General features: G+C 46.4%; 34 protein-coding genes, 10 long non-coding RNA genes and 5 other non-coding genes across 176 annotated transcripts; 23 read left to right on the top strand and 26 right to left on the bottom strand.

The window, feature by feature from the left end:
* The first annotated feature begins 1900 nt into the window (after window positions 1–1900).
* LOC146759647 (uncharacterized) lies at window positions 1901–12760 on the top strand. Its single transcript, XR_014949104.1, has 5 exons — window positions 1901–2660; window positions 3409–5638; window positions 7990–8302; window positions 12155–12258; window positions 12633–12760. It is a non-coding gene; the product is annotated as an uncharacterized LOC146759647 (long non-coding RNA).
* A 3177-nt stretch (window positions 12761–15937) lies between these two features.
* On the bottom strand, window positions 15938–24473 carry LOC107321140 (uncharacterized). The gene is made up of 7 exons (XR_014949103.1): window positions 24219–24473; window positions 22968–23039; window positions 22380–22581; window positions 21421–21544; window positions 20867–21028; window positions 17050–17144; window positions 15938–16524 (listed from the first exon to the last, which is right to left on the bottom strand). It is a non-coding gene; the product is annotated as an uncharacterized LOC107321140 (long non-coding RNA).
* Window positions 24464–64305, top strand: ATP2A2 (ATPase sarcoplasmic/endoplasmic reticulum Ca2+ transporting 2). 4 transcript variants are annotated; one of them, XM_085555738.1, is made up of 21 exons: window positions 24464–24480; window positions 24892–25164; window positions 26177–26194; window positions 26289–26371; window positions 33665–33769; window positions 36401–36539; window positions 45429–45509; window positions 46355–46440; window positions 47236–47700; window positions 50148–50236; window positions 51878–51980; window positions 52501–52632; window positions 52720–52842; window positions 53023–53241; window positions 54541–54876; window positions 55108–55328; window positions 56094–56296; window positions 56523–56608; window positions 57012–57145; window positions 58029–58146; window positions 58267–59947. In XM_085555738.1, the coding sequence occupies exons 2-21, from the start codon at window positions 25047–25049 to the stop codon at window positions 58534–58536; spliced, it is 3129 nt and encodes a 1042-aa protein (XP_085411864.1). In that variant the 5' UTR covers window positions 24464–24480; window positions 24892–25046; the 3' UTR covers window positions 58537–59947. The 4 variants fall into 4 exon arrangements, 3 of the variants coding, with proteins under 3 accessions (XP_085411864.1, XP_015733210.2, XP_015733209.2); XR_001558467.3 differs by lacking the exon at window positions 24464–24480 and adding an exon at window positions 63162–64305 and having other exon boundaries at window positions 24519–25164; window positions 58267–59850; XM_015877724.3 differs by lacking the exon at window positions 24464–24480 and adding an exon at window positions 63162–64305 and having other exon boundaries at window positions 24519–25164; window positions 58267–58387.
* LOC146759646 (uncharacterized) lies at window positions 64215–71246 on the bottom strand. 2 transcript variants are annotated; one of them, XR_014949105.1, is made up of 4 exons: window positions 71101–71246; window positions 67535–67579; window positions 67136–67252; window positions 64215–66427 (listed from the first exon to the last, which is right to left on the bottom strand). It is a non-coding gene; the product is annotated as an uncharacterized LOC146759646 (long non-coding RNA). The 2 variants fall into 2 exon arrangements; XR_014949106.1 differs by lacking the exon at window positions 71101–71246 and adding an exon at window positions 67724–68394.
* A 1032-nt stretch (window positions 71247–72278) lies between these two features.
* On the bottom strand, window positions 72279–78595 carry ANAPC7 (anaphase promoting complex subunit 7). 2 transcript variants are annotated; one of them, XR_014949084.1, is made up of 11 exons: window positions 78411–78595; window positions 77746–77932; window positions 76995–77114; window positions 76381–76492; window positions 76000–76153; window positions 75751–75893; window positions 75536–75653; window positions 74936–75085; window positions 74130–74354; window positions 73582–73732; window positions 72279–73082 (listed from the first exon to the last, which is right to left on the bottom strand). XR_014949084.1 is itself a non-coding variant. In XM_015877728.3 (11 exons), the coding sequence occupies exons 1-11, from the start codon at window positions 78509–78511 to the stop codon at window positions 72893–72895; spliced, it is 1698 nt and encodes a 565-aa protein (XP_015733214.1). In that variant the 5' UTR covers window positions 78512–78595; the 3' UTR covers window positions 72279–72892. The 2 variants fall into 2 exon arrangements, 1 of the variants encoding a protein (XP_015733214.1); XM_015877728.3 differs by having other exon boundaries at window positions 74936–75132.
* Window positions 78596–79136: 541 nt separating this feature from the next.
* ARPC3 (actin related protein 2/3 complex subunit 3) lies at window positions 79137–82811 on the bottom strand. Its single transcript, XM_015877741.2, has 7 exons — window positions 82728–82811; window positions 81887–81986; window positions 80964–81040; window positions 80747–80815; window positions 80400–80526; window positions 79890–79984; window positions 79137–79596 (listed from the first exon to the last, which is right to left on the bottom strand). The coding sequence occupies exons 1-7, from the start codon at window positions 82731–82733 to the stop codon at window positions 79534–79536; spliced, it is 537 nt and encodes a 178-aa protein (XP_015733227.1). The 5' UTR covers window positions 82734–82811; the 3' UTR covers window positions 79137–79533.
* Window positions 82812–83504: 693 nt separating this feature from the next.
* On the bottom strand, window positions 83505–86749 carry GPN3 (GPN-loop GTPase 3). Of its 3 annotated transcripts, XM_015877732.2 has the most exons (8): window positions 86677–86749; window positions 86490–86598; window positions 86241–86408; window positions 85826–85950; window positions 85202–85317; window positions 84953–85049; window positions 84323–84451; window positions 83505–83971 (listed from the first exon to the last, which is right to left on the bottom strand). In XM_015877732.2, exons 1-8 carry the CDS (start codon window positions 86722–86724, stop codon window positions 83909–83911), a joined length of 855 nt encoding a protein of 284 aa, XP_015733218.1. In that variant the 5' UTR covers window positions 86725–86749; the 3' UTR covers window positions 83505–83908. The 3 variants fall into 3 exon arrangements, 2 of the variants coding, with proteins under 2 accessions (XP_015733218.1, XP_085411914.1); XR_014949096.1 differs by lacking the exon at window positions 85202–85317; XM_085555788.1 differs by lacking the exon at window positions 86677–86749 and having other exon boundaries at window positions 86241–86424.
* A 99-nt stretch (window positions 86750–86848) lies between these two features.
* On the top strand, window positions 86849–92197 carry DENR (density regulated re-initiation and release factor). Of its 2 annotated transcripts, none has more exons than XR_014949102.1 (8): window positions 86849–86931; window positions 87740–87854; window positions 88592–88611; window positions 88892–88976; window positions 89139–89227; window positions 91059–91175; window positions 91450–91589; window positions 91919–92197. XR_014949102.1 is itself a non-coding variant. In XM_015877739.3 (8 exons), exons 2-8 carry the CDS (start codon window positions 87749–87751, stop codon window positions 91961–91963), a joined length of 597 nt encoding a protein of 198 aa, XP_015733225.1. In that variant the 5' UTR covers window positions 86849–86931; window positions 87740–87748; the 3' UTR covers window positions 91964–92197. The 2 variants fall into 2 exon arrangements, 1 of the variants encoding a protein (XP_015733225.1); XM_015877739.3 differs by having other exon boundaries at window positions 89139–89222.
* Window positions 92198–96303: 4106 nt separating this feature from the next.
* Window positions 96304–109026, top strand: HIP1R (huntingtin interacting protein 1 related). Its single transcript, XM_015877722.3, has 32 exons — window positions 96304–96472; window positions 99211–99274; window positions 99400–99542; window positions 99616–99672; window positions 99923–100003; window positions 100090–100166; window positions 100274–100335; window positions 101315–101455; window positions 101613–101670; window positions 101758–101833; window positions 101953–102090; window positions 102185–102243; window positions 102309–102381; window positions 102630–102813; window positions 102921–103009; window positions 103251–103367; window positions 103478–103579; window positions 103752–103946; window positions 104023–104170; window positions 104350–104436; window positions 104682–104789; window positions 105186–105322; window positions 105709–105819; window positions 105950–106008; window positions 106190–106220; window positions 106353–106415; window positions 106876–106976; window positions 107218–107323; window positions 107448–107571; window positions 107665–107726; window positions 107872–108075; window positions 108164–109026. The coding sequence occupies exons 1-32, from the start codon at window positions 96380–96382 to the stop codon at window positions 108209–108211; spliced, it is 3198 nt and encodes a 1065-aa protein (XP_015733208.2). The 5' UTR covers window positions 96304–96379; the 3' UTR covers window positions 108212–109026.
* Window positions 106390–110696, bottom strand: LOC146759645 (uncharacterized). The gene is made up of 3 exons (XR_014949113.1): window positions 110613–110696; window positions 110068–110230; window positions 106390–106469 (listed from the first exon to the last, which is right to left on the bottom strand). It is a non-coding gene; the product is annotated as an uncharacterized LOC146759645 (long non-coding RNA).
* Window positions 110697–111343: 647 nt separating this feature from the next.
* On the bottom strand, window positions 111344–125829 carry VPS37B (VPS37B subunit of ESCRT-I). 2 transcript variants are annotated; one of them, XM_015877733.3, is made up of 4 exons: window positions 125698–125829; window positions 117402–117573; window positions 116702–116784; window positions 111344–115573 (listed from the first exon to the last, which is right to left on the bottom strand). In XM_015877733.3, the coding sequence occupies exons 1-4, from the start codon at window positions 125800–125802 to the stop codon at window positions 115082–115084; spliced, it is 852 nt and encodes a 283-aa protein (XP_015733219.1). In that variant the 5' UTR covers window positions 125803–125829; the 3' UTR covers window positions 111344–115081. The 2 variants fall into 2 exon arrangements, with proteins under 2 accessions (XP_015733219.1, XP_085411915.1); XM_085555789.1 differs by lacking the exon at window positions 125698–125829 and adding an exon at window positions 118783–119059.
* Window positions 125830–125888: 59 nt separating this feature from the next.
* Window positions 125889–129895, top strand: LOC107321141 (uncharacterized). The gene is made up of 3 exons (XR_001558475.3): window positions 125889–126074; window positions 127190–127256; window positions 129730–129895. It is a non-coding gene; the product is annotated as an uncharacterized LOC107321141 (long non-coding RNA).
* A 1312-nt stretch (window positions 129896–131207) lies between these two features.
* Window positions 131208–143275, bottom strand: ABCB9 (ATP binding cassette subfamily B member 9). Of its 6 annotated transcripts, none has more exons than XR_014949076.1 (12): window positions 143144–143275; window positions 141566–142223; window positions 141146–141260; window positions 140674–140804; window positions 139236–139441; window positions 138826–139023; window positions 137196–137324; window positions 136049–136237; window positions 135299–135444; window positions 133838–133997; window positions 133261–133397; window positions 131208–132966 (listed from the first exon to the last, which is right to left on the bottom strand). XR_014949076.1 is itself a non-coding variant. In XM_015877726.3 (12 exons), the coding sequence occupies exons 2-12, from the start codon at window positions 142170–142172 to the stop codon at window positions 132628–132630; spliced, it is 2385 nt and encodes a 794-aa protein (XP_015733212.1). In that variant the 5' UTR covers window positions 142173–142223; window positions 143144–143275; the 3' UTR covers window positions 131208–132627. The 6 variants fall into 6 exon arrangements, 4 of the variants coding, with proteins under 4 accessions (XP_015733212.1, XP_085411869.1, XP_085411868.1 ...); XR_014949075.1 differs by lacking the exon at window positions 143144–143275 and adding an exon at window positions 142344–142492; XM_015877726.3 differs by having other exon boundaries at window positions 135271–135444.
* Window positions 143276–148518: 5243 nt separating this feature from the next.
* OGFOD2 (2-oxoglutarate and iron dependent oxygenase domain containing 2) lies at window positions 148519–153753 on the top strand. 6 transcript variants are annotated; one of them, XM_085555767.1, is made up of 10 exons: window positions 148519–148658; window positions 148739–148795; window positions 148975–149042; window positions 149346–149456; window positions 150323–150422; window positions 151518–151642; window positions 152127–152384; window positions 152494–152942; window positions 153302–153426; window positions 153600–153753. In XM_085555767.1, exons 3-8 carry the CDS (start codon window positions 149034–149036, stop codon window positions 152764–152766), a joined length of 876 nt encoding a protein of 291 aa, XP_085411893.1. In that variant the 5' UTR covers window positions 148519–148658; window positions 148739–148795; window positions 148975–149033; the 3' UTR covers window positions 152767–152942; window positions 153302–153426; window positions 153600–153753. The 6 variants fall into 6 exon arrangements, with proteins under 6 accessions (XP_085411893.1, XP_085411891.1, XP_085411890.1 ...); XM_085555765.1 differs by lacking the exon at window positions 148975–149042 and having other exon boundaries at window positions 148519–148654; window positions 153268–153426; XM_085555764.1 differs by lacking the exon at window positions 148975–149042.
* LOC146759644 (uncharacterized) lies at window positions 149281–152874 on the bottom strand. The gene is made up of 2 exons (XR_014949108.1): window positions 152735–152874; window positions 149281–150720 (listed from the first exon to the last, which is right to left on the bottom strand). It is a non-coding gene; the product is annotated as an uncharacterized LOC146759644 (long non-coding RNA).
* On the top strand, window positions 153433–159591 carry ARL6IP4 (ARF like GTPase 6 interacting protein 4). Of its 7 annotated transcripts, none has more exons than XR_014949098.1 (7): window positions 153433–153748; window positions 153841–154149; window positions 154635–154752; window positions 156341–156410; window positions 156565–156744; window positions 158587–158725; window positions 158977–159591. XR_014949098.1 is itself a non-coding variant. In XM_015877735.3 (6 exons), exons 1-5 carry the CDS (start codon window positions 153613–153615, stop codon window positions 158716–158718), a joined length of 765 nt encoding a protein of 254 aa, XP_015733221.2. In that variant the 5' UTR covers window positions 153433–153612; the 3' UTR covers window positions 158719–158725; window positions 158977–159591. The 7 variants fall into 7 exon arrangements, 4 of the variants coding, with proteins under 4 accessions (XP_015733221.2, XP_015733222.2, XP_015733220.2 ...); XR_014949097.1 differs by having other exon boundaries at window positions 157357–158725; window positions 158974–159591; XR_001558471.3 differs by lacking the exons at window positions 158587–158725; window positions 158977–159591 and adding an exon at window positions 156925–157328.
* Window positions 157384–263709, bottom strand: PITPNM2 (phosphatidylinositol transfer protein membrane associated 2). Of its 10 annotated transcripts, none has more exons than XM_085555674.1 (27): window positions 263571–263709; window positions 253700–253799; window positions 215693–215865; window positions 202596–202810; window positions 200941–201062; window positions 199115–199348; window positions 193334–193657; window positions 190471–190566; window positions 187280–187384; window positions 186270–186340; window positions 183634–183878; window positions 182940–183129; window positions 181977–182096; window positions 181519–181730; window positions 177313–177488; window positions 176784–176954; window positions 174123–174272; window positions 169706–169870; window positions 168418–168621; window positions 166528–166676; window positions 165288–165404; window positions 164982–165098; window positions 164613–164761; window positions 163775–163924; window positions 163501–163684; window positions 162350–162478; window positions 157384–161572 (listed from the first exon to the last, which is right to left on the bottom strand). In XM_085555674.1, the coding sequence occupies exons 3-27, from the start codon at window positions 215768–215770 to the stop codon at window positions 161228–161230; spliced, it is 4218 nt and encodes a 1405-aa protein (XP_085411800.1). In that variant the 5' UTR covers window positions 215771–215865; window positions 253700–253799; window positions 263571–263709; the 3' UTR covers window positions 157384–161227. The 10 variants fall into 10 exon arrangements, with proteins under 10 accessions (XP_085411800.1, XP_085411802.1, XP_085411801.1 ...); XM_085555676.1 differs by lacking the exon at window positions 263571–263709 and adding an exon at window positions 262997–263109; XM_085555675.1 differs by lacking the exon at window positions 263571–263709 and adding an exon at window positions 262596–262724.
* LOC116654110 (uncharacterized) lies at window positions 236605–237428 on the top strand. Its single transcript, XR_004309031.2, has 2 exons — window positions 236605–236719; window positions 237129–237428. It is a non-coding gene; the product is annotated as an uncharacterized LOC116654110 (long non-coding RNA).
* A 1422-nt stretch (window positions 263710–265131) lies between the features above and the next one.
* On the bottom strand, window positions 265132–287402 carry MPHOSPH9 (M-phase phosphoprotein 9). 15 transcript variants are annotated; one of them, XM_085555737.1, is made up of 25 exons: window positions 287368–287402; window positions 285655–285787; window positions 284831–284981; window positions 283675–283764; window positions 283192–283227; window positions 281615–282132; window positions 280547–280664; window positions 278866–278956; window positions 277886–277992; window positions 277334–277459; window positions 276120–276456; window positions 275258–275416; window positions 274372–274459; window positions 273489–273704; window positions 272612–272659; window positions 272183–272247; window positions 271598–271699; window positions 270724–270861; window positions 270101–270276; window positions 269222–269386; window positions 268878–268998; window positions 267983–268086; window positions 266939–267150; window positions 266338–266406; window positions 265132–266049 (listed from the first exon to the last, which is right to left on the bottom strand). In XM_085555737.1, the coding sequence occupies exons 11-25, from the start codon at window positions 276449–276451 to the stop codon at window positions 265948–265950; spliced, it is 2097 nt and encodes a 698-aa protein (XP_085411863.1). In that variant the 5' UTR covers window positions 276452–276456; window positions 277334–277459; window positions 277886–277992; window positions 278866–278956; window positions 280547–280664; window positions 281615–282132; window positions 283192–283227; window positions 283675–283764; window positions 284831–284981; window positions 285655–285787; window positions 287368–287402; the 3' UTR covers window positions 265132–265947. The 15 variants fall into 15 exon arrangements, 11 of the variants coding, with proteins under 11 accessions (XP_085411863.1, XP_085411858.1, XP_085411862.1 ...); XM_085555732.1 differs by having other exon boundaries at window positions 276120–276556; window positions 283192–283224; XM_085555736.1 differs by having other exon boundaries at window positions 283192–283224.
* Window positions 287403–287775: 373 nt separating this feature from the next.
* On the top strand, window positions 287776–288713 carry MTRFR (mitochondrial translation release factor in rescue). The gene is made up of 2 exons (XM_015877748.3): window positions 287776–288117; window positions 288356–288713. Exons 1-2 carry the CDS (start codon window positions 287854–287856, stop codon window positions 288566–288568), a joined length of 477 nt encoding a protein of 158 aa, XP_015733234.2. The 5' UTR covers window positions 287776–287853; the 3' UTR covers window positions 288569–288713.
* A 703-nt stretch (window positions 288714–289416) lies between these two features.
* Window positions 289417–304575, bottom strand: CDK2AP1 (cyclin dependent kinase 2 associated protein 1). 6 transcript variants are annotated; one of them, XM_015877745.3, is made up of 4 exons: window positions 304451–304575; window positions 293857–293963; window positions 292942–293068; window positions 289417–290250 (listed from the first exon to the last, which is right to left on the bottom strand). In XM_015877745.3, the coding sequence occupies exons 2-4, from the start codon at window positions 293932–293934 to the stop codon at window positions 290183–290185; spliced, it is 273 nt and encodes a 90-aa protein (XP_015733231.1). In that variant the 5' UTR covers window positions 293935–293963; window positions 304451–304575; the 3' UTR covers window positions 289417–290182. The 6 variants fall into 6 exon arrangements, with proteins under 6 accessions (XP_015733231.1, XP_015733229.1, XP_015733233.1 ...); XM_015877743.3 differs by lacking the exon at window positions 304451–304575 and adding an exon at window positions 303322–303721; XM_015877747.3 differs by lacking the exon at window positions 304451–304575 and adding an exon at window positions 302065–302928.
* Window positions 296317–297526, top strand: LOC146759643 (uncharacterized). The gene is made up of 2 exons (XR_014949068.1): window positions 296317–296452; window positions 297432–297526. It is a non-coding gene; the product is annotated as an uncharacterized LOC146759643 (long non-coding RNA).
* A 7874-nt stretch (window positions 304576–312449) lies between the features above and the next one.
* Window positions 312450–340091, bottom strand: SBNO1 (strawberry notch homolog 1). 8 transcript variants are annotated; one of them, XM_015877810.3, is made up of 33 exons: window positions 339189–340091; window positions 334591–334718; window positions 333847–333951; window positions 332820–333129; window positions 331262–331306; window positions 330786–330886; window positions 330004–330100; window positions 328863–329023; window positions 328120–328253; window positions 327918–328008; window positions 326861–327022; window positions 325904–326039; window positions 325720–325825; window positions 324367–324520; window positions 323113–323295; window positions 322791–322888; window positions 322101–322252; window positions 321379–321576; window positions 320917–321087; window positions 320662–320831; window positions 319763–319894; window positions 318487–318622; window positions 317980–318092; window positions 317808–317879; window positions 317229–317328; window positions 316647–316721; window positions 316228–316374; window positions 316058–316152; window positions 315743–315835; window positions 315214–315351; window positions 314827–314903; window positions 314493–314686; window positions 312450–313873 (listed from the first exon to the last, which is right to left on the bottom strand). In XM_015877810.3, the coding sequence occupies exons 2-33, from the start codon at window positions 334714–334716 to the stop codon at window positions 313731–313733; spliced, it is 4215 nt and encodes a 1404-aa protein (XP_015733296.1). In that variant the 5' UTR covers window positions 334717–334718; window positions 339189–340091; the 3' UTR covers window positions 312450–313730. The 8 variants fall into 8 exon arrangements, with proteins under 8 accessions (XP_015733296.1, XP_085411733.1, XP_085411732.1 ...); XM_085555607.1 differs by having other exon boundaries at window positions 339926–340091; XM_085555606.1 differs by having other exon boundaries at window positions 339977–340091.
* Window positions 340092–340704: 613 nt separating this feature from the next.
* On the top strand, window positions 340705–350406 carry KMT5A (lysine methyltransferase 5A). 4 transcript variants are annotated; one of them, XM_085555614.1, is made up of 8 exons: window positions 340705–341297; window positions 342130–342224; window positions 344002–344158; window positions 345250–345469; window positions 346136–346220; window positions 346528–346587; window positions 347088–347278; window positions 347907–349595. In XM_085555614.1, the coding sequence occupies exons 2-8, from the start codon at window positions 342138–342140 to the stop codon at window positions 348115–348117; spliced, it is 1011 nt and encodes a 336-aa protein (XP_085411740.1). In that variant the 5' UTR covers window positions 340705–341297; window positions 342130–342137; the 3' UTR covers window positions 348118–349595. The 4 variants fall into 4 exon arrangements, with proteins under 4 accessions (XP_085411740.1, XP_015733305.2, XP_085411739.1 ...); XM_015877819.3 differs by lacking the exon at window positions 340705–341297 and adding an exon at window positions 341656–341848; XM_085555613.1 differs by lacking the exons at window positions 340705–341297; window positions 347907–349595 and adding an exon at window positions 350233–350406 and having other exon boundaries at window positions 341760–342224.
* A 1007-nt stretch (window positions 350407–351413) lies between these two features.
* RILPL2 (Rab interacting lysosomal protein like 2) lies at window positions 351414–354526 on the bottom strand. Of its 2 annotated transcripts, none has more exons than XM_085555615.1 (4): window positions 354160–354526; window positions 353568–353719; window positions 352135–352245; window positions 351414–351970 (listed from the first exon to the last, which is right to left on the bottom strand). In XM_085555615.1, exons 1-4 carry the CDS (start codon window positions 354490–354492, stop codon window positions 351775–351777), a joined length of 792 nt encoding a protein of 263 aa, XP_085411741.1. In that variant the 5' UTR covers window positions 354493–354526; the 3' UTR covers window positions 351414–351774. The 2 variants fall into 2 exon arrangements, with proteins under 2 accessions (XP_085411741.1, XP_015733319.2); XM_015877833.3 differs by having other exon boundaries at window positions 351414–351695.
* On the top strand, window positions 353069–356266 carry SNRNP35 (small nuclear ribonucleoprotein U11/U12 subunit 35). Of its 4 annotated transcripts, none has more exons than XM_085555616.1 (2): window positions 353069–353199; window positions 355031–356266. In XM_085555616.1, the coding sequence occupies exon 2, from the start codon at window positions 355033–355035 to the stop codon at window positions 355822–355824; it is 792 nt and encodes a 263-aa protein (XP_085411742.1). In that variant the 5' UTR covers window positions 353069–353199; window positions 355031–355032; the 3' UTR covers window positions 355825–356266. The 4 variants fall into 4 exon arrangements, with proteins under 4 accessions (XP_085411742.1, XP_085411743.1, XP_015733315.1 ...); XM_085555617.1 differs by lacking the exon at window positions 353069–353199 and adding an exon at window positions 353644–353776; XM_015877829.3 differs by lacking the exon at window positions 353069–353199 and adding an exon at window positions 354638–354737.
* Window positions 356267–356449: 183 nt separating this feature from the next.
* On the bottom strand, window positions 356450–376785 carry RILPL1 (Rab interacting lysosomal protein like 1). Of its 3 annotated transcripts, none has more exons than XM_015877816.3 (8): window positions 376268–376785; window positions 373060–373210; window positions 369115–369233; window positions 368449–368667; window positions 365810–365982; window positions 365208–365300; window positions 361652–361739; window positions 356450–359252 (listed from the first exon to the last, which is right to left on the bottom strand). In XM_015877816.3, exons 1-8 carry the CDS (start codon window positions 376571–376573, stop codon window positions 359247–359249), a joined length of 1155 nt encoding a protein of 384 aa, XP_015733302.1. In that variant the 5' UTR covers window positions 376574–376785; the 3' UTR covers window positions 356450–359246. The 3 variants fall into 3 exon arrangements, with proteins under 3 accessions (XP_015733302.1, XP_015733301.1, XP_015733303.1); XM_015877817.3 differs by lacking the exon at window positions 361652–361739 and adding an exon at window positions 362572–362647 and having other exon boundaries at window positions 359156–359252; XM_015877815.3 differs by lacking the exon at window positions 361652–361739.
* On the top strand, window positions 359252–361662 carry LOC146759642 (uncharacterized). Of its 2 annotated transcripts, XR_014949067.1 has the most exons (3): window positions 359252–359586; window positions 360728–360817; window positions 361560–361662. It is a non-coding gene; the product is annotated as an uncharacterized LOC146759642 (long non-coding RNA). The 2 variants fall into 2 exon arrangements; XR_014949066.1 differs by lacking the exon at window positions 359252–359586 and having other exon boundaries at window positions 360690–360817.
* A 358-nt stretch (window positions 376786–377143) lies between the features above and the next one.
* TMED2 (transmembrane p24 trafficking protein 2) lies at window positions 377144–383515 on the top strand. Of its 2 annotated transcripts, XM_015877830.3 has the most exons (5): window positions 377144–377349; window positions 379011–379203; window positions 379623–379643; window positions 381517–381624; window positions 382022–383515. In XM_015877830.3, exons 1-5 carry the CDS (start codon window positions 377170–377172, stop codon window positions 382144–382146), a joined length of 627 nt encoding a protein of 208 aa, XP_015733316.2. In that variant the 5' UTR covers window positions 377144–377169; the 3' UTR covers window positions 382147–383515. The 2 variants fall into 2 exon arrangements, with proteins under 2 accessions (XP_015733316.2, XP_015733317.2); XM_015877831.2 differs by lacking the exon at window positions 379623–379643.
* Window positions 383516–384045: 530 nt separating this feature from the next.
* Window positions 384046–389789, top strand: DDX55 (DEAD-box helicase 55). Of its 3 annotated transcripts, none has more exons than XR_014949061.1 (14): window positions 384046–384167; window positions 384337–384387; window positions 384470–384556; window positions 385076–385167; window positions 385278–385340; window positions 386066–386215; window positions 386360–386549; window positions 386915–386997; window positions 387349–387480; window positions 387606–387698; window positions 388208–388322; window positions 388494–388662; window positions 389054–389218; window positions 389559–389789. XR_014949061.1 is itself a non-coding variant. In XM_015877814.3 (14 exons), the coding sequence occupies exons 1-14, from the start codon at window positions 384060–384062 to the stop codon at window positions 389706–389708; spliced, it is 1776 nt and encodes a 591-aa protein (XP_015733300.2). In that variant the 5' UTR covers window positions 384046–384059; the 3' UTR covers window positions 389709–389789. The 3 variants fall into 3 exon arrangements, 1 of the variants encoding a protein (XP_015733300.2); XR_014949062.1 differs by having other exon boundaries at window positions 387606–387829; window positions 388926–389218; XM_015877814.3 differs by having other exon boundaries at window positions 388926–389218.
* A 196-nt stretch (window positions 389790–389985) lies between these two features.
* EIF2B1 (eukaryotic translation initiation factor 2B subunit alpha) lies at window positions 389986–393294 on the bottom strand. 2 transcript variants are annotated; one of them, XM_085555602.1, is made up of 9 exons: window positions 393263–393294; window positions 393089–393190; window positions 392869–393005; window positions 392682–392798; window positions 392071–392183; window positions 391813–391881; window positions 391141–391216; window positions 390872–390997; window positions 389986–390424 (listed from the first exon to the last, which is right to left on the bottom strand). In XM_085555602.1, exons 1-9 carry the CDS (start codon window positions 393273–393275, stop codon window positions 390269–390271), a joined length of 909 nt encoding a protein of 302 aa, XP_085411728.1. In that variant the 5' UTR covers window positions 393276–393294; the 3' UTR covers window positions 389986–390268. The 2 variants fall into 2 exon arrangements, with proteins under 2 accessions (XP_085411728.1, XP_085411729.1); XM_085555603.1 differs by lacking the exon at window positions 389986–390424 and adding an exon at window positions 390588–390765.
* A 39-nt stretch (window positions 393295–393333) lies between these two features.
* On the top strand, window positions 393334–397974 carry GTF2H3 (general transcription factor IIH subunit 3). 2 transcript variants are annotated; one of them, XM_015877820.3, is made up of 13 exons: window positions 393334–393374; window positions 393556–393635; window positions 393999–394105; window positions 394424–394587; window positions 394829–394891; window positions 395127–395156; window positions 395469–395497; window positions 395582–395656; window positions 396079–396132; window positions 396436–396504; window positions 396610–396745; window positions 396826–396862; window positions 396943–397974. In XM_015877820.3, exons 1-13 carry the CDS (start codon window positions 393365–393367, stop codon window positions 397010–397012), a joined length of 924 nt encoding a protein of 307 aa, XP_015733306.2. In that variant the 5' UTR covers window positions 393334–393364; the 3' UTR covers window positions 397013–397974. The 2 variants fall into 2 exon arrangements, with proteins under 2 accessions (XP_015733306.2, XP_085411730.1); XM_085555604.1 differs by lacking the exon at window positions 396826–396862.
* Window positions 397975–398058: 84 nt separating this feature from the next.
* TCTN2 (tectonic family member 2) lies at window positions 398059–407105 on the top strand. 2 transcript variants are annotated; one of them, XM_015877813.3, is made up of 19 exons: window positions 398059–398151; window positions 398326–398439; window positions 398727–398800; window positions 399098–399293; window positions 399520–399620; window positions 399858–400054; window positions 400284–400422; window positions 400640–400775; window positions 401418–401483; window positions 402132–402260; window positions 402527–402604; window positions 402904–402984; window positions 403412–403523; window positions 403870–403973; window positions 404341–404497; window positions 404680–404805; window positions 404942–405030; window positions 405288–405431; window positions 407052–407105. In XM_015877813.3, the coding sequence occupies exons 1-18, from the start codon at window positions 398073–398075 to the stop codon at window positions 405401–405403; spliced, it is 2094 nt and encodes a 697-aa protein (XP_015733299.2). In that variant the 5' UTR covers window positions 398059–398072; the 3' UTR covers window positions 405404–405431; window positions 407052–407105. The 2 variants fall into 2 exon arrangements, 1 of the variants encoding a protein (XP_015733299.2); XR_014949060.1 differs by lacking the exons at window positions 403870–403973; window positions 407052–407105 and having other exon boundaries at window positions 405288–405501.
* On the top strand, window positions 405660–419004 carry ATP6V0A2 (ATPase H+ transporting V0 subunit a2). 2 transcript variants are annotated; one of them, XM_015877812.3, is made up of 20 exons: window positions 405660–405882; window positions 407052–407130; window positions 408419–408516; window positions 409340–409477; window positions 409765–409865; window positions 410564–410690; window positions 411458–411540; window positions 411870–411963; window positions 412267–412479; window positions 412592–412742; window positions 413397–413536; window positions 414138–414295; window positions 414774–414864; window positions 415178–415296; window positions 415694–415904; window positions 416412–416531; window positions 416769–416888; window positions 417569–417686; window positions 418209–418380; window positions 418888–419004. In XM_015877812.3, the coding sequence occupies exons 1-20, from the start codon at window positions 405766–405768 to the stop codon at window positions 418988–418990; spliced, it is 2553 nt and encodes an 850-aa protein (XP_015733298.2). In that variant the 5' UTR covers window positions 405660–405765; the 3' UTR covers window positions 418991–419004. The 2 variants fall into 2 exon arrangements, with proteins under 2 accessions (XP_015733298.2, XP_085411724.1); XM_085555598.1 differs by lacking the exons at window positions 405660–405882; window positions 407052–407130; window positions 408419–408516; ... (2 more) ...; window positions 410564–410690; window positions 411458–411540 and having other exon boundaries at window positions 411870–411974.
* A 567-nt stretch (window positions 419005–419571) lies between these two features.
* On the top strand, window positions 419572–469416 carry DNAH10 (dynein axonemal heavy chain 10). Of its 3 annotated transcripts, XM_015877792.3 has the most exons (79): window positions 419572–419854; window positions 420107–420214; window positions 421374–421438; window positions 421581–421686; window positions 421939–422054; window positions 422413–422533; window positions 423230–423387; window positions 424054–424284; window positions 424487–424677; window positions 425140–425338; window positions 426096–426290; window positions 426831–427001; window positions 427735–427911; window positions 428254–428427; window positions 429034–429203; window positions 429893–430044; window positions 430431–430595; window positions 431097–431301; window positions 432070–432226; window positions 433127–433603; window positions 434057–434215; window positions 434786–434902; window positions 434973–435075; window positions 435304–435482; window positions 436111–436322; window positions 436580–436736; window positions 437135–437368; window positions 437468–437590; window positions 437932–438165; window positions 438566–438789; window positions 439240–439509; window positions 439597–439780; window positions 440271–440405; window positions 440815–440967; window positions 441358–441546; window positions 441638–441784; window positions 442484–442675; window positions 442854–442972; window positions 443137–443295; window positions 443624–443759; window positions 443876–443998; window positions 444378–444512; window positions 444819–445032; window positions 445503–445622; window positions 446484–446629; window positions 447019–447171; window positions 447794–448054; window positions 448685–448857; window positions 449226–449319; window positions 449817–449984; window positions 450292–450480; window positions 451123–451294; window positions 452196–452399; window positions 453189–453269; window positions 453712–453909; window positions 454393–454554; window positions 455078–455252; window positions 455892–456073; window positions 456554–456690; window positions 457512–457729; window positions 457968–458189; window positions 458738–458885; window positions 459091–459370; window positions 459700–459929; window positions 460826–461099; window positions 461519–461623; window positions 462089–462243; window positions 462777–462931; window positions 463105–463288; window positions 464041–464241; window positions 465295–465504; window positions 465915–466010; window positions 466249–466420; window positions 466548–466679; window positions 467099–467310; window positions 467413–467580; window positions 467814–467994; window positions 468697–468842; window positions 469083–469416. In XM_015877792.3, the coding sequence occupies exons 1-79, from the start codon at window positions 419650–419652 to the stop codon at window positions 469227–469229; spliced, it is 13692 nt and encodes a 4563-aa protein (XP_015733278.2). In that variant the 5' UTR covers window positions 419572–419649; the 3' UTR covers window positions 469230–469416. The 3 variants fall into 3 exon arrangements, with proteins under 3 accessions (XP_015733278.2, XP_085411685.1, XP_085411686.1); XM_085555559.1 differs by lacking the exon at window positions 420107–420214; XM_085555560.1 differs by lacking the exons at window positions 461519–461623; window positions 462089–462243; window positions 462777–462931; ... (9 more) ...; window positions 468697–468842; window positions 469083–469416 and adding an exon at window positions 461343–461493.
* Window positions 456104–456175, top strand: TRNAA-UGC (transfer RNA alanine (anticodon UGC)). The gene has a single exon. It is a non-coding gene; the product is annotated as a tRNA-Ala (tRNA).
* A 134-nt stretch (window positions 469417–469550) lies between the features above and the next one.
* Window positions 469551–520040, bottom strand: CCDC92 (coiled-coil domain containing 92). 6 transcript variants are annotated; one of them, XM_085555601.1, is made up of 8 exons: window positions 519683–519849; window positions 515642–515764; window positions 508750–508813; window positions 484073–484229; window positions 473708–473858; window positions 473387–473428; window positions 471602–472338; window positions 469551–470396 (listed from the first exon to the last, which is right to left on the bottom strand). In XM_085555601.1, exons 5-8 carry the CDS (start codon window positions 473835–473837, stop codon window positions 470379–470381), a joined length of 927 nt encoding a protein of 308 aa, XP_085411727.1. In that variant the 5' UTR covers window positions 473838–473858; window positions 484073–484229; window positions 508750–508813; window positions 515642–515764; window positions 519683–519849; the 3' UTR covers window positions 469551–470378. The 6 variants fall into 6 exon arrangements, with proteins under 6 accessions (XP_085411727.1, XP_015733312.1, XP_085411725.1 ...); XM_085555599.1 differs by lacking the exons at window positions 469551–470396; window positions 515642–515764 and adding an exon at window positions 480720–480893 and having other exon boundaries at window positions 471469–472338; window positions 519683–520040; XM_015877826.3 differs by lacking the exons at window positions 484073–484229; window positions 508750–508813; window positions 515642–515764; window positions 519683–519849 and adding an exon at window positions 478150–478220.
* Window positions 519962–572344, bottom strand: LOC146759641 (uncharacterized). Of its 3 annotated transcripts, none has more exons than XR_014949064.1 (8): window positions 572307–572344; window positions 564748–564840; window positions 558384–558545; window positions 556978–557103; window positions 547996–548181; window positions 530618–530826; window positions 529787–529891; window positions 519962–520098 (listed from the first exon to the last, which is right to left on the bottom strand). It is a non-coding gene; the product is annotated as an uncharacterized LOC146759641 (long non-coding RNA). The 3 variants fall into 3 exon arrangements; XR_014949063.1 differs by lacking the exon at window positions 572307–572344 and adding an exon at window positions 569516–569655; XR_014949065.1 differs by lacking the exons at window positions 519962–520098; window positions 529787–529891; window positions 530618–530826; window positions 572307–572344 and adding exons at window positions 535494–535650; window positions 569516–569655.
* RFLNA (refilin A) lies at window positions 563796–579118 on the top strand. The gene is made up of 3 exons (XM_015877832.3): window positions 563796–564307; window positions 572805–572914; window positions 574331–579118. Exons 1-3 carry the CDS (start codon window positions 564113–564115, stop codon window positions 574662–574664), a joined length of 639 nt encoding a protein of 212 aa, XP_015733318.1. The 5' UTR covers window positions 563796–564112; the 3' UTR covers window positions 574665–579118.
* Window positions 579119–587268: 8150 nt separating this feature from the next.
* NCOR2 (nuclear receptor corepressor 2) lies at window positions 587269–740268 on the bottom strand. 39 transcript variants are annotated; one of them, XM_085555566.1, is made up of 47 exons: window positions 740028–740268; window positions 697469–697680; window positions 688849–688976; window positions 682492–682672; window positions 671874–672053; window positions 668619–668732; window positions 660461–660517; window positions 657453–657505; window positions 650667–650733; window positions 648266–648453; window positions 646904–647000; window positions 645834–646012; window positions 644367–644421; window positions 642815–642913; window positions 635703–635827; window positions 634599–634771; window positions 632435–632497; window positions 626781–626923; window positions 623165–623312; window positions 620681–621239; window positions 617598–617718; window positions 616639–616855; window positions 612852–613007; window positions 612342–612481; window positions 612165–612270; window positions 611456–611560; window positions 610794–610897; window positions 608921–609071; window positions 606110–606259; window positions 605610–605696; window positions 604917–605194; window positions 603622–603985; window positions 601473–601700; window positions 601065–601310; window positions 600808–600957; window positions 600234–600368; window positions 599966–600128; window positions 599047–599480; window positions 597576–597719; window positions 597324–597496; window positions 597010–597203; window positions 595337–595486; window positions 594391–594536; window positions 593208–593261; window positions 591030–591257; window positions 589544–589720; window positions 587269–589462 (listed from the first exon to the last, which is right to left on the bottom strand). In XM_085555566.1, the coding sequence occupies exons 2-47, from the start codon at window positions 697571–697573 to the stop codon at window positions 589287–589289; spliced, it is 7491 nt and encodes a 2496-aa protein (XP_085411692.1). In that variant the 5' UTR covers window positions 697574–697680; window positions 740028–740268; the 3' UTR covers window positions 587269–589286. The 39 variants fall into 39 exon arrangements, with proteins under 39 accessions (XP_085411692.1, XP_085411706.1, XP_085411687.1 ...); XM_085555580.1 differs by having other exon boundaries at window positions 597324–597472; XM_085555561.1 differs by having other exon boundaries at window positions 587515–589462; window positions 589544–589723.
* A 26484-nt stretch (window positions 740269–766752) lies between these two features.
* Window positions 766753–782693, bottom strand: SCARB1 (scavenger receptor class B member 1). Of its 2 annotated transcripts, XM_015878466.3 has the most exons (13): window positions 782520–782693; window positions 779616–779773; window positions 778035–778176; window positions 777419–777622; window positions 777015–777110; window positions 776588–776700; window positions 774921–775087; window positions 774339–774457; window positions 772699–772772; window positions 771985–772036; window positions 771413–771556; window positions 769201–769320; window positions 766753–767159 (listed from the first exon to the last, which is right to left on the bottom strand). In XM_015878466.3, exons 1-12 carry the CDS (start codon window positions 782637–782639, stop codon window positions 769201–769203), a joined length of 1509 nt encoding a protein of 502 aa, XP_015733952.1. In that variant the 5' UTR covers window positions 782640–782693; the 3' UTR covers window positions 766753–767159. The 2 variants fall into 2 exon arrangements, with proteins under 2 accessions (XP_015733952.1, XP_015733955.2); XM_015878469.3 differs by lacking the exon at window positions 769201–769320.
* Window positions 782694–783879: 1186 nt separating this feature from the next.
* Window positions 783880–785050, bottom strand: LOC107321500 (polyubiquitin-B). Its single transcript, XM_015878463.3, has 2 exons — window positions 784993–785050; window positions 783880–784647 (listed from the first exon to the last, which is right to left on the bottom strand). The coding sequence occupies exon 2, from the start codon at window positions 784639–784641 to the stop codon at window positions 783952–783954; it is 690 nt and encodes a 229-aa protein (XP_015733949.1). The 5' UTR covers window positions 784642–784647; window positions 784993–785050; the 3' UTR covers window positions 783880–783951.
* A 9326-nt stretch (window positions 785051–794376) lies between these two features.
* TRNAD-GUC (transfer RNA aspartic acid (anticodon GUC)) lies at window positions 794377–794448 on the bottom strand. Its single transcript has one exon. It is a non-coding gene; the product is annotated as a tRNA-Asp (tRNA).
* A 140-nt stretch (window positions 794449–794588) lies between these two features.
* Window positions 794589–794661, bottom strand: TRNAF-GAA (transfer RNA phenylalanine (anticodon GAA)). Its single transcript has one exon. It is a non-coding gene; the product is annotated as a tRNA-Phe (tRNA).
* Window positions 794662–794928: 267 nt separating this feature from the next.
* On the bottom strand, window positions 794929–795000 carry TRNAD-GUC (transfer RNA aspartic acid (anticodon GUC)). Its single transcript has one exon. It is a non-coding gene; the product is annotated as a tRNA-Asp (tRNA).
* Window positions 795001–795112: 112 nt separating this feature from the next.
* On the top strand, window positions 795113–795184 carry TRNAA-UGC (transfer RNA alanine (anticodon UGC)). The gene has a single exon. It is a non-coding gene; the product is annotated as a tRNA-Ala (tRNA).
* Window positions 795185–795584: 400 nt separating this feature from the next.
* Window positions 795585–806485, bottom strand: DHX37 (DEAH-box helicase 37). 3 transcript variants are annotated; one of them, XM_015878457.3, is made up of 27 exons: window positions 806319–806485; window positions 805988–806157; window positions 805766–805878; window positions 805098–805407; window positions 804528–804676; window positions 804191–804283; window positions 803739–803835; window positions 803340–803453; window positions 803019–803120; window positions 802551–802665; window positions 802334–802429; window positions 801835–801914; window positions 801104–801242; window positions 800792–800868; window positions 800260–800492; window positions 800004–800115; window positions 799364–799470; window positions 799059–799247; window positions 798710–798834; window positions 798309–798425; window positions 798049–798221; window positions 797547–797661; window positions 797267–797404; window positions 796869–796963; window positions 796725–796798; window positions 796188–796285; window positions 795585–795975 (listed from the first exon to the last, which is right to left on the bottom strand). In XM_015878457.3, the coding sequence occupies exons 1-27, from the start codon at window positions 806425–806427 to the stop codon at window positions 795893–795895; spliced, it is 3423 nt and encodes a 1140-aa protein (XP_015733943.3). In that variant the 5' UTR covers window positions 806428–806485; the 3' UTR covers window positions 795585–795892. The 3 variants fall into 3 exon arrangements, with proteins under 3 accessions (XP_015733943.3, XP_085411682.1, XP_085411683.1); XM_085555556.1 differs by lacking the exons at window positions 795585–795975; window positions 796188–796285 and adding an exon at window positions 796351–796481; XM_085555557.1 differs by lacking the exons at window positions 795585–795975; window positions 796188–796285; window positions 796725–796798; ... (5 more) ...; window positions 798710–798834; window positions 799059–799247 and having other exon boundaries at window positions 799421–799539.
* Window positions 806486–807093: 608 nt separating this feature from the next.
* BRI3BP (BRI3 binding protein) lies at window positions 807094–812264 on the bottom strand. The gene is made up of 3 exons (XM_015878393.3): window positions 812055–812264; window positions 811372–811474; window positions 807094–810834 (listed from the first exon to the last, which is right to left on the bottom strand). Exons 1-3 carry the CDS (start codon window positions 812244–812246, stop codon window positions 810416–810418), a joined length of 714 nt encoding a protein of 237 aa, XP_015733879.1. The 5' UTR covers window positions 812247–812264; the 3' UTR covers window positions 807094–810415.
* A 2701-nt stretch (window positions 812265–814965) lies between these two features.
* Window positions 814966–847267, top strand: AACS (acetoacetyl-CoA synthetase). The gene is made up of 18 exons (XM_015878361.3): window positions 814966–815171; window positions 817696–817799; window positions 820258–820378; window positions 821998–822111; window positions 827569–827666; window positions 830180–830294; window positions 830831–830912; window positions 831740–831887; window positions 833975–834055; window positions 835113–835237; window positions 838170–838234; window positions 838420–838542; window positions 839832–839945; window positions 840439–840564; window positions 842084–842153; window positions 842787–842845; window positions 844041–844243; window positions 845875–847267. The coding sequence occupies exons 1-18, from the start codon at window positions 815054–815056 to the stop codon at window positions 846010–846012; spliced, it is 2004 nt and encodes a 667-aa protein (XP_015733847.2). The 5' UTR covers window positions 814966–815053; the 3' UTR covers window positions 846013–847267.
* The last annotated feature ends 3506 nt before the right edge of the window (window positions 847268–850773 follow it).

Raw genomic sequence — 850773 nt, 5'->3', positions numbered from 1 at the left:
CCAATGCAAATCGATGTTCCATTAGAAGCATTTAATTTACAATAGGAATTTAAGTGTTTCTCAGTGCTACCACAATCCACGACAGTTTGATTTTTATTAGACATCTGTGAGAGGCTGTCTTGCTTGATCTCGAGCTGGAGTATTTATAACATGTAATTTATAACACTATATCACTCATTACCTTGTATTTAACCACATTATTTATATTTGTTATGAGGATAAGAAGTGTAGTTTAACCTTTCTATCGCATCTCCATTCCTCATCATTCAAAGACAAGTACATTTCTGCAGGTCAGGATACACACAGCCGGCATTTGCTAAATGCCAGGAACTGGAGTTCTTTTCCTACAGGTAGTTCTACAAAAGCCAGCGTCCATCGCATTGCTTCAGTCCTCTGTCGTTACAGATTGACATTTCATTTTTAAGCTTATAAGTTTTATTGCAGTAAGTGCTTAATGAGGTCAACTTTTGTAATGGGATAAAGCCACATCCTGCATGTTTTGCTAATACCAGAAGAAATGAAGTTGATAGGAGCATAAAAAATGGGATCTTACCGATCTTCAAAGGTAAATTCTTCACTCTGCCTCTTCCTTGTTCTCCTTATTCCTGCTTCCTTTCCATGGAATGGAAAATATGCTTGGCACTCAGGAAGTGACAAGAAAAGTATGAAAGCATCTACCTTATACAAAGAATAACCTCCTAAGGGAAGTAATAGAGGACTCAATCTCATAATATCCTCATGATAAACTTTATAACTGTTTTATACTGAAAAAAAGTCCTGATTAAGGTGTTCTGACATTAAAAATCTGAATGCAATTTTATGAGCAGATTCCTGGTTTTTGAAATATCAGTCAAAACTTTAAGGTTTGTACAATGTGAAGGATATGGTTTATTTGGTCAACGCTGTTACGGTACCTTCTGGCACATAAGGTGATGCTTGGGTATTTCTCTGCAGTCAGCACATCAGTCTTGGAGCCATTAATGACAAATTACCAAAAGCACAAAGTGATTTAATTTGGAACCCTAAAAGTTGAAGATCTAAAAATTAAACATCATGTGAAAATGTTGCATTTGCATCTCAACCACCATCTCAAGGACGTGTTCCTCCAAGGCAGCATCCCGTGCTCTGCAACATTCAGAAGCTTGGAATTTTTAGAGTATTTATAAAGTGCTGTACCCACCTCCCTTATTCCATGTTTTGAAGCTTGCCGTGTTTTTAGAGCACATTTAAAAGAAAACAGAACTGTATCAGAACACTGAAAGTCACCCACAGACAACCTGTTCCGCTGATACTTTACATTTATGATGCAGCTTTTGTCCCAAAGGATTTCTCTGCTTCATTTTCTTTCTATGTAGGCTGATGAGACCGCTCAGGTATCTGCAGGAGTGAGTCAGGGAACGCTGGGAGATCTGCTTCGTGTTCAGAGGTTAGTAAGGAAAATTGGGCATTTGTTATTTCATGGGTAGTAACATCACCATATCAAATCTCCTTAAGGAAAGTAACTTCCACAGCTGAAAACTGGACCACAATCTGAACTCTCCTGGCAATGAGCTGCAGCATGCTGTTCTTCACAGCGGGTCGTTACTGCTTGCTGTTCCTTTTGTGTTTTGCATTTACCACGCTGCACTTTAAATGTTTGTATATGAAATGCATCCCTTTAAAATCTGTGGATACTGAAGGTTCTTTTCTGCTTGTTGAGGTAACTGAGTGGAGGTTGATCGTAAAATGTACTGAGAGGGGAAGGGAGAACTCTTATGCTGGAAAAAGCACTATAAATATTTTTCTGAGATCATTAACACAACCTTGTAATGCTTCGCCTCGTGCAGCGGAAAGAATTATACAGTCCTTTGATGATGAAGTTTCTAGAAAGTGTTTACAATTCCATCCCAAATATACCTGGTTTTTTTTTTTTTTTTAAAGCATTTAAAAAACAAACAACTACCCAACAATCTGTAATTCTTAATTCTGTTATCAAAGTTATTTCCAACCTTTGAAGGGATTCACTTCCCGGGGGCTCAGCAGCGTCAAACAAATGTTCGACTTTTATTCTGACACTTCTTGAAGAATTTGATTGAAACTATATATGTCAAGATAACACCCAACAAAGTGCCCCTCTTGCGTTTGTTTCAAGATATTTTTGGAAGCAACAGAGACGACCTTGGATGGAGCTGCTTTTCCAATTTAGGACTTCATTTGGTCCAAGAGAGTAAAATTATACTCTTCGGTCCTTTTGTGTACCCACAAACAAAACGGTGTTGTTACTTACTGCTATTGTAAAACTGTTTTTCTGTACCTTGTTAGCAGTGTCAATCTGTTGAGGATAAGAACTGTTTTAGGTAATCCACAGTTACATTCAAACGCACATATAAATAGTCCTCCAGTGTATCACATGTCCCTGTAAAACATTGTGCAATCCAAACGAACAGTGGTCCTTTATGTAATCCCTTTCTTTCTTTATAACCAGTGTTAATAAATAAGCTTTAGCCTTTGTCTTTGCTTATAGACATCAAGAATCTGATTTCAAGCCAGGGCTCACACAGACTTGATGTAAAGTCTAAATGAGGAGAGTGGTAATGCTGGTGAATGCGCTGTGCTGGGGATGCCACCTGTCTGGATTGCAGGAGAAAGATTGTTTGTCAAGCTTCAAGTTTAAATCCAAGGTTAGGAGCCAGGTCCTTCTAGGGCGGGGGGAGGTGGTTTTCTTTGGATTTAGGTTTGCCTGCTCTGCACTTGTGTCTGCAGTTTCATTATATCTAATTAATTGTGTTTTAAATAGTTTACATTTAATTTTCTTTATAATCAATATATTTTAATTCACTTGCACTGCTGTCTATTATAGGCATGCTGCAGTCTATAACAAAATGAAATTAGTTTGCTGTGATTATAATGCAGCAGAATGGACAGAGTACAGTATTCTTGTCATTTATTCTATATAATCATATTTACTGTCTTAAATAATATCTTTGTTCTGTGATATCTAATAGACAAATGCAAAGGATGATACAGGAACTAAATCTAGACATGCCATTGTGGTCTGTTTGATATAAGTGTTATACACAGATGTAAGTATACTACTTTAGAGTATATAGTTTAAATACGTTTGTGCTCCAAAATCAATCCTTCTAGCTGTGTTTTACACTCAGTATGCCTCAAGGCTCACATGTTAACTCTAGAATATACAGTTCCTGATTTTATGTGCAGTATCTGCAGACAGCTGAAGGGAAGCAACTGTGAATCGATCCTGGGAATCAACATGTGTGTGACTGTATGTATTAGCATATGCACAAATCGAGTTAAAAGAAGCTATTTGGTGCAGTAATTTTCATGAGAATCTCAAAAGAATTTATAAACAACCCTCAGTAAAATGGGACAGATAAACAAGTTGTTGCTATTTTTGTTACTTTCTAGATGAACAAACCATGGTGCAGAAAGAAATGGAATGCTTGGACCTAAGGAAACATCCAGGATCCCCCACCTGATACTGTCTGAGAGAGATCCTGAGTTCTGCCCTGACTATTGCTGTTCAGACAGCCCAAACTTCATCCTGGACTGATGTTTACCAGCGCAGGAGTCAGCGTCCCAGCTTTGAGTATCCTCATCTGATCTCTGCCAGTCCCTAAAAAGTGATTCAGAAGTAAAAGGTCCATTTGCATCGTGTAAAGGAAAGGCCAGAAGAGTCACAGATAAACAATCATGATACAGATGTGAGGTCATTTTTCTGAAGGAGCTTTTAATTAAATTTTCACATGGAGTTTGAAAACATTAGAAGCGTCACATCTCCCTTTGCTGTGCTCATGGAGCTGGTCAGACTGAATATGAGACTTCTTGATACCCAAAGATCTTCTTACAATCACAGAGAGAAATATCAGGAGAAGCAGTCCAAGAGAGAAACAACAGAGATTACATCTCTTCATTATATAGCAGCAGACATAATTTTAGGGTAACTTATCTGTACGTGTCCAGCTCCCATTTTCAGCCTCTTACAAGTCTCTACTTTGGAGTGTAGCTGAAAAAGCAGAAAAAAAACCCAACAGGTAACTCCTTAAACATTTAAAGGAAATGAAGAGATTTTTAATATTCAGTGTTCCAGTGAAAACGTAAAGAGACGTGACTGTGAAAGCACATGAAGAAAAGCTGTCTGGCTTTAAACATGGTAAGGAACAAAAGAGTTTGTGCACCTGGTTCATGGTCCTGGCCAGCTGTGGTCAAAGCTGCTGCTCCTGATTGCTTGCTTGGGAAACTCCTCAGCACAGCGCTGCGTTGGAATCAGTTGGAATTAGATCTTCTCTATACACAGGCAGAGGATTTAGCACTGGAGCACTAAATTGTGCTTTTATATGTGAGACCAAATCAAGGGTCACCTCCGTTAATGAATAATCCACTCAATGGTGATAGATCCTATTTATTCTGATAAGTTTGGCTTTAAAAATTGAACTTTTGTTGATACAAGTGTAAACTATGGTGGAACATGAACATGTTTTCCCTATGAAAAATATTCAACATCAACAGCACAAAGGAATTAAACGTTCATATCTTTTCTTGAAGAGATCTGAAAAATCAGAGTTTTCACAAAAGAAAAAATCAAAAGCAAAATTAACTCTTTCCAAACTAAACTTATACTTTCTGGAAGGAAAAAAGAAATGCTTCAAACAAACAACACAAAAGAACCCAAATAGCTTTGATGGAAATGTTCCCCTTACTTACTGGATATTCAGCTTATTACTGTGTAATTCCATTGGAATGGGATGTACTCTTCACAGCAGGCTCAGTGCTGTATTATATTCTCCAAGGAAAGGTGTGGATACTGGAGTTTAATAATAAGGGCATATTTCTTTGATACAGCAGCTGCATCAGAGCCAAACTTTACCTGCAAATACACAGTGCTGGCACAATTTATCTTTGAAACAATCCATATGAGTACACAGGGTTTTTATGAAAGGCATTCAACAAATAGCGTGGGTTGCAATGTTATTGTTTCAGTGATGCATAAATACTGAATAACCAAACACAACACCAGCTAATTAAGTTGAGGGTGACTATCAGACAGAGATAAAGTACACAGTAAGTAACCATGGGCTAAGCCCGCCCTCTCACTGCACATACTGTGGTTGCTCCCTGAATACGCTGAGAATGAGGTTTCCAGGAAATTGGATCCTGCAATATTTGGCACCTGGAAACTAAAAGAAGGTCAACAAATATCAGAGCAGGCTTCTTCAGCTGCAGTGCATTGTAAAGATGGTGCAGAGCTTCGGACAGAACTTCAAAAACAGGATTCCTCCAATACAACAGTAGTGAGAAGTTGGTTGTTTAAGGAAAGTATTACTTGGAAAGTATTATTCCATGCATTACAATTAGCCTCTACAAGGCATACAGTAAATCAAACTTCACAAATCACTGTTGCAAAAGAAGAACTGGACGCACATGCACGCCATGCACAACAAACCCCACCATTAGACAGCGCCAGCAGCAGTATCTCCCAGCTTGTAAGTCAGAAGCAGAGGCATCAAAAGGCACGTTCCATTGACAAGATGTTATTTTCCAGCATGAAAAATAAGAGTTATGGAGAACTAACCCATCTGAAACCCTTTTTTCAAAGGTTGTTTGCAGCCTCTCATCATGGAAACACAAGTCCACAAAGGTACCTGTATGATACGGTATGCAGGCTGATGCTGTTTGTGTATTTCTTTAAAGATTAATTATTACTGCAGGTGTTGTCAATGAATGAGAAAGGTCTTCATTAAGATGAGTGGGATCAGTTAAAGAATAGATAGTTAGATTTGATAGATTAGATGAGACAGGAATACAGCAATACACGTTGCTGAATAGTTGGGAAAGAAACAACAGGTAGCCTGAAAGAGGTGGGTCTGCCCTTCTGTGTAGCACTTTTGTCTAATTCAGTTTGTAATTATTGTGAAAACATTTCTCCCATTCTGCTAGCATTATTTGTGGGTCTGCACAGTCAGGCTGTACCAGTCTCATGGTAAAGGATGATTATTAACTCTGTTATTCAGTTTATAGCCACGAATAGCTGTAAGAGCACAGCTGCTTCATTACATATCAGTTATACGGCCAGCTTAAGGTATGACATAGTGAATGATACGCACTACAATGGCCTGTTTTTCATACACACCTTTGCAAGATCGATGGATGCACAGTGTAAAGGAAGCTTTGTTAACAGCATTTTTCTTTAAGATATGTATAATTGTTTATTTAAAAAATGCTATAAAATCAGAACATCTGCTTATAGGGAATATTAGACTTCTATAATGAGTAACGGGATAACAATTATAATTCATTTATGCTATAACCCCTACAGAATGAATGAATTAACCTTTTCTAAGTCAACCAAGTCACACCTAGGAGAACAGAGTCTGACCCAAATAATCCATAATTAGATCATCAGCTGTAACACTATTGATCTCCTGAGATCTGGAGTGGCCTCAGCTGCCCTCATTCTCCAGCTGCAACTCAGAGAACAGGCTTCATTCTTGAAAGAAAAGAGACATTTTAAGAAGACGTGCTATAGTAAAATGGTGATGTTGAATATGTGTCTTCTTGGAATAGCCTCAATCTGTGAATATAGAACCAGAAATCACATTATGACCTTGTCAAGCAGAACAATTATATTATTGCTTACTTAATGGGGGTCTGTTGGCTGCCCCCACAGCTTGCGGGTGCTGTTCAAATAGATTGAAGTCCGTAATATCAGTCTTGAATTGTACTTGATCAGTACTTAAAAAGTTAAGCTGCAAAAATATTATTTAGATGATTCAGTTTTTAGGAAGACTAACAACTGGATCAATACTGGAGTTATAATACGTGTCTGTATTATTCTCACATATTAAGTATTTCATGTCTGATACCTTTTAAGAAATGTATTCTAATGACACTATGTCTAATAATACATCTAATACCTTTTGTGTGATGATCCTTGGGGTCCCTTCAACCCAAGCCATTCTGAAGACATGATATTCTTGGAACGGTTCAAATCAGTACACTGTGTTTCTAGCATTTCTTCTCCAATGGTCAGTAGGTAAATGTAGCAAGTTACATATGGCTTTAATTTTTCTTAACAACATATATGAAAGCAAAAATAGATATTTCAAATCCAGTTGCTTATGATGTAATTAAATTTAAAATAAGTGCAACAATTTGATTTGGATTATCTGATTAACAGCACAGCTCTAATGACCATTTAATCCCCTTGAAAGATAAAGCCTTATTGATACCAGGTACAAATACAACTCACCCCTTTCAAAACCTACCTGTGTTAAACCTGAGATGCATAGGATCCTTCGGAATGATCTGAAGGCCCTCACGCTAACACCAGGTTGATTTTTTTCCCTCATTTCTGTGGCATATGTTGTATCCAAAATCACAGAGAAAAGAAATTTCATGCTCAGAATTGAAACCCTTTTTCACATTTAACTCAGCCAAAATTCCTGTGATGGCAGAATTAAATTTGAGTTTGTTCTCTAACGATGAGGAAGCCACAATATGGAACAATTAACATTTTTTTTTTCCTCCAAACTACAAAAACTGTTACTTTCTCTGAACATTTACAATCATTTTTAAGACATCTGTAGTCATCGAAGTCCATTGCCTCTGCCCAGTTTCTTGGGCATTCTGTAAGAGTAACCTGCATATGTACTGATCTAAAAGAAATGAGTAATGCTTCTTCTTGTAAAACACGACGAGAACTGCAGATGGAAGTGACATTCCCTTATGAACACTGACATGTATGTAACATCTGCACTTACACTGAGACGCTCTTCTTCCCACGAAAGTCAGAAAAAAAGGGGACAGGAACCTTTGGACCCAAGCAGGCTGCGTTCTGACAATTGCATTCTAGATGGCTCACAGTGGCACTGGGGAGAGGACAGTCTCAGTGAGTTGTGTGTCTTTGCCTTCACCAATAGTTTTGTTTCCTTGCAGTATAAATATCCCACAAGGATACTCACTGCATGCAACTCTTTTTTTTTCTTTCAGTTGAGTCATTTGGCTGGTTTATGTCTCCCGTGTAGAGGTGAAGCTTCACAAAATGCCGACTGCCTGCGGGAAGAACTCCCTCCCAACAGATTCTCTACCTGAGCATCAGGGAAGGAAATAAATCTGGAACTGGTGACATTGCAAGGACAAGGAGAACAACCGCTCGGAGAATTATCTGATTCAGTTGGTGTTTATTTTTACTCATCTCTCGCAATCTGCTCTCCAACAGAAGATGCTTATTTGCAGAAAAGAAGGCTGTCTTCTGTCTGAACTGATGCCTGGTCTGCAGAAAAGATGGCCCTTCGGATGAGAGGTATGCTTTAAGCATGTATTAGCTAACGTAGTAGGCTGCTGGGTGGGAATTGGATGTGCCATGTATGATAGCTAATTCAGGATAAACTCTACATTCCTTCCCATCATGCTTCTCATCCACCACCATAAGCTAAATCTGCCTGGCACTCAGAAGTGCACATTCCAAACTAAAGCATTCCACATGAGGAATTTTAGAATTGATTATTCATAAATAATGCGTGTGGAGAAGCCGTAAGGTGTAGCTCAGCTGATTTATTTCACACACGCTTACTGTCAAATTAGAGTCTTTTGGAGAAACTTTTGCAGTCCAAGTATATTGTCATGGAGGTCTGAATAACTGCAGATTGCAAACTAAAGTAAAACAGATTGCATCAGAATGGGGAATAGGTTAAGAAGCAGGAAAGAGCTGTTACTTTTTACTGCAGCTGAATTGCTAAGAAACAAGTGAAAGTGTAAAATCCACACTTCCATCTGCCCAAGGCTCAACCCTTATTTTCAGGTTATTTCTACTACAGTGATTTTGTCTGGCAAAACTCTTTCATGTAAGACATTAAATAACGTTGAGTCACTGATGTGCCAGCTATGGTATCCAGTAGTTACTGAATATAAACCTGAGTGTTTGCTTTCTCCAAGTCTTTGCCTCGGTGATATCTTAAAACATAATAGCCTCTGCCTGTTGGCTTGTTTTCTCATGGGGAGAGTGACAGAACATTTTGTGTTCTCTTATCTTCAATAGCAATGAAACAGGAGGAGCTCCACAATGCGAAACCAAATCTACTGCTATTAATACAACATCCCAGCCGCAGAGAAGAGATTTGTTTATTTATCAAAGCTAGAGATGCCTCTCTCTGACCTTTCCAGAGCTTGTGTGCTTTAGCTGGGAATAGATTCCTAAGAACGGGATGCTCTTTTTAAAAATATACACTAAAAACTTAGCCCCCACTCCTGAAACAGAGCCAAGGCTGTAAACCCGATTATGTGAAATACCCTATAATGTTGAGTATTTAGAATAAGTCTAACTAGGGCAATGGTCCATTGCACAGAGCTCAGACAGCCCACTCGCCCTTCCTACTGCCAATCAGTGACACATTAAGTGACTGTAACCATACATGGGCCCACTTTCTGAAGCCTAACATCTGCCTGCAGCCCAACAAACCTGTCAGTAGTGATATTTCTTTTTTTTCTTTTACAGAATTAAGTGGTGTTTTAGGCTGTACTGAACTGTGTTTGTTTGTAGCTTTCTGGAATTCGTATTGAAGTTTTGAAGTGAAAAAGAATCATTGCATGCACAAATCAAAATGTAGCTATTTTTTAACGGTTTATTGTATTTACTGACCTGTGTGGACAACAAGAATCTCTGCAATAGTTGAATCTTGCATTAAGAATTGATTTATTTACCTGATAGATGTATAGTCTATTTCATCCTGCTCCATGGCTGTATTTTAGTCACCACAGGCTGTTAAGGAGTCATTAAAGCAGACCTGGGCTGAGGGACTAGGAACCAGGGAAAGAACTGGCCCTATGTGTGCTGATTCCAAATCATATTATATAAAAGGAAAACAATATTTATGCCACCTCCTCCTCCTCCAACAGTTACAGCAGAAGGCAGCATACAGTCCTAGGAAGACCTAGTCTTATCTGACAGCTGTGCTCTGAGTGTGCCTGCTTGACTGGGCCTTTTCAAGACATGGCTGTAGCTTTTGTAGCTGGCTATCTGAAATCTCACAGGTCGGGCTCACAGCACTGCACTTGGTTCCCCTCTCCTGCCCTCTGTACCCATAAGATGGTGGAAAATAGAGGGACTGAAAGCAGCATGAAGCATTTAATTATAACGATACCTGCTGTTTTCTAGGCATTACACACAGGGTCCTGTAATTTGACAAAGCCAATCACCTGTAGAATTAGAAATAAACTCCAATAGTCCAAAATTACTGTCTACTCTCTGTAAGCAACCACTGGGCAATATGATCTATAAATAAAATCTCCCAAATATTGCTCTGAACCACGTAGCAGCTTGGAAGGCCAAAAAACTGTCTTTCATTACTTCTTCACACTTTTGAAGGAATTGGTTTAGCAGTGATGCATCCCCTCATGCTCTGACCAACTTCACACTTCATTTTTTAATCCAAATCTAAGTAACAGGCTTTGGGGACCTTGTCTGTATTCCTTCCTACTCAAGTCTGTTCCCATCTGCCTGATCCCCTCAGTGACTTTACAATACTTCTTTTGTGTCACCAGAACTACTGTTGCCTCCCAGTCAAACTTCCCACACTGGTCTATAAAACTGCTCTCCCTGCTTTTGCATGTTCAGTTTCTGTATCTGCAAGCTCATGAATAAGGGCTTGTTTGAGGACACAAAATTTACTATGGCGGTTTTACAAACTGGGTTCAGACCAAGCTCCGCGTCCACGGAAAATTGCCAAAAAACATCTGATCCTGGTAATTGAGGGAAGGGCATGTGAGGAACCTGTGGAAAGAGGTCCCTCACCCTGCCTGACTCACAGCTGGAGTTTCTCCCTGGCAGTTGAGACGGGTGATGTGAGAGGTTAGTCAAGAGTGGGAGCAGATTCCTGTGGGGCTTCACCAGCCAAATTCCTATCTAGCAAAAGGTTGCTACAGCAACTCTGAGCCACCCGAGATACAGAAATTATTGTAATGGCTGCTGAAATGCCTCGCTACTGCTCTGAGACAGGATAAGGAAAACCCTTCCCTTTGATATGGAATGGTTTCCCACTGCCACGCTTTTATGTCAGCTCTGTACAAGCACCAAGTTTCCTGAACTTGCTTGGCAGCCAGGGTTACCTTTCGGTCGAAAGCAAGACGCCGTTACTCATGTGTATGTAATGCAAACATAGAAATAATAAACCTAAACACTGAACAATAACATAGTAAACAAGTCGTATCGTTAGTTAACATCCTATGGAGTGAGCTGACCAGAATATACAAACCTTCACATAGCCAAGTTGTGTATTGCCCTGACTAGAGTTTCTGGTTTTCAAAATTCACATAGATACAAAAAGAAACAAACAAAGCAAAAATGGGACAAAAGCCCTCATAGCTTCCCAGCGACTGTCCGGCCGTTTCTTGGCTGCCTTCAGCCTGAGCATGTTTTCCTCTGGCACTTGGCCCGCTCACAGGTCATTCAGTCCACTGGACTATGTCATAAATACCAGACAGAGACGATGCTTTGGACAGAATGGGAAAGCTTGTGACCTAAACAGGACCTGAATTTAGAATGGGGTGGACTGAGGATAACAGAGACGTAGAACCAGCACTATCAGCATACTAAGTGAAAAAAACTTTATCAAAGTCGTTCCCATTTACCTCCCTTTTGCTTCAGAGCAACTCAGTTTACTCTAGAAGCCAACAATGAACACAGCAGAAACTCTGTTATCTGAAATAGTAGCTGTTTTTAGCTGAAATAACTGGCTTTTAAAATTACAGTGATTATTTCACTGAGACATCAGTTTATATCTCAGCGTTGCATTTTGGTCACCAAAAAAAAAAAAAAAAGAACCAAATTGCAGTCAATCTCCTAAGGCTGCCAAATGTCGTAATATTTGGTATCAGTTTGTGGCATTTTAGAGTTTTTGATACAAGCTTGATCTGTTAGCTGAGAATTTCTTAGGTTTCTTACCTCTCACCAGGTCTGTGAGCTTTTGGGCTGACCCTGAATAGCCTGAGAGTGAACCGTGCTTCCAGTGTGTCCAAACACCCGGAGCGAGTCATTGTCTACTGAGGAGCTGGTTCTCAGAGCTCAAGAAAAGCATATCATTTTTAAAACAAAACATTTGTTAACTAAGGATTTCCTGGATTTTTCTGCTTTCTTTTTCTTATTTATACTATGATCTAGACACTGTGAAACCACTGTTTAACTTCTGGTATTATTTATGGAAGCCAGCCCGTTGATGTTTCCAGGTCTTAGAGAGAACTTCCAATTTGCAGTTTCGATACCAGGTATGTAATCCTGACTTTAATTAGTAACAACTACTCTGATTTATAACTGTGGTGAAAAAAATCACTTCCAAGTATATCTCTCTCTGGATGAGCCCTGGGTTTGCATGGCGTTTGCGTGCATTCAGTGCTACACATCACAGCTGCATAAACAAAGTGGTTTGTAAATATTAGCAAATTAGAAATTGGTATTTTAAATTTAGTTTGCTAGAGTAGAAGTGACCACGCATGTCGTACGAGGCAGCACAGAATCAGGTCAGTGAAGTTCATGTGACTCCTATCTAGGCAAGATATATAGGTTGCACAATAAGGGCCATTAACAAATAGAAGAGGAAGAGAGCAATAATAATAAATAACTTATTTAAAACTCTGCACAGGTGCTGCTTTACCTTACAGTCCTCCTGTCTGCTACTCATCACTGCACAAACTTCACCATCACACCATCAGTTACAGCTGCCCCAAAGACTTCTGTGATGACAGATAAAGGTTACAACGTGCCGATGACCCATGAGGATGTTATAGGATGGAATATTGTGACTTTCAAATGCCTTTTTGAAAACCTGGGGAAATATATCCCCCAAGTCTTTATTTAAGAGAGAAAATATTAGGACTACAAAACACTTCAAACACGTGCTGAAATTAGAAAATCTTGGGTCAGAAAATGAAGCCCAGAATCACATAATTAAAGATTATGTTGGGGCATATACATGGAAAGACAGCCTTTATTCTGTCATTTTCTAACTTCAGTGTGCTTGCAAATTATTCATATTTTGGCAAAGATGTTGGATACATAAAACGTACATATTATATGTAGAACTGCGTTTATCTCTGTTGTATGTTCTGCCTTACAAATTCACTTTCCTGGTTCCATGTCAGAACCTACAACATTAACATATTCAGATGCCAGTTGCTGGATTTAATTGTTTCTTGATAATCCAAAAGGCTGAGCCTGGACTTGCTCAGCCTCTCCATACTTCAGTCTTATCTAGCACTTTTTCTAAGCCACCCAGATAAATTATCTCAGTGTCCTGAGGTAAAGTGATTCTCTTGTCCATGGGGTCTGCATTGCTCCAATTTCTTTCTTTATTTATTCTGCTTCATCTGCCAGACAGTTCTGAGCTCAAGCATTAAAAGTGATGAACAGGAAAAGCTTTCACTGATTTAATTTAAAAAAGTAAAGATGTATAATGCTGTACCAAGAATTTCCAGATAAAATAAGTAATTTTATAACATCTCTTTGGTAGGAGTGTGGCCAATAAGCCACATAAAGAAAGACCAACACATGAATCTGAAAATAATCCTCATGTAGTTAGAAAAATGGAAGAAAGAGTGGAGAAGGAGAACTGCTAATTCACCTTCATGCAGAACACATACATAAGGATGTGGCGTATTCATTTGCACTTGAACAGACTATTTAGTTCTCCAGAAAGAATCAAAAAGTTTCCCATATTTTTTTTCCTGGACTATTTTTGAAGAATCCTTTGAGTTATTAAGTTATTATAGAAGCAAAAGCACCATATTTAACTTTTATTGCATTCTAATTCTGCATTATGCTACTGATTAAAAGATTCATTGTCACTTGTGTCCTCTTTCAGTAGCTCAGATATTCTCCAGCAGCAGCAGAACGTGGCTCTTTGTTGCTCTGCTGCTGTTCATGATCTCAAAGCACTGTAAGTGGAAGTAAGTTTCACAATGTATTACGCAGACAATTCAGTTTCATTTAATTCAGTGAAAACTGAGGCACAGAGATTCAGGAACTGTGAAAGCTGAGAGCAGAGCACAGAGCCTTCAGTTTTCCATACACACACCCATTCCTTCTCCTTCTTTCCAGCATACGTACTCTTTCAAAAAATACAGGCAGGCAATGTGTGCTAAGCATCCCCTGACATGGTTAGAGAACTAACATGCACTCAGACCACAGCAAACTTATATTGAAGGTGCCAAGAACACTGAACAGGTTAGTATCAGGAAATCCTGATTGCCTCCATTGAGAGGTCAATGAAAGATAGTTGTGTACATTTGCTGTTTGTTACTCAAATATCACTTCCTTATGACACTATGCATTACCTAATCTGCAAAGGTCAACGAATTACTCTTTAGTTCCTTGCAAATGACAGTGCAATGAACTTTGCCATTTTTAATACATACTTCTGAGGAAAAAAGCTAGTGGTCCAGCTTTGAGGCTCAGAAAGTTTCTCAACCTGAAGCACATTTCATGACAATGTATTTCTAGCACTACCCATAGAGCTCTGTAACTACCAGACCTCAGCAGAGTCCTTCTTAGAACTGATTCACAATTTGCACACACTCGGCATTAAGGGGTCTAGTTGTTGATTCTTGAATCCTTATGCATTATAAATACAATTAGTCAGTATATTGATCATCAAATACAAAGAGATTTAGGAGAACTGAGATTTCTTACCATCTGACGTGTGCTAATAGTTAATAGTGGCTTTGGTTAATAACTCTGCATTGCCAGTTTCCTCACTTAGAAAAAGAAGACCTAATGTGGAACTATTGCAGATCAACAGCTTGTCAAAGCTGCATAAATGCACACTGACTGGTAGGGCTGAACACAGTGCTGATCATGTACATAGCTGCCGACTTCTCTTTTCACCCATATGGGGCTGAAATCAGTCAGTTTGTATGGATACTCAGCACAGTTTACAGGTCTGAACCACTGTGGATAGTTTCCATAGAACTAGAAATCTCCATGCTGGATCGGGACAGCAGGGTTTAACTTAGCAGGTAGCGGAATGCACAAGCGCAGCACAGAGACAAGACTGGGGAATTAAGCTGCTGGCAAGTAGCAGCTGAAAGCTGATTGAACACAACAGATTGAGCTTTCATACTGGACAGATAGGCAGCAGCTATTTAAATGGAGCATTAACAGTTTTGCTCTTAATTATTTCCAAACCTTCCAGCTAATGCAGACTCAGTATGACATGTATCTTGGCCTCATTTATTTGCTGTTTCTGTGTGAGTCGAGTTACAGCTGAATGGTTTGTTGAAAATTTCTGTCTGTTGAAAGCCATTTTCTTTTAAATGCTTGTCTTCTTTATTCAAGCACTTCTCATGTAAGTAACTGTATATATACCTCACAGAAATGTTTGCTTTCTCCATTACAAGTGGAATTTCTTCTGAAATGATACTGCCTTGCAAGCCAACAAATGCTCATCATTCTGACAATGGTGGCAAGTGAAAGGCCAGTAAAGTCCAGAGCTAACGTGAAAACATTATACCTTCAGAAAAGGGAGATTCTTATATATCATTTACTTTTAGGTCTGGGGTGACCAAAGACCATGGCATTTCAATGTACTGTACAGTTTTTCCTGAAGTTTTGAGAAGTATATCAGTGACAAGTTTTATCTCAGATATGTGCATAGTTAAACTTGTGAAACCCACAATGGCTGGTTTATACCTCAAAGAATAAACTGAAATAACCTAATAAACCTGTACTAATAAAAATGTCAAAACTATCTTAAATATCTCTGAAGTAAGAGAATGACCTTCAAAAATTATGTAGCTGCTTCCAAAAGTGAGCATTTGAGCCCTGTTTTCACACTTGTAGTTTCTATTCATCCTCCATTATATTGTATTTCAATAAAGACTGGAAACCCTCATCAATACTAATTTGATACGGATCCAGGGTGGACATACAATAGCACTTGTGACAAGTGGGACAGAATGTACCATTTGACATTTATTCAGCCTGAGAGAGGACAGACACATGAAGGTTATAGCAGTCTAATGTTTAAAAGGTTCATGTAGACAACATGATATAGTAGAATACAGTGGAACAGAATGGAAAGGAACAGTTTGGTCGGGAAGGAACTTCAAAGATCATCGAGTCCAACTTCCTGACCTCTTCAGAGCTAACCATGACTCCATGTTTTCTTAGGGATGATGAGTAGCCACAGGTTTTGAGAGGGCAGAATTTCCATGAGTTCTTGTACAGCAAATATGAGTTAGCAGATCTGCTGATCCCTTCCTACAGATGTCCTAAACAGATCCTCCATAAATACAAGCCAGAAACTATTCACATCTTTTACCATTCTCAGAGCAATTCTTATTTGTCCTCCTTCTTGGTCTTTTCTGGCATGTTTCAAATGTAAAAACTCTTAGATGTGAAAGGTAATCAAATTCATGCTAGGAAGTGGTACGTGAACTCAACATATTGCCCCAAGGCTTAGGCATGAAGGAATTTCAGCTGTGCAGAGATCCAGTGCAATAGGAGAATACAGAAATATGAAGAACATGTTGACATAACTGTGAAAACAGACAGACATTATTGGATTGATAAAAGTAGTAGTGGTAGGGGGTAGAGGTGTGTGTAAAACAATGTGATTTGTAACAAGTGATTTGCACTCCTTTTGCACAGATATAAAGAGCTACTGAAGCATTGTTCTAATTTTGTTTATGCTACCATAAACTCCCCAGCTGAAAGCTGCACTAACCTGTACAGGTGAGTCAATGTGGACAGCAGCAAAGCTTGCTCTGTTCTTTCAGTGACTGCTACAGAAGTTCTGCCACACCTGCATTATTCCTGGAGTGCCTTATCCTCCCCCTCCACTTTCTGCGTGGATGACTGAAGTTACGGCCTGGCCCTAATTTTGCAGCTAGTCTCAACAAGTACAGTTAACAGTCCAAAGCATTCCAGGCACAGGGGAGCAGACACGAGCAAGTCTTTTAGCAATTGATATCCAAGAATATATCAGACAATATATTTTCCAATTATGGATTCTTTATAAAAGTTACCAATTATGAACTCTAAATAGCCAGTTTCTACTGTACCTCCCACTTCAGCTGCGGATCTGGTGATTCTTGAATTTGCAGTCAGAAGAAGGTAGGACAATGTCTCTAATGGTTTTTCTTTCTGTTTGCAGAGTCTGGAAAAGAAAATTTGTTTTTTCCACAGCGAAGCAAGTTTTAATCTTAGCTTCATTTTACTACTCCATTGAACAACATACCGTATGTTTCTCACATTTCCTATGCTGTAAACAAGGAAATTAGATGATTTATTTTTTAATTTCATTTAATCATCCTCCCATACCTCACGTCTATCTGTTTGCATATCACCATATTATCTATGGATGCAGCAGTTAAATGTCATTATTTTTACTGTAGAAATAGGGCACTCAGAAACAAAATGCTCATCCAAGTAGGCCAGTGACAGAGGTAGAAATATAACTGTGGGTTATATGCGTGTTAACAAAAAAATTGGACTTTTCATCTACGGTGCTCTTGGATTTAAAATATCATTTTGCCTGCTTCAAAGGTACTGTATTATGTCTCCACATGGCTTTTTCTTAGAGCTGTGCAGCTGGAGTTCTAGTGTTCTGAAATGTCCCAACTGAATTTCAAATGAATATCAGAAATAGGCAAGGATATACATGATACATGCAGAATATGTATCTAGGGAAATCACAGAAGATCTAGTTTCCACTAGTTGGTTATACATAAATTATTGAGGCGATCTTCGTAAGCCTGTTGATTAGCTGGAGGCAGATATCTATTTTAGGTGTACTTAGGGTCAGGATTAACTCACAAAACTTGGATGGCATTGTCCATAAAACAGCTAGAATCATTTCAGCAGTCTCAGCCGAAAATGAGGTATTCTCCTTTATCTCTTCTAAACATATATAATTTTAGCTTTCCCTAACGAAGAGGATGACATTTTTGGAAATGAAGTGTTAAATGTCTTACAAAGCTATACTAGAGACTATTTAGGTGACTGGAGAAAGAACAGGACTGAGAGCCAGGAGACTTATTTCTATTTCTAGTTCTGCCATAGATTTTGTGACTTTGAACCTCAGCTCCTGCTTCTGTGAAACGGGGATGATAATATTTACTGTTCTCTCAGGGATATTGTGTAATGCAATTTTCATGATGGTCTTTGAAACGCCTGAGATCCTTGATTACAATGTTCAAATGAAAGCAATGAATAAGATAGTAGTAATCAGAGTATCAGCATGATTATTGATGATTAAAAAATAATGTTTGATAATGTTATTGATATTAAATTATAAGCTTGATAGCATGGTTCTAAAAAATAATAATAAGCCCAACCTGTTCATATCTGGAAGATCGTTGTAACACTTCTAGGAACAAGGATGCTGCCAGCATAGTTGCAACATGAGTGGAAAAGAATCTGTGAAGCTCTCTGTCTGAGCAATTGTAGGAGGCAGAAATGAATATCTTTTCAATGATGCTTTGTGACATAGGAGCAGAAGCAGCTTTAAAGCTTAACAGTATTTTTAAAATATGACTCAGGAGAGGTTTTCTTTTTTAACTGAGCTGGGTGAAAAAAAAAAAACCAACACAAAAACCACACAAGATTCAAACAATCTTTTAGAAATCTGGAGCCTTTAAGTAAAACAAGTATTGTAGGTCAGGATGATCTGAATTTGCATGTAACACCATTGACAAACACCAAAGAGATCTATGCATAATAAACAGAAAAACAGATCTGATATGTTGGAAACCTTCAGTTCTGAGAGATTAATGAATTGCCCTTTCCACAACATGCCATTTTTGTGAAATACCTATATAGATTGTATTGAATAGCAGAAATAAGAGACACGAAAGATCAACACAGCAGTAATTCCACTAAAGCAAAATGCATTCAGATTTGGTTAGTCACAGTAACAGAAAATGAAGGCAGTTCTACAGCTTCTTTTTTCTTCCCACCTCAGGTCGCTGATGTAAAGACAAAGGTAGGGGGAGGTGACATATGCAATGCAATTGCATCCATTACTCCTACCAAAGAAACAGTGCATTTTTAAAAACAAAGCCCAACACTGTTTTGGGTGATGCAGATTTAACTGGTAATCCAAACAGATGATTTGGTTTCAATCTCTGATTTTGCCTTGTGTTACAGGAGACAAAAAAGGTCAACATAAAGATATTGTGTAACTAATAAAAAAGCTTCCTTAAGAGTATCGAATGAAAACTAAAGTGTGTTACTTTGTTATTTTAATGAGTTTGGATTAAATCTTCAGCACCAAACACAGAAAGGTGCTTCAGCTTGTGTCATATCAGAAAATGTCACAAGTCTAAATAAGTCATGTGCCATTTGTCTGAAACAATGGCTAAAAATCAGGTCATCTCCATGACTATGTAAAGCTTTCCAGCCTCACATTGCTACTCACCTACATGGAGAGCATAAGGATGTCACCCTTTCTGTTTTGAAAAGCCAAAGGAATAACTGATTCAGTAAATATATGAAATGATAGCTATGCATTTCATGGGGGAACTCCTCATGGTACAGTACTACAAAGAACAACAACAACAATATATATTGTTTATACCACCACCTTGACTATAGTTTATCATATGGTCAAGAAATGCAAAAAAAGGAAGTTTTAAAAACAAGTAATTCAGATCACTTTAATATTAGGCTTTTACTAGACAAAGCTGGAGTAAATAGAAAGTGAAAAGACAAAACACTGGCATCAGTGAGCAACATTCTGGTTGTTGTTGCTGCTCACAGGATAACATAAGCATCGTTATGAACATACTGATAGGAACATATGAGAAGTGTTAACTGCGTACTTTTCAGACATCCTTCTTTCCTTCATGCTTCCTATCACAGGCAGGACCAGACAAAAAAAAACTGTGGATGAGTGATTTCCATTCTCTTTTCCTTTCAGTGTACAAGACTGGTTCTGTCTCCATAAATACATGTTCAACAGAGTGAAAGGTAAGCTCTGAATGCCATGGTAGCGTTTCTAATGTATTCAAGAATTACAAATCCAAAGTAACTGTCTTAATACTTTGAGGAATGGGGCTGTCTGGTGCATTTGTGTGTCCAGCATGAGGCAGTGTTCTCCTGAATGCCAGAGACTGCTGACTGCAGGCTTCAAAACCAAAGCAACCTCTGCAAGTGTGGCCTGAACTCTATGGCAAAATAATGCAACTTTTATTGCCTACAGGTAAAATGCAGCATGACCACAACAGTCAACTTGTTACAGACATAAAGTATAGGTCAGTTTTGTAACACCTTCCTAACAACAAGCTCTGCCATTCCATCAGTACTGTGGCTGACCCTGCATATCCTTACAAGCTTGGTAGTATCCCTAGCCACTTCTACAGATAGTAAAACCGAGATCTAGAAGCTCACAAGGGATATTTACAAAGGAAAAAAAAAAAAATGGCAGCTAGCTGCCAAATTAATTAGAATTAGACCTTAATTAGATGGAAAATTCAGGTCAGGATGAGAACATAATTCAAATCTCGTGGGCACCAACCAGTGCTTTGTATCTAAAGTTGTTGTGCATTTTTAAGATAGCAGTGAAGCTGGTTTCCCTTTAAGAGAAATGACTTGGCCATCAGATAAGGATAATATTATTTTTTCAGATATGTCGGATGGATTTTGGTTCTGATAAAAATGTTGCTCTCTCCCATACTTTTAGATCCCCTTCTGACGTCAGTATTGGGATAGAGAGAAAGATTTTTCCAAACAGGGAAATGGAGATGATTGTGGCAAATACTCTAACGGAGTCTTCAGTGATAAACTGAGTAACTATCAATAGGACAAAGAAATAAGAGAAGAAATCTGCCAAGCCAAACTACCATCTCTTATTGTCACTGAGGCCAGAATCTGGCTCACCGTCTCTTCTGCTCTACCAAGGCAGCGAGCAGCTGTTCTGTGCAGGAACAGTGATCCAGTTCTAGAAATCTCCCAGCAGCAACACTATCCTTTGTATGCACGGTCTCTCAGCCTCTGTGGTAGACAAATTCTACCTGCTGCTGGTTCTGGAACATATATTTCCTAAGAAGAAAAATCGATAAAGAACGAATTCAGATTATCTTAATTACCAACATTCAAACTCATATTTAATCACTGATTTTTCTACTGGGTTTCTGTTACTGTTTCATCCCTGTATTTTTTGCATGTTGCTGTTTAAGCTGTAAGCTTCTTAAAGAGAGAGAGGGGAAAAAATCCCTAGACATAATGCCATGAAATCAAAGAGCAAGCTGACTGGGAAAAAAAACCAAACCCAAACAGTTACTATATTTAAACTGCATTATCCTATCACAGAGCTGCAGTTTTCAAACCTCTCCACTTTGATGCAGCATTTTTGCAGCATTTTAATATGTTTTAGTAACATAAAATGGCTGAAACATTTTAATAGCCCCAATTTAAGAGGAATTAAATAGTACCGTAGGAGGAAGGATGAATGCCCTCGTTTTTCACTCGTAACGATGTGTGTTTGAAACCAGCTGAGGTAATGAGCGCAGTGAGTTTGGTGGTCCCAACTGGAGTCTCATCAGGCACTTTGCCAGTCTGCAAAAATCATCACATAATTTGGCACAGTTAAGCAGTATAACCTTGTCTGTGCTCACTGAAGGAGATCCAGGCCTGAAATAGGAGGGGTGCTGCTGCTCATGGTCAGCACTCAGTGTATTGCCACAATCGAGCGCCATTCTGTGGGGTGCCCTTCCATGCTACATTTAACTCCAGTAAAAAATATTTGTCTTTGAAACCTGAGCTACAAACTGACACGTTTTGTGTACAGTGAGAAACAATCCATGTGACAACCAGTAGCTCTACAGCAAGTCTGCTTTGCAGCAGTGTGGATGAGTTAATGTTACTGCAGTTTGAAGGAAGGCATCCTGCAGTCTTCTCTCAGGCCAAATTCCCATTTACTTCAATTAGTAAGCATTACAGAAACAGTTTTAATGCTGCTGCCTGATGTGTTGGCTTCTCCTTCTAATATATTACAGTGAAATAAAGATAGCAGGCCAAATGCATGAATGGTATACTGCCATTATGTGAATGGAATTTCATCAAGGCTAAAGCTAGTCCATTTTGTTGTGCTTCTTTCCAAGGTAACGCTCTACAAACAAACCGCAACTTTACTTCATAGCAGCAAAATAAATCAGTTTCCTTTCTCCTTAGAGATGGAGAATGTGAAGCTGTGTGCACCTGCTGGAATACCAATATGGAAGCTTTCACGGGCTTGCACAGCTTAGGCAGAGCTGAGTTGCCTTCATTTTGATTTGGGTCAGGATAACCATCTTTTTTAAGAGACAAGACAAATTGCTTGGGAAACTTTATGAATCCCTGGATAATGATGGGAAATCACACTTTTCAATTCACAAACCCAAGTTCCTCTTACATGAAATGATGCCAGCATGATCAGGTATTGATTCCAATGCATCAGTTTTGTGCAGGACAGTGATTGTAAAGGAAATTCTTCTCTGGAGGAGAAACAGCTGTGGAGCAATTCTCAGTTCAGCCATTCTTGTCCCAGAGTTCACTGAGCATTCAGTGACAGGACTGTCCTTTTAATTCTTTGTTCCAAATTATTTGAGTCTATGCTGAAAAGATGCAAAAGAATGGGAAGAATTAAATCCTCCGTTCTCAATGGATGAGAGAGAAACAAGAAAAGCGGAGTTGTCAGTCTGTAGCAGGAATAGTGAATCCTAGAGAACACCAAAAGTTCACCGACATTAGGTAGAATGCAAACTCTACTTTCCTAGCCACATTTCTGCCTGTTAACCAGTTGGACTACTTTTTTTTATACACTGCCAACTTCTAATTGCACAGGCCATGGTTCTGCTATGCCTAAATACTTTTCTATGAGCCTTTTTGGAAACAAGCTCAAAAAGGAAACCAATAATGACATACAGAGTACATAACAGAAGGAACCAACTATGAACCATGACCATTTTGTTGTTGGTACAGTTAGAGCATATCTACATACGTGCAGTGTGATGCAGTGGTCCAAGAAGTGATGTAACTGTATTCAAGCAACATTTGGCAACACAGATTAATCCTGCTGATAAAAAAGGATAAATGTAATATGAGCATGGAGTAACCAATTCTTGTACCTAAACTGGGGCATCAGATCCAACTCATCAATCTTTGGTCAGAACTGTCCTGTGAGGTGCAGGCACGCTGGCAAGAAATCCTTATCTGGACACTGGCTAATTACACATCCTTGCTAGGAAGGATGCAGGGCAACACAGCGCCTTGGAAGCCATCACTTTATATCACTGTCCCCTCTCCTCACTCCTTGTGCCAATACAGAGGTAAGATAAAGATATTTTCCTTCCAGATCAGTTTCTCACAGTGTGATACTGTGGGTGGTTTTAAGCAGCGATGGATATGCAGCTTGTATGTAGGATCTGCATTTATGTAAGCCAGCACACATGAACAGATCACCTCTTGTATTTGCACATGCATAAGAACTGGTTGAAACCAAGCGCTTTTAAGGGCATTTATATCGTGCTCTGTATGGTTTGCTGTGTGTATTGCCGGTGTCACTGATGTCAGACGGTGCTGATCTAACAGCTCGTTCTGCATTCATTGAAGTTGCTGTGAATGAAGGGGCAGGATGGCTAAATCAGTCTGTTTGCAGCATTCTGTGTCTGTTTTCGTGTCTCTGCCACTTACAGAGATACAGCACTGAGGGAAGCTGCTATCTCACACCACGCACACTGCCGAAATCACACTGTGCAGTTCTTACCTCCTCGCGTTATCTCCGTGCGAGCCGGGGCTGAGTGTGCGTGTGGCTGTGATGCTGGCAGGGGATTGGGGAAGTCGTGTCAAAGACACAGCCCTGCCAGCACAGGCCCCACACAGCCCTATAGGACCTATGGGGAACCGACCCCTTTGGGGCCGGCAGGGAGGCAGCAGCCACGCTTCCTTCCCTCACCCCGGGCATATCCATGGCTGAGCGAGGCTCCCGACCCCACAGAAGCTGGTACAGCCCCTCGCTCATCGATTTGTCTCGGCTGTGGGGGCGGCAGCCCGGCCCTCACTGGCCGTTTATCCTGTCACGACAGAGCCGGGCAGCCCCACACTCCAGTCTCACATTCCTGTCACCGAACTCGCTCCCTCAGCCATTCCAGCCCCGCTTCTCTCGGCCATTCCTCGCGGGTTGAGGCCGGGACAGAGGGCGGCCACAGCGGTTCACACCGGGCCATGGGGGGCGGGAAAGCGGCCACCCCACCTGCAGGCCTCACCCCCGGCGGAGCGGAAGCGCCCGGCCCGCCACGCTCGGCCGCATCATCACCATCATCACCATCATCACCACCTCCATCACCATCGCCGCCTCCTCCCGCTCCCTCAGCCGATGGCCGCACACCGCGCAGCGCCGCGCCTCGGCGCCAAGGGGCGTGGCCCCGCTTTGCCCCGCCCCCTCCTCTCGTCCGGCCAATCAGCGGCGTCCACATGCCGCGGCGGCGAGTGGGGCCCCCGTCGGCCCAGCTGCCGTAAGTTACATTAGAGCAGCCGCCGCCGGTGCGCGACCGGAGCGAGCGGGAGCGGGCGGCTGTGCTGGGCGGGTTGTGTGGAGCCGTGACGAGCGGTGCGGGTCGAGGGCGGGAGGGGCGGCTCGCGAGCCATCCCCGGCAGCGCCTTTTCCTTTTTCAATCGAGAGGCGGACGGGCCGAGCCGTGCCGTTATCACCCTCCGCGGGGCGACCCCTGAGGAAGCAGCGGCCCGGGCTGCTCGGCTCCCCGCTCTGCTCAGCCCGAGCCCGGGGTGCGTGAGTTCCCGGTTCGGAGGCGGCCCGGCTTCCTCACAGGCCGTGTGGGGTGGGAGGGGGGCGGGGGCTTTTTTTTTCCTTCCGTCGGTTTTTCCTTTTTTTTTTTTTTTTTTAATTATTTTTCCCCCTCCTGAAGGAGTGAAGCGGGCTCTGTGCTTTGGGGGGGGTCTATGGTGATAGCACGGTGGCGTTGGGGGACAGAGCGAGGGGCTGAGGAGGGGGCACCCCGCCGCTGAGGAGGAGGAGGAAGAAGAAGCAGCGAGGCTCCATTTGCCGCTCCCTGCCCCGACCATGGAGAACGCGCACACAAAGACTGTGGAGGAAGTTTTGGCGTATTTCGGGGTCAACGAAAGCACCGGGCTCAGCCTGGAGCAAGTGAAGAAGCTGAAGGAGAAATGGGGCTCCAACGGTAGGTCAGGCGGCCGCGATGCCGCTCTCGGTTCTTTCCCCTTTTCCTCCCCCTCGTTCACGCCGTTCTCCTGCCCTCCCTCCCATCCCTCCCGGGGCCGCGCTGCGAGGCCTGACGTGTCTGTGCGAGCAGAGCCGGCATCTCTTGCAGGACCCGGAATCGGAGCGAGCAGAGAAGATGGCTGACTGCAACTCCACCTCGTGGGTTTCTTACAGAGCCCGGAGCGGGGAACCTGCCGTGCTCACATGGAGCACCCGCTGCTCTTTGCTCTTCTTGCCCTTATCCTCCAATTTTCCCTGCTTTCCGATGCCTTTTTGGCCCCTTTTTTTTCTTTTTTTAAACATTCTTTCAAGTCGTGGCACAGCATTACGCTGATGAGGTATTTCGGTTGGGTTTTTTTTTGTTCTTCGTTTAAAACCCTCGTTGCTCGGCCTCCTTTAGCCCCTTGTGAGCCCTTAGGGCGTTGTGTAAAAATGAAAAGCCGTGAGGTTACACTTCTTTTTGTTCAGCTTGAACGTCCCTTCCACGCCAATAGTTATGGGGAAATAAAGGGCGAGCAGAAATAAGGAAACCCTTATTATTAGTGGAGAAAAGAACTTGAAATATTTGGAACCAGGCTTCCTTTTCTTTTTTTTCTTTTAATTATTTTTGTGAGCGGTGGTGGGGAAAAAGAATCTTTGTCAGCGTTTGGAAAGCGTTCTGAGCCTTTGACCCTTTGTATGCAGCAACAGCAGAAGTCACACAGCTGGCTGGAGTGATGACTTGGCTGAATCATAACCCTCAGCAGATCCCAGCTAACCTGTGTGTGCCGTAAAGCACGCGACTAGCAGGCCCGTTCAATGCACTGATGAACACAGCCCCTTTAATAGCTATTTCAGTATGGCTTTCCAGCCCAGCCGAGCCTACAGTGTGAGAGCAGTATCTGCTGGATGTCTTAGAATGCTCTAATGATTTCTTCAATGATTTCTTTTTTTTCCTCACATGCTGCCTGGAAAAAATCCATGACTGACAGAGTTACCAGCTGAGGAAGGTAAGTATTTCAATAAAATCTTCTACAAACTCTTGTCAGTAATTCGTCTTTTCTTTTTTCATACATTACTAAATGTCTTCTGTACATTTTGCAGGAAAAACCTTACTCGAGCTTGTGATTGAACAGTTTGAAGACTTACTAGTTAGAATTCTGTTGCTGGCAGCTTGCATATCTTTTGTAAGTATGAATAGCTCTTATTTCATTGATTTGTGTATCGCAGGCTCTGGAGCAACCTACATTCAATATAGGAACTACACACACTGCTCTTCTCTTTCTTCCAAGAGGTAGAACTATAAGATGCTATGTAAATTGTTCCGTCTTCAATTAATTACCTTGTGAAGAGGCTTTTGTAGGCTTGAAAACAGAGTTTCAGGATATCTGTTAGTATATGAGTCAGAAGTACATAACTGCACCAGGCAGGTATTTTAAAGGCACTTCTCATTCAACCCAGCTTGCATGTTTGAAGTGGGATTTCCCAATGCTTTTGTTGGCTTTGAAAGCTAACCTTGAGTAAGCGTTTAACTGGTCGCTCTTCTTGCCTTTGAGTTAATCGTTATCAAGCTCAATGTATAATCATTGGAAGACATTTTTGGATGCGGTGCAGACTGGAAATAGAATTACATGGCGACTATTCCAGTTGCCTTCCCTTCCTGATAATAGCAAGGTGACAGTTGTTGCTTTTGACAGTGACAAGAATGATGACGGCTGTGATGGCACCATTGTTGACCAAATTTGGTAACTGACCTTTGGATGGTCATAAAATGGACCTCTTGCTTGGCGTACGGTTTTGAAAGAACAAGTAGAGTGTAAGTGAGGGGTTTTTTTATGAACACGTTTGGCTGGTCCTCTTACGCAACACATGGAGGGTGTGATTTGCTGGAAAACTGGAAAACTGAACCAACTCTTTAAGTACAGTGGGAAGATGAAAGCTTCGTGTCTTAAGGAGCTGGATGACAGAAGCACAAGTGCGCAGAATATTAAGTTGTTTAGAAGTAAAAGTTTATAGTAGACTTTGCCCTGGAGTTGTAATTAACTGCTTTATAAAAAAAAAAAAAGAAAGCAGCAGCTCTCAGGGGTTGTGGAAATTGTGGTGACTCTTTAGCTAAGGGCAAAGTAATTACGATGGGCAGAGGAGAAACTGTTCTGTGGGGATGTGGGGGAAAGGTTGTCCTGGTGTGACTGCTGCTCGTTGACCAAGGCAGGTTTAGCTATCACCATGCAGACACCTCTTCCAAAGTGCTGTGGGTTTTGGTGTGTGTGTGCTGTTACCAGCCGAGAGATGCTTGATGGTGTTGAGCTTGACCATGGGGACTGATGTGCTTTATTCACTCTTCTGTTTCCTGGGGAGGAAATCAAGCTGCCTATAGAGATGTGAATGAACAGGTCATTTTAAAACTCTCCTTCCACCTCTTTTCTCATTTTCTCCTCCTGGAGGACTAGAAAGGAGGATGAGATAAATGACAGCACAGAGTATGGTTAACCTTTCATTCTATTGTGGATTACCTGTTTTTATTGTAACCAAGTAAGCAACGAAATCACCAAACTTAGAAGATTTCATTCCTGAATGTGAGTGTTGAGTGCACACACTGTAGACTTATAATAACTGGGTTCAGTTTGATTTTTTCAGCATGCTTAGTTTGCTTAATGAAGGGGAGACTGTGCTCCAAAAGGACTGTGGAATAGATCTAGGTTGTCTGCTTCTGTGCAGCTGGGATGGTGTATGACCTTGGACTGCTGCTTTGCCTTTTCTGTGTCTCCCATTTAAGAGTTCTGGCTCTGCATTTGAACACTATTTTAGAAATGGCAAGGATTTTCTTTTCAGTGAGTTATAAAGGAAAAATCCTGATATATTTTGCTTTTGACACTTGTAAAGCACTTCCCCTTTGTTTCTCCTTTTTCCTGTTGCGAGGGGGATCGTCAGTTGTATTCTTCTGACACTTGGTGAAAGCATATTAGAGGCTTTCGTGGTAGCAGTAAGAAGCTGTTGCTGTAAAATTGGGTGCAATTAACATTGGGTAATTTGTGTTCCTGAAGATGTTGGAGCAGCGTGTAGCTGTGTTAGGCTTGTGGACAGAGAACTTCAAAATACTGCATTGAATATTGGAGCTGTATGTAAAGCTGGAACTGGAAATTATGCTAAGCCATTCCTATGATGGAACACCTTAATGCTAAAAGTGAACTTCCATGTGTGCATTGTGTTGTCTTTTACAAGCCTTAAGAATTCAATTTTGCTGTTTGTTCTGTTGCAGAGCATGCAGAACTCCCTGTACCTTAGAGATCGTGAAGTGGATAATTAGACTTAAAATGGAGTCAGCTAAACTTGTGTTGTTTTGGGATGTTGAGTAATACTACTGAGAGCTGCTCTTTATTTAATAAGTCAAGACTGTGACTTCCTTGGGGGCAGTGTTGGACCCCTCAGAATCATATTCTGGAACCTGGTGAAGTGCTGATTCACACTTCAGTTCCATGACTGCTTTTTACTGTAAATTACTGTTTGATAGATCTTAGACTATAGTATTTGATTAGAAAGTAGGCCTTTGTGTATCGTGACAACAGAAACAAGTGTGGATAATGGCACCTATTTGAAATAACTTCCAGATGAAGACTTTTAGACCTGGTGTGTATCGAGAGGAAGATTTCAGTCAAGATGGTTGAATGAGTAGTTTACTTTAAATGGCAATGAATAGGGAAAAATGGCTTACCAAGTATTGGCTTAAGAGTAAATGACCCCCAAGGCTCCAAACTCTCACTAAGCCTTTGAATTACTGGTGAGAGAGCAGAGTGTTAGAATCAGGAACAAGACCATATTTTTAAGCTTTCCTAAGTGTGTCACTGGAAACTTGCTCTAATTTGAATTTGAACAGTTATGCTTACTGCAGATGAAATGGGGAATGTACTTTGCTGTGCTAGTGGCATCACATTTGTAATGCATGCTTTCAAGAAGGCACAGGTGCTGCTAGGACAGTGCGAGGAGCAGTTCTGCACCAGCTGTACACTGTCAATGTAAAACTTTATGGTTCGGGTGTGACAGATGGGACGTCAAGATACATCAGTTACTGTTTTGTGTTGTGGATGCTTTTCTTATTGTGGCTTTAAAGCTTAATGTTACAATTGATGGCACAGAAACAGCAGTTTTGCATATCAGGATCATTTTGGTGTAGACTTTGCCTATTGCATAGCGCAGCGTTCTGTGCTCAGAGTGCCTTTTGTGTCCTCTGCTCCCACAAGGCCTGTCAGGTATGTGTCAGTAAAAATAAATCAGGCTAACAGCTGAATCTGTGTCACCCTAGCTGATTGTAGGGGTCATATGCTGCCTGTTGCCTTGGCTGTAGATATTGTGTGCTGCATTCCAGGTTGGAGCTGCTGTTACGGATGTGCCAAGTTAGTAACTGCTTAAGTTCTCACTGTTATTTCTCCAATATTTTTACTGGCCTGAAGGTATGGCTTTTGAATGGAAACAGTGTGATTTCTGACGCTGAGTAAATGGAGCTGAATGCAGACTTGGACATTGTTTCAATATTTTGTCAGACAGCAGAGAAACCTGTGCAGAGGTCACCTGCAGAGCAGATCTCAGCAGTTCAGAGGCCTTTGTAGCCTGAATTGTAGGTACAAGTAAGAGGACGTTTAATTTTTCTGTGAGTTCTGGCTTTTTTAGTCCTTCTGTTTCAGTAACATTCTCTGAAATTTGCTGTATTTACATTAAAAACGTCAGCTTGCCTTGCTCTGTGAATGACTTACAAGTTGCTAAATGTTATTTCTTAATTAAGAATAATGCTTTGAAGAGCAATGTGTGCTTAACTGTACAGTCCTATCTTTGCATCACGTCTTGATTGAACTCTCTTCTACCAAATGAAGTATAGGCTGGAAACTCTACCAGAAACCTGTATTTAGAAGAAAGTTAAAACTTCCAGCCTATAAATTGCAATGAGTACAGCCTCATCTGTGTTAAAAGGTGAGCAAACTGCTGGTGGAGGCAGTAAGGTGTGCTGGTAAAACATGGCAGGCTTTGCCCTGGGGTCACCCCAGAGTTAAAATCAGGAGCTGCATATGGCACAAGATAGCATAGGTTCCATTGGCGTGCTTGTAGCTAAACTCTGATTACTCAGTAGGACTTGAAATCCCAGCTGGTGGGGTGACATAGCAATGGTGGTTCCATTTTAGTTGGTATAGATTGAACAGGAGGTGCTGTGTATGTTTTCTTTCTTTGGTTTTGTTTCGCTGACCACAGGAATGTGTTTTTATTTAAGAAACACAGAGTAACATTTCTATCTGTTGGGTACTTAGGATCTGCTAACTCAATACAATGCTTGTTTAATATTTATGGTCAAGATTATGTATATATTCTCCTTGGGTAGCGAATAGAAAACTCTGTTAGTGAACTGGAGGAGTTCTCTTTGGTATTTCCTGGTGTTCAAGGTTCCTGAAAAGTAACTGGGGCAGGTATCAAGACTACTAAAATAGTTTGCATCTGCTTAATTGTAGGCTAATTTGTATTGAAAAGAAAAAATCATTAAAGGAGGGCTTTGTGAGCAGCAGTTAGTACTCTGTCCAAAATGTACTGCATGTTAATTCAAAGTGTCCTGTGAGAAGAAAGCTCACTTAAAAGTTGACCATAGTTCTGCATGACCAGCTTTAATTAGTGTGAGGCTTTTCTTTTGGTCAGGATGAGTTCTTACTCCCTTTGCTTTCTTCTAAGTTCCCCAAAAACCTTTTGGTTTTGATGGCAATGAACCTGTTCCCTCCTGTTGGCGGCTACAGCCTGCTGGGCAACAGAAACTTCCATTCTTCTGATTCAGTTGTCTACTTAGTGATAAATAGACACCTGGGGCAACTTGCCATTGTGACTTCATTTGTAGAAATGCCAGAGGCTGTAGGGATGTCTTTCCTAGTTGTGTTCATCAGCGTTCTCCCTCATTGCTGGCTGACTGCTGCCCTGTACCTCTGATACCCCCTCATTCTTTCTCCCTGCACGCCATAACTCTAGCAGCCCAAAGTCAGTGTGCTGAAGGCAAGTTGTCCTCTAAGTTGCCTGAATTGCCCATTGGCACCAGGCTGTTAGGTATTGCTATTAATTTCCCTTACGCTTTCAGACTTCCATTTCTCTTGAGTACTTTTTGTTGTTCTTTTCTTACTCTCCTAAACTTCTTAATTGGTAACTTTTGTTACTGACCCTACAGCTTGAACAACATGTTGGAGTGGTAATCTAAGCTTTTCTGTCTATGAGATTTAAGTGGATGTGGCTAAAATATGATGGAGGCCATTCTTAATAACGCCAAGAACATTCAGGGAAAGCCTGTTCAGGGTCTCAGTGTGCTATTGGAAGGTTTGTAACATGAGCTCAATACCTTGGACATGAGTTGTAGGCTTTAGCTTAAGATCTGCTGTTACTGAAATTGCCTCATTAAAAACCATTTGCTCAACCTTTTGGACTTGCTGGTTTGTCTTGTTAACTTCAGGCTACTATCAAATAATAAATCTCATCTGTTACAGCAGTATGTGTTGCCTGTCACAAACGTCCTAAGTGGGGTGTTAATGAAGCAGTAATTTGCAGTAGTAGAACCGAGAATTCACATTAATGTGTTCTGTTACGTATGTGGCTATATTTAGCTTCTAGAACTAGAGCCCTTGTTAATAACTGCATGGAAACTTATGCAGGGAAATGAGTGTCTCGCTGCCAGGATTAACGGGTTATTTTGTTTTAATCTAGTAATAAATTGATAATTTCACCCAACAAGTAACGGAAGATCTAAAACAGTTTAATAGATTTGTCCTATTAGGGTTTCTAATCTATCTGCTCTTTCTGAAGTAATGGTTTAATTGAAGGAGAGATCCTTTGAGTAGTGAATTCTGGTTCTCCTTGACACATTTGTATTACCTTCTCCTTGTAGCAGCTTTCCTTACCTCTTGAAGTTGCGGGCTTTCTCAGTGTTGTTTTACAACCCATGTGGTTTTCCACCTGCAACAGGTTCTGATTCAGTGCTATGCATTAACAGGGTAACTCAATATTGAGATTCCCAGTAAAGAAAGGAAGGAAAGAAATGCATGAAGCAGCTTTTTTCTGATGGTAGTGTGAGTTTGAATGTGTTGGGAAAAGTGAGGTGTACTGTTAGCCCTTTGTGTGGTGCAGTGGTGGCAGAGTAAAATCTGTCCGTGGTTGGTGTAAGGGGTGATGTGATGATTGAAAACTGTCATGTTGTCTGTGTTGTCCAGCAAGTCAAGTGGCAGAAGCCATTTGGGGTTGATGATGAGTATGGAGAGCATAAGAGCTCTTAACTTGTTCTCTAGATGGATTACTCAACATATTGCACAGCCAGTTGGGGTGTTTCATTCTTATTAATCATAACCTGGGTCTTACAAGTTTATCTTTTTGTAATAAAATTTGTTGTTGCATTGGATTTGTTTGACAGTCTGTTTTCTGCTTGAGGCTTTCATGCTGCTGTTCCTTCTTCCTTTTAACATCCTGGAGTGCTTCACAATTGAGCAATAGCTCTGAGCAGTGTGTTAGTGGATATGTGGTGCTTGCTTTAGTAATGGTTTGCTCACTGCAGTCTTCTAGTGATTCAGAGCACTGTTGCCTGACTACCAGCCCTAATTATCTCAACACGTTGTTCCTATTTACTGTCACTTTCCAGGCTTCCTGTTGCTCAACATGCTGACGAAAAAGCTCTTCCTCTCTGGTCACGTTAGCTCAACTGTTCTTCAGTAGCTGCAGAGTTCTGTAGGGCCCTGATGCTCATCCGTTCTCCAGAAGTGAAGTGAATGGCAGAAGCCTAAAACAAAGCATGAACAGAAAGCAAATGAACTAAAAATCTTGGAGCCTTTTATGCAAGTCATCCAGTTGATTTACTTAAAGGAAAAATGTGTTATAATTTATATTAGATACTTGGCTTAGAATTCAAGTTCAGATGGAATTATACAGTTCACTTAAGTGCTTCAGTAAGACATTGCTTAGATTTTAATTTATAGATGGTTTTTTTCATATCTCACTGCAAATTTATAAGTCTACTTTCATTTATTTGTCTAATTGGATAACAGATGGTTTAGTTAAAATTCAGGTTCCAGCTACCCATAAGCCTTCATCATGCGCAGCTCTAGTGCTGTAACTTAGAAGTCAAGTTTATCAATCTACATTTTGTTTTAGACAGTTGTGGGGGAAAAAAAAAAAACAACTTTTCACTGCTGTAGCTGTTGTCACAACTTCTGCTTTCGTTTTTGAAGCGAGAGTAGCAATATGGTTCCCCAACAGTTTTCCCTTTGAAAGGAGAGCAGGCTTGGGGATGAACTTTGTGCTAGTTGATTGAAGATTGTTTCTCCTTTTCCACTGTGTATTGCTGGCTTGTTCAGGAGCGTGGAAGATCTGAGGATGCTTCAAAACTGCTCAAGTCTGGGGGGTTGAACCTCAGGCTGTCTTGGTGTTAGGTTTGCAATGTGTTGGTGTAAATCACTTAAATTGGTGTTTCTCTCTCATAGGTGCTGGCCTGGTTTGAAGAAGGTGAAGAAACAATCACAGCATTTGTAGAGCCTTTTGTAATCTTACTTATATTAGTAGCCAATGCAATTGTGGGAGTGTGGCAGGTATGCAGATGTTTTTACAAAACCAATCACAAGTGTCTTGGCTTTTTTTGGTTTAAGATGAAGAACTGCACATTGTACTGTCAGATGCTTCATACAATGCAAGCAATGTATGTTGCTAGCTTTGGTTTTTTAAGAGTCAATGTACCGTATAAATTCAGGACAGAAAGAGTTGATTAAAGGTGAAATGAAAGCTTTACAAGTTTTGCCAAATAGACCAAATGCCCATCAGTGTATTTGGCCACATGCTGATGAACACAGGAATTAAACAGTCCAGCATGAAATCCTGAATTCAGGAAGTAAATCAAACATTGCAGAGCTGAGAAGCAATCAGTTGGGTTGGTTAACAAAAAAAAAATCAGAACTCTTGTTTGTCTGTTTCCTGTTGAGAACAAATGCTATGCTTTAGTGCACTTGCTGGTACAATTGACAAGGTATTAATTCAACCTGTTTAATTGCTGCAATTTTAGTTAAACTTACAAAGGCTGCATTTTAATGAAGAGATGGAAGTTATTTCCGAAAGATGTTTTCCCTGCTTTATCAGTTGTGAGATTAATTGGATTACTTTACTGAAACAGTGTTGACAGTAATGTGTTCTGAAACTTAAGATGTCAGAACTATGTGAACAATTTCCTTTTGCCAAATTGATCACTTCAAACAAAGCACATTTTCCTAGGATTGCTTCTCTGCAGGTAAAAAGCATCCCAGGGTCTTAGGTTAATCCATGTAAATTGTTTAAAGAGCTGGCCTGAGTGGGACGTAATTACTTGCTGTCTTAGTTAGGCTTCAGTTTTTTTTGTTTTGTACAAACACAAGCTGGCTGAAGACGCTCAGAAGACTCACTTTTTAGCAACACCCAACTTGCTGCACAACAACTAGAGCTGCACAACAACTAGAGCTAGGTGGGAAGAGGTAATGTAGAATGAGGAGTAACAGCAGTTCACCTTTAAATGTCCCTTTGTATTCAAATCTTCATGAAGCTGTTGCACAAGAATTTATCTTAGTTAGAATTCTGCACGTAGTGATTTGTAGCATGAGATGTAAGGTAAAGCTGTCCATATAGTTTGTGAATGTTCCTGCATAGATGTCAAAACTCTTGTAGGAAATGATCAGTTTTTCAGCTGTGGTAGAAGTGTGCAGAGAATCTTTATGTACCTCCATGGAGTGAATTTAATTGTGAAACAGCTGCAGCATGGATTAAATGACTCATTCCCTTTTTTTAAATGGGCATGGAAAAAGTCACAGTACATAGTCTCCACCCATACGTATATCTGTTTCTGCAGGTACTAGACGTGAGCAACTGAGTCATTGCCTTAGCTCTGCCCTTCTCAACCTTCTTCTTCACATGCACTTTTCCAAGTGCCATTTATTTATACTTAAAGGATTAAGAGGACAGGGTGGCTACTTTAAAACTCAAGCGAACTGAGCAAGGGGAAAAATTGTTTCAGACACTGAGCTGTATGTTGTAGGTGGATCATATCAATGCTACAGTTCTAAAGAAGAGAGTTTATTTACCTGCTTAAATATGAGGCTAGGAGTAGTCCCAGCTTTTGGAACTTGTGCTGGTACCTTAGTGCTGCCTGGCACAGTGCTGTATATCATGTAAACAGAAGTCCTTCAGAGGAGCTTTGGTAGTGCTGTGTGAGTTGCTTTTTTGTGTGGAAGTACCTCAGCCTTTGACTTTCTGGAGATTGTGTGCTGGCTGAAGTTTGTATTTGAAAAGGCTGATATATATTTGAAGTGCAGACATTCTAATAACTGTGTGTACCCGTGTCTTTATCTGTTATCATCAGGACTGTATGACGTCTGTACTTGTCAAAAAGCTGGAAAGTGAGAAATAAGTCACTCTTCCTCGAGCTAGAGCAGCAGTAACAATAAGCTGTTGATTTCTTACATTGTTCTCTATCTGTGCAGAATCACAACGTTGATAACAATTTCTAGCAGTGGTTAGCTGAGAGAGCTGCACTTGAGATAGGAAATGAGGAGGTCTTGTGTGAGGATTCATCCAAGTTTGTCAGCTGTTAGAGGCAATGTGATGTTTCTAGTCACTATGCTTAGATTTCACTTTGGTGTGATTTGATTTGCTGAATTGAGGCTGGTAATAATGTTGGGGTAGCTGAGTTCTAGCTCTGTGGCTAACTCACAGTAGGGTATAACTAAGTAATTGGATTCTAGTCTTATTTCTGTTAGTAAGTTGAACTCAGTATTGCTAGCCTGCCCCAGTCTGACTGTAAGCTGCTCCAAGTGGTAAGGTACAAGTTAAAACTAGACTACATCTCTGATTTGTAATTCTATTTAGTTGTTTTATTTTTTGTGCCAGAATGCACCCTTATGTTACATAGTACTGTTTGTGGCCTCCCTGTGACAAGACACAATGGATATTCCTTATGGAAATGCTGTTGGATTAAATAAACATCAAGTGGCTTCTAAATACCCACTGATACTTGAATTGCATTGTAATAATTTCCAGTCAGCAATGTAGTAAGGGGATGTGTCACATTATTTTTCGTATGAATTAATGTAGCTGAGCTAAGTAGTATTCATAAAGTACTGCATTTGGAAGATCAGGTCTGACATGCTTATCTTTCCATACCTTGGAGGCTTCTTAAATTGCATGTTTTTGCTGTCTTTTAGGAAAGAAATGCTGAAAATGCTATTGAAGCTCTTAAAGAATATGAACCTGAAATGGGTAAAGTGTATCGACAAGATCGGAAGAGCGTTCAGAGAATCAAAGCAAGAGACATTGTCCCAGGTGATATCGTGGAAGTGGCAGGTAAGGCTCATAGATGTGGTACATATTGTGCATGTTGTAAAACTGTTGTGAGGGCCTTGTCTTAATGATTTGAGGCCCTGGGGGAGCTTTGCAGAGAGGCCTAAGTATATGCTTCACTTAAGAACAATCTTGCTTCTGTTCATCTGTAATTACCTGAAATGTGCATTTGCACTGAGGGGATTGTTTTTCAAATTGCTGCTTAGTTTAATTAGTAGGTCTAAGAGCAAAGCATCTTAATTGGAGTACAAGTTTTAACACTTGTCATTAGTCTAAAACTATTTTCTGCAGTCTGGATTCAGACTATCTTGTCTGAAGATGGTTTTCCTTCCAATTGTGTTAAATTCTGAAAGCGGAGATTTTTTTATTGCAACTGTTGCACTGCATACTTAAGGTGAAGAGCTGATTCTTCTAATGTTTTTTTTCCAGCTCTCACACTTGCAGCAGCAATGCCATTCAGCTTACTAGAAATGTCTTCCTTTGTCCTCACAGCTAACACGTGCCTTGTTTGGGACCTGGTTCTTTAATCTTTCATAATGCCTTGGTGCTGCTTTCTTTTGCCTACTGCTGTACAGGAGACCACAAACAGTGCTCCTTTAGGAGCAGTGCAGGGTGTACATCAAACTTTGTTTCTGCTAGCACCCCTCTGCTTTTAGAGGTGGTGGATCTCTAAAGGGGAAGCAGATACATACCCTTGGCTGTCCTGCTGTTTTAATTAGTAGGCAGAAAGAGTATGCACTCAACATGAAGTTGGTGTTGGCTCTCTGCCCAGCTTTTGTTCCTTGAGAAACTTCACCAATTTGCTGAACCCTGTCCTAAGGTTCAGTTTTGAGCAATGGATAATACACCTACCGGTAGCCCTGACTAGGGTTACTGAGTGAGTGTGAATCTGCTGAAGGCTGAAGCTTTCTCCTCGTATCTCTTGGTGACGAGCAAGTGCAACTACAAAGTGCTGATAACTGAAATAAAGAGTGAATTATGATACCTTGTCACTTAGTGTGGAGTTTCATCTCAATTGCTGACGGTACAGTAGTGCTAAACGTTATCAAGATGCTTGTAAAGCAGTGTCTGGTAGTGTGATGCACATGGAACTGATTTCAAAACAAAAATAAATAGCAGACAAACTGGTATGCTCATTAAAAAAGAACAAATTACCAACTTGTATGGTTGTCCTTTAATATAAGTGGTCTAGCCTGGTGACTGCTTGTAGAAGCTCATGCTAGTTAAAATATTTGCTTATATTGGTGGGTCAGGTAGTTCCTGGATATTTCTACTCAGTACTCAGTATAGTACTCAGAATACTTTGCTTGCATTGTCAAATATAATCGGTTGCATCTTGGAGGGAAGGTGACAACACATGTAATATGAAGTGTGCCACATAGGTGTTTGAGACAGAATATAAATGCCTTGGTATAATATGGATGCAGACATTGAAACAACAAATTCTAACTTGTAGATAGGGAATGATGAAATCATAATTGTATCAACCTCAGAAAAGCTTCTAGGCAAGTAGAGAAGAGGAATAGGCTGCGTAGCAGTGCTGGTGTCAAGACCTGGAGGTGAGAGAGAGTGTGTGCATGCCTGTGTCTCAAGCACAGGACTGTTGTGATGGCCTTTGACATGGTGTTTGCAAAAAGATGACCATGTAGGGAAGTGACAGAGCACTTCATATGAGGATACATATCTGGGTATGGAATTCTAGGCAACGTGCCAGTGACATTTGTGTGTCCAGGCAAATCTCTCTCAACTGAGTGGCGTAAATAACCAGGTGATAGGTTTCTCTCCTGCGCTGATATCTAATTTTGAAAGACCTTTCTACAGGTCTTCCATTAGAGAATAGCTGTTAGTTAATGCTATAACAACTGTGATAATTGGAAGCTGTTACGTTGGGTTCTGATGGAGAGATGACTTTCGTGTAGGGATGAGTAAATTGGTTTTGTAATTGATGCAAAAAATACACATTTATTTTTGCCTCTTCACCAAAGTTCTGAATAGCATTGAACTGTTTAAAGAATCGTTTGATCTTTCTGATAGTTTTGAAACCTTTAAAGATGACGCGTGCAGCTTAACATAACAAAAAGACAACACGGTAATGGTTTGTATCATTACTTTTCATTTGGGCTCCTTAGGCTATTTGTGGAGCTAGACTGCGTTCATTACCTAGACTGCACAGTCTGCCTTGTGGCCTTCAGAAATAAAGCAATAAGAAGATGCTTTAATTGCTCTGCCAGCTGAGGAAATGCTGGCTTAACTGCAGGTCTGCACCATCACCTTGCAGTGAACGGTGGAGTACCTTGAAATGGCTGAGGCCATCTATCACTCGAGTGATGCTGTATTATACTTCTCTTGGGAATCGGTGTGCACACAGATACCGTGGAGCACTTGATGAGCAATTACTGGTTATTATGCTTAGTGGCCAATGTTCAGTGTAAATAGCACACTAAAATTTTGTGGGTGTACCAGCAGTCAGTTGTCTGTGCTCGAGTGCTGGCAGACTGCAGACATGAGTATCTTAGCCATGTATGTTAGGAGAGCTTCCTTCTGTGTCCCCCTAAGCAGGGTTAGTGAAAAGATGCTGCACAAACAGCAGGAAGTCTTTGGGATGGATTTGGAGCTCAGGGCCTTGCCTTAAATTGGCTTGTTGTGCTCTGGGGGGGCATAGTTTGAGAGCTGTAGTGTGTAAGGGTTACTAAGCTACATTGTTTGTTTCTTAGAATTGATGAACTGAAAAATATCCAGATGCTGTCCTCAAACGGCTTTTCAGTTTGCCTGTCTTAAATGGATTAACCACCCTGCTCTGAGGCCTTAAGTTTATTGAAGGATGCACTCTAAATTGGTGACTGGTGACTGTCTTAATAGATTAAAGAGGTCCTTTGATGTTCTAATTGAATTTGTTTGCCATGGTTAAAGTAATATTTTAAAGAGAAACAAAACAGCGTGGCTTTAGTTCTTAGAACTTCTATCTGAAGCCCAGTCTGACAGGCTGGGATAAACAGTTTGCAAACTACTTAATTTTAGAAGGAGTACTTTTGGGAATGGAAATGAACTTTGTAAGCTTCTGTTACGCTCCCTTGTCTAAAATGTTCTGTTTTAGATAGTGGATCTAAATTTCTATATTTTAATACAGAAACATTTGCTAGATGTGATCTGTAAGGGACCAAGCTGGGGTCACAGCAGTCTCTTTCCCTGAGATTCCTGTGATCTCCTGTTCAGTCTGTAAGTACTCAACGACTTAAGAACTGACCCAGAGTTCCCAGAATTTCATGCTTATTTAATTGATGGATGTGCTTTAATACTTCATTTTAAGTTTGTGCCTGGCATAGTGTGTGCAAGTACACTTTGCAAAGCTTTTAAGTGTAGCTGTAGAACATTTCAAGGCTCTTTCTAAAGCATGGATACCTTGTAATTAAGGGAGGAGAAATTTTGGTGTCAAGAAAGTTGGGAGGGAACCTTCTTGTGCCAAGTTATGTCAAAGTCCAAAGTGATTATGAAGCACCTGCAGGTCTCATTATCAACAGCAAACATTGGTGTTGCAGATTTTTCTTCCTACATCTTTCTTTGTGGTGCTTTTTCTCATATAAAAGTGTTTAGCATAGGGAGTAAAAAACACAATGATATTTCAGTCTAAAATGTTGGCCTGTCCTAAAAGCTCACTGCTTAAAGCAGCTGCATGTTTGTTTTCTTTCTTAGAGTCAGTTGTCAGGTCTGCTTGTAAAAATGAAGCACGTGTTTTGCTTCTTCCATGGAGCTTTAGAACCTGGGAGAACAGGGGAGTGCTATCAGTGGTTAGTAAATATATATACTTGTATAGATCTGTGGGCTTCAGTGGATGCTTTGGCTGTCAGCCTCTCCTAGCACATGGGAGGCAGTTTTGAGATAACAGAATGCAGTCCGGGCTCCATTCCGTTCTCTGCTGACATCATACCCACATTGGTGGCTGTGCATGAGGTTCAAGTCAGGACACAGCCTAAACCCAGGTCACCTGCAGCACACATTTGAGAACTTCAGCACATCTCCATTTGTTTTTTGCTGATTCTCACAGCTTTTTCCACTGGAATTGGTGAACTGTTACATAAAAATGGTGAATTAAATTCTATTTTAATTGTTGAGATTCAGTAGTGTATCTGGTGTTCTATGCTCTGAATAGAACTGATACTGTGTGGAGGTTTATCATAACCATAAGTAGTGAAAAATGCTTGAACATCAAGATAATGTTCTGTTAATACCATAATCACTTTGGCAAAGAAAGTGTTTTAAGGCAAAGGAAACTTGTGCTTTGGTGCTATGCTGCATTTCCAGAACACTGATTCATGTATTACACGAATGGAGTCTGATTAGGAAATAGGACTTCTTCAATGGCTGGATGTCACTTACTCCTTTATCTGACCTAGCAAAAGTTAAAGCTTAGTTTCTTCTTCTTCCTATTAGATACTTTTATAGGCTGATCACAAGAGTTTCAAATCCAGAAGGTGATATTAGTGTTATAAATAAACGCACTGATTAAAAGCTGAAGCGAGGAGAAGTCAGATTAGAAATGAATGCAGCCTTAGAGGTGAGGTATCTGGCCACTGGCACCACTTCTTAATGTTCTGGTGCCCTCTTCAGAGAGAATGGCATGTAGAAGAACATTAATACAGACCAGTGAGAATTAAGATAGGAATAATTCATCTTACGTGGTGCTCAATGCAGTATGCTTAAATCTCAATACATATTGTATCCAGAAAGACGATTCTGTTGTCTCTTTTTTTCCCCTCTAGTCTTTTTGGTTATCGTTGACAATGATGCAATATGGTTAACATTTCAATGCATTAATTACTATTGTTTTAGTTTCTTCCTTTGCCAGTTCTTAGACTTGGATAATTACACTTTTGCGTGCACTGTGTAGTAATCTCTGAGGACTGTTTGCCTGTCCAGGGCACAGAATGATACGTGGGAGAGAAGACTATTTAGTGAGCCTGAGCTAACCTGCAGCTTGCATCATCAATGCCAGGAACTGATAGGTGGATGGTTGGACTGGAGGATCTTGCTCGTATGGTTAAGACTGAAGAGACCACTGCAGTTTTAGTCTTCATCTTAATGTGAAGAAATCTGTTTTATGTTCTTGAGCAAATTGCACTTAGTGAGTTTCATAGGCATTCCTCATTTTGGTAACTTAACATTTGACCTTGTACAATAGGCTGGATGGACTTAATCTTCCTGTTTTGAAGAGCTTTTGAATTTTCATGGTGTTTTTATTATACCCTGTATGGGAATTGTTAAGTACTTTGTACTTTCATAAGGCTGGGACAGGAATGCTATCAAAGTAAGAGAAAAATGGGTATAGAGGGGACATGCCAAAGAACACATTTAAGTAAAGGGGAGGGTGACAGTTCTGCTCTTGTTTGTTCTCTGCATCTGCTGTGCTGTGGAAGTTGATCAGGATGTTTTTACTTTCAAGAAAGTATTGTAGAATTTGCATTAACTTAGAGGCAGCATGACTATATATAAATATATGTATAAATCAGTAACCTCTTCCTGGCAAGTGTTCAGTCATAGTAGCGTTCAAAGTACACATTTCAAGTGGCAGTTCTGTTTTGAAGACTTCAGCATCTGCCTTTGGGGTTATGTATTTATTCTGGAGTACAGCTGATGCTGCTTTCAGAGCCTGCAGTACCCACAACTCAACATGTAGCACAGCCTTTGAGACCTGGGAGATGGATGATCTTCTGGCTGGACTTCTGATAATGTAACAAGGTCTGAAATACAAATAGCTTCAGTTCTTTCCCTCCAGCTTCACACATTGGGCAGCCTGGGTGCTGAAATGTCTTTTTGAGGCCTTTGTTCACAAGGAAGCCATTTTTAGAGAGCTGTAGTCATTCCTACAATTGGGCACCTGCTTTACTTGAGGCATGCCCAACTGCCAGGTAGAGTTACAAAGGGCTTGATGTTGAGTGTCTTTGTAAATGATTGCACGTGTGGAGTGGAAATTGACCCGTAATGCAGCCCTGGCACTGGGTGGAGTGAGATAAGAGGTGGGGAGCTTTGAACTCCAGAGGAAAGGCTGAAGCATTAGGTGTAATCAGTTGGGATCGTGGTGAGATAATGTTTCATCTCCTTGTAAGCAGTTGGCAGAACTTGGTGTTTTCAGGTGTTAAATTGTCCATGCTTTGAGTGAAGTCACATCAGTTGTTTCAAATAATTGATATAACTTTGTTTATAGCATAAACTAAACATGACTTTAGTTTCTACCAGGGGGTAGAAACTGTCAATTGTATCCTTCAACATAGATTTGCACACAGTTAAGTGGATTTTTTTTTTAACCAGGCTTTTCCTCTTACATTTCTTTGTGTGCGGAAGCTCAGTACTTATGCTGAAGCAGTATTCTGTGCAGGAACACAAAGGATTCTGTGAATAAAACCAGTGATTTGAAACAAACCCTGCTCCAGCTCTTCCAAGCAGCAGTCCTTTTTATAGCTGTAGGGGCTGTGCTCTCAGTTGCTAAGTATTTGGCTTAACCATGCTTCAACAATACGCATCCGGATGATTTTGGAAGCAGCTTGCTTGATTCTCTGGAGCTGCTGGTAGAAGTCAAGGGACTGTTTTGGATTCATTTTTTAAACAGTTGATGAAAATCCTTCTGTGACTGGCTGGAGCTTTTAGACTCGATGCTGCGAGATGGTAGTTATGTTATATTCAGGCTGCGGTGGCTCTTCATTAAACACCACAAATAGATTTTCCCAATTTCTCGTTGTCTTTTCAAGTCCCAGCCTTGGGTTATAATTCTACTGATTCTGTGCTTTAAAATAAAGCTGAGCAACAAAATAAACAGCGTGAAAACAACAGGAGATGGATCTCTGTGTTAAAGCATGTGGAAAGCAGCCGCCTCCTTGTAGATGCAATCTGCACCAGACTGCTCACCAAAAATTCCCTGTGGGTTCCTATCCACTGCAGGGTGATTTTCTGTCTATAGCTTCTTTTATGCTCATAAAAGAATGTCCAGGATGATACATGGCTCAGTGTTGTAGGTAGTGTTTTGCAGAGAGCTTCTCAAAGTAGTTCCATCATTGATCCTGATGTGAGCTTTCCTACCTATTGGAAATAGCTCAGATGTTTTATTACCACCTTCTAAGTAGGGATGGTGGTGGTGAATACAATGTGTTCTCTCAAACAGTGCTGATGGTTGAGGCAGCTGATGATGCTTGGGAATAACCTGCACTGAAATTACAGTGTTTCAATATTGAGAGAAGTGCAAAGATGTGTAGCCGGGCTGATGGGCATTGCATCCCATTGCACTGAGGTCTTAGCCTGTTGTTCAGTGATGGCTGAAAGGCAGCTGCCATTACATGTCTGCATATAAACCTCCTCATGACATCAGGAGAGTCTATTGAATGCTTTGGCCATTTTTGGCCGAGGTCACTGTTTGTCTAATGCTATTTTCTCTTGCTGCTCAAGGGCATGGTGGCTTAAATTAGTTTTCACATGCTATAATGATACAAAAAGGCAATTTGTGTCTATTTATGGGATCCCTTCATGCACACATGCTTACACAAGGACACATCTTATTCCTCAAGCAAAGCTATTCCATCTTTGCTGCTTTTACTGATTTGGGGGCATTTTTGACCATAGGAAAAGTCACATGGTGCAAGTTTAATGTTCAAAGCTGTACTTAATCCTCTTCAGCATTTTGCTCCTTAGCTTTCCTGTCTGTGTGTGTATATGCTGTAAGGCTGTAACACTGCTGCTGCCTTCTCAGGGTGTTATTTGTTAATGTGCATTATTGCTGTCAGTTGCATAAGCAGTTCCTGCAGGAATTGCAGCTTGGTTTAATTTCACTGCAGGGACACAGAGTCTATTTACTGAGAAAATGGTCTCTTATTAGCTAGTTATTGAAGTGTTCTCCCCTGTCATTGTGCATTGTTTTTTAATAATAAAAAAAAAAGACTTTAACACCTGAATAATTGCACTGGTAAATTATGTTAGGGGTAAGTTTCACTGTGTGTGTCCATTAGAAGAAAATAGTGCAGCTTTAGTTCTTCAGCTTCTCTTAAAAACCAGGGAGAACAAGATGAGAGAAGGTGGAAAGGTGGAAGGATTAGTTCCGGGATGCTGAAGATGTGGGAGCAGAACTCTGCCTCTACAGGAGTGTGCTGTTACCTCCTGCACCATGTGCTGCCTTGGCGTCTCAAACACGTGCTGCAGGAGGTTTTTTGTGCCCTTTTATTAATTGCAGGCTGTTGTGCTCTACAAAATAGAAATGTATACTGAGATAAACGCAACGTAATCTACCAAATTTTGCAGGGGTTTGAGCTGGGGTGCGTTTAATACAGTTGTACTACTTAAAGTTGGTGTGTGATCTGAATTTAGCTTCTAACTCAAACGTATTTGGCATTATTAGAAGTGTATAACACAGAGAAAGCAGATCTGATCTGCAGAAGCAATTTCCAAATAAACGAACATGGGTCGTGTTCTGATCTGTGGGGAACAGAAAACTGATTTAGTGTAAAGAAAACAGCTGGCTAGGACAGCCTTTCTGAAGAGGGGACTTGATTCTTACCTGAGCTATTAATTCTGGTTATTGAAATGTATTCTGAAATTGATATCTTCCAAGAATGTTCTCCCCTTGCTGTCATGTTACGGTCACATGATGGGAGAACCAGTGGTGATTTATGGAATGTTTTGTGGAGATTAAGTAGAGGTAGAGATTTTGAAACCAAATTTAATTTGCCAAAGCGTATTGGAAACTCCTAAAAGTAGAGTATTGCAAACCACAGAAGCAATAAGCAGCTGGTAGCAATCGTAATCATTGGAGTAGTTACTGGAAAATCGCTTTTGTGGCTGATAGAGCTAATATACATTAGGTTAGAAATCTCTCAAATAGACAAAACTCAATTCAGTTTACTCATTTCTTTGCAGTTGGAGACAAGGTTCCTGCTGATATAAGAATCACTTCTATCAAGTCTACAACTCTAAGAGTAGACCAGTCCATTCTCACAGGTACAAGTCGTGACTTTGGGACTGTTCTGCATACATTGGAAATGCCTTTTAATTGTTTTAGAATACGTTACAGACAAGTCTCTAGCTATACCAGCACTGCCTTTAAGTGCAGCAAATTTTCTATGTAGTTAGTTCAATCTTAGTGGGTGAATATGTTGGCTTTGTCATTTGTGTTCACCTTACTGAGATGAATATTCTTCCTGAGACTTGTAGTGCTTAATTTAGTCATTGCTTTTAGTTAAGAGACAATAGAAACTTGGGGGGAGGGGTGGGGAATAATTTCTATTCTGGTTTGTGTTCTACATTGAATGCCTTGTCAGTCTTACTAAATGGCTTCTGTAACACCTATTTTCTTGCACAAGAGAGTGTAACGTTTAAAGTACAGGCAGTTTTTAAACTACTGCTCCTAAAGCCTTATTTGATGAAATTCTGTCCACACATGTTGGTGTGTTTTGTGATGCAGGCTGAAATGCAGGAGCTATATTTAGAGGACTCTGCAGATTAGCTGAAAACAAAAACAAAGTAACAGTACTACTGAATATAGGAAAGAAGCTAGGAATCAGCCAGGCATGCTAGTGTGGCTTTCTCTCAGCTGGAACATGAAGATCTGTCTGCCAGTTTTGGTAACATAAATAGTAAATGTCAACTAGCCGTGAATTTTAAAGCATTAAATCGTTCATCAAAAAAATATTCTTGATCTGTCTTGAAACAGGCTGCACATATTCTTACTACAAATCTTGAATAGCATAAGAATGAGGGAACTTATTTATATTTAGCATAAGTATGGAGTGCCTACATTTTTCTTATAAGAAAAAGATCTTTTAAGACTGTTGCCTTCATTTTAGGTGAATCTGTGTCTGTAATTAAGCACACTGATCCTGTACCTGATCCTCGTGCTGTAAACCAAGACAAGAAGAACATGCTTTTCTCTGTAAGTTTTCCTTGAAAGTTTAAAACATAAAAAGTAATACAGAAGCTGATAAACAAAAGCAAAGAGAACTCAAGGTGTGCATGTAAAGGCTGTGGGACTTCTTGCTCTATTCTCTGTGCACGTCTGTATGCATGTCTCCATGTGCATCAAACTGAATGAATTAAAGGCTAGAAGTGGCTTCTAATTAAAGCCATCCTTAGTGAGGGTGCTTGTTGAGGCCAGTTTATATGAAGAAACTAATTTTTGTCCTTCACTAGAAAGAATATTGAAGGACATACACTTTAAGGGACTCTTAAACTCCTTTTATAAAGTGACTTATGTGTAGCTGAAGTTGAGAACCAGCTTGTTATTAGGGAAAGAAACTGTTGATTGAAATTTGTTTCAAGGAAGTGGTTGAATGCCTTTCAGATATTGAAATAACAATTCTTATTGTTGGTGGACTCCTTGCAGAAAGCCTAACTGTTGTTACTCATCTTAAACATTCACACAGAGTCCCACAGAACACATGTATTACAGTAAATAACATTATTAGGGTTGTGTTTTGCCAGATTAAAACAAACAAAAGCTCTTAAGGTGCCAGTACTTAGCAGCAGATGGATTTGTTTACACTACTTACAATAGATCAGTGTTTGTTCATATTCACCCTAATTTTTTAAGTAGAAATCCTACACTAGAGTATTCTTTTGTGTGTACTGGGAGAATGTCATTCTTCCTGTTCCACCTCTTGCACAATTGAGCTGAAACACTGCTTCTCTAGTCTGCCCTTTTAAACACAGCTGTCTGTCTTTACATCAGGGTACTAATATTGCTGCTGGTAAAGCTATGGGAGTGGTCATCGCAACAGGAGTCAACACCGAAATTGGCAAAATTCGTGATGAGATGGTGGCTACTGAACAAGAGAGAACCCCACTCCAACAGAAGCTGGACGAGTTTGGAGAGCAGCTGTCTAAAGTCATCTCACTTATCTGCATCGCGGTTTGGATAATAAACATCGGTCACTTCAATGATCCGGTTCATGGTGGCTCCTGGATTCGAGGTGCTATCTATTACTTTAAGATTGCTGTTGCTCTTGCTGTTGCTGCTATTCCTGAGGGCCTGCCTGCTGTTATTACCACCTGCTTGGCTCTTGGAACCCGTAGAATGGCCAAGAAGAATGCAATTGTTAGAAGTCTTCCCTCCGTGGAAACCTTGGGTTGCACCTCAGTTATTTGTTCTGACAAGACTGGTACTTTGACCACCAATCAGATGTCAGTCTGCAGGGTATGTTGAAATACCTCACTTTGTTTTTTTCCTCAGCAATTCTGAATAGTCAGTGCTACTTGAATTCTTTTGATCATGAGGTTTTTGGTTCTCAAATCATCAAAATCTGCCTTTATTTTCCCAAGATAAGCTGTGTTGAGGTCAGTTTTCCATTGTAGAGTGTTGAAGTCTTATATCTCTTCCCTTACTTGGTCATGGCCAAAGATAGCTGCACCCCCCTCTTGGTGTAAGGGACAGTGGTTTGCAAGCAGCTTTCCATTGGCTGTCTGTAAGCAATTCAATTTCCTGGTGATGATTTCCTCTGATTTGTCCTGTTTCAGAAGGATGGGGTGGGTATGTTACAAGCATAATAACGTTCATCTGTGTATGAAGATGACAGAGGTGGGAGAAGCTTAGCAATGAGAAAATCTAAAGGCTTTGCTGGCAGTAACTTGGATAGTCTGAGGTATTTTCACCACTGAATGTTCCCACCTTCCTTTGGTTATCTTCACTATCCACTATTGCTCAGATGTACTTTGCTGCAGCATCATCAACATGCAATGGTGTCTGACTAATCTGGCAACTTGGCAGTGCAAGTAACACCATCATCGGCATTGCCATGGTCATATTTGCATGTTGTGTTGCCCATTTTCTGTGCATCCCATATACTTGAATAACTCTTTGTAGGAATTTTATGGAGAAAGCACTCTGTTCTTTTAATAATTGTGGATGTTCAGCAGCTTAGCAACTGATATCACATGTTTGGTCAGAGTTATTACATGGGGTTAGAATTTCAAATACATAAACATTGAGCGTTACAGACTGGTATCTTTGGCAAGTCTTAATTTATTCTCATGTGATTGTTGGCGGCTTCTTTAACTGGCAGTTGACTTGTTCTACTTGCTTAAGTATTGTAGTATTTATACCTAGGAAACACAAAGCAGCTGCTCATCAGTATTCCAGAGGAGGTTACTTGCAGTAGAGTTGCATAACTGCCCTAGTCTTTGCGGAGGTTTTTTTTATCACCAAATGAATGCTGCCAAAAACAAAGATGCCAAAAGCAGAAGGCTTCATGGTAAACTCATCAGTTAAGAACCTTCAGATGTGTTTACTTAGGAGCTCCAAAGGCACCGCTCCTTACATTCAGAGGGCTGAGTACTCCAGGTCTTGTGCTGTGCTTCTTACTGGGTCCTCATTATTCTGTAGCTGTCTCAAGTTGACCTTAATTTCAAAGTCTGGTAAAAACACAGCCAAATCCTAATAACCTGTAGCCAGTGCATGCATTCATGGTTTCTCTTGAAGCAGGTGGCTGTGAAGAGTTAAGCTGTGTTGTGAAGAGTTTTTACAGTAGCAACTCACTTCACAGTTTGGTTTTTCATAGTGTTAAATAATATCCTAAACAGTTCAGTCAGAAGGGAAAGGAGAAGCTTTGAGGCCTTGTTTTCATGTCCCGACCTGTCCTGTCAGGCAGGAATGCAGTTATTCTGCCTTGTGGTCTCTTAAATCATTGGCTTGTTGAGCTTTTTGGTTTTTAAAATGACTTAAAAAGAGTGTGGGGACTCCAGACACTGATGAAGACCACGTGTGCATCAGCTAAATGTTGTGTTTTGCAAAAGTGCTTCCCTAAAACACGAGGCAATGCAAGCAGGATGCTGCTGAAGTGTGGTTTGGCAAAATGGCTCACACCAGAAAACCAGTAAGAAACTGTGTCAAGGTGCACTTTGTGAGCAGTGCACTTTTTCCTTTGCTACCACTCCGTTTAGTTCTGGTAGAGTACAAACACATTCTTATCTATGCTTTCCCAGATTTGAGTCTTCCTGCAGCTCAAGAGCACAAATGCATCCTTTAAATCAGTGTATGCATTTGAAAACAACTCCATCCTGTGCTGCCTGGGCACTCGAGCTGTCTGAACGTTTCTCATCTACCAGTGCACTGGGCATTAAAGGACTTAGCAAGAGCCAGGATGGAAAATGCCTTCAGTGGTATTAAGGGAAGCTCAATGTATTTCAGCACTTGAATTCTACTTCTGAAAGCTTCTGCTATTTGAGATGCTTTGTATTTTTGCTTTGGCAAGAATTGTCCCTTCCCAAGCTGTCCTGTGCTTCTTTTGATTGGAACTCTTTAAAACATAAACAAGAATTAATTCACAAGTTTAAAGCCTAGGAGGCATGGTCAGGATGATGATCTCAATTATCAGTTGATACTGAGTACACAGTATCTGTTTTCAACTTGTTGTCTCCTTGTGCCTCCGTTCACTTCTCAAATGTGATCTGTTAGGCAGATGTGCTGATTTCTGTGCATTAGCAGATCAGGGAGCTGTTCACATACATACAGGATCAAGATCTGGTTTTGTTTAGTTTGCATATTGAACACGGACTTGTTTCTTGTACCTTTTTGCTTCAGGCCTTTTTAAATCTTGTGTATTAATGACTATTCAAAAGCAGTAATGCTTCTAACTCTAATTTCAGATGTTCATCCTGGACAGAGTAGAAGGAGATAGCTGTTCTCTGAATGAATTTACTGTAACTGGTTCGACATACGCTCCCATGGGAGAAGTGTAAGTGCTGCTGAAGTTAAATATTTGTCTGTTTATTCATTGCCTGTTGCTTTAGACTTGGGAAGTTGGGACATAGAATATTTGTTAATACATGGAAGCTCAACCAGTGAGAATGCCTGCTCTGAAGGGTTGGGGAAACATAATTAGCAATAAAGATAGCTAAGTTGCAGGGAAGCAAACATTCATGAAACTTATATACTCCAATATTGCAGTTTCCCATTTCTAAGAATAGGATAAGGGTAGACTGAGGCAACTAAGAGAACCCTTAGGGTTCTTCAGAAGGTGAGCCTCTCTATTGGGTTCTTACTGCTCCTTTTGTATGGCAAGTCTGTAATGTTTTTAATTTTATCAATTCAGTGTAGTAGATTCTACAGATAAATACATAGATCTCTGTGTATGCATTAGAGTTGGATTCAGTTATTTTTAAACAGCTCAACCTTGTGGAATTTCACATACAGGCCTATGACTTGGTGCAGTCTTCACCAATCTCAGTAGCAATTCTCTCTTTAATTTTCTTAGCAGTTAAGACCATAATGTTCTCGGCAGCTGGAAATCTTAATTCCCCAAGTCTTTTTTTTTTTGTTTCAAAGTTAATTGCTGTCAAAAGCTTATGCTGTCATTTCAGTAGACTGAATTAGACAAGGTGACATTCTAGATGTAGTAAGGCATCCAGCTACTGTGCTTTAACTGGTCTCTCAAACTCTAGGTAAATGAAATAATATCGTTCATTGGGATGGCAGATGTTGATTACAAGAGGACAGTCATTGGTGTATGATAATGTTTCCACTTGCTGGAGCTGGGGGTCTGAACAAGGACATTAAGAGCATTGCATTCATGTACTTGAACACTGTGAAAGGGAAATTGACCACCACAAGTCATTTTTTGGCATGGGATGGTAAATACCTGAATTCTCAAACCAAGTGAAAGAGTTAAGAGCTTGGAGCTACCGAATCCTCCTTGTGGCTGTAGGATTATATGCAAAATGGGACTTCAAAGGCCAACGTGGTTTTAAAGATGCATTTTGTTTGTAGGCTGTATTATGCAACACTGAAATTCGTTTGCAGAACTACAAGAGGCTGAACAAAAGCTTACATAATCAGATGTCATAGGCAATGTTAAGCATTCTGAGGGGGTAGTCATCCACTTTTTTCGTACTATCAGGCACTTTTTTCTCCTTGAGGGATTTAATGAGAGGTGTTGCTGCTAAGGAAGCTAAGCTCCTACTGTATCCATCTATATCCTTCTCCTTGGAACTCCCCTCAAAGTCATGTGTGCTTTCATACTGATCTCGTATTCTGCTATCACTGACCTTTTTGTGTCTCTCGTGTTCCTGTATGATGGCCACCAGAGGAAATGAGGTTTTGTGATTCAGGTAGTAATTCCATCAGTAATCATGTTCTGTTACATCTGATCTAAAACTCAGATTTTGCTTTTATTCAATCTGCTTTTCTCAATTATTTCTGTTCATACCATGGGCTCTTGAAGGGTATTTGGATTCCCTGGTGAACTCTGTAGCTCCAAGTCCTTAATTACTAAGCATAGTACTAAATGGCAGTACAGTAAGGGTTTAAAGAGGGGGGGAAAGGGTGAAATTCTGGCAAATAACAAACATAATTTCCTTTTTTTTTTTCCTTTGGAAAGGCATAAAGATGACAAACTTATTAAGTGTAGTCAGTACGATGGCCTTGTGGAACTGGCAACGATCTGTGCGCTCTGCAATGATTCCTCTTTGGATTACAATGAAGTAAGTACATATCCTGCAACAGAGGGGAGAGTGAGAATGAAGATCGGTGTTTGTTCTCATCTGTCTGTGTAATGCCTTTCAGTGGTAAATCCCCTTCTATTCAAGGAAGGGTATTTAGGCCCTCTTAAGTATTAATTCAGGGAATGACTTGTTTGTTGAACACCAGCAAAGCTTAAGCCAGGCAGTAAAGTATAATCTGGAACTTGGAAGTCCCTTGTTATGTAGGGTGCCAGTGGTGCCACTGCGTTGCTTTGCCCCACTTCCTTAAGGTTGCTACAAAATAACTTAAATGCTTAAAAAAATTCTGACATCCTTCTCAGCTTGTAATAAGAGGAACATCTGGAAATGTCCTACAAATTACACTCTTCAAAACTGCTTTTTAAACAGAGTTTTGCTTGTTTCATAAGCTATAGTAAGACTTGTTTGTTTTCCACTGTGAAACTTGAACTTTTGTCTTTGTTAGATTCTGACTGAGGCTTAAAATAAACTCCTGTGTTTTTGTTTGCTCTGTTATCTAAAGGCAAAGGGAGTATATGAAAAAGTTGGTGAAGCTACAGAAACAGCACTTACCTGTCTGGTTGAAAAGATGAATGTGTTTGACACAGACTTGAAAGGACTTTCACGAATTGAACGTGCAAATGCTTGCAACTCGGTCAGTACCCATAGCTGGGATTCACTGGGGAGTGAGCTTTGTAATCTGTATTATCTAAATGTATTGCTGTGCTGCTCTTTTTACAAGGTGATAAAACAACTCATGAAGAAGGAATTCACTCTGGAGTTCTCAAGGGACAGAAAATCAATGTCTGTCTATTGCACACCGAACAAACCAAGCCGCACGTCCATGAGCAAGATGTTTGTTAAGGTGGGTTCTGTGCCTGGGAAGTACAGCTGTACAGTGGCTGCAAAGGTGACATAACACTGAACGTGGTGGCAGAAATCACTTCAGCTTGAAAATGAAGAACTTCAGTAGTTTGAGCAAATGTGGTGTTGGAAAGGATTTGTTGAATTAAGGTTCTCTTTCTCTTTTTTTTGCCTCCACAAGGGTGCTCCTGAAGGTGTGATTGATAGGTGTACACATGTCCGTGTTGGAAATGCTAAAATACCATTAACCTCAGGAATTAAGCAGAAAATCATGTCTGTTATTCGAGAGTGGGGAACTGGTAGAGACACACTACGTTGCTTGGCACTGGCAACCCATGACAATCCTCCTAGGAAAGAAGAAATGAATCTCGAGGACTCCTCAAACTTCATTAACTATGAGGTAGGTTTAAGTAAAGGGCTGTTTACAAGACTCCTCCCTCTCCTAAAGTGGAGAATGGTGACTTTGGCTTATCTTTTTTTGAGGAAGTTATGGCTGTGAGTTTTGTCCTAGAAGGTGTTTTTTGATGCCAGACAATGGTTAGCCACATCTATGGAGGAAATCGTCAGTTTCAGAAAATACTCTGAAGAACTTCAAAGGCTTAAATTCAGAAATATTCTGTGGTTTACGATAATCCCTCCCCCTACACACACACCCTCCATTTGTTCCCCCAATTTATTCTAGGTTTAAAAGAAAAAAACACTTAGTTCATGGTGGCTGGTTATATGTGCTGCTGCCAAGCTACAAATGTACGAAACCAGCTAAGCTGCCACCTGCAAGTTGTGCTATTTTGCATGTAAACATACAGTCCGTAGGTCATAGCACCATAAACTGGTTGCAGAGGCAGAGTCTTGAAAAGTCCTTCTAAAAACCACATTGTGGTTTCAGCTTTAATGCTTCTTAGTTTGACTTTGCTCAACTGCAAAGACCCCTTTGGGGATTTTTGTGAGGGAACCGAATTGCCATTTTGTGCTCTGAGGATCAGGTTTAGTTCCCCTCCTCCATACTGTCAGCTGCAAAAACTCTGTCCATTATTATCCTACCTGCTGCAGTTTTCCAATGGAACCTGCATCTGGGACTTGGGTGTGTGGGTGGTAGGGGAGTGACAACAGTTGCAGGAGTTTTGTCTTGGGCACTTTGCTCCTGACACTGGTAACAAAAAAGAAAGGCTTGACTGTTTGCAGGTGGAATTTGCATGACTGACAGTTAGATCATGCTTTAGATAATGAGCATATTCGAAGCAGGATTTGGAAATACAGGTTCCCATTGCAGCGTGTGGTTGTACTTTCAGAATTAACTGTGTCTTTCATACCCCTCATGTAACACTGTGATTCCAAAAGCTTCAGTTCTTATTAATATCTGCCTGTAGATGTGACCTTTCAGTTCTTCTCCCACTGTTTGGATTTGCTGTCAGTGCTTAAGTGCTGTGAAAACTTAGGGTGAAACAGAACCTCTTGGAAGGACAATGACTAGCAATCACATCATGTGTAATACGCTGGCTTTTACTAAATGTCAGGATGACATAGGCTTCAGTGTCTGATTGCTCAATGTAAAATCACAGGATATGGTGAACTGGGAGTAAACACTAAGGTCGCTGTGCCGAGATGTTACTCACATGCCAAACAGACACGATTATTTTAGTGATGTCAGATGAAAAGTCTACAGGATTCTGTGCTGAATCTCAGTGGTGTGTTCTTTCAGACCAATCTGACCTTTGTGGGCTGCGTGGGAATGCTGGATCCCCCAAGAATTGAAGTAGCTTCCTCTATAAAGCTGTGTAAACAAGCTGGCATTAGAGTGATTATGATTACTGGTGATAATAAAGGCACAGCAGTGGCCATTTGCCGACGCATTGGTATCTTTGTGGAAGACGAAGATGTTTCTACCAAAGCTTTTACTGGCCGTGAATTCGATGAGCTCTCACTCGCTGCCCAGAGAGATGCCTGCCACCATGCCCGCTGCTTTGCCCGCGTGGAGCCTTCTCACAAGTCTAAAATTGTTGAATTCCTTCAGTCTTTTGATGAGATTACGGCTATGGTGAGTAAAGGAACTTGTTCCATTATTTGAAAGGCAGATGCTGTTTTTAAACACAGATTTCACCATTGCAGACTCATGCCTTGTTGTGGGATTCTGCTTTTTCCCTAATTCCATCTCAGAGTCGTTCTGCCCTCAAGTGATGTTTAAAGATCCAAAATATGAGACCCAATTTTAAAAGTCCATCCTGTATGCAAGTAAATTTTTTCATTGAACTTTTAATTCTTGTTTTAGACTGGTGATGGTGTCAATGATGCCCCTGCATTGAAGAAAGCAGAAATTGGAATTGCTATGGGCTCTGGTACTGCAGTGGCTAAAACTGCTTCTGAAATGGTTTTAGCAGATGATAATTTTTCAACCATTGTAGCTGCTGTGGAAGAAGGACGTGCGATTTACAACAACATGAAGCAGTTCATCCGTTACTTGATTTCTTCCAATGTTGGAGAAGTTGTTTGGTAAGTTCAGCATGTTTTCTTTGGATTGGAATAGTGAGGATGGAGTTGTCTTTCCTTGTTCTGGTATTTCTCACTACAACCAGAGAAGCTGGCTCTCCAAGCAGTGGCTCAGTGTGACTGTGGAATGGAGTCTGTGTACTTCTAAGCTCCCTAATATTTACTGGAGAATTTAAGCACACCAAAAAAGATGAGCACTGAATTGAGTACAGTGTTCTAGCTCGGTAGGTGACCAAATGCTGTGCTGTCATTTCTGTGTTTGAAATGCATCTTTGTGAAACTGAATTTTGAGAACTGGAAAGTAAGCACTTGTTTCTTATAAGATTTGTTATTTTGTGTTACTTTGCCATGTGTGTAACCTACATGTTTCTGTAATTTTAACCTCAAGTTTCAGAGAAATGTGTCTCATGTTGGGGAGGAACGTTGCTCCAATGCCACAGAATGCATTTCTGGTAACAGAATGCAGGTATTGGTCTCGTAACAGTTGCTTGTATCAAAGCATACCTTCTCCTAGAGCCAAATACAATACGGTGTTTGACTTGCCCAGTTTTTCTCATAAACTTTAAAGCTGCCCTTTGCGTGGCTTTTGCTGCAGGCCCTGATTCTGTTCTTGGAGCTGTGAAAGTGAAATGCCCAGAACTTCTTTGGAGATGCCATTGGAAATCCAGCTAAATTGAGCTTACCCATTTGAGCTATAATAACACAATCTCTGCAGCAGTTTGTGTTTTGTAGAAAGTGGTGCGTAACCGGTGGATTTTCTTATTGTAGCATCTTCTTGACTGCTGCCCTGGGTTTTCCTGAAGCTCTGATTCCTGTCCAGCTGTTATGGGTGAACCTTGTGACAGATGGTCTCCCTGCTACTGCTCTGGGCTTTAATCCTCCTGACCTTGATATCATGAACAAACCACCCCGCAACCCCAAGGAGCCACTGATCAGTGGGTGGCTCTTCTTCCGTTACCTGGCAATTGGATGTAAGTAGTCAGAGCTGCTTGGTTTCTCTGAAGGAAACTAAGACATGTTATTATTTTTTTTCCAAGATCCACTTAGAAAGCAGCATCTGGTCTTTTCTGCTCAAGTCTTGAAAGCCAGCAGTAGAGATTCCACGGAATTGGTTTTGTTTGGTTTTGTTCTTTTTTTGGGTATGTGCATACAGTGCTATGATGAAGTGGTAAAAGTGCCCCTTCTTGTTTCCTTAAGGTTACGTTGGTGCTGCCACTGTGGGTGCTGCTGCTTGGTGGTTTATTGCTGCTGATGGTGGTCCGAGAGTAACCTTTTACCAGCTGGTATGTACTCTTTCAGTACTTAAAAGGGGGTGAGGAGGGAGGGAAGGGGACATGCTTACAATTTCTACTTGAAAGAACTGGAAAATTTGTATCATCTAAAAGTTTTGTTTGGAAAAATGTCATTATATTTGATTCATATTCAAGTTTTATTGTTGCATTAGTCTTAATATTGAGCTGAAAGTTGAGTGGTGTCCTGTAAGTAAAGACTAACAGGAAATTTTATAATGCTCTGAAACAGCTTTGGGGATTTTTTTGCTGTTAGTGTCCTATTAGACATTGCAGTGACTCTGTAGTTCAGTGCTTGTAGGACTCCTGAAGTTTTCTTAGCAGTGCTCACTTCCTAGGCCTATTTAACATTCTGAAAGTTAAGCTGTAGAAATGAGTTCACACTGTTCTGTTTCAGAGCCATTTTCTGCAGTGCAAAGAGGACAACCCAGACTTCTCTGGTGTCGACTGTGTGGTTTTTGAGTCTCCGTATCCAATGACAATGGCTCTTTCTGTACTTGTCACCATAGAGATGTGCAATGCCCTCAACAGGTTTGTATCTCCAAATCGAGGAGGAAAGCTTTCGCAGAGCTTATCTAAAATCATACCTTCTGCTCTTAATCTCTGGACAGCTCAACTAATAAATAATGAGTCATACTTTCTTTCCGAATCCTGGTAGTGCAAATAAAATGACTCCCCTAGATAACATTTGACACCTCTTATCTTAAGGTATATTGCTAATCCTGCCAGTTCATTCTGGTATTTTAGTAAGCACGAGCAGCTGAAATATTTTCCATTATTTTTAATCTTAAGATTAATCAATCAGATTATCCCTCCTATGTTGGTATAAAGTGATACCAAGGAGAACTAAAATAAGAATATTGAAGATATGGAAAATAACTTTTCCTGCCCTAAGGGAGTGTGGGTTTAGCCAATTAATGTTAGATTATAAATGGAAACCACTAAATAGCACAATGTCAAGGGTATATTTCTTCAAATAGCTTAGAGGTCAGTTAATTTTAAAAACAAATAAGCTAAACACAAGTGTACCGTGCTAGTCCTACATAATAAGATGCTGCTCTACATCTGATGTTCTAGATCTGAGGCTCTTCTGCAGCATAACCTCAATGCAGACTGAATCTGGAAAGCAGATTTTAGGAATAAGCATTACAAAGGTGCAAGGACCTGACCCTCAGTTTGCGCAGTCATTAACTGAGCTGCGAGGGAACGACTGGATAGGCAGGAAGGCTGTTGTGTGCTGTTGTCCCCAGCGTTCCCAACATCAAAGTCGTAACCTACTTAAACCAAACTTGGTGTCCTCCTTTCTGGTGGCTCGGATAATCGGGACTTGCTGCTTCCTTGAGATCAGTTACTGATGTGCTAAATTTCCCTTGGTGCCTTGTATGTACTCATATGTACCGTGTTTCCATTGCAGTCTGTCAGAAAACCAGTCCTTAATGAGGATGCCCCCATGGGAGAATATCTGGCTGGTGGGAGCAATTTGCTTGTCCATGTCACTCCACTTCCTTATCCTCTATGTGGAACCACTGCCGGTAAGTGCCTCTGTCTTCAGTCCATCCCTGAGCTCGGAGGTGGAGCAGAAAACCTTGGCGTGGAGCTTAAGGCAAGGGACGGAGGTGAAGCAAAGCTGTAACGCTTGGCTGTTCTTTCAGATTATCTTCCAGATCACACCTTTAAACGTGACGCAATGGCTGATGGTATTGAAAATCTCACTACCTGTCATTCTGCTGGATGAAACACTTAAATACGTGGCCCGTAACTACCTGGAACCTGGTAAAGATAGTGTGCGGCCTGCCACCAAACCGTGTTCTTTGTCAGCATGCACCGAAGGAGTTTCCTGGCCCTTTGTGTTCATTACCCTGCCCTTGGTTATCTGGCTTTACAGCACAGACACTAACTTTAGCGATATGTTCTTGTCTTGACTGACATGGTGACAGTTTTACATTCAGAGGAAAAGTTTAACTTAATCAATTTTTTTTTTTTATTGTTTAGAGCAACTTGTCTATTTCTGCTGAATTTTCACATGAACATATTTGCTGGTGATGGAGGTTTCATATTCTAGGTTTTGGTTTGGTTTTTTTTTTGCTTTTTCTTCAGTGGGGGCAATATATTCCTCTTTTATACACAGTTAAAGTGTCCATTGACATGTACAGAGAACTAACACTATTTTATGCAAATATTTTTTTGTAGATGAAAAGCATGTACAGTGTTCTGTTCAATAGTTTATTCATCATGTAAAAAAAAAAAGCCAACAAAACAGTTTTTGAGCCAGCGGACACTATCGAATGAAATTGGCAGCAGATTTTAGGGAATGAATGTGTGTTGTCTAAAACTAAAAAGAAAACAAAAGCATGTAACTGTTTGTCTTCTGCATGGTCATCCAAACTTAATTTGTCATACGGTCAGGTTTTATTTTATCCATAAGCCAAACTTCTTGCACTGGGTACAGAGCGCTGCTGCCTTGGGCAGCTTTTCTTCTCGGTCTCCCCTCTTCCTGCTCCCTTGCTCTGGGTTCTCGACTGTCCTTGTTTACACCACTTTCTGTATGAGTTCTGCCTAATCCTGCTCGTGCAGAAAATGCCATTCCAGGTGCAGCCTGCTGGGGTTCTTCCATCCTCAACACACACAGGTTTTTTGTTTTGTTTTTTTTTTTAAAGAGATTATTTATTTGTCTATTGTATTTTTATTGTAACAGACCTTGTTTTGCCAGCGTTGCCCGTGATGCAGGGTTAGGGAGGTCGACTCAAACCTAAACCGAGCCTTTTTAACCAATCCAATCTGTTTTATTTCCAAAAGAGGGTTGCCATTGATTTTTTTTGTTTGTTTTTTTAATACCTTACGTGTCAGATTGTTTCTCCCCCGCCATTTTTAAGTTCAAAACTTGTAATAAGACCTGGAATAATAAGTTGCACTGCGTAGCTAGAAATGGGATTGACCGCACTTAGGGCACTAATGATACGGTGTATACACGGAGTTGCTCTGCTGGCCTGTTGTTAGCCTGAGTTGAAGTGACAAGCTCGTGTGTGTTGTTTGTAAAATGTGTAAATAGCACATGACCAAATTTGAACATATTGTATAGAACTATTTTTATTTTGATGTGGCACTAACCACCTTCATTATTACGGTAAATGTTAAAGCATGTTTTCAAATTCAGTCCTGTATCAACAACGTGTAAGTCATTAACAGTCCTAACTGTGGTGTTTTTCTCCAATGCCTTCCAACTTTCATCGACTAAAGTGAGTATTTCTCTTCCATTTCACCATGCCAGTGGTGACTTGCTGTAAAATAGCGTATGCTGTATTCATGTTGAAGAATAAATAGTAATTTCCCTCATTCCCATGCTGTGTTTTGTCAAATTCTGCTGTGCTACATTATTATCACCACTTTAGACTCTTGCCTTATGGTACCAAGCTCCAGTTATTGATTCTGAAGGTAAAGAGTTTGCTTTTGTTTGGCTGTGTTTTAGATCTTATTCTGTAGCACTCAGTTCCTCTGTGATCTTGGCTTCTGCTCTTGAGGTGGAGATAAAATTGGATAAAGCTCTTACTGAAGGCAGTGACAGCTGTTTATATGATGATTTTAGTGTCCAGAACCCCTGGTGGTCAAGCACTGGCTTATCCTTAAGCTCTTTCCTGCTCTGAAATGTGGGAATCCCCTCAGAGCAGCCTGGCCCATCTCCTCTAATTGCTAATCCCAGTGCTGTATGTGCAGGTGCTCCTCTTTGCAAAAACTGTCTGTTTCCAGAGCTTGGAAATGCTTTGAATTGTGGTCATTGGAAAGACAGAAGAACAGGCTTGGCTTAACAGGGAAGGCTTTGAAAATTGTACAGGGGTCAATGTGCTTTGGTGGAGTAGCAGGTGCTGTGTTATCTTGTGTTGGCTTGACTTTAATAATCCAATTCAAACAGCTTTCTTATTCCTCACAGAGGAAAATGGTTGTTAAAAGCAACGTTCTGCTGGTGCCAGCTGGAATCCAGCGAGCACAGCTAATCCTGTAGGTTTCGGTCTTCAAATACACACTCTAACCCCAAAATACACAGAACCCTTTGAAATCCCTCTGCATTGTGAGTGCTCACTGTCTGTAGGAATGCTGACTTCCTTTCACTGGTGCTGAAGTGATTTGGGGATACGGACCTGATAGAACAGGTGTTGTGCAGGGCTGCAAGCACCGACCTCCCTTGAATGCTCTGTTCAGCGTGGCAGAAACCTGTCTGCCAGGCTGGGTGTTGTGTTATACCATAAGGCCGATGGCCAGCAGCAGCCAGGTGCTGTATCAATATTGAATGAGCAATGTTAAGGCTCGCCTGTTTCCTGAAACAGGAAACTACCAGGTCACATGGATCTGGTTTGGTCTGAAGGCATCTTGAATCACAGGTGTTGTCGTTATTGGAATGAACACCCGCAGGTGTGTTCCCAGCACTTTGGCCACACTCCTGAGCTCAGGTTCTGTGTAAGCCTCCAGAGCCACCTCCATTGGTTGGCTTTTCTAAGCCGTGTACGTGGCAGTACTTCTCAGTTCTTCTTGTCTTCGGTCTTTCTCCTGTCTGTGATGCCAAGTCATTCTGCTACCTAACCCCTTTCTTCCTGTCTCTAAGAAGCTGAAGGGGAAAATGAGGGGCTAAATTGAATTTAGTCTTTCAGCACCTTCTGCTGGATCTGTCTGACACACTCAGCTGTGTGTGCTGAAGACAAACCTTGCTGTGAGCTCTGATAGCAATTAACTCGGGGTATCTCACTTGTGTTTAGAACCTTCTGTTGCTTGGATTTTACCTTAGAGAGCTGGACAGCTGGTGGGTGAACGTGGCATTAATCCTCTGATGGCACCTGCAGCCTCAGGAGCCTGGTTTTGTTGGACTGTTCCTGGATGCTTTGGGCTGTCTTCATCTACCTGTTTTTTCTTGTGCTTTTTGTGGTTCTCTTAGGATTTCCTTGTTGGAATGAGGCAGTAGGGCTCCCTGTGATCAGCACTTCATGCCGTTCAGTGGCATTATCACTTTGCTCTCAGTACTTCTGCTTTCCCAGGGTCGCTCCCATAAGATGGGTGCCAGGTTGACGTGGATTTAGTAGGCAGCATCTTGAAGTTGAAGCTTTTGCTTAATCTCCTTGTCCTGTATTTCTGGCCTCCTCCCTGCACTGGGGTCACGTGGGGGCAGGAATGGAGCTCCTGTTGCAGGGTTCGCCCTGTGAGCCTGCTAACAGCAGCTCTTATGTAGGCAGAAGAAACAAAGATCTCTCTTTTATCTTGCTCTATTTTTAGAAGGTAACTTCCTACCTTTTGTTTTCCCTTTGCTCTCATCTCACCGAGCTGCTTCATCTCTGCAGTCTTCTGTGTTCTGTAGCATCCTTAGTGCTCCTGCTTGGTTTTTATTGAGGAGGGGGCTGAGGTGAGCATCCATTGTGACTGATGGTGCACTGTACACCGAGGCTGCAGGTCTGTGCTGGGGCAGCAGCGAGGTTTTGCTGTCGGCAGCTCCTCCTGAGCTCAGTGCTCTGTGGGCTGGTCCAGCTCAGAGCAGAGATGATGGTCAGGCAGCTGCCATCATGTGTTGGCAGCATGGAGACAAAAGCTTTTATCTTCCCGGTGCCCCGGGCTCTCTCAGCTTTCACATGTGAGTGATTCCAAGTCCCAGTCCTGAGCTCCACAACCAGCTGTGCCTTTTTGTTGCCCAGGCACTGAAATTAGTTCATGGTTTTTCCCCCAAAGCATTATTGCAGCAACAAAAAAGAATCAGTATTGAAAGAAGCTGCAGAAAAATATACAGCAGTCTGTCGGTGTTGTGAAGCTCGTGGTTATAGAGGGGTCCTTGTGGGTAAAGATAAGGGTAAGGAAAGGAGTTTTGAATCTGATGATAAAATGCAGTACAGCAGCCCCTGTCACTGCTCTGAGAGCACAGAATGTATCTGGTCACTGCTTAAAGATGGTTGAATTCGCTGAGATGAAGGGAGGTCAAACTGATCCGAAGCTGTCTGTCTTTTGCACCTGTCTTGTTTACCTTTTTTGCACTTCTAACCATTAACCATTTCCCTAATCTCTGCTAATTACATCCTTAATTACATTAATATCGTGCATTCTCAAACCTGAGCGGGAGAACCTAAATTTGAAGGGCCGCCATTGAGGTGCAGACACAAGGCCGGCCTGGTGCTGTGTGCTGGGTAATGCTGGGAGCATCAGTCTGCATAGTTTAGGCTTCTTAAAGCTTTCTAATGCTTCACAGAAAGAGCTGCAGAACCTGAAAGAGGGGCATTGTTAGGTCAGTCCTGGGCCAAATTTGCAATGTAAGGTCTCAATTAGGGGGGGGAAATGCTCCTCTGCAGCCTTTGGCAGGGAGCGCTGATGGTGAAGGCAGCTCAGGAGAGCTGAGAGGTGCTTGGAGTGCCCCAGCATTCAGAACAAAGTAACCCGAGAGCGTCCCTTCAATGGCAGAGCAGTTGGTTATCAGGCCTAACATCCTTTCTTCTGTCACTGTTGATCTTAAGTCTTGCTTTTAGAACGGTGCTTTGCATTCATCCTTTCATTAACTGATACCTTTTCTTTCTTTCCTTTTCAGCAATACTGGAGTAATCACTTCCTAAACAATTTTGCAGAAATGTGAGGTTGTTGGTTTTTTGTTTTTTTTTCCTCCCTTTGTTGCGTGCATGTGTTTTTAGCAACACATCTCCCCAAAGTGCTGCATGTATCATGTGTAAAGATTCTTTGCTTCCCCTCCAAACAAAGCTCATGGTGTTCTCTGTGGAAGAAACGTGTGCTGCCGGTAGGACTTGAGATGTACAGAGGTGCAATAGAGCTGACCCAGTTGGGGACTCTCAGAGAAGTTTTGGGTTCTGTGCTGCATGGAGAAGAGCTCGTTGATCCCCGGATAAGAAGCGCTGAGCTGTCAGCCTGTTTTCCATATTTCCTGTATGTAAAATGTCAGTTTATAAAGTGTACAATATTGAATTAATGCATGCCTTGGGTTGTAGACAAATCTGTATCGTATCATCCGGACGTGCCGCTCTAACAGCTCATGTACAACGCCATCCTAGCTATGAATCCACAGACAAGACTACGGCTGAATGTCCAACTGCAAAGCCTCCAGTCCATCACTTTGGGTTGTGTTTTTTTATTATCATGTGTGCAAATCGACCTGTTTTGCACTGTAATAATGTAACTTATTGAAGTCTAAGGCAGTGAGACAGATGTTGGTGCGATACAAAACAGCATCATGCGTCCATCGAGACGGCAGCAAACGGCTCGGCCAGTTACAACTGCATGTAATGACCTCTAGAAGCTGTAAATAAGATCGGTTCTCTACTTCCATGCTGACAGTAAGAAGCATCACACCTAGTTTCATTTGTATCAGGTAAATAAATCTATTCTACAATACATCCCTGGCGTGTCATTTGATGCACTTTGTTTCCTGCAGGTACCTGAGTGCGTCCTTCAGCCTGTCCTGCCCTTAATGCCAGGCAGCACACGCTCACACCCAGCACTGCATTACTGCACTCTTTCCTTCCTTCTAGAACTATGCAGACGCCGGCTGCTCTTCCAGCACTACGACCTCCTCGCTGCTGTGATTCCTCCGCGCAGGGGTTTGTGTGTGTGTTTAAGGGACACTGTCAAGTAGTTTGGTCACTCGAGGTTTTGTTTTTTTAATGCTCCATTGTTTGTAAATCCCTCCGGTGAACTTAAAATAAACATTTCTTGCCCAATTACACCTTCATTATTTTTTTTTCTGTCCTTTTCTGTTTCTTAAACCCTTTCAGGCCTTTGTAGCTGCTTGGTTTTGTCAGTGATGAACCAGCTGTGTGCTCCCTGCCTGCACTGGGGCTCTGTCTGTCCCTGAGACCTGCATGCAGCCGCAGGCTCCAGCCCTCCTTAAGCATCAAGTGAGACTAAAGGAGACTAAAGCACTCAAGGGATAAAAGCTACGTCTGCCAAGTGTCCTCTGATGCTCCGCTCTAAATCTCATAAATGAAGTTTTGTTTGGAGTGAGAGGAGGGGAGTGAGGGTACAAGCAGAGCCTCTCTAAATAAGCAACTTCAAAAGCGAGTAATGTGTTTTAAATTAAATGTAATGCCTCTTAAACTCTGGGCTGCGATACCAGCACGGTGCCTGCAGACAGTGTTACCCAAATTAGGTGACGGCTGAGACCCTTCAAAAACAACAGCACGAGGTTTAAAAATACTTAAAGCTGAATTCCACCGCTCAGCTCCGCTATATGATGCTGGGTGCTGTGCTGATACATGGGGCTGAACTGCTCTGCTGGGCTGCTTCCTACTATGGTAGCGTTGCTCTGAGCTCTGCTCTCAACCTCTGGGCCAAAGCTGTCAGAGCTGAGCGCAGCGCCCAGTGCTTATCTGCAGCCACGGCTCTTCCTTATTTATAGGCTGGTTTCAGCCTGCAGCGCTGTCACCAAATAACCCAGCATTGCTGCACCAGCACCAGAAGGCAGCAACTTGGACACCCAGGTTAAACAATTAGTGTAATTCGCTCCTACCATGATGGAGGAAAGCACCTCATTAACATCTCTAGCTTGACCATGAGAAAAATGAGGCTCATTTCTTCAGCTACAGGCAGCTGAAGTTTAGTTTTGCAAAGACCAAACTTATTATTTTTAATCATTTTGAAGTTCCCATCTGCAAGCTTAACCAGTCCCCCAAGCAAACTGCAAGCAGTATTGCCTGCAACAGAGAGAACCTGGAGCAGCTCAGTGCGTTGCTAAGTACTCACATATGAGGCTATGGGGTAAGAGATGCTGAGATAAACAGCTTCATCTTCCCCCTCCTCACCTCCCTGTGACACCCCGGCCCTACAGCAGTGTGGGGTGGGCCCACAGCTCCCACAGCTCTCAGCCATTACAGACACATTGCATCAAACATGGCACAGAGGGCAGAAATAGCCCCGTTTTTACACCAAGGTGATTTTAATTGGGTAAGATTAAACCCACACCCACCTCCGCAGTGGGGGGGGGGAGAGAGCTGAGAAAAGCGTTTGGTAGAGGAGAAAGCAAATTGGCTTCACAGCTTCAGTGAGGAAAAAGCCTCAGGAAAAGCCCCAGGCCAGGCCTGCAGAACAAAGCAGGCAGCCTCTCCTGCTCCCCTTTACTCAGCAGGGCTTTAAGATGTTTTACTACAACAATTCACCTGCAACAGTTTAAGTGCTCTACAGCAAAAGTGTTTGGAGCACCATGTATCATCCCTGACCTCACACATCTGCCCTTTAGACATTCCCCACCACAGGCCAATCCCTTTCCTCAGCACCTTCGCCTGTGCCTGCTGCAGCTTATTTAGCCCCTGAAACAAAGCTGCACAATAAACAGGGAGCAAATCTAATGGCTGTCTATGACGGACAGCTTGCTGGCAATAAGCTGCAGCTGAGACAGGAGGTTCTGCACTGTAGGACCCTGCTCAAAACACACAGGTAAGTGGGCAGCATTAAGAGCAGCAGCCAGAGGCTGATGTGAAAAAGGCAGGTCAGCTCTGCTCCTGCTGAAGGAGCACTGCAAATTCACCTCAGGAAAGGGGCCGTGCTCCTCAGCAGCCTGTGGCAGAGCTTGGTAATAAGGCCAAGTCCTTGTTCTTGTTTAAACAGAGGCTGTGGGACCTGCATTCATGTGGGTGAGTTACCCCATCCGCCTCCTGCAGCAGCTGGAGAGAAACGTGCGGTGTCACAAGAGCATCTCGAAGCTTCCATTTATATCCGTATCATCGGGTCTTGTGGAGGCAGTGCAATTTGCACATCATCCCACCAGCGGATTTTGCTGACTCACCAGCTTCAAGAGAAGGAAAATTCCCCAGCCCTGTTCCCAAAGCACGGTCAGCCTCCAGGATCCACCTGGAACACAAGAGAGGCAACAACCATCACCCTGCAATAAGAAACAACAACAAAGGCCACAAACTGATAAGCCTGGACTGCTGTAAGCCCATGCTATTTTTGCAGGTGGCAGTGTCAGTTTTTCCTACGGAGGCAGGCAAAGAACACTGCTTTGCTATTGGGGTCAGATAACATCGGAGGCTAACAATCAAGTTGCAACCAGCTCACGCATTCGTAACCAAGTCACACAGCTCCTGCTCGCTGCCATTGCACAACAACAAGCGTTTCGGTCTCGCACTTCTTCCTGCCCTCCCCTGCACGCAGTGAGGCATGACACCCCAGACAGATTCACTAATAGAAACGTTTCTCTTATCACCACTCTCCTCCAGATACAGCCGTTCAGGTATGAGAATAACGTCCAGCAGGTGAAACATGGGCACACAGGGAGCTCATCCAGGTGCGTGTCCTTCCTGCTGCTGGAGGATCAAAGCCCCAGCCCCGGTCAGACTGCATCCATCAGGCAGTGCACACCAACTGCAATTGGCCTCTCACAACACATGGCTGAGTTTCCAAAGCGCCCTGAGCCTGCTTTAACAAGTTTTACGCCTTCCACCATTACAGAACCACCCAGAGAAACATTGCAGAGGTTTTTACCAACACTGCAATGTTGTGTCAATTGGATTCTGTAATAAAAGAGCAAAAAGTTGTAGGTAATGAGCCAGAACTGACCTGGGGGATGAATGTGTGGGCTGTGCAGCGTGAGATCTGTATTAGCACATGCAACAGAGAAAGGCCAGCGCTGCAGCTGGCTGGGTACAGCAACAGGGAACAAGATGTTCCCTTTGTCTGGGGGGAAGGAAAGAGCAAAGAATTGGGCTGAAATGAAATTCGAGCACCTAAAATCCTGCAAAATTCCTTTTTGGAGCTGACGTTACCCCTGGAACACATACCCCCTTCCCTTCCCTTCCCTTCCCTTCCCTTCCCTTCCCTTCCCTTCCCTTCCCTTCCCTTCCCTTCCCTTCCCTTCCCTTCCCTTCCCTTCCCTTCCCTTCCCTTCCCTTCCCTTCCCTTCCCTTCCCTTCCCTTCCCTTCCCTTCCCTTTTTTCCTTCCTGGAATTGCTCTCACACCTGATGTTGCCTTTCTGTGCACACTCAGCCCCGCACTGGTAAGACCTGAAAACAAAGTGAAGCAGAGGAAGGGTTAAACTCCCTTTGCAAAAACGGAAATATTTCCAGGGCTGAAGTGCTATTGGGAGGAAGGTCCTTGAAACTCCTTAGAGCCCAGCACTGCAGTGAGGGCAGTGAACACTTGCTCACCTTGATGACGGACTTAAGCAGGAAGCACAAACACTGTGGTTACCTTCTGATTCTGTCGGGCTGCTACGACCCCCAGGGCTGAAAAAGCTCTTTGGTCACAGACTGCAGCTATTTGCTGGTTTCCCAACAGACAGGCTTTACAAACACTGTTTTCAGGCCCCATATGGCTGCAGCTTACACAGAGCAGTATGAAGAATGTTCCTATCTGCAGACTGCTGCTCTCTACTGATGTCATCATAATTCAGTTTCCTGGAAAACTGCTTAGTATTCCAGCAAGATGAAGCCAAGTTACCAGCTTCGACACATCAAACCCTACTGCATGACAAGGAAGAACACAGAATATTATACAATAAACATGAGGCTAAAAGCAGAACAACAACGACAATCTGTCAAACAGTTCAGGGAAAGGGCTGCCATCCTAATGACCTTTGCAGCAATGCATGGGGCAATGTGCCACCCCTCCAGCCAACAGAGGAGCGGGGCCTTTTGTGCCTCCAGCTCAACCCAAGCTCTCGGATCAACTGCCAGTATAAGCATCACCCTCTGCCAACGGCTGAACTCTCCCAGCCCTGGGAGCCCAAGTAGGAGTTGTTCCAAGTCACCAAACCCCCCATGAGGAAAGCAAAGCGTGCTGCTGCTGCCCGCCTGTCAGGAGACTTGGATGTAATTGGACTTTCTGTTCTCTGTAAATATGTTAGAAATCCAAACCAGCTCTCAGGATGTGGGCTTTCCCCCCTCCCTTTTCCTCTGGACAAGCTCGCTGTGCTCTGACACACACAGCTGACAGCTGAAATAAAGGCCAGCTGAAGTGTCCAAAGGCAGATTTCAGAATGCAAGGACAGTTTCCTGCTGTGCCACACGCTGGTCCAGCATCGTGCAGGCAGGACACAGAGCAGGACTGCCACATCAGCAGATGTCATCTGATCTCCCTTAAGAAATGGTGCTGTCTGTGAAGGGGTAGAGGTTAAATATGTAAAACCTGTATGTCAGGAACCACACTGCTACTGTTAGAAACCCTCTGCATGCATCAGTATTTTGACAGGATGACAAAGAGAGAGAAGGAAAAGGAAACTGATGTCCGAACTTCTGAAGTCCTTTGCCCCTCCTGTGAGATGTGACCCTGGGATCCGAGCTGTAAGGAAACCTGTAGGGTTACGTCTGCTATTGCAGTTCCAAGTTATGTGACAACGTTGCAGCTACGTATGTCTCACACAGGAACTGATTCCTCAGCTTCCTCCAGCAACATTCATTCTCCTTTCCCATCCGACTTTAACTTTCTAACTCTGCAAAACTTTTTCCCTTCGTGTCTTGTTTGTTTCTAATGCTACTCTCTATTTTTAAAGCCTTGATATGTTTGCTGGCCCTGCAAAAGGCCATGTCAAGGAGGAGGGGGCTGAGGACTGTGATATGGAACTGATGAGTTGGAGCTGAGGCTTAAGGCTGTGGTGAAACACCTCAATGAACAGTAAACTGTTGATGCAGGAAATTTCAATGTAATGATTTCCTGTGTCTGTGTATCAAGTGAAGCTGTTTGGCCAGTCCGCGTTCACCACCGTTGATGCAAAATAGAAAGAATAGTCTGTTTTCACTTACTGTCTAGAGCCGCACGCATGCTTTGCTAACCTTAATGCTAATGGTTGTTTAATGCTCTGCGTGGAATGTGCAGGGGAAGCTTTCACTGCGGCAGGTCAGTGACAGATGTTTACATTGCAAAAGCCTCCGTTTAAAACTGCTTCTCTGCTTTGAACCATCACCCGGCAGAGGCAAAGGACTGCACCAGTTTGGAGATCAGTTTCCTTTTCCTTCTTTCTCTTTGTCATCCTGTCAAAATATTGCTGCGTGCAGAAGGTCTGAGGATCTAACAGTAGCAGTGCGGTTCCTGACATACAGATTTTAAGGCAGGGTTTGCTGAGTAAAAAATACTCCTCGCCTTTGTCTTGGAGGGATCAATTTCTGCATCACTGAGCTCCTGAAAAGGGTAGATGTTTGGTAGCCACATCAATGCTTTTAGATTCCAGTAAATTAAGACTTTTAGCCCATCCAAGTCTATATAAGGGCCTTATGTTTGTACAAACTGTCCACTGACCTCACTTCTGTATCTTTCTTTTCATGAAGCAGGACAGAATTCAAGGCCTGCTAATGACATCTGTGATTTCAAAGTCAAACACGGCTGTCAGGATTTCAAGCACACAGTTCCTTTCTCCTTACACAACCCAGAACAGCATGAGCTGCAGAATACAACTGGATGTCAATTGCTTTTTGATGTCACCTAAGAAGTGCTTCACTTCTGGGAGTTTACATCACAGATGGAACAGATGTGAACATCTGCTTTTAGCTTTAGTGCACTACAACTGATGGGCAGAATGAGGTCAACTGCTTATTAGGGACTAATTGTTCTGGTCTCTAAACTAGAAAACCAGTAAATGAATTGAAGAGCACAAAATCTATGTAAATCCAGAGATGATATTCTAAAATTAAAGCATTAATGAAGGCTCATTGGCATACAAGAATCCCTTTGGATTTCTGAAGCTGGTGCAAAGTACATCTATGTATATAATATCAAATGCATTCAGCACATATCACATTGAAGTTCCTCAGTCCCTTGCACTGTCTTTAATTGTAAATACTGTAACAAGCTACATAACCATAATGCAAATATTTCTGTAGGTACTTGTAGCAGAAATGCTAAGTCACAGCTTGAAGCAGTGATGGAACACCTGGGAGAACCAGGGCCAACCCAGGGGAGCTCAGCTGCATGCAATGTACCTGAGTGAGTGGAAGAGGTGGAGCCAGGATCCAGCCCTTCCCAGCCCTCATTTAAGGGTTGGCAGTGGAGGTGAGGGTACCTTTCTGGACATCTCTGCCTACTGGAGGTCCCTTTGAGGTAAGAAGTTTTTGTCTGTGTCCACAGTTGCTGCCTTTGGGCTTGTTCTCACTTGCTGCAGCCTGGGGTTGGGCCACCCTTCTATTATCCCTTTGCTTTCCATCACATGACAGTACTGGTCTATGTGTTGACTGAAACATTTAGCAAAGTTCTGAGAAAAACTAAGCAGCAAGAACACAACACTAAGGGGTACAACTGCATTTTGACAGCTCTCTTAAGGTGTTCTTAGGTGTACCTGAACTTGGTTGCACATAAGCACAGCGACATTTTGTGGTTTTGTTTTTGAACAGCACTCTCAGCTTCACTTTATCAGACAATCAACAGACTCTATGTGGTGATTCAGTAAAGCTGTGGTTCTCAGGTTTCCTGTTCTACGCAAACATTGTTTCAGAGAAATGCTCGAGACCAGTGGTTTTCACCTGCAGCTTGTGATGGATTTAAAGGAATAGTAAAACAAAATGGCTGAACAGCTCATAAACTATGTACCACGTACCTCATTCATTTCTCTCGTCACATATTAGTTCTTAATATTAAGAAGTCCATTCTTCAATCCAGTAGGAATGGTTGAAGCATCACCTAGGAAGCTGCTGACCCTACCTATCTGTTGGACATAGGCTCAAGATTTCATCAGATTGTATCCTGAGGGGGGAAAAAAGAGCTGGTTTCAATTTGTCTGTAAATCTGTATTTCTTTCTATTACAAAGAAATAGGCAATGAGCTGAAAGCTGTTCACTGCATCACACAGCAAGGCTGTAAATAGTTAAGTTCCTCATTTTAAAATAGGTTCTGCTCCCTCATAAACCAGAATGCAATTAGCAGAATGTGCACTGTAACTGAAATGAAGCTGTTCAGTGTGTTTATTTAATTACAGAGCCAGTTCAACCACCAGGACAGCAGCATGTGCTTTTCTGTTCCTCCCACAGAATCTTCAACCAAGCAGAACTCCATTTAATACTTTGGAAAGTTTAAAGCCCTCAGGATTCCAGAGAGAAGAGATACTCAGCTCTTCTGCTTGTTTTTAAGTGCTAAAATACTAGTTTCCTTTCTAAGAATGTGACATAGCAAGGTACTTCAATAACGGTCTGTAAGAGGATTGATCTGCTGTGTGTTCTTGTAATTCATATAGCACATCACAGAAGAGCTTTTACCCTTATTGGTGCCGTACTTCTACAGCTAGGGGACGCCTGTTCTCTGTGTCAGGTATTTGTACAAGTAGGTATTCCTCTGTTAGCTGCTATGCTGAACTGCTTTTTAGCCCTGCATTAAGGTCCATCTGCTCCAGCATAACTGCGGGTACAGGATAAATGTGAAAGAGATTAAACTGGCAATGTAAAGAGATGTTTAAGGAAATAGTAAGGAAAACAGAATGGTAAGAAATGTAACAGCACAAAGTAATTCCTCCTCCTACACACTGAGCCCACAGAACTGAAACAAAGATCACCCTCAAAGAGATGGTGTTGAAATGATAACGTGAATTCAAATACTATCTGACAAAAAGTATATATATATGACAAAAACAAGCTGATATATATTTGTACGTTTTTGCAGAGAAGCAAGTGGAATAGGATGAATTCTTATACCTCCTGTATGCAGAACATGAAGTGCTTTGAGTCACTGCTGTAAAAGCCTTTAGTAACACACTGAAGTAAAACTCAACTGCATTTAAAAATGTTTATGTACAGACAGATTATAAGGTTTAATAAGGGCTGGTTTGACTCTGTACACATAGAAATCAATCAGCTACAAAAGTATCCTCTAGCTGAAAGCTGCCTGGGGTGCCAAACTTCTTTACACCACATGCAATGCCTTGTAAAAAGACAGTAATTAAACCAACACAGCGAGTAAGAAGTGCTGCTTTCAGCCACAGCCAAGTGACTCCTCCAGACTTCATCAGGAGTGTGAGCCCAAATCGCAGCTTACAAACAAGGGAAGAAGACCTTTTTTACAAAGGCATATACCAAAATACTATTTACAAATTGATAAAGCACACTTAGCCCTCAACACGACAGCTTTCATCATAAACAGCAGGCTTACAGAAACCTTAGATTCTAATGCTTTTGGTTTGATTAACTGCAGTTAATCCCTTATGCTTAATAAATAAGAAGCATCGAGAATCTTCATGGCACTGAGATGCATAGACTGAAACCATTTAATAGTTCTATTAAATTAAAAAAAAAAAAAAAGATAAAAAAAGAGTCTTCAGTTCCTGCAAAAATCAGAGTTCAGAAAGGAATGGCCCTACTGATGTTCTCATGTGCCAAATCAAGCACTGGGGAGAGCAGCCATCACTGCATGCCAAACCACTGCTCTTGATCTGCCCACTGGGCTGCCTCACTGTCACTGCCTTCCAAGTCCCCCTCTTCTCCACTTCCCTCCATATCATCCACATCTTCTTCCTGGGTTGCATCTGTTGGACTTTCCTCTTTTTCCATTTTCTGCATTCCTTCTAGTGACTTCTGATCATTTGGATCCAAGCTGAGGGGAAAGAGAAGAAAAGTAAGTATTGCCTTAAGACTTATTTTTCTTATCTTTATGGTAATGTCACAAATATAGTAACATTTAACTTCAGAAGGTAACATCATGGTTCTTTATTACCTATTTAAATTTACACAGTAGCTCCTGTTTATATATCATCTCCTGCTCTAATGGAACAGCTCCCAAGAATCCTGCCTGTATAATTATTAGTTATAAATACATCCATGCCTCAATCACTTCAGTAGCCAAGGAACTCCATGTCCAGCAATGTGTCTGCAGTTAATACAATCCCTATATTTTGCACTCCTTGGCACAAAGCCCTGTGACCAACTAATTCATTATCAGAATGCGATGTATACGTTTGTCTGCTTTGAGGAAGAATGATGTGAAGCTACCCTTGATGCATGCCCTAATCAACCAGTGCCCTGACACTCAATTTTTTACCTTGGTTGGTTATTCAATTCTATGTGTACAATACAGTCTCAGCCCTCATGCTTACCTTAGGGCAATGCTGTACTGGTCCATTGCTTCCTGGTACTCATTGACAGCTACAAGGAAGTCTCCCAGTATTCGATGCAGAACGCAGTCACTCTGATTAGCCAGTGCGTTCCTCAGCAAAGCAATTCCATCTTCATACTTCTGCTCTCTACCTGTTTATTTGCAAAACTACAGTTTTAATTAATAGTTTAGATAACTGTGTAAGCAGACTGTACTCCAAGGGCTACCACAACACAAAAGCATTTCTTCTCTTGGAGCTGTTGGCATGAAGGATGGCAGCAATACACTTTTTGTAAGCAATAACTGCTACACACATTAACACATCATATACTTTGAAGGCAAAACATTTTGTACGCAATGGCTTTAAGTGCTGCCATAACATCAGTTGCTAGGTATAATTAATTCCCATGCCTTTTCCTTTCAAATAGAACTGACAGATCCCTGTGGTGCAACATCCCTGTCATGTTATTTGCACTGATGAGGCTGCAGAACGCTGCTGTATATGAAAGAGTAAGTTTTAAGAAAGTTGACATGAAAAAAGAAACTTACTAAGAAGTTCTGCTTTCTTTACCACAGCTTTAATGTAATCAGGTCTTTGTGTCAGTGCTTTGTCCAGTAATGTTTTTGCTTTCTCCTGTGTGACTGGGTCTTCAAGGCAGACTGTTGCTAACAGAGTGAGCGTCTGTGCATTTGCTCCCAGAGTTTTATACACGTTATTTGCCATAACCATAGCTTCCCGGATACTGTTAGATGCCAGGTAACATTCAATGAGACCTGATAATAAGAAAGAAAAGCATTTCAGTTTCATTTGGTATATCCAGTTGATACCTGTTGCCAGCAGTTGAAATATTCTACAAGCAATTCCTAAAACTGCCAATAAACAGTATGTTGGAAGCACTATTGTCCATTTTTATTTAATATTGAGGGTTTTATTCTGCTAAGAGAACTTTTAACTCCACAAAAAATGCATATTCCCCCCAAATATTTCTCCTTAACTATTTACCATCAAACTCTGCTCTTGCTTAGGAGAGAGTATGTCAAAATGAGGCTCCTGGTATGACTAACCATACACTGAATGTCATCATCCAAAACTGATCTGCTCAAAACACCCAGGTCTGTTTACACTCAGAGTAAACCACTTAAAAACAAACAACTTTTTTGAAAATGCTTCTTATAAACACATGCATTCTCTGGTATCTCTTGTCTGACTACTTCTACCAGCACTATAGTTGTTTGGGTAAAAATAACTTACATGTTAGAAAGTCAACAGGGGAAAAGAGCTTGTCTATTCTTTCTCAATAATAAGAGCCATTAACGCTGCACCAATGCAGTCTGAGGAGCTTTGTTTCACTCACCCTCATAGCAATCCAACCTGCAAGGTGCAAGACGTATCGCTTCACGGAAGTGTATGATTGCTTCCTGTACTCGGCCCATATTCCTGAGGGCAGCTCCCTTCAGCAACAGAGCTTGAACACTGTTGCTATTAAGCTGGATAGCTTTGGCTCCTAAATATAAGGCACGGGAGTATCGTTTACTATAAAAACTATGACACCTATGGAAAGACAAGATGGATTGTAAACATGTACTGCCTGTGCACACTCACAGAGACTTAAAAGAGGGAAGGAACAGGTTACAAGTAACTGCTGAACCTTCTACATTTTAAGTTAAAAATAAAAGTTTGTGTAAAAACAAACAAACAAACACCTCCCCAAACACCTCTGAAAACAAACAAACAAGAGAACACCATTAACCATCACAGCTATTTAACACATCATTGCTATTGCAAAGGTTTAGTCATTCAAACCAGTTTAGTCTTAAAGAAACCAACCAAAATAGGTACTCCTGACTAGTTCAAGTTACTTCCAAAACAGGACAAAAAAGCTGATTTTACTCTATCAGTGTAATGGACTACACTCAACAAAATCAAGGGTAAGAAAGGAAAGAGAGCATCTTACCCAGACACCACCCAGGGTTCTGCGTGTTGATCTGAAATATTGAAGAGACGGCAGCCTAAGTTTTCTACATCCTCCAGTCGACCTTCCCGTGCCAACAAATAGCCATACACATCCATTCCTACAGTGAAAAGTTTGAGAGACAATGTTTGCTTGCTACTCTAACTTAATTTAGCAGAACATTATTCTAGGTAAATTTTCCACTATGATTTACTCACCTTTTATTAGGTAAGGATCCAGCATTTGAGCTTGTTCAAATTTTAGAATAGAGTTTTTATTATCTCCAGCTCTGAAATACAGGTCTGCTAAGCTCCCCAGTAGATCTACATTATCCCTCAGCAGTGACTTTTTCTCTAAAGAGCTTTAAGAGAAACAAATTGCTGTTGTTAATGTGTAATGATATTATAAAATGTCATTGAAGAAATATTTTATGGCATTTGATTACATCACACCCTTCCAAATCTTACCAAATTGTATTGATGGCTCTAGTGTTATCTCCAGTATGCACAAACGCATACGCTTTGATCCACACTGAAAGCCAGTCCAAGTTTGGAATGCTCTGAATGATATTTATTGTCATGGAGGCCACTTCTGCACCCTTCACTGACAGCGACAGCAAACCTGTTCACAGAGGTATTCAAAATCATACAGAACAATTTCAATCACCGTTGCTACAAATTATCTGAAGACAAGGAAGCACAAACAATTTGTCACGAATTTATAGTTTGCATTAAATACATCTGCATCAGATATTACCTAGAGATGGCAGTCAATTACCTAGTCCCAACCATGCTTCAAATTATAATGCTTCTTAGGACTGATGTACTTAACAGCGTATAGAAACCTACCTAGTATGGCATCAAGTGCTAACGGGCATTGCCTCAGTACTTCCTTGTAGCTTGTAACAGAGGAGCGTTCTTGACCTGCTTTCTTGTATAGATTTGCCAGCATCATATTGATCTGCAAGTATTAGAAAGGAGTCCTCACTAAGAAAAGGTCACAACTTTGCCCTCCCTCCAGCATGCCGTCCCTCCCTTCCATTCTGAGTAGAGATCACTATAACCTACTATGTATTATAAAATTAACATTAATTCTTGAGTCCAAATGTAAAATGTACATCTTTTTATTTACATAGTACAACTGGTAACCCCAGCATTGTGACATCCAAAAATGGACAAGTGTCTTAAGTATGATGAGAAGAACCTGTACATCCACTGCACTAACTTTCTTTCAGTTCATTTCTTCTATCAATGGAAGCTCTCATGAGAAGGAAGGCATGAAATGTTTCTTTTTAGCTTTTAAATTGTATCAGTGATAAAAGAACAGAAACAATTTAAGCTCTGTGCAGTCCAACTAGCTGAGTCCTGCTACATTCTAGTGTAAATAGATTAAGTTTGCTTTCCTCAACCTTTTTTTCTACCTTCTGAGCAAGCACCGATGACAAACATCTGCCAGAACAAACCTTTGGGGTCCTCTGTCTGGAAGGAATCCCATCCAGAATGGCAATAGCATCTTTATCTTGCTTCAGCATGGTGTAACATTCAGCCATTTTATATTTTACTTCAATTTCAGACGGCAAACACTGAAATGAAATACAACTATTGAAGGCCAACTGTAGTGGAAATGTTATGTCACAGACTGAAACAGTGATGGAGCAGCTGGTGGGAAGGACCAACCCAGGGAAGCTCAGGTGCAGACAATGTACCTGAGTAACTGGAAGGGGTGGAGCAAGGACCCAGCCCTTCCTAGTCCTTATTTAAGGGTTGGCAGTGAAGGTGGGAGTATTGCACTAGCAGCCTGCGTACTAGAGACCTTCTAAAGGTAAGCAGATTTTCTTCCTTTGTTTCTGTATTCACAGCTATTGTATCAGGGCTTGTTTTCATTTGCTGCGGCCTAGAATTATGCCACCCTGCTATTATTGCTGTACTTTCCATTATGTTATAGCATTATAGCATTGCAAGAACATCATAGTTGTTACATTAATATGGTCTCGTTTAATGCTTAGCATAGCTTAAAAATACCCAGTGCAAGAAAGGTAAAAATGCAGCTTACTGATAGCTTACATTGCTCATCTCTTCCAAAACCATGAATTACACTTCAAACATACAAGCAGTCCATGGCCTAACACTTACAACATTGAAACTCCAACATGCTCTGAAGCAGAGGGGGATACACAATAGTTACATGCAGCACATCAGTCAGTGTTTAAATACCTGGCTCTGAGGAGTTGATGCAGCGTTCCCAGTAGAAGGCCTCACTTTGGAGGTTTTACTCAATGCTTTCTTCTGCTGCAAAGCCATCGTATACTTGCTCACGGCATTTCTATATTCTTTATCGTGGAAAAGAGAGTCTGCGTGGTACACGAGGAGTTGGTACTTCTGAGATGGTGAAAACAGCTCCCTAGGAAAGATGGAGACAGGCTGAGATTGCCTAATAGCCTGAGAAACAAGGACAGACTACAAGATGTTCATCCAGCTTCAACTTTGAGCTGTTACTGCTGCTTTACTACATGGATAGCAGCACTGTGAGGAGCTGTGCTGAAATGTAAGGATTTCAGAATGGGATTGTGGCTCTACTACCTCATAAAACCACCCAAAACGATTCAGGAAAGCTCTGAAAAACAACCGGAACCGCGAGAGTGAGGGAAGCGTTGTGATGTACACAGGGCACCGTTGGTAAGGGAAGAAATTGTTGTATCTCCACTGGGGAGCCCATGCAGGGCCACGGCCCGCTGCTGCTGGGCTGAGGTGGGTTGAGAGAACACAGCTTCATCCCTTCAGGGCCTGAGCAACGGCAGCGCACCAAGCCCGTCGGGAAGGAAGGGGCCTGAAGGAAGGGGCCTGTATTCCTTCCCGGTCCCGTCAGAAGGGCCACTCACGGGTTGTTGCCGCTCATGGTTAGGAGAAGCCCGCTGAGGAGCCGCACGTTGGAGTGGAGCCCGGCGGAGGCCATTTCCCGTACGTGTTCCACCACACTCATGGCGGAGGAAGGACAGGACAGAAGGAAGAACACAGAACAGAACGGATCGCGGCCCGGCTCAGCTCGCCGCCACTCCAAAATGGCGCCAAGGCGGGGCCTCGTAACGCTGCCCACAGGCGCCCGCGCCGCCGCAGTGCTGTTGAGGCGGGGCGAGGTGATGTCTGTGGTAACAGGGAGATGATGCTGCAGGGCGTGTCCCGGCCCAGCATCTTTATTTCTTTATTTTAATTTAAGATTTAGACCTTGTGTCTGCGCAGCTCTCGAGCCTGGATGCTTTTCTCCTCAGATTTCAATGTTTGCAGCAGTGATGTGAAGTGGCAAAGCTTGTGCCTATAAGGAAACTGAGGAGAGGGAGGGCTCAAAACATGGGCTGCCCACAGGTGGAACACCTCAGTGGTGCTGCTGTGAACTGAAGCACACAGTAACTCTCATAGGAGAGTAGTGAGATGGAACAGACACCTCAGTGTTCCTTCTTTCATTAAGTACCACAAAAGGCATTTTAGTGCTGTGTGGTGATGGTGAAGGTATTGCCACAAAGGAGACTAAAGGAGCTCAGACCAGCAGCTCCTCAAAACAAACAGCATTTGCCGATATCACGATGGCTAACCATAAGACAAAGCCATTATCATGTTAATTACAAGCTAAGTTTATTGGGGGGAAAAAAAAGGTAAAAAAATCACTGCATTCACCGCAACATTGAGACTCCATCCAGCAGAGCAATTAACACCACTCCAGGCACAAACGCTTCTCTTTAAATTCCCCGCTGTAAATGCTAACTGTAGCCACTGATAATAAAGCAGCCTGCATCTGGAACAGCATTATAGGAATCATTTATTAAGCACCAGCTTAATATTACTTGCTTACAGTACTCAAATGATCTTTTAACTTTACGCCCCTCTTCCCCTCGTTGACTTTTTTCTTCATATACACTTCTTTTTCTTGGTACAAAATATATCCAAAACAAAGGCAGAATATTTCATACACCTGGCTGTGGAAATGCTTCATGGTGCTGCTTTGTCTGTTCACTGCCCAGGTCCAGACAGGCTCTTGTTCATGAACTGTCTCTTCACAAAGCAGATCCACCACTGCAGAAGAACGCACACAGTTAGAAAACAGGCAAGAGAAGTTTCTATCTTATAAATGAAATAGTGACTTAAAAGTAGGTTTAGTACCTATTCCAATATATTTATTGCAGTGTAATAATGAACATCAGAAAGCTATGCCTTTGGAACTAAATTAGCTTGAATAATTTCATGATGAAATGCAAACATATTTGCACATGAAATACAAGACCAGGGTGTAATTCATGCATCTCCATCTTTTGGAGAAAGCAACCAAGCCTCTCATTGAATCTGTGATCATCAGGCCAAATCCTTACCTTACTGGGCTTGTCACTCTGAGGATCAAATACTTTTTCACAAAGTCGAAGGCCAGTTTCTTGCCTGAGCTGCTGCAAGTATGCTCTCATCACCTCTGAAATACAGCACAAGGACAAAGTAGCATTAAGGCAAACTAAACTGAGCGTGAAGGCAGCGGACATCACTGCCTACAGCTAGAAATGTGAGCTCTCACATCTGTAGGCCCTTGCTGGCTGTTCATTTTACAGCCATACTTGGATTTGTTATGATATTTGTATTAGTAAAACGTATCATCCCAATTGTTTTCTTCTTTCAGCTAAACCTTTGCCCATCATTATGGGTTTCCTCTCTGCCAGTGTAGGAGTTAGCTTGAGCTCTGTTACAGAATCTATCTAGCAGTTATAAGATCAGAAGACCTCAGAAAACAGAGCTAGAAGTTTTCAGGGTCAATTTTCTAGTTGTAACTGCAAAAACACAGCTGGTAAAGCTTGGACCAAAGAAAGTCTTTAGGGGTCTTTGTTAAGTCTTACCTTCCTCTTGCTTGTTGGTAGGTTTGGCATAAATGGCATTAAGTGGAAAGCCAGGTTCCCCAGGGATTGGGAAATTAGTGATTCCTAGTGTGTACATCTCTTTCTCTCCTTGGCCTTTAGAGTTGCACTGAAAGAACCAACCAAACAATTGATTACAATCCCTAAACCATTAAGACTTATCAAGAACAGCAGTGCAATGTCTCTGCAAAACCACAGCCTCAAGTATTTGTTTTGTGGTTCTGTAAATTGGGGCTGCAGTGAACAGAGTCTGCTGTGCCTTTAGGAGATGAATACCAGCAAATACTCTCCTGAGTATAATCCCCAGAACAGACTGTTTCCCTCCTTACCTTTTGCAGCTTTTTCAAGCACTCAGAAATGTAGAGAGTTACGTAGATCAGTGTTCTGTCAGCCTCGTTCTGCAAAATAAGAGTAAGCACAGAGCCCGGTCTGTTAGACTACAAGGGACTTCATGGAACTGCTAACAGTTTGAAATAGGAATGAGTTCATGGCATTTGTGCCAGCAATTTCCTCATAAGAAAGGGATTATTGCAGGAAAAAAATTACCTTAATTTCATAATTTTTGAAGAAAACATTGGCTTTGAAGTAGTAGATGGCTTCATCTATAATATCTGTATCTTTAGCTAAAGCAAAAGAAAGAAAATGAAAGAAAACCAAAATTAAGCAGTGCATTGCTACACATTTGGTCATAACTTTTACATGTTGAAGTACACAAACAGTGTTTCTTGCAAAAGCAAAATCATTTACAAGAAGCAGAGAATTATGGTAAATCTTTCCTGTGTTTCACTGGGTGGTGATCTCTGTCCAAAACAATTAAGTTTCTTACTCTTAGTAGGACTTTTAACTCCCTTCTTTTCCCATGATTTCACAAAGGGCAGCAGGTTGGCAGTTCTTTGGTATATCTTACCAGTTGAGTGACTCACCAGAGTTTTAACAGTATAGAACATAATAATATATGTATATTAATATGTATAACAGTATAGAATATAATATATATGCAACAGTATATAGAATATACTGTTAAAACTCTTTCTGAGGGCCCTAAAATATATTTGGGAGAAATTAACACCACAATCAAACAACCTTCCTTATTATTCTCCTGAAAAAAAGAAGAGGAAGGGTAGATTACATAGTGACAGGTTGATCTGCAGCTTTCGCTTTCTTTTACAAACATGCCTGAATTCTGAAATATTTCCTTTTTCAAACTGAGTTGCCACAGTTAAGCATCCTCAGCCATTGCACCAAAGCTGAGTTATGCAGCTAAACCTCCACTTCCTCTGACAGCAAAGGGTTCATAGCACCACATCCTCACAGCCTGCTGAAAAGAGGCAGAGGAGGAAGTGTGAAAATACTATCTGTAGGCAGTGTTAATTGCTAAAGCAGCTGAATTACCCAGAGCCGTGCCAGATAACAGCCATGGGATCATCATTTTTTTCTGGTTGGCAGCACTTATATTCTTATAAACTTACTTTCTCGAGGTGCTGGGCCTTTGAACTGGCTTCTGATGGGTAACAGTGCCATGTTCCCCACTAGCTTGGTATCAGAGTCCATTAAAGTTGAATGGTAAGCCTAGAGACAAGGGAAGGCTGCTTATTATTCCTGCAGAATATTGCCCTTTCTTTATCCTGTTAAAACAGAGTTTGGTTTGTTAGGGATATGATTTAACTGGAAAGTATTGGTGATGGTTGGACTGGATGATCTTCTACGTCTTTTCCAACCTTGATAATTCTGTGATTCTGTGGTGCTTCCAGCAACCTTTCCTTGCACAAACAATGGTCATTTCTTACTTAGGCCTTCTGCAACTCAGCACCATTCCAGCAATGAGCACAAAAGCATTTATTGGAACCATTTATGTCAGTGGTGGTGGAAGAGCACAGGCTGAGAGATGGGGCTGTGCAGCCTGGAGAGGGCTCTGGGGAGAGCTGAGAGCGGCCTATCAGTATCTAAATAATAACCAAAACCAGGCTTATCACATATGCACACAAAAGGCCTTTCTGTGCATTAGAACTGATGTAAGTGAATAAGAAGCACAGGGATGTGCTACTTTCTGGTGTGGCCTTGTGGTGCGGTTCCCCCAGATGCACTCCTGCCGCCCGGCTGAATGCCACGGGGGGGGGCTGACTCTGTGAGGTCAGAACGGGATAAAAAAAAAAGGGGAAGAAAAGAGGAAGGCGGCAGGTCCCACCACACCGATCCGCTCATCAGTGCGAGGCTCCCGGCTACAGCCCCCCTCTCATCCGCCCTCACAGCGCGGCCCCGGCGCTCAGCGCCCGCCCTGCCCCTTCCCTCCCCCTGCCCCGCTCCGCTCACCGGCATGGCGAAGGGCAGGGCGCAGCTCGGTGCGATGGCAGCGGCGCTGAGCTCGTAGCAAACCTTCCTCTTCCTTCAGGAAATGAGGCAGCGGGGCGGTGCGACAGGGGGAAGCCACAGCCCGTACCGCCCCGAGGAGCCGCTCCCTGATGGGGAAGCACAGAACTGACCCCCCCCCCATTACGCGCTGGGTCTGAGGGAACTGTCGTCCTTGTGAGGCAGAGTGCCCCATTTGCCCCCCTTTCCCCCCCTCCACCTCCTCGTCACTTGAGTCAGGCCGAAAAAATGGGGATATTTGAAGCTGAAGGGCTGGGTTTCTCCTTTCCGTGAGCAAAGGGCACCTCTGCTGTGAGGATGGGCTGAGGGAGATGGGCTGTTCAGCCTGGAGGAAAAGGCGGCTGCAAGGAGTCCTTAAAAAGCTGCGTCCCCAAAAGCTGTGTTCTCTAATTCTAACCTCTTTCTGGTTATGGCAATGACTACCCTGAACTCTCACCTAACTGTCCAGGGCTGGGAGTAGCTGTGTCATATCCTCAGGTTTAGATAACTGCCACTGCCTCAAAGTATTCAATCATTGGTTTGGTTTACCAAGCTGCTCCAACAAAATGACATTAGATGCTCTTATTCTACTGGGTTTGAATCCCCTCTGTGGCGCAAGTGGTAGAAGTGCTGCTCTGCTACACATAGGCTCAAATCCTGGGAACTATATAATACATAGAAAAAGATGACACGCCTATATATGAGCATTTACTGATATTAAGCTTTACGTCACCACAAGGCCCTTTTTAGAAAACACTTTTATTCAATAATCATTAATAAAACTCATTCCTTAGGATCAAGGAAAGGTTTATAAATACTTGGATATGACTAGAAGAAAAGCATCCTCCAATTCAGCTGAAATTAGCTAATAAATTGGATTTACATATTTTAGGAGAAATAATAAAAGATATTTTGAGAACGTTCGAGAGTCCAGGAACATTCTGTATTTACAAAAGAACTATTAACAGTAATATAGCTCACTATATTCTGTCGTATACACCGTCATATAGCTCACTTCTCACTAGCGATGTTAGTTATCTTAAAGGCAAAACATCACATAAATATGTTTGTATGGAGGTGGATGGTTTTTGCTTTCTTTAAAACACACAAGCGATGCATTTTCTTCCTTTCCCAGCATCTGCTTTTTACTCATTCACGTGATCTTGAAAATACTCATCCACGAGTGCAGATTTATCTTCTTCATATTCCTGCCAACAAGAAAACAGAAAACGTAATACCTGACTTTTCTCTAGTGACTGTTGGATGCTGCCAGTTCTGCAATGCTTTATTTTAATAAGCATAACAATGTCCAGTGCAGTTCTATAAAACAAGCAGCAAAACTTCCTGAACAGCAGTTTGTTTCTAAAGCTCTCCCATATGTATACACCAAAATCCAGATGTGGTTATTTTGCATATTCAGAGAGTAGGAAACTGAATTTTAAAGAAGATCTTAGTGACATACAATCATCTTTTCCAACCTTTAACATTCAAATAACATGATTATATTATGATTTGTATTGTGGACCCTTTCTAATTTTTCATCTTCAGAAATACCTTACCTTCGGTTCTTTGAATTCAAGATCTTCTCCATACTGGATGGTAGTGTCTATATGCTGCAGAACTATGTTTATACTTTCCTCATCGGAGCGATCAAAAGGTAGAAATCGAACCATACCATAGTCATCAATCTACAGCAAGGATTCAAAAGACATCAGTAGGGAAATACACTACATTTTCTCATGGCATCATTGCTGCTCAGCAGTCTGGACAAGGAAAATCTAAGGCTGCTTAAAGCTATGCTGCAGGTTAATGGCAATTCTCCACTCTGAATTCCTGGCTATCAGTCCAAAGTTCTACCCAGTCAATAAAGCTGTCTCCGAGAATGGCTAACAGAATATGATTCACATGAATTTTACTGGCTACAGTCAAGTATTATCAAGAATCTTATGCTAACCTGAAACATCAAAAGCCGAGTTAGTACAGGCAAAAGGAAAAATGTTTGAGTGCCTGGTAATCTTTTAAATTCAGGCTTTGCTAATAAATCTGCAGGTAGACACATGGCTTCATGGGGCAGGGGGAGAATGTTATAGTGCATACAGTATCTAGCTCAGCAGTGAGGTCAGTAACCACACAGCATGGTTTGCAGGTATGTGGCTGAATTAAAACCAGTTAAAGAGCACTATACATACCAATCCACATATGGACTTTGTCAGTTTTTTAAACATTTTGCTTTTCAGTATATTAGTAGAATCTTCAATCATAGAATACATATCTGGATCTAAGTACCTGGGAGAAACAAAGCCATCGTTAACAAAGTAAAGAACAAATGACTCACTATCCTTTAACACAGCTACCACAGCCACCCATCATTCCGTGATTCTGAGTGAAGTTTACATCAAGATATTACCCAACAGATTAAGTAATGCTTTGGGACTTACTTTTCTATTTCCTTCTTAGCTTTCTTGCTCAGCAAATCCATTTTGGTCATGATGTTAATTTGTGGAATCTCTAAAGAGATCATTGCACTGAGCGCTGCCAGAATCCCAGATATAAACTTAGGGAATAGGAAAAATGTAGTTAAAAGTGCAGAAAAGCACAAAATCATCATCATGCAGGACGCTGCCACACACAAAGACTAACATGAATATATTGCACATGGAGATGAGGAATCATTATCCCTGTTTGAAAAGGGAGGTGCTAAGATTGCTGGCTGCCATCTATTTCCAGAGCTATGAAGAATGATATGCCGCTGAAAAGGACATTAAAAAGACTGAAAGCCCTTCTCAGGATTCTTATTGCTCAACAGGGAAAGGGTCATTCTCTCTCTAAACTGAGAAAGCTCTTATAGAACAAAAGAATAATTTAGGTTGAAACAGACTTTTAGAGATTGTCTGGTCTCTATAACTGAGGCAGCTGAAGACAGCAATCAGATCCCCCCCCCCACACACACACTTAGCATTCCTTCCTTTGGACTAATCAAACCAAGTTCCCTTTCTTGTTCTATACCAGCATGAACTTTTGTAAAACTTCGCAAGAATTTGTACCAGATTTCAAATAAATACCTTAAAAGATTCCACCATGAACTGAGAATCGACAAGAAACACTCCACAGACACGGAATTCCCACTGCTGGAGCTGCTCCACCAGCTGTTTCATCACTGGCAAATGCGTATAGAGTTCGATCTGACCTAGGACACACTTTGGATGTCAGTATGCAGAAATGTAGAGCTAAAAGAAACAGCTCATGATTATTAGCTACAGAAACATTGGCATTACGCTGTGCTGTGTGGATTGAACCTGATGATCCCTATGGGATATTCTATGCTTTGGTATTTTGGGTCATATTTCTATATGATATTGGGTCATATCATATGGTGGTCCCGGCAGCATTATGTGGTGGTCGGACTTGACTGTTTCATGGCTCTTTTCCAACCGATGTTGTACAATGTATGACATCAAAACACACACATTTATTTACCTGGGCAATCAAACAGAATATAATCATCCTCCACGTGCCCCAGGCTCTCCTCCAACCAGTTGAAGTTATTAGCAAAGTACTCCATGCAGAACACCAGGCCACCGTTGGGACCGAAGCGTAAGGAATCATCCTCCATAACATCATCCACCTCTATGAGCTCCCGTATATCTGTAACAACACCGCACTGACGGACGTGGGTCAGCTCCTCTCCCCCATCTCTTAATGCCAGCTATGGGCAGGGGCACCCACCTGCCATCACGGGGTAGTTGAACAACTCAGCGGCCGGGTCCAGGTTCACCACCTGCACGGCGCGGCCCAGCGCCTCGCAGTGCTGCAGCATGGTGGAGCAGTACGTGCTCTGCAGGGCATACACACATTATATTAAGGCATACACCCACTGGTCGCCATCCCCCCCCACCTCCCCGTTCCTTCCCACCTTGCCGCTGCCCGCCGGGCCCATCACCAGCTGTGCGTAGCGCGGCATCCCGGCCTTCGCGCAACGCACGAGCGGCGAAGTTTGACCCCTCCGCCAACCCGTAGCGCCAAGATCTCGCGAGCGCCTCCCGGCTACGGAGCGGCGGAAGGCTCAGACCGAGTGCAGCTCTCGCGAGATTTCGGTGGCGGCGCTGTGAGGGCGCGTGCAGCTGCAGCCGCCGCCTGAGGAGGAGCCGCGGCCTGAGGGGCCGCCCGGGTAATGGCGGGTGCTGCGGCCCTGGGCTCCGCGCGATTCCCGCCTCATTTCACCCCCCTCACGCTCCTCACTTCACCTTCCCCCACCCTCCTGCTGCCCCTTGGACCCTCTGCGCCCTCCCGGTCCCTATCGGAGCCCAGCAGCCTGCCTATCCCCCCGCTGTTCGGGGCCCATCGGGGGTTCCCATCCCCTCCCCACCCCTCGGGCCTGTTCCCTGGGCTGCGTTGCGGCTCCGAGTCCTCACAGACACAGCCCTGCTGCTCCCATGCACTGAGCCCCACTGTTGGTTCCTATTCACGAAGCCCCTTAGCTGGAAATGTGCCTATAAACCACCGCTGAGGGGATCAGTTGAGTTGGGTTCCCTTGTGGGTTTTGGTTGTTTTTTTATTTTTTTTTTGCCGTTGTCCCGAGATCAGCTCTGGATTGTTCAGCCTCTGATTTAAATAATCTCTCGTTTCCTTTCCACCCCGTGCTGCCACTGCTCGTCTGTCACTGATAAAATGCCCCTTGTTTGGCTCCATTTAACGTGCTCTGTGTGTTGCTCCTGCACATCATCTTCCATTTGTTCCAATTTGCTTTCTCCCTTATATACTACAATTCCAGACTTCTTGGTATCTTTTGCATCCTCTTTCCCATTTCTTGGCAGCCGTCCTTTTACTCCTTGACTACTTCTGCTCTTACAGTTGTACCTTTTTTCCTCTGGTCTTTGTAGTTTGGTCATTCTCTGCGGGTTTGCTATGTAGGGAATGATGTAAATAGCTTTAATACTAAACGTAAGCCCTGACTCTTTGATTTTTACCATCTTCAGGCTTGTGACATGGCTGCAGATGTAGCTGAGCCTGTGGCCCCTGACTACAGAGGAGACATAAGGAGCGGTGCCAGGTCGGATGCTGACTACCCTCTTCGGGTCCTCTACTGCGGAGGCAAGTGCTGAAGGGGCAGCTGCCCACGGTTCTTATGATGGGGTGTTAGTAAGGGCAGCCAAGCAGAAAAGTAAGGCAGATGGAGGTTTTCCTCTGTCAGCTTTGAGTAAGATGAACCATGGTCAGGGTGACCTTTCTATTGGAGGGGTTGATGGCTTTCTGTATATGAAAGCTCTGTTAGAGGAGTGGTGCTCAGACATCTTGAGCAAAGATTTGTTCCCGCAGAAAGCTGGTAAAACCTTTAGCACAGAAAAGCCATCTGTCCATCGGTATTAGAACAAGAAATAAAATGAAGGGAAGGAATTGATGGACTGTTTGGAATTATGCCTTACTCGTATTTGTTGTCATGTGGTAGGTTTTAAAAAGGGTATAATCTTGAGGTCTGTGCTTTAGATAAATGTGTTATTTTGCATTGGGTTTGAATGCTGTTGCTGGATTCCTATTGTGAACGAGGCTGCATTGTTGGTTTGGGTGTGTTGTGTAGGATCAAGACCGCCCAAGAAGGTGAGCATCCGTCATAGCTGCTGTTCTGATAGATTTATCTTAATGCACAGCAGGAAACCACATGACTAAGAGAAAAAACACAGAGCTGTATCACTTGTCATCTTTTGAATCAGCGTGTGTTTATTACAAGATGTTATGATGAAAGAAACCTTCAGAATGCCAGTTTAAATAGAGCGCTAAGGCTGTAAGTTGAGAACTCAATTGTAATTTCTTCTTTTTCCCTCCTGCTCCAGTCTGTTCGTTGCCGACAGAGGTGAGTTAATTTTCTTTTGTTTCTTCTTTCCAATGCATGACTTCCACGGTGATTCTTTCTGATCTTTTCTTGCTTTCAGTTGTGTTGATTCTATGCTTTTATCCACTGTCATCTATAGGATGTCACATGTCTTTGTGTGTGCTGGTGAAACATTGATATTTGGTCGCCTTAAGGAGAAGTGACTGAGCTAAATAAATAGCAAATAAATTTTGTTGGTTTTGTTTGTGATGTATCTTGTAATTACTTTGCTCACAGCATTTATGTGGCCTTTCTTCTCTAGTACTGTGAATATATGCCTGATGTGACTAAATGCAGACAATGGTTAGAGAAGAATTTTCCAGATGAGTTTGCGAAACTTACAGTAGGTGAGAATCTTCCTTTATTCTCTGGCTAAAATAACTCGGACATATTCATAGATTCTTGAGCTTGAGCTTGTCCATTTCTCATCTCTTCCATCTGCATTGAATCTGAAAATCAAATTATTTTCTGACTGCTAATTTTGTTTTTTGTTGTCTCATGTATTTAAGAAAATTCACCGAAACAGGAAGCTGGGGTTGGAGAAGGCCAAGGAACTGCAGGAGAAGAAGAAGAGAAGAAGAAGCAAAAGAGAGGCAAGGTCTAAATAGTTGCTTATGGTATTGGTTTATAAGCTGTTGGGGTCGTCTTTTCCTGTGACACAGCCTCCTGGTATTTTGGTTGTGTTAGATATGCTTTGACTGCAGAAAAGGTACCAGTTAAGTTCCTTTCAGTTAGCAGCAGAGTTTTGATGCAGATATATGCTAACAAAGGAACAGTATAATAGCAGCAGTAAGTGAAAGGTGAGCTGCATCTTGTCATCATTGTACTTACTCTGAACTTGAAATCAGCTGGTGTACCTCCCAAAAAGCTTCTGCCTTGTTTCCCTACTATCTCTCCCCAGAATTCTCATAACAGAATTTGGTTTTATGTTTCAGCCCTACTACCTGTGTCTCCATTAACACCCATGTCTCTTTTAGAGCTAAGAATTAGAACACTGTGGTTATTAGTACATATTTGCCTGCTCGATGTCAGTCGTGCCTGTAGTGCTTCATAAATGATGGTTAGTAGTCCACCATAGTTGATATTTTAAGGCACACATCCCTGCAGATGTTTTTATTTGTGTGTCTTGGTAACCAGTTATGTTTATCCTTGTCCATGGGATGTGTGTAGTGACAAAAGTAACTTTAAATTCTCTAACTTGGGTGCTTTTTACCAGACACTTCAGAACGTTTTCTTTAAATATGATCTCGTTGTGTGGCAACGGAGAGTTCTCAGCTTGGCTCTGGTAGAAAATTAGTGTTTAAAATACTTGTGGATGAAAAATGGAAATCCAGAAATGGAATCTCAGGTCTTGTGGTAATTTAAAGTGTTGTGTGAAATATGATGGCACAAGATTCTGAAGAGAGGGGATGAAAAGAAAACAAACAAGCAAAAACTTACTGCAGGTATTGACTGAAGAAACTTTGAGATAGAAATTTACCATCTTAAGTTATTATATGCCAATTTATGGTAATGTAGAATTGAAAATGCTGCGTGTTATGGGGAAAAAAAGCATTCACAAGAAGTGAGTCTGCTTGACATAGATTCTTTTAAGTTTTCTCGGTGAGAAAGCTCTGGAACAGAACTTACTGTGGGGTAACTTGATGAGTGTATACGAAGTTATCTGAGATCGTAATCTGGTTTGAAGAATCCTAATGAGTGGGATTAATCTTCTGCATGCCTTACTCTGACTTATATCTGTCTCATATGTGAAACATTCCCCCAGGTTGACCTAGAAACAGACAGTAAATAAGAAATTAAGCCATGTGCAAGTTTGGCAGTCAACTACTGTTGCTGCCTTCTGTTTGAGGTCTGGTGTTCTGATGTGTTTGGGTTTTTTTCCTGCTAACCTTTGTATAAATCTGTTTTTCACTGCGGTCCTGTGTTGATACTTAGAGCTTTATGTGCTGTTTAACACAGCAGCCTAAGCAGGCAAGGCTTCTTAACCTTAGTAAATGAGTATAAGTCATTTTCTTTGCCTTAGACAAAAACTCTAAAGATATTAAAGCAACAATTTGTTCCTAACTGAAGATGAATACAAAAAAAATACCCTTTAAAGAGGGTTAAATGTAGACCAAATGCAGTGGTCAGTGAAATGTGGGAAACACCCATCAGTGTTCCAGTGTGTGTTCTGTACTTTAATACACATTTGACGTGCATATGTTGTTATTTCTTGTAACGTTAAATTTTGACCCAGGACCTTTTAAGAAATCGAATTAAAAGGTTCTGAATGAGAGATGACTGACATCCAAAATATATTTCTGTTTACATACACAGACCTAGAGATAGGTTTGTTTGTTCACAGGACTGAAATGCAGCCTTAACAGTCTTTTTTTTTCTTCCAACTGTTACGTCATGTAACTAATCACGTAATATATTCTGCTTTAAAGGTGGAAGAGGTCAGATAAAACAGAAAAAGAAGACGGTACCACAAAAAGTCACAATAGCTAAAATTCCGAGAGCAAAGAAGAAATACGTCACAAGAGTCTGTGGCCTTGCAACGTTCGGTGAGTTGACATTTGTTAGGTGCCTTGTGTAGATTCTAGGTGTGATTGCCCTTAACCTCATCTTACCTAGAGCCTCAGTTTCTTCAGTGTGAGGAGTAAAGGTAACCTTTCAGATGTTTCTTCTGATTGTATTACCTTGAGTGGTTTGCAGAATTTCAGTGGAAACACTGAAGTTTGGACTCAAATACCACTGGTTAAAACAGTTAGTTTTAGTTATGGGAAGATCTGCTATGACAACGACTGTACTTAAACTGTCAAGTTTTCTCATACACAGAAATCGATCTTAAGGAAGCACAAAGGTTTTTTGCTCAGAAATTTTCCTGCGGTGCCTCAGTAACAGGAGAAGATGAAATCATCATCCAGGGCGATTTCACAGATGACATTATTGATGTGATCCAGGAGAAGTGGCCTGAGGTAAGCAGCAGTTTCTTCTATTTTCACTCCAGTTTTCACTGATAGCCTGTGATGTTTCCAGTGATTTTCAGAATCCAATGTAATCTTTGGCAGCACAGGCTGTTGTGTAGAAGTAAACAAACCCATTGTTGCCCCCCTACCTATCAACAATTAGGTTAAGGAGTGATTCAAGTTGAATGCTGTTTCAGCTGTCCAAAATAGACCAGCCCCCCAGAATGTGGGATGCTGAAAGCTTTCCTGCTTCATTACGTGTACAGCGATGAGACATGCAAGAAGGAAATATATTTAATATGGTGTTTTGGCTTTTTTTTTTCCCCCCACTCCACCAGGTGGACGATGATAGCATTGAAGATCTTGGAGAAGTCAAGAAATGATGGTTGAAGACTACCTTTATTTAATTCTATGGTTATAAATGACGTGGCCAAAGTGAGGTTTCTGAACCCATGGGTTCTGCAGTGGCACTGTGGAGAGCCCACATCCTTGGCAATTTCACTGTTCTGTATAGGCTGCTTGGATTTTTTTTTTTGTTGTGATATTTGCTGAAGTCAAATCAGGGTCTATCATGCCAACGCATGAAGATTTAAATAAAATCCCTGTTCTTCACTGAAGACGGCTTCTGTTTTCTGTAGAAGTAATTAAAAGTTTTCTGCTGAATTAAGTAATTAAAGCATGCATCAGGTATACAGAAGCATGCACCTCTGACTGACCAGTATCATACCTGAGAAATCAGAGTGGGAGAAACTTAGCTTGTATCTGCTTAGTTCTGCAATGAGTAAACATCACCCTCCTAGCGATAAAGCAGGGCACCTTGATGAGGTGACAGCTCTTGTGTGTGAGCAGAAAGGCTGAGAAGTCCCATGAAAGGCAGGTGAAGGTTTGTAGGGCTGCACGTGTGTCCAAGGTGACTCGGGGCAACGTGTACAGAAACATTAAGTCAGATGGCTTTCAAGAGGCTTAAAACAAGTCTTCTGACCTGCGCTCATGTGGGCTTTGCAGGGCATGTTCTGTTTTTCTATAGCAAATGATTGGTGTGCTGGCTTTCCAAAATAATTCTGTCGTTGTTCCTTGTTTTGGAGCTCTGCAAAGCTTGGAAGGACATAATAACAGTTTATGCTGAGCAGCAAATAGCAATAATGATTTGGTAGTTCTGGTTCAGCATGGTTTGCTTTTAGAGGACCGCAGCAATAGAAATAGTGTTCATTGCAATGCAGAGTTTTCCTAAATGCATGCAGAGATGGCCCTGTCGATTTGGAAGGCTCTGAGTGTAAACTGACTGCACATATATAGAAAAAATATATAGAACAAACAAAACAGCACAGGTAGATAAAAGCTTTGGCTCCCTTTCTGTCTCCTCCAGGATGCCAGTTCCCACAGAAGTGAGGTGGAACGTGCGTTGGCTGAATCTCAACAGGTTTGCGATCTGCTCCACACGAGCTCTTGCTGCAATGCAAACAACAGCAGCATTAACAGCGTAATCACTGCTCCACTCACTGCTCATCTACAGCTGGACTGAGGTGGCTGGGAAGAGTGGCTGTGAGCATGGTGTGCAATGACACGATAAGCAATGTTTAACTTGGTGCTTTGCTGTAGAACACGTTTCTACGTGGCTCAGCATGAAATACTTGAATATTTCTGTAGGATTCTTTGTGGCTCGTCAAGGTCATGACAGGATTTGACTTCTTCATGTATCCAAACAGATGGGAGGAAGAAATGGCTTTAGAGCACCTGTAGGAGGTCGGGAAAAAAGTGAACACAAGTGTGACTCACTCAGAACTACTTTAGAATCTGTCTGTATTTGTTGAAAGGAGGACAGTGTAAGGAAAGGTGGTAGATAGAATAGTTTTCTCTGAGTGTAATCCTTAACTTTGTAAATAACCATAGAATTGATGTGGGTTAATAGTTGCAGTTTCTTTCATCACAGGATAAGAAAGCATACCCAAGGGTGAAAGGACCTGTGTACAGCTGTCATGGCACTGCATTTAATCACCGTGAACTCTTAACTGTGAGTTTCTGTCCCAGATATGTGAGCAACAGAAGTAAGTTGAGAAAGTGGCACTTGTTTTCATAAATATCCATCTTGACTTCTGCCTTCTTTGTCATGTACTGCTAGAAATGAGTAAACTAGTGTGTATCACAGCTAGGAGCTGGGCTTCTGGTTTCAAATCAGGTAATGAAAAGGCTGCATGCTGAATCCTCAGCTCTGCTTTCCTCTGAAAGGTGGTGTTCCTTCACCCCAAAACCAGCCTTAGATGAACTTGACCAGAACAACATAAGTGCCAGACAAACAAAAGGAACTCAGATAACATTCAGAACCAAAAAACCTTCGCTGTGCTGGGACTGACAGAGAGAGCGTAAAGATTGTGTGCCAGCATTTGCATAAACTGAAAGGGTATTTTGTTCAGGAGTTCATCAGCAGGATTTCATACAGTGTGAAGGACAGCAGCAGCGCAGTGTTCTGCAAACACTGTCTTGTGGGTTGGATTCCTGAAAAGCCCTTTGCCAAACAGAGGTTGCTTGTGGCTGTGGCCCATCCCCATCAGATGACTGGCTCCTGCTGGCTGCTCAGCTCAGCTCTGTGGTACTGCTTTACATCCTGATGCTGCAGTTGTGAGCTTGGAAATCAGCTTCTCCTTTGGAACGGTTGCTGTATTAGATGAAGCACCCCCATATTTACAGCCAGAGGTGACTTTTGAACCACATCTGTAGGACTTTGATCTACTTTCAGAGCAGCTCTGGGCAGGAACTTGCCAAGCGTGTTTTGGTTAATCTATGCAGGCTAACTAATCTCTGCTTACAGCCAGCTCTACCTGGGGCTGTTTGAAACTCCACTTTAAAACACAGCATGTATCAAAATTAACCCTTGAAGTGTAATCAGTTAGAAATCAGGGATCAAAATACCTGATGTATTCCATGCCCTGTTTGGAGGAAGGAGGAGAAAAGCATCTTGAAAAGTGTGTTATTGCTGCTTGACACTTAGAATCTGGCAGCTCAGTTATTTTTCATTGTCCGAGTTCTTTGACTGGCCAGTCACATCTTGCTGCTCCATTCCTGAGCTGCAGCCCTTGTACCTGCCTGCAGCTCATTGTAATTAGAGTCCTCCTGCACCTTACAGATAACACAGTCAAGGATACGAACATGGTTGAATAAGAGATTGGGAAGTGTTTTGCAGTGCCACGGCCAAGGGTTGTGTCAGCAGACATTGTTCTGGGGCTCAGAGCTCCACAAGTAGAACGTATTGAATAGAGCTGTTTCCAAAAGCAGCCCTGCCCTTTGCAGATTGTTTTTTTTTGCTTTTGTATAAATCCCGGAAATTTCTCACTGTCTGGTTATTTGTTGTACTGCTGTGAATGGGATGCTTGCAACAGGCACCACCTTGTCTGGTTATGTGGACAAAAGGGTAACGAGATATGGTTAAAGCCCAGAAAACCACATGAAATTGAATTGGAACTGGTGACAATGAGGGGAAAACTAACAAAAAAGGCAATCTACCAGGGAAGTGGGTACACAGGGAGGCTTTTGAGCCACCTCAGTGCAGTGAGGAGCTGCTGCTGCACTCAGACTGCATGCCCTGTGCTGGCTGCTTCCCCTTTGTGCCCCTGGGAGCAGTGTTAGCTTACAGCCCTGCTCTGCTGCTGGTGCTGCAGCTCAGCATCGCATCCAGTCCAGAGACTCTCTGTCTTCTTTCAAAAGAAGCTGGGTTTGCTTAGGGCACATTAATGGGGCTCTCAGAGGAAGTGGATGCTGAGTAGCCAGAATGCCATCCCTTCCTTTGCTTTAATACTCCTGTGTGGAGATCTTTCCCTCCAGAGATGGGCTCCAGGCCAAAAGAAGCAGGTTTTGTAGATGGAAAGCAGCGCTGTGGCTTGCATCCTGAAACCACTGATGGCTGAATGTTTCAGGAGCAAATCCCTCAAAGTGCTGAGCAGCGCTGACGGAGCACCATGCTGACACAGCACCACGCTGAGCACACGCTCAGACTACAGAAATCATCTCATTGGCCTCGAGTGAGAAAGAACTGACGGCACAACCGTACCCGTGTTTTATCTTTATAGGGAGATTGAGTCGGGGAGAGCCCAGGAGCCACATAAAGGGGGAAAGCAACAGGAGAAAGGGGCAGCAAAGCGTGTGTGCTGCTGGTGAGCTGTGGCTCAGGAGGTGGCCAAAGGGCACAGACGTCAAGTGAGACAAACAGGGAAGGTTTTCACTCTATAACACGTGTTATATCCCTGAGGTCACTGACTGCTCAGTGCTTTGCTCACTTTCTCTCTCTGCTTTTTGGTCAGTCTGTAGAACTCCTGGCTCTGCTCAGGGCACGGGGGGGGGGTTTGAAAGTGGAAGGAGTGGATCATAGAATCACAGAATGACAGAATGACCCGGGTTGGAAGGGACCTCAAGGATCATGTAGTTCCAACCCAATCTCTGGGGTTAATTTACTCTGTCATTATGTGACTTACAACCCACGTGTGCGTGGAACCGCCATCTGCGAGGAGCCGGGCCGGCTGATTTCTGGAAGCATTACAACCCCCCCCAGGGAATCACTCCGCTATTGTGCCCTTCCTCCGGAGTTATTATTGAACAAAACAAAGCTGCCGTTCATCTCACCGCGGTGAGGGGGTGGCTGAGCCGAGTGAAGGCGGATCGGAGCGGGCAGCGTCCCCCGGTACCGCGGGGATGGAGCCTGCAGGGGGCGGGCGCTGCCGGCAGGGGGCGCTGCGGAGCGCGGCCGGGAGGAGCCGCGGGCGGCGCCGTGTCGGTGTGTGCCCGGTGTGCGCGGTGCGAGCTGCGCAGCCATGAACAGCATCAAGAGCGTCCCCGCACGGGTCCTGAGCCGGCGGGCCGGGCACAGCCTGGAGGCGGAGAGGGAGCAGTTCGATAAGAACCAGGTGAGGGGGTTGGCGGGGGCAGCCCACGGGGCCCGGTGCTGGTGGCGGCGTATTCGGCCCCGCTGCCCCACGGCGCTGCCCATCCGTCCCCGTCCCGTCGGTTGCCGCATCCGAGCGGCCGGTGACCGGTCGGGGCAGCGAGAGGCCGCGGTGCCGGGTGGGAAGCGGCGATGTTGGGTTCGGGAGCAGCAGCAGCACGAATAAACCGGCCATTCCGGTTCCTACGGGACGCGGCTCCTCCAGCCGCCCCGTCCCGTCCCTCCGGGCAGCGCCAGGAAGTAACCGCGGTGCGGGGAGGCCCCTCTGTCCGTCCGTCCGTCCGTCCTGGCTTTACTTCTCCCGAAGCAGCAGAGCCGCGTTATGGGGCCACGGTGTCCTAAAAGAGCTCCGTGCTAAGCGGGACCTTCCCAGCGCTGCCGTGTGGTATCGCTGCCCCGCACTGAGCCGGTGTTTGCAGTATAGAGTGAGCTTTGATCTGAACCATTCGATGGCTGTGATATGATTTGCCTCCAAATGCTTTTTGGGGTCACATTGCGGTGTCAGCATCTGCCCTGCAGGTGAGGAGGCCCCGCTGTGCTCTGCAGTGTCATTAGAGGCAAAACTTGTGCTTTTGGTGCCCAACTTTTGCTTTTCTTGGCTACGTCTACCAGAAGGGTTGGGGTTGTGTCTGCTGGAGCGTTCAGACCCAACGTGCTCAGCATCCTCCAGGCATACAGCACACATGGATGCTGTGCGGTGCACTTGTGGTCCAGCTGTGGAGTCCTCAGAACAAGAGAGACCCAGATTTGCTGTTGTGCATTTGGAGCAGGGCCCCAAAACTGATCCCAGGGCTGGAGCACCTCCTGGGGCCAGGGGGAGCCGTGGGCGGAGAGGATGGTGCTGTAATTAAAGCAGCCTGGAAAGGAGGAGTGGATGTAACCCGCACTCCTTCCTCTGGACGCTTTGATCCAGGTTTAGTCACCGGCTCGGTACGCTGGGGCTGTGAGTAAGGTGCTCAGGGCTGCACCCGTGGTGGTTTTGTAACCCGCAGGTTTCGGGGTCTGACCTGCAGCCATCAGCACTGGGGTGGTGCTGGGGAAACCATCTGCAGCTGCGTGAAGGTTTCGGCCTGGTTGGTGGTGCTCAACACCTGGATGTCCCCATCTCTGACCTGTTTTTGGGGGATCCTCTTGGGGTTTGGATGCTGGCATTGGTTTGGTGCCACCCAGATCAGTGGGACTCATGTTGGATATGACACCTCCCACTGTGGATGTGAAGTGGCTCAGATCAAACCTCAGCACTGAATCACCCCCTAGGAAGGCACCCTCTGGTGCTTCTGGGCCGTGTTTTGGCTGGGCAGGTTCACGGGCAATAAACACAATGAAATCCCAATGGGGATCATAGGTTTTGGGGCAGGTCCCAGTCTGTGGTGCTGAGCAGTGAGGATGTGGGATGGGGTTTGCTTTGCCCCAGCCCCATGGGGCTCCCACTGGTGATTTGGGATGAGTTCTCTGTTGCTGCCGTGCCCAGCAGATGGCTCAGCCCTGCTGCCCCTCGTGCCAGTGCCTTTTTCCAGGCACTTCAGTCTCATTAACCTTCAAGTTAAGAGGATTACGCCAAGTCAATGGGGCTTAACTCCACTGCTGCTATACTGACCCACATGGCAGGGTAACGCCAGGGCTTCCCCCAGTGCACGAGAAGCAAAATCACCACCTGCTGCCACAGGGGATGCAGTGCCATGTGGGGCACCACCACCTCCATTTAACTCCTTGTGCTGGGAAGCAGTGACATGAACTGAGCCTGTACCCGAGTCCTGGGGCTGCTCACCCCAAAACGCTGCTGGGGACGAGGATCCACGTTGGACCAGCTCTATATGGCAGGTTCCTGCTCCTGGCTGGCACTCAGTGACACTGTGCTGCTTTGGGTTCCTCCTGCCCTATTGACACAAAGCCGGTGCCCTGTGTGCTGCTCGTAGCCCAGGCTCCATGAGGTTTTACAGCCTGTGTGCAGGGAGGGACTGTGTTTTTCTTCCGGCACGAGCACCGGCAGCCTGGCTGCTTCCTGCCCTTCTGGCCCAATGCTTTTTGCTGCACAAAGGGCTCACAGCTTTGGGCACAGCCCCAGCACTTGTGCAAAGGTGAAGAAGTGAAGGGAAGTCCTCGTGGTCTCAGCAGCTCAGATTTAGAGCTGGGAGATGCGGCCAGGCCCTATTTTTGGTATAAAAACCTTCATTTTAGGGTGCGATTCAGTACATCAGTATACAGGTAATCCTCTTGATAAAGGCACTCCTCTGTAAACCGCTCTGCTCTGGGTTGTGGCATCGCAGCTGCTGCTCCCTCTGGGGGGCTGTTTTCCCTTTCCATTTCTCTGTTCTCACGCAGGGACGCCTTCAAAGCTGTGTAAAAACACCCCAGTTCAAAGGCTCCTTGTGATTGCACAAACAGCCCAGGAATGTGGCATCGCACTGTGCGTTGCCGCCGGCAGGGCACATTGCTGAGCTCAGGCTGCAAAGTGCCACTTGTTCCATGGGACAGAGGGGACATCCAGGGCTCTGAGGGCAGCCCGGCCCCGGCTGCTTTGTTCTGCATCAAAAAGCCTAATTCTGCAGTCCCAAACATTTGCCAAATGGAAAATGCAGAACGTTTTCCAAAAGCCCCCCAGCACTCGGGTTGCTCCCAGCTGGCAGCGCTGGGATGGAGGGGAGGAGGGTCCCAGGGGTCACAGCGCTGCTGATTACCGCTCTCTTCCTCCTCCCACAGGCCATCAGCATCAGCAAAGCCATCAACACGCAGGAGGCTCCAGTGAAGGAGAAACACGCACGCCGTATCCTTTCCCTCAGTCATTCGGGTGGTGCAGGAGATCCATCCTCACCTACAGGGGAGATCTGAGGACTGCGGGGCTGGGGATGGATGGGTTTCTCCATGGGGTTGGCCTTGACTGATTTAAAGGGATCATTCTGGGGACGCACCATGAGAAGGGTGCCTTCACCTTCTGGTCCTACGCCATCGGGCTGCCCCTGCCCAGCAGCTCCATCCTCAGCTGGAAGTTCTGCCATGTCCTGCACAAAGTCCTGCGTGACGGACACCCCAACGTGAGTGTTCCCTCCCAGGTGCCGTGTTCCTTCTATAAGGGTCTGGGTCCTCATTGCTCTGTTGTGCCCCCAGGTCCTGCAGGACTGCCAGCGCTACCGCAGCAACATCCGTGAGGTGGGAGACCTGTGGGTAAGCAGATGGGAGGAGCAGAGGTTGGTGCTGTGCTAAAGGTGGGGCTTCCCTGGGTGAAGGACTGAGCCCTGAGCATCATATGCATGGGGGAAGCGTGCCACCACCTGGAATAACCCACAAGAAGGGGCAGTGGGAGAGGAGAGAGCTGCGGGGCTGGTGCAGGTTGACCAGCAGCCATGGGATGGATGCAGCTGCTGCTTGCCATTGCTCCGGGTTCAACTTATTTCCTCCATGTCTCCTCCTGCAGGGCCACTTGCACGACCGCTACGGGCAGCTGGTGAGCATCTACACACGGCTGCTGCTCACCAAGATCTCCTTCCATGCCAAGGTGAGACCCCACGCTGCATCTGCACCACTGGGAGCTGTTGCAGGAGCAATTAGCAGCAGCCGCTGTTCTGTTTCCCTTTGGCACAGCACCCTGAGTTCCCCGCAGGCCTCGAGGTCTCAGATGAGGTCCTAGAGAAGACAGCAGGCACGGATGTGAATAACATGTGAGTGTCCTCGTGGGGTGGGGTCTCTGCGTGGGGAAAAGTACCCAAGAACAGCAGAGTCCCTCAGGATGTGTGCTCAGCACAGTGATGATGTTGCTTTTTGGCAGCTTCCAGCTGACGGTGGAGCTCTTTGACTACCTGGACTGTGAGCTGAAGCTGTCAGAGTCAGGTGAGGAGTGGCAGCAGCTCCTTCCCAGCTGCCCCAGGGCTCTTGAGCAATAGTTTCACTCTTTGGTCAGGAGCAGAGTTTATCTGCATCCTTCCTCCTCCTTCTCAGTTGAGGCATGGAGATTTTTGCTCTGTAGAAGTGGTTTTAGGGAAATATTTAAGTGTGGCTATTTTTAGAGCACCTGAGCCGTGCAGGGCGTGTGATGCTGCTCTGAAATGCCTTTTCATTCCTTTTCAGTGCATTACCCAAATCTTTTCCGCCCACCGGAGGAGAGGATGGGGGCTGTGCTGCTGTATAAATATTCATTGCCCCATGTTGAAATAGCTCTGGCAGCAGCCCCTGCCCGTGTTTGCTTCTCTTGCCTCATTCTCCAGGAATTTTTCAATGGCTTCAAAATGTGCCATTCCTTCCCCTCTGCCCCAGAGCTGCCCAGGGGAGCGAGGTGTGTGGGAGGGGCCATGTCCCAGCTTTGTTAGCCACCCACCCGTGTCTCCTCCTGACCCAGTTGTACAGGGAACCAATATTCAGAAGTACTTGAAAGCTGAGCAGGGAAGGAGTCAGCCGATGCGCTGGCTGGATGTCTGCCCAGGGAAGGGATCTGTTTCTGCGCTGGGGCAGGTGAGGTTGGGGTGATCCTGTCCCAGCTCTTTGCAGGATTAAATAGACCAGAGCAAAACCTGTTGCTTTTCCCACTTGCATCGTGTGCTGGCAGCTACTGCTAGCAGCCGTGCTGCCCACACATCATTCCAGGTTACTCTCCTCCTGTTTGGGCCCCTCATGCGTGGCGTCCTTCCTTGCAATGCCACCAAATGTCCCTTTGGGTGTTTTTCTTGCACAGAGTGGGGTTGTTCCCAGCTCAGTAGGACGGGGCGGTGTTTGGCAAAGCCACGTCTGTCCTGGTTAATGATCAAGCCAGTCTGACTGTGGCCGGACGGCTCTGCAAACACGTCCCTGGCACTCACTGCTCTTTCCTCTCCAGTTTTCCGGCAGCTCAACACCTCCATGGCAGTGTCACAGATGTCAGCGGTGCAGTGCCGCCTGGCACCGCTCATCCAGGTCATCCAGGACTGCAGCCACCTCTACCACTACGCCGTCAAGCTCATGTTCAAGCTTCACTCCTGTGAGTCCCCAGTCACTGCATTTCCACCACGGTCACATGGGGATGCTGTGCTCCCAGCCCACTCTGGGCTTGAAGCTGGAGGGTTGTGGGTGTGTGGGGATAAATCTGGGGCTGAGTTTGCAGCCTGGATCCATCCTTGCTGTCCCCATTGCCCCAGGTCTGCCGGCTGACACGCTGCAGGGCCACCGAGACCGCTTCCACGAGCAGTTCCGCAGGTACTCAGGGCTGATGCAGGGCAGGGGGATCCTCTCCATCTCCTCTGCCTCCTCTTTGAGCCATTTTTCTTTTCTCCTCCTCTCCAGCCTCAAAAACTTCTTTAAGAAGGCGTCTGACATGCTGTATTTCAAGCGGCTCATTCAGATCCCCCGACTGCCCGAGGTGTGCGATGCTTTGACAGCCCATGTCTTTGGGGTGCTCACAGTCAGGAGGGTCTGGAGGTGCTGCAGAGGGGCTCCAAAGCCCATAGGGATGTCACCATGATGCTCCTGTCCTCACAGAGCCCCCCGAACTTCTTGCGGGCTTCGGCGCTGGCAGAGCACGTGAAGCCGGTGGTTGTCATTCCTGAGGAGGCCCCAGAGGATGAAGAGCCAGAAAACCTTATTGAGATCAGCACAACCTCCACCACAGAGCCACAGGTGGGGGAGGATACAGGGACGGGATGGGGACAGGGTGGGGAGGAAACCTGCAGTGGGAGTAAGGACTCATCCTGGCACCTTTCATACTCCCTAGGTCACTTCAGATATCTTTGAGCAAACCTTTGGGCCGCCCAACGGCATTCGGGATGACAGGTAAAGGGGGGGGTGGTGGAGGGGGAAGGGATGGGCACGGCACGGTGCCAGCCTGCTGTCTGCAGGGATGCTCAGATCGAGAGCCTGAAGAGAGAGGTGGACACGCTCCGCGCTGAGATGGAGAAGATCAAGCTGGAGGTAAGGCCAGGCACTGTGCTGTAGAGCTGTGTGGTGGAAATCCTAATGGGACACAATGGGATCGGGGCCTGCAGGCCTGGTACACCATTTTGGGCCCTCTTCCATTGCCAGCACACAGCTTTTGAGGAAGGATGGGGACACGTGAGACCCATCACTTGGGGATCCAGCTGCCAAGGGGTGGCCTTTGGGGCTTCTCGCAGCTGCTGTGCCCAGATCACAGCCTGGGGGGTGCTGGGGGTTGTCCACAGGCACAGCGCTACATCACACAGCTCAAGGCACAGGTGAACAGCCTGGAGGGAGAAGTGGAGGAGCAGCGCAAGCAGAAGCAGAAGGCACTGGTGGACAACGAGCAGCTCCGGGATGAGCTGGAGAGGCTGCAACAAGCAAGGCAGGACAGCGAGCGGTCCCTGCGGCTCTGCGCTGAGGCAGAAAGTACGTGCTTGGTGCATCGGCCGCAGTAAAGCCTGATGGCCATGTGGAAGCCCAATGGCCTTGGGAAGGCCCTGCGTTGGGCACTGATGTGTTCTCATCCTGTCCAGAGAAAGCTAATGCCACTGAGATCCGTTACACGAAGCTGAAGGAGAAGCACAGCGAGCTCATCAACACTCATGCTGAGCTCCTGAGGAAGGTAACACTTCACAGGGCACAGGTGATCTCTTCATCCCCCCTGTCACCATGCCTAGCCTTGCACTGATCCAACCTCCTGCACCCAGAGCCCCTCAGCATCCCTCACACTGATGTCTGTCAGTATTTTGGGTGCATCTCCAACTCCACCCCAGCCAGAATCTGGGCAAGAGGAGGGTGGGTGTGATGCCATTGTGTTGGGGTCACCTCTCTGCCATCCTGCTGAGCCCCATGTCCTTGTGCAGAACGCAGACACGGCCAAGCAGCTGACGGTGACACAGCAGAGCCAGGAGGAGGTGGCACGTGTCAAGGAGCAGCTGGCGTTTCAGGTCGAGCAGGTCAAGCGGGAAGCGGAGCTGAAGGTGAGCCCGGGGTGGTGGGTGGTGGTGGTCCCAACTGTGAGACCCCCAGCTCTCTGCAAACTGCATCTGGGTTCACTCCTGCTGAGCCTGGGGTGGTTGATGGGTTGCAGCTGGAGGACCAGAGCATGCAGATGGAGCAGCTGCGTCAGGAGCTGGAGGCACGGCGGGATGAGCTGGACCAGGCCCAGCGCTCACTCGGCCACGCCAAGCAGGTACCTGCTGCAGCTGGGGGCACAAACCCACTGAGCCCAGTGCTGAGCTGCTGGGGTCCCTGCAGGAGGGTGCAGCCCATGGGTGTCAGTAGCTGAGTGTGTTCTCAGCTCGCTCTGTGTAACCATGGGGTGCTGGTTGGTGGGTGATGGGGGTTCCTGGCCCTGTTGGCAGGCAGGCACGGAGCTCAGTGCCCAACTGGAGACCCTGCAGGCTGAGAAGGAGCAGCTGAGGCGGTCGGTGAGCGAGAAGGAATGTGAGCTGCTTTCAGTGCACAGCCTTGTCCAGGAGAAGGAGCTGCAGCTGAGCCAGGAGGCTGACAAGGCCTCCAGGGAGATCTGCGAGCTGCAGGGCAGGCTGCTGGAGAAGGTACAGGGCTGTGTCCCTTGCTTGTGTTTAGAGGGGATGCTGAGCACTCCTGCACGCCTCCTTTTCCTTCCCGCAGTGCAATCAGGAGCAGAGTCTGCAGCAGAAGCTGCTGGATGAGCAGTTCAGCATCTTGCAGGAGACGGTACGTGAGGCTGAGGGCATCCTCCGTGACGCCATGGCCAAGCTGGATGACCCACTGCACGTCCGCTGCACCAGCTCCCCTGGTATGTCCTGCAGCCCCTCTGCTCCCACCAACAGTAAACTCTGGACTCAACATCGTTTTGCTGTAACGGTACCAATTTTGATGTTGATCTGTGGCTGGGCCTCGAGGACTAGATGGCCTTTAAAGGGTCCCTTCCAACCCAAACCGTTCTATGAGCCTAACAAAATAAATGTGTTGCAGATTACCTGCTCAGCCGGGCAGAGGCAGCGCTGGAGTCCACAGCCGCCCTGGAGAGTGGGCACGCGCAGTACGTGGCCTCCATGGCAGGTACCTGGGGCTTGGGACTGGCAGCATTGCTGGAATCTTGCTGTCATTATCATGTATCAGCAGCCCCCAGAGGTTGTGTAGTGCCCATGGGGGTGGGTGGACATGGACTGGTGTTGGTGTGTCCCCACGAGCTCATTCATGGAGCCACCCACAAGCTGAGGAGGGGTCACTTAACAAGCTGTTGGGTGTCTTTGTGGGGTGGCAATGCCCTGGGCTGTCTGTGCCTGAATGCATCCCCCTGGCAGATGCTGCAGCACTGGTGGGTGCCCTGGCCCTCTTTGCTCACCTGACGGCTGACACCATCGTCAATGGCAGTGCCACATCCCACCTGGCTCCCACCGACCACGCTGACCGTGAGTGAGCACAGCGGGCGCTGGAGGGAGTTGTGTTCAGCTTTGGGGCTGGATACTGGCCAGACCTTCCCTTGGGTCCTCAATCTCCGTTCTGTGTGGTAGTACTTCCTGGGCTAAAAGTGTTTATTTGCTTCTTGGGCACCACTTGGTTTTCCTCTGCGAGACATGTCCCATCTCTGGAGGCATTCAAGGCCAGGTTGGATGGAGCCCTGGGCAGCTTGATCTGGTGGGGTACAACCAGCCCACAGCAAGGGTTAGAGCTTGATGATCTTTAAGATCACCTCCAACTTACACCATTTAATGGTATGATAGCTCCACAGCTGGGAGGAGGGTGACAGGGCTGGGACATGGGACATCAGAGACATGGGGCCCGTTGCTGACCTGTCCTCTCCCCAGGGCTGATGGAGACATGCCGGGACTGCGGGCAGCGCAGCCTGGACTACCTGGGCAAGCTGAAGGACAAGCAGACACTGGGACACGCTGAGCTGGGGGACGTGAGGAGGGCACTGAGGGGTGTCCTGGAGCTGGCCCAGGTGAGCAGATGGGGGCACAGTGGGGCTGGTGGGATGGGTGGCTTCTTAGGGAAGAATCAAAGCAGGTGATTATGGCAGTAAGGTCCTTTCCAGTAACATGTTGTGAGTTCAGATGCTGCCAGCTATCCCAAGCCCTGCCATGTTAGCTGTGACAGAACTACATCTGTTGCTGTGTTTTGGTTTGGGATGTTTTCTCCCTCTGAGGTCCCTGTGCTGTGTTTGCTGCCAGGTGGTGACACGTGCACCTCTGCCCTTGCTGTCTTGTAGCTGTATTTGTGTAGGGGGAAAAAACAAGCCAAATACCTTTTGGGGGTGTTTATTCATTATGAATACTTTCTTCTCTCCTCTGCTGAAAACCTCCTGGCTGCTGCTGCCTCCTCTGGCAGGAGCTGAGGCCAAAAAGCTTGGACATCAAGCAGGAGGAGCTGGGGGACATGGTTGAGAAGGAGATGGCTTCCACCTCTGCAGCAATTGAAGACGCTGTCAGACGAATAGAGGTGAGAACAGAGCCATGGAATGGGTCCTTAGGGCAGCAAACCTTTAACTTTCCCCCAGTTCCTTCAACCCTCCTGCAGCCCCACTCACTGCAGTGTGGTGACCCACCTCCCTTTTCCCCTCTCCCAACAGGACATGATGAGCCGGGCCAGGAATGAAAGCTCCGGCATCAAACTTGAAGTGAATGAGCGGTGAGTGCTGCGGGTTCCCATTTTGGGTGGCCCATCAGTCCTGCAGCTGGGTGCTGCTCCAAAGCCCCACATGCACTCTGGAGCTGCAGGCTGGGTGCTGGAGGACCCGACTAAGTCCAAACAGGGCCCTCTTGGGTGCTGTGGCAGGGAATACTCAATGCTTTTTCTTATTTCCCTACAGGATTCTGAACTCCTGCACGGACTTAATGAAGGTCAGTGCTGCAAGAGCTGAGCTTCTTCTCAGTGCATCAGAAACCACACAAAAACAGCACTTAAAAACACTAGCAAAATCAGTCCTGTATAAAATCCCATCTGCCCCCTAAAATTGTTCTTCCTCATTCCAGGCTATTAGGCTTCTTGTAATGACCTCAACGAACTTACAGAAGGAGATTGTGGAGAGCGGCCGGGTAAGTCCTCCCTTCCACTCATCTCTGTGCTCTTGATGTGAAATACAGAATTTTCTACAATTTGTAGGAGAAAAAAAAAAAAAAACACAGCTGAATTGTGCACTTTTTATACCCAGGCCAAATTTGGAGCCCCAAGCTTGTAATGTTTGGGTTTAAGCAAGTCAGTGAGAGCATCCTGAAGGGCACAGAAGTGCTGCCAGTCCCTGGACTTATGGGTTTATATATAGTGTTCCATATTGCTAGATGTGGTATTTTTAATTGATTTTTTTAATACGATGTATGGATTTTTATATAGTTCCATAGAAGAATAGAACTGTTTGATTTGGAAAGGACCCACAAAGGTCACCTAGTCCAACTCCCCTGTAAAAAACAGGGACACCTACAGCTCGATTGTGGATTTATTATAAGCATATATAGTGGAAAGAAGTTAAAGTAGGCTGTAATATTCTCATAACAACAGGGGGCAGCAACAACTCAGGAGTTTTATGCCAAGAACTCCCGCTGGACCGAAGGGCTGATCTCTGCCTCCAAGGCCGTGGGCTGGGGAGCCACACAGCTCGTGTAGGTACCGCAGCACTGCATACACACAGAGCTGGGCTGGGGGTGGTTGGGGTCAAGGCACAACATCCCTGAGCTGTGAGAGTGGAAAGTGTGGGGTTCGTTTGGATGTTGATGTCTGAATGCCATCAGTTGATGATGACTCGATGCCGATTCAGTCAGTGCTGATTTCTAAGGGCACGGTGGGATGCACGTACCCCACACTTGTAGTGCATCTCTAACGTGATCTCCCTTCCAACTGCAGGGAGTCCGCAGACAGAGTTGTCCTGCAGACAGGCAAATATGAAGAGCTGATCGTCTGCTCCCATGAGATCGCTGCCAGCACGGCCCAGCTGGTGGCTGCCTCCAAGGTGAGCTCCCTGCTTTTTACATCCACCTGGTGCGATGTATCCCTGCTCTCAGCAGGGTTTGGCCACTTTGGTGGCATCGGCCGTTCTCATTTGGGACCTGCAGCCATCAGAGTGCTCGTTACAGGTGAAAGCAGAGAAGAGCAGCAGGAACTTGGGCAAGCTGCAGGAGTGCTCCCGCAACGTCAATGAGATGGCAGCCAATGTGGTGGCCTCCACCAGGTCGGGGCAGGAGCAGATTGAGGATAAAGGTGAGGTTTGGTAGAGCAGGAAGAAGGGGTGAGGAGGAAAAACCAAAACCCTCTATTTCCTTTATGGCAAACACTCCCTGCTTTTCTCCACAGACACTATGGACTTCTCGGGCATGTCCCTCATCAAGCTGAAGAAGGAGGAAATGGAGACACAGGTAAAGCCTCATAGAATCAATAAGGTTGGAAGAGCTGTAAAATCACCGAGCCCAAATGCAGCCCACCCACCACCTCTCTCTGAGTGCCTCGTGTCCCTGAGGCAGACCAGGGATGTGAGGACCCAGGTGGGCTCTTGTGGTGCAGGTGAAGGTGCTGGAGCTGGAGAAGCGCCTTGAGGGTGAACGGGTGCGTCTGGGTGAGCTGAGGAAGCAGCACTACGCCTTGGCTGGGCCCTACGATGCAGAGGAGGATGGGGAGACCCGGCCAGCACCAGCCCCCAGGAGAGGCATCCTCAAGAAGCCGGCCCTCGCCCAGAAACCCAGCCACCTTCCAGGGCCAGGAGAGGAGGTAGCAGGGGCAGCAGGGTGGGAACACAGGAGCACAGGGGACATGGCTGTGCCACAGGAGCTGTGAGCTGTGTCCCCTCTCGTTGCAGCCCGAGCGTGACACCAGCCTGCACCGGGCACACGCCGTCAACTTCTAGTGGGACGGACGGGGCCAGGCCTGCGCCATCAGAGCTCTTACATCTGTGTTTTAAACAGATCGCCTTGCTTCTGGCGTGCCTTCATGCGCGGGGTTCTCCTCCTCGCCCGGCCTGAGAAACTGGAATTATTATTATTTTTCTTTTTCCTTCAACCAAAAACTTGATTTTTGTTCTATTTTTTTCCCCCTCAGTCCCTGGCCGTTGAGCAGTTGGGCTCCCAGCCCCGCAGCTCGCTTGGTTTAATTTAATTTGGGACCTATTTGGGTTGATTTATTTTGGGTTTTTTAACTCTCTCAGCACTAGAGGCCTCCAGTAAATGTAGCTGTACTGCACTGCTCGGACCCTTCTGAAGAACGCGAGTTGTTTTTGAAGTAGGAAACTGTTGGGCTTCTCTTGCACCTGTATTTTTTATTTAACTTCCCCTTCTTGGAGTGTTTTGACCTCGTTTTGGTGTGGGATCAGCTCTCAGCAAAGAGGGGAACGTCTCTTTTAACTGGGCTTTCAGAAGGGAGAAAGCAGTTCCTGGCACACACTGGCAATAAGGATACAAGCATCTTTTTATTTCCTTTTCTATGTTTTATTACTACAGCAACAGCAGAGGAGCAGTTGCATTATGTTTTATATTTAAGATAATTAGCAGAATTAAATGTAAATGTGGCCTGCAGGAGCCCAGGGCCGTTAGATGTGGCGAATTCTGCAGCAATAAGGAAACTGATGTGAGGAGACAAGGGGGGGCAGAGGAAACACAGCTGGCTCATCTTCTCTTTGAACTGCTACTGGATGTAGATTATTAAAGCAGCAATATTTAAACTGTGTGCAGTGCTCTGTCAGCAGCATTGTTGGCACTAAGGGCGTGGGGCTTCAAGATGAAGGGCTACAGGAGAGCGGGGGGCTAGGGATTCTGCTGGGAGCCAAGGGTGAGTGGAGTTGTAGCATCACAGGGCTTTGAAAAGGCCTCTGAGAGCACCAAGTCCAAACCCCAGCCCATCCCCACTCACTTACCCCATCCCTCAGCACCCCTAGGGGTGGTGACCCCACCACCTGGCAATACTAACAAATACATATCTGTATACAGAAGGTGAGCCAAACCTTCCCAGTTCTGCACCACAAACCTCAATGCAGCGTTATGAGCAGCCATTGGGTGCCACACACACAGCAGCCCAACACTGCGCTTGGTTTCGTTTCTGCAACCTGTTCTCTGCCTACAAGGAAATGCTTCCTGCAGCAGTTTCTACTCTATTTATAGGTGGTGATAAAGGTGTGTTTGCTGAGAGGCTGATGTCATCCTGACTCTCTTGGCAGTACCTTTCATCAGGGAAATACTGATTAGCCAAGAATGCTAAGTTTAAACCTCAGGACCATCAGTCTAGCCCTAGCTCCAGTTAGAGCTTAAGGAACTCCAGAGTTCTTTAACCAACACTGCTGGTTCACTCTGATTTACTGAAAGCAATAGAGGCTGCAGGTAAAGTAACCCACGCAGGCACATACAGCCTCACAATAATCATGAAGCCCAGCCCCACAGGTCACTTAAAGCATCGCCTATGTTCTAAAGTAATTTCCTGTCAAATTAAGCTCGCTGTACAGTGCAAGAATTCCTCAATTCCTACATTTTTCGGAAAGCATTTGCTATTTGTAGCAGCCATTAAGAAAAACAACTGTGTGAACTGTATGCAAAGCTGCGTACTGACACTCCACCAGACATCCTGCTGTACAGGATCCAAGTCGTTAACGGCTTTTAAGAGCCATTATTGTAACTGTGGAATGAGGGAGATACTTAGAACTGTGCCACCTGGTGACCTGCAGTGAAGACAGTGGAAAATCCCCAAAAGAAAGATGTGAAATATTACATTTCCTACCTTCTGCCGAGGTTGGTTCTGTACATGTTTTGCCTGAAGCAGTTCTCCAGCAGCCTCATCCCAGAGCCTTCCTCCCTCCCCAAGCAACGCTGGGGCTGCAGCCAACCCTTCATAACCACAAATTGCTTTGGACACGAACACGTAGAGCAGCTCGAGTTCAGAGCTGCAGAGAGCGAAGTTTACAAAACACCCACCCTAATCACAGGCAAAGAAAAGGGGCAATGAAATTAAGCACACCAATAGGAAGCACTGCTCTAGGAAGCCAGGCGAAAGGTGAAAACATGTTAACAGAGAGAAAGGGGCAAACCTGTGAAAGTCAGGGTTGATTAATAGACAGCAAGGGATTGCAAGTGCTATGGAAGGGTGTGGGTGGGCTTGCACAGCATCCAAATCCATCTTCCAAAGAGAAGGGAGGACACAAGATGTGAAGTGCTGCCCTGGCTTGCAGATCTGAGCTGTTCCATCAGCCATAACACAGCTGATAGGTTGGCAGCTCCAGCATTGCAGTGCACTGTGTGACTTCTGTGGGGAAGGAACGATCCTACCTGAAGCTGAGCCACAGCAGAGGCACTTCCTGAAGCTCGGGGTGCAGCTCCCAGCCACACAACACAGGGACTGCTGTGAATTCTACGAAAAGCTGTGAAGGAGCCGCAGCTTTTATATAACAGCACCTCCCTGCATCGCCCACCTGCACTGAGTCAGCACGGTTTGCTCTATCTGTCGTTTCCTATTTCAGCATTAGCAGAAGGTGAGCGACTCTCCGCAGCCACCACAAATGGAACACATCAAGAAAAACATTTTTAAAGGGATTTTCTTCCATCTATTAACATCAGTTGTTCTGCAGGAGGACTTCTATTTCACACCGCTATTCAAGTGACAGATATCACACCATGTTCTTTCTACCATCTGACTCATATTCCTAAATAACTTTGGTTGACTCATTTCTCTCCTAACTTGACTTGGCTCAATTCTAACTTTTTCCTCCATTAACAAATTAAAAGCAGGCTTCCCCCTTTTCATCCCGCTTTTCCAGAGCAAGAATTTAGTTAGATGCATCCATTCCAGGTAACGGTGGGAAACAAAAACACAGATCCCAGCTTTGCTGTGACTGAGACGTACAGAATCTGAATACACCTGTCCCTTGCCAGGGAAGTTATTTTCCTGCTAATTTAAGTTCCGCATTCACCTACTGCTGTTATCTTGCTAAATACGCTCACCATTAGCATTAAAAGACATGAGTCTACATGATTAAATGAAGCCACCCACAATGGGAACGTGACACCAAGAGAGATACGATGTTTTATTTAAAATCAGACCACAGTAGATTACAGAAAGACTTATTATGCAAACAAATCCACTGTACATTTCACAACTCGCTAGGCATATAAAACTGCCCCTTTATTTGACTGTCCAGGATCACACAGAGGAACTGTTCAGGTACAGGACAACTCTGCCTCCTCTGAACTCAACATCTGCCAACTAGCTCCAGATTGCCTATGTGAGCTCTACTTCATTCCAGTTTGAGAGGGCAAAGAAGTCCAAAAGAGGCAGAGACTGAGGTTGTGGACATGGGGGCACCCAGGGCTCTGCCTCCTGGAACCACACAGCTCTTACCCTAAACAGTCCCTCCAGGGTCAGCAGCACAAACGTGACTCATGTGGATCAGCTCAGTCAGACCCACCGGCTCCGCTGCCTCCAAGGGACAGCGCAGAAGTGCAGAGAACTCATCCTGGAGTTTGAGCCCTTCAATGCTGATCATTGTTCAAAAAAAAATTTAAAAAATAATCAAAAAACAGCTCCCTCCCCCCCCCCAAAAAAATAATAACCAAAAAAACAACAAACAAACCAACAACCCTATCTGCATATAATTGAATTAGTCATAACTTAGAAAATCTGCATACAAAAAGACTGGCAAAAGTAATGCCATCCAAATAGAGCATTTTCAATGCTACCAACACTCTAAAGCCGTGTTACACATCATATTTAAGAGATTTTTCTCCACTCCAATTGCTTTGGGGAAGTATACGCTATTTGCAGCAGACATTAAGAATCCTCGAGACAACATGATATATATTTTGGCAAGCATACTGAGCTACCCCCCCTCAAGTCTCTGCTTGCCTATGGCATTATAATCTATCTTATCAACAGTGCAAATTAGTACAATCCTAAACATCCTAGCCATGGCAGAATTGATTAGCTCTAACAGAACAGGAGAAGCTGCCAAAGGGCAACAGTTCAAACCACTGACACACCTCTTGCCCGACTCATTCAGATTAGTGTTTGTGAAAGGGTTTAAACAGCTTTCCACAATCATTTTTCTCCTATACCCTTAAACTTCACCAGCAGTCAAGTATGTATTTACAGTTTGTGCGCATCCACACGCAATTAATGGCAAAACATTTTCTGTGAGCAGCTGGATTTCAGTTATGGGATTGCTATAACTGAAACATCACATTAGTTTTATCACCTGTGTTCAAACTAACCCATCAGTGAAGGCAACTATAAGCTTACAAATAGCAGATACAGTTTTTTTTTCCTAAAGTATGAGGGTGAGAGTTCTGTAGAAGAAAGTGCTCTTGAAGAGCCCTTAAATCAGTCAAGCAATGGCTATTCAAACGATAAAATATCCTAGTATTACAATCACAGGTAGTGATCCTAAGGCACATCAGCCACATGCATATGCAACAATGCATTGCTTTGCTCTCTGACAGAAAAACTGCATTAGCTTTGTCTGTACTTAGTTAGCACAAGAGTTTGTTTTTAGATAAAGTATCCCTGAAAGGTCTCGTTATCACAAAAGTTACCAAAAGACAGAAAATTTAACAAGTCGTAAAAATACTTTTGGACTACTAACACCAATAAAGTTAGGTACATAAAACGCAGTGCAAATTCACAGTACACTTACCGATCACCTCTGTGACTTCTGAGGATCTGCAACTCTCAGAAACAAAAAGTTGGCACTGGATAAGTGTAAAATATACCTGGCTGTTTGCATTAAATGCCAGCAGAACTGATTGGAGAGTATTGTAGAGTTTGTGTAGCAGGCTCCATGTATGGATTTCTGTAGTCAGCTGCCACCCTGGTAGCTCCCAGCCACCTTCCTTCTTCCTAGGACACAAATCCTTCCTACACCAGATTTATGTTTAGCATTCAGACACAACAGTTGCCATCCAAATACCAGCACTAATAGCACAGCAAAATTATTTTGAAACATGTCATAATTAACCATGCTTACACAAAGCTTCAATGATAAAATAATACCAAGAAAAGATATTACACTATTAAAAAAACACATCCTGCACCATCACTAGATTACAGAGAAAACACACTTTGCAAACAAATCCAACGCACGTTGCTTCACAAACTCCCCCATCTACAGAAAACCTTCCAGATTTACTCTGGGGAATGGGTTTAGATGCCAGTAACAGTGACCAGCCTTCTGCCCTTTGTCATCAGAAGGCAAAGCAAGCCAAATAACTGTATATTCAGAACAGACAGCTTCCTGTTATGAGATTAGTTTCAGATTAGTACTTGCTTGCAACCACCACACTCCAGAGGAAATGATTAAGGGACAATCTAGGGCCTTACATAAAGAAAAACAAGATCAGATGTTCTATTTTGACTGAAGCTGTTTGTAGTACAGACTTCCAAGCTATGCAGCGTATTCCAGGACAACACTAAGAACGTGTTTTAAATAACAGAGAAGATATGTAACATATTCTGGATGATGCCTTTCTTAAACTGCCAGCAAGTAGCTAAAAGGCTTTTTTTTTTTTTTTTTTTTTTTTTTTTTGCAGGAGTGACAGTTAATTTGTGGTCATATTCTGCATGAGCAACAAGTGGTGAGATTTGCCTCCCCTACTGCAGGATTCAATCACCAGCATGCACCTTACGCTTCAAGAGTCATAATGAGAACGAAATGGGCCCTGCCGTAGGAAGCCTCCCACTCAGGTGGCATAAAAAACCAAGAACAGGTTATGTAAGAGGCAAATAACAACCACAGAACTGAAAAACCTTCTCTGTTTTGACTTCTTGCAGAGAAATATTAACTGCAAATTCCAAATGGATACGCATGCCAAGAACTGCAGAATGAAACCGGGGGCAATTACATGATATGAAAATCCAATACTTAATTAAGAGAATACCCTGCCTAGATTCCTGGAATCGTATGATATCAAAAGCTAAGCACTGGTTTAAATAAAAAAAAAACCAAATACCAATCACTTCTGTATGCAGGGTATGGAAGAGAAAAAAAAACCTGCAAGGAAGTCTTAGTAGGTAAAGAAATAAAAATGCCTGTTAAAGTCTCTATAAAACTCTAAACTGGCTGTACAAACCATTCAGTTAAATTTCAAGAGACCAGGACTCTTGGAATACCAGCTATTTAGGAACGGGAAGAGCGTGTACTTTTATTATGAAAAGTCTAAGGTAACGACTGAAATGTAGAAATGAAACTCTTGTAACTTTCAATACTTAAAAAAGAACTTTATCCGACAACAGTTTCATCTCAGTGAGCTCACTGTGCACCTGGCCAGAACTGCCACAGTCTGGGTGCACTACAAAAGCTGCTATTGAGGTCCATTAAAACTCCTCACCCAGAATTCAGATATGGCTGTTACCATACAAACACTGGCACTGACAGAGAATTCTTTAGGGAGACAAATAGCTCCTGGTTTGCCATACACACATCCAGCTGCAACGGGAACCCACCAGAACAGAGAAGAACACTGATCTGCCATCACTAAAGAATTCAGAGAGATTTATAACGTCAGGAAATCCACTGTGCACTCTTGCACATCTAGCCCTTACCACCTTCCTAGAAAATCCTTGTTTGTCACTGATATTTGAAAACAATAATATCTACCAGACACAATTTCAAACCTGTGCCAGAGATCAAATTTTATACTCCATTGTGCAAAAAACAGAGGCTTTCCACTGCCTACATTAAGTCTCTGACAGGGGGGAGAAAAAGGAACGATAAGCACCAATACGTAGGTCAGGCGCACCAAAATATTCACTGGAGGATAAAACCAGGATGTGGTGGGAAGCGAGGCGGTCTTTGGGGAAGAGCTGGAGGATACTGTGGTACAAACTGAGATGGGCATCCTGGCTGTGGCAACTGACTCGCAGCTTGAGCTCCAGCTCGAGGTGGGAGAGGAGGATATGGAGCACCTGGATAAGAAACAGCTGGACCTGAACTCGCGGCCGCAGTAAACGGAGTAGGAAAGCGTCCTGCTGGGACCGAAGGTGGAGGGGGAGGTATTCGTCGTGGTGCAGCTGAAGGAGGAGGGTTTGCATCTGAAGAGTAGGAATCTTGAGGTGCTGGCGTTGAGTCGGTTGCCCTGGGCTGAGGCTGCACCGATGGAAGTCTCTGTCCCTTCAGCACCATCTCTTGGAGCTTCTCAATTTTCACCCGCCGCAGGTGAGCCAGCTTACGCTTGCTCTGGTACTCATCGATGAAGGTATCCAGTGGGATTTCACCATCAAGAAATTTTTCCGCCATATTCTATCAAATATAGAATAATCTCTTAGAAAACACCACACTCCAGGACAATCTAAGGAGCTCAAAGCCTAAAAATAACGTTTTGCCTGTGATTTTCGAGTTTGCATACGCACAACGATGAGCCTGCTAACAATCCTGAGCAGAATTTTGAAGCAGTTATTACTCAGAAACACTGGGAGCTAAACACCATTTTAACTGAAATTTATACAGAAGTAACAGCAGTAAGAACATCTGAATTTAACTCTGAACATTCCCTTGATCATCAGAGACAGGACTGAATCGAGTGCAACAGCTTTCCAGATTGCCAGCAAAGCTGAATCACAGTTTAGAACTGCTTGCAATGCCAACAGAAACACGAAGAACTCAGCACAGGGAGGCAGATTATTGCTAAGCCAGGTTTAAGACCCATGCCTACATGAGACCAAGAAAACCTTTGGGTAAATGATGCTTTAATAATTAAAAGAGGTGACCACACATATAATCATGAAATTCAACTTGTCCTGAGAACATCTTTTTGTAATCACAACCCAGGGCCAAGATCTTTTCCCTTGATACTATGCAGTTATAGAATGTCCTGCAGGCAGATCTGCAAACAAAACTAACCACTTCCATTGCTCTAAAAACAAACCACCCATCAGGCACTCACAGCCCAACAAGCAGAGACTACTGGCATCTAGACAGATACGTTGAAATCACAGTGGAATATTCCACCAGAACTGCTGCAAAGTCAGCCCTCTCATCCTACAAACCGTCACAGGCACAGTCTTTCATTAGGTTACTAATTGACATTTGTAATGGATCAATACATACACCAGGCAGATACTATTAAAAAGATTTCCACGTTCACTCGTTATTAGTTTGAAGGCAATGCCAAGGAACTAAGAGGGTTTGGCTTTCATTTCTGAAAAACAGCATCTTCTTAAACTTCAAAGATTCAGGAGTAAAAAATTACTCAGAGAAATCCCACTGAAATCAAATGACTGTTAATGATGTTCAAAGCAATGACCAGATCATACTCTCAAAAACCACCCCTTTAGATTATTACATGTTCAATGGTATACTTCAGCCATGTACACCCAAAGTCTTCACTAATGGTTAGAGAGGGACAGAACCAAAGTGTACTTTCCTTACCTCTGTGTCTTCCTCAATCTTAGCCCCCTCGGTCTGAAGGAGTGCTAGCAGTGTCTCCAGTGAGGCATTACTGGATTGTCTGTCTGCAATGGCATGAAAAGAAGAATAAACAGCTGTCTGTATGTGACTTTTAAATGAAGCTATAAAGTGTCAGCCAGCATAAAAATGGTGCCCATGTAAAAACAGTATACTTTAAATGTTTTGGACAGGGTGATCTACAGTAAGAAAATACAACATTTAAGTAGTTAAAGAACATAGGCACAGTGCTACAAGCTGTGATTTAATTCTATTTTTATGTTTATAATAATGAAAGGAAGCACTTCCAGAAGTGCAGCATCAGATACACAATACTTCATAATTCAGTATGGAATGGGAATGTTAAATACAAGAATGTTTTATTTATGATTAATCACAGAGAATTCAAATTGTGTTTTGCTTTTTAACAAGGTGGACAAATTCAGTTGTTTAGAGAACAACAGCCAGGGAACCACATCAGAAACATTAAGAATCCACAGCGTGTGTTTCTGGGTGTAATAGATGCTTAGCAATGATCTAACTCCGAGCTATGTGAGAGTGACATTTCATCTGTTACCCTAACTTACACAGGTAAAATGAGAGCATGCAAAAACAACAAAGCAGACAACAGCTTTTACATTCACTTATAAAATGGCCAATCACTGTGATCAACAGAAAATGTTACCTAATTTTGTTTTCTTTATCTGGTATGCTTCAAAAAGAACTTGCAGCTCTTGATATTTTTGAGTCAAAGTTGCTTTCAAAGACTCCAACTTGGGCTGGTACAGAAGATTGCCTTCTGCCAGGCTGCGGTTGCTGGCAAGTGTCATGTCCTTGCTGTGCTGAACATTTTGGGCCTGCAAGAAGAAAGGTGCATGAAATGACAGTGCAAACATTAAGCAGCATTAATGGTTATGTAGACAACTGCAGAATTTCAAAACACGAATAGCAGAAATAAGCTCTGTGAAGTCAGCTCTACTGTATTGAACTTGAAACGATGCTTTTGGACTTTTTGTAGTTTGCCCATACCTACACATGCTCACGATTTCAGCAAGGCAGCTTTCATGAGCTTTGGGAAAGCCGGGTGTTTGGAGAAGTCTGCCTTGGATGTCACATTAGATACATTAAAAGATTCAGACAGAAAAAAAACCACCCAAACGAAAACAGGGAGAAAAAGCAAGGGATCCAATTTCAGTAGGACTCAACAAATGGGACAACTTTCCCATGGCACAACAGACAGATTCTGTTAATCCACCCTCAAAATCAATGACATGTTTGGTGCACTTTTTGTGACCTCCTACATCAATACGCCCCTTGTACAGGGCAGAACTGGAAAATACAGTGCCTTCCAACTTTCATGCTCAGGGCTGATACAGGAGTGCCACACCTCTGAAACTGAGCTAACCTGAATGAGCCATTGACAGCCCCTGAAAGTGAAAGGATCAGAATTCAGGTATTCTTGGCTCTTTGGGCACGCAGGTGCAGCAGGTGAAAATATCTCCCAAGTGTACAACAGTATCTTCAAAAGCACTTCCTTTAGGAATATTTATATGCCACTTTAACTTGCTAACTTCAAATCTGGATTAGATACACCTTTGGCCCCAGATACCGCTCCTGAAATACCGTAGTTGCAATTCCTTTGCCCCTGTTCTTGCTAAACAACTTTAAAAAAGGATCATAAAGGATAATGCTGAGTCCTAAAGGCTGCATCAATCAAAACAGAACTCTGTTCCCAAGCTGTACAAATGCAAGAAACTGGCTTTGTAACACTGCTCTGTCTTCTCAGGATTCTCACATCAAGCCTCAACAGCTTCCAATCCTCTGCTTGTCTTCAACTTGAACACTTTCCAAGAATAAAAAGAGAACCCTCTCTTCTCACTTTTGAATCCAATGCAAAATAATATGAATTAAACGAGTTGCTTTCATTTGTTTGTTCCCACACGATCCAACTCTGCTAGACTCGCTTTTCAAAAGCTGAAGTCCCTGTTTTACAATATTTTCCCATTATGAATGGAATCAAAAAGCACGCTATTTCACAGCTTAATGACTGACACCCAGCCTCTTACCAAACTACCTGCCTCCACCATGGGTTTTGTTAACAAGCTGCCTTCTGAACTGCCAAAGACTGCAACCAGATTAACGCTTTCTGCTCCTCTTTCAGCACTTCAGTGAGCAAACAACTTCCTTCAAGCAACTCAGATTTGATCTGGTGATTGCATTTTCTCTGCTCGTAAGGCTGATGTTCTCATTTCAAAGCAGCTGTGCAGTCAGCCTGGGAAGACCAGTTTTATGGGCGGACTTTGATCTTTCTTTGGGACGAAGACGACGTTATGTACATTTTTGCTAGAGGAAAAAATGATGGAATGAAAGATACACAAATCTATAAACGTTTCAAGTACAACTCCCAGGGAAAGGAAATTGCTCAAATCGTATGTTGTAAAGAAGAGAAGAAAGGCAGAATAATAGAAGCAGCTTCCTGAAGTGAGATGAAGCTCAAGTAACTCTCAGGCACCCTGACTGATGTCCTCGGTCAGGCTGCGAAGAAGGAAACACCCAACCTTCTACAAGGACTTTCTGAAGGACTTCTACAGCATGATGAATCTGTACAGATGAATAAATATCCTCATAACAGGATGTATCTTGTAAATATAAGGAACAATCAGTATGACGACAGCACTTGTAAAGACATATTTACCTGGTTTGATGGCAAACAAGCAAAGGTGAGCCACCTAGGTGTAACAATGAGCGATTCCCTCTGCTGTCCCGGTCTTATTCCATCTGGTCCCGGATGATTGGAGGAAGGGTCACGTCACTCCCATTTACAAGAAGGGGAGTAGGGACGACCCGGGTAACTACAGGCCGGTGAGTCTCACCTCTGTGCCTGGGAAGATTATGGAACAGATCCTCCTGGACAACATGCTTGATCACATAAAGAACAAGCATGTGATCCGAGACAGCCAGCATGGCTTCACCAGGGGAAGGTCATGCTTAACTAATCTTGTGGCCTTCTATGATGGAGTGACGGCGTTGGTGGATGAAGGGAAGGCGACCGATGTCATTTACCTGGACCTGAGCAAGGCCTTTGACATGGTCCCCCATCACATCCTCATCTCCAAATTGGAGGGAGGTGGATTTGATGGGTGGACAACTAGATGGATAAGCAATTGGTTGAAAGGCCGCAGACAGAGGGTGGTGGTCAATGGCTCTATGTCCAGGTGGAGGCCGGTAACGAGCGGCGTCCCTCAAGGGTCTGTCTTGGGACCGGTGCTCTTTAACATCTTTATTAATGACATCGATGAGGGAATGGAGTGCACCCTCAGCAAGTTTGCTGACGACACCAAGCTGAGTGGTGCAGTCGATACGGTGGAGGGAACAGATGCCATTCAGAGGGACCTTGACAGGCTGGAAAGCTGGGCTCGGGTGAACCTAATGAGGTTCAACACGGCAAAGTGCAAGGTTTTGCACTTGGGCCGGAAGAACCCCAGGCACCTGTACAGGCTGGGAGGAGTTGTCCTTGAGAGCAGCTCGGCTGAAAAAGACCTAGGGGTCCTGATAGATGAGAAACTTAACATGAGCCAGCAGTGCGCTCTGGCAGCCCGGAAAGCAAATGGGATCCTGGGCTCCATCAGGAGAGGGGTGGTCAGCAGGGATAGGGAGGTGATCGTCCCTCTCTACTCTGCTCTTGTGAGGCCCCATCTGGAGTACTGTGTCCAGGTGTGGAGCCCTCAGTACAAAAAAGATATGGAGATTTTGGAAAGGGTCCAGAGGAGGGCCACAAAGATGATCAGGGGGCTGGAGCACCTCCCCTATGAGGACAGGCTGAGGGAGTTGGGTTTGTTCAGCCTGGAGAAGAGAAGGTTGCGAGGTGACCTCATTGCAGCCTTTCAATACCTGAAGGGAACTTACTCCCAGGAGGGGAGTAAACTCTTCGAAAGGGCTGATAATAGCAGGACTAGGGGAAATGGTTTTAAGTTGAAGGAGGGAAGATTTAGGTTGGATGTTAGGGGAAAGTTCTTTACTAGAAGGGTGGTTAGGTCCTGGAACAGGCTGCCCAGTGAGGTTGTGGATGCCCCGTCCTTGGAGGTGTTCAAGACCAGGTTGGACGGGGCCCTGGGCAACCTGATCTAGTAAATGTGTATGTTTGGTGGCCCTGCTAGGCAGGGGGGTTGGAACTACATGATCCTTGAGGTCCCTTCCAACCCGGGTAATTCTGTGATTCTGTGATTCTGTGATTCTGTCCTTACCTACTGATGTCTAACCTTCGTGGCCTAATGCACGTTTAGGTGAAAGCCTAGCATAGGTTTGTTTAAAACAGAAGAAAAGTTGACATATTCTTCGTTTTCTTGAAATGACACAAGACTTGGTGACTCAATGCTTTCCACAAGCTGCTAAGAAGGGCCCTTTTCTGCAGAAGCTGATCAAAGACAGGACTCACACGTCACCATCAGGTGTCCTCACTTCCAGCATTAGACTCTGTGTCACATTTCTTTTCTAAAAAAGACAATGGACCGTTGAACAGATGAGACACTTATGTAGAAACTTGCTCAAAACTGCAAAAAGAAGCAAGCCTTCAACCATGAGGCAAACCAAAGAACAACTCATTTCCAAAGCGAAGGTGAAGACTCATTCATTTCTATGGGACGTTTGAATGCTTCAACTCATGGGAAGAAGTCTGTGGAGGGACAAAGTTCTGTTCATAATGAATAGAACAAACAGAATCCCAAACCAGTGCACCTTGAGTACAATCACAATTTAAAAAGAAACAGAATCATATCTGGAATGGATGCAAATTTGGTTTAATAATCTTTCCTGCGAAAGTTCTGCTACACTTAGGGGTAAATTGAAGGAACCTGAGAAGCAAACACTTCACCTAAAAAGCCCTAGAGAAAATCTTTCAAAGAGTGGATGGATTAAAAAACAACAACCAAACCAGTTACAAAATAATATGAGTGTCAAAGGAGCAGCGCAGCATGATCCCCCCCATTAAGATCAACAGTGCAGCACAGTGTTTGTCCTCCGCATCGCTTCATGGCTTTCCCAAGCCGAGGACAACAGCTGCAGCCAAGGAAGCAAGGAATAAACCCAACCTGAGTTATTTTGCTGTCAGACCTATCGTGTGACAAAAAGTTGTTACAGAAGGGTATTGCTGCAGTGCATCAGATGTTCACCTGCCCAACGGAAGCAGCCAGCAAACAGCACACAACCAGCAGAATTGCTAGCAAGACTTTGAGGTCGTGAGCACTTCAGCAAGCAGGAAACCTTGATCTTCAAAGAGATGAAAAATACCAGTCAGAATCATGAGACATAATGAGATGGGATGATGGTACACCTTCTTTTTTCTTCTTTTCACTGTTGAGGACTCCCCATACATCATGGGACAAACAAGGCAGAGGGATTGAGACAAACTGCATGCACAGCAAGGTGAATAAAGCCAGACTCAGGGCTTGAGCAGCCCTTCTAATCTTCAGATACTTAAGAAGTGCTCAAATCACCTACTGATACCTTCAACAAGAAGTCTCTTAAGGAGCTACAAATAAAACAAAAAAAACCCCACCCAAACTACCAGGCTGTTCCATTTTGATTGCTTTATAGCAAGCAAACATCCACGCTTTCATTTTAGGTTTCTCTGGTCTTTTTCCAGCCTTTAGCATTCCCACATTCTTTCTTTCATTTTTAGGGACAAAGTTTTCCGTCACACTTCAAAGTGCAACTGTGCACATTTGGAGTGACAAGTTAACCCTGAAATAGGAACTAACAGGTGCAGAGGAGGAGAATAAAGCCTTCTGGTACAGATGTATGAGAGCTTTTCATCAAGTGCTGGTGAATGATACTACAGCCTCTAACAGCATCAGCTTGGTAATAAACATTAATACGTAATCCAAAGTAATTAGATTTGCTAAATTTAGGTCTCCCAATTATGTACGTACTAGTTTTAAAAAGAAGGAAATAAAGGTTAAGAGGTGAGTTTCAATTCTTTAGTGTTTGTTCCAGAAGAAAGCGCTGCATGGAGCTGCAATTGGTGCCATTACACACAGGTTATCATCAGATGCTTTGCTGGAATACAGCCCTCAGTCATTGTCACCACGTCTAAAACCTCACTGTGCAGCTAAATTTCACGTTTGGCAAACAAGAACATAACCACTTACACAGTGTGGTTTTAGGACAGGATGAGGAATCTGAGTAATCCGGGCATGCATTCACATAGTTTGAACTTGGACTTTCTGCACTGCCCCTGCTTTTTTAAACAGCTTTTGAGATCAGGGTAACATTGAAAACCCCTCCCTGTGCTTTCCAGTGTACTCTGAAATGCTGGAGCAAAGAGGGAGGCAATACATTTTTGATGACTCTATTTCATATAATTAAGGTCTTGAAAAGCAAACAACTTCTGGCAGCAGAACTCGAGCATACAGTAACACAATGCTGCACTGTTCCTAAAGCAACGTCCCAGCACAGGTCAAGAGAAAACCAATGTTCACCGCTGAAATTCATTGAAGCACCACCAGTATCACATCACAAACTTGCTGAGACTGACTTTTATGAACAATGTGCTTTTATTTCGTGAAGATGAATCCTTCCTATGTACAAAAGAGATTAACCTCAAAGGATTATCACAAAAACTCCTCCGTTATAAAAGCCTGGGAGTACCAGACAATTGGCTTCCTTCCTCTTTCCAATAGACAAGATGTTCCTTGTTCAGGAGCTAAAAGCCCAGAGGCTTCAAAAACAACGTTATAGAAAGAAAAAGCAGCTTAGCTCCTTGATGCCCTGTTTTCACATACCTGGGGCTATGGAGCACAGGACACTATACAGGCATATTTTATCCCCCCAGTGTAATATATACGTGTGCAAACCCACACAGAGACTTTATATATAGAGATATGTGCATACGCCCCCATGATGACACATACAAATACTGCTCAAGTGCTACACACTCCCTTTAGGGCTGGGAAGGAGCCTATTTTTAGCCATTAGCAAGAAAGCCAAGTGATTTTCCAAATCCTTTTTTGCGAACAAAACACTGGGGTTTTTTTTTTTGAGCTGGGTTTCCCTTGCAACAAGGAGTACAAAGGTTTCTTCCATTACGAAATAATCAGCTTTTAGCCAATTTTGTCACTGAAAACACAAGTGACCTCAAAGGAGTGACTCAGGAATCACAATTTAGTTAGTGTGCCTTGATTAAATTATTAATTTACGGACTTTGGAACCATCCTATGACAAAGGTACACATACAAACCCCAAACCAGGTCTCTACACAAGCAGCAATGAAGTCAGCACAGTTCCTCCTTAATGCTCAGGATTTCCCTCTCTCCCTCTTCCTGCTGCATACATCACAGTGCACAATCGGAACCCAGCAGCACAAAGCCAAGGAGCAAAAACATCAGCAAAGGCAAAAACAGAGTGAGAACGAAGCACTCAACAGCCACTTCCAAGATGGACAAACACTTCTGAGCTGGACAGGCTCTACTAAAAGCCTCTGTGCACAATAAAAGAGGATTACAGCAGACAGTAGTGTCGCTGTATTTCCACACAGCTCAAATACCTTCAAACCTAGCCACACTTTCCAAACACCACAAAATATTCCCTCGGGCCCAGAGAACTTTACTCTACAATTTAAAAGCCTTCTGCTGCCAACGAAAGAGGAAAGCTGGAGGGTCACATTGTGAATACGCTCTAATTCTGCAGTAAGAGAGAATCTTTGCACTGAGGTCATGAGGTCTGTTGTTGCTTCTCATCTAGTCTGAAGCACATATTGACAAAAAAACAAGTAGATTGCAGAGCAATCTACCAATATACCTGGACAGAGGTTACATGAAGTCAGCAATTCTGCACCCATTCACATCCACGCTGAGCTAAGCCCATTACATCCCGTTGACTTACCTTAAACATTTTGCCTTTACAAAGGTTCTAATGCCTCCCAGTAATCCACCAGTGTCCCTAAGGTCTTTCCATGCCTTACTCTTTTATAGCAGTATCAGTTCCTTCAACAGTTTCTTATGTTTTCATATAAGCTTGTACTTCGAGAAGCCATTATACTCAGCCCCAACAAACAGATTTATTTATACAAGGGACAGAAGACACACAGCACAGCACCAACATCCCTGGGTCACTCTCCTGCTCCTGCAGGGCAGCCCCACCTGTGACTCCTCAGCAGTTTGGTTGGAGGTCACCCAGAACGACTTCCTTGGAAGCACCAGAAGGGTTACACTTGCAAGAATTTTACCCTGGGACTTCTTTACATTAAAACAACAGGAATTAATACAAGAGCCAGAGAAGCAGCGAGCATTTCTTTCAATACCTTCACGTAAGCTGCTTCATATTTGCTGTTGGCTGATCTTTTAGGAGCGCTTGCTGGGAGAGACTATAAGCACCGTAATACAGTGTTCACTAGCACACAGAAAACCCCACAAAAGAGGAGGGCAGCAGCACGAAACACTCAGGCTTCTATTTAACGTGAACAAACGCAGCTCCAGACGCATGGCTCGGAGCCTGACACATTGACAAAGACATTCCGAGAGCAGAGGAGCAGCAGCAGCCCCGCAATGAGCAGCAATTCTCACGGTCCGAAGGCTGGGATTGAACCCACAGCCACGACACACTGACACAACAGCTCCTGGCGTCCCAGGAGTGAAAAAAGGCTGCGTTAAAGAGAGGAAATGGGGATAAACAGGAAAAAAAAATAGGGATAAACAGGAAAAAAAATAAGGGAGGAAATAAAAGGATAAAAGGAAGAAGGGGGGGGGGGAAGCCAACAGGGAAATAAAGAAAAAAAAAAACAACAACAGGGAAAAAACAGGCAAAAACCCGGTACCACCTTCACTCCGGCCCTGGCTCCTCAGCAGCAGCCGGACGCTGTCAGCCCCCCCCCGCCACACAAAGGCCGGGAGGACGGAGGGGAGAAGGGGGGAACCGGCAGCCGAGCTCCGGGGCACCCTTAAAGAAGCTCGTATCCCGGCGGTGTGACGGCGCATTGCTCCGCTCACCTCGTCCATCTCCCGGGCCATGCTCTGCAGCCGCTCCTCATCGTCCAGCAGCTCGCTGAGCTCCTGCAGGCTCAGCCCGTCCAGCCGCCCCGCGTCCAGCGCCATGGCGGCGCGGCCCCGCTCCCGCCGACCGGAAGTGCCTCGGCCCCACCGCCCCAGCACCGCCGGGCACCGCCCTGAGCGCCCCCTGCTGGGAGGGGAGGGGGCGGTACCACAGGGCGGGGAGCCGGGCTGTGTGTGACCCTATGGATGGGATCCGGTTAGACCGTACAGCCGGGCTCTGTGATGGCCGTGTGTGTTGTCCGGTTCGCTGTTTTAAGTGATACTTGGGCCTGGATCCGTGCGCTGCCTCCACACGGTGCCACAGAGTGGCAGCTGTAAGTGAGGGAGGGAGATCGGTGTAACAGTTGAACTCGCGCTTCCTCCCTCAGTGTGGGACATGAAACACAAAAGGGCTGCGTTATTGTTTGAGGCTGAATGCCCTTTTAGGTTAAAAATAGCTAAAAAATGGTATCTTGGCCAGCTGTGGTGCTGATCCCTCTGTCCACCTTAAGCGCTTCAAGCGTGAAGGTCAAGAAGTGATCTATTTCGTAGATTTTAAACAAAAATGTGTTTTAAAAGAAGTATTTTTACAGGCTGAGAGAGCTGGGACCGTGCAGCATAGAGATTAAGGCTGTGGGGAGAGCTGTCAGTGTCTGATGGGGCTGTGAGAAGGAAAGGATGGACTGTTTAGAAGGGTCTGTTGTGAAAGGACAAGAAATGGCTTCAAACTTAAAGACAGGAGATTTAGAATGGATACAGGAGAGAAGTTGTTCACATTGAGGGCACTGAGGCACTGCTCTCCACAGAGAGGTGGAGGTGCCCCATCCCTACAGACACCTACAGTCAGGGGACGGGGCTGTGAGCACTGATGGAGCTGTGGGTGTCCCTGAGCACTGCAGGCAATAGGACTGCATAACCTTTAAAGGTCCCTTCCGACTCAAACGATTCTATGAATCTACACCTGCAAAAATTCATATCATCACCACTTTGCTGTGTGCTCTGTGGTAACACTTGGGAGCAGCAGCTCTCCAATTACCGCTGATGATAGCATGGCTGATGCATACAATTATGCCTGGAAATAATTAATTGTGTTAGCATAGCTGAGATTGTATGCATCTCTGGGCACGCACCACCTCCTGCGCTGGTTCTGTGGCTGGTTGTGGGTGTGGATGTGCTGGTTTCCGTGTGTGTGACTGCAGAGAGAATCAAAATAAGCCAAAGGAGCCGGATAGGAAATGGCCGTGTGGCATTATCCTCGGTGTTTAGCATTTTTGATCTAACTGGAAAGTCATACTGAGAACTGAATCAATCTCTGATGTAATCCCATCTAGTTATAATGAAATGAGTCTCTTTCAGACCCAGTTCTTCCTGGCAGACCTGAACGAAGACATAACAGCTGTATATTTGGGGTTTGTCCTGCAACTAAACTCAGCTGTCTGTTATCCCACAGGTCCAAGGACCAGCAATTTGTCACAGCTCATACAAGTGTGTTACAAGCAGAGAGCACCCAGAAGCAGGTAGGAAAGGCCCGTACATCTGGCACCTGTGCTTGCTCAGGGTGGGGAGAACACAATTAGTGATATGGGCATGTGTCCGCTCCTCCACGTCAGCATATCCACGTGGTGCTGTGGTATGTGCTGTGCTGTTCCTCATGTGGGTTCTTTGCTCAGGGCAAAGATGAGTAAGAAGCTGTACCCCTTGGTGGTGACATGGGTTTTCACAGCCTGACCTTGTTACTTAAACCAGGAGATGGCTGTGATGCCAGCATGGTGTCACATAGTATGTTTGCACACGCCTGTCAAAAAAGCAGTTACACCATGCTGCTACCCCACTCTGTAAATCAGCATGCAAATACACATACATACACACACATATATAAACAGGAATTAGTTGAGGGGTTAAAAGAAAGCCCTTCTTCTCAAGGGTGATTTTAGCACAGCATAGCTAGATAATTGGTGCTGGGGGAGTGTGGTTTAGGAGAGTCTGACTCAGCTTCATGTTGTAAATCTAGTCTTACCACTGCCTTTCTGTGTGATCCGGAATGCTCTCAGCTTCTCTTAACCATAGGCTTTTTGCTTAAAATGAAAATTAATAATACTGCTCAGTCCCACACTGAGGGGGAGCTCACACTGAGTAATGCTTCTAGAAGTACCAAGGGTGAGTGTCTCTGGGGTACTACAGTGTTATTATCATTGTATTGTTAATATGCTGTCAAGAAAGATGGTTCACTATTGCAGTGATCTTCTAAGGGGATCTTCTCTGTTGCTGCTTTTATGTTCTACTGATCTAGTTATCATGGAATGGGCTATTTGAATCTTTCAATGGTAGTCAGTGCATTGATCAGCACCTGGCCAGAAAAGCAACTAAAGCTGAGAGACAAAGTAAGGGTCAGCTGCTTTGGAATATATATTCCAAAGCATATATAATATGTGCAGGTTGGAAGGTGCCTTTCAACTCAGCAGCCTTCATGAAAGGTTTTGTGGTAGCACACATTGGGCAGAATGTGAAGGACAGAAGATAAAGTAGGATTTTTGTCTACAGGCATCATTGAATATCAGAACAGTACAATCTGAGATTCATCAGATTTATCCAAACCCTGAGTCCTCTTTTAGTTTTGCAGAAATCCTTTCAAAAGGTAACAGTATTCACGATCATTAAAAATGAAAGCAGGCAAAGTACTCTGATTTCTTATTAGAGGAGAAGTAGAACAAAAAACATTCAGAACACTACAGTGGAAGACATGTCATGATTAATAAGAAGTCAGGCTTCAGTCATGGGGAGGCCTGGCACCCAGCCCAGTTTAATTTAAATGTTAGATTTGTTTTATTTATTCATTTTTAAAACCTGATCCCGGATTCCACTCTGTCATCTGATATTCTTTTACAGTCAGCAGCACTGTGTGTATGCATATTTATTATTATTTAGACGTATTTTGCAAGTCACCTTCGCAACAACTTCTTTCCTTTTCCTGGAAAAACTGGTTGGTTATGTAGAGACTGAATCTGCAAGTCTAATCTTTGGAGTTTATTAACCCTTATTAGTCTGGTTGCTCAATAGTTAGATAAGTTCTCAGGCTTATTTGCAATTTGATTTCCTTTTATTTTGAAGTCCACGCTTCTGTCTAGATTTTATGATTTAGATTCCTTCACATATGAGAAAGACCTGCATATTCAGCGTTCTGGAAGAGAAAGAGTAGTTCTGTTGGAAAGAGCAAGAATTAACTGTCAGTGCTATTTCCATTCAGGAAGCCACAGGCATGAAAGGAGAAACGGGTTTTATACCTGCATCTGCATTCCTTAGGCTCACAGTGAAGCTAGAGCGGGCAGGGCAGACTAAGATGCAGCTTTGAACCTGAACTGGAAGGACTCTGTGTATTTGCTTGTGGTATTTCCAGACCTACTGAAGTCCTAGAAAGCCCAGCCACTGAAATGCACACAACTGCTTACAGAGGCAGAGTGTACTAGGAGACAAGTTGCTGGAATAAACATGTCTGTGTTTTTTTCCATCACCACTCCGTTTCACTTTACTGGGTCACTCAGCCACACGCCTTGTCTCTACAAAGGTACGAAGGTTAATGTGTGTCTTTGGGGCTAGGACTATAGGATCTACTATTGAACTTTGTATTGGATAAGGCCCTCCAGTGTTTAAATCAAATAAAGCTCTGGTTTTATGTGTTACAGGATCTGTTCTTGAACTTTATCTTGGATAGGGCTCTTCAGTACTTAAATAAATGTGTGGTCAAACTTATTACAGACAGTGGTTTGAGCTTATTAACAGTGAGGAAAACAACCTACTGTGGAGTACGCAGTCAACCTTTATAATCATGTATGCTTTCAGGTGACTCATTGTTTCCAGCTCTGCCACGACGGTCTTCAAGGAGCACTACACAAGTTAAGGCTTCAGATAAACCCATCTGAGTTCCCTTTGAGAAGAAACTTACCTGCATCACTGCCACCATAAGTGCCTGAACAGTCTTTTTCATGTTCCCAGGTAAACATCAACTCTGGGCAAACCCACAGCCACAAAATACTACACTGCAGGAGGGAATAGTGGCCTCGTTTCCAGACTATACAGACTGCCAACAGACACTGTGGACCAAGGACATGCGGCAGTCAGGTTCCAGCACTAAAGGAACTGCCATTGCTGCACCAGCAAGGTAAGCATGTCCTTACTGCTATGCTTAGACTGGCCAACAGGCACCTCTGACCCCAGTTATCACATCACAAACATACTCTGAGGTTGTGGCAGTTCTGTGAGGCAGGGGAGACCCATCATAAAAAGAAATGTGGAATGATTTTGAAAAGCAGGATTTTCAGTATAGTCACAGGATTTATACTGGTTTGGATACTGGGCCAGCAGAAATGCCTGCATTAGATTAGTGCTGCTGGATGGAAAGCCCTCATAACTTTGGCATGCACACAGATCCACTTGTCACATGCCAGCAGCACAATAAAATATCTTGTAAAGCTCAAGGGAAAAGCAGCCTTGACTTATCTGGATGCAAAAGACAGAATTCAGCACCCGCAGCAATGCACAAAATCAGTTCCTGTTATCAGCTTGGCGTGGAGCCACTAGCAGAGACAAGCTGCTCTCTCCATGTGTCATTTCAGTTTAAGTTTTTTGGATTTTGGAGTGCAATGCTGGGATTACTGGCACACCAGGCTTGAGAAGTAGGGATCCCTTCTCAAAATTTCCTTTGCAATAAAACTAACCCCTGTGTATCCTTCAACTCCCCTTCTTGCAGCACAGCCTGGTGGGGTGCATGTGACAGGATCTCCCCTTTTTTGCCTTCTTATATAGTAATGAGCATTGCCCTAAGAGCACTTCTCAGGGTGCTGGCTTCCCTCATTTCCAGATTACCTTTTTTTTTTTTTTTTCCCCCAGCTTTTCAATTAAGCAGCAATCAACTCCACTTCTACAAACCACTGGTCACATTCTGCTCACAGTTACTGATAAGAATGCAGATTTAATTGCCTGCCCTCTGGTGCTGGGTGGAATCTCCCAACTCTTCATACCCACAGTGAGGATTTTCATCAGGCAGAAATATACTGGCCATTTAGGGAAGTGATGAATGATGAATTACTTAAATGAAGCTTCAGATTGTGCTTCCCTCCTAAATTGAGGGAGATAAGCCAAAGAGAGCTCTCCTCCTGAGGCACAGCTTTTTATCATATCACAAAAGCAAGCAGCTCAAAAGATTTCAGCTACAGAGCACCGTGCTTTGACAGCAGGTTATACTGCCTGTCCTTTTGTGTGAGACTGACTATCGGATGTGATCTGGGATGAAAACAAGTTCTTGAACAGGTTATTCTTAGTGCTGTGGTTCACAGCTGTTTCACACCCAATTCTCTGTCGGTAGTTCTTTTTATTCCCCACAAGGGTGTCTGTCCATCACCCCCAGATTAACAATACCTTGAAGTCCCAGTTATTCCAAATGCAAAAACACAGCCCCCACTGGGTTGACTCAGTTTTTAGTGGCAGAGGTAGTATTTTATTTTTCTTTTGAGCATCCCTCCTCAAGGACACTAAAGAGTTTGTAAAACATTACTGAGCAAAAACAAAACATTACCAACAACAAAACTGCCAAAAAGGAAAACACAGCAGCATTCAAATATTGGAAAACATGAGAGCTAAAGTGCTTGAGATCATTTCTTAGCTATGCACATTCTGAGTCAATCATTCCCATATAAAATCCAATGCTATTTTTCAATAGCAACTGCCTGCCTGGATAAGCTTAACCTTTAGTCTATGGCAGGATAAAACTACAAAGCCAGAGAGCCATTATGCAGAAGGGCTAGGAGCAACAGCTTTCTTTCTTTCACTCTTACTAAAAGTTAATAAATAGTATTCAAAGAAACACATTTTCAACTTCAGGCAGAGGAAGTCTGACTTCAAGGGAAGTGACTGTATGGGTTTCCCATGCAATGTAGTCACTAGCAGTGCCTGAAGCTGAACAAAGCTTCAGTGGGATTCATAAAGTGCTGTCTTTGAGTATTTTATGCCTGTCTTTAGGAGTGTTTTTCAAACCAGCACCAGGGTTGTGAGATATAAAAAAAATACTGAAATAACAGACTAAATTTGAGAAGATGCTGGAGCCAGACAGACATTGCGTAGTGCACATGGAAATATAAGAAGAAAACAAACAAACAAACAAAAAACCCCACCACCCTAACCCAATTAGGGTAAAACTCTTCATCCTTAAAAACAAAACCAAATACCCACCAAGCACCACAAGCAAATCTAAATGCAACACCCACCTCCTGGTCCCCTAGCTTATTCCAGAAAGGATGGTTACTATATGAAACAAGCTCAGCAGCCGTGGTTATGAACCTGAGCCTGCAGGCACTCAGTGCAAAATTCTCCTGGCATTAAGCCCCACGAGAGTGATCCAGTTTTCACTGAAGCCAAAGGGAGTTCCCTACAGACTTCAGACTGGCTCCATGGATCACAGCAGAAGCAGGACCTTCTTCACCAGTCACTGCTTTTCTATCTGGCTATAAGAGCCAACCCCTGAAATTCCTGAAGGGGAATTTCCCCTCCATGCATGCATTTTACAACCATTACAGTTAATATCAGTTACACATGCATATCAATGGAAGAAAAGTCCCAGTTGTGAGGAATTACTGGTAGTAAGAAAAGAAACCCAGTAGAAATGCTGGGAATTGCTAAAGACCCAACTCCCAAATCTGTTTCCCTGTTTAACCAGCAGGCATCTGCCCACTGGGCAGTAATGCAGGAAGCTCTATAGTGTGTGGTTGTGTGTGTGCAAAGGTGTGTGGGGCACGCAGGATGAGCAAACGGGCACACTGTGCGGCGTGCCGGCCGGTTGGCAAGCCACCTCCTGCTGCTGCATCCAGCATGCGTCTCAAGCGCCAGCCCTCACTGCTCTCACTTATGAGCTGTGTTGTTACAGTCGTCCTGTGCCGCAGCTGGAAGGGGATGGTCTATCCTGAACTCTCCCTCCAGCCCGCCAGGCGCCTTCGCTGAATCCCCCCGGGCTGTGGGTTGACGGCTGTCTGCGCTACCCGCCTCGAGCCCCAGGATCTGTCTCTGCACCAGCTTAGAATAAAGACCTCCTTCTTCCATGAGCTCCTTGTGTGAGCCCTGCTGCACCACGCGGCCCTTGTCCAGCACAATGATGTTATGTGCCTTCTCGACAGTGCTCAGCCTGTGAGCTATGACAAGCACTGTGTGGTTCTGCAAGTCACCGTAAATCGCCTGCTGAATCTGTTGTGGAAATAAAAGATGTTAGTGCATGAGCATCACTGGCACCATGCTTTTGCTTGTGCAGATGAACCAGCCAGACCAAAGACTACTGGTAGAACTGTCTGGTCATCACATCCCAGCCAGAGAAACCATGGTTCAGTTTACAAGCATGGTTTGTTTGGTGCCTCAGTTCAGATTTTAGCTCAGGTACTCCTCCCTACTGCAAGTTTGTCTATGGGCTGGAAATTCAAGCCGTAACCTTTCCTCCAACCCCAGACTGCTTCTTCAGCCCAGACACCCAAGTTACCCGCTCACCGCATGTTCACTCTCTGCATCCAGTGCACTTGTGGCTTCATCCAGGATTAGGATGGGAGGGGTTCGGATCAAGGCCCTGGCAATAGCCACTCTCTGCTTCTGGCCACCTGATAGCTGAGCTCCTTTTTCACCTGCCTCTGTTGGATCAAGAGAGAAGGAGCAGTCAAGATAAAAAGCAACAGTTGTCATCAAGTTCAGCACCCAGCCAACAACACCAGGACAGCATCATGCTCTGAAACAAAGACGAGGCAAATGCTGTTCTGTTTATTCACTTAACAAAGCAGCTTAAATGTACTAAAAACCAAACACCTTCCTTCCAGCAGAAAGTTTTGCACTGTTGTCCCAGTGTGTGAGGGACTGATGGTCATGGAAAGACCCAGAGCAAGAAGTCACTGAGCCTGAGAGATCATCCAAACCCCAACTTCTGTCTTGTGCTGACCAACATGGCTGTATTGCTGTAAGATGGGCCCTGGAGGCAGCACAGCTGAAGCAACAGCAAGGAAAAGCTACAGCCCCTACCTCCTCATGGCTCCCTCATTAAAGACTGCTTTTGGTGCAAACAGAGGGATGTTGGTACCTGTGTGGTAGCCATCCTGTAGCTCCGTGATGAAGGCGTGAGCGTTAGCCTTCTGGGCAGCCTGAACAACCGACTCAAAGGAGGCTGAAGCTAATCCGTAAGAAATATTATCAGCAATAGAGCGAGCAAATAGCACTGGCTCTTGGCTCACCAGAGAGATCTGCAGAAAGGAAGGGAAGAGCAGCAGGTTGGGAGCAGAAGACACAATGGCCGACCAGCATCTCAGATTATCAGCATTTGTTGCCACTAGGTAAAGACCAAGGAATAGAAATGCCTCAATGTGAGCTTCCAGCAACACTGCTAGGTGCCCAGTGGCAGTCCCAGTCCACTTTATGTTGTCTGCTGGAAGTTACTGTGCAGAAAAGGAAATGCATGTGATGTTGGTATGCTGGCACACGGGATGGGCTCCCCACTCCAGGTCCCTGCCATGGTTTTGCTCCAGACCCAGAATTTGCACTTCTCAGTATAAAAAACCAGTTGCAGGGACAATGCAGGCTGGAGGGAGCTTTGCCCAGTCTTGCTAATTTTCTGCTTGAGGCAAATTAGGAAGTTAAGAGCTGCTGCAATTCCTTAATTGCTTAGCAACAGCCTCCCTGTTCTACTGTACAGCCATTGCTGCTCACGCTTAAATTCAGCCTGCTTTGTTAAACAGTCTATATTGAAATAAATTGAACCCTCCAAATAATTGCTTAGAACTGGACAAGAAGAGAACCAGTAGGATACGGTCATATTTTAATTGACTTCTCCCCATGCTCCTAGCATGACACCAGGCTTGCAAAGCTGAAAGACTTGCTTGTCTTTTAATTTTCACTCAGCACTGGCAGAGAATGTCAATTAGTCGCACTGACTTTGGCTTTGCAGCCTGCTTCTGATCAATTGTTTTCAGGTTTTCCTGCTGACTCCCGAGGCCATTCACTCTGGGGGCAAACAAAGTGGGCAGTTACTTGCAGAGGAGATGGAGGCTGATCTATGCTGACACACAGACAGAGCTAGGGGCCTGGACAAAGCACTCCTCTGCTGCTTCCAGGATTCCAAACAGTTTAACTCCTCCTGATCTTAGAGTAATTTTAAGATCTTAAGGTAGAATGTTTTGCAGGAACACAAAACACTTTTTCCAAAACTAGCTGAGACTGTCAGTAGTCAAACAACCAAAACTGCACTCCTTTCAGGTTGGCCAAAAAGAAACAACCCCACAAAATAAAACACTTTTCTTGTTCTGTTTTCAGCAGATTTTCCCCATCCCCTGAAACCAATCACCATCTTGTTCCTTTCTTCCCCACCCCCCCCCCCAAATTATCTGAATTTGTTTCCTGGGCCACATCCAGCTTTCTGGGCACTTCAGAGGTTTCCAGATCAAACCCATAGCAATACACAACACTGCCATCATCCCCTAAGTAAGTGATAGCTAGAATACACTTATCAGTTGCTCGTACCACTGAGTGCAGGTACTTGTGATCGTACATGTTAATGGGATGCCCATCCAGCAGCACCTGCCCATCTTGCAGAGGGTAGAAATTCTCCAGGATGTTGACGCAGGAACTCTTCCCACTCCCTGAGGGGCCCACCAGTGCCGTCACTTTGCCAGGGTGCAGGGTGAAGGACACGTTCTGCAACATGGATGGGAGAATGCGCTCAGGTGCTGGACTTCAGTCCTGGAGCAGTAGCTTGAGCACTGCACAGGAGAGGTGACCAAAAGATGGCTAAGGAGATCCCCCCCAACCAACCATTCTGGTGTGCTGCTTTGGCCATCTCACCTGCAAAAGACTGTTTTCTTCTCCTCTCAGCTCCCTCCTGAGGAAGCATGAAGCCTCCACATTTGCTCTGAGTTTTCCTACTCATGTAGCAGGACCTCCAAAAACTGCAAAGCAACCAATCTCTTTGCTGCCTCACCCTGCCCCATGACCTCAGCCTCTCTCACGTGGAAGCAGCCTGAGACAGACTGGCACAAAGCCCTGCACCATGCTGACGTGTTTAATGTCTGAGCTGGGAACAAGGGTTTTATTAATAAATCTAATTCTCTGTAAGGAAAGCCAGCCCTAAACACCTGCTGTTCACTATAATCTACTTGCCAGCATGCTGCTGAGGCTGCCATTATGCATCTACAAAAGGGCAAATGACCTTCCCCACAGGTTGAGGATTGGTTATGGTCATTATGGAGAAACATCACAAGATGCCTCGTGGTGAGGAATGCTCCGCACCAGTGGGGCTCACCTGGAGGACCTGCGTTGCGGAACGAGTGCGGTAAGAGAACGTCACATTTCTGAACTCCACCTTTCCATCCACATGGTCTGGGGCCAGTGACCCATCGTTGACCATTGTTGGTTTGCGGTCAATGAACTCAAACACCTTCTCAGCAGCACCCACTCCCTGCATCAGGCCGCTGTAGACAGAGCCCACAGACTAGAAGGGAAAAGGCAATGGTAAGACCCTCCCATTATGGAAATAGCAATCAGAACCACTCATAAGGAGAACAGTTGAAGCACTATCTGATATAGGTAGCTGATATGGCTGTTTCCCATAGGAATATAGTCCCAGAGGATCTACTGTTGTTTCTTCTTCCCACTACAACTGCTATACACCGATACTAGCTTTACTGGAATAACCTCCATCTTGCTGGCTAATTTCAGTGTTAAACTCAGAACTGGTGAACAGCCTGTACTTTAAGTGTCTCAAATGCACCAAAACTACAGCCTGGAAACACTACCAGAGCCTGCAGCTATCAGCACAGATGGTGAGAGCTGGGTGAGCTGCCTCCAGCTCTGCTGTGTTGCTGCATGAAGGATGAAGCACCACTGGAACCAAGCGTGGCTGCAAGGAAATCTTGCTAATTTTTGCTTCAGTTCGCCAGGCTTATGCCTTTGCAACGGGAAAGCAGCCCTGAGTGAGCTCCCATCCCACCCACAATCCCAAGTTGCTAATGCGCTGCCAATGCAGCAGCTTGCAGCCTATTCCAGGGAGAGTTAAAAAATGTAATGTAATTAAACTCTTAACGAACTCTGAAATTGAACAGGCAGCCACGCAATCTCTGCATCCTTCACACCAGAAAACATGCTTGGAAGGCAGCCAGAACTCTCCCCTTCAGCAGGGGCAGCCCAACCCCTTTATTACTGATTGTCTATCAGCAGTGAGCTGCTTCAGACACTTTCAAGTGTCAAGGTGTTAGCAGTGGTTGTATTCATGGGGTCACAGTGGAAATGGAGAGAGAAGCAGAAGGCAGAATCAGACTGCAGATGGGCAAAGCCACAGCAGGTGGTAAGGAAGGCAACCCTGGCTCCAGTCCTGTGACTGCAGGAGTTGAGATCATTTTGAAAACAAACATCATGATATGGGGTCACCTGGAAGGATCAAACAAACTCACCTCCATGCAGTCTCCTAAGACGAACTCATAAATGATGAAGGATATCAGGTTTCCACTCGTCATTTGTCCTGAGATCACAAGGTGTCCCCCATAGTACAGGATGCTGACCTGGACCACCAGGAGGGTGAGCTGAAAGGAAGCAAACAGCCCAAAATCAGCAAGGGCAGACAAGACTCTGGTGCAACTGTAGTTACTCACACGGCAGACTACAATTCAGGAGCTGGTATTTGTTCTTTGAGCCTCAAACCCAGCATCCCTGACAGCACACAGCTTGGGTATAAGAAGGGAAAAACAACTTGGTTACCTGGGCTGACTGAGGGAATTTGACAAAATACAAGTCTGGAGTGGCAACAGAGAAGGACAGATTTATCTGAAATAACAGAGTGTCTCATGGACATCTCTTGGACTAGCATAACCCACACTTAAATTATCCAACCACACAGTCACCTCACCGCTAAAATAACCTCTGTGTTATATGACACATTTTAATTTAGAGAACAGAGCCAAGCCAAGAGCTAATGCACAAAATCCTTGTAGTGTATACAAGTCCCTGAAGTATAACCTCAACTCTTGCTTGAAACCGGTGTACGGGGGCACCACCTACTCAGCAAAGGTAACAGATCAGCCCTGATGTGACCCTGATGTTTCACTCTCTGCAATGCCCAGTGCTCCATGCAACATTTGGCATGCAGGCTGCCTGTCACAGGGTGACATGAGTGCCTGGAGTTTGCTGGGATCACAATCAGTGGGAAGAGCCATTGGCACACAGAGGGAAAACACAGGGATAAAGTTCCTCTTCTCTCCCTCTGCCAAGATCTGACCTTAAGATCCTGTTTCCTCTGAGGGAGACTCCAGCAGGGCTGTGCTATATCTGTCAGCTTCTTTTTACACAAGCCCCACAGGAGCAGTTTTGCCTTTTCTGACTCAGTGGGATCTGTTCCGTCCCAGTTCCCACTGCTGGCTTCACCTGGATACCCAGGAACAATGATGCTAAGAATGCTCTGAATTTGCTTTCAGCCTTGGGAATACATAAGCCTCCTGCAGCTGTATGAGGGCATAACCCACACAACTCTCAGCAGCAGCTATTTGGATCCCTAAATGTGCAAGGTTAAGGGCAGCCCCATGTGAGGGTTTTGCACAGCCTTAGTTAGCAGAAGATATAAGAGAAGCCCCAAACCATCTGTTCTCAGCAAAGAAAAAAAAAACCACTTTGCAATTAAAAAAACCTAAATCAAACAACAAACCAGCAGCCTCCCTTCACCACCGCCCACATGTAGAAAATCTCTGTTTCTGAGCAGAATCTCAACCAACACTGTGGCTGTTTTCCCAGCCGGAACCGCCTGAGATGAGCTGGCAAAGGCACGCAATGCAGCAGCCTGAAAACATGGGGTTTTCCACGACCTTGAGCAGTTATCAATTCCATTCTTATTTACAAGAGAAAACAGACTGTTCAGCATCATGATGCGAAGCTCCCCTAAGTGGGGATAGAGTATAATCTTGACAGAGGGCAGCAGATATCAAGGATGGGCTCACCCCACAAAGCTCCCTGAGACCAGCACACACATCACTCCACATGTGTTTTGTCACCTGAAGCCATGTCCCCTGCCTGTCCCTGGTGCAGGCCACCTACCCCACTGGACCACACGTAGTAGGTGTAAGCCAGGGCCTCCCGCTTGTTGAGTCTGTACACTTGCTGCAGCTTCTGCCAGTACACATTTGCCTCTGCCTCCTCGTTGGCAAAGCTGCGGACAGTCTTCATGGCAGAGATGGTCTCCTCAGCAGTGTTGTTGGCCTTGGCCAGGGCGTTCTGCACATCCTTGGAGAGCTTCTGCGGGAAGCAGAAACAAAAGCTGCTCAACACACGCCCAGCTGCCCACAGCAGCTCTCCCACAGGCTCTGGAGGGAGCACAGTGACATTTTCCAAGGCCACGGGCACCACTGTTGAGCAATGGGATATAGCCCTGACCTTGGGACAGTGGAAAGCAGGGCTGTGTTTACTGAAAGCACAGTGGCACAACTATGCCAGTTGCTCCTGCTTACCTTGTAGTACTTCCCGTAGATGTCAGACACCAGCATGATGATGGGGAAGCCCATGAAGGTGACAAGCGAGAGCTTCCATGAGAGGCTGAACATGAAGAAGATCACCCCTGTGGCCTTCACCACATTGCGCAGGAAGATGTTGATGTTCTGGGAGACCAGGTCACTCACGATGGTTGTGTCCGATGTCAGGCGGGAGATGACATCCCCTGAAAGAACAGAGGGTTGGGGAAAGGGAGAGCAGGGACACGTCACTGTGGCAGGTCATCACCTGTCCACATCCCACATCCCGTCGCTGACTGTATAGCAGTCTCCTGGCAGATGGAGCTCTTCTTCCAACCCAGACCCTTGATGGAGTCTGCAGGGCAACATGGAAGAGGATTGCAGCTGCTGGTGATGTGAAGCAAAGCAAAGGAGCTCAAATTGGTGCATTTGCAAAAGACATTAAACCTGTCTGAAAGCAGGAGCAACATCTCTGGGTAGCTCAGGTTGGCAGAGGGGACTGGCCCTGAACTGTATCTGGAGGGTATCCCATGTGGGTGCACCAGTGGGTGTTTGCTGAGCTGAACACAGACTCCAGTTCATTTTTAAATGAAGCCAGGAGCCCTCCACCAGCTGACTGCTGGCAGCTCTCCCTGCTGTCCTCACAGGACCAGGAGCATGCCTAGCACAGCTCGTCCTACAGAGTGCCAGGCAGCTTCAGAGAGGGCGGAGGAGGTTTAGCTGTGTCTGCAGCCTGGAGAGGACCCAAGTGACCTGGAGGATGTGAGTGCAGCCACTGAGGGCAAAGCTCCTGCATTGGAGTCAAACACCACCTTGAATTTCTAAGTACTTGGCCTGTGTTCCAGTGTAGCCAGGGCTGAAGTCCCATGCTATTGCATAACTATTAGTCGAGGGTTACCCATATCCCACTTACAATAACATATCCAGTGTCCTTAGCTAACAGGGCAACAGGCAGTGACTGCTAAATATGGCAACAGCCTCAAAACTAAAAATATTGCCAAGAAGAAACTAAGTATGGGAAAAGTTGCAGCTGACTGGGACCACACCGGAGTGACACAGACAGGGACAGGACTGGATGGCAAAGAGGAAAAGCCACAAGCACGCACAGCAAGCTTTGCATGTCTGAGGTTTCCAGTGCCTGGAGCAGCAATGGAGGGCAGCTGATCAATGGGAATTGAAGGGAGGTGCATGAAGAAGGATGGAAGTACTCTGGGAATTAGATGGCTGGAGATAAAAATGCCAGCCCTGAGGCTGCTGGATATCAGGCTGTTTAGTGGCAATGTGGCAAGAAAGCACCCAAAAGGAAGGGATTCCTGTTGCTGTATCTAAACACAAGTGTTTGTATAGCACCTCTAAAAGCCCCTGGAGAGAGGGTAGACCAAGGGGAAAAAATAGCATGTGCAGGAATAGAGTAAAACGTGGGGAAAGAGGAACTCACCTGTGCGATTCTCATCAAAGAAACTCATCTCTTGAGACACCAGTGACCTGAAGAGGCAGTTGCGAAGGCGGATGTTCAGTCTTGCAAATATGAGCGTAAAAACGCCGCCCCGGACACCTGCGGCAAATGAGCTAATTGCAGATAAGAAACGTTATAGACCAGTGGACACGAAACCCACTCCTCAGCAACACAAACACACCAGCGCCTGTATCAAGGGCTTGGGCAATGCTGTGTTGGTATCACTTTCCACCCTGGGTCTTAATGATTAGACCAGCCCACGCCTCCCCTGGGTGCTACCAGAACAGGGACACTGGTCCTAATCCCTGTAATGACAAGCTTCGGGCAGGGACAGTGATCACCAGGGAGCCCATTCCCTGTGCCTGCTCCCCCAGTACATGGGAGGAGGACATGACCCACTGTAAGAGCATAGAGCAGTCTTAGTTCCTTGCTGGGCTCCGACCCCTGCGATTACCTTCCTATGGCGAGCAGCGACATGACCAGCACTGCCGTGGAGAAGCGGTCCATGCTCTTCTGCACCACGATGCCATCAATGGCCAACCCTGTGTAGTAGGGCAGGAAGGTCTCTCCTGATGCAGAAGCACAGGACAAAGAGTTACAGACCCACCAGGTCGGTCCAAGATCCAACTATGGGTTGGTATTCCCAACCACGAAGGCCCATAGTCAACCTCCATCCCAACCACTGAGTTATTTGCCTGTCACACAATATGTACTAAGAGGCACCAACTTTAGGAGTTCTATTTTCCATGGCACTTTATCCTCCATGGCATATTTTACATTTTTTGCTCCATTTAATTTTTCCCTCAGCCCATGAGCAAGCCCCCAGTGTGACTCCTCCCCTCCTGGAGGAGCCCCCTCCAAACCCTTCACTTACCCAGCGCGGCCACGAGGAGGAAGAAAGAAGCAATACCCAGGAAGACGGCATCTGGCTTGGTGTAGGACAGCAGCTTATGGATGGTGGGTCCCGCTGCCTCCTCTCGCTTGTCCCGTGGGGCATCGCAACTCTCCTCTGCCTCGGTGCGGGACTCAGAGCCATGCCCCAGCGCCTCGCGGGAAGATGTGACACAGGCCAGCAGCTGCCACAGCCCAAAGGTGGCAGCTAATGCCACGTAGGTCCAAGCAAAGAGCCCCCAGAACCAGGGGTCCCTGATGGTCCTCCGCACCTCAGAGTAGAGCAGCAGCTTCACCATCATGTAGATGCCCATGAGGAGGCAGACGACAGCAATGAAGGTCCGTGAAGCCCTGAGGCGCCGGGGGCCATAGGCCGTGTTGGTGGCCACCCCAATGGCAGCCCCCAGCAGCACACAGCTGCGGTAGAGACAGCCCCCCCAGATGTCCAGCAGTGAGTTGAAGATGTTGAAGTGCCGCAGGTCCTGAAGGATGTCCCGACCCCGCCGGCCGTGGGCGTAGAGCAGCGTGGTGACCACCACATCCACCCCGCTCAGCACCAGCGTGCTGGCCACTGCCTTCCAGGCACGCATCCTGCAGGTGGTGGGGACAGGACTAGAGCAGTAAGGACATGACCACAGCTTCTGCACAGGGTGAGAAGAAAGGACGGGATTGTTATTAGCCATGTGGAGTTAGTGGGGTTGCAAGGGCCACTGGGGAAGGCCACAACAGCCACCCGCTGTCTTGATCTCAAACACAGCTACCTGTTCCTTCATCCTCTCCTCTTCCTCTCTATATACACTCGCTTCGACTTCTTACAAAGTCAAAAGCACAAATGAAGACAAACTCCACCCCTTCCAGGATGACTCCATCTATCACAAATCTAAAAGCTGCTTGTGCAGGCAGGTTGGGCTGGATGATCTCCAGAGGTCCCTCGCAACATCAAGCATTCTGGGATTCTCATTGGGAAACCTCATTCTGGCTGAGTGACAGTGGGACATGGGCACAGGACGTCCATGCAGCCCTCATGCTCTGTGTTGTGGGGCTGCTGAGTTCCTGGGCTCAGACATTTGTGGTCTGAGGGTCCCTCCCTGACTTCTTGGGGTGAAGCTGAAATTAAGCACTCAATAAAAACCAGTGTCAAGATGTAGCAGAACATAAGGGAGAGCAGTTCTGCTTCGTAACAGATTCTCCTCCTTAAAAAACAATCCATAATATCCAAATACAATCCCATAAATAAAAGCATGACATCCACAGCAGCCGTTATCACCCTTCAGAATATTAATGTGGAGCAGCACCATCAGCAGGCAACGGGGTGGCACCCAATAAATATCCCAAGAGCAGATTACAAAGCAGCTCCAGCGCGGACTCCGCCCTTGCCATCACGCGGGGGCAGCTCTATCCCCACGCGACGCTTCCCCCCACCCCGCCCCCCAACCCCTACCACTTTTATCTCCCCTCTGTGCACAGAAAGGAGAATTACGCAGCAGATCCTAAAGCCAGAAGGAAGAACCCACCCCGAACCCGCTTCATCCCACGCAACGAGCCGTGACCCCGTTCCTACCTGCGGCGGCTCCGGCCCGGTGCAACCGATGCGGCCGAAGGTCGGTTGTGGAACACGCCCCCTGACGTTGGTCACGCCCCCACGCTGCGGAGCGGCCCCGGCAGCGCCTCCGTGCGCTGGGAACGGGGACGAGCGAAGGGATGGAGGGAGAACCCGTCCAGCACAGATCTACACTTCACCCCATTTCTGGAGAGCACAGAGTCACTAAAATCTCACGTTCTATCGTTGATTTTATTTTTGCTAATGAGTGGTTGCAACTAAGAAGCTCACATCGAGCCATCCCCACGTCCATCGGGATGCAGCCAGACCTGGCACGGCCCTTTCCATGTCACACCAGTGGGAAGGGCTGTTGTAATGCACAGGAAATGGGCTGCAACTTGGCTGAGTCTTGTTCCTGGTTCTTTCCACACCTGCACCCAGAGCCCTCCACCCCAGGCCTCAGTGCAATTAACCCCAGTGGGGCAGTTTTCAAGGTGGAGCTCTTGGCAAGACAGAGTTCCTTGCTACCCAAGCATAAATGAGGATGATGCCACTTCACTGTGTTGTAGGGATGGTCCCAGCCTGGACTGGGTTGAGATGGAACAGACCCCATTGTCTGAACCTTCCCCTTCCTTGTCCCCCTGGACTGAGCAGGCGTCTGTGCCTGGACTCCCAAACATCTGGGACAAGAACCTCGGGGAACAGTTCACACCACTGTCCCCAGCCCCACGGGACACCAGCAAAACCCAAAAGCTAGCTGGATTTCTTCACTTCAGTCATACTCTGCTCATTCGGCAGGACTGTTTCGATTTGGAAGGACACAAACTGGCCCTTCTTCAGCTTCTTCAGGGAAGAGGCACCGTTGCTCCCAAACACACTTTCTTCCATTTTGATAGCAAGAGAGGGCAGGACCCGACTTTTCCTTTTCATGGTCTTCCGCTCCCTCTTGTAGGCTGTGGTCATGTTGGCGATCACCTGCAAAGCGGATAGCTTCGGTTGGGCTTAAAAGAGAGGTAGCTTAAAAATCAGCTCAACCACACTGCAACTTTGTTGGCAAAAACTGTGCCAAGGTCAGCACCACCGGCTGCACCTCAGGACCAAACAAGGACCTTCCAACCTCATCTCACCAACCCCAAACTTCCAGGAGACCTTGTGTTAAGAAAGCATTATTTAATGGCTGTGCACAGAGTTCTCCATCAGTAGAGGGCAGAACGGGATCTAGGCTGAAGCTATTGGAAGCTCACAACACCTCCTGTTAAACCACAGCTCCAGCCCTGCTTCTCCTGCAAGCAGCATCAGTGACTCAGTCAGGGCAGGACAGCTGGGCATTGCCTAAGCAGGGCTCTTGCTGCCACTGCCACAACACACCACCCGCTGTGCCTGGCAATGGGAGAAAGCCTGCAGGCAAGAGGTTCCTGTGGGACAGCATTTGTGGACAGATGAGAGACTTAGCTGCAAAACCCCTTCAAGGCACTGCAAGACTTACAATTTCCTTCACCGCATTCTGCTGCTCTTGAACTGCAGCTGTGAATGGTGGGAGGCCATCTGCCTTAGCAGAACTAACGTTCTGCTCTTTTGAGTCCTTGACAAAGTCCACCTGCAAGGCATAGACAAGTGGTTATCACTCTGTAACAGTGTCAGTGGCAAAGCTCATACACAACTGTGCTCTCTTGCCGGGTTACCTCAGACGACAGGCACACGTATCTGTTGAACATGAGGAAGAAAGGAGTGTACTTCGTGGCAGAGTTCACCGAGGTGCGGAAATCGAAGAGCACGGGGTCGAGGTGGGCATCCCATTCACTGGGCTTCTCATTCACCACGCTGCAGATGGAGGATTTGAGCACCTCAGCACTGCGGTGATCCAGGCCCACACAGTCTACAGGCTTCACAGGGGTGAGGATCTGGGAGATGTTCCAGCGCTCACACAGGAGCCGGCTGACCTGCAAAGGTAGAAGGTCATGCCCACAGGAGAACAAGGCAGGCCTGCATCGCAGTAGCAAGCAGCTTCCACAGCATGAGACAGCACTGCCCTACCAGGATGTAGCTATAGAGTGCAGGAAACAAAATACTGCTTATAACAAAACTGACTGAAGCAGAAATCCCCCTGGCAGCATGAGGATGCTACAGAAGAGGAAGAAAAGTATTCCTGGGCATGAAGAACTCATTAGAGAAGTCAGAGCTGGAGAAAACGTGTTGCAACAAATATTATCGTGCTTGTGGTTTTCCACAGCACTGGCAAGCTGGGTTAATCCCAGGGTAGGGCAGAGAGTTCACAGCCATCATCTCACAGGATTTTTTCCTTCTGGGCAGAGAAGCTGCAGTGTGGCTCAAGGCTTTGTACCACATAACCACAGCTTCATATCCTGACAGTGCAAAAGCTCTGGCAAGGCACCTGCTGCTGGCAGCAGGGCTGGGGAAGGGAGATGGCAGCTTCAGCAGCTTGTGCTCTGTACATGGCACGTTGTAGCTCTGCTCGAAAGCAAACACTCAAGATTATGTTGCTTCTCCCTGAAGCAGCAAGCACCTGACCTACCTCCTCACAGAAGTCCCAGCTCTCACCAGCATAAATGTTCTTGGACGCTCCAAACCTGAACAAGAAGAGGACACACAGCTTACTTTACTCTGATGGCCACAGGGCAGAGCCAGAGGCATTCAATCCACACAGGAAACAGGATACAAAAGGGAGAAAGGTTCTCTAATGGAGCTAGTGCTGAAGAAGCAGGCACGACCTCCCAAGAGCAGAGAGAGGTCTCTTGGCTGTATCTGCTCCAAAATTGCCAAGCCTGTTTGCTTTTGAATAAGAAACCAGAAGAAACAGGCAAAGTTTCCTGTTGTGAATGCAAATCTCTGCTGGCTACATGCATTTCCCACAAAGTACAGTGGCAGCAGGTACCACACAGGTGTAAAAAAAACACTCTCTACAAAGGATCAGAGTACATCATGTAACTGGAGACAACTGGAGCACCAGCTCTCTTGACCTTGGAGCCACAAAGTGAACCACTTATGCTTCCTTTTCCTTTCCACTGCTAACAAGAGAAAAGCACGCTGTTCCCAAGGACTCTGTAAACAGCAAGAGAGGGGTGTTGCACAGCCTCTCCTGCAGAAGAGTTCCTGCTCTTCTGGGGAACCATCTTGTGGACACGTATTTTAACACAATCCCTAGAACAACCCCGTATTTCACTGCAGAGGTGCAATTTAATCAAGAAGAGAAGAGCTCACCTGTAAAAAATGGTAGCTAGCGCTTTAGCCACTGACAAGGCATCTTTCTTCTGCAGAGGAACAGCCTCAATCCATTTAGTGAAGTAGTCAGTCACAATGAGGACATGTGTATTGCTCTGGCTTGTCTCAGGAAAAGGTCCTGCATTAACAAGCATTTAAAAATAAATACATAAAAAAACGTGATGCTGTAATATCACCTAAACAAGGAAGGTAAAAACCAACCACAGAAAAAAACTGTTGCCAAAAGGTAAAATACTTTAACTTCTTTCTGCTGTTAGATAGTACAGTTCCATGACCTTTGTTAGCAATAACACAGCCACCACAGCCTCAATTCTGAGTGGTAACATACACCCACAACTCCCATTGTGTATGCAGTGGGAACTGTGCCAGTCATTTGGATCAGGTTGCACCCTGGTAAGCTGCTACGGCTTCCTTGGCAGTTCTTCACCGCAGAGGTAGGCGGCTGTCACTCACGTGTGACCGTAAATCTGCCACGCTTCCCTACAGTGGGTGCAGAAACCTTGAAGAGCTTGTGAGACAACCACAAGCACTCACCGTGAACAGCTAATTCCAGCACCTCCCAGGGGGATTCCACTTTAACAGGTCTGGCTTTCCGTGAGATGTTCTTGTTGTGCTCTGCGTTCTGGCATGTTTCACACATTTTGATCTGGAAAGGGAAAAAAACCGTATCAAAGGATTTTAAAATACGCTGACAAGTTATGTCAGATTCTGAACATAAGTGGGTAAGAGGGGCAGTACCTCTGTGCAGCTTCCTTCTACCCAATAAAAACAGAGGGACGGGAGAAAAAGAGAACAGAATGCAACAGACTGACACAACTCATCTGTGACAAAACTCACCAGACAGCCTTCTCTGACACAATAACCAACTTTCTCAATGCAGCCTATAGCAAAGACATTTCTCACCCTGATTTTGGGTAAATATTTATTGCATTTTTTTTTCTAATGGCTAGAGAAATTATCATCCCTAGGATACCAGCGGGGTACTGTCTGGACCACGTAATATAGCCACACTTCTCCAAAGCAGACCATGCTGCAGAGCCCTGCTGCAGGGGAATTACAGTAGGTGAAGCCAAGCAGCCCAGGAGAGCTGGTGGAAACACTGTGCTCCTCTCCTTACAGCAGCTCAGGGAGCTGAGGAGCTATGGCAGGAATCCGGCCTGCTCAAAACTAAACCCAGTGATGCTTTGTCTGAACCAATCCCATATTCCCACACTGGCCAGAACTGTCCTGCATGATGCTGCCTACCTGTGCAGGTTTAACTGATGCTCAGGGGAAAAGACATCCAATCTATCCAGCTGCCTCAAGACGCTCCAGCAGTTTCACCCTGCAGAGTGGCCCAGTGCGTGGCTTCAAAGCAACAGCACTAGGAGCGACACGGTCCCTGCAGCAGGGCTCTGGTAGCTGCTCACTGGGGACTCCTGCCTGAACCTCCTGGGAAAGTCAAAGACATTGCTCCAAACTTACCCAGTCCACCACATCCTTCACGATGCCCAGCCAGTAGTACCGGCTCTGAATACGATGCACCGTCTTCTTCTGGCCCAGGTGGTTCCCGATCTCGGTGAAGTGGCTCTCCAGGAAGACCTGCCTCCTGCGCTCGGGGTCCACGATCACCTCGCGTTTCTCCTCCTTCTTGGGCCCCACGTAGTACAGGCAGCCACCTGCGGGGGGGCAGCTTTGTTTCCCCATGACGCTCCCGGGGACATCTCCCAAAAGCAGCAGAGCTTCGTGCTGAGCCCCCATACAAACCGAGTGACCCCACTCACACAGCCAGCCCTCCTCAACAGGGGCTCCCAGCACCCAAATCCCCACGTTTCCCCCCCAAAACAACACCGATATAACAGCACATCACCCCCGTGCTGCCCTGGGCAGAGCTCCCCCATAACAACCCCAGGGCCCCGGTTCCCACCATCAACGACGAATTTCCGTGCATAGCGCTTGAGGTTCTTCCTCTTGATGGCGCAGAAGCTGGGCGGGAAGCAGCCGTCGGCCAACAGCCGGTAAATGTCCTCGAATTTACTGCTGGGGACGCAGGGTTCGGCCGCCACCACCACCTCCTCCTCGGCCACTTGTAACGACGACTCCATCATCATCACCGGGATGGAGGGGGGGGGGCGGGCCGGGCGCGTGCACGACGACCGCCCTGCGCGTGCCCGAGCGCGTTCCGGTCGGAAACATGGCGGCGGGCCGGCAGTTCCGCTCGTGCGCCTGCTTCTTCTCCGCCAACATCTTCGTCGGGCGCTGCGGGATCCACGTCTGTTACCGCGACGAGCGGCAGCTCCGCAGGGACTACGGGCGGGTAGCGGCGGGGAGGGACGGGGTGTGGGTCGGGGTGTGGGTCGGCCTCGGGTTCGGCTGTTGACGGCCGTGTCGTTGCAGGCGCTGAGGGAGCGGGGCTGCGGCAGCGAGGAGCAGATGGCGGCGGTGCTGCGGGAGGTGAGCGACGAGCTGCGGGTGGGACCGAGGGATGGCGGCTCCTCAGCACCTTGTCTGCTGCCCTGAAATGCCCGCTGTGCTGGGAGCTGCCTCCCCAGGGTTTGCTGTGATGATGGACGAGCCTGTCCCGGCTGCACTTAGAGCTAATCCCACCTTGACAAGTCCCGTCTCCCTCCCAGGAAACGTCTTTATTGAGGACAAAGCCGCACTTGTCAGGACATAAACCAGACCCGGAGCGATGCATGAGGTGTCAGAAATGCCCCGAAAGGGCTGAAAACTCACAGCTCCCCTGACACAGCCGTGGAAAGGCTTCAGTTATTACTTAAGCCATCCATTGTGCAGATGTGTCTCAAATCCCTCTGGGGTTTTAAATATTTACTCACCTTGTCTTGACTACGGAAAAACAAAAGCACGTGCTTAAAGCTCCCAGAGGTGCCCTGAACAGAAATAACTGCTACAGAACAATGAGCAGACACCCGGAGTTGTTTAAGTTATCTTCTTAGTTATCCATTCTGATCCTCCAACACAACGTTCTGTTGTTTATTCCCAGATTGAAGCAGAGGTACAGAGAAGAAAACACCTGGTTCATCAGTCAGTGGAGCGCAAAGCCATCATCTCTCAGTGTTACAAACGAAAACACACAGAAGTGTACACTCTGCAGGTAGATCCTGTGTTTGAAATCTGGTTTGCACTCAAGGAATTGGCTGAGAGCTTATATTTTCTCATCAAGAAGCCATTTTCTCATCAAGAGTGTTGTGCAGTTCCACGGCTGGGCTGAATTAAAAACAAAACAGCCCAGTATGTTCTCCAGGCAGGATTCTGCTGGATGAGGGCCATTCTTTATGGACTCTGAACCAGCACCTGGTCCTGAATGCAGAATATCATTAGTAATCGTGAACTAATGCATCACTGCAGCAAACAGGGTCTGTGAAGTGTGAGGGACAGCCAGAGAAACCAGCTCAGATAATCAGCTAGTTACTCTCAGCTGAAGGGTGGGAGCAGGCTACTTGTCTGTATGCACCCCACTGTAAATGCAGCCCTTTGTCATGGGCTGCTCTGCTTTGAATTTCCTGATGTTTGACAGACTTGTTCCCAGATTATCCATCACACAAAAAATCTCACAGATTTACTGCTCCAAAATCCTTTAGCAACAAGTTTTGCCATTGGCTGTCACTATCTGTGCAGGAAAATGCTTCCAGCAGAGCTCTGTTGTGTTAAGGCCAGAAGATGGTAAATCTTGTAGAAATGACTTTGCACTTACCCCTTAGGTGTCCATAATGCAAGCCAGGCTCTTTCCCACTGCACTAAGAATAAATCTGGTCAGTTATAATTAGAAATACCCATGAAATACCACAAGACATAACTTAACGGTAATGTTTCCTGCCACAAAAGTAACCCAAGTGGGACTGTCAGGCTTTACATATTTTCCTGTGTGTATGTGGAAGTTCATTTCCCTCTCAGGCTGTGAAAGACTGTGCAAGCTAATTGCGTTTCTGTTTACATTTGTCATCCTTCCCTCGGCACCAGGATTCATTTCTGGCCCCAGGTTTTCTAGAGATCGTTAGATACTGCACAGCACCGGATGCTAATCTCCATGGCCTCCTGCGCTACACCGAGTCCTTCTCAGGTACAGAAAACAGCCCATCATCAACAAAGAACACCCATGTGATGCTGCAGCTTCAGTGATGGCTGCTGTTTCCAAGCCCTGTCTTTGACAGCTCGGTTTTGATACACAGCCAGGACAAGCAGGATGTTATTTTCTGCTTGACGAGAGTCTCTGGAGAGGCAGTATTGTGCAGCAGTTATGTGGTGGATGAGATCCTGTTTTCTGCTTTTCCAATCCCAGTCTGCTGATGTCTCATCAGAAGCTCTCGCTGTAGCAGGGCTGGGGTTTTGCTTGTACCATAACCTCACAGGGGAGCCTGCTGTGAAGGAACACTGTTAGCTTGAGGGGCTTGGTTTTCCCTCCCCAGTGCTTTCCCATTGCAGACAATTCCCTTCGGTTAGTCTGAGCTGAAATATTTTCAGTCTAGTTTTCAGCCTTTTAAAGAGATCTGGGTTTTCAGCTTCCCTGGTGGAAGTTTTGAAGTTCTCTCCCTGCCAGAAACATGGACAGAATTTGGAAGGGAAGCTGCAAAGTTGCCTCTTTTTCTCAAGACAAAAAGACAAATGTGTGCACACAAGGCTCCTGTTGGAGTAGCTTCCAAGAACATTACTTTTGCACACTGTATTGCAGCTCCTATATTCTTAATACTGAGATCCCCTTAGACCTTTAGGGCTCTACCCTGAAAGGCAACACAGATGGCCCGGCCTTCCCCAAAAGCTGGGCTGGACAAGTAAACTCCCCATCCTCTGAATGCCCTTGAGTCCCTTTTATCCATGGAGACTGACAGTGATGAGATTTACTGCCCCCTCCCTCTGCAGCTTCTGAGCCCTCTCAGAGCATTTCCTTGGTACCTACAGCAGGCATTTAAATAGGTGCCAAGCCTCACAACTGGATGGGGAAGCCTGGAAGCAAAGGGTCAACATGAAAAATAACAAATCCATCCCAGAGCTGATTCTGAGGAATGGTGCCAACCCCTCGAGCAGCCAGAGCACAAAGTGAAAAGTGTGGGTGCAGCATTGTCACCAAGACCACCATAGCCTACCTAGAAAACACAACAGCCAAGAAGACTTCTCTGTTATTTTCCCCAGCAAATACAGTCTCCCCTTTTCTTGATAGATAAGCGGATCTTTCGACTCCCAGTATTCACAGAGGAGTTCTGCCAAGCCTTTATTGAGGAGCTGGAGAACTTTGAGCAGTCGGACATGCCTAAAGGCCGGCCCAACAGCATGAATAACTATGGGGTAGGACTGACCAGCTCTTGTGCTTCTTTAGGGGGAGTGCTCCTGAACACACTGTTTACCTCCTCGCTTCACAGTCCTTTCCATTCCAAACTGTCTGTAATTTGAGTGCAGCATGCTTTCAGTACAGACTCTTTGAAATGAAAGGGTTGAAGGAATGCGTGTTATTTGTCCAGAGGCAAAAGGATGGGCAAAAGCAGGAAGAAGGGGTGGGATCTGGTATCTCAAAGCAATGAGCACCTTGCATCTAAGCAACACACGTTTAAATCAAGGAGTATGTTTTTAAAGGACACTCAATTTTTGATCTCACTCTGTTCATCATCACTTTCTACCTCGATCTTTCCTTTCCCTGTACCTGCTGCTTTTTGGTCCTTTCTTTGAGCAAGCAGCAGAGTTGGAAGAGTGCAAGACAGCTCAGCAGCTGCTCTGATGAAGCAGCAGATGTACCCAGCTGTTGGTCAGCTGTTCCCATCTCTCTTTGGGACAGGTTTTACTCAATGAGCTTGGGATGGATGAAAGTTTCATCACCCCTCTGCGTGAAAAATACCTGCGTCCCATCACAGCCCTGCTTTATCCTGACCTGGGGGGTGACTGTCTGGACAGCCATAAGGCATTTGTTGTCAAATACTCACTGCACGAAGATCTGGATCTGAGCTCTCATTATGACAATGCAGAAGTCACCCTAAATGTTTCACTGGGAAAAGAATTCACGGAAGGCAATTTGTACTTCGGGGATTTCAAACAGGTACTGAGCACATGCCTCATCTACTCTCTGTTTCTGTTCCCCTTTGTCCTCCAGTTTCAGAGCATTAATTGTGTTCTTAAAATGCCATTCCAATATCCCTTTGTTCCAGGATCCTTCCCCTGTACCAAACTACATAGAGGTGGAACACGTGAGAACCCAGGGGCTGCTGCACCGAGGAGGGCAGATCCACGGGGCGCTTCCCATCGCCTCAGGTGAACGCTGGAACCTCATCATTTGGATGAGATCATCAACCATCCGCAACCAGCTGTGCCCCATGTGCAACCAGAAACCACAGCTGGTGGAGGCAGAGGGCTTTGGAGATGGGTTCACAGAGACCTGTGAAGACGTACCTGAGACCGTGGATGTGTGCTCGGTGTGGTAGCAGGTGGGACACGCCTTCTGCACAACACATTGCCTGCAGCTGCTTGCTGGCTTCTGGACTGTGCTGACAGCCCTGGGTGGACACTGAGTCACTTAAGAGGGAGCAAGGTGACATCAAACAGGAGCAAGGTGACACCAAACCAGCTGGGTTTAAAAAGCAGCTGGGTTATAAAGCAGGTATGTTTAATCCAGCATTGCGCAGCACCGGGTGCAAGGGGGATAGCTCCACCAAACTGTAAGGAGAAAAGCGTGTTACAGATATAGGTCAAGCTAATACATAATCAATAGCCTCCTCCTCAGTTTTGTTACATATTCATTACATTCCCTATGGCCCCATTCCTCACAACCCCATTCCCTCATTCCCCCTGACCCCATTCCCCGCGACCCTTGCTGTTGTTTTGGGGTGAAATTCTTCTTCTGTTTTCTTCTTGGTGTTATCTGCTGGTATCGTTCTCCCATGTCGGCACAATCTTACCCGGGGGTATCTAATCCTTCTTGTCAGAACCCCCACGTGCGATACTTGGCTTTGCCCGCAGGGACACGGGAGGAGCAGCGGGGGATAACGGCAGCCACGTTCGGTCGCTGTTGGTTCCGCCGAACCCCGGAACCATGGAGCGCGGCGCACGACCCGGGCGGCGCCTTATAGTGGTAGTGACCGGAAGTAGGTGGGAGACCGGAAGTGTGTACCGGGGCCGTGTAACGGTGGTGAGCGGGGATATCGGCGGGCGCGTGCACGTGGCGGCGGCGCAGATCGGCAGCTCTTAAAGGGGCCGCGCACCTTTTAGATCCCTTTGGCATTCCCAGCCGGGACGTGGTGCTGATCTCTGTCCCTAGGCCTCAGCGCATCATGGCCCGCGGGCGGTCCCGGAAGCGGTCCCGGAGCAGCAGCCGCAGCCCGTCCGGGAGCAGACGGGGGGAGCGGGGAGAGACGAGAACGGCGGCATCACCGGGACACAGGGCGAGCTCTATGGCCGGCAGGGAAGGTAGGGAGGTGATACAGCCCCCTTGTGGTGCATCCCCCCTTGTGGTGCATCCCCCCTTGGTGCTGTGCTGAACCCCCCGCTGTGTGTTTCAGGAAGGAAGAAAGAGAGAAAGAAGAAAAAGAAGAGGAAGGCAAGAGCTTCGTCCTCTGACAGTTCATCCTCCTCATCGTCTTCCTCCTCCACCTCCTCCTCCTCCTCCTCCAGTGATAGTGATGCCAGAGTGAAGCGACATGGCAAAAGGAAGGGGGGGAAACACAAAGAGAAGAGGAAGAAGAAGAAGATAAGGAAGAAATTGAAGAAGAAGTCGAAAGATGTCAAGGAGGAGAGAGGTGTGGGTGAGGCACTGCCTGGCCCTTCGCTGGAGTTGTGGCAGAAGGAGCAGCAGGTGGAGCCTGGGCCAGGTAACTCCGGGCTGAGGAATGGCTGCTGCCCCCCACATGAGTTGAGGTTGGGCACAAAGGGGAACCTGGCTCTTCTCCCTGTGTGGCTCACAACAGTAAATGTAAGGAGTCACGCTTGGGAGTTCATTGATGAATTTCATTCTGATTTGTGGATCAGAGCTGGGAATAAAGATGCTGGATGAGTAACAGCAGTGACATCCAGGCTGGATGGCACTGTGAGCAACCTGGTCTAGTGGGAGGTGTCCCAGCCTGTAGCAGGGAGTTGGAATTACAAGATCTTAAAGGTCCCTTCCAACCCAAAGCATTCTATGATAAAGCTGCTGCCTACATTCATTTGGGACATGAAGCACACCCAGACTGTACCTTGCGTGGTTTTTTTGTTAGACCACCAGGATCTAGTGCTGTGTTCCCATCTGCTCACTGCAGGAATGGTCCTGTGGCTGCTGGTCCTGCCAGCTCAGCTCTGACTAATGGACACGTTCCAGTTTTGACAGATGAGCAGAAGTCCCGGATCCAGGCTATGAAACCAATGACAAAGGAGGAATGGGACGCGAGGCAGAGTGTTATCAGAAGAGTCGTGGATCCTGAAACGGGGAGAACCAGGTATGGTTTGCTTTGGGCAGAAGAGAGGTGATGCATCTGTCCATCCCTATCGAGGTTGAATGGGGCGGGATCCTGGAAGATGTGCAGTACTGCCTGGAGTCAGGTCCCACTCAGCAGTAAGATCTGCCATGCAGGTCCTCTTCATCAAACCTGCTATAACTGACCCTGAAAGTGGCAGTTTTATACCATGTGGTATAAAAAAACTTCACTATACAGAGCTGCAAAATACCCTTCCCAGCCACAGGTGCCCCAGGTCCAGTCAGGGAGTGGGTCTGTTCCCCTTGGAGTTACAGAAAACGGGGTAAAGTCTGTATAGCTGCTAAGTGGAAATGACCCAGTTTGTAATAAGCTGCATCTTCCAGCAAGCAGAAAACATAATGGTGAGGGGAATTGGGTATGACAAGTCCAGTCTTAAAATAGAAGGCAGGCTGCAGGGCTCAGAGAGGTGTGGAACTAAGGTCAGTTCCCTGTAAAGCATGTAATGAAGAGAATTAAATTCCTGTTCGTGTTAGAGGGTGTGAGCTGCCTTTGATGATGCTGGAAATACGCTTGGGTGAGATGTCCTGATCTGGCTGCATTCCAGGCCAAAACTGGCTCCTATTCAGGAGCAGACCTGAATTCAGTGGAGGGGGGAAAGAAGTAGAAGTTTTGCAGAGGCTGAGTCCACTGCTGTTGACAGTGAAGCTTCTGCAGATGATGGGGTGGCAGGAGATGCTTCTGTAGAGGGTATTTTCTCCTGCAGTGTGCAAGCATGACTGGTTCAGCACACAACAAATGCAGGGCCCTCAGCCTGCTGATTCTCATCTCGTAAGAGTAAGGGAAAAACTTGCTATGCTATTTAGGTTTGATAGGGCCCAGATGATGTGTTGTGTTTTAACCTGTCAAGGTGCTAAGCACCACAAATTTGTTCACTCACTCCCCTCCTTCCTAGTGGGAAGGGGGAAGAGAATCAGGGAAAAGAACAAGGTGGAACTCGTGGGTTGAGATAAAACTATTTATTAAGATAGAGGAAAGGATAATAATTACGACAAATATATATAAAAGTACGTATAACAAGTGATGCACAAGCAATTGCTCACCACCCCCCCAACCAATGCCCAGCTAGGGCCGTAAGCAGTGAGAGGTGAACTCCCACCCCCTTCAGAAGTCCTTCCCCTGGATGCTGTATGGTATCAAATATCCCTTTGTCCAGTTCAGTCAGCTGTCCTAATTCTGTTCCCTCCCAGCTCCTTTTGCCCTTTGCTCTGTACAGCACTGCTTAGCAGACACTATAAACATCAGTGTGTTATCAGCACTGTTTTTCTCCTACAACCAAAACATAGCATTATACCAGACGCACTGAAGGAAAATCCATCCCAGATGAAACTAAGACAAGATGGTACCTGATAGAGCGTCAGGGGTTGGGGCAGTCCTTTGGCTAGCACAGAGGTGCATCAGCCCATCTCATGGCCCTCAAGTGCCCATCTCAAACACTGCTGGAGCATTTTGTTCAAATTTTGTTTTCCTTGCACATACTGCATGGGGCAGGGGGAACTAGCGTGGCTGCCAGATAGTCCTCATGCCTTGTGGTTCTGTGCTTGTCTTCCAGGCTTATTAAGGGAGATGGAGAAGTGCTGGAGGAGATCGTCAGCAAGGAGAGACACAAGGAGATTAACAAGGTACCGGGGCTGATGGCTGGGTTGTTTTGCCTCTCGGTGGGCCCCACGAGCACAAATGGAGTCCTGGCAGCCCCACAGAGGCCCAGCCAGTGAGTGCTGTGGTCTTTTGTCCTGGGGAAGGCCGTGCTCTGAGTGCCCATCTCTCCCCTTCCAGCAAGCCACCCGTGGGGATGGGCTGACCTTCCAGGTGAGAACAGGGATGCTGCAGTGAGCCTGTGCTGTAGCGGTGCCGTGGACCCGTCCTGCTGCGGGTACAGCCCTGGTGCACTGATGAGCTGGACCTGCAGGCAGCACCACATCAGTATGCTTCCCCGGGGGCAGTGTCCTTCACTCTGTAAGTTACTGACTGGGAAGGAGACCTTAATGGTTCATCTCTTGTTAAACCACTTCACTCCTCCCTCTTGTGACCGGGGCCAGCATGGCTGTAACGCTGCTTGCCCTGGTGACCCTTTTAAGGCCTGAGGAGCTCAGCAGCACTGAGATGCTGATGCCTTATCTGGGCTTTTGTTGGCAGGAGCTGGCACAGGGTCTGCAGCAGGGCTGCAATACCTGCAGCTGTGTCTTCCCTTCAGGGGCTGCTCCAGCTGCCCCATGCACTGAGAACCTGGGGGGCAGGAGTTTTGCTCACCCATTGTGTGGAGAGGAGCCTTTGCCTTGCTCTCTTCCTGCCCTTTCCTGCAGCGCAGGCCCCACGCGGCAGCAAGGCTCTGAGCAGCTTGGTGCCCATTCCCACAGCAGCCATAATACAAATGGATGTTGTTTTCCCCCACTGCAAAGGCTGCACATCTACAAACTTTAAAAAAAGAAAGAAAAAAGAAGCAGTGGTTGTAGGACAAATGAGTGCTGCAGGACTGTTCTGCACACATTTCCATGCTCTGTTTGTTGCTCTAACCCCCATTAAAGTGATGCCTGCTCACATCCTGGGCTTTGTGACTTCTGTTTCTAGAACCTCCCAAATAAGCAGACAGAGACAAGCCTTCCCATTTCTTTAATCTGTGTAACTCACAATGATACTGTACACAAAGCACACCCAGGTGTTGGGACAATGCACTAACAGCAAGGAGGAGAAGGAAGTTGTACAGAAGGTTGGTCACACGCAAGCAAGTTGTCCGCACGGTGCTGTACACCGCGCTGTGCCCTCTGACGGTTCCCCACGCACCCACCTGTCACCCCCACCCCCACCCCAGAGCAATTTTTTATAAATAAAATATAATTAACATCGTTGAATATAAAACCGACAGTCGAGGTTATCAACAGGCAGAGGACGGGGAAGGGACCGTAAGGCTTCTAGAACTAATAGGAAATGCAGCAAAGTGGCAATACCTGAAGAAGGGGCTGCTACAGCAAGCACGGCGGCTGCTGGCGGAGCGGCGGCGGCGATGAGCCTTTGGCTGGTTCCTGCTCTCGGCTCGCGGATCGGACACTGTAAACGTTTTTGGTATGAGAATTTCACCTCGTCTGACGGTGTGAGCAACCCAGGAAAATGGCTCGGAGTGAATGCGTGGTTTTAAAGATTTTAAAGGGACAGCGTCAGGTACAAAGTCTGGCCCGATTGTTTTGGGAATACAAATAGCTGCTTGTTAGAAAAATCTGAGCTCCAAGGCAGAGTTTGACTCTGATGGAAGCAACTGAAAAAAAAGGGGGAAAGATAGAAGAGAAGCCTAAGGCAGCCTGTGCAGGGTGTGCTGTGTTGGGTGAGTGTGGGAATAACATGGGCTGAGGGCTGCCCCAACAGCCAGAGGGAGGAGGCCAAGCAACTCTTCAAAGCAAACGAGTTGTTTGTAACAAGGATAAATTAGATCTTGAACCTGACAGTGCCCCTTTAGCAAGGATGGAATATACGTGTGTGTTCCCCTCCCTGCATCCAAATGGATCCTCTTCCAGACACGCGGAAAGGCATTGAGTCACATGCATCGCTCTCCAAAACAGCTCAGAACAAACAGGTTATAAACACAGAGATAAACTATTGCTATTGTTCTTTGAGTGAGTAGCACGTTGATCTTTGCTTCGGAGAGATAAGTGCCAGATGGGGGTGGCTGAAGATAGACTGATGTAAACTGTGATGGACTGAATTGGTGGAGAAAACTCATTGGCATATTTCCTGGTAACTACACCCACGTCACCTGGTATTATTGCAGCAATAAAGGTCCTGCTCTACAATTGCTTCTCCATGTAGGATTTGCACAATGGCAGCAGATGGGGGGCAAGGAAAGGACCTGGGGAATTTCAAGAAGCTGAACAGAGGGCGAGGATGGAGCGCTATGATTGTCAGTCTAACTGGTCAGCAGCTGCTGGGAACGTGAAGTGATGGAGAGGTGAGTATAATATTGCACTTCTGCATTCATTGACAGTTACATTAAAGTTGGTCCATGAAGTAATTGCTTTGTACATAATGCCTGAAACAAAAAGCTACATTTTTAAATATGAATAAACCCTGAAGGCTCCATTCCCTCCAGCCAAATGTCTTCCTCTATATAAATAAATAACTTTCAATTTTACATATCCACTTTTGATGCTGAAAAATTTACATTCGCCTCTTTGTTTTACACTATCTACACGTAAGAAGATGTGAACATCTCATCAGCACTGGAGAACGCGCAGATTGCGCCTCACCTCGGTGGAGGACTTTGAGGAAGGAAGAATTTTGCAAAAGGCCATATCCAAATTTGCAGACATTTATTTCGTGACGTGGTTTGGTGACTTCACAGGATGGATTGTGGCTTGGCTTCCTACTCGGATGGCAACTGTTTGATCGAACATTCGACTAGCAAAAAGAAAAAGCTGGGACAATTCACATTGGTTTTAAAACCCAGTAAGCTCCGGATGTACATTCAGAGGGAGCTCAGCTGAGTCCACAGAAAGGGAAGTCAGTTTTCGGTAATAAAAGTCATCGGATACATTCTGTAATTGAAGAACTATCAAAGAGAAGTGGTTACGCGGTGTGCGGTCAGGCTGCAGGACGGGGAGCTGAACTGTGTGGGCAGCAGCCTCGGCTCAGCACTGTCCCTCGGTCGACCCAAAGCGCCGTGAGCACCAAGTCTGAGGTGCCCGATGTGAGATCTGCCTACCGTGGCCCAGGGCCGATGAGCAGAGCAGTGTTCACAGTGCTGCGTGTCTCAGTGCGGCCGTCCTGCGCTTCGTATTGAAACAGTTAATAAAATGAAGCAGCCAGTCTAAAAAATTTTGTTATAAATAAGATCATCGGAAGTAGAAAGTGATATAAATACAGGAAGGTGCGGTGGGGGAAAGCCGGGTTACACGTAGTCAGGGTGCTCAGTAGGACTATAAAATCTCCATGTGAAGAGGCCATCTGGAGCCTGTAAATGGGCCCCTCAGGTGTGTGCAGGGAGGGAGCCGGGCCCCTGGCTGAGGGCACGGGGCTGCGGGGCTCTTTGCTGAGCCCCCACACCAGGCACTGTTCTCACCTGCAGCACAGTGGGCAGCTCCCTCTGCCACGCACAGCCCCGGCTCCAGCAGCGCACCGACCACCAGCTCAGGCACATCCACTGAGAGACACACCAGGAAAATTAAGATATGGCCTTTTCTTACGCTTGCCCGACTCTGTTGGCACACTTCCTTACAGTCTCCTTACTGCTGGAAAAAACTTCTGCACAGGATTATTTTCTTTAAATATATACACATACATATATATATGTGTGTGTGTGTGCATACGTATATGCACATCTATATATACAGATATACACACACACACACACCCTGGTAGCAATATTTAATTGTCATGCACTACAAACAGTTGGGTGTAGCTACATGAGATGGTAACAGGTTTCCATTCTAAAAATCATCAGTGCAAAAAACAATGAGGTTTTACAGTTCAGTAACTACAGGTCAAAGAAGCAAGTCTGGTTCCCACTGAAGCTGCTAAACTTGGAGAGAACCCAGGAAGAAGAAAATGTCTCCGAGGTGGGTGTTGAGAGAGTCAGACCCTGCATTTGGATGAGAAGAACGGCTTGCAAATATATGGTGGTTAGTTTTGGAAATAATATATAGCAATAATATTTGGAGATTTAACAGCAAATTAAGTGTCTGAGGCTTGCGACAGCTTAAACAGAATAGTCTGTATTCTTCTTTTCAGAGGTCAATGCACTCAATTCCATTGGCTTCTACAATGTCTCTTTAAAAAATAATAGTAGTATTGACCCCAGTTGCTTGGGTGTGAATCTGCCAACATTCTTCTCCTACCAACAGCATCGACACCGTTCTGCTTTGCCACTGCACATACTCCTTAAGAACGTGGCTGAACGTGAAGCCCTCTGTACAGGTAAAGCTCTTGGTTGCTCTGCCTGGCACAGCCCATGCCAAATCCAACACCTGGGGCTGTCTGTGCCGCAGGAGCAGTGCTCACTGACCCCAACTCCATCCCTGCACCAGCAGAGCCCCTCCAGCGGCTCCTGGAACAGCCACGAGCAAATTCCCCAACCTCACCCCCTGTTCTGTGGCTCTGAGGACAGCACTCGGTCACACACATCGGAGCGATGGCTAAGAAGGTGAGGAGGCACGTATTTACAGTCACTATACCTGGATAAGAGAAGGAGGCAGGAAAGAGCGCAATCTTGACCTGGAGACTTCCCCCCCCCAATTTCCAGTTGTTCCTTGAGCTCATTCCACACAAACCTGACGCTCCCGCTTGCAAGGCCTGAACATTCCGTGTGGGAAACATCCCATCTCTTCCCAGAATACCACGATGTTATGAGAGTAGCACCATATTTACCCCTTCCACATTAACGCCGGCCTCATCCCTCTTTCCTTTTGTTCTCTCCTCCGGTGGCTGCAGCCGACAGTCGCTGGCTCTGGCTCTGCTATTTCTGCCCCAGGAAGCCAGACTCCAGGCGGGACGGTGTGCTGCGGCCCCAGCACCCCGTGGCGATGCTCATACTTCTTTGGCTGCGTTCCCTGTCCCTCTCCTTGTCGCCATCAGACTGGCTCTGGGTGCGCTCAGGGCGATGGCTGGCGCTGCCTCCAGCTGCTGAGGGCTGGGAGGAGATGGTCCGCAGCAGGTGGTTCCTTTTGCGCAGGAACTCAGTCTGGCTGGGCAGCCCGAAGCTGCCCTTCCGCAGCGCCATGCGCGTGGTGTTCTTGGCAGGGCGTGAGCGATGGTTGTACTCCAGCTGGGCCAGGTGGGCTGCATAACCCTCTGTGATGAACTGCAAGACAAGAGGGATGAGGGCGGGGGAACACATCGTGTTTCCCCAGTATGCACTGTGCAGCTGAAGGCTTTTGCTGTGCCAGCTTTGCTGGGGGCGATGCATAAAACACTGAACCTTTCAGACATGATAGGTCCTGGTACAGGGGGTGATTCCTGTCCTAAGAGATTCCTGTCCTCTTAGGATCACAGAATTGCTTGAGTTGGAAGGGACCTTTAAAGGTCATGTAGTCCCACTGCCTGCAGTGCTCAGGGACACCCACATCTCCATCAGTGCTCACAGCCCCCTCCCCTGACCATACAGGGATGGGTCACCTCCACCTCTCTGGGCACCCTGTGCAGTGCCTCATCACCCTTATTATAAAAATTTCCTTATACCCAGTCTAAATCTGTCTCTAAGTTTGAAACCAATTCTCCCTGTCCTATCACACTGACCCTGGTAAAGTCTGTTCTTTCTTAAAGCCCCATCAGACACCGACAGGCTGCTCACAGCTCTCCCCAAAGCCCCTCTTCTCCAGGCTGCACAGCCCCAGCTCTCATCCTGTGCTCACAGGGAGGTGTTCCATCCCTCAGATCACTTTTATGGCCCTCCTCTGGACTCCAACAGGTCCACATCTCTCCTGTACTGAAAACTCTACATTTGGACACAGTAACCAGACAGCAAACACCAGCTCATCATCCAGTGCAAGGGTGACTAAATTCCCATTGCATCCCCTCCCATGGTAAGCCTGTGGCTTTCGGGGCAGCACCTGTGGGGCTCAGACCAGCTGGCTCCTACCTGACACTGGCTCTGCAGCTTCTTAGTGGGTCGGCCAACAATGTAGATGTGTGTGGGCGGGAGGCTGATGGAGCTGTACACAGAGATGTCCTTGGTGGATCCATATGCTGCATGGATCCTCATGTGGAGCTGCAGAGAGAAAAAGCAGCACGCGGTCGGAACATATGGGAGCTCCATGCTGCTCAACAGGCAGGGTTTGTTGTTTTTTAATAGCATTTGTGGGAATCTTAGGTCAATAACTTATGTAAGTTCCCAGCTGGATAACGCATCGCTGAGCAAAGCATTAATTAACAGAGCTGAGGATGTTTACAGGCCAGAACAAGAGGAGTAACAGCAACAGCAAAGCAGATCTGCCCTTGCTGCCTTTCCTTGAGGTCCACAGGGGGCAGGGATGGTGCACACTTGGCTGCCTGCTCATCTCTGGGGGAGAGGAGAGCTTTGCAACCCCCTTCAGAGCCAGCATTAGCACGCAGCATTCCCCCCCCCCCAGTGGCCATGGTGCCATACACAATAATGCTACTCTGCTGCAGGACAGAGGGAGAAGGGACAGGCAGCAAAATACACTGCCTCTGGGGGCAGAGAACAAAGGCAGCTCTTGGACGAAGCCCTCATCAGTTCTGTTCAAGGCAGGGCACACATGCTCTGGATGCTAGCAGTTAATCCACTTGTCTGACAGAGAAAAGCTTGCTCTATCCAAAGGTTTTCTAACCTCTGTGCGGGGTGACATTAAGACCTCCCTTGGGCTGAATGTTTGGGAGATGCTCCATGCACCTCTCCAGGCTGGGTGGTGCAAGGCCCCATTCCCCTCTGCCCTCTCCAAAGGGCCCCCCAGAGCAGCAGGTTACACAATGGCACTGAACAGGTGACTACAGCACCTGAGGAGGGAAGGGAAGGCACTGCTCCCTATGTTTCACTTGGCATTTAAGTACTGGAAGAACCTGTGATGAAATGGGACAGCGCAGAGCAGAAATGACACAATTTAACAGCATGGGCACTTTTGCGGAGCAATAAAAGAATGAAAATAAAATGAACAGAGATTAATCTTCCACCGCGGGCCCGCTGCTGCCAAGAGACCAGTGCTGACAGGGGCAATTGGATGAGCAGCAATCTCCACCTGTGCTACGGTCATATTTCAGCAGATGCAGGCTTACATCGGTGATGAGGGATTTCAGGAAGTTGGCCTTGTGCCGCAGTGGATCGTGAACGAGCCCATCGCAGAATGAGACGATCCCATGGGGGAAGTTGTGCTGTGCTAACCACGCTACCACCCTCTGCTTCTGCATGTCGGGGCGGCCCGTGACGTAGATAATGAGGTAGCCAAGGTCTTGCCAGTGCCTAGAAGAAAATCCACAGACCCACGGATTACAGACCTAGTGCAATGCTATGGTCAAAACAAACCAACCATTCCAAGCTCCTGCTGCTCACCTTACAACGTCAACTGCTCCGGCGCGGACTTTGGGGTCGCTGCCCATGATGGATACACTGGCAGCAAAGGAGCCGTCGATGCTGAACACCACAAACTCTGTCCCCTTTGGCAGAACTGTGATGTAGCTGTCTGCGTATGTGTGGTCACCCCTGGAAGGGAAACAGGTACTTCCAGTCCTTGATGTACAGAGGTTATATCAGAAGGTATCACTGAGTACTGAAGTGCACCACAAGCACTGAGCAGCACCCAAACCTGTCCCAGAGCCTGTAAGAGCCACCCCCAGTTACAGCAGTGATGGACACTGCAGGAAGGATTGTGTGATAAAGCAGGGCTCAAAACTGTGCTCTGGAGCCCTACAGCCAGCGTACTTCAGTGGCTCAAAGTGTCAGCAACCAGAGCTCAGCTGGAACCACTTAGGCTGTAAATTATCCTGAGTACAAAGTTCTGCCCTTCAAGGACAAGTGTATATCATTTAAAATACACTCGGTTGTGCAGTTTTGCAGGAGACAGCAAGGCCATACACCTACGGCTGCAGAAGGCCTGCTCCTGCAACCAGAGCTCAATTACCATCCTACTGATGATGTAAGAGGCAGAATAAAACACAGACCTTCCTCTTACAGCAGCAGAGCACAGTTTTGTTCCCATTGCTAGCAAACCAGGCTCTGATCACATTCAATAATCAGAGCTGCCACACAAGGAGGGATCATGTTCTAGGTATCAAATGTCTCTTTAGTTATGGGTAACAGGTCTATGGCTGTGTCATGCAGCCCACGTGGCATGTTTAAAGCCTATTGTATCCTATCAGAAACTAAGCCATGTTCACCCAAGGTACCTCACCTGACCACCATCTTGACAGGGTACACACCAATGCCCAGGCGCCGGTTCTCAGGGATGACATAAGAAATTCTGCCACTGCTGTTGCTGATCTCAGTGTCGAAATAAACCCACTCTCCTGATGGAGGCTGGGTCATGATGTGAATGTCCACCTGGGAAGACAGTGAGTCTGGGTCAAACATAGCACTGAAGACACCAATGAGCAGTAAAACAGGCCAAGGGTGAGGATCTCCCATCCTGGCACAAGCTTCCACACAAACTGAAGCAGGGGAGCCCAGGCAGGCAGTAAGGGAGCACTGACCAGTGCTTCCTGTCCCTGTCCCCCATTATTCTCACCACCACCTGGTGCACAATCCCTATAATAGACGGTACCTTTTCTCCTGTGAGTGTGACCATATCTAATGGACCGTACATAAACCTTCCAGTCAGGGTCTGGGGTCCATCTTCATTAGCAATGGTGTCATTTATCCTGTGGTTGGCTGTGACATTCTGCATAAGACAAGAAGAAAAAAAGCAAAACCAAAATGTCAGTTCCATGAGTTCACTAATGAAACATCCCACAGGGGAATGCCAAACACAACCAGACAAATTAGAGCATGAATTTCTCCCCCCAGTTCATCCACAACTCAGCCCCTCTATATGACAGTGCTCCCTGTTCCTGCAGGAGCAGCCCCTTACCCGCAGCTTCACATGTGTCCTCTTACGCAGCCATTTCTCGCGGGGCTTGGAGGGGGTGAAGACAGACACCTCCTTCCCATCCAGCTCCAACACGCTCGAATTCTCGTGTCTCATCACCTGTGGGAGGACAGAGGCCACCAGCACATCAGTCACTTGCACAGTGCCCCTTTCCTGCCTGAACCCCCTTCATCTCCCCAGCCAGCCCTGCCTAAAGACAATGCCTTGACAGAGATAGCCCAAGTTTACTGCTGTGCATTTGGTTCATCAACTAGTAGGTTTTAGAAGTTCCTCCCATAAGAGAAGGGAAAATAGTTTTCTTTTGAACTAGCAAAGCCTGTGGACACCACTGCCTTAATCCTAGTTGGGATGCAGGTAAAAAAGGAGGGTTGGACTGCCAGGAGGCAAAAGCTGCCTCAAACACAGCAGGAAGAGCCCTGCCCTTCCTCCAGGCACTCACTACTCCCACCTATGTTGCTCTTACAATCCCCTTTCCACTCAAGAATTGAACACCACAGACCTCAAAGGCTAAGAGGTATCTCAGAGACTGCTGTAAGAATGAGAGGTGACCTCTGGAGAATAAAACTATTCAACAGTTTTCTGCCTTCTCCAGAGATTAGAAACAAGTCCTTATTAGGGAAAGAAGTGGCTTGGTGTTCTGTAAGGACAGCAAGAGGCCAGGGAATGTGCAAAACTAGAGTTTCAGGGCAGAGATAGGCACCAGAGGAGGAGGGATGCCACACCATAGAGGCAGACACCAGCAGGCTGAGAAGAGATGGAGAGCGGCAGGATACGAAGTGCCACACTATGCTACAGACCCAGGTTTGGGCTAAACCCAGTGGGGCATTTTGTGTATAACTATGCACAATTATGGGTCTCTTGCTCTCTTCTTCCTCATTAAGTTCAATGTGGTTTCACAGCAGCTATCCAGGAAACAGATATACCTTGCTGGGTTAGATACAGCCCAAGAAGAAAGGGTCTCCCTACTCTCTGCTGCCTCCAGCACTGACATCTCTGTTGTTTATGGTTCCCACACAATTTAGAAAAGCACTGAAAGAAAGTTTGCCAACAGAGTCATAAATAATTGAGAGCTGCAGCAAAGGAGGCTGAGAGAGAGTGGGGACAGCTTAACAGCTGAGCTAATACAAAGCAAGCCCAAGCACCGTAGTGGGCAACAAACTTGGTTTTAGTTTTTCTATTTCTATGCTCTTAAGGACCCAGGGTATAGCAGGGGCTGGAAGACCTGTCTCAGTAGGAAGGAGACGACGTCTGTGGACTCCCAGTAGCTGGCGTGGAAGAGATGTGGTAAGGCGACCGTAGGGAAAGCTGTCAGAGCGTCAGGACAGTAGAGAGCGTAGTCGATCCTTTTGGTTCCCCACCACTTGGCAGCAACTGGAAGCAAAAAGACCTGTTTAGACAGAGCAGGTTTGGACACACGCGCAGTCTCTGCCCCAGGGCTCTGGCTCCTGGATCCACATAGGGGGAGGTTGCTTCCTTGTTGGTCACACTGTTAAGAGGCAACAACCAACCCAGGGCTCAGTGCCTTCCCAGACCAAGGGAGGAACACATAGGGACAGCAGCACTTGAGCTCTCCTTATTTGAAGGAGATAGGAAGACACCAGAGGGTGGGTATTAACTGGCCACTAGTCCAGACCCCAGGGGAGGGACCCAAGGCTCACATGCAGCCTAGGAACCCCTGTGCCAAAGCAGAAGACAAAACATGTCTCCGTTGGAGATAGGAAAGATGTGTGTGTATTCTGCCCGCTGCAGCATGTGCCCAGATCATCTCCAGTCCTGCTTCAAACTCCTTCACCGAGAAGTGAAAGACTTCAGCATCCAGACCTTGGCCACACTGCATAGGACTGGAAAACTGGGAGCCCATGTGAGACATAGAGTCCATCACAAGGCAGGGTGCTATGGCATGTGCTGCCAGGACTGGCAGTCCCAAGCAAGTCCTTGTTGCCCTCCCAGGCCACCAAACTGCAGGTGGCAGGTGTCCAGCCTCCCCAGGAATACGGGCCATGAGGAAAGTGTCCAAAGGCTCTGGTACTCTGGTCCCCTGTGCAGGGACTTAAAAATACACTGTTTGGGTGGGCAAGATTAAAGAAAACATAGAAAAAAAGTTTCTTTCCCCAGAGACAACAGCTCAGGCACAAGTGAGTGGCAACTGCCATACACAGGTGGCACCATCACACTTCAGCACTGCTTTGAACTCTGCCCGCTTACACATCCATTCCAGATCCATAACAAGCACATTTCAGCCCAAACCCTCCAACCCTGATAGCAGTGGAGTCCTTGACTCCTGCACACTCCAGCATGGAAGAGCACCCATGGAAAGAGAAGATGGACCCGGTCAGGACAGCAAGAGGAGGAGCTGTGTTTGCATGCAGATTGCAAGCTGGGGCTTTGACAGCCTTTTTCCTCAAACCTGGTTTTCTCAGTGACCAGTTTTTATGGACTTCTGGGAAGGCTGCCGGATATAAGGTACAGTCCAACAAAACCCTCTTATTAAAGGAAAGTGAGATGGTGAGGAACCCAGGTGATGAACTTAAATAACGGACCCAGCAGCCCCTTCCAGAGATCTGCTACATCACAGCAAAGCATAGAAACCAACAGCATCAGCACATCCCTACACCCAGCTCTGTTGTGCCAAATGCCCAAACCATCCTAATAGTCCCTGAGTTTCTGAAGAGGCTCCTCCTGAAAGAGGAGATGGGCACTGCTGGATCAACACGACTTTTCCAGATCACACAGGCACCTCCTTGTAGCCACTTCTGTCTGTGCCTTCCCAGCTGGCAGCTCCTGGTCATGTCCCAGCCTTTCACTTCTCATGCAATCCCTCAGCTTGGGTAACTTCAGAGTCTTTGCACAAGGCGGAGAGGATTTACTCTTCCACGCTCAAAAGACAGTATGAGGGCAGTGGAGGCAGAAGCATCACCCCAAAGCTCTGCCTATAAAAGCTCTTGCCAGGTGTTAGCAGTGTTATGACTGTCCTTTGGAGCAGAGTGACAGAAGTACTTGTTAAAATGCAACCAGAAATTGCAAGTGCCTCAGTGAAAGCAGACAGGTTTCTTGTGAAGTGTGGCCATTGAGTGAGAGAGGAGGCTGGTTGGAGTGGGTCTCTCCAGAATACCTTTCTTGATGTCCATGTCGGGTATCCGAAGAGCACAGTCTGCATCCTGGCTCGATGGCCCTTTGGGTTTCCTTCCCTTTGAAAGGACTTCATGTTTATGCTGCCTGTGTCTCTTGGACGAGGTTTGGGTGGGGGATTTGTGAGGGAGTGCGAGTAGGGACAGAAGGCTAAACCCTCTACAATGGTTAAGGTGGTGTTTGGTTTCTAAAAAGTAAAATAAATACAAAAACAAAAATCAAAGCAGAAATCACACTTAATACAGCACACATGCTGCAGGCAACACCAGCTCCATCCTTCAGAAGCTCTCGCTGAGGAACAAACCTCCTTTGTGCAAGGGCAGGTACTTTCTTCCTGCAGACATCACCTCAAAAAGGGCAGAAGCCTCTGCCCAGTGCCCACAGCCTTTTGGCAGCTCACACTTCCCTAGGGGAGCATTATTAAGCTTGGTAATTAATTATGAAGTGATTTGTTCATAGCCCTGTAATACAATGCGTTGGGAATGGAGCGTCTCTTAAGTTTTCACCACTTTCTGGGACAAAAGTTCAGGCTGAAGTCTTTTCAGTTTTTAAGTTTGTTTGGTTTTCAGAGGTCCCTTAGGACTTTGTGCCATTAAACTCACACTCCAGCTGAAATAAGAATAGACTGACCTGCTAGCAGTTGTTCCTTATGCTGGGCTGCTGTTCCTTATGGTATTTGCTAAAAAGTTATACAGGTTTTTATTAAAAATCAAAACCCTTATTTTCTCCTCACTCTGCTCTGGGACACAGCTCAAAACTCACTGACTCGTGGAGCTGCCCTCTAGGCTACAAAAGAGCTCTATTATCAATGCAAAGTAATAAACAACCTGATCTCTTCCTCCCTTTCAGCCTTATAGAAAGGCTGACTTGTCCCCTACTTTTGTGGATCACATTTACTGATCAACATCAAGCCGCACACCACCCTGCATTATACATCCCTTTGGATCAACCCTCACCACACACAGCAGCCAAACAATGCTCAGAGTTATGAGTTCTTATTATTTTGAACCATTTACACCACGATCAGCAGCACAGTCCAATATGCATAAGGCAGCACTGACCCCTGTATATTACCATCTGGTTCCTCCAAGGCAGACGGTAACACGCAGTGCTATGACAAAACCAGGTGAACAATTTCTTGTTGTTAATGGAAAGCATACCCCAGACAGACAGACGGACAGACAGAAGCTGCTTGGCTCTGACCTGGAGCAGGCCAGCTCAAGGTGTGGTGCTGAGACAGCAGTGGTGTTGGAGGGGGGTGAAACACTTACTGTTGGCTATGTTGGAAGCAGTGTAACTGTCTGCCATTCCTGAGACCTGGCTGGCAATGCTGATCTCACTGGCTCTCCGGAAGCCCCTGAACTGAGGGGCTGAAATGGGGGTGGACAGGGACGCGCTTTCCATGAAGACGGCACCATGAGACTGAACAACATCTGCTACAAAGTTGAAACAGGGAAATCAAAATATTAGACCAACAGACAGAGACTGGGCAAGATGAACTCGAGAGGAGGAAGAGGAGGAAAACAAGGCCCGTAGATGCAAAAAAAAAACACCTTTCAAAACTGATCTGAATGAAAAACATTTCATCGGAGCTCTAGTTTGGAAAGAAAGCAAACACCGCAGCAAGCAAAGAGGCATGCGGCAGGGAGAGCGGCCTTTGATTGAGGAAAGCAAAATAAGGAGCTCAGAAAACCAAGTCCAAAATGCCAAACAAAAATATCCAGGCAGACTTACTTAAGCAGCAATAACAGAAGCATGTGTCATACGTACAGATGTGAATATATATGGCTTATATATATCCACAGGGACAAAATAATCAAGGGAGGGGGAAAAAAAACAACGTTTAAAAAGGGATATTTGTTTTCTTGCAACATTTAGACTTCAACAAACATCTCCAAGACAGAAGTGTTAATGCAAAAAGTACCAAGAAAACATTTCATGCCTGGCAGGGATTAAATTTGAACTTGTGTTTTATTGCCGATTGATACGGCCAACACTCATTAAACTGAAGTAAGGGCTGTTGAGAGAAAGGAGTGCTGAGCACTTACATCTTCGGTCGGTGTTGGTGAATCGGGGAGCACTCCGACTCTGTGAAAACAGAGCTGCTTTTGTACAGCCTGCAAGTCTGGTTTTAGACCCCAACCTGAGGTTTACCAAGTGTGCCTTAACCCTCTAAGTACATCAATACAGAGCAGGAGGATTTCAAGTCATGCTCACATGGGCTGTATACATGTATCAGAGGGAAACAGACCTCAAAAGTTCAGGACTGGCAAACCAAGAGATGCTGGAAGTCAAGATAAAATCTCTGCATTTCAGCTTTCCCCCTCTACCAGAGGTACTGGCACCCACCCTTCTGCGGATGCAATGAGGCCAAATTCAATGTCTCTGGGTTACCCCTCAATCCTGCAGTGCAGGGGATTTATTGTGCCAGTACCAAGTGTTCTCCATAGCAGGCAGCACAGGTGTGATAGTAACATGCACAAGCGAAGCTACTCACTACTGTCTTAACGTTGCCCATCTCTGCTGTACCTGAGTAGCAGCATCTGAACATTTTTCAAGACAGGGCAAAGGTTGGTGTCCTCCTGGGCAGCAACGCCACAGGGAATGTAAGCACATTTCTCCCCCAGACCAACATCCTCCACCTATTTCAGCCTCTTTAAATATCCCTGGGTTTGATCCCAGCATGTGGTTGACACAGGGTGTTTTTGGTTTATTTTAACACAGATCTTTTTTGCTTGGGGCTACTGATCTGCTTCCTCCAATCTCTCAGTTCACAGCAGCAGCATCTGTGCCCACACAAATCCTGCTGCAGCGGAGGGAAAGGGAACGTTCGAAGCAGAAACCGGGTACCCACGTGTTGGTAAGAGATTTCTGTTCTCTGCAGGGAAAATCAGGCCACAAGCTGCTCTGTGTAAAAGCTTTGTGGACTGGATGATCTGAGCCACAGTGGGAGCCTTCCCTGATGATGAGCTTCGCACACTGCCCACGTTGTGCCTGAAAGGCCATTACCAGCATCACTTTCTCAGCACTTTCCTCCTCTTTTCACCTTGCCTTGAGCTGCCGGCTGCCATCGCTGCTACCAGCAGCCATAAGCCTGTGGGCCAGTGTGGCTTTCTTACTGCAGAAAGCACCAGCACAAGCAGGCAGTTCAAGGACAGGCTGTACTTGGAGAACACAAGCCAAGCCAGGGGCTGGCTGCATTCACCCAGATGGGGTAAAGGATCCAGTTCCCATTGCTGGTATCTACTGGCTGCATGAGCTGGGACAACCCTCTCAGCTCTCCAGGTTACCCCCTGACCTTCACTGTTAGAGTCTTCTGCAATTACCCTCTTCCATCACATCACATGGGTGCCCCTGCACAGCTGTAACACAGATGATGACCATCAACTTCCCTGAGCTCCGTCAGACGTGATGAGAAGCTTGGCCTTGTCTGCACTAGGAAAAGTGCCAGGCTTTGCTCTTAGCCAGCACTGACCAGTGAAACTTGAACTTCTTTCCTCTCCCTTAGAAATAAACATCTGTGGCCTGAATTAGGAAGCAGCTGGAAGACACACTAAAGAGCACTACAACAATGCTACCCAGGAGGAAAGGCCTGGCCAAATGTGGGGCTGCCTGGGCTGATTGTGGCTCTGGCTTTGTTAACAGACCTTCACAAAAAGAGAAACCCACTTCCACAGCCCCTCTGAACCACCACAGATTTTCACTTGGACAAAAATCTATTTTAGTGTCACTGAACTGCTCAATTCAGCACAGCCTGCACTGGTGGCAGAAACCTGCTTGGCTCTCTGCAGGGGATGGTGTGCAGTTCAATGCAGCACTCCCATGCCCAGCCCACCTGGGTTGCTTTCACATTTCTCCCCTTCCTCCTGCTACGTCTCCCTGAGATGTCAGTTTATAAGGAAAAGAAGGGCAGAAAATGGCAGGGCAGGAAGCAGGGGCAGAGAGCTGCCCCCCTACAGCCAACCTTCCTCAGCTCAAAGCTGCAGTGACAGTGACTTCCAGATGGGACACAACTCACAGGAGAACTAACAAACAACAGAAACCTAACAACTTATTTCCTCAACTCTGCATATTTTCTGTACCAGCTCCCTGTAGCAGCTCTGTTCTTGCCTTTTTGGGAATGATGTGAGAAGGGTGAATGGAGATTTTACTGCACTTCCAGAAGAGGTGCCATAAGAAACAAAATGACTTCCCCCCCCCCCCCCCCAGCTATAGATCTTTAACACCCATTTCTATGCTGTACTTTTTCATTTATGGACTCGTTTGTCAATGTCCTTAGTGATTGTTTTGCACTCAGCAAACGGCATCGGGCCATCCTCCTAATGTACTGCTGGCACTGAGTTAAGTCCTGGAGGTAGCGGAGTGGCAGATTTCAGTACGTGCTATTTGCTGTGCCACAGAAGTGGGGGATGCTGAAAGCACTCAAAAATACGTAAGGATCAATAAAACACAAAAGCCAGCCAGCTGCTCAGCAGGGCCAGGCAGGGCCTGCATCAGTCATCAGCCAGCACCGCGTGCCCTGCAATTGTTACCCTGTGATCAAGAGCCACACAGAGTGCTGCTGTCCTTATGTTTTTATGGTTGTGGAGCTCCTGCAGACCAGTGGCTGTACCTGCTGCAGTCAAAGCAAGAACTGCTCGGCCACATCGTGCTCTTGAAACACAGGGTAAGGAGCAGAGGATCTTCTGAAAGCACTGTCCTGACAGCAGGATGTATCAGATGACAGCTAAATAGCACTTCACCAGTGACTTCTAAAGGGATTAATACTACCAGATCCATTCCCTCTGCTTTGTTATGGAACATCACAGCCAACATGGCAACTGAAAACCTACCAATCACCTGCACCTTTAGAAGACACACGGAGAGCCTATCTGGAAGAACCTGCAACGTTGCCATCCTGTATGACCACATAACATACATGGATGGTGATGGTCAGCTTGTTAGAAAAGAAGCAAATAAATATAATGACAGCAGAACTGGGTTCTCAACTGGATATAGGGGAAAAAAAAAGGTGAGAATGGGCAAGTGACACATGGGAAAGAAAAAGCTGAAAGACTCATTAAGATTGCAGTTGTAGCACCAGCCGCCACCAGAATAAATGAGGCCATGCAGCGTTTACCATGATAGAACAAAGCAAAACAAACTCACTGAACTTTGCTTTTAAGGCAGAAGTCGAGAAATTAATTGTAAAAAGCCAACACACAGCCACCTTGGGGTCTGAAAGCCTCATTCAGTGTACTCAGCAGAGCCACGAGGACTGTCCAAACACAGAACACTCAAAGGGACAAAATCTGGTCTGACACAGCATTAATGAGACTGCTGGCCATGGTGCAGTGTGGCTGATGGGGAGCTGCATCTTGCAGACAACCAGGCCAGTCCTGTGGGATCCTGTGCATGAGCAAGGCACCCCAGGACTCCGTGCTGCTGTGCCAAAGCCTCTTCTGGCAGCATTGCCACCATAGGAGGAAGAAATGAAGCATGTGGCAGCAGCTTCCCCTTCCAAACTCAACACTGTGGTCCCAACTCATCCTTTTCTTGGTGGGTCTCCCAGACCCCATGAGATAATTTCACGTGGCACAGCCTGAGACACAGCATGAAGGCTTCAGCTCCAGGAGGTAACAAAAGGATCTCCAAAAAAGCACCCCGAGGACCCAACACCACAGACAGTACAAAGTGTAGATTACACACACTCAGCAAAACCGGCACTTTTATTGGAAACATCTTGCCAATTCAGTACGGGAACGGGGATACTTGTTTCCATGAAGCTGTCCTGGTTCTGGGCAGCACCCAGAGGGCTACTTTCCATGAGGAGGATGGGATTGTTCTGGATTGTCTCAACTAGAAGCAGATGGGGGGGAAAAAACAAACACAGAAGGACAAAGAACAACAGACATGTGGCCACAACGTGTTAATGTACAAACAATTACAACCGAGCACTTCAACTATGAGGAAACGGGTCTTCAATGAGAGGACAACCTTCAAATAGAGCAAAAGAAACGAAACACGGGTGGCTTTCCAAACAGACCCACATCAGAGAGATTGGCTGGTAGCAAAATGATGGTGTTTGAATGCCAAAAGAAAAGGGAGCCTCTTCAGCAGCTTCTCCAAATGAGCTAAATCCACAAATAGCCAGCAGATCCAGGGAAATCTTTTTACTATGAGGAAAAATAATACATGCTGTACGGGAAGATTTACTTGATTCAGACTTACAGCCTACACAGTGCAAAGCACAGGAGTAAGCAGGGATGTGAATTTGATTTCACTCTGCAAGTTGGTTGCAATGAAATGGGGACCCAACATCTAATACAGATGGCAAAAGTTGAAAAAAAATAATGGAAAATAGTCCTGGATGGGGGGGGAGATGGAAAAAAGCCAGCTATCTGTGCAAGGAAATGCACACAGTAACATTACGGAGCATTTTGTGCATAATTGATTGTAATAATTGGGATTTTGAATTCCACGCAATCATCGAATCATATACCTTAATTATAGCAACAATTAACTTTTCTGGAGCATCCTACAATGAGCACTTCTGTGTTATTAGTGGCTTTGCAAACCATGGTCAGAACAGCCCTTCTAGATAATGCCCAAATCACAGCCATTTTTGGCTCTAATGGAAAGGAAGAGCCTGTTACTTTACAATAAGCAAATGAAGAGGCGTTGTTTTATACGGTCAGAGACTTTAAAGTTGCTTTCTTGGTCAGTTTTATTCATCATGTCAGAGCAGCATCTCTTACAGTAACACAGCTCTGGGGCCCTGGAGAGGGTTTTGAAGTCACCCTACCCTTCCTATAGCTGAGCTAATTGCCATTTCACTCCTCTCCATTAGATCACGTACAAGTTTCTCTCTAAACTCAGACACAGCCAACCTCACAGAGGTGTAGGGAGGCACAGTAAATTAGTGAGATCACCGCTGTAGCACAGGATGATAACCAGAATGCAGGTTTAAGGTGCATTTCTTTGTTTTAAGGCTACTTGCAGCTGAAACCAAGAATATACGCCCCCACAAATTTGGTTTTCAAGTTGCCACAGATTCCCCAAGCTGCCGTAACTGGACTGAGTACAAATGCAGTTGTAGGTGGATCCATTTTTAAGAAGTGTTGCAGCAAGATCTCTGCTAAATTTGACGAGTGGGGTCTGCAGAAAGTATTTGTTCGCTTTGCTAAATGCGGATTTTAGTTTATGCCCACTTACACAAATCAGATCTCCAGATTCAGCAATTAAAACCATCTTTAAAGATACAGATATATAGAAGATCATGTAAGTGGAAATCTACCAGAGTTTTAGAGGGGAAAACAAACAAACAAACAAACAACACAATCCCAGTCTTCCTAGACGGCTGCTTTTGCATTTGACTCCAGTTTGCCAGCACAATTTCTTGCACACTATTAGTTTTACAGTAGCAACTCCTCGCTACTCTATTGACTTTAAGTAGTCTTTGACTAAAAGTCTCCTAACAAGGTAAAAAAATACAGTGAAACTGTCCTCCTTGCCCCAAAGCCCTTAACTCTGGAAGGAACTAAAGCTTTAGGAGAAATGGAAAGGCCAAATTTAGTTTTGTGAAGCAGTTAAACTCCCTGAGAACTCCTTGCAATGAGAGACTGCATTGAAATGGCAACAGACCATGAGAGTCTAGGCACAGAAGTGAAGTGAAGATGGTAGGAAATAGAATTCGTTTTATTAGATCAACTGCAGGAGCACCAATGTAATGGGAGCTGAGCCAGGGCATGGTCAGGACACAATTGTTTCAGATGAAATCCAGCCAGCCAAAAGGACATGCACACAGCCATTTTAGACATTGCTACTGCTGCAATTGGGGTAGAGCAAGTGAAAAGGCCACTGATGGCAGAGGAGTCCTAGGTAGACTAAGTGTCTCATGGGCAAGGTGTAAAAGGCAATGCATTGCCAGCAGCCTGCCCATCTGCAGGAGCCAGTCCTTTGGCTGGTTCCATGAAAAAACAAAGGGTTCAACCAAGTGAATTATCTCATTATCTTACTGTTGACTTTGCTCCTTCCACTCTTCACTGCCCCCCTAAACACCAAGGTCCTAAAACAGCCAAGTTCATTACACTACTTTCAGTCCCAACAAGCACCAGCTTGGGTGTAAAACATGGACCTTCAAAGGTAGCTCATCATATTTTGGCTCTCAGCAGCTGATGGCCTCTGAGCAACAAATGACAGGCATTTGAGCTATGGGGCACTGATTTTGTTGGAAAAAAACCCTACTTTTCTGATAAATCAGGAATAAAGTTAACGTTATAGGGCCAATTCTCTTTCTTGTCATTCCCAATTGCTTTGATAACTTCATGTGAAGTTTGGACAGCTAAACAGGGATCCAAAGTGACTTACCCAGAACAGCAGAATTGCCATCACCCAGTGGGAACCTCTGGTAACGGGGAATATTAAAGGGGGGTAAAAGGTAGAATTTCCTCTCCAGAAGGGGCTCGAGGCGTGAAGCGGATGGGTCTGCAGGGTGGAACAGGTTATAGACCTGCTGACAAGCTGGTCTGAGCTGAAAGACTAAAGAGATGGAGAAAAAAGGTGTTCAAGTATCACGCAGTTATTTGTCTATAAAACAGATACCTGCTGAGGTGGGTTTTTTTGTATTTTTTCCCTTTAAAGTAATGAAGATTTATTACCTCCTCATATTCCATTTTAATCAACCGAAATAATTTATCAGTATATTTACAGATTCAATAATTTTCCCAGCATTCCTAACGTTTGGGAGTAAAGGACAAATGAATAGCATTATTAGCGTTGTCCAGATCATAGGGTGGCCTGATTCCTTACAGCAGAACGAACATTTTCTTTATAAATAACTGGTGTTTTTATTTGACTAGATGACTCAGGGAGCTCAGCAGTTTACATCAGGACTTACTGTCAAGAGCTGGAATGACAGTTTTTCGCAGTGCAAGAACCAGACCCAGGGGAGAACCGAAGAGGAAGAAGTCAGTGATCTCAAATTCAAACTTTCCAATGTTTCCTCCATCCAGCATCGTGGAGCTACTAGATCGCCTGGATCCCGGGTCATTCCTCAGAACACTAGAATGTAAACTAGAAGAAGACCAGAAAACAGCGTCAAGATTTCATCCATGCTATTTTGTCATAATTGGAGGCCAGATAAGCCATTGACAGTGATTATAATTTCTGTCTCTCTAGTGAAGGAACTGTGCCAGTCAACCCACTGTGCCTCTGTACTACTCTTTACTATCCAGCAAAATGTGCCCCCCTAGCAATAACCCCATTTCATTGGTATACTTCAGACTGTACAAATCCAAGTTTCAAGTGGGTTCATTAACACATCCCAATCACCTCAAAACGTTGGTTTTTTGAGGAGTCAAAATCTTGGCTATACGCAAAGTTGTTACCATTCCAATTACCCCTCAGCCTTATCCCAACAGCCCCAAGTAACTGTACTTAAAGAACAAATAAAGATACAGAATGTGTTCAGCTTCTTCCTTTCAGCTGCCAACTCTCCTTGAAAAATTAAACTCGTGTACAGCGCAGGCTGGCTAATACAGAGGTTTACAACACAAACTAGACGTCACAGATCCCTTGGACACTTAAGGAAAGGGAAACAGGAATTCTTAGACAACAAGCCCAGGAATCCACCCCCACGCTAGGAAGCAGTTGAGGTCTGGGATAGAACATTGAAATGACAGATGTGTAGCACTAACAACCTGGTTCAGAAAAGGTTCTGACATTCCTCTCTCACCAGCCTAAAGCAATATAATTGAATTTCTTTTCCTCTCCGGATTCTACAGATTCAGACTGCAGCCCTGCTGGGCTATCACTATTACAGTTGCAACTGGAGAGCTGAGGACAGACTCCCAGCAGTCACTTAACAGGGTGTTTTCAAACACTTCAAAAAGCATTAGAATGGGGTCTATAAAATATGTAGGATAAATGAATACCACAACAGCCAGGCTAGATAATAGGCTTACTGGCCTGGAGTCAGGGATGATGTAAATGTAAGTCTCTACCCAGCCCCAAGACAGAGTCCCAGGTGGCCACCACGGCATGCCACAGCAATTGCTCATTGAGGCCATGTCTGAAGGCAGCATGTGGCTGCCCAAGTGGGCAGTGATATCCCAGCACTGCGGGGCTCATGGAAATAGGGCTGTTCATCTGTAGCTTTAGAACTTTGGCAAGCAGCACATTACCCCCAGGGACAGCATCCTGATGGCTGTCATTCCCAAAGGGTGCCAATACCTTCTCCTCATACCTCACTGCTGTGTATTCTCTGAAGGTGCACGCATGCACAATCATAGTGCTGTCCTCCTGGTTACCATCCACAGGGAAATAAGCTTACTCATGGCGGACATAGAGATCACAAAGTCAAAACAGCGATGTCAAAAGCAAGACAAACAGGAGGTTACAGCAATGACAGCTAAAATGAGTGTGTTCCCATTCCTGTGATGTGAACAAGCCTCCCTGAGATCACACTGCTGGGATGTGTGATGCTCAAACAGATTTAAAAACAAGCCACCTTCGGTGAAGCTACAATTATTTTAGCCGTCAAGACTGCAACACATTAAGTTTGCGGCATGTAAAGAATACAAAGTTCCTCAGAATAAGTTCAGCTTTGCTGCAGACAGCGCAACAGCAGCGTGATCCAGTCACACAACAGAAAGGATCCTGATGGCAGATGTGTTGCAGCAGGGCAGGTACGAGGCTTTTTTGCATATTCACTCATCTTCCCATGGCATCTCTTTGTGGGGAATGGAAGAGACTGAGAATAGTCGCACTGCTAAGCAATTTGGACAGCTTCTCTCATTTTACTGGAATCTTGGTAGTCTTTTCTGCAATCAAAAGAAATGAGAGCCAAGGGGAACTCTGAATCCGTCAAGCTCCAAGCAATGTACAGTGCCCTGTTCTCCCTTTAAAAAGCAGCAGATGTACTGTGTGCATTAATTAAACAAGAGCTTATGAATTTCAGAAGCAAATCAACTCATTTACAATAATACAAGTACAGCACAGCCAGAAATAATGTAGTTGTGCAGAAGGACTGAATTTAAAAATAAATGTGTGATTGTAATCTCCAGATGCTGCTCTGGTTTGCTGGGCATTATCCCAGAGAAGAGAGCTGGTCTGATACATGAATAAAAAATTAGTGTCTTTGGCACAAGTTGAAATCTGCAATAGGCACAGAGAGAAAGGCCCCCATATGCCAGGCTGCCAGAATGCTGCGCCCATTAGGAAAACTTGGCTCTATTCTGCCAGTCTCCTGCATAAAGCTGAGTCTCATCAGAGCTTGGTTTTCATATGGGAAAATCATTATTTGATGACAGAGAGACTGATGGGGCATTCAGCCAACGACAGGGCTGGTATGATGCCCTGCCAGGGGGAAGGGGTGAACCCCTGCACCCTGGACCAGAAGGGGAGAGATGCAAACAAATCTCATGCATTTTTCCTGAATGAATCTCATTACTAAACTCTCTGAGAGGCTCATTTTGGACCCAGGTTTTAAAGGTTGATTTTGAAAGATACAAAAGCCTCAAAGAAGTAAAGGTGCCCTAATCCATCAGCACACTGAACACTGACAGCCCTTTCCAGGCTCCCCTCAAATGTATCCCAAGGGGAGCAGGCACACTCCTTAAGAGATAGAGCAAGAAACACTGGAACAAAGCTATTTGAAAAGACAGATGGCACTGTGCAGTCCCTTCGCCATTCCATGCTCACTGCCTCTGCTAGACTAGATGCAAAATGCATCAAGATGCCAGCCCAGTTTTCTGTGCTCAGCTTGTGCTCCAGAGGTCAAGAACATGGAAGAGAAAGCATCTTTCTGCATGACTCCTGTAATACATGAGGCTGTTTCAATAAGGTGTGAACAAGAGACTGATTGTCTTTTATTAACCTGCTAGGAAGAGCTGAAAAGCTTACTGTTTTGTCTTTAGTAAATGCGGTTACCTTTTTGAATACAGAAGCCCTGTTCTCCTATGAATCCTTTGCAAATGGGCCCCTGACGTGGCAGGACATGAGCCCCGGTGCTGGAGCAACAACTGCAAGTAACTGAGGAGAAGCGGAAGAGTGGGATGAGATTTCAGCTCAGCACTGGGCATAAGGAACAGCACTGGACATGTGCAATGCTGATAATGGTGTTTGATTGGGGAGACGTTGCTCCCCAATGCTGGGGATGTGGATGGAAGGGGGATTAACAGAATGATGCAGTTCCTCTTGTCCCATAGGAGACAGAGGTATGGGCTGTCCAGTTCCACACGCTGAGGGAAATGATTCAGACCAGAAAAGCCTCTGGGCTTTCAGAAGTAATCCTCAAATGATCAGCAGCAATGGAAAGACCACTATGAAAATTTTATCAGTCACGTTAACAGATATGTTTGCAAAAGCCCATTTGAAGAAGCTTTGCAATGTGATACTGAGAGCTTTGATAGCGAATAACAAATTTGAAATACAACCTAGGTACAATGGAGAAGTTCTGGCAGAGGACAAAACCCAATCCTCTGCTTCTGCTTCATGTAATGGCATGGGTGACTTTGCCAAATACTCACATAGGACAGCAGAGATGAACCAGGCAACCAGTGAGGGCTCACGATGACTTATCCAGAGCATGTGACTGACCTAGCAGAAACCTACTACTGTGATAGGAAGGGGCACTGTGGTTCAATCTCACACTTGAACTAAGCTAAAATTAGAGAGCACTCTGCTGGTGACAGCAGGTCAGCTTTTGGAGATGCTCTGAAATTTAAACACCACCAGACTCACAATTCTCCTTCACTCTCTTCACTCACACTGTTAACATATTTGCCATACGACCACCATGCTGCAATCGCAGCACAGAAGAAAGTAGTTACCTGACTGCCTGGGCTGTCAGAAACAGGATAAAGAGCTGTTCCGTTGTCATACTGATGCAGTAGAGCAGCTGAATTCTCTCACTGCTGCTGAGTAAGGGTGCTGATAGTTTTTTTGTATGTACAACATACTCAATGTAATCTATATTCCGCTACTCTAAAATAACACTTTCCTCCACCTTCCTTGACAGAGGATGACAAAGCAACATTTGAGTTTCACAGGTGCTCCATCTCAGATCCAAAACACTGCTGGCTCTGTTCCTTAGAACTCTTACCTTGAAAGGAAGGCTTGATGCTGCTTTATTGTGTCCAGTTCGTAGGTTGACGAATCACTCCTCTTTCGTGGCAGCTGCTTCTTTGGATCCTCTCCGTTGCTACGGGGAATATCAATGTTGCTCCTGCTGAGGTGTCTGCTGGCTTCCAGATTAGAGCCACTGGAGCAATAGCTGTTGTTCACTGTTATTCCAGGAGACAGCAGGTCGGTATCCTGGGATTTGAAATACATGGACTTACCACCCTGACAACTGCATCACCCACATTATAACCTCCTCATTCCATCCTTCTCAACCCATTTACATGAAGATCTCATTCAGAGCCTTAAGACACACTAAGACACACCTGCTGGCCATCTATTACAAAGACAGACTTTGCTGCTTCATGCAAAGATGCTCACTAAAACCAAGGGCTGTGGTCAGCAGACCCATTCCCAGAAGACACAGGGAACCAGCATTACCTGGACACTCACAACACTCCCTCTTCGACTGCTGTTTTGGCTCTCAGACACAGTTTGATTGCTGTAGCATAAGGCATCAAATCCTAGAATTCCTCCGACACAGTCCCCAACCAAGCAGACCTGAAAAAGGCAGAGACGGGGCGGGGAAGAGCCCTCTGACTTCAGTTCAGAGATGACAGTTAAAAGGAGTGCTGGATTATACTTGGAAAAGCTGCTGTAACAGGATAACCAGTGCTTTTATCAGTAAGACTATTTTGTCAGAGAACATCCACTCATACCCTGCAGACTCTTGCTAGCCAGCACAGCTAACGTGTTCTGCCTGTTCCCATTCGCCAACCAGAGCAAGGTGAAAGCAACACAGAGACCATCCATGGCCCTAAGTCCAGGGTCAATAAAAAACAAGCCTGAATCCCTCCTCACCAGCTGCCCACACCACCTCAGGCAAGCTCTGCTGTGCTTCTGTTCCATGTTTGTGCTGTCAGGAGATAATGCTGTCCTGCCTTCAAGAGCATTCTAGGCACAACACAGAGCATAGGCACTAAACAGCACTGAGACCCCTGAGCAGAAGCTGGTTTTCTGCGGCCCTGGGGCTGGGAACAAGCTCAGGGTGGATAATACGCGCAACATGCACAGCTCGTTCAATAGCTGTTCAGTTCCTTGGTTTGCAATGGGAATAACACAGTAACAAAAGCAGCAATCCTGATTTGGAAAGGTGTGTCATGCTGAAAACTGATTAACTTCACAGCTTCCGATCTCCTTTTCTCAACACAAGCTCTGACTTTGCTTTGTATCCCAAAGGTTCAAGACATAGCATAAGCTGTAATCTCTCTTTCAGAAAGAAATGGAAGCACACTTTCTTATTGCAGCTCAACACTTATGCATTTCCATCCCTCCTGACAGATTAACAAAAAGAGCATCAGAAGGAAACTGCTTCACTTGCTCTTCCTCTTTGTTGTGGCTCACCTGGCCATTGAATGACATTCCCTCCTGGGATTTGATGAACTCGCTGTAGGCCTGGTTGGCTCTGACGATCACTGTGGCCACTGCTTCTTGGTACTGAGGTGATGATGTTGCTAGCAGAGGGAGGGCAGCAAGGGGAATGTGATCCTGGCTGTTGGACAGGCAGCCTTCATCATAACTATACGGGCTGAGGCTGGATAGAGCAAGAGAGATTGGAAATACTAAGATACAGAGCGGGGAAAAACCATTTAGGGGCAGTACAGCCAGTAATGAGAACTGTTTAAAAAGAGACAGAATGGCCATTTATTCCAATGTGAACGCATAAGAAATTTAATAAATCTTTCCTTCCCATCAAATGTAAATCTTCAGGGACAACATCCTTATATGGGTAGAACAACCCGCAGACAAGGAAGCAGAGCCACAGTATTTATTGGACTAATTAGAGTAAATCAATCACAAAAGTCTTGCCACATGATTACTGTATTCACTGCAGCTAAGTATGAAATCGAGATCGAATGCTTCTCTAGTATATTAATAAGTGCACTCTTGAAGCGTGGTCAGAAACTTTCAATGTGCAGAGCATGTAATGAATGCCAGATCAAGAGAAAAGAAAAAAGAGAGGAAAAGAAGAAAGGAAAAGAAAAAAAACAAGCATGAAATTTAACACGTCTGAACAAAAAAAGTAGCAGCAACTTACCTGGACACCAGCGAAAAGGCTTCGGAGCAGATGGCTGGGCAAGGGACTAGCCTGATGGCAATGTGTCCAAGAGCAGCTGGGTAATGTACCCTCATCACTGTGTCAAAGACAGTCGTGATGGTGTTGACATCCCCTTGCTTAGAGCTCTGATCACCACTTCCCGAGTCTAGGATGTTCCCTCCATGGAGTACTAAGAGGAGGACATGGATTTTACTTGGCTGCATTAATGGCTGCACTGATTCATCCTAGGTGGGAACGAACAGAGCAAAGTAGAAAGGTTGATTTTGCAAAGAAATTATATTTGTTTTACAGGGATTTTAAGGAAATTTTATCACTTCCCCCCTTCCCCCCCCAAGCTCATACGTGGTACCTACCACACATGCACTAGTTAAGTAGGTTTAAAACTTCAGATTTTCTTATAATGTTGGCAAAAAGGAACTAGAGAGAAAAAACTTCCCCATAAAATAGTTCCCCATAACCAAAGGGCTGGCCAACAACTGGCTCGATGGCTGCTATACAGACACACCACAAGTTTTCATAGTGGCTGTCCAGATCGTTTGTTTAGGATGCTGAATAAATTCCTTGCCTTAAAAGACAGGTTGCAGTTTGCATCTCAACTCCAGATAGGGTTATTATTAAGTTTCCCACTAGAATAGCTCTAAATCTGATCCTGATGCCCTAAGAGCAGATCCAAGAACATCCATGTTGGTTATGTTTTGCAACATAATGGAGCATAAACTACTTTTGGTATCTCTCCACTATCAGGGCTCTCGGTGTTAACAGCCCCTTGCAGACTCAAATCCCCCTGCCCCAAAACCTGAGACGTGCAGAAGCACTGATCCTTTCTCCTGTGCCTCACCCCACGTGCTAACAGAGGCAACCTCAGAGAACATCCTGGCTCCTTCCCCAGGGGAAGGCAACTCCCTGCTGAGGCACCACAGAAGACACTGGGATTGAGTGGGAAAGGGGAGGAAGGGGCAGCAGGGTTTTCCATTTGGCATTTTTTTCCCCCTCATTTTAATATCTTTAGTCACCTGCTGTCTTTTGAGCATTGATTGAGCCTCTGACAAACACACTGGTGGGAGGGAAGCATGCCCAGGCACACATTAGCAACCTAACAGCTAGCTTGCATTTTTACCAGATAATACTAAAGCATGTGTTAATACACAGCCCACCAGAAGCATTAAAATGCACATCCAAGTCTGTAATAAAGATTTTCCAGACCTCCTGCACGGCAAAAGCCTTCAATTATTTAGCACCATTACATTATATTAACATCTGCTCTTTAAACTTTCCCCGATTCCAGTTTACAGTGCTTGCAAGGTGAACTTTTCCCTGGCTGGAGGCATCAGAGGACCTCTCCCTGCATCTGAGCACTGCTTTCAGACAAATGTTTTAAGTGCTCATTTGGAGAACAACATGAGTCACCAAGCTCAGGTCATCCGGAGGTTTATCAGTCATTTGGAGGCGCCGTTCCCTTCCAGTTCATTAACCTCTGCTCTTAAAGGAAGTGGGGAACATGCAAGCAACTGCTGATTATTTTAGGGGTGGTGGTGGCTATTTAGAACTTTCCTGTAAGATCTGGATTCATGTAAGATGACTGAATCTCGGCCTACCTTTTGATAAGGGGGGCTTTTACACTGGAAATCCCTGCAGTGGTGGCTAGAAATTTCTAACTGTTTTAGTGCACTACCTGTGAACAACTACAAGTAAAAGGCATTTTCAGCTCGCTTTCAAGTTTGTTTCTTTCCTAAAATTAAGCCAGAAATGGGAATGCCTTGAGACTACCCGGATAAGACAGCAACTCCTCTGCACCAATTCAGTCTCTGCATGAAATCTTAGGGCTGTGAGCTGCAGACAGCTCACCTTGAGGTAGCTAGAACCACTCCATCTCCAGCAACCCACTTTCCCTATAGACCTTGAGCTCTCAGTCTTTACAACAAAAGCCTAGCATGTAGAATAATATCAAATCCATGCTCACAGTCTTTTACTGACCATAACATGAGTAGAGCAGTTCACGAAGGACTCTATAAACAGCCCCATCAGCTGTGCAGCACAGACAGGCATTGCCTAAGGGGGCATGATGACTACCACGACTCTAAGGGACATCCCACTAGGACACTGGCTTGCAAAAACCTGCATACCCCAAGACTGGAAAGCCAGGGGGAAATCACTTGTTATTTTATTCAGATCCCTGATACAGGCTGTGCTATAACTGATTTCCAAACAAAGCCCTGAGCAGCTCAAATGAGTGGGCTGCAGCACAGCTGTGTCAGTGGGACTACCACAGCCTGCAGTTACACAGCACTCCTGTTCCCACTAACTCACTTGGCATTATCAGGGCAGCTCTACCAGCAGTGCCTCAGGCAGCTGTTATCCCCACAGGATCAGTGTTTTTTCCAGCTGGATACCTGACACTGCCTGCAAACGATAGAAGATTTTCTATCTGATGCTCAAAAGGCAGGTGAAATAATCCCTTAAGCCTAACCAGGGAGTATACAGCATACCAGTGTGGCTTCAAACGATACACAAAGACAAGACACCACTCACAGCGAAGAGAGCAGTTTACCCCATTTACCCCACATGGAGACTTTCCAGCCACGGGGGATCTCGTTATAAGAAACCAAAGTGCTTACTTCAATGATGCTGAGCCTCTCGACGCTGGAGCCAACGTGGTACTCTGCTGATGTCTCATGATACAAGTCACCTGCAAGCACAGAGGTTTAAAATGTCAGCACTGCAAGACGCTTTGGCAAAGACACTCTTCCACAGAGCCAGACTATGCCAATGCCCCTCAGCCTCTTTGCCTCAGATTGCCTTAATTATTTCATCAACTTGCCCTCTCCTTCCCTCCCTCATCCTTCCAGCTGAGAAACCTGGGCAATGCCAGGCCACTTATTTTCCAGCAATTTCTCATAACCTCAATAAGCACTTTAGGATGCTGGCAAGCTCTACTCTCTTTACAGCAACCCAAGCATCCTTACTGCATCAGGCACCGCAACAACAGGAAATCCCTGCACAATTCTCAGAAATGATTAAAGTGTGGGAAAATAAAAGGAACCACTGCAACTGTGCTGGGGGAGCAGAGATCTGAGGCGCTCACATGTCTGTGTCTACACAGATCAGCACTGTATAGAAAGCCTAAGTGTCATCCTTCACCGTGTTGCTACATGAATCGTGCCAGCTGAGGAGTCCAATTCCTTCCCAAGTTTTGTAAAGATGAGCAGAAAAAATAATTGAAAAAAAAAAAGAAAAAAAAAGTATTGAGGTGGGTACAGATATGAACAAAGGATGGAGCAAGAGAAAAGAAAAGTCAGGAGAAATTGAAGCGATTCAAGACAGAGCTGAAGTATTTCATCATTATAGAAACGACTCCTGGCTGTTGCACAAAGGAACCTAACCAGCATGGGAAATAAAGGGAACCAAGAGCTTCCTTATCCCATCTCCCACCAGGCAGCACCGTGCCAGCAGCGCTGGGCAGTCATTTCTGTGCTCTGCCTCAGCCTCTCTGTTCATGAGATGAAGATAACAAGTTTTATATTCTTCAAAAAGGAACTGTAAAAGTGACCTGGACAGACTGTGAGGTATCTGTGAGGTATCACATGCAGTTTTGACTTAAGAAAAAAACAAAACAAAACAAAATTACCCGGGACATCATCACATTCGGGGGTTTCAATTTTATCCATCAGATCATTGGAACTCCATTTGGTTATTTCTTTCGGGAACATTTCCTCATTGTCAGACAAGTCCTCTTTAAAAAACAGATTTTTTTTTGAGTCACACATACAATTACGTATACAGACAAGAGCACAGAACAGAATTTTAATCCAAAGACCCCATAGTTACATGTAATCTTATAAACATCCTGATGGTTTAAGTCATAATAAAACACAATACTTTCTCAACTTTCATTATGTAGGAAAAAAAGCCTATCTTGAAAAAGTTAAGAACATGTAACTAAAAGGTTCTGTTTTCAAATGAAAGCCTCAAGGTGTGGAAAATATGATGCAGATTCTTAGAACAACCATTTGAAGTACAAAGTTAGACATTTTTTCCTGCCATACTTTCTGCTTGGCATGGCCCTGTATGGCTGCTTGGTGATGCTGAGCAGCCAGTAGGTTCCATACGGGATCACTGCTGGGATCCTCCCTGAGTTATGTGAAAGCTGAGTGAGGTCTTTGGGGGAAGCAGTGATAAGGATCGCTATTGTTAACAGGACCAAACACCTAAAAAGGCAGAAGTAACAAAGGAAATGTGAACTCCCTGAGCTATCTTTAGCCTGATTTCCTTAGAAGACCAACCACATTGCCTCCATGTCCATCATTTCCCTCCCACCTAAAGAGCTTCTTTCCTGGCTAATTTCAGCTACAGCTGGTAAAGAACAAGGGTCCCCAAAACACAACATTCAGAGAAACGTAATGAAAAGGGAGAGGCATAAAAAGGACAGAGCCTATAAAACACTCCCCGGCAGCATCCAGGAAGGTTAACAGGGCTCCAAACGAGCCCCTTGAAGAGCACTCCACAGCTCCATCACTCAGTGCTTCACTGGGACAGGTTCTGGGAAGAGGAGCAGAGCCCTGGGGCTGCACCTGAACCCACAGCCAACAGCAGCTGAAGGCTTACAGCAATGCTTTTGCTATGAGTTGCTGGTTTCTTCTATTTGGTTTTTCTTCCCTACATTAGGGATGTGTCTTTTACTGTTACAGAGGTTAATTGGTTTCTAACTTATTTATTGCTCTGTGCTTATTATTCCTTTCCTGAAAATTTGGGGCTCGTAAATTTAATAAAGAGATATAAACATGATAATAACAGAAGCAATTACAGATGTCTTGATCTAAAATCTTTAGAGTCCCAGACAAGGGTTCTGCCTTTCTTGGTGCTGTGCAGTCACTAAGAAAATACTGGGTTGGAAGAATCCCAGGATCAGGAAACAAAAAAGATTATGACATTTATTATTCTTTTCAGCGTATCTGAGCTAGTATCTCAGGCCTAAGCACACAGCCAAGCAAAGATCAATTATTTTTAGGAGTTTCTATTTACACGTTGACCACAGAAAGGCAGCAACCTGGAAACTTCATACTGGCATGCCATTTCCTTTTTCAGCTATGGAAAAAACTGAGTAAATCCTCAGTGCCCCACGCAAGGGAGCATGGAGTACCTGTTCCCAGCAAGGGGAAGCACGTGCGTGCAGAATGTGTGCTGGCGGAGAATTAAGAAGATTGCACTCAAAGCTCCTTCAGCAACTTAAGCTTAATATCGAACTTATTTCCTTGAGAGGTTTAATTGCAGCCCTTATTGCTGCCTAAGTGATCACCAAAAGGGATATTACTCCCGTTATTAGTATTTATTACAGGATAGAAATCAGGTATTACTGTACTTGTCACCACTTTAACCAGGCTCGGTGAATGACAATGAGTGGGAAGTTCAAGACAAGAAACCTCCCCAAGCTCAGTGTGCACCCACTGCATGCTGAGGGAACGTGCATCCATGGGAAGCACCACTGAGGATCTCTGCTGGGTGCTGACCCTGATCAGTTCCACTTCCCATAGCACTGACCCTGCATCTCCCAGCAGGATGAGCCTCCCGGCTGCTGCTGGGGTTACTTCTCCTCCCAGGCACCTTAGGAGCACTCCTGGGATTCCCCATGGGCCTGAATCCCAAACATCCATCTCAATCTATCTCCATTTTATTACTGAGTAATTAAAGAGGAAAAAAAAAAAAGTGTGGATAGCAGTGATGCCATTTCAATGACTCATTCCTCCTTTCTTGTTATGTATATTGCTACAATAAATCCTCTACAGTTTTTGCAGGTGCTATAAAAGTCAATAAATTGAGACACTTGAAGTTGGCCTTTCTCTTTCCAAACAAGATGAATTAATCACTTTGACTTGCAGGCATTCTGGCCACTTTCTACCCCAGCATTTGGGATGCATGACAAAATACTTGATATGAGGACTCTTCTGGAGCACGACACTATCAGTTTTGTGGGTCTGAACTTTAGCTGAACATCATTGAAATTCTGCTTTACAAAATTGGGGTGTGATCTTCTCACAACTCCATTTCAGAGAAAGGTCACCAACTTCATCAGCAAGCATTGCACATGTAACTTAGATTAGCATTACAAGCTGAGAGGAGTCCATCTGTTGTCGACAGAGACAGAGCCTCTCAGGCTTACATACATATTAAGTACAACATATAAAATGAATGCAGTGGAACAAAGCTTCTTCGTATAATTACATGAAAAAGAAAGGAGAAATAACACCAAAGCGTTCACCAAATGTGAGCAGTCAAAATTACTTCGGAAATTCTGAAATCAACACTGATTAATTTTGGCACATGAATTACCCTGTTGCATTCATTACTGTACTTCCAGGAACAGGAGGATGAGGAGTTAATAAAGGCAAACTTCAGTCTCTTTAGGCCCAGACAGAACAATCAATCATAACTTTCACTGATTAAAAAATTATTAAAACATCAGTCTTACTGAACCAGAATCATTAAGACATGCCCACAGAGCAGTAAGCATTGCTGAATTTCACCCACATTTACACCAAATAAAATACATGCCCAAAAGGTTAAGACTGCTCCAGATCACGTCAGATAGCTCACACTGTATCTGAAATGCTGCTGTGTTAAATACAAGAGTCTGCTGGGTAGTGCTGAGGAAGCTTGAAGAAGCTGCACTGATGCTTCAGACAGCTTGGTTAGAAAGGAACAGACTTGAAACAAAGCAAAGAAGTCTTGCTTTCTTCCCCACACATTCCCCACAGCTCATGCTTTCCACCCTCTTATCCCAGCACTTCAGGTAACGGACAAGGTGATTTAGGTTCCACATACCGTGTGCATCAAAGAATTCATCATCTGAGCTGTCATCTGAATCCCTGGCAATGCTCTGCATCCTCCACTCCGAGATACTATGGCGTGAGGGACTTGCTGGAAAAAGCAGAAAAGCCTTATGTGAAACGCTACTTCGACAAGACAGAGAGTTCCCAACATGGTCTTTGCTGGAGGAAGAGTTGTGTGTTCTCTGCAAAAATGCACTGCTGCAATATTAAAAACACAAAACCCTGATGATGCTGCTGTGATGTCAGCGTACCACTTTACGGATCCTGTTTGTTTACTGTTGTTATAACCTGCCAGCAAGATGCTACATTAAAGCAAGCTGCTTCTATCACTCTTATGCTATTTTGAATGGCAGCTATTTATAATTGTTAGTAGGACGTGCAAAATCAGCTGGGTTTTAAAGTTTGCAATTAGGAAGGAAGCAGGCTGATTGGAAGCTTTCTTCGTTCCTCTAATCAGCACACAAGCCATGCCTCTGCTTCACTAACTTTTGGGTGGGTAGCTGAGCAGAGCAGCCTGGATAGAAATAATCTGTTTTCTGGAAGGAAATTGCTTCCACACAAATTGGATTAGAGATCTATTTAAACTTTAAACTTCAATGATTTAAACAACATGCTATCCAACTACTTCGGAGGGGAGCTGTCGGAGCAGCTGTCCTACTGCAGCGAGGAGAAAACCCAACAACCCTTCTGCTCCCTGTCCCTGCTCACCCCCCTTTCCTCACACCTACCTGCTCCCTTTCTCTTTCCCCTCCAGAGTTCCCTACACTGTATGGAAATATATCACAGCACTATTTTTTCAGATATATTTCAGCAGTGATGCAGCCTGAACTCATCACAGAAACGCAGTCCAATGAGGGGAACGGCTCAAAGAATTAGTTACATGGTTTTTCCCCTTTCAGATTCCTCTTGCATGTCACAGAGGGGAGTGCACACCTCACCTGGCACAGCAAAAACCAGAGAAGATTGACAAATTCTCATTTAACACGTACAAAGCCTCCGAAAGGCTCTGATTCCTGCGAGAGCTGCGCAAGCTGTTTCATACTATTGCTGCAACAGCGTTAAATATGTAAGTCAAAGGCTTCCAATTCTAATTCTGCTACCTGACTGTCACATGCAGAGACAAAGGAGACCCTGTGCAGTCATCTAATTGCAGCCCAGCAGGGGTTTGGCAGCCCCCCCAGCTCCCCACCGCCCACCCCTCTGGAGCTGGGAGCGAGGAGGTTGGCAGAGCGCAGCCCATTCACGCTGCTGTGACGTCAAAGCACTCGCATAATGGTTGCTAAAAATAGAACATATAATAACATATGGGATGGCGACGAGGGTCCTGCTATCACCAGAGGTCTCACTCGCATGGTATAGGAAGGACTGAGATCTTTGGTAGAAAGGCGTTGCTTTTTTCCTGTTGGAGGTAGCGGTGCGTCGACACAGCCCTCCTTGCTTCCATATGTTAATATGCTGCCAGAGAGATTAAAATATCTGCATGACGTATTTCTCAGCACATCACAATTCATTTCTTCCATTACTTTTATTCCTGTAAAATCTGCAGTTTCAAACAAATGCACGCTTTGCTGTTAGTGAAAACCTTCAAGTAAAATCCTAAAGGGTCTGAAACCCTACAGCTGCCAATGAATACATCAGCAATGAAGAGGGGGTTCATAACAAAGGGCATAGTGAGAGATGGGCAATTTGCTAAACCATCCCGGTGCAAACAAAGTAGCATTTTTATCTCTATACAACGATTTATGAGGCGTCTGGTAGGTTCTTCCCTGGGGCTCACTGGTGAGTCATTGCAAGGTAAAACTGCTGCTCGTATCTCATTCACCGTGTGATGAAATCAGTGATGGAGCGGTAAATAAAAATTGGGAATCAACTCCAATATTTAGTACATGTGAGAGATGGATAAGTTCCACTCACCCACATGCCTCTTCCACTGTCCCTGGAAGGAATGCTGCCTCTTGGGGCTTCCAAAAAAACCCAAGATCTTTGCCCTCTTGCTGAGAGAGCTTTTACCCCAGTTATCAGCTGTGCCTGACTGAAAGGAGAGAGCTGCTGAGGATTCCAGACCTGCCTCCCTTTAACCTGCACTGTAACAGAGCCCTAAACAGGGATTTAACAAAAGCCTGAATGCTTGCTGAATGGTATTTAAAGGGGAACGTAATCATCATCCATGGTCTCAACGGATTTCAAGCTAGCCATGAGTTCCAGTCCCCAAACAGCCACCATGCACTACCACTAGTGAAAGGCAGTGAATCCCAACCCCTCATCCTTTCACAGCACCTGCCTTAGTTTCTCCAGCAGCCGATGGAGTCCCGCACTGTGTCAGCTGCACTGCAGCATCGTGCTGTAAGGTGTAACTGCAGCCAAGGGCACAAGGTGCCTGTTGGTAACGGCCTCCTGGGAGAGCAGTTAACTGCCACCTGCTGCTGGCTTCTGTGTCCTGGGGCCAGGAGCACCACAGTACGCAGGCAGGGAGCTCTGCTCAAGGATGAGGGCATGTAAAATCACTGGTGGATAACAGGGCCAAAGCTTCTCCATGCTGCTTTGTTTGTCGTTTTCTGACACCCAGCACTGCTGCCCACCTGCTTCCTGCTCTTCTACTTCTCCTCCTAATTCCCGTGCTTTCAAGAGTGGCATGAATTCTGCCACGTGCCCCTCTGAGAGTCACAGATAATGATAATGACAAACATTTCCAAACCCCCAGGAGGCCATCTGAGAAGACTGAGCCTGAAGCACCAGCAGAGATCTCTTACAAGAGCTGAAAGGGCTCACAGGAGGGATAAGTACTGCCCCAAAGGTTTCAGCCAGCCATAGTCTCCTAAAGCCCAGCCTATGCACAGCTCAGAGAAGCATCTCACCTCCTCTCTTTGAAGACCGGGAGGACTTGGAAGAGGTGGACCACTGCTTGGTGAGCGATCTCCCAGAGGCTGTTTCGCTGTTACCAGAGGCATCTTCTGGGTCAACAGGTGAAACTGCGTCAGCTTCAGCATCTTTCTCACCAGGAGCATCTTTGACTCCATGCTGCTCAGAATCATTTTCACCACAGAACTGGGCCATCTTCTGAGCCAGCATCAGCTGTGCCTCTTTCTCCAGCTGCCGGATATCCTCAATGGTGAGCCCGTACCATTCGTCCTGCCAGCACCAAGCCTGCCGATGAGCACGGACCATGACCTTCCGCAAGCCTGCAAAGCCAGAACACCCCAGTCAGCAATGCTGGAGAACTGCAAGAGGAAGTGTGTTGTTCCCTTCCCCCAAAACCTCAAGACTCTGTGGCATTGATATTACAGCAGCATTGACAACATCATGCCTCAAGCTGTAGAAATGGATGTTCGTATACCAATCAAGGTTGGAATATCAGTCATTTCTGTACTGCACCTCCTCAGTTCTTGCTAAACAATCATCCACTGACAAATTAGCTGGTGTTCTGCAACTGCTTTTAGCTTGGGAAGGCATTGCCTAATTCTACAACCAAGGCTTCCCCCTGTAATTGCCTGCTCTAGCAAGGAAGAGCCACAAATTCTCATATGTCTCATAAACTCTGGGAAGTTGCAACACCTAAATCCAGCCTTCAAAGAGAGTGAGACATGTCCCCAGAAGAATGTTAAAAAGCCAACAACAAAATCACATCTTTAAATTATTATTTTTTTATCCAGGTTAGTTACAAGTGGTTCCTTCACAATTACCACATAACCCACCCCAGTATGGGACAAAATAGAAGGACTTTCCACATCAGTTGTACTAAGATGACCAAAAGGTCTCCTTTTCTTGGAAACCCTGTACTTGGCTCCTACACATCAGTAAAAAACCACCACAGATAGGAGCTTCAGAGAGAATGGGATGGGAAGAAAAGGAAGGGAGGGAATAAAGCATACTTTATTTTGCAGATAGGATCTTTCTTTCGTAGCATGAGAAAAATGAAGTGCGTAAAGCCAATTTAAAACATGATTTCTATGTGTCACACAACTGAAATGAATAACGATCTCAATATCAGCACACAGTGCTCGCAACAAGGCAAGAGAAACTCTCCCCAAACTTACAGTTAATGGCTATCACTGACACATCACTGACACTTTTTAGAGCAGATTGCTGCAGATTTCTAACCAATTTTTCTGCTTAAAGCCCACATCAGGTCAAAGCTCCAAACTGCTATACATTACTGATGGGAACACCCAGCAGTAACAGTGCTTTTTAAAAGCCTCCATAAGTACTGACAAACTAATCCTCAGGTGTCAATCAATGAATATTGTCCGCCCTTTAATTACTGGGAAACTGAGGCAGCATGAACTGACAGACAGCAGGGTTACGGGCCTGCAGCTCTCCTCTGCTGGTGTGCAGATGCTTGAGCACTCACTCTAATAAGAACCTATTTGAAGACCACAGGCCGCAGCACCACTGCTGCCTTTTACACCACAGAAAGCAATCGATAGGCAACATTAAAACTACGGATAATGGTTCCAATGCGCAGGGGTTCTAAGCTGTTTCCAGCAACGTTTGCTTTGCTGTTGTAAAGAGACTCTGAGTTCTCACTACTGTCATGCCTCCTGTGATCTTATGCCTAAATGCTACCTTTGTTTTCAGCAATTATTATTATTATTTTATTTGAAGCACACAAAAGCTTATTTTTCTGTGTTTATTTCCTTCCAGGCCCAGGCACTTTATTCTCTGCTCTGCACTTCAGTTAGTCCTCCATGCCACCCTATCAGGAAGAAACAAGCACAGAAATCAGCAGCTAACAGGATGGATCAGCTCAACCTGAACTTCATTTGCACAGTAAAATTAAGTCTATCAATATTTTATGTAGTTCTCTGCTTGACTTTCAGATGGGAGCTCCACTTAACAGGAGCACACTAGAACCAGCAGACTGTGACCTTCTTGGGGCTGAACAAGGGGCATCGGCCACTTAATTATATTCAATCTTAGCCAAGATCCAGTGTTATTTCCCCCACCAGATTACTTTTTGCAGAACTGCAGGAGAATGTTTTAGCCTTTTTCACCTCCTGTTACATCTGACAATCAACAGAGCTTAAAGAACAGAGATTAAACTCACATCACATCCAACTGAAAGCCAAGGAAACATTTCCCTTGCTATACCCCATATCACAGCCATCCTTTGGGCTCACTTGCTCCCAAGCCCAGTGGAACCCATGGACATCCCCACAGCACTGCTCATGTCAGGCTGACTAAACACCCCACATCACCCTTTCTGAAAGCCTTCTCTTCTGAAAACAAGATGGTTATGATTCATCTCTCCAGATCAGTTATGAATCAAAAAGATTGAGATCATTTTCCTAGCCTCTGGCCTTCATCTGGGACACACCAGCGATGCTGCTCTTTTCTTTTTCAAGCACAGGGAGAAACCTGGAAGAACAAGGCTGTCCAGGTACAGATGAAATTGAAACATTTAGTCAACAAGACTTCATTATTTCTCTAGAGTGCACAAAGCTTTGGTTAAAGAAAGAAAACAAAATGAACAAGGAAGCCACACATGCACAACTGTACACCTCCACGTTGAGTTTAGAAGCACTTGTCATTTTTTGTGTTGATTTAATTGTAACATTTCCCACTGCGTTGTGCAGAAAGATGATCTGCGAAGAGTCTAGAAGGGTGCAAACATTTAAATCATTCGCCTTTCAAATCACCACCTCGTCAGCTCTGCTGAATCCTTCAAGTGCTGGCTTTTCTAAGTGACTTGCCTGTAGATTGTGGTGTTTAACTTAATTTCACAAAAGAAAATGTAAGTGAATACAACAAAAGCCAGGATAGCCAAATTTAAAAAGCATTTGTCCACAGTCTGGGTCTATTTTTCAATTTGAATTTAAAGTAGCAACTACAGCAATGAAAGTAAAACAAAAACCACCACCAAATCTTGCCCAGGTCTCCATCAACCATCTACATAAAGCAACTGGTCAGACGCCCATCGATTATGCACACAGTGGCAACATCCCAGAGCTTTTATAATGCACTCTCGCAGTTTCCTGGCAGCTGATAAAGGATGTCTGATTTTCTCCACACAACATTATTTCCTTGATGGTCACAGCAGATTTGATATCCTTGTCAGTGCAGTTCTGGCTGCGTGACTGTATCTGATCAAAGGTGACTGCAGCTATACCTGCTGACTCCCTGCCTTCCCTTGTTCAGACCTCTCACAAAGGGAAGCGTGTTGTCATGTCTGTATGGTGCTAATCATGACCCACCTTTGCTTCAAAAGACCAGTGAGCAGAGCTCATACGGATAAACTTTTGTGCTGAAGTGCTTAAATGAAGACAAAGTTCTACAAAACAGCTTTCTAAAACCTGAAACCTCTTCCACTTCATTGCAGCGCTACAATTAGGGCACATTTAGTCAAAGATACACTAGCTTACACAAAGCTCTGGTTTCTGGGATGGGAACACACTTTGCCAGGGTGTATAATCAATAACCCATACACAGTCAACACACTTGTTTAGCAACAAAAGAACTGTAGCCCACACGCACGATTAGGAAGCAAGTGGGAGCAGAACATTATGCAGTGCCAGTCCAATTAAACTTAAATACTACGGGTAAGGACTAAAAAAGCATACAAATATTACAGCCAAGCAGACTAACAGCCCACAATTTTAGTCTGTGTCTTGGACTGTCAAAGCACTGAGTAACTGTCCAATTAGTCATCCAAAAGAAAAAAGGTTGCTGCACTCAGTAAGACTGAGAACGTTTCAACACCATCCCCCAGAGTCACTCCCTCCGCACTCAGTAGCCCTTCCACATATTACAACCCATCCATCTCTTAAGTTTCCTTCTTGCAGGTCATTCTCTAGTTATAGCTTGTACCACTGAAAGAGTGCTCCCACCTCAGGGAGTTTCCATCCTGCTCTGGATTTCTGCCTCATTTTACTCCTTGTTCTGATGAGCCTGCATAGGGAGAGCTAATTCCCCAAGGATCAGATTTGCAGGAGCCAGGAGCAGAGGAATCAGCAAAGAAATGCCAAGGAAGAGTTGGCAGAAAACATCTCCAGTACCTGAGTAGCTTGGTCCATGGCCCAGAATACAAGCCTGGCCATCCTGCCATACCTCATTCTCCCAGTTTAAACACCCTCACACCCATCTATCCCTTGCTCACAAGCTCAGATACTTTCCCCACTCACAGAGAGTCCATGGCTATCCCATACACAAGAAGGCTACCCATCTATAGAAACCCAAAGCTTTTGCTTTCACTTCTACTCACTCAGCTTTGTCTTGCCTTAAAGTCTTCTCTCATTTTATGCATCTTAAACACTTTGAAAAACAGTATTTGCCATCACTGTAACAGAGTGGAAAGGCTTTTGAAAGGCAGACAATGAGCTGGCTTGGCTCTCTGCAAAGCCTCAATCAAGAGGAAAATGGCAGGCAATCTTTTATAAAACACAAAAGAGACATTTCTAAGGGACCACGGTTTAATCTATGCCAAACACCTCTGAACAACTAGAGGAGTCACATGCTTCTTTTTCATTTAGCAGATACAAAGGAGTTGTTATTCTGCCCCCATGTTTTGCAGCACACACTAAATTAACCCATGTCACTGAAGCACCAAGGGAGTTCGTTGCAGAGAGCCACTTGTAATGAAGTCTATAGCAAGAAAAACTTCCATCTGTGGATAAGTAAAACCAAAGGGGCTCTAAGAAAGGAATCTGTGACTATTCAAAAGTGGGGTGCAGCATTCTGCACTGCTCTATCAGTGTTTTCCACATTAGTTCTCAGGAGCATAGAATAACTAAGAAGAGTTATAAAATTATTTCCTTCTAACATCAGGTCCTTCAAAGAAGCTTGGCATATGGAAAGGGAGAATTCACTGTAGACAGAAAGTAGGAAGCATCCTTTACATGGTCTTCCTTAGCACAGCCACAGCTCTGCGCTTCTTTTGAGATGGGAATGCTTCTTTAAAGCATTCTTTAAGTTATCTACCTGGCCATAAAGCCTCTCTCCTGTGGCAAGGCTCACAGACTCTATCACAGTTGCGTTATAGATTTTCTGCAAGAACAAATTACTGCCAGTATTGCCACCACCTGCACAGTCCCCACTTAGTTTCTTCTGGAACACAAACAATGAGCTGCCTCCTAAAAGCACTGACCTAAGAATGATGCATCAATCAAAGCAGAACATTTACTCACAACTGAGAGCTGTCAATGCCCCATGTTGTGTTATAGCACAGTGAGGCTGGGAGTCAGGAACACAGAGATGTACGGCTACACAGAGACCCACCTGCCCCACCACAAGGCAGGCAGGAGTCAGGGATGATCCAGGGGGTGGTTTCCTAGGACTAATTAGGACTCACAGTTGAAGCTCATTTCCTTGAGCTGCCCTTAGAGGAAGTTGTCCAAAATAAAGAAAAAAAAAATGGCACATTTGGGAAGAGATCCGAGTTTAACAGACATATCCTTATTGCTTTAAACATGAACTTGAAACCCTTTAGATGCATGTGGTTTGGATTTGTACATGCCATAACTATAAATAATAGCATCACATTTTTCTGAACTCATCAACAGCAAAACAGCAATCAGGTCTGACAAGCTCTTCACAGACACGTCCTGGGATAGCACACATTGCACACACCTCACCACTGTATTTCAATTCAGAAACAACATGAATGAGTCGACAGTGAACCTTGCAAGTCTTTAAATGCTCACCAACATCATGGATAAACCGCTCGATTTTTGACTGCATCCCCCAGTATCTGAACTCGACTTTACAAAGTTTATATGCACACATGATGGGGTATTTCCCAGGGTTGCTCTTGTACTCTTGAATCCAGTCTTCCGATAGTGGGCCTCTTTTAGTCTTCACTGACTTATACAGCTTTGGATCCTCCTCGGCTTTGTATTCATGTGGAGGGATAGGATCTTTAACAATATCAATAGGATCTGTAGAAAAACAGAAATAGACATTTCCTGAGCAAAAGAGTTTTTCAGGAGTTATTTGCTTTAGCAAGTACCAGAAGCATCAAAGCGATTCAGTTTCTTTTTTACTTACACCTGTATGACTGATATTTAAATTGTTTACATGCTGCTGCTGGGTAGCGATCAGCTCTGCCAGAGCAACTTGTATTCACAGATCCAGCACACCGAGGCTTTGGTCCTAATCTTTCTGCCCAGGTCCACAGCAGATCTGCTCACTCCTTTCTTTCCATCTCCAATGAGATTTGTTATTTGCCATTCCATCTCTCAGCTTTTCAAACATGACTCACTGTGGTACAGCTCTGCCTAATCTGAATCTGAGACTGACAAACACAACATCTTTCCCCCTACCCCCTTCTATTTTTCTGAGTTATGGAAAAGGGGCTGCCTCTGAATCTTGTATCTTTGGAACCTGTTACGTGAGATTACTGTTAACTCCTCAAACCTTATTGTTACACCACACCTACTAAGGAAGGTAGGAAGTTCAGTGCAAACCCAAATCATCCTAATTCACACTTCAACAACGGAGAAGTGGAAATCAACATATGCTTGCTACATTCCCATTGCAAAGATCTGCATCCCCCACCCCAAACCTCAGCAGCAGGATCTCCCTTTGCTCTTCCGACATTCCCAGCAAGGCAGTATGACTCAATCGACTAAAAAACCCAGTGAGATAAGCTTAGGAACTGCAGGCAAGCAAATTGAGGTTTAACACAAAGCAGTCTAAATCAAGTAACACTCAAGTCTAATTGCACATGGTTACCTGCCACGGTCAGTTTGTCAACAGAGCCTAAGGAGCCAGAGCAGCCACTAGGTGTCCTTCCCCAGGGCTCTTGCTGGGCCCTGAGCTCGGCCAGCCTGAGCTCGGATCCCTTCCACAGACCCAGGGATGCCTCAGTTCTGCAGGGCTGAACGTGCCATCACTCCAGCAGATGCTGTCGGCACAGGCACCAGGGACAGCAAGACAGAGGGATGCTCTAACACAAGCCATTTTCTGTCATTCAACAGGTTATCCTGATTTGCCTTTTCTCTTCTTCAATCCTTACAAATATAAAGCCCATTAACCCAATCTCCCAGACAGCTCTGAAGCTGGAGTGTTAACTTGCACAAGGTAATGCTAAGAGAAGAGGAAGCAAAATGAAATGCACCTTCAATTTTCAGAAATGCAGATAGGAACGTTCTTCATATACTCGAAGGAGATACTCAATCACACAGCACTATTTTCCTCTTCAATGGTTATTTCTATTAACCCTCAAATCATTAGATGTGCAGCTGAGCTGCACAAATAAGGCAGAAAAGCATTAGCTTCCTTTTATAGACAGGGGGATTCAAACAATTTCTATGAGCTTTACATCAAGCTTAGAAGAGATCTCAGGTGCTCCCATTACTTGATGTAACTCTGCCCAGCAGTCACATCGCTGATGGGTGCTCATTTCTGTGTATAAGGGTGGATGGGACAGGACAGGGAGGTGGGACATATGAATTAAAATCCTTTACACAGCAAAAAAAGCAGAAGTAAGGGAAAAAAAAAAAAAAAAAAAAAAAAAAAGGCTCTTCACCTAGAATGGTTTGTCTCTTTTCTGCAGGAGAAAGGTTGAAAACATTGACGTGCTCTCCTGGATCGGTTTTGTAGTACGTCTCAATATCAATAGAGAACTTCTCCACAAAAGGGCACGTATACCTGGAAGTGAGGACAACACAGTTAAACTCTGCTCAGTCTGGCAAGCAGAGAAAACACTTGCCTAAAACATGCAAAATCAACTTCAATTTAAGCCAGTCTTCACTCATATTGTACTTCAGATGTACTTAAAATAAGGACTGTACGGATGAAAAAGATTTCAGTAACCTAAGACAAGTGTTTGCCTTGGAATTATGGCTTCAGTGAAACCCCAAGCCCACAGCACAAAAGAGTTTGCTCCCCATGAGGTGCTACATGGATTATAGGTGAGAGGCTTCCAGTGCTCCACACACAGTTACTGATGACTGGAAACCCAAACTAAATAAGAAACAGAAGCAAACGTTGGCAGGAGAAAGCCTGAGAGGACAAAAACCTGTGAAGGAGGGCAACAGCGTGTCCTCCAGAAGATGATTATCAAAGCAAAATATATATGAAGAAGCAGTTTTCAGACAGGAGACAACTACTGAGTCTGATGTCTCAAGGTTTTATTATCTTTACTAATACGATACCCTGGAAAAGCAAGGAAAAAAAAAAACAAACAACAGAGTTCCTGCCTGAAATCTGCAGCAGAATAAAATATGTACTGGTTTGGCACAAGGCCATGTTTCCTGGCCAGGTGATTCACTCACAAGCATTTCAAGAGGATGGATAAAAACAGACTGAAAGTGGACTTTAATCACTTCAAAGTCACACAGCTCCATTACGTTTAGTCATGAATGACTGCCCAGACACAGATGCTGACACTTCATTTTTCCCCAAATTCATGTTACTTGTGTCAAGGCCAGCTAAAACTGATCTATAAAACTTACTTACATTTCCGATCAAAAGATTCTAAAGCCTTTATATTATGGAAGATGACAGGAACATCAGACTGAATGGAAGGAATGCTCTAAACCAGAGTAACTGGTACAACAGTTATTTATTGCAGGGTATCTGAAGTCTTCCCTGACAAAAACAGAGGACCCAGATGGCTCCACAGAGCCTCTGACTTTCCTTTCTCCTCAGAAAGAAAACCATAGGATTTAAGTTTGTTATTTTCTGGTTAGATAACATTAAGATAGCTCCCAGAAAAGGAACACTAAATTTATTATCATTTTTAACCATTTTTTCTCTCCTCCCACTTTCCCTCCTTGAACAAGCACATCCTGCTGTATTTGATAGTGTTCAGCATGACAACTTTCCCATCGTTGAGCACATTTATAACTCTACTGAGCGAGCAGATAACTGCAACAGTAAGTAGAACACAGTGCAGGAGACCAGACTAAATAAAAACTATTCAAGATTTCCCACGCTTTGATGGACAAACAGCTCACAATTTAGAGCAACCAGCCACAAACTGTCAAGTACTTATGCACTCAGCCCTGGCAACACTTAAGCTTCAGAGATTAAGCACTGTGTAAGAATTTCAGGACTTGGCACCTCATTTTCTCTCAAGGACATTACTGGAGACGTAAGACATGCCGCTGTCACAGAAAGCGACAATGAATCCGCTCTGTCAAGTAGGGATGGAACTCTGAACATTTTAGTACATTTTACCTTGTCCTGGTGTAAGGATATGCATTCCACGATTCCTCTTCAACTCTCAAAGCTGCCTTGGGCAATATTGACCGAAACCAGCTGGGTATGTGCATACCAATGTGGTACACTTTGTGAGTATACTGCCCATTCCCTCCTGGCCCATCCATGTACGGCCTGTTCTCCAGGATCTCTACTCCGCTGCCTTCCCCACATGTCTCCTCTCTGCTCTTTTTCTGAAAGGGGAAATAAACCACAGAGTTAATCATTCCAACACACTGCACATACCGAGGTCTCAAAGCACACAAAGACTGGGGATGGTTTCTAGGAATTCTGTTGAGCACAGTTTCGTAAAGCCACCAGAACTGCAGCAGCACCCTGGCAGTAAGAGTACTAAAACTAGAGATTATAAATGAAAGATGTAGATATTCATCTGGACAACACGGGAAGCAAGGTATTATCTATTAAAGATCCAATACAAACCTGGATGACATCTCTAAAGCTAAGAGAGAATTTGATGATTAACAACACAAATTCCCACTCTTACAATAGGGTACACAAAGGTCTTTCTGAGAGCACATTTTCCCTTGGCTCCAACTCTGAATCACTCAACAGAAAGCAATCACACCAGTGGGTAACATGGCAAACAGGGTTTGGTTTAACTTGCCAAATTCTTGCAGTGTTGTATCAGCACAAAGAACCACGCACACATTCAGCACAGCACCACAATACTAAAACCTGTTTTATGACCCAAACCCATTGGATTTGGGGGTTTGTCGCCTGCGGTCTGGCAGAGCAGCAGCTCTCCAAAAATAGCTTGGAGACAGCACTCTGTTAATAAAGATATTTAGAAGAAATAACCCAAATTTGCCAGAATGCACACAGCAAACCCTGGCAGCCTCCACATTTTAGCTTATTTGTAGCAGTGCCCCTCATTGAGGGACCTGGCAGAGTTTCCTTCAATCAGAAAACCACTAATTTCACAGCTTCTAAGATGAGCTAGAGGGAAACCAAGTAGTTGTTCACCTATAACACACTTCAGATCAGATGATGCATAACCTTCATCCTCCCCAAACAACAGATTCGTATGTTAGTGTTGTTGAGTTTCCTGGTTGTATTTGAGAGGATGGTACTTTGGAAATGAAGAAAATTGGAACTTTATACAAGAATCAATTATGAAATATAACACCATAACAACCTCTCGCTTCTGGCATACAAACAATTCAAAGGAAAACGAGGCTTAACAAAATATGATGAATGAGATGCAAGAGATCAGCTTCTCGTCTTTTCAGGACAGGATGATAAGCCAACACAGCTATTTAAAAAGAGAACTTTTTCTTCCTAAATAACTCTCAAGTGATTTAAACGTTAAACAGCTGCAACCAACAAATCCAAATAACTGACAATCTAAACAGCCGTTTTTTCCTGCCCCACAGACTGCAAAGTACTGCGAAAGAGAAGGGCTTGTTTCAAGTTTATATCTACCATTCAGCTGGCAGTTCATTAAAACACACATCCTCTTAAAACAAATTACTGCATTTCAGTTCTTATATAAGCACTGACCAAGTCCCGTACAAATATTTATGACAATAACATTAAATAATCTTGATGACCCAAAAATCTGATTAATTCAGAGGTCTAGGGAAAGGCAGCGACCCAGCAGGCATAGCGAATGTGTCAGACAGAATAGTAGCACAGCATCTGCTCCGAGCAGTTGATACAAATTACGGAGATCTAGAGCTTTTTTATACAGCAGACACACGAGGAAATCACAAGCAGAGGGAATACAGATTCTCTTAGTGCCAAGTTATCACACGTGGAATCACAGACCTGCTGGGTTTAAAGCTCCTGTTCCAGATTACCCTGTTATCAATGGTGCCAATCTGCAGGTTCTTAGTTTGGGCCAAAACACATTCACAAGTTTTTCAGTTTCAAAAGAAATCCACAGCACTGAGCAGCCTTGGCACTGCTATGAGCATGCAAAGCCAAACCTGTATGCAAGAGTGGAGTCTCCAGACATACAACTGCTTGTACTGAAATGGAAAACCAAACCACTGGAGATGTATTTTAATAGCCATGCACCACAATCTATCTTTTGAGCCTGGCCAATTTCTACTCAAAGCACAACACAGCTTTTCAATGGAACAGTGGGACAACCAAAGGGAGACTTCCCATGAGCCTCATAAGGCTGCTTCCCAGCACTGTATGCTCTCCTCTTTCCCAATTTGTGTGTGGAGAAGGCTACAAGCCATGGGGAGGTTTGGGAAGGACCAACGAGGCCAGGTTAGATGGCAAACAGAACAATCACCAACCAGTCATAGAGACAAAACATACATAACTGAGAGAGTAAAATAAAGACATCAGCAACATGCACTCGACAGACCAGTATGATACTCTGTGCCCAAGTGGCTCTGCGGAAGTGCACCACTTCTGGGAGTGAAGAGCAATCTGCTTTTCAACCACAGCCTCTTCATGGCTATTGTGACTCAGCTACAGCATGGAGAGAGCTTATCACAAGGAAGCGGTCTGTAAACAACCATTTAAAAAAATAACCACTGATGAGGAAAACATTTGGTTTGAGAAGTGCCGGGCATGCCCTCTCCAAAGAATACCCATCTGCTGGGAGAGGAGCTGTGCAGGCATCTGGGGTCAGTGTTGGCTTCAGAGACCAGGCTCCTACAAAAAGCAGAGATTTTACTTAGCAGACCACCTGTGTTATTGCTTTATTGTGATAAATACCTGAGGAACAGTTTCCAACATCAAAGAGTACCTAACAGCCCCTATGCAAGATATCTAAGCTGTAATCACAGTAAACCGCCTTATACTGTATTACAACAGGAAATCTAGTCATCCCTTCAGAAGTCCCTCTCTTCTGCTGATGACACTCGATGTTCTGCACAGCCCCATCAATAGCTTTCCAGGACAGATGGTGACACAGATCCCTTCTAGCTAAAGTAATAGCATTAAATTACTCATAACAGGGAACCCAGAGAAGCAGATGCACCATGATTAGCAAGAATGTCAGTTACTTAAAGGGTTCTATTAAAATAAATCTCTTGGCACAGCAGCATAGCATGGGACACAGCACATGACCTCACTGTAATAATCATAGCATGAATAACTCCAGTGAATGTCGGTTAAACATCAGGTGAGCCTAACCCCACTATCATCTGTCCTTCACAATGGGAGACACAAGGCTGTAAACAAAACCAGCTCCCTGATCCCAGCAAATGCCACAGAGAGCATCCTGCAATGCTGTGCTGCAGCCAGCCTGGCCCAGCAGAGTGGGATGAGGTGATGAACTCAACCTGTGTGATTTTTAGCAGGGTTAGCTCAGTCAAGGAATGATGGCTGCTGACAGCAGAACCCTCCAGGTTGAGGATTCAGATTGAGAAACATCAGGCTGGGGAAACTAAACTCACTTTCTAGGCTTGTGCACATTAATAGAAAAACTATTTCCACTCCTCTTAAACCCTCTGAATGTCTCAGCTATGCTGGAGTGACTCAGATCCAACCTGTCCCTGCAGGCCATGCTGCAGCACACCCAGGCTGCTGTGGTGCTCACAGTCTCCGCATGCAACAGAACCACCATCAGGAGGTGCTACGGGTGCTGTGCTGCATTTTTGCTACTACAGAAGAACCTGGTTTCTACCCTGTGTGCCACAGATGCCCGGCGGATTCATCAGTCAGGTTTTAGGCAGTGTGTGAAAGGTGGATAAGGTGAAAGCCTAATGCCGAGGAGGCTTAAATTTGAAGAAGGCTGCATCCATTCATGAACCAGCATCCACTTCAAGAGGCCTGAGGGGGATTACAACACTGAAAAAAAGCTTAACAAACATTTACAAAAGATTTCTTATCTGGGCTTTTGTGGACTCTGCCACACAGCCTGGAAGTAGTCTCAAATCTCTGCCATCCCCTGCACAGCATTATTTCACGGGGAGAAAAACTGCCTCATTAACTCTATATTGTATTTACTTCGATATTAATGCACTCAGCATGGTCTGAGTGCTAATTGCACTGAGTACCACTGGATAGTCACAGATCCCTTCTGCAGACTGTAGCTGCACAGTGTGCTATCAGAGCACTCAGTGCTGCACAGCCTGGGGGTCCCAGCACCTAGAGAGACAGAGGATTATCTGTACCATCCTCTCTTTCTTTACAGTGCTAGATCTGATAAGTAGCATCTTAGATACTACTTTGATGCTTCACAGACTTTGAGTGTCCTTCTCACCAGGATGATAACAGAACAGTAACTCGTGGTGCTAAGTAAGAAGGGTATTATCCTATACCAATAGGTTCTTGTTCATTGCATTTCACCTCCAGAGTACAGCACAGATGCATACAAGCTCTACTCCATACACAGGATCTCTGCAAAGTCTTCAGCAGTGTTGCAAACAGTTACATGGCTTCATTTCTTCTGCAGAGAAAAGATAGGGTGCATTGCACAATGCTGATGGGCAACCTGAGCACTGTTCTAGCTTTAAAAAAACAAACTACAGCTATAATCTTACTTTGCTTACCACCAATTATTTACAGTTCAGCTCCTCAATCCAAGTAAGTCAGACAGTGATTACAAAGAGCTGACATGCTTCAGCATCATGGTAAAGTCTGTCGGTGCTTTACAGCAATATATTTACCCAGTGCCAGTGGCTGACTTTGACGACCCGTGACAGTTTTGATTTGAGATTATTCAGATTGCAAAGACTGACACTGCTACACCCGGTAGGCCTACGGTCCATGAATAATGAAGACATAAACCATTGTCTGGAAACAATAACCAAAAGATTTTTTTCTCCCTCCCAGCTCCCATTAAGCAATAGGACACTTTGATTAACCAGACAAATTCTCCTGGGAGAATCCATTAAAATAACACTGAAGTCTCAGCATTTCTCATCCCATTTAGACACAGATACTAGAATCTTACTGCTGGTAGATGGTTTCAGCTGACAAGGACAGCAAACAAAGGCATCTATGCATCCACTGAACAAGAACATGACAGCAGATTTCCCCAGAGGATCCTTCTAACAGACTTGTATGTGCTGCTGAGGCAAAGGAGGCTGAGATTAACAATGACCAATTACTGGGTTTTCTTGTTTCAGATCCCAAGGCTACCACAAGTGCCAGTGATGACCCTAAAAACAGTCTGGCCCTTTGGGAAACAGAAAGCCTCAATTGCCTCACACAACTCACCAGAAAACAAAACACCTGAAGCTGCTGAGGATGGATGATCTGTCTCTGACAGCCTCTAAGCCCTGTTTTCTCTAATCATGACCGTTTTGGTGGATTTTTCTGCTCAGTTTTAGAAAGGAAATACAAACACTAGTATGATGTAAAAGTCTGAGGAAAACAAACACAAGAACAAAACAAACAAGAGCCCTCAAGAGAACCCACAAGAAGATCCCATCCCTCGTGGGTTGGTTGTTTTATTATTCATTATCTTATTGTTAGGACACAACATTTAAGTATTATGTTTTGGCAGGAAATGAAATTCTCTCGACGTCTGTGCTTAAAAGTTGCCCTTTTTCCCCCCTCAACCTTAAAGTCAACAACCTTTTCCATAAATGCTGGGAGAGGTTAGAAGCAACGCAGCCCATCAGCCACATATCTGGGCTCAGGGTGGCTATCCCAGCAATCGGGCACCAGAAATGAATAACGGCACGACAACAGATGCACAATTTCAGTCCTAACTGCTGCAAGCTAGAATTAAACTGCACCTAAAACTAGCAGGCCAATGGTAGAGATGCTGGAAAATATCTAAAGGTCCTGAAACTAGCACATGGTTTATTCTTAACACATTTTTCCAGAAGAGGATTTTCCTACATGGATAACATGCACATGGGTGTATCCTTTCTACCCTCAGCTGTCTCTTGCTGCGGTATGACTTAGCTCTGTGTTCTGTTAACTACTCCTTTTCGATCATCTGAACTGACACCTAATTCATTACAAGTAATCAGCTTTCACCACCAACAACCTGCTGCCTGCTGATAGATATCTGACACACCAGGCACCGTTTGGGGTCAGCATTACTGTAGGTAATCAGAACTTTGACTGTGGAAATACGTTGTTTTACCCTGAAAGAATACACTTCTCCAAACATTTTCCCCCCAAATGTACATCATCAAAGTGTTGAAACACTCAATTCAGATGTTATCATCTGATACCTGAGGAAAACAAAAAAGAAGGGGCAAGGGGAAACAGCACCTATTCTGCTCTATCATCAGAGAGTAGGGACTAAGCAAGGAGCTCTCTTTTAAAGAGGGAGAAAGTAACCTGAAGAGAGAGCTGCTGGCAGGGCTACGTGCAGAACACACATCTTCCCAGCCTCATTTCAGCAAATTAACTATGATGTGGCAACCTTCATTGGGCTTGAGAAGGGACCCTAAACAAGATACAGCAAAACAAGCTGCAGGAACTCTGCAGCCCCGAAGCAAGGAAGGCAGGTGAGCTCCTCTACTCCTGTTTTGCAGGAGCTGAGCGTAGGCTTAATGGCTATATTGGAAAGACAATATTAAAGGAGGCAGGAGAGAGGAACCTCGTTCCCCCAGGGATGGGTTTTAACAGTACTTTTGAACCTGCGCTTTATGAAGTACAAATCAGAAACAGCCCACATGAAGCGGGACTGACAGTCCTCCAAGAACATTGCTGGAGGACAGCATGGAACCCGTAAGTTGTGTTCTTGTTACTCACATCAAGGCTCACAGCACCTCCTCACACACAGGTAATTTGGCATGAGCTGAATAAGCCCAGCAGAATTGCACTGGGACTTCCCATTCTCTCCAGGTACACTCTTCACATCCTTTCAGAAGTCATGGATGCTGCAGGACCGTGTTTTTGTTTATACCACGGGCATCGCATTACAAATGCAGGCAACTTTAAGCTGCAACATCTGTTTCCATGGCAATGGGACTGCATCAGCAATCCACTGGGTTTAGTTTAGGCCATCTTCACTTTGGCTTCAGCGCTGTGCACAAATCATTACTGTTAATAGCAAACCAAGTGATGTCACTAGTAACCATGGTGCCCACAGCTGAGGTTTCCATGTGCCCTTTGCGCTCCAACATGCATCCTTCACGCATGACAATTATTTTAATCCAATTAGTGCTCGTTAAAAAAATAGACAAAGGGCCAGCGTCAATACTTATTTAGCAAAGGAAGGTTAGTTTGAGTCAACAAGACAGTGATCAGAATCACACAGCGCTCTGACTTCTTACTGCTCTGCACACATAGGAATGACCTGAAACTCTTGAGGGAGGGGAAGGAAATCTGAACCTCATCGATAGTTTTATTAATAAAGGCAAAAGAGAAACTGTTTTGACCCATCCTTCTTCTGAGCCTGGTCAACAGCTGAGCAAGGCACAGTGCTTTGTTTCACCTGGGCAATGACTCTTATCCCAGTATGAAATTTGCTCTAAAGTGTTCATACAGTCCATTCAAAAACAAAGGCAGCATTAAAAGGAGAAAAAGCACGCTTAGAGAAATCTGGAGGCTGCCCAGACAGGCAGAAACCAGGCCATAATACCACAAAATAGCACTATAATCTCTCAGGCTGCTGCAGGAGGTGACCACATAGGACAGCTCTGTTGATATGGAGACCTCACACTGACCATCAGCCCACATTCCTACAGATTCACTGGCTTTACAGATCAACAGAGCATCTCTGCAGATCCATCCAACACTGCATTTGGAAGTGATGCTACTTCTTGATGGATCAGGAATCAACAGCACTGATTCGATATCATCAGAATGAAGGTGGATTTGCAGAAGGCCCCATCCTGAAGACACAACCATTCTCACCCCTGCCAGCACAGGTCACCTGTGCCTTCCCAGCAGTTCCATCACTTGGATCCCCTTCTTAAAATGCAAAATATATTCCTAAAAAAAATCAAACTAAACCAACCACCACCAAAACCCTCAAATTAAAGTCAGGACAGGTTGTCATCAGCAGACTCCTGCAAGACTGAACAGATATATATACAGCATCATTTTGTACAAATACCATATTGCGCTGTGTTATTTAGAATCAGGTCTAGAAATTAATGAAGCTGTTTGCACAAAACCAGGATATTTGGGGGACAATCAATTGTGCAGGACTATAAATAATTCAAGCATTAGGAGAATCGTTCTCATGGCCACTCATTAATCACTCCACCTTACAAAAGTGCCCAGCCACACTCCTACAGAATCAAGGCTGTATGTGCCAGAAGCACATGAATTAGGAATCACTTTATTATGGAGATACCTCAAGCTTGTTTACCCCACAAGCTTCATCTTTCAAAATGTCTGCTACACTTCCAGCACAATATTTCATCTTACCTTGAGTATTTACTCCCCTGTCTTTAAATGGATTTTTCACTGTATTAACTATTCCACAGACACTGACCATGAGTATTACTGCTCCTTAAAGAGGGAAAAAACAAGTTGCCTGTTATTATGCTACAAGATGAAATTTCAACTCAGTATTTCTGGATCAATTCTGATCCTCTGACTGCATCACTGAGATTTTAGGGACCTATTGAAACTAATTCACTAATGGGCTATATGCTAAAAGACTGGAGTACAAATCTGAAGTTTAAAATCCTATTTATGTTATATCCTTATCTCAGCATCACTGAGTTTTGTTAGAGAGCACGAACATGCAAAACTGTCAAGGCAACAAAGCTCATTACTTCACAATCAATCCTTTCTCCACCAGGTGTGGAATAACAGCCAATTTAAGGGCTTTTTCAAGATAATGGCTACCAAAAAAGAAGAAAAAAAGGCAAAATAGATGTTTGTTATTATAGTAGGTTTCTCTGCAATGCTCACCCATACGGGTGTTACTGTTGACTTCTGCAAATTAGACCAAGCCTGGTAACACTGAACAGACCTCTCTCTTGTTCCTGAAGCTACACAACTGTGAGCTTAACCTTAATCTCAACCTCCTCTTTCATAGGGATGAAAGCCCTGGTGATCACAAAGAAAAGGTTATGAAAACCAGAGGAGGAGGAGCAAAGAACCTGGGAGGCAGAGGTTTTGAACACTGAAGCATGGAGATTGGCAGACAAACCTCAAACCAGGTTTCTGCTTTTAGGATACTATGCATCTCCCAAGGTCTCTGGAGCTGTCAGTAGTGTCACCTGCTTCTGAAATTAAAGCATACGTGTCTGTCTATCCAGATGGCCAAAGCATCTGCAAACGAAACAAGAAATAACCAGCCATCCTGTTCTTCAGTGTCCAGAGATGAAGGGTTAGTTTGTTTTCACCCATTCAATCAATCCTTCGCCATCTGCTGAGCCTGCTGGCAACTGCTAGGCATCCCTAACAGTTTAAGGGACGCGACTTTTGTGCCTCAAGAATTACAAACATGTTCAGTGATGGGGTCTGTTCTCAATGGCAGTGCTTGAGAGCTACATCCAAAGGAGAGCCCAGGTCCATGCGGTGGTCTGAAGCAAGAGTTGGTGTCAAAGTATTACTGTTATTAGCTTATGAGGATGACATAGCAGCTGAAAGTTAACTCTCATCCCCAAAAGGCAATCCCTGGGTCCAAATGAGTATCTTTAAAGCTCAGTGTCTCTGGAGAAAGGTCACAGACACAGAGAGAACTAGTTGGAGCAAGAGAGGTCTGAAGTTGTTTATAATAGGGAAAGCCAGCTATACACACCAGTATAAAAATAAGATTTAATAACATGAGGAATTCTCTTGTCTTATGCAAGAGTCAGAAGGGCAATGGCCTCCCGGAATCCCATGCCATATGGAACTGCAGTAATGAATGGTATTAAGATGATAAATGGACTGACCTTTGGCTAATAACGTACTGATCTTTCCACAAACACATACAGATCTTGGAATACAAGCTTTTAGGAGATAGAGATTTACCATTAAGTTATGTGCTGTTTCTGGGGTAAGGGGGAGGTACACAGAAAGTACATTCCCTAAACAAACAAGGAAAAGAAGCATGTGTTGGAGGAAAGGATAGCTGCTGAGTCACAAATATGCAGGACACCCAGAAGAGGAAAAAATGTAGATAAATCTTATTAAAGGGCCTCTTAAGTATCACACAATAAAAACAGAACAGTCCTATCCTTCACATCCAATAAGGCTTCACCATCCTGACACAGGCAGAAATACTGCACATGCCTTTGACGTGATGTACAGAGAAGACATCCACAGCAGAGTCCTTGGTTCAGCATTTCTGCAGGAAGAAAGAAATCCCTGCAGATGCTTCAAGCTGTCCATTCCACCAATGGCTTGTGCTTCATTTCAGGCCTCCACCAGCAGCATTTACCACCAGCATTTGCCCAGGTCAGACTGCAGCTCTCCCCAGTGCTGTGGGCACGTCTGCAGGCCCAGGTTGTCTACATACCTATCATCTTTGGAAGCAGGAATGAGATTTTTCATGCATGCACAAACTTTATGAATGAAGTAAGAGTATAAAACTATTGTCTAGAAAAGAAATACAAATAATGATTTCACTGTTTTGAAGTGTTTTGCCTTTTATGCACCAAAACAGCATCTCTCAGCAGATAGAAAGATTACTGATTCTGACTTCAGGTATAAAAATTAGGATGTTTTAATTGGATAGCAAAAGAGAGAACAGGGCAGCTACAATGAAAACAAAATCAAAATGAACGTATGCTCATGGAAGAGCTAAAACAGCTCGGCAGCTAACACAGACTACACTGCATGGGAGGCTACCCGTGAAAACAGTGACATTGATAGATTAAAATTTAATAGAGAAAAGCCATTCAGTTCGAACCTGCGAGGCTTCAAGCAACTCAAAGGTACATTCAGCCCGCCGCTGTAATGTAAAATTAACTCATTTAGGGAAGGATCTAAGTGCCCCTTAAAGTACTGAAACCAGTGTTTCTGTAGATAACGTTTCAGAAGCAATTCTTGAGAGACTTCTTGCTTCCCTCACTCACCTCCCGTAAAAGAAAAAAAGGAAGGACAAAAATAGAAGAAAAAGGGAAGCAGCAGGCCACCCTTCTCAGCTTTTACAGGTTTACAAACCAGTCTGGGGAACCTTAAGCATAATGCAATGTGGGCACAGACACAATGATTCATTGCATGTCTTGCCTACCAAGTGGCACAGAGCACCGACTACAGGTTATACATGGCACAATTTTAAATCCATTAAATATAGTAAACGTGAGTATGGTCTGTTCTGCTTAATGGAAAGATCCTCTGCTACATGGGTGTGATTTTACTCAAACCAAGTCTGGTGGAAATTTTGTTATGACATCAAACAAGATGGAGGGACTGCTCTCCCATGCAAGGGTACGTAAGGACTATCCACTGCAAAGGCAGAAACCTCAATGGAAACATTTAAATGGGAGCATAATACTACAGCTCGAGTCTGAACGTCTCTGCCAATGTGGCCTGGAGGGACCAATTCCACAGAAAGGGCATCCATATCCAGGGCAGCTGCACAAGGCCAGCTGTATCAACCCCAAGATCCTTTTGGAAAACTTAGTTTGGAGGATGCTGAAGTCCAGTACAATGATCTGACTGCTCTTGAAAGAGCAACTTTCTACCAACTGGTTTGGAGTTAACAAGGACCTTCCCTTGTGAGCTTGAAATTAAACGAATGATCAACTTCAAGTACGTGCTTAAGATTGTATGAAACCCTTGAGGAATACTTGTGACATCTTTATACACTGTTGGAAAACTGCTTCTTATACAGGACTGGGCTGGCTGGTGACTCCAACGCTAATCATACTGCACTGTACTCAACATACATCCACAAATTGAACTTTTAGCTCTTCAGAATCACTCATGTCCCCAGGAAATAGCTTAAACATCTCTGTTTTGCATTTTTCAGCCAACAGTTTCTAAGGAATGCCCCTACACTGCTGTTTTACACAGATATCTCTGCTTGTTCCCCTGAGGAAGTTCAACATACACAACTTGCTTTTCCTGTGGCCTCCCTACACATTTCAGAGGAAAAACAAAAGACAGACATGAAGCATTATCCTCATCCTCTGAAACAAACATGAGTCGTGCTCCCCACTGCTCTTTCCCTGGCATCTGTCTCAAAGACAAAACCTCCACTTTTAAAACACGCTAAAGAAAAAAAGACATTTGATATCATGGTCTAAGAAAAGCTCCCACTGAAGCCTGCAGGAACCTTTCCACCAGTTTCAAGAAGAGATGAAAACAGACTCTTACCAGATGCTAAAAAAACAGAGCAAAAACTCCATATGCTACTATAAGTGGGCTTTCTGTATTTGTTACTTTTTAAAGCTAAGACAAATATAAAGCACAGCTAACTTTTCCCCTTGTTCCACTTGTACACATAGCAGTAAAGTCGTTTGCTCATTACATGAGCATCCAGCTCAGACACAGCATGCCCAGCCCACAGCCTCTGTAGGTGGAAGATCAGAGACCTGACATCACCTCCCAGCACACCCTCTACTGCATCTGACCTAAGAGGAAACCTTATTTTGCTGCATATCAATGCACTAGAAAATGAGAGCAGCTGTACAGCAGGGCTGGATGGATGCATAGTTTCTCAAACACTTTCCTGGACCAATGAAGCCTTAATGGCTCATCCAGTCCTTTGATATTAAAATACAGCCAAAATCACTCACATGTGAACAAAGCGGAGTTCAGTGCTGTGCATTAATTAAACAGGCAGTTTAACTGCTAGAAGCAAGCAGCAAACCCATCCCATCAACCGAGCCCTCTGCAGCCAGTCTACTTGGCAGCACACCTTCAGCATTCAGCCTGGTTAAAGCAGGTGTGCTCTTCCTCCTTAATACGATCCCTCTCCTGCACACTCTACTGCTCGCTGATGTTTTACACAACTACTACACTGCTTCCATTAGCAGTGGCTGTGCAAACCCTACAGCCCTTCCAGTCAGGTATCCAAGCCCTTGGGCTCAGTGCTTTCCTCCTTTGGAATAGCCCATTCATTAGACATTATTTTGCCAGGTAGGTCGATCTGAGGTTTTATGTTTTAAGGACAAAAGAGGCAGATTTGTCAGGGTTTTATAACTAGAAGTTCATATTCCTTTTCTCCCCCACCTCTTTATAAGCACCCAGAAAACCTCACATTTAAAATGCAGCAATTTCCCACTCTTCCAGACAAAGCCCAGTGTTATCCCATGCCCAAAGATCCCAAATGAAACATGACTGACCTGTATCATGTAGAGCTGTGCAATTCGATATTCTTCCACACTCATCGGAAGAGGAATACGATACTCCTTTATAAGCATTTTGAATACAAAATCTTTTGTCCGCTTAGAAACTCAATCCAGAAGCTTTTAGTAAAGGCTCCTTAAATAATGGCAAAGAAATGCATTGAGGATCCCTGAAAAAGAGTGTGAGAGAGAAGCAGCAGTTATGTTGGAGAATATCCCACCAGGAAAAAAAATAAAGATAAAATCCCAAACATTAATTTTGGTAATAGCAATAAGCCTAATAGCAGAGACAAGAATCCCTGGAGTGTTACCAGACCCTTAATATCAAATTGAATGGAATCTTTCAGGGAAATTTTGATCCGCTTCATAGGATGCCATCAAAACTATTACCCTCCTGACCTTTGCCACTGTATCAATCAGACTTCCCTATGCAACAGCATCTCCACGGGAGAGATGTGACAAAAAGCTCAAAATGAATAGGCAGATCTTTTGTTGCTAGACAATAACGTATCTCTCCAATGTGGGCAACACACCAGAGATGCATCTAATCAAAGGTATCAGGTATCTTCAGCCCTCAGAAACACCGTGACTGAAAACATCATCTGGATTCTAACAGCGAGGATGGCCAAAACGCATTTTGCTTCCCATTTTAATTGGGAAATACTGTCTTGGTAGGATCCATTCTCTTTCACTTCCGAGTAATCTACAGGCAAAATTCTCATGTCATTGATGTCAATGCTAGACTCATTTTCACACTGCTGCTTAAGAATACAGCCAAGGATCAAACAGCAACAGCAACAAAATCCCATCATACCCAGCCTTGAGGCAATTTAATAAAATTATTGCTTAAGAATATAGGGAGCAGAGCATTTACCACACCATGGGTCAAAGCAGCAACTTTTCAAATACCCTTAAGATATCCCCATAGGATGTGGATAAAGGCAGGAAAATAATACAAGGGAGGGGAGGGAAACTAAGACTGAGGAAGAAGAGGGGACAAAAAAGGCAACGCAGCCTCAGCAGGTCTGGGCAGCCACTCTGCCAGAATGCAAAGCACTCGCCTGGCTCCTTCTCATCACCAAACCTCACCTTTCTGCCTACTGAAAGGATACAGATGCTGCAGTAGATGCAGCCCCAAACCCTGCAGTTGAGACAACTTTGTCAATAGCTTGCTGCTGTTTGATCATTGAGTTCTAATTCAGCTACAAAGCCCATCCATCCTGGACCGACTCTTCTGGAAGTCCACTGCTGCATCACCTCAACAATTTATTTTCAAATTCAATTCTCTGTTTCATTTTATTGCTGTCAGGGTAATCTGTGTGTATGTATTGTGTGCAGGGAGGAAATAATAAAAAATAATAATATATCTTTGCCATGCAAACCCTGTACAAAGTAATTTTAGAGCAGCTGCCCTTCCTCCTGACACTGCCAAGCAGGAGTCTGCACGTCCACACACACGTGCAGGATTTCCTCCATCAAGTTAATCCTAGAGAACAGGTGGGGATAATCTCATTAGGTGTTTTTAATTAGTGTCATGGCAAAGAACAACAATAATTACCATATGATGGATCTTAAACACCATCTCAGATCTGCACTGGTGCAATGCTGGGATACCAACTCTTGGAGCTAATGGCAGTGGAACATGGAGCAATGTCTGGAGTGTCTTGTTAAACTTCAGAGACTTTGAAAACTGGGTTTAGAAGCTTCAACCCCCAAAGAAAGCTCTGAAAGTGATTCGGCTTTCCCATAAGGACATCGCTCATGTCTGCCTGTGCCGCTTGCTAAGAACAGGATATTTCCTATCGATTGAAAGAGATGAATAAAACAAAAATAGAACCTTAAAAGCAATAAAATGGCAGGAAACCAGTACCAAAGAGGAAAAAATGTGTTTATAATGAAGTGCCAGAGAGGTAATAATTCAGATGGCCAAGACACAACAGAGACTATTCTATTACAGACTAAAATCCCAACTGTGTTGGCCTGAAGCAGACACAGCGTCCACCAACAGCTGAGGTTTCTTTGTAGACTTTCCCTCCAGGTTCCTATTTTCCTGTCAGTGCTCAAAGCCCAGGTTCTGGTTCAGCCTGCAGGTCCCCATAAAGCAGCAGGTTGTGGTGTCATGCCTGAGGAAAAGCACTGCACCCAAAAACTACCCCAAACTCAAAACTGACCACCACAGCTCCTGCAACCAGCCCCAAACAACAGGTAGAGAGAGAACAGCCCTTGAAACGCACTGGCCAACAGCAATAGAATCATAGTTTCATAGAATCATAAAGGTTGGAAAAGACCACTAAGATCAAGTCTAACCATTAACTCATCACCATCAAATGATGAGCTGCAAAATATCTGCCCTGACTTTTACCCAAGCAGAGGAACCCGGGTAGAAAACCATGAATGATACATACCCAGCACCAGACTGGGTCTCCCAGGGGTCTGACAAAGACCCCAGGACTGGAGGCAGCCCATGGGTTTTGCAGACCCCAGCCTGCTGGTGATGCAGGACACTGCTGTGCTTGCTGCTATTTCTGCAAAAGGGGCACGATGGTGCAGGCTGTTATTCAATTTATACACAGAGCTGTATAACTGTGAGAGCCAGGCACATAACTTTATACCTCAATTGTTTTAGAATCAGGCTCTCTAAGTATAATTATGCTGCAGAGTCAATATCCTGCCGAGATGAGTCAGGTCCACCTCTGAGCTATTGTTTCGGGCTATGGCTGAAGGCTAAGGTGTGATGCATTGTATTTACCTCTGGTTTTAACAGATTCCCTCATAACCATGTCCAGCTTCTTAAGGACGTGCCTTTTCTTTAAGGGGGGAACCAACAGGATCTGCAGCAGCTTATCAGGTAAATCTCTCAGCTCTGCTCAGAAAACAGCACGCTGTGTCCGGCATTCACTGCAGGAGGTGAGGACCAGTTTCACTGTTAGTAAATGAGTGAGCAAAGGGCTGATGACAACTGACAGCTTGTAATTAAGGAATGAGAGTTCATGTACAATGGGTATTTAAATAGGAGGCCAAGCCCCAGCCAGACTGACAGGCTGGCCCTGAGGGGTACGGGAATTGAGCACTAAGGCAAACTCCTGGCTCCTCTGCATGGCCACAACACACACAGTGCCAGGGCTGCTGGTTCCTGCATTCTACAGGGTAGAAATAAAGCCCTAGAAGCCCTAGAGCCTCACACAGGAGGCTCATTTTACATTATGATAAAGTTTAAGGACTCTCCTGAGGAAAAAAGTCACCATAGAGGGTCATGCGGAGCTGTGCCAGCCCCAGGACTGCAGCATCAGGCTCTGCCTTGCACTCAGCAGCTGAATATTTTCACATCACTGAGAAATGAAAAACAATTAACACCGAGAAAATGAAGCCAAACACAGTGGCAAAACAAAGAGCAAAGGCACTACCTTCCTAAAGGCTTCCTTTAGGTTCCCTACATCCCTTTAACATCCCAAGCAGACGGCTCCTTGGACAAAGTGGTTTTGGAGAGATGTCAGTCATCACTGATGCCACCTGGGCAGCTTCTCCTCCTGCAAACACCCTGATGGAGAGCCCAGGGCAGGGAGCACTGCGTCCACACTGCGCTCTGATTTATTGATGCCATTAGAAGAAGCAGCAAAAACGTCAAACAGATTCCTAGGACTTAAGTCAGCACTTTTGCAAGGCAGCCTCAATGCTCACACCTTGATTAATGCAGCACCCTCCTCCTGGCTCAGAAGCAGCCTCATCGACGCAGAGCATCACAGCTACACTGACCCTTAGTTAACTTTGATCACATCACCCCTCCTCTTTCAGGCACCTCTTCAGCTAAAGGTTAAATAAAACCCCAACATTTCTGTTTTGGGGCCAGCATTACTTGCCATAACATTCACCACTGCAGTCACACAGACATATACAAACTGAAGAGGCAGAATGAGACGGCTTGTTATAATCTGCAGTGCTCAGGTTTAGTGCTCGGGTCATACCCACTGACTGACAGCTAAGCAGATATAAAAATTCATCAGGCCTTGAAAGAAATAAGTTAAAAGTTAAAGTTCCTTCAAAGTTCACGCTATAACTGATTGAAGGATACGGTGGCATTAAGTAACGTTCTTTGTAATCATCCATCTTCATCACACGTCTCAGCTGTCACATCTTTGTTTAAGAAGAAGTCCTTATGCAGTGCTTAACACACTGGAGCTTCTGGGCTGAGCTTAGGAGCACACCTGGCAGTGAATGAGCAAACATCTGTGCACATCCCCAAACCACAGCACAGCCCCTGGGCTCAGCTGCAGCACAGAGCTGGGGAGCACCCACAGCCCTGGCTGTAGGCAGGATGAAAGGGAAGGGAGGGGGATAGATGAAATCAAATGAGAAGGAGGAAAAATGCAGCATCCCTGGAAAACAGCTTTCCTCCTGTGCAAACCTCAAGGCAGGCTCACTGAGAGGTCTCAAATGCAGATAGCAGGGCAAAGGGCTGGGGACAAAGGAGGGAGCAAGTCCCATTTGTAGCACTTAATCTTTTTTTCCATTATTAGATACAATTTGACGTCACTTATAGAATTTAAGAGCTCGCTGTAAAGCAGACATTTATTACAACAGAAGGATGGAATCGGTCCACATGCAATATAGCTACATTGGAGCTATTAAATCTTGTTATAGCTCACTGGGCAGCAAAATACAAGCCTTAAGCAATGGGAGGGAAAGAAAAATAATAATAATAATCACACCACATCTACACATCCCTTTTTCTCTTTAGATATTCCACAGTTTTGCCCTGTTTCTTCACACTTTCCACTCCTGTTACTTCTTTAACAGTTGGGGAGAAGCAATCTCAGCTCCCTTCTGCTCTCCAAGCGGTGCTGCAGTGCGATGCAGCCGGTCTGTGCTCACCTCTCACTCCAAGTGAACCAGGTGAAGTTCCACAGCTGAACTTGGGCTGGAAAATGGACACCTCAAGTCGTGCCATGCCTGGAGGTGATGTGGTAATGAACAAATAAAGGAGTCATTAAAAGAGCTAATATGCATAGCGAACTCACGGCTGAGTGCAGCCAGAAAGACAAACCACTCTCTAATCTTTTTGCTGGCGCTGGGGATGAGCCCACCTGTCCAACCCAAAACACCTCTCCATCCACTCCTCTCTCCATCAGCCAAATCTCTCAGTCTATACTATTTGCAGAAGCTAAAGACCTTTGCTCTCTAACCTAAGTCACCCTCACCACAAGTCAAGCCTCTCCTCTTGTGCCAGTCTCAGGAGAGGTGAACCATTCTTCTGCAATTCCCATTTCTCATATCCAAAATCATTTCCCTTTCTCCCTTGTCTTCTGCTGCCCCACACCAGATGAGACGCAGCCCCATCTCATCACCCATACAACAGCACCCACACCACTCATTCCTTATTTTATAGTTTATTCATTATACTCAACACTCAACTTTACCAAACTATAGCTCATTTCACACTACTGCCCAAGGCTGGTCTGATTTTTTAACTTGAACTCAAATACTCACAACTCCACTGAAGCCATTTTTGAGACACAAGATGGGTATTTCCTATTCTGGACAGACTCTGGACTATTTCCTTAGTAGCTCCCTATAAAAGTTGATATCAGCTGCTATTCCACTTCTGTAGCAGTTTCAGCCTAGATGGAAATAATACTTTATCACCTCACTTACATAAATGTACGTGGAAAAGGAAACGAACATTCATAGCTGGTTTTAAAAGGCTTTCATAGAGGGAAGGAACACCGTACAACTCAAAGTCAGTGTTATAGCACTGTAATATTTCACGCTGGCTTCATTAGGCTGAGATTTGCCTTGCCCAAAGGCAAGGCAGGGATAGAGAAAAGTCCTGTTCCATCAGAAGAAACTTGTAATGACAGCAGAAATTCTTGCATGGGAAGCAAGACAAACACAGCAGTGAAGGTTGATGAATAATGCCGCAATCAAGACAGAAAGTAAGAGGCCATTTTGCACAGGAGAGGTAAATGTTCAATACACCCGTTGCTTCTTTCATCCATAACACCAACAGATTAACAACATTTCTCTGGCTGCATTAATTTCTTTGGAGTTTTGACTTAAGAAATAATTACACTAAATATTTCATAAGTGCCTTTGAAAGTTTTTTTTTTGGTTAATAAAGGAGAAGGAATTGCTAGCTGTTCTCACACTGCAGCGCCATAATGAAAGTGCACAGATAATCAATAACCATTTTCAGTTCATTATTCAGCACATTTTGGGCTGTTGATATTTCTCTCCCTCCACCGTTCCGCATCCCACACATGGAGTGATGAAGCATTTTTAAACCTTCAGACCTTACCACTCCTGCTAATGGTCCTCAATGCTAACCACTGCATGGCACCACAGCCCCTAATTATGTCTACAGAACTCAAAGATTCCCAGGGCGCTTTCAGATTGGTGGAGTTCCTCCTTTGGTGTGGATAACAAATTGCTGCACTTCTTCTGCACCCCCCACGTGCATGCCAGCTCAGCCTGGATCTTGCTTTAAGTTTCCTCTCAACCTGGGTAATTTCTATTGCTTGAATCTCAAGTTGAAAGGCAAAGTTTCTGTTCTGCAAAGTCATTCCACTGGTGCCTATATATAGCAAATATACTCAATACTATGTTGAATTCATGTTGGCTGATTGGGGCCATCATGGGGCCAGGTCCTTTGCCCTGCCCCAAATCCATCCACTGCTCTAGGACCACACCTGCAGCTCCAGCAAACTCCAGGCCCCTGAAGGTGCTTCCTGGATACAGGGCAATGTTTTCCAAGGAGAAGTTCGAGGGAAGTTATGGACCTTCTGGAAGGTGAAGAAAGTCCTACAGAGAGGAGGCTGATACAGAGAGGAGGCTGATCTCTGCCTTCCCATCAGAGAGCGCACATTTGCAGAACTGAGGATAAAATGGTATTAAAGACCTAAAGGAGGACAGCTTACTACAAGGTCCAAGCCTTAATTGCTAACCACAGAGCTAAGAGTTATTTTCCATTACGCACCTTAGGAGCGATACACATCCAGGCAAGTTTCCCTGCAGAGCATGCATAACGGCAAGGAACTCCTGGTGCTAGCTCTCCTTGTCACAGCGTGGTGACTCACTGCTGGAGCTGCTGGCTGCCAGCACACTGCCTGCAGTGCTGGTAGTAGCTGTTCCAGGCCTGGGACCATCACCTTGGAGACCCCCAGGGAGATGAGAGGCCACAAGGCAAAGTGAAGTCCTCTATCTTCCTTTTTACCTCTCTGCATTTACCTCCTCATTCCCTTCCCTGACCCCACCAGCCATCTGTTCACCCACCACAATGCTTCACCACCACTGCAGCCATCCACCTTCTGATCCCAGCAGCACACACACACACACTCAGAAGCCTCAGGCAGAGGACACCGGCAGCAATGCCACTCATTACAGAGCACACAGATGCTGAGACAGAATTGGACCAGAGGAGGCTGACTGCACTGCAGAGTGACATTGTCACTCCCAGGAGGGAAGCCGGCTGCACCTTTGTATATTTAACTTCTGTACAAGCTTTTCCGAGCACAAAGTACAGTACAAACTACAGAATACTTATAAACTCTTCCCCAGATTAAGCTCAGGGACAGCTACAACGTGTATCTCCTGTGCATCTCCTTGTGTGCTTCTACAAAGGACTAGGAAAAGATCTGGGAACAAAAGGCGGTCAGACCTTCACTTAAAGCAGCATCCTCACCAAGACTTGTGGAAATGTTATCAGATGTAATTAAGCTGTGAATCCAACAGGGATATTACCACCCTGGGAATCACAGAACAAACTCTGACATCCCATCTCCTGCTTCAGACTCTTATTCTGGCCTGTTCAGCTGATGAATTCCTCCCTGCAGCCTCTCTTGCTCCCTCGAGTTTCAAAAACCCAAAGCCTGACTTTACTCAGACTTCCCTGAGGGAAACAATGCTATTTCCTAGTGAGAATTTCTAGATGTAACACAGCTTTCAACTGCCCTAGACCACAAGTAGTGGTTTCAGTACAACACTACAAGCAGTCCTCCCAAGGGCAGATTTCTCATGCTTCTTGAGGATGTGCATGGGACTCTTTGGTTTTATTCCTCAAATTAAATTAGATTTCAATTGTCTTCTCCATCCAAAAATCAAACCTCACAAGTCAACCATGGTGCCCTACAAGTGGTCATTCTGCACCGTGGGACAAAGGAAAGCTACTTAACGAGGACCAAAGCTAAACCTCTGCTTCCTGACCTGGAAAACCAGCTCAAAGGAGGTGTTTTTTTTTCCCCCTGTTTCCCCATGAAACATCCAAATTGTGTCTGGAAGGCCTTTTTTTGAAGTGCTTTTGTAATTATAAAGAACAAGCCTAGAAAAAACAAAGCCCACAAAGAGCAATTACCTTAAATTTGCCGTTTCATTAGAAGTAGCATGGGTTGGAAACATTGCTCGTAGCCAGCAATAGTTGAGGAGGCAAAGCACAGAGCAGAACGCATCAGATCCCTTCAGTTCAAATTTCAGGGTCAGCCCTGAAGGCTTTGACCATGGCTGCACAATACTGTGATCCTTAAGGCAGTGAGAACCACGCCTGGCTCCATCGGGGCAAACATACTCAGATTATCTCAGCTCCTGCTTCAGCCATAGAACAACAGCCAGAGTGGGCTGAGAGCTGTATGCCCTGAGAGCTGCTCCAACCTCGCTATCGTGGCTCCATGTGTCAGCTGTCAGATAGCAGGAGTGCCACGCAGCCTTTGTGAGAGCCACACATGCCCTTCATTAAAGGGCATTATAGTTGTATTTATATCTGACATAAATCTGCTTTGTAAACAGTGACCTGATTTGGAATCTGGACTTCCTTAGACTGTGACATCAGGAGCGCACGCGTGCTGGTCCCTAACAGGCAGCATCAGCCTTGTCCGGCTGCAGGAAGAGATGCTGCTCACCCTCCCTCTCACTAACAAATAAACTCCTGCATGACAGTGAAGCCCCAGAATCAATAACACAAACCCTGCATTCATTTTTTACAAGTTCTGGATGGCACTTTGATGTCACGACCCCAGCAGTGCCAGCTGCAGCAACACAATCAGCTGGAGCAGGAACCATATAGGAAACCTCTGGGTCTACCTACACAATGCACAGGGCAAAGGCTTGTCTATGAGCTCTAACTCACCTGGAAGAGTACACAAACGCTGCCTTATCCATCCAAGGACTATCCATTGACACCTCACAGCCTGAAACAGAAGGTTCACTTCCCATTAACTTGAGTGTTCAGATTAAGGATGGTCTTCACATACCTTAACACACAGGCAGCAACGTTCTGGGGTGCCATTTGAAGCAGCATTCTGCCTGCACTGAGGCTCCAGACCTCACACTGTGGGATAACTCCCACTGCTCAGAGCTCAGCACCACACACTCAGTGCCTTTACAGAAATCTGTACCTGGATGTCCCACAAACAGGAAACACATCAGCAGAGAACTGATCCTGCCAGAGCAATCCTAAACTTAGTACAATCATGCACTCTGGTCTCGCTGCTGTGACCTAAGACCTCACAGAGCAGAAAGAATCCATCTGTGTGGATTTCACTGCAGGATCAGAGCTCCAGTTAGTCCCTACGAACGATAACAAACCCAAAGAGGTTACAACTAAGGCTAATACTACTCAAAAGCTAAAGAAAACAAAAACATTCCTGTCTATCAGTTTTATCTGCAAACGCTACTCAGCTGTGTTTAAGCTCATAACAGCCATATGCACAGGCTTCAATAAAAGGGACACCTTTCCCCCAGCTCCTGCTGTTGCAGTTCTACAGAACAGATCCGGACATCAGCAGAAGGGGAAGTTCAGGATATATAAAGCACCGGTTTCCAAGAGAATATTTCTTGTGTCACGTGAAAGCAACATTCTTAGCCAGCTTGGCAGAAAATAGACAAGCTGCAAAGCTAACCTAAAAATACCAGTCTTGCTAATTACAAGAAAGAAAAGCAGAGCATAAGCAGTGGCAGCACTGGCAATCCATACTTTAAGTGACACCCTGCTAACAATTCTTTTTCCCCTAAATACACAGCAGTTTCTGAAAGATTGTCTCTGTTGCTCAGGTGTGCAAGTCATGCAACTGAGACAAGCTAAGCTCATTTCAGACTGATGACTTATGGCTTCATCTGGGTGATTTACTCATGTTTGTCCTCTTCCATCACTCCTTAGCACAGCACTAAGAAGTTTTCATGTTCTGGAAGTCAACTGCTCCCAAGAGGCAGCTTGGTAACGCTCCCAGGAGTGAGCAGGGCACCAAGCTGTCGTGGGATGAAGAAATCCTGGAGGAAGATCAAAGAAAAAAAGAAATAAAAATAACAAAAACAAATTGCCACTGCATGATTGCCATCACCAATGGATCAACAGCTCCATGATCCATCTTACCAGGTGTTGGGCCTGACAACAGCAAAATGCAGACTTCAAAGGATGCTAAACAGCTCACACGAGCAGTCACTTTATGGTCCATCTTTGCTTCCTTGGGCATAGGTTAATTTTTCTTTCTCCGGCAAGGCTAAGGAGGAATAAAGGACACTGACAGGCTATGAAAATGGGCAAGATGCCCCCAAAGCCACATGCTTCTACCTAGGGTCGAGCACTGCCTGGGCCCCCAGCAGCACCCTGCTCACAGTCAAAGGTTTGCACGAAGATCAAGGCATACAGACAGACTCATTGAGGCAATGGTCACATTTAAGACAACCAGCGCTGCTTCTCAAAGTGCTGAAGTCAGCCAGAATCTTTATTTAGGACTGAAGTGCAGTAGCTTTCCTCTGAGTAGGAGATAACATGGAAACTATTCTTGTGGAGTTTATTTTGAGTTGAAAATATTTTCCAGTTTCATGTTGACAAGATTGTAACTACGCCACGTTACAGAGCAACGTCTGAATTTGCAAGGCCTGACATGGGGAGAAGTAGAGAGAACCACATTTTCCCCCTTGAACAGCTTGTTACTGCAAGAATTCTTCTATTTTCTAAATAATGTCATGTCATCCTTCAGCACAAAAGGGCCCCAAAACCCAGACCGCAGCTACGCTGTCCATCACGCCAGGCAAGCTGCGGCAATAAGATTAGCCAAGCAGTCATAAACTGACCGTATCTGGAGGAGAAGGAAGTAATTTCCTCCTATTCCTCTTCCTGGCAATCACCTCCATGACTTTCCAAACATCTGAGCAGCATCAGCTCCCCGAGCACTTCCCAGTGCTTGGAATTCTCCCTCTGGGATTTGAGGCAAATTCCTTCAGCCCCGCTGACAGCACTGGGTTAGACTGTCACATTTACTGCTCATTAAAACAACGTGGTAAAAGTGTGTTTTAATGCCTCCTGTCCTATCCACACCTCCTGTGATGCCTTCAGAGAGCACATGTATACAGGAACCCCTGGGGGAGGCAGTTCCACACCTCACCCAAAGCAATGTGCTTTGGTGCAGCTCTGACTCAAGCTAAGGAGGGCTGAAAGAAATGCCATCAGTTTTTATTTTTAAATGCAGTCAGCTCTGGGTAGAGAGATAAGAATGCCACCCCAGCTCCCTCCAATGCTTCAGCATCAACTGGTTCTGCAAAAGGTGGCACAGACAAACAGCAGAAATGCCCTTCCTGGAGGCAGCATCCCAGTTTTGTCTCCCAGCCCCAAACCAACAGCCTCAAGCCCATATCATGTGTGGTGACCATAGTGACTGTCTCCAAACCTGCCCAGCAATGTTGGCTTCGGCTCCTTTTTGGCTTCAGCTTCTCAGCTCCAGCAGATGCAGCATCTGGTTTGGGTTGCAGTTCCTGAAGCTGGCACCTCGGTACCCACGGCTTTAAGCATCCCGAATGTCAAACACTCTCTGCCTCTTTCCCAAAACATGATTCAAGCACAAATTTAGCACAAGCTAAGCAATACAGAGTGACTGTGCTGCAGTCATGAGGGTTACAACACACCACCCAAACCCATGACATTTCCATAGAAACCACAGCAGGAAAGAGAAAAGCCTAAAAAAGCTGACAAGAGAAGAAACACTTGGTGAAGTAAGGAACTCTGGAGGGAAATAGCACACACATGAAGGATCCTCCCTAACTCCTCAGCAAGTCAGCGTATCTCGGAGGAGAACTCGTTAACTTCTTGTTACAAGCACCATTCCCTGCTACCTATTGGGATGGCCTTAGATTGTGTACAGCCTTCCAGAATTAATTAAACAAATAAATACTGGAATATGCAAGAGAAGCAATTCATTCTTTTGGCCAAGCAACCTCCCTGCTCAGAGCAGGAAAACAAACACCAAAAAGCACCTCATGGTAGGGGCATACATTTGCAGCTGTAAACTAATAAGACACTCCCAGCAAAAAAGAGCTTAAGTATGTTCCATTACACACTTGCCTGCTCCAGAGAAATGTTAAGTGACATCTAGGGGAAAAAAAATATATGAAAAAAGAAAAGAAAATCAGTCAAGAGTGCAACGGCTGTTAAATAATTCAGGATGCTCCGCTCTTGCTCTGGAAAACCAGTCACATTCCAGTGCGTGACAGAAGCAAGCCGGCTCTATGGAGAGCAATGCCAACAGGCACAAAGGAGGCTGCATCTCCAAACCCCCTCCAGACAGAGGGATGGCAGCCTCTCTCAGCTTGCTTGGTGCTGAACTCAATCGACTGCATGCCATACAACCTTCCCAGAAAAGCAAGAAATCAAAGCTAAGCCAAATTCCATGAGGTCTGAAAGCAAATCTGGATGTGAATATCTCTCAGAAGGTCAGAGACGTTGGTTTGGGCTCATTAGCTCAAAGAAGCATCTGGGATCACGCAGCAATCCTCATGACAAACCCCTTCTCCATGCAATAAAAGCAAGCTGGCTTACTGCAATGCAACACGAGGCTGCCTGCAGCATGCAGGGAGTGGCTGCTTCACCAGCACACCTCTGCAGAGCATCACCTGCTCCAGGCACACGTGCACTTGCATCGTGCTGCTCCCACTCTGCACTCCCTAGGCCTACAAGTGGAAGCGGACATCAAATGGGAGCAAGAATGCAATGCATGCATCTCTCTCTCTTATTATGGTTGCAATGCTCCAAGCTGATTGCCTCTGAGTTTCCCTTTGGTAAGCCAAAGCTTCACCACAGGCATCTTTTATAGACAACAGCATGGGACCTTCTGCTTAGGAAAAAAACACAACTGCTTTTTGGGAGTTGAAAAATACTTTAGCCCAATGGTTATGTATTACCTGGAATTAGATCCTAAAGGTATAATCCAGCTACCACTCCATCAGAAGCAGAGCTGGATACTAACAAGTCAATACATTAAATGGTTTATCTTGTTAGTGGTTTTACAGCTATTTAATAATGAGTTCTGGTAACTGCTGCCTGTGTATGTTTATTATTGCAAGACAGCCTTTAAAAAAAGATCTGTGTAATGGCACCACCTTTCCTTTCAGCTGCATAAAAACTCCATGCTCCAATCAATATCAGCAGCAGCAAGAAACTAAAAAAAGCTCAGCAGAAGCTATAAAATACAGCAAATTACCTTCTGAGAGCAGCTCTGCTGCCACCATATTTTAAAGAAATTCTATTTTAAATTCACATATGAAGAAAAAAATTAAGTATACGTGAAAATGCAGCTCTGGAGACAGCAAATATGTTGTGTTCTCTGACATGCAGGATAATAAAAACAGAATGGTAAACTACAAGGCGACCTTTAAGGGTCAGTCACATTTTCCATGTGCTGTTAAATATCATTTGCAGAGGAGGGGAGGGGGGGAAGGGGGGGGAAAATAAACTCATAAAGAAAACAATAAAAAACGCCGTGTTTACTGGAGGCGGTCACTGAGAAATTGTTACATCACAAATCAGAACAAACCTCCTATGATTTAGCTGGGCAAGAAGAAAGGTCAGCTGCCATCTGCAGATATTTAGCACTTGGAAGTTGTACATATCCCAGAGTTTGCACCCCAGAAATCAGCAAGGCACTTCCCCCTGCACAAATAGCAGGCATTCCTCCCTCCCCGAGCACGCAGGCACCGGAGGGCACAGCAGCTGAGTTCACAGAGCACAAGAAAAGCGTAAGCATTGCTTTAGCCAATAAAAACAAAACTCAAAACAAACGCTATAAATACAAACCCAACCTGGACCACGAGCCCGCTGCTCAGGGAACAAGCTGTATGTCCTTCAGCTTTACTCATCTTCCTGAGTGAAAAGGCTTTGGGGGGTGCAGCCATGAGGTCCCCAATCCTTCCACATCTCACACTGGGAGGAAATCCAATATTTATCAAGAACTTCTGGCGATTACAATTCCACCTTAAGAACAAACAGGCCTGAAATTTAGATAAACTTACTACAGCTCTATTCGGCACCACGTGACGTGCCAAAAAACAAGAGCAAACAAACAGAGGAGGCTCTGCTTTTTCTGGCTGCTCACTTCGTGCAAGCCTGGAACATCTGCAGGAGTTGCCCAGCAGGGCACACTTACTGCTCATTCCCAGGCAGATTTTGGAGCACTGGCTCTGCTCAGCCAGAGGGCTCCAGTCAGGCTGGGCAGGTGAGAGGGAAGGAGCCAGGCCATGGGAAGGGGTAATTGGGATGCAGGAATCCTTAAACCCCACGTCCCGAGGTTTGGTCCGGAGTCCACTCCTATTACTCCCTATCTGGATGAATAGCAAAGATGTTTCTAATCTAAAGATGCTCTCTGATGAAAGAGTTCAGTATCTGATACTGGGAAAAAACTTAACTTTAAACAAGCCAAAGTTTCACTTGTTCCCATTTCCTTAGCTATGCCAGGTGAGATTACCTCCCCTGCGTATTTCCCTACACGAGTCCAAAATCAGAAGTAACCCTTATTTACAGCCAAAATAGGGTTTTGAGACAGAACTAAATACAGCAGCACTGCACTTCTCTTTGAACAGCCGGCTTTTTCAGGATGGCTTTTTCCAGGAATTTCTGCTAAACAACATGCTTTTTTCTTTTTACCTTTCTGCCAGCTTCTCTAGAAGGAAGCAAGTCTCTGTGACTAATCCTTCACTTTGCCAGCTGACAGAAACCATTTCATTACCACATCATAGCTGAAAAAAAAAAATAAAATAAAATCAAAATGACAATTTATTCCGGGGAGGTGAAAACGTGGGCATGGGCAGCTCCTGCTTCTCTGCCCCCATTCCTGGGGCCCATGAGCCCAGGCTGCCCTGCACTGAGTTGCACAGTGATGCACACAGGGCAGAAAGAGAAGGAGCTGCCTCTGTGCCATGCAGGTAAGCTGCCATGGAGAAAGAGGAATTGCTGAAGTGCCCCGAGGTACCCGGTGCCCAGATATCATAGATAAGCCAGAGGGAATATGGAAGCAAACAGATGCAAGTGCTCCCACAAACCTGAAGCTTCCAGACAAGAAATTACCAGTAATTACTAATAATGCAATTTTCATGCAGTGCTCATTGTGAACCAGCTCTGTCCTCACAACAAAGAGGAACAACAAAAGCCACAAACAGTTACCAAATTAGCTTATTACCATCCCTGGGATTTTTTTGAACCTTTGTAACCATCCAAATTGGTCTGAATGCACAAACACAATTACAGTCAAGAGGCACAGCTATTTTCTGGGCAGGGCACGTACACCACAGCACTGCAGGCAGGCAGGCATGGTGGCTGCTGCTCACCCCACTGTAGCCACTCCATGAGCTCACAGAGCTGCTGCAACATCAGGTGCTTCCCCAGCAAAGCAAAGCGAGCCCCAAACAGCAGAGGGGTGGGCTCTAATGGAAGAGCACTTCTCATTGAGTCAGAGGGCATCTCACAAGCACATCCTCAGCAGCAAGAAGAGCATGATGTGGGCTGACTGCATGATCCTCTGCAATTTAGCAGTGCCCCTTCAAGCAGAGGACAAGTGTCTTAAAAGCAGTTTGCCCTCAAGTTCATGCTTTGTGGGTTGCAGTGTGCATTTTGTTTTCTTCCCCCTCCATTTATTTTAGGTAGTGACATGAATTGCAGGTTGCCCTCCTTTAACAATTGCCAGTTGTGCTGCTGAGAAAGTCCTTGCACCAGAGCAACACTGATCTCAAACTAAAGAGAAACCATAGGCACAGGTACTGCTTGAGCAGGGAGCACAAAGCTTCCAGCAGCTTCATCCTATGCTAACCAGGTCTGGCACTGTGCAGTCACACTTGCTTAAGGCATTTATGTGCAGTGGAACAAGAGATTTTCCACGGTGACAGATACTTTGTACAGCTGTCCAACCTAAAATTCCCATTTGACAGTAGATGCAGCCCATTCTCAGACTGCCTCGTGTTCTGGAGGGTTAGTTGTTCTTTTTTCATTAAGCAAAGCTGTGTTCAAATGTTTGTTTCCAATAGAAGAAGGAGACACATTGGGAGGATGCAAGCTGTGTCTGAAGAGCAGAATTTCTGGCAGATGGGTCAAGAGCAGCAGCAGTGTTCACAGAAACAAATGCATCTTTACATACTTACAGTTACCATTTGGAAAACATCATAAAAACAACAGTTTACAGCAAGGGAAAAAAGGGCCATTTTCACAACAGGTGTTAGAATACACTTCTCTCAAAGCTCTCCTGTAGGTTCTAGAGATGGATGGCTCCTTGGGCAGGGAAAAGGTCAGCATTACTAATGAAGCTCTACTGTACCTACTGACAGTACCAGAAATAGCACTCAGAGACACATACCTTAATTACAGCATGACCACTGCATCTATGGGCTGTAAGCGATATTCTCAAGTGGAGCAGCTACACTGGCCCTATGCCGTGCTCCCTGGGCACATCAGGAGTGTGTTTCTCCTCTGCCAGGGCGAGGCAGAATTTACCTACAGTGTCCACGGGGTGTGAAAGCAGAGAACAAACAGCTTCCATTAAAACAAAGAAGTGAGAGGGTTTGCCTGTGTCCTTGATGGGAAGCAGGTGGGATGACCAAGGAACACTGAAGCTGGGGAGCCAGAGTCCAACAAAACCACAGTGCAATGTTCAATACACAAATCACCACCATCTTACTGTGCACATTACACACCACTTTCTGCAGCAAAGGTAGAAAAACAGCAGCTCTGCAGAACTCCACAAGGCAGGCAGGAATGGTACAAACAAAGGGCTGCTGCTGGATTTACTAAACTGTGTCACGGAAAGAGCTACAGATGCCTTATCATCACTGAAATGTTACAGAGATAACACACATGTGCGTTAACTGACTCCTGGAAACACAGTTAAGGGCACTTTTGTGCTTAATCTGCACTGAAACCCGTGCATCAAGTCTTTTACGCTAACAGAAGTTGCAGGGATCCAGAAGAAAATGAGAGCTTCAGCATTAGCAGCACCTATTTGGAAAGGTTCTGCCCTCAGCAAGCTCTCCCTGGCCCTTCCTTCAAGATGGTATAAATAGGTGATTTTCCTCAAGCAGGGCCAGAGCAACCCAGGAATTGTTACAAGCAGGACATAAGTAATGAATTCTCCAAATCCCTTATGCCACTGCCACTTAAAATACTGCCCTAAACAGGCTGTCTGGTAAAAGTAATTAAATAAGCAACAACATTGTACTCTGGTGACCTTTCAGTTGAAGGATTGGAAGAGCTTAGAGGTGTCTTCACTGTGCAGGTGCAGCTCAGTTCACACATCCATTTCCAGAGGAGCATCACCTGGGTTAACAAGCACTCCTACCTTCTCCCTTACAGCTCGGGGATACAGAGGAATGCAAAGAGCAGTGCTGACAGCTGGCAGAGCAAACAGGTACAGGAGGGCTGCAACAAGAGGAGGGAGGGCATTAGACAGAGCGGTGTCAAAGACACAGCCAGTCCTACAAAACTTCAGGTGCAGTCCTTGATGCACCCACCTACAGAAGGACCAGCAAAGCAGCAGGAGGGTAACTCAGTCAGCAACACTGATTACAAAGGAAAATAAATCACCATTCTATTAAAGGTGCCCTAAGCCGTGTTTCTAAAAGATCACCCTACCGAAAGGGCCTCTCCAACAGCAGAATTTGGGTGATCACCCCAAGCAACTGGCTGAGCTCAGCTTTGCACGGCACCCTGCAGAATCACCCCAGCCTGGACCAGCTACCGAAGAGCTGACAAGCAGAGATGACATTCTCTTAATCAAGCATTCAACAGGGTCAGCTCTTCTTGATTGTTATTCCGAGGGCCTGGCCCTTCAACTATTGCTATTTATGCACATTGTTCATCTGAACGCACCTCATACTTGTAAGCATTCACAGGGCTTCAGATAAGACTTGCTGTATTCATAAATGGCAGAGCTCAAACAGAGAGAGATCTCAGCATTAGTCAGAGCTATTGAGAGAAGGGAAATTAGATAGCAGGTACAGAGAGAAAGCCTGAGCATGTGTTCCATGTATTAAAATGGAATTGACATTTCTTCAAAGCCTTGCTGGTTGGGTTTTTCATGGTTTGGAGGATTTCTTTGGCTTTGGTGTCTGAGTTCATTCTTCAGAAGGCTGCAGTTTTAAAGGCAAAATTCGTACCAAAAACGATCAAACTGTTGTCATGGTGGGGAAGGCCCAGGGTAGGGGGGGAAAGGCTTCTGTTAAGATTATTCCCCTGTAACAAGGTGGGGAGGGCAGGTGGGTTTTATGCCCAAACCAGAAACACCCTCCCCCCTCTCCCCTTTAGAGAAACCCCATTTGCAGCCAGCCTGGACTGAAAGCAGCCTCAGCACAGCTTCTGCAATCCCCCACAATGCAAACCGATCCACCTGGCACCTTGTTCTGCATCGCAGGCACTTTTCTTCCAAAAGTGCATACTCCCAATTTTCAACCGTTGTTTTATATGGACACAATAACCTCTCTTCAGGCTAAAAACCACATCAAGTAGTTGCAAGGCTGAAGAACATGCAGGAGCAGCAAAATGAGGCTAGCGTTTCTGACACGGCTGTGCTGGTGAGTCATCAATTAACTCCTGCTCGTCAGCTCCTGCAAAGGCCAAGGGCAGCTGGGGCTGGCAGACCCCAGGCTGAGGTAGCAGCCATCTTGGGCCAGCAGGCTGAGATACAAACACCCTTCTTCCTTCCAGCAAAAGCAGGAAGGAATTGGAGGAGAACTTCAAGTGACAACATCCTTCCCTGCAGCTGCCATCCCAACTACAATTTTCACTGTGAATGCTGCATGCAAAGCCCAGCAGTGTATCAGTCAATCAGTTGCAGCCCTCTGGGCAAGCAGCACTTCCACCATGAGAAGCCTGGACTGGCTCCAGTCCTGGCAGAGGGTCCCCCTGTAGTGCTACTCCATGTTCAGAGAAGCCCAGGGCTCAGCCAGAAAAGCAGAAGGCCCCACCATGCCGACACAGCTCAGACAACACAAAAGGCAGCATGCATCGAGCTGGGGCACAAGCACTGTAAGGGACTTCTTCACTCCATTCATCCTTCATTAAAATCCTCTTGATCAGGATGCAGGGGAAAACGAGAGATGTATTTGCATTTAATGGCAGGGACCGCATAGTAATTTGCAGTCTCTATACACAGTCTCACAAGTACAGCTTGTACTGAACGCGTGTTTCAGTTCTTTCATTGTTGCTTTGGAGTTCTTCTTTCCTAAGGCGACTCACCAAGTCCTTCCCATGCTTTTGTCTCCCCCCCACCCCGAACTCTGTTAGAGCAAAGTCCTGCAGAATAGAAAAATCCATCCCCCACTGCACACAGCCCGAACAGACTATTTTCTCAAAAGGAAACAGCATTTAAATATAATAGTAATCTTTCACAAATAGGAGCTAAGAAAGCTGGCAATCAACAATACAAAAACAAGAAGTCAGCAGGGTCACTTCTTTCAGCTAAAATCATGTTTCTTATAGCTAAAAGCAGTTTCCACACGCCTAACCTCACCCAAAAGAGACCCAACACAAGGAACAGAGTTTGTTCCCTGGTCAGCACAGCTTTCCAGGTGGGATCAATGCGAAGTGTTCAAGCGTCCCACTAAAAGCGTGGCAACCTTGTGATATTTGAGTGGCTTAATGCCTCTGGGAAACAGCCCTGAGTTCACTGGTGATCCAGTGTGCCATGGGAGAACTGTGTTTCCAGTGCTTAGAAGCTTGTGGCTCTAGGAAAATTTAACATACAGGAGAGATCTTGAGCAATAAAACCTCTCATTGAGCAACCTAAGTTTTCCCATTGCTAATTATCAGAAGCCTGTGTTGGCAAGGAGCACTACGTGCTTATCCAATGGATTCAATCAGAGATTGCTCATCTGTACACATTCTGAAAGGGCAACCCCTTCTGCCTTGCCTTTCTTCTGTTATATTTAAATACATTAATATTTTAATCTTCTAAAAGCACAAGCAATTTATCTCTTCTTTAAAAATAAATAAGGTGGAGAATGCGGCCATTTTCTAGCAGTAGCTAGAAAAGCACTGTAATGCAGATAGACACACTCCAACATCCCTAAAGCACAGAGAGTCAGACCCCAAGTCAGAGGACGTGCAATTCCAGGTGCCCAAATGGACACCCCTCAAAAGGAGCCCAGCTTCATAGAGTTAAACCCACAGCCAGCTCCTAAATTCTCCACAAGGCGGGGGAGAAAACTTCTATCACTTCCATGAAATATTTCCTTCTATGTTTTACAATAGAAGAGATAAATAATAATAATGATGATGAAAGAGACAGAAAGAAACCGACAGACATCTGGGTTATGTTCTAGAAGTAATTAGAAGCCTGACAACGGGACAGAATAATGTCAAACAAATTACGAGCAATGTGTTTTCATTCACAGGGTGACAAGTCAACAGGCAGTCGGTTAATTTTAAGACTGATTATGTACCAACTCTTTAAATAAAATAAACACACTCACATACACGGAAAGCAACAGGGAGTCCAAACACACCATCGATTTCCCTTGGGGCAAGGCTGAACATCTCAGCTGTATCTGGGAAATAACGAGCGAGCATTGTAGGGGGTTTGTTTGTTCTGAAAGCAGTTGGCTTTGCTTTCAGGGTACCCAAGCCAACCGGCTTCGTGCACCAGGCCGAGAGCTGCTGAGAACCCTCAGTATTCAAACACAAGCTGCTCACACAAAGACACCGTGGCATCAACTCGTGCTCAGTCCTATCTGCAGGAACAACTCTGAGGATGCAAACTGCGCAACCCCTGCCCACCTGGAGGATCTGCACGGGTATTTGTGCCCTTCCACTTTTATTTCCCCATTTGGTTTTCCCCTCTACCCCCAGCCCCTTCATTCCCCTCTCTCAGCAGGGTGGGAGATGCAGCCCCTCCAGCTGGCTGAGAACTGCACACTCCCGATCAGAGTAATGGTCAGTCTGGGCAGCGATGATGTCCTAAACCAGATGACTCTGACAAACAGCACGGCAGAGTAAACCAAGCTTCAGGACTCAAGAACTCAGACAGAGCAATGACTGCAGCCCCCACTGCAGGACAGAGCTGAGCCCAGATCCCCTGTCGAAGGTACCCACACTGCTTTGAGCATCAGCACCTGCAGGGAGCAATTCACCAAGCAGCAGAGGGGGAAGCTGTGTAGCCTGGGAATGAGCACTTGCAGAGGGCATCTTTTTGTTGTCTTGCAGCAATAAGAGCTCCCTATCTGTTTGAATGATGGTGGCTTCACGGGAACACCAGGGCAGAGCCAACAGACGACAGCTTTGACGTAAGCAAAGGGAAAAGCAAACAGAGACAGCTCTAAGCGCGAAGGCAGCGATGGGACACAGTGGTGGAGACGCCAGGCTGCGCAGAGAAACAATGCAGCAAGACAGGATGACAGATGAAGAAAAGAAAGGTTACAAAAGCAGAACAGACTAGAAAGGCACTTATAGGATAATAATCCTCGCCTCTGTTTCTAATTATATCTGTAATACTTAAAGCTGAAAGGATTTTAGAAGGCCAATTTACTTTTCGTCCTTTGTGCCATTGTCTGTTGGCGTTTGCCCCAAATGCCAGAAGGCAAATGGTTGGACCAGCACCTGCTACCATGTGTGTGCAGCTGGGCTGAAGCTTTGCAGGAAGCCCTACAAAGTAGGGGGCTGCAGCAGGGCCAGGCATTGCCCAGGTAGAGCAGCAGGAAGCAGGGCTGGGCACAACACAGGTTGGGCATCCCCAGCATGTGAAACACTACACTATAATACTATGGATGTTGTTTTGGATAGAACATGCTGAAGTCATGTGAGCCCAACAGCAACAACAGCCCAACAAAACCATGTCCAGACAAGAGCAGACCATTTGCTGATTTCTCCATGTGGTTCCTTCCACGTCACATTGACTGACTGATGCATCTCCAAGCTTACAGCTGTAAACAACTTCATTTAATTTAGATCCCTGAAGAGAGAGCTAGCTCTAACTACTGAAACATAAACCAAACAGGAACCAGTAGGTATCCGATTATCCACGTAGCTCTACAATTACAGTCAGTATCTCTATCTCCAGGGTGCTCTACTGGAAAGGAAGCCATACTCCACCATCTCCTTAGGAGTAGGAGCACTTGGGTTCAACCTGGAGTATTGTTGCCTTAAAGAGATGCAGCACTGGGAATTTTAATGCCATCTGCTTCAAGTCACTGACCCAAATTTCAGAGCATCGAAGCCTTTACCAACAGTCAATCAGAACAAACTTCATAAACTGGAAGAAGCATTTAACAATTTGGAAATGCACAAACATAATGAAAAATGCAGCAGCACTGCCAGTGCAATCTGAGAATCACCATCACCACCCAAAGGGAAGGGCAGCATCTCTCTGCTCACTGCTGCTGCATGATTCACCTGGAGCTCTGCTCATTAGCATTCCCTGCCAGGAAATAGCGGGAAGGGAAAGACTTTTGGAAGAGAAAAATAACAGCAGAGATGTTGTTATAACAGTTCGGAATATTTCCAGTAATGCTTCAGATGCTGCAGTGAGAGATCTAACACAACAGCTTTTGGAAACAAGGCAGTAATATTTACCATCATACCTTTCCCAGCTCAGTACACCGAGAGCTGAGCAAAGGGAAAGTAAACAGCCCTTGGAATGGTTAAATGTTTGGGGTTTTTGTTTTATTCCTGATAACTCCATCATAACAGGAAAACAGGCTGAGAAGCAGTCTCCGTCCAACGTACCAGACCTTGTCCCACGGTAAAGATAAACACACTTTTGCAAAAGGACAAAACTATTTCAACATATTGAGCAGACATTCTTAAGATTTCTAAAATTATCTTTTCAACTGCAGACTGAAGAGGCCGAATCCCATGCCCAGAACAAACAACAGAGCTCAGGACTCACCTCCCTCCAACACAAAGCAGGATGGAGCCAATCTTGGAAAGGGCTCTTCCAAGTGCTCATTTCTTACCCAGGAGCTGATGAACAAAGGCCTGACCTCTCTGCAAACAGTTGGACCTCCAAGAAGGGGTGGCCATGAGGCAGAGCCCTTATGTGAAAGCAGAACAGAGAGGGGAGCTCAGAGCTGCTGCTCAGAGCCACGGTGAAAAGCTTTGGCACTACTGTGCTGCACTTGCAATTATTTCAAGCAATCAGCTTTAGAAAAACACTAATAAATAAGGTTCATTACTCCTTTCGCATAACAGTACAACTTGTACTTAACCTTCCTGTCACTAAAGAAATATTACATTTAAGAAAGCATCACAGTATCAATTTAACAACTGAGCAAACAATACCTTCAGGCTGTTTGCCTGTTGACCTTTGATTTACAGCTACATTTTTGTCAGGGTGCTTTTTTTATTTTAAATTAAGATGCTTATATCCTGAAGGGTAACAAAGTTCACTCTATTAAATTAACATCTGCTATAAATAATGCACTATCAGGGAGTCATTTGCAAAGCATCAAAGAAGAGCATTACGAATGCTCATCAACACCTGAAAACTGAACTCAAAGAGACCTGAGCAGGGCACAGGCTGTGCTGTGCTGACCTCAGTGCTAACACAGAGTGCTAACATACTGACCAAGCTGCCAAGGCCTTTTTCATATTAAAATAAAGTCTCGCAGAGTGATCCTACCCCTTCCCTCAACCCTGAGGGAGCTGGAGACTAACCCTGCCCTCCCTTCTTTTCCCCAAGGTGAGAGAATCAAGTTCAGCAGTTCCTTATGCTACACTGATGTGGGCACTGGGTCCCTCAGTGCTGGATTAGCAGGTGCAGCATGTGCTCTGAGAAGAGCTCTATTTATTGCTGTGATCTCTGTAGCTTACTGCTGCCATATGTAAGTACCCACCATCACTTCTGCACCATCTGAGAAGAGGCAAAGGAAACAAAAGGAGATATTACCCTCTAAAACAAGTCCTCTTAAGTACATATATATATATACACACACACACATACATACATACACACACTAAGGCCTTCAGTGAAGAAATATAAAACACAATTGCAGCAAAAGCTTGGATTGCTGCTTCAGACTCTTAATGGCTTCATAACTGTAATTAAGGCTTCTTTCTGACTTCATAACTCTGCCATAACGCATTTACCAAAAGCGCATTACCACAACGGACACATTCTCTCTTCCTGCATTATTCCGACAGCTCCCTTTGGATGTTATCAGTAAATAAAATCTAATATGGTCCAATTAAAGAGAGCACAAAATCACTTCTCTGTGGCTATTTCATTTGAATGCACCGCTATCGCATTTTTTTTTAATGGAAAAGTGAGTTTTGAATACCAGTAACACAAGCCCTGCCCAGAACAGCTCCAGGATCTGCAGCATTTCTCTGGAGCTTTGTTTTAGCACAGGAGAAGTTTTGACAGCAGAGAGACTTCTGTCAAGTTCATCTGGCCTCACGTCAAGCCTCTGCCTTGGCAGGTCGAACTGGGAGCCCCTGAACAGTAATAGTGTATGACAGACCACAACATGCACTATTTCTCCACTCCAATGGAAAGCAGAAGGGAACCGCAGCTCTCCTCCATCCCATTGCCTCCAATAGCTGCCAGGAGTGTGGCTCACGTGCATGCAGCCTCCCAGCAGCCCCAGCCCATGCCAACCCCATTGCCTTGTGGCAGGGAGCACACGGTGCTGCTGCCAACGGAGCTGCAGGGGAAGCGCACATGTGCAGTGCTCACACTGTGTAATGACTGCTGCCAGCAGTGCAAATGCAAGTGGGGGAGTATTGGCACGAGCTGCACTGCATGCAGCGAAAAGCAGGGCTGGCAATATGGAGAACCCGTAATATCCTCTGCACCTGGGTAGCTCGGGGCACTCAAGCCTGAACGCTCTTTAAGTGGAGGGAGAGGAAGATTGGGAAGATGCAAAATACACATGATTCTCCTTGCCACTGTATTTCCTCCCAGAGATTTTGCATTAGCCAGCCTGCAGACATGACAGCTTGAGAGATTAGGGAACACATTACCTTTTCCTTAAGCAAATGTAAAGATAATTTAAAACAAACTCGGATCTAACAGCAATTCTTCATCTTTGCCATATTCTTTTTGCCACGCATTTCTCCCCCATCTCTTTACTACTACCCTAGAGAAAAACCTGGTAGGTTATGTACAGAATTGTTACTACTAAGCAAGCACTCAGGGCAAAACAACCCCCCATCCCTCACACCCCTTACCAGTTACTGTGCTGCTCACTGCTGGGTGGGGGAACATGCACACCGAGAGCTCTGGCTGCTCCTCTCACTGCTGGCACAGCTGTGGGCAGGGTTACTCTCACCAGAACTCTTCACAGCACAGCTCCGTCCCTCCAATTTTAGTACCTTATGCAAAAATCACCACCAGATTTCCCTAACAGCTTCTGAGAGATGCTGCAATGCAGCCGGGCAGCATGCAGACCTGCTCTTGGGGTTCTGTCCCCTGGCTGTAGGAGGGGATTGGACCCATCCAAGCAGTCCTCTAACAACCCCGGACCAATGCACTAGGACAGGCTGCTGCTAATTGAAAGCATCATTCAAACACGGACATGCACTTCACCAAGCTGCTCTATCAACTACACGGGAAGAAGCTGCACTGAACTCTACATAAATAAATAAAAATCCTACATACAGCATTATCCAGGGGCTGCTCATGAGGACACCACCCAGAAGCAGACTGCCAGGCTTCCATTCAATAACACTCTGCTACAACAAAACCACCTCCTGGTGCTGATGGGCGCTCTTAGCTACAAACAGCCTTTTTGAATAAGGTGGAAAAGTGCTTATGAAGGAATTTACCACAGATTTCCTCTCTCCAATCAGCACTTCCCAACAGGAGCTGGTCTACAAATATCATCAGCAATTCTTCCCCACCAGGGAGACAGAAGAATAAAAGAATTTGGACCATACAAACATATCCTTCATCTTGGGAGGAAGTTGTGACAGGCCATCGTGCTGCCCGATGTCTGTACGTGCTCCATTAACTGCCTGCAGAAGCAGAAAGGAACAAATGCTGAACGCATGAGGTGCATTCAAGGCTTTTAGCCCTCATTTAGCTTTATTGATAGTAACGATTGTTTTATTTAGTTAGCTGTACTTATACTAAGTATAACAGACCCAAAGGCTACTGGCAAAGCATGGTTGGGGCAGCTGGCTCGGCTGCCATCACGCTGTGCCAGGTATTCCCTTCCTGAATCACCTATTCTTGGCAAATCCCAGGAAAAAAAAAAACAAACACATAACAACAGGAATAAAGATTCCTCTCATTTCCCCAAGCTCCTGACAGTTCTTACCTACTCAGGCTGCTCTCTGCCAGCACCATGTTGCTGCCAGCACAGATTTCTTGGCCAGTGCCCTGCTCAGAGCATCTCTCCAGGCAGTCAGCCCATTTTCTAGTTCAGGCAGAGCAGAAACCCAGCAGAGCCATCAGCAGCACCATGTAGGTTTCTATCCAGAGCTTGGAGCCCCTGGAGAACCCCCTGATTTGTGGCTTTCAATGCCCAGAGCACAACCTAGGGATGAAAGGACACACCAGCTCTCCCAGTACAGCTCACATGTTCCACGTGCTCCCCACTGATTAACACTGGGGCAGGAAAAGCAGCTCAGACAAAGCTGGAGGGTCTCCCTGCATCCCTGGGGAACAGGGCAGAGGCAGCAGCAGCACTGAGGTTGGGCAAAGGGCAAATAAGGCAGTAAATACTGGTTTTTCTCAAGCAAAGCCCAGCCCCAGAAAGCCTAATAACCCCCCCCCCCCCCACTGTCCTTCAAATGCATAAGCTGATTTTTCATAAAAAGTACCCCAAGAAGAAAGGAACCAACTCTCTAATAAAGTTTTATCGCTTCCTACACTCAGCCTTCAAAGGAGGACCAGCACAGCTTCACTGAAGGGCTGACATTATGCTGCACCTATCCGAAGGGCAAAACAAAATCCCTGCTGATACGCTGGCAACTGGAAGCATTAAACAGAATCAGGATATGTTTAGCCCCAAACCAGAAAAGGAAAGAAAATACTTCATCTTGCTGGTAAGCCGGTCACACCCTTGAGCTCCTGAGAGCATGTAAAATCCTCAGGACTAGCTTGGAAGGAAAGCACAGGCTGCTCTGTACAGGGTATATACAGGGGTACACAGACAGCAGAGCTCCATTTCAGGGCCTAGCTGCGAACATGAAGGAGCAGAAATCAGAAGGGTTTCTGCCCCACACCCACAAGACACTTTATGCAAAGTAAGACACAGCACTTTACTTACACAGAAATTTTCTTTTCAGCATGAACCACTTAGCTATCCATTACCAACCCCAAAACAACAGGGCACAGGAGACTCCTCTAATGAACAGCACGAGCAGGAAATACAGAGACACAGAGCAAGATTTAAAGCAGAAATGATTCAGGCACTTCTGTGTTTTACAGGAGGTCATTCCCTGGGCGTTTATACTTCATTTATCAAATTACAATTGAATTGGCGCAGTCATCTCGACTCGAGAAACCATCACGCTTCTTTTCCCTTCAAAAGGGGGAAATAAACCCTTGATTTTTAAAGCAGTTTGTGCCAGAGGCTCCCAGTGCCTCCCCAGGCCATGCATGCAGCCAGCTGCTTGCCCACAGGCGGCCTTTTCTGCCCAGCGTGGCATGCAGCCAGTGCCCAGCTCTGCGCCTCGCCAAGCCAATTACACCTTAACGAGGGGGATTTTAGAGCCTGTATTTTTCTACTGCTTTGCCCGTCATCATAAACATCCCAGTGTTTGCTCACAAGTTGTTCCATTAAAAACAAATGTGCTGCCCTCCACGGCAGTGGAATTTCTGCAGGAAAGCATCAGAAGCGCGGTGCTGCCTTGCCAGCCACCTGCACACCTCCCCCTTTAATTCAAACCCAGAGGCACGTTACAATCACATTATTCCAACTAAATCAAATTATTTTCCCCTGTTCCAAGACATAAAACAACCGCGTTATTATAGCCATAGACACCCTGATTTAATATGTGAACAAAAAACACATGCAATGATAGGAGCGTATTAAGCAGCAAAGCACTTCATTACAGCTGGAACCAGCATTTACGATCCCCCAAACCAAAGATGGTCTTGAGGATGATACGCCCAAGTGCGTCACTTCAAAATGACAACTTAATCACATAACGTTCAGCACGGCGCTTCAGAACACACCGCTCACCTTCTGTTTTTTTCCAGGGCAAAGAAAAGAGATGATAAATCATTTAACGCACCGGTGTGAGCAGCTTACTTAGGAAATGAGATTTGCAATGCAAAAAGTAAAGCTTGAAACATTACCTTCGTGCTCAGCCATTCCTCACGCCGTGCCATGCCAGGCCCCCACATGCCCAGCTTGCCCATGGCAATGGGAGAGGCAGCAGAGCTGCAGGCCACACTGACGAGTTCATCAAATAAAGTGCTCTGGGCGTTCAGCTACAGCCCAAACCAGTTCTTCGCCAAGACTGAGGACAATATGTTATTAACTGGAGTTTAATTATATCCACAAACATATTTCTAGCTGAGGCACACAACCGTGGCTCTGTAGATTTGTTTGTTCTTCTAGCGGTCCCATTAAGAAATTAGTTCTGTGTTCACTTTCACAGCCCAGCACACACGTTTATCTGGTACTAACCTCACTCCTGCTTTGTTTCCACAGAAATTTTTACTGGTTCCATATTAATTCAATTAAGTCAGAAACAGACAATGCTTCACAAAGGACCCTCTAATCAGTGGCTAATGAGGGCGGGCTGCAATATGGTGTTTATGCAAAATGGGGAAGATTGTTTTCAAAAGACAAAGCACAGCTTTAAAGCGTGAGCCACTGCCTCCCCACCTATCAAGTGTAGAAATTAAGGTGATCTTTATTATTGTGTTTGTGGTGCTTCGGATTAGGTGAGACTGACTTCCAACAAGTCTCAGTCCTTGTAGGAAGAAGAACTGAGCTACTTGTAACATACAGAAAACATATTCTTCTTTTAGGAGAAAAGCTGTAGGAAGAATGAGTCAGCAGCAGATGCTCAGCCAGGTCCCCAATGCCAGCCCTGCCCAGGAGCTGCACCCATGGGGAAGCCTTACGGCTCTCAAAGACCCAAGCACAAGAAAAATCTTCCCTGTGAAGCTGCCTGCCTTCCCCAGCACAACACAGGATCCCAACCTGCCCACCAACACGGCCACCATGGAGGCAATGCAAGTGGCTGCGAGTGCTTGGCAGCTCTGCCAGGAGCACAGGGCTGTTCTATGTGCCCCATTCCAATGGAAGGGGCAGATCCCAATTAACGACACCCATCCTTAACAATCAGCAGATGCTGCACAAACAGCTCGTTTGGGAAATTTTTCTTTCTGTGAGCTTCCATGTGCGCTAACAGTAACTACTGCAGGCATTCATTTATTAATACAACAAGATTTATATCTCAGAGATCTGCAATCAGCTTAACCTCTGGAAGCGCAGCTTGATGTAGCTTAGCCCCTGGCCAGAGTTTCTCAGCTGCTGTTCCATGGGGAAGCTGTGTCCAGCAGCTCTTGGTCTGGCTCAGAGCAGTGTGGGTGACACACTGGCAGGGCTGGGTGCTGGACTGCAACATGGGGGCCAGAAGCACCTCAGTGTAAGGCTGTTACCCACATCCTGCCCTTCTGCGAGGGGAAGGCCACTATCCACAGTGCAGAGCTTGCAGCTCCAACACATCCTCAGTGCTCTGCTGGGCAGCAATAAACCACTTTAATCAAAGCAACAGTAACATTAACACTTGTTCAGGACGTAAGCTAGCTCACTTCTAAAAGAAAGGGAAAGACAGTACTTTGTCCACTGCTGTTCATAAACATAAGACCAGCTAATGCTTTGCTCCACTTCTCACAGAAGTATTTATAACATCACCCCTCTATTTTTTTCTCCAGCAATAATCTAATTCATGCGCTTCTTAGCTATGAAACAGCATGTTAAATTCAAGATCACAGCTCATTTAGATAAGTGGAACTGGGCCCATCCAGCGACTCACCCCCGCTGTGACACTGCTTGCTCCTAGCAGAGCTATTTCCAGGCTCGGCGTGGGCAGGGAGCTGGGAGGACTCACACACTCCAGTGCAGCCCCAACCTCTCCATAAGGTCACATGGGAACAGCCAAACCTTCCAAAGGAGACTGCATGTACCTGGAGCAGCCATGGGTTCATAAGCATATTGGCAGCCTTTCCCAGAAACAACCTCCAACAGTTACCTAGAAACATAATCCTTTAAAATAAACCTCATCAAAATAAATTAGGAAAAGAAAAAAACTTTAAAAAAAAAAGAGAACTTTTTATTGGTAGATTGCATTCTTGCTATAAACAAGAATTAGTATACAAACAAGAAGCACTGATCAAAGGAAATAGCTCACATTCATTTCAAGGTTATTTCGTTCTCATATGAGCACGAAGAGTGCCATCAGAAAGTTCCCTTCCGTCACCCATTGCAGCCCTCAAGAACACATCTGAACCCCATAGGCCTAAAGCACCCAGTGAGCAATGAGCTGAAGTCAGCCTGGGCCTGAATATTTTCAGATATTCAGAGTGCTCCTGATCTGCATACTGATTTTCATTCATTCTTCATAAGCAAAAAAGGATGCATGAGAGTTTGTCAGTCCATCTGCTGCTGCACCTCTCCGTCTGCCCAGAGCCAGCAGGGCCAGGCACCAAGATGACAGCACACCCATACTGCAGAACCCACTGCCTTCTGTTAGAAGTGACACTTAGGGCAGTTTCCACTTGTGATGGAGTGTCAGCTTGAAAACTTCAAGCGGTCCCTGGTCAGCAACCCCCTGACAACACTTCCAGCCCTTGGGCTCAGCTGAGGTTATCTCACTGATAACCAGCACACAGCCCAGGGACAGCTGTGCAATGTGCACATCCATGTGCTGCTGGGTTAAAGGACACAGCCCACAGCTTGGCTGGGACTCACAGCTTCCCAGCACTGCTCCCGAGCTGCAAGCAGTGCTCAGATGGAAGGCTGTGCACATTGCATGTGTGTATGTGCAAGCACAGCACAGCCGCTGGCAGCTACACACTGACAGTTACACACCTTCCTGAAAATCATGTTTTTTGCCAAAAGAAACACCTGAGTGCTAAGACAACACTCATTCTACACAAGTCTGCAGGCAGTAACACAAGGGAGTTCAGAATGGATGAAGGAAAGCAGCACAAGCAAAGAGATGTTCAAAGTAGGATTGTCTCCTCAAATAAGGGTGTACCCCATGCAATAAAAAGTTAACATCACTTATCTGCATACCATCAAACTTCTGCTTCCAAAGCTCCTTGAGGCAGCCAGATTTTCAGTCACCTCTCCCCTCGTCTCCCTTAGAAGCCCATTGGCACTGTGGTCTCTGGGTCCCACGAGCTGAGTGCTCCTTGTTTCCGACTCTTTCACAGCAAGAAGGACATTTATCAGGTTAAGCCCAGATTTCCCTCCCTGTCTTACCAGCAGAGTTTTGGACTAATCAGAAGAACGAATATATTTTAAAGCTCTAATTCTCCCCTCACTATTTATACTAGCCAGTGTCACTTTGACACTATTCTGGCTTTCGTCTGCAAAAAACTTTCCAACTTAAAAATCCCTTAAAACAAACACGCTCTTAAAGCAGACAAATGTGTTATTCTCTCCTTCCTCCCCCCTTCCCAAGTTATCTTCAGCTGTCACCAACCTCACAGTAAGCATTTTCTTTCTTGGGAACTATATGTTCCTGCAGTTATATTCACTGGACCAGAAGAGTCTGGCATTAGAAAAATAACTATCTGATTTCTTGGACTGTCTACAAGAGACCTGCCTTGGCCAGACACAATTATTACCACCAAGAACTGAAAATTCAGCTGAGTAAGTTAAAGGTGCTCTCAGCAACAAATACTGGCATTGCTAACAGCCATCAAGCATTCATCCATTAAAGATATGGCTTCGGTGCTACAACCGCTCTTTGAAGGTTGTTTCTTCCTGCAGTTATAAATAATTGTGAGCAAAACATTGACTTTAAGTTAGTGCAAAGTTCTGCACAATTGCCAGCCGTGAATCTACACACTTATTCTCATAAAAAGAAAGGTAGGCACCTGCTTTCAAGAACTTCTCATATTTGTGTCTGTTCTCAGCTTGTTCAGATCTAAAACTGCATTTCAGCTTACACAGAATCAAGTATTTCTCTTTGAATTTATTATTTTGCCATAATTTGTGCCACCTTCTTTCATGTACTTTCACTGTAATATCCTATGCTACAATCCTATGCTGCAGACGCAGCTACACTTGAGAGCTGCTTTGGGATGCTGGGCCCAGGAGCATCTCATGCACCAGGGAAGGGAAACAGCGAATCTGTGAGTGCCAGTCCTGGGATGGGGCAGGGAATGCTCCTGCAGCCAGGAAAAAGAACAAACTGGCTTGTGGAGACAAAGCAGATACAAACCACCTTCCTGAAAAGCTGCTCAAGGCAATGGTTATCCCCAGCTTGTTTCAACCATATTTGCATTGCCCAAGAAACTGCCCTTGCGTGTTGGAGAGCCCAAAGATGGAACCCATCTCTGAAAATTTCCAGTGACATTTCCACCCTGACCTGCCTTTAAGTGCCTTCAGTAGCTCCATTATTGGTCCCTTTCCATCCCACAGGTAAGGCATCACAAAAGCAAGTCTACGAGCATGTCCTGTAACCCCTCCAGGAAAGGTCCTACCTCATTTCATAGGGAGGTTGCCAATGGGAATTTTATCAGATGTCTCAGTGAATTACATAGCGTCTGCTCTGCACAATGCTCAGGACAACCTCTGCATTGCTTTTCCATGAGGGGCTGTTCACCAGGTCTTATTTTTAAAGAATCTGGGCCAAGTCATCCCTTCTGTAGCTTTAATGACGTCAATGAGCTACAGCAAGGGTGAAACTGGGCCAGTATTTTTTATGGCCATATGTCACGTGCCCGCTAAGAAAAAACACAAAGGAGGACCAAGGAAGAAAAGTTATTGAGTCAAACGACCATCTGCACAGAGATTAACATCTAGATAGGGAATGGTTCTCTTTTGATCCTGCTGTACGCTTATAAATGTAATGATTTATGGAAGAAGAAATATTTCCGTAGCATCAAGGTAAACGAGGACTCTCTAGCAGCAAATTATACTCAAGTTTTATATCCTGTTTTGATAAAAGTAACAAGAAAAAAGAAATCTTTGCCAGGAAAAGGTCTCAAAACTCAACAGAAATAGGTGACACAGTTGCCAGTAACTGCTTCACCCCAGCAAGCCAATATTTATCACACTGCATAGCACCAGTCAGTAATAAAGCCCACCAGGCCTCATTGCTCATCCAAAACAGGATGCTGCGAGTATCAAAATTCAATGCATGAAGTAGAAGTTTAAACCTAAGCAGTGTTTTCTGTGAACAACCAAAACCTCGAACATCAATATGGAAAGAAGCACAGCCAAAGAGACCAAGCCTGCCCAATGCAGGCCACCAGCCATGAGTAACAGCACTAACAGCCACCCCAGCACATCTACCTCTGCAAACCAGTGCAGAACTGTACCTGTGCATCTATCTGCAGCAGACAAAGCAAACACTGCGTGCATCCCACCAACTGTGATCAGCTCCTGCCATGGAAGTGACAACTCAGGGGCACTGAACTGCATCACAGCCTGTGAGACCCATGGGCAGAACTCAGCTCCATATTTCAAAGCTCCCTTAACTGACATTTAGGCACATGAGTAACCGTATTAACAAGGCTCGCTCATTACGAACACAGGTGAAATTACTCACCAATATGCTTACACAGTCACATCAACGTGCCTTTAAAGATAATTTTTCAGAAGCCCTCAGGAACAGCACCAGATCACAGCAGTGTGGTGTTCACAGACTTCGCTTTGTAGATAGCTTCTCTTTCAAATCTTAATAGTAGATTCCTGTGAAATCTCTGACTCGAATTCTCCAGCTCTCAGCTTTAGTCAAAGACTGAAGTCCTCTTTTCCCCCAGTTGTTTTCACTTAGTATTGCTGAGTTGTTTCTCTTGCAATAAACCAGATCAGTTCGGGTTTTTCTTTCTTTTCTCCCCCCTCTTCTTCCCTTCTCCACCCCCCTCTACCAATTCCATTCCAGTGCTGGAATCAAAATAACTTGAGATGGAAAACGTGTGACCTCCCAAGCCTTTATTTACAGTATCACAAACCACAAGGGAAGGATCTGTCCAAGCTTTCCAGCTGCAATAGGAAGGGCAGGGAGAAACATGCTCTCGTTTTTTGCAGCTGTGATATTTAACACAGCAGGATGGGGAGAGGAAGGAGAATTAGAAGCATGCAGCGGTGGGTGAAGAGGTCTCAGTCACACAGGTAAACTCATGCAATTACATCCCATAATAACAGATAAACAAAGCTCCACACATGCAAATGTAATTACAAAAATCAATCTGCCACGTGTTCAATGGTTTTGCTTCTTGACTTCCACATTATACAAGATCATAAGATACAGAAGCCTTCTGGACTTCACCAGTCCTGAATGTTTATTACATCTGTAATGATCTCTCTTCATGCCACGGTCCCCAAACTGCTACGACAAAGACTGTCAAAAATAAACAGCCTAGAAGCAGTAGAATCTACCTCAGCTATTTAAACAGCAGCACAGACACAACGAATGAGGTTTAGATCTATAGAAAGTTACTTGCAGCAGGAAACCGTCAGTTTGTGGTTAGCGTCACAGCTCTTTCCTCCCGGTTAAATACGTATGTCCAAACAGTTCCACCACTACTCATCTAGTGTTTCTATTATATAAAGGAAAAAAAAGACCAAGAAAAAAAAAACCATCCATCCATGCACCAGCAGTTTCCTAACATCAAACTGCCTGGCCCCATAACAAGTGCCACCCTAACCCACGCCGTTACACACAGGTGTGGGAACACCACAGCTGTGCTGTCAGGCTGCCCTCCTTGTCAGTACAACAGCAGCCATCACCCACCCCTCTGAAGTGTTATCACCTCGATCTAACTCACTGCACCGTGGTCCGCAAAGGATCCAACATGACAGTAGATGGTGCTGAATTCAGTCAGTTTCATTAAACTCACCCCTTACAGTGGGTACTATTACAACATCACGGGTTGTGGAGCAAGTCCCCTGGTAAGCACAGAGCACAACAGAAAGTAAAATTCAGCCCCAGCCTCTTTCCACTTAGAACACCACAAGGCTCTGGAAGGGGAAAGTTTATCATGTTACACAACCCAGGCAGAAATGTACCCAAGAGTTAGAGCACAGTGCTATACAAGCTTGTGGGCAGGTGCTGCCAGCAAGGCACAAAGGATCCAGATGCAAAGCTAACCTGTGCTTCCATTTGACAGCACATTCACAGTTCAGAGGGGCCACCACTGCCCCAGCACACTACGGACACATTAGCCTCCTGCCCAAGGGAGGCAACCACTCACTCCACCCCAGCTCCTGCAGCTGTGGGGCAGGATAAGTCAGAGGCAGTGAATTGTTCCTGGACAGAAAGCAGGGATACTGAGGGACAGGGCAGCAGGCATCCCCTTATCTGCATCACCATCATCCACCTCCCCTCCCACACTGCACTCACATGCTGACTTCTTGCTGTGGTCCCACAGCTGTGCTTGAGCATCACAGGCATTTATATATGCACCCCTCGGTGTCTGCTCTGCTTTTCTGCTCACGCCAGGGATTCAGTACACTTTCCTAGATTTCAAAATAATCCCATGCAGAATGCTCCAGGTACAACTTCCAGGGGACCCTCCTCTCCTCATTATTCCTCTGTTCCGAGGTCCTGCTGCACAGGGATGCTGACAGGACATAGGAGGAAATTACTCAGTGCCTACAGCACTTCCCTGTCTCTCCGGACATTGTTATTCAGCTCTTTGTTTTCATGAATGCTGCATTCCCTGACAAGGTTTAAAAGCCATTTTTCTCCCTATGTTCCTTACCTGCCAATCCAGGAACATTACTTGCTCTCCAGTGACGCAAGCCCCACGGATTCATTTTGCTGCAAACACAATACCAAGGCAGTTTCCCCTCACCTGCCCAGGCTCTTAATGACCACTCAGGCACCTCTTACAGAGAGGAATGTCAGCCCTGAGGAGTGCCAAGACCTTCAGGCAAGTAAAAAGAGCAGTCTCACTGCCCCAAAACAAAGCAAGCCCTAAACACGGCTAAGGACAGCACTTCTTTGCTGCTACCAGTAATTCAAACAAACACTCCCTCCTTTACAACAGCCTACAGGGGAGCCAGGGGCCCTCGAGTGATCTATGGCAAGGGAGACGAAGCTTTTGAGACATGATGTCCTCCCTCAGCCCAGGAGCACAGATTCTTACAACACCATCAACTCCTCCAGCAAAGTTGCTGACAGCAGCAACTGCTCCCACAGAAAGCTGTGCACAGCTCAGAGCTGCAGCGTGCAGGAGAGAAGCTGCTGGGCTCCCAAGAGAAATCTGGGTATCCCACCGAGGAACGGGCTGCAGTGTGGAGAGCAGCCTGCCTGAGCTGGCCCTGGGCTCTGCTGATGCTGAAGAGAGGCTTCAGGAAGGGAATCAGCACAGGGAATGGCAATTAATTCATCAGGAGTCAATTTGCTGACAAGAGATAATTAAGGTAGTCAAATAACCCTTAGTTTTCAAGGGCTTCTGGCTTTGCACGTCGATACAAAGCTGGTGTCACTGTGGTTTCAGTATAACTGCTGTGACTTGGGTATGAGTCCAGAGGAACTGAAAACACAGTTTAGTCTGACACGCAAACAGCTCAGACCCAAACTCAGTTACCCTTTCTCTGGTCTTTGAGGCAGTCCATAGCTCTTAATCTAAAAGCCAGCAATTCTGAGTCCCAGCACCCAGCAGCAAAAAAAAATAAGCCAAAATTGCTGTATCACCGTGTCAACGCAAAGTAAAACTGTTGGTGGATCTAAGAGTTAAAAACACCCCTTCTGACATAGGGGAAAGAAATTAAGTGGTAGGGAACGCACTGGAGGAAAACAAGAAGATGCAAAACTACCCATTCAGGTAAAGGCTGACATTCCATGTACTGAAAAATTCCCATATTATATGAAATATTCCCGGTAATTCTGTGTACAGACTATGAGACATTTCATTTCACACAAAAGAAGCTCAGTAGATCTGGAAAGGCACCCAGCAAACCCACAAGCCACATTCTACAAGTTAGAACACAAGTGCGCACAAAAAAAGTAATCACAAAAAGCACCAAATCTCTTAAGATTTGCTTGTTAAAAAAGCCACAGGGTACCCTGTTCCATTCTACCCTTTTTGCTGTGGAAGTTTTGCATCTCAATTCTCTTGAAAACGTCAAGTAAGTTAGGACTTCAGAGAGGAAAAGAAGAGGTAGAAGCTAAAAGGAACATGGTCATGGCAGCACCAACAGGTGCACATTTGTTTATTTCAGACCAAACACCTTTTTTTTTTAGGGGGGTGGGGGAAAAGGGTGAGGCCACAGAAGATTTAAACACAAAATATATGTTAATCATGCATCCTGCAGGACATTTCCCCTTTTGATTTAATTGAATCCTTTCAAGTAAATGAGAACACTGACCGAGCACAAAAAGGCATGGAGCATGAGCTATCTTTAAAAAGAGCTCTATTACCAATCCACATCTATGCAATACAAGCCAACCATGCTCTGTGGCCACCAAACCCTTCTCTAAGTCAACCTACAGGCCATTCTTCCAGACTCCACTCCATTCACCTCAGTCTATTCCAGGGCAACCCAAGCTAAGGTTGATCCCTTCTCAGCAGCAGCACACTAGTCTCCATCAGACTCATTACCATTCTCCCTAGTAACATCTAAATGCTTTTTCCCAGCACAGAAGGAAAAGAACAGCCATGCAGCTGAACTGCCAGAACCTACCTTTGGCAAGAAATCTCTCTAGATGCTTCTGAATGCAGGAGGGAGTCAAGACAGCATTGCTGAAGAAGGATGTCACTGTTGGTCCACATGTGTCAACAACCTAAGAAACGATAAAGCACAGCTGCTTAACTGCCTTGCCCGTGGGAAATCAACTGCAAGAATAAAGCTGCATTATTTCCACCGTTATACCATGCTAATGGCTCCTATGCAAACAACGCACAGCTACAACGTTTTATAATTGCACATCAGAGTTTCTCCGCAGACATCCCTCCGGTATGTCAGAAATTCAATACGTGATGGTAGGCGGCAATGAGCACCTCGGGGATTTAAAGCGCATTCCAAGCTGTGAGTCATCGTCAGCACTAACTCATGGAAATATAAAAAAAAATTAGAAAAAAAGAAAAAGGAAAAAAAACAGAGGGAAGAAAAACACACACATGCAGAGCACTGACCACTCTTGGTGTGCTCTCGCTGTGCAATAGAACAGCTTCCCCCTAAAGCGTTTTCCTTTTAAAGATTGCGTGGAAGGATTTCCACGAAGGAGGAACCACCGCAGGCCTCATTCCACACCAAAACTAAGTGAAAAAGTTAAAATAAAATAGCAAAACAAAACCCAATTGCACAGCAGCCTCCTGCCAAAGAGCCCCCAGGGATGTGCAGGACTTCACTGCCTGCAGAAGGGCGCAGTCCCCCCACCAAGCACCAGAATCTATTCTGAAGGATCCTTCTGCAGCGCCTGGTGAGCATTTCAGGTCACACGAGTGCTCCCCTCCCAGAGCTCCTCCTGAGGATCCCCAGGTTCCTTGAGTCTGTTTCATTCCTCTGCCTTTATTTTAGGGGCAGACAGTGTGTGGGAGCACCCCAAGCAGCACCTGCAGCCAAAGGGCCACAGGGAAACAACAACAAAACTGCCACGTCTGCTGTTCCCTGCTCCAAAGCAAAACGACTTGAAAACCCATGGATACCTTTAGCTGGGATGCCCTGCTTCAGAGAACAGATTTAGACCTCACCACAAACATTAAGGACGAGAAGAAGCGTGGTTGCTCTTTACTCTTGTCCCATCTCACACAGGTTGATGTGTCCTGAAGGAGCAGCAAGCTTTGCTAACATTCTGGGACCATTAATCTCCAAGATCTTGCCAAGAGCAAGCAGTCAGGCAGCTTAAAAATATATTTAGTCCACAAACGCTTATTAACGTCATTTGCTGATTCACAGCTGAGCCAGTTTGTGCACGGGGCACAAATGCCACTTGTGCTTTGCCAGCCTGGGTTAAAGACCATCACAGCAGCTGGACCCCAGGTGGCCGAGCCCATCTCAGAACCAACCACGATGCAGCCAGAAGCTGTGAGTGTACCTGGGCTAATATGGGCGCAGACCAACAGGCCAACATACATCTGAGGAAGCTTTGCTGTTCTTATCACAATGCAATAACTTGCACCAGAACTGATGGATGAATCCTGGCTTTAATGTCCATTTCACATTCAGTTTCACGGGGCAGATGTAGATGCTGGCTATGCTGAGCAAAGGAATGTGCACCACACTAATGGAGCTCTGTCACCGAGCAGGGAAGGGACTCGAGGGCTCAAACAAAGTGTCAACCTTCAGCTGACCCATCATGGAGAGACCTCAAAGGTTCTATGTCAGGCACCGACATCAACACAAAGCCTATGTGAGGAAAACAACCTCTCCACCTGATTCAGCCTCTTTTGTTTCAGGCTTGGTTGGTTTCCCCTGTAGACTGGGGAAAGACGACAAAGTTTCTTATTTTCAGTGACAGCGTGTCTGAAATGATTACTCCGAAAGGAAGGACAGGGCTCTATCTGCTTGCTAGTCATACTGAAATCAAAAGCGATTAAAAGCAAAAGCTTTTATGAGCAACAGAAACTGAAAGTACTCCCTTTGGAAAAACGTAAAGAGCAGCATTTTCTCTGCAGTAAGCAGCAGATAACGAATGCAGCCAGGGACATTGACACGTTTATACAACCTGTTTGCTGGAACAATCCCACAGCTCACCTTTGCTGTATGCCCAGCTCAGCACATCACTGCAGTTTGCTGAGGTCTCACTGATGCCAGTGCTGCTTTTAGTTATAGGTGTCAGAACAGCTTATCTACCCTAAATTCAAACTTCACTATTACATTCCAATCCTAAATATCAAAATAAAACTTAATCCGTTTCCAATTAATAATAATTAACCCTGCCTGCGTTTCAGATATCTTGTGATAATTGGTTATCAAACAGTTAGTACTGTTTGTTCTGTTATTGCATTGCAGAGACCTGAGGGCACATCTGTCCAAAGCAAACCATCAGGACAAATCAACCCAGCAGAAACATGTATAAGTTCTGAGTCCATGCAAGAGTTCCCAGAGGAACATTTTTATAATGGATCATTAGCAAGTACTGATCATTACAAACTCCCTCCCACCCTCCAAGGAAGGTGTGGGGAGCTGGGGCAGCCCAGGACCAGAGCCATGCAGTGATCACATCAGCACTGCAGCAGCACGATGCACACTGTGAGTCAAACCAAAGCAGAGTGCAGCTGTGAGCAGTCAGCTTCACAGCAAACACAATTTGGGGGGGGACGAGGTGCCACCCAGCAAGCAGCAAACTGCTCCTGTTTAGGACAAGAGTTGAAAATGCTGCTCTACACTAATAGAATTAGCATTTACCTTTCCGAGGAGGACGACTGTAATTACAAGATGCTTTCTGCTGCCTTCTGAAGGCTTGTCTGCTTAACCAGCACGCTGCACTCCAGTTATCAGCCCTCCCTCCCAGGAGGGCCAGTTACAGCCACCACTAAGGCACTGCCCACCGGCAGGATGGGCAGAGCTCCCACCTGGCTGCAGCCATAGAATACACCATGGTGACAGCCACAGAGCAGCACACACTGGCCCTGCGCCCAGGAGCAGAGCCCTACATAACCCAGATGCATCCACACGCACAGCAGATCGTGTCCTAGGAAACACCCAAACTCCAAATTGTTCCTAGCAAGCACCACAGACGTTCCAGCTCAGCTTACTGCTTCCTACTGCCTGCACTCAGCCCTGACTGGCATCAGCTGTGGTCTCACACCCATGGCCCTGGTTTATAGGCATCAGCTTCAGATCACAGGTAGTCACACCTGTCCTCCATCCTCGGGGAAGGTGTTTTCCATTCCCACAGCAGTTACTCACCCTAAAACAATCAGCGGATATAAATAAGCAACTAAAAAGCAACGAAGCAGAGAGAAATAATATCAGAACCCTGAATAACTCTGCAATCAAATGAAAAGGCTCCAGGATGTGCCAGGCAGCAGAGGGAATTAATGAACACAAGATAAACAGAGCAGTTAACGAGAAAATCTGAGCTGCTCAGGAAAGCACCTGGATAAATCTGACCCTGCCTGATACTGCGGTATCTGGACCTCACTACAAGGAGCAGAAACAGAAGAGGAGGGACAGAAAAGGCCTCCTGGTGGGCTCAGCACCTGCTTATGTTAAAGGCAATGCTTGTTTCATGCATGAGAATGCTGTCACCCATGGCAAGATTTCTAAGTGAATCAGGCAGATTCAGATCTCTACAGATCTCCTGCTTTCAGGAGGACTTTACTCCCCCCCGAAAAAAATCTATTTTAATTCAATCTCACTTCTATTACTTCCCATATCAACTGGGTAATTAACAAAGCAAAGTTAGTCGGCTGTGCAGCATTTCACCTTAAATAAAACAGCTCAAGAAATAATATACCACTTAATCTGCACTTGACAGCCAGAAAAGAACCACTGTGTGTTAGAAACATGCTCAAAGAGGGTTCAAAATCCATTCTGCAAACCTCGATGGAAGGCCGTCCTCGTCAACGAAGCCCACGATCCATAATAATTCTCAGCATCATGCTTTTATCCTCCGTTTTATGAGAGCTCATCTGCTGATCAATGAGGAGCCCCATGGAATAGCACTTTGAATTTCAATGTCAACACAGCAGTACTGTGGTAATGATTGAAAATATTTACATATTGCCTCATTGATCGCAGGGAGCTCTTTTCCAACCATCTGGCTACTGGGCACTCAGCTTTTTTTCCTTCCAGGGTTTTAAACTGTTATCTGAACATCTTTGGAGCTCACATCCAGCATCGTACCTGAACCAGTTCCTCCTGTCGTTTTAATATTAGCGATAGCATTAATCAATTCAGTCTCATCTCAAGGGGTAGGAGGGGGAATTCTCTTCCCAAGGACGAAATCAAAACACGACCAGCAAACACCTGCTCCACGGTCACCAGAGCCATGCGCCAATCCAGCTACAAGGTCTCACATTCAGTGTGACTCGAGGGTGTCACCGCTTTGACAACGGATGAGTCAAATGGAAATATGTCACTCACTCTGTGCTCTTTGCCAGCCTCGAGATAAAGAAACCCGTAAGGGCTGTTTTTTTCCACCTCCAGATGGAATACCTTCTGATAGCTGCAATGCTGAGCCCCTGGGCTCTGTGCTGCGTGGCTGTGTTTATTCTGCCTTCAGTAATAGCTTGAGGGAAGCAAGGCAAGCAGGCAGCATGGGCCAGCTGCTGCCTATAGGACTGTGAGGATGCAGGCTGCCTCATCTGCATCTCCTCAAAAGTTTAACAGCAAGTTCAATAAACCACGCAGGAACAACCAGCACCTACGACTTCACCACGGGAGGCCCCTGCAGCAGGAATCCCAACGAGCTGCTTCACAAATGGCAGCTGAGCTGATTTCAAGGCTTTTATTTTTGATGGCCCTGAGCATCATTACCAGAAGGTGACTCTCCGAGCTGCTGGTACCATACACTTCGTTTAGGAAGGATGGGGGATGTAAAGGCAAACGACACTCCTGCCTTTAAAGCTGGAATAGAAATAGTCCCTCCAAACAGCTTAGCTGATCATTTTGGACACGTTGTTAAAGATAAAACATTTTTATCTCTTTTCCATTCTATGTCGCTAAAAAGGAGTAAAACACAAATTCTGTCAGCAAAAGAAAATGTGGACAACGGGGGAGAGAGCAGAGCAAGGCGCACTGACTCACCTGCCCCTGGGGTGCAGCTCTGCGTCCTGCTCCTCTCCTTCTCCTGGGGGCAGTGGCACGAAGCAGCAGGACAGAAGGCTCTGCTCATACGTCCCCTCTGCCCACGCAGCCCAGATGCCGTGCAGATGTGATGCAGCAGATCTGGCACTTGACCTAACAAGCTCCACTGAAGGCACAGAAGGAATTACTCCTATAAAACACAGGGAGCATTTCTCCTTACAGCCCTGCATAAAGCCTTACTGCTGCAAGAAGCCAGTTTGTAGGACGCTGTAACCGAGAGGTTTTACCATCCAGAGTCTTCCCCCACTATTTCCAATACTGATACTTCTGAGCAGAGCACCGTGCGTGGATCCCAGGGCACACAACCCTGGCAAGGCAACCACTGCTCCTCTCAGAGTGACAGACTGGAATGGGAAGTTGGAGCAACACAGGAGCTGCACTATGAAGGTTAGTGCTTCAAGTCGGCTCGCCCAAATATGCACTTCCCTCTGACAGCAACACTGCGTGAGATGAATGTGCCTTATTGAAAAGCCTATTTATAGGAATTCAACGTAAGCAAAACACAGCATTCAAAATGGTTCTGTAATCCTCCAATGGACAGAGGACACACGGTGTCCGTGCTAAACACATTTCTGAGGACCGACACTGAAAGATGTTTGCCATCTTAAAGTTAAAATGTGGAATGATATTTTCCAACTCAGATACAGGTTGGACAAACAGCGAGTCCCAAGAGCCTGGATGCTTAAAAAACAAGAAGGGTGGGAAAACAAAGGAACTGTTTGCTCCTCTCCTTCTCCACCAGTTTGCTGCACTGGACACACAACTGGCGCTGCCCAGAAACCAGGAACACACAAGGCCACAGTGCACTGCCTTTCCCACTGAGCCCTGACCTGCAGCACCTCACACGGCTGCTGCCGGGCTGTTCTTGCTTAGCACAGAAGCCATCTCCCACCTTTGTTTGTGAAAAGCCTGGAAAGTCAGCCATGGGAGCCCTGCGGAGGGGATGAGGATGACAGATAGAAAGCAAGCGTGCGGCCTTTCTCCCCCTCTTGCTATTTTTCACACAATATCTCCCACTTATTTACACAGCCGTGTCCTGCACTCCTCCTCCAGTTTCCCAGCTTGCTGCTAACTGCGTCCTGTTGGGGATGACACGCGTTTGGCTCTTGGTGTATCGAAGTGGGAAGGTCCCACCAGGGCAGCGCTGTGGCTGTGGAGCACAAGGCACAAAGGAGAAGCAGGAGCTCCATCCCTCCACCATGCAACCGAACCGACCCACACAGGGGAGTGGGTGACTGAACAGCTTGGGAACGCCTACCATCGCTTCCCCACCTCGGATCCAGAAAGAAAGATGTAAATATTTAGATTTCGATTTCAACTGATACGATAAATATAAAACGCCTATTTCCTTCTTTAAAAATAAAATTATATATAGCATTAAAGTGGGTAAACCACCCACACGGAGAAAAAAGATCCTGCGGCGCTTCTACCTTTAGAAGGAGGTTAGCCAAGTTACTCTATGATCTTAAAAGGGACCGCAGTCACAAGTCATACCCACTGTGCAGGCTTTGGCACACAGAACACGTGGCTGCACACCAGCACATAAGGACCGTCCTGCTGCCCTCCAAGCCCCGGCCCAGGAGGCTCCACAGAAGCTCCAAACCCTGCAGCAGATCCCCATGGCCAACCCCACACAGAGCTCACCCAGCCGTGCTCTGAGTGCCCTGGGTCCTTCTGCAGCCTCTTAAAGCACATAATGGAATTACGGCCCCGTCACACTGCCAGGTTAACAGTCGTGCAAATATCAAACTTTGCTGCGGTGGCAGATAACAAGGCCTCACCCCGAAACACTGATATGGCAGAGCACTCAACATGCTGACGTGATTACATGTTTCCACCTTCCAAATTAGTTATTGCAGACGAGAAACGCCTTTTCAGGTCACTGCTCGATGGGTTAAGCCAGCTCATATGCTTGAATTAGCATCCCGTGCTCTGCTGTCCTTATGCAAGTGCCAGCGATCCAAACCCATCCCAGCTCACTGCCCTGCCCCTACCAGGAGCAGCTCCACACTGACACAGCTCAACCCCACACGCATCCCTTTCAGGCCGGGGCTGTGTTCACTCTCTTGAGGCCCAGCACAACGCTGTGGCACTTGGATTTCCTCCAACATCCAGGAAACAAAGCTAAAAATAAAGCGTTTTATTTATCCCCTTCCTCCCACCCATTAATTACTCCATTTGCATTCACGCTGCTGAGCGCTTTGGGATAGCTCTGTCCATACGGTGCTTTCAGGCTCAAATCGAAGTTCAGACATATCTCATTAATGTGGGGATGAACAGAAACATGAGCTGTGTATCTACATCAGCCATCCTCAGAGCTGAGTTAGGAAATAGCTTCACCATTTAAAGATGGCTATTAAGACAGCCACGTTTTTCTTACATCGCTATTTCCTTCTAAGAAAGCAACTTCTGTTCAGGTGTGGGGGGAAATTAGCGCTGCTTTGGCCTCATTGGAGTCACCTTCTTTGCATTATCTTGTCTGCAGGATGTGATGCTCTGTCTGGCCAGTATCAGTAACTAATCCTGAACCGAGGCTGCACACCCAAATTCAAAGCCCCCCAGCACTGCTGTCAGCTTTCAGTCTTTCTTTACATCATCATCAGGACGAGATCTCTGCAAACTGCTCGCTGTCAACTCAGATGAGAAGTTGGATGCAACTCCCACGAGCCAGCTGGTAAATCACAATAAAGGCTCGGGCTGGTAGATGCACAACAAGCAGCGTGCACTGAAATGCAGCACTAACAGAAGGGGTATTTCAGCACAAAGCCATCGCTCTGGGAGCAGCTCTTTGGGACCAGCAGTCCCGCACTGAGTGCTCTATGCTCTGCTCATGGACCAGCCCGTGATCATCATAGTATCACAGTATCATAGTCTAGTGCGGGTTGGAAGGGACCTTAGAGATCTGAGTGGTTCTGTCTGGTTGCTGTCAGCATGGCCTTGGAGTTCACCACTCATACATCAATTCAGCCCCTCCTGCCAAGTTACTTACAAAGTATCACCAAAGGATCCCAGGGAATTGTTTGCTCCGAGCGTTACTGTTTCCCGAACACAGATACAAGAAAAAGTTATATTAAGAAGACAAACAGCTGCTACTGTATGCTGTTTAAATGGTAACAAAAGCATCTAAGGGCCATAAAGGGAATAGTAAGGGAATTAAAACGCGTTTTTATGCATGAAGATGGCTAACATCCGTGCATTCATTACAGCGGTATCAACCATGCTTTTAATTAAAAGTTGGTGACAGAAACTTAAATATGATGAATGCAGCGGAGCAGCCCAACAGAAGTCCGCTCCATCAGCAGCACAGCGAGCTCCGCTCCAGGCCCTGCTCGTTTCCTTTGCTTCCCTCTCGCAGCAGCCACAAACAGAGCATTGCTGCAGGGACTACACAGCAGCATTCCTGCGATAAACAGCAAGACGGGACACGCCTGCAAACACGCTTTCCTGCTGGGTCATTGCTCACTTTGCGTGTCCCGAAGGCGGCGTTGGGGTGATGGTGCCGGTTACCGGACTCAGCCGGGGCACGGGGAGGGCTGTCCCACCGGCAGCCCATGCTCGGCAATGCAATAACGCTCCGGTGCCGGCGCTGAACTCTACGGCCCCATCAGTGCTCCGGTGTTACAATGAAAAGGCAGCACGAGCACGGGGAGGATGAAGGGTCCTGCGAACCGTGTTTATTTCAGCCTCAAGTCAAACCCTGCCTGAGCTCTCACACCTGCTCGGTTCATGTCAGCGCTGCTCAGCCCTTCTCCTGCGCAGACGCCTCCAAGCACTGAAGGCATTTTTCAGCCCTGTGTCACGGGATCCCAGAAGCATCACCCACCTTGATGCTGCTGCTGCGGCCGGACGGGGAAGTTCTCTGGTCAGAGCGTTTATTAAACGAAACGAGAAGCTTTTGTTCCTCCTAAACGCTCGATCCGCATCAACTTCACCTCGGCCGCGGCGATGCGAGACAAAGCAAAGCACGGCAGGGCCGGGCCGACAGGAGGAGGGAACGGAGCCAGGAGAGGGCCGGGCTGCTGCAGGGGGAGCGGGGATGTGGGAGCGACGGAGCGGCACCGAGAGCCCCGGGCCGGGCGGTGCACGAGGAGCACAACGCAGCCGCTCTCCTTCCCTCCCTCCCCCCCGGTGCACGCAGCGCTCAGGGCTCGGCCGCCTCCCCCTCCCCTCCCTCCCGCAGCGCCGAGGCCCCAAACGACCCCGCGGGGTTTCCCTCGGCCGTACCCGAACGAGCCGCTCCGCTCCCGGCTCCTCCGGGCCGTTCCTCGGGCAGCGGCTGCACGGGCGGCGCCTCCGCCGTCTCCCCGGGGCAGGGCCGGGCTCAGCCGCACCCCGACCGCTCCCCCACGGCGCCGTGAAAACGAAATTGAGGTCAATCCCGGCCCGAGCGATGGGGACGCAGCGGCACCGGGGCTCAGAACGGCCGAGCTCCCGTCACGTTGAGCCGCACCGACCCGGTGCTGGGCGCAGGGCGCTCGGTCGGTGCCGGCACGAGGGAACGCGGCCGCACCGCGCCCACCCCGAGCGGCTCAGCGGGAACCCGGCTCCGCGGAGCCGAATCGCGGCGGCGCGGCGCTGCCATGGCTGCAGCAACCGGGAACGGCGGCGCGGAGGATGCATCGCTCCCGTTACGGACCAACCCGATCGGGAAACTTTCACCCCACCGCCCCGCGGCCCCCAGCCCCGCCAGGCCCCGGGAGGAGCCCGCAGAGCCCCGCACAGCTCCGCGATCCCGCAGCGCCCCGATCCCGCGCCGCCCAAGGGTCCGCCCGCCGCCCCCCGCCTCCCCGTCACGCACCGGCTGCTCCCGGCTCCCGCTGCCGCCTCCCACGAGCCGCCGCTCTCCGCCGTGCCCGCGCTCCGCTGGCATAATCCCCGCCGCAGGTGGGGCCGGGCAGCTCCTCGCCCTGCGGCTGGGCACGGCTCCGCGCTGCGGGGCACAGCGGGGAAGGCGCGGAGCCCCGGCGCTGCCCCCGGCTGCGGGCGGCTTTATCCCCCGGGCCGAGCCGTGCCCCCCGCTGCGGGCAGAACCAACACTTCCTTCCCCGCGCCGGGTCCCGGGGTTATGGAGCCGCCTGGCGGCCACGTGGAGCAGCGCCACGAGGGGAAGGGGCGGCCCCGGAGCCGGGTTCACTCGTGTTGTGTACAGATGGGCAGGAAAAGAGATGGACGTGAGAGGAGGGACAGCTCGAGAGCTGCGGGGTTTGGTACCGTGAAGAACGAGACCTTGAAAGGGCTGATGAGCAAAAGCTGCAGCGGCTGCACGGCTCGAGGGGGGGGAGGCACGAGGCCGGCGGGCACAGCCCGGCTCTGAAACAGGGGCTGGTACGTTGAGAAGCTCCGAGCTCACCCCGCAGATATTATTGCTATAAAGCCGGCCTCAAAAGTTCCCTAAGAGCAACACTTCAGATCCATCCCCACCCCGAAACCCTTCAGTGTTAGAATAGAACAGAAATAGCCCCAAGAGCTCCAACAGATGGAGGAGGGCTTCTGATTAAAGAATACGTTCTGACTCACGCTTCAGTTTTCTGGAGGTAATAAAAAAAGAGTACGTGAATATGAATAGTGCTGGAGAGAACGGGGTGGGAATAAAGGGAGGTTGGAAGGAAAGGCTGAGCTGAATTGATTGACCTGCTCCTTGCAAATGGCTGTCAGGAAAATGGGGCCTGTTTTGAGGCAGCACCGATGAAAGAAAACAAGAGCATTAAATGGACCCATGTGAAGTTTGGTGCTGATGGATGCCCTGCAAGAAACCCTGCTGGCTCAGTGATGCTTTAGAATGGGACTTTTACACTCTACCTGTTCATAATTTAATGCGGTGGAAAGAAACTTCTTCAGCTGAATGGTAGGGGAAGGAGAGAAGCTTTGATCTCCCTCCTCAAGTAAGGGGAAATGAAATACCATCACAATTCAGCATCTGCCTGGCAGTGCAGTCAAGCCCGTCGCTGCCAAGCATGCAGCCCAGCTTCAGTGTTTCCCTTCTGCCCTGAAAATGAGTAACTTGGAGCCCTGACTTCTCTGATCTCACATCCAAACAACCCACGGGGCAGGAGATGCACAAAGCACTTGATAAATAAATAAAGCCTTTTCCCCTAAGAAAAATAAGCACTGTGCGTTAATACAGGGCAGCTCTTCGTTAAGTATCTTTAAAAACCCAACACTAGAATTAGAACCACAGCCTCACAAACTTCCTTCACCACGGCTATTGTGGCCTTTCCACTGCAAAAATCCTCACATCATTAGTGGCTGAACATTTGGAACAAGGACAGAACTTGAAACACACAATATGATTAAAACCCCACATTATTGCTGATGTAATATCCCAGATCCTATTATTGTTCTTGGGCTGGGAGAAAGAATCTAATTAAACATTTATTTAATAGCAAAATACAAACTAAAAAACATCAACGTTGAACAGTAACTCAACAATATGCCAGCGAGCAAATAAGTATATTTCACCAAGAAAAATGCATGTCTTGTTCACAAAGACAGCTCAGATCTCACCTGGAAGTGTGTGCCCTGAGCACCAGGATGGCACAAACTCACCCTGATGTTAAAGCAGCAATTGAAGCGAGCTGCTGAATGCTGTGCCAGCTGCAGCTGAGCTCGCTGGGAGGAAAGCTGGCTGCTGTCAGCTGCTGAATGCTGGCCCTAATGGCATCAGAGCATTGCCATTGCTTGTAGTTGGGTCACCATGGCAAATACCCACCAGGTGCAAATGAAAAGGATTTACCTACCTAAGAGTGGTTGTTTAACACCACCAACTCATGTTGCATTTAAAAGTCAAGATTTCCTATTAGCCAGTATGGACAACATGCTACAGACATCTATAAAATGGTGACGAAAACAAGTGCAAGACACAATGGCTCTCAGAAAACAAGCTGCCTTTGAGTTTCTTATTATAAATCGAGCATTGCCGTTTAAAAATAATTAATATTTCTAAAAATATTACAATACAGGATAAACATTACATTGCTTTCTCAAGTGTAACAAAAATATGTTTAAAATATAGGTGGCTGTTTGAGGTACAAAATATTGCTGCGTGTAAAGGGTAACGTGGTTGTAAAACTACCATGGGGGGGGGTTATAAAAATACAAAACATTTGCATTTCCCGAGTGCATCATTATATATTAGTGCAAGGAAAAAAAGCATATTGGAATTGAAGAGAGAACTGTCAAAGGTTTGCAGAGGTACGCAGAACATGGAATCTTTTCAGGGTCATGCGGATCGATCCCAAATCTCTGTTAATCCTTTCCAAGCGATCTTCCAGGGCTTCCTAAAAGGAAACAGTTAACAAAAAGGGGGGAAAAAAAAGATTAATAACCTACAACAGAACCCAATGATATTTATTTTAGAAAGGAAATACTATTATTCCTATAGTCAGCTGGTATCCTTCCCAATGCATTCCCTTAGCACCCAGAACTGAGAGCCAGACCTGCAGACTGATTATTTCTTGCAGTTGTTGTATTTATACCCATTTCAAAGCTTGAACTTTCATCTCAACTATGTAACCTTGGATTCTAGAGGAGCAACTGAAGAGAGCAGTTGGTAGAAGCTTTTTCACCTGATTTAATCTTGCTTGCAAGGTCATTCTTCCACCAGAACAAGGTATTCGACTCAAAGCAGCCTCAATCTAGTAACAGAAAATACTTCAGCTGTAAATGACAGTTTCAAGTGCCAATAAGCCTTTCTACCTCATCTTACAGAGCAAGAGGTGAGGTGTACAGATAACAGACACATGCCCAAGGTCGTTCTTAAACACTAAGTTTTGTTACCATGACATTATGCCACACAGATACAAAATGAACATATATGAGCAGCCCTTCTCATGGATCATTTTGAACAGAACAAAAAAACACCTTTGTTTGAAAGGCTGATTTAAAGACATTGTCCATTTAGGAAGAAAGTAAATTTACTAAATTTACTCCCAATCTTTCCACCCACAGTGTGCCTAAGTTAATGTGATCCTCCTTTAATAACATTAAGGCCAGGAAAGGGCTCTAGTTTCAGAGGTGGAGCAGGAAAGGCAATGACACATTCCTATGTTAACACTGGAAATCAGATGTCAACTTTAGCCACACGCTGCACGGGCACAAAGCTACACCATTCACCTCTCATACAATAAATGTGCTCAGTCACAACTTGAAAACAAACATTATATTTGCCTGTTGCTTTTCTTGAGTCAGCTCATCGAAAAGCCTCTCCGTTTCAGCCAGAGTCTGAATCCTTGCTGTGTATGGGAAGTCCCCCTCACAAGCTGATAGCATTGGTTCACAGTTCCGTGCTATGCTCCTCTCGTCCCAAGCTGTTGCTTTCTTCACTCCAGTGCTGACAGATTCAGCACAAGAGCTGTGTCTGACACCTGAACGCTGCCTCCCTATCAAATAAAACAACATTCCTTTTATTTGTTTTGTAATTGCCTGTTAAATTACTTTTTAAGACAGAAAAAGAAACAACAAGAAAAGCAACACAATAAGACCTGAGGACAGTTAATAGCAAAGCCTCGTTAGCTTCCCTTAAGCACATTCCCCAGAAGAATGCATAACACTCCAATGGATCATCTTCCAAACCATCTTTTTAACACAGCACATTTTTTCTGGTTAACAGCCTCACATAGTGTGCTCATTAAGAATGACTTCCACTGGTACAGCATTTCTAAATACCACCTTGTAGGCTAGTTGTCATGAAAACACTAGTCTAAATAAATGCATTAATAAAGGCAAAAGCAGAACATTGTGACAGGAATGACAGAAGTGAGAAAGATTTGCCTCAATCACAGTGAGAAAAAAAATCTCAAACAACTGATTTTATTATATTTACTCTTTCTATTGCTAAACATTGCATTACTGATAGGAATTTTATTAGTTTGACTGAGTGTGCACATCTTAATGTAGGCCCCAGTGAGATGTGTTGTGTAACTGAGTTAAACACAGGAGAATATATTGCCCTTCTTCCTCAATTCAATTCTTTTTGTTTTTCTATTGTGTTTGTGCACACACAGATACATTAAAACAAAATGTACGAATGGCATTTCTCAGCTTACAGTAATGAGACAAGATACAGATGATTTTCAGAAATTGGACTCCATAGAACCATGTGCCAGCTTTCTGTATTACCATAAAACCTGTTTCATCTGGGAGATTAAAGTACATTTCATAAACTTAACAATTACAAGGGACAGTTTTCCCCTCCTTTGGGGGACTGATTACCTTCTGTATCATCAAGCGAAAGAAACTGGAGCCTTTTTCTTGGATTACTATGCTGTAAAGTAGATGCAGGCCCAGCTTCCAGGTCATCTAGAAGTATATCAAATCTACAGAACAAGCAGTACACGACAATTAATTGCTAGAAATAATTGATCAGTTGACTCAGTATTTCCTATCTTTTCCTGTTTTGGCTAAATAAATTCTTTACAAAACAGTTTCTACCCCATAGGAATCCCAGGCCTTCCAAATAGTGCTAATGGCACCATGCCCTGCTGTACTCCTGTTTGTACATTGCTGTGACTTTCTCCATGGCTCCTAAGCACACTGAGAAGCCCACACAGTCACCCTCAAGAACCAAAGCGGTGCTTCAAATTTCTTCTTCATGCAGGTCAAACGCTTTCATCTTGCAACTAAGTACATTCCCTGAAACCCTGCAAGCCTTGCCAAGCAGAGATCTCTTAACTATAGAAACTATAGTTAACTCGTTTCAGTTACCAGAAAATTAAGCTGGTGCATCTTTTAACATGCTCTCAAATGCCACTACAGGTAGATACAATTATCATCATTGATTTACATTCCTTGATAAGCTGTGTGAGAATCTGGATTTACTCCACAAAATCGTTCTACTGTTTTTGTTGCTGATCAGTGTCACATCAGGATGTGTCACAGCAAATACAACATCTCACCTTAATAAGCTCTAAATAAGAGAAATGACTCCAGATTTTTCTTTGCTGTGTTTTAAAAGTAAAACTTTGCTTTCTACATAGAAATCTTCAAGTGATTCACATTTCCCATTACTTTTTAGGGGGACCAAGAAACAGCAGGAACAGACTTAAACCTGCATAAACGTGATGCTGTTACAGTTGTCAGAACACAACGGTGTTTGCAAAATCCATACCTCGTCACTGTGTTTTCATTTCTGCTAAGTAAATGGCTAAATCCAGGAGAGAGGTTTTCTTTTGGAGATCGTTTAGGGCTGTATGTCACAGACACTGGCGCCAACATGATCTCTCGCCTTGCTGTGGAGACAAAGTGTGTTTAAGTACCTACAATTTCCCCCTGTGCAGTGAGATTTTCATGCTTTCTATGATTCTAAAGTTTTTTTTCCCCTCCCATTTTATCTATTAGATTAATACAGACACTCTAACTAGTTTCCTTCTAGAACAGTCTCCCATTATTTACATGCCCTTACTTGCATTTTCTTTTTGTGCAATGCAAACTAAACTTCAGAAAAACACTTACTTGGAGTATTTGATTTCCTGTTTGAAGGAGGAAGAGATGAAGACCTCTGGCCACAAGGGGAGCTGTATCGTTTGGGTCTCTGTGGGTCTTTACCTTTCTCTGGGGATCGGTGTGCAACAACAGAAGTTTCAACAAATCCAACGGTTTGACGTCGACTTGGTGTTTCTGATTAAAAATGAAAGAGTTATCCTTTGATACAAGAACCCATAAATGTTCTCTTGCACTCAGCTACACCTAACACTGCTTTGTGCAAACACGTTTGTGCTGCTTTACTGAAGACTGATTTCAGCTCGTCATTCCTATGAAGATAATTTAACTAACATCAACAGGGATGTTTTGCAGCACGTAAGTTAACGTAAATTATGTTAAATAATTGCTTAAATGAACAGACAGTGGAAAGGTGCACGGCAGCACCTGTTGGTTAAGAAAGCTGGCGTACCTGCCTCCACCTAAACTATAAGCATTTACAAAAGACAATGTCTTCTAGTTACAAGGCTTCCCAAACCAGCATTATTAGAATGGTTCAGTGGAGTCCTCCAATACACATGCCAGCACTCCTAATAACATTCAGATACAGCACCACGAGAACAAAAAAAAAAGGATTTACAGCCAGCCAGAACTTTGTTAAGACTCCATTAACTGTTTATAAATACTGAGATATTCTTAGAAAGAGAACATCAACCTAACAGCAACTGTTGCATTCCCTCTATTTTAAACGATTCACTTAGCTACATCATTTTGAATTCTCCTAGGAAGACTCCAGAAATCTGTATGCTAAAAAAACAAGTGCATGTTTTATTCCATCACTGAAATTTGAGGGCCTTAATGCGGAGAATAATGAAATGAAGATACATGCAAGCAAAGAAAAAAGCCAGTTACTAGGTGTTGCGTCATCTTTTTCTGTTTGTGTACCCCAATCTTTAAAAGCTCTTATTTCTTCAAGTTCTTTAAAGGCTTTTATAATTGGTGCTTCTGATGTCTCACTGTCCTTCTTTTCAACAGTGTTTGGTGAAGAGTCTTCTTGTGAAGAGTCTTTTTCAGGAGGTGAATGGTACCTTAAAGAACAAGCAGGGGGGGATATCAAGTTTGTTTTATTTCAGCTGTCCAAATGCAGCTTAAACAGACCCCAAAAAATAAAAAAAATAATTTTGAGTTTATAGCTGCCAAAGATTTTTAGACCTGATCTTAATTTCAGCCAGGAACCTCAGAGTACTGTGTTACAGTGCAAGAGCCACAAGTATAAGCTTGGTGATCTGACATTCTAACTAAACACATACCGAAAGCTACTGCTGTTTCATTTCCTTAGTACTTCGTTCCTTCATACTAGAAAGGATGTTGCTTTGTTTTTAAGGAATAGAATCTAAAACGCTGTAAAATATGTATTTATTTTTACAACTTAACACCTTCAGAATCTGGAAATGAGTCTGTTCAATTTGAGTAAGATTATCTTTTAGAAACATTCAGCCTCACATCATAGCGAAGACTGAAGGAAACCAGCTCACCTGGAAGGAATATAGGCTTCTTCTAGTCTGTTATCTCTGGGGCTTTCTTGGCCCTCCAGAGGCTGGCCAGTGAAGATTGAATACTCTGCTCCTGGTATCAACCACTTTCGCCTGCTGACATCAGGTGCAGCCAACTTGCTGTGGAAGCAAAAAGATTCCAAATTTTGAGTGGTTTTGAATTCTAGTTCATAAGTATTACAATAGCTCTGAAGATACTTGTCAGTAACTAATAGTGAAGTTACATTGGTCAAAATACAACTTCAATAAATACACATTAACATCTATGAAACACATTGCTTCATCATTTTATATTTCAAAGTATCAGGGACAGACACCCAAGAGGTCACAGCTTAGTACCAAAAACAAAGGGGGACAAAGCTATTCAGGTATTTAAGACATAACAGCACCAAAACAGAAGAGAACATAAAGATAACATAAATTCACAATCCAAACTACACCATGCATTTTAACTGAACTTCCATACTACTCTCAGTATACCTGTACAAATTACATTTAGAAAAAATAGAAAGCAATAATTGGTGTTTCAAAATCAAAGACAAAGATACCTTCTGTCTAACTGGATGATTTGATTATTATATTCTTTTAGATGATATTTGCTGAGCCGTAATCAGCTGAGCAACTGAGAGCCAGCAAATGCATGTAGAAAGACAAGAGACAGTCTGCCAAATCACACGTTATCCGTTTGTTATTTTTCAAATCATTTATTGGCATATGAAGTCTCTGGATTATATCATGTGTGTTTAATTCAGTTTAGCCCATGGATTGACATCCTGAACCATGTTTAGCCAAAGGACATTAAAAAAAACCTGTAGAGCACATGACCTGCTGTCATTTTATTGGTATATTCACTTACTTGGCACAAGAGGTTCTTAGATGACTCTCAGTAACATGACGAAGTTTCAACATGTTTTCATGCTCAACCTGCTTGAGCTGAGCTTCGAGTTTTGAAATTGTCCTAATGTAGAAATAGCAAAGGTGTAAAGTAAGCTTATTAAAAACCAAATTCCCTGGAGCTTACTCACTTTTTTTATCCAGATATCCTGAGTGGAGCAGAGGAACAAGAGTAACTAACTAATTTCTATGTATCCATCCCTACATATATAAATATGCATTTGAATTCTAAGCGGAATAAGTTAGGTAACCTAACTGGAAATAAGACAACTGCAGTAGCAAAAGCTTGAGCAGAAGACTGGCTGGGTGACAACAGAGGGGAAAGCAGCTCCCACTGGAAGAAGCTGAGATTAAGAATTCAGAAAAAACACATTTCTTAAAGATAACAGGATTCTTACAGTATGTGCAAAGTAGCATAAAACAACATGAAATGCTTCACACCATGCCACTAAAATTGCAAATCTACAGCCTTCAGTCCAAGAGTAAACATTTGGGCCACAGCCTGTATTTCATGTTTTTGAAGTAGCAGTAACACATTCACATTTACCTTTTCAAATCAGAGATCTGAGTGTTTGCATCAAGCAGTTTGTTTTCAGTTGCATTTAACGTATCCTAGGAAGTAGAGAAGTAGAAAAGGAACAAGTCTGGAAACTACACAAATGTATACAGGAGAAAAAAGTAACTTCAATCTTAAAAATAATACATTAAACATGCCTTCCTATTTGAAATAAAGTCCTACTGAATGTCTTCGACTTCACAGTGTTTTGGCTGTCTATGACTGGAACATAACACATTTGAAACTCCCTTTTCTCCCCTTTGCAGGGGCTCTGAAGAAGCAGTCAGAAGCTTCCAGCAAAACCAAGTGTAGCTCATTCCATTTGATCTTTTCCTAAATACTTAATTCAGTTCATTCTATGGCATATTATGACAGATCCTTACCCATGTGCTTTTTTGTAAGTAACCAGGGCAGACTTACCTTCACCCTTTCATGTTCTTTCCCAAGGGAATCATATTCTCCTAAAAGCTGCAACAACAGAAAACCATAAGGAGAGTAAACAGAACCAGCATTTTTGTTGGGTGCTGTAAATCCACCTGAATTCCTTGTCTAATACATGTAAGAGCATTACAGGGTAAACAGTGTATATTTTAATATTATTTGTTACATTCTGGTATCTTCAATTCAGAATAAAGGACAGGAGCTACTAAATTATTTATAATTGTCAAATGAATTATCTTTAAAGGAACTGGTAACACATGAAGCTGAACAAACCAGCAGAATTAATCACTGGCTTTGAAGCTGACTTTGCATTTTGAAATTTGAATTGATAAAAAGAAAGAAGTTTGTACAACAAATACCTTTTCCTCTTAATAACCATTTTTCCCCCCCAAACAAACCAGTTTAAACATTCCATAAAGTCATTACTAAAGAATCAGAGGAACAATTATTCTAATTCAGACTGAGATTACACATAAAATTAACAACTTGAGCAAGTTGTGCTGACTTATGAAAGGAATTCAGTTCATTAGAAAGATAAAAAAAAAACTTTTTCTAAAGTGAATTTCCTATAGTACCTCTAAAATTATAAACTAACAGTACACAAAGTAATAAAACACCTGCGAAAGACTACAGTAAATGTTATCACATCACATATGTAACTGCTGCTTTAACTGCTTAAAAACAACCATCAAACCTGCAGCATCACCTAAACCAAGTATTTCTGCTCTCTCAGATGTGCATTAAGACTTACCAGGGTTAATTACATTCTGAGCAGCTTTACAAAACACCCCCAGATGTGCTGCATTCATAAGACACAATCTAACTGCAAATACAGGGTTGTTTTTTTTAAACTTACATTTTGAAACATTTTATTTTCTTCTTTTAACCTTGTATTTTTATTATCAGATAGTTTATAAGCTTTTTCAAATGCTTCCTCTAGTTCTTTAAGCCTTGACTTTAGCCTGCTGATGGTGTTATCCTTCTCCTTATTGCTTGTGCGCACCTCTTCAATACGCTCCTGCAAAACTTTGGAGGTATTACTAACTCCATAAAAGCGTTCTCTCCAATCTGCCTGAAGAAGAAAAGCAAGATTAATTAAAATGTTTACCTAGCAGAATTTGATTTCTGAATCTGAAATCATCTAAATAGAACAAAAGGGTACATCTGCTGGTGAACAATGCAAGACATTGCTCATTTTGTTATGTAGAAAGAACTGAAATGAAGACTATGCTTCCCAACATAGAAAAATGCCCAAAAGGTGGAATAGATTACTCTCCTCACATCTAACTTCCACCAGAACAGGACAATGTCCTGCTATTTGACCAACCAATTTAACTACTAGGTCATATAACAAAGTGGTCCTGACTTAGCTAGGAGGACTTGAGAGGTATACCTACACAGATATTACTTTTGCTCCAGTGCAGAAGGGGTTTGCTTTTAGGCTTTAATGAGTAATCAAAATGGAAATAATCAGACTTTTTTTTTTTTTTAATTATTATTAATTCTGTTTTAGAGAGATTATCAGACAATATTTTACTATTAAACTTCCTTTGGCTTCTAGAAAAGATTGCATATGGGCAAACATGATAATGATTCAAGTAAGGAGTATTAAGAAATACAGCTAGGAAAGCCATCTACGTAACATATATATCAGCCTAGCAATGAAGAGGCAAATTTCCGTATCCTTTTAGTTAAAGAGCAACTTGAATTAATATACATCACCAGCAACGCATACTTACCACTTGCTTTTCTAGCATACTATTCTTACTTTCAAGGGTTTTTATGCGAGCACTTGCTTCATTCAGAGCTGCATCTAGTTGGTCACACCTATTTGGAAGATAAAAAACGCTGTAATCTCTTGAGGTTTTCAAACAATAAAACCACATTTTAGAGCTGCCTTACTTTCCTCAAGCATCCCCACTGCTTCTGGTGCCCAGCCTGTAAGCTCCTACCACAGAACCCAGCCACTGCCATGAGCACCCAGCACCTCTGCAGAGGAGGAAAGCAGCACACTGGGCACACGTGCAGAGACTCCAGATGGCTCTGAGCTCCACAGCCAAAAGCAGCTGAGAGGCACCAGTTCCACTTGAGCTAATTGACGATGCTGTGTGATAATTAATGACTGAAATCATATCACAAGCTTCTTGTAACTCAGTAAATGACTGCTCAGAAGTCACTTTTAATAGATGGAACCCACTAGTGCTATGAGTACAAAAGAGTCCTGGCTACCCACACGCTTTTCCAATCATCCTGAAGGCCATACATTTTGTGAAGTATTCTGTCTAAATGTCTAATATGCATTTTGCCTGGCAATAGTGATAGTTAGGACTACCTCAGCCTGCCAGCTTCAGTTAAGCAAAACTTGTACTGCCTTCAGCAGAAGTCAAGTCCAACAAAGTCTCTGGTCAAATCAACACATTGCTGCCCTAACAATGATTTTAAGCTAATCTTAAACAGATGCACTAAGTAACACAAAACGTATGCTGAAAAGTAAAGTATTAGTATCAAAGATGCATGAAATATTCAGAACTGAGGGACAACAAATGCTGCAAGATATTCTAAACAAGTATACACAGCTTTTAAGGTAAAAATAATATCCTGAAACAGAGGCAGAAGAAACAGTACCTGTCAGCAAGATTTTGATTGATTTCCTTCAGGTCTTCAGAAGCAGCAGTTTTATGGCTTGCCTCTAGCTGCTGTTTTAGGCTATGTATCTCAGCATCATAGTAAGCTCGTAGGTCAGCTATGTGTCGAGCATGTTTTTCCCTCAAGTTCTGCCTAATCCTATATTCAAGAAATAAGAACAAAAACAAATTTCCAGCTATGAACATGGCCATGTGCTGCCAGCTGTATTCATTCAAACCCAGCACATGATTATGTCTTACAGAGCTTTGCCACCGTCAAATTAAAGCAAAGAAAGCTTAGTCATCTAAAGCAGCAGCACAGGCTTGCACAGAAGTATTCACATTCATAATAGAAAGCTTAAGTGTCTCTTCTCTCCTCTTCTACTCTCTAGAAAATGTGCATAAAATCAAATATGCAAATTCACAAATTAACTGCATTAAAACCATGACCTACTGCATAAGCCCTTGAACAGATATGCTGTATCTGCTTGTCTGTATGCAAATCAATTGCTTCAGTAGTGATTGGTATTTGTTTTTCCTAAGCACGGAAATTTTGTGCTTCTTCTGCCATTAGACTCTAAATACAGTCAAAACCAGATTCAACACAGAAATTTGAGATTCTCTACCTAAATTAACTCCCTGATGCAGCCTGAGGAGCAAGCATGTATTTTTAATTTATATATAAACAGAACTAATAAAAACATCAAAACAAAAAATGCTCTGACGTCCATGGAGCAAACTCCCTCCACTTCAGGGAGAGAGGAAAGGGGATGAGATTTGGGGGGGGAGCAATGAATAGTTATGTTCTAAGCTTTGAACTCTACAACTGTTTAAAAAGGAGCACAAACAAATCAAGAACTTACTTTGACATTACCACAGGATCTTCAGCAGACGTCACTGAAACACCATGGTCTGGTAAACTCTTGTCACTACACTGAGCAACAGAGGATGGAGTCAGAGTCAGTGTTTCTTCTCCCTCGGTGTTTACTAAAATGTCACTGGTAGCATCAGCATAAGACACTGGAAAGGGAGAGCTGGCCTTGTCTTCATTTCGGATTGGATGGCTTTTCCAGAAGTCCAAATGCACAGCTCTGCTGCTGGCAGGATGTTGTGGAGAACCATCAAACTGAGACAAACTGCTTGTCTGTGAAAACGAGTCTGTGTCACAATGACTCGAAAATCCAGGATCTGCCATGGAGTCTGGAGAAAAAGGAGTACTCTCTTCAGGAATATTGAAAAAACAATGTCCTGGATTCTGTTGACCTGGTTTCATATGCAGGGTTGGGTCCAATGTCAAGATCTAGGAAATAAGTTATAATGCTAAAAAAACCAAAACCCACGTGTTTTAACTTTTGTTCTTGCAAGTGGATTTACTCTGAAGGCGTTACTCATCCATGTCATGTATTCAATATTACTACAATTGTTTGATATTGACAAGCAACTGCAGAGATGCGTAACAGCTTAGAATATGGCATATATACTCAAAAGTTTGTAACTTGTTTCTGAGTTTCCAATAGCAATAAAAGACACATAACAACTGTAGCTGTCCTGAAAACTTCCAAAACTATAGTTCTATACAGAGAATTAGGATATCTGTTTGCAGGCTGAAACAGTAAATTCATAGTTACTAAAATTGCTTCATGGGTTACATAAACAAGATAGGTACACACGCAAGCAAAGACTGAAGACTGTAACCTGGAAGTGGATACAGAGTTAGATTTCTTAAAGAACAGTTCTACAGGCTATGCCTATTCAGTTGGATGGGTAGAATGAACTTGTCCTGTAGGTAGCAGTAAGAAAACCCTGCTTCTGCAGCTGCAGTTCCACGTGCGTTTCATCAGCTTCAGATCTGCCCTTGCACCATCTTCAAGGTTGTGCTGCAAAGGTGCTTGTTCATCCAGAGTATTCTTAGAGGTTCTTTTCAGCTGGATCACTTCCCAATCTCGTTCATCACACAGCTGCAAAACTTGCTGTTCCAGCATAACACTGGAGGTGGCAGCAGGTGCCAGTTAATGGGAAAGCAGCCATAACCTGCTTATCTTCAAACTGAGATGTAAAACATAGATAATAACATTACCTCTGGTGGGTGACTTGTCTGAGAAGGTGGCACAAAATTCATGTCTGGCAGCTGGTTGTTTTCCCTTTGTCTTTTATGATAAATATCCTTCAGTGATGATGGCTTCATTTCATCAGCAGAAGACAACTTAAACAGGCAAAATTTGTACATCAGTCTTTCTGAACACAATCCTCTATCCCCAATTAGGTAAGTAACCTTCGGGGGGGGGAGGGGGGGAGGGGGCTAATGAAACAGCTCTGAATGGAGAAAGACTCTATCCACAGCATCTATTTTAATGTAAATAAGTGTTTTTAATGAGGCAAATATGCCTTTAATATACTAGTCAGTCTCTTTTTGTCTCTTACACCATTTCATTTAGATGAAAGAAGGTCAGTAAATTCTAACTGAAGGTAACTGGGGAAAATGAATAATGAAGGAACAGAATATGAGACAATGGGAAAACAAAGGGGGTTTCATAGAAAACTTCGCTTTAGGAGGGATGATTCCATTGTAGAAAAGAGAGAAGATGACAAACAAACATAAGACAACCACTAAAACACATGTAAAGGTTACCTGATCTGGTGATACTTTAGTGGAGAAAACATCAGCAAACTCACTTCTGAAGTTCTCTGGTAAAGAATGATACATCTCCTTCACATCTAGTTTCCAGTATGAAAGTCCTGATGAAAAGAATCATCGGGGAAAAAAATTACAAATTTCAAGCTCACAGATCAGGAACCTCACAAAAAACATGAGTAGGAAGTTAATGTGCCAGCTAACAAGAATGATGCACTCATTATCTACATCCAGTACTTAATGATTTTATGAAGTATTTGTTAGCTGAAGTTACCAAACCCTCAAACCAAAAGAGAAGCAATATACATAATCAGTATTAGATCACACAGCATCCCTAACCTAAGGTATACATTTGTGAAAATACATAAATATAAACCTGGGTGTTCAAGTTTCATCCTGATTTACCACAAACTGCCATATTTCTAACAGTTCCTGCATAGCACTTAAAAATTGCCCAAGGAATAATTCTAGATAGACATTTGATGTTACAAACGCTTCTGTTTGGTGCTCAGCTGCAATCCATAGCACGCAAAGAGACAGACTACCAGGACTGAGAGTGGTGTTTATTCACACAGCTATTGAATCACACCCTTGGCTTACAGGAATTCTGCTGCTATTACCGTACATTCCTGTAATCACTAAACAATGATATTGATATCTTAAAAGGTCATTTTGTCTCCCATCATGACTTTAATAGGAGTTACATTACAAATCCGTGTTAAATACAAAACTCAGCCTTGGAACACTGAGGAATTTGAAGAACAAAAATTGTTCCATGTCCCAAATCTGCCAGCAGCAACACACAGATTGAAACAAGACTAAGAGCAGCAGAATTATACCACACTAAAAATTATCTGCTCCTCAGTGCTCACAGATTCCTTAGCTCCCCATTTTTATTGGAGGTGTGCTCCAGTGAGAGTAATAAAAACAAAGCATTCAACAGAAAAGGAATTTCAAGTACGAGATACCGACTATACCTGAACCTTCAGACACTGCAGAATTCGGACTCTCAGTTGGCTGGTTGAGGTAAAAAGCACAAGGTGGCAAAGCAGCATTAGTGGAGGCTGTCTAAAATTAAAAAGGAAAAACAAGTTTATAACAAAAACTGCACAGCAGGGAAAAAAGAGAAAAAAGGTTTAACTGTAAAAATAAAAAACAATAGAGAACGTCAACGTTGATATATCATTTTAAAAATGGGATTACATTTAATAATGAACCGTGATCCTAACCTGTACAATTTGTATTCAGGGTAATCACCACCAAAAGGAGAATCAAGCTAAACCATGTATTTAAGTAATACTGATATTTTCCAGTTCACATGCCAGGCCACTTTGGAGCATTCCTGAGTTAAGTGTTACACAAGAACACACCTAAACCCCCCTGCTCCTTAAGAGGGGCATAGAGAGCTGATTTATCAATGAAGTGTTAGTCTTTCCTCATCCTAAAACTGGAATCTCTTACTGTCAGCTGTTATGACTCCACCTACCACAAATCAGGAGGTAAATATTGCCTATCATCACAGACAGACAAGATACTACATCCCCCCCTAAGACTGTGCATATTCTCCTTCTCTTTGTTCCAGACTTCCTAAGCAATCTCCCCAGACAATTATAGAAGCAATTTTGACAAAGCTGGGAAAAGTATATGGAAAAAAAAAAAAGCCCTTAAAATTTTCTACAATTCTCCCCTTCAGTAGTCCAAGGAAGAAACATTGTTGCCATTATGTGCTGACACAAGAGCAAATGACTAATGGTAGCAGGCTTTGAAATGCTCATCTCACATTGCTCTATTCTACCCTACCCAGGGCTTTTTGTTCCATCACAGCAGCTTAGAAGACATACAACTTGGCAAATTCATACAGCTCAGAGAACTAAAGTAGGACTGTAACCATCGAGTTAATGAAATTAAGTATATTTTTAAAAAAGCCTAAAGCTTTTCATCATTTGCCATGAAGTAGATTTTCACCTCAAGGCTATTTTGTCCCTTTTAATGTTTTTATTTAGGTATTCTCCTTCGCCTAAGGAGGGAGAACAGAAAATGTAAGAATTCAATTGCTTCCCCTTCAAAGGCACAAAAAGATAGAGGTATATTCAAGATCTTAGTTTTTGGCACTAATTTCCTTAGGCACCCTCCTGAAGCCAAGAGAGAAAAAGAGACAATCCACAGCAGTAATTAGACTCCTGGTTTGAAATATCCCCCTAGAGGAACATCACATTTCCATTGCAATTGAAATAGACTAGAAAGAGCAAATCTAACAGCTACTCTTACCCTTTCTGGATCACCCTCAAAGTGACCACAGGAATGAAAACAGACCCCTGGTTTGTATTTTCTAGTTCTCCTGGCCTCTTGTAGGTGGAGCCATTCACAGTTTCAGGAATTATTTCCTCAAGAATAGCATCAGGAGAAAAGTTTGTGATAATTAACATGCTCTAAGTAATGCCAGAACTTCACAGTTACATGTACGATGGATGTTTGGACAATCATCCTTTAAGGTCAGAAACATTTTATGTGGTCAAACTTCTACACCAAAAATAATCACATTTGTGAACATATAGAAAGTCAGAGAAGAGGTGAAGGGATGCAACAAACTGGAAGTCCTCTCACTTGGGGGTGAGAAGAGTAAAATTAAAAACTCAAACTAAACCTAAAAAGACTTACATTCTCAAGCGGTGATTTCTTTGCCTGCTCATTTCCATACACAGAGTTCACTTCTTCTGCACTCACTCTTTTTGGTTGGTTTTGTTTCAACTTTTGTGCCCACGATGTTAAAGATTTACTGGATGGCAAGCAACACACAAACATACCATAAATATACATTCCCATCTGTAATAGAGGAATAATCCCTCCAGAAATCAATGTCAATAGAAAGGAATAACATACGGCATTATCATCTATGTTGTACGTTGAGATAACACACCCCCAAACCCAACCCTCTAAAAGCAGGATCTGTTTCATGACACACTACTAAAACACAAGTTCATCTTTATCACTCTCCACTCTTCCAACAGAGGGGAAGGTTTATCTCCATATAATGCTATCAAGGATTCACAGACAACGTGCTGTCCATGTGAACTCCAATATTACCCACATTTATATGAAGTCACTGCCTTTATACTTCAGCACAGAGACAGTAAAGTACACTGTTAAATTCTGCACAACCAGAGACTATTTGGACAGTACTGACCAGCTACTTTGGTCACTGTAACTGACCAGCTACTTTGGTTCCTTTACACCTAATCTCAGCAACAATCTACTCACCCACCGGACAGAGCAGAACAAACAAACTAAAAATAAATCAACCAAACAGGAAAAGACGCACAGTAAGAAAACACACCACGCATATAAACTAGCAAAGAAGGCTGGGTACAATAGCAAAATGCCATGTAAGGTTAGTAATCAGCACCTAAAGTTCTAGTGTATAGATAGAACACTGTGCAAACTGTATCTCAGCTTGTGCTTGCAGTAAGAAGCAGACTTCTGTATTTTTCCCCAAACACGCCAACTACACATAAATAAGCACCAGACATCAGATATGCCTCACCTAGAAATGTCAAGCTGAATAAATGTATTTGTCTACTAAGCACAGTATTTGGGGGGATTTTTGTACAGATTTTTCTTCTAATTCTTCTTACCATCAAGATGCTCCATTCAATTCCCAAGTGTTTCTAGTTACCAGCAATGGGGACTGTATAACAAATCAACAAGTTTGGAGAGTTTACCACTTACCTGTTTTTTTTCCTGCACTGAGCTTCATTCACCTTATGGTCAAACTCAGCAGGAAAACCTACAGCGTCATTCCTTCCTGATGAACAGTTCTCTGCTTGTTTTGATAGAAGTTCTCTGGTATGTTGAATGCTGCCTACAGCTGCATTACTCCGCAGTACTGCTGCATCGCCCTGTGCTTGTGAAGTGCTCTCCATGCAGTCTGTGCACTTGGTAACATCATCAGATCTGCTGGCATTCAGTTCAGAGGCAGACAAGGTGCTGTACCCACTATTCATGGAAGCATCATTTGCAAGACGTTCCTGATACAGATCAGATGCATTCGGATGAAGTTTCATTTCATTAGATCTAAGCTGACTGACAATGCATTCATTTCCTTCAGAGACTTCAGAATGCATCCCCATTTGACTTCCTAGTGATGAGAAGGCGTCTGTAGACTTCCCAGGCAAACTCCTGCTCTTGCCAATGCCCCAATTGCTGGTCTGCAATTTCACTAACTGCCTTATTTCATCCTGAATCAGCTGAAGAAAAACAAAAGGCAGAATTCCCATGAGATCACACTCTAAGTCATGTATATATTATGATGTCATTTCAATTCATGTTGCTAGTGAGAGAATTGGAGTACTTATTTCAAATAATTCCTGCTTTCCAATGCATAGACATCTCATGCATGTAGTAGATAGTATGCATACTACACATAACAGTAAAAGGTGAATGGTAACAACTTCCAACTCCAAGCAGTGAATTCCAGTTCTCAGCAGTCATTTATCAGAGCAAAAAACAGGGCATGCACGTATTGGCTGCATGCCTTTAGATCACCAGTTATCCACCAGCCACCTAAAGAAATACACATTATCTGGGTATATTATGAGAAGTAGATGAAGTCTTTGGCTACATTTAAATCTAAAAGAATTTATAATTTGGATTTACAATTTTAAAGATTGCAAGGATGCGTTAATGGAAATATAAACCATTACTCTGTTACACTAATAGGAATAATGTACCTCTGTAAGATTATTTACGTAAGATAATAAAATAATAATTTTAATTAATACAGTTATATAAAATAAATAATGACAACAATAATGACAATAATAAAATTAATAAAATAATGACATTCTCTGCTGCCATTTAATGTTTGTCATTAAGGGTTATTAATTTTGTCTATTATTCTTATTAGAATGTGTTGAATTTCCTGTTTTCCACTAGGTCACCTGCATACTGGTTTGTTACAAATAGCTCCCTCTAGTTTACCATACAGCTGAAATTAAGTTATGGTCATTGATCTTTGTACTTAGTGTGGTAAGTCACACAGTTACTAAGTCCCTGCTGATACCAAAATCTCAACTCTTCCAGAGGTATCCTTTCCTATTTATAAAGACAAAAAAAAAAACCAAACAGCAAAGCCAACACAACAGATTAGTCAAGACTACCATAAGCAACAGGTGACACCAAACCACTACATTCAGAGGAAAGAAATACAAGGTAAGGAAACAGTGGTGAGACAAAACCAACAGAGTGGGAGAGGAAAGAAAAAAGGCAGAAGAGGAGAAACAGGAGATAGGATAAAAGGACAGTACCTCTTGTTAACTCACTTCAGGAACTGTTGGTTACTACTAGCGCAGAGGGCAGAAGGGGAGGGAAAAACAGCAACCAAAATGATGAAGACATTCAGTATTATGCATTTACAGAATGCTGTTTCTTACACACAAGTATACATTTCTTCTGGCTTAATAGAAGATTTAAATAAAATCAGCTTGTGCCCAAAAAGTCTGCTTATCACGAGGGCATTCGAAATCATACACTTCTGAAGACAGATAAATAAGCCAAGAAATTTCACTGCTGAAATGGCTCCCACCTGTTACATTTTTAATTAGCCACGACTACCTCAAATATTCATCCTTCAAACCAGTAATCCAGACATCCACTTCCACTATCGGCCTGAATTACAGGCCCAGCACACTCATGAGGAAGGCTGGGAAGTGCCAGAGGCCATACTGTAGGGAAAGAAAGAAAGAGAAACACTCAGCCTAACCTATCCACATGAATAAATCATTACTTACTTGGATCTGATGGTGGAACTGTTCTTGCTGGGCAGCTATTTGTTCCTGGCATTGCTTCTCTACCAGGCTCAACAGCTGTAGCCACCTTGCCTATTACATCACAAAGTGAAACAATCAGAGAATGATCATGTTGCACCTCTCACCTTTCACTTCAGCTATATTGCAATATTATACTTCTGGGCTGGACATCATATGAACTTTTCATAACAGCATCATGGTTGCCTACCCCACAATACATACAGTCCCCTATTGCCTCAGTCAAAGAGGATGGTAATAATGCATCCAAAGAAAGAAAAAGATCCTTCTACACAGAAATATAGCACGTGTCTACCATTAAGTTTGATTTTAAAAATTCCAATAAGAGAAAAGAATTATTCTGCTTAAGTTGAATGACTTAAAAGCAGAAACAGACAGCAGGAAAGTACAGCAGAATTTTCCTAACACTGAAGCCCAGGACACAGAACACACACACACCAGCTACATTCTTTCCTTAGATCTGCTAAAGAGCACCAAATTAAGCATCTGTCAGAAGACATTTTATTGGACCACAGCCAGAAAGCTCAAAAATTTTGCAAGAACAAGCCCATGGTGTGGAAACTTGATGTTCCCTATAGAGGCTAAAAATAATGAGCAAATACAAAATAAAAGAGGAAAAAACATTTTAAAAGGGCTTGAGCAAATGAGCTTATTGTGTGTAAATTACTGCTTTAGTCTTGCTCTCGATCTGAAAAACAAACTATCTACACCTCACTACAACCTGAATGAATAAATGATACAAGGGAAACGGAGTCATTTTTAGAAGGGAAAACAAACAACTTATCTCCAGGATCACTTCAGGCTTCAGCATGAAGTGCCGCAATTCTAAAGGTCTGAAGTTTTAATTAAAAAATAGAATAACTTGGAATTCTCATCTTATCACTGAAAAACCCATTTGCACCAGTACTGTCACTGTAAAGCGCTCACACACAAGAAAAATCACAACAAAATCCATCTGTATGATTAGTTCACAGCATAATAAATGGATCTGCCCTATTAAAGAATAAACATTCATATAATCCCTTACTGCCATACGATACCACCATTAGATCTGTCTTCCAAAACGCAGAGCAGATCCATTAATACAGTTATTGCTCTTTCAATAAACCTTAACATGTACCTCACAGTTCTTCACAGTTTCAGAGTCAGCATTCCCACTGTGCTGGATATATCGCATGTAGGAGGAGAGCAGCTCAACAGAAGCAGCAACTAAGGAGGACCTGGTATTCCCTGAGTAACCAGAATCTCCTCTGGGACTGGCTGAGGGGCTCCTAGTGAAACATGAGGAAAAACTTCAATTATTTACTGTGCCAGCTGTCCAGCACGGTGGCCACAATGACGCTACAGAACCAAAGAATTACATGCTTAATTTACATTGTGATCCTAATCACGTTGAAAAATAAAAGTGATGCGTTCCTAAGAATGAGGATGTTCTTCAAGAAAATACAAAACTGCTGTGAAACAATGAGTGACAAAGTTCAATGCTACAGCCTCGTTTTGAGAAGCTGCAGCAGTAACTTGCAGTAGTTACAGTAGTGACAGGTGAGCCACCACTCTGTATTCACCCTCCTTATTCAGCGGAAATACCTTGGGCACTGAATGGAAAAACAACTCCCTTTTTCTAAGCCACTGTGTGAAACAAATGGCTTAATGTACTACAAGGTCTTTGCAAAGGATAATCCCTTCTAACTTGGCCAAAAGCATTTCCCCACTCCTCCACTCAAGGAGGCAAAAAGAAGTTAAGTTCTTAAGGATGATTTAGCATTTCTTTCAATGAGGTTTTTCTCATCCAACATTTTATCTGCAATTGTTAACAAAAAAAAAAACCAAAACCTGAAACATATTGCAGTGCCACCATGGAAATAATGTTAGCAAGTATATCATCTTCACAAAGCAAAAACATTAAAAATACAATAGGAATTCCTCCATCGTATCATTCCTTACCTGTTACAATTCAAGCTGCAAACAGAGCCGTGGGTATTTTTGCCATCAGAGTCTGCACAAGATGAAGAGATCTCTTGCACAGTATTCATCAAGTCATGACTTTCCATATCTTAGATCCAAGTATGATTAAACCCTGCAAACATAAATAATTAAATATCACACCCCTATTAAATAAATTAAAATGACTTTGTAGTTTGGTGAAACAGAATTTGATGGAAGAGGCAGTTCTTGCAGTCAAACTACCCCAGGGCATGCAGCATCCCAAGAACTTCTCTCCCTTGCCCGGAGCTATGCTTGCTAAAGGTTTCTATTTAGTCAGTGCTGTATCTGCTGTGATTCTCACAAGTCTAGAAGAAAAGAACCCAAAATCCACACATTAATCAGTTTTTCTACAGTGCTTACTTCAGCATCTCCTGTGCCCTATTGAATCTCTATCCATGCTCTAACACTGCAGAAAAACCTTATGATCACTCTGTAAAGAACAGGAGGCATTAAGAAACGTCATCCTGTGCTAATACAGAGAATAAATCCCCGCTGCCGCGCAGCAGCCCAATACCTTCAAAGCACTGCCATTCTGTACAGGGTTTACAAGGACACGCTGCTGACTTTCACAGGTTTAAGCTTCCATTATTTGTAAGCACACCAGCACATCTCACACTGATAGCTTTGGAAGTATAAAAACCAGAAGGAAACTGCTGGACAACTGACTGATTTAATCTCCGTTCTCCTGCTAAAGCGAAGCAGGCTGTAGTAAAATGCTTTGTTGGCAGCTTGCTGCTTGAGCTCCTCAGAGCACAGCTTCAAATGCAAGAATGGAAGGAAGTTATTATGGAAACACGCATCCTTTGGACAGAGCTTCCTGGGATAAATGGAAGAGAGGGGGAAAACATCACATCTTGATGTCCCAGCCAGCAGGGCAAAGGACACAAAGGTTATTACAGAATCACAGAATGACCCGGGTTGGAAGGGACCTCAAGGATCATGTAGTTCCAACCCCCCTGCCTGGCAGGGCCACCAAACATACACCTCTACTAGATCAGGTTGCCCAGAGCCCCGTCCAACCTGGTCTTGAACACCTCCAAGGACGGGGCATCCACAACCTCCCTGGGCAGCCTGTTCCAGGGCCTCACCACTCTCCTAGTGAAGAACTTCCCCCTAACATCCAACCTAAATCTTCCTTCTTTTAACTTAAAACCATTTCCCCATGTCCTGCTATTATCAGCCCTTTAATTGTGCAGCTGGGGTGGTGGGGGGCTCTCAGACACCCCACGCTAAGATCATGGGCGCCTTATCTACCCCAGCACATGGCTGGGCCTTAGCTGTGACACCCACTCGTTTCATAACCTCATTAGAAGTCTGCTCGCAGGAAACACACACAAACATAAAGCAGCTCTAACACGGCTGACAAGCAGCTCAGCTGTCACCTACAGTTTCCATAGCACAACATAAGCCTTCATCCCGCCAATCCCCGCACGGAGGAGCAGCATTAAGTTAGTGGGGATGTATTCAACTCCAGGTTGAATTCAACTCCAGGTTAAATACAGCCCGCCCTGCCCCGCTCCCCCTCACAGCGGCCCCTCAGGGTCCCGCACCCCTCTCACACCCAATAAATGTCCCTCTGCCTCCACCCCCGCCCCATTTCGCCCCATTTCTGCCCCATTCCCCCCCATTTCTGCCCCATTCCCTCCCATTTCCTCCCCTTTCCCCCCTCACCCTCCTGCTCCGTCCCCTCTCAGCCGATCTCCCTCACCCCCCCCCCAACTCCGCCTCTCCACACGCCTAATCCCCGCCCCCGCGCTGCCATTGGCTACTGCCCCTCGCATTCAGGTATGTTTGATGCGCCTCCGCCTCTGATTGGCTGGAAGCGCTGCCACTCAGCGAGGAAAGGGCGGCACGGTGCAGGAATAGAGGAGAGGGAATGGATGCGCGTCGCCGCCAGGTGATTGGCTACTGAGACTACGCGCCGAGCGGTTCCCAGAGCCTCATTGGTTGAGAGTGTGGGGGGCGGGCATAAGGTCTCCCTGCGCAGCGATTGGCTGCGAAGAATGCCAATCAGCCGAGTGCTGCGCATGTGCAGATGTGACGCAAGGTGCGCGTAGGGCCGTGTGCGCAGAGCTGCGCATGCGCAGTGTGGCGCAAGGCCGAGGCCTTGAGGTGAGCGGAGGGGCCGCATAACTTGAATTACAGAGCAGCTCCTGTATGAGCGGCACGTTCACCTTCACGTCGGTACTGAGGCGGCGCGGTGCGGCCATATGGGGGCTGTGGGGGCACAGGGGGCTGTCCCTGAGCTGGGGGCCGGTGTTGTGGGCAGCCGGGAAGAGGAGCTGCTTGGAGCTGGTGGAGCTGAGTGAGACCGAGCTGAAGGAGCAGTTTGTGAGGGGAGATGGGCCCGGGGGACAGGCCACCAACAAGACCAGCAACTGCGTTGTATTGAAGCACGTCCCAACAGGGATCGTGGTGAAGGTAATTGTGCTTTATGTCGTCAAAATACAGGTTTCCTTGTGTAGTTGGTCGTAATCTCAGTGTAGTTATCACAGGACACTTTACATATACATGTAGTATATGTACTACATATACTTAATATGTATATGAAGTACATAGGCAAGAAGCAGGTTTGGTTAACAGATAAATAAGCTGGATGTAAAGTTTTAACAGGAAAACAAGGTGATGGTTGTGCTAAAGGCGTCCTGCTGTATTTCAGTGCCATCAAACGAGATCAGTGGAGAAGAACCGAAAGATCGCCAGAGAAATCCTGCAGGAAAAGGTCGACCTCTTCTACAAGGGTGAAGAGAGTGATGTGTATAAAGAGAAGAAAGCAGCAGAGAGGAAGAAGCAAGAGAAGAAAAGAAGAGCAAAGGAAAACCTGGAAAGGAAAAAGCACTTTAAAGAGATGCTGCAATTGGACAGGAAATAAACGTGAAATACTGACTGGGAGGGTAAGGGAGAAGTGTGTCATAGCTGCAGCTCTCTGACTGATGGATAACACTGTGCTTCATAAGCACAACTGAAATATTGAGTAGTGACCTGAGCTGCTCTTACAGTAAAACTGAAGAGTTAAAGCACTGTGTGTTCTTACTTCTGTCTGCTATCAGCTCATTACTTGTGGTTAGGATTCTTTTCTCTGCCTGCAATGATATTTCATTTCAACACAATTTCATAGGGGTTCCAGTACATAAGAACACTCCTTACTCAGATAATGCCTACACTGATATAAATCCTTCATAAAGCAACCAGGGTTAGATGAGACGTGACAGAGCTGCTCTGTGATTGAATACACAGGCTTGAGGCAAAGCACCACCAGTCACTGGCTGTCTCCTTCAGATCTATTAGCTGAACTTCCTGCACAAATGCTCCGGCCTTCTCAGTTTTGAAGGACTTTTTAACAGTAGCTTTACAGCTCTTACCTGGAGCAATGATGAGCGTTGTTGGGGTGTGAGGGAAGGCAGGCATTCCCACAAGGCAGGGCTTATTGGGCCCTTTCAGAGGTAGTATTACATCTTGCAGATAGAGAACAGAATTTATTAGAAGCAGCCTGCCAGTATAACACAGTCTTCAACTGTGTACAACAGTTCTATCTGTGTATAACACAGACAGAAAGCAACTGCAGCAGGACTGTTCCTTCAATGGAAATAGACCCCAAATTTGCAGACCCATTCCCTTACCTTCCTGAATTTGAGCCTCCTGCATGAAGGTTAAATCTTTGCTTTTCATACCCAGAGTGTGAATCTGATCAAAGTGACTGTAGATATTCTTAATACAAACTGTTAATGAAAATAAGCTTTATTACATCAAGTAATAAATACATACAAAGATGCAAATAAGTTTTAGTAATTTATCCAGAATTTTCTTTTTTTTGGCAAACTTAAAACTGAAATCTCCAGCCTTAATGTAGAAATTAGTTTTCCAGAACCTTGTTATTATTTAGTAGGCTTCCCTATTTGCCATATAATTCATGCACTTTAAATGGACTTCAAAGCACTAATAGTCATGCAAATGTTTATGCAAAATGAACAAAAAAGGAAAAGTAAGAGGAGGAGAAGGTTATTATTTCTAAGCAGGGTCTATGCTGTCTGGCAAATTGTGGCATAGCAGACTACTAAGTACAGCATGCTATTCTGCAGTTATTAAAACAAAAAGTCCTTACAGCTTATGTTGAACTTTGAAAGACGAACAGTTTGGGGTTCAGTTGATATAGTGAAAAGGATAAAGAAAAACCAACAACATGATTGTGGCTGGATAGGAAGAGAACTGAAATATAGCCTAAGAGTGAGCATTCCTCCGCATGCAGTTCGGTTTTCATGGTTTAGAAACGTCTTAGGGAGTTTTGGTGTCTTTACAAAATGCCATCCCTCAGCAAGGTGAAAAATCCTTGTTTTGTCATTCTTCGCTATTCATTTTTAAAGGGCAAAAAAAGAAAGGTAAAACCTTCAAAATAAAGGAATTTGTCTGAGTGTTTCAAGAGTCAGAACGAGTAGGCATTACTTTTTCTTCATTAAGAGATGGAAAATCTTGTAACTGCATTTGTGGGCTAGGATCTTGCATTGCGTTCGGTCTCGGCCAAGCATTCCCGAACTAATCCTCTAGCATGAATAATGCCTGCAAAAGAATTGAACGTATTTTCAGTTATCTCACTCAGGTGACATTTGCAATGACAGTTCACTGAAAGGTTTATGTGTTTCCACCGAGTCTCCAAGGCTACCACAGTGTGACACAGAAAATAGAGAGAGCCCTCAGTGCCCTAACATCAGCCACTGCTGAAGAAGTTTGCTATCCCAGAGCAGTGTTAGGAATTGAAGATGGACCGAACAAGGAATTGGAGCATGAGGAGCTTTGTAGGGCTGCAGTGACAGGTACATTGTAATGTGAAGTGTATGCCTAATCAAAACGAGAAACCTAATAATAAATACATAATCTTATTAACCTGGCAGTTATGTTGGCATTGTGGGGTGAAAAACATCTGAACTTACTTAGGGAGTCATTTTAGCAAGGCCTAAGAGCCTTAATTAATGCCTTGAAATAATTCTTCCATAAGAGGAAGCATAAAAATCTAAGCCTTCATAACACTGCCTAAACATAAGTTGTATAAGAGAAAGTTTGTAACATTGTGTGCATAAAGGTACTAACTGGCTCAGCTCCCAATATAAATCATCACTGCTTTATATGCTGCCATATCTGCTCTGATAGGCATTATGTGGAATTTTCCACTACGAGTCCTGCTGCCTTGAGTTCTAGCAATATGGACCTCCAGTCTTAATCCTGGAATTGAATCTAGATTCACATTCACAGAGCTGCTGAAAGAACACAGCTCAATTTTGATTTTTACGATGGGAGACAGACAGATTTTTCTACAACTAACGAAGTTATATTTTATATCAGGAAAAGATAGGAGGTGATTTCTCTGCTCAGTCATGCTCCTTAACAAGGTGTAGAAATGACAATAAGGCAATAGAAGAGATTTAATCTCTTTTTAGATGTAATGGATTCTGTCTCTAGAAGGCTGCTAACCCAGATCACAGCAACAGCCTCTACATCCAAGGAGTAGAGACTGGGGATGTGATGGGTGCCAGGCTTTGCTCAGGGTTAAATCAATGCAGACAAGTAAAGCTGCATCCTCCTACAGCTGTGGGAGGCAGAAACGCATACTCAAAGAAGTGTATTAGATCTGGATCTGGTGGCAGGGTGCCCAGTTTATGCAGCAAAACTACCCTGAATTATGTAGAACACTGGGAATTTGGCCAATTTTAGAGGTCAGTATCCTCTGTCCCAAGGAGCAGATGGAGCAGGGGACAGGGACTTTATTCAGCAGTAACCTCCACGCGGCCATGGAGGCTGCAGTCACGTGGTCACCCTCACTCACTTTTGCTCTCCCACTTGCACATGCTCCTTCAGCCACATAGCTCCTAAAACGCAGAGATGTATCTTTGTGACCAAAAGATGGCAGCAAAAAGTATTTATTGTGGATTTTTTGCATCATGTTTGAGTCTGTTACAGTGGCAGCACTGCATCTTAAGCCTACATTAGCAAACAAATCAATACTCAGTGCAAGAAGTAACAAAACAACATTTCCTCACCCAACTGATGTTCTCTGAACAGTTCCGCATCTCTCCTGCTCTCTCTCAAGTTGTCCCCATTAGCCTATTGCCATTCATAATCTATTAATACTGACTCCGACAATGCAATAAAGAGAGACTCCAGCAACATTGATTTTAGCTGGGCTAGATTCCACTTACCACTCATCAGCAGACTTTATTGCATCCTTTCCCAGAACAGCTACTAGTCATTTTATTGCATGTCGTGGCAGATATATTACTCTCCCATAATGGTTGAGCTTTAAATAAAGCTTTGTAGTCTTGGGTGAGTGTAAGGGGGATGTGCAAGGTGGTGAGATGTTCGTCTGTTACAGTAACGCTCCTGTTCAGGTTTGAGTGAGTGAGCCAAACTCAGCACAAGGACTAGGGAAAGGGAGGAAAAGGTAACTACATCTATTGGCAAAGGACAGAAATGCCAGCACATCCATTGTAGGTGGCATTCAGGGTCATTTTAGGAGCAATGGAATGTCCCACTGCTCCTTCAGAAGTATCCTTTGCACACGACAATGTCAAGCTGATGTAAGCAGCATGGCATGCAGGGGTTTCTTTTACCCTGCAAAGGGAAGGGCGTTTACGTGACCTCTTTTAGCTGACTAAGCAAAGCTGAGAAGACCTCATCAGCCAGACCTAAAAGCTTCTATGTCCCTTAGCAGCAGACTCCTAATGACATCCACTTGAAACAGGTAATGGAGTCTAAGTGGCCCAGTACCACGCAGAGGTAGGAGTGTGTTTGACATCTCACTCTCAACAGCCTTCACTGACAACACCCTTCATACTTTTCCCCAGCTGTTCTCTCCACCAGCCTCAGCGCAACTTAACACAAAGTAATATTTCCTTAAGCCTTGGGAAATAAGGGCTCTTGGGTCAAGGTGGTGACTCATGTTTATCAGACGATGAAAACAATGTTTGATTGTGTATTTTGGATGTCAGAGAGAAGAAATAGATAAAGGGACAAGCAAGTCGCCCAGAATCTAGCAGAATATGTCCAGCTGACCACTACTGGCCACCATTAAATACAGGAGGAGTATAGAATAAAGTATAACAGAGCTGTAGTTGCTCATTAATACACTCAGTTTAACAACAAGCTCAATGCAGCTGTCTCTATTCAAGGGAAACCATTGTTACGAAGCTGCCTACAAGTAGTCAGTTCACAAAGAATACGGGATACTTTAACATATACAAGTATTTGAAACATTACCTCGTTTTAGCCTCTCCATCGCACTTTTACTCCCAGCATATGTGGGTCTGATCTCTTTTCCTAATTCTTCAATGATGGCTAGAAGTTCTGCATATTTGCTTTGCGGTACTTGACTGCTGCTGGTACCCTGTAGTTAAAAACAAAAGAATTAGAACAAACAGCACCTGGAAATTCACCAAATACCCCAGGAAGCCACTTTTATTGTAAATAAGTTTTCAGGTTTGCTGTATTAACATGGTTTTCTTTTTGCCTTTCCTGCTACAGCTGGACACAGTGCTACGTGGAGCCAGGTAGGAGGATGCAGCTACATGACTGGAGCCTTAGATGAAACAGGCATTATAACAGTCCTACAAAAACAGCAAACTGAGAAGTACTTACTGAACTCTCTTTCTGTCTTTATCAGTGTTCAGATGTACATTTTGTGGAGGAGTTTGAGACAATGAGGAGCAGACAAAACAAAACTGCCCATAACAGTAGGGAAAATCCTATTAAGTGGTAAACAGATTTCACAGAAAGTTTGCCAGCCCACAGGTATGTCTGGAACACGCTTCATGAGGCTGCCAATCTTAAATCAGCAGTTCGTCCAAGGAAAAACAGTTAAAGGTGTAGGACTATTACTTTTCTAACGATTTAAAAGCACGTAACAGCTCTTGCTACCAGAACATAACTCAAGACATGGTTCACTGACTTAGAAGGGAAAGGACTAACAGTTAATTAGTAACTAATCTCACTCAGCACTCAGCTTAGTCTAATTTGATCCCAAGACATGTGCGATGAATCAGTTTGCCATTTGGGTTTGATTTCAGATCTCCGTGAGAAGGAGGAAGACCTCAGATTACAGGCCACCATCCACGATACTGTGCGAGCATAGGGTCAGTGATCTGGTGAAAGAAAAAACAAGAGGCAGAGCCATACCTGTATCCCTTGTGTGTACCCTAGCGATGGGGGGCCGTAGTCATTTATAAGCTGCCTGTATTGCGCAGACGTTGCCATACTTGTGGAGGGAGAGTGAACGCTCCCAGCTGTAGAGAAAAAACAGAAAGAATATTTGTTATTATCTACAGATGGATGAGTCGGTTACACAGGGATACATTTTAGATGGCTTCCCTCTTTTCTAAAGCTGTGAACTCTCACCTTATTCTAAGCCAGCTACTGCCAGAGCCACACTGTTTTCCTACTAATAGATAAATTAACGCTTCCCTAATGTTTGCTGTACACTTGGAAATAGCACAGCCTGCAACCTTATCAGTGCAAATTGTTCGTCTAAAAGTGAAGCAGTGTAACATGACAAGTTGTTCTGCCTAGACAAACTAAATCTTAAGGAGCCCTATTTTTGCATATATACATTCCACATAGATGAGTCTAACGCCCTGCGCTATTTTTACCTTTTCAGTGCAAGTTATCTGAATGCAATTTTGCAACTCAAAGTGCCATCACATGGTCAATGCAAGTTATCCTCAGTACTATTTTCAGCTGATGCCAAAACTATTCATAGAGAACAGTCAGTTGAGGTCTATCAGATCTGCTGCTCATTGTATGACATCAGAGGTGAAGACTGCTAAGTATTATTACTCTTTGTGAGATACCAAATATCTTCTGCCTGTCAAACTGTGCTACGTAAGTAAGTAAAAGGCAAAAAAAACATCTATTTGGATTATGGTTCAGATAAAAGAAACAGATTCTACCAATGCAATCATTGATTAACTGTTTCAGAAACAAGGAACCGAGACACTTCACTACCCCACTATGGCAAGAATTTGTCACTGAGAAATAATATCACGCTTTCTTTTGGAGGGCTTAATTCTGCTGCCTGTTTCACAACAGCTCTAAAGGATTGGTGATGAACTGCACACTCAGGGCTAAGGCAGCGTTCAACTCGGCTGCTCTTTTTCACTCTTGCAGTTCAAAGCCCCCATACCCTCTGGTGCTGCTCTCCTTGCCTGCAGGCACACACTCAGACCTCCTGCTGCTTGAAAATCTTCCCTTTGCAGAAGTCCTCGCTGATACTTCCCAAGTGCCCTTCATCAGAGGAAGGGATCTTAATCACCAGCTTTCATGTGAACCTAAATCAAACTGTTGATAAAAGTCACTGTGTCTCAGAGCCGTGTAAACCATGAGCTTTGTTTAGAAGTTGCAAGACATTTCATTCCTTGTTTCTCTTCACTAAGAAACAGAAAGCCAGTAGTTACATTGTGAAAAGCTCGACTGAACACAGTGGAACAGACTCTTCCTAGGTTGGGAACTCTCTTTCCACTTCAGAATGTATCAGAAGTCATCACTGTGGTGGTGTCTTTGTTCTACAAAGAGAACGTGCCCTTCATCCTGCCCACTTAACTGGATGTGAAATCCTAACAAAGGTGAACTGAGGCGCTCACGAGGTCCATCTGTAAGAAGGAAGGTTTATCTTCATCTTAAACTAAGCTGCTAAATTTTACAGCACTATGCTGCACATGTCTACTGCTAAGCTTTCATGTGGAGTTAATTGTCCCATCCTTCTGAAGTACAGTAAAAACAAACAGCCCCAAAATTAAAACACACCCACGGAGTATGGCTCCTGCACTGCGGAGGAACACCACCACCGACAGCTGTGCTCTCAGTCAGCCCTTCCCTCTGTGCACACACAATGGCAAGGTTTCTGTACCTACAACTCAGCCAATATTTCAAACCCAGATGCCTTGAAATTTCAACACTTATCAAACATGACACGACAGCAAAAACAGCATCTTTCCTCCAGTGATTTCAAAACGCTTCAAAAACATTAATGAACCCTTTGTGCTGCAAGGTAGAAAGATTTAATTACCTCAATTAAGCAAAGACAGACTCAAGCGATTTCTGATCCCGTAGAATAAAACAAAAGATGCATCCTGTAAAGACTTGTTCCCAGGCTGCTACTGCAAGCACCACACAAACAGGACCCAGAAGCTCCAAAGTGGCTCTGAGTGAGGGCTTGGATGGCCAGGCTCAGGAATCCTGCTTTGGCTGCCCAACAGACCTACCAACAGCTCACCCCACAGCTGCAGCCCATGCAGATCAGAAAACAGGACTGTATTCACCAGCATAGCATTAGCTAATGATAAAATAGCACAGATAATTAGTGATTGTTTGAGGTTATGCGAATTTAAACAACGTGTGCTTCGTTTGGATGAAATAACGCAGCAGGGTATGTTTAAAGAAAACTCCACTAGAAACATGATGGAGCAAGTTAAAGCAGCGAGGCTGGGCTGAACCATGCTTTGCACACGTAAAGTGCTGCAGTGGATAGCAGCAGGACTCAGTATAGGAGTTAAACAAGCAAAGGAGAACTTTCAACAGGCAGTGATGAGGGAGAATCCAATCGGAGCTGGGATGTTGCTCCTGCCTGCAGCCAGCAGTCAGGGCCCTACCTGGTGCTGCTCCACAGCTGGGTGCTTATTGTCTGCTGTACCCACGCTATGCAGAGCTGTGCAGCAGACACTAGAGGCCATTGCTGAGTACGGCGTGCCCTGCCAAGTGACAGATCGTGGTAACCATGGTGAGTTTACCCGTTTCTTTGCAGTCTGCATCAAAAATGTAATAAGACATAATGCCATGCGCCGACCACTTTATCAGCAGCAGCAGGCCCTGAGAACAAAGGAAGGATTTGGCTTGGCCGTGGCACCAGCTCCACACACCCAGGCCAGAAGTTGTGCCAGCCAAACTCTGCTGGAGGAAAGAAAGATGAAAAATCCTGGATTTCACCTCAATTTAAGACGACGCAATCACGAAAATGAAATTAATTGCGGGGGTATTATTATCTCACGGGGTAATGGACCTTAGGCTTTCTGACCTATCACTTTGTATGTTAATCTCAAAGAGAAGCCCTGGGTCTCAGATGACTATTAGTCAATTAACCCGAAATACATCTGCATGCCTGAACATCCTGAACACCGCAGATTAAAAATAATAATAATAATAACAATTAAAAAAAATCACCAGCTACTGCTGTTACAGTTAGGAAGAAAAATTAGGCCAACGAGTCTCAGAGCCAAGACCCAGTCAAAAATCTGTTTGATGATTAGGTATTCACTAGAGAGGGAAAAAAAAGGAGGGGGGAGCTAAATTGAGGCTTGCTCTCTCATGTTAAAGTAACAATGGAGACAAGACAGTTAGGAATTGACAGAAGCAAAAAGGGAGTGTGCTCGTACTGAATTCGAGTGACACTGCATCACCTCCCAGATTGTCTTAGCGCTGGCTGCTGCATTAAGCCTAAATTAACGTACACACTTTCCTGCCTCCACTTTCCTAATTAAATGTATACAGAACCTTTTATATACGCACTTATTCTTGTGCCAACAATGTCTTTTATTTCTGTATTCACACTGAAGACTGACAGAGGCAGGTTGTTGTTTTTTCCCCCACAAAAATACATTGAGTTTCTTGCTAATCAACGTAATTCCTTATTAATCAGGATGGGGCGTAACAATACAGCAAATAGGAATTAGATTTTTTATTAATTTTTTTTTTTTGGTCAGAATCTCTCCCTTCCAGTGACATCCTGCAAGACAAAGGATCGAGAACCAACCTTTGTTTCCCTCAGACCAGGAATCTCCCCATCAATTTCCGACAGGTTTGCAGACATCCATCCAGTTTCTTTCCTGTTTCCAAGCCTAAGCAGCAATGCCAATTTACCAGCCTTAATTCTTAACTCTACTGCTGTTGCTTACTGGAAAGCTAACTGGAAAAGCAGCTTACAGTGCACCCTGCAAGGAAGCAGCAGGGGCAGGAATGTGTGTGCCCCCACCTGATCCACTCCCAGCAATGTCCACAGGGACACCTCTGTGGTGGCACAGCACTCAGCTGCCATCCTGCTTCCCTCTCACAGACACAGCAAAGCAAAATCAGAAACAGTTACTCACCTTGTCCAGTTACTCACATAGAACTGACTTAAGTAAAGAGCTAAGCCCACTGGATATGTGCTTCTCTAGAACTCTGCACTTTGCAAGGTCCTATAAAATGGCATATATAAGCTGCTGCCATTTCACAAACTCTTTGAACTCAAGAATATGACAGTGTATAAGAAGAGATCCCTGCAGGTATGCAGTCTGAAATGACCAGGTTGGAATATTTTAACTGAGAGGTTGCAGCTTCTCTGCCCTAAAGTGGCCAAGTTTGCATCAAAAGACATGAGAAATGTTCTGAGATGCACAGACAATGTACACTGCAAGACATTGCAAGACCAGCATAGGGTGGGAGGCAACATCCTCACCTACCGCAGCCATCTCTGCAGTATTTGCACACAGCCCGAACCACAGTTGCAGAGTTTTGGCTGCCTATGGGATGATCTGATTCCTTATCCTTAGCCCTCTGCACAATTTGGCTTCAGCTCAACAAGAACTGCCTGCCATCCATGGGACACCACACGCATGTCTATACAAGCAGACCTACTGCACAGCCAAGCAACACACAGAGCAGTACCAAGATGCCAACCCACAGCAAAAACGCCGTCAGCCCCATTTCCCCCAACCTCCAAAGGATCTTTCATTTTTTTTAGTGTGTTAAAATAATGGACCTTGTTCTCATCCGCACAAAACATCCCTTATAGGACCGGCTGTGAAAGTTTTATTTTCACCCGCTATTTCCCACCTCAAACAGCCCGTGTGGCAGAAACAGACCTTTCTTTGAATAAAAACTATTTCACTTGAAAGGAAAGAAAAAATTCAGCACACACACATATAAATACGTTCTCAAGAACTAGGACATTCTTTTCCGTAACAGCCAGAGGCCTTGCTCTTTTGATCCATCACACTCAGGGCCTTTCCTCTACTACTCCCGTTCCACTTAATCTTCCCATGTGGATAACGGTCATGTTTTATATCTTCTCTTTCCACCTCCTCCCTTTCTTTCTTTTTCTTTTTTTAAATCAGAAAAAACAGAAGACAGCCCCTCTGCCTCCCCACTGCTCTTCTATTCTAACTGAAGACAGGACATTTCTACATTAGCAAATTATTTGGCACAATGAGAATGGAGCAGAAGATCAAAGCCTTTGGTACGTGTACACCACATGTAGCTGGGGCAAAGGGGCAGGATTTAAGTCTGGAATTTAGTCTGATCCCCCAGACTGGGCGTCTGCATCACAAATATGGCTCAAAGCTGGCCAGCCTTTGGTCTGGACCTCTGTGTTCCCCAAAAGGATGGAGCACCAGTTGCATAACTAGAGCACGGCTTCTGGTTTACTTTTATGCAAGACGAATGAAGCTAGCACAAACCAAACCAAAACCACCCTGCAACTCAACCAGCTGGTGGGTGGGGGATGACGCAGAGATGTGCTGGTTGTGAAAACCATGCCAGTCACTGCTTTGAACCTGAGAGCTCTGGTAGACAAAGCCAAAAACACCATTTTTCCTAAATGTCCAAACAAGTCCACTAAAAACTGTTCATTCTGAAACATGTTTAGCAAGTTTCTTTTCTGTTCATGACTCCATGTGGATTTCAAGTGACCAGAGAGCCTGACGTTTTCAGTTTGTTAAACTGTGGGTTTGGGAGCGGAGCATCATCCACATTACCTAAACACTTTGCTCTCAGCATTGTTTGCAATCGTATTCTTTCCAGTACTCTCACTGCAAAAAAAGCAGCCCCTCACTACAAACAATGTGAAACCTAAGCTGTCTGTAAAGGGCAACAAGCCATTTGCTCAAGCAAGTTTGCACTGCAGTCTCAATTAGAAATAAGCTTAACAGGTTGGGCATCACATCCCAGCACTGACCAATATCGGTCTCCCTAGTTGCAAGCTGCAGCCCCAGGGAGGGAAATTCTTTCTCATTCACCTCCCAGCAAGAATGTGCAGAGTTTTCTTTTTATCACAAAGCTTCTGCAAGGTGAGGCTGACAGCCCCGCTGCTCCTCAGCATGGCAGCACTGTGCAGCTCACTGCTTGCTAACCAGGAGCTGTGGCACTGTCCCTTCTCTTGGCAAAGTCTGCTGCAATTTGCTTCTCCTGATCCTAAACACAAGTTTCCGAGCTTTATTACAGGAACTGGGTTTGTCTTGAAATGTGGTATTATTTCTTGTTGAAATTACAAAGGAATATCCAAGCTCCTTCTGCTGGCTTCTGGACCTTTAGAACGCTGCTCTTGAACCTGTGCCTGAACAAAACTGGTGGATACGCACAACAGAGCCAGGAAACGCCCTGGAACAGAGAAAACCATATAACCACAGAATTGCAGAATGGTTTGGGTTGAAAGAGCCTGCAAAGCTCACCTAGTTGCAGACCATCAGACCTTTACCTCCCACCAGGCTGCCCCCAGCCCCATCCAGCCCAGCCTGGAGCCCCTCCAGCATGCTGACCACACCACGCAGCTTTGGGTCACTGGCAAATGTGAGGAGCACCCAATCCCAATGTGCACATCACCAGGGATGTTAAAGCAGCACCGGTCCCACTGCAGAGCCCTGAGGAGCACCCCTTGTTCCTGATCTCCACCTGGACATCCAGACAGTAACTGCAACTGAACATCAACTCATTGAACACAACTGGACATTCAGCCATTGACAGCAACTCTCTGAATGCATCCAGCTGACTGATGAATGTGAGCACTCAGTCAAAAGGCAAAGCACAGACCTGGTCACAGCTGGTGCAAGCCCCTCTGCTTCAACTGACGTTGGTAGAGATGCTCCACTTTCTGTCAGCGCACTGGTTGGTCCCCTTACAGAGGAACAGACTTAAATATGAGGTATAAGGCAGGTGAGGAGGAAGCAGTATTACTTTGCAAGATTCAGTACAATATGCACGAAAATAAATAAAAATATTATGTTAAAACAGGTAACGGAGGTGTCCAGGGACACAGTAGGGTCAGGTGAGGATGTGAAAGTACAGCCACAGCATCCCAGATCCCTAACAGAGCTCCTATTTATCTCCTGCACACAGAAAGCATTTGTGTGGATTAAATGGGGCTCCATCAGCACAGTGTGGGATGCACAAAGGGATGGATAATTCAGGCAAAATGCCGCAAGACCTGGGGCAGGAGGAACAGGTATCAGATTCTGCTCTGACAACACAACCCCCTTCCCAGAGTCTGGTATAAGGTAAAGAGCGAGCAGCCCCATTTTCCATGCCTGCAGCCATCCCCAGACCTGTCCCAGCCTCACAGAGGCTTCCACCCCACACTGCCCCATCCCAATCCAGCCCCTCTCTCAGGGCTTCAGCCCAGGTTTGTGCGTCCTAAACACGCTTCCGTGCAACACAGCACAGCCACCCATCCAGCCGGGCCACTCACTGAGCAAAGAACAAATCTGATTTTGCAGTGGCCCAAAGTTGAGAGGAGTTCTCTCTGCAGCAAGGACGCAGCTCCAGGAGCTGAGCCGATGCGGTTCCAACAGCCCTGCACCAAAACCCTGCACTGCAGGGCAGCAGCGTTACCTCCCAGAGGAAAATCCCTGCGAGATCCACTGCTGGCCAGAGCCTTCGGTCGGCTGAGACCACAACGCTCAGCATTCACACGGAGAGGATTCTGCAGGGCTGATCTCGGGCCAAAAGGGACAGATTTCCTGTTTTCCTCTCCTCCGCAGGACGGGGGAGGGGGGTTCCTTCGCCCCAGGTTCGGAAGCAAACCTCGGGTTTCTCCTCCTGGCTGGGGGCATTCGATGTCAGCACAATAGAGAAGCAATCTCCTTCTGCTCGGAATTAAGCTCCAGAAAGGAGGGGGGCCATCTGCAGTCCTATCACTCGGAACGCGATATGTGTGACTGCAAGGACTGCTTTGTCTAACTCCCTTGGCCTTAGGCCACGGTGCTGGCAATACCACGAGCGAGAGGAAGAGCTGGTGCGTGAGGATAATGGCAGAAGGCAGGGAGGGAGGAGAGAGCCCATTTTGGATTCAGAGGAGGACATTCTTTCATTGCAAAGATTCCGGGGGTGTCGGGGGCGATCCCAACTCGGGAGAGAGGACAACTTAGAGAAGAATAGTTCCAGCATGACAGCAAACTTGCAGCTACGGGGTGGGGGGGGGGGAGGAAGGAGGAGGGGGTAGGAATGATAAAACGCATGAAAAATCCCAATCTGAATCGCAGCACGAGCAGCAGAAAGCACACGGGCACAGCACCGGCGGCACAAAGTTCCCCACTCAGCCCAGCCGCCGGGCTCCGGGCCGGGTCCCCCCGCAGTGCCACTCACCCAGCCCTCCCCACCGGCGCAGAACAACACCTTTGTTCCCCTGCAATTTTATGGCTGGTGCGGAGAGAGAGAGCAAGGCACAGGTTCTCGTGGGAGCCGGCAGCGGAATGGTTTCCCTCGCCGGGCTTTGCTTTGTTTCTTTCTTTTTTTTTCCTCCCCCCTCCGGTGACACTTCTGCTTTTTGTCAGTGATCCTCAGCACATCCCGTGCTCGTGGGCGCTCCGCACCGCGCTGTGCTCAGCATTGACCCGCATTAAGTTGTCACCCGCTGTTGGGGCCGGACTGCGGCTCTCGGGGCAGCCGGGACGGAGCGCATCCTTCAATCCCACACACCGATATCCCAAGAGAACAACGCTGGATATAAAACCACCGGGGAGGGTCTCCCTCTCTTTAAACCCAAGCGACCAAAACTTCTCAAAAATCAAATAGATTGAAACAGCAGCCCGCGGTCGGTGCCGTGCCAGCCCTGCAGCAGGGGACGGACAGGGGGAAGACTCGGTCAGAACCGACTTCTCCATTTTGGTTCCGCTCACTGAGGGCACAGATCCGACACCCCGCTTTGTTGGGGCTGCGGACGGAGCCCCCTGGGCACCATCAGGGCAGCACAGAGAGGGGGTGAATAAAAAGCCAGAAAGTTCTTTCATCGGGGAAACTTTGCAGAGAGGAAAGTTGGAAAATGCTCCCGCAGAAGAGACCCACTGCGGAGGAACGGGGGAGACACAATAATAATAATAATAATTTTTAAAATAGATTGAAAAAAAAATAAGGTTGTTTCGAAGGGATAAAGAGCGATTTGTACGCCTCCTCCGGAGCGGGGCTGGGTGACGAGGGGCCGGGGGCCGCCGCAGGGCGCTGGGACGGAGCCCCGGAGCTGCGGGGCCGCGGTGGGTCCCGGCGGATTGAGGAGAGCGCCCGGCGGCCGCGAGGAGCCGAGAGCGGCACTTGCGGCGTCCCGCCAGCAGCGGTCCTCGCTGAGGCGCCGGCGGAATATTCCTGATCCAGATCAATCAGCCGCCCCGGGGAGCCGGGCATGGAGGAAAACCGGCGGACCGAGCCCCCGGCGGCGGTGCCGGCTCCGGGGTCGGAGCGCGGGGCGCCCAGTCCCCGCCGAGGGGCGGCGCGGGGCGGGCGGGCGGCGGTAATGGCGGCTCGGAGGCGCTGCCCCGCCATCGCGGAGCGGGCAGGAGCGCAGCCCGGCAATGCCCCCAGGTGCCTCCCGCCTCCCAAACTTGTGCCCACTTCCCCCCTTGCACTTACCCGGGCCGAGGGGAGTCCCGGGGATGTGGGCGTTCAAGTTGGGTTTGTACGACATTCCCAGCGACATGGGCAGCGGGCAGGAGGAGACGCGTCCTGATGGAATTCGAGCGAAGCGTCTCCGCGTCTCCCAGACACTTTGGGTTGTTTACAGCAGGAGCGGCACCGGCAAATATGGCCGTCAGTTATATTGACACCCACAATGCAATATATCATCCATACATCATGAGGAGACGCCGATCCCGAAACTTTGGCTGTGAGGAGGCGGCCGCCCGCCCGGCGCCCCGCGCACCTCGGAGCTGAGGGGGGGAGCGGAGGGGGCGCGGCGGAGGGGGCACGGCCGCCATCCCATCCCCTCGGCAGACAATGGAGCGCCCCTCAGGGCCGACGACGGCGGAGGAGCGGGCGGGGAGGGGCGGGGGGAGCCGGGAGGGGAGAGTGGCGTTCAACTTGCGAAAGTTTGGGAGCAACTTCGGCTCCGAATCGGTCCCTGCCACAACCCGGGCGGCGGGAGCCGCTCCTGAGGGAGAGACTGAGGAGAAACGGCTGAGGAGAAGCTGAGCGCGGCCCCGCCGCTGTCTGTGAAAATACCTGTTGATAATTTTACTATAAACCCCCCCCTCCCCACACACACAGACACACACCAACACCACCTGATATATATATATGTATCAGCCTCCCCGTTATGTGCTTTTTCTTTTCTTTTTTCTTTCTTTGCCTTTTTGAACCGCTCTCCCTGCCCACCCTGAGGGGGAAGGTTAACGTGCATTGCAGCTGCTGAGGGATTAACAAATAAATACGGGTCCTGCTGATCACTGGCTCGTTTTCTGTTTACAAGCAGCTGTACAGCCTCCCCAACAAATATATGTTACCCCCTCCCATAATGTTTTGGGTAATAAAGCATTTTAGCCTGCATCTGCCACTCAGAACACATCTCCTCCATCCCCTATCGTCCTTCAGTTGATTAATTTATACCAACACAGATGTGAACAGCCCCTCCCAGGGTGTGAAGCTCCACCTGAGACCCTCACAGAGAGATCCCCATGGAGAGACCCCACAGAGGGATCCTGAGGAGAGAGCCCCATGGAAAGACCCCATGGAGACCCTCACCGACAGCCCACGTCTGCCTTACCAGGAGCACTCCAGGACGGGTGAGGGAGGCAGCAGTTTTATTGCACGAGGCAATGTCTGCCCAATGCTATCTGCTGCTTTTAGTGCCAGTGACGGCGAGGGCAGGGAGCCCAATCCTGCTCCTTGGAAGTCAGGGTTGAATTCCTTTGAGGTGACGTGGGTTGGGGCCTGTAGCATCTCTGGTAGGGGAGGCAGAGAGCATCTGCTGCAGGGGGTGGGTGGTGGGCACAGGGGGAGTTCTGAGCACAGGGAATGGAGGCAGAGCAGAGGTGATCCAGCTGCTGAGCTCTCCCTAACAACTGCAAGCAGCATCTGAAAATTAGAGTTGGTACCAGATAAAGTACACGGATTCGTCATGGTGTTGTATTTTATCTCCAGTCCAAATGCATGACTGCAGCTATTATGGTGGAGCCCAGAGTGGCACAGGCGGCTCTTACAACAACGGATCCCTGCTTTTCTCATAGTGAAGGGACCTGAGAGCCTCAGGCACGCAATTATGTGCTCAGTGACAGCATCTTCACACCGGTGCATGAGGCTTTAACTGTGGAATTCTCATTAGAGTCCTGAAAGATTGTGTAGGTAAACCCACATCCCTTGAATTTCACTGCCAGGTTTAGAACTCATTGCCTTTCTGCTGGAAGGGCAGTGAAGTCCTGCAGGAGAGCTGGGAATGCCGCACTGGGATTTTCCATTGCTGTGCAGTTGTTTACAGTCACACTGAGTGAGTGCGAATGGGAGTGTTCTGAGCTTGCAGTGTTTTTCACGGCTTTGCATCACCATGAAGAACAAGATCCCCTGTGTTTCACTTGTTTTTGTAATGACAGTTTAAAATCATATGATATTCTGAGATAGGGTTGAGGTAGAATAAGGAAACGATCCTGTAAAGGTTATCCTTCCTTCAGTATCGGATACTGGCAGTTTTGGAGCAAACTGTAACATGACTTCAGATGGTCATGGCTTTTAGGGCCAGATTATTTGTCCTCTGAGTGCGAATCCAGCAGCACTGCAGTACTACACAGTCTATTCTGTGCCATTCTTTGGGCACGGGTGGCAGTGGCAGCATTAAGGAATCATTAAGGTTGGAAAAGGCCACTAAGGTCAACCAAGTGACCCAGCCCACCACCCCTCAGTGCCACATCCCTGTAGGTCCTGAACAGATCCAGGGGTGGTGACCTCCCTGAGCAGCCTGTGTCAATGCATTCCCACTCTTTCTGAGAATAAATTTTCCCTAATCCATCCTCAAACACTAGACACAAACCCCTGGTAAATGACAACCTTACTGCTTGGCCTCTGGAGCCACGCAAGCTCTGGTTGACTTTGCTGTCTGCCTCTTGATTCCTGCACATACTGCCAACATTGGCTTGGGCAGGAAGTACGAATGAGATTTTCCTATCTGCCATGTGGTCTGTGGATTTACTGAAGTTATTTTGAACAAGCTGTGGCCACAAGAATAAAATTACTGGCTGTTCTTGTGCCCCAGGCTGGCAGTTCAGCAAGGTGACCACAGATTGGAGCTGCCTTAGGGGGGCTGCAAGCAGTTTGAAACTTCCTTTGCATCACAACATGGCTTGCACTGCTGAGAGCTGCGTTCTGCACATGCATGGAGTGTAACAGCTCCAGTCCCAGCAGCGTGCATGCACCAGGCTGCTTATAGCAGGCTACGGGTCTGTGTGCAGCAGACTGATGGCACAGCCCCATTTACTGACAGTAAAAGCAGCTCTTAATCACCAAGCGGCCAAGTCACAAAGAGAGAAACACAGCAGAGCCATTTTATCACACATGTGACGTTTTCAAGCCTTCTTCACGCTGAGAGGTAATTTAAAAATAAATGTTCTTATGTTTTTCAGCAGAGGAAGATGGACAGAAAGAGGTGCCTGTCTCTGCACTCATCTGCGAGTTGTGCTCACAAAAGCTCCTATTTATTCCAGGTACAGCTACCTCATTCTGAGTGTTAAGATCTGCAACTTTCACCCAGTCCCCTCCTCCTTTTTCTCTTTATATTCTCTCTGTTCCCTCTCCTGCTTTGACTTTCTTACCTCTGCTCCTCCCAAGCCACTGGGACTACTCAGCAGACAGGGTTTCCGCAGTGAGTCTTCCAGCTCCTGGCTGACACCACGGAGCTTTTCCCTTCCCAAATCTCTGCTGAGTTGGATGCCGTACCCCTCCAGCAAGGAGGGGGTAGGGAATGTGCAATGCAAAGTGTGATGTTGGAGGGCAGGGTGGATTGTCAGGGTGCCTCTGTGGCAGAGCCTTGGCCTCTGCTTTAAGACAAACCCGTTTGTCTCCTTGCAGCTGGAAATAAAGCTAAATAGTCATCAGCACCTGCAGCACTGCGCTGCACACACTCAGAGACCTGCAGATGGGTTGTAAACTAGACTTGTTTCTTCTTGGATTAAGATAACAATGAGAAGAATAAAAGATGGCACAAAGGGACCCTGGGTTTTTGGTTTTTTTTCTGGTATGTCTTTGGCAAATATCACATTTGTGCATTAATTTCACAAGTTTCTGAGCTCTAATTTAATCTGCAAGTCTCCAAATGGCTCTTTTTGTGCTAAAACTCTGCTGAAAATTCAAAACAAAGTGTAAAGTCTCTGACCCGTCCAGGTTGAAAACACAGCTTTAGAATTCTTCAATGTGGATGGATTTAACGTCCTTGAGAAGAGCACGAGTGGTTGATGCCCACGGCCAGGCTCCATCCAAATCAGCCGGGCTGCAGGCTGGGAATATGCAGTAACTGCAGCAGGATTTACCCAGTCTTTGGGTGCAGACATGCAAAGCAGCTTCCTGCAGTGCTGCTTATTTTGGAGGATGCATCCCAGCATCTCCAGGGGCTCAGCACCACAGTTGACCTGAGGACGCTCAGACATGTTCTGTGCTGCACTGTGTTGTATGTACAGCTTGGGCTTCAGGCCGGTGTTGTGCTGTGCATTTCGGTGTCTGCAGGAAGAGCCTGGCCAGCTCATAGCAGAGGAACATGCAGGCAAGTCCCACTTCATACCAGTGATTACGCCACCCACATGGCTTCACCTTTATCTAAATGCTCTCATGTGAACATCCTTTCTGTTTGACAGCTGAAATGATGACCAGGGCTGTTTTCTTTCAATACAAATCTTTCAGTAAAGTCTAATAAATGGGCTTTTCTCATACACAGGGTCTGCCTGGCACGCTGCACACCAGAGGATCACGACCACTGGATCCAGGTTTCCCGCATCTGAAGGGCCGTAAGATAATCTCGACTATTTTCTCTTTCTTTGCAGCGTTAGCTCTAGCAAATACTATTTGAAGGTGTACTTTACAGAGCCAAGCACCTTTCTTATAGGATCACAATGAACCGCCCCCTCCTGGCACAGACCAGCTCCTGCCCCAGGCCCCGCTCCTGGGGCCGCCTGGGACACTGGCAGTTTGTGGGCAAATTGTGAATCTTATTCTTTTGGGCTCCATTGTTACTCCCTTATCAGCTTGCTACAGCTCCTCACACTGCTGTCTCTGTTCCCTACAAACGCATCCTCCTCATGGTACAAGGTTTCCTTCCTGCTCGATTTGCTCCTGAGAGAAAGCTGACAGCCAGTGTTGTGTCTCTGTGCTGCAATCTGCTTTCTGGCTGCTCCATCCTCATGAAAACACACAAGAAACACTCAGTCCTGAGCAGAAATCCAGGTTCTCCAGTCCTACCCTGATTCCTTTCCTCCTCACACCTCCCAATACCCCTGCAGAGTCTGTATTGCTCCCGCAGTGGGAAGCAGCCCCCTGAGACCCTCTGCAAAGCAGGCTGCAATGCAATGGAGCCAAGAATGCCACCACAGCAGCAAGCCAGGCCCCAGGAAATCCTCTTCCAACACCTGGCCCACATCAGCAGACAGGCTTGCTATGATTTTGGATGCAAGTTTGGACGCTCATTCCCCATTCCAGACAGACTCCATAAATCCTCCCAGACAAACTTTTTTCCCAGCCTTGCCCTGCTCCCCACTTTCAGATGGTTCCTCCCAGGCCAGATGCTGTATTATCTGGAGCCACTTTCCCTCCCAGCCTTGTTTTCCTCCTACTCCTGCGTCCTTTGTCTGGCTGCCAAGAGGAGCAGCCCTGCCAGGCTGACAGCTGCTCAGCATCGCCGCGCGGGTGCTGCCCTGCGGGCCGGGGAGCCGCTTCCAGGCTCATTCCATCTTCGAGGGGGATGCTCTGCTTTGGAAATGGCGTGCACAGGAAGGAGGAAAAAAAACCAGCACCTGTAAAGGTGTCAGAAGGGACTGGAAACGTTTAAGAGAAGGCGGCCTTTGTGCTTCTCTGGCTTTACCTTAGAGACAGTGTGAGGAGCGAGCCTGCTCTATCCTGCTCTGGCCGGAGCTCTCCCTGGAGGAGCACAGATTGGCAACAAGAAGTTTCCAAGCCCTCAGCCACAAAAGCACAGGCCTGGAATCTCTGTAATGAGTGTTTCCCTCTTTGCCTTTTGCCAAGGAGAACAAGGACCAGGCACCAATATCAAAACCCACCAGATTCCAATGAAAACCAGCAAAGAAAAATAAGAACAGCAAGCAAATCCTTTTGCTGGTTACAAACAGCAGTAAAGCTGCAGAGGCGCAGTCCTACAAGCCCTGCCATGCAGCGTCCTGCTGCCACCCACAGGGACCGGTCCCGCAGTGCCCGCATCTCCCTTCCAGATGGACGAGCGCTTCGCCCTGCCCGATGCCTTCGGTTTCCCTGCCAGGACCCTGCGGGCCGGGCTCCTGCTCCCCTCCCATCGCTGTTCCTTGCGGGCCGTGCCAAGGCGGGCAGCCCGGGGCGCACTCAGCCGGCTGTGCTGCTCTGCCTCGGTGCGGCTGCGGGCCCAGGAGGGATCACCCCGCCCTTTGGCTGGGGCAGACAGGCTGGGAGCTCTGCTTTTATCCAGGGCTGTCTGCAAGATCTCCTGAACCTGGAGTGGAAGAATCCTCGGCACAGCTGTGTGCTGCCTCACCTAACGTGCTTCCTACACGCTGCTGTGTCCGACACCCACATGCCCTGATGAGCAGCAAGTGGCTCCTGCAACGTGTGCAGAACCGTGTTGTTCACTGGAAGGATGCATTGGGGTTAAGCTTTTGGCTTTTGTGACCTCACAGAATGGCGTCCAAGTAGAAAATGAGTGTCACCAGACTCATGAAACAATTGGGAGGCAAAAACTCTTCTGTTCTCATGGCCTCGTTACAGTATTGACCTTAAAGCCTGAAGAGAGTATCCCTGATTATTTTGTTATTGGTCACTGGAGCAAAGGAAGTAGAGGAGAGAGTGGAAGCAAAGCCCAGGGATGGAAAATGGAAATGACTGTGAGGAAAGGAATGTGGAGCTTCACAACGACAAGGGGGGAGAGGGGAGCAGAGGGGGGAGAAAGGAGAAGGAAGAAAACCAAGGTAAATGGCTGCAGAGCTGTTGCAGGTTCTCAGAGCATGGACTGAGCAGCACAGAGATGGGCTGCAGCCTCCCAGCAAACCTCAGACAGCTTCTGTTAGGATCTGTAACACCACTGTGCTCTCAGTGCAGAACCCTGTAACGCTGCCTGACACTGCCTGCAGACCCTTCTTCTCCCCATACAAAAGGAGGTTGCAGAGGAGTAGAGATGCTGCGTGCTTTCCCTACCAGCTGCCTGCCAGCCCAGCAACAGCCACACACACCAACCCAGCCAGGCTCTAAGTGCACACAGAGCAGGAAGGGCAATCCTGAATGTGAGGGATTTACAACCCTGGCAGACACTCATCACAGGAGATAGAGCTGTCTGTAACTTAAGTAGCGCAGGCAGAGACTGGGACAGCAGACAGGGATCCAGCACAGCGTGGCTGAGGCAGGAGTCCAGCACAGAGGCCCTGGAGTCTTGTCCACCGTCCTGCTGCTGCTGCCTAGAGGGGAAGCCACGGTTTCCTTCCTGGGGGGTAATTAAATTGCTTGCACCCTGCTTTATGACTTAGCCACTCAGCTGATCTAGATCTATGCTTTGTGCCCTGCAATTCATTGCAAATTTAGCAGGAGATGTTAGTTCTCTCAGCTTATAAATGTGTTACAGGACCTCTAGGAAGCAACAGATACACCACACCTGGGATTTTGGGGGTAGATGCCCTCAGCTCACCAGCTCTCTGGCCTTTTAAGGTGTAATTTCTTTGGACATAGGAAAGATAAACTCTCCTCCTGTTTGTTAAGGTTACTGCAGTTAACATTCAAAGACTCCACTGAATCTACTTCTACTAGCAGGACAGGCAGTGTAATTAACCCATCTCCGCCCTTGCTGCCAACATCATACTGACCACAGAAAGCATTGGAAGCATTTAGTTGCTCGTTGCAGCCGGATGGTTCTCCTCCAGTCAATGCACTTTGTGAACCACTTCACTCTGGAAACCACCGCACAGACACAACCCAGTGTGAGGAAAAGGGGGAAGGCACAGCCCCTGTGACATCACAACACCGGCAATGGAGGCAGCCCGTGGAAGCTGCTGATACGCTGCATGCATTGCAGAGCACACAGACTGCATGGTTGGCAAGGTGAGTAAAATAAGAATCCAGCTTAGGAAGGTCACAAAGAAAGAAACACACAAGGAAACTATTATTCATGAATTCGGTAGCCGCTAACACCTCTATATACATACATACTCCTTATATACGCGTACAGGCTGTGATAGGATCTGAATGCAACAGAACACAAAAACCCGTCGATAATTCACAGGTTGCAGAGTTTCTTCATTTACAGAGCAAATGCTACACAGCAGGTAAGTCCTGCAGTCCTGAGGGCTGTTTTGCCTACAGACCATACACCAACTGGAAGAAACTGAAAACCCATCGTGCAAAGGGCTTCCAGTGGGTTGTAACTGCATTGTGCTGCATTGGACATTCTAAATACAAACCTAAGCCAGCGTTGGGTATTAAGCAGTCAAGGGGAGTTCAAAATGTGATGCAGGTGAACAGATGGAGTGTTGTCAGTACAGATAATATCTGTGTAGTATCAGCCCAACTCAACCACCAAAGCTAACGCAGTGGGCTGAGAAGAGCAGCGTATTTAAATAACCCCTAGTTGTAAGAATTGCCCTTTCATAGAGTTGTGCTGTTTGGGTTGCAGAGGACCTTTAGAAGATCCTAAAAAACCCCAACCTGGAGCAGGGACACATCAGGCATCTACCACTCCATCTTACTGAGCACTAATCAGACAGAAGCGCTGTTTCACCACCTGAAAGGATCCAAGTTCCCTCACCTAGTGCAGTCCATGCACTCAGCCTGCTGCTCCCAGCACTTTGCTTTGCTGTCTGTTGCAATAGTAACCTGCCAACATACTTAAAAATCCCACAACTTCTGGAGCAGATGCCAGACACGGAGCGGTGGGTCCATAGCACACAAACGTCCTCCCCCACTCCCTGGCTGTGGTTTAGTTTTCCAATGCATAATCAGCTCCTACTGATATCAAAGCATTCAGGCAAGCTTCCCTTCACCAGCAGAGGATCAGAAAATCCCAGCCCAGGACACACCCACCACCTGCATTACACACAGCTCACCAAAGCAGCAGGTGCTACAGCCATAGGCTGCGTCCTGATCTGCATGTTCAGCTTGCTACAAGCACACGCAGGAGAAACACCCCTCGACCATTTCAGATCTGAGCAAAGCCAGCTGACAGCCTCCCTGTCTTCACACACATGCACCATTATTGCACCAAGGTGTCAGCACCAACAGCATTAACAGAGCTCAGAGCAAACCCATCCATTTAAGGAGCTGAAGTTACGGTGCCTCCAGTCCCACCTCGCACACTGCGACACTCAGTCCTGGCTCCCCACATGCCTCCAGAAGTGACACCTGAGGATGAACTGCTGCTCAGTCGGGAGGCCATCAATTCAAATCTGCTTCAACATTTAAATAACGAGGCAAGAAGGAAACCAGAGCAGGAAGCAGAGCCTGGTTAAAGCAGGTCGGAACAGGCCAGGTCCCGTCATATCCCGGCTGCACAGCCCTGCTGGTGTTTGTGGAACACTGCGACTGTCTAAACAAGGCTCCACTTCTTGTTAGTACAATAACTTTTATTTGACATCTACAAGATCATTATCTTGTAGTTTTTTTGGACAGGTTTATACAATCTCAATTTTTCAATAGTGCAACCTGTGCAAGCAAGAAATGACAAACATTGTCCTTCACTTTCTTATAAACATCTACTATTATAGGCAAAACAAAACTTACCCATATTATAGATAAGTGACTATTCACATTTGTACATTACAATTTCTTTTTAAACAGCTCCAGATAAACTCTACAATGTCTTACAACATATTAAACAGTATTCAAGTTACTGGGTAACAGAAACAGCACATACAGCGGAACCCTTAAGTGTTTCCCATTCTCTAATTTACAGCTCAAGTAAGGTTTCATCTTACAAGTGACAAATTAAATTACATTAATGAAGTAAAAAATATAAGATTGTATGCGAGATGGAAGTGAATTTGCACTTAAGTTTCCATAACCACCTCGGATTAAGGAAATGCTTCAATTGAAGGAAAAACAGGCGTCCAGCCTTCTTCGCAGTACACATTAGGAATACCATTAATACATTAAAAATGAACTAATTTTAATTTAAGATGTTTTTTCTGTATCACAAAAAGAACATGTTGTAGACTCAAATATATAACCCCCAGGAGAGAACCAGAAAAAAAATGCAACACCTGGGTATAAACACTATAAAAATGCAATAAGAACCAATGCTGTACAACTAAGATTGTGTTTCTCTCTGAACTCCTGTCTTGCGTGTTTATCCTGTCCATGCCCGTTTCCAAAGACATGCACTGTCAAACAGAAACTGGGAAGGAACCTGAATGCATGATGTGCAACCTCTGGGTTTCATGCTTTTATAAACTTAGAAATCGAAGAGAAAAACCTCAATATATATTTTCTATATATATACTCAATACATGCATTCAAGGATATCTCCCACAGCAATGGCATCGATGCACTGCGTTAAACCCTGAGCACTGTATGACAAGATAAAAATAAAGCCTGCTTGGGGACTTTCAAGCACTTCCAAACAAATTGTGGTTTGTAGCTTAAAAGGCCAAAAGAAAGAGCAAACAGGAAGCACTACAGAGAGCATAAGGAAAGACAGATGCACCACCATAAACAACTGCTGGCTTTCAGTTCTACCAACCTTTCTAGATCTCTTTATTCCCAAAGTATTTGAGAGCACACAACTGAACTGAAAAAGTTATATTTCTTTGGAATCTGTCCCTGATTTTGTGATATGCTTTTACAGCCTTTTCTTCAAACACCAAAGTCAACACCTGTACTTTGTCCTCTTATGCGTTGTTGAAGTTGGTGATGCTTTGCGGGTGATGCTGCTGCCATATCTGCTGCTGTTGGACTGCAAGCTGTTGAGACTGGTCTGATGTTGACAGGAGGTTGACGAGGGGCGACACGCAATTTGCAGGAATGATCAAGCCTGAAAGCAACAAGAGAGGAGTTTCTCCACAAGCTTCCATACAAGGAGCAGCTCACTGACACTTCAGGCTGATTTGACGCCATCTTTTAATTCATGCAACACTCGGTGTCTGTTTCTAATGTCAAACCCAATCAAGCACAGCCACAAGATTTGGGTCTAAGAAGAGGTTTATCTTCAGAAGCCACCAGATCCTAGAGGCCTCAAATCAGCAGAACTAAGCTGTCACTTTATTCTTAGGTTACTGGCTACACACAAAACAGAAATCACCTACTTCTGCTTTTCTTGTCTCACAGAACTTACAAACAGCATGAAAGTTTGGACATGAAACAGGCAGCTTCAATGTCTTACCAAACTGGCACCGCAGTAGGAGCTCTCATGACTTTTACACCTCAAGAGAAATCTCTCTTAAAAAACAAGGCTACTTAAATCCTCTAGGGAACCTGTACCATGAGACCTCTCAAGAGGCTTTGTGATAAGAAATCAACATACTGTCTCAGCCTCATTCTGAGCAGCTGGTTTCACAAACTCAAAAGCTCACGAACACTTTAAGGGCTAACAGAGTCTGTTACAACTCCCTTCCACCTCAGAGTGGAAATAAAGGAGCAGACAAACCACTTACCTACGATCCTCTGCCCGTCTTCAGTTCTTAGACGAACTATCTGCATTTTCACATTGGTACCACTCACAGAGGCTAGAACGCCTTCTACTTTTGTCCAGACGCTCAATACTGAACCACACAAGACATAGTAAGTTCGACAGCGGAGTCCCACTTCACAAACTAATCCCAAGCCTGCCTTCTTACAATTGCCTCTCCTAGAGGAGAGAGAGGGGAAAAAAAGAAGCACACCTTTAAGTTCCACAAAGAGAAGCTCAGTTATAACCATAGTGATAAGTCAGTTCAGGTAAATAATTCAAGCTGAAGAAAGCATCTCTATGTGCATGCAAATACTAACCAGTAAGCATGTGTGCAGGTGTCTGCAGATGAGTTGTACTGCTCTAACCAGTGTGGCAGAGCATCTTCAGAAGGTACCTGGTAAAGTAATGCAGAATGGAATATTAAAGATTAGCAAATAGAAGACATCAAGAGTTGGAAATAACAAAACCAACAAAGCCTTCTCCTTCCTAGCCCTGAGAAAAAGCTCGCTTGATATCACCACAACACAGCTCATATTCAGAAAGCTTAGGACAGAGCAATACAGGAGCATACAGATACACTTGCTAAGTCCCAGAACACGCCATGCTACAGAAAAAGTGATCCACGTCTGATTTAACAGTTACATGCAAAGAAAAAATACTTGCATTCCTTCCCCCCATTGAGACTAGCATCACTGAATGATTACCTTCTTATATTTCTTTTTCAGGTCTGCACAGGTTTCTAGTTTGAGTTGTTTCCCAGTATTTGGTCTGTATACCAAAAAAAGCTTCTTTTTTGGATTCACTTCTTTCACTAGAATAGCTGTTTTCTTGTTATTTCTTATCTGGAAAAACACAGACAAAGACCGAGAGCTCTGTAAGTGTCAACACGCTGACAGCACCCACCTTAAGTGATTTCCTATTGTGTTTCTGCAGAATCCATCTGCATGCACACATGCAATAACAAAACCATTAATAAGGACACCGTTCACCTTATAGAGAGAGCACCTGCTTTCACTTAGGCTCACAGCCTACAAGCAGATACCCAGGAGCAATTAAAAGTGAGTGCTTCATACTTAGAGTTGGAAATAAAACCAACATTAATCTCAACTGAACATTTCTCAAAACTGAACAGCAGTTGATTCAAACATCACTATCCACAGATGACAGCTTACCTGGTTAGCCCCAAAACAAACCTTGCAGAACACACTCATAGGCAAGAGCAAAGAATCTTACCTGCAGCGATAAATAGAACCCATCATCCGGACCTGTCTGCTCTGCCCAGATCTTAGTTGCTTCATCCCAAGACATTCCTCTCTCCACACTGATCTAGAAGAAAACCACACAGGTATTTGAAATGAAAGAGGCTTCAGAACAATTAATGACATGTGAACTGAAGAACCACAAATCCTAATAACACCCAGTGAAAGGTGAGGGACTTCCTTCCCCCTCCTCCGCTCAGTGGAAACTTAGCAGATTTTAAGTGTTTCATGAGCTTACAGGCAAGCAAATCTTATTCAATCATACAAACAAGGAAAACAAATCACTTACTGTGTATAGTTCTACATGTCCAGAGGTAGAATATCCAGGAGTTAAAAACTTCTTCACATCTGCTTTCCTTACTTTCTCGTCCCCAGAGCCCAAATCTTCAAAGGAAAGAACTCAGTTACTCCTCTTTTCTTTTCTTACATATAATAACAGTGAGATATCGAGCAACTCACCTAAGATGCCCATATCGTATCTTCCATTCTTCTTCGCATTCTGAATAACTGCATTTAACGTGTCAGAGAAGTACTGGAATAAAGCATTCTGCTGATGTACTTCCATACCCAGAATTCTATTCAGAAATTTTCCTATGTTGTTATAATCTTTAAAAGAAACAAAGAAATACATCAGGTCAAAGATGAAGCTTTATGACAACAAGCTTTCAAGCAGCATTCACAGTATCTGGAAAGGATGGCTTATATCCATTCTTTCAGAAATGAAACATTCCCAAGGTCTTTGAAGAAGTGTTTCTTTCTTGGTGGCTTTTTAAGACAGCTACAACTTTGGTTTTGCTGTTAGGAATCCACTGTCACAACATACAAGTGGACAAATAACTTCTGGGCATGTTTTACAGCAACTCTGAGAGCATGAATACCTTTATCGAGCGTTAGAATTCCAGATCTGTCTTCCACATTTATCAGCCCCACACCAATCAATCCTTGACGAACATCTAGGAAAAAAGATCAAAGTCGCTTTGCCAACTGAAAATACATCAATGGCAAAACAGCTTATCAACCTTGTTTCAAGATCCAGTTTTAACTGACAACCTCAAACACAACCCTTGAAATTGCTAAATACATTGATAAGCAAGACAGGAAACAAAGGCAGGGTAAACTACTAATGGGCACTATATGTGAACCCATGGGAGAACAAGATACAGTAACTTACTTTTACCATTATCTCTTGTAAACGAGCTATACATTACATAATACTCTGGCCAAACTGGTACAGAACAACAAGCTTTGTACTTGTTGTATTTGCACAAGTGCTCTCATGCATCTCCCTTCTTGAACTTCAACATTCAGCTGAGTACACAGGTTCTCATAGGATGTTATTTCTATCTGGCCCAGCTTTTCAGTTTAAACAGCACTATTTTCTAGCTCTAAAATTACTAGCACTTTCTGCACACCAAAGAATGAGGAAAGACAAGCAATTTCATCCAGTGGATTACAATTACCTTTGAAGAAGTCTCCAGGAAAATCAGGAGGTGGTGAGACCATCGGGCTGTCTAAATTCACAATGGATTTCATAACAATCTCTAAAGCATTCCTGCCATACTACAGAAGAGAAAGAAAGTTGCTCCGTGATCGAGTGTTTGTGTCTCCGCTCCAAGCACACAAGGGGCAAACAAGTATGTTTGATTTACAACAAAACATTCCTCTGCTGTTTAACCATACTGAGGAGAACTGCTTAATAGCATCTCAGTTATAAATTATACTACGTGACCAGCCCAATGTTCATTTTTAATTACAACTGCCAAATCAATTTTTTTTTAATGGTAATTGCAAGGACATACGTCATTTACTTAATACTTGAGTTATTAGCGAATGCAGAGGGGTAATTTGCACACATTTGTGCTTCATGCCATTCTACAAATAGAATAAAGACTCTCTGGCTGTCTTGTAAAGAAGGCCCCCTCCCATCAGAAAGTACAGCAGTTAAAGTAAAATAGAACAGGAGACAAAAGATCCTCCCTCAACATGTCACCTGCAGAACAGGCACCACAGTATGAGGTCAAACAAAACAGAACCATTACCTTATTGTCAAAATTGAATCTGCTGAGGTCTCGAGTTTCTGTAGCCCGTCTGTCACCATGGGTAAGGGCTCCCTGTTAAGACACATCTTTGTGATTAGAACAAATTAAAGAAACAATAATCTAAGCTGTATTTTCCTCAAATGAAGGATCACATTCCTTGAAGCAATCTTACCAGGCTTTCCAGTCTTTTTGCAACTATAGATGCAAATCTCTGCTCTCCAGCCAACTCTGAAATTAGGAACACGTACTCCGGAGCAGTCACTTGGTTGGATCTATGAGTTCTTCCTGGATAGTTAAATACAAGAACGTATGAGAAAACAAATTCCACTTCAATTAACATTTCTAATAAACTATGAATTGCATAAAGAAAACAGCCAGAACTTAATCCTGCTGAAAATTACTTTTTGCTGTAATCCAGCCAACAGTTCACAAACTAGAGCTGTGGTAACTTCATGAAGAGACGCGATACACACAAAGCGGGGATGCTGCATAAACTTGCTCACTAGAGTTCTATCAAAGCTTTTGAAACTATTAGCTATGACTGTACATAAAAGTGATTCTGCCCCAGGTAAAGGAGACTGGATCCTTAAAAGGCTACTTCAAACTTCACAGGAACGAGCAGCAAGTTTACTCAGCATTACAGAACTGGCCAAAAGGAAAAGATACAAAAGTTATTTACCAAACTGCTGTATTGCTCTGTCTGCACTCCATGGCAACTCCAGAGTCATGTGAACTCTCCGCCTCTGGTTCTTAGCTCTACGGTCTGCTTGCAATGAGATACCAGAGCTGGCAGCCTCTGAGATTATGGCAATGTTCTTTCAATTAAGAAAAAAAAAACATTCAGCATAAAGAAATCCCAAATTGAGGTTCAGTTTCTAAGAAAAATTCAGTTTTGGATTCTATTCCAGACCCATTAGAAGCAATTGTCATTTGTTCTTTATATCTTGAGAAGGTGAGAAAAAGCACTGTTCTCTGTCATAGATAGAAATAGTAGCAAGGTTTTCTATAGCTTATTTATTTAAATAAGTGTTTTTCCACTTCGACAACACCCTTCCATGCAAACGGGCAGCACATTGCAGCCCTGCCATTCCACAGGGGATGTTTCCCTGTATGTCACAAGGAAAAAGGAGTGGACAGAGGGAGCCTTGTTCTGACAGCAACACACAAAAAATACAAAAAGTTGGGGCTAATACCATAAAAGGAACTGCATACAGCTGTTCTGCTATTTCCATTTACCTTGAAAGGATGTAAATGTTTGGACCGCGTGGAAGTCACTTACAGGAACATAAATAGTTCTCCCTCAGTGTAGTAACAGACCACACAACAGCTATGTTTATTTCATTTGCCCTCTGGTGGTAGCACACACAAATGAACTGGACAGCACGGATTTTTTTCTCCTCTCCTTACTTCATTAGCTTAAATCCTGTATTATTCCAGTCTTTATTTTAGAGTGTGAGATAAAGGCTGAAAGCTATCACTCTTCTCAACATTACTTTTCAATGCAGGTTAAGGTAAACAGCCTCCATCATTTCATCCTAACCTCTTACTGAACATTTTTCTCTTTTGCCACATAAAGCCAGTCTGTGCTTTTTTCCCCTCTCTTTCTCAACTGTTTTCTCTTGTTAGCAGAAGAACACAGTAATCTAGATAAAGGAGTCTGGAAGACACAAAGCTTGCTTGCTTTTAAACATACACAGTTTCACAAGACTGGTTTAAGGGTGCTAACATCTTGATTGGCACGTGGTCTGATCTGTGGAGAATGCTGTACCACACACTTGATGGGACTACTCAATATACTGGTTTGAAAAACAGAACATACAGCACAGAATAGTAAATGCTTTCTAACTAATGCTCGTAGAACTTAAAATCACTGTGAGATAACCGACACAGACAAGCTGTGGCTCTATGTGGCTGATTCATCTGGCAAGTTCTTCTAAATCGTATTTAAGAGCTACCTTATCTCCATCCATGAACCTCTGCTTTTCTGTGATGTTCAGAATTTCAACAGGCACATCAAGTTCAGATCTTGACTCGTAGGATATGCTGCCATCATCGTTGCTCACTACTCTCCCTTTGCGGCCTGTCATCTTTGAAAACAAGAAGTGAACAGAAGCTCATTAGGGCAATACCAAAACTACACCATGACCAAAACCTTCAAGCAATGCTGTTACTTGGATTCACATACGTATCTTAAAACACATCAATTCAGAAATCTACCACAAGAACTTGGATTATTTTTTAGTCTATGGCATTAACTGACACATGGAACACTTACTCAGAGTTGGCTCAAGGAAATATCAAATACAACATTTCTGTAGAAATGCAGTATTATACTACTACCCACAAGGGATTTCTATTAGTCATCAAATAATTCCATAGGCTACTCAAGTTACATATTGAGCTGGAGAGGCTACTGCCTGTTACAAGAAGGAAAAGCTGTCAAGTCGTAAGAGTTTACTATTTCATTCTTGAAACAAGGAGCTGGAGACATACATGCTTAGAACTCCAGACTTCGAGAGTACTAAGAAAATGAACTAAAATGGTAGCTGAGACTTTCCATGATTTTAACAGCATCTTGTAAATCACTGATGTATTCCTACTTGATAGAGACAGGTAGCTGAGAGTTTTTCCTCCAATTCTGGAGAAAAAACACATGATCAGACTTTCCACAAATGAACCTTTTGCGTTCTTAATGTTTACCACCTTAGAAGATGAGCTAAAGCTGTTCCATATCTCATGCCCAAGCTTCAAACCGGCAACTTTAACATACTTCAGTTGTAATCCTGAAGAATGACAATAATTTACAGCTGTAGCAGAAAGAACATCAAATCTCTGACTGTGAACATGAACCTACCTCTGCAACATTTTCAGGACCACCCAGCTCATCTATAAGCTCATCCAGTGTATTTGGTGGAAGGTCTTCAGCCAGCTTTTCCAGTTTATCAAGCAGTTCTTTCTTCATTTGTTGGGCCCTTTCAACAGCATCTTGACTTGTTACAAAGCTGCTGTTTGTGTTACTGTTTGCTGAAACACAGAAGTACTCACAACTTAAAATTTCACTGCTTATTTGCAAAATAAAATCCATCTACTCCAATAAATTTATTCTTACCTGATGTGTTGGTACTAGAAGTGGTGGTGCCAACAGTGGAAGTAAAACAGCTAGGTCGTTTTGAGCCAAGACCAGAAGCTAATAAGGCACTTTGAATAGAATCAGGATCTATACTTTTCTTCTTTTTCTTCTCTTTAACTTTTTTATGCTCTTTTCTAATTAACCACGGATCTAGGATTAAATGAAATGGTTTCAAACTGTTAACAAGCATTTACCAAAAATCCTTCATTTCCCTGGTAAAAAACAATGTTCTCTTTACAAAAAGGGATGTATAAGGTCTGCAATTTAGTGTGTAAAATCTGCATGATGAGATGAGACAACACTTGAACTCCCATCTCAGAATTAAACTACACACTTATCATTAGTCATATTTTAGCTCAATGAAGCACTGAAGACAGACTTTATACACTCGCTTTTCCAAACTACAGTTACTTGCTTGATGAACTACACAAACCACCTTACCATCCTCATCATCCTCACTGGATTCATCTCTGAACGGGTTGAAGTCATCGTCATCTCCAGAACTGAGAAACCTGGAGCTCTCATTGTCACTTTCTTCATTGTCTGAAACATCAGACTCACTTTCACTCTCATCAGAGCTGCTACCTGCAAGGCCGCCAGTCTTACGAGCCTTTTTAGCTTCTCTGCTTACTTCTTCACCTAATTCCATCACCACCACCAAAGGACAGAAAGAAAAAGTTAGTTCAGGCTACTTAATCTATTTCTGAGGTTTATTTTTTTCACAACCACATGCAAATTAGAAAAAAAACACTGAAATGGTTCTATTTCTAGAAGCTGAAAGTCTTCCAGTAGGATCTCTCCCCCAACACCTTTATTATCAATGGTTTTTTAGTACAAGTACCACCAGAAAGTGTACCAGGCTTGATTTTAGCCACAAGACAAAGGAAGCAATTATTTTCTTGACTGCATCAAGTGATCTGATGAGCAATTTACCTTGGGATACAACTCCATAGATCAGCCCAGATTCTGAGCAAAGTGATAACTAGAATTTATTGAATTCTAACATTGTTTCTTCAGTAGTTTTAAAACTACTGGTAATAAACTCTTTCATGACAACTGCTACAGATATTTACATCCCCATATTTTTCCCCTAAAGTACACTTCCCGGTAGCTCTAAAACCACTATTTTCATTATGGTGTTAGTGTAGAAAGAGAAGTATTACCTTTCCGTTTCTTTATTTTGTTCTCTTTACAAGGGCTGTCTCTGGGTGAATTGTTGTTGCTTTGAGCAGTCAAGTCAATTCCCAACAAGCTAAACAGCTTCTTCCTGTCAGGAGCTGGAAAGTGCTTTTCAATAAGAGACTGGAATACTCCTCTGTTTAAGGAAAAAAAAACTTCAGTCAAATCTGTGTTTATTTGAAACAAAAACCCTTTAAGTAACACTTCAGTAGCTTGCCTGACTTCCACAAACAATTATTCCTCGTGAATGCTACTACAGAAGCACTCTGTATAATTATCACCCATATCACAGTATTTGTCACCCTCTAAAAAGTAGTGATATGATACTCTAACCTGTTAAGTTTCATTTTGGTATATAGTATTACTGTCACTGACATTTTCTTATTGCCTAATTTAATCCGACATTCAAACTCCCGATCTTCAGCAATGTTGCCTCAGGGCTGGATTCTGCTCATCTGAGCAAAGACTGTGTGTAACCATGGCATGTATTTCACAGGTCTATTCTCCCTTCTACTTGGAGTAGAACAGCACCAGCAGTTCCACATGAAGCACCATTCTGCATGATGATGGCAGAACTAGGAACTAATGAACTGCAGCATACACACAGCTTTTACTACACACATTACATTGCATTCAGGTTTGTTTTTTAAACCACGATTCTGACCAAATCTTACTTTGCTGTAGAAACAAAGTCATTCAGTTCACCACCACCTTCCTCCAAAGCTTCTAATGTCCTCGCTTCTCCTGTTGACTGCAGGCCAATAACAACACACTAAAGGACAAATGAATACAAGGTACAGTTACCAAGATGACTACGCTGATTTTGCCCCATTTTATGCTCATTCAATAGCTTCAATGCCAGAACACATTTAGAACTACCACACACTTGGAAATATTTCTTATAAACAAGAAAATCAGTAGCTTCATATTTTACAAAAATATTATTTAAATATATATTATTTAATTATATTTAGATGTAAGTTTTGATCAACTTACTTTCCCATTCTTGATTTCTTCCCGAGCAAGCTGAACCACCCTCTTCACTTTAGATGCTATGCAAAGGTACTTGAAAAACCTCTGATGAGCAGACCAGAACTGACCCCACATGGATTTCTTCATTCGTTGTTCTGCATCGATAAGATCTGCTGCTTGTTGGAACCTCTCTCTAGCACTGACCCACTGAAGAAGAGAATGTTAATTGCTTTATGTGTCACATTTCAAGGCTACATTGCTATGCTCTTCACTAGCCAAATAAAGGCAAGCAAAGTTTAAAGTTACAATACTATGGGACTGCAAGTCAAGGAAATACCTCATACATCAAACAAAACTCAGAAAAAAGAAAGCAGTCATGGCTTCATAAATTCAAAACATAATTACTCATAATGAAAAGTAGGTATATTTACACTACTGCCAATGCAAATACATAGCATTTTCTAATTATCCAGTTTCTACATTAACACATTCAGGCTAAGAAAGCAAAGAGAACTGTCTATAATTAAGTATAAATGAGATTCAAAAGAGAAAACCACCGCACTTTCACTTCTGCAATGTTTTACTATAACCTAAAACTTGCCTAAGACAAGAATGTTAAAGTAAGACTTCTACATGCAAATAAGCAAAGCTCTGGATATGAATCTAATGACTTTTGAACAACCCTCGTAAAGTAAAATGCTGTTTTGAAGTTCGTGTCATACCTGTCAAAGATTAAAATTAATTACTGTAGCTATGCAACATGAATACTGAGTCACGCATAAGCACTTGTTCAGCAGGTAAAGGCCCTGTTCATTTTAATCTATGTCCAAGGGATAATTAAGTTGTGTCAGGAAGTTTGGGCTTCATCTCAGGAAAAAGGTGTTCAGTGAGATGATGGCAAAGCAGGAACAAGCACCCCAGGGAGGCCACCATAGACCTAAGCTCTTGATCTCTTGATGTCCCTTCCAATCCCTGTGATTCTGTGATGCTTATGTATCCTTTACAACTAAGGATATTCTATTCTTCTCAATTTTTCCCTAGTACCATAGTAATACTGGAAGATGCACCCAAAACTACAGCTTTTATGACTCCAAACAAGAATCAGCAACTTCTGCTCAAGTCTTAAATGGAGAAATCTTGACAGCAAGATAAGACAAGCAGATGCCATTCCTGTATTTCAACAGCACTACGTTTTATTTCAGAAGCATTAAGATTTATCTCAAGTAGTTCAGAACTCAGAAGTCAAGACACAAAGCAAGTTTAAGAAGTCATTCTTACCAGTTTCACAGATTTATTGTACATTTTAACATATTCCTGGGAGAGCAGAACTTCATCAATTTTGAAGGTTACACCTGAAAAGCTCAACTGTCTTGCTATGTACATCCCTCTCAGTTTCATATCCATAGCAACTATCTCCATGGCACCAACACCTCTAAAATAAAACAAATCAAGTCCATATTAGAAGTCCACTTTCAAGAGCAATGATTTGTTAAAAAGAAAACAAAAACACCCTCATGCTTCACAAATAAACAGCACGCTTACAGATGTGGAGGTTTACAAGAAGTCAATAGGTGTTTAACTAAACAGTACTAATTAGAGGGTCATGAAATCTGTCCTCTGCATAAAATGAGATCCCTACCTCTTGAGCATACGTACTCCAGTAATTATAAACATTCAGTTGTTTTCCCCCCCATGCATTAGGAGATGTCAAATACTAAATCCTAAGTGGATAATGAGGTTGGCCCAAACATGGAACAGAATATTGTATTGCGGTTTTATACACACCAGAGAGGATTTAAAATACATATAAAACCATATTAAGTTCCTGAGATTTACACTGGTAGAAAAACACTAAAGTTCTGTTTAACAGAAACACACCTTCAGCAATACCTCCTTCGGAACACAGAACTCAATTGCAAAGCTCACCTATTCACAGGCTTGGACCTATAACTTCTTTAATGCTTATCTGATATTTATTCCATAAAAACAAAGACTACATTTGCACAGTCTAGAAAAACCATGCATCATGTAGATGGTAAGAAAGAAGATGCACACAAAACCCTATTGTAACATTCCGAAGTGTTTTTAGAATATTCACCTAACTGAAGAATACAGCAGTAGCATTATTTCCCAACCTCTCTCACATTTACTTATTTTTAACATGTTGTGAAATATGTAGTACCTTTCAACAACACACATAACTTGTCTGGTTTCTTGTGCTAGAAATCAAAGGAACAAGACTAGTCCTTGCCTAAGCTGAGCATTTAAACACTGGAGGGCTTTTGCATACAGTGAGACTGGCTATAATGCACACACCCTGTACACAGTGTTTTAATAATCAATAGCAAAACATTCTCTCCTCCATGCCAGCCACAATTCTAGAGGTATACTTCCTTAACCAGTTTCTGAAGTATCAATGTTCAGTGAGGGGATGTGTCCATCATTCACCACATCAGTTGGATTTTCGCTGGATTTAGAAGCCAGAGGCCAAAAGCCCTTAGTGTGGAAGGATGAGTTTGTAGAGAATTACATAACTGACATCATGACATCACTGTCATGAGTGACAACAAAGGAACTGGAAAGCACATTCAGTGACAAACGTGTTCTCACTATAGCTCTTCAAAATATTACCTTCTTTCAACAGCCTGAATGAAATCACTGAATTCCCTAAATGGAGTCCCTTCACCCCATATTCCAAGACGGTTCATATACGCCATATTTCTTGGCTCAGACGCACCTAGGAGAACAACATCATTTGTTAACAGCACCAGTGAAACCATACAGAGATATTTAATGCACACTAGATGGTACGTACCTGTGGCACTGGCATAAACAACCCGAGCTTTTGGAAGTTTATTTTGAAGTTCCAATACAGCCAGACCTGTTTTTGTTGGTTTTGATGAACCAACAGGACAGAGATTCTTGGCTTTATGACACTCATCAAATACTATCTGTGAACTATGATTAAGGAAAAGCTTCTTGTCGTTTTGAATTGAACATTAAAAGAAGAAAACAAGAAAAAAAACTACAAATTAGAGATAGGTTACAACAGTAAACTTTAGGACACCAGTCACATTTTTTCAATTAAAACTCAGGAAAATAAAACAACCATTTCACTGGTATTAAATAAGTCAATTACACATGCTTTTCAGAACTGAATTCATTAAAATGTCAAAAACACTCCTAAAAATGACTTAATATCCTGGAGAGAGGCACAGTGCAAACTCAAGTACTGTTTTACCTATTCTGTAGAAAAAGCAGAAGTTAATCTCTGGTACAACAGCTGTATCACAATAATGTATGGTAATAGATTGGCCATGCAAGTCTACTGTTTAAGCACATAAATTTGTTACAGACACAATGAAAGAACAATACCTAGAAGCACCAGCAAATAAAAATACGGGACTGTCTGTTGTATGGGAAACTGTTGATCACAGCCTGAACCTCTGATTAACCATCTGAGGCAAACGATGAGTCAGCTGTGAAAACACAGGTGAATGTAATTCAGCTGTGCCACTGGAAGAGGTGGAGTTTGGCTCCATCTCTCCTACATCTCATTTACAGGCTGACCACCACCAAAGGCAGAATCTCTTTTGAGATTGCTCCTGTGTGGAGTTTTACAATGAGCCTTAACATTGGTGAGCATTTATCACTTACCCCCTTCCTATTCCATAACCTGTTTGTACAGTTATAAAGTTGATGGATAACTGTAACTGTACAGATGCACACTTAAGTAACAGTTTGGTTACAATCAACTCCAGATAAAGGATACAACTCCATCAAAATCTTCACCACACCAGTGAAGCAGCTGCTTTAATCTGGTCTTGTATTTACCACCAGACTGACTTTCACCAATAAGAGAAGAGTATGTGGCAAAAATGACCCCCTTCTTCACGCTTCCGTTATGCTTAGAAGAAATCTTCCCGTACTTGAACTGCAATAGAGATAGATAAATTATTTGAGAGGTTCCTTCTCAGAGCCATCTGCCTTATCACTGAGATGTGCTGGTGACCTTATCTGTATACTTGGAACTCCCGGGCCCCTGCCTCATGCTTAAGGCACACATCCCTAAGGGGAATTCTGCTAAGAGGTTATACAGCAATCTCCAACAACGTGCACTTGAAGACTAGATTTGAGACCTCAAAGATTAACATCTATGTTCTTCAAGTACACGGCTTCCTTAAATAAAACTAACTTTTGTTGTTTGAATGCCTTACAGCCATTTAATGTATTCACAGCCACTACTGTAAGTGGCAATTTCCAGAAGCTTTACCGCATTTCTAGAAACTACGACTTCACAGACCAAGAATATTAACTTGAAAGGAAATTTAAGTTCAGTGAGCTCAAACAGTAACCACATTTCACCTTTTATCTAAGCAGCTAATCCTAAGCAGACAGCATAGAAATAACTTTACATTCTACTGCCGCTTTAATACATTACTAAGAAGTTCTATTCTATTATTCAGTCATACACAAAAGTGTGCTACACATAAAATGCACATTGAGGAGTAAAAAAAAAGTGCTGAAGTCTAGAAGATTTAAGGATGATCTCAACTACTAGGAAACATTCTCCTACCAGTGTCAGCAGTGGTTTGAAGAACAATGCTTAAAAATAACACATGCTAAGACTTAATCCTACAAGGGCCCTATTTACATGATTAACTTGAAGTACTGCATGGATCTTCGTAAGAAAGTGGCCTGTCAAACAAGACCTAGGCGGTAGTTCTATTAAAATGAGTACATTCTTGCAACAGTTAACACACACAGCTTGTCACACGGGCGTACCTAAAGTTTTGCCTTAGCTGTACATAGAAAAAAAGTTTCCACACCTTGTTTAGTGAATGAACCAGAATGTTTTTTGCTCCAATATCTCTCAAATCTCTTTCAGCGTCGTATTTCAGATCATTTGACACACTAAACCTGAAAATAGAGAAAAAGCGTTTACTGTAAGTTCCAGTAGAAGCTCAAATGTCACACTTTAAGTACTACAGACACTGTAGTGTCTGCTCTAAGAAATTCATATACACTTACCAGACGGCTCTTTTTCTGCCTAACAAGTAATTTTCATAGATTATCCCAGCTATGGTCCTTCCTTTTCCTACACCAGCACCATCACCTATCAAGAATCCAGCTCTGTCTCCATTGGGAAGGAATGTTTCATGTTGCTGTAGGACAAAGAACAGGAACTTGTATTCATTCTCCAGAATGTATCACTATAAATTGTCATAAACAAACCTAAACTGTATCCCCCATAATTTTTCTCTTTGCCGGCCTAAGGAATCTCAGGCAAAAAAGACTCTTTTTAGATGCAACTTATCCCTATGATCTTCCTATGTCCACTAACCTTCACTTCCTTCCTGACATGCAGAGAGCTGCAGGCACAACATAATCATGCGAGTCTACTGAGATTTTAATTTAGCAGCAAAATAACCCCCCATCTTCTTCTCAATACCTCTCCCAATGACATCAAACATCACTGGGTTTCTTAATTAGGGCTGCTGCAACCCATCAAGTTATTTATTATTAAAATGCTTTTTTGTAAGTTTTAAGACATTTTGAGATCTGCTTTGTGGAAGTTGATTACACAGTGTTTTCATAGGTGTATTACCTCATGTTCATCTGCAGCGAAGCTCACCTGCCACCTTTTATTGCACCTTAAAGCCCTGAGCTTCTATTATCTTCTCACTATAAAACTGACATAGCTGCACTTGTTAGATAGCTATCTACCTGAACTCCATGGTAGTTTTTAAGCTGTATCTATCTGTCTAGCATACCTGGGCTGCATAAGTGATTGCTTCAAGCTGCAAAGCTGACAACCAGCCATTATCAATGGTTTCTTCTGATATCGATGTCTGGTACCACACATCAGGAGGTGTCACACTGGACAATGAACTGGTTTCCACGACTGGGTCAGGATGACGCAGACCAATTTTTACTGGTTGGGAAAGTAATGGGAGGAAGGAAAAGAGGGAAAGATGAGAAAATCCAGCACGGGTTATAATATTTACTAAAATAAACTGCAGTTGTCCATTGCAAAGGTTTAACTTCACAAACATTTCATTGCTTGCTTAAAATTGAGAGTTTAACTTCCATATGCATGTATTTGATATCAGAGAGAAACTGCCCTGAACCTTGCCTCTCAACCCCCCAAGAAGAGGCAACTCGATGCGAGAATCACAAAAGCAACATTCTCCTATTTATATAGTGCTGTTTATTAGTAGCATGAAAGGAGAAAAAGATTTAGAACAGACATAGTTTAATTGCTGACAGATCTAATCTGTGACTAAAAAACAATGTTTAATAATTAACTACAAACTTTGTGGAATGTTTTCCTTCTGCTTTGCTTCTATGGTTTTATAGAACAAGGTAATTAGGAAGTAAAATCACACCTTTTTTATCACTAATGACAATAAAGAGGGGGAAAAAGGAGGAAACATCTTTTACAGCTGTTAATGGCACTCTCCTTTTTTCCTTAAAAAGCCCATTCTGGAAGATAAGCAGGGAATAACATGGGCAGAAAATGCTTAAGGTAAATTTCACTCCTAAAAACTCAAAATGCATTTTTAAGTGTAGCAGTGAACACTTACTCCTTTTACAAGGTAATTTTTTTTCCACTGAAGAAGAAAGCTTAACACAGGTTAAAAACAAATCAAAACATTTTGGTTCAGCTGCATTTCTGAAACAGGCATTTCTGAAAGAATTCTCTTCCTATTAAAAAACAATGCCGCGCACTTTCAGAACTGAGCACTATGTAAAAAAAACCTAGAGGAAAAAAATACCCTAAACTATATTCCTTTTTTTATTCAATCCGGTTTAAATCCTATGGGAATATTAGCATATGCAATTTACTCTGCCATAGTTATTACAGCTTTCAACAGTTCAGCTTTTTTGATACAGCCAAGATGTAGGTCATACATTTTATTGGCATATACTCTGCATAAGTTTCTGCGTGGCCCATTTCTTCCTCATCTTCTTCCTCAGGTTCCTCTTCCTCTTTAACAGCTGGAACTTTCTAGAATAGAGAAATACCCGTATTAGAGTATTCTGCTTTTACTATCATCTTAATCTAGGAAAATTCTAAAGTACGCTCTCAACCACAATTCAAAATCCATTTGCAATTATTAACTCTAATGTTTAATATTACAAAATTCACCCAAACAACCTTCTGTAGGCCAGTCACTGAGAGCTGTTATCACAAAGCAGCCTGATTCTAATTACCAGTGAAGATGCTGAAGCTCAAGAGTTCACAGCACCTGAATATTTTAGCTACAATTTGTGAACACTGAATGATATTGTTTACTATCCTCAATCAAACCACCCAAACAATCAGCCATGCTGGAGTCTTCTAGCTTCCCCATTGCTAGTTACACAAATGGGGATATTTTAAATCAAAACATCTTAAAACAGAGCAACTCTAAGTTTATCAACTTGAACCAGAACACACTCTTTCCTGCTTGTTAAAAAGCAGATACTTGAAGCTATCATTTAGTACACTAGTTGTCAGCTCTACACAGCTGTTAGCTTTAGTCATCCAATCAAGTACTCTTCTAGCAGAGAAACTAACCTTTAGAGGCAACAGATGCACTCAGTACAGTTCTACCACACAAAAGGCATGTATGAGTAACCACCAGAACCAGTCACACTTGGCTGTGGCCAATAAAATACTCATTTGGCACATAACTATTTGTATTACTTACCATAGTAGGTGAAAAACTTCTCATTTTAACATCATTTATCCATATTCTCGCTACCTCTTTTGTAGACGCCTCCTTCTTCACGGCACCATTGCTTAGATCAGCTAAGAGAAAACGAACAGAAACAGCTGTGTTCAACCAGAATAGCCCACAAATGTTTTGCATCTGACTGCAAAACCTCTCCTCTAGCTCATTAATAGAGAAGGATGCTACCAGCCAGTAGGACACAGACGCTTCAAAACACAAGTAATGTTTCTGTCAGAACAAAAAATGCCCCTGAGCACACAAGGAGTTAAATCCTACTGCTACTTAAAGAAACTTCCCATGCAATACCACATCTGACAGGTGCGTATTAGTGTCAAAATAAGAAGAGACCTTCACCAAATCTAGGTACAGCATTGAGAAGTATTTCACGCGGTGAATCTTTGGAGTTTAACAACAAACCAGAAAGTCCAATGTTTCAACAGAAATGAACTTACCTGGTCTGGTGGCATTTACCACCTTAGGAGGAACTACAATTATTTCTGCAAAAAAGAAAATCAACTTTGGTCTCAGTTGTTCAGAGTTTACAAAATAAAGTCTCCATCTTGAAGGATCCTGATAACTTGCCTGTTCTCACCCACATTGGGGAGCAACCACCACCAAGGTTTAGTATTGAATTAAATTCATACAAGGATAAATGTGAAACATTTAAAGGAGCTGTCAAGTTTCCATTAGGTTGATAAGTCAATGCATGTGTTTAGTGCACATGATCCTATAAAACAATTGAGACAACCGCATAAATAAAGCGTCTGCCTTAAAGAGGATGCATAACTTATGTTTTCAGTCCAGAATTTAGTTGCCTGACCTACATGAAGAGACCACATTTCTTCCCACACAATTCTTTGCCACTGAATTTTCTAGAGGTATTTGTCTATTTTTATTTGAATAAACACAAAAAAGTATCCTGAAACACAAGCGCACAATCAGGATTAGAAGTGCAGCTCTAGACATTGCATGTTTCCTTTTCACTTAACAAAGAAACACACTGAACTACTTCCTACAGCTGTGCTGCTGCAGCACCTAGTGGGTCTTGATAAGTACTTATTACTTGGTATTACTTAGATGCTTCTTGGAGCTTTCATTTAGCAGAGGGCTACATCAGAAAACCTATTAAGCATTTCTCTTATGAAAAAGCATGTTACTTCCAACTCTGCACATAAAAAAGCAGTAAACCTTATTTCAGACAATGAGGATACAGTAAAGAAGCCTGTGCACCTCTCAGAAAAAGCAGCGAGATCTTTGCATGCAAATTCAAGTGGTCTGATCTTATCTCTTATTAAAATCAGAATCACTTAAACATTATTATTTAAGCTGAACATCAAATTGCAATTTAAGAACACAGGTGCAGTTTTCTACATTTAGCATGACCGTGTGTGCTATCCACATGTTAGAAACAGCACACACGAAAAGACTATCAAAAGTTACCAGAGCAGTAACATCTTAAAGCAGTGACATGAAATGCAAGCAGCAAGTTTTGAGCACATCAAGCTTTTATACACAACTGGTTTGATGCTTCCCAGAAAATACACAGGGATAAAGACTTCCTTTCTTAAGAGATATTTTAGAAAAACACCCTGTGATAAGAGTAACATCATATACTGTAAATACCTTTCATTAGACAAGGCATCCTCTTTTGCCATAGTTCCACAGCAAGCATTTAAAACAAGGACTCACACAGGCCCAAGATAGCTAAATTATCAACTTCAGTGAAGTTCATGAATTAATTTTACCAATATGCCAGCTGCACTCGAAAATGTCATTTTCCTCATCCCTTATGGTGAACTACAGGCTTGATTTTTCAAAGCCTGATATTTTCCATTACTCTCACCCTGAATTCTATCAATAATAAGGTTAGAATAGTATTTACAAGGTTTTCTGGACTCTTCATTTCACTTTGATACTCTAAAGATGAATGAAAACAGAAGGTGTGCAAGTATCTTCACGTTTCATCATTTACCTGAAATTGTGTTGTTATGAAAAATAAAGAACACTCACTTGCTGCCGTTGCTACCGGTTGGGCAATATTAGGAGGCGGCTTCAATTTCATTAGTTCATTAAGACTATTATTCTTAAGCAGATCTTTCAGCTGAATCTGGTCCTTTGAAGGTGCGGTGGTCAAGGCATTCCGTACTGCTGGTGCTGCAACTGAGGGTCGAGTAGTTGTGCTGGTCTGAATGATTTTTGCTACAGTGATAGTTTGCCTCGTAGTTGTAACTGGTGTTGTTTTTGTCATCACTATTGTAGTCCCCAACGTTGGAAGCTGATTTATTTGATTCAGCACAAAGGTTGTGGTGGATGGTGGTTGCTACCAACAGAGAACCAAGGAGATTTTAGATGACCGTGTAAAAAACAGACTGTGAGCCTTTCAACTAGAGCCCAGGAGTCACCAGTATTGAGAACTCTTTGTAAGAGCTGTTCTGTGGTACAACAGCCTGAGCAAGAACTGCCTTTAAGTATAGGACTGCATTAATAAATGTTCAAGTTTTTTACATTCTTTCAAATTAAAAGAAAGCAAAGAAAATGCAAGATCAATCACCCAGGCAGAAAAAATTACTACTGCAGGTACAGAAACCCTGAAGAGAACGTACACCATATAATCCCAGCTCTGCAACTGTTGGAGTGAATAGCTTGAGTTGCTTTTAAGATATGTGCAGCCTTTCAGGCACACTGAACTACATCCACCTCACCACAGATCTGCTCTTTATATTCCCAGTTCAGCTGCAACCACCACAACCGTGGTGCTGAGAATTACCTGCAGTTATAAAGGCAATACATAGTTCAGGGATCAAGTTTACGCAACCTCCATATTCCCAAAATACACTTGCAGGGGAAGCAAAAGGCACAATGAACATCCCAGAATGTTTTTCTGTTTGCTGCTTGTTCTCCTCAGGCAGAAAGTAACTTAGCAACTCACAGGTACTTCAGTTTGCAGTCTCAACACAGTAGTGAGATAATGGCATTTTTGCCTTTTCTGTTACACTTCCTGAAGCCATAGAGATATTTAGATATTTAATGTTCTTACCCGAACATTTAATAAGGCTGGAGTTGATACAGTCTCTGGTTCTTGTTTCACAGCAGCTGGGGCCTCAGTTTCCAACCCTAGATCTAATGCACTAAGTGGCACTGACTGCAGAGGAATGAAAGGAAACATCAGCAGGCACTTCTATCAGCAAACAAATACTATGAAAACTACAGCCTAAATATCTACCCACAAAATACAAGTTAATGAGCACAGTTAAGGAATTCCCTATTAACAAGAACTGCATTGCAAATAAAGATTAGAGCAGTTGATTCCCTTGCAAAGCATTGAACACTACGTTAGTTAACTACAAAGAAAATGTAATTAGTTTTGTGATGTCACTGTTTGACACAGCACTGCTCCCAGAACATCTCAAACATTCTTAGGTTCTCACAGATTTAATGCTGTCCTGAGGTTTAAATCCCATTCTGAACTCTCACACATTTGGCAGGAAGCAGCTACAATCAACCAACACGAAGAGCTCTCTAAGAATGCTCTACAGCACTTCCCATTCAGTGTAACAGAAACAGGTAAGATGAAAATACTTATGATTACACCAACAAATTTCAGACTGCTCTACATTGAAGTTTAAGTATTAACAAATCATTTTCTAACCTCAGCACTGTCAAACAGCAACATTTATGACAATTCCACATTCTTAAACCCTTTGCTACAGACCCCCCCAGTACAGAACCCCAAGCACAAACTCTTATGTCCTCTAACAAACATCCGTGCTCTTGTTTTAACCTGCTGAACAGCTGGAGTCGGAGTTGCAAGAACCACATCCGGAGAGTCAATATCAAATAGATCATTTGGACTGATTCCGCTCTCACTCAAAGCAGCAAGCAACAGATCTTGTCCTGGCTCCACCATCTCTAAAAAATTAAGATCACAAATACAAGTTACATTTAATTTTGGTTTATTTTGTGCAGACACATTTTCAATCCCTGTTCCTGGGCTCCATACAGTGCAATGACCCACATACACAATTTCACTTTCAGTATTTGCTCATTTATGTATTTAAATCTTTTCAGTGTGTTGATCAAATTCAGAGGTAGGAAAACTGAGCTGTTTGCTACACAAAATGCTGTCACACCCAGAAACTCACAGGAAAAAAAGAGAAGATGGCCTTCCTAGTCTTTATCACACTTGATTTTCAAGCATCACAAGAAATATCAAGCAGCAGAAGTGGCAAGACTATTATGCTAATACACGTCTGTCAGTGAAGCACAGTGCACAAGGGAAGCACAATTAAAATTCATTTAGTTTATCTTGTAACAACAACTTAGCAATAATAAGCTTGTAAGGAAAGCATTTGTTTCTTGCGTGCCATTTCATTAGGTAGTAATTCATTCATGGGAGAAATTCTGTTTTGGAAAGAACAAATGTTCCAACGTTATTACAGCATGTCAACTACACATTAAATAGGACATCAGGTCACAAGCTCCTTTACGTGTAGGACAAGCAAAATTAATTCCAAAAGCCTACACTAGGTAGTATAAAAACCTTACATAAAAAGCCAAATATAGTTTTAAGACAGACGTATTTTTGCTCTTCTAAATGCTCCCCCCAGAGCATTTTGCCCTAGTAGTAAGAGAACCGTGTATTCTGAAATACAACTCAAGCTGAAATGCATTTCATTTGCTTTCCACGCCACCACTACCACCCCTTGGTAACAAAGCTGAACATATATTCCACAGCAGGTAAGAACACAAGGATATTTGTCATTTTACACACACATTCACGACTGAAGCAGCACTCCATTGCACATCCTGTCTGCACACAGCTCAGCCCCATCCATCTGGCTGGTCACACACGTTACCTTACACATTTGGCAGAACAGGTAATTCTTGTAGTGAATAAAACCTCAGGCAATTGATTCTCATTCCCCCTAGTTTTACTAATAGCAAGGGGAGACCTTTTGGTGGAGGAATACTCACATGGCAGCAGCAACAACTGAAGAGTGGAGGTGACATATGCAACAAAGACTGCGCTGCCCAGAGAAATACCAAAGCAACAAGTGACTGGTAGAACTGCCACTGACCCAACACAATCCCAAAACCATTCAATAGGTCAGCACTAGACTCTTTTTCTCCTTCCTTTAAGGCACTTGAGGTGATCACCTAGATCAGCAGAACTGCCTGCTCTGAAGTTTACTGGTCCACAAGATAAGACACCAGCAGAAAATCTCCATGTCAGCTCCTTCAGAGGACGGCCCCTCCCTCCAGTCCGACTCATACAGCCTTGAGTGGGTCAATAAAAGTGAGTAAAGCCAACTGTTAACTTTACAGAAAGATTAAGCTCCATCTCAGGAAAGGAGCCTACCTATATACAAACACTTAAGTGGGGATGATAAATTCATTATTTTCACGCTCAAGCACTGACAGCAGCCACCTCATTTAGTTTAGAAGCTTACAATGGTTACTCCCTCAAACTGAAGACTCCGACACACTCTGCAAGCACAACATCACAGTATGAACTTGGCAGAGAGCTGACACTTCTGTACAGCACAAACATCTTTGCTCAACGCTGTCAGAAAAACCATCTAAACATACAAACGAAAAACACTGCCAGCTGCATCATTATTGAGTCTGCATGTAGCTCCAGTTATCTGTGGAAGGAGGCATGGCTGGGACTGGGCTGAGGGATAAATACCCCCCTCCACACAGAACACAGGCGTGGGAAATCACAAGCTTGGGGCTGCTTACTTAAAGCAAAAAGACAAAGGAGCACAACAACTTTCAGTCTCTCTTGCAACATAAGGATTTGGTGAGTCCCCATCTCATAGCAAAACCAGCACAAGAAAAAAAGCCAGAAATGCATCTTCAACTGTCCTGAGATGATGCCACAACCTATGGAGACTGTTTGAAGTCAAGTTGGACATTACCTCAATCACATGTTTAGCACCTAAAAAAAGTTACAATATTGCAAACAAATAAACCCCAAAAATCGTTCATTGAAGCAAGTAATTCAAGTACAACTTCTAAATTTATGCTAGATGAGCAGCAATAGAGGCTGGGATAGTAACTCTGGAATTGCAGAGTACATCCAATTAGAGACACCACTTCCCTAACACAGCACAGGAAACCTCCAGATACATTTCTACCACCCCAACCTCTATTTTAACAGCCTTAAAAATTGGTTTGGGCTGGATCGTTAGCAACCATTAAGAGAAACAACAGCAATTGTTTGCTCATCTGTCAGACAGCCCAGAGGAGGAAAGTTGGACTAACTCGTTTCATTTATTTTGTTTCTGTATGCCATGAACAAAGTGACATTGTTTCAAACCAGAACAAAAGCAATTCTCAACTCCTAGATTTTTTACATTAGAAGCACAGAATTCTTGGCACCCGATTTGGGGAAAGTTCTGTGCCCCATCACACCAACAGCCCTTCCCCTACTTTCTTACATAGACTTTTAGTTCAGCAAAGACATGATAAAGTTCCAGCAGAAGCAGCACCTCTGTAGTTTATTTTCTGTGCCATGCACTAATGGAGCCTCAACTGTTATCAAGCTGAAACAGCCCCATAATCTTGCAAGGTAGGAGGCTTCTCAGTTAACAGAAGCGAAAGCAACTTTATCAAGCTCCGCAGCTCAGCTCTGGCAATACTATATAAAGGACCTGCACGCCATATTTTTAAGAATCCCAGAAGAAAATATTTATAACAAAAGTTGTGAATATTACAAGCTGTTCCCTGAGCGTTTCACCAGTGGAAGAACTGCTCTGAGCAAGCAGGAGCTCACAGGCAAGGCTGGCTGCGTCTCCTCAGGCTGTTCTGTATCACAGAGCAAGAACCAACCTGTGTGATAAACTAAACAACACGTATTTATAACATTTCAACAGCAGCCACATCCCAGCTATTTTCTTTGTGTTAAGAGAAAGATGCTGCTGCCTTTTCAAGGAGGGCTATTAGAATAAACCCCATGTTTTGTAAGGTCCTATACAACCAAAGAACAGTGCCTGAAACTTTGATCAAATGACAGTTTCATTATACTGTGTATTATGTAAATAACTTCGGATTTAAAGAAACAAAACCAGAATGCCATGCTTAATATTATGACATGTATCCATGCCAACCTGGCTCTCCCCCTCCCTCCATTTTAGCTTTGGGAGAAAGAAGGAAAACAAAAGACATTCTGCAGCTCATGTCAAACAACCTGTTCCCCACTTCCTCCAAGAAAAAAAACATGTCAGAATCTCGAGCTATGAAAATGTTTTCAAGTCCTCAGTCTGCCATTTGTACTTCACAACATTAGACAGCTGAAGAACTTACCTATAAACCTTAACATAGTGCTACAACTTGCACAAATGGAACATGACCAGCACCACAATATGGTCATGGCCAAATACTTTAGACAACCAAACTGGCCTCTGGAGAACCCCAACCTGCAGGCTTGGCTTCCATTGCTTGGACTGGGACAGTAACATTGTTAATCAACTCTTGTTCTATTTTATTAGCTTTCTGAGGAACACAGGTCTCAAACTCCACTGGAAGCCATCTGAGATACCATTCAAATACCAATGCAGTACTAACAACAACAGAGAAGTCCCCAGCTCTCTGCACTGCATGCTACAACCACAGCTTCAGTGTAAGGGCTGCCAGCTCCCAATCCCACAGAACAGGATTTCTACCCTGATAGGTTCCACACATTAGAGAATAACAGCATTGGAACAACAGAACTGTTCCTCAGCTCTCCATGGAGTCAGTTGCAGGCAGAGCCCAAGGCCCAGCCTTCCAAGCAGCCACTTCTGACTCCCAAGAACTGGCTGGGCAGTAAAACAAACCCCCCATGCTTTAATTCTAAGACTGTATTAAAGCATTGCACTATAGTACTGCATTAATGTAATGTACCAGGAAGAATCAGGACAAATAAGCTGAACGTAATATTGTTTGTATTCCTACCATAGTAAATTCTTTGCTTTACATCATGAGCTCAAGGCTTCAAATTTAGGGAAAAAAAAAACCACAAGATTGTAAAACATTCACGTATTTTTCACTGTCATTTTAATCCAGACAACTCAGGTATTTCAAAGTTTAGCACCGAGTTAATTCTTAACTAGAGCTTTTTTTTCCTAAAAGAATAACACTGACTGTTGGAATGATGTACTAAATTGTGTGAATGGCTCTTTAAGCCTTTCAATTACCGCGCTATCAAACACCAACAGCAAGGCTATCAAACTGCAAGAGCTCCAACTTACAACCTCAAGGCACACAACGCCATCAGGTGAAACTAAAAACGAAATAACGGAGAAACAGAAGAGAAACCAAACAGAAGAGAAACCAACGCGGCCGCTCTCAGCGCCTTCAGACCATCGGGGCGTTTTAACGCTGCTCACGACTCACCCGGCGATCCCCGTGTGCTGAGATCTCGGCGTTACAACTGTCCGAGGGCTGGGGCCGCTCCGCTCGGCGGGGCTCAGGCTGCGGCCGCTCCCAACAGCCGCCCCGGGGCTCGGCCGTGCCCGAGGAACCGCCGCCGCAGCCGGAGGGTCGCAGCCCGCAGTCTCACCAACACGTGTTCCGGACATAAACTTCCGGGTTGGGGCCAGAATTGGCTGCGTAATTGTGTCCCGTGCACTACTTTTGTTTTCAGCCCTTCCTCCCTTTTCGGATCCCGGTTATGAGGATCGCGAGGAAGGGCGAAGAACCTCCCGGCACGGCAGCGCCCAACGGCACCGAACACACCCGGCCCCTTCCCCCCCCCACAGCTCCGCTCGGGCTCCGTTCCACCCCATAACCCCGAAACGGGCACACAAAGGCGAACGGCCGAGCCCGGCCCGTGAGCGGCGTTACCAGGCACAGAGCCGCCCCCACAACCGCCACATCCCTCCCGGCCCACGAAGTTCGCGTTGAACCGAGGAGCCGCGGCCTCCCCCGCACCCGGCCCAGCGGGGACCACGAGCGGGAGCGGCGGCGCAACCCACCGAGAGCCGGGACCGACAGGAGCCGCGGGAGGAGCGGGAGGAGCTGCGGGCACGGGCTGAGCGCGGCCCACACGCCTCAGAGCGACCCGCGGGCCGCACCGCGCTGAGAGGAACCGAGCCCCGGGGCACCGCGGCCACCCACAGCGCGAAACGAACCCCAGGAACGGACGAACGGGCGGAACGACGGAGCCGGACTCACTCACTCACTCACTCTCTCTGGTGCCTGCTCCTCCCGTAGCCGGTCCCCGAAGTCTCCGCCGCCGGCCCCGCCGCTCGCCGCTTTCTAACTCCCGGCCGCCATCTTGGCCCTCCCTCCCCTCTCACAGGGAGGGGGAAGGGAGGGGGCTGGGGCCGCCCGCCGCCACGCACCACGTGACAGCGCCGCGCGCCGCACCCACGTGACGCCCAACCCGCCTCTGGCGCGCGCTCCGTGCCACGTGACCCGCGGCCCCCCCACGCTCGGGCGATCTAGCAGGTCACGTGGTGTCCGCCGCTGTTCCGCGCCCTTCCCCCCCCTCCCTCCGCCGCTGCCGGGTCCCGCCGCGTTCTCCGTGCGCTCCGCCATCACGTGACGTGCCGCTCCTCTTCTCGTCCCGCCTCCTCGGCAGCTAATTCCGGAACAAAATCGTCATTAAAGCGATGCCAACGACCGTTTCCGGCATCCTCCAAAAGCGACGTCTGAGCGTCCGGGCACGGCTCCAGGGTGGCGGCCGCGGTGGGGAAGGACGATCCGGTCCCGGTTCCCGCTGGGTGGGGGAGGGGAAGGCGGAGGCGAACGGCAGCCCGCGGTCACGTGATCGCGCCCTCTCCAAGATGGCGGCCGCGGCGAGGGTGCGGCGCTCTCGCGAGATCTGCCTCCTCGCGAGGCACGATGGGAAAAAAGCAGGGGGCGAGCTGACGTGAGGGCGCGTAGTGCGCATGTGCGGGTTGAGGCCGCGCTGAAGGGGCGCGCGATGCTCACGCGCATGCGCACTGTGAGGCGGCGGGCGGGGACCCGCGGCCGGGCGGTTCGGGCTCCGCTATGGGCGGTTCTAAGGCCCGGAACGGATGTGGGTGGTGCTGCTGGAGCGGTGCTGTGTGCAGCTGTGTGGAGCTGTGCAGCTGGGCCCTGCACACAGATGGGAGCTCTGAGTGCTTCGTTGTGCTGGCAGCACCTCGGGGCCGGCTTTACCTCACTTGTCCTGAGGAGAAGGAAGGGGACAATGGAGCTGTGTGGGGGAGAGACGCCTGTGGAACACGGCTTTGTCCTGACGAGTGTTTTATGGCCACTGATGTGACCATTGGTGCTGCAAGGAGCTGAACACTGAGAACATGGTTCCTCAGCTCATTGTACATCTGCAGGGCGGTTCTCACCATGGCAGCCCTCACACTGACACCTGTGTTCAACAGCCCTGAAGTATCGCTGTGCTTCTATAAGGACAATTCTAAAGAGTTTGAGTGTAAAATCAAAGGAAAGCGTGAGAAGCCCCGAAATCTGCTTAAAACAGAACAAAAAGCAGCAGATTGTGGTCATTCTCGGCTGGGGGAGGTGAGTTGTTGCTATTACACAGAATTACCACAGAATTACACAGGGCTGGGCAGCCCAGCCCGGTTAGAGTGATTAGAGTGACCCGGTTTCCTTTGTTGCCGTAGAGCTGAGTGTTGTTTAGTTTCCTTTGCCCTCTGCTGGCGGCCTTTAATTGCTTTAATAGACGCTGGTCGCTCCGAAAGTAATGCCTGCACTGCTGCCATAGTGCTGGGATAAAGTACTTCACCAATGCGATGGCCAATCGGTGGGCGTTCTTCCCCGGGGCAGCCAATCAGCGCTCCCGCTGCCCCTCGCACGGGCCAATCAGCGTCCAGGGGACGCACATTTAAACCCCGTCCCCGGGAGCTCGCACTGTCTTCAGTCTGACAGCCAAGGGGGCGGGGCTTGGCTCTGTGCACCAATCAGCTGCGCGGGAGCTGTTATCCGACAAACGGCTCAGCCAATGGGAGCGCGGCAGGCGGCGCGGCGTGTCCCCGCGGGGCGGTTGGCGGTGCTGGGGGAGCCGCTCGGCGGGGGCTGCTGGGCGCCGCGCCGCCACGGCATGGCTAAAGGTGAGCGGGTAACGGGGCGGGGCGTGTTACTATGGGGCTGGCGGTGTGTGGGGAAGGGCCGGGGGTGGGTACGGGACCGGGCGGTGCTGGGCTGCGGATAGAGCTCCCGGGAGGAGCGGAGAGACGGAGCTGGCGGGACTCCTCCCCCGCGCGGTGCGCGCAGCTCAACGGGAAGGGGCTGGGCCGCCGCACGGAGACCTTTAAACATGGCGCAGGACGCGGGGAACGGGACATGACCGCGGGACACGGCTCACATGGCGCTCTGCCCTCCTCGCTTCTAGGCAGGAACATGCCCAAGGCCGGGCCGGGCGGCGCGGACAAGGCGAGCCCCGAGAATAACGACAGGAAGAGCCCCGGCCGCGCCCGGGCCGGTGGGGTAAGTGTCGTCCGGGCTCCCGGTGCCGCTGTGGGTACGACCCCGGGGTGGGGTTCGGAACCGGGGCGGGATTCGGTGCGTCCTCACCGCATTGAGAGCGGCGGGAGCTGCTGTCAGCCAGTGGCCGGGCCCGGGCGCTGCCCTGCTCTGTTTCCCCGCTGTCCTCTATCTCCCATAGAGGCATCAGGCCCGATCTTGGGCTTCCCTTTGTATTTAAACCAAGCTGGGGTGAATCTTGACTATTGCGCCGAGACCCAGAGATCCTCAGCAGCCCTTAATGCGTGCTGCTGTGCTGAGAAAATCCGTGTGGTGGAGGCTCTGAACCCTGGCACAGACAAAGACGTGGCAGCCGGGAGTGCCGCGCTGCAGGCGGGGGCTGAGCGGGGAAAGGAGCGGCCCGAGAACGTGCTGTTGTGGCTCTGTCAGCGTGTGCCCACAGCACGAAGCTCCCTGGGCAGGTGGGATTGTTGCTGGCCCTCCAGGAGAGACAGCTGGATGCAGAGCTCCTGTTAAACATCGAGAATTTCACAGTCTGGGTTTCACTGCTTGTGTTTGTTAAAACCCAGCGTTGTTGTACGTCATCCTTAAAGCTCTGCTTCTGGAAATAAGTATCATTTCTGATGGACTTCTCTCGTTGTGAGAGTGGAAAGCTCTGTCTGATTTCCCAGGGTGTTCTGCTGTAATCTGAATTCCTACTGAAGCTTTTAACTGATCTGATTTTGTGTGTCAGCTGTGTACTCGTTTTTGTTAATTAAAACTTTCTTATGTACTGTGTGTTTTGTTTACTTCATTAGTTCTCGTGTGATGAGGTATATCGGAGCATTTATTTAGTCTAATGGCTGTGTTTGAGCTATTTTACTCTTCTTAACCAGTGGGAGCCTTTGAATGTTTTAAAAGAAAATACATGCGGAACTTGGTTGTTTTTTATTTCAACTGAGTTGCAGTATCTGTAAGTGCTTTTATTGAGTCAAAATACAGCCAGGATGAGCTTGTTCTGACCAAGCCGTGTCTGTTTGTCCTGACATTGGGGCCTCACAGCTCAAATCCCTGTGCCCAACATACGTATACATTCAAGCTTGGCCTGGTTGCAGAGTACCATAAAAGCAGAGGTGTGACAACTCCTTTAAGCTTTGCTGTATCTGTTCTCCTCCATGCTGGGGTCTTCAGCCTGAACCAGATTTTGAGCCTCAGCCTTGTGCTGCTTGACTGTGCCAGAGTTTCTTATGCCATCAGCAATCTTAATACTCCATTTTATATAATATAATGGATAAAAGGATAGTACTGCTCATCTCCCAAACCTCAATGAGATGGATTTCCAAAAGCTATCTTGTGTGCTGCTCAGTAGAACATATCATTAATTGCAGTAACGTTTGACACCTAATAAGCACTTGGGTAAGCTCATGCTTTCTTGGCTATGTGAGGTATGTGCTAAGCTTGGGCAGTTTCTGCTGTTATTGGTGTTTTCTTTGGCTTGCACTCTTTGAGAAGCTCAGGGTTCACAGGGTAGAAACTGGTGTTCATTATGGCTATCCTGTCCTACTACATTGCACGTAGTCCTCTTGAACTGATAGTTTTGCATTAGTAAATTTCTGGATCTTTACTCCAGATACATTTTCACGTCATAGAAATAGCAGTGGTAGCAAGGACGACGCATTAAAGCAGTGTAACTCGCATTAGTGCAGTCAGCTGTCAGCCTTGGTCTTTGCAGTACATTATGGATACCAACTGGAGGCTCCCAGCATCTCTGTAATGTGCTTTGTATGTGAATCTGTTTTAGGAGAATGCGTTTACTGGTCAATCCAAAATCTACAGCTACCTGAATCCCAACAAATCTCCTGGTGCTCGATCTCCACTTCAAGAGGAAAACTCTGTCATGTATCACGAAGGGAAATGTCAGGGCAAAGCACTAACTGAAACCAACAGAAAAGGAGATGGTAAGATTGATATTCAGATCACTTGCTCTGTGAGATGTGCTTTCCTCCCCGCCCCCAGTTTTAGAGCTGTAGGAGCTGGGCAGGTCCACTGCCCCAATTGCTTTCCCAAATCCTTCACCTTTGTCAGCAAATAGAGTCTACAAGAATGATGGTGTCCTTATCTTTTTCAGTACTGAAGTCACAGATTTACCAGGTGATTATAGAAAACAAACAAAAACCCCACAGCTGGTTTGTGTTTAAAGGTGTGGTTGTTAAGTGTGGTAACTTGTTAAAATGTTTTGATTCAAATGCATTTGCAAGTAGATGTTTGAAGCCCTGTTTAGTGCTGGGAAACGTATGGGCTGTAGCTCCCAGCTTACACCAAGAAAACTAAGATGGCTTTAGGCTTCCCTGCAGCGGAGCAGTGGCCTTTCAGCAGTGCTTCATTTCTCTAGTGAGATTGAAGCACCCATCTTGGCCCAAGGGAATTAAACCTGGTAACTGGCTTTAAGTTTAAACTTTATTCAGCTTCATTCAGTGTTTCATTTACCTCTAAGTCAGACAGCTGAGGAGGATGTGGTCAGCTCAAGGTAGGATATGCTCAACCAAGAAAATGTAACAGACCTTTTTCATGTGTGTGCTCTTTTGCTCCTGTGGATTGGTCTGAATGATATTGGCCCCATAGCACCAGCTTCTGCAGTGACTGATTGCAGCAGTGTGGGGTGCAGAGACTTCTGCTCCTTCAGGGCACGTTGTTGATTCCTTAGTAGCAACCTGAGAACTCAGGTTGTGTTTGTACCACTGACTGTGGTATGAGTTCAAGTTAGGTTCACTGCTGTTTTAACCTGTGACAAAGTACTTGCTCTTGTTTATACCTGTTCCTTTTCTCTTCTTGTACTTCCTTCTATACATAGCATAGCAGTGACTACTTGGAAATCCAGTGACAGTCTGCCTGGGTTTTAGCAGAAAGAGACTGTATCACTTATTCCCTTCCTCTTTCTCCTATTTGACAGAACTAGAAACTTGAAATAGAAACTATTGGAATCCATGTAAGAGTGCTCTGGTGTAGAAGATCTTGAATTCAGAGCCGTTCTTTATTTCTTTGTCACTAGAAAAAAAGCCTGGTGGCAATATAATTGAAGGTGCTATGAAACCAGAAGACCAGAAAGATAAAGAAAGTGGGTGCAATACCTCCGTGCTCTCTTCTGATCAAAAAAACCAAGGAACCGTAGAAACTGAGAAGACACTCCTGCCCTCAGACTGTGCTGGTGAGGCCAGTGCAAAGCCAGCTCAGAAAAAGGTGGTTAAAGCAAAACGTGGACCGAGGAGGAAGTAAGTGACTTCTGGAACCGTAGAGGCTTTTCTGCTTTGGGCCGTTTTGCACTGGGGGGTCCCTTATGTATGTTTTGCCTTCAGAGGCAAATACCTATAGCCAGACCTGGAATTATTGTTTCCCTTGCTTTGCTCCTCTTTTGGGGGACAGATTTTAAAGAAGATTCTTTAAAGATCTTTCTTATGCATCGGACTTGCAGGTGACTATTTTACAAGTGAGCAAGGCAAGAAAAAACTAATTTATGAACCATTAAGACTTATTGTGTGGACAAGTTATCTTGTCAGAAGCACGATGTTAGATTATTGTAGCTGGGGGAGTGCTGGCCGAGTTGATAAATTCACTCATGTTAATGAAATAATGTAACCTAACATTAATGAATTAATGGCCAAGCAGCTTTAATGACCTACATTTCTGGGAAGGCACGTGGGGAGACTTCAAAGTTGTAATGTGTTTTTTAGTGGCATCTCATTCTCTTGTGGTAAAAGGATTAGTAATAGAGTATGTAGCTTCTGGCTTGGAGTGCAGAGTAGTGGCAAGAATGTAGATTCATACTGATCAATGTTTAACATAACCTTAAAAACATGTATATTTTTAGATACCTATTTTAGAGGTTTAACTTCAGAAGTAGTTTAAAATGTGTGTTTCCTGCTTCTGTTATTCCTTAGAACACAAGGAAGAGCTCCAAATCGAAAAGTGACAGATTATTACCCAGTCAGAAGAAGTTCCAGGAAGAGCAAATCTGAACTGGAGGTAGTGCTTCTTGATGAAATAACAGTACTTAATGTGGTAGCAAATGTTCACTGGAAGTATTGTTTAAGAATGTTACTAAATACAGAAATATTGGTCCAGTTATTCTTAGGATAGAATCAAAATGATAATGCGTTCTTGGGGGATGTTTCTTTATTCTGTCTCTTTACAACTTAGTTTTACTAGAAAGAGGGATGGCGTGGAAAAACTGAATGTCATTGGCCAATCATTTCCTGTTATATATGGAATGAACTGCAAAAGCTGTCAACAAATAACTTGGTCTTGTTTTTTTGTCCTGTTACTTCCTCAGACCGAGGAAAGGAGGAAAATCGATGAACTAATTACAAGTGGGAAAGAAGAAGGAATGAAGGTAACAGCAGTGCTGACACTATGTGTTGTTTATGCAGTCTAGCTCTTAAAAGCACAGTGATTCTCAAAAAGCAGCAGTGTGCTGTTCACATTGTGGCTTCTAGGATAGTGACAGAGAAAACTTCTGTGTAAGGGTTGTACAGTTTACAGGCAGAGGCAGGAAGAATCAAGTATACAAGAGGGTAACTAGTTCAGCTTGTGCGACTGATCTTTCTATATCTCTGACATCTTTTTTCCTGTGCATGCTAATGGTACCCTTGAAATGGAAAAGCTTTGTTCTATCAGAGTGCATGGTAGTTATGTTGCATCCTGAAGTCACTCTATTTCTTCTGTTAGACAGTAAATTGTGCTTCCACAGCTTTGTCTGTGACATTCAGATGCTGTGCTGTGTCATCTTAAAGACAAATGTCATGTACTCCTTTCCTAGTAAACAGTTTATTGGCAGTCATGTGAGTAGCTTCCTGTTTCCCAACTGACTTTTGTTTCTTTTCAACTCAACAGATTGATTACATTGATGGCAAAGGGAGAGGAGTAATTGCTACTAAACATTTTAATCGTGGAGAATTTGTAGTTGAATATCATGGAGATCTCATAGAGATCACTGATGCAAGAAAGCGGGAGGCTGTGTATGCTCAAGATCCATCCACAGGCTGCTATATGTACTATTTTCAGTACCTCAGCAAAACGTACTGGTAAGCTGCTTTTGCTTTGTATGTTATAGATGAATAGTAGAAACTTTTGAATGCTGGTTTGTTTGTTTCTTGTTTTCATACAGTTTTGTTAGTCTGTATTTTGTTGGCTACCATGACTTAGGGAATCATCTTGGAGCACTGTTTTGCTGTCCAAGAGCCCTCTGTACCTCTGGGCTAAAAGGAACGATGGGCAACTCACAGCCCTATTCTCAGAAGCACAGCACAATCTATATGGAGAGATGTATCTACTTGGATGAGACTTCTAGCTCTGCCATGGACTTCTTCCTAAACTTTACTGTCCTGTGAAATTAACCACTTTTCCTGAGTTGTGATCGTTTTCTTTTCGAAAAGCAGTATGAACAGATAAGAAGAGAAAATCACTCCCTACAGGTGTCTCTAACTGGGTCTTTCTTCCTTCAGCACCTGTCACCAACCACACATGCATGCTTTATCACTCTGCTGTGGGTTTTTTCAACCCTCAATTTGAGTTCTTCCAAAGCCATTGCTCTGGGAACTTTTTCCTTTTTTCTTTCTAAGTCTTGTATGTATTCCTAATTCTTTATCCAGTTTGCACTCTGTTTTCCATCTTTTAATATTGTTCGTGCCTGATGTGTTCTTGTTCTTCCAGTGTTGATGCTACAAAAGAAACTAATCGTCTGGGAAGACTGATTAATCACAGCAAATGTGGCAATTGTCAAACAAAGCTTCATGACATTGATGGTGTGCCTCATCTCATATTGATAGCTTCCAGAGACATTAAAGCAGGTGAAGAACTGTTGTATGACTATGGAGACAGAAGCAAAGCTTCCATTGAAGCTCACCCGTGGCTAAAACATTAATTCTTCATCTTTTGGGTGTGGTTTTAGGTTGGTTTTTTTGGGGGGTGGTGGAGACTGAGTGCTCTGCACAGAGTCAGTGGATCTTTTTCTCCGTCCTCCCTTCCCTCAGCTTTCTTAGTGAACTGCTTACAGTGTTCTGAGCTCCATGAAAACTACGTTTTTACTTTGCAGTATTTAAATTCCTATTACGGATTTCCAAGCAGGCTCAAGTTCTCTCTTAGACTGCCAAAACTTCTGTATTGTAAAAGGAAGCCCTCCCTAGAAAACAGAACCCTTCTGCGTAGTGAGCACTGCCACCTGAGCATGCAAGGACTTGGAACTTAATCATTTGGATTGTGCTTCTGCAGTGAAATCTTGTACTCCATTTTTTTTGGGGTGGTGAACTTGACATTAGCTTTATGACAGCAAACACGCTTTTTATATGCCGATTCCTATGTTGATGGCTTGACTGCTTGTTAGGCTTCTTTTTAATGGATGCTACTGTTTCTATAATTCTCAAATAACTTGTGGTAGGGTTCTTTTTATGTCTCCAGTGTGGTATCTCGTTAGCGATTAACTTTAAATGCACTTGTGCTGAGGGAAATGGATGGTCATATTAGCTGCTTTTTTCAGAGAAATGACTCCAAGACAAACGTAGATGGATTTTGAGAGGTTGGGTTGATACTGATTGAAAATGTGGGAATTTAACTTTGCAAGAGAATCAACGTTGGACACGACTTTCTAAGATTTGGGATGGTACCTTTTTATAGTTGATGACCGATTCTTGGAGGTGATGATTCCCAGAAGGTTTTAAAGAAGCAAAACAAAAATACTCTGAAAGTTTTATTACCTTCCTATACTAATTATTGCTCCATCAGAAGTTATTTATTTACTGTGAATGCTTGAAGTAGAGCATAGTGGTTCTGTAAGTCATCTTTATATACAGCTTCAAATTGTAATGATGGAGTTTGTGCAATGAAGAAAGTATATTCCTTCTTTCCTGGTCCTGTAGGTCTGTCCAGCGTGGTCTGGTCCCGCTATCTTAAATGGGAGCTGAGTGCTAAGCATCTTGAAAATGCTTGCAATGTTACTGTTTGAGGACTATATCTGTCATGTAGGCGGGCGATAAACAATGCGGGTCCTTTACGTTAAAGATGAGTTCTTACCAATTAGAGTTTTTTGCCAAGGCAGGCTTGGCATGTTGTATAGATGAAGATGGCTGTGAGCCATTGGTCATGCTTGCTGCTGGAAGATGTCAATGAGGGATCTGTGGCTCTGCTTGTCTTTTTTTTTTCCCTCCATGTCTTAAAGGCTGCAGATGCTTCAGTTAATGCCCTCTAGGACAACCTTGCATGCCTGCCTATGTGATAGGTCAGATAGCAACATCGTGGTTGTATGCTCCAGCAGCAAGAGGTGGTGTGAAAAGTGATGTATTTTTTAAATGAAAAACTTGAAGACAATGTCTCTGTAAAATAAAGAATATATTTATTATTTATGAAGTGGCTGCTATGGTACCTGTTTGTTTCCACTGCAGATCATTAGCAGTTTGAAAGAAAGCTGTGAAAATCATTAGCCATTAAATGCTTGATGTTATTTACCATTTAACTCAAGGCCAGCTCAGCAGAGAGAGCCTTTGTATTTTCACCATTCCTGAATTAACTGGGACATCGGTTACCTTCCAGGTACTGAGTTACAGGTAAGCTTCTTTCACTGTCTTGTTTTAGTTGGCAGTGATTTCTCTCTGGTATCAGGAACAGGATACTACTGTACATTGCTGTAGCATCTGTTATACTGGAGTGCTTCCCTTCAGTGAAAATCAGAATCAAATGCTTCCTCTTGTTCTTTGTTTAAGAATTTGCTTGTTCTCTATCAGGTTAAATAACATACCCTTTCTATGTCACTCTTGTAAATGAGGAGGGAGAATCTCGTATTTTACATAAAAATTGTCTGCTGAAAAGCTTAACTGGTGATGGAGTAGCACTGCATCAGAAGATAGGAATAAAGCTGATATTGCACTGAGGATGTCTTTTGCTTTGGTAGGAGCTGTGTGTGTATGTTTGTGTCTATATTTTAATGCTGCTCAGAGAAACATTCAGTTTTGATTTTATTCTTTTTTTTTTCCCTTGTGCCTTATAGGAGAGATTCATCTTCTAACATGATGTAAAGCACTTAGCAGGGGAAGGTGCCCTGAGCTTGTGAGTTAAGAGGCAGTTCAAAGCACGTGTAAACATCTTTCAGAGGTGTGTCCTGGCTGTTGCTGATGTAGTTTTCTTCCCCCCCTCCCCAAACATAAACTATGCCCAGAAGATGCATTAAGTTTCTTCCTTGCTACTGTGTTCTAGAAAATGTCTCTGATATATGAACGAGGATTATCAGTATGTCAGAGATGGCATTAACTGTGAAGCAGCCTACCTAGGTCAGACGTCTTTGTCTCACTAGCGTACAGTTGCTAATAAATTCTGTCTGAAAGGAAACTGCAGTTTGTTGTCTGCAGAGACGTGTTTGCATTGTGCTTCTGAGCAGATGTGTGAGGTGTCCGATACCCTTCATGCTGTTCACATACGAGGGGGAATCAAAAGACTTCAGAACCTGTTTTCACTTCTAAGGAGTGTCAGATCATAGTTTGATTCCCATCACTGCTCTTTTTATGTCTGCTCACACTCTACTGCTCTTGACATTCTGCTTTTCTAAATGTGGAATTTAACTGATTTTTTTTTTTTTCCAAGCTTCTTTTCTACTATTGTTTGCCCTATAAGATACTGCTAGTGACAAATGTTGCTTCAGCTAACACTCAGCTTGTATCTGCTAATTAGAGAGGAAAAAAGCTTGTGAAAAAGACAACTGTCTAGCCCAGAAAACCTTTCTTGAAAGTGAAATGTTTGATGTATCTGTTCCAGTTGAAGCTTGTTTGCACCTCTGAAATAATACCAGTCCTTGATGTGATCAGAGTGTGATGCAACAGCTTTTCTTCCTTTGCTGTACTAGTTTTTCTTTCATCCCAACCTTAAAAGTCCACTCCTGTAAATGCCCATTTAATGCAAAGAAAGACAGAGGACAAGCAATGTAGGGGCTTTTTTTCAAGCAGTTGTGTCAATGGAAGAAGGGGAATTACCTTCCATGTCATATCAATGAGGGGTACAACTGGAATTCTTTCCCAGCACTTTGCTGTGAAGGCAATTGGATGTTTTGTGTCCTTTAAAAATAACATATCTTAGTCTTCTAAAACCACTTTGAGCTGATCACTACAATAGGTACACAAGGTCAGTGTATGTTAGTACACTTCCATTGTAGGCTCCCTAAATAAGAACAAGCAACACTTTATATAAAACATTTATTTTTTTTCACAAGTAATGTCTGAAAGGAATCCAACAATGCAAAATGTGTACATATGTCAAACGGTTGCTAAAATAGCAAAGTAAAGCCTATTCTGAAAGAATATTGTACAACAATTCTGAGATTGCTTATTCTCTACAGTTAGAGTGACTCTTTGTTTTCCAGTTCTTGACTCCTCACTCCTTCAGCTGCTTTTGCTGTGGCCATTTCTGCCCACAAGTGGCTAAATTTTCAAGAATACTCATTTTCCATGTTTAAAAGAGAACCTGCAAAAGAAAAATACAAATGGAAAAGAAGGACCATGTGGTGTGAATGCCATCTCAGTGTGTTCTGCTTTAAAGAACTTTAAGGACATGACCTGAGCTTGTGGTACTGCGCACAGCTGCCTGCATGCAGTGTAAACAAGCCTGTGGGAACAGCTATCGTGAGTGTTAACGTGCAGATGGGTCCCAAGTTGCAAAGTTTTGTTCTGATTCTGGCTCTTTGTAGGAAAAAAGTGTCACCCTGCTTCTCTAGGTGAAGCTTGCTTTCCTGTGGAGTGCTTGTTGAACAGAAAAGGACTTCTCTGTCATGTTTGAATTTTATAGAGAGGAGAAAAAGATCCAGCCAAGTAGGCCAGAGTTCAGAATTCACCCCTGGGTTTGCACGCACAGTGTGTCCTTCTCTCATGCTCTGCTAAAACAACAATGAAGTAGACAGACTTACAGCCGTTTGATGATTGTCTTCTCATGGCTGTTCTTGCTGGTGCCTGAGCTGCTGCCACAGGGTTCCTGCTCCAGTCCTCTAGTTTGGTCCTTTCTCTGTGAGATGATCCCACTGGTAAGAGAAGAGGATTTTGTTTGTTTTTGCTCCTTATGTAACTAGCTTAGCACAGCATTGCTGTCCTGTTCAGCAGACAGTCTGGGATGTGAGATAAGGTGGCTATTGGCTTATCACGTAACTCTGTATAACAAACAAACTCCATAGAATTACCTGAAACCTAAAGCAGCATTTACATGTTGTCTTGGTACAAAGCTCTGGCTCATTAACAGCATATTTTCAGCTTTTCAATCAATTTTTAACTTGGCCTGTAGTAAGGGGTGTATCACAGATGAGAAATCAAAGACAAGAAGCCATTCCAATGGTTGCACAGCAAAGGTAGTGGGCCAGGATGGGGAAGCTGGTGCCTCACTGCTATGTGAGAACTGCAGCTGTGCACAGTCTGTAAGCTGACTGCTTGGATTTAACTTTAACTTTGCCTTAACCCATTACAAACAAGGCAAAGGGCAGCATTAGTGAGTCTAAGAGTTTGTTACTCTGTTACCTCAGATGAAATGTTTAGTTTTTAAACCTTGTGAGTCTAGATGAAAAAATAATATATTGCTCCAAGGACCTTATAATACAGCCAGAATGATGAGGGGCAGAGGTGGGTGAGGAAAACAGCCTTGGAGGTGAAGCACAAAAGGAAGACCCTGAATCTCATCTTCTCCCAAGCTGCTCCTTTCTAGAAAGACTGAGGTTCTGCTCTGAAGAAACCAACTCAGCACAGAGCTGTGCAGGGTGCTCTACCTGCTGCCATTCTTAAAAGAAAACAACACAGAAATGAATAAAACCCCCCAGCTTCTCTTCAGTGATAGCAAAAGAGCTTAATCTGCTTTCTACAGTAATGCCATACGCATGCTGGGGGACAAGGAACAGTGGATGTGCTTGCAGACCCCCATCTGCACTCAAAGGAAATTTACTTCCTCTGACTTGCTACTAAAACAGAATGGAAACCCCCACGATCTTCCGGTAAGCGGCGTGGTTTAAGGCAGGAGCAGTGTGTGCAACTGCTGTAACTGTGCAGGTTAATGTCTGTGCATGAGAACTCAGCTTGTGTATATGGAGTTTTGGAAACCATGTGTAGGATTTCAGGAGGGCAGTTACCACAACTGCACTGAGTAAGGGGGAGTTCAGTCTTAACACTGTTGCACAGAAGCTTTGCTGTTCCCACATCTTTCTTTGCTCACTTGTAGGCTCTCATGAGCAGAGATGTCTTTTCTTCTAGGGCTGAACAGCACCCAGCCCAATTCAGGTGCTCACACCTGCAATACCATCATCTGATAAGCTCCCCAGGAAGAAGTAAATGCTGCTTGTTCTTTGCTGACCATGCTATATACCTTTTGTAGCACTGCAGCTCCTCTTGCACCACGAGAAGCTGAGCTTTCAGCTGGTTACGTTCCTGCAGCACATCTCGCAGCTCCTGTAATGTGAACCGAGGGCGATTTGGATCCGTGAGGTCTATCACCATTTTATCTGGTCCCAAGTTGGGCTGTAAGATAAATAGTAGGAGAATGTGATCTTGTAACCCATCAAAACAGGACGAGAGGTAATGGCTTTAAGTTGCACGAGGGGAGATTTGGGTCGGGTATTAGGAGAAATTTCTTGTCCCAGAGGGTGGTCGGTGCTGGGGTCACCAACCTTGTGGGGATGTGGTTGGTGGGCACGGTGTGATGTGCTGGGGTTGGTGATCTCTGTGGTTTTTACCAACCTTAATGATCCTGTGTAAACCAGGTCGCTCCATAAGTAAGGAACTCGGAATGTTATAAACCCACAGCGACCGTTATAACGAGCATCCCTCCCCCGTCATCCCGCTTTGTTTCCCGAGCAGTTCGTTGTTATTTCACGCTGTTTGTTCCCCTATCTCAGCAGGGTGCCCTCCTACCGGCCAAGTCCCGTTCCCAAGAGCCGTATCCCCATCTCCGCACCCACCTGCTGGCCGCTCCCCGCCGCTCCGCTGCCCCTCACCGCCTCCAGCTCTGCCCGCAGGTTGTCCCGCTCCATCCGCAGCTGCTCCTCGCTCAGGCTGCTCTCGCTCACCAGCGCCTCCAGCATCTCCAGCACCCTCACCATGCTGAACTGCAGCCGCGATACGGCGGCGGGCACCTCGGGGCCGGCGCTGAGCTGCAGCAGATCCCGGCCCACTACAGAGGAGATGTCGTACACATCCTCAGCCGTCAGCTGGAACGGGCTCTTCTGCAGCGCGCTCTCGGGGCCGCCATCGTCCTCTCCATCCTCCTCCTCGTCCTCCCCGCCGCGCTGCATGGCGACAGGCGGCCCGTTACCAACTTCCTTCCCCAGGGCCGGGCCCCGCGGGCGGAGCGAACCCCGCGGGTTCCCATGGAGGAGCCGCTCCGCCCTTCGGCTCCACACGGCGGTGCCGCCTTGGGCCCGCCCCGGAACCGCCTTCAGACTCGGGCGGGACGCGAGTATGTCCGCCGGTCCTACGAGCTGCAGCAAAGCGGTGTGAGAGCGGGGGGAGCGGCTGAAGGGAACGCGGCCTCCATCGGGTTAGTGTCGGCTGCCGGGACAGGGCCCCGCTGCGAGGAGAGGTGAGGGGGGAACGGGGCGGAACGGGGCCCTGCAGGCGGGGCGGCTCCGCTGTCTGTGAGGGCCCGGCCGGGCCCGAGATCCCGATCGGCTGTGAGGCTGAGGCAGACCCGGCGCTCGTTCTGAAGGGCTTTTGTAAGGATCGCCGCGCTCTGGAAGCGCTTCAGCCCTGCCTGCTTTCCCTGCTTTCCCTGCTTTCCTTTCTAAGATGCCAGCCATGAGCTGTGTTTAATTCGATTTCTTTTCCCGCTAGCAATGACCGATTGGGCGCCCATAGCGAAGGAGTATGACCCCCTCAAAGCGGGGAGCATCGATGGCACTGATGAGGAGCCCCATGACCGTGCCATCTGGAGGGCCATGCTGGCGCGTTACGTCCCCAACAAGGGTGTGACGGGAGATCCACACCTCACCCTGTTCGTAGCGAGGCTCAATCTTCAGACAACAGAGGAGAAATTAAAGGAGGTCTTTTCCCGGTATGGAGACATCAGGAAGATCCGTCTGGTTCGAGACTTGGTCACGGGGTTTTCCAAGGGTTACGCGTTTATCGAGTACAAAGAGGAACGTGCTCTGCTGAAGGCCCACAGAGATGCCAACAGGCTGGTTATCGATCAGCACGAGGTCTTCGTAGATTTTGAACTGGAAAGGACTCTCAAAGGATGGATTCCTCGGAGGCTTGGAGGTGGTTTTGGAGGCAAAAAAGAATCTGGGCAGCTGCGGTTTGGAGGACGGGACAGACCTTTCCGGAAACCCATTAATTTACCAAATGTGAAAAATGATTTCTATGGAGAAGGCTCAGCAGAGAAAAGAAACTGGTCTCGAGAGGGAACGAGGGACTGGAGAACAAGAGACCGAGAGCATGAAAGGAGCAGAGAGAAGAGAGGGCCAGAAAGAGAGCGGTCGTGGGGTTGGGGTGACAGTGAAAGAGACTCAAAAGAGGAGAGGAGCAGAGGGAGAGAGAGGAAGGACAGAGACAGAAAGGACAGAGATAGAGACCGGAGCAGGGAAAGAGATGCCAGGAAGCAAAGAGATGATGATAAGTATCGATAGCTGGCAGCACCTTAAGGGAATGATGGGAAGTTTGGGTATAGTGACTACTCTTTTGTGTCTCTAGAGTAGCATGAGACACACAGAACTGCCTGTACTGCTGGCTGGGGGCACAACTCTGCTGTTATGGTGAATGAACTGCTATGGAGGAGGTGATGCAGCAGGTTCTGGCATCTGCGGTGTGGAAAAAGCTGTGTCTTCTGGAGGACGTGGACGTGACTCAGTTGTAGATGTCACCTTCAGCAGGGGGCTGTGAACTGCATTCCCCAAACAAGCAGCATTCGTGTTATTGTCTTGTGCCTTTGACTTTTATCTGCTAGAAGCTCTGTAGCATGGGTCATAGCGCAGGTATCTTTTGTTGAATTGTTCTTAGGAGAAATTAAACTTTTCTGTTCATGTTTTAAAGTAGTGAAAAAGAAATGCACGTGTTACCATCCCCTCAAAATCAAGTACTCGCCTCATTTGCTATTCATTTTGCTGCTGGGATCAGTGTTTGTGAGAGAGCTCCATATTTAATTCTTTGTGTGCCAGATGCCCACTCATTTTGTGAGACAGATGCCCTTTATGAAGTCACTTCATGAAGAAATAGGAATGAAATGACAGCGACAAACTAGTCTTGAAGAAATACTCGTTTCTCAGAAATATTTATTAAACTGTTAAAATGATTTACTGCCCCAAACAAACAGAACACAAAAAAAAAAACCCATAACAACTTCAGTGATCCTGCACTCTGGAGACAGGATTGTTTCTGCCTTTCATCCTGCCTTCCTTTTTAAAAGCAGATTTTAGCTAAATAGTGAGAAACTACATGATGGGTCTTCAACCCTTTCCATACTCATCCCTATGTGCCATCTTTTCTGATGGCACTTTGTGAGTATTAACTCGGTGTTTCTAACATGAGAACGAGGAGCGGAGTGGTTAATGCTAGCGGGAGGAACTAATTAGATTTCTGAGGTAATGGGCTACAGAGATAAATAGGAGAAGGTTGTACTGCTTAGTGCCATTGTTTGATGTTGGCTGCAGATTTGACCCAACAATAGTGAGCAGGGCTCTAGTGTGTGGGAGCAGCTTTACATGCACATGGTCATTAATGCATGAGCTTAAATGCTGGGGGAAAACAGCTCAGCCTGGCTCTTTCTGTTGTCTCATTCATTGCTTTTAGCTGATTTGAAAAGTGATGTGCTTATTCAGGCTGTGAATCTGCTGCATCTCTGCATTGTTTCCGTTCACTGCATCTCTAAATCTCTAATGTATCAAATGACTGTAAACTGTGCTAGAGAGGCAGGAATCATCATTTGAACTGCCTACAACTGTAGTGTGCTTTTTTTATTCCCCACTCAATCTGAAAGTGAAATCAGGATCCAAGCAACTAAAGTATTACAGCAAGTCTTCCCTCCGTTTGAGAACTGCCTTTCATGCAAGGGAGGGAAGTGATGTTTTAATGAAAACAGTTTTCTGTGAGCATAAAAACTTAAGGAGTGTTACCAAAATGTAACCAGGCAAAATTCTCTCTGCCTAATATTAGCATCAAATGCTACTGTTGCTACATCAAATGGAAATGCCTTTAATATAAGGGCACGTTTCTCCCTCCTGCCCCAGGCAATGACAGTGACAACTGGCAGGCACAGCAAACACTCACCCTAAACCTGCTGAAGGTCTGTGTTCAAAACGAGCAATTACAGGCAGGCACAGAGCAGCGCTCAGCCCACTGTTGTGATAAATGATTTTCTTGCACAGCTTCACGTCAGACGAGCTAAGAACTGCTTGCTGCCTGCATGCCTTAGCAAACCCATTGCTGGATCATCCTGGGCTGAGAACAACTGGCCTGCGCTAATAAACCTTCTGGTTTGCTGTTATCTAAGTATCCTCCAGGATATCCTCAGACATTCAGTACTCAGAGTGAGCATCGCTCCTGGTTCTTAATGCCACTCCTGACAAGAGGCTCTTTGCAGAGGTAAGATGTGGGTTGCTGTGGGTACGATGTCAGCTGCAGCCCACAACCATCTGCATCCAGCTCCACCTGCACAGGTTGCCCATGGGTGCAGCGCTGGGTTGTGCGCTGCCACAGACCATGCACAGTGGTTATGCTGCATGGAGCTTTAGTGTTCTGGTTTTTGCAAGCGTGACCTTGGTCAGCCCCAAGGGTCTCGCATGCTTAATTGCAAAGCAGATATAAACCCCATCTCCTGGCAGTTGAGATGCATTCATGTGTTGGGCTTTTGATGGCAAGTTAAGAGTTAAGCCCTCTCTACTTGCAGGCTACCCACACATCAGTCAGTGCCAGCGGAGCACATACAGAACACATCTCTGCCACCCTAAGTAATGTTTAGGGTAGTCAGATAAAAGAAAACATTATGAGCTGGGGTCACCTGAAAGTCAGTTGAGTTAAGGTAGCTCCTGTCAGCTGAGGGTGTCTTTTACTGCAAAGTTAGGCAGTCTTACCTAGACAGAAAAGTGGAGTGTGACTTAAATCAAAACCTGCCTGTGGGAAGGGGACCTCACTCCTTAACAGCAGCTGTCTGCTACTCTAGGGGAAAGTCCCTCATAAGAAAGAAAAAATTCAAGTGTTAGAATTCCTCCTTGTAAGCAATTCTTTTTCCATTAATACTGCAGAACTTGTGGCAAAAAGCAAGGCACGCTCACCTCATACATGGGTTTCTTCATGCTTTAGGCACTGTCAGCATCAAGGGAAACACACTGCTATCCCTTTTGAGGCTGCTCCAGTTTGTCACTTTCTATCAGGTGGATTTCCAAGTGGTTACTCTGCAAAGTGCAGCTGAACTTGAGAGGACACAGCAGTGCAATGACCTGCACAGAGCAGCCAGCTGTGGTGCCCCTACTGAAAAACCTTCTTACCAAATTACAAAACCAGCAAACAACCAAAAGTTTTAACAAATAGGGTAACAGAGTCTTTGCCAGTAGATATTGTACACTGCAAACAAACTTCTAATAATGGCACAGGTCCTTCCTTTTTTTTGGTTTAGATAAGCTTGTGTTATTGTAGTTAATGCACAAACAAGACCGTAGACTTGTTATTCAGCATGAAACAAGTCACCTAAAAGCTTCCATGTCCCTGGGTATCAACTGCTCCTACAAAGCTTGGATTCTGTTTCCAGCAGTCACCAGGTGAACAGTGAGTGATCCCTTCTGAGGAGCTCATCTGGAACGCAACCACTGCGCTGTGCAAGGCAAATAAGGACCATGAACTGAAGGTCTGTTCACAGAAGCTTCTTGTTATTACACTGTCGAGATGTACTGCAGGAAGCTGGACACCTCAGGCTTATAATCACAGGTGCTGCAGGGCTTCTTGTCCTTGCTCTGTGTAGGTGTCATCTTTATTTGAGTTTGACCATTCACGAAAAGTATCCTGGAAATGGACGTTTCTCTGTGATGCCTGCATACGTTTCTTATCACGAGAGAAGAAACTAAACCTTCCAAGGAGGAAGGAGGAAAAAGGGAGAGGAGGGAAAAGAAAGAACAATGTTTACCATCTTGGAAATACCTCCAGCACCCGCCACGGTACACAGCACAACAAAACACAGAGCAAAGAAATCTGTTTGCATCCACAAAAACCAAGGCGGTGAAGCCTGATGGGAGTGCATGTCAAAATGTTATTAGAGATGGAGTCGTTGCAAAATCTCAAGCAGTTTTGCTACGGAAGCTTCAAATAAGCTCTAAATGCTGCTGACTCTACAAGTGCAGTTATCAGTTTAGATGTATGTTCCTCCTCCCCCAGCCCCAAAATACAGAAGCCACAAAATATAGGTTAGTTTCTTAGCATAAGTAAAGTGGTATCTTTAGCGTTAAATCTGTATAATTTACTGTAAAGCAGAAATAGAGGATATTCTTAGTGGTGCCAGCAGAGAAATTCGTAAGATAAGAAAATAAGCCTCCACAATTTTTTTTCCAAGTGAGCACGTTTTGTTGCTTAGACTCAATTGCTGCAAATGGAGATGAATAAATGCACACAGGTGCACAAGAGTTTGCAGGATGGAGGCTCTAAGCGAATGCACACAACTGTGCACATCATTTCCTGTCACACAGCTTGGGTGCTGTAAGATAATGACGCACGTGAACCAACAGCCATTTAATACAATGACAAATTGCCAGCTAACAACACAGCTAAACAACACAGCTGGAAGAATCCTTAGTATCATATGTTTATAGCATAGAGTTACTTGATTAAGCAAATTCATATCTTGTAATGAGTTCAGTAGAAGAGCTGTTAGCACTGTGCTTAGGTCTGCTGAGAAATGCAAAAGTTTTGGTGCCAGACCCCAAAGGTTTGAATTGGCCTCGCACCCTTTTGGTTTTAATGCTGCACTCTCTGTGGTAAATACTGTTTTGCTTGCACAGTGTCAAGAGAACTGCTGAATGCTTCTACATAAAGAGTCTAAGTAAATATAAACTCAGCTTTGACAGATAGTGGAATATTGGTCAGGGCATAAACTTGACCCTCCATCCAAACCCCCTGTCCTCGGTGTTCCTTCTCCACCTGCGCCCTGTTCAGTATCCAATCAGTACCAGGATCCCAACCTTCCAAATTGCCTTGTACAGAGCAGGGAGTTCTGCCTTCAGTGTCTGCAGACACACAAGGCTGTATGTGAGTGTCAGACAACGTTTAAGGCAGCTTTCATGAAGTAAAAAAAAACCCAACATCCAATCGTATATGCTGTTAAGCTCATTGGTAATTACTACTATTAATAATCTCAACTAGAAAGCTGTAAAAGGCTGCACAAGTGCAACACAAGGTAACCAGCAGGACCTGAACTTTTGCATTTCCTGGCTTCAAGTGTGCAGACTTCATAGCAAAATAAGTCTTTTACACTAAATTAGTCTCATGTTCTTTTTACCACCTTCACCACAGGAGCCCATCAATTCACACATGGATGGTTTGTCTTTTCAGGGACAGAGTCAGTTCAGCTGAGAGGTGTCCAGGCACTGAGGTCAGCCTCAGTACCTTGAAGTCCACACAGAGGACTGCTCTATTTAAGCAGTAAGTTTCAGTATTTTTTTTTATTACTTTTTATCGTGAAATTAAGAGCAAGCTGTTGTTATAATCCTGACACCAAGCAGGATTAGCCTAGTTCTGATTCCTTCTGAAACACTGAAAATTGTTCTTATGCCAAGAATTTTTTTTTTAATGGAGAATGTTTAAAAAAAAAGCGCATTTATGGAGAAGAAATAAATGTAAATCCTGTGTTGCTGCTGTAGATATAAAACCCTCCAAAGCAGCAGTTCTAATGCAAAGAGAATTTGCCTTATCAGTGAGCAGCATCTCCTCCAGAGAGAGTCAAGAATAGGGCATCAGGATTGGTTACTGAGTGTACGTTCTATTTCCAAGATACATCACTAGAGACAAAATTTGCAGTGCATAGATAGAAAGACATGGAAGCAACAGGCTATAATTAACACTGGAAATTAATGTAGAGATTCAACTGCTATGTTCTGTAAATCTAACTGACTTGTAACAAGTAATTAGAACAATTTGGGTTCTTTTAAAAGCATCGGTGTGAATTATCAATAGGCTGGCTTAGTAAGCTAAGTAAAATTAAGAGATTCTGGTTAAAATTGCACGTTGCAATGGTTTTCTGGTGAGTCATGGCTGGCTTAGAACGGTAATAATAAGGCAAAAGGTGAGGAAATGTCAATACTGGAGGATGAGCACGGAGGACTATGGCGGGTGGTGCACTGACTGGTCATTCTGATTGGCAGTTTGTGCTTCTGTGATCCCACAGGCAGCCGATGAGAATGCAACCAGCAGTCCATGTTAACAGAGGGTCATGCAAAAGGAAAACACGGTACCAAACATTTAAAAATAAAATCCTACAAGGGACACAAGTCTTCTTATTGGTTGCAATGTGGGATCATCTGGAATCAATCCAGCTGCTACCATGGGCATTATGGCTGTAAAGATCCTGGTCAGGAAAGTACAGACACAGAAGAGGTAAGACTGGAGCAAGGGAAAGAAAAAGCATTCCATTAAAAAGAAAAGACGCAAACATAATACACGGGGTTACTTTGAATTACCACACACGACATATTACAGGGAGAGGTAGATCTGCATCACCCAAGACAGCTCTCCTCAGTGAAAAACTCTTATTTAGAAAACAAAGTCATTGAGACAGATTAAATTGCTTTTGAATTTCTAAAAGATACCACTTTTGTATTGTGAAGCGATCTGGGCTGGATTTCATCAAGGTATTACCACCTCTAGCAATGCAGAGCAGGGTGCACGTTTTTCTTCCCAAGAAACAAACAGGCACATACATAATGAAATGAAGGATGAGGGTGTAAGTTAAGAGATACAAAACAGGACTGTGCTGTGACTACTGGCTCCTTGCACAGAAAACAGGGTTAGACAGGACCAGCACTGCAGGTAAAGACTCTACAAACGTTACGGTTGATAGTTTCAAGTTAAAAACCAATATCACAGCTGAAACCTTAAAATAACCTCCTAAGCAAGCTGCTTGGTTAAAGGGCCTGTGGATCTGCTCCAGAAGAACCTGCTTTGCTTCACATGCAAAAAGATGCTAACTGCAGGCAGCTAAATACTTGTCTGAAACCTTGCACTACTCTAGCAGGAGTATCTCCTAGCTGGCAGCAGCAAAACCGCTTCTTTGTAAAAGCTCAGCACTTCTGCTAGGCATTGTACAATTCATGCAGTTTAGAGGCTGACGGAGCAAGCTGGCTGGATGCTCAGTGCCCAGCCAGCCCCACACAAGCCTGCCAACAAACCTTCATCCGTACCTGGAACACCCTCTGTTTTTCTAAGGATTCTCCTCAGAGGTTCTCCCTTGTGCCAAATAATTTTTTGAACTGTGGACTAATGTCAGTTAAAGATTAAGTTGAAATCATGAAAGGCATTTCACTTGTGACCAAATGCAGCTCTCCCCAACACAGCCACTCTTATCTGCTGCTTTTAAATTCCAAATGAAAACAAACAAGTAAACATTGTTCTATCATTTGCAGTAGCTAGAACATCTGCTTTTATGCATCGTGACACACTCGGTTAGCAGCAGCAACCAGACAGACACATCAGCTTTTGTAGACTGCAAGAATTGCAAGGGAACTTGTGGCTGCTTTGGGCATTACATCAGTGACAAACAAGCACATATCCTTGAAGTAAAAACAATAGGGCATTTTCTGCTCAAAATAGAGGGTGCATTCCTAATACTTGAACTCTTCCTCCTCAGTAAGGCCTCCTGGTTACCTTATTTCATCAAAACCCTGACATAGAGTGTGGTAGACAGATGTAGAAATAAAGGAGTACAAGATCAGAACACAGTCAGAGCTTGCCCCAAACCTGCACGCTGGGAACAAGAAAAGTACTGTTTACTCTAACTTCTGTTTTCTTTATGTGAGTGCCACACAGAAGCATCTCAGATGGCACAGGACATATCTCATTCCCTGAGATACTGATGGTCGAGAAAAAAAAGGGGCACATCATACAGGCAAGAATGAAACTTCTCGAGACTACAGTATCAGTCTCTTGTTTTTGTACTTAGCTTTTTGTTTAGTCAGGAGAAAAAGCCTGAAACAGGAAGCAAAGCAAACCTACTTTCATTCATAAAAGCACTCTGAACACAGACAGAAGAGGTAGAAGTTTTCCTCATGTCATCGGGTATGTAGAGTTTGTGTGTCAGTGTGTTACCTACACAGTCATGGGTGAGGTGTTCTGCCTGTGACGAGAAGGCAGCTCACAGGCCAGGAGAGTTTGTGGAGGTGTTGTAATAGGACAGAACAGATGCCACATGTGGGCTCTTTGCTCTTCCCAGCAGTGGAATTTCCTCTCTTTTTAAAGGTCATGGCTGCCCCTTCTTAGCCACTTTGAGAACTGTTTGGGTTGTAGCAGTAACCAATCTACAAGCACAGTGCTGATGACACATACATGGAGGATGGGGCAAAGAAAATAAACCCACACCTGATAAGTCCCATCCAGACAGGCTGTAAGAATGAGACAAATCTGAACACCATTACAATTGTTTGGATTAGTTAAGTAACTCAGTGGCTTTATCTTCCCTTATTTAATGTGAGAGCTAAGTGAAGAGAGAGCAGGAACGATCCTGGGAGACAGAACAGGACTGTTGCCTTTTCTGAAAGGGACCAACATAAGAAGTTTTTACTTTTTATTGTGTGAATTTTCATTTTCATTCATTATCTTTCACAGGAAGATAAGGGTCTGAAAATGTGCATTGATCGAATGATTAGTATGATGCTCAGCAGGTGTTCACTGATAAATTAACTGAGGGGAAGAAATCATCAAGATAACGTGGTGAAGACACTTATATGCCTCCTATCATGGCTCCCTGCATTGCTTATGTATGAATGCAGAAGGTAGAGCCAAGGCTAACACTTAGAAAACCTCTTAAGAAAGCACTACAGTAATTGAAAGGAAAGAAGAATTACAATGGAGGGAGATCTTGTGAGTTGAGGTGTTGTTACTGCAGCTGCAGAATGAAAACTAAAGTCCCATCTTCAAGTGTATTTTCCAGCCGTGTAAGAGGAAGGGTTCTCTTAGCAAACAAAGCACAGAGGGAAGCTGAAGACTACTGAAAATAATCAAAAGTGCCCTCCTGACTTTATGGTGTTTTGGACCAGCCCAGATCTTCCCAGGAAACTCACTCTCACAGGGCTGCTGCTATTATAAAACAAGGTCTGGAGGTTATGGATGTGGGGGTGGAAGAGCTTTTTATGGGCAAACAAAATAATTTATACAGTTTAAAAAAGTTAAGCTTCCGGTATCATAACAACTCCAAAGACTTAGTTTGGAGTAAAAATCATTAGAAGAAAAGAATTTTTGACAGACAAATGGTTTGGCTAACACTGACTTCATAACCAAGTTTTAACTAGTACAACTGACAGTAAAATTAGCTTTTGGATAGCACCCTTAAATACTTCACCAGAAGAGGTGGAGGTTCTTTATAGCCAAAAAAGCTGGCACCCTCCCCCACCAGGCAGTTCAGCAAACAAAAAGTTTTTGTGCTATACAAGTGCTTGTCGGAATCTAAAGGCTTAGATTAACAATGAAACAGGAACAGCAGGGTCATGGTGAATGCTTGCTCTCCACGCCCAAATGCTACAGGGCTGCAGTTGGTTTACTTAGGAACAACACTCTTCACACATCTTCTGAGATTGAGCTGGGGCCCAGTGGTTTGCCTGTGACATTCCACCACCTCAGGGACTGCGCATTACGGAACTGGGACTTGCACTTAAACAAAGCCCCAACATTCCTTTCTGGAGAAAACACAGCCACTCAACGTCTCTCCCATTCATTAGGGATGTGGCCACCTTAATTCTGAATTTCTTCAAAAACTGCTCTATCCATAAGAAATGTTCAGCATTTGGAGACCATTTCCAGCATCCTTAGAAAATATGCTACTTACAGTCGTTTGATTCCAGACTCAGGCTGAGTTGAGGGTTTTGATTGAATTATGGGTGCAGGTTGAGGGGGTCTAGTTTCTTCTTCTGTTTCCTCACTTAAAAGAAAGAAGAGATAATTAATATTTTCCTCTCAAGCCATGAAAGCTTTATGTTCTAACATTCAACCTAAAGCAGTACTACTTATTAAGAAAGGTAAATGGTCTGTTCCAAGCAGAAATTTCTGTCAACTAAGAAACAGCACCTAAAACTGGCTCTTCCTTCAATATTTTCTTTTCATTGTGACAAGAAAAGGCATAAAAAGAAGACAACGTATAAAAATTCTACAATCTTAATTTTAGTCCAAGTCTTATCCTTACTTTTTCAGTTAACATTTATTAAACGCTTGTAATCTTTCCAAAACCGGGGGATAATCTGGGAGTTAAGGAGGACATATTTTTTCCAGTGTTGATAAAACAGATATACAGTAACTAAAGCCCTTGTGCTTTCAGCCTCTGCTTTCAGCCTTTGTTTGCTAAGACCATTTAAGAGCACATCTGCTGTTTCCCAGTGCTGCTCTACAGCTCCTCTGTGTGTAGCATGCAACAGGAGAGGCAATCTAACTCACCTTTTGTAATATAAAAGCTCTTCTTGAAGTAAAAACACTTTAGATTTCAATTCATTCCTCTCATGAAGGACATCTCGCAGCTCCTGCAAGGTGAATCTTGGACGATTTGGATCTTTTAAGTCCATTGCCATCTTTTCTGACTCTGAGAGGCAGTCATCGTTGTTTGGTTCTGTCTAGGAAGTGTAAGACAGGCTTTAAATTCACTGTGTGAACACAATTCTGAGAAGTTTATTTATCAGTCTATTCCCCTTCTTTCTTTTTAGCATTATTAAATACTCTTTTAAGAAGAACAGCATCTTTAAGAAAAAAAAGTAGAAGGAATTCATGTTGAAAACTGTCAGCAGGAACAGCTCAGTGATCTGATCACTTTGTTCTTTCTTGTGCTCACATGGACCGATGACATTCACAGTGGGAATACAAAAACACCTGCCCTGATTGTTTCTACCAGCCTAAGCACCGCGTCCAAACTGAGCCACCGCACAGGAGATAAGATTTCTTACGGAGAAATTCCTGTGGAATGCAGACTTGTTAGAAAGCCCTCTGAAAATGTAGAGTCTAATTTCTGATAAACAAGTCCATTTAAGGAGTTAATACTTCTAACAATTAGGGTATATCAAACACCTTTCTGTAAACACTGAAAAAATAGCATTGCAAAAATTGTGTGACAGTTCCTTCCAGTTCTTCCCACAAAGAGAAAGTGTCTCTGGATGTAAATATATGAAGCAGAGATTTAAGTTCCTATTGCTCCAAAGCCTTTGTTTAAAAACACGGGACTGGTATTAGCGCCAGGATTTACAAATTTGAAGAAACACACAGACAAAACAGCAGAGCAATGCTCGTTCTTCCATTTATTTGATTGCCCCATTAATCCAAATGCATTTCTTTACACAGACTGTACTAGATAAAGATAGATGCACGATAATGAGAGTTTATGAGGAAATTACCCGAAGTCTTGGCTTTTTCTTCACCCTTCTAGATTAGAATCTGAGTTGATGCCTCTTCTTTTGGTTATATATTTGTCCCACACCTTTCCCCAAATAATCTATTTTTTGCTGTATTTTGCTAAAATCAGCAAAGCCTGAGCAGCTTGTAGCCAATGCAAATGTACTTGACCAAAGCCAAGAAGCAACATCCATGCCAGAGCATGCAGCTATTCTGCTTTCTGCTTACCACTACAATTCCTGTCTAACTATCATCCTGGCAAAGAAAGTGGGCAGCGGCTCTAATTAGAAGAGACACCATCGCCATGAAACAGATGAGCCAGAAAGAGGTAAAGAATGCATCCTTTCTCTCCAGAGACTGAAGACACTTTCACACATGCTGGCTCTAGGCCTATGCTCTGCAGCCCTGTTTACAAAGCTGGGTGTCCTGGCTGAATTAAAAGCAATGAAGTCATCCTTTTCATCATGAATACAGCTCTTGCCCAACTCAGCAGTGACATGTTTAGTCGCTGTTACATTCCTGGGGTACCAGGTTACCCCATCAGCTTTTGCCGCTGCTTCCTGATGTACATTCCCTCCTATTACAAGTGAATTATATGTTATGCTCTCAGCTGCAGTCTATCAGGCACCTACAGTGCTGTTGTGCTTCTTACATGGCTCTTATCAACACAGCCAAACAGCTCCATGCCTCAGTGCTCCTTCAGATTCTTCTGTATCACAATACTCCTTATCCTAATTTGTGCTTTTCTAAGGGAAGTATTAGGAAAGGGAAACACAGCACTTTCACTTGAGTAAGACAGTAGTAGTGTCACATGCACAAAAGCCTAAGGAGGGTAGGTAGCACTTTAAGAACTTGAAATAAAGCAGGGACTTTAGGCAAAGTAGGCACATTCCACTGCATGCCAGCATTCTGCCCTCAGGTATGCGCTGAGTGCAGAGTTCTGCTCTCCCTCTAGGACTCCTCCTGCTACAATTTCCTTTCTACTATGGTTCATGAACCTCTGCTATCATAGTGCATTGCACCTTCAGGACCCATTAAGACTTGCAGATCTGCATACTCAACAAAGCTTAAATTACCTGTCAGCTGTTCATCTTTTTGAAAATCCTACTAGAAGATCACTTTGCTTTCTTTTAGGGGAAGAGACTGATCTGAGCAAATAAAACGAACCCAAATGTACTAACACAGCGCTACCAAAACACTGTCTGCTTTGAATACAAACTAACAGCTGGTACTCCAGAGATTTTGGACTCCCTTACAATGCTTTTAGTGGAATTCTCTAGTAAGCAATGATTTGTTCTGGTATCTGGAGAGTTCTGCAGCCCAGTGCATGACCAAAAGAGTACTCTCCCTAGAAAGCTTGATGTGTCACCAAGACTCAAAGGGAAAGCTGTCCTCTAATGCAGACATCCTAGTGCTAACCTGTCCTGCCACTCTGCCTTCTGCACAACTGGTTCTGTGTGTTAGCAATAGGGTTCTGTTCCATTGGGTTGTCATCCACTCAGGCAGGGCCTGTCCTGTGACAGCGCACTGAGTGGTGCTGATCTCTGTATGCCACACCTGAATGAAACCATGCTGTCCTCAAGCCCCACCGCTGCCTCTGATTCATATCAATCTCATTTATCCAAGGAGGTGCTTGGTATGGAGACTGAGGTTCTGTAAAAGGTTGTTTTTATAAAGTAATTTAAAATGCCTCTTACCTGTATTTCTTCCCCATTTTGGTTGTCCTCACCCTGCAGTTTTTCCCTCAGTTTCCCCAGCTCTGCTCGTAGGGTGCCCATCTCCTGCTCCTTGGTTTGCAGATATGCTTCCAACTCCACCTTCTGCTCAATCAGTGCCTTTCCCTGAGCCTCAACAACTGTGATGCGGTGCCGCAGGTCATGGTTAATTTTCATTAACCTGTTCTGTTGCTGCTGAAGCTGCAAAACATTGATGCAGTCTGTCAGTATCCATTCAGCCATCACCCATGGCGACCAAATCCCAAACACTACATTAAAGAATAAGCAGTGGGTTCCTATTAAATTTAATCTGGAAAACTCTCCTCACCCCCAAGCAGTTTTTTTTTAATATCTAATTTCCTACCACAATTGCAGTCACTAAAACTTCTTTAATTGGTTTCCAGAGTAACAACAGGTACTTTCCCCCAAGCACAGGGAATTCTCCAGATAAAAACAAATTCATCTTTTCCAATATTTTGTTTCATAAAAGCAAAGTTCAAGGACAGGGTGGTTTCCAGGATTGTGAATAATATCTTAACCCGAAGCAGAAGAGAGAAAGGTAAGACAGAAGTTCTTACTTTTCATGAAAGAAGGTTATAGAAACATGGGTGAGAAAGAAGGGAAACAGGAAAAGCAAGAGCCACTTACAGCCTCTACATCCTCATTTTTAAGTCCAAGTTCCCGGTCCTTTGCTCTGATTTCATCCCTTTGTTTATCTACAACTTCCTTCAGCTTCTTCATGACTTGCCGTTCTCTCTCTGACATTCCTGGTTAAAAAAGGAACACAGAAAACAAACTAAGGACAAGCAGGAGCTGCTGAGACCAAGAACACTAACAGGGCCATGATGCTTCATGGCATTAATGGCTCGCACCCTCTAGGGACACTGATACGCACTGCTACTTACTCTTATAAAAGATCTGTGATCTCTCAAAACCAAGGTCCAGAGTGCAAGCAGCCCACGGCCTGCTTTGACACATCTCTGATCTTAGACAGATCCCCAAACCACTGACTTACTTCTACTCACAGCAACACCAGACAAGACAGTAGAAACTTGGTAACAGCTGGATGGAGCTGTGCTGAAGGCAAAGAAACAGAGCCAGACAAGGACACCAGCCAGCTTAACAGAGCACTGGAACCTTCCCACAACTTGCTCCCATTTACTTGCAGTTCTTGAACCACTGCATTTACAAACAGACTCCTGAATCCACTCTTGCAGGCACTCTCAGGGCTGAGCCTAAAACATCGGCTGTACTTAAAAACATAAAACTCCAAAACTGCCATGGGGTACAGAGGGGCTACAGGGAGACTTTAGACCAGCAGTTTTACCCCATTAAGATCCAAGAACAGTGAGCGCAGCTATATTCATCAGTATTTGTGTAATGCTTTGAGATCTCCAGATAGCAGGTGCTATTTAAAGGATAAAACACCATTTTAGCACTAACTATTTTTCCTCCCAGTATGCTCACTCTTCTCTCTAACATCTGGTGAGCATCAAAGACTTAATTGCATGCACTGATCACTACATTATCCTTTTTACTTCAGGAGGAGGGGAAAGGAAAGGTGGGAAGTGTTTGCGAAACAGTCACATCTCCTTCCATTTTCTCCAGCATTGGCGAAGTGGGAAGGGAAATCACTAAGTGCCCTAAATGTAATTATCTCTAAATGACTCAAAGTCTATTATCTGCAAGATCTTAAATGGCACATCCAGCTGCCTTCCCTAGACACATCCTATGAATTCACAGCTTCCTGTTAATTGCTGGGATAACAGCATTGTTCCAAGGATTAAAGAAAGGAAAACTGTTTACTGATGTATTTATACAACATCTATCATTGCAGACCAAAATGCTGATCAGAGCTTGTGGCACTACTACTTCCTAAATACTCGTAATAGAAATTTGCCTTCACTTTGGAAAGGGAATAGTGGGCTCTTCTGCAGCCAAGCACAGGAGGTTTACATGACTCTTGGCATCCTGCTGCTTGTCTGTATTACCACAGCCAGTCTGAGGGAGCACCTCCTCTTCCAGAAGAGAAACAGCAGCCTGCTTGTCCTGTTTGACACATGGGTCAAGTTTGCTTGTGGCATTTTGCATCATCTTCACATACGTGCTCTGTTTGAGCACTTCAAGGAGGAGTAGCATTAATGGATGCTGCAAATTTATCCCTCTCGTTTATTTTGCATTTTACCACATGTGCCCTTTTGTATGAACGCTGCTCTACTCCAATTTTCAGAGTGCACACTTTCTGTTCAGACAACTCCTATTTAGGTGGGATGGTACTCATCTCTCTCATTAACATCTTCATTATGCTCAAATGAGGGTCTGTGAACTTAATGTGACTATTAATAGGCAAGGATTGGATCTCAAAGCCTCAGCACACCTAAATCACTGGCTTCTGCTGCCTGTGCTTAGAACAACTCCTTAATGAACTGTGTGGTGAGTAAGCAGCCAATTGCTAATCCTGGGAGTTAGCTGATAAGGGGAGACATGATCACAACACCAAATCATGCTGAGATATGAAGACTGGAGCCTGGTCAAAGTTAGTCTAGCTAACAAAGCATTTCGCTTGAAAACCAGCCTCTGTAGAGCCTATACACATCAGATCAAATGACAGAGAGGAGAAAAAAAGCAGCATGACTGCTTTCTGACACTGTCCAGACAAGTAATTTGAGACAAACCTGCTCATTAATGACGTAATTTCCTAAATGGAAAACAATTGAGTTTGATATAACAGGTCCCATAACAAGCTCAGTTTGCTGTAAATTAACATGACTTGACTTAAGTTGACCATTTCAGCTGATAAATATCAAGTGACCCCAGAATGTCACCTCTGGAATGGATTTGTTTGTTATTATACTTGCGTAGACACAGTAAAAATAACATGAAAAGCATGCGTGGCATTTGCTTGGCTAGCTGAATGTAAAGAGTATGGCTATATTTAAATAGAAGCACATGAGCTCCAGTGAGCTACATACCCAGTGGAAAAAAAAGGTAAGAAAACAAAGGGGAAGGTGGTTCTTTATAATAACATCAGCCTTCATGGCCTGTGACTCATAACTGCCATTCTGACACTTTACGTGGAGTTTGTGGGCTGACATGGAGCTACTTGTAGGAGATGAACTGACTAAGTTGAAGGAGCTGCCTTTGTTTTAGAAAGGTAATCATTTTTATTTAAAAAGGAAAAAAAAATAAATTAAATCCCCAGTTTCATAATTTAAATTTAATACTTTTTACTTCTTTATTTTCATTACATTCCTCCCCAGGGAGGAGCCAGCTCCTGGGTGGGAAGCAAGTGTAACTTCTGTAGTGTTGGACAGTCACCAACAGCGAGCCTCAACTTAATCCTGACCCTCCAGTGTCTGAAAAGGATTTCCATTTGTTCCTAGTGCTTTATTGGACCACAGCAGCTCAGCTGTGTGGTCTGGTTTTCAGACTGGCCAGTGACTTTGCATGCTAAATATGAGACATGAGCCTTCCAAGGGAGCTCTGACTTTACTAATAATCAGAACCCAACGTGAAAGTGAAGCTGTGACTTGAAGCAGTGTGCCAGAATCCTGTCCATGCACAGATAGTTCAGAAAGTCATCCCCTCCCAGACTAACTCATAATCACAAGCAGGTTTTGCTGCTGTCACCATTATCAGCTGCCCATCCCACCTCAGTTCATGGCTTCTTCATCCCCAAAGCCAGTCAGTTTTTCAGCTCCTCAGCTTAAACTCCTAGCAAAGTATCATGAAATGGACTTTGTAGCCAGCAGGCTCAAATCATATGCTATGAACTAGGGAGCAAATAGACATCTGCCCCTCTGCCCTCCCTCTTAGCAAAGAGCTGTTTGCTGAGCTGTGGGTAGGAGCTGAGGATGGCAATTGTTTCAGCTGCTGCAGTGAAATCTGTCTGCAGTTGCCAGTCCAAACTTTTTGTCTCAGAATTCATTCTGCCTCAAGAAAGAAGCTGCTCGTGAATTAATCAGTTGTTTCCTCTCCGTAGGATTCACCCATTCCCTGGTTCATACATATCTTCACCTACTCTAAATTGTCTGGAAGAATCTTGAACAGGTGAAGGAATCCTAAAGGGACACAAACCAAATAAAGTATCTCAGTTTAGCCTTCTAGAATATCTCTGTACAATGGATTGATGTCATCGAGACAAATCTTGATTTTCTGCTTTACAACAAATCATCCTGAATAGATCACCAGCTGCACTTCTTTTTGTGCATAATGATGTGAAATAAACATTGCTGAATGGATCATTGTTTGTGTTAGAAAACATAAGGAGGAATTTAGAATGCTGTTTGCAAAATGCTAACTAAAAAGATAGAAAAACAACAGACCAAAAAGTGATGCTAGACTTTACTTTTAGATGTGCTCCTCAGCCAAACAGAGAGCTGTTCAGGTTTCTCTTCCCCTTCTGCTTCTGCCTCTAATGTCTCCAGTGTAATCACTTGTTCTGAAATGTGCTATTTAGGTTAAAAGGAAAAAAAAAGCCACAAGCCTGCTTTGTCACGGGGAAAAAAAAGCCAGGATGTTTAGTCAAAATATTTTGATAAAATATCGCTTTTATCACAAAAGCAGGTGCTGAAATTGAAATATCAGACTTACCTTCATGCTTCTGAAATTCCTCTTCTGTGAAATTGATGTCTTTGTGAGACAAATTGGTCATCAGCTGTTTGTTCTCCTCCTGCAGCTGGGCAATTTGGGTAAGAAGGTCCTGTGCTTCCCCTCTCCAGACATCCTCCACCAGTTCTAACTCCTAAAGGATATACCAGGACAACATATTAAACATATTAACAGCCTTTGGCCTATTTACAGATCTAACCACTATAATCATTCTATGGTTCTCATAGAAAACAATTACATGAGACGACTTGAATTCCTTAGAAGATATCTACTCTTCCAATGCCAGCATCAAGAACCCCAGACTTTATGCTATGTGCTGAATGTAAATACACGGAGTCAGTTCCTGGTGCAAACATTTTTTACATGCTATTTACACAAAGGGAAATTCTTCTCATTTTACTGTGAGAACCTGATAAGGGGATTGCTGTATTGGACCATATAATCAAACGTGAGCAAAAGCTGCCTTCCACATCCCAGGAAGCAGCTGCAAAGGCTGTTAGAAATGCCCCACAAACATCACAGTGTGGGCAAGGGATGGGGGTCAGTGTTAGGCAAACTCTTTTGGAAGGAGTAACATCTCTCAGTTAAACTTTTGCTGTGAGCACAAGTGTAAAACGGGCACGTGACGCTGTGCAGCAAACCCAGAGCTCCCAGTCCAAATGATAAACAAGGCAAAACTGCGCTGCTACTTAATGAACTTGTTCTATACAGAAGATTGCAGTGGCATCTCTGTTAGTGGCAGTGAGACTGGCCAAAACAACAGCTCCCATTTGTCACAACGCTGTGTGTCAACAGCAGCTGTCACCAATCCCAGTAAAGGTTAAGTTAGGACAAAAAGTATAAGTGCTTAAGAAGAAACTGTTCCATTTAGAGCTTGTTCAAAACATAGCTGCAGTACTTCTGCAGTGAGGGACATTCTTTGCTCCATTTCATGTATGTGCTGCAAACAAAAAAACCTGCATGCAAATCACTGGAGCCAGCTGAGTCATTCGCTGGCTTCTGCATTCATCCAGCAAGTCCCTCTCCTACCTAACAACAAAACACTCACAACAACCCTGCCAAGCACAGCTCCAGGCTAAAATAAGCTCTGCTGAGAGATTAAAGGACAGCTTTCTGCTTTGAAAGTATGCTCCGATAATGGGATATCATATTCCTATTGACTTCCAGGTCCAAATTCTATGTTATTCCAGCATTTATCATGGCATTGCTGTTATTTTATAATACCTCCTCGTGTGCTGTTTTGCAGAAAACAATCCATGACAAATAAGATTATAAGCAACACAGATTGTCTATCATGATTGATGGACTTCATTAAGGATATTTCATGAATCACTGCTAATTTCACTTGAAACTCTTTGTCTTGAGAAATGCAATGCAATGAAACTTTATATTGCCAAATACCTCGACTGTTTACAGCGATGCTGCATATAACTCTGCAGCTACAACAGCGTGCTGACCTAGTTTGAAAAATGAAACAGCAGATTTCAGTTAGAAGCACGCTGAGATAAAACCAAACAACAAAAACCCCAGTCTGAACTTACATAGTTCAAATGCAGCTACGCTCTAAAGGCTACACTAAGGATTAACTCAGCAAACTTGAAGAGCCCAATGAATTGGAGCAGAAATGAACTTCTGAGCCCTCATTAGCAGAAGCATCAGACAGGGGAGGCAGGAGGTTGATGGGCCAGTGGGTGCCAGTCAGCTCAGGAACTGCAGGCATGTTCAGCCTGGTTTGGAGGCAAAACACATTCCCAGGTGAAAGCGGAATGCTAAAGGACCACTAAAAGCATGTCTGGATTAGCTTTTGGATGCTTCTTGTTCACAAACATTTCACAGTCTCTGGCCTTTTCTTTTTAGCAGTACCTGAGGAATAAGAGTCTTCTAACCTCACAGTGGGAACATGCTGGATGTGACTCTCCTGGTCTGCAGTGACACAGTGCACTGGCAATCAACTTGATTTTAAAAACCACATCTGTGCACGCTGTATATTTTGTTCTCGTTGCTCAATAAGTTCCCAGCAAAGTTCCATTTGGACTGTCTGAACACACCCGGAGGCATCTCATGACTGACTACTACAGACGCTGGCAGAGCAGAGCTGAGAGTTGGCAGGGATCAGAAGATATCTGGCAGCCTTTGGCAGCTGACACCTATAGGAAACTTTTTAACACATACATGGACTTTAGAAGCTTCTGTGCAGACCATCTACTCGTGCAAGGATACTGGGTGTGCTGCTACCTGGCCCAGCTCTATATTCATTTCACCAGGCAGCACTTATAACACATGGAGATAAAGAATTACTGCTTGCTGACAATGAAGGGGGCTCGGAAAACAGTGGGGACATCTGATTGTGTAGACAGCACAGGACCAACATGACAGCCCACCCACTTGCCTCCAACTGCTATGTGCAAGAAGGGCAAAAGCACGCTGTGACTGTGTCTATTCCCTAGACCAATAGGCTTCATACCCTGTAGGGCTTTAGGCACCACAGATCCTCTACCAGTCTTTTGAGACCCTATTCCTATCAATCCTTCTGCACAATATTGCAAGAATTACCTTGGATATTTTCATGAGCCAAACAAAAGTGCTCTATGTGGCTATTTGAAAAGATACACATTGAGCCCAACTCTTGAAACTTGGGGTCTCTCCTCCAGAAATCCTGTTTCCTCCCTATTGCTCCATGTGTGAGCAGGAATGGAATGAGGCGACTGAGCACAGTCAGTAGCTGGAAGAACCATTTCTTTTCATCTGTTATCTAGATGATGTGAAGATTGAATCTGCCACCTCCACTGCAGTGAACGGAGCTGCTTATGATGTCCTGGGACAGAAACAGGATATGGGGAATGTCTTCTGTGTTATGGAGTGCAATGTGGGAGAGTGCTCTCCCCCACTGCACAGCTCCAGCACTGCCTTGAGCTCGCTCTGACCTGGCGTACCAGGAATCCTGGACTCAACATCACCCCCAGCTATGCATAAAAAGGGGGACAACCGCACCGACCTTCCTTAGCGCTATGGGTAGCAGCGCTGCCTTCTCGTCCTGGAGAAGGGAAAAGCGAAGGGACGGAAATACAGAGAGCGGGGAAGGGGTGGAGAAAAGGAAGGAGGGAGGAAACTTCCAGGAGGGAAGGAAGGAAACAACCCACAACAGCCGCCCCATCCATCCCTCGCTACACCCCGGAGGCGCCGTTCCCACCTTCTGGTGCTTTCGCTCCTTCTCGATGCGGTCCATCCTCTCCAGGCGCAGCCGATCGAGCTCCAGGCGCAGCTCCTCCATCTCGGGGTTGATGTGATTCCGGCTCACCAGCACCTCCAGGATCTCCAGCACTCGCACCACTTTGGGCATCAGCCGGGCGATGGCCTCGCAGCCGTGTTGGTCGATCACCCGCTCAAACTCCTGCCCCACGGCCGAGGCGATGTCGTACACGTCCATCACCGTCAGCTCCGCCGCGTTCTTCTCCAGGGCGGGGGGCACCACCCCAACTCCGCCGCCGCCGTCCATGGCTCTGCCGGCCCCGAGGCGGCCTCATGGGCGGCGGCGGAGCGCACGGCTCCCCTCGGCGGGCCGGGCCGGGCCGGGCCTCGAGACACAGCACAGCGGGACCGGGGAGCCGGGAAACTCGGCCAACTCCCGGGGTGACGGTTTCAACTTGTCCGTACGGCGGGAAGGGAGCGGCGGCACCAACTGAGGGCGCGGCCGCTCCACCCCGCTCCGCCCCCCGCCCCCGCTGACAGCGCGGGGCCAATGGCAACAACCCGCCCGGCCGGGACAGGCCGCGCCTCCCGCCTCAACCCGCTCGTCGCTCATTGGTCGCTCTCTAACACAGGCCCCGCCTCCCGCCTCAACCCGCTCGTCGCTCATTGGTCGCTCTCTAACACAGGCCCCGCCTCCTCCCCTGCTCCTCGCTCCTCTCAGCGTTCGCGCCGTCCGTTAGTTTCTTGTCCCCTGTCGGCCACCGTAGCGCTGAGCCGTACGTGGCAATAGGGCCGAGCCGGCCAATGAGCGCCGGCCCCGTGCCCCGGAAGGGGCGTGGCTTCAGCCGGAAGTCCCCCTCCCCTTTTCCTGCCGCCCGCCGCTCGGTGCCGCTGGGCTCCGCCATGTCCCCGCTGCGGGCGGTGCTGGCGCTGCTGGCCGCACTGACGGCTCCGGCCGCCGCTTATTTCGTCAGTATCGACGCTCACGCCGAGGAATGTTTCCTGGAGAGGGTGCCGTCCGGAACCAAGATGGGGCTCATCTTCGAGGTGGCCGAGGGGGGATTCCTGGACATCGACGTGGAGGTGAGGCCGGGCCGCCTGACCTTGGGCCTTGTGCGCCACGGGAGGGGAGCGGGCGGCGGGGAATGGGGGGGGCGGGACGTGTTTGGCCGCAACGGGTGTGAGACCGGGAACCGGTGAATAGAGCCACCAATGAGACATGGGGAGTGTGGGGAGGGTCCGGAGGAGGGACAGGAAAATGATGAGGGGATGGAGCAGCTGCACTGTGAGCACAGGGTGAGGGAGTTGGGTTTGTGCAGCCTGGAGAAGAGAAGGTTGCGGGGTGACCTCAGTGCAGCCTGTCAATACGTGAAGGGAACTTACTCTTCCCTTAAACTCTTGGAAAGGGCTGACAATAGCAGGACACGGGGAAATGGTTTGAAGTGAAAAGAGGGAAGATTTAGGTTGGATGTTAGGGGGAAGTTCTTCACTAGGAGAGTGGTTAGGCCCTGGAACAGGCTGCACAGGGAGGTTGTGGGTGCCCCGAACTTGGAGGTGTTCAAGGCCAGGTTGGACGGGGCCATGGGCAACCTGATCTATGGGGTCTCTATGGGGTCTATGGGGATCTATGGGGTCTCTAGGGCAACCTGATCTAGTAAAGGTGTATGTTTGGTGGCCCTGCCAGGCAGGGGGGTTGGAACTACATGATCCTTGAGGTCCCTTCCAACCCGGGTCATTCTGTGATTCTCCTTGTGCTGCCAGGGCTGGTGGTGCTCCCATAGCAGCAGAGCCCTCCTGCCGCTCTTGGAGCCACTCGGGGTTCATTGGGTGTCCCGCTCTGTGCGGGCTTGTCATAGTGAAATGTTCCTTGGTGGGAGGAATGAAGCGTTTTTCCAGTGTGTTGCTCTTTGTGGGAGTGTTTGTTCTTTACTTACGAAGCGCTGAGTGTAGCAGGGCTGCTGGCCATCTTGAGTCAGGTTGATCAGCTCAGCTTGTGGGTAAGTGCTGCTCTTCCATAAAGCATTGAGTTGATATGAGGATAATGGATGAGCAATCCTTTCATCTTGGTGAGGAGCCGATAGTTTGTGTGGGGGAGCTTCAACATGAAAACTGAAATCGGATGGAATTGTTAAAAATTATTCAGTTCTGATGCAAGAAAAAGAGACAGGAGGCTGCAAACCTCCATTCTGGAGTCGGTGATGGAAGCTTACAGGCTGGGTTTGGTGTCATGGTGCAGTGCAACACATAAGGTCACGATGACTCTCATGGCTTAGCACTTTGTTCTGCTTCTGTCTGAGCTGACAGCTGCAGCATTGCACAACTGTGCATCCACAGTACCGTAGTTGTCCTGGAGAACGTCCTTTCTTCCCTTTTGTTTCCCTCCAAACATCAGAGATAAGGTTTCCCCTGCAGTTGTTAATTTGGTTGACAGCCAGGGTTGTAGATCACTTCTGCCTCTCCCGGTATTGAATGCTTCTTATCTTGAAGACAGGCGGTCAGTAAGCAAAGCTTTTATATGGCTTTCTTTACAGAGAGGGTGTTTTAAAGATTTCTGTGCAGGAAAACACAGAACTGCTTTTGTGCTGTGGGGAAGGAAATAGAAATATCAGCAAAGCAGACAGATTAAAGGTGTTGTGGGTCAGTTTGACTGGATGACTTCAAAATATGCACCCAACTGGTAGTGATGCATTTTAAAAACACTGTATTTTAAATAAAATGAATGATCTTTTGTTTTCCCTGTCCAGATTACAGGGCCTGATAACAAAGGAATTTATAAAGGCGATCGAGAGTCCAGTGGAAAATACACGTTTGCCGCCCACATGGATGGAACTTACAAGTTTTGTTTTAGTAACAGAATGTCCACCATGACTCCCAAGATAGTGATGTTCACAATTGATATTGGGGAAGCTCCAAAGGGGCAAGATATGGAGACAGAAGGTGAGGATGACTCCTGAAAGGAACAAGGCTCCTTTGGGAGCTTTTACCTGCATGCATGACTCGTGAATGTGACTAGGGTTCTCAGAATTCCTGTTTCTTCAGGCGGTCTATTCAGCTGTTCTCTTGCACAGCTAAAATGGATATGGATATTTTTAGACCACGTGGCACAACTTAATGCAAAATCACCAGGGAATCCCTTGGCCGTCTGCAGAAACGAATGCTTTCATCTTTTAGTCTTTTCATCGGTTTCTTTCTCTGATTTCTAGTTTGCTCAGCAGTTTGTAGATTGCCGTATGCATTAGTTGAACTCTTTGATAAATGTGCTAATGGAAAAAGATTTTCTCGTAGCCATGTAAGTTACTGTTTTATCTGCAGCCTTTTGTCCTGTACTTGTGTTCATCTCTTACACTTTCCTCTAGGTGGTGGAGATACCTGGGATGGTATGTGTACTGCTTTTTGAAAGCTCATTAGCATCTTGTCTTTTGCATACGTTTATTCACTAACAGCTAACGTTTGCTTTTTCTCTGTAATGTTTGTTTGTAGCATGAGAATGTCTTTAATAAACTACATCAAAGGTCTGATTCTGAGCAATGCTGAGCACTGCAAGCTTCCATCGAGAGGTTGAAATACTGAGCAGCTCTTGGGATCAGGTCCTCAAACTGACCGTGACACTTTGTCATCAGGTCATTATTTGTGGCTTGATTAGATGCTTGAGGTGGAATTGAACTAAAACAATGAGCATCCAGGAGCATTAAACAATGTTTAGTAACTAAAGTGAACGTTGGATAACCAAGAGCTTTTGGAAGCAACAAATTCCACCAAGGATATGAATTAGCAAACATGTTACAAGAGAAAAAACTGGAAAGTTGCCATTGCTGGAAATGAAATGTTTGGGTAACAAGTTGGAAAGTTTTCTTTAGAACTCACTAACTGAAGCTAGAAAGAAAATTGTCTTTTTTTTTAATCTATTTTATTGAGTAAATAACTGTGTGAATTGGGTGCTTGATTGATGAAATTTAACAAATTCTTAACATGGTTTTTCTTTTTAAAGTCTCAGTTAAATCTTTTTGTTGAATGTGAATGGACACTGTAGACATCAGTTCTAAGGAATACTAATAGAGCTTTAATTTTTAAGATAGATGCTTTTCCCTGTTTTTTTTAATGAGTTTAAACAATACCTGAGACTGTAATTTCTTCTCCAACAAGCTGTACGTATTGCATTGACCAGCTGTGAAATTAAGAGCTTTATCTTAGCAAAGTGAGTGTTGTTTTGGCATCTACTTAGACATTAATGAGGGTTTGTATGAGTGTTACTCTCTGGACATCTTTTTGTCTGTTACCCAAATGTGTATATTTTTAGTAGGTTTGTTTTCAGGGCGTGATCCGAAATAACTTAATTTATAAAGAAATAATATTAGGTAGCTTCAAAGTGCAATGTTTCCCTTCAAGAGATGTTTGCCTGGAGTGTGTCTGTGGAATGATTGCTCAAACTTCTCTTGGTGCTAGAAAACTCTGAAAATGACTTGCATAATTCATAACTTTTGTTAGTGGGCAGTTCTTTGAGCATGAAGGTATTTAAAGGATCCTGTGATTGACAAATCACTAAATCTCGGATCTCTGTTCCTTCCATGTGCTGAATTATCTCAAGCTAATTTTCTGTTATCGTTAGTTCATTTTCTTACTCTTCTGCTTTCGTGACATACCAGAACCTGAGGCCAGTTCCTGCCATTTGCCGTTCCCCTTTGGCATTGATTCTGCTGAATGCTGTGCTACAGCTAAACAGGGAGAGCACAAGATGTGATACGTTGCTTCAGACAGTCATCTCGTTTTGCCAGCATCATGATCTTAAGCTAAATTCTCAGTTGTTCTATTTTTGCATACTTAACAATTAGAAAAAGAAAAAGCTGTTATGTTAAGATGATTTGCTTGGAGTATATTGGAATGTGTTTGCAGAGTGGATAATAGTGTGTTAATGATCTCATGTATTTTTACATTCTGTTTTTCTGGAGAAGTGTGCCCAGATTGGATCCAAGTGATCTGCACTGACTAAATTGGGTGTCATCTGTCATCTAGTTGGATGTGGTGAGAGGTGTTTTCCCACTCAGTAAATGCCACAGCAGAGTGTTAGGAGAAGTGGCGGTGAGACAACAGAACAATTTTGCTGTAAGGATAGGGAGTTGTCATTGTACAGACTGCACTGTTCAGAGCTCCCTCTGTGATGGGAAGTTGATTACAACTGTTCACATGCTTTAAAAATTGTGGGTTTTTTTTTTGAGTAAATAACTTTCTGATGCTTTTCAAATTGCTCTGCAGCTCATCAGAACAAGCTAGAAGAGATGATTAACGAGTTAGCAGTGGCCATGACAGCTGTAAAGCATGAACAGGAGTACATGGAAGTTCGTGAGAGGATACATAGAGCAAGTAGGTGTCTTTTGACTTCAGTTGCCTCATCGTCTTTTCTTAAGATTTGTGTTTAGGTCTATTTCAAATTACTAAAAAGGATTCAGGTCTTCCTAGTAGAGTAAAAAACGTTTGACACTTGCAGTCTTTATGTTTTCTTGTCTCTCGCGTAATGAAGATTGTTATGCAAAATACAGGAAGAGCACAGACGGATGTTGCAGTGTGTCCAGAGGTGAGATGAACATCTGTCTGTTTAGGTTGGTTCAGGCTATGCAAGTTCTTAGTTCCTAGAAGCCTTGTACAGCTGTGCTACAAATACCAATGATATCACTATAAGGCTTATATACAGTGCTTCAGTTCCTATGACAAAATATCTTGTAAGTTTGTCTTAAATTCTTTGTTACTTTTCCCTCAACAGTTAACGACAACACAAACAGCAGAGTGGTCCTTTGGTCATTCTTTGAAGCCCTTGTACTAGTTGCCATGACACTGGGACAAATCTACTATCTGAAGAGGTTTTTTGAAGTCCGAAGAGTTGTTTAAGTACTGTTCCTGGTCCTGGATTTCAGTTCACTGTCTACCAAACATCCTGGTCACAAAAAAAAGAGTCACTTAAGTTTCGAAACCCTCTTTACTGAACTGTAAAACTTATTTGCTTACGTTCCTTCCTAGTCAAAAATGAATTGTTTTTATATATCTTCTGTAGCAAAAGCTATGCTGAAATCTCATCACTTAATTGGCCTGTTTTTTCTTCTGTTCACTTAAACCTGCCTAGTCTGTATGCTAAGTGAGATCCGAGCAAGCTGCAAATGCTGTAATTCCACGGTAGTAGCGAGCAATGTCTGTGTCTTTTCTAACTTTCTGTTTTCATAAGTACTTGCAGTTCTATCTAGGAAAACGGTACAAGGCCCTCACTGTTGCATCTCTCACCTCATTAACCCTGCAGTAAGCGTTACAAATTGAAGGAATCCCTTCTTCACTTATGCAAACTGCCATGGAGGAGCAATTGGAACTTTAATCTGATAACGAGTAGATCTGACAGCTTCTGATCCAGTACACGTACCTGATTAAAATTTAAAGGAAAGTGTTGAGTAACTACCCTAATTACACCAACTCACCCTGCAAGATTTTTAATGAAGTAACCAGTATCTAAATAGATCCTCCACCAAATGTTCATCATGTGGTTTTTAGTCTTTTCCAGGTTTTATATTGGAGCCCATTGTGTGCAGTGTCTTGGCAAACAGTAGTTAACCCTTTGGGTCCTGCAGCTCCAAAGCTGAGGCTGTTGGTGCTCATGCAGAACATGGCAGTGTTCAGGACGTCTGGATTCCTGATGCCAAAGGGTTAACGGTTCTTGGGGTTTATTGCAATGCTATGCAGCCCTTCTATTTAAGTTAAGTGGCAATCTCTGCCATTTTCTGGTCACCATTAGCATCGTGCTGAGTACCCGCGTGTTTTCTTTTTCAGGCACATGTAGATTTGTTTTTGTACGACTTTCCTTGGTATCTGCTGATTGGTTTGGAAATTAAAGGCGCGTCTGGTGTGGGTGCTGAGCCAGGATTCTGTTGTGACTGATGTACATTAGTTGTAATCATTTTTGGGGTGGGGTCGGGACCTTTTCCAGGGGGGATCCTCTACAAGTTACACACAGCAGTTTTGTACAATTAATTTAAGATTTGTTACAGGTTTTCATGTTCCAGGTAAAAGATTTTACAACCTCGGGCAGACGCCGGCAGCGGCTCCTCAGCGAGGTGGAGTCACACCTGATGGAGGCTGCTGTGTGCCAATATTTTTGTGTAAAAAAGAAAACCAAACAACCACTTCAATTGAATGATAAGATGTACATTTAAAATTGCTTGTGAATCTCAATATGACCCAGGTTCAATAAATAAATTCTTACAAAAAAAGATAATAATCGCCACGCTCTGTATTTATTTATACCGTGATGCTTTATGGAGGTGCTGCCTCCCACTCCAGATGGTTTTACAGCATCTCTGGGTATCCGGAATTCACCCAGGGTTGTGGGCAGGTAGAAGATGTTATGGTTCTTCTGTGCCATTGGGTGTTATGGTGCTTCCATAGGGCACAAGAAGAGCTTTGAGGTCCCTGTGCTATGGAGATGGGGCTGTTTGTGCTGTGGACATGGGGCTGTTTGTGCTATAGAAATGGGGCTGTTTGTGCTGTGGAAATGGGGCTGTTTGTGCTATAGAAATGGGGCTGTTTGTGCTGTGGAAATGGGGCTGTTTGTGCTGTGGAAATGGGGCTGTTTGTGCTGTGGAAATGGGGCTGTTTGTGCTGTGGAAATGGGGCTGTTTGTGCTTTACCTGTGGAGCTCCCTGAGGTGGCGGCGGAACTTCTCTTCTGGCGGAACCAAAGCACAGCGGTGTGTGTTTCCAGCTGTCCCTGTAGCCGGAAGTGGAGGGATGAGTTCCGTTGGTGCTCACGGCCGTTCCAAGATGGAGGCGGTGACCGAGGGCCGCTGGTCGGCGCTGCCGGTGGCGCTGAGCCCCGCTGTGCTGCGGGCGCTGCAGGAGCTCGGCTTCCACAGCATGACCCCGGTGCAGGTGGGGGCGGCTCTGGGGGCTGCGGGGCTGCGGGCAGAGGGTGGTATTTCTATCAATACTACTGCTCTGGTAACTCGGAGGGAGCTCTGGTGGCTCTTGGGGTATCTGGGCCTCTGTGAGATCATCATTAATGTGTTCATGTGCTGTTTCTCGTTTGTTTTACCCTCAGTCCGCCACCATCCCGCTCTTCATGAGCAACAAAGACGTGGCTGCAGAAGCGGTGAGTGTCCCCTGTGTCCCCTGTGTGTGTTCCCTGCTGTCCCGCTCTGTGTGGCTGATGGCTCTGACTGTTCCCTCCCCAGGTAACGGGCAGCGGCAAAACGCTGGCGTTTGTGATTCCCATCCTGGAGATTCTGCTCAGACGGGAAGAAAAGCTGAAGAAAATGCAGGTCAGGTTGAACTGCTCAGTTTCAATGTGTTTTCATGGTGCATCAATCAGATCAAGGCCCTCGGTACAAGTACCAGGCAGTCAAAATGGACATGTAAAGTGACCCTTTGGTATAGAGGCAACAATGAGAATAAATCCTGGGGTGATTTCTGTGCACTTAATACAACTTTTTATTTGGAGTGATCAAACCTGTTCTGAGCTATTAGAAGAGTATCTCAGAATATCGAATAAGAGGATGTTACTGCAAGCAGGAATCGAGTGCTTTTGGCATCTGTTGCCTTTGAATACATTCTGAGGTACTTGTGGTGCCTTCTTGGTTAAATGTTGTTATTAGCGACAAGTTGTTGGGAATTTACTTATTGATGCAGCAGTTCCTTCATCAGGCTTTTCTATGAAGAAGATTCCACTGGGAATTCTTTGCCTAAAGCCAGGGCTGTAAACATGGCTTGTATTCACTTACCTTACAAGTGACAGTTCTGCAACAGTCCTCCTGTTTTCCATAAGTTCCTTTTGTCTGCAGGTTGGAGCTATAATAATCACACCAACCAGAGAATTAGCTATTCAGATTGATGAGGTGCTGACACACTTCACAAAACACTTCCCCAAGTTCAGGTGAGTGAACGTGAAGCTTTTCATGACCACGGTTCCTTTTTCTTTGGACTTCTGTCGTCCATAAGGTCACAAAATTGAAAGACCTAAATCTTTCTGTTCTGTTGTTTTAGTCAGATTCTTTTGATTGGTGGTAGGAATCCCATGGAAGATGTTGAAAAGTTTAAGGAACACGGGTAAGCTGGTTGTCTGTAATTGCTCCAATGCCGTCTTGTTGTTTTGTTTTCCTTGTCATTAAGATACTCAAATTATGGCTCTGTTCTGGTTTTGCTGATGCTGACATTTGATGATACTACATAAATATGTTGAGCACGCTAAATAAATTGTGGTTTTCATTTTGCTGGAGTAAAATGCACCGTGATGAGATTGTAGTTAGATAAGAAGCAAGGGTTGTGTATGGAACTGGTCCCGTTTCTCTGCTGTCTGGCTAAAGAGCAATGTACTGCCTGGCGAGTTGAAGGCTGAGTATTTCAGCTCCTTCTTCTATATCTTCTACCAGCAGTGGACTGTAGTGAGGTTGAGTCTGCGCTGAATAATTGGAACAATCTGGTGCTGATCCTCACGGGGAAACTTTGAAGCCATTTTATTTGCCTTTGGCTTTTGCACAGAAGCATGCAATATTTCTTCTAGCTGATAGTTGCTTTCAATAGTTGTTAATTATCTTCTATACTGTTATTACCACAAATGGAGAGCCTTCACACAGGGGTATTCTTCCTGCCATCAGCATGCTGTCTGAATGGCACTGGAATATAAATACACTTGAAAGCAGCACACTGACATTTTTCTGTTGAAGAATACATTCATTTTGAGTGCAGGTTTGTGTTGTGGTAATTGTTAGCAGCTCCAACCAAAGGCCTTACCTGATATGGTTACAAAATGGCTGTGTCTTTGTTGCAAACAGGGGGAACATCATTGTAGCTACACCGGGCAGGCTGGAGGATCTGTTCAGAAGGAAAGCAGATGGGCTGGATCTTGCAAGCTGTGTGAAGTCTCTTGATGTGTTGGTGTTAGATGAAGCTGACAGGCTTCTCGATATGGGCTTTGAATCAAGGTATTTAATATTTAAAAAATAAACTCTCATACATCTGAAATTTTAAATGAGTTTATCATTAAGTGAACACTGTATTGTTCTTTTGCCCCTCTTTGCTCCATAGCCTGCATAGAGCAATTATGTTTTGCATGTTTTTACTTGCAGTTTAAATGCCATTCTGGCCTTTTTACCCAAGCAGAGGCGGACAGGTCTGTTCTCAGCCACTCAGACTCAAGAGGTGGAGAACCTGGTGAGAGCTGGGCTCCGGAATCCTGTCCGCATCTCGGTGAAAGAGAAGGGAGTGGCAGCAACCAACACCCAGAAAACTCCGACCCGCCTGGAGAACTATTACATGGTACGAGCTCTGTGTGTGGTGGTACTCGGGATTCTTTCTCCCTTTTCCCTGATTCCATCAACAAGTTTATAAGTTATGACCACTTACAGTCACTTCAACAGAGGAACCAGAAGTTTCTAAGATGTAAAGCTCTTGCAGCTTATCTGAAGATTGGCAACCATGTTGAGGAGAAATTGCCCTTCATTCTGAACACTGTAGTTGTTTGCTGTATGAGCTTAGCTCTGTTTTGTTTGGCCTGCCAGGACCCAAACTGCTGCACTGCTCTGCCTCCATGACCAAACATCGGTGCGCAATGAGAGGAGGAAGCTGGCAGATCAGTTTGTATCAAGTCCATTTTCTTACTTATTTTCTTTTGCATTGTGTAGATATGCAAAGCAGATGAAAAGTTCAATCAGTTGGTGCATTTTCTTCGACAGCACAAGCAGGAAAAACATCTGGTCTTTTTCAGGTAATTCTGTGTTTCATTGTGAAAATGAGGAGTTTTATTACTTAAATTCCGAAGCTGCCCTGTGTTGATAAGGACGTAACTATTAAACGTGGTTAATTGTAATAGCTGTCTTATGGAAAGAGGATAGAAGGAGATCATTGCTTCGTGTCAGGATTCTGATAACATGAACTTCACAAGACTATAGAAGTAAAGATTATAGATGCTGTGTTAATCATAAAAGTGATGTGCATACCTTAAGGGAAAATAGACAAGTGGGTGTTCTTGAAAGGGCTCAGACTGTTCTGACATGGCTGCCTTAGGTGGGTTAAATATACGGCATAATCTTCTTCTATTCTGTCTTCATCACAACAGCACGTGTGCCTGTGTGGAATACTATGGGAAGGCGCTGGAATCCTTAATTAAAGAAGTGAAAATTATGTGCATTCATGGCAAAATGAAACACAAGCGCAACAAGATTTTTACTGAGTTCCGAAGGCTCCTGGGGTAAGAACCAAGCAGGTTACTCCAGGCAAAAGCACAAACAGTAAGAGAGATTTAATAGTGTCTGACAGGGTGCTTTCCTTAAATGACAATTGAGTGAAAAAATGCTTTTTTCCTCTTCTTTCTAGTGGGATTTTAGTTTGCACTGATGTGATGGCGCGTGGCATTGACATCCCAGAAGTACACTGGGTTTTACAGTATGACCCTCCTAGCAGTGCAAGGTACAACTTCAGATCTCACCAACCTGTGCTCGTGCTACTGTAATGTTTAGGTATAAATGGAGAACACACAGCTGTGGAAAAAGCACAAAGTTGTTGTCTGAAAGTCTGAGCTACCTGCAAACAAGAAAGTTGTAAGTGATGTGAAGTTGATTGGCTTTGTAGGCCTGATGTGCAGAAGTAAAAGAGGTGGTTGCCACTTGCACGAAGGGGCTTTCTATTCTAAGGGTTAGCGTGAGAGTACGGGGGTAACAAGCTGAGGGGTGTGAATGAGTGCAGAGAGCTGGGGTGGAGCTATTTAAGGATGGTACACTGAGAGTTCACATGAGGGGAGCGTTTTCCACTTATTTTTACTTGTATTGTCATTATTTTCCTGTAGCTGAAGTTATGAGTTTAGTTTAAAAATACGGGAAACTCTGGGTTTTCCATTCTGTCAGATTTGTCCTTTTGCTCACAAATGCTTTAAAGTCAGACCAGGCATCTCTCCTTAAATTATCCCTGTTTTATTTCAGTGCCTTTGTGCATCGCTGTGGTCGAACAGCACGGATTGGACATGTTGGCAGTGCACTTGTATTTTTGCTTCCCATGGAAGAATCTTATATTAACTTTCTCTCAATCAATCAAAAGGTCAGTAGGCTTTTATTCTAACCCTACGCAGCAAAGGGCAGGGGAGCCAGAAGGTGACCAAAACTTACTGAAGATTAACTGGAGAAGAAATGTGTTTGAATTTTCAGAGCACGTTTCAAATCATTCAGCTGAACTTTGCCTTTCTTTTTGTATTCCTTTGTTGGTTTTCAGTGTCCCATGCAGGAAATGAAACCACAGAGAAACGTGTTAGATCTTCTTCCAAAACTGAAGTCTATGGCTCTCGCTGACAGGGCAGTGTTTGAGAAAGGGATGAAAGCATTTGTCTCTTACATCCAGGCTTATGCCAAACATGAATGCAATCTGATCTTCCGAATTAAAGGTAATTCCCAGCAGGAGCTGGGGATCTTTTACTGTTCTTCAGAAGATAATGTTCAGTTTGACAAAAAGCTCCTGTGATGTTACTGTCTGTAGCTGCTCCTTTCAGTTCTCAAAGTCTGACTGAAACAAACCTAAGCGTAAATGCGACCTCATATTGTCATTGCTATTAAATACTAATTTCAGGATCATCTTTTTTTGCCTGGAATTTTGTAAGTTCACTTTTTATCCAGCAGGAAACTGACTTTATAATCTTTATCTCAACAGACCTGGACTTTGCTAGTCTTGCTAAAGGCTTCGCCTTGTTAAAGATGCCGAAAATGCCTGAGCTAAGAGGAAAATGTTTTCCAGACTTTACTCCAGTCACTATTAATACGGACTCCATTCCATTTAAGGATAAAAATAGAGAAAAGCAGAGACAAAAGCAACTTGAACAACAAAGAAAGGAAAGAGAAGAAAATGGAGGAAAAAAGAAATTCATAAAAAACAAATCCTGGTCAAAGCAGAAAGCCAAAAGGGAGAAGAAGAGGAAAGCAACAGCTAAAAGGAAGCGTGAAGAGGTAAACCATGCCACTCTCTTAAGCTGTGTGTCATTACTAAATGTACCTGCAAAAGGCAGGGAGCATCGCTCAGGTGATGGTGAATTGCTGCCGGCATAGGTTCATAGGCTGCATGGATTGTAGGGGATATAGCAGCACTTCACTGGATAGTTCTTATTTGTTGTTGCTTTTTTTTGTGTCTCAACAAGTTAATTTGTTACATTGGTGGTAGAATTTGAGTATAATTTCCTGTTTGGATGCTGCTGGCAAAATCTAGGTTGTAAAATTCTGTTGTGTTCAGCTGTCTAGAGATGAAGCCTTTGGCGTTGTGTGTAATCTGTTGTATTTCAATGGCTAACAGGGCTCTGATATGGAAGATGAGGACATGGAAGAGCTGCTGAATGACACGAGACTCTTGAAAAGATTAAAGAAGGGGAAAATTAGTGAAGAAGAATTTGAGAAGAGACTAACAGGAAGCCAGAGTAAATTCAGAGAAGCTGCTGCTGACTGAGACTGAAGGTTTCATTCTAACTGGGCTTTCACATTAAGATACTCCCTATTCCAATAAAACTGTATTTTTATAACAAAATAACGATGCAGAGAACAGAATGGGTTTAATTTCTTCATCAAGAAACTTGGTTTCCATAAGCATAGTTAAGAACTGCAGTTGAGAACAAAGCTAAAGGCACTGCCCTTGTGTCATTTGGCTGGAGCTACAGCTTTCCCTCGGTGCATTTATTTCAGGGCTTTTTGTTCACAGGTCAGTGAGTGGCAGCATTACCTTGGAATGAGGCTGAATGCGCCATAAGTTACTTTATTTTACAGTACTAAAATACTTGACCCACTTCTCCAATAATTCATTTAAGGCATTCAGAAGCTGTAACAACTTCCATTTTTTTTCCTAAACAGTGGTTCATCCACAGGTAATGCCTTAAACTGAAGGTTGATAATGACATGAATCCTTGTAATGCTGCCTCCTCACCTTGTCCACCCCACTTGTGTCACCTCCCAGGCTCTTACAGCTGCGACAGTCACTGAGGATGGTACACATTGCACACCATGTCCATTGAGTTACAGATACAGTTTAATGAGTTCGTCGCTGACAGCTGATGGAGTTAACACGCCAAGGTCTGTAAACAGTAACGTGATAAGTGATGGTGACGTGTAGTCAATCCAGGGATGTTCCTCTGTTAGATTCTGACTTGTTTTCAGCGTGTCTGCTTTGTACTAGAAGGAAACAAGACCGTTAATTATTACACAGCTGCGAGCTAAAATTTCTCTTGGGCTGGGGCAGTGCTATAATCTTGAGCAGATATCTGTGGTAAAATGGAGGGAAGTCAACTGCTTTAAAATGAGGCATGTGCTGCCACCTTGGTCTCGAGTGTTTTACCTTCTATCCACCATACAACTTATGGTTCTGAAGTGTCTCGATGTAGCTGTTTCTTGCCTGCAGCTACTCCTGTGCCCCAAAGGAATTGCTTTAGTAACTGAACAAGAGTATTAGGACAAATTGTGGATGTTGGAAGTCTAACTTGAACATGGACCAACTCTGTACTGTGTCAAGTTAACTACAGTAGAGAGATCCAAACAAATGAAGATGTGCTTAGAAGAAAATTGCTCACAGACGAGTAAGTGGATCTTAGTTCGCCAGGAAGCAACCTGTATTTCTCTTACCTTAAACTTATCTGGGACATCCTGCTGGTTTAGAGGGAAGAGTCTTACAAACTTGAAACTTTCTGCCACCACATAAAACGGCTTGTTCTGAGCTTTGGCACACACAGCAATCTGATTGGTGCCAATCTGTGGAGACACAGAAAATAACGTGCAGATTCCATGCTAGCATGACTTAATATTGCCACGTTTCCAATAATAGACTTTCACTGATTGATATCCAAGAATATTTGAATAGAGTTTCTAGATTGATGCAATGCGTTCTCTTTTACCTTGTTAATAATGCCTCCGCTTTCTACTACACCTTCAGCACCAACTAAGACCAGGTCCACTTTCTCCATAATGTAGCTGTTGAAGGAGGGGAAGAGATCCAAGTCTTAGCAAATAACGTGACTCATTGAACAGAACAGAGATAAAGAATTCCAACAGTCTCACTTTTCTAAACTAGTTTTAGCTGCTGTTAGTTAAGTAAGACTGTGTTGTTCGACATCCTTGGAATGAGCTTTCGCCTGCTTGCTCAGCAGGAATGGTACAAGCCATGTCTGACCTTGACAACTGTGTAAGCGATGGGAGAAATCCATCAACTGTAGTCATTACATGGCAAAATATGCTAGAATTTAGCATTTAGATTGAAAACAAACACAACATTTAGAAAGTAGAAAAATCAAAGTAGCTTTCTTTAGTACAGCAGCTCCTTCACATATCCCCAGGCTCCACGCATAGGTTGATGGAGTCAGACCTAATAGGCAAACATCAAGGTACAAGTTCTGCAGCAGGCGTATTTGGTTAATCATGCACCTAAAGTGTCACTTGTTCAGCCTGTTTGATGACTATGACAAACGAAGTAACAATTCCTGTGTTTAGAACAACCTCCTACGGAACTTAAATGGAACAATGTTAAAATAAAATTGGGATGAACACTAAGATTTAATGATCAGACTCACCCAACTGCAGCATCCAGTATCACAGTCACAGGAATGTTCAGTTTCCTCAGGGCTTTTGCCATTTTTTGCCTGTTATATAAAAATGAAGCTTCAAAGTCTTTCTTTAAAGATGATGCTAGAAAAACTATGTCTGAAAGAATGAAACCCATCACTATCTACGTTCCTACAAGGCCAGCAGCTTTGAAGTTATGACAGAATTGATGCTGGCTGTAGTTTATCCTCTTAGCCAAGATGAAGCACAAGTTAATGAATACTCGCCCTGCTTGGTCTGGCTGTGATTCAGTAACATAAACGCTGAATCGCTTCTTTGACTCAACAGCTGCTTCTAGCACCCTGAGGACCACTCGTGAGTAGGCGTGTGTCAGTATCCTCTGTCAAAAGAGATAAAATGTTACTTCTTGTTGAGCTTTAAAACCTTCATTTCAGTTAGGAGGGTCAGGGCTTTTAATTCTGTCGGTGTCCATTAATATCTAACGTGTGATGTTATGGTCTCAAACTAAAAGAGGGACAATTTAGATGGGTTACAAGGAAGAAGTTAGTTATGATGGTAGTGAAGCACTGGCACAGGGTGCCCAGAGAGGTGGAGGTGCCCCATCCCTGCAGACACTCACAGTTAGGGGATGGGGCTGTGAGCTCTGATGGAGCTGTGGGTGTCCCTGAGCACTGCAGGCAGTGGGACTACATGAGGTATAAGAGTCTCTTCCAACTGAAATGACTCCATAATTCTATGATGTTGCTTGTATTTACAGATTTTAGTAGAGGAAACCACTCTGTGAGATGGGCAGGAATAATAACACCCCCCCTGTCCTCTGCTTTCCCTGCAGTGCAGGCAGCAGAGCTGGGACACGAGCAGCCCTTGTTGTACTTACAGCTCCGTCTCTGATGAAGGGATGGCACAGTTTGGCGATTTTGTTCCTGGAGAGAGAAACCTTCCTGAGGAAGATCTCCCCACGCTCGATCATGATTTCTTTGCACTTGGAGTAGTCCTGCAAAGGACACACAGCGCTGCTGCCGGCTGCCCTGCAGCAGATGGGCCGGCAGGAGCCCGCTCCTTACCGAGTACTCGAGCGACGTGAGGCTGATGAAGCGCAGGAACAGCTCCCCGCCGGAGTTGACGGCTACGGACGAGTCCACCCGCGACAGCGTGTCGATGGCGTCCCGCAGGCTGCTCCGCAGGCCCTGGATGGTCTCTCCTATGGAGACAGGGCACAGCGGGGGATCAGTCGGGGCCGGGCCAACATCGCTTCGGCTCCGGCCGCCGGGGATGGGCGCCCACCTCGGTCCTGCCGCAGGAAGCCCAGCAGCGCGCGGATGGCGGCCACCGCCGAGGCGACGTCGGGGTCATCCCTCAGCTGCGCCCTGAAGGTCTCGATCAGGTCTGAAAGGCAAAGAGCCGCCTCACACTCGGCTCAGCCCGGCCCCCACAACACCCTCCATAGAGACACATTACCGTCCGTGCTCATGGCTGCCCCCGCCCTGCTCGGTGTCATGCGGCGCAATGCGATGATGTATGTTCCGTGTGACGACACCAGCGGGCGACACCAGCGGCGGGATGGGAGCGGGTGAGGGGAGCCGGCGGCCGAGGGGGTCGGGGCGGGGGGATGAGCCGGGCCGGGCCGAGTGCAGCTCAGCTCAGCTCAGCTCAGCTCAGCTCAGCTCAGCTCAGCTCAGCTCAGCTCAGCTCAGTCCCCCCGGCTCCGGCAGCTCCCGGCCCCCTGCAGTGACTCGCTGTGTGTTTTGCAGACGAGGAGCTGAGCCTGCTGGTCATCGTCATCGACACCAACCCCATCTGGTGGGGGAAGCGGGCGCAGGGGGAGGCTGAGGTGCGTCCCGGGGCCGCTTCTATAGGAAACATCGGTGGGAAACGTGAAAAGTATCAGCAGACCGGCACAGGGTGCACGGGGAGGTGGAGGTGCCTCATCCCTGCAGACAGCCACAGCCAGGGGATGGGGCTGTGAGCACTGATGGAGCTGTGGGTGTCCCTGAGCACTGCAGGCAATAGGACTGCATGACCTTAAAGGTCCCTTCCAAATGATTCTCTGGTTCTACAGTTATGCATTTGTCAGAGCTTTGCTCAGCTGATGCCTCCCGTTAGAATGGAAGCCCTGCACCTTCTAGTTCTGAGTGCAGTTCTGCGGTTGGTTCCTGTAGGTGCTGTCCTGCTGAATTATTCTTTCCCTTGGCAGTTCACCCTGTCGAAATGTGTGGACGCAGCGATGGTGCTGGGGAACTCCCACCTGTTCATGAGCCGCACCAACAAACTGGCTGTGATGGCCAGTCACACGCAGGAAAGGTACGGCAGCCGCTCACCACCATGAGTGTGACGTGTTGTCCACTCCCTGCCTCCTGGTAGAGCATAGGAGAGAAATGCTTCATCTGCTTTAGTGCCTTACAGAAAGCAAGACAGTCAATGTATCAAAGTATTGAAAGGAGGGATGTGAACCATTTGTGTCACAACAATTTCCTGCCTTATGAACCCTATTTAATGCCTGAAGTATTAAAGTTATTTGGAGTTTTACTTCAAAATATCGCTGTCTGAGTGGTCAGCTGATGTCATTTCTTCCTTACAGGCTGAAAAGCAAACCGTAACACTGTTCTTCCTCTCTTTTAGCCGTTTCTTGTACCCTGGGAAGCGTTGGGCTTCTGCGGATCTCCTTGGAGATGGTGGTAACTCTGTGGAATCCAATTGTTCTGGCAGCAAGGATGGAAAATATGAATTGTTAACTGCAATCAATGATGCAATTGCAGAAGAGATTAAAGACCTCATGACGAAAAGTAAGGGAAGGAAAATTCTGGGTTTCATAACACAGAACTGCAAAATGTTCTCTGGGAGTTGCAGGAATTTCTTTGGTTCATTTGGATTTTAATGTGTTTAGAGTAGGTGAGTTTTTATGGCTGATATTGGGTGACTCTGCAGTGATTCAACATGGCGAAGATTGAACTTGTAGCACTCAATGAGATCAGGCTGAGTGAATGATTTTGTGTATCAAAGTAATCTGTGTAATTTGCTTTGCAGCTGACATGATGGGCCAGCAAACAGAGACCCTCCTAGCAGGGTCTCTTGCCAAAGCACTTTGTTGTATCCTTTTGATGGCAGAACTTTTAAAGGCTTTTGTCTGTTTCTTGTCATACTAATTATCCTTCAATACAGTCTTGACTACCAGTGCATTCTATAATAATTTTCAGAACTGAAACATTTCCCTTATAACTGTGGCTCAAACAATGTGTGTTGTTTGAGGTAGTGAGTACATAGCATGGGTGCTGCTGGTGCTTCCATGAACAGAGTGTGGATTCCTTGATGTTGTCTGATGTAGATATTAACAAGATGAGCAAGGAGGTGAAAGGTAATGCCTTTAGAGTGCTTTCACGAGTATTTGAACCTATATACCTAATATACCTAATTGCTTTGGGGCAATAAATGACATAGGCCCGCTTTCATAACGTCTGAATTATTCTACAGATAATTCTACATGTATTTCTATACCACTGGGACTATCAGTATTTACATTCACATTGTCTGAGACATTAGATCTGTCATTTTGGATGTTAGATTGATTGGATTTAGCTTAGTTAAAATGTCAGGTATCGTAGAACTGTAGGGACAACTACAGGGAATGGATGTACTCATGTGCTTTTATTTTCTTTTTGCTAATCAGCCAATCAGGAAATGAAATCAAGGATTTTGGTAAGAGCTTTGTTGTTAGTCTACTATTAGTGTTAAAATACATCAATGCTACATGGGCTAACAAGTCTCATTTGCTTTGTTTAGGTCATAAAAGCTGCAGAAGACAGTGCATTACAATATATGAATTTCATGAATGTGATCTTTGCAGCACAGAAACAGGTGAAGCTATTTGATATATCTTATCTTTTATTAGCATATAAAGAGTGAAAAAAAATGGTTCATTTACATTATGGCTGTGATCTGGTTAAAGAATCCTTGGAGTGAAGACTGTCATGACAATAGTGAAAGGTAACCGAGGTTAAAAGTCAGATCCTACTGCTACATCTTAACATGAAGGGTTTGCTATGAAAGAACGGATGGTAGCCTTCTGTCCCGCCTTGTAGGTGCTGTGTACAGGATACCTTTGCTGATAGTTCTTTTATTGTCATGCATTAGAAGAGAGGTGTTAGAAATCTGGATGTTTGTTCTGACAAAGGGAATGAGCTTTCTTATTGCTGTGGTGGTCCTGCAGCTGTAAAACATGGGTGAGGTTACATTGTTCCTAGCTGAACTCCTTTTTTTATGGGTCTCTTTACTTGCAGAGTATTTTGATTGATGCTTGTGTCTTGGACTCTGATTCAGGCCTTCTACAACAGGTACAAGCTTCCTATTCTTACTTGCTGTTTGCTTTAATTCATAGATACTTGATGCTAGATAGTTTGATGTATTTTAAAGCACTCTCAACTTTTTCAAACCAGAAAAAGAGACATTATTACACCCTCCTATGAGACAAGGCCTAGGTATTTTATGTTGGTGAAACACTGTCTCTTTTTCTCAGTCTTTTTGTACCCTCCTATTCTGTAACAATTTATTATTGTTTTGTTCTTGTTCCTTGGCTAGTAGAAACCATTGCCTTCCTGTTAAGACTGAGCTATCTGATCATTCTCTCTGCATTCCAGGCTTGTGACATTACAGGCGGCATATACCTTAAAGTGCCCCACCTGCCATCCCTCCTGCAATATTTGTTGGTATGTCTTCACTTGCTTTTTCCTGTGTCAGATGTGAAATCTTACTGACTTCACTGACACGATGATACAGCCATTTCCACACTATTTTTTTCCCTGTTTATATAGTGGGTATTTCTCCCTGATCAAGAACAAAGATCACAGCTTGTGCTTCCACCTCCCGTTCATGTTGACTACAGAGCAGCGTGTTTCTGTCATCGAAATCTCATTGAGATTGGTTATGTCTGCTCCGTGTGCTTGTCAAGTAAGTTTATAAATATGAGTTGAACTTCCTACGTGTCAAATGAGCTATTATTAGTGACAGCCAATCCTTTTATTTTCCAGTATTCTGCAACTTCAGTCCAATTTGCAGTACATGCGAGTAAGTTTAACTTCTTATTTCAGGAGTGGGTCTGAGAATGCGTTTGTTGTATCTGACAGTTCCTTTTTATGTTATTTCAGGACTGCCTTCAAAATATCACTGCCGCCTGTCATGAAAGCTAAGAAGAAGAAATTAAAGTTAGCTGTCTAACGATGCAACTTAAACACACCGTTACTGCTCCTGTTATTCCATGAAGGGGGATGTACTTGAACAATTGTTGACACTTTTTACAGGATATGAAAGAGAACTGTATGCAGTCTTACTGCTTTTTTTCTTAAAGTATTTAAGCCATTTTTTCTATGTAGTAACAAATCACTGTGTTAGCAGGTAATCTGTGCTGTCTTAAATACTGTTTATTCATTGTAATTAGAACCAGAATTTACAGGTTGTTAAGATGCAGGTCTTGCAAATTTGGAAGCATTCTTGCTGCTGCAGCTTCAAACTTCCAAGTTATTTTCCAAGACAATAAAGTTTTGGTTGTTTTTAATCACATGTTGGTGCAGAGGTGAGCTGTCACCACTGCTGATGTGTAGGGACTGAACCTCAGCACCACTATTGAAGGACCTCAGTGTTCTGTGAGCTTTCAGTGTCTGTCTGGGCACTGAAATGGGGTCAGCTTCGGAAGAAGAAAGCCAAATGTTTCAAGATGGCTTAGAACACACCTTCCTGTCGAGGGTGTTAATTCCTTGGCACGTGCACACGCACTGTGTCATATGTTTTTATTCTCTTTATGCTTTTTGGCTCTCTTGGATAGCTGCTCCTCAGTAACTGGAGCAGTAATATGGAGGTATCCTTCCCATGGGAGTTTTGAACAGAAGACCACGTTTATGTGTGCGAAGGGGTTTATGTCTGTACAATGACATCAGTAAATGTCCATGAGGTGGTCAGTCTTCAGTGCTGTGCTTTGAAACTGGAAAGGTTTCAGATCAGTGTGGTTTGTATTTGAGTAGCAGCTATGTGTGCCATGTCCAGGCGTGCATCTGGCTTCTGTCAGGGCAGTTGTTCTCATCAGCTCCCGTTCTCGTCGCCAGGAGCCACTTTGTTTGCAAGTTGTATCTATAACTCTGTTCTTACAACACCTTTTGGAATAAAAGCAGCTCTTTTTACAGACATGGATGCTGTTCGGCCTGTTGTGTGTCTGTGAGGCGGTCTGTGGCACGGCGGGTGATTCCCGCCCTCCCGGTTGCCGTGGCAGCAGTGCCGCCTCAAGATGGCGGCGCTCAGTGACGCTATGGCGGCCGCCGGGCTCGGGGCGCTGCTGCTGGCGGCTCTGTGTGCGGGGCAGCCCGGTGTGTGGGAGGGGGCGAGGGGAGGAGAAGGGGAAGGAAGGGATGAGAGGGGAGAGGGCCGTAGCAGCCTGTGCGGGCTGAGGGGGCACGGCCTGGTGTGCCTCCCAGATGCGGCGCTTTGTGGGTTTCTGTGTTACAATATGATTCTTTTCTAAACTTTCTCTTCCCCCCCAGTTTTTCAGCCTTCCTTTATCCACATGTCTGGGCTAAGAGTTAATGCGTTTTTTCTTGGAGATTCTTCAGGAGTTACGTTTTCCATTATTTTAGATGCTATCGATAAAGAGACAGGTAAGAACACTTCATTTATCTACCCGCTATTTCGAAAAATAATAAATATATTTGAATTCTTAACTTTTTTTTGTTGTTGTTGTCATTACAATTACCCAAATAACTGCAGTGCAGTTCAAAGAATCATCACAGAACTGTTGGAGTTTGGAGGGTCCCTCTGGTGCCCCATTCCCACATGAGAAGTTTGAAGTGACAGTGAAACAGATAAAATACATATATATATAATATATATATAATATATATTAATAATATATATATGTGTGTGTTATGTTTTAATTTTGATACAGGAAATTTGCTCCTTCCAAACTGCGGTGGAAATGAAAGAGCTGGTGACTGGGAATTGAGTGTAACAGCTGGTGTGGTATGTAAAACACTGCTTCTGCCCTAAGATAGAAAAGCTTGAGCAATCATATATGAAAGGCTGATGAAGTGCTAATGTAATATTAGTTTACTGACAGCTCAGTTAGAGTGCCTTCCCTTTTTGCCTTTGTTATGTCCCATCATCTGGATGCCCGCATTGGAAGTTGCTAAGGTGCAGCTTTGATGCTGGTTTCTTGTCTTTCTCCTTTCCCGAACTGCCTGTGCTTCCCGGCAGGTGATGGTACAAAGAACAGTGATTTGGTACAAGCTGTTGAATCCATCATTTTGTGTTTTGCAGGGTTCATCCAAAGTGACTGTAACCTTCACTAGAAATCTGCAGTTATGTTTGCCCAATGCCACCGACTGCTGCACAGCACCTCTCTGTGTGGTGGAAACAGTTCAGGTTTTAGCTTGCAGTGGTTCAGCAATGCTGGCACGTCTCATAATTCAAGCTGAAATATATGCCAACTCTTCCTTTATGGGAAATGTGTCAGGTAAGTACTTGGATATCCTGAGGAAGAAATGGTATTTACTTCCCCTTTCTGTACCAGAAAAAAGAAAAGAAAAATTGGGAATTGGACAGCAATGAGAGATTAAATTTCACTAGCATTTAAGGATTTATATGCAGGTGGGATAGGCTGTAATGCATGTTGTCTGCTTCTTGGGATTCCAGTCTGTATGACCTGAATTTTCTCTTCTTTTCTTGTAATTCTCTTATAGAAATCATGTCTGTCATCCCTAACCAGGTGTTTCAGCCCTTGGGCTCGTGTCCTTGTGACTTGACAGATGGAGCTTGTGATGTTCGTTGTTGCTGTGATCCGGTACTTATTTCATATTAAACTTTGATGAAATGGTTTTAGAATTTCTATGTTCCTTCTGTTGTCTGGAGGGAGAATTACTGAGTATTTCAAAGTAGAAATAGGGTCTGCCTGGGTTTTGTGGCATTTCTAATAGTAAATATGACATCTGTCTACAGGGCTGGCTTGGTTATCTGCAAATACAGCACTAGAGGCCGTGGTGGTGCAATTATGGCATTAAGGTGTTCTTTTCCCTTCCAGGAGTGTACACCAGACTTGAAGCAGTTATTCAATGGATCGTGTTTCACTGGAGTGTTTGGTGGGGATGTAAACCCACCTTTTGATCAGCTGTGCTCCACACAGACAACAGAATATACTCCTGATTGGTTTCCCTTCCTTTGCATACAGTCTTCTCTTAGCAATACACCATTTCTTGGCTATTTTTATGATGGCTCTATGTAAGTCTGAAAATCTTTCTTTCCTCAATACACAATTTAGACATTACATTGAAACTGTAGCATGTATTTTTTACAGTGAAAGTTATTTTGAAATTATAAATCGATCACTTTAAATGTAAATGGAGAAATATAATTGGTACTTTGAGAGCACGGGACTGGAAGGCAGATATTTAATTAACCATGTAATGTGAGGAGTAAAGAATTGTTTCATTTTTGAACTTATTTGCAGTTCTGCACCCAGAAGTTCTGCACCCAGAGTTCGTCCATTTAGGATCCCTGTACAGGCTTCTCCTGGAAAACTCTTCACTGGTTACAGAGCAGGAGATCCAATTATGACAGAAGATGATGAGTATTTTACCATCCCTCAGGTAATTGCTCCATATTTAGGAGCTTCTGATTCCTCTTGGCTAGTTGAAGTTCTCCATTTATCACATTCTTTTGTGTTTGTAACCAAATTGTGGAATATATTTTTCACTAAGCACAAAATTGTTGTTAATAACAATCATTATCTTTCCTCATCCCCTGCCCACCCCTCCCCTTCCTTGCCTTTATGGCCCACATACATTTCTGTTCAACTACCTGCAGCCGTCCCTGGCAGGGCAGTGTGCTGGAAATGCCCCTGTAGCGTTTCTGCAGGACTTTGACGTGAGGTGCCTTTCTGATGCAGCATCTTACAAGGAAGGACTGTCCCATGATGTGAAAATCAACAGTGGAACAGGAGGTATGTTGCATAGTCCTAACAGAAATGTAGTTATGTTCTTCAGAAATAGAATTAACAAGAGGACTGTTGACATGGCAGCTACATGGCTATAGTTCAGTGTTTAGGGATGTTATAGTCCTATTTCTGATCACCTGCCAAGCTTCTCTGTATTACCCAGGACTTGGGATAGGAGAAATAGTGGGATTAGCCTTTGTTTCCCATTTATCTGTTTCTGGTGACTCATATGGCTGCATGTGGCACAAGGAAGCATCTCTCATCATGTTTTTGTATTCTTGGAACCTCCTTTTTCTGTCAAGAGGGTGCAGTGTTGTCACTTTAGAATTAGAAGTGCTTACTCTCTGCATTACAAAAGCATAAATATAAGAAATGTCATTCTGGAGTTTGAGATGATGCAATTACCAACATGAAGAGAATTTTTTTTATGCTGTTTAATTACGTTGTCTAATTTTATTTACACTACCTTAGTAAGAAGCAGAGATAATTAGCTATGCTCTAACACATAACCTGCCTGGTTTATTACCAAAACTGGCTTTCTAAATACTTTTCTGCACAGTTTCTATAACAAAAAGGAGTACTTTGGATGTGAATGTTGTATATGATTCTTTTATCAGGATTACTGCAGCATTTGTTTTTTATTCTCAGACTTCATCCAACAAAATGTGACCTACAAAACCGTCACCGACAGGGACAAATTCATCACTAAAAGTGGTATGTTTCTGCTGTGTAATTAGTGTGTTTCTTACTTAACCTGGATGACACAAGTGACTGGGGTGCCTAAAACATTTACCTGTCGTGATTCCTAGGAAGGATCTTGTGTGTATTCTAATATTTGAACAAAGCAGGGCAGGCAGCCTGTAAGCAGTGCTGGATGTGCCTGAATTTTGAACACTCTTGTGCCTTTTTAAGGTTCTGGAGCCAATGAAGCAGCTTTTATTTTAGAACAGTGGCTCCCAGTCAGTGGGGAGGGTAATGCAGGATAGTGCTGAATCCATACTAGCATGTATTTCTGGAAGATGATGGCCCTCTCAGCAGGGTGAGATAAAAAGAGAGGGACTCCTGAGTCCAGAGGGCCCCAGCAGCTGATGGAGTAAGGCCTTGTGCTGGGTTCTTAAGGAAGGGGTCAACTACAACAGGAGCTAGAACTGCAGGTGTTAGAATATTGATAAACGAAGGGATTCTACTGTAAATGCAGCACACTGTCCTTGTATGATGGGACTTAAACAGTAAAAAAAAAATGTTAAAAGGATGAATGATTTATCTTCCAGAATTTTGTTAGAGATTTTTAAGTTGTTTTTCAGTTACAGCTTTCTAATTGGCAATACTTTTGGTTATGGTATGTTTTTCTTTCTTCTGCAGAATTTCCTCCTACCGTGGGCATTCCATTGCAAAGTATAACCTTTGCAGAGCATTATACATTCGTGTGTGAAGGTGACAACATAGAAGGAGTGAATGTCACAGTCTTCCAAGGAAATCTATATGGTGGAGGTATTGTGACTTTTCTTGTACAGATTTACTATTTTTTTTATTTCTTAAGTGAGTAAATTATTTGATAGTTTATCTTAATTAGTAATATTGATCAAAAAGAGTTTTGGACTCTGGAAAGAAAATGTATGGGGCAAATTTCTGCCAATTTCTATTATCCTGAATCTTCTGGTGCTCATGTAGGACAGAAATTTGTATCCTAAATAAGCAGCATACTTCCTGCTAATTTATGTATGGGAACATAAAGTCATTCCTTTATCTTTTACCAGAAATGCTGACGCAGAGATTCACGGCTGAATTTGTAAGATTAAAGAGTGATAATGCAGCAGAAGTGCCCAATAATCCAGGTAGTAATACCTCAGTTTGCTTCTTAGAAGAACAGATTTTGGTACTAGATTGGTCATTAGCAGTGACCACGTTTTGTACCTTGTTCATACTTGTTCTGCTGGTGCCCCTCCTTCCCTTTTATTGTGTTGTCAGCTGTAATTACAGTGATTGGCTTTTAGGCTCAGTATTGATCATTTAAAATGGGGCTGTTGTAATGGAAAGTCTGTCTGTTTGCTTTGAGACTAATTACGTGCATTATTAAATCGATGTTAATGCTTATAGATTTGTATAAAATGTTCACAACTCCTTCTGCATTTAGGTTATCAAGTTGGAAACGCAGTGAGAGCTGCAAACGTGAATGCTTCTGATACTGCTGGCAGCTTAAGCATTTGGCAGCCAGGTACTGATTTGTAAGGTTACACCCTCAGCTTTCATAAATGCTAAAATGCTGCCTTCATATACATGTTTTACTTCTGAATCTATTCTATGCCGAATTGTGCTTTTCTATGCTATTCTCTAGCCTTTATTCCAGCTTAATTGAAGAATTTGCATTTAATGAATGTAAAGTAGCTTCAGTATCCTCAAACATCTGAGTATGTTGTATGAAGTTAAGGTTTAAAACCAAGCAGTTGTTAAACTCATGAGATTCTGGAGCGTGTGAATTCGCTCTGTGTTGGAAAATGGAATTGGAGTAGACTTGGTTCTGTATTTGAATTACACTGCTTGCTGTTTTGCATCCTAATATGTGCAATTTTTGCACAAAAATGAGAAGTGGGAGTTGAAAGGTCGTTGTGAGGATCCCTAAATAGGATCTTTTCAATTCATAGCTGACAGAGGTCTGTGTACGTCAGCCACTCACACACCAGTTTTGTTCGGGGTAGATTCTTTCTCTGGGTGCCTATTGGAAGTTGATGTCAATGAAGACTGCAGCCATTTAAGGTGAGCCACACAGATTTATTGTTCTCTTGCTACCAGTTTCTACCATCAGCACAGTTGCATTCTTTTCAGAAGTTCATATATACATCGCAGGTTTCTGTGGTTGACCCTCTTCTGTTTTTTTAAAGGGAAATCTATTAAAATGGTTTCATTCAGATTTCCCTGTATTTAAGTGAGGGTTACGTTGGGGTGGAGTGCTTCCCTTGGGCAGATGAGTCAGTAGTTGAGGTTTGTTTTAACTGAGTAATAGCATCTGTCAGAGGACACTGATTGTATGGCATAGTGATGCTGTAACGCAGTTCATGCTGTAGATTTGCTTTTTGTATGAGCTGATGTTTTTATTTGGCAGACAAAATGTAATCGAGAAACTGAATTCGTTAATACAAGCTACTCATGTTGGGAAGAGACGCAATTCCAATGACAGCAATCCCAAAGACTGGGTGCAAATTATACGTAAGTGATACTTGTAGTTTTATTCACAGCCCACGTCGCTATAAAAAGATGCACTTAGGATTGGACCACCTCCAAATAAAGCCAACGTGTAATTTCAGATGCCTGAAGGTACCTGGGTCCATGCATCCAGATATGTACAGATGTGTTTAATAATATACTGGTGCTGTAGAGCGATGTGTCTGTCAGTCTGTTGATGTAATGATTTGGTGTTTTACTCCTCTGTTGAACTCCATACTTCATGTATATTTCGTATAGAAAACACATTTTTGTGCAGCAGTTACCAACATTTCACTGCAATATGACAGTAATATAAATATGGAAGAGATCATTTTGCATAGGATTTCTGTTTCACTCTGTTCCTCCACAGGATTGGAACCGTCTAACCTGAATATCAGTGGGAGCCCTGGAGATCTGAAGGGCATTTGCCCAGATGTTCCTGCCAACCTGAACATTCGGATCATTTTTGCAGCTGTGGGTGCAGTGTGGGGGGTTCCTAGGGAGGAGATACTGGCCGTGCAGACCAGGTAGAGCCCAGCTGTGTCTTTAATAGAGAAATGTTTCAACTTTGCAACTCGCTTACGTGTCGTACCCGGATAAATCTGACAAAGATGTTACTTATAGTTTGTAAATCCTCCTTTCATGGCCTTGTTTAAGCTTTAAATTCCCACATACAGCCCTCTAGTAACGCTTACACATGTGCTTCCAGTTACTCCACAGTCACGTGGCAGTTCCAGTGCGGCCTTCCCTGTGCAAACCCTGGCAGCCTGCTGCCCATCACGGCTGCTGTGGAGTTCATCCGAGTGCCAGCTCAGCCCCCGGTTCCCATGAGCAGGTAACGTGTGAGATCTTTGACCCTTGATGTTAAGTTAAGCAGATAAAATAGTAATTCACACTGATTAAAGGCTTATCAAAGGCTTCTACTCGTTCTGCTCCTGCCGTAGTTTAATAAGCACTTTTTTCCCCCTCAGATTTCAGATGAATTACACAGAATTTGACTGTGCTCGCAATGACATTTGCTGGCCGCAGCTGTTGTACCCGCTGACAAGGTTCTACACAGGTAAAAACAACCAGCAATGTGGAATGCCACAAACTGCCTCTGTTTCGTGGTAACATCATGAAATTTGGCCAATTTTGGTGAAGCAGTGATCTGTAGTGGGAGATCTGAACATGGTCTGTAAGCAGTGGTTATGTTTTGTTGGCTTTGTGTTCATTCCTGAGTTAGACTAGCACAAGAAACTCATCTCTTTAGGGTTGATGTCAAAACTAAAAGGCAGCTCTTGTGCTCATGCTTGTTTTTGCCCTTTCCCTTTGCAGGAGAGCCGTATTCTCAATGTCTGGCTGCAGGTCTGGCTCTGGCTTTCCTGGCCGTGCTCGCAGCAGTGCTGGGGAGCCCGTGCTTTGCTCAAGCGTGGGAGAATTTCTCTCTTTAAAAGCCGTTGATGTGGAAAGAACCGCTTTGTAAATATTTGAAATATTTTTATATTTTTATAAAAAGGACATAAAGATTTTTATTTCAAAATGAGGAAAAGCGCACAGAAAATGATTGAGATTATTAAAAAGGGGGGGAAAAAACAGGTAATCGCATCAAGTGCTGGACTGCAGGCGGTGGGGCGGGGTTATGCCGTGCTCGGTGCCGGTCTCTCCCGGTGCCGGTTGGCCGCTCGCTCCGCCCGCCCCCCGGAAGCCGCAGCCGGGCGGGGCGTTGTGCCGCGCTATGGCGGCCGGGCCGGGAGCTGCGGCCGTGCCCGTTCTGTGCCGGCCCAGCTGAGCCCAGCCGCTCTGTCAGGCCGCCATGGGCGCGCTGTTCCGCGGGGAGCCGATGTGCCTGGCGCAGCTGTTCCTGCAGAGCGGCTCGGCCTACGAGTGCCTGAGCGAGGTGGGGGAGCGCGGCCTGGCCGAGTTCCGAGACGTGAGTAGTGGCGGCGGGGCGGGTTGGGGGTCCCGGCGGGCAGAGCTGCTGCCCGAGCCCTGCGTCCCCGCCGTGTGGTGTCCCGAGCTGGGAGGGGCCGTGTGTCCGTCGGTCCCTGAGCCCCCACCTCCCGGTGCCGGTACCCGACCGCTCTGTGGGAGAACTAACACTTACACCCGATGTGAACCTGCCCTGCCGCGGTGTGAGGCCGTCAGTGCCCGGCCTGTTGCTGTTGGCTGCGAGCAGAGCCACGGCCTGCTGTGGTGGTTGTACAGAGCCTGAAGGCCTGAGATTCCTCCAGACCAAATCGTCCCATTTTCCCCAGCCGCCCCCGTAGTGCCGTGCTCCACACACAGCTCCGCTGCCCTTCTCCGGACCCACTCCCCAGCCCTGATATCTTCGTTAGTGAAGGGCCCAGCACTGAACACAGCACTCAGCAGCCCCAAGCACAGCAGGAAGGTTCCCTCCTGCTCCCGTCTGCACAGTTACTGATGCTGCAGTCCCTGCCCACCTGTGCTGCCCCACACCAGGTGTGCCTGCTCCCCAGTAGGCTGATAGAAACACCCAGGTGCTCTGTAAGCTTATTTCTCACTGTCAGGATGTGCCGTGCCTGCTCCCACAGGGCAGCTCAACTTGAAGGAAGCCAACTGCGTGGCTTAGAGAATGGGTTGGGTAATAATTAACTTTGTTACTGAACTGTCTTATAATTATATGATGCTTTACTTGGTGACAGAGACTTTGGAATTTCTCTTTGGAAATGCAGGTGACAAAATCTTTGTAAGGAGAACTTAAATGAATGGCTAGTTAGAAAATATGGCAGCAGGAGGAGGCACATCCATCAGTATACTGCTATAGAGATGTCTAGAGATGCTATTCCATGTAGTCCTGATTGGAAAGTTGAATATGCAGCCAGAGGCGTTATGTTATGTACTCCTGGGGAGGTGTGTGAGAATATCTATGAATGCTTCACATTCCACATAGATTCCATGAAACTCCATAGCAAAAAATCCAAACAAAAACCCAACAAAAAGAAAGCTGTTTCCATCAAGGTTTGTGCTTGTTAATACGAAGTCTTTAAGCAGTGTTTTAAAGTGGTAGGAGTGAGCTGTGTTTTGCAGGGGGGGGTGTTGATTTTATGTTACCTAATGAGTATTTTATCCTTCCCTCAGCTCAACCCAAATGTCAGCGTCTTCCAGAGGAAATTTGTGAATGAAGTAAAGAAATGTGAAGAAATGGAAAGAATTCTCGGTGAGCTTTATTTTCATGCCTGCCCTTTCTCATCTGAGATGTTTCTCAAGTTTATATTGCTGGAGCAGAACTGCAGTGTTGATTTCAGCTACAGCTTCTATGTTTGATTTTATCCCAGTGTTGTGCTGTCTGAATTTTGCAGGATCTTATGAAATGTTTGTATCCACGGGGAAGGTCTGTGTGCACTCGTGTGCTGTACCTATAGATCTTCAGAGCCAGAGGTGGCCTATCTGGCTCCTATGCTGAGTTGGGTCAGAACATACAAATTAAGTACATCTACAGCTGGAGACTGCACAGCCTATGGGCAATTCCAGTGTTTTGGTGCTGTCTGTCTCTTAATTCTCTCAGCTTTAAGTTTTACTTACTGTACAATGTATATGTATTAAATATTGCTGTTCTGTTTCTTCTCTGAAGTGAAGAAGAGTTGCTGAGTTGTTGCTGATGAATAGTTAAGACTGTTTCTGTACTGAATGGTTACAATACTGCTGGGGAAACAGGAGCTTTGTCTGGATATTCCCTAGGCTATATGATAAATCCCTTTTTTCTGTTGTTTTTTTCTTGTCACATTACACAACTCAGCACTGTTCAACTTCCAAGCACTCCCCAGATCATCTCAGGTTATTAGTAATTGCTTTCACGTGGCAGTCAATGCACAGAGGAAAGGCTGCAGAGCTTTATCAAGATGGACTTCACTGCAGCGTACCCTGAGGAAAGGTTATTGCTGAAGGATTCTTTTATTACAGCGTCTTAGTGGGAGCATGTGCTGGTCATGCTTTATATCCCAGCAGCTATCATGGCAGTCGCACTGCCCAGTGTGAGCTGCATGTCATGTTGGGTTACTTAAGCCTCTTTGTTTGAGCGCTGTATATTCAAACATGAGTTGTTGAGCAGAAGGACAGTTTTGTTGCAGATGGCATTAGAAAGCATTACTCACAGCAACAAAGGCATGCTTTGTAACGTTAAAAGCTTAAAAAATGCTGGTGGTTGGAAAGAAAGCTTCAGTCAGACACTTCTGAGGATGGGTTCCTTCTGCAGGCTTCCAAGAGGAGTTCTGTGTTCTGAACACATCAGCAGCACCTTCCCTCTGTGGAGGGCTCACACTTTCCTTGTGTTCTTTTTGCTTTCCTTGTGTTCTTTTTGAAGACTATATGGCTGCAAAAATGAAGGAATAAACTAGTGAAGGCCTGATGCTGCGGTGTGAGTGGCACCCTCACAATGGCTGGGTAGCGCTCTAGGGAATGTATGTGATATGCTTATATTTCTGATTCCATTTCTCTTCTTGCTCCAGGTTATTTAGTACAAGAAATTAAAAAGGCAGACATTCCTCTTCCTGAAGGAGATGTTGCTCCTCCTGCCCCGTTGCTGAAACACATTTTAGAAATCCAGGTAACTTGTTCAAGTACCAGTTGCCAAAACTGTATTACTGGGTATTGGAACTCCATTTCAAATTGGATCACCTCCTGTTTCACCACTTATGACCTAATTTACATAGGGGCATGTCAGGAGCAGAAGCCTTTCCTTCTCTTTTGGATTTTGTGTTCTGCCTGCCTTATTTCCAGGCCTGCTTTGAGAATGTTACATTGTCACAAAATCACTATGAAAGGCATAAAGCTAACCGAGGGGTTTGTAGTCACCTCTTCTGTTTTGATGGATTGGTGCATTGCGCTGTCAGATAAATTGCTGTATGTAGGTGTAGTCTTTCAGCCTCGTTTATTGCGTTGGGATTTATCCAGGACTTTTGTTGCAACCTTATTATTCAGGGTATGTGGGAGTTCTTAGTACCCGAGGCTCTGCAGTTTCCTGTGATGGTTGCTTAGTGAGCACAGAGTGCTCATTCCTCTGAATGCTTTTCCTGGTGTGCTGAAAGGAGAAGCTTGTAAAATGCAAATATGCTTCTGAATGATGATGTCTTTTAGTGTAAGTCTGTCAATAGAATAGGTAGGTGTCTCACACTCTGTGCTATTCCAGGTTCTAATTCCAAGTGTATCTTAGCTCAGAAATAAAAGAGGATCTCAACAGCAGACTTAATGGATTCTTCTGGTGGTGGATTAGGCACACTCAGTATGAAGCAGTCTTTGGCAGACTGAGTAATAGCATTTATTGCACTTAGGAATTTGGAAAACTATAATTCAGCCAAATTAGCATGTACTTAAAATTAACCCTCGCCAGTTCCTAAACCTGATTCTATGTCACTTATTTTGTGCAACAGGAACAGTTGCAGAAGCTGGAGACAGAATTGAGGGAAGTAAATAAGAACAAAGAGAAGCTGAGAAAAAACTTGATTGAACTTACGGAGTACACGTGCATGTTGGATGTCACACAGACGTTTGTCAGGAGAACAGCTGAGGTAATACTGCAGTGTCTGGGTGCTATTGTGTGTAGTGTGACAATCCTGTTGCATGCTGTGTTATTTTGATGTATAACTTGTTCTGAGAAAGGTGTCTTTTGCAGAAGTGACTGTTAGTTGCTGAGCGATTTGGTTGAGATCCCAAGGTCTCCCCATAGCTTGAGCTGAACACAGGAAATCAGTTTGTGTTTGTGTTGAAATTATTTAACAAACTTTTCTTCCTGTGAATAAAAAATAATTATTTTTTGTCCTGAAAGCCATGATTGATTTTTCTTTTTCTTTCCTAGTACGAGTCCCACTTACATATAAATTACGAAGAATTTCCATCTGTGGAAAATGAGCCATTTGCAGATTACAATTGTATGCACAGACTGGGTGCCAAGCTGGGGTAGGTATGGTTCAGTCCAGATTTGCCAGGTTGCCATGCTGTGCTGCTTCTGAACTGCTTGAAGAGCTGCTGTCAATAACAGGCTGTTTTCTCAAAAGATGGGGTGTTGTGTGAGTCCAGTGATTTCAGACAAGCCAAACCATCTTAGGGTGAGTGGCCCAGTTGTACCTCAGAAACAAAACTGGATTCTTTGAAGAGATACGTTGGGTTGCACCAAAAACTGTCACAAAAAACTGTCATAAAACTGAGTATGTGTGCTAAGGAAGAATCTCAAAATGCCCTGAATTGTGATTTTCTTCTACTGTTCAAACATATTTCTGGTATAAACACACTGAGTCAGTACTAACGTAACATTAATAATGGTATTGCCTACTTGCCTTTAAAGTGATGTATGGATTCAACTCCCTGCAGTGTCTTTATGAAAGTAAACAATGAGTGAAAAATTGAGACCCTTACTACCATAGGCAGAGATGATGTTAAACATTCTGTTTGTTTCCTCAGGTCTGTAGTCAGTTTGTTTTCCAAACAGAAATTGCCTCTTTATTTTACATACCACTTAGTTCCTATGGAGAGTGATGCTTCCGTCTTTAGAGGTGACATGTTAGATTATTGTGGCTGCTATTCCGTGATGTGATTTACTGTGAGATTTCAGCTTTTCTTGATTTTGACCTATTTATCAAACCTTTCTTTGTCCGTAGCTTTATATCTGGGTTGGTTCACCGAGCAAAAGTTGAAGCATTTGAAAAAATGCTGTGGAGAGCCTGTAAAGGATACACTATTCTGACGTATGCGGAGCTCGATGAATGTCTGGAAGATCCGGATACAGTGAGTAAACATTATAACTGAGTTTATTGTGTTTGTACTTTCGTAAGACTTAAAATAATTGCTGCTCGGCTGTGCACTAAATGGAAATGATTTCCCAGTGCTTTTGGAGGCCTTGTGGCCGCCTCCTCTCTGCATCCTCTGCTCTGGGCTGGGCCAACCCAGTGTCCCCAGCCACTGCTCATACATCTGACCCTTTGCTGTGGGGTAGCTGTGACTTTGATTGGCTGCTGTGATCAAAAAAAAGCATAAATGACTGCTTGGGTATTTATTTACTAGGTCTATACATGGTATTTTAACGTCCCTTTTATTTGTTCATTCAGTAGTTAAGGGGAAAAAAAAAGTTGTCTGTCTTCTATTAAAAAAAATCTCTGAACTTATAAAATGCACTTTGTCCGTCACCAGTCGATGTTATCAAAGTGAAATGAAATTCTGCTTTCATTCTAATTTGTAACACTTAATTTTCCAGAGGTTTTTTCTAACTTGTAATTTAGAAGTGATCAAATAGAATCTGTTTTTATTTCCCTGAAAACTTTGTTTTTTTCTGATCTACCAAAAAACAAACAAAAAAAACCAACAAACCAACCAACTCCTTAGAAGTATTGGCACACTTGAGTTTCAGTTTTGATCTTAATTAAAATGGTGGAGTGCCAATGGTGCTGCTAATGCCTTTTTCAGATTATACAGTAAAAGAATGTGTTTGAATAATGATGGTGTACTTGAGTGCTTGGTTGAAAACAAGCTTCATTAACTATTTTCTTTTCTTTAAGGGTGAAACCACAAAATGGTTTGTGTTTTTAGTGTCCTATTGGGGTGAACAAATCGGCCAGAAAGTTAAGAAGATTTGTGACTGGTAAAAATTAATATATGTCATTTCTTTTCATCTGAGTTCTTTTCTTGATTGTTTTCCTCCACTTCCTTAGAAATGTTGATTTTATGCAAGTCTTTGAAGCTTCTTTTTCCATCTCCTCAACTGCATCTAGCTTTAAAAATTGGCAGTGTACAAGTCAATGTGTGGGTTACTTTATCTGCAGTCCTTATTAAGTGTGGGCCAGATGGTGAGACTCAGCCAAATCTTGCCTATAGTTATTAGATGGCATGCTGCAGATTTGACTGGGACCTGATGTTGGCTGTGTTTTGTTTTAGTTTAGTTATTCAGAATGGATTTCTGTGTTTCTGTAGTTACCGCTGTCATGTGTATCCCTACCCAAATACTCTGGATGAGCGCATAGCAGTTGTTGAAGGGCTGAGCGTTCGTATTCAGGACCTTCGTACAGTGAGTAAATTGTAATGATGTTTTCCCTTTTCACTATAGGCAATAACTTAATGTATTGCAGCATTGAATGTATTAATATATTTCTGAAATACAGGCAGCTTTGGATCTGAACATGATCATGTATACTTTGTGGTCTTGTGTTGTATGTACTTATTAAACTACAGGGTCATTCCACTGCCTAAAACAGAAGGCAGTGCTCATTGTGGCCTCTTGCGAATCTTTGGACAAATAGTGTGTGCTTTTACTGCAGTTAACATAACTGTTATGTTTTCAGTGAAATCTCATTTTTCTGCTTGGACAAAGGTTCTGCATAAAACTGAGGATTACTTACGCCAAGTTCTGTGTAAAGCATCTGAATCCATCTATACATGGGTTATCCAAGTAAAGAAGATGAAAGCCATTTATCACGTACTCAACCTGTGCAGTTTTGATGTCACAAACAAATGTTTGATTGCTGAGGTTTGGTGTCCAGTGGCTGATCTGCAGAACTTGCGCCATGCTTTGGAGGAAGGTTCGGTAAGTCAGCTGAATGCTCGCTGCTGCTAAAGCTTCTGCCTCCATCTGACTGTACAAGTAGATTAAACATCAACTGAGTTTTCATGCATCTTTTCTTTCCATTTGTAAACAGAGGAAGAGTGGAGCCACGATTTCTTCATTCATGAATACCATTCCAACAACACAACCTCCTCCAACTCTGATACGTACCAATAAATTCACCTCAGGGTTCCAGAACATTGTTGATGCTTATGGAGTTGGAAACTATGGGGAAGTGAATCCAGGTTGGTCCTCTGAACTATGAACTGTATTGTCATTATTGCTCACCTGGTTTGTAAAATAGTGTTTAAGCACCTTGCTAAGTGGGACACCACTGGGGGCAGAATGGAAGTAAGCATACTGCTGGTAATTAGGTGTTGTAGATCATCAATAGCTCATCCAAAGTACAGATGGTGCCCCATGTGGTAAGTTGAGATTTGATTTTTGATACATTCTTTCAGCATTAAGAATAGTGAAAACGACTGTATGTTTATATGCTTTACCTTGGATGTGAACATATATTTAGGGGAAAGAGGAAGATTGGTAATGGCTGGTTGCTCTTGCTGAGGTGTGAAGCTCATCACCTGGGTATAAGACAACAACCTCGCTTATATAGCCCTGTTAGCATAATATCCTTCTGTGTTTTGTAGCTATCTTGACTGACAGCACCATGCGATGCTGTACAGAAGTATACTTATATATATTAAAGCAAGCTTTAAATTGAGTTAAATTTATATTTAACTAAGAGAGATCTCTTAGTAAGGGGTGAAATGTCCTTCAAACTTAAGAATAAACAAATTGTTTGGGAGGTTAAAAATAGTTGATTGCTTATGCATAATTCAGATACCACCGTCATCTGTTGTGCTGTATGTCTGAAATGTATCTTGTTGCCATTGCAGCTCTCTATACCATCATCACTTTTCCCTTCTTGTTTGCCATTATGTTTGGAGATTTTGGGCACGGTGTGCTAATGTTCATCTTTGCCCTCCTGACAATACTGTATGAAAACCATCCTAGATTACGAAGATCACAGGATGAGGTAAAAGGAATTATAAACTTAAAGCTCTTAAGTTTCATCTTCTGGCCTTTTTATAAAGGAGTTGGAGTTTGAATTTCATGAGACTTAATTTTATCTTTTAATTGAAGGGCTTAGAAAGCAGGAACTGTTGCATATCTTATTAGAATTATGTTTAATTAAGATTGATTGCAGGAGGCTTAACTTCTTGAGTTAAAGTCTAGGGGAAAAAATGTGGCTTAAGAGGACCATTAATTACTGTGATGATGCCAGTGAGAGAAGTGTCAGTTTATGTCACTGGAGCTTGTGTAGGGACTCCAGATCTCTTCAGTCACTTTCAAGTAAAGCTGTCATTCTGAATGTGCTCTCAGCTAGTTCTGTTGCCTAAATCACTTGGCAGAAATCTGCAGTGTGCAAAGGTGAATCTGCCATTAAGTGACTGTTCCTTGTAGACTGCATATTAATGTGCTTAAAGAAAGTTCGTTTTCCATTTTTATTGGCCTCAGGTTTCTTCATATTATTTAATGACTGTTTGAAGGCAAGTTTGGTTTATAGAAGTTTTTGTATGGCCAGAAATGCATCGGTAACATGAATCCTCTTTTTTTTCCCCCTAATATATTTACAGATAATAAAAATGCTATTCGATGGCCGTTACGTCATCCTATTGATGAGTTTGTTTTCTATATACACTGGCCTTATTTACAATGATTGCTTTTCAAAGTCATTAAATATATTTGGTTCCGGGTGGAATGTTTCAGCAATGTTTGAACAGAACGCTTGGCGGTAAGTGGTATGCCTCTGTTTGCTGTGCCATTAAAGCAAGAGTGTTTCCTGCAGCAGGTTCACTCCTTGACCCTTCAGCTGGTCTTTTATTTGAGAGTAATAATGAAATGTAGTGAAATCTAGCAAGGGCGGAGGGCTCAGTCCCTTCTACACTTAAAATAAAGAATGCAGTGGTGATTATTTAGAAACAAAGAATGCAAAAAGGTAAAAGAGGTTATATTACGGGTAATCCTTTGGGTGGTGGTTTAGCATTTTTCTCTAAAAGATCTCTTAAAACAAACCATTGTTCCAGCGGAATGGATAATAAAGTCTAAAAATGTATTTTTCAAAGACGGTGTGAATTAAGCCTAAATAAAAGGTGCCCAGGTTGTTGTTGTTGCTGTTGGTTTTATTTTCCACTAGCAAGACTGTTTTTACTTAAATTGCTTTATTCTTTCATAGTCGTGTCAGATCTGATTGTGGTTCTCTTTCACTGCAGTCCTGAGGATCTGAAGTCTCATCATTTTTTAATGCTGGATCCAAATGTTACTGGCGTGTACAATGGAGTTTATCCCTTTGGAATTGATCCGGTTAGTTTTATTGTTTTCTGTTATCTGTTGTACTGATCAGTCATCTTTAAGTTAGATTTTGGTATGATTAAGTTAGATTTGGTATTATTAGAAAGATAAACTTACTCTGGGGGACAAGAAAAAGCATTTCTGTTTTCCTCCTCCCTTCAAAAAGAGATTCCCCTTAATGAGCCAAAGATTGAACTATTGCCGCACACTTCAGACTTTGTGATCTCAGCTTAAGGTGGAATGCAGGTCTCCAGAGAAAGGATATTGCTTTATTCCTCCCATTACGTTGCTCTGAAATGTGTGTATCTTGTCATTTCTTCCTCAGATTTGGAATTTGGCAAGCAACCGTCTCAGTTTCTTAAATTCTTTCAAGATGAAAATGTCTGTGATTCTTGGAGTGGTTCACATGACATTTGGAGTTGTACTGGGAGTATTTAACCACTTGTAAGTACAAGAAGTCACGATAACGTTTCTTTTGCCAAGTCTGTCATTATATCAGTTAACCTGGCAAGAGAAATGGGGATGGCTGTGTGTGTTTGGTTTTCATCAGCAAAACCCAGCATAACAGTAATTGTCGTTAAAAAAGAAAAGCAGTAACAGAGGCCATCTTTCACAAAACTTAGAGTCAGTATTATGCCAAAAAGTCTTTCACTGTTCGTTAAATGCAAGCACATGCTTCACATAGTATTGATTTCCAGCAAAATACCAGGTTAAAATGTCACTATGAAAAAAACACTTTTAGGTCCTACATTCAGTACTGCTCTTTACCCCCCCCTAAGTTTGCCTCCATCTCACTTTGTAAAACTTACTTATTCCTTTTTTTTTCTTCATTATCTTTTAGACATTTCAAGAAGAAGTACAATATTTGTTTGGTTTTTCTTCCTGAGCTTTTGTTCATGATGTGCATCTTTGGCTACCTTGTGTTCATGATTTTTTTTAAGTGGTTAGCATACTCTGCAGTGGACTCCACAACTGCTCCAAGCATTCTGATTCAGTTTATTAACATGTTCCTGTTTGCTGGTGGTGAAGAAGATGCCTTTTATACTGGACAGGTTAGTAGTTTTCTTACAAGCTTCTCCGTGCAGTTATTACTTTACCAGTCATGAAAGGCTGATAGCTGAGTGCACTCTGCCTTTCCCTGGGGAGGGGAATGAATCAGACTAAGGGGAAATTGAAGAAACATTACCATTAAAAATTGTTTTTATTCTTCAATTATAAGATTAGTGACTTGTGGAGGTATGTTTCTAGAACAAAAGCCCCCAATTTAGAACTGAGGTGAGAGAATAGTCATATTCCTATAGATTTGTTGCTTGCTTATGTACAGTAAATAATTCTAAGACAGCGAGCTTCAGTAATGCCTTAATCTAGAACTCAGTCCTGAGGATGCTGGGTGTCTGTAATCTCATTTAAGAGGGTGATTAATGTAATATTTAGGTGCATTTCCAATTTGGATTGCATATGCATTGCAATCTATTTTTCTTAGACTTATTGAAGGAAGGCTTATTTTAATTTTGATTCTGTGATCTGGTCTTATGTTGTTTCTTTCCCTCTATTAACAGGTTGTTCTACAGAGATTTTTATTGGGTGTTGCCTTTCTTTCTGTTCCTGTAATGCTTTTTGGAAAACCACTTTATTTATATTGGTTGCACAGTGGAACTCGAGGCATTAGAACATACAGGGTAAGCATTGACATGTGCTTATACAGTTCTTCATTATAGAACAATTCATCTGGTGTGTTGCTTATAGAGAACACCCGTAACTTGGTGCTTCTAAAGAACTTAGATAGCTCTTCTGTTCCTCTAACTCTCTGGTCCTTTTTGCCATGGAGAATGTTATTTTCTGTGTCTACTTTAAACAAGTTTAGAAATCGACACCAAGGGTTCACTTCACAAACGTAATGCATTTCAATTTTGCAGCGTGGCTACAAGCTAATTCGGAAAGAAAGTGAAGAAGAACTTTCTCTGCTGCAGCCTCATGATGTGGAGGAAGGAAGCAGTCATTCAGATATTGGGCACAAAGAAGAGGATGGAGAGGAGGTAGTTAATTTATCTCTGATTAGTTTGTCCTTGAAAGGAAATTAGAAGTAGAAAATCAGGGAGATAATCATGGAAGCTTCCAAGAAGATGAGCTGAGCCTTTACAAAGGCCTTAATGCTAGAATGCAATTCATATATTCTTATTTGTTGCCATTTTATCATTATTTCTTGGTTCATTCACATTGCTACAGCAACCTACCATCTATCTGTAGTGGAGAACATGAAGAGTTAAATGCTTTATTTGAATCAGACTGCAGTCTCATCTTTAAATTGACAAAGTAGGGTCAAATTCTTCCTTTTTAAATGGTTTTATAGGCAAAAAGAAGGCTGTGCAGCTTCCTGTTAATTACGTCTGGCTTTTCCCGTAGATCAAAGTTTTTCATAGTTGAACATTAGATCTTGTGACAAAACTTCTGTAGAATGGGACCTGGGGGAAACAAGTTGCATTCCTTGTCCTTCCTATTGCTGTTTTCTACTCATTAAACAATTTTACCACTTCCACTGATTTCATGTGAATTTAAAGCCAGACTGATTCAGATTCCCAGTGTGTATCCTATCACTGGGGGAGGAGAATTTTGTCCAGTGGTGGATTTTCTGTATACCAAGATTTGCAGATGAATGCTTTTGTTTCACTTCGTACTCTGGTATTTAAACGGATACAAATATGTTTTTGTGTCTTAGTTTAACTTTGCAGATGTTTTTATGAATCAAGCCATTCACACCATTGAGTACTGTCTAGGATGTATTTCTAATACAGCCTCGTATCTGAGACTCTGGGCATTAAGTCTTGCACATGCACGTAAGTATTTCACGTTGGTTTTGGTTGCTTTTTCATCCTGATGAAGCTGAAGTGATGCTGCTGTGAAATTATCTTAGTTTCAAAAACAACCAACCAACCCTGTTTAAACTAATAGCCAATGAAGGTTCCTCTTCGGAACCTTTCCAACATTTCTCACTGTTCTTTGGATGCTATTACCTGGCACAGTATTATCTCACGTAACAGTGGAATGGCATTCACAGTACCATTTATTTTCCATTAGTTGACTAGTTCTGAAGGTATTTAGGTATTTGCTGAAGTCTTAATATCAGTGTAATGTGTTGCCAACAGTAGATGCTATTTTGAAACCAATGTGTAGGAAAGGGGTGTGGGGTGGGGGGGAGAAAGGTGGGATGGGGTGGAGGGTTTCCTGCAGTTCCCACATTCAGCAGATTCTGTAATCCTAGTTAAACCAGAGTACAGGTTAGGTAGAGTAGCTCACTTGATGAATGTATGCTGTACCAACATGAATTATGAAAGCTGTTTGTTTGTTTGTTTCAATAGAGTTATCAGAAGTTCTGTGGCAGATGGTGATGAGAGTGGGTCTCCGTGTGGACACATCCTATGGTGTCTTACTGCTAGTCCCTGTTCTGGCCTTTTTTGCTGCGTTAACAGTTTTTATTCTTTTGGTCATGGAGGGGCTTTCTGCTTTTCTCCATGCTATACGACTTCACTGGTAAGTTTTAACTCCTTGGTTTTTTTACTTACTTCAATCCAGTGTATACTGGTTGCTTTAGAAGGATTTGGGGTCAAAATATTAGGGGCCCTGAAGTGAAAATTGTAACAGCCTAATGCTATTTTAATTTATCTAATCACATTGAATGTGTGGCTTATTAGTTTGAGTATTCCTGGGTATTTACATTGAACCCATGTATTTCATTGGCTTATGATCTATACTGACCTCTACCACATTGAATTATCATGCAAATTATGAAACAACATATTAGGAAGAAATGAGAAATAAACTATAACAGCAGGATTTCTAGGCCCTTGAGGAACAGCAGGTCTGCCTTTGTGCATGAAGGTTGAACAGCTGCACTGAAAGTCTGAGTGGTGGGGGTAGGGCTGGTGGTGGGGTTAGGATTGTTGATGGGGTTGGGGCTGGTGGTGTTTGGTTTCTTGTGCTCCAGGTGTTGACAGTTTTTATTTAATATCCACTGTGTGCTTTTTTATCTTCTTACAGGGTGGAATTTCAGTACAAATTCTATACCGGTGGAGGATACAAGTTTACGCCTTTCTCTTTCCAGCACATTTCTTTACATTTTAATAAAGATGATATAGCATAGTTCAGTTGCTCTCAGCAAAGTGTTTGGGATCGTCTGTTCTTGTAGGACAAAGTATTTCTCACTGATTGCCTTATACCACAGCCAGATAATCCTGCCATGCGTACCTCCCATAGAAATACACAGCAGAGCTGGAACATCGTGGGTAGACACATTTTCCTTAATAATTTACAATGTGAGTTAAATTTTCTTAGAGATTGTTACCACATGTTCTAAATCAGCTTAGCTGTTTCTGTTTGTTAAGGATGTTCACTTTCTTGACCGACTAAAGTCACATTAAACATGAATTACTCTATACTTCAGCAAGCCGCCATCTCGTGTACTCTGGAACCTCAGCACTGCAACAGAAGCAATGTCTGTTTTCATTATTTATTCTGCAAGGATGATAAAATACAGACTTGTGCACAGCAACGCGTCCTGCTCGTTACAAATAAAACCCCATTTACTGCTCAGTTCCCCTCAGTTCCTGTGGAGCCGTTCCGTCCCTCACAGCGCCCCTCACGCAGGCGCCATGTTGGCGCGTGGCGGCCGTTAGATGGCGCCGTGTGGCCGCCATGTTGGCGCTGTGATGCCGTTAGATGGCGCCGTGAGGCCGCAGTCGGGCGGGTGAGGCCGTCGCTGTTTCTGTGGCGACCGAGCGGCGTCGGTGTGTGTGTGCCGCCATGAGCCTGGGCGACGTGCGGGTGCAATGGGTGCGGGATCGAGCTCTCGCTGCACTGGGACTGACCGACCCGGCGCCTTTCGAGGAGCTGCTGAGCCGCAATGGCGGTGAGGCTGAGCAGGCCGTGCTGCGCTTCTTCACCCGCGGGGCTGAGAACGATGAGGACGTCAGGGCCGTGCTGCTGCTGCGGGCCGGGCAGGCAGCGGGTGAGGCCGCCCTGCTGTGTGCGGGGCCTCGGTTAACACACATTTCCTGTGGTCCTTTGGCCACGTTTTTCTGTCCTTCTCCTCCATGCTGCATTTGTTCCGTCGCCCAGCCCGGTTAATGCTCCCCTTGCCCCTTTCTGTCTTCCTCTCTCTTGAGCTGTGTCCCATCCCCTCAAACCCTGCGACTCACACCATCACCATACAGGCTGGTTCTGTCTTTGCTTCTCTGATTTTTTTGGTGTGTGTTTGCAGACGAGGGTGGTACAGATGAGCTGGGAGGTGAGCAGGAGGATGAAGGCTCTGATAACTTACCTCCTGAGCAGCTGGATGAGGCTGCCTCTGCTGTGGAGCTGGAAGGAAGTAGGTGATGTTATGAGTTCTACACTCAGAGGGTGGGGACGCACTGGAACAGGTTGCCCAAGGAGGCTGTGGATGCCCCATCCCTGCAGGCATTCAAGGCCAGCCTGGATGTGGCTCTGGGCAGGCTGGTCTGGTGGTTGGTGACCCTGCACACAGCAGGGGGTTTGAGCCAGATGATCCTTGTGGTCCTTTTCAACCCAGGCCACTCTATGATTTGAGCAGCCAAAGCATTCAGGTTTCAGGCCTTTCTGCTGCAGGGTGTTGGTGTGACTTCTCAACACAGCCCTCAGAGCAGATCCAGCAGCACTTGTAACATCATCTGCTTCTAATGCCTGGAAAGCAGATCTGATGTTGTGGTTGGGGTCACAGGCAGAGAGGTGAATTAATGGTTTCTGATGAGTTGTGTTCCTCTGGAAGAAACCTCTCCTGGTACGGCTCTTTTATGTTTTGATGGGATGAAAGAGGCTGACTAGGATATAAAAAACTCACGCAGCAAAAACACAGCCAGCAAACACATCGTACTCGCAGAAAGGGAAGAATAAAGAAAAAAAAGGTAGAAAGGGTGTCAGGAGAGAACAATGATTTTCTATGGCTCAGAGATGCAATTTTCTTCTCTATTGTGAGCATGTTTATAACTTTCAGAAGCTTCTGAAACAGTCATTTGCAGAAGCAAAGAGTTGTGATCTGGTATTTTATACCATTTTCTATCATATTTTATTGAGGCAATAGGATAAGGCAACTTGGAAACTCCAGGGCAATTAGGGAATTATACTTGAAGAAGATGAGAAGCCAGGTTCCCCAGCTGAAGTGCCTCTATACCAACACACACAGCTTGGGAAACAAACAGGAGGAGCTGGAAGCCACCATGCTACTAGGAAATCACAATGTAGGTGCAGATAGAAACCTGCTGGGTAAATTCCCATGACTGGGATGTGGATGTTGATGGATTAGGATTCAGTCCTAATAATGACAGCAATAGTGCTGTCCTATGGGGAAATGTATGGATGGTAGGTTGTTGAAATGCAGTGTTGAAGAGGGAAGAAAATGCTCAGTTAAGTAGATTTAGAAGGAAAATGAAAGGATCTGTCTTATGTGCTTAGAATACCTGTGCTTTAAGAGAGTTCCTTTGTGTAAATTTTTTCTTAATTTCTTGTGTCAGCTCTCTCTAGTGAGTCTGCAGTGGGTGAAGTAGAGCAAGGACTTACAACAGAAGATGCTACGCAGGTGTGTAGCATTTCATTCTGATCTTTTTTGTGTTTAAACTAATGATTCTATCCCTTTGCTCACAGAAGGCAAAACTTTTGTTGCTGTTAAGAAACATGTCAGCAAATAGCAAATCGTTCTTCCTTTATATTCTCTGTTTCAGTTAACAGAACAGAAAACTGCCAAAGTGTATTTCTATGTGGCTCTTGATGAATTTCCTGAAGAATTTGCATCAGATTCTACTGTATACTTTTTAAGAGACACCAAAGGTATTTGTCCTGAACAACTGATTGTTCAGCATTTCCAGTCTTTGTGTTAATCCCAGAGCTACATAGGACAGGATAGGCCTGCAGACTATAAGATCCAACCATCAGTCTGACCTGCTGAGTCCTGTCACTAAGCCGTGCCTCTTAGTGATGTGTCCACCTGTCTTTTAAACACCAAGGGGGATGGAGTGGTTTTAATAATTACTTTTTGTACCAAACAGTTAGATCTTTGCTGATTCTTTGTATACTCTTTAGAAGAAGTTGCTGAACCTATTGACCTGACTGAAGCTGAAGTGGTTCTTCCTGAAGTGATTCAGTTTGGTTTACTGAATGATGATACTCTTTCGATGCTAAATAATATTTTCTCAAAGGTAAATGTGTTACAGCTTTTATATATGGAGTTTTCAGGGTTTCCGTGAGTCATTTGCCTGCTTAGTATTCTGCTGATTACTTGGACTAAGTGTATGAAATACTAGTATTTCATGAACAACCTTCACGTGCCAAAATGAAGTTTATGCTAATACTTGGAATATTTGGGGAAACAAAATATCACAGAAGTATATGGAGGGCAGTCATTATTTAACTGAATTGCCTGGGCCTATCTAAGAAACATTTAAGAATGTGATATTAAGTATTTTTATTTCTGTGCTGATAGATTTTTGTGAAAGCATACCAGCTCCCCCCACCCCCAAATATAGACCATCTAATCTGTGCTTGTCTGAATTATAGGAATATTCACTTGCTGTCTCCTCTGATCAGCAACAAGAGGAAGTGCAACCTGAGGGGTACCATGATGTGAACAGGCAAAAATTCATGGGCTTTTCTCATCCAGCTCTACAGCAAATTGAAGGCAGGTATTTTATCTGTGCTAGCACTCTGCTGACTGCAAGACAATAAAAATAGGTTCACCTAGGAATGGCTTTGCTTGGAATAACAAATACATTCAGTTTCTGGGGAAGCTGCAGATCCGACCAAAGTTTCTCTTGCTGGTAACAGTAGTATTTACTGCTCTGAAGCACAGCAGTCAGTATGGGGAAATGGGCTAATTCTGTGACATTCTTTCAGTCTGAAGTAAGAACTTGAGAGAAAGTCAGCATGCCTTGTTTCTTCCCACTATTCAGAAGACTCTAGCCATTGCTGGATATAGAAAGTGATAGACCAAATCAGGCTTTCACTTGTGGCTTAGCATTTCTTCTCTGACATGGGTTAGTGTACCTGCTATTGAGGGAAATGTAATGGTGTATACTAGGAGGACTGATAATTTTCTTCAGCAAAGCCCTAATCCTAATTCTTAACACTTAGTGATTGGATTGAGGCTTGAAAGCTGAGAGTTTTTCAGTTATTTCTATGAATATATCTTAGTATTGTGTTAACTATAGAGCAACTTATGCCTTTTGCCTTATTGTCAAACAGGCAGAGAGTAGGCGATAAGCTGCCTATACTCAAATAGACAATAAAATGGAAGGTGTAAGCCATTTAGTGATGTTACTGTTAACAGTGCTGGTGGAACAAGGCAGTTAATTTTAAGTGCCTTTGCTCCTGACAGGGCTGATTAAACTGGACATGCCAACTGTAAATCTAGATGGAGAAGTGAGTGTTCTCGCTACAGTTCCAGAAGTGGTTGAAGATCTTGAAAGCTGTGTAATGACCTGGCAAAATTTAATATCCACGACTCTAGAGGAACAAATGGAAAAGGTTCCAGAGGTAATATCTCCATTAAACCAAGCTTATTTACTCCCAGAAAATCCACAAGAGTCTCTCTGAATGATTTGTGTTTAACTGTTGGAAAGACTACTTACTAATAGAAGTAGAACAGAGGTAGTGAGGACATAGTGGTAGGAAATAAAGCAATTTTCTGTAGATCCGATCCACCTAGGAAACTGGAAAGCCATGGCACTTTTTTTAGTTGCATTTTTACTTCTAAAACCAGTGAGATAGCCATGAAATATTAAAAAATACAATGATTAAAGTGTATATATATGTATATATAAAACTATATTTTCCCTTGAAAAGTCATCTTTCAAACAGAACAAAACCCAATGATAAGGTTCTGATTCTGCATTTACACATATGAGTTAAACAATTAAATGGGAAATATTACATGCTTATGAAGTTATATGTGCATATATCTTTGCAAGCATGGCATCTTCAAATCCAGCCCCAGGGTATTCTCCCCATGAGCAATTCCTCTGTGCCTGTGTAAAACTTATGATTTCAGAGTTTATTTTGCCTTTTTTTTTCATGGTCGAATCACATCTGAGTTTTCTCAGTGTGCAGCATGCTGAAAAAGAAGAATGAATGTAAAAAACTGTTTATAGGATCTCACCCTTGTATAATAGTAATTCTTCTTTTATTCCACCTAACTTGTAGGGTAATGGCCCACTTGCAGAAATTGACCTCTGGTGTGTAAGAAATGCCATTTTAAGTTATCTTAATGAACAGACAAAGCTTCCAGAAGTGGAAAAAGTCTTGGCAGTACTGCAGGAAGCTGAGTCTGAGCGTGTCAGAGATTTACATATAGTCATCAATGATCTCAGAGAATATTGTGTGGAAGCTCTTGATAATGCTAGGTTTCTTTCAACTCTGGAACACCATTTGAAGGTATGTGACCTTAAGAAAACTCTTTGCAGATCTGCTCATCTTTAACCATCTGTGTAATTTAGTCACCGGGATGTTTCCTTGACTGAATTATTCATTTACTAACAATGGATTTTCTTCTTAACTCCAGACTAAATATTGATTTATAAGCATATGTATCTGTATTTTCATGATAACTTATCCACAGTACATGTATATTTAATAGAATTTAGCACATGGCGCTGGGTTTAATATTATCTTGGATACAATTCCTTCGCTGATGAATGCATTAAGAATGGTATGGATTGTCTCACGGTATTACAACACAGAAGAAAGGATGGTACCCCTCATGGAAAGAATTGCATGGGAAATTTCAAATCGAGTGTGCCAAGCTGTGGATTTACGTACACTATTTAAGTAAGTACTGGATTCCTACTGAACTGGTCTGTATTTATGAATAGCTTTACTTGTTTTATAGAAAATGTAGTAGATAACACTTGCATCAAACATGCTTCAGTGTTTTTCTATATCTCAAGTTCTATTAGAAGGTCAATTAAAAGTCAATTCATGTTGAAGTTTTCATAAATTACTGAATCAGTCCTTAAGAAAAAGGTGTTTGTCCTCTTTTCTCTTGGAAGGATGTAAATCAATAAACACCCTGCAATTTGGTACAAAAGTGGCATAAATATAATTAAAATTGGTCCAGAAATAATACCTCCTTTCAAAATCAGTCCCACTGGAAATTAAGATATAGCAGTTGAAAGTTTAACCTACTAATTAGAAGCTGCTAAACCAAGATACATTATTCAGTTGATATATTATTAAATATCTATAATCTTTCTACCTACACTATTTTAACTCTTTTGATTTGATTAATAGAGAAGATAGAGCTGCTGCGAAAAAGAAAATAGCAGAGGCCAAAAGTACTCTTGAACAGTGGAAGAAATCTTATTTTGCTGTTCGTGCCCAGATTCAAGCATCAGGAGGAGAGCAACACTGGGAATTTGACCGACAACTTTTATTTGGAAAAACAGATCATATGATTTCAATCTGTCAAGATCTGTATGATATTTTACAGGTAGTTGTATAGAAAGTAATTATAGAGTGTGATTGTGTCATCAGTATTTTCTTATGCAGAGAAGGTTCTTTTATTACTGTAGTTGTTGAAGTGCTAATAGCCTTTAGCTGTTTGTTTTTATCTGTGAGTGTTTAACCTCAGGACCTGAGCAATTACTTTGATTTTAACAATGATGCTCTTAATGCTGGAGATGAAATAACTCTTCTAAAGTATTAGCTAAGGAAAGGTATTACTGTGTTCAGTACTGCTGTTAATATACAGACTTGTAATAATTGTTTGACAGATTTGCAGTTTTCACAGCTTGTGGTATCATTTTAGATAGATTAGTCATTTAAGTATCCCACAATATAAAGTCTGACTGTATGTAAATCAGTGTAACAATTGCAAGGCAACATACATGAACAGATGCTCTGTTTAGGTTCCTTTTGAGTAGGATAACTAGAAGTCTTTGTTGTCTGTCAGTGGTCAGGTGCTATGTAGACTTTATGTAAAAACCCTAGTGAAATAAAAGTAATAAAAACTGAGTATTTTTTGTTTTGACAGCTGCAGTTTTGGGCCTCTAGAACTGTTTTTCTTAAAGGTACTTTGCATCTTGTATAGGAATGTACAGCACGTAAATCGTAATAAGAATGAATCATTCTCCGGGGTCATTCTTATTTTACAGGGAAACAATAACTGAAAAGTGTCAAATGTCCAGAAAAGAAACCAACACCCCATTAAAAATAAAGGTTTTTTATTTGTTCTTCTGAATTAACAGGTCATTGAGGAGTTTTACAATGTATTTGGTTCTGAACTGAAAGTTGTCACAGGTGATGCGAAGCAAGTTGATGATCTTCTGAGAAGAGCAGATGAACTAACTAGTCCAATGGAAGAACTGGCTTTTGACCCTTTTAGCCTTGAAGGTGCACATGATTGGAAATCGGTTATGAAAAAATTTAAAGCAGGAGTTTCAGTAAGTATAATATATATATATGTACATATGAACAAATATGTGAATGTGAGGTATTTAACCATTTTTTTTAAATCAGTACTTTATTTGCAAGTTCTTCTTGTTTATAGTTTCACTTTATCTTGCAAACTGATAAAACATGCTTCGTGTTCATCGGCAAAAATCACTGCAGCGTGACTGGAGGGCACATGTGACCTCCACTTACTCATATGCTCCATATCTTAATTACCTTCCACAAAGAAGTAGAGCTCTTTATGGATGCATTCATCCCTTTATCCCTCAGATAATGAAAGGTCTTTCACAAATGAAAGATGTTGCAGTGTTTTTTGTGACTCCTATACCTGCCCAGCAGACATAGGTTTAACGTCAGTTTTCTGTAGCTTACTGGAAAACCATCAGTTTGCGAGTCATTTATAAGTCAAAAGAATAGTAAAAAATACTCTTTACAGCTGTTACAAGAAGGTATTTTCATTATGCCTTCCTTTCTTGGCTTCATAAGATGAAGGTCTAAGGGACGGGATTTCTTGGCTTGTCTCCATTTAGATTATTGAAGAAGATGCCAAAAACTTTATTGATAAATCTTTCAAGAATCTTCGATCAGCAGAAACTGCATTTGACATGCTGTTGAACTTCAAAAACACCCGCTGTCGTGAAACAATTAATAAGCAGCTGATGATGAAGTTCAATGACATATTGGACCAATACTGCAAAGAGGTATTTAGGTTTTCTTTATTTATATATGAAGTTCTTTATTGAAAACAATAAATCTATATATTTCTTTACATATCTCAACAGAAGTATAGTGTCATTTACTGTCTGAAAGGCTGACAGGTTTTAAAAAATTAAGAATTGTTCCTATTTTTGAACCTGCCTGTAAGATATTATAGTTTATTTGCTGAAATGATGCACATATCTGAATGTGTGTAGCGCAGTATAGGAAGTGAAGGATGTTTGCCTTTACTATAGGGCTTGTGGCTGTTCCTTTGCCTAGTGAACAGCAGTACAACAGTAGTCCTTCCTGAGAAAAGCTATCTTTTAGTTTTCTGGTGCTCTACACAACTTTATGGTATGACCAAAATGTGCCTGAGATTAGTAGTGAAGGCAGAAATAATTCCTCGGTTCTGTGAAAATGACCTGTGAAGCGTATATATTGGAAAGCCTTTGCATGGTAGCATTTATCTTGGTATTTCCAAGAACACCAAGTTTCACAATGAAATGTAGTCTCACAAAGAACACGAAGTAGCAGTTCCACAAGAAACAGAAAGGAAAACGTTCGCTATAATGTAGTTGATACATCAAAGAGATGAATGAGGAATAAGAAATCATTGTTTTTGTCCTGTTGCTGGAATTAACTTCAGAGCTTGTGTTTTGTACCAAGCTCAATACTGACCATGGAACAGCAAATAGAGAAATTATTCTTAACGGTGATTCTCTTATTCTTTTCTAGGTTGAAAATGTTAAACAAATCTTTGTTCAAAACCTCACGGATCCACCCTTGTTCAAGAATCATCCTCCACTGGCTGGAGCAATATACTGGTGTCGATCACTTTTCCATCGCATCAAACACACTATTGTTCGATTTCAGGAAGTAGAGGGGTTGCTTGCTAGTGGACGTGGAAAAGAAGTATGTTGGTCTCTGCTGTTTAATGAAGGAAGAAATACTTTCCTCATACCTTTCTTCTAGGGATGTGAAAATGCTCTTATGTGAATGAAGTTCGAATAATGTCTTTGCACGTAGTGATCCATGCTAGGCATGAAAATTTGATTGGAAATCTTTCTACTGTTTCTTGGAGAGATAGTGACAGAATCCATGACAGAACTTAAAAACCTAAATTCTTCTTTGTCTGCATTAATTGCAAGGCATTACCTGCTCTCTCATTTAATAAAAATTGGAAACAAATCTTATTAAGACAGGATAGCGTAACATTTTTCCTGATCATCAAGATGATAGAGTTTTCCTTTCTAGGTAAGGAAAATATATCTTAAAGTGGCCAGGAAGATGAAAGAGTATGAGGATCAGAAATATGATCAGTGGAGAGATGAGACAGAAAAGGTGCTCCCATTGTTACTGGAAAAAACTCTGTTGATATTCATCACTGGTGGGTCAGCAACCCATGTTTGTCAAGAGGCTTTTGAGCAGGTAAGAGATAGGAAGATTTCACACTAGGCTTCTCCATGAGAAAGAGTTAAAATCTATCTGATGGTCAGTGCGATTTGTCTAGGAGTGGTGTTTTAAAGAGGAATACTGTTTTGTAAAGGAAAATTTTAAAAGGTCTGAACTCAGCGTTTTCTGTGATCCTTTGTAGGAGTTCAGTTGCTGAATGTCCTGTCTGGTGGACGCATGAATGTTGTTTCTATTTTCTCCTGCACTGTATTTCCTATCAATCTTTGGTAATTGGTGCAATATTTTGGGGACATTACAACAGAACTGAGGACTGAAGTTAGGTGGTGGTTGATTCCTAGCAGAGACTATTCATAATCCTGTTTAATTAATCTTTCATTTGACTATGAGCTTTTACTTGGGTTTCTGTATAGCTGATTGCAGCAGTACACAAAAAGATTTTTGAAAGTAGAATGCTGAGATGGCTATCGAATATTAGAGGCATTTCTACCAGCTCTGAATGTCAGCTGTACTGTCTGACTTTTACATACCATCTTATCAAATGTCCCCAAAAGTGAACTTTTGCCTTGAATTGGAAATGTCTGGTGTTGTTTCTCTGATTTCTGCTGCTTTCTTGCGTTGTAGACCTCAGTAACAAAGGAGCCTATCAACACAGAGAAAGGTGTCCAATTCCTAGTGAATTTTTCTCCCCGACTCCAAGAGATTATCATTGAAACAAAGTACATGGAACAACTGGGGTTTCCAGTCCCAGAAATAGCAAGAAATGTGGCATTACAGGAAGACAGATATCTTAGGTAAGGCTGTAACTGCTTGCATACACTTTTGCATCAATGTTTCAAGTGATTTCACTGCAAACCAGTGTGCCCTGAGTCCTTAAATTCTGGAAATAGGAGAGCTCTTACTGACTTCTTTTAAAGACAAAATTGCTGATGGCAGTCTAACACTAACACTAACAGTCTGTCCTCTGGTGCTGCCTACATCCTTCACCCTGTGAGACTGTTTTATAAATGAATATCAGAAGCAAATCTGAAGGGAAAACAAAGTAGGTTGTTTTTTGTTTGTTTGTTTGTTTTTGCCATGAATTGCTGATCTAATGTAAATTTCAGTTAACATTTGAACTCACTGCTACTTTCTTGTGCAGCATTGAATAAGTCTCTTTTACCCAAGTTATCACAGACGTTTGGGCACATAGAAATGCCAACAAGTACCCTAACTGGACTTTAAAATTCATTTACGTTATTCCTTTATGTGCTTCAGTCAGAGGCTGTCTTAAACACTTTGTTGGACCAGGAGAGGTTGGTCTAGCTGCTGTTGGGATCTCGCAGGATTTTTCTTTTCTTTTAGATAGGAGGTGAATGGCATACCTGATTAATACATATTCCGTAGTTCTTCCTGCAAATGTTTGTGTATGTTCAGAATGATGTTTCCAATGTACAATTTTTAGATATTTTTTATTGCTGTTAATATGTTTTACACTTATTAGATATGCAGATGGATTAAAACGCATGATGGATGACTATCACAATGTAATAGAAACACTGAATGAAGCAGAAACCAAACTTCTTGATGACCATATTCAAGATCTCTGGAAAGTATTCAAACCAGGGCAAAAAAGACTCAACTGGAACTCCTTGGGTAATGGTGATACTCTTTAAAAATAGTCTTAGATACTGATTTTGAGTTTAAAAATCTCTGCAATTCTGCACTCTATTTGATATGCCAGATGAAATCAATATACTCCTAAATAGCACATGCTATTGCTGTGGTCTAATCATGCATTAGGTAGGGTCTGATGCAGGAGGATATTTCTTATGTTTTCATTACATATAAAACATTAAGTGGAAATGGGTATAGACTCTTAAATCAGGAAGGAAACTGGATGAAGGATAAGATGTGAAAACATCTATTCTACCTGCAGAGTATTATTTTTATTTCCCAACACATCTGTTTGTGGTAATTTTGATACGTTGTTGAAAGTTTTGGTAAAAGAAAGCAAGCAAATGATTATGATTTATTTCAAGGTATTGCTGACTTTACAGTCCGGTGTAAAAAAGCCATCAAGAAGTTTGAATCCCTCGTACAACAGATTCATGCTAATTCCAGAGACATAAATGACAACCTTCTACAAATAGAATCAACAAATCTTTTTAAATTTCCACTTTCAAGAAGTGATGATATGCTTCCCAGTAAGTCCACATACTCTCTTTTCTGAGCTCTGATATTTTACTTTGTTCCATCTGCATTTTTTAGTTGTGAAGATAAAACCATAGAGCAGTTCCAGGAGTAGTTACAGTGGTATTTCATGGTGTAACATGGGAACACAAGCAGAGCTTCAATAGCCTAAAAGTGGCTATTGCGGGCTCTGAGCACCTGACTGAGCTGTACATGTCCCTGTTCATTGCAGAGGAGCTGGACCCCTGGAAAGGGTCCTTTCCAACTGAAGTGATTCTGTGATTTCTGAGTCTTATGGAGGTCACTTTCACATCTATTAATTGCTGTTGAATAATTGAATCCATATAAGATAGAGGACTGAAAAATTAATAAATTAGCGTTATTAAATGAAGATATTTTATTAGTGTACAAGACCAATTTTATGTTCACACATAAAGCCCAGCTAATTATTCCACTGTTGAAGATTGTTAAGTCTTTTGCAGTTGTTAACATTATTTTTTTGTACTATTTTGCAGAAATGAAAGAATTTTTTGAGTATATTAAGTGTGAAAGAACAAAAGATATAGATCAAATGGTTAGAAAGTATGCTGCCATTCCACAACTGTTATCACAACTGGAAGGACATGTCAATATGAAAAGTGGCAGATCTTCAAAACTGGCTCCCTATTATGCATACTGGGAAAATAGGATTTATCACATGTTGATACAGTTAATTCTGAAGTAAGTTAATTTAATGCGTTTTTAGTCTTCCCTCCTTAGGTTTTACCTCAATCTGTTGTTCTAAACTCATGTAGTGATACTCTGAACACCTGAATGATTTCAAGTTTGAAAGAGGCTTGTATTTGTACTGCTTTTGTGCAAAGAGCAGAGAACTGGTAACAAGGCAGAGGAGAGACCTGAGTTCTGAGAGAATGGGTATTGATGTTGTCAGCAGGAGAGAGAAATAATGTACATTTTCTGCAGGGTATGGAGTTGCCAATCTCCACTTCATTTTTAAAGTCAAATCCTTGTATTACTGAAGAATGCAGTTTTGTATATTTGTTGTCTGTGTGCCCAGTGCATCCCTGCAAAGCAGGGAACATGAGAACAGTGGTTTGGTGGATTATGCTTTACCTGGGGCAAAGGAGGTTCCTGTAGCAAAATATTATAAGGGCTTTTTACAGCATCTCCAACAGAGAATTGCAGGGTTATAGAAGCTTCCCAGCCATCTCTCCCTCCTGTGATCCAGATCTTTAAACTGTAGTCTTAGGATCCTTTTGCACTGAGATATCCCCATTCATTCCTTTCAGTAACTTATTTTAGTTAGCCAAGGTTTTGCATTAAATCAGTGGGACAATTTTGGTCAGATACACGTTAGCGTTTCCAGCTGAAATAACTGTTAACTGAGTTCTAACAGATATGCTCACATATTTAAATACATACCTCATAATTGCAGTCTCTCTTGGGCAGCTCACTGCTACCTTTGACACGGTTTTTTTCCTCTCCCAGGAATTTGCAAGCTTTTAATGCAGCTGTTCTTGCAAATGTGCCACTGTTCCAAATAGAAGCTGTTCTGTCTCCTCCGAAGATAATCTTGCTACCCAGTGCCAGTGAAATTTACAAAATAACAGCACAATGTATCCAGCACTGTGTTGAGGTCACAAAGGTGATTTCTGATTAAGATTTACTTGTTACCATATTTTGCTTGTGATTATACTGAATTAATCCCACTTTATGTTTGGGCGAGAGTTAATGTCAAAGGGAAGATTAATAATGATTTATTGTGCGATAAAACTATCCAATACATTGTTCTAATTTTACAGACTGTCCTAATGTTGCAAACTGATAACACAGGTATGAGATGGGTATCTAGGACACATTTAGTACAACTGGTTAACAGCAGACAAATTATTTACCTTCCTCAACAAAGATATCACCATATTTTATTGTATGAATATGATCACACTGAAATACTTTTCAAAAAAGAAGCCAAATGCTATGACTGCAATCCTGTGTGCCCTCTGTTGGTGGAGATATTATTCTGAATGTTGTATGAAATGCATACATTTAGATCAGGTGTGCTTCCTATGTTTAGATTTGCTGTTCCGCTAGACTGCTTTATGCAGCCTAATGTCTGTTTCCCTCTGCTGTGCTATATTGTGGAGGTTTAAAGAAATAGACTGAATAATACATGGAAAGATTTTATTAGAATGAAATTAACTCTTAAGTGTTTGGGAAAATATAACCCAGGGGCATGCTAGACTGCTCTGAGCAAAGAGGAATTGTCTTGGGCCACACAGAAAATGTATGATATAGTTAATGTGTACAAGTAACAAAATTTCTTCTATTTTTTAATATTCTTTATTAAAACATAAAAAAGAGAGCAACACAGCATAAAACTAGTGTGTTGAACATGTATGAAATAACTTCGTGCTGTCTTGAAAACAGTTGATTCAAGAAATCATTCACATTATTTTGTACATAGTCTCCTAAATAATGATGACTTATTTATTTATGTGACTCTCCACAAGGTAATTATTTTTCAAACCTGTCTTGAAAACTCTAGCATTTTGTGCGGTGGATGCATGGCACGTGTATTGAATGCCCTCCTCAGCGTGTTACAGAAGATGAAGTTATCACATTCAGTTTTTACAGTGATGTCTCCCAGAACCCTCTGATAACTGAGCAGGCTGCTCTCATCACTCAGAATGTCCACGGAGTCCTGACTTCTCTCAGCACATATTTGAACCACTGGGAGAGATATAGTTTGCTGTGGACTGTGGACAAAGACATGGCCATAAAGAAGCTTGCTGATGAAAAGCCTTCCTATGTCACCTTTGATGAAAAGCTGCAGTTCTATGTGAAGACAGCTCAAGAAGTCACTCAGCAGCCCTTGATAAAAGATGAACAATTTATCAGGCTTTGTCTGAGTACTTTAGTTTCTGCAGTGGAGGATAGAGCTAAAGACTGGATGATTTCCCATGGAAAATTGCTTAATGAATTTGCAAGAAATGAACTCTTCAGTCTTCAGGAGGAGATCGGGGTAGGTGTTTTGTGTTCTTGTTGTCTGATGCAGCTTTCACTGATTAGCAGGTGACCATCTGAATCACTTTGACTTAGAGCAATGTGCTGTAGGATGCCGTACGTATAGAGCTGAGCTGTCACTGTAGCTAGGAAATGAGAGAACGGTAATATGCAAATAAAGAGGCTTTCTCATTCCTGTGTTTGTGAATGTAGGTAATTTAGGTTCATGTAGGTAATTCTGCATTCCTTTTAAACCACCCTTCACAACTTCTTTTTTGGTGTAACAAAAACATTTAGGTTTTTATGGTATTTACTTTTTGTTGATTTGTTATTTTTTTGTATTATGTTTATCATCACATAAACTAAAAATGAAAGAGTCAGCATGTCATTTACTTGTGTTTTGTGTTATAGTAAGAACTGGCCAATTACCTTTCCAGTGTTGCCTCTGGAAATTACTTTTTTACTCTTATAGAGATTGTCACAGGATCTAAGGACACCTACTGAATCCTTGGAAGACCTGAAAATTGTCCTCGGTACAATTGCAACTATCAGAGGCATGTCGTTCATTGTGGAAATGAAGTATTTGGACATCTGGGAGAAATATCGAACTCTTGCAATGTATGATATTCAAGTAGGTGAACATTATTTCTTGTCTCATAAAACATTTCAGATTTGAGCTATGCTCACAAATGCTTCCCCTGTGAATGAATAATTGTTTTCCTGTTAAGACATTTCACAGAAACACAGCATTGTTGAGGTTTTAAGTGACATCTGGAGATTTTCCAATGCAACCTCTGTTCTTGAAGCAGTAGCTCCATTTTAAATGGACATATCGCTTATGTTTAAATCCGATTCATAGAATCATCTAGTTTGGCTTTCAAGGACATCAAGTCCAATCACTAACTTAACCTACTGAGTTCCATCACTAAACCCCTAGTGTATGTAAGTGCCACCTCCACACATCTGTTATGTACTTCTGGCAATGGGAACTCCACCGCTTCCCTGGGCAAGCAGTTAAAATGCCTAAGCACTCTCTGTGTCAAAGAATTCTTCCTGATGTCTGATCTAAACCTTCACAGGTGCAACTTGAATCTTATTAACTTCAGTGCTGTTTCCATCTTTTGCATACTTATATTGCACATTTTTCTCACTTTTCTATGAGTATTTATTGCTTGTGAGAGATATTACTGTTTTGTTTTAGGTGCCTAAAGAAGAGCAAGAGATGTCTGACAAGATTAAGGAGAAGTGGGAGAATCTCTTCTTGGAAGCATCAGAAGTTGATCACAACCTCGGAGGCATAAAAAGAACATTCACAGAGGTAGTATTTGTGATTAAATTGACAAAAAGAGAAAGGGAAAGGAAAATGACTTAAACTCTGTTCTCTTTAGATTACAAAGCAACAAATTGAGGAATACAGTACAAAGGTAGCAGATTTCTTCTCTAAATTCATGGCTGAGGGACCTGGTGCTGTTGGAGAAGATCTTGATAAAGGTAAATGAAGCATGTAAAGTGATGTCTTAACAATATTGGTTCTTGGAAAATTCATCAAATTTTATGTAAAACAAGAAAATTGTGGTTTCCTTAACATACAAATTGATCAGCTGATCAATATGACATTTTTAGTACTGTAATTTCTGCTGACTGCATGCAGATGCTGTTTTGTTTATTGCCCATAATGCATGGGATTGTTTATATAAAAAAATGTCCGTCCATTTCCAGGACTCGAACTCATGGCCATTTTTGAAAAAGAAATGGAAGAAATGCAAAAAAATCATCGAGAACTGAGCAGTGTTGAGAAACTTTTTGACTTGCCAGCTAAAGTGTATCCTGACTTAATTAAAGTGCAGAATGATATGAAAGGTCTAAAGCAAGTCTATGAAATTTATGAGTTACAAAAGGTAAGTGTGTGCATGCTCATATTCAGGCACATATCACATGCAAAGGGGGGAGATAGAAGAGCTTACACTGTCCCTTAGTTACTATGAACTCTGTTCCTTTGCATGAAATGAACTGACTTGTGATTTACCATCATTATGTCAATTTAATGATGTTAATGGAGGAGAACAGAATGTCTCCATAGTGAACCAAACACATATATTTATCAGATAGGAACAGTCACTCATTTCTTGGAAATTATTGGATGGTCTTATATTGTACACGACTCCTGATCATTTCAGTGGGACCACATTTGGATGTACAGGTGACAGTGGCTATCTCAGGCTTTAGTTGCTCTTACCATTTTTAAGAAGTTTTATTTATTCAAGATTAAAATGCCCTGATCAGCCAGCAGCCAGACTGATTGCCTGTAAAGTATGCTCTTAAGAATGATTTTCCTCTTCTCCATGCTTGCTTCTGATTTATTCATTATTTATTTTGCTTATAAATCTGTCTTGAATGTTAACCTGCCTCTTTCTCTGTAAAATGCTGATGCAATCACATGTATATCCTGACTGTGGTCTCTAAATCCTGCTGTATCAAAAAATAAAGAGAAATATGATTTTTTCCTCCTGTTAACCTTGCTCCCAGGCAGCTAAGGAGGAATGGTCTCGGACGCTCTGGATAGACCTCAACGTGCAGCTTCTTCAGGAAGGAATTGAAGGATTTCTTAAAGCTTTTCGAAAGCTGCCCAAACAAGTTCGCAGTATGCCAGCAGCCTTTCAGTTGGAAACAAAAATGAAGGCATTTAGAGACTCCATTCCTTTGTTGCTTGATTTGAAAAACGAAGCTTTAAGAGAAAGGTTTGCTTTAATCTATTTAAATTCATTTTTTATCATGTAGGAAGGCTGCATTTGTTTTGCTAGAACTTTCTGTCACTGGGGTTATGCTGCATCCTTCTCCTTAATGAGTGTACATAATGGCATGCAAGTGGACTATGATGACTAGGGTACTTTGTATTTTTCAAATACTCATTCTTCTATAAACTCTTAAGATGCAAAACATTTGTTTTCATTTTACTGTGTTGTGCTACAGTTGTTGATACATCAATTTTATACAGGCATTGGGAAGACCTTATGGAGAGAACAGGCACAAGATTTGAAATGGCAACAGAAACGTTTACTTTGGAGAATATGTTTGCTATGGAACTTCACAGGCACACAGATGTCATCAATGAAATAGTTGGAACAGCTGTTAAGGAGCTCAGTGTCGAGAAGGTAACTGAAAATGATAATAAAATTAAAAAGACAGGTGACAACAGTTTTTTTAATGTGAGATGTTGAGTGGCATGAGAGTAAGTTGTGCTATCTTCAGGGAGGTGCTGTAATGTAAATAAATCAATAGTTCTGTTAATAAGCTACAACACAGCACAAAATCCTAGCCGTTGTGGCTTTCACAGCAGTATATGGACTTGTGCTATCACAATAAGCAAGTGCGGTCAATGAAAAATAGAGTTCATTTGGTTTCAATTATGATGTTTTGAAATAAACCTCTTTATAAACCTGTGCTGGAAATCTGTGCAAAAGTTTTGTTGAATTAATTGGTTTCATTTTTATGCTACAATTATAGTTCTTGCAGTGTAGTCTGAAACACATCTTTTTATGCACATGTGCAGGGTATGAAGGAGATAGCAGAAACATGGGAACAGATGAAATTTACTATACAAACATATTTCAAAGGCACTGAGAAGCGTGGCTTTGTTCTGGGATCTGTGGATGAAATTTTAGAGGTTCTTGATGACAACACCGTCAATCTTCAGAGTATCTTGGGCAGTCGTTTTGTGGGTCCTTTCCTTACAGCTGGTCACCAATTGGAAAAATCTTTGGCATTGATTGGTGAAGTAATTGAGGTAGGGAAGAAAGTGTTGGGCTAAATAATTAACATTTATTTATTATCAGGATTTTCTTTTTTTCTTTTGTAATCTTTGATGGTGACATTTAACTCTTAGATCTGGATGGTGGTTCAGAGAAAATGGATGTACCTGGAGAGCATCTTTATTGGTGGAGATATAAGATCACAGCTTTCAGAAGAAGCTGAAATATTTGACAGTGTAGACAGCTTGTTTAAAAAGGCAAGTAACTGAACTGTACTGTGATTCCACAATGTTATACATATACTTAAAGTACGTCTATACACAGGAGCAAAGTCAAGTATGTGATTATGCTTGCATGGCTTGGGATACAGGCTTCTCTTACGCTTGATTTTACAGTAGTATCTTCATACTCTCAGCTGCAAGAACACGCATACTTCCCTCTGTGCTCACACAGAGTGGCAATATAGGGAACCATATTTAAAACTAATTCCTTGTTGAAAGAACCTATACTGCTTGTGCAGTCTGTTTTGTCACCAGCTAAATGTAATCTAGTGTAATTCAATGCTGTTTGGTATTTTCTAATTTTATTTCCCACATAGATAATGGATGAAGCTGCAGAGGATCCAATAATTAAAAAATGCTGTGAAGCCCCAAATCGACTATCAGACCTCAACCATATAAATAATGTGCTGGAGAAATGTCAGAAAAGCTTGAATGATTATTTGGACTCGAAGCGAAATGCCTTCCCAAGGTTTTTCTTTATATCTGATGAAGAGTTGCTCAGTATCCTTGGCAGCAGTAGCCCACTTTGTGTCCAGGAACACATGATAAAGGTACAGTGTCTGGTTTACCAAAGTGCCCTTTACTTTTCCTGCATACAAACAACATCTTGGCAGCTTCTTCAAGAAATTTCTGAACAAAGCAAGCAGTTATGGTGGAGAAGGTTCAAGATATGACATAATGACCTATCATTAAATAACCTTCCTATAGCTCTTGAGAGGTCTTTACTTTCTAGGGAAAAAAAAAAGTCACTTAAGCCTGATCATTTGCTTTTTACTGTACAGTGGGGCTGCTGGGCTATGCATCAGTGTTTGTATTTGATTGCTCACAATCAGATCCATTTCTCTTTGGAGATGGTGAAAATTTCCTTTCAGCATTAAATGAGGGCTAGGTACACTTGAATCTTTCCAGCTTGATTTCTCATATGTCACTTTCTCTGTTGGTGCATTTCAGATGTATGATAACATAGCTTCCCTGAGGTTTCAGGATGGTGAAGGTGATAAGAAAATCGTCACGGCCATGATTTCAGCTGAGGGGGAGGTGATGGATTTCCGACAGGCCATACCTGCTGAGGGCAGAGTGGAGATCTGGATGACAGCAGTGCTGGAAGAAATGAGACGAACAAACAGACTTCTCACTAAGGAAGCTATTTTTCGATACTGTGAAGACAGAAGCAGGTGAAACAACCAGTGTCAAGATAATACAAGTACTTATATGACTATGAACCTGTAGTGATATAGAAAAACAGAAACTTCATTTTCTAATTTATACACAGCTTAGCCTCTATTTCAATAATGCAGGAGGAGTAAGGATACCTGCGTATGTAGGAATGCATATTATAACTAATCAGAAAAATTGTTTGCTATATATTTACTGTCTTGAACTTTCATTTTTAGCATGTGTGCACGTGTTATTATAAATTCTGCCTTGTCATTGTTACACATGGCATAGGTTGTTTTTCACAAGAATATTTCTTAGGCTTTAGAAATAATACCTCACACCTTGATTTTATTCATCTTTATAAAGTTTTGGTCATGTTGTAGTTGTAGAAATAGGAGGGACTTCATTGTTGTGATCATTTACTTAAACAGTGACTCAGACTCCCATACTATATGTATTTCCCATAGAGTTGATTGGATGTTACTCTACCAAGGCATGATGGTGCTGGCTGCCAATCAGGTGTGGTGGACGTGGGAGGTGGAGGATGTCTTTCGAAAAGTGAAGAAAGGAGAAAAACAGGCAATGAAACTGTATGCTAAAAAAATGCACCGACAAATTGATGAGCTGGTTACTCGCATTACAGAACCCTTGAGCAAAAATGACAGGAGAAAGTACAACACTGTTCTCATTATTGATGTTCATGCCAGAGATATTGTTGATACATTTGTCAGAGACAGGTAAATCCTCAACCTCCTGAGAAACTACCAAAGCCATAAACAATACATCTATCTTTATCCTCATGTGTGCATGTCTCTCTTGTGTAGCATTCTGCAGGCTCAGGAGTTTGAATGGGAAAGCCAGTTGCGCTTTTATTGGGACCGAGAACCAGATGAGCTGAATGTGCGACAGTGTACAGGGGCGTTCTCATATGGTTATGAGTACATGGGTTTGAATGGACGTCTTGTGATAACCCCACTTACAGATCGTATCTATCTCACATTCACACAGGTATATGTTAAAAGAGTTTTTTTTAAACTAACTTGCACTTTTAAAATATGCTTCTATGCCATCACTGAATTGGCAACCAGGACATAAAGTAGAAAAAAAAAATACAACAGTGTGAACACAAATATGTAATAAGTAGGTTGCTATAGCCTTCTAAACTTAATTGCTTTGAAGATAATATAGAATGCATGCACAAATGAGATTTAAGGCTTGTTGTATCCATGGGTTTGTTTGTGAATTTGCTACCAGCTTAATACAAATCCTTAGTGTAGTGGAAATGCTGAGCCATGGCTTGAACCAGCGACTGATCATCTGGTAGGAAGTCAGGGCCACGCTAGGGGAGCTCAGGTGCACACTTCATTTAAAGGTTGGCAGTGGTGGCAAGGTTATCTTGCTGGATATTCCTGTATAACTGAAGCCTTATGAAGGTAAGCATCTTCTGTTGCTGCGTTTTCCATTGTGTTGCACTTTGCTTTTTGGTCTGTCTTCAAAGGCTTTATCAATGTTTTTGGGAGGAGCACCAGCAGGGCCAGCAGGTACAGGGAAAACAGAAACAACCAAGGATCTGGCCAAAGCACTGGGCTTGCTGTGTGTGGTGACAAACTGTGGAGAAGGCATGGATTTCAAAGTAAGTTTTTAAGATCTGTATTCTCTGGGAAAGAACCATTTACTGTTCTATTTCAGCTCACAGAGGAAGCACATATTTAGAACTTCTGAACATGTGCCTCCTTTTGAGTTTCTGTGTCAGCTGATAATGAAATAGAGTAAAAAATAACTATTTTGAATACATGCTGGAGGGAATTAGAAGATTCTGTTTGTGCTTTCAAACAGAGTAACAATGGCTAAGTGTGTCAAGGCTCATTATGGGCTATCTGTGCTTGGCAAATAGTTATTGAAAGATCTTAGCATAGATTGCTAGCTCCTGCATGTATCCTGAGATTTTTACCCAGTCATTAAGGGTTTTAGCATGCTCCAGTTTGCTGATGGTGGATTTTTTAATGGACTTACTGCTAAGATGTTTTTCTTCTTCTTGTCAGGCAGTTGGTAAAATCTTCTCTGGTCTTGCCCAGTGTGGAGCATGGGGATGCTTTGATGAATTCAATCGTATCGATGCTTCTGTGCTTTCAGTCATTTCTTCTCAGATTCAAGTTATTCGAAATGCTTTAATGAATCATCTGAAAATATTTCAGGTAAAGACTGAAAAAGAAGAGTAATTGTGAAGGCTGATCTTGTGCTAGAGACCAAGATCCGGGACCTGACCCAACCAGATCAAAGGGCTATTTCTGTGGTAATTACTTTGTGCTGAGTATTTTGGACTCCAGAATATGTTCTCTGAGATTCAGAGATACTAAATCTTTGCTTATTTCCTAAACCTTTGCTAGATTCTTCCTTTGTGAAGTAGGAGAAAGATAGGCCAAATAGAAAATAGTAATTAAATTAAAAAAACATTTATATCTAAAGATGAATTTTGAACTCATTGTCCTTAGCATGTGTCCCAGTGTTGGTGGTTTTCTCTTTTAGCAAATGGTAATATTTCAGTTCCAAACATACATGGTTCTAAAGTTTTCATGTGCTTTTAGTTTGAAGGACAAGAAATCAGCCTTGATAGCCGAATGGGCATTTTTATTACAATGAATCCTGGTTATGCTGGTCGGACTGAGCTCCCGGAGTCTGTAAAAGCTTTGTTCAGGCCTGTGGTTTGTATTGTACCAGATCTTCAGCAAATCTGTGAAATCATGCTCTTTTCTGAAGGATTCCTCACAGCAAAGGTAAGAAAATTGTATTGCTCTCCATACCCTTGTATGCATGTTCAGTGCTTGTTTGTGACTTCACGTTTGTGATTATTTAACTCTCAAACAGATCCTTGCCAAAAAGATGACAGTGCTTTACAAGCTGTCAAGAGAACAACTTTCTAAACAACATCATTATGATTTTGGGCTTCGGGCCCTTAAATCAGTGTTGGTGATGGCTGGGGAACTGAAAAGAGGATCGCCAGACCTCAGTGAGGTAGTCTTGCCACTTAGTTACCCTCTGCAGCTCATACTTCTCATTGGGAATAGTGTATGTTTACACATTTGCTGTAGCTTGTCTGTATTTGAAATAGAAGCACTGGTGTTCTTTGTCATATTATTTTTTTCTTCTGAGCTTCATGATGTCCTCTGCCAGCCAGATAGCATCAGAATGAGGGAGGGAAACCTATAAAACATGAGGTGTTTTACTTCATGTGCAGCCTTGATATTGGATCCAGGTTGCACCATTTATCCTGGATAAATAGTGAAAACTACTTTCTGAAGATAATACCCAAAGTGGGTGCTCCATTTGTGCCATTGTTCATTTGGTAGCTCAAGCAATACGTCATACTTACAAACGAAAGCTATTCAATGCTGCATTGACTGCAGAATTTGGGAATGTTTATAAAACAATTGGTTATTTCAGCATCAAATCAAGGAAATTATAGTATGACCACTCCAGCCACATAGCATTGTGTTAATATAGTTGGAAAAGGCAGTGTATTATTCTTAACTATTGGTCAACTTAATCCTTTTAAAACGGTTTTTTTTTCCACTAGTAACTGAAGCCAAGAAAGCATTCTCAAAGCTGTACTAAAGTAATTGTGCAATGGTTTTTAGAGATGTTTGAAATTACCACATATTAGATAATTGGTTTGCTGTTTGGTAGAGATTGATTCTGCTGTATTTTGTCTAGGAAATTGTACTGATGAGAGCTCTACGAGATATGAATCTTCCTAAATTTGTGTTTGAAGATGTACCTCTCTTCCTTGGCCTAATCTCTGACCTGTTTCCTGGCCTGGACTGCCCTCGAGTCCGCTACCCTGACTTTAATGATGCTGTAGAACAAGTGCTTGAAGAAGCTGGTTATATTGTTTTACCAGTTCAGGTATACAAAATGTTAATTGCCTGAGTTTTTGTTGTAAATGTTAGGCTATGTATGCATTGCTGCACTCCAGAATGGTTCCAGAAAGACTTAGTAGATGTAGACCAGCTGCTGATCTTGTCCATAGACTTGAACATGACTCCAATGGTCAGTCTGTTGGATTAATATGTATTTTTTTCAGGTGGATAAAGTTGTTCAGATGTATGAGACAATGTTAACTAGACACACTACGATGGTGGTTGGACCTACTGGAGGTGGCAAATCAGTTGTCATTAATTCTTTATGCCAAGCCCAGAACAAGTAAGTATGTGATTTGATACATGGAAATTTGGTTGTAAAATGACATCATTCAGACTTGCGTAGTCATGACAGAATCATTAATAGCTAACCATAACATATATGCTTGGGTTATCACGAGATAGTATTATGTCATCATAATATTTCTTTTCTTGCTGTATTTCTAGGCTGGGATTATTGACAAAGCTTTACACACTGAACCCTAAAGCTATGTCTGTGATTGAACTGTATGGGATCCTTGACCCTGTCACAAGAGACTGGACAGATGGAGTCCTGTCAAACATTTTTCGGGAAATCAACAAGCCTACTGACAAGAAAGAACGAAGGTAGACTGCTAGAAATTATTGTGATAACATTTAGGTACTGAATTTTATGTCAACTTTTATTTTTTTTAATATAATAATAAATATTTGATACTGTGCTAGTTCAGAAACAAATGCTAAGTGAATACAAAGAGTCTAGGGGGGGCTTTCTATTTCTTGTCTATTTCTATGTCTCATGAGATGAATAGAAACTATACAGCTATCAGAAATGCAGGGGAGGCTTCAGAAAAGCTGGACTGACATTGATGCCTTTGATGGTATGTCTGAGTTCTGAAATGTGTGACTGAAATCAGAGATTAGTCACCGTATCGCTTGGCTCCTGTGTCCACAGGTACATTCTGTTTGATGGAGATGTAGATGCTCTCTGGGTTGAAAACATGAATTCTGTCATGGATGACAATAAGTTATTGACCCTGGCAAATGGGGAGAGGATTAGACTCCAGTCACACTGTGCACTGTTGTTTGAGGTAGGTTGCAGCTGTACATGAAAGGGGTTAGATGAAGCTAGATCTATACAGCCTGAAAAAGTAGTTACTGTGTGTATTCTTTAAAGGCATGATTATGTGGTGTGTTTGTTTTGCAGGTTGGTGACTTACAGTATGCATCTCCTGCCACAGTATCCCGCTGTGGAATGGTCTTTGTGGATCCTAAAAATCTGAGATATAAGCCTTACTGGGAGAAGTGGACAAATGGGAGACAAAATGAGGTGGGAATTTCTGCATTTGTTCATAGAGTGTTTTTATTAAATACTGAACTGTAGAAAGATGTGGAAAAAAACCGAAACACGTAACATCTTTGTAATGTCAGTCTCACCTTCTGAATTGGCTTACAGTTCATTTGTCATTAAGTTCTGAAGTAAGACAACTTAGTTACTTTCACCTGATGAACGCAGAACCTCAGCTGTTGCAAAAACAGTCTGTATAACAGTGTTCAATTTCTTAATTTGCCTGTACCCTGTCATTGATAGAAGCGATTCCTGTAAGAGCAATCATACTTGGTCGTCCAGGTGTTGACAGGAAACTCTGCTTTCACAATCATCCTTCCACTTTGCTGTGTGTTTAATTATTGTCCCTTTCTTCCCTCAGGAAGAGAGAACTGAATTGAATCGTCTCTTTGAAAAATATGTGCCCAGCCTTATTGATTTGATTATAGAGGGAGTTGTGGATGGCAAACAAGAACAAAGACTGAAGACCATTGTTCCTCAAACAGATTTAAATATGGTGAGGAATAGAAAATAAAGGTTGAAAAAGTTTATCTTAGAGGTGGAGCTGAGTAATGAAGACAAAGGAAATCACAAGAGTAGAGTTCACAGTGAAGTGTCAGTTTGATATCAAGAAGCAACAGGAACAGTCAGTTCCTTACCAGTGCTGTCCTGCTATCACTAATACTTGTATCAGTAGATACATCTGTAAAGACAAAAGATAAGAAAATACTAAAACAGCAGAAAACATAAGAACTTTTACCTATCTAAATAGTGATTCTGTTTACATTTTTGAATTCTTTTTTTTTTTTTTTTTTTACAACAGATAGTTCAGCTGACTGTGATGCTGGAAGCTCTACTTGAGCAGTCTGCGGATGCTGATGTTCTAGAGTGCTTTTTCTTGGAAGCTTTATATTTCTCTTTAGGTGCTTCTCTTCTTGATGCTGGAAGAATGAAATTTGATAAACACATTAAACGTATTTCCTGTATGTCAACTGTTAACGATGAGAACGTCCTGGCTAAGCCAGGGGAGCTGCCAGGTAGGATTTTATCATAATATACTACAAATCCCATTGATTATGTTGGAAAAGTCTTGGTTTCCTTGAAATAAGAACATTGTTCTTCCTTCCAGCTGTCTGTCCTGATTGCAAAAAAATGTTTGATGTTCCCTGAAGAACTGTCACTAAAAAACATGTAGGGGTACTGTTGCTAGCTGCCTCTTAGCTACTGTCTTACCTTCACAAAACAGTACTTTTCTGTGTCAGCCGGAAAATGTAAACAGTGGAAGGAAAAACAAAAAGGGAAATGAAAACTAATAGAAAAGTGTTTATTAATTAAAAATGTGACCCAAGTACTGGACTAGGAGAATTTTGTTAGATGCCTCTCTGGTTAAATGACAAGTGGAATAGTGTTGCTCTACTTGGTCGAGAATCACATCTTTTACTTTCATTTCAGTCTTATGAAACATTCAAGTGTCTTAGGAACATTTCAGCTGTTTAATGGTTTTCAGGTCAGCTGCCAACTTTGTATGACTTTCATTTTGATGGAGTTGAAATGAAGTGGGTGCCTTGGCTGAAACTTGTTCCTGAATATATCCATGATCCTCAAAAGAAATTTCTTGACATCCTCGGTGAGTGTAAGATAAAAAAAAAAGTGACAGTTTGCTTTTACTTTATAATAAGTGAGTGGCACTGAGCGTGAGGTATCCTTACTGTGTGCTGTAGGTCATCTACTCATGTTCAGTTTCTTGTGATGACAGAAACCAATTTATTTAATGCTCTTGTCATAGTAGATTAGCAGGAATAGAGTTGATATTTGCAACACTGAGTAATAATGAAATGAGGAAGAACTTCTTTTTTCAGTGCTGAAGGCATTTTGAGAGGGTCAGAAGAGCAGAAGATTGAACATCACTTGTTCAAGTGCTCAGTAGATAAAAAGTACATTTTTAAGGCCATTATTAGCTGTTACTTGAAATACTGTATAATGATGACAAGTGCTTTTCATATTTAAGGATAAATTGGTCCAGGTTATTTTACAGTAAGATTCAGCAAGCACAGATTAATTTCACTGACACAATAGGTAATGGTGTGGTCTATAAAATTGTTCCTGGATGGCAGGCTGTTCGCATAGAACAAAATTCATCACTATGTGCTTCAGGGAAAAATAAGTCCTGATCCAAATATATTGTGATTGTGTCCTTGGAATAGGGATTACATGGGATTTAACCAGTCTGTGGCCCTCCTATGTGTAGAATTAATTTTCTTACATGTTAATAGCAGAAAAAGAGCCCAGTGATAAAAATTGAACAGTGGTGGTTAAGCAGTTAAAGTTTTTCTTTAGCATTGTTAGTAAGTTGATATTTCAGGTTATGTCTTTGTGTAAATGTATGTTAATCTGTTGTGAAACTGATCCAGCTGTGTTCTATAAATGTAAATCCCCCTGGCTGCACTGCCTTCTTTTAACCTGCAGTTCTATTCATGATCTTTTTCAGTGCCTACAGTGGATACAACACGCACTACTTGGTTGCTAGAACAGATGGTAAAAATAAAACGCCCAGTTGTTCTTGTAGGTGAATCAGGAACTTCTAAAACAGCAACGACACAAAACTTCTTAAACAGTCTGAACGAAGACCTTAATGTATGTATGAGGCATTTTGCCTTGCTTATGAAGCTGCATTTTTGTTTCGTGACCCTGTATTAAATTTCAAAAGCCTGAGTCTGTGGGTAGCAGTATTGACTTTGATGCCTCACGTGGGTTCAGAGATCTAATTGCAAGCTCAGGCCTAAATTGTATGGATGATTTGAAAATTCTTAAAGAACAGAAATATTTTGTTCTTTTACTTTATCAAAGATTTAAGAAGAATTTCACTTTTTTGGTGTCTGTAATTCAAATGAGTAACTGAACCAGAGGATTGTTTCTGGTACGTCTGACAATTTAACATAAAGAATATTTTTTAGAATGCTGTAGTTTGGAGGAGGAAAAAAAAAGATAAAAATCCATTCTTATCAATTTCCTCCCCTTTGCAGCTTCTCCTAGTGATTAACTTCTCTTCCCGTACAACATCAATGGACATTCAGAGAAATCTAGAGACAAATGTAGAGAAACGTTCTAAAGACACTTATGGCCCTCCTATGGGAAAACGTCTCATTATTTTCATGGATGATATGAATATGCCAAGGGTAAGCTGCCACTGGTTAGGAAGATATTTTAGGAGCATTTGGGGTGGCACTGATGTCATCCTTTCATATACAGATCCAACTGCATGAAAGGACTAGATCTAATATCACAAGTCAAGGAGATTCACAGAAGTACATAACTGTTTTTTAGTTTGGGAACTTCAGAACAGTTGTATTTGCGTGCAATATGGGGTATTTTTCTCTATTGCAGTATTTGTCCTCTAGATAAGAAATATTTCCTTTTGAATCACTTCTGAGAGAATCATAGAATCGCTCTGGTTGGAAGAGACGTTCTCGATCATCAAGTCTAACTCTAAATGGTGTTAAAATCATTTGTCTTTGGCCTAGTATTGGTTACAGGATGTTTCTTGTAGAAACCATCCCTTCCTCCCTGGAACTGGAGCAGGAAAGGATGTGTATTTTTAGTTTATCTTAGAGAAGAAGCAGTTTTATTGTATGGGACATTGAAATGAATGTTCACAGTCAGTGCCAGAGATCTACCAAGTGCTATGAAGTCTGTGTAATGCTGTCCTGAGTAGGGAGCAAAATATTTTCATGTTTATAGCAGTATTTGGCTTGTTGATATCCCGTGCTCTAAAAATATTGCTTCTTTTGTGTTGCAAAGGTTGATGAATATGGCACGCAGCAACCCATTGCCTTGTTGAAGTTGCTACTAGAAAAAGGTTTCTTATATGACCGCAGTAAGGAGATGAACTGTAAAATGCTCCGAGATCTGGGTTTTGTTGCTGCCATGGGGAAAGCTGGAGGAGGTCGGAATGTAGTTGACCCTCGATTCATCTCACTCTTCAGTGTTTTTAACGTACCTTTTCCTTCTGAGCAATCACTGGATTTGATCTACGCCTCCATCCTGAAAGGCCACACTGCGGTAATTTCACTGTTGTTAAAGGATCGCTTAGCGGGTTTAATTTGAAATCTACATATATTTCTTTGTTGTTACAGGATCTAAAAACATTTGTCATCATGTTTCCTTCTCATTTAGGGTCTCATGCAAACTTTTTCCTTCTTGTATTTCTTGTATTTCTCAGGCTGTGTTGATAAATTCTTGAATAACATTCAAACTTTCAAATCAGGAGGTAGTTTATAAAACTGATGCTTTTAACTGACTGCTGTGAGTTGAATCGTTCAGGTCTTGTTCCTATAACCAAATGCACAAAGGTCAGAAAACCCCCAAATGACAGTGAAAAATTCAGTACAATGCAGTAGGCTGTGTTGTTATACAGTTAAACTGAAAAATCAAGTAACAGAAGAGTAGTTTCTCATGCGGAAACACTGTAGAAATTCCAGTCATTGAATGTGACGTTATTTTCAATGAATATGGACTGTACTCAAACCATTTCACTTCTGTATGGTCACAGGAATGCTGCTTGGGAATACAAACTTCTAAAAATGTCTGCTCTAAGTTATTTGAGCAGCTGGAAAGCAGCGTGTGTTTGATAGTGATCAGTATTCTGTGGGCAGTTGCATGAAAACATTTCTTTTTTTCTTGTGTTTGCAGGTGTTTGATGAGTCTATATCAGCCATCTCTGATACCATAACAAAATGCACCTTGGAGCTTTATAAAAGGATTATCTGTGACCTACCCCCTACTCCTTCCAAATTCCATTACATTTTCAACCTGCGGGACCTTTCTAGAGTCTATAATGGACTTGTTCTTACAACCCCAGAGAGGTAAGAATATAAAAATTGTCTTCAGTAGTTCTTTACCCATTGGTTTATATGAAGCTGGGGGAAGATGAGGTAGCTTGGTATATGAAATAAATCAGATATCATTGCTTTTCATTAAACCTTCACCAGAATGAGAAGATGTTCAGGAACATCCTGAGTTATGATACTGCTTTTGATGACGGATGCTATTGCGTTAGTCCTTCTTAAATAAGATACCTGAAGGTAGTGATGCAACTTTTTCATCTTTATGAAGAGGGGAACAAGAAAAGAAAACACACCACTAAAACAGTTTAAAAAAAAAATAAAATCAGTTCAAACTTTGATCAAGATCAATTTGTTTGGGTCAGTCTGATATTCTGATATTAATGCAGGTTTCAAACAGTCACCCAGATGGTGAGAGTTTGGAGAAATGAGTGCCTGAGGGTTTTCCATGACAGGTTGATTAATGAAGAAGATAAAGCTTTGGTGAGTAATTTCTTTCAATTTTTAGTAGTTGCTGAATATTGCTGTGGCAACCAATTTGCAACAGCAATGTTACCAACATACGTTCAGGTCTTACAGTCATACTGCAGACATCTCTAACCACTGTGTTGCTACTACATAACCTTAAAATGCAGTCTGTGCATGGCAGACTAAATGAGATCAGCTGAAGGAACAGTAAATGTATATATATATATATACACATGTGGATATATATATATTTTAATTGGGTATATCTGTCTTTAATTTCTACAATCCATTGACTTGAATGGTTCCCAAACTTCCTCTTAGACCATTTTGTATCGTAGAACATGAAGGACATTGTGGTCTGGTTCTTCTGGTAACATCGCTGGCTTCTTTTCTTTGAAATCAGTCAATATTTGACTAAGAACGTGCATTATTAATATCACTCTTCTGAGTGTTCCTGGACTCAGAAATACCTGCTTTGTTGTGTTGCCTAACTTTATTTCTTATACTCAAAGGTACAAGAACATATCAAAAACCTGATTGAAGAGAATTTCAGTGATGAATTGGAAGATGCTATGAGGGATCCTATTCTTTTTGGAGATTTCAGGATGGCACTGAATGAAGGAGAGCCTCGTGTTTATGAAGATATACAAGACTATGAGGTGGCAAAACATCTCTTTCAGGTAGTGTGCTTCAACTTGGAACTGTGTGCGATTGTTGTGTCTTTGCATGAGGAACGGGCAGGAAATTGCATCAAACAAGGTGAAAGTGGTTCTTCAATGCCCATACAACAGTTGTGCACAGAAGACTCTCATTTGGAGTCTGGAGTAATGAAAATTGAGGGTCAGCTCTGGAGTTGGCAGTGCTTTCCAATTATTTATTTTCCTTGATGATCTTATCAAGCAATAATGTGGCTAAATTTGTTGTTATTTTATTAATGTTATTTTTTACTTGGTCTCCTAGTAGCATTCTGACCACCTTTCTCTGCAGGAGATTTTGGAGGAATATAATGAGGCTAATATTAAAATGCATCTGGTTCTTTTTGATGATGCTTTGGAACATTTAGTCCATGTATATCGTATCATACGGATGGATCGTGGCCATGCCTTACTCATAGGAGTGGGAGGCTCAGGAAAGCAGTCTCTTACGAGATTGGCTGCCTTTACAGCTGGATGTGAGGTTAGTGTCTGTGCATCTTTGCAGTGAAAGAAGACAAGGGAAGCAATAGTGGGATGAGGATTAAATTGGATGGGGATGAGAGGAGGAGTGGAAAGGCAGTCAAGATAAGATCAGGCTGGCATCTCTTCTGTGTGAAGAGAAAAACAGATTGATATGAGGTCTGGGCTGTGGGTGATCTAGGCAGGAAGTTCTCATTGCTTGAATCTAGATTTTGGCACTTGGGGACAGAAAACAAGGATGGGTTTTGGGGACAAATCCAATAGTACCTAATTATTGCTTTTGTTGCTTATCTGTACTACAGCAGCACTCTGGTGCTTCTCAAGGAACCTTATTGTGATTGATACTGTAATATTTTAGATAGGAAATGATCCTTCTTCAGTAGTTCCTTATGGAAATAGTTGACTTGGAGGGGAAGAATGGAAAAGGAGGGTGAATACAAGAGGCAATCAAATTTTAATAATGCAATCTTGTAGGTTCGTACAAATGTAATTATTTGGAAAGAGTGTAGTGCATAAATTTTATGATGGATGGGGGCCAAACCAAAACCTTTCATCCAATCCAGTTCAAATTGAGTTTCAAAGTTACCATTATGTCTTATTACCATTATATCTGTGTGTTCTTAATATTTGTTTGCATCCTTAGATATTTGAGATCACCTTGACTCGGGGATATAAAGAAAATAACTTCCGAGAAGACCTGAAAGGCTTGTACCAGAAGCTTGGTATTGAGAACAAGTCAATAGTCTTCTTGTTTACAGATGGCCATGTAGCAGAAGAGAGTTTCTTGGAGCTCATCAATAACATGTTAACTTCAGGTGATGCACACAGCCTGAATTACTGCCAGTTTAGTATCTGCTTGTGACTCAAGTGCACCTTTGGTCCAGCTATCTCACACTGTATTTTCTGCTGCTGTAGTTAGATATACCTTTCAGTACTACCTTGGCCTTAATGATGGCTTTTTGACATCATATTGTGATTTATATGCATCTGGAGAGCTTAAAAGTCCACACCCATCATAGTTTTGCAGGAGCCTCAAGCTTTTTCTAAGACCAGAGTACAACTCCAGTCGTATTTCATCACAAGCCCTCTTTTCTCTCATTTGTTTTTGAATAGCATTTACTTGAGTGACAACAGTTGCTTGTGTGTATATCCCAAGCTACAGTTTAGTGTTTTTTATTGTATGCAAATGGCAGAGATTAGCAGCAGCTGGCACTGTGTGACCACCCTCTCTATAGAAGTTCATACAGCATCTGATTTGAATATTTTATCCCTTTGCATGTTATGGTTCTCTCTGTTCTGTTCTGCTTGGGTCGGTCATTAGGTAACTCATGAAATATTTGATTGAGAGACTGGAGGTGTGATTTGGTGGTTTCTAGGCACTAGTGAATATTTTCCTTGCATGAGTAAAAGCATTTTGTGACATTTTGTATACATTGCTGAAGCCCAAGCAAAATCAAAGCAGTTATTCCTATAAATCCCCATGTGTCATCAGAAGTTGTCTTATATATGTCTTATATATGTCTTATATACTCTATATTGTCCACTATGGGTGAGGAGGAGAAGCACAGAGAGATTAATAGGTTCATTTAGAAGTGCCCAGAACCATTTTTGCTGAACTAGGTTTGATACTTGTTACACTGGCTTCCCATTTGCTCTGTCCCCAGCCATATGGTTACAAGTTATTCTCACTAGCATTTTTCTGTCCATATGTTACAGGAATGGTGCCAGCCCTTTTTGCAGATGATGAAAAAGACAGCATACTAAATCAGATTGGAGACGAAGCTATTAAAGCTGGTGCGAACCCAGCTAAACAGAGCGTCTGGCAATATTTTGTAAACAAATGTGCAAGCAACCTCCATATTGTCCTGGGGATGTCCCCAGTTGGGGACAGTCTGAGAACGTGGTGCAGAAATTTCCCAGGTATCACTGATATACACTGCTTTGTCCCTTCCCTGTCAAACACAGGTTTCTAGGCAAGACAGAATCTCCAGCAGACTCTCACAGCTAAAGCTGAGCAGAGCAGGTTTAATGATTGCACATTTGCATGATTTTTTCCAGTTGACTGCCATGTATCAGTGGGGATTATTGACTAACATTTAGCAGATCAGTTCGTTTTCCAGTTGAACTACTAGAAATCAATTAGTCATCCTCACTGAACTGGAAGTATACAGACTGCCTATGTCTACAGCCTCTCTTCTATAGTTTACAGAAGAATGTGTCATATTAAATCATTATGAAACTAGGATATGGTGGTAAGAGAAATGTTTTTATATCCAAAGCTAAAAGAAGAGTGGGTTAAGAAGGACACAGCTAAGAGAAAAACCACCTGGGCCTGGTGGATGCTACTGCAGAACAGGTGGCTGAAGGGTGTTCTAAGAGGACCAAGGAGACGCACAAATTGAGGTGTACTGGTGGGAATCCCAGTGCAGGCTTTAAAATATCTGGTTGTTGCTCTTGACTGCATCCTGTGGAATGGCGTAGCCTAAAGAATTGTACAACAGGTTTAGGAGGACGCAGATGCAATGCTGATTATTTACTATCAAGATGGAAGTACTGGCTTGATGGCAATTATTGTTCCTAAGTAGGAGACTAATAAGACTAAACCTGAAAATTCTTGATGCAAACAAAGTTAAGCTTAGGTCTGTCTGAGAGATTAAGATGTAGTTTTACAAAGAAACTTTTCAGGCAACACTATGTTTTTATTTTAAGGTCTTGTAAACAATACTGGTATTGATTGGTTCTTGCCCTGGCCCTCCCAAGCTTTGTATGCAGTTGCAAAATCCTTTGTTGGTAAGTAAGATGTCAGTATTTTAACTCATTAGTCCTTGGATTAGCCTAAGAAATATATTCTTTACTTTGACTTTATTGTGGATTTCATCTTGCTTTCCTGCTGTGGATGCCACCATAGATCTACAAAGATGATGCAATATCCCAGTAAAAAAAAAAAAAAAAAAAAAGTTTTTATTTGCCAGTTTCTTACTCAAATAGGTTTAAAAGACATGGCTAAGATTCAAGCCCGTAGCTCTGGAGATGATGTGACCTGGCTATCAGGATGCCTTTGTTCTCTTCTGAGCTCTATTTTGGGCCTTGCTTTTTGTTCCTAGGAAGCAGGTTTTTTCTATGCCTGGCTTAAATGTAATGTACATAAAAGAAAGAAAATGGTAATTGATGTCTACGTATCTATCTATCTATACATATTGATTTTTTTTTAATCTATTCTGACTGATTTTAGGAAGTAACAAACGCGTTCCAGAAGAGAACTGTGAGATGGTGGTTGAGCACATGGTCATGGTGCATGAATCTGTAGACAATTTCAGCAAGATGTTTCTGCAGAAATTAAGACGTATCAACCATGTCACACCAAAGAATTACCTTGATTTTATCCATACATTTTCAAAATTGCTTGAGGAGAAAAATGAGTTCAATTTAGGTAAGTCTGCGTAGACTAATGTCCTGACCACATATGACTGTTCGGATTCTGTCCAGTGTTGTGTTTACCCTGGATTCTTCTGTGAATGAACCCGAGCCAGGATTTCTAAAGCAGATACTCCTTTGCTTGAGGAAGGGTGATTAGATCTAATGGTAGCTCAGCCTAACTCAAGGTTTGACATTCTTCCTCAAACAGCAATTCTTATTCATGCTTCGGTGAGTACTGAAGCATGCAAAGAGGATCACATATCAGCAGTGCAGTAGTGAAAGCAAGTAAAGGTGCACGGCCACTTATTGGCAGCACAGGTAACTTTAATGATGTCTTGTGTGGGAAGCTTATAAAATAAAAAATCTTTCACAGTGATTTTCCTGTCATAACTGAGGTGTGTTGTAAAGTGCACTTATAAGCACGTCTACCTTCTATGACGTTGTCTACTGCTGTGCAATAATACCAAGGAATCACTAATATTTCTCTCCTTTCTAGCACAATGCAAACGGCTGGAGAGCGGCCTAGATAAGCTGAAGGAAGCCAGTGTGCAGTTGGTTGAGCTGAACGAGAAACTTGCAGAGCAAAAGATTGTGCTAGCAGAAAAATCAGCTGCTTGCGAGATTTTGTTAAAAGAGATTGCAGAAAACACTGAAATAGGTAGGTAGTTTATAACTGCTGAAGTGTCCCTCAGGCTAAGCAAGGCTTGCATAGCCTGTGTTGGGTTGGAAGCCACTTTAAGAGCTCCAGATGCTTTTAGAGATGACCCACTTGTTCTGCCTGTGCTGATGCAGGATCTTTCTAGAAGAGCAGGTCCTGCATTCTAACCAGCCCTTGTCTTGCCTTCCTAAGTTATAAGGAGTAATGTGGGAAAGAGGCAACAGCAAGAAAGGGATCTTGTGTTTCAGAAATGCTTTTGGAAGAAAGTCAGAGGGAAGCACACTAGAAGTGATTATCTGTGCTTTGTGTGGAACTCTGATGGTATTGCCATCCTGGTGATGGATGGAGCCCTGTAAACACTGGCAAGCTAGAAATAGAAGGGCACTGCTTTGGTGGTGATTTCTGATTTTGAGCCAAAAGCACATGTATATTAGTACATATTAACACATATATTAGTACATTAGTACTGCTCTGCAAACAAATTTGGTTAATTCATTTATGGTCCTGCTTTTATAATTTTTAGCTGAAACAAAGAAAAAACTGGCTGAAGAAAAAGCTAAGGAGATACAGGAACAGAATAAGGTTATTGCTAAGGAGAAGGCGGAAGCTGAGTCAGCTCTGGATGAAGTTATGCCTGTTTTAGAAGCTGCCAAACTGGAGCTGCAGAAACTTGACAAGTCTGATGTTACTGAGATCAGGTAGTTCATTTAGATGTACAATAGCATAAATGCTTGGAAACTCATAGGGAGGTCATTTTAGAGTCAGCCTCACTTTCCTTGCGGGCATAGTGCGTGGGTTATCAGGTCGTAAGTTTCCCAGGTGCAGATGTCACAACAGAAGCCCAGGACTTCTCCTCAAGCCTGTTCTTTCTATTTGCAGCGATGCCTTGGTAGCATGAAAATGTACTTTTGTGCTGAATTGCTTCTAGTGTTCTTATAATACATTTTGTATTTGGGGACAGGTATGAAATTGCACACAGTCCTTAGCTCCCCCCAGAACAGCAGGAGCTTTTCATTCCCTGCCACACTTGTCTAGTTTCTTTTCTGTGTTAGACCCCTGGATTCCTTCAGTACTGCACCCCCCACTGAACAGCTGCCTGATTGCACGAGGGAAAAATATAGGTCATGGTTTTATTGATCACATTGTTTGAATGCAACAACCAGTTCTGAGCCCTCATCTAGCTAACTAGTTCTTGTTTTGGCTGGATTCTATTTTTCCCTTTGTTTAAAATGTCTTATTTAATAGCTGTTGTTATATTTCATTAGCAGTGTCATTGGGAAGCACAAGTCTAGCATTGTGGTTTTTTTCCCCCATCGTCGTTTTTGCTTGTTTTCTAGATCCTTTGCAAAACCCCCTAAACAGGTGCAGTGTGTTTTGGAATGTGTCCTTATTATGAGGGGTTACAAAGAATTAAGCTGGAAGACAGCCAAAGGGATGATGTCAGAGGCCAATTTCCTGCGCTCTCTAATGGAGCTGGATTTCGATGGGATTACGTACGGCCAAGTGAAACATGTTCGAGGTAAATTACTGACCAAGGTAAATCATTAACGGGGATGTAGCTCAGTGGTAGAGCGCATGCTTTGCATGTATGAGGCCCCGGGTTCAATCCCCGGCATCTCCACTTTTGGAGCTGATAGTCCTTAGTATCTTTGTCAGTGACACCGACAGTGTAAATGTGCCATGGCACCGAGCTGCGGGATGTCCCTTCAGCTGTGAGGATTCTATGAGCCGTAGGCTTGGAATGAAAGTAACGCCGTGCTCAGCCCTCAGAAAACTGAAGGCTCTACCTTTTGTTTGAGAAGGAACTCGGGAAATCACTGTCAGTATTACTGTATAGTTACAGCCCACTACCTCCATCATGAGTTCAGAATCTTTTATATTCTGACAAGTGATCCATATAATCTGTCAAAATTGCTCAATATTGCTGTTTGGAAACCTTGTTTCTCTGAAGATTTCTGCACTATAACTTGGCTCACTTGCAATGTCTTTGTCCATTTAGCTGTGCTAAGGAATCTTAATACTACCTTCGCTGAAATGGAACAGGTCAGCAGAGCTGGCCTGGGAATGCTGAAGTTTGTTGAAGCAGTGATGGGCTACTGTGATGTAGTTAGAGAAGTCAAGCCAAAGAGAGAGAAGGTACAGTGCATGAATTCAGACTCTGAGCAGGATGAAACCTGATAACACTTGGAGATTTCATAGTGAGGGGTTTCTGAGGTGCTTCAGAAGAGGTGTTTGGAAATACTGCAGCACTGGTGAGGAATGTACAGTTATTATGTGCCGTGTCTGTTATGCTGTCATGCTGCAGAATGGGTTCCCATCCACTCTAGCGCTGAAAAGAGATGAGAGAAATGAGGTCAGGTGGAATTTGACAGTCTTACATGGTCAGAAAAGCAATTTTTAGCTGTCTACTGAAAACATGCTTGAAAACACGTGACACTTGAGCTCTGTCACACATCCGTGCCCCTTGAATGCTGACCTTCTAATCAACATTTTTTAGAGACTGGGACCTTAGCTGTGTTATGAAAGAAAATCTTATGGCACTGGGAAAATTCCTAACAGAAAATCTGCTTGTATACAGCTGACTACTGATAAAGTATATTTACTAGATGGGGGGCCTGACTATTTTTAAGGTCTTAATATCACTGTTATTAAGCAGACAAGCCTCATCTCTTGTCTGGGATGACAGTCCTGCTGACCTCTGATGTTGGCAGGACTGCTTACATCCTTAATACAGCTTATGTGTTGAGAACTCTGCTTCAGGAAGTTTGTCTGCTTTGGAGCTGCAGTTTCAGACCACAAGGTAAATGTTTAGGATGGGGAGAGGCAGACGAGGAAGTTTTGGCTGACACCATTTATGGTGCTTTAAAATACACCAGATAGCCAGAAAGAAGAACTTGATTTCTCTCCAAACCCCCTCTTTTCTCTGATAATACTCTATATTTTCCTTCATAACATAGGTGGCAAGGCTAGAACGGAACTATCTCTTAAGTAAGAGGGAACTGGATAAGATAAACGCAGAGCTAACAAGAATTCAGGAGGAGCTTAAAGCTTTGGGGGATAAGTATCAAGAGGCAATAAGAGAAAAGCAACAGTTACAAGAAGAAGCAGAGATTATGCAAAGAAGATTGGAAGCTGCTGACAAGCTCATCAATGGCTTGAGTTCTGAGAATGAGAGGTAAGTGTAGATTCCAAGAGGACTGTTCTTGACCTCAGAATATCAAATGCTAGGAATAAAATCTATGAAACTGAGATATTTTTGATTCAAATCTACTCAGTGTCATTACAGTAAATGAGAGAACAACAGACTGTACCTTTTGTGGTTGTCTCAATCATTAGATAAAGTAGCAGCAGTTGGAAAAGAATCCTCATCCCCTGGTACAGATTCACGCAGGATCCCATTATTTTTCTGTCAGGTGGGCAAAGGAATTAGAGGAGCTCAAGGTGAGAAAAGTGAAGTTGCTTGGAGATTGTCTACTCTGCGCTTCCTTTCTGAGCTATGAAGGAGCATTCGTCTGGGAGTTTCGTAACGAGATGATCTATCAAGTGTGGCAAGAAGACGTTCTTTCACGAGAGATTCCTGTCAGTCAGCCTTTTAGGTTAGAAAGCCTCCTGACTGATGAGGTGGAGGTTAGCAGGTATGTCCCGTTAAGAAATCAGTGACTGCTGTATCATGCAGTGGGAGTGTGAGTCTGGCACTGTGCGCTGAAGTGTAGGTGGAAAGACTGTTCTACTTCATGCCACAAGGGTGGCAAGGAGACAATTATTTTCCTGGTTGGCAGAGGCTATTTGTTATAATGAACCATTGTTCTCTATACAAGTACATTCACTGAACCTTACCTTTTCATGAATGCATACCTTTTTATTAGTTATCTATAATATGTGTTCCACTCAAGGCTTAGCAGCAGTCTTTTCATTTACGTCAGTACATTTGGAATTAAGCCTGTAGCCAAGTAACCCAAATTTCAGCTGCTGTGTGATTCCTCCCCAAATGCAGCAGTGTGAGTTGTGAGTGGTGTAGTCAATGAGTCAGTCTTAGTTTGGACACTGCTCTTGCAATCACATATGCTGCCTGCTTGCCTTGTGTTTCTAATAGTATACTTGAAGGATTGCATAATTTTACTGACTACTGAAATTCTCTGCTGTCCCATCAAGTTTGTGTTCCAGCTTGATCTTTGCTTCATAGGTGGGTTTCTCAAGGATTGCCTCCAGATGAGCTCTCTGTCCAGAATGGCATTCTGACAACATATGCAAGTCGCTTCCCACTCTGTATTGACCCACAACAACAGGCTTTAAATTGGATTAAGAAGAAAGAAGAAAAAAATAACCTGAGGGTAAAGATAAACAATAGTTTAATCTTGTTGGGTCTGATGGTTTGTTTGGGATATTTGCCAGCCTCAGTACAAGTGAGTGTAACCAAGAGGCTGTGCTGCTTGTGTTTTTTCTCAGCTCCAGGATGGAATTTCATGCAGGACAATGTCACGATCAGAAGCATAGTTGGAAGTCCCGTTTTCATAGCTTTCTGTTATTCTCTTGCAGATGTCTTCCTTCAATGACCCAGATTTCCTTAAACAGCTAGAACTTGCCATAAAGTATGGAAATCCTTTCCTGCTGCATGGTGTTGATGAATACATTGATCCTGTGATAGACAATGTCTTAGAGAAGAATATCAAAGTTGCACAGGGGCGAAAATTCATTGTCCTGGGTGACAAGGAGGTTGACTATGACAGTAATTTTAGATTGTACCTGAACACCACGTTAGGAAACCCAAAATATTCTCCCGCTGTATTTGGGAAAGCCATGGTTATCAATTATACAGGTAAGCAGTGTGTGTTTATTAACAAAATAGTCATGATGCTGTTTAGGGCCTGGGTGGTTATTTGAAACAAGAAAACTTTAACATTTAATAGTCTCACTAATACTTATTGTCTGATTTAATATAAACTTCTCACTTCTCTCTCTTAATCTGAAACACAAATGAAGATCTTATACCTGTCAGGTTAGGATGCATTGATACGATTAATTACAGTTATCATCCAAGCCACTCTGTTGCATTGCTGTAGTTTTATGAGATGACGAAGGTGAAATGGTTTGTCTAAAAGCAGTCCTTGTTCTTTTACAAAAGGCTGTTTTGTGTTGTATCTGTAGTTACGCTGAAGGGCTTGGAGGATCAATTGCTCAGTGTTATTACGGGCTTTGAAAAAAAAGAATTGGAAGAACAGAGAGAAAACCTCATCCAGGAGACAAGCTACAATAAAAACTTGCTGAAAGATCTGGAAGACTCTCTCCTTCGGGAACTGACATCGTCCACAGGAAACATGTTGGACAACATAGACTTGGTGCAAACCATGGAGGACACAAAAACCAAAGCTACTGAGGTACCAGCTGGTTGTCAGGATTTCGTTTTTAATAGGATTGAATCTTATTGAAACTTATTGAATCTCATCTTTCTCATTGTGTTTCATTTTCTTTCATGAGAACCCTTCATTCCTTTCAACCTAGTTCTTAGCTTTGAGAATGAACATGTTGTATCTTTCAGCACTGAGCAGTAATTTTTTTGCATCAGAGAACATTGTCCTATTTTCAGGACAGTCATTATTAGGACCAAAGAGATAGTTGTTCACAGTTTTAAAATGAAGAGTAAGGGATGTATATGTGCCAGCTCTGAAACAATCTTTGTCTTGTATCATATCAGATCTGAAATGGAAATTAAAGATTTTTGTTACTTAGGGAAGATGTAGGATATCTGTCCTTGGAGGCTTACAAGCCTTAGCTGGGCAAAGCCAAGGATGGCCTGACCTAGTGGTAGCAGTAATCCTGTTCTGGACTAAAAGTTGAAGTAAATGTCTCCAGAGGGTCTTTCCAATGCTATTTGTATGATCCTATGTAAATCTTTTGACATAGTTCAGGTGTCTCCAATTGAATGAGGACCCTGCCTCAGCAATGTCTCATTCTCTCCTCAGACTATAAAGCCCCTATCTCCCTACAGAGTATTAAGAGAAATTTTGCTTATTTAAAGTATGAAAGTATTTAAAGATGAATGATTTGCATTTTCACATAGTTAGGGTTTTTTTGAAAGTAAGCTAATATGTGAACATTACTGGTCTTCAGTATCTTGCCTCCTGGTATTCGCGTGCTTTTAATGCATGCTGTTACGTAATTTTACATCCTATATATTAATAATTGTTTCAACATGGCTAAATACACTAATTATATGTGTATATTAATATGTCAGTGCATTAATTATATGTGTATAAAATCAATGTCTGTCTAGGTGATCGAAAAACTTAAACTGGCTGTGAAAACAGCGGCGGATATTGACCAGCTTCGAGATGGCTACAGAACAGCTGCCAGGAGGGGGGCCATTTTGTTCTCCGTTCTGTCTGAAATGGCGGTTGTCAACAAGATGTACCAGTACTCTCTGGTCTCCTTCTTAGAGGTTTTTGGACTCTCTCTTCGGAAATCCATGCCCAGTCCTATTCTTCCAAAGAGGTTAAAAACCATCATGGATACAGTGACTTTCAACACCTATAACTATGGCTGCACAGGTTAGTGCAGTTTAATGATACTCTGCTGTTCGCCAGCTTTCAGCTGGTTTACATTAGAGGGGCAGATTATCAAACAATAACAAACCCACTGAGGTTTAGTTTTCAGCATTGTTCCTGGTTTACAGTCACTCCCTTCTACATGAAGTACACGTATTACAACTTAATTAATTGAATCCTTTCTTAATCCAACTACAAATGGCACATTCCAGATACGGGTCTTACATTCCTGGGTGTTTCTCACAGGTGCCATTTTGACAAACTTGCACTCGGTCTGAACTTGTGCAAACCTGATCCAAAGCCCTGTCTTCAGTCACCTTGAACTTCATGGGGTGACCAGGTGCAGGATGTAGATGTAAAGGCTGGTGCTAAAACATTTGGGACTGGAGCAGATGGTTGAAAATGTTGTCCTTTTAACATAGGCTTGTTTGAGAGGCACAAGTTATTGTTCTCCTTTAACATGACTGTGAAGATAGAACAATCTGATGGCAGAGTGCCCCGTGATGAACTTGACTTCTTTTTAAAAGGTAATGTGAATATATTTGTATGGAAATATACGTGTGGTGATAGCTAGAGGATATTTCAGAGATAAACATTGACTGAGTTGTGAAGTCAGCTGGAATATGTTGGTTTACGTGAACTGGGGATTTTGCTATTGGCATTTTTTTACTTTGTTAAGCAGCAAAGAGGTGAATCTCTTCTCACCAGAGATGCTGACAAATGTTGTGTTAGTTACAGATAATGAGAATGTTACCCGAGGAAATAATCTCCAGTTTCTTCCTAACTACTTATAAATAGAAATGTGTGCAAAGATACAACTTTGGCTTCTGCAGGCACTTTTAAATGCTATTTTTACTTCAGCAGAGCAGTTTAATCTCACAGTGCTTCCAGAAACGAATTTCCAAATGGTTTCTCTGTGTGGTGGGGCTCTGTGTGGTCAGGTACCTGAACTGATGATCCTGACATTCACGTTGGTTTCTGAATGTGACCAGGCAATACTTCCCTGGAGAAGAGCGAACGAAAGAAACCGTACGCTTGGCTTCCAGATCAAGGCTGGGAAGACCTGATTCGTTTGTCTGAACAATTTCCTGAGCAATTTGAATCTCTTCCAGATGATGTGGAACAAAATCCAGATGTGTGGAAAAATGTACGTGCTTTTCTGCAATCCTTGTTTTTCTTCTGGTATTAAATGTTCAAGTACGATGCACTGTGCCATAGAACTCTATAGGAGGCATGTCACCACTGGTGTTTTCTGTCAAGGCATTGCTTTTACTCTTGAACTGGAGGAATTAAGGTTCTTGTTATTAAATAACCCCCCAAAGTCTTCTGTGCTGCGTTGTACACACTTTGTTTTCCAGCCAATGCCTTTGAGGAGCTCTTTGCCCTGTTCAAGTCAGTGGAACTTTTGCTGTTGATTTCAACAGTCAGTGTTTCACTGTCCTTTCTGTGCTGCTCAATCACACAATGCTCTGATGCGCTGCCTCCTCCCACAGCACCAGAGCTCAACCTTCCTACCAATGCTTTGTGCTCAAAGAGCCGAACCTTTTCAAATCTCACTGCAGCGAATCAACTTCCTTCTTTGTTTTCTACTTTTGTGTCAAACTGTTTTTGCTTTTCCTACTAATTTCACTGATGGATCCATCTGATCAATCTGCATTACCTCCCACTTTCTCTTGCCAGTGGTACGATACAGATGCTCTGGAGCAGCTGCCATTCCCCATGCACTACCAGGACAGTCTCACAAGCTTCCAGAAGCTCCTGCTCCTGCGCTGTTTCCGAGTGGACCGGGTCTATCGAGCAGTGACTGACTACGTTTCCCTGACAATGAGTGAGAAGTGAGTCACTCTTGTTGCAAATGTAAATGGTTTGCATGCTTTGCCTACACAAAGAAGCATGTTTTTTTCCCTCTGTGTTATTTCCATGTGCAGTTTGAATTATAGTCATCTTTTACACAAAATTGATACTTTTTTTTTGGTAGAGCAGCTCACTGTGCTTCTTTTCCTACCAGGTTTGTGCAGCCCCCCGTGATCAGCTTTGAAGCCATCTTTGAGCAGAGCAGTCCTAACTCACCGGTTGTTTTTATCTTAAGTCCTGGCTGTGATCCCATTAGTGACCTCATGAAACTGGCTGAGAGGTCGGGCTTTGGAGGGGATAAACTCAAATTCCTGGCCATGGGGCAAGGCCAAGAAAAGGTAACTGAACGTTCTGTGGGCCCTGAGTTAGTGTGTGAACTGCAAGTCATGCTTTTTGTGTCATGGACTTGTTGAGTTTCCTTTCTGAAGGCCACTGAAAATGAAGTTAATCTGTGCTTTGGAAATAGAATATAATTTGCCAACCTAGAAATAATACTTTTTTGTAATGTGAGAGAGGGCATTCGGCTGCTAGGATGGTTTTATGGTTTTTATGTTCAGAGTGATGTTTTCAGCTGTTAAAATTGTTGAACTGAAGTTGCTCTGTAGCCTTTCAAAGGGTGTAAGAACAAGGGCTGATCTGAAGTCACAGTGTTTGATACAAAAAACATCCTGCTGCTCTTTCTGTCTTTCCTGTGGGTTTTTTTTTGTTATGGACCCTTATGCTGAAACATCCCCAGCTCAGCAGCTGCTGAATTAGCTGCAAGTTCAGTCAGAACTCTGAGGAGCTTCACTGAGGTCGCCCCTTGTTAGACTCTGATCACCATCCTCTCCTGGGCCACGTACACTACTTCAGAGTCATGAAAACCTACATGACTTTAATTCCAAAAGGGATTAATGAAATGAAAAAGAGAATCTTAGCGACTGGTTGTGAGATTGGTGCAATTCCATTTAAAGGGAGGAGCGTTCTACTCTAACTAAAAGACTGGGTATGTGTGCTGGCAAGAAGAATCTTCTGCTCTAACCTGTGAGAGTTGGTTTGCTTTCACAATGAAGGGAGTGTTACTCACAGATGGTTCTTTCTGCTCCTTCAGATCGCCCTGCAGATGCTGGAGGATGTGGTGGTGAAAGGAGAGTGGCTGATGTTGCAGAACTGTCACCTTTTGGTGAAGTGGCTCATCAGTCTGGAAAAGGCCCTGGAGAACATCACAGATCCTCACCGCGACTATCGCCTCTGGCTGACGACAGACCCAACCGACCACTTCCCCATTGGGATCCTGCAGAAGTCACTGAAGGTGCTGCAGGAGAACAAACCCCAGCGGGAGGGCCTGTCCTGTGAGCTCAGCTGTCAGGCTGCCTGGGGAGGAGCGTGACCTGAATGCAGCACGTTGACTTGGGCCGTGCACAAGGGTTTTATTTTCATTACCCCGATAGGTTTTCTACCATCTTGTTTATTTTCTGGTGATTTTTTTTTCCCTTTGGATGACAGCTGTTATTTTAGAACAGAGCTTTGGGAGTAAACCTGGAGATGTAACAAATGCTCTTAACATTCATTCTAATGCTGCCACATATGTAGTATATCCAACAGTCAGAAATAGTCACTTAGTGCAGAGCTGAGGTCTGTCTCACCTGTTAATAGTGTCAGTGGAGCAGACGCTGTAATAGGATAATGGTTTCCAGTTGCTACTTCAGGCTGCAGCATCTATCACAAGCTGAGCTGATTATTTTGACGGCTCAAGCCATGATGCAGTCCTGGTGTTCTATTTTGTGACTGCTTTACTTCCGCTGTGGTGAAACAGTGCAGTAAATGGGATAACGTTATTACACGGAGTTGATGGCAGTGGTGTATCAGATCCACCAGTATATGCTCAGCTCTGGAGCTATTCACCTCAGAATCTCTTTGTGCCACAGTTAGAAGTGAGTGTGAACACGTTTTTGATTTAAGACTGCACAAATGCACTTAGAAATACGTTTTATAGCTCTTTGACAGCGGTGCCATGAAGCTGACTCTGCTTTCATTCGATAATTAGCAAGGCGGTATTAAGCCATCTTAGTGTTGTGGTGTGCAGGATCTGTAATTACTGCTAATATTTCAGTAAGTGAAAGTATGATGAACCATTAATCCTTCCAATAACGCAGCTGTATGTCAAATAGTACCAGGTGTCTCTTCACATCTCTGCTAACCCTGATAAAAGGTCGGATGTCTTTACATACAAAATAGCCCCATATTGATATGGATTTAGAAAGCTGGTCAGTTTCTGCAGCTTGTGCTGTTTGCACGAGACATTTGACTGTTTACCTTCTTGATGCTATTTGGTGATCAATGGTGTCCCTGATTCTTTTGATAGGTTGTAACAGAGCCACCGAATGGTCTGAAGCTGAACATGAGAGCCACCTACTTCAGGATTCCCAAAGAAGCCTTGGAGCAATGCCCACATCCTGCCTTCAAATCCTTAGTCTACGTGCTGGCGTTTTTCCACGCCGTGGTTCAGGAGAGGAGGAAGTTTGGGAAGGTTGGCTGGAACGTACCCTATGATTTTAATGAGTCTGACTTCCAGGTAAGGAAATAATAACAGCTCTTCTGTTCCTGAGTCGCTCAAATTACTTCTGAAAATGTGGTCTATCCAGCTTCAGTCCTTTCTTGTAATATAATAATTGACCTTTTTTTTTGTTGCTGTGGACTCACATAGACTTGTGATCTTCCATAATGTCAATTTTGATCACAGTAAGACCACAAAACTTAATGAGATTCTCAGTCGTTTATGTTTGTATTTATGTACATGGTTTATAGAAATGCATTTATTTTACAACCCTCCCCCATGGGCTTCTTTCCTTAATGAGATGTATGCTTTCTAATTCATTCTGTTGAGGAACAAACTGTTGTTAGTTGTCAAACAAGAACTGGGTTAAGTAAAATCACAGACGTGTAGCTTTGAATCTTCTCGTCTTGTTTTAATATCTTTATCAGGTCTGCATGGAAATTCTTCAAACATACTTGACAAAAGCTTTCGAGCAAGATGATGGTAAAATCCCATGGAGCAGCCTCAAGTATCTCATTGGAGAGGTGAGTGAAGGAACCCCTGAGCTGTTACTGCTGCATGTACACAAATACATCACCAAGACTGGCTCTCAGGAGTGGCCCAGAGCAGCTCCTCTTGAGAAGGAGGAAGCCTTCAAGGGAGACAGCATTAGACACTGTGCAGCCACTGCAATAGCAAAATGCTTTGGAACTTCTAGTGTTATTTTAACTGTGTTTTCTGCCTCACAAGGCAGTGCTCTATAACCAGTGTAATTATTTCTAGGTCATGTATGGGGGCCGTGCCATTGACAGCTTTGATCGCCGCATTCTGACTGTCTATATGGATGAGTACCTCGGTGATTTCTTATTTGACACATTCCAGACATTTCATTTTTACAAAAATGATGAGGTTGATTACAGGATTCCACAAGGGAATGTGAAAGACGACTTTGCTGGTAAGTAATGCTTTCTCTGTCATGTAAGTTATTATTTAATAACTCTGCTTACACTATGCATGGTCTGGTAGCTGTAGTGCAATGTGTGCATCAGTATGAAGATAGTAAGTGTGTTTTTGTATTGCAGTGGCAATAGAAGGTCTGCCCCTGGCTAATAGTCCAGAAGTATTCGGCCTTCACGCCAATGCAGAGATCGGGTATTACACACAGGCAGTTCGGAGCATTTGGTCTCATCTTCTTGAGCTGCAGCCTCAGACAGGTACATCCAGCCCTTGGGACTGTTTGTGCAGATAGGAACTAACGAGGTGGTGAACTGCACTGCAGGGATTGTGCTGCCAAGTGTCCTGCAGCCACACAGCACAGTCTGGGGCCTTTGGAACCCCGCAGGCTGCAGCACAGCCCGGCTCTGCCTGCCAGCACATGGAATGGCCTCATGGAGCAGAGGCTGCAAAGAGCAGGGGCTGAAAAGCAACTGAGCTGCTGAGCCCTGACAGCAGGAAAGTAGCTCAGCATGTGCTCAAAGTGCTGGGCATACAGGGAACCTGCTGGTGCCAAGGTCAGTGCTGCATGGGGCGGGTAAAGACGTGTGGGTGCCGAGCAGTGAGTCAGCCTGCACAGTTCTCTTATAAAAATTAATAACAGGGGGGATTTAGTCTCACTCGGTTATTTTTGTTTCAGGTGAATCTGGTGCCGGAGTTAGTCGAGATGAATACATTGCTCATGTTGCTCAGGATATAGAAAACAAAATACCAGAAGTATTTGATCTTCCCAGGATAAGAAAAGCATTTGGAATGATCCTAACCCCGACAACTGTGGTGCTGCTGCAGGAACTGGAACGTTTTAATAAGCTCATCGTTTGCATGGCAAAGTCACTGGCTGAACTGCAGCGTGTACGTAACAGCAGTGCTACCACTGCTCACAGCAGCAGATCCATCAGCTGAGGCTGTAATTAGCACCAGCTCCGGCACTCAGCACTGTCACTGTCATTGCAGGCCTTGGCTGGGGAAGTTGGGATGAGCAGTGAGCTGGACGACGTGGCTCGGGCACTCTTTAATGGGCAGATTCCTGGCATCTGGAGGCGGCTGGCCCCCGACACGCTGAAAACACTCGGAAATTGGATTATTTTCTTCAGAGATAGGTATAACCAGTACAACACATGGGTAAGTAAGCAAGGGGCTCCAGGAAGCTCTTTTTCAGTCTATCTTATACACAGTGCAAAATAGTGATGGGGTGCAGAAGTTGTTGAAATTTCACTGCTTTAAATAATTTAAACTTATTGTAATCAATCACTGCCTCAAATGAGAATGAAGCCTCTGGCCAGCCTTTAAGATTAGCCTCTGAGCTGAGGAGAGCAGACCAAGCACTGCAGGCTGACTTCAGTTACTGATTGCAGGTAAATGAGAGTGAACCAAAGGTGATGTGGCTCTCAGGCCTGCACATTCCAGAGTCATACCTGACAGCTCTTGTTCAAGCCTGCTGCAGGAAAAACAAGTGGCCCCTGGATCACTCCACCCTTTACACCGAGGTGACCAAATACAGGACTGCAGAGGACATCACTGAAGGGCCCACACAAGGTAAGTGACTTCATGGGTATTTGAGGAGAAAAAATAGTTAACTGAGGCCAGAAGGGAGAAAGAAACTGCTTGGCTGAAACTGCTGAGCAGAATTTGATTGCACCTCTGCAGACAACACATGCAGACAGTGCAAATAATGTATTTAAACAAAAAGGTAAATACAGTTATGTGTTACCTACTGTGTAAAGATACCCTTGAAATTGTGGTGCCTCGCAGTGTTCTAATTACTGCATAGAGCACACCACATGTAGGGCCAGATGAGCAGCTCTGAGTATTAGACCTGATTGACAAAAACAGAGCTGCTGTCCCCCTCCATTTCCAACACAGCTTTCAGTTAGTTAATAACAAGTCACTTTCTTCCCTGTATTTACTAAGATTCAAACATCCACCTTCTGTCGGTGTGATGTAACCAGCAGAGTGACAACGCTTGCTTGGAACTGGGCTATTACACAAGCAAATAACTGGAAGGCAGCATCCACTGTAGGGAGGAAAACAGCAAGAAAATCAGTATTTAGTCCAACACTATTTATCATACAGAATGCAGCTCAGCCACTATCAATTGTAAATTGCTATAAATCCACAGCTTGCAGCTGTGTTAAAAGAACAAACTGCAGACAAGTTTCACTCCTCCTTGCAGATGCAGTTTGAAAGGATCTGAGTTTTGTCACTGCTGTCTAAGATGCTGCTTTTCTGCCTTTACAGGCTGCTTTGTTTCTGGCCTGTTCCTGGAAGGGGCAGATTGGGACACAGAGAACGGCTGCTTGATAAAAAGCAAACCAGGAGAGCTGGTGGTGGAGTTACCCATCCTGAAGATAATTCCCATTGAAGCACACAGGCTCAAACTCCAGGTACTTTTTTCCACTGGGTACATTTGCTTATTAACTTCCTCCTGTTCCTAAATCTCAGTAGTTGCGAGTCCTTTTAACACCAGCAGCACTATCATTGCCACTAGCACGTAAACTGTGCAGCAGCAAGTTTCTCCTCACTCAGAGTGAATGGCTGAAGACAACCATCTCTTACAGACCCCTGTTGCTTCCACTTTCACGCAGTACTTTGAGCACTACTCAGTGTCCTCCTTCCCTCCTTAGAACACCCTCCGGACACCAGTGTACACCACCTCGCAGAGAAGGAACGCGATGGGCGTTGGCCTTGTTTTTGAAGCTGATCTTTACACCACAAAGCACATTTCCCACTGGGTGCTTCAAGGCGTGTGTCTCACTTTGAATGCAGACTGACAGTCTGGAGTTAGGCATTACATGATCCTCACAGCATCCCCTGTGTTAGAGAGGGAAAAAGAAAGAGGCAAAGACTGAGCCCCCAGGTGGGGTAGCATCCCCTCAGGTCCACCTGGCTTCCAGCAGCACATTATAACTGTGAGCTACTGGCATCAATAAACAATAATAATCATAAATAATCAATAAATGAAGAGTTTTTCATCATTTGTATTTCCTCTTAGAAACACTTTAAGCTGGTATATGTGTGTGTGGAAAAAGTATATACATACATATAGAAAAGACATAATAAGTCTCACAGACACAAAGACTGAAGTTTGGCTGTACGGTTGTAAGAAATGGTTTTAATTGCCCAAAGCATCACTTCTGCTGGGTTTGGAAGCGATGCCTTCCACCAGCCTTGAACAAGAGGCAGGGTACTTCACTCATACAATAGCCATAAAAATATGGCAACGACCACCAAAGAAATCCCCAAACCCAAAACACTGCTGGTAAATACAATACACTTTGAACTCCAGGATAACAGACTTTCCTCAGCTGATCATTACTCAGGAAGAGCTTTCCCCATCCCCCCCATTCATGAAACAAACCCTAGCACAGAACTGGCAAGGCACAATGCTGACAAGCATTTCCTGGGCTTCTCAAACTAGCAAGTGCCTGAGCTGTGAGGGCACAGGGACAGGGCACAGGAGGCCTTCAGGTCAGCGGACAATCAGATCCTCTCTGACTGGGACCAACCCTGCAGTAAGTTCTCATGCTGCACAGGGAAGTTAGCAGTACCACAGGTAGGAAAGAACAGCTTGTTTTCATCCTGTCAGTGCCTTTTTGGGAGGGGGAGAAAGCTGACAAGTAGTTACCCAAGGCTCCAGAGGGAAACACACCAACACACAGCTGCAGAAAAAAAGCTGGAGGGGCAGACTACAGCTGGCAAGGGGAAGGAAAGAGGGCAGGCAGGGATCCTTCATCAGCTTTTACAAAGGTTACGTGTTCGAAATTTTTGAAGGCACATCATAAGCTTAGCAGCATTTGGGAGCTGTTTTTTCTTGCCGGTCCTACTCAGAGGCTGCAGACAAGAGTGAAGCAGAGGCAAGCTGGAGGTGCTGAGCAGAATGTAAGGAAAACTCCTTTCCAAAACTTACGTACGCACAGCTCTCAGTATGCCTTTCTTTCCTAGAAAAAAAGAACAAAAAGAAGGAACAGAAATCAAGTAGCCTAACAACAGATGCAGGGTCTGCCTGTTGCTAACTTGACAGGGGAACCAGGACAGGTACAAGGCAAGTGCATCCCAACTGACTAGGATAAAAATCAGGGATGCCAGGTTCTCCTCTTGTAACAAGCGGGTAAGTCAGTTACATTTAAAACTGAGCACACACGTTTCAGAGGAACAGCTCCGGCTTCTAAGCTACTATAAGTCAGAACTGCCCACAGTACCCTGAATAAGTCTCATCTTTTCAAGAAAAAAAACCCAACAACCTTTACAAAACAAAGTGCAGGTCAGAGCATAAAGAACCGTTCTCATACAGGACAGCCAGGTACATTTTCTCCCTGAAAAAAAGGAGCTCTCAGCCAGTATGGAAGGTGCCACAAGTGCAGTGCACTGACTGACTAGTGTAAAATGATGCCACTCAGTTTAAAAATACAAACAAAAACAATGTGTTCATACTCTGAGAGGACCATTAACCATTGAAGACAGTGATTTTCCACCTTCCTTCCTCATTTTTTGCTTAAAGCCACAAACCAAAGCATTTAGGGCTGAACAATGCTTACTGGGACTCTCAGGACTTTGAGAAACTATCAACACAGTTTACAACTGATAGCTTTTGAAGGAAAAAAAAGTCCTTAATTTGTTTTGAAGTGTATGTACAGCCACATGGATTTCCAATGCTACCATGAGGAAGGCTTTGTCATGAAAGTCAATGCTTGTGTATGAAGTAAGTGCTACATACACAGTGAAGACAAAAGAACCATTGCTATTCAAATGCTAACAGCCGATACGTATTGCTGCAGGTTTATAGGTAAGTTTGTTCTCACTAATATTAATAACACAGCCTGCAGCATGTGCCTTTGTCCACATGTGTAAATACAATAAATGGAGCAGTGCTCAGAAGCAAGCAGTCAGGTACCCCTGATTTGGCCACAGCATTTAGTAGTTATATACCTTGCCATATGAACACAGTCCTAGTAGGTTTCAATAGAGGAGGATAATCTATTAATGATGTATCTGGAAGAAGTTTGGCATGCATGGGGCATCAAAAAGAAACTTTACTGCAGGTGCTATTTATCCTATAGGATCACAGTGCATAAACAGCAACAGAAAAGGGCAACAGTGATTTGACTCAAACAGTTCTGTCTGTCCCTGAGTGCTTTCTGACCACCTTGCTTCCATTGACCTGATCCACCGCCAGCGTTTCAACCTCTGGCTGAGGCTGGGAGGGCGCGACGTGGTGGATGCGATGTGCCACTCCAACGTGTGCCTTGTGTGGCTTCTCTCGGGCTGGGCTCTGCGATTCACCCGATGCTCGATCCGAAGCAATGGGTGGAATAACCAGTGGCCTCTCCTTAATAAGATGGACCTCTGATGTTTCTCTGGCCAACAGAAATGGAGTGGGATCAGGCATGGCATCCACATGCTCTCTTAACAGCAGCTTCCGACTATCGGATCCTATTCTGTAGGCCTCTTCAAACTCCGGATTGAGTGGTGTTGACAAACTCTTCTTCATTCTGCGCCGTGGAGTCTCAGGCAGTTTATCTTTGGGAGGGGCTGGCTTATAGCTGGACAACACTGGACTGCCTGAAGGGGTCCCCTCTGAAGTCCCACTTGAACTCATCAGCTTCTTCTTAGTAGCGTGCAGTTGAGAAGTTAAATAAGCAATAGTGCTCGCTCTCTGCTCTAGTTCACTCGACAGCATATTGAGCTTATGGCTTTTCATTTTTAACTCTTCCAAATACTTCTTTTCTCTTTCTTTAATAGTGTTTTCCAGCACCATTATCATTGCATTCTTTTGTTCAAGTTCTTTCAATAATTCATTGTTTTCAGCCTCTTTGGCTTTCAGCTGAGCTTCAAGATCTTCACACTTTCTTTTGAGTTCATCACTTCTTGAACTAATGTTTCCTAGAACAGGAAAAGCAGAAGCATTTCAAAGTTAGTAGCTGTCATTAAGAAAACTGCTGCAGCAGGGTTCCTTTTGGCATTCCAAGGCCACAGGAAGAGCCCAAAGACCAACTTCTGCCAATACCGTAGCAATTACTTCATCTTCAGAAGCAGCAGGATGGCTTTTACAGGAAAAGGTGAAGAGTTTGTGCCACTGACTGTATTTAAAAGATGCTTCATTCACTGAGGAGAACAGATTACAGAAATCATGCTTGCAGAACTTGCTCCAAATTGGAGCTATTTTGCAAATTCTCTGACCATTAAGACTCTCAGTTATAAGTTGTTAGATGTTGTTCATAGTGGACAACAGTGAACATCACTATTAAACCACCTACTCTGAAAATCCTGTGATGAAAAGCATCTGAGCAGCACTGCAGTATTATGAAATAATGCTGAACCCGTGCAGTTCCTCACTTGCTTTGCTAAATATTCATGTTCTCTCTTACTCACATGATATACACTGTCCTGCAGTAGCCCAGATTCAGGAGGTTACTCCCAGGGAGCATTTAATTAATTCCTCTGCTTCACTTGTTGATAACATAATGCAGCTGAGCTGACTAGCAGCTATGCCAGCTAACTTCTAATTAAACAGCCTCACTCCTGCTGCTAAAATTCATGTTCCCATAAAGCCTGTTGGGAACTGACTGTCTATTAAAAGAAAGCAGTCAGTGGTTCTACACTCTATTCCTGGGTCTCTCAGACATCTCCTATGTGACCTTGTTAAACTTATTGTCAAGGTTTTATGGTTTTTGTTATCAGTATTCCAAACTGTAACACTGTGTAATGCACTGGGAGTTAAAGAGTTAATGCTCCAGTTTGTGGATGGTGTTTAGTTCATTGATAACAGTGATTCTGGAAAGGAGAAAACTACTCTTGCACCACTTGAATTTATAGTCAACAATATCCCATATGCAAAGTATTCTCAGCTACTTGTAACAGAGAAAGTAAAACATTAAGAAACGAGGCAGTTTAACATGAACATTAAAGAAAAATGCTACGTGTTCCTTACCTGACAAGTCAGAACTCTTCACTGTCAGCTCATAGGTCAGGTCTGGGGGAAGAAATAGTTACTTTATTTTTTAAAACAAGCATATTTAAAATAACGGAGATGTGCTGCATGTTATCAAATCTTGAGCAACCAGAACAAGAAGGTAACAGGTGTTTATTTTTTTTATCATTAAGCAAAGAATTTTCTTTATTTCACACTTGTTATGCCCTGAGATACATAAACCCAAAGCACACACTGTGATGGGCTCTACTGCCCAGCACTTTCCCCATCCTTGTGGGAAGAGACAAAGCCTGACCCAGCACCATCACCCTCCCCAGGTACCTGTGCAGTGCTGCTGCAGGCGCCGGATCTCGGCATGGAGGCCCTTCAGGGTGCTGGCATGTTCTCTCTGGAGAAACAAGAGGTTCTTCTGGGCGCTGTGCAGCTGGTTCTCCAGGTTTGACGTTGCCATCCTGGCATGCAGTGACTCTGTCTGTGGGCAGAGGCAGAACTGTATCAGTGACTTCACTTGCAGATACATACATATAAAGAGCCTCACTCTGCAGCCTGGTCCAACAGAATCAGCTGAATGATACCATTAATGAATTGATACGCAACCATGCAAGTGCCACACAAGTAAAAGGTTTTCCTGTTTCACGCTATTTCAATTAGAAATACTCTCATTTCAGACGTAGCCTAATTTAACTCTAGGCCAGAGCAGCTTAGGGAACTCATTTCTTTGGAGTTAACACATTTAGAGGATTAACTTCAGACAAAGTCACTAATCCTGTTACAAGATAAAAGTCAGGTTCTGAGAAATGGGCCATAATGCCTCTGTCTTGCTGGGGGTTTTGTTTACCTCCAGGGATACAGGAATTAGTGACATCCCTGGACAATAACATGGAAGAAAGGACTAAATTGCACCGTCACTACAGAGAAACACAAAACAAGGAATCCTTAATGCAGCTGAATGCAGCCGTGCACACTGAGCTGGGAATGGAGCTCTCTGGCTGCTGCCGCCTGCTATTGCATTTCCTCAGCTGTGCTCCTGCCAGCACTGCTGCAGCCCTGTGCCACTTGAGCCTGGCATCCCACACAGGCCTCGGTGACACTGTAAGATGGAGACAAGAAGAAGGGCTTTTTTAAAGAGTAAACAAGCAGATTTTTGTTTGTCAGGTTATGAGTACAAAGAAAACTTCACAGCAGTGGGGTTTTCTCCCAGAACAGTCACAGAATGAGGCCTTTAATGAGAGGCCGGTTAGCTTTATAGGCTAAGGCAGAAGATAAAAACAATCAGCAGCAGAGCATCATTTCCCCTGCAGCACTGGTAAGTTAATCAGTGAGAGCAATTAAACCAATCCTCTATGATGAGTTTCAGCTGCAGCCCCTCTGTAAGCAGAGCCTCCCTCCTGAGCATGGAGATCAAAGGGCCAGCATTCCCCAGCCCATGAACAAGAGATTCCAATGCACAGCTTCATCACTTGCTCATCACAAACAGTGGTTAGTACTTCAACAGACAACTCTTGCCTTGCAGGAGCTGGGCAGGCTGTGGGCCTGTTCTGATCACAGCTACTTGGATGGAGTTCCAAATACATCAATGAAGTGAGCGTTATTTTTGGGCTGTGCATTAGGTGCTGGTGCACAAGGTGAGAGCACACCTACACCCTGCTGCAAGGGAAGAGCCAGGAGATGCTCATCTGAAGACACAGCCTAAAGGAATCCACTGGAACAAAGCCCAGCTGACTGTAGTTATTAGAGACACCTCCTTGGTACCACTACACATAACAGACAGGGTGACTATCATGTGGGAAGCCACCTCAGCTCCCCAGCAGCAGACACGGGCAGGCTGTGACCTTCCTCTCCACTGACACCCAGCCATCGCTCCCTTGGAATGTGACAAAAGCTGCCAGATGCTTTGTGTGTGCTGCACTAAATACAACCTCAAGGACAGAAGTTCTCTTGGAAGAACCTTATATTGATAGTCTCTGTTTTAAAGGCTGCCATGGAACTGACCAAACATCCCTAAACGTAGCTTTAATGACAAAACGCCAACAACAGACACTTAGCTGCTCTTTGCTTAGATCAGCTCTCCCATCTCCAGACACTTATGCTGTACCAATAGTGTTTGCTCAGCTTATTTCAAAGGACATCCTGAAGGAAACCATGCAGTCTGGCTGTGGAGTCAGCTCAAGCTTTGCTGTCCTGTGCAGACATTCACTTTACCCCCCAGAGCCAACTCAATACCGTTGTTTTTCTACTGATGCAGCCCCAGCAGCAGCACAGCCCAATTCCCCCCTATTACACAAGTTCAGATCTATGGTCGCCCCTCACTCAGTGCTCTGTGCATCGGATGGAGCCCTCTAAGCAGGCAGTGCTTCCCACAGCCAGGCTCTCAGACCATTCACCCACACACAGCCCTGCCCTCAGCACACACTGTGATGCACAGCCACAGCTCAGTGCTGCCTCAGCCTCCAGCTGAGCACTGCAGAACAGGCTGCACAACACAAGGCGATAGGCTGAGAAACCATGCAGAGCTCCATCACACTTCCATGAGGAGCAGGAAGCAATTGAGCATGTGTGTGAATTGTGCACACCTTTATCATCAAGGAGCTCTGCCACTGATGACACAACTCACGTGTTCTTCCCACACAGATGGACACTTCCAGCAGCAAACCAAGGTACTGCCCCCCTTTAACACCACCAGGAGAAATGAGCATCACCAGAGCTATTCACTGATCACACAGATCCCAACCAGCACCCACTATGGCACTGCTGGATGCCCCCACTTACACCAAGACAATGATGCTATCATTTATAAACTAACATAGGGACAAATGAGGCACACGTTCACTGGAGACAGCACAAACATATCAGCAGGGCTGGCTCTCATCAACAAGTGAAGCAATCAGAGGGAGGCACAGCCACCAGCACCCCACGCAGCAGCACCCCACGCAGCAGCACCCCACGCAGCAGCACCCCACACCCCCTTTGCAGTGCAGCACTCAGGGTGGGCTGTATCCAGGCCTGGTGCTGCCCACCCTGCACATCTGACTGCAGCACCCCACCACCGCTGGCAGCGCTGCAGCAGCACACTGAGGCACACAACCTGCTCTCTGTGCAGCTCCAGCACACGCTGCATACTGCAGCAAAGCACCACCAAGGCCTCACAGAGAACAGCCACACACCTCATGCCTTTTGCCTCCCCTTTCTGTTTGTTTTATAAACCACAGCAGCAGCAAAATGACCATCAATGCGTGTGTCCGTTCAGAGCGCACCCACCCCCTTCAAACACAGCAGCACACTGACCCACACATTGATCTTCCAGTGAACTGCAGCTCATAACCCCCCACACTATTAGCTGCCATCACTTCTGAGTCAAAGCATTGGGAAGCATGGGAACGCTTCAGACAAATGAAGCCATGAGCTCCAGTGCCACCATTACATTCCTTTCTTTTCTTACCCTGAGAAACGAGGTGAGACTGGAACTCCAACAAAAGCACAAATTACGTAAGTGTTCCCGTTACACACGGAGCATCATCGCAAGGCCCGGCCAAGCTCAAGGATACACAAACAATCCTTGAATCTTCTGCTATTTTAAAACAGTTTCTTAACCCAGAAAGAAGCGCTGGGAGCCCAACAGAAATGGGAGTAAAGCTCAGAACGAGACCATTGCAACTGTGTATCTTGTACCACAACGCTTGTAACACTCAGGATATATTTTGTTGCCCATTAAGCTCCATGTTCTGGAATAGCAGCACTGGGCTGTTTCTATTCTCCCTGCTCTGTTGGTAGAGAATCAAGTAAAGCAGCAGGCCTAAATGAGCACAACACCCCAACACCTGCAGCCTCCCGAGCCTGAGCACACGCAGCAGTTTGATTTTTGTCAGTGAAATGATAAAACACATTGAAACAATAGCCTGAAAACCCCCAGAGCGTGCAGTGCTACCTGGAATGGGAACTAATGGAATCTGAACTAAAGGGCACGGCTTGAAGGAACGGAATTAAACTCTGCGATAACGATCTCGGCAAGGACGGGGCCAAGAACTGCACTAAGATACACAGATATTCATCTTGTTTTAAGGGAATAAGGGGGAACTTTGCAGACACACGGAGCGTGGGGAGGGCGGAAAGCGAACAGCAAACAGCAGCGGGGCTGACATGCACGATTAATATTGAAGCAGCCGACCCAGCGCTCACAGCCCCGCACACAGCGACGGGCACGACACCATCGGTTCACCCAGCAGCACAACCGCACGGATCAGGCCAAAGCCCACGGGATTACCTTGGCCTACGGGCGAGCTATAGGACAAAGCTATAGCTATAGGACAAACCGGAGCTATAGGACAAACCGGAGCTATAGGACAAACCGGAGCTATAGGACAACCCTATAGCTATAGTGCAAACCGGAGCTATAGGACAAACCTATGGCTATAGGACAACCCGGAGCCCTGTTCGCATCCGCCGCGGCCCCGCACGTCGCAGCCACACGTCGCTCCCCTCCGGCCCCGCAATGCAGAGCGACCCCGCCCCGGCCCCGCCCCCGCAGCCCCGCAACCACCGGCGCAGGTTCTGCTCGGCAGCACAACAACACAACACAATAGAATACAATACAATAGAATACAATACAACACCACACGGCCCAGCACTGAGGTGCCCCTCAGCACAGCGCCGTGTCCCCGCGGCCCTGTCTCTCATGATGCAGCAGGCCCCTCTCACATCCGCCGCCCTCGAGCCGTGCGCTGTCCCGCTCCGCACCCCGCCCCGTCCCCCCTCGCCCCGCTCACCTTCTCTCTGTATCCCGAGCCCCCGGTCGCTCCGTTACCGGCTCATCTCATCTCTCTCCTGTCCCAGCCCCGGGGGCGGTGGCGCAGGCGCACGTTGTGTTGCGGCAGCCCGGCCCGTCGCTGTGGTAACGGGGCTCAGCGCTGCCGGCCGTTACCGTGGCCACGCCCACTCCGGGAGGGCGCGCTCCCGCCGCGTGCACGCGCTCTGGTAGCGCCATGCTCTTATCGGGGAGGGCGCGCTCCCGCCGCGTGCACGCGCTCCGGCAGCGCCGCGCTCTGTATTGATGCTGCTCGCAGCAGCGTTTGCTTTTGCTTCCAGTTTATAGCACCTGCTGCAACTCTGCAAGGAACACGCTGCTCCCTGCAGCAGGGCTGTGCAGCAGCACGGCTGTGCATCCTCAATGCCATCGTGCATTGAGCAGCAAGCTGAGTGCACGCTGCTCTCAGCCATTAAATGTGCAATGAATTGACCTGCTGCTCGGCTGCAAAGCTGCACTGTGGCCGTGCGGGCCAAGCTCATGGGGTGGATGTAAGCCAGGATGGTGACTGTACATCTCCTAACAAAGCACTCCCCACCTTTCAGTTATAGCCTGGGCTGCCCTTTCAATCAGCAGATGTGTGATCAGGGTCCAGATCTGCCTTCCGAAAGCTCTTCAGCTGAGCTCGGTCAGCCCACAAAGACACAGAGCCCAAAGTGTGGGTCAGTAACAGAACACCAAGTGCAAAAAGAAGACCTGCGACATCTGCATTTTGTGTTTAAAGCTTTTGCAACAACAACATCAACAACAGCAACAAAATCCTATCAGCAATCACTGGCAGATGTATGCCCACCCTCTGCCCGTTGCTTTCTATTGAAGATCACCAGGATAAAGAGCAGTGACCCCTGTGTTCAGGGAGCACAGTATGGACACGAGCTGGATGTGCCGCAGCTGTTCCCATGCAGTAACTCATTGCATGCACTCACACACGAGCTGTGATCGTTTCCTTTCCGGTCAGTGATGGAGCAGCTCTGGAGGAGCAGATTCTCAGTGGGAGATGCACCCTTGGGCCAAAGGATTGTTAAATCAGCATCAAGAAACCTCCTGCAATGGGACCTGACAGCTGTACGGCACTAGGCTGAGCCTGTGTTTATTCTGGAGTATTTGCCTGGCTTACACAGAGCTCTTTTCCTTCTCTCTGAGTAATTTCCCATCATTGCTACCGCATGGGTTCATTTCCATGGCAGAGGAAGAGAAGAGGTACTGGAGCTGTCAATAGCTGAATCAGAACCATCCCAGCAAGAGCTGGGGCTGATGTTCTTCTCCCCATGGGGTACAAGCAGGCAGACAGTGCAAAGTCCTGCCTGCACCTGAGTGAATTCAAGCACAGAAGAACTGCAAAACTACTGCAGGGAGTCCAGAAAGTCCTCCCCCAATTACACTGTGTGTTGTAACCCTACTGGGTGTTTGGCACCCCCCTGAGTCACCCATGGCTCCATGTACAGGCCCACAACCAGCTCAGGGTCATGGAATCAGCATCTTTGAGGCTGGGAAAGTCCTCTAAGATCCTCCAGCCCAGCCCACCCCCACCGTGCCCACTGAGCACGTCCCTCAGTGCCACATCCCTGTGGTTCCTGACCACCTTTGAGGATGGTGACGACCCCCCACCTCCTTGGGCAGCTCGTGCCAGGGCCAGTGCACACCCTGCAGAGCTTTAAACCATGTTAGACAAAGCAAGGCAGGAACACAGCACTCATTTTGCAGATGGAAGATTCAAGGCATGGAAATATTAAATAACCTGCCAGAGCACACTGGAAGCTGAGCTGCACTGCCGGAGGGCTTGCCTCACATTTTGAGAGAAATGATCTCTATTCCCATGCAACAGAACAGGCTTACTGCTATCTAGGGAAGTACAGATGCCTATAATCTGCTTTGTGAAGAAAATGGGTTTAAACCATCAGAATACAGCACCAGGATCTGAGCGTGCATTGTGAATCTAACACACACACTAGCCTAGAGGTGCAGCATCCTTCCTCCACCCAGCTCAGTGCTCTGCTGTCTCCAAGTGAGAAAAAACAAACAGGTTTTGTTTTCACTCCTCTGATAGTGGCTGGTGCTGACGTGCAAACTGCTGTCATCTGTGGCTTTTTTTCTTCTTTTTTTCCCCCTTTTTCCTAGGCTATAAAATAATTAGGCCCGCTCCCCAGTTAGTTTTGCTCCTTGCATCTTGGAGGATCTGTGCTTGCTGTTGAGCAGCACTGCATGTTTGGGAGCTGTAAAGATGTCTGTGGTTTTATTGCTCGACTTTTACAAACCTCGGCTTTGTGTTTTTATGATGGTAACTGCTGTGAGGACATGTAAAAAATAGAGTTTCAATTTGGTGTTTCACTGCACTGATCTTCCTCTTGAAGTTTCAGGGAGTTGGGGATCACTGGCAGAACACAGCAGGTTGCCCCAGGAGATCTCCTTTACCCCAAGTCCTACCTTTGCCAAGCTGGAGAGACACTGATTAACCTGACATGGGTTCAAGGTAGTGCAAAGCTGTGTCAGAACAAAGCAGGGCATGCTGTGGTGTTCACAGCCCCCTCTTACCTTAGACTAATGGTAATACTGAGACATAGGGATGCACTGGCACTTGGCTGCTGTTGAGCTGCGTCAACTCTCTCATTACCAGTCAGGGGAACTCTCAAACCTCATCGTTTTGCCTTGAAGTTACAGGATTGTTTCCATTAGCTTGCTGAGAAGATCAGAAAGGCTCATGGGAACCTGCAGACACAAAACCTGTGGTCAGTGTTGGCTCTCATCTTTTTATCGTGTTCGATTTCAAAGAAGCCCAAAGAACCTGGCAACCATTAAGGAGTTGGTAATACAGCTGTAAATTACATGGCAGCGTCCTGAAAAGAGCCAGTTTTCAGCATTTGGAAAGAAGAAAGTTGAACTGCATTTACTGTATAAGCTGTGGCAAACACTCAGCCCTTCCGATCGATGGGATGAGGACGGGAACAGCTTAGGTTAGGATATTTTTAGATGCTGGGAGTAATCCTGTATTATTTATTATCAGAGATGGTTTGGTCCAGCCACTGATAATGATAGTGCTGTAGTCACTGAGTCTCTGTCTTAAATAAAGTATTCATGGATGCCATTAAAACTCTGCTGCTCATGTCCTCAGCAGATTTTGCAGTGATGAACTCTGAGATAATGGTGGAATGAAAGGCTGTACGAGCAGGAGGCAGGAGCCGCTGGGGGCCCAGCATGCTGCTTTGCCTTGGCCCTACTGCTGATCTGTGCCCTTTTGTGAGGCAGATCCCTCCTCTCTGCACATCTCCTGGCTCGGACTGATGCTGTGCAAGTCTCTGGTGCTTGGAATAATAGACTGAGATGTTGATAGAGGCTTCTTGGCAACAGAGGGACACCAGCAGCAGATAATCACCAGCCTGAGGTCACTGGGTTGCATGAACACAAAGCTGCTCCATCAGACACAAACCCCTTCTCTGGGCCTGCTGAAGGCAGAGCTGTCCCTGATTTAGGCTCCTTCATGGGTCCCCCATGCATGGCTGGGGCGTGGGCAGAGCTGGGCCTTAGCGAATGGTTCTGGATAAAACTAGGAGAGATAGAAGGCTTTGTGTTTTGTTATGTGTTTTCCCATACAGGGTACGGTGGTTTGGCATCTGCCAAGTGAACAGATTAAGAACAGATGGGGAAAGATGTGAAACCCCACTGATCTCTAAGGGATTATTTCAGAAACACAGAGCACGAGCACATGCTGGCTCTTGCTCTCATGTCCTTTCTGCAGAGACTGCCCCAAATGTGCTTCATGCTGGTGGAAAACTCCTCTGCCCCTGCACCTCGGGCAGCTCCAATCTCCTGCCCCTCTCTGCTCTGCTCCTTCCAGCCCCCACCACCTTGTCTCACTCAGGCTGTAGTGGGGGAACTGCTTATGGAGAAGGGCTGCACACTGCCCAGTACACACAGCCTAAAGACTCCCTGACACTCCTCCTTCATCTGCGCTGCAAGCAGCCAGCTTAGCTCCAATTCACGGTTGGATTATTGTCCATCTGTAAAACAAGTCAGGTTGCAAACTCCACATAACACATCCCTACCCGGTGCTGTCCCTAGGCAGGGTATCACCACATGCATTTTTTATTTGCAGCCAGCAGAGGACACTTGCTTTCTTTGCAAAAAGCTTGCCCTGAATTTGGATGGGAGAAGGCAAAAAAAGAGAACATTCAGAACTTGGCCACGTGTGGGCACTGGAATAGCAAGAGATGGGCCTGGCTTTCTGGCCCCAGGGCCTGGTGGTGCCTTGGCCCTTCACAAGAAGTCTGAGATGTGCCTGCAGCACACTGTAAATGTGGGGGAGGGCTGTGCTGTGTTCCCATGTGATGGCTGCCCTCTCCTGAATGCAGCCCCCAGCTGTGGTGTCACCACGATTCATTCCTTGGGTGGCAGGAGTTCATGTGGGTAGACTTGGCATCAGGGATGCTGGTAGCAGAACAGATCTCAGTGCAACATGCAAAGCCTTGGCGAGTGCTGCTGCTGAGCTTGAGTAAAGCTCTCTGCTGCACAGCTGGTGATTTGTAGGAAGGTACCCAAAAAAAGGAGGAACCTAAACGGAAAGCCCTAGAGGTGCAGGGAACCTTTGAAGTACACTGTGCTCACTGTGCTACATAAAGCTATCAGTCCTATCTGATCCCACCTGCCTGTATCTGGGACCAGTGTCATGGTTTGATGCCAGCTTAGGAGAGGAGCTGGGAAGACCCACCTGGCTCCATGTTACACGTCGTCTCCATCCAGAGCTAGCATGAGCCAAACCTCTGTCACAATTTGAAGGACACAATTCCAGCATGGTGGAGTATGGTCTGTACCAGGAGACAGACAGGCAGAGCTTGGATCCATACCAATAGGCCAAAAGGTTTTGTCCAGTGAAGCCTGACCCTACTCTGGCCATAAAAGTCCCACACTGGGCTTTAAAGATTTGCTAGCTGCAATCAAACAGCTTTCTGGTTCCTTTCAGGCCACAGAAGCGAGATGTACCAAGCCTTCCTATTCCATTAACAAAGACTGCTGGCAGGCCTACATTTGATGACTGTCTAAACAATATGAAGAGGTGGTGATTTGCTGGCGACGTGTGAAAACAGGCAACAAATCAGCTGGCAACGTGCATGGGATTGAACTTAAAGCAAAGCAAAAGGAAGATGACTTTGAATGGGCTCCAAAGGTCATGGGGAAACAAGCAAAAACTGATACAGTTCACTGGAAAACAGAGCAAGCAGAAGGAGCACTGAATCTTCTTGGCACTGATTGCTGCTGGCATCTATTTGCAACAAATGGATTTCTGAGTTAAAAAAGAAATGGATGTGAAGGAAGGCTGCTGGTGTAAAAGAGATGATCTGGTACACATAGGCCTGTCTGTAACAGCACTGTGGATGCAGAAAGTGTGGTGCTGGGAAGGGCTGAGTGAACCAGCGGGAGAATCACCCCCAGGTCAGTGTAGGGAGCCACAGAATGGGACAGCCTGACTGTGGTGGAATGTCTGAGCAGAGGGGGAATGTTGGGTAGTTCAGGGCCTATTCAGCTACGTTAAGGTATGTTCTCTGCAGTACTACTGAAACACACGAGTCACGTTTTCATCGTTTGGCAGCTCGGTTGGCACAACATTACATTATCCCTGCAGCTTGGGGCTGGCAGCAAGTGCTTTTCGAACATACCCAGACGTTCCAGCAAGGATAAAGCAGGCAAGAAAATCACACATATCCCCTTCTCTCTTGGCTGTTAGCAAGGGCAGAATCCAGCCATAAGAAATACCACAGCACACACCACCAAACCAAACCACTGCCACTAGCCAAGGGCACTGAGCTTTGGGGACAGAAGGGAGAGCTCCTCATGAAAGTCCCAGCCTCAGGTCTCTTAGAAATGGCCTGGTTCTGCAATGCCAAAAGTCATACCTGCTCCAAGCCCCTGCAAACACTCTGCCATGGGCTGTGAGTGATAGACGAACTTATTCCGAAGGAGGGATGTCTTGGTGGTTTCTAGTCTGGGTGGAGGCGTTGGTGTTGCTCGATGCCAGTTCCAATTCCTAGCAGGAATCTGGATGTGTCTGTGCTGGGAAATTGCAACATAGTACATTGTGTTAATTAATGCCAAACAGGAGGGCTTTGAACACGCATCATCAAAAAACCCTTTAGCAAACACTAGATCCCTTCTGTCCACGGGTATCTCATAAAGAACATTTATATTTATGACGTGGCAATGGAAACACATCTCAAGAGAACACTGCCCAGCACACCCGTAATGCTGAGTTAGGCTCAAATTGTCTGACGTGCGCAGAAGGGAACACCATTCCGTTCATTCATGCTCTGGAGTGCTATTTTCACCACTGGCAGCTCCTGCTGCACTAACTAAAATACTTCTGATTCAGTCCAACAAGACTTTTTTTTTCCGCAGGTTTGCTTCTCCACAGTGAAACCACAGATCGTGCTATAAGGAGAGCTCCGAGGCTCGACAAGTCTAGAGTTACTGTAGGTTGCAGCGGTTGGATCCGATCCTAAAACAATGAAACCGAATGTGAAAAAGACACAGATGGCTGTCGCCTCTGTGCCATTTGGAGTGGTTTTTGGTTTCCAGCCAGCCATCCCCATGCCACAGTTATGCAAATAAAGGCAGCAACGTTTGATGCGGCGGTATATACATCTCTAACAGGCTGTGGCATGAGGGATAAAATAGCTGGGTGTTTCTGAAGAGGGTCAGCTTCAAGGACAGAGGATGTGAGGACACGGGGTGAGGCAAAGAAGGCTTTGCTGTGGCTCCGATGCACCTGGACACCTGCACACCCATGGGCATGTCATTCTGCACCACCAAGGTCCAGACATTGAATTTCAAGAAGAAACAAACAGAACTGGAGTCTCCCATTAGAAATGTTGTTCTACAGTGAAACCCCAGCAACAGAACAGGTTTTGATATCTGATAATTAAACTCCTAATCAACTCCTTTCTAAAAATGCCTTCTCAATCTCCTGTGAGGATTGGGAAGGCTTAGAAATTTAATACAACTCTCTGGTCGGGTTAAACATCAGGCAGGTTTCAGACTATGTTTTACTAGAACCAGATGAATTTCTGAGCTTGAAATCCAGCACACAGAATGCTGATTGAGTTGGATCTGGTGGCCATCTGTCCTTGTGTTTGTAGTATGAGTAGCTAAATGAAATTCTGGAAAAAGGGTTATCTTAAATACACACAGGATAAAGCCAATTGAAGAAAGCCCCACTCGCTGTTGCTATGTGCACCTTCCCAGCAAGAGGGGAAGATTAGCTTTGTCTCTGAAGCTACATGTGCTCACTCTCACCTTTTTGACTCTCAGAAGCTGAAACATCAGTCTGTAAGTTCTGCTTTAATTGGACCTTGTGAATTTTCCCTTAACTGCACACTAAATCCAATCAGACAGTTCAGGTAATTAGAACTGTTTTACTGCTAGGGCAAGGCAGTATCTCAGAAGGTGTAAATTGGTGCAGCCCAGTGCAATTCCTCACCCCTTCCGACCTGACTTGGGTCTGTAATCACCATGAATTGCTCCTTCTCTCTCATTCATTCTCTTTTCATTCCTGTATCTGCCTGTGTATTTATCCACCTATTTATTTAGGTAGAGGAAGGGAAGACAATTGTGAGTAATAGCTGAATAACCATGAGGGATGCCAGATTTTTTTCTAATCATAATGAAAATTTGCCCAAGAAAAGAACAGCACAAGAAGTGACGGCAATCTACTGATAATCCAACAGAGACAGCACTTGTAGGGCTTGCTAATGGAAATGGTTTCTAACATGCAAAGGCACCAAGTCCTGGTCCCCAAGCCCCATCTCATGCCCCAGGGTTCTCCTCCCTTTGTGTGAGGAACCACAGGGAGCGCAAAGCAAAAACAAACTCAGTTTGTGTCCTCTGCCAGTTTTCCCCAGCTGCAGACTTTGCTCTTTGAAATGGAGGGTATCTGCTCTTTAAAAGGAGCTGTTTGTGTGCCAGCAAGTCGGTCTGTGTGTGTACCAAAGGAGCGACGCTGAGGATGGCTGCAGGGTCGGGCAGGGTGTGGGACAGCGGCACAGGAGGAGGCGGCTCATCAGTAACCACAACAAAAGGGACCTGCAGAGATTTGGGAGTGCTCTGGGTGTGGGAAGCTCTCTGCTGCTGCTAAGGGAGCTGCCTGTTCCACGCTTCCCACCGCTTCCCCTGAGCCCGACTGCTTGATCTCCTGCTAAAAGGGAAACGTCTGCGACTGCGGTGCTTTGCTGAGGGAACAGGGAGTCACAAGAAATGCCTGGCGGTGGCTGGCTGGGTTGGCAAGGAGAGTCATGCGGGTGCCTTTGAAACTCCAGTCTGTTGGCCTGTCTGCTCTGCTGACCTCTGCTCCCACAGGCACGTGCTCCTGCCGTGTTAGCACTGTGCTTAGGAGGGTCCAGCTCACTGCACATGGCCAGGAGGGAGGTGGTACAGGCAGTACCTGTGCAAGTGCACCTGCCTTTGAGAAAGCTCTGCTCTTAGTGTTCCAAGTCTCTGGCTGACACAAGAAAATCCATTGGGCTGCTTTCTACCTCCAGCAACCTTAGGAAAAGATCGTACTGGTCGGTCATTATTGGGCTAAACCTATGATTTTTATATGGCCATTTTCTTAGCTTTCTTTTCTTTTTTTTTTTCTCTCAGAAGTTTAAAGAGACGCTTGTTTTTCTTGCTAATTCTTTCCTCCCAGGTGCTGATAGGGATCTCTGTAACACGAGTCCAGCTGGAAGAAATTCAAGCTGCTTTCTGAATGCTGTTTTGATAGAGTGCAGGGGATGTGTCTTTGAAGCTGCTGGGCTCGAGAGATGTCCCTGATTCAGGAGACAAGCAAGAGGTGATTAAGCTCTTCTAGAGCAGGCTTGGAGCCCATACCTGTGAAAGCACGGCCACTTGCTGCTGTCACCCCACACCGACCAATGGAGGAAAAAGAACTGAGGAAGGTGTTAATTCATCCATGTTTCTACAAGCTGGGAGGTGAAGGGTGTTTGGCAAGGTGAAGCTGAAGCCTGACTGCTCTGGCTGGATGGCCCAGGTCAAGTGGAGGTGTGTAGATACCCTGCTTTGTGCTTTGCATCTCAGCCCTCTGTTAAACCCAGTGTAGGAAAGCGAACAAGGCAGTTCCCGTCTCTCTGCCTTCCCACTTTAAATGGTGACATATTTCAAAGTCACTTGTTGAAAGCAGAAACTGCTGCTGGCAAATGCGTGAGGTGAGTCGAGGCAACAACCCTGCAGCAGGACACTGGGATTGTGAAGATTTTCATGGGGGAGATCGTTATTGTGTCTTCTGTTTGTTTGCTTTTTTTTGACTTTTTATTTTTTCCTGTAGTTCCTTTGCTTCTATTTGTCCTTTCTTGCTGCTCTGATCCTGCTGTACCCACATGGAACACTGTGCTCGTGGGAATGGCCTCATGGCACTGTGCTGCTGGATCAACAGCAGTCCATGTGTGGGGCAGGAAGGAGGTGATGGCCACTATGCCCCTATCTGGCCCGTCTCCTATCCTGTCTGCTCCTGTCCTGACCCCTCTCTGGTGGATGCTCCTCAGACATCACTGTTCTTTCCCTTCCCTATTCCCTTTCTGCAGCCCAGGCTGGAAATCCCCACACAATGGTCTCCACTGGTCCGGGGGGAGACAGTGCCATGAGGCACAACTGTGTTATCAGCACCTTGGGAGCAATAAGGGAGATGAAGAGACGAGGCCTTTAGGGGAGGCAGATTCAGCCTAACGCTTAAGCCACGGCTGCAGGTTTCTTCTTCAGAGGAGAAGAGCCACGATGGGACTCCAGCATGGTGGAAAGCTGACAAAACCTCACAAAAACCATTTATAACATGTGGGGCCTAGGAAGCAAAACAAAGAGCCAACAGTCCTGAAAAAGTTGAAGGGAAGAAGCTGCACATGGGCTGGGGAGAAGAGCCCAGGTCTGCCCGGCTTCACTCCCTCCCCCAGCTTCCCTTTGTAGGTATTTCCTGCGCAGACGGTTTCTATACACATTTCCTGGATAGGCTGCACAGCCAAAGTTGCATTTTTCACATTTTTCTTTTAAACCACACTTTGCAAAGCTAAAGAGCGTGTGCTGGGGGAGCACAGAAGTATCGCGCCGAGGCAACTTTATCTGCACAAAGTCTAAGCATGTTAGCAGCCAAGTTTAACAGACTCTACATCAAATCATACAATCTCTTAAAACATGCAATGGCAAAAGTGCTCCGAGCACTCCCATGTCTACATCTGCATTGAAATTACAATCCCCTGACTTGGGAAAAGACAGCACAAGGACATTTTTCCTCCAGTCAGAGTGCAGGGAGGCAACGTCCCCAGATCTGGATGTGTTTGCTTTGCTATGGGTGCCCCCTTTGTTGAATGATTTCAGGGTTGAGGCACAGCTCTAAGTAATGATGTACACAACCCTGGTTCTGCCTCACAAGGTGGGGAGGGCCTGGACCACCACCACCAGGGACATCTCATTGCTGCAAATAATGGCAGCTGCCAGTAGGGAAATCAGACAGACAGCTCAGGCTCTGCCTTGTTTCTCTTGGCTCCACAGCTGAACAGAACTAGGTTGACTTTTGACAAGAGTAATGCCAAGAATGTTTGTAAAGGATGAGGACCGCTCTAGATGATCCTGTCTCTCACATACATGCTAATTTCCAAGTATCGAGCACATGGGAAGAGCTTCAGAAGGTTTCTGGAAAAGACCACTGGGATCAACAAGTCCATCCTTCGATCCATCCCCACCACGGACATTAACCACGATCCTCAGATCCACATCTCCACAATTCTTGAAAGCTTCCAGGGATGCTGACTCCATCAAAGTCCACACAGGACCCCATGGGAATGGATGCTAGGCTGGCCCAAAGGATGTGGCTGAGATCTGCCAGCTAATTATTGCCATCAGTTGTTTAAAAAACTGATACAGGCAGGGACGATCCCACCCAGCTGTGGCACCTGTAATTAATACAATGTGCAGAACAGGATAAATATCCCCAGATAAGATCCAGGAGTGGCTCTCTCTGTATTGCTCTCTCTGCTTGAGCATCTTGAGACATGTCTAAACATAAAGCAGCAGGGAAATCAAACAGAAGGAGCGTCCTGGCAAGAACATCAGCAAATGAACACATCCTAAGAATACCTCAGAACCACTGGGGACAAGAACCACCCTGTTTGGAGCCATGCTGAGCATCCATCTGTCCCAAAATTCACAGCATGTGCAGTGATTCTCAGCCCCACTTGGCTGTGGCACAGCAATTCAACCCTTTCTCCCTGTCCTGGATCAAAGTGCCCAGTGAGTCTGACTCCGAGCAGCAAACTCTGACACCAGGAAGGTAAAGCAGCCTCCTGAGTTACCACCCTTGAAACCCAAAGTACAGAACGTGTTTCAAAATAAAGGCAGCTTGAGTGGTGTCAGTTCTGCTCGTGTTTGTTTCTATGGAAAATTGTTACTTTAATGTGAGTCATGGGAGTAATTAAGGGATAAATAGCAGCACTGCAGTTCATCAACACCCTGGTGCCATTGCAAAAGCGAAGGGAAGTGTACACATTCCTACACAGACACAAATCCAGCCAGGGCGCTGGCAAGAAAACCATTTCAATCCTTTGGGCTTTGGCAGTCTGCTCTGGTCTTAGACAGGCTGGTGTAGATCCGGAACAGCCTTGCTTATGCCACTTAGCAGAGAATCAGCGAGGTCAGGATTGTGACTATTCGAATTTATGTCAGGAGGTACAGGACAGAGAGACCAGAGCAGGAAGACAACACACATGGTGGAAGCCCGGATGGATGTTGTTAACCAGATTGCCCCGCTAGAGCAGGGAGAGAGTGCAGGAGTGAGGATCTGAGCTGAACATCTGCAGCCTGAGAGTCAAGTGATGCTGAAAGAGAGAAGAAGAGGGAAGCATTCATGAAGGCACTACTGGCTCTTTTGAACCACTCTGCCATAGATTCACACAAAATTCCTCTGAATACAAAGAAAACAATGCAGTGAGGCACTAAACAGTACAAGGAGATGAGCTGGGAGCTGGGCAGTGATGGCAGTACAGTGTTGCTGCACAACAGGTTGATGCAGATGGAGTTTGGAAGCGAGATGGCTCTTGGATGGGCCACTGACATTTGCCAGATACAAGAGGGAGCCTCTATCCCAGCCATATGGCTGAAGTGGTGACTTTCCTGGCTGGCTGGGAGGCTGTAGCAAGTGGGTTTGTGTGTTCCAAGTCATACTCCCCCCACAGAATTAACCAGCGGTTTGGAAAATATTTATTACAACCCCCTTGGTGCTTCTGCATACATCTTCCTGGCATAACAAAGCACTATTTGGATGTGGCCAATTTACCTGGCTCCAGGGCTGGCTCATTCAGTGCTCAGTAAGCCATGCTGCTCTGCAAGAGATGCTTGCAGCCTTCCTCCCTTCTGCCCAGCAGATATACCCCATGGGCCCCCTGGGGCTGCTGGGGGGCACTGACAGCTGCTGTGGAGGGGGATCTGAGAAGCAGTGTGTGCTGCAAGTGCTCTATATTTGCACCTGTCCATGCAGAAAGGCTGTTTCTCATCTGAGATCTATACCACGGCCCCTAACTTTATACTCCCCATTCTTTTTAGCCTTTACAGATGATTTCAAGCAACTTGCTTTTCCACTGTCTAATAAGCAATTTAAATGCTAAAGGGCAGCTACTCTACTGAAGGCAAGTGAAGCCAAGAGAGCTGTGACAGTTTATGCCAGCTGAAGATTTGCCTTTAAGTAAATGTTTTAAACTTTCCACTAAGGAGACTAAAATAAGCCATAGCATGAAACGTTAAGAGCAGAGAATGAACTCTGGAGACCAGAGGGATTTGGGAAATGAAATGAGATCCATCTTACTGGCACATTTCCCCCTCTGTCTATTTTTGGAATTTAAAAAATTCCCCCGGATTTGTCTTCTCCAGACCAGCTTTTTTTTCACAGACCAGCACTGAGCAGCCTCCTCTTTCACACAGGGCAGGTGAGTTTTGGCAAGCTAACATACAAAATGCAGACCTGGAAGCTATTAATATCTTTTATTGCTGGTATACGGCAGGGTTGGTGCAGGTGCCATTTGTTTTCTTTAACATGCTTTTCAGCTAAGCAGCTTGCAACCAAATACGGGATGAACAAGAAGATTTGTAGTCAGTGAGCGAGTTGCGATCAACCCAACTCATCTCCAGAGTGCTGTGATGCCCACCATGACCAGGTAGATGTTACTTAGGTTATTAAGCACGGGTTTGGCCATGTGGCTGTGCTTGTGTGTTCATATGATGGAGTGGAAGGCAGCTTGGTGCTGCTCATTGCACTCTGGAAACCTGGGCTGTAACTCCTGGCTGTGTGTTAACTCTCAGTGGGACTTCAGCTTGTCACTTGAAGCTCAATTCCCCAGCTGGCTTGTAACCCACATTTTCCACAGACTTTAAATGGAGCAGGGGATCTTTGTTGCCTATGAAAATTGAGACTCCAAACACCTCAGCCTCCCCATGTTTAAAAGAAGGAGGAGAATGTTTTGAGATCAATGGATAAGAACACCTGCAATCACTAATACCTATGTACCCTGCCGAGATACTGGGAGATTAAGCAAATATTTTGAAGGGCTGTAAGACCTTAACAGGCAGGTATGGGGTTGTTTAGTTTGTCCAAGATATATTTTTCCCTCCTTTTATATGTTTTCCACAAATGGGAGAAGTCAGGCAGAGAGAACTAAGAGACGCATCCTTTCTTGGTTTGGTTTCAGGCATACTGATATGATTTGTGAAAACTAAACTAGGAACACCTGCAGAGCCCCCCGGTGAGCCCCAGTGGAAGGCTCGGAGCTGAAGAGGAACACATCTAATGGTGCCCTGAAGTTTGGTCTGAGTATCTGCAAACAGAACATAGCTGGAAAAACAAATCATTTGGGGAATGCATGGTCTGGCTGCACTGGCCACAGTTTCAAACAGGATGGAATGAAGCTGGTAAGAGATTTACTCTGAAGTGAGAGATCTGATCCATTCAGCGTTAAATCTAGGTCCAGTTTGGGGTAGTGCATTTGAAGGAAGATAATAGACCAACTGGAGTGTGTGCAAACAGAATGAAGTGAATGATAAAAATGTTTTGAAAACACGACCTGTAATGATAGGTGGAAGGAAGTGAGTTTGTTTAGTCTAGAAGAGAGAAGAATGAGGGGAACATGATAATGGTTTTCCAATATTTGCAAAGAGGACAGCAGCTGTTCTCCACAACCTGGGAGGGGCAAGAAGATACCAGGTCAACTTATAGCAACTGAGTTTAAGGCAGGACTGTAGGAAAAGCCACATAAATACAAAACCCTCAGATGAGCTACCTAGAAGAACGGGAAATGCACATCATGGGAAGTGTTTAGGAAATGGACTGTAACAATTCACATGCAAAGCCAGGTATCTCACAAATAAAACAATGGTGTTTGCAACTGCAGAGATATCAGCCTGTGCTGAGTGTGGGCAGGCTGTTGTTTACACAAAGCAGTTTTGAAAGTCACCCACGTGTGAGAGCACTGAGTGTAAGTTGAATCATTCTGAACGAAACCAGTGTAACTGTGTGGAGGTAGAGAACAGCGTGTCGCCAAAATTGCTTTCAGACCTCATCTCTGTAGCACAATGCATTCCTTTAAAATTACTGAGGACAAAGGAAATCAGAAAGAAAGGTGCCTGTTGTACTGACCTCAACAGCAGAGTGCTACAGCACCTGGAGGGCTTTCAAATCTGGCAGAGCACACGACAAATAACCTACTCCACTGTCTGACTCAGGTAATGAAGCTTTAGGAGGTTTCCCTTTATCTCTGTCTGCTCTCCCTCTCATCTTCTGTGCCTGAAGAGTAAAAATAGCAACTTTATGTGTATTTTTACACTCCTCATCACTGGCTCAAGTCATAGTTCTCACAGCCTTGTCTCCTTGCAGCTCGGGAATCCAGCTGTGCTGCAAGATGGAGAAGGTTCAAGTGTGTCAGTTCCTGGTCTGAATGTGGAAACACTGTGACAGCAGAAACACAGTGTGTAAGTGGCTCACACCGACAGCAAAGCGTCTGCAGATACATGGACAATACCAGCAACAGAGGCTACTTGCTTACCAGCCCATGCAGTTCCATGCTCCACAAGCAGCAGCACCTTGGATGAGCAAAGGCTGTGCAGGGTGCTGAGATTTGGGTGAAAATCCACACCCCATTGTGCTATTCATCCCTCACCAGTCCTCCAAAATTTCCTTCTCCAGGATAGTTTTTTGGATAGCACTGGGATAAATTCACTGGAGGATGGCAGAACTGGCCAAGAAGTGAGTAAAAAATACCCACTCATTTGAGGGAATTAAGTAGTGTGGAAGGACTGGGTGCTATTAAGTTGAAAGCTGTTTGTGCAGCACGGCTGCATAACAAACAACCCTTTCAAGATCTCCGAATAAGAATAATGATATTTACTCCAAGCTTGCAGACACAGCCTTGTTCTCTTCCCAAAGCGAGGGCAAGGTCTATGCATAGCCAGCTTCTCTGCAGGAAAGGAGATCTGTTCAACGCCAACATGAGTGTTGCCAGAATGGGGTTCACAGTTGCATGATAGGAACACAGCAGTACTGGGCTGGGGGGATTTGATGTAAGCACTAACCTACTTAATCCACTGGAGATTGCCTGGCTGTTCTTGTCTGCTTGCCAGAAGGGCTCTCATGTCTGTGCCTCACTGCAGGGATGCCCTGTGTTAGTTCCTCTTCCATTTTTCACTTCTCTTTTTTTTTTCTTTTCACCTAGGAAACCTCCTCAGGCAGGACTGAATGTCCTTGAAAGCATCAGTTATAACAAACAACCAGGGGCAGATCTCAGGCGAACGCTGCACAAGTCAGAGGTCACAGCTGGAACTGCTTTTAGGGGAAATTCAAAATTACTGTCAAAAGCAGTTCTCTCTCATTTTAATTGTAATTGGTTAATCTCATTTTATTTGCCTTGTGGCTATGGCTGTGAAGCTTAGGAAACTCTCAGGGCCCCTGCTCTGCTCTCAGTTACCCTGGGAGCAATTCTGAAGACTTCAGCAAAGTTGCACTGGATTTATTCCTTGTGCCACTGAGACCGCAGGCGATTGCTTGGAGGAGCTTGCAGAAAGGGAGGAAATGAATGTGGCAGATGGCTGTTCTTTTTTCAGCAGTGAAGACAGACAAATGGTTTAACCCTCACTGATTTAACCCTCCTTATTGCCCCTCTGCCGTGAGCTGCCAATGGTCAGTGCAGGGAGATAGGGGACAGGATGAGTATGAGCGTATCAGTCCCCTCATCCTTTCTTCTGGAGGTAGGGAGGGCTATAGCTGGCACAGCTGTTCTGAGAAGGCATGAATAGGGTGCCAGGATAGCACCAGTTAGGATATACCTCATTAGATCTGGGGAAGTCAGTGGGAGCAGACTGCTCCTGTAACTACGTAATGTACCATGCACAGTGTCAATAGCTTAAACTCATCTCTGCAGCATACCCGCACTGTCAGGCAGTGTTTATCCAGGGGTAGCTCACCAAAATGCAGAGCGCACAGTGAATAAACCATAGCCAGGCGATGCACCAACAACCTGTGCTGTGCCTGCTATGAGTCTGGCAAAGAACTGACCAAACACATCCAGCAGCTCATCCATGGCCACTGTCTCCATGCCCACTCCTCAGCACACGTGTGCAGTCAAGTGGAATTTGCTGCTCTGACTTGCAGGCAAGTCTAAAAGCTGTCGAACAGTGATCACATCTAACACCACTCATCATCACCATCAATTGTTCTCCAAACGAAACAGCCCATGTCGCCAAGCAAAATGCTTTGGAAGATACTTTTCCACTGGACACGCATCCAAAATAAATACAGGAAAATCTCCTTCCCCAAGCACTGCTCCTGACTTCTTTTCATTTGAATCATTAGTAAACTCGAGATATACGCACACAATAGCACAAGGCTGATGAAAACACACTTCAACATAGTGCCCCAGATTTTTGCAGAGATTAATAATCTTTGCTGCTCTCAGCCTACAAGAAAAACATCCCTCTGGCCGATCCAAAGCCAAGATGATGTGCACATTTTCACACACGCTGCCCACGAACATCCCTTGCTAGATGGATGCTTTTTGCAGCTGGCCATTTGAGCCCTGAAGAATGCTCCGATGGGAGCTTGCCATGGTTTGTATAATCCAGCATTACTGTTAAGTCTCTGTCTGCCCTAACATGCCAGTTCTGATGAGACCCTGTTGCTGTAGCTTCAGGATTTTGCTTCCAGACAACGCCACGTTCCACCTCTCTGACTAAATCCCAGCTCATACAGGTGCTCTGCATTGGTATAGAATGAGCAACCACCTTCCCACACCACACCTCCTTCGGCTGTACTGCTTGCTGTGAATTCAGAAAGGGTCCTGCAGGCCCACGGAGCAAGCTGAGCTCCTCAAGGCTGGAGCTTAGTTTTGCCAGGACCCGAATCCAAACCACACACAGCCCGCTAACTTCAGTGGGTCCCACCCAGATGGCCCAGGTTCACTCAAAACTCAACCCAAGACCTGGCCCAGGCGCTGCAAACAACAGTGACTCTTTTTCTCCTTGCCTGCAGCGGATGTCCTGGAGAACCTGGCTCACAGTTCAAGACCTTAATAAAACTTATGGAACATTCTCTCAACTGCAGTAGCCCAGAGATGGCAAAGGCAAATCACAGGCCTCCAGTTCTTGGCTTCTGTGTGTTGGCATTGCCTTTGAATGTGCTAAATGCTGTGGTCAAGAAAAGTTCTGGTTTGCAGGAAAGCAAGACTTCAGACAACTGCCATTCTCAATGGATTTTCTAATAATTCAGTACCTGTCTCTGCACTTGTCCCCATTTCAGTATGACAAGATAAATCATACGGATGCACTGAGCTACAGTGCAAACAGGTGGGATTCCAATGATCTCAGCAGGCTCCCTTCCAGATCTGGCACATCAGACGCCAGGATGTTTTCCTCTGTCTATGCCAAGAACAAGGCAGCCCACATTCTCTTCGGCAGGTGACTGCATTTAAATGGAAGACACCTCCTTTAATCTATTCTGACCTGGTCATGAGGTAGAGTCCAGCTGCTGTTTGCAGCCAGACTGGGAGTGTTTAGTTGTTAAACGTGCCAGAAGCTGAAGCTTGGGTTGTACCACTGCTTGGAGAATCAGTATTTCCAGCATCTCCGGTTTTAATGTAATTAACTTTCCCCTGCCTTGGATTGCTTCCTTTGCGAGAACACTTGGCTTATTTCTTATAGGCCCTCGGTCTAGCGGTGGAAACAGCTCCAGCTCAAGGCCCTCCCTCAGCTGTCGGCTGGGCTGTGCTTGCCCCTGGGATGCTCCCTGGATGTGACATGCAGCTGGTGGCCTGGCAGGACCAAACCAGAGCCCTGTGCCAAAAGAGTTCTGCCATCGGCAGCTGGGGGTTAGAACTAGATGATATTAAAGGCCCCTTCCAACACAAACTGTTCTACGATTCACTGTATATGCTGGAAGTGCCCAGGGCAAATGCGGTTTGTCCCCTGTTAAAGCAGCCATGATTGCTGCCTGGAAAAGAAAAGCCCTTTCTTTTCAGAATCTGATGCCTGTCCTGAGCAGAACTCGGAGGTGAGGAGCCTGGCAGAGCAACACTTCACACAACACGCCTGGCTCTGGCGTGGGTCACAATGCTGTGGCAGCCCCTGGGCCAGCAGCTCCCAGCGGGAGCCCTTGGTGTCCATGAGACAAGATGGTGAGGACCTGGGGGGATGCTTTCACCAAAAGCCCACATGTCAGCAAGCCTCCCAGCCCTGAGACTTCTGTGCAGATCCCTGACATTTACTTGCACTGCCTGAATTTTGGGCAGGGATTTCTTTTTTCCCCTCTTCTTGCTCCATAGCTCACTGCTGACATTTTAAGATCAGCAAGTCTGATCTACACGATAAACTAAATCCAAACCTCCTGAGGCTGCAGCCCAGTGAGCAAACAGCTCTGTCTTTCACCACTTGGAAAGCAGGGGTTGGAAGCAGCCTTCTGGGTGCATGAGGACTGTGCCAAACGACACAACATCTCCAGCATCACCAGGAGCCTTCCCATGACCAGCAGCCACCAGCCCGACTGAACACATTGTTCAGACTGCTGTCTCATGAGCGGGGCTTACAGTGATGGATTGTGTCTCTGTAAAAAGCAAAGGGAGGAGGTAGCAACCATGACAGCGACTGTGGTTGGTAAGAACTGGTCGTAGCTGCAAAGCAGGACATGCAGGGAGGAGGGGGCCAGAGCAGCATTGTGCTGCTTCCTTAGTGCTGACACCACTATAAACCAGAGCTTGGAAGAAATCTGACTTTGTGTTTTCTCCCCCTTCCCACTCCCAGCCCACCACATTTCTCATAGAACAAAAATCCTGCCTTCTGCCCAGCTCTACCACTGGAGCACTAATCCTTTGGCTGTGGCAGTGGATTAAATCTCAGGCCCTGAGGAAGCTCTTCCAAGGCACAGTGCGGATTTTGTTTGCTGGGGTCTAACCCGTGTGGCACCTCACAGCTGCCATGGTTGTGAAATTGTGCTTTTTCTTTCTGTTTTAGCAGCCCATATGAAGCAAGGAAAGCAGGGCTGTTCAGAGAGACCGTTCTTAATGGTCTGAAAATAGACCTAATATTTTTCTTGGCTTAGAGAGGAAAACGGTTACCTTGATTGAAACTTTGTTCTAGCTCACAGACAGTAATGAAGACTGCAGATACAAGACTTGTACAGACTCTGTTACACAAACCTTCATGGAGACACAGGGTTTTCTTTTTCCCTTCTTCTCTCCCTTTGCTACCCAAAATGCTGCCTGGTACGGCTAAGAACCTTCAACTTGATGGGAAAAGGAGCTTTGTCTCAGGTGCAGACATCGTGAGCCACCTTTTGTTCTTTGCCATGCTGATGAAGGTTAATGAAACAGCTGGCATTTCATCAAGGCCAGCGCTGAAAATTAGGGACAGAGCTGCCATTAAAAGTAACCAGATGCATGCATTTCTATCCTTGACACACCGCTCTTGAAATATCTCCCTCTTGGGCTGTACAGCTTCCAAGGAATAGGAAATTGCAATTGTTACACTAGCCAGAGAATGGATTTAATTTGTACTGTTTTATCCTCCCTATTGGAAAATATCCTCTGTTGTTTTTTTGTTTTCTTTGACCCCAGCTAAAGAGAAAAGGAAGAAAATCCAAGAAAATCAATACCATTATCTATAAAGCCTTCCATGCAGATGAGGCATGGCCTACCAGAAAGCATGCATGTTTCCTCTACTAGAGATATGGACTGCTTGCATTCTGCAAGGCTTCCTGCAACCTATCTGAACAAGGTTGTTCTATGTGCAATAATACAGAAGCTTAATGAAAGTTAGTTTGAATGCCACTGGTTAGTTAGCTCAACCAGTACACAAAGTTGATGCCAGTGATGCAAGTATGTATTCGCTAAAGAAAGGGCAACTGATGAGAATGAGCTGGTTAAAGGCATTAAATGAATGCTGTCTGAAGATTACAGTTAAAAGAGTCAGCAGGAGAGGAGGAAAGAAGCAGCAGCACAAATAACACTTCCAATTGCCCAGCAGCGATTGCCCAAGTGGAGGCTCAGGAGCTGGTTTAGATTAGTTCAGCAGGCATCAGCATGTATGCAGTGGTGATGTTACTTCAGTTGAAAGGCAGTCACTTGTTGAGTAACCATAATTTAATTGCATTCGATCACAAGCCTATACAAGAAGGAGATATGCATTCATCTAAGTCACCTGTTCTCTTTAAGTACATTCTGCTCTGGCTACACAGGTGGAACCAGCCTGAGGAAACACGTGCTGGGTAGGCAACAGAGTGCTGGAGGTTTATCAGGGCTGAGCAACACCAGACACACTTATTCTTAAAAAGGAATTTTGTATTCATGTGACATCACAGTGGGAATATATTTGGCCCCGTTAAGGTTGGAAAGATGATTGCAGTGATTGAGTTACAGAGGCTTAATGAATTACTGCTCATCAGCTGAGCTGCGGTAACTGACTCTGCCTGTTGAAGGCACAAAGTACAGTGCATTAGCTCAAGGCTGATTTCAAGCAGCGAGGCATAATGTGATTACCCAGAGCAGAAGCTGGCCTGAACTCATAGGCTAAACCCCAGTTGCTTTTGGAAAAGTACCTAGTAATGTTAATTGGCTCCAGCATGGTGGGTTTAACAACAAAATCTGGCTCCAGAAGCACAGTGATCCCCAAGCTCACATGAGGACCAAGGCTGGCTGCTGATTTAAAGATGTGAGGTCCTGTTTCAGCCAAGCTCTGAACCTGTATCGACAGCACAGCCCCGAGGTCAGCACCAGAAGCCATTTATTACTGACTCAGGAAGGAGGAATTGTAAAAACGTGGTGAATCATTAACAGCCTGAACCCGGGAGGTCTAAAGGAGGTCATCGAGATGGATGGCAGCTCCCCAGCACGGCCATGAGGAAGCACCAGAGCTGCTCTGCTGCAGCATCCTACCCTGAGGTGACCTGGTTGGACACAGGTTAAAGAAGGCTGGGAGGCACAGTGTGTTACTGCTGCTGGGAGCCATTCCCTGTTTCAGCAGTGACCATAGCCAAGAGCTGAAATGATCCCTGATAAACTGCTGGTGGGAAAGAGACAGAGGATCACACATCCCTCATTATGCCTATCATGTGGCCAGGCCATGTCAGAGCTGACAGCATCCCAGGGCAGGGGAACTGCAGCACAGGTGGGGCTGCCATTGCCAACATTGTTGGCTCATTACTTAGGCAGTCTTCCTCGTTACCTTGTCTGCCTCCTGAAACTTCATTCTTCCCCCCCCTAGAGAGGAACAGGAGCTTCAAGATAACCTGGGCATGCAAAAATGCCCAGAAATCTCAGGCTCCTGTATAACGGTATGAACAAAATTTCCAGCAAGAATAAAAGGCCCAGAAAAACCTGCATGGAGTCCCTGCACAAAGAATAGTTAATCCTGGGCTTTGCTACCTGTCACAGTGCATTACATCTCCCCACAGCTGACCCCCAGCGTGGAGCACAGCTCCTTTGCCCAGCTCCAGGACTGCAGGCAGCAGACCTGTGTTTGTGCTCAAGAGGCTCTCACCAAATGGGGAGCTGTGGGAGGTGGGATGGAGAGTAGGCAACCATCAAACCCTTTTACAGCAGGTCCCTGAGGATTCTGTTTTCCTGCTATTTTTAAGTTGAACAGGATTGAGTTTCACTGCAGGAAATAGTTCTTCTCCTCCCTCCCACCCCACTCATTTCTACAGCACATTGGAAGAGCCGTCTGCTGTCTGCTGGAGGTTTCTAAGAACCAGACGGTCAAACTGGAAACAAGGCGCTTTGCTATCTGCAGCCAGGAGAGAACAGGGAGAGAGGATGGGGAAGAAATACCCCTGGTAATCTAATGCTCAAAACAATAGGGTGTATGTGCTTGTGAGACTCACCCTTCCCTACTCCTTATAACTGAGTGGAGAAAGTGGCTGGAGTTTCAGGTGAGGTTTCTGTGAAGCCCACAGAGACGGGATATTTACATCCATGGAAGTTTCCCTGCCTTCCCTAATGGAACAATGTCACAGACACATCTCATGCAGCAAGCGCAGTGATCTGCCCTCAAATAATCAGCATTACATCGCCTGTAGAGCTGGACACTGACAACTGCATTCAGCTATAGACCTAATTCCTGCTAGAAATAAATTCATTCAGTCACTGCTCCAAAAGTCTCCACATGTGTGGGCTGCAGTAACACCATGACACAGATTCCAGCACGCCAATAAATCTGCACGTTGTCACAGGTGTAACAGGGTAGTCAGCACCCATGCTCTGTGACTCCACGCAAGACGCACTGAAGCCATCAGACCCAAAGCTAGAGCTCAATTCCCAGTACATCCCCTTGGACTCAGAGAGAGGCCTGGCTAATTAACAGCAGCCTGCTGGACATCTACTGTGTGCCACCTTTTAAAGCCCAGAGCCCACTGACAGCTCATCTGCTCCTTCCCCATTCTGCTGATACGGACCAATTTTGCAGGCACAGATTCACCCTTCCTGCACTGGGCTGGGGAAAGGCACAACCATTTCTCCTGCTTTCCTTGCAGTGACAATAGAGACAATGCCGCTGTTGTAGGTGATTCTACATGCCTAGTGAAAACCTACTGGAGACCAACACAGTTATATCAATAATCTCCTGTTTATTATTCCTGCTGGCAGGGGGTTTGCTGTTACCTTTCTAGCACAGGCAATGTTTTCCATTCATCTTTTCTCAGCCAGGTGTTTGCTCATTTGCAGCAGGGTGCTTCAAAAGAGACAAAGCTACAATTGATGGGAAACAGAAGGCCAGGTTGCTGCCAAGACGGGTTCTCCTTGGGGGTATCCACAGTTGTAGAAACGGTTATTACAAAGTCTTTCAGCAGTGGTTCTACACACCTGCTGAAAGAGCCTTCAATTTGCTTTCACTGGACCTGTCTTTTTGATGATCTTTGTTGGGCACCTGTTAGTCAAACACTGCTCATGTTCACATCCTTCCAACACAGCCAGTCTCAGGTAACTAACCCCTTCCACTCCACTCCAGCTCCTCTGGAGCTCACAGGAAGATTGAGACCGGAGTGGGACAACTCCCTCAAATCACAAGGCTTGATATTGTGTTTCTGGCCTACAGGGGGATGCTACTGTGGTTTCAGGCAGATTCAAGGTATTGAAGTGCAATATTCCCCTTTTCATTTGCAGAAGGGCAAGAAGGATGGTTTGCTGGAAAAGTTACATGGTGGAAAGATGGAGCCCTGAAAACTGAGCGAGACATGCAGGACAAACTGAGGAGATCAGATTTGAGTTTGCAAAACAAATCCAGCTGGTGGAGGGAAGATGTGGATTAGAGCAGACAGAGCAAGAGTGCAGCTGGGAAACAGACCACAGCTATCTTGGAGGAAGAAAGAACTTTTCCAGCCCTCCTTTCCCTGCACTTTCACTGCAAAGGCTAACACGTTTTGAACTAGAACTGCCCTCTTCCTCCTCCTCCGCTCCCACATGGACTGGCTGTCTGGGACATTAGCTCAGCTCTGCTCAGATCCCACTAGGTTCTTTCCGCATGCAGCTCCCTTGCTCCAGTAACAGATAGCTCTGAGGCATAAGATGGACCTATCACACTGTGGTTATTTCAGTTTTATCCCCTTTTGTCTGCTTTCTGGAGCCAGCAGGACATCGATTGCCCAGCTTGGCTGGAGTCCTCACCAGTTAAAGACCAAAGTCATTGCTGTTCAGACTCTACAAGTCCTGAACTCTCATTAGCGGTGCAACATTACTCCTTCAGTCATAGCGATTCACTCTGTAATCCCATGCACAATCAAGAGCTACTCAGCAGGATTCACACAATGAGCACAGGGACACCCTAAGCCCTCTGAAAAAGCTGTAGAGAAGCTGCAGCTAAGCCCATGGGGTTCCAGCAGGGTCTGCCTCCCAGATAAATGGGCATTGAATTGAGGCTGCTGGTACAGCCCAGCAAGTGGCAATGGTATCCCTGCATCAGTGATTCAGGAAAGACATGCACACACGGCTCTGGGAAGAAAGAGAACTCTGCAGGATAAAGAAGAAAAAGGAGTGGAAGTGCTGATGCTGGCCAAATATCTTCATTCAGAAGCGATTACTTTGTAAATACAACTCTTGCTCCTAGTATGTTTTTGCCCCTTGGCATCACAGAGGAGCTATAAATAAAGGTATGGATGATGCCAAAATCTGGGGAAGGTGCTACAGCCTGCCTCAGAATTGCGGGCTGGCACCATGGTGCACAGAACAAGAACACGCTGTTTTTCTCTGCAGGTCTTAACATTTCAAGGCAGACAGAGGGAACAAATGCCCACAGACCACTTAACCTTCAGCAGATATTAGCAGGACTAATATTAGCAGGACTTCATCTATGTGCCTGCAGCTCCAGCAGGTCTTTCCATGAACGTTTCCAGCATGAGCACTGCTAAAGAACATTTCTGTTCTTTAAACAGCACTGTGGCAGGAGACTCTCACCCCAGGAGGGATGTCCAGCCTTGGCTCACAGCACTTTCTTACCCTGGGCACTCCTTGTTTCTCCTCTGGGTGCAGAAGTTGGCAGTGAGGGGCCAGATCCTCCCCTTCAACCTTCAGAGCACCTTCACAGCTCAGTGCTGCTTAAATTAAATGCCAGCTCTGGTGTGGGACTGTGATGCCCAAGAGGTTTATACAGACACTTTGGAGCAAATTCAACTGTTACCATTTGGCACCCCATGAGTAACAGCATACCTGTAAACGCCATGGGCAGAAAATCGGGCTTTTGTGTGTTTGTGTGTGTGCAGTAAGTTCATAGTGATAGTGCTCTGTCTGGATTTGCAACTGTCTAGACAATGGAAAAATTAGCATCATGAAACTGGATAGTTTTATGAGATGCCCAGCCAAATATCTGGGAAATATTTTTGTAATGGTTCTCCTCAGAGGGAGATATGAGTCTGAGCCATTCATTAGAGATGCAGTTCTTTTGTCTTGTGTTCTGGTGAGGGACAGAGGGGTTTTACTGAGCCTGCTGTGCCTCATCTGCCATGCTTTTCAGCCAGATGCTGGATGCTACTGTGGAGGAAAATAAGCCCTAAGCGCAAGCATGGCAAATGAGCTTCCTGTAGTTTGGAGCTGCTAGTTTTCTGGTGTGGAAAAGAAATCTAATCCCAAAAACTGGAGGTTAGGACCTCATGAAGACTATTTTATGTCTGGGGACAAACAATTAAAGGCCTGTTTTACAGACTACAACAAAGCCCAAAGGATTTCTAGGTTGCAAGGTTTAGCTACTGCTCCCTATGGGGTAAAAGCTCATGGAGAGCAAGAAAGACTCATTCTAAGCCTCCAGCCTGGAGCCCTGGCAGCTATTTTCTTAAATGATTCACAGGGATCTCTCTTCCTCTAAGCCAGCAGAAGAAGATGCAGCAACCAGAACTGCACTTATGGCTGAGGCTCAGTGATTTGTCTCCATGATGTCTGTAAATTTCCTCCTCAGCAGCTCCATCCTCTGAAGAAATTAGAAGCAGCTCAGAGCACAGTGGCTCTCTGGAGTCCCTACACAGAGATAACAGGCCTGCTGCAGCCAGCCCTTCTCAGAAAAGCACAAGCGCCCACAGGGAAAGAACAACAGATGCACACCTAGAGGTAGGCTTCCCCTGGCTAGGAATTTGCTTCAGTTTTGGTGGTTACTTCCCTGTCCTAATGCAAAATAAACATGGAAGGAATAGGAGAATACATCAACATCTTCCACTGCTTCTATGAAAACCTCCAAAATAGGTAGACCAAGCAACAGGCACCTCATTTTAAAAGCAAGGATGTTATCTTCCCTTGGAAGGAATGGGCTGTCAATTCATCTAAGGACAGAAGAGTTTAAGTAGAGGCTTGTTACTGATGATGGTTGGCCAGTGAACCTTTGGCTTGGTTTAGGTTGTGGGAAGCCTTGAAAAACTGCTCTGAGCTTCCAGTGGATGCGTTAGGGAAATAAACAGAAATGACATTTCCAAGACCTGTGTAGATTCCAGGAGCTCATGGTGCTCAGACTGGGGCTTCTCCCCACAAATAGCAGTGGAAGCTTTCTGTCAGCGTCAATAATGACAACCAAAGGTCTGGATGCAAAACACAAAGACTCCTAATGGAGAAGCTGAAGCTGTCATTGGTCACTTTCACAAAGAACTCACATTTTCTTCTGTGAGGGACTGTGTGATGTTCCTGGATGCTGTTCAGCAGCAGCTAAAAGAGTCCTCTGGCAGAAGAGTGTGTTGCAGCATGGGGTTTTGAAAGCAATAGACCTGGCTAATCTGAGGAAGGAGATGTCCAATGATGGATAATTTGCTGTGGGAAGTGGTTCTAGAATGTGGCCAGATTCACACTGATGATAACAAGAAAACGCCTGGAGAACCAGTGCTTGTTTGGATATGGGCATTTTGGCTGGCTAGAGCAGATAGCATTGAAAGAATTTCCTATCCACGGCAAAATAACGGGACCAGAAAGTTAACATTTTTGTGCTGCAGATTCAGTTGTTGTTTGATGGTTCTGAGCTATTTCCTTGCTCCCATCCATCACACCATTGACTGGCTCATTTTTTCCCCCTTCCAGTTTTTGTAGAACGAATCTGTTAAGTTTTGTGGAGTTGATCTTGGCTCATGGCTCACACCCCACATCTGTTTTTCTAGGCCTTACCATCTGACTCAGAATGATTGCATTTTAACTTCTTCCCCCCCTGCTTCCGTCAAGCTTAAAAACGAAACAAAGCACTCCCACCACCATCAAGACATACCCGATGTCTGTGAAGGCACATGTCCCCTCACCTCCTGGTACTGAACAGTGAAAGGTTACTCTAAGAATTTCAACTGCTTATTCGTTATTCTTTAAGATGATACAGTGAGAACTGACAAGATAAGTACAATTATTCTGTACGAGTGAATTTTCAAAGCTCTCCTTTTGGTTCTTATCCAAGAACCTTTGAAAGCACATCACCAAAGATAAGCACACACACTGACCAGTGGCACTTGACATATTCTGACATATTCATTTTACCTTTTGAAAACAAGGCCTACTGTGTGCCTGAGTGACCAGTGACTTGTCAGAATCAGCCCCATGCACTGCAAGAAAGAGCCAACATTCAGGTAGAACATATTTGGTCTCTAAAGGTTCGGGCTTCTCCCCCCCCCCAGCTTGAATCCTTTCAAACTACTAATCCTCTTTGAAGACTTAAGCTCTTGGATTCTTAACACCTTTCTGAATTTCAGCTGGGGCAAATGGAAGGGAAAAATACTGATTTCAGTAGGATAACTCCTACATTAGAGGTGGGATATGCTTAAGCAAGAGCATGTCTCCTGAGCACGTAGTCAGAGCAGCTCTGCTGAAACTGCAGATTCATGACCTTCTGTTAAATCTGCTTACTTATATCTGCAGTGGATACGCTTTCTACCACTCTAAATCTGGTAAGACAGTTAATAAATACTTATTTCAGCATCATCGTTCCTGTGGTATTCTGCTCATTCTAATTTTGCTGCTCAGCAGAGCTCAGAAATGCAGGAATGTGAAAGTTAGAGGGAAGGTTTTGTCCCTAGTGCAAAATAGTCTGGACTCCAGCACACATTGCCTTGGGTGTGGGAGTTAAACCCTGGAGGACGAGAGAAAGATGAAGGCCATGGGTTAAAGGCAACTCCCTGCCAGGTTAACCTCCCTTTCCTAACCTAACTCTGAGCATTGCAGAGCCCTGACCAGCTCTGCTGGATTGGCCCCAACGTAGGACAGCTACAGAACTGAAATGGTAGCAGATGGGAAGAATAAAAGAAAAAGAAAAAAAGGAAGTGAAAGTGTTGAAGGCTGCTGTTTGGTAACTTAATTACCCCAAAGAACAAACAGTGAGGGAAATATTTTTCATAGGGGCAAACTAATAGGATTTGGAAAAGAAGGTAAAGCCTTTAAACTGTTACACAGAGTAAGCTCTCTGGTTGCAATTAGGAAATGCAGCTCAGTCAGGCATGCAGTGCTTTTCCCTGACAATGTCCGAGTCTTGTTTTGTCTCTGATAATTCCACATTCTGCTTTTAAAAGACAGCTCATGTTTCTTGTTAGAGGGTTCGATATATCAGGCTGTCCGGGCATATTATGAGCCCTTAAATAAACTGCTGGGTGGGGTGGGATTTTTTGACAGGCACCATAAGCATGAGCTACCATAGAATCATGTTGTGCCCAGTTAAACACCAGTAAGAAATGGAGGCAGAGGACATCCTCTGTACCAGGCATTGGTTTGCACAACTTTGAGCCATGTTACTTTTGTCATCATATTTCAAAGAGGTGCTCCCAGAATGCTGCATTAGAAGGAAAGTTTGAAAGCTGGAGAAAGAGCAAGGGTCCATCATTCTTGCTTCTAGTCTAGCATTCCTTTTCTGTTCTGCCAGGCCTGCTCTCAGCTCTCCAGTCCATTATGAGGTGTAATTGCAGCATAAGGAACTATAGTTGTTCCCTATAGCTCTTTACTGTATAAGCCTAGGTTAAAGAACAATCCATTCTTTAGTTATTCCTGCAAAAGGCTGTGTCAAAACCAGAAAAACTGTCAGGCAGAACAGCTGCATTTGAACACCTCCTCTTCCTTGGCTTCTGCAAGGAAGAATTTGGAGAGATGACTGTTGTACAGACACTTGGATGCGTTTTAGTGCAGCAGAACACAGCAGGCCTCCTTGGAAGTGAGCATTCCTCACTTCAGTTGATCCAGAATTCCTTGTGTCTCCTTGCAGCAGGTGGCCCTTGAAGCCCAGAGAGCTCCAAGCCACCCTGCTGTTTGTAGTATGGACTGCTCTACTCCATCTTTCTTATTCTCCTTAAGCCCCTTATAGTCACTCCTTCCTCTCACAGCCAAAATAAAAATCCTTGAGATAGTAGGTGCATCTTGGAACAGCTAAGAAAACCCAAAGCTCCAAACTTTGGTGGAAAGCAGGTGGAAAGCACGAGGAATGCATTTAGAGTGTCAACCCAAGTGCAGCACTACACAAAATACCAAGAGGAAGAGTTGAATGTTATTATTTTTTTAACTACAGATGGGCTGCATTAACCACAAAGGAAACACAAGAAAAGCTTATATCTGGAAGTAATAAAAAACATTTGCATAATGTACATGGTGCATTCAGTGCTAGCAGGAGGTGCTGCACGAACAGCCCAACAGACTGGAGACCTCATTTCTCAATGGGAGTGCAGAACCATCTCCTTCCAAAAGTGGCCTGAAAGCTCTTACAGAGGGAAGAAGCTGGCTCCATCTTGCAAACATAAACGCTGTTCCACCTTTCAGAGGGTATACACAGCTTCCCTGTAACCTCTGCAGTACGCAGCAACTCTTATTCAGATTCCAGGAATAGACAGAGTAAATTCATACAATTCAAACAACTATGAAATGTTTTACATCCTAAACCCGTGCTGAAAGTACAGCGCACAAGTGCCAAAGTGGTGGTCCAACAACCTATCATGCAGCAACACTACAGGCTGGGTCTGAAAGCTGTGTCACTGCCCTGATAGAAATCTGCTGGTGCAGCAATACCAGTCTTCCTGTCTGGACTAGCATGGAGATTGCTGGCACAATTTCACTTTGTCTCCGCCGTTCTATGCTGTACCTCTCACACACTGGTTGAGGTTGTAATAAATCCCAGCTGTTATCTCCGGCAGTCAGTCAGCTGTGGATGGCCTAAATCAAGAGAACTTAAAGTAATCCCAAATGAACAACTCTTCTTTATCTACTGTCTTACCCCTCTTTTCTTCAGAGGACGACATGAGTAAGAATGGCTCCAACAATCCAGTGCTGCCATGTATAACATCAGGGCACAAACCTTCTGTAGCGTAAGTAATAAGGACCTGTGTATTTTGGAGCAAGGGGAGCATGGCTGAAATTCTTCCCTTGCTAACACTCTGCACTGCTAAACTGCTATGGCAGGCACCAGAAGCAATAAATGTAAAGTCAAAGGCATTGTAATGTCAGGAAAGTCTACAGAAACCCAAACTGAGTTGTCATAATAACATAATCCAGAATTCAGTATTTTTGTAACCAAAAAGAAACTACTGATATGCCAATTTCCACCCACAAATAGCTGTAGTTGAGGTTCTGCATTTAAAAAAAAAAGTTGAATGACTTACCATGTGTCGCACTGGATGGTTTTGGTCAGAAGTCCACAAAGGATCAGTTAGACAGCAATTCCTCCTGTTGAGACAAAAACGAAGAGGTAAAAATCGCCTTGCCAAGCTCAGAAGATAAGCACAAAGACGCATTGTTTTAAATCACAGGGGAGCAGGTTGTGCTGGAACACATAAGGAACAAAGCAAACACAGACTCTTGGGGTGTTTAGATTACTGCCTGTCTGCCTTCTTCCAAGTTGGGTTGAATGAAAAAACAGTGTACAGAGCATTCAGGAATGATGCAGACACACCAGAGCACAAAGAGCTGTTTAACCCAGGGAGACAGCTCATCTACAGGTAAAGATTCCAGGTGTTCAAAAGGCAATGAGGAGACATAGCTTGAACCATGTGGTAGAGCTGAGCTGGCTCACAGCTTCACAACAGCTCACCCTTGTCCTGCTTTTCTCCACATCTCATGAGATAATGCCCAAGCCTCTCAGCAAATGGATCCCGCTGAAGTTTCCTATCTTTATTCTGGAGAGCTTCGTTCCTGGGGATGTTCTGGGAAGGGCACGGCCAGCAGCAGATGTCCCACATCTTCCCTGGATTTCTTTTGTTTGGTTTGTTCCTGTGTCCTGAGCACCTCATTTACAACCAGAAATAGGTCTCAGATTCTCAATAACTTCAGCCTTCACATTTCTACCCCTTTGCCTGAATAGACTGCAGGTGGTCTAATGCATGGCTTATCTTTCACCTTCTGTGACAGCACTGCGAGACTTACACCATGGGTCCTGGTATCAGTCAGCAGAGAGATAAGAAGAGACTACCCTAGTATAGTTACTCTCAGTTTATCCAATTTCAGGACATATCCCAAGTATATTTGCCAAGCTGTTGTATAAGCACTTATGAGGAAGCTCCAGGAGGCAGGTCCCAGCTTCCCATCTCTTGGACAGCTTTTCCTCAGCAGCTCCCGAAGGTCCCAACCCAGTGGTTAAAAGGCAGGAGAGGAGCAAACAGCGTTTGCTTTGTGTGACACAGAGGGCTGAGAAAATTTGAAAGACAAATTATTCGAAATAAAAAGCGGTGCAAAAACAGATTAGAAAACTACTGTGCTGTGACTATTAACGAAGCGATAGAAAATATCAATCACTCCCCGGTCTCTGAAGCTTGCTGTGAGAGAAGAATTAGGAGATTTTATGTTCCAAGTACCAGGAAACCGCAGGGCCCTGGTGCCTAGTTCTCCAAAGAACGCTGTTTGAAACGCGGGGAGGAAAGCAGAGCGCTGCAAAGACAGCCAAAGGGAAGGTTTAAAAATAGCAGCTTTCAGTTTTGTTTCTTTTTTTCCCTCTTCTAAAGAGCCTGGATATAGGATCATGTCAGAGACTGGATGAAGAGAGCAGACCAGCCCCTGCAGAGAGAGACGTCCTCCCAAGTAGTGATTGCTGGCTGGGAGGCTGTGCCTGTTCATGTTACCTTCCAGCTCAGGGCCCCTCAAAGAGCAAGTCTGTCTGCATCCCTGTTCCCGCAGCCCAAGAGAAGGGCACTTGCGGAGTGACAGCTGGATGTCGGTGCTTTAGACAGGCAAAGTAGACAGGACAGTATCTTCTGAAATGGACAGCAATGTCAGGGAGGGATGCAGGATGCCCCTTGGGTCTTTGCTTTGCTTGTGGAGAGAGAAGAAAGACATAGCTGACACTCTAGGTGGTTTTTCCTCTGGGAAGAATATATCCCAGGGAGCATTAAAAATGGGTCAAATGTATAACCAATACATTTGACTCTAAAGTTACTAAAAGAAAAGGCAAAAAGCAGTGCTTTTTTGTGGCTGAGAGGACAATTTTCCATCAAGACTCTTCTGGAAAATAGTAGGGAAGGTCTTAAAGCAATATGTTGTTGTATGTTCATCTCTTATGGCACCCTCCTAGCACAGACCCCAGGACTTTCATTTGCTTTTCAACTCTCAACAGTTGTAAAGTATCCACAGATGCTCACACTCAAGCCTGGGGACCTTGCTGTTTTTCAGCTGGAAGACTTCAAAAGGTTTCCCAAAGGCCAAAATGAAAAGGAGTTTTTATGTTTCCTAGAGAAAATCTTGTGCCGATGCAGGAAGTGCTGATGTTCAAAAGATAAACAACCAGCCACACTCACTGAGAAATGGCACCAAACATCTTCATATTCGCCTCAGCCAATATTTTGACTTCAGCACAGTGACCAGCCAGAACTAGCTGGAAAACTCTCAATATTTGGGAAAAACGTGGCACCATTCTACCATCTCCAATCCAAAGCAATACATGAACACATTGTACTTCTGGAACAGTTCTGGCCCTGGCTGCATTTTGGGGCTATAAATGCAGACAGCAGAGGAAAGGGGGACATAAGAGGGACTGCAGTGGAAAGCCGGCAGTAATGAAGGATGTTGTTTTTTCCATAGTCCAATCTAGGAACAAGCCATGCACAAAGAACATCGCGTCATGCTTACGCTTCCCAGGTATGCCTGGGTTGAAATTCTGAGGGATTTCTATATTACCGGTGGCCACATCTCTCAAATCCTCTTTCTCTGCATGAAGAATCTTGCCTATGACATGTAAAATGCCCTTGTCAAAACACGAGGTTCTGGCAGATCCATGTTAAGAACAATATTTGCACAGACAGCCAAGACAAGGGCGTCCAGCAGAGATAAGCAATTCAGTCATGTTTAGACACATGAGAGTTCATGTCACAGCCTCATCCCAGGATAACCAGTGGCAAAATCCTTTTCTGCAGCAGGTCCAGTTGTTTGAACCCCACTTATGCCAGCAGACATTGGACCTGACTGTTTTGCTGCTAGTTTCATACCTTCCTCCTCTGTTTGTCAGATATTTAAGGCAACAAGGTCTCATTCACCTCCCTTTAAAATAAATAAATAAATACATAAAATCCCTCTGAGAATCCTTCGGATGCTGTTCTCTTCCCATTTATGCCTCCAGCTGCTCTCGCCTTTTTGCTACCGGTTTTGTGCAAATCCAGGTCAACCCTGAAAATAACTTCCTGGCGACTCTAAAAGCCTTTCAATCTGTGATTTTAGGTAGAATTTCAAACCTTTCCAATAAGATACTGTTGATTGGCCAGGAAAATGACATAAATCATTCTGCTTCGATCCCTGGATTGGATGAAAGGTTCCAGCATAAATTTGCCAGGTGCTGTAAACTGTGTTCCCACAGATATTTGTGTTCAGATTAGGTCTCTGCTAAGAGCAACTCACCAGCAGCAGCAGCAGCACTGGCTACAAAGCTCCATCATCAAGTGTTTTGTCTGCCAAACCTCTGAAACCTTACACAAGGTGACCTCCTGTTGCCCAGACCTACAGAGCAACACAAAACTACAGCAAAGTGCTCTTTATTATCACTGCACTGAATGGGCTGGATCAACATTAAGGCCTCAGCAATAGGCACTGCAAGGCAGCCCCTATCCTCAGGAGTTTAAGATCTAAACCAGACAAAGCAGAGAATAGTCCTAAATTGCTTTTTCTTATGCTGGAATACTTCAGATGAATAAAGCTGCAGGTTTTGAGACACAGTAGCTGGCTCTGAACAATTCCCTTTGTATTCAGCCTCCTTGAAAGGTACCAGGGTGAATTCATCCCTTTGGTTTTCATCTGGGCAGAATCCCAGGACTCTGACTTAGCTCCACATCTTGACTGCACCTTACTGCTCCATCAGACAAATAACCACCCAAAGCAACAGCATTACCTCTAGCAAATCCTCTGGGAGTTTACATTAATGTCAGTGACATTCAGGCACCTTCTGTCCTTGTTCCTCTGCTCAGGACCGTGCTGCCAGCATAAACCAAATGAGCAACAATACTTCACATGTGGTCAGTGAGTTTGAGTTATCACAGTTAGGGCACGATGTCAGCAAGGCAAAACAAAGAAGCCCAGACAACCCAACACATACACCTGTGCTCCTGGAGCCCTGAAAGCCTCCACCTGGGAAAGCAAAACAGTTTCTCATATCTCAGCGTTAGTGGGGAATTTCCTCTCTGTACTTCAGGTGGAGCAATACTTTAAACAAAGCCATCGCAGCCTGATGGCTGAAGAGGCAATTTAAGGGAAGGCATCCAGTAGCTAGAAATAAGGCTCCATTACATTATATTAGCTATGAAGCTTAGTGTAGTAAGCCAGATAACTGCATACTGAATTAATAATGTTATTTATTCCATTTGGTGGAGCATGGAGGACACTTAATTGTCACAGCTTTTTAGATCAGAGCTGGCATCAACAGCTCAGCTCAGAGAGTATTTTATGGAAAATATAGAGGTGGATTAAGTAGCTGAAAGAGAAGAGGGTGTGAATGTGTGAAATACAGCAGATTTGGTAATAATAAAGTTATATGGCCTTGATTCTTCACTTGGCTTCTAATGCTCCAGAAATGCTTTGTCTTAGGAAAGCATAACCAAGTCCCTAAAGATAAGTTTGGGTTGGAGCTTGTGTAGGATCTGGAGGCACTTAACTTCTTTTATTCTTGTTAAAACATTTATTATTTTGAAAGCAGAAAGTATCCGCTCAACTCAAACAAGAAAGTGTTGTGGAGAAACCTGAAGCATTACTTTTTTTTTCTTGGGGAAAAGAAAGGTTAAAAAAAATTTCAAAGCTCCAAAGATGAAAAAGGTGCTGATACGGTTGTCTAAAAGCAGGTGTTCTCCCCCAACTCCTTTTACATTTGGAATGATCAACTATTAAATACTTGCGTGAAGTTTCAGCAGTAGAAGCTTTACCTTTAGAAATGGGAATTACAGTATTACAAAGGCACAACAGGGCATCCAAGATACTTTCCCTATTATTATTCTTTCATTTTTCTGCTTCCTCATGTTGGGCCATGTGAAGAAGTCGCTCCCCATGAAAGCATTAACATTTTTCCCCATCACTCAGCAGGTAAATCCCTATCACTACTCCGGTACGTTTTGCAACCCTAATCACTTTCCATTTGCTGTGAGTTCTAAAATTCAGTCTACTGGAGAAAGAAATAGCTGAGCTGCTATTTCCTGTCACTTCGATTTCCATGCCTTTCATGGAGCAATTTCACTGACTTCACAGGAGCCTATCTCGATTTACACCTGCACAAAACTGAGGCAGAAAACCTGACCCTTGGCACAGAATATCAAGTTCATAAATGTGTTCTGTATCTCTGAATCTCCCCATCTACAAAGGTGAACAGCTGTTGCCATAAATCAGGCGGTCTGAACTGGCCATTAGAACTTCATCCAGATGCTCCGTTTAAAATATACAAAGGCAACGTTTTGGAAATAAAATCTACCCTGGTGTCCTCAGGGACACCTTCTGTTGGAGAAAATCTCATAATTCAAAGCTAAAATTAGCTCACTTTAATGCTTTTACAGGAGAACCAAGATACTCAAGAGTAACATTGCCTTGAGAAGGCCTGTTAGATGACTTAAGGGATCCCAAACATCTGGCACTTTGGTACATACTGCGTTGGAGACATCTAGCATCTTTTTCAACTTTGCTGTGGTTGTAACTTTGGACTGTTAGATAGAATGGCTGTATCTAGTCCAGTTCCCATCAACCATTCTCTCCATTTGAGTAGGAAACACTTGCTAAAGTCTGGAAACAGCTGGCAGAGTTGACTGTAGCTTGTATTAACAAAAAAGAGTTCTTGTTTCTGACCACAGACTGCCCTTTAGATTCTGACTGCAATTGCCAAGGGCTCTTCATAGCTTCTGGGATGAGGCTGTGTCATCCAAGATGTAGCTGGCTGTGTTAAGGGCTGATTTTTGACTTGCTGTCAGGACAGATATAGCTTTATGCAAAAGCAGAGGGGAGCCAGATGAGCAGACCCATTTTACCAGTAAGAGGAAGAATAAATTGACTTCCACTGAGAGAAAGGGAGCTCTCTCTTTCTTTCTCAGGGACATGCCAGTATTCAGGCAGGCCAATGTGCAAGTTTTACCTATATACCATTCACCAGAAGTTTAATTCCAACTAGGGCAGCACACATTTTTTTGCTCTCATTCATAGGAAGAGCTTAAATGAAGCTCAGAGGAACAAAATGGTTCCTCAGTCACATCAAGCACTGCATGGTCACCCGTTCCTGAATGGCTTTCTTCTGCCTGCATCACAGTCACTGCTTCATCCTGAGGAGTAAGGCCAAATAAAATGTCCTGTTCTGTCAGGTTTTGCCATTCATCTTTCCAATGGTATCAGACACAACATGAACACGGAAGAATCAATGAAGTACAGACAGAGCTCTGCTTTGAGCCTCCAGACGGTCACAGAGAGTAACAAGCTAAGCTCCTTTCACTCAGTCCACGTGTTCTTCTGAGGCTATGAAAAGGAACTTTATGATATGCTGGAAGGGATGAAGTATCAAAAACTAGACTGAAGAAACTGAGAGCTTGGATTCTTTTTTCTTTGATACATACTTATGTAAATTTGAATAAATATGCCTAAATGCAACCTTTCTTTAATACTAGCAGAGCTTATTAAATCTATTTGAGTTAGACAAGCTAGGCTTCATGTAACGCCAGGAACTCCCCAGACAGTTTTCCTTCCTACTTAATATGATACTCTACAATTACACATACCAGAGACTTCCATTCTAGCATTTTAATTTACAAATACTTTTTACATTTTTTAATGTCCCTGTGGGCGAGTAGGCATTAAGAGTCCACTTTATTCAAGAGTGATCAATTGAAGAGTGGAGAGGCAGCCTGTTTTGCTCCAGATCGCACACTGAAATACTACCAGAATTTGGAAACCTCCTTCTTTGCCCCTTCTTAGTAGTCACACAGAAATAAAATCTCTAATATAATTTATAATTTAAAAGCAGATATGTTATCTGAATGCTGAGCCAAATGCTCCAAATGGAGACGCAGAGTACAAACTCAGTAGCAAAAAAGCTCTACAAAGCAAGTAGAGACTAACCTTGACCAAAACTGGCCATGGTGAGGATGTCCATCACTTCTTCCTCACCAAGGGAGCACTGCTCTCTGTCACACAAATCTGCCAGACATTTCCTCCACGTCTCTTTCCAGAGCCAAGTATTTTCTAGGGGAGAAATAGGTATTACTAACCTATACCAACTCATTTGTGTGTTTTCTCAGATGTCATACAGCAAGTGGACTTCATAGGCAGTGCAGCAAGGGCAGAAGATAAACCCCAAGGTACATGGGGCAGGTTACATCTGTAGGGAGGGATCCTGGCTGCAGGAGGCAGAACTGGGAGGTGAGCAGCCCTGGGGATGGCTTGGAGCAAACCTTGCACTAGCATTTCTGTTTGCAGGTCCATTCCTGAAACACTCTGTGCACAATGTTTTAAGGGGATAAACTTCCATCCCTTCATGTAAATAAAGGGAATTGTCACAAAGCTAACAGATCCTGCTTTTAAGTAGCTCCCAAGAATATGAAGTGAGAATGAGGTGCCTAAGAAAATAACTTTCCTGCTGCTTGGGAAAAACACTCCTAGGACAATAACTTTATAGCTGCAATTGATACAGGCTTTGAAAGAAAGCTGGGGTCTGAAAGACTCTGTGTACTATCTGAACAAAGAGAACAAAGACATCAAAATAAAACAGGTATTTTTTCTAAGGTCTGTTCCTTACCTTCAATTATCAGCTTACGTGTAAGTTGCTGGAATGGTTAAAGGCAGCCGGGTGCTTTGTGGGAATCTGATATGCACCTGGTGAGCACAGGGCTGTTGCTCATAGTGTTCTGCCCACCCAAGGGACCATCCTTGCGGGTCAAGTTCTTTGTGTGTTTCCAGAAGCAGTTCAGGTGCCACTCTCTGGCTGCCCCATCACTGCCAAAGGTGACATGGACCTTGTTTTAAACGCCTCCACAGAGAATTTTTACAGTCGCATTGCGCTCCAAAGGTTGCAGCAGAGAAACGTGAACCTGTGACCTCTGCAGCTGAAACCCTGGGACTCCACAGGAGATCTGCGGTTTGTTTACTCTGAGGAAGGATTTGCTGCCAGGTTTGAACCCCCAAGACTTCTTACTGCTCCACCTTGACGGCCTCCCTGTTGGACACACCACTTTCTATTCATATTTGACAGCTGCTCCATGCAGAATAACTAGGTGTGACCGTGGAGTCCAGCAATGGAAATCATTTACCTGTTGGGTAATGGTCTCACTTTTCTGCAGAATCCAGACCACTGGCTCTACTGAAGTTCTGGTGGACAGAGAACAAGGAAGCTCACTCTGTGAAGAAATCTAATGGCCACTCTTTTCATGTCACTTCACCGACTTTTGGGCAACCGCAGCACTGGAGGTAGGTTTGTTCATCTGGGGGAACACAAAGCTTCCTTCAAATCCTTTTTTATTTACTCCTGTCAGCTGTGTTGAGCGTATCGATTCAATCAGCTATTTCCCTCACCATAAAACCAGATGTGTGCCGTCACGGCCCATCTACAGGGACTGAATCAATGCCATTTAGAAAATGCATAATAAAAATAAAAAATCCCAAGAAAGCTGAGATATGCTGATGTTTGGAGCTCTCAGAGTTGCCTAGGTAAATTGCTTTCCTTTTGAGTCCCATTTATTTTTGTTACCTCCAAAGAAATGCTGTTGTAGCCACATTTCTTGGAAACAGTGTTGAGATCTAATGGGTTGTTACTGATTTGAATTCTCAAGGGAAACACTGGAGAATAAAGGGAATGTAGTATTATCTTTGCTTCTGGGCATCAGCAACTTCTGCAAGCAGTGTGTGCAGTACATGTCATTCTTTGCTGAGGCAATTAATTACCTTGGTCCCCAGTGAGATGAACTATTCAGCTTAAAAAAACACTGCAGTTCCTCGAGCTTGGGTTAGCTTCTGGGCATTTGGGTAGCTGTGTGAATTAGGAGCTGTAGTGCTCAGTTTTTATTTCTCTGAAAATGTTCTGTTATTTTCCAATGTACTTATAGACACTGCCACCTGAAGCAACTCCTATTAAGAGGAGTCGTATTGGAAATGTGGCCTGGATTCTTCTCAGCTTTGAGTACTGGCTACCAGGTCTCCAGGTCACCTCCTTCCTAAGCAGGTCTGAGGAGTAGAAGAAGGGAAGGATCCCTGTGCCCCATCTGTACCTGCAGCTACAAAGAGGAGTCTTTGTACAGGAACGGAGTGGAATTTGCTGGCTGCAGAGTGCTTTAAGCACTGCAGCTGTAATATGCTACATGCCAGACTGTAGACATTCCTGGCACAGATTTCCAGAATATGAATAAACTTGGGATGTATGTATAAAACAGCACAGAACGCGGGCCCTCAGAGGCCTAGAGAGTGCACGGCAATGCCTTTGTACACATACAGTCTGAAGGCCAGGCGTCACTTTCAACTCCAGTATCCATGTATGCTGGTCAATTATTTCAATGTATTGGAAGAATTATCTGATAATGTCATAGACTCATTTCCAATTGCAACATCCCTTGATGGCTACCGCAAGATGCAGCAATGAAATACCACAAATATCATGAGTAGGGAGGCAAAGAGAACTTGAGAATGTGTTAATTAAGAAGGCTTAGGTAGGCTGCAGAGTCTCTAAGGTCATCCATTCTGAGATCCAACGACAGGAGTAGAGTCAGAAGAGATTCATTGCAAAGGGAAGCATTATTTTAGAAAATGAATAATTAAAATTCAGGAACTGCTGAACAGCACTTAAGCCAAATCCTAATGTCTGTGTAAGTAGTATGCACAGTGTATGTCTAGTCCTGTGCCATTATAACGCTTCTTTGGGAAAAAAAAACACAACACAGAGGGAAAATATGGCATCATAGGCAGCAAATAAATAGTCAAGAAAGATACAGGGCGATCTCACCTCTAAGAGCTGAGCACTCTCAGGCTCTGGGGAAAGACTGCTGCCATGTAGATGTGAGGTGGTTTTCTCTGATGCAAGGTGGTACATCAGACCTCACAAGAGTCAGTGAGGGCCTTTCTGCTGACACAGCGATAATGTCTTTGCATCATCGAGAGCTGCTAATTAAAACTAAAAGCAAGAGAATGTTTTCCAAAGATTACTTGCTGTTTTTTTCTCCCTGTGTCGTTTGACAATTTAAAGAGTAGAGCTCTGTGAGGCTGTAAGGCAAACACTTAAGTTAGGCCAGAGGTAACTTGTGTCCCTGGCATAATTGCCATAGCTGCAGAGAGAAACAGGTCAGCAACAACAAATCCTGGAAACATACGTACCCAGATGATGGGTTTAAAAGCATGAAAATGGCATATATCCCATTCTGCTCCTGACCCGTTCTTTACACTCTACTACGTTGCACACTGTTCTTTCTCCTCTACAGAGCAGAAAGAAACCAGATCTTTAAACATTCACGATGAATTTTCAAATCAATGACATATGAAACTGCATCTAAAAGGTACAGAGGCTGTAAAAATCAATGTCAGAGAGAACACTTTGCCAATTCAATTATACTTGCTTCTCTCAAACCAAAAACAAACAAGAAAAAGAGACAAGAAGCAGAAAAAGGAATAAGATGTGGGCTTATTTCAAACCCAATAAATGTTCCTCGGTCTAACATCCCAATTCAGTAAATATTCTCAGGGCTTCTTATGCCAAGTCCCCTCAAGGGGTCTTAATTCACTCTAAATAGGGCTACCTTGTTTCAGAATCAGTCTCATTTCAAGCAATATTCCTGTCCATGTCCACAATTTTAAAATAATGTTGTGTCCATTAGATGGCATGAAAGTGTCCCAGAAATGGAAATCAGCCGTCAAAACTTAAACACAATTAAGTGTGATTAGTCATGGCAGCTGCCTAGAAAATATTCAGCTATTTCACTGAGTTTTGGACAAAATATGAATGACTGTACCCATTCCAGTAAGTGCAGAACCAGAAAGGCTTCCACATTACCCTCTGCTTCTCAAGGCAAATTCTGTTTCAAAGGTTGACCCCAAAGAAAAAGAAAACAACAGATATAAGTATAAACAGCTGTGCTCCTGTGGGGTGAGCTGGAGACTGCAAGGAGTCAGTGAATCACTCACCCAAAGACATGCTGTATGTAGCACCCAGCCAGACTGTGGAACACGGGCTGCTGCAGGAAGGGCTGAATGGCGCAGCAAAATCCTCATCCAGCAATCATAACAGTTCCAGTCTCAGAGCAGGACTTGCATTTTTGCTCTCAACAAGGTCATGTCACCTCCATACTCTCTGGAATGGAAATAAATTTCTGCCTGGCAGGCTGATGTGGGAGTCTTTCCACAGTGCTGAGCAGGGAGATCCTTTAACTGGTAAGGTGTGGTAAGCACCAACGCACAAGACTGAATGCTGTCCTCTGCCCTGGTGTGTATAACATGCAGTTTAATTTCAAACTCCTCACTTCACCAGAATCAGAATGTCCTCATATGCAGGTTGCCATATCCCAGTCCTTGTCCATCAGCCATCAGTAATCTTCCCATAGCTGAAAGAGAATGACTAGGAAGTAAATACCAACAGCAGTAATTTGGGTACAAAGCCAAACTCTGAATGACCTTGGCCACTCTCATATTACAAAAATCTCTTATAAACAGACACCAAATACAAAACCAATTACAGAATACCCTGGAAATCTGTATTTGGTTATCCTGAAACTAAACCATGTCAGGAATTTGGGTGAGTTTTTACTTAAAGACTATCATTATTGGCACTTGATCAGATACAGATAAGTTAGATTTTCAGCTCACAAAGAGAATAACGCAAAAGGAATTGGAGTAGATTAATTTCACATGTTTCATTATGGGACAGGTAGTTTTCTAAAGCACTAAGACAACATTAATATAAATCTAGATTATAATGGAGCTGTAATTTATAGGAAAAGTTTTAAAGGTTCCAGACCAACAGTTTTTGCAACGCTTAAAAGGTTTTTTTTTCAATATGGTGCCAAACCAGTAAGATTCACAAGCTGTTGAACATGTGATTATTACTCTTTTTACTAAATACTTGATTAAATTCCTTGGTTTGCCCCTTACCAGGGGGACAGAGTTCTGAAATAAAGCTTGTGATTTTCTAAGGGTCAGATTTATTATCATGTTTTCGGATATGTTGGTGCAATACCAATTGCAAACACAGCTGGGGCTTGTCCATGTCCTGTCTGTGCCCTCCGCAGAGCACCTGCTCTACAGGGATTTTTATTACTAGAAGCACTCCTTGAAATTCACATGGGGTGTGACAAGGATGTTCAGTGCTAATATGCTTCTCACTGAAATACTGAAGGCAAGTGCTGTTACAGGACTTTGGAATCTGCAGTTCTATGGAGCAGGGTTATATCATCAAGATCTACAATGAAAACTTCACTGAGCAGAGCACGTTGCAGGACACAGACCTCAAAATCAAGCCTTATTTTATCCAAAGATCTCTGCTAAAACTATGGAAGCAATAAAATACTTTAAACACACTGCACAGAGAATAAATAAAGCCAGCTGTCAAAGGACAAATCAACAGATCAGCTGGAAATACTCCAAAAATATCAGTGTTTTTAAGCCATTCCCTTTTCTGCTAAAAAGGTACCACATCTTGTTCTTTACCTAAAGCACCGCTAGACAAGAGGGAACAGATATTGAAACATTTTCAGCCATGGAACTGTTGGACTGCTCTTTATTGGGGAAGAAACATACAATGGAGAGAGAATATCCTTGGAGTGTCTTTTCACAAATTAACTGGCATACCTGAAAGCCATTTCTCTCCAAAAGCCTGGACTGATGTTACATTGGATCTTATGAAAATAGCCATAAAGTCTGTTTTACCAAAATGACTCCAATAGCATTCAGCCTCAGTGAATAACAGAGCACCCTAGAAGTAGAGTTAGACTCCATAAAACACTAAACAAAGTTTGATAGAGATTCGATTTTGCAAGTTAAAATGAAAATATTGAATTTTCCACGAGGAAAACAGAGATAATAGACCAGCTAGGGTAAATTTGTTCAATGACCACGTGGATATCAGTACGAAAGGCAAGATTTTTTTATAGTATAATCTCATTTTTATTGATCATCAGAAAACTGAAAAGCTCCCTGCATGAGGTGATGGAGAAATCCTGCTGGGACCTGGCTGTGGGTACTGAATTGTTTCACTCTTCTGACTTGTTTTAACTGAGCTGCTCCTGTGTGGTGGTTATGTTTCTCTCCCCCGACACCTCCAGATTGTGCTGCCATGTCTACCCCACAGTGGGGAGCAAAGACAGACAGGAATAGCAGGCTAGTTTTCCAACTGCTTTTGTCTATGGAAATTAAAGTATTTGTTGAAACACATCTCACACATGCTCATTCAGGGTGCTTGATTTCCTTCTAGCCCACTCCAATGGGAGTCTTCTTAACAGTGTAAAATACAACACCTGAATATTATGATGGAAGATCAGAATGACCTGTTGCAGAATATGCCAGCTACAGCAATCACAATGGTTTTCCTGTGCTCATCCTAACTGTGACTGGCTGGTAATGTCAGCAAACAACATGGAATGGCTGCAAATCACTTTGTCTTCAAGACTGAAGGTTTTCTGAACTGTGTCTTTAAGAAAAACCAGTGCCTAGTGACAAACCCAGAGTCACTTTCCTGGTGGTGACGGTGCTTTAGAGTTATTGAGAGAGACTATCCAGAAGGGCAATTTCTGAAGACAAATCTGGACTGTTTCTTAGTTGCACGTTTTTCTTTTACTTTACGTTTGAACACAGACTTGGGATAAATCCAAGAGCTCTTTCAGTGCTCCCAAGCTGCAGCCTTATCCACAAACTGAAGAGATGCTGAGCGCCCACACACTGCTTGTATTCCTATGAGGCAGACTTCTGAGCAAGCTCCCAGAAAATGGAGGCTTGTAGGCGTGCATTCTGCCAACAGAATGAACAGTCTTTAAAAATACAGGCTTTCAATTATGATTAAAAGGCCAGGTAGCCTCCAAGCCAGAAGAGAATAATCTCTCTGTCTCTGTGAAGTCCCTTCCTTTCCAGCGGCTGTACCGGCGGTTGCAGCCAAGCCAAAATGAAAGATGCTTTGCATGACTTTCAGTGTTTACTCTCACAGGAAGCACAGTATCCTGTCTGGCTGTTGGTATGCTCACCACCTGATTCCAGCACACTCCAAACAGCAGTCTTTTTACACAAGTGGAATGTGCTGCAGTTTAAATGCCGGGGAAAAAAAAATAAGCAAGAAGGGCTGCTCTATTAATTGATGGGTCAGCACACTATTTGCTTAAGTGTTAGCATTGAATCAAGCTCTTCCTGCTGCAGCCCAGCAGAAAGGCACAGCACTGCGTGTCTGTTCCCTTTGTGACTAACAAAATGAGGACTCATAGAGACACCACAGAACTCTGAGTCTTCCATACTACAGCCTTCAGCCAGTTGTGGGGGTGGCAGGAGCCAGGGCAGGACTGTGAAAGGAACTTAAGTCTGCCTTACCCTGTAGGGCAACCAATGGCTATAGCACGTGTCCAAAAACGGTCCCTCCAGTCAACAGTTCCATGATTCTACAATGTGATTTCATCAGTAACGCCAAGTGATTCCAGCACCTTTGCATTTGTTACTGGTACATTTGGAGGCATGTAACTTCCGAGCCCACCATTCAGAGTATGTCGATAGACTGGAAAAAGATTCAAGGCCTTGCAGTTTTTTTCCTATCCAACTCAACCCGCACTTTTGGAGTTGACCAAACTTAGGGAAAGTTCACAGGTAAAATGTGATCTGTAATTTCATACAACAGCTCGCTGTAAACTCTCTGCTTGTGTTGATTCAGTAACCAAGGAACCCCCAAGATACGTTTCTTAAAATCCAATTAAAACCCCACAGCACAGAAATGAATAATCTCAGGTTGCACACAAAACCAACCTGGCCTTTTATCTTCCTAATAAGCACAGCAATATGAACACAGCCATAGACATTGTTTTCTAATTAGGAGAATATATATTGTACACACTACTTCTCCTTCTAAATTTTCTCACCTTCCTGGTGATGTTGGTTTTACCCTCTTGGAAATTGGAAATAACGAAGTCTGGTGCAAAGAAATAACATGCCATCTTTCAGGTTTAGTAGTCAAACAGATGTGAGAAAACGGATTCTGCACTTGCTTGTGAAAAGAACTTTCCTACAGCACCATCTCCCATTGTAGTACTGGTTACCACAGAACAAACCTTTTCTATCCCAAATACAACAGAGATACATCATTCAAAACTACCTTCAGACTATGTTGTCTTCACGTTCAAGTTGCTTTTTTGTGATGAGGTGGTGAGAAATTGACTGGAATTAACTCCATTATCATTAGCTAGCTTTGCTCTCAGCCAAACCATTTCATCACACCTAATAAGTGGTGTTTGCAGCAGCTCTAATCCCTCTTTAAGAGATACTTCAGCAGTTTTCAATCCTCTCAAAGATTTCTTTTCCCCAGTACAAATGCACAGCTTTCAATGGTGAACTTTAGCTTGCTGATACTACCTCTCTTACCCACCGCAGGCCTTCAGCAATAGCCCAGTCCCTCTGTGTTCCTATGGAGCATTAGGTCACAGCTGCTGCTCACATAACTGGCCCTATTTGCGTCACTCAGCACCAGCACTTCTGCACAACTAGAGAACTTGCCTGCCTTTATTTTAATGCTCAGGAATATAAGGTGTGGTGGAGCAGGGGGAAGGAATGTTTGTGATGGCTCTAATCTGCAAAGATGGGTTCCAGCTGCATTTCACATATGATTTGGGGTTTGGATGAAGTTTTGACAGAATTTCTCCATGAATTATGCAAGAGGCTGCTGGAAAGCTGCAAGTACACAGAGAGACTTGCTCAGGCAGCACTCAGGCAACACACTGCCATCTAACACATGAACCAAATCAAAACCCTCTCTGAAAGGCACAGTCTTACACCGGGGAGGGAAAGCAAGTTGGACCCCCAGTGGTGTGGGGTGCCAAGGTGGGGACAGGCAGGCTGTCTGCAATGAGGTGCTGCAATGCAGCACTAGATGGTGCTGTATTTTAGAAATATCTTTGCCTTGTGGGTTCTTTAATACTGGATGAGGGCTCAGAGATGTAGCAGACACACACAGATACCTCTTTTAAGACACACTGCTCTCTCTCAAGGAAAATATGGGTTTTGTTTGCTATTTTATAGCATAAGATTTAACATGGATTGATTTCACAACTGCTGAATGTCCAGTTAAAACCTCCAGCTGCTTTTGGTTTCCTCTGAGTGGGTGAAAGGAACTTCAGGGCACCATGGAAGGTGTGTCAGGAAATACACTGCGTGCCCATGTCTGCTCTTCTCCATCCAGCTACCTCCAGGGTTCACTCTTACTGCTGTTTCTAACTGAGCTTGTGCTGGGTCTGCTTGGTGCATTTCTAAAGGTGTGGGGCACTGATTCAAAGCTGGCCAATTACCCTCACTCTCAGCCACTCTAGCTGGCATAGCAGGGATGCAGCAGTTGGCCTGATCCATACAAGGCTGCAACAGGCAAAGAAGCTCTCCTCTCTGGGACAGGAAGGACTCTGAGACACCTGCTTATTCCAGTTAGCTGTCCAAGGAGTGTGTCTACACACACTTTCTTCCCTCTAACTCCAGAGGTTTTTTTGATCCCAGGTTCAAGTGAGTTCAGTATCCTGGCCACAGACAGGGCAATCCAAGACAGGAAAGGGTAATTAATGTCAGGGATGCAATGCAGCAATGCTCACTTGGCAGGAACACAAAGAAGGGAGAAGGAGATGTCTTTTAGAGGATCTGCAAGATGCCAAACCAGCTGGGACAGGTTATTAGCCTATAAGCCAATCCCATCAAGGGATCATTCAGTTTTCTCTATAGGGCAGCAGCAGTCCAGATGCAGCTTATTAGAAGGAAAGGATGGAGCAAACACTTTTTTTTTTTTTTTTTTTAAAGGAGAAGGTGGTTCTACACGGAGGTAGTTCTGAAGGGAAGGACTTTTATAGAAGGCTGTGTAGGATGTAGGCTGGCATAACCAGAATACCTGCAATGATGCTCCATAGCTGAGTGAGAAGTGGTTCATCTCTGGTTGGGTGCTGAGCAGTCTACCCCATCATAAAGCATAGTGAGGTTTAGTATGGCAACAGAGATGATATCTGGCTGCCTGGGTCTTAGAGGGGAGTTGTGAGCCAAGCAAGTGCTGCTCCAGTCTACTGATGCACTCATGCTTGGGGCTGTCATTACTTAGAGTCAGCAGCTAAATGAAGTTGAAAGGTTTGTGATCATATTTGCTTTATAGTCTGCAAAAATTCAACCAAGGGTTGGAAAAGATGAGGTTTCCTACTGCAGATAAAACTCAGCTATGGGATGTGTAGTGCTCTAATATCAGTAAAACTGGGTAGCTATGTGAAATGAAGCCATTCCATGATGATCCTAGGAGCCCTCCAAGATACAACCTAGTGCTATGGGAATTAGCACTCTATAGCAGACACCAGTGCCCTTAGCAAGACTTGCTACTCTCACCTCAAGTCCCTGTGGCATCTCTAATAAGACAAAGCATGCCAGTCCCAATGGCTCTGTATAGACTGGAGATGTCTGAGTAGAAAGAAAGAAAAGACTGCCTGCAGCAGACAGCCTGGCAACAGAATATGTCATGTCATACCTGAGGATGCTATTCTGAGAGCTCAAGACAGGTTGAAAGAAGATTTATTCCACTCACCGGGGAAAAGCATTGGAAGGGGTTGGCATCTCTCCCAGACAAGAGCGAGTGGTGCTGCAAAAACAGCCCAGGAAAAACAAAAACATGCTTCCCCTTTGTAAGGAAGACCAGCCAAACTGGGACTTACAGCCTTGGCTCAGAGTCCATCTGCAATGTGTCTGCCACAGTCTGCTCTCACCACGACAGATTGTGTGGGCAGGAGGACACTGCTAGTCAGAACTCAGGGCAACAGGATGAAATCTTCACAACCTCTCCCTATCCTGTTTACGACTAATTCTGACAGGTAGTAGGGATCAGAGCCCTCCAGCACACCGATCTTGGTCCTCCCCTCGCTCATCTGTCAAACAAATGGGCAAGCAGAGATACCCAAGCTCACACTGCTCTTCTTGGTTCACTCAGCTCTCAGCTCAAGTTTTGACTCCTTATAGTTCTTTTGGTTTTATCAGACATGATGTTTTTTGCATGGGTTACTTTGAGGAAAACTTGTTTAAGGCTCTTAATGCAAGCTTCAAGGATGGAGGAAAAAAAGCCCTAAAGCTTATCTGCAGTAGCCCACAACCGAGAGGGCTGTGGAACTGAAGGGCAACTTGGATTAAACTATTAAAGCTCTTTCAATCAGTTCAGTTCCCAGAAGATCCAAGAATAGAGAATCCAGCCAGGAATGGCAAAGAGGGGAGTGGGAGAAACATGGGGAAGGCTGTGAGGGGAGATATCTCCTCACATAGATCTGTCCTGCAGAAAACTGTGGGTTCATATTCATCTGGACCCTGCCATTGCTGGGGATGTGGGGAGTTTAAAACCTGTTGTGTACAGATAAGGTAGACATTACAGTGTGCTCTATTACTTACTGACCTGCCTGGAGATCCCTCAGCAAAAGAAATGAAGTCGTGCCCTGCTACCCTCATACACCCGATGTGTGTGTGGCCCAGTTTCTGACTACTCATAAAGTAGCCTCTGTTTTAGAGGATCCAACTTCTCAGTCTCTCCATGGGCAAAGCCAGGATTTTTTTGGGTTTGCGCCTGCTGCTGTCTTTGGGATCTGCCTTACTGCTCCTTCTTGAATTAGAAAGTATGCACTACTGGCAGCTAGAAGCACAGTCTTCTCTCCCCACATAAGGCCAAAGACTCATTTCTTCTCTTCAAGTTTAAATAAAGCTCTACTGTTTTGAAGTGTTACAAAGGGCTGGCTTTTGTTCTTTAACTACTGATCAGCGCCTTGCAGCTCTAGGCCATCAGGCCACCACTCAGCTCCTGTGCATCACATTGCCAGGCCAGCTGCCTCTGGCTGGACAGAGGAAGCATCTGTCTCATTCCCACCTGTATGCCCAGATAACCAGACTAAAGAGATTCACTGGATCCCCTGTTGGAAATCAGCCTAGAAGCAGGGGGTGAGGCAAACACTTTTTCTGTCCCCAGCTCAGGTTCCCATCAACACTGCATGAATACCTGACTATGGCTGTGATACAGCAGCTTTTTTTTCATCAGAAACATGGAGACTAAAGACTCAGGTGATAGCCCCAGTAGCGTTTTCAGGCCTTAAATCAGCCATCTTGTGCAGATAAGACAAAGGCTTAGAGAGCAGAGATGAAAAATATGGGTCTGAAGAAACAAAGCTAGTTTGTTCATGGTATATAATTCAATGAGTAGCCCAGTCTATACTATATTCTTAGCTATGGGTAGGAGAACAAACCTACCTGAGTTTAATTCACTAAAACAACATCCCCCTAAAAGTAATTGGAAATCCTCTATATCTGCATTTTAGTTTTGTCCTTTCTCTGCCTTTAAAAGTCAATGAATGCCAGATGTGCCTGATTTTGCTTTCCAGTGAACAGGTATCTTGCCCAAACCATCCCATTTAAATTAGACACAATTTACTGCAAAGTTAGCTTTGTAGAAGTGAGGAGGGAGAAAAGAGGAGGGGACAAGCAAAACCCAGGAGCTGCCAGCATCTATCATGCAAAGTGACTCTGAAGGAAATGGGGGACATGCAGCTGTCATGGCAAACAGCCACAGATTGAGGGCATGGCATAAAGGAGCATGAAGCTCTAATGAACAGGAAGAGCAAAGCCAGAGCCACAATTTTATCCCCTGTTGATATCCTACAAGAAAAATGATCACAGAGAACATTTATTACCCCCTAATAAGATCAAGCTTAATAGCAAAGCTACACATGTTATTTACTTCAATGTTCCCCTGTTGCATAAAGCAGAAATGTCTGTTGCCTGGATCCTCACTGCCTGCTGAGGTCCTTTATCAGTCTGGCTGTATAGTAGGGAGGTAGGTAGAAAAAACCCCAGATCAGATACTAATGCTGGGGAAGATGATGACTTGCACTGGGCCCTAGCTTAATTACAATATGGAGAGACACGTAACTCAAAGCCCAGTACATCATGCCTTCTGCTCAGCTTGTACAACCTATGGGGGACAAGCAATGTCCATTCTAAAACCTGGTAGAATAAACTATGAAGGTTTATCACACCCAGCAAGCTCAGTTTTCCAGAGGGTTCCCTGCAGCACGCTCACTAGAAGCAGTACCTGGTTCAGCAGTGTTGCTACAGAGAACAACAGGCTGGTTATTGCCCACTAGTTCACACTGTGCCCCATGAACTGAACCAATTGAAATTATGCTCTGCTAGACCAAATGTACTGTAAACCATCTCTTTCCCAACTTTATTCCATGTTTATGAGCACCCATTGACCTTGTCTACCTCCATGCCCCAAAGAGGAACAGTAGGGAAAAAGAAGATCCTAATGTTTAATTTTCATGAGATGCACCGTATCCTCTTTTATCACATCCAGGTAGCCCTGGCACAACAAAAGCAGGAGTTCTAAAAATATCCTAAACACAGCACAGGAGGAAAGGAAGAGACATCTTCATCTGTCAGGCACTGTTTTACAGTTACACCCTGTGGATGCACGTGATTGACTGTCTGAGTATGCCTGCCACATGTGAGAGCATCCCAGGAGCAGTCAAACAGGAATACAGAACCACTATTCTTATATTGATATAATTGCTTTTGTTTTGTTTTGTTTTTTAACCTCCAAAAATGTGCAAGGACACACAATGTGGGGTACCTGAGCAGAGTGACAGAAAACTAACAGGAGAGACCTCAACATCGTCATGCAGCAGCAGAAAGTAGGGTCTGGGGGGAACCAGGGGACATGTGAACCTCTTAATATGGCTCAGAGGGGAAAACAGTGGCTGACAATGCATCTGCCTGAGAAGCAGTACTTGCACATACTCTCCTACAGAGGTGAGAAAGAAAGCAAAATACACGAGAAGAAAAAAAGAGAAGGCAAAAGGGGAGTGTAGCCTGAAAGGATGAACTGTGAAAGAGCTATGGACAAGAGGCTCAAGATTGTTTAGGAAACATCAAGTCCTTTCAAAACTGATGGGGTGCATAGAAGAGGGAGCCAAAGGCTGAGCAATCTCCATGCCTGGCCCTGGCAGCAATCTGCACAGTCCTTTCTGCTTCTCTGCCATTGCAAAGCACTCTGCTGCCTCTTACCTGGCTTGTGCTGCTGGTTGAGCTGGGAGACTTGCTGCTTGAGCAGTTTGGATCCAGTTGCTGTCAGGGAAGCTGCAGGGCCCAGCTCCAGCAGGCAAGTCTGCGCTGCGAAAATAAAGCATCAAAGCTCACTGAGTGGTTGATAAGAGGGAAAAATAAAATAAAATATGGGAGAAAGGGATTCTCTTCAGCTTAAAAACACTGTCTAAGCAACTTCGTTGTACTGTTTTAGGTCATGTTGCTGCCATGTGGCATCAGGCAACATGAATTGCAACGCCGTTGATGCAGTGCAGAAGGAAGTACCAATTACCCACCAAAGGCTTGGAGCATCAAACAGGCTGTCAGTAGCTGTTTCACAGGGAGTAATGCTTGCATGGTGCTAGCATTAGTTTAGCTCCTGAACTTCTACTGAAGCACAGTTTCAATGTATTTCCAGTGTTGGAGTCACTAGGAAAAGGCAGATATGTAACGCCTCAGAGCCAGCCAGCTCTTACCTGCTTTTGTTATCAGCTGGCTCAGGTTTTGGTGTTGTGTCTCTGCCCCCATGTGAAATACAGCAGGAGTAGCACCTGGCTGGGAGGTCTTTAGGACAGATGCATTCAAGTGATCAACCATTGTACTGACAGTTCTAGCTGCTCCTAAGTTCAACAGGATGGATTCCCAGCCCTAACAGAGTGAATCAGAGCCCTGAATTCAGTTTCTTCACTTCTAGAATTTGAGTGTGACTCCAGGATCTGAGCCTGATCAGGCAGTGTGCATCCCCACAAAAAAGCCCACAGTATTTCCGCAAGGTTCAGCTGCTGCCGTATGGTACATGTAGTGATGACTCACATTTACAGACGAACTTGTTCTGATAGTGATGAAGTTACTCTGTGAATCTTCTTGCATGGTACAGATCAACCATTTCCTTTCTCTTGCTTCAAACAAAGGTTGTAGGAATGCTTTACTCTCATCTGGAACTGAGTTTATCAATTCACAATGCACCTCAAATTCCATAGAAAAGAGACATTTCTTTCTCAGGCTGTTCACCCACAACGTCCCTGCCAAGGCAAAGAATTCACTGGTAACAAGTGGTGCTGCTTCACAGAAGTGAGGTAGAATCTCCCCCTTTCCCAGGCTCTAAAATCAGAGACTAAAGAGGCAAAACTGATCTTTCATGGAGGAGCCATCCCCCTCATCTTGCCATCACTGCAAGGCAAAAGCAAATGAGAGACTCTAGTTTCCTCCCCAAGGAAAGAAATAAAATAAATAGAAAGAACAGACATGACAGAAATAATTTGTCAAATACAACACTAGAGAGCAAGTCCTGCTCCTCACTGACCCATGTGTAACCTCCTTACAGCTAGCTGGGACACACACATGAAAATAAGGAAAGAATTTGGCATTTGGACTTTGAAAAACATCCGAGGAAGCTCCACCCTACTAGCATTATTTTTTAAATCCATTCTGTCTTCCATGATGCAGAAAGTTCCATTGTCTTAATTTAACCGATGGAAGGACAGAGAGCTGCAGTGTAACCTCAATTCACTGGTGAAATCACAATTTAAAAAGTTTTATCATCAAACTGTTTTGTTTCAGCTCATGCCTGACATCACAAATGCTTTCTCTACTGTCCCTTAGCTCCTTTTACTTCTATTTACTTCTCTGGTAAGCAGAGCTGTGAGCGTACCAGCCACAGCATCTCCATTTCAAATGGTTTGGCTTTCCTTTCCACAACACCATTTCCTGACTCTTTTTCCAATCTGTTGCTTGCTGAGCAGAGGATTAGGAGAAACTGAACCAGGCAGAGAAAGGTTTTCTCTAGGCTGGCCTACAAATACTACCTTTTCCCTCTAAGCTCAGGTACCCAAGCAGCTCCTGCTTTGTACTGGATACACAGAAATCTCCCTAAATTATGTGCATGTGCGCAAAGGGATTGTTTTGAAATCGAACCTTATGAAGTGTATCTTGAGCCCAGCTCAACTTTGGACACACTGTTGAAATTTGGATTTAATTAATTCCACTTGAGTTTTGAAATGGTGCGATACATTTTTCAGAGGTTCCCCCCCCCTCCATTTCCTGGATCAGAGCCTCAACCACATTCATGGAAACACTGAAGGGAAAAAAATCCGTAGCAATAATTCACCAAGTGGGAACTGAAAACATTTGCTGAAGAAGAAGGAACCTCTTGGTCTTTGGATGCTGGGAATAATTCAGCCTCTCCTCCTAATTCCCTGAGGCTCAAGCAGCCCTTTTTCCGGCAGAGCTGTGGTTATTTGAGCAAGCTGCCCTGGGGACAAGTGCATGTTACTTGTAGGATTTGGGCTGGGAAGATCAAGCGCACAGATTTGTAGGCAAGAAGGGTTTTGTGTTTTAATAACTGCCAGCAGACCCACAGAAGAGCCCAAGCTTTCAGGATGAAAAGTCCTGTGAGGCAGGATTCAGCTCAGATATCTTCAAAGCATGCAGGGAAGTAAAGACATGAGCATCATCTCCTTCAGTACAACATTCTGCATGCAACAAATGTACAAATCCAGGACTCATACGGCCTCCACTTCATGCTTCTCTCCTACATTACCCTTTTTTGGAGAAGTTTCCCAGTGTATAGTGTGCCCAATCAATAAAATTAATATTGCTCAGCAAGCAGTAAGCCATCTGCTCTGTATGTGCCATTTGCAGCTGTGCAAACAGTACCATGGAACGTGGTGTTAGAGCACTTCTCCCTCCAGAGACTGGCATTGTATGAGATTTCCAGGACAGTGGGGTGCCTGAATCTTTAGAAAGAGATGCCAAGACAAAACCCAAGCAAAGATGCTGCCGTGGTGTCCCCCCAGTCTCCTGCAGGTAAAGGATTCTTAGAGACCTACCCTGATAGCAACAAAAAAATGGGTGACACAAACTGATCTGAATTAGGAGTTAGATTCCTGATATCCTGACTGCTAAGAGAGCAGATTTTGAAGCAATTGCTCCCTTCTTATATAGCACAGTCAGAGCAGCAGAACACGTTAACGTCTGGTCATCACCCAATCTCCACTCTTTAAGCTGCTAGCAGGTACAAGTACTGCCAACCTGCATGGAAAAAAACATCCATTTCCAATCTGTCACGTTTACTCAAATCCACTACACATAAAACTAGAATACACACGGGGCAATGCATAAACCACCGGTCTAAATTCCTCTTCAAAAATATACAGCATGACCAAAGACAAACCACAATCCCACAGCAGAGCATACATTTCAGGACAGATGCTCTACATAACTGTAGTTTCCTTTACCTCTAAGAAGAAATAATTTCATCAGTTTTGTACTCCTGCATTTAGTGATAGCTAACTGGATCTCATCCAACATTCTCATCACCTCTAATGACTGCTGAACTCAAAGAAAATCAGCAAGCACAAACTTGATTGAATTCAAATTAACCCAACTGCAGACCAATAGTTTCCACTTTACAGGCTACAGTGTCTGTAGACTTGAGCTCTCTCAGTGATGGAAACAGGAGACAGCAGTGGAATCAGACACCTCTCTTGGACGGTCCCTCCAACAGCACCAGCCCAGGCACTGAGGCGCAGAGAGGATTCTTTCTTCCTCAGCAATTGCACCTCATTGTTAAAGATTAAGAGTTTCTGAGCTAGAAATCCTTTAACGAAACACTTTGATATCAGTAAAATGCTTGCTTATTGACAGAAAATATTTGGATGTCGTTAGCACCTTGAAATCTAAACAGAAGACAAAGTACCTTTGTTTTGATGAACTGGAAACAGAAATGATCCATTTTGATTTGAAGGGAGTAGCTCGATACTTTAAAACAAGGTGGAAAAAAATTAAAATGGAAATGAGTTGAGGCTTTTACTTGAACCAAGATGCCTCTTAAACGTCTTGGCATGAATGCTGGCTTTTCCAAATCTCTTTACACTGTTTATTTCTAAATACCGGATGTCTGGTTTGCTCAGTGCGCACACATGTGTGCATATGAAGTATCTGCCTGGCTTTTCTGCCCCAGCATCACAATCCTGACACACAGACTTGAACTACTGGCACTGAGTGGGAAAATACAGCAGACAAAGAAGGGGCAGGAGATAGCACAGATTGTGTTTGGTTTTCCATATACCCAGCTAGGTTTCTTCAGAAACTGCTCCTGTATTTCTGGGGAGCAGAGAGCCCTTGTAATTCAGAATAAAACCTTTCCTTGCTCAGCATGCTCCCTAGCAGGGCAAGGCCTGTAATAACTAACACTGCAACCACGTGCCGTGTCACAAGGCATGTTATTCCATCTTAGTCCCTCCAGCACCCTGACTGGAGAATCTGTGCTAATTACTGGTAATCAAATACAGATTGCCTTTCTAAGGATCTAAATCTTCAGCTTCATAGCAAAAATACAGCTTGGGAAAGATGCTGGTCATCTGCCATCCAAAGGCAGGGAACACCAAGACTTTGTCTCCTTTCACATTTAAGAGCAAAGCAGTGTTCTTGCTTTTGGGCTGCTGCCAGAGCTATTTCTATCAAATGAACCCACCGTGGACAGCAGACTGTGCAGTCAAGGATTTAACAAGCCAAACTGTTTCCCATGATATTTGGGCTACTAAAGACACACAGCCCAGCACAGCAGGTTTCTTCCAGCAGCTAAACTATCAGCCATGGGCGTCCCTTGCTGTCTGTGAACACAGGCTGGGAGCACAAAGGGCCAGGCACGCTCTTCGACTTAACGAACCACAGAAAGACCAAGCCAGCATGACAGCAGACGCAAACAAGAATGTAATTAGAGGTGGATTATAAATCTTTGGCTAGGTACCTGGAAACACTTGCATTGTGAGAGAAAGCCTTGCTGATGGCATTTGGGCTTAATTTAGGTCACGATTACAGACAGGGTGCTCTGAGCTGGCAGGGGTCAGATGACAAATCAAAAACAGGCTCCTATTTGTCTTGACTCCTGCTGCTGGCCTCACCTTTCCAGCCCCAAAGCCCAGACAGAAGCAAGCACTGTTTTCCCCTAGCCAGCTGGTGAGCAGCAAGTGTGGTGCAATTCATGCTCGCTCTGCTTGCACTGTGTCTGTCCACAGAGCAGGAAAAAAAACAACACAGTTAAGTTCTCCTGCTCTAAAGAACATTTTTATAACCAGAAAGCAGGAGAGCTCCAAACCCAGCAAGGGGAATCTACAAGTCAGTTCTTGTGTGCGGTACCCCAGAAGACATGGGCACTGCATGCTATGATGTACAGAGAACCCAGAGACTTTTGGAGAGATCTCTGTGCCACTCTGTATAGAAAATGTTCCTTGTCAGCCAGGGAAGTACCTCAGATCATGGCAGTTCTGAGGCCTTTACTGGCTTGCTTCTTTCTCTGTACAAAAGCAGGAGAGTGGCACAAACTAGCAGGAGGGTACCAGTACAATAGATGTCTACTCCCAAGAGCACTATTTCTCTAGATAGATCTTTGCCACACTTGGGCTATCACTAGAGACCGTCTTGCTCTTGATATTGAGATTTGAAAGTATCTTCTCTGAACTGTCTCCCTTTCAGTGTGTCACACTATCTAGGTAAGTCTAGCATAAAGTTTAAAACTGAACACAGCGTCTCAGACATGTGCTTCTATATGGGACTCAGCAGTAGAGCATTAAACTTCTTTGCTCTTCCCAGAACCACACCATGCCAGGGGCATCTGCAGCCAACTCGGAACCTCAAAGAAGTGTCTAAACTTCAATATAGAGTGGAAGGAATCACAACTTACCCAAACCTGAAGAGCATGTGCTTGACAGAGCAAGAGAGAGACTTCAGACCTCTGAATCCCATCACCAGATCTTGCTGTCTCTTCTAAAGTATCTCAGGGCTATTCTTTACCCTTGCCCATGTAGAATGGAGCAGCCACATTCTGACAAGTCCAGGAGGCAAACCTGTGACAGGAATATGGAAGGAACGTTAACGGGAACATTAATAAATGAGCTGAGTTTTCAAAGAGCTGGATGGTGTTTGAAGTGTTAATGGTTGAAGGCTACCGTGAGACTTCAAAACTAGCTGGTGTGGACACTGGCTGGCTTTGTTTGAGGTTGTTTGCATTTCAGGCCCACCGGCTCTCATTCATCTCCAGAGAGACATATTTAGCTGTCACTTGAACTGAACCCTGACTGACACTTCATGCAGATTTTCTTACATTGGGTGGCTGGTCAATGAGTCCTGGCAGGAGAGCAATACAAAAGTAGCTGCAAAGGTTGAGATCTGATCTGAAATCCTTCTGAGTTCCCGAAAAGCATTCCTCTGATATCAGTAGGCTTTGGATGGGTGCCATCACAAACAAAACGCATGTTACAGTACATCATAGTTATTTCTATCCAAGAGAACAAAACAAGTTTCTAGGGGACAACCAGCAGCTGGAGAAGGGAGTAGGTGTCCAGTCTCCTGGGTTTTGCCCTAAGAAACCTCCTGTGCCCCATCAAATTCTTTTCTGGGAACCCTACCCATTCTATTGTCATCAGACCCTATTTTATTGGTAAAGCTTTACATGGTGTTTTCCCAGCCCCCTTCCCTGCTATCAGGGCACAGTGCAGCATGGTTGCCTGGACCAAATACACATGATTATTGCTACTAATCATAGCCATTCTGTCCTTGGCAGACATAGCTTTTCTGCAGAGCCCCACAGAGCCATTTGATGCTTTTCAGTTCACAATTCTCTAAATAACTCACTGATGCCAGAGGGCACATCTGCTCTACATGCGTTCACCAGCAGACAGGTGAGATTTGGTATCATCTGCCTAATCTGAAGACATTTTTGTTTGCATTTTGTGGTTTTCCTTTCAACAGTTCCATTTTCTGTGTCTGTCGGAAAGATATCAGGGCAGTGTGCAGAGGCTCAGAGCCTCTTAATAGGAAGGGGGAAGAGAGATGATCTGTGAAATGGACTGGGAAATTTGGAGAAGCAAAAGGACAAAAATAAAGCAATGATATGTGCTGTATTGTGTGGTGAACCTGCTTGTAGCCACCCAATTGTTGTTTATTCCTTCCCAAATTCAAACCAGACCTGCTGTCTTGCTAGTCAGTGTCAGCACAAAAAAGTGAGTCTTTCCCCCCTCAAGGGATCCATTCTCCCCACACCGTGGCCATATTTTTGCTGCAGCCATGTTGACTGAGGAGGACAATGGTCTGGTCCTAATCCTTGCTGCTCTTGCTGATTCTGAAGTTAACTCCTGTTGAATGCATCAGACAATTAAAGAAGAGCAGAAGGCCTCACTAGAAGTATATGCATGTCCTTTTAGCAATTAGTAGCAGGAGATGAAAGCTCTTTATGCACAAAGGGCATAGGAGATGATCTGAGTTTCACAGTGCTGCTTTCCAGGGCCCTGTCCCCCATGACTCTGTGCTCAGCCAACATGAAAAAGATGCTTTTTAAACCTAGTTACATTAGTACTTATATGCCACAGCCAATTATTTCTCTGTCAAATAGTGCTCATTATGGGCAAACACTTATTTCAGGGCAGAAGCCTTCTTGCTTGGCAAGATGGGAGGCACAGTTTGCATTGGGGCTCTCAGTGCTGTCTGTGCCCAGGCAAGGTGGAGCTGCTGGGAGGTGTCACAGACAATACACTGGAGTCACAAGGGGATGGTATAAGTTTAACAGCAGCCCAACGAGCACAAGTAGATAATCCACCAAACATGGTCTATGAGACCAGCAGCATGTGAGCACACGCTTCAGTGTAAACTGGCTTCCAAAGCAGCATGGTCTAATCCAGATGGGCCCATGACAATATCAAGGCCAGTGTGCTATCTTGGGTTAGATTGTGAATATCCCATTTTTCTGCCATTTACTGCCATCTCAGAGGTTTGGAATAGCATCTCCAAAGGCAGGAATATGACCCACTGGTTAGCTGTCAACAGAACACAAGCATGCAGCCATGTCTTTCAGCGAGCATCGCACTGTGGCAGCAGGCATGTTTTCAGCAAACATAGCTGGAATTACAATTTTAAGCTATTTAAAAGCTGATGAGCTTCAATTTTAATCTGCCAGCATTGTTTTAATAACAAACTCTAGATAATCCTAAATTTTATTCACCCAGTGCCACTGAGTTTGGATATTCAAGACCCAGGTGCTTTGCTGTCACCAGTGAAAACATCAGTTAGGATTTTGAGAGTGACTCTGTGCTATGATGACTTGCAAACCTACCCTAGGATATACAGAAAAGGCATTATTTTAGCTCATCTAGAAATGGACTAAGAATGCACAAATAACTCAGTTACAGGAAAGAACAGGGCGGATGCCAAGCCTGTTAGAGGAACAGGAGTAAAGAGGAGATAAAGGCAGCTTATGCATTTCAAAAATAAATCAATAAATACAACCCTTGTTGCACTGTTTTTCCCCCATCTCACTAAAATATGCAATTAGCTCACTGACAAATCAATCACCAATGGCTTATAGACAAATTGCTTCGAGTTCTTGTTTGCTTTCCCTAACTTCTGGAGGCTGAAATGAATGCTCCCATGGAAAAATTACTAACAAGTTTCTAGTTTGGTGTGTCTTCCAAAGCTCCGTGAATTTCAGTAAAACCCAAACATTTTCTGAGAAATTTTCAGTTCCCTGCAGCTCCCCACACCTCCCAGACAGATCGGTGGAAAGGGATATTCGTGGTAAAATTTCCACTTGGATAAAGAACGTTTCATTAAGGAACAGAACATGACGCTGAATAAAGAGCTCAGTCCAACCCCAGCCCAAACACTGGCTAGATGTGTTTTCCCAAACTGCATTTCTTTATCTCCTTTCATGCCATTTTCCTGCATTCTTTTTTTAAATGGAAAAAGGTATTCCAATAAAAAAGGACTCAGAGGGTCCCAGTTTGAACTCTACGGAGCTTTTATAGCTCCTGGGTGCTCAGCAGATCGGGGCTTTGTTTGTTTTAAATATGCATTACATTTATTCCAAATAAACTCAATAAATCAATCTTAGTAATAGAAACCAGAAAAGTTTATGCAAAACAAATATAGAAAGTCATAAATACTGTGTTTAAGATGTCATTTTTGTGGCTGGTATATTTCTATGGTATGTTTTTTCTGTTCGTGGGATAAATTTTTCAGGAACATAAAAATCTTTCCTCCTCTCCATTCTCTATAGGTTTATCCCAAAGAAATAATGAGGCTAGCTCCATAAACCAGCATTTATTAAATCCAAATGGGTACTCCGTCTTACAGTAGCTTTCAATATAATCTATTTGATCTTTCAAAGTAGTTGGAAAATGATTTCAAGGAGAACTTTCACAGAACAAATTAACTTGAAAGAAGAGAACATTTTATACCCCAAAGAGGGAGGAAAGCAATTTCCCCAGTTTGGTTCTGCATTCCCCTTAGCCTAACTGCAGATATGGCTGTTTGAAGAGGCACTCCAGCTGCCATCGCAGCATCTTAGCAGTGATGCCAGCAGCCACGTAAAGCAGGGTTATGGACCCCAAGGATGGGGTTATAGGCCCATAGGACTATAATCAAGACAAATTTGGTAAAATTTCAGATTGCGGAAGAAATAGAGAAGAATTGGTTCATTTGGAAACTAAAATTTTTGTTCAAGTCAAAATGAAAATCTACCTCTTCAAAGTTATCTTTCTGTATTTTTGGAAAGACTTTATTTCCAGCCTGCAACATCTCTTTAGAGAAGTAAAACCACCACTGAGGCTATAACTTGGTCAGCAAATTGAGGCACTCTTTGATTTTAAGGTTCCAAAACTTAAGGCAGTGCAGGTCCATAGCGCTAGAGGTGAAAGCCCTGCCCCACGTGGGGTGCCAGCGGTTACTTCCAGGAAGGAAAACTTAAGATTTGCACAGTCTAAGCCAGCGTCTATCTGGTTTTTCTTCAGTAGCTGTGGGGAAGGACTCATTCTTACTTCAGATGTGGGGAAATGGGGATACTCTGTAAAGATAAATGTGATTTGGCCAAGCCAGGAAATACCCAGTGGCAGGCTCCAAAAGCCTAATTTTGTTGTCCTAGCCAAAACTGCCCACCTTACTGCACTAACAATAGGGGTGAACTTTGAAATCTTTGCCCTTTTAGTGCTGGAGGCTGAATTTGCAGGTAAGTCTTTCTTGGCTCCCAATGAAAGGTTTGTATCCCACTCAGGCACACAGGAACCCTTCTGGTGGACACGCATGCTGAGGAGTTTGCCTGCTGCCAACAGCACAAATATCATCACCTCTCACTGGACGCCTACCTCCTCCAGCACCCACCAGCCTGCCTAGAGCCAACAACAACCAGACTCCAGACAAGGGTTACCTACTGGCTTGGGGCTGTGAGAAACCTCAGTCCACCTATAATCACCTTTCTCAGCACAAGCAATCTTTGTCTGAGCTAATAGCCATGGCCAGGCACTTCCCTCTGGGCCAGCTACAAACTGCTTCCCCATACTCTCTGTAACTTCCAAGAGGAACAAAATCATTTGCTGCTCTGCCCTTAAAACCAGACAGGTGTTTTTATCACACGCTGCTCAGTGGATACCATGTTCCAGCCACTGATTTAAAGCAGGAGTAGGAGATGGAGGCTAGGAATGGAGGCAAACCCTCATGTGTTTCCTGAAAGGGTTTCATGCAGCTTAACTCACAATGGAAAACCTCCTGTTCTTGTTCTACAATTAAAATAAATTTCCCCTTGTTTTTTTTTTTCCTAGGTGATGGAGAAGGAAATTGCAGAAGGACGCTAGAAAATCAATTCAAGTGGAAGAACACCACTGAACAGGGTACAGACCATGCTATTAAATCACACAACTAAAACTGGATGGTTGGAGCAGGTATGGTTGGAGCTGGACCACTCAGGGAGCTGCAGTCATGGTGGATCAGGTGCCCTGGGTGTTTCAAAGGGAGCTGCGTGGTGACAGCATCCCAGAGCTTTTGCTAGAGACAACTTTGAGAAATGCTGTTGACAAGGAGGAGAACTATAACAAATGCATAACTCTCATGACAAGGCAGGAAAGTATTTATAGCAACCTTGAACTCCATGGCTGGATAAACCTACTGTGTTACTCTGCACATTCAGAGAAACAAAACAAGACAACCTTCCTCTTCAGCTGGCTAGATAATCAAGCAGTGCATGAAAGCATGCAGAGGGAGACTGACATACAACACTGCGTGTGGACTCAGAAAAGGAATAGTACAGCTTCAAGCCCAGCAGAAAGCACCTCCTGAGAGCATCTCTAAACATCCACCATTTCTTATTCCAAAGAGAACCAACAAGTGAGAGAACCAACATTTGGAGAGTTTTAGGTGGATGAGAATTCCCTCAAAATGACTGTTTTTGCAAAGCTTTGGCCAGCATAAAGGCTGACAATACTTCAGAATGGGAGCATAGAGAGAGCTAAGGGTATGTGTAATATACTGGAGGTGTGGAGCTTGAGGAACTGGCCAGCAGGCTGGGTGTCGCTGTGCAGCAGATCTCCCGGGCCATTCAGCAAGTTGCCATGGAAGCAGAATTGCCATGTAATAAAGTAAAGGCAAGATATGTAGGAGCAGGGGATTCCTTATGCAGCCTTTGGCAAGCTGCTGGAGGGAGGAAGCATGCTCCTGCAGATGCAGAGGAGCTGTCAGGGGACAGGATGCTCCTCCCAGTTTGGCAGACACTTTGCAGATGTTTTAGCCAAGTCACGTTTTAACAGCCTCATGCCTCAGTTTCCCCAGCTGTAAGCTATTACAGGGATGTTTTGTGGCTGAATACAACCCCATACTCACAAAGCAAGCAGAGCTCTTTGGACAGATGATCCCAAGGAGTATAAAGCATTTACTCGAGATTTTTTCTTGTGCTTCTCTCTGATCTTGATGCTGTCACCTAAATAATTTACAACGTGAAGAAGGAAAGAAAAGACCAGAAGCAATCACACCAAAGCATTCAGCCTCCTCCAGGCCTGGCCCAGGAGTTTTGAGTTCTGGGGAAGGAAGGAATGTGCTTTCCCCCCTTCGCCCCCTGTCAGACCTTCTGCATGATGACACTGTTGATCTTTTTATGGATCTGGGGACTGATGAACTTTGAAGTCTGAGCTTGGCACCCCCAGTTATATGCTAGGACTTGAAATGATCAAAGTTACCAGCATTTTCTGAAGCCTCATGAACGAACTGGTTTGGTAATGGGAGCTCAGAATTCAAGTTGCCTGCTAATCACCACAGCAGTGCCACAGGCACACTGCAGGCAATCTGGTGGCCATCCCTTGTCTGCTTGATGTTAGACATGCCTTGAGCTTCAGACCGAAGGCAGGCTACAGCATCATGAAACACTGCGCTACTTATCTGTTTTCCAGCACAAAGGATACATTCTGCAAGTAATTTTAGCACAGGATTTCCCACGTGAAATCCAGACCTTCAACAAAGGCATTAGTGATAACAAAGATCTTAGTTTAGCTTTTTAGATCCCAGCTAAAGGTTACAGATGTGGCAGACAAGGAAAAAAAATAATATATATATTTATTTTGAGTGTGATTTTGTTTTAGGAACTGCAGTCTGCTCTGAGTGTGAGATCTGATTCTATACAGGGTACTTTGGTGTCCTAGTCCTTATTAAGGGAACAGATTTGGGCTGGAGGGGACACAAAGAAGACATGGAGTGGCTCTGAGTTCACAACTGCCTATTAAGTGGCTGAGAGCAACTCTCAAGTGAGGCACGTGGGACACAGATATGAGCTGCTTCCAGCCTGGTGTGTCTGGAAGGGGTGGAGGGCAAGAGCTTTGTGAGCGGTTTTACAACCTGCAGCCTGTGTGTCAAGCCACCAGCCTACATGAGCTGTATCAGGTGCTCAGGTATAAATCAAACTCCCAAATATGAGACTTCTTTGATTAACATGCCCATTCACTCTCACATTCCTTGCAGTGCTCTTTGAAATCTGAACAAGCAAGGCTCTGTCCCAGCATCCCCATTAACTGCTGTACAAGCAAGTTCCCCAGTGGAAAGAGGAGCAGGAGGACACAGGCTGATCAAACAGCCTTTTGATAGGCCAGGCTTGCTCAACATAGAAATGCTGGCTGCATATGAATTCCAGCCACGAACTCTTACTGCCCTCAATACTGAGGACTGCTCAGACTGACAACAAACCAGCCCCTGACCCTTCACTGCTTGAACAGCTGTCCTTCAGATTCCAGCCTTGCAGCTTTATATCATGTCACTGTACAGAGCATTCAAGATTCACTACCACAAAGATACTTGCATGTTATGCCTCAAGAGTCTATGTCACCCTCATGACCAAAACCCTGTGTATTTTCCCCCTGGGTTTATACACATTAACCAAAAGCCTTGAATACCCAGACTCCCCAGGCACTAATAGATTGTAAATGAGCCAAGTGATATTCATTGCATTTCAAAGGGACTGCTGAGACGTTACCAAAAATGTCTTCGGAGTTTACAGTGCACCTCATGAATATAGTTTATCAGTATCTGTCCTAACTGGGAAGCATTTATAGGCTGTAAAATTCACATCACATATCCTGTTACTGAGATATTGTTCTTGGCCCAGAGGTTCAGTTCAAAGACACCCAACCCTCATGCCTGAAATTCAAGTCCACCTCTCCGCTTCCCATTCACCCCATGGAGACGAGATTAATTTCAACCTTTGCTGTGACTTCTTTTTTTTTAACTGAAAAACCATTAAAAACCATTAATAACCAACATGCTGTTCTCAGACGTGTCACAGCTCTGAACCCAGTCTGGTCTTGTTGAAAAGCAGCCCCATTTTTACATTGCCCATTACAAGTCCAAAGTGAACTGCTTGATAAAAAACATCAACAATTTTAGTAAGTCAGACAATATTAAAACTGGGAAGACTGCAAAACATCTCCTGAAAGCACTCAAAGACCACACCCAGAATGAAAGCAGAGCATATAATGAAAACATAGCCTACAGAGTTAGAAGGCTTCGTACCTGGGCACAGCAAATAGGAGACTGAGCCACCTGTTGGAGCAGACCCTCTTTTGATCCTGATATTATGGGAACAGTGGATGACATTCTCCATTAGGCTGTTATTACCATATCCTGCAATATACCCGAGGAGAATTCAGAAGCCTTTGCATTTTCCCATCTCCAGTAGCAGTCAAGAAGACTGTGTTCCTACTGTCTCCCTTCTTCCCCATCTCACTGCTGCTCGGGCTTTACACTAAGTGTTCAGTTTTTAGCATTCCAAAGCTCATCTTTGCTTGGCATTACACTTTCAAAAGCCTTGAAGAATATCAGATTTTTGAGTAAGAACTGAAATCAGTTGTGCTTTTATCAACCACCATCAAATGAAAAAGGTCAGTCAGAAGTCCTGTGTGATTTAATAAATACATACATCATTTATCTGCTTGGATTTCTTATTAGTAAATGTAATTGCAGTATTTTAGTTTACTTGCCATTTGTTAACTAAAAGCATTTCCATTCTTTATGAGGCAGTCAGCAGGTGTACACATAAATTTATGTCAACACCTGAGTGCTACTTATTGCTCATTTAACTCAAAAATTAAGAAAAAAAGAAATTGGACCATGTCTGAAAAAATAAAGAAATAAAAGGAGAATGCTGAGGAATTAGAGCAGTGCTTTTCAAAGGAAAACAAAACAAAACAGGGAGGCTTTCTCAAATGCTTTTTCCAAGCACTGTTGTTATAGGTGTTTCCTGAGGAAGTGACGGGCTTTTCCCTCTCCACCCCCTTCAACTCTCACACCCTCCAGTTCTTATTTTTTCTCTTTAAGCACAGAGTTGAGAGGTCCAAGCAAAGAACAGCAAGTGAGCACAGTGGACAGTTATTTAGCTTTGCTCCAGTCAACGAAGGGAAGAGAACCAGACATTTTTAATGCCAGTTCATTAAAGCAAAGCGGAGAATAAAGGTAGTCTTGTGCTTAATTTCAGGCAGGTGCTTCACTAAGTTATGGCCTCTACAAAGCCACACAAAAGCATCAGCGCAATTAAACACCATCTAGTGCTGAATGAAGACAAAATCCCAGTTATGAGCAGTCCTCACACAAGGGGATATCTGAGCCTTCAAGGTAAGGATAACTTCTTATGAATTGGCCACTGCCTGTTGCCACTAATAGATCTGAGTCTTGCTTCATCCACTCAAATTTGGAGATCTCAAAAACTTAATATGACCTTAATAGAGAAGGTGACAACCTCCACAAATCCTGAAGTTCAGAGTGGAGAGACTCCAAGGCCTTGTGTAGATGGTGCTGCTATAGGGATTTCATCACTGAAAACAAAAAAGACGACATCTGGCCTCTCTGTGCACACCGGGATTCAACTCCACAGTACAGCACCTTCTCAGTGGAGTGTGTCAGCTCAGAGAATAACCACATCTTACAAATTCAGCCAACAGCTGCTTCTGTAGGAGCACACACTGATCCAAGGCACAAGAAAAATGGTGCCTTTAGGACCCTGTTGCTATTGCATTCTCAGCAGTCACTGCAAGTCTTTCACTTTTCCCTTTGTCTTCTTGCTCTTGGAAAACCAGCGAGGCCAATTACCTCCCTGCTTTCACAAACACCTTTCTTAGCCATTTGAAGTGGAATACTCAGCAATGAGGTGTTACTTCTGTGACTAACAAGTTTCCAGGCTGCTAATCTAGAATTGCTGCAGTAAGGCAATATTTTACTCCCATTGGATTAACATTCTTACACTCAACTATGCAAAGAGGTTGAAACCAAATCTTGGATACCCTGAGTTTCAAGAGCCCTGTGGAAAGCTACTGCAAGGTCCAGACTTTGGTCTTCATACTGAAAAGCCTTCAGTTAAACTCAGTCCAGCTCATGCTCAGGTTGGATCCCACAGGATACAGGACTTGGTGACAGCTTTGTGCATCATTTGAGGGCAGCTGCCCATGCAACTGATCAAATGAAAGCACCAACAGTGTGCAGAAGCACTGAACTGTAAATCAAGGCAGACAGCAGAGCTCAGCTCTTAGTGCAGACACAAGCAGCTGGTGAAGTTGTCCTCTGGTTTTACATTTACAGGCCTCCTTTCAGTTCAGCACAGTGACTCCTGATCAGCACCAGCACCACTGAAAAAATCAAGCCAGCAATCCCTACCTCAGCTGAGGTTGCAAGTTAATGAGAACAGGGGCAGCACATTCTGAGCAACAGACTTTCATGGGCTTTTCCCATTGTTCCTTAGCCAGCATTGATCAGAGAACTAAAAAGGGTTGTGCCAAGTTCTCAAAAGATTTTAGTGTGAGCGATGCAGACCACATGTGCAGAATGGTAAACAGCTCTCGAGAATCAGAATAAAAAGGTCTTTACAGTCCATGCAAACAAAAGTAAATGCCAGAATCTAAATGAAATGGAGCTTTCCAAAAGCCTGAGGCTACTAAGATGTCAGAGCTGAAGATGTAGCCTTGTTTTTAAGAAAGTCCTAAAGAACATCCCATTATTGAGAGGTGACCCTGTCCTGTTCCCAGCAAAGCAGCAGCATCCTTTGATTCTCTTCACATTTCATCCCATCTGAGAAATGCCTGTTCCTATCAGATTTCTGGAGCCTCCTATTAAAGTTAAGTGTCACTGATTACTTTGTAAGAGGGTAGCCAGCAAAGGAGGGAATACCGCCAAGTAAACACCATTTATTAATGAACAGAATAATATGGAATACAGCAACCCAGTCTAAGCCACACCACCCAAACAGTCCTAACACAGAGAAAGCTTTGAAATACTTTGTGTTGCTGATTTTAAGATGCACATGCAAATGAGAGCTGAATGAGAGGTAGAGTTATTACACTGGGGGGGTCACAAGTCCCCAGAGACCCAAGTAAAAACACGTGAGTTAAAAATTTAGCCACTATAAAAGGACTGGTACCGCTGTATCCATGCTGGGTATTCAGAATTGTTCCACAAAGATCCTCAGTCCTGCTTCAAATAGCCTCAGAACCTTTCAGATCTGTGAAGCTTTGTGCAGGAGACAGCCTAGAGTTTTAACCCACTTGGGAGCCAAAGGCTCCTGCAGGGATAAATCCTCAAGCAAAAGTCCTAGTTGGCCCCAGGACACACTGACTCTGTGGAGGCTGATGAATGCCTGCAGCTTTGAGGTTAGACAGCTTTTCGTTTGTTTAAACTAAGTTTTGGCTGCTGTAGCATAAACCTACTACTGCTCATGCAGTCTTCATAGGCTGTGCAGAACTGCTTCCTCCACTTCAGCACAACTGGTGGTGCAGCTGCCAGCAGCTGCTGCTCTGATTCCTCCAAGTGCACTTACTCCATGTAGCTCTGCCCGAGGGTTCCAGAGCACCGCTGGCATGGAGCAGAATGAAACACACAGTTTCCCAGGTACCCCTCATCCCAACTCCCTTCTTCTTTGGCCCGCCGCTCCCATTCTTTCCCTATCTCAGCTTTACCCCCAGGCACTAACCAGCACTGCCTCAACTGATTTAAGATTAAGACCAGCTATGCTAGAGCTGAGAAGTTAAGAAAGCTTGTTAAAGCAGCACCAACCCTTGAGTTCTTTAGTTAGCTTTTTTATGGTCCTGCAGGTGAACAGGGAAAAAAAAATAAATATATATATGTATATATATGGCTCACCTTGGGTCTCTTTTTCCCAAAGAAATTCTTTCCAGTGCTATTTTACAGGTTTACGCATTCCTTCAATGAACAGAAACCTCATAGCAAAACAGGCATTTAAAAAACATGCTAAGCTACCGTGAAGTAAATTACTGACTTAACAGCCAAGCACCTACAGGCATAATTGGGTTTCATTTGAAGAACAAATTAAAGCAATATGCACATTAGCCTACAAGTTTGCAAGGGTCAAAAAGAGTCTGGAAACTTTCCAAAGTGCACAAGATTAGTAAAGCTCTAACAAAAATACCACAAGAGTCACGCTAAAAAAGGACCATCTCCCAGGGATGGCCAGACCCACACACAACTGCATCTAGATCCATTGGCCCATGCCTAGCTACAGTGGCACCCAGGCTTCCACAAGACAGGCAGAACAAAGGCTGCATTAGAACTACAAACTGCAGTGAGGAGGAAGAAATAGATCAACAGACACAACAGAAGAACCTGATGAAGACAGAGAAGGAAGCAGGGAGATGAGCGGTTACGTGGAGATTGCAATGACTCGCTTCAAATTCCAATGGATTTCACTGAAAAGTGCCTTCTGCTTAAAGTCCTGAGGCAGCCATAGTGATTTCCCTTTCCTCCTCCAGTATCAAGTCAACATCTCTTAGGCTTTACTACTGCCTGTATTACTATCAAATCCCAGTTCATGTGCTACCAAAGATGAGGGTGGGATAACATCCCTGAAAAAACATCCAGCCCCCAAAAACCAAAACCAACAACCCACTCACCAAAATACTCCACTGCAGTGACAGCATACCACAGATCTCCTCAGAGACACAGCACTTGCCATTGCAGGAATATTCGACTACAGCAAGTCTCTTCAGGATGTCTCTTCATAAAAGAACGGGACTGGCTTCCTTGCTGGTTTGATCTCCTCCATCCAGACCTTCTGATGCATGTCACCTCCTTCTCTTCTGCCAAAGAGAAAAGGATTTAAACAATTAAGCAGCTGAAAGAGAAAATGAATAACAGACATCAAGGGCTTGAAACTCAAAGCAAGGAAGTAAAATGTAGAACAGCTGAAAGAGGAAGGCATTGAGAAAAGGCAAAGTGGTAAAACAACCAACAAAAAAAAACCTCATGCCCCCCAAAAAAAACCAACAAAACAACAAATAGATGAAAGAAGTAGGGAGATATAATGAGCAATCTGTTATCAGCTTCAAAGCTGGTTGTGGATATTCTCCTCCAGTTATTCCTAGGCTTTTCCTCCTCTCAAGCCTGTCCCTAGAAGAGCAGCTTTCCTTCAATCCTACTTCATTTTTGAACTCTCTGCTTCTTCCCATTCACAAACAGGGCCAGAATTCGATGTTGCTTTGTGTCTTTTGGCTGAGAAGGCAACTCAGAATCTCAGCACGCACCTTACCCAGACAAAGCACCTGGATTTTGGCTGTGCAGCCCAGTCCTAGTTAGGGCAGAGTGACTGCAAGGCAACACTTTTTTCTTGACAGTACAGTTCAGAGTCCTGCTCTATGGAGTCAAGGGACTCCAGCAATGACTTTGCTGAAGGGCACAGTCAGACCTTTGAAGAAGGGGAACAACTTGATATTAAATCCTGCTAGAGCAGTGTAGAAGGGTGGGTTGGCTGGTGTCAGTTCAGAATATGAGACTGTAAAAATATTTGCCCTCGGTTCAACCTCATATACTTCATACAAAAGACTCTGTTTGAATAAAGGAATAGCCAGAGAGACATGAACTGAGAAGAGCCAAAAAAACTCAAAGCAAAGCTCCAACTCTCTTTGTCCGGAAATCTAACTGTTTTTGGAAAGAAACAAAAACACACTGGATGTAGACAAAGAAAGGGCAGGATGGATTTCTTGCTGAAGTCTCTCAGTTTTCCTCAATATTATTAAAGAAAGAGTGAGCAAACATATTATACATAAAGGGTTCACAAGATATATTTTTTTCCTCCTCATTGAGGGAACCAGTTTGACTCTCTCAGATCAGCCTTAGTTTCCTGGATGGATACAGTTGTAGTTTTTCACTAGGGTGCACGGTAGAAAGGAAAGAACCAGGAATTAGACAATCTAGATCTCACCCTGCCCCTAAGACAAACTACCTGCTTGTGTGGCTCACAGTCAGTCAGGAGGGGACACACATGTCCGCTTTTGTAGCTGTTTGAACTAGAATACCCCTCAATATCCTCCCTCACCTACCTTTGCCCCAAATGCTTTGAGGGAGCTGGTGCATAGCACACTGACTGATGGGGCCCTTATTGATAGCTGATCCTAGAATGCCTGAAAATAAAGGAAGAGTTGATTGTTGAGAAGGGTGATCGTGGTGCGAAGCTATCAGGATGAAGTCCCTCATTTAAGCCACGTTACTTCCATCACAGTGCTCAGACAACTGCCCTGGCACATCTGCCTTTTGTAGCTAGTGACCCAAATTGATCCTCTGAGATATTTGAGTCAGTACACAACCACAAATCCACCAGGTGATCAGTTTGGTGACAAAGCTTTCAGGGCAACAAAAACCAGTGTAGCAGCGCTAAATATATATCCTACATATACCAATATGTAGGATATTCCACTTGACTGTTTTTTTCCAAACATGTTAGAGAAGGCCCAGGCAGGCTTACCTGCCCCAAACACTACCTCTTTCTCCTTGAGGTATATTTAGCCAGATGGCAGGTATTTTATATTTAGAAAAACATTCATTCAGTAGGAAAACATTTCTGCAGGCAGGTTGACGTCAAGGGACTTGTTTTCTTTCTCTCTCTTTTGTGGGAGGAGGGTGCCTTGTACCAGACCCTGGAGCTGCTCACTAACTAACACTGTTTGCGAGTGAGACCATGTGAGAGGTGAGACTTGTGCTGCACAGCCATGGTGCTGATGGAGGACAGCAGCACAGCCAGCTCCCAGGAGACACCAACGCTTGGTACCAGCAGACTGAAGTGGGAGGGTGAGATCCATAGATACCACACCTGACAATCCAGATGAGACTTGGCTATGCACACAAGAAGCAGTTTCAAATCGTTGTAGCCATTTGTATATTTGTTTAAAAATAAATAAACAACACTGAGAGGCAACACCGGTTGTCAGCCTTCTAGCATCCTAATGGGCTGAGAAAGGCAGTTAGACTGCTGTATTTAACTCAGGTGTAACAAACTGAGAAGCATATTGCTAACAGTTCGATGAAGCACCAGCCCTGCCAGAAAACCCCAGCCACTTTCTCCACTCAGAAAGCAACAAAATGCTTGCAATTTGCTTTGGTTTGAACTGGGCTTTGAAACTAGTGACTGGGAAAGGATGCACCACTCTTCTGCACAAGATCTTTAGGAAACAGCAGGGTAATTTATGAGAGAAGCGATTAGTCTTCAAAGAAGAACATCTTTTCAGCAGAAATCCTTTTTTCTTCAAAGGAAAAATTGCCTTTGCCTTGTGAACTTGGGTTTATATATATACATAAAATAATACTATTTTACACTCACCATGTCTACAGCAGAAGATGTGTGTGTATAAAGGCCAAATGAAAGCCCTCACCATTTTGGAAGAGTTTTTGTCTGAAGAGAATTGCTCTCAACTTCTCCACAACCTAAGGAGGGATTGTAACAAGCTCTATGGAAGCAACCAGCAGGGAATGGCCTCTCCTGGTCCAGGGGTGCAGGAGCAAACAGCATGCTGGCATCTGGCAGAGAAATGAAACCTGTGGAGAACTCCAGCAGCAAGGAGTCCTCCGGGAAAACAAGCTCAAGCAATTAGAAAAGCAGGACTGTAGTTCCTGGGAAGTTAGGGCTTTGCCCTGCTGGACTCACTGCCCAGCCTCACATCTCCCCCCTTCCTATAGCAAGGCTTCTGGGGCAGCAAACTGCCTTGGAAGCGGTGGCCGGTACCTTCCTGACCCAACACACTCTGAATCCTGCCCCCACCAATAAACTGGGCACAACTCTCAAATGGTGGGAGCAAACGGTATAGTTGATATGAGGCAAACGGTGCATTCTCTGCAGGCAAGATCATGAATGCATCTGCTGTGGCCTCAATATGCTGAAGAATACAAACATCGGCTTGGATGTGTAATGAAATGCTTCTAATGCCATCTTCCCTTCCATGTGTTCCCTGGAACGCTTCCCTCTTTACTTAAGGAAAGCTGCATCATTACACGAAGTGCTTTCTACTGAGTGCTAGGACAATGAAAATGGATCACAAGCCTTGCTGGAATTAGTCCTAAGATGGGGACTGAACCATCCTGGAGCACAGATGGGGTCAGGTCAGGTTTTTCCCTACCAACAGGAGAAGCCATGTGGTTTTCGTATAATTTGGAACATTTTCTTACAGAATGAAGATTGATTAGATGTCTGGAGTTCCCCAGAAACAATGTTGATAGTGTTAGCAGCCTGCACGCTACAAGAACCCATTCATAAAAATAAATAAATAAATAAAAACCCTCATTTATTATTATTTTTAAACTTTATGTTCTTGGAAAAAGAAGCTTATTGGGTAACTATCAGAATTCTTCTTTCATCACCTTGTCATAAACCCCACTGGCTCTGAATTCCTTTAGCAATCTCTCAGTTAAATTGTGACCTGCCTATTCTAATAAATAAACCTCTTTTCCCCCTTAAAAGCTGGGAACAGCCATGAAGTTGCACTCCTGCCCTTGTTCCAAGTTCTGCTAATTGAGACATCAAAGCAAATGAATAATTGAGGTTGTGACTGCACAATCCCTGCACATTAACCTCTTTCTCTAGACCATTTTCAAACAGGACAACTAACTTCTGTCAACATAGATGTCCCTGTGAATTTTCAGCCATATAATTATCATTACTCCTATGAATGATGAAACAGCTGCTGTCTTTCTCTCTGAGGCAGCTGTACCTTGGGGGCAGGTGGTCGGTTCCTGGTTATATCTCATGCAAACTCTGACAGTCAGGTGAAATCTGACATCCTAACTCAGTTCCACATCAAAGCCAAGCTGTAGTTATAAGGAGTGAATTCCCTTCCGTCCCTCTGCACCTAAAGGCTTTTCCACCTTCACAAGAGCACTGACAAGTAAATCTGACACTTCAAACTGCACAAACACTCTAGAACCAAGGCAGAAAAATTACTGCTGTAAGGTGTAGATTAATGAAGAAAGTGCCTAAAATTCAAACACCAGGAAGATGCACTTTAAAATGGCCACAGGCTGTGTAGGAAGCATCATCTCCTTAACTACACTGGACTGGTATTTTGCTCTCTACCAGACAACACCTCTGGGGTGAAACACTTGCAGGACAGCTACATGGAAAAACACAAAGATACTCATGCAGGTCACCATCTTGTGTTTGGGCTGCTAATCCTCCACAGCTTCTGCCTACATCATTTTTTGTAGCTGTTTGGAGTACCATGTGTATCCATGTAAAACAGAGCAAACAAGATGCAGGAATTAAAGTAGCTGTTGGGGAGGAACAGATCAAGCAGTGCTTGTTTTCCCCCTAATTTGCTGGTGAATAACCCCAGCTAAGTTCCCTGGTACATTTTCACTCAGATTCAGCCCAGCCTCTGAACTCTGAACATTCAGGAGAGATTGAAATGGGACCAGGTTTCAATAAAAAGTTGGCACCTAAAACATACATTTAAATCCTCTACACACTGAGCACATTATTATGTTCAAGACATTACGATGATCCTAAAAAGATTTGCTTGTAAAGGGGACGTGTCCAGTGATCTAGTGCCATCCTCAGCCTTCAGTGACTCATACCTAACGCAGAGACACCAAATTTGCTGGGGGTCCATGTCCTGGAGCAAGAGCTCAGACATCTGTAGATAGCTTGGAGCACCACAACTTCTTTCCAGAGCTTCCTGGCAGGCTCTAACTTGGAGGATGGGGAGGGAAAGAAGAAATTTGAAAACACCCTTTCCTCTTTCAGAGGAGTGTGCTGCAAACAGCTCTGCCTGCCAGCTCTTGTGGTGTAGTTGCCAGGCAGTAGTACTGCTCTGCAGTCCAGAATCAACAAACTACACGTTTGCATTCTCACTAGAGCCAGCATTATTACTGTCACAACTTAACACCCTTAAACAGAGACTGCCGTAGCTGTGAGAGCTGCCTTGGGAATCAGGACAATTGCAGCAACCAGTTGATGGAGGAAACAGAAGAATGGCTGCTATGAAACTTGTGGATGAAGCAAAAACTTTCTTTCCTGTTATATATATAAAAAATATCCAGTACTCATATGGATGGATGGACTAACCATGCTGGTTGGTGGCCACTTGTACATGTAAGTGACCAGTTACTTGAGCTCAGCTTTAGAGATTCGTCAGCCAGCAAGCAGTGACAGCCCATTAAACACTCATGGCAGGAGAAATTAATTGAAATGCTGGGAACATTTTGCTTTTTCTGCACAAAGGTTGGACTCAGGCTGTTACAGACAGCTGGAACAGGACTTAGATGGAGTTTAGGCATAATAATTACAAGATAAGACTCTTTATCAGTATCTGTAGAGCAATCCCTTTATGGTGTGTAGCAAGAGGAATGGGTAGAGTGAAGGAGATGATAACGATTCATTGCAGCCAAGGGTTTGTTTCTCATTCTGACTCCTGCCAACCTCTCAGACCATGGACAGGATACGAATAACGAAAAGCACTTCTCTGAGCAGTTCTTCTCTCATGGGACAATACCTTTCACTGGTTCCCAACTGCACCATGGCGGGACTTCTCCTTTCCCTATACCTGAGGATGACCATGCTACATATATTGAGAGCTATTACTGCTTCAAAACCTTCTGAACAGAAAACTAGATAATCTCTTGAGACATCCTCTGTCTGTGGTTGATGATTCAAAGGGAAACAATTAATAAAGAACTCTAAACTTTTAGGCTGTAGAATGTTCTCTCTCTCCTTGTTTATCACAGCAAACAGAAAAAGATAACCAGCCAAAGAGATGGCCAAATCACTTCATTACCTTCTCTCTGACAAGCTCATACCTTCGGACCATCATGGTGGCTGCAAAGCTGTGGATGGCTTGAAATCAGGATTTATTTTTAGGTTTCCAGACTCTGTATATTCCTGCCAAAAGAGCCTGGTCCAAAGTTTATTCAAGTCCATGATAAAAATGTCTAATGGCGTGAATGACCTTTGGATCAGCTCCAAAGAGTGCGCTGATATTAGCAGTGGGGCTGGCTGGGGATTCCCTTTGGGAAGGCTGCCCAGTAAAGAGGTGGTTTTCACAAAATTGAAATTTTCAAGGAGAAAAACATCCTGATTTTGAACCCCTTTTCCATTCAGAATAAAGAAATAAAAATACACTTTTTTTCTTTCTTTCTTTCTTTCTTTTTTTTTTTTTTCTTTCCAATTAAGGAAGGTCAAGAAGCAGTATTTTTTTTGGGACCACTTGGAACAAAATCAGAAAACTATGTTTTAGTTTGAGTGTGTTCAATAAACCATTAAAACCTCATTTCCCTATAAGTATCCCAATGCCGCCTCGCAGGGGTTGTGGTTTAGGTGTCTCATATTTCCTACAGGCTGTTTCCTTGAGGACTTCTTCCTCTATGATGCAAAGTGGACTCCATCAGGTCTGTGAAACATGACAGCAACTAAAGCATGTCCCCTGAGAAAGACAGTCAACAAAATCCTGGAAGAGAGTGGCCCAGAGACAGTTTTGAGTCGCCACTTCCTTGGATGCCCTGGAACACATCTTTGAAGGCTCTCTAGAAGCTAATTTGACCTTCACCGTTCAATTGTCTTTCCTGGAGTTATGTGTACTTCAAAGAAGGGAGGCCAGAATCACATATAGTCACCACCCAGTTGGCAGGCAGTAAATGGCATGAGGAGCAAGCACTGGGAAAATCACCTTTTGATCTCATTGAAGGTGGTCCTCAAACCAGGTCATGGTTGAGAGAACTGGCAAGGAGACTGAGGAGAGGCTGGGCTGCAGCTGTCTGTGCAGGGGCAGTCTGCTGTTTAACAGAATATTTGTCTTTCTCTTGCTGCCAATTTTGGAGCCTTTATAAATACCACACCTACATAAAATGGAATAAAATAAACAATCCTCTTCAGGAACCCCACACCCTTCCATCGCCCTCCCTAAGAACTTCTCAGCATCCAATGGCTGCAGAGAGATGCAAAGGGAATTACTGTTAAAAATTAACCCGTCTGGGCAGGAGATCAATTTATGCTGGACCTGAGGCAAGGATGAGGTTCCATTTCCTACTGAGAGTCAAGTGAAAAATGTCATCCCAGGGCCTGCTGTGCAGTCACCAGCAACTTCTGCAGCGTAGCTTGTAACCTGCACAAATGCAGCCAGGACATGGGACAGGCCCTCCTTCAGCCCCTCCCCTGCAGTTTGTCCCACTAAATCTGTCTCCTGTTGCGCAAGGCTGTTTTGCTATGAAGTGCAAAGCTTAATTTGATGATTAGTTAGCAAGATGCCTTTGTCCCTGTGAATGCTCCTGGGGCTGAGCATAGGACTATTACATGGAAGTCTTGTACTCAAAGACCCATATTCACCAAATCCAGCAGGTAAAAAGAACTCTTAACATTTGGCCACCTGGTCTAAAGAAGGTGCTCAGGCAGAGTTGGGACTGAATGTACGTGCAACACTAATTAGCTCTGAATCAAACATGGTTCAAAATGCTGCTCCTGGGAGAGGATAATGCCACACACCTTCAAACTGGGCCATGCAATTTATAAAGGTCAGCTCTGGAATACATACTACAGCGTGGCATTTACAGCACCCTTTTATTATTGTTATTATTATTGTTATTATTTTCCTTCTTACCTGGGGGCCAAATGTTTGGGGACTGTGGAACGAGAGGGTCTTACATCTGGAAAGCGTCAGATTTAACGCCCAAAGTCACCAGCCCAGGTCAGCTAAAAGTACATGTTTGCTTCCAGCAGCAGCTGTGCAAACTCCTGTTGCCTCGGTTGTGCAGGGTTTATGTAAAGACTCCTCAAAGACAGTGCCCTCTTTGTGAGCTTGGAGCTCTGCTGATCCCTGGCAATTCCAACCCTACTTTCAAAAGAAATGGGCCTAAAATGGCATTCCCACCGCAAACAGATGTGTTTCAGCCTCTGTCTAAGGCAGCATTCATTTCATCATGAAAAGGAAAACATCATAATTTAGGGTCACACGTCTCCTGCCTGTCAAGCAGGCACTGCCAGCTATTTTTACAGCATCCCAGGGTGTTGTGGCAGTCTAGAGAACAAGTGACACACCTTTCCAAAGGTTGTTCAAAATGATACCACTCAGTGAGAAGCTCTGAGCTCTAAGCTTTCATTTTGTCCTTGACTTTTTTTCTGACCAGAAAATATCCGTGTGTGTTGCATATTGTACCATGAGAACAAGATCTCTCGCACTACAAGCGAACTGTTCAACATACACACTTGGTAAGATAAGCCAAATTTAATTCAGTGACTTTAGTAGCTTTTGGTTGCTTCTGTTTTACATTGAGATTGAATCTGGCCGATTTATTTAACCAAACAAACAAAATTCTAATTATAAACAGTGCAGTAAAAATACTGAGCATCTGAAAGGGGCACAGAAACCACTACAGAAAACAATCTCAAGCATCTTTGCCTTGTAGCCAAATATTGTATCTGCAGTGCAAACAAAACACCTCCATATTTATAGTTTAGTGGGAGTTTTGATCGCATTATAGCTTTAGGGTTCAAACCACTGTTCATTAAAGTCAACAAGAGTCTTTGCATTGACTTCAATGAGCTCTGAGTCAAGACCAGAACATACAACATTTTACTAAGAATTCAAAGTGGAAAAAAGCCCCACTTCTGGTAAAACCCTTACCTTGGTCTTTCTGAAAGCTGAATGATGGGAAGGACCATGCTCCTCTTGCTGAGCAGTTGCAGCTTCCAGCGGTAAAATGCCCTGCTGAGACCCTCCTGGTGGTGCCAGAACTTCTCACACTGAAGCCTGTTGGCAGATTTCATTACAATAATTGCCCTAAAGTTAATACTGCATTGTAGAAGAAGAGGGGAGGAAAATGCAAGGGAACAAAGTCCAGATGATCAATCATCCTTTTTTACTGACACTGCCTGTATGTGGGTTGTTTTCACTGGAAATATACACCTAATAATTGCTCAGGTTCCTTGTTTTTTCAACATCATTTCTATGGTAAATGCCATTAGTTACTGTGCCACAGTGATTTAAAGCTGAAAACCTACTGTGACCCAAACCAAAGGATAGATTAACTTATCTGCTTTAACAAGGAGTTGCTTGTAGCCTTATAGGAAATATTGTATGAACTTAAATTTCACATAGCCAGTAATTACTTTTCCTGTTATTTTTCTATTAAAGAAATACAAAAGGAAATGAGGACCGGGTGCATCATGGGGACTGGGTTGTAGTGCTTTTATTCTACAGGTCATCAATTCAGGATAATTTAGCTGATGACTCCTGAGGTCTCAGCCCAGCTGCTGGTGGACAGGTGACTACACTTCTCATCAACCATGGCTAAGTTCTTGAAAGCAATTAAGTAAACTTAGAGGACTCTGGCTAACCAGCCCAGCCCAAATTTGTATCATGTGTGGGGGTGTTGTTTCAGACTGCTAAGCAGCTGGGTACATGGTCAGACACTGATTAGCAGTACTAAAGTCAGCCAGTCTGAACGCCACAGTGGGTCTTGTCTCTGGTTATTACAGAAATCAAGAGGCTGAGTAGATTCCCACTGGCACAGGGTTATTCCTGGATTGCCATGAAGGAGATATGCGTGTAAGTGATATGCTAAGAGCCTGTTGATAAGGATAAAAAGAAAGAAAATAGATTTTCAACTCAATGATTTATAAGAACAATCCTGGAAGTTGCTGAGTTCCAGGATCTATAGACTGATATCCTCCAGGAAGGCTCTATCCGTAGCTTCCAATCTTTTATTAGGAGGGATGCTGAGATCCTGAAGCAGCTAATTGTCAGTAGTATATTAGCTTAGACATGGGAACCAAAGACTTTTAACTTGAAAAGTTCCCTAGGACAGTGAATTCTGACTTTTTCCTTTCCTTTCCTTTTCTTTTTTTTTCTATCTGTGGGCTCTCAGCAATGATGCAGCTTCTGCACAGTGAATTTAAGCTGACTATAGGTTTGCTTTTCTTGGTTTCCTTCCACAAGTGACAAGTTGACAGCTACTGTTCTTGGAAGAAGATGGCCTTCCAATCCCCAGACCACCATATGGTGCACAAATCATTTCATTTATGTCATACCTTATTGAGAGCTGTAGAAAATAGAGGTAAGAAATGAATGAGGCCATCTCTCCTACTGCCCATCACATGTCGCTGTGCAATGACCTGTTTTCAATGTGCCATGTCTCAACAGGCTGTGGCTGTCCTTCCAAGCTTTATAAACATGCCAGATGGGGTGGATACCTGGAGAAGAAACAAGCCACTGACTGTGAGACATGAGAAGAGGGATAATATGTCATAAATCAAAGAGACTCAACGCTACTCCAACAGACTAGCCAAGAATATGAACTACAGGAATTCTTACTGTAACTTCTGTTGAGTCAAGAATTTAATCTATAAGTTGCTCAGTGAGGATTCACATTTCCCCTCTGGTCTTGCACTCTTCAAACAAATCTGAGGAAAATGTTTTTTCTTGGGGTGTGTTATCCTCACTGTTATCCAGGCTTCTTCATCATCATCATCATCAACATCATCATTATTATTATTATTATTATTATTTTAACCCCAGAAAATCAAAAACATTTGATTTTTGACTTTTAAATTCATTAGGGTACTTCTCTCTAATGGTGCTTAGAACGAAACTGTCCTACCTAGAACAATATTTTCCCCTCACTAGTCACAAAACTAAGTAGGATAGGAACATAGGGTACCTCTATAAATCAGGGAGTGTAAGCATACCAGCAGAGTGCCACCCAGTTCCCACTGTGAATGGAAGAGTAATGGAAGGAAAACACATTAGACATCTTGGCAGCTTATATTCCTCCTTGTGACCTTTCTTCTCTGGCTTTCTTATTAGATCTCCTACTCTGCTCTATGGATGGAAATGGAGGCAGCTGTCAAACAACACTCAGGAGGCAGAGAACAATACAGAGGCTCTTCCCTTTCTTCCTCTGCAAAGTGGTTTTTTCAAATGAACAGAGCAAGACAGTTTGGATCAGAGACAGGCACCTCTCAGCCAACTGAAGTGTCAGTTGAGCCCTACATTCACTTTTTTGGCTGCAGATGTCACCATACCCTTCCAGCCTTAAGCAACAAGTGCAGATAAAATCTGAATGCTTCACTTTGCACCATGACATGACACAGCATTACTCTTATTCTGCAATCAGAAGCAGAGGTACAAAGTATTGAGCCAGGAGGCATCTGGTTCTGTGGGACATCCTGTCATGGCAGCCCAAACAGCCCTTTTGGCCTCCACTGGCACCCAGCAAAGCTTCAGCTCTTTGCTTTTGAAGCTTCACTTGCTCAAATCCCACCACAGTCCTCCTTGCACACGTTTGGTGCTACAACAGGCCCACCGGGGCTGCAGAGTGCTCCCCTCGAGCGGGCAGAAGGGCCATGTAAAAATCAAATCCACATGACTGTATTTATAGGCAACCAAAGAGAAGGTCGCTCTTCCAAGAAAAACTTTTCCATGTAAAGGAATTCCTAATCTCCCTTCTGACTGTCACTGTTGAAATGACGGCTTCACAAGCTTGAAATTTAAGACGCTAGCAGCATCTATTCTGTAAGCTGTGATTTATGAATGGTTTCGCAGTTGATTATCTCCCAAGATTACAGCACAGCAGCCCTGACAGACAAGCAGAGGAAATTTCACAGGATAACGGGCAGGTCCTTCGCCAGGGCAGTGAGGCAGGGAAGCGTTTTGACTTAAGTGTGTAACAACATCAGCAAATGCTGTCTGGACTCAACAGGCAATTGAACAGGTTACATGTAGTGCCCTTCTCAAAGGCCAGCAGAGTAGGCAGAAGCTTTTATGATAATTTTTCTCTGAGCTTTGGACCCTCTGTTCATTCTGCAATACAACATTCAGTTACGTTGTTTGCCTTGATTGTAGCACTTCACTCTGCGCAGTAACAAACTGAAAGTAACAATGAATGTAACTCTGGGCATGTCCTTTAGAGATCACCCTTCTTGACTGCAGCAGAGAAGTCTATTGCTGGAAGATACAAAGATACACTACCTTCATGTCAAGCCCAAAATGTTCCAAGAAAATTTTCCACCTTTGATTTACTGCCAAAAACAGCCACTCCTGACCCCCCAAAAAATAGTTTTTGTGGCTTTGGCTTCCATTTCTTTCTAGACAGTTTCTTCCAGGTCACTGCTATGAGGGACTGTTTATCTGGTAAGGGTAACAGGGCCATGGCAGGTGCAGCCAAGACCTGAACGAACTGCACAGCGTTCTGGTTTCTCCCACAGTACAATATTGACACAGCAGTGTACTAAAGGGAGACAGGAACAAGCCACAAGCCCCTATGGTGGCTTGGCAAAGCTGTACCTGAGGCAGGGGGGATCTGGGCTTGATGTATGTGGGTCCTGCACTGTGATTACCCTCCCCTTGCATGGAGTGATGCTGCTGCTTCACTTCAGTGCCGTTCTCACAAGGAGAGGAAAGGCCGAACCTCTTTGGAAGGAACAAGAGAGCATAGTTACATCCAATTGTGGCCTGAGCCATTCTCATACTGGGGCTAGTTATGCTGTGGGTGTTCTGAAGGATCAGGTTTGACAGTGAACCAGAATGGACATTCCTAGCATTCTTCCAATTTTGCCACCCAGCCTGTTTCAGAAAAAGTCCTGATGTAGGTGTTTGTATCCTGTCTATTTCTTCTCTCACAGTATTTGTCTTTCAAGCCTGGCAGCAGTGGAAGGAAACTTAGCACGTGATGCTGACATTTTGCCATGTCTGTGGGATGGCAGATACTTAAGGTACTCAAATCTAGCTAAGAGAAAAACTAGGGAAACAGGAGGCAGTGGACCTACCCAAGAATGCAGAGGTTCAAATCCCAGTGGATTCAAGGAAGGGCCTGGGCTTTCATTCAGAAGCTGGGCTGCTCACATCAGGAAGGCTCTCTGCGTCCCTCCCTCATGACTTCCTACCTGTGCTACATGATTTTGTGCTCGTGTGACATTGATAGTGAGATCAAGTGCACCCTCAGCAACTTTCCAGATGACACCAAGCTGTGTGGTGCAGTCAGCATGCCTGAGGGACACGATGCCATTCTTGATCAAGCTGTAGACGTCCCTGTTCATTGCACAGGAGTTGGACTAGATGACCTTTGAGAGTCCCTTCCAACTCTTGCAATTCTATGATATATATAACTGTGTCTGCACATCACACCCACAATGAATTTCTATTCAGCCTGATTTTCATTAGCCAAGAATCAGACTGTTGCTTCAGGAGGGCTTGTGAACAAAAAACATTTCATCATAGCTGTCAGGACAGGAGGCATTTCTTACTATCTGCTACCCTGTGATTTACATGAGAGCACTCCATCTTGTTTGAGCTGCACAGTACTAACCTTAAAGATATTAGTAATAGCACTGTAATATATGCCTACACATGCCCTGCAGAAACCAGCAGCAGTTTTGCCAGTTATAAGTGAAGTTTGTTACCCCTATGTACCTCTATGTAGGCTTAGGGCTGCTCAACATTGCCTCGCATTTCAACAATATGGGACTTGGAAAACTCTAAACTGTGAACATCCACCACTGCACTGAAAATGTGTATTGAGTTGATATTTAATTTTCAGAATGTTACTTAGATGCGGGAAATACTGGATTATAGGATCTCAAAACAAGAAGTAGAAAAAGAAGTCACTCTTCCTGTTGCTACCCAAGCTACAATATATCTGTACAGAAGTAAAGGATAGGGTACTCACTCCTTTGAGTCCTTTGTTCTACTCGTTTTTTTCTCCTGGAAGAAAGCAACTTTGAAGATACTCCTTCTCCTTGCACATGCAGTCTCAACAGTTCAGGAGAGGGGCAGGGGAACAGGGCTGCAGGGGAACTGCTGTGCTGAATGCCTGTAGTGTAGCCAGCATTAACTGGCTAGAGAATCCTATTACGTGATAGGTAGCAAGCCAGAGCCTAATTTATGGAAATTTTGACCTTTGGTCCCCTTTGACATTTTCGGATCAGCCATAGCCTGTGTGAGATGTTAAAGCTCTTACAGTAAGGGGCCCTAAATCAGCCTGTGTGGCTGCTGGAGCCAACGAGTGGGTCAGAGGTAAGAATTCACTGAGGTTCGTGTGTGGGCTGCTCGGAGCCTGTTTGACATTTATAAATCAGTGACATTCCTCTGCACAGCTCAGTACATACAAATCACTTCAGTCTCTGTGAGGAGGGCCCCTCATCGCAGTCAAGGGTGGATTTGGGCATCCATGGCTTTTCCTTTTGAGTAGAGCAGAATATGCCTAAACAAAATCCAGCTTTATCAGCCGGCAAGGTCACCTACCACTCCAAGCGTGACCTGTTGCTGGAGATGGAGTGAGGGCTCTTTTAGCATCAAATTCCTTCCAAGGACTTTGTGTGATCTTCAGGGCTTGGTCACAAAAGTCATCATCGCTAGATGCAAAACCAGACACCCCACACTCTTGTCAGATGTCATTACAAACGTTGTGCTCATGGACTGTTATTGGAGTAGCACAAACAGCCGTGGTCCTGTTCTGCCCAGTGCTGGGCCAGTTAGATGTCTACAGCTTCCCAGGGAAACCTACATGCTGCAAATAATGCTCCACCAGGCTGAGCACTATGAGTGGGCCTGCCTGAAATTTCTCACAGTCTGGACTCTACGTAGAGAGAAAACATGATGAGAAAAACATAACCAGGACTGTGGACAAGATACTGTTAACGTCAGCCAGTTATTGTGCAACAGACATCCATCTTGGCCTCTGTGAGCCTGACCTGTTTAACCACCACTACTTCTCCAAACCCTGAGGGTTTACATGGCTGCCCCATCCACCTCAGTGCAGGCACCATGCTCCTCCCAGGTAACAGTGTGCTGGGCTTTGGGGTGCCCTCCAATCGCACTTACAGTGGCCCAAGCACATGGCGATGGATGGTGAAGCCACTTCCTCTGTGTCTGTGAACCTGCAGCTGTGGAGATGGTCAAAGAAAGAGATGCTCATGTCTTGAGCCGTGCAATACCCAAAGGGCACGGCCACCAGAGAGGGGGTTACGGCAGCTGCATATACACCGTGGGACTGCCATAGCCACTCAGTGCTTGGCTAAAGCCGCCCCAAAATGAAGAGGAATGGTGGCTGTTGGAAGAGCTCCTCCCTCGTGCCCACAGGAAAAAAAAACTGCCGGGATGGGTGATGGGAGGGGGTGAAATTAGGTAAAAACCTGACAGGAGAGAGGTAACCATCTGACAGAAGTGAAGGAAAACCCGGGGTGAGGGATAATTCGGGGTGAGGGAGAACAGAACGGTCGAAGCGCAACTCCGCGAGGACGGGTGGACGCCTGGGGGTCCTCGTGTCTCTCCAGGGGCAGCAGCCCGGTGGGAGAGGGCGGCAGGGCGCTGGCAAAGGCGCTCCCGACTTGCGAAGAGCCTGAAAACGTACAGCCAGGCAGAGCCGGGGGCCGGGGAAAGGGGAGGGCGCTCCCCGGCTCCCTCCCACCCTCTCCGGATAAATGTGCCGCCGGGAGGCGGCGGGCGGACGGCAGCAGCGCGTGGAACGGCGCGTGGAGCGGTGCGGGGCTCGCCCTGCAGCCCCCCGCCCTGCGCTTTGTGCCGGCGGGGCCGCCGGGTTTTGTCCGCTTCCCGTCCGTTCCGACGGGCGCGGGGCCGGTTGAGGGGCGGGCAGCACAGCGCGGCCGATGCCGGCTCTCCCCGTCCCGCTCGGCTCGGCTCGGCTCGCTGCAGGCCGGTGGCGGCCATCGGGAATCGGAGCCCCCCCGGGCGCCCTTCCCCTCCCGTCCCTCCGCGGCCGGAGGGTTTTCTCCCGCTGCCGCCGCCTCGCTGCCCCCCAGACATGGTAGGGCACCTCCAGCTGCAAGGGATGGACGAGAGCCTGAAGGAGAAGAGCCGGGAAGGCTTGTTGGACAGCCCGGACTCGGGGCTGCCCCCCAGCCCCAGCCCCCCTTTCTACTCCCTGTCGCCCGGGGGCGGCGCCGGCGCGGACCCCCCGACCCCGGGGCAGCGGCGCGAGGCCAAGGACGGCAGAGGGGTAAGAGCAGAAGCGACGGTGGGAGAGGGGGGAGAGGGATTTAAAGGACGGTGGAACTTCACCCCAGGGGCCTTACGGGCTTCTTTGACGTATCAAAGACGTTTGGAAGTGTATTGCACACAGCTAACTGGCTTCCGTGCAGAATAAAAGCTGTCAGCAACAGAGATTGCCGTGGAGAAAGTTCATCTACCTGTGCAATAGTGACTGTTCACACTAATTCCCAGCAGAGACGCTTTGCAGTGACTTACTCTACCCTCATTTCCTTTCTCAAGTTTGAAGGCTATTTTTGTGTATTAATCCAAACTGCCTTCTGCTGTCAGGTATGCCAGGACCATCCCCAAGAACGTCTCAGCAGAGTATGGGGAGGAGGGAGTGAGATGTTAAATAGGGAAATCAAATCCGAAGCCCACTAACAAGCTCTCACCACTACACAGCCTTACCTGCAGGCGCCTGGGTGCGTGCTGTCTGATGGGGCTGTACACTCAGTTACCCACATTCCTCTGGTTTGGTGGGATCAGGCTGTTGCTACATGTCTGTAAAATAAAATGTGGGAGGAAAATGAATGAACGCTTGCTGGGTCAGAAAACAGCTGGAGTGGAGATGTCTGCAGAGGTCAGCAATGGGGGTGTGAGGGCCTCTGTTCCAGCTATCGTGACAGCCAGCCACCACTGCTCTCAAGAAGGCCCTTAGATATTAGAGATGAAAAAGGGTAAGAAAAAGCTATTCTTGCTCTTGGTCTGATAGGACTGAGAGTTTTAGTGCTCCCACAGGGGGAAAAAGTAGTTATTCCAGTGATCTACATACAGCAAAATTACATTTTCAAGTTATTTTTCTTTCTTTGAACACAAAAAAATAATTTAAGTATTTCTGAAGAACAGCTTAGATTCTTCTTTTCTGATTTTTATATCATACTTCATCATACAGTACGGGCAGCCCAGGGCTCCTGCTGTTAGCAGACGGGTGCCATGCACTGCAGATGTTTCTGTGCATTTAGTAGGTACAGAAGACTAAAAGATACTGATACTGAACCTAATTAGACTGCTTTAATTGGAGTGGTGCAGGACTAACTCTGCCTGTTTGGTGTATGGAACTGGTAGGGATTTTCACTTGACTGCACAGTTTCACTCCTAATTTCCAACACTCTACTTGCAGCTGTTAAGAAAATGGGAGAAATATGGGGAGCATTTCAGTGTCTGATTAGCTTTAATCTTCCCATTTAACAAGGACTTGCAGATCTATAAGCAATTACACAACCCATGAATGTGTTTAACTCCACTACTCTGCCGTTCATCAGAGCCTGCAGAGTTGGCAAATCAATAATTGCAGCTATTTGCACACCAAGGCGCGGGGTTGGGTTTTTTTTAATCACTTATTAGTGTTTGTTTTGCTTACAGATGTGACAGAACCAGGAATGCAGCCCGCATTCTTTGTGGTATAATACTATAAAACCATATATAAGCTCAGTTACTAATGGCCAACGTTCTAGTATGTACAGTTACAATAAATTGCTGTCAGGTGAAGAAAACAACATTCCAGACCTGTGGGAAGGATTTCATACTGCTCCTTGCTGCAGACCTATCAAAACCACCAGGCTGAACCCAGCCGCGTTCCTTTGCAGTCGGCTGTTTTGCTCTAACTTCACAAATATGTTGAAGGATTTTTCTGCTCTGGGAGAGCTCTTCTCATGCAGACTGAAATGAGATTGCATGCTCTTATCGAAGACTTCCTTGTGTGTAAAATCCATGCTCTGCCTGCTTTGTGTCATTAACTGTGACTCTGAAAAAGTAAACTCCTTTCTCTTTAATAAGTATGACTTTGTTTCAAAGACAATGCACCATTTATTCCCATTTAACCAGCCAATTTGGCTACAGCTTTGGGATCCAAGAAAATATGAAAGGCAATTTGGGGCCAGAGTCATAAATACCACAAGTTCAACACCATTTAGGGACCTTTTCTTTTTTTCTTCTCCTTGCATTTTACTTGCAGTGCAGGAGAAATTAGCTTTTACTTATTGAAATAAAACCCACATGGAAAATTTGTTAATTGTTTTCTGCTGAAATGCAAATATCCTAAAGAAAATAGAAGGTGACTTTTACCTAGTTCTGCCCCTTAAATCTGAAACATGATTAAATTGCTTCTTAAGACTGAATTCCCTAGGCTTTGCTTGTAATGCTGGGCCAAAAGGCACATATATAAAGTGAAATAAATCTCTAGTAATGCACACAAAGAAGCGGTTGCTGGAAGGGCAGGGAATGAAATCACATCAAAGTAGCCAGATCTGCTTAGAGTTTTCCCTGTTGTTGTTGCCTGTGTGTATAGTTTTAGGCCAGAAGGACTGATTGTGAGCTCTTGCTAGTGCTGCACTGAAATAACTGCTTAGCATCCAATAGCATCGCTCCTCAAGGACATGAGAGGAGATCAGGACCATATTCTTCTGCAGAACCATCCATCATGACTTCTTGAAGCAGCAGACTTCTTGTCCCTCCCACTGCTGTTGCCAACAAGTTCAGCTTTATTTGAAAAACTAAACATTTATGAATTCAACTTGCCTCACTGAGTGCTGACCTCAGTGGGACTGTCCCAGTGGATGGGCTGTCAGATGAATGTCCCCACGTAGGGAATTCCTACTTACATTGTTGACAGCAATGCAATATTGGAATCAGTATTAGGGGAGGAGATTCTAGCTTCATCTTCAGCACTGCGGAGGAGCGTTCTTTGTCTCTTGGTGTAGACTTCATGGGTTGGTTCCATCAATGGAGTCCGGGTTAGCTTGTGTGCCTTCTTCCTGAATTGCCAGATATTGAAGAACTCTTGGGGCCACAGAGCCTGCATCTTGTTTTATACTGAAAGAGATTCAGGAAAGGGGGCTGTCTTCTGGGGACTGAGTGGGGAACGTAGACCATCAAAACGTTTCCATGCAATACGTGACTTGCAGACCTGCCGACACCCCCAGTGAAAGCACATGTGAGAAACACCCCAACCTGAGCCAGCTCACAGCCTGCATGCAAAGCAGGTGATGTCTTTTTAAGTCCGCATGGGTGTCAGCAACTGAGGAAAGCTCCAGGCTTGTATGGAGAGCAAGGCACTCATCTGGCACAGCAGCATGGCTCACCTTGGAGCTTGGCATTTGCTACCTGGCATCTTGACCCTCTTCTGAACCACTCCCATGGGGTGGGATCCTGCAGGAATTTTCCTGGCAGATGTTGGCAGTGGTTTCAGCTCTTGTCTGCTGGTCACCATGTCTGCAGCCTGGAAAAGTGTAACCACAGATGGCTTTTCTCTGCACCTTGGCCCGTCTAGTTCTGAATGTGCTCCCACTTCTCTTCCTCCTTGGTTCAACACCAGCAATGAAGGAGAGGGAAGAGAGGAATGGCAGTGAGCCTCACCTAATCTGCAGGCTGTGACAATGGCCCTTCTGGGCAGATCAAGGTCTCGTTCCTTTAAGACCCACCTGATCCTGGCTCTAGTCTGTTCTGACAGAGCTGTTGCTGTGCAGTAGTTGATGGCTCAATCCTCCCAAATGGAGGAAGGAGTGTCAGCGGGGTGCAGCATGCATTGCTAGCACCAAGCAGAAGTGTTTCTCCAGGGACTGGAGTGCAAATATGTGTAACTGAACTGAAACTGCACTGTTGGCACAGTGCCTGCTGCCACAAAGTGTCTCTGAATGCTGTGGAAACGAGATGGGACTGGGCAAATCATTCAGCAGGCATCAGTCTGTATTATCAGTGGAATTAGCAGAGAAAGGTTGTGCATGTGGTCTTGATTCAGGCTGTTTGTGATAAAGGCAAGCAGGGAAAAAGTCATAGGAGTCTCATCATCTATCCTAAAATAATGTGGCTATATCTAGGGTGGTGGCTTCTGGCTGTTTAATTTCTGTTGCATCCGTATGTAACACTTGGCAATAAGCAAGGTAATACATTTCCCACTTGAAACAGAAGAGGCAACAGACAGGAAGAATTAATTCTTTGAAGTAATAAAGCCCTGCTTTATACCTGAGGTTTGCATTTACTGTTATCACTTCCAAATAAAATCTCATCCGGCTCTAGTATAAATTACTTGTAATATGCAATACATGGGAAAATAAATGGTCTGTTAAACAAACACTGCTTATCAGCTAGAGCGGAGAATGTAGATGTGTGTCAAATAATTCAGCTAGATCTTTCATTACAGCTGTAAATAACAGCTGAGTAAAGTGACATTTTCATGGACCTGACTTGTTGCCATAGTGGGAAAATGTGGTGAGAGATTTGCTTATGCCCTAGCTAAGTTAGGAGCTGGGAAATTGGAAAGCTGTATCCTGTTTATAGCCTTGGTGCCTGGAAAACTGTTTCCCCTTACAGTCCCTAGGGAGCTAACGCCAAATCCTAGTGCCTTCCACATAATGGCCATAGCTAAAGAAGTCAGCCTGTTCTGATCTGTCTTGCTTTCTGGGGAAAAGTTTTCTGAAGAGTTTATATGTTTCAAGTCACATTAATTTCCTTCTTTCTTTGTTGCATTGGTGCCTGAAGTCTGGAAGCTACAGGAATGGTCAGGGCCAATTTCATGGCACTTTATTTACCGTAACTCTGCTTCTATTCCTTTAAAACACCCAAGTAAAAAGCACCTTAACAGAATCCACTAACTCGAATTAATGTAAAATAAGATTATTCTGGTGTAAAATAAGATTATCCTGCCTACTGTATTCTTTTTGCTGCTGTTTAGGGACTCTGAGGTCTAAATGCCCCCAGGATGCAGGCACTGATATGTCACTTCTGGCAGGTATGAATCAGTTCTAAAGCAAGAAGTCCCCCACAGTGCTTATGTTAGCATAAAAGCAGCACACTTGGTCAGCTGTAGATTGAGTTCCCTTCAGTGAATTATTTTTGGGGGTGTATTTATTTATGTACTGCTTGAAAAAACAGCATAGCTGCCCAGGCCTTTACATGCCCGAAAGGCATCAGAGGTAAAGCAGAAGGAAAAATGCAGCCAAACAAGAAATCACTTCAGCATTTTAATACTACTTTAACCCTTTGCTGGTTAAGACAGATAATTAAGTACTACCTGTAGTCTTCCAGCTAAGCAATCCTAGGGTTTCTTTGGATAGACAGACCTTGACTTATGGATCGCTTGTGGGCAGCCTACTCTAAAGCCACACGTTTCTCCTCTCCATCATGAACAAACTCTGCTCAATTCAGCCCATCTGTGGTGCGGGGCTGGAAAGAAACTCACCTTATTTCTGAAGTGTCTTGAGATTGCTGAGTGATTGATAGAAATGAGCCAAAGGCCGTCATTTTCTCTGGTGGAGGAGGGGTCAGAAGTCCAGCATTTCTGTTCTTTCAACCATTCCCGTACAGAAGGAAAAAGAATTGAAGCTGAGCATTTTTGCTTTGTTTCTACCTTAAACTAGATTGGAAGGAGAGGGTGTCAAACTGTTGCCAAAAAGCCAGTTTTTGGCATGTGTCAAGCATATAACATTTCAGCTCCAAAGACAAATCCTTTGGAAGGCTTGGGTGCACTGCTACTTGCTTCCAAACTCCATGTTCAGAAGCAGGTATTTCAGAACACCACCAGAGGCGGAACAAGAAGTCACCTGAAGCTCCATTCAGTTGCTGCCCTGTAAAATCTGTGCTCACTGTTTAGTGACCCTTCCACTCTGTACAAGCAATGCAGTTGCTTGGTGAGCAGACTGGAGGGTCTTACAGATGATCTCTATTTTTAGAGCATGCTTTTTAAATTATCTAAGTCTTCCATATGCAGAATTCTGGGTGACTTTCAAGGTTTCCCACCTGCAGCAGCTCATGGCACTGCTTGTGGTAGATAAGTGTTAATTTGTAATGGTCTCTGCTGGGCGGTAGAAGTCTCTGGTCTGCAGTTGCCCCAGGTTTCTAAACTAATCAAGCGTCATCTGCAGATCTGTTAATGCTAGTTGGATGAAATGCATTATTCCCTTTTTTAGCCTTCCTGGCTTAGGTCTAGGTGAGGTAACCTGCAGTGCAAATAGTCTCATCACCACTCCATTCAGAGCTGACTTGGAGAGAAGTTAATCCAACTGCCACCAAATTCAGTGGCAACTTTTGGACTCCGGTTTCAGTCATGCATGACCCATCTCCTCCATGCAGATGGGTATTGTTTCTGCAGCATGTTCTTGTTTCCTGTTCCCTGCTGTGGGACTTGGGATTTCAACAGTGTTGGCCTCTCTGTCGTTGTTCTGACTGAGCAGCAAAATGCTGTGGGGTCACATGCCCCAAGAATACTCCCACTAAACCACAGGAAGGACATTGCCTCCTGCATCCTTGTCACCAGGGACATTCAGAGCATGCTTAGTGTCAACATATGCTAGCAATAGGTGTGAAGGTTTGTTTCCCTGGGAGCACTGAAATTGCTTCTTTCAAGTTATTTCTTTAATACAGCACCTTGCAGAACTCTTTTAACACCAGGATTTCCCTTGTGCTGATCTAGTCAGAATGCTCCTTGTTCTTTTTTTCCCCCACACCCATTCAGGCATTGTCCTTTTTTGACAGTGGAACAAAAGTAGTTGAAACGAAGGGTTAGCCATTTAATATTGCAGGTTAACACCGTAGTAGAGTGCAGGAACGTTTCAGTATGGAAGGAGTAAATAGCTTTGTGGCTTTGGGACACAGAATTGAAGGGCTTAGAGAAAATTCAGATGAAGCAATGACATTTTTTGCTTTAGCCTCAGGCAGAAAACCCAAGCCACCAGTGAAAACCAGACCTTAGACAGTGTGAGCTGATGCTATTGAGCAGGCTCAGGGGAGTTTTGCCAGTTGACACCAGCTGAGGGATGAGCTGGGGAACACTGTGGGGATCTGCATGGGGTACAGGACAGGGCACAAGTTGGAGTACCTTGCCCAGTGCTAGAAGCAGGTACTGGGCCACAGCTGCGGTGCTGCTCCTGTATCTGCCATTCAGAAGGTGCTGGGGAGGGCAGAGTGAAGTGACATGGGAAGAGCAAGCCAGTTTCTCTGTACCCTCAGCTATGTTCATTGGTACAATGAGCCCCAAGATAATCTGATTGACAAGAGACTGATGAAAAATGACTAATTCCAGCACACATGGTTTATACATGTTGGAAAGTGGAAAAACTCTGAGCTTTTAAGTCACCTAGAAACCTTTCAGCCCTGGCCAGTGGCTGCCAGCCATGTCCTTTAAAGAGACCCTGTGTCCCTGTGCGTCATGAAGTACTGCTGTCAGAGAAGTGGCAAGAACTAAAACCCACAATGACGTTTTTCTAGGATTAGGCTTAATTGGCTTCTGGGCTGGGTCTAGACACAGAACCCATATATGTGAGAACTGATATCTGAGTGGGCGCTCCACTATTGAGGAGTAGAATTATTCATTTTTGTACCGGGAAGGGGAGCCTAGCCTGGACTATGACAGTCTGTCAGAGTAACTAACTTCAGGAGGAAATTAGTCTTAACAATCTATGGTTTGAAGAAGCTGGAGTCCTAGCTTGAAGCTTGTTTCCTGCATCACAGAGGCCACAGGATGCCCCAGTATCTCACTCCATGCTCATCTGTGTGTGGTTAACTAGAACATCCCCAGGAGCAAGCCAGCTGCTCTTGGCATGGAGACTTCATCGGCTGCTAACCTACCAAGGAGTTGTTCTAAGGGTTACATTATTTGCAGCACATACATATTCATGTGTACGTATGAGAATATTATATACAAGCACTACTCAAGTAACGCCACATCCTTTAAGTTGGCAGATGTGGGCCCTATCTCTGTGTTACATCAGAGCCCTTCATGCTTTGAGTCTTTGTAAGAGCTTGCAGCCAGAGAAGCTGCTTGATTGTTTTTTGGTAATTTAGAACTGACCACTGGTTAAAGACAAACACTAAAGAATTGCAGTTCTTAGGAGAAACAAGAAAGGAAGAAGAAAAAGAAGGGTTAACATTCAAAGGCCAGATACTGCAGCGTAAGGTGCCAGAGATCTGGGCAGTGCCATACCTGGGGTGGTGAACCGGGCACAGTGAGGTGGGAACTTGGGTAGCGGTGGAACCTGGAGGGCAGCCTGCTGCATCACATCAGTCCTGAGAGATGGAAGCTGTAAATAGAGGCAGCATGGTTAGGCCTGTACAAGACTCGTCAGTGCAGAACTTGCCTATGCCAACCATCTTTAGCTTGTTTTTCTTTTCCAACTTGACAGCAATCCTCCCCTTTGAGCTTTCTGCACGGGGTGGAGCACCTTCCTTCAAACCTAGAAAAAGAGATTATGAGGGGAAACTCAATTATGCTGAGCACCAGCAAGGTGAGCTTAGCTTGTGTGCAGTGAAATTGGTCCTGTTGCTGTTGCAGATACCTGTTCCTGTTGCTAAAGAGCCTGTCACCTGCATTGTCTTCCATGTGACTCTGAAAAAACCAAGCTCAGCAAGACTCAGAAATGCTGTCTCCTGTGAATGCTGTTGATGGCTGCTCAGCTCCCAGCCACAGCACATTATAAACTGTGCCAACCTCATCTCTTGTGTCCCATCACTCACAGCACTGTTCCTCCCTGCAGATGCCTTACCTGCTCCTGAACCCGTCCGTGTCGGAGATAAGACCTCGAATGTACCCTGTGTTTTTTGGAGAAAGCATTGAGGTCAACCCTGAGCCCGTGCAGGAAATTAGGTACAGATGGTACCGGGTTGGGTGAGTGGGGATGTCTGTCCTTTTCTTGGTGCTTTTTCTTCTCCAAAAAATTAAATGTGATTACAAATGGGAGTTGTGGTTATTTGTATAGGAAGGGAGAGAGAGACAGGTAGGAGAGTAATGCCTGAGTTAAAAAGACACAGACAGCGGCAGAGGTGGAGGAGTAGGTTGTAAGAGAAGACTTTCCTTCCAAGGCCAGCTCATTTCCAAGGCAATGGGAGAAAACTGTGACCTTCTGTAGGCTTGCTGGTCTACACTGTGCCCTGCTGACTTGTATCCTCAGCTACACCGTTATAATTGGTACCTGTTTTTGTTAGCCTTGCAGCAGAGAAACCAAAATTCACAGGTACAGAACCATCTCCTCCTCATGACAGGGTGGTCCCTCTAGCCAGTGATTGAGGTATTCTGGCCTCCTGTGGAACTGGAGGCAATGGCCTGTGGACAAACACTGTTCGGCTCTTCTTTTGCTGGTGTGGAATGTGCTCTGCAAACAGCATGGAGCACAGTTACACACAGCTTAGGGCAGGGATGGTGGGAGGACTAGATCCAATTCCCACCCCCCTTCAACTTATGCAAACATCTCTCTGGAAATGTACCCCAGTAAATCTCTGCTTGCTGAGGAACTGCCGGCGGGCATGTTTTTATGGTGATTACATCGGAGTCTTGTTTTATGTGCGCTGAATGACTTGCTTACACCCTAGCTGTGCAAAATACATTACAGCAGCTCAGATTACATACAGTGCACAATCAGTCAACCCCCCTCCGGGTAGAGGTAATGACAAGCACACACCCAGCTTTTAATCTTTTTTTTTTTCTTTTTTAAACGTGGAGCTGCACATTCCTTGGCTGCTGAATGCCAGGGGAGCATTTGGGGAGTGGGGAAATCAACTGAGCTCTTCATTTAAGAGCTGTTAACATGGCCACTTCCTTTGTGCCCAGCCATACTCCATAGCATCCCTTTGCTTTACCACCTTGGCACTTGTATTTTTCTGTAGGCCCCAGTGAGCAGCTTCACTCCTCATCTCCCAGCATAAAGCTGAGTTTGGCTACCTTTGTGCTCTGATGGCTCAGTGCAGAGAAAAAAGTGGAAGACAGAGAAAGAAGCAGGTTCCTTGGAGCCAGTGCAGCAAGGTCCTTTCTGTCCTCGCACAAACAGGCAGGCTAAGTTGACTGAAGAAATGCTGAGGTGGCTTCACAAGGTGGGATTCTCTCAAGGTGCACCCAGCAGGAAAGAATCCTTTTGGCTCTCTGCTTTGGGTTGTAGGGTTTACATTTCTAGTGCTAGTGCACTAAGAAAGCACAGATGTTCCCAGCTCCAAAGGGTTGAGAAGAGTTCTGTTCATCCTCTTTCTTTTGCTGCTTGGGCTATTTTTGATACCTTGTTGTCCTCTCTAGGTGTAATTCCGAGGTGAAGTATGACTCTGAGAAGCATTACAGGGATGACATCATCTACGGCCCCATCCCCACCGTCACCACCTACAGTGAGACAGTCATTGCTGCACCCAATTGCACCTGGCGGAACTACAAGTCCCAGCTGATCTTTGAACCCCGCCAGAAGCCACTGAGGTTTCAGAGCACGACCATCATTTTTCCTAAGCGTGCCAAGAACATTTACCGGACCACCCTCAACTACAGCTTGGGCTGTGCCAAGCGCTGGTTTTCTTCCAGCGTGCAGCTGGAACTCTGCGAGGAAACCAGCCCATGCGTCACCTACAGTGAGACCCTCTGATCCGCCCGCCTGGCAATCTTGTGACCTCAAGGAGGCTGAGGCCTTTACTGGGTCTCTGGCTGGGCCCTCATTGATGACGACTGAATATTAATGGCTGGAGAAAATGTCATCTTGGGTGAGGCTGAACTGGCTTGCAGGGCATGGGATGGTTTTGATCAGTGAAAGGCTGGCTTACATTTTGTGACGTTCCTGATGTTCATGGTCTGGTTTTTATTCTATTTTTTTTTTTTTTCCAAGCATATCTGCTTTTGACTTATGTTTTAGACGAAATCAAGATGACAGAGGACCCCATTATCCGTAGCAGAGTCCTGTTTTGTGGGCTCTGTACATCTTGTCTAGCACATAGGTGAGATTAACTGTAGCCTTCAGAAATATTTTGGTCCCTGCAAAGAGAAGACCACCTGCAAAGTGCTGAAGACCATTCTGCCCAGCACACACCAAGCCAAGTCTCCTGGAGTTTAAATGCAGTTGATGTTAATTGTGTCAATTCTTCATGACCTGCATCCAGCAGCTCACCTGGGAGATAGCTGCAATATCATACCACTGCAGTACCTTCAGACCTAACTTGCTTGAGGGAGTAGGGACTATCACTGAAAAAGGAGGAAAGCAGGTGCACGGCGCTCTTGCCAGCAGCTAGATGTTTACATCTATGACAGGGGATGTCACAAGCAAGTGGCTGGAGAAAGGCCTACCCTGATCCACAGCCAGCTCGTCTGAGAGCCCAGCCTAAGCAAGAGGGTGCAGAGGAGACTGAGGAGAGGGAAAAGCTGTGGGGTTATTTTCTAAAAGTGGCCAAAGAGTTTAGGAGCCCAAAGCTCTTTTTATGAAATAACTGGTAGCTGAAGTGTACCATGCTGTTTGTTGTATTTGATACCCAGTTTCCAGGGATCTTTACGCACTTAACAACCCCTCTGAGTTTCAGGGTACTGGGAGAGGAATGTAGCACAGCGAGATGTTGCCTAGCTTTAAAGAAGCTGGTACAGGGTTAACTTAACTGCAGAGCAAGGTTGCTCATCCTCTCAGGAGTTTCCATACCTATGTCATGGTCAGCTTAGCTGATTGTGGAGGAGCATCCAGACTGGTTACAAGCAGTCCACAGGTACTTTACGGCTAGCTGAGCTCTCTGCAACAGGACCAAGAAGCATAGAGAGAACAGTAGTCACTTCAACCATCCTAAGGTAAACCATTCCCACTGATGAATCACATCTCCCAGTATTTTTTCATTTTGGTAACTTGCTGAGAAAAAGCAAGAGCCTACTGCAAACCTTTGAAACTGATACAGAATTGTCTCCAGAAATCTTACCAAGAATTTTTACATGCTGCTCTCAGAAGAGACCAGAATTAGAAAATAACCGTATAGTTCTGGAAATTAATTTCCAGCTTTCGTTCTTTTAAACTTTCCATGTTGTTTCTGACTTGATGCAAGCCTGATCAAGTTATTTCAGAACACAGCCAAGCAGCCAAGTCAGAAAACCTATTAACAATGTCAACAAGACATAGCTGATTGCCCAGAACTGTTGACGCACAAACCCACAGTGATTTATAAAAAAAACAACCAAACACCAGGCAGTCTGGCAAACTTTAAGAAGAATTACACAGTAACCTGCAAAGATACTTTTTCCATCAGTTTCAAAAGGCAATTGGTAGGTGTGACCAGAACTGTGACCTTTATGAAAGTTTTCGTGAAGCTGAATTTATCCACCAGAGGTAAATAGAAGATTTTTAGACACAAACTTAAATCCTGACAACATCATTTGTACTGAAAAATGTAAGCTGTGGCAGTGGTGAACTCTGCCTCTATCATCTGGGAGCTGAGCCTGGGTAGAGAGCAATGTCCTACTGGATTTCCAAGACCCAGCTTCTTGGTTCATGGATAGAGACCTGCCCAGCCATGTGGGCCTTCCCAAGCGGATGAGTCCATCTCAGACTCCCTGTTTTTCCAGGAATCCTGCCACGTATTTATTTTGCATGACAGACCTGGCTTCAGCTTTTCAGCAAGTTCTCTCCATCATGTGCATGACAGAACCAGTGTACCAGGTTAATCTCATGAGCTTTTTTATCTTCACTAACTGCAGGCTTCTGCCTGCTTTGCCTGCTGTTCTTCTTTCTCAACGTTGGCTACAACAGAAAAACAACTCAAAAAACAAGTGTGCAAATAGACCTAAACCACAGCTTGGTCTTGGATCACATGGGGACAGGGGCCACTAAGGCAAAGTCTCACAGGTGCAGGGTCCCCTCCCTCCCTGACCAGGCTGTTTTGAATCTTTATTCTTTGTTTTCTCTGCAAATAGACTAGAAATGACCTAACATGCTCCTGCTCCTTTGAGCTTAGGCAGCTTTTTTCATCTTGCCACGTCGGGAAAAAAAAGTCAGCAGGCAGCTTAGCTTCCCAGGCTGCCAACACACGGAGCTGTATAACCATGGACAGCCCGTGGTGGGCTGCCACCCTGGGCCACGTCCAGAACTGTGACATTGCCAAGTAAGTGCCCGAGATCTGTAGAAACTTTTGGAAAGTACCTTCTTAGATGGTGACTCCATTGGGCCCATCACAGGCTGCTTTTCTTGTCAGTAAGAGCTGGAGTTAGAAGGAGATTTTGCTCTTCCTGTGCAAAACCACAGCCGGTCAGTCCTCACCCTGGCGTGGGCACAAATCCCACCCCTTACCCACCCTCCGTCCCTCTTGCTGCCAGCCCCACACCTGGGTGAGGCACTGAGACCAAAGTCACCTTGCTCACAATTTGGAAAAGTGCTGATTTGTTGCTGTTTTGCTCCAAGAGCAGAATTTGAATTTAGTGTGCATGGTGCCAGTTAAGAATTGCTCCCAGGAGCCAAGAAGTGCCTTATTTGTAGTATGTTTTGTGCATCTAAAAGGAACAATTAGTTCCACTACAGAGATGTTTTTCTTTTAAACGGAACATTATTTATCTCAACTGATTTCTGTTCACCTGTTTTCCCAAAGACACAAATGATAAACCTAGACCATAGAAAATGCTGCTTAGAAAGGTGAGGCCCCTTGAGCAGCCCAGGCTGTGGCTACATGATTTCTCCTAAGGCTCCTACTATGCCGGTTACCCACAGTCCTGCACGCCCGATGGGTTAAGTCAGACTCCACCTGTAGGAATTACTTTCCATCAGTAGTTATTTTGGGATCAGAAGCTTTCACAAAGGGCTTCTGGTTTTATGTTGTCTTTTTTTTGTAAGTTGTTTGTTGTTATTTTTTTTGGGGGGGGGAGGGTGCTCACAGGAGAGAGGTTTGCCCTTTCCCCCCTTCTTTTCTGTGATTGCTTTACCCCTAAAATGCAACAGAGAATGCACGTGTCTGGTCTGCCTGCATTGCTGTAATTGTATTAGGGGCCAAAAAGGGGAACCTGAGCTTATTAATGCCTTTTAACAATTCACAAAACACGTTGCACAAAATGCAGAGGAAAACTTTGACCAAAAGAGTTTACTGCTTCTTTCTTTCCATTCTTTTCTCAATGTGAAATAGAGACAGATTTGCACCCTAGGTGCAGACTTCTTGGGAATGATGAAATGAGGTTTGAGTGTTGATAGCAGTGTTTGAGTGAGCTGCTGGTCAGAGAAGTGAGTGCTATTTACTATTTATGTTGAGTGAGTCTTACAAAATAAAATAAAATAGGAAAGGTCACCGAAAGGTTGATGAAGAAAGACTTTGCAGAGCAAACTGAGGACTGAAGGCAGCGTGAGACTGATGTAGAGGTGAATGGTTCAGGGTGTGAGCGCTGTGAGCTAGGGGATATTTAGGCACTGTGGTTTTAACGTGCCTTTTTTTCCTGCATGGAAAGGCATCTTTGCCCTCTTTAGAGCTGAAACAACATCAGATCCATTCTCTACCACAGCCATTCAGTTCCACTGAAGTCTGTGGATCTCAAAGTTCCCCAGGCTTGTAGGGGCCTCTGCATACTATGCACACAGAGCTGCGAAGACAGGGGAACACTTCATAGGAAATGTTGGATCTTGGTGAGGGAGATCCCCATCTCTACTGGCAGGTAAACTGCTCCTTGAGGATTACCCCTTTTCCTCACAAATCCCTCAGTTCTGAACTCCTCCCCTGCAGCTCACCAATTGGTTATTGTATTTGATGCCTGGCACGTGTTCCTTTCCAGATACTGTGATGGCCATCAAAATGAGCAAAGTATCCTGCCACATGAATCGTGACCTGGAGGTGGGGTTGAAAGGTGTTTGAAGGTTAGTGAAGGGAGAACACGTTACTGATGGAAATGCATAAGGATGTGTCATAATTTTATTTTTGTAAGTCTGATTCTCTAAGTGCTTGTAAAGTACTTTACTGTTGTATATGTGGTGATGCAGTAGTTTTCAATATCCTTTTATTTTTGTATATTCCCCCTTCCACAATAATCCCTTCCTGTTCAACTCATAGAAAATAATTTAAGATGACAAAATTTATATATCATAATAAAATGCCCAAACTGTCAGGCTCGTGTCTGAATTTCTTGCCCTTTACTTATCCATTGCCTTTGTGCCTCATGTTCTTTTCCCATCCTGAGGGAATGTTCCGGTGTCTCCCCCCCCTTGCCAGCAGGATTTGGCCCAGCTGTCAGCTCTCAGGGCAGTGGCTTGATTAGCAAAACCTGCTCTGTCAGGTGGGCTCAGTGAAATTTAAATGACTCAATCAGAGGGCACCGAACTCCTGCTTTGTGCAGGGGCAGTTTTGCCATCCTGGATTTGAGCCATTTTACCATTTCCTCACATTAAATTTCCTCCTCCTTGCTCAATCTTTTTTCTACCCAGCTATGAAGTCCTAGTGTTCAGGCTAGATAATTCGTCCCCCAGCTTTTCCATGCCTTAAAGGGCAGGCAGAACAAACACAATGCTGATTTAATGTCCAGGTATCCACATCCTAGCAGGCTGTCAGGACCCCTGCTACTTCCTGGCTTTCCAAATCACGGAGGCAGATGGGTTGCATCAGGGCTAAAACCCTGCCTAGCCATGAAGTACATTCATTTTAAAGCCATTGCTGTAAATGCCTCAGGCTCACCAGCCAGCTATTAGTAGAGCTCTCAGCTGTATTCCAAGACCTAAGATGTCTGCAGGGAGAATCTGACACTAATCCTTATGGAAAAAGCATATTGGATTTATAGGGATGAAGTCAATAGGCTTGGATGAAAACAGCTGTTAAACACTAAGGAATGGAAAGGAGAGGGAAAGCCATGTTATGCAAGAGGCTTGCTTCAGGTGCATGGGAAATGCTCTTGTCCTTATCCTAAGTTTATCGACACAAGGTACGGCTCAGCTACTCCTAGGTGAAGGATGGGAGACAGATGCCCAAGCTCCTTAGGAATGTCAGCAACATTTAGAAGGCAAGGGATGCATGGCCTGGGTGAGTTTGATGGTCGAAACCCAAGTGCTAGATGAAGGACATGTGCATCCACTCCTGTTATTTAAATAAAACCATAAAACGTGAATGCCGTCCAATGAAGATTCCTGAGGTGGCAGCTAAATCCTCAGAAGCAAAAGCAGCATTAGATGCAGGATATGTGTTTTGGCAAGCACACTCAGATGAGCTAACTCCTAAGCTAGCGGCTTTTACTGTGCCATTTGGATGCTGTAAATTTAAGCAGATGATGCTTGGTATTAGTTTTGCTCCTGGGATATTTCAGAGTGTAATTGCACATATCTCTGAGGGATTACAACTTGCTGACGTTATAATGGATGGACTTTGAGTTTGGACTAGACACCTTTATGAACAGAAGGAAAGGTTTAGGATGGTTTTACAGACAGCACAAATGCTCCATGTGAAATGCCAAAAGCCTCACCTAAAGAAGTTACTGATAATGGGCAAATACAAATTAAATAAGAACAGTAAAACCCCCATGTTGGGAATCCCAATTCTGCTCAACAAAGCAGAGCAAAACAACAGATGCCTTTCTCAAATTCAGTTCCACATCAACGTACAGTCAACAAACAATGGAGCGATTTGCCAGAAAACCAAAAACATTACCTGATTCTGAGTAGTAAAAGCTCCCCCCACTGCCAATCCACCTGCTCCCCTAGTGCTGTTTGTGTGACCATCTCAGCTCCTTATGCTCAGCAGATGGCAATGTCACAGCCTGGCCCCGAGATGCTCCAGCCACAGCTCTGTGACCTCCTGGTGTCCTGTGATGCAGACCTGCAGGGCCACAGCCTGGGGGAAGCTCTCAGCCCCTCCTGCTGATAAGTGCAGACACCCAGCTGTGCTCCTGCTCCTAACAGCCCTGCAGTCATTACACAGGAGAGGAGCAAGGAACCGTCCCAGCACCGCACAGCCCCTGCCAAGCACCGTGTCTCCCTTCCCTTGCCAGTGCCCTCAGCCACAGGGGGGAAAAAGAAAAAAATCAGTGCAGGAATAGTTTGTTCTCAAGTAGGTTTCCTCGAATTACTTTTCTGGGGCATAAGGAAGGAGTTTTACGAACTCTATTTTCTGCTTCTAATAATGATGCTGGATCCAAACTGTTCCACCCTCAGACAGATGGAGAGTTCACATCCACAAGGATGAACACATTTGTCCTGCCAAGCTTTTGGTGCTCACTGCATCCTTCCTACTCTGCAAACAGGCGGACAGCATATTTCTGGCGTAAAAATATTCTCCTCTCCATTAACCACCTCCAGATTCTCTTCCTGAGCCCGTTCTCAGCCCAGCGATCAGACATTTCTATGTACAAAAATATTCAAATAGTCTCCCTGGGGCTCCTCTCTCACATCAGATCCTGAGCCCAGTGGCTATTTGCAGCTCCTTGAAACATGAAGGAGACTGACTGCAATGCAACACAGCACAAGCATGCACGCATACACACGTGAGTGCAAGCTGCATTCCCTTTGATGGAGGATTGTAGAAACATTACCCTCCCCTAGGGCACTCCAGCAAAATGACCTGATTATTCATAAACCACCTAGAATCATCAATCCCTCATTTATCATTTTCAACATAAATAATAGGGGCGAGAGGAGCACACCAGCAATAAACCAGTTCTGGATGTAGTGTTGAAATCTGTCACTTCCTTTCAATACACCCCGCGTACTGATAATAAACAGTGATCCAACCAGTGCTTCATCTGAGGCCACGAGCATTGGGTTACCAAGGACAAATGCCACCAGCCTGCTTCGTGCTGTGCAAGCCCGTTTGGTGCTTGCGTGGGAGGCCAGCTAGGAAAAGGCAGCACATTTCAGAAAACACATTTGTCTTTCTGACAAATGCCTCAGGAAATAAAAGCCTTTGTATTCTTCCCTTTCCACTCACAAATGGGTTTTCACTGTGCTTCTGACAAAGATCTTTTTTAGCACCTGCACTTCCAGGCCATTGGCCGTGGCTGCTCAATGAGCGCTGCTCAGCTGCAGGGCCTCACCGGGACATCCCGGTGCCCAGCCACTCTGTGCTATGGAGCTACTGACCTGCTGGGGCCACATAAGGTGAGGGTTAGCTGCAGGTCCAGCTTCCAGTGGGGCATTATGATTTTTGAGGTCCCTCAGAAGTCATTCTATGATTATGGGATGGCAGCAGTATCTTAGAGCACCCTTGGCCACAAAGATTTGTCAGTAGAGATGGAACCAGAGGCTATAGCAGCAGAGCAGCACTCCAGGTTTGAGGCTCTTGGTTTAGCACAGCACTGCTCTGCCCTTGAACTCTGCAGCCCTGGCCCTTTGCAAGTCCCCTGGCCCTTATAAGCATCTAGCAGCACCAGCCCTCAGCACAAGCCCCAGCCGTGGCTGGAGCACGCTGTTAACGAGCCACGTGTTTCAGCAGCCTCCAGGCTTGGCACCTCATCCTGCATGAGCCCAGCTGAGCCCACTCCAAAGTGCCCTACTGCAATGCCACTTGCAAAGTGCACCAGAGGGCCTTGGGGAGTCGGTGGCTGGCAAAAGCTACACTTGCTGTTGGGAGATCTTTGGTCACTGAAGGGAATGGGGCTGCTCACCTCAACCCCATTTCTGGTGTCTGTGCCTCCCGTGCTGGCCTCAGCTCCCGACGGCACTCAGAAAGTGGGGATGCAGGAGAAACCCCACTTCCTTCAAGCCTGTTTCCAACAAGGCTCTCCCAGCCAACATTAACACATTGCTTTACTTCCCAGCATAGCCCAGGGCAAAAAGGAACATCTGGACCTAATAAAAAGACTGTTCACCTCCACAAAGGAGCAACCGTTACTGCTTGGTTTCTCCTTCCCCACTGGGTGCAGGGAGGCAGCTCCAGTCTGACAGGCAGCAGGATGCTCTGACAGCCTGTAGGGACTGAATGTACCCTGGTAGGTTAAAAATGGGCTAAGTGTGGGGAAGTCGGATGCACTTCTCATTTAAGGAGCCAGTATCACTTGAAATGGCTGTGCCTTGTCATCTGGGTACAGAGACAAGGCATGAGAGTCTGTTGAACAGAATGGAGCTCTTTTTCTGTTCCAAACCCACAAAAGCTGGAGATGGCCCTCACCCAAGGCCCAGGATTAACACCCCACAGGGAAAAGACCTGATTGGGTCCAGCTGGTGCCCAGCTCCAGGCACTGGGCAGCCTCCTTGGTGTGACCTCTGGCAGACGCTCTGCCTTCTGTGAAGCTCAGGACAAAGCAGCAGCAGCAAACACTGGCTGGATGTTGGGCAGAGTTGGGCCAAGCCTCATGCATCTCTCTCTTGCTTTCACAGAGCAGCACATGACAGCTGGAAATAGTCTATCATTAGCACGGCTGCAGCAAGTGCAGTCAATGCTTCCTATTCCCTGGCATCTCCTTAGTAAATAGCAGGGTTTGCTCTGAACTGAGCATGTGTCCAGTCATCAGAGAGACAGCAAAAGACAAGAAGTTGGGAAGGGTCAGCAGAAATCTCTGGCCAAAGATCAATCTTCACTGACAACTTCTACTTGCCCTAAATGAATGTGCCCTGTCAAGCTCAGCACAGTGCTGACATAAAAGCAGGATGGAGCCCACCCCCATTCCAGCACTCTGCACCTCCACACGTTGTGCACTTACAGCCAGAGACACTGCGGCACTCCTGACAATGGGGGTAAGCACTGCGTGCGAGTGACAGCAACCCCTCAATCGTAACTCAACATCATTTCATCACCAGGAGAAAGTCACAACACTGCTGTGCCTCCTCACAGCCCTGCCCAGGTCAACGCCACCAGGGACCTTCTTCTACCTTCCCCCCTTCCCCCCCAAACCCTATCTACCACCCAAAACTGAAGTCTGGATTTCTGACTTTTTTTTATTGCTGGCTTTCAAAGCCATCTGCTTTCATCCCATTTCATTTTCTTCTCTGAATGTGAAAGCTTTTCAAGTAGGCCTAAAGTTTTCCATCATTAAATCATAAGCTTTTGGCCTTAGACATTTCTCACCTGCTGTTTTGTCGACATCAGAGTGAGTTACCAACGAAGGCAATGGTTGTCAGACCTCATCACAGCCAAAATCCCAATGCAAGAAGCTGAGCTATTCAATTTGTGCTATTTATTGACTTACTCCAATTGCCTTCAGATCAGCAAAGCTTTCCCCCAACCTCAACAATACACTGTTACTTGTCACAGGAATCCAAAAAGTCCAAGAAGCCAGCAGATTTCTGCCATAAACATTGCTTGGTTGGCTGAAGGCACATGCCTTCAGGACAGGAGTCTTTAGAAGGCCACACAGCCCCAGGAACACATATAAAGCAATGAGGACTACACACAACCTCAGAGCACCCTCTGTGACCTGGAGAAGCCTGACAGCCCTTCCAGGTTTGTAACTCAATGCAAAGCACAGCAATAGCAGCCAAATAGCAAAGGCTACAACAAATGAGAACTTACTCAAATGTAAGAGCCGTGGACAGAGAAAGAAAGAACCTACTTACCTTCACAATGCCCCAGATATGCAGGGATCTCCAGCAAGATACTTCTCCCTCCACTGCCAACCCTTCAATGAGGGCTGGGAAGGGCTGGCAGTCAATCAGCACAATGCCTGCACCTGGGCTCCCCTGGGTTGGCCCTGCCTCCCCACCAGCTGCTCCATCACTGCTTCAAGCTGTGACCCAGCATTTTCACTGCAGAGTTTAAGCACCCAAAATGCTGTGCCTTATGCCTGTAAGCAGAGGTTTTTGATGCTTCTTTCAGGAGGAAAATGGGATCGTCGTTATTTTTTCTTTAAACAATTTGTGATTCTCAGAAAAGGCAGCTGAAGGCTCCAGGTGCACAACCAAGTAATGTTCCTCCAATGAGATAAACTCCATATAATCACACATGGACACACCACTCTGCCCTGCCATCACAGTCCATTCATTATGAAATAAAACCTCCTCCAGGCCCCTTTGCAGCACAGCCTGAGGGCTCTTTGCTCCTTGGGCTGTTACTGAGATATAAAGGCAAACCTGTGAGCTCCAAACAGTTCCCACCAGCCCCAAATGCCAAACTACTCATGCCAAGAAACAAGCCCGTAGGCGTAGACATGGGAAGGGGGGCTGATGGCTGCACCCCAGTCAAAGTCAGCCAAAACCCATAAGGTTGATATCAGGGGTAAAGCAATCCTGACCTGCAAGCAGCTACCGGTGCTTCTGTTGCAGTTGTTAATTAGGTAGCAGCTAATTAGCTTCCACAACAATTCCCTACAGGACTTGTGAGGATTTATCCATCACCAGAACATCTACTTTCTTTCATTTTATATTTATATATTTTCCAATCACAGTGGGACAGTATTTGCCTTGGCTGCTATTCAAAGGCCATCAAAACAAAGGTGTCTGTATTGTGGCATTTATTTAAGTGGTCCCAGAGCCATCCACAGGACCCTGGCCCCTTCCCCACTCCCATGAAAAGCTCCTGGGAGTTATTTCAGGCTGTTTTTCCAATTCCCCTGCATAAAACTAACAAAAACAATCTGGGGCATTACAGGGAATGGGGAAGAAGCCTCTGTGGTAGGTTGATGGATGGGGGCAGAGAAGCACGTGTGTCTCAAGGGGGCAGATGGGACTGTTATCTGGCCTTGGTTGGGGCTGAGATGCCACACAGTCACCAATATATTTTCCCCCCCTTTTTAGCTCACTTCTCTATCAGCACCTCCAGCTGCCCCCCATTACTGCAGGATCCCCACCCCACTGCCACCCACACTGTGCCACCAACCAGCTCCTCCTGGCTTTACTACGCATGCAAAAGAAGCAGGAGAGCTGTATTTTGCTGGCAAATAAGCTTTTTTTTTTTTTTTTTTTTTTTTTTTGGTTTGTTTGTTTGCTTTTTTATTATTTCAACAGTCAGGCAGTGTTCAGCCACTGCTGCCCACACCGCTTGCTGGTGGGCGCGCTGAGCAAAGTAACAGTGAACAAGCCCTTCACCTTCAGCAGCAGAACATCTCCCCTTCAGAGCAAGAAGCTGGGTAAATATTTACACCTCATGGTTTCTATGTACAGCCCTGTCTATCATACAGCTCACTTCAAAACAGCTATGCACAGTTTGGTAGCACAAAAAATAGATATCCTTCCCCTCTTCCCTCCCCCCCCGGTACAGTTCAAATAATAAATTGCTCAATAATTTGTTTGTACAAATTGCAAAGTGGGTTAATGTTACCTTTAAACATGGGTTGTTTGGGGTTTTTTTGATGGTTTAACATGCCTTCCTCCTCCTTGACTGCTGGATGGGGATGCACGGTGGTTGGCAGAACGAGGACACATCAGCAAGGACCTGCCATAGGGTTTGGGGGGTATATAGGGTGCTGGGGGCTGCAGCCACAGTAGGTGGGTGATTTGGGGTAAATGAGCAGGGCCTGTGGCCAGCAGGGCAAAGCAAGGGAGCAGTGCTCATGCCCGTGAGGAGCAACAGCTCCCCACTTCTCAAAAACAGCCTCACAGCCCATCCCTCTGCATGGCCGTGCACCTGCTTCCCAGCATGTGGTAAACTCACTGAATTTACCCAGGTTAATTAATTTCCAGCTGGAGGTGCTCTCTGCTCTACCATTAGTGGCTCACAGCTGCTGCTGGCCTGGTGCATCCCTCTGTGCTGCTGGATGGGGCCTAAGGAGGGACAGTGGGGACAAAACAGGACAGAAATCACCCAGAGAACAGCAGGCAGGGAGAAGAGCTTCTCTAAGTGAAGCCAACCCCACATACACTGCCTGGAGCTGGGGAAACTCCCAGCCCAGTGAACCCAATGGCCCCAAAATGGCGGACACCTCCTCACCAACACCTCACAGCCCACTGCAGCACTGCATTGCAGCTTCTCACTGCAGGCTCTCAGGGAGCCTTGCCAGCACCTTTGCTTTGGGCACACAAAGGGATAACAAGAAGAAAACAACCAGGCTGCAAGGCCTCCTCACAGGAGGCAGTGTGATGTGACATGGCGGAGGCCGTGCACCTCAGGCCCAGGCCGTGATGCTCCTCAGGCGGGCATGGGATGCCCCATGGCGCCAGGCCCTGGTGGCAGCGGGGCCGGCCACAGCCAGACTTTGGGGGAGAAAACAGGAGGGGATGTGACAGGACCATGTGGCAGCACCATGACAGCAGCCCAAAGGCTGCCCACTGCTGTCCTTACAAACAACAAGGCCCTCAGTGCCACCCCCAGCACGGCCAGCAGTGCCCGTGGCTGCCCACCATCCAATGGCTCCATGAAGCCTGCAGCCACCTCTCTTGGCCTCTCCTCAAGACACCAAAGCAGCACTACTGTGCCAAGTGGTAACTTTATTCTATGTTGTGGGTTTTTTTTCTTTTTTTTTTCTTTTCTTTTTTTCTCTCTGAAAAGGTTAAAGAGGCGGTTTTGAAGATGGGTTGAATTTGGACTTTTCCCAGAAAAAAAAACCTGTGACACTTTAATAGCGTTATGCCCAGACATCAGCTCTGTCAGCTCTGTGTCTCAGAGCCAGGGAGATACCAGCAGCAATAACCTGGGAACGGAAACACTTCCACATCGTTGTGCATTGTCTTGTCTTTTCTTTAAAAAAAAAAAAAGAAAGAAAAAAAAAGCACAACAGAAAAGACACAAACATTGATGAACATTAAAAACCTGTACATTGTAAAAATAAAACAAAAAAAAAACAAAAAGAAAAAAACAAAACAAAACCCCGTACCCCAAACAAACATACAACAAACACCACCATTCTCTTGCTTTGAAGTCAGAATCATTGCAGGGGGAAAAGAAAGAACCATGGGTTGGTGACCGGGCGATGCTCGCTGCCTGGTGGGTCAGAGCTGCTGCGGGCTGCGGGAAGTCTGTGCCGTGCTCTTGTTTCCTCTAGCGTATAGAATGCAAAGCATTTAATACTTCTTTTTTTTTTTTTTTTTCTTTTTTTTTCCTTTTTTTTTTTACCATTTTTTCCCCCCCAGAGCGATGAAAGCAGAAGTGAATGGAAAAAAAAAAATCTAATATTTTTTGTTCTTTAACTGCAGATATGATCCAACGTCATGGAATGAAAAAAAAAAAGAACGTAGAGCATCATCCGTGTGTATCACAAAAATACAATAAAAACTTTTTTTTTTCCTTTTCTATTTTTTTTCTTTTTAAAGTCTCCTATGAGCTCCCTGCCCTGCTGGCCTCCTGCTGTGCTCCGGAGGGCTCTGGAGAACCAATGCCTGCAACCAGCAAAGGCTTTCTGCTGACTCAGCAGCGGTGTACATCATGGGGGCCCTGCAACCATGGCAAGATCAGTTTTTAAACTAAGTTTATACATTCTCCTGACTTACAGATGACTTTGATGGATCACCGTTACCATCTCTTCTTTTTTTTTCCTTTTTTTTTTTTTTTTTAAACATTTCCATACAATGGACAAACACATCAAAGCCTGCGTGTAAGAACAGAACCTCTTTTACAGCATGTAATACTGTGTTTCGTTTAAGTCCTTCCTTGCGTAAAATATCGACATAATTCACCGAAGGTATCAAAAATATACCCTGTAGACCAATACAATTTACAATTGCCTTTTCTCACCATTCAGAAAACAATGCACTTAAAGCAACCGAGCCCATCTGTGGGCAGCACGGGGAATCTCTTCCCACACGGATGGAGCCCAGGCTCTCTGCCACCCAAGGGACCAGCAATATTCTCCGACATGGCTCTTCACGCCCTCCCTGCTCCCCCAGCTGCGTGCAAAGCGCATCGAGCTGACGCGTCCTGCGCGGTGGGGATGGCAGCTCCCACCCCTCCGATCTGCCGAGGGAAACCAAACCGGGTTCGATCCTATGAAGCATTTCACATCTTTTTGTTGTTGTTGTTGGCGTTAAACTGTTGCAAGGCTTTGTGTTTCCATGGCACGGCCCCACGGAGCCCCTTGCCCGGCGCCATGGAGCAGAGCGTCCGTGTGCACGCAGCCCTGGGACACGGTGTGCGGGGTCACTGCCCAGCAATGCTGGCAAGGACAAAGATGGGATCCTTGGGTTTTGTCTCGTTAAGGCTTCTTTGTTTCTTTCTTAGACTGAAGAGGATGCAGACGTTTCCAGATGTTGAGAATAACAAGAACAACAACAACAACAACAAAAACAGAAGGAAAAAAAAAAAACAACAAAAGAAAACTCATCCCCACCAAACTGGCCGGTCGGGAGAGGAAGGAAATGAAAGGAAAATTAAAAACCAAAAGAAAGCTCTGCTCCTGCGTCTTTGCTCATGAGAGCCAGTGGGGCTGGGCCCCGGGCACCTCGCTCCCCGTGCCTCTGGTTTGGTCGCCATCTCCCTGCCCCTGGCTCGCTTCATTCACTGTCCGAAAGGGTCTCATACTGGGAGCAGAGCAGGGGCTTGGGCTCCTCGTCCCAGGCGTGGTGCTGCCCGCCAGGCGTTCCCTGTGGCAGCGGCACAGCCGGGGCTGCCGTCACCACCCCGCTGGGGAGCCGCATGGTGAGCGGGTTGTAGGGGAACGGCGTCGAGCCTGCGTGGAGCAGAGAGCAGAAGGTCAGCACTGTGGGACCAGGGGATACCTCAGGGACACGTCCTTCTCCCCATCCTATACCTGCGGATGATGGCCGGTCCTCCCAGACGCGGTTGGTGAGGGGCGTCCTCCGGTTGCAGTCCCCCTCTGAGTGCACCGAGGAGACGGACGGCGGCCGCTCACCAGAGGACAGGCCGGGTGCCGGCGACTTGGCCTTGCGGCTGTTGGGTCTGGCGGCAATCTTTGGCTTCCCCCCTCCTGCTGCAAAGAGAAGTGCCTGCTCATCAGCCGGCCCTGCTCAGATGTGGCCGTGATGGATTTTGGGGGGAAACTGGGCACAGAGTACGTGCACCCCCCTGCGTTTCCCCAGCCCCGCGTGCTGTATGAAGCCTGCAAGGTGCTGGTGGCAGGAGGTAAGCTTGCCTTGCACAGGGGGATGGGAGCTTCAGGGACCCCATAGCTACACAGGCCTGTAGTTCTCATTCCTGTGGTTCTCAATCCATCCTTACAGCACATTAAAGGTTTAGTGGACGGAACATTCTGTGCTGGGGATGTCAGCCCAGCTAAGCAGGACAGAGCTCCCAAAAGGGGATGGATGGGCTCTTGTCCCACCCCACCTGCTCTGGGCAGACCTCAGTGGGCACAGGGAAGCATGGGTGACAGAAGCTGCTGGGCTCATGCAGCAGCCAGAGATCATGCCTGCAGCAAGCTGTGGAGTGCCTGCTGCCAGCTGGGCAGGGCACAGCACCGCGTGCCCCCACACACTGCTGAGCTGGAGACTGCCCCAGCCCCCACTGAGCCCTCTGCCCATGGGGCACAAATGCACACCTCAAACCAACTGGGGCTCCCTTCCCAAGCTGATGGTGTGCAGAACAGACACTGAGCAAACCCCCCAAGGCACTAAAGCTCAGCGTGCCCCAGCCCTGCTCTCTCAGCTGGTGTCCCCCATCTGTCCCTTCTGGCTCTCTGTGTGAGCTCTCTCTCTTGCTCCAGGCACTGCCCATCTCAGCACTGACACCCTGAGCCTGGGGACAGAGTCTTGGCACAGCACTGTGTCCTGTGCACCCACCCCTGGCTTGGAGCAACTCTGGAGCCCAGCTCTGGGAGGGCAGTGCTGGATCTGAGCATTCCCTCCTGCTGTATGGGCTTTCTCCCATGGGCTGATGGGGTTTTACGAACAGTTTGGAGTGGCTCTAAACAAAGGTTTATAGCTTTGGTCTTTTGGGTGTTGGCTTTCCCACCCCACAAACCTTCTTTACGTGATTAAAACAAACAAACAAAAAAAAGAAAAATGGAGGTATTAAAAAAAACCCAAAAATGAATGGGGAAAGGAGCACGGTCAGTGGTTTAGAGAAAGCATCAGCACCTTCTGAGACTATTAAATGAACATCAAACAAGACCGGGATTAATCAGCGGATTCACAAAGCTTGAAGCTGGGGTGGGGAGAAAAGAAAACCAAAATGAACAAAAAGGGAGGGGGGGAAAAACAAATCCACCCACAAAAGGGGAAACAGAAATGCTGAGAATTAATAATACAGAGAGAGTGAAGGTGGAGAGGGCTGCAGACCTGGCAAGGAGCGCACGTCCTCGTTTCGTCCATCAGCAGGAGTTATGGGCATAGCAGCGGGCAGGCTTGCACTGGCATTCAGAGAGTTAAAAGCATTGGCACTGAGAGGTGAGCGCTCTTCCCACTGCTCGTCATATTTACCCATTAGGGCTTTCCTAATTATTGCCTCCAACCCCATGTTGGTACTGGAATTCTCTTGGACCGACTGGCTCCTACAACTGATTAGCCCTGGGAGATACGGGAGGGGGAGGAAAGAGGGGACGGGAGGTGGGGAGGAGCCAAATGAGAAGAAAGATGGGGGGACGGGGAAAGGGGAGAAAGGAGACAAGGGAGGAGGGAAGAAACAAACAGTCAGCACATCCTCGCAAAGCAACAAATGTTGTCATCTTGTTCTGTAAAGCTCTGCAACGCGTGTTGGCCCCCCTCCTCCTCCTCCTCCTCGTCCTCCTCCTCCCCACACCATCCCTCCCCAGGGTCTGGCAGGGGAAGGGGCTGGGATGGGGCTGAGGACTCAGAGGGAGTGGGGAAGGGTCTGTGCTGAGCCCTGGGGTGCAGCAGGAGAAGGCTGTGCTCCCATCTGGCTCAGTGCCTGGCTGTGGGGAGTCCGCACAGATGCATGTATGGATGCAATACGGTTGTGTGGAGAAACTGGAGGCTGGGGCTTCCCAAGAAGGGTGAGACAGGGGAGGAAGAGGGGGCATTTAGAAAAAAACATGAAAACTGGATTGGAAAGAACTGCCCAGATTTGGCATCAGCACAGGAGGTGGGAGCGGGGCACGCAGCCCGCAGGGCAGGGTGGGTCCTTCAGTCCCTCCTTGCCCCAACCCTCCCCATGGGGCCCCTCCGGGCTTGGCCTCAGCTGCGGGACAGGCTGCAGAGGCAAGGTGTGTGTCCAAGTGGCAGCGAGTGTCAGAAGCCATGCAGTTATAGTGCAGCGCAGGGACCAGAGGGCACTAGGCTCAGCCACGCAACCGTCATTCCCAACGCGGTGGTTACAGGGAACAAGCAAGGGCAAAATACAGACACAAGAACAGCAGGCCGGCAAGGGAACCCCCTGACAGCCCCCAGCTTGCCCCGTCCTGGGGGCTTCACACCCCTGGAAAGGAGCAGGGTGCCCCCATGGTCCCCTCCAGACCCCCAGCTCCCTATGCTCACGAGCAGCTGGAACCAGGGGATGCTCTCAGGATGTTGGATTTCACCCCACAAATTCTGACTGCCACAGAAGTCCCACACTGTACTGCCCTCCTGCACCATAATCAGTGCCTGCAGACCTGGGCTTGGGACCTGGCACTGAGGCAGAGCAGCACAGAAGTGAGCAAAGCACTCCCTGCTCCTTCCCTTGGCAGGGGGAAATTTGGTCATTCCTCCTCCTAATTAAACAGAACAACCCAGAGGCATCCTCCACTGGAGGAGGTGCTAATCATTTATTAAGTATTACTTAACACTCCTCAGAGGGGATTCCTTTGAGAAAGCTGCTCTGCTGGCAGGGCTGGATCTCCATGGGGATGGAGACAGGTACACAGCACCTCAGGGATGTGCCTCCTGCCCAGCAGTATGTCACAGCTCTGGGAGAGCAGCCCGGCCCCATGGCTGTGCAAGGGGCCCTATCTCCTCACAGTGCTGCTGGGGAGTGCAGCCACCTCTGCCTTTGGGCAGGTGAGGCAGCAAAGGCCGAGTGCTGCTACCCACAGGACTCTCCTGTTGGCATTCTGTGCCCACACACACCTCTGCAGCTGTGCCAGAAGCAGGTGGCAGAGGTGTCATGCCATCTTCCTCCCTCAGGTTTGCCTGTCCCACATCTGGGAAGCCCCCACCGCCCAACCCTATAGAACTGCTTCCAGTCCCTCCTTGCTCTCCCTTTCCTAACTGGGCCGAAAGCCGCAGGTACAGATCTGGGGAGGGTGCAGTGCCCCTGGGAAGCCCCCAGACCTCTGGTTTAGCTCCTGCGCTGCCCTTTAGCTCTGCACGGCTCTGACTCTTCCTCACCCTCTGCAAAGCTGTCGGAGGAGTCACACTGCACGCAACAGCAGGGAGCAACAGAGGGCAGCGAGGCTGCAGCCTCACTTGGCATTATTGCAGAATGAAAAACGGAGATGCCCCAGTCACCCTATCCTCCTGCTCTGGACAGCCGTGAGCTTGGTATGGAATGAGGCACAGTACAGACATAGTGTGAGTTACCTGCTCCAGTAATCGCTGGCATATTGAAAATCTCTGTCCCAGGCTGCCCAACATCTGGGGAGAAACAAAGAAGCTCTTGAGTACAGAGCAGCGCTGCTCTGGTGCCATGGAGCCAGTGAGAGCTCACATCCCACAGCAGCGCCTGGGCTGACAGCAGCCCCCAGCCCCGGGGCAGCTCTGCCTAAAGGCCAGCAGGCACAACTTGAAAAACAGCAGAGAAGCAGATCCCAGGGCAATGCCTTCACACTCAGAGCTGCAATCCCTCCCTTCCAGCCCTTTGGATTGAGAGCTTTATGAAGTTAAATCCTCTCCCGCCTATGGGAATCCCACAGGCTCCAGTCCTCCATACCCAGCGAGCAGGTCTGGGCAGTGGGGAGGGCAAAGAGGACGAGAAGAAACATTACATCAATATTTTCCCACTTAGCTGAGCTATTTGACTTGGATAATGCTTTCCTTAGAATAACAGAAATTCTCATCAAATAAAAGGTGTTTCCTATTTCTGTATATTTTCCCTTGATAAGGAAAAGTGTGGAAAGTCATGGGGTTCAGCCACGCGTCCCCAAAGGGGCATAACAATACTGTAACATCATCCAGGAGATGAGACAGCTCAGCCGCTTTTATCCAATGCAGCTGTTGTAAGATGGATTCAAATTGAATTAGTACTGACTGTATAATGCGGGGCTAAATTAAATTATGATCCTATCTACTCTATTAGTGGTTAATGAATGAATGGGCTGGATTTTTAATATAAGCCAGCCTGGTTAGTTTTACAGAGCTACATCAATATTGACGTAAGGATTAAAGTAATGTTTGGGGGAGATGCATCTCGAGGAGGAAGGATTCAGCTTGGCTGGCCATTCATTAAAATATCAATTGCTCGTAAGTCTCCTCCATGCTCAGCTCATTATTTCCTTCCTCTTGAGGTTATCTGGAGCTGCCACAGTGTGGGATTGACAGCCCCACAGCATGGAGATGAGCAGCTGGGAAGGCTCCCATCACTTCCCCAGACACACTGAAAAGCATCCGGCACTCGCACTTCCCAAGAAACCACGGCATGATGCAGAGAGACGGCTGGGAGCTCACAGCCTGCAACACAACAGCACTCCTCCCCAAACCTCCTCCACTTCATGCCTCCTCAAGGTTTTCCCCTTGTGCCCCAACATAAAGGTCCCCACGTCCTTACTGTACTCCGTCTCATTTTTGTTGGTCGTGCTGAGCTTCTTGATGATCTCCTGTTTCTTGGACTTCACCATGGCAGAGTTGCTCTCTGTCAGCTTACTGAAGAAAGCTGGAGGCTGAGTGTTGTTTCCTGGGGACTTGGACCCCATCCTGCAAAGCAAAAGACCATCAGAAACCATCAGAAATGGCCAGGTCACAATGTCCTACCTAGAGCTGAACTTTTAGAACAACTCCTCATCAGTCCAGGGCTCCTGAGATATTTGGGATATCCAACCCATCATGGATCCATTAAGAGCTGGAAGGGACCCCAGCAGGCTGCCTGTTCCCACTCCTGCAGTGCTCAGGGACACCCACAGCTCCATCAGTGCTCACAGCCCCATCCCCTGACCCTGGGTGTCTCCAGGGATGGAGCACCACTGCTCCTCTGGGCACCCTGTGCAGTGCTTCACTGCCTTCATTGTAAAAAAACTTCCACCTCGTATCCAAAAATTCCTTTTTCCTCATGTCCTGCCATGATGACCTGGTATGTGACACTTCTTCTGTCTGCAAGAAAAAATCTATGCCCTAATTCTTCCCACCTTGCAACAAATGAGCCCAATTCAGCTCCTTCAGACCTAAAAACCAGTTCCCCAGGAGCAGATCTGCTGCTCAGCCAAGCATCCATGGAGTCAATTTTTATAGAAAGATGCTTCAGATGGGACTGAAGAGGGGCCCTGGGAAGCAGCAGCAGAAGGGATGGGAACACAGGCAGGCTGTGGTGCTGAGCAGCACGCAGGAGAGCAGCCGCATCTTAGGAGGAGCAGCACAGAGCTGCACAGATGGGTTGCGGGAGCCAGCTGGCCCCGCTGCATGATTATCAAAGCTGCTCAGCAGGGATGGGGCCCAGGGATGGGGTCACGCTCTGGGTGGAGGTGAGTGTGGGGATGGGCGCACCCCTGGCTGTGCAGTACCTCTGGTCCATCTGCTCGCCCTCGCGGTACAGGATCGGGTACGTGGCGCTCTTGGCGTGCTCCGCTTCTCCCACGCCGTCTGGTGGAGACACGGGCTCGATGCAGTTGTCCGACCCGCTCCCGGCTGAGGCTTTGCTCTGCTCCGGGGACCTGAGGATGGCGATGGGGAGATGCCATGGGTGCACTGCAACACTCTCAGTTTCCACGTGGAGTGGTGGGGAAGGACTAAAATAACTCGTAGTACAGCAGGAATGAAGCCAAGCTCCCCACCCTGGTGGGCTCATGGCAGCACTGAACACAGGCCCTTGGAGCAGTGCAGTTTGGGTGATTTTCCGAACCGCAGGTGTGCTGAGCAGCACTGAGAGGAGATGCGGCCCAGATTTCCAGGCAGCAATGCCCCAACATCCCCAGGAGATGCGAGGGAGCAGCACTGGGACTCAGCCTCAATATCTGTCCACTCCAGCATTTGCAGGGACACAGTCCCTTCGCAGGGTGGGATATCAATGCTCTGGGGACACAACTTGTGGTTCTCCACTATATTTGCTAATGCACAGGAGGGCAGCACCCACCATCTCCAACCACTTCACTGCAGGGTCATGGTGGGCCTGTGTAGGGTGGCTGGGGGGACACAGCCCTCCAACTGCAGCCTGGGAGGTGGCCAGTGTTGAGCCCACAAGGAATCCCTCATGGGTGGTTCTGGGAATTTACGCCTTTGTTCTTTCTGTGGTTTCTTTTTCTCAGTCTTTTTTTCATCTCTGGCTGGCCAGGGCCGGGCTCTCTCCCCTGATGTAACAAATCCAACTCTAAGACCATGCAGAGCTGAGGGAAATAATGGCATTTACTGACAAGGAACAGTAAGTTTGGAGACCTCTCTGCTTCCTGGGCACACCTGGACTTCACTGAACTCTGATGCTGGGATGGGAGGACAGACACCATCCCCACACTTCCACTCTTTCCATCTCAATCATACTTTCTAGTGCTATCGGTGTGATTTGGCAGTGGCTTCCAAAGAAATAACAGTGTTGCCTGAAGCAACAAGAACCACTAAGAATGATGAAGGTAAAATTTACTCTGAAGCAGTGGAAAGTATGTTTCTTTGTTTGGAACCACCTGTGGTCTGAAAGGTCACCGCTCATTGCTAGAGACTGACGACAGAGACAGCAAAAGAAGCAGTGGGTGCAAACCCAAATGGGTGAAACTCTATCTGAACAGAAAACATGTTTCTGACCATGAAGGTGCTTGAACACTGGGACAGGACGCCCAGAGAGGTTCTAAAGTCTCCATCAATAAAGACACTCAAAACCCAACTGACCAGGGCCATGGCCAACCTGCTCCAGACATCCCTGCCTGGGCAGGGCGTCGGACTGGAGGGTCTGAGGAGGTCCATTCCCACCTAAAAGCTATCTGAGAAAGGGATCATGGACAGACTCCAAGAGCATCTCTAAGACTACGTGGATGGCCAGAGAGGCTCTGCATAGCAATAACATCCAGTTCAGAAGGGAGTGATCCTTATGAGCCCCAACAGTGGAACACAAATCCAACAGCACCAAATGGCATCAGCCCCACACCTGCCCTTCCTGGAGTGCCATAAAACCAAGGGCAGCCTTGGTTTGAAGCCACTGCTTGGCAGAACCCCTGTCTGTGCCTGTTGTGGTTCAACTCTCTGAGCTCACCTTTTGCCTCCTTCGTTCTGTGGAGAGATCCTAGAAGCCACTGCGTGCTCCTGCTGCTGCAGGTACGCCTCGCTGGGGGTGCGGCGCAGGTCCAGCACGGGGCACGCGGCCCCAGGGAAGGAGTACACTGGGGTCTGGATGTGGGAGTTGAGCTGCTGAGGGTGATGGCGTGTGTAGTCCTGGGTGATGACCTCCTAGAAGGAAAAATCCTTGAGTCAGAAGAAGTGTTGGGGTTTCTTTCTTGCTTTTTTATTTCTCTAGATGTGGCCCTTCCCTCCTCCCTCCAAAGGAAAGAAGAAAATGAGGTTAATTACACTGATGTGTTGGGCCAGTGTGACCACCCGCTGGTTCATGCCCTTGACGCTCTGGCTGGACTGCAGGGGCTGGCACTGGGGCTGTGGGCCGTCAGACTGCCGGAGGTGCTGCAGGTGGGCTGCTTCAGAGCCTGAGGCCTTCAGAGAGGCTGGAGGAGGCACAAAGAGCAGAGCTGAAGTGAGGTGACACTCACGTCCCATTTCCTGATGGCTGAACACCATCTCGGCATGGCACCGGGCCCCTGCCCTCACCTTGCTGTTTCTGCCTTGGGTCGTGCTCCCCGTGCCCCTTCTCCACATCCTGCAGCAGCTTGGCCCCTTTCTCATGGGATAGGCTGGGTGAGCTGACAGGACTCACAGCTTCGATCCGGTCAGGGCTGTACCCACCATGAAAGCCTGGATAAGGGTGAGAAGGGCAATAAAACTGGGAGTCACTCTGCTGTTCCCTAGCACTGCATGGCTGCTGGTGGGCAGCTCTGCATTCAAAGAAGGAAGAAAAAGGTGGACCAGGTCTGGCTGAACCCTTTGGGGTTCAGTGGGATCTGAAGCCACATCTCATTCCCACAGAGCTGGACGTGCAGCTCACAGTGACAGCACAAGAGACAGGACCCAGGCTCAAACCCGTGGGTTTGCCTCATGCTTTTCCCCTGAGCCACCTCCTGGAATACAGAAATGTTCTTTGTATCCTCTGCCTTTTAAACCCTTTGCAGAGACTCAAGGTTCAAAACGTGTTGATTTGCAATGAACCAATGTTACTTTTAAAGAGAGTGAGGAAACTGAGGCAAGATGGGACAGAATTCCACAAAGTGGGGCTAAGGACCTGGAAAAGGTCCCCGTTTTCCCGTCAGCTCAGCGGGTTGAGCAACACTCACAACTTCTGCCCTACAGACCTTCACCCTCCTTGTGCTCCATTCCTAGAAACCGCCCCTTCTGGGCTGAGCTGGCCAATGCTGAGCGGTGCCCAGGCACACCCTGCCCCACTGACACACTGCCCTGGCCCCAGTGGGACGCCTTGGGTTGTCCTGCACTGGGAAGAGGACATGTGGGGTGAGCCGCCCTCACTGAACAGCCCTCCCTATGTCTTCTTTAAGCTACTGGCTTCTGGCAGCTCCCACCTCTCAGGCCCAAGGCTGTAGCAAGGGGACCTGGTCAGTGCCACACTGAGCTGCAGCCCATGGAGACCCAGATGGCATGACATGAGTGAGGATGTGCGTGTTGGGTGGCCAACAGCCACATCATGCTCACATGCTTGCTTTGCCTCTCTGCTCCTTCGATTTATTGCCCACAACTGTTTCTTACAGACTTCCTGGGAATTTCTAATGGTGGGGAAATAAGAATTAGCAAATTGCTATTGTCTGTAAAAAGCAATACCAGGAACTGCATGGCATTTGCAAAACAGGGCTTGGCTGGGAAGTGTGGGAGAAGGGAAGATCCCTGAAACACACACAAATAACGACTGCAATAACGTAACAATTGGGGAGCAGAGGGACAAGCACACTTTGGGAGCTGACAAAGCCAACAACCAAAATGTATGACAAAAAACAAGGAATAATGAAATAAAACTGATTTCAGGCCACAGCTCTCTGGCCCCTCCCACCCAAGGCCTTACCATCGCTAGTGGAGCTGTTACTCAGCGAGCCTCTTTCTTGCTGCCCCTCATTGCAAGAAATTTGGCTCACAATATTCACATCTATGAAGCTGGCTGCTGTCGTGGCGGTCTTACCGAGTGCTCGGAGCTCCTGTTCCTGCATGGAAAAGGGTTTACTTTGACTCTTTTCTCTACTGTGCTGCTCAGGGCCCGAGGTTGCGTGCTGCTGGTCCAGAGGATGGTGGTGCTGCTGGCTTTTCCCCTGTCCTCTGCTATAGTGATGAGAAGAACTGGGTCCGGAGGCAGGTAAAGGCCTCGACTCCATGGCTTTAATAGGTGAAGGCGACTGTTCGAGGCTAGCCCCACTGGGCAGCTTTGAGGTGAAGACGTTGCTGTCAGTCTGGGCTCGCTCTGCCTTTGCTTCCCGTGCCCTCGAGGCCTCTTTCTGCAGGACGGCTGGGTCCAGCATGGCCGCGTAGCCGTCTGCTGCACTGATGGAGGAGCGCAGGGTGGAGGCCGAGGGGAAGGCTGCAGAGCGGATTGGTGACGTGGTAGTGGTGGAGGAGGTTCTGCAAGGCAAAAGGTGATGAAGAAAAGGTCAGAGAAGAACATGTGGTGAAGGGGGGTGCTTGGCCAAGGACTGGCGCTGTCTGGCTGTGATCCTCAGTGGGCTTTGAGCACAGAATCATAGAATGGTTTTAGACTGGAAAGGCCCCAACCGCCTGCTGTGGGTCACAGAGAGGCACATGCTGGAACAGGTGAGGGAGCTCAGATGAAGTCTCTGCCAACCAGGTGCCTGCCAGAATAGCTGGCCATGGGATACCTGAAGTGACCTGGATGGATTCACCAGAGGGAACAAAGCCCACGGGACAAGCCCAGAGACATTCATAACTCCCTCTCCCCACCACAACTTTCCTATGAGTGCCAGCCGTGCTCCTGCTGGGAAGAGGCCAAACCAACCCTTGTGCATCTCCAAGGTACCCATAAGGTACTTAATAATGAGCAACCAGATCCATCCCAAGGCTAAAGGCAGGAATGGTGTGTGGGGACATACCGCAGGACGGAAGGAGTGGGGGTCTCCGAGGAGATGATCTTCATGCTCGTGTTGTGGAGCACGCTGGGGCGCTGCTGGATGGTCTCATGGGTGCGGGGCGAGACAGGAGAGTGCTGGTGGCTGTGAGAGTGTGAGGAGGAGCGGCTACTGGACTGCTCTGTACCTGGGGGCAGACAGACAAGGACTTCAGCTCTTCATTTAATAGCCCCAACCCCACCTCCAGTCAGCAAGGCCCCAAGGCATTGCCAGCACACCCCCCCCAGCCTACCAGGTCTCCAGATAGGTGCATGCTCCACAGTGGTGGATACTAGGATGGACTTTTCACGCTCCCTCTCACGTTCACGCTCCCGATCTCGTTCCCGCTCTGATGATCCCGATTGTTTGGTCAAGTGCGTGGGACCTCCTGAAACCCAACAGAAAGGCAATGAAAGGGCTGCAAACAGAGTCACTCACCACGGGGAATGCTGTCTGTCCTTCACATTGCTCCATCTGCAGAGCAGATAAGAGATGGCTCCATCCAAGGTCACCTGGAGCAGGACAGACCGGGGTGACCTGAGTGACAAAGCCCAGGAAAATCACACAGTAGTAGCCCTGGTGACATCTCCTGGGTCTGACCTTTCACAAAGCTGTGTGCTAGCTGCCACTTTGGGGAAGGAGGAGGAAAAGCAATGAACCTCCCCACAGCAGAACTGAAGGAGCTGTTGTGAGGGAGTACTGGTGGCTGGGTGGGAAAGCATTTGGGATCTCCCATGTCTCCCAGCACACTGAGCTCATGGCTGTGAGTCGTTTGAAGGAGTCCTGCCCAACTGCTTTCCTCTGAGAAAAGAAACCTGCAGCATTACCTGGGGAGAGCGGGGAGCTGCTGTGCCGGCTGCTGAAGGTCTGGGGGGGGCCGGGAATGTAGGTGATGCGGTCCATGGAGGTGGCAGAGGCGCCGGGGGTGGGGGGCACGAGGACAGGCAGGTGTGGCACTTGGGACAGGTCAATGATTCCTAGAGAGAGAAGCAAGAGGACTGTCAGGATGACAGCGAGACACTGTAACTTTGCCCCAGCTCCCAAAACATGGGAACAGCCCCAAACCCCCCTGGATGGGGAGGACCTGCTGCATAGTTGAGGGCGAGCGAGGGCTCACGGGGCGACAAGCCACGCAGCATGTCTGCCCGCTGCGCCATGGCCGTGGCTGCAGCATTGTGGTGCATCTGCTGCGACGTGATGTAGTCGTTGATGATGGTCTGCCGGTTCTCCATGGCGGCCGTGTCCGTGTACCCCCGGATGAGGTACGGGGGGTAGAGGTGGGGGTACGTGGGGCTCGGAGCCAGATGTCTCGGCAGGTAGTAAGCAGCGGCTGGGAGAGAAAGGATGGAGAAATGATGCAGCGTTCCCTAAGGAATGGTTTCTGGGAGGTTTCTCATCTACCACAACTAAACCTAGAGCAGTGCTTTTGCTTGGCACAACTTTAGGTTTTGGAGCATAATCCCAAGACAACCATCCCCCCTGCCAACGGTACCTGCTTCCAGTTGGATTCCCCTCGGGATGGCAGCAGGGTCAAAAGCCAGCGGGATGTGTCCTCGGTACAAATCCACCCCGCTCACACCACGCAGCAGGTGCTCGTAGGGGGAGATGGGGTGGTGGTGATCGGGCACGGGGGCATGTGGAGACTTGGAGTTGGTGAGCTCTCTCGATGTGGGGGTTATTTTTCTGTCCTGGGACACTGGCTTCCCAGCAGTGATGCTCCCTGCAGCGAGCAGAAGGAAATGAGTCAGAGACCCAGCACCGCAGCCAAGCCATGTCTCTGAGGGGAGCCTTGAGCCAAGTGTGTCCTCAGGGGACGCCCACAGCTCTCCCTGAACTCGAGGGACCTTTCCTCTTTGCTGTGCTGCCATGCCACATTACACCACTAACACCAAGGCAGCCAAGCCCTGGTTGCACGCAGGAGAAGCCTGTTCCAACCCATCTGTGCCCCATGAGACATAGAGAGGGGCTCCCACCCTCCACTGCCTGCGTCACACTCAGCCTGGACCTCTCCCTTTGGCATCCCACTCTCTCCTTCTAGCATTCAAACTGTCCCATGAGCACAGGACTGGGACAGGGCAGAGGTACCAGGTGCAGCACACTGGGCTTTGCTATGATAGCACTGAATATGGTCCTGCAGGACCCATACCAGCCCTGTGCATGGTTCAGTGCAGCATCTGCACAGGGAGAGACAGACAGATGGCCTAATTCTCCATCCCCAGAGGGAGGACATGCACAAGCCATTCTTCCAAGTGGGGAGTGGAGCCACAGATCCAAGGAGCAGTAGGACAGGACTTTCCCATTCCTCCACCTTGTGCAACCTGCAAGTTGCAGGCAGCGTTTTGGGGATGTTTGCTATATGTGCACCCAGCAATGGAAGCCAGCAGCCCCAGAAACTCCCGGCCACAGTGACGAAACACAGTTCAGAGGGTTCAGGCACCAGCTGCCCTGTCAGCTCTTGCCCAATGCTCACAGAGAGGTTGGAGAAATGTCAGGGTCTTCTCTTGGCTCTCCCAACCTGTGCTGGACATTGGTGGCACTTCTCACTCCACCCGGGACAAGGGTCACCAGTTCACAGCTGTAACAACAGCGTGGACAGCAGCTGACAGAGCCACCTCAAAGCAGCGTGAACACAGTTCTCTTGCACCAGAAATGAGCCCAGAACCATTCAGAAAAAGAGCCAGCCCATGCCTTCCCATGAGCCCAATGATGCACGAATCCGCTTCCCTGCTGGTGTTCTGCAGAAACGCTTGTTTTCCCCTTGGGATCCCTCCCTACAGCCTGGGCCTCCCTCATGCCATCCTCACCATATGTGCAAATCTCATCAGCCACAAAGCAGCTGAAGGCTTTGCCAAAGTGAAGGGCCTCACTGGAAAAACAGCAGAGCAAAGGGATGACCCTAGAGACCCCAAATGTGCCCAGAGCCTTATCATTTGGCTGTGAGTGATGCTGGAGGGTTTTTGGAGAGCTCTGCATCCCAAATTCCTTCAGGGGAGCTGCATCCTGGCATTGGTTTTTGGCAGGCTGCGGTGTCTTGTGCTGCACACCCCCAAATCATAAGACTGTTGGTGTAGGACAAGGATTTGCAGGTGGGAGATGCAAACATCCCCCAAACACTGCCAGGGAGCTGGAGGAAAGCAATGCCCCCAGGCTGCTGCAGTTACCCATAGCTAGCAGGCAGTGTCCTATGGAACAGGATCTGAATTCCCTCTCACCATGCTGTAGTGTCAGGGACCTTCTGTGCTCTGGTCTGTGTGCATCCCAGCAGATCACTGCACATCTCTATGGGCGCAGAGACCCACTTGTGCGAGGTGAGGTGCCTGGGTGCAGAGGTGATGAATAAACACACCACGTTTCCATTCCATTTTACCATATTGGTGAAAAAAGGGAAAATCCACTCCATGAGAGCACTGATCTCCTGACCACCTTCAGAAAGAGGAGTGCCCAGGGCCAAGTCTGGCACAAGGAAGACTCTCAGAAGGGCAGCAGCCCTCGCTCCCATGAGTCAGCCTTGGCTGCAGGCAGGAGTGGGTGCTGAAACAGAACAGGTCAGACAAGCACTTGCTGGGAACAGGTGAGGTCAGCACTGACTTCCCACGTGCCCTGCTGTAAATCCCAGCATCAAACACGAAGTTGGCAGTTACCTTCATGCTGCCGTGGCGTGGATTCCCTTGTGGAGACCGGAGACCCTCTGTGCAAGTGGCTGCTGAACGCCGTGCTGTGCCCAGCCTGGTGGTCCTCATAGGCGAGGGCACTTTGATGGGGCTTTCCTGGCTCAGGCACAATCACAGGAGCTCCTCTGGCAATTGAGCCACCCGAGTTGGTCACCGGGCTCGGCCTGTTTTTCAGGCTTTCTTCATAAGCTCTCTCCAGATTCCTTGGATCTTGTATGACATCCAGTGAGTGCACAGAGTGAAAAGTCCTCCCAGGGCTGCCAATGATGGACCGCACGTCGTGCTTTTTGGTACTCGATGAGGAAGAACCGCTGTCGTACTTCAGTGGGGTACCCTGGGAACACAAGGCACATGGGGTGTCAAAGGGGCATAGAGCAGAGCAGGGTGATCACATCATAGAGTCATGGAGGTTGGAAAAGATCATTAAGATCCCCAAGTCCAACCCCAGCCCTTCCCTTCCATGCCCACCAGCCATGTCCTTCAATGTTCTTGATCACCTGCAGGCATGGTGACCCCACCACTTCCCTGGGCAGCCTGTGCCAGTGCCTGACTGCTCTTTCTGAGAACAATTCCTAATATTCAACATCCCACCAAGCTTCAGTGGGGCTCACACTTCCTGCTCCAGTAAGTCAGTACAACAGAGACATCGGTTCAGTTGGTCAAATGGCAAGAGCCATCCGCAAAGCAGAGACAGCAGCACCACACGGAAACGGGCAGGGCGGAGTGCCCGTTCTGCATGTCTTGTTGTGCTCCAACAAGATGGAGATGAGTCACCACCGAAGGCTGGCTGTGCCCATCACGCCTCTCCTACACATGCCATGGAATGAGGTAGGTCTGCGAGGTGCCATGGGAACCTTGCAAATATTTGCAGCCCAACAGGAGACAGCATGCCACACTTCATCCTAAATACTGGCCTTGCTGAATTGACGCTTGCCCGTACAGGGAGGAGACCAAGGCTGTGCACAAACAGAGTCGCAGCTGCTGAGGGCACCATGTTGACTTTGGCCTTGAACATGAGCCAAATGCGTCTGCTCCAATGTGTGTGGACAGGACATCGCCTGCTCAGCATGCTAGGGAGCTCTGAGATATTGCATTTAGCCACTGGAGGATGGGAAAGGGGAACCCAGACCCAGGCAGAGCCTATCTACTGATCGCTGACCGAGCCCTAAAGGCCCCCTTCTCCCCTTTTTCTTTGGAAGCAGTCACCTACAAGCACAGCAGGCTGAGTAGGTCTGAGCCCACCTACTGCTCATCCATGTGCTCACCTGTGTGATGGAGCCTTCCTTCAGAGGCCTCGCCAGAGAGATGTCCGGTGTCCGCCTCAGCTCCTCTCGGGGGATCTCATGGATTGACCTCCCTGCTTCCTTCACTGTGGCCACCAGGCCTTCGTGGGCTGGCTTCATTTTCAGGGGAGTAAGGCCCTCATGAGACCTGACCTTGTACGCGTCAGATAAGTCCCGTGGTGGAGTGTTTTCCCTCTTGAGCTGTTTGGCTTCTCTCCTGAGGTAGTCCTCATGGGCCTCCACGTAGGACCGAGGTATTCCTGCCCCAAGACAAACAGATGGTGATTCCCAGCCACACACCGGATGCTCCCATCCGGATGCTCAGTCTAAGGGGCTTCCAGTCAACACATGTAACTCAAGGGCTGCTATTCAACCCAACACACATGCAGCTACATCACTGATGCAACAGGACTCTCCACAACCACTTCCTGGGCTCATTTAGTACCACTTTCAGCCTCTTTGTGCCAGTCAAGGGGAACGTTACTCCTGACTTTGCTGAAAGTTTAGGCTGGTAGAAACTGAGCACAACTGAAAATCTCTCATACCTGCATCTGGACCCCAATACGTGCACTGTGGGCTCCTCCTGCCCTAACCTGACCACAGGAACAAGGGGCTGTGTCTGTGAGAACACCCCACGTTACTGCTGGCCATGGCCCTGCCCTGCTGCAGCCTCACCTTGTGTGATGGAGCCCCGGATGTGGTGCTGCTCCTTCAGGTTATGGGGACTGTGTCTGTCTGGAGGGATGGCTCGACCCATGAGACCTACAATAGATCACAGGGGGAAACTTGGGTTGTGGCACAGAAGTTCATATAAAACTAATGTACAATGATCTCTAAGGTCCCTTCCAACCCGCACGAGACTATGATACTATGATACTATGACAGTGTTGCCAGGATGCTGGGGAGGAAAAGTATCAACAGTTTCTAAATGAGTTGATTTCTCTTTTTTAACACGTGCTTCCGTTTTTGTAGTCCTGAAATTGGTACACCAGGACAGAAGCCAAAGGCACACACAGGCTGGTCTGCGCCCTCTGTACTGCCATGCTGTCCTGCTGGGATGTGCAGTGGGGTCCCAGCAAACCACAGCCAGGCATGGGAAGGTGTGTTATATAGGCAAGAGACAAGATGGGGTCTCTGCAGACACAGCGTGGGTTAAAGGCTTCCCCCATACCTACCTTCAATGCTGGCTGACAGCGGATCCCGGGTCAAGCCACGGCTGATCCTCCCCTCCATCATATCGTAGGTCCGCTTGGTTCCCGTGGGCTCATGAGAAGCTCCTGAGCTCCTACTGTCTTCTTTGGGACACTGAGAAGCAGCAACCCCACCTGGGATGGGAACAGCAAGAAGCACCGTCAGACCCCATCCAACCAACAGCCACCACTTGGCAACGCAAGAAACGCTGCATGAGGTTGGCTTCCAAGAAATCCAGCTGCTGGCTCTCCCCTCCCTGCCTGCTCTCATTCCAGATCTGTGCCTCCTGTGTGGGTAGAGCATCCGCCCCACCGCGTCCCGCTCCCTCCCTGATGCAGGCAGGGGACAGCTCAGGGCCAACCCCCGTGTCAGCAGCTGTACTTCCACTGAGCTCAACCCTGTGGTTCCGGGGAGTTTTGCTGTTTGTTTTCAGTTTTATTAGACACCTACTGTTTGGGATCCTCTCCAGTCTTAACATTTGCCGAGACACTCCCTGGGTGAGAAAAACAAGAGAGGGGAGAGGCAAAGCAGAGAGTTCCTTTGAAACAGCAATGAGTGCACACGAGGACTGGGACAGACAATGAAAATCCCACACCACAGTGATGGGGCAGCACAGCAGCAATTGCAGAGCACAGACCGTGTGCTCACCCGAACCTGGAGCCAGTTTCTCTGCCAACTGGAGCCTGTTGTGTGCAGGGGGTTGTATACAGGGGTAGTTCAGCCCTGAGCCTTCAATCCAGCTTCATTCAAGGGCAAAGATCCGGGGGCGCTGCTCAGAAAGCAGCAAGCACTGCACGCAGCCACTCCCCCAGCACAGCACATCTGTGCCCTGCAGAGGGGATGTGGTCCCCTTTGTACTGGGGAAGGAGAGAGACTGAACAGAAAGAAAACCACTCCAGAGCCACGTCCCTGCCTCGCAGCAGCCATCCGCAATCATATGCAGAATGAGAATAACCAATCTAGCACAATTCAGCCCGCACATGCTGCAGGATCTCGCCTCATTACGGCTCTTTTATTTTAAGCACCCTCATGACACTAAAGAATTTGCAATTTTTTTTCGGCTTGCCAAAATTCATCATCAACAACAATTTCATTTTTCTCACTTCTTTTTTCCCCGTTGTTTGTTTGTTCACTATTTAACTCTTTGGCTGCAGGAAGGAGCCGGGCAGCGGGGCTGGGCTGCAGGGCAGGGATGGCTCAGGGTGAGATCGATCCTATTGAGCACGTAGGAGGGAAGGCATTAATCGCTCTGTACCCCACAGAGCAGGAAGAGAGGAGATGGCTGCAGCTGGGTACTCCAAGCCCCCATGAAGGAGATGGAAATAGCTGCTTGCACAACACGTCCCAGAGAGCTTCCTGCGCCCTGCCTGGCACCAGCACTGCCAACTGTCCCAAAGGGTGCACAGACACAAGCCTGTGTGGTGACACCTCTTATCTGGGACAGAGTTGACAGCAAGCATGAGAAGCTGTGGGATGAGGAGGCTTCCAGACAGCTTAGCCCTGTCCTCAGAGTCCCTGCAGCCACACACGGGGACGTGGAACAGCCAGAGCCCAGCAGCTTCCTCCGAGGGCTGGGCTGACCAGCAGGACAAAAGCAGCTCCTGCCCTCTTAGTGCTGCAGGTATATGAGCACAGCATCGAGAGCAGGATCTGGTCCTTACTCGTCTCTGTAAATCTGACTCAGAAGAGAAGTGATGCAGCCCCGTGAGATGGCCATGCCATGCCAAAGCCAGAGCCCAGTTCCAACTGCTTTTATCCCAGCCCAAGGCGAGCACAGCAGGCATTCCTGGCTTCACGGGAGATGAACATCTGCTTATTTCCCATGGAAGCCACCAAAGCCTGAAGACGAGCCCTTATGGGCAGCGCTGCTGCCTGCTGAGCAGGCACAGAGGCACAGAGCAGCTGTTGGCTGCGTGCTGATGCTGCTAACACAGCTCCAGTGCTTCCCGTGGCAATGTTCCTGTGCAGGGGGTCTGAGTGCAGCATCTGCAGGGTGTGCTGAGCCCTCCCGAGAGCAGCACTGTCCTCAGTGCAGCCACTGGCCAACATATGCTTTGGCAGTTCTGCATCTCACTGCTCTCTGGGCAGCCGGGGGTCAGCACACTAACAAGAGGAACCTCCATCCTGCCCCGGAGCCAGGGGAGCTGGGGGCTGACTCATTGCCAATCCCTAATGCAATTCAATCCATGTCACAACGTGCCAGTGCTGTCCTTCCCAACACACAGGACTGAGCACCAGCAGCCGGAGGCACAGGAGCCCCAGTATGGCACACAGACAGCTCTGTGAGCAGGGCTGCATCTGTCTGTGCTGCTGAGTGTGCTGTGCTGCTCTGCTGCTGGCTGTCACACAGCCCATGTGGGAAGGACACAGGGCCAAGCTCTTGATGGACAGTGAGACACCAGCTCCCATTTGCCACGGGGAAACGGAGCCACGGTGCTGCTGGGCCCAAGGCATCCCAAGGAGGAAGCCTGATGTCCCAATGTCTTTAAGCCAAGCTATCTGACTTGCCTCCACCTCACACACTCTCTAGCCTCCACCTTGGCCTAAGACCTTGGGGATCCTCTTTTGGCACAGAACGCCAATAAAACCATGACTAAAGCAAGAGGACAACATGAGACAGAGGGAAACCCAGCTGTAGGGAGGTGTGGTGGAGTGTAAGAGAAACCACACTGGAAGTGAATCCATGAGGTCATCCCACCTCACCTCATGGCCTTTCCCCACGCAGCTCCTGACTCCCAACACGGCTGCACAGCCCTCCTGCACTTGCCCCCAAAAGGCAGAGGGTTGCGACTTACCGTCATAGGACAGCACGTGGCCTTTCTTCCCCTCGTAAATGACATGTCCCTTTGGCATGGCATCCTCTCTCACTTTCTCCGCTCTGCTGGGGCTGTCTTCTCCGATTATCCTGGTAATGGTTCCTTTGTACAGCACTTCTGCCGGGGTGCCCTTGGAAAGCCACCAAGATCCATATTTAACAGTGTCACAAGCAATTAAGCAAGCAGCGCGCTCGCACACAGGAACACTCTGTTCCACCGGGGAAGCTGAGCGGAGGAGAGCGCGCCCGGCCTCCGCTTCCTGACAGCCATCAACGAGAAACCTGCGGCTTAATTATTGATGAGGACAATAACGAGGAGCGGTAAGGAGGTACGTGAGTGGAGATGGCTGCTGGGAAGAGGCAGGGGTGAGGACAGCGTGGGGATGGCAGGCACTGTGCTCCATAGGGCTCCCAGAGCTGGGTGTCCTTGGAGATGTCGCAGCCCATTAACACCCCTCTGCCATCACAACCTGCTTGGTGCCAAGTGGGAACAGGCACTGTGGGACCAGCAGTCTCCTTACCCTGTGGCAGGGAACACCGGTGATGACTGACATGCACCCACTCTGAGCCTAAATGGCCCAACAGAAGGAGAGTTAGAAACATCAGCTCTGTCGGTGTTTTGAGATCCTGCAGTGTTTCCCTACTCCACAAAGCCATCTGAGCAGCAGCAGTCCACACAACCCCCAGACTCAGTGCTTTGACTGCTGGCGTGCAGGGTACACCCAGTGCTGGTGTTCCCAGCCCCAGGTAAAGTCATCTTCCTTCCGTGGACGTGCTCAGAGGGGATTTGAGAGCAAGTGATGACAGATGGCTTCAGAGCACAGACCATCTATTCAAGATCTGCCTCCTGCAAACTGGATGAGTAATGTGAGATCAAATATCAGTGACAGCGCTGGGGGCTGCTGCAGGGCCGGGCGCACCGTCTGCACATCAGGGATGGCAATGCCCTCTCACACGGGGCTTGGTACCTTCATTCCCAAGCCAAACAAAGGAACGCAGATGGATCAAATAGCTGGATGTAGCAAAGCATCTTAAACTCTGCTGCTCTAATTCACTGTCTGAATTAGTGCTCCAGGCCCTCCACGCCTGCCCATCACTGATGCAGGGGCACGTATGGGGCTGTACTGCTCTGCTGTGTCACTCACAGCCCTGGCAGCTGCTGGATGTGGGGCACCAGGCAGGAGAAGCTTTTGCTCTGAGCCAGGATTTAGGTGGAGGTCCCTGGGGCCAAAAGGGACACGGTCACCCTACTTGAGAGAAGCAGGCAAAAATCTGAGCACGAGTGGCTTTAAATAGCTGAATGATGGCCAGATAAAATCCCCAAGGGAAACAGATGACTTTTTTTTATGCTCTCCGCTCCGTAACCAGATGAGCAATAACTCACGCTGCAAAAACTATCGCCCGCTTGCCAGCTGCTCTTCTAAAGATGGATGGTGGAGATTAAGGCCAAAGCATCATTCTGCTCAAGAGAGCCCTTGGGCAGGACCCACAGCGCAGCACAGTGCTGGCAGCAGAGCTCGTTACCTGACATGCACCCCGCAGCCTCCCCCTGCCTCTGCCTAGGCAGAGCCTTCCACCCATCTCCTCCTCCTCACCACTTCTTGCCCTGGCAGGATTACATTCTCAGAGCCATTTAAAGCTGCTTTTGCTTGCGTTCCTGACAGCTACTAAATTCAATGGGGGAGCTCAGACGTGCATTGCTGCTTGCTAAGCTCTGCCCTTCTCACAGAATGAGGCTGGTGCCATACAAGGCTGAGGCTGTCTGCAGGGGATCTCTGTTGCTCAGTACCCGTGCCATGTGCCCAATGAGAAGCACCCAGGTAAGCAAAGCCCGACAGAGACGAGGGACCTACATGTGTGATGGAGCCTCGGTACGTGATGGGCGACTCTGGAGGGGGTCTGGATGTGGGTGTCCCCTTGGTGATGCTCCCTCCTGAGGCAGAGCTGAGGGATGTACCTGCAGGACACAAAGGTGGTGAGTGGGAGGCAAGGATTTGTGGTCAGCTAAACAAGTGTGGGAAGCGCTCCAGGAGATGTCACCTTGCAGAGCTCTCCCCCACCCTGTACCCCAAGGGATGCAGCCATGGGGCTGGGAGGTGCAAGGAGCTGTTATTTTGAAGCTCCCATCTCCCTGCTGCATTCACTGTGGGTCTGGGCAGATTGATGGGCCTGGGAGAAAGCACAGCATGTCTCGGCTCCTCCTGATGCGATCAGAGATCTCCAGAGAGATGCAGCTCAGGGTGGTGTGAGTTCATTTGTGTGTTATTTGTGCTGGGCTGGAGCCAAGGCACAGTGCACTCTGCATATGGCTGCACAAACCTGGGAGAGCTCACAAACCAGAATTACTTAAATCATGTAAAAGCAACACCTTTGTATTTATTTTCCCCTGAACAGCCATGGGGTAAGAAAAAAGGGGAAACCCAGAAATCTCCCCAGAAGCCCCATGGCAGCCACAGGCAGCGTGGCAGTGGAGCATCCCCCTCCCTCCCACACCAGGGCACAGCTGCATGCTCACCCCGCAGGACGGAGCCCTCTGAGGCCGGCTGCATCACCAGGCTTTCAGGCTGGCTGGCCTGGCTTCTGGGAGAGAGTTGTTCCTGCTTTACTCCAGGAAAAGGCACTGGAAAACATGAGACACAGGTCAGTGTGGCTTTCATCTTCTCCAGCCTCCTGCTGGCACCTCCTGTGCTCATGGCCATCCATGTCCCTTCAGGGGTTGCAGCGTGGGGCTGGCATGATCCCCTCCAGATGTGGCCCCTTATCTCCTTCTACAGTAAATAAATGCTTCCAAATATGCAGACTAAGCACTTTCTTTGTTCACTTCAGGCCATTCACTCTTTATCCTACCAGCCTGAGGAGTGGCAGCAGATTTCCTTCCTTCAATCCCAGGTAGTATTTATAGCCTGGGAAGTGCTCCTGACCAAACTGTGCTTTCCTACACTGCACATATGGAACCACAGAATCTTTACAGTTAGAAAAGACAACTAAGGTCATCTAGTTCTCCCACCAACCCACCCCACTGACCCTCACTGCCATATCTCCATGGTTCCTAAACACCTCCAGGGACAGACAGGGACTCTACCCACTTCTCTGGGCAGCCCGTGCTGATGCCTGGCTTTGCTCTCCCAAAAGGCCACTCCTTCCATTCTTGGATCAAGTCTGTTCCTTCTGCACTTCATTGCCATGTCCTGCAAGACAGCATCCTTCACCCCCACATTCCTTACCCAGTTTCTTGGGATCCATTGTCAGTGGCAGGCCCATGGTGATGGAGCCGACGGGAACCTTTGCGTGCTCAGAGCTGTAGGGTGTGTGGAGCTGGATGGGCATTCCCTGCAGTGTGAGAGGGGAGGTCAGGGGGCGGCCCCGCCATGTGTCCCCACTGCCCACACCCAACCCCGTACCTGGGAGATGGAGCCGACAGGTCTCTCCAGCACAGAGGGGTGCTTGGTGGAGGAGATGAGGGGAGGAGGGTTGGAGATGCCCGCCAGCCTCTGCAGCCCTGAGCGGGAGCTCTCGTGCAGGTTGAGCGGGATGGGGTGTCCTGTGTGGGGAACACGAGCGTTAGCATGACCAAGGGAAAACAATGGGCAAGTGAGAGAGCAGAGCATGAACAGGGTGACCCTGCTCCAGAATCCAAGCAGCACAATCGCTTTGAAAACCACTGTTATAGTTTGAATTATTGCCTCTTCCCCTTTGGTTCTATATCCAAGATATGTGCCCTCCAGCCAGAGAAGCACAGCAGAGTGAGGGCTGAAATCCCCATGATGGCACCAAGGGTGGTTCAAGGAGAGCTCACAGTATCCCGGGACAAATAACATCCCTAACACACCCTGGTGGGATTCAGGAGCCCTGCCTGCCACCCTCAGCTCTGCTCCCCGCCCTGGGACAGGGCACCACGTGATCTCACGTACCTGGTGGGTTATACTGGAACAGGTGGGGCTCAGCCTGAGGAGAGGTTTTGATCACATCCCGGGAGTACGACAGGACGGGGGGCCAGCATGAGGTGGGCGGCAGCTCTGTGCCCAACTTCTGAGCCTCTGCGATAGATGGGAAATGCACGGACTTCTCTGCAGAGAAAACAGACACAAACACTTTGCTCAGCGGCGACCCACAGACTGATGGGCAGAGAAGATTCAGCAAGCAGGTGAAGCCACAGACATCCATGTGGAGGTGAAACAACCCTCCCCAGGCTCACACTCCTAACTGGTACCACCAGGGGCTGGCTCACCAGTGACAACTCATTTGCAGCCTGCTGGAGAGGCCAGAAAGAAAGGCATCAGCTTGTTGGATGGCGAGGGAATAATGCACAAATGTTCTACCAGCACCTGGGACAAGTGTGCTTTACTAGAGAGTCAAAGGCAAATGAAGATCAGGACAGGCTCTGCGGGATGGCTGGATGCCTCCTTGCTGCCCAGCAGCTGGGTAGGAGGCAGAGCAGCTTCAAGTTGTCTGGCTCAGGTGTACTGGATGCCAGGCTGGGTTCACCCCAACTGCAAGAAGGTTGATCCAAGGCCAAGAGGTGCCTGGTGATGGAGGAGCCTTTCTCTCTTGACCTGAGCACCCAGTGGGGTGCAAGAAAAGAGCTTTATCCGTGCCAGCTCCATCCCAGGTGAATCCTCACTGAGTATGCTGTGCTAAGCAGACAGATGAGGCCGCCTTTTTGGAACAGATCCCAGGCAGGTTTGGTAGGATTTGCTTTTAATCAATAAACGCTTAATTTTGCACTGCCCTTCCTTGCCAGACCCACCGGCGTAACGTCTGCATCGACCAGAAATCAGAAGCTGGGCAGTAAACAATGGCAGTCACAAGCGCACCCAGCCCTTACCCATCAATTTCTGATAAAAATAGATGCCTGAATCCTGCTAAGCCTAATAATAGGGCAAGTAGATTATCAGAGGCCCAATTTAATGAGGCTTTACTGCATTATCATTATTAATGCTCAGTGTACTCAGAAGCTGGGAGATTATTCTTGTCCTCTTTGGTGAGGCAAGAAATCCATTCTCGGTACACCGAGGTGTCTGAGCATCTTTGCTCCTTAAGGTCCCAGCTTGGATCCCAAAGCATTCCCTGATCTTCTCCCAGCTCCCAGGGGCTGATCTGGGGGCTGGAAGGTGTTGGGATGTCGGGGCTGGAAGGTGCTCTCCCAACCACAGCCCCACACATCCCATTTGAGCCACATCCTCCTCGGCCCCATGGTGTCGTTCCCTCCCCTCTGCGCCTCTGGGGCTGTGAAATGTGGCCAGTTCCTAATTGCCCCCACATTAGAGGGCGGCTATAACTCAGCCGGCTTTGATAAAATAGCACTTACGCGGGGAAGAGAGAGTTCCTATAACCGTTTATCAAACCCCTGGAATCGAAGCGAAGGAGTCAGAGTTTATATGATCCGTCATCCAAATTAATGCTCTTGGCTCTCCATCTCCTACAAAGGCCAACTGAAACCCAACTAAATCAACACGAAACCGCCTGCTTTCCAGCCGCTGTGATAACTGAAGATATGCCCGAAGGCAATGGGGAGGGGGTCGGGGTGGGGGAGAGATCTGTCTGCCCAACAGTGAGACCCGACGGGGCTGCGTGGCGCGTCCTGCCTGGGGTCGGGGAGGCACGGCAGGGGCCTGGCTGCCCTCCAAGGCGATACTGTCCCAGCCAGGGGCCGCAAGGCAGCCAACGCCTCAGCCAGGATGTGTGCAAGACTTTGCTTTGAAGCGGAGCCAAAACGGTGCGAAGGACGCTGATCCCCGCAGCGGCTGTGAGAGCTGAAGCTCTTATCGAGCGGGGCCTCAGCAGGCTGGGGGCAGTGGGAGGACCTGCTGCTGCTTCTCGCTAAGGCTGCCCCAATGGAGGGCTGCGGGGCTGAAGCCTCCTGTGCAGAACAATTATAATAACATAGAATAGCCTGAGTTGGAAGGGATTCATAAAGGATCATCGAGCCCAACTCCAGTGCGATGTGACAGCACAATAGCCCAAGTGTGGAGACTTGAAGCTCCATCCGGATGCAGGGGAAGGAAGGGGCTCCCTTGGCACACAGATCTCACAGCACCGTCTGGATCTCGCCAGCCCTGAATCTCGCAGGCTGGGTCAGCACTGAGCCATCATTTAAATCCACACCCATACTGAAACGGGGGCCTGGGCTCTTGGTTTCTCCCTTCGAGGTGACACTGAACACAAAGCTGCTCATTTTCACATGGAGATGCATTTACACCCCGAATACAGAAGGTTCCTATGGATCCATGTGCAACCCAGGCCTGTGGTGGTACCAGCACACAAGTGAGGATGAGAGGTAACGGCCTTAAGTCGGACCAGAAGTTCAGAGGGTGGTGAGGCTCTGGCACTGGCTGCCCAGGGAGGTGGTCAAGTGGGGATGTGGCACTGAGGGACGTGATCAGGGCTGGGTTTGGGATCTTAGTGGTCTTTTCCAGCCTTAATGACTCTGATTCATGGGTATGAAGGGTTTGGAGACCGTGAGGTGTTTGCTCAGTCACAGAACAGAGCAGTGCTCCTGTGCCACACAGCCCACTGGGAAGCTGAGCTGTGCAAGATCTGCACAGGACTGCAGTGAGGGAAGAGATCAAACCCAACTCTGCTCAGAGGGATGGGATCAGCTGGAGATGGCACTGCATGGGTGGCAGCACCGTGACTCATAGGAAACTCCCTGCTTTCAAGGTGAGCGGTCCCCTTCCTGGCTTCTATGCAAAACATTCTGGAGGGCAGATCCACACACAGTGCTATTTATTGTTTAAGGAAAGAAAGAAAATTTGGCAAAGACTCAGACACCAACTCCTTCTGCAAGCACATCCTTCTGCCCGATGGGATGTGGCTGCTGGAAGAACCCCGGGGCCAGGACACACAGCAGGGTGCTGAGATCCCAGCTGCCGGAGCTGAACTTGGGCACCCATTTACCAGCACAGAACACAGCTCAGAAGCAGGACCAGCCTCTTCCAGCCCCATCTCCCTGCACTTCTATCCCAGGACTAGGGGCAGCACCCACAAAGTCCAGCTTGCTGCTCCCCGACTGCACCACTGGTGACAACATCCCCATCTGCAGCGCAGGCTATGAGGGGCAGGGACGCAGATGTTGCACTGGAGCAGACTGACACTGAGATTAAAAACACATTCAGAGGATGGGCTCATCAGGACTTCCCGACTCTCCTTAACCTCGATCCCCAGGTGCTCAAGCTAATAACACTTGAGATGCTCAACGGTGGGAAACTCTGAATTGCTCATTAGGCAGCCAAATCGTATCAGAGCTGTTCCAGGGAGAAAGCACTGGGAATCTTTACAGGAACCTTCGGACTCCAAGTCACAGTATTAGCATTGATTTTAAATGAAATAATGGTCCCTGCTGAGCGTTAAAAGCATTCTTTATAAAAAGCCAGCAAGGTAGAAAAGAGCCATTGTGCCCAAAGCCCTGGCATGCCTCCAGGCCCCTTTGCTCTCAACTGAATGGCAGAGAGGCTAATAAAGGCAATCTTCACCTCCTCGGCGCTCGACACCAGCGCGGTGTTTGCCGTAGGCTCAGCGAGACATGATGTACTGTCTAACGAACACGGGAAATCAGCCGTGCCTCCCCGCTCCTGCTTCAAGGTGCTATTAAAGAGCTTTCAAGGGCTGAAGCAAATGTTGAGCTAAGAGCAGGAGAGCTGCCGGCCAAGCACGGCACGTTTCCTCACAGATAAACACACCGCCAGCACATTGCCCTACCTTCCTTGTCCACAGCAGTGGGGCTCCTGCTCTTCCCCCTCGGGCTGCTGCTTGGCTGCTGCTGCTCCTTCTCCTGCTGCTTGCTGGGGGGCACATCTTCGCGGGAGGATTCGTGGGCCTTTGTGATCTGCTGCTGGTAGAGGGCCAGGGCGTGGGGGGGCACCGGGGGCTTCACGCTTCCGCTCTGCAGGATCCCCTCTGAGAAACCTTCAGAAATCTGCAATAGGAGAGTAAGAGTTGAAGCCTGCCATGTGCTGTCAGCATCCCCAACAGCCGCGGGGACAGCGAGAGGCAGCTGCCCCATGGTGTGACCCAAAGCATGCTCCAGAGTTCACCAGGCACAGGAGACTGAAATGTCCCATGGTGAAGAGCATCAGCTCTGCTCTAGGACTAAGGATGCCCTGGATTAAAACCTCTAATCAGCAGCTAAGTGCCTGTGGCTTCAGCAAGAAGTTACACTACAACAGCCACATCTATGCTCTAACTGAGAGAGCACCTTTGGGTCTTCCCCAAAGTCTCCAACCCAGCACACGAGAGCATGGATTTCCTCTCCCCACCCTGCAAACACTGATGCTCTGGTGCTGACCCTGGAGAAACGATCAGTGTTTTCAGCACACGGCTGCTGGACAGCCTGAAAGGGGACACAGAAGAGCTTTCAGATGAAGAAAAGCATCAATGCATTTCACACGGTATCTTCAAGCACACGAGACCAAGAGAAGCACAGCCTGGGAGGGTGCTTGGTTGCTTTTTAAAGCAAAGGAGGCAGCAGTCACATGGCAGTGAGCAGCTTGTTCTGTCCAGACCTCCCACCACTTTCTGATAGAGGATCTTGAGGGACACTCGAACACTGCTGGCAGCCTCCAGCAGCTGGGAACACGTTGTGCACAGAGCACTTTGCCTGCACAGAGCTCCCACCACCCAACACAGGAGCTCAGCCCATTGCTGGTCCCAGCACTTACGATGGGAGGGATGGCAGCAGCACGCTGCTTCAGCTGCTTCAGGTCCAGTGGTTTCTGGGGTGAGGAGTTCAGCCTGGCCTCGCTGGCGGCATTGAGCAGGCTGGGCCGAGGGGACAGCAACCTGAGCACAGAACATGGGTTACATGGGGAACATTGCAGATGAACTACATGTCTGGGTGCTCTCCCACACCCTGCATCCCCCTGCTGAGCCTGGAGGACATCCCTGCCATCACTGGGGCCATATAGGACATCCCTGCCATCACTGGGGCCATATAGGACATCCCTGCCATCACTGTGGGACATGCGAGCATAGCAGGGCTGCTGGCCCTGTGAGCTGCTGCCTGCTCCCAAACCCCATTCAGATGCTGCAAGGCATATAGGTATCTCCACGTTCCCACCCGAGGGGATGGAGGCAGGCAAAGCCCATGGGCTACGAGGTGCCCAGCTCCCAGACCCTTGCTCAGACCCCAGGGCCGCGTCACTCCAGGACATCTCCACTTTCTCTCCCTCCCAGTTCTGAGTTGTTGAAGCCAGTACATCGTTTCTAAGTTTTACAGCTTGATTTGTTTATTTTAGCTGTTATTTCACTGCTCTTTTCAGCCTATAAATTTCAAGGTCATTCCACGCTCACCCTTGGATGAATAAACATGCGTGGCTGAGCCATGTGCGGGGAATAAATACACGGCTGTGCTGGGACTGCCCCAGCCCCACAGTGTGCAGTGCCTGGACTGGTGGCTGAATGGGTTCCCTGGAGATGGGAGCTCCTGCAGGACTGGGTTTAGGCACCCAGTGCTGGAGATGCCAACTGCTCTCTTGGAGCCTGACCTCCCACCAGCAGCAGGACAGGAGCGAGCTCTGCAGCACAGCAGCAGTGGATGGATGCTCTGCTCCATGAGGCACTGGAAATTTTGGGATTAAGCTTTGGGATGAACAGGGCTCTGCATCCTCCAACCTCCTTCAGCTTCTACGAGGGGCTGGTTGAACTGCCAGCTGACCCAACAACACACCATCCCACGGCCCATCCCAGGCGGCCCGAGCTCTATTCCTTGCATGCACAACCACTGTGCAAAGGCAACACAGCATCTCCTTGCCTCCCCACGCTGCAGATCTGCACCGGGGAGATGTGCGTGGCCTCACACACGCGTTCCCATCTGGCGTGACCTCCCACTGAACTGCGGTACTGGCAGTGCTAGCAGAGCCCTCCTACAGCACATGCTGCATGTAACCACAGACAACCCGCTGCCTCCTCCAGCCCTGACGAGCTCAGGCTGTGACTCCATCCCGGCACAAACCTCAGGAGCACCCAAGGTGGTCAGTGACCGCTGCATCCTTTGGGCACCCTCCATCCCCTGCTGTCCCTGGCACAGGTTGGGTACCCAGCCAACACCACCGGGTGGGTGGGTGAGCACTGCCCACGTGCCCAGCGCTGTCCCAGACGGGGTGGCCCACGCGGCATCCCCATCCCGCTCCTCGCCTCTGCCTGTGTGCTCGTGAGTCACACAGCACTGCAGTAACCGCCCGCGAGGATACACGGCAGCTGAAGCTCCGTGTCCCGCTGGGCTCTGCAGGCATGGCACCCCAACAGCACTGCCACCACCTGCACCTTACCAGCAGAGTGGTATCAGCAGTGACCATGCAGCAGATGAATGCCTGCTATGCTTAATATTCCTAGAAACTGGTAACTGTTTGACGAGCAGATAGACACTGACTCATGAAGGAGCCCGGGATGGAAATCTTGTTCCCAAGAAGATGTGGTTCTTTCACAGCTGGGAGCTGGCAAACGTGCTGCTGTCCCATTTGGGCTGGGTTAATGCTGGATGGGAGGCGTGGAGCCCTGCTGCTGGCCTCACTCCCTCTCATAGGGAGGCTTCTCCTGTCTGGGAAGGAGGAGAGGGCGGGGAGGGGTGGTGCTGGCCTCCTTCCACTGACAGAGAGCAGCATATAGCCAAGAGGCCCTGGCCTCACTGCATGGCCATGGCCAGCTGCATCACAGCATCCCTATCCCTGCCTCCATCACTGCCAGCAAGGGGCTGCTCCCATGGGCATGTGACAGATGGACGCTCCTGCAATTTGCCTCACTGCATCAGGGCCAGCACCCTCCTGGGTTACAGGTGGTACAGATGCATGATGGCTCCCTATCATCTTGTTCCACTGCTACACTTGGTTGCGTTGTAAATAGTCCCATGCATAGTGCAGCATTACAGCCTGACCAGCCCTTGGGGCACCCATCCCCTCCTGGGAGGCACACAGAACATCAGACATTGAACACTGGATGCAGGACACCAGCTTTGGCCCCAGCACCAGGACAAGAGCACAGAGGGGCTTCCATCCCTCCATGCCATGCAGGGGGGATCCAGGAGGTCCCTCTTGACCCAAGTGCCATGTGGATGGAGACACCAGAGAAAGCAACACTACAGGACACGTGTACTTATGTATATTAAATAAAAAAAGCAAAACAACAGGAAACCCTGTCCCATTTGTGAGGCTTTTGGGTGGGGAGGGCTCTATGGCCGTGCTGGGAAGGGACGGGAGGGGAACAGGACATTTATCCTCTGAAGAGCGGAGTGCTTCCCCTCCCTGTCCCAGGAGCAGCGCAGGACGGTCAGATGCTGGGGGGCTGTGAGGCTCAGGCCCCATTGCTGTTCCTGCAGTTCCTCATGTAGCCCTCACCACTCTGCTGCCTCATGACCAGGATGGGTATTTCACTTCTACAGACCCTAGCAAGATCTCTGCTGGGGCAGCAGCTCTCCCCTCTTGGCGCTGGGAACACGACTGCTCCCCTGCCAGCATCGACTCAGACAGAAGATCTGTTCCCAGCCCTGATCGCAGGCAGCCCAGTCTACGCCTCCGCATAACTCAGCTGTCCCCAAGGGCACGTCCCGCTCTGTTGCGTCACCCGCACGGGCTGTGAGCGGCAGACGCAGCAGTTCTGTGCCCAGCACCTGCCTGCAGCCACTGCCCAGGGACATTGCCATGGGCCCTGCGTAAGCGATTGCCAAAGGGCCGCTGCCACGCGAGGACACAGTCCAGAATGTCCCTGTGCCTGGGGAAGTGGTATTTCATGCACCTCTCCCCGCTCCTACCTGCTCTTGTCCATAGCATCCTGCTCGTCCATCTCATCTGCGCTGCAGGTTGCGCTTGAGTCACTGTCAGGGTTCACCCCTTGGCCTTTGCTGCCTTTATGGCCCTCCTTCTTCTCGGCCTTGGGCGTCCCCTCAGCCTCTGCCGTCCCCACGCTGCCGACACCACTTTCCACCTTCTTGTCATTCCCCTTGTCCTTCTCCTGGTCGTCTTCGCCCTCCTCCTTCACCTCGCTCTTGCAGGGCTCCTCGCTCGCCTTCTCCTCCGGCTCCTCCGTTTTCACCACGTCCACCACCAGCTCCTCCTGCGCCTTCTCCTCGCCGCCGGATGCTTTGGGGGCCTCCGGAGGAGGGCTGGCAGTGGGAGCAGGGTTGGTGGCGGGGGCGGCAGGGGCTGCAGCAGTGTCGGGGGGTGTGGGAGCCTCTTCCAACTTGAGCGCCGGTTCCCCGCCGGAGTCACCTCCCGGCCCGGGTGGTGCCTTGGCCCCGCTTTCGCCTCCCTCTTTGGCTTCGGGCCTTGGCGAGGGAATGCTCTCGGTGTCGGAGCTGTTATTTACTGCAGCTGAGAAAAGGGAAGAAATAAAAATAAGGATCGGGCTGAGATTCTCACTTCCCATACCGCTGCCTCCGCCCCCTCCCAAGGGAGGAGAACGCCTGCGCTCCGAAGAGAAGATCCCGGCGCTCGGAGCTGGGATCCCCGACAGCGGGGATGCACCCAGGGTCTCACCCCTCAAAACCCACTAAACCCATCCAACCCAGAGACCAAGTGAACACCCTGCCTGGATCTGCTGCTTGGCCCCGTTCCCTGGTGACCTCCGTCACCCATCACCCCACAGCTCGGCCTCGCTCCCAGAGCTGCTGCTGGCACGGCATGTGACTTATGGTGCCCATGTCCCCAGCTCTGCCAGCCCCGGGGCAGCTGGGGCCGGCCCAAAACACCGCGCCTGTTTGTTGCTGCTTAAGCCGCCAGTGGCAAAAGAAAGGAGGTCAGGGTCGGAGAAAGCAAAGCTCTGCCAGTGCTGCAGGACAGGTTAATTATTAAATCACAGAACCATACAACGGTTGGGTTGGAAGGGACCTTAAAGATCATCCAACCCCTGCGATGCGCTGATTGCCCCAAAGCCATCAGGCTGCCCAGGGTCCATCCAACCTTGGCTCACACATTTCCAGGGATGGGGCACCCCCAATCTCTCTGTGCCAGCGTGAATGTAAAGGATCATCAGTGAATCTAACAGCTCAAAATGAGCTGGAAATACAAGTGCCCACACACCATGGCAGATGAAGGACCTGCTGAGAGGTTGGGCCTATGATCTACATTCACCCTATAAAGGGCCAGGAGACCACACAATGTCCACAGCCCCTTGGGCACAGCTCCTACTCTCATCTCCAAATTGGCTTTCCCACAGCTCTCCCTTTTGTCTCTACAGCAGCATGTTTTGCAGGGAAACGAGCGATATGGAGACATGATGTGTCCTGAGAGTCGTACATCTGAGCACATCCAAAGTCTTCTGCTTGGCAGAAAAATGTGCCAGGAGCATATTGGGAATCTCACCATTCTCCAACATTTATTTCTTAGCGTTAAAGAATGAAATGAATGAGTGAAATGCAGCCACTCAGGGACAAAAGAAATGGGATTTGCAGTGAATGGGGTCAGACCCTCCTGCTCAATGCTGCTCTGAGCACAGGGGCTGCAGAGACACCCGAGGGCTCAGCCATGTGAGCACAGAGGGCTGCTCCAGCACCAGTGCCCTCCGTCCACCTGGAGGTACTAGAACTGGGGGACCAGGAAGGGAAAGCCTCCGAGCATGTCAGATCTGTCCTTCATCTCAAAACGACATTGTTTCCTCTCAACTGCTCCTACAAAGAGCAATAACCACCTTCTGCTCTGTGCCTCTGAGTCACGTATCACCTCGCACAAAGATTTACCTGGAATCTGCCTTGTAATAAGTCACTTTCAACAATGATTTGAAAAGATTTCCCATTTCAAGTCCCATTAGCCTGGGTGCTAAGGCCAGGAAGCAGCAGGGTGCCAGCACTGCTGGTTAAGTTATTAAATTACTTTGACAAAAGTCAAATGGGGCTATTGTTGGAAAATTATGCACATTTTCTCCAAACTCACTGCCGCGCTTTCTAAGCGATAAATAGCTGAAAATTGTCACTTTCAAGTTGTTTCCTTTCTTTGGTGCGGCTGAGAGAGAGGAAAACGCTCCCTTAAAAAGAGAACAAGGAGGAAATGACTTGCTGAGCCCTCCAGCCTCACTGCTCTGAACCTGCAGCAGCCCTCAGAGCTCAGCTACCCAAAAGGATGGGGATGGTCATGTTGGCAGCTCTTCCTTTGCATGACCTCCCCAAAATAACCCAGACAGACGCAAGAGGAGGGCAATGACCCAGTGCAGTCTGAAATCCTTGAGGCCTGAAACCCAAAATAATGGTACAGCCCTCGGAGTGCTGACACTGTCCCCGCACCACAGTCCCCGGGCACCTCACCTTCAGCCTCCTCAGCCATCTCCTCCTCGTTGCCACTCGTCCCTGACACCTCCATCTCCTCATCCTCGGCCACAGGAGGGAAGGTGGCTTCCTCGTTCTGAGCGGCGGTGCCTTTTTTCTTCTTTCTCTTAGCATTTCTTTCTTTCTCCTGAGGAAGAGGAAGAGGAAGGTAAGATGGAAAGCAGTGCAGGATAGCAGCTGCCAATGGCAGGGACAACAGGGCCACCACCACCTCTGTGACCCCAGCCCTGAGCCCTAATGAGTACAGACCCTCGAAAAAGGGGCCTCCATGACCACACTCACCACCCAGAAGCCCCATGGCAAGGTCTCACCCAAGGGCAGAGAAGGGCCCAGTACACAGCTATGCTTGGAGTTGCCCCTTCCTGGGGAGCACAACACCAGGGGAGCCCTGGGGACGTCGAACCCTGTGCATGGGGTGGACACCGGGTGTAGGATTCTGCCTCCACTCGGTGGTGTCTGAGTGCTGTGCACCCCAGGGGCCACGTGCCACAGTCACAAGGGCTCACATGCTGCTGCCTGCTGCCCACCCCAAGGAAAAGTCTCGCTTTTGCTATTGTTTCCTGCTCTTGTTGCTTAAGTAAATATTACCAGTAGGAACAGGCCCATCATCTCCGGCTCTCCCTGCAAGCCCCACACGGATGACGTGTGTAGGACGTTTATTTACATGGATGAGAAGATAAAGCCATGGCGGAAACGTTAACTCTGCTGCTGGATCAGTGCGCTGGGAAGAGCTGGTCCCTGCCCTCCCCCCGACTTTTCAATCCTTTAAAAAACTTCCAGATAAAACAAACAAATACAGCCGCTTTTTGCTTGGAAACGCTGCTTGCTCAAAGGCTATTTTTATCAAACCGGGCAGGAGAGAGGAAAAAAAGGCACTTGAGAAAGTGCTGCTTGCTGCAAGCTCCCACCCCACCCCATCCCCCCTGTGCCAGGTCGCAGTGCCCTGTGCTCACACCTTGGCCGAGCAGCACTTTGCTAACAGCAGGTTTTGCTCTGAAGCAGCAGTTCCCCATCATGCTAATGCAATGACAAAGCCCCACGTTACTATGGCAAAGGCTTCTCTCTGCCTCTCACTCACGGGTCTGTGACTCAGTGCAAGCCTCCCGTGGGCTCCTCACTGGGGAATGAGCTGAGCACGAGCAGCCCTGGAGCAACATCCAGATCCCAGCTACACCCAGGGATCCTCTATGCCCCCATCGGTCCAGAGGCTCCACGGGCTGTGTCTGCAGCCTGGAGTCCCCACCATCACCAGGTGCTTCACTTAATCTGCACAACCACCAATGAGCCCGCAAGAAGGTGCCAGGGCCATTTGCCCAACTCCTTTTGCATTTTTCCAGCCTCTACTCTCTGCCTACCAGGTGTTTCCTGGCACTCTGGGACATGGTGCCACTTACAGACCTCGCAGTAACAAAATGGGAGATATCTCATTCAACTGCAGCTCCAAAAATGCTACAATTAGGGGCAGCACAGATGGGTGAGATGCAGTCTGGGATGACAGGACAGAGCAGTGATCCCAGCATCACACCGCCTATCACAGTGGGGACAGCCTCAGCCCCCACCCCAAGCCCTGGCACGCTGCACAAACCATGCTGGATCTGCCCAAGGGGTTGCCAGGCTGTCCTGTACCCCTTGAAGAGCAGGTAATCACAGAAACACTGCTGGCAGCAACCATGCAGCGCTGGCAGCAGCCTGGGGATCCCTCAGCCATCACAGCTGTACACAGCACAACAAGCCCAGGCAGTGCCGAGAATCACAGAACATCCAGAGTTGGAAGCGACCCACAAGGATCATCGAGTCCAACTCCTAAACCAAAGCAAGCGCTCAGCAAGGAGGTGGTGGTGAAGACAGCACCTTATCTCCAACTGCTGATGAGAAGGGTGGGAGGACACCATGTATCCATGTGCCCCGCTTTCCCCTGAGATTAGCTCAGCAAGCAGAAGGTCAAGGTGATGAGACGGCAATGCCAGGACACATCCGAGCCACCCGACAGTGAGTCTGAGCCAAAACATCCCGTGCAGACAAAGCGAGGCCTCGAGGCTCTGCAGGATGCTGTGATGTGTCCTGGGGCACGGGGACACCTCCAGGCTCCACCTGCCCACCCTCAGCTGGTGATGGGACTGTCCCCCAACCCCACCTTGCACCTACAAGACAAGGCTATTAGCGTGCCCCTAATGAGAACAGCTAATTGAGTTTACTCTCATTAAGCAAAAGGAAGAAAGGCAGCGCCACGTGGTTTCTTCTCACATGATCAGCGATAGCCATTGTGAGGGCAGGGGGCAACCTGGGGACTTCACACCAACCCACACAATAACACTGCAGCCACACGTGTGCCTTACAGAGGCCAAGGCCAAGTGCTGACTACAAGAGGGAATGAGAAGGCTCAGTTTGCTCGTGAATATATTTAGGAGTCAGGAAGGAAGGTCTATGGCAATTTAATCTCGGTTGTTCTTTCATTTTACTCAGCTTTCTGGCATCTGCTGTTGCCACAAAACAATAGAGAACAATAAATAACAGCTGAACGCTCATTGTTCTCTGACAAAACCGAATCCCATAGCCTCGAATGCTCAGAAAATAAAATGATGATGCTGATATCAACTGCAAGTGAGAGTGAGCAATTAGACAGGAGCAGCACAGCGCTGCCTTGGAGGGACGGAGGCAGGGAGAAATGTGGCTCTGCAGAAAAACCCTTCTGTGATATAATTTCTGAAACATTAGGAAGCGGAGTAAATTAATAAACACCGAGTCCATTGCCAGCTAAGCAGCATGATCTTATTTCAGATGCTCCCCCGTAATGAACAAAGATATCTTTATAACATTTTACATTCAGAGGGCTTTATGCACATTTCATTGCAGTCTTTATATTTTTCTGCCTTTTGTATCACTTGCTCTGTTTCTAAAAGCAATTTGGTGAAATACAGGAACACAGGAGTGTCTCTGTGCATAGAGAATTAATAAGAAAAGAATCACCGATGCCTTCTCTCCCTCTCATTCCTATAGACTGACTAGGATATTAAATTCCTGGGTGAGTCATTGAATGTTTTCCTGTCTTTCTTTTTACTCTTGCTATAATAGCTTGCTTGGAGAGATTCCTGCATTGAACATTGTCCTTTGCATTTTCAAAGCACCCCTTGGGGGTTTAGCCATGTGAATTCTATTAGCCAGAAACTGGGAACCCCAGGATACTCTACAGATGAAATAATTATAATCCTCGGCTGCTCTTAGTGGTCTGTGCTATCTCCAGAACACTCACTGAGCCCCACTTCATTCATACCCTGGACCATATGGCAGAAAAGCAGCGTCAGCCCATTCTCACTGGGAAACCAAGGCACAGAGAGATGCACGCGTGCCACAAAGATAACCACCAGGATCAGCCCTCCCCGCACAACACCTGTCCCGCTGCCGCAGCTTTGGGCTCAGCCCCTCCTTTCCATGCACTGTCCCAAACCCCCGCATCCCTTTGGCAGCCGCCCTCCTGCACAGCTCCCACTGCCTGCTGGGCGGCCCCATCCGCACCATTCGCACTCCAGGTCCCCGTGCTCCCACCCCAACACGCTCTCCAGAACACCCTGGTGGCTGCAGGACTGGGCAGACTCACCATTTTCAGTTTGTGCTGCTGTAGGATCTCATCCAGGTTCTGCCTCTTCTTGTAGTTGAAGTAGAAGTTCTTGCACTGCGACACGGTCTTGGAGCCCACCATCCTGGCAATGGCCGACCAGTTCCTCCCATGCTCGAGGAGACCTGCAGTAGCAGGAGGGAAGGAGAAGGGTTTAGGGCCAGATGGACTCAAACAAGGACAGCACTACCCGCACAGGACGGGAAACACCCGCAGTGCACGCCAAGCTCTGCAGGAACAATATGGTCACAGCAACCGTCTGCAGGGCTTCCCAGGATGACTTAGGATGGCCTGTTTGTCTTTCCACAGGGAAAAAAGGCCCTGAACTGAGTGCCCCAGGAACAGAACATCCCACAGCCACAGCATGGGGCCTGGAGGTGTTCCCTTTCCCTCGGGAGAGCACTGCCATGCCCAGAACCCTGCCAGCATGGGAGGGACAGGGCAGGGCAGAGGAAGAAGCATCTCCACGTGGATACCCCCAGGTGCCGTCCCCTTCCTACAGCCCTGGGGCTATGCAGGGTCATGCAGACATGGTGTGTTGCAGCAGTGAGTGATGTGGGGTGTGGGCACACGGATGGATGCCCCAGGCACACAGCCATCCCACTCAGTGTGGTGCTGCAGGCACAGCTCCACAGCTCCTGTGTGGCACCATTTGTATGGGACAGGCAGCCTGAGCACGGTGCTGCCACAAACGGCGACTTCAAGAGCTGAAAACCTGCAAGGAATGAACCTGCAAAAAGCACTTTCCTCTTTTGTAAGGGGTTTTCCAGCACAGAGGTCACAGAGCACACAGCATGGGAGCAGGGACTGCCCGCGTGCCTCTACCCTCTGTCTCCAGGCTGCAGCCAGACCTGGTGCTGCTGAGCTCAGCACGTCCCAGGTTAGGGCTCCCACGGTGGCCATGTACACACCTGGGAGCTGTGTCCCAGTGACAGCCCAGCAGCCACTCCTGCAGCCCGGCACAGCAAGGGTTAAGCCGCAGCTGTGCTGTATCCTGCCCTGTCCCAGCACCGGGGCTTATCGAATTGCATACAGCACGCAGGCATCACACAGCGCTGAGCACCACAAAAGGCCGGGGCAAGCCAAGAAGCAAGTTGGAGCTTTAACTCTGCAGCTCCCAGCCTGCAAAACTTGCAGCCTCCGTCACCACGCTGCTTAAAATGGGGATTAAAAAAAAAAAAAAAGGAAAGGAAAAAGAGGATGTCCGGTAACCAACTGCTCGGGGCAGCCTGTGCCACAAGCCAGGCTGCTGCTCCAAAGCAAACAAGCCCCTTGGCTCATCGTCCCCTTGGCTCAGCGCCCCTGGGCTCAGCACAGCACCAAGCACAACGCTGGGGGCCGGGGTGGTTTGCTGTGCCCAGGGCAAAGGTTTCCCAGCAGCCGGGCTCTGCTGGGATCAGCAGCGGGACCCAGACCGGCAAATGTGGGCAGATGGAGCCCGCGGTCCCCGCTGTAACACAGTCTTTGCTGACTCTCGGTGCTACGCACAAAACCCCGATGCAAAACCCGGACACCTGCTGCCTCTGCACGGGAATGGATGGGGGACACGCACACAGGGACACGGCACAGCCCGGCTCGGCAGCCCCAGCAGCACAACCAAACCTCCAACCAACAGAGTTATGGATGCGGTGGGGGCTCAGCACGGCGCTGCCCCGATCCCCCCCTGCACTGACCCCATTGCCGTACTTACGTGCCGCAGGTCGCGCTGCGCCGGGCAGGGAGCAGAGGCGCAGCATGCAGCGGGCCGGGCGGGGGGCGCTCCTCAAAGCCCCCCCAGGCACGGCTGCCCGCTGCCAAGCGCTGCGAGGGCTGCGCTCGAGCCCTCCCCGCTCATTTTGCTTTCGTTCCCTCGCAGCGGGCGGAGAAAGAGAAGAAAGCAAAGCCGGTTCCTTAAATCCTGGGGGCGAGAGGATCGCAGAGCCATGGGCGGCCGGAGCAGCTGCTGGGGCTGGAAAGCAGGTCAGGGCCGGGAGGGGGCTGCCGACCCCGCTGCCCGGAGCCAGGGGGGGCGCATGGCCCGGCCCCGCGATGCTCCGAGGGCGCTGGAAGCACGAGCGCTGTGCGCTCCCCGGCTCAAAGCTCCGCAGCCCCGGGCTCCGGGAGGGGGCTGTGCGGATTTCAGGAGATGCCCAACGTTGCCAAGAAATAATAATAAATAAATAAAGAAAAAGCGGCAGAAAGGCGAAGGGGAGGGAGCAGCCGCAGCCCCGCTCCTGGCAGCCCGAGGACGGAGCCGGTGCCGCGCTGTGTGCGGAGCAGCGAGCTCTAATCTGTTCCTCTGGCTGACCCAGGGCTCATTGCATCTGAATGTGACCTCTAGACAGAGCATTAATAACGAACGTGGCGCTGACCCAAGCTGACAAGGGGTGCGGCCGCTTGGCACCGACTCCCTCCCTCCCTCTCTCACTTTCTGTCTCCCTCGCTCTCATCTGAATGTCGGCGCAGGGGGAGGGATCCAGGAAAACAAAGCTGGGCTCATAGTTTCCTCCGCTCCAAAGTGAATCAAAGGCGCATTTCTTTGGGGAGATGCGAGCCCGGCGCGGTGCGGTGTCCCGGTACCCACGGAGAGGTTGGGGATGAGCACCAGGAGTGAGTGGGCATCGGTGGCACCACGCAGGGAGGGCACAGCCCCTGTCCTGATGGATGGATGGATGGATGGATGGATGGATGGATGGATGGATGGATGGATGGATGGAGTGCAGCACAGTGGGAGGTTGGGAGCCGTGCTGGTGGGTTTGGGTGCAATGCTCTGGTATTCAGAGCAGTGCCCGGCCTCTCGCACCCAAAGTGGAGGGATGGAGGCGCTTTTGGCGCAGCCGAGATGTGCCATAACCCAGCCCTGCAGAACCACTGGCACCCTGCAGTACTGCGAACGCGTGGTCGGCAGCGCTGACAGCTCCACGCATTGCTCTCCCCTGCTGCCACGCGTGGGAGACGGCGGCACAAAGAGGTGAGTGATGCTGCAGAGCCAGCACCCAACAGCGCATACAGCCCATGGGGCAGGCAGGGCGCACAGCCATCACCCCCAGCACACACACACCTGGCCATGCAGGCATCCATCCCCATGCCCAAAGTACCGCAGCCTCCCCATCCCCTCTTCTACCTCCCCTCTCTCCTGCCCCATCCTGCAGGGCCGGCTCTATCCTGCAGCCCAGCGCTATCCTCACGCTCTCTCTCTTCACCTCATTCGGATATCACTCCCGCTCCCTCATTGTTGAAAAAATAATGCTCAAAATTAAAATGTGGGCTGTAAATTATAGTAATTACCCAGCGTTTCCCCCTGACAGGCCTTTTGTGCGCCATTTGCTGACACTCACTGAGCAAATCCTCGCAGCTCTCTCCTACACGAGGCAGAAGCGTTCCCCCAGATGTGCTGGGGGGGGCACAGCGGCAGCGCTATGCAGGGCCACGCTTGATGTGGTTTGGCAGTGCCAGAATGAGAGAGATGAAGGTTTTGTATGAAAAATCCCACTTCTTTTTCTTTTTAGTTCCATGGATAGAACAGGACTGGGGAAAAAAAATCCTAATGGTTCAGGCTGGTCTAAAATTCATCTTACGTTCTTGTGCTGCCTTGGAAATCAGCCCTCAAAAAAAAAAACAACAACCCCAACCACCTCCTGTATCCAAGGAAATATTGAGCATCCGCCCAAAATGAACTACTGAGTTTTTGTGGGTTATTTAACTCTCTGACATCGGCTTCTCACGTTCTGAATTAAACACAGAACGGCTCACATGAGAGCACGCACACAGCCAGCACAACGGGCCCCGCGTCACCTGGAGCCTCAGCCTTTCCAAAAGCCCTTTCCTCTGCTGCTCCATGTTCACTATGACAGAAAGCAAACTCACAGCACCTCCCACACTGCCCTGCCTGCACGGAATGTGCCCACGCAGCACCGGGCTGCCCAGTCCTGCCATTCCATCCCAGCAGAAGAGGAAGGTGCAGGGAGCACCGTGTTGGTTCTGTCCATTGTGCCAGGAGCACTCAGCCTCGGCACGGCCTGGGAGGAACTCAGATGAGCAAGAAGCTGCCACTGGCACGTGATCGCTTTTGGGAGTGCAAAACCACTTGTTAGAGGCGGCAGTGGGGAAAACCCAGAGCCGGGGTGAGAACAGATAGCGGGCTTAAAGAGTAACGAAGGTCACGCGGAAACCTCCCGGTTCATTGAGTTCAGCTCCACTGCTGCTGTGTGGCACAGCCCCAATGGGGCATGGAGCAGTCCTCCCCAGCCTGCCTCCAGCTCCTGCGTGCTTGGGATCCCCCAAATGCCCTGACATTGCCTTGTACAGAGCAATACCCAGCTCTGCCAGGCCCAAAATGCACTGGGGACCAGTGCTGAGCAGCCTGGTTAGTGAAAACCTCCTGCTTTTACCTGTAATCACAGCCCCTGTGCAACAAGGCAACATCAGAAAAACACGCTACCCCGTAATTATACCCATCTCAGCACATTTTGACAGACGAGTGAATCAAAGTTTATTGCATAATAAAAGTGTCATTAAGCAAGAACTTTCCTCTCGCTAGGTTTTCGTTCCCCTAGTTAACTTTAATAACACGGTACTCCCCTTTATTGTCTCTCCCTACAGACACACTCCTGCCCTCTCCTACTTGGAAGCACACCGTGCAGCTCTGCTCTCTCCCCATGAGGCTGCTGGCTCTGCTGCCAGCTCCCAGCATGGGGCGGGTGCTGGAACACCACCAGCAAACCCCTGCCCCATTCAGGTCCCCAGGCCCAGCTTACAGGAGCAGGAACGTGCTCACACACTTCGTCTTTCACCGCTTTTAGGAGTCCTTAGTGCACATCCAGCATCAAACAGTGAGAGGCACTTTTCTTGCAACCAGATGCGATCTCCAAAACAAAGGTCCCCACGGCAGCGCTCCCCTCCTGGCACCTGCTCACCCTGTGCATGGCACCGGGCCACGCTGCCTGATTAACATCTATCCATTAAGTCTGCATCTATGGAGAACAGCATGCAACAACACACAGCATTGGCACTGGGCTGCAGAGAGGGCTGGAATGGTTCAAGGCAAGCGAGCCAAGTGCTTTGGGACATTCAGAGGCAAAGGAATCCAAGTGCACAGCTCCACCAGCACCTGGGAGCTCTGAAACATGCCACCAGCATCCCGGCAGCAGGTGCACTTCTGAAACAGGGCCGTCCCCAAACAGCACTCATTTCCATTTCAATTTTGCTCTTACAGCCCTCCTGGACCGGCAGGAGCAGCAGTGAGACAGGCAGGACGCACAGCCGGCAACTTGGCAGCAGAGCAATGGAGCAATGGGACGGGACTTTGGGCCAACAGGACGGCGAGCACCAGCACTGCGAGGGGAAGTGCAGGCAGGGCAGTGCCACGCTCAGCACTTCTAGAGATGGCCTCAGCAAAGGCTCTGAATCAGCTCAGGATCACTGAGCACCTGTGACAGGGCTCAGCACCCACAAGGATGGAGCTTTGGAGAGCAGTGTGGAGCTGTGCCCAGCACCATGTACACCTGTGATGTCCAGTGGAACGTCCTCCTTGCTCCCACGCTGCCATCCAGGGGATCAAAACAGCTCCTAGAGCCCACACGGCACCGCCTGACACCCCTCTCACTTCCCCACAACCCCTTAACACCACACAAAGAAGAAAGAAAGTGGGTTCTTACCCTTCTTGGCCGTTTCCATCTCCTCTTCAGTCCAGCGAGAGCTTTCATTCATCTCCAGAGAGGCTGGGAGAGAAAGGAGAGTGGTCAGAAGGGTGGGCTGAGTGAGCCCACACCAACCCCACAGGCACCGCATCCACCCCATGGACACCTCATTCTAAACCAAACCACACAGACATCCCAAACCCACTCGCAGACACTGTGCCCCCAGCCCACTCGCAGGAGGTGCACGGCAGCCCGCGTGCAGCACCCTCCCGGGATGCATCGCAGTGACGCAGAGCTCCGTGTTGGTTTCTTTGGGGCTGGGAGCGCAGCCAGATGGCTCGAGGGAGGCACCATATTTCCTGCTGAACGGGTGCCATGCTCTTTGGCCCGCCAACAACAGGTACCTAAGCTGAGCTGACACCGGCTGCGTGCTTTGGAGGTGGCAGACGTGGGGTGGGATCATCACCCTCAGCAGAGACGGAGAAACAGCGTCACCTTGGCGACTCGGGCACACCAACTGCATCTGCCAAGGGAGCCAGCCCTGCTGACAGTGGCTGGTGGGGATGGCAACCCTGTCACTGTGCTCTGGGACATCACAGAACCACGACTGGGGGGGACTGACCCAGGGATGCACAGTAGCAGAGGGAGAAGGGGAGAGCAGGGGGTGGCTGTCACCACACCATACCCAGTGTGGGGACCCAGGGGTCCTGTGTGCAGCACTGTGCACCCGTCCCACTGGCAGCCTGGCACTAAGAGCAAACCCTACAATAACAAGCTGGGCTGTGAGTCAGAGGCAAAAAAACAACACGGTAAGGAAACAGATTTCCGGTTCGGGCTGCCAATGGGTTATTACTCTAAACAACAGGAGAAGCATTATTTCAACAGTGATGAGAGATGTTTTGACAGTGTCCTTTTAAAATGGAAAACAGGCTGATAGGTTAGGCTGGAGGATATGGACAAGGAGGGGAGCACCTTCCAGGGGCTGGACCCAACAGGAGGATGAATGAGACGGACGGATCCCCTTCCAAGGCTACAGGGCACAGCTGCAGGTGCCACCCAAGCAGGGCGCTTCCTCCAGCACCAAGGCACAGGCACATGGAGACCCCCCGGCTATCCCCTCCCCGGGCACAGGAGGGGCTGCAGCTCTCACTTCCTTGAAGCTGGGTTTTCCCGGCGCTCTCTCATTTACCTGAAGCCGTGTGTCACAAGGCTCAGCTCTGAGATGACTGTTACTGCACAGCAAGGAGCCGTCAGAGCGATGGCCCGTTTGCTTTGATTAACGATATTTACTGAGGTTGCGCAGTTATGTAACAGATGCCTACTGGGAGCTCCGGCACGCTGCAGTTAAACCACAGTATGGTTTTGTGTTGTTTTTTAATGTTCAATCAGTATTTAAAACGCAATAAGTTCCTTCGCCAACCTAAATTAAAGCACGATTGGAGACAAAAAGAGTAACCAATCACTCAGATCTGCCGCTGGAATCTGTCCACATCCTTTTCCCAATCTAACACGGTCTGAAGCCTTTCCTCCCCGCTCACGTAGATATCAGGATGAAAAACCCCATCTGAGTTACTGGCGTTATCTGCTGCTTCTCCGCAGCGCTGCTGAACAAGTTTGAGATGGAGCACAGGGCTCCGCTGTGCCGGGAACTATTTATATCGGCGGTACGAGAGCAGCGCCCGCCATCAGGCTTCAGCCAGTTGTCAGCAGAGAACAGGGAGCGAAACACCTCCGGGTGATTTATAGCACATGGAACAGAGCGAGCAAGGAACCGCGGGGAAAGGAAACCAAGAGGAGTCACCCTGCTTTATTTTCACTTGCCTTAGGTGGTGCGGTCATAATTTTGTACTTGATGGAGTACAAAACATTGGAAAATCAGCCAAATTCCTTCATTTATTTGCTGCTCTATGTCAGTTTCTATGGGTAACCACTATCAGGGCTGCAAACACGAGTGGGGCTGTGGATGCTACTGCGAATCCCTGCCTACCCCAAGCAGCCCTCAGATGGGGCAGAAGAGCACTGAGGGCAAAAACATGGGAGACCAGGAAAACGAGCAGGGAAATGATGCAGCTCTGAGAGCAAAGCTGGGCTGCATGGCATGGCCACAGCCATGGTGCTGGTTCCTAACACACACCAACACAGCACCGCGTGCTCCCCACCCCCCACACCCACAGCTACACACCCAGCTCGGCGCTCTGCTGCGGCGTGGCTGCCTCCTCGCTGTTGGCTTCGTTGGCCATGGAGCGGGTGATGCGGCCCTTGCGCCGGCCCTGGCTGTTGGCGGTTTTGCGGCCTTTGGAGGTGACTGTTTCCTTCTCATCGTTGTCTTCCCCGGACGTGTCGTCGTTCTTGTCCCTGCAAAACCAGGGAGAGAAGAAATCGTCATTGGGTTGGCATCATTTTTAGGTCAAACAACTGTCTCCCTGCACGTGCTCAGGGTGCTTCTGGAGGGGCGGGTCGGCATTTTTTGCACACGCAGACCCTCTTCCTGCCTAATTTGGGGCTGTTGGTGGGGGGGTCGTTCTGCAGCTGGCTGCAGCTCCACCACCGCGTGCACGCAGGGACCTGACAGAGACAGGTTTAATACCAAGCCATTCAAATTCATCACTGCCTCCTCCTCATTTATCTTCCTGAAAAGGACCTGCTGGTAAATGTCTCAGCAGCCTGGATATAATGAAGCCAGATGTTCCTTTAAAGCAAGCATTAAGCCCATTACAGAGTGCTAGCAGCCCGCGTGCCAGCCTCTCCCCGCCGCAGCTCCGGCGCTCCCTGTTAGTTATGACTGTGTCAGACAGCGGGGCGGGCGCAGCCATAAAACCGCTCCCATCCCTCACTCTGGAAGCTCTCACGTTGACATCAATAACACTAAAGGTGAAGCGCCGTGCTCGGCTGCGCTCAGCCAGCTCCTGCGGCACGGGGAGGCTCTCGCAACAGCAAAACAAGCCCGAGGAACAGGGTGGCTTTGCGGGTTGAGCAGGTTTAAAAATAAAAAGTACATCAGAGAGATGTTTGGGAGCAGCAGGGATGAGAACGAACAGCAGGGCAGGCGCTCCCCTTCCTTCCCTCCCTGCAGATGAGGAGGTGAGCACACGCAGTCCCATATGGCATCAGGCAGCCCTGGACCGCATCCCACCCCATGTCCCACCTCACACCCCACCAATGCATCCCATCCCACGCTCCATCCCACGTTCCAGCACTACTGGCAAGGAACTGGGAGCTCCCACACCCCGGGGTCCTGCACAGCCCTCCCTGCGGGCAGCGGGGACCTTGGGAAGGCTTTGCTTACTTTGTCAGTTCTTCTTTGTCATTTTCTGTTTCCTGTTTGTCTTCCTCCTTGTCTCCCTCCTTCTCCTTTTCTTTCTCTTTTTCATCTTTCTCTTCTTGGCTGCTCCGGGGCATTTGCTGCTGCTGCTGAAAAACAAGGCACATAATACAAAACAAACTCTCAGTGCAGGGCCAGACACACGGCAGCACCTGGGCCAACCCAAACAACCACAGTCAAACTACACCAAGGGGCAGCGGCCAGGAAGAAAACGCACAGTGGGGTGCCCGTCTGCAACAGGGCTAAAAGCATTATGGGGGCATTAAGGGGCTGTGAGACCGGCCGTGGCTGTGCCATGCCCCAGCTCCCATGGAAGGCAGTGCAGCAGCCCTGCTGTGCCCTTTGGGGGGGGCTGGGTAAAGCCCAGGGGTTGAGCACATGGTGACACCAGGGAGGGACGCGATGGTTGTGGTGTTCCTGGATTTTGTTTCCACAGCTGCAGGAAGGAGGATGCTGGGGAGGCCCGGTTCCCCTGACCTCCCTTCCCCCTGGTGACCAGCAAATGAGAGGAATTTCAGAGGAAAGGAAAAATTAGAGGCGGAAATGATTTATTCAGCCGTCCTGCTCCCAGCTAATGCAGCCAACAGCACCAGGATTGGGCTGGGATTGGGACATTAAAGGATTGAACCCAGCAGGTGCTACAGCACCAGTGTCAGATCTGGTATGCCAGCCCTAAACTCCGCAGAGAAGCAGTGGGCACTCGGTGGCAATGTGGCTGTGAGCTGGAGTCCGGCTGCAGAGGAGCAAGGGGCACAGCCCGGCACACACTGCCCTGAACTCCCTGAACCCCTGAGTCACACTGCAGGCGGCAGTGAACCCCGCATGGGTTCAGCCCCAAGAGGAGCTGCAGGTGATAGCAGGGACCTGCCTGGGGCCGGGCTGCATGGGGGTGCAAGGAGCAGGCTGTGTGTCCCTGCCATCACGTCTGCCATTTCCCATGTGCTGCAGGAGGGGAGGGGTGCCCAGGTTAGTTCTGTAGTGCTTCCACCCTTTCTTCATGAGTGTTTTGGTTTGGAGAGGAGGGCCAGCAGACCCCAGGCTTGTTCCTGTGGAGGTCTCAAGCCATGGTGGTGGGACACCAACCAGCACTTCTCCCACTGCAGAGAGCATCTTAATCCAAGGATGCCCTCTAGTGCTTGCCCTGCTCCAGCTGGGGCATGGTGCCCAATGCCAGAACTGTGTGGGGACAGAAACACCAGCGGCCAGCCAGCCCCAGTGCTGCGTGCCCAAACCTCAGCCCCAAAGCCACTGGGGCCAACACTGGGCACAGGGAGGTGACAGCTGTGAGCCGGCCCCTCGCCCCAAAGCAGCCGTCCTCAGGCTGCCCATGGTGTACAGCGCCTATTCTTAGCCCTGGCTGTGGACCAGCTCGGGATGATTCAAGGGATGGGACGCCATCCCAAAGCGTGATGGGCCAGGAAATGCTTCCCCAATTACCAGCCCATGCTGCCTTCTGATTCACACTGCCCCACTTTGAGGCAGGCCGGCAGGTGGGCTGGCCATGGGATGAGCTGCAGGCCGGCACCGAAACTGCTCGATGGAACCTCCCCTTCAAGCACAGCCCCATGGCCCCAGGCAGAGGCACTCGGGGGGCAAAGGGACAGACTCAAAGCCAAGGAAGGAGCTGGTGGCAGTGAGTAGGGCCATCCCTTCCATCCCTCCCTCCCAGGCCAAGTGCTCTCGTTGCCTCCCGCCCTTCCTCCCCAGCATCGTGCTGTTTGGTTTTGCTGCCAACACATCCTGTTTATTTAAAAAGGCCCCGGGACAAATCGCATGCTGTACGTGCAAGCAAGAGCCCAATCCCACTCTGAACCCGCAGAGCCGCGTGGCCTCCTTCACTGCTGCTCCATAATGCCAAACATCTGCTCACCTCCGACCCCACAGCAGTGGGAGGAGCAGAGCGGTGCCAGCCCCACTGGGAGCCCCCACGCAGCCCCACCGACCCGCCCCACACAGTGACACCAGGACAGCTCGCTCACATCATCTCGCCCTGCCCACCTGGCACATCGTGTCTGGGGGACACCCACCTCCAGGTAGGTCCCATACACCGAAGCTGAGAACAGACCAACTCTTAGCACTGCTCACCACCCCTGGGTGCAGCACCCTGGGTCTGGCTGGGAAAAAGCAGCAGCAGGGAAGCAGTGCAGCTCCTCCCATTCTGCTTCCTCCCTCGGTGGGAGGACGTGGGACGCCGCTCTGCACCTTCACCCTCCCCAGCCCCACAGCACAGTGACAGAGCCATGCGGATCCATTCAGGGACGCTGTGCTGCCATCAGCCCCATCGCACCCCAGACCCCGGCACTCACCTCCCCAGCACCCGGCTCACGCTCACGGCTGCTCCCCGCCAGCCCCACCGCCGGCCGCGGGCCCCTGCTCAGCGCCCAGCCATCCGGGCTCACTGTGCCTTACGTTCTCCAGCTCCAAAGGCTTCCTGACGATTTGCATAGTTAAGCCGTAAACTAACCACAACATTCCTCTTATGATTTTGCAATCTGCTGGAATAACGTGGTCGCTCTAAGTCGAGTCGATGAATCATCATCTATAAACCACAGCTCTCGTCACCAGGGCTCTCAGCGCTGGCTGCAGCCGGCGTGATTAATCCGCGAGGATGCCAAGCTTTAACCTACGGCGCAGGGCTATTTATTTTCCAAACTCCCAAACCTCCAGAGAACCAACTCTCCTCTCCTGCCTTCCCCGTCCCCTCCGTGGTGACACACACACACTGGGCTGCAGCATGAGAGCGGAGCCATGCGGACACCTCACAGCCCACAGTGCTGCCCAGAACCCTCCACCAGGCCCAGCCCTGTGCCCACTGCTCTCCTCTGATGGACACAATGGGGGTCCTTGGGGACACCCACCCTGAGCCAGTCCACAGCCCCATGCGGGGATGAGGCTTTCAGAGGAACTCTTGCCCCAGCACTGGGTTTGCTGCCCATGGGATGCCATTTGGCAGCTGGATCACATCACCTCCATCATCACCATCATCCACACCCTGGGCTCCTACTGAAGGCAACAACAGGCACAGGCTGCCCAGGGAGGTGTGGGGGGCACTGCTGACTCCCTTCTCCCATGGGTGACTTCAGATTTGTGGCATTTACAACATTCTCCAGGAGAACCAGGGCCGAGATCACCACACGCAATCAGAGAGCCGCAAATTAAAACCAGCTCGAGATAAGGCAAAGGCAGATGGCCCTGGAATGCCTGGGGCTGGCTTACCATGAGCATCCTTCCACCCGCTTTCACTCTGGATGCAGAGTACAGGCAGGAGGGCTTATGAATACATATATGTATCACGTCAGCAGCTCCCAGAGTCCGAAGCCTCTGATGTGATGGTCTGGAACATCTCATCCCCTGCTGCCACCCACTGCCACAGAGCCTGGCTTCCCACGGCCACGCGCAGCACCCTCTGCTCCTGGGAGAAACCACAAATCCAAACAAGCCGCTGCCAAAACAAGGAGGGGAGGAGGAATGTCTGCTGGCTGCACCACTTTGATTGCTCGCGGCCCAGCGTTGGGTTGGATGCTGATGGCTGCGGAAGTGGATAAAAGATGGGAGGACAGGCTCATATCTGATAAGGGGAATGGTGGGGAGCTCAGCAGGGAACACAGCGTGGCTCTGGGGCTGTGCTGCTTCTCCACTGGGTAACCACAGGACAGCACTGGGGCACGGTGACAATGGAAGACTGTGGCTGGCAGGGTCTGGGCACCATGGTGATGGGCTGATGGCTGGACACCATGACCTCAGAGAACTTGTCCAACCTTAATGATTCCACGGTTCTATGGCTGGGAGCCTCTTAGCACAACCAAATCCAGCAGGCTCTGAAACGTGGGGTCTGGTGGGGGCCCTCCTATGGCACAGTGATCTCACCCAAGCGCAGAAGCAATTGTACAGGATCCTGCTCACGCAATCCCTCCTTAACATCACTGAGGGCTTTTCCATAAGTGGAAATGTTTCTTTTCTGGGTCACTGCAGAGTTTTTTGAGAAGTGATTTGACTGCTTGCAAAGGGAAAATGACCCGAGGGGATGAATGCACAGCACTTGGAAGTGGCGGAGAGGAGCCCCACTCGCTCCCAGGCAGGGACCATGTGTTTCCTTCTCCCTCTGGTCTGCCAGCCATGCTCAGTGCTGCTGCCAGGCTCTGCTTTCTGGCTGCACAGTGACCCCCCCGCTCCACTCCCTGGTTCCCTAAAACAGGGGATAGGGCTCCCAGTCAAAAACTGGCATTAAAACAGCTCATCTCAAATCTGCTTATACCTGAGCTCCACCAGGAGGATGCCATCCCCCTGCAAGGCAGCGGCCCCGACCCCCTCACTACTCACATGAGCATGGGACACTCACCCCAGGGCTGCATCTACCTGCTGCTGCAGGAACAGCATGGGGTGAGCCGGGGGGTCACATCGCTGTTACACAACTTGAATTACCACTGAGATGCAACTAATATTAACAGCTGGCATTCCATGCTGGTGCCACCACAAAGGAGAGTGGCCACGTCCTACTGGCTGGTGCCATCCCCACATTCTCACTGCTGTCCTTGTGTGGCAGCTGTGGGGACCTGAGCAGCAATCTTTCCACAGCAATGCATCCTTCAGTTTTCCCAAATATGGCCAGCAGAGTTCTCATGTAATCACCCCCAAAACTGCAGCTGGGATTTCAGGAATGTAAGTTTCCACTGTGTTCGCCCACTGAGCTGTCTGGAGGGTGGCAGGGCTAAGGGAAAGCTGTGATGGGGCTGCACCGGGTGCACAACGCACCTCATGGGGCACCACCAGGGATGGGGTTTGGGGAGCAAAGGGAACTGCTGCCTTCAGACCCAGTGTGCCGGTACAGAATCAGGGCTGTCAGCAATGAGGTGTGCTCCAAAACCTCACGCAGAGCAACCGCAGAGCCCCCCTGGGAAACACACCTGCACAGGCACAGCTTTTGTGACAGCATTTCTGACATTGATGCTTATTACCACACACCAAACACCGGATCAGAGGTTGTACCACAACTCAAGCTTTTGTTTTTTCCCCCAGTGCAGAATTACGCACTTGGAAGTTATTCCTTTTAGCCCCGATTCCCTCCTTTCAGGGTTAAAGGAGGATTATTTTTGGAAGCATTTGCATCTCAGGAAGCCGAATGCTGAGCACAGCCATGCCTTGGATGTGTGCCCCTTCCATTCAGTGCCTGCAGGGCCGTGCCTCGCACCGGCAGCCTGTGTGTTTGGTGACAAACTGGAAGCAGAGCAGTGTGAAGTCCCCACTCTTGGCAGGAGGTTTTTAGCAGCAAGAAGCAGCTTTATGAGGAATATCCTTTGCCAGGGGACCATCAGCCAGGGAACGAAAGGGATTCTTGTGGTTTTTTTTTCATGTTTTTAATAAGTAGGCCACAGTGATCATCGTGACACTAGAGGAGCTTTATTTCTACTGGTAATTATCTCCCCTTTTCTCATAAGCTCCCCACAGCCTCCCAAAGCAAATAAGACCGACAACCTCTCCATGAGAAATAGCACCAGGCAACAGTGCGGGGCCACTGGAAACACGACTGTACCTGACCTCACTGCTCCTCTCATCTGATGAAATGCCATCTCCCCTCCCCAGCAATAAATCAATTACATCTCACCTCTGGCATTTAACCACTTCAGCCCTCACAGAACCACAGAATCACTAAGGTTGCAAAAGACCTCTAAGATCACTCAGAGGGTGGTAACGCACTGGAACAGGTTGCCCAAGGAGGCTGTGGATGCCCCATCCCTGCAGGCATTCAAGGCCAGGCTGGATGTGGCTCTGGGCAGCCTGGGCTGGTGGTTGGTGACCCTGCACACAGCAGGGGCTTGAAACCAGATGATCCTTGTGGTCCTTTTCAACACAGGCCATTCTGTGATTCTATGATCACCAAGACAAGCTCACCCCCACCATGCCCACTGACCACATCCCTCAGTGCCACATCCCTACAGTTCATGAACACCCCTGGGGATGGTGACCCCACCGCCCCCCTGAGCAGACTCCACCAATACCTCATCGCTCTTTCAGAGAAGATATTTTCCCTAATCTTCCACATATCCTCATCAGCAGGAACAACCACAAAGCACACATGGCACTGCAGCCAGGGACACCTTGGGATGGTTTCAAAGCAGGAACTGTACCTGCTGGTGTAGTACAGCAAGTCAGCAGCTATGGGATACAGCAGATCTCCTCCCTCCTTCCACACTTGTTCCTTGCTCAGCTTAACACTGAAAGCAGAAGGAGCCGTGCTAAACGTCTCCACTGCTAACAAGAAACAAATGTGGCCTCATGTTCTAGTTGCTGTGATCTAACAAAACAGACCCTGGTAAACACTATAAAAATGTACTGGAGGGAACCACCCTGTGTTTGCTGGGAGAGGGACTGGATAATCTAATAGGGTTTTATCCATCCCTAATGTCTCTGAAAAAAAGAAGGGAAAATTGGGCCCCGTCCATGACATTCGTCATGTGCTAACTATTCTGATGTCTTAATGCTGCAGAAATCAAACTGGAGCAAGGCTACCTATCTGCCTCCCAATCAGGATCTAGACCCAAGCGCTGCTTTTTATGGCCATGCAGCACGAGGAGCTGTTTATGTCATGGTGATATGGGACAGGATAGTTTTTCTATTCCTATTCCAACGTTATCCAGAGAGATGCCCCGTGCCACCCCCTCTCTAGGTGGACAGTGGCTCACTTCACCCAGCTGGTGCGCCATGGTCACGTTCAGTCTCACACCTAGGCCATGAGACGGCACAGGTTCGTCCAGTCAGCCCTATGCAACTCCTGATGTGTGGCCTCCATTTGCTCCAAGCCCATTTTTCCAGCATCTTGGGTTTGCTTTTTCAAGCCACTGTGACCTTGGCATGAGGACAGACAAACATCGACTGCCAGAGCACAAACAACTGCCAGAAAACAGCACGTTCTGAAAAGCCACACAGAGCAAACAATCACAACCCACTGCAGCACACAACCATGATCTCCATTAGCAGGGGGAAGGAGCACTGGGGATGCTCATCCCTAGGCTGGCACTAAGAACACCATCATGGCACCTCCTGAGGGACAAAGTTTCCATGCACTCCTCTGCCCTTACCTGGCTTTTCCCACGCCGCCGGTAATTCCTCCTCACGAGGTTCTTGTAGTTCTCATTCTTCTTGGTCAGGTAGTAGTACAGGACACAGTCTGCCACCGTCTGCAATGACACAGGCAGGTCAGGGAGAGGAAGGCTTTCTGCAGCAGCATTCAGCCCCTGCCATCACCAGATTCAATGCTTCTGAAGGGCCGCATCCAGACCAGCTTCCCTGCGTCACAGCAGAGCTCTGCCCACCGGCTGAGGGGGACGAGGGACATGGCCCTGCACTTCCAAGGGACAAAACGGGGCCTTTCCCACAGGCGTGCCGAGGCAGACAGGGATGCAGAACAAGGAGCGCCCTGTGCTTGGAGCAGAGCGCGGGGTCAGCCCGGGGCAGGGGGCAGGGCTGACCCCAAATGACTGTGGCAACTAAAAGCAGAACAAGGAGAGCTGCCTGTCACCCTCTGTTGCGGCGGTGCTCCGCACAACCTGCCACGCAGCTGTCAGCAGCCGTTACTTCCAGCCACTGAGCTGAGCTGAGCTGCCTGAGTGTGCTCCGAGCCCCATCAAGCTGCAGCTCCCGTGGCTCTGGCTGAGCATTGGCCTGGGCTGAGCACACTGGGGAACTGCTATAGCTGGGATGGGACTCTGCTCCTGCCCACAGGTCCTTCCCCTCACAGCCTGGGCACCTGAACTACATCCGCACGGAAGGGCTCAGTGGTGGTGAGAACACGACCAACCCACAGACCCCCACATCCCCCAGTGCTGGGCACAGGGCTGCACTCTCCCCACCCTTACGCAGAGCAGAACCATTTGCAGCAACAGATTGTAACTTTTAAAGTGTTAATTGGATGCCTTTCTAATCTAGCCCTGATTATACACACACACACGAACACAAAAACTTACAGTCATCTGTTCCAAGGGCTAAGATCACTATTTTTTTTTTTTTAATGCAATTTAAAAATCTATTAATTCATTACATTGAGCCATACTTCGCATCTCTCTCCAACTGGATAATAGATGTGTTCTGTATCATAATTACAGCCTGATTTACAAACGAGTACAAATAAAATTAGAAGACATTTTACAGCTTGGAACACAGGCTGGATTGGGAACATCATCCAAGTCCCACCACTTTCAGTGTTAACAAGTGAGAAAGGGCTGAAATGAGCCTGGTGCCTCACAGCACACCCAGCACCACGAGGCTGCTGCCGCAGTGCTGCTTTGGACAGGAAAGCTGAGCTCTTACAAACCATCTCCCCAGGCAGAGACTTGCATGGTCAGAGCAATTTAAGCCAGAAGGGACCTCTGAGCCCAACCCCCTAAAAGCAAAGGGTTTCCCTGCCTGAACAGACACCGTGTGGATGAAATGTGGCATGAGATGGGCAAGGGAGGTTACTACAAGGATCAGAGAAGCTATGGTTATTTCTTGCTGTGGGGACCACCAGTCCACCCAGGACGTGCCCTCATGGCCTGTCCCATAGAAGGTAGATGGCCTTGCTCAGAACAGGATCACAACATAAAATGAAGGAGAAAGAGCCCAAGGCAAGTTGGGGCCACACAGAATGCTTACCTTCCTGTCCAGAAAGGAGGCAATCAGGCCAAAGTTCTTTGGGTGCTGCATGAACCTGTGGGAGCAGAGGGACAGGGTGAGTGCAGGCACCAGCCCTGACTCAGTTGCTGGCTGGGTGGGAGGCCAGCTCCCTGAAGGACCTGTTGTTTGGGAACATACTTGATGCTGCTCAGCATCCCAGCAAGATGGGAAACTGATATGTAGCCTAACAGCGGAGCTGGGGCTCTGATGGGCTCATGTTCACCATGGGATGGCAGAGAACAGGGGGGTGACAGTGCCCAAGAGCTGTTTGTGCTCGATCCCACGGCCACCAAAACATGTCCCAGGGACAGGATGGGCCCTGAACAGGAGGAGAGGGATGGAACATGGGCAGGACACAGTGAGCAGCTCAACCAAAGGCACTGCTGCGACACCAAGCTGGACTGATTCCAGCATGGGATGGGGTTTGTGGGTGATGGTGTGAGGTTGGGGGCATGAGGGGAAGAGGAGGACAGCAACAAGAGCACGTTGTTTGGGCACTTAACAGTACAATCTCTACCCCAAGGAAGGCTGCAGCCTTACTTCCATCAAGTGTTTTGAAGGGCAAAACTTATCCAAATATAACACAGACACCCAAGGGAGATCTCCCAAGACATGTGACTGAATAAATAAGAGGATAACAAAAGAGACATCAGTAATGCTAAGCACAAAAACTGTAATAATCTTTTTTTCTTTCTTTTTTTTTTAAAAAAAAGCAGCTGGGCCATGGGATCACATCACAGATCTTATGTGCTGTGCTGCACATGGCAGGAATCAGGGGCAGATCAAAGCAGGGGGGTTTTAAGACCATGTTATCAATGACTCTGAGCCACCTGGAAGCAGGGAGAGCACCGGGGCTGCGATCCTTTGGCCTTGCTTACAGCTCCTGAGTGCCCATCTCCTTCAATTAGTTCTGGGAGAAATTCTTCTCTATTTATGCCTTGAGCTCCTCATCACCCACAGTAATGACAGAGAAACCACCGTGCACAGCAGGATGCACGAGCTGGGTGTGGGTTCTCCCAGCCCCATTAGCCAGGCATGGCCCCTCCATTAAAGACCGAGTAATTAGCCTTTGCGTCATTTGTGTGCAAGCCTGGGCTGTTTGGAGTGGTGCACTTTAAGGCTAATTAGCAGTAAGGGCTCTCCTCTACAATAGGCTTGGAGCTGGTTTGTTTATTTGCTCGTTTTTTGGTCCATCTCGGCAATTCCTTACTTGAGCTGCAAGCAGGAGCTGTTGCAAGAAGGAGAGAGAAGGGGAGGTCCCTGGCACTGAGTGTGAGCACTGCCCTTGTTCACACGGAGGGTGAGCACCTGAACTACACACCATCACTGAGACCTTGTGACTCTGCAGCCATCACACAGCACCTCAGCTCAGCAGGCTGCACTGCACAGCTCATCCCTCACAGCTCCCAGGGGCTCTAATGAGAGATGTCTGTGGGTTGCACTCACTTTTCTCGGAAGGTCTCCTTCTCCTGCTCGCTCCACATGTTCATCACCTGCCGGTCCTTGTAGACCTTCATGGGGTCATCCATGAGGCCGTTCATGTTGATGAATTTAATGCGCTGCTGGTCAGCATCGTAGAGCATGGGTGGGATGACAGCAAGCTGGCGCATCTGCTTCTCCAGGTTCTGCAGGGAAAGCAGAGAGAACAGTTGGTCAGCAGCAACGGGCCCGAGGGGACCCACGGGGACAGATGTTCGAGAGGAAAGGACAGGTGGAGGAACAGGAGAATTGAAAAGCAAGCACTAGGCAGCTTTATTGCTAGGGTAATTGTAAACGAAATGCTGAAAGAGGCTATCGCCATCAGCCAGGAAGCAATTAATCTTACATTTTGAAACAAAAGGCTTTAAGATACCGCATGGAAATGCCTGACTTAGGGAAAATAGCTCCTGTCTGCAACAGGAGAGGAGTCAAAGCAGCAGCGGCACAGGGAGCAGCCCCCTAACCCAGGGCTATGTGGAGGCCCGGTTCCCTCTAACTGCCAGCATCAGTGCTGAAAGCTTTCTGGAAGGGGGACAAGGACACCACCCATGTAGCACCTGGCTGCTCTGGACACCCTGGGGGGTGTTATCTCGTCATGGGAGGACAGAGGCACAGCTCAGGGCCAAAGCACTGACTGACGAATGCAGAAAGCCCTGGCTAAAAGCTGATGTTCTCGGCCACGGCTGGGTGACGGAGGCTCTCCCCTCCCAAGTGAAGCCATTCACTGCAGCTCGCCTCCGTGCCAAGAGAGTGGAACCCTTGTGAAACCAGATCCAACTGAAGCCAAGGTCATGGGGATGTTTCAAGATGAATGGAGCACTCCCAGAAGATGTGGGCCAACTGGCTCACGTACAAACCATTCATTCCATAGGATTCCCCAGTGTCAGGCTGCACAGCCCATTCAAAACAAAACGAAACAGAAAAACCTCTCCATACACCAGCCAGGGCATCAGCCCTCTTCACTTCACACTCTCTTGGCTTCCTTGGAGTGCAACGAGGGGTGATGAGGAGGAGGAGGAAGGAGAACCTGGTCTCACCTCTTGCTCTGAGAGCCCATCGATGATCTCCGACACCTCGTGCTCACTGCGTGCAGCCGACATGGAGAGCCCTCCGCTGCCCCTCTGTCCTACCCTGCTGGGAAAGGCCAATGGGACACTCAGGAACTGATGCTCCGCACTCCATGACACAAAGCACAGCTCCCACTGTCTCTTGCTCCTTACCTGCACCAGCAGCCACCTCTGCGTCGCTACAACACAAGGACATTTCACACCCAACCATAGCCTCCCACTGTATTTTCTCATGCTCACTTCATCACACAGTGGGGATGGCACGGACGTGTCTGTGCTAGCACTGAGCAATCAGCACCATGCCATTGCAGCTGGTGCAAATGCTGTGGGAAAACTTAAAGTCACCCATTGGCATCTATCCCCGCTCCAGCATCACCACACATCACAGCCACACATACCAAGTAAATCAAACTTTCCTTATTGAGCAGGTACAGGTTTAAAACGTTTGTCAGTTCCATTTCTCCCCTTCTCTCCATGATAAAATAAACCCTTCAAAGAGGAAACACATCCAGCTGCTTGCAGGGATGACAGACACAGGACAAGACAGACACTGCTGTGGAGTCTGCTCCCTTCTCTATAGCCCCTCTCCAGGAAAGAATGGGATAAACTCTTCAGTAGAGTCTGCTGTGACAGGACAAGGGGAAAAGGCTTCAAATCAAGCAAAGCTAAATCCAAAAGTTTTGGAACAAGTGCTCACTGATTCCCTTTGGAAATGAATGGATCAGTCATTATACTGATACCTGTTGCTAAAGCAGCCTATATCAGGAGCACAACACGGCATCTCCTCCTGGCAGGAAATGATGTGACCTCAGACGTGCTTTAAATATAAAGCAGAAAACAGACAGGGGTGGCAGATAGGAGACAGCTCTGTCAGTGAGACGCTGCTCCTTTCAGTGCCTGCAGCCAGTCCTACAACCCCTGCAGACGTCCCCTCCCTCTGCTCATGCTCCATCACAGCATGGGTATGTTTGAAGTCACTGACGTGACGAAATCCATCCGCACACCTGAGCCCAGCAATGAGGAACCAGTTGGTGCCTTCCCACTCAGGTGGCCACAAGCAGGGAGCTGCCCCAGGAATTCAGCAGCAGAGGAGCAGGCAGCCGCATTCCTGACATTTTTCCTCCTGTGATGGAGCAGAGCTGGGCCACCCAGGGCAGAAAGCAGCCAGGGACTCCGCTGGCTCCTACTCTCAGTGCATCTCCTGGTTATCCAACTCGAAGGGGAGAGATGGGACTGACGGCCACCCAGCCCCGTTCCTCCCACCCACCAACCCCACACCCACCAACAAACAAAAGAGAAAGGCTGTCCGCTACCGGCTCAGCCTCGTCCTACCGCTTCTCCTCTAACCTCTGCATGCGCTCTTGCAGTTCCCGCTGCTTCCTGATCTCAGGGAATTGCTTCTCATAGTATTCCCGCACTTTGCTCTCCTTGGCACGACGCCGGGGATTATTTTCAATGCGCTCCACTTTCTTTTCCCAGGCCTCCATCAGCTGGTCATAGCGCTGGCAGAACTTCTGTTCCTGGAAGGGCAGAGCGAGAAGAAGCTCAGTGCTGTGCCTGGGCAGGGCAGCTCCCCAAAGCCTTTCCCTGTGGCTGGCTGTGCTGAGCGTGAGTCACAGCGCTCCCAGAAACGTGGTTTGTGAGGGCATGGGCACGCTGCGGGGTCTGGGACCAACCCAAGAGTAAATACTCAGTACAACCCATTGGGTGCCCTGGGGCTTTTCTCTTCCAACCCAACATCTCTGGTATAACAAGGACTACCATCCCGCATGGCAGCGCCTACCCACCTCCCTTCCAACATCCAAAGGACCCGAGGAACTCCTCTGTAGCTACAACCACCGGTTGCTGCCCCAGTAACAGGAGCTGAGCTGCAGGCACACATCACTAGGTGCACGGGGAGCTCAGACACACCACAACCTGCTGTTACTAAAGCCCCGAGTGCAGCCACTTGTGGGGATTCACTCCCAGGGACGCTGTGCTCAGTCTCACCCCCATAGGCTGGAGCTTTAGGAAGGAAAAGCTTTCAAAGGCTGCAGAACCCTCCTGCTGCAGGCAGGGACACAATGAGATTCCACGGCCCTGAAGGATTAGCTCTCAGATGCTAATGTTCGGTTTCATGCTATTACCAGCAGCGTTGCTGGGATGCAGCACGTGCTCTGCGTGGCCCTATCATTACTGCCATTATCAGAGCTCACAGGATGCTTTCCATGTTAGCACCACTTCCAAACACTTAAAAGAAAACACTGCAGGTGAGTCGGAGCCCTGAAAACATCTGAGGTGCTGCAGAGCAGGGCAAGGAGGGACAGATCCCACCTATGTGACACTCTCAGTTCTTTAGGGGATGAGGTTGAGGGAAGTAATTAAGTGCTTTCAAAACTGATTAATGCTAAAGCCCTGGTGCTGCTGCATGCAGGGACACAGCACAGCTCGGTGACATGAGAGATCCCGCTCAGCCCTCATACAAACACAGCCAGCAACCAGTGGGGATTTTAAGGTTTCACTCTGAGTGAGTCCAATGCCTTCCAGGTCCCAAAGCAGGAACTGAAAGCAGATGGCGCTCTGCAAAACAATCAATGGCAAACCCTGGGCTGCTCCTCTCACCCTGCAGTGCCACTGTGAGGCTGGGCTGGTTCCAGCAGCAGGCAGCACTGCTGGCACATCAGCCACTGCAGCAGGACGGTGACTTCCCAGCTCGTGCCACCAGCCCCTCCATCACACCAGAGCTTATGGAAAGCCAAATGGGAGCCGACACGTGCAGCTACAAGCGGCAGAGTAGTAACACTGCCGTAGCACTGGAGCAGCTCGCAGGCAGTGCTGAGCCCCTGCCCTCCTGCAGCCCACACTGCCACAGCTCTGGGAGCAGAGCAGCAGTTTGGTGGGGAGGAGAAGGCAACAGAAGGAGCCAGTCCAACCCCTGTGCAACCCGCACTGTTCTGTTCCTCTGCTTGATGGAATGAAACATCTCACGGCCAGAACTGCTCCCTTGGTACCCTTCCCTCCCTGCAGCACCATCCCTTTGATGGCAATTAGAAGCTGCTGCCGGGCAGGCTGGTGCAGCGGGAGGGATTCCTGCAGGCTCCTGTTGGGGAGTGGAACCTGTGGGGCTGCCCCAGAGCACAGAGGGCAGGAGCCAGGAAGGAGGGCTGGCACGGAGACAGGCTCTGCTAAAAATAGGGGCTGCTACAAAACAGGCAGAAAAATAGCTAAGCAGACCCATTTTGCAAACAGAATCAGCAAATGCATTCACTTTGCAAAATCAGCAACCTTCTGGTGCCTATTTTGTAGTACAGGCAAAATGCTTCCCTAAACTGAAAAAATCCCCTTTCAAGGGCACTGAATCAACCGGCTGGCAGAAATTCACCTATTTTGCATGACAGGAGACTTTACTGCGAGCCGTATTTTAGGACCCGTGCCCTTGCAGCCTAGTTAAACCTTTTCCCCCAGCTCCTCGATATGCACAACACAGCAGCTCATCCTGAGTTCAGCACGGCAACTGGTCGTTTCCACCAGAAAACAGCTCCTGGTTGGATCCATTCTGGCTCCTACAAACCACAGGATGCTGAGTTCAGTGCATGCAGCAGGACTGGGGACCTCTGCTTCATGGCAAGGGGGGATATGGAAAAGGAAAGGCAGAGCACCAGGCAAAGCACTGGGCACATCTCTGCAGGAAAACAATGAATAGTGAATTAGGCTGCTTTATACTTCCAGAACGAGGTATAGAGGAATCACTTACCCACTGCTTGCGAGCATGATTTCTCCTCTTAAAGTATAAAATTAACTTCTTCCGCATTGCCTGGTTTCTGTGAAAGAAAAAAAGATGAGACCCCATTAAGGAGCCAGCTACAACTCAGCACCTGGCTGCCCCAGAGCACAGAGGGGCTCATGGAGCAGCTTCCACCTTAACCTGGAGCTGCAGCAACCCCAGCACCTCGGCTATGGGTGCTGAGCCCAGCAGGGCTCCATCTCCTGACCTCTGCGCCTAACACAGCTGCAAGGGAAGCATCTGGGAAAGCCCAGCTGTGTGCACAACGGGCCAGAGGAGAGAAAGCAGCCCCAGAACCACAGCCCAGCCCAGCCACTCGGCTTATGCTTCCTTTGGCTTTTTCAAGAAAGCAAGAAATAACCTTTCAGAAGAGAAAGCAGCAGGATGCTGGGAAGGCTGCACAGCTCTGGGTGAGCCTGATGGCTGCGGGTGTTCCTGTTACAGCAAGCAAGTTTCTAGGTGAAAGGTAGAGGCCAGGAACGAGGGAGTTTCCTTAAGCCCTTCATCCTGATTAGCATCTGAGCCGCAGCGTGCAATTACCAACAGCTCAGTGCCGTGCAGGGCGGCATCGTGCAGGAACCTCCTGTGGGATTGAGCCAAATGGAAGCGTTCCCACACCGCTTCCTCAGAGCCGCTGCTTCACACCCATGGAAATACACCCCACAGACCCCCAGCCCCACATGGGGCAGCGGGTGCAGCTCCCCTGGGCTACGCAGCCCACCAGCCTCTCGGTTACCAGCAGTAACAGCACTGCAGACCCATAGGTGTGCTCCTGGGCACTGCACATCACACACTGAGATCAACACACAACGAGGCTCCGAGCAGAGGTTTGGAGATCAGACCTTGTGTTCTGAATCCATTTCAGAAATCAAAGGGGCACTGATCAGCACAGAGGAGTGAGGGGAACGAATAAACCGGTGTGTGTGTGGCACATGCAGCCTTTGCTCTTTTTTTTTGATGGTATGTTTACAAAGGACCCACTGTTGTTCTGGGCTGCACAGCAAAGATCAGACACTGTCTCATTAGATGCATTAACAAATATCACTGCCAAAGGCTTCTCCCTGCTGGATCACACAGTGCCGCTCTCTTTCGTCTCTGTCCATGTGGCACATCCATGCAGAGCAGCTTGGCAGGCTGAGTTAACTTCACCACTCAGCTCTGAGCAAACAGCCTCAACAACCAGGAGCTGTAACCTGTAGGGGAAGCAGAGCTGGGTGCTGTGCCCAGTGCTCCCCCAGCACCCATTGCCCACTCCTGAGCCCACCCGAGGGCTCTGCTCCCAGCTGGGTCCTTGTGTCCCTTTCTGCCTGGTGAGATCTCTCCATACCCAGCACTGTGGGGTGCTGCAGCAGGCAGCCCTCCTTCCATCCCACACATTGTGTTCCAGGGCTTCAGTTCCATGTGAGCGAGCTCCAACAGGAGGCTGTGCCCAAAAGACATTCCCATTGTTTGCTTGTTTACCCCAGTTCAGATGGAAACTCTGCTGGAGCGATGCTTATAGTGGTAACTTCAGCACGGCTCAGATGGGTGCGCTTTGGCTGATGTGGTTCAGCTGGAATCCATCAGTGGGAGTGCTCCTGGGGAAGGATTTGGCCCTGGAAGGGGCAGCTTGGCTCAAATTATACCTGTCCATGCAGGAGCAATGTGGGGCTTTGGCACAAAACCCTTCAGCAGAGGGGAGAGCAAGGGAAGAAAATGAGAATCTCTTACACAGCTGATGCACTGCCTTGAGTTCTGCATCACGGCTGACCTTGCAAGTGCAAATACAAGCAAAGATTTAATAGCTCTGCAGCTGCAAGTATCAGGAATGCCTTGAAAGCCTGCGTGTGTTTACCACTGCGAAGGCTGAAGTAATCAAAGAGTGAAAGGATTACAAACAACAACAACCCCCTGCTAAGAACCCTAAACGTTTTTCCCCACTATCTTGTTGTTTTTTTCACATAAGGCCAACCTTTCAAAGGTTAATAAAATCCTGGTAAATATAAATAGGCTTCACAGTTTATCTTGCTACATGTGCTGCTGTTACTTGGAAACCATTTGCAGCGAGGTTAACTCGGGCCACTTGTCTCAGAAGCACACGCTGTGCTCCCCGGGCACATCAAGCAGCGACATGGAATTCCTGCAGCACCGGGAAGGCAGGGGCTGCCTGCTGCTGTCCTGCACAGGCACACAGTGAGGAGCAGCACGACTCAATAGTCACTCCAGCAAAGTGCCAGCTGTCCTCCAGCAGCCCATCGGGAGCTCATCAGCTGCCTGCATCCTTCATCTCCCCACCTGGGTGCACATAAAGTGTCCCATCTGGAGACCTGGCTGGCTTGGAGAAGTCAAGCAGCACATAGGAAGAGGAGGGAGGCTCCTTACATAAAGCAACAGTGACTCTCGGGGGCAGTTTCAAGTACTGCTGTGCTGCAGGAGATGCTCACATCACACATGTCAGGCTGTAGCCACACGTGGGATGAGTGGAGCTGGGATGGATGGACAGGTGGATGCTGGAAGCTGGGGATGAGGGGGGGGTTCTTCATCCTGTTTCTTTGCACACCCAGGGTGTGAGCAGCTCTCGGGAGGCACACTGCCCACACTGGGACTGGGTGGATGAGCACAGCCAGTCCCCAGCACCCTGACCTGGAACAGGGTGATCCCAACCTCAGAGGGTGCCAAGGGTGTCCCTGGGGCGGCCCCCCCAGCGCAGCCCCATGAGCAGCAGCAGGCAGAAGGAAGCAGAGGCTCAACAAGTTAAACAGCCCAGAGGTCTGAGCGTCACCTGGCAGCAGGAAGCAGGATCCAAGTATCTGTAATTCAGGGTGTGACTGTGAGGACAGCACGTCCTCACATACCTTCCCCTCACCCCACTGACCTTGCTTATAAGTCTCACACCTGAGCACGGCTCTCAGAGCCATCTGCAAACCATCGAGCACCAAAACAAAACCACCTCCTACCCGGAGCAAAGCGAAGGGCCGCCACAGCTTCCACCTTAACCGCCTCGGCACAAGGTTGCCGCTGGTTTTTGGCTTTCACAACGCAGCCAGTCAAGGAGAGAAGCTGTAACTTTGACGTTTGAGATACTTGGCTGTGCTCCATGTGCATTGCTTGGCTCTGGTCCTCCTGCAGTAAGGGCGCACGCATGCGTTGCAGTGCGGTGTGTGCGCAGGTGCTGCCAGGGGCTGGGATAAGGCTCCTAAGGACACAAAGGGCTGATGCACTGCAGCACACCTGGCCCTGCTCAACTGTGGAGACCTTGGGCCAGAGCAGGACGAGATGAAAGGAAGTTTGCTGTTTGATCACAACTAATCACGGGTATTTAATTACGCAGGAACGTCTTTCATCAAACAGCCAGAGCAAACAAAGCAGGGATCAAGCCTGCAAAGAGCGGCAGGGAGGAGGCCACCAGCAGCTGGCAAAGCCATTGTAGGGTGAGATTTATCATGTAGGAAGGAGAAACAGAGGAGCCTCCTGGCAGCTGGAACCAAACACGGCGCTGCCAGAGGGACTGTGAGCACAGCAAACCTGTCTGCCTGCCACCGGGGTGCTCTCTGCCTCCTGGCAGCAGTTACACCCACAACCAGGGTTCATAGCATTAGGTTGGGAACTGGTGTCCATCCTCATTAGCACCTATAAGCTCAGGAGCATCGTGAGACAAAAGCAAGAGCAGAAGCACTCCTGGCCTTCAGCTGGGCTCACGGCCTCTGCATCCCCTGGGAGCTGAACTGATGCTGTGAGCCCAAGCACCTCACCACAGCCCCGGGAAAACCAGCCTGTGGTCTCAGAGAAACAAACAGAAGGTTGCAGCGTGTCTCCATCGTTCAGAAATTCATCACAAGACATTACTGCTGCCCTAGCGTGTGCAAATAGAGAATAAAAGAGATGAGGAACCTTGAATGGGATGAGCAGGGAGCTGCTAGGTGAATTTCTAATGAGGAAAATGTCTACAAGCTGTAATAAAAAGACCTGAAAGAGAATGCATTAGTAATGACAGGGTTTGGAGGAGCATTTGTGCTACATGTCAGGCTTCTACTATGAATTCCGAGGCAATCCAATGCTACTAAACCCCCTAAACAGTCAGTAATGAAAAGATGACTTAAATTTGCCGAAGTGACAAGTGATTTGGAAAGCTGCAGTTAGCAGCAGATCTGCAGAAGAAAGCTGCTCTGCTCTTCTGGGAAAAGGGGGAGAGGCAATTTGAAACAAAAATGGGTTCAGCAGCCCCTAAACCTCTCTGAAAACCCAAAGATTTGGGTTCTGCATAGGCAGCCTTTCCCTCCCCAGAAAAACGTGCTTTTTCAAGGCTGAGCAGCTCCTATTTTGCTTTCAACCCCAAATCTCACAGACTGATTTCAACTCGACTGCTTTATGAAGGGGAGGAGAGTCCTCTGGGGTTGTTCTTCACGGCTGACCGGGCAGGAATCTGCTGCAGCCAAACTAAGGCCTCCTCTGAGAATCCCTCCCCAGGTAAACAGCAGGTAATGGATCCTGCTCCGTGAGCGGCACCGTGTCACTGCTCAGACACTCTGCAGAGAGATGGTTAATGCCTTTGGTGGCAGGAGAACACGTGGGATCCCTGCTGGGGTGGGGAGCACAGCCCCGCAGTGAAGGTGCAGAACAGCTTCTGCCCAACTAGAGCAGGATTTGGTGTCCCCTGAGTTTGTTGCTGCATTTCAGCCCATAACAGGATGGCATAGGTTGGAAGGGACCTTAAGGATCACCCAGTTGCACTGCCTGCTGTGAGCTGGCTGCCCACCCATCCCATCAGGATAAGCTCCCTAAGCACTGCCTGGTGCTGATGGAGCATCAGAGCCCTTCCCCAGCAGCACACATAGGCCACCAACCCAGCCCAGGGAGGTCAGCCCCTTGCCACAAGCCGTTTGGCTGCTCCTTCCATCCCACAGCAGCTGCAGCATATAACATTAACTGCGTCTGCTTGGAGCCTGAGCTGCTGGGTGAACTGAGGGGACCCGAGCAGCAGAGCACAGCGAGGCCGTTAAAAGGGACTTAAAAGCCTTTGGAAACTGCAGACACTGGAATGAACTGGGGCATGAAATTAATTCTAACTGTACTGAATAGCAGACAGGCCATAAAGCTCCATGAAAATAAGAGAGCAGGAACACTTTTGGAAGAGCAGGAGATCTTCCCGTAAGTCCCCAGTCAGCTCTATCAGCACAAGTGACTCATTCCAGCTGAAGGCAAAGCAAACAAGCAGGAGGGATTAAAGCAGTGTTGCAACGCAGAGTGTCACTGCAGAGAAATCGAGGAATCCTGGCGCTGTGATATTCAAATGCCCTCCCACTGATGTGCAAGCTGAGAAAAAAAACCTACACAGGAAAAAAGTTGGGGAAAAAAAAGAGAAAAAAGGCATCTGTGAATAGAATGAGCCCAAACTGCCCTTCTGTGCTCAGATACGAGGCTCATACCCAGCACAGACATGAGGCAGAACAGGTTGCAGTGTAGCCCCACATCCCTGCAGGTGGCACAACGCAGTGTGGGCCCAGGACCCCTGGGATGGGCTTCTGGGCAGAAGCAGCAGCATCTGGAGCCCGGAGAGCTGCAGGGCCTTCCCCTGACCTACATCAGTAAATGCACCCAGCTGGCATCGATAAGGAGCTGAGCACAGCTCATTGCAGGGGTTCTGGCAATGAGGATGGCAGCTTTTCATTAAAATGTGTGGTTTCCTTCCCATATTTTGCAGCATTAATCAGCAGGACCACCTGCCTCGGCCTCCCCCTGCGTTACCTCTGGGGGCTCAGGGCTGCCCCACACCCTGAGGTTCTGCTCCAGTCCCACAGCTCCTTCCCAGCGCCCTCCTGTGTGCCCACCTTCCATGCAGGAACAAAGCACAGGAAATGATTCAAATCACAGGAAAATGTGATCGTGGAACTACAAATATCAGGAGAAGAGCCAGCAGGTGAAGCACCAGGAGCTCCTTTAACTGGTATCTTTCAAGGACAAAGCTCCCATCTGCTCATAATGCCCCCCCAGGCCCAGCCCACCAGCAGCACACAGAGGGGCACTGGGGACCCCTGCAGCCCCGCACGTGGCCCCAGCAGCACACAGAACAGCAGGAGCCTGTTAACTCTTCCCCTCTGATTCCCCCAGCATCAATTAACAGACTGCTGAAAAGCAAAACATTATTAACTGTGGTTAATAGATTCTTAAAGATGATTATCAGCAGCTGACCGAGCCCGTATCAAATCAGACTCAAGCCACCAATGGCTCCCTCTGGCCAGACAGGAGTTCCAGACCAGGTCTGACTATTCCCATTCCCAACAATGATCACTATTACCACTGTTCTCACTGCCTATTTTATTTCTCCTACGTTCAAGAAGTCACTGTGGTTATTAAATGCGAGTTGATGATTAAATCACGGATCGAGGTGATAAGCCATGAATGAGATGATTAATGAGACTCGTAAGTATCTCTGAAACAACCAATTGCTGTCAGACATTCAAGAGGAGCCTCACAAAAAATCAAACGGTAATTGCAACTTTCCACTTCCCTCCTGCTCCCTGCATGCAGACACACACACACACACACAACCGGTCAATTCCATGTGTGAAACACACCCAACAAAACCCCACACACTCCTGGATGCTGGCAGCCCCCAGGGAAGCAGAGCAGCCCCACAGCACCACACAGAGCTGCATGTCCTGCAGCTCCAATGGGGAACCACGGGAGGAAACAGGGACCAGGAGCAAGCGAGCATCCCCTGCCGCAGCCTAACGCACAACCTGACATTTCAAATAGCCTTTATTGCCACGTACTTACATTTTAATGTTTTCATGGTACTGCCTGGTGTCTGAAGGCTGGTTGTATAACGGCTGAAATAAATAAGAAAAATGAAGGCATAAATGGGTACGCTCTGACATTTAGAAACTTCAACCTGTCAGCAGCACCGCTGCGGGCTCCCATCCCCTCCAGCAACGCTCCCACAGCAGCACCCAGCCCCATCCCCACGTCCCCACACGTACTGCAGGGCCGGCTGCCGTGCCGTGCAGCCCCGGGGGAGGCAGGCACTGAGCTGCTCGCAGCGATCCCTGTGCTGCGCAGTGCCCACAGCCGCGGCGCACTACGTGGTTGTTATGCGCTTCTTGCAAACGCAGAGAGCTTTGGAACATACGACACGGGGGAGGCTCGGGGAAAGGGGGGCTCAGGGAGAGGGAAGAGACAGCCTGAGTGCTGCAAATTGTTATGGCTACGCTATGGAAGCTGCTGCAGCTCTGCGAGGAGCTGAGCGCAGGGTGGGTCTTCGCCCTGGTGGTGCCCAGCAGTGCAAAGGGAGCTGCCCTGGGCACAGGGACCCCCATGAGCCAGGGCACGGCAGGGTTTGTATGCCAGCTGGTGCCCAGCCCGGCTGAATATGAAGAGCAGGTAAGCTGGGAATGCTCACAGCATCCAGCAGGCTGCCCAGACCAGCAGCTGCTTCTTGGGAAAGGATTGTAGGATTTGGAAATGCTGGTAAATAGAAACGCCTTCCTTCCCTCTGTGCTCACAAAAACCAAAGCAAACAAGCTGGCATGTGATGAGACACAAGTGTCTTCCTCTCAGAGCAGGGGGTGGGAGGAACATTTTGTGCCTAGGTTAGAGGCTACTCATTGTCACGGATGCCCTGCTGCTGCTCAGCTCACCGAGGGCTGCTGATTCATTTCCACTATTACTGATGTGTGATAGAAGTGGCCACTTACACTTAGTTAGCAACCCTAAGTGTTAACAGACAACCACTGCGAGCACCGCTGACGGAGAAAAGCCTGATTGCTCCCAACTCCAAAACTCAGCAACCAAAACCAAAGCCAAGACAACAAAGCACCTGGAGGGGACTCTGTCTGCAGACAGCCTTGTCACTCAGCTCAGACCAGGAGAGCTGCTCACCTACCCTACAGCTGGACACTAAAACCTCTCCTTCTCTCCAGGGCAGGGACTGAGAACCACCGTCCTTCCTCAGAGCCATCCACAGCAGCTTCCTAAATGAGTCAAACCTGACCGGCTCAGGGAGGTGCTGGCAGCACTCACAGCATCTCTCCTCATAAGGGACGTGTGATGCATTTCTCTGGGGGAAGACATTTAAGAAAAACAAAATTGCAATGCAAGCTATTCCTGGAAAACCCTTGGATTTACTGAAAGGTCTTTAAAAATTAAACACGACGAAAGCCATCAACTGCTTTCTGGTCACCGCAACACTCAGAGCACAAATCTCCATGAAATTTCTCCCTGGGGGATACACGGGGTCAGTTTAATGGGTCCCAAGTACAAGGCAGGAATAACCCAGAGAGCAGCAAACTGCTCTTCACAGCAGAACAAGAGAACTCCTGCCAAAGGCACAGCTGGGCTTTAACACAGGCAAAGGGCCCAACACATCAGAGCTGCCCCCAGGCAGGTGAGAGAGACAGTGGTAACGGGCTGAGGGACTGGGGTACAAATCTATGTGTTCCAGTTCCTGGGAGCACAGGAGAGGGGCTTCTCCAGGGGGGCTCAGGCACAAAGCAAAACTCTTCAGGTCACAAACACAGGGCCAGATGGTGTGAGATCAAAGCAGCAGGAAGCCAGGAATAGAGGAGGAGCTGCTGCCTTGGGACACTCAGCTCCCAGAGCGCGGTGCTGGTGAGCACGGAGGCTGCTGCAAAGACTGAAGCCAGGAGTCGGAGTTTCCTACCAGAGCTGGGCCATCACCCCGACGTTTCCAGCTTGAGGGGAAACCCGTGACACAAACCCACACTGCTGGGTAAGTCCCCACTCAAACTACAGCAGATCCCTGTCAAAAGTTCTTCCACCCAACACTGCAAGCAGCCTCCACGAGCCAGCGGGTGTGCTGGAAGATTCCCTGCTCCACCACACAAGGCTGGCTCTGGAGCAATAGCACCCCAAGGCAAAGCATCCACAAATCAAAATAAAAGGGGAGAAAAAGGTGTGTGGGGGAAGGAAAGGCAACGTGTTGTGTTTTAGATGAGGAAGCACCATTGCACTGCTTGACCTCAGTGACTCAAAGAAGTATAATGTGCCCTACCTCCCTGGGCAAGGAAGTGGCTCCAGCACGCAGTGCTGACCACTAATTCCTCTTTGACCTCTCCCTTCCGCACTCGGTGAGGACAGTGATTAGTGCCACCTCCACAGGGCCAGTCCTAATTACAGCTGATGAGCACGGTTGTGCTGTGTGCTCACCCGGCAGCCAGGGCTCCCTCTGCTGCACCCCACAGCCAATGCAAGAGGTGCTGCTGGACCCAAGTCTGGCCTGCTCTGACCTTTCCAGCTGCTTTCCTCCTGTCCTGCAGCATTATTCCCCATGCATATTTTTCCAGCACCTTTCTTCAGTTCACAGCCCCTCAGGTACTAGTTTCAGCCACCCTTCAACATCCAGCTGCTTAACTCACAGCAGCCATTTGCTGGATGAGGGAGTAGCCTCACAATAACAATTTAGTAAATATGTATTTCTCAACTTCTCTGTGCACAAAAGACAGAAGTAGGATCCACACAGACCCTGATACCTGCAGGCTCCCAAACCCCTTCCCCAGCACCTCCTGCACTCGCCTCAGGTGCAGCAATCCCACTGTAGGCTGTGCTGGAGCATCGCTCTGCCCTGCTGCAGCACAAGACAGAGGAACCGAAGGGTTAATGCTCTCCAAAGAGGCTGTGTGTGCATTCAGTGCTCAGCTCAGCCACTTCGCTTCCTGTCCTGGTGCTGTGACAGCCAGACGTCCTGCCCCACAGCATTTCCTCCTCACAGCTCAGCCCCACACCTCCCAGGGACCTCCGCAACACCCACGGCCGTGGGGAACACTCACCAGCTCCACCTGCGGACCCAGCCCTTCCAGGATGCGGTGGGCAGCTTCTGCCTTCTTCTGCACGGAGGAAAAGAAAGAGGAAGAAATAAGTTATTACTACCACTGACTACAGCAGCACTACCACCCAGCACCCAAACCCCTCCCCAGCTAAACCCACCCGGCACCTGAAAGAGGAAGGGGACTGCAGGTAAGCCCTGCAGGCAGTGAGGTATCACACATCCAACGCACAGCTCCTGAGCTCCTCCTGGCACTGCACAGAGCCACCCCAGCTGCAAAACCTCCAGGAGCAGCAGCAGAAGCCCCCATCCTCTCCCAGCCCAGCCCTGGAGTCCCAGCACCGTGCAGGTTACCTTGGCACAGCCGCAGCACGAGCGAGCCGGCACGCACGCAGAGATGCCCTTTCTAGGATCCATTGCTCAGTGAGCATGTGATCATTAGGTTGGAGCTGCCCTACGCTCCTCATTGCCACCGCTCCCCCCACACACACAGCCCAGCTCTGCCCCCTCTGAACCCTTCCTGACACAGGTTAGAGAAAACAGCAACCCATGGGGGGCTGCGCGGCGCTTCCTAATTAAACAGGCCTGAAAAGAGACGTGGGTTCACCCCGATGGGAGGCTGAGTAAAAGGTGATGCTCTCAGTAAACAGCACTTCCCTGCGAAGCCGGGCTTCTCAATTGCTGTTACAAGCAGCCTGATAAATCCACATAGCCCTGGGGCCGACACAGTACAGCCGGATACCTGGCAGTGAGGGGCCACGGAGATGGATTTTCAGAGGCATTTGATCCATCACATAGGTCCTTTCTCACACAGGGTAGGGAGAGAGGAAATCCAGGCTGCCTCCGAGAGGCTGCAGGAGCAGTGTGGGCAGCCAAGCTTCACAGGATTCACCCGTGGGGAGGGGAGAGGGAAGAGGATAAAAAAAACCAACCTTTTTTGAAGCGCATTCAGAGCTTTAACCCAGTGAGCACTACAGCCCTGCAGGATCACAGAGCTGGGATGGCAGCTGGCAGGAGATGCAGCCAGGCTCCTGGCAAGGGCTGCAGCAAGCAGAGGACGGGCCGTCACTCGTGCTGCTCTCTGGCTTATCAGCCCCAGCTCACGGCTGCTGTATCATGCAGGGTGCCAGGAGATGCCCCCGCCAACCCCGCATGGTGTGAGCTCCTCGCTGGGGCTTTGCACACCCACGCAGTCTGAGCTGTGAGCGTGCACTTTGCAAACCTGGCCACGGGACCAGAGGGATGAGTCACTGTGCCCACAGCCAACTGCAGGTCCCCGGTTGCTGCAGAGCCCAGGTGGTGCTGAGACAAGCTGCCAGCTCCTCCCTTACTGCACAGCTGGCAGGACACGGTGCTTTCTGCAATGCCAAAGCGACTTCAAGGATGTTACAGGAGACGTAACCATGAGTTCAGCACCTTCACACACCTGCCCAGTGCACAGCAGCACTGTTATCAATGCTTTTCACCTGGCTGTGGGGCTCCCATGCAGCTCACGGAGACTCTCAGACATGACCAGCGCTGTGAGCAGCTGCTGGGGCCACATGTACACACGGCAGCAGACCAGAAGCACAGCACAGCTCCACACTGCACTCCTCTTTGCTGCTGTCCTCCCAGCAGCAAGCAGCTCTGGGCTCCACACTGGAGCAGCCTGCGCAGGGCGCACTGTGCAGCACAGAGCCTGGGCTGCAATGCGCGCAGCCACCCAGCGGCCTCAGCTTGCATTGCCTGCATGCAGCCCTGTGCTGGCTGCTGGGCTTGGCCTGGTGGCAGAAAGAAGATAGAACATGGGGCATCCCCAAACAAAGCCCAGGAGCCAGGGTGGGAAAAAGCAGTTATGAGCATTGGAAAACACATGAATCAGGGGCTGGCTTTCCCTGCAGCCTTGGATTTACTGCCATTCTATTTTCAACTACCTCAGACTCCCCCGAGCACACAGGACACATCCAAGCAGCAATGGGTTGACATAGAGCTCCAGCTCAGACCCTGAACTGTCCTCCTGGGGAGATCAAATCAGGCAGACTTGTGCCCAGGCTTCAACACTCACTTGTGCCTCAGCTATTCAGTGAGCTGCTCTGTTCGACCCAACATGAAGAAATTAAGGGAAATAGAAAGTATCAGTGCTATCAAACCCAGCTCAGGTAAGAAACCCAAAGAGCGCATCCAAAGCTCCCCAGAAGGCACTGCAGAACACTGAATGTTCCCACTGCAGCTCTTCAGACTTCATTAGCAGGAAGAAGCAAAGTCTGCCCTGGAAAATGCCAGCCTGAAATATTCATAGCTCCATAGAATCATTAAGGTCAGAAAAGACCACTATGATCATCGAGTCCAAGCATCAACCCACCCATCCTGCCACAGGACACCCACAGCCAGAGCTCAACATTCTGGTCTCTGAGCAATAAAACCTGCTGACCCCACAGAACCTGCACAGAAGCCCCAAGAAGCCTCACACCAATACAACCGGGTTAAAATTTGGGGCAGGTGAAGGATGAAGGCATTAGAACTGCAACCAGTTGATGATGGCGGAGGTCTGTGCGTGCAATGTGATTAACTCCCAAGAAAAACCTGCATATATTCAACTGCTGTGTTTGCCACATTTAGACAACTTAATGAGACACGCCAGAGGCAAATCACCATAGGCAGAACATGTGGCGAATCAAGAAGAATGGCATAATTTGTCTTGTGTTAACTGACTGTAATGTACACATCTCCAGAACGAGCACGTCGCATCTCTGTATGTACACACAGAAACGACTCTGCCACGAAGGCTGCCCAATTAGCACTTGACACACGTGGTAATCGCTGCTGCTCCTCACTGCCTTCATCACATCAGAAGAGAAGCACCCAGAGTGGCAGATGTCACCTGCAGGAGGGAACCCCCGTGCCCAAGGACAGACAAATGGAGAACACAGAGCGCTGTGGCCTGGCTCGGGGTGCTCAGCCCAACCTGAGGGCAGGCAGTGCCACCGCAGCCCTGCTCCTCCTGCACTGCTGCCCCTGCCAGACCCTTCCCCGCAGGCACAGCCAGCACAGCCCAGTTCTGCTGCTGCACCATGAGGAACACACTCAGTGGGTGACCCTGCAGAAGGGAACTGGAAGGATTCACCCTACAGCAGCTGAACAACGCGGCCAGCTGTGCCTGCAACCCCTGTTATTTAACAGAAGGGAAAGGATCAGGAAGCAAATGTAGCCATTATTCTGGTGAGATGCAAGAAGATCCCCACTGGTTTTATAGCCCCTCTGCTGCTCCCCAGCAAGCAGCTAATGACCCCTTTTCCAGATTAATATGGAGTCCTGAAACACTGCCACAGCACTCAGCACAGTGTCTGCAGCACAACTAAAGCCCTGGGGCTGCATTTTGCTCCCATTTACACTGGAGTGGCTCCATTCCAGCAGCACAGCAGAGGCACACGTACATCTCAGGTGCAGGCACAGCCTCTGGGGCACATCCACGCTCACAGGTGAAGCCCCTGGCACTGCAGTTGTGTGTTCAGAGGGATGGAGGTGTCATGAGAAGCACAGCTGAACCACAAAGGTCATCAGCCTAAAAAGCATTTGGCTTCCTATTAAGGAAACATCAGGTCCTCTGCTCCAGTGGAACAGAACGAGGAGGGGAAGCGTGCAGGAGAGCAGCATCTCAGCCCATGACATATCAGCACCCCGAGCCAGGGAGCGGCCGGGATCTCATGGGGGCTCTTCTTCAAGCGAAGTTTAAAAATGGAAGTGAAGGAAACACGGGGTTATTTTGAGAAAGCGGATCTGAAATTAGGAGGCGGCACTTTCTTGGAGTGGTTCCAGCCATCATTCCATAGCGCTCTGTGCTCCCAGCATTATTTATAGCACCCCGTGGGACGCAGTCAGCCGGAGTGATGGGGGATGTGAGCGCTGCTATTGGGGATCCCACAGTGCAGGGAGCAGCACTGAGTCAACCAGCAGCTCTGCACCACGTCCTGGGGAGCGGCCGGGCCGCCGTGCCAAGCAGGCAGGCTGGGATGGAGATGGTTTGGGATGGAATTCAGGAGTGGTGTCACTGAAAACAGCAGAAAAACCTCAGGCGAGACATCACACCCCTGGTGCTCTGCAGGGTGCAGAAAGGCAAACAGTATGGAGGGTTTAAAGGAAAATTCATCTGCTGACCTGCTGGGAGCTGAGCGCAACCTCGTAGTGCTGGCTTCGTGGCCAAGAGGTGATGGACATGGGGTCAGCCATTCAAACAGAGTGCTGAGCACTGCCATGGGCTGCCCAGGGAGCTGGGGAGGGTCAGCATCCCTAGAGCTTTAGAGCTGTGCAGCTCATACTGTACCCAAGTTCTGCGAGCTCTTGGGCTTCATTTCCAGGACCCAAAGATGCAGGACAATGGTTTGGAACAGGCTATTTTCTTTGATACCTGAGCAGAAGTGAAAGGATTATGAGCAGCTCCAGGCTGAGGGTTCAAATCTCATCTTTTTGGCAACCTTGCTGTTATAGAGCAGTGTTAATAGCACCCGGCCTCTGACCTCCCTGTTTTCTCCTGGACTATTGGGAAGCTCCTCGTGCACCACTGAGCAGCAGTGAGGCAATCCCAGGGTAAATATCAGCAGGATCAAAAGCAAAACAAATTGAGGCTCTTCCAGCAGCCAAACACACACTGCCCCGTCCTGCCTACCCGCATCAATCAGGACTGGAAGAAAAACCAACACATCTAATGTTCAAAAGGCATTTCACTGATAAGGTTCTGTGCACTGCAGCTCCGTGCCCATGATGCAGGCCCGACTCTTCCCTTTCTCATGTAAATCAGGAGTTCATAGAAAATCAGTTATACAGACACAGAATCGCCATGGGATCTGAGTCACGCTCGATGGCTGCGAGCAGCCAGCAGCTAGATTGTACTTTGCAATGCTAAAAGCGCTCATTTATTTATTCCCTTATTTATGGATGGGGCATTAATGCTTTATGAGGGTAAGCGGATAGCCAGGAATACGCTCCGCACAGACACAACAGCAGCAGGGGGTGGAAAAAGTTCAAACCAAGCCTTTGAATTCCAATTTTACAGCATAATGCTGAATTTATAGATAGATAGCCGTGCCCTTTGGAAGGAACATGCACCGAGACAGAAAACGAATTAAAATTTAATCTTATTGATTTCCACCAACTCAATCCCCAGAGCGAGACAGACGGTGCTGCCTGCTTCCCCTGCCTGCACTGCATCAAACCCGCTATTTCTCAGAGCTGACAGCAGAGCAGGGAAGGGCAGCATGGCCCCACATGCAGGGTGCAGTGCTGCTGTGGGTCACAGCGCCTGGCATCCCTGTGCTGCCATAGGGACAAGTGACACCGTGTCCTCAGGTGACCTCTCCTTCTATGAGGGAACAGAGTGTGGTAGAAAGCACTGTGCACAACGGAGCTGATGGGGAGACAGGGCAGGATGGGGCTGTTAGGGAGGATTAACACAAAGGCTGCTCCAGGTACGCTGGTATGGCTGGGAACACACTGGTATGGCTGGGAACACACTGGTATGGTTGGCAGCAGCGCTGCCCTCCTGCACACCTAATGAGGGACCCGCTAATTAGAGCCCTGAGCACAGGAATGGCTTCAAGGCCAGGTATGCTAAATCAATTCTAAGGGAAGAGAGATGCAAGGAAGCCCATCAACAACTCAGCAGGATAAAACCACAGCTAAAAATACAGACAGAGGACTTGCCCTGGTCACGGGGGTTTGACGTGGAAGGAAGATAAATTCTCTTGATATCATAATGCATCCCAGAGGAGCAAATTAAAACCCACGAAGAGCCTGTATCACATCTACCAGCACAGAGGTGGCAGACCCTGCAGAAATGGGATGGCTCTAAAGGTCACCAGCAGTTTCATTTCAGAGCTGCCCACCGTGCAGAGCTGCCAGCCCTGAGCAGCACCCAGGATACCCGGCACAACCCAGTGTGTCCAGGAGCTCAGCACCATCCTCACATCCCCTAACAAGCCTCCATCGTGGTCACCAGAGCTTCTCCCTCTCCCTCCCTGTCACAATCTGTTCAGCCAACTGATTTTTTGCTGCAAATCAATTACTTGCCCAGCAGAGCGCAGCAGGCGGGGGCTGCAGGTCAGGCTCTCCATGGTGACACTGTGTGATGCTGAGGAACTTTCCCTTTTGCAGGCAGTCATTGGGCTGCAGGTGGGAAGGGCAGCACGATGCGGATCTGAGACCAGCATCCAGCCCACGGCCCGGTGCTCACCCATCCATCCCAGCACAGGGGGGAGGAAACGTACAGACCTCCCTGATGAACCAGGGCTAAAATTAGAAACCATTCACCCCTGAAAAGCCACAGCTATCGCCAAAAGGAAAGTAGGTCATAGAACGGCTGGCTAACTCGATTTTCCGGCGTTCCTAGCTGCTGTGTCCTCACATAACCTCCTCTCCCCCATGCATGGCTCTCACTCCCTGCTTCGTGCTGTGCTCAGCATAGGGCTGGGAACGGGCTGACACCCTGCACCGGGCAGCACCTCTGCTCCAATGGTGTGGAACCAGGGCTCTTCTGCTGCTCCCACCACAAGAGCTGCCTGGCTGAGAGCTGAGGCTGCCCTTGGGGGGACAGCAATACCCCAAGTCCCACATTTGCTCCCACAGCGATGCCTCGAGCCACGCACCCCACACAGCCACCCACCAGCCCACACTGTGAGCTGCAGGCAGGACGAGGGCACAGCAGAGCCTCTGCCTGCTCTGCAGCCCGTGAACAGATCGTGCCTTCCACAAAGGAGGAACTCTGCTGCAGCCCACTGTGGTTTCTGCCAGGCAGAAGGGAAGGGCTGCTCGGCCTGAGCCCGCTGCCCGCAGACAGACTGCTGACACGCTGCTCTCAGTGGGAGGAATCCTCACTCGCACAGAGACCACACAGAGAGGAGGAGGGGATTCAGAGAGACAAGAGGGCAAGCGTGGCCCTGCTGCTGGGCAGCACCGAGCAGAGGGGCACAGTAAGACAAGGGCCCAGCTCTGAGCCAGCTCCTGCTACAGCAACCACTGCAACGCAGCCCGTCAGAGATGCAGCTTCAGAAGACCACCTCTCCTTCCCTGCCTCACCAACGCCTGCTTCTTCCCCACAGCATGTGGACCAGGTTCACAACAGCATCCAGGGAGGATGAGGTCAATGGAATAAGGATGAAAATACCTGAGGTCTCCTTTTGTGAACCCAACCCTTGCACGGCAGGCAGGAGCCACATAGCCCAAGGCTCCTGGGCAGGAGCCTGGCCACGTTGTGGGGCAGAAGGGCTCCAAGCCCGGCTTTGCTGTGTGCTCACACCTCAATCATGCTGCCCTCAGCTTTCACTTACTTCCTATTGCTAACACAGAGAGGCAGATGGGAAAAGTACAACCAGGGAAACAGCACAGAGTATGTGGTTGATTTCTCTTTTAGCGTCAGGCACCTGGATTTCTGCAGCTCCCAGTGAAATCTCAGGCTTTGCAATTCACAATAATTAGCGACTGGTAGTTTTCCCTTTATGCAAAATCATCCTTTTTATCCAACACCTAAATGAAAATGAATGTGCTTGATTATCTTCCAAAGGGCCCAATTTTCCAGCATATCTCCAATGCGCACAGCAAAATTCACATCTCCTCGGGCTGCTATTGCAGGGAATGGCAGAGCACAACAAACAAGTGGTCAAGGCAGAGATCCAAACGCAGCGATGCCAGCGTGACCTTTGCTAATGCCATTTCCAGCTCAAATACCCACAAATGCACGTCCTTTCTGTACCAGCCCCACAGCCCAGGGGCAGCCAGGAGGGCTCGTAGCTGGCTGCCAGTATTGGAGCAGCACAGACTTCCCTCTCCACCTGTGCAGCCCACCAAGTCAAAGCCCATTGTTAAAGGCAATTTTCCACCAGGTTCACACCAGGGGAGAGGATAAAGCAAGCTGTTTAACAGGCAGGGCTCCAATGCTTCCAATCTAACACTTACCGCAGGAAACCCTACAAAAGCAGGTTCTCACATGGCACTTAATCCATACAGCACCCCAGGGCTCAGCCCTCCATTGTCACTGTTCCCTATGGAGCTCCATCCATCACATCTGCCCACAGCCTTCACCAAGGAACTCGCCCGGGGCAATCCCCATCTGCCCCACACCAGACCCTCCCAGCCCAGGCCAGGATGACACAGCACGACCGCACATTTGAATTGCCATTCGTTTCCAGACTCACCCTGTTCTCGTCGTAGATGATCTGCACCAAGCTGCGATGTTTGGACTCGATAGGAGGGGGGGAGATGGGTTTTTCAGGCTCCGGTGGTTTGGCTGCTTCTTCCTCCAACTGTTGCTGTGGAAGGAGAGGGGGGAGGAGAGTGAGTCACTGTGAGAAACGCTGCCATCACCGTCCACACGAGATTCTCTGCGGTACCATGACCAATACAGAAAGCTTCCTGGGAGCCACCAAGGGCAGCTTCAGAGACAGAGAGGGAGGAAAGCTGCCGACAGATGCACAACGCCGTCCTAGCCCAGGCAGTCTGTCCTCCATGAACAACAGGACCAGCCCTGAGCAGGCCTCCTGGAGAGCCTCATGGATAGGAATAATGGATTTATTAAGAACCCTAGAGGGGAACTGAAGCTCCTGCCTGCTTTTGGAGCTGCTGCCTCTGCAAGGGGAGCAGCAGAACAAGGGATGGAGCGAGGCTGCTCTCCATCACTGGTTTTATCTTCTGGTGCTGTGCCTGGAAGAGATGCCCTGGGATGACCCGTCCCAACAGAATACTCATCCAGAGCTTTGCACTAACTGAGAGCAACACTTGGGCTGTAGGATGCAGTCCAAGAAAACACTTAAGCCACAGCTCAAAGCTGCCAACAACCATCAGCCCACAGGCACCCCCTGCACCTTCACTCCTCCAGCACCGCGGTGCTCCCAGGTTGGTGAGGGCACTCCAACATACCCTGCTCCTGAACCAGGAGCTCTGAGCACTCAGAGGGATTCCCACAGAGGCATCTGTCGATCCTCCCCTCCTCTGGGGGAAATTATTTGGGTAAAAATGCCCAAAACTTGGCTTTATTGTTCTGGAAACCCACAAAAATCCTGCAAAGTGGTCGGGTCTGCTGTAATTGATTTCAGACAAGAGGATTTGATGGCGTATCAGGAAATGAAAGTTTGCCAGTAAGTGGAGGCTCATTAAAAGCAGCTCGTTAAGAGAAAAGAAAAAAAATAAAACAAATCTAATTATAGCTGAAATACAGTAGAGAATTACACTGCTCTCTATGGTGTAACACGGTACAGTTATTAAAGGGCCAGATGCTGGAGGCTATGGATACAGGCACTCTGTGGGCACCAGCACCCACTGGAACAGCAAACCTGACCTCAGCAGGTCCAGCACATGACAGCTACCCCTGGGAGCTGTAGGAAATAGCAAAGCAAAATAGGTCAAGGTTCTCAGACACGAACAAGATTTCTTAAAGGTCTGCCACAAAAGCTAGGCTGGGACTGTGACCTTTATAGGGAGAGAAGAGGGATGGGAGATGAGATGTGACGGCTCCACACTCACTCCCTCCCCACCCTCAGTGGTAACTGCACCCTCCTCTCCCCAAGAGCCAGAGCCGTAATAATGAAGGGACACAAAACGTCATCATTAGCTGTGCACAAATGTGCACCCAGTGTGGCAAACCAGGGTGGGCACCACGTTGCTTCCCTAACCCAGCGTGGAGGAGAGTGCTTCCAGCCTCCATGTGTTACTACTGCAAACTACCTCCAAAGAGCCCGTGGGAGAGATGGTGGGAACCTGCAGCCCTTCAGCTCCCCAGCCCAGAGGGGCTGCAGGGCTCAGCTGCACCTCCATCACCAGGTGGGAGTGTTGTACTCCAGCAGCCCTCAGCTCCACGAAGCCGCAGGCACCGCTGGGAAGATGAGCCTGGCAGTTTATTTCTTGTTACGATCCCCAGTACTGCTGCCAGGAATAAATGCATAGAGATTATCCTTCCCTGTCGGAAAGAGGGGGAGAGCAAACTCAATGAGAGATGGAAGCACATATGGCACATGAATGAGCAGGGGATGGCTGATCAGAGCAGCCTGCTGCCAGGGGTGTGCAGGACTTGGGGAGGGGTTTCTCAGCTCGCTCCAAGTCTTGTCCCACTCAAAACCCCTCCTGTCAGCAGGGCCTTCACTGCCATTTTTGGAACAACTGAGCACAGAGGGACGGTGGGGTGTTGTATTTTTTTTTGCTGCGCTGCTTTTCCTTACAAGTGCATTTAATTACCCTGAGAAGGCCTCCCAGAGACAGAGGGGAAACGCATTAGGAAATCACGGCTGTGCACAACCTCTCCCTTGCTCCGCCGCCTGCTCCAGGAGGAGTGGGATCTATTACAGGCTGATCGCTTCCCCTCCCTCGCCTTCCTCCAGCACTGACAGCTCAGACGTGCAGGCAGACAAAGCGATCCTGCAGAACCTCAGGCAGGACCCCCAGCCTGGCACTGCGCTCTCCTGGGGAGCAGACAGCAGCCACACTGTGCAGGCATTTGCACTGGGTGTACCAAATGGGTTTGACACCATGTGCCAAATCAAAAAAGCAGGGGGGATGACTGCCAGCAACCACTTTCACCTTCTTCCCCACTCATAGGAGCATTTTTGTGGGGAGGAAGAATTGTAAAACGCGTTCAGAAGGAAGAAATCAACCAAGCAAGCAGCCAACGATAAAAATCTATTTCCTTATGGAAGGACAGTTTGATTTTAATGGCAATGAGCATATGCTGCTCCATCAGCTTCAACAGCAGCTCATCAGCATCTCTGAAATAAGCCAGCTGAGGACCTGCAGGTACCAGGCCTCGAGCTGCCACCACACCAAGCACACTGCCCTCCTTGGAAGCCCCTCACACCACCAGCAATGGGAAATGATCAATATGCACATCCTTCCCCAGTGTGTGTTGAAAGCACAGACCACTGTCCCCTCTGCTCCTGCTGCCCCAGCACATCCTCAAGGAGCTGCACTCATCCTCATTTCCCACACAGTGTGACAGCCTGAGCACACATTCACCCCATCCAGAAACTGCCCACACCTCTGAGAGGCAGTTTGGGATCCACCAGGAGACCAGAAATTTGCCACAAGCAAAGTGAAAAACCACTGGCAAGAGAGACACACAAGTGATTTGCTTTAGGAAGAGAAAGCTTTTAAGTCTCCAGGTTTTTTAAAGGCATCCCCCAAGGTTTTGTCGTATTAATCCCTTAATGGATTTATGCTAATTGTAACGTGGCTACAATAAGGCAGGTGATCCTTCAGCTGGGGCATGCTCTCATGCAGAGGAACACAGACCACACAAGACTGTCAGCACCGTAGCCGTGCCATGACAAGAACACGGCTGCAGCCCACATTGGTGGCACAGGCACTGCCACTTCCCCTCTGCAGACACACATGGGAAAGGACAGGTCATGAGCCAGCAAGAAGAAGCACAAACACGAGCTGCCCTGCAGAGCCCAGCCTCCTACCTGCTTCTTCTTCAGCTTGGAGATCTGCTGCTCCACCATGGTGATCTCACGGTCCACACGGTCCATGTTCTGGATGAGCTCCTCCTTGGACAGCCGGGCTGGCAGCAGGTCCAGCTCAGCCTCTGGGTGCGCAGGGCTGACAGGAGACACGGGCTCCAGCTTGCCAGGCAGGCCACGGTCCTGGGGAGCACAAAAGCTGCTGGTCAGCTGTGCTGGGAGGCTCAAGATCCTCCTCTCAGCCTCCCACATGAGCTCCCTGGTCTATTCCCAGCCCTTTAAGACACACACAGCCCTCAGAGAACCTGCAGGGCTAAGTAGTACCAGCTGCCAGGTGACATCAGCACCCTGTGCTGTGACCTTCAGCATCCCAAGAGAGCACTGGGTTACTCTCCTGGGCACCCTGCAGCGGCACATTCCCACTCCCTGCACCTTCAGTGAGCTCACATCCCCATGGAACTGAACACATCCATAACAAGGAACCCTTCAGCTCCTTGTACACCCCCTGTTAAGGACCTGGCAGGGTGGGAGGAGCCCCAAGTGGCAGGTGACAAAAACATCTTTCTAGAGATAAAGACCACGGGGATATATGAGGTCAGCTTAGATAAAAATAAATGGAACTGATAGAAAATGGCTTTTTGCAGATTCTGGGTAAAGAAGCTCTCAGATCAGCGAAAGCAGATGGATTGGCAAAACCTCTGTGGTCATCACAGGAGACAGCTCTCATTATTCCCCTTAGCTAACAGCTCATAGCAAACACAGGGGCACACAACCCCTGTCCCAGCAAAGTAATACCTGTGTGGATGGCACCGCTTCATGAGCATCCCAGAGCCACAGCATCTCCTCTGCACATCACCCTCCACCCCTCAGCCTCCCAGTTATCCAGAAGCCCAACTTCTGCCAACACGGGCTGAGTGCTCAGGTGAGCTCACACAGCACTGGTGAACACAAGGCCCAAGGGGATCCAGCACAACCCGACCCACGGCACCACACTCCCAGCTGGCAGCCACCCAGCACCTCAATTAGAGGTTTATCTGTTCATTTGCTTATAGTGAGTGGACAGATTTTTTTTTCCCCTGGGGAGGAAGAAGTGGGGAAGAGGAGCCGCAATTGGGTCCATAACCTTAAACCGCTATCGGGCTGCACACAGCACCCTGCAGCTGCTCCGAGGGGAGGGATGGGGAAAGCAAACAAGTGAAGAAGTTTGCGCAGCCTCACTGCATCAGCCCCAGCACAGGGACAAAGCCCACATTGTTCTGCACCTCCTGACCATGACTGCAGGCTGCACACACAGCCTGGCCCTCGTGCAGGAGGGTGAAACGATGCTCTCAGTGACACCAGGATGGCACAGACCCCTGTGTGCTCCCCAGCTGACTCTCTGGAGCCCTACAGAGCAGATTCTGTCTTGCTTTACTTCCCCACTATCAGACAGCAAATCTGGTTGCTCTGCTTGCAGCAGGAAGGTGAAGCTCAGCGCCTTTTCCACAGGTGGGCTGTCGGCTGTTCTGTTCCACTTTAAGCCAATACCAGCAGGACAGCCACAAGAAGCAAAAGACAAATGAGCTGCTTGTATAATCTAGTTCAAATTAGGGAATAGGAACAGAAAGCAGCCGTGGCTTGGAGCTGGATGCATTTTTCTAAAACACAGGAGGCTGCTTGCCAAAAAGAGAGAGAAAGGCCTCTCGCTGGGCACAGCAAACAAAAGGTGCTCTCTCATCCCCGCCAATGCACAAGAGAGGGCATCTGTACACTGCTGCTTGGCACAGCCCCTCTGCAAAGCTGCTTTCTGATAAATAGGGATCATTTTACCCTGCAGAACCTGAAGTGAAATAGTAGCAAAGCTGAGTAAGGCAAACAATTGCAAGTTACGGCACAGAACCCATCATCATCATTCATTATGAGATGATGATAGCAATAAATAGAGGCAGCATCTCCAGACCTCAGGTAACAGGTCACTGTCCCTTCACAAGCACCTCTACAAATGGAGCAGCAGAGAAAGGAAAACACAAAACTGAAGGCAAAAATACACAGTGCAAACCAGAGCTGTGTGAGGACAGTCGCAGGGTGCCCCATGGGCAGGGCTGGCTGTGCTCACACAACTGCTGCTGCTGCTCTGCTTCCCTGCTCCAAATGCCCCCCAGCAACGCCAGCACTTCAGACAGCATCGCACCCACACTCTAAAGATGCTCAGCGTGACACCAAATTCTCCTTATTAACGTGAAGTCACTGACTTTGAAACCAGCACGAGACGGGAGAGCTGGAATAGATCTGCAGGAGGAAAGAAAGCAATTACTGCATTACTCAAGTTGATATTTTCTCAGTAATTACACTGTTTCCATGCGATTTGTTTTTATACGTGGCTAACAGCTACTGTAGTTCCTGTTTATCCCCAGCCTTATTAAGATGTGATTTGTATGATAACAAGGGTGGGTGAGTTGGGGGCAGGAGGAGAGTTGGAGCTGATAGAACAGTGGGGCAGAGACCCAAAGAAACAACAGCCTCCCCTGGCAGCAGCCCAGCACGTGCTGAGGGAATTCAGGGTGCTGGGGAAGGAGGAGCTGCCTGAAGACAAAGGTTTTTTTGTGTGTTTTTCTATGTTGTGTTGTTTTTCCTTCTCTTTAAATAAATGCGACTTTATGAGAAGCCGTACGAAATTCCTTTCCCCTGTAACTGGGCTGAATTCCACTGAGCCAGGGCAGAAAATATCCCAACCATTCTGAAGCTCTCACGAAAGTAGGTCAAAAAACTTCCCCAGTGTTTCAACAGCTTGAAGCAATTGAGTTGCAAAAGCAAGAACAAATGCTGGCCCTTCCCTGCCCGCCCCTCAAACCCCTCCAGTCCGTGTTACAGTTACATGCTCTAACCAAAACTTAGTGCTCAACAAAAGCCATTCCGTGGTGCTGTATGTAATAGATGCTGCCTGCAGGATCATAGGGCATCCTTGTGCATGGCTGCAAGGAGCAGGGCAGACCTGGAAAGCCTCACTCTGCCGGGGCTGACCAAAGCACAAGGTGTTACACCGACAGATGGATGCTGTGCTTCCATTGCTGCCTGGCATTTCCACTGACCTCAGATGCTCCCCACCGGTGTCACAGGGTGATGAATTCTCACCTACCCGTCTTCTGGTTACAAAGAGGAGCTCATCCAGCTCTCATTAAGGAATTCCCAATGCTTCCCATTTGAAAACATGCCCTTTCTCCAAGCAGCTCCAGCAGCACAGCACACAGGCTGGAAGGCCATACAGGGCTGTGCTGCAGCATGGGGCTGCACCGTGGGCCAGGCTCAGCATGGAGCTGGGATGCAAAGGACCGTGGGGATGGCTCTGCTCCTCCTCCTCCGTGTGCTGCCGGGCACACCAGGTGCAGCCTCCAGCCCGGGTAAAAGTAAAAGAAAAAAGTAAAAGAAGAGGGGAAATGAGAAGACAAAAGCCCTTCTCAGCCCGGTGTTATCAAGCAGAGGAAATGAGACTCCTAAAGCTCCCATTCAGAGAGGAGCGGGTGGGGGGGGGGGGGGGGAGAGAAATCCCACTCCAGACGCACTTGAGCGAACAGCTTTTGAAATGGAAATGTCGCTCTTCAGAAACATTTAAATTTCCTCCTATTGCCGGGGAGGAGGAAGGACTCAGAAGAGCGAGCAGGGACTCCTCAGCCATGCAAATTCCTGTGGGGTCCATTCAGGCAGCAGGGCAGGGATTTGTCGGGGAGTTAATCAGGGCGGCACACGGCGCTGCCGTCGGGAAGCTGCCTTGAAGGGCATCCGATTTAGAGAGACGGGGATGAATGAATGAATGAAGACAGCTCTATTTAATCACCGCAAGTGAGATATACTTCAAGGCCGCCCGGCTCGTGCTCCTTTCCTCCATTCTCCCCAGTGTAACGACCGCCCAAGCTGGCTCAGCCCAGATGCAGGAGACAGAGCAGTCATCTTTTAGGTCTCTACCAGCCCAACCACTCTATTAAGATGGAAAAGGGATACTCCAGAGAGAGCTCTGATGGAAACCACAGCACCTGAGGAGTGCCACAGGACCAGCCTGATTCTCCTGTTTGCCATAGCATCCAGCCAGGCTCCTGCTGCTCCCACTGCTGTCCCGAGCTCCCATCACCAACCACACTCTGCTTCTCCTTGCTTTAGCATCTACGGGGCTGTTTAATGGATGCTCTCCCATTTCTCATGCCAAGAGAAAGCCCCAGGGATTTCTGATCTACTGCTCATTCTCCATGCAGCAAGCTGAGCCTGCACCCCCAGCTGTAAAAACCAGCAGTTCCAACCCTGCAAGAAAACTGGACTTAATGGCAATACTCCAAGACCCTGTTTTCCCACAAATCTAGATCCATCTCAAGAGCAAGACCTTGTTACGCCCATCAGAGCAGTGTGGAGCACACACACACACACACACACACACAGGCCTTTTATGACTCAAACACACACAACAAGAGACCCAAACTCAACAGCCTGGGCACAGATACGGGTCACTGCTGGACGTGACCTGCAAACTTCCCCAGCTGAGATAACAAATGAAAAAACAAGGAACTTTGTGATCAGGAATGCAAGCTGGGCTGCCTTCCATTCAGAGGTGGCTGCGTTGGGAAACTTGTGTAGGTGCGAAACAGGCTCAGAGTCACTTGGGCACTTTTGGAAAAGAAAAAGCAATAACCATCATGAAAATAGGGTTGGGGGGGAATAAGCCCTTTCCTTCACACAGCTTCTCAGAGCTACTTAATGGAGCTCTGAGCATCCCTTCGTGTGCCCCCAGTGCTGTGTTTGGAGCTGCAGCACTGCCAGCCTGCAATGTGTGTCCCCAGCAGCTGCCCCATCCATCACGGCCACTCACTGCCTGTCAAAGAAACTTCTGGCCTTATTTTCTGCAGGTAGAGATGGTGTCGGGGTTTAACAACCATCAGGTCTTAAGTATGAGAGGGCCGTGATCAGAGGAAAAGCAAATGCAGGACCGAACCATCCTGCAGGACGTGGGAGCAGAACCACTTCCAGCTGCAGCTGCTGCCCAAACTGCAAGCCCCTGCCTGGGCCCTTCCTGCAGAACAGCACGAAGCACCTCTGCCCCACCAGGCCAGGATGTTAAAGAAAAAAACAATATCTCAGCTCCCATAGCAAGAACGAGCCCACAGTGAATTTGTTATTATCTGTTAGCAAAGCACCAGCTTCCCACCAAGGCTGGAATTTCCATCTTGGTTTGGCAGGCACAGACCTATGAAATGATTACTGTGTTTACTTTTCCTTTGCTAACTATAAAATCCCATTCCACCGCCCTGCCAAGAATGACTGAAGCTAATAAAATTCAGGCATTTGGAAGAAAGCAATAACAAACCTCCCTTTTGGGGCTTTATGATGAAATTTCCCCACTCCAATCAGAGATTATGCTGTATTCATGCACACCAGTGATGTCTCCAAGTGCGCCCAGATCAGCTCAAATCAATATTTAGCTTTGCTCGAGACTGTGAGCCTTTCTTTGCCTGGATCACTGATAGCACAGCTATAAGAAGCCTTTGAAAACACAGCTTACAAGTGTAAGGCGACGTGCGTGTGCGTATGCATATATTATATACATAAAAATGCAGGTTTTTCAATTAAACTGTGGAAAGCATATACGCATGAAACATTTATGAATGTATAATCTACATACCCCCCTCCAAATAGACTGAAAGCCATTAGCAGAATACATGATATATTTATGTACACAGACCTGCATATTCTTCCGTAGCTTTTGGTGTCAGGAAGGCTCAGAGCCCTGCACACACTTGTGCTGGCCCTGCTGCTGGGGGCTGTGTGCCCCACGTCACACCCGGATGGCTGGCAGGAGATAAAACAGCGCAGACCTGAAAAACAGGCTGAAATCAAAGCCTGTGCTCGCCCTGCTCCGTAACCCTGTGGGGCGGCTGCTCTGCATGGGCTCTTCCTGGGGCTGCCCTGGGAATGCCACCCCAGGAAGCACAGACCTGGTGCTGCCTGGAGAGCAGCTGGCAGCCCTCACCAGGACACAAGCACACAGAAGTGGGGCTGCACTGAAGAAGGTACCAATACAACACAGGAGGTGCTCTGGGTTGTTTCCTGGGCAAATTTCTGCCATACCCTCACCATATCCTGAAGGAGGATGGAGCACAGTGTCCAGCCCCACACCAGCTCGCTGTGGGTAACAGCACACTTCCAAGGGCAGAGAGAACAGGCTCCGCTGCATTCCCACTCTTTATCCTCTAGGAGGAAGGTGCCAAGAATTAGAATTACATTTTTTGAGAGCGGCAGAACAAGCCAAGGGCCTGTCAGCTTGTCCTAGAACAACCCCTCAGTGCACAGCCAGCATTCCTGCCGCACGCAAGTGTCCATCAGCACAGAGCTGCAGCTTTGTCACGCAGCGAGCCAGAAACCTCTGATGTGCTCTGCCTCAAACACAGCCAAAGAAATGTTGCATTTAAACAGCGGGTTTGGGGCCAAAAAGAGAAGAGGTTTTCACAGCGTGATTGCAACAGGGCCCCCTGACACCCACTGATGCTGAGGGCGCTGCTGGGAGATGAGGCACTATGCAAGGAGGTAAAACTCCCCAAGCTCCAGCGATGTCTGCTGCCACGTTCAGTGCTATGACAGCTCCCACACCGCAGCCAAGAGCAGCAGCTCCTCCGCCAAACCCAGCCCCACCAGAGTCACTCCCACACCCCCAGCCCTGTTGACAACACAGTGCAGTGCCCGCACGGCGCGAGGATGAGCGTGCCCTCCTCCTCACACACAGCACTCAGCTGATCGGTGTCACAACTCGCGGCTTCTGGTGCGTGAGTCATTGCTGTGGATTTACAGCATTTCATAACGATGGAAAAGTACAGCAGCACAGATGCTGTACACTCATGGATGCTGCCCAGGGTGCCTTCTGAACCCCTCAGCCCACGCTGGATCCCCAGTGAGGGAGATGGAAGGAGCCCAGGCTGTTCTGCAATAGCTGCAGTGCTGGCAGTAACCTCCCATCACTTTGCTGCCTGCACACGCTGGGCAGAGCACACAGAAGCTCCACACAGCCCATCCTGCAGCAATGCTTCAGGTCTAACAGCAACCAGCTCCCTGGATCCCAAATCAGAGCTGGGCAGCACAGAAGCCCTGCGTCTCCTTTCCAGGAAGCAATCCTCGCTGTTCAAGAAAGAACAGGCTTCAAAAGCATTTTACTCTCTAACAGATGTACCAACACTTCAAAGACAGAACAGGATAACCGCCGTGGAGCCGTGCAGCACTGCCCTGCTGCAAGCACAGAGCTGGCTGAGGTTCTTCAGCCATCAGAACTGGAAAATCAAACACTGTCAGGCACAGGGTCACAGCTCCCTGCCTTGCATTACCCTGCCTTGCAGCACCCTGCCCCGCAAAGCAGAGCAGCACCATGCTGTGCACGAGGCAGCACAGCGAGCAGGGGCTGCCACATGCTGCCCTGGTGGAAGACGGACAGATGGAGTGAGGGGGAAGCAGGGCAGAAAGGAACCCAGCCAGAAATGTTTGCAGTGTGACAGCAGGAACAATGCAAATATTTCAGCATTTAAATATGTTTGGGATAACAGAATGCCAACATCTCCCTCATCTTCCCAGAAATAGCCTTGAATCACTGCTGTCCTAACGCAGAGTCCTCCCCCATCCCATGGGATCATTCCTGCAGTTGGATTTATGTCAGTTGACAGCGTGAACAACAGCGCAGTTAGGGGCGAGGGGGGGAAAAACTGAACGCGTTGCAGTGGGACCCTTTGCTGCTCCAGCCATCAGCCCTGGCAGCACACAGCAGGGGACGCATGCCTGGGGCTCACAGCATCACTTTGTCACCCAGTCACTCGGTACACAGCCATAAGCATAGGGAGGCAATGGAACCCATTGCTGGTCCATTGGAGGGGGCCCCGTGCTGCCCCTGGCTGCTCTCAGCAGGTTTGGGAGCTGCTCCCACGCATCCTGCCGGAGCGCTGCGGCTCTCCAAGTTCAAAGCACTGCTCGCTTCCACCCCCTCGCTCCCTTCCCCCTGCGCTGGATTACTCAATTAGAGATTATGCGTTTGCCAGTTCCCTCGTAGCCAACTGGGGCCTCTGCCAAGGTCAACACGAGTTCCAGCCAGTTTCATTAATAACTGTGAGACCAGCCCACTGGAAACTCTGAGAGGTTAATCCCAGCAACAGATCAATGTTCCCATAACAAAGCCACGCAGAAAACCACGGAGCCGAGAGAGCAGGCTGGTGATTTACCAGCTCTGCACTGGGACTGGGGTGCTTCCCTTGCTCACAAATGGGATCCCAGCTGGTGATGCCCCATCCCCAGGCCACCCCTTGCCAACAGGGAGCAGGGATGGGGCTCCCCAAGTCTCCTCCAGCTCCTTGTGGTGCTTCCAGGCTGCTCAGGAGCCCTCCCACCACCCTGCCTGTTCTCCAGGAGTTCGGTGTACGTCAGGCTCTGGAACAGGCAGCTGGTGTGAAATTTGGCATGCGTGGTGCTGGCTTCAATGCATCATTAAAAATGCATTTTAAACGTGTTAATTCATCCTTTTTCAATTAATGGCTTTTAAAGCTGCATTAACGTGCATCAAAGCACAGTGCCCTTTGCCCTAATTTCTGCTTTGCAGCTTAGATTTCCTGGCCTTAGCGCTGCCTTTCCCCACAGTCCCACCTTCTCCTTTCAGATCCCAGCTTTTTGTTCGTAGCACAACAAAAACATTCACGTAGAGAGGGAAGAAATTAAAACCCTTCAACAATGCAAAGCGGAGTCCGAGCACTCACAACGCGTTGCTTTTTTAATAGCCCTTTTCCATCCAAAGCTGTTCACTCCTTTACAAAAGAGGGAAGTGGCATTGTCCCTGTTAGCAACAGGGAAATCTGAGACACAGAAAGGGGAAGAGACTTACCGGTGGCCAGCAGCCTGCTGGGGCAGATGGCAGGGAGCTTCAGGTTTCCTGAGCAGGGTTATGGGGCTCCTGCAGCAGGATCCTGCTGGAGCAACGGGCTGCAACTGCAGCAGCCAGCCCCTGCAAGGGGACTAAATGCAGATCACGACTGACTCACATCCTATAGGGAGAGCAGCAAGCCACGTATGTGGTGGAAAAGCGGCCTCAGAAGTGGGAAGAACAAGTGGAAGCACAAAGGGAATAAGAAGAGCTGGAAGGGAAGGGGAGTGACAGGACCAAGGTCCAGCTCTGCAGCAGGTGCTGGGTGGCCACATACAGCATGCAGCACCAGCAGCCACGCTGCTGCTGTGATCCAGAATGGGGCAGAGGGGCCCCAGCTCATCCCCTATTTGAGAAAGATGGATAAAAGCCATACAAGATCCACTCCTTTTCTGGGTGCGTTAATGGGAAAAGCTCCACAGCCTGTTACCAGGACTAGCCACAATCTAAAAGCCACCAGGATGAGCAGCACACGCAGTACTTCAGCCAGCCCTGCCTGCAGCCAGCCCTGCAGCTCTGAGCAGCCGACCCGGCCCTTTCAGGTGCTCCCCAGCCATTTTTCTCTCTTTCCAGACTGTGAAATTACAAATGGCTCCACTAAAAGCATAATCTTGTCCTGCTGAATGGCATGTATCTCAGCTTCCTCTCTCTCTCCTTCATTAACAAATGTTTTAAGCCCCATAAAACGCATGTAATTCTTGGAAACGTGTCACAGACCAAGAAGCAAATGCAGCCCTTTAACTCAGCGACTAATGCCTCAAGAGTGGCTTTGCCTGTTAGAAACAAATAGCTGAGACAACGCGTGGTTTTCCAGCAGGAAGCAGAACAGAACTGCTGATGGAAACAATGTGCAGACAGAAAAGCTGTCCTGGTTTCCTCACGTCTTTGGAGACAGAACATCTTAGGTTTCGTGGCTAAGTTTCTTTTCCCCACAGCCACCTGGGCCAGCACCCACAGGGATCATTGCTGTGTCCACAGCCCCCACACTGCAGGGTCCCTGCTGCTCCTGGCAGCACTCGCAACCTCCAGCTGTGGACAGGACTCTCCTGGAACCCCAGCCACCCAAACTGCCCTATTTGCCGTATTTCACATTAAATGCTCCTCTCCCCAAGGACAGTCAGCAGGATCTCACGTGAGCTCCACCAGGAACAGACCCAAGCCCATGCTAAAGTCAAACACTATCCATCCCAGTAGAGCACACAGCTCAATTTGAACAGGCACATGAGCAAGGGGTTGTTCTTTGTAATATTTATCACGCAGCAGAGGACGTAATTGCAAGTGAACAATCTGCTCTGATCCAGGAGACTAAGGGAGGCTTTCCTAGGGAAGATTATATTAAGGAACCAACAGCAGCCAATTCCAGCCCTTCAAATACCGATATTAAATAAGGAGATGTGATAAATGAGAAAGGTCAAGTAAAAATCAAATTAAGGCACAGTATCCACAAAAGCCAGACACGACCAACCCCAGCCCAGCACACAGGAACTTCCCAAACGCTCTTGTACTGCAAACAGCCAGTAAATATAAGCCCATAAATACCAGTCCACGACTAGAACAGTTTAGGAGACAACTCTACATCCTTTTCTGTCTCTTTAGAAGTTGCCCCATCTCAGCGCATGCCACCCAACAGCACCATGCGCTGTGTGACACAGTGGGGGGCACAGAGCCCCACAGGCAGCTCTGCACAAACCAAAGGGACCCATCTGCAGCCCTCACCTTGGGCAGCTCCTCGCTGCCCGCCTGCTGGCCCTGGCTCAGGAGGGGCGAGTGCCGCAGCAGCGGGTCCTGCAGCAGGTCCAGACGCGGCCGCTTCGTTTCGATGAACTCCAAATCTGATGGCTTGGTCAGGTCAGAGAGATAGGAATGAGCCTCGGTCCTCAGGTGCAGCTCCTGAGATCTACGGACAAAGAAAGGAGATTTTAGACAATGAGTTGGCTCTGCTCCCCTTGCTTTGAGACAAGACACAGGGCTCCCTGTGCTGCTCCCAAGGATGGAGCAAGGGAGAAAACACAGCTCCAGCTCACACATCTCAGCCTGCACAGACCCACAGCTCCCTGCCTCTCCCACACATCAGCCTGAGATCTCTTCACCTGTTACCTACATAGCAGTTGGTAATACCTGGAAATTGGCCTTGGTTTCATTTTTTTTAAGCAAGTATAAAACTTTGCAGCTCTATTTTTCCTAGCAGGATTCTCCTCCGGGAATTGTAAAGGGCTCCTACAAAAACACACTCAATCTTTTACTATGCCCAAAGATCAGCTTTGTTGCAGCAGCTCCAAAGGTGTTTTTAACACTTCAGGCAGATGTGTCTCTTAAAAATTACAACAAAACACAAGAGGTTCAAAACTTGGAGAAAACAAGCCTTTTTTCCCCCCCTTTCTCCTTTAAGGAAGACTGAGTTCTCCTAAGCCACGCAGCACGGTGCCAGCACACCCCCAGCAGCAACAAAGGGAGCAGGGCTGGAAGCTGCCCACAGGGATGGGGGAAAGCAAACACATTATGGAGATACCATTAGTAAGCACCAAGGGCAGGGGGCTGTGCGGTGTGCCCCTCCAACCCGGGGCTGCTGATGGCCAATCTCACCTTGCTAACTCAGCTTCTGGGAGCAGGGCAGGAAGGGATGGGCCCGGAGCCCTCTGAAGGCAGTGGGAGCACTTCCAAGGCTCTAACAGCCCTGGACAGCATCCAGGGGAGGGAGGTGCTGGGTGGAAATCACCTTCCCCGCAGCGTGACCCAAGCCCAGCTCCGTGCAAGCAACCCACAGCTTCTCCTTCATCCCCTTTCATCCTCCCTTCTTTTTTTTCCTTCTGTATTTTCACACTTTTGATTGAAACCTCAGCACCAGACCCACAGCACACACAGGCAGTGAGCTGTTCAGAGCAGGACAGCCCTTTGCTTTGACCCCAAAGCACAGCTCACCTGCACACACTTCACACTGAGCCACATACAGCAGCCCAGGCACCGCATGCATGTCCCAGCAGCCTGTCCCAGCCCATCCTGCACAGCCAGCCCACAGCTGCACACCGACATCCCGGCTCTGCTGCAAACCCAGCCACAAAACACCTAGATCACAAACAACTGTTGAGCTGGGCAGGTGTTAAAATATTCCAACGCCCGTGGCTTTGCCATAGCACCGCAATTACAAATCTGATGTGTTTATTCTCACTTCTTCCCCCTTTGCTTTTTTTTTCCTCAAGGCTGCGTTACCCAGAAGCTGCTAATTGCCGCAGAGCGCTGCGGTTGTGAGCACCGTCTGCAATGTAAGAGCAGCACACAGCTTTGCTGAGGCTGATACTTACACAGAGGCAGGGGCCACGCTGGGGGGAAGCAGCTGCGATGTTACAGGGCGTTATTCTATTTCTATTTCCATTTCCACATCCACTGGAACTGCCATTGACTCCGTGCCCTGGAATTTCCAGCCGCTCCCGGGATGACTGTGCCCAGCACCAACAGCAGCGCTCTGCTCACAGCCTTCACACCTCCACCCCCTGTGCACCCACACCTGCACCCAGCTCCTCACAACAGCCTTTTATATGGCCACGACACTGCTATCAGCCTAACAAGAGCCCTGCCTGAAAACAATCCCGTTACACTGAGCATGGGGTTTGGCTGCACTTTCTAAGCGGTTCCCATCTGGCTGCTTTAATCCAGAGATTCCTATTTTGCTGAAGGGTAAAGGTGTTACTAATTGACATGGGATCCCCCCTGTCACAATCACAGCAGTTCCGTTTGGGGTAGGTTTGAGGCCAGAAGACTGGGATGACCCCAGATTGGACCTCTGGTTCACTGCTGAGCTACACCATTAATTGCATGCTGCCAGCTGCATTACTCACACACCACAGCCCTTTCCCCAGCAAACTCATGGCACACGTGACTGGGAGCTCCTGCACTTGCTGAGCACTGAGATCTGATACAACATCGCCTGCTGCATCGTACCCAAACCAGAACCACCTGAGCACAAAATGGGTTAAAAAGGGCTGGTTGGAAGCTGGGTACAAGGGAAGCTGAGAGCATCCATCTCCTGGGAGAGAGGCTCCAACCAGACACCCCAAACTGCCCTCAGGGAGTTTGTAGCAGCAGCCTCGATTAGATCTAAATGGATCTTACCTTTATCTTCCTAACTCTGCACAAGTGAAATCACAGGGAAATGGGCAAGTACAAACTCCTCCTGAGGTCAAAGAGAAGCTTCCCAGCCCCCAGCCCAACTGAGGAGCACTCCTGTCCTCAAGCAAGGAGGGCACCTTCCCAGCAAGGAGATGCTTGGAGCTTTGCTCCCACCCACAAATACTGCTCCCCATTCCACGGGGACAAACACAGGCAGGTATGGAGCTGGCTCATGCTGGCTGCTGGAATGAGAAGCAAGGTAAGCGAGAGCCTTGGTGCAGCTGTTTATTTCCTCTGGCTGAGATGCTTTGGTGGGAAATGGTCTCCAAAAATAATATATATATATACATATGTATATGTCTTCAGGCCTCACAGTTATAGACAGACAAGAAAATGAGTGAGTACCACAGAAAATCACCAGTGCTGATGTGAATTATTTATAGTCAATGTTAAGATTTGCAAGAGGTTTCAGCAATCTCTTTATGGCCAATGTTATCCAGAGCAGAAGACTGAGCAAACTGAGATCTGTTAGAGAGAGAATCCAAAGGGTTTGTGGGAGCCAAACTGCCACCGGACAGCTAGAAAAACACAGGCTGGGCCAGCTCATACATTCCTTCATCACACTGTTGGAGAGGGAGTGAGCAACCCATCTGTCTGAGTGGAGCAGCTGGGTGCCCTCACCCTCCAGCAGCAGCAGGGCTGTGCCAGCAGGTCCCAGCATCTCCCAAGCTCCTGGTGCACACATACCCTGCTCCCCAAACCCAGAGCCTCGCTGCAGAATCCTGCTGGCATTGCCTGGCCAGCTCCCTGGCTCAACATCCCCAGGGACAGCCCATGCTGCTGCATGCATCATGAGATCACCTGCCCTCCTACAAATAACTCCAGTCCAGGATCAGGCGTGGGAAAGTTGCTCCATTCACTGTTATCCCTCCATCGACAGCAGCACAGAGCCCAGGTGCCACTCAGGGCACACTGACCTGTTCCACCTGCTGCCTCCACAGCTCCTCGCTCATCCACACAGCACTGGGTGCTCAGGAGCAGGCTGGCTATGGCCTGTGTGCCCACACAGCAGAACTGCCCTCCTGCAGCACACATTTTCCCACATTCATTTAAGGAGGACAAAAAGAAACAATCCACCTCCTGGATTGCTGTATCGAGTGGGAAAAGACACGAAGCTCTGCAGTTGCAGGGGATTTCAGCCTCACCGCTGAGAAAAGGGTCACCTTTAAGGAGTGAAACTTTAATTAAAGACCATAAATAAGAGGCAATTGGTCGCACAGCTCGCTCTGGAACAGTTGGTGCCATTTGGCCCGGCACAGATGAGGGCTGAGAAGTGCCCATTATTTCAGCAGCCCCTCTCCGGGCTCACACAGCTCCCCTTGCTCCACAGCCAGAGGATTAATCAGGTCCAACGAGCGCAGTAATTAGACCTGCTCTCATGCTGTACTGCACACGGTATCTCGGATGGCTGCGGAGACACGGCAGCTGCTCAGCGTATCCAAAATATCACACTTAGAGGAACGCTGGGAAACTCTGTGAAGTGCTTACGGCTGCTGAGCAGAACGGCTTGGAATAAAGGGCACGGGCTCATGAGCTGCGAAAGCAATCTCCTATGAAAACAGTGACTCATCTCATTCTGGATAAAGGCAGAATATCTGTGTTAATATGCACATCGCTTATTTACAACCACATCTGCTGGTGAAGCCATCATCCACCCCAACATTCCTGCGTTATTAAGGAATTTTGCTCCAGAGCAGCCTGGTTCTTGGATCTGTCAGCTCCCTCACCCGCTGGCACCTGCCATTTAGTGCTCACCTCAGTTCTTCTCATTTCCTTTACGGATCAAGATACACAGAGAAGAGAAAAACCCAACTCCTTGTCACCCTGCCAGCACATTCCCTGCAGGCGCTGCCGGTACAGTGTGTACCAATAGCAGACCCTGAAGCGCTGCTCCTTGCTCCCGCAGTCCTGCTGGCAGCACCGGCTGAACAAGCTGAGGGGAAGTCCATGGGTCCTTCCAAGAAAAAGCCTGCTACCAAAAAGCCATCAAAGGAAGCAGCACAGCCCTGCAGGGAAACGATGGGCCAACTTTCCCTATAGCAACATGTTCAGAATGCTTCGAGTTTTCCTTCCTTCTCTCAAGCCAGAATTGCTACAGATGGAGTTCTGATCATCCACTGCTCAAAGCCGATCCATTCAGGATTCACCCAAACCTGGGACCACCTCAGCCCCATTCCTTCCAGCAGGTTGGAAGAGTTCCCCCATTTCACACTTACTTCAAAGTTAGCAGGGAGGCAGAAAAGCAGTCATGAAATCCATAACCTGATGCCCACCAGCTGGTGCCAGGCAGGGACTGCAGGGCTGGGTTGGATGAGACTCCTGCTAGCAGACAATGCATCCTGTGCCCCTCTGCATCCATCCCTTCTGCATCCATCCCCCGTGCCTGCTCTGCAGACATTATTTGTTTGCCACTGCTCCCTCCTCCTGCCCTCATGCTGAGAGCCAGCTGCCTCAGCTCAAACCCAGCAACCCCAGCACAGGAACACAGCCAAAGTGCTTACAGATGCTCCTGGCATCAGCCTGCCAAGGGGACTCAGCAGCTTCCACTGCGCTTCCTAGGCCAGAATCAGCACTGGGTTTGGGGGTGAATGCCAACATCCAACCCAACCCACTCTGGGGAGCTGCAGGGCCTTGGAGCACTCAAGTGAGCAACCACACACCCAAAGGGCCCATTTACAGCACAGCAGGCTCTGGTTTGGGGAAGGTCCCCACGCCACAATGACAGAAAAGCAAAGTCTGTGGGAGAGCTTTTAACAAGGAGCACTTAAAGATACAGAGAAACAGGAGCTGGCTTTGCCAAAGGGATGAGCACCTCCCCAACCTCAACTCCACTTAGTTTGAGTCCCGGAGTTCGACTCATTTACCCACATCCACTTGACTGTCAGCTCGAAACTAAGTGCAGAGATTTGTGCTGGGTACAACCAGCAGAGCCCATCCATGTTACTACAGAGCTTCTTTTTTTTCTGCTACGCTCCAACCTGAATCCACCCAACCAGACCCAGAGCTCTGGCTGTGTTTCCAGCCAAATACCCAGTGCTCCAGTTGCTCTGTGCCCTTCAGCAACCACCACCCTGAGCCCTTTTTCTCCTCTCCCGTAACAATTACAGTTTTAGAGAAGCAGACTCATTTCTGGCTGGCCACAAGCAGCAGCTCAGTGACTCTGCACTACTTGTATTCTTAGCCTAAGGAACAAGCATCAAAAAAATCCCCACTTTGCATACATCTACTGCTGCAAGGTTATTTCACTTCCAGGCAATTTTTTTTTTTTTGCTTTATTTTTTTTTTGCAGAACCACTACAGCATCAAATGCAGAAGAGAAACTGTGAGAGAGCAGCATTTTGTGATGAAACAGAGCCACAGCGACGGCCTTGACAACAGAGCAGCTCCTGTGGTTCACGCAGCTGCAGCCCCACAGCGCCCAACCCAGCGGCACCCAAACACTGCGGCATCAGGAGAGAGGCAACTGAAGTCATCATTGGTGACACCACAAGGGCAATGGGGGGGAGAGCAGCACCTCGGGGAAAGTTGTGAGAGGAGCTCAGAAAGAGAAACGATAACAGCGAGAGCTGGGGGGGCGAAGAGCAACCCCAGAGGAAGTGGGGGAGAATAGTGGCAGTGAGCTATCTGCACTCCTCCCATCAGCACGGGCAGCCACACGCCTAAACCAGCAGTGCAGCTTCATAGATGGGGCATGCACAGTGATTGCTTTTTTAGCATGTCTATGAAATGCGTGACAGCACAAGAGAAGAAACCAGAAGGTGTTGCTCGCATGAACTACGGTACTGTTGGTAGCGATACCCAACATCACACGATGCACGTTGAGCAGAGCCCCACTGCACACCCCAGTGCTGTGCAAACACCTGCAGCCATAGTTGGGTTCCCCCCAGCCCCGGGAGCAGCCCAAGGTACCTTTCATTGCCCGGCTGGAACTCAGACAGCAGGGACGGCCTCCTCCGCTGCGGCTGCATGATAGACCCGGGTGGGAGGTGCGAAGCGTAGTCCCTGGAATGGTGCTGGTACTCCAGCAGTGCCACGTCCTGTGGAGACAGACACAGAGCTCGTTAGGCTGATGGCAGCTTTCAGGAACGCAGTGAGCCCCAACAGCTCAGAGAGGACCGTGTCAACACTCTGCAGCTCAAGGTGATTCCCCCAGCCCTGCAGCAGCACAGCCCCCCGGCCCAGGGGGCACACAGGGGCCTTCTGGCATCTCACGCTGTACTGGAGATGGCTTCAGAGCCAGGTGAGAGAACACGAAATGTCACAGGATGCTTTCAGCTTCAATAACCCACACTGTGGAACAGAGAGAGAAATAAAGAAGAAGGGAAGGATGACAAACGTTGTTCCTTTAAACACAGCTCCCCTGGGCACAGCTGAAGGGGCTCAGAAGGATAGTATGCTACTTATTATGTGCACGTCCCTTTTGTTCCTTGACCCTTGGAGAGTACAGTACAGTATGTTCCCGATTTTAATTAAATAAGAAGCCCTCCTGCTCTGTGCCACAGACCGATTCCAGCAACAGCATTTCAGCACCTACCTTTCAATCGCTCTTTTTTATTTGCAGAATAGATACTTGACCAGAAAAGAAGACTAATCATCTAATTAACTCAGACCTTCAGCAATGGCACAGAAAGCCCTGCCACAGAACACACCGATGCTTATTTACATCAGAACCAATCCCACCTGGGAGTCTATTTCAAACAGCCCTCACCCAGAATGACTCCAAACAAAAGCTCCGACTGCCTCACAAAGGAAAGGAAGTGTCAGGGTCAAAAACAACAGCTACAACAACAAAAAAACCCAAAGTGAAGCACCACCCACCAAACCTAACGCCGAGCACTTGCAGTTGGGAGGGGAAAACCTCTCAGCCTCAACAGCTGCACAGGCGTTATTTGATCAGATGTAACCAGGGCTGATAAACCCCAGTGCACAGCAAAGAGCCTCAGCTCTCGATGTGCAAAACACACTCGTGCCTTCCCAGCTGGGACACCAACAGGCCCACAGCCAGGGCACTCACCTGCTGAGGGTGCACAAACAAGAGTTACCTGTCTGGGAGGCTGGAAGGCTGTGCCCTTGAGAGGAGAAAAGGGCTCCTGTGTGTCCTGACAGCCATCTGTCTGCCCCCTCCCCCTGCCCACACTTTGCTTTGCCATCTCCTCCAACATCCTCCAGAAAACAGCTCCTGGAGCTCAGAGCATCCTGGTACAGCCAGAGGCAGCAGGTGAGGCTCAAGCCTGTGGTCAGGACTGCATCCCCACGCAGGGCACCCATGTCTGACTGCTTTGCTCACATTGGAGATTACTGGAAGAAAACATAACCTGAAAAATGAGCTACAGGAATCAAAACTGACAGGTTTCTGCGCCCTGTGATGAACTGTCAAAGGAACCAAGGGAGACCCGGCAGGACGTAGGTGGATTAATTGCATAGAAAGTTACTACAGTGTGTTGCAGTGTGAGCTAGGGGCGTGCTTTGCAGGCACAAACACCGGAAAGGTTTATGGGCTGCCTCCACAAGAGACCTCAGTGTTGCCCAGCAGTGCTTTGGAGACCCACTGGGACGCAGCTCCCAGGCTGGAAATCTACAGGAGCTGCCGGGCAGGAAGGGAAGGTTGGATCCCTGCACTGGGAGCAGCGTGACACCGAAATGCAGCACCAAGGCTGAGCTGTCTGTGCATCCCAGGCCCAGAAACACACTGCTCTGCTCTTTGTCCTTCACACAGCACCTGGCACTGCGCCGTGCTGGAGCGCTGCCCTGGCCCAGGCCAATCCATCTTGTGTGCAAGGAACAGACGCATGAGAAGCAGCAAGTCCTGTCTCCAAGGCTTAGGGAGAAGCTGGCTAAGTAAAATTAGAAAAACGACACGGAAAATCTACGTTATCCCCATCCAAATCGTGTACCTGCAGTAGTACAGCAACAAACCACCTTGAAGAAACCCAGCAGGGAGCTGCTCAGGGCTCTGCTCACAATGCAGATGGGCAGCACCTTGCCCCAAGGACACGGACAGGCACAGGGCTGTGGGGCACAGAGCACGGGGACAACACTGCAACCATCACCAACAGCACCTCGCAGCAGGGTTTGAACCCACAGTGTAGCTTACACAGCAGCTCAGCATCCAGCTGGAGCCTTCAGCATCCCACGCAACATCAGAAGAGGCTGCTGCAAACCTCTGGTCTCTACAGAATGGTTGGATTCACTCCCTTGCAGCCAGAAAGCAGCCCAGGGCAGGCTCAGTGCTCAGTGCAGCAGGTCCCTCTGCACAGCTCCCAGCCCCGCAGCACACAGAGCAGCTGGCTGGGCTGAGCCTGCAAGAACAGCAGCATCACCTGAACCGGACAGACACAGCGTGCTACAATGCCATAAATCACCGCGACAGAGCCGTGCAGCACAAGGCCAACGTTTAGATAAATAAAACGCTAACAAGCCAAAAGCGGCCTCATTAAAATACACTTCCTCATGCTGCAGATGGAGAAGGTGCCCCGGCAGGCTCCCAGCAAGCCGTCCTGTGCTGCCAATGGGGAGTGCAATGTGCTGCACCTCCCCTGCCTGCTGCTCAGCCTCAAGGACTCGCTGTGTTCTCCCTCAGTGCCGCAGCGCTCACAGCACCGTCTCCCTCCTTTTCCCACTAGATCCTTTCACCCTGCATAACCCGGCTCCATCGAGCTCATGTAAATACAATAATCAACCTCCCTAAAGCCAGGAGACCGAACGCAATGCTGCAGGAAAGCTTTCAGCATCACAGAAATGCAGACAGGCTCATGAAGAAAGCAAGCAGCTCTGTGAGAGCTCTGTGCTGCCTTACCTACTGCAGCATCGCCCGCGAAATCCTCCCTGTGCCCTATGACCTGGGGATAACCCAGACACCCAACCAATGTCTGTGCACAGCTCACAGCCCGCCTGCCTCTCTCACTTTCTGTTTTGAACGCGTGCACTCACCAGCACGCTTCGTTCTTCCCCCACTTGCAGCTGCCTGAGCTGAGTGCATGGAGGGTGGCTGCAAGGCTGGGCTCTGCCTGCAGCACAAGGACCAGGCAGTGCAGCCATAACACCATCGCCTGCTCCATATGCTCCCATTGGGCCCTGAGGGTGAGGAGCCTGCAGGAGACAAAGCCAGGAGCTGCTCTTGCAGTAAAACAAGTGAGCTGCTGCTCCTCTATTCCACCTACCGCTCTGCACACCTGAACTTAGCAAAAAATAAAGAAGTTGCTTTAAATCTCAGTCTGCCAGCGATGACTGTGACCTATTTTAGCAATAAAAGGAAAAGCTCTCTGGTGCCTGGATACTCCTTGGCACTGGCAGCAGTTGCTCATCAGACCGAGAAATGCACTTTTGAGCCACTGCCTGGAGAAAAAATTTGCCTACAGCTGACTCAGGTAAGAGGAGGTTTGGGAGGGACATGGGGACAGAGCCCCAGCATAAAGGAGCAGCACCCATCCAGGAAGCAAGAGCAAACCTCCAGAGCATCCCCGCTCTCACTGCTCACAGCAGGCTGTCCCCAGGCACTCTGCTGTCTGCCCCACATCCTTCCCAAAAGCCTGGGTCAAGATCTTCGCAGACTCAAAAAAAACTAAAAGCCAACACTGACTGCTTCACAATTAGCTGTACTGTTGGAGATAAGGTCGGCAATGAAAATCTGGCTGAATGCGTGCATTTTTATCTTGCCTACAGGGATGCAACATGTGCTGAGAAGACAAACGCCCTCATTGTTCTGACACAGCCTCTCTGCCATCCACCTCGCAGGCGCTGCTGAGTTGGCCTTTTGTTTCAGGAGGTGACCGCAGTGCACGTGGCCTCTTCTTGGAAGGCATCGATCGCTGCTGCCATCCCTGCACGGAGGCTGTGGCTGCTGCCAGCACCATCAGTGTCCGTAGCAGCTGCACAGCAATGCATCCTTCCTGACGCCTTCTCTGCACAAACCAGGCCTGTCAGCCATGTGTGGCTGTCCCATCTGAATGTGCCATTCACGGACAAGAAGTGATGGCGTGGTGGGGGCAGCCCCCAGCTCCTCTGGCTTCCCAGTCATCTGACCAGCACCCGGTGCCAGGCCAGCATCCAGCCTGTCCCTGCAGCCAGGGCCGCACACAGAACAGCAGCGCATTCATTGCAGGGCTGCATTTGAATTTCTCTCCATCACAAGACTTTTGGCTCCTTCTTTTGCCCCAGTCACGTCCAGGCACCGCTGAGCCAGCAGTGAGCCCTTCCCCCCCAACCCAATGCTGGGCACTGGGCTTCCTGCAGCTGCCCCCAGCCATGAGCCTGTGGGGTGAGCAACGTGCCAAACCTCAAACATCCAACCCAAGCAATTCTATGATTCTACGATGCACGTTAAAAGCATCAGGTCACTCTGCTCATCATCATGCCTCTTCCACAGCAGTCCCCCATCATACATCACCACCCTGCTGCCTTCCCACATCCCCCATTCAGCTCCCAGCTACACTTCCTTACAACTGCACAACAGAATCTTCAGGTCAAAGAACCTGACCCGCTCACAGTTTTGCATGTAAATGACTATCAGTGACAAACAGCAGAACCCCCAGTCCTACAACAGTTGGTTGGTGGAGCAACACAGAGTCAAGCTGGCAGCACAGGAGACTGATCGACACCTCCAAAAGCAGCATTAGTGGAGCTCTACCTTTGCCAAACCACATATGCAGCAAGTTTTTTCTTCCTCCGTGGATTTACAACTCTGAAATCAACAAAAAGCAAAGAAGTCTCCTCTCCATCAAATCCTGTCCAAGAAGTAGATTAGGAAACTGCCATAAAATTCTACTTGAAGAGAAAGAGTTGTTTTGTGTAAGTGCTGTATCCTAGGGAAAATGAGCCCTGCTCACAGCAGCTACTGTAAGCCAGCAACTCGGTCCTGGCACAGAGAGAGAAACCCTGGGGCAGGGAATTAGGTGTTCTGTTCCTTCACTTGCATCGCTCCTGATCCTAAATCACAAAGCCAATTTTCCCAAAACCACCGCTCAGCTGCACCGATCTCATGCGATATCGCACTGCAGATCTTAAGTCAATTCAGGAGGAACCATTCTGAGTTCTCATGGAAGCACTGATCGCAGTGGGTACGTTCCAAAGTAGGCTGCAGGTGATCAAGCCGTTCCCTGGGCTGACTGCTGGAGGCTGCAGAGCTGGCAGTGATGTCCCCTACCCGGCAGCACAGCTGGGAGCTGGCAGCTTCTTCTCACTTTGTGGAGATGGTTGGAGGAAGCTCTTTGCAGCCTGGGGGATTTTAGCATTTGGCACCATAAACCTTTCCGTTCTGCAAGTTCCTGGAGCACTGACACAGAATGGCATTTTGTTTGCTGGAGATAAAAGTGTGAATAAGCATTCTGAAAAACACAAACCAACCCACCATAGCAGCAGAGGAACCTTGTGTATGCAATGCCCTCCCTGTGCTTACCCACCATCGTGCTGCCACTCATTGCCTTGTGGTGATAAACCAACGCAGGGACAGCCAGCTCCTGCTAACACAGCACAGCAAGGGCCCAGGCACCCAGCAAGGAACCAGGGGCACCCTACTGCAACCACAGAGGGACTCTAGGAGGACAGGGGACTTGTGCTACGTGGGGACATCGATCTGTTTACAGAGAATATCTGCAGGTTGCCTGAAAAGGAATATCATTCATGCCACGGTTTGCTTTGAGAGAGCATGAACTTCGGACACATTAGAAGGTTAACAGCGTAAGCAATGCATTTTTTCACCTTTAGCTAAAGGTCACAAAGCATTCAAACAATTCTTCTGTTTCCAAGCAGAACATGATAGAATCAGCTGAACTGCCCAATACTACAGCTAATTAATATGGAAAACTAACACGCTTCACCTGCAGCTTGGCCAACAACCCTGTAATCCTCTTAAGAAATAAACACTGTTCATGGTTGGTGATTTTTTCTTAAACAGAACAGAATCTTTCCATCTAAACTTCTTCCCTTTGAAAGCACGCACACTTGGCAAGGTTGTTTTTTAAGTAATTTTTTAATAAGATGGAATTAAATCTCAGGTCATTATAAGATACCACGCTTTGTCTGCCTGCTGAGCAGCAGCTGGCACCGAATCAGAGAGGAAGAGGAGGAGAAACAGGAGGAGGCCCCAGGGCAATGGGAGCAGCCCACCCAGCAGAAGGCTGCCAGCTGCACACACTGAGCTCATGGCCCACAGCCCTGCCCAGAGCTGGTACCTGTGGGCCAAGCCAGCACACAAAGCAGCTCAGCCACTGCTGGATCTCCTCCAGCAGCCCCCAGCTCAGCAGCAGCTCCTCGATGTGGCTGCTGGTACCCGGTACCCATACACACACCAAGCACATTTCTGCAGGTTCATTGGAAGAGCCACTTTTTTCACCCTTTTTGTTGGATATTCCCTCAGGTTTGGTGTGCAGGGAGCAGAAAAACACCCAGGCTGCTTCCCCTGCCTCCCGCCCCTTCACAGCGCCTACACCCGCTTGCTTCATCTGTGAAATCCAACAGCTGAAATCCTTTAAATCACTTTTCATAAAGTGTCTCCAGGCCTAAAATAGTGTCACGGCTCATTGTGGAGCTCAGTGTTCCCGCTGCTCTGCATTTCCCTGGGTGCTCCAGTCACAGCTGGACTGCAATTACTTCTTTCTGTTCTCATGGCATTCTCAGCCCCGCTGTGCTCAGCCCCACGTGCCCAGGAGGTGACCGGGCCGCTTCCGCAGTCAGGGCAGGAGCCCAGGGCCAGCAAGTTCCCAGCTCGCATGAAAGGATGTCGTGGAATGCAGCAACCCAGAACTGAGCCCTAATGAGATGCGAGGCACGCCAGCACTGGGTTGGTTTTGGCCTTTCTTGCTTTCTTCCAAACAAGCTCTCACTGTGCAAACACACCCCATGACAAAACCGACCTGGCCAACACATGCAAGCAAATACCACTGACTTTTAATGTGAAGCTGCACAGCGGCTTCAAAGCAAAGGAGCTCTCCCAAGTAACCCCACCAGAGAGCAGCCCCATCCCCAAAGCCACAGCCCGGCCAGCTCCCAACATGGCACAGGGCTGCCTGCCCCCAGCACAGCAAGGTGTGCTCGGTGTGCATGGGGCTGGCACGCACCCACCCATAGGCGAGAGGATTCACTTGGCCTTCCAGATGAAAACCTCAAGCTCTCCTGCACCCAGACACCTACAGGGTATCGCGTAACTTCGGAAGATTACACATGGCTGTAAAAATAGCTGCTAGAAGCAAAAGCCAGTAACTTCTTCCAACATTAATAGGACAGAATAAAAACAGTATTCACTCAAGCCAGAGAGCAAGACAGGTTGGAGAAACCCAGAGCTCCGTCTGCCTTGCAAACAACTGCCCCATTCGGGTCGTTCTGCTGACGTGACATGAAGGGAGAGCTGTGGGTTGGCAAGGGATGAGGACTTCACCCCAAAGCCAGAAACCACCTGCACTCTTCTAAAACCCCCCTGCACCCTGAGCGCTGAGGTTCGGCGGGTTGTTTTTGAGTCAAAGCTTTGCACAACAGCAGACCTTGCTCACCTGGTCACATCTCCGGCTCCAATTTCTGATAAAAACAGAACAGGGATTTTCTTGTTGAGACAAACGTTCTCATTCCACCCACCGCCCAAATAAACACGCTCATACCAGGGGAAGCAAAACTCCCCTAGATCAAACCAGGTCAGCCTGTCTCATAGCCTGGATGAAAAGCCTCTTTGTGCAGAACCATGCAGACCCCAAGCAATCTAGACGAGCCAGTTAACTCAGCCAAAAGCTTGTCCTGCACCCTCTGTATGTTCCCATTTCAAAGCCATTCCAAACTCCGGCTCTGCTCTACATGGTGCTCTGTTAAAGCCCAACAAAGAAGGCAGACAGGGAAATTTCACCTCTTCGTTGACATTTCTTGCATTTTCAGGCTTTCAAGTCAAACCCTAAATTCATCGCGGCAGGAGTTTCACAGTTCAATAGCCTTCACCATCAGCGATGTAACCCTGAGACAAGGTCACCTCGCTAACTCCCATTACATGCACTGTACACGCTGCGGTCACTGTGCTGCAGCTCACCAAGAAGAGTGCATACCACACTCCAGCACCTAATAAGATTCATTTAAGCAGCCTGAGCTGACTAAAGCTGTTCCACTAAGGAGAGGGCTTTTTTTTTCCTGTTAAGAGCTTAAACCTAAAGCAGTCAAACACCCAGGATGAGCAAGCAGGGATGTGAGTGACAAGGCACAGGGAGAAGCAAGATCAGAGTGAGTTAACCCAGTGCATTCAGCAAAACACAGCCAGCCTTCATCTCAACACACAGCCTGGTGCTACAGGAGACAAGAGCACACATCAAAGAGAAGGGAGGGGAAAAACGTGAGGAAAGACGAAAGGTTGAAAAAAATAAAATTATATTAAATCAGATTTGCTCCTTGCCTCGCAGCACTACCAGCAGGCACACAGAGCATGGGAGAAGAAGGGTGAAATCCCATATCATGGGCATGGAAACACTCTGACTTCTGCGTAACAGCCACATCTGAGAGCAGCACAGAGGAACTGCTGCCCAGCACCAAGGGCAGCAGGGGAAGGCAGCTGCTGTCTTACCGCATGCGGCCGGGCGATCTGTACCGGGTAGGACATGGCGTGAGGAGGGTAGCGCGGCTCGGTGGCACGCCAGCTCTGTGTCACGGGCTGAGTAGATCCGGACATGTCGAAAGAGCAGACGTGGCGATGGCTGCTTCCAAATCACCAACAGAAGATTAGGAGAGCCGAGAGCTCCTCTTCATCGTGAGCGTGCTTTCCTCGTCATGCAACAACTGCGAGCAAAGAGGAAAGGAGCAGATTAAAACTCAGTCAACCACAAGACAACCAGCAGTGAGGCTCAGATGATCCCCAAAACCTGACCGCTCTCGCTGTTCCCCACCAGCCCTGCTTCCTGCACGCTCACCCCACCCCACACCTCAAGGTCCCCCCAGCTGCTCACACCTCCATGCACACACAGCACACTGCTCTCCTTCCCAACCCCAGCAACTCCTGCACCCACACGAGGCAGCCCCCACCACCAGCAGGAGCCAGGCACCGCACTGCCCATAACTCGGGGCTGAAGTGTGTCACACACCTCCAGTGTCACATCAATATTGAATCAGCCCTCCTGATTAAGATCCAGAACCACAGAGGGTATTTTCACAAACTGGTCGCCCACATGCGTGGCGGCTTATCATGTGTTGCAATTCCTTCTGCAGCTGCAGCACAGTTGGGAAACCAGTGGGAGAGCTCCCCTTGGCCCAGAGGGAGCTGCAGGGAGCCAGCGGGGCTGCAAGCTGCCCAGCTCTGCTCCACAGGGAGAGCAGCGAGCACAAGCCAGCACAGTTCAACTGAAACAGCAGTTGGCGTGTGCAAAAACCAGCAATGGGTGGGAAAGGGAAAAAAAGAGGAAGAGTTTCTTTCCCTGCATGACCACAGACCAGCCCGCAGCGATGCAGCGCTCGCTATCTGTGCTGGGCAGGCACGGGGCCGCCTGGTTGGTTTGCCCATGTCCACACAGCCAGAAACCAAATCAAAACACAGCAACGGCCCCAGCGGCGACATGCAGCACAAGGAGATCACTTACAGAGAGGCCAAGCTTGAAAATACACCAATACATCCATCAGGGCTACAGAGGGCAGAAATGCAGAGGTGTCTCAATGCTGCTGCTGAAGGAGCATGCCACAGCAACAGGGCAGCTCTGCAGGTGCCACCAAAGCTCATCCCATGGGCACATCGGTGTCTGTGGGGCACAGGGCACACCAGGACCTTGGCATGCAGCTACTCCAGGAGTGCTCCGTGCCCTGGGGACACATTGTTAACTAATTGTTTGTAGAAGAGGAATGCAAACAATAGGAACAGATTAATAGGAAATAAACCAGAAATAGCACAGCCAGGCTCTTTAAATCTGGACTGTTTGGTTACTACTTTTCTCAACTGATTTTGATGAGGAACAGACGTTGTCTCACCGGAAAAGTATTTCTCCCCCCTGGTTGGAGCCTTGATCGGGGAATGTTTTATCCACAGACCTGCATCAGCCATTATAGCGCTAGGTATGAGATTTACAATCTGATTAGAAACAGGAGAAAGCAAAAGGCTGCTGGCAAACCTGGCCCCAGGACAGCAACACAGGGCTGCGGGCACCGAGGGGGGGTTCCAAGCTCATCTGCTTCCTCCCCCCAAGGAGACTCCCAGATCCATAACCCAACACCTCCACTTTCCCTGCCCAGGAACACCCCAAGGACCTGCTCCAAAAGGATTAAGATGTAATGAAAACGATCTGAGGGACGTTCCTAAGAAACCACCCTGCAATGATAATGGGCTTGTCTAACCCATATGTGCATGAAATTTTCTTGGAAGACAGCTGACATTAGACACAAATATTTGTATGTACTGTATCTGTTAAGTCCTTTCAATAGGCGAGCCGGCCGCCTGCCATATATTTAAGGCTCTATTCAGAATAACAAAGCAAACAACATCAGTGTCTGCAGCCTAGGAATCCACAGTAGCATTCAATCGCAGCAGGGTACAGAGGTTTTAAATTAAAACAGCAGCACAGGGTCAACAGGAAAGATCAGGCACACCCTGAGCTGCACAGCGTGGATGAGAGGTTAGCCCGGCCCCAGGCTCAGAGCCTTTACCTGCATGGGATGTGCTGCCTTTGGAGAACCATAACACTGCAGGGCTGGCTGGCAGAGCTCAATGAGCACAAGGGCCCAGCACTGCTCTGCTCCAGGCTCCTTGCAGCTGCTGCAGGTAGGGCTGCTCACAGCAAACCAGCTCTCCTCCCTGTGCAGGTGTGGGTACAACCACAACAGGTCTTCCTTGCTGGGAGCCGCCAGTTCCCACTGTGGCTTCATGCAGCCCCAGAACCAACCCCAGCACCAGGGGACTCCACTCTGCCCCTGCCAGCACCAAGAGCCATACAGCAGGACTGTGTTCCAAATCATACCAAGCTATTTTGGGCCTGGGATGGTGTTCAGCTCTGCCCTGAGGTGACCTGTGCCAGCACTCACAAATGGAGCTGCTACACGGGGCTCACAGCTCCGCAGGGCAGGTCTGGGTGAGCTGCTGTGATGGGATGTCCAAGGAAAGGTCCTGACAGCCAACAGCGAGGAGAAAGAAACCCAGAGGGAAAGGGACGGGGGGGGTCTGGATCCAGGCACAGGCCATTCATGGAACAAAGGAGTTATTTTTAAATGTAGGCTGGAAATAGAAAACAAACGGACCACGTGAGGCCTTTGTTGAAGATGATCCGCAAAGACAAATGGAAATGCCCGAAGAGGAAATAAAAAATAATAATAAAGAATAAAAACACACAACCACAAGCAGTGGGGCACTGGGACGGAGAGGGGAAATGGGAATGGAGGAGGAGAGGGAGGAAGGCAGAGAGGGCTGAGTGTGGCCAGCAAGGTGAAGGGAGGCATAGTGGAACACTGGGAGCACGGCACAGCAGGGATGGACACAGCTCTGCTGCCCCCAGCAAGGTGAGCTCACACTGCACTGCAGGCCCACAGCCCCATAGACACACACACACAACATCAAGGGAGGGGGAAGGAGGAGAAAAGCAGTTCCTCAGCATGGTGTGGTAACAATGACTGCTTCAGCCATGCTCCCATGTACACTAAACAGCACATTAACAGCCGTGGCTGAACCAACACGCAGAGCACAGGCTGCAGCGCGGGGGGAGCGCGGAGCACCTGCGAACCTTCTGTATTTATGGCACAGCACACGCTGCTCATTTGGGTTTCAAACACGTTGCTTCCATGGCTGCCAAGATGGGCCCTCTGATGTCTGGGGTGCTGTGAGCGCTGAGGAGTCATCTCCTCCACATCCTTTTGTTGAACAAATTACTCGGCTCAGGAGTGACACTTTTGATTATTTACATCCCGCATAAAGAGGGGAAATTCATTTTCTGGCTTCCCTAAGATGAGTTCTTTGAGGGGGATCGCGCTGCTAAACATTTTCTCCTTTCACACGTTCCCAGTTTCAAAGATGACAAAACATCTCCGTGTTCTAAATTATTCTTTTTCTTTCATGATCCTCTAATGATTCAGGAGCCTCGACTTCACTCGAGTATCTTTGAAGAGCTCTGGCTGCCAGCATAAAAGCTGAACTGTTGTGACAAACTGCACTGTTTAATGCCTCCATAAGAAGATGTGCAAAGGAGCAAAATTACCCCGGGGAACTGAAACAAAGCCTGCAAATAAATTAAATGACCTGTAAAGCAAGGTACTCAGAACTGAGTACAGTACTGCGGCTGTGCCATGAGTTGGTAACTGACAGAGCCATGGGGGCTCTCAGAACAACCCTCACCCACATCATCCTGGTGCCAACCCAACAGCTCAGGCCAGTTGTGAGCCCTGCACAGGGCCCTTCTCACATCCCGGGGTGATTACTGGGCCACAAGTCATGTTGGTTAAAGACCGGACCCGACCATTTGCTCCTGCACACATCTGCTGCTTTCATTCCTCCACACAAAACCCAGGAGATCCAGCTCTGGTGGCCCAGAGAAAGGAGCAGCTTGTTAAGTTCATGGTAGAGCCAGGGCTGAAGTGGGAGCCATTAATTGGGCACGTCCTGCCACGACCCCACTGTGACTTAGTGTGCAGGATGGGAGCTCCTCCATCCTCCCACATCTCTGCTTTCAGGGGTGTGGAATAGCTTAATTATGCCCCTCGAGGTAGGAAGAAGTCACTTGTCTTTAAACACTCAGGCTTTTATTGAGTTAACGTGTTTTAGCAAGGTCACAGCTCCACTGGTAAACTCTTACCCAACGGGGAATTTGCTGCTTTCCCCCCCTCACGATTAATCAGCATCTCCCACCATTTAACTCTGAGGCCGGACTTACATGCTCTGCAGGCAAAAAGTCAAGAAAATAATACTCGAGCAGTCAGAAAAGGCAAATCAACCTTTAATTCCTTTGTCACATCCAACAAGCCAACCCACCCTGCGTCCTGCAGCCCAAGTGCATCCCGGTAGGACGGGCAGCCCCAGGGGTGGCCACCAGCTGCATTTGGCAGCTTTTGCTCTCTGCCCACTTGAACATCCCTCAGCAGCAGCTCCCAACCTCAGCATTCATCAGAGTAATTTTAACTTCTCCTTGTGCAGACCTGCACTGCTTTGACTGGATGTGCTTTCAAATCAGGACTGCTTGAGCCAGGTACCATCACCTGCAGCACCTCCAGCCAGGTCCTTCCTCTGCTGCAGGACACCCAGCCCTGCAGAACACAGCACGCTGTCTGCCAGCTGCCCACCACTTGTACGTAGACTTTAATATCGATATAGGCTATTCACGGTCACTTTTCCAGCAGGTGATGTTAAAAATACAGATGAAACATCGCCGAGCACTAAGAAGCAGTCCTTTGGGATGGCACTGGAGAATATTTAATAAAGCCAAAAGCTGCGGGCTAATTTCCCCCGGGAGTTTCCACTTAGAGCCTGTCGCAGTGAGGATCCATCACAGACAGCTCCGATTCACCCACGGCACAGAGGAAAAGAGCCCATCTGTGGGAGCAGCTGGGGCTGCGGGCAGCCCCCAGGCCTGGGAGAGCTGCAGGGATTGCACCGTGCAGCCCATAGGGACGAGGGAACAGCATCTCCCATCCACAGCACTAAGAAGTGGAGCTCAGGTCACTGTGCCTTATGCAACCGCAGCCACTCAGGGGGGATAAGATCAGCCACTAAGAGGGATTACAATTTTATCTTCCCACAGTAGTGTGATCTTCTGCAAATAATCGTATCATGGGAAATAACGCAGAGTGTTTTTAAGAACCGGACCTCACGTTCCCAGTGTTCCCAGTACAATCACACAAATCAAAACCTTTTCAACACGAGGGCAACACATGCCTGTGTGCTCCCCCCATCAGTTATGGCGTGGGGACCACAAGGTGCAAGAAGCAAAGAGAACCAGCACGGTGCCAGCAGGAGGTGTGAGGGCAGGCTGGGTGCCATGCAGGGATGGGTAAAGCCCATTACTCCAGCTCATAGCAGCACCTTGAGAACTGGCATGGCCACAGCATAAGGAATCCAGCACCTCTCTACCTGGCACAGAGCAGAAGTGGCTCAAGGAGTTAAGAAGGAAGAACACGACCCTGTGAGCTCACAGTACAGGTACAAAGCTTTAAACCAACACGAAACTTGCAAATAACCTTCCAGACACCACAAGTGAAATCCACAAGCCTCTACGCCCGGCCTCAAACCTCATGGTTTTGTGGTTGGATCAGAAGTATTTCCCAAAACTGTGCTGGAAATCAAAAACTATACGTGCAAATAACGCAGTTCACAGTGCAGGCCTCCTGCTTTCCCATGTACAAAGACTGCATCTCATCCCCATCACCCCAGCAGACAGCAGCCAACTCCTTCATCAATGACATCACTGGCAAACTGGATGGGGAGAATCCCCACACCCAGCCCTGCCGCAGGGACTCATTGCATTAGGGCAGCCATCAAGCAGATGCTTCAAAAATGCAGAATGACGTTCAAATGACATCTATCCATAAATCAGCCCAAACCACAAACATCTGAAGAAGATTTTCACTTAATCCAATTTACTGTAATCTCTCTCTAGTTAAAAATGACAGAAACGTCAAAATGGGACTTTACTCCTCTGTCAAAGCATCTCACGCTGAAAAGGAAAATAAGCAGGCGCTCACACGCAGCACCACTTATTAGGTTAGAAATGTCAAAACTGCACTTTGATTCTAACTACTGACAGCCACATCCACATGCTGTGCCCTTCTGTTTCCCTTCGCTTCCCATAGCAGCGGGCACAGAGCATATGTTAGATGCTGAGCACCATCAGTGCTAGGACAAGTCACCCATTTTCTGCTCCTGGTGACCCAGAGCTCGTCTCTGCCCCACACAAAGCAAAGCCAAATGACCATCAGGTATCTCAGGAAGACAGAATTCTGCTTCCAAAACAACCCCAAAGCAACAGACCGACCTTAATTCGCCTTCCTCCATTCTCCACATTAATTAGCAAACAGGATCATTGACTCTGTGCCTGGGAGTTCCACATATGTATGCCCACAACCCTACAGCTCTCTGTGAGCCTGTGTGTATTTGTCCTGAGTGGTCACAAAAATTAAGCTGTTACCCCAGAGACCAAGAAAATGAAAGCAAAATACCCGCTGTCAGAAGCAGGGTCTTCGTGCATTATTTAACGGGGACTCCGTTGGCAAAAGCCTTGTTGTTTTCATATGAAAGCTAATAGAAACTGTACCTCCAGGTGTCAAAACACTGATGGTAATTCCTGCTGCCTCAGACATCTTGATGTTTCAATTTTAGCAGTGTGAGGAGCCTGCAGGGAATCCAAGAGGGTAAAGTGCTCGCGCTCAAAGAGAAGCAGAGAGAAGGAGAGCCTTTTATTTCTTCATAAAGGGCTCAGGGGAACAGTTCTACTCGCTGGAATTATCAGATCTGGTTCCCCCGCTCCTTCCCTTCCTTGAAAGAGGAAAGAGCAGGACAGGCTAACAAGGAGTTATTGTGTCGTGCGGGCAGGAAAAAAACCAACGTCTGCAGCGGCGCAGAGACAAAGAGTAACTGCACAGGGATGGTGCTGGGGTGCAGCAGCGGCTGCTGTTAGTGAGATGCTGACATGGGTTCCAGAGAACAGAAGGGCTGTGATGGAACAGCACAATTTCCATGCCCAGAAGCACAGCAGTGTGACGGACCCTCCCTACCCCACACCCCAATGCTACCTCCCACAGCACTTAGCACAGCACCCCTGCTATACACTGCCAGTACATGGAGCCCACAATCTGGGCCCTCCCTGGTCATAGAATAGCTTGGGCTGGAAGAGACCTCAAAGACCACCCAGCCCCAGGGAATGAACCTGGAGGAGCAAACCAACACTCGCTTGCTCCTATGGGCATCACACAGATACTTTCCCAGTATCTACTTCTCACTCTTTCAACTACCTGCACACCTGCTGTCACCCACCATTCCTCTTTCTGACACAGCAGAGCTTTGATTTCTGGGCAGCAGCAGAACCAGTGGGATCACACAGAAGTGATGCAGCCCATTGCACCGATAAGAGCAGCAGCAGGGCAGGACAGTGAGAGCCAGAGGTGCACCCAGGATCCTCGTGTTGTGCACCCCATTGCAAACCAGCCCAAGTGAGACCCACAGCAAAGGCACAATACAGTTAAGTACGCTCCAATGAGGTGCCATTCATACAGCACCTGTGAAATTGTGCTTTCAGACCTCTGCCAATTTACCCACACCCCTATTCCAAATACAGCACACACAGCCCAGCACCAAGCAGCAGGTCCCCAACCCTGCAGCCAGGGAGTCCCCATGAGCTGCAGTGCTGAAAACACCAAGCCAAGAACTTGGGGCAGTGGGGAAGAAAACAAGAGCTCAGGAATTCGCAGGCAGCTCTGTGTGGTGTCCAGGAAAATAAACAATTTTCCTCTGCAGCCGCTTGGCCGGGGACACAAAAGTCCCAGAGAGATCCTCCATGGGGTCATGAACTCTCACACCCCACTGAGCAGCTCCTGCTTCAGAAACAGGGCTGAGGAAATTCCGCAAGAAAAGTACATCAACACAAGAGCAAGATCAGCTGAGGAATGCCACAATGTGCCGACTGCATAAGGATGTGCTGAGCCCTGCACCCACGGTCCCAGTCCTCCCCACTCAGAGCTGCACCCCACGCAGCCCCCAGCCCATGGAGCCCCTGGTTCAGGTGCTGCTTACAGCCCAGCTGTGCCCCAGGGCTCCTGGTACAGCACAGGGATGCCGGCTGCCTTCTCACCCCTCCTGCCATGGCTCACAAAGCAAGGCACAAACTTTAAGAGGCAATGACCTCATCGGGGCTGGGAAGAGGAAGGCGGGGGAGCTGGCGATGTGCCACCTTCTCGTTTTTCACATTAAAAAAAAAAATATATATATATATATATATTTATGTATATATATAATCATTAACCAGAGAAAGCTCATTTTTACCAGGCTATAAATAAATAAATAAATCCCATTGGACCAGGCTGGAATGCAGCACCCAGAGCTGTACACCCTGCAGCCACAACCCCAGGCCAGCTCTATGCTGAGTGTATCTCCAGGCATGTGGTGCCTCGCCGTGCTGAACACACACAGTGTGTGTGCAGACATGGGACACATGAATCCTGCACACTCACACATTTTATATCCTCGTATTACTTATGTTACAGATTCACGCATACATTACTCATAACTGTTAAGAACAGAACATACAGTTCATCCTGGCACCAAGCCCGGAGGAAGAGAAGAAAGAAAAAAAAAGCCAACAGAAAAACCTTGCAGTAACAAATCTAACTCCAATCGAGTCCAACGGCATCTGTGGTAGGAGTTAAAACAGTATTAAGGATCATTAAGTTATTAGTAAGTTGGTCCAGCATTGTGCATCTCCATCAACATGAGCTGTGCCTGCTCCTCCATGGAGCACTGCCCTGTGCCCCTGAGCTTCTGCCCATCCTGAACACGCAGAGCAGCCACAGGAAACACGTGAAACACCATTTATCTTCACAGAGCACATGAGACACACCTACACCAGTCCCACGTCTTCTGTGTGTGTCAGGCTGGGGCCAAGCAAAGGAGCACAGGGCTGGGATTGTACCCAAACAGCACAGCACTGTGTGCTGCCCTGCAGGGGCATCCCGCAGTCACACTGCACCCCATGGCAACACCAGCCCCGCAGACACGGGCCAAGAGTGTAACTGTGCAGCAGGTCCCCATGCAGTGAAGGAAGATGTCAGAATCACAGCAAACTCCAGCTTTGATACGCTTTTTAACCGCTACAGCAAGTTTGTGGCGCATCAAAGCATTCTTCTCCACCCCCCTCCACAAACAGGCTGCTCAGCTTTACACCCAGCGCCAGTGGGATTCAACAAGACACAGTTGGAATGTTATTCTCACGTACTGAAGGAAGGACACGAGGAACAGCCCAGCCCACAGCTCCCAGCCCCACCACCCCACAGCAAGCCTCGGCTCTCCATCAGGGCCCTGCAACCCCCACAGGACAGGGCAGGACAGCAGCACCTCCCCAGTGCCCCCACACACAGGGAGAGTTCTGCAAGCAGTTCACCAGCAATCACCGCCTTCATGCAACAGCCAGTACAAAAACAGCAGCTGCAAACTCCCACTGGCCTGACCGAAGTCAAAACACACCATGAGCTGCTTTTCAGGCAAACCCAAATTACAGCGTCGTCTGCTGACTGATCCAGGGACGAACAAACCCACATTAATTACAGGCTAACTTCACAATTCACCTCTCCGGAGCACCAAACATCAGCAAAACTGCTTTGATTGTGCTGACAAATCCATCTCCAGTCAGCACAGCAACGCATGAGACCGATACATTCAGAGCAGAGAAAGCAAGAAAGGAAGAAAACACACACAAACTTTGCCCCTCTCCCACCACCCTCCCAATACAAAACCCCACTAATGACAGACAGGACCCCCACAAGCAGCACATGGACACGCAGCTCATCCCCCTCCAGCACCAGGCTCCAGCCCCAGCAGCACTGCCATGTCGCAGGGCCAAGTCCCAGTTTCTCCAAGGAACTTCTTCCTGCCGTGGCCTATTTCAGTCTGAACGCCAACGCCAGGAGCGCGGTGCGGGACACTCACCCAGCATCATCCCGCAGCCCTCCCCGCATCCTGCACGGCCAGCGGCATGGCTGCAAAATAAATAAATAAGAGAGGCCACACAGCCTTAGAACCGAGCTGGAAATGAAATGGAAAGCCTGTAATTATTTCTCAATGCTCCTGCCAGTCTCAGCCTATAAACACAGTGGATTACATAAGTCCACCCCTCCTGTTTTGAAGCCAAAAGTATGAGCTTTTCCTCCAGCTCTGGCAGCCAGTAATAATTCCTCGTAGCTATGGTGACGCTGGCTGGCTTCCAGCAGACAATGGGGGAGCTGAAATACTGCGAGGCCTTTTTATAGCTTCGCTCTGAAACCCTCTCAAATATTAGCTATCTCCTGGCCAACCCGGCCCGACGGCCCCGCGTTAACCATCTCCTCCCCGCGGTGCAGGCGGTGCAAAGGGGCCACCCCCCTAATCCCCAGCCCCGCTCTTCCCCCCCCCCCCAGCCACAGCGCTGCTTTCACACATCGGCAACGTTTCCGATTTAATGGGTTTGTTGACTTCTCACCACGCGCCGAAATCCCAGCCAGGAGGGACTGCAGCACAGCACAGCATCTGCAGCCAGCGCCGCGGGCTGAGCCTGGGCTGCGTGCTGTCCTGCAGCTCAGCAGGTAACGTTGGAGCTGTGCATAAAGCACTCAAGTTTGCTGAGCTGGAGAGAGAGCAGCCAGGTTGAGTGCACGGCCTTTGGGAGCTGTCAGCACCCAGAGACCTGAAGGCAAATGGAAAGCAACGCTGCTTTCTTCATCTTGTTCAACTGAAGAGCACAGTTATGGGTGTTTTTTCAATGTGCCAAGGTGATGATATTGCCTGGAGCTTTGGTTGCATTGATTATTTGATGGGGATAAACTGGTTGGTCACAGTAGTTCACACCACAAAGGTTTCTCGGTACTTAGCCTGGCAGGGTCACTCCTTGCTACAAAGCTGCATTTCCCTCTGCCAAAGAGAAATAGTTTGCACAGAAACAATCCGAGGGAGTAAAACCAAAAGTCGAGCAGTTCTCCTCCACTTCTCAGCACAAACCAGGATGTGGCAAATCCGAGCAAGAAGTTGGTTCTCACAGCAAACCCCCCCACATTGGCCAGCAGCAGCGGTCACTGCTCTAATAACGGGATGCACGGAGTGCAGGGAAGCCACACGTGGGGGAACGGTGCTGTGCTGTGTGCTGGGCTGAAAAACAAAAGCCATGTTTCCTCCTGGCTCTGACGTATCCCACGCACGTGCCTGCAGCTGCAACGAGCCACAGGAAAGGGACAGAAGTGAGCTCAGAGCTAATAAGGAATAACTCAGTTGAAACCTTGCTGCCCTTCCACAGCCCAGCCCTCCTGTTCTGGGCAGGGAGCATCCCAGCATCGATCCAGGGCACTCAGATGTGTGATCCAAAATGGGGAACAACAAACTGCAAACCCTGCTTCAACTTCAAAATGGCAGCCCAGCGCACGCCGCTGCGCTCAGACCCTAATTAAAGAGGCTATTCTTTACAGCACTGGAGCCACTCCAACTCCCATTGTTAAATTTAAAATAAAATCCTGCGAGCCCACTGCATCTGTAAGACATTAAAGCGTTCTGAACTGGCTTCTTTACTCAGCTTTAAGACATCACTTAATGATTTTTTTCCTCTCTAACCCTAAATCTGAGGATTTAAGGAAAACGACCAACAGCACCTTTTACAGGATGCATTATTCCCTCCAAAGGAACCCACTGCCATAATTATCCATTACCTTTAACAGTATAAAACTAATTGAAGGTGCTCATCATGTACAGCTTCCAGACCTTCTACAAGAGCAGGATGCACCAACTGCGGGTTGGATGCATCAGGACAAAGCAGGTCCCATAGCACAGAGGCCAGCTCCAGATATCATCTATTCATGCCTAGGGAGAAACACGAAACAAACAGCTCTGACCACAGAAAATAACCATGAGCACAAGAAAAATAGATCAGGAAGCCAATTCTGATCATTGCTTACAACACTACGGAGCCACAGGGCAGAACCTTGCTATGATTAGCACCATCAAAGCAAGGTAGTTCGCTGTTTCCCCAGGTCCTTTTGGGGCCATGGCCACATGCAATCCCAGCACCCAGACTCTGGGAAACACACTTAGCTACAGCAAACGACCCCAGCATAAGGACGTGGAGAAGAACCAGCCCCTGCAAAGTCACCTGGAGTCCCCATCCCTGCACCAGGAGCAGGAGATTCCAGTTCTGGTCTCCAGCAGCACTACCTGTCGGCAGCTTCTAACATGTGCTGGCAGGCCCTGTCAAGCTTCACTTCTCCATGAAGCCCCAACAGCTTTAATGACGCTGCTGATATTCTCCCTGTCAGCAGATCCACAGCCCCAGAGACACCTTGGGGTGGCAGGAGGAAGAGGAGAAGACCCGAAGCTTAACAAAGCAGAGAGCAGTTTCGGAAGCAGAGGACGCCCCACGGCGACTGCTGTGCTGATAACATGGAAAGGCAGCGAGGATGGCAGAAAGCCCCAGGAAGTTATTTCAAGCAGTTCTCACAGCTAATTAAACCGTTCGGTCATGCATGCTTTAAAGTTCAAAAAAAAATATATATTAAAATAATCACAAAAACAAATACAAAAGCCTGACAATTAGTGGAAGCGGCTCTGGTCAATCACCTCTCCCCACCTGCCAAGTCATTCTATGGCACAACAGCAAACCCTCTGGCATGGCCACAGCTGTGGGGCAGGGTTAGCCAGCCTTCAGTCCATGAGCCAAAGCCTTCGGAGCACACCCAGCCTGGCAGACCTGCCCCTGCTAGCAGGAGAAAGCTTGGCATGGGCCGAGCTGCGTCTCCAGGAACCCATCCTGACGTCAGGAAGTGCTGCTTGCACGGGCAAAACAAGAAAGCACATGGCACGTATGTATGAACTGAAAGATGCTGGATGGGGAACACAAAGAGGGGAGGGGATGGGAAGACAACTCATCTAAGCATCTATGTGAGAGCTGGCGTTCCCAGGCAGCCTCCTTCCTTTCGTTGGATCTAGAGATTGCAGCAAAACGTGCACATAATGAGCCCACGTCAGCAGAGCAGAACCGAGTGTACACACACCCAGAGCTGGCACATGGCAAAGCAACACAGAGGGAGAAAATCCACATTAGTGAGATAGCTTAAAAGGAGAAGGAAGAAGCAGAGGGGAGCAGGGGAAGCATTTCTTCATGCCTTTTTAGAGCAATGAATTAGAAGGAAAGAAAAAACAAAAGCAAGACCACGATCCAAAGCTGTCCTACAACACTAACTCTTCTCAATTGTTTCAGCAAACTCTGGGTTGTGCCCTTGCCAAAGGCACTGCCCAAGCTATTTTAGAAAACATTGAAAAGGCACCAAGAACTGCTCCCCTGAGTGGCATATACCACTACAGACCCTTATGTGCTTCCTAAGAGCTGGGACACAGCTGCAGAAGATGCAGGAGGCCACTTGAACAGACATGACCTAACAGTTCCTGCAAGCAAAGCAAGAACACGGTTGTACGGTCAGCAGCCAGTTACAAAACACATCCAATCCCAGGAAAACAAACAAAAACAAACCAACCGCCCCCACTGGGCTCAGGGTGGATGTGGAAACAGGAGGCAAGTGAGATCAGAGGAAGTACGAACGTGGCTCTTGTGCAAGCCCTAAGGCCAGGTACGGATTGGAGGACACAGGCCCAGCCAGCAGACGTGGTCGTCACAAGAGTTTTGAAACAAAGCTGAAATCCATCGAAACATTCCGACTGATTTCTTCATTCAGGAAATGGTGAGCCCAGAGCCCACAGCCTCTTTCAGAAGAATGTCTTTATTTGCATTCTGAAATGGAAATATCCCACCAACAAAGAAAGCACCGAATCAAGGACAGGGTCGCCTCTGGCCACGCCATTCGGGTCCCTTCCAAGCACACCACTACTTTCTGTTTACCTCTGCCTCCTTCCACTCACACACCCACATGCCATTCCACTCTACTCACTCTGCCCACTTCATCCTCAGTGTTTAAAGTAAGAAAGCCGTGACAAAGGCAGCTAAACCTGGTCACCGCGAATAGCCCCAAAGCAGGACGGCTGAGGGCTATTGCAGACTAGTCATATGCTTCCAATATTTTGTCCCCAGGAGCCCGGCCAATCCATTTAGCAACAGAGCAGGACTAATAATAGACACAAGGATACACAGGAGGTAAATGTACACAAGACAAAAATAAACCCCAGCCTTGCTATAATTTTAATACAGGAGCTAAACTGGGAAGCGATAAATGAAGCCAGTTTCCACTGTTGAGTCAAGATGAAAACGTAACTCCCAATGTCCCAGGAGCAAACATGCTGAACACTGGATGGGAAACTTGCAGAAAGGCAGAGGATTGGACGAGTGTTTAAATACGTTTCTCATTATTGAAACTGACTCAAAAAAAAACCACTTCAGTTTTCCAGTACCACAAGGAGCAGATATTAAGCAACTGTACATGTTCCCAAGCACCCAGTGCCTGCAGTTGTGGGGCTCACATCTCTTACATAAGCTGCTTCCAGCTCCTTGAAAGCCGTGTAGCTGCACAGAGGCTCATTTTGATTTCAGTGAATGATCTCCAATTAAAGCTTTAATGTGCTCATACGCAGCCATAAACTCCTACATACATTTTTCCTTTATGAGTTTATGCCCGTCTCCAGCCTGCACGGTTAACCACACTCCCCCCAAAGCTCTGACTGTGCTTTAGACAACCAGCCCTGGTGATTAATGAGATGAACAATTTCCACATGGAAGCCATGCAAGGGATACTGCTTCCCTTCCCACGGGAAGGCCCAAAGAGCTCACAACCTGAAGCCACGTGCCAGGCTGGACACCAACATCCGTATGACCAGGCGGGCCCAGCACACCATGCTGCAACCAGGCCAAGCACCAGCTCCTTTCTCTGCTGACAGACTGCTCAGCCCCTTCCTTCCCTAAAAAACAGCCCTGCCCACTGCTTTAAAGTCCATGAGTAGATACATCCAGTGGTTAACCATGACCATCCCTCTCCAGGTGATGTTTGATTGGAAGGAAGTCATCACCAGGTCACTAACACAACGATGCAGGCGTAAGGAGCTGCTCAGAAACACTGACTGAAGTCCAAGCAGGATGGTCCTCCAGCCAGACTCCATTCAGGGAAGTGGAACTGGACCATAGTAAGTTTCATTACCTCTGCTCATCCTCTGTAAGGAGAAATCAGCCACGTGCAAAATGGAAGAGTCCACAAACACCGACTCACAGTAACCCAGCAGACTTTGCCAAAGGTCCCTCACCACACACCCCAGGTGCAGCGCTATCTAGTAATCCGGGGAAACATCCACAGCTTCTTCAGCCTCCTCTAGAAATCGAGATTCAACAGGAAACCACAAATACACCAGGCAATTAATTTTTCTTTACCAAATGTTTTCGGTCGTGTCGCAATTGTAACAGTAAGCAAACTATTTGGGTTCTTTCCAGTTCTTGTGCAACCGCGTTCCTCATTTTTCTGTTTCTTTTTCTTCAATGATCTGACTGAGATTTTAAAGCAGAATTTAGAACAAGTTAGGAAGTCCGTACCAACAGAGCGTGCTCCACTGAATATTTACCCCCCAAGAGGCTTTTGTATCACACAGCAGAGGTTTTCTGCAAACAACAAATAAAGGCTTTTCCCAGCTAAGAACGCTGTGAATAGCCTAAGAAAAAAAAGAGCAGAAAAACACATCTACCGACACAGGCAACACCAAGCTCTGGGAGCCACATAAATAAAAGTCTCATTCAAACGTTCCCCCCTTCCCTCCCAGCGCTGTTTCAGGAGAACAAAGAAACATTAAGTCTTACTTTCCCAGTGTACATTTGATCAGACCTTCTGTTAACACAATATGACAACGGCAATGAAGGGAGGAATATCACAGCTAAACAAGCGTCTACCATTCCCCTTCCTTCTGCTGACGCAAGGATGGAGCAGCTGCTGTCTGTTTTTAAACAGCTCCATATTTCATAAGAAGCTGCTGATTTCTGAGAGGACAGAAAACCCAGCCAACGCCTCACAAAACAAGAACCAAATGAAAGCAATTCAGGACACGGTATTTAAACACGGTGTCCATTTGCTCAGCTTCCTTCCAAGGCACCACCACAGCTAAAAACACATGAGATGACTTCAACCTCTACCTGAGCCGGTCTCCATTTTCACATCAGCACAGCTCTTAAATAATCATTTAAAACGGAGCAAAAGACGCTGGAAAAACCATCCTATGACCCTAGAGAATGAAAGTCCTGGAATATGGGAGAAAGCAAATCAGTGCTTCCAACGTGATCCAACCACAGACACTACGATGGCACCAAATCAACATTAAGCTCCCAAGTTCTGCCTGCTGCTGCTTAGGGCTCCTGTATCGACATTAAAAGGTTACTGGGATGGAAAGACACTCCTTGCAGAACCCAGCCCTACCACTTGAGCACCTGAACAGACAGATATTTATCTTTACCAGGGATGTATCAGACATGTGGAAAGCCTCATTGCTACAAAATATCATCTACATCATGGGCTACATCTGAAAAGAAAGGTTCAACCTTTTCCGTTCTGATTCTACAGCTCTTTGGCTGTTAAAAACAATGTCTTATACCAGGCAAGTCCACCCTGAGAGGATCCAGATGCCCGCTGTCTCCATCCCCGTTAATAGCTGTTACAACTATACTGCTCTTCAGGCTGTTTGTATTGTGTTGATTAACTTAGATAAAGCCATAGGAAAGGAGGAGGGAGAAGGGAACATGCAGCGGGAGGAGGATTTACAGGGGAGGGTGGGGGGGAAAGTCTTTCATCTGCTCTAATAATTAGCAGGTCATGCTGAAAGCGATCAGCATCCCTTTAAAGCAACTGTGCATGAAATGTGCAGAGCTCGCTCCGGTCACTGCACCCACGCAAGTCACTCAGTGCTGTCAGTCACCTCCTGCCTTTCTGACCTCCTCCGGCCACAACCTCCTGCTGCCACATCCCCACTCCAGAGCTGTGGGGTAAGCAGGCTCACCAGCCCTGCCACCTCATCACAGAGCAGCAGACACCGAGGTGCCAAGGCAAATCAAAGACTAATTAAAGGTTTGCAAAGGGCCTTCAGATCCTCTGATAAAGCAGCGCAGAGCAACCTGCTGCACAGCATTTGCTTTTCCTGGAGAAAATCAACCGTGTAAGAGCCTCGTGCTCATCACCTGGAGGCCCCTTTCCCCAGGGAGATGATCAGAGTCAGACTGCCCAAACATGATGAGCTCCTCATTATTCACTGCTGGAGCTGCGGTCCCAGACGCTTCTCTGCAACCAACATGTTGAATCACCCCAACAGCCCCCCTTCCCCGACACGCTCTGTCAGATTGGGATCCTCAGGTCCAGACAAGCTTGGATGAACGCTGAAGATCACATCTCATTTATACACAAGCCCTGTGCTAAAATTAACAGCAGAGCAGGGGAAGAGTTGTTAAGAAGCCATCAAAGCTCTGTGGCCATTTGGGCTCCCTCTCCTCCCCACACCTACTCTCACCTCCATTTGGCAGCTGGAGCACAGCTTCTTTAACAGAACTGTCCTCTTCCAAAGAGGTGAAATGATGACTCTGACAATGATCATTCCCTCTCTCCCATGTACTCGCATCTTTCTATTAAGGACACATTACCTCAAAGGTCAGTAATTGCGAGCCACAGACAGCTCTGGCCTTGACAGCCCATCTTCACGACGCACTGCGAGCCCGACCGCATGGCTGTGCCCAGGATAGCAGAGAGCCTGCTGTTAATGTGCTGTTTGGCAAGGGGAGAATTTCCTCTGGCAGCTGCGATGGCTGTGTCTTCTCAAGTGTCTTTAATTTCAGCGGCTTTCTTTCGCTTCAAAATAGTCCTTCCGCCTCAGCTTAATGCTTACACCGAGACAGGCTGACACACAACCTCTCAGTGCTGCTGCTTGAAAGAATCTTGGGAACATGAAAATTGAGAGATTATTTTTGAGTAAAGCGATGGGTTAAGTCAACCTGTCCAGCCACATCCCCATGTCTGAACGCAGCCATCAGCACGGCTGCCATGCACACTCCAAGCTGTGTTAGGAACACAGGAACGTGTCTTGGGAAGAGAGGCTGGAAGGACAGGGACTATTTGTGAGACATCAGTGTGGCACAGAGACACAGGGAAGCACCAGCCTGTCTCTAAAGAAGCTGCCTGAATCCTGACAGCCCCAGGGCTGGGCTGGGAGAGCAGGAGCAAAGCAGAAATCCTTTACAGGAAGGGAAAAGCACCTTTAAGAAGCAGAGACTGAAACCACATAAAGCCCTCCACACACATCAGCAAAGCAGAAAACACTGCTATATTCACAAGGAAACCAGGAAGGATCCAAACCAAACTGAGGCGGAAGATGCATCCCCTGGGGTATCAATGTGCATTTATGTGTGACAGGGGGAACTTCTTCCAAGAGGGCAGTGTGGAGTACCTCAATGACAAACCTACAGCAATTATTAGAAAGGCATCATCCATACATAATTTTGAATTTAATTTAATTAGGCACCCCGCTAACTTCATTACTTATTTAACCCGGGCGCTCATTCAATTTATGTTCCTACAACCTCAGCTCACCGCTCCAGGCCCACCTCAGTGGGAAGCGCAGTGGAGAAGCTGAGCCCCATCCACACGCTCACCTCCCCTGGGACTGAGCCATGGTCTGAGCCATTTACCAGCTCTTGGGTTGTAGGTCTGTTGTTCTACGGGATGGGAAGATAAAAATGGCAAAACCAACCGAAAAACCCAAACAGACCCGTCACTCACCAGGCAGGTCAGTGGGAACACGGCCCACTCCAGCAGCCCTGGAGGAGGACAGAAGTCAGAAGACGTAGTTCTTCCCCGACCAGAAGAGAAGCAGCAGCACAGCGGAGGAGCAGAGGGGAGACACACACCTCCAGCAGATCCCCAGAATAGCCTGCAGTAGGTAGTCAGATCCCTCCGGCTTCAGCAGCAAGGTCTGTCTCAGCACATTCATGCGTATAAAAAGAGGCATGACGGACAGGGGAAAGTGTGAAATGCTACAGACACTAGCTTGAAATCAGGTGATCCTCTGCTCAGATTCTTTGTTATTCAGTCTTCAGATCAACATTTCTTCTTTAAATTGAGCTGCTGTGAACACTGTGAGCACCCAGCAATACCAAGAATAAGATGCTGGATGGCCTGAAGCATCAGCACTGAGAGGAGCAGCCCTATGGACAGACCATTCCCCACCTGTGTGCACTGGGATCTCCTACGTCAGCAGGAACACACGGAGCCACAGGCAGTGCCCTTTATTGGAAGGTTTCCTGGTAAACAGGGCTGCAGGCAGTGCCAACAGGGGCTGACAACCACTGAACACCAACACAGAACCGGCCTTGGCAACCCAGCCACAGAAGGGGCTGCGTGGCAGTGACAGGATCATTCCAGTTGCCAAAAGGTGAAGAGATCACAGAGACTCCATAGCAGGAGAGGATCTCAGCAATCCCCATTTCCTTCCGCAAACAGCTCCCAGGGGCCTCTTCCAACCTCCTCCAGCAGGAAGAGGGGGATTGCTTGCACCTCATTGCTCACACTGATGCATGTGAAGCCCCAGCCACCAAGCTGACGAGGCAGCAGGGAATGAAGCTAACAGGTACACAGCTGCGTGCTCCCCAGGGCGTGGATTTCAAATTACAGTTTAAAAGGGAGAGGAAACAAACCTACAAAAGCAAGCAACTTTATCTGGGGTGTGTTTATCCATACATAGCATGTGCCTGTGCCATAATATAAACACATGTGTGGGTTACGCACTTCTCCCCCACCAGCAGTGTCCAAATCACAACTGCATCTGGAATCCTTTATGTATTAAGCCCCATTTTTACCTTCCCCTTGGTGCCAGAACGCACTGAGGGAGCAGCACACACACACATATCAGGGACAAGGACAATGGGACAGCCAGCACAGCACTGCAGTGCACAGGGATGGATGAGATGAGCACAGGATCGAGGGGCAGACATCCACCCATGAGCTCTATGTGTGGGAGATGCAGTGGAGGTCACACAGGGTGAAAAGTACTGTGAGTGGCTTATGATAAAAAGCAAACTCGCATTACTCCCAAGTAAATCCAATGTTTGTTACTTCTGGTTCTTTCTTTCCTACATAGAGCTTTAGAGCCGAGCAGCATCGTTTCCCTGCCAGCCATCCTGCTGTGCTCACACAGCTCATGTCTGGATTTTCCTGTATCCAGGAGCTGCAGTGAGTCCCACAGACAGCCCTGCAGCACACAGCACCGAGGGGCACACAGTGCTCCTGACACTGCGCCTGGCAAAGTGCTCCAGCAGCCAGAGCTTCCTAATGCGTCTGCTAGCTGCTGGGCAGACAGCATTACAGCACAAAGGCTCACAGCTCTCTAATGCTGATCTTTCCATCTGCTCGGGAGCTGCTTTCATTTAAGAACAAAACAAGCCAAGCGTGCCCTGCTGCAGCAACGACCCTGTGCACAGCCTTTGAGGCACCCCAGAGCATGTAAAAGTGCCCTGGGGACATGCAGACAAACAAACCAGTACAGGGAGATGAGCATTATGAGGCCCATTAGCAGCTCAAGGCACAGGGCCCTGCACAACCCTGTGGCTTTGCTCCCACCTGGGTGATTTCCCTGCAGCCAGCCCCTGGTCCCTGCCCCATCCATCAAGGTACAGACTGCCATGACCCCACCTGCCCTTCAGCTCTGCACTTTCAATGCCCAGCCCTCAAAGAAACCTGACCCACAGCCCAGCCAGGGTAACAGACAGGCACACATGGGCAGCAGCGAGGGCCCACAATCACACCACTGCAGGGTATGCCTGAGCTTGGGAGCCAAGACGCCAAGCAATGAGTGACCAGTGCTTTCAAGCACGGTTTGCTGCCTGGCTCTTGCAGGGTACTTGGCCCATCTCCTGCACACACACCTGGTGGGGCTCATGTGAGAAAGGACTGACTTTGGAAGCTATTCCCGTACCATCCATGCCAGCTTGTTCCACATTAAGCAACCAAAGCTCCAAGGCTGGGCTCTTACTAGGGCACTGGGCTCTGCAAAGTCCTCCACATAAAATGCAATAAGAATAGGCAAACATGCTGTTTGGGCAGCATTTTCTCCCACATATCCAACCGTTGGGCACCAAAACATTCCTGCGCTCCAAACCATTTCCAAGCTGGGTGCCCAAAGGCCCAAGGGTCACCCCCAGCATCCTATGTGAACAGGGTGCAGCACACAGCACTAGGGCTGGCCGAGCACCAGGCATCCCCATGGCAAAGCCAACAGGTTTAAGAGCAGCTGTGTTCTGTACTTCCAGAGTTTAACACTATCTAAGGAAACGTGTCGGCTGCATTCCAGAGACATTTACCTCCTGGAGCAGCCTGCCCTGCCACGGACACACCAACCCCTTGGCAGAAACAAACACATTAAAGAACTACTAACACAGCTCTTTGATAGACACTCCCTGGAGATCCTCACTGCCATCACAAACAGGAGCTCTGAGACAAGTATTCCTCTTCTCCCGTGCCAGAACACCTGTTTATTTGGATGCCAAATTCCAGTTGCTTCAAAAGCCCCCAGATATACAGACCCTCCCTTTCCACGCTTCAGAAGATGCAGGATGTGTGCAGTGGGAGCAGGGCAGCAGCACACCTCTCTAACAGCCCCAAGAGAACAGAACCGGGCTGTTCCAGGCCCAGCTCCCCCACCTCACAACAACAGCTCCCAGAGCAGAGCCTGAGGAACAACCAACAGCAGCACATCCCAAAGGCACCAGGCGGGGAGCCCTGGGGAAGGCAGCGCATGCTTCATCCTTGGGAAAGCAGCAGGAATGCAGCACAAAGGTGGCTGCTGCAGCCCGGGGCTGTCAGCTGAGAGCAGGATCAATGCTCCACTATGCTGCCTAACCCGTTTATCAGGGGGAGGGGAGATAAGGGAGCACTCCCGTTGCCAGAGGGCACACTTTCACCCCAATCTGAGTCAGCCAGACCCAAGTTCCTGCCCAGCAACACCATCTCTACCAAATGATTTCAGCCTTACAGTTCACTTAACCACAGCACACAAAGAGCCACTAACCCAGCAGTCAATAATGGAATAAACTATAGGTCAGTGACCAGGGGAAAACACACCATTTAAAATTATTCCAATATTGACACACACACAGGAAGCACGGGCCGGGATTGTTATTTATTTATTTAACGAGCCTATCAGCTCAGAGGCAGAGCTGAGCCAGCTGCTAAAATTACAAGATTAGGTTTTGAAGCCTGCAGGTAAGGTGTGCAGTGCCAGCACACACTCCCACCCAGCACAGCGCAGCCGAGCAGTGCTGCCAGGGCTCAGGCCATGGGCACGGAGCTCTGCCCAGCACCAACAGTGCCAGCACTGCCTGCAGCTGCACAGCCAGGCTCACATATAGCTCCATTTCCTCTTTTTCCGCAGGAAAATGCTGCAATGACAATTTGCACCTTGAGATTGAAGATCTCTACAGCTCTCTAGCAAGCAATGATGTTCAGCAAAGCCCCTGTTCCCTTCTGGGTACGAGGAACCATCGTGAGCAGAGGGAGGGCGCAATGACAACAGACAGGCCCCACATTGAGAGCATCCCCATGAGGTGTGTGGGGTCCTTGCTCCACGAAGCACCACCTGTACCTTAAAGCAAAATACTACCAGGTGAGTTAGGCAGGGCTATTCACACAAGGGGAAGTCACCAATGGGGCCAACCTCCCTGTGTTACATGCTAAAGCAAAAGCAATTGCACCACGTGCACCACATCACAGCACTGCAGAACTGCTGCAAAGGGCCTCTGGAGATCATGGAAGCACAGAACGGCTTAGGTTAGAAGGGACCAAAGTCATCCAGTGCTGCTTGCACACCCCCAGTAAGGGCCCAGGACCCCAGGCTGCCTTCAGGGATGGGCATCCACAATAGACTCACAGAAGCACAGCCACAACTTCACTGGGCAACATGTGCCAGGGCTTCACTGCTCTCTGAGATCCCCCAGTCCAACAGTGCTATCAAAGCACGTGCCCACGGTGCACAGGAAAGGATCCAGGAGGGTTTGGAATATCTGCAGAGGAGGCCCCACAAATGGGGTTTCAACAGAAGTACTGGATGCATTCAGCTGTTTGTGCCCAGCACACAATTACAGCTACAATCCAACACACTCAGACAGCAGGATCTCAATGCCAGCCCACACTACCCGCAGCTCCAGCAGCACCCGTGACCACACAACAGGGAGCACAAAGCAGAGATGAAGAACTTCTCCAGCAGAGCACCGAGTAAATAAAGCACGCTGCTCCCAACATTCATTTTTCTCCACAATACCTGTTTGCCAGAGGGAAAAGCCTTCAAGCTGGAATTTACTGTTCAACAAAAAGAGCAGATCAGGAGTCCCAGGGGCCACCGCTTCTGTTCTTCCTCCAGCAGCAGTGAAATGGAGCGGCTGGGAAGGGGCAGGAGCAGCGGGCACACAGGGCCGGGAGCCCAGCCCAGCTGCTGCCTGGCACCCTGCAGCACTGCAAGGCAGCCGGCCGCCGTTCCCAGCAGCAGGAGGCACCTGCCCAGCGAGCACTGGAGCACTGCCATGCTGCACAGCAGGGCCAGGGATGGGGCAGGAAGGGGGGCTCTGCTCAGCCCTCAGCCTGCCCTGGACTCTCACCTACCTGCTGGTCAGTCCCAAAGCGAGCAGCTAGTGACCTGTGTACCAACACAGGCAAAAACTTGAAGCACATTCCCTCCCCCCTCCTTCTCCCCAGTAACAAAGCATTAACCCAGACTCAATAAAGCACCAGAGCCTGGCTCACTTTCACTACAAGCAAATCAATAGCTTTCTTATATCTCTCTGCTCGGGAGGGAGAAGGGGCCATTTCTTCTCTCCCAGCCAAGACATCTGCACAAGGCATCTAATGTGCTGTGAGCCAGGACCCCTAATGGGGAGAGCTGACAGAAGATGAAAGAGCGCTTTGGCACAGCACAGCCGCCTCCTCCTGCCCTCATCTCTGCTGGCATGGCCACGGCGTTTCATGTGGGAAGGTTTTCAGCACCAGCCTGGCCTCTCTGGTTAGGAACAGCCCAGTGCAAATCCTCACTGAGGGTCGAGGAGCTGGGGCAGCTACGAGCACAGCAGTGCCCAGCTTACAGCACCCAGCAAAACCAAGCAATGGCAGGATGGAGCCATCCCAAACATCCCCACACAGCCCTATGGGAGGGATAACAGATGAGTTGGAAGGAACCTAAAGCCCACCCAGCCCCAAGCCCCAGCATGGGCTGGCTTCCCACAGCAGCTTCAGAATCCCAGCCACCAGCATCCCCAGCACCACTAAGTGCCACAGCTTGAAAATCAGGCTTCACACAAGCCTGCATTACAACATCAACAGAGCTGTGTCAATTAGATTAGGCTCTGCCTCGTTATCCATCATGTTTACAGTACATGCGAATGCTTTCTAAAGAGCAGATGCTTTTCAAGTTTAATAATTCAACCATTTAGAATTGAGCAGTGAAAACCCTGCACACAAAGAAATAAACGCATACAAAACAGAAGTCTTTTCTGCTGGGTTTTCAACTCTTCTTTAAACAAACTACCAAGAATGCCAGAATTTCTTGTTCCTGGAGAAGGACGGGGGCTTAAAGGCTGGAAGCACATACAGAAGGAGCAACAAAAACAAGGCGACCCTAACCGTATTCTGGTGGGACAGCTTCTGAAAGCCATATGAATAAGTCATGCAGGCTTCCCTTGGAACAACAGCAGAACAGGCATCAATGGGCTGTGTCACCAGGGCTTGATCTCTGCTGCAGATCAAATGCCGTACAAGCAGGAAACAGCTGACACAGCTCAGCCCAATTACACATGGTGCCCTTTCCACCAAGGGGCTCCTCTGCTGCAGGAAACAACCTGTCCACAGCCGGGCTCCCCCTGGGCAGCCAGCACTTGTGTGCCCTGAAGGAGAGCTGGTGTTTGTGCCTGCAGCACAAGTGGAAATCCACCCAGCACTGCACTCCTGGCTCTGACCCTGCCTGCACACACTGCACCACTCGCATCTCCAAACCTCAACTCCTCCAGCTACGAAAATAAAACATCCAGCAAACAAAATCCACCACTGCAAGAGCCGAATGGAAAACACCCATGAGAAAGATTTCCCACGTGTAACACGCACTGTGCTCGTTGCCATGAGCTGCTCAGGGCAGGAGCTCTGCAGGGCACACTGTGCTCTTAGAGCTGGGCTCAGCGTTACCACCTCCTCAGCCATTTACACCACGACTCCTTGTATGTTTACTGACACGAAACCACATCAGTGCGGTGCTCTGAGCGCTGCATCATCACTACAAACTGTCGTAGGGGACAAATTACATACACCAAGCAAGCTAAGGGCAGTAGCAGAGACCCCCAGCAGACCCTGAGCACCAGTGCAGGCAGAAACCATCACAAACAGTCTGGATTCAGGCACACTGCACAGGCTGGAGGAGTAAACTGGCATCCTCCAAAATGCTGCCAGGTTCTGAAGTGTCAGCATTAAATCCTGTGAGCAGCCAAGAAAGAAATGGATCCCAAGGCAGACAAATGCGTCTCGGTGTTTTTCCCTGCCTCACCCTCTCCGTTAGCCACTGCATGTTTCCTTCTGTTTTTCAAACTCACTCCTCTGCACAAACCATCTGCTGCAGGATTTGTGTGCTCAGCCCACAGGTTTTCTGCACTTTTACTCAAGCTTCAGGGCCTGAGAGCCACATGCTTCCAAAATGCCCCCAGCCCATCCTGCCAGCAGCCCCAATAGAGCCAGGCACCTGCAGAGGACGTTGCATCACCATCATCTCTGCAGCACCAACACCCAAGGATGGGCACAGCCATAGGGATGCTCTGAAGCACCACACATACGAGCCCAGAGGGACCTTGGGCTCCACACTCAGACACAGAGCCCAGGCATTGCCTTGGAAGCCACATTTTGGAAGCAGCAAACAGCTGTGGAGACACAGCCCAGCTCTCAGAGCTTCCTCATTAGCCAAGGAGACTCTGCCCCTGGACACGCTTTGTAGAGAGGCCAGCTCTGAAACCTGGCCCATTTAAAGTCAGCTTTCATACAATCATCTTTATGCTGCATGAGAGGTTTCCACCGTGCCCAGCAGCAGGCTCCCCAGGTCTGTGTGCTCAGCCTAATAAACGGAGCCATTTGCTCTCTTCCCAAGGCTACGGCCGTGCCCCACACCATGCCTTGAAGAGCCCGCATTGTACCAAAGCACCAACAGCTTGTGCTTGGAGCAGCACTACACACAGTCAGCCCTCAGCAGGCTCTGGATTCAGCTACAACACAACGAGGAATGCTCCAGTTCAACAGAAGCCCAAGGGACACAAACAGGATCTCCAGTCGAGCAGGATTTGGTGGATGGAGGTTATTAGTGCATTACAAATAGAACAGAAATTCAGGAAGCAGTTATCTCCAGAAAAGAAAGATTCATTTCCGTGCGATGCTTGCAAATCACACCGCTAACTTCAGATCGGAAGAGCTGGTGCTCAGTAGAATGAAATTAAGCATGTTGGATCACACAGGACACCTGAGTGGATAATAACAGAAAATTAATGGAAGCATATGTGCCTCAGGCAGAGGACTGGAAGACCAGCAAAGAACCGCGCGCAGCTAAGCCTCATCATGATAAATGACGCCCGCTGAACATACTGCAAAGGCAGAAATACTGTGATTAGATGTACACCGGAGGTTCAACGTCTTCAACATTAATTTGTATTCTCCAAGAGCATTTCTCCCAACCAACATAAGCAGATGTACAGTCTCCTTCCAGAGACAAAAGGACAAGGAGAGGGAAGAAGAAAAAAAAAACACAACAAAAAAAAACAGTCATGCACTTTTGGAAATCATTTGCTTCACACAAGGAATTTATCCCTGGATCACCTCCAAGCCTTCCAGAACTGCAAATGAAATGGAACTGCAGAGATGAAGTAAGCAGCCCCTGGCTGCTGGAATGGCCATCAGGAGCCCAGCACTGCTGTGGGCTGGTGACAGTCAAGGTCTTCCCCAGAGACAGGAACCATGGGCCAAGGACAGGGCTCACCATGGGCAGCCCCAGGCACTGCAGCCAGCCCTCCGTGGGGATTGAGGGCAAACAGTGCCCTAGCAGCACATACCTGTCCCTGTGTGCTGCCTTCCCTCCTCCACCACAGCACAAAGTACTTTGCTTGCACATTTCCAGCAAGCTGTTGTTTTCACCAACGCAAAGTCCTTCCTTGCAGAACTAAATCCTGGAGCCTCCCCCTACTACTTGCCTTCACAAGAATGTTAATTAGGTCTTTACTATCCCCAGGCTTTCTGAAAGCAAACAGGCATCTGCCATGTGCACTCCCACTCCCTCTATGTTTTCCCACTCCAAAACAACCAAACAAGTGTGTCACTCGGTCAGTGACACTGTTCCACCGCTGATCTGTACCGTGCTGAGCAAGCAGGGAGATGAAATACAAAGGTATATGCTCAAATTGAAACACCGTACAAGAGGAAGGTGGTTCAGGGCTGGAGAGATGCTGTAAATGCAGGATAAAGCCTTGGCCATGCAGCAAGGCACCTGGGCTGCGTGCAGCTGCTGAGCCAGCTCTTGCTTCCTGGAGGCAGGACAAGCTCCCTGCAGAAGTGCTCCTAATTCTAGCTGCATGAATAGGACTTCTATGGACAACACACAAAGATATCCTCAAGATTTCAGACTACTCAGCAAGTCCACATGTTAGTTCCCTTCACTTGACAGCTCAAACACCAGAGCAAGAGCCAACGCTCCCCTCCAGGAAGCTCATCCCACCTGGGACATTCTGCTGTCTGCAAGAAATCCTCACTTGGGAAGTTTGGTTGAGTCCAACAACGTTGCTGCTTCCGTTCCCAGACCCCATTCCACCCCTCTCCTCCCCAGCCACTGCACAGGGCTCTTTTGTTTGCAGTGCTCCTTCCAACATGGGCACAAAAGCAGCAGAGATAAGCGTGTAATCAATAGGCCTCACACTCATTGCTCTCCTGCTGCCACTGCCATTTTTCTAAGGGCACTTCTCCTTCCTCAGCCCCTTCTGTATCACCCTGTTGGCAGCTGAGCCAACAGCTGTGGCTGTGCTAAGCTGGATCTGGCAGGCTGCTGCACGCTGTGCTCTGGGACAGCAACTCACCCGAGCTCAGACATCTCCCCAGGCTCCTTGCACTACGTAAGCAGGGCTCACCGCAGCTGGGAAGCTGCCTCCAAGCCAGCATCCCACCCCATCCCCAGTGAGCGTGATGGAGAAGCGCATCTATGAGGTCCCATTTCTGTCCCCCCCAGCAGCAGCACAACCCTTACAGGACAGGCTGCAGCCACAGGAATGGTTGCATTCAGAGCACTGAGATGCTCCCACAGGCACAGGGATACAGTGGTCTCCCCAGGACAGTCAGGAGGCACAATATCTGAATCACACCTGAGACGCAGCCCAAAGGGAACAGGAAGGGCTGACCTACACCAGGACAGTGCAATCCCACTGAAACTCCTCCAGGAACTAATGTGAAGTGTGCAGCAAAGGAAATAAAAGCTGCATTTCCCCAGTGTGCCAGCATGGCTGAGAGACATGAGGAACAAGCTGTACTGTGTCTTCAGGAAATCCTCTTTTCCATATTTATGCTGTTCCAAAAAACTCCTACGTGACATCCCCTCTAGATCAGCACAAGCTACTGCAGAGCTTGGGAATCACAGAGGGAACCTTGCAGACACTCACAGCACACCGGATGAGCCTGTTGGTTTATCCACCTGACTCATCTCCTCCGTTCATCTTCAGCAGCTCCCAATGGCACCTCCTGGGACTTCCTCCAAGTGCAGCAGCCACTGTGTGACAGCACAAACCCATTCTCAGGACTAAAACCCATAGGATAGGGCATGAAATACACAAGGGAGCAAAGCCAGCAGCCACCAGCAGCCCCAGTACCTTTGGGCATCCCCCGAGGTGGCAGGTGAAACGCATGCACACAGGGTACAGAAAGGCCACGTAGCATTGGGCCCAGCGTGCACCTGTCCTGCAGACAAAGCCTGCTGCTGTGCCTCACAGTGCACAAAGACGGGTCTCAATCTGCCTGTAATGGAGCTTTTCAGGCTGACTGAGCTGTGATGTTCACAAGCTGCTCCCCTCGAGGGAATACCGTATCCTCCTCACTGCATTACCCCAATCAGAAAGATCAGTGCACAGCTCAAAGGCATCAGTGGAAGAGGCACTGCTGATGCAATTTCATTTAGAATCTATCGGAATATTTTATTCCTCCCTTTGAAAGCGACAGAGGAGGTATTTCCACATCTCTTTGAAGTCTGGCAGAACAATTCACAGCAGTGAGTGGAACATCCCTCTAACCCCATTCCTCTTACTGGGTACTGGAGGAAAAAGCCTCTCTGTAAAGCCCTGGGGTCACCCAAGGCACGGCCACCTCTGAACTCCCACTGCTTCAACACAGCAAGCTTTATTTCCATTCCAGCTTCTTTGCTTTCAGAAAACCCCCTGAAAATAACAAGCTTCTTCCAAAAAACCTTTCCTTGGCAATTGCTAGATCCTCCCTTTCGAGGGACACTGACACCAAACACAGCCTGCCTGATTTCCTTCTTGCTGAGGTCATGCAGGTCCTTGCTGAGCTCTGGAAGGTCTGAGAGCTTCAATAAGGAATAGAAATTTCATGTGTAAAAGGGGGAAATAAGCAACTCAGCCACTGCGTCCCCCAGCCCAAAGCACACATCCACAGGACCTGCTGACCTGATCCAGAGGGCATTCCCCAGCAAGCTGTAGCAGTGTTAAAGTAGGTCAAGGCTTGGGCCTGAACTTCTCAGCAACCCAACTCTGACATATTTCTAGAGCGTGTGTAGGTGCATGTGTGTTTTTCCCTTTCCCTGTAGTACCTCACTGAACAACACTCATAACCAGAAACCCAAATGACTTCAGTCACAGAGAAGAAGGAGATGTATGGGTTGCATTTCTGCTTGAAACAGCAAGAGTGAATTATTCCAGCCCAGTGACCCCTCCTCTGTCACACATGTTGGCTGGGCCTGGCAGTGTCTCATCACAAAGGGCACCCCTCCCATCTGGAGCTTGCAGGGATTAGAGCTGAAACACCAGCCAGCCCACGCACGAGAGGAAGGAAGCACCAGATCTTCACAAAACAAGCAATCATTCTGATTTGTCAGTCCACAAACAGCACATCCCTGTTCTCCTTTCACTACCCTGGGACCGCTATGAAACAAACAAGAAAACCATACAGAGCCATTCCTACAGCCGCACAACCAGAGCCCTCCCTGTTCTTTCATTTCAGACTCTCACAGCTGTCACAGCGCCCACACGGCCTCAGAGGACCGCAGACACAGGGGCTGCTGATGTGCAGAGCGAGGAGGAGCATCGCATTTGCTGGGCTATAAATGATTTATCACTGCACCGGCTGCGGGAGAAGCGGGCTCCCAGGGTTCTCCGCACAGCCGGAACAGCACAGGCAGGCTGCATCTGTGGGGATGTTTGTGTGCACTCTTCACATCATCATTAACCATCAGGACCCTCCAGAGGAGCATTTATTTCCTCAGGATCGTAAGGGAGATGGCTGCTGAGAAAACAGCTGGGCAGGATTTAGCCCCATTATATCCATCTGTCTTGTTCCGCTCTCCCTCCCCTCCACCTCTGCTATTTAACTGGGGACAGACATAGAGGAAATAACAAAATCACCAAGAAGGGGAAGGGGTGCAGCACAGAGCAGCCGTGGGCCACGGCTGCATTTCCACATCCCCCCATCGGGGCTGTAGGAGCTCATCTCAGCCCCCAGCAGCACTTTAAGTGCAGGTGTTGTAAAATAAGCCATGCCCACCATGGCACACAGCTGCCAACAAGGAAGATGGGCATGGAGGATTCTTAATGAGACACGCCTGCACTTCCCAGCAGCTCTCCTCTCTGGGGACAGGGCCATTGGACATGCACAGGAAGGGCCTGGCCTTGACTCCATCTACAGAGATGTGCCTCACACTGAGCAAGGCAGGAATGTCATCACACTGCTACTCACACTGTAACCAAACACTGTGCTGTCCTGTGCGGTGATACCAGGGGACAGCTGGGTGGTACAGCAGCAATCTGTGCCTGGGGATCAAGCAGGATGGAGCCAGACATTCATCACACCGTGTCTCTTTCCTTATGGGATTGCACAGGAGAACCTCACTGTAAGGAAATATTTACACTTCTTTAGTTCTAGACCCTGCAGACTTTTTATAGTTGCAATATTCCTGTGTTTTTGTGCACAAAATCCTTAACTCTACTTATTAAAAACATAATACTCCCTCGAACAGCAGTCCTCAAATCACTCTCTCTCCAAACCAACTGTTCTATATCCCCCTAATTACCAATTAGATGGAAACCTGAGCAATGAGGACAGCAGAGCAGGCAGGGAGCAGGCAGGGAGCAAGCAGCCCCACAGCCGCCCTCCCCTTCTCACTACCTGCACACACACACACTTGAATCATTTCCTCCTTCCTCCCCAGGCAACCTGTAGATTACAAGCATGGAAGTACAGCAATTACCCTCTTCAATTACCCTAAAGACTCCAGCGGAATAATTGTTTGCAATGGAGAGCCCTCTCGCCTGCTCATTCCTCCTCTCCCTCCCACACAGCCCACAGATCACAAGGCACAAGGGAAAGGAGCAGGGAAACCTATTCAACACAATCCATGCTCTCCCAGCTTGTGGATGGGGCGTAGAGGCTGGAAAGAAACCCTGGATGCCCCCAGCCCTGAGCTTCCAGAACCGGCTGGAGACGTGGCACCAGACATCAGCTGACACCTGCAATTACATCCAAATCACAGATACAAGGTCTGTTATCGATCTGTTCCTGGAAGGAAGGACAAGCCATCCAGTGAGAAGGGGTGTCACGTTATTAAATTCTGAAGGGATAATAACCCAACACAAAGGGCACAGCTGTTACTGCTACATTTCAGGCTTCATCTCTGAGCCTGACAGGGAGCAAAGATCATCGGAGCACTTCAGCGTTCGGAGACGGGCCCAGAAATTGCAGGCATAAATTAACATATCCATATCCCAGCGACTGGGCTGCAGGGGCTGCTCATCTGCTGGCAGGAGCCGGCCTCCTGCTACTGCCACTCACTCCCACCAAGTCTTCCAGTGCTGGAATGGCACAGCAGCACACATCCAGCCCTGCCTCAGAGAAGAAGCTTTACCAGCCCCAGACCAGAGAGCACAGTGCAGACACAAGACCCTTTGGAAGGACACAGAGAGGCTGTTTCTTACGTGCAGAAACCTGAGCTGGGGATCCTGGGGAGGGACACTGAGCTCCATGTAAAAGCCTGGATCAATTCTGCTGCAAAATCACAGCTGAGATCAGTGCTGTGCAAGTCAAAGTCACCCAACACCAGCAGAATGGAAGAGTTTAACCAAGCTGCTACTGAAAATAAAAAACAAGGAAAGTTATTGATTGGTATGAGCTTGGAGTCAAGAGACACATCAATTATTCCATGAGACAGCAGAGAGAGCAGATTTCCTGGGCATTCCAGCACCATGGGCTCCAAGCACTTGGCTGGGCTGCCCTCCAGCAGAGCCATGATGCAGCAGTCCCTGTGCTGGGTGCAAGGATGGCCTATGGGCCACCAGGCCATTAACAGCCCTGAGGGCAGCTGGGGGCTTCAGGAGGGACTGGGCAGACAAATGAGTTCACAACATGCTGCAGGGACTTCCCACCCTGCTGGAGACAGCGGGTCGCTGCATCAACAAGATTACAAACATAGCAGTGCAAACGAGAAACAAAATGCACCCACACCTCTGACCAAACAGCTCGGGCTGCAGAATCCATGCCCCTCCAACCATCCTGGAAGGCATTTGGAAATCAAGGTGAGAAAAGCCCCGCGGATACCAGCCTTCATTCAATATCCCGGGCAGAAAGCTTGCAGCTCTGCGGTGTATGCACAGCTCCAACACAAGCCTCAGGTGCTGCCCCTGGCAACCTATCTTTGCAGGCCGCTTCATAAAGCAAACAGCCACAGCCTTCCTTCATCTACAAAGGGAGCACGCTGATGCATCCAGACATGAGAACAAGAGTCCAGGTAGCACTCCAGATCCCGAACTTCATTCACAGCACACAAAGCTACATGGATCTAAAAGGCTGATTGCTCAACACAGGTAAAGCTATCACATAGCACAGCCAGGTCCTGGGGAGCTGTGTGCTGCACCCTGAGCCAGATGACGCTCCAGGGCTGCTAGGAGAGCTCACCACTGCTGAGACTCATGGGTGGGAGCAGTGGGTTGCCAGCTTGCCACCAAGGTCAGCTTTTATGAAATCCAGTGAAGGAAGATCAATATTTTCCTTTTGTTAAGTAAATCTGGCTGCTGCAAAAACACCAGAGGAACAGCTCAGAAGACACATTGTTTATTCACACCAGCAGAAGCAAGAACAAAGGCAGCTGCCCTTACCCACTGCCTTGACCTGAGAGCAAAAGAAAAGGAAGCACAAACCTCCCCATGTCCACACAGAAAGAACTTAACCTAAGAATGCACCAGGGCTGGGAGGCTGAAGGAGATGGACTCAGCACAGGATGAGCAGAGCCCAGCAGGGCGCTACTGCAGGAACCAGGCTCACCCCGGGCACCAGAGCACAAGGATGTGGGCAGGTGGCAGAGCAGAGGCAGCTGCAGGCTGAGAGCCTGGAGGGAAGCTCTAGCAGCATGGTGTAAATATTGTACGCACCCAGAGCCAGGGAGCTCAGCAAGGGCTGCATGTGGCATTTCCTGAAGGTTACCTCTAATAAGAGCTGTCATCCTGCCAGCCTCAGGCTGCCGAGTCCTGCCGTGGGAAGCACCGTGCTGCCCAGTGCCATTGTCACCATCTGCAACAGCAAGAGCTCCAAAATTAAACTCCTCCTACACGCTGCAGATGAGGCAGGAGTCGGACACCCAGGCGATCACATCCTTCCAAATCTAACAGAGGAGAGGAGGCTGAGACCCCACAGCATGAGCCACGGCACTGGGGTGAATGCACAGAAATAAGGCACAACCTGCACTGGTCCCCAGCACCTGGGAAGTACGTGCCAGACAGCACCGCGACTGCTGACAGGGAAGGAGCTTGGCAGATCTGTCATTCCAGGAGGGAAAAAATAAGCCACGCTCAAGGCCTCCTCAGTTACGTAAACTTCATTTCCATGTCTTTTATCACTGATAAGATAAGCCATTGCTCAAGTTCAAGTTCTGTATCAAGTAAACCATGATAATCCTCTTAGGAATTCCCCATGCCCCAGCTTGAACAGACCTGCAGAAAAGAGCTTAAGGGGTTGCCTTCAGCTTAAAAAAGAAACACACACAAGCACGCAGCCACAGACTTATTTATAACATAGGCAAATTGGGGCCCAGGATAGAATATGAAAGGCTTATTTGAGTCTGCCTGAATAGAGGCATCCACTTCTGTCCTAGTTCATAAGTGCTACAAGCTGCTGCTTGGTCATGCACCGCACAGTTTGACACAGCCCAAAGAAAACCACCCTTCTGAGCAGGATTTCTTGCAGCAGTGAGGATGTGGAAAACCAGATTCAAAGGAGAGATCGAATCAATTCACAACCAGATCCACACATTTACTGCTGGATGACACCAACAAGAGTTTTCCAGGCTTATGTACTTTAATTTTTATTACTCCCCTCCCCACCAGCACTTTCAGGACCCTCAGATGCTGGCTGACAACATACAGTACTGTGAAAAAGGTGCCTTTTAAATCAGCTGTCGGGAAGAGCTCTTCCAAGATAGCAGCTGAATTCAAATCACATCGCAATTAGCTCAGGGGGATTTCTAGGTTTTTCTTTCAGGAAGCCTATTTGAAGACAAAACATAAAAGAACTGCTTTAAATCTCATTAAAAGGTTTCAGAACAGGTCGCAAGCACACAATGTTTTCCACCAAGGCAAAGAAGAGCACACCTGTATAGACTCACCACAGTAGAAGGGCTTGGGCCCTTGCTGTGCCCCCCACTTCCCACCCAGCCCCATCCCATGCATTCCCCACGGGATGGCATTTCTGCATCCCCCTCCCGGAGCTCTCACCCCTCACCTCAAGGCCGTGAGCAGATGACCCCGCTTTTTTCTGAAGCCGGTGCCAATGAGGCCACTGCATTCGTTATCCCGGAGGATAATGACAGAGTGCAATTCAGTCAACAGCAAACTCTCCCCGGGGAGATGCCCCCTGACCCCTCCAGAGCTGGGGGATGAAAGCAGGCAGCCAGACCTCAGACAGGCGGTGGAGCTGAGTGAATAATTCCTAATGAACCCTTTCATCTGCCCTTTTGTTTTGGGGCGGGGGGGGACAGCTATCTACCAGCGGAAAATGGTTTGAGAGCTGCCCCAAAGCACCGCTGTCTGAGCAACACACTAATTGCCAGGGCCAGTGCGTGTAAGCCAAAGAGGGTGAATTCAAATATCCATTCAAACCACATTTTTTCCCAATAAAATTCAGCGCCAGTGGCACAACAGCAAACATCCGAGGGACAAACAAGTTCACTGCACAAGGCCCACAGACAGGCAGGGCCTTGCTTCCCCACATGCCTCTCAGCCCTCCCTGGCAGCTTGCTCCCATTCACCAAACCACGAGCTGGAAACATGGCCAGCATCTGAAATGAGATGTGATTCCCTAAGGAAAATAAGTGATTTTTCACTTCTCCTGCATGAGTTCGGCTGCATCAAGCTCTGCAGCGTCCCCTGAGCACGTGGGGTCACCCAGAGGGATTAAGGGAAGTATGGCTGGAAAACAGAATGATGAGACCCCAGAGCCAGGTGGCACCATGGGCCCTACATCTCCATCCAGCTGCTCCTACGCTGAAATTCACCTTCCCCAGCATTAACTTCCATCCTACAGACAGAAGGCTCACAGCCCTGGGATGCTCTATGCCCCATTCCAAGGCAAGCAACCTAACATGAACCCACTGTCTGAAATAGAGCTTGGCCAGTGTACTCATACAGACGTCAGCCCAGGGATATCAGAGACGATCTCCTCCCCAGTCAAACTGATTGCAGTTCTCCAACACTCCTGTGCTATCTCACACGTCACACAGGGCCAACAGCCCCAGTACCTTCACAGTGACGAGCAGAGCTTCAAATGAAGGCAAACAAGGGTCCTGGTCAATGAGTGACCAGCGCAGGGCTCACATGCTCCTCTCTCAGCACATTTGTTTGCAGGGTCAGATGCACAGAGTAGAGGGGTCATCAGCTGGGGGGTAACTTCAGCTCTGCTGGAACAAACACAGAATGCTGAAACTGTGAGCAAGGAAGTTCCCAGCCCTTACAATTAAAGCTGAAGAGATGTGGGTATGCAAATCCTCTAAGTTCAAACATGCCAGAGGCAGCATTAAAAAAAAGAAAATAATGAAAATCTTGTGATTTGTGAGGATAAGAGGTTAACAGTATTTAGTAATCCACCTAAAGTTCTGCCCAGCCTGGAGGCCTCAGTGGCTGTGGAAAGCAGCAGTGGGCTGACACAGCCAGCACTGGTGGATCAGACAGCATCAGTCCTGTCCTGAAACCCAGTGGGAGAGACTCAGCCTGGAAGCTGCTCTTCATTAGGTTAATTAGTGGAGTTTGATGTAAGCAAGCTGGTTACCATGAGCACAGCACCAGGCAGCAGGATTCACACAGCTCTCCATGCCCTGGATAGGGAGCACTCCTCGGCCACGCGTCATACTGGAGCAGCTCTGGGAAGCAAACAGCTTCACAGCACAGCCAGAGAATGCACTCACAGCAACAAACAGAATGAGTGTGAGATCTGCCCCCAGCTCTGTGTATGTGGGAACAACAAGATGCTGTGCTCTCCCAGAAATGCAGAACCCGCTGTCAGAAGGAGCACAGAGCTGCCTGCCTCCCCATGCACTGCATCTTAACATGCTGCTCCAGTGTCTGCAGAAAGACCACTGAGCTACAGCACCTCCCAAACAAGCAAATGCTTTGAGTGTCATCGCTGACACTGCCCAGCTATGATCAACATTTCAGCCACTCATTACTCTTCTCCATGTCCCGCTCCTGTCCATGTACTGAGCACAAGCAACTCCAACTTCCACTTCCCCCATAAGAATGCAATACCAGATTAAGAGAAGTGGGAGAGAATAGGCAATTTGCAATTCAACGCAGCCTCTCTAGAAGAAAACTCCCTCATCCAGCACTGCAGCCCAGGCTGACACCCCAAGTATGGCCTGGAGTCAGCTACAGGCAGCAAAAGGCCCCAGAGCTCAGCCCCATTGAAGAGACAGCCCCAGACTGATGAGGAGGTACCACTCAGTGCCACCTTTCTCAGCAGGTTCATGTTAAGCTGCTCCATTTTTTTCCCACCTCTTGCAGATGCCTTAATTGGCTGCTTAATGCAGATCTCACTGCTATGCTAATCACAGCCCGGGTGATGGAGCACGGAGCGCAGAGGACCCGTTTGTCTCAGTAAGTAATTGTTCTGCCTATCCAATGTACACACGGCATGGAGTTGGCAAGGCAAGGCTGCTGTATTTATTTGGAAATTTCTTCTGTGGGCTGAGAGGCTCCGTGGGGCAGGCCGTGATCCTCCAGGCAGCACAGGCATCTTCATTGGATCTATGCAAAAAACTGAAGCGACTGAGGGAAGCACCAGGCCCCAGGTTAGCAACATTCCTGGGCCAAGCACGTCCCACGCCTGCAGAGCCAACACTGCTTCGTGCACAGGCTTGTTGCTCCTGTGCAGCCCCACCAGGCTCAGGGAGCTCCTGCACACAGCGGGTAACCAGGGCCAGGAGAGCACTGCTATGGAGCCCTGGCACAGGGTGCACAGAAAGGTGGGGGCACCCCATCCCTGGAGACACCCAGAGTCAGGGGATGGGGCTCCTGATGGAGCTGTGGGTGTCCCTGTGCACTGCACACAGCAGGACCAGATGGCCTTTAAAGGCCCCTTCCAGTTCAAGAGGTTCTATGATTCCTCAGCCTTTGCCTGCTGCTGGCAGAGCTTCAGGATATGCTCAGCAGTATTAGAGACTGCACAAACACTGGTCTCAGCAGAGAAGATGCAAACCTTGGCTTCCCACAGAGAGAGCTACAACAAAAACACAAGCCTTAAGGTATGAGCTCACATCTCTCTGCTTGATTTCAGAGCAATGGAGAAAAACCCCAAAATCCTGCAGCATTTCAGCCCAGCAGCACTCGGCCCTGGAGAAGGCTGCAGGCATCTGGCTGGGTGCTGGACCAATCCACATCTCTCAGCGTGGCACCCTGAGTCACAGCCACCAAAACTCCGCAAACACAACATAAATTTTCAACAGCTCCCCTGTCAAAACAAAGCGAAGACGAAAACCTACAAATGAAGGGGAAAGGAGGGAGAGCCGAGGGCTGGCTGCCACCTCCTCTACGTGCTGTCAGCAGGATCACTTACTCCAAAAATGAAGACACGGTGAGCTGCTCAGCGCATCTGACAACTGCTCCATGGCCCCAGCGCTGGAGCTGCAGGGCAGAGGATGCTCAGTGAAAAGCCAACAGCCGATACCTGCTCAGAGCTAACAACAAATGCTGTGTGACAGCAGCTCACAATGGCAAAGCCCCAACACAGCCAGCTCTGCCCAGCCTGGGTACAGTCACACCGCCTCCTCAGCATCTCCCCAAGCGAGTTATTTTTCCACTGCCAGTTCTGAGAGTTTCCCCAGAACACTGGACACACAGACTATAATGCAGACTTTGCTGCATTTTATTCCTTTGACAGCTTTTAATCACTGCCGGTCCGGCATTTGGAAATTATTATTCACGCACACAACAGGAACAAGGCTGCAGGGAACACGAATTCCGCTGCCTGCCTGTTTGTGTCTGCGGACACCACCTCGCCTCTCACCAAATCAAAACAAGGCGGCCAGCTCCAGCACGAGGGGAAATGAAAGGGCAGATGGGTGACCTAGAAACCAAGCTGAGACTCTGGCATGAGCCTGAAATTCTGCGGCAAAAGGCAAGAAGCAGAATAGCTGCTTTCAAGACGGGGCTGGAAAAGCTTATGTGAATGGAACTGTAGGGCATGGGACCTAAAGCAAAACGAGGACAATGCTTAATCGAGGGGATCTTTCCAATAGGAAAAATCAGCCCCTGCAAGCAGAAGGAAGCCTTGTGCCAAAGAAGAGGGGATGCTGTTAAGGCCCCAGTGCAGGAAAAACACCTCCAGCAAATAAGCAGAGAAATTTCCCGAGCACACAGCTGTGATAGTAAACTCCAGCACTGCTACACACCCAGGATTTACATACCACATGAGATCATGAAACACATGACGGTGATGGCAAGGGCTTGACGAGTCAGTAGACAAAGCTTTAGGGCTGCGAGCAGCGGAGCAGGAACGCTGCAGTCACCCAGCACAGATCCTACAAACTCACCCTGCCAGTTACAATCGGCTTAAGGAGGTGTTAACAGTGACCTCTGTTCCAGCAAGTTGCAGGCTTGAGCAGGCAGCGTCACACCAGCAGCACAGACCTGACATGTGCTGCTCCAGCAGGGCTGGTACAGAGGGCGGCACACACCAACCTCCAGCCCTCAAAATCACACCACAGAAGCCCTCCCCAGCCCCCCATACAGCGCTGTCCCAGCACAGCAATGCACTCTGAACAGGACACAGCCCAGGGGAAAGCCCATCCTTGGGACTGATGACAGGAGATGGGACGATCTGCAGCAGCAGCCCCAATGCTGCTGTCAACCTCCACCCACGGGCTGACACATTTCTTTCGTTTTGCCTTCTTTAATGTAAAGACACAGCAAAACAAACGATCACAATATCCTTTTGCCCAAACACGCACAGAACAAACCTTAGCTGAGTTGCTTCGGGAGCCAGGGAAAGGCATGTGGATTGCAGAGCACCAGCAGGAAGCAGGGCTTAAAAATCACCAAGGTCCCCACCACTCAGTGCTCCTCCAGCATTGCCCAGGTGTAAGGGTTAACTTCCATTTGGGTCCGAAACGGCACTTCTGGGCACCGCCACTGCCTGCCGGTATCACGCAGAGAAACAATGCTAAATAAAGGCTACCCGAGTGCTATTATGTAAACAACTCCCTTCCACAATGAAAGGACAAACCTCGGCTGCCCGGTTAGCTATTAACCCAGGAGCCAGCGCTGCCGAGAGGAAATCCTGCCGGCTCTCCTCCCTCACCATACGCACTGTGATGCTGCAGATGGGCCTCGGGCCCAGGGCAGAGCCTATTCTCAGCCCTGTGCAGCACAGCCTGGATGCAAAGCCCCCCTCCTCCTTGCAGGACACACAGGGCTCGCTGCATGGACAGAACACACTCCTCTCCACATCCCCTCCCTGAATACAGGCCCTTCCCCTGCAGCCCAACCTGCTGGGCTCAGCACCACGGCCCAGAGCAACTTCATCAACCCTCCTGCACCTCCCTCCCTCCAGCCTTGGCCTCCAGACCGAGCACTTGATGTTCGTCATGCGATTTTAAATCTGTCAGCAATTCATCCATCTGCCGCCTCGTGGGCTTTCAATGCGGAGAGAGGTTCTGGGACACAGCCCTGCATAAAGCTCTCCATGGAAAACCAAGCCGTATCTCATTCAGAAATCGAGGCGAGCTTCGAGATCTCTTCTCTGCGAGCTGCTGGGCTGTGTCACAGCCGGCTCTTCCCGCAGCCAGCAGAAACACAGCCGTGCTATCCGCTCTAAAATAAACATTATGGGAGCGGCGATAAGGGGAAATATTTCAGCTGACTCAGAGTAATGTGGCTTCAAATCCAAGCGTAAGCTGATATTGCTTGTAATTTGTTCCCAAGCCAAAAGCACAGACTGAGAGTGGGGAAAAAAAGAAATGGAAGGCATTAAACAACAAGCCGCGCGCTCAGCGATGCTGGGAAACCTCAGCGTTTTCATTTACGCTATTATTTTTTTTTAAATAACCTTCAGTTTCACGGATCATAAAGTTAATTTGGAGTTAAGTTCCCTTCTGTGTAAGCAGACAGTGCTGCTATCCTTTACACTCATTAATGTTCACTCAGTGCTCTGCTGAGTGCTGCTACCAGCATCATGTCCTTCACAGCACCCAGACCCCAAAGCAATGAGCTGTAGGTGCTGCAAGATGACAGCCAGCACCAAGCCATGGCCAGGCCCCTTCCAGCACAGGGACAACCCCAGGTCTGCAACATCCAACCCAGCAGCAGGAGGTGCCAGGGGGACAAACAACCCACAGATTGAGGTATACAAATCAGAGGTGTCTCCTCCGAGCACTCCCAGCTGGAGCTGCCATAGGGCCAAGCAGTGCAGCTCCACCAGCAGCACTCAGTGCTATCAGCACAGCTGCACACACAGCAATCACAGCACAACCACCACCTTCCCCAGCTTGCGGCTCACAACTTCAGGAGCTGAACGCAGCTGAACCAAACCCACTTTGGATACTGGCACGGGATGACTGCGGGGCTGGGCACAACTCCCACACCAGGCAACTTGAGTCTGATCCAACTGCAGCCGTTGGCAAACAGGAGGCAGTGCCAAGCAGCCGCGCTCAGCGGGTTACAGGGAGCAAAGCTGATGGTTTCGGTCCAGATCTTGATGGGGGTTGAAACACACGCTGTGGGGTGAGGGCACAACGCTGTGAGGCCCCTGCCCAGCACAGTGCCGGGGGTGGCATTCCAGCACAGCGCTCTGGCAGAGCCAGGTACGCCATGCAGCTACAAACAGAAACCACCACCCACAGACAGCACGAACAACAAAGTACCACTGTTTTCCTGCCCCAGTCTCATGCATGCCCCATCTCCTCTCTCACACCAAAAATAACTCCGACTTTTTTTTTTTTGTTTGTTTTTTGTTTTTCCTTCCCTTTTGGCAACAACAAACCAGAGCCGTTGCACTTTCAATACACCCAAATTGCGGGATTTCTCTCTCATACTGAAACTCAAGTCACATCTCACACTGCCGTTACAGCTCCGCACTGCTCCCCCCTGCCCCACCATGGCGGCCGGGCTCAGCTCCCAGCACGAGGCACAGCCCAGCACAGCCCGGCACAGCCCCGGGGTGAGTCAGCAGCGCAGCCCGGAGCTCCGGGACAGGCTCGGTGCTGCCGGCCGCCTTTAACTCCGCGTTCAGCCCGAATGGAAGCGCGGAGCCCGACGAACCACCCCGAGGGCCGCCCCTTCCCCACATCCGTCCCAGCGGAACCGCGACGTTTCCGAGCTCGCCACGCACTTCTCTTCGAGGAGCCAGAACCGCAGACAGCGGCGGAGGAAACTGCCCGCAACAGAGGACACGGGGCTCCGGGCCGCCACCACGCGCGGCTTCGGGGGGCAGGGCCCCGGCTCAGCGCCACACGGGACACGGCACAACACGGCACAGCTCGGCACAGCCGCGGAGGGGCGGGGAGCGGCGGACACTTGTTGCCGCTCGCCCGCGGATCCACACGGAGGCGGAGCGCGGCGCCAGGCCCGGCCCGCAGCCGGAGCGCACAGCGGGAGGAGCGGCCCACGGCCCACGGCCCACGGCTCACGGCCCAGTACGGATCACGGCCCCGGGGTCGCTCCGAGCGTTGCGGGACGGGCCGGCCCCGCTCCGCTTTACGTAACCGCGGCCCCCCCTCCATCCCTCCATCCCTCTCTCCTTACCTACGCCTTCCGCCGCCCGCCGCCCCCCATGGCCGCCGCCACCGCCGCGCTCCTCCTCCCGTCTCGGGGCCGCCTCAGCGCCCGACCGGGCAGCGATAAACGCAGCGGTTCAGCCCCGCCATCCGCACGCGGTTATAAATCCGGAGCCATGGGGCCGTGCCGCTCTCCGAGCCCAGCCCAGCCTGCTGCTCCTGCTGCTGCTGCTGCCGCCGCACCGCGCCGCGCTGACCCGGCCCTGCCCGTACCCGGGGGGGCGGGCGCCGCTCCTCACGGCCGCGCCACAGCGGCCCGGGGCCGGGCGGGGCGGGGCTGTGCCGCCCGCGCGCCTTAAAGGGGCCGCAGCCTCCTGCGGTGCTGCCGGGCTGTGCCGTAGGGGGTGATGGAGCTTTGGGGCTGCACGGCCCTGCCGTCATCTCACCGTACCACCCTCTCAAAGCGGAGTTTCCAAACTTCCTACAGATGGCTGCAAGCCCACAGAAGCTTGTTTTCTTGGTTTTTTTTCCCACTTAAATCCCACGGGTGTTCGTGTCCCAAGAGCCGCTCGGCAGGGACACGGGGACGGTGTTCTGTGCTCCCCCCAGCGGGGCTGTCCCAGTGCCGGCCGTCCCCGCACACCCGGCCGGACCGCGAGCATCTCGGCTGGAGAGGGGTTGTGTCGGCAAAAAGGGCTCTAAGGAGAGACGGAGCAGCATCCGATGGGGGTAACCCGATGGATGTAACCCAATGGGGATAACCCGATGGATGTAACCCAATGGATGCAACCCGATGGATGTAACCCCACCCGCTCCTCCACCAATGCAGAATTCGGGGCGTTTTCTCGCTCGAGTTCACCTGAACTCCACCAGGAAAAGCGAGATGCAAAGCAGCACCGCCCTCGCCCTGAAACCGCCCTCCCATGGAAAGCTTCGGGGAAAGTAATTAAATCTGCTGCGAACCGCGGCCTGGAAGCAAAGTCAGCCTGTAATTGCCTTTATCGGAGCGTCGGCCCGCGGGGAGCACTGTGAAAAGCACACCGAGGGGGGATCCGCACGAACGTGTGACCCACAGACCCCAAATAAACCCCATGTGTCCCACCTGGGGGCTGCCCTGCCCGGGTGAATGCTGTCACTGCATTAAGTGTTGGGAAGGGACAGCAGGCAGGTGGGCACGGTGGGGTCTGCAGGGCTTTGGGGTGGGCAGGAGGGTGAGCAGCTGGGGCAGCCTGCACAGCGAGGACCTACAGCAGGGGATCACCTCTGCACGGTGACATCAATATCAGTTCCTAAGCTTCGGTGCCCAATTGTGGTTATCTCGCACGCAAAACTCCCCACCTCTTCAAATCTCTGATCTGACAGGGTTATAATTAGCTTATTACTGGCCATACATCTGCTAATAACTTTTCCCTCAGCCCCGTGAAGTGAATTAAGGAGCGCTAATAAACCGTGGCTGTTAATCCATTTATATGCCTTATGCTTTTCTCTGGGTGCCACCGCCAAAGCTCCATCACGGGGCCCTGTGCTCCCCACCCCTGCCTGTCCCTGGCCACCAGCACTGGCCGATGGCACACAGTGCGGTCCTCAGCAGGGTGGGACATCAGGAGGAACATGAGAAAGCATTTTACAAGTCGAGAAACCTCAGAAGATGGGAGGGCAGCTCCATTTCCTCCATGCTCCCCTATTCCACGAAGACTCACGACAATGCTGGGACCCCAAAGATGACACATCTTAGGGACAAGAAGCAGGAATAGGGGAAAGCAGGCAGTAGGATGTCAGACACGGGATCGCTTTCAGCACTGTTGCTGCCCTTCGTGCCAGAGCATCACTGGTGTCAGTCATTAGCAATAACGAATGTGGGATAAGACATGGCTGGGGGGGGGGGCGGGTTCGGAGCGGAAATGTTGATTTAAAGCGATGGCCGGTCATAAAGGGCAGCAGGGATGCACTGTGCGATGTGATGAGATAAAAGCAGATGGCTGGCTGCTGCTTCTAATTATAGGGCCCTGCTAACGAGGAGAGCGCTGATTAGGCTGACATTGTTCTAGGACATGTGGTGCTGGAGGAACTGGCACCACAATGATGGCCCCAGTGCTGGGTCTGTCCCCCACCTTACCCTGGGATACGGCTCCAGCACTGCAGGGACAGTGGGTACGGCTGGCACTGCCACCCCTGCACCAGGCAGGGCTGGAGACACACCAGCCACCTCCAGGCCACCAGCAGGGCCCTGCCCTGCCCCAGGTCTGGTGTCTGGAGACAAAAAGAAGCTGCTTTGGAGTAAGAAATGTGGTTGAGTCTCATGGCTGAATAATTTATGATGCTTACTGTAATGAAACAGGAAAAAAAAAGAAAAGCACACATTCAGTTCTGGTTTCATCATATTTTTGGCTATGAGTAAAACAGCAGAAAATGATGAGGGCTTCCCACAGCAAAGCCAAGTGCCTGAGACTGAAACTGGTAGCCTGGCCACTTCTAACCAGAGAGCAGATCTGCATATTTTCAGTCATGCTGGCTTTCCCCTTCCTCCTCCAGGGAAGAGCTCTGCTGTCTGAGCCAAGCCAGGCAGGCAGTGCCCAATGCACACCCACACAGGGCAGCAACCCACAGCTGGGGAAAACACACTTCAGCTCCAGCGAGAGCCCTGCTTTGGGATGGAGGTGCAAAACATCTTCACCTCAAGTCCCATGGATGAGCTGTGAAAATGAGGCAGAACCGTTGCAGAGCTGTGGATGCTCCGCACAGTGACCATTGCAGCCCTGCTCCATGCTGTGCTCCTGACTTCTGACATCTCCATGGGCACAGAGCTCAGCAGGAGCCTCAACAGGGTTATTTCCCCCCTGCTTTCTCAGAGAACACCACTTCTCGTCTCCTTCCTTCCGAGCACAAGGTGTGGGATAGTGGAGGAGCTCGAGTCTCCCCTCTCCTGGTGCTGGGAGCTGGCAGGAAGCACTGAAGAGGAGCCGTAATTAGGTGCAATTCAGGAACAGCTCATCAGCTATATTTAACAGAAGAGCGAACTTCAGCAAGCAGAAATCTGCATGGGAAAGGCAGCGGTGGCAGAACTGTATGCCCTGCACTGTACCACCACTCTGCTGTAGGGGTTCTGAGCCCGTAATTAACACAGCTCATTAATTAAGCCATCAGTTGGGTACCAAACTGCAGCCAGGTTTGGTGCTCAGCCCTCACGCAGCAGGACTTGGAACCAATGGGCATCAGATCATCGGTGCGAGGAGCAAACCTGCAGGCAAACCTAGCAGAGCACCCATTCCTCTACAGCAACCCCGAGCTCAAGGAGCTGCTGCTAAGGAGCAAAGCTCACAGCACAGAGCGTGCTTCAGGTGTTTGAACCAGGGCTACACACAGCTCCATGGTGAGGAGCTCCGTATGCCAGGACATGAGCATTGCAGTGTTATAAATAGGGCGTATAAACTTCCAGCTGACAAGGCTCTGATCCTGTTATTGTAAAAAGAGAGGGTGAAAAAGTGCCTGGATGGAGCTGACAAAGAGGGAAATACATGCAGAACTCAGGTTTGTTCCCAGTAACGCGCTTATTAGAAGTCAGATGTAGTTAGAGCTATTACTTTAGCTTCAAATGAATGAAAGGAAGGAGAATAAATCTACCTCTGTGCCAGGCTGCCTGCAAATAGCATCTCCCTCCAGCAAACCTGCAATTGTGTTTGCATGAGACATTTGTTAGAATAAATGCAATTTAGGAAGAAAAACAGTTCCCACCTACAGAGAAGGAAGGCTGCATGAATGGCAGCCAGCAGAGGAGGAGGGCTGGGAGGCTCTGCTGCATGTGTGATATGGTCACCCCATCACCCCATACACCCCAGGGATGGCACCTGCAGGAGTGTTACCTGCAGGGCCAGCATCTCCCATCCCACAACTAACCCACATAGTGGCTGCGCCACCACTATGCTTTACCACCTGGCCCATGCCCTGCTGCATCCTCTCACCCACTGCCCTCTGCCAGGCTGGATTCTCTTTTATTTTAACTGGAGAACCCCACGTCCTGTCCAGGAGAAAGCCCTGTTAAGGGGGGAGAAACTGTCTACAAAGTGCCGTCCTGCCTTCTCCAGTTAGTATTATTTTTAATGCGATTCCCATTGAATTTATAGGAGCAACTGCCTGGGAAAATGACTTTACCTCTGGTTCCTTCATAAATTTTTAATAGGGCAGAAATGGAGCCAAAAGGGATTTAAAAAAAATATATGCGTTAGCGTCAAACTCTGGCTCTATTCATAATTAATTATACTTTCACGGGGAGAGGGGGGGGGGAAAAGAGGAAACATAATTACAAGGTTCTAGTGAGAACATTTATTATCATGCTAATGCAGAAATCAGCACTGCTGTGTGTGTGTGTGTTCACTCTAATTACTCTGCAGCCATGTGTGGGTCTCCCACCTACCTAGGGGTGAAGCTGGGGTTGGGATGGGTAACAGCACAGCCAGGATGGCTGTGGGGTGGGATGGGTGGGTGGTGCAGTGCTGTGCCTGGGGTGTGCTCACCTTGCAATCCTGTAGGGAAGACATCAGGTTCAGCCAGAGTGCCAAACTGCTCTGGCACAGCCACATCCCATGGTGCTACAATGGGAGCTCCAGCTCATGGCTGGGAGGGGGAGCACAGCTCTGCCACCCCCAGCCATCCCAGACGTGTTTATAGACACGAGTTGTCTTAATTATATTAAACCTATGTTTGGCATCTGCACAATCTAAGTGTTTCTGTAGAATAATTAAACTAATCTCCCATTATTTTTGGAGCTGCCAAGCAGATGCCCTAGTTTCCTAAGCACGAGCGCAGCATTGCTTCAGCAACAAATCCCCCTGCAACCACATCCCAGCCCTAGGTGATGGGGGAACAGCGCTGGAGTGCAGTGCCAGGAGAAAGGCAGTGCTGGAGCTGAGTGCTGAGACAGGCAATAAAGTGCTCCCAGCTGCCCCCTAATGAAGCTGCTTCATTAGGGCTAATGGGGCAGAGGCTGTGTTGTCATGAGGGTTCCCAGAAAGCAAAGCAGCTCCAAGAAGTGCTGTGGGGCAGGATGGCACTAAGTGCTGCCTTATGCCATCTTCCTACTGGTCACCTTCATACCCTGACCTTGCTGTTTTACTACACAGAGCCACTCATTGATCATTAGAACACGGGAGGTGGGTATTCACTCAGCATGGTGCGGTAGGGACCATCTCACCAGGATTAGGCTGTGGCACTGCCCACGTCACTGCCTGTGCTGCTCCCCGTCTGTCTGCACCGCATAGCAGAGCTATGAATATTCAAAGGAAGAAAAAAATAAAAAAAAGGAAAAAAAAAGTGTTAAAAATGGGTGACATTTCCAGGATCCGCTCGCGCTCTCCAGCGAACATCACTCACGGTAATTACCAATCAAATCCACAGCCCTTCACGGATGACAACAAACCCAAATGGCCTTTTGGCGCAGTGAAAATATTACCCTTCACACGTTGCATTCACAGCTCTCCCAACCAGTTGCTGCTTTCACAGCCGCTCCGAGCGGGCGGCTTTTGGAGGAGCTCTCCCACCGATGCTCTGCACTGAGGCCGGTGCACAAACAGCCATTTCTCCCTCCTGCTTTCTCGGCAGGGAACAGAAGGCAGCCTCAACAGAATTACTAACCCAGAGAAACCACCCAAGGAACTTGATTAATCTGCCGAGGAACAGAGCCCGGTCTGTTCTTTTAGGCGATGTGTCTTAAAGTAATTGAATCACCCCTTGAAAGAAGCCAGCAGTGGCTGAGCCCCGAGGTACGCTCCTTCATGCTCCTTCATCAATCTCTCCTTATGAAGGAGGCAGTGTGCTTTTCTCATCAGAAAGCTGCTAATTTTTCTTTCCCTTTTAAGTAACTGAAGACAAAGTTTGGGATCCATCCTCTGCATCCTTCAAGAAGAAGAAATCAAAGGTTTATCTCGTGTTTCATCTCAGCGAGTTAATTACTCTCTCATCATTGAGTTAAACCAGCAGGTTATTAAAAGTACCACGGGACCTCTCCTGTGTTGGGTTGTGATGCAGCACCGCGTCGCGCCTCCCACCTCAGCATGCTTCTAACCAGAATTTTGCTTCAGATTTTCCCCATTCAACTAATTCCACTAATTCTAGGGAATTACAAAAATAATTGCTATTTTCCAATAGATACGGGCCTGCCTCTCGAGACAGGAAAAAAAAATAAGGCAAAGAAAAATCAATGAAGCACTGTTTAAGGAAAGTCAAAATAAGCTATTTCCATCTCCTCATTTGCAATTAACTTCGGAGCGTAACACAGTGGGAGGTGGTTCATGGGAAAACTACGACTTTGTGGTAATCCTCCCAGCTCTGAAGTGGAACAATGGCAGGAGATGGGCGCACCAGGCTGACACTGCTCTGCAAGGTTGCAGCCCCCTGCTTCCTGCCCAAAGCCCATCCCCATCACTGTCTCCATCCCCGTCCCTGTTTTCATCATCCCTATTCCCATCATCATCCTCATCCTCATCCCCATCCCTATCTCCATCTTCATTCCTATTCCCATTCTCACGCCAGAACTCATTCCCACCCCTATCCTCACCTCCACCCCCACCTCAGTCCCAGCAGGACTTCTGCACCACTCCAACACCTCTCTGTCTTGGATCAGCTGTTCTCCACCTCAAACACTCCCACTTTTTCAGCCCTCTTCCCAAAAGCCCAGACTGAGCAGTGGCTCCACCTCTCTGGGTACCCCATGCAGTGCCTCACCACCCTTGGCATAAAAAACTTCTTCCTTAAATCCAATTTAATCCTCCTGATGCTGCTGCACACTCCATCCTCAGACCCATCCTGCATCTACCCTCAGTCCTGCAGCTCACACCTCCCCACCATGGCCATAGAACTCCACCACTACCAACACAGTGACCCACTGCAGTGCGTTCTGTTCTCACCTACACCACGCTTCCTTTGAAGGCTTTCCCTTTTAACTGTTCTATTTTCATCCCTGTCCTCATCTCTCCCTAACGCTCCATCTTCTGCTGAAGTGTCATCTCGAAGATTTTGTTCCCAATTAATATTTCTATGGCAACTGAGTTTAATTTTGGAGCCGCAGCGCTCGCTCTGCGGTGGGACCAGACCCTCCCTGTGTCTCTGTGCCTGGTGAGGACACTGAAGTCATATGTGTATCCAAAAGACACAGCTCTGCTGCCTTGCCCTTGAGTCCAGCCAGGCTCACCTCGTTGCTGACCACCAATTAGTGAGTGCATTTCTTGGCTGCAGCACAGAGTAAAGCACAAACACTTGGGAAATGCACTCAATAGAATCATAGAATCAGAGAAACATAAGGTTGGAATAGACCACAAAGATCATCCAGTCCAACCACTGACCCATCAACACAGACTTTGGGAGTAACATACATGGATTGGGGGATTTAAAGTGCTGCGAAACAAGAAGAGATTGGGACACCAGGAGGCAGCAGGAAACCCCACGGAGCCCTGTGCCGGCTGCTAACAGGACAGAGGATGCTCCCCCAGGGATGTGCCCACTGCTCCATGTCACCAAGCAGAAACCAGGACCTCTGTGGAGCTCCAGTAACAGAGGGGGAGGAAAACAGGTGTGGAATGCTTAAACCCGGCTGGGTTAGCATCTGGAATGAGAAGTATTTGTGTGTGCTGCCTTCCCTGCCAGGGCTCCCTTTTGGCCAACCCAAACCCTTGCAGGCATCTGAGGAACGCCAGCAGGGTTGGAGATCCCATGACTTGGTTTGCATCGTCAGCACGTGGGGCCCCTGGGTGCAGGTTGGGTCCTGTGGGCACAGCACAGTGCAGTGAGCATAACCCCAAGCAGGGGCAGCACAGGGACTAAGTGCACATCAGCAGCCTTTATTGCACCTTTTGGTGCTTCCCGTTGCATAACTGGGGGGTGCTGTGGTGGGCTCAGGTCGGTGCCCCTCAGGCTGCCTCATACACCAGCTGCAGGCTGGGTGCACCCGCCTGGCCCCGCTCACAATTCCTGCATTATTCCACATTCAAATGAGGGAACCACAGAAAAATGTGGATTTGGAAGCTGAGTAACTCAACTCCCCGCAGCTGTGGCTTCGGCTGAGCTCCAGCTGCTCCTCCGCCGCCAGGGCTCCGCCGCTCCCCCACCAGCCCCAGATTCCTCCCGAATCTCACTTTCCATGATGGGCTCTGGCTGTGAACACAACACCAGCAGAGCAGGAAACCCAGCCCAGCGCTTTGCTGCACACATCGTTCTGCAAAATGTGTATTCCTATTGCAGTAACACACACATCCCACCCCGGATCAGCCTCCTGTGATTCTATGATCCGATCCTTTCCTGCCATTGCCTCGTGTCCCATGCACGTGATGGCTTCTCAGAGAGGATGTCCAGAACATTTTGGTTATCTGTCCCTCTCTAAGGGCTTATGATTGGGATGGAGAAGGCTGTGGTGCTGGGACATGCTGCACATCTGACATTGGCACTCCCAGGGGCACGCTGTGGCAGTGGGTACCATGGCACCCAGTGCTGCTCACTCACCAAATCCTCCTGGTCACGAGGTTCAGCCCTTCTACCCTGTCATCAGCAGCAGGCACCAGCTCTCTGTTTGACCTGAGAGCCCGAGGAGTGATCGGCAGATCCAAGGGGCCAATTAAGGCAAATCATCACTTCATTAGCTTCCTGAAATGCAGCCACCTCTGCAATGAAAGACAGCAGTGCCTGCAATGCTCGGCAGGGTGCTGAGCTTCAGCGAGATGCAAGGAGAGAGGGAAACTGCTGCAGCCATGGGCTACGGCGGGGAGTGAAACGTGCCTTGAGCAGATGCTGTGTGAGTGCCACCAGAGCCACCAGCAAACCCCAACCTGGAGCCCTGGCAGCCCAGCAAACCACCTCTCCTTCCCACATCCCCCTCCTTGTTTGTGACAATGCTTTGTTTTTAAGACATCCCTGCAAAAATGTCATGAAAATTTAATGGCTCCTGCATTCCAAGGTTGGCTGCCAGCCTCTGCAATGGGAGAACTTGGTGGGAACCAACTGTGAGCAGTGAGAGATGCTCAGTGCTGCAGGCAATGGGCTTTGGCTCCTGCTTGCTGCTCTTTAACCTTCTCCTGGACTCATAGCCAAGGAACGCTGTGGCATTTATCATGAATATACCCTTCGGTTAAAACCGGAGTCCCTGATTATATTTACAATTTTGTAATGAATTAATGAAATTTTCCAGTGGAAAAGAGATTGTGAAACTCTCCTGGGAGCTCCCAAATGGACCCCAGCAATGTGTCACCAGCCCATGGCAGCTGTCTGGCCCAGTATCCCTGAGCTCAGGGCAGCCCAGTGAGCAGTAAATAACTGACCGGAGATGGCTGATCAGCAGTTGGGAAGTTTGCAATGACTGCTCTCAGAATCATTAAGCTACAAACCATACACTAATTGTGGTGCCCTGAGCAAGAATGATAATCCAACGAGCATAACATTATAATTGCTTTCTTGGTGTAATTAGACCCAGCAAGACAAATGGCCACATAGAGCTGCAGCTCCTGGAGGAGGAGCTCTGCTGGGGCTCTGGGTGCGGTGCCATCATGATAGGATCCCATGCCCGTTTGTCCCACGGTTAGATCCCCACCAGTCCCACACACACCCTTGCTCTCATTTCCCTTGCAGCTCTGAAGCCTCAGCTCCCCATAGAACCTCCAACCCAATGTCTTCCATTGGGCACCACTTCATAGTTAGAGCTTAACCCACTTGCCCCACACCCACAGCAGACCCATGTGAGCGCAAAGAATTGCACTTCCATTAAATCCAATCAAGAACTTCTCCTTTCTTCCTGCTTTGCAAAGAAGGGTGCTGTGCGGTGTGTGCAGGCACAAAAGGAGATTTAGCAGACACCGCTGTGAATAAGGCGAGATGTAATTAGGAGAGGGGAGGGACATTTATCATTTGCCAGAGCGAATTAGGTATCTCGACTTCTCTACAGGATTGAAAGCAGAGGGTGATTTTTTCCCCCAGTTTCTCTCACATCTCCAGTATTATTAAGTTCAGCTAGAAAACACTCGAGACAAATTGACTCATCTGAACCCATCTCTTTATAATTGTTACCCATTTTAAATTGGCTCAGTTAAAGGAACGCTTCACATGGTGTTTGACAGGCTGCCGTGTCTGGATGCGATATTAAAGATATCAGAACCAACATGGGAGTGAGAGCAGAGCTCAGGGATATCGCCTTTCTGAGTGCTGCGCATTGCTTTGCCTGAGATATTGCATATATACATGACTTTGAGCATGGTTGCAGACATAGATAGAGAGATATTATTCCTTTCCTATGAACAGTGAGGTGCTTTTTCTCTTTCCTTATCACTTAGGTTTAAAGCTTAACCCCTGGGCTGAGCGGTGCCCCATGCAGAGCGCACTGCAGAGGGAAGCTAAGAGGAATTGGGGCCTGCAGTTCACCAGCGTGATCTCAGATCACATTCTCAGGGCTCAAGAGCTTTGTGAAAACCCAGAGCCAGGCAAAATAATTGCTGATACGGGAACATTTGAGCAGGTCAGGCATGCATTAGATAAGGGATCGTGTTTCTTCTCACTCTCCCCTTGGCTTTCGTGCTTCTTTTCTGTGTTGTTTTATCATGAACAGAAAATAACCAGAGAGATGCAGCAGGAATGAGCCTCAGAGCACGGAGAGCACTTTGGGCAAGGTTTTTGCAGCGTGGCAATAAGCAGGTTAGCAGCCTTCCTCCATAGAACGATAGAAACATTAAGGATGCCAAAGACCTCTGAGGTCATCCAGTCCAACCCCCATCCATACCCACCCACCCACCGACCACATTAGAATCAATGAGGTTGGGAAAGGGGGCAGTGCCCTCCCCGCTGCCACCAGCCATTCTGGTGTCCCTTCACACAGGAGGGGGGAAGGCCCTGGCAGAGGAGCACCTCAAAATGAATTGAATTGGCAATGGATTTCACATCCGCGTTTGAGGAATTAAAACCAGTGTGGTTTCACAACTATGTAATGGGTTATATATATGATCTGTTAAACAGGTGTTTGAGGTTTGGCAATTATCTAATAAGAGACTCATACATATTACAGTAGATAAACTTCAATAAATATGTTCTTAATCAACCGGAGAGCACTCAACATACAATTACCGTCCCCGCCACGCCGTGCTGAAGCGAGCAGCTGACTCGGAGCAGGATGGGGCTGACGTGCTGCTGGAACAAGCCCATGCCTCCCACTCACTGCACTAGTGCCAGGGGTCCCTGCAGGCAGCAGGGCCTGCACTGCTCTGGGGGATTCCTAGGGGAGGGCACTGACCCCTCATCCTGGGAGTTTTCCTTTTACCTTTCACCCACGTGGATGAGCACATGTTTAAATACAGCACTGGTGCTGCTCCAGCACAGAAATGCAATCCACTCCACCTGATCCCATGGAGAACTGACCCACAGCAATGCAGCCCTCCGGCACTGCCACCCCACAGCAGATCCTCTGGGCAGTGCTTTTTCCATCATTACCAGTGCAGTGCTATCGATCGCTGCATTGCTGGCTATTTAATTATGCCCTTTTATTCCCTTCAAGTAGACGAGACACAGAGCCTGGGCCATTAGTGGCTCTGAATCGAGCTGCCCCAGCCACAGCCACACTGTGCCCTAAATAAAGACCTCAAAGGGAGAAAAGCAAAGGGATGACATTAAAGGGTCCTGAGGGTGCCCCCCTCCACCCCTACTCCCCCCCTAAAAGACTGCACTGCAGAAAGCACTGAGCATCCCCACTGGGTCCCAGCAGCCCCGTGCAGCCCCATAGCCCCCCCAGCTCTGTACCATGTGAAGGGAGGATAAAAAACACTCATTGCTTTTTTTAGACCCAAGTGGAGATGTTGTACGATCTCAGCTTATAAATAATGGAGGGGCTGATGTGAGCTCAAACCCAGCGCTTATTAAATGGAAACATCCCTGTTGACAGATGGATTCCTGTAAATTTTCTCTGCTTGAGCTCAGATGCCCGTTCTCTGCTTTGAAGCAGATGAGGTCACCCTCACTGCAGTGAGCACTGCAGAGAGAAGGACATGGCCCATCCAAATGAAACATAAATAGCAATGATAGCAGTGAGACAGAGCTGAGACCTTATGGGCCACAGGGAGCCAGCACGGGTGGCACACACATCCCTGCCCCTCCTCACCTTTAGAGGGTCCCTGCAGCATCCCCAGCAGAGCCCACAGTGCCACATGGTGCTGCAGTCCCAGCACAGCAGTAGGGTCGGGGCTGTGGGGATGCCCCACGGTGCCCCCGCTTCCCCCCGTGCTGCACTGTGTTTACGTTCTGCCTTCCTTCAATTATAATTAATAGCAGCTCATTATCAGGAGGGAACCGTTTATAAGATTCAATTAGAAGCCATTTATTTTAATGCTTTTGAACACAAAATGAGTTTGATCTCAGGAAACATTTCATTAGCATAATCTTCCCGTAACGAGATCATCTCCCGAGCCCGACGTACACACCGGTGGGCACCAGGTGGGCAGAGCAGTGGAGGGACTGGGCACGAAGTCACCTTGCCACCAGCATGGTGCATGTCCCACTGTGCAGGGAAACATAGCCATGGCCAAGGTTGTGGCCCCAGGTTTGTGCCTGCATCCACGTCCCCATTACACCATCATCTTACCTCCCAGAGATGGGACTTTGCCATCACAGAGTGCCAATAGCAATGCTCTCACTGCTCTCCCCAGCTCAAAACCAGCTGCTGGAGCAGAGCAGGAGCCTTCCAACAGACCTGCAGCACGGCTCAGGGAGAGAGTGAGCTCATTCCATTTGATGGCTTGGCTTAGGAAATTTGGTCATGGAGCAGGAATGAAAACTTGCGTCAACTCCAAGTTGAAATGCTCAGTGCAGCACAGCCGTTCTGCTCCCCAAGGATAGCAATCTCTGATTTGTTGCTCACATGGAAGATGTATTGCTTTTCCATATACCGGATGAGTTATGCATTTCATAAGCTAAACTGCCCATATATTCAAAGCAATTATTCACCTGAGCTGTACGGTGCATCGCTGTGTCATTCGGGTACAAAATCATGCCACAAACATATTTTTAAATGCTTGGTGTGTGTTGGAGCCTTGTCTGGAGCTGTTGCATTGCAGAGAATGATGCTCACGATGCTCTGTGACCTCCCCTGCACAACAGCTGGCACAACTCCACACACAGCTGGGCAGGGTGGGGTGGGCTGCTCTGTGCTATCAGCAGCTGGAGGAGGGAAATACTTGAAATGGATGGACCATACATTCTGGGAAATGTATCACACGGTGTAAAGCCATTGCTTCCCCAGATGGGCTCAGAGGATGCAGAGAGTGCAGCATGCAGAGAGGGCTGGATGGCCAGGAGCTCAACGCAGCTGAACTGCAGCCCCTGGGCCAACTCATCCCCATCCTGCACAGGAACAGCACCTGGCCCTGAGATGGGAGGCTCACGAGTCCAAGAGTTGGACTCTGTGATACCTCTGGGTTCTTTCCAACTTGAGATATTCCACAATTTGATGAAATACCCCTTAGATAGGCATTGCCCCAGCATGAGGGGTCCGGATGCACTGACACAGGCTTAGAGCAGGACAGTTCTGGTTAACTCTGCCAAAAGCTTCAGAAACATTCTTGTACCAAACCTTCTCATGTTGGATAAAGGATTACCAGCTGTCTGCCAAAGGACCACTGTGCCCAATGGAACCACAGCGCAGGATGATGCTTACAGCACTCAGGAGGATGCTCAGGGGCTCCCAGCCAAAGGGGAAATCCCATTTCAGCACAGGGCAGAGCCACGCATGAAGCAAACCCATCAGATTTGGGCTGGCGGTCCCTTGGGTGCCCCAGCTCAGCACCACCCTGTAGCCCCAGCCCAACCCCCCCCTCCTGCAGGCAGAGCTCCCTGCCGCGCTCGCTGCCTCCAGCAAGAAAATCCATACATGGTAGAAAAGTTTGGAAAAGGCGCAATCGTTTCGATCTCAGATAGCGCCAGCGTGCTATGGAAAGAATTCCACCACTGGCAGAGCAGGGGAATCAATTTAAGGTGTTTACACAACGCAAAGCTCCCGGAGTATAATTATCATTTTATAGCCAGTCAATTGTAATTCTGATCCAGGAGCGCTGCACATGGAAATTAGCATTCGGGAGCACCTCTGATAAATTAGCGGGGATTATTGAGGCGGTGTTTGCAGAGGTTTTGGTCTGGCGCTGGGGGAGGAATTAAAAGTGGCAACGGTTTTGCTTCTGCAGCTGAGTATGGCAAGGGCTGAAGAATTTAAAGCCGTTTAGTTCTGGAGGAGAAGTGGGATTAAAGCTATGGAGAGGGCAGGGATCTACGCTGTATTTGATTAGGAGTTTTATGATGCAAAGAAGCTTTGGGGAACGCTTCAGCTCTCCCTGCACAAGATTATAGACACCACTGTATTAATTAGCAGCGTTAGGATAACACGCAGAGGCCCCGGGGGGAGATGGGGCTGCTCCCTCCTGGGGACCTCAACATGTCCTGGAGGGCCACAAACACACAGCACCCAATGAGCATCCCTGTGTTGGGTCCATGTCAACCCGAAAGCAGTGAGCAGCATTGCTCCCCAGCACAGCCCCATCCTGCAGGGCTCCTTGCAGAACACCGTGCTGCTGGTACATAACTGGAGGAACCTGAGCTGGGGAGCTGTGCTGAGCAGGAGCTGCTGCATCTTTATCATGTTAATGCCAGAGCCCGGTCTGGTGGTGATAATCTGCCCTTTCTCTGCTGTTTCCTCAAAGGGGTAAAGATCATGGAGCACTAACAGGGCGGATGTGCACTCTGAACCAGCAGCTGTTCCCCAGACCATCAATCAGAGCCCACCACGATGCCCAAAGACCCGGCATGGCCCTGCAGCTCTGCCCTCTGCACTGCCACTGCTCCACGGGACTCCTATGTGAGAACCGCAGCTCCTCCTGCAGCCAGCAAGGTTGCATTGAGCACGGTGCTGCATTTCCATCTCCAACAGACTGTCCGGGGGCTGTCTGCAATATTTAGTCTTGGTTTTTGTTTTCTAACATCTCAAGAACTGGTGCAGCAGAGAGTGTACTTTGTCCTCGTCTCGCATGAAATGGAAGAGGTGGAGCGTGCGGGTGGTGCCTTGGGGGCACTCAGCACAACTCCTGCCCCATTCATTCCCAGTGCCATCACCTCCTCCTCCCCATGGCAGTCCCGGTGGGAAGGGGCAGCACTGCTGCATGGCAAACTCCATGTGAAAATGAGACTTGAACGCGCTAATGGAAGGAAGAGGGTGGGAAGCGTGAATACAAACACAACCCAAGCAAAGCACGGTAGGACGGCAGCACTCAGTGCTGAGCTGGCTGCTCACAATGTGTGGGCTCAGACTGTTACTGCTGCACATGGTGAGAGGGGAAAGGGGACAGTGCCAGGCTCTTCCCACCCGGCTTTCTCCCATCTGTGTCACACAACCCAGCCCTCTCCATCCCAAGAAGGTGTAAAAAGGATGGAGAAAGAAGATGGCTAGAACATAAGCCGCTGTGAGTGCCATTTATTTAGGAGACATTTAAATTTAAGGAAGGAGAACTGCAACCACCCCAGCCCAAGGGGAAATGAAGTTGGGAAAGACATGATGAGACACATCATAGCAACGCCCTAAGGTTCCCAGGGCAGTTTCCATAGGAAAAAGCTCTTTGCCTTATGCTTGCTATTGAGGCACTAATCCTTTCCATTCTGTAACAGGGGTGGAATCGGAAGTGCTCCATGCATTGGCTCCTGCAGGAGAATTTCTGACAGCCACTGATGGCTGATGAGCAGCATGAAGACATCCAATGGCAGCTCCACACCCAATGGAGAGAGCTCTCCTTCCATTCAGACACTCTCCTCTGCTCCATCACAGTCATGTATCTGCTTATGGTCAGAGCCAACACGGAGCACTTTGTTCCTGCAAGGGGAAACCTGATCCACTAAAAGGAGGGGTTCTGGAGGGGTCCCTGGATGGACCATCCAGGCTGCAGTGCTACCCTGTTACGTGGTGTGCCTTGAGATAACCTCTGGAGGCACAGAGCAGGAAAAACACATCTTTAATTAAATGCTTTCAGCTGAAGTTTTTCTAACCGAGAGGTCCCGAAATGAGAACAAAAGCTTCCTTTCAGGCAAAACAAACGTTTGATGAGGATTTTAATGAAAACCAGCACAAGTCTGGGAGGGGAAAGTGTTGTGCCAGCCACCCCATAACACTACCCCACAGGGTACCTCATAGAAGCCCAGAGGGATGGTCCTGTGGGTGGGGACCCATGGCCGGTCCCTTGGGGACTGCATCCCATGGGATGCTGAGGTTCCTTCTCCTCTGCAGCATCACATCACATCAGTGGAGCCCTGCAAAACCTGCTCCAAAGGCCTGCAAGGGATGCAACACACACACAGACGTTTCCTTCTAATAATAAAACATTTAGTTCTAGGTCACTAAGCAAAGGAGGTGGAAGAGAAGAGGGAGAGCTGTTCTGATGTCTCCTGCAGCTTTTTCTAGAGGACTGTTCTGCTCAGCTGCCTGCCAACCTGTGCCTGGGGAATCAGGGCTGCACGGTGCTGCTCTGCCCGGCTGACATCGCCAGGCACCCACAGCTGGGTGCCCACAGCACACATCAATGGCTCCATCCATCCCCACAGACCGTGGGATGTGAATTCAAACTCCTGAAAGCTCACACTCTCAGTGCTCCACACACACTGGTTTCTATAACAAGCAGTTTGCTCGTTTCTCATCCCACACTGCAAACCAAGCAGCAAAGCAAGACCCGCGTCCTTACTGAGAGGCACACGCTCACGTCAGCCCTACAGAAAGTGTCTGCCTCGTGGCTCGATAGCCATAACAGAAATGATTAATAATCCGCTGCAGACACTTATAATTGCGAGAGCTTCCTCTTGTGAATTTAAATAGCTTTCTCAAATTACTGCCTTTGACATAATCGATAGAGCTGAGCGATGGCTCCAGCGGGCGGCGCTGAGCAGAGCAGCCCGGACCTGTGCAGGAGGAGCTGCCTGGTGGTGGCTGGAAGCAGCAGGGCAGCATTGCTGGGCTTTGTCAGGCAGGACTTCCACCCTCTGCTTCACATCACACGGGGCATGCAGTGCTTTGCACCCACAGCTCAGCGCTGCAGGAGAAGCAGCAGCCAGTGGGATTTCAGCAAACAGCTCCAGCCAGCAGCAGGGAGGAATATTTTATTCTCCCATTTCAGATTAGAAGCAGAAAGGTATAGATTTCCCTCCCCCACCTCCTCTCCTTTCTCTGCAGAAAACAATAATATTTCTTCCTAATAGGTAGGCCAAGCAAGAATTCATTTCGGTCTTTCAGCAAGGTGCGCCCATTTGGCAAATCCCCACTTTAATTCAATGTCCTTTCACAGAAACTTCATAAATTAAAGAGAAACGCTCCAGGCCCACCATGCAGGGAGCTTAGAGCACCGAGCAGCCACTGGGAGAGGCAGGACACCCAGCACCACCATGGCTTGTGTCTGTGCCTGAGCAGCACTGGGCCATCCAGCAATGGGGACAGACCCCACTCCCGGCCCCATCCCTCTCTGCTGGGAGGGAGCCCCAGATCAGATAAAAGTAATCCCTGCGAGGTCAGCAGCAGTTTCACAGAAGAAAGAGGTTTCAATTCTCCGAGCCAAACCAAATATTGACTTTTTATTAGTGGGTTTTTCTTTTCTCCCTTATCTCATTCCCGGACCGGGATGGAAAGAACCACCCCGATGAGAACTCTGTTTCAAAGCCGGCTACCCACGGCAAATGGATAACGCACTGACAAGATCCTGTGGTCAGATAAAGTCACTTTTTGTTTCTAAATCCACATCTTTGATAGATCCTTTGAAGAGCAAAATATTTCCCTTAAAGAAAAGCTGTGCTATATTAGCATTAAACTCTATGTTTTTATTTTTCCAGGAGAACCCTCAGCTGTATCTCCCCAAAGGTAGGAAAAGAACTCTCCTGGGGTTACCAGGAGCTTCCCACGACTCCCTACAGCTCTCCATCCCAATGGAGATGGCTGAGCCAGGCAGACAAAGGGGTATATCTCACTCTGTTAGCACTGTGTAGCAGGAGCTGATGCTGTCCCCTTGAAGCTCCCATGAGAATGATTGATGATTTCACAGGAAGGCAGAGTTCTGGGGAAAGGGAAAAAGCCAAGAGAAAACAGCTGGGAACAGGAGATGGAGCGCTGCACAGAGCAGCACTTTCTGTTGAATCTCCATTATCTCCATAGCGTTCCCATTTATGGAACTGCAACATGTCCTTGCACTGAAGAGGGATGCTTTCTGAGCCCCTGGCACCTTGATGCAATCACAGAATAGTAGAATATGTGGTTTAGGAAGGAGCTCAGAGATCACCCAGCACCCACCTGCAGCTGTCCCCTCCTGCAGGGACGTGTCCTCTGTATGTGAGCACCAGTGCTTTCCCCATCATAGGGCTGTGTTGGTTCCCCAACACCGACATGTCTCCCTTGACAAGAACCAGCTCCTCTATTTCTTGGCTCTCGCCCTGAACGCGGGGGGAGGTTGAAGCTATCACCTGCTATATTAAGCATGATATGCAGCTTAATGGCCAAAAAGCGCAGCGCTGGCCTCCTGCCGCCTCTCCCACCCGTGATCCCAGCTCTTAAATAATTTGCTCCCTTTAATGTTTTTATTCCAGCAGGTTTTGAGGCATGGCAGAAATCCACTGTCAGCATTTATGGAAAGAGAAGGAAGCAGGGAGGCACAGGCAAGTTATCTATACCCAGGGAAGCTTTACTCACAGCTTGGGACATACAGGCACTGAATAAAGACACGATGGACTCTCACGTCTCCAAAACTCACACCAATTTCTGGGAATGCCCAAAAGCAATGCAGAAATACAGCCTTGTTGTGACAGATCATAAATCAGGTGCCCCAAAAGAAAGTCATGCCAAGCCCTGGGGTTGCTCCATCCAGCTCTTGTATGGAGGCTGCAAAACCACTGTGAGCACACACAGTGCCTCCATGGGGCAACAGCAAAAGATGGGGCAGTGCTGCAGGGAGCCATCAGAGCAGGTGGAAGGGGCAGAAAGAAGGACTGGAGCTGCTGAGAGCAATTCCCGGCCAGTACGGAGAGCCCTTTCCTCTATAAGCACATTGAGAGCATTCGTTGCCAAACTAAACATTATTCTAACTGCAAAACCGAGACCATAATACGTGTCACAGTTGGAGACCAGCAGGTTTTTATAACCAAATGTGGGAAACAACAGCCGCACGCTTACTGCTAACACACGGCTGCTGCCTGCTTCCCGCGGGTAAGAGCAGGAACCCCCAGGGAGCTGCTGCAGGTGGTCCCTGAGCAAAGCCATTGCTGGTGGAGGGGATGGAACGATGACTGTCAGGACCTGAGGGAGGCATTGCCGGCCTCAGTGGGACCATCAGCATGTACACACTGCAGCCACTGCCTGCATCTCCTTTCTGTTTCCCCGAGGCAAGAGCAAACCTTGCTTTCAGCTCATTTGCAAGAAAACTCTCCAAAGACCATCATTTACCCAATACCAGCGTCATAAATCTTCAAAATCAGCGAGCTGACTCTTTGCTAATGACTCTAAATGCATTTGCTAACATAGCCTCTTTTTAATTAGTTGGTGGGAATGGCTGAGGGTGGAGCTGCTGGAGCTTGGGGTGGAAATGAAGGGAAGGTGCCATGTAAGAGAAGGACCTGGTGCCCCATCATGGCCAGCGGTGTCCCAGTGAAGCACCATGGGCTCACACCTGCTCTGGGAAGTGGTTCTGCCCCAAATCCTGCATTCATCCTTAATTACTTCACTATGAAGGCTGATATATCAACTGCCACACGCTGTCTGCATTGCTCATACCCCAGGACAGGTGATTTCCAAAAGCTGCCCACCTTGCATCCTCCCATGGGATGGGATGTAGCCTGTGGACACCTCACCAGGGATGGAGCCACCCCTGCAGCACAGGAGCAGCTGCTTTCCATCACCATCACAACACACAGGGCTGCAAACATCACCGCTCAGAGGCATTTTGCAAAGAAGCCATTTTAATTTAAATCAATGAGTTATTGATTCCTTTTTCATGCTGGAAAGAGAGAGCGCAGTGTTTATTTCTGCCACTCGATCTGTACTTCTGATGACCTCAGGCATACAGCATAAACCTGATGTAAAATATTTCCTTTCCTAATGGGGGAGCTTTTACAGCCTTGGACCTGAGCGAGCAGAAAGTCAACTGGGAAAGGATGCCTGGATAGGAAACCATAGCAAGGACAGTAATTTACACTCAGTGCATGCTCTCAAATTAGCCCAGTCCTGAAGAAGAAGGAAGTGAATCATGGGCTGAACTTTTATGCAGCACACCCTGTGATGGGCATGGGGGGCAGGCTCTGCAAGGAAGGGATTTTCCACACTTTTCCATAAGATACGAGCAGATCTTTGCCCAACCTGCAGAACTGCATCCTTTGAAGCCTGGCTCGTAAAACAGCAACAGCAACCAAATGGCTTTGATATCTCTAACAGAGCAGAGCTATAAAACCGTGAGCGAGCTTCCCAGAAGAGCTGTGCTCCCCTTGAGCCAGGGCTGTGCACAGCCCATGGGCAGAGGGATGCTCAGAGGGAGTTGGGGAAGAAACCCACTGCTGTACGTAGCTCCCAGCCCACAAATCTACTCCTCTCATTGCAGAGGCGCGTGCAAAGATGTTTTTGGGATGTTCCTTTCGAGAAATACTGCATTTTAACCCCAAAAACTGCCTCCACATCCCACCTCTGCTGCCTGCTGGGGAAGCTGTGTGCGAGTTGCTGCCTCCCTGCACACCAGGCACAGATCTCACTGCTCCTGTGGTATCCCCAGCATTGAGCAGGTGCTGTGGGGATCAGCCCCTTCCTGGGACAGACACCTCACCCCTCCCACACCCTGCATTACAAGGATGCACAGAAGGAATGCTCTGAAGCAGGAAGGGCACCAAGAGAGATGCCTGCAGGTAAAGGGAAGGACAACCCAATATAATCTGGATAGTAATCTGGAGGCTGTTTGTAGAAGAAACCCTTCTGGTAATATTAAAAGATAAATGATGTGCCAATAACTTCCCCAGCACCGGTCAGAAGGCATTTCAGAGACAAGCAGGAGACGGGGCCAGGCGTGACAGTGACAAATTGGAAGCACTGCAGACACACAGCCCTGCCAGCCAGACATTGGGAAACGCTGTGTGTCAGTGCTCACCAGTCAGAGCCACAGGGGCTGCTATGAGACAACCAGCCCGTGCCCAGCCATTCCCCTGAGCCCCATAGTTGGGAATTGGGGTGGCTGCACCTGCCAGCAGGGCAGGAGGGCCCAGCACACCCACAGAGAGCCCCAGAGGTGCCCTGCCAAAAGGAGGATTCCCAAGCAAACAATGGGTCTTTGTGTTGCTAAAGCTCACCAGAAAGCTGATGTGGGGATGATCTAATTTTATGAGATGCTCTCATCTGCTCTCAATGAAGAACAGGGATAAGGAGCATGGCAGAGCACTTAGCCAGCAGCTGCGAGGAGGAAGGTGCAGATCTGGATCTGCCAAGGGCTACAAAGGCTTTCAAAGCCAGTGAGTGTAGATCCCATGCTGACACCTGGGGCTGGCAGAGATGGAGGAGAAGGCCAGGCACAGCCCTGCTGTCCCCACCCAGCAATAGAACCAAGATACCAATGGAGCCACATAAGCAGCTATTTCTTGTTCCTGCCTCAAAAGGATCTGAAACAAATCTAGAAAGGACAAACACCAATGTTGGTGCTTCCATCAGGACTCCATGGCAAACAGTGGGTTTACTCTCTCCGAAGCCAGGCAGGAGTTAGCTGGGTTTTGTGAAACCCAGCTACCATTTAATGGGAATGGCAAACACCTTCAGAGATGAGTTTAGGCACAGCCCAGGTAAGGGCAGGGGTTGCCCAGGGCCACGCTGGAGCCACACTGTACTGGGAATGTGATGTGCCGGAGCCACGCATCACTGCAGAGCCCAGCACATCCCCAGGCAGCAGCTTGGGCAGCCGCCAGTGTGAGGCTGTGTTTCCACTCTCTCATACCTGGCACAGGGCTGAGCCTTCCCTGAGCAGCCTGGAAAAGGAGCTGAGCGCTTGGCTGAGCTGCCAGCAGCCATGCACAGCTTTGTCACCCTGCAGACTCAAGCACTGTGTGCCTGCCTGCCCCATGGGGCTGCTGCGTCCCCAGAGCTTTGAAACAAAGCCTTGCAGCAGCGACTTCACATGGATTTGTCATGTGGAGGGAGAAAAGTCCCAGTGATTTATTCCTCAGACCTCAGCCGTCCCTCCAGCAGGAGGCCTCCCACGCCAAGTCCCAGCTACAATAAGAAATAAATAAAATCACATTCATTAGCCAGCTCACTTGGCCAGGTCCGTCACAAGAACGCAATAAACTTTCCATATGTCTCTGATAAACCAGACAGCTTAACTTACGAGCAGAGAAAAAAAAAAGGCATCCGCTTCCAAAATGTCAAAGTTTGCCCTGCAGCTGAGGCCAAGCACTTGCTGTCATCGAGGCTGTGCAGGCAGCGGGCTCCAAGCTGCAGGCAGAGCACAGCAGTGCTGGCCCAGTGCTCACTAACAGCCCCATATGGAGCTGGACCTCACCTGGGCTGAACCCGGGATGAGCAGCTCTGAAGAGCGATGGTCCTTCAGTGCTCTAATTACAGAGCAGCAGGCGAGAGCAGGGCGTCTGATGTTCAGCAGGAAATTGAACTGCATAAGCAAGTCAGGCACAGTCCTACATGGCTCCCTGAGCAACTCTGGGAAGGCTTCCAAATTCCTGCACCATTAACATTTAAGGAATCATCTCTGAACTCTGGTAGTTAAACAGTGAGGGGAAACAGGACACTGTAAATGGATTTGTTCGGTGCAGGTCAGTCACTGGAGGGGCTGTTTAAATCAGGGCTTGCTGTTTCACAGTGACAGCGAAGGGCTGGCTCCCAGCACTCCATCACATCGCTCACCACCTCATCTGTTTGTTCTGTGATCACTATCAGCCAAAGGCAACCCCTGCAGCAGGGATACAGGGCACCCATCTGCACTCACCCCAAAGCCGTGCTGAAGGGCAGCCCCATAGTGAGTGCCCACGTACCCCAAACAAGCTGGAGGTCTCCAGCCTGAGGAGCCAAGCAGCCCAAAAGCAGCAGGGCTTCTCACCTCCCCATTTGCAGTGAACACACCCAATGCTGCATGGAAATCTAATTGCCCTTACAAGCTCCTGACCCTCAGTCCCATGTGGACAACCAGTTCACCACCTCCCCCATCCACTTACAAATGTGTCAGCTCCATGGCTTTGGGTGCCTAAATCCAGGAATCTAATTGTTAATGATTAGTCTTTAAGCCAGACACACACAAAGCACATCAGTATGAGGAACCACTTGGCACTATGCAACAAAGTCAACCCATCCCCATCCGATCTCAATGGGTAAAATAAAGTGGGCTCCAGCCAGGTCACTACACAGAGCACAGTGCAGGAGGGGCACAACGTGGACACACAGGAGCTCGACATGCTCAGTGCTCCATGTGCTGGATGCTGCTTTGGGAGATCATGGCAATATCGCTGTCCCAGGATTAATGCCTCTCGCTGCTGAAACAAATGGCCCCGGGCTCGCCTCGATGTTCCATTTTGATGAATGGTTTGACTTCGCCTTGACACTCCTGTAGCAGCAGGAGACCATTATCCTGAGACAATGTTTTATTCTATTGACATTATCTCTTAATTATAATGTGAGCCGTATCAAAGAGAGAGCCGGGGTGCACCCATCCCTCAGGCAGAGCCTCTGCAGCTCCTCCTGTCAGGGGAGGACGTTGGGAAGGCAGGAAGGTTTTCTGCGTACCTTCAGATGAGATTTGTGCCATGTTCAGGAGGAACCTGACATTTATTATAGCTTAGAATACAAGCAGCATTTGGATGGAGTCTGTAGGAGGGATCCTAAACCTCACGCTTCAGGAGGGGGCCCTGAGGTGAGTTACACACTCACCTTTAATTCTGGGGTCAGCCCCCACCCTGAGGAGCAGATATTGTCTGCAATATCATCTCACACACACAGGGAACAACCAATGGGATGGGGAACCACAGTGCTCTCATCCTTAAATCCCCAAGTCAGAGGCAGCAGCACTGCAGAGCTGCCACCCTGCAAGGGGGAAAACAACAGAGAACAGCATTTTTAATATTTAATCTGTGCCAACTTAATTAACTCACAGGGAGAAAATGGCTCAGCACCTCACACTGGGATGTGGGCTCCCCAAAGCATCACACGAGGCCCCTGTGAGACAGGAGGAGAATGCAGGGCACCAGGAAAACCAATCAGTGCCATGTAAAGCTTGTGATGCTGATCCTTCCTGGAAAGTCAACCAACAGCAGCCAGTGCCCACAATTAAAGGGGAGAGATCTTTGATTTACAGCAAGGGACAGAGCATGGTCTGGGCACATGTGGGCCTCACAGAGAGCGGTTCTGATTGCCCAGGGGTGGTTTCTTGCTGGGGCAGAGGATGTTTCATGTCAGATGAAGGAGTCAAACAGCTACACTGGTGATTTACAGGCACACAGAGGGGCTGCACCAACCAAGGATTACTTAACACAGGATGAAGGAGATGAAATGCAAATGGGTGGATGGAATGCAAACAGCACGGCTGCGAAACCCTCTGGTTTCTTTCAGGAGGCTTCAAAATAGGGGAAACGTACCTTGGGATAAGTTGTTTGCTGGGGCAGAGGGGTGGTTGTGAGCCAAAGGAAAACCAGAGGTACAGCTGTGGGGCTGGGGTGGTGGGAAGCACCTTGAGCTGGTCATGGCACCAAACTGCAGCTGCTGGAGAGGTGGTTATAGGGCTGTTTGGTGGCAATCAGGGACATGGTGAGATGGATCCCATCAATGCTCTAGGTTGCATCTGGACCCAGAGCTACCCCAGTTTGGAAGGATAAAACCAGGGGACTGAGTTTGCAACAACACTTGGAACTGTGAGTTGCTGAAATAGTGCTCCAAAAACAAACACAAATCCTAATCCTCTGCTCTTATTGGCACCAAAGGTCCCTTGGCTGCTCCTCGTGACACTGAGCACACTGGAGAAGCGCTGCTCACAAGGGATGCAGAGCAGCTCAGGCTTTGGGCACTTGGTGCAGACAGGAGCTGTGCATCATGAACCTGCCAGCTCCAGCCCCGTGTTCCCATGGATCTGCTCAGCTCCAGTTTCCACACACGTGGCTGGAAGCCAAAGGTTTACTTGGAAAAGCAGAGGAAGTCTCCAGTAAGGGAGGGAAATTCCTTGAAATGCTCTTTGGGGAAGAGATCTGCAGTTGCTGGAAATTCCTTCCCTGGAAACTCAGCTGCAAAGCTCAGCTGCCCACCATCACCGTGCAATAGCTCACACTCTGCACTGGGAGCTGCAGGATGTCGTAACCCACAGCTCCAACTTATTGTGGGCACGAGGTGAAGCATCAACTGAATCACAGCCTCCAGAAAACTCATCCAGAAGTTGGTCTGGATGGAAAAGGCAGAAAGCAGCAGGTCATGTGTGCGTCCCGGCTCCTTCACAGGGCAGGGCAGATACAAGCAACACGTTCTGCTCCATCCTCAGCCCAGAAATGGCACTCAGCAGCAATCGCAGAGCCCTACAGAGGAGATGGGGAGGATCGACAGGGCAGAACCGGGGGGGGGGGGTTCCGGACTCTGTGCTACCCCCCATGAGCAGATCGTCCTCTCTCCAGCTGCCACCTGGGCAGGTTCACTGCTACCAAACACAAGGCAAAACAGGCTGGGACATCACTCAGTCCCCTCCTGGATCCTATATCTGAGATCACAGCGGTGATGGGGGGATCTCGAGGCTCTTTCCAGCCCTGTTCAGTCCTGGGCTCCCTCCAGCCCGGCCCCTCCGCAGCATCACAGCGCCCCCTGGTGGTCGTGCTGCAGAACAGCAGCCCCAGTAGTGCCCAGCACCTTATTTGCCTTATCTATTGTAACGTGATAGAAAGTATAGCAATAACAGCAGAGCGGCACAATCCTAAGCTGCAACAAATGAAAACAAACCTAAAAATACAGCAGCCACAGACACAAAGAAAATCTGCTTACCTTTAGAAGGCTTCTGGCAAGCAGAGATCCCCAGCAAGATACCCTCACCTCCACTGCCAGCCCTTAACTGAGGGCTGGGAAGGGCTGGACCCTGCTCTGCACCCCCAATCAGGCACAATGCCTGCACCTGAGCTCCCCTGGGTTGGCCCTGCCTTCCCACCAGCTGCTCCATCACTTCAAGCTGTGACCCAGCATTTCCACTGCACCTGTGCAGGAGCAGTTAGCACTTGTGCCACAGAAAGACTTCAGGCAAGCTCAGCTTATGGGCTGGGTTCTGGGTAGACCATCATGATTGCCATTATTCCACACAACTTCCTCCATCCTAACGCACAAGTATCTTCATCAACACTCCTTCACTGAGTGCTGGCAGAGCAGGGGCAGACACCTGGATCTATGTGGGAAGTTGGATAGGACAAAGAGATCTTTGGCACGGCCTTGTGTGTTGGTCACCAAAAGCAAGGAGGGATCTGGCATGGTTGGAGTGAAAAGACTCTGGAAGGGAATCACTGGAGTTCAAGGTCATGGCACAGAATAAGACACGCAAAGGCAGGAGCAAACCTGGGCAGGCTCCAGGTGCCCTGGAGAGGCTCTAGGAGGAACATCACTGCCGTGACAGCACTCAGAATTGATTTGTGGTGTCGTCTGGTCACATCAAGTGGCAATAAAACCCTTAAGTGGCTTCAGGATAGCAAGCCCCGATCGTGTGAGATGAACAGTGGCTTTAAAAAAGACCACTAAATCCCACTGGTGCTACATATACAAACCTTATTTATTCTAAGGGCTCCTATTAAAGTGGCTTTTATTCCCGGCAATAGGCAGTTTTACATTGCAGAACAACAGATGAGCCAGCAGCTGCTTCCAGTCCTGCCTGCTCACAGGGGAGAGCTCAGTCTGGCCGAGGCCCCTCGCACACTGAGTTTTGGGTTCTTGGACAAGGCCTTCCCGGCCATGCACTCGCTGTGCCTCCATGGGGCTGCCCAGGACACGTCTCCTCCTGGAGACTGGTGGTGATCTGAAGCAGTTCCCATCCCAAGCTCAGGCCTCGGCGGTGTCCTGGCTCTGTGTGTCGGTGTCCTGGAGGAGCGGTGTGGTCTCAGAGGGCTGGGGTGGGGGGCTCTGCGTGGTGGGGTCGTGTGGGTGCTTCTCCTTGGAGGACTTCTGCAGAGGAGAGGGCAGAGGTTACAACCCCGCAGCATGACCATACAGCACACATCATGCATAATACTCATACCCACAGCACCTTGGATTACTGCATGGCCAGGAATCCTTTCCTGGCAGAATCTCAAACTGATGCTTTTACACCTCCTACCCCAACAGAACGTCATCTCTGGTCCTGCCCACCAGTCCTTGCAGCACCCCAGAAACACCCAGTCTGTAGAGCTGTGTCATCAGATGGAGGAGCTGTGGGTAAGTCAGCACAGCCCCACACACCTACTAGCTGTACCAGTCCCTGTGTCTAGCTATAGGTATCCCTATTTGCAAGGGAGATGAAATAGATGACCTTGAAGCGTCCCTTCCAACACAACAGACAGGGCCTTATCATGGACACAAAGCCAGGAGGCCTGCCTGGATGAATGAGTTGCTCGTGGCCAAGCAAACATGCAAAAAAGAAGCTCCTATCTTCAAAAGAAGGGGATTACAGGCCAGGCAGCCTCACCTTGATCCCTGGGAAGCACTGGGAACTATTTCCAGGCACACTAAGGACAAAGTCATTGGGGCCGTCAGCATGGATTCACCAAGGAAAAGTCACCTTTGGCCAATGCGATAACTCTGTGTGATGATTAGCAGCTCAACAGATGAGGGCAGAGCTGCAGATATTGCCAGCTTTGACTCCAGTAAGGTTTTTGATGCCATCTCCTCTGTGATTCTCATAGATGGCACTGCCCAGTGGCCCAAAGTTACTGGAAAGCACTAATAATTGGTGTACCCAGGGATCAGTCCTGGGTCCAGCTCTGTTGAATGTCTAACAGCTTTATTAATGACCTAAATGATGGGGGTGCAGTGCAACCTCAGCAACTAGGAGGTGACATGAAGCCAGGAGGAGAGGGTCACACTGCCATCCCAGACATCAACAGGCTGGAGAAATGGACAACAGGAGCCTCAGCAGCTGCAGCAAGAAGTGCAAAGTCCTGCACGTGGGGAGGAGCAGCCCCAGGCTGCGTTTAGTGAAGCACTGCCAGCAGCTCAAGGTGATCCTTCCCCCTGCTCAGCACTGATGTGGTCCTGAAGTACCGTTCCCAAGTCATTCTGGGCTCCCCAGCACCACAGAGACGTGGATCTGCTGCAGAGCTCAAAGCAGGACTAACTGAGATGATTAAAGGGCTGTAGCATCTCATAGGAAAGGCCAGGAAAGTTGAAGCTGCACAGCCTGCAGCAGAGAAGGCTCAGGGGGATCTTAATTCATTTTAGTGGCTGAAGGAAGAGTGTATAAGCCCAAAGAGAGAGGCTCTTCTCAACGGTGTTCAGGGACAGGACAAGAAGTGATGGGCACAAACTAAAACACAGCTGTGATCTGAATGTTAGAAAATGCTTTTGTGGTTTTTAATCTTTTTTTCTTTTTTTTTTTTTTTTAAACAAAAACCTGAGCCCCAGCACTGGGTCAGGGCACACATAGAAGTGGGGGAATCTCCATCCTTGGGGATTCAAGAGCCACCTGGACATGGACCTGAGCAAGCAGGCCTAGGTGGGCCCGCTCGAACAGAGGGGTTGCAGGAGATGAGCTCCACAGCTCCCTTCCAACTCCACTGATTCTGTCATTTTGTGTTTCTGTAATACAAACCCAGATATTGGAAAAAATCACATCCCTCACTGAAAGCCCTCACAGGGAAGTCAAACCCACCAGCAGGGTGTCTCTGTGATCCCTGAACTTACCTCCAGCTTTCAAACTCACAGTGGGGAGAGATGAGACATCAGCTCCTCACACCACACTTATGTTTTAACCCAGTCCTTGCTGATCCCATTAGACCAGGTGCACATGGAGCAGCAAGAAGAACATATTCTCACAGCCTGGTTAAGTGCCAGCACTAACACAACTAAATCATCCCGAGTAAAGCCAGGAGACAACGTGGCTGCGTCACAGACTCAGAGGACACATCTCCCAGTACACACGGACAGCAAACATTGCCATTTGATTGGTTTTTAGTAAAATTCAATCAACTCCGGATGAGAGACGAGCGTGTTACCTTGGCTGGGTACCCACCTACAGTCTGGCTTCCCGTAGCACCTTAATTGGAGGCAGATTTCTGGTAGAGGGGCCCTGGGTGGCCTTATTACTGTCTGAGTTCTTTTTATTGCTACTCCAAAATAAAGAGCATTTTTCCTAGAAGATAATCAGGCTCGTTTACGGCACACTTTGACACGTATTCCAGAAGGGTCCGGTTTTAGGAGGTGATTTTAAACAAGTTTCAATCACTGTTCAACTATGATCTAGTTATTAAGGAAGATTTCAGGATTTAGGTTAAACTAAAGCCCTAGTTAAGGTTTCAATCAGCACCGAGCCAGTTTTAAAATGGTCTGTTTGCACATGAAGTGTTTTCTTACACAGGCTTTGGGTTGCATTAGCAGAGAGCTCTGATGCTGGGTTTGGGCAGGTGCTGTGCCCAACCAGGAGACACGCAAGCATTTGGAACTGCAGATCCAACAGATGCATTTTAAACTGGCTCCTATGGAAGCTGAGCTAAGATTCAGGTGTTTCACAGTACCTCATCTGGGCTGGTTTGACGGCCCCACTGCTCCCTCTGGAAGCCAGAGAGATGTGAGACATACCAGGAAGGCATAGGGTTAAGCAAGAGCTTCACGCTGGCAGACACGTGAAGGTGTGGACAATGCCCCTCAGACATCGCCTGCGGCCTCCAGAGAGAGGAATGGGAGTGATTAGTAATCAGCTCTAGATCAGCAACACTTTGATCGAGGAACACACCTTGGCTGCAAATTGCTGTCTTCCAGTTTACAAGCTCTTATCTGTTCATTAGGCACAGAATTTAATGTGTCGCTGCACGGCTTCCTCTGAGATTTATAAAGGCATTAGGGCTATTGATTCACTTTGCAGGTAGTCAGATGCTTCCTGTGATTTATTTTAGTTCTAGCACTTGGTGAGGCACTGGCTGAGCACCCAGATGCAGCCATCTCATGGCTGGGTTTGGGACATTTCAAAAGCAGCTGTTCAGATGATTCAAGTGAATAGAGAAGGCAGCTTTTCTCCTAACCCCTTTGATACTGGGAACTGAAACCTGCACAAAGCAGGGCGAGGGAATGGCAGCCCAGGCTCTCAGACACAGCCACCTAGGAAACACCAACATGAGCTGGGATATACTGGTGCTGCAATGTAGAACGAAGCCTGCAGTTGCTGGTGCAGTGAGGGTGGGCACACTCAGAGCTCAGCTGGAACACCAGAAGGGTCAGCACTGAGCCCCAGCCCCTCACACTGCTCCCCCACCACCAGGTAGCACAGGGAAAAACAAGGGGATTTGGGATCATGTGTTTAAGTCAATTAAGCAGTTGTAGGCTTGGTAAAAATCCAATTACATGATACTTGGAGAACTCTAGAGCTATTTAAAGTGGGCTGGTATTAGCATTTCAGTAAGGGTAGCTATAGGTTGAGCAGAAGCAGCCTCTCGCCCATGCTCTTACCTCAGCCCACTCATCCTCTTCACTGCCTTTTCATCCCCACAAGCAGCCTCTCCTTATCTGCAGCTTTAGAGCCAGCTCAAGCCGTCTGGCTGTAATGCCAAGCTCAATAAGCTTGCTTTGATATAGGTTAGGGAGCTAGATCTCTACTTCAATGCTAAGCTCTCTACAAGCTTTAGCTCTTATCAGATGAGTGTTTTGCAGCTAGAGACAGATCACCACCAAGTACCCGAGCTATTGTACGTTGCCCCCACAGCCTTAAACTCAGACGAACGGGGCAGCCAGGCCCCTGAGCTGCTCCCAACCCACCCCCAGCTCCCTGCAGCCCTCAGAGGTCAGAGCTTCTCACCCATAGATCCCTGCAGGTCTGACTCCCACAGCTATTTGGAACAGCTGCACTTACAGAGAAATAGATGAGTTTCTGGGTGATGGCACAGACCTGATGCTTTACATGGAAACGAGATTGATGAGCCAGGGCTGCTCATTAGTTGGATGAGCTGAGAAATGCTTCCACCCATGAGAACCTGCTTTGGACACTGCTGTGCAACAAGATGACCAGAACTGCTTTTATAACATTGATTTGCAGCCCAATTTCTTGATAGCCGAGGAAGTCCTGCTGCTACCTACTGGTGTCATTAGGACACGGTTCTGCTTTAGGTTGTGTCAGAATCACGGCATCAACCAATGCTTCATCAGGAGTGTTAGATTGTCAGCCCAATCTCTGTCATCTGATTAAAGCCGATTTGACTAACAGCACTTTCCATCTGATATCTGCACGTTCTTACCTGACTCATCATCACGAGTGCAGCTGAGATGATGAGCGGGACGCTGAGCCCAAGGAAGATGTACTGCAGGTAGTCTAGGATGGATGGGATCAGCACCAGGTTGGTGTAAAACTGCGACAGGACTGAGCCATCAATGTATCCACTCTGCCCAAGAAAGCAAAGCTGTGATAGGCATCTCTCTTTCATCCAGAGCTGTGATAGACTATTCGTGCAGCTCCTCTCCCACCGTGGATTGAGGTATTTAGGTCAGAAGCAGGCCAGAGGCTTCTACCAAACAGCTGGACATGCACACAGCTGTAGGACTGCACTCCCTGGCACACATTGGCATGCAGATGCTGGCAGCACCGTTCTGGGTTCTGTTTAACCCCACATCTAGGACAGAGCCAGAGGCCTGCCAAGTAATTGCAGGGTTTGTTCGGCTCAGAAGGATTAATCACGCAGCCAAGCAGCACAAAGCCTTCTGTTGGCTGCTCAGCCTGGCTGGTTTAAAGCCTTATTCAAAGTGGTGTTTCCCCAGCACTCCCTTCCTGCACGAGACACTCTTCAGAACTCGGTCAAAGCAGGCAGCTCACCTCTGCAAACCACAGCAGCGGCATCACCACTGGCTGGATCTTCCCTGTTTGACTGTGGGGGTGGAAAAGAAATATGCATTTAGATTCTTGGTTCACCAGACCACAGCTACTGCTGCAATTCTTCTTAATGGGAAGAGTCTGGCAGACCTGCAGTGGCCAGGACACTGATGCAAGAAGGCAGCAATTCCTGCTGCTTCAGGGAGCTCCCTCCCCTCCAGAGACCAGGTTCACCTCGGGTCTTCTATGCAAAAGCAGTGACAGTGCTGTCATTTGAATTTAATTGCCCGGTGACAGCGAAAAGTGCCATCTCTAATCTGGGCTCCAGGTTCATTAACTCAGTGAACTGAACTTATGCAGATCTGAGACGCCCCAGTCATCTGCATGGCACTGCAGGGCAGTACTGCCAAGCTCACAGCACAGGGGCTGTCTGCCAGCATGCACAACAGGGCCAGCATTTGTATTTCAACTGCTCTGTCATGTGCATGAAGCACTGCAAGGGCTGAGCCAACGGGCAGGCACACAGCACTGCCAGGGGACGGCATCTGGAGGTCACTGGAGCAGCTGACCCTGCACATCAGCCAGCTGGCTGCTGCAATAGTGACACTGCTAACACCAAAGATAACTGGTCTGTCAGGGTGAGCTCTGCAGGGACCCCAGAGCCAGTAGCACTCCCTGCATGATGAAGAGAGCCACTTATAACAGTGAATCACTTACAGGATACCAGACACCTGCTTCATGTACTGGTTCAGCTGGAGCTTGATGGAGCAGTTCATTGGGATGCCTGTCATCTGCATTAGAAAGAAACCAACCATCATCAGTACAACCCACACATATCACAAGAGCTCTACAGCAAACTGACTCTCCACTTTCCACCCCAGCTGCTCTGGGTGCCACCTTCCCAATGAAGCAGTGAATTGGATCACTCAGAGATCCACTGCACGTGGCCAGCAGCAAGGCTGGGTTATACCAGCACTGGTCAAGCCCACGCTGCTCCCCAGGCTCTGAGGATGACTGCTCACATTTTGTAGTGCACATCTAACAGGCAGACTGCATGAACACGGGGAGGTGCTTTATGTGACACAAGGCTTAAGTTACCACAAGTAGCACTCACAACTTACAATAGATTCCCTGGGCAGGGTGTTCTAACAGAAGCTTCTAAGCCTGATGGGCCTCTTGTGTTCTTGAATCTATCTGCACTTGTTTTAAGAATACCCCAGTACACCAGCTCCTGCACACAGAACTATCACTATCTATCCATAGCTACCACAGCCCAGCATCACAAAGACATGGAGAACAACACCACGCTTCTAAGATGATCCTCTGGCAGTGGTTCCTCCTGACACTGCAGTTCTGTGACATGTTAAGGGCAGGGTATATTTGTTGGATTGCCCTTATTTGTACACAGCAGGCTGGGCTAGATAACAGTGAATTGTACCGTTATCAGAAGAGCTTTGATACTGTAATAAACTTAATTAGATTTCCGTAAATGTGATAAGAAAAGCAGAGAACCCAACATGTGGGTAAGAAGCTTATCTTGCCTTATTTCAAGAGGGGATTGGTTTCTTGCTCAAGCTAACATCACTGAACACCTGGAAACATTCCACTCATGGCCACATGCAGAGTGGGCCATGGGGAAGAGCCCCACGTCTTCTCTCCTTCAACAGAGACAAATATGACTTGAGATGGCACTGATGCAGCAACTCCATCCCTATGTTTGCTATGGACGAGGCACAGCACCGAGGCTGGCAGTGCAGAAGCAGCCAGTCAGATGGACTAGTCAGGATAGAGGAAAAACCCAGCCCAGAAACTGAGGCAACAGGTCCAGCTACAAAGTGGTCTTCAGACTTTGCCAGTCAACTCTTATGGCCATACATATTCACAGATCTGGGGCTGCTGCCAGATACAGCTCCTGGTGTCACAGGCCTTCCTGAGTCAGTGGAAAGAAAACAGCTGCGCTTATCAAAACAATTATGATTCCAATTAGTCCTGCAATTCCCTAGAAGCTAAGCTAATTATTTGATTAGTTTATGACTTTGGTGTTTTGGTTTGTTTGTTTTTTATTATTATTATTTTATCTGCACACGTCCTCACCACTTTGCACTCTGGAACCTGCTCCAGTCAGCACCAGGAGAGCAACATGGGGCAGGCTCCCATCCCCATCACACAGCTTAGGCTCAGCCCTCGGGGCTCAGACCCCCCCCAGCCCCTCACCAGGCGATGCCCAGCCCTGTTGCAGGTCCAGCTCTGGGGGAGCAGGATCCCACCAGCCTCCCACCCTCCCCACAGGGTGCTCCCCAGCCCCACTGCATGGCTGAGGCCCAGCCCTGGGGCAGCCAGCCCCCCCAGCCCCTCACCGGGTGCACATCGAGGAATAGCGCGTGCTCCTCCTTGCTGGGGTTCAGACCTTCCACAGCATCCACCAGGCTTGGGTCACCATTGTAGAAGTGAGGGTGGGAAATGAACATGGGTGCATCTGGGTGAGAACAGACACAATTTAAGTTCGTCCATCTGAGAACATGTTGGTAATACTTTTCTGTCCTTCTTCCCCAGCAGTTTGTTGCACCAGGAAGGTTCAGATCCCACATCTAAGCCACCTTCTGCCAAACACTCATTGTCTGCAGACATGGGATAAAACACTGAAGGTTGAATTCTCCACTCACTGTCCAAAGTCAAAGTTTAGCTTGGCAGTTACACAGCCAGCTCCCAACAGGGGGGAGGTGATGCTCCATCCTGCCCTAAGCCACCCCATAAACAAGCAGGGGGCTCTGGGCACAATGGATTTCCCACTCTCTCTCCCCTTGCTCAGAGGAATGCACACAGACCCCAGCGATATCTTCCAGCACTCCACCAGGAAGCAGAGCAAGTTTTTGGACAGGTAATCCCATCCCACCTGCCCCAAAGTTCAGTATGGAAAGGGGAATTGCAGTAGGACTCACTCAGCCTGCAGGAGCTGACGTTCTGGATGCCGGACTGCCTGCAGGGACAGAAGCCTTCGTTGGGGGGATAAACTGTGCCATTGGCAAAGAGCGTTTTCGGTGCCACGAAGCGATAGGTGGGCACACCTTTGAACTTCCCCGACTGCTCATACACCAGCTTCATGGATCTGGAAGGGGTTTGGTAGAGAGGGATCAGGATTAGCCAGCAGGTTCTCAGCACAGAAACAGGCTCTTATCTTCACTGGATAAGATGCAGTTGCAATGTAACTTAGACTTTGAGATCAAGATAAACAATCCAAGCACAGCTTTGGATTGGGAATGAGTATCTAAGCCATTTGTTTTCCATGTTTTAAGCACAAATAGAGGGCTGGTCAGGACTAGTTATGGGGGGAGTCACACAAGCTTATTAAACCTGTTTGCAGAATCCAGAATAGATTTGTTTAAGGGCACGGAGTAATCCCTGTGGCTGCTCTCCCAGAGATAATGCCACCTTTGTGCCAGCACTGGCTCCGAGATAGAAGTGCTCTGTCACAGCAGATGGATACCAGCTAAATCTCTGTTTTCCAGCAGACAGCCATCACAGGAGTGGAAAAATTTATCTTATGAACTACACTGCACAGCAAGATTTTAATCCAGGTAAAAGAGCAGAGACTTTATGCTGTGTGCATCAGTAAATGCATGTTTCCAGGATGGAAACTGGCTCCTTCACACTTCAAGCAAGACTTGTGCAGACACAGCCAGCCCAGCCAGCCAAGAGGGATGTTCATCACTACAGCTGCCTCCTGCACAGCAGTGATGCACACGCTTCTGGGCTGTGCTCACCCTCCAGCAAGGCCCACAGGAAACCAAGCTTCCTGCTTGATCTTACACCTTGCCAAAAACACATCACATTCTCTATAAGGCTTCCATGGTTCTACAAAAACAGGTATGTGTGTTTAAACTTTGATTACGGGTAAATTTCTCTGCAAGTCCTTGGCTCTGAGTCATTTTGGTATTTGCTGATGACTCTTGCGTAGAGGAATTCCTGCACTAACACTGGGCTCAGCTGACTTTGTTTATTGGCTGAGGTCAGTTTTCTATTCAGCAGAAGCACTTTGCTTGTTTTGCAGCAACTACAAAGCCCAAATCACCATTATCTTTCCCCAGCTGGGGACAGAGCTTTGTATCTGGCCGTCTTACTTCCCCTCCTTCCAGCCTCAGGGTGTTTCCACAGGAGCAGGGCAGGCTCTGGAGGTACTTTAACCTCTGCACACTCAGCTGAGGCCAGGCCATCACATAGGCATGAACAAAAAGAAGCAGTGTAGGAGCAGTGGCACAGCCCCCTGCATTACTTCTGCAATAGCTCTGTGGCCAAATAGCATTTCCTTCTGACAACCTTCATTTCCAACCTTCCTCTTCCCAAATCTTGACTGGTTCTCAATACAGGTAAATTAGGCTTCCCCAGAGATCCAGAAGGTATTTATGAACATCACAGGATGAAAGCAGACAGCTCTACACTCTTTGCAATGCTCTGACACTACAACACCAAACTGCAGCAGAATCTTTAACTACAGGAGCTCTGCCCAAGCCCTCTGCATCACCACACAGTACTCTGTGAGCACCAGACACACACTGCATCTCCCACCATCAGCACAGGGACTGCAGCTCCACGCCTACTGCAGCCTCACCTGCAGGCATCAGGGCTGTAGAACTCCAGTGATGTTGGGGACATGTACGGTGGCCACATCTCCCCTGCAGTCCCATTGATCATGTTGCACTCATTGCTCCGCCAGTAGTTCACCTGGGTGCAGAGAGAGGAGCTCAGTGCTATCAGCTCGATGTCAGCTTCCATCCTTGCCACACCATCCACAGGAGCTGGGGACAGCAAGGCTGGAAAGCTTTCAGGATGGGCTCAACTGAGCACTCCTTGCCACTGGGCTGCCTTATGGCCACTATGCCTTCGCACTGACATTCAACAGAAGTAGTGGAAGAAGTCCCATAGGAACTCATTCAAAACCTGTGACCCACTGACACAACAGCACCAAGAGCTTTCAGTTTACCTTGCTCTACATCAGGCACTGTCCCCATACTTGAGTTTGGCTGCCCAAAGCTCACCTTTTTCAAGCCATTCCACGAATCCACCATATGGACCTGACTGATGTTCTTCATGCCTGTATTCACTGTGAACAATCCGGAATTGCTGTTGTTAAACTGCAGAGAGAAGAAATTAACCTGTAATCCATTACATGCAGAAAGACTGCAGCATGTTAACACCTTTGCATGCTTCATCAGCATTAGGAGTACTCCACGTACTGTTAGCTTCTGAAGTTTTATTTTGGTTGCCAGAGACAGCTTCCAACACATAATTTTCCCCTCAAGCAGAAATACAAGGCGCCTTACACAACCACCATCAATTACACATGGCTGCTCCAAGCAGTTTGTGAAGGAGTCAGCCTGCATATTCAATAACAAGAGCAACATGTCTGGGACTTGAGGATTCCCAACGGGCATTTACTCACCTCTATAAATATGCCAAATTTACCCTTGTACGGGATCAGGCCAGGAACAATGGCATTTATTGTGTCTAAAAGAGGGTCTTCATAGCCCCACAAGATCTCCCCCACTGTCCGGTTTATGAAGGCCTCCTGCTTCAGCCCAGCCAGGGCCCCGCTCAGCAAGAACTTCACAAAACTGGGCAGGTTTTCCATCATGACAGCTGCTCCCTGTGAAGGAAACCAACCTCTGAGATACGAGCCCTGCCTTTGGCAGAGAGGATGCAATGCATCTTCAGCACACAGCACAGTGCTCTACAGAAGCCCTTTGGATAGCCCGAGGGCCACCATTCAGCCCACAGCTAGGAAGAAAGCAGTTTGTGGCAGCAGCCACAGAGAGCTCACAGGTTTCATTTCCCCAGATAAAGCTCAGATGAGGTTGAAGATGTGAGCCCAGCCCCTCTAATCGCTCTGATTTTAGAAAGGCAGCAGCCCAACGTGATAATCGACACACAAAGAACTGCACTCTGTAAACTTAACCATGCAGAATTCAAGTCTAACAAGAAAAGGAAGCTCCAAGTTAAGCACAGAGCATCACCACCCCCCCTGCCAGCCAGCACGTCTCTGGGAAGCGAGTCCTTACCAGCATCAAGATGTTGGGCATCACTATGTACTCATCTTCGGTGCCGTTGGACAAGTCCGGCCTGAAGAAGAGCTGCCTGTACTCCAGGTAGGAGACGGTGTCATTGTCGTGAAATGTGATGTTTGTTTTATACTTGAACTCTCTGCAAAGAGACAGGAGAGACCATGGGAACCTTCCCCCAGGTGGTGCCAACTGTAGGCTGTAAAGCAAGGACAGGCCTGGGCTGCACCAGGCTGCAGGAGAGGCAGTAGAACAGCTGCTGGGAAACCTATCTCTGTGAGAGTGATGCTCAGATAAATCAATCTACATCATCCCACACACCAAAACAACCTCCAGAACAGGAGAGGACCAAACAAGATGGCACAAGCTCTGCTGTCAAACCCGTGTGAATTTGTCCCAGTTCCTACCGGCTCCTGTGCAGCCCCACACAAAGCACAACCCCCATGTAGCATCCTGGCTCTGCTGCTCCTCTCTGGGTCACTCTTCGATGCACTGCCCAGCTCCTGCTCGCTGCATTCTGTTAGGGAGCCCAGCTGCAATGCTTTGCAGCAGCATGAGGCTGTCCCCAGCATCCCAAGCTCCATGGGGAGCTGCAGCTCAATGCACAAGCAGAAACAAAGTCCTTTATTGTGGAGCCTATTTTATGGTCCATGATAGGGAAAGGCACTAATCTTGCTCAACAGGAACATAAGGACATTAATAAGCTTTACCCCTTTGTTTATTCTTAGTGTAAGTGAAGCCTTTTCCCCAAGCCAAGTGACTGACCCAATCACAACATACACAATCTACATGCTTCTGTGGTGTGACCGGCAGACCGGGGGAAATGAGGGCACATACATAGTGCCAGGTTTCCCCCCAACACTACTCAAACAGCTTTGGGATTAGACCACTAATCTTCCCACATGAGCTCGCTTAGGCTGCTGACCTGACCTTGCCTACATGTGTAGGCACAAACATGTCAAATACTGTTACTGATGGGTAAGTTTCACAGGCTCAGTTCAATATCTCCCATCACTTCACACACCAGGCCCAGAGAGGGGCTCCAGCCACCATCCTTAGCCATGGCAAATAGATCAAGCCCTGCTGTTGCTGAACCCAACTAAGCCATGGTGTTCTGTACTGGTTCTCGTGACCAGATTCTTCGTGTTAGGCAAACTGCATCCCATAGGTCTATCATAGATTATAGATCTTAGAGCAATACAAGAAGTCTGAAGCTTCATATTAAGGAGGTCCCAGCTCTGGAGCTGATTTCCTAAATGCACAGCAGAGATTAAACCAAAGCCCATTCTGAGGATGGGGTTTGCCCACCACCATACCAACAGCCAGTGGGTCCCAGCATGGGACCAAGCTCCACAGCTCACACTGAAGCATTGAGCAGCCTCACAGCCCCATCAACCAGAGGTCCTACTGATGGCTTTAGCACAATCAGAGCAATTACATCACATTTGGATTGCTTTAAAATCCTATGCCATTGGTCTCAGGCCAGCTGTGCCAATGCCATGCTGTCCTAAAGGAGCCAGCCAAGAGCCTGGCAGACAGCACAGCAGCTCACACACAGCTGGACCACAAGCAGAACCTGACCTGTAAACATATGGCCCACGCTGGTTCACCTTTGGCTTCGCTCCCTGGAGGACCTGCTGGGGGTTCTGCACTTCAAAGAGGTTCACCGTCAGATAGAAAGGAACAGGGATGTCCCTCCACATGTTGAAGGAGATGCTGCTGGGGTCGATCCGCACGTTCTGCAAAGAAATAGAAAGGAGATGTGCTGCTTGGCCTTGGAGGCTGAGCACATCCACCCCTGCTTCCCACACCAGGCCCAGCTGAAGAGGGAAGTTTCGGCAGTGGATCTCTAGAGGACACAGCATGTTATGCAAACTGAAACAGAGCCAGCTCCAAACTCCAAACGTACATGCAGAAGCATCAAGTGCATGCCACAGGATGTCTGCAGGCTTATTTATTCAGGCTCAGCTTGCCAGACTCCAACCCACAAGGTTTCGGAGCTGTTTTGAAGTGCTGGAGGCTCTCACTGTGCTAGACAAGCCAGCACTGAATTATTCACAGCTCCGGTGGTTTGACTTGCCTGGCACAAACAAGCCCATCCCAAAGGCTTCCACTTGCTTGCCAGGTATGGCAGCTCCATAGCTACAACTACAGACCACACAGCTCTCTGGTTATCCCAAAAATAGACGAGGAGAACCGTGATGTCAACCAAACTGCAGCCAAGTTGCTTTTTGCTTCCTCTCGGATGTGATCCTGCAGCGATTCACGTCTGTCTTAATGCAGGTTGAAGGCAGTGCATAATTTTTTCATATCAATGTCCCATTTTGCAGCAGATGCCCACAGAAGCACGAGGCGTTACCCAAACCCTCACATCCTCCCCAGAGCCATTGCTGGCCGCCTGCCTGCAGTCCCTCCCTGCCTGCTGGGGGCTGCCTTACGGACCAGCACACCAAGAGCTTGTTTCTTCTTAATCACCTATTTTGGGTGCGCTCCACTAATATCTTTGCTTCCTCTGCAAGTACAAACTCTCGCTGCAGTTAAGTAATGCAGCTCAGAACCGGGTTTGATCCACTAATCGGCAAAGGCACGCGGGCATTATCCAGCTCCAGCTCAGCCCCACAGCTGTTTGCTTTGACTCCTATGGCAGGGGGAAGAAGAAAGCTACCAGCAGCGTCACAGCAGAGATGTAACTACAGTACAAGAACAACCCAGACTGTTTTATAACCATCTCCCCATGCACCCAGCAGAGTCTGAACACTGACATCTGCTTTCCTTTACTTGTTTGTTCTGCTTTGCACTCCCCGGGCTTCCCGTTGCATATGCATGCATTTATGTAACACACTGAGCTGCATCCTGCCTGCTCGCTGCCCTGCTCAGCCTCCTGCCATGGAGCCCAGCACAGAGCCATAGGGTTATTGAGGTTGGAAAAGACCACTAAGGTCATTGAATCCAACTGTAACAACTACCACTAAGATACACTGATCAGAGCAGCCTTGGAGGTCAACACGAACGTGGCACGTGTCTGAAATAAGAATAGAGTCTTTTTCACTCGGATGGGTTACAAAGGGTCACTGGGTGGTCTGACATCTCCTGACCACACTGAGTTCCCAAAGGAATGGGTTACCACGCGTCTCCTCCAGACAAAGACGGCAATGAAAGCACCAAGGACGAGAGCTCCTACGTGGAGTTATGTGATAAATGCCTGCCAAAGGCCAACCAGCCTCCAGCCCTGCCCAAGCCTCACAGCCACCGCTCCAAACACTGCCCCAGGAGTCTCAGCAAGGCCCTGCACATCGCTCCGTTGTTTGCTTTCTGTTTGACTTTAAGCTGTGCATGAATCCTTCAGGTCACGTAGAAGACGAGGAGATGGTTGACTTGAGATGAAGGGAGTCCTGAGGAAAAAGAAGGGTCAGGATTCTCCTCCTCTCACAGAGATGCACCAGAAAGCAGCTAAATCGGGTAGTTCCCCAAAAGAAGGGAAGTCTGGTTGCACTGACCACACCATATGTTCTACAGGTGCCAGCAGCAGCTCTGCACAGCCAACAGATGGACAAAGACCAGCTCTGGCTTAAGCCAAACATCCACCTGGCTCTGCACAGCCAGCAGCACAGCATTGAGCAGGAGCTTGTTCCTGACAAAGATGGGGCACAAGCAGCTACAGCCACTTGTTATTCATCCCCTGTGCCAGGGGAGCGTTTCTAGGTGTTGATGTGGGTAGGTGTGAGCTTGAAGGAACTCCAAGGCAGAGGGACCCTCCCTTGTGTGCAATGGGAAAGATCTGGGTGAATGTGGGGATGAAGCCATTGGGCTGATGCAATAAGGGTTTGGAAGTGGGGGGCTGCAGAGGGGCTGCTGTGAGGAAAGCCCAGCAGTGGCAACAAGTTCAAACTCTTGCTCACAGACAGTAATTGGTGAGGAACCTCCCTGTTCTCATCTCTACCCTTGAGCCTTTTCCATTGTATTTCCCCCCTTTCTGTCTTTGAGCACCGGTCCCAGGGCTCAGTGCAGCAGTCGCTGAGCAGAACAAGGGCTCAGCCCACAGCTCTGGGGTGCACACAGGGGATCAATGTCATCCCAGTAGCAAAACCCCGTCCAGCAGCCAGGAAACCCTATAGAGAGACAGCTTTTTTGCTTCACTCTGAGGCACCACACCATACACGAGGCAAGGACTCCATGCGAGCACTGCAGCGCATCACCTGTGCTGTTATTGGCAATGCAGACCCGCACAAGCCTTCCTATGTAGCTAACTAAGAGCACCCAGCAGCGATCAATCACCCATCAGTGCCAGCTGAGCACTAATGAGCCGCTAATGAGCAACGCGGCCCCAATCAGCCCCAGCACTATTGTAACAGAGCACAGAAACACCCGAGCTGGATTTATCCCTGTTGAAGGACGCTGCGAGCTGGAAGAGCAGCACCCTCAGCAGCACCCCCAGCCCCAAGCACCCAACAACCCCCCGCCCCGTCCCGTCCCAATCCCGCTAACCTTGATGACCTGCTCCTTGATGATGGCAGGTCCCGCCAGCAGCAGGCACACACCCAGCAGCAGACAGGCGGCCCCCACCACCCCCAGCCCCACCGCCGCCCTGCGCCCAGCCGCGGCCATGGCTCGGGCAGCGAACAACCCGCCGCCGCTTTATGGGCCCGGCGGGCACAGAGCGGAGCGGGGCGGGGCGGGGACGGACGGAACCGCCCCATGGGCCGAGCCGAGCGGGGCGGAAGCGGCCGATGAGTGAGGACGGTCCGTTCCGGTACGACCCGCTCACGGTGCAGGGACTGAACGAGATTAAGGCGTTTCCGAGAGCAAAACCATCTCAAAACGTTCATTCATTTCTTTACTTTTCAGCCCATTTTCCCAACGTGAGCCCCTGACCGACAGCCGGCAGTTCAGTAGAGATCCGTCATCAGTGATCTCAGCCCCTCACCAACAGGGCACTGCTCCTACAGGGCGCACAGCATTGATCAAGGATCAGTAAACTCTTGGAAAGGGCTGACAACAGCAGGACACGGGGAAACGGTTTGAAGTGAAAAGAGGGAAGATTTAGGTTGATTGTTAGGGGGAAGTTCTTCACTAGGAGAGTGGTTAGGGCCTGGAACAGGCTGCACAGGGAGGTTGTGGATGCCCCGTCCTTGGAGGTGTTCAAGGCCAGGTTGGACGGGGCCATGGGCAACCTGATCTATGGGGTCTCTATGGGGATATATGGAGTCTATGGGGTCTCTATGGGGTCTCCTGGGCAACCTGATGTAGTAAATGTGTATGTTTGGTGGCCCTGCCAGGCAGGGGGGTTGGAACTACATGATCCTTGAGGTCCCTTCCAACCCGGCTCATTTCTGTGATCATTCCCATAGCTACCCTTTAAGCCAGTGCTCAAGTTATAAAGTTTATTGAGATACTAAAGCTGCTCATTAACAGAACCAAGCACCAGCTTGAGGGCTACAGACTCACCCAGCTGATCACCAGAGCAGCTCTCTGGCTTTCAAAGGAACCTCATTTATCTTTCCGATGGGTTTTAGTACATTGATGCATGAGCACTGCATGCAGGGCTCAGCCCTCCAGGGGACATAGCAATATTATCACTGAACCTCCCAACTCTGGAAGGGTTTGCAATTCTATTACATTACACATATCCATAATGGTAGTTTGAAGAGCAGCACTGAGCTCAGCAGCACACGGAGTTACATCAGCACTTACACAACCCCAGCACCACCCCAGGCACGTGCAGGCCTTGCATAAGGCAGTTTTATAACACCTTTATATACTTGGAAATGAAGTCATCAGAATTTATTAGATTGCAATTAAAGAACTAAAATAGCTGCTCGAAAAAAAAATTTAAGAGACAGCAATCTGTGGATGCAACAGCTTTATTGGAATGAACATGTGCACAGGAACTTGTTCTTGGAAGCAAGGAATCTTCACTTCAGTTACCACCCCTGAGGCGCAGCACAAGATGGAGGGTGGACTCCTTCTGGATGTTGTAGTCGGACAGTGTGCGCCCATCTTCCAGCTGCTTCCCAGCAAAGATCAACCTCTGTTGGTCAGGAGGGATGCCCTCCTTGTCCTGGATCTTGGCCTTCACGTTCTCGATGGTGTCGCTGGGTTCAACCTCCAAGGTGATGGTTTTGCCAGTCAGGGTCTTGACGAAGATCTGCATCCCTCCCCTGAGGCGCAGCACCAGGTGCAGGGTGGACTCCTTCTGGATGTTATAGTCGGACAGTGTGCGCCCATCTTCCAGCTGTTTGCCAGCGAAGATCAACCTCTGTTGGTCGGGAGGGATTCCCTCCTTGTCCTGGATCTTGGCCTTCACATTCTCGATGGTGTCACTGGGCTCCACCTCCAGTGTGATGGTTTTACCTGTCAAGGTCTTCACAAAGATCTGCATGCCGCCCCGCAGGCGCAGCACAAGATGCAGGGTGGACTCCTTCTGGATGTTATAATCAGACAGTGTGCGCCCATCTTCCAGCTGCTTCCCAGCAAAGATCAACCTCTGCTGGTCAGGTGGGATGCCCTCCTTATCCTGGATCTTGGCCTTGACATTCTCGATGGTATCACTGGGTTCCACCTCCAATGTGATGGTCTTCCCGGTCAGTGTCTTCACGAAGATCTGCATCTTGTCCTGCACGTGACGTCACACACGTTACAGCCCCGCCCATGGAGCCCTGTGACGTCACGCCGTTAGCCCCGCCCACCCCCTTCGGCCACCTCCTCCCCTTCCCGCCCTCCGCCATCTTGGATGCCGCCGTTGCGCCTGCGCGGCCGCCATTTTCCCGGCCCTACGTTCCCCATCCTCACCGCCCCGCGAGGAGAAAACGAACATCGCGGCCCTGTCAGCGCAACGCCATCTCTGCCATCTCCAGCCCTAAATCCGCATCGCTCCCCGCTCCCAGCACACAACACACGCTCCGCCCTGCTCTCTCCCTCCTCCCCACCGAGCCTCAACCGCCCACAGCTCAGCACTCACCGCGGTGCTGACAGCCGGCTCCACACAGCGCACCCACCCCGTTAACGTCTCCAACTACGCCCCCCGCCGGCTCCCTCCCATTATATAGCTGCCGCCGCCCCGCCCCGCGCCGCTCAGATCACTCCGCCGCGCACTACTTTCCCTCGGCCGTTGGCGCCGCTGTGTGTGATGGGATGTAATGAGCGCGGGGCGGCGCGCGGAGGGAGCGGGCGCTGTGGTGGAGTGTAATGCGGCTCTGAGGGCTGGGGGGGAAGCGGCGCTCAAAGTCCGGTCAGGAGCCACGGAGCGGAGCCACGGGAGCGGCCTGTCGTAAGGTTTATAGCAGCATGGTGTTGTGTGCGGGGCTCTGTAGCACTGCAGTGCATCCCTACTCTAACTGCCCGCTGTTTACTCCATCAGGCTCGGTACGGCCCCACAAAGGTGCCCCTGAGGGAAGGAAACGCCTTTATCCCGAGGAGCTGTGTGTTTTACAGCTGATATTTCGCTTTTTAAAGGGAGATAAGTGAGAACATGGTCCTGTGTGAGATACACCAAGTACTTGGGATGGCACAGCTAAATGCTGCAGGCTGTGCTGGGCCTTTGGCTCTGGAGATATAGCCTTGACACAGAGATACCACAGCACCATGGCTTTGTTATCTACCAGAAATATAAATAACTTATTTCCAGCTTACAGAGCACCCCCTGGTGCTGCTGCTTCAATCCTTAAAAGCAAAACGAAGAGCTTGTGGAGATGCCGGGGATTGAACCCGGGGCTGAAGAGTGAGCAAAGCCTCAAAATGGTGGTAAGGTAACACTTTGCTATAGAAAGGGAAAGGGGAACTTCACAGAAACCAAGACAAAGGGTAACTGTAGATAGTTTACATTTAAAAGGGCAGGGAAAAGGGGAATTACAGACACTTAGTCAAAAGAAAACCAGAGAAGAGGGCAATAAAGATAAGAAGAAACTGTCCAGAGACCTCTGACAAGAAGAAGGATTAGATACCCCCGGGCAAGACGATGCTTACGTGGGAGAATGGTACCAGCAGATAACACCAAGAAGAAAACAGAAGAAGAATTTCACCCCAAAACAACGGCAAGGGTCGCGGGGAATGGGGTCAGGGGGAATGAGGGAATGGGGTTGCGGGGAACGGGGCCATAGGGAATGTAATGAATATGTAATCAAACTGAGGAGGAGACTATTGATTATGTATTAGCTTAACCTATATCTGTAACACACTTTTCTCTTTACGGTGTGCAAGTTTGGTGGAGCTATCCCCCTTGCACCCGGCGCTGCGCAACGCTGGAATAAACATACCTGCTTTATAACCCATCTCTGGATTATAGAGTTTGATTCCGCAAGTCAATTTGGCACCCCAGATGGGACCCTCTCTGTTCGGCTGCAGGACCAGCTGAGAAGGGGGACGCCTTTGGCGCGCCCCGAGATTTCTCGGAAGGACTCCCCTCCCTCATCTGATCACTGCAGGAGCAGACAAGAACCATCTATCGGCGGACCAGGTATGTGAAATGGGGGACCCGTAAGTCGTGAGGAGACGTCCTGCGCAGGGCACAGTGGAGTCGGCGTGCTCCCCCCCAGGGATGTGAGCTCACGGGTTAGGTTAGGTTGCCGGCTGGGTTAGGAGGACTCCCTAGGGAGTGCCTACAAAGGGGCCAGTAAGTCGTACGCATGGTAAAAGAGCTATTGCTCACATTCAGGTGATTGCTAATTGGGCAGAGCTTGTCTGCTTTCTCTGGTACAGGGTGATTTGTGTAATCCTGGGATAATTGGTATCGTACAGCGCTGTCTATATAGGTGGCCTAAGTCAACAACTAGCACCGGTGTTCTTAACATCTTTGGTTAAGCTTAACAAATGATATATTGTAATTCTGTTTGAATTGTCGTGTGAGTGTGGTGTGAGTGAGACGCAGCACAGCTGCGGGGCGAGTGCGGAGTCCCGACCCGCGGTTCCGTCCTCCCGCGAGGGAAACGGCCGGGGACGGACGAAGCGAAAGTTGTCTCCAATACTTGTTTATCTTTGTTTTAATACGTGTTTATTTTGTATTATTAGTTACCGGTTGTTGTAAAGTACGTGGTCATAAGTCATAACGATACTGTTGTGTCAGAAGTGGTCTTACTTATAAAAGAATACGATTGTTTATATTAAGTTACGATGGGGAAATCACAGAGCAAAGAGGTCCCTGAGCGCACACCCCTGGGTTGTATACTGGCACACTGGCGAGATATTGCTGGGAAATCAAGAGGAACCCTGAGTCGGAAAAACTTGATTAAATATTGTAATCAGTGGTGGTTGGTGTATAAGCTGGAGGAAGGGGAGAAATGGCCTCTAAATGGAACAGTAAAATATAATACAATCTTGCAGCTTATGTTGTTTCTGAGGAGAGAAAATAAGTGGGAGGAGGTAGCATATGCAGATATGTTCTTCACCCTCCGCAACCACCCGGAATGGCAGAAAGAGTGTGGAATGGGACCGCCACAAGATCCTTTTGTACTAACTATAGAAAAAGTACGGCGGGAGGCAAAAGAAAGTAAAATAAAACGCTGCTGCTCATCCTGTAGTATCGGACAGCAGTGCACAAAGACAGGCAAGGTTAGGGAGCCTGAAGAATTGTCGGAATATCTCCAGGTTCAGCGGGCAATAAGGGTGAGAAATGAGGAAATCCCACTAGATCCAGAAATGCCTTCTCTTGAGGATTCTAATCCTCCTTCACCCCCTTCACCCCCGGCCCTCCCTTCTCCCCCTGAGCCTCCTGCCTCCCCAGTAGCCTCACGTACCCGAAGCCAGCAGCCATTAACAATAGCTCCGTTGAGGGAAGTGGTACGTCCAGAGGGGGGTACAATGTTAGTTAAAGTTCCGTTCTCTTCATTTGACTTAGAATCTTGGAAGGAGGTTTGTAAAAACTACCGAGATGACCCATCAAAGGTAGCAAGACAAATGCAGTTTTTAGTTAGACAATTTGAACCAGACTGGAATGATATTCAGTTGCTGTTAGATCAACTGACCGAAACAGAAAAACAACTGGTTCTAAGAACAGCACAAACCCTGCTTGAGGATAATTTGCGAGGAACAGATGAAGATATTAAAGACTATTTCCCATTACAAAACCCTCGCTGGGACCCAAATACAGATCATGGGAGGGAGCTTTTGGAGAGATACCGAGAATGGGTAATAAAGGGAGTAGAAAGAGCTATCCCTAGAACAGTGAACTGGTCTAAATTATTTGAAGTGAAACAGGGTCCCCAGGAGACTCCCTCGGAATTCCTTGAAAGGCTGAGGAATGTAATGAGAAAACATACCTCCCTGGATCCAAATTCAGAGGAAGGTATTCATCAGTTGGTGTCACTATTCACAGGGCAGTCTGCAGGGGATATAAGAAAGAAGCTACAAAAATTACCAGCACCGGCCAATAGAAATTTGGAAAGTTTGCTAGAAGTAGCTTGGAGAGTGTTTAGCAATCGGGAGGAGGAAGATAGGAAAAAGGACAGACAGATACTGATTGCAGCTTTGCAAGGGACAGGGAGGGGTGAAATGTGCAGAACAAGAAAGCCCCTGGAAAAGGACCAATGTGCCATCTGCCGGAAAAAAGGACACTGGAAAAATGAATGCCCACTGAGAAAACAGAAAAGGGGGGCATGGACTAAGTTCCAAGCCCCCGTAAAGGAGGATTGACTGGAACCGGGCGAGTCTACCCTGGCGGATTCACTGGTTAAGATAAAGCTAGGGAAGAAACAGAAGAGTGTAGAATTTTTAATAGATACTGGTGCGGCTTGTTCAGTACTAAATGAAGAATTAACTCCATTAAGTAAAGAATTTATGACTGTAAAAGGGGCCACTGGTCAACCCGAAAAGGCTTACTTCCTTAAACCTCTGAAATATAAATTGGGGAAGCAGGTAGGGATACATCGATTTTTATACCTACCTGACTCACCACATCACCTCTTAGGACGGGATCTCTTAGAATTATTAGGGGCAGAAATAAAATTTGAGGCAGGAAAGATGCGGTTTAAAGTAAGGGATGATTCTTTAATTGAGGTACTGAGCCTAGCATTGATCACAACAAATTCAACTCCCGAAAACACAGGGATGCCCGAAGAAATCAGTAATCAGGTCTATCCAGGGGTATGGGCAACGGAAACCCCAGGGCGTGCAAAAAACGCCCCTCCTGTGGTAATTAATATAAAGCAAGGAGCTCAACCCCCACGAATTAAACAATACCCCCTAAGGATAGAAGATAGAGAGGGAGCACAACCATTAATTGATAAATTCATGAGACATGGGTTATTAGTGGAATGTGAATCTAAATACAATACCCCGATACTTCCAATTAGGAAACCAGACGGGAACTACCGTATAGTACAGGATCTGAGAGCAATCAATAAAATAGTAGAAGATTTATATCCCCTGGTAGCAAACCCATATACACTGCTTACAAAACTATCTAGTGAATTGGCTTGGTTTACCGTACTGGATCTAAAGGATGCATTCTTCTGCTTACCCCTAAGTCCAGAGAGTCAGCTATTATTTGCATTTGAGTGGGAGAACCCTAAATCCGGCAGAAAAACACAACTGACATGGACAGTGCTTCCCCAAGGGTTCAAGAATAGCCCAACTATTTTTGGGAATCAGCTAGCCAAGGATTTGGAACAATGGGAACGCCCCTTTGAGAAAGGAGTTCTGTTACAGTATGTAGATGATCTATTAATAGCTACTGAAACGGAAGAAGAGTGTGTAACATGGACTATCAGTCTACTGAATTTTCTGGGGCTTAATGGGTATCGAGTCTCCCCACAGAAGGCCCAGGTGGCAAAACGACAAGTAGTCTATTTGGGCTACGAAATCACAGCAGGACTAAGGATGCTGGGAACAGCGAGGAAGGAAGCCATTTGTCAGACCCCCGAGCCCCGGACTGCAAAGGAGCTGCGCACATTCCTGGGAATGACAGGCTGGTGTCGACTCTGGATCCATAACTATGGACTTCTGGTAAAACCACTCTTTGCACTTTTAAAAACTAACCCCAATACTCTCACTTGGGATGGGGAAAGCAGAAGAGCTTTTAAACAGTTAAAGCGTGAGCTCATGCAGGCTCCTGCCTTAGGGTTGCCAGACACAACAAAACCATTCTGGCTATTCTCATATGAAAAACAAGGAATAGCCTTGGGAGTCCTGGCTCAGAACTTGGGGCCTTATCGAAGAGCAGTAGCATACTTTTCTAAACAACTGGATGAAGTAAGCAGGGGGTGGCCGAGCTGCTTGAGAGCAATAGCTGCACTGGTATTAAACGTTCAGGAAGCACGTAAATTTACTTTAGGGCAGAAAATTACAGTCTTGACATCTCACACTGTTTCAACTGTGTTAGAAGTGAAGGGTGGGCACTGGCTCTCACCACAGAGACTCCTTAAGTATCAAGCTATCCTGATGGAACAAGATGATGTGGAAATAAAAGTAACTAATATTGTTAACCCAGCATCCTTCCTTAGTGGGACCTCGGGAGAACCAGTACTGCATGATTGCCTGGAAACCATTGATGCGGTGTGTTCCAGCCGACCAGACCTGAAAGAAGAACCACTAGAAGATGCTGAGGACTCTTGGTATACTGACGGTAGCAGCTTTGTGCTGCAGGGGGTACGCAAAGCAGGCTATGCTGTGACAACTACAAACAAGGTAATAGAATCAAAAGCCTTGACCCCAAATACCTCTGCACAAAAGGCAGAAATCATAGCTCTAACTCGAGCATTAGAGCTGGCAGAGGGAAAGAGAATCAACATATGGACAGATTCAAAGTATGCTTTTAGTGTGATACATGCCCATGGAGCAATATGGAAGGAGAGAGGACTATTATCAACACAAGGAAAGGGCATTAAGCATGCCGAGGAAATTTTAAAGCTCCTGGAAGCAGTTCATCGACCAAGAAAGGTGGCTATTATGCATTGCAGAGCACACCAGAAAGGAAAGATGCCGGAAGAAGTAGGAAATGCTTTTGCAGATCGAGAGGCAAAACGAGCAGCAAGGGAAGACCCGGTGGAAATGCATTCTTTAATTCCAGACGGTAAAATCCAAATTGATAGTGAACCCAGATACTCAAAGGAAGATAAAATTCTCATAGAAGATCTAGGAGGGCAAGTGGGAGAGGGAGGATGGGCCACTACCCCACAAGGTAAAATCATTATTCCCACGGCTATACTGTGGGCAGTGATAATGGCTGAACACAGAAAAACTCATTGGGGAGTGGAGGCACTGCATAAATATTTAGCCCAAAGAATAATTGCCCGGAACTTGTATTCCACAATTAGGCAGGTGACACAACAATGCGAGATATGTTTACAGAATAACCCCAAGTCAGGTCATAAAGTCACCCTAGGGCAGATAGGGAAAGGGAATTACCCGGGACAACAGTGGCAAATTGATTTCTCAGAACTCCCAAGAAAAGGGGGGTTCAGATATTTATTGGTATTAACAGACACCTTTTCGGGATGGCCAGAAGCGTACCCCTGTAGGACTAACAAGGCTCGAGAGGTAACAAAGGCTCTGTTACATGAGATCATTCCGAGGTTTGGGGTCCCTGCAGCAATTTCATCAGATCGTGGCCCACACTTTAATGCTAAAGTGGTCCAACAAGTAAGTTCACTATTGGGAATTGATTGGCAGCTACATACACCATACAGGCCGCAGTCCAGCGGTCAGGTGGAAAAAATGAATCACCTAATCAAATTACAGATAGTGAAATTGGGCCAAGAGGCTGGGATACCCTGGCCTCAGGCATTACCACTGGCACTCTTACGAGTTCGTACCAAACCCCGAACCAAGGAAGGACTGAGCCCATTCGAAATCCTTTATGGGAGGCCTTACCCTGTACAAAAGGGAATCTCTATGCAAACTGGGGAAGAAGTATTGAATGAATACATGGTAAATCTGACAAAGCAACTAAAGAAAATTGAAAAAACAGTACTTGGGGCCAGGGCACGGGGCCTAGATAGCCCAGTGCATAATATACTACCAGGCGACTATGTTTATGTTAAATCCCTCTCAGATTCACCTCTGGAACCAAAGTGGAGTGGGCCCTACCAAGTGCTCCTGACCACCCACACGGCAGCAAAGGTGAAAGGACTGACGCCTTGGATACACCACACCCGCCTGAAGAAAGCTCCCAGACAACAGTGGACGGTGAAAGAGGAAGGACCACTGAAGATCAAAATCCAAAAACATGTATAACAGCTTGGTAATTTTTAGCATGACCGTGACAACAGTCGTAGCCTGGCATGGGAACAGCTACCTGAAAATGACTGAGAAAATTGGCCAGGCTTTCAATAAATCTTGCTGGATATGCACGGCCCTCCCTAGAGGAGAGGGAAGAGTACCTATGTATGGGGTGGCAACACTAAACTGGACAATTCCAAGCTGGGTGGAATATGGGAAATGTAAGTTTGGTCTAGAAGACAAACAAGACAAACCACAGAAAGGTCCTAGGTTTGAGTTGCTAATCTTAGATTCTACTAGGTCAATCTTTGTAGATAGAAAATTTGATAAGGGGGTGGGGGTGGGATGGCGAAACTTAACGGGCATAGGGTGTAGTTGGGAATATGGGAATTCAGGAATAGTAACAGGGATTGTTAGAATTGGGAAATGGGCACAAGGCACGGGATGCGACCCTAGAACAGATGAGGCATCATACTGGGTCTCAGATAAGAATATTCTCGGAATTGCAAGGATGGCTACATCATTTGCCTATCAAGAAAAGATGCCCAAGCCATGTAAATTACCAAATGGGTATTGGTGGCTGTGTGGGGATGGGCATGCTCGAAAAGCATTACCTATAAATTGGACAGGGACATGTACTGTAGGATATTTGGTACCTCAAACTACAGTACATGAAGACACCCCACGAGGACTTTTAAGAACTCCCTGGATTCGAACTAGGCGCACATACAATCCCTTAGTGCACAGCACAGGCTTTCATAGCTTCTTAAGAATTCTCATTCCATCTCTAGGGGTGACACAACTAGAACAGGCAATTGTGAATATCTCAGCTACTTTAGAAATAGTAGAAAATGCCACAACAGATGCATTGCGAGCAATCCAAGAAGAGGTATCCTCCTTATCCAAGGTGGTGATTCAAAACAGGATGGCACTGGATATATTAACAGCCAAAGAAGGGGGGGTATGCACAATAATAAATCAGAGCTGCTGTGTGTACCTAAACAAAGACCTAAGAATTGAAACCGACTTGAGGAAAATTTGGGAACAAACAAAGGTGTTGCACAAGGCAAGTCAGGATAACATAGGTTGGGAAAAAGGATTGTGGGATACACTCACTAGCTGGTTACCAAATTTAGGATGGGTAAAGCAGCTCTTTTTGGTCGGAATCATTATAGCCATCTTGGTGCTGTTAATAAGTTTTACCTGTATAGTAGTAAAGTGCTCTATGTGCTTGTACCAAGGTACCGGAAGGGAATACGAGGTTTGGAAGAGACATGAGCTGAGACAAAAGGTAGAGAGCGGAGCCTATTTTGAGACCCATTAAGAATCTAGCAGGTAAAAGCCTGCTAGATTAAAGAAAAGGGGGGAATTGAAGAGTGAGCAAAGCCTCAAAATGGTGGTAAGGTAACACTTTGCTATAGAAAGGGAAAGGGGAACTTCACAGAAACCAAGACAAAGGGTAACTGTAGATAGTTTACATTTAAAAGGGCAGGGAAAAGGGGAATTACAGACACTTAGTCAAAAGAAAACCAGAGAAGAGGGCAATAAAGATAAGAAGAAACTGTCCAGAGACCTCTGACAAGAAGAAGGATTAGATACCCCCGGGCAAGACGATGCTTACGTGGGAGAATGGTACCAGCAGATAACACCAAGAAGAAAACAGAAGAAGAATTTCACCCCAAAACAACGGCAAGGGTCGCGGGGAATGGGGTCAGGGGGAATGAGGGAATGGGGTTGCGGGGAACGGGGCCATAGGGAATGTAATGAATATGTAATCAAACTGAGGAGGAGACTATTGATTATGTATTAGCTTAACCTATATCTGTAACACACTTTTCTCTTTACGGTGTGCAAGTTTGGTGGAGCTATCCCCCTTGCACCCGGCGCTGCGCAACGCTGGAATAAACATACCTGCTTTATAACCCATCTCTGGATTATAGAGTTTGATTCCGCAAGTCAGGGCCTCATACATGCAAAGCATGCGCTCTACCGCTGAGCTACATCCCCTGCCCGTGCTGCCCACCCGGCTGCACACAGCGGATCCTCGGGGTCCATCCGAGTTGGGAACGTGAGTTTGGGACAGGAACGAGCACGGATGGCTGCGGGGGTTTTTTTCCCTTTGGAAGATGGAAGAAAATAGAGGTAGAAAAAGCGAAAAGAGAAAAATTGCATTGAGTACAAAAAGCATCGCTACCTCCCCGTCGGGGAATCGAACCCCGGTCTCCCGCGTGACAGGCGGGGATACTCACCACTATACTAACGAGGACGGTGTACGCTGCGCTCCCGCAGCCCGCTCAGAGCTCGGCCCCAGCCGGTCAATGCGTGTTACTGCCAACGGGAGCTGCGGGAACCGGCTGCAAAACGAGCCGCAATGGGGAGAGTTGGGGAAAGAAAAATAAAAAGCTCTGCCGAAACCCGGGATCGAACCAGGGACCTTTAGATCTTCAGTCTAACGCTCTCCCAACTGAGCTATTTCGGCGGCGAGGCGACCCTGCCCAGGGTGTGGATACGACCCCGCCCAGCCCCGTCCTGACCCCGCTTCTCCCTGCAGCGCAAACACGTGCGGGCGGCTGTCGGTCGGGAAACTCCTTATCTCCCATCGCTCTGCGGTAAAGCACAGAAATAAAACAGGGCTGGACCCCCGGCAGCCCGCGGTGAGCACCCCGCCCCTCACGGCACCAAGAGCCAGCACCGGGCCGGGACAAACAGGACTAAAAATTGCACCGACGGGCAAAATATTTGTAACCTCCCCGTCGGGGAATCGAACCCCGGTCTCCCGCGTGACAGGCGGGGATACTCACCACTATACTAACGAGGACAGGTATGTAGAGGCTTTCCTTCCAGCCCTGTTACAGCTCTGTGTCCCAGCGGGCGGCGCGCGGCTGCCGCGTGTCGGATGTGAGAGCTCTGCGGTGAGCCACTAACAACAAGGGGATGTAGCTCAGTGGTAGAGCGCATGCTTTGCATGTATGAGGCCCCGGGTTCAATCCCCGGCATCTCCACATTTTTCTTTTTTCCTCCCATTATTTTCTACCCCCCTTCCTCAGCTCACAGGCACAAAGCAGCAGCTCTCTGTAAAGCTACTTTGCTTTCGCTCGCCAAGATTCCCTACACATCCGTATTTCACCTTTGCCAGTTGTAAATCAGTGCTCTTAGCTTTTTCTACCCCTCCGAAACAGGCAGCCAAATAACCCCTAGTTCTTAGTGTGCTGTAACTCATATAATAACCCAACTCACTTCGGTCCTTCCCCATGCAGATCCACAGGGTATAAGGCAGTGAACAAGCAGCTCTATGAGGCCACAGCCAGCCCAGCATGAGGGTAATGCTGAGTCCTAACCTTCTGCTCTAACCTTCTGCTTCTTGCAACACCCTGCACAGAAAACATTTCTCCCATCCGAATCAAGAATCACATATATTTATTGTAGTCCCCTATGACTAATATAGTCCAAAGAGAAACTTCAGCAAAACATAGCTGGTAAAATACAGTGGATACAATTATCCAAATATTAACAAGATAAAGCACCCGTGAAACAGCCGGTGTGGGGCTTCTGAGAGCACAGCAGGCTGAAAACCAGAGCTAAGAGCCAGCTGACCCACAGGAAGGCACTGCTAGCAGCCAGGCAGTCCCAATGTTCATCAGATCTTCATGGAAACAGATGCTCCCAAAACATTTCAGACCAAAGCAGCTCCCCAAGAACAGAGCTGGGTGTCACAGTGCGACCGGCGGCCACTGCTTGGCTACATCATCGTGCATAACCTCAGGGATCCACTGGCAATAGGCCGTGAGCAGATCTGGAATAGAAAGAGAGCAGCAGTGAGATGCCCTAATATCAATATATCAACATCCATTTGGTTCTTTCACAAGAATCAAAACTCTCAGCATTATGGTTTCCATTCAGAACATTTTATTCGGAGCACAGCAAGTGAAACAGCTCACCTTAAACATACCTAAAAAGCCAAAGTCTTCACTGATAAGACTAATATTAAAGTATTAGGACACTTACACTTGGGGTTTTTCTTCCACGCAGCCAACAGAGCATCACGGTTATCACAATGTTCAGCAACCAGGGCCTGCAGGAGGGATTCAGTCCTGGGCTGCAGCCTGTGTGAGTCCAGAACAAAGCGGTGCCATAAAGCAATGCCCATCAGCTCAGTTTAGCAGCATGTTACAGTGCTCAGCTCACCTTTCTGAATTCATTCACACTATTAGTGGGGGCTAAATACAGCTGTAAATCACACGACCTCTGGATTCAGACACGTCCTTAGCTTAAAGCTCTCATGCACTTGTAGGGAGCTGCCTGCAGAGGTCAGTGTGATCAGTGCCTTCTGTGTGTGCTTCCACCCAGCCCTTAATAGTGCAACTCTCACAAAACAGCTTTTCTTGGTAAAAAGTGAAACAACCCCCCCCCCAAACTGCATTTTTCCCCTCTCTGCAACCTTATCTCAGTGCCCTGCACACCCCTCCCAGCCTTTAATTGTTTGCTGTTACTTTTTAAAGGAAGTTAAAAGCATTCAGAGGAGAAAACAAACTTGCAACTTACTTGGACCACGTTTTCAGCATTATGAGAGGATTGGAGAGCAGACACTGGCTGTAAGAACCCAGTTTCTCAATGACCTGTGAGATAGGTTGCAGTGAGCACATAACGAACAGTGGAAGATATCCATTCCAACCCAACCACACGTACCTTCCCTTCAAGCAGGAACCTGGCAAAGTATTTATAGCGATCGATACCTTCTGGATAATCAACCTCGACAGCAGGGAGCTGCCAGCCAACTCGATCTGGAAAGAGATCACAGAGTCTCCTCAACACTTGATGGATATAAATTGCCCCATGTACCACCAGCCTCTCTCTTTAACAGGGGTTACTTACTGATAGAAATAAACTGTCAGGCCAACAGGAAAATGTTAATATTTAATACATTAAAACTTGTTGATCTGCTCAAATCGCTGTCAAGCCCTTGGAACAGTCCAAGCTGAGCTCTGCCCTTCTGATATCATGGACAGCGTCATTAAGAGACATTACAATAACTATAGAGCAGCTCTCAGACAGAATGACTGAGAGAGGCATTGTAAGAAGCTTACAAAAGACACTTGGCCTGTGACATCGAACTCGGCCTGTTTCGGGGCAGTAAGATGGAGGAGGGTTTTCCAGAGGCTTCCCAAAGTGGCAGTACGGCGGCAACAGGGCAGGAATCCACTCAGGTTCAACTGCAGACACACCTGAGAAAGGGAAAGCACACCTGAAGGAAGCCTTGCTGCCGGAGCCACCACTCAGTTACTAACAGTTCTACGAGGGAAGTTTTCTGCTAAGGCACCTCTGCTTCCCCAACCACGTCTGCAGAACGGCCCAAAGCAGCCTCACCTTTCATGTACAGTTTTGTAGTCTCAACAATTTCTTGATACACCACAAACTCCGGGAGCTGCTTGAAGAGGACTGAGCTTGGATGGATGAACACCGGGTCATCCAGAAGAGCGGTCTGTAAGAAAGCACAGAGGATTGAAGCAGAATAGGATGAGTTACTGGCAACCTCATCTCTTGATTGCATTGAATTTCAGTCTCTCTCATACACAATTATAGCGTCTCCTTAAGCAATGGAGGTTATTAGTAATGCTTTGCTTTTCTGCTTCATTTTCTCTAGAGACATCAAGCACTCTGTGAGATGGACTAACAGCCCTTCTTACTCTTTTACAGCACTTCCTGCACAAGGACTTGGAAACTGCAACACTGGAAACTTTGATTCTAAGGCAAGAAGCTGGAGAATACCAACACACAGAGCCCCATGGATGGAACCAGAAAGAAGCCCAGTGCCCCTCTGTCCTACAGACACAAGGGAAGAGGAACTCGGGTGAACTGAGCTGTTTACCTTGTAGGCATTCTTCCACTTCTCATCCAGGAGTTCTTCAGCCTGAACCCTCCGAGCAACATGGTCCCCCAGCCCCGCCAATACGATCTGCCGCAAGTAAGTGGCCTGAGCTTCTGTCGGGGGCTTCATCTTCGGGTCAACATAGAGGCCAGCATCAGCACAGACTGAGTTCACTGCAGGTAGAAATAACAAAGGTGAGTTAAGATTGAGCTGATTGGTTTGCTCCCAGAACATGGCAGTTCCCCCTAGAATCCATTTACCTGCTGTTGTCAGCTGCCCTCTCAACCGCCTGATTTCCAGCATGGCTTTGTAGCGGAGCCCGTTCTCTTCACAGAACTTAGGAGTACACCCAGAGTATTCACAGGAGCCCACTGCTCCTGGAAGTGAATAGTCAAGTGGAGAAAACAACTTCACAAATGAGTTGCAATTAAACCAGCTGTGGCACAGTACTGTCACAGTCAGCATGAACATACTGCAGTTCCTACTCAGCCAGGGCCATCTGTCAGCCCACAATGGCTGGAGGCTGCCTAGATCAGCCCAGGAATTACAATTCTACACTCAGTCCTACAGCAGGAAGATGGTTTTGTATAAAGCTGAGGTCGGGGTGATGGGGAGAGGAGAATAGAAGTTATCAGCATTGGGAAAACACTGTGTGCAATACCTAACATCACCATGAGGTCTCCGAGCTTCTGCAACGACCCTTGCCCAGCCCAGATCTTCTGCATCTGTACAAGCCTTCCTTTCTTCCCCTTTAGCTTTACTGTCTCTTCTTCACTTGCCGCTGGCCTAAAAGAAACACAGAACAGCATGAATCAGGGTGTGCTCAAGGTAAGAGAGGCATCAACAGCCCTGCTAGGTGAGAAGGGGCTCCAGGCAGCCCAATTTAGTGGGAGGTGTTCCTGCCCATGGCAGGGCATTGGAATTAGATGGGCTTTAAGGTCACTCCCAACCCAAACTGTCCTATGATGCTATGCTTCCATATCAACTGGGAGTTGGGCTCCCTCACTTACCTGTCAAACTCTTCAAAAAGCTCTCGAACGGTCATGGCAGACACAATGGTAATGGTGTAAGGCAGGCAGTCATGCTGCCTGCTCAGTGCCAGCATCTTCGCATAGCGGGGGGCAACAGGAAAAGTGGCCATTACTCTGCCCAGGGGACTAATAGGGCAGCTCAGCTTTGCTGCCTGCTGCTCCTTCAGCCTGTGGGGAGACAAGTCACGCAGTAAAGTAACATCTGCATTCATGCAAACCCGTGTTTCTGCCCTCGTGGGTGCTTTATCCCCATGAGGAAATCTGTGGGGGACCACAGCTATTACCTTCCTGTCATAGGGGGCTCCTTCAGGGCACCCAGGGCTATCAGTAACTCCTCAGCTGCTGCAAGTGCTTCTGCTGGAGGTGGTGTTGGGAATGGGAAGTTGATTACCTACAGGTACCAGATAAAATGCCTCTCAGTACATCACTGACATGGCAGAGCCTGGATCACTAAGAAGCCCTGGAAGGGAGTGAAAAACTCACTTTCCATTACAAGGACCAAAGAAAAACATTTAGAACGTGTGCCAGAAGTAAGAGGAAAGGACATAGAATAGGAGGAAACGCTTAGAACAAAACCATTAGGAAATGTGAAAACAAGCAATGACCCTCAGCTGCCACTGACTGCAGGCACCGCCTAGAGCAGGCTGCTTAACGTCCAGCTCTAAGCACTGTGCTTCAGCTATCTCCAAAACACAATCCCTATTTTGATAGGGGACTTTTCAGTAGTGAAAACGTGATGCAAAAGCTCTTATAACCAGAACAGGTCAGGTAAGGTCTGCTAAATTCATAACAGCATCTGCATTTTGCAGAATGGAAACCAAATCCCAGGACCCTCAATTCTAACATGGATTTGTGTTTGCTTCTGGCTCCAATGGGCAACTACTTCAATGAGCTCCACAGCAGGGAGCCAGTCCAACATCTCACCTTTTCTATATTCAGTGCCTTCATTTGCAGGATCAAGTCTTCCACCGGTCGCTTTGTTATTTCTGGTGCAGAAAATTTCTCAAAGTCCATGAAAACAGCTGATGAATACAACCTAAAGGACCAGAAACGCTGCTTGGAAACTTGCAAGACATCTTAACTCAGGAAACGCGTGTGGAAGAATTGGCAAGGGATTTCAAGTCAAAAGGCAGCTGAGGGTAATATTTACATAACCCTCCTTTCTCAGCAGCTCACTGACCTGTAGCAGTGCCCTGGTTCAGTCCGGCCCGCACGACCTGCCCGCTGGTTTGCTGATGCTTGAGAGATCCAGGTGACTCTGAAAGATGAAACCCCGGTGATTTTGTCATAGAAACGCTTCTTCACCTTTCCACAGTCAACCACGTATTTGATGCCTGGGATGGTGAGCGATGTCTCTGCCACGTTGGTGGCTACAACACAGAGCCTTGTGCCAGGAGGAGGAGGCCGGAACACCTACAATAAACAGATGGGTGTGTGAAATGCATTGCACATAAAATCCTTGATGCACCCTGTGGCTGTGAGTAATTTTAACATGCTACAGGACTGTTGTTTTTCATCTCTCCCAGCCCACTGGACCGGCACATCAGGGAGAGCACAGGCCAAGCAAGGACTGCTCTGAACCCAGCCCATCTTGCCCAGCGAGCTATTCCAGTCTGCCCACTGGCAGTAGTCTAAGATGGACCTTTTAGCTCACAAAGCACATTACACCTATCAGTAAGGATCATTTGCTTTTGTGATAATGAATCTTTTACCTTTGCTTGTTTCTCCGGTGCTAGTAAAGAATAGAGAGGGAGCACATAAAGTGGAAGGGATGAATCTGATTTCTCTTCTGTGAAGAAACAAAGCAATAACTTTATATTAACTCAACTTCTAGGCTTATCCCCAACTACATCTCCAGGAGCACAACTCATTAAAAAGCAGAAACAAATTATCTAGCATAAATCTGAATCTGGAAAACCCTAGCAAGGGACAGCTATTTGATATTGACAAATATTGATTTGTCTAGCAAGGGACAGCTATTTGATGTCACACGTTTCACAGCTAACTGTAGGTAAGCGACAAACCTTCTTCCGAGTCTCCATCTCCTAAGTCAAGGTCAATATCAGATCCTGCAACATCATCATCACTTTCAGCATCTCTATCCTCATCTCCTTCATCCACCGGTACAACAGCGTAATTGTCCAGATTGATTCGGGGAAGTGTCTGAGGAAGACAGGAAAGAAGAAAATGAAGTGTAAGTGGGATAGCCCAAGTCACAAACAGCCCAGGTTTCAAACAACACTCTTGCTGAGCCATGTTTCTTCACAGGGAGGACAGTGGCAAAGGGTAGTAGCTCTTCACACCACTCCAGCTTGCAGGACCCAAGACCAGCAAACAGTATCTCTGCAGCATCAAGATCTCCTCCCAGCACAGTGCATGTGGGAGCTGGGTGGAATCCAAATGCTACCATCCATCACAGACACATCAGACTCAATTCTGGGTAACAAATAACCAAAGAGAGGCAACCCTGGAGACAGCAAGTCTGCAACTCCTTCCATTAATGCTTTAAGATCGTACTTAGCTGAAATCTGTCCCTACCCACAATATCTGGGAACACATTTTAGCACTCTGCTGCTTGTAATGCAGTACTTAGGAGTGCAAACAGTGCTGCCATAGTTCTGCAGAGGACACTTGCAAGTCACAATGCTTCATGTGAGCCTAAACCAGGCTGGTGAGAATCACTGCTATGCAGTAGTGCTCTCCTGCAGGGAGGCACCTGCTGTGTCTGTGGGAGGGACTCTAACCATCACAGTACCGTAGTTTTCTTCCGCCTCCTTGATTTCTTAAATTTTCGCATTTCTTCCACTGATTCTTTTCTGTCGTCATCATCATCCCCTACAAAAATAGCCATCATATCGCCATTAGCTGCACATGCTTTCATCTCAGGAAAAGGAACATCCAGCTGGCCCCTACTCCCACCTCCCAAAGGATTCAAAAGGCATCGCAGCATGAAGGAAGCAAGCAGCCCTGCTGAAGGAACCATACTGAGGACCAACAGCAGCACACAGCAAATGTGTGTCCTGAGGTTGAGAAGACAGTTAGCTGAGCTGTGGCAGGACTCAGCTTTCTAAAGCCATCCCGAGGAATCCCATTATCCTTAAACCCCACCCCCAACTTTTGTCTTGAGAAACTTTAAAATAGAAGTTCTTATTTTAGGTGCAAAGGAAGCTCAGTTCTCGGAGAGGGGAAATTCCATGTTTAATTCCATTCCAAGTTTAATTCAATTAATTCCAAGTCTTATTCAGTAGCATTACCTGCAGTACTGTTTTTCTGGAAGGGAAAGGCTTTCCTCAGTCTTCTACAAAGAGAGTGAACTTCAGCCTGGCCTGTCAAGAACACCAAAATCCCACCTGCAAGAGAAGCAATTGCTCTAAATACCATGTACCATTGCTTGAGTTACCCAAAAAGAGCTCAAACAATTCTAGAGATGGTTAAGCAGGAAGAATGTGAGAGGCTCCACAGTGCCCTTACCTGAGGGTAACATCCGATGGATTTTACACACCTTTCGGAAGCATTCCCCACTGTAATCATCCAGGGGGGTTTTCTTGTTGAAATGAACAGTGACAGGGAACTGCCTCGCATCCACCTACAGGGGAAATCCAACAGCAAACAGGCCCTGTTTGTAATTCCAGCACAGTCATTGCAACCCTCGTGGCAGGACTAGATACACAAACTATTCTCTCCTGGATTGAGGCTTCCTAACCATAACTTCCAGTCCTTCAATGTAATCCAATTCTGCCAGGGGAAATTCTCCAATAGAAGTGGAGAGAAAACCACCAAGTACCAAATGACAAAACAGCATAACCAAAACAAAGCTGAATTTTAAACTGACATCCAAAAGATGTAGGCACCAAAATGATGTTTTCTATTTCATAAAGGAAGCCCTCGTTGTATTTTAGCTGCTTTATCTGGCCGAGATCCCGGCGAGAAGAACAATACCTGCAGAACGGGGGGTGTGACAGCAAACAGCCGGGTGTTGTCAGTGAAATCCTCCACGCGGAGTGTGGCCGACATGATGATCAGCTTCAGAGGCAGCCCCTTCTGCAGGGACACACAGCTGTTATTCTTTGCCTGGAGGCACGTGGAACTTCTATACAGCACACAGAGCAAGGACTATTGGCAGCATTGAACACAAGCGCTTTCTAATAGGCCAGCAATTTTAATTACTTGTGTCTGGTGGCAATGCAATCGGACATTGTGTGTTAAATTATCTGCTGGCACCCCTTCCTGGTGTGCTTTCTGCTATGCAGCTTCTCTCACCTTCTCCCGCAGAGGCACGATGCGAGACAGGAGCCCTATCAGGATATCAGTGTACATACTTCTCTCGTGGGCTTCATCGATAATGATCACTTTGTACTTTGAAAGCAGAAAATCCTGAGAAGAAAGAACCATTTCACAGCATGAAGCCTCAGCTGAGGATATCCCTGTCAGAACAGCCTCTGGCTGCACAGACACTGCCCTCACAGCCTCACACCTGAGCACAGTGGCAGGTATTTCCCCTCACATAGCAAGATAACCCCACACTGAGAGACTAGGGCAGGAACATAAAGGGTTGAGATGAAATACATCTCAGTGCAATAAACCCACACAACTTGGCTGACTCTTCCTCTGGCTGAAGGAGATCCCCCCCTTCTCCCAGCAGCAATGGCAGCCCCTCACCTTCTGCACTTCTTTCAGCAGCACACCGTCTGTCATGAACTTGATTTGTGTTTCATCTGTGACGTTTCCTTCATATCGGATTTGATATGAAACCGCTCTGTGAGGGAACACCAGGAGAGCCACAAGGCACGGAGAGAGAAGTGGGAAATTAAAAGTGCAGATCAGGAAGCAGCCTTCAGCATAACTCAGTGCCAACAGATGAAACAATGCACCCCCAACAGCCCACCAGAGCCTCACACACAGCAAACACCAGAACCTCACACAGCAATTCCACCCCGAGCATCTGCATGTGCTTTTACAGACACCAGCAATGCAGTCTGTAAGTAACCAGCCATAGGCTCTCAGCAGAGGCAGAACAGCAAACACACACACGCCTCTGTTTCAACCTATCACATGTGCAGTGCATCTCAGTGCAGCCTCCCCAGCAAGGTCCCTGCAGGTTTCCTTCTCACCTATGTGACAAATTCATCTCCTTAGCGACGCGCTGAGACATGGACACTGCAGCCACGCGGCGGGGCTCGGTGATGCCAATGATGCCATTAGAACTAAAGGGGTGAAGAACAACAAGGGGGGGGGGCGTTGTATAAAGGTTTCAAAAGATTGCTTATGCGGAAAGGGCTTTTAAACCCTTCAGGTTTTTAAAAGCACCTTCAGCATGGCCACACTGCACAGCAAAGAGTGAGCTCCCCACTTCAGCCATTTCAGAATACAGGAGACTAAATCAGAAGTGACCAAGCTCAGCTTCAACTTTTCTACCCACATGTGCTGCATCCAAAAGGCAACTCCTACCTGGTATAACCAGCTTCATAGAGAAACTGGGGGACCTGGGTGGTTTTACCACTGCCCGTCTCTCCGCATATGACGACAATGGGGTTCTCGTTAATGGCTTCCATGATGACTTGCTCTTCAGCCAGAATGGGCAGCTTTAGTCTTGCTTCCTAAAATAAAACACACGGTTTACACACATCGTTTAGGCTTCCCTGGGACTGACAGGTGTTTCCTTGCTCAGATAACAAAACCCACAAGAAGGAATTCTGCAAGGTTTGAGGCTCAAAAAGCCCCAAAGCAGAGAATCTCCCACTGTCAGGCCTAAGAACCAGACTCATCCAAACAGCTTTCCAAAAAGCAGCCACAAGTTTCTGCACTTTAATTGGTGAAACTACAGAGTCCCCTGAGCTTATCGATACCATATTTCCAACAGAGCCCTTCCATAACCTGCTGTGTCCATTCAAAGACACACAGAGCTACTCCCAGTTCTGGAGAACATCCCACTCACACCAAACAGAACGGAACGACAGCAAATAGATCTGATGCAAGATGCTGTCATTCCTAAGCCCACAGGTCACTGCTCAGCCTTACCTGAATCTCTGGAGATCTGTCCACTGGAACAAAAACTGCAGGCTTGCACAATGGTTTGCTGGACACCGCAGGAGCAGCCTGCTGGCTCACCACGGGCTTCTTCATGCCTTCCTCTGGCTTCCCAGCAGAGTTCACATTACTGGCTGAAGGCTTTTCAATTTCTTGTTTCCTTTCTTCCTTCTCCTCCTCCTCAGAACTGCTGGATTCACCCTCAGGCTCGGGCTCTGAATCTGAGCTGTGCCTTCTCTTATTTGCACCGCTGATGCTCCTGATCTTCTCAGGTCCAGCAGCGCCTGGCTCCTGCAGCACCCTGAAACAACACACCACCATGTGAACTACAGCGTCAGGATGAGCTGATGGCCTTCAGCAGAACCAGGGGAGGCTCATACTAGTTAAAAACAGGCTGCATAGAGAGGTGTTGGGGCCACCGACCCTGAAGGTGCTCAAGAACTGCGGAGTTCACCTGTCTGCCACAGCAAACAGTAACTGTAGCACAAAGTCACTGCGTGAGCCCAAACCCAGGTTTTAATCAGAGGAAGAACTGCTGCACAGTGGGCATCACGCAGCACTAAGCCAGGCTCCACTCCCCAGACAGTGATAATGGAAAGATGTGAAGGTTGCCACAATACAGCAGTAAATCAGCAAGGTTCTCCCCAGGGCTCCTTTACCTTTTAGGCTGAAACATGCGTCCCCCAACACCCAGCTTGGAGGTGGTGTACAGCAGCTTCATCTCTGCCTGGGATGCCTGCACCTCACTCAGCTTGCTCAGCAGCTCAGCACGCTGCGAGGGAAATACAACTACAGTCAATAGGAAATAACTTACCTAAAGATCGGCTGTGGAGTTACCGACCATTTGAAGAGGGGCTCATGACTCACACACAGCACCGTACCTGTTTTTTCTTTTCCTTCTGTTCTAAAACTCTCTGTAAGTTTTTCTTCTGTTTCCTGCTGAGCGGTTTCTTCTGCTGTTGCGCAGCTCTCGGTACTTTCTTCTTCTTCTCTTTCTTTGCTGGCAGGACCAGGGCATTGCTCCCATCGATCCCCTTTAGCGGTGTCTCATCTGCAAGCATCCGTGTGTTACTCACCAGAACCAGGAGGGCCGGTATCAGTGAGCAAACACACACTGTAGTGAATGCAGAGCAGCTCGGAGCTACACGACGCTTCCACACCACGTAACAGCAGCACAGTGACACCGCAGCCGCCCCGCACGACCCCTCGCACCTCCCAGCTCCAGCTCCAGCTGCAGCCCGGCCGGTTCGGCCCCAGCCGTGTGGATCGGCTCCGCCCCGCTCCGTGCCTTCCAGTTGTGCCGCCGCCGCGCTCGGCCCATCTCGGAACCGGGACGAACCACGTGCAGCACCGGACAACCCACTTCCGGGTCCAGTGGTGTCACGAGGAGGGACTGCGCCTGCGCACAAGGGCAGTATGGAGGAAGGGGGCGTGGCTTGTGGGTTAGGGGGCGGGGCCTGGGGGTGGGGGGCGGGGCCTTAGAGCTGGGAGCGCCATTCAGGAATGGGCTGGGGTGGGGGCGTGGGACCACCGAGATACCCACCCATATATCCACCTAGATGCCCACCCACTGAGATAGATACCCACCCAGAGACCCACCGAGATACCCACCCAGATACACACCCATATATCCACCCAGATAGATACCCACCCAGAAAGATACCCACCCAGATACCCACCCAGAAACCCACCCACTGAGATAGATACCCACCCCGATGCCCACCCAGATACCCACCCACCGAGATATCCACCCATATACCCACCCAGATACCCACAAAGACAGATACCCACCCATATATCCACCCAGATGCCCACCCAGATAGATGCCCACCCATATACCGACCCAGATACCCATCCATATACCCACCCAGTTGCCCACCCATATATCCACCCAGATACCCATCCATATACCCACCAAGACAGATACCCACCCATATACCCACCCAGATGCCCACCCCGCCCCCCGGCGCTACCAAACACCACTCCGTTTAAAAAGGAAAGATCAACTTTTAATGTGCTGTCATCACAGTCGGGTGGAATTATCCAAAAGTTTAATAATAAAATACATGCGGATACAACAAAACCTTTTGTTTTCCAGCCCAGACATAGAGAACTCGTGGTCATTCACGTCATTAGCTGCCAAATACAGATTGGTACGTGAGGCAAATCACACCTAAAAAGAAACTTGTACGCCACCAAGAGCTACGGTTACACTGGTCTATGTTCCACATCCACTACGCAACACATCTGGGAAGCGAGTCACGAGCTGGAGGACGCACTAACACGGCACTGAGCTACAGCAGGTCACACAAGGCACTGACACCCAACGCCACTTGTGGAAGCGTCACACTGCGCACGACAGGTCGGTTATCTACAGGTGAGGTGCCCTACCTGCAAGGAAACCCCCCAAAGTATCAGCTGAACAAAATATGCCAATGCGTTGAGAACACAGCGGTAGTTTCCAACATCAGGTCTAAGCATGGAGCTTAGAATACCAACAACCCCCCTGTTATTCGGTACCAGGTGGTTTGGAGGCCACTCAAGGCATCCCCTGTGTGATGGGGGCTCTCCTGCCCTTGTGTGCTGTGCCCACACACTGTACCTGCTCACACCACGGCAATAGCAAAGCAGTGCAACCAGTCACTGGAACCAGGTGTACGAATCAGAGCCAACACTTGGTGGGTCAAACTACGTGACTTGGAACGGAAAGTATCTGTAAAAGGTATTTACAAAAAGAAGTTGAAAGAGGTTAAATACCACATTCATATCTCGAAAGCATCTTCACTACAGTGCATGTTTAAAAATACAGAGCGTTTTTAAAGTATATATTTGTATTTATATATATATTTATTGAAGACTAGATTGTGCTTTAAAAAAAAAAATCATTACTTCTGAATTGGACTAACGTGAAAACTGGGAAAAATACTGATTAAAAATACCCACTTTGATCTCTACTGCTCTTGACACAACAGTTTGCTATACATGGGATGCAAGGAAATACAAAAATACTTTTTCCAAGCAGCAGGGCCATCAAAACTAAGAGGATTAATACAGGAGGGCTGATCTTTGCACAACTAAAAGGAACGATTGGAGACACAGGGATAAACTATAACCCAAATCAAGTCTCATATAGTATTTGTAAAGAAATCTTTCTAATAGACAGCTCTTAATATAGAAACGATTCGGCATTTTTTTAACTTCCAACATGAAATATGGATTACGGAAAATACAATCTATGCGAATCCGACTCATGCACGTAGCCCTACTGAAGGCAATGGAGTGAGGTTTGCAGACTTTGGTCCTCAGGCCTCAGATTAAGGAAAACAAAGAGACGTGACCATCTTTGCTAAGCAATTCCTAACGCCCGGTGCTGCTCAGCTCAGTCCTCTGTGCACAACAGCAGCAAAGCTGGAGCTTACAGGGCAGGCTCTGCAGTACTACAGAAAATGAGCTGTAAAATACATGAATACACCGTCATTCCAACGCTCAGCTTCACAAGGCAGGTTATTTGTCTCCATAGTGCTTCTCTGTTTATGGGAAAGATTCTAAGTCATTAAAAGCAGCTTCTTTGCAACTCTAACCATGTATTTTCTTGAAAAATGGGAGTTAGAGGAAATTACGGAGGCAATTAAAACAATTAAAATGCATTACAGCAGTTGGCAACTGCACATCAACTCCAACCACGCTGAACTTCAGCGATTGCAAGTCGACATGAAGGCCATAAGAATGAATTGGAAAGTAACCATTCACATAAATGCCACAGACAGCCCAAAAGAGTTTGGCAAGTAATAGTAAAAACCTGTTCAGAAGAGCATCGAACTTCAGCAGAAAGGAACAAAATCAGTCCAGCCCACAATACATTCAGTAAAGCAGCATGCTGAGGCCCTGCCCAGGCAGCGAGCAGCCCCAGCCCTGCTCAGCAGCCACATGGATTTGCTCCCATTGCTTTGAGGCCAGTCCCTGCTGCACAGCCACTTCTTGTTGCAGGTTCTCTTGACCTGCTGTTCAGAAATGAGGGAACGCATTGTCCCTCAGCTGTGGCCCATTTACCTCTCCTGGCACTGACACTGCGCTCATCACTAAGCACCATCGGTCACCACACAAAACACTGACCGACTTCCCTCCCTGAGGTCACCTTTGTTTCAGTACAATTCAAACTGCACAAAACCAGTGCTCACCTACCAAGCTACTTAATCACGAGGTTATAAATACATCAACCCTTCAAAATACAGCTGCTCCAGGCTCCTACATCGCTTAGTCCAACACACCTTCCCCAAAGCCCAATATATTGAGCACAGACTTTGGGATAAAAGCTCCTACAAAACAATTACAACTTTAGGGGAAAAAAAAAACCAACAACCTATATCCAGATCTTCCTGAAGGTAATTTATTGCCACTTCTTGGTCCTGAGAAAGCTTTAAGCAACGATGTGCCTGCGAGTGGTTTAAACCGCTGACTGCTTTTGTGTGAAAGCAAATGGTCCCGAGATTAAAAACTGTGTTCCCTCCTATGTGCTGATGCTTGAAATGAGCTTCACTCTGAAGGTCAGATATAAATCATGGATTGCCACGCTAAGCATTTCTCTCTTGTGTCCATCAGTTACATCAGATTTCCTTTCCAATGTCAAAATTTAAGTTCCTGCGAGGAAAGGCAATGAAATAAAGCCACACGTGCACTCCTTAATTCCTTACACGGGACTGGCATTTAAGGACCTGGAACTTAAGAAATCACCTTTCTCCCTTATTCTCTGCCTCCTATTAAAATCTAGGGCGTGAAATTTTTGGCCTGGATACCAGAAATCCACTTGATATCCTATGAAAGACAACTTCAAGGCAATGAAATAAGCCAACAGCAAGAGAAAACAAACATCTGTGACTCTGCACAAGCAAACAACAACAGCGAAGGATGGACCCACAGCAGCAACTTCTCAACAGAAGCGTTCAGTAGCTTTAGATTTTAACTCCGTGTGTTAAATTTGCATACAATTAGCTGGATTTCAGCATTGGAAAGACTACTCGATTGGCTTTTATAAAAAATTTACAAAAGATGTTTTTTTTAAATGCTTGTAAAAGTAAGCGTTTCTCTACTGATAAAATTCTAGTACTGGATAAAACTCTGAATACACGGCTTAATTCTTTTTCCTACGAGTCTAATGGCTGAGTGTGTAACCTAGATTAGTCTCACACATGATGAAAAGTTAGAACTCCGCACACTTTTTACCATGTGATGTTTTGTTGCTTTGTAACTTCAAATGAGACAGTGCTTAGGAACTTTCTAGAGCTGGTGTACGGCGGTCTATCGAGGTGGGGTCATTGGTCGCTGCCTCTGTCCAGGTTCTCGATCACCCTGGAGAGGCGTATGTTCAGCAGTCTGATCTGACTGTCGAGGTGGTCCATCTTCTCCTCCAGGCTGCTGCTGCTGTTTCTTCTCCAGTAAAACCCCACCGGCCCCGTCATGAAGTAGACGGCCACCACGAAGCACAGAGGCAGGACGGCGTGTTCTGGGTCACCTTCGTACTTCTGCAGGATGTAGATGCACGAGAGGGTGAAGAGGGCGACCCTTGCAATCCAGAAGAAACGACCAAAGATCATGTGCAGGAGATAGAAGAAGAATCCGAGGAAGAGAGATAAAAACCAATAGGCGAGTAAGATGGCACCGATCAGCAGAATAGCCCGGGTTGGGTTGTTGGCAATTGCTGCTGGGCTGAAATAATGAGTCAAGTTGGAGGCTGAAAAACAAAGGAAAACATACAGAATGTTAACGAGGGCACAGGAAAGAGAGGATGGTGGAAATACAAGCACGGCTTCAGCACTACAGTTTCTGGATGGATCCTTCTCTAATCACTGGCCCAGCTCTAATAATACAATTCAATTGATGCTTTTAGAGTAGAGGTATTTAAGATTCTTCAAAGATAAGCCATTGTGGGGCATAATGTCCAACATTCTGCACCTCTCCTCCATTTCCATGCACTGTTCCACACCATTTGCACCTGTTTAATGATGACACTGAAGAGCTGACCATGAGCTGTGACAGGTATTACAGACATCATTATAAATACCCATTCCAAAGCACAACAGCTGGGTTCAGGCCTCTTTTTGGAGGCCACAACAGCACAATCAAAGCCATGTGAAGTAGTCATAGCTATTGCTGGTGGATGTACTATAGAGCACGATGTAATAAGAGTTAGTTTCCCACTCAGCCTATGCTTGTGAGCAATGACACAGGCTGATAGAGCCCAGGGCTTTACAGGCATCATCACACTTACCATCAATTCCAAGAACATCCAGTAAATCAGTCCATATTCTCCAGAACGTGTCCATTAACACATCCACCCCATTCACAAACCTCTCCGTCAACCTTGAGAAAAACTGAGGAACAAAACCGAGAATTAAAAAAAAAAAAGAATAATAGAAGCCCTCAATTATTTAAATACACCTGCAACTCCGTAGCTGTGAGCACAACTATACACCGTGCAACTCAAACTGCAGGATACTTTGAAGACCCTAAAGAAAAAGCAAATTGAATCAGACTCGTGCAGGATGGGACTTTAGTGACCAACCATGTTGCAGCCCTTGTTGCAGGCAGGGCCATCACCCACCAGCTCAGGTTGCTCTTATTAAGATATTCCGACATGTAAACCTGCAGGTTAACAGACTTTAAAAGCAAACTGTTCGCTGTGCCATCGCTCAGAGGCTTAAAGAAAACACGATGGACATGGGTAGAGCATGGCAGAGTAAGGCACCTCATCCGGAGGGCTCCTGCCGCCAGCCCCGGCCGACTCTCCCACCTCCAATGGCTTTAAGCGGAGATCTCGCTGCCGACATCCCCCTCCCTATAAATCCAGCCCCCCGCTGCTCAGCACCGGGCTCAGCTCGGCCTCTCTCCGGACGCTGCCCCCACGCGGCCCTCGGACACCAGCGGGAAGGGAGAGGGAAGGAGCGGCCTCACCTTCTGCAGGGCCCGCACGTTGTCCTCCCCGAACAGGCCGCTGACTCCCTGGTACAGCCCGCTGGCTGCTCGGCGGAAGCTGTTCTGCTTCTCGGCCCCTCGGCTCCGCGCTGCCCAAGCTCCGGGCCCCGCTGTGTTACACAGCACAAGGGCGAGAAGCAGCAGCACCGCCGGCAGCCGACACGCCGCCATGGCCGCCCGCTGCTCAGCGCTTCCAGCGCCGCCTTCAGGCCGAGCAGCCAGATCCAACGCCGGCCTTAAGGAGGGGAGTGGGGCGGTGCGAGCCCGGTCCGGATGGGTTTCACGTGGGTCCTTCCTGAGTGATAATGAAAGTCTATTCAGGAGGATTTAGGCAATGCTGTCTGCTCCTTATGGGAAACATAATCAGCATGTGAGAGCAGATAACTCTGCTTCTGGCTTCTCCTTCCTGGGGAGCTCCACAGCCTCAGCGTGTACCTGCTCAGCTTCCTGCATCTCCTTCCTGATGCTGGAGCCAGATGCTTAATCTCACAGCCAGGCCTAAATCGTGTTACATAGTCAGGCAGACATTTCAATGATAGCTTCTTGTTGTTATTGCCTTTTCCCTACTTTCAGTCTGGCCAGAACACTTATTTTCCCATTAGAGCAGAACATCTCAAACCTTTCAGCGTGTATTTATTTCTATTTGGCCCTGAAAGCGCTGGGCTCGGACCCAGGGAGGTACTTTGGCTCCCACTTGATTTCAGCAGGACGCTGGTTCTTTCTATATCCATAAAAGCAGCTTACGTTCTGTTTTAGGATGGACCCCAAGTCCCCAATGCGGTCATAGCTGTCCATATACTGTCCACAATGAGTTGGCAATGGATAACAGTTACTTTGAGGTTCTTAGGGGCTCTCTGTCTGCCCTCAGTGTCACACATTGATTCCCAGCACACAGCATCTGCTCTGGGGGCATTTCCTTCACATAAAGAATTGAGTGTTACCAAAACACAGCTGCAATTTAATTCAATGCCACAAACGCTGTCTCCTGTGCCAGTTACGATGGCTCGATTTGCTTTCAGCTGGTGCAGCTTCTTCTGCATCCCCTTGTGCCATTTGTGGCCCAGCAGGTGATGCTGAGAACATGGGACGGTTCCTATTTCCCTGCATGAGTTTTTTTGGGGTATTCCCTCAAAATCCATCCTGCAAAGTGTTCATTGTTTCCTTGCAGACACTTATGGGCCTATTTTAGAGGCTGCCTTTAATTGTTGGCCGTCCTTCACATGGGGTCAGGTTAATTTAGGAATCATCATCGATTTCTGTCCCGACGAGCCTATTTTAGGTAAATTCACCTCACTTTGCCCTCAGCTCTTAGGGAATTACCCAATATTTCACCTTTCTCTTGTTTAAATAAATGAAATCACGTCTGCTCAAAGAATGCATTGCCTCATGGCATGAAATATCAGCTCATTTTCCTTTAACCATGATGAACTTTCTATCAGGACAACTGTGAGGCTTCTAGAAAGATCTGAGGATGAGCAGCGTGACAGCAATTGTGCCTCCTGATCTGGAGAGATCTAACATCATCATTAACAGCTCTGGGAATAAACTGGGGTCTTTGCAATGTCAAACTTCTATCATAAGGTTCTGCTCTCTCTAAAATCATTATTATATTGATAAATAACTGGTATAGCCTTCAATAGGGCTGAGTGGCATTGATGTGAATCAGTCCTTAACCTCCCCAGCTCTTCTTTTCCTGCCTTTCCTTCATCTTATGGCTCATTTTACCATAGAAAACCTCTTTTCTGTGCCTTTTTAATTCACGTTCTGCTGTTATCTCTATCCTTTCATCCCACAACTGGCTCAGCCTGCATTAAACCAGGCCTTTTCCACCCCAAGGGCAATTTTTGGGTCTCATTTTGGGTGCAGTTTCGCTTTGGGTGAGGTAGAATGCAGGTTTGATGCTGCTTTTTGAGGTGAAAACAGCTAAAACCAGCACTCTCCATTACACCAGGCCCAACTCCCCTCACCACACAGAAATCCGATAGAATGAGAGCACCCCGCGGATTGGGCACACCTCCTTCCTATCCATCATCTGATTGGTCGGAAGAGACGACGGCTTACAAAACGTCAGCGTCGATTGGTTGCTCGCTATGCCGCGAGCAGAGCGGGCTCTGGGCTGATGTGGGGCCAGCGGCGTGACGGCCAATGGCGAGTGGAGGCGTCGGGACCGACGTGCAAAGAGCGGATCAATGCGCGGCGTGGGGAGACATGGGGGCGGATGGAGGGGAGGGGGCGAGGGGGGTCATTGCCCCTCATTGCCTTTCATTGCCCCTCATAGCCCCTCATTGCCTCTCATTGCCCCCCATTGCCCCTCATTGCCCCCCATTGCCCCTCATTGCCCCCCATTGCCCCTCATAGCCCCTCATTGCCTTTCATTGCCCCCCATTGCCCCTCATTGCCCCTCATAGCCCCTCATTGCCCTTCATTGCCTCTCATTGCCCCCTCATTGCTCCTCATTGCCCCTCACTGTCCCTCACTGCCCCTCATAGCCCCTCATTGCCCCTCATTGCCTCGTTGTGAAGGTGACAGGCTGACCCCAGATTGCTGAGTTGAGTTGCTGACTCCATATATCACATCTCAAAACACGAGGGGAGCAGCAGAGCGGCCACGCGCGGAGCACGGGGACACTGACCGCTCTTATCTCCTCTCACTTCACACCTGGCTGACCCCAGCCCGGCCGTAACCTCGTGTTTGACCAGGCTTGTCCCAATAACTTGGCATCAAACCTGCCAGTTTACAGCAATCAATAGATTAAAACCTGCCGGGCAGTGTCGGCGTGCAGCGGAAGGACACGCTGTGACGGGGAGGGGCGCGCTCCTTTGCTCCGCGGAAGGATACAGCAGCAGGCGGTGAGGCGGCCCTTAAAGCGCAGCGCTGGGCGCGGGGCCGCGCAGTGTGTGCTGTGTGCTGTGGTGGTGTCGTTCTGCGGCTCCGTGCGAGCGGTGACGGTTCTTCGTGTGCCTCCGTTCGCCGCCGCCATGTCCCGCGAGCCCGAGATCATGGAGTCGCAGGTGATGTGGGAGCCTGACAGCAAGAGGAACACGCACATGGATCGCTTCCGAGCCGCGGTGGCCGGCAGCTGCGGGCTGCGGCTGGGTGAGTGATACGGGAGGGTGGGGCGGCCTCAGGGGCCTTGGCCTTCAGATGGGGCGGGTCGGGCCGTGCAGGCTGTGGTGTGATGCTGTGCTATGCTGTGGTGCTGTGATGATGCTGTGATGTTAATGCTGGTGCTGTGATGTTGTGTTATGGCCGTGATGCTTTGATGCCGTGCCGCAGCCTCGCTCGTGGGCCTCGGGTGCTGCGGGGCTGGGTGTTGGCTGAGGGTTGAACGGCGCTGTGTGTGTGTGTGTTACCTGAGGGTTGTGAAGCCCTGAGCTGTAGGATCGCTGTGATGGAGGTGAGCCCTGCTGTGCTGAGTGGGGTGAAGGCTGTGCTTGCAGCTGTGCTTGAAGCTGTGCTTGCTTTCTTGTTGTTTATGAAGGGAGTGGCTTTGTTTGTGGCCTCTCTGAGGGCTGCAGAGGGAGGTGTGATGTTGGCTCTGTGATGGAGATGAGGTGACTTCTATAAGATCTTCAGGCTCTGCTTTGTGCCCACTCTATGTGGCTTTGCCTACTCACCCATTCACCTGTCCATGTGTGTGTCTGGAGTGTTCATGGATGTTCTGCAGGGTGTTGTCCAGCAATCAGATCCCCTCTGAAAAGCTGTATTGATAAGGAACGTTGCATCCAGGCATACTACGGTAAAGTTCTGCTGTTGTAAATGCAATGTCCAAGTCTTTGGCTACATTGGAATGAAGTTCTCGCAGGGTTTTAGCCAAGCCTTGAGTCAGGATGTCCCATAACTGATATTCAGATGGTCAAGTTCAAATGCAGTTTCAAGCTGTTCACATTTCTAGAGCTAGATTTTTGTTCTTCTTCTTTTCAATGTTGCTACCACTTCAAAATGGATTCCTATGTATAGGAGCCTTTGTCAGCTTCCATTAGATATGAACTGATGTTCTCTGGCCTGCGTGCTATTCATCAACTGAGAATGGATTCTTTATATAATATCAAGATGTGACCTTACTAAGGAGAGCCAAAGGCAATGGAGCCCTTTAAACAGCACAGCTCTGTCCGACCCTGAAACGCAGCAATGAAATGCAACGTTTAATTGCTGAGTAACAGGTCTGTGCCCTGAAGGACTTGTGTGCTGAAGCTCATCTGGGGACGAACTGCACAGACAAGACAGAACAAGCTATTCATGTTAGGATAAACCAGCTGGATAGTGGTGTTTGTAGCACTTACTACATGGTTTGGATCACATGCTGCAGTTTCCTTTTGAAGGAGAAGGAAGGGAGTGACTTTAGTAAATCCCATCCTTGCTGCAGCTTATGGACATTGAGTAGTATAGTAGATCAAAGACAAACTTGGATGGAGGTTCTTCCTTTGAGAAAACACAACTGGAGGCTGAGCTGGTGGCTGCATAGAGGTAAAAGTGGAGCCCTGAGGAAGGGGCATTCTTTGCTTTCACTGTGTTGAGTTTGGCTTTCTGCTATATAAGTAGTATCTGGGGAGTGATCTTCCACTGATAAAGATGATGTGAAAGGGGCAGGCTGGGTAGGGAAGTGTCAATAATTGTGTGAATAATGGTGTAGAGATGGCTCAGATGTTCTCTTATGGGGCTGAAAGATCTTTTTCATGTAGAAGGAAGACGAAGGTGACTTTTAAACAGTAGATAACAAGCTGACAAGCCAAAGAGGACTGGGGAAAATAGCTTCAATTGGTTTAGCTGAAAGAATCAAACAGGAAACAGTTGGCAGGGTAGGAAACTGTTACTACCTCTATTGATGGCAGATACTCTGTTTAACTTGGCTGCTGGCACAGCTGCAGGCAGTATGACAGGGCAGCCTCAAGCCACGTTAGTTTAGGTATGAGGAATTTGCTTCAGCCATTCATACCCACAGCTGCTTTACACGCTGCATTTTGATGTGTCGAATGCTACAATTCTGAATTTGGGCCTAAATTGTTGTGCTGGAATTCTTGTATGGATTCCTCAGGTTCCTTCACCTGTCTGTTGTGTGAAGCTTCAGCTGCTCACTGCCACGTGCTTAATGCCCCCTAATGGTTGTTAAGTCTGGCCAGTGAACTTGTTTTGTCACAGGAGACATTTATGCTGTTTTAGCGTGAAAATGATTCTATCCTTCACCTTGCACTGATGAGGAATAATGCATTCTTGCTTCATATGGTGCTGTTAGACAGTGAGTGCATCCAGCCTGTGATGTAGCACGGCTATTAGAAAAGGGCCCTCCCTGTCTCTTTGCTTGCAAATGGCTTGTAAAGCAGTCAGGTGAAATGATGCCATCTGTTCAAGTCAGGCTATGTCTGCTGATGCTGGAGTTGCTGGCCTTGAAACAGTGCGTTGTATTTATGCAGCAAGGGTTTGGCTGTGGGGGGCTGCAGGGATGGCCTCTCTGAGCAGAACCCATTAGCTGCCCAGTGCAGGGTCAGAAGCAGTTCCAGCTCCCTCCCAGCCAGAGCTGAGCCATGAGCTATAGTTTCTCTTGACTTAGGACATTCCTAAGTATAGTTGATCTACATTCCTGTAATGCTGTGTAACACTAACAGCTGTTTGTTACTTCTAGCCAACTACAATGACTTGTACCAGTGGTCGGTGGAATCCTTTGCAGACTTCTGGGCTGAATTCTGGAAGTACAGTAACATCGTGTGCTCTCGTCTGTATGATGAGGTGAGTTGCTGTTAATTAATCAAGTACAATGCAAAGGGGAGATCAACCCCTCTTACAGCTGATCTTTTGAACTGCTGTTGGAGCCTTGTTCCATTAACGTGAAGAATTGAACTTCCTTGCGTAGTAGACTTGTAGTGTCTTGTTTCTGATAAATTCTAATGCAGTGAAATCCTCAAGTTTTGTTGTCCTACACAATTCTTTAGTGGCTGTGTGCTCTCGGATACCCTGGCAGTCCTGGCTGATTATAAGAAGTCTACCCAATACATTGATTTCTGCTTCAGTGTTGTTCTGATAGTATATAATGAAATGCTGGCATGCCCCCAAGTTCGTGTTTATATTCTCTGAGTCAGCCTACCTGGTAAGTGTACCTGTTCCTACCAGTTCTGTGGGACTGCTTCTGGATCTACCTACAGTCAGATAGGGGGGAAATAGCCCTGAGGAAACGATAGCAGTTGAACACAATCACAAATGGAATAGCAGACCTTGCTGCAGCATTGCTTTGAGGCAAAGGAGACTTCCTCTTGCAAATGGAAGACAAAGCTGCTATGATGTGGGGTCTTTAAACAGGGAGAGATGAGGTCTGTTATATAGGCAGGTACTGCAAACAAATATATTTGGTGTGATACAGAGCTTGGTGTATGTTTATACATTTATCTGTGTGAGCATAGGAGGTTCACCTTCAAGGCTCAAAGCTGGAGTCAAGCCTTGAAGCTGACCTGCTGGTAATTCTTAATCAATTTCTGGTGAATATCAGGAGGAAATGCTGCTCACAGTAACTGAGCTGTAGTGTGATAGCAAGAGCTGGAAAGTTTTGTTTGTCCCACTGCTTGATCCCTGTTGCTCAGTGGAAATAGGTGTTATGATTTGAGGAGAATAAAAGTTTTCACAAATGAGAGTTAACTCTTGTTCTTCGCCAGCAAAACATCCCCTACTTCTGTAGATCATTCTTGGAAAACAATAAAATGTTGTATATAACACAGGCAGCCAGTGTTTTATTGAAACTTGGTGGAGGAGTTGCATATCTGTGTAACTTATGCCAAGAACAAAGGTACTCAAGCATATGATGCTCTCCTGATGTGGCAGCACTGCCATTATATCAAATTGCAAGTAGCTGTTGGTTTTTAAGTGAGAAATGTAGCTTAAACTTATGGTCTTTCTCCTGTGGGAAGTGCCTGACTGCTGTCCTCCATATGCAAGGGCTGCTTTTGGTATCTGCTCTTGCTTTTCATGAGATATGCTGCTTTGCTCTTCAGGTTGTACAGAATATCACATGTACACAGTGCAGGGCAATGATTGTTTTTCATTATAATGGTTAAATGTATTCTCAAAGGTGTAATCTCTGCTTAGGGTAAACACAATCTGTGGGGTGGTGATATTGTAGCAAGCACACCATTTCATGTGGGAGAAACGTGGTTGGATACTGCAATACAGTGCTTATTCTTACTGCTGAGGCCAAGGAAGTGGTGAGTGCTGTGAAGAGCAATTACAGAACAGCACCTGGATGTGGGAGTGCAGCTGACACTTGCCATGTTTGCCTAACCTCATAAATTGGCTTTTTATGCTTCTGCTGTAATTAAGAGTCAAGACTTAATGGTCCTCATTTAATGGGGATTGCAGCTAGCAATACTGTAGAATACAATTTCTTCCCTTTCCCAAGAACTTGCAAAGCATTCACTGTGTGACTCTGAGGTGTGAATGAAAGGGCTGTTGTGAAACTTTCCATATCCACGCTAGAACTAGGAATGATCTCCCACTTAATAAATAGGAGGTATTACCAGCAAGCAGCAAAAAATATGTTGAAGAACTCAAGTTGTGCTTATACCCAGGTACCACAGTGGCTGGGTTTGACACCGGGTTGTAAAGGCATATTGACAAAGGCATGTAAAGGCACAGGTTTTAAAGGCATATGCTTACCTGCAACTTAATAACAGGCAACTTAATATTTGAGACTAAAAGACATGAGGGGGAGTTGTTGTTTCAGCTGACTATGACTTCTGTGTGTTCTATTTCTCAATTCTTCACGTTCCTTTTTCCTAAATTGGAAGCTACCCAACACGGGGTTATTGGGCCAGATCTTGGGAGAACACCAAACAAATCAAGGATGGTAGAACTGTGAGCAGTTTGTGATGCAACTTGTGCAGGTTGCTGAAGCTTTTGCTCTCTGAATGAAGCTGTGGAGTACTTCAGTGCTGGCAGCTTGCATGAGTCTCTCAGTCTGGCTGTTGTTTTGTTTCACTTGTATGTTTAAGGCTGGTCTGGAGGTGGGTCCATCAGCAAGGAATGTTTCCAGTCTTTTTCTTCTGATGGCTTTCTTTGGTGACAAATCCTTAATTTTTCTAGGCCTTTAATTACAGTTCTGGTGTTGGCCATCTGCAAACCAGCTAACGGTTGTACAATGGTCTTCAACACAAAGAGATATTACAGTGTTGGTTTTGACTGTATTATGCTTTTTTTCCAGGTGATTGATACATCCAAAAGCATTGCAGATGTCCCAGAGTGGTTTAAAGGAAGCCGCCTGAACTATGCAGAAAATCTCCTGAAGCACAAAGACAATGACAAAATCGCCCTGTATGCAGCAAGTGAGTATGAATTAGTGCCTTTCTGGTATGCATTTATAACTCATGGGAGTTATAGGCCTTATAAAGCAGCCCTGCTTTCAATGAAAGCTTACAATAAACTGGATTCGGTGAGCAGAAAAGGAAGTAAAGGTGTCATGTCCATAGAATATGGGTGGTGCAGCTCATAAAAGATGGGAAGACATGCTCTGGGAATGCAGATAGCTCAGAAAAGACCTTGGTGAAGTAAAAGAAGATTTTTTTCTCAGTATTAATTTAGACATGCTGTGATTGTAGAAAAAAGTAGAGTTAAATACCAGTGGTTTAAGTTATTGGTGGAATTATTTGGTTTGATGTACGTTTATGTTGTCCATATAGATCTTGTTTCTTGTTAGGAAATGGTGGATTTTGCTCTGTGCTTTGTGTAACTTAATCATAGGGGATGATACCAAAAGGAGCAAAATTCTTTTCCAGCTGAATAGCGTGTCAGTGCCCGAGTAGAGCGAATGCATTTACTTCATTGCAAGGGACAGACTCGCACCTGCACTTCTTTACATGACCTGCTGTATTTAATCTTCTTAAGGTCTTTTAAGAGTATTTTTCATTAACCAATCACTGCTAGGTCAGAGTGGTGCTTAAGGAACCTGTGTCGGTCTCCTGAAATCACTGGGGGTTGATCCTGTGGGAGCTCTGTGGGTCTGATAGAGCACAGGAACAGAAATATGACTTTCCTAAGCCTTCATTTGTCATGAAGAAAGATCAGAGTCCTCTTCCCTGTTGTTTTAGGGGAGCACAATGTCTGTAGATAAGATGCTCAGTTTATAAACTACTCTCCATTGCCTTCTGTGCTGCACCCCAGCACCACCTGCTCTCTTAGGACTACATTTACTTGAGCAGAGGTCTAAGAAATCAAGAGATTAAGAACGCTGTTTGCTGCTTGATGGAGATAACAACTGGAGCTGTTCTGCAAAGCCCTGCTGTACCGCAGCACACAGTGCATTTTGTGTTGCATTGATCTTGATCTGTGTTTTCATGAGGAATACTCAATACTGGAAACAGGGTGGGCCAAATGGTTTGGAGAACTCAAGCTAAAGAATTACAGGGCCTTTAAGATGGCAAGCTTTGCTCTTCATAACGTTTAACTTGTTCGTTTTGTTTCGTGAGTGATTTATTAACCATTTATGTACCATCTGACGTCCAGTGTAGGAATGAAAACACCCTGCAGACCTTCTTAGAGGTGAATAGTCCAGTTTAGTTTATTTGCTCTGTGGTATGTTGGCATACCACATACTGAAAGTCCTGTGATTTTTCTCATCAGCAACCCAGCATAATAAGACAGGTGTTAATACCTTATGACCCCTTTCTAGACCTAATGAGAAAGTGAAGCAAGAAGGGAGAATGAAGCTGTTCTTTCCATGTTTAGAAAGGAGCCTTGGTAGGTGCGCTCTGCTTTGAATGCTCTTTCAGAACACCCCTATCTCTGGTGAACAGCTTGCATTTTCAGCTGGATGTTCCAATTTATAAGGAAGTTTCTCATGTCTACTGAGTGAATATTACTGATTAATGCTGGATTCCCATCCAAATGAAAGGCTCGGTACTGTATGCTTTCTGACTGGTTGCTTTAATAAATCTTGTTTCCTCAGAGGAAGGCAAGGAAGAAATCTTGAAAGTGACTTTTGAAGAACTGAGACAAGCCGTAGCTCTGTATGCTGCAGCCATGAGGAAGATGGGAGTAAAAACAGGAGACAGAGTTGTGGGTAAGTATTTATTTATTTATTTTAAGAAGAGGAGGTAAAACTTTTTGATGTAGCAGAGCTATAAACACTTGGTTATGAATTTTCATTTCATAGTAACTAAGTGTAGAAGTAAAAGCAGTTTCCTTTATTTGGTATGAGGTTTGCTTCTGGAGAGAAGGAACTTGGATTAACCTGGAAGTTAAGTGCTGTAGAGAGAAGGAGAATACCTCATTCATAGCTTTTTTAAGGTCTGCTTCATAAGTGCTCCATAGGAGCAAAAGTGTTGAAGGCTGCTTGTCTAGCTGAGTTTTGACTCACTGGGTACAGCAAAGTCACACTGGGGCAGCCTTGGAGATCAGGATGCCAGGTTGTGCTGTGGTGCCAGCTGGCAATTACAGTGCCTACAGCCCCAGGTAATGCACTGCAGTTCTTGAGGAACAGATGTGTGCTACTTTGTGCCATCAGTGCTCCTGGGAGCAGGGACTTCCATCAGAATGGTGGTAGTGAATGGCTGATAAGCAGTAGCTTTTCAAGTCATCCCAGCTCCAGGCTTAGCACTTGGAGCCATGGGATGCTTTCAGTTCTTCACAGTATTTTCTGGAGTAATTTAAGATTCTCAGTCCTAAGACTCATACAGACTCCTCCATATGAATGTCTTTTTCTTATGAACAGCTTGTACAGTATACAGGCATTACTGAAGCTGGCCTGAGTCCATTCATTTCTGAATCGTTTTTGATCTGCTTTGTGTATGCACTTTTCATACCCCGTAACACACTCTGTGGTTCTGTTACTGTGGTGCAAATCAAAACTGCAGTATCCTTGAAGCTCCCTGACGCCTACCTGGTATTTGTGTTGATGTGCTTATCCATCTTACTGCTGGGATCACACGTTGTTTGAGCAATGCCTGGCAACTGTCCTAAGTCTTTGTAAATTCTTGTATGGTGCAAACCCAAAGTGATGAAACTACTTGCTTTGCTTTGTTGCATGTTATAAACCTGAACCTGAGCCCACGTCTTCAAAACCAGCAGGGCATGCATTATGATCTTTTATTACATCCATAAATATGATTTACAAATGTGACTGTAAAATACACTCCAGATATCTCATACTTTGTTATGAATATTCTGCAGAGCTTATAACTGAACATTTAATTATCACAGCTATGGGCTTGCTATTTTTCATAGAATCAAGTCCTTAATCTAGTATGAACCATCCATCACAGTCAGGAAGATCTGCCTGAATTAAGAATTTAGTATCTAGTTTTGTTTCCATTTCAATCTTAGCATTACCATATTTGTACCTGACATCTTGTTGAGGAGCAACGGCCTCTGTCTGAAACCACGTGAGCAAATAGAACTTCAGCTCTTATAACATATAGGAGAATTATTCTCTGTAGCTGGAGAAGAGAAAATGTGCTATTTAAATGTAATCGCAGTCAATGTTATTAGCATGATTATTACTACTATTATCATAACTTCAACAACAATTTCTACTAGTTAATGAGCATATTTTGCTCAGCGCAATGGGAGGCTGGCTGACTTCTGAATCTTATTTGTTTTGGCAGTTGACTCACCTCTTTGCTTATTTTAATCAAAAAGAATCCTTGGTGTGCTTGCAGAAGGTAGCAATTCCAAGTTTCTGTTGACAATTCATCATTAATATCAATGCTTCCTTACACATGAAAGGTAGGATTCAACTGTACGCTTCAACATCCTGTTCTCAGAGGAGAAAATACATGTATTGGCTCCAATGGGAAACCGGGTCTTCTGGTTATTTCAAGAGGAGGTGCAAAATGCGGTGAGGTTGCAGTTATTAAAACAATCAACACAAAAAAAAGCAAGCACGCATTGCCTTGGATAATGGCCCCTATCCAGGGAGAGCTTCCATCTGAAAGAAATCCAGTGGGGCTTTTAACAGCAATTGAGCTACACATGCACAAACACATACATACACACACATTAAAGTGGGTCTCAACTTTGTTCATGTGTGTCTCTCATTTGCCAGAGGATACAGGCAGTCCTTGGGAGAGCTGAAATGTGACTTCACAGTTGGAGGCTGAATCTACTGGTTGTTTTCCAAACCCCAAATTGACATGAGGAGAGAGAGAAGTGTAGGGTGGGAAGGCTTTGGTCCTACAGCCCCTTGTGGTATCAAAGATGAAGCTCTCCAGTGTTTACCAAAAGCTGCTGGGGCCTGATTTCTTCTGAAATTTGGCAGATGGCATAAAGTGTGATTCTTCACATAGCTTCTAGAAGTGCAATAAGGGGCGTGCTTTCACTGTGTCTGGAAAATCAGCTAAAATGGAAGGGACATATTCTACTGATTTTATTTCAGTTGTGCAACTCCTATTCAGCCTGCCAAGTTCTGATGCCCTTTGTTGCCATTTTCTCTTAAAATTACTGAAGGTCTTGAGCTGTTTGGGTCATTCAGGACCATTATAGCTATTTTTTTTCCTTGTGAATTTGATTTCCATTCTTTACCACCTCCAAGACTAGTTTAACTTTTCATTACTTGACATATCCCCTAGTTTGATCAGTACAGTTTGTGGTTGCATCATGACAGCAATAGTCAGTTTAAGTTGGAGGTGGGTGAGTGTGGGTGGACAAGCAGCAATGTCAGCACTTTCTCAGCCTGATTTCTTTAGTTTTCCATTTCCATCTCTGAGGAGATGGCACTTAATAGTAAACATAATTGAAACAGATGCGTAGTGTAACATCTCTCTTTGAAAGATGCATTGCAATATTGTCCCTGATGCCTAAACAGCTGGAGGAGATGGATACAATAGCTAATCCAAGCTACACAAATCCAAATGTGAAGTGCTTGTGGTCTCCCACTGGCCATCTGCTTGGCAAATAGCAATGACTGCAGAGTGAATCAAGTAAAACTGGAAGTGTCTGTGTTATCAGTCTCCAGATACTCTGCTGCTATTATCCCATAGCCAGCTTTGTCCTCGTACAAGTCAGCTGTGCAACCAACTAATCTTCCCCATGTGTTCACACAAAAATCCTTAACAAAACATCAATGAGTTACATTGTTTAGAGCTGCTAATTTATCTATAGTAACTGCATTAGCCCTGGTTGCTTACGTGGGTTTTAAAGCTAGATCTGTAAGAAGATTAGCATGTTACTAATAGTCTCAGGCCACAGTAATGCTAGGTGGGATGACCCTTTCAAAATCCTACAGGAGTACAAAATCTTACGGTAATGTCAGGAAGAGAAGCTGGGAGGCTGGTGTTTGAATTGACTTTGTGAGCTAATGTAGAAGAGTAGTACAAGCCGCAGGGTGGGTGTTTACTTGTGGCTCCTGACTTCCTCCCAGCGTGTTCTTCTAAGGTTTGTGGTACATCTTTGGTGCCAGGTTTGTATTTTCTTCATTCAGACAGCTAGAAATGCCTGTGCTGCTGAGTGCTCGCTCTGCTCTGGGCCATTGGGTGCCTTCAGGGAAGGTGTTCACAGCATGACAATGCCAGGATTTTTTGGACCACAGTCCAAGTCCTGATAGAGGTGGAGGAATGCAGAGTAAGTTGCTTTACATGCTTCATACCTTTTGGCAGTTTGGGCTGATTTGCTCAAACACCACTTGGAAGCCATCTGACAAATGGGGGTAATGATTTAATTGCCTGGCTCACCATAATGTGCAGAGACTTGTGTTCTTGCCTTGTGGGCTTGCGTAGAGTGAGGAGAACGTGCCTGTAGTAAGTGATGCTTGTAAGCTCTGGCAAGGTAATCAAACAGCTCTGAAGCCTGAAGAGGCTTCTTGTGCTTATGTGGGCTGCATACGACTGCAAAACCCCCTCCAAAAAGGGCTTAGTGGAATTACTGATTAACAGTTAAAAAAATGCTTCTGTGAGACAGTTAGTGGTTCAGTATGAATGGCTCACACACTTCAAATTAGTATTCTAGGAAAGAGATTTAACTTAAAAAACAAACAAAACAGTGATCAAGTCTTGGGATACCATACTTCATATTTGGCCCTAACAAAGTGATAGCAAAATAGACGTGCCTTTATGGACTTTGAGGCTTTGCTGTACATAAGAACTTCCCTGAACAAAGCACTAGAAGCTGTACACAGCTCTAGGGAGTAATTTGCATTCTAATGATGAGGTTTTCATTCAGTTGTTCTAAGAAAACTGTTGGGCCCAAATCTTAACACTGTTTTCCGACTTGCTGCTCCCAAAAGCAAAGTGCAGCAGCTCATTGAATTGTCAGGCTGGTTTGAAAGACTGGTTTCACAGGTTTTGAATCACAACGAAGAAAATTCTAACCTCATACTTCCAAGTTTACAATAGATTTTCAAGCCGAGTAGGCAAATGGACAAGAATCAAACTCAGCACCCTCTTACTCAATGAATTTAAAATGTAATAAACTGCTGTTAAGATCTATGATTTAGTTCCTGTCCTGAAAAAATACTTCCATAAACCTCCATGGATGTCTCTCCCTGGGAACTGGCTGGCCCTGCTGAGTTTCTGCTGCCTGGCAGATGCTTCTGCAGTGCTGCAGCTTGCCCAGAAGTCCAAGATCTCCCTGCGCTCAACACTTGTAGCTCTGGCTTCCAATGCATTTTTAAGGCCATTTGAGTTTGCTTTCAAACACTGAATTCTAATTAGATGTCCAAATAACTAGGCCTGCCCTTTACCTTTTTAAAGTACTTGGACATCTTTCAGCTGCTTAAAAAGGATTATCTGAAACTGCAGGTCTTTGATCTGCATTAGGGTGGTTTCAGTGTGAATTTCATCTGTCTGCTGTTGATCTGTGGGTTGGACTCTGATCGGTTGAGTCAGTCTGGCACAGCACTGAGGGCTGCTCCCATTGAACCCATTGGAAGTTTGACTTGACTTTGGTTTCTGTGTGCTTTAATAAAGTGACCTGAAAGCTGAGGAGTTCCATTTGTGTAGGAATGTTCCAGGACTTGTCCCACCGTATTCCCTTAGCAGTTAAGACTCCGGTTTTGCTTGTTTCTATTTAAGATTCTGGTAGTCTCCACCAGACAAAGCTCAGCTGTGTGAAGCTGATTTTCTGCTCATAAATGTACTTCAAATGTAAGGGAAAGACATGAAGAAAACACTGGTCACCCTCTTGCTTTGTGTCCCTCCGTGTTCCTAATACCCTGACTTGCACTGTGCTTTACCCTGTGCAGTGTCTCTGTGTAACCTATTTAGTCGATAAACTGACTTTCTTAGCACCTCTCTTCGGTATGTCACCTTCTTATCCTGGGAATCTCATTAATGAAGTAGAAACCTTTGTAAATTGGAAGTAATTCCGTAGGTATAAAACTGTGGTAAGACTTTTTATAAATGGAAATCTAATTAGTGATACAAGAATGAACTGTATGGATTTGAAGGAGGGCAGTATGACTGTGTGGTTCAGGCTATGACTTCCATTTTTCATCTGTGCCAGCTGGTTATTATATACAGAATGTTTCCTATAAGCTTTGATAGTTTGTTTTGTTCCATCTCTAACCCTTCAAATTCCACCATAGGTTACTTACCAAACAGCATTCATGCAGTAGAAGCGATGCTGGCTGCGGCGAGTATTGGTGCTATCTGGAGTTCAACATCACCAGACTTTGGCATTAACGTGAGTAGCCCTATTGTGCATTCCAGGAAAGCTGCCATTGTTTTGGACAGAACTGCATAGCACGAATTAGTGGCAATTGGGTGCTGTTCACTTTAATCTTACTGCCACCTTGTGGCACAGCACAGCACAACGGATTCTTTTTTTTTCTAGCTACTCCAAGGGAGGCAAAAAACCCAATTTTCAGATGGCAGTTAAAAAAAAAAAAAAAAAAAAAAAAAAATAGAGAAAAAAGGCTAAAAAATGTCATGACACCCAAACAGACGTTACAGCATGCCCTGGAAGGTTTGGATATACTTCATTTGGATAGCACACCATAAACAGTAACAAACTGCTTTTAAAATAGAATGCTGATTCATCTGTTTTCATAGTTTGAAGGTAAGCATTTGGAAAACACGCTGTTTGTACGCTGCAGGATGCAGAAGCTACCAGAGTTCTTAAGCAATGTGTGCCCTCAATCTCACTTCGTGATCCCAGTGGCTGGTTAAATGCATGGAGCTGCTGTCTGTGGGTTAGCACTAGAGGGCAGCAGCATGCCGTCAGTTTGCAGTTGAGGTTCTGCCATTGGGAAAGAAAAATGATTAAAAAATAAATCAATCAATCAATGCAGCATGTAATGATCAATCTGTTCTACGAACATTTTCTGCTTGCGTAGAAAATGACAGTATGGAGGATTTTGATTCAGTGTGATTTCATCTGTCATCTGCAGGAAGGTTGTTCATTTCATTTGTGTTACAGTCCTGCTCTGCTTTTTGTCCATGCTGCTGTGCTGTTATTTTCAGCACCTGGCTTTATTTTGGCTTTGTGATAGGATTTTCTAATGAAACTTAGCTGTGGAGCAGCACTGCTATCGGTATCATTTATCCTCCTTTGGCTTGGCAGCGTATGTTGGCTTGAATTCAAACCCTAAAATCTCAGCAGATCAGAAGAGGTCCTCAGGGAGATCGACTCCTACCGAAAGAAATAGGTTTTCCTCCTGTGAGCTTGCATTAGTCTCATTAACTTAAATGAAGATATTTTTGTATTTGGGGAAATAGCGTCATGTTTTCAGCACTTCCAATCAATTGTGTATATGTTTTCTGAATTCTAGCACTGTTTCTTTTCAGAGCTGCCTACACAGTGCAAGCCCTGAATGCTGTGCATCCATAGACTGTAAGCATTCAGGATGCGTGCTGTCAGGGAACCAGTGAGTTTCCTCCCACACAGAATACTGCCCTTGGCAGCTCGAGCTTCATTTCTCTTGGTCTTGCTATTCATTTAAGTGCATTTACAAGAAGGTGCTTCTATTTGGCCTGTGCACATAAGAGGTTGCTGGATATGTGAGTTTAAAAGGAAGATCTGCTCTTAGAAATGTGTGAGGAGCCTTTGGTAAGGCTTAACAAAGGGCTTAATTCATAGGGTCCTTCGCAATACTTAGTGCGGGGTTTGAGGCCCATCGAATAGAATGAGCTATATTTGATGTACCTGAGCTTTTCATGAAAGCAATTCCTTGCTAAGCCATCTGGTTGGATTAAAGTTCCAGTGTAGCAATTACACGTTCCATCTGTTTGTATTCCCTTTGTACCACACCAAACTGCCCCGTGGGATTTGATCCTGCCAGTGCTAATGAATCTGACTGGTTATGTTAGCAAGATTAGTAAGACCCTGAGAATTGTTGTCACCTCTGTTTCTGATCCATGCTTCTCTTCAGATTCCATTCTTCTGTTAGAGTACCCTTACTCCTCTGGTTTTTAAACAGGCAGCTTGGATTTGGGGTGTATATCTGTGTATACACACATACATGTGCACGCTTTGTGTAAATTGATCTATCAGCCCTTCCAAATTGTTACAGAGGAGTGAGCATGCTAACATACCTAAGACAGATGGAAGTTTGATTCTGTACTCCCTTGGGGATTAATGTTTTTAGTTAACCTACATTTCTGAGATCTTTGGCTAATGTGCTAATGCTTTATTAAAAGCCTGTTCTGTTACTGAACCTGGGGATTTTTTAGAGGTAATTGATATAGTTAGGTGTCAGCGCATTGTCACGGTGTGTATGTATTTAGGCTTTTCTGCATAGTAGAAAGCATTTTTCTTCAAGTGATTGAGGACGAAGTCTGTTAAAGTGACATTCAGCAGAGGCAGCTGCTATTCATCTTTAATGGTACCCCCAGACCTCACGTGTGATGTTCACTGAGCTTTCCTCACTAGGCAACATGGAGATCAGTTGTGCTCAGACCTCCATACTTTTGCACTAGACTTATTTGTTGTTATTTTATTGCAACCCTGACTTGCTCAGCTTGAAAAGAAGTTTAATAGAGATGATTTGATGGATGTCAGAGACATGAAATAGGTAGTTAAAATTATGTTACACCTTGAAAATCTTGGTGTGAGTGAAGGACAGGGTCAAACAGTCTTTTCATGACTCTGTCAAGTCCTGTCCTTGCTCCTGGCTTGAAACAACGCTGAAATTCAACATAGAGTGGGTTTTGTTTTAGTAATTCATTTTTAACTTGTTTTTTTATCTTTGTCCCTAGGGTGTGCTGGACAGATTTTCTCAAATTCAGCCTAAGCTCATCTTCTCTGTTGAAGCTGTTGTATATAATGGCAAAGAACATAACCACTTGGAAAAGCTGCTTAGTGTGGTAAAAGGTATTTCACTGCATACCGTGTATCTTATACCATAATTGCATGCACTCAAAGCCTCCACTGTCACTAAAAACACCTTTGGCTGCTTGTTGCTGTCCTTGCTCCCTTATAGTATCTTTTTGGCCACTTACAGTTGCAGAGCTGATATGAGGATAAACTTTTTTTTTTTGCAGGATTTTAACATGGTCTTTCGCTAGCTTAGTTTCAATCTGTTGATAGCTCTATCAGCATACATTAACTGGCAATCTGAGTGGGGGAACAGGAGCTGTTAATGCTTTTTTATGCCTATGTGAAGAGCTGCTGAGAAAACTGAAGAGGTTTTACAGCACTGAAACTTGATTTTTACACTTATTTATTTATTTTTAAGGCAGGCAATAATTGCACTTAAGATTCTTTTGGGGGGTTTCTTTGTCTAAAACTATTTGAATACTCTGTACATCAGAATTATTTCTGTAATAGGGTATTACACTGTGTGATACAAATGGATTGCAAAGACTTATCTAACTGAATATGGGCAATATTTGTTTTCTTCCTTACAGGGCTTCCAGATTTAAAAAAAGTGGTGGTGATTCCATATGTCTCATCAAGAGAAACTATAGATATCTCTAAGATTCCAAACAGGTAATGGGAGCTTTTGAGCTGTGAATCTCTGAGCTAGGGATGAATGCTGCCATCTCTTGAAAACGTATGACCTTTTCAGCTTGTAAAAGCTGGGATTCAGCCAGATTTCTTGAGTTGGGTCCATATTGCAAATAGGTATTATGTTGCTGTAGGTGTGTTGTTTCCACTAACCACCTGTTGGTATTAATAGCTCTCAGATGAAAGCATTAAGTTCCTCATGATCTCTCCCTTCCAAGTCAAGAACGGATGGATGAAAAAGAATGGGGGGAAAAAGAAAATTGATCTGAATTTTTCCATTCTTTCTTTCCCTCATTTACTCTGACAGTTCTTTCATCTTTAAGAATCACAGGGACTGTGGCATTTAATTTGGTGCCACAGTCCCCATACTAAAGGTGACCAAGGCTTGAACTGAATTGCTCTCTGCATGCAAAGGAGGTTGGCTAGGCAGCAGTTTCTGCCTCTCTGTACATCATTGCAAACTGCTTTGGTCAGGAGATGCCTTTTCTTGGCTCTATCGAGATGGTAGGCAGAGCTGCCAGTATCTTAATAATACCCACACTGTAATCTGTTTTATGGTCTATACATAACTTTGCTCCTTTTTTTTTAAGTGAAGCACTGATTAACACATAGACACTCATTTCCAGAGTGAGCTGTTAGCAATTTAAACAGATAATAACATCTAAAAATTAATATATGTATTGTTTGTGTATATAGTTTATAATAAAAGAGCTACCAGGTAAGGAGCTAGTCTTATATATGGGTTGGGGTAATGCTTTAAAAGAAAACACACAAACATTGATATATTCCCTTTCTTCCCTCTTGTGCAGTATCTTTCTAGAAGATTTCCTTGCTGCTGGGAAAGGAGACCAGGCACCCCAGCTGGAGTTTGAACAGCTGCCTTTCAGTCATCCTCTATTTATCATGTATTCATCAGGCACAACAGGGGCACCAAAATGCATGGTTCATTCAGCAGGGGTATGTCTTCCCTATACAGTTATGCTATCTGCAGATAACTCCCTGTGCTGTGTTTTTTTTTTCCCCCTGTAACAGCATCTTAAACCTTTACAGCAGCAATAGGAGATCATACCAAGCAGTGTGTGACATGTGAAATGGTCCCTTTGGGACACATGTCCTATGTTTGGAGGAAGAAGGAAATGCATTTTGAAGTCTGACAGCTGTTTTGAAGCTGTGTTGGCTTCAGACTGGTTAAATACTTGCAGAAATGAATTAGCAAGAACAGGGCAGGTGTTTTGTTCAGTGATGCGTGATAAGCAGTTGGGAGATGAAAACCACAGATGTGGATTAGCCAACAGGATTTCTCTCTGTTGAAGAGTTTACTCTTCCTGTTTTATCCATGTAGCTGCTTGGCTCACTCGTAGCTTTGCACCTTCTTCTCATCTCAATGAACAAAATGCTGTGATTTGGGACCAGCAGCCACGAGATGCTGCTCTCTGAGCTACCTCACTTCTCGGTGCTGATCCTTATGTGCTGATGATGTGACTCAGGAGCCTCAGTGCCCACTGACTGATCTTTCCCACTCCAGATGTTCAGCCCTGTATTAGCTGCATGTTAAGCCTAGTGAAGACATCCAGACCAGTGGGCTTCCAGACACGTCTTGTAATGCTAAATGCTTAAGATGCATTGCAAGCATTGTAAGGAAACAAGTTGAATAAGTAAGCATGAGGGAGCATGTTAGGCTGTAAGCTTCTGATCTATTGTGTTCTACTGGAGTACATTAACGTTTTTTAATCAGAGTTACCAGGTTATTTTTCCTTGGGGAATTGTTCATGGCCTCTGCCTAAAGTCATTATAAAATTAAAAACCCACCTTTGCTTTGGTTCCAGAATTGTGGAAAAGTAATAACTAAATGGTGAGAAAGAAAGCAAAACGTCATTTAAATTGAATTTAGTTCTCAGTTTCACTACTTGGTGTGGCTCTTCCAGAGGTAATAGGCATATGGAATATTTACATTAACACCTGGATTTCTTCTGGCAAAGCTAAGAAGTTATTCATAACATTTCTGTATCTGAAATATAAGCATTTTAAATGTAGATAATAGTAGTGTATAGCTAGATGGCAGCATTGTGACAGCTCTGTCTATTCAAGCAGTAGCAGGTGAAGTTGGACCTCATTCCAGAGAAAAAATCAGATTTAATTCTTTAGTTTTATTGAATGTTTTCTGCCTTCTCTCCCAAAGTTTGTGCTGTCCTCATGACTTTTTCATTTCAAATGTTTATCTGTCATCTGTTTTCTTTTAGCATAAATTTCATTGCATTTACAGGCTACAACTCATTGCATCAATGGATAAAAAATGCAAAACCCACTTGATTTTAAAATCAGGCAAGTTGTTTCACTGCAGTGCAGTTGATGTAGTGAAGCAGTTTGTAAGCTTCCTTGGCCTGACATATCACATGTTAATGATTGGGGAAGTACAGCTGGGTCTCAAACAAAAGTGGAAAGAAGAGATTTCACTATTTCATTGTTAATATTGATGCTTTAAACAGTGAGATTTTTCCACACTGCTAGTGGGTTCAATATTTACAAGGTATATGTATGGTTATATCTTTTGTTTCCTGACAGTTAATGGGAAAGTTGATTTGTGTGAATAATAAATGATAGCTGCTGCAGTTTATAGCAGCTGTAGGTCCCTCCAAGCTGTCTGGATGTACTGAAGATGAAATCCTCCTGCTTATCTACCTGGCAAATCTGACTGGTGAAGCCATACTGTGAAAATTATAGCCTGCATGGACTATTCTGCAACTCTGAGTGGACAGAGTTGGAAGAGAAGAGAGCTGTTTACTCCACAAATTACAAGTGATGTGCACTGGGAATTGCTGAGGTCTAATGAGAAAGGCTGAAAAGTTATGTGAGAAAATGGAGAATGCAATTGCTGCTGCTTTAGACAGGCCCTGGAATTTACTTTAGCTGTGGTTAGAAGGAAATGGTTGTCTGTAATCCTGGAGTGCATCCTGTGAAGGACTGACAGATTAGTTTTTTAGTGTACCATCAGGTTGTTTTTTCTATGTAAACTTAATTTTTTTTCTTCTCTTTTCTTTTTTCAGGGTACGCTAATACAGCATCTGAAGGAACACATCCTTCATGGCAACATGACCAGCAATGACATCATTATGTACTACACAACGGCAAGTGTGGCTTATTGAGGCAATTCTAAAAAGCCTTTAATGCATTTTCCTTACAAGACTGAGTTTTTCCTACAAACCTCCAAGTTCACTTTTATGTACTGTTAATTCTTGCCCTGTTTGACTGGCTTTTACATAAATATATAAATAAAATGTCAGGTGAAAAGTTTGACCTTTCATCAGAAAATGTTTAAATGTTTCTGAGCTAATTAGTGAGGAAAAGTAATTTATTTTTACAGTCTCTTAGGGTCACTGATCTAACTGCCTCATCAATTTAATCTGCAAAACAGGCTCTACCTTCCTTCATCCTGTAATTAACCATACCGAAGATGAGCTTTTTTTTGTTGTTCTGTATTGATGGAGAAGGAAGAATTTGCACATCTGAGTTGAGCAGAGGGAAGGAATAAAGCTGAGTGATCTTTGTAGGACTTGAGTTATGTGGTTTTCTTTTTTTAATGGTTTTGTGGTGAAGGAAATAACTCTGCAGTCTTCTCTACCAGAAGGCTCATGCCTTTCCTTGTGTTCCTTTCTGAACTTTGACGCCACTAATTGGTTTGTAGTACTTCTGCAGAGGAATTATAATTACCTTGTCCTAATGTCATTCCATATTGTGACTCATGCTTTATAAGCTATATGTGTAGGGAGATATGGAATCCCTATCTCAATAGATAAGGATATGTTATAAGCATTCATTAGTAATGTGTACCTGATCCAGTCTTGGGACAGGTGAGAGGAGAATCAGTGCTCCAGCTTTATTTTCTGATTTCTAAACAATGTAATTAGAGATAATCAGCAGAGAGATATAAACTCACGTGCTGGTTTAACAGTTTCAAACCTTTGGATGAGGAAAATGGGAGGGGTAGATAGCATATCTTGCACAAGGGCAGGGGGCGTGCTTTGTGCCTGGTGATTGTGCAAGAAGCCATGATTTCTCTAGTTGCCCTTGGCTCTTCTATAGCTGCATGATAGGAGTACTCCTGGTCCCATGGTAAAACTGCCAGTAAAGTGGACCAGTAGCTGACAAAGATAGAAAGTAATTTTGGTATTTTCTCTTTTCTAGACTGGCTGGATGATGTGGAATTGGTTGGTGACTGCACTTGCTACAGGAGCTTCAGTGGTTCTGTATGATGGATCTCCTCTAGTTCCATCACCAAATGTGCTCTGGGACTTGGTTGACAGACTAGGGTAGGTGAAGAATCTTAAATCAAGTGATATGGACTTTGCTTCTGTTAAAATGCTCACATGAAACCAACCTCATTAAAGATGCTTTCTTGATGTGGAGTAGAACAAATTCTTCAGATTTTACACTATAAACAGTCTTTGAGAGCAGAAGAGACAAAGAGTTTGATCATTTAGAAATGGATTCAACCATTTGAGTTCCCAGCAAACAAAGGATTTTGGTTCAGTAATCAGTTTTCAAGAGCAGCCTTTTCAAAACGTAGTAATTGGGAGCAACCTGAAGAGAAATTTCTCAGAACACTCAGAACTTTTAAGAATCTTTTGTTTCAAGCAGCCCAGCGTGTGACTCAATATAACACACTGACTTCAAGACAGAAATTCACTGAAAAAGGCTCAGCAGGGCAACTTATATTTCTATATTTTGCTTTTTAATCTATAATGCTGAGTTCTCCCTGCTTAGTTACGAAGTTCTTCGTTCCTAACAATGCTCAGAGCGCCCTCTGCCCAACCCTGGGAAAATAACAGGGATCAGATAAACAACTGAAATCCTGTGCTGCTATTTAGCTGCTGGGTACCCTGGTTAAACTTTGGTTTTTTTGCAATTCACCCATTTTTCGAACGGGCTGTAAGGAGTGCAGATCTGAGTGATGTTACTTTATAGTGAAATAGGTGTAATTTTTGTTGGTAGTTAAAATTAATTTGTTGCAGAAGGTGGATGCCAAAAGCCTGACTTTCTGACTCGGGATAATTAATAATTCAAGCTTCGCTCTGTTTTTTGTGCCATGTAATATTTAAAGGCTGTCATTTAGTCTCCGGCTGTTATAACTGAAAGTTAATATCTTGTTTGAATGCATCCATTTGGGGAAAAAAACAAAAACCCCACAACTTTCCACCCCTACCCACCAAACCCCTAAAAAGCATTAGAACAGGCAGAAGCGTAGACTCAGGAAATAAGATGGCTTATTTTTAAGCATTGTTTCTACATGCCAAAAAGTAAGTGAAGATATCTCAAATGTGTCTGCATGTCTCACTTTTGTAATCTGGTGCTAAAAGCGGTGGCCATCTGTGTGGTGCTTCATAATGCAGTCTGTTCCCAGCTCAGTCATGTGTTACATATTAAAAAAAAAGCTTTAACATGTTAAGATTTCCTCACTTCTCTGAAGATGCTCCATCCTCTCCTCTGGTTCTCTTGATGATGCTATAAAAAAGCTATCATGTGCTGCTCGGCAGGAATTACTTCTGTGGACATCGGTGAGAGATCTATTTAAGTGAATTTAATGATTGCCCATCAGTTATGTAGCATTTGGAAGGAATAATAGCAGGTTAATCTCTACATGTGCTGGAGAGGAAGGTTTTAAAAATACAGAGAGAAGCATCATGTATTTTTATCTATAAAACAAGAAGTAACCTGGAGCACGGAAGGGAAATAAGATACAGTAAAGAGATTTTAACAAGAGTAAAGCTAGTTAGTGTGATTGGGCTATATGGAAAGTGAAGGAGCAAGTTTCTTGCTTCCTGCCCAAGGTTGGCAGCCTCTCAACTCACCATCATCCACCTGAATGGTGAAGAAAGGGATCCCTGATGACAGTGGGATAGCTCTCTTTCCATTTCTGAAATGGTGTGATTATCTCAAGTGCTGTTCTACCTTGCATCTTGCCTTTGGAGTGAAGATAGGATCTTGTTTTAACTTGGTTATACTGATGTATGTGTTGCCCAAGCTCTGTGCACTCAGCCCATATCCCTTACTCTAGTTTGCTTCTACTCTTGTTCTTGAGTGAGTTTATTGCTATGATAGAAAATGAATTAGCAGAGAATAAGGCTTCTTGAAGGTCAGCAAAGCCATCCAGCTAGCACTTCCCCTGATGGAGTAGGAAGGGGTAGAGCCTTTGCTTCAAATTGCATTGAAAAGCTCTTTTCTCTTTTTTTCCCACAAGTTGTTCTCCAAAAAGCTGCTCTGGGTACAGATATGAGGAGTGTCATGTTTCTAATTTGTCCAATATGCGAAACGGACAACGTTCTCAAAGCTGTATTTTATTTATTACATTAATTGAAATATTCAACACAGTGCCTTCGGTGTTTTTGTGAATGTCCTATATAATGTAATTGCTCTGGGTCTGATTGCATTGGCACAAAGACCAGTGATGTGCAACTGGGAGACAGAATGGTCTGCTCTGTTCTAAAGATGCTAAGTGTGATGTCTCCACTTTAATGCGTGCACTGGCTGTTGTAATGTAGAATTATCCTATTTTAATGGGAAGCCAAAAGCAGCTGAAATAGGAATTCTCACTGAATCTTCCCCCCTCTCACGGATACATACAGCCAGATACTGAATGCTCCCCCTGCATGTACTTACTGCAGTGACAGAATTCATTTATTAAATTAGCCAGGCCAAGCTTCATGTTCAGTTAGACATCTGCAGCTCAGGCTTTCATCAGTGGGAATGGAAAATGTATCTACAGAGCACATCACTGACTGCTGTCTTCAGAGTGAATTCTTTGTTAACACTGTGCCCCAAAATGGCAACATTCTGATATGTTATAGCGTAACAAGGCAGCGGATCTGTGTTAAAGAGCTCAGGGGCAATTATACCCCATTAATGGAGTAAATGTTATAATGTTTTGTGATGTCTTTGGAGTGTTCAGCAATTAAGAATTCTTGTAAATGAAAGTGAACGTTTTCCAGAAGGTGGGAGAACTTTGCTTAATATTTAAGGATAGAATTAAGGGTTTGAAAGCTACAGCAATGACGTGTGATCTGAATTATTTTGATGGCTCAAAGGAATGCTCCTTGCACTTAGAAAAAAAAAGCTCTAGGAGACTTCATTGCTTGACTAATCAATGCCTGGAGCGCCTTTAGCCTCTGCTTACTGCAGTGGGGATTGCCAACCTTCTGAATCTTTGTGTGTTTAAAGATGTAAAACTTCTTTCTCTCTCTCTAGGATCACCATCCTTGGAACTGGTGCAAAGTGGCTTGGTGTGCTAGAAGAGAAAAACTTAAAACCATGTAAGCTTCTGTGAACTATTGCATCTCTTTCCTTTTTTTACCCTCTGCCCTGCCTCCCCTCTCAGGTTCCAGCCCTTGTCACAAACAAAACTTACACCACTGTTGTGGGTTGTTGTGTTGAATGATTATATAAACTCTTACGAAGATTCAACCTGAACTTAATTTGTGGATTTCTTCCTTTAAAGGTGAAACACACAATCTCCAGACGCTCCATACTATATTGTCTACTGGATCGCCTCTCAAATCTCAAAGCTATGAGTATGTCTACAAACACATAAAGAGCAGTGTCCTCCTGGGATCCATTTCAGGTGATGCTTCTATGCTACGTGCATCTTAATTCTGTTCATTGCCTTTATATTTCCTTTTTTCTTGTTTGCTACTGTGTGTTTAGGAAACCTGGGCATTGGAGCTTTTGGGTTTTTGGGTAGGGTTAAACTAGAATTAATTCTCTCTAGTGCAGATATGAGTAATTCAATATGCCATAATGAAGCTGATACACAAAAGCTTTTAGATTGAATGTTTCTGACGTGGTGGATGTTGTGTTTTAGCTTTATGGGTTTTTTTGGTTTTTTTTTTGAAGCAGGATCATTTATTTTGACTCACTGTCCTTAGGGGTAGCAGGGTGAGATCAAGAAAAAGAGTCTATTAACCTACAGAACATAGTGCTCTGAAAACAGCTGACTTCAGCAGGAAATGCCTCTTAGAGAGGTTTTGCCGTGCTCCTGTTTCAATTCTTTTGTGCCTCATAATTGGCACTGCAGACAAATTTTTGTAAATTACATAATTAGAGAAATATCAAGCCCACATATTGTGTGGTTTGTTGTGAGGAGTGATGGCTGAGGCAACTTCTGTATGTAGAAGGTCCCTCACAACTCCTCACGCTGCTTTGAAATGAAGGCTGAGTTTTCCCAGGGCTTTTAAGCTTCGTTTAGTTTGATGTTATAGTCTGACTATTCTGCTTCTGAAGTCACTTCTAACTCTGCTCTAAGAGTAGTGCTGAATTTTAGACTTACTACTATGGACATTGATGGTCTCAAATGTGGAAGACTGTTTTGATAACTAAAGCTAACAGTATTGATCTTGTCTTAGAATTCTACGTCTTTAAAACCCTGTAAGCATTCCAGTTGAGTTCTCAATACCTATTTTCATTGAGAGAACAGTTCATCCTCTGAGTGTGGTTACCTTCTCCTTGGTTGCCAATGAGAAGAAGAAATAGAAGCTATGTATTGAGTGGAACAGTTTGCTTTCGTTAGCTTCAACTAACAAGAAAAGATTTCCAGATGATCTTGAATACTGAAGTCAGTGCACCTGGGTCAGTTTGTTTTCTCATTCATAAATGGATCCTTTTTAATGAGGTTGAAGAACCCACTGATATGGAACTACTGGAAGAAAAGCTATGCCTTAAGGAATATTTCTGCATGAAAAGCTTTTGTGGTTAAAGAGATGCACACAAAGCAGGAGAAGAAACCTGTTCTGAGAAATCATATGATAATGCTAATAGTGACTGTTATTCTGTGCTGCATGATGTGGGTTAGGAACATTTTACAAACGTGGTGGTCTGATGTTCTGGAGTTCTTACTGACTTCTTCTGTTTTAGGAGGGACAGATATAATTTCATGTTTCATGGGTCAGAATGTTACAATTCCGGTTTACAAAGGAGAAATTCAGGCCAGAAATCTTGGAATGGCTGTGGAAGCATGGAATGATGAAGGTACCTACTATCAAAATGTTATTGCACTTACAAAACAGAGCAGTTATGGTGTTAAGTGTGTCAGTCATCAGATGGCTAACAGTCAGCTGTAAGTAGTGATTTCACTATAGAAACATGTTCCAGAAAACCTTATTCTGGATCTGTCTGATCCCGAGTATGTAGTGCTGCAGTGAAAATAAACATGTAAAAAACCCTGCTTTTCTATTACCTTGAGAAAGCACCTTGGGCCATTTTCTAGCCTCTGTGTGTATGTGTGGTATTCAGCAACGTTGTTGTGGATGCCAGTCTGTCCTTACCCTGTAAGTGTCCTTAAGTTACTGAAGTTAAGGTAGGGATGAGTTCATGAATTAAACAAACTGTAAGATCATCAGTCACCCTTTGCCTCATATCCACATCAACACCTACTCTTGTTGTTTACACGCAAGATGCTTCTTGCTTTGCTATTGTGTTCTTTACAGAAGGGAAGTGCAGATAACTTTTTCTTTGTAAACAGGAAAACCCGTTTGGGGTGAAAGTGGGGAGCTGGTTTGTACTAAGCCCATTCCCTGTCAGCCTACGCACTTCTGGAATGATGAAAATGGAAGCAAATACAGGAAGGCTTATTTTTCAAAATTCCCAGGTATGTGATGAAAGGGGCTGGGAATTGCTCCAGCTGGCCAAGAGTAAAGACCGTGTTGCTGCTACTGTTAAGGTACAGGTTTGTTCTTGCTCAGTGATAGGCAGGTGCAGCTCTAAAACAAGACTGTGAGGATGAGAACTCCAAGGCATATCTGATAATTCTCACTCTGTTTTCTAGTGTTTTAAATATGGATTCAAATCTCTTTAATAAGAATGTCTGGAAAGCTTCAATCCTATTTTGCTCCTGCTCTCATTAGGCAGATATATGGCTACAACAACTTGGTAATCTGCAATGCAGACATAAACTGCTTGGCATGAGCATGAAGCAAAAGTGCTCAATAGGTCAGGGAGCAATCCTCCATTAATGAGTCCTGCAGCACCTCTGCCAGGCTGCTCCTGCCTGGCAGGAGTGGATCCTAGGGGATAAGTGCTATAGCCTGCTGCTTCATTTGCATGAGGCATAGGTATGTGCTGCCTTAGACGTGCATATTCTGCATTCATACAGGTTTTCATCCTAATCATTGTGAGAACTCTGCACATCCGGAGTTCTCATATGCAGAGTGGCGATGCTGTACTCACTCCTGCCCACTGGACAGGGGCTTATAGGAGCGAGTCCTCGAGCCCTTTCTGGAGAGGGAAGGCTTTCTGTAAATAACAGTACTGGAATGTAGAACCACAAGAAAAGTTGGGATGAGCAGAGGAGATAATCGTATGGGAAGACTGAGGGAATGTGGAAGTTGGTCTGAGTGAGTTTGGCAATAAGTAGTAGAAAAGCACTGAAGAGTTGTTGGGATGAGACAACTATGGTTCAGAGGTTCTGTGTGAAACTCCTTTCCTGGTGTTCCTTGTAAACAGGCTTACAGTTGTAACAGCAATGATGGTAAGTTGTGTTTATGTGCATGTGTGTAATTGAGGGTTGTTTTTCTTTAGGAAAAGTTTAATAGAGCTGGCTTGTATTTCTGCTTGTGACAGCCTGATGTACTGGTCTCAGCCTTAAAAATAATACAAGACTTATTTCTGCTCTGAAGAGTCAAATCTGATTCTATGTTTTCAAGGGTATTGAACACATAAGAAGCTCCTTAGTGAACCGCTGAGACCTATTGTGCAAACCCAGAGAGCTTCTTGCACAGAATTGTGCAAGAAATGGGTCTAGAAAGACCAGACCAACGGGATTACTGTTACCTTTATGCAGGATTCTTTGTTTATTCATAATGTGGTGTTTGGAGAAGAGTTCTGTCAATTTTCTAAAGGATGCAGCAAACAAGCAATCATAAAATAACCTCAGGTTTGATCACAGTGTGTGAGCTGTTTTTGTGTGTGCCAGCTCGTAGTGATAACTGCAGAAGCAATCCACATTGCATTGAAGTACTGCTGCATTTGCTGTGGGTTGCTCTTCAGGCGCATCTGATGCGGTAGGATTCTTGCTGTACAATAGAAGATGCTCGAGTTATTACACAAATGCATTTTGTAAGTGGAAGAATGAGAAATCAGCTGCTAAAAATGTTGTCATTCTCTCACAGGTGTCTGGGCCCATGGTGATTATTGCAAGATTAATCCCAAGACGGGAGGAATTGTCATGCTTGGGCGCAGGTACAGTGTGTTGGTGGAAGTGCTTTCTGTAAGCAGGCCTTACAATTTGCAAACCTACCCTTATTACAGAAAGGCAGCCATTGAGTTGTTAGGGATCATAGAGCAATTGAAGATCACAAATAGGGGTGAATTTTATGCTTGTATTTGCATGTAAGCGTTCAAAATTGAGGTGAGTGACTGTGTTGAAGCTGACTGGCCTGTCACCAACAGACCTGCTTACAGGTGTGAGGTGTGAGGCTGCTGTGTGTGAAACACGAGTCCATCAATAACTGGGAAGTAATGGCACACAACTGCAGTACAATGAAGTACCAGGAAGCCTGTTTTGTTGTTGGTGTCAGCGTGTAACTCTGAGCTGAGAAGAGAAAGAACTAAGCCTGCATTTGGGCTACTGTGAGGAGGCGAGAGGGGGAAATGGGAATGAATAATGCTGGATTTCTCTGTGCAATTTAGTTGTAATGAGCAAAAGGCCTTTTGCACAGAATTGAGGTATTTTAAAATTCTGTTTCTTCTGTGGCTGTCTGCGTGTTCACTGCGTGAAATGTGAAGAAACTTGGTTAACTGCGCCGTGTTTTGGCCTTTTGATCAAGCTGTAATTATGTTTTAATGCTTCTTTGTTTTGTGTGTGACTTTCAGTGACGGTACATTAAATCCAAATGGAGTAAGATTCGGAAGTTCTGAAATCTATAACATAGGTATGAAATCAACTTTTCACATCCTTTAACTACAACCTTGTTACCATAAATCTGAAATACGAGTGTCTGAAAAGACTGAGTGATAAAACTTGCTCTTTTTCAAATGGAAAATGGTACAGAGCGTATTAACATGAACAATAAAAGTCTGCCCTGTAGACTTGAAATTGGTTGCCATCCTAAAGTATCTGGAGCACTGGAGGTGACTTGTTGAGACGTTCTCTGTAAGATGTTGCTTTCATATAACAAGATCTTACAGGTATTTCAATCAAATTTAAAGAGTACTTCTGAAGCTATTCTTTTTTTCTCCCTTAGCCAAGCTCTTGACACTATTTTGTTTCATCTCGTTGTTCCTAATAAGTACTTGAGCTCGTGTTGCAATAACTGATTGAAAAGGATTGCAGGTGAAGCCAAAAGTGCAAAGGGAATGGGGAGGCTACATTGCACTGCTGAAGCCTGTTCAATTTCAATAGTGTTCTGCTGGGAAGGGTGTCTTCCCAGTGCTGTGTGAGGTTTGGAGGATCAGGCTCCCTGAGAAGAGCTGTGTGGGTGTTTGTGGCAGCTGCCCCTGGGTCATGCTCCATTTCAGCACTGCAGTACTTTAAATGGGTAACAGGCTTCTTGTGTTGGAAGGCTTAGCCTGGTACAACTGACGTCTGGTTCTGCCTCCCCAGAATAGGGGATAGGGTTCTGTAGTATAAATAGCAGTTTTAGCAGGGATTGGTTTGAATCCTTAGATTTTGAATCTAGTGCAGGCTCCATGAGGCTGTCAAGATGCAAACTGCTTCGTATCTCAAATGTCTGCCTTGTGAAGGGCCATGTAGCTGCGTGCCAAGGTGTGAATCTGCCCTTGGACACCTGTTGCCACACCTTGTTCTTATGTGATCAGACATGTTAGATTTCTGTCTGAGCAGCAACTGCAGATTGAGAGAAGAACCAAAGTTCTGTGTAAAAACCATCATCAGTTCCAGAAGTTGTACGTTTTTGTTGTCCCGGGCCTATGTACAAGTAGGCCCTTAAAACTTCACCTGAGCAGAAGTTAGAATCATAAAACTCCTGGAGGCAAGGCTTGCAGAATAACCTGGCCAGGAAGTCAGCTTTCCCTTTGTACATCTCAGGAAGTAATGCAATGCCAGAAATCATGTATTCAGAATAAAGCAAAAACACGTACTAAAAATGATTCTTCTTTGATTTCCAGTTGAAGCCTTTGAGGAGGTTTCCGATAGCCTTTGTGTCCCTCAGTACAACAAAGATGGGGAGGAAAGGGTGATACTCTTCTTGAAGATGGCTTCAAACCACGCGTTCAGCGAGGATCTGGTGAAAAGAATCCGAGACGCAATCCGTGTAGCACTTTCTGCCAGGCATGTTCCAAGCCTCATTCTAGAAACCAAAGGCATTCCGGTATGTCATGAAAAATGCTGCCTACTTTTTTTTTTTTCCCTTTGTCACCTTGAATAGTAATTAAGGAGCAGTTGTCATTGCTCTTCAAGCCCACATGCATGGAAATTTTAGCATCTCAAAAGTGTATTCGAGCTTTATAAATAGTTTGTCTGTGTTGCTTAGCAACATCATTTCATCTCCTTTTCAGCTAAGCATGTTTTTGTTTTTTTTAACAATACCTAAAAATGCCCATTCTCAGTTTATAAATATACGAGCTGCATTTTCCCCAGTAATATATACTTAAAGTCTTTTAAAGGAAAATATTAGGAAGGTAATTTAACTTAAGCTTTTCACGCTACCCATAAGCTTGGTTTGTTTCTGTTTTCCAGTTTCCAATGACATGCTTATGAAAGCTGAGAGCACCGAGCAAATTCATAAAATCCTTTTGTAAACCGTTTCACTTGTATATCTGTTTAGCCAGTTAAAATGGAGCTTTATCACTGTCTTCCAAGTAGCAATAACTAAAACTCTTTCCCCTTCTGAAAAGGAGAGAGGAAAAATGTACAGCTAAAGGCACTGCATGCTCAGTTTTCTGGCGCTGTGAGCTGTATTACTCTACCCTACTCCTCCTTGCTGTATGAACTCTTATTTGGGAGGCCTGTCTCTTACCTAGTCCTCTCTGATACTGCATCCTCCTCAACAGCTCTATGGGCAGCTTATTGCAGGATGGGGATGCAGGCTGTGCTTGTCTCGAGGCCGCATGCATGTAGGTTTGAGGCTTCAGATCAAGCATTTTATGCTCTGAAACTTCACCTACTGCCAGTGAGGTTTGCATATGGGTATAGTCCAGGGCATAGGACTGCCAACCTTCATAATACACAATTATCTGGATCTGATCTGTTGGGTTATTTCTGTGTCAAGCCACTCTTCTCCAATAGCATTAGCTTTAAAATGTTGTCGTAGCATGACTGTAAAAGCCCCTGCACCTGACAAATGGTGAAGGTTCCAGGCTGTGGTTCAGCTTCTGCATGAAGCGTTGAACTTGTAAGCTGCATAAATCACTTGGATGTACAGCACAAAGTTGATGGCAGTGAAGTGTTTATGATGGTCTGTCCCTCAGGAGAGCCTGCTTAGATCATTAATTAGTTCACACTTTGACTGAATGTAAAATAGAGCAAATTTTAATTACATTTCAGGTAAATATTCCAGTGGTAAAGCCATCAAAGCTGTCTCCTATCTTTCTTTGAAGGTTTTGCTAGGAAAGGGAAGCCTCTTTCTATTTTCTGCTACTAATAGATTTGTGTTTTCTGACAGGGGATAAAAACCTGTCTAATCCTGACTTTAAACTGCCATTGCCTACTGGTGGTAATCATACAGCTGTGCTGCGGTGCCCATTGCTTCAGTTATACAAAGCATTGTTTTTCATGAGATCTCCAGGTGTTGAAAAACACCGTGGGCTCTTTGTGCAAATCTTCATAGTCCCATCCTGACCTGATAAACACTGATCAGATGTAACAGCAAAGGGCTGGCACGAGGCTGCGCTATGGCTGGGTTCTTAGATAGCTGGTGGTGTTCTTATTAATCTTATTAGTCTTTCCATGAAAACACTGCACAAAAAGTGTAATTCTGTCCTTGCTGGCTTTGTTTTTCAGTACACGATAAATGGGAAGAAAGTGGAAGTGGCCGTGAAGCAAATAATTGCGGGGAAAGAAGTGGAGCAGCGGGGAGCTTTCTCTAACCCAGAGACTTTGGACCTCTACCAAAATATTCCTGAGCTTCAGAATTTCTGAAGCCACGTGTTTAAGGGTTATTTCTATTATTATTTTTTTTTTTGGCATCTGTCTTTGTTCCGTGTTTGTTTTGTATATACCAATACTGTATGTAAAGAAAAAGCTCTATTTAATACCAGTGGTTCTTTTAAAAGAAGAAGAAATATCTCGTAAAGTGCATTATGAAAGGCTTGGGTAAAGCTTAGCTCCCTTTTATTGCTTCAATATGCCATACGGCCTGGAGTTTTTTCCAGCCTGGAAGGAGAAACCTGCCTGTTCTGATTTTTATATATATGACAAATGAGTTGTTTCTGGTTAGATTCCCATCAAACGGGAGCACCATTAGCAGATGTTACAGTCGATTATAGAATATTTCTTTCATAAAATGTTCACGTTTTTTAAAACAAAACACAACTGGATTTTTAGCATTTTTCTTTTTTCCATGTGTGCGTTTTAGAGCCACCTGCAAGGAAAAGTGCAGCAGTTGTAATGACTCGTCTGTGAAACACAGAAGCATCCTATGTGTGCTGTGCATTTATATGTTTTTATGGAGCCGAATCATAATGCACTAAATCTGACTTGACTCAGAGTAATTCCAGGCCTGAAATAGCTGATAGCTATTTAACAATAGGTCACTGAAGGTCACTGCTGCTCTGTTTTGTGATGGAACCCTCCTGTTGTTTTAAGCTCTTCATTCACAGACTTCAGGGGATTCCAAAGGTGGAGGAGCAATCGCTGCTGTGTTCCTGGTGCAGCTCTGGGTTCTGTCCATGGAATAGACTGCAATAACTCTGAGTTTAACATCGCTGTACATGGAGGCAGCATTTGCCTCCTTGTTTTGATGTTCCTTACTGACAGCAATCCACTGTTAGGTCAGCTGAAGGATTCTAGTGTGTTCATTTATTAAAAGCTGATGGTTTTCTAACATTTTTTTTTTTTACTAAATGTCACAATGAAAGTGAGCGACTAAAATGTTTTCTAGCTCTGTACCCTTCCAGTTCATAAAGGGAAAAATACCATAGTGAGCATAGTTAAACAGTAAAATGGCAGCACTAAATCATTGTTTTCTTTTCCCACAAGGAAAATACAATGGCAGCAGTTGTACCGAACCTCTGGCAGTCAGCACCTCCTGCACTATTTTGTGGGTTAAATATTTAATGCATTAAAATAATGGATGTCCTTACAATTGTGTTGAATGCATTCAACGGTAATAGAGTTAATTAAAATAAATTGATTCTTTATATATATATATATAATATATTTGTTTACACTTTCACTCAGCTATTGTCTTAATTTTCTTTAGATTGGTTGTCATGGAACCATTTGTAGCTTAATTTCTGCTGCTGATTTTAATGTGTTTAAGCCAAGTCTTGTCCCTACAGCAAAATGTTTTATCCTGTTTCTTTCTGGTATGGAGCCCAAGACAAGCAAACACGGGTGCTGGTTGTATATGCATGGCTGGCTCCTTTAGAAGGTCACAGGTAAACAGGAGGTGCCTGGTGGCAGTATGGGAAGGAGCTGCAGGCTGCAATACATTGGGGTATGTCTGTGAGGAAGGGGCACGCTCTGTTGCTTAGGGCAGAATTGAGGAGTTCCTGGTGGTGATGTTTTGCTGCAGACAGTCAATGTGAATTGTAGTTTCCTCTCCTCGGTGACAGATGACAGCCAGCTCCTGTAAGCTGAATGATGCTGCAGAGCTCATCGAGTGTGGCTGTTCGTTTACTAAGGGTGAAAGTGCCCCTCTGTGCCAATCCAACGCACCCATGGTGGGCAGCAGCTCCACACCCACTGCGGGGCTCAGGAATTGCCTCATTAGCAAATGAATCTTCAAATGAATTGGCTTCCATTTGACTTTTTGAACTGTACCAAGTTGGACAGTATAGATGCTGGCATGATAAATACTAGCACATAAATACCAAGCACCCATTAGGAAAGGATAAGAATGAGCTATCTGGCTGCCAATAACCTATGATTAAAAGTATTTTGAAATTCTTTCCCCTCTGGCGTGCTATATATAAATTTTACATTAACTCTGACTTTGTATTCATTAAAACTTCATTATATTGTTCTTTAATTCATGCAAAATGTCTGGAGTTTACAAAGCCCACAGACCCGTATTAATAAGTAATTTGGGGATATTTCATTAATTAAAGATAGTTTAGAAGTACAGATATGCTAAAAACATATATAATCCCTAGAGGCTGCTTTTTTTTTTTAATCCTGTGTTATACTGGAGAAATAATAGGAAGCTTTAACAGATCTAATTTGATCTCCTGCAGATATCAGGTGTGTGCTGCCTATTCCCAATGCCAGGGCATTGCTGGCAAGGCAGGGCAGTCAGTCACGCAGGCAAATGAGCATGAAGGTAATATTAAAATTATTTAATATTGGAGTAGAGTGTAACAGCTTCATCCTTAGATGGAGCTGCAGGGCTCGGGGATGTTTGTAGGGTCACCAGAAAGGAGCTCAATGCTGCCCTGTGTGTTGCAGCACAAATTGCACAGCCTTGGTGCAGCGTGGCCAAGCTGTTGCTGAGCTGATTGGTGTCAGTTGGAGCACCTCTTGAGCTGCTGTTAGCTACAGGAAGGTAATGCTGAACTGAAATGACCTGCCTGCAGGAGGGAGCTGAGCTGAGGCAGGTCCGGCTCCGTGTGCCTGGCTGTGAGGCTGCTGTACTCACCTGAGGGTTTTAATTGGCCTGGTTCTTATGTATAATGAAATATGCTGGATACACGACACTTCATGAATTAATGCAGCAGTGTAAAGCATGGAGAGAGGTTCTCATCCAGGGTTTGTTCTTTAATGCAAATGCCAAGTGAGGCTGTAAATGGCCCCGGTTATCCAGCATTGCGGGGCCTGTTTCACACTGTGCTTGAGGGTTTATTCCTGTTTGCTGAGCCGTGCTGCTCTGAGGGGACATGGAACAGAGGAAGAAGCCCAGAGCAGCACGAGGAGGCTGCTGTGTGCTGGGATTGCTGCTGTGTGCTGGGATTGCTGCTCCAGCTGTGCTTGGTGCCACCCCATTGCATTCCTATGCAATCGCTCTCCCTTCTTTCACTCTGTTCCTCCTGGTTTGTCTCCCTGGCTCCTAACTGCCAATGCAGTTCTGCATTGGAGCAGCACAACAGCTCTGTCCTTACAGGGCTGAGACCCGCATGGCAGTGCAAGGAGCTCTCATCTGCCCCTCTAATAGCCTCAGCCCTGAATTTAGGGTTGCTAAATGCCATGTGTGTGTACGTGAAGGGCATGAATGCACTTAATATTACGCTGCATTGATGTGATTTGGGAGCAGTGACACACAACCATCTCCAGACCTGGGAAGGAGCATTTGGCATCACTGCCTGACCCCCCCCCCCACCTCCCAAACATTCATTATGCCTTAAACATTCTCACACTGAGTTATTCCAACGGTCTAATTATAAACTTCATTATAATTGTTCATTAGTTTTATTTTGTTCAATTAGCTTAACAAGTTGCCAAATGAAATACAAGGCTGGCAATTAGCTTGATCTGATTGTAATGAGCCACTCAAATTGGGTCACCAAATATGTGCATTTATGGCACTTTCTTTTTTTTCTTTCCCCATTGGTGAACAATAACATAAATATTCAGAGCGTCTCCTGCTGTAAAGAGTGGAAATTTCCCCTCTCATTTGTTAAAGTAGAAGCCAAAATCGATAGTTCTGTGCCTGGGAGCCCCTTGTCCTGCAGAGCTGTGAGCAGGATCCTTTGCCTTCAGGTCTCATCTCTGCATCCCAACCATTGCTGTGTTCAGACACCTTGCAGGCTGTGCTGTGCCCTGAGCTCTCCGTGCAGCTCCTACAGAAGGAAGGAGCAATAAGTTGTGCAAGTTCTGCTTCCACTTGTGCTGTCCCTTCAGTGCCAACACAGTGTTTCAGCTGGGATGGGGAGCACTTCATGCTGTGGCATTTGCAGCTTCTCTGCTCCTAATTCACTTTGCTCGCTTTCTATTAGCTTCATTCCTGCTGGGCTCGGATCAGGCAAGGCCAGCTGTAAACAGGGCTGTAACAAGCTGCTAATATTGCAAAAGGGGCCGTGACACACATGGGTTTGCATTCGATTCGAGTAGTTACAGCCATAATCTCCATTAATTTCTGCAGTGCTCCTGGTGGCAGGAGTCTCTCCTTTTCATTAGAGACAGACTTGAATTGCTGAGGATGGGGGTGTAAGATGCTGCCTGCTTGGGCTGGCACTGAGTAGATCCCTGTTCTATATCAGTGCTGGCCTGGAGCAGCTCCCAGCCCTTCTTTAGGGCTTTGTGCTGCTCATGTCCCCCCACCTGATGGCACCGAGCAGCGCAGGTGACAGCGTGGAAAGCTGATGCAAAGTTAACTCTTAATAACAACCAGCTGCTTCTGATGGAGCTGCTGATCTGTGTTACCTGCTCCACCTGCGGAGCCGCAGGAGCACGGAGCAGCCCCTTGCTGAGCATCTGTGCCACTGTTCTGCTCGGTTCAAGGGCATCAGTGAGATCGCTCCTCTTCGCTTTGGCAAAGCTGAGAGATCAAATCAGGCTCCTCGTCATTATGCAGATAGCAGCATCTCTGGGGCACGCACTGATTCTTCCGTACACAATGATTTCCTTAAAAGTGGCTTTTACGAGCAGCCATTAGGGCAAATAAAGAAGGGATAAGCAAAGGATGCTGTACGATCTGAATGTTGAAGAGCCCGCGATCGCTGTTTGGGTGCAGCAGTAAAACAGGAGGCTGCAATTTGGTACCATAGTGTGGTACGTTCATCATAGTGCAACAGAACAGCCTCG

This window comes from Coturnix japonica, chromosome 9 (assembly GCF_054131305.1).
Source record: "Coturnix japonica strain WE chromosome 9, WE-NBRP24, whole genome shotgun sequence".
Lineage (NCBI taxonomy): Eukaryota > Metazoa > Chordata > Aves > Galliformes > Phasianidae > Coturnix > Coturnix japonica.
The sequence above is the reverse complement of the archived record's forward strand: the minus strand, read 5'-3'. Positions and strand labels throughout refer to the sequence as shown.

Bases quoted from the DNA above. Each gene is read 5' to 3' on its own strand.
- LOC107321500 (XM_015878463.3), bottom strand. From the start codon at position 784,641: ATGCAGATCTTCGTGAAGACACTGACCGGGAAGACCATCACATTGGAG.
- ARL6IP4 (XM_015877735.3), top strand. From the start codon at position 153,613: ATGGCCCGCGGGCGGTCCCGGAAGCGGTCCCGGAGCAGCAGCCGCAGC. The intron at 153,749-153,840 runs GTAGGGAGGTGA...TGTGTGTTTCAG, and splicing joins CTCTATGGCCGGCAGGGAAG to GAAGGAAGAAAGAGAGAAAG. The intron at 154,150-154,634 runs GTAACTCCGGGC...GACACGTTCCAG, and splicing joins GCAGGTGGAGCCTGGGCCAG to TTTTGACAGATGAGCAGAAG.
- BRI3BP (XM_015878393.3), bottom strand. From the start codon at position 812,246: ATGGCGGCGTGTCGGCTGCCGGCGGTGCTGCTGCTTCTCGCCCTTGTG. The intron at 811,475-812,054 runs GTGAGGCCGCTC...TTTGTTCCTCAG, and splicing joins ACGTGCGGGCCCTGCAGAAG to TTTTTCTCAAGGTTGACGGA. The intron at 810,835-811,371 runs GTAAGTGTGATG...TTTGTTTTTCAG, and splicing joins GGATGTTCTTGGAATTGATG to CCTCCAACTTGACTCATTAT.
- OGFOD2 (XM_085555764.1), top strand. From the start codon at position 148,536: ATGGCGGCGGGCCGGCAGTTCCGCTCGTGCGCCTGCTTCTTCTCCGCC. The intron at 149,457-150,322 runs GTAGATCCTGTG...CCTCGGCACCAG, and splicing joins CAGAAGTGTACACTCTGCAG to GATTCATTTCTGGCCCCAGG. The intron at 150,423-151,517 runs GTACAGAAAACA...TTTTCTTGATAG, and splicing joins CTACACCGAGTCCTTCTCAG to ATAAGCGGATCTTTCGACTC.
- RFLNA (XM_015877832.3), top strand. From the start codon at position 564,113: ATGGTAGGGCACCTCCAGCTGCAAGGGATGGACGAGAGCCTGAAGGAG. The intron at 564,308-572,804 runs GTAAGAGCAGAA...TCCTCCCTGCAG, and splicing joins AGGCCAAGGACGGCAGAGGG to ATGCCTTACCTGCTCCTGAA. The intron at 572,915-574,330 runs GTACAGATGGTA...TGTCCTCTCTAG, and splicing joins GAGCCCGTGCAGGAAATTAG to GTGTAATTCCGAGGTGAAGT.
- MPHOSPH9 (XM_015877713.3), bottom strand. From the start codon at position 285,761: ATGGAAAGTCATGACTTGATGAATACTGTGCAAGAGATCTCTTCATCT. The intron at 274,460-275,257 runs GTACTGTTTCTT...TCTTCCAAATAG, and splicing joins AATCAAAATCTTGCTGACAG to GTGTGACCAACTAGATGCAG. The intron at 272,248-272,611 runs GTAAGTCTGCCC...TCTACTTCCTAG, and splicing joins AAGAACATGAAAGGGTGAAG to GATACGTTAAATGCAACTGA.
- EIF2B1 (XM_085555602.1), bottom strand. The intron at 391,217-391,812 runs GTGAGTCTGATC...CTCCTTCAACAG, and splicing joins ATACTGGATGCTGCAGTTGG to CTACATTATGGAGAAAGTGG. The intron at 390,998-391,140 runs GTAAAAGAGAAC...GTGTCTCCACAG, and splicing joins GCGGAGGCATTATTAACAAG to ATTGGCACCAATCAGATTGC.
- MTRFR (XM_015877748.3), top strand. From the start codon at position 287,854: ATGAGCGGCACGTTCACCTTCACGTCGGTACTGAGGCGGCGCGGTGCG. The intron at 288,118-288,355 runs GTAATTGTGCTT...GCTGTATTTCAG, and splicing joins CAACAGGGATCGTGGTGAAG to TGCCATCAAACGAGATCAGT.
- GPN3 (XM_015877732.2), bottom strand. From the start codon at position 86,724: ATGCCGCGCTACGCACAGCTGGTGATGGGCCCGGCGGGCAGCGGCAAG. The intron at 85,318-85,825 runs GTATTTATTTGA...CTATTCCCTAAG, and splicing joins TCATGGTGGAATCTTTTAAG to TTTATATCTGGGATTCTGGC. The intron at 84,452-84,952 runs GTATGTATAGTG...TCCTTGCTGTAG, and splicing joins CAAAGTCCATATGTGGATTG to ATTGATGACTATGGTATGGT.
- HIP1R (XM_015877722.3), top strand. From the start codon at position 96,380: ATGAACAGCATCAAGAGCGTCCCCGCACGGGTCCTGAGCCGGCGGGCC. The intron at 100,336-101,314 runs GTGAGGAGTGGC...TTTCCTCTCCAG, and splicing joins GCTGAAGCTGTCAGAGTCAG to TTTTCCGGCAGCTCAACACC. The intron at 102,814-102,920 runs GTACGTGCTTGG...CATCCTGTCCAG, and splicing joins GCTCTGCGCTGAGGCAGAAA to AGAAAGCTAATGCCACTGAG.
- SBNO1 (XM_015877810.3), bottom strand. From the start codon at position 334,716: ATGGTGGAGCCAGGACAAGATCTGTTGCTTGCTGCTTTGAGTGAGAGC. The intron at 321,088-321,378 runs GTAAGGTGGTTT...ATTTAATCCTAG, and splicing joins CAGTGAGGATGATGAGGATG to ATCCGTGGTTAATTAGAAAA. The intron at 316,153-316,227 runs GTGAGTTGCTCG...TTTCCTTTGAAG, and splicing joins ATACGATATGGGCATCTTAG to ATTTGGGCTCTGGGGACGAG.
- ANAPC7 (XM_015877728.3), bottom strand. From the start codon at position 78,511: ATGAGTGTGGTGGAACACGTACGGGAAATGGCCTCCGCCGGGCTCCAC. The intron at 77,115-77,745 runs GTATTTAAACAC...ATTTCATTTCAG, and splicing joins CATCAACTCCTCAGAGCCAG to TGTTTGCCGTCTGAAATTGA. The intron at 75,654-75,750 runs GTGAGTAAATCA...TTTTCACTGTAG, and splicing joins GGATCCTTACCTAATAAAAG to GAATGGATGTGTATGGCTAT.
- GTF2H3 (XM_015877820.3), top strand. The intron at 396,133-396,435 runs GTACAAGCTTCC...TCTGCATTCCAG, and splicing joins ATTCAGGCCTTCTACAACAG to GCTTGTGACATTACAGGCGG. The intron at 396,505-396,609 runs GTATGTCTTCAC...CTGTTTATATAG, and splicing joins CCCTCCTGCAATATTTGTTG to TGGGTATTTCTCCCTGATCA.
- ABCB9 (XM_085555741.1), bottom strand. The intron at 141,261-141,565 runs GTAAGTGAAGGG...CTTCTGCATCAG, and splicing joins CCTCCTCGTGGCCGCGCTGG to GAGAGACCTTCCTGCCCTAC. The intron at 132,967-133,260 runs GTGAGCGGGTAA...TTTCCACAACAG, and splicing joins ATGCAGAGAGTGAACATGCG to ATTCAGCAGGCGATTTACGG.
- SNRNP35 (XM_085555616.1), top strand. From the start codon at position 355,033: ATGACCGATTGGGCGCCCATAGCGAAGGAGTATGACCCCCTCAAAGCG.
- DDX55 (XM_015877814.3), top strand. From the start codon at position 384,060: ATGGAGGCGGTGACCGAGGGCCGCTGGTCGGCGCTGCCGGTGGCGCTG. The intron at 385,341-386,065 runs GTAAGCTGGTTG...TGTTGCAAACAG, and splicing joins GAAAAGTTTAAGGAACACGG to GGGGAACATCATTGTAGCTA. The intron at 388,663-388,925 runs GTAATTCCCAGC...TTATCTCAACAG, and splicing joins TCTGATCTTCCGAATTAAAG to ACCTGGACTTTGCTAGTCTT.
- AACS (XM_015878361.3), top strand. From the start codon at position 815,054: ATGTCCCGCGAGCCCGAGATCATGGAGTCGCAGGTGATGTGGGAGCCT. The intron at 815,172-817,695 runs GTGAGTGATACG...TGTTACTTCTAG, and splicing joins CAGCTGCGGGCTGCGGCTGG to CCAACTACAATGACTTGTAC. The intron at 839,946-840,438 runs GTACCTACTATC...CTTTGTAAACAG, and splicing joins GGAAGCATGGAATGATGAAG to GAAAACCCGTTTGGGGTGAA.
- VPS37B (XM_015877733.3), bottom strand. From the start codon at position 125,802: ATGGCGCTGGACGCGGGGCGGCTGGACGGGCTGAGCCTGCAGGAGCTC. The intron at 117,574-125,697 runs GTGAGCGGAGCA...TTCTTCTTGCAG, and splicing joins TGGCCCGGGAGATGGACGAG to GCCCAAAATGTTCAGCACAG. The intron at 115,574-116,701 runs GTAAGGAAAGTA...TATATTTGATAG, and splicing joins AGATTGAGGAAGACACAGAG to AATATGGCGGAAAAATTTCT.
- CCDC92 (XM_085555599.1), bottom strand. From the start codon at position 473,837: ATGGCAACGTCAAACCTGGAGAACCAGCTGCACAGCGCCCAGAAGAAC. The intron at 473,429-473,707 runs GTACCTGGGGAG...TTCTTCCCCCAG, and splicing joins CCTGCAGCAGCACTGCACAG to ACCTGACCTATGAGCTGACA. The intron at 472,339-473,386 runs GTAAGGAACACG...TTCCTGTTCTAG, and splicing joins GAAGAGTTCTGACTTGTCAG to GAAACATTAGTTCAAGAAGT.
- PITPNM2 (XM_085555674.1), bottom strand. From the start codon at position 215,770: ATGCTTATAAAGGAGTATCGTATTCCTCTTCCGATGAGTGTGGAAGAA. The intron at 183,879-186,269 runs GTAAGCACTTTG...GTTCCCACCTAG, and splicing joins AGAGGCTCAGCATCATTGAA to GATGAATCAGTGCAGCCATT. The intron at 161,573-162,349 runs GTAGGAGCCAGC...CTTGTCTTGCAG, and splicing joins AGCTGCAGAGCCAGTGTCAG to TTCATCACAGAGGGTTATGC.
- ARPC3 (XM_015877741.2), bottom strand. The intron at 81,041-81,886 runs GTAAGTTTATAA...CTTTTGCTTTAG, and splicing joins AGGCCCAGCACCTCGAGAAA to CTAAAGATACAGATATTATA. The intron at 80,816-80,963 runs GTAATTTTTTTC...CTTATTTTGCAG, and splicing joins TCAAAAATTATGAAATTAAG to AACGAGGCTGACAGAACACT.
- SCARB1 (XM_015878469.3), bottom strand. From the start codon at position 782,639: ATGGCCGCGGCTGGGCGCAGGGCGGCGGTGGGGCTGGGGGTGGTGGGG. The intron at 777,623-778,034 runs GTAAGGACTCGC...TTTCCTTCACAG, and splicing joins TGCCCAACATCTTGATGCTG to GGAGCAGCTGTCATGATGGA. The intron at 772,773-774,338 runs GTGAGGGGCTGG...TTTCTAATGCAG, and splicing joins TATTCCTCGATGTGCACCCG to ATGACAGGCATCCCAATGAA.
- KMT5A (XM_085555612.1), top strand. From the start codon at position 341,880: ATGGGGCTGGCGGTGTGTGGGGAAGGGCCGGGGGTGGGTACGGGACCG. The intron at 346,221-346,527 runs GTAGTGCTTCTT...TTACTTCCTCAG, and splicing joins AGAGCAAATCTGAACTGGAG to ACCGAGGAAAGGAGGAAAAT. The intron at 347,279-347,906 runs GTAAGCTGCTTT...TTGTTCTTCCAG, and splicing joins TACCTCAGCAAAACGTACTG to TGTTGATGCTACAAAAGAAA.
- TCTN2 (XM_015877813.3), top strand. From the start codon at position 398,073: ATGGCGGCGCTCAGTGACGCTATGGCGGCCGCCGGGCTCGGGGCGCTG. The intron at 400,055-400,283 runs GTAAGTCTGAAA...ACTTATTTGCAG, and splicing joins TATTTTTATGATGGCTCTAT to TTCTGCACCCAGAAGTTCTG. The intron at 403,524-403,869 runs GTGAGCCACACA...TTTATTTGGCAG, and splicing joins GAAGACTGCAGCCATTTAAG to ACAAAATGTAATCGAGAAAC.
- TMED2 (XM_015877830.3), top strand. From the start codon at position 377,170: ATGTCCCCGCTGCGGGCGGTGCTGGCGCTGCTGGCCGCACTGACGGCT. The intron at 379,204-379,622 runs GTGAGGATGACT...ACTTTCCTCTAG, and splicing joins GCAAGATATGGAGACAGAAG to GTGGTGGAGATACCTGGGAT. The intron at 379,644-381,516 runs GTATGTGTACTG...ATTGCTCTGCAG, and splicing joins TGGTGGAGATACCTGGGATG to CTCATCAGAACAAGCTAGAA.
- RILPL1 (XM_015877815.3), bottom strand. From the start codon at position 376,573: ATGGACGGCGGCGGCGGAGTTGGGGTGGTGCCCCCCGCCCTGGAGAAG. The intron at 369,234-373,059 runs GTAAGTCTGATA...TTTTTTAACCAG, and splicing joins GGAATTTCAGAAGCATGAAG to GAATGTCAGAGAGAGAACGG. The intron at 368,668-369,114 runs GTAAGTGGCTCT...AATGTTTTGCAG, and splicing joins AAAATGAGGATGTAGAGGCT to CTTCAGCAGCAACAGAACAG.
- DNAH10 (XM_015877792.3), top strand. From the start codon at position 419,650: ATGAGCCTGGGCGACGTGCGGGTGCAATGGGTGCGGGATCGAGCTCTC. The intron at 430,045-430,430 runs GTAATGGTGATA...ATTTATTTCAAG, and splicing joins ACTCAACTGGAACTCCTTGG to GTATTGCTGACTTTACAGTC. The intron at 456,074-456,553 runs GTAAATTACTGA...TTGTCCATTTAG, and splicing joins CCAAGTGAAACATGTTCGAG to CTGTGCTAAGGAATCTTAAT.
- ATP6V0A2 (XM_015877812.3), top strand. From the start codon at position 405,766: ATGGGCGCGCTGTTCCGCGGGGAGCCGATGTGCCTGGCGCAGCTGTTC. The intron at 412,480-412,591 runs GTAAGTCAGCTG...ATTTGTAAACAG, and splicing joins ATGCTTTGGAGGAAGGTTCG to AGGAAGAGTGGAGCCACGAT. The intron at 414,865-415,177 runs GTTAGTTTTATT...TTTCTTCCTCAG, and splicing joins ATCCCTTTGGAATTGATCCG to ATTTGGAATTTGGCAAGCAA.
- DENR (XM_015877739.3), top strand. From the start codon at position 87,749: ATGGCTGCAGATGTAGCTGAGCCTGTGGCCCCTGACTACAGAGGAGAC. The intron at 88,977-89,138 runs GTGAGAATCTTC...CATGTATTTAAG, and splicing joins GTTTGCGAAACTTACAGTAG to AAAATTCACCGAAACAGGAA. The intron at 89,223-91,058 runs GCAAGGTCTAAA...TCTGCTTTAAAG, and splicing joins GAAGAAGAAGCAAAAGAGAG to GTGGAAGAGGTCAGATAAAA.
- DHX37 (XM_015878457.3), bottom strand. From the start codon at position 806,427: ATGGGCCGAGCGCGGCGGCGGCACAACTGGAAGGCACGGAGCGGGGCG. The intron at 801,915-802,333 runs GTAATGCTACTG...CTATTTTTGTAG, and splicing joins CCAGAAAAACAGTACTGCAG to GGGATGATGATGACGACAGA. The intron at 799,248-799,363 runs GTAATAGCTGTG...GTCTCCCCACAG, and splicing joins GAGCCCCCTATGACAGGAAG to GCTGAAGGAGCAGCAGGCAG.
- RILPL2 (XM_085555615.1), bottom strand. From the start codon at position 354,492: ATGCAGCGCGGCGGGGAGGACGAGGAGGAGGATGGAGAGGACGATGGC. The intron at 353,720-354,159 runs GTGGGTGCGGAG...TTTATCTTACAG, and splicing joins CGGCGGGGAGCGGCCAGCAG to CCCAACTTGGGACCAGATAA. The intron at 352,246-353,567 runs GTATATAGCATG...TTCTCTTACCAG, and splicing joins GAGCTGCAGTGCTACAAAAG to TGGGATCATCTCACAGAGAA.
- NCOR2 (XM_085555561.1), bottom strand. From the start codon at position 697,573: ATGTCCGGATCTACTCAGCCCGTGACACAGAGCTGGCGTGCCACCGAG. The intron at 621,240-623,164 runs GTGAGGTGCCCG...CCCTTTTCTCAG, and splicing joins GATGGCTGAGGAGGCTGAAG to CTGCAGTAAATAACAGCTCC. The intron at 603,986-604,916 runs GTGAGCACATGG...TTGTGTTCCCAG, and splicing joins AGGAAGGCTCCATCACACAG to GGTACCCCACTGAAGTACGA.
- ATP2A2 (XM_085555738.1), top strand. From the start codon at position 25,047: ATGGAGAACGCGCACACAAAGACTGTGGAGGAAGTTTTGGCGTATTTC. The intron at 57,146-58,028 runs GTTTGTATCTCC...TTTCCATTGCAG, and splicing joins ATGTGCAATGCCCTCAACAG to TCTGTCAGAAAACCAGTCCT. The intron at 58,147-58,266 runs GTAAGTGCCTCT...CTGTTCTTTCAG, and splicing joins TCTATGTGGAACCACTGCCG to ATTATCTTCCAGATCACACC.
- CDK2AP1 (XM_015877743.3), bottom strand. From the start codon at position 303,388: ATGTCGCTGGGAATGTCGTACAAACCCAACTTGAACGCCCACATCCCC. The intron at 293,964-303,321 runs GTAAGTGCAAGG...TTTTCTCTACAG, and splicing joins CGGGACTCCCCTCGGCCCGG to CTGGGAGCGTTCACTCTCCC. The intron at 290,251-292,941 runs GTAATGTTTCAA...ATTCTTTTGCAG, and splicing joins GATGGAGAGGCTAAAACGAG to GCATTATTCATGCTAGAGGA.